The sequence below is a fragment of the Gymnogyps californianus genome, chromosome 28, assembly GCF_018139145.2.
Source record: "Gymnogyps californianus isolate 813 chromosome 28, ASM1813914v2, whole genome shotgun sequence".
Classification (NCBI taxonomy): Eukaryota; Metazoa; Chordata; class Aves; order Accipitriformes; family Cathartidae; genus Gymnogyps; species Gymnogyps californianus.
In genome coordinates this window covers 2,894,689-3,897,311 of record NC_059498.1, presented here as the reverse complement: position 1 = coordinate 3,897,311, position 1,002,623 = coordinate 2,894,689, and the positions used below count along the sequence as shown (strand labels likewise).

Here is a 1,002,623-nt window from a genome sequence, read left to right as displayed (position 1 = left end):
GGGGTCAGGCTGGAGCAGCGGGTGGTGACTTCTGATAACGAACCCCACAAGCTGAGGTTGCGCCATCCTCCACTTGTGACTTGCCCCTCTGCCTGCCCCATGTTCCTCTACACTCAGCAAAATGGTTGGGGTTTCTCTTCTCACTTGTGATTTCAGGGATAGAGCACATTCCCTTCAAGCATGCCCGCTTCAGTATGTTTTGGGGGAGCTTTGGGAAGACAGCCGTTGCGGGTGGCTGTCCAAGGGCTCCACTGGCTCAGCTCTGCTCCCGGATTTTCAACAAGCTGCGAGTGCTCACAAACCCCTTCCTCTTCGCCTTGGCTAGCCATACAGTCGCATCCTTCCCTACTCCTCTGCTGCAAACTCAACTACCGTCCTCTCCGCCTTCATCCTCCGAAGAGCAGCTCAAAGCAACACTTTCAGCTGCAGTTTCCTTTCCAAGATGCCAAAATAGCAGCTCACACAGGACATGGCAGCTCATCTTTCCGTGGCACAGAGGGGGAAGGAATCAACAAGCTGCAACTGTATTTCTGGCTGTAAGCAGTAATTTTGGAGTAGCCTTTAAGGGTATCGCTTGCTGTCAGTGGAGTGCCAGGTAGATACAAGGGGATTTTAGACAAGTTTGTCAGATAGCCTCAGTAGGAAGTAAGTTATCGGATAGCCTTCCCAGTGCAGACAGAGCCCGTAAGACAGCGATCTTGGAGGTTTTTCCTCCTACGCCCCATCAGGACACTACTTTGAGCAGGGATGCACCATCCATCCCAGTCTGGTACAACACTTCTTACTGTGCTGTGCCAGTGCATCCGAGACTGGGTTCCCTGGAACAGCAACGGTCTCTAAGGTAAAAATCTCAGTGACAAGACACAGCACACTTGGACTCTTTTTTATGGCGTTATCTCCTGTGGGAGCTAATCCCCCAGGTTTGGACTCAGCAGAGAAGTGGTGGACTGTTGTTTTTTTTTTTTTTAAATTCTGTTTTCTATATAAGAAAAGCCAACTTATTGGAATGTGCTTCCAGCAAGAAGAGGTCACTTTGTGAGTTTCTGGTTTTACAGGGAAAGGTTTTCTAATTCAAAGTGGCTGGAATATGTAAATATTTAATCATTTTGTATAGGAAAATTTTGGATTCAATTAAAAATTCTAATGTCAACTTTTAAGATACTACTTCTAAAAGCCTATAAAGCATCAAAACTAAAACAATGCTTAAGGTTAAGAAACCAAAATTCTGTCTATCTCAACTTGATTTTCCCCATAGTATTTCAGTTTGTGAACAGTTTCAGTATGTTTGACTTTCTGGCCCAGCAAGAGAAGAGAATATTTGGATCTCCAAGAATTCTCATGCAGGAAAACTCCTCCTTCCAGCCCACACTTGAGTGACACACAAAAACTATTCTGTTTTCCCCCTTTTTCTTTAACTTTGTAAGAGCCCCTGAGCTCTGGTCCTTTTAGAGGAGCTGGTTTGAGAGCTGGCAACGGGATGGTTATGAGCAACACAGTACGTACATGGCTGACCAAGTATTATCTCATTCATGGGGGCAAGCCAGCCCTCCTACACCATCATCTCTGCCAGATTCCTCCCATACAGCATCCTGCTCTCCAGGTCTGCCATCAGCCAGTGTTAATGCTTCCTATTACATCCCCCATGGCAGCTCTCATCTTCTTGCATCGGTCTCCTTGGATGTCAGCAATATCCTTGGCATGTTGCACTTGCATCATGTTTTGAGGAACTACTCAGCTGCCGCAGCCATTTTCTTTGTCACTGAATTCGACTTGAGCAGTCTCCGAGAGCTCCCCTCCAGCCAGCACGGCACGCTTAGCAAAAGAAGGGCAAACCCCTGCCTTCGCATCACAGCTTCACTGTTAACCCATGTCAGATCTGACCAAAATTTGGTACAATTTTATATATATTTTAACATAGCATGTAACAAGTTCCTTCTGTCTTGAAGTTTGAAAAGATAAAATACCAGAAGTCGAGCTCCTGATCTTTTTAATGTGTTGTTGGTGACTTCCCTTTGCCTCTGCTTTCCAGGCTTGTGAAATACTCTAACTGCATTTTTCCTAGCATTTCTGTACTGCCATGAGTTCTAGAAATTACACATAGTGACATAATGTAACACATACACAAAGAAGAGAGCCAAGATTCCTCAGTGATAGCAGGACTCCAGGAGCTGGGGACTTGAAAAAAGCATCAAATAGCCTGAGCCTTTAAAACGTAAAAGCTGGCATCAGTGATCTCAAATCCAAAAATTTTACAGCCATTGAGAAAAAAAAAAAAAACCACCCCACAAGAGTTCAGCACTCAACAGGTTTCTTGAGGTTTTAGCACTGAGGGATGATCTCACCTCTAGGCATCACATCCAGAAGAGGCCAACCCTGGTCTGCAGAGCAGATTGTAGTACGTAACAAGGCACGAGTTGCAAGTGAAGATTCTTCTAGACTTGGAGCATTCAAAACATCTCACCCTTGTGTGGATTCTCGAGCGTCTAGTAAGGCTAGGGCTCCTGGCACAGCCTCTCCCTCACTAGGAACGTTAAAAGGGTCTTTCCTCATTTTCATTAGACAGGGAGAAAGTTGGTATCTCAGCTACTCAAAGATAACACGCCATCGCCTGACTCCTTCCTGAGGCCATTCAGAGAGCCTCCACCCTCCCAACACAATGGAGTTTATCTCGGAGTTTGTTCCTGCCCCTCCCTCTGTCTACACCTTCAGGTATCCCATTAGGGAGGCTTTGATACCAAAACCCAGTAGGAAAGCATCCAGGTCCCTCAACCTCCACACATGCAGCAAGCCAAGCTCAACCTCAGAGCGGTGCCCTGATCCAAGCGAGCGCACGTCCTGCCTGCCGGAGGAGGCAGCCCACCGTGCGCGGGCACCCAGATCTCCACAACCGCCACAGCCTGGCCGAGGGGAACCAAAACTTGCAAGCAGGAAAGGAACATCTCTGTGATCACGTCCGCTTTCCCCAAAGCACATGGTACTAGCAAAATGCACTGTTTTTTTCTTCTGCACGCACCTGAAACGATGCGGTTCTCCTATATGTGCCAGCAAGTCCTTCCCTGTCCTCCGTCACTACCAGCTTCCTAGAATGCAAGAGGGTATTATTCTCGGCAGGATTTGCCCCCTGCTTCTCTTCCTCCTGCATAAAATGGGTATAACAACACCCTACCTTACAGGGCTTTTGAAAGCCTCAATTAAACAAACTGCTCTGAGATTTGTGTAAGAGGAAAATTAAATCAACATCCTATTGTAAAGCTAGAGTTACTGCATGCATATTTCTGTAAGTATATTCAGCCTCTGTGTGAATGTCTGTAAATACATACCAACCTTCATAACAAGGCTTGTCTCAGTAGGGAAGAAGTCACTTGAAGTTGAGGAAAAGCCAGATTTAGTTTTCCATGCAACCTTGATCGACCTCTTCACAACCACCCTTGGCACTGAATGTGGGAAAAAACATGCGGCTGTGTAATTAAAGACTGTAGCGTAGTGTACCTGCCTAGGTGGTGCTCCCCAGATGAGGGGGACCCAGCACCACGCCTCGTGCTTGGTCCCATGGATGAAGAAGCAGTCTGCGGGAAGATCAGCCAATTTTTTCTCTAAATGAGGAAAGCCACATCCAGTGCCCCTGGAGAAGGGTGGCAGGGTACCTCTCCACTTACAGCTGTAGAGCAGATCCCCCGGTGTTCCCCATGCACACCACAGAGGTGTGAGCCTGGCCTCTGCGACCTGGGACTGCAAACAGCAACTTCCCACTTCACATGAGCTGAAAGAAAGTTTCATAGGCCAAAGGATTGGCCGCAATCCCCCAGAACTCCCCAACCCCCAAATAACACGAAAATGCAAGAGCTACAAGGCTCCTTCGGACTACAAAACATTAAAACAACCTGAATACAGCAGTCACGCTCACACTCCACCCCAAAATCAAGTTGCTGTTCACATGCTGTGTTGGCACTTGCAGTGAAGACTCTTTGGGGTTATACCAGGGAGCACAGTTTAGAGCAGCAGGGTCCAAACCTCACCAGGATGTTCTTCCTTCCTGGAAACAGCCATGGACCAACAGGCTGGGAGCTCCAGGCAGGTGCTGACATGTTAGACTTGCTAGTGATCTTTGCCATCAATGCTTTCCAACCACAGCCAGTTCGCACTCATCCAACTGTGGGTCAAAGACCATATTTTCAAGAGTAAAAGCCTTCACTGGCATGACACCTCCCATCATACCATACAGCCTTTGGGCAGCAGGTAAAAGCAGAGGCACACATGGCTAAGATTCTCTTGCTTCTCCCTGCCTGCGTTCCAGCCAAGTTGCCAGGTCTGGCTTGTGCTCTCCGTAACAAAGGTAGGTGTATCCTATTCAGTTCAGATTAGCACTCACTGTTGCCTACATAGGTAATTTCCTGCACTGTGTCCCACTTTCTCGGCAATACAAGCTCCCATTCAGCAAGGCACTTACGCACAGGAACTTACTGCTTTCAGCAAGAGCTAAGCACAAACTCCAGAGCTTTGCTGATTAAAGCACAGAGCTGACAATTCCTTTCCCTCTAGAGCACCTCGCTTCGCAGGAGAGTCCTCCAAAAAATTCCTCCCTCCTCCTTGCTTTTCTAGTAATTTCTGTCTTGCCCTGAAAACATATATGACAACACTGTTAGAATCAGAATCCTATGGACACTGCACAAAAAGATGTGTGCCAAGCACACACCCCTGTCAAGGTAGATGAATAGCTACAATAGCAAAAATTATCCTGATCATGCATTTTCTCTTCTGGACTAATTTTCCCCAATACGGCACCAAACGAAAAGCGGTGGCACGGCTCTGACTGACAAATCAGATCCAGTTGACTGATCAGGGGAACAAAGATGACTGCATGACTCAGTTTCCCTCCATCTGTCTTTACAGAGATGGAAGGATGCTCCCCAAATCCCTTAATAACTTGATCCCTGTGGCCTCATCCTCATCTGTGCCTTCACTTCTCAGCACTGAAACCTGTGCATCTTTCATTTGTGCTCAGGAAAAACAGTTAAGTTCAGTTTGGGCCTGTGATTCCTGTAGGGAATCCAACTGGGGACCAGCCGGGGCTCATCCCAGTGCCAACGACAAAAGGAAGCTCTTTCAGCTTTAGTTACGATGCAATGCCAAAAGCCACTGGCATGCATACATGGAGGTTTCTTCTGCTCACACCCCTGTTCTATGGAAAATAATCAGGTCTCATTTATCCTGGACCTCTACAACTAACTACAGAATTAGAAATGGTGGTGACATACCCTGAGAAGGTGGAGCTGAAGTATTTGGGAGAGAAGACAATTGTGTCTGGTCTCACATGCTTTCGGTCAGAAGCATTTGATGATTACTGTTGTAACAATAAAAATCACTATGGATGACTGCCGTTTCCCACTTTCCTGTGCTGTCAGGAAGATCCCGAGAAAGCTCCAATTTTCAGTGGAATCTACAATTTATTTATTTTTGAAGTGACAGTATCAGAAATACTCCCCAGCCTCTTGTTCTCTTTACCTCCCCTCTTCCCTTCCTGCCTCCCAGTTACTAGCCGATCTGTGAAATGAGGATGCCGCGAAAGAAACAATGTACCTGGGGAGGCAAAGGGTTCTTTGCCTTTCACTGGAGCCCTCAGCATCATGGCTGGATCGAAAGCCTTTCTGAAAGACTAGTTCTGGCTCAGCCCAAGTCACAGGCTTGATGCCATAATCCCTACACGAAAGGGTTATGCAAAGGGTCAGAATAGGTGATGATAAAGTTCCCTTCCAGCCAAAACAATCTACGAACCTCCAAGGAAATCCACCATCCTCTGGCAAGAGCCAGGACCAGACTTTCCGAAGTGTAACAATGTCTGGCTCCAGAATCGCAGGGGCAGCGCCTCTGAAGAGCTATGAAATCATCTCTTCTGCTTGGGAGGTTCAACAAGCTACATTGGCATTGCCTGTAAGCCACCGACCACAAGACTGGAATGCTGGGAACAAAACCAGAGCAGATACGTTCAGAATGGCTTTAAAGCTAATATTACACTGCTAAAAAGGAAGAGAAAAAAAAAAAGAAAAAAAATAAAAGCACTTAACCTGGCTTTTCAATATAGTAAAAGTCAATTCAGAGATTTCCTTTGAACATGCTAGAAAGCCGTTGTGCAACCCAGCCTGCTCAGCAGGCCCAAGGTGGGAATGGCAGAAGCTGTTGCAAGTCAGGACCAAGGTACCTGAGCAGAGCTGTGTGGGAGGCAAGGCCTGGAGTTGCAGGAGAGCAGGAGCTTCAGAGAGAACAGGAGCTGGCGGAGATTAATGAAGGAAGCTCAAACAGTATCTGTCTGTAGGAGGCCTGGCTCAATTCAAGGCCATTAACTTGTTGCTTTCTGAACACCACCAACAGGACTGGAAACAAAAGCATGTCTGCCCAGCATGGTTCATGTTGAGTGATTGCTTAAATACTCCACCAGAATGAAGAGCATTAAGAAAGGCAAAGAGCCACTTCAATGGCTGCAGGCTCACAGGGCTGCAAGTTTTTGCATGAAGCCCAAGTAAAAACCAGGCAGGCAACTGGGATGTAGCCTTGAAAGTAGAAACAAATAAATTACTAGCCTTCATTTTCTCCCATTCAGGAGTTTAAATTTAAAGGGGAGTCCATCAACTTTAAATAAATCATGTTTATAATTAAAAACATATTTTCCTGCGCTGCTTACAAGCCTTTGGATGATTAATAAGGCATTTTTCAAATTACTTTAATTCACACTAATTATGCTGCTTGTTTACCCCAGTCAATACTTTTTCTTCCAGGGAGATAAAGCTATCCCAGGAGGAGGTCTCCCTCTGGGGACCAAGAGGGAAAGGACCCCAGGGAACTCCCTAAGGCACCACTAACACATGGGAGGCCTTTCACTGAAAGCGACACAGCTGGTTACATGAGTCACGTCACGTTGAACACTCACAGGACTTCTTTTGCTAAGCCTGACTCTTTGCCTGGGTAAGATGAGGAGACATGAGCTTGCTCAGCTCCCAGAGGCCTCGAGCTGTGTTTTGCCTAGACCTTGCCTGAGGTACCAACCTTGCCAGGGAACTTTGTAGGTTTAGCACGAAAACACAGCGGCAACTGCACAGCTTCTGGGTTGCGTCAGGCTTGTGCCCGGCAGAAGCTAAACGTGCTTAGAAAGAAAGAAGCTTTATCTCCTCCTATTTCATTTGCAGATGCTGGAAAGTCTCTTAGCCGTTTAGAAAATACAGTACAACAAATTGAACAAGAATTCTTTTCCCAGTTATTTGATTCCCTTTCAACATTATTTAAAAGAGCTAGATATATAAAAAAAAAGCAGTGGTGCATTTCCATTCCCACCCCAGCACTGCAGCCTGCCTTTGCGGTGTGAATGGATTTGCTGGGTCATCTTTCCAGAGGAAGGGCTGAAATGTCCTGACCCAGAAGCCTTCGGGTAGCAGACACACTAATACCTGCAGGGTGACAGAGTGACGTGGAAGTTATGAACTGATCATGCTGCCACATGCCCAGCAGAGAGTATTGCTACGGCCCCTTCCAACGCTTTACACATCAGGATGCTCCTGGTTTGGCTCTCCAGGACTCCTGCAGACTCTCCAAAGATAGCAATGACATTTCCTCATCTTTTTACCCTTTCTCCTCTGTTTCAAGACAGCAGTTATTTCATAACCTACGCATCTCTATAGTTGACAGTTATTCTTAGGCAACTGTAAGCTACAAATACAAGTGTCTAGCTAACAAAATATACATGCTTTGTGTAGCATGAACTGCTCTTCAGCCAGCGGTGCACACACAATAGACCTTGTTGCTTCATGAACTAAAACAAGGTAGGAGATATCAGCCAAGGCTTTCCCTTCTTGAGAGACGAGAGCAGGCACTAGTGAGACTCATGATAACAGAAGAGGAAAAAAAACTGTAGTTACCTAACGGTGGCCCAAATCCTTCAGATCAGGCGTGCAGAAGCATGCGAGTTTTTGTGGAAGCCTGATTTATATTAATCAAACCAGCATTGAAAAGCATTACCACAAAATTTATTCTAATACCTGTTGTACCACACCCTAAAAATAACAAAAGAAAACAAGCTGAGATAAAAGATATTTGCTGTCAAAGGTGGGGAAATACCTTCAGAAAGCCACAATGTTGGCTTCCTCTAAGAAATTAAACAAGAGTGGTAGACGTTCTTCAGATTTCTTATCAAAGGCAAGTGTCTTGTCGACTTGGGTTTAGCACACCACCATGACAGGGCATTGCAGTTCGTGACCTGGGGGCTGCAGCCAGCAAGAACAGTTTCTCACTGTTCCAGCAGAAAAAGCAGGTAATTCTGCATAAACCCTGGTCCCGTGAGCTGCTTGTGATGCTCCACACTCTAGAGGTGCCCCAAAACTGGCATCAGCCCCAAATGTCTGAAAACCCGAACCCTGCCTGATATGAATTTATAGCACCTGAGCTACAATGTGCTAGCTCCCTAGATGAACATCCTTGTGGGCGGCAAGGCAGCATACTCTGCGTTCTCCACAGGTTATCTGCACACCATGAGGCATCCATGGGGAAGCTGCCACAGAGCAACTAGCATGCTCTCAGTTCCTGCCCTCGATCAGTGTATTTTAACTTGTGGATTTGCACAAACCTGAATGACTAGGAGAGAGCTGCATGAGATAAGCTGGCTAAGGGATACATATGAGGCCTAGTGATCAGTTGCAAAGAAGAGCAGATTTACCCTTTGTATGGTTTTTGCTCCCAAGACAAGAGTACACAACACAGAGGTAAGGTCGAAGCTCTCCCTTCTGTTTCATGTGGAAATCCAGAGTAAGTGTGACTCACTACTCAACTTGCTCAGCTGCTGTAAGACAGCATGACCATTTCTTAAGTTGTTAAAACCATAAATAATTTAAAAAACTCAGACCAGTAGCAAGACATCTAAGATATTGCTCGGTCTCCTCTTAGAGCATTCGTCCTTAGCAAAACTCACTTGAAGTGATGCTAGGCACTGTAAAAGGCACTGAGGTCCTGTGTGAGCTGAACTCCATAAAACCACGTCTCACCAGGAGGAGACACTGCACATGGGCATGAAGAGGCTCCAACCTAAACAGCATGCCCCGTTTCCTCACAGCTGAGGGGCGGCAGGCTTGCGGTATTTGCACTGGATCCATACTCGATACATCGTCATTTGTTTCCCACGGTTCACTTGCAATCGCCGATCAACCAGATTCTGGATTTTCTCCAGCCCAGCTGTTGTGAAGAGATCATCTAATTCATCTGGAAGCAGAGAGAAGGAGATTGAGGATGCCATAGCTTTCATTTAACTGATACCTGCTCACACTGAGGGCTAAAGTGTGTTGAAAGATGGGCCAGGGGAAACTCACAGTCTCACTCTGGCAGGGAAACGTAAAGATCAGACAGGACTTAACTACTGTACTATGGGGGGATTAAGATCACACTTTTTCTAGTTTCCCTTGAGTTTACCTTCTACCAAGGAAGGAAAGAATTATTTGGAGGACAACTAGAATTACAGAGACTTGACAAAGAGAAAACAGCAGCAGTTTCAGCCAGGGGTATCGCCTCTAGTAACCGATTAAGGGAGCATCTTCTGGCAAGTAGGGACAGATCCATTCCTTCCCCCTCCCCCCTCTCTCCAGAGGAATTTCAGAGTCTGCAGGAGCAAAGAATGGGATCAAACCTACGCTTTTAAATGGTGGCAGTAAGATCTCTGCTGTATAGGCTGGAGGGGAATGGGATTCATTAAGGTTAAGTTTGCGAAAAAAAATCCTTAAAAAACCACACCCTGTTGGGGCCCAATCAAAGCACTAAGAGCCCTCGAGGCTGCAACACTTACACTGGCAGGTATTCCTGACCAAGCAAATAAGTATCATAGTGCCCCAGCACACTGGCCCTGGGCAAAGCCAGACCGAGTCCTGCTGAGCAGCAGAGAGCTTGTTCAACTGCAGCCTGGGAGCACGTGATTTGTATGGAGTTTCTGTAGAAAAGGGCTAACAGGTCCCAGCTTGTGCTGTTTTATCAGATGCTTGCCATCGCGAAGCGTTTGCCAAACACGCATTAAACATTAATTTTGTTGTGACAAACAAGACTTGTGCAGTGGGGAAGGGAATAGATCGTTGCAGTTGTGCCACTGCTCTAAAACTGACCATGCAGAGGGGCCCGCAGTGGAAGTGACTGGAGGTGCAATTGGTGATAAGCAGGGAGAATACAACCCCTGCTGAAGACTAAGCAGCAGTAGCACGGGAGAGGCGGCCTCAGCTCTATGCTGAACCACGCCCTTCTTATTTCCTCGTAGGAGGACAGTAAAGTTAAGTGAAGTTCCTTCAGGTGGTGACCATCTCACTCCATCCTGTGCAGGCAACAAGATTTGAGGAGAGCTCCTCCAATCCCACCCCTCCCAGTGCAGCAAACACACTAGTCTTTCTCTAAAAGGATTTTCCACTGAGGAATTCACCATTGCCATATTTGCATCAGCAAGTGACAAGCCCAGGTCCCCGTGCACTGGGGACACTTAACATTTCACACTGCTCCAAGAAACGCAGGCTGGAAAGAGCCATGGCAAAAGTTGAGAGCACAGGGACAAAAAGAGGTGAGGAGACTCAGAGGGATGTTTTCTAGCCTCCTACCTTGTGTGAAGAAGTAGACTCTGGTGCCATCACCTCTCACATAGAAGTTATCAGACAGACATTGACCTAAGGGCAAGAGCGATTTAAACAGTTACCAGCTATCATTTAAAAATCAACAACTGCCATCCAACAAGAGGCACTTCTCCCAGCACACACCGTGCTTAAGGGGAATTAATGAGCTGCCTCCTAAACAGGGTAGACACTACTTCAGAAAAGCATCATCTATGGGTGATCTGGCAAGACTCCCCAGGGGAAAAGAAAATACCTTTCTTAAACCGAAGCTGGGCCAGATCGTAACGGCCGTAATCTCGTAACAAAATCATTCCTCCTGGTTTCAGAAGGCGACTCAGTCTATTAACGATGCATTGCATCCTGAGGAAAGAACAAAACAGAAGTATTCAACATTCTGCAAACTGATGCTTGCTTCCTTAGCCTACTTTCCAAAAAGAAGGTTTAAAGTTTCACGTATGTTTCAACTTCATATAAAGAGCTACCAAAAGCTAGCACTTTTCTGAGCTCTCTCAGACTTAGGCGGGTTGATTTTATTTGGCTGCCTTATTTCTGACACTCCCCGATTCTGCTTTTTTTCCTACAATGATAACTTAGCCTGCCACAGCAGGGATTAACTGCTCTCTCTCACAAATTACAAAAGTATCTCCACTGGTTTCTGTAAAACAAGTAACAAGTGAACTTGAAGAAAAATGCTGTGAAATAAAACCAAAGGGAACAAAAAAGAGAGACTAGTGTAGGTTGTAACACACTGTCACACTAAGATCACAGCACTTTTCTTAACTGTTTTCTGAACCTGTCCCCTCCCTTCTTGCCACCTCCCACATGAGAAATTCATCTAGCCTTCGAGCTTTAAAATCTAGCAGCATACTTTCCACAAATGGCTGCTGAGTGCTCAGTGTGGCTGGGGTTCAGAACAGGTGAGCAACTGTGACCGCAGCAAGACGTCATCGATAGCCACTTAGCACTTCAAAATCACACCTATCCTATGCCAGAATTTGTTACAATAGGAAATAACCTGCAAATTTCATTTTCAGAGGCTTAATGGAAAACTGGACCAGACACAGAACATACTTTAATTTTCCTTGATATGAGGGGACTTACTATTAAAGAACTCCAGCTCTATATGCACTATCTTCTGCAACCAGAAGGAATTATTAAAACTTACTTCTCTGGGAGAATCGCTGAGAGGACAAAGATAAGAATAACAACGTCAAGACTCTCGTCTGGCATTGGGAAAGGACTTTGGTCATTGCACAGGTCATGGACAAACACAAAGCAGCGAGAAGAATCATATTCTGCATTGTTCTGTATTTAAGGGGAGAGAAAATAGAACATTAGCAGCAGACCCAGGTCTCAATATTATCAGGACATGGGAGCATTTTAGCTTCCACATAATGAAGTGGTGTGTCCAGAGATCTGTTTCAGCCTCACTGGCCTAAGGCAGATGGGGTCAGATAGGTTCCCTGGTCAGACAAGGAACAGGGGTGAAATGTGAAAAATAAGAACACATGGGAGATTTACAAAGAGCTTTGGACTTGTTACATGCAGACAATGTAACCCCAAAACTGGACTGAGGGATTATTACAATTTTAAGGTCAGATCTTCCACTAATAGTGGTAAAAAGTGAGGTATTTACGCTGTTAAGCTGGAAATCTTTACAAAAGTGAGAGCGTCAGGGCCCCTCTCTGCACCACTGGAATAAATATTCATTTCAACTACAAGCAGACTACTCTCTATACCCCAAAAATCAAACCTGGCTGCCTAAATTTGCACTTTTAAAAATCACATTTAGACTTCTAAAAGAAGTTGTACGTTTTTCTAAAGCTGCTGCTATGGATTGCAGTAGCCTCTATAAACAGTGCTTGTGTCACCTTAAGAGCATGAAATGGCATGCTGCCTCTGCTGCTGCGCTCCCCATCTCATCTCATGAAGTGACTGATTACATTTGATACTTCATATATTCTCAGTTCTGTTCTGACCTGAAATTTGCTAGCAATATTTGTCCTTTGAGTAAATCCCAGCCTCCTGCTCCACAGACAATAGTAGCCCTCCTCAGCTGTCTGTGCAGAAGCAGACCACGTTCCCAGAACTGCAGTGACAGTAACACGCACACAAACCAAAACCAGCTTCAGTTCCTGTTAAAAAATAGCCTGAATGTTTTCAAGGTTCAGCAGTTACTCAGCTAAAAGAGCACTGGATTTAGAAAAGTACTGCCAACCACAGGGGAAAGAAAATCTGGCTGACTTGTCTGCTGCCAATGTGACATTTTGAGAACTCCAACTTCCCTCATTTCTACAATCTTTGATGGCTCATTTTCCTGATTTACCGGTACAAGGGTCAGCATCAGGGCTAGCTAAAAAAAGAAAGCTGCCAACACAGCTAGACAGCTGGTGGCAGCTGTGATATATTTGTGTTAATGTGCAATTGGCACCACGTACTTCCTACCTTCATAAGTCACCATTGAGTTTACCTGGACAAGATCCACAGCTGTTGTAGAAAAATCACAGCAATAAACAAAAAGGCCTGGGTCACTGAAATAAATAAAAGAAACTGTCATCATTCATATAAAGGTGCTCCACAGGAATTACGAAGTGTCTCAAATGCAGAGAGCACAGAATTGGGAGCCAGAAATCCTGGGCTTTAGTTTATCTCTGTGAATAATGCCTTGTGCAAAATCTGGTGGATCACGTTGCTCCTTTATGCCTCAGTTATTCTCATATGGAACCGACTCCTTACTTTTCCTTCCAGAAAAGCAGAGACACTAAGGCCTGTATGAAAATGCTTTCAGAATGAGACATGTAAACTCGCATCATGTTTTGTTGGTTGCATTCTAAGACCAAAGATTCCCAAGCTCTAAACACGATCATTTGAAGTTGCAGATGGCAAAGGTACCATTTGCAGCTGGCCTTTCTCCGTGACTGTCTAAACTAAGAACATGTGCAACACTTCTCCAATTGTTTTTCACAGGCTGGTATATCATGCAGGTAAAAACCTACTGAGAACTACTTACTTGTTAGTTTGTAAAATTGGGAAGACTGTATTTCCAGCACCACAGCCAACCTGCACAAACAAAGTAGATGTACACATAGTGAAAATAATTTCTTCAGCATGTCCCATGCAGCTAATTTCAAATCATCTCTCTACAGCCATGGAACAAAGAGCGACTCATGAGTAACAACTGAGCACAGCAGTGCAAATCTCACTGCAAGATCTGAATATGTTCAGCTCTGAGGAGCAAGCTTACATATAAGCATTTGTGGGAAACCACTAAGCCAGTTCTCATAGAAATCTTACTAACAAGCTATATATTGTTACGCTTTTGAAAACTGTTATTGCTGGAATCCCAAGCATAACAACCCGTATGAGTCACTGAAGCATTGGCAAAGGCCATGCATTAGTTGCATTCGCTTCCATAGAAAATCAGAGCAATGGAGAAAGAAGTTTGCTTTACTATAATTACATCCTGCTGTTTCAGAGTTTCCTTCACTAGACGGCTCTTCCTGAAGTTACAACTAGGCCTACAATGATTCTGCCTTATTATTCCTTCTCCTTGTTCCCATTTGGAGAGAAGATGGCTCACACAACTGGGTTTGGGGAATTTGCCTCTGAATGTTTAAGGAATCAGTAAAATTGAAACAGACTGAGCAGAAAACACCACTGATGGCTTGCAGTGACAGATAGTACTGAAAGTACTCAGGTGAGACAGGAAAGCCACAATGACCCAAGAACATCAAAGTCTGAGGAAGTCTCAAAGCCTCAGACTAAATAAAAAAAAAAATCGAAAGGAGAGTTCATATTGACTCTCCCTGGAAGGGCGGAACTTTCCTAGAACATGAAGCATTCAACAAAACCAGCAATATCTACAGTGAACAAACTAGAGGTGGCAGAGCAAAAGGTCATGACCAGCTGTCAGGAGTCTAATATTTAGAAGTCCTACAGACTTTTCTGGGACAAACCCTGTATCAGTCTGAGATTCCCCGTTATTACATGGGCCATAAGGAACAAACCAAACAGCATCTTTACATTCTTGGTTTCATTGTTTTGCTTCACACCTCCCAAGGCAAACAAGAGTCAGCACAAAGATGCAAAACATAAATGACAAGGGAAAGCTTTATACAGACAAGTAGAAGAATTAGCTCCTTCAAAAGATGACTTTTAAATGCTTGTTTCAACATCTGATAGTAATAGTTTGTCTTTTAAACTCGGAAACTTCTTATGGTCCTTGTGCTCTGCCAATTCACAGTCTGAACCAAAAGAATCCCAACAGATTTAATTCAGTTCTAAGCTGCCCTCTGTTCTTTGCATTTTCCTGACTTAAGGCAATCATCCCAGTCACTTGCTGTTTGCCAACGATATATATTTTTATGTCCCAGTCACGCTAACACTGATACGAAGGACTGTTTGATGTGTGACTCTCTGGTTTACAGCTATTACCTCTAATATACGGTAAGATGCAGACGATCCTGGGTAACCTCCATCACTTTGATTCAGCTCACTATACTTCTGCGTAGCCAGCTCCTCTGTGCAGATCTTAGGTGTGCTTTTTATCAGGTTTAGCTGATTCTCTGCCCTGGTTTCCAATGAACAATGTCCATTTTCACAGCCTCCCAGCCCTTCATTGTTGGATTCTTCTTTGTTACTAAATTCATGCACAGAATCCCCATTTTGACTTGGGTTCCTGTTAGGTGCCAGCTCAGGAAATTCAGTGAACAGCCAGTGCCTGTCCTTGAAGAAGCCATTTTCGTGGATTTTATAAAAGTCATCCCAGTACCTCTTAGCATTCACCTCATATTCCTCTGTGAACACAAACCAAAATGTCACCAGCAGTCAAATCAGAAGGTCTCAGAGTTTAATCAGTTCAGACAGTGAGGGATCACTGCAGACATCTATTCAGCAACCTCCTTTAATAAGTAAGGTTATTGATTGAAAATCACCTTTGTTTAAGTTGTGCCATCCCACATAAACACTCAGCCTGCCTCCTCACGGTCACTTTGTTAGGACTAAAAAAGGGAAAAGAGATAGAGGAGGAAACTGTCTGTCTCCTGGTAGGATTTAAAGGAAGCAGGCAACAGAAAAGGCCTCTTTGAAGGAGACTGGAATGAAGAAATCCAGGTTTTACTTCCATCTCTAACACTAACTTGTTCAGTTCACTGGAACAATTCATTTGGAGCCTCATGACACTAAGTGTCAAGCACTTACAACTTCTAAGGAATTCTGTGACAGCTGCCTGGAGCTGAAGAGCTCCTGTCCAACACACTACCCCTTTTTTCAGATGGAGAAACAGAAAAATTAGTCAACGATACAAGCCTGGCAGAAAGCTCAATTAGCATTTGCGCAATACTCCAAGATTACAGGACAGCATGTTTTACACAAGCATTGCTAGAGTCCAGTCTACAGCACTTTGTTTTCCATAGTTCTGTGAATGTTAAAGCATCACACATTTATGAAATTAAAACAAAAGAGGGGAATCAACAGAAGTGATCACTGTCATCAAAGTAATAGTGGAAAGCTAAGGTGGATAGACTAAAGATGATGAGAATTAACTTTAGCAGCAAGCATTATCATTTTCACACCAAGTGGATACATTCCAGTAGCAAGACGAGTATTACAGAAAGCTGGAAGAACTCTTACAAAGCCACGATCTAATGAAATTCGAGTCACCCACAGAATTATTTCCACACCTTCACAGATTTCAGATCAAGTACAGTTCTAGGGGAACTATTTTTTCCATGGGAAGTTACGAATCCAACTGGCTTCCTGAATTCTCATCAATGTGATGAGTTTTCTGTCCTGGGAAATAAGAGCTAATTATAGCGTCCTATGCTTGTAATCACCTAGAGACATTAACATCCACGGCCAGAGATCCCAACTGCATTTCAATAACATGCAACTCCTTAGCCATCTTTGCACAGCAACAAGTGCATTACTGAATGCAAATGATTCTCCCACAATTAAAGATGACGACTGTATGTGAGAATGGACAACCTCTCTCCAACATCTACCAACAGGAGGGTTAAGAGAAAAAGCAGGCATATTAAAACTGGAGATTAGTATTATTATTTGAACTGCAGTTTATTTATTAGTCTTTCTGAAAGGCATACAAGTGTTTAGAAGATATCTGAAGGGAGACAGTAAAATGAACCAAGAACACCTGGAAAAATATGTAGCCTCAGCCAAATACAGACAAAAATGGCTTTAACAAAGAACCAGAAGCCAGTCGTATGTATATTTTTAGTAGGATCTACACCCAAAGCACAAAGAGCTATATATAAAAATAATCTCTTTACCTCAACTACAAGGATTTTCTCCTTTTAAGCAGCCTTGTCCTTAAACCCCAAGCCAAAAGAAATTTTAATGTCTGATATTAGACTAGAGCAGTAAGTTTGTGCCATGATCTCACCATAGCTTAAAGGAAGCAGGGTCAAGTCAGTTTACTATTTGCATAGGAGAACTCAATGACTGCTAATGTCAGAGGAAGAAGTGTTATTGATTCATACCCTGGTGCACTCCTTCCTGAATTGTCACTTCTTCTGTGTAGTGGTAGGGATATGCAAGGCTACTGGGGCTGGAAATGCTCTTTCACCTAACAAAAATATAAAGTTCTGATTCCTGCTGGTCCCTAACAATCCTGTGACAGCCTGACTGTAATGGGATGCTTACCTGAGGTGCTTTCCAGCCCAGCCATTTTGGATTGCTCACATTTTTGCCACAGTGTAACACTGAACAAGACATTGTGCTCTTCCTGTGTTAAATTATTGTGAAATTCTGTTGGATGCTATTGAACAGCTGTTGTACTCCAACCCACATGTGTGGAAGCTTTATTTAAAGCTCATTTACCTCATAGCCTAGTGTTTTCAAAGCACTGGAATAAAGGATCAGTAACAATATAAATGCAAGAAATCAAGGGCCAGCTGACAAAGATCAGGCAAGAAACAGATTTAGAGCAAAAAAATGACCATATTAATTTTTCAGTCTGACTTCCTGCACAACTTATGCCAGAAAAGTTCACATAATACTTGCTTCAAGATCCTTTTTGTGGTATTAGCTCATGGGGACATCGGCGTGCAAGCCAGATGCCTCCAGAGACTTTCTTGATAAGGACTCCTGACTTTTCTGCCCGTCTTTCTAAGGACACCCCCAAAGCCAAGCCCATACTCACCCTTTCACATTGCAGAAGAAGGGCAAACAAAAGTAACTGTTCACAAAAGACAGGAAGAGAACCAGGGACCCCCTGAATTGCATGGGGGCTAATTATGGAAGAAACACTTCCACTTCCTTCTTTGTTCGCAGCCAGGAGACACATCTTCGACATACCCCACAGAACTTCTCTCCTTCTTCAGAACAAATTCTGACAGCCCCAAGAAGTCCACAGAATAATACAGCCATAATGACCAATAGCCTGCCTTTGTTCTCCTGCTTGGACATTACTGATTCTCAAAATACTAGACCCTTCAGGCACATTTGGCTGGGCTGGCTTCCCTACGTTTCAGCCTTCCCATTGTCTCCACATGCTTCCCACTGAATAGCAACCGTCAAAATTTGACTGGCCTCCATTGTTCAGTCTCAGAAATACATCACGAAGACCTGACAAACTGCTCTAACAGTAAATTGCTCCACAATTTCATAGTTGTATATAGGTTCTCAAAGCATGACAGACAGCATCCTTTAATGTTAACCAGATTTTAAAATGAACTCAACACAATGGGCATCACAATAGAAACTGCTGGATACTTCTGGGAATCCAAGAAATTAGGAGGGTTGCTCTTTGGCATAATTAAATTTGCTATTGTGAACACAACTGGAAGCTATATGGGAAGTGTCTCAATAGCTCCAGTAGTGTTCAGCATCGCCTTACAGATGACACACTCAATTTAATTTGAACAAAAGGAGCAGATCCATCCTAGAGCTCGGCAGGGTATAACAAGATCATCATCAAACGAGTCTCTTATCATACCAAAGAACAGGAAGCCATTTCACCATCATTTAAGGGACTGGATGGTATCTAACAGGTGTGGAGGAAAGATGCATTATCAACCAACTCAGAACAGCTTCAACTGTATTACTTGACTATAGAGCTGTGCAACTTTAGCTTGATTCAGATTCAGGTAAGCTTTGCATTTTGGATGTATAAATATCCTTTAAGCCAAGTTTGAGGAAATAAAAACTTTGGAATCCCTTTTCTGCCTCTCTGATGATAAACACTTCAATCAGGATAAAATGATTTTTCTTTGCTTCTGATTTAATCATTATCATGCTGTTTGTTAACCTGGTAGAGGTGAATATGGACACTACTTTATTAGAGAGAAAAACCAAGCTTGCATTAGGGATAGCTCCACAGCATGCAAGCGAACAAAAGACTGCCTGTTAGAAGTTAAGCTTTAGAGAGCAAAAACAAGCAGAGAAAATAAGACTAAATGAGGCTGTTGCTCTACACTGAAAGAAGTTTGTTGACAAGGAACACTAACAAGTATTTAAACATACACAACATGAACAAAGAAGCTCAACCCAAGAGGACTCCTCCCAACCAAGACCATTTCTGTTCCAGTAGGATGAGTCACTGGAGAAGGTGGAAAAGTCACAGGGAGGTAAATTAAGAACAGAAAGATTGCTCCTCCTCCATTTTTCATTATCAACAACCAGGTAATGTATTTTGAATGATTCGGGAGAGGGGGGAAGGGAGGAATAAATGATGATGCATATGTAGCTGTGGCCAAACTGTTCCGCTCTTGTATGCGCAAGTCAAGACTTCGCATTAGAAGACTATCCAAAAGTACCTTGTTTATCTTGTGGCAATAGCTGTGAGCTGTTCTCTTGAACTTTACTCCTGGCACTGGCTTCCTGCTCTTCCGACCATTCCACATTATCCCTGTTGTGAAAAATAAGATGAACTACTCAGCTGAGAATGGTAGGGCAAAGACAGAGAGAAAAGAGAAAGGTCTAGACAGCCCTCCAAACTGACAGCTGTGGAGCTTTTCCACGATCTCTAATTCTAGCTCAGCAGCAGTACAACAGCTATCAGCACATACGGTTCCCGGTTCTGAATGAACTGCACTCGTAGCATTACAAAAGATGCAACTGGAAGGGATCCCAAGAGACACCAGATCTGTCCCCTAATCCTTTTCCCTATTTGATGCTCAGCCAAGTTTAGAGGAAATAAATCCTTACTATAAAACCACGAGGGCACTGAGCACAAACAGGCCTCCCTGGAGAGCAACTGCCATTCTCACACGGTGAAAAGCACTTGTTCCTACACAGCTGACGGACAGGTAGGCGCTTGCGTGCTTTTGCTCAAGCACGTCATCAACATGGGCCATCTGATTTAGCTGTCTTAGTAAACCACATTTTCTTTCTCAAGTTAAAACAAAAAAGGCAGTAGGGTTATTTGGAAGGTAAAGTGTTATATTAATATTAAATCCAATTATGAGAAAAACATGCAGGAAGCTTTAAAGCATTAAGAAGTGTTAATAACTTAAATGTGCATACGCAGTTGCGTACTCAATTAAAGTGATTCACTTGACCTTTTTTCATTAAAACAAATGAAAAGTAGAATACAGGGACCAAGAAGCACTATTCTGGCCTCAGGAGGAATTAGTCTTTTGATATTAACTTACAAAACAAAGATTTAAATGTCAAGTCTGTGAAAAACTAGATTACTAGGAGTTTCCGCAGGAAAATACTGTTGAGGATATGCTTTTGTAACATATCTTTGGTATAGTATAGTCCCAAAATGAACGACAAGCTGATACATGCACATATTACTTTATTACAAATTAAAGATACCCAATTCTTAACAGGGCATAGCAGCCAGAGACCAAAAGTGGACATACTTACTTCAAAAATGCAAAATACCTTCAGTTCCCAGCAAATTCAAGAATTTGGGTGCTTAACATATCTTAAAACAACAGCCTTCTCCAACCAAAGACCTCCTGTTCCAAGCTAACACCTAGCACAATCTCACACTGTTACACCATCGTGTGGCACCAGACGGGTGAAATGATCTTTGTTCAATTTATACATTAGTCACTAATGTATACAGATGGAGAAGGGTTACAGATTTCTGACAGCGGATAATTTAACTTTATTAACTATAGCAATGAAACAATTGCTACAAAGCAACACAACGCATTCTCCTGAAACATCAAGGGAGCCTAAGGAATCCCAACTGCTTCGGGAGGAGCCGAGGAAGGCTCAGGACCCCCTGGGGATTAGCATGCCCGAGCACCGGCCGAGCACGGCAGTGCCCTCCAGCACCTCACGGCACCGCCTGCCACGCTGGCAGCGCCCCAGCCCGGGGGTGCCAGACCCCCGCCCCAGGCCCCCCCCTCGCTGCCTGGCCGCCAGCCCCACACCCACAGCTCCGCCGGCCTGCTCCGCGCCCCGGTGGGCGCTTCAGAGGCGAGCCCGGGCGCCGGGCCAGCTCGGGGCTGACCCGCCCCGGCCACCGAGAGCCCCCGTTACCCAGCGCCTCGCCACAGACTACCGGCAGGCCGGGGCGGCGAGGACGAGCCCACAACCCCCCAACCCCCGCGGCCGGGCGCGGAGAGGCACCACAGGGGAGAGGCACCACAGGGCAGCAGCGCCCCGGAGCGCCCCGGCCGGCTCCCCGGGCCTCTCCGCAGTGGGCAGCAAAGGGCCGGGGATCCGGAGCGGGCACCGACGCGGCGAGGAGGCGGCGGCCGCCCTCACCAGGCGTTGTGCTGGAAGAGGCGGGCGGGGTCGGTGAGGAAGCGCCTCCCGAAGGGCCGCCGGTCCGGCGCCTGCCTGGGCGCCGCCATGACGAGCCGAGCACCACCGGAACCGGAAACACCGCCCAGAGGTCCGACCCGAAAGAGGACTAGGCGGGCGGCGGCGGTCACGTGAGGGACGCCGTCGTCACGTGGGGGCGGTGGCGGGAAGTGCGCGGCGGCGGGGAAGGAGCGGCCGCTACCTCAGAGGAATGGCGGTAACGGCGGCGGGCGGGGGCGCCCGTGTTGGGCGGGAAACGGCCACCACAACGATAAAAACCCTTTTCCTGGCTTTTATTTCGCATTCCATACACCGGGGTGAGAGCAGACCCGGCCCAAGCCGCCATTGTCCAGCATTCACCGGCCTCCGCTGGTGTCCAGGCACGGCCTTCGCCTGGTGTCCATCGCTGTTCCCTGCCCCCCGGGCCGCCGCCTGCGGCAGAGCTGGCGGTCCAGCCTGTGGAGATCAGCGGCTGTCACCAGCTCCCGGCGGGCATTCCACGACCAGGAGTAGGTGCAGAAGGTGTGGTGGAAGCGCTCGCTGCCCGTCTGCAGGCCGATCTGGCCCCCGCCGATCTTCTGCCACAGCTTCAGCAGGCTGCGGCGCTGGCGGAGGGCTGGGCTGTGCCGGTACCGCTTGGCTGCCTGCGCCTTCTGGGAGGAGGGAGGGAAGTGGAAAGAAGAGGCAGAGGGCTGTGGGGGAGGAAATCACACAGCTTTGCCCAGGTGGGAGCACGTGCGACGTGCATACATACAAGACAAAAAGCACCTCAGTGGTGCGTTATGATGCGGTGCTGGCAGGTTATAACTAATTCATGCTGACGATTAACGGTAATAAACAGCTAAGCTATTATTATACCTCTGGTTTCATTTTTCCTTGCACTTATGACAAAATTGCTCTTTAATACCTGTGTCTAGTTAAAGCATTCACCAGACGGTTAATGTATAGGTTACATGAGTGACCAGTCACACTTAGTTCTGCTCTAATTGCAGTCCTGTATGACAAAGGGTAACATCTTCCCTCTACGTTTCACACTCACTTGTGCTTGTGTCTTGCCTGGGCTGCCTGTTGTCAGATGACGTGGTGTGTTCGGGCGCTCGGTGTTGATGGCAGGGGAGCATCTCTGCTTTCTGTGGTGAGCGGGAGGCTTGAGAGCAGCTGCCTGATTAAACAAAGCACGGGTTTTCAGGCTTGTCCCCGCACCTCCTTTAATACTGTTACACAGCTGAAGCATTGCCTGTCTCTCACCTCCTGCACCCGGTTTCTCTTACGGAAGAAGTGGCTCCCAAACGAAGCGGTTGGCTCATTCCTCTGCCTCGCCACCTGCTGCAAGCCCTTTTTTGGCTTTGCCAGTGTCGTCGCATCTTGTTTAGAAATCAGCGGGAAGATGGGTACCTGGGCGTAAGGGCTGCCTGAACGGGGCAAAGGGAAATAGGAACCAGAGTCACTGACTGGGCGGCCAACAGCCAGCTGCCTCCTGCCTCTTGGTTTGCCTCCTCTCGCTGGGGAAGGACTTGGTGAGTCCTGAATTCCTCACTCCTCTGAACCATGAGTCACAGGAGCTGCCATCCGGCATGCCCAACGTTAGCAGGCCTAGATCCACAAAGGCACCAGTGCCTTGGCTACGGTGTTGAGGTGCTTAATCTGCAGCAATCTGTGGCGTAGAGGTGGCTGTCGGTGCTGGGGTAACCCAGAGCTCACCCATCGCTAGATGCCTTGCAGTGGGGTGTTTACGGCAGCCACCTTGCACAGACACCTCTGGAGGGTGATCCCTTTGCCCGTACGAGCCCCCGGAGCAGAACCCATTACAACCGTTCTATTTTGCTTCTTGCCCTGGGAGGTTTTTGAGCTGGATGGACTCCCAAGGTCTGCTCCAGCTCCGTTTTCTGTGCTCCTCTTGGGAATTACGTTGGGAAAGGTTTGCTAATGCAGGGCTGACCCTGAGCCGTGCTGAACTCAATACCAGAAGCACCGATCCTCCACCTTTGGAGAAGTCCGCATGCCAGGAGGGAACAGACGAAGCTGTGGCAAATGCCCCAGTCAGGTTGTCACCCTCATAGCTCCAGTGACTTCCCTTTTGGACAGAGTGGGAGTGACAGCACGCAAGCCTTACCTTTGAGGTGCTTCACGGAAGCTGCAGCCTCCCTTTTGTTCATGGCTGAGACGCGGGCAGCGCTTACAAAGGAAGGCACAGGGTAAACCGGCTCCTTCCGAGTTTTGCGGGGCTTCTTTCTGCGACACTTGAGGAAGTCACCATCTGTCCAGACTTTCTGGCCAGTGCAGTCCCTAAGCTTCTGCTGGTAGTAACTAGAAGAGAAAAGAGGGTGTCATTGTCCTGTGAAACACAGCCCAAGGCCCCGCGCAGCACTGGCTGCCGTGTACCCACGTATCTGGAAAGACCGGGTACGTGAGGATGTTTAAACTGCAAAGGTGTGTGATAGACACATGGTGGCATTTACAACAGTGTCTTTGTAGAGCAGGTGTCTGAGCTATGCAGGTGCTTTTGGATGTCCAACTAGATATAAAACATTTCTGGAAATCTAGTCTTGGGGCCCCTGTGTTCTGTATATTTTGTTATATAAGACAGAAATATCCCAGTAAAGTGGGGACCTCCCTTCTCTATCACCTCACAGAGCTAAGGCAGCTCACCTGATAATCTGAAACAGAGTTCTCCGGGGCAGAGCTGCCAACTCCACCAGCTTCAAGAAGACTTTGAAGAAGAGGATTCCTCTGGCATCGACAGAATCGAAGCTGCCTGAGTCATTTCTCCCAGGGGCTGGAGAGGAGGAGAGAGGTCAGAGCCGTGACTGAGCCTTGTCTTACCTTCACAGAGCTCAAAGGGAGCAGAGATCCCAGCAGCACCCAGGAAGATCTGAACAAGTTATGCCATGGGGATGCATCCCCATTTTCTGCTGAGTGCTGGTTAGGCATCTAGCAGGGAGGACAATTCCCTGCAGCTTATCATTAGCCAAAGAAGGTAAGGTCTTCTACTCCTTCTGTGTCCCATCTTGTAAGAGAAGAGTTTGGCCTCTGCTTTTGCAGCCAGGAACATCTGGACCGAATGCTGGATTCCTGCCCCTGTCCCTGAGACTGGCAAGCACAGCGAGGGTTGGCCATGGGGCAGAGCTAACCCTGAGCTGGCCTGTCATGGCCCATTGAGCTATTGCTGTCTTGTCTGAGTCGAGCGGCCTTCATTTCTTTGGGTCCCAGATGCTGATTTCTTGCTCGGTACCAATTAGTCTGAGAATCAGGTAAATTCAGATATCTCTGGATAAGCCAGGCTTTTGCTGGAGTAGAATGTCTCTTACTTACATATTGTCTGGGCGAAACACTTCTTGTCAGTAATGATGTCCAGAAAGTCAGAGAAATCCACCGTCCTGTCTCCTGCAGGCAAGTGGCATCTCCGTTAGGAAGGCAGTTTTTTGCTGTAATGAAATGCTGGGGCGAGCAGCTCAGAGCTGGCGCTGCAGAAAGATTTGCTACTAAAATCTAAGGGTAGGGAAAAAGCTGTTAAAACTTTCACATGTAACTGGGCTGTGGATCCTGGTGCTTCAGCATGCATAAAGAGGTCCAAAAAGTGCGACGTATTCATGAAGGATAGTCCCTTGTAAGTGCTGAAACGCAGCAGCCCGAGTACAGCCTCTGGCTCAAGAAACATTTCAGTACAGTATTGCCCCGGGCTGGGAAGGCACATGGAGGAGGATCGCTCTGCACACCCAGAAATTGGCTCGGAACAACCCACAGGGGAGTAACGCGTGGTCTGATGCGCTTACCGTCGGCATCTGCACATGCCAGCTCATCGTACGCCTCTTGGCTGGTTAAGCTAATCCCCAGCTGCTTAGCGGTCACCTCCAGGCTGTGAAGTTTAATATTGCCATCTGGGTCTTTGGGGAATAAGTTGAAAGCATCGGAGAATGCTGCAGGCAGGGAGAGGACAGCAGATTAAACGGGCTGGAGGGAGGCACTACCTATATTATACCCGTTTGGAAACAATGAACTATAACCACTGGGGATTTGGGACTGGGATTGGGGTGGGTTGTTCCCTGCTGCCAGTGGCAAAGCATCTACCTCTAAACAGTTACCGAGGGTGCAGGGGAGTTGGGGAATCTGGGCAGAGGAAGGGTGAGCCTGTATTTAATGTGAGGTGCTGAGTGAGGTGGTTGGTTTAGTTCTAGCTCTGCACTCATCAGCTCCAGTTATCTCTCTGTCAAAAACGGTATTGATGCTTCCTTCAATCAGTGGGTCCCCAAATCCTTGGGACAGGGGATTGTCCCTTCCTTTGTGTACTCCTGGTTGTTGTCTCAGGAGGCTCATGCAATGCCGCAGGACCAAGCTAAACATCAAACCACTCCTGGCCATGCTGGCAACATGCCTTCCAGGGGGGAAGCCCGTACCAAGGTGACGTTACCTTTCCGTTGTTTCCTTGTCATGTTCTTTGCTGCTTTGCACTCAATTCTCTGCTGAGGGATACATGAGAGGTCCCTGCCATACACACACAGGCATAAAGAGAGATGGACAGACTGACAACTGAGAGGCACACACTGACAAGAGACCAACTGATACGGAGCTCCTGCTGATGGAGTTGGAGCAAGCAATGCAGGCACCAGTCCTTCTCCCAGCCCGATGGGCCAGACTGTGCTGGAAGGACTGCCAGAGAAGAACTCACCACCCAGCTCCACGCTCACAGTGATGGGAGTGAAACACTGCGGCAGCTCAAGTTAACTGCTCAAGGCTGCACAGAAATGATAATGGGATCTCAGCTGTCTTCCCGAGTTCAGGCCAGCTTTGACAGAGGGCAACTGTGGCCACCCTGGTGTGTGCGGGGAAGCAGAAACATCAGACAGGAGGAAACAGCCCTGGAAACCTCCCTCGGCCCCACTGCAACGCTGGATGGACCAAGCCCTGTGACCCACAGCCCTTGTTGGGGCTGGTGCCCAGGAGCGTGGCCCAATCCACCACCCGTGCCTCAGCATCTCTCCTCTAGATTGATAATGCCAACACGCACAGCACTGTAGGGCTGAGTGTGACGGCAGGACCCCTGCACGTGATCACAGGACAGACCAGGGACAGCAGCATTTCCACACACCCCGTTTCCACCTTCATGCTCACCTGGTTGTCTCCCTTGGGAGGGGTTTTATCACCCTCTTCTTTGGCAGAGGCTTTGGTGTCACGCTGGTTTTGGGAGCACAGCCAGGAGAAGGAGCAACTTTTTCTGGATGTGGAAAGACAAATAAGCGGAGAGTCTCACGGGCTTCCCTCCAGGCAGGACTCACAGGTGTAGCCACCACCAGGAGGAGAGCTGGAAGGACCCTGCGATGACGCCTGTCCCTCTTTTGTGCTACTGCAGCATTAACTCACTGTCTCGTCATGTTCATGGGCAGCAGGCTATCCAGCAATGGAAATCCTCCGCCCTCCCAGTATTCCCTGTCTTCTGCTACAGCACCTTCCCTATGGCTAATTCTAATCTCTTCTTGCTGCTTAAGCCCCTGATTGCCTATCCCACCTGCAGTGGATGTGGAGGGTAGTTTATTCCCCTTCCTCTTTGCCCTTCCCTCCAGAGTAGCCAGTGCCTGGGACAGCAGGTAGCTCTGAGACAAACTGCCACCCATGGAGGTGACACTTCATGGACAAGCTGGTTTTCCTTTCTCTGCCCCTTGAACACGATGGCTCATGGTAGCCAAAGGCTGACTAGTCACAGGGGGGAATTAACATCACACCGAGCTCTCTCTTACAGATACTGTCCTCCATCTGCTAACCCAGAACCTGGTTCAGCTGGTGGACGTGAGGCCACACAACTGTGATCGCAGCACAGCCAGCCTGTCACCCCTGCAACACCGTGACCCAGCACGAAGGTCCCATGGCATGGGTGGCTAAAGACCCAGGCTCCGTTCCTGCTGTCACCCCAGATGATCTGTGAGATGCTGGGCAAGGCGCTTTGGGCCATGCCCAGACTTTCAACTCCCAAAGGCGATGCCTGAGGCTTGGCTAGACAAAACCTCAACCAACCTGATCTAGTGCTGGCAATAATTGGCTCCACGTGGGAGGCTGGTCTGGAGGCCTCCAGAGGCTCCTTCCCACCAGTATTTCTATGATTCACTCACCATTCACTTTTACCTCTGTGAGCCTCTCTGGGTTTGAATGGATCCATGGGGTGGCCAGGATGGAGCCCTCACTGCTGACATCAACTTTGTCCTCTATGAAAATAAAAAAACCCCTCTGAGCATTGTTTTTCCTCTAAACATGGGTGTTTTAAGTACCATCCTAAACATGTCAGCAAGGTGCTACCACCTTCCATGCACAACCAGGACATGGAGGGAGATTGGTTATATAAAAATAAGAGCACTGGTAGTAACATCTTTTGCCTTTCTCCAGCTCCGTCCTCCCGAGGATTTAAAATCTTTCCAGCACATTAGTGCAATTAATCTCTCCTGCAAGCAGGGAGGGGAAAAGCCCTGCCGTCACTGCGACAAGGGGGAAGCAGAGCGAGATGAGGTGGCTTGCGGACAAATCGGGTCTTGAAACAAGAAGGGAAACAGAAACCAGAGCGTGTCAAGTAAATCTTTGTCAGTCTCAAGCAGCCCATCCTACACCTGTGATTTCCCACCCTCGTGACTCAGGAGTTATGACACGGAGCAAGGAGCGTGCTGAGAGCAGCGTCGTGCTTTGATTTTTCCAGCAGCTTCAGCTTTGATGTGTTAATCTCTGATGGCCCTGAGCAATATTAGGGTTTCTGGTGGGAAACGTGTTCAGTTGGAAAGTTGGACTGGGGACGGCGTGTTTGAATCCTCGATGAGAAGTCGGAGTTTAACACGGTTTCTCCTGGCGTGCTGTACTTGGGAGCTCGGCTGCACAACCCAAGTGCTGTGACTGCCACGTGTAATCGCACGTGTTAAGGGAGGCTAGTGAATATGGGAATTTGTGTTGCCTGTCTGGCTTCAGTGAGTCTGCGCATGGCTGTACTGAGCCCTGCAGTGAAGTTTTGGAAACCTACTGCAGCTGCTGGTGTGTCTCTGGCTCTCCCTGCACAGCTTCACTACCAGCAGATTTGCAGTTCATTAAGATAGGCGGCCCTGGAGTTTTCTTCTGAAGGACTCCCGTCTAATCCCATTTGCTGTCATCTAGCAGCAACTTGGGTTATGGAGATCTTGCTCACCTTCCCCCAGGGGCGGTTGCTGGACTGTCCTCACCGCCGTCATCGATTCACTCGGATTCACCTTCCCGTCAGCTGCGGAGGGAGAGCAGAGCTCAGCGGCAGTGGAAGTAACAGACACCAGAGCACAGAGGGGACGAGGTGCTGGTGCTGGACCCAGTGGCAGCTACTGCACAAGCTAGGGGCTTTCCCAAAATGGTGGTTAGAGCTTTCTTCCTTCCAAGGGAAGGCAGGATGGAGCCCTTGGGCAGGGTCAGGCATTGGAATAAAGGGAAAGTTGAAAGCAGAAGTGCTGTGGCTTGCTTCTCTTTACACTGGTGGGAATCCAGACTGACTTCATTGGGCACAAACCCTGCTCATAGCATGATGCCTCTGTGGCGGATGGGGGTACAAAAATAAGGTACTAGACCCTGCTGAGACAGGGGAGGAGGATTTTACTACTAGAGGAGCAATCGAGTCCCTCACCAGCAGAGACTTTCCTCCACGTTTACCCCACGTGAGTGGGAACCCACTGCATTATTTTAAGGGAATCAGTTGCCTCGTGTAGCTTCTGTGTTAACATCACATCCTCATCATCCGACAAGCACCAGTACAGGCATGCAGAAGGCTTTTAACTAATCTGTTGGTTTCCAGAGATTTCTAGGCTTCCTCCAAGGAAAAAGACCTCAGATACCTACCCTTACCTTCCACATGTCCTAAGGCTTCCAGCTTCTCCTTGCTGGTCAGGTGGACCTCGCTGGCCATGGAGCCCAGGATGGAGTCGAGGTCCTGGGTGTCACCTTTGTACCCTAAGGTAGGGCCTGGGCAATATTTGAATGGAGGAAGGTGTCTCGCCAGCAGCAGGGACTGGCTCTCCAGGGAGATTTCAGGCCTTGGCAATGACAGGGAAAGGGCAGCCAGAGGGACACCGTCCACAGCAGCAGGGCTCGGCACCTCCTGTGGCTCTGGGGTCAAGTGGGTCTCCATCGTGGCCAGGTCAGAGCCCAGATTATCCACAGTGGCTGTGTCCTCTGTAACAAGAAAGCGTTGGGAACCTCCACTGCATGCTGGCAGTCAGTGCAGAGAGACTTGGCAAAAAAAGGTTATTAGTAATAATAGTAACGATTCCTTTGCCTTTCACCTACCCTTTCCGTCTCAGGATCTAAAGGACTGTAGCCACAATAATGCACTGAAACTCCCTCCCCCCAGGCAGGGTGGGATGCTGAGGCCAAGAAGGATTAAATTCCCTTTCCACCCCCATTCATCACCCATCACCTCCCTCCATGCTGCACCATGTGTAACACGCTCTAGACACAGCCCCCTTCTCCTTTGATACGCTGAGGGATGGCATTTATATCTTGCCGAGACACACAGAGTTCACACTATGCCCCCTGTGCCAAATAACGCAAAGCAAAAATTCAACACAAGATTAAAGGGAAGGGAGAAATGGAGAGAATTTAACCTCTGCTGAGTGCACGCTGTATCCCACGCCAGCCGTGGGCCAAGCAGGAGCTGCAGAGACTCAGCAGCCTCCCCGTGCTCCTGTCGCTGGGTTGCTGGCTGGAGGGGCCGTGTAGGAGCAGAGAGCAAGGAGGGGAATATCGGTCCCTACCTGTGGTGTGTCCTAGGGCTTCCTGCAGCTCCTTGCTGGCTAACAGGACCTCCATGGTGCCCATGTTGGAATCTGCATCGTGGATGTCAACTGTGTCCCCTGGGATATGGGGGAAGATGGAGCTTAGTCATTGGGGAAATATGTTTGAGGAAGGGGAGCCCAACATACAACAAGAGTTTGCAGGGAGACTCTTGGCTGCAGCTTTAAATGTCTCACCAAAAGGGCAGTTTACAACACTGAGAACTCTCATATCCACAAAGGATTTGGTGATTTTAGAGAATCTCACCCCAAAATTGCTTCACAAACTAGGGTCTTTTTGGCCAGATGTAGGCTGGAGGTCCAAGCTTTCCCCAGAGCACGGCACTCTCTCATCCCAGGCTAACCCTGACTGCTTTACAGCCCTGGAGATCCTATAATGGATAAATCCCAGAGCAACCCAGTCTGATCTCACAGCTGACCCAGCTTCGAGCAAGAGGTTGGATTGCAGACCTCCTGAGGTCCCTTCCAACCTGAATTATTCTGATTTTGTGCGCTGGGAAATGTCAGCATTTTGGTTTTTTTTTAAATTCCAGCTCTTTCTCCTCTTCTTCACCAAGTCTTAAGCTTTCTGCCCAGCAGATGCTCCAGGTCCTGAACAATCCCGAAGTGCCAATATACTCACCATCCACAGTCACATCCTCCAGTGCCTCCTGGTGATTCTGGGCTGGTAAGTGGATTTCCACTGGGGGCTGGTGAGACTTCACCTCTCCAACATTGACCTGCTTCCCTAGAATCAATGGAGAGATGTGTTTCATTTCAGAAAATTTCCTAAAGATCTGGAAAACACAGTTCTGGGTTGTGAATGCGATAAACCGCACCTTAAATCATCTCCTAGCTGCATCACGAAGCGCTTGGCTCATTCTTGGATTTATTAACAGACATCAGCTTACAAAAGGAGTTGATGTATTAATGGGCTCCAAGAAGAGGGAGCACTTCAGTGGTTTCAGGAATAAAAAAGTAGCATTAAAAAGAACCCTGGCCCGAAGTGTTGCTGCAGGAGCTGTGTCTGTGGGATGGGTTGCAGGGTGTTCCCACTCTCTGGGAACCTCCACGGGGGAAATTTCCCTGGGGATCCCTGTCCGCAGTGGGAGATGATGAGAAAGCAGCACAGAAAGGTGGAAAGCGTCTGACCGAGCGCGTACAGACATCTCCATCTAGTGGTCCCTGACACCAACAGCCTCCACGCAGCCCAGGTTCAGCAGGGTTGGAGTTACTACCGCTCGCAAATGGCTTCTCCCAGGGAGCTGAGAGCATCCGCCACCTCCACCGCCTGCCCCAGGAGGTAGCTCCAGCTGCTCACACTGCTTTACGCCGGCCAGCACAGTGACACAGCCCTGATTTGGGGGGGAAAAAGCCTCTCCAGACTCCCAGCAGCTGGTCCTCATGGTCATGGGCCTGATCCTGCAAGCAGCCATGCCCACTGGCGTCAAGGGGCAGTGAACTTAGCTAAACAGAGGTCTTGTCTCATCCCACAGCTCAATGGGAAATGGAGATCTTCTGCCCGAATAGCACAGGTGGCATCGCTCTGGTTTCTCCAGCGTGCTGGAGTCATCGAGGTGGGACACGGGATTTCAGAAGAGCACGATGGAGCAAACACAGTTGAACTGGATGCGGAGGAGCAGGGTTACCTTCCAGCTCCAGCACAGCCTCATCCTGCTCTTCTTCCTCCTCGTTGTATGGATTCGTGCACAGGCTGGACATGCTCTTCCTACCAAGGGAGCAGACGGACACGTGTGACACAACCCTGCCCAGCACCCGTCCCTCTGCCTTCGGGGCCCAGATCGCCCTGGGGAGAGACCCAGGGGTGGGACTGGCTCAACCCCAGATGGTCCCTGCGTTACCTGTTCTGGGGTGTGACAGCCGCCTTGGGGGGGCTGGGGGCTCCGTGCTGCGATACTTGGGTGGCACTGCTGGCCCTTGAGGCTCGCCGCTGCGGCTGATCCTGGCCATTGCTCATATGCTTATTTTTCTTCTTCTTCTTGCCCCGTGGCTGCCATTCCTTCCGTAACACCTCGAAGGAAGAGGAGGTCTGGGGCCAGGAGCACCCACACCATCAAAGACTGTCCGAGCATGGGCTGAGCCCAGGGAGGGGAATGGGAGGCACCCAGCAGCCCACATCTGGGGGGCTCTGGGAGGGTCCCGTCCGCCATCTCTCGAGGGTCCCCAGCTCCTGTGCAGGAGTCTGCCCCAGGCTGGGCCACACCAGGGTGCTCAGCAGTGGCCAAATCCATCTCCAGGCCAAATCCTTGCCTGTGCCTCCCGGGAGAATATACGGGCATGCAGCCCCTGGCATGACCCAGCTGCGTCCCTGGGGATGAGGGTTGCGTGCGTGAGTGATGGGCACATAGTTTTGGGGTGCGGGCACACTGCCAAAAGAACTCGTGTGAATGTGTGCGGGGGCCAGCGCTGCCCACCCTCACCTGTGTTGCTTTATCTGCCTTCGGCACGTCCTTCCTGCACATCGCCTGCCTGGGTGGATACGTCTCGGCCATCAGTACCATGCACCACGGGGCAGCCCCCCTGCAATGTTGGCACCATCCTCCATCACCCTCCCCTTCCCATCCTGCAGCTTTTCTGCCTTGAGGACAAGTAGGGAACACGAGGAGACCGAAACATGGGCAAATGTGGGCTCCCTCCGTCCAAGGAGGCACCCTCTCACTCACTTGGAGGTCCTGCTGGATGTGGATTTCTTGCTGGACTTGGCACTCCTGCTGCATGCGGAGGTCCTGCTGCATGCGGAGGTCCTGCTGCATGTGGAGGTCCTGCTGGATGTGGAGGTCCTGCTGGATGAGGACACTCTCCTGGGGGCCGATGGGGCTCGGGAGCAGGCAGATATGTCCTGACTTTCTGCTGAGCCACATCTCAGTGGCTGCTGCTGAGCCTCGGTGGCTGTGGGGCCACAGGGTTTCGGTGGCTTGCTGGGGTCCATCCCCTCCTTGTCCCAGCCCTGCTGTGAACAGGGGCACCTGTGGGGCCCCGCTGACACCCAGGGGTCTCACACCCAGTGTGGCTGTGGCCGAGGGCACGGCTGGGAAGGATGCAGCCCGGGGCTCTGTGTCTGTGGCGGGGCAGGAGGTGACTTCAGTGCCAGGGGCTGTCTAGCAAGAGGGTGCTGCAGAGCTGGGTTGCCCCACAGCACCCCACGTCCCCCTGCCCCGCTCCAGGGACCCTGCAGCTGATTCACCCTCTGAGCGACTGCCCCGGTGGCCTCAGGTGCACCCAGGTGGCATGGGGCAGTCCGCAAGCTTGCTGCCTGGTGTCACCTCTCTGTCCCTGTTCTGCCTGATGTCACAGAGCACCTGGTGGCACCGGTGGCATTCCCAGACTCAGCTCCCCGCCACCAGCAAGCTGGGACAGGGTCCGATGGGGTCCAATGGGGTGTTTAAGGCACAGGGTGGCACAGGAATGGGGACAACATCCAGGGCCTGAGGACAACTGTGCCTCCATCCCTCTGGCTGCTGCTTGCTGGGCCCTGTGCCATGTCCATAGCCCTGAGCAGGATCAGCCCCTGTGCAGGCTGGATGTGTCCCACGGGAAGGACCCTCGCTGGCCAGGCTCAGCGGGGAGAGTGGGGCAGGTTCCCAGGCTGGATGACGCGGGGTGGGTGACTGCCCTGGACCCCGGGGTGGCACCGCACCCCTGTGGCACCATGAGCTCTGCAGCATCGTGGAGTGGGTGCCCAAACCGAGTGCTGCTTCAGGGCAAGCGCAGAGGGATCAGCCAAAACCCCTGCGCCCCAAACTCCCTCTCCGGCTCACTCTGTGCTGGGGCAGCCCCAGCCAGCTCAGGGGTCTCATCCTGCTCCTTCGTGTTGCAGCCAGGCTCTGCCTTGAGCACCCCTTTGCCTTCCCCTCAGCCCACCCTGCAGCTGAAATGCTCCTCCTGGGGCCAAACCCAGCTGAGCCCAACCCAAACCAACCCCAGAGCCCTCTTGGGTGCTGGAAACACCCACCCCAGAGCCCGCCTGGGTGCTGGAAACACCCACCTCGAGCCCCTGCCCGGTGCAGCTGGGGACACTGAGTGCTGCCACAGGTGCCTGAGCACCCTGCACGGGCTGGGGGCACCCCGTGGCCCAGGGGGTGCAAGGGGGGGGGGGGTCGAAGAACCGGCCAAACAGTTTTTTCAGCACCTTCTGTGGTCCCAAAATGCTGCTTTGAAGGGTGGCCGCTGGGTGTCCCCGCAGCCCTGTGCAACGCGGTGCCGAGCGGGTGCACGGGCTGGGTGCTGGGAGCTGGGGGCACAGGCAGGACCCTGCTCCCAGGTTTAGCACCCTCACCCTCAGCCCAGGCCCCAGCTATCCCTGGAACGGTCCTGCAGCGCTCCCAGCCCAGCTCCCCTCCTCTGGGGGCTTCTCCAGCAGACTGGAGGGCTCACAGGGACCTGTGGGGCAGGATGGGGGGCTGCTGGGGTTCACTCCACTTGCAATTGAAGCGAGGGGGCTGCCAGGAGTACCCCAGTCTGCAGCGGGCTCTGGCCCACCCTGTGCCCCCAAATGTGTTATCCACCCCCAGGCGGGCACCAGTAACAGAGCGGAGACGCCCGCGGGGGGCCCACAGCCCTGCTTGCACTGGCTCTGCCATCCCTCAACCCATCAGCTCCTCCAGTCACGCTGGGATGCCAGGGGCTGCCCACGGGGCAGGAAGCCTGAGCACAGACTGCTGGGATGGACACTGACACCGTTAGTAGTTTGAGGTTCTTTTATTTTATTTCTTTTTATATTCATGGTGTGAATCGCTGCCGCTCTGGTGCTGCCCATCCAACCCCCCCGCTCCGGGGCTCAGCCCCAGCTCCCACCCCAGCACCAGCCGCTGCTGCCTGCAGCCAGCCACTGCCCCCGCGCTGCTGGGGACAGGCCAGCCAGGGAACAGGGACACACGGCCACCACCAGCTCAGCCAACATGCTGCTGGGGCCCTCAGGGCCAGGCACAAGGTCTCTGCTGCTTTTTGGTGCAATCGAGGGGAATAGAGCCACCATGCTCTGGCTGGGGCAGGGACCAGGCAGCAGCACTGTTACAGTCAAACTCCGCTACCGGGACATTTCTTTGTTCTTCCCCCCAGGACAAACCACGGGTGATACACAGCCCCAGGCAGCAGGACATGGCCTGAACCCTGCCTGCTCTTCTGGAACCCTGAGCTACACAGAAAACCAAGCGTGGTGCAGTTACGCAGCTCAAAAAGCACAGAAAAGGGAGAGAGGTGGCCAGGCTCAAGGGATAACGAGCATCACGACCCTCCCTAGGCTGCTGCCTGCACATCCATGTGCTTTGTGGCATGGAGATGGTGGAGGGGGACACGGGGAGCTCAGCACTATCCCAGGGGATGAGCCAGGCTGCAGCTGGGACCAGCACAGCTGATGCTACGTAGAGTTGGCTGGTGGTGCAAACTGAGTGCACGTGGAGGGAATGAGGAAGGGCACTGCGATGCCAGGGCATTTGCTTTTCACCGTCCCGGGCCACAGCAGCACCAGAAATGCGTGGCTGCAAGAAGCAGGGGGCTGCCAGGTTGCTCAAGCGGCGTCTTCAACCCACAAAGCCACGCGACGGCTCCTGCCTGCTGGCAGTGAGCGTAGCTGCCCTGTCCCTCAAGGAGATGGCTCCTGTACCCAGGGGGACCGCATCTGTCCAGTGCACGAGGGGACTCTCCGAGCAGGCAGAGCTTCACCAGCACGGGCCACGGAGGAGAGCACAGCTCAGCATTTGGTTCGAGCAGCTGCTCCCGAAATCCACTTGGTCCGATGAGCACCTAACAGTTCACAGACTCGCCAGGCAGAGAAAGTCCCATTTCTCTGCATTCAGTGTATGGAGGGGCCGCCGGCTCCCGCGAGGCGGCCCACCGAGGTAAGAACGAGAGGTTTGCTGTGGAAAGCACATCCCTGCAGTTACAGTGGGGTGACGGACAACAGGGCTTCAGGGACAGTCGAGGAATTGTTAAATTACACGCAGACACACTCACACACGCAGACACACACAAGCTCTTCTGTAAACCGGCCTCCAGAAGATCCCACGGATCCTCGGCTGATCCCACAGCCAGCGCTGGGTGCGGCATCCTTACATGTTCCCGCGGTACGTGATGTTGGTGAAGGTAGATGTAGCTTCTTTATATAAAGGGTTGTGGCCCTGGCAGAAGAAGAAGGAAAAAGAGCATCATCACTTTGTGCTTGGCATCAGCATTCGTTCTACTTTACATCTAGGGAAACTGAGGCACCATTTCAGCATTGAGTGGTGGAGCCATGTCTCCGCTCGAGGCTTTGGCTGCGCAGTTTGACGGCTCCCCATAAGGTTTCATGGAGGAGAGCAGGGAAAAGCTGCTGTGGACGAGAGGAAAGGCAGCAGGAGCTCAGGAGCAGAGAGGCCTCCTGAAAGAGCCACCCCACCCCATCCCTTCCCTCTGGGGAGGTGGGAGGTGGAGGAGAAGTGGGGGACAGGCACCGTCCCAGCCCCCTCCCTCGTGCTCTGGGTGCCTCAGCCCTTCCAGCATCCCGTGGCAGGAGGGACCTTCCGCCTCGCTCACAGGATGGAAACATTGGTGTGGGCAGTGAGTAAGAGGGTCACGCTGGTGACAAGTGCTTGGGATATGCTGGAGGTGGGAAAATCATCTGGGACATCTGCTATCACCTGTGCACAGCCCCTGGGACCGCAGCAGGCGTGGGGAAGGGGTGTCCAGGCTGGCAGTGTCACCCCGAGTCCTGCCTGTGACACTGTGCCATGCTTCAGAGAGGGATGGGACAAGCTGCTCACTAAGGACCATGCCCTGGGACCACAGAAAGCAACTGGGCTCTCATGCTGGGAACACTGGGATCTGGATCCACTCAACCCAGGGGCTGTGGGATTCAGGGACTCCTGCCCGGCACACCTGACCTGCTGGCCCTCACCGTGTCCCACTTGGCCCTGGCCTTCTCCTCCTCAAAGCGGGCAAACTCCCGGCGGTCGTGGATGGTGATGAGGAGCTTCCAGATGAGCAGGGCGGCGAGGCCGATGAGCAGGATGGCGCCCGTCACTGAGAGCAGGACCACCAGGATGTCCGGCCCCTTCGGGCAGTCTGGCAGAGGGAGGAGGGCAGGGTTGGGGGGGCTCAGCACCCCCAGGGCAATTAAAAGTAGCTCTGGGGCTGCCTGGCCATGGGTACATGGAGCTCCTCTGGTCTCAGGAGGGCTTCAGTCTCCCCTGTTAGGCAGCAGGAGCCTCCACCCTTGAGCACAGCAGGCTCTATAAAGGAGGATCCCATCCATGGGGTGCATGTACTGAGATCCTCGAGCTCCTGTCTATAGAGTGGAGGTCTGCACCCAAGCCTGGAGCAGTCCAGGTCAGGGGCATCACAAGGTCCCATCCATGGTGGGAGATAACACCGGAGACCAAGTCCTTGGGGAAGTTCATCCCCAAACCACCAGCCCAGCTAACGCCCCGCACCACCCCTGCTCTCCAGCTGTGCGTCAACACCGTGCCGGCAAACCGGGGTAGCGAGATCTGGTGTGAACCCCGGCACCCACCCTGCTCCCCCCTGCACACTGCCCGGGGCTGCGCAGCCACCCCGGCCCTCGCCTCGCAGGCAGTTGTAATGAGAGCTGGCAGCTCCCTTTGTGGCCCTGCTTTCAAAGGATCTGCAGCCGCACAGCTCCCAGCTCAGCTGGAAATCAGACCTCGAGGTTGCTGGAGACCCCGGGGCTGCTCTGCGTGGCAGGGGGCTGCCATATCCCAGCCCTGGGGCGCAGGCGCAGCATTGCTCCTGCCTGGCTAACGGGAGCCAGCTCTTATCTGCTTCTTGAGAAAAAAAATCACACCCATGGAGTCAGAAACAGGATCAGGGTGGTGGGAAGGTTGAGCCTCAATGGGGGGGTGAAATAACCGAGCAAGGCGGTGAGGAAACGTGAGACAGAGGCAGGAAATCACGGCCCAGGTGGCACAGAGCAGGGAACAAAGCAGCTCTTTAACCCCTCTCAGCCCCCGACCGCGGCGCCCCGTGAGCCTGGCTGGGGCGGGACATACAAAGGGCACTCAAAATCCCCCCATTTAGCACAGAAACCCAGCACGGCATGCTCTGCATCCCCCCAGCCTGACCACGGCAGCCGGGTCTTACCAGGCTCCTCAATAACGTAGAGGATGGACTTGCCGCTGGAGTCCTCGTAGTACTGGAACCGCACCACGCAGTCGTCCTCGTCCTTGTAGGTGCAGTTCACGGCGTCCTTGCCCCTGTCACCTGCCAGAGCGAGAGGCTCAGAGCCCCCCACGCCCGGGGAGGATGCACACGCAGAGGGAAAGCAGCTAGCGTACGCAGCCCCCCGGATTTCCACGCTTTAGGGCAGGGGTTTGAGTTTCCGCTCTTACCCAGTTCCTGCACCGTCTCGATTTCATCGCGGCACATGCGGCTGCAGGACTGCTGCTCCACCAGCACTCCCCGCTCAAATTTCTTGCACTCCACGCACTCCCTGAGGAAGAGGAGGGAGGTACCATGAGCTCCTCCACGCTCTCCCCGCGGAAACTGTCACACTTTTCAGTCTCAGGCTGCGGAAATCGCCACAATCCCAACCCAACTGGGCCGCAGCTGGTGAGAGCTCCTGCCGCCACTGCTGCCAGCTCCCTGATGGGATGTGACCCATCCCAGCTCTCTGCCAGCTCCCTGATGGGGTACAACCTGTCCCAGCTCTCTGCCCTCTCTCACTTTTTGATGGTGCAGGCATCCGGGCATGTGGGACACTTCTCGCAGGTGTCGCCGTAGGAGCCGGGCTGGGTGCAGTCGCACTTGCCACAGACGCAGGAGCCGTGGCCGCTGCACACCAGCCCGTTGCTGGACATGCACGTGTCGGTGCGGGTGGTGCAGTTGCAGTAGTCACCGGTCCAGTCTGAATCGCACAGACAGTCCCCGCAGCTGCACTGCCCGTGACCTGGGGACAACCCAGAGAGAATCAGGACCCTCAAGTGTCCCCATAGATCCCATTAGCAATGATCCATACGGGATACCCATGTACCCAGAGCGGCAGCTCCACCTCTGCGGGCATGGCAAGGCAGACCAGCCGCCCAGGACAACCCCTTTCCACTGTCCTTAGGGTGGGACACGCAGCAGCTCACACTGAACCTCAAGCTTCGCCGTGTCCCCAACGCTCTTCTTATACTACCCAAACAAGAAAAAACTGCCAAATTTCAGGCTGAGCTGCCCCAGCTCTGGCAGGTTGGCAGCAGCAGCTGGAGATGCTCAATCAGATCCATCTCTGAGCTAGTCAAGCTTTGGCTTTGGCTTTTAATGTCAGATTGATTCAGGACATCTGGTCAAACCCCCCAAATCCCACTCATTTCCCAGCCCCAGACCAGGCAGGGGAAGCCGACTGCTGGGAAAAGCCCGACAAGCTCTGCACGCTCACCGAGACCGGTTTAATCAGACAGACAGACAGACGTGCTCAAATCCTGCCAAAGCCTGGAGCTATTTGGATTGTGGTTTGATTTCGTCTCAAAGGCAAGACACGGTGAGTGGTGGAAACGCCATGGAGCCGGCACGCGCCGACCCGTCCCAAGCCCTGGGCGCACCGAGGCATGTCAGGAACGCTGCTCCTGGCGGGGGATCGGCCAGGCACCGTCCCCGCCACGGCCTTGGGGGCACCAGCATGAGAAATAAATGTGTAACCCTGTTAATGAAGAACTTGGGCTGAGTCACAGGAAAATAGTGCCGCGCTGGGTGACAAGGCATGGAAACAGACGGGGAGGCTGGAGAGAAGTGGCTCAATGGGATGGGATCGACGCCAACAGGGTCAGACAGACTGGGTTAATTAACAGCTCGCCCAGGCTGGGGGCAGTGCTTCATCATTGCCCTTCGCCCGCTGGATCCGGCAGCAAACAGGCAGCGGGAGCAGGGACAGGCTCCTGGCTCCCCGAGGGCACTGAGGGCACTGACTGTTCCGGGTGGGGGAAAAACCACAGCGTTTCCACCTCTGTTATCAGCAGGCTGTTAAGATAAAAGATCAATCCCAGCAGCACAGAGGCAGCCGTGAGCCATGAAGTTGGGCTGGGGGGCAGGCGGGGTCTGAAAAACTCAATTTGGGGACAGTGGGGAGCAGGAACCGAGTGTCATCTGGCCAGCAGGTTTCATCTCATCCAGGCTGGACTCCAGCAGAGTGGGATCAGCTTTGACCACTGATGTTTTCCTGGGATTTTTGGGCTCGCAAGCAGGAAAGCGGTGGCTTTTTTGGCACTGCGTTAGCAGTCGCCTTGCCTGGGCTCACGGAGGGAGGCTGGGGATAGGAAAGGGGGTGGCTACCCCTCTCTCGTTCCCCCCTTGAATCACTTCTGGGGTGCTCTGCTCCTGGAGGGGACATGCCACAGCTTCATACCCCAATCTTGGGCACTGCCACCCCTCTCGCATCCCCTGAAAAAGCAGGAGATGGGGCCGAGCACCAGGGTTCACTCAGACCTCCAGTGCTTACTGGAGATGTGGGTGGGAGAAACCCTAGGTGGGGGTTCCTGATGGAGAAGAGGCCCTGGTACATCAGGACACGTGAAACCGCTGTTGGGACGGGTGTTTTGCAGAGAGGGGCTCCTTCCCCCGTCCCTGGTGTGGGAGGAGTACCCAAGGACCTGGTCCTCTCTCCCCAGTACTGAGAGCAGCAGCAGCCAGGTCTGGAGCGGGGGAGTCTGGTAGCACATGGAAGGAGGGGAGATGCTGTAAGGCCAGCAAGGGGGGAGGATTTGCTTCCCCGATGCTTTTGCCAATGGGGAGTCTTCAAGAACTGGGTGGAGGATAAAAATGGCCTCTCCCCACCCCTCTCCCTCCACCCTGGGGTTTCCTCCTGCAGAGCAATCCCTCCGATGTGTCGGGGGCTGTGGTTCGAGCAGGGTCCCTGCCCTGCGCCCCCCAGAGCTGCTTCCCTGGGTGCCCACCAGCCCCTCTGATGGAACTCCTGCATCTAAGCAGGGACCGAGGTCTGCTTTGTGACCCTCTAGCCCTTTACCCTGCCACAGCTCTCGGGCACAGGAGGTGACGCCAGCTGCCAAAAAGCAAGTAATTCTCCTGGCATCGCTTCAGACCCAGGGCTGGTCCAGGGAGAGCCACGGCTGAGCAACCCAGAGGTGGGGACAATGCATGGGACAAGCCCCAAAATAGCTGGTGTCTCCCTTGTCCATGAACTCGGGCAGCGTAACCGCCCTGAGCTGCCTCCCCTCCAAGCCCACCACTCACCCGAGCACATTTGGCCCTTGAAGCGGACGCAGGAGAAGTCGTCGCACTCGCAGTACTTGCCCGTCACCTTCCCGAAGTCGCTGCTGTGGCACACGCACTGCCCGCAGATGCACTCGCCGCGCTGGCTGCAGAGGGGCTGGCCCGGCCCAGGGCTGCAGTTATCCTGCTGCGAGGGGTTGTACTCCTCCTCCGAGCACTCGCAGTGCGAGCCCAGGCGCCCGGGGTTGCAGCGGCACACGCCACACTCCAGTGTGCCGTTGCCTCGGCTGCAGGACGAGCTGTTGGCCTCGGCTTGGCTCTCGCAGGAGCAGTCGCAGTCGAAGTTCACCACCACCGTCAGGCTGTCCTTGAAGCCCACGGGTTTGATGGTGAAGGATTTCTGCCGCTCCCGCGGGCACCCTCGTACCTTGGCCTCGATGCTGAAGCTCACCTGGAGGGCAGAGGGGTGCGTCTGGGTGTCAGTACCACCAGCACGGTATTGGGGTACCCACTCCAGTCCATGTCCAAGCTTAAGGAGCCCAGAAATGGGACCCACCAGGTCTCTTTGGGCTTTTCAAAGCTGTCCCAGCACAGTTTCGGTCAGGGCAGCTGCCTGCCACAGTAACCAGGCGGAATCCCAGGCACTGTGGCCAGCAGCCCGGGCTGAGCTAGAGGACCACAGAGTTTGCATCCAGCAGACTCAAAAAAGCATCTTCCTCCTTGCACCCACCCAGCTGGACCCCTCTCTCCACTGCAAAGATTACAGGGTCTGTGTCACCCCGGAGGTGGTGGGGCAAGCAGATGGTGCTGGTGGAGAGCATCATACGAGCTGGCAGCACTGCTACATAAAGGAGAGGAAAAACCAAGCCCATGAACAGGATCCTCACCGTGTCCCCGATCTTGAGCCCCATGCAAGACTTGAGCCCAGGGATGACCTCGTCGTTGAGGCAGGTGGCATTGAAGGCCAGGGACAGCTCTTCAGGGAGGTCACGCACCTCCAGCTCCACCTTGGAGCGGATTTTCTGGGGGAGGAAAGAGGAATGATGGAGAAGACAGCACAGGCTGGGCAGGGCTCAGTCCCAGGGAGGGGTCTCCTCGAGTGGCTGCCATGCCGCAGCAATGCTCCCACATGCATGGGAAAGGAGCCAAGTCTCTCTCAGGACTCGGCTACGTCGTTCCCCACAGGGAAATGCCTTCGAGGATGGGAAGGGGCAGGCAGCGAACACAGTGATCTCCCTTCCCCAGGGTCCCCACACATGTGGGTGGAGGCAGATGCTCACAGCTGGTCCGGGGAGGATGCTTGGGGCTGGGGGAGCTACCAAATCTGTGTGAGCTGCTTGCAGTATGAAGCAGTGGCTATTTTGGGAGGGAGAGCGCTATTGTGGGGCCATCACACTACGCACTCACCCCGTAGGAGTCCACTATGAGCTGCAGAACATTGCTGGAGTCTCTGGACAAGGTGCCCACAGTTGTGCCTGGGATCAGCTCACTGTAGTTCTGCAGAAATATCATAAACATGGTGTGCTCGTGACGGGTGAATGTGCCATTGCTGGGCCAAACCCTGTCCCGGCACACGGGAGCTTCAATAGGACAGGAGACCACCAAGCTATGTCCGGCCACCCATGGCCAGCTGCAAAGGGTGCTCCTTGGGACCCACCAGCCCCCCATGAAGGTGGCTTTGCACAGCAACTGTTACCTGGTAGAGGCCAACGACCGTATCCGTCACAGCAAAGATCAAGTTGATGTTCTTCTGTGAGAGTTTCTCAGTCATCAGGCCCAGAGAGGGATAGTCCTGGGGAAGAGGAGAGGCTATACCCTAGGAACATGTACTCCCAGCCACCCTGGTCCCTATAATGCTTTCCAACCAGGGCTGGACCATCTTTCCCATCCCACGGGGACCCTCAACAGGAGCTCTGGGCTCCCCAACCCCATGTGTGGGTCAGGAGTTACCAATGTGGTGGAGGCGGAGTAGAAATTATCCTTGTCAATGTGGCACTGAGCGTCGTTGGGCTGCACGATGCCGGCCAGCCTGCCGTCCAGCGCGATGTGGGTCTTGGCATCCGTGGTGAAGACGAGTAGGTGGGAAGCATCGTTCCTCCAGCCGATTTTCTCCTGCAGCGAAAGGCAGCTCCCAGTCGTGCGGCAGCACGTGCCGAGGGCAGCCCTACATGCCAGCACCCCGCTACTGCCTTTGCTGCCACCCTGGGTCATGGCTTGGCCGTAGGAACCAACCTGCCACTGCAGAGGGAACCAAGGGCGATCGCTCTCCCAGGGAAGTGCTGTGGGGGGTGTGTGGGCTGTGGAGCCTGGCAGGTGGGCATGGGCTGCTTGTACAGGTAAAAGACAGCTTTTAATTTGCTAGAGTGTTAATCAAGGTGGCTAACGACTGAGGGATGCAATCCCTCCCGTTGCCAGCAAAATCAAGGTGCAGGCGCAGGAGATGTCGTCCCTTCTGGGCTGGTTACTGCAGGGCTGACATGGGATCATCAGTTCCCAAGCACCTGCTCTGCTCCTCTCTTCTCCCAGGGCCACGTAAGGGTCCTGCTCTTCCCTTGCCTTGTCTATTGGTCTAGAAATGTCCTAGTTGAATGTTCACCCTCTCCAGATCTGAGCCCCGCAGCAGCTCCACAGGGCTTATGGTCCTGTCCTGGTGGGGTTGGGCCGTCTCTGCCAACCCACTAGGCCCAGCCTGATGACCCTCTCCCGGTCCCAGCCAGGCCTTCTTGCCCCTTACGTCGCACACGGTGGCCTGGATGATGGCATCGAAGCCGCCCTCGGGCGCATCGCGGTTCCGTGAGACGCTCTGCTTCCGCACCTCCTCGTTGAAGCGGGTCACCTCGTCCGTGAGCGACAGGACGTGTTTGTAGCCAAACATGGGTAGGCAGGTTTCCCCGATCCTGCGGGAAGAGAGTAGTCAGGGCATGAAGCTCGCAGCGCTCTTCCAGCTCCCATCCCCACCCTGCAGCCATCCCACATCCCCCGGTCCTCTCCAGGATGCGCTGGAGGGACCCAACCACCCCAAGAGCCAGAGGACACAGCCAGAGGCTGGTGAAGGACCTTTTAAAAATCAATCACATGCTCAAGAGTTGCTGGGCTCAGGTCAGCTGCCAGCCTCTGTCCTGCTGGGATTTTTAGGAGTCACTTCCTTTGAGCCTCAACATCTCTCCTGAAAAAATGGTGTAAAATTGTTTGTTCCCTTAAGAGCTTTTCAGTCACAATGATACTTTTAGTTTAGACCTGCTCCTCCTCCCTGTGCCACCAGAACACGCAGTGCAGCAAGGTTTAAACCCTGCCCAAAATCAGGCACCCAACGCCCTGCTGAAATCCATTGGTATGGATTTCCAGCCACGTTTCAGTGATGTTCCATTAACTTCTGGCCCTTACAGGACTCCCTCAGCCTGGGACTTACTCATAGCAAGGGTTCGTGATGGCTTGCGGAGGAGAGATATACATGTAGGGGGAAATGGGCTTGTCCACGAAGGCCCCAAAGCCGATGCGTAGGTTGCTGGTGAGCTTGCGCATCTCGCTGGCCAGCTTTGTGCCCAGGTTCTGGATATTCCTCAGATCGTCCTTCATGGAGTTGGACAGGTCCATCAGGTAGTAGATGTCCACGGGGTAGTCTTCCACTTGACGCACTTGGACGCGAAAGATCTGGGAGTCATCTGTAATGTGACAGGGGAGCAGGGTGAGAGATCCTCTCCTAGGAGAAGCAAAGGGCGCTCAGCACAGGACTAGGGAGAAAGTCAACCTACGGGGTCATCAGGAACCCAAGGAGATGGTTTAAAGCTGCTGGGAGGAGAACACCACAGTTAAACAGACACAAAGGGGCAAAGCCCTTAGGGCAGGGTGCTTGCACAGGAGATATGCTGTGTACCCCTTGGAGATGGCAAATGTGGCTTATGGCTCCTGTTCTCCAAACCTCTCATTACCAGGACGTGAGCAGATCCTGCTGCTCAGAGCTGACCCCCCCAAGCTGTCCTGCATGAACAGTGTGACCAACACATGCTGGATGGAGTGAGTGAAACACCCAGCGTGTGGGCAGAAGGTCTTACAGGGATTACCAGGGGGCTGCATGGCTGCTTCGGACTTCTCTGAGCTCCCAAGGACTCCGAGCATCTCCCGGGGCCTCCCCCATCCCTGTTCCTTCCCTCTTCTCTTGGCTCCTCCCAGCCCCTTCCGCGAAATTTTTGGTGAAACATTTTCCATTGAAACAAAAACCTCCTTAGACAGAACCTTCTGGGGAACAGGCCAGTTTCAATGACTTTTGCACTTCAAAAAAAAAAAAAAAAGGCTGAAAACGCTTCGGGTTGACCTTTTCTTTCTGCCTTCTAAAAGAGACAAAGGTTCTTTCTTGCTGTTCTTTGAAACAGCTTCTTTGAAATGTAAGCTGGGGCACAGCTGCAGCCTTGTCAGAACACCTCAAATGTTGAGGAAAAAAGCTTTAATTGAGCTTAAATTGTTATTGTTTTCATATTTCCTTCTAAATCTGCACATCACATTCTGACTTTCAGGATGGAGAAAGTTCCAAAATCTATGAGAGCCCAAAGAGCTCCACCCCCCCTCCCAGCTGCATTGCTGGAGCACCACCACATAGTCAGGGGTCCCAACTTTGTGCTCAGAGAGCATCTGTTTCTCCTTGTTGAGCTAAAACCATGAGGACTCTGAGCTTGTGGGACACGAGCTGTGACCTGTCCTACTTATATCCTTCAGCATTTGGTCTTGATTCATGAGTCAAGGCAGATGACTCGTGCCAAGCCTTCTTGGTTGGGCAGAGATGATATCAAGCTGGGATTTTCTTCTACTGCTTCCAAGGAATAGGGACTTACGGCACTGCACGCTGCCTCTATTCCTCTCCAGAGCAGCACACCTACCTGCCTCCTGCCAAATATCTTTAGACCTAAATAGAGCAAGGGCCACTTAGCAGTTACACGTCCCCATTGCGTGGGGACACTCCAGACTGCTGTCATTCAGATGGGTCAGGACTCCTCTTGGCCAGGCCCAGGGATGTGCACAGCATGCCATGTGCTATCAGCCACCGATATCTGGCCCCAGGGCTTTAATGAGCACAAGGAACCAAAATTGTTCCTGCTGAGACTGGAAGAGTCATCCATGAGTGGATGGCCAGGGGTGAGCTATGCGTGGGGCAGAGCACAGCGATGGCACCGTTCACTCCACGTTCCCCAAACCGGTTTTGTGACGTTGGGTGAGTGACACCCATTAGTTTCGCCTCCTGCTTGGCATTGCTTGAGATTCCTCGACGCTGGCAAACGACCATAACGGTTAATTGGCTCCAGCCTGCCTGGCTGAAACAAGCCTGGGAAATTACAGGGACCTGTTGGCAGCCAACCCTGCCAGCTGCTCTACGCCTCGTTAGACATGAGCTGACTTCCACCAAAGCATTCAGAGCGCAGCAGCAGTGGCTAAGGTCTAAAAGGCTTTATAAAATAAACCCGTGCATTGTTGAAGTTGCATCCCGTCCTGCCCCTCGGGATCCCACAGGATTGAGCCAAGAGACTGAACAGCAGAAATCAGCTTGCAGGCGGCCCGGCCGCCCATCAGGGATGTTCCCAGAGGGTTCGGTGCAGGCCCTAGCCTGGCCTTGCCCTTGATGGACATAAGACAGCCTTGGCCAGCGAGGTAGTGATGGCTCACTCATCGCTTGAGCCCTTTGGGTTATTCCCACTGCATCTCCCCTTCCCGCAGCAGCCTGGGGGCTCTTACCTGGCCGCAGGTTCAGCTGTATTTTTTGGGGGCTCATCTGGGTGGTGGTGGAGCTCCCCGAGCCCTTGTTGCTGAGAGGTCGGTCCTCCAGGATGGTTACGCTGCTGGTGGGGAATTCGATGTAGTCCTGCCCGCAGCCATTTTGCAGGAGGTTGGCGTGCAGGTCACAGCGAGGGGACTGTTGTGCCAAGACCTATGGGAGAGGGACACGGTCAGGAGCCAGCTCCTCCCGGCGTTATGCCGGGAGGAGGAGAGAGGGTCCCCTTTTTCCCAAAGAGTCCTTGCTTTATCACACCTAATGCAAGACCGGGATAAGAGGCTTTTTGGGGCACACAGTCTCTGCTCGAGGGAGGTGGCACACAGAGGGGATCCAGGATCAGCAAGTCCTGCTGGGGCTCAGAGCAGGTTTTGGTCTGCTGTGCTCCGTGGGGGAGCTCAGCAACCCTGGCCAAGAAGGAGCGATGGTTAATGCATCCCTGCCAAACTCCCTCCCGACTCCTAGCAGCTGGAGCCTCAGGTTTGGTTTTTGGCAAAGCTAAGAGGAAAGCCTGTCTACGTGGGATGGCTAGAAGAGGGTGAGGTGGGATGTGAACGTGGCAGGCTGGGGGTGAGGGGCAGAGTCTTGGACTTTTTTGTTATTATTTTCTAAACTTTGGCCAAAGATGAGCCACCTTTTCCCCCCATTTTCTCGACACATGCCCTTAGAAATCTCACCACAAACAAGGAACAGGCCTGCTGCGGGTGAGCCCATCGCATGAAGTGGTGCTCGGTTCCTGTCCGAGAACGGTTCAAGCTTATCTCCAGCTCTCCAGCTTCCTGCCGGATGGAGCCGGCCGGGTGAAAGGAGAGCCAAAAAAGGAGTGAAAGAGCGAAAACGCAATGGGGCTGCGGGAGAAGGCATCAAGTGCCCGTCATGGGCAGGAAGCACAAAGTGTGGAGTCATGGTGGGGCTCCAGCCCCGTCCCTCCTTTCCTAGAAAGTTCCTGGCTCCTCGCCCTTATCACGGCGCATTCAGAAGGGCTCCCATTGCTCCAGTTTCTCATGAAGACAAATATGGGAAGAATTTCTCTCCCAGCCCAACGCTGCCAGGATCTGCTGCCGCAAGTTCCCGGCTGGGCAGCAGCCACCCTCCCCTCCAGGGGATTTCTCCATCTCCCTCCCACAGCCCAAATCTTTCTACGTTCAAAGTCCTGCAGCAGATGACCTGCACAGCCTTTCCCTGCAGCAAACGGGGGTGGCACAAGTCCCGGTGTGGCTGGTTCAGCTCCCTCCCTGCTCCTGGGAAGCTGGATCCCAATGCTGCAGCCCCCCAGCACTGGAGAGCTTCCCTATCCAGGATATTGTCTCCCCCAGATTCAGGCTGGCTGAACCCAGGAATGAATTTGTGTGTTTTAAGCAAACAAGTGGAAAAACGCAAACGGTGTCAGGAGGCCCTGGCTGGCCTACAGCCCTCTGGAAACAGTGGCCAAGCGATAGCCAGAAAATACATCAGCAGGCGTGTTCCTCCCCCGCGGCCTCCCGCTCCCACCCTTGCCGCCTGGACAGCATGCTGTCGGTGAAGAGGACAAGTCATCCCTCTAAATTAGCTCCCTTGCACCCACCCACCCCACAGGCTTGCCCCACGGGGCTCCCTGCTGCGGGAAGAGGTACCCGGTCTACTCCAGATCCCATCAATCATCACATACATCCCCGTCCCAGGCAGGGAAGTCACTGGAAAGATACGTGCGTGAAAAGCAGGCTGGGCAGACAGGTTTTTAACTGTGGTGCTGGGCTCTTGGGTGATACCTGGAGATCTTGGGGAGCTTCCAGGATCTCAAAGGCCACGTAGCACCTTACGGGATTAGCAGCATCATTCCTACTGCGAGATTCCCATGGAGAAGCCACTTAACCCCAGAGCTGCATCCTTCCCCTTTCCCTGGAGCCCCCAACATCATGACTGACTCAGGATGCACAAGAAACAAGCAACAAAAATACTGCAAAAGGCAAAGGAAAAAGTTACAGGACATTTGGCTATGAGGCCCTCGCAGCCCCCAGTCTATTTTTTTCCCCCAGTCTCCCTAGACTTGCAGACTCAGCAACTTGGACACAGCCCCAGGTAGGAGTGACCCAGAGGCAGCCCAGGCTTGCTGGTGACAAACTCACAGCGCAGGGACTTCATCCACTGACACACGTCCTGCAAACCCCACTTCCCCGGCAGCGCAGCCCTGACAGCATCGGCTCCCCATCGCGCAGATGCTGCGGGGGGGTACGTGTTCCCACCCCTCTAGCACAAGCCATCCCGCAGCCCTTCGCTGAGATGCTCCCCCTCGGGCACCTCTGTCCCGCTGCAGGGAAGGAGGTTTCAGCTCAGCATCTGCTCAGGCTCCCTCTGGATGGGAAGCTTGATGATTTTATCCCCTGATTGCTGCCTCCAAACCCTGTAAGTGAGGGCAGGGTCAGGCAGGGTGCTGGCAGAGCCAGCTCCATCCCCGAGCTCCCTCGCTGCTGGGCGGGGAGGCTGCGGGAAGTCACGCATCCCCAGGGCATCTCTGTTTTCATGCAGTTTTCAAGCAACCACATACAACATCAGCTCCTCTGCAGGAGAGCTCCTGGGAGGGCCCAAAGCACAGATGCCTCTGCAGATTAAGCTAAAACTTTCCAGCAGCTTCTCTAAAATCAAACCCTGGTCTAGCCTTGCCTCCACCTTTCCTCCAAGGGAACCAGAGCGGGTGACATTTTGGGTGGGTGAAACCCTGGAAGATCTGTCACGATAATCTCCAAAGTGATTTTAGAGCCATGTCTCAGTGTTAAGCCTTGGCTGACTTTTTCCAAAAGAAAAAGTGAGTGGATGGGCACATTCTTTTGTTGGTAAGAGTGGTCAAAGTTTCTGAAAAATAAAACTCAATTATCCTCTGCATCAGCGCTTGGTGGGGTCAGTGATCACAAGAAACCACAAAGAAATCCTTCTCCTGTCCAAAGCCAGGATGGAGCAGGAGTAACTGATAACCCCTGGCTGCTCGGGAAGGCAGCATGGGTGGGAAAGGGCTGCAGTGGCAGCAGCAGGAGCACAAATAAGGGCACTGTCCCTTTAAAAAAAAGGGGGGCAGTATCAGAGACCTTCCCCACCCCAGGGAAATTAAACAAACCCACAGAAAAAACCCTCATTTGCTAAATTAAGACAATGTGGTCCAGATGTTGGAGGCAGAGTTGCTGAGCAGAGTTTGCACAGCCTGGCTCTCCGGGGGCCGGTTGCTGGCAGCGGGACGGCTCCCTCGCTGCTTGTCACGTCTGTCCATGAGCACAGCTCTGAGCAGCACTGGAAATATTTCCTTTTTTGGAAGCCTTTGCTGATCTGTAGGAAAAAAAACCCCATCACAGCCTCCGCTGCAGCATCAAGACACCAGCCCAGGATCAGCGGCTGGGAAGGAGCAAGTCCAGCCCAGCCAGCCATTCCCCCTCCGGAGAGGGGAGCGAGGCCCCTTATCACACTGCAAATTTCAACCACTCTTTGCAGTAGATAAGATAGGGGCACAAGCATCTTTATTCACACCGAGATCCCAGCGGTATCTGATGGGCACAGCAAGCGGAGGCATCCCCTCCAGATACACACTGCCCCCAAAGCATTGGGCCATGCAGGCACGATCCAACAGCATTTTCCAGCTTGGATCACTTTTTCCCAGGTCTTTTCTCAGTCCCGGTGGGCCCCACGGGCACAGCTGCAGCTGGAGGAAGCAGGGTTTCATGGATGGAGAAGCAGAAAGCAAGAAAAGCCCTGCCAGAGGGGGAACTGCTCCCAGCTGTGAAGCCCTGAAGGAGATTTCATCACCTCTCCCCATCCCAGCCTCACCTCCCCTTGTCCCTGCCCTGGGGCTGCTCTCCCATCCGTTGGGAAACTCCCTCCTCTTACCTCCCCGATAGACTGACCCCCAGGGCAGCATTTTTGGAGGGGAGCATGGCAGACCTTCCAGGCTCTCACCTACCCAAACAGCACGATTTTAGAGCCACAGCTCAGCTCTCACATCCTCTTTAGCTCAGTAACCAAAACCAGGCACCTTGTCTTCCTTCCCTCCTCTTTCCAATGAAAAAAAGGCTTTTAAACCCAAACTCTAACTTCTAATCAGTATTTTTTCTTCCTCCCACCAGGCCCCCTTCCCTTTCCAGCCCTTCCAGCAATTAAACTCCTTTAGCCAGAGCTTTACAATGGGTTTTCAAGAATCAAATGAAAAGTAAACTAAGTTTTTAAATGTACATTTTTTGAGACACACAGTGGAAACATCAGCATTTCCCAGCCAGCTCCATGTAGCTCCCACCAACACACCCAGATAAGGGGTAGATTTTCAGAGCAAGGCAGGAACAGGCAGCCCAAGCCCCGTGATGTGCATTTCAAGCTGTGGTCAGAGCCAGATGCCACCGAGGAATGTGTTTAGACACGGTGGGAACAGATGAAGACCGAGCTTGTGGCTGTAACACAGGGACTAGCACCCGTCCCACGGCCCAAAGGCTCGTCCCTTCCTACACATCCCCTGTGCTGCTCAGGGACGTGCTTCAGCCCTGCTCAGCCTCCCCCCAGCTCTCACCTCCTCGGAGCACCAGGCACAGAGGGGGCTCACGGCCAGGCACTGCTTGCAGGAGTTCACCCCGCGGGTGGTGCAGATGTTACCCCCTGAAACAGCAAAACAGAGAGTGGTTACAACCCGCAGAGCCCAAAATCTACATGCATGCTGAAGTCTCAGTGCTCAGCTAGCAGCTTCAGGAGCAGACACAGCTCCCATCCCACCAGGGCTCTGCTCCAACCCCTTTCCCAGCCCCAAAACCCCAGTGCTGCCTCCCTGCCCCTTTTATAACCACCTCCCCAGCCCGGTACCAGCTGGGCTTCATCCTGCTCAGGACTGAGCATCATTTCCCACCTGCCAGCTCCTTAAAGGGTCCCCCAATCCCTGCAATGGTGCACACGTGTTGGAGTGAAGCCCCCATCGCTGGCGGGGGGGTGACGTCTCCCCTTGTGCCTCCCTGCAGACATTTTGGGGCAGCAGGGAGGGGCAAGGGGTGAATTCCCAGGGGCGCAGCATGGTACCCACAGCCCCGCCAGTGGCTGGGAACTGCCGCCTCTTCCCACCGCCCCTGGCCCAGGGTGGTCGGTGCCTTTTTGTGCAGACACTAAACTCAGTGGCTGGTCTTGGCTTGGGTTCAAACACAGGGAAAGGAGGGGAGGGAAAGGGCATGAGTCCAGAAACGTGCTGGCGGCCGTTTGTGCCGACGGCCCGGGCAAAGGTTGGGCTCTGTCAGTAGAAGTGGCAGTGGGGACTTTGGGAGACGCACGCTGGCACCAGTCATGAAGGTCAGAGGCCAGCAGGTCCGTGTGGGGGATTAAAGGGCCCCAAAATGTCTGCAGGGGTCCCAGGGCAGTGCCAGTGCCTGCCAGGGCAGGAGGAGCTCCTCCGGCAGAGGCAGGACCATGCGACTCTGCGGTTCCCGCTGCCAACGGCCGATGCGGTGAGCGGCTGGGGGCACGGCTGCAGTGGCGTCACCCTCGGCTCTTCCTCTCTCCCGGGGCACAAGCGTCTCGGCAGAGTTTTAGCATTCCCTGGGCAGAGCAGACCGCAGCCATGTGCCTGCTTGGTTGGGGGAATGCAGCCTGGGGAGCCCGGGCGATGCCAGCATGGAGCAGCGGGCGCTGGGGTCTCCCCTTTGCCCCGTGTCCCCCCATCCCTGCCCAGGGTTCTCCCCTGCAGCCACAGGCAGAAAAAGCGGCGTTTTCTGTAGCTGCAGGAAATGCAACATGAAGCACAAAGAGGAAACGGTGACACGATGTTGTCAGGTCTTTGGGCAGAGCCACGGTGATGGCACTGTGCGCTCATGCCCGCTGGCACACAGCCTGGGAGCGCGAGTGTGCATGTGTGTGTGCATGCGTGTGTGTGTGTGTGTGTGCGTGGCAGCTGTGTGTGCAGCGTGTCATGGATGTGTGTGTCTGTACGAGAGTGGTGTCACAGGCTGAGCTGGACACGCTGTGGCTGTCCTGAAGGCTGCTTGGGAACATGCCCCAGGGCACCGGGGCCGGTGTGCCCCATCGGACCTCTGCCACCCGCACTCCCCGCTTGTCCCACGCAGGGGGACTAAACTAAAGGCTAAACCCCAACTACCTTGCTCAGCACCAGCTTTGGGGTGGCACCCACTCCAGAGCTCTCTCCATACACCAAAATACCCAGCTGCAGCATGTGAAGATGGAAAAGATCTTAAATTTAGCATTGCCCAAAAGAGCAAGAGGTTGAGCTCCGGTGCTTTCTGCACCAAGGACACTTAGCAATGTGTTAGCAGCAATATTGCATCCTTGGGCGGACAGGTCTGGATAGCTGGGGCTTGGCGAGGGGAAGGCAAAGGCCCCTCATAAAGCAGCAGCGGCACCGACAGCACTGGCTCCCACTTCCCACGCCTGCTCCTGCCGCATCCGTGTGAAATCCCTCCTGCCTTGCCAAGCGCCGGCGGCTGCAGCCCAGCGCCGGGGCGCGTGCCTTGGATTTGCACTGTGCCGTGCAGCTGGGAGCCAGTTCCGGCGTGGCTGGCAGCGGCTCAGCCCTCCGGGGATGGCAGGGGAGGCATTACCCTGGCAGCCCTCGGGGACGGGGACGGCCCTGGCAGCTTGAGGCGCTCAGGATTAAACTCTCAGAGCTGCCAAGCCCGGGGCTGCGTGCCTGAACGTGGGAACAGCTTCCGAAACTGCAGGTCCCTGGGGAGCCCTGATGCTTTGATATCTGGAGCAGCACCATGGCCCCTCGGTCAAGGATGGGGGGAGAGGTGCCAGGTAGCTGCCTGCCCCGTGCCAGAGGCTTCATTGCTTTCTGCTCTCGCATCCCTCTCCGTAGCGGCCGTGTCCCGCTGCTGACTCACAGCCGCGGTGGCTGCAGCCCTGGCTGGGGCAGGGTTATAGCACCCAGTATCACCAGCAACGCTCCTGGCCCAGACTCCTATTTAATGCCAGTGTGGGGTTTGTTCCCTCAGCGGTGGGAACAACCACCTTGCCGTAGGATGGTTTAGTCACCCAGCTCTGCCCCAGCACCCAGCTTGCTGGAGAAGTGCAGAGCTGACAAGGGCCCCTGCCACCCATGAGTGCTCCAGCCACGCTCCCAGCCAGGGGACGGGACCCAGGGCTCACACCAGCATGCAGGATGTGAGACGTACTAGTCCAAATCCTATCTCAAACAAGTGCCAAGGTCCTCAGTTGCTCCCTGCCTCAGTTTCCCCTGTGCAGTGTTAACCCTGGTCTCAGCAAGACGTGACTGCACTGAAACATGATGTGGAGGATTTCCAAGCTCGTGTCTGCTGGCCGAGCCCCTGGCTGCCTCCGCTTCGCCTCCTCATGCCGTGAAACCTGAGCTCCGGAGCTAACGAGCCCCAGGACTGGCCCTTTGGGCTGGAGAGCTCATCTGCTCCCCAGCATTTGGTACGAATTACCTCCTGCCTGTGCGCAGCCTCTGGACCCCGGTGGTTTCCTTTCCTCCCCTCCTGCCGCCACCCCACAGCCCAGGGGTCCTTGATCTGGTGTCCCCCTCCATGCTGGAGATGTAAACCCCATTTTCTGGTTGATTTTGGAACAAGGTCCACAAGCTGGGCTGTCCCGCCCAGGCAGAGCAGCGGCCCCATGGCCGGGGAGCAGCACATGGGGTTAGATGGGGCTGCAGCACGGAGGGTCCCTGCGGGAGGGAGGCTGCCATGCCCGAGGCTGCCCTGGAGTCTGCCGTCACATTGTGCCACCATGCCATTGCCGGCAGCGGTGGCTTTGCCCAGGGATTCCCTGCAGGTCGGTACCTGCCCCCTCGGGCTGCCCGAAGCCCCAGCCTGGGGGTGTCTGCCCCAGACTCACACAGCCCCGTGGCCCCGTGGTCTCCATCGCTCCGTGACTGAGACACGTGCCCAGGGACGGAGGACCCTTCCCCAACCTCTAGCACCGTATGGAGCCATTCTTGGGTGCACTTCTTCTGGAGCTGGGTGGAGCAAGGCCATCCCTTCCCTCTGGGAAGGGGCCGAAATCCCCCGGGCGCCAGCAGTGATTAACAGAGAGCAGTTATCATCACCATCCAAACATGCGGCTCGTCCTGCTGCGAGCAGGCAGCCTCACCTCCCTCACCGCGGGGAAATGTCTCTATTTTGGCATTTCCAGCACTGCTTGCGTGGCTGGACGCAGGGTGCGGTGTCGGGAGGGCTTTGCGGGAGGGAGGCGGGGAGGGGGGACCTTGGGGTGATGTAGGAGCAAAAGCACAGGCGGAGGAGAGCGGAGGATGCTGCAGCTTGAGGCCCTTCAGGTTGTGGCCCTGTGAGTGCCCAGCACTGCTTCCTGGGCTCAGGATGCTGCCTGGCCGTGAGCACATTAACAAGATCCCAGCAGAGCCTAGACTAATAAAGTCTGTGGGTTTTAGTTCCTTTTATTTTTTTTTTTTCCCATTTTTGGGTCTTGTTTTTCCAGCCACAAAAACTAATAAACCAAAGTACAAAAGCTGCATTTTTTTACTATGAAAGCAGCTGGTCTCACATAATAATCTGATCCTAAAGACTTAGGCTTTAAAAAAAAAAGAAATCCTAGCACATGAAATACAGGGAAACAGGAGATAAACTGGGCAGCATGGGAACCACCCGCCTGGGGCTGGGCAGTGCTGCTGCCCCGAGCGAGGTGAAATGATGCACTTGAAATACCCCAGACGTCTGTGGCCGAGCATCACCATTCCCTGGCTGGAGAAAATTACTCAGTCCCCAATCTGCACTCCAAGTAACCTCCTCTACGTACCACACGAGCCAGCCACACACTTGGTTTTTTTCCCCCTCTGCCAATTTTAGCAAGAATGTGCACACAGAAAACTTGATAAAGATATTTTAGAAAACTCGATAAAGATACAAACCATACTTACATCCTCTCCAGCCTTTCTGCTTGACTCAGGGATAAGGATTTGGGTTTTTCTGGCTGATCTGCCCACGCCATCCTGGGGCTGTGTCTTTTCTCTGAACCTCTCCCTGTCTGCCAGCATCTTCCCAGAGAGGCAATGCCCCAAACTGAGCTCAGCTGATTACAGGCACCGATGCACAGGACCTGAGAAATCACCTGCACAGCCCCAAACTGCAGCTCTATAAACCCTGACTCTTCCAGGGGTTATCCTATGTCCTGTACTGATGACAGCTTGCTCTGGCAGCAGATCGGAGCCTCAGGCTGTTCCTGGGAATTCAACAAAGCCTGGAATTCTTTAGACAGAACAATGTTGCCCCAAACCCCCTCGAGTGGGGCCTCGAAAACAATGGGACATTTATAAATCAGGAGCTGAAAACACCGCACCATTTTGCAGTTGCAGGATTTACTTTGAGCCCCAGAAACACACCTAGGGAGGAGATAACACTTTTCTAGGCATCTTCTCCATGCTTCAGACATTGGAATTTTTTTAAAAATACAAACTACATTTGTCCTGAAATCACCTGATGCCAGAAATCAGAGTTTTTAAAGAAAAGCACTAAAACAGCATGCAAACAAATAACACAAGACAGCAACGCTGACATAAATGCACCCCATGCCCTTAAAATGACATGGATACAGTGACTACCTGCCCTGCAAACTCCGCCAGCGTACTTTCTGTTTATGAAGGACGGAGCCCAAACCACACCCCAGTGCTTCCATTACAAACCAGTACCCGGAGCCAAACACGGCATAGGTAGAGAATATAAACTGGCCGCACCCAGTGGGAGAATAACGCATCAAACCACGTCTTGACCCTATAACATCTTTGAGAAACCCTCCTGGCCCCGACCCAGCCAAAGCCCGACCGGCTTGAGCGGTGCTTAGTATTTGGGAACGGTGCCGAGGTTTCAGGCTGCCAGCTCCCCCTCCAAGCAACTTTCCCGGGAAATCGCAGACCCTGGGAATGCAGAAAGTCCTAGGATTTTGGGAAATAACAGGCAACACAATCACTAAATGACCTGGCTTTAAGCAAGCGACAACGCTACGGGCTGTAAACCTACCCCAGCTGCCAGCAGCGCAGAGCACGAGGATCCCGAGAGCCACGCAGAGTTTTCCCATCTTCTCCTCTGAGCCCCGAGCGTGGGGGGCTGCTTGGACCAGCCCCGCCGTGAGCGATGGAGAGCAGCTCTGGGGCGGCTGGAGGTTTTGAGCAGTCCAGGAGATGAATCATGAGTCTGGGTGTATGACACACATGGCGAACGGGGCCGGCCAGAGGAAACTGCGCTGGCTCGTCACTCAGTTTTGAGTCAGGGAGTGCCCCCGCAGCTCTGCCTGCAGCTCCTCATGCTTTTTTTTTACCCTCAGCTCAGACAAGGACCTAATAAACCCTGGCAGCAAGTACACGGCACTGGTGACCTACAGCCCCGGGGCTGGTAACAGGCTCTTTCCCATAGGCTCCTTCGCCTGGGTTTAATTCCTTGCAAAATCTTGCTCACTCCTTCCTTTTATTAACTCTTGCATGAAAGGCAGCCTGGGTTTTAAACCTGCCGGAGCCTGAGCTGCCGCTGAGTTCAAGGATTTAAGGGGCAATAGAGCAAATACGTACCGATAGGAAAGTATGGGTTCTCAGCTCCCCTTCCCAGAGCATGGGTGCAAATGGGAATATCTCTGCTGAAACGGAGCTGGGAGCTGAGTGAGACCCAGGCAAGAACTGGACCTGGTGAAATCAGCAGTTCGGGTACAAACCTGGACATCGCAAAGGGAGGGAAGTTCAGCTTTGGGTCACCTAATTTGGACCTGATTTTCTTCTCACTTCTATTGTTTTTTCCCCTGTGTCCTCAGAAATTGCTGCTGTACTGAGCAAGTACAGGGAGTCGGATCTGCACAGGAATTGTGCCCACTGAAATGCCGGAGCTGCTTGTGGGTGGCTCCTGACGGGGTTTTATAAACCTCTTGTTCCCCTGCAATACCAAGGTCCTACTCAGAGATGGGGAAACTGAGGCACTCAAAATAGAGGCTGGGGGGCAAAAGGGAGAGAAGGGCTGTTGCCCTGGAGCCCTGAGATGCTCTCTCCCACCAGGTGACAGGGGTTGGGGACAGTAATGACACAACCCTGGGTCAAGACAATCCAACACACAGAAACACCAGGCAGCAGAAAATGAGCTGATGTGGGTGCCGAGAGCTGCAGCCGCAGCCCGGCGGTGCCAGAAGCTGTGGGGCGAGGTGCAAGGTGCTGTACGAGAACCACAGCCCCGCACCGGGAGAGACTGGGGTAACGGCACCTGCCCCAGAGCCATGCGGCTCTCAACGAGAGGTGATGGTGTTGGCGAGGGTGAGATGGAAATGGGGACTCTGCCTCAGGAGCTGGGGACTTTTCTTGGCTTTAAAAGAGGAAGGTTTGATGCGTCTTTGCTTCCCCACTCAGCCCCAGTGTCCCTGTGTGGTGCTGCTGCCCTCCCGCGGCTGCGTGGGCTCCGCTAAGCGGGGGATCGTTTTCCGCCTGGGATCCAACTCCCTCCCCAGGACTTGTTAACGAGGATTTGGTAACAGGGACTAGGAGAAGCCCATCGACCCTCATGCAGTGTCAAAAAGGGCTGCACCTTGGCTGGGACATCAATACAAACCTCAAACCTGCCTTCTGGGGGGCTCTAAGTCTCACCCTGCTCCAGATCCCGGAGCCATTTCGCACTGCAGACCCCATTAGCCAGCTTCAGGGCATCCAAATTCCTGCTTTTCCTGCATGTGTCCTGCCTGGAAATGCTGCCTGCGTGCCCTTTCCCCATCATGCGGGGCTTTCTGGCCCCACGGCAGCCTGTCCCCATGCACTGCACTGTATCACCCTGCGAGCATGTCTGAATGCTTCATGGAAGGGACGATGAATTTGTCTCAGTTTCTAGAGAGAAATGTGGGAGCCCTGCTCGGCTCTGCACACCCCACAGATCCGATCTGCCATCGATCCCGCCGGCCCTCTTCGCTGGGGGACTCATCCTGCCCAGCAGCTGGTTGCCCAAACTAGCAAGTGCTGCTGGCTGCAACGGGACGCACAGCCCTGCGTGTCCTGAAACGCCCTGCCCAGCATGAGCTGCGATACTCCAGCCCTTGCTTCCAGCATGGTGCAAAAACTCTGAAGAAGAAGGAAAAAGTCACAAAAATGAAGTATTTGACCTGCTTGCACCCATCTGGGCTCTCATCCTGCCTGAGGACAAGGATGGCATGAACTTAATTCAGTGCATTTGGGCTGAATTTCCCTGCCAACTGCAAGAAGGTGCTGCTTGTCCTGAAAACATCGCCGTGATGTTAACTCCAGGTACTGCGTAATAGATGCTCTGGGTTTTGAAGTCCCTGGTTGGATGAAGGCAAGGAGCAGGCAGCGGAGTGTTTGAGAGCCGAGCGGCCCCACGGCCCCGGCTGCCCCAGCACCACAGGCTGTGACCCAGGACCGATGGGTGCAGCAGCCCGAATCCGTGCTCGGGCGTGCGGGGAGAGGAGAGGCTGGAGCTGGAGCCACCAGAGGGAGCAGAAACTCCTTCAGTCTGGGAGCGAGTCGGGGAGAGGAGCTCCCACCCGGGCTGGAGCACCGGGGATGCTCTGGTTTCCCATGAGGATTTTTCCTGGCCCTCAGGTTAAACACGAGCAGATGCTCTTGTTCGATCAGGGCTTTGCGCCTCCCTCCTGCAAGCGCTTCTGCTGCAAACTGCCCTCGCAGACCGGGCAGCCCTTCAGGGAGAGAAACGCCACATGCAAAACAAGGAGGAAAAAGCAACAAGTAAAACCCAAACCAAACAGTTTTTGAGCCCCTAAAGTCACAGCAGCAGAACAGAGGCACAGGTCCCAGCCACCTAAAAGGAAAATCAGTTGACACTCTCTGTACCAAGCCACCCTCCATCCTCAGCCAGCCAGCCTCACGCTCCTGCCTTTAGCTGCAATTTATCAATTCTCTTTTTAGGTTTATTAAAATCCCCTTCAGGGGCTGGGCAAAGAAAGCGAGCCAAGATGTACACAGATAAATCAGGACAGGGTCCTCACATCGTGGCTCGGGGGTGACCTGCTGTTCTCTGCCATTCAGACATGTTTCCAGGCAAATACGAATGGGCAAATACGAATGGGCAAACCCGGGAAGCCGGGACATGGCAGTTCCACGGGCACAGCCCTGGGACGGGCAGAGTCACGACTGAGCCAGACACCCCGACTCGTGGTGTCATTTTGGGAGCTTACACAGACACAGAGAGGGGAGCGGCGACGAAACTTCCCCTGGGGTTGCCTCGGTGGGGCTGGGGGGCCTGAGTGAGAGGGTCTGCGATGCTCCAGCCCTGGGTGCAGCAGTGATGCTGCTGTAGGACCCAGAGCTGGGGACAGGGCAGGGAAGGGGTATTGGGCAGAGATCAGGGTGCAGCATTGCAGTGCTCCCCTTCGAAGGGGCTAAAGGAGCAGGAGGGGGAGAAGAGGGAGACAAAGGTGCCCGGGGAGGAAACCCCGAGGCAGAGGAAGATAAGGATGCAGAGAGGGGGATGGATCCAGCTCTCATCTGGAGGCACAGGACAGGCATGACTGAGCAGAGCTGGGGGTGGACTGGGCTGGATTGGGCCAGCGCTGCTCTAAGAAGGAGTGGGTGGCACAGAGCAGCAACCGGGGATCGGCGAGAGCGGCACTGACCTGAGGCTCACGGGAGCCTTCGTCTGTGGGGGGGGACAGGGACCTGCCAGCGGTCCAGGACGAACACCGACCATGCGGGCTGCTCTCGGGAGCAGGTGGGGGGGCTGGGAGGAAGGATGAGTTAGGTGCCGCTCCGCAGGGCCTTAGGGGTCAGCCCCCGCCTGGGGGTGGCACAGGGGTGGGTGCGGGCACCCGTGGCAGGGCAGAGAGGGGGTGCACACGCGTGGGGAAGGGGTGGGCAGCCTGGGTGAGTGTGGAGGGGGAGGAAGGCGGGCCTGGGGGGAGGCTGGAAGGGGGTGGAGTTGCTGTTTTTTCTTTGAACACGGTGAAGACTTTAGCTTGGAACTTGCATTTGTGGAGCTCCCAGCCGGCAGGAATCAGCTCTCCCTCCTGCGGGAGAGCCCCCCGGGGAAGGGGCTGCGCGGCTCCGCTGCCCTGCGCTTCGGGGTGGCAGGTTCAGGGCAGCGGCGAGGGCAGGAGGCATGGGGCGACCTGCGGCTGCCTTCCTCTCCCCTGCACCCCTTTCGCCTTTTCTCTCTCTCTCTTTTTGCTTGTTTGGGGGCTTGTGCTAACGCTGCCTGTGCCAGGAGGGATCCGGGAGCGAGCCATCCCTCGGCTGCACGAATTGGCTTCCCACCTGCTCGCAGCCTCGAGGAAGTTTGCCCTCCATCCGAGGCGTGAGAAGAAAGGCAGGAGGTGGCTTGGAGCCCGCTGGCCCGTGGTGCCGAGCCCTGGCACGTGAAGGGTGGGCAGGGGGACAGCAAGCTTTCCTCTTGCCTTCCCCGGAGATTTGGGATCGCGCACAGACCATGAATGGATCCTTTTTCAACCAGACTCTCCTAGAGCAGGGAGCTTACCCCAACAGGACCCAGGGCTTGGGGATGCTCATGGCCTGCTGCAACGGGACCGGCTCGGTGCTGGCGACCGACGGCGGCTCCTCGGTCCTGGCGCCCGATGAAAGGAGCCTCTACATCACACGGGTGGTGCAAATCGCAGTCCTCTGTGTCCTCTCCTTGACTGTGATGTTCGGCATCTTCTTTTTGGGCTGCAACTTGCTCATCAAGTCGGAGAGCATGATTAACTTTCTGGTGAAGGACCGAAGACCTTCCAAGGACGTGGGAGCCGCAATCATGGGACTTTACTGAAGCCACCGGGCTTTTGTAGGCAAGTGAACTGTCTGGACCTGGTGCTGAGATGCACGTTCCCATGTGTTTGGGGCAGCTGGGGGGGGAGTGGAAAGGGGGGGAGGCGTCTTTTAATATGTCTGTGTCCATGGGAAAGCAAACCTGCGCTTCCTGGTCAACAAACTCTGTCGTGGTGAATGGGGAAATCTCCCCAGAGCTGTAAGGAGCACAATAAATGACCAGCATCGTGTTGCATGCAGAAATGGCTTAAGTTTTGCATGAAACTTGCAGAAACAGTGATAATGTGCAGATCTGGACTCTTTTCTGCTGTTACCTTGGATACCGCTACCTGGGATTTAGGGCTTAAAAAAAAAAAAAAAAAAAAGGCAAAAAAAAAAGGCAAATAACTCACTACAAAAAGAAAACAAAAAACAAATAAAGGGAAAGCAAAACGCATGGCACGGACCTCATCTTTGACCATGGGGCAGGGGAAGGGAAGTGCCGTGTGGGTCGTACAACAAAGTCTCCGTGCTACAAAATGTGTCAGTCTGTTTGTATTTTGGACCTCAAGCATGCATCTTCTGGTAGAGTTTTGTAACGGGGAAAGCATGTTCTTCCTTATTTTTCTGAGCTATCCTGTTAAATAAACTGGTACTTTCTTCTTTCACACTATGCTGAAGGAAGAAAAGAACCCAGATAAATACAAAAACCCACTCCAACCCCAAAACAAAAGCATGCTTGTTTTTGTACACAACAGCCTTTTTTTCAAGTGCTATATTGTTGCAGTCCTTGAGGTTTTTGTAGTTTTTTGAAAACTGGTGAACATTCAGGAAAAAAAGAACCTGTTTCAAAAGAATTTTGTGTTGTCTTCTTTTTCTTTCTCTGTGTGTGATGAGTTCAGGTATTTCTATCCTAGTTTCAGATATAATCATTTCACCTTCCAATTGAACTCTAATTAGAGATATTTCTTTAAAGCAGAAACTACCATACATTTTTCACAGGCAAGTATCAGTTACCACTAGCAAATAAATTCGTCAGGAACTACGTATTTCAGGCTTGTGTTAAATACCTGCACAGTACTGAAGCAGAGATTCATAAAGGTGCACTGAGTGCCTCTTGCGAAGCAAGATTTCAGCCGCTGAGTTAAAATCTCCAGCTCCTCTGATCCTGATGAGCTGTCAAAATTAAATTATGTGAGAGGAGGAGGACTCCTGACCTTTGTTCTGTGATGGAATTACAGCTCTGTCTGTGGGTGTGAGATGGAAATAATTTGAGTTTTGTTGTGCCAACAATATTCCTGCTGGGTCCACTTCTGTAGTGGGAAAGCAATCCTGGATACTGGAGGAGCTGATGATCTGATCTACTTGGATGTAAATCCAGAAGAACAGCTCTCTGCCTTTCCCAGAATGAGGAACAAGATTAGACTACGTTTTTTAATTAATCAATATTTGCTAAGCACCTTCTTCAACATTCCCACAGGGTATTGGTGGACTAAACCCAACGCAGAGCAGGACTAGTGCAGCGCTGTCACTGGTTGCTCCCACTAATCTGTTGTCTGCAACGCCTTAAGAGCACAAAGACAACGTGGCAGCAGGACCAGAATTTGGCATTCAAAGCTCTGAAATGTCCCGTTGGTGCCAGTGAAATGGCTGAACAGGCAGGGCTCTGATTTTTATGAGCAGCTTGTAGGTCTGCATACCTGAGCAGCCTTCTCAGCAGGGAGGGTTTGCTGCCCTGCTGGCAGAAGTAAAAGTGGCTTCACACAGCAGCGTGGAAGGGGATTTTGGTCCCTGCTGCTGAAGGGGGTTTTATGGCCTTCGATCTCTTTGCATATGAGTGCAAACCGCTCCCACTGTGGCAGCACAGCCTGGTCACAACATCAGGGTGAGATGCAAATAACCCCAATGCATACGATGACCCAGCTCTGCAAACACTTAGGAGTGTACTTGCATGTATAACCTAAATGTGTAACTGCATCTTCAGGTCGCTATGCTACAGAGGACAGCCCAGATGTACTCACTGAACTCTCATCCAGCTTCTGCTTTAAGCTCGCATTTGGTCCCTCTTGCCAATCCATCCACCAGCCGTGGCCCCAGCACAAGGGAGAATTCAGAGATGACAGAACAAACCTTCCAGTGTTAGCAATGCAAGCAAGGCACAGGAAAAGTTGCTAATCCAAAGAAATTATCAAAATCACCTTAACTCTGACCTGCAGCAATGCCCTGAGTGAAGAAGCTGGTCAAATTTTCTCAGCTGCCTCTACCTGCCTTGCTCTGCCAGGGGCCGTGAGAGCCGGTGTGTGTGTTGAGGGGACCCGCTGCCCAGTGGGGAAACGTGGCTCTGCAATCCCACATAGCCACCAACTTGCCAAGTGTCCTTAAAAGCCACATCCAGGAGTGGGGCGTGGGGGTCTTCGTCCCTTTTGTGCTGTGGAGTCTTCTAGAGGAAAGGAGAAAAGTCAACCACAGTGGGATCCTGTATACGTAAGGTGGAGGAGCAATGTAATGCCCCAGAAAGCAGAGCTGGGCACCTGCTGAGACAGATGGAGCTTGCTCAGGAGTCAATTAGGAGAGGGAAGACTTTCCACATGGCCCCTTGGGGCAAAAGCCCAACTTTACATTGGCTTATTCATCCTGTAGTTGTGCTGTGTCTCTTTCCTGACCATAAGGGCTATGTCTACATTACCAGGTCGTGTGGACCAACAGAAGAGGGTCTGCAGAGTGAAGCATTTGGTGGCCACCATCTACATTTGCCATACTACATGGCATGTGTCCCCGTGGGGTTACTGGGCTTCCGTCTTGCTTGCAGTGGGTTTAAGACACTTGCACACAAGTCCCCATCCTGTTAGATTCCCAATAAAAGGCTGATTACCCCACTGAGAGGAGGAATTATTTGGGGAAAAGAAGATCTCTGGGGGATTGATGCCAGCACTGAGATGGCAAGGGGAGACCAGAAGGAAGGCAACAGAGGGCTGGCATGGTGAGGGAATCCCTCGGGTTAGAGATTTGGGGTCTAAAGACCCTCTTGAGGTGAAGTCATGGTTGCTATTTTAACTGCCCTGATTCCTTCCCCATCCTGTTTGCACAGAGCAGATGCCAGCGCAGGTCATGCCTGGTGGAAGGGAGGGTGGTGAGGGCACCACGATGCTCCCCAGATCTCAGGGGAAGAGCTGCCATCTCAGACCCTGAAAACCCAGCTGCCCTGCCCCGGAGGCACGAGTCCTGCAGCCAGAGGACGAGGTGGTTACTCCAGGGCTTGCGTAAGGAAAGCAGACTATAATGGCTCTCTCTGCTGCCTTCCCCCACAAATAGCTGTGTTTTTTCATCTCACGCCTACTCATTTAGCTTAAGCTTACAAGTGGGTACTGGCTCCCGAGCAAATTTAAGCAGGTTTTTTTTGAACGACGCTGGTTTAATGTTATTTTGATTTATTTTTTTTAATTGTTGCTTCTAGCACGTTAGCTTCCAGAACGTCACTGGGGGGCCAGGAGCTGTACAAGTATGACTGAGAGACACTGCTGGCTATAAAGTATGGCAGAGAGACAGGGAGAGAAGGGACATGCTTAGGTGGATCATCACATCAGTGGCAGAGCGAGGACCAGCCATTGATTTAAAATCATCGCCTAGCAGTGGAATACAAGATACCAATGCAAGCCTGTGGGACTGGCCACACTGGTCGGAGCCACTGGTCCACCTAGTCTGCACCCCTTGTCTGAAAGCAATCATGATTTTAGGCAGTACATGGTCAGTCAAGTTATCCTACTAATGGGGAACTGCTTCTTGAGCCCCACCTAGAGCAACCTGCACTGGACCTTCACAATCCTCCTTCAGGAACAGCTCCCTGTCTCTGGGCTGGTCCCCACTTGCTGCGATTCTATTCCAGCTGGAATTTCTTATTTCTAGATAGGCAGCAGGGAAACAGCAGAGAAAGGCAAGTGTGAGAGCATTTCTCCTTGCTGAGCAGCCTGCCTGCAAAGAGAAACCCTCTACCTCTGCAATCACTGATTTTGCCATTGGAGTAATAAAAAGGTGGCTTGACCCACCTGAGAAAACCCAGCAACCCTGGTCATACAGTCCTGCCTGCAGTGGGGAAAACCCAAACCAAGTCCCAGACGATACCCACCTCCTGCTCCCTGCCCTGGCAGTCTTGGCTGAGGGCAATGAAAGAGTTAACCAAGATGAGACAGACAAACAGATTAGGGGGGAGGGAGGATCCCAACCTGAGCCTGGCACCAGATGTACTGGAGCGCGTGCACCAAACATATACAGTATTTAATAATTCCTGAGAATTGCCATGGTAATGAAGCGCAGAGTCAGGTTGTTATGGTAACAGTTTTTTTTTTTAGGCAGGGAGGCATTACCCAGGTTGTAACCTCAATCCAGACTGAACACATTTCTGAGAGCCCAAAAAATAAAAAAGAACTAAAATAAAATCAAATTAGATAAGTAGCAGTTTCCCGTCTCTCGTCTGGCAGTTCTGGGCTTGTTCTGAAGTCAGGTGGAGGGAACCAGGTTGTTCCAGACACACATTGCCCTGGAAAGCCTGGGGAATAGCTGGAGTGGATCTCCACGGGTCTGAAGTCGAGTGCTGATGGGGGTGAGGGGCTGGACCCCTCTCATGGGTGGGTCTGGGATGCTCCACCATCCCCTAGTTTCCCTGCCAGACCCCTGGCCTGGCTTCAGGCATGTCCCCAGCTGGCTAACGGGAAGGACACATGCATCTCTCCAAGTGTATATGCACAAGAGAGCAGTCACGGACAAGCCCTCATCCCAGCCGAGCCCACAGAAGGATGCTGTGATCCCAGTTCGCAGCCTGCCTCCGGTTACCTGCATCTCAAGCGATGAAGGTCCCAAAGCTGGTCTCCAAGATGGGGCAGGCAGTTTGGGGGCTGGAAAGGAGGTAACGGACCACTTTTTCTAAAGCCACATGACAGACCTAAGAAGAAAACACAGGTTTCCTGAGCTCTGGCAAGGTCTCCAGGCTGCTGTGCTTCCTGAAGGGGAACCCATCAAGCAAGAATGGAAATCTCCTGCGTCTCCCTCCTGCCCTCCCACCAGTGGGCAAAAAGCCACTTCCATCTCCCCTCCCAAGCCATCCCCTCCAGTAAGTGTGTCAGGTTTGTCCAGCTGATCCTCATACTGAATTTTAATTTAGTGCTGGTCAAATCAGCAGCTTTGTGAGCCCGTTTTCTATTAAGGAAGCTGAGGCAGTGCATGTAGGGCTTCACTTAGCAGAGAGATGGCTTGAAATACGCAGTGCAATTACTCAGGAACATCGCTCCATAAATCCCCACTGCAGCTCAGTGTGGTTCTCTTGTATCGGCCGTGTGAGAGCCATTAGCCTCCAGATAAAGGTCTTGTAGTCTGCTAGCTCTGCCAGAGAGGGACAAGTTGATGGCATGAGAGTCAGGTACTCAAGGGAGAATGGAGGCCAAATGATGACAGAATTCAAGAGCCAGCATTGCCTCACAGCTTCAGAGAATTTGCCTACTAGTTTCTCTGTTTGACAGGGAAACGTTTCCCAGTTTCTGTGTCTTCCCAGCTGCTTTGCTGCTGTGGCTGCTGATGGCATTTTGGCCTGGAATTCCTCAGATCCCCCATCCTGCCCTGGCCCCATGCTTGAGCCTGCCTGGAGTTGCTAGCCTGGCCCAGGGCTTGCTCCCTACTGAGGTGTGCAGAGCACCTGGCACCCAGCACAAAACCGCGGGCACAGAAAGCTCCTCACTATCAAATAATGTGGGTTGTCCCTCTTGCTCTTTGCCAAATCAGAGCTGTTATGAGATTGTGTGAGCATTTAGAGTCCTCCATATAAAACAAGGATCTTACAGCTCCATCTGTACTAGGAAAATGAACAGCGCCAGGAACATTCCCGGGCCCTGGAACTTGACTGATGATACTGTTAACTTGTGAGAATGGTTCTTGGTATGGTTCAGACCTGTGCCAACAACCTGACCCAAACTGTCCCTGGGCAGTGGCAAAATGACAGAGTTAAAAGACGGCAGTGCATCCAAGGACATTGCTTTGGACTGTGCTGTCTGTGCAGGGTGAGTATCTCATTAGATTTGATGGATTTACATGCAAGTGTCGATGTCTTTAAAGCAGTTGTTTGGCTTTCTGAATCCAACTTGGTTTTCTCAAGTATGAATGAGGGATTGGAAACGCCTGGTTTTAGTCCTGGAGAACATGTCTTTGGAAAAACAGTGAACACAGGGAAGCACAAAACATCCTCAACAGCCTTGACAACTGCCTGTTCCATGGTGTTGGACACAGTTTTGGGTTCACACTAGTTCCCCCATTAAGATGACTTAGCCAAGCAATTCCCCAGCAGGCTGGTCAAGTTTGCGCTCCTCTGATTTTAGAGACAGGCAATTTCTTGGACTTGTTTGTTCCATGAGCACATGGTTATGGAAAATTCAGTTAAGAGAAAATCAGAATGTTGCCAAAAATCAGTATGGTTTGGCACATCCCTGAAGACATCACTGTCAACGTGCTGGAAAGTGGTGTGGGCACTGGCAACGCTCGAAGACATGAACATGTATCTAAAGTGACTGTCTCTGATCTGAAAAAACGCTGCTCATCTACATGTATTTCAGGTTGTAAGTATAAAAGAAGTCTAGCTTCAGAGATGTCTTTGCAGCTCTCATCCTTCCCAGAAGCTCATTAGTGTGGATGACATTTTCACATCATTAATTTAAGGCAGGTTAATCAACAACAAAGCAAAAATGTCTTTTTAATGACAAAGATTTTAGCACAGTAGTGCAAGAAGCTGAGAGATGGGTCTGTGTGGCAATCATCTTGGCTGCAGGTCACAGATGACTTCAAGGTGAACGCAGCAGTTTTGGCACTCTTTGTCAGCCTGTGGTATTCAGCTGGTCAGGATCGTGAGTCCTGGCCATGGCAAAGTGCTCTCTGTCGGGGTGCAGTCAGGGAGCAGCTATTAAATCAAACGCGTTTCCTCTTTTTGAGTTAATGAGACCTGTCTGAACATTGCTTCTCAGATGAATGGGGTTCTGCCCCAGTGACAACCTTTGAAGATACCACCTCTGCAGGTGGATTTACTCTCCTAGCAAGGAGCTGTGAGATCAGAGGACACAGCACCAGAATCCGTTGTCAGATCTGCCTTTTCTTTCCATGTGGGCTCACTGGCTGTTTATGATTTATGCAGCACCAGCTGTGCCTTGCTGATATGTGCCTTCGGTGAACACCACCACTGTTGGTTTTGCTCTGAGTGACTCTAGGGGGAAAGGAGACACGATCCATCCTTCCTGTGATGCTCCAGTTCTTCTGAAAAGGTCCAATACTATGAGGACATGAGTTATCAGCTCATTCTAACTCTGGATGTGACACTGGAAGTGGAGATGATCAAGGCAATAATCAACAAAAGGCAGGAGAAACATCTACCCTGTGGCAGTAGGCAACCAGGGTGACCTTTCTGGAAAAGGGGCTGGCACTGCAGAGCTACACAACTCTGCTTCTTCATTAAAGAGCCAGTTTTGTTACCTTAGTGTGTCTGTTGGTATTGTTCAAGGCTGGTACACAAGCGTGGATGTGAGGATGAATGCAGGCGCTTGTGCAGAACACTGCAACTTCCAGGAAAACAAGGTGTGCATGAAAGCAAGCTCAGGGGACTGTTCCCTTTCCGTGACAGCTGCCTGGCTGGTGCTGGATGCTGGCTCTCTGCCCTGGCATGGCTCAAGCTTTCATGCACGTGGGGTTAAATCCAGAGTCATCCTTTCTGGCAGGCCCCACAAGTGTTCACATCTTACAGGTTTCTGTGCAGCTGCGAGTACTCCCCTCTTGTCTCACTGAGTCCCAAAATGCAGGTTTAATAGGACAAGACAGCTGAAGAAGCAGGCAAAATGTAATTAGGCTTTAATTACCTAAGTTCATTCTCTCAGATAATTGAAAAGCAGCCTAATTGGTTGCAATGAATTCCCAGTACAGCCAGCCATCCAGCTTGGTGTGTGCTACGCCAGCTGCCACACCACCACACAAGGACCAGCCTGGAAACTGAACACTACTACCCACTGACCTGCAACACTCTGCAGGGCCCAGTTCCTCATCTCCAGAGAGATGTTAAAACCCCTAAACCCTTCAGGCTGCAGTGAGGGTGGTTTAGTGAGCCATGTACACAGCAAGACTCATTGTTCTTCATCCCACACTTCACAAACCAGGGAGCCAGAGGGCCACTAAACCTCACACACCCTGGCAGGAGCATGCCAACAATCCTAGTGTGATGGGACCTACCCTGGGCCATTTGCAGCATGCCAGAGGGTTACAGCTGGAAAGGACAACAGATTTAATCTCCACTTGCCTCTATCATGATTACAGCATGCAAGCAGTTGGCTGGCCTCAAAGACTGGCTGCGTATGGTCAGTGCTGAATCAATCAACTGTGCTGGTTGCCCCTTCTCCTGTCTCTGCTGCTCAGTCCGTCTCAGCTGGTGGGTTTCCAGAAGCTCTGTTTCATGACCAGGGCTGCCCTGGGCTGATGGAAACCTCTAGGGTACAAGTTGGAGTTGGCAGTGACACTTCTAGATCTGCCTTGGCAATGCTGTCTGGTAGAAAACCATAGATGTAGTAGCCTCTGGCTGTACTGCAGCTTCCTTCTACCTGGACGAAACCGAACGTCTCCACCATGAATGTGACAAGGCAAAGTGAAGCAATCATTCTGGCTGAGCAGCTTCAGGAAATAGGTTGTTTTGCCCAGGTGCACACAATTTTTCTAGCAAGTCCCTTGTGAGACTCCACATCCCTGTTTCATGGAGCAAAGACTTGGTATTTGGTACAGATGACAGTTTCCCAGTGGCCAGGGACGGTTCAGAGAGGTTGCACAGGTAGGAACAAACATGATGTTCTTTTCATCGCAGCGCTTGAAGGATCATGCCTAGAAAAATGCTGGACTTATTCTGCATCCTTGGCTCAAGCTCCCCTTCTCTCTCACTGCTAGGCAGCGTGCTGTGTGCCAGGTGGCTGCATTTCATTACGGAGTTTATAAAGTGCCTGGGGAAACAAGGCATGGGGGGATGAAAAATTACGCACACATTTCACTCAGCGCTGACTGTTCGTCATCTCGCTGTACAGAAATGTAATAATCACTGGGGTGGGCAGGGGGTACAGAAGGGAGGTACTAATCACATTTGCACTGTTCCTGTAGTTTGCGGCTTTTTTTCACACTTTCATCTGCCTGGGCTGTATCACTAGGGATATTTCTTTTGCTTTGGGGTTAAAACCGTTTCCAGCTTTATGTGCTTCCCAAATGAATGGGAAGAAAAAAGAAAGAAGGCAGCTCTGTGGTGGCAGGGAGCTCTGGATGTTGCCACAGTTTCAAGTCAAGACCTGACATCTTGTTTTTCTCTTGGGCTGCAAAGCAATTTGAAAGTACTCCTCTGCACTGACCACATTTCAGTGGTACGAATGCCTCTGCCCACTCCCATCCTCTTGTGTTTGAGGTGCTGATTTCAAAGCACTGTGCCCTAGAGATGAAGTCTCCAGCACTGCTGGATGAGCCACAACAAACCCAGCTCCTTCTCCTTGGCTCCAGGTGGAGCAGCAAAGGCTGACAGGAGAGAGGTGTTAGTAAGAACCTCGGCTGCTTCGGAATGTGCCACATGCACAGTTACTTTAAATGGCTCAGACCTGCTGCCTGCAGGTGTCTTATTTCAGGGCTTTAGGATGACTAACAGCTCCATTATTCTCTGCAAGGTATATACCAGGTTACCCTTTACCAGAGAGGAGGGAACAACACCTGGCAACAAAACACAAAGAAACACAGCTGGCCATTTGGATGCACTGGGCCCAAGTCCCTTTTTATAGCTCCCTCCTCATGTGCAGGGGGTTGCGGGATGAAGAAACTGAAGAACAGCAATGCCAAAGCTCAGCATCAGCACTCCCCTCTTTGTTATGGTGGAAATGTCCAGCTGAGCCTCGCAGTTATGGCCATTTCTGGAGGAGGGGATCATTTAGGACTGTGCTTTCACGTGCTAAAGCTTGTGGCAGCTACAGCTTAGAGCATCCCCAGCTCCTTGCATCCTTGCTGTCTCTTCATGCCTCCCCGCTTCACACGTAGGGGAGCCATGCTGTGAACCAGATCAGGGAACCTGAAAAAAACCCCTAGTAACCTACTACTAAACATAGGTTTCCATGTTGGTCAGTTCATTCTCTGGTTCACCATGCAGCCCCCAGGCAACACTGCTGGCACAACTAACAGGAACCGTGTCCTGCTACAGGAAAGAGGAGGGAAAGGCTGTCACATTGTGAAAGGTATTTCTCAAGCTCCCCCAAAAACAGCTTTAGAAGAGTTCTCCCTCAGCTTTGGATCCACTAAAACCCCAGGACCATTCCTGTATAGCTGCTGGCTAGCTCATTGTCCCCCATCCACAATTTGTGTAGCTGATGATCAATGCAGATTTGCAGAACTCTGCATTTGTTCCTAGTGAACCCCATCACAGGGGCTATTTCAGCGCCGTTTCTCTGTTTTCCTGGGCTCCTTTCAAACTCTCATCTTGTCTTGCATTACTCACACCTCTCCTCCCAGTGTGGAGTGTCTGCAAATGTATTACACAACCTGGTCTCCTTTGTTCAAGCCACCAAACAGTCCTTGTGCAGAAGCCCCTTATTTTCTGGTAGCTTCTCCCTTGCTCTTCTTTTCTGGGTGCGATGAGGCATTTTTGGGAAACACAGGTTAGCATGCCACTGAATCTACCACCTGCAACAGTAATAAATGCCTTGCCCAAACCAACTTACATGGGACCTGTTGCTCCCTTACTCAACATCAAGTCTTCAGTGTAGATCAGTTCACTGCAGTGGAGCTGGGAAGTTTTACTCCTGCTTTGAATTTGGATCACAACGCAGAGATGGTGGGAGTATGTGGCATTGGTTTCCTGCTGATGGGTAATTTTGGAGCTTGGGAAATAAACAGAAAGAGACAAAACATTAAAATCTCGTGATAAAACTTGGCTTGCTTTGCCTTAGTCCAGCTGCCACGCGTCATTTCCATTTCTCAGGCTTTTTCTCCCTTCTTTTAGTCTCCATTTATTGCAATATGCGACAAGAAAACAACTTTTTATTACAAAATTGGCCCTTGTCAATTTGCCTATGTCAAAATGTCTAACCTCCTCTTCTTGACCCACCCACATTTTTTTCCCCCCATTTTCCTTCGAATTTGCTCCCTTTGCCCAGCTGGGACAATCTCCCTGTGAATCCAGGCTACTTTAAGGAAATTATTCCACTTAAAAATATCCCAGGGCAACCAATTCTAAGCCATTCTTGTCATGGTTTGCTTTGTGTGGGTCTGCTGCAAGTTATTTCCTCCTGAAATCCCAAGCTCAATGTAAAAGAATTACCTGTCTTTTTAATCAAGGAATAATTTCAGCTGGGTAATGAATTGCCTGAGAAATGAATATGGAAGGAGCCGAAACCCTCCAACAGAACAGCCTCCAGTTTTGTGCTATTAATGCTCCTTATGAAACGTGTCAAAACTCTGCCAGCCTTCGCTGTGTCTGCTCTGGGGTCTCTGCCTCCTGCCTAGGAAATGAGAAGACAGTGGGGGAAGTGTGCCCAGAGCAGGGCTTGAGGAAAACAGCTCCTGAAGGCTAGAGAGCTCTGGCACGGCTCCTATATTCAAGCTGAACACAGGGAGCCCATTGTGCTGTGCTGGGATTGAAACTGGCCCCGAGCACCTCACTGCTTTGTCTGCAGGCTGCCAGAAACCCGCTGAGCTGCTGAGAACAGGCTCTGAGTAGGCACAGCCCCTTGTGCGAAGCCCTGCTTAGCTAAATCAGGTCCTGCGCTGACTGCACGCTTACACCAGCTGAAATCGCAACTTCACGATCGCACACCAGTGCAGGCAGCCACCAGAGAAGGGGGTTCCCTCCTCCCATCCCCTCTCTTGTCCCCATCAGTGAGGCAGATCAGGGAGCTGATCTGGCTGAATATTGGGGGGTTTTTTGTCCTCAGTTCTCTGGATCGGCTCCCTGACCTGACTCACAGCGAGGATCCATTTGGCGCCAGTGCCATCACAGCGGAGACAAGTGGGAACATGGGATCCTCCATCTGGCAGTGGCCTGCATCTCCCTGACCACAGCCTCAAGATCGTGGCCGAATCTTCAGACAAACCAGCTCTCCATTGTGAAGGTCACTGAGGCAGAGGGAGGAGCTGGAGACACTTAACACGGAGTCGCAAGGATGCTGGTGGACACTCCTGCAGTGACTGAACCCCACCGGTGGCTCGGGGTGCACAGGGTGCTGTGTCCTATCCCAGCAATGAAGCCAGCAGTCCCAACGCTGAACACTGCCTGCCTGCTTGCTACGTGGGATCTATCGTCCTGCTCCTGCTGGATGCTGATGAACCAAAATAACTCCCTGTTTTTCCCAGCCAGCGCTGAGCTGGGATGTGTTTGGGAAGGCGACTGCGACACTGTGACAGATGGCCAAGAAAGCAAACGCTGTTTTTTATGTCACCTCCGTGTTTCTTCCTCTGCTGTCTCCTGCGCTGGAGGCGGTGTTTGGAGATGGTGTGTGCTGCCAGCACGCGGCTGGCGCCAGAGCTGAGGAGACAGCAGAAGGTTGGAGCAAGGTGCTGGCCACCTCGTGCATGTTTCTCCCCCCGCGCTCTCATGCTTTGTGACGTACATCAAAGCCGTCTCCTGCAGGAATCTGTGTCAAAGATGGGGCTTGGAAGTGGACCGGTGCTTGAGGTGGAGTGTTTGCTTTTGCAGAGCCACTGAACAGTGCCCCACAACCTGCCTGCAACGACTGCTGGCCCAGTCTGTTTTCTTTTGCCCTGAAGAGCCAGATAGGCCAGGAAAACTAGGCCAGGGTTTCCTTCTGCCAGCTAGTGTCCAATACTGGCTCTTCTTCTTACAGACCCAACGCTAACTGCACAGAGAGGACCCTGGGCAAGCCAAAGCTTTGATAAAAGCCAGTTTCTGAAACTCCTTGATGTGCCACTGCCTCTCCTCTGCCTTTGCGCATGTCACTCAGTATGTTTGGGCAAGGGACCACTTGCCTCCCCTCCTGGGGCACAAACATCACGGCAGTGTTCAAGGAGGGCTGGGCTAGTGAGAGATGGAGCCCTAGATCCCTGACATAGAGTGGAAATTCAGCAGGGAGAGAAGCACACTTAAGCAAGAGAAAGAGAGCACAGAGAAGCTGGTGACTGTAAACTGCTGTCACTTAGGTTATACCTTGGAGGAAGCAGGAATGGCCCTGCACAGGGACACAGGCACGAACCACACCAGCCCGTGCAGGTGGCTGCTGCTCCACGCTGCGGGCTCTGTTTCCATGGCAGGAGAGAGCCGCTTCTGCCACGCTGCTCGGCTGCCAGGACACCAGCTCCTTTCGCAGCCTGCCTGGTGTGGAAGGAGTGACTGACATCTCTGTTTGGCACAGCATCTATCTGCCTCCTGCTTCTGCCTTGTTGCACTTGGCAATTCTCCCCCTTCTCCCTCTGTTTTTCCACTAGGAGATCTCGCGCTCCTCTGCCTTGGCAGCGGGCAGACAGATGAGAAGGGGTGGACAGATATATGGACTCAGAACAGCTCAGCAATGGCTCTCCTGTCTCTCCCTGCCTGCGATGGAGGAAGAGTCTTCCTGAATTCAAGGATCCCTGAATTCAAGGATCTGGCATCGAGCAGTGGGGATCACCGGTGTTTAAGGCAGCCAGTGCCTCTTTTCCTAAGACAGGGAAACTGAATTCAGAGAGGCTGGTGAAAAATCAATGTCACAGAAGGCAACAGAGCTATGAACTGGACTCATTTCCATTGTCAGCTGGGAGCCCCCGTGGGCCTGAGGAGCCCCAAAGGGCTCTGCACAGCAGCTTCCAGCCTTGCGACCCTGAGGACCAGGAGACCGCAAGCGAAGAAGGATGAGCAGCCGGCTGCAGCTCTGCTGTGGGATAGGGCTGCGCTGGGCTCTCTGGCTCGCTGCCACCTCAAAGCCCTGGGAGGGGTAACTCAAGCCCCATCTAAAGATGGTTCAGGAGAATAAAGCGAAAGAGATAGCGGCGGGCAGATATGAAGGCGAGGGAGGAGGGCAGATACGATGACAGGAAAATTCTGCGGAGAAGCAGCACAAGGTAGAGAGAAGGAGAGAGGAGCTGGTCTGCACCCACACACCCAGGCCCAGCCCTTTCCCGCAGCAGGAGCATTGAAATGGAAATTACTTTCTATTTACAGTGCCAGCATCCTTCCTGCTCCCCCTCACGGAGCCAGACTGGGGCCCTCCTGGGCCCCAGTCTGGCTCCGTGAGGGGGAGCAGGAAGGATGCTGGCACTCTGTGCCACAGACGTGTGTATGTGGGGGGAAACAGGGATGCTGTGAGGCTTAAGAATGCGTGTGTATGTGGGGGGAAACAGGGATGCTGTGAGGCTTAAGAATGCCGTGGGGAGCAGTCTCAGCTCCCTCATCCTCTCTGGACAGCACAAAACCTGTAACAGTAAAGAGGAGCAGCGTGGTCACGATTAAACACATTCTGCCCTCGCCAGCTCCCTGTGCCACTCCATAGTCATCCAGGGGCTTAGGAACAAGGCAAGGTGGGAGACACAGGGGCTGGGCAGAGCCACGGTTTCTTCCAAGTGGAAGAAGAGGCCAGGAGGTATTTCAGACCTCCCTAGAAGGCCCTGGTCATTATTCTGCAGCATTATTCTGCTATGCAGGGAGACACATGCATGGGAGTGCATAAAAGCAATGCCAGCCCATGACCTGGCTTCGTTTACCCATAGAGGTAGCGTTGGCAGCAGAAAAGAAACTTGATGCCATGCTGCTCACTGCTGTGGCTGCACCCGCCTGGCCCCAGGGGAATTACTCAGTGTTGTAAGAGCCAGGCACCAGTCCAGTTCCTCAGGGCCAGCATCTGCTGACAGATGCCAGTGAGCAAGAGCTGAAGCTGAGCTGTACCTAGAGCCAGCACCCTCTCTCCGAGCTGCCGAGCAGTAGCTCGTGGTTGTGGAGACCTCCCACCTCTCAGTGGGCCCCTGGAGCTCAGCCTCCTCGGCCCACGCTTTCCCCGAGTGCGGAGCAATGTCAAGGTCAGGCCTGTCACAGGGATGTGCCCCCACTGCTCGGCAGAGAGCAGATGACGGGTCCTTTGAGAGCAGGGCTGTGAGAACACAGAGCTTCAGGACAGCACCCAGGTCTTCATCTCTCTCCACACTGCCCCACACCAAGGACAGCTGCCCCAGACCTGGAAAAGGGTTTGTAAAGACACAGAGAAAGTCTATGAGGGCTGGCCTGTGACTCTGGCAGCCTGTGGGATGGTGGGATTAAGCCCACCTTGCAGAGCTCTGAGCTGCAGAGGTCCTTGATATTTCCCATTCTTTGCCTTCATCAGGTCTACTCTGAGTAGCACTTCCACAGCATGAGTCTTTGATGTGGCACTCTGCAGACTGGATGATGAAAGAGTTAACTGTCCCCTGGGATGGGGCTGAGGCTGGCAGCAAAGCAACTGTGAAGCAATTAAGCAGAAAGCTCCTCGAACTACTCCAGGTCCCTCCCTCTCTGCTCTTTCCCACTAGAAACAGGGCTGGAGGATGGAGGCAGAAGGAAGGAAGCTAACGACTCCAACACCGGCATTGCCTCCCTGGGCAAAGCACGAGAGCAGCCTCATACAAGTCCTTTTGGGAGAAACAATAGAAGCAGTGAAGCTACAAACCTGGGAAGAAAGAGCTTTTTCAGCAAGGTATTTGGTTCCCTACATGGCACAACCCAAGCAACTCCCTGCTCTTATTCTTCCCTTCCTACGTGCTCCCAAGCATTCACACCAAACCAAATGGCTCGTACCAGCGCTAGCCCGGTTCCCGGCCTGGAGACCTGCGGGTTGTTCTCTAATTGGGCTGTCTCAGGCCAGATGGCCGGAGGTCAGAGGCTGGCTGGGAGGCAGTGGGTGTGCTCAGCACGATAGGCTGGTGGCGCTGGCCAGATGGAGCACGTCTGGGCACAGATGATGGCAGGGCAACAATCTTTCACACAGCCGCCTCCTGTTTCAGCAGAGCTGGCTGGGAGGGTTCCCAGTGGGTGGCCTCCTGGCTGCCCAAGGAGAGCTAGACCTGCTCGACCCTCCCCTTCCCTCCTGCATGGTACACACATTCATTCAGACGCAACAGTCTGGCAGGAGAGAGGCTCAAATAAGATCAGTCAGGCACTTGTCTATTTTCCAGCTCTCCCTGGCTTTTCTGAAAGAGCTGCCGCCCACACGGCTCCCACACTGCAGCACAGCTCGCTCCGCAGAGCTGACCACATGAAGAGTGCAAGCCTCTGCAGGAAGGGAACTGCCAATCACTTGGCCAAGGTCAGCATCTCAGGGCCTGATCCTGCAGCACCTTCAATGAAACAGAGCCAGTTTGTTACACCAGAGCAAAGATGGTGTAAAAAGAAAGTCATGTTTTGAAGCAATGCAGTTGCTTGTTTTCCTGGGGCAGCTGGAGCCCGGTCCTGGATAAACAATATGACAGCCCAGAGCAGAAAGAGCTCGGGATCATTTCCACCTGGATCTGGGCTGCTTGATAACTAAGTTGTTTCTGTCAGGCTGTGATATATAGCATCAGTGATGCTCAGCTTCTGTACAAGTACTGCAGTGTGCAGTTTGCTGTGCTATAGACTTGGATCTGATCCTGGCTGTTACTCATTCCCCTCATCAGTCTCTGGACCTTATCAGACTGCTTTCCTGTTTGTACCATTACAAGGAAACAAAAAGCCAGGATCTTTGGTGGCAGCAATACACGCTGCCCTCTCCCATGGCAAAGAAGGGGCTGCCTGTTTCCCCATGAAAGGCTCCTGAGAAGTTAGACTTGTACCAGACGTCTGTCAAACTGCATTTGGGATGAAGATACTGTGAATGAGCCATCACCTGCCAGCCAGCAGCTCCATTAACATAGGACTCCTTGCAACAGAGCGCAGGCAGGAAGGGCATAAGATGGTCCCTATGTGTTGGGACTTCCCACAGGAAAACAAGAGCATACGATGGATATTGATCTGTGCATACAGAAGATCTGATGCTTCTGGGCTATATCACAGGTCTTGTCGGGCACAAGCAGCCACTGTCTTGTGCGTGAATCATCCTAGAAGCCTCTGTGCAGCACAGTTGTAATCCCTGTTTAAGATTACTGCTTCCTCCTCCTTCCTCCAGTATGGACTGGGCCCACGGTCCACAGAAGATGCTCTGGCTTTGCTGGCAGAGGAATGTTATGCTTTCAGCCTTTCTCTCCCATGGCAGTGCAAGAAGGGACGGGGGACTGATCTGGTGTCTGTGTTGAAGCTTCTAACAGAACTAAAAGGAATCAAAGATCAGAAGTGTGGAACAGCTCCTTTACAGGGATGGACTAACCTAGAAATCTTCAGCCTGGAAGAGAGTTCAGTGACGGGAAAGAAATGGCTGAGGTTTGTAAGATCTTCAGACAGTGACCAGGGAGGAAATACCGCTCGTTATTCACTCTTCAAGAACTAGAAAGGCGGAACCCAAATGAAATGAAAACTCAGCAGGTGCAAAAGAAACATATGACAGTGCTTTGGCACACTGCAGGATTCACGTTTGTTTGCAGGAGCCAAAGCCACTGACTGGCTTGGCACGGGGTGAGATGCACTCACTGAAATCTCCTCACCAGGACTTTAAGCCATAAAAAAATCCCTAATCTGCTCGTGGTGAAGGAACATGTACAAGCAGAGCCAGACTGTCTATCTCTGCCCTGTTACTCATGTGCTTCAAGAAACAGCACTGCCTGCAGGCAGCTACCAAGCCACATGCCCTTTGGTCTGGCCCAGCACGCCTGTTCTCACCCCCTGCGTGCTGCTCAGCCCCATGGCTGGGAAGAAGAGACAAATTCCGCGCGTGCCTGCCTGCCTTGGCTGACGCAGGGCAGGCTCAGTGTTATTTCGGGACAAGATTTCCATGAATAACTCCCCTCATCTGCCAAACCCAAATTAAAATTTGCTGCCAACAGTCATGAGCCCTCCCCCCCATTCCTCCCTCTCTTCTTTTTTTTTTTTTTGGACAATTTCCTGCATTAAGATAAACCAGTGATAAATCCAGATTGTGCATTAAACACTGGCCCACGTGGTCTGGGAAACAAAGAGCATGAAGGAACACTGCGATTCAAACTGTTGCTAGCTGATACGCATTTGGGCATGTGAGCTTTTAAAGGATTTTCTCAGAACAATTCTTTCACATTTTCTAATGAGTCTGTAACATCAGATTTTGTGAAAAAGCACTATAGCCTGCAAGCATGTGAGCCCCAGACCCCAAGATGTCCTGGAGGGCCCGGTATTGACACCTTTCCGTGTGCAGGGAAGAAGTCTGGTTAAGGACTGGGAAAAGCTATGGTGCAAGGCCCACAGCTCTGCATGTTGTAGGATTCCTGCAGTCCGCTCACCAATTTTTGGCCAGCCTTAGGAGGCTCCCAGCCTACTTTCCAGGGTAAAAGGTGCTTGCTTTCTCTAGCCATACCCGGCACTTCCTTCAGAGTGCTGGGGTGCCCAGGCAGAGAATTCCTTGCAAAAAAGGTCTGGTGTTTTATCTGACTGAGATTTCTCTCTTTTTCTGTTCCCTGGAAATCTACAGGAGTCCTGGGTGCAGTGACACAAAACCTCTTTCTTCTGCCAACGAAGGTGTTCTGCAGCCTTGAAAAAGCGAAAGGAATGGCTCAACGGGTGGCTTCCACTGAAGAATTAGGGTGGGCTCTCATCCAGCAGCCATCCCCACATGCTCACAAGGGCAAACAGTTCCCCCTCTTCCTCACGGAAGCAGTCACAGAGCAGATCAGTGTAGCACGGAACTTCGCAGCAGCCAGCTTCCATGTAGCTCAGGCAACCCTTTCACTCACTGAAGCACTGGTAGTAGCTTTGCGCATGAATGCAAGTGTCTGCAAACTAAAGGAGCGACTGAGAGGGCACCAGTGAGGCACGCAAGTGGGGGAAAAAACCCACTGGAAGAGACAAGACCAAGGCACTTGTGTGCGTCATGCACACCCCAACCCCTGGCATTCATTTCCCGTCCACAGCATTCATTTCCCTTCACCTCCACCTCGTCTATTCTAGGAAAGCCTGCCTAGCATTCATTCACCCAAAGCATCACACTTCACAGCTGCCTTCCCACGCAAAGCTCACCCAGCAGCTTGCTTCCTTGCTCTGAATAAACACTGCTTCCCTGCCTGCCTCCCCACAGCCCGGCTGCACTGCAGATGGGTGCTGCCCCAAAGGCAGGCAGGGGTACCTGCCTCCCCCCGCACCCCAGGGAGGATGTGGCAGGCCTAAAACCACACTGGTCTTGGGCAGCTGTGTCCTGCTTCCCACCAAGGGCAGGAAGAAGGAGTTGGGATAAAAGCTACACCAGAGCCTTCGCTCCTTGGTTTCTGTTTCCAGCCAGGGCAAGCAGAGGCAGATGCTCCCAGGTGGTAACACCAAGAGGTTCAGTGCTCAGGGCCAGCCTGGTGATCTGGTCCCAGCCCACCTCCAGAATCACTCTGGTGTTAAGTCATAGGCAAATGCCTGTTTTGAGGACAGCAGAAGGTTTGTGGCTCCTTGGAGAAGAGTCCCAACTCCTCTCTGGCTCCTTGACGCAAAGAGGGCTGGCAGTGCCCAAACGCCCTTAGTTGCTGTGGATTTTGACCCAGTCCTTCCTACAGTAAAAACAACTAATTTTCTGAAAGCTCCCTGTCAGCAGTACAACACAGCACAAGGGCGAGATACTCAGTGAACCACAGCTCTCCTGAGACATCTCAGAGGCAACCAGAGCCGTAAGCTAAGAGCAAGTTCAGAATCTCACCTGCTTTCAGGACTCAGGCCAGTGCTCATTAACAAAGGAAACATGCTGACCCAGAACACAGAACACCATCCTACTCTGAAAGGACACATTCAAGTAAGCAAAGGCTTGGTAACAGTGCTTCAACTGTGAAATGTGCAGAACAAGTTTTTCAGGAAATAGATCAAGGACTGCTTCTGTGGGGACGGATAACATGAGATGTGAAAATCCAGAGAAAAGGAGAGAACTGGCCATTTGGGGAATGCACGCGTGGAGGGCCCAGCAAGCCCAGATACAGAAGATGACAGGCTGTGATACTACCACCACTAGAACAGACTTAGATGGTGAGATTGTGAATACTTCTATCCCACTTCAATATCTCGCAGGAGTAGTTGGCAGTACATGGAAACTCCAGTGAGCCCCATGTTCAAGTCTCACCAGTGGAATCATCCAACACGCTGCCCCCTCCCAGGACTTCATTTATGAAAAATTCATAGAGAACCAAATTCAGCATTTCACCCGCCTGTAGCAATCAGCTCAATGTCAGACTGATGGCAGGGCAGACAATGGCTTGTATCCCTATAAACCTGTTATTTTTATGTCATTTAATCCCTGTCATTTTAACCCTCTCTGGCCTGAGTGTTGTCTTTCACAGTGGCCACAGCCAGGTACTTGTATAACCAAGAACAACACTTTCCTCGTCTCCCTTCTCCCAATTATTTTCAGACTTCCTGAGCTAGCTGTGGTTTCACTGAGTAATTCTCTGTGGATTTTCCTTCCGTGAATTTGCCTAGTTTCTTTTTTACTTCATATAAACTTCTACCACCCTAACAAGACAAAGACTTCCACAGGCCAACTCCCCTCATATGTAAAATTTCCCAAAAATGTAAGTCCTCCTGTTGCCCCTCAGCTTTGGCTCCAAAGGACACTCTGCCACTGTTGCAATTTAAAAAAAAAAACCCACACCATGCTCTGGTAGATGGTCTGGCTCAGAGTTTTTGGCAGGTGCTCCTTGAGGCAGCCGTAATCACTCATTTAAATCTCATTTATTTTTGTTTTAGAAAGCTCCCTAACAACACAAAATATTTCTTTCCTGCATCTCACTGGAATTGTGTGCATATTGCCATGGCAACCATGCCAGAGATTTTTGTGGTCCCAGACCCATTTTATTGGTTATTAGATATCTGTGCAATAAATATATATATATAGCTTTGTTCTCCCATCTGTCTGTTCCATCTGCTTATTTCCAAGTGAAATACAACCATTTGGCTCAGCCACAGCTTTCTCTCCTTCCTCATGGGATTGGCTGAAGGAAACAGAGATGCATCTGCTGGTGGTCATGGAAGTGGTGAAGGGAAGGAGGAGGAATGAAAGACATTGCTGTGGACATGAACCTGACCATGACATACACGGAAAAGCCTAGCAGCGGTGATGACAACACCTGCAGGGTTAAACCAATTCTTCCTCGCAGTCCAAGTCCCTGGCCACGATAGCTGGCCTGCCCATTACCAATTCTCTCCCAGGTGTGAAGGGGAAGAGAAGCTCAAGAGGACTCTGGCCAACACAAACCTCATTTGCCCCTGGTGGAACTGCTGTGGCCCGGCTGCAGCTCAACCCCAGCCGGCTGGTTTCCTGTCACTGGGGAAGTCGAGTCAAACATTATGTCACTGGTCAGTGAACAGGAAACTCATCACAGCTCAGCCGCATCCATTAAGAGTCCTTTCTACCTTCCCAAAAGAGAAGGAGAAAAGTATCACCTCATCCCAGTACACACTGTTCCACAGAATGGAAAAACACCAGTGACGAGACCTCTGTGCCAAATCGACCATGTTCCTCCCTCCAGTCATCTGCCCCAGATCGGAACCCACGCCGAAAGCTATTTGACGTGCCCCCATGGGAGGGACTAATTCCTTCTGGCAATGTTTGCCTTGCCTGCCCACCCCCACAGCCTCCGCTGGCAGAGAGGATGTGTTTCCAGCCTCCCAGCTCCCTTACATTATTTAAGCTGTCGGTTGTTAATTATAGCGCTGCATTTCAACTTGACGCTTCCCAGGGGGCCAAACCACACTAACAGACTAAAAGCGGTTCCCAACTGAATACTTTGGGAGCCTCCGCTAGAACTGAGCCTATGTCTCCATTAGCGAGGGTGAGACATTCCCTACCACCCTGACTGCTCCCGGGAGACTGGAACTGCACCTTCTGCTGTAAGACCCGTATCTGCACTTTCTTACCCTACAGAATGAATATTCCCGCTCACCAGATGGGAGCCACGGCTTCCTTGCAAGGCATGTCAAATTGGCCTTCAGCTTTCTCAATGTAAACATCTCCTCGCCTGCCTCCCCGTCAGCTCTGAATCTCTCAGTGCAGATGGAAAGGGCAGGGAGGATGCATAGCCTTGTCTAGTTGGGGATGCCTCAGAGTTCAAAGCAAAGAGTAGCCCTCACCGCAGCCTCTCTCACTGCTCCACCCTGCTTCCACCTGACCTGCAGAGCAAGGCCAGTCCCATCAGTCGAGCTCCCCATTTCTCACAGGCTGGAAAAACTCTGCTGCCCTTCTGTTGAAGCAAATCAAGTCTCACAATCGCAGAACCATGACCACCAAGCCTGGGGGACCCGCACACCCTTCTCAGTGAGGAAGGCATTGCTAAGCAGTTGCTAAGCAAGCGGTCAAGTCAAGTGAGAATAAGCAAATGAGAAACTGATGTGATGTTGATGCTTTCTAGCTTGTAGTAATATCCTCCAGCCAGGCTGCCCCTTTGCCTCGTGTGACCAGGGAAACATCTGCTTCAAATGCAGAAACAAGTGCAGCGATCAAACCATCAACTTGCTCAGGGCAAGAGCATGGGAAAAAAAAAAAAGGTGGGGGTAGACAGTAGTATGGAGAAGGGCTTGAGGATCCTAGCCTGCCAGCTCCTAACACAAGACCATCCATTTCCCTCAACTGTGTTAAGGGAGATGTTGCTTTGTGGGGGTTTGTTTCCAGGAGAATCAGATCTAATGGCTCAAATGTGCAAGAGGAAACTCAAAAGCTGTTTGAAGAGTGCTTCAGAAAGCGCCTGCTGCTGGCACCACCTTCCAGTTCTGGTCATGTGAGTCCGTGTTCTGCTAGCTGAGCACCACGAAAAGAGCATAGCCCAGCGACTAAAGCCCGGGGAGGTCCAGCTATGTGCCCTCTGCCACTCTCAACTGGTTGGAAGTGTTTTTCTCAACACCTACTGAGCAATCACCATAAGAGAGTTCACAGCACGCTTAGCAGGACACAAGTCTTCCTAAAAATGAGAAAAAGCAGAAAAGAGGCAATAAATAAAAAAGAAGAAAAACAGAAAGGTGAAAATTGTATTGCATTGAGCCGTAACTACAGCTGAGAACAGCCTTTAGACCAAGAGATTCGGGGGCCACTGTTCAGCTCCTATGTGCTTTGCCAAATTTGCATAAACAACCCACAGTAATTATAATTTCATCTTGAATAGGTATTATTTTAATTGTGACTGCTTTTTCTGCTCAGCACTAATTGGAGAAATCACAAAAGAACAGCGAAGCGGGAAGGCTGTTGATGACTTCGGCCTTTCCTTCCTCCAGCCAGTTCACATCAGACCCCCTTTCTGCTTGACCCCCCTGAAGCTTTGTGCAATGCAAAAAAACCCCACGCCGTGCCAAAATAATAACAGCCCCTAAATGGCCGTGCAAAGAAACCAAGCACCTTCCTGCCCAGGACGACCATGCTGGACGACCAAGCTGCCTCAGAACATGCTCCCAACCACAGACCCACTTTGGCACTTGGTGGTGGGGTCTGCAACTCCAGCTCCAGGCGGTTTCCCCTTAAAATCGGCTGCTCGGACAAACCGCTGGGGTTCTCAGAGAGCTTAAGGCCGCAGCAACCCCTCAGGGAAACTCCCTTCAGGTAACAACCGCCCTCAGCGAAACCCCTGCCCCTGCCCCTGCCCCTGCCCCTGCCCCTGCCCCTGCCCCTGCCCCTGCCCCTGCCCCTGCCCCTGCCCCTGCCCCTGCCCCTGCCCTGCCCCTGCCCCTGCCCCGCACCATCCCTCACCGCTGCCACCACCGGCAGCCCTAACGGTCACCGGAGGAGCCTTATATAGCCTCGGTGAGGGGCGGCCGAAGGGGATTGGCCAGGAGCCCCGGCAGCGGCGCTGGATTGGTCAGCGCGCAGCCCCTCCCTCGCGCTTCCCTGAGGGGACTGTCGTGGTTTAACCCCCGGCAGCCGCTCGCTCACTGCCCTCACAGCGGCACGGGGCAGAGAATCGGAAAAGTGAGAAAACTCGAGGGTTGAGATAAAGACAGTTTAATAATTAAAGCAAAAGCCGCGCACGCAAGCGAAGCAAAACAAGGAATTCATTCACCGCTTCCCATGGGCAGGCAGGTGTTCAGCCATCCCCAGGACAGCCGGGCTCCATCACGCGTAACGGTGACTTGGGAAGACAAACGCCGTCACTCCCAACGTCCCCCCCTTCCTTCTTCTTCCCCCAGCTTTATATGCCAAGCATGCTGTCCGATGGTCTGGAATATCCCTTTGGGCAGCTGGGGTCGGCTGTCCCGGCTGTGTCCCCTCCCAGCTCCTTGTGCCCCCCCAGCCTGCTCGCTGGTGGGGTGGGGTGAGAAGAGAAAAGGCCTTGACTCTGTGTAAGCGCTGCTCAGCAAGAACGAAAACATCCCTGTGTTATCAACACTGTTTCCAGCACGAATCCAAAACATAGCCCCATACCAGCTACTATGAAGAAAATTAACTCTACCCCAGCCAAAACCAGCACAGGAAGCTCCAGGGGTGCAGTGAGGGGCTCAAAGGGGAGCAGCAGGGCTGAGAGGGGGCACTCGGCTTCTCTTGTTGCCCCTTGGAGGCTGCGGGTCTGGGAGAGCCTCTGCCGCAGCATAGTAAGAGGGAGATTGTTTCCCTGAGGGAGGTGGACGTACTCAAGGAAAGTTGGAAACACCAGGACCGGTGTGAAAATGCTTGAATGGGACTTATGAAGGGGAGGATGGGTGCCTGAGGCACTCAGGAGGTGAAGTGTCTTCTGCAAAATGGGCTTCTGCAGCTGCGAGCGGGTGTTCATGGCTCCCATGGCGTGGGTTGGAGTCTGCAGGACATAGAAGCAGCCACCGGGCTCTGGGGATGAGCATCACAGCCTTGGGTAGGGTCCACACCCGCTCTGTGGTTCCGAGCTGTGGCCCTGCTGGAGGACGTATCACTGCTGTACCAGGGCCCTTCCCCAGCGCCGGGCTCAGCTGGGCTGGGCTCTGGGCTGGGCTGTCCCCTGGATCCCTTCTCCCCCAGCCAATGCAATGGAAGAGGGACTGGGAGTAATACATTGCTGTTTGGTTTCTAGTGAAGGCAACTGTACCTCTTTCAATAACTTAATTCTCATTGCTTGATAGTCTAATATCCAGCCTAAAGCCTTTGGGCTGCGAATTATGCTGATTTGCTTGCTTGCCTTTCAGTGGATGTGGACAGCCATTTCTCAACACCATTTCAGGGACTGGTAGCCTGCTCCTGCCCCCTTAGCCTTCTCTGACCTGAACTGAATACACCTCACCTCTCAGTTCTGTAGAGGGAGTGGTTGAGGCCTTCCAGACGTCATCCTCCCTCTCTAATTTGTCATCTTTTAAGGCATAATGCTCAAAAGTGGACAGTCTCCAGCTGAGAACTCATCAGCAGTGAGCAAAGTGCACTAATTATCTCCTGCATCTTGCATATGAGAGTAAGTATGTATCTTTGGAGGAGAAAAAGCAGACCAAGTCGATAGTGGTCTTTTGGGGCTTGAAAGAACACATATGCAAAATTACACAGGAATACTTAATTCATTGCTGCATACTGACAGCAGCTGGCAAGACAGCCCTTTGCCCATCAGCATTCAGACAATTAAACTCTGTACTCCACTTGAGATGGTGGAACAGCTCTGTATTTATTCATATTTTGGATAAGATCAAAGCAAATCACTTCCATGATTTATTGTCTGCAGAGAAAAATCTCTACATCTCATTTCTTCAAAGAGTGCAGTCTCCAGCTCAGGGATCAAAGCACTGTCAGGGAGACATGCTCCTCTGGGGAGGGCTCACAACTGGGCTTCTCACTTCCTTGGTGCCTTTTGGCAGGAGCTGTCTGTGACAGGGAGCCCATTCTTTGCTTGTGTCATCAAGGACCTTCAGCCCGAAGCCAGCTTGCTCACAGCGGCGGGTGCTACCACGACAGTTTATCCTTGGCATTGCCAACTAGGCAGCCCTTTTTCCTGGAAATCACAACTGGTTTGTGGTCAGGCAGGAGGAGTCCTCAGCTGCCTCTGGAGCGGGGACTGTAAGGGAAACTGAGGAAGAGACCACAGGCTGCCGAAGACAGACCTGACAGCAGTGTCCTGCTGCCAGCACTGATCCTGGAGCTATTGCCGCCTTTGGAGTTCAGCTCTGAGACAACAGCATGAGCCAGGCCCCGATGCAGCTCCTTGGGGGCTCCCATGTTCTCCCTCTGCATGTAAGCTAGTCAATCTGCATCTCCCTGTAGGTACTGGGTGAGATGCAATGGTTTGGGGTGGAACATGTGTGAGGCATGGGGACATGCTTTTTCCTAGGTCCCTGGTGAGTTGTGATGAAGTCCATCTCACATCACATAAGCAGCAGAAACAACTCAGTTTTTCCACTAGTTCCTTGTCTGTAGGCTGTTTGCCACATGTGCAGGGGTACTGCTGTGCAGTGGATAGTCAGGATCCAAGATACTCCTGGAGTTGCAGTGAATTAATACAAAGCTGTCATCAAGGTGTTTATACCTCCATCAGATTAGGCAGTTTTAACAAGAAAGAAACAATCCCGGATGCTCAAACTCAAAGCAGGTCTTGCTTAAGGCTGAGGATACACAAGCAGGCACTGGAACTGCAAATTGTAAACTCAACTTGCAGTTACCTTGAGATAGGAAGTATCTTATAAACTGTCACAAACAACAGCAGTCATGGTATTTGCTTGTAATTATTTTGGGGTTTTTTTTCATTAAAATGCTCCAATTGTGTGTCAACTAGTTAGTGATCAGATATGTTTTAGAAGTGGCTTTATTCAGCAAACCCAGAAGCCACAGGGAGAAGGTGTAGTCTGTCACCTCCAGCACCTGTCAGACCGGCAGGGCCACGTTCACCCAGCTTACCCTGCTGCTGGGAGGCCCCGAGTTTCAGGGAGCACCAGGAGCAAAGCAGCAGCAAAGCCTGAGGAAGAGGAGGAGAGAAAATGGGCATAAAAGAGGCAGAGCTCTTCCTTGGCAAAGGAAATTCCTCCTCCTGCTTCCACCTCCACCACATCCCTTCTGGCTTGCAAAGGAAGATGGACCCCTGCAGCACAGCGAGCCTCGCAGAAGAGGACAGCCTCATGGCACAAGCCTTCCACCCCAGGAGCTTGGAGGGGCTCCTGTTTTCCCTGAGAGGTGTTTGGAGGACAGGTGGACCGCAACCCACTGGAGACCTGTGGGCTTGCTCAGATGCAGATGGCCTCAGTAAGGGCAAACTTGGAGGCTGCTCTCCTGAATTGGTGCCGCAGGCCATGCAGGAGGCTGTCCTCCAGCACAGGGAGAACTAGGGGGCCAAGAGGAGGATGTCTGGATGGAGTTCACCGATTGAGAAGTGTTGGTGCCCCTTGCCCTGCCTGTGCCAGGCTCAGCATAGCTCAGCCGATGGCTGCCAGAAGCACTGGTGTGTTGATGTGGGTGGCAAGGGGCTGGGAACAGCAACCCCAGCACTACCATCTCCTCCACCCCCAGCAGCAAGAACAGCAAACTCCTCACACTGAAGATCACACGAATCTGGCTGCAGTCATGCTTCATAGAATGGCAAAATTTGGTGTTGCTTGTGGCACTGAGAAGCCCTCAGCTGGGTCCAAGCCTTTCCCTGGCCCAGTTCTACTGTTTGGTGACAACTCCTTGCTCAAGCCTGGCAGCCTGCAAGAAAGGCCGAGAAAAGCTCAGTTCGCAATCGTGCAAAAATCCTTTCCTGTCTTGGAGTCCTCTGTGCAACTAGAGAACAGTGAGCTTGTCACCGATGGCTACAGACACACCAAAGACACTGCCCTTCACTCCTACACCCACCCACCATGCCTTTCCTTTTCTAGGCAGCACCACATGCTAATCAAAAGCCAGACCTTCACTTTCTGCCTTAAAATCCCCCCAATCCGGGGGGAGGAGGGCTGTGAGCCAGATGGGGGGTCTTTAATGTTTCTCAGCAGGCTTGGCTCTACTGGCCTGAGCGGCCACCTCAAAGGGGTTTGGGTTGCAATTTACCTCATTATTGGAGCTGATGTGCAGCCTCCCCGGGACACATCCTGTGCCCAGGAGAGCTACCTAATGAGACATCGCATGAACCGAGTGGTCCTGCCACTCTTGATTGGGGAAGGGAGCTGGGCTTCAAAGGACCCCACTCGCTTCCTTTGTGCAGAGGAAATTTCCTCATGTTGTTAAAACCAGCGGGCCTGTGAGCCTGCAGACCTTGGTGTTGGAAAACAGCGCAGCGTTAGCGCTGCAGGGCAGGGCAGCCCTCCCGAGAGGGATTCCCTGGGGGCATTGATGCTATTCGACACTGTTGTGGCTCCTGCTGTGCTGCAAAGTCACGCTGTGCTTGCAGGGGCAGCTATGAGTTGATAATTTTACAACGCATGGGGGGGGGGATGGCTGCTCGCTGAGGACAAGCTCACTTGGGGTCTGTCACATCCATGCCTGCTGGCTGCTCTGCACTTGGGGGTCAGGGGCGGGGGGCACTGGGGGTGCCTCCGGAGCCCAAGGCAGATGCAGGGATGGAGTGACTCACCCTCTGGAGGGTCTGTCCATCACCACTGATGCCAGAGCGCTGAAGCCAGTGATGCTCACAGCCTTGGCACTACGTGGAAAGTTTCTTGTCCTTGTGAGCACTGCACCTCTGTGCCACCTCCCACTCGTCACACGTGTATTCACTACAGACACTCTGCAGTCCCTTGGCTCCCTTAGACCCCCAGCAAGGGGTGCTCTGGCGCAGGAGGAGAGTTTCAGCAATTCCTGTGAGCAAGTAGAAGTGAGAGGTTGTCATGGATACCAATATGCAATCAAGGGCCCAATTCTGCACCGCTCTGCTCCTCCTGTCCTCCCTTGCCCTGTCATGTGGGATCTGTGGAGGCCCCATTTCATATCAAGGAGATAAAGGCAGTTGAAAAATAAAATCTGCTATGAACGTGGCTTTGGTTCCCGACTCTTATTGATCCAGCTGTTCCTCCCAGCTCCCATTTCACTGGGATGAGTCTGGATTCAAACAGGTCTGCATGAGGGCAAAACGGGGACAACGGTTTAAGTGCAGAGCCCCCAGCCTCTCAAACCAGCACAGATATTCCAAAATGCACAAAGCCAGCATGTACTTCGGGCTACTCAGTCACCGATGGTGGAAAGGAAGATGAGTGAAGAGGTACATGCAAGGAAAGGTGCTTGGCAGCCTGGTGAGAGGGCCCTAATCCTGGATTTACTGGGGAGATTAAACCTTCTCTGGGCTGGATTGAGGCCCCGGCAGAGAACCGGACAGCACCTTTACTCAGAATTTCCCCCCGGGCTGCGTAGGACTGACTTGGTGACCTCCAGAAGTTTTACAAATGCAGGCAAGTTTCACCATGCTTTCATTTTCAGAGGAAAACATCTCCCCAAATATAAAACTGAGAGGTCTGATTATTTCATGCTGAAATGTTTTGTATTTCCCATTTGAAATTAGTGTTTCTATTTATCCAATACTTTTTTTTTGTTTTTCATTCTGGCCAATCAAAATTTCCCATTGCTTTTTCCCCATAGAGTTGATCACAGTGTTCTAGTTGGATTTTAGGCATAAAATAAATTCTGGACCAGAACATGTTTTAAAAAATGGCAATTACTGAGGGACCTCGGGAAGATGAAGCTTTGGTTCCTGAATTACTTCTGAAGAGGTTCTATTACATGCACACACATGCACAGAATTGCCCTGATTTAACAGAAGACCTTTTCGGATCCAGCAAGAATGAAATCTGACATAAATAAGAATATTTTCAAGATGGTTGCTTGCAAACATAAGCATCAAGTAGTTCTCAGTCTGGTTTAATAGCAGCATGGGCAGATGATTACAAATGATTGTGTTGCTGCCACTACTGCCTTATCACCCCACACCAAAAATCCCTTTAGTTTTCCAGAAACCCGATGACCTTGGTCTTTCTCTTAGATACCAGTCCAGGGAAGCACCTAAACACATGCTGACACAAACATCCCCAGATGCTGAAAATAACATTAATAGACTTTTGAATTAAACCCAGAACGGGAGCAGGCTTTTTTTTTTTTCATGTTCATGTGGAACAGCAGTACCAGGAAGGCAGTGGGGTATTAAACTCTGACATATTGTAGGAAAGAACCAGGAACCTGCAAAACATAATGAACTGAAAGAGGCTTTTGACCAACCCTATGACAGAGCATTCAGAGAGATGTGTACGCTAGACCCATGCTTTTTTGCAACCATGCGATCAGCTGAACATCATCTGCCTATCTCCAGGCTACAAGCCCTGCTCTGCCCAAACCCCTTCCACGGCCCAGTTCTTTGAACCCTCCTGGAGGAGACTGACGTGGGTATGGGGAATTTCACTGCCAGGCTTTTTGCTCGGCCCTTGACTGCAGGGGCAAAACAGCCTATATTGAGAACCAGCTCCCCCCACCCCTTCCCCACCAACTCACAGTACAGCCCACACAGCCAGGGAGAGGGGACAACCACGACTCCCACCCACAGCCCCCGCCATAGACCCGCTAATTACACTTGTCTCAAGATTAGTCAGAAGGAATCTGTTCCAAGCTGGGCTGCAGAGCTAAGTTGGGCAGCAGCTGCCACTGCCTCCTCATCCCAGCCCATGCCAAGCGAGGAGTCTCATTACATGTTGCTGGGTCTCTCTGGCATGTACGCAACCTCCTCAAGGCAGTGGGTGGGCATTAGCCTTGCCTCATTAGCCTGATTGTGGTTTGGGCTGCAGCTCTGCTGGCATGCAGCTTCATTCAAAAGGGAGTTTGCAGCCCCCTTTAGGATTTTGCAGTGGGGAGAAGCTGAGAACAACTGAGGAGGTTGAGCACATCCAGACTCCACAGTAGAGGGGGAAAGCCCCCGTGCTCCTCAGTCCCCATGCCTCTAGAAGCTATGCACAACCTTCCCCCAGGGAATTCACCTCCAGCCTGGCAGAGCAACTTTAAGGGGATGGACCCAGAACTGACCTGCCTGTTCCCACTACCTCCTTTCCTCTAGTTTTACCCCAGCTCTCCACGCTTCAGAGAGCCTGAAAGTCAGCACTCCCATCACCAGCTTTTTCCCTACCTTCACCTTGCTGATGCCAAAGCTGTGTTTAATCACCTGCTGCAGTCCCACAGAGGAGCCTTGTGAGCTGGAGAAGAGCTGTGAGGAGCAGAAGAACCATGGAGCTTTATAGCTAACCAGTGGCCCTCCTGTCATCTCCTGCCTGCACCTCCCACCTGAAGACTCGCAGCCGCCTCCCCTCAGACATCACATACACCTGCCCCCTCCTCTGCCTCTTCTCCACTTTGCTCTACTCCCTCCTCTCATCTCGAGGGCACTTTCTGGCACTCCTGCCCATGGACTGGCCACTGCTGGGCCGCCTGGTCTGCAGGCAATGCATCAGTCGCACTGTTTCTTCCTTCATCGGGCCTCAGCAAACAGTTGCGAGCCCGCACTTTCTGCTAAGTTTCTTGGGACAGCTTAGCACCCCTGAAACTACCATACTAAACACAGGACCTGGAGCTGGACCAATGCCCCTGCTCTGAGTATGCTGCTTCTACACCAAGAAGCAGAGCCAGCCCCTTTTCTTGCTTGGATTTTGGATCCAGAGCCTATTTCTGCTAAAAATGATCCACTCGCTGCCCAGGCTGCTCTGTGCTGGAGCGGTGGCTCTCGCACTGCATTGCTGCCCTCTCCTGGACTCTCCAACAGCCGCTGGGCTCAGGAAAGTTTCAGTACAGGTGCTAATCTCTTCTTTGAGGCCACGAAGGTGGGAATCCTTTCCGAAGCCGTGTCCCTCATATGGCAAGGCTTGGCTCTGAAAATGAAGAGATTTGAGGCTGAGCTTTCTCCTGCCCTGTCCTATATAACCTTGACCCCAGCAAATGCTCTGGCTTAAGCTTTTCCCAGGAGCAGCTTTTTCAGGGGTGTATAAAAAAGTGGTATAGGAAGGAAACGGAGTCATTCCTTAGTGCAAGACTGACTGGGAATGATGCCTTCCATGACTAAAGACAAACACTTGGTTCAACCTGTATGATAGGTCCCCTCCTTGTAACCCCCAAGTCCCGCTGTGTCTGGAGCATCCAGTGTTGCAGAGAGATGCAAACAGAAGCCAATCTTTATTAGCAAAAGGAGTGGTTGTAGTCAGAGCTGCTTGGGAAGAAAAATTCAGAGAGGAGAAGAAGGGTATCCGTCTTCTCCGTTGCTGGCTATTTCAGCCAGTGTGAGGTGGCTGGGGTCACAAACAGAATGGACAGCGGTGCGTGGAGGGATGCTGTCCCTCAATGTTGTTGTGCGCACGGAATCTCAAAAAGTGTCCTTTCTGTCCTCCAGTGTCAGCACAGGAGCTGTCTCATCTGTCACAGTAGCAAGGTTTGGGGTCACGGCAAGGGATGGTGCTCCATGTGTGTGCTCCTTATCACCCCCCTGAGATGCGCTTGTGTCCAGATGACTGGTGTCACTGGCAGGTCCAGCATCAGGGCCAGCCTGGGGGCCCTGCCTGGGGATCCTGAAGAAACTGGTCACCTTCTCCATCCTCGTGGTGCTTCCTGTCATCTTGGAAGCCCTTGGAGATGACACCTGGTACTCTTGATAGAACCAGTAACAAGAGCTGCTACAGAGAGACAGAAGCCCATAGTGAAAAACAGGAACTTAGTGCCAGGAACCAGCACCAGAGCCCTGCAGCCACCCAGCGCCAGCCTTCAGGGCCAGAATTCCCTAGGGCCATACCCAACCACTCCCTATATGGCTGTGGAAGCCATTGCCAAGGATTATCCCAGCTGTTGGTGTCCTGCACCCTTATTCTGGCATGCCACCTCCTGCTGGTGTCACAGTGATGGGCTCAGGTTTTCCTTCACCTCCTGTTCCAAGGAGGAATGTCGAGCTGGGGGACTCAACACCAACAAACTGCCCCCAAAATGTCCCGTGTTGGGAGAAGGAGCTCAGACTTACAGGATGAAGAGAAAGTTGATGGCTAGTAATGCTGGCAAGATGATAAGAAGCAGGACTGGGATCCTGTGCATGATGGAGACAGCTGAGGAGAGAGAAATGGGTGGGACTGACTCAAAGAGAGAAGTCCCACTGCTAAAGGCCCTGGAGATAATCCTGATGCTAATTCTCCCCAGCCCCAGAGACAGGCAGGGATATTGTGACCTATATTACTCCTAGCAGTGAGGTTGTCAGAGCTCAAGACACGTTGGGGACACCAAGGTGGAGAGAGAGAAATCAGATTGTTCAGCGTTGGCCTGGTGTGAGGAGCAGCAAGGGAGCTGTGATCTCTTCAGGGATGGTGATGGAAGAGACAAGAGCTATCTGTCTCCAAAGGGACCTCCAAGGGCTGTAGAAGTTGCTGTGACCAACATATTTGGGGCAGCTGCTCTGGGGTCCCACTGTAGTGCCTGCCCTCAGTTCAGAGGCCCCCAGTCCCCTCCCTGCCCTGCTTCAGTAGCAGATGATCTGTGTACCCTGCTTGGTCCTTTCCTTCTTGACGCAGTCCATCATGGAGCTGGCGCCCGGCACCCTGGTGATCATGCCGTCCTTGCAGGGAGTGCAAAATGCCACCCCGTAGATCAGGCTGTAGGTCCCAACAGGGCACGGGGAGCACTGGCTGTTCTTAGGAGGGCTGAACATCCCTGGTGGGCATACAACTGAGGAGAAGACATGTAGAAAGACCTTTCTAAGCAACGTCACTGGCTGCTTGCTTAAAGTTGTATTCAACAAAGGGTCAGGGAAACTGAGCCCTGATGCTTAAGGGCTCAGAATTACCCTGTCCACTACATTCCCTGCGCTGGGTGTGCATGGGGAGAGCAGCATGGGGAGGGGAAGAGACAAGCGGGGGGGAAAGAAGAGAGGGGACCAAAGGGCTGTGGACTCTTGGCTCACTGCAACAGTCGAGACATCTTTGCAGCTGCTTGGTCTGCCCATAGCCCCCGCTGCACTGCTCGGTCTTTAAGAAGCCGACAAACTCATTGGTGAAGTTGATGCCGGGCATATCAGCCCCAGTGACGTGGAAGGACTTGTGCTCCTTGAAGAACCTGGTAAGGGCGAGCTGGACCTGGGGAGGGCAGAGCAGGCAGAGCTCAGCAGGGCAATGTTGGGGTCCAAGAGGGAAGCTGAGACCTTGTTGCACAGAAAATGTCCTCCCAGCACCATAGTGCAGGAGCTGTGGCGTGTGAGCCAAGGGGGACAGGCACTGCACACTAGCCTGAGCAGGAGGTCTAGCTGGGCCCCAGGGAGACTGAGCAAACCCTCTGGGGTGCTCCTCTTCATTCCAGCACTGCTGAAGATATCTGGGCCTGGAGAGAGTGTCCTGGTTCCACACCCCCCCCATGCCATGCTCCCTCCTTTGCTGGTACGCTGGCCCCAGGGCTTACCTGCCTGAGGTTGTGCCGGACTGTTTTGCGGTAGCAGTCTGTGACCGTCTCCGTGTCCTGGGAGTTGCAGTGTTCGTCCCAGTGGGGCCCAAAGAGGGACACTAGAGTACGGAGAGTCACCGGTGCAGCTCAGGCAGCCCCAGCTCCAGCAGGAGATGGGCAAAGCTCTGAACAAATCTAGCCATTAGACGCCACTGTCTTCCAAGAGCCCCTAATTTCACTACACCCCATTCAGCCCTGTGCTGCCTCCCTCTTCCCCCTGCAAGGACAACTGTGATGCCTGAACTCCTCTCACTCCACCCCACTGCCTCTGTTGTCCCCTGGGGACTCTGCTGTGGTGCTTCTGCCTGGGGCTTTACCTTCTAGCTGTACTTGGATGATGAACTCATCCAAAGGGTCGCTGAGCGAGGGGAAGCAGTAGGTAGCAGTGAGCTGGAGGTTGCAGTGGTGCTCAATCTCCATCTGCCTCAGCTTCTCCTGTAGACCCCACAGGAACCTTTTGGTCCACTCATCCTCACAGAGCTTGCTGTGGAAGAGCAGCACAGTGTCCAGGCCTCCGAGCACATGGTAGCCTGTGGGAGAAAACCATGAAAGGTGCCTGGTTCTTCCCCCTTGCCAGGAGAGAGCTCCCTCGTCCAGAGAGCTGAGTATAGTCCCACTCCTCTCACCCCATGGTCTCTCCACCTTTCCTGCCCTTGTTGGGTTGACCCCCCTGCTTGTTAGCATGGCGCTGAACTCACCAAAGATGCTGTAGTGAAATGTTTGGGACACAGGGACCCCGTGCTTCATGTAGGAGATGGTGCAGGAGTACTTCCCACTGTCGCTTGCTTGGAAGTGTTCGAAGAGGAGATGTCCCTCTTTGGTGACTGAGAACAACTTGGGGGCTAGTGCAGGAGACAGAGGGGTTGATGGTGATTGCCAGGAGCTGGCAGTCCTGTGCTGAGCTGGCCCAGTTCCTGGATGGCTGTGTCATGTTCTCCTGGACTGCCCCAGATTTGGTCTCCTTAAACCACTGCTGAGACTCTACAAGGACTCCCAAAGCTGCTCTTCCCCTTCCTTCTCTGATAAGTTATTGAGAGAGAGGGAAGAAGAATTAAAAAACCCGGTGCCCTCTCCTCTGCCAGAAATGTTGCTATCTGCAAAGAACCATCCGATTGCCTGAAAACTTTCTGAACAAAACCTCTCAGACCTTATTAGGACGGAAAAAGGGGTAAGTATTACCCCATACAGTATTACCCCATAACCTCATGTCCTTTTTGCAGTTCAGCACCCCCCCAACACATGCAATCTCATGAGATCCACGTCTTCACGTGCCCCTCACCTGCCCCCCAGACCTGCTCCTTCCTTGGGTGGCTGTTTCCCCTCCTACCCCTCTCTTGCCTCACGGTAGCAGAGCCGATCGCAGCTGCTTGCTCCTGACTGTGCCGCTGAGAGGAGTCAGGGCCTTACCTGCCCTGTCCTGCACCCAGCGGTAGGTGGGATCAGCCACCTCCATCTCAATACGGCTGCAGGGCAGTGAATACAGGCTGCTCTCCGTGTGGATGAAGACAAGGTCTAGGCCAGAGAAAGAGAGACAAAAGCTGCGGACACATTTGAGGAATTTCAGGGCATTGCAAAAAATAGGCCTGGAGCCGAGGAGAGAGGAGGGTTGGGAAGCCACTGGAGCAGGCTGGGAACCTGTGTGGCATGTGGATGGAGCCAGCCCCACTGAGGACCGTCCTACAGGGAGACCTGAAGGTTGTTTATGTGCTTGGAGGAGAGAAAAATGCCAGGAGCTGTAGGAATAAGTGGCAAGAAGTGAGGCTGTGGTGAGCAGAGCTGGTGGAGACCACAGAGTCAGACGGGGCCATCTCTGCTCGTGTTGGCTGTGACTGGGAAGCCACATCCTCTGCCCAGGTCGTTGGCAGAGCGGGCAGTGACGGGAGGGTCCTCTCACCAACACCTGGACACAGGCTGGATGGGGAGACTACTTCACCCAGGAAAGAGGAGCGCATGGGTCAGTGAGGTCCAGCAGGAGAGCTTTGCAGATCTCACCCCCTTGGTGTTTCCAGCTGGAGGTGGCTGGCAGGTCCCAAGGCAGGGACCCTGGCTGTCCTAGGAGGAAAGCAGAGGGGCAGCGCTCAGGCTCAGCTTGAAGGGTGCTCACCTCGCTCTGGTCTCCTCTCCAAGGCTCCTGTCGGCCCTCCAAGGAGTCAGAGCAGAATATATCCACCTCCACACTGATCTTTTACCTGAGCAGCTACAAAGCACCAAAGTCAGGATCCCCATGGTCCCCAGCACCCTGGGTCCCCCAAGGTCTGGCCAGACGCGTGCAGCACAGAGCATCCTGCCCCGCTGCGCAGTGTGGAACATCTTGTTACCATGGCAATGAGGAATGTGCTGCTTCTCCCTGTCACCTTAGTGATGGCTCACAGGCTGGGCAGCGTCATGTCTCCTGCCCACCTTGGTCACACTCACCAGGTCTGGGCTTTGTGGGAAACATGGCTCTTCTTCTGGGGACCATCTGGGCAGGATGCACTGGAGGAAATATAGCTGGAGACATCCTAGTAGAAGAGACATGGTAGGAGAGATGATCAGAGGGAAGGAGGAGGAGATAGGTGATGAGAGTGCAATGTAAGGCTTTTTTGGTGGAAATCCTACAGACCAAGAGGCAGGGAAAACCCAGAAAGCCTAGAATGAGGGTGAGTTTGCCTCATAACTCAAGAGGGAGACTCCAGGGTCTCCAGCTATGGAGGGTACCTAGAACTGGCTGTGGAGGATATCTGAAAAAATAAGAACATCTCAAAGAAAATAGGAAATTGTGGTTTTGAGGGGAAATTACATGTACCAAAAGTCTCAGAAGGAGAAATGACAGAAATTGCTGAGCAGAGGGCAAGATGCGGCCACATACCAGGGAGGACTTTCTTTCTGCCAGCTTGGGTGCATCCTAAGCAAGAGCTCAGCCCACAGCTTCCAGCAGGAAGTTTGGATTCAAGCCTGGGACATTTCAGGCAATCTCTTGGTTCAGATCAGAATCTGTTAAACAAGGTGTGTTTTCTTAATGTTCCTGTTTGTCCTGGAAATGAGATTTAGGTTCCTATGATTGTCCATTGAGAATTAAAAGTGAGCAGTTAAAATATACGGACAGCCAGAAACTTGGGAAGAGTAAAGCTAAAAACTCCTTCTCACTTGTACCAGGGTTTCTGGAGGCGAGGTGTAGGGGGCGGGAGAAGTGCTTTTAGGGTAAATATGTTCAAATCATCCTACTGGCTTGTGAAAAAAATGTATACATGAGAAAACAGCACAAGTTAAAAAAACCCAAGAGAAATCAGAAAACACCCACCACTTCATTTAAGATACAACAGAAATATAGAGCACGCAAGAGCACAACAGTAGAAAGCACCAGCAATTATTCGTGGGGAAAATCATGACAAGTGAAGGCGGCCCTCCCTCCCTGTCCTCCCAGAATGACGAAATCATGAGAAAATCAGTGAAAAACCTTACACTTTCCAGCCCTGTGGCCGGGAGGGGTGGGGGCCAGATCCAGTGAGGGCAGCCTCACCCCTCCGTCCTGGCGAGAGCCGAAGGAAAGGGCAGGGCTGAGCAAGCATCTCCGGAGGCTGTTTGTTTTCTGGCTGTGCCTACAGAGAAAGCTTCGCCCTGGTGAATAATGGGACGAATGAATCCTTAGTGTTTCTTTAAAAAGAAACAACAACAACAACAACAACAAAAACCCCCTACACCCTAGATCTCAAGTTTTTCTGACATTTTTAGCTTAAATAAACCAAGTCTGGCTTGAAATCGCTTGGGATAAAAACACAGACTTGTGCGAGCAGCAGAACAAATGAAGGTTTCCTTTTGATTTATGGTACGGGGCTGTGCGTTCCCTCCTGCCTGGTGCAGGCTGAGTCATGGCACAGCTATGGCTTTTCTCCGTGATCACCTCTTTTTACTAAACGTGTAGGAGCTTGATAGTATCTTTGAGATCTCCACTCTGTCAAATTTGAATGAAACTTGTGTTCAAAAGTTATTACGAAGAGGGCAGCCCGCCAGGCCAGGCTCTAAATGACTCCATGGATCTCATTTCCTCAGGGCACCAGGCTAAAAATATATATGATCTGAGGCAGGTGTGACATTTCTGAAATTTCCTATTTTTGCATTCATTTTAACTCATCAGCTCATTAAAGGATTTGTTTGTGAGTTCTCAGAAAATGTGTTTAGCAGTCACTGAACGTGTGCTGCAGCGTCAGGAGAAGGGATACCCTTCTTACATAGCAAAGAGCTTGGATCCCTGCTTGAAATGCAAAATTCAGGCTCAGGTATGAAGCTGAACTTGGGTCATCCATAGTAAAATGCCAAGAATACAGATTCACTTTCTTACCATCTTCTAGCTTTTGTTATTCATTTGCTTATCTTGGAGAGAGCACAACTACTGATTCAGTAAGTACACAGAAAGATCATTCCCTGTATTGTTCTGACTAGGAATTAACCTCCCTCCCTCCCTCCCTCCCTCCAAAAGAGCCATGTGAGTTACACTCACATGCAAACTCCATTTATAAATAAGAATTGATACAGGAGCGTCTCAGCAGTTTCTGCATCCCTACATGGCTGGAAGGGAGGGATCTGGGATTTGGGGACATTTTGCATCAAGGAGGTTTCATTTTCCCTTGGCTTCTATGAACTGCAGCAGTGCCCAGGGAGGGAGGAGCACCCTGTTCTGCTGTACAAACACAGACCTGCTTTCTGCCTCTGGCACTGTCCCTCCCTGTTCCCTGCTGGCAGATCTCACCGGATCTCATGCCTGTATGTCCTCACATCGGTCCCCTAAAATTGGCTGGAGAGACCTGGATTGCCAGAAATTAAGTTAAATCTGGCTAAGGCTGGGGTACATCTAAGTCCAGATTCACAAGGAGACGGAGGTACCCAAGTTTGATCTCTGGTGGAGATTAAACTTGTCAAACAAAACAGTCACCAGCTTCAGCACTGAATGGGAAGGTGCCCCTGTCCCTTGGGGACTCCCCAAGGGCATCCAGGGAACTACTGCAGGGCTACAAGAGGAACAAGTGCTTTATGACATGGCTGGCTCCTAGCCATCAGATCCCGATCCCTCTATGCTGTTTAGCACAAAGGGAACGTGCCCCTTTCTGATCCGTTTGAGGACCCATGGAAGCCAGAGCTGGATCTCTTGAGATTGTGATGCCTCCTAAAGAGATCCTTTGGGCTCCCACTGCCCTAGAGCAACACCTAGACGGGATCCAAGGAGCACCACCTACAAATGTCACCATAGCTGCTAGGTCTCTTGGTTTCAGACCAGGACTGATGATTTGGTGAATATATTCTGCTCCGGGAGTGCTCTCTGCTAAAGACAGCAACACTGGTTATTGCAGGCAATCAACAAATTGTGTTAGCAATGCAGCGTCGCATTTATCTCCCTGTGAAACCCCCAGCCCTTGGGACAGGCAGCGGCCTGCGGCTTCCCGGTGGAGAACGGCACAGCTCGGCACTGTGGTAAAAAAACAGTTTCAGAGAAAGGGATTCCACACTTCAGATCCTATCAGGAATCAGTTGAACGTGGCTCATTAGGAAGGAATTATGCCCTGATCTCTCTTCCTGTGATAAATAACCTTGGTGGTGATAAATATTCAACGTGGGCACCAAAGCAACAAGGCTGGCATTTATCTCTTGGCTTGTTTTCCTCTGTGAAGGGTCAAGGGTTGTTAACAAAGGCAGGAGCTGCACTGATACCACCTCAGAATTAACCCTGGTGATGCCAGGCTATTCTCTGAGACCTGCAGAAGGACTTTCAGTGCTCGGCGGGTCAGAGTCCAGCTCTCCTGTGAGCCATTTCGTATTTGTGAGCAATGCAGAGGGAGGAGCGGCACAAGGGTAGGGTTAGGGGCAGGGGGGCCGTCTGGGAAGCAGAAAGGACAGTGTGAAAAAGCAGGCTGGGGGATGGAGGGAAGCACAGCTACTCTGCGTATGGAGGTGATAATATTTGGGAGATGGGTCTGGGGGAGCAGATGGTTGAGGGGGGCAGCAGGCTCAGCCCAAAGGCACCTGGAAAGGCTCAGTGTCGTCAGATGTGAAGGATGATGATGCCTCTCTGGCAGGTGACATAGGGACATAGAGGAGAGAGGAAAATAGCAGTGGCCTCTGCTAGAGGGAGGTTGAAATAGCAGGAGGAGGACAGCAGAGGGTAGCAAATGCCTGAATTCCTCTCCTGGCCTTGCGGGACTGGTGTGAGCCACAGGCACGGTTGGGTGATGCAGCCTGGTATGGATTCACAGCGCGCATCTGGGCAGATTTTGTTTAAAAATAAAACAGGGAACAAGGCGTTTTGATAAGATGGATATGTTCTTATCGCAAAGGCTTGTTTTGAAAGACATTTCCTTTAGAAATTTCCTGCTGAGATATCCCCAGTGACCCCATCACCGCCAGGGAGAAGGCAAGGCAGAATGCGATGCCTTGATTATAATCAGAGTGGAAGGTTTTGACCAAATGAAAAGAAACTTCTCTGTGTACGGATTACATTTCCCAGGAACGGTAGCAATGTTGCAGCTTGGTTACTATTTGGGCAGATTCTTCCTGATTTTTCAGGTCTGAGCTTTGCCAAGCTCTGCTGTGGTGTCGTGCCTGTGGATCGTGAGGATGGAGATCCCCCATTCCCTTCCCTGGGTAGCCTCCAAAGGCCACATCTGGTCTCACTGGTTCAGAGGGGAAGCAGATTTCCTTCATGCTTATGGACACAGCCAGCCAAGTACAAATCAAAAGCGCAGCAGTAATTTGCACTCATATTGAAAGACCCAAAGCCATCCCCTGTGCCTAAATCCCGCTCTCAATCCTGCCACTGCAAACCAGCACAGCTGGTCCTGCTGAGACTTCACCTCTGGCATGTCAAGGTCTTCTGCTGCCCTTTGCATGCTGTGGCTTCCCTGTTCAATGCAGGGGACTGGGCAGGGGAATGGTTGTAAATGCTTTAAGTGTCATTAGCACCCCAGGGCTAATTATCAGGCAATCTGTCTCCCTCCTTCCCTGCAGACGCAGATGATGCCTTATTCTCCATGTCAGACTCAATGCTTTGCTTTGCCCTTAAAGCAGCTGGGAGATGGCCCCAGCTACTGGCTCGTGTCATCACATCAAATAGGATCATTCATCTTCATGAGAGAGCTGGCTGACCGAGGCCGTGTGTGCCAGGCCGTTCCCAGGCTCTGGCTGCGGGGGCAGTTAGGATTTTTATGTGGTGGAGAAGGGCACAGAGCCCGAGGTGCTGGGGGGCCTGTGACCGGCCACAGCAGCCGGTCCTGGTCTGGTGGCACCTGGGGTATCCCAGGGCAGAGTTAAGGCTGTTCTCTGCTCTTCACAGAAAATCTTTTAAATCCTCGCTGAGTTATTTTTATGATGACTGTAGATGACTCTGCCAAGTATGAAGGAGTGGAGCTTTCTCATTGAGGCATATTTAGTTTGGTGAAATCAGTTTTCAAGCTCGTGTCATCTGCCAAAAGAGGCTCTTGCAGAGATACAAGAGCAGTATCTTCAGTGTTCATAGGTGGCACTTAATGAGATCTCCATTGCTTATTGCTATGATGAGTCTTTAACAAAGTGGCTTACAGATGGTAGAGGAGCATTTGGGAGGAAACCTCTTACATGCTGCTTGCATGACTACGAGGCTCTGCTTAAATTTTGGCCCATGGCCATGGGGTCTGACGTGTCAGGCACATGGAGCAGGAGAGAAGTCACAAACCGGAGAGCAACTGGGAGATGCATTTTTGGGCTTATAGGGTCCATATTCCCCATTTAGACTTGAGACTTACCATTCTGCCCTCCTTGCACAGGAACCCACAAGCCAAACACACTCCCCTGGCTGTGGGATACAGCGCTTTCTGCCCGACTGGAAAAGCGGCAGCTTGAAACACCACTTGATGCAGGAAAATAACAGTGTGCAGGTGATTTTCAGAGTTGATTTATCTGGCTTTTTACAGATTTACACAGCACATTTTACACTCCTCTATTGTGAATAACAGGACAAAGTATTAACAGTTAGAGGGAGACAGTGATAGGATTGGGACCAGGTACTCAGGAGTATTTTCTCTGCAGTTTTTGCTCTGAATTCAACCTAATATTGCAGAGCTTTCAGTTCTGTTTTAAAGAAGGATACATCTCTTTTTCCCCTTGAACAAAGGAAGAGATTTTCCCCTTGGTTTTGTATTTCTGAGTCATTCTGCATTATAGCAAATTGCTGGCAAAGTTGCAGTTACGGCTAAACGGTCACTTCAAATTTAAGTCTCTTTTCCAGCAGCTTTATACCTTTTTAAAGCAAACAATTGCTCTTCTGGGATGAAAATTTCTCCTTACTTGGTCTTACTCTGATGTCAAAATATTCTGGAACATGGGGAGAAAAATCAGTCTGAATCCCTGACACAGCTGATAACACCTTTTCCTTTCCAGCTGTTTTTCCCCGCGCTGATGGCTGAAGAAGCCGTAGTTCCTCTAATTTGAATTGTAATTAGGGGTAATTTAGCCTCTCTCTGAAAGCAAGAGCAAACAAAAATATAGTGGTTGGCAAACAGGGTGGGATGTTGGATCTGTGGACTGGGTTATTTGCTCAGAGCTGGAAAGTGTGGTTTTCCATCTCTGCTCTGCTTGAGATGACCTGGATGAAGCCAGCCAAGTCACTTTTCCGTGTCTCAGTTCCCCCCTCTATAAGATGGGGATAAGGATCCTATCTTCTTCCGAAGTCATGTACCAAATACTGGCCTCGATGCCAGTACACTGTGTAGCAATCCCTAGGGAGTGTAGAGAGAGGAAGACTCTGGCCCCAGGAGACCAGACGGGTGCAGATGGCTGTGGCATTGATGCAATCAGTTCTCCTAACAGAAAGGGTCGAGGTCCTCCCACGTTACCACCCACCAGGCAGCACCCAAAACACTGGGTCCAGCTACAGCAGGGAGGTGATGCAGCCGTCCCGGCCGCAGGAGAGCACCTGGAAGGTGCAGAGAACGTGGTGCAGCCCGGGGACATCAAGTTAGACGGGGGCAGGAGTCACACCAAAGTGGCAGCAGGCTTTTATAGCACGGAGATGGCGCACAGTCTCTGCTTTTCGTAGGAGGGAGCTGCTGGGTAGATCTGGGAGCAGTCTGACCTCTGTCCATCTCAGCAGTGTTGCAGTGAAGCTTGCTTCCTTCTGTTGCTTTTTTTGGAGGAAAGCTGGCAGCGAAAGCAAAGGGCACCTTCTCCTCTGCTGCTCTCTGCAGACACATCAGTCAAGAGCGGAGGCTCTTATTTCCCTCTCTTTGGATGGCGAGGCTTTTCTCTACAAAGATTTTTCACATCTGGCGGTGTCCAGCCTTTGCCAGTCTTCATGCTGCCTGCCCCGGGACAGATGTTTTAATCCTTGAGCTGTTCAGGGAAAGCCTTTGGATTTATTTTCTGGCTCCTGACAGGCATCTTGCCAAGCTCCTCTGGGAACCTCTGGCTCTCCCTTTCCTTTCCTGCTCTTTTTTATCCATTCCCCTGATAACACGGTGCAGAGGCCGGTGGTGCCAGGGCAGGCATGGTGCCAAACTGCTTCACTTGTCCTCAAACAGTTGGTGTCGGAGCTGGTTGCAGTCAGTGGCAGTGCTGTGATAACTGTGCCCCAGGGACATGACGTGGGGCAGCCTGCGTGCTGCGAGCCTGGTGAGGGATGCAGAGGCTGTGCATCCAATTTCCCTTCTTGCAGAGGTCAAACAGCCCCGGGGAAACAAATCCCACCTGTCTGGCAGGCCCATCTCACAGCCTGTTGGCAGGAGGGTGTAGGAGCTTGTAGCTCCGATTGAGGGGAGGCATCATGGGAGCACTGGGGACATGGATCTAATAATTTCCTTACTGACACCTGCAGTTATAGGAGAAAATGCAGTGAAATGCAGAGGTGGGGAGGCAGGAGAGATCTGTCTCGGCTGGTGTGTGATTGCTCCCTGGAGGGAACTCACTCAGATCTTGCGCGGTGAAAGTTTGAGCATCCCAAATGCTGGAGTTTCTAACTTCCACACTCAGGAGACTAATTTCACAGGCTAATACTTTTCCTTACTGCTCAGCCTGGATCATCCCACCTCTGTTTTCACACAGGCAGCTCAGCCATGCTGCCTTTGAACTCTCTTCCACCATAAATATTTCCTTTCCTTCCTTGGCAGCAACATCCCTTGATATTTGGAGATTGCAATTATCTCCCCGAAGCTGAGTCATCACAAAGCCAGCTGGATCTGCCTCGCTGCGGCTCGACGTGGCTCCCTCCTAGAGATTTTCCCTCCTCTCAATTTTAAGCTTTAAGCTCCCTCCACTGTGTCAGTAACTGAGACTAAAACTCTCGCAGTCCTGCAGCAGCACTGCTGGTATCCATTCATTGCCCCTTAGGATGGAGGAGTTAAATCACCTAACACTCGTTCCTCCTCTATGTAACGGTTGAGTAAGACACTGTAGCCATAGTAGAAACCATGGCACATTACAGCAATGGACTCATTCCAAGGCTGAATGGAAACTAGTCGACCAGTTTGGATGTTCAAAGTGTGTTAATGCTCCGAATCGGAATGAGAAGGCAGAACTTTTCTCAAACTGGGAAGGAAAAAAAAAAGAAAATCAAATCAGGCCAAACAGTTCAGTGATTCATGACATCTCATTTTGCCTTAGACCATTTGCATCTAAATATTTATTTTATTTTACCATCATTAGCCATTAGTGCCGAAACATCTTTTGAACCAGAAAACTAGCTTTTCACCTCAGAGCAGCTGAAACCAAATACTTGGATGATTTTAAAGCTTTGCCAAATGTCTCCTTGAGGTGAGAAATACAAGGAGGAGCCATCCGCTGCTGTGAAAAGCTTCAATTTAGAGGGAGAAACATCACTCACTGGAAGAACAGGAAAGAATAGATTTCCTGTGGAGCCACTGGTCTGAAATGAATCACGTCCATCCTGGCAGGGAGGGCTGGGGACACAAAGCGCTGCTGCTGGGCCACTTGAGAAGCATTTTGCTGCGGCTCCAGTATTACAATGGGGACATCCTTCAGCATCACAGGAAGAAGAATAGCTACAGGTAAAGAGAGAAAGATGAAGAAGGGAGACGTGGGGATCAGTCCCAGCAGGTGTCTGCACCCTATGTGAGTGCCATGGCATTTCTCTGGGATTTACTGGCTCTGAGCTTGTGGCAGAAGCGCTGCTAATTTTCCTTGCTATTTCATTATCGACTGAAGGGATGATTATTACTGATCCCCAGGAAAGCATAAAATGCAAGGTGAGTAACGCTGCTGTTCAGAAAAGCCAGATGGGATTGTTCAGTGAGTCAAAGCAAAGCAGAGAAGAAAAACAAGCCAAGATACCCAGTCCAGAGTGTTTCGGTTTCCAACCTCTCCCTACTCATCTCAGTGACTATGATGTCCATCTCAAGGGGTGGGCTGAGAACTGGACAAGCAGGTGACGGTGGCAGTCTGGACCTTGGGGCTTTTCTTACATTCTCTGCTGTGATGTTTGGAACTAGGTAAGCTCACAGCAGATGCCAGGCATGTTGCTTCTGTTGCAACTCCTCTCTGGCAGAGGTGATCTTATAATTTTTGGCAAGAGTTTTCAGATGACCAACGCCAAAGCTGTTCAACCAACAGAGGTACTCCTACATCTTACACCCTACAAGGGAGTTCTTTTAATTGACTTTGTGATGAACACAGAGCAGGGAATGTCAGCTTGTCCCCTGATACAAGCCCGTGGTGTATTGCATGAAACCATCACTGCCAGGACCACTGCTGGCTTCCATCTGACGGCAGCAAAAAGGGATGAGTCCAGCACTGCTTCAGTTAACGAGTCCCTGGAGGGCAGCGGGGCCCATTCGGGCCCCTGCCGACACTGGTCAAGCCCCCAGGGCTCTCTGGAGGGCAGCAGGTCTCTTCACAGGTCGCTGCCAGGCCTGGCAAAGCCCCTGATGGTAACCACTTCAAACTCATGCCTGGTTTCTAATGTCAGTGTGTCTGTGTACCTTCTAGCCATTTGACGTCTTGCTATGCCTTTTCTCTACTGCATGAAAAAGCTTTTCAGAATCCAGTATTTTCAGCTTTGAAGATGCTTATCCACTGTATGCAAGTCACCTCTTTATCTTCTGTGACAACTAAATTATGTAAACCACAATGCCTGGAACCAAAGCACTTCTGTTCACAACAACATTTACGGATCCATTGCTCTCCCATACCTGACGAGCTCTCACAGGGATAATTGCGTGACAACAGATTCATGATGGGTCTCATCTGTAGCTTGTTCCACAGCCCTGGTTTGATGATCTTCCTTGGCTGCCTCTTCACTGGGGTCTGGGATGTTTGTCAGCCCACGCAGAGCTGGCAAGAGTTGGGGCAGATGGACCCTGGGGGGGTTTGCAGGTATTCTGGGCAGTTTGTAAGACATTTGTCTGCTAATAAAGTAAAAGCCAGGCAAAATACAGTATTTTGTAAACTTTGAGCATCTCTTGTTGTCAGTTACTGTTTTAAGTGGGTGACAACAGGAGTGACTGTGACATGGAACTGGTGCCAGGCCATCATTTCCCAGTGAGCACTGCTGCTTTTGCTTGCTGCCGCAGTCAGCTCCTCTGTCCAGCAGCATGGATTCCCCTGGAAAAGAAAAAATCCCGATGGGTGGCTGCTGGTACTCTGGGTGGGATGGGATTCATCTGACCCATGCTGGCAGCCACAGACAACCTAGTGTCCCCAAACCCCTCTGCTTGTCAGGGCAGATCCAGTTAATGGAGCACTCTCATTCCCTCGAGATTTTACCTCCACCCCAATTGCCACCTAAAATAGGTCAGAGGAGCACAGAAATGCTATGGGCCTGTTATAAAGGGATCCTCAGGATGTGGGAACCCTGCAATTGCCCTCGGTGCTGATAACTTTGAGGATCAGGGACGTGGTATCTCTCTGAATCACCCTTACTTTGCTACAAGAAGTGTTTTATGCAAAAAGCTGTGCTCACCATGATCATCCATGGGCTCTTGTGCACAGAGCAGAGCCAGCCCTGAGGGTCGAGCAGCACAAATAAATCCAAGTCCTGCACTGGAGAACAGCCCAGTGTCAGCTGTCTACCAGCGCATCCCACTCTGCGTGACATTTGTTCGCTTGGCATTAACTTCCCAGGTGCTTTGAAAGCCCTTCCCTGCCCGCCGTGGAGGAGTTTCGCAGTGCAGCACAGCGAGACATCTGAAATCTCACTCATTTTTGTTTGTGGAGCTCTCATTTAAATTGCTGCAGCTCGTGAGCACCTGTCAGTCCCATCGCCGGGGGCTAACGGGTGGCAGGTTGGTTGTACACAGGGTATTTTTAGCTTGTAGACACCCAGAGGATGGCAAAACTGGCAGCTGAGCCGGCTTCCAGTGGGATGGGGAGGCAAACTCCCCCAGGGATATTTTCTCCCTGGAGAACAGTGGCAGAAAAAAAATCCTCTCCTTGGAGGATTTGTTTGCTAAAAAAACCAGTTTAAATAACCTTCAGGTGAAATTTTTGCACTGACAATCGCATCCCCGAGATGCAATCACTGGTGGTGGAGCAGCAGGACTCCTGGGTTCTCTGCTGGGCTACTGGTCCGATAACCAGCTAGTCTCCAGTGCCAGAAGTCAGTATAGGAAAAAAAAAACCTCTAAGATCCTCCTTCTCATGTCTGTTGTCAGTGAGATGAACTATAGAGCAACACCACCCCCTCCATAAGGGCTGGTCCAAGCCACTGTTCTGGTTTAGCCCAGCAAAGCAGTTGTTGCTTGCCAAGGGTGGTCAGGGCAGTATAACATCTCCCGCATCGCTGGGAGGTTGTGGTTGAGTGGCCGCTGGAAGGGCAAAGAGTTGCCCTGTGGGACCGTGGGGCATCGTTATGCAGCTTTGCCAAGACCCATATTCACATCTATCAGCCTCTGTGGTGGGTTGGCCCTGGCTGGACGCCGGGTGCCCACCAAAGCCGCTCAGTCGCTCCCCTCCTCAGCTGGACAGGGGAGAGAAAATAGAACGGCAGGCCTGTGGGTTGAGATAAGGACAGGGAGATCACTCAGCAATTACTGTCATGGGCAAAACAGACTCGACTTGGGGAAAAAAATTCATTTAATTTATTAGCAGTCAAATCAGAGTAGGGTAGTGAGAAATAAAACCAAATCTTAAAAACACACCTTCCCCCCACCCCTGCCTTCTTCCCGGGCTGAACTTCACTCCTGATTTTCTCTACCTCCTCCCCCAGCGGCACAGGGGGACAGGGAATGGGGGTTTGGGTCAGTTCATCACACGTTGTTTCTGCCGCTCCTTCCTCCTCAGGGGGAGGACTCCTCACACTCTTCCCCTGCTCCAGCGTGGGGTCCCTCCCACGGGAGACAGTCCTCCACAAACTTCTCCAGCGTGAGTCCTTCCCATGGGCTACAGGTCTTCACGAACTGCTCCAGCATGGGTCCCTTCCATAGGGTGCAGTCCCTCAGGAACAGACTGCTCCAGCGTGGGTCCCCCGCGGGGTCACAAGCCCTGCCAGCAAACCTGCTCCAGCCTGGGCTCCTCTCTCCATGGGGCCACAGGTCCTGCCAGGAGCCTGCTCCAGCGCGGGCTTCCCATGGGGTTACAGCCTCCCTCGTGCATCCCCCTGCTCTGGCGTGGGGTCCTCTCTCCACAGGCTGCAGGTGGATATCTGCTCCACTGTGGACCTCCATGGGCTGCGGTGGGACAGCCTGCCTCACCATGGTCTTCCCCACAGGCTGCAGGGGAATCTCTGCTCCGGTGCCTGGAGCACCTCCTCCCCCTCCTTCTTCACTGACCTTGGGGTCTGCAGAGCTGTTCCTCTCACATCTTCTCACTCCTCTCTCCGGCTGCAATTGCTGCTGCGCAGTAACTTTTCCCCCTTCTTAAATGCGCTGTCACGGGGGCGCTACCACCGTCACTGATGGGCTCGGCCTTGGCCAGCGGTGGGTCCATCTTGGAGCCGGCTGGCATTGGCTCCATCAGACATAGGGGAAGCTTCTAGCAGCTTCTCACAGAAGCCACCCCTGTAGCCCCCCTGCTACCAAAACCTTGCCATGCAAACCCAGTACAGCCCCGTTTGCGTTTCAAGCTATGGATCACATCTCTTGCCTCCCTGGAGATGAAGTTTTCAGAAGCTTGAGAAAAAAACAGCTGAAAACTTTTTGTAAACTTTGTGTTTATTTTCTTACTGCAGAATCAATAGAGGCAGAGAAAGAGAGCCTCTGTTATTGAAGAAAGTCTCACCTAATCTCAAGTCATTTTCAGTACATTTTTGTAACCTATTCCTGTAAATAATTGAATCGTCTTCAGTTCAGGAGGTAGGGAAAGGCTGTCCTCAGGCAACCTGCTTGTGCTGTTGAGAACCTGACTGCATCCTGGGTGATATTAGCGGTGGTGGGGAGGAGAAACGTGCATTCACACTCCGCTGTTGCATAAAGCACTGAATCCACGAGAACACCAATTTTGTAACATTATAACAGGAGCAGGGTTTGCCTTAAAATCTCTTTTGGAGGTGGGTGAAAGACGAGGACATGGGGAATTACAAGGATGGATGGCTGGGACAAGCATCTGCTCATTGCAAGCCTCTGAGCCACCTCAAACAGGGACATGGGGTCTTTGGCCTTCGTATTCTGTCTTCAAGTCCAAGCTGTGGCATGAGGAATGGGGGGTGAGAGTCCAGATTCACCCTCATCTAGGCCAACAGTGACAGAAAGTTATTGCCACCTGCAAATGCCTTCTAACCTGCACGAAATGAGTTTGTTGGAGCTCAGTCCTCGTTTAAATAAGCTCCTGGGCAGTACGCAAAGAGCCACTGCAGCATTTAGCCTTGCACAGCACAGGGTGATGGCCAGCGGGGACTATCTGGGGGTACCAGGGTGTGCCTCGTGTGTTAGGTGCTGTATGCTCAGACCAGCTCCACAGCAGCTGGAAATGGTTCAGCAAACCTTCAGTGAGAGCAAAATATACCCACAAACACCGAAGGGGAGAAACTGAGAACGGGAGGACACAGAGAGCCAATAAGCCGTCATCACACATATGAGTGATCCATCCTTGTGCCTACACATGTATGGAGATTCCCCAGTCATGGTGGGTTTTGTGTTCCTGATCCCTCCTTGGGAGCGGAGCTGGGGGCTGGGGGCAATTCTCCCTCTCCCTCTCCCTCTCCCTTTACGCCTCTCCACGGCTGCACGGGGCCATGTCAAACTTTTCCTTTTCGCTGCAGTATTTCTGACGCGCGCTGCCTTGCCGGTGCCGTGCGTTAGCGTCAGAGGCTTGAGAGCTTCAAGCCGCACACGGTGGTTCTTTGTGCTCTTTGTGCTGGTGGGTGTTTGGCCACTCTTCCTAATTGTTGTCTGGTGGTGCAGGAGCAGTGACATCTAGGTGAAGGTTTATGATCACAACATTACTTAGGAGGACTTGATTGCATCAGCGGATTTGTTAATGAAGAGGTACTTCGACTCTGTGTGTGTGTGGTTTTTCTTAACAGAAAGCGATGAACTGAAATGTTCCTGGTCGATGTACGCTCCCTTGCTGCATACGGCTGCAGAGACCTCTGCAACCAAACGTAAAGGGGAGAGGTCCCTGATGTGGGTTTGATTTGGTGACCTTGGCAGTGCCCTTGCACTGAGGAAGTTAGAGAGGTCATTCTTCATGTGCATCACAAAAATCCTCTTGTTTCATAACAAATCCTGCCCTCATTCGATAACTGCTTCCTTCAGAAGTTATAAGTCTTATTGTTTTGTGCCAGGAAGCCAAATGCACGGGGCAGGACAGATCCATAGCTGATGTGAATCAGCCTGGCACCATTGACATCACCTGGGAAACACTGATTTATTGCATCCAACCTGGTGGCTTTACAGGAGTGCGGGGAGGAAAGCACACACACACACACACAAAAAAAAATTTAAAGGTGAGTGCAGCAGTTTTAACGAGAAACTGCTGCTGAACAACCTCCAGACTTTATTGCCAAGGCAGGTAAATAAAACACAGCCTTATGCCGTAAAGAACCCAATCCCCATCATCCATCTGTTGTAAGTAGCTCTGGATCCACAGGAGAGTGTTTGCATCTAAATGACTGTTAGATGGAGATTGAAGATTTTGCAACTGCAAGATTTCGGTGCACATTTGCAGCTTTTTCTTTTGCTAAATCAGAAGGAAAACGTTCATTTTGAGTAGAGTCCCAGCAGCGGGACTGCAGATGAACTGGAGCGGTGTCAGTTCAGGGCTGTGGGTGCCAGTTTTGCTGGGGAGCAGCCTGATGGAGGGACCCAGAATCGCTTCCCACCAACAGAAGCTCTTATTTCGAATCCCTGTTAATCCACTTGGTTTATTAGGGAGTTGTCACCGGTGCAGGCTCTTGTGAAGACTTCTCCACCAGCTCCTGATCCTGCAGTTCCTCTGCAGCTGCGCATGGGAGCAGGCAGAGAGCAGAAAGCACACAGCAAAGCCACAGCCCATGTGCAAAGCGCTGGCAGAGCTGGAGGGAGAAGCTGTGGTGTGAAACTAATGTGAGAGAAGCCAGGGAGAGCCTGGAGGTTATGCGTGGCCGGAGATAGACAGGGCCAGAGCAGGAGAGGCTGGAGGGAGACTTGTTTGTGCTGGCTGGTTTGGTCAACCCGCTGTTTTTCTGCCTCGGTTCCCGGTGTCACCCTGGGGCAGCTCCTGAAGTCACCCGTGCAGAGTGGCCCTGCAGAGCTTGAGGATGAGGATGGTGCTGCCAATCTCTCCTTGTTCAGAGCCTGCCCGGAGGGTTTCAGGATTAAATCAGGCGGCTTTGCTCACTTCATCCACAGCGTCTGCTCACTCCCTAGGGGTGTCCGACGTGGTTCCTCTTAGCTCAGGCACAACCCATTAGGCAGCCAGGAGGAGGTGCTCATTACTGCCCATTAGCATGGTCTCTGCCTCCAGGCATCTCACCCTGCTTGGGCAGTACTCGGGTTCAGGCTGGCAGAGCAACGCTGGGCAGGATGCATGGACTCCCTGGGTCACCAATAGCCCAGCCCCACGCACGGCTCCAGGGCTGAGCGGGGAACGGGTTTCAGGCTGCTGCTTTCAGCCATACAGCCGACCCCCCCTCTCTTGTGCCTGGCTTGTGATTCATGAGCACCTCCCTGCTCTCCTCCTCCCCACTGCTTTGTTACCGCCACCAAACTATTTCCGTGCATATTTGATTGATGTCAAATGCAGGCTCAGGATCTTTCTGTTCCTGCTCCTCACCATTTCCAGCAAGAGAAGAAAGATTGATCCTGTCTGTCTGAGTTATTACTCTGATGCCTGAAGGCCTATTAACACCGGGAGGGGGATGCTGCTGTCATCTGCGAGGCTCTACATTGCCGTCAGAGATGCTCCTGCTTCGTCTTCCTCCAGCAAACACAGGCTACGGTGAGTCCCGCAGCCACATGGGCAGCTCGAGCTTGGCCCTGGGATTGAGTGGAGGGCTGAGATGTGAGCTCAGGTCCCCATGTCGCAGTCGTGCCCCTGCCCAGTGTAAGAGTGGCCTGGTGGGTCGCAGTAGAGGTCCTTCTCACCACGTAGCACAATGGCAGTGGCCAAAAGCAAGTGCTAGGGAAAGAGCAGGAGAAGCACACAAAGGTGTGTTCCTAGCCTCCAGCTATTTCTGGCTTAGGGAGTTTGTGAGACAGAGGTGGCTTCTCTGTGTAATAACTCTCTGAATTTCCCTTCCGCATGGTTATCTGGTCCTCTTATACTCCCGCAGATGTAGCTGAATCTCCTTGCCACAAGCTCTTGGGGACACCGAGTACCTTCCTGACCTCCCCAACATTGACAGACTGCACAAGCTGCGAGACAGCTACTACTAGATAAGACCGGGCTTAGCCTCTATGCAAGCCTTGGCTTTGGCCCCCGGGGTACCAGTGTTCCTATTTGGGAAAACTCTGGTTTTCCGTCAGAGGCAATGAGCCAAACCCCGGTCCCTCCTGGCTGCTCTCTGGGCCCATCCCTTGGCAGCAGCTGAGCAGGATCCGTTTGCTAAAGCAGACAGCAAAGGGCTCCTGTCAATTAACCTGTAAGGCAATAAAATCAAGTAGGAGCTGGGCTAGGCAGGGATTTAGCCAAGATTAGCTGTGTTAACAAAATACTTAATTCAGACCCGCAGCAAATTCCCTCTGGGTGCAATCGCCGGGAGGCAGCCAGCACGGAGCGGGACCACCAGCCGGCTAAGCCCGCCCAGGGCTGACTCTGGTTTTTGGACCCGGCTGGCAGTTTGGAGAGGCTTTTGAGCAAAGACAGCTCTCCCTTCAACGCTGCTTCCTGCTGCTAATGTTGTTTTGGGTAAAGGAGAGTCGAGCCCACAGATTAAGCCTTAAGCAGGGTGGACTAACTGTTCCCCGTGCAGAGGAACCCAGGGGAACAAATAAGAAAGTGACTGCCAGGGTTGGCAGGTGATCCAACCTCAAAAGAGCAAATTGTTACTGAATAGGGAAAGGCAGGAGGTTTTCAGAAGCGTTCAGTTGATTTTGGAGCTGAGCGCCAGGAACTGGAGCCTTTCACAGAGGCAAATCCCATGGCTTTGAAATCAGTTCCCACTGAAATTCTCAGAATGTTGGGAAACAAGCCAAGGCAGCTGTTTGGAGTCAAACACCTGCACATGTGACTCTTCCAGCGTAGCTTGTCTGTAGGAAGGTATTTCGGAGCAATTGTTTAAAAACAGCCCCTGCAAGCTCAGCCCACATCCGTTCAGGTCCTGGGCTCCGATGCCTCATCCCGTGGACCAGGGGATGGCTCTGTGCCATCGCACAAGGCTTCAACCCCCCAGGCGCTGTCCTGGTGGCAAAGGCATCCCTATCTCCTTCCCACCACAGCTTCCATATGGATTTTAAATGCATTTAAGTTACACCTTTCCCAAGTATCAGCACAAAAGAGCAGCAACCCCATTTGGTAGCATGACTGGAGCACTGTCTTCAAGCAGCAGCTTCCTCTAGCCGTGGAAAAATGGTGATCAAAGTGGGACAGTACTGGACGCCTTAACCTAAGAAGCATCACAGGTCTTACAGAGCATCAGCATGGATGTGTACGCACATACCGTGAACTACTGGGTATGTACTGCTGTGGGATTCCTTGATAGACCGTTGGGAGTTTCTCATATTTCTGATTACACTTGTGGAATCAATTCCAGTTTATTCCAATTTGTTAGCAGCTGGTGGGCTCTTTGTAGCCCCAGTGAAAAACAGATAATAGGGCAAAAATTAGGTAGGAGCCGTTATTGTAATTAACACATAAAGTATACCCAGTGAAGCACACTCATAACAGAGAGGTAGATAAAGGAAAATGAAATCTCTGCAACCCGCTGCTGCTAATCACCTGCTGGAAAAGGCACTGCATTCAACACATTTTTGGGGGTTGCAGCAGATGAAGTTTTTTTCTGGGTTTATAAGTGTGAACAAAGAACCAAAGGGCAAAAAAATTCCCATGGAAGAGTGTAAGTCAGAAAAAAGTTCATGCTTGGGTCTAAATCTTTTGCATCCCAGGCAGGAGAGGGGGAGCAGCCTTGGGAAGAGCGTTCCTCTGGCCACACTGTGATGCCCAGTGTTCCTGCTCCTTCTCTTTTCTGCATTAAGTCTGCCTGAAAGGTCTGGTTTAGGATGTTTTAAAGATAAACTTCATCTGTAAGAAATGGAGAATGGGGAATTGAAAATGAGCAGGGGTAATAAGTTAATAAATTCAGTAATTACTAGAGGAAGCTAAAGGTAGCAGTAAAATGTCCTTAGGATCACGCTACGTGTGCTGAGTCTGGCTTTCTGCTCCAGCTCCTATTTATCACCCGTCTAAGAGGTGTTTTAATGCTCTGTCACACTCATCCATATCTCTATGCAGGCCAAGAAATTCTCCACCCGTATAACATAAATTCCCAAATGGATTTTCACACGTTTTAGTTTCGAGCGATGGCATGGCTTGATTTGAAGATCCCTGCAATTTGTTATATTTAACCTGCTGTTAAAGACCCTGCAGCATCTTTGCATCACTGGCATTCTCCTGCCTGAAGGAAGGGGAGAAGCCAACAAAAACCAGCCCAACAATAAACACTATATTGTCCCTGTGCAAACAACAGGACGACTGACTGCAGCAGCAATTTGTCTCAGCTATCAGCAAAGTTGTCACGGGTTCCCCTGCCAAACCCCTTACTGGCAGAGCAACAAGGTAATTTCTCTCTCCCTCTCCCAGCTCACAGCCCTGCATCCCAGAGCATCCCCAGCATCCTGGGAATGCAGGGGGGATAAGGGTGGCTCTGCACGTGCCTGCATGTTTGACACAGCAGCGTTCAGCAGCCACTTGGTTTGGCAGAGAGGTGCAAGCTCGCACTCAGAGGTTTGAACACAGCACCCGTGGCCGGTCCAAGCCGGGAGGAAGCATTGCAAGGCTCTTCCCAGAGCTTGGAGATTTGTTGTGGCAGCTTCAGCCTGGAAGTACTAAGAAACCCACCTGCCAAAGCCCTGCTCTTCTTGCGGGCGGAGATGCTCTGAAATAACCTTCACACCTTTGCTGGTGCCAACCACGCCACGTGGCTGGGGTGGCAAGGCTCTGGCTGCACTCCCTACCCCATCCCGCTTGGGACCACGCTGGGCTTCCTCGGAGGCATCGTCCTCAGAGGGTCACCAGTAAGATCAAACCAAGTTGCCTGAACTGATGCTGCTGTGCGATGCGGAGGCTCTTACACTGCGTCAGGCTGGATGCGGGCGCAAGCATCTGCATGCCCTCCCCAGCACTTGGGATGCTGAATTAATGTGATGCCTTTAATTTCGCAGGTGTGCAAGCACGGCTCTCCCAGGAGCTTGCTGCAGAGCAGGAGTGAGTTCATGGAGATTGTCTTTGCATGTTAATGAGACTAGAAAACCTGATTATTCCACACAGAGTTAATGGGTTACCCGGGGAGGCAGCAGGAGCTGGATAAAATCACGGCTGGTTGCAGTCCTAGGGGGAATTTCCATCTGATGCCACCTCCAGCTCTCCACAAGTCTCCTTTTTGGCTTCTTTTCCTATGCAGCTTCTGTCATCTGTAACTGCCTCTCGGCTTTGCTGCCGCCCCTTCTAAGTTTAGATCCCATCTCCAGGCCTCTCTCTCCTCGCTCGGCTGTTTACTCTGTTAATCAGCCAGGCGTTTCAGAGCACTGCGTTGGGAGGCAAGATGCTCCGCACGGAGCACCTCTGGCTCAGACAGCAATAAATATGCCGGGTGTTCACCTCCAACCGATTAATGCTCGTCCTGTCTGTGTGATGAAATTACAGTGCGGGGAAAGCCTCCAGGGCCAGGGGTCTGCTTTACCTCTGCTCTTCTCTCCCCCAAACCTGGAGAGAGGAACTGTCTGAGCTGCCTGAACTCACTGAGACGTGTTGATCTATTCAGTGCTTTAAAAAAAGAGCAGGTCTCCGTCTCCTTTGGCAGGAGCCCAGCTGCTTGTGTTTAGCTGCTGTGGGTCAGCAGCCTGCCTGGCCTCTCGTTTTTCACTTTGAGCCAGCCACCAGTTTCGTGGCTCTCAGAGGCAGCCCTGGGGATAAAAGGGTCACGGAGCTGTTGTTTTTCTCTGTATCCGTCTCCCTGGAGCTGTCACGGCCAGGAGAGCCTGGCAGCATGGGCGCTTTGACCCAGGTTGTGCAGCTTGCACCGGGAAGGTGTTTTCTCCTATTTATTCCTGTCCTGGATCCTCAAGCGGTTGCCTGTACTGGTCCACGTCATCCATGTGTTATCCCGGCTGCTGCTGGTTCAGTGGGAGCTTTAACTTCAGATGACACTCAAGGACCAGCCAGGAGCTGCGGGCCCCTTCCCACCACACACCAGGAGCTGCTGCAGAGCAGCGTGGGTCACAGCAGAGGAGAGCTCCTGCCACCAGCTTGGGAAACTCTCTTTGCAACAAGAGGTGCAGATGCATGGCATGCAAATGCCCCAGAGAAGACCTTGGGGTGCCTTGGGTCTGCCACCAGCTTTTTCTCCATGGATAAGAGGCTTTCCCAGCAATTTCCCTTCAGGTGAAAGGAGCAGAAGGGTTTTCCAGGTGAATTTACCCCCTAATTTTGTGAGAATTGCGATGGGAGGTGAAAGCAATTTAATAGGAAAAAAGGGAATGGAGTCACACCCACACCACCTTTCCAGCATTCAATAGTTGCCGGAGAAACCCCTTTAATGGAGAGCAACACAGTGAAAAGAAGCCTCTTGCACTCCAGTTTCATCAAGGACCTGTGCGAGCGAAGCTCACCTTGCCTCTCCTTTTTGTTTTTGAGTAAATGAGGAGAAAATCTCTCCAGCACCGAGACACTGATGTTCAGTCATTAGTTTTCAATTTGAAGGCAATCAACCTTCCCAGCGCTGCTGTGGCCCATTTCTCCATGCTGTGCCGTGCCGTGCATGCCAAGGCTGGTGCCAACAGTGCCACACACGTGATTTGCAGCTATCGCTTTCTTTTTGCAGGAGGACGATTGGAGGGATGGGGAGGATCGAGGGACGAGGGTGCTTAAATCAAATAATTCTTCAAAGGGAAACCAGCAACTCCGCAGGTTAAATCCACTCTTGGGCAGTGAATGAGGTGAAGAAAGAGAGAAAGAGGATCCAGATGTGGCAGGGAGGGTCTGGGACTTCAAAGCATCCTCAGGAGCTGCGGGGGAAAGGCAGGTCCGGCTCAGCTGCGAGCAGAAGGCACTTGAGTCTCTGGATTTCTCTCTTCCCATTTCATTTTTTGGGATTATTTTTCACTGCTGCTGTGGAGAGATGCCAAGTTAGAAAGCTGCCTCTGCTTGTGCATTGCTGCTACCCAAAACGGATGCCTTGCCAATATGTCCCATCTTGGGATGCCTGCTTGGGCTTAGGGAAGGTGAAACCAGCTCAGAGCTCTGAATTAACCCAGAAGTGACTGTGCAGGAGGAACTGGGATGGGGAGGGACATGCCAGGGCATCCTCAGCTCTCATCCTGCTGTAGCCATGAGCGCAGTGGAAGACACAACCTGTAGACAGAGGTGATGAATGCACAACCCCCTCCCAGACTACATCTGTTCCAGGATTTGTTAAAAATAAATCTTAACTGAAAACCTACAAAACTAAGAAGAGTTTCGAGGTTTTAAAATATTCCTTGGAAAGACTTTCATGATTTTGGTTCCAGGCCAAAACATCTTAGGTTTGCAGCAACTGAAAGCTGAAAGCTTTGCCAATAAAGTAATGCTTGGGGTTTTGATCCTCCAGTGGGAAAGAAAAACAAGAAAAAATAGGTACTTTATTAAAGAAGAAAACAGTAATCAATCCCCAAATGCTTCTCAAGAAAAAAAATAATTTTGACTGAGAGCATTTGATAAGCCCTGACTAATTTTTTCCCTTTACTGTAGGAAAAACATGATGGAGAAAGGAGAGAAACACCATCAACCTGGCCAGGGCATCAAAGGATATTGTTTTCATTTATATTGTACATGAATATTATTGAACTGCTGAAAAAATCCCACTCCTTTGGGTAAAGTAAGCGGTGCAGATGCTTTTCGAAGTGCATCTCTTTGGAAACAGGAATGGCTATTGACTGGAGCGGGGAGAGCGCGTGGAGCAGCGGGTATTAGGGACAGATACAGAGAACATCAGCCAAACTCCAAAGTCCACATTAATAAAAGCTCATACATAAATACAGATGACAGGTATTGATTTTCCTTTGCAAGCTACATGCTTTCCCTTGGCTAATGAAATGCAGCCCCTTCTTTAGAGAGAGGTCGGCAGCGCGGCGTAGCCGCAAAGGTTTAACCGAGTGGGAAAATAAATAATGTTCCTCTGAGAGGAAAATGCAGCTGGTCTGCCCAGGTCTGTACCCACTGGAAAATGTCTGTTTGAGGCTGGAAATACGAATTCAGACAAAAGTATTTTGTGTTATGAGCAGTGCTGGCACACACCAGGGTGTGTAGGGCTTCTGGTGGAATTTGTCAGACTCCCCTAAAATCCAGAATGACTTTTTTCTCCTTCAAGCTCGAAATATTTTGCTGTGATATTTCAAAATTACATGATGTGGATCCCTCCCAGGATACTGATTTGGGTGGAAATTTGCTTCCAAAGCCTTTTTTTTAGTTCTTTTTTTTTATTGGACATCTGCTCTCATCCACTGAGGAATATTTAACCCCAAAACAAAGTCAGTGCTGAGGAAGAGGGAGAAAGAAATGCTTTACTTGAGTTTCCACCCTTCTTCTAAATCCCACCTATGTTCTTGAGTAGTGCAAGAGTGCAGCTTCAGAGCGCGGCTTCGGTGGCCAAGTTTGCCAGATCAACGTGGAGCAGCACTGGACTATCCTCCTGCAGCAAAAACCGGGAACCCAGTGTCTTCCCTGCTCATTTTACGAAGCCCACGACACTGTTCATGCACTGAGCATCACGGTGAAAAAAAGACGCTGACTCTCTGCACCATCCATGCCCTGAGAACGCCGCCTGCACCCCTTCCTGCAGTGCCCCAGATGCCTTCAGTGCCAGCGCAGTCCTGTGCTGCCTGGGAGGGACTGCTGAGATGACAAACGCTGCCGCAGCCGCCCGTCGTCCCATTAGGATTCCTCTCATGCCGTGCAATCGCCCTCTCTGAACGCGGTGAGAGCCCAGCCAGCGTTTTCTCCGCAATTGCTTTGCAGCACGGGAGCGCTTGCAGCGAGTGGCACCGGCGCGCTCTGCTTGCAGTGGCGCAGAGCTGCTTGCTTAGGCTCAGCTGTGGGAAGATTGCAAAGAACAATGTATGTTTGATGGAGAAGCTGCCTCTCCTGTTTGTAACGGCGTGGGTGATTATGCTCCTCCTGCTCATGGCTTGCTAGGGTACATCTCAACCTTAATTATGCCACGTGCCCTGGGAAGAGCCTTGTTCAGACTCTTTCTCGATGCATCTTTGCTTTGGCCCAACAGCTCCAGTAGATTTTAGCCCACCTGCTAAACAGGCTCTGCAGTTATCTGAAAATGTTACCTCTAAATCCAGTTTTTCCCTCCTTCCCAAACACGTTTTACTTTCTCAAGCACTTTGGTTCCTGCACAGCATCACAGGGGTTAAGGGTCTTTGGAGGACCGCACTGCTTTGGCGGGCTGATAGGGCTGATAACGGTGTCTAAACAAGCCACAAACATCCCCTGAGTGACCTGCCCTTTGCTAGCGTAGTGCTGTGGGTGGGTAAACGTGCTTAAACTCATCTAAAACCCCGAGAAGGTGACTCAATCACTTGAGGCTGGATTTCGAAGCCAGGCGTCCTGACACCCAGCTGCTTCCCACTCCCCCTCCGCTGCCCTTGCTGTGCCGCTGCAAAGAGCAGCTACTGCTGCTAGTTTATCACACCATCGAGCCAAGAGGCACTAATTACCCTCCAGTGAGGGGAGAAGGGCACAGAGCCCACAGGGAAGGAGCCTGCGTGACCGTCCTGCTTGCTGCCCGCTTAGCACCGGGCTGTGATGCTCCGTGGGAAGAGGAGCCGTGGTTGGGGGCATGCGAAGTGTCCGGCTCAGTTTTCATGTGCCGGAGGCAGGGAGCTGGAGGAGCCCGAGGGATGGGTATTAGCGAGTGGCTGCGAAGCCCGGGGAGCGCGAGGCTGGACATCAGGAACAGGAACGCGGTGCAAAACCCGGCCTTGCAGCACCTGAGCAGCCCCTGAGTGGGGTCAGCACCTTCCCCAGCTCCTGCTTGCTCCTTCCAGGCAGGAATAACCCATTTCCTATCCTCTTGCCAGGCGTACCGGGTGTCCCCAGGGTGGACTCGCTGCCTCTGGTCATACCCAGGGTGCTGGTGGCCTGGGACAAGGGCAAGACCCCGATGGACACTGGCAGCACCCTTCATCACGGGTGATCTGGATACATGGTCAGAGACCTCTACCTATAGATGCTCTTCACTTAAATACACCTCCTAACCAATGCGACAGGCTTAATTTGCCCCAGGAAGAATCAGATGAGGCATGAGGAAGCTATTCCTGCTGGGCGTCAGGAGCAGAGGTGTCCCAAGAGCCACGCTGTGATTCACCACCGCTCACCTGGAGCTGCAGCTCAGGCACCCGGAGAGCCCCGGGGCTGCCGGTGGGATGCTCCCGGCAGCGACCGCGCTTCGCTGAGATGGACAGCTCTGCAACGAGCACGGTGTCGCTGTTGGGTAATTAGCTCCCATTGACATCCGTTAGGTGTGCGATTAGTCTCCTATTAATGCAATTAGCGCTGTGGCGTTAGCGTAAGTATGTAATTGGCACAGAAGGCAGCTGCAGCTCAGCTGCTGAGTGCCAAGTGGCACCTATTTTGGGGTTTATCTGAGCATGGTGAGAAGGCACGGCTGGCGGTCACATCTCTAAGCGCAGGATGAGCTGGTTTTTCTGTGAATCCCTGGTTGTGCACCCACACGTGCTCCCTGCAAAGCAATTTTCCACCCTCTGTCCTTGCTTCAAAACCCCAGAGCTGTTTAGGGGAGCTGATGAGAGGTGTCCCAGCTGCTTCCCAGCGCTGTGGGACTGAGGGAGCTGAAGTCTATCCTCTTAGGGGGTCAGAGGACCAGATCTGACCTTGGCTGGAGGCAGGTCCTCTCCCAAAGCCTTTTATTCCCCAAGGCCGAGGGGATGCCAGAGGTGACCATCCATCTGGTTGCTGTGCTGGGGGGGTGAGGGTGGACAGGGGAAGAATCACACGGCTGCCCACCCCCAGCCATTCCCTGGCCCCCAGCCCGTCTCGGCAGGTTATCAGCCCATGTCCAGGCTTGGCTTTTGGCGAGACAGTTTCAGAAAACACCCTGTTTGCCTGCTGCACCACAGCACCGACGGCAGACACCGTTAGCCTTTTGGGATGTCAGGGAAGGAGAAGGGCTGTGCGGGATGGGGACGGGCTGCAGAGGATCCTTTTCCATCCCACCCCACCAGAGGTGACACCTTCCCAACCACCAGTGTGAAATCCCCAGCCCTTTTCTGGAGAAACCAACAAGCCGTCCGCCTTCTCCGGCCAGTGCTTCTGTGGTTAATAGCTGAGCAGATGAAGCTGCGGCAAAGCGAAGGTCCCCGCCAAGCCCTCGCTCCAGCGAGGATGTTTGGCTTTGGGAAAGTTTCTGACAATATTGATTAACAGCCTCTTCATCTGTTCATGCCGGTGATAAGCCATGGGAGCTCTGGGCCATTTCAGCTCTATAATCAAGAGGGTTTGAAAGAAGCAATTTTCTCCTCTTGCAAACCGGTTAATTCTCATTTAATTGCTACCCATTTTGCATAGATTTTCCTCGATTGCCATGGCATTGGCTCTGCGCTTCCTCCTCTCCAGCAGTGCTTGACTTGTGTCTTGTTTTGCCAGGCTGGGATTTGCGATGCTTCGGGTTGTGTTTGGGCCTTCAAATCTCTCCACGCAATTTAGGTGTAACATGCCTGAGATGCAGCTTTTATAGGAGAAAATCTCTGGAGACTGGGCTCGGCTTTGTTCCTTGCTGTCACACAGTGTATTGGGGCACTGCTTTCGGAAAAAGAAATAGAAAAGCCTGGGAATTATACACAGATGGGAAATTTTAGGGGCAGGAAACACACCTTCTTTAAAAAAAACAACTAACAACCAACCAGAATTTAGCATTTAAGCAAAAAAACTTTCCCCTGGGGGTCAAAAGAGATGGATGAAGCATTTGTAGGCTGATCTGAATTAAAATATGTGGATTTGGCCCACTTTCGTCTTCTGTGGGTTTGTGTGCAAGGGCTAACACCAGGGAGGGAAGGGGTTAAATCCCTCCCTGCCACTGAAACACAGCAGCTAATGACAGTTTCGATAAGGAGCTGGGGACAAGCACCGAGGTGGACTCAGTCGCGTTGGGAGCACCTGATGCCGTGTGGAAGCAGCGGGGCTGCTCCAGGAGGCGGTGAGATGCACTTAGATCCAGTTTACAATGCATGCGGCGGGTCTCAACTGGTCTGGGGAGATGGACCAGAAACACAGAAATGCTGGAATCTGCCTGGTGATCCCGGCCATCCCTGGGGACGCTGAGGGTGAATGGGAAAAAGCACATGGTGGCATCTCGCAGCTATCACAGCGAGGGGCCAGCAGTCCCAGCAGCACCGGTGCAGCAGGGAGGGGAGGTAGCAGCTAATTCAAGGCTGTGCCTGCACAGGACACACCAAGGTGGCTTGGAGGCTGTCCCGAAATCATGGTCGTGGGCTGCTCTCGACCAGGCTGGGCAGTCTCCAGGGCACGCAGGTGACAAGCTGCAGTGGCTCAGCTCATCTCCCTGTCACTGTGTGCGAGCTTGCTTGGTTTCAGCTTGCAATTTTTTTTATCGCTAGTACTCAGATGAGTTTCCTTTAGCTCTGCCTGGCACAAAGGCAGCAGCCAGAAAGATCCCTGTGTGGAAAGCTCTATGGAACAAGCGGTTCCCCGTTGAGCAAAAAAAGGGTTATTTTATCTGCTTAGTCAATCTGGAGTCTCTAAGCACATCTTAATTATATTAATGCATTAAAATATAGCTCCCATTAGCCACCCAAATAATTTTCATCAGAATCATAAGCATTTCTATTACCATGGCTTTGGGTTAGTGATGCAGTACTGGTCAAACTTCAACAAGGACATAATCATTCTAGCCTATAATCCAAGGCTTTTCCTGAATATCTCATCTTATTTTCCTTTTGAACCAGCAGGCACAGTCACACGGCTTTTTCCTGGCTTGTACTGAGATCCTACTTCTGTGTTTGCAGCCTATTTATTTCATTTACACGTGCTTCTCAGGCCAAAGTTTTCCTTATTTATGTTCCTCCGGGTTGCTGGCTCCTGCTGTGCCAACAACCCCTCTGCAATCGGGAACACTGCAAGCGCTTAAGCCGGGGCTCCCCTTTTTGTCCTGTATTTCACATACCCACAGGCTTCTCCAGAGCCACCAGCTCCTTGGGACTCTCCAGCCACCCTGCTGAAGTCATGCTGCTGCAAGAAGGACCTCATCCAGCCTCCAAGACCTCACCCGGCACCCCCAGAGCTGCAAGCACAGGACAGGAGACCCTCCTAGTTGCAACACGCCTGGATCATCTGCTCTCCCGAAGGCTGGTTTCATCCTGTCGTGGTTTAACCCCAGTCAGCAACTAAGCACCACGCAGCCGCTTCCCCCTCCCCCTCCCAGTGGGGTGAGGAGGAGGAAAGCAAAGGAAAAAAAAAGTAAAACTCGTGGGTTGAGATAAGAACAGTTTAATAACTAAAGTAAAATATAATACTAACAATAGTAATAATGAAATATAATAATAATAGTAATGAAAAGGAATGCAACAAAAGAAGGGGGGGGGAAGAAAAAAACCAGTGATGCACAATGCAATTGCTCACCACCCGCTGACCGATGCTCAGTTAGTTCCCGAACCGCGATCCGCGCCTCCCGGCCAGCTCCCCCCTGTTTATATACTGGGCATGACGTTCCATGGTATGGAATACCTCTTTGGCTAGTTCAGGTCAGCTGCCCCGGCTCTGCTCCCTCCCAGCTCCTTGCCCACCTGCTTGCTGGCAGAGCATGGGAAACTGAAAAGTCCTTGGCTTAAGATAAGCGCTACTTAGCAACAGCTAAAACATCAGAGTGTTATCAACATCATTCTCACACTAAATCCAAAACACAGCACTGTACCAGCTACTAAAAAGAAAGTTAACTCTGTCCCAGCCGAAACCAGGACACATCCCAAGCAAAGCTGAAGCCCTTCTGGAAGCAGAGAGATGCTAATAGTCTCTGGCAGTTGGAGACAACCCTTTGGGACCAAGCCACGAGCCCTGACACCTTGTGATCGAAGCTCAGCCACACTGAGCAGACAAACCCCAAAGACTTTGTGGGGGCTGAGCCGTGACGGCCGTGTCACTGACACCATGTGCTGGAAAGGGCAGGTCAGCACCAGTCATTTGTGATTCGCCTCAATGCAAAAATGGGGAGGTAGCCAGGGACTGCGAGAGGAGATGGACCTCTGGATCTCAAGCACTTGCCACCGGCACTGCTGGGGGACCCCACCGGGCATTGGTCCCTGTGGGCACAGTGCCGAGTGAGGGAAGTTGTGACCCTTCTCCTGCTGCACCCAAAATTAGGATCTCCTGCTGTGAGAGCCAGGATGGGCAGCTCGATATATCAGCAAGCTGGCTGGAAATGGCTGCTGCTGTCGGAGTAGAAGGCAGTCGTGTTTGAGGGATGGTTGGTTGGGTCAGGATGGAGTACCTCCCACTGGGGCTGTTTCCTCCAGGGCAGAAGGAGGCTGCAGGCTGCTGAGGAGGGTCCCGAGCCCCCCATCACACTGATGTCTCCTGAAGCAGGTCTCAGACCTGGATGACTGGGGCTGGAGGATGCTCTGCAGTAGAGGTGTCTGGCAGGATGGTGCTCAGCAGGCAGAGCCCAGCATCTCCCCGCGCAACACGGTGCAAATCCATGCCTCAGTTTCCCCTGCTAGCAGGAGGCTCAGCAGCACATTTGAGCAGCCTAAAAGCAATAGATTCCCATGGAAACTTTTGCCTGACAGGGAGAAGGGCCGCGCAGGGGAGCTCGGCCATGGTGCTTGCAGGGGCTCTGCTGGTGCTGCGATGGGAGCAGATTGTTGGGGATTGCAAGGGGCCAAACTATTTCCAAACATACTGGAAAACCTAGACAACCCTTGGTGCACATCCCCATGGGAGCATCGCTGCGGGCTCCAGTCAGGAGGATGGACTCAGGTGTGGGTGACCACCACGGATAGATCCAGAGCCACGAGCATGAGTGACTCTTGGTCATGGGACTGACCCATCACTGCTCCTTGCAGATGCCCATCTCCAGCACGTTGCGTGATGCACACACCTCTGCTTGCCATCAGCAAAGTCCTGGGGCTCCTCCAGGAGCAGCCAGAAAAGCCTTTTCTGCAGGGCTAAACAGACAGGCTCTCCGATGGGATCTGTGGGAGCTGCACTTGTGTCTCTGATCTTTAGATTTCCTCCAAACTGGAAAAATACAGCCCTTTTTGAAAATTTCATGAGTGTGGCAGAGAGCTGCCTGTCTCTCGCCGCCACACGCTTTTGAAAGCCATTTAACTGTGACTGCAGTGACAAATGTCAGCGGGAGGCTCGTGCCTGGGGGAGAGCAGCAAGAGAGAGGGCATCGGAACTGAAGGATGAAATATTTATTTGGGGGTTTGGCAGCGCTGGAAGGACAACTCATCACAGGCGAGAGGCATCTTGGGGTGGATGGTGCTGAAAGCCACAAATGAGCCCATCGGGCTATAAACCACCACGAGATTTCTTCTCCCTCCCCACCTCCCACCCCTTCCAGGATCGTTGCCAGCCTGGGAAGGTACAGAGAGGGTTAAACATCCAGGAACGGCCCAAAGCTGTGGACAACCAGACAGAAATGCCGTGTCTGAGCCAGGATGGAGGAAGGGGAATGACAGTCCAGCTTGGCTTTAAATACAAGCTATAAACCCTCTGACTGATGGACAGTTCATCGTGCCCATGGTGGTGGAGCAGGAATTGGGAGGTCCTGGCTCTGGCAGTGGGGATGTTTGCCCAGGGCAGCCTGGCTGGAGGGTGGGATGAAAGCTGAGATCCTCCACAGAGAGTCAGGATCGTGAGCTTTCCTCTCCCTCCATTCAGGCTCTGGACGGCAGGTTTTCTCCTTTGCCGGCTCTTGGTTTGCTGGGGATGTCGCACAGGGCAGTCAGGACGCCCAAGCTTTGACCCCGGGTGGGAGGGCTGAGGCTGGGGAGAGACTCCAGGGCTGGAGGCAACCTCCATGGTGGGTTTCATGTGTTAATCAAATAAAGAAGCTAAATTAAATTCCACCTCTGCGTGCTGGAGAGGCTCCTGTGATTCTGCCTCACTCCCAGCCTGGGATGTCCCATAGCACCATGAGGTCCCATCCTCGGGGTCCCACTTTGCCTCTCCCAGCCCTGAGAGGTGCCAGGATAATATCAAGAGTTAATGCAGGATTATCTCAAGAGGCTACAACCTCATCAAGAGCACAGGATTGGCAGGTCATTAATCTCAGAATTACCTGATAACTTTAAATACAATCATGTAATCAGCAGGAACCTGTAATTATTATTTATGTGCATGGTGCTTACCAAATTACAGTGCTCTCCAAGGCTCTGCGTGATGAACAAATTAATTCTGCAACGGAAGAGCTTGACCAGAAAGATGTTTGTGTCTGAATTTCCCTTGTAAACATTGATGTATGAAATGAAATTCGAGTTTAATTGGCTGTCTCTCCTGCTGCGAAGCACGTTACATTTTTATTCTGTCTTAGCTCAGCTGGCAAGAGGGAGCTTCACGGAAAACTTGGAGGAGTTTCTCTAGCCCTGATGGTACTTGCATGGGAGACCCACATGGGGTGCTCCTCACCCCCCTTAGATGAGATGGTGTTGGTTGATAGCTTCACGGAGAGCCTGTATCCCACCTCCATGCTATGGGCATGTGGACTTGGGGTAGAGAGGAGACAAAAAAGCCACCAGCTGCCCCAGGTGCCTCTGTGGCCAGTGGGATGCTGAGCCCACTGCAGCATGGGGATGCTCCCATGGAAAGTGGGGTTGTCTTTTCCAAAAGATAAACATGCCCCAAAAGTCCTTGTGAGAGGAATCGAAGTAATTTTAATCAAACAAGGCTGAGAATACACACACTTCTCCAGCTACGGAAAGCAAAGTCGTGTCAGTCGGAGCAGACCACCAAGAGGAGAAGGACAAAACAGTGATGTGAACACAGATGCTTCTGTTTGGGTTTCTTTCTTTGGTTTTTCAATTTCCAGCTTCTTTTCCACCAAAAATGACCCCGCTTTAGAAAAATCCAAATTGAACATATAGGGCATCACTTTTTAGTAACATCACTTGTATGTATGATGAAAAAAGCTCCCTGGGGCATTTCCCCTTTTCCGTAGCCAGCAGATCTTTATTAGCTCCTGCCAAAGCACCCGGCAGAGAAATCAAACTGACCCACGGTGGGGACACACAAGTCTACTCCTTGTAGGGCATCAGCAGAAAGCATCTGTAAAGCTGGGAGCTGCCAGTTTTCCCATTGCATAACTCTGGGGGTCTTTTTCTCACCCATATATTGGATAAGGGGCAGTTTCTGGGACTGTTGGTGATGGATGAGCTTGTACAAGGACCAAACCATGCCCCGTGTGCAGGGTATGGTCCTCGTTGTGGTCACTCCGTCATACTGGGAGCTGTCGCTGCTCCCAGCACGTTATTGGAGGCAATGGGGTATTTCTGGTTTTGGCTGCACAGTAGACATGCAGGCAGGAAATCTCAACGGGAGGGAAATGGGAGGAATTTGCTTCAAACTATTGAACTTCTCTCATGCTTAAAGAAAGAACCTGGAGGTTTTTGCCTATGCCTCCCTTTAAAGAAAAAAAGAAAGATTTTATTCCTTTCTGGTGGCGTATCCTGAGGAAATCACAGAGTACTACAATTTCAAAGATGCTGAAATCGCCCCAGGGCAGGAAATACTTATGCCTGTTCTTTAGAGAGGGGAAACTGAGGCATGGAAGTGTGAAAGGACTCATACCAGACCCTGAAGGCCCCAGTGGCAAAAGCCCTGGGATGCAGAGAGCAGACTCGGCCCGTAACCCCTCTGGCACCCTCCCCCTGCTCAAGCATCCCCAGACCTCATATCGGGCAAGGAAAACTTGGCTCCAAGGAGGTCAGGGCAAAACTCTCCACCTTGCACGGACCTCTCTGCTCAGCTGCTTTTGGTGACCACACGAAAGAGGGCATCGGGGGCAGATCAGGGACTTGGCAGCTGCATGGGAGATGATCTGACGTCCCCAGCATGGGGAGGGAGGCTGCCGCTCCTCCAAGGCACTTAACCCCAGCGCGGGAATGATTTGGCCCCATCCCCTGCATAAAAGCAAGGAGCAGCTTTGGCACCGAGCCTGCCTGCACGGGTAAAAGCAGGGCAGGGAGGAGGGGAGCAAAGCCATGGCATGTCCCCACAGTAGCTGCCTTCGGGGAGCTCAGCCACCGCTTCACTGCGGTACTCCCTCGCCTTTCCACCCCCTGAGCAGGGGCACAGAGTCAGCCTGAGGTCCAGGGCCTTTGCAAAGACCTGTAGATCCATCTGGGCTGCAGTGGACCACAGGATTAACTAAACCTCATGCCTCCCTTCAGACCAAGCCCCCTCCACATGGCTGTTCAGAGCCCCTGGGACCTGTTCCTGTCCCCTGCATAGTTCCCTCCCCTCTCCCACCCCATTGCTCTGCCTCACATCCTCGGTGCTGAGATGAGAAATGACCTGGTGAGACCAAGCAGTGGTTACAGGACGTCCCAGGGACCCAGCAAGGGGCAGGAGAAGGGGTCAAATAGCCCCAGTGGTACAAAACCATAGCCACATAAAGCAACATCTGCAATCAGTCCAGGGCTCTCCATCTATCTCCCGTCAACCCAGAGGGCTTTGGCCCCCCCAGCAGCATCCCAGCATGCACTCACTGGAAGGCTGACCCAGCTTCCCAAGGGATTAGCCCCATTAGCTGTCCCAGCAACGTCCTGGTGTCCTGTCACCTCAAAGCAGTGACGAGAGAGGCAGCGATGGGACATGGGACATTGTGCCCAGGATGGAGGCAGTCAGGGAGGCTGCTGCAACCTCTGCGGGCTCCTCCGGCTCCTTTTGCCACCCCAGCAGGTCACACCGCTGCCAGGGAGATGACAAAGCAGCATCTCAGCTGTCCTATCCTACAGGTCTGCCCCAGCAAGTGGGACAGGAGCTTCTGTAGGGTTTCCCATAGCTGCAGCGAGTTTGTGCGGCCTCTGCGAGGCTGATGGGTGCAGGCAGGACCTGGCTCCTGTGCTGTGCCATGTCAGGGGTCCCACGCAGTGGGGCCGCCGGCTCCCCCATCCCGTACGGCAGCTCGCTCCCAGCTCAGACGGCCGTGGACTGCTTGATGCTGTGGAAGCTGACGCGGGTCGGGGAGGTGGGGATGGACATGGCCCGAGCCACGCGGGCACGGATGGAGTGCTTGTCCTGCCATCGGTGCCACCGCTTCCGTACAGCTGATCGGACCTGGGGGTGTGAGACAGAGGAGGGGACATTTAGTCACCATGCAGCTATCCAAAGTTGTTTAGAGGCACCAGCCATCCTCATCTTCAGTCTTTCAACCAAAAATGCTACTGAAACCCTGCTCAGCTCCCTGGGGGCAAGGAGGGTCCGGGGAATCCCTGTCACCTCCCAGGGCACCCAGCCTTGTTTGATGCGATGCTGGTGAAACGCAGCCCTTGCAGCTGTGAAGAGAGATGAACCCGGTTGACGGTGCCTCTGGGCGCAAAATGGAAACAAGAGGGAGAAATAAATCTGAGCAGGGGCTCTGCAGGAGAGCCAGCATCTTACACGCTGCATCGGATGCTGCAAGGGGCTGGGAGAGGTGTGAGCGATAGTCAGGGAGGTTTTATGGCTTGTCTGGTTCATGCTAGTGGCATTTCTTCAACATTAATTCCACCCTACAATAGCCCAAGTGCTTTGTGTGGCAGCTAAATAGTGAAGAAATGCCTTTTCATCGACTGCAGTGTGGGATGGCCCTGGGAGATGGGCACTGGATGCAGGCAGCTGAGACGGTGCGGTTGGGTGAACACTGAAATCCCCAGCCAGCCCAGCTGGAATTGAGAAATGAAGGACCATGAATTGCATGGTGTGATATGCTCCTGGGTCACCAGCTAGCTGTAGTCCAGTCCCTTTTCCTCCTGCATCAATTAGGTATGATTTGACAACAAAGCAAGCTTGTCTGGGGCAAACTCTCCTGAGCCAGCAAAGGTGCAAGAACATTTGGGAGGAGGCAGAGGAAAGAGCTGCCCAAATGATCAGCCCCAGGACTGGCCTCTACTCTCACATCCTTTGGTTTCTGCTGTCTGTGTTTTGGGTCAGAGCCCAGGAGGTGCCCTCATCCGTGTGCCAGGTACCCACACGTGTATGGGGATCACCCTGGGGAAGGATTTCCCAGGGGTGGGGGGACCCTTGGCTCTTCTGCCGCACCAAATCACACGGGTGCACCCCTAGAGCATCTGTTCTCGGCAGTGGATTTTCCTCCTCCAAAGGAGGAGACCAACAGTAGCCATTCCCATCTGGGCACAGCCTGTGGCTGCAGATGTGCCTGGAGCTGGAGGTAAAGCACCAACTCTGATCAGCAAACGCCTTTAGCTGGGGAATTGGGTGCCAGCACCCTCCAAGCCCTGTGCAGGGGCAGAGCCTCGGGCTGAGCTTGCGCCTGCTTGCAAGGAAGGGTGTAGAAGCCCCTGAGCGCTCCCCAGCCCCCGGTGCTCACCTCGCTGTTCAGGAAGCAGTAGAAGACAGAGACGAAGAAGCCCTGGAAGGAGACAAGCAGCAGAGTGACCACAGAGCTACGGCCAGCAGGCACCCCCGGGCTCAGGAGCTTTGCAGCAACCCTGGGCTTTGGGGATGTCTGTTTTTGGGAGGGGGCAGAAGTGGGGTGAGGCATCAGCCAGGATGGGCTCCTCCACATCCCTTGGTGGGGGGACTGGGATAGAAGCTGGTGCTGAGGACCATACCTGGAAGGACTCCAGAAAGGAGTTGAAGTAGATGAAGACGATCCTGGAGATCTCATCTTCCCCCGGGTTGACAAAGAACAGCATGTAGGTGATTCCCAGCAAGGGCAGCAGCACCAGCGTGGCCTTGACTGCTTTCCTGGGGAGAAGACATGGACCTGAGCTGCTGCGGTGCAGCCCTGGGCACAAGGACTCTCCTCATCCCACTCCCAGCACCAGCACGGCTGGGACTGGTCTGGCTGGGTCTGGGCAAACCAGTGACCCGGGGAGGATGGAGCAGAGTTGAGCTGTTTTCCACTGCGATCCCCAAGTGCCTGGGCTGGTTTGAGCACTGGGCACCTTCTGTGGTTTCTCCATCCAGAAAAGGGCAGTGGAGAGTGGAGGCCTGACCTTGAGCTGGCATGAAATGATTGCTTGGCTGATCTAAGGCTCAATTAAAAAGGAATTAAGGAGGGTAAAATAATTCACACCCTTCAACATGGGTTTATGAAAAACGTAGCTAATTAATTTGATACCTTTTCTTGATGAGATTACAAGTGCGGTTTGTGAAAAGTAATAGTGCTTATACAAGAGAGTGAGGGAAGGATCAGGGCTTGGCGTCTCATTCATTTGGATTAGGGGACAAGAGCAACGCCAAGTCAATACTTTTTTAAGTCCTTAAAGATCCCGTTAATGGACAGATTTCAACATTAGCTGAACACAGGAAAAGTCATCGCGGGCAGGTCTGGGCTGGGCAGGGACGGGGCCTGGGACTGTGCTGCATCGCTGACCCGGAGGAGAGCCACAGCCACTGACCCAAACTGGCAAACGGCACAGAGGAGCTGGAAATAACCGAGGACATGAGCATCTTCAGGCTGGCAAACCATGGGACAGCACATGCACTGGTGTAGCTTCTCCAGGGGAGCAGCCATGGTAGCAGGGGATCCATCAGCTTTTTTACCAAAAGCCATTATCTAAGGTGAGCAGGAGCCCTCCAGTGCTGTCCCTTGCCTGGTTTAAGCAGGACTGCACAGTTTAACCTACCAAACTCTCCAAGTTTTCCTGTTCCACAAAACGTTTCTGGGAAATGAAAATGTTCTTCTGCCCAAAGGTGAAAAACTTCCCCTGCCAATATCATGCAAATACTGGAAAACCAAAAGTCTCTCAAAATTGTTGACTGAGGCCAACCAGCCTATTTCAATAACCTTTATCTTTGCTCACCCCAAGCTGAATCGTTCATCCCAGCTCAATACTCCATGATGAGGAAAGCTGGCATTTCCCAATGATAGCATCTGAATTTTTCCATGCCTAGCTGAAAAAGCCACCCTCCACCCCAAACCTGCTTCTCTTGACCCAGCATACAGTGAGATTCCCTGATTCCTGCCCAGAAAATGATCCAGAGAGAAACATTGATGAAGACCAAGGTGTCTTCTCCTGTTCCAGGTACTTCGGAGAGCTGCTCTGACCGTGCACCTCCCAAGTTGTCTGCAAAGTATTCCCCAGCAGAGAAGGGTTAAATCTTCCTGCCTTGTGCTGCCGAGAGTGCTGCCTTCTCCTTACGGCTTCCTGAGGAGGTGTTTGAGGTGGCATTGATTCATTGCTCCTTCCTTGGCCTTTGCTTTGCTGCCAAGCAGCAATTTAATTCTTACCTCCGTGCCAGGCTTTGCAGTTCCGAGCCTGGCAAGGTGATTGAGTCCCACCAGAACAGGCTTTTGCAAAGAGACTCAGCTCCCAACGACTCCCTTCGAAGGCAGATCCAGCCATCCGCGTTCTCCATCACAAAGCTCTCACTGGCCAGGATTTTTCAACAACACATTTCCAAAAAGCATTTGAGGTGCTCTTAGACGTCTCTCCATGCTCCCATCCCCTTGACACTTGGCTGATGGGGCTGTTCCTATCCCCCATAACGCTAATGCAGTTTCTACGTCTGCTTTTCGCAGGGTTGCTCACGCTCTTACCGGTACTGGATCGTCTCCGACGTGGTTGAAGCTCGGAGCTTCGTCATGAGGATTCGGACGATGTTGAACAGAAAGATGAAGTTGATCTGGAAGGAAGAGGGCACCTGGTTAGTGTCTGCTCGCCCAACATTTCCTCCCATTTCCTCAGCAGAGGCAATGGGCCGTGCCAGGGGAAATGGGAATGTTTCCTCTGGAACCTGATCTATTGCCTTCCATGCACTGGAACAGGACATCTGCATTTATTGTTTTTAAAGCACTTCAGCAATAAGATTTAGGTGTTTGTTCAAGGGAGCGGGGCAGCAGGGCACACCGGGAGATTGGTGAGGAAGGGCAAGCGTTAGAGAAAGGGCTGAAGGTGGAAAAGTTGGAAGGGGAGGAGGAATATAAGGCAGCCGAAGGGATTTGGGGAGGAGAGTAGCTGCCATCACAGCAAGGAGCTGCTTGGCTGCTTTCCCAGCTGCCAAACCGCTAATGAGGGCGCAGGAAGGCGGCACTGGGAGCTGAGCACAATTGACACAAATTAGGAGTGGTCTGGCTACCTGACGGGCTGGGAAATGAGAAGCAGGCTCAATTATTCAGTGAGGCTGGTCAGGGCTGGTGATTAGTACTCCCTTGGGTTTTCTTAGCATTGGGCAAGGAGGGAGGAAAAGCTGTGGGACCTTGTGCACAGCTTTCCCCCTGCAAACACAGGTTGGACCCCTGGCACTGCTGCTTGTGACTTGCCATCACTGCTCTTCTTTGTCCCTTCCCAAAAGGGCAAAGCCCCAGCAAATGATGCTCCATATGACCCCTGGTTCAAGCATCGCTGCTCAGCCAAGGGCTGGGAGCAAAGTGATGCGGATCAGGGAGTGGAGCTGAGGTACCCAGGCTTCTGCAAATGCTTGGCAAAGCACCCACTTGCACCCAAATAGTGCCAGGGCAGGGATGGAGAGACTTACTGATGCATGTGGGAGTCTGCTAATGGGAGCATCCCTATCATAGTGAGGTCTCCAGGCTCCCTTCCTAGCCCATCCCAAGCCAGCAGGATTCATGCACGCTATTTCTTGTTGCGGGTTAGGTGCTCAAATTTGCCGAAGGTGCAGTTTTGGTGAGGGGAGCCAGGCTTGCAGGGCGAGCGGCATTGCTGCTGCGGGCAGCATAACCAGCTGCAGCAGGGCAAAGCTACGGGAGGGGGCAAGACCCTGTTCAGGAACAGCCTTATCCCACGTGCAGACGGGAAGGACCCTATATTTAGGAAGCAAGGTCACTTTGCTCTTACCAGAAGCACCAGGATCATGGGGCCTTGGTAAATGTAGTCGGTATAAACTCCCGCTCGCTTCCCAAACCAGCACCTGCGAGGCAAGGACAAGTGGTGTCAGGGACAAGCCTGCAGTGTGAGTCGCCTGGATTTACTCCTGTCCATGCACAATCTCTGTAAGTCACTGTCCATAGGGTGAAAGCACTACAACTTAAACTGCTGTAGCCACTATGGAATAGCTTCCCCGGGAACCCGGTGTATGCAGGTGCACGGGGGCTTGTGGGGGTGTTTATGGGCTCCATATGGATGTGGGAACTGGTTATTGTAGGATAAGCAGGGATGATCTTACACACACACAGGTCTGGGTTGGCTCTGTCCCCAGCGAACCCGGCGGGAGCTCACACAGGCGTATCCATGTCCTGGGAGCACCTTGTTGGGTTTTGTTAAATCGGTGCTGTGCCTGCGTGTGTAGCACAGGGCTGCTGAAGTCAGGGGGCAAAACTAGCACTGAAAAACAAGACAAGCTGCCATTCATCTAAATGGGCTCCTTTTAACTTCCCAGTCCGCGTGATGAACTCTCAAGTGCCTGTTAAGACCTCCATTAGCAAGTCTCTGTGAAAATGGCTCAGGTGGTGGTAGTTTATATCTCTGCTGGTAGATTAAAACCCAGCTCCATTTAGCAAACACATGGTAGGAGTTGTGGCTTAATCTCACCTTTTCCCCCTTAAAAATCTCATTTGCCCTTTGAGGAGCAAAAGGCAGCCAGCAGCAGGCGGCTGCAGGCAGGGCTCGTGCAGCAGAGCGCCTAACGGTGGGATAAAAGAAAGAATGGAAGAATATTATCTTTTTTTTCCTCCCACCCTTTCCATGTACCCTGCCTCTTGTCAGCCCTTCCAGGCAGAATTCATGCCTGCCACAGCCCCTGGCACAACTGTTCTCTGGGGAGCTGGGATAGAAAGGAGAATGGGGAATGAGAGCAATCAATCAGGCTCACTTCTCGTTGTCATAGTAGAGCTTCCCAATGGCCCAGGCGACGATGATGGGAAAGGGGATACCTGCAGATGAACACACAGATGAGTCTCAGGGGGGCAATGTTGCCACAAAATCATGCTGTAACAGGGATTTTCTCACACAGGGCAAACCACTGGGTGAGATGATATGGCCGTGCAAATCCCATCTGCTCCTGGCAGCCTTTTCACAGCTGTTTGAGTGCAAGAAGACCTGGAGCAGAGGATGGAGGTGGGCATCACCCATCACTAAAACCCTGGGTACTTGGTGCGTGAAGGGGAAATCCTAGTACTTACACCAGCCGATGCAGATGAACATCCACTTGCGGAGCTTGTCCGTGGAGTAGGTGAGCACAATGGCTGTGTGCAGGTAGCAGCCCTCGCCAAACATCCAGAAAAAGTTGGTGACGTGGAAGTAATTGTAGGCGGCAGTGACCAAGCGGCACCAGACCTGCCAAGGGGGTTAGGAGGAGACATGCAGGGTGAAGAGCAGAGCTCTGTATTACAGTGGTGAAACATGCACAGAGCAACACAGACCCAAGCAGACCAATTAAACCCACGTTTCTCATAAGCCTGGGTTGTCCTCCAACCACCCGGCAGCCCTATTTGGCCCCTCAAGCTGCTTTTGTGGCCTCATCTTTAGGATCCTCAAGCTCCCCACAGACGCCAGCCGCTCGGGGCTGGGCTCAGACTGGCTGCCCGGCAGAGCTGTACCTACCACATTGCTCTCGTGCACCTCTGGGTTCATTGTGAGCTGCACCACGAACCACGTGGCGTTGCGTAGGATGAAGGCTGTGATCAGGTTCCAGTGGATGATGTTCCTCAGGCACCGGATGCTCCTGGAGAGGGAATGACAAGGGACCATCAGAACATGGTGGGCGTCTGGGGGCCGGCCATGTATGGGCTGGGGGACAAGGCTGTTTGTGGAGCTGAATGTCTTTGTTGGGACCCCAAGGGTGAGCTGCTGGGGCCATGCCCTGGGTGAAGTGGGCAGGACCAAGGCCAGGAGGTGCAAGGCACCAAGGAGGACCCTCTGCCTCCATAACCAAGTGCTTTAAAAAAGCAGCAGGAGGAAAATAACCTTGAGATAGGCATGATCCCTCCAGACTGGAGAGCAATGGCCGTAGGGGAGGATATGGCAAAACACAGGGGCTGGGTCCATCCCCAGCCTGTGGGCCGTGGGGTGACCTCTCTGAGCTCGTCCCCCCAGCAGGAACACAGCAGCAGGTCAGGTCACTCACCGCAGGCGCATGAAGAGGACGAAGGCCACGAGGAGGGCCCCCAGCGAGACACAGTGCCCCAGGTAGTTGATGATGATGGCAACGTGGTAGTGCAGCTTGCTCCTCTTCTGGTGGGGGGAAGATGGGGAGGGGATCAGCAGCAGCCCCAGGTACCACCACAAACCCACCTCCTCCACCACATCACCTCTGAGAGCTGCACTGCAAAATTTGGGTCCTTTTTCAGAAAGCAACTGGAGCCCACCTGGCGCAGGACAGTGGAGATGGGGCTGGAAGGGGATGCAGGTGGTTGGATGGGGCTAACGTGGACAGGAGAGGCACCAATCTGACCCTGCAAAGGGCTCAAGCATTTCATACCCTACCCATGCCAGGGCAGCTCCTGGTTGCTGCCCCTACATCACCCCTACTCAGCGCTGGGACATCCCCAACCCGTTGTCTGGGGAAATCCTGCTGTAATTCAGCCGAGCTCACTGGCAACATGACATCTGATGTCTCAGTTCATTCCCCATTGCCCTGGGGGCAGCTGAGAGGCTGGGATGAATTTGGGCAGAGGGAGCAGGGGATCTCGGGAAGGTGTGAGTGATAATTAAATTAATTGATTGCTCCTGCTGTTAGGCACTCATCCAACCTGTGAATTAGTAATTAACTGAGTGAGAAAACCATTCCTGGCAAGAGATGTCAGCATCTTAAATACCAGAGGTGGTATCAACTGCAAATGAAGAGCCTGTATCTCTCCTCCTCTGCTCTGAGGGGTGGCTTGACCTACTCAGGGGCTTGTAATTCTTGGTCCCCTTTTTTTTATCCCTTTCAGCTTCCTAAACATCTCCTTTATTTCATTGCCAGCAGGGAGGGACAGGGTTTGCACTGAGTGCTTGTGTCAGGAGGGAGCTAGAAGAGGGCAGTGGGGCTGGAGGGCATGCTGATCTGCACCCTGTGGCCCTGGAGCCAGGAGACTTCGCATTGCAAATCCTCTTGGATTTTTAACAGGGAAGGAAACAGGCATGGCTTTATGTTCGGCCAAGAATGAAAATGCAAATCAAGAAAGGGGTCATATATGCTGCATGCAACCTTATATCTGGGATGCTGCTGCATGCCCAGCCCACAGCTCCCTTGGGCCATTCCTGACCTGGATGCTGTTGCCCTTCAAAACTCCATTGTCTGTCCCTCATCATCCTGTCAAGAGCCCGGCTGAGGGGCTACCAAGATCCTACCTCTTCGCTGAGGATCTCCTGGCACTGGGAATAGTTGACCCTTGCTGCCCAGCTCCCGTTAGCGAGGCACTCCCTGTAGCCATTATCTGAAAGAGAGGGAGCCCGTCGAAGGGTTAACGGTGCGTGGGGATGGGCACGAAGATGTGACCTGATGATTTTCACGAATGCAGGGGTCACTGGCATCAAGCCAGTGGCATCTTCTGCTTTGAAGCCAGCTGGGATGCTGCCTTGGTTGCAATTGCAGGACCAAAATCCCCAGAACATTTCAGACCCACTCAAGGGCTTTGGGTGTGCACCAGCTCTGCCCCTCGGTGCTGGGGGACCCTGACGCCTCCCACCACTGAGATGCAGTGGAAGCAGCACGAGTTCGATTCTCCTTTTCCCCTCCTCTGTGCCATTTGCTTGAGCAATCACGTGCCATCCTGCTGCAAAGGCAGCGTGAAGTTTTCACTTCTCTCCCTGCGTTAGGAGCTTTCTTTGCCTCCCAGCAAGGATGGCGAGTGGCAAGGCTAATTGGGAAGGAACGGCTGCGACAGCCCCGGAGCAGTCTCCGATTAGCGTCAGCACCGGCGTGATGCCAGCACTGGGGCCATGCTGGGCTTCTGCTATTAACGGGAGAGACGGTGAGCCTCATCAGGGCGATGGGATGGGACAGGGATGGGGATGGCTCTTAGGCAGGCACAAGTATGGATTAATGCAAAGAGACTCCTGCAACGGCATGAGAGGCACCACAAAGCAGGAGCCGTATGCATGCGATCTTCCACTGCGGCAAAAAGGTGTGGGACGGAAAAATTGATGTTTTTTGTGGGAAGCAAGATGTTTGTTTCATCAGAAGCAGGGCTTGGGTGGTCAGAAGCTCAACCGTGTGGTAGGAAAGGCTTTGGGCACTTTTCAAGTGCCTTTGCTTTGTCCCCTGCTCGCAGCATGTCATTAGCAGTGACAACGCAGTCACCCGTGCCAGGAGGGGATGAGCCGCAAGGTCCCTCAGTCCTTGCTCAGCTGGGGGTTGCAGACCTCTGTGCCACCTCCACTAGCAGGGCAGGCTCACTCCTCTTCCCCTGTCCCCAAGATGGGGACATCAGCCCTCTCCTCCTTCACAGGGGCACGTCCAGGAGGATCTGCTTATAAAGCTGCTGCTGTGAAATCATCCTCCCTAAAATTTGGGATAGGAAGGCTTTTTTCTTTTTTGGTTGATGGATCCCACAGAGCCCCACAACGAACTCTGTACTCAGAGATGTATTGTCACTTGTGCCCCTGCAGCCCCTAATGCACGTGGCTCTCGGAACTCCCCCACCCCGCATCCACCATGTCCCCACCAGTGTTGCTCATCTTACTCGTGGTGTTGTACCGCACGCCATAGAAATATTCGGGGCAGGGGCGAGCTACCAGCTGTCCCACCGCACTCCGGGGCCAACACGTGCCGATCAGATCTACCGAGGCGTTGCACTGGGGACCTGTGGGGAAAAAGGGTAGAGGGTTAGTGGAGGTCTGTGGGCCACCGTGGGCCACCTCCAGGCCATTGAAGGGTCAAGGTTTGCCCAGAGAGCTGGAGCTGCAGTCCTGGCTGAGCTGATGGGTCGCTGCAAGCTCAGCCCCCAGAAAAACCTCATGGCAGACACCAAACAGGGTCTGTGCCAAGACTCCCCAAGGGCTGGTTGATCCATCCTGGCCATGACTATTGCCCTGGTCCTGTCTGAGCACCTAGGTTAAGCCCAGTTCTGGCACAAGCCTGGTTTTCTGACCTGGCTTCCCAAGTCAGCTTGGCGTTCCCTGGCCCCGGTCTTCCAGCTCTGCTCCTTTCTTCAACCACAACTTTGGCATGCAGCCCCGCAACAGCCAGCAATGAGCCAGATTTTCTCCTTCCCAGTGGTGACTCCAGCCTGGTGCTGGTGGGACGCTCCTCAGAGCTTCTCCAACCCTCTCACACCTCCTGGCTGCAAGATCTGCTTCCTAGCCATTCCCGTTGGTCTCTTCCAGCCTTTCCCGGGAAGAAAACTCCAAGTCTGCTGCTGCTATTTCAGATTTCAAGCAGGACTTGTGCGCTTTTCCCAGCTACACAAGTGTGCTAACGTAGGCATTAGGTAGGCCAGATTGCAGGCTTTTTTATGTATAATTTGTGTATATTTAGAACAACATGTACTGTAGCTAAATACGTCCTAGCTGCATCTCAAAGTGAGGTAGGAAGCACAACGGCTGTAATATCCATGTAATACAATCCTTGACAGGCAGCAGATGGATGGGCAGCAGAGCCTGGAAGGGGCAGAGTTCAGTGCCAACCACTCCTGGGTACCAGAGATGTTTGTGCTGCCGGCGCAGAGGCAGGCATTGCCATTTCCTAAGACAAACCACCCCAATTCACAGCTCTCTGGGTGCGAGAACACAGCGTTTCCTCTCCACCCGGACTTGATAGTTGTTATGTGAATGCCTTTCCTGAAACTTCCTATGGATGGAGCTGGCTAAAGAGTGACTGAACAAAAACCCCAAAATACCGCGTTATTAAGATGATGAAGGTTTTCACGGGGCAATATTTGTTTTCACTGATTATCTGAAAAATTGGCTCCTTGGTTTCTTGGGATGTTCTCAGAGCAAATTTTCAGTGCAAAGAAAAGGAGGGTTTTCTTCAAACACCTTTGCAAGGGAAAACAACTTCCAAGCACGTGAACTGGGGAAGCATCACAGCGTGGTGAGTGTTACCTTCGGCATTCCATAGCTTGTAGTGAGAAATTAATTTTAATGATGACCTTTGCTTTTAGCTTTGCTAATGTGTATGGTTGCTGCGGCACCTTTCACTTTAAGTTAACTGTTTTAAGCCTGTATTTCTTAGGAAACGAGGTGCATTTAATCACGTGTAGTGTGCATGTCTGCGCTTATCTGCAGCCATTAGCATTTGTTGAGCTCCTTAGTTGTTTTGACTCAAATTTGACAGAGAAATAGAGGGTCACAGAAAATGAAGTCCCTGTTTAAAATTTTATGATAATATTCATCCAGGTAGAGAAAAGACAACCGGTAATTGCTTCAACTAAGGACAAAGTTAAATTGCAAGTGCTCTCCCTGTTAGCCACCTGGGAATCCACCCAGGTGAGAAGCTGCTTGAATATCTGGAATAGGAAAAGCTTCACTTGGAATAATCCTGCACAGAAAAATGGGGCTTGCACAGTGTTAATGCCCAGAGCAGCTCATGCAGTTGTCGAAAATCCTCCCTGTGACCAGTGGGGCTGAGCACAAACTCCGTTTTCTCCCCATCCCCTCATGCCTCAGTTTCCCTCCTGCATCCCAGGGGCTGTGCTGGGGCACAGATGCAGACTGCTCAGGGAGGACAAGCAGGAAGACTCGGTAATTAAAAGTCAGCAGAGCCAGAGAGCGGCAGCGATGGCAGCAACGGTACTCTCCATCAGTAAAACAAAACCACAGCACTGCCATTAATAACCAAAACCAAGATAGATTCATGGAAATGATGTGGTCAGACAAAGGTGACATCGTTCTGTTCTACGTCTGCTCAAGTCTGGATTTAATATCTCCATGGCACTTGATTTAATGCTGCTTGGCACTCCCATTAAAGTGCAAAGGACACCCACCAGATGACAAACCGACTGGCTGGGTCTTGCAGTCCCACCACGGCAGGGATGCAGGGTGAAAGCGGAGCAGCATCACCAGGAGCTCAGCCCTCTCCTCGTCCCATGGGTTGGGGTTGTGGTGTGGGGTGACATTCAGGCTTGGGGGCTGCAGGCGGGTGAGCAGAGGTCAGGCTCAGCCAGGCTGTAGAAAGCTCCTGGGACTTCACCCTGTGCACAGCAGGCTTCACCCCAGCACCGCTGTAGGCAGCATTTTGAGGTCTGTCCCACCAGTTTTTAATCTCGTGGATGGCTGTAATATTTTTCCCGGGCTCACACTGAAAAATGCTTGATGAAGAAAAGCTACAGAAAGCAGATGCTGCTCTTTCTGCTGTCTCCAGCATATAGGGAAGAAGAAAAATCTCCTGCTGGGGAAGGGTTAAGTAAAAGAGCGAAGGCAAAGAGTGCCGTGAGGGCTGCGGCGTCCAGGAACGTCTGCTCCAGCTGCTCCCCAGTGGCACACGGCTCCCAGCATTTAGAGCACTGTTTAGCATGGAAATTATATGTATCAATGCTAAATGCTTTCATATCTGCTTTGCGGCCGATCCGTATTTGCAGGGGGATTATTCTCCCAGGTTCTGCAGACGTCTGCTCCAGCTTTCTCAGCGCCGTTGGCTGCACAGACAGTTTTGGTCGTTGCAGCTTTACAGCAAGAAAGGTCAATGAATTTCCTACCTGCGCCCAGTCCCCCTGATTTGGCTCCCTCCCACCCAGAAACATGGCATTTGGGGTAGGAAGGAGCTGGTCCCGCTTTGAGACGGGGAATGTGGCACAGGGGAAGTCACTCCAATCCCTTCTCACCCTGTTTCCTTTGAGTTGTGCTGCTTTGAAGCAATATAAAGCATTTCCTTTCTTCTGAAGAAAAAAAAGTGCCTGTCCAGGGACTTACACTGAGACAACTATATCACAATAACTGTCTCAAGATAACTATAGCAATATCCCTCCTGTTTATATAAAACATCCTTCTCCAGCCTGCTTCCACCACTCACAGAGGCCCCTGAGATGGCTCCAAGCTAAAGCCACGCAGCGCTGTGAAGCCTGGCAGCGTAAAGCTCTCCAGTCCCAGCGAATCTGCCAAAAGATTTTGAGCAAATTTAAAGAGGATGGAGCATGTTTATCCTGGGCCAGCACCACCAGATGTGTGGCCACGGTGCTCTTGAGCTGATGCCAGGAGGTCTGAAGTGTTATTGTACCATCAAACCATTGCTAGGATAGTATGAAGAGGACTAAAGCGAAGGTTGTGCTGATATAACCATGCTGGTAAACACGTCCTCATCTCACACTGGGCAAAGCTATGCACCAGCGCAGCATCCTAGCTTGCTGCTGTGCCCCCAGAAACTCTACGGCTGCTCGAAGGGCGAAGCCTCTCTCCCCTTGTGCAATGCAAAGGGGCCAGGAGAGATGATGGAAATCTGAATCACAGGCTCATTCTGGTGGTTGGGAGTGATGGGGTTATTTATCTAGAGGCTGAGTAACAGCTGAAAGGTGTTAGCTCATATCTCTCCCTGTCCTGAGCTCTTACTCAAGCACAATTATCTCTGTCCATCCCTGATGTCCTCGGTGACTGCATTGCTGCTGCTGCCTCTTGAGCAGGCTGAAGCCTCTGGCTCCTTGAGGGTGTCCCTGCTGCAGCATTTGCATTTGGTAATCAGGGCTTCATCTCCACATCTAATCAAAATATACTCGCTGCAGCCAGCGCACAAAAGCTTGTTTGTCCCTCCCGGGCAGCTCCATCACACTGGTGGAGCAGAAGGAGCCATTTCACACCTTATTGCCCCAAAGCAAGGGCCTTTGGGGGGATGCTTTTATTTCAAGGCGCTGATGTGCCAAGGAGGGGTGGCTCGATCCCAGCTGCGGAGCCACTCAGGTGCTAAATGCTTGAGTAACACCTTGAGACACTGAGGGAAATGGCACTGGGGGACAATTTATGGTAACATGGGGTTGAAATTGGGGTGGTGGAGCTGGTCGCCTTCCCTGGGAGTCAGGGTTGGGTACTCAATACGGCTGGGAGCAACTGTGGTTGTCTCAAAATACTTAGATCCTTGCTCACATTCTACCTCCAGCACTGCTTTTGGTGGCATTGGGTGTTTCTATTTATCTTTGTAAGAGTCCAGTCCCCAAATCCCCAGCAATCTTCTCAAGCATTCAAGTTCCAGGATCCTCAATGTAAGATAATTACACAGGCTAATTAAGAGTTACGATAGCAAAGTGCTTTTGTAATGAATTTTCAGCTTGTTGCTATTTACCATCATTGACTGTCCCCTTGGGTCTTTGCTGCTATTCTGGAGAAGAATAAATAAGAGGCATCAAACCCAGCTTCTGCCATCAGTATTTGATGCATCTGCTCACTTAAGACTGATCCATGTACAGCTTCTGTGGAGCATATATATTTATTGAATATATAATGTAGTGGGTTGTGTTTGGGGCACATCTTGTTCTCCTGATATGACCCGTGGAGTGGTTGGAGTTGTGTTATTACTAAGGGTAGCAGCAAGTGGTTTATTCCCTGGTATTGGCTGGGCTTTGCTGGTGGGTGAGCAAAGAAGCATAATCCCTTGCTGGCAGAGTTTCCCTAGGAAAGGCTTCTAGTTTGGCTACAACTGAACAGGGTAGCTGGCAATGATTTTACTGCATCCAGTCCAAAGTACTGCCGTAGCCGCTGCTCACGCTGAGATGTGCCAGGACACTGTTTCCTACCAGAAAACCTCATCACCTTCTTCCCTCCTCCACTACAATAAAATCTATGAATATAAGCAAGTTTCTATTCCCATCCCTATTTCCTAGATGATGGAGCAGAATGGCTTTATTGATACTAGTATACACTTAAACCACTATGATTTTCCATAGAGGTGAGTTCACGTTTTTTGGTTCCCAAACCTGCCCCAGTATCACTGCTCTCCCTCGGTGCTAAGTCCCTGCCAGGACTCATTGCTGCCTCTTTAGCCCCTGCTCAGCTCCTTTTTTAGTATTTCTGCCTTGGTGGGAGAGATGCCAATGAGGCTGAAGGGAAAAGAGGCACTGATGTTGTTAATTTGACCTTTATGAATTTAAATTCCAGTCTCTCCCCAGGGGAGTCAGTGAGTGAATGAAACAACAGCAGCACGAGAAGGGACTGCTGGAGCAGCGTCAGTGGTTTGGGGAGCTGAGCTGGAGCGGGTGGAAAGTCTCTTGGTCAAACTGTCACCTGCTGTGAAACGTGTTTCCAAACCTGTTTGATAAAGTGCCTGCGAAGTGAATGCTCTCATCGCTCACTGCTCTCCTGTGCTTCTCAGCCACAGGCTTCTGCTATATCTGGACCAACTTGATTTGCTTTATTTAAACGCAAAGCTACACTCCCTTCTTCTCCTTGAAAAGACCTCCAGTTAAAAAAAAAAAAGATATTTCTATTCAGTTCTGCCTAGCTTTGGTGTCATTTTCCTTTGCTTTAGGTGAACTTGCAGTGGCAGGAAACATTTCTTTCCTGGGAAGGAATCAGCTGTGCTCCCCTCTCTCTCTCCTGAGCACACACACGGGATTGAGGATAACAATTTATTGTGATACCAGTTTAACAGCTGAAAGGAGTGAATCGTGCAGCCAGGACCAGCCGGGGCTATTAGCAACTGGGTGCCAACTCCTTGGGCTGATCCAAGCGTGAACGCTACGAACGGCAAAACAACCCTGTGAGCGCTCCGAGCTCGCTCTGCTCGAGTGCTTTCTGCTGGGCTGCTTTGGAAAAGCCTCATCTATTAATTAGGAAGAGGCTTTCCCATCTGCTCAGATTCCCCCTTCCTTCCCGAGGGAAGTGCCACGATGGGAAGCAGCCCTGCAGCTGCAGGGGGATGCTTTGCCCCGATGGGTGAAATGACCTTGTCCCTCCCTGACGGGCTTCGTGGCAGGGTGAGGCGAGAAGCAGCTGCGCACAGACCCCGGAGGAGCTGAAATCATCAGGAAGACAAATTCGCGGTCTGAGGCAATCTGTAGGCTGGAAGCCCTTGGGACGGACACCTATCCACTCCGGACAAGGGATGCTGATCCTTGCTGCATTCCTTCTCAAGCCTAATCTGGGAATTTCTTGGCTTCCAGGTGTTTGGGGGTGCAGCTGACCCGACTTTCCTAATGCACCACGTTGACCTCAAGTCCAGCCTGATATGGTTTCTGCTTGGAGGAGAAAATATTCACTGCTACTGAGGAAAGCAGCCTTTCTGATGCAGTGGCCAATTGTGCATGGATGCCCACGTGTCCCAGCACTGGCCAGAATCAGGGGCTCACCGAAGAGGTATTTTTGACGCATACCTAAAATATCAGGTCGGACCATCACGCCTGTGCAGGGAGCCTGAATGCCAAGGGACATCGCCCTGCGTTGGGGATGGTGTGCTTAGAGGAAGACGGGTAAATCAATGCTGCTAAGAGGGCAGGACAAGGGAGCTCGGTGGGGCTCAGCTGCTCCGCTTCCTGGCATGAGGGTTTGCTTGCAACGCCTGCACCCCGTGAACCTGATGAGCATCACCCCAGCTCTGTCTCCACCACACTGCTGTGAGCAGAGATCTTTCCAGCTCAGTGCATGTGCCTCCGAGAGTGCTGGCGCCCTGGTGATATCACTGTCCAGCCATGCATCCTCATTAAAAAGTGTGAGATTAAATAATGAAGGGACTGGTGACCCGAGAGAGGAGGAGAGCCCACGCTGGGCTATTTTTCAGAGGAGGGATGCTGCACATAGGCACGAGGCAGGGCCCCTCTGTGCATCCAACTGATGCCCTGCCGAGCCGCGCGCTGGAGGACCGCTGGGCTCGTGTTGTCGGCATGTGCCATTTCCCAAGGGTTATGCAGACATTAACAAATTAAGTCTCACGGCCTCGCTGCAATTCTCATTAGCGTCATCCTAACAACTCTTCATGTTAAATAGCCTCAAAGCAAAGTTTCCAGTTTTGTAAATATCCCTCCCTAGGAATTGCTGCCTGAATCAGGCAGGGCTTAAATGGACCCCAAGGATGAGGGCTGGCGCAGAGCTCCATTTACCAAGCAGCAGACATAAGACAGTCTAATCTCTACCTCTTGTTGTAAGCCCCCTCCTCGAGCTGGAAGCGGCTCTCATGTGCACCAGCCCCATCCCAAATTAATGAGTTGCTCAGGGATGACGGGTCAGATGCACGGAGGCGCTGGAGATTTTGCAAATCCGAAGCCTGACATGTTGTGCTCCCCTGTCCCAGGGTGATGGGCACTGAGGTGCACTAAATCCTACTTGGATTCATGCTAATAAATCCCTACTGAGCAAAGCCCAATCCTTGCAGAAAGCAGCACCCACTGATTGAGGGTGGCGGCGATCGCAGGGCATATCCATATGCAAAGACGTGGCAGAAGTTCTCCCCGCTCTCTGCCCTCTCCCCTGGGCTCAGGAGATTCCAGCAGCGGGTGGCAAAGGCCATGAGCTGGGCACGGGGAGGCTCTGGGACCTGCCTGCTGCCCTGGGTGATGCCACCAGCTGGTCCGGGCATCGCAAGAGGGTCCTGGGGTGCTTGGCCGGTGCTTCTGTGGGTCAGAGCCCACAGAGCTGGACACATGTTGCACCAGAGGAGGTGAGTAAGAAGAAAAAAAAACGCCATTTATCACAGCCTAACATGGCCAAGGACAACCACCTTGCCAAGCAGAGTGATGAAGCCTTCAGGGAGCAAAGCACATGAGTGATGACCACGTTTCTTGTCTGCACCGTGCTCAGGCCAGAGACACACAGGCATTTCCATTTCCACTGGCAACCTTGCTCTCCCTCAGCTTTCTGCCTCCATTTCTTGGGCTGGGGATGCTCTGGGGATGCTCCTTGCAGGGCCGTGGTGGCCTGGGTTCGGCCAGGCACTGAATCAGCTGGTGCCAAGCTGTAATTTTTTAAGAAGGAGTTTTTAATGCTGCTGTTAATGGGAGCCGGGTGGCGGGCAGCCATCCATCAGCGCCGGGCCTCCGTGGCCATCCGTCACCCTGATGGAGAGAGCTGCTCTGAGCAGCAGGGACCGGGGCAAGCTGGGCAATTGCTTGGTGCCTGCTCTCGTCTTCATTCAATCATGTGAAAATGAACTCTGCAGCATCCCTGAGCTGGGGAGGACTTTTCTCCTTGTCCCTGTGAGCTCCTCTCCCTCAGCCACCTTTCCTCCCCCAAAACCTGTCACTGAACCAGACCTGTCACTGCTGAGGTGACATCCAAGTCACGTCTTGAATATAGGCTAAAAGCCAGTTTTGGCACAAACACATCTTGGGCCTGACCCGGTTGGATGCAAACCCATGTACACATGTTGAGTAGGAGTGAGCTGCCCATGACCCTGCTGGTCTCACCCAGCTCGGCTGAGCCAGCCCTGGCCATGGCCATGTCCCCAGAAGCAACTCGTGGCTGGTGGCCTCCCAAAGTGCTCAATGGCACACATCTAGGAGCGCTGGGGGACGGAGGGTGGCCGAGCCCTGAGCACATGGTGGCCACACTGCACTGGTGATGTGGTCTCCGCAGAAAGTCACAACCTCCAGTTGTCACCCCTGGGCAGGGGGATGGCAGAAGGGGATGGACATAGGGGACGAAGTGTCCCTGGGCATGGCAGAGAGTGGGCAGCACGAGAGCAGGGGCCGGGCAGATGTCTCTTTGCCTACCTCCCCCTCGAGCCCAGCCCAACAGACATTTATTTTCTCTATTTTTAGCTCTCCTGAGCTCTGCATCTTCTACCTGCCTCAACTGTCACCCTGCAAAAAGGCTGCTGCAGCAGCCAGCATGGGGCTGCAACGCAGCCTCAGCACAGCCCACCTCCCTGCAAAAAGGAGCCAGGCAGCTGCAGATCAGCCCAGAGGCACCCCCGTACACCCTCTTCCAGCCATCCCTGCCACTGGGGTCCCCTGGGGATGGCTAGGGTGGGCTGGGGACGCAGGACACTCACCCGTGTGGTTGGTGACAGGCAGCAGGCTCTCGCAGTACTGCTCTTGGACGGAGGCTGCAACTGGGCTATCCCAGAGGAGAAACGCCTGCATGGGGAGAGAGCAGACCACAGGCAGGGTTATATGTGCAATGTGCTGCTTCCCCAGCCCCCAATCCCTCCTCGGACACGGCAGTAGGTGGGTCAGATCTGAGCTTGTCCCCCAAAGCTACACGATGGACACGTACCCATTTGCAGGATGGGTTTCCCAGCCTGGAGGAGCTGGGCTTATCCAGCCTGGGGCTGTGGGACTGATGCTGTCTGCTGTGTTTCCCACCCCCCAGTCCTCTCCTGCCCCAAATATCCCCCTCAGCAAACCAGACTGCAGCCCTGCACAGCCCCTGCCAGGTCGCAGAGCTTTAGTTTTAGCATCTTTGTATCCTGAGAGCAGAGAGGGGAAACATGATGAGCCTGACACCACGCTCAGATTTTCAATACCTTATTAAAATCACAGCCTTGTAAGCTGTCAGTGGGAAGATGTTAACACACGTCCTTAAGGAGATCTGATCCACAGTCAACCGGGTCTGGCTAAAGGCTTTTTTCAGGAGAAAGGCTTGTCTGCAAACACTGACATTCCCATTGCATTGGGAAGCATTGACCAGGATCTATCCCATTCCTTCTCCAGAGCAGCTCCTGGGCGGCTCTGCAGCTCTGCTGTGATTGAAAGCCATCGACTCCATCTGCATGGGGAGCTATTTTGGAAAAGCTGCTACTGAATTATTGTGCCTTTGCAGGAGTTTGGGGAAACTAAAACCAAGGAAGGCAATTGCAAGCGGAAGATGGCAGAGGGACGGTGCTGTTAGACCCAAGGCTCGCCAGGGAGGCAGGCGGGGGAAGGAGGGGACCTGCTGTTTTGCAAAACACATAGATTTCTACCACAGCAGCTGCCCACTTTCTCCTCTGGCTCCGAGACGGGTGACACAGTGACATGGGCTGATCCCCCCTGCTCAGGGGACGAATGCCAACGGTGGATGAGGCTGAACTCCACTTCTCTCACCCTAAGCCTGCCCTGCAAAGACTGACCAAACCCCTTGGAGGAAAGCTCACTGCTGACTGATTGAATGGCAGAGCCGTGCCCTGAAATACAAGCACATACAGATCCCTTGGGAAGCTCAAACCTGAGCCTGGAGGCAGGAGATGCTGCAGCCTCCTCTACTTACAAGCAAGCTCCCAGCTCCCCAGGATGGTGGGCTCGGATGCCGTCATGTACTGAGCCAATACAACGAACAAGAACCTCTGCCTTCCCCACTGGCCAGGCTGGTCCCTAGCGCCTGACCTCTCCTCCCGAGTGCCATTTACCTTCAAAACTGCTCTGGGTGGGGAGAAGACAGTCCTGCTCTTGCCCTTTCGCCGTATAAACACTGGCTGCTCTTGCTGGCACACCCAGCAATCCCCTGCACCTTACCAAAGCATTAGCAGGATTTATTCAGACACGGAGACAATCTCAGCACCCACTTGCTCTTTTCCAAACAACTATTTACTGTCTTGGGAAGCTGGTTTTGACAGCAAGAGAGATGTCAGGCAGACATATAAATGGAGCTGAGAATAGCTTCCTTGTTATGACTGCTCCAGATGGCACAGGGGATCCGGCAGCAAAACCCTGCCCCGAGCGCGGGCGCTGCATGGAGCTCCTGTTGTGCTGGTCCTGCAGGAAGGAGCCGGGCACCTCCTGGATCTCTTTGCTGAAAGCTGAGACCACCCAAACTCCAGACGTGGGGTAAGTGAGGTGTAGCGGGGTCAGCTCCCCTCTGCGTTGATGCCCACACCTGGTGCCCGCCAGACCTGGTGGCTCTTTGCACGGGTAGCTGGGACAAAAGGGTTCCTCCCAGAAAGGGCCGGGATGGTTTGCCTACCTGAACAGGCTCTCAAGTGTTAATTGGATGTGTTTCTCCTAATCGCAGCCTGCTCCTGCCTGGCAGTGCCCGTTCTCCTTCCAGACACAGGGAGAGGTCTTGGCACTGAGCAGCAACATGGACCAAGCTACAGCTAGAGGGGGGTATGGATGGAGTGCAGTCTCTGGCTCTTTGCAGGCTTTGTAAATGAGCTGAAACAGCTACGGAAGGAAGAAAGAAAGAAAAAAAAGGTTCCCCGAAACACAACAAACCCTAACAGCTTTTTTACCAGGCTCTGAGTCTTGTCTCACCGCAATGTGGCCAATGCTCTTGACAGAGGCAGAGGTTTTTTCCCACTCCCGTCAGCCCCAGCTTGAGGGGGATAAGCTGGGGAAGGTGGGAGCTGCAGGTGGATTTGCACAAGCCAAAAAGCATCCTGATCTGGTACCCTGACGGTCGGGCTCTCGTCTGTTTTGCCCTTTGCGGGTTACTTTAACCCCTCCCCAGGCTTTGCAGAGAGAATAGGTCAAAGCTCCGTCCATGAAGGGCTTCGCCTGCCAGAGCATCGCTGCCGTAAGATGCCACATGGTGCCCAGCAGGTCCCAGCCTGGCAAGGCTGGAGCCAAGCATGCCTCAACAGCCCCGAAACGGCGGTGGGTTGTGCTCAGGCCAGAGAGGGGCCGTGTCCCTCTGCCCTCCTGGCCCTGCTTTGACATAGGCTACAGCAAATCATGCTCTGCAGTGAAGAACACCTCCGCAACCTCTCTCAGACTGCCAAAATCCTGGAGAGCTTCAGCTGAGCGTTCAGCTGCACAAGGAAGAAAAGCAGTCTGCTTTTCTAGAAGCAGCGGCTTTGCACAGAGGTCCTGGTCAGCCCAGGGAGTTGCTCCCATGGGGACGATGGTTCTGCTGGGAGCTGCATGGGCCCCATGAGGCCCCACGCTGGCAGCAGCTTCTCCTCCATCAGGAGCCACCAATGGCTCCACTGACGTTGCCTCAGCATCCGCCCAGCTCCCCTCCAGGCTCTGCTAACGTCTCTGTTTCACACCCGGGGAGGCATCGCAGCAGACGCCGATGGTGCTGGGTTAACCTCGGACCTCACAGAGCAGCAAGCTCCTTCCTTTTGCCCCCACGTTTCCTGCAGTGGGATCAGCCGGCCCCCGCCAGTCCTCGTTGCACGGCTCAGACACCAAAACCTGACGCCGCTCCAGTGTTTACTGCATCCCACACACAGCAAACACCAGCTGCAGTCGGTGTCCCACCACCCACCAAGCCAAGGCTGTCCCAGAAGGGAAACTGAGGCACCGAGTACCACTTGCCTAAGGTCGCTCAGGCTGTGCTGCACCACGTGGGGCAGGTCGCTCCTACCTGGACCCACTAGCCGTGTCCTGATGCAATGCCACTGGGGTTTTCGGAGCCATTCTCTGTGCCCGTGAGGGGCACAGGGTGGCAGGTTCCCTGGGCCAGGAGATGCAGCACAGCAGGCTGAGACAGTGTCAGCTCTTCGGCACGAGGAGGCTGGGGGTCTCGCTGCTGGTATGGGTGTGAGCAGCAAAATCACACACACACACACACACAGGCATGGCGTCAGTCTCTGTGACCTGCCACTGACCTAGCAGCAAAATTCAATTAATAACAATTAGGAATTAATGTCCCCCTGCAGTGCTTTCCCTCTCCAAAGCAATCCACAGATACTAATTAATATATTCACATTCAAGTCAAACATCAACCCCCCGCACCGTACTACCCAGAGACAGGCTTGTCCCCCCTTGATATCTTATTGCCTCAAACAAGATCGGATCTGCGTGGCAGGAAGGGCTGACAGCTCTGAGCGGCGAGATAGATGGCTCGTAGCCTAATTAGCAATCTAAGATGGGGCTTGGGTTTTCCAGTGCCGACAGGGCTGTAATTGGAGAGCGGAGTGATTAGCAGGATGAAGCAGTGTGAGCCAGTGGCTTTGCACAAAGCTGGAGAGGTCAGCGGGACTGATGGATGGTGATGGCCACTGAGACCTCCCTGGGAGGGGGGTCAACACCAGCCACCCTGGGGTCATCCTTGCTGTAGGGACCTGTCTCACCCATCAGTTCTGCTCCCCGGCTTGGCTGGGCTTGCTGTCCCCTGCAACACTTGGTGTGGAAGAAGAAAGACCTCCTGGGACCCATGGGCAGGGGAAGGGCTGAGCACAGTCTCTGCCCTGGACCTTCGCTGAGGTTCCTCGGGGTGTTAGGCTGGGATTGAGCCTGCTCTTGGCCCTGAGCCTGCAGAAAAAGGTGCCAGACTTTGGATGCTAAATACACCAGTGAATGTTAAAAGAGCTGGATGCCACCCTCGGATGGCAGAGCAACATCAGCGGCGCAGGAAGGAAGGGCACGGAGCAGCACGTCTTGCCAACACCACAGCCATAGGCTGGAGGTGGCCTTGAAAAGCCTGATCGACAGAGCTGCCCCCTCAATTGTGCTTGAAGGTGGCCAGGGTGCCTCCAGCCCCTGCTGCCCAGCCCCCCTGTCCCCTGCCTTCACTCCGCTGCGGGGGGATCCCTTTGCCCTTGTCTCCTCTGACTTCCCGGCATCGTCTTCTGCAGCTGGTGAGCTTCTTACCACCTCCACCTTGAGGGCTTTCACTTGGATAAGTCCCATCCCCAGTCCAAGCCACAAATGAAACCCCCAGGGAGCGTCTGGCCCATGAAGGACTCCTTCTACAAGCCCCTGCCTTAGCCCTGACAATGACCCTCTTTGCCACCCCCTGAGCTCAAGGTTTCTCCGAGACCCCCGCTTTACTAACAAGCGCCCTGTTGCTCCTTCACTTACTTCTGTGCAAAGCCACATCAGAAGCCCCGCTAGCGTCAAGGCAAAGCGCAGGCAGCAGAACGAGGCTCAAAGCAAGAACCACAGGGGGATTTTCTGTGGCTGATGTTACTCGGGGGGAAGAGCAGGCAGTGAGAACGCTTCCATCTGGCATTAAAATCTGTGAATTTATGAATTTAGCCATATTAGAGGGCCAGCCGCCGTTGTGTGTAGTCAGAGGCTTTGGTGTGAGTATTTATTCTGTTTGGAGTCTCTCTCTGAGCATGCTGGATGCAGATCCTAACAAAAGAATATCAATCAGGGCTAAATGAATGCCCTGTAAAACCTGATTTATGAGCAATTAAGGGTTTTCCTGGATTAAGCTCTGGTCTCTCTTGCTTGCCATAAATAATTCCAATTTTGTTTATTTATCAAAAGGGGCATGCATTTTTGGGGACAGGTTAAAAAAAGAATAACAGCATTCGGATGTTGAAAGCTAAAGGCACAAACAAGCTGGGGAAGGGGACACTGCATGAATCAAAGCGGCTCCTGTGGCATCCGGATTTGCCAGAGCAAAGGCTGCTAAAGAAGTGTTGGAGTGATGGACACGAGCACAGGGGAGGGCTGCTTTTCTAAGGTGGTTGTATTAAACTCTCCTGCAGATTGTACATGTGGGACCCACGTGCACTCACAGATATTTTCACTTCGGGGTTGGAGATTTGTTTTCCCCAGCTGCCTCCCAAGACCCACATCTCGGCTTCCCCAAGCCCCCTCCTTCACCCATCACCTTTTTAGGGTCATACCCTGGGCTGAACATCCACCATTTAATTCACCTATAATTTTCCTCCCATTTATCTGCATTCACAGCTAGGGAAAGCTTGGCCACACCAAAGCTGCATCTGCCGTTGCCTTTCCAGGGTGAATAGTACAGGATTTCAGGGTGGAAGAGGGACTATGGTCTGCAAAAGACCAACACCCTTTGCCCTCTGCCATCTGAATGGAGGCGATTGCTTCTGGGTGGGTGACTCATGGATAAAGCAGGACACTCTGCGGAGAAGGAGGGTCTCTTCTGTTAGCTCAAAATACTAGGGGAAAAAAGGAAAAACAATAGATGGGCCTCCAGGTATGTTATACCATCTTCAGAAAGAGCCACCCGCTCGTGAATGACAGCTCTCAGGCATTGGACAACGGCTCCTGGGCTCCGTTTGTTGAGGGAAGCCCATGCTAATGATTTGTGCTTTTCTTTGGGTCCAAATACTGTTCTCCAAGATAAAACCACAGATGCAGCCTCTCTAAATGCTGCAGGCTCGGACCTCAGCTTGAGCTCGTCGCTCGCAACAAACTTCTGGGCCAGCCCTGTGCAGGATTTCTGGTGAGCAGAGCTATATTTCAGGGCAGGGTTGAGCCGGCTGCGCAGGCTATTCTCATCGTATTTCTATATATTCATCCTGTGGCGATAGAGCAGCTATTCTGGGAACAGGCTGTGCCATTTCTATTCACTTCTTCACTGGAGATGCGAAACCACGGGGATGATTTCATACACACTGAATCAACTCCGGCTTTTAAGGAAAGCGAGGATTGGAAGAGATCCCCAGAGTCAGCGTGTCCTGCTGCTGCAGCTCCGCATCTTAGGCAAGGATTTGAGCAGCGAAGGGGTCTGGTTTTTGGCCTTATTGCTGCTGGAGCTGATCAAGGGAGAGGGGGAACTACCCCACCCTCAGCATCAAACTCTGGTTTTTCATCAAATGCTTTTGCAAACAGTTCTATCAGCCCCAGAAATGTCATCAGTTCCTGACAAAGCTGCAGGTGAACTGTTTCTTTTTAACCACTTGTTTAGTTTGTTTAAATGACTTGCAGGGCGCCAGGGAGCATTTTGCAGGAAGTTTGGCTGCCTGTCTCCTGGTCTGTCTGTCCAACCCCCCGAGGGACATCTACCCAGCAAGGCAAGGTGGACAAATCGATGTTAAACTGGAGCTGCTGGCCAGATGCACGGGGAACAACTTAGCTGTGCAGCCCAGGGATCGGCAGGCTGCAAAATTTGCCCAAGCAGGGGAGATTTGCCCCTGCTGAGCTCTCCGTTGGAGCTGGACTGCTGCAGGTCTCTGCACTCGCAGGCTGGACGCTGCTGTGGGTACGCCTGGCTGCAGGGACGTGCTCATTTAAGGCTGGAGTTTCATGGTCCTTTAGCCCATGCTGTCCCCAGGAGAGGGTTGGGACTGTGCTAGAAAAGGGTCTGAATTTTGAATGCATAAATTTATAAGAAAAAATAGATAGTTTGACTGCAAAGGAGTGTTTTGTAGATTGGGTGTTTCGTTTTGGAGCTGGCTGGGAGAGACTTCTCTTTGCTTGGGCTGGTTTTCGTGACTCCCTCCTGGTCCCAGCCCCAGCGCAGGGGTGGTTTTGCTCTCAAACTCTGGAAGCTTTTTGAGGATTTAGCCCCCCGTCTTCACAAGGAGACCATCCTTGGGGAACACCTAGGGATGGCTAGGGAAACCCCCGAGCCTGAGGAGGTTTAGCAGAGGATGGGAGCTGTGTCTCGGCACCTTTGTGCTTTTTTTCTGATCACGTTTTGCTCGCACAGTAGCTATCGGGAGCTGGCATGCTCGCTGGGCTGTCCCCATCTCAGACCCTGCCCCTATTGCACTGGGTCTGCGGCTTTGCCAATGGTGTCCCCACATATTGGCCAAGGAGGACTTGGGCTGGGGAAAGAGATCCTGCCCTGTCTCACCTTCATTTCTTACATCGGAACCAAACAAAACCTGAACCGGGGAATATAACCGCAGAAGAGCTCCTATAAAACAGGATTAGGGGTGTGCAGTTACAGGAGAAAGCAGCTGCTCCGAAGAGGAGCTTTTAAAAGCAACACCAACTTGGCAAGAAGGTCGCCTGGTGCATATCAGCTCTTCTCATCACTTAGGTGAGAGCTTTCCTATCCCAAAGGTGCAGCTAAATGCTCCTCCCTGCTCTTACCGCCGGCGATGCACAGTGAGAAACCAGCCCGTGGGGTACAAACCGCAATGGTGCTAACGGGGAGGGCTGACCCTCCGCTTTTTCTGCCGTTTTAACTCTGCAGTCACAACTGGGCCACTGAGACAGCATTTCGCAGAGAGCCAGGCAAATTTTTTCTTTTAACCTTCTTTGACACAGAGGTTTAATCAAAAACCTGATCATTTTGTTTAACTGCCTACATAGGTTTGTTCAAATAATGTTCAAGATGTCACTGGAACCCTTTTTGTCTCCTCATTTCCCCAGGGTTTGGGATTTAAACATGCTTTGGGCTGGGAACATTTCCTTTCTTGATGAGCCCTCGGGGAGGAGGAATATTGCTTCTGACAAAGCATTTGCATTTTGTGCAGAGCTGCAAAATTAGCAGTGGCTACAGTTCCATAGCGAGCAATTTAGAGAGAGAAGTCTTGTGCTTTGCGGGTGGGGGGGAAAGGAGAAGTTTCTTTAGAAAATCAATTAAGGGGGGTACAATCAGGCATTGCATTTGTGTTGTCCCCATCCGGAGCTGCCGCCCCCTCTCAGCAGCCTAAGGGAAACTGGTGGCAGCTGGTTTCACTGGGAGGTGTAAGGTGGGGAGAGCTGAGCTGCGCTCGGGAGGACCTGGCTGCAAGTCTCCCCCCCTTTAATGATCCTTTCACTGACTCCAGCCCCCTCCCCGCCAGGTTTTGGGCATCGTGAGGTCTCGCCAAGCCCCTGTGCCTCGACTGGAGGAATTCTCCTGAGGGCCCTTTGTGTAGCGGTTTCTCCTTTTACTTTTCCCTTCCTTCAAAGAAATGGAAAAGTCATTGCGGAGAAAGCGAGTGGTGCAGGGTGCGGAGGGGTGATGGGGAGGAAGGCAGAAGGGCCCTTCTGGGAGAAGAGGACTTAAAAGCATCTTACCTGCAGGAGGAGGAGGAGGGCAGGACGTAGGCTGGGCACCATCCTTAACTCCCACTGCGCCCAGCTCTCCGGGGCATGGCTGGCAGCGGTCCCCACTCCTGCTGGGCTCCTTCTGCCGTCGGGGATAAAATCCTCCGGGTTTCGTGCCAAGGAGCGTGGCCGGGTCCCGGCGGGGCTGCACGGAGGCGGGCAGGTACCTTTCGCCCTCCCCTTTGCTCAGCGACCCGCTCCTGCCTTTTATAACCTCCCTTGGAGCCGGTCCTCTGCCTTCCCACCTTCCAGCTCGCCTGGCGATGGGCTGCATCCCTCCTCACCAGCCTCCCACTCCCCCCTTCTCTCCCTCCTCCTCTTCCTCCTCCCCTTTTCCTTCCTCCACCTCCCTAATGCCTTCCAACTCTTTTTTTTTTTTTTTTTTCCTTCCCCTTTCCTTTCTCTTTCCCTCCCTCAGCATCTTTAGCAGCAGAAACTTCCCACCGGCCCAGGGATCCCCCCGCCCCCCCGGCTCCCCCTGGACCAGGCTCTCCCCTCTCTGCCCCCCGCCCCCCCATTCTGCAGCCGCTGCTGCGGGCTCTCCTGCGGAGGCGGTGGGCTCCCGTCTGTGCCTGCAAAGGGCTCGGGGCTGCAATTTGCAGCAGGGTTTATGTATTCGGGGATTTGGCTCCAGGGCTCTGGCAGAGGGACTGGGGGAAGGGGAGGCTTCCCCTCCTGCCGCCACCCTTTGCAGCCCCTTTGCAAACTGGCTGGTGAACGTGGAGGGAGGTGAGAGCCCCTTTCCCCTTCCCATAGGGATGGGGTGGAAGGGGCTTCAGAGCTTCCTTGTGAGGGAGATGCTCCTGAGACAAGGAGGGGGCGGGGGGCAGGTGGATGTAGGTCCTTCCACGCAGTGGGGGCACTTGATCATAATGGGGGGAAACTGAGTCACGGAGAAGGTGGGGGTGCTGCTGGGAGGGCGGTTTTTCTTGTAGGATGGTGGTGGAAGGGGCAGAGGCGATGGTGCAGGAGCAGGGGGGCTTGAACTGACAGAGGAGGGGAGCACTCTTTTGGGGGACATGTGTCCTGGAGAGGGTGGGGAGCAGCAGTGGGTGGTGCAGGGGAGCCTGGATGATGCTCCTGGGGTCTTGGCTCATGACATTGCCCCCCACAGCCTAACCCTCAGACCTTAAAGGGTCTCTGTCGTGCCTCTCTGTCTCACCTCCTGCCATCCCCTGGCAGCCTCCACCCTGGGCTCCTGGGGAGGGGTCCCCCACATCCCCTGTCTCTTGGGGATGCCGTGGCCAGGCTTGGGTCCATCTCTGAGCTGGATGAATCTCTCTCTGGGTGAAACCTGCTCCTCTGTGCCGGGGCAGTTTCGGGGCATCCCTTCTGCACCCACCTGGGGCTTGGGGGGGGGTCGTCCCAGCTATGGCTGCTGTGCCCACCCCAGGGAGGGAGCCAGGCTCCACCTGCCCTTGGTGACCTGGCAGCAGAAAGCCAGGCAGCAAGTTACAGTTTCTTATTTCCTTGAGGAAATAAGGAGAGCCAAGGTGTGTTGCTGGGAAGGGGACAACGGAAGACATTGCCATTGGGGTCACCATCCTGGGGGGACCAAAGATGTTTCCCCTACCTGATGCTGGTGCTGGTGCATCCTGGTGCATCCACCAACAGCGTCTCATGGGGTGCTGGACCATGCTCCCCTCTTTGTCCCAACCACAGCCTCCGCCTTTGGTAACGGCTGCAGATCACAGTGTATTGCAGACGGATCAATAGGAGGGCAGTGTCCCTTGATGGATTCATGGCTGAAGCCTCCATCCATCTTTGGTGAGCCGCTTTCTGTCTCCGAAGCACGGGAGAGGGCAGGAGGCGAACAAGGTCCTTCCTGTATCTGCTGGACCAAGGCACAAGCAGCCGGCCAGGGCTGCAGCCCAGCACACGGGTGCAACCAGTGGCCCATCGCAGGCCCCAAAGGGTAAATGCTCCTGGCCCAGTAATTAAAGGGAATAAACAACACAGACATAAATCTTCCGGCATTAGCTGGATTTAATCAACTGTGTCATTGCTTTGGCAAAGAAGTTTGAAAATATGTAAAGCTCTGGTAAATTCAGGAAACTCTTTGTTTCTTAGGTCTCCTAACATCCCTACCCCTGAGAAGTGACAGGATGAGACACACTCCAGAGCCACCGCTGCGTCACCTTTCACTTCAATAAGCCCAACTGAAAATGCAAAATTTTCTAAAAGAGGCTTGAGAAAGCTCCCGCACCCTCGAGCAGCCTGGTTTCAGCCCGTTCACCGAGTGCATCGTGGGGCTAGGACACAGCTCCACGCTCTGGGTTTGGGGGGGCTGCTCAGGGCTTTGTGCACCCCAGGGCACAGAAGGCACCTTGCAACTGGGAGCACTGGGGATCCCATTTCCACATCGAGCCCCTGGGCCTTGTCCTTGGCCGTCTCAGCCTGCCCATGGCCACCGAGTGGGACACGTGCAATGGCCACACTCTTCTCAGGTGCCCAAAGTGTGGGGTGATGGGAGGAAAGCAAAAGTGAACATCAACTATTTTTAGTCAAGGAATTGGTTGCCAGGGACATGAAGATAATTCCTTCCCCATATATCAGGGAAACGGCTGCAGTGCTATTTGAAAGGCCTAATTGAGGGGATTTATAGTAAAATGCAACTTGTCAGATGTGGCAAAGGAAAAATAAAACAGTCCCTGAGACAAGGAAATCAGTCCATTCGTCATGGTTAATCTCAAACTCCTCGATGCGGCGCAGAGACAAACGTGGGAGATGGGTATTAGGGATGGGGAGAATGAAGAGAAATACCGGTTCCCCAGGAAGGAGGGAGAGGAGCGATTTAGCCTGACTTTATCTGCCTTTGGTATATTATTATTATTATTTTATGTAACTGCATATGGTTTGACACTCCTGTTTCTGAGCAGCTCCACGACGACTGCTCTATGGGGCTGTTTGTGTGACTTAAACCACTGCAGTGCTCCTACATTGTCCCCTGCAGCCGTCTTCTCCCCTTGTTTGGCAAAAACATGCAACTCCATGTGTCCATCCTGCACAACGGGGAGGAGACTGGGGCCGGTCCCTGCACTGGAGGAACACGGCACATATGTCCTCACTTCCCACATGGGGCATCAGTAACAGTGTGGGCCATGGGGCTTTGCTTCCAAGTGGGACATCTGCAGGAAAAATATAATCCTCGGTGTCATGGACAAAAAGATCAGGTTGATGGAAGAGTGGAGTTTGGCTTCTCAGCTGAAAACACAGCTGAGGTCAGCGATGTGCCTCAGTTTCCCTGCTGGTGTTTTGGGACTGTTTCTTTCCTGCATAAATCAAGTGAGGCTGAGGATGCTTTTCAGCGTGGTGCTTGGTGGAGGAAGGACTGTCAGCACGCGGAGCTGCGTTAGCAACTGCGGGCTGAGAAAAAAAACAACACAACACATCAAGTTTCTCCCAGGTGACTTGCTTTTTGCCCTGGTTTTAAAATCCAGTTTCAGGCTTTCTGTCCGGTGTCTGACCCTTTTCCCTCCTCCTAGACCCGCAGTGAGGGCAAGAACACGCTCTCAAATTCTGCCTGACAAAAGAAAGTGGTTGCTGGGGCCAGGTTTCCCCCATTCCAGGTCACCACATCATATAATCGTGCCCCAAATTCAGGTAGCCCTGTTGTATTTGACCATTCTGTATAGTCTGCCTTGTCCCTGCAAGCCTTACGGCTGCTCTGAAAGAAAGAGGGAAAGCTTAAGCCACAGACCCGCTGAATACGTTGCAGGGAGGGAAGCCAAAGGCTTGTTACTCAATCAACAACCTCCTTTAACGGTTATTACCTTAGAGCTGTGCTGGCAGAAAGGTTTCTTGGTCCTGAAGACCTTGCAAAAGGCTTGGGTGGCCTCGATGCTTCAGACCCTTGTTCATCCCATCAAACTCTGCTGGAGATGCAGAAGTTGTCCATGCAGTCATGCAGGGAGAGAAACCAGCGTCCTCCTGGGAGAAGAAAAACCCAACTAAAACACGGGTTGGGCTGGGTTTTGCTCTGACTCATTGCTCCATGCAGCAAATGACTGATTCCTTCAGTACATGGATAATTCCCTCCTGCCCTTTCTTTTCCCCTCCCCAGATTGTGTGCGTCAATAGGAGATATGTTAACAAAAACACTGAAACAGTGTCTGCAAATTAAAACAAGAAAGCTCAGGGAAGCTGGGAAACCCACAAAGATCTGGGATCTAACCGAACGTCTCATTTGATTTCTGAGTTTCTTAAAATAGCTTGTCATATTTTTCAAATTTCTTTTGGGAGGAAGTGTCAATTTTGAATAGAACAAAGACACAAAAGCTTTTGTTTTACAGCTAATTCAAGGCAGAATGCTAAACTAATCATAATAATAGTCATAATTATTATTTTTCTCAATCAAAATGCTTTAGCTAAGTCAACCAAAATTTGCCAATCAGCAGATTGGCATTTCCCATCACACAAAACGCTGCAGTTTGTGGTTGAGAAAAACTCCACGGTTTTACCCTAGAGACTGATGCCATCAATCCACCAGCCAAAAGTGCTCTGCTTTCAGGCACCACATGACAGAGAGATGCACGACCCCGTCAGCATCGCGCCATCCTCTTCGTGGCTGTGTCTGCATTAGCAGCACGGGGACCCATCCTCCCCTGCAAGGTGCTGTTGCATTGTACACGATGCTGTTGCATGGATGTACATGAGTTGCATGGATGTACATGAGTTGCATGGGTGTACACGACGCTGTTGCATGGATGGTGGCTGGCGCAGCTCTGCCGACCTGGGGATCTGCCAGTGCCTCTGGGGATCTGCCAGTGGTATGGCCACATCCACAGCGTTGCACCTATTGCAACTGATGATACACCCTTCCTTTGGGCATGACCACACAACATCATGGGCATGGACACGTCATGGCCGATGGAAATGTCCTGCAGAGATCACGGCAAGGATTGTGACTTCCTCAGAAACGGCTTGTGGCAAAAATACTTCCCCGCTCATCAGGTCTGTATCATGCCAGTCATGGCAAGAGAGATTCTGGATGTCTTTCAAATCTGGTTACTTATACCCCATACATCTGATGAAATATTAATCTCCCCATCTCCAAAAGGCAATCAAATAAAACCCAGAAGGAATGACGCACAGGGCCTCGATGCAGAGAGCAAAAAGCAGCAAAATAAAAATAAAATAAAAATCCAAACATAATGTAAAATTCTATAAAAGGCATCTCTGTGGTGGCATGAAGGGCAGAGACGAAGTGACCTGGTGCCCTCAGGGCAGATAGGCTTGGGAGGCTGAGCAAGACCATGCCGGGAAGGGTATGAAGAGGACTCAGATCAGGCAATTGCTTGGGCAGGTCTTAAGCTTTCCTGTAAGGGCTTGTGCTGGTTTTGGCTGGGATGGAGGTAACTTTCTTCATAGTAGCTGGTACGGGGCTATGTTTTGCATTTGTGCTGGAAACAGTGTTGGTAACACAGGGATGTTTTCGTTCTTGCTGAGCAGCGCTTACACAGAGTCAAGGCCTTTTCTCTTCTCACCCCACCCCACCAGCGAGCAGGCTGGGGGGGCACAAGGAGCTGGGAGGGGACACAGCCGGGACTGCTGACCCCAGCTGCCCAAAGGGATATTCCAGACCATCGGACGGCATGCTCGGCATATAAAGCTGGGGGAAGAAGAAGGAAGGGGGGGACGTTGGGAGTGATGGCGTTTGTCTTCCCAAGTCACCGTTACGCGTGATGGAGCCCTGCTGTCCTGGGGATGGCTGAACACCTGCCTGCCGATGGGAAGTGGTGAATGAATTCCTTGTTTTGCTTTGCTTGCGCGCGCGGCTTTTGCTTTAATTATTAAACTGTCTTTATCTCAACCCACGAGTTTTCTCACTTTTACTCTTCTCATTCTCTTCCCCATCCCACTGGGGGGAAGTGAGCGAGCGGCTGCGTGGGGCTTAGTTGCCAGCTGGGGTTAAACCACGACAGGGCTGTTGGTGGGATTTCTTTGAAGGTTTCCCCTTCCTTCTCTTATGCCTTAATTAGAGGGTGGGTTCGTGCCAAGACACCAGCCAGCTTGGGCCATTGCGCTGGGAGATGGGAGAAAGCCAGACGGTGGATGTGTCGGAGGTGGTGCCGGCTGTTACTCGTAGCAACCGCGCCGTTTGGCATGACGACGACTGGCAGTCTCGCGGGGAAAGAGCTTTGATATGGGGATGTCTCCCTTCAAAGCTCAAGGCTGATACAAGGCCCCGTCTCCATCTGCTTTCAGGGTAATGCCACCTGAAAATGGACTCGGCTGTTGTTCGAGGTGTTTTGCACAGCTATGTCCTCCAAAGCCATGATCCTCCATCTTTCTAAGCCCAAGAACATGGCTGTTGGAAAACTTTCATGGCTACTGTGGATGGTGCTGGTACAAAATGGTTTGCACGTGCAGCCAAAAAAAGTTTGGCAAAGTGTTGTCCAGTTTTGTATCCTCTCAGCCCATTTTCTTTGCATGTTCGGGGATGTTGGCACGTCTTTTCTTTACAATAATCTCCCAGACAATCTCCTGATATTTGATGAGTCCAAAAACTTCCCACCTTCTCTGTTTCTCCAGCTGTGGCCTGTGTACAGATGAGGTGGTTGTTGTGGGAAGTGATGGGAAAGCTAGCTTGCCTACTAGTTGCAGTGATAAAATAATTTGGTCACATAGGTAAGAATCCTCTTTCTATCAAATGTTTTTCTCCAGGCATGTTAACTATGATTCTGTAGGTCCTCACTGCTTCAGCTGGAGAAAAAGGCCAGTCATTTACTTGGTATGTCTTTTGGTTTCCTCTCTTGTTCTATAAAGTCCTTCGGTCCATGAGAAGCACAGAGATTATTAATACACCTATAATGCTCCATTCCATAGAGTGTAAGGTCCTTGGCAGTTTGCTAACTGTATTTCTCATGCATGTTTTACTCCATCATTGCTCAGCCAGGAATTTTCCTTCATTAGGAATAATTAACTGCTGAGTAAGGGTCAACCAAAGGACTGCAGTTCATTACAGGGGGAAAGAGGAAATCACAAAGCTGGTCTGCAGAAAGGGATCCAGTTTGGACAGGGATGTATTTCCCCCTTCAGCAGATGTTCTTGAATGTCTTAGTGGTGGGCATCGTGTGTGAATGGGGAAGTCGTGCGTGGCAGCTCACGCCTCCCTCCACACACACGGAGCATTGCTGTGGCAACTGCAGTAATTGCTTCTGCAGAGCACTTAATAACAGGGCAGAGCTGCCTTTGGAGCAGTGCATTTCCCTTTTCTGGATGATGAAGAAGAAAAAATGAGAGAAGAGAAGAGAAGAGAAGAAGAGAGAAGAGAAGAGAAGAGAAGAGAAGAGAAGAGAAGAGAAGAGAAGAGAAGAGAAGAGAAGAGAAGAGAACTCTGCTTTTCCTCCTTTCCCGCCTCTCTGCAAAGCAGCATATCCCACTTGCAGAAGATCTCTCTTCCTTGCAGCCCGACTCCTCCACCTCCCTTGCACACGTCCTAGGCTATCTGGGATGGAGCCAGGTATGAAGCTAGCGGCATCTTTCACATCCAGGCTTCTGCATGGGGAGTTTTTGACCTCAGGCTACCAGGGAATGCCTGCTGGCAGGAATGATGCTCACTAGTGAAAATGCAGCCTGGGTCAGGCTCCGTCTGTGCTGATGCTGGGCTGCAGAAAAGCCTAATCTCCCAACTCCCCATAGTCAGCCCCAGACTGTGCGAGGTCACCATCCATGTTGCGGTTCAGATGTGCGCTGGGGAAGGGCAGTCCTCCCTTGCCGTATCCCAGCCGCTCGGCACTGAGTATGCTGAACCACAAGACAGGACACCATCCCTGAACCTCTCAGCACTGCGATTCAACGGGACTGAATCCAGCAGCAGAGCCCTCACGGATGCACTGACAGATGTCTGCTATAGCTCATTCCTCTCTCCCCATCCATCTCCCCTGCTTTTTCCTGCCTGCTGCAGGGACGACAGCCTCCAGGGTGCTGGGACCCTGGAGCAGGGCTGGCATGTGCAGCTAGCAGCCTCAGCATCTAATTCAATTCTACAATCAATCTTGCTGCTTGTGTTTTGCCAATTATCCAGAGAAGCAGCTCAGAAACCAGCCACACAGATAACTGCAGGGTTATATCTTAAGCACGGGAAGGACATGGGCAGCAGCTGGAGATGCCTCTTTGTTCGTGTGCCAGCCGAAGGTGCATTGGCAGCGCTCTTACCTGCGAGCAGATGAAACTCACGCTCAGCTCTGTGAGGCACCGTCCGTCATCCCAGCTCGTGAGCTTTACAGAAAGGCAATCACATCCACTCCGGAGCAGGGACGTGGTCTCATGGGTCTTTTTCTACTTGGGTTTTTGTTGCTACACAGGATGACTCAACACAGCTAAAGCCTCCACATTCCCATTAACTTGAGCATAAGCATCTAAATTAACTAATTTTGCAAGGTTTGGCTCCAGCTTGGCACGTCAGTGCACTGGTCTGCTCAAAGCTACCTCCAGCTGGAAGGTGTGCTCAGCAAGATGGGCAATGCAAAATTTGCCCCGTTTAAGGCTGAGTGAGCTGCTGCCTTTGAAAGCACTCTGCACTTTGAAAGCTTTGCTGCTGCTGCTAAGAAAGTCATCACCTTGACCATGAATTCCTCCCCCACGGGAAGGAGCTGGCTCTGTTTGCTTTCTAGGCAGAGAGGTGTTTGTGCTGCTCTGGTTTACTGTGAATCCCAAAATATTGGTCTGTGTTCAGGCTCGAGATCCTGAATCTGCCGGAATGGTCACCTTCCATTCAAACGGGAAAATTAGGAAATGAAGGCTAGAAAACGTGACCCAAAGGCACCCAATCTAGGAGGGTAAGAACCCCAAAGTGGATCTTTTTTTTTTTTTTTATAAACCACTTGGAAATTTAGGCTTTTTAATAGCTGGGGCCTTCCAGTCAATGGGGGTGACTCATTCAGCATCAGGTGAGAGGCTCCCTTGAAGCTGAAGGTGCCAAAACAGGTTGAGTGAGGCACAGAAATGCACTTCAAGAAGTTCTGGTCCAGGAGATATTTTTCCTGGGCACTTCCAAGGGCAGATCGCAGGAGCTACGGCTGCTTCGCGGGAAGCTGTCACTTCTGCCGCCCTCAAAACCTTGTGAATATTTCCCTTCGGAAAGCCATGGGGAGGAGACTCGGTTCTTACGGAGTGCCTGGAGCGTACTGGAGGCTTGGCAGCCGATAAAAGGCCTTCAAACTAAAATTAGCTGTGGAGCAGCAGGCAGGGGAGCGGGCAGGGGGAAGCAGGTCAGACCCTGAGTGCAGGGCTGCTCGGGCTGCTCACCCGGGTCTCCAGTAACATCATTTGTGGTTCTCCTCCATTCTTGGGATTTCTAGTGCTGGTTAATCTTTCTGACAGCTAATCCCAGCCCAGAAGCGTACCAGCTCTCTTAGCATCACCTGCCCTGTCTCCTTAAGCTTGGCTTGCGCAGGTTCAGTAATTTAGTAAGTGGTGGGTTTGCCAAGAGGTCTCTTTTCCTCCCCACGTACAAGCAGCTCAGGTCAGAGTGTCCTCCACAGATTCATTTTGCTCCTATGGACCGAGCCACACTTGCAGGGACCGGCATAAAAGCCTCTCTGGGCTGCTAGGGTTTTAGATGAGCACACTGAACTGCTGGGCATTTACAGCCAAGGCTCTGCAAGAGGATGGGAGCCTGGTCCAGCCTCAGAGGGATGCTCTAAGGTCTTGGTGTCCTTAGATGCCTAGTAACAAGGATCCAAGAAATGCCTTAGCAAGGTAAAATTCTTTGAAAGAAGAGGGATGTGTCCTTGTCCTTGGCCGAGTTATGTCCGAATGGCTTCCACCGTGGCTGAATCCCCAGCTCCTGAGCAGTGCCGTGCACAAGGAGGTCAGAACTAAATGAATCGCCAATCTGTCACTGCCTCCGGGCAGAGATCGGACATTTATTATCCCGTGTGGTACACCTATAGGGAACGCGCATCCTGTGCTCTCAGCAGACAAAGCAGCACGGGCAGGGAGAGCAGCGGTGATTTATGTCATGCTCCCAACGTGCTGAGCCAGCGCTGGAGCCTGCTGCACTCTGTCCCTTCCCCGGGCAGTGAACTGCCTCCCAAGCAAATTCACACGTGTGCTCTATAGGCAGCACTTTCGAGACAACATCCCGCTCTCCAGTGAAGCGATGTAGGTCAGAGAGCTGCTTCTCTGAGGCACTTCCATCCCTTTGACCTCCTCCAGCGGGGGAGAGGACAAATTCCAGGATTATTTCTAGGGTCCTGCAATCTGACATCGATGTGTTTAATCCATCAGATGTTTGCTTGCAGGGGCCTACACTTGCCTGGCATTTCCTCCAGTCCTGCCTTCAAGAGCTGGGATTTCCCAGCAGTTCCCCTTTCCCCTTCCCAGTTTGGGCAGAGCAAACAGGGGCAGCTGCCAGCAGCCTGGCTGGGGGTGGGCGGGGGTCCCCGGGAGGTGCTGGCTGATGGGGACTGGCTCCGAGGAGGTACGTAGGGAATGTGGGGAGATGGACGAGGAGGAGGAGGGCTGATGAAACAGCGGATGGTGCTGGGAAGGAGGGAAGCAGTGACAGCAGCAGCAGAACGGCAAGGCTGGAAGAGCAGACCGCAGGCAGATGGGAACCTTTTGAAAATTGGGCTAAACCAAACTGGAGTCCCAAAGGCCAACTCCTCCGTCATGAGAAGGACCTGGACCGGCATCACCCCGTGCAACTTCCTCCGCCTGGAGAGGAGCAGCAGTTTGGGAAATCAGGCCCTTTTCCAGTGTTTTTCAGTCCTACGAGCAACCTGCTTGGGCAAACCAGGGGCTCCTCTGTGCTTTCATTTCCCATATTGCAAACTAAGCTTAAAGCCCAGCTTGTAAAGGACATTATAGAGGCAAAGCAGAGTGTATCAATGCTTTTAACGGGGCGAATGACGGAGCAGGATCCCAATGCGATGCGTGTGCAGGACCTTCACAGGGTCTCTTACCACAAACACAAGCAGCTGGCTTCAAGCCCGGGGGGGAAGAGCTGTGCTGAGTTTAAGAACATGGGTATCCCCGAGGAAACGCTCTTTGTGCCTGGCCGAGGGGTTTCGGGAGGCACCGTGCTGCTGCTGGGCGTGGGGCTGTGTCCTGGGGCTGCCACCCCGGCGGGGACAGCGTGGGGACGGTCACTGCACAGTCTGGAGATGCCACCTAGGGGACACAGGCAAGACCTCACTCCAGTGCCTTCTCGTTTGCAAAATAAATCCCAGAAGGACCAAAACAGTGGGCCCAGAAACAATCGCCGGTTTTCACACGGGGGCTCAGCGGGCCGACAAGAGCTCGTTGCCGGTCCATGAGTCTTTTGATGACTTTTCTACATTTCAGGCTATACCTGCCGCTGAGCAGGTTTCGTCTGGGCTTGGGTTTTACCGTGGCTGGCAGGAATGGCACAGGCTGCCGTGACGGGGACGTCCTGCCACGTTCAGAGGGTGAAGGAGTAGAGAGAGACAGATGAGTAAATAGCCTCTCGGCTGCTGCGACATGGCTCTGGTCTCTGCACACATGATTTTTTAGCAAGGGAGGAAGAAAAACATGCAGGAATATAACTAATGCGCACAGCCATTACGTTTATGCTGCAATGAGATAACATCATTAATACAATCCTGTCTAACCTGAGGCAATCCAGGACCTTTGCCGGCTTTTACAAGCTCAAGGGGTTGCAGAAGCAAATTGCTTCTCAGTGACAGACACCAGAGAGTGGAGGTTTGTTCTCAGAGCACAGGTCCACCACCACAAACCAAAAGGTCTGGTTTGATCTCTGCCAGGGCCCTCGGGTGCCCAAAAAAATGTTAATATTGTCAAACTCTATATGGGTTTTAAGCATTGCCTGGATCAGAGATATCTTCATAAGCTGTGGTTTTTCTTCTGGTCTTCAGCATGGTTTTTTTTCCTATTCTCACTCTGTTATCATCATTTAGCATGCTCAGTTAGCCAGGGACCAGAAGCACTTGGCTTGGCTTGGTGGGAAGAAGGAGCCTGTGCATCTTGTTTGAGACCTGTCCTTCTTCCCTGTGATCCCATCAGATCCTGGGGTTGCTCTGGTCCCTTCAAGCTGCTTTTATTTCATGTGAATCTCTGTAAGAGCTTGACTGTGTGTTACGTTTTAAAGCTCTAACATGAGCTTTATAGGGCTGAAGCTGCCATCAGGGATCAGGAAGGGAAACCCTGCTGATGCAGACCAGGGTTTGGCTGTGGGATGCTGGGACTATGGCAATGGCTCAACCAGATTTCCATTCCTAAATCCGGTGTCTGGAACTGAAATCATCCCCTGTTTCCCAATAGTGGGACGAGCCCAGAGCCTGGATCTCCTCCATGCCATGCCCAGTGGCTTCTCTACTGTGTTTATGCTGCTGTGATGAAGGTGCATGGGGAGCTTGAGCCGCAAAAGTAATAGTCGTGAAATGAGTTTGTGTGATTAACCTCGTTATTCCAGGCAAAGGACCTGGATCAGCCCCAAGTCAGCTTAATGGCTGCTCTGCGGATATTACCCAGCCGATACATCTTCCATGTAATCACCATGCTGTAAGGATGAGACAGACTGATCTATGGATGTTTGCCTGCCATTTAACCAGTCCTGTAATGGTGACCGGGATTATTTAGCACAACATGATTCATTCAGAGGCTGGGAAACGCCGTTCAGTGGGAAACAGTGATCACGATGGGTTCGCTGGGGAAAAGCCTAAGGGCATCCTGCTATTGAGCTTGGGAGAATTTTTTTAAGGCACTGAAATATTTCGTAAAGCAAACCCACATCTTTCACCTTGTTCTTTCAGTTCATTTTGTTTTAACTTTTATATTGCTTGGTGGGGGCAGGTTGTCATCTGTCACCGTGGAGGTCTCCACACTGGGGCTGGTCACCTTAAGCTCCCTTCTTCCCACCCCAACCAAGACATCTGTGTTAGGTCAGATGAATCAAGCCCTCAGCAAGGCAAAGCTAGAAGATGAAAGAAAGTAATCAGATACAGGGGAAAAAAATCAGCTCAAGGAATGCATCAAAAGCATCAAGTGAAGGACCAGCCAGGCTGTGTGAAAGCCCTGCAAAGCAAGTCAGAGCTATTTGCTGAGCCTTGTACAACACATACAAAAATTTCCTAAAATCTTCCTGGAAAACGAGATCTATTTGAGCTGATGGAAGGGAATTATCCAGAGATACCCTGCTAATACGTTGTGACAAGCTCCCTGCTACAATGCATTAGGTCTCCACTTAAACGCAGCAGTACAAAGAGATCGTGAATGAGTGAGAGCTAGAGAGAGGTTCCCTGTGCTCAGCCGTGACACTGAGACACCTCAGAGAGGGAAAAAAAGACAACCAGAGTCACTGGCACTGACCCGTGGCAGGAGATAGCCCGGCTGCATCAGTAAATACTTTGGATCATCATTTGCTCTGACACTGGGGGGTGGGGGTGGGTGGGGGTGGTGGGTTTCCAGCTTTGATGCTTCATGAATATTGGAGGTGAAGGAAACTAGCCAGGCAGGATCAAACCCTGGTCTAGGGGACACTGGTCAGCTACAGCACATCATTGGGCTCTTCGGTATAACCTGGAAGCCAATAAAACTTCATGGAATCATAGAATCACTTAGGTTGGAAAGGACCTTTAAGATCATCGAGTCCAACCATTAACCTAGCACTGCCAAGTCCACCACTACCCCACGTCCCTGAGTGCCACATCTACACGTCTTTTCAATACCTCCAGGGATGGTGACTCAACCACCTCCCTGGGCAGCCTGTTCCAATGCTTGACAACCCTTTTGGTGAAGAAATTTTTCCTAATAGCCAATCTAAACCTCCCCTGGCGCAGCTTGAGGCCATTTCCTCTTGTCCTATTGCTTGTTACATATTTCTTAGTCAGATCCTACCAGCATAAGAACTGGTCCTAAAAAAGTAATTAGATATCTTTCTCTCTCTCTCTCTGCCTGTATGTATCTCAGTATGTATGAACTTATTTCCCCAGCTCCACTATTTCAATAACAGTTTTTCCCTGGGGAGGTAAGAGTTGGTACCAGCAGGAGAAAAAAGGCTCTCACATTGCACAGCATGATATGTGAACTGGAAAAAAGCAGGCTTTTGTTCCACTACGATTTGCAGAGGTTTGCTGTCTGTGTTAGTGAGGGTTTGAAGGACCACAGTGCGTTCACAAGGAAGATGCCTTGCAACCAGCAGGTCATTGGAACCAACAGACCAAGGAGGCGACATCCTTCATCCTCCTGGGCTGGCTGGATTCAGATGAAATGAAGACATGGGGAATGACTCAGAGGGCCCAAGGAACGACTGAATGCAGCTCTACTCATGACCGAGATTACCTGCAAGGCAGAGTCCAACCCACCTCTTGAAAGCAGAGATGGACAAGGCTGTTTGTCCCCTTCTGTGCCCCCAGCAGTGTTGCTGGTGGAGGGGTTGAGGACAGGACGAGTGCCCAGTGCTGCATCTGAAGCCACAGCTGGCATTTCCAAGGACTGGACCCCGCTTTTCCCCTGCGTGCAGTGGGCGTTGCATGCGCTCGCTGCAAACCAGCACACATCACTGGATGCCACACGTTCCCCCGATGGTGATGGTGTCAGGCTGAGCGTCACCTCACAGGGCTGTCCTCCAAGAGGGGCTGGGACGGAGGGACTTTCCCAGTGTCGTGGTTTAACCCCAGCCGGCAGCTAAGCACCACGCAGCCGCTCGCTCACTGCCCCCCCACCCCTGGGATGGGGGAGAGAATCGGGAAAAAAAACCTCGTGAGTTGAGATAAAGACAGTTTAATAGGACAGAAAGGAATGAAAAACAATGATAATGATAATAATAATATGACAATAGTAATACTAAAAGAATTAAACTATACAAAGCAAGTGGTGCACAATGCAATTGCTCACCACTCGTTGACTGATGCCCAGTTAGTTCCCGAGCCGCGATCCCCCCTCCCAGCCAGCTCCCCCAGTTTATATACTGGGCATGATGTCATATGGTATGGAATAGCTCTTTGGCCAGTTTGGGTCAGCTGTCCTGGCGGTGTCCCCTCCCAGCTTCTTGTGCCCCTCCAGCCTTCTTGCTGGCTGGGCACGAGAAGCTAAAAAATCCTTGACTTAGTATAAACACTACTTAGCAACAACTAAAACCATCAGTGTGTTATCAACATTATTTTCCTACTAAATCCAAACCACAGCACTATCCCAGCTACTAGGAAGAAAATTAACTCTGTCCTAGCCGAAACCAGGACACCCAGGCAGCTGCGCCTGCCTTGCAAACAGCGCGGAGACCTGTTCGTCTCAGCCAGGCTGACGGCACAGCAGCCGCTGCAGCGGGAATTGCCGGAGGCAAAGAGCAAATCGAAAGGATCAGATGGAAAAGACTGAGCGGTGCCAGACGGGCAGGCAGAGCGCCCGGGTCCAGCGACAGCGCCCGGGGGAGGCAGGCCGGCAGAGGAGAGCCCTGCCCGGCTGCGGCGTGGGACCAGCTCTGATAACGGCTCTGCTCCACAGGGAACTGCCTGGGGGGACCTTTGCTGGATTAGAAGACAGAGTATTTCTGCACCTAATTGACTTGACAAAAGCATGCCATGCCGGAGGACATGAGACAGTCCCAGGAGTAGGCTAAGCAAGTGCCATCGCTCTTGCCCTGGCCGCTGAGGCTGCCCCAGACCTTGCTGTGGGCAGCGTTTCCAGCCAAGTAATTTCTGATGTCCATATATGCATGACCAGTCAGTTCCCACATGCTTTCTTTCCAATGCTTTCCTTTAGCTTCTTGAAAAGGATGAGTGGGTTAGCTTGGTGACAGAGCTAACCAATTCATTCAAGGATGCGGAGAGAGCAGCAGGGTCCCATTCACTGCACCCCACTGGCACCACCACCCCACGGACCATTCCAGCATCGCTGCCCTGATTTAAGGTGCTCCTTGCTGAAAAAAAGGGAACTTGTGAAGCCAATGGATTGGGTTCATAACCCAGCTCTCGTTACAGGAGGAGTGGAAAGCTTTGGTTTCATTCACAGCAGACCCCCACAAACCCACAGGTCAGGATTTATTCCTACTCAGATCCTCTTCCAGCACCAGTCCACTCACTTGTGGACAAGGGTGAGCTGGTAAAATACTCAGCTGCTGAATAAGAAAGTAATTGCTGTAAGAATTTGGCTAAATACATGAAGTTAGGGGAATCACAGAGTAATTTAAATCGGAAGGGATGTCTGGGGGACTTCGGGGTCACGTTTCATCTTGTCCTAGGGCTGGATCCTGAGACAGGCCAAAGGATGTCCCTAGGAGAGCTCGCATGTCTGCACCAAAGGTAGTGTCTGGGGACACCCATGCTGTCCCCTGCTCAGCTCAGACACAGGCGGGTTTGGGTTCACCAGCTCTGTGCACATCGTGCCACTGGGGACCTGAGCGAGGAGGGTGACCCCAATGTCCCCTGTGAAAGAGCCACCCTGCCTACAACTGCCTGGAGACAACCAGGCTGTCTTCTCCATCCAAAGGGTCAATGCTTCTCCTACCACCCTTGATTTTCTTTTTCTTTTTCTGTTTCCCTTTTTCTTTTTCTTTTTCTTTTTCTTTTTCTTTTTCTTTTTCTTTTTCTTTTTCTTTTTCTTTTTCTTTTTCTTTTTCTTTTTCTTTTTCTTTTTCTTTTTCTTTTTCTTTTTTCCTCTTTCTCTTTCTCTTTCTCTTTCTCTTTCTCTTTTCTTTATTATAGCTCATCTTCAAAATCTATAGAAATGGTATTTAGAAGCAAGTTGTATCTTCAGCCTCTCTTTTTCATAGCAGCCTGGTCATTTGCTATTCACACTTTGCAAAGATTTAATCTCATTGTCTCCTGACAACTTCTATTTTCACTTGCACAGGTACTGAGCCCTGGTGAGGCTCACACTTCAGCTTAAGACACATTTCTGAAAAGCTCTTTCAATTGGAGGCAGATGCCTGGCTTTGCTGCAATTTGAAAAGTATTTGCATATGAAATAAAAAGGTTTATTTTAGGGAGAAGTGCAACCGAAAACGGGGGGGGGGGGGGGGGGGGGGGGGGGGGGGGGGGGCGGGGAAGGGGTGTGCTGGGGAGGGGGAATAGAGAGAAAATGAACAAGCAAGGGCAAAAGAGACAGATACAGGACTGAGAGAGAAAGCAGTGTGCTGCAATCGCTCCCCTTCAACCTCTTGCAAGAGAAATGCAATTTTTTCCCTTTTACAGAAGGGAAGAGAGACAAATTGTAAGGTTGTCCTCCTAGCTGGCACCTCTGGAGAGCCTAGGGTGTTTCTGGAGAGTCTTAAGGCTCTAGTGCTCTGCTGGCACACAATAAATAGCCATCCTTTCGCACTGGGGGGATCCAACCACATCGCAGCCAGGGTGCAGCCCACACTCCCCTGCCCCTGTGCAGTGGAGAAGGACCAAGGCTATTCTTGGTGGTGGTCTGCCTATGCATCCTCTTGGGTTCAGGTAGCCCACAAGCACACAGCCCTGAGCTATCTGAGCTTGCCTCCAGCCCTGGAGATTTAGTTTTTACCATTTCCCTTGCACTGACTGCAAACTTAGGGCTTGCCATTTATTATTCTTTTAAACAGCATCTTCCAAATCAAAGTCAATTGCAATAAATTGAAAAGGAACTGAAATGAAAACAACCCAGGATGTGACCTTCCATGGAAGCTGCCTGAGTCTCTTTGCCCCCACGAGGCCACCAGCCGTAATTTGCTCTTTGGAGGGAGGCTCTGATCTCCCATGGTCTAATGACTGTGTGCAGGGCTGTGTGGCTAATTGCTGCTTTTGTCTTCTCCACATTTCATGTTCTTTTCGGAAGAGAACTAGGTTTCTAGAGCAGACAGGAGCAGCTGCAAAATAGAAGGGGGAAAAAAAAAAGGGAAAGTGCAAGTGCTAGAGTCAAAGCCCCACTGGGCTAAATGTAAGAATTAATTATAAAATTCACACATATATGTGTGTATGTTTGTCAGGCTGTCCTGGTTTCGGCTGGGATGGAGTTAACTTTTTTCCTCGTAGCTGGTATAGTGCTGTGTTTTGGATTTAGGATGAGAGTAATGTTGATAACACACTGATATTTTAGTTGTTGCTAAGCAGTGTTTACACTAAGTCAAGGACTTTTCAGCTTCTCAGCCCACCAGTGAGTAGGCTGGGGAGCACAAGGAGCTGGGAGGGGACACAGCCAGGACCGCTGACCCCAGCTGCCCAAAGGGATATTCCATACCATAGGACGGCATGCTCAGTATATAAGCTAGGGGGAAAGCTGGCCGGAGGCTGCTGCTCGGGAACTGGCTGGGCATCGGTCGGCAGGTGGTGAGCAATTGCATTGTGCACCACTTGTTTTGTATATTCGAATCCTTTTATCATTATTATGATTATGATTATGATTATGATTATTTTCCCTTCCTTTTCTGTCTTATTAAGCTGTCTTTATCTCAACCCACAAATTTTACTTTTTTTCCCCAATTCTTTCCCCCATCCCACTGCAAGGCGGGGGGCGGAGTGAGCGAGCGGCTGTGTGGTGTTTAGCTGCCTGCCAGGTGAAACCATGACACAGGCCTGGGATAGAGGAGAAGGGGATTGCAGAGTGAGATCCATCATCTGAAAGTTTGTCTGACCATTAAAGAGTAGGCTTTGAGCCATTCACATCAAAGCCAAGAAAAAAATGACATCTTGTTGCCATTGGCCATGGCCTTGTCCCCTCTGGTCTTTTCCAGGCTTTCTCCAATGCCCCCAGTTTTGAGGGTAGTTCCCAGGCTGGGTTGTCCCCCTCAGTTCTCCACCCTTTACCTGCCCTTCCTCACCACGTACCCGCCTCCTGCTCACATCTCCCTGATCTTCCAGCTCCAGGCTGCCATGGAGCTGTGTAGATGCCTAACACTTCTTTCTTTCCTTGACTCTCCCAGCTTCTGTTGAACATATGAAGGCTTGCAGATGTCATTTGCAGAATAGATAAATACCCATTATAGGTTCTAGCCAGAGCCTTCGTAATGATTCTACAGCCTCACTGAAACCAATACAATTTTCTGCAGCTTTCCAAGCTGAGTGCCAGTCAAATAAAGGAATGTTCTTCCTTCTGATTCCTCCAAAGTGTCAAACTGAATTCAGAACTGTGTCTCCTTTCCATGGGAATCTATTAACTCCTAAAGTTATGAGCAATGTTCAATTAATAACGTTCCTACTTTCTCAATATGCCATATATGCATGGAGAGGAGATAAAGCCAGCACAAAGCCTTTGTTCATGCAACAGAAATATATTGGATCTTCTCTTTTCTGAAAGTGCTCTGTGCTGTGTTGTGTCTGAGAGCAGGAGTGCACGAGGGCGCTCAAAGGCGGACAGGGAAAGAAGCCATAAGCTTTATCAGAGAGATTGTAATTGAAATTAAATTGCATTTGATGTACCATGATTAGCAATTCCAGAGTGAATGTGAGACAGGCAAAGTGATAGTGCTCGTGTGAAATGCCTTGTTCAATCACTTCTCTACATTATTAAAGTCATTTGGAAGCATCATTCCTTGGCATTGGCACAGACTCGCCTGACCCAGGGAACGTGTGCTCTGAAGACATCATTCATGGGCCAAAAAGCTAAGTGGATGGGAAGTGCTTTGCTCTTTTCTATGAAGTAAGCCCGTCTCTTGCTGTGGGTGTGGAGCTTTGCCTGAATTGAAAGCCTCGGTCTCTCTGCTGGTGGGTCAAGACCTACCAAAAGGGTCACAAAAAGGAACAGGGGAGGATTTTGAAACAGATTTTGAAAGACTGGGCTAGCAAGGAATTTAGCCATAGGTAAAGATACAGCTTAAGCCATAAGTGCAGAAGTTTCTTTCCCCACGGACGGGTCTGCTGCAGCAGGCTGAAGAGCCCTCCGTGATGGCTCTGCCCAGGACAGGGGGCCATCCCCTGAGCAGGGTGCCTGGTACCAATGGTACCGTCACATACCAGCAGGTGTGGTTGGACTCCAGAGAGCCAAAACAGGCTTGCTGGGGGCTTCAGCCAGCCCTGACAGTCCTCAGTGTCCTACTGTGTCCAGCTGTGTCGACCTTCTAAATGGTTGAAATTCAACTGGAGATGCAGAAGAGACCAACCTGGGAGTCCATTGGGGTGGCTTAGCAGAGGCTCCCCTGTTCGACTGTGCAGTTATGTCCTGCAAGTCCCCTGAGCTGTATCTTCTGACCCATTTGGTCATGATGCCAGAGTTATCTGCCGTGGTGGCAGTGCCTAATTAAGCAGCTCCTGCCTCCTCCTCACCCCGCTCCTCACGCCCAGTCCCATATGAGGCTCTCAGTTGTGCTGGAGGTGCAATTTCTGGGTCTGCTTAGTCAAGCAGATGGGGGAACCGACTGAAACTTTGAGTTGCCCCTTTCTCTCATTTTCTTTCCTGTACTTCTGCCAGCATGAGTGCAGGAGAGGTGTCCCTAAAGGCTCTGCTTTATTGGTTTCCAGGACCAGTGGCAGGTTTCACCGAAGGAAGTTGTCTGAATGCAGAGCAACAACAGCATCTCTTTATTGGTTTATTATACAAATGAAGTTCCTTAGAGGCCAAAGGGTTTTCACCACACTGAACTTGCAATAATGCCACACTACAACAACCATTTTGAATCTTGAGAGAATGAACTCTTAAATAATTCAGTCACGGAGAAAAAGGATTCCAGGATGTTTATGAGATGGATGAAGGGATTTTAATTAGTTGGCAAGATTTCATTTAAACTGCACGGCACTCCGGAAAGGGGGTATATTAGCTCCTTTGTGAAGTTTTATGCTGTTTCTAGCATGTATTTGATGAACTTGCTTTCACTGCAGGAGTGGCACGCATCTTTTTTTAACCGCGTTAGGAGTCCTCAGGACTGGGAGAGGCTGTCGGGCGGTCCCCGGTGTGCAGCAGGCAGTGCTGGGGAAGCGATGTGTGGAGAAGAGCGATGTTTTCCTCGAGACAGCCGGAGGCTGGTGCTGTCTGGCAGCCGTCCTGGGTAGAGGCTGCAGGAATTTTCTCCCTCATTGTAGATGCTACTTCCAAAAAGGTGCAGGGAAATACCCCTGGGAGCAGCAAAAAACCACAGCTGCAATAGCTGGAATGAGCTAAATCAGCGTTTGAGTCAGCCCTGCCCAAGGAAGGCTTCAATTTCCAGGTATTTCAAACCTGGCCCACTTCTACTTTTCATTAATGGATGCAAAAAGGTAAAGTTGTGCCTGAGTCATATCATCCACCAGTGCCGGGGATGGTGTATTCCTTTGCTGCCTTTGGACCTGCAGACCCCCCCTTCCCACCTCCGTTCCTGGGCTGTGAGTCATCCCCCCCCAATGCCATTTACTCAGCACATTCTCCCACTCAGGCTGAGTCACTCACAGCCGCCCGGCTGCGGTGTATTCCCCACCAGGACGGCACTCGCTCAGCAGGAGTTAACCCGGTGTGTGTATTATTTGAGTATAAATCTGGGAATAACCCCATGTTTCTGAGAGGAGGAAGCTAAAGGCAGGAGCTGGGCTCCTTCTGCTCTCTGCAGAGTTTTTGGAGTAGGTGCACACATCTACGTCCAGTTCCCCGTACCTGGACCACTGCAGCACAGGCTGATGGCCTCATATGACGCTCCTGCTCACCTGGTGGAAAAAACCCACAACATTTTTCTGTTTAAATTTTTTTCCATTTTCTGCAGAAAGCCTAAAGTTGGATAAAGAGTGTGTATTGAGGACCCTGCCTTTCTGCTGGACAAACTCCAGCTCCGGGCTGCTCCAGCCATGGGCTCATTCTCATAGCTGAGCCCATGATTTCCAGCCCCACTGGAGGCTGTTGCATGTAGATGGGACTGCAAAGTCACTCTCAGTTTTCACATCACTAAGCTCTTGAGCCTGATCATTTCTGCTGGACACAGCTTGGTTGCTAGAAAGGCATCCAGCTTTGCTCTGGAAACAACAGAAGGATGGCTAGTGCCTTGCTGCATGGATTAGTCATGTTCATTGTGGAAGAAAACTTGGGCCTCACTTCCAATGCAAAGCTGCCCTGGTTCAGATCCTCAGCACTGATTCCTTCTCCTCTACATTCAAGAGCACTTGTGTACCTTGTATTTTCCCTGCGGGAAGACACTTAGTCACTGTGATCAAATCACCTCTCAATCTGGCTTCTTTTTTTTTCTTTTTGATCAGCTAACCAGATTGAGCTCTTTAAATCTCCCATGGTATGGCATTTTCTCTAGGTCTCAATCACACCTGGTCCCTGCTCTCAGTCCCTTCTGATTTTTCACCTTCTCTTAAAGACCACAAATGCTGGCAACACCTGAGCTGCCTGTGTAGGCAGAGCCAGGGAAGCACGTATTTATTATTTGGCCATTTCTGGCTCTAACACAGATAGATATTGCCTCCAGCTCTTTCAGCAAGGCTTGTGTTTGATGCTTATGTAGCCTGGTTCATTTTCTGAGCTGTCCGATTCCAGGATACAGACCCCCATAGGTAAGCCTGACTTGTCCTTTGATGCAGAGCTTTGTTTCCGGGGAGAGATGAAGGCAAGGAAGAGGTATAAACAGATGGATTAGAACAGGCTTATTGTATGGGAGACTTCTAATCACTGGCCTGTCTTCTATTCTTTGCTATTCACCAATGTATCAAGCTTTGCGCATGACTTTATTGCGTGGGATTTTCTATCTGCTTCAATGGTGGTGATGAAACGGGAGGGAAGCATCTGGTTGCGGTTCTGCAGCACTCCACCAGAAACATCCCACCCAAAGGTGATTTCCTCCTGGCAGCTCTATATTCATCTGCTCCATTAGCACTGGAAAGGGAGGCTTGGTCAGGAAAGGTAATGTCTTTTCTCAGTCCAGTTGGGCAGACAAAGTCATTTTCAGGCTCAGTGCTAATCTTTTAACCAGTACAAAGCCAAAGGCCTTTCAGAAATCAAAATGGACTGTATCAGAGCAGGTACTTTTATCAACCATAAGTGTGAGTCTGAAAATCCACTTGACCAGAGACAGCCTCAGTCAATCAATGGCAAGACATTCCCAGCCTTTAGTTCCTAATTAACTGAATCCCATGATCAACTTTCCCATTATTTGGCCCTTTGACCGGCACCCGTTAAGCAAATGTGTTGTGGTCTGGGATATCCGGCTTGTCTTCTCTGCACAATGCTCCATCAACTTCTGCAAGTTCCCCCATAGGAAGGATTTCTCACTCATTAGCATTTAATATCAGCATGCTGGAGAACTCCTTGTCCAGCTTTTTGAAGACTCCTGAATAAAAATTATCTCGGATTATCAATTTGAAATTATATAAATATAGTTTTGTTCCTATCAAGTGTTGCTTAACAACTTCCTTAGTTACTAATGGACTGAAAAGTATTTTATTTCTCTTATGTCATACAAGCATATTTTTCTGCTCCTTCACAAATATAAAAAATAAATATTATTGGAGATCTTTTCAAGACTGCCAGTATCTGTTCCTTGGAGATGTACAGAGGAATGAAACCTCATCAAAGGACGAGTCTGGAAATAACCCAGTTAATGTTCTTAGGGGAAAAAAAAATGACCAGTGTTTTTGTGAGAAAGGAGGCTATTTCTTGAAAGACTTTAGAAGAAAAACCAAAGGCAACCTCTGACTCTTGTTCTGGAAACAATACAATTACACAGAGCACATTAAAGCCCCAAGTGATCATTTATAGCACACGATGTGAGAAGCCGAAGCCTCCAGGAAAAGCTAAATGAAAAGGAAGAAGGAAACAGAAGTGATGGAGTAACTATCCCACTCTTCACTCACTTTTGTTAGGGGACATTGCACATCTCAGATACCTACCAGCTGCCCTCCCTCCCCAGCAAGCAGCTGAAGTGGTGGAAGGGGTGAGCGTTCCTCATACCCAAGGCTGCCAAAATAATTCCTGTGCCCTGGATAGTGAGACTTGCTTCATCCCTGAAACACCTTTCAGCAGAAAAGTTGTTTGAAATACGAATCTGAGTTTCTGCAGACACCTCAGGTTTCCTCCCTGCCTCTGTTGCTGACTGAAGTCAGATTTAAGGGCTAAGGGTGTGAGTACAGCTTCACTTCTGGTGCTCCTGGGCATCTCAGTGTCTCTTGGTGGAAGTGCTTTGCTGAGGGTCAGCAGAGCTGTGCGAACGGGAGCTTGGACTCCTGTGCTGTAGTGGATATGCAGCTGATTTACTGGAAAAACCTTATTCTCTTCTCTTTCTATTGACAGGGTCTTCATGGTCAACAAAACAGAAACTTGCAGGAGAAAGTACAAATACATCCTTCCTACCTTGCCCTTCTACTGCCTTTCTCTCCCCTCCACCTCCTTGCTGACATCCCATCCCCATGTCCTCCCCAGCGAAGGCTCACCCTCCTCGCCCTCCCCACCTCTCCATCCTGAGCCAACACTTCTGTAGCAAGCACTTGCCTAGAAGCCCAGTTCAAAGGAGGGATGAAGGATTTGCGAAGCGGGATGGGAGATGGGGGGGAGCAGGGGTCCTTGCACAGAGCGTGGGTTCAGGTACATCGAGTGAGGGTGGGGGCTGAGCACCATCAGGCTGTAAGGAGGGGATTAGGGCAGATACTGTGCCCCTTCCTAATAAGAAATACACGTACAGACCTAGGAATAAACCAGCTCCAAAATAAAATGGAATTTTGACCAAAAAAGTGCATTGTGAAGTTTAGGGGTGGGATGGCTCAGGTGTCCCAGTCCAGCTCTGCAAGTTTAGACTGATTTCCAGATTTGAGGAAAAACTGACTGTCTTCTTTCTGTCCACTACCTGCAAATGTAGTTACAGGAAACAAAGTGCTCTTTAGAAACCCTGGGTGGTGGGCGCAGGCATGCCTTAACCCTGCTAGCCTGGAGCTGGGAGCCCCAAGCCTCAAGTGTCGCTGTGCCGTCGCTGTCTTTCTTGTAAGGCTGCGCTGACATGTCAGACTGCAGCGCTGAGAACAGACAATAAAATGAAATCTGTGTTGCTTCCTTTCATGAATCTCGATGGTCCCATCAAAAACCAATTGGGGATGGTGCTGGAAATCCAGTACGGATTGAAGCAGGGGGGGTTATAATTTGTGCTTGCAGTTTAGTTTGAAATCTTTACTTTTCCCGGCTTAGAAAATCAAGAAGCAACTTGAAAAGACACCCAGACTCGATTATCATTTCTAAAATATTGTGACTTGAATCAGTTATCTCAATTTGATGGAGAGGGTGGAGAGGGGAAGGATGAATCCTGATTTCTCAGTTTGGTGGGGGCAGGGCTCTCCTGTGTTTAAGAAAACCAAAATGAGACAAGAAGGAGGTTGCATCTTTGCGAGATGCCAAGCTCAGCCAATCTCCGGGTGAACTGCATACATACATAATCCTCATTACATATTCCACAAACAACTTCCACTCCGCTTCCAGACAGCCGCCCACCAGCCATTGAGCACGAAGATGTTCCTCGCATGACAACCACAAAGCTCGGCAGCTCAGAAGCCGTGGAGTGCAAACCAAAAAGGCAACCGTCCCATCTGCCATCACCTTCCTCCCGTGGCTTCATCTGAGGCACAGCAAGGCCAGAGGATCTCCGGAAAGTGGGGACACATGTCTGGAGCCAGGGCAACAAGATGTTTTCCCATGCCACATTTTGAGATTGGGAGGGTGCTGATGTAGCATTAGAGTATCTGGCAGAAAATGGAAGTATTTCAGCAAAAATTCCAATTGTTTTGGGTCAGGAATGCTTCCTTGGTGCCATATGGCTTCAACAGATGTTGCCTAAAATAGACACATTGAGTTCAGTTGCCCGAACACGGGTGGCTATTGCTGTCTGAGGTGCTGCAAGCTATCTGTGAGGTCCCTGGGGCTGGAAAACATGATATAGGACCAGTGGAAATATTACACCCTTCTAAAGAGACAGCCAAAAGCTGAGGAGTACCTTGTTGCGTCTAACATGGAGCTAGACACCTCCATCTAGGCAATCATGACAAGCCTGCCTGGCTGGTGAGCTGCCTCATTCTTCTTGCTCCATTCACTGCCTTTCTGCAGCTGAAGCTTAGACACCAACCCCATGTTCTAACACACATGCAGGCACCTCACGCCAGCTACCAGCGTTGAACCTGCGAAGAACGTGCTCCCTGAAGTAGGCTGCCAGAGAAAAAAAATCACCAGGAGTTTATAGCAGAAACAAGTGGACAAAATCCCTCGGCTTGTGTTTGGCAGCCAAGACAAGGAGGATGACTCAGCCCTCCCGGCTTTCAAGTGCCTGAATTTGTGACACGAGCAAATGCAGCAAAACACGATGGGATGTAGGTCCTGTTCCTGAGCGCACTTCTCGTATTTATTCCAGTACGTGGAGGCAACTCTGAGTGCTGCAGAGCTGCTGAAAGCTGTGCTGCTGAATGTGCCGTGAAAGCGAGGTTGGGTTTTGCAGTGGAATAAATAACACTTCAATAGCAGTTTCTAATCAGGTCTGTCACAGGTCTTTGCCAGTCTAATTGGGATGAGGGGTACTTTCCTCCACTGATGTATTGTTTGAGCTGTGGCGGTGGTGGCGGTCTGGCAGCTGGGGAGGTGCCAGAAATCGTGCGAATTAGCAAGGTGCAAATGAGAAAGGTGGTGTTCTGGTAGAACTGCACCTGAAATTGAGGTCTGGAGCAAAGGGCTGAGGTACTCTCTGCTTGGAGAGCAGCGCTCTTCACCTGATGAGCTCCAAACATTTGACAATGCCACTCCCCACTCAAGAAAACCCCAAAAAACATCTTCTCCCCTAAATCAGTCATCTGCAGGTGAAAGAAACTGAAAAGATGTCCTGCTTAGCAAACTAAGACATCTTCTCATCAAACATACTTGTCCTCCTAAACCAAAGCCCCACTCCACACAACGCGAGGCTGCAGTCCCAATACAGAAATGCTTCTCTCTCCCTACCTCATCCACCTCACCATGGGAAAGATCATGTTGTGGCCATGACGAGAGGTCAAAGCAGATATAGGAAGCTGATAAAAGAGACCACATTCCAAATTAGATGGACGAAGGGTGGAAAGAGGTAACTGTTTTCCTGCCTGTCATAAGGAGGAGGAGCTCAGCAAATGGGAGGACTTGTTCAATGCATTTGTGAAAGGAACCCACTGAGCTGTGACCTTTCCAGCCCCTGCTTCATGCTCCAGAGATTTCCCTCCTCTTGGGAAATCAACAACAGCAAAAAGAAACTTGTGCTTTCTGGTGCCCACAGGTGTCCCTGCAAAATGAATGTGGCTGCAAAGAGAAACAAAGGAGCGTTGAGGGGACCTGGCAGGAAGAAGGAAGCAAAACTTATCAGACATGGCTGTGAGGAGCAATCAGGAATTGGGTCATGCTGGCCAGAAGCAAAAGGAGGAAACCATAAATGTTTCAAGCATGGATAGACTTCCCTGTACCGAGCAGCCAAGTTACAAGTGTGTGCCTAGGTGGTACTCAAGATTTGCACCTTATCAAGAAGTTCAAAGAGCCGCTGCCACAAGGCTGAGCTCCTGCCTACTGATCTCACCTGAACGGGGCAGGAACTAAGCAGCTATAGATTGTGGGGAGAAAAAGGTTCTTCTGGTTTCCAGGAATTTCCTTGTCCCTAACGCTCTGCAGACCAGGAGCCTCAAACACCAAGTGAACCATGGTGTGAGACACCAGTTCATTGAGGGATGAACAAGCATGACTCCTTCTCCAAAGCTCTCTGGGGGAGAGCTCAGTGGGTTGCCCTCTGGGTTGTCTCTCTGCTCCTGGTGCTATGTCCCTGAGGTCTTCAGAGGTGTCTTCATCCCTCCCCAGCAATGTCATGGACTTTCTTCTGGTTCCTGTGACTGGAACAAATACCCTGGCGCCTCTTGGCAAAGCTGTGCAATGGTCTGAGAAATGCCGGCTGTAGCTGTGCAACTGGAATGACAAGGGTGCTGAGAGTGAGTAATAAGCAATTAGATACTAGATTAGCAAACAACATGACTGTAGACTGTCAAAGGAATAACACAGGTCTCTGAAAGACCCTGTGCTATTTTGTGGAGAAGGATGTGGACACTGGGAAATGTCCAATTGTAGCTTTTAAGGAGGATTAGCATGAACTCAATGCAAGCCTTATTGCTTGTGCATTTGATATATAGATTATTAAGCAGAAACATGACAGAATGTTGTGGTTTAAGTCCAGCTGGCAACAAAGCACCACGTGGCCGCTCGCTCACTCCTCTCTCCTGGTGGGATGGGGAGGAGAAAATGTAACGAAAGGCTTGGCAGACGAGACAAGGACAGGGAGGGATCACTGACCAATTACGGTCATAGGCAAAACAGACTCGACTTGGGGAAAAAAAAAATTTAATTTATTAGCAGTCAAATCAGAGTAGGGTAATGAGAAATAAAACCAAATCTTAAAAACACACCTTCCCCCACCCCTCCCTTCTTCCCAGGCTCAGCTTCACTCCCGATTTTCTCTACCTCCTCCCCCAGTGGCGCAGGGGGACAGGAATGGGGGTTGCGGTCAGTTCATCACACGTTGTCTCTGCCGCTCCTTCCTCCTCCAGGGGAGGACTCCTCACACTCTTCCCCTGCTCCAGCGTGGGGTCCCTCTCACGGGCATCAGCCCTCCATGAGTTTCTCCAACGTGAGTCCTTTCCGCAGGCTGCAGTCCTCCATGAACTGCTCCAGCGTGGGCTCTCCCACGGAGTCACGGCCTTCTCTGGGCCCAGCCACCTGCTCCGGCGTGGGGTCCTCCACGGGCTGCAGGGGAATCTCTGCTCCACCATTAACCTCCCTGGGCTGCAGGGGGACAGCCTGCCCTCTCACCATGGGCTGCAGGGGAACCTCTGCTCCCCCGCACCTCCTCCCTCTCCTTCACTGACCTCGGTGTGTGCATGGTTGTTCCTCTCACATCCCACTCCTCTCTCTGCTCTAGCTCCTCTTCTTTTCAGCAGTCTTTTCCCCTTCTTAAATCTGTTATCCCAGAGGCGCTACCACCGTCACTGATGGGCTCGGCCTTGGCCAGCGGCAGGTCTGACTTGGAGCCGGGGAAGCTTCTAGCAGCTTCTGACAGGAGCCACCCCTGTAGCCTCCCCCCTGCTACCAAAGCCCCGCCACACAAACCCAACACACAGAAGATGATAACCAGCCTGGTACTATGTCTGAGGGACAGGCTTAATGTACACAAAGGAAAGATGCAGGTTACATTTATGTTCTTGGACAGCTTACGCTGCCCTGCCGGTATCAGCTGATGGCAGAAGAAGATTACACTTGCTATTTGCTACCTGACGGAGAAACCCAATTGATGGATCTGCTGCTGGGTCTGGTTGTGGGTCTGGCACTCATGGGAGTGAGCTGGGCAGTGCCGGGTTAGGGACAGAGTGAGCCATGGTCTTAGAGCATGAGACCAACTCATCTTAAACCCTTCCAAGGGCCGTAAGAACACAAGAGAGATCTCCCTTTCATGTCAGCTCCTATGGGTCTCCAGTTTCACGCTATGTCTGTGGACTTAAATACAAGTAAAACTCAATTTGGCCACTGAATTTTGCTGAGTTTTCCACTGTAAGGGGAGAACAAATTGTTGGGTTGTCAGAACAGCAACCTTCAGATTGGAGCAGATCTGCACAGCATCTCTCCATGTCTTGGTCTGGAGCAGATTCTCAGGCTGGACATTTAGTTCAGGATGGACCAGCATTTGCATCTCTGGCATTCAAAATCCCTGGCTGGGAATCTCAGCAAACTTGTGACAAAACCCAATCCCAATTAAATTTTTCCCTTGATTCTAATGCTGGTATTTTCCACTAATGCCCCCCAAATTAAAAAAAAAGAATAATTTTTATGCTCATGGTTGCTTTCAGCACCGATCTAAACCTGGGCAAAAGATCAGAGCATGTATGTCAACTCTTGTTTATTGAGATCTGAGCAAGAGCCCTTTGGGTCTTGGAGTGGGCAGAAGAAATAAAGCAAGGGCAATAAATATTTGTTCTTTGCCTGCAAAGGAATTTCCCTGTAAGCCTCACCAGTCTCCAAAAATAGCTTGACATGTTATTTTCTCCTTTCTCCTATTGATTCTTGAAGCTGTCACTGTGACAGACAGTGGAAAGTGCTCTGCAAACACCTCTCTCAACAGGGAAAGCTTTCAACTGCCTTTTAATTTTTTGTTTAATTTTTATTTTCATACCTTCACTGTGTTTTCGGTACCAGTACTTCAATTCAGGAGAGGGATCATCTGTTTCAAGTCTGACTAAGTCACTGACTATCTGATTTTCTCATTATTGTGTGTTTCATAATTCTTCCCTCATATTACTCTGGAAGCAGTTTTCGATCTGAGGATTAGGTGCTGAAAGCTAATAATGGGCTGGTTAAAAATTAATTGTTCTCCTTTGTAAAGAAAATAAATAAATGAATAAAGATTAGCAGCTGTGCTACTAAAACACGCAACATACCAGTGTCTGCCTGAAAGCCTGCCTGGTGAGATAGATGGTTTTGTGAGCTGTTCGAGTGGTCTGTGGAGATAATTCATCAGATGGATTTGCTCCATACCTCTGTCTTCACACAAGAAGCAGAGTGTGTTTCCTGTGCATTAGTTAGCCATCTGAAATTGGTTGAATATATTTACGAACCTATTTCAGATGCCTGAATTTCAGTTCAGGCATCACTGGCAGACTGATTCTTGTTTTTGTCTTTGGGCACTGAAAAGCTGCTTGATGCCTCTAAGTCCGGATGACAGATATTGCGAAGAGTTTCAGAGCTGGTTCAGATCTGGGATGCTTCACTTCATCCCCAGGAGAAATCACCTCCAGAATGACAGACTTTGGATACGAGATGTGAGGAGCAGGGCAAAGAGGAGGAATGAGGCTGGGTGGTGGGGCTTGGCGGTACGACACGGTGCAGATTTCTTGTCAAGGGGTTGCTCCTTGTGTAGGTGACTGTAGGTGCTGAATGGATCTGGATAAATTCACGTGAATAGAATGAATGAATGTCAGAGATGTTTTGGATGCCCTGGTTAACAGCTTGTGCGTGGACTCGATTCAATGTCTGCTACAAAATGAGCTGGTTTTCATTCTGGGAATAGTCAGAGTCTCAGTTTATCAAATTAGCAGCTCTTCTCCTTTTATTAAGACATAGCAATCAACCATTTGCCCCTTCTTAATCATCACAGGTAAGAAATACAGCAGGTCCATTTAACCCATCTTCATGGTTGCATGTGATCAGGCACTGTGGCTCAGCTGATAGCTGGTAACATCCTAATTCAGCCTAATTCAGCCTTGGCTAATGACTATTCCCTTACCCCACTCTGAGCCCTTCTCCTCTTCGAGAAGGAGCCAAAAGGCAGAGAGCAACGGCATGGGGAGAGGAGATGATAGTCTGCAATTTTCTTTTCTACTCCCCCAAACTATTGCAGTGTTGGCTGCTGTATTGCAGGGACTGAAGGTGTGTCAAGGTGGATGTGGCAGGACCAGGAGAGCATCTGTTAGTGAGGTCTTTCCTGCTGTAAGGTGCCCACGGGCATTCCTGTAGGATCCAAACCTCAAACTGCGGATTTACTCTAGCATTTCTCTCCTCTCTTTCCTGCACAGTCAAGCTGAATATGCCTTATTTCTACAAGCACGATGAAGGGAAATTCTGAGGGACTGAAAAAAAAAAAGTAATTTTGGAAATGTCAAAACATTTTAACAGTTTTTGAGTGACGTGAAAGATCTCAGCATTGTCAAAATTGAAATGTTTCTTTTGTGTTCATTGCAAGACCATGAAATGCTGTTTCACCTCTGCTCAAGTGAGTAAGAATTATGAGATGGCAGTTACAGAAAGAGTACTAAAAAAGAGAAATGGCTTATTCCATGTGATTCGGAAATCCCATGGAGTATATGGGGAAATGCAATGAGGCGTTAAAAGTGTTGTGTAATTGTAGGAGCCCCTTTGGCTCCTGCATCTTTTTGCAGGTTGGTCAAGGTGGCCTCCAAATCAGCAGCTATCCAACTTGCTTTACCTCCCACAATTGTGCAAGACAGGCAAGTTTCAGGAATTGTGCTTCTGGCTTTTCTGCAGCTCCCTGAGAGTTTGCAGAGCAGAGTAAAGGGCTCATCCAGGAACTAATGGCAAGATCATCTGCTGAGATTTTCTGGGTGGGTTTCTTGCAGCAGGCGCTGTCACGGAGCTCAGAAGCGGTGGCAACAAGCCTGTAAGGAGAGGAAGATGCCCTCCCTGCTGCCATGCCTGTCTCTGAGAGCGGCTTTGCAATGTAATAACCAACAAACTGCAGTGCATTGTCTTGGGCAATGTGGATGTGATGTCCTGGCTCCAGCCCACATGCTCAGTCCTGGTCTCAGCCCAAGCGAGAGCTTTGGAGGGTTAGAGAGAAGAACCAGGAAAAATGTTGCTTCCAGCAGAAGATGCCTATTGCTTGCAAATAAAACCAGGCAGATGGCCTGCTGAATTTCAGTCCTTAATTAAAAGTGCTTTATTCTCTAAGCTAATTATAGAATAATTCCTGCTGTGGGAGGGGCTCCTTTGGCATGGAGAGGGTGGTAATGAACATCTCAGTTCGCCTCCTCATCAGCAGGCTCAGACCTTCATTCCGCTGCCTTAGGGATAAAGATACCCTTGGTTGTTAGCTCCGAAGTGGACCCTGTGAAGGGAAATAACAGAAAGGAGCAAGAGGTCTCAGACAGCCCCGGTATGACGAAATAAGATCTCACTGCCATGTCTGTCACAGCATGGATACCCCAGGGAACTCCCACGTGAAGCTAGACCCCAAACTGGGTTGTGACTATTAGTGAAAGCTCTGCTAAAGCAGATACATTTCTTCCAAGTGACAAAAACCTGGTTTTGAATAATGTTTGACATGATTAGAAGAGGTTTCAGCTAGCACTGTGATTCTTTTCTTCAGGATTTGCACTTTAAACTAACTTCAGCCTCCCCATGTCGCATGAACCTGGAAGTGCAACCTCACTGCATGTCCCTGTGCTCCTTCCACGAGACCCTATGTGTATCCTGCATTGTGGAGAAAAGCTCAAAACACAGATGGTAAATTACATGAAAAAGGACCATATGCGCAAGATGTAAAAGTTTAACAGCTTGAACACCACCAAGCCCTTGCAGACACCAGGATCCTAGGATGGCCTTGTTGTCCAGCAGCTCTCACCCCAATGAAATGGCCTCTGCTGCTCCAAACTGTCTCCTATCTCCCAAATTCGTCATCCATCACTTTGATGGCTCCAACAAGTGGCAAAAGATACAGCAGGCTTTTGCCCTCCTTCCTCGTCTGTCTCCTGTGACCCTTCCTAAATTGAAAGGCAGCGAGGTTCGCCCTGTCCCTCTCCCATCCTTTGCTGAACACTGATTCTCCCAGACAGCCTTCGTGATTTCCCCAGCTCCTCAGGTTTATTGTCCCATCTCCAGCCTCACCTTGCCATTAGAGAAGGAGAAAAAACGGATGCCTACAGTGCTGTGCTCAGCCCCTTGTGAGTGGCTTGGGCTGGCCTTGCCTTATCAGGGCAGAAGTCGGTCTTATCAGCGAGCATTGGCAGGGCTGTGTCTTTCAGACAGGGCTCAGGGAATGGAAATGCTGCTGATCTCTATCTGCCTGACATTTTTCTCTCTCTTTCTCCATCAAAATCAATGCGAAGGATCTTTTTCAGCCCCTCTCCGAGTTAAGGGAGGTGGGGGTAGGGGGGAAAGGATGGAAAAATACTCAGAAGATGAGAAACTTTTCATGCAATTTTTCCTGCCTGCAGCTTCTATATATAGGTTTAATTAGAACATTAAAGGCACCTCAGGATTATGCTGTGAGATTTGTTTCCTTAGCCCTGTAACTAATGCCCTGTGGTTTCAATAATGCTGCCTTGACTTCGTTAGCCTCCAAGCAAATATCTACCTATGGAAACTGCAGAATTGCTATCCTGGGTCAGAGCACCACGTGAGCTCAGGGAAGTCAGAGGCTCTGCTTTAAATGCTCTCTAATTATCTCTCGCCGAGCTTATGGAGGAAGCGGTTTGGCACCTGTGAATTGAATTCTTGGGAGAGCGCCCCTTGAAATGAGCTTCTTCGCCTGATACTGGAAAGTTTTGTCTCTTGCTCCCCACAACCCTTCGTGGTGGAGGCAGATTAACTCTTTCTTGCCTACCTGGAAAAAGACCGAGCCATTTCTGATGGGGATGTTGAATTAGCCAGCTTCATTCTGGCTGCCAGGCTAGCTTGGTTTGCCCCTTTGAGTTATCCTGGAAAAGGGCTGTGGCCATGCAGCTCATAGCTGCAGGTTGGAGGAGAGCTATTCATGCCTGTCCAGGTGGGTTTCTGGCTTGCGGGATATGGCCCATAGGGCACTTGCCGGGGGTCCTGGAGACCTGAATGTGGATGCCTCTGTGCAGGCATTATTAGCCAATTGCTAAATAATTTTACGGGCGCTAAATGTCAACGATGCTTTCTGTCCTGTGACTGCATCATCAGACTGAGGCTGAAGACGATGGTGCCCTCAGGAGGGGCTGCGGCACGGCCAGGGGCTGAGCTCCCTGCTGAGGCACAGGCTGCACAGACCATGCTGGTCACTGTGAAATAGGGTGGCGTCTTTGGTTCTGCCTTGGGAATACTTCTTATCATCTGCTCCAGCATCATGGTTGTAGCTGGATATTAGACCTAAAACTAGGACAGGGCTTATGAACCACAGCCATGTGATTATATGGGAAGCTTGAGGAAGACACAGCTCTCAGGGTCCAAGAAGGCCTTCAGAGAACTTAGGTGTTTGAAGTTAAAATTGAATTATACTTTTTTCCCCCCCTTTTTGTTTTCAAACTGCAAATGGACCAAAATACCAAGCCTTTCTGCAGTGCACTTTCATGAGACACAGGCTGGTGTTGCACGTATTACCAAGGAACCTTAAGAGTCTCAAGGACTGCTTTCTACCTGAAGCCTTTTTCAATTACTGTCATCAAAACAAAGAGCAGTACAGGAGAAAGGCAGAAGGCACATCTGGGGCTGCTCGCTCCATCATGGAGATGCACTTAGAAAAGCTTTTTGTGGAGCAGACGAGCTCACACCCACATTTCTTTTATTCCCCACCATTTTCTGTATATGCAAGTTAGCCGACAAAAGTGCTGCTGCAGCTTTTTCTCCTCTCTCCTAGGATTTTTTTTTTTTTTATTGTCATTATTATTAAGGGCACAACAAGATTTATTTACTGTAAAACAAGCCATGTTATTGTCAAGACAGATTTAAAGAGCTGGATTAGCAAGGGGCATTACAATACATTTTGTATGAAAATGAAATATCATGAGCAGTTTCTTGGCAGACCTAATGTCTTTCAGGGCTCTTCTTTGGGAATAGCAATTCCAGGCAGGGACTCTGGAAAAAGTAGAGTGCGTTGGTATAATGAGAGGCTGTATAAGAATGGATATGCATGAGCTGGGCAGATTAATATTTAATGAACAATGAAGTCTGCTATCCCCTAATCATTGAGTGCCTGGGATTTGCAAAGTGGCTAATTTTAAAGTATTTTGTATGGAATTATTCATGCATTAAAAAGTACATGACTCTCTTGCAGTCTAAGTCACTGAAATGGAATTAAACTCAATGAAATTTAGTCATCAAAATGTCAGGCGTCGGGTCCAGCCGAGACAACGGCAATGGGACGAGGGTGTTGCTCTTATTAAAGGACCCGACGGAGCTGGAAAAGACAGGCTGTGGGCACACGGCCTTCCTGCAGGGTGGGGATAGCCTCATCCCAATGGGTTTTCTTGGGAACCCATAGCAGAACGGATCCCTTGTTGGGCTTTTCAAAGCAAGGAAGAGCCAGCAGTGGGTAACAGGGCCAGCAAGAGCTACAGAGCAGGAAAATCACTTAGATGGATGAAAACATAGCACAAGGCTACTGGTACTGGGGCAGGAATAGGGCTGGGTCAAAACCGGTGGCCTCACTTGAGTGACACCACTGTCATCATCGTTATTTTTGTTTGTATTTTGCCTAGAATGATTACTTAAAACATACTTGTTGATCAGGAGTTTAATGAGACTTTACTTTGGCTTGAACAAGTGTTTTTTGGACCTCAGCTCAGACAATTATTCTGGCACTTCTTCCAGTCTTTTCCTCACTGGTTTCTGATAAAAGAAGAATGTTCCAAAGAAAATGTCATTTTTGCTTGGAAAATGATTTTTTAATTGGGGGGTGGGGAAGAAAGATTTTGTTCCCTGGCGTCTTTAAAAGGTTTTCACTCTTTCCCTGTTAGAAAACAGTTTGTTGAAGTTAATGTACCTTCTTGAAAGTCATTGTTTGACCCAAGCTTGTGTTTTGTGCAAAAAGTGCAAGGCAGAGGAGGATGATTCTTCCTCGCCGCACAATCTATGAATGCAATAAGCTCATTGACTTAATGAGAGAAGATAAAAGAAACCAAATAAAAAGTGTTTACAGCTACTTGAATGCTACTAATTATGCCAAAGAGCATGGCAGGAGAGGAGAGAAAAATATGGCAATAACCGTATGGGAAAGGCAGAAAAGGGAAGGGCAGAACAGGTTGAAGATTCATTTTCTTTTTGTGTGCCTGTGCGGTTCCTCATATAAAGGATCTGTGGTATCAGTACAAGCAGTAACGATGATACCGGCTCATTAGGAAGATACAGTAGGTAAACACTGCAGTCAGGAATGAGCAAATCACACCTCCGGTCTTAGTTGTGACCCTTGAAGTAAAATGACTTTTGTTAATAACGAGGGAGGAAAACAAGGCGTGTGTGCCCATGTATCTGCAACCGCTCTCTGGATTTGCATGGAAGCAGTTGGAGCGTTTTATTTTGTTATTTTTGGAACAAAACATTGACTCAGAAATCAATTTATCCTTTCTCTGGATAAATTAAAACAAAAGATTAACCTGAAAATGAGGAGAAAACATTTCACATCAGCTTGAGAAAAATGCTTTAATCAACCCAAAGTAAACAGTTTTCTTTGTCTTTTTTTTTTGTTGTGGACTGTACAAGGATTTGGCACTGGACCTGCCCAAAGGTTATTTATTCTTTCCTCATCTTTTTTATTTGATCCCTGAAAAGAAAGATCCGTTATTTTCACAGCAATTATTCTAAGTACAGCCAGAGAAAGCCATGTTAAGTCCCAATTTGAATATTAAACATAATTAAAAGACTTTTCTACGTTGTGAATTGTTCTCTTATCTGTCTGCCCATAAATGTCAATGTATTAATGGTCACATTTTGTCTTAGATGTAGGAAATAGCCTTTTCCTCCCATTGCCTTTTTTAAGCAGTGGGGAAACAAGCACAGCAGGTCATGCCCATACGACCATGCAAAAAAGTTCCCGATGATACAGTTTTGCTTCAGCTTCAATTGAAAAGCCAATCCCTTCTTGCCAGCTGATTATTTCTGCTCTTGAATATACTCTTTAAACCAAGAAATGCTATCTAGAAGCAGAAACAGGCAGGAGTATATTTTTAAAGTCTTTATTAAACTACAAGCCAGAAGAAAATTGGAGAAATTAATAGCTCAGAGTGTGATTAATATGAAGCTTTTTTTTTTTTTTTTGATAGCTGGAGAGATGAGGAAGTAGGAACTCAATGCTTTCTAATGAAAGAAGAAGAAGAAACGGTTCATGTGAGCGTTTGTTCGCTGCCAGATTCTCACATCCTTGTGTTTGACCAAAGCTTTTGAAAACACCAACAACCCTCCCATCGAGGGTCTCCGCCTCTGAGAACTCTTGCTCCCTGTGATTAATTTCCGTAGACTTTGTGCATCATTACCAGGCTAATAGCCTTTAGTTACTTATTTCTTTGATTTGATTAAAACCTGTCTCTGGGCAACTGCATTTCTATTAGCAGGTACACAAAGGGATGGAACCACCACACGCACGTTGAACTGTTGCGACTCGGTGAATTTCTTGGGAAAGCTGTCTCAAGAAGCTAAACACATGCGTGAACACTGGAAATAAAAGTATTAAAGACCAAAAGTTACAGACCAAAAAAAGGAAAAGAGAAAAAAAAAAAGAAAGAACATGCAATTTTTCACTCCCTTTGCCAGACCAAAACATGGTTTAGGGACAATTGAAAATCAATGTCCTTGGGAATAAATGGGGCAAAATACACAAATGTTAGACCTGAGCATTGCTGTGAACCAGGCAGGGAACTGTGACACCTGCACATTTTTGTTGTGTGCAACATTTCTGAACTTACCAGGTACAAAAAAGGCAGCTTTCCTCTGCTTTCCAAAGGAGTTTCTTCGAATTTACAGCACTGGCTAGAACTCCCCCACAGGTTCAGTTTTTCAGCTGAAAATAAGGATTTAAAGAAACTAGAATGTGTCCCTGAATGGACTGATTTTGTCGAGAAAAAGATTGAAGTGGGAATTGAAGCCTTTCCTTCCGTTTTTATAAAATTCAGGTGGAGAACCAAACGGCTGCCGCTGGAATGGACCCAGCTGACCACGTCGAAGTGAAGCATTTCAAGGTTTGTCAATACTTGTCACACTTTTCAAAACCTTTGTTTAGTGAGAAATTTCAACTTGTCCTCAGTGCTGGAAGATAACAAGATGTGTTACGGGATGTGTGAGCCGGAGAGCATCAGAAAATGCAGCAGACAGACTTCGGGTGAGCAGAGCTTTGATGGCTGGTGCTGGATGCCACATGCCCACACCTGAAGGTTCATCCCAAAATGATGCTGTCTACCTTTTCCTTGTCCACACTTTCTTCTGCATCCATAGTGCTTTTTCTCTTATCTTTTGTATCCATGTACTCATGGCCCTGGACTTGTTACTGCTAGAAAAGGTTGGAAACCCCATTTGTGGATCTGTTGGGAACTTGGCCGAGCACAACTCGCTGAAACCATCCTGGGTGCAAATGAGCCCAAGGGGTGTATTGCTGTTGGGAGCCCTTTGCCCTTTGCTCCTCTACCTTCTCCATCAGTGCTGCCTGCATTGGTCCCTCTGCTGCTGTAGAGAAAGGCAGGAGGGAGGCACAGCTCTTGCATGGCTGTGGAGGTCCGGCACAGGACAGCTGGAAATCAAGGGAGGTTGGAGTTGCCGTGGGAAGAAGGCATGGTGAGACTGTGCCTACAGCAAGGCAGAAACTCCTCCGCAGGCATCTCCGTGCGGCTGGCACAGCCCAGCTGCCCTCCTTTCCCACCTGCCAGAGCTTCTCCCCAGGAAGACATTTGGTTCTGCAGTGTCTCGGTGCTGCTGTTAGCCTGGCAGCAACAACAAAAGCACTGGGTTAATTAAACACACAAGAACATAATTGCAATTAAACGCAAACAAACTGCTGAATCAGAATAGCAAATTGCCCAGAGGCTAGGAGGAAAGGCTGGTTTGCTTATTCTTTTTTTTTTATCATAAGGGCTGATGAGGCACAGAGCAGCCAAGCAAATGCTGCAACATGAGATGCGCCACTGGCAAGAAGGTTTAGCCTGCTGAATAAAAGATAAAGATAAAGCTGGGACTGGGAACAGCCCGGCTGCTCAAGTCAAATTAGGTTGGTTTCACCCTAGGAAAATCCCAGGAGTCTGCATGCGGCAAATATCTTTGCAACTTGGCTGGAAACCCTCCCCAGCTGGGGCCAGCCCCACCAGTCCATTTCACTCCCAGCTCCCTATTCCAGTGACGCAAACGCATGGTGGAGCGCTCTGATGGCCAAAGCACCCCCTTGGCCCTCACCAAAATCTACACCAAGGACACCTTCCCAAGGGATCTGCAAGAAGGACGTATGATTTGCTCTGCCGCATGCCTGATCTTCAAGGAAAAACTCAAGGACACATCAGGGACCACCTGAAAATGAACCTGTGGGGCATCGCTGTCCTGTGCCCAGCCAGCAATGCCCCATAGGGTACACGGAGGAAGTTTTTGTACCTTCCCACCTCCACTACACAATTTCTCCAATACTTGTTTGCAGCAAACCTATCTAGTATGCTCGCTCTAGAGTTGGTTTCTGTCGAGCTGCTTCAGTGTATCCCACTAAAGGCATAAAGTTGAGAGAAGTCAGTGAATTATAAGGTCCCCAATAGTAGGACTCAGCAACTGGGCTGCTGTTGATCTTCCTTTCGGTACTCAGTTTTTGTTCTGCTTGTAATAAATCCCCACGCCCTTTGCTGTTGAAACTGCAGCCTCGCTACTGAAAAAGGAGAAAAAGAAAGTCAGAGATTGCCATGCGCAGAAATAAAATAAGGGATTCATGTCTTGGCCTGGCCAATAATTCTGCTGAGGTCTGAGCCCTAGTGTGATGTTCTGGTTTCGGCTGGGACAGAGTTAATTTTCTTCTTAGCAGCTGGTACAGTGCTGTGTTTTGGATTTAGTGTGAGAATACTGTTGATAACACACTGATGTCTTAGTTGTTGCTAAGTGGCGCTTATCCTAAGTCAAGGACTTTCCAGTTTCCCATGCTGTGCCAGCAAGCAGGTGTGCAAGAAGCTGGGAAGGAGCATGGCCGGGGCAGCTGACCTGAACTAGCCAAAGGGGTATTCCATACCATGGAACATCACGCCCAGTATAGAAACTGGGGGGAGCTGGCCGGGAGGGGCAGATCACTGCTCAGGCATCGGTCAGCGGGTGGTGAGCGGTTGCATTGTGCATCACTGGGGGTTTTTTCCTTTTTTTTTCTTTTTTCCCCTCTTCTTTTTTTTGTTATATTCCTTTTCATTACAATTGTTATTATAATTATTATATTTCCTTATTATTATTGTTAGTATTATATTTTACTTTAGTTATTAAACCGTTCTTATTTCAACCCATGAGTTTTACCTTCTTTCCCGATTCTCCTCCCCATCCCACTGGGAGTGGGGAGGGGAGCGAGGGAGCGGCTGCGTGGTGCTTAGCTGCTGGCTGGGGTTAAACCACGACATGGGATCACCTGATGTTAAATGTAATGCTAGGGTAACACGTGCCGGACTACAACAGATTGGAAAAGCTGTTGGATTAATGCAGGAAATGGGGCACACAGCGCTGCGTGATTTCTTATAGCAATGGGCAGTTGGAGACATGATGTGGTGTTGCTTCCAAATCTGGAGTAATAGCTGGCTGGGAATTTGTTGATGAAAGTCTTTTCCCCACATGCCACCTCTGTGGATTTACAGCTACTTGTGGGAAAAGGTCATATTTATAATAAAAGCTGGGAAAAAAGAAATTCTGAGACTATCTACTATTTGCTTTGATATGATCAAAATAATAATTTCCACTTTGGTTCAAAATTGCTTTCAGTCTGGGAATTTATATAAAGCAGAAGTTAAAAATATTTAAAAATAATGATAAGAGAACACAGCACTTGATAGCACTCAAATTTCTGCACTTCTATGCAGGTTCTTCATTTGTGAAAAATTTTGGACTTTTGACTATTGACCTCCAGCTGAAGCAGGAAAAAAAAAGAAAATTCAGAGAAAAATCACTTGAGGGCTTTGCAAATGTATGCTGCATGGAAGAAAAGCGGCAGAGCTTCCGATGGTGGGAAAAGCTGCATCCTGGTGACAGTTCAGACCATCCCAGCATCCCTCCCAGTTCCCCAGTCCCTCTGCTCGCAAGCTGCTGAGTTTCATTTCCTGTGGCTCAACAAATCCCTAATCCCAGAGCCGATTTCATGGTCAGGGGTTTACTTAATGTCTAGCCCTGATTCCTGTTGACAACAAGATAGCTTTATATTACTTGTCAGGCTAGGGAGCATTGAAGAGGGTGCAAATTTATATTAGCTTCCAGGCAGGAGCTGTGTAAGATTGCCTTTGTGTCACTGAGAATTGCATCTCTGCAGAGCAGTCGCTGAGGCAGCGCTCGTGCCTGATGCTATAGAATATGCAGTCTTTCATGGTGAGACCATAAATGTTGTGACAAAAGGTGCAGTACGTTCAGAGGGATAATATCTTTTATTGGACCAACAAATATAGTTAGAAAATGGAAAAGCTTTTGGCACACACCTCCCTTTTTCAGGTCTATAAATGTTATACGGCTCTTTACAGCCATACAAGCAACTGTGTTCCGGGCTGCGAGGCTGTAAAGGATGCTCCCTGCAGGAATTGAAGTCAAGGGAGAAAAATTGCCAAGCCACCGCCATCCGACAACGCCGGTAACAAGGCTTTCATCCTCTGGGTGAAGGAATGGAACTGGATTGCCCACGTCTGAAGGACTTAAGACCTCAACAGCACAGCCCTCACCTAGGAAATGGCGCCTTGCTCTCCCCCAGCACAGCTGGCTCCGGGCAGACCCAGCGATGGGACGCGAGCTGCCTGCGACTGGTGGTATTGAGTGGGGGGACCTGCTGAAAACGCCTTGGGTGTCAAACAGGCAGGGGGAAACCAAGCAGAATTGTCCCCAGGCTCTGTAACTCATGGGTCTTGATTTCTCAGAGCAGCACATGGATTGTTTCTACCTGGATCTTGAAAATTTCCATCAGAATTGGTGGAAAAGGAGGTTTTCAACACCATGCTTTCTTTCACTATGGTGGGAAACACCAAGACCAGCATGCTTCTCCACCCCATGTAGTCCCCAAGAGGGAACAGTGAAGCATTTTCTCTGAGGGTGGTTCCATTTGTTCCATAGCTCTGGTCTGGAAATGCTGTGGATTGGTCTAGAAACGGTCGTGATTTGAAGAAACTTGAGCAGGTTGGTTTTCACACAGCTGAACTTTTTTGGAGTGAAAAAAAAAATCCTTTTTTGAGCAATTCTCCTGTTTAACTTTCAGCAGAAGAGAAGTCACAACGAACTAGCCTTGAGTAGGAGTCAAATATGAAAAACAGACTCTTGCAGAGGAGGGAAAGATATGAACTTAATGAACTTACTGGCTCAATCATATAAAATTGAGCAAGAGAGCAATGTCATTTCTTAAGTGACAGTTGTGTTGCTGTTCCCAAATCTTTTTTTTTTTAGTCCAACTATGCCAGCTAGTCTAATAAAAGATATGACTTTGCTCCCCATACTTTGCCCAGTTGATTATTTACAAATGCCAAATTTTGTATCATGTCCTCAGTAGATGCAAAATTAACTGGAGTTGCCCCCATTTGTAAGTGCAAATCTGTTGGAAATGTTTTATAGTAACACACTGGGTTGGATAACATAGCACGGGGGAAAAAGTTAAAAAAAATTGTGTAGACTCACTCCCACAGAATGAAAATCCTTGCCCTCCTTGTTCCATTTACATTTTTACACTGTTATATTGATGCTGGTATTTTTGATACATTTTGTAGGATGTACTGAAGCGCTTTTTAATATACTCAGATGTTTAAGAGCACTGAATGATTTGGGTTTTTTTCTTTACTCAAACCTTTAGACATTATTAAAACAAAACAACATGATATTTTTGAGGCAAATGCCAGGAATTTCAAAATTCCAGAAATGTAATTTCAATTTAGGGGGAAAAGTCAGAGCAGAGATTTGAGACTTCCACACCAGAAGACCCCTCTGCTCTGCTTGTGACCATGGGAACTGCCCGTGCCTTGTCATAAGGGCATTTCTGGTAGAGCCCTTTGCTGGCCTGCTCAGCAGCAAACACGAGCACTTTCCTCCATTTCTTCCAAAAGCTTGCGTTTTCCCTGCATCCCAACAATTGCTTTTGGGTCATTTGTTTAAAGAGAAGGGAAACAAGCTGGTTAAATGCGTCAGCTGGGTTGTTTATGAGATGCTCAGACCCTGAAGCATGTTAATACCCATTTATTGCTCCTGAAAACTCCTGCTCGATATGAGCTCTGGTCTTTTCCAGGCCTTCCCAGGTGGCTGTTTTTGGGAACAGGATGAGGATGTCCAACCAGGTCCATTGCTGGGGGCCAGGACCATCAGATGTGAACCCCGCCATTGCCCCACTCGCTGCTTCTACCCCGTCGCTGTGGGGCAGCACACCTTGGCACAGCGGCTCAGGGTTAAATGAGCAGCTTGCACAGAAAATGGATATGTTTGGTTATTTTTGCTTTCATTTCTGCCCTCACCAGAGGCCCCCAGGGCTACAGCTGATGACACAGAGTTAAGAAGTAGAAACTTTTTAAACTGAATTTTGGCCTTCACAGGAAAAAAAGATGGTAATGTGCGGTGACTGGGATCCCTGTGCAGGGAAACATGTGGCAAAGCTGACAGTAAAATATTGTTCTCCAGGTGAATTATTAATGTTGGCATAGGAGGGGATATTCCTGGGGAATTGGGTATTACTGAAATAACTCCTGTTTCTTCCCCCACCCCATACCACAGCTCTCAGACGGTAGGTTTAGGCTGAAAGGCAGCAATATTTGCTGTTGGACAGTGACTCCAGAGCAAACAAGCTCACAGTTTACAAGAGAATTTCTGCTTTCATTAACTCCCATCTCCAAAAACTCAGCCTGTGCTGCCGGAGTCCAGCCGCTCTCTTCCTTTGTGACTCATGGCCGGTGACAGAAGTTCGCAGGGTTCATGCTGGCCTGTGTGACAGCATCCCTACCCCTGCGCTTCAACAGAGGATGGATAGATGTACCTGGGTCTCCTGTAATTGGATTTGAAGAAAACACCAGCACAACCCAGAGAGTGCCAGTAACTAAAGCCAGCTGAATTTTTCCATCTGCAGCTTTGTCATCATCTGTGTCTCCTGGGACACAGAAGATCATCATTTCATTGCCAGGGAGGTAATTTGGGGAAAGATATCCCCCCCACCTCTCCTATATCTTCTTTCCTCATTCATACAACGAAGCTCATGCTGCTGCGGTGCTTTGCGAAGGCCTGAGAGGTTTACTGCTGAAAGGTGCATACTTTCAGCTAGGGGTGATTATTTCTTGGTTGTTCATGACCTTGCAGGGTGAAGATTTTTTTCTTAGAAGGTTTCTTTTGCCTTCTCCTTAGATGCATAGTGCTGTTTGCTTTCTGAATGATGCTGGCAAACTTGTCTATCGCAGTACAGAACCAGAAAGAGCCCAATCCTGTCCCCTTGCACATTGGGAGAATGTGCCTGTCCTGGTTTCGGCTGGGACAGAGTTAACTTTCTTTTTAGTAGCTGGGACAGTGCTGTGTTTTGGATTTAGTGTGAGAATGATGTTGATAACACTCTGATGTTTTAGTTGTTGCTAAGTAGCGCTTATCTTAAGCCAAGGACTTTCCAGTTTCCCATGCTCTGCCAGCAAGCAGGTGTGCAAGGAGCTGGGAGGGAGCATGGCCGGGGCAGCTGACCTGAACTGGCCCAAGGGATATTCCATACCATGGAACGTCATGCCCAGTATATAAACTGGGGGGAGCTGGCGGGAGGTGCGGATCGCAGCTCGGGAACTAACTGGGCATCGGTCAGCGGGTGGTGAGCAATTGCATTGTGCATCACTGGTTTTTTTTCCTCCCCCCCCCCCTTCCTTTTTTTTGTTATATTCCTTTTCATTACAATTATTATTATATTTCATTATTACTATTGTTAGTATTATATTTTACTTCAGTTATTAAACTGTTCTTATCTCAACCCACGAGTTTTACTTTTTTTTCTTTCCTTTCCTCCTCCCCACCCCACTGGGAGGGGGAAACGGCTGCGTGGTGCTGAGTTGCTGCCTGGGGTTAAACCACGGCAGTGCCTCTCTTGCATACCTCACCCTAAATTTGGGGCAGTGACCTGGGGGTGCGCAGATGTGCTGCCCACTGCTGAGCATCCCCGAGAAAGCCGCTCTGGGATTTTTTTTCTTTGCAAGCACCACCATCTAGTGCAGCGCACTGGAACTTCCTGTTTTCCCTTTGGATTTTATTCTGCGGTTGCAATCAATCGTTGGAGCTGGTGGAATAGTTGGTGCTTAATAAACGAGCCGCTGCACGGAGCTGTTTATTCTTCTTAATCATTGCAAACAGTTCTCAAAGTGGGCATGATTTCTACGGCCATGCTGATGGGAACAGTCGCTGCTGGATTCATTGTCTCTAAAAGGGAACTTGCAAAAAGTGATCACACTGGCTGCTCTCGAAGGAGGAGCGTTTTCTGAGTTTTGAAGTTGACCCAGTCCCTGTCTGCACGACCTGGGCAGGCAGGATAGCTGTGAGCAAGGGCGAGGGAAAGGGAAAATCATCACCTCTTGGGAGGCTTGTGTGTGAACCGCACACCAAGCAAGTCAAGGGTGTGGACCTTTCTCAAGAGAGCTGGTGAGAGGTGCACTGAGTCAGAACCTTCCGCCTGGACAAGCCCTCTCCTTTGATGCTTGGTACCCTACCTATTTACTCTTAAAAGCTCTCCATATTTCTACAGTCTGGCTCATTTTTCATATGAATTGCTACAAAAGGATGCAACACTGGCATGGTGGTACAGGAGGTCTCTGCTGCTGAGCCACCACTGAATCCTTCTCCTCCTAGAGCCCCGTTGCTGGATTAGTTGCAGAAAGTGAAACTGGAAGGTGCAAATGAAGAGGTTCGTTTCCTTTCCTGAGAAGTTTCTCAGCGTTTGAGTGGATCATGCCATGATCCTTAACTAAGGGCCTTCACATGAAATACCTGCAAGGGCTACAGGCTAAGCTGGAGGACCTGCTTTTCCTCCCGGTGTGCTGGCACTTCCCCCAAAATTAGGTAAAGAGGGAGCAATGTGACTATTACTCACCTACAGATTAAGCAGGTTTATATTTTTGTTTGCCCTGAGATACTCCTCCAACACTGTTTTCAAATGGAAAACAAGAAGACCGAGAGGCCCCCAACTCCAGAGTTTGGGGAGAATTGCCCGGTAAAGCATCATCTAAAGCTGTGGCGTGTGCCCTGTTCCTCCCCATCCCATGGCAGCCCACTCATGGTCACGACCTGAGCACGGGGTAGCGATGGGCTGACATGCTTTGGGGGAGTGAACCGTGGGGCAGAGTGCTCCAAGCCTGTTTGCAGCACGGATCCTTAGCCATCTGGGGCAGCCCTCCATCCCTGCCATTTGCTCACAGTTAAGCAGAAGTTTCAAGCAGTGGAAATAAAATGACATTATTCCAGCCAGAGCTGATTTCATGAAAAATGCATTGTCTTTCCACGGCTTCAGTGAAAAGATATTGGTTTCTGCCAGATTTAATTAGAAGCCATCTATTCTCAAAACTTGGTAAGAACTGGCACGAGAGGGGAGTGAACATGAAAGGTTTGAGAGACTTCAAATCTCTTGCAGGGACTGAATTAACAGACTTTAACCCTTTGCCTGCAAATGAAACTAAAGTCATGTTTCCTCCTCCTGAACATGCACTGGAAAATAATCATAGGAAAACACTGAAATATTCATTTATTTATGATCTGGGCTCAGGAATTACTGTTTTGCTTTGCTTTTGCTTGAAATGCATCATTTTGTCCTAAGAGGTGAACGAAAATAATTATGAGCAAAACTATTACCCACCTTAAAAACAGGAGTAATGGTGAAACAGAAAGTTGCATTCAACAAAAAATAAATGTTTCTGTTTACTTTAAAAGGCCTTCAAATTCTGTTTTTGTCTGGTTTTCCCAATATTGCATTGTGGCAATCTTTGTGATGAAAGCACTGCAATGAGAAATCAAAAGACATTTCATTTTGTAAGTGTCAAGACAAAGAGGCTTGACTTTTCCAAAGTCTTTCTACCCGTTTTCTTTTGAGCTGAACTCAGCAAGTCCGCAAAAAGCTATGGGGCTCTCAGAAAGGACTTGACTTCTTTTTTTAAATCTCCCGTTCAGCAGATGACTAAAGCCCTGTTTGCTAAAAGGTGGTGTGTTGATCAGAAACCAAAGACTTATATCATTTCGCTGGCATTGACTTTGCTACCAAACAGCCCCAAATATGTCTTTCTGAAAAATAAATGGTCTTGGAATAACTCGGTTTGGGTGCTCTTGAAGTACAGTGAAGAGTTTTTTTCTGGTTTAACCTTTGAAACCGAATTAACCTTCCCAGAGCAAGGCATTTATATTCTGGAATAAAGGTACTCACACACAGAATTACTCTGCAACTACTACACACTTCAAATTTGGTCTCACTGTAACATGAACAAGTGTGTAGAGGCAACAGGGTGTGCTGACTACCGAATACCGAGAGCATCCCCTGCTGCCTGGCAAAGACATACACTCCGTGTACTGATCTTTATTGGTTTCTGAATTTGATATTTGTCAAATAAAAAACAATCCTTGAATGAATGAGTGACAAAACAACATGACCACCCAAAGGTTTTGTGCTTCGGGAATCCCAGTGAAATCCCTATCAGGGATTTTTATACCTGGTCTCTGCAGGAAGACAATGATTTAACAGAGGGGATGTGAATCATCATCAGAGGGCTTTGCAAGGACTCTGACTTTGATTTCAAGTGGTTTTGCGTCAATTCCTCTTAAACTGGTTTGAAACAAGGTAAACGGAATCGTGCCATTCGGACAGATTCATCCAGACAGCAGATCACACTGCTCCAACTAGACTGGTTTTGTAAAACTTGGGCAGAGGGAGGAACATAGCAATGCTTCAGCTTCCTAAATACCTGAGTTACACCACCATGGAGCAGCCCTCCCTTGGAAAGTCAGCCAAAAATGATAACATGCTGAAGATGACTTCCCCCACCGCCTGGGGCCATCCCCGTATCAGGCAGTCCCCGAGTGCCGTAAATGATGAGTACCCGGGAACGGATTGACTCTGACAAGTCGAGCTCTGGAAGAGGACGGGTTGCATTGCTTTGTGCAGTGCTTTGTCCTGTTTTTGATTAATGGGTGTCAGCCCTGCATCCATCTTGCAGTTATCAGCAATTTCCCAGAGAGGAGGAAACGAAGTAGTTTTTGGCAAGGTTCGCTCAACTGAATCACAGTTTTGTGTTTAAGGGCGTTTGCTGCTTGCAAACTTGTCGTTCTTGTATTTAGAGCTAGTTCCCCACCGGGCTCCTGGGGGTGGGGGTTCCCTGTTGGTGCCACAGCAGAAATGATAATGGCAAGGGTGGGTCTCTGAAGGGTTGGCATCATGGGAGATGCTTTCAGGGAGATGCTTTCAGGAAGATGCTTTCAGGAGATGCTTCAGCCTCCCGTGCTGCCACCATCTCTGCTGCTCTCTCCAGGTCAGCTGCAGCGGCTGCAGTGGGGATCCTGCCCACTTGCTGGGCTCTGCTCAGCTCATGCTGACCTTCACTAAGCACTGGGTAAGTGAAGGCTTTCCTGGCCACTTTGTTAGGGACAAGAGCCTTGAAATGCTTTTCCATTCTGAAAAGCATGAGCTGGTGCTCTGGTGATAACTGCTGTCACGTCTGGCTTCCAAGTGAAGATGAGCGATGGCCAATTTTTAGCTGGTTGGGGATTTGCTTCTGAAGTTTCCCATCTGCCCTGAAGAGCTGCTTCCTCACTACCCTGACCAGCTTATGGGATCTGGGTCCCCGCTCATTTTAGGCTAGCAGCAAACCTCCCATCACATCCCGCCTGGCCAAAGTCATGGCCAGACACAGAGCCACGGCAGTGAAATGAGCAGCGCTTGCTTTGTTCTTCCATTAAAAGTTGATTTGTTGCTGTATTAAAACATGAATAACTGAGAAAGCAAAGATGGGACTCTGTTCCTCGCTCGCTGTTATTAAAACTCTAAATCAGGTTGCGTGCAGAGCCGTGTCTGTTACCTTCGCAAATGAAAGCGGGGAATTGGCCTCTTTTGTCTCTGAGGGAGGATGCAAACGCCCTCAGCAACGCTAATAAAGCACCTGGATTTTCCTGAACCTGCCAGTTTGCAGTTTGCAATGTTACAAGCCGCCACAACAGGGTCGCGTAGGAAAAAGACTCAGAGACCCTCCTCCTAGGGGCACCTCTGCTGTAATTCAGACCAGGAGAGAGAAGGCAGTGGACAGGTAATCGGGCTGTGCCTTTGCCTTGCTGTGCTGCCCGGATCTCCTTCAGCTGTAAATCAAGTGACGGACTTCTTAGGTGCGGCTATTTGTGCTGCAGAAACCCACATTCAGGTGGGTTTTCTCTGTCCGTAAAACCCTAACGCAGAAATGCTGCTGTTGCTGAGACATGGCTGGAAGGACCGCAGGGAACGTGGTGGGGGAAAGGGGATATTAATCTTCCTCTATTATGTTTAGACTGATCTAATATTAATTCTTTGTTTCAAAACAACAAAAAAACCCCAACCCAATGTTTTGTTTTTGTTTGGATTTTTTGTTGTCGTTACACAAGATTTACGTTTTTTCATTTGATTCTTCTGGTAGCCTTTTTCTGCCCAGATATCACTCACCAGCTCCGGTACAAAGAGCTCTGGCCAATCTGAAAATGCTTTTCCACTGATCAGATAATTCATCTTAAATGCTCTGCCAAGTGAGAGCAGTGAGTCACTCATGTCTCCGCAAACCTGGTAACAGCCTGCTTCACCAGCCAGGCCAGCAAAGCTCACACCCACAGCAAGAGAGTGCTCAGCAGGTTTCCCCCCCCCCCCCCCACCTCTGATGCCATTAAACCAGGGAAAACTGATCCCTCCTTTGTCTTCTGGAATGAACTTTCTATCCTCCTGTAGACAGGAGACCACCAAAGACACTAGGGTAGAGAACTGGTGATGCATTTGCAGATGGGAATGAGCAAGAATGTGCTTGCAGGGAGTGTCTTCATGCACGCATACACCTATGGCTCTGCCTTTCCTTCTGCAAACCAACAAAAGGGAGGGGAGGGCAGGAGCTTCAGGTGCTGGCAGGAGATCAGCTTCTTCAGCCCTCCTTCCCTCCGCGCTTGGCAGGGGGTTGTGCCTGCAGGTCCTGGGGTCTGGGGAAGCAGGGAGGGAGGATCCCATCTGGATGAGCATGCGAGAATGATCATCACAGAGCATAGTCAAGAAGTAACGCCAGCGATGGGCTCATCACAGCGAGGGTGAGCATTGCTATCTGGTCAAGTAAGAGTAAACTCTTAAAGCCTTTTACTGCTGGGTCAGGAAGCCCAGATTGCACAAGCAGAGTTTTTAATAACTGATGCCAAAGAGAGCTGGGTTTCGCTTCTTTGGGAAGTCTGAATGTCAGGTAGGAAGGGTCAACTGCAGATGGAACAGAGCGTTTCAGTTTGGGTCTTGGGTCCTTCTCCTTTGGGTTTAATTTGTAAAGTTGTTGTGTTTTTGTTTTGGTTTTTTTTTGTAAATTTGGACACAGTATTTGAAAAGACAGAGATGAGCTTGGGAAAAAAATCTGTTGAGCCCAGTCTCCATTTTTTCCCCACTGAAAGAGGGCAAAACTCTCCTTTAGCTTTTCAGGGCCTTTCTTCTCACCCAACATCTCAGGTAGCATCTCAGGGAACCTGTGATGTCTCTCCACAGGAGCAAATGGCTCATGGTAAAACCCTCTTCTGTCACATCTTCGACAATCTGAAGGGCTCTGTTTAGCCTGGGCAGCTCCACAGAGCAACAAAGCCTGCGCTGCTCAATTCTGCAAAGGTAAAACTCCGTGCAGTTATTACTGTGTCACTTTACACTAACTTAAATTATATCCCAAAGGAATACAGAAATTTCATGTATACTTCCTCCTCAGAAAGGCCAAGGATTTAAGATGAGGCTTGTTCTATCAGGAGGAACAGCTTCTCTCTAAAGTGGATATAATCTCACTGAAGAGTAAATATCATAATCTGGTCAAGTTCCTGTCCCTGCTGCTTCTCAGACCGTTGAATAAAGATTAACTAACCCATCCAACGTCCCTGAGGAGGGGAAAGGATTAGGCCCATTCGGCACACCGGGGAGCACAAACAAATTAAATGACGTGTTTCCAGACACCATGTGCCTTGGCTGGCCTACAGGAAACTTCACCCCTTCCTTATCCACGGCTCTGATTTCCATAACGAAAGGTCTAACGATGTCACAGGACGCAGCCTTGGCGTATCAATCTGTCCCCACAAAATGTAGTGTTTCTAGGAGCCTTTATAGGCTCCTTTATAGGCTTTAAGTCAAGTCACTTCACATCAGCTGCAGTTCCCCAAAACCCCATTGAGGAGATCTCTGCTGATTTATGGAAATGGAAGTAAACAATTTTCGTCAAATGTAGTTGAAACAGGCTTAAAATAAACACTCCAGGGCTAGGATGGTCTCGGGTTCACACTTGTCCTCCAGTGCATTGCCAGCTAACTTAACCCGAGCTCCAGAGACATCTGGAAGGGCGGAGGCCGAGCACAACTCGTGCGATGACGTTGGCTCAGCTCCCGTTGTGCAATGGTTGGGACTGAGCACCGCTGCACCCCTGGCATTGCCAGTGTCACAGCCCGGGGCGACCCGGCACTGGGGATGGGAAGCGGATGGGAGTGCAGCCCGAGCGGTGAGGATTACACCTCTGTGATGACAGCCCCGGGCAGCCTCATTATTGTACTCTAATTAATTCAAGCTGGGATTTGCTCTTGATACAAATGCAAACAAAAGTTATCTACCTGCTGGCTTTGCAAAGTCAGTCAGGGCTGGGAAACCCTGCTGTGTCCTCATGGCACTTGGCGGGGGTTAGAGTTGGCTTTGAAAGCTGCTTGGGACTGTGGGGTGCCAGGAGCAGAGCTGAGTCCCTCTCTCTGCTCAGACTACCCCACTTTCAGGCTGGAAATATCCTAAGGATAAGTTTTTCCATTAGGGTAGCAGCATCTTCTCCTCTCTTCTGGCCGGAGCACGTCAATGGGGTAAATCCCTCTTTGCCTGACCCATTCATTGTGCCCAAGAGGTTTTGAGTTTCCTATCGATAGCACTTCCCTAAGCAAATGCTCCATCAGCATGGGGGACGTCCTGGTGTCCTGATGGGGGATGTCCTCATCAGGACACCCCATGCGCTGGGTGCCTCCACTCCCTCAGCAGTCACTGGGGATCGGGTCAACCCAACCTGGGGAGCCCAGAAGGCAACACAGCTCATCCTGAAGCAGATCCTTGCCATCAGGGTTTTACCCTTTGCTTGTGAGAGCTAAAAGAAATGCCTTGTACCATGCTGAGGTCAAGTGGAAATGGCACAGAGAGGTCCCCCCTGGGGAGCACCGAGGACCGTCTGTCCCATCTCACCTCCCAGTTTTGCACTTTTGGCAGCAGGACAGCAATTATCTGTTAGATGATTGGTTTTTTCTTGTTTTCTCAGTTCAGCCACTTGAGGAAGGACAATGAGGGTTGCCATAGCAATGAGAGGATGACTTCTTAATTTGTGGGATTCTTTCTCTTAATTATTCCAAGAATTGTAATCCCATGAAAACTGCTGCCTTTGGAGAATTTCAGTTGGGAGCTGCACTGGCACTGAAGGAGGAGTTAAAAAGAAAGAAAAGTTGATGAAGACATTTTTGGGCAAAAGAATGAAAAAATATGTATTTCGGCGAACTTTTCTGGCCTGTTTCATGTGCTGACAAGAACGAATGCCTGGCATTATCCAGAAACAAGGGCCTGGAATGGGTCCTAAACTTGAATTATTCATGAGTAATTCAAAGTGCTTTTATAGACTTTCTGAGGAACAAGAGTATCAGGCAGAACTAACGCATATAAGTCAAAATAAAATCGTGTAAAGTTTAATGGAGAACAAGTATGATTTCAAGGGCTATTTAAATGGGGAGGCGCCAAAGGAAAATGTCATTCTTCTATTGCATTTTTCATCCCCAAATCTTTAAACCCAAGACACAGGACAGAAGCACCATTACTTTAATTTTGCATAGAATGACAAAACACTGTGACTTGCTCAGGGTCATGCAGAGAAGCAACAGCACATGAGGACGGAGCCGGAGGCCCCTGCAATCCCGCCAGCTCGCTTTGCACGCCGAGCAGGTGCCATGCGAGTCACCACTAATGCGAACATCTTCGAACCCCGGCTGATAAACACGGCCCTGGAGAGAGGGCTGATAAATCTAAGTTATTGCAGAGAAGCCGGGAATGTCAGAGTGAGCAGAACAGGCTCCGATTGCTGAAAAACACTACTGCAAATCCAATATTCCCTTTCTGTAATAAAATCTGTAGATGTAACTTGGTCTGCAGACTCTGGGCTGATTTGGGCTGAGAGTAATCTCTATGCCCCAGGGAAGCCTCTCCCTCCATCATCAGCCAGATTTGGAGGCTGGAGGCTCTGCTCTGCCACCACTGAGCTATTAACGTGCTATAATGCTTCTGCAGGCAGAGGAAGAGGAGGAGGAAGGCATCCCAGAGCATCCTCTCTGCTGCTGGGGGATGCCAGGCACAGCTGGCGGAAAAATCTTCCCCCCAAAATAGTTCTTCCTCTGGAAAATGCTGCTTCAACTCTCTGTCAATATGATGTTTTTATCAGCACCTTTCTTTGGGGGGTGTGGGTATCAAAATGGAGCATTTCATTGTCTTCCAACACCTTCCTTTAAAAGGTGTTTCCCAATATGCAGCCATTTGAATATCTTTGGTTTTCTTTCAAGGAGGCTTTTTTCTTTTTAATGGCTTTAATTGCTTTCATTTTATACCCCATTATATATCCAAGGATAATATTAAATACATTGATATTCAATCAAAATTTTAATTTTCTATATATATTAAAAAGCCATTTAACTGAGCCAAAGCTACTTTGGAAGGGATCAGATTTAATTTCAGGGGAAACATCAGCATTCAACATTATGTTCCCATTTGGAAAGGCAGACTCATTTAAGTAGCCAAGCTCTCTCTGCTCAGTGGAGCTCTGGGTCCCCAACACTTTGAAGATACTGGCAATAAGCACTTAGGTGACAAGAGAGTCCAGAAAGGTCGGGGAAAGGCTGAGAAAGGGAGGGAGACTTATAGGACCATGATCATCTTGAGCAAAGATCTCATCTTTTTCCAGGTGTCACCATCATGGGCCAAGTACTCCCTGGCTTCCCCTCCAAATGCCTGTTGTCCTTCTTTTTTGCAAAGCCCACGGAGATGCAGCAAAAGCAGCGTCCTGTGAAACGGAAAAACACAGTGGGACACCGATGGGGACATTTTCCTGGTGCTCAATGCAACCACACAAATGATTCGCAGCTGGGCCAGGGCAGACGAACCGCTCTCCTGGACTGCAACCATCATTGCTTTTTCTTTTCTTCTTTTTTCTTTTCCTCATCAAGCCTAGAGGGAAAAATAAAACCAACAAATTGGCAGACAACACAGCAATCTGCGGTGCTAAGGAGAGGGCTCTGGCCCAGGGCAGTGGGGACCGTGTGCTGAACTACGGGAGGACCAAAGCATCTCCTTTTATTTTTAAAATAACCCATTTCTCTGCCTGTAAGGCCAGTCCTGACTTTCCCAGTGCAAACCCTTCGCCTGGGACATGCTTCTGGGAGGGCTCAGGTGGGGCTGTGGAAGCAGAGGGGCTCACGCAGGTGGGGGGACCCCTCTCCATCTCTTCTCCCTCCCCGAATAAACCCGTTTCCCACGTGTTTCAGAGCTGGGATCCCTCACCCTGAGCGGTGGGTGCAGCGTGGGCTTGAGACACAAGAGGGCAGGCACAGGCTGTGCAAACGAGAGCGGGATCCCGCTCCGCTCCCGGTGTCCCTCAGCCCTGCGGCCCCCCCCTCCACCACTCCGTCCCTGTAAGGCGGGGAAAAAGGGGGCTTTCCGAAGGGACATGTCTTCTGGCCCTGCCTGGCTCCTCTGCCCTTGTTTCTGAAGGAGATTTGAAGCAGCAAGGTCTGCGAGGGATATTCAGGGGCTGAGGTTGGGCTACAAGATGGCAAAGCAGCTGCTTCACCCCCCAGGGACGCAATGCCATCGTGCCCTGCCCTGCCCTGGGTGTCCCCAGGGAAGGGGAGTGCAGGTCTCCTTAGCTGGGCTCTGCCATCTCGGGGGCTTTTATGGGACCGCCCAGGCTGCTTTGTCCTTACCACGCACATCCACCTGCAGAGAGGCCATTTACATGGGTGGCGAGAGGTGCCAACACCCTTTACCATCCCTCACAAACCCATCTCCCCCATCCTTGCTGGTGTCATCCCATAGTGCAACCCCAGGTACGACCAGAGCTCCTTTCCTCCGCTCTGAGGACACCCCGGTCGACGCCAGCTCCCGGGCACAACCTGAGCCACAGGCACTTGCTGAAGAGCGTTTGTCCCCCTGGTTTGTCCCCAACCCCATGAGCAGTGGAGCAGAGCCTGGCGAGCCGGCACCCATCCAGGCAGCGCTGCTGGGCACGGCGCTTTTTCCTCCAGACTGCAGCCACAGCACTCTACATAGTTAAATAATAAAAGGCAGCAGATGGTATATGGTATGAATTACAGAAAACAGGATTGTAAAGGCAGCGCGCATGGTGAACAAATGAAAGCATTAACGCACCAGGCCAAATAATGCAGACGGCAGGGAGAGGAGGGAGATTCGCAGATGGGTCGGTGATGGGTGGGAAAGGGAGCCCATTCCTACCAGGAAATTTTTAGGGGGGGAATGGTCTTGTCTCTGCCCTGGGGAGATGGGGAGCCCGAGGGTAGACAGGCAGCGAGGTCTGGAGCCCAGGAACACGGGTGCTGTGGCCACTCTGTCCTCAGCTGCTTTAATTCTGGTTCACATGTTGTTTGGGTCTGCTCAGTGCTGTCTTCTCCACCCCTCCTGGAAAGAGCATGACAAGATGCAGGAGGTTTGTAAGGCCTCACCTTGGCTGAATTTCTGCTTAATAAAGAAGGGGCACAGCTCTGTTTAGCCACAAATGGGCTTGCATTGAAAGCCTGGCTTTCAGACATGAGCAGAGACGCAGGAGGAGGGACCGTATTTTGCATTTCAGGGCTGATGTGGAGTTGTACAGAAAGGAAAGCAGCCTCACATGGCAGCTCCTGCTCCCTCTGCACCTCAGCTGCCCACGAAGACTAGCCGTGGTCTTGGCACAATCCTGAAGCCTTCTGGCTATGGAAGAAGAGTTGAGCTTTAGGGCAGCAACCTGGTACACTGAAAGACCCACGAGTAAATTCAACTTATGGCTACATTGCAAGCTTTCTGGGTGACCGCTCTTGAGTCCTTTGGCCTCACTTTGCCTCAGTTTCCCTGGTGTAAAATGGAGAGAGCAGTGTTGCGCTGCCATATAGTGGTGCTGGGATGAGCAGCTCAGCCTGAGAGGTGCTCCCATAGGATGCTCTATGTTGGAGGATGCCACAGCTGGGCTTGCCTTTGGCTGCCAGGGTCAAATGGGGCTTTGGAGGTAGCAAACGATAAAACTATCTTATCTCTGGGTGAAAATCATCAGGGGGAGGACAGGGTGGCTCATGGCCAGGGGACAAGGGACTCAGGGGTCCGTCAGTGGAGGTGAAGCACCTGAAGAGCTGAAGGGGCCAAAAGGTGCAAAGTGCAAAGGCTCTTTCAGGGTCTGCTCTCATGATAACAGCACGTGGGGTTATAAAGACAAAAACCAGGCTCACTTTGTCCCAGATGATCTTTGGGTTTGTCCTCGAGGTAACTTCACGGGTGGCCGAGAGTCGCCGGGCATCGCACTGCAGACTGTGACAGGCTCTGTCTGTGCTTTGACCCTCTGCTTCCACCTCATCCAAGCTGGGAAAGTCACCTCCTGGGTGCTACCATGGCCCCTGGGACCCTCACCTACCATAGCGCTGGGTGCTGTACAGAAAGAGAAACTGTTTTTTTCTTCTGGATCTGAACAAAAGCAGGCAAAAATACTGCTATGCACCGAGACGATACGGAGGGGAGTTACCCCAGACCCTGCTCAGACTCCGGCACCTTTCATCTCAGGGCTGAACCCTGCTCACTCCCACGTCCTGCAGCATGCACTGAGGACGTTCTCATGTAGGGAGGCATCATTACAGGATTTTGCAGTATCTCCTGGGTAGGAAACCTTTCCCAGTTTGCCTCCCGCCCCCCCCCGCCTCCTTCCAAACCTCCTGGCTGAACGCACATCTGGGAGCATCTTCCCCAAACACATCCATCACAGCTGCCTTTCAGCAGCAAAGAAAACATCTGGAGATCCTGCTGGCCGAAAGTCTTCTGAGTCCTCGGTGGGTTGAGCCTGGGGGCTACAGGAGCTGCTCGGCACAGCCCCCCCGGACCCCACCGAGGCACGGCCGCTTACAGACTCACCCCCCAGGCAGGAGCCCGGGGTCTCCGATCACAGCCCCCTCTCCCTGACCTCCCCTGGGCTCTCGCCCTGCCGCAGGGCTCTGGATCGATGCATGACTCATGGGTCTCAGCGCTTTGCACTGTCGAGAGTCCTGAAGCGAAGGGAAGCTCTGAGACAGAGAGAGAAGAGATGAGAGATGCTGCAGCCCCTCTCCTCCCGCTGCCTCTCCCCACCGAGTCTTGCCCTGTCTGATTTTTTGCTCTGAGCTGCTGTGTGACAGAGGAGAGGCTTCGTGCTATTGCTGTCTCCCCTGCTCGATCTGCGTGTATGTGTGTGCATGGAGCTGAGCAGCAGTTTTTTCCCCCCTTTTCTTTTTTTTTTTATCCTTTCCCTCCCCCTTTTCCTCTCATACTTCTCCTGCTGAATTAGCTGCCCACATTTCCCTGAGAGAAGCCCTTGGAAATAACACCGGCAGTACAGGGTGGGGTTTTGGGGTGGTATTTCTTGGAGCCCTGCCCAAAATGGAGGGGTGGGGAGGAGGAGAGATGCCTAAATCCAGCAGCTCGCATCCCCGGAGCACGGGGAGCATCACCCGATCGCTCTGAAAGCCCCGCTGCTCTGCAAGACATCAGCTCTGGGAAGCGGCATCCTTGGGCTTTACGCACTAGTTAACAGGCTGCGAGCTGCCTCGACTTGTTTTAAGCTCGCTCTCTCGCTTAATCTCATCTCCGTTCGGCGCGCGTGTGTGTGTATGTGTGTGTGTGTAGGGGGAGGACTTTATTTCCATTGGCTCAGCTTTCGCTGCCCACCCACATCTCTTCCACATCACCTTGGTGTCTCCCTAAATAAAACCAGCCCTTCTTATCGCACCGAGGAAATCAAGAGCGAGAGTTTGAATGGATTTTATATAAATATTTACCCCTACGAAGCTACTGCTGAGCTTGTGGGATAAACTTGCAGCAGCTGGCCTGAGGCTCTCCTTCTCTCTCCCACCCCTAAAAGGGTTTAATTACTTTCGAGAGGGGAGGGGAGAGATCCGGATCCCCGTTCCAGCTACAGACTGACCCAAAAAGCAGTGCCAGGATTTAACTAAGTATCCCTGATGGATCTGAAGGACAGCACCAGTGAGGGCAGCATGGGCAGCCTGCAGCCTTCCAGCATCCAGATTTTTGCCAACACCTCCACGCTCCACGGGATCCGTCACGTCTTCGTCTACGGGCCAGTGACCATCCGGCGCCTGCTTTGGACCTTGGCCTTTGTGGGCTCGCTGGGTCTCCTCCTGGTTGAGAGTTCAGACCGGGTGGCTTTCTACTTCTCCTACCAGCACGTCACCAAAGTGGACGAGGTCGTGGCAAACAGCCTGGTCTTCCCCGCTGTCACCATCTGTAACCTCAACGAGTTTCGCTTTTCCCGGCTCACCACCAATGACCTGTACCACGCTGGGGAGCTCCTGGCTCTGCTTGATGTCAACCTGCAGATCCCCAACCCTCACCTGGCTGACCCGGCCGTCTTAGCCATCCTCCAAGAGAAGGCCAACTTTAAGCAGTATAAACCAAAAGTTTTCAACATGCAGGAGTTCCTGGCACGGGTTGGCCACGACCTGAAGGATATGATGCTGTACTGCAAATTCAAAGGCCAAGAGTGCAGCCCTGAGGACTTCAAAACTGTGAGTATGAGCAGACACTCTGCTTTTCTCTTCTCTGGGTGTGTGGACGGTGGTGGTGTTGCAGGACCAGGACAGCATTGGAGGTCACTGGCCAAGCCGTGTGGGCACGGTGTGATGAGTGAATGGTGTCTGCCGGGCTCTGGCACGGCAGAGGAGGAGGAGGAGGCAGCCTGTTGAGTTGAAGTTCGTTTGCTGGAGTCCTAACGGGGAGTTACGTGGGGCCAGCCCTGCAAGGGGCTTGCAGCAGGTCCAGCCTCCATCCTGCGTAAGGCCCACGGCTCCCAGGCGGCTGCGTGGTGTCAGAGCAGGGTGTCAGATGGGTCCTGCTGAGCATCAGAGGGGGCTTGGGGGTCTCTTGCTATGGCCAGTGAATGTTAGCCAGCTGAAGAAAGTAGAAAGGGCTGGAAAGAGGCCAGCAAGCAAGGCAGGCGTTCAGGGCTGGTCTGAGTGATGTCCATTAGCCAGTTGTATTTCCCCGGGTGTTCGTAGCCTTGCTGAAATCGTGGAAGGGGAAATTTTTCTGCTTGTTCCTGGTGGTCATGGCTCATAAATCCTAGTTTGCTGCACAGTGTGGGCAGCAGCTGGGTCCCTTCCTGGTGCTGTGTTAGAGGGAAGCGGGGCGGGAAAAAGAGGAAGAGGAAAAGAAATCAGGCTCAGCTCTGATCCCAGTCTGCTCTTAGGCTGGCGGGGAGGTGGAGCGAGCCGGGTAGCCTGAGGATCCTGAAGGAAGCAGACGCTGCTCAGTTTACAGCTTCTGGATGACACCCTGATGGCAGTGCAGGCTGGCCTGGGTAGTTTGGCTGGCAAAAAGTATCAGCTTCAAATAAAAATAGAAAGTAGGTTGCCTGGAAGAAGTGATGTCCCCTGTGTGCTGCCGGGGCAGGTGAGGGTGCTGGGCTGGGCAAGGGGCTGCAGAGGGGTCTGATCCCCCCAGGCTGGCGGTTTGAGTCATATCCTGGCAGAGATGTGGTGGGCTGTGGGCTGGGGACTGAGCTAAGTCGTACTTTGCTCTCAGGCCACGCTGGCCAGTCCCTTTGCACCGACTGAGCCGGCTGGGGGGGTGGGTAATCCTGGAGTCAGTAATGCTACGGCTTTCAGACGGTTGTTTCTCTGGGAGCGATGCTGCTTGTTCTGCTCACTACTGTATGTCCTGCAGACAGGCAGGTGCCGTAACAGGTTTTGTGACGGTCTGGTTTGTCAGCAGGATCTTTGTCTGGTTTTAGGAGAAGGGAATATTTTCTGTCTCTGCTGCTTTTGGATCTCCCAGCAAATGAGTCCAACTGACTCAAGCTACAAACTCAGTGCCATCACCTGGCCTGTGCTCTCTTTAAACCTCTGAGCAGGAACATATAAGTTTATGCCTCAGTTATTGCCTGTGCATAACCCTGATGCCTTGCCCACTTCAAACGGGATATCCAGGCAAACTGCTCCTTTGCTTCTGCTCCTTGGGCAGATCTGAGCAGAGGCTGGGTCATGCGAGTTGTAGGAAGGTATCAAGAAAGTCACTAGAAGAGCTTGCTAAAGAAAAGCCATGTGTGACTAAGTCTGGAGAATGGGATAGACAAGGAGAAACAGATGCAAAAGTTCAGGGGACAGAAGAGTTGGGGAGTGAGGACAAATCCCAACAGGATGGACAGACCTCCCCTAACCATAGCGAGGGTGTGGGGAGAGGGAGTTATTCTGCCCGTGGGCTTCCCAATAATGCAATAAACACCAGCCAAAAGCAAAAGCCTCAAAGCCAGCAAGCAAACAGCACATTCAAAACATCTGCAGGACTTAAAAAAGCAGGTCCTGTTCTCAGATAAGACAGGAGCTCGTGGCAGCCTCCCTGGGACACGGTGGGGTGTCATCTCCCTGGCCATTTAGTTTTTCGAGGTAGCTGCTTCTGAAACAATGATTTTTTTTTTTCCCACGGGGGATACAGTAGTTTCCAGAAAGACTAAACATGCCCTGTCTGCCGAATAAATCCTTGCTCTGCTAAAACAGGTTAGGGCCAGCTAGAAACAGATAGGATATTATGGACTGACGGTGCTTGTCGAGATTCAGAAACAGGGCAGTGAAATATTTCAGTGCATTCTGCAAAGCAGCTTCTAGATGATCCAGAAGACAACATCTTCCCAGCATTGCCTGCTGTGCCTTTCTAACAGAGGCAAGTGTTTCAGTCTCACTGACTCCAGGTAATCCCTCAGATTATGGAAATCCAGGGAGCAGCACTCAAAAGGGACACAACAACCCTGTTTTCCTTCCAGATTTTACCTCTCAGAGATAAAAGGCAGCAAAAAGTGTCTGCTTGAAAGATGAGTAGGTCTTTCCACAGGGAGCATGCTGTAAAGGTCTTTGAACTGCCTCCGAGCTGAATCAGAACCTCATGTCCTGGATGAATTTTGCATTTAATCACCGAAGACCTGTTGCAACTGCATATAGGCTCTGTGACAGCCCATCCATTCTGCTGCATTACCAGTTGGAAAAAGAGGAGAAGCATTGTCACTAAAGCCCGATTTCTTTCCTGTCAGGAAACAAAGGGTGTAAAACCCAGAGCAGTTTCGTAATACATCATCATGGCAAAAAACTCCGGCTCTTTCTCTATACTCCCCAAATTCATGCATCTGGGAGCAGAAGAGGCAGGAGTTTTGCAGTAGGAGGCTGCATCAAAGCAGTTAACTCTGCAATAAGGTACTGCTAAAGAAGTTAGCGCAGTATTGCCAGCTGGGCAGCTGTCCCTTTTGATGCATGGCGGGGGGGTGTTGCGTGCAGTGTGTCCCCTGAGTAAAGCACACGTTGCTTTTGCCGCATGGGAGAGCAGAAGCTGGAATGGCAGTGTCCTGGCACTTTGAAAACCTGACTTTACCCTCCTTCCTCCTCCACTTCCCTGTTTCGATTCTCTGCTGCTGCTTTATTAACAGGATTTGAGCTGTGCTTTCCTTACACTCTCTGTTCCTTCTCCCCAGGATAATGTCTAATGCCTCTCAGACAACGTTTCCCTGTATTATGGTCTGCTCAGAGGAGTGAGTCCCCTAAGCTTTTCTGCAGAGATACATCCAAAGGGAACAGCAAGGTCTTAGCAGAATATGTGCTGATTCCTGAGCCGGCATTGCAATGCACCGAGCAGCAGATAAGATAATGCAGACCTCTGCTGTAGGCAAAGCAATGAAGAATAGAAAATTGGCAGAACACGCTTTAGCAAACCCATTGCCTTAGAGTATTTGAGGGAGGGAAGCCTGGTAACAGCAGCAGCCGAGGAAATCCCCTCCTTTCTTTCTGCATCGCTCCTCCCAGGAGGTCTCGGTTGAAAATGACCTCGCAGATGGCATTTTTCTGGAGGAGCTGTGCTCATGCTGCTCGACATGACATTAAGGTCTTCCCGTCTTACTGCTGCTGAGCGTGGTAAAGCTGTGGCTTGTCAGCCCTAGACACACCGCTGTGATTTTCTGGGTATCTCTGGGGGTGTGCTGGAGCAAAGCCTCTTCCCGGGGCCTGTTGGTGTGGCTCGTGGTCCTTTGCTGTTCCAGCATGGGATGCACTAGGCAATGGCAGGGGAGACTTGCAGGAGATTTTTGTGTGTGGCACAGCAAATGCATGGGGCAACCGGGGAGAAAAGTCTGTGAAAACCCTTTCAGCCCGTGGGGCAAACGCAGAATGACTGATGGGATGACCTGGGAGTAGATACCGAGAATATGAGCAGCAGCGGGAACAGGCTATCTCTCTCAGTCCCACCTTGCTGAGAAAATTAGCCCCAGCAGCCAAGCCCTGCCAGACATATTCAGACGATGGCAGTGTGTGTGTGTTCTGGTGTGTGAGCATGTTTTTCAGTTGAGTCGTTTGCTAAATGGAACGTGTAGCGTGTGCTTCCTCGCACATCCAATTCATTTCAGCGGTAACACAATAACTTAGCTTGTGCCTGCTATGCCTTCGTTGCCGGATGTCTATTTATTTTCAGTGGCCATGACAATCGAAGGATATAACTCATTTATTTTCAATACACATTCTTACTGACAGACAGTGTCCGCATAATGGAGAGTATCTCATGTGAATATTTCTATTTTGAGACACGAGTTTCTGTCAATCTATCTGTCTTTCTCCATGCATATTTTTTCTTCCACTCTTTCTAGTGTGCCCATGAGGCCAGTATTTAGTAAATAGCTTTTGCTTTTTAGACTAATTACTCCTTTCTCATCTCCTGCTATACAACTTCCACTTTCCTCAAGAAAAGAAAACCAGGGTGGTGGCTGCTTGATTCGGAAAAACATTACTTCCTTCTATTTAACAATTTTTCTGGAAAATCATGACTTTTTCCAAAGTTTGCTCCAGAATCTGAGATGCCGTAATGAGATCTGCAATTCTGTGATGATACCTTTTACACAAAGAGATAGTTCTTCCACTAGGAGACCAAATCTTTGTGCAGCCTTCCCAGTCTGCATTATAACATCTTGAGTTTGCGCGTGCCGTTGAGTTTCAGTGGGTGGGCATAGGCACAGGAGGGAGTGCAGGGTTATCGTGTTGCTCTTGTTGGTGTCTCGGTTGGGTGTCTAAAACGAGATGGATTGTTCCTGGGTCACGTGTCTGGCTGACATGCAGACCATGCCCTTGAGAAATGCAGACCCTCATTCTACCCAGCATTTACCTGGACTAAGTTTCTGTCCCTTAAGCATTTAGCCGTAAAATGAGTGTGGTAGTGCTTCCCCATGGTGCTGATGGGGTTTTTATTTCCTTTATTTATTGCAAAATGGTAGGATAATGCTTTAAAATTTGCCAGAGTATTTCATGGGAGGATGCCAGTTGGGATGAGCATCTGTTCATGAAAAAAGCTTCCTGGGTCTTGAACGGTTACTGGAGTTAAAATCTAACGAAGAGAAGGCTGTAGAATCTCAGTGGGGGTCTTTTCATGGCAAACCCAATTTCACGTCCTTTAATACTGAAAATATTCATACTGGATGAAACAACTCCCATAGGACAGAAACTTCAGAAGTATGGGACGTGGGTGATCCACGTTTGAGACATTGGTCTGACTCAAGACCTGAGCAGCACAGTAATAGACTCGTCCTTAATTTTCTTTTAAAAGGTCTGTGTTCTGTTCTGGTTTGAGCTGCTTCTTGACTAGGCACACTCCCCTCCCTCACTAGGGGTTTGAGATGGGAAATAATCTAAAGATCTGAGGTATCGCAGAAATGAGCACAGCCAAAGTATCAGAGACAGCTGGAGATCAGCGGGTTTTGAGTGCAAAGGGAGATGAGGCACAGGGAGGGCCCTGGAGGAGGAAAGACAAAGCACTTCTGTGAGTAAGAGCCAGCTGTGGGCTCAGCCTTCCCTTGCCCGTGGCCTCGGTTTACGCCGTGCACCTGGCCGCTTCGTTTGAAGGAGAGCAAGAACCAGTCCTTCTAAGTGATTCCCATTCATCACAGTTATTCATCAGGAGGCCAAGTGAGAACTCCTCTGTCCCCACATCCGTACCACACCTGCCGAGGGATTGGCACTCAAAACAGCATCTGGAGCTGAAGCAAAATGCAAACGCCGCCCTTGAGATGAGGAAGAAACGCTGAGCAAGAAGGATGTCATTAGAGTTGCAAGGGCAGAGGAGAGGTTTGAGGGCTGCAAGGCTTTATCAGAATTTTCCTGGGAATTGCATGAGGCTGTCCTTTGCATTGGAAATACCCCTGAGTCTGGCTTCTTGCACCTCAGCTCTCCTACCTGTAAAATGGGGGGAAATAGCCTTTCTCCCAGAGAGACACTGAGAACTAAAGTGCTGGAAAGCTGTGGAGAGGCAAGGTTGTAAAAACCAGAGAACGAGGATAATAAATGTCTTTCAGCTACCATGTCCCAGTGTTTCCTTAGCCTGTAGCTCTCTGCAACTAACACATTTCATCTCACAGGGTCTCCCTGACAACTGATCTTGGACAGAGGTCTCCTGGGTACAGCCTGCTGTCTGCAGTGGATGACGGGTGAAACCTTGGGAAGCGTTCAAATGTACTTGTGCTCTTTCTACATGAACCAGACTTAAATCTAGTCATGCCCAAAACTGTAAGTAAAGGCCAGGAAAGACGAGGAACATATTAAAAAAACCAGCATGGTTTCCATCTGGAGAGGTAAATTGGAACCAGAGAGCTTGTCCTGACCTTCTTCCAGACACCTCATGCAAGTGCCCCTTGGAGTCCCAGATGTTCCCTCTTGCAGAATCTTTGTGCTTATCCGACCAAGTGCAGTGATGCCATGTGAAAAAAACATGAAGTGACAGCTGTAAACCACTCTGTGGGTTTATTCTAAACACTCCTTGCAAGGCCCTGACCACTACAGTTCAGTGTCCATGATCCCCACGGAAGGAAATGGGCAAAAATCGAAACCAGTGGTCATGAAGTGAAACAGTTCTCAGTTGATTAAAGGAGAAAATAGGTCTGATTTCAGTGCTGGCCTGGGTGGCCTTTTGAGGTCCCTTCCAACCTGAATTATTTTATGATTCTGTAATAAAAAGCAGGTGCATACCTGCTGGGGCTTATCCCCTTTTTTGGGAGTCTCATTTTTTCATGCTCAATTCACTCGCAGTCTTCAACGAGAGCATGAAAAATGAGAGCCAATTTTGGAAGATGGTTACCTTCCCCTCTGTGAACCTTGCGTACGAGTTTGAGTTCACATTACTGACCTAAGGAAAAAAATTGGCCTAAAATGCACAGTTGTTGACAACTCTGTCTGCACTGACCACCCGAGGCATTCACAGCTCTGATTCCCTAATGAGCCTGTCACAGTTTCTCTGAGCAAGCCCCTGTCCTTTTCCATCTCCTGAAACCATCCCCGTTCGCTTTGGAAGGAGACAGCGGAGATTCTCTGAGAAAAACTCAAATCCATCATTCAACTCCTCTTGACTGAGAAAATGTGCCTCGCAGCTCCTGAGGAGCGCAGCCGGCTGCACAGCATCAGGGACAGCGAGGTCATCTGAGGCATCTCCATCTCCTCTGGCAGAGCCTGGCATCTGCAAGGTCCTCCTACGCCTTCACAAAAGCATTTGTTAAAGGAATTTATACCTGGAGCGCCAGCCAGACTCAGCTTGGCCAGTGCAGCAGAATTACGCGTTAATTGGCTTTCAGGGGGGACGCATGGTCAGGGTGCGGGCAATAAAAGGCAATATATTGCTCGGATACCGTGATAACACGGGCCCAAGCAGGGTGACAGATGGATGTGTTGCTGCCACGGCTATACCAACCGTATATAGCATTCAAAAGATATAAAACGTATTTTGTCTACTGGGCTGATGTGACCCTTCATGCGGCTTTCCATAGGAAGAGCTCTTTGGAAAAACAGATCCACGAAGAACTTGCTTGCCTACAAGACGAGCACAGCTATGTGAGGGCTGGGTGGAGTGGGGAGAAGGCAGGTCTTCCAGAGGGAGGAAAACATGAACTGTGGCTATATTTGCAGGTTGCACAAGTCAGCGGCTATTTTGCCACCTGCATCTGCTGAAAGGTTAAGAAAAAAAGCTTTAAATGTATTCACTTTATTGAGGGATGAGCATACCCTGAATGGTCTTCTAGAAGCTCGTTGGGATTCCCAGGCTTGTGAATAGCTGTGAGGAAACCTCTTAGGGATCACAAGCTCAACAACGTAAGATGGAAAATGAGCTAGATGAGGTGGACATGTCTGACTCCATCTGCCACGGATTAATCTATGAGACCAGCACCAGAAAAACAAAATTGCCCCTTGGAGGTAAAAGAGACTGTGAGTCATTTAAACAGATTGACACCAGTATGCTCAGGGTCCATCAAGAAACAACGTCCATCCAGCCATGAATATTTACCACTGAAGCACATTCCATTATTTGAAGAAAAGCTGAATTGTTTTGATCATTTGTTGTTGTCGCTGTTGAGGACAGGATTTAACCTGTGTGTTAAGCCAGGGAGCGTGAAGTAAAGAAGTGAACGGTAATGGAAAATGCACATATATTTGCTCAAGGTGAGACAGATGAAAGGAGGTTTAATCTGCACTTGGTTAGATTTCCAGAGAGGAGCCCATCGCAGGGGAACCTGGGCCATCAGGCTTTTTCACGTGCAATAGAAGTTGCTCAGTTGTCTGCTCTTGTCAGATGAGCCAGTTCTGCGCTGTGATTTCCTCCGAGTCTCGAATTTGAAAACAAAACCAGAAGTAAAAAAGACTGAGCCAAATTCGATCTGCTCATCAGGTGCTTCTTCAGAGCAGTTTGACCTTGCACGAGAAGGTGATTCCAGGCTCTGCCCAAGTGGTGGGAGCTTCATGCCAAGCCTTTGGGCTTCCCTTTCAGTCAGTCCAAAGGTGGTTCAGATCTCACTTCCAGTGTGAGTTTGTTGGGAAATGGAGTTTGTCCTGAGGGAAACCAATAGTTCTGAGTCTGTCATCCTTCCATATCTGAAAAAAAAAAAGAAAACCAAACAGGCTGAGGGCCAAAAATTTTAGTGATATGAAGTTTTAGCTGCTTTATAAATCTGACTCTTCATGATGCTGTTTCAATGAAGTTGAAGACTGATATATAAATGAATGTAATATAAAGATGGGCATGAAATTAAGAGAATTAAAAATGTGTTTGCCTTTTTAAAGGTTTTGACATTATTGGAGGAAGAAAGTCAAAACAACCCATTCAGACATTTTCTTGTTTAATGTTTCATCCGTGTTCTTTCTAAGCTTTCTGAAATCCCACGCTTATGCAGTGGAGGACAGTCATGCAAGGACTTCACTTCATGGGGCTGAATCTCATAACAGTGACTCAAACTGTTTGTTCACCTGAACGTTTGAGGGAAATTAATCTTAGGCCAGGAGAAGAAAATAAATAAAGCCAAGCAAATGCTCTCTGGTGACTTAACTGCATGTACTGTGAGCAGGATAATTTAAGGGCTCAAATCTCTGCCACCGTGACAGGTGACTTACTTCCTCTAGTTCAAGTAGAAAATGATGACCTGAAGCCCTGGTACAGCAGAGAGTATAATTGTCATGTGGGATCGCTCAATGGCAGGCAAGTAAACATCATCACAGTATGCCACAGGCAGGACAATAAAGGACTAAATTAATTGCAGAGAGAGTTAATGACCAGTGGGAGGAATTAATGTAAGCTTAACCCTTAATTAGCTAAACTTTCAACACCACACTCCACTGCTCCCTGGCACTAAAATGGATGGTATATATAGAGACATCCATTAGAACCTCTATATTTCTTCCACCGCCACCTGCTATGCTTTGGAAGAGCAGCATGTGTGATCCATCTTTGCCTACCATGCATGAAATGGCAGCGTCAGTAGTGCTGTTAACTCATCAGCAGTTTTCCAGTGATGGAGAAACCTGTGAAAGCTGAACGAGGATATCAGAGAAGCTTCAGTTTGACCTCAAATGGGGGGTGATAGCATTACGTTTTGGGAGACGGGAGGGACTCTAAGCCATCTGGAAGGTGATGGTTTATTTGAGGGGGGCCTTGGATTAGAACAGAATTTTTGCCACCAGTTTTCTTGTTTTTTCTCTGAAAATATGAACCAGAAATGTTACCGTGAATTCTGCTAGGAGCTGCAGTTTCTCTTCATCATACTGCTATTTTTCTCTGGACGCACTGGTTGGATTATATCTCCCAGAACACAATGCGTTGTCTCCTCTTCTGCTAGGGAGGTGATGGCTGGTTACAGTAGTCACACAGTCCTGATCTATTAATTTTTTTCTTTGAAGCATTTAATGTTTGGGGATTCTTTCTTTTTCAAATGAAAAGAAACAAAGTGTTTTCCCAAAAGGTTTTGTGAGAACTGCTGCTGTGATAGCTTCTCAAACAATATTCCCATCTAAACCAATCTTGACGTAAAAAAATTGAAACAGTTTTCATGAGTAGCATGACGAGACAGGGTGTGGATATCATGCCCTCATTAAGAGAAGGAGTTGCTGTGCCAGATGTTAAGCTTCATACTTGTTGATTGAACTTCTTTTTTTGTACGCCACCCTGGCAATGAATTCCACAGCCGCCGTCCTTTCTACAGATGCTCCAGGAACACTCTAAGTGGCCATTAACTAATGCTAAATTATGATGGAGCATCTCCTGAAATACATGTGACATCCACATGAATAACAAATGAATTTGTTTCTGTCAAGGCAATGACAACGGACTGCAGTTGAATTAACATGAGTGCCATTTGCTGCTCTACACCAACTGTAACGAGTTCCTTGTAGGGTGCATGTAATTACAGGGACACAAATGACGGCGCAGGGATGCTGCGAGTGAGAAGATGCAATGGTATAGATGGCTGTTAAGGATGAGCTGTGGGAGAAAGCAAGTCCCAGGCTGACAAACCAATCCTATTTCTATTGAACCCCAGTGGAGCGTGCCTCCTAAAGACATTAGTGAGAGTGAGATCATGCTGTTAGCTCCCCCAGTTGCATCCATCCCTGGAAAAATCATTCTCTTCTCATTATCACTTGGTAGTACAAAAAGACCCTTAGAGGTCAGTCCTATGATGTCTCTGTATATCTGCATCTCTCCAGGGAAAAACAGATCAAGATGGAAAGGATTTTTCTATGGCGTTCATGCATGATACCAGAAAAATGTGCAAGGGTCTCCTTTAGCGCATATAGGACTCTCAAATTTCTGAAAGCTGTTTCTCTGCTGGGTACGTTAGTGTTCAGAAATTGGTGTTACACCTCTGCTTCTGTCGGTGCATCGTGTCAGGCTGAGCCGTGGCTCCCAGCTCCTTGTTCTCAGTCTGTGTTGTGTATCCTGAGGTGCTGTGCAGGGTGTGAAGTGGCAGGTCAAATGAGATGGGAAAAAGGAATAGGGGAGGGCAAGAGAGGAAGAGGGAAGGTGAGACAGAAATGGGAGAAAACTGTTTATGGCATGAGGAAGCAGAGCCCTGGGGTTGGCTCGAAGAAAAACAAATTCAGATCAGAAGCAAGTGTTTCTGAAACACAGATTGATGAGCCTGGAATTGGTCTGAACATTTCCATTGAAAACTTTCCATCAGAAAATGCTTTCTGAATGCAAAAAATTGCTTTCCTAAAGTTACACTGACTGGGATGAGATTTCCCATGAGAAAAATGAAAGCTTTTTGTCTTAAAGCATTTCTATTTTCCATGAAATTAATTAAAAAAAAATCTCGGAGCAAAATAAAATCTTGAAACCCTGGCATGTCTCATTAAATGGATGTTCTGATTTTCAGCTAGTTCTGAATTAAGTAATGGAAAAAGCCGCCCAGAGCTGGGGAACTTTCCACCACATGCAGTCTCTACATCTTGCACTGGTAGGCCAGGTGCACCCCAGGCTCTATTTTACATGGGTTTTGAGGCAAAACCTGGTATCATCTGATGTTAGTAAGGGTGAGCCCTGAGTTATACACTCATATCTGGCTTTCCCTGAATAGGGGGATTTCATACACTGCTTTCAAGCGAGTCCCCTCTTTCAAAGGGCACGTTTCAGAGCAAGATGCTTTCTGATAGACCATCCTCTGAGCTTTCTGGAGATGCTTCAGTTTTAGCCTTATTTCCTGATAATAGCCAAAAAAAATTTCAGCAATTTTGCGTCCATTTGAAAGAGCGGGAGAAGTCTCAAAAACATTTGGTTTCTACAAGTTTCATGAAAACTAGCAGCTGCAAGAGACCCAAACTCAAGTCCACCAAGGAAAAGCAGGGTCAACGATGGTATTATACATTTTGTCTGACAGCAACCAGCTGTCCAACAAACATATGTGCCCCACTTTCTCTAAAAGCAGCCCGGGAATAACAAGACAGCTTACACTTTTCTGGCAGTACAGACAGCACAACGAAGAAAAAATCGGTATGCATAGAGCTGTGCTACCCATGGGACACGGAGAAACAACCCAGAGGTAGCTCTGTGTGCGTGTGAAGGTGGGTACATGGATGTGGATGTTAGCTACTCCTGGCTTATTCTGCTTTTGCCTGGTGGGAGTCCTAAGGAACCTCAGACAGAGCAGGGAGAGGTTAGAAGACAAAATACCCACATTCTTAGGAAAACAAGCTTCATTAATTCTTCTGTTTCAAGAGCAACTTGTTTTATAGTGGATTTGGTTTTTCACAAATTATGTAAAGCATTCATTTCCCCCCTTGCATTTGCTGAAGAGGTTCTCTTCTGCCGAATGTGTGGGTCATTGAACATGCACGTGCCTGTATCTACCTATACAGGCATGAATCGACCTGCTGGGCTGCCACTGCAGTTCCTGCTGGGAGCACAGGCGCTGCATCCTGATTTTTTAACGACCATGTTGTCCAGAAAGTCAGAGACGCTCATGCCGGTTTATTATTTAGGCATGGCTTTGGAATACAGCGCTGTATATACAAGATGGGCTACACAGAGAGGATTTGGGGGGACCAGAGCCTCATGGTACTAGGTGGTTTATGCAGTAAATGCCCACACCCCATCTCTCAGAAAGAAAGTGGGAATGTGGAAGAGGGACTGGGAGAGCGGAGACATCCTTTTATTTTTAAGCTAAGGCCCAGACAAATGGCATGAATCTCATTCTTCCCTCCTGAGCTTGGGAAAGGGCAGGAAAAGTACGAATTTAAACCATTTTAACACATTCTCTTGCTCAGCTCTGCCATTCTGCCATTAGTCCCCAACCTTGCTGGTGTGACTCCTTTTGCACTTGTGGCTCATGGCTCTCCAAAAGAGGTGGGAAAAGGCTAAGAGCTCCTGTATGGAGCCCTCCAGCCTTGCTCCTCCTGTGCCCTCTGCTCCCTCCCACGAACAGGAGGCTGTGAGCAGAAATGGTGCCATTTCACCTCCACACCCAGGTTAGCCATTTGGTCCCATTACATCCATGGCGGTTAGCTCTTGGGCTCCAACCTGAAGTGAGCCAGCAGCTAATTTCCTTGGGTAGAAAACACGGGTGCTGATATCTTGCCCCACGGCATGCACAGGACAGGTGGCACGGGTGGGAGCTGCCCTGCATGCCTCCTCCCAGGGACCAGACCACTCTCCATGATATTCATCACCAAAGACGATGTACGTGTGGCCACACTGAGGAGGACTAGGAGACCCCAAAACCCGTATAGGGGCGATGCTGCTTTGTCTCACCAGGATCCACTCCCAACTTAACTTGATGGGCAACAGCTTTCCCCCTCCAACCAACTAGCTCTGGGTCTGCCTAATTCCCGGCAGTGGGAGCGGGCCCACGGTGCTGCTGTGAACCACTCGGGATATACAAGTTGTCTGCAACTTTACATCATGCTCCTCGGGGCGTGGGTAGGAACAGCCCAGCTCTGAGCCTCCGAAATACCGCGTCGGTACAGCGTTCGCACACCTCCGTTCAGATTGATGATAAAATTGTCAGCTCCTTGGGGCAAGGACTGTCTTCCTGGTTTATGTTCACTATTAAATGTTTATTTTAAAAATTGATTAAAATTTAAATAAGGGAGGGGATTTGTTTCAGCCTGCCTCAGAGAATGACGTGGGTTGTGATTTTGTGCAGAGACAAGAATATCCATCATTCCCGTATGGAAGGAATTAAAACCAAACAGATTTTTCTACAAATGTCTTCACTCAAAAAACATTTTGATAGCCTTGCTTACTATATTTGCAAATCAGGTACACGGTGTACCTGAGCATCCACAGCTATTCCCAGCTCTGCAAACGCCGGATAGCTTCTGCAAGCGTCTGCAGGCTAAACAGCATCCCTAAGTAAAATGTCTGCCTCCCTTCCACTTTGGAATGCTGTTAAATGTGGAAGGATATTTCTAAGCCTAAGATTACTCCTCCATTTCGTGTGCCATTGGCTGTTTGTTGGTACAATTAATTGCAGCATATTTTCCTCCCATGTTTCAAAACAATCTGTAATGGTACCCCTTGCAGGGGTTAAAGTAAAGCGCAGCTACCACAGGTAAATTCAGGTGGCAAACTATTTCTAGAGATCAAGCAAGGACAGTTTAGTCACCAGGGATAGGGAAATGTGTTGTGCATTTATTTTGTTGCGAATCAGGTAGGTACGTACACAGTCCCCATTTGCAAAGTAATCTTGGAAGCTGGGGAAGAGGTGTAAGTGAGTTGTTAACACTGTTATTGCTAGCCCTTTTAGCTTGTGTATTCATGCTTTTTTCTATCAGGAGGAGAAATAAATGTATGCGTTAGGTATGTTCTTGTAATCGCACTTGTCTTTCAAAAAAGACACACACACTTTCATTAAACACAATAAAACCAGAAAACAGCATGAGACTTCTTTGCTAAGAAAACCTTTGGTCTGCCCCTCCTCTAAGCTGTATGCCCAAGCAGCTCCATCTCCCTGCAGTATCTCATGGTCCCACTTGGAATAATTTCTCTTTGCTTTCTGTCCAGGCACATCCAGGCTTGAGATTTCCCAGCTATTGAGTGTGCGACCAGGGGTCCCCCTCAGGCCACATCAATGTGATGCTTTTCAGTCAAGGTGTTGGTTCCTGTCTCACTGGATTGTTAAGGATGGTGATGATTCAGCGATGCATATGATGATTTTTTTATCACTTACTACAGCAGTGAGGCACTAAACCCCAGTTTTATGCATATGAAGCTTGCTACTCGTGGGGAAACCCATGTTCCTGAGATATCCATCTGGGCAGTCCTGCAGAGGAGGTTTTTGTGTCTTGCTCCTGAGTTGAGAGGCAGTTTCCAGTAACTCCACACTGGGATTTTCTACCTACCCAGTGCAAGGTGCAAGAGGAAGAAAAGGCCAGGGGAAGGGGAGCCTGCTGTTCGGAGTAGTGCCTGGGGTAGGTGGGGATCGGGGAGGCTGCTGTCTCTGCTGTAGGTAGGCAAAGGGGCTCACTTCTTGCAGGCACCAGGGAGTTGCCAGATGTGCCTTTGGTCCTTTGGACCAGCTCGCACTGGGTGTGAAGAGCACGCTGGTGGCTGTGAGCTGGGGGACTTTCTACTGGTGGAAGCAATGTGCAGGTCTGTGGCTGAGTCCAAGGATGAAGAGGAAATGTGTGTTCCTCTGCTCCACACAGTAAAAGCAAGACACAGCGTAGCAGGATCAACATCAAGCTTTTGCTCGAGTTACCGCATTTTCCAGAAATGCAGGAACGGGTCCCCAAGCGCAGCATCACATGAATGCACCTTTGGGAACCCAGGCTCTGCTCTTCGATGCCAGTTCATTTTGGGGTCTCTGCAAACTGTATCACTTTGTGCAGCTCAGATGGCCATGGAAAAGCACAAGCAGAAGCATGTCTAATGGTGTCAGCTGATATTCTCCCAACCCTGAGGTCAACTGCCTGCTCTGCTGCCTGTGTGATCTTGACTCCGAGAAAGGATTTGAATTCAAGGGAGTGAGGGACATTTGTATGAGCCTCCATTGCTGGAAATAATGCTTAGCTCTATTCTTTCCCCATATTTTTCATGGCAGACTCATAAAAAAACCCTTCCTTGCTGAATTTCATAGCTTTCCTCCCTCTTTTACTAGTAACACAGAATTATCTTCCTGTTTCTTTAAAATTCTGAGGTTTAGCAAGTAGATAAATTACAGTTCTTAAAAACCCAGCCTCAACTGTGAAGCAAATATTCCTTTCCTCTCAGGGAACCATTCCTTTGACTTGTTATTTTGAGCTTCATCATGGTTGTTGCCATGCAATGGTAACTTTGTGGAAAAGGAGGTTAAGTGCTAAGGTTAAAACAGGTTCAAGCATAATCCAGAGTGCCCTTGGCAAAGACAGAAGTGTTTTAGTGGGTCTCATTCATCATTGCCTGACTGCTTAAAGTGGTGGAGTGGCTCATTATTGTTTTTATATGCCTTTATGAGAGCTGCAAAAGAGCCAAAGAGAAAAGTACCACTATTTTCCTCCCTTAACCCACACTCAACGGGGAACAATAATATTTAAGACCTCAGAGTGCAATGTAAAAGGTTTCCTCTTCAGAAACCAAATTCCCCTGCATAAGCCACGTGGAGCGGCTCGGGCTCAGCTCCAGAGAGGAGGTTTCTGTTGGTTGGTGGAGTTACGTCTACAAGAGCATTTTGGAGCCGATAGCAGGGAGCTCCTATGGCCAGCTGGTGTTGCCAGACCTGCCTTCATGAAACCATCATCTGCCCCTAAGCGAACCAGCGGCTTTTCCCCTCATCGATCTTGCCGAAGCTTTGTCCTCCCTGCGGGTTGGATAAACCTTCAGCAGGGGCTGCGGACTCTGCAATGTGGGGAAAGATTGCACCATCATGGCACATTAAAAAAAAGCATTTTGAAGATCACAGATCTCAAACGTCACTGAGCAAAGACCTTCTCAGGGCTCCATCCTTTGCCTGTTTGTTTTGCACATGTCGATCCCAGCTGATACATGCAGTGGCTCAGAGCAGTCCATACCTGAGAATTTTTGTGCAGATATGTAAACCACCGGAATGATAAGGCAGAGGTCCTGACTAGTTTTTTTTTTTAATTAAGTGGCCGCTTTAACTTTAGGTACCTAGCCAAGGATCTTTACAAAGCTATTTCTTACGGAGGTGTCATGGTTTAACCCCAGCCGGCAGCTAAGCACCGCACAGCCGCTCGCTCACTGCCCCCCCACCCCTGGGATGGGGAGAGAATCAGGAAAAAAACCTCGTGAGTCGAGATAAAGACAGTTTAATAGGACAGAGAGGAATGAAAAACAATGATAATGATAATAATAATATGACAATAGTAATACTAAAAGAATTAAACTATACAAAGCAAGTGGTGCACAATGCAATTGCTCACCACTCATTGACCGATGCCCAGTTAGTTCCCGAGCCACGATCCCCCCTCCCAGCCAGCTCCCCCAGTTTATATACTGGGCGTGATGTCATATGGTATGGAATATCCCTTTGGCCAGTTTGGGTCAGCTGTCCCGGCTGTGTCCCCTCCCAGCCCCTTGTGCCCCTCCAGCCTTCTTGCTGGCTGGGCACGAGAAGCTGAAAAATCCTTGACTTAGTATAAACACTACTTAGCAACAACTAAAACCATCAGTGTGTTATCAACATTATTTTCCTACTAAATCCAAAGCACAGCACTGTACCAGCTACTAGGAAGAAAATTAACTCTGTCCTAGCTGAAACCAGGACAGGAGGTCAGGATATGTTAATGCCACTGAAGAAAGCAGTGGTAAATGCTAGTGCAGAGCGAATGGTTAGTCTCATGCATTCAAAAGCAGCTGAACCCAAACTGGAACAGGGACAGAGAGAGACTATGAGAAGGATTAAGGAAAAGAGGCACCTGTTCTAGGAGGGAAGATTAGGAGCATTTAGCTTGTTTAAGCTAGCAAGGCAAAGGCTGTGTGAAGGGCTGTGATCACTCTGTAGAAAATACGTCAAGGGGATAAGCACTGAGAGGGAAACGGAGCTATTTCAGCTAAATGATGATGCTGGCTTTGGAGCAAATGGTATAAATTGGTCATAGATAACTTTCTACTGGAAGTTAGAAGGGTTTTTTTTTTAATGCTTGAAGGAATGAAATTCTGAAGTAACTGCTCGGTGGGAATAATGGGGATAAAAAGCCTAGCAGGTTTTAAAACAGGATCATCCCTTGCAGATGGGATTACATGATGTAGTTGCCAGTAACAGGAGGCTGCGTTCAAGGACCTCTCCAATTTGATGCGCACCAAAATTTTCCTTTACCGAAGGAATGGATTGGGTGTACACCTGGATTGTGGGTGTTAGGCACATCCGATCTGGGTTCAGCAAGGTGGTGGGGGTGCCTGGGAAACCTGGAAAAACATAGTCATGTCCTGGAAACCTCTTTCCTCTCCGTTCTTGGAGAAACATAGTGTGAATTCTGTGTTTCTTGATCATGGGAAGATTTTAAGACACAGCTTGTCAGATCTGGAAATTTGATTAAGTCAGACCCTGTCTATGCCTGGATGGAGATACTAATATTTAGTCCATCAGGGTGCAAGTCCTTTGGGTGCTTAACCCTGTCCAGCGCTGTGTGAAGATCCCACGTGGAGGCTGAAGCAGCTTTTGCGGTTGAGGGTGTTCTACAAGCATCTACCCAAAACATGAGTGCAAGACACCTGAACTGCAATCTCCGGTCTGACAATCTCTCAAACTTGTATGTTAATGTCAAGTTGAGGACATCTCTGAGTGTTATTCAATGTTTTCACCTTCAAGGGGTAGTAAGAATGTCCTGGGGGTTTCGCTAATGGCCAATCTGACCGAAATCAAGGCACTAGATGTGGTGAGATTTTTATTTATCATCTGTATCGATATAGCATCTGTGAGCCCCTGGAATGCTGTTGTATTAGACTTTGTACAAAAATGGATCAGAAAGATGGTCTGTCCTCTCTATTGCTTAAAAATAATATAATGTTCTCTCTGATTTAAGGGGTCTCTGAGCAGCAAGGGAGAAAAAGAGGGGAAAGCATCAGCTGGTTTGATTCTGACCGATAGCTTTCCAGTACTCGTAATACAACAGGGAGAGAATTGCAAACCTTATTTGAAAAGACAACAATACACTCCCTCTGCAGAAATGAGTTAGTTGGTCTTGATTCTATCCACCTAGGAACTCTGATTATTGTCTCATGAAACAGAGCACCTGGTCTATTATCCCATAAATAAGCGAGAGGAAATGCACTGTGTTTTCATTACAAAGCACGGCTCCCCTGCAGGGCTGCCGCACGACTGGAATATACTGCAGGAGAGGAAAGAAATTTGGAAGTTTGCCCTCCGGTTTCCTAGAGAGACAAGGCTGTGGTAGCAGTTAGAGACATATTCGCTCTGCCCACCGGGGTTTCCCTCCCACGGCTAAAAAGTGCTTGTTGTTGCTATTAATTAGAGCTGTATGGAAATATTCACAGGCAAACCTGGAGCCATGTCAAACATGCCTTGCAGGGCTGTGTTACAGGCTTAAATTGTAAATCAACTCCCTTGAAAGATGCACTGCGATGCCTGAAGGGACTGAGGGAGTGAGCTAGAGATCTGGCATCAAGCGACACGGAATGCATTCAGGACAAACCAAGGTCCAGATGTGGGCTAATTAAGACTCACTTTGTGTTGACTTAGGGGATATTACCTAAGAAATCTGGGCCTGGCATCCCAGCTTTGTGCTGAATGTGCAGTTCAACCTCCTTTCTTCTCGATTTTAGTGCCACCACTGGGATTTTGCTCTGAGTCCATTTTGTCCCCTTTCGAATCCTAAATTTTGTGCTCAAAAGCTCCACTCAAAGCGAGGACAGCAATGACCCTGCTAACACCACTTTGTTCTGCAGTCAGAGCTAGTACTATTGAAACCCTTTGGTGCTTTGCTATGTTCACCTATGACCCATCTCGAGAGGGATTACCCTGATGTAAAGGAGAACTACGGATCAGGCCGGCTAGATCTCGGCTGGTCCTGCTGCAAAAGGAGGGATGCTCTGCTTAACCAATGCAGCCAGCAAGGAGAGAGACTAAAAAGTAAATCCGTACTGGTTGTTTGGTACGAGGTACAATAAAGCTATTTGAATGGGTGGGGGTGGCTTTGCCGGAGCTCCCTTGGACATTGAAATCACCTCTCCTGGTCAGCAGTAAAAGGTTTGTGCTGGTGAAAATGCAGCAGGACAGAAGCATGAAGGATCTGTCCTAGCCAGGAGCTCAGCATCACCCCTGAGATACGTGTCAGACTGGGATGTGAAAGAGTTTTCCATCTCTCGCTGTTGTGTTCCAGATCATTTGCTTTGACTGTGTGCATATGTTGTCAATTCACTAGCACCTTTACGCAGTCAGTTATAATTCATATTTGCTGTTTTTTAATGAATGTTTGTTCACTGGAGCATTTTCCAGGGAGTGCGTGTGGTGTGCAGAGCCAGCCCACATCCCAGCAGCCTCCAACACAATCTAAGGTGAGGAATGAAGCTCAGAAAGAAATCAAGACTATATTATGTGACACACACCGCCTGTGGTGTGAGACGGAGAGGGACTCTGTGAATGGGAGTCTTGCAAGAAAGTCCTAGCAGCCATGCAGATTGAATACTTCTTGCCAATGCAGTGGAAAATCTCAGGGATAATCATGGCCCTGCTGAAATTCCCTTAAAATCCAAATATAGTCTCTGTCACTGCCACACTGAAGCACCTCACCATCTTCCGTTCCCACCGCAAGGTTTGTTATCTGGGTTGCTATTCCCATCATCCAGATGGAGAATGGACGCAAACCGGGGTCTATGGATTGCATGGTGATGAGTGGCCTTTGAGAAACATCCCAGGAGCCCCAGACCTTCAGGAGGGTATTGAGAGACAAAAAGGACACAGACAGAACCAAGACTGCATGTGATTCTTCTAAAGATCCAGGACTCATGCAAAAAAGGGAATGCATGGGCTATGTGAATACTTCAGAGAGTGCTGGGAGCCCAATTCACTTTGTTGATAGAGAGCGCAATGCAAATTCATAATTACTGTAGATAAACATGTTCGAGTTAATTACTTCTCCCATTTGATGGCTGTGCAAATGATGCAATGACTAATAGAGACTGCTTCCCTTTCTTCTTTGCTGTGAAAGCCAAAGCTACAGCATGTGCTTGGGAAGGACGTGTCAGGAAAGCCAAGGAGCAGGCAGAAGAGCAGACGCCAAAGTTGAGCAGCTCTGAATCTTGCTGGGGGCATGAGCCTGTGACCAGGAAACTGGACTCGGATTTCAGAAGCTTTTACTTCTATCTCTTTGCCTTCAGATGCAGCTGCTGCTTGGACAAAATCAGCCTGGCTTTAAAGTAGGTCAGACTCTGTAGAACTGAAGTCATCTCAGGATGCTCTGTAGAAGAAGAAATACATGTCAGTGTGACATCACTCCATCCAGTGGCTTTTAATAGAGTTGCTCTCCATTTGCTGAACCACGTGATTCAGACAGCAGCTGTAACAAAGAAGAAATGCTGCATCCAGCTGGGACAACCCATGGGTCACAAATCCCACCTGAAGGGATGGACTCAAGCAGAGACGAGGACAGCGTAAGAGAAACATGGGAGCGGAGGTTCAAATTCTCAAGCTGCTTCCGAAAAAATGGACTTGGAGAAGCACCAGGGTCCTGAGCACCTTTTTAGCAGATTTGGGGTCCCAAAAACCTAGTTATCCACTCAGACTCTAGTGTCTCATTAAGTAATCCCAGATTTTTTTGAATAGTCTGTCAGCAATTCAGTCTGGACTATTTTAATAGCATGAAGGCATTCGGGACACTCCTTCTAGGTCTCAGACACATAATTAGCGGTTTAGGGTTCTGAACAGCTTGTTAGCGTTTTGGGAATCGGAAAGGCGACACCAATGAATCACCATTTCAGGCACCTGCTCAGCAGCTGTGAGTTTTGGATCCCCCCTGTTAGCAGTCCCAGGGAGTTTCAAACCTGTTTTCAGGGAAGCGTTTCCATTAGCCTGGAGAGAAATTCACGTTTTGTCTCCTGTCATTCCCCAGCAGTCAAATCCTTCTGCTTCATTTTCCTGGGAGGCAGCAGTCCCAGGCACCGCGACTGCTGAGCTGCAGTTTGCCCTGTTTGCTGTGTGCTCTAAAATCTGCATTTAGTTTAACACATTAAGCCCATCTGTTTCCCAAACCCAGCTGCAACTACAACCCTCTGGGGGAGCTTGGCAGCGCTGCCGGTCTGACACCGCTCGCCGGCAGCGCTCGGGTACACAGGCTTTTTGGGAAGGCAGTGAAGAGGAGCAGAGAGGAGGAGGAAGATGTAGAAGCACATCAGCACAGCACCTCTGAGCGACTTTCCCTTCTCCCAGAGCCACTCACCATTCAAAAGAAACACAAAAGAGAATAGAAAAATAAAATTTGCTGACTCTCTGAGGGATGCAAGGCTGAAGCAAACTCTATGATGTGAGAGATCTATGCGTTACTTATGGCTCTCTGTGCTGTATGCTATCCCCCACTGGATGAGCAAGTTTTCTGGTTCAGAGAGATGCTCTTAACAGACAGTTTAAACCCCAATCCCTCTTTCCTCCACTGAGATGAGACTGTAGGACATGAAGGCATAGCTGTGTTCCCTTCATCTCCCCAGGTGAGAGCAGCCAGAAGGATTTGTCAGACCAGCCGTCCGTGGGATGTGGACCCACGACCCCGGAGAGCACAGCTTCCCCGGGCAGGGTTTGCTGTCGGTGCCCTCACCAGCTCGCTGTGAGCCAGCAGAGCTCTGCTGAGCCAGGCAGCAATCAGCCCTGTATTCTCCCTGTCTAGACAGCCCTTGGAAGTGGTGCTTCTGAGTCGAGATCTTCCAGCTGGGGTAGGTGCGTTTCACAGCCTCGCCTGATGGCTTCCCTTGGAAATGCTGCTGCTTTGCGATGGGTTCCTGTCCCGCTGGACCGGAGCCCAGTCCAACCTGCTTTTCAAAGTGTGCCAGGACCAATTCATGTTGTTTTACTCCATGATGCATGTAAAATAAATCAGAATAAAAATCAGAGCAACATGAACGTAATGCTGATGTAGGCTTGTTTGCATTTTACTTCTTTATTACCTTAAAATATGAAACTATATTATAACATGATAGGTTTTTATATTGTGTTATACTAGGCTTCATATATTATAAAGAGTTTATATTAAATATGATATTAAATAGGTTTCTACGCACATATATTTTTAAGTGGATATTTAGTATAAATTAGGTGGTTTTCTTATTATAAAATGCCATCAATATTTCAATACAGCAACATGTTAAAAATAAAAGGGATTAAAGTGATAAGTTGGAACTGTCTGTTTTACCTATCATCTAAAACACTTCAGCATTTCTGAAACTAAACAAGAAAGTCCAAGCGATTCATTTAGTCTTTTGTCCTGAAGTGGATTTCACTGAATCAAATGGACACTTCGCTGTGAAATGTTAGAAACGAGATGAGACCGCGTTTTCCTCTCAAGTGTTTTCTGATCATTTCTCCACTCGGTGCCTGCCCCATCCCAGCCTTGGGAGGAGCGGGCTTCAAGCCAGGGCCACGTGGGCTCTGGGAGGCTGGCGGGAAAGCGGGAGCCACCAGAGCAAGGTTTTTGAGTGTTTGCAGAGGAAAATGTTGAGCACCTTGGGAAAAATGGCCGGGTGTGGGATTATTCCTCCGCCTCCTCTAGCGTGGTCTTATCTCTTGGGCTTTCTGTGCTATTGGCATTCCCCAGGCAGCAGCTGGAGCGCAGCACGGGGGGCATGTGAGTGTGCATGTGTGTGCATTTGTGTATGCACATATAGGTGGAGAAGGGCTCTCCATGATTACAAATGTCCCAAAAGACCCTCCATTAGCTGGCAGCCACCTGAGCCTCCTGATACACAGCCACCACGGGCACACACAGTGGAAAAATATGCCATAAAATACACAAACATACATATAGACCCTGTGGTATTAGTGACTAACGCCTTCCTTGTTGGTATAAACCACTCAGAGCGACAGCCTGGGACAGGAGGAATTTATTTTGCTTAGCTTTGTCTCTGGATGTTTGATTTTGGAAGAGCTGAGGGATTTTGCTGAACTTCGGAGAGCCTGAGTAAATGGAGCAGAGAGAAACTCGGGGAGGCAGGCAGCTAGCTTGCCTCCCTGGAAAAACCTCCAGGAGGCTCATCCGGCCTGACTCAGCTATAGCAAAACTCTCTGAAGCAGCTTGGGGTTGAGACGTAGTCGCAAACACCACAGCGGTGAGGGCTGCCTCTGCCAGCCGAAGGTGAGAGCCGTATGGTAAACCCTGCGCAATCTGCTCCGCTGTCCCTGCTGTCTGCAGGGCTGCTGCTGATGTCTCTCTTTATCGGGCAAGACACGGCCCCAGGGGAAGCCTAAGGAAAAATTAGCAACGAAGCAAGGAGTGTGAAGTGTTGAGAGGCAGCAGGCACCTCTCCGTGCTGCGATGGCTTCCAGCAGGAGGAAGAGGAGGGTTGTTTAAGGAGCCATGAAGACTTTCCTAGCCAGATCATGACAGGCTTGGGCTCAGACAGCCCAGCAGATCTTTCAAATATGTCCTTGAAGGGATGCAGTAAAAAGGCCCTACGAACCTCTCCAGTTTGTTTGCTCCTGGCGCCCACCTCCTGGGCTAGAAATTGTGCTGGGTTCATCAGAGAGGGATGTGGGCTGCAGCGGGGACTCATGCCTGCCCCACGGATCCCTGCTCTCCCAAGCCCTGCTGGGGCAGCAGGCAGTGCCTGGGGCTCTTTTATCCTCCAGCATCCACGCTCTGGGCTCAGGGACTGGGAGGTCCCAAAGTTTCACAGCCTATACAGGAGAGGTGGCCAAAGGTATGGGAGGAGGGAGCGGGGAGCGAAGCAGGAGCTCTGGGGTCTGAGTCTCACACTCACGCAGGTGCATTTGCGCTGTAAAAGCAGTTGAAAGCATCAGTAGCTGCGCTGGGTCAGCATCACCTCTTCTCATCCCCTCCCTTGCACAGAGGAGGAGACATCCTGCATTCTCCCCCTCCTTTAATTTGCCCTAAGCAGTTCTGAAAACCCAGCAGGAGGCTGCAGAAAAGAGAAGTTTCCTGGAGAGTAGCAGGATGCAACCACCCATTAACATCAAATCCACTCCGTAAACTGCTTCCTGAGCTGGTAAATTAGCACAGAAAGAAGCCGCGAGCTGGTTCTACAGTGGGCAACTTTCCCCTTCTCCTCCTCTGCTCCGTGCCACGGCCTGGGAGCAGGAAAAAGCTTAAATCTTGTGTTTAAATGACTGGCGATCTCCAGGTTCTGCTACAATTTATTGCTGCTTATTACCAGGCTGGTGGGGGAAACCTGCAAAAATAGCCAGCTCCATCCAAAGAGTGTCGATGCCTTTGTGCATATTCCCCAAACTTACTCTTTCACCAGCTTTGTGAGTTACCCTTACAAGTCCGTTACCATCCACAAAGATCAGTTCTTTACATTCAAGAATAGCGTTTCTGAAGTTGTTCTTTAAAGGCAGGCGTTTTCTAGAAAAGATTTTTAGACCTTTTTTAGGAGCTGAGATGCTCTCATGAGAGGAGCCAGCTTAGCATTGCTAAAGACATTCTTTTAGCTCTTGCAAAGTTAAATATCAAATAGCTTCTCTCTTACAACCTTGCATATTAAAAAAAAAAAATGAAAAAAACCTTGTTTCGAGTATGCTTCAGCTAGTTTTGAAGAGTAACTTGCCATGAGATGTAGCATCATGTTTCCCAGCTCACAGATGCAAAGACACAGTGAATTGCTTTCCCATAAAACAGATGTGTGCGAGCTTGATTCTTTTTCAAGTCATACCCCTGTGCAGGAAATGGGCTTTTCTTTCCCAAGTGTAGAGTTTTCAGCTGAACAGATCCTAATCCCAGCTGCACGTGCGTACAGGCTGGGTGAGTATGCTCCTGGCTGGAAGGCACTATTGCAAGGTGGCAAGGCTCGGGAGCCTTTTAGTGCCTGGGACCTCTCGTACTTCAATTAGTTGGGCAGCGGTTCTCTCTGCAATCACATACGCACATGGTGCAAGGAGGAACTGCGAATGCTCTTGAAGGTGCCCAGGCAGAAAGCCCAAGCAAGAACACCCACAAAGTCAAGAGCAATTGCCAAAAGCTTCCTTTTTCTTGCACACCGGCAGTATTCATCCTGCCCACAGACCAGCTCTCACAGTTGGGTTCATCTGGTGGTTACGTGCGACGAGGTGTCGCATACCTCCAGGCTCCACTCTTGGCCTCTCTGGCAACAAGCATTTGTGAAAGCAGACAAGCCAGCATGAGAAACAATTTTGGGCCAGCAGGTCTGAGTCTGTGTCAAGGAAGTGCTTGATTTCTGTGCTCGTCACCTTAAAGTGGAGGTTCCCCAAACAGAAGGGGAAACTCGGAATCTTTATTGTCATTATTAAAATAGGATTAATGTGAACATGAGTTCTTAATCAGTGGACCATAAACCTCCCTCCTCCCCGAGGGCTGATTTATCTTTTTTTTATCAGTGGGGAAAGTATGAAAGAGAGAAGAGATTTCTTTTGGCTCTGCAACCCATCTGTGATAGAGCAAACTGTCCTCTGAATCCCAGCCTGATGGTTTAACTGCTGCAGAAGCCCCTGGTTATCAGCTACCATGGGAGCGTACAACCAAAGAAACCACTGCGGCTTCCAATGCAGAGATAAACCCCTGGCTGAGCTGGATATACCGGCATATATGAGGGGGACAGGTAGGTGTCAGAGGTCGGTCCAAGCACCCGGAAGGCTCCTCTCCTGAACTGCCGGTGGCTTCTCAACCACACGGACCCCTGTGGCTTCGGAGCTGTGGAGGAATTCATTTTCCTGGGTGCATTCGGTAAGGGCTCCACGGCACCATAATGAAAAGCACTGCAGATTTGTCAGCGTGGCCCTGGGAAGACATCTCATAGGAAAACACTATTTTTCCTCTCCCTTCAAGGATCTCACACTTTTTATTCCTCCCATATCCACACAAGGCAAGGGTCAGACTTGTGATGAAGAAGAAACGCCTTCCTCACCCCTTCTAGAAGGCTTTCATCAAAAAAGATGCACTGTAAATAACCCTTGTTTCCACTCACAGCTGTGGGTTTTATGTTCTGGGCTGAAGAGATAAACTAACTCCCTACTTCCAACAGAGAGCCTTTGTAGCATTTATTTCCAATCCTCTCCCCCCACACACCCACCTTGGCATGACAAATAAGAGATTGTAATTCTCTGGGAGGCATGCTTTATGGGAAGCAATGCATTTTCCTGTCCAAGCAGCTAAATATTATGTAGCTCGGCAGTTGATACGAGGTTTGGGCAGTATATTCTCTGGCAGACTTGCCACGATTTTCCGATTCACTGAGCTAATACGGGATGATTAAGAGAAGTCTTCCTTACTGGCTACTACTGTAATTTTTCCCCTGCACCATGTAATTGTTTCCCAATTTACTTTTGCACAAATGGGGCTCTTTCTCCCTTCTCCATATAGGTCTAAGGTTTACATTTTCTTTCTGTCTTGTGCACCCATGGTGACCATGTCCCGTGGAGAAGGTTCAGGGAGCACGTTTGTGTGTGTCTCTCAGTTCTGTTTGAGTTCACTGTTCTCAAAGCTGAGAAACCTGGAGAATACAGTCTACTTCTGCTGTGACCTGTAACTCTTTTAAGCCATTTCTGCATCAAAGCACAGACGGTCCAGGAGAGGAGGATGTGCTGCAGATGACCCCCAGTATCTGAGACACAATTCTTACTTCTGTTGAGGACCGTTAGCCTTGTATTGAGGTTAGTCAGCTACCGAGTGGTGATCTGTCTTGCCCGCACTACACTGTTTTGTTTAAAATATACCCAGGTCCCATCAGCCCTAGGGCTCGGTAATTGTTAACACTGTTTCAGCGGGATTTATTGGCATGTTTGGCTCTTTCTGTATCCTCATGCAATCTCTGTTGCTGATCCTGGCATTTAACTAGCTAATATCATTGTCTTGCCATAATTTGGATGCTGTCCTGCAGTTAACAGGTTATAATACAGCTATTTTGCAGTGCAGATACAGTCCTGTCCTTCACCCTGGGAAATTACGTATGCCAGCTCGTACAGACATTGCATAACAGCCCATCTCAAAATGTATTGATGCTTGCTCTGCTCTTCATGATCATCTTCATGCTCCCTTGTTGGCGGTACTGGTGTCACTGACCCAGCATGGGCTGGTTACAGCTTTACTTCTAGTCTCAGCAGGGCATAAGGAGCATAACAGAAGTATAAGCATGTCAAAGAACAAGGAATCTGTTAATAGGGGTTTTTTTTTGCTTGTGGGAGAGAAAGCATTAAAGATAAAGACATTGTACTGAGTTCCAGAAAAGTTAAGATTAACAAGGCTACTTTCTGCTTTTATTTTGGAGCACGGCATAGATGCATCATGTAGGGGAATCAGGTACCTTGATTCTCCTCTGTTTTTTATTCACTCGCTGAATTTACTGGAGGATGCAGAGTGCAAGTAACTGAAGGGCAGGCTATATACACAATGTAAATTGATGTGGTAGCACAGGTCTAGGTATAAATTCCCTCCTGTACTACAGGAGTGGGATAATATTCAACACCAGAGGTAATGGAAGCTACATGACAACTGAGACATAGAACACCATAATATTACCAATATAGTCTTGATGACTATCACTGAATTCAGAAATCGCATTATCCTCTTCATTTGTATTTTATGACTGTGCTTATGTTTATGTTATTTCTCCTATGTAATGAGAACACCAGTTAGAAAAGAGAGGAGGAAGAAGCAGGGGTTATCACTGGCCTAGGGACAAGTGTAGGACACCACTTCTGATTGAGCCAGGATAAAGGCAAAGGCAGACCAAGGCAAAGCATTTCAAATAGGGATAGAAGAATATTAATGCCCTTGTACATGAAGAAATTCTGGTCACATGAACAAAGAATCATAGAAGAAATGGATTTCCCTTGACCTTCCTTAGGTTGCCTGTTCCTCTGGCAACCCCCAGAATACACTGTCCTGGCAGTAGCAGTAAAACTTCAGCAATGGCAACACAAGACCAGTGAGCAAAATGACCTTTTTCCTGGTAGGGGTTGTTTGCCCATGGATGGATAATTATTGACCCAGCAGTTCCTCTGCACACAGCTGGTTGCTGCTGGGACAAACTGGCCAAAGCCAAAGGTGGTGGCAGGGAAGTTAGGAGAGCCCTTAAGTGTATACATCACTTGCAACTGTGTCCCACCAAAGCTAGTGGGATGAAAGCTGGGACAGCTACTAAAGAAACATGTTAGACATGCCCCTGATGCTCACCACAGTTTGGAAGGGACCCAAAGTCCAAGACAAGAGCAATCCCAGCAGAGGATTAACTGAAGTGTGGGCAGAGAGGGAAGATGGACAAAGTGTTTGGAGTTGCTGCGGGAGCAGCAGGAGCCTGTTTGGGGAGCTCTCAGCGGTGCCCACAAGTCATTTCTGGCTGGGGCTGCTCCATGCTGGGTGGGAGCTCAGCTGACGGATGGCACCTAATGCAGACCCAGAGGTGACAGTGCTTAAGGGACCTCGAGCAGGGCCCTGGCAGCTGTCCCATGCAATGAATGGCCATGACAGCCTATTATCTAGTGATTTTGCTTCAAGGCCTTAGCTGATATAAGAGCAATTTATCTGTGCTATATTCTGTCCTTGCACATATAGGGTCAGCTGCCTCTGTTCTAAGCACGAGAGTGGAGACAAGATCTCTTAAGTCAAGGCCTTAAATCTAGATAGAAGCCAAAGTGTATCCCTGGTTGTCCCCTGAGAGGCCCTGGCCTTTCAGCAGTAATTAATTTAGTTGTAGGCTGTTTCATGGCCTTGGCTCTGGGGATGCAAACTGCACCTCTTCATTGCATTTGTAGCTCTATCTCGCTGCTAGCCCCCAGACAGGATCATCACTTATCGTTAGTTATTAGTGTGCAGCATCTTTCTCCTCTCCAAAGGTATTTCACCAGCTAGACAGACTGTAGCTCCGTAATCAAAACAGTTTGTGATGGGAGATGAGGGTTGGGTTGGAGCTGCAGGCACCATTGAGGAAGGCTCAATGTGTTTGCTCCACATTTACAGTTAATTTTCCCACAGCACAATGCCACAGGTCTTTAATTCCTGAATATATTCAAGTCTTTGGGTTTGCATCCCACAAGAGGGGTGGTGTAGTGCTTTTGCCCCATTTTGGGGTTATAACTTCAAAGATGACACAGGTGGCATGTAGTGAGCCAGTGCAAAGGAATCTGTTATACTGGAAAAAAGGAATGGGTTTTCTAATACACAGAGAACACACCCATTTTCCTCTAGAATAAAGAGAATCGCTGCATTTTTGCCGGTACCCTGACTGCAGAGCTAAGCAGCTCATTTCTGTCAACTAGAAGCCATCAGAAAGCAGAGGGAGGAAGACAAAAAGAGACAACATATCACTATTGTAGGTTTAAAAAAAAAAAAAGGGAGAAAAGTGTCTTCTGTCCTTGGTGTCGTGCCATGTTAGCAGCATCATAGCTCTAACAGGATTCAGGAAGGTATAAGATAAAGATAGCAGAAGAAATGAATCCCAGTCAAGACAGGCTACGATCATTAAGGGAATTTTAACCTAGCCTGAAGCTATGCACTGCAAACGTCTTAAAACATAACCTCTCTGTGACCTTGAAAAAGATTTTTCCCTGTTTGAAAATAAAATTCAGAAGGGGAGAAAGGAGAAAATTGGTAGAATAAGCACTCCAGACTTTAAACACAGACATTATTGAACACAGCCTACATAAAGCTTTCTCAATCCCTCATGCAGTTTCTCACGAAAAACCTTACCTATTGTTCCATCTGATTTGCATTTGGGAGCACGGCTGACAGGCGATGAGGGCACTAGATTAAGCACCACAGTTTGCAATCCTTGGTACGGGCAGAATGAAACGAAGGCCCAGGATTAGGGGCTGCGCTACTACCTGGCTGTTTGTAATGCAGATCCATACACTGCATTTTTTGCCAACACCTCAAAGCTAAAAATAGAAATGTTTCTTTCACAGTTGGCATGCAGGAAGAATCTGAGTCCGGGGAGCGGGGGCGTTACGAAGTTTCATGGGAAAATCTCTCGTTTGGTTAGTTGTACCTGACCAACTGGCATCGATGACAGAAGCAATGAGCAGCATCAGCTACTTTGGAGCAGCATGAAGAACAGAGTTGGCCCAGAGCCTACAGATATTGCATGCAAGATCTGAGAGGACAAACTGAACCTCAGAGGTGCTCCTGTTGGGAGCGTAATGTTAGGCAGGAAGCACATGGCCTCTGCGCCCCATGGGGAAAGAAAAACTTGAGCTACCACCTCCATCCCTTCTGATTCACCTGAGTGACACGAGGTGCCCAGACAGAGGAGCTGTGCCACACCGTTTTGATTGCAGTTAAGATCTGAGGCAGGCTCCCTGTAGTGTCACAGGCTGGGGAGCTTCACGGTGGCCATAGCTGGTGCAGCTGGGTGGGCCATAGCTGTCTTGTGTCAGTTCTGGTGACCAGTCATTGAGACTGCTGTCTGGAGAATGAGCATGAGAAGATATTAAAATCACTCACCCATGTCACTAGCTATGACCAGATTTTGGTTTAGGGCAAGTACCTGACAAGCCTGCCCAAAGAAAGGTTGGCTGGGGAGGGCAAAGGGATTCATACCTATCACGATTACTAAAGGGAAGGGAAGGTGACAAACATGCCACGCTTAAGCCAACTTTTATACCTTATTCCATGACCAATCCATTCTGCTGGGTCAACTCACCCACCTCCAGCTCTTTAGCCTGGGACCCATCTGACTTGCCACCGATGTCATGTTTCCAGGTGAGGTGACGGATGGGCCGTTATGTTCTTGAGACAAGACTCTGCTCTCGGCAATGATAGCTACTGATATTTTGACTGCCTTCCCACCTCCTCCATCTCACTGTCCACAGCCATATCAACATCTGGATTACCTGATCCCCAGCAGAGAAGGATGCCTCAGGGCTCTGGGCACATTTGGGAGTCTTTCACCCTCTTTGGGACCTCTGCCACATAACGACAAACTGGATGGTGTCAGCAGCCTGCCAGGAAGAACAGGAAGGCAGCTTCACATCCTCTGAAGCTAATGAGCTATAGAAAAATGACGACACCTTTTCAGCCTTGTTTCAATTGGCCACAAACACCGATCATGGCTGGTGATCCAAGAGAGTTCATACCGCTCTCCTCCTCTCTGATATCATAGTGACGACAAGCACAGGCGGTGGGAACTTGGGAACCTTTCAAGGGGTGTCACAACAGGTCTTTCCCAGCCTTGTTGAAGTAACTGCAACAGTGGAGGAGACAACCCGCTGCCTCAGAGATGGCTGGCAGGCTCTACTCTGAGCTTTGTTGGTAGGACCTTCTCATTGAAGTAACACTGGTTTGGATTGTTCTTGATGTAGTACACACTGTTACAGCTTCACTATCTTGTCGTGTTCATTTGGGGCAAATAATTGATTGGGAATAAGTTTTATCCCTTTTGGGTTTGCATTAGGATAGTTCTCTTCTTTCTGCATGTGTGTTGGTGAGAAGTCACCTCTCCTCAATTACATTTGTAAGCAGCGCGATCATGGTGAAATGCCTATTTACAGCCAGACTTACTCTTTTTTAACAGGTCCATGCAGAGCAGCTTTTGCTTCTGGCAGGAACAGCCAAACACCCCCTCAGCAAATGCTAGAGCCAGTAGGCAGCCAACCTCTCCACTTCCTTCTGAAGGTTCAGCTATTCTGCAGCTTGAGGTCCATAAGTGAGGTCCTGACGCCCACTGAGGAGGTGAAAGGCAGAGTGCGTGCGGTAACGTATATCCTAGGAGGAGCTAAGTCTTGATGTGTTTGACATTCGCTCGATGACGCGTCTCAGGGACGCGGTTGCAGTCTGTCCTTGATGTGTTAGACCAGAACGCTGTGGTAGTGTCAAAGCACTAATAAGATCAGCTTGAATCTTTTCAATGTTGTGTGCTCTGGAGGGAAAGGGGGCGGTGAGGTAGAAGAGATGGAAGGGAAGAGTGCTAAAGCTCTTTATGCCAAAGGGAAAGGAGATCATGACCCTTTAACTATGGATACCCCCAAGCCAGGCAGAACGGGATGTTGGCATGGGAGGAGCAAGGATTATGTCAGTGTCATGTGTTTCCTTTCTCCACAGCTGCCACTGGATGGGAGTAACATGAATCACCAAACACCACAGCTATGTGGTGTGGCCATGCAGGGAGAAGGAGAAGCATTGAACCCGATACTTGTCACCATCCCAAGCTTGGATCAGCCATCCCAAAGAGGGATGTCACTATGGGTATCTCTACCATAGGCATTGCCCAGGAGGTGCCACCTACTCAGTCATTGCCCATAAGAAGAGGACAGTGGTTCAGGAGTGACTGCATGAGGAGAGCACCCACAACACTGAATACCTCATGGTCTTGTGAAGAATCATTTCACAGTCTGTGTTTTAAGGAGAGAACATTAGACCCAATTTTGGATTTCAGACAGCCTTTGGATGTCATCTTTCCCTATTCCCTGAAACAGTTGTCATCTCTAGGTTAAGAAATACCTAAAAAAATACCATGTCAAAAGCAAGACCTCCTCCACCAGCTCCCAGAAGACCCAGCCACTGAACGACAGACTTAAATCTTCATTTGAAAACTTTTCCCAAACACAGCTCCGCAGCATCATTTTTTCTGGCCCACATGGCCTCCAAATTGCGGACAGTGAAATACTCCTGAATGCATCCCTCTGTTCCTCATTTCAATGGTTCTAGTAGGCTCTCTTGCATTGGTATTGTTCATTGGGTTGACAATGTCATAGTGTGTGTGCTTCAGGTGCAGTGTGCATAGGAGCAACTGGTCTCTCATGAGACATCTCCTGTGTTGCTTCTAGGTAGTGAGATTTGACTGATGGCTGCACGATTTGACCGATGGTTGCAGGCGTATCTGGTTCTTATTCAGGTTCTCCAGTTCAGACTGTCCTCTTACTCCGTAGCACCATGTTCCTGGCTGGGTTGAGCATGTAGCCTTAGCTAGTAAAGGTGGCTGAGACTCCTCTTTAGAGATGTTAGGGTGCAAGCTGCTTTCATTTCTGCTCAGAAACCTGTGGTATATGCTAAAAGGGAGCAATTTAGTTTCCCCTGCTTCAGTACAGAATGGGCTGGAAACACAGAATGTTTATCTAGGTCTTTTGCAAATGATACTTGCTGTGAATGAACACTGATGATAACTGCAGAGGACTTCACTAAAAATTCTCTCTCCTGGACGATGCTTGTGTTTCTCCCCACCACACATAAGCTGCTTTTTCATTGTGAGCAACAAATTGGTTCCCACAGTCTGTTGTCATTTGCAGCACCGCCTGGAAATGGGGAGCGTGGTGCCTCTTCAGATCCAGAAGTCTGCCCTTCATGAGTCTTTAGGAACGTCCCTCCAGCTGCCAGACACAGAACCAAAGAAGGACAGATCTTTGATACCAGGGTGGGGAAAAACAGGATATTTGGCATTACCACCTAATATTTTAGGAAGCTGTGGAAATCAGGAGCATGGTTCTCTTGTCCCATGATAATCTGGAGGGATTCTGCTGCAGAGGACAGACATTTCCCAACCCTGCTATTTGTCAGTGCGGTATTAGAGGAGATGATGCAGGCTCTGAAGCTCATCGCAATCCATCCCAGAAGATACAGATCTCAGGGGGCTGTTTTCCTTCTAGAGTTACTTCATATCGATCCAACCAGCCAGGCCAATCTTCACGTGGACCCAGGCCAAGGACTACACTTGCTAGAAGGTGCTGCAGAGATTTTGCGTTCCCAGAGGAAGGGAGGCATCATCCAAGCACTCTATGCCTGGTTCTGGAAGATAAAGATAGTGTTCTGCTTTACATCCCAATTATTTTAGTAACTACATAGAACTCGCATCAAAAAAGATGTCCTGCCATCACAGTGGTCTTTGCATTAGCTGGACCAGATCTGGGAAATGAGCCAAAGAGAGCCATAAACTCTTGCTACCAAGTCCTGGTTCCACAGTACTCGCAGGTAGCGCAGTCAGGAGACGGGAACACCACAAATTGTTATGCTTGGTCAGATGCTGAGCTGTCACTCAGTCATTGAAATGCACTACCCTGATCCCGGTTCCTTGGCAAACTTCCCAGGGAAGCAGGTTGACTGGGTAACAAGGGCCCATTAAGTGGGTTTGCAAGCTGCCCTGCTAAACCAGATTTGTTCGGTACTTGAAGCATCGCAAAGCTTTGCGTGCAATGGGCAGGAGACTTGGAGGGAGGCAGAGGGTCACCTTAGCAGATGGAGGCAAATGTTAACATCCTACGGCACCAACAAACGCGTGCCCATCTCCTCTCAGGGCAGCTTGCCAGAGACAATGTGGGACAGGCAGCCCTAGCAAGGCTCTGGGGAAGGGATACGCCACCGCTCTCAGATGAGACCATATTAACACTGCATAGCAAAAGCTAGTGGTCCTGGGATTCAGAGATTATCATGTGCCAATAGACAAACCGTACGAGCTATTTGGGCTCTGGAGCTGTCATCCTGCACAGCTTTCATTGGCAAAGGTCCTCCGGTTAACAAGTAGAGCTGGCTCAGAGTTTTCCAGCTCGATTAGTTTTTGTCTGTTTTATTGGGATTTGGGGCTAAACTGCAATGTGGTGTTGTTTGAGAAAAGTCTTCTTTAGAAAATAAGTTTAAAAGTAGGAATACTCTACTTGCCATCGGCACAGCAAAACCTTGCTGGTTTTGGTTTACTGTGAGGTTAAGTGAGCTTTTTCCTTTTTTTTTTTTTTTAAACCTCCTTTTTATTTCAAGAAAGCCCCTACTCAGAATAAAGTATCTCAAAACAAAATGTTCCATTTCAAAGAATTCTCTCTCTACCTCTCCACATCTTTTTGGGTTTGGTTTTACTTTGTTCAAGCTCGGCAAAGAGCAACTGGCAAAATGCTGGGATTTTTCAGAGAGAGGGTGGTAAGGTTTTATAAGCCAAAATGCAGCAGCTCTCTGCGAGCTCAGGCAGCGAGTCAGCCCTGCCCGGCCCCGGCTCTCCTGCTCCCCCCTTTGCCGGGGGCTGAAATTCCCTTTCAACTCACACCTGCGTTGAGCTGAGTAAAGAAGCAATTGGATTGCTGTGATTCTAGAGGAAGAGGGGGAAAAACTGACCTTCAAAGCATTAATGAATTGAAAACATAATTTTAAAAATACTTTAGAAATGAAATAAATGTCTCTCTTACGATTCTAGCATTTCTTGAGCGATTTTCAGTTAATAAGGAGTCCAACTGAAGGAAGTTTTGAAATAAAACATCACTTCAAATGAAAATAATCAAAGCTTGTTTTTTCTCAAAGTGCCAGATTGACACAAATACTAAAAAGACTGAAATGTTTATGTTCTCATTTTTTCCAATTAACAGCTTGAATTTACAACATGTATTAGTATCAAACTAATTTAATTTTTTTTGAAACTGGAAAAAATTATTATATCTCCCTTTCTCCAAACTAACCGAGCTTTACCTCCTACTTGTTACAGTCTTATGCTCCTGCCAAAATTCAAACATAACACAAACTTAGTGTTAAAAAGCAATCAAAAGGAAGGAGCAACCAATATATGCTGTTTGCTCTGATGAAGTGAGAGAGTTGCTTTGCACATGAAAAACAGCATTGTAAGTAAACTTGAAAATAACATTTTTTTCCTGAGATATGCCTCAAAATTGATATTTCACCTAAGGATGTCTCCCCCAGATCCTGTGCAGCACACATGGCACCCACTGCCACAACACTGCTGTGCTTGCACCCCTTCAATAGATTCCCTTCTCCACCCCTGTTAGTAGTGATGGGTGCTTTGGGGCTACAGAAATTGAGACATGTTTTGGAAAGCAGCACCCTGCATTCCCCTCATCCTATGCTGAAACAAAAATTTTTGTGATGGGGAAGCTAAAGATCACGGCACTAAAGTGGTGGGATTGAGGGGTGGCATGGGGAAGCCCTTTCAGGCTAGTTCCAGCTGGAGAGGTCTGTGCTAGATACAACAGCGAGCATCACACAACTAGTTTAGACTTCTAACTTCTGGATATCTAAAATTAAGCAAGAAACCTCACCCTTAGCTCCTCTGCTCCCATCTGTTTGCTAGAGATAATGGCAATGCTCTATTTTCCAGAGATGCTGTAAAGATAAATATAGCCCTCAGGTGCATGAGAGGGAACTGTGAAGAGGAAGGCAGTAACGAGTTGTTCTTCTCCATGGGGGATAACATGAGAAATAATGGGTTTAAGTTGTAGGAAGAAAGATTTAGGTTAGACGTTAAGAAAAGCTTCCTAATGGAAAGGAAAATGAAACCCTGCGATAGGTTGCCTGAGAAGTGGAGTCTCTGTCACTTTAGGTTTTTAACAATATTTTAGACAAACATCTGAAGTGGTTTTGGGGAGAGCTGAGCCTGCCGGGGGGTGAGATTGCCTAGGTGACCTCGTGAATCCTACGGGCTCTGCTTTCACATTTTTATATGAAAGACTGAGGGACTTGGTAACAGGCATCTGGTAAGTGCCTTCAACTTAAGTCTGGCTTTGAAATAACTGGGGATGACTTTTCACCCCACTCTTCCTATGCCTTTCCCCACTCTTTCACCAAAAACCACTTAAAGGCTTAGAAATAAGTGGCAGTGCAGAGGAATTACAGATGCTCCCTCATCCCTGCTCTGAAGGCATTGCGTCAAGAGAAGGAGAGCGATAGAGAGGAACCGAGCAAAACTGGAGTCAGCACATGTGGGACCTCAGCAAGATGCATGCAAAACGTACTGACAGTATGGGCATCGAGCAGAGTTTATAATTTGTGTAGCCATGCCCTATCGCTCTGTGTTCAAAGCTTTTGAAGTCCAAGTTCCTCTGAATTCCTGGCGATTTTGACATTAAATCCCTTCAGAAATAGCAGGTGTCTTAGAAACAACACGGCCCAGAAGCTGGAATCAGCACAGACGTGGGCATACAGAGCTCCCTGGTCTGACCTGAGGGCTCAGAGATGCCCTCAGAGAGACTAAGGCACGGCAGGGAAGGAGTGAAATGCTGAGGAGCATTGGCTCGCTGGGCCCTGCACAGCCCCGCAGCGCTCTGGCAGTGCTGGGAGGGCAGCAAGGAGGCTGGGCTTTGAACCCTGCACCTTGATGGGGGAAAAAGCAGAGAAGTAGCCCCAGAGGCTGCTCACCTGGGGCTTGCTCACCTCCCTGCCAAGCAGCAGTGCCTGCCCTGGCATTTACAAGGAGCTGAGCAAAATGTCACTTTAGTCTAAGTTTCACCGGCACTGAATCCCAACAGGAGAGGGCAGAGACAAGGGAGAGGGCAGAGATGGGGTTTTTGCTACACCTACAAATTTCTGGTAACTCTTTGGCCGCCCTGGTTCAGCCCAGGGCACGGGCTCAAGTAAAGCTCAGACAAGTAGGGGGGTGTGTGTGTATGCCTATTAGCCTTTTCCCTAGCTTTGCGTGAGGAATGGGTTAAAATCCAGAGCAGAAAGGTGTCTTGCTCCTGAAGAGCAAGCGGAGGAGGCGAGGAAGGGTTAACCCACTGCGTTGCAGAGGCTGCAGCGTGTAGGCTGTGCAAAAACATCCAGCAACCTTGTACATACAATTTCAGCCAAAGCAAGCAACACACAGACCACCGGATCCTGCACAAGCACCCCGCCGCTCCACTCACCCATGGGCGTTACAACGGGCACATCTGTGGGATAACACACATCTCCCTGTGAGCGAGGCTTTCTGGAGAGCTCAGAGCTGGCAGTGCCAAATTTCAGCATCTGGCTGAAGGTGCCGATCAGCCAGAGGCAGCTTGGTTGTTTATCAAAGGGCGGAGATGTTTGCACCTCTGGAGGTTAATAGGAGCTGCTCTGCCCTGCCAAGGGGTCTGTGCTGTCACCCAAATGGCATTTGGGACCAGGAGGTGCTGAGCTACTCCAGGTGTAAGCAAGCAGTGCCTCTGATGGCTGTTGAGCAGTCCAGCTCTGAAGGAGTTAAATGTTTGATACTGAAATCCTGGGCTGCTGTATTTTATTTCTGTTTCCCTCCAGTGGAAAGCTCGTCTCTGGAATCATTTATTGGACATTGACAGAACATTTCTTTTCCTCCTTAACATGAAAAGATTTGGGAGGTAAGTATTAATCTCGCGTAAAAGTCACAAGTTTGGCACGAAAGCTATCTAGCTAACTTTGTCCTCAAAGTGCCTTTCTCAGCATTAGTCCTTGAGCTGGAAAACAGTGTGCAGGCAGAAGTGCCAGTTTTGAGCAAACACACAAGAAATCTCTCTGGGCCTGATCCCTCTTCCTCATTGCAGCAGGAGCAGGCAGAGGCAGTGCTGAACTCCCCGGTTTGGTGCCTTTGGAAAGCTTGAAAGAGGAAGGACTGTTCAAGGAAATGAAAAATCCAGTATCTCAGAGTTATGGGATTCTGGTCTTTGATGAATTTGCTCAGTCATCTTGGTATGAGGGGCCTGCCAGGTAAAGAAGTACTCAGAGAATATAGTCTTGGAAATGCTTACCAAAAAACCAGCACAGGCAGGTGCCTGCAGGGATGCAGGAAAGAGAAACTGCCTCTGGCCCCATCCTCAAGCTCACCTCTGCACGCCACCAACCCACAGCAGGACTGGAGCCATTTGCAGCCTTTAATAGATTTCATCCCGTTAGCACCTCGTCCCCACGGCAGCAGAGTGCTGACACCCCCACTTTACAGCTGGGGTAATCACACCCAAGAGAGTTTGGCTGAACTTATGGGCCCTCGCTCCCATCCCAGCTCCACTTAAGCTTCATTAATCATCGCGGGAGCAACGCAGCAGCCACCCTTAGCTGGCAGGAAGGTGCGGAGCTACTGCAGCAGAGCCCAACTGCAGCTCTCAGCGCTGTGTTAAAAGCAGACCAGTCTCACCCATAAATAGAGAGTTGTGCCTCAGTGGGGCCCAAGGGTAGCCGGCAAGTTTTTAATTGAGAGGTCGCTGAACTGGTGAATGCACAGGCACTGCCCTGAAGGCTTATGAATTTATGGGGCTGTCTCATCAGTGATCCCCATGTCGATATAGCATGAGGGTGTCTGAATGCAGGTGAAGGCCTTTTGCTTTGGAGGGAAACAGGAGTCTTCCTCTCCCAGAGACTGTGTTGAATCTTTCTGCGTAGTCTGAGGTTTAAAGGACGCAGGGAACACTCAGATGCCCTGCTTGCTGCCTGCCCCACAGCGTGGGAGCCCACTCACACTCCCAGGGTAAAATACCAGCTGTTTTCTTTGGCAGCCTTTCATGCTCTGTCTTGGGGAGGGTGGTTTATGCTAGAGATTTTGGCTAATAACTGTCAGGACAAATAAGCATTGGACCTGCCGGAGCCAGGAAATAGGCAAAAAGAAAGGAGAGAGTTCCACTCGTTTTGAGAAAGGGGAGGAGGAATAGGAGGTGTTTTCTCCTTTCTGAAGACCAGGTTTCTCCAGCAGGACACTGACAGTACCCCCTTGATGGCAGGAAGGGGGTGCAGCAAGGGAGGAGCCCTTACACCTCGTCCCACGGCTGCAGTAGGATGGGGAAGGCTTAGCCAGGCTGGGCACTTTGAGCCAGGGAGTGACAACCCGGCGTGTGTGGCTCAGACAGCCCGGCTGTGCCTGCGAGCAAGGTGGGGATGCTGGAGGAACCTGCCCCAATCCTTCAGCTGATCTGTACCTCCTCCACCATCACACCGAGGGCTGCACCACTTCCAGCCCTCGTAAACCAACCACCGCTCTGCAGCTCTGGCAAGAGGGAGCTGGAAGCCCGGCTTAGCAAGTCAGAGCCTCGAACCTCCTCCTTCCCAGTGTCCCTGAGCAGGATGCCACCTCTTTGTGCAGAGCATCTAGAGCCAGGACAGAGATCCTAAAGCCCCTGCTAACACAAGCTAGGGAAGACTCTCCTTCCAACCTCTCTTTCGGCTCTTATCCAGGCTCAGCTTGGAGGAGCACTGCCCAGGGCAGGTCCCAGCTTAGGCTCCTCTGCAGAAAGGCAATTTGCCTGTTAGAGACACATTCTCCCAGACAAGCCTGTTGCCTCAAGGATTATTCACGACAGAGCTATGCAGAGACAATAAGACCTTTTCATTCCCAAGGGAAGCAAAAGGAAATACTTTAATTATCAGCCAAGTCCAACAAAGCAAATACATTTCAGTTAATGAGCATCCCACTGGCATGCACCTTATCTGAGCAGGTAGATATTTCCCCTGTAATTGAAAAGAAAAGCTATTCACTAGGCAAAAAGTTCTTTTAGTAATCCTAGGGACTTTCTTTATGCAATTAAACTGCTAATGAGACCTCTTAGTCTTTCCTACTTTTCTTTCAGTGTTTTCCCACTGAGGCACACCCATGCTCCCAGGGTACATTAGACTCGAACAGGGGCAAGTTTCCTTCCTTTGAGGCAGTTGATGGAGTTTGGGGGGGCTCAGGGTTGGCAGGGAGGGTGCTGGCAGGACCCTTTCCCTCCTGGGGCTCAGGGTTTCAGCTGCAGGCTCTGATTTCTCTGCTCCTTCTCATATCCATAAATCCATCTATAGATGCTTGTATCTAAGCTCTTCCTTAGGGTGAACTTCAATTTTTTTAGTGCTAGCTATCTGTATTTAAGATACTCATTGTAGGTATCTGTAACTATTCCTTCTGAGCTTCCTTCTCACCTAAACTGCTAGGCAGTGCCTACTTCTATTTAATGGCTACAACAGTGGTAAAGGAAACGGATACTGAAGTAGGGACCTCTGCTGTCTGATCTCGTAAGTACTGTGAGCCACATAGCACTCCTGCTTCTCCAGAATGCAAAAAAAAAAAAAAAAAAAAAAATCATTTCCTTTAGCCTAAAAAACTGAGCCAGGATTTACAGCTCAGCTGAGGGCATGCACTTTCTATTCCTCCTGCAATGAGTCTCCTGCTTCTTCCAGAGGTTGGTCCTGGGCAATGGCTTTGGGGTTTGGTAGAAATGTTCCAGTGCAATTGCCTTATTCTGAACAGAGCTGAGGCTCGTGTGGATGTGACTAGGCTTGCAAGTGTTTAAGCTCTTTAGGGAAATTGCTTGTCATACTTGGCTGGTTTACAGCTGTAAACATCGTAAAGACAAAAGTGTTGTAGTACTGTACTCAGATTGTACCTGCTCATACTAATATTTAAGAGTAGGTGGACTGCAGAAGAAATAAAAGCAGAATTCACTGTTTTCCTCTTCTTTCTCACCTCTGACTGGCACTGAAATGCCTTGCTGTCTACCATACCTACTGCTTTTAGTCCAACGCTAAGCACTGCAACAAAAGTGATGGAAACACAAAATAGCCTTTATGAGTCACTGTTAGGAATGATTGCAGATCTAATTATAGATTCCCTGCTATTTGCATTAAAAAGTTTGGAAGCCCTGTTGAAGGGCAGAACACAGCTGTACTAAGTCTGGACCACAGCAGCCTCTTGCCCAACATCTTGCAGCCTGAGTAGAGAAGGCGTGAAAAAGATGGAGATTGATTAACTGCTGCCAACCACGCACTGCAGCAGGAGAATGGAGACAAGGGGAGTTCAGACAAGCTGCAGGGCTGTACTGCGAGTCCGTGACACAGCCAAGAGGAGAGCCCAGCTGGAAGGCTTAAGTGGATTGCTCTGTCTAATCACTTGATGCCGTATTCCTCCCAGTGCCCCAGCATGCCAAGAGAGGGAATTTATTAAGCTTAAAGACAATTGAAATCATGTGGTTGTTAGCTGTTAAGATACATAATTTTTATAATTCCCTCTACTCCTATGCAGAGCATTTCCTATTCCTTTTCTCTAAAGATTGTGTAGAATCAGGAACTGTCTCAGGATGAGATAAAGACTAGAAAGGTAATGAGCAACTCTACGCCAGTAGACACTTCTCCTTTGCGGATCCTCTGGAAGACCTTGGAGCTTTGCCTGGTTGGAAGCGTGATAAGCTCCTGAAAATCTGACTGCAATATTTCTAGGTGTGGATCATACTGTTCCAGGCATCTTACTCAACTTGTAGAAACCGAAAATCTGTCCACTTTGCACGGTAGCTGCATCCAACTGATTGCAGAGCCCATGTAGAGATAGTGTTTACATATGCAAATGAACATGCACATATGCTAATCACTTCCATTTAGGAAGTAGAGGACTACTTGCATCAACCAGCTGTGGAGCTCCATGCTGCTGTCAATTATCGCCATTGCTTTGGTCACTAGAAAAACCTGTCCTGCAAGAGGAATCTTTGTTTGCTTTATCATGGCCATAACCTGGAGCCCGTGAGGCAAGCTTGTCATCTTGACTCAGGGAAATACTAAATACTAAGTCTGAGAAGCAGCTTAAACTGGAGTATGATGAAACTTGGTAGAGCATCCCAAATAGCAAGGAGCAAGAATCCTGGATAGTTTAAAATGGACTAGTTCAGTTTGCCTTTACTGTTGAATTTTGACATGGGTGCAAAATTTGCAGTAAGAGGTGGCATCCCAGGAGGGAAAACAAAATGGGGCCTTTTCAGGAGCACCCACCCCTCCTCCATGATCCTTCGCTCTGTCTAAAAACACAAGCAGACCATTGCATAAGGTCCCAGAGCTCAGGGACGTGTGAAAACAGGGAACCCCACCTGGTACTGACCCAAGAAAGTTGACAGCAGAGGCAGAGAAGGACAGATGAGGGACAGAGGAGCCAGAGGCAGCTGCTAAGGGAATCCCTCTGCTAAAAATCAGCAGATAATCAGCACATCTAATCATGCATGATGGGCTCCTATCTCCTTAGCACTTCAGAGCCAGCAAATCTCTGCACTCCTATTGATTTTCTGTCTGGATCCTTAGGGGATGGTGCTCACTGAAGATAAGGCCTTTCCCCCTTGGGCTGCACACTGAATGAGGCAGGACTTTGGTGGCTGAAGCAGAAGCGCCTCCTGCTCAGAGCTTGTTGCAGAAAGAGGAATCATGTGCAAAAACCTCCTTGTCTGGGGAGTTCGCGTCTACCAAGCAATGCAGCAGAAAAGACTGATCCTGGTCCTAAGCATGGTGTTGCAGGGACAGCCGGTCTTGGGGTACGGACTTGAGAGGCCTGGAGTTGGCTGGATTGGGATTGCAGGTGCCATCATTACATCTTTGATGTAATCATTCATTTAGGCTAAATAAAAAGTTACTCTGATTCAAAAGGAAAAAAGGGTATGTTTCTTGTTTATAGAGCTTGAAAAAAATTGTTTGCTTCAATTTAAAAGAAATCCTCCCTTGTGCACCAGACACTGTCCTTATAATGTAAAAAAGCTTGGTTCTGATGACATTTTTTTAATGGGAAAAAACTTGTTGTCAAAGGAATTGCACTGTATTTTACTCCCCTTCAGCGAGTCCTTGTCACTCCCTGTGAGTTTGTTTTATGCTTGGCAGGAGAAGGAGACCGAGGCACCAGGAATGCTGACCGTTACCCTTCCCCTCCCTTGGCTTTGCCCCGTTGGGGCGGGAAGATGGTTGACAGGAGTCAGCAAATATACCGCTGTCAAGCGGTCAGGCAAACCCCTGTGCTCGCAGCCAGAGCCACCTCCGCAGGAAGCACTCCCGGCCCCAAGGATGCTCGCACCCCGAGCTGGTCACACCCACAGGCTTTGGGGTCCCTCTCCTCAGGTATCATTCCGTGTAGTCCATGAACCAGCTTTTAACAGGTTAATAGCCAAAAAATTGGGTTTGCTGCCTTTATTCTTCCCAATAAGAAGCCTTGAGTAACCTCACCAAGAGCTGAGAGCTGTGACGGGAAGGCTCAGTGCTGTATTAACGGGCTGAAGGAGGATTTTCCACCCTGAACGTGCTGCCTGGCGGGGCTCTGAAGTGGAAAGATTTAGAAAAGCAGGCAGGACCAGAGGGGTTGCCCACAGACCGTGGCAGCACACGCCTGCCGTCCCAGAGGCAGCTGGGTCGCTCCCTTGGTGCGTCACGGGAATGCCTTGCTGTGGGATGTTTTTACTGGGAAATAAACCCCATCCCTGGGATGTTTGGAGAGAGAAGAGGCAGTCCGCTCTTCCTCCTTCAGCAAAATGTGAGGGAGCAATCTAGAAAAATTGTGTGATTAGTAGAAATTGCCTTCTCTTTAATCTTTCAGGAGAAAATATAGGAATGCCTTGGGGAGGTGCATATTAATGACATATTAAAGCAAAATATAACGGGCCATGCAACAGGTACTACGCTTCAGCCCCACTCCCTGGGCTCTCCTGTGATTCAGCTCATCAGAAGTTATTTAGAACAGCCTCTTGTCCTATTATGCAAATAGCCTTTTTCTCCCCCATCTGGGTATACGCAGTGTTGCTGTGGTACAAGGGGTCGGCAGGAAGGCTGCCCTATACTGAAAGAGTCAGGGTAAAACAGTAGGTGGAAGTCCCATGCTATTAAAATGGAAAAAAACCTCAGTCATGTTGCTTTTCTCGCAGACCTAATACGCTTTCTATCACATGACTGAAAGCACAAATTGCATTTAATCCTACCGCCAGAATTACTTGTATCTCTGCTCTAAGCATGCCAGGAATAGCAAACTTGCAGTCATCCTTTCGAATTCAGCTTTTTTGGATTAGTGACTTGTTTGTGGATTCTCTCCTGAAGTACTTGTGTGTATTTGCTAAATAATCTGGACAAACTTTAGCTTTGGCAGTGAGTTATCAGCTTGACAGCTGTCTTTGCCAGGGAAAAGGGCTGGAAATGTACACTTCAGATTACATGGTTGTCAGCTTTAGTGATTTTTTTATGAATCTTGCAAAACTTAATGTTTTCCTTAAAGCTTCAGCTCTTCTGATGAAATGTGAACTTGCGCACCAATGTCATTACAAAGCACGGCTCTGGGCTCTGAGTTGCAGAGGAAAGGTTGCAAGCATGACTGAAAAGGCTGCAAAGCCAGCCAGTAAACGAAAGGTACTCATGTTTTTTCATTTAAATCTCCTTACTTTAAAGCAAAATCTCATTATTTTGTGGATAACTAGCTAGCTTGGTTAGAGCAGGGCTTCTGGAGGGGCAGAGCTCAGTACCTACCCAGATAAACGCAGACATACACATGTACACATGCACCTGCAAATGCATGAGCATATTGAGCTATTAGCAGGAGAGAAGGGTAGGGCTAGCATGCTGCTTGCCCACAAAACCCTTACAGCATGCCAAATCCTCCGCTGGTCCTCAAGCCCTCGCTTGAGAGCTGCTCGCCCCTCCACTCCCTGCAAGCAGCTTGCTGAGTCTCTGCAGTGCTGAGATCAGTTCTTCGAGCAAAATCCTCATTGCAACATTTCTGGCTCCAGATGTCCTAACCTTTAAATGATGCAAAACCTGATGTTCATCCCTAGAGATCTTGTTGTCCCAGGGTTCTCTTTTCACTCTGTCCCAGAAATTTGGAGAGACAGACAGAGCAAATATTTGGCAAAATATAATGCAAACACTTGCAAAACCCACTACCCCCAACCTCTGCCAAGCACTGCAGCCCTCTCTAAATCACCTATGGTGCTATTTAGAGAAACTGTGAGGGCTGCATGAGAAGATGGGAGGATAAGTAACAATTTGTGCTTTAATGCAAGCTAGTAATCACAGGATGTCTTCTGAATGTGCTTTGTATGTCAGCAAAGCAAGGGTCCCCTGCCCTGCGCTTCCCTGAGCTGCTTCCCCGGCCCCTCCGAGAGAGCGTTAGCAAGCAGAGAAAAAGTATAAGCAGTGTGTTTTTGATGTGTCACATCCATCACTGGTTCAATCAGGAGAGATTGTGTAGATGCTGACAAGATGTTTTGTCTGTGAAACTGTTTAGACTGATTTAAAGTGCCGGGACTTGTGCTTCCAGGATGCACGACTGCCTGGAGACGGTTGTTATGGCAAACATGGGCAGGCAGCAGTGCCTGTCAGAAGTAATGAGCATCAGGAAGCGGACGGGCTTGGGGGGCGGTTTCCTTCCCGATGCTGAATTCAGCGGGGTCAGAGGCTGCTCGTGGCCTGGGAGAGGCAGGGATGCTCCCTGTCCGGTCTGCATCCAATGCTGGTGCACCAGGCGTGGACACATCAGGGCATTTTCTGGCAGGCTTTCATGCAAAAGAGGTGCAAAGATACACTTGGGCCAGACCCCAGAGACCTTTGGACTTTAACCAGTGACTGGATTGTACAGTGAACGAAGCTGAGCTGCCACGTGGGTGTGGGACTGGCCAGGATGAGGGATCTTCAGCCCATGGCCTCACCAAGCGCTGGAGAACTATGGAAGTAGCTCCTGGTTTTTGCCTCCTGGGAGCTGGGGGCTCTTCATGGTCCAAGTTCCCAGTGCCTGTGTCCTGTGACGGCTTTTTGAATTTAGCTGCTGCTTTAACCTGTAGCAAAAGCAACTGCCAAGCCAGAGTGAGGGAGAGCCCTTGATCTGGTGGGTCAATGAGCAAACAGCCCATCCAAGTGGATAACTGGTCAGGAGGAAATCAGCTGTTGGAGTCTCTTCCACTGGCAGAAGGAGCAGATATTTTTAAAAGCAGCTGGGTTTCCATAGAAACCCCAGGAAAGGGTCCCGTAATCATATGGGGGAAGGGTGGTTTTTTTTATTCAGTCCAAACAGCTGCCAAGAAGTTAAATGCTGAAGGTGATGCAAACCCCCTGTCCCACAGCTGAGCTGGGAGGGGAAGCTGCTTTTCTCTTACTAATGCTTTTACAGCTGCATTCAAGTTGCTGCATTTTTCTTTGATGGTTTTAGATGCTTTCCAGTGCCCAGTTCCCTTCCCAAAAGCAAATAACCCCCAAATGCTCTGCCGTGCCTGGTGAAATGCAGCCCATCTGCACATGAGACTCCAGCATGCAGCCCAGGTTGGGTTAGACGGCGCTTCATCTCCAGATCATCTGCATATTTTGGTGTCAGTTTAATCCGTTGTAACTGGAGTGAGTGAGCTGAGCTGCAAGCTCACCTGGCTGAGAGGATGGGAAAGTTGGGACTGGGAGGGAGAGAGCAGAACGCAAGGGAGCATTGACAGTTGAGGGGGTAGGTAGAGCTGAAGAGTTTTCCTTCATGCAACATGCTCCAGGCGATGTTGTGCCTTGCATGGTGTCCATGTGCTATGCTGTGGGCAGAAGCGAGCTCAGTCTATGTAGTGAACCAATGCCAGCCCCCTCTGCTCATCCTCTGAACTGGATGGTGGGTTAGGACCAAGAAACATCCTATAGCTGTTGGGTTTAGATGAAAGTTTCTGGGCTCATTAGCCCCCGAAGATCTGCCCCATCCTCAAGAAGAACCACTCCTCGCTTGCCCCTGAGCACACAAGGATGTCTCTGCAGGTTCAGATCTTGGCACTATCTAGGTCAGTCATTAGAGACAACTGCTAGTTCTCTGCTCTGTGCTTTGACCCCTTCATTCCCATACATGTCTTCCTTTTTCCAGGTGGTGTCACCTGCAGTTATCTGGATCCTTCCTATTTTTGTTAGGTCACCAGCATGGGTAGGACTCGTACACTTGCAAGCCATGAGGTTTTTTGGGTAGAACACAAGGAGTAGGTGGTCTGTCATCCCCCCAGTACCCTAGCTCAGAGAGATTTGCTGGAGCTGTCACTGGACTATTGCTCAGTTCCATCCAGGAGCCTCTGAGCCTATCTAATCTGCTCCTGAGACAATTTTGGACCCTTCAAATCCTGTGTCAATAAGTGCTGCAGCTTGATTATGTACTGGATGAAAGGGTTGCCACTCTTAGAAAGTTTCTCTGGGGCCATTCCGTGACCCCTCTGATGTTGCATTTGCGAAGCAGGTGCCCTGGCCATATCTAGTTTATGAGTGTTATCATGTTCCACTCCCATTACTTCTGAGGTTTTTTTTCTGAAGCTCACCTCCACGCTTTCCTGCGCTGATAGCCAGCCCCGGGCCTCAATGAGCACGACCACAACCTTTCCAGGGCTCAATGTCCCTTTGTGAAAAAGCGTGCTCTCCTTTGATCTCCAACTCTAAGCATTTTAAACTGTGATTACCAGAAGAATTTGATGCATAGCACATCCAGGAACGGGAATCAAAGCATTCGCTCAGCCAGGCTGAGAGTCAGTAATTACAGAGAGGGAAGCTCAGTGTTTTCCACCACCCCCAGCTGCATGGAGGGGAGCTGACCTCCAAAAACACCTGGGGAGCTTCATCACTGAAGAGGGAGGGAGATAAGGATGGTGCACAGAGGGGATGGGTCTTAAACTTTGGCTGCCAAGTGAGGTAGATCCAGATGGTATTTACAGACAATTGCTTTTAGATCTTTGCCCACTGGGGCTACACCCTCCAGGCACAACTTGTTCAAGCTGGCTTTGGTAACTGGGATTGGAAGAAGCTTCAGCAATCCTGTGATTCCAAGGTTAAAAATCACAACACTCAACCTAAGTATAAGAGTCATGAAAATGCTCTGGAAGTATACTGTTTCAGGTTTTTTTCCCTGCCTTTTATGACGTAAAAAAGAAAAAAAGAACATTCCAGTTTTGGTAAACCTGAAGCTATGAACTACAGTTGGCTGTAGTCCTTTCCCTCTGCTATCCAAACTGAGAAGCTTCCTAAGGAAACCTTGACTACACAAAAATATATTTTTCCTGATGGCAAAAGTTTTGCTCTTAGTAGGAGTGGTAGGAATATTTGGCTCTGTATGGCCAGAGCAATAATCTGAGGATCGCCAGAAGCCATTATTACATCTCGGTTTTTCTCCTGTGTTTAAGAGATGAGGTTACCATGGGCTATCCTTGTGCTTTTATAAGTCTTTGCACCTTCATTAGCTCCATGGAGCTCAAAAATAACAAACCACTATCCTGGGTGCCTCAAAACCTTTCATATCCATTAGCCAACCAACACTTTTAAGACCCCATAGAGTTGCTAAATGTGAATATAGCTCCTTTATGGGTCTGCAAATGTGTGCTGCAGCCTTGGGAAACAGGAGCTTCTGCTCTGCCTTGGTCAGACCATAAGAACAAGGGGACTTTCTGAAAATTAAAAAGAGACACTTAAAAGAACCCCAGATGTGCATACTACTGTGTTTTCAGCCTTCTGAAGAACAGATATGTGCCAGGATCAGAGATGAGGGACTAGACTAGCAGCATTTGTCAAGGTTGGATGACTCCCAACTTCCTAGAAATGCTTCAGCTGAAGCTCAGAGATAGTAAATAAGTTGCCTGTAGAAAACCATAGCTGGTGACAGTATGGAAAAATCATATTTCTTCTAGAATCAGATGATCTCATGCTTCTGCTGTTTGTGGGCCATAGCTGGTAGTGCTGCTTTCCAATCAGGCCAGACAATCCTTCCAGGCTCAAATGGAAAATTTCATCAGCCCTAAAATCAGCAACACCATTATCACTTTAAATTTGTCACGAGGCCAATCCATTTTTGCTGTCACTTTTTAGCATCATGAAGGCCATAGCAGGGCAGGGATGGATAATGGACTGCACTGTATTTGACCCTAATAATTCAGTTTTCTTCCTCAGTGAAGCACAAGAGCCATATTTTGAAAAACTCATTATAGTCAAGCTACCTTTGCTCTGGGAGGCCAGGACTAGATACATAAAGTGGAACTGCCCTAAAAAGGTAAAACCCATTGGCCCTACACGACTGATTATAGAACATAAATGGTTTGCACCCAAGATCCTGGCTGGATGTAGAAACTGTTTTTGCTGGAGAGATCATATACTTTTCCCATTCAGGGCAGACAAGAAAACATGCAAATCAACATTCTTCATGAAATCAAATTTCTCTTCATCCACAATGAAACTTTTTGCTTAAATCACTGTGAAGCTTTCACTTTCAACTTGAAATGAAGACGAAGATGGAAGGATTTGGTTCACATACCGAGAGCACCTTGATCTATGTTTGAAATTATATTTCACTTCCAAAATGCTTCACAGAAAAGTCCTTTTAACTCTGAAATGAAACATTTTGATTTAAAAGGAATGGTGCAAATATTCCATTTCAGCAGTTTCCACATCCCCACTTTGTTTTCACCGTAACGGCTTTGTGCATGGAAATAATTTTGAGTTCTGCACTTGACCACTTTCTGACCAAGTATTTCATTGAACTCCCAGACAGGTCCCATAATTGTAAAATGGCTTTACAAGGAAGGCACCTTTGCATTACAGCACATTGCACAGATTTAACACTGGCAATGGTGAAAAAAATCCTTTAAACACTTGTTAACTCTGGGAGAAGAAACGAGTTAAGCTCATTTGTCTCTTTCCCTAGATGAATTTTTCGTTTTCTCTTTCAAGCGCATTGACATTTGCAAAATGATTTTCTGGCATATGTTCAGTCAATAAAAACTGCTGCTGGATTTCAAGTCACCACAAAGTAATGCCCAGCATTAGACATGCAGAGGGATATGTGCGTGCATTGGGTTATAACAAAAAACCTTGATTTTTATCTCATTTGGATACACTTTGGGTATTGGCTTTTTGTGTCTATCATCTTCAGAGCTGTTAGAGTGGTTGGGAACCGTGGCTGATGAATTCCACTTGTCTCCACCTCTGGAAAACGCAACAGAGAGCACATTTAGAGATGTAATGAAATCATTATTGTCCCGATCAAAAAAAAATCACCTCAGTTGAAACTCACAGCCACTAATTTATGCAAAACTTACATTTCACACAGTTTGAAATCACAGCCTGAGGCACCATGTCCTGGAAAATGTTTGGGTTGACTGGATTCACAACACTTTTTAAGATTTCAAAGTTTAGTTGCCACTTTGTAAAAAGGGAAAAAAAAAAATCTGCTGTGACATCTCAAGCATCCTTTCGAACAGGGAAGGCATTTCCTTCTTCTCTGCGCATCTCTATCAGACGCCATGCAGCCTGAGATGATAGCTCTTTTTTTTCAGCAAACCTTGGACTTTTCCTGTGAATTGAGTAAAGCAGTTATTGGACAGAGAAATAAGGCTTTATATTGCCTCATCCTGTCAACCAGTGGGATGAATTAAAACGAAACATGTTCCTTTAAACAGCCGAGTGCTGAGAAAAAGTAGAATTTGCCTCTGTGGACTTTGAACAGGGAAGCGGGGGAGGCAAGGGGGAAAATCTCCTAATGACCAGCCAAACACTGTAAGAATTAATAAGTATGGATCATTTTTATTGGCCTGACCCAAAGTGCCATAGAAGTCATTGCGAGTCTCATCACTGATTTCCGAGTACGTCAGGTTGGGTAGAAGAGGCATAAATTGACTTTGCAAAGTCAATGGGGATATATCGACTTGTACTGCTAAATACCTGGCCCTATCTTCACTGTTTCACGATCATGAGGCTGTGAAGTGAGCAGTCTTTAATTAGGAAGCAAGGCAGTTTGGAACTCTATACTTCTATCTCCCTCCTAATTAATCCCAGGATTAATTTTAAAGCTTATTTCCCCCTTTCTGAAAGTTTTTATTCCAGAGATGCCCTACGCTGTGGCCAAGGAGACGTGTACAACACGCTGACTGCAAAAGGCTGTTTGGAGAAAGACAGCAGGCAGCAAGGAGAGCTGAAATTTTGATTTTTAAAAATTGCTAAATAACTAAATAGATTTTACTTCAAATCACCAGCCTGTAAAGTGATGTTTCAGTGTATATGTGGAGAGTGTTCAGGTGTTTGGGGACATATCTGTAATTAGAATAAGTAAAGCTTGCCATCTGGAGAGAAAATCTGCTTCCTTCTCGATATGGCTGGGGTCGCAGGCAGTTCCACATATGTTATCAACAGAGAATTTTCTTCCTCAGATGCCACCTGCTTGGTAATCTGTGTTTATCAATGAATAAGGGCTTAATTTGAGTCCTAGGTATCAATCTGATATGGCTTAGGTGAGGGGCTTGCTTTTCATGCAGGGGAAAAATCACGGTCATTGAAAATATTCCCCAGTGATGGGTTCCAGGCAATATCCTACGGCAATCCTTCTCTTGCTGGCTCTCATGGTTTTATTGCCTTGTGGTAATTGGTGATTTTCTGAACGCTTTTGTGAATCAGTGCGAAATGCTGCTTTTTGTTCCAACAGTGAGTTTTCCACTGCCTTGGTTGCTAGGGGCAGCTTGAAACTGAGACCCAAGAATGACCTGAAAGTTCAAGCACCAGAAAACAAGTAAGAGAAGCCAATACTCATTCAACAGTCTTGTGTTCTGGGGACACGTCCGTTGCTTGCTGTAGGGCCATGCCCTGACTGTCTCTTTGCCCTACGGCCCAGAGCCTTGGGAATGAGAAAGAAATCTGCTGACCGCGCTTGGTGCAAAGGGCAGGGGCCGAGCTGCCGATTGCTTAGTGCAAGGGGATCACTGGGTTTGCTATGTGACTTGCACCAGGAGATTGCATATACATTGCTCTCCTCTCTCTAAAATAGAAGGAATATACTAGCTGAAGTTGTTATTTTGGTCAGCAAGAGCTTTCACTGGGGAAAAAGAAACCTTTTTTAATGCTATAGTAAGGAGCTTTCACACTCTGGTCTTGCAAGTGTAATAGGAACTATAATGGGATCTCCGTCTCCTTGCCAAGCTTCAGAATTTGGCGTCATCCCCCATTATCAATATGCAACTAATGACTCAAGCAATTAAATTATCCCTGGTGCCTTTTCCTGCTGAGTAGAAGGAAAATACTTGTAATGGCTCATTTGGGGTGTGCGTCTGTTTGTTTGAAAGAACTTTGAGCTTAGAGACATTAAAGTTTCCAATTAAATTACACTTGAAATTTTCTGGGTGGGTGGTTTCCTTCTCTGTCATTGTGTCCTTGTTGCAGAGGTAAGGTGGTTCCCTGGTTGCTGTCCTTCTCCCGACCTTATTGCCCCGCACTAACCCTGACCTGCTGGGGCACAGCATGACTTTGCTCTTGGTGTCTCCAGTGAGCCTCTTACTGAAGATGTTAGAGATCACCATACTTGTACCTGCAATATGGACATGTGTCCACCAGAGCTGACATCCCAGAATTATTTGACAAAGACCCAAACACATCCAGGAATTGGCAAAGGCTCTCAGTTGCCGTTTAACAAAGCAATGTGTTGACAGCGCAACAAAAATTCCTGTATTTTTGTCAGCTGAGTCGTCCAAGTGCTTGCCTTGACTTAGGGCTGGATTCTTCTTTCTTCTGTACAAGGGATGCTTACCTTGGGAAGCAGATGACACTGAGTCTCTTTTCTCTCCCTGGTTTTGGTCCCCATGAATCACCTTTCGAATGAGAAGGTTCATCTTGGTGAGGTTGAGCCTAGGTCTCTGGCACTGAGTTTTCTGATGTTTCAGAGTGTATAGTGTGTGAATATACCTACGTGAACTTGTACAGGTGTGAGTAGATGCGTGTTCATAAATGTTCATACATTCAAAGCTGCACGAATACACACAGGAGATGGAGGTCTTCCATCACCATTTATCTAGGCAGAGTGCTCCTGGGTTTCGTTGAAGGTCTGATTGAGATCTTTAAGGAGGATACTTGAACATGCGGCTCGATGTCAGTGCTACTGCTCCTCATTCCTTCCACTTCTGCCATCCGTCTTGAAGGGTTTATTCAGAGAGTTTTTTCAGAGCTCTGGCCTTGGGAACACCCTGGGATGTGTTGTATCTCTTCAGGGACACAGAGCTGGAAGCAAGCATCATTCAGGCTCTGTAAAGGTGTAAAAAATGTTTTTTTACTCAGTGCAACAAGCCAGAATTCAAAACTGATCAATGCACTTCTCAATTCATAAACTGAATTAACTCTTTTTTGATACTGCTACTGGAAAAAATAACTTGCCCTATCTGCTTTACAGAGCAATTGGTTGTCATTCTGGTAATGTCTACAAAAGATAAGGAAATGCTGCTTTAAAGGGTTTTTTTCACAGAATGCTTTAGGGTTTGAAAATCACTTCAGGAGTATCTGAAGTGAAGACCTGATCTGAAGACAATCTCACCTTTTCATCTCTACATCTAAATATCTCTCTACATCTGGTCAAAACTATTTGTTTGTTTGTTTGTTTGTTATTTCTGGGTGTCTTCATTTGAAAATAAGCAATGAATCTCTAAGTGTCTGGTCTCCAGTTCTGTTCAATTGGTGTTTAGAGAACAAGGAAAATATTTTAAGGAAGAAAATTCTTCACCTGCTTCCCTTGTGGCTTCAGGAACGGTGTTTGTGTTAATGTTGGGATTCCTTTGAAAGCTTCACCGGGAGACTCGTTTTCTCTCTGAGACTGCCTCTAATGTCTTTTTTAAGAAGCACCCAAATAGCTAAAGAATAATCCAGATCTCACTGAAGCATTCAAAATGGGCTCTTTTAGAAAAGGAGACAAGGATTTATGGCTGGTGAGGACTTGTTGCAATGAGTGTGGAGAACTGTGGCTCTAATAACAGCAAGATTTATGGCTTCCAATCCATCAGCGCCCAAGTTGCACGAGAGATTTTTATGACTGGAACTTTGTCAAGACAATGCAGGCACCTGAAGGTTAAGTCTCTATTTTCATGAATAAAAGTTACAATTGGAGGGTTTTGGTTATCAGAAAAGATTCCTGAATCATCTGTAGATTGAAGGGAAAAAATAGCTCTCACAAGAGGATTTATTGGGAGGGAAGTACAGCTGAGGGCAGCAAGGCTGGTGGGGCATAATGAAATCGAAGGATGTTCTCAAGCTGTTGCTTGCAAAAAGTTCTCCTTCAGGTTTGACACCCTCTTTCAGTGACTGCCAAGAAAGTGTTGTGGTAGATTGCTTGCTTTAAGACTCTACTGACTGTCACAGTGAGCCTGACACAGGGTGCCCTTGGGTGTGACGGGTGACAGCTTCCCCCACCACAGCCGGGTCTTTTTTCAGTTAGTGTCATCATCACTTGCCGCGGTGGTTAGCAATAAAAGTCACGAGTGCTGAAGATCTGTCCCGCAGGCTTTCTGCTTGTAAGTCAACTCCGTCCATTTAACTCCCTGTCCCTCAGTCTACCCATCCACAAAGGGCAGATCTACTTTTCTATTTCTACAGTGTCCAAAACAAATTCATTCTGCCTCTATCTTTCCATCCATGGTGTGGTCAAGCTCCATCCCTTGTTACCTTTCGGCTGAGAGGAGCAAGCTTGATCTTCATGTGCCTTTCACAATGATGAGTTTTGTTTCTGAGCCTCCCTGGTCCAGCCAAGCTAGATCTGCTGTAATCAGCCAGGCTATAAGGGAGGCCAGTGGAACTGCTGGAAAATGGCTTCAAAATATTGATGTTTGAATTAATTTTATTTGAGTTTTCTTGGATTAGGGTTTTTTGGGGGTTTTTGTTGGCAGAAGTCTTTTGCAATATTCTCTTTATGTCTGTCTTTCCCATGTAGCTACCCATCTAGGTTTTTAGGAGAGACCTTTTCTCTGCTGGGAAAAAAAAAAGCTTTGGCACAAATTAAATGGTTATCCATTCTGTTTGCCAGTTGGCCAAAAGGCAGGAACATATCATAGTACGTGTCAATGTCTCCTGCCCAGGAGATAGAAGGGCAGGAATGCAGGCTTTACCTCTTGTGCTTATAGAGATATATGGTTCCTAGTAGTAAGAAAAATAACCAACTTCAAAACTGCTTGCAAGCTGGAATCCTTGTTATTGTGTTGTTTATCTGTCAGCTTCACCACAAATCCCCTGCCCCTCCTGAGCCCATGCTCCATTTAATCCTGTTAGAGCTCTTCTGCTGCTCTGGATTTTGCAGGTCTCCTCCCCTCCTCCCCAAACAAGCTTGTTCATGCCTAGGGGAGCTTCAAAGCTGCTGGGTGTTCAGGTTTTCTCTCCTCAATATGTACACTGTTTGCTGAGTGAGAACATCACTTTTATCCCAACCCAAAAACACTTCTAAGAAGCAAGGCCAGCTTGCACTACTCAAAAATACCACAGCGTAGCCCCTTTGCCAGGGTTTTCTTCTTCTGCATTAGATCACAGTCACTAGTATTTTAGAAGCAGACTATGCAGTTGGGCTGCTGCCTTTCTGCTTTGATCCTGCCTTGCCCTGCCTCTCACAGACTTTCTTTTCTTGAGTACAAGATCCATCTCATCTAGATGCAGATGTGTAAGTATGAAGTAGTCATTCTGGGCTTGCTTTGTAGTTATTGAGGAGTGAGATGCTCCTAGAGGGCAATTCATCTTCCCTCTCCTACATCCACTTCCCAAGAGAGGCACCTCTTGTCCTTCAGGGCTGCCTCCTTCTCTCTGTTAACGACAAAGGTGGCCACTCAGACCTAGATGTTTTTTCGTTTGGCTCAGTCAGAGCAGATTAATGCCCCCACCCATATAATTAACCAACACCCCCCCCCAATCCTACGCATGACATTGAGTAAAAGGGCTGAAAATGTACAAATTAATTCCCAGAGGTCCAGTTTAAAAGTACACTCTACTCCACTTAAGTCTAAAGTTATCCTAAATAATTCCTTCTGGCAGTTTAATGGCGGATATTTTGCTGTAATGCTTCCTCTATGACATTTGCAATGACCTAGTTTACTGTTTTTACAAATAATAATTTGTCTTAATTTTCTCTTTGAAGTAGCAAGCAAAAGAATAAATGAGTGAAATCTAAACCTGGTAACCTTGCTAGATATTTTAGGTCAATAAATTATCTTCATGCATAGCTTAGTATTTCAGCTTTCCACTCCAGTGGATGAGGGCTCTTTAATGTTCGTTAAAATAGCAGAGATAAGTGATTGCAGTCTGAAGATGGAAAACATTGAATAACGCAAAGATCTGTGGATTTTGTGATTTTATTGGGCTGGGGGAGAAAATCCTTTGATTCTTTCTGAGCCAGAGATAAGAAAAGCTTTCTTTTCAGACAGGACTATCCACACTTTTGTGCCAAACGTGGTTCTGAAAAAGTAAAAATGCATCACTGATGAAAGTGTTCCAGGTGGGCTATACCAGGGCTGGACATTTCCGACCTGTTTTTCAGTTTAAAAATTCAGGATGGACTGAGGATTATTTCATCGGGAAGCCAGGAAACCTTGTCAGAAACACCATTTAGTGCTACTAATGCAGCTGATGTTCTGGATGCAGGTTCTGGGTGGTCTGGTGACCAAAGTTGTTGCCCAAAGTTGATTTACTAGATGGAGACCTGATTCTAAGAAGTACTTCAAATCGACACTACTCAAAGCAGAATGATGGTTCTCAAGAGAAAACCAGGAGTTTTAATGAGGCAGAGATGTTCACGGAATGAGCCTGAATTCCCTCATTGTATTATTTCCTCCAGACAAATAAAAATCCTCAAGGCCACAGACTTCTTTTAACAAGACATCAAAAAGTTCTGGCAAGAAACTAAAAACTTTTAATGAAAACCAAGTTTGCCGCTTTTGTTATTTCCATTCCTCTCTACAGTCTTTCCGGTAAACTGTAAATCAGATTCTCCAGGGCCCATTTCAACTTCTCAAAACATGTTTCATTTCTCCTTCTTCACAGCGACCATTTTCTGGGTCTCAGGTCTCACTACCTACGGCCATCCGTGCAATCGTGCTGTCTCAGCTGTTGCTTCCTGGAAGTATCACCTTAAATGAGGTCCATCATTCTGAATCTCAGTACCCTGCAACCGTGGCCATGGGCTCACATTCTTGGCACTGAAGAGTTGCACTATTTTTCCTTTCTGATGAACAGGGATGCATTCAACATTTCTAATATTTTATTCCCCTGTCAACATATGAGAAAATAATAATTACACCCTGCTCTGCAGGACTGGGAATTATAATCAACACCAAAGCAGGATCTGTACATAATTAGAAGCTTGTTTTAGTTGCTTTTTTAGAATTTATCGCACAAGAAATTGCCAGTGTCAGCTAGCATGATTTTAACCAGTAAATCTAAAAGTGACACATCATTGTTATAATTGCCATTGCAGCAGCAGTTAAAATCTCCACCATTTGCTCCAAAACAATGAAGACCAAAGGCTGTCAAAAAAGTTCCACAAGTCAGTCAGAGGCACTGTCCCGCTGTCTGAAAAGTTCTTGGGTTTCAAGCCAGAGGCAAGGGTTTTGTCTGCACCTTGTTATTGTAAGGGTTCTTCATGCCACCCTAGGGTGCAAAGGAAAGTGCATTAGCCCTATTTGACGTTGGATAACTGAAGCATGAGGAGGTACTGAAGGCAGATTTCTCAGAAGGTGATTTGGGAGCCTTGGTCACAAAAGGGAAACTTAGAAATTGAGTTGAAGAGCTCCAAAGAACTTGCATTTCACATCATAGACTTGAGTCAGTCTAGGGTTGGGACCCAATCTCATAGGACTTTTTTAGCAATTACTTGACCATAGTACCAGTTTTCCTCTTTCAACTTGCCTGTGTTTCACAGGAACAAATGGTCTCCATCATCTTCTCAAAGATCCACCTCTCTGCTTCAGTTACCCCATAGCTCTCAACTATGCCACGTTCAGGTGTCTGCCTGGCATGTGGCATCAGGATATTGGCCATGTCTGATGCTGGGGCATGCTTGGGCTCCTCTAGTCTTCAGGACAGTGACTCTTTTAAGAGGTAATGCTGGGCAATAGGCTACAACAGAGGAACTATTTAAGGCTGCAGGAGCTGTCCATGCTAAAAGCAAGGTGGACTCAAGTCTTGGTGTGCTTGGGTGTATGTTTGCACTTCCATAAGACAGCTGGTGAGCTGAAAGAAATACATCAGAGATCAAATGTTTGGAAGCTCACAGTAGCTAGAGGTGGAAAAGTACCTGAGACAAACAATCCCATGCAATTCATTTGCAAGAGAGATACTGATTACACGATGGTTCCTTAGCAGCCTCCTGCTAGCTGGATACAGTATTATGACTGTGGTCTTTTCTGCCTTGGCGTGTCATATATTCTCTCATTGACTTTCAGTCTTCAAGCTGCTGTTAATTTAAAAGCTCCCTTGTTCACCTCTGATATAGACTCAAGAGCTTTTCTGGCTGAGATGAATCGGAATCCATGTAAGAGCAATGAAACGCCTTGTACGGCAGTGTTTTAACTGACTCCTCTGAATGTTTTTTTCTAACTGCATGTTACTCTGCAGCTTAGATGCAATGGATCCAGACTCCGCAGTGCTGCTCGTGGGACTGCGCTGGCTTCATTAAGTGTACACACGTACTAAGTTGTCTTGATTTTTGCTTTTTTTCCAAGCACCTGAGAAGTCTAGGCAAATGTGAGAAGGCAGGAAAAGACCTTTTAAATGCATTATAAATCCCATTTTAACTCAAGTATTTATAGCTACAGCGTAATTAAAATATTGTGTAGGAAAAGAAAATAATCCTACCAAACTTAAATCCTGTGTGTATTAGCATATTGCCATCTGCAGACTTCTGAATCACTGCACCTTTTTACCTTAAAGCAAAATGCTTAACAGCCTCTTTTGCCAGAAACACCGACCCTGCTAAGCACATCTGTCGGGCTCGCTGGGTCCTGGTCAGAGAGGGAAATGGCTCTCGTTGGTGTAAACTTCCTCCTGCTCCCTTTCTTAAAGGTGAGCATAAACACGCTCAAATGTTGGCAATTACAAATCAAAATGTCACACCAGAAGAAAAATCCTTGTTACATAAAATTTCTCATTTCATATTGATTGGAAAGTTCCAGCAGGAGAATTGAAAAATGTTGAACTTGATTTCGTGAACACAGACTTTTTTCAGTTACAAACAGGAAAACAAGCCATCATGCCTGCAAAACAAATGCAACTATTTTCTGACCAGCTCTAACGTAGTAATTTCAAGAGTAATAAATTTGCTGGAGGAAAAAAAATATTACACTGAATCTTCGTCAGTCACAGAAAAGCACCATATATGTCAAAGAAAATTTGAGGTAATATATCTGATACAAATATACTCACACATGTCAATCAAATTCTTTCAATATCAAAGTGGTTGAATTACCTTGCTTACAGATATGGTATATTCTTACTGCAAAAAATGAAGGGAAGGATGGATGTTTTTTCATGTCTCTAGCTGAAGCAGAAATTACAAGGCACAGCACAGAAATTACGGGGTGAATTTCTATGTCCCGTGTTATGCTGGAGGTCAGGCTAGATGGTGATGATAATATTTCCTTCTGGCCTTAAAAAAATGCATCTGTGAAAATACAATCAGAGCTGATGGGCCATTGAATTCATGTGCTCAGAAATTATTTTTTTAGCAGTCTAAATGACATTATCTGCAAGAACAAATAAGCTGCGTCCACCGGAGTCAGCAGTCGAGTCTGAAAATGGGAAAAGTATGAGGAGAGAATCCCAACCTGCTTAATTGCCTCACAAATCAAACATATGGGCAATAACTCCTGTTTAGGGGAAATTCAGATGAGAAATATGATTACTGCTCTCTGCAGGGGAAAGACAGCACTTCGACAAAATGAGGGCTGTTTTTTTTCCAAGTGATCCAAGTGCCAGGGCCTGACTTGCCAGAGCTCCTCGGGAAGGTCAAAGCTTTCCCACATGTCAGCAGTTTCGTGCAGGTCAGGATGGACTCGCCAGAGAGGACTCGAGCTGGTGCACCTTCTCTCGTGGGGTGGGTTAATGTCCTTTTGTGTGCGCTGGGCAAAACACAGGGCAGTTTATGGGCCATTTCATGGAAATGCAAAATGTATATGGGAAAAACATTCTACACATATATAAAACTTATATGTCTTTCCAGGAAAGCAGCTTGAGATTTTATTAATGGGGCAGCTGATGAAATGTTTCTATATAAATAATACCTAAGTGAAAGTTGTATTGGTGTTCACAGGTATTAAACTTCCAGAATGTCCTGCACAAATTATCTTTCCCCAAATATTTTTTCTGTAGGAGAAAGAGCATGTTTTGCTCAATCTGAGTATAATGAGTCTTGCATAAATCCACTGCCAACTTATACAGGCAGATTCAGTCTCTGCTGGAGTAACACGAGGGACAACATCTTATCTGATGGTCTGGGCTTCATAGAGAGGATCTTGAAGTGTTAAGAACAATTCCATGTATCAAAACAACCCAATATTAATATAAAGCATAAATATTTGGATGCATGGGGGTTTGTATGTCGTTGCATAGACACTGGGGTTTGGTTTTGGCTGTTCTCCACTTGCTTCAGCATCCATTTGCATCTGTTCAATGCATCCTTGTATGTAAGATCACACCATGATGGAAATTCAAACGCTGCACAAGCAATAATACGTCTGCAGCTGCGGGTGGAAGCAGGTGCTGTACAGCCTGTGTGGCAGTGCCAGCTCTCAGCTCATTTTGTTCTGACTTGTGTCTCTTTTTCCCCCCCATTCTGAGCCCCAGAGTTATTTCCCTTCTGGAGAGGGAAAGATGTTCTGTCATTGGCAGTGGTCAGTAGAAGGGCTTGCCCACTGGGCAGAAGAGGCTCGTTGTGCGGCTGGGCTCAGCCTGAGCCATGAGCATGGCAGCGTGGTTGCTCCAGCATCTTCATTTCTTAACTGGAGGGGCTGGTCCAGCCAAATAACACGAGCAGAGGTGTAGCTGGCTTTTAGGCAGCAGCTGGGAGGCGAGTGTGGGAGGCTAAAAGTGATAGATGGCTGTGGAGCATGAAGGACGGGGTTAAATCCCCTCATTGCGGTGCATGGTGTAAGGGTGAAGCTACCTATTTTTTTTCTTAGTATTATTAGAGGGATTAAGTGGAATTTAATTGGTGCTTTAGCCTTGAGCTGCCCTCAGCGTGGGAGCTGCAGAGCAGACACAGCCAGCACCAACTGCAAAGCCAGTGAACTCCAGCCTCTCACCTTCCCTGTCCTCTCAAAAGCAAACAAACAAACACTCCGTTAATTAACTGCAGATGCCCGGACTGCGATGAGTAGTGCTGGGAGACATCACCCAGGAGAGAGAAGTCAGGAAAAGGAGGAGGCTGAAAAAGTCAGTCCGGCAGAATAAAAAAGTCCTCCTGGGTAGGAGGATGCAAAATTAATCTGGGCTGTAAATTCCTCATTCTTCATCTTCTGCCCGGTGCTGGTGCAAAGGGCAAGGGGGGCCCTGCTCTGCTTACCCACATGAGAGCTTTCTTGCACTTTCCTGTGGCACTTCCGACATCCGAACTACTGAGGTACAATGTCAAGGAACAATCCTGGGCATAAGGACTCAAGTATACCCAGTGGTAGATTCAGACCTTGTCCCCAGCTTGGTTTTGGACCAGTCCCAATGGGTTTTTCTTACAGAAATCACTAGTGCAGTTCAAGGAACAATTCCCATCATATTGTAGAGAGTAAGAGTTAAATTGTAGTAACCTGGGCGGGTTCCCCATCACCCGCCATCGGTGCCAGAGGACAGTCTGGGACACGACAGCTTTGCTAGTGTCAATGCAGCCACGGGCCGCTGCAGGGTGATGGCTATGTGATGGAGTACTGCACCACGCTCGAAGACCGAGCCAATACGTGTCTGGGTCACCCTGCCAGATCTGCACAGAAAGTTGTTTTTCTCTGTGCTTCCCTTCAGCTGAGTAATTGCTTTGTGAGAGTTTGTCATCTGCTGCTGCATGAAGTAAGACAGGCCGAGCAGCCACCGAGGCGGCTTCTGTTCCTAAATCTGCCATGTGCCAAGCTGAATGGCTTCATCGGATGCCTCAATTGCTCCATCTGTGAAATGGAGATAAGTGCTATGTTCCTCCATAACTTTCTGGGAGATGTAGCCATGAAAAGTGTTACACGGGAATTGCTGTTCTTGTTCAGGCATAGATTAGGTTCGGAGTCTGTCAGCTCCCTGCTCCCAGGATTCAAACCATCTGAAAGCACAACCAAGAAAAGCTCTCCTAGCAAAACAAATATCTATAAACTTCTTTGTTGGCTGATCTGTGCTCTGAAGGATTTCAGCAGACTTTATCCTTGTAGAATACTCAAGGTCTACCTAGCACAGGGTAAATCTTCTGCATATTCAAAGCAGGGCTTGTGCACATTCCCTGCTGGTTCTGGGATGCATGGGGAGATGTATATGGCTAAAGCCATATACAAGATACACGTTATGCTGAGTCCTTCCCATGGTGGAGAGACACCTCAAGATGCCCTGTTGGCCTGAGTTGCCCAGTTAATACATTGGCATGGGATGTCTAATGTACCCTATCTCACAGAGGTTTGGATGTACTAACCTATATTTTCTGGGACCTAGAAATGAAATGACTCCTGAGCCCTTTGCCAGACCTGTGTAATGCCTGAATTGGGAAAGGTTTTTCCCTGGCAGTTTTTGTAAGACTTCTGTAATTTTGTCATTTTTTTCTGCTTCTTGAATATGTCAGCTGTATAGGTCTGTTCAACCAAAGAGTTTTACAGAATACTTGATGATTAGAGTTCTTATTTTTATTCCCAACTTTTCAGTCATGAAATCAATTTCAACGCCAGCAGGAGCTGACGAGAAATGCCAACTGCCATTATACCCCTCTGGGCTTATTTTCTTACGGAGACTTGCATGCTGTAATATTTTTCAAGGAAAACCCCAAAAGGTACAGAAAGCAATGATGCATTTAGGAGACTTTGTGGGAAATGCAGGAGTTTTGTGCTGTGACAGGATTATAGACCAGGCAGTGCAAGAGCCCAGGTACCTGCAGTATCCCATCGATCCTGCTTTTGTTTAACTGGTCTTTCAAACTTCAAGTCTCTCTCGTGGCATTGCTCCCAACACCCCTGAACTTCCAGTGAAGTTCTCCCAGGGCTGTGCTGGCCACTGGAGGCTGGAAGGCAGCAGTAAATCTGTCTTGGTTTAATTGAGCTGGTAGCTTTGATTCTGATCCTGGCAAGGAGCTGCTATGATGAGCCAGAAGAGTCTTCTGCAATTACATGTTAGCTCAGGGCAGCACCTGAGGGCCTCCACCTTTCTGAACTGTTCTAGCACTGAGTTTGCAAAGCAGGTACCTTCTAGGCTCACAGAAATCGCCCACAGTAATAGACTTTCATAGCTGTTTTTCTCACTGGCCTCAATCCATCTTGGTCAAGTTTGCCAAAAGTTAATGAAGCTGTAAAGAGTTAAAATCCAGGGAGTGACTGTGCTGAGAAAGACTCACAACTCTGTCCTGGTCGGAGTGATTCCCGAGCTCATGGAGTGCCTCCTGAGTAAAGTTCTGTAATTGAGCTGGAGACTGAATGTGAATCTGTACGTCTGATGGCTGCTTCATTGTTAGGATAAACGAGCAGAACAACATCTTTTCCAAACATGCAGTTCTTGCAGACTGTCTTTGAGTTTCTTAAAGTCTTCACTGTAAAAATATATCATGTCCATTACCACTTTTAAGTCCACGCCAGATCCACTCTGTTAATATTAGCTATAAATATGCTCCAACAGATAATGTCGAAGTAACAACCATCACAAAAGGAGGAAAATAAATCAAGGTTGTGCGTTCATGAGTGCTACAAAGAGGTTCTGTCTCGTGTCCCACCGAGTGATTCTGCAGAGGGCTTCCATCACCAGGGAAGACCTGGAAATCACTGATAGTTCCCTAGGGAGCAATGGAGAACTGGCATTGAGCTGTGAGCAGCCAATAAAATATTGCACGGCTGAAACATGTTACTGGCTGCGAGTCTTGAAGGGTAGGTCTGGGATGTGCACAAACAGAAAAACAACCCAAGACTTTCCTCTCCTCTGGTTGCATCTCTTCTGTGTTGTGTCCAGCAGTTAACCTTTAGGGGACAGAACAGACAGAGGCACAGAATTAATCTCATTTTCCTCCATAGACTGTGGAAAGAGCCTAATGAGTTACCAGGATGATGTTTAGATGGCCCACACAGGGTGTGGTGTCTTCAGCACAGAGAAGCTTCATCCAGGCTTTATCAAGAGAAGTCCATTGTGTTGTGGAGTCTATAAAGAGCTCTGGATACAGTGAAATAGTTTTGCCAAGGTAGCAATAATCTTCCTCCAAAATGCATATTATTGGGCTATTTTAAATGCCATAGGTGAATTGTGGTGCATAAGGTCAAGGGACAATTGCTTTCATCTGTCTGAAATATACTCTGAGAGGCTATTAGTACGTCGTGTTTAGTGTTATCCTGGCTGAGTTAATTCAGTCCACCTCTGGCCAAGTGCCACTACAGAAACCTCGCTGACATTTTCATTTCCATTTCCAGCAGCCTTTGCTGGCAGCAGACCCTCTGATTTCCTCCCACTCCAGTTTTAAAAACTTTGGAAGAATCTCTTCTTTGTGCAAAACGATTTGATCTTTCACTGCCCAAGGAAACACATTCTGGCAGGAACATCACTGAAAAAACTGATACAACCTACTCCAATGGACTTTGGCTGTTTATTCGGTGTTCTCAGCCAGCACCTCCCGTAGATGGAGACCAAACCAAGAGGGAATGAGAAGTGAGTTGGTAGAGGCCTTTACTATTTCTCTGTATCACCTTCAATGATTGGTCACCCAGAGTTGTAGGAAGGGTCCTTGAACGTCTGTGGGAGCTGCTGTAACAGGGAGGAATGTGTCTCTTCCCTTACAGGTTGACCATTAGCCTCCATGCCTGTGGCTCGTACCGCTGCTAACTAGGTTTTTCTGGAAATCCAACCCTCTTTCTCCAATCCTTCCTCCAATTTACTAAATTTCCCCTCCAAACTATAATGGGTAACAAAAGAAGAACATCAATAACAGCAGCTGGTTTTGGCTCCTATCATTCTCCCGTCTTTATCTCCTATACACCACTAGGCATTTCTTGCCTGCTTTGTCTAACCTATTTTTACACATCTCCGTTGCAATGTGATGAATTGTGTCCTGTGGGTGCCTGTTTTTCTCCATTAACTGTGAAGGGAGTCCAGATGACTTGTTCAGATGGAGACGTCAACACTGAGGACATTTACATTTGGACAATGAATATCAGTCCAGAGTGTCTAAGGGGTGAGATTCATCTCATCATGCTTTAGGTGTCCAGAGAGTGGATGTCAACAGCTGAGCCAAGGCATCTAGACTTTTTTCTTCCTCAACAGAGACAACTCATCCTCAGATGTTCGAAAGAGAGGATGACTAATCTATCCTTTGGCTATAAAAGGAGTTAACGTGGCTAGCTGAGATGTCAATACATATTTTGCAGATGACTCAGAGTGGGATTTAGCTGAAGTGCCTCACACAGTTGCAGAGCAATGGCTGAGCCCAGGTCTACGGTCACGCATCATCATTTGTCAGCAGCTTGTCTAGCTCTGCTCTCCTACTGATGGTTTAGGGAAAAAATGTCACCTGAGTCTAGTCCTTCTGAACGTGATGACTGAACTTCCCCAGACTCTAGCAATATTAAGACCAAAATCCAACCCCCATTTTGACTCTGATGTCCTGTCACAGCAGTTTAGCAGCAAACATATCACTCACATCGGGCATCCATATCTCTAAACATGCAAATAGCTTAGTCAGAAAGAAATAAGCCTCTGAGTACGCTGCTGGGGGAGGACTGAGGATACAGAGGGAGCTGATGTTGGCTGTTACCTTAGCAACAGTCTCCATCTGGTAGGAATCTGAAGCAGGCGGTCTGACCCCTGGCAAAAATGTTTGAACGTTTAATGACTTAAATAACTGAGTAATTCTAGGCTGTTACAAAATGGAGTAGCATGTAGCCCCAGTTGAACGTCACTTGTAACCATAATGGGTGAAGTCAACATGGTCTCGTTTCACATGCTTAGACTTTGGCAAAGAAGGTGATATGAAAGTACGTGCAAGATACTGTGTTTCAAAGAAAATGGGCCTGATTTTCCACTTAGACCAGATTCATGTTATTCTAACTCCACAGAGAATTGAGTCAGTATTTCTTTCTAAAAGGAGACAAGGTGGTTTAGGGTATTGGTAATCTAATAATATCAAGCTGTTACACAGCATTGTTAATCCATAGATTTCAATACCCATTAATGCCACAGAAGGGGAGGGCACAATTCCACTTGTATTTCACCTAATAATGTATTTTAAATCTTTTTTTTTTATTATTTTATTGTGTGTTTTGGTGTGGCTAAGTAATTCTAGATCGATGCCCTGGAGAGTTTGGCTCAGCCTTGAGCTTGTTTCATGGACAGTCTGTAGGGCCCTTTTTGGCTGAAGTCTTGTTAAGAAGTAAGAGAAAAAGACTGTACAGGGCTGCCTGCTTTAGTGGTCCTAAAGCCCAGAAGCTTTATGGTATATTCTAGAGTGCCATCTGTTGTTTCTTTACCTGCAGCTAACTTAAAATCAAACAAAGATTTAGGTTGGAAGGCCACTTTGAAGGTCCATCCAATCTAACACCCTGCTGAAAGCAAGACTCAAAGTAGGGCTTACCTACAGGCAAAAGCTCTTGCCATAGGCATGTTCTTGACAAAGGCTCCTCTACCTGAACCAAAGAGCTTTGCTCTGGGGGAGGCTTCTGTCTTCGTGTGCATTTATTTTGTGGCTTCTTACTGATAGGAGGAAGATAAATTGCAATAGAGATTTTTTTTTTTCGTACTGTGTTCTGCTGGAACCTTTTATTGCCGTAGGCCACCAATAATTGACTTTTTAGAAATTATAATGTCCATCTTACTATTCATGCCTCATTTTCTATTGTATCATGGGAATGGCTATCTTGCCACCTACTTTTCCCGTGATACAAGCCATTTCATGCACACCAACTGAAATTTGGTCACCTAGCACCGATTTCAGCCTTATCTTATCCTGTGCCTTTCATATTATTTAGTACAGAACTATGAGTCTTCCTGGGCTTTGGCCCATACCGCCAGCAGCAACCCTCCCATTTGGGCTAGCAATCCATGCTCCCTTCACAGGCCTGGGTAAATTCCCCGAGTTCTCAATATTCCCTGGTAAAATAAGCTGAAATACCTATTTCTCTTCCCTAACCCTCAAGAGAGCCCAGGATGACCATCTCAGAAGGACGGACCTGCATTAATTAACCATTTAACACTGGCTGGGTCTGCCTGGGTAACTGTCACGGAAATGGCTTCTTCCAGGATGTTTTAATCTGCTTCAAAGATTCCTGGCTCTGGAGCTGCCAGTGACGACAACTGTAGTGCTTCTCAGGATAAAAAGCACTGGGGTAATATGAAAAAAAGAAATAGAGGTGACAGTCAGGCTGTTCTCTGACCTACTCTCTGTTCTGCAGTTTGCAAAAGGTGAGAAGACTGAAATAGTACTTCAGCTAGGGGAAGCAGCCAGCTGCCACCCCTCAGTCCTTGATTTCTTTATTTCTTTGCATCAGTGATTCAAAACCTGCTCCCTGGAAGCTGGCCTGGATGCATTCACTGATGAGGTGTGTGACATTCCGCTCACCAATGCATGAGGTCCAAGGAGCTGATGTGGTTTGTAGTAGTTGAATTATTTAATTTGTTCACTGAAAGTTTGTTTTGCCTTTTAATATTTTTATAAATGAAGAAGACTTACATGCAAGGAGCTCAGCATCATATGTTACGTTTTAAGTGAAATGTTATTTAGCTGGCAGAGCCATGCCTTGCCCTCCCCATATATCCAAAGGCTCCTTGGAGATTCATCAGTTACTGGTTTTAATCGGAGGAGAGGCGAGAGGTCAGGACATCTAAATGAGTCTTATCTATCTGATGATAAATTTAAGGCTTGGGAAGCTTGAAAGTCCATGCAGGGGCCTGATTTTGCATTTTATAACCTTATGAAACACAAAGCCTGTGCTCATAGAAAGCTGGTGAAAGGATTTTGGGCTCTGTAGGCAGAATAAATTTTGGATCTGCACAGAGGAAGACAAAACTCCTCTAGGATAACAAAGTGGGATGAGCTGTGGAGAACTGGGTTTTCTGCCAGCAGAGAAGCAGAAGTGGAACTGCTGGGAAAAACATCATGCCTTCATGGCTTGCACCCCATCTTTGCCTTGGTGGCAGCCGTCACCAGAGAGCTGCATGCCTGTGCCCTGTTCTGATATGAAACACATAGATCAGTTATTTTGTACAAAGATTTGGCCAGCACTTCCTTGGGCATAAGTAAAGCAAGGAATGGGGTCCTGGGGGGCCACTTTGCCACTCCAGGCAGCTGCCTACTTTGCCTAAGGTCAGGTCAACTCCCAGTCTTAAAAATGGGTGTTTGGGAATCCTAGTGCCTGGGGTACTCACTTGCACAGATGAAGTCTGGCCTGAAATGCTCAGTTCTGAATTACTCCTCTCATGCTATTTACAGAATTTTCAATTTTTGGCCACAGATCAGTAGGACAATGCACACACAAGTCACATTCACTCATGCAATTTAGATTTTGCAATGCAGTTTAAGGTTATCTCTAAATTCTCTGTTAGTATTTGTATCAAAGAGAACGTTCAGATAAAAATCCAGATATCTTGAAGATCTTGTGACATGAAAAACCTGTGTAAAAATTGTGAGGTTCTTGTTCTGTTTTTAAAAAAAGGACTCAGTTCAGTACAGGTTTCATATTTATATAAGGATCAGAAAATTGAGATTTCTTTGCAGCAAGCAAATAGACGACTGTGTGGGGATGGATACAAAGGCAAATGTAAGCTGAAAAGAGATAAATTAACTAAAAGCCTGGCTCTTGCATGTTCCATAGAGAAAGCTCTGTTAATTGAAATGAAAAGCTTCTTTGCCTCATTTCTTTTCACTAAACCTATCCTTGGAAGAAGTCTTTGGTCAAAGCGACGAAAGATTCCCACATCTGTATAACTAATATTGCCGCACGGGGGGCTTGAAGCCGGGAGGGGATGGCACCACGTTCAAAACACTCCATACTCCAAGGACGGTGTTTTCTCAATGCATCCAGAGCAAGGGCTCAAAGCGGAGTCTCCCACACCCCAGCTGAGCGCTCCAGTGCTCAGGCTGTTCATCATTCTAGGATGGATTGGTGTTTTTCTGTTCTTAATGAAACTTTTCAAAAGCTTCTGACTGTTCTGATGCAAAATGAAAACAAATGTGCAAACCTCAAATAGTTTCACAATTCATCTTTTCCGGCCATGCCAGATTCTTGGAGTGTGTCATTAATCTTTTCAGTGGGATAGCTTGGTTTCTTACTAGGGATTTGCTTCTTGCTTACTTTGGATGTGTAAGTCTCTCGTCTTCTACCACACTCTCCTTGCATAAATGAGAGGTAGTGCAAAGAATGTGCCTCTGGCCAAGCCCATGCTGCTGCTGCTGCTGGTTAGGTCCTGCCTGCCCGGTTCCTGGTGGATGAACCTTCATCTTGTGATGTTTAAGGATGTCAGCTGTGATGTCCCTTTCCTGAATTTCAGCAGTCTCATGGTTTTTGCAACCGTGTTCCTCAAGGGCTGCCGGATGTGGCTTTCCAATTAAGGAAGGGTCTCCATTCTCAGTTGGACACAATGTTCCCTGCCAATCCATCCTGCTTTATGAAAGGCTTGCATGCACAGCCAGTTAACAAACTGTTCCAGGATCAAAGAGATTCTTCCACATTTGCCATTGTTACAAGACCAGACAAAACGTCCTCGTAGAAATTCAATGCTGCATGTGTGTTTGAGTTACGAGTAGAGCTGCAGTCTTTGTCTAACATGAGTAGAAATAGGGGGACATAACAGAAATTAAATGCATTAGCCTGGCTCCATGGTTACTAAGAAACAGAAGGATGCTGATACACTACAGTTATTTCATTCCCAGATGAGGAAAGGATGCCTAAGCTGAAATAAAAGTTTCTTTTTTAAAAAAGGTTGTATTTCTGTAATGCAAATGCAAGCTCCCCTATTTAACCTGCACAGCCAGTAAATGGTCCTGTTTGTTTTGCACAGTCTGTCCTTTCAGCAAAAGTTGATATGCACCTTTGTTTACTTAATTAGTTTTTCTCTTTTTTGTATTAAACCACATTGCCTTCAGCAGATCATGTTTTATTCTCAGGAGGTAAAAATAATGAAAAGGAATTACTCCAGATGAAGCACAAGTTCCCACCTTCTTTGCAACTGAGCTTCAGAAAATCAGCAAGACAAGTCAGAAACAGAAGCAAAGGCAAGTGCCAGGTTTGGCAAACAGAGTCTTATGCTTAAAAGGGGTGAGGACTTTTTCAGCCGGTCGCTACTCAGCCATCTCTCTCTGCAGGGAACTCCAGACACACTAGGCAGCCAAGGGAGTGGAGGAGAAACACCGCTGCCTCTTCCTCCTATCCCTCGGATTTCACTAGCCAGCCACTTGGGGAACATCCCCATTGCCTCAAAACAACCCAGGGAAGGAAGGCACCAGGCTGCACCATCAGGATAAGCAGCAAAAAGCTTCCCTTGGGTGAGGCTTTCCTGCTGCCACCCACTCCAGTTCATGCAGGCTCCTCGCTGCCTCCGTTAGTCATCTCTGCCCACCCACTGATGTTCCTCTGATCCTTCGTGCTTACAGACCCATTTCTTTCTCTATGGTGAGCCCTGGAAGGGAGTTTCATCCCATTCAGCTGTTAATATTTGATTACACTTCTAGTGAAGTGAACACTCATTAAGTTAATTTCAGCAACAATATAAACATCAAAGGACTGAATTAGTTGTAATAGCAGAATGTGATGGGCTGGCATCAATGCTTATTTATTGCTTTCTGCTGCTCTCTAATGTTCCTGCTGTTGAGGACAGAGCATGGCTTTGGGGGAACTTTTAGGTGCCGCATTTCAAACCTGACTTAAAAGTCCTAAAGAGTGACTCCCATAGAGGAGAGCAGAGGTTTGCAAGACCTGGCATGAGTGTGGGGTCTGACTCTCCTGAAATATGTCATCTATGGCAAATAATGGATATAGATAAGAGTTAAGATTTCATTGTGCTCCTTACATCCCTCTAGAAGACTGACAGCTCTCAGCTGCTTTGTGCTCACTGGTTCAGACGAGCACTGGAAGATTTGGGATAATTTCAGCTCACTAGGAGTCTGGTATTTCTAATGGAAAACTCTGTGTTCTTTTGTTTTGTTTTGCTTTTCCCTTTCAAATTCCTCCAATGGATTTCCATTAAAATTCTAAATAGATTAACATTTTGTGGGGATGTTTAGATTTTGACTGTTTGCAGCATACTGAAATGTGCACTCTAACCTTTTGGTTTCCTCTTGCTGCTGGTACACTGCGACAAGCTAAAAGGCTTTATTTTGACTTTTGCTAAAACGACTTACATGCTGTTAAAACCTAAATGTTACTATTGATGATGAATGTTGCATAGTCACTGTGAGTATTTATAATGTAAAGCAATATTGTGATATGTAAATGTTGCCATAAAACTTTCCTATTTAAACAAAGTTTGAAATGAAACAAAAATATTTATGTAGTTCACACCTGTTCCACAGGAAATGAGAAATATTGACTTTTCGAAGCTTGTTTTCATCCCAAGTTGCAACAAGTATCAGTTACTCCTGAAAATATTATTGTTGCTGGCCATCCTCGTTATCTTCCCTTAAATAACAAACCTTTCCATGTTTTCTCATGCTGCGCTGCACCTCATTTCCCATTTGTTCATTCTGTGTTGATGACCTGGTGCTACCCAAACCCCAGCAACTTGCTCATTTCTCAGATTTCCAGTAGCACCATTACTTTCTTGATTTTCACAGTAGGGCATACGAGGACTCTGCAACTGGCAGAACTGAGCTAATTGATTGCCTCATTTAGCTCTTTGAAGACTGCAACAATTGCATGAAGTCCCTGTTTCCGTAACGGATGAGGACTTGGAAGCTGACGAAAGGCTTTGCTTGTGTTGGACATGACATATAAATATAAAAACTGTTGGTTTATCTCCTGTAAGTATAACTACCTAGTCAGATGAGCTATTATAGCACTCACAGTATTTGCTCTGGAATTAAAGCACTTGCAGGGCTATGAAGTACTGTACATGCTCTGGTAAATCAAATGAACTTGAAAATAACATCATGTATTACAAATTCAAGAGCAAGAACAGGAGGCAGGGACCCTGATTCACAAAAGATTTCAGTGGAATTCACCTTCTTGAATGGTTTCATGGATCTTGTCTTTGCTATTCCTTCCCCTCCCTGGATTTTGGGCCATTCTCATTTCTCCCAAGTCAGTGTTGCTTCATCCAAGATTAGGAGGTTTATCGGATGGATGAAGGGAGGTGTAACCATCCACTACAGCCCTCCCGCCACGCAAGCACCTCTCTGTGACCCCAGCCAGGTTGTAGCTCTGCAGCTCGGTACAATCTTCCAGTTCTTCCTGTGCATTTCCCACGCTGCGTGCACCCCTGTTCAGACACTGGAGATGGGTAGCTACACGTTGTACCAACCTCTGCATTTGAGTTGTGCCCCGGTCCGGCTGTTGCCTGTTGCAGTTGTAAACTCATTCCTCAAATCTAAAATTCATTTGAAAAGCACGTTAGAGAGAGGAAATAAACTATTTACTCTCCTTGCCTCTGTTCTTACAAATGTCTCTTTATATTTTCATTCTCCTTGAATGCTTGGCAGAAATTCTTTTCAGACATTCTAAATATTGCTAGCAGTTCCAGGGAGCAGGACAAGTATTATTGCCTTACAAATGGAACTGCCTGCTTGCTTTCCCCTTCTGTAGGGGAATGCATGAGGAATGGCTGAATGGTGGGCTGAGAGTGACTTGGGTATGGCTCATGTACTCTCTATCAGGTTATTTCCATTTGACATTCTAACAAGTCTTGGTAAAATGGTCACGCATTTGCTAGAGTCATATCTCCAGCTCATAGAGCACATGTACAGAACAGCATTTTATAATCACTGTCTTTACTGTAGACATGCTTTAAATCTTTTATGTTAATATGTCAAGGCTGCTCTATACTTGACATCTCAGAAATCCTCTAAGAATGCCTGGCTAGGCAGGAAAACAGTCTTATGAAACAGCACGACACTGGTAATCGCACTTTCAGGGTCCTGTTCTTCACTTAATAATTAATTTCAGTTTCCTGATGCCTCAGTTTACCAATCTGAACATTTATGTATTCCTGACAAGGCAATGAGATACTTTGGTTATGGAGCCTTGCTCAGCTAGAAATGATGCTGATGTTCTTTAGCATCTGAGTGGCTGGCTGAGATCCTGTGGAGTTGATCAGATCAACTCTGATCAACACTTCTTAATTTTTTTTCATTGCAGGAGGTATTAGTGTTTTTGAAGTGTGTGTTTTTCTGAGCAGTGAGCATCTGAGGTGCACTGAAATAACTAAATAAAATACAGAAAAGACAGTTGCAATGTTATATTAACTCATCCACTGTCATGAATTAAATTCCAGTGTAAATGGAAATTCTGTCTGTCCAATTAACTAAAGCAGGCATTATAAAATGCTCATATTTGATTTCTTCTTTCCCCCTCTTCCTTTCCATCAACCATTTAACAGGAGACAGCACGTAAAAGTGAACACACACTGTTCATCTCCACTGTTTTTCCAAAACAGGGTCGAGGCTGTTGAATGTGCTCTCAAGTGTTAATGCTGAACTTGGCCTGTTAACTGAACAAGCCCAGCTAGCTGGGGGTGCCTCCTCCCTGTTTCCCTTGATCTTGCATGGTTCCCCAGGTGCTGAGCATGGGGAAAGATCATCCCCTCTTAGTAAGCGTGAGTGACTGCTAAGTCGGAGGGGTCTCATCAGCACTCCCACGCTGGCACTGGGATTCTGGCTGCAGAAGAAAAGCAGTTGTCACCATGGACACCAAAACAGGGAGGACTAATCAGAAAATATCGATAGGGTAAAATGCCAGCGACTGAAAACTAAACTGGCATGTGATCTTTAAATGAGAGCAGTGAATCATCTCTTAGTTGTGATAGGTGAGGTGATCTCTGACTGCAGGGAAGCTTTGGCTTCAGGGAAACCCAAGGGGTAATTTGCATCTTTCATTATTATTAATAGCAGTGTTACAGTACCGGAGCAGCATCCCAGTGTGTTTAGATGCTGGATAAACAGAAAACAAAAACGGTGTCAGGTCCTACGGGTTTACTGTCTCAGTACCAGGCAGGAACTAGGAGGGGCTAGAAAGACTGAGCTGAGACCCAGGATATTTTAGAAGCCGGACTACTGAGCTCTGACACATTCAGTGCCGAAGCTGAGGCTCAGGGTGAAGCTCATCACATCCACAGATCCTGGGAGCGGTGTTGTGTTAGGTACAGACCTTGTAGTGACAGGGGAAGGCTGCTGCTTTAGGTCCTGCCTTGTCTAGTCCATGCTTGCAGTATTTGCTGCAGTGTAACACAGCCCCGATGTCTCCTAGGAGTTAAAACACTTGACAAGATCTCCCTAACCGCTGCCACGGGACAGCTGCGATTTGGGAAGATAATACAGTCTGCTCTCCCAAAAACTAACAAAGACCTTACAAGTTAGCCCATTTATCATTCCAGGGGGGAATTTTCTCATCAGTTTTCAAATCAGAACCTCCTCAAATCCCAGAGCTAATCAGACACTGATTTACTGCTTGGTTTTGCTATATAATTTGCAAAAATACATCCACAGGCTTGGCTGTAATGGCAGTGCCTTTACATTCTGTGGTTCTCTGAATATATCTGATTACATTAGTCAGAGTGTCGAAGTAGTTGTTAAATGGATAGGACAACTTCAATAGACCCAAGTTTACTGCTTAGAGGAACTGTAGTAGGAGACAAGGAATGCAAGTAATTCACCAGCTAATGCAATTTTTGACTGTATGTATGCCAGGCATGAATAGGTACTTTGCAAACACACTTTAATGTGTTTCTGCTTCTCTCAGAATATTTAAATGGTCTTAATTTTTTAAAATCATACCTTATCTGTGTCACATTGAGATCTGTCTCTTTAATGTTCATGAAAAGTGTCCCAGAATGGGCTTTCCTGTGGCATGAGATGTGATTGAGCAGAGACAGGATCTGAAAGATTAAAAGGCCTTATCTTGTTGTGAAAAACAGGGGAACTTTGAGAGGTCTCTTCATCAATGTGAGTAAGCCTGCAGGTACAGTCTGATGCTCTCTCAACGTGTCAGGTATGAGTGATGGGGAAGGAGCTGATTCCTAAGGTAGAGATCAGGTTTCTGATCAGTTCTCCAAGATTGCCTTCTAGGAAATCTCATGAGAACAACACATTGAGAGGATTTATTGTCAAGGAGAAGAGCAAGACAAGCACTTCTGTCGTAATAGGGCAGTTCCTTTTCAGAAACTTCCAGGATGAAAATGCACCTTCTTGAACCGGGGGGGGGGGGGGGGGGGGCCCGGAGAAAAAAGAAAGAAAGAAAAAAAAAGGTGCTTTGCTTGAGCTTTTTAGGAAAGTAATTATCTGTTTTCCAATTCCAAATGAGGTCTCCTCTCCACATGCAAACGATGGTTTACGCCCTTCCTCTTCTCACACCCTCCCGGTACCTCTCAGCTGGGGTGACGACCAGCTTGGGCAGAGCCCTGTGCTCATGGAGGTGATTTTTTTCCCTGAAATGACTAAGATGCTGTTACCCATTCACTCAGCCAATCTTACTGCAGGGCACTGGCGCTGTGAGAAGGGGAGAAATGGGTAACAAGGGAGAGAGCAGGGGAGAGGGAGGGAACGCAGGTCACCACCATCATTTGCCAAGACCCTGTGAGATAACTGGCCACTTAGAGAACCAGGGTATGTAGTTTGCAACCTGTCAGGCTCACAAGACAGAGCAAACACACAGTATTTTATTTTCCCTATCATACTGTTTTAATAACTTGCTAGTGCTCATTACCACATTGTTAAAAAACTGTGGCAGACAGAATGGCTATTTATGGTTAGACAGTTGCGCTAGGATTTCAACTCATTATTAATGTTAGCTCCAATTCTGATGTAGACATTTTGGTCATTTAATCATATTGAAAAAGATTTTTTCCCCTTTAATTTCAGGGGATTTTCAGATCTGTTCTTCGGACATATAATGGATATATTAAAACAATGATGGCCATTCTGCCTGCCAGGCAGACTCTGAAATGAACCTTGAACTGCTTTATGATTGTTGCTTTGTTATTGCTGGATGTTATGATGATTATTTTTTAAAAAGGACTAAAGCAGTGAGTAGGAAGTTACTTTGCACTATATTATAATAAATGGAGAACAAATCTGACTGTAATCAGGATGTTTTGATTGCAGTCTAGTGGGATTTCTGGATGTCCTTTTTAGCCATGACATCATGCAAACCTGATTTTGACACCATTAGAAGTAAGGAATTGAGACAGGAACTGAGGGTGTTGGAAGTACTCATGTACAACTAAGCCTAGAGGAGAAGACTACTCAAACCCATTTGGTCCTTTCCTGCTCACAGGCAGAGATCAAGTATCTGAGGAGACAGTTTAAGGGACAAATTTCCAGATTCTGATTCATAGTTATTGAATTTACATTCAGGGCTATGATGAATTTTCCCTATCAGCATTTCCAAAAAAAATTTCTAAGGGACACCAGTGTCAGAAAATTTTAAAGATTATATGGAACAAGCCAGACCGTCCTTTGTTGCCTTAAAATCTCCAAACTGTCTCGTCTCATAAAGCTAACACAGAAGAGATTGCTTTGGGATATTTCTCATAATCCTTGTCGTCAGTTCTTAACTGTTGCAAGGGAACGAAGGGTCCAAATTATCAGCAAAACTGTTTTGAAAGAGTCTCAGTTTTGACATAAAAAAGGCAGGCTAATTAATCAGTGCAGTGACAAGAAAAGATATGGTTGAGTTTTCACAGAAAAATATATCTGAGCATAAATCCAGACTGTTTATTCAGGCTTTGTCTTCAATAATCTCTCCTCTCGAATCCTAAAAATGTCAGCAGGTTCTCCAATTCTTTGTTCCCAAAGCCTTTCAAAGGACTTTTCCCCTGACAGCCAACAAACATGCTGATGAAACACCAACCCTGCTTGCTCATTTACAACAAGTACTCTTGGCAGCTTAATGCACGTACACATGTTTTTGCAATGCATCAAACAGCAAGATTTGGGACGTAGGAGAAATCTACATTGTTGGCACAGATTTGTTCCTGATGGATAACACAACAGCATTTGAATAATTTTCAATACAAAATATTTTCTAGCAGACTAACATAATTGTTCCATCTAACAGTCATGGCAGGTGCCCCAACTATTCAAACACAGCAGAGTTTAGCTCAGCTTAGCATTTGCATTGTCTCATATTCACCGTGTTCAATTTTTCAACCAAATCCTGGCTGGTGGTCTGATGGAAATGAAGTGCACAGAAGCTGAGCAGTATTTCCTTTCCGCTGAACTATTTAGAGACAAGTACACCACAACTTTCCTCGGTGGTAAGAAGAAAATAGTTATATGTGGTATTTGGGAGGGAAATGGCAGTTGGACCTTGGAGAACGGCTCACTCCTTCTCAAGGTGGCGATTCCTTCTCAAAGTGTTGATTCCTACTGAAAGTGTTGCTGAACTCCTGTAGTTCACCGTCTCCCCTTGTATCATAGGTTTAATATTATGAGCTACAAAGTGGAGGTCCAGGAGTAGCTGCCTGGGCACCTCTGCTGCTCCAGCAACGCCTGAGAGTGGTGCAAGCAGACAGTGGGGAGGCGCAACCATATGTTGAGCTTAATTTGTCAGTACTCATGAGCCAGCGTCCCCCCAGCCTGCTAACTGAAAGCAAATTAGCAAGCTAGCCATTTCCCATGGCACGGAAGTTACTGATATCTGCAGCAAAACCTGACAATTTCTGTTATTCTTTTCCTGCTGTCTGAAGAAAGGAGTTTTCCACAGAGTCAGAAAGAAGGATATTTCACATATAGCCTTCATCAATGACTTCAATTCCTCGGTGATTTTTGCTTAGCCTTTGAAAGAGAAGGACTGCTGTGCTGACACGGAATTCTTCCTTTTTATTGTGGCATCAGAGCATAAATGAGATATGACAGAACATCTTCAGGTTGCTTTTGGCATACTTTTGTGTTAAATGCTGCTTTAAATTGAAGGTTTTCTGCAGGCAATGGCAGGACACACCAGGTCTACTCTCCTTTTCTGTGTCGAGAATTTTCTTTTTTTCCAGTTTGGGTTGAATTTATTTCTAGATGTCTTCTATCCTATTTTATGTTGAAGCACTAAGCTAAATAAATAGGATTTAGATTATTAGAATCCTTAGGTGCACATTTGAAGCGTCTCACAAAGCCATTAAGGATGGATAAGAGCTTATTTGGGTTCTGATGAGGTCCTTAAGCTACACCCTATATAGCTTTGATAGCTTTACTTTGATATCAGCACTCAGATGTGTGTGTTCATGTTCCTGGACCAAAGGCCACGAGTTGAATCCATCTCTCATGCCCTGGACTGCAGTCCTGTTTGCTTATTAGGGGAAACGCTTGGTGCCCCATGCCTACAGGAAAATGGGGAATTTGGCCTCCAAACTACACCTCTCATCAGACACAGCATCGCAGTACAAAAAACTCTGAGTAATGCTATTATTTTCCATGCTTGATAACCTTGACAGCTGTATTTTTTTCATGTGTAGTCATTGTGAAAAGTATTAAAAATGCTGTACAAAGCCCACATCATTTAAACAAAGCTTCTTGAGTACAATGCCTCTATTTAAAATCAAAGACAAGCATTGGGGCCAGAGCTAAGAGAAAGATCCACAACTTCATGGCAATTAACAAAGACAATTACATTCTTATAATGAAGAGATTTTTTTTTTAAACTCTGTGGTTCTAATTATAATTAGGCAGTCATACGTACACATCTCTTGCAGGACATGGAATTGAATTTAACACTTGCAGGAACCTTTTTTGAATGTTTATACACGATAATGTGTGAAATTCTGTCCCCAAATAATGACGGAATTAATTTTCTTTGTCTGATTCAGTGACTTCTTTGTTGTGCAACAGACCCAGAATTTAAGGCTGAAACCAGATGCTTTTAAGAAAAAAAAAAAAGAGTTTCTGATTCAACTCTGTGCTGGAGAATCTGCTTGCGTTGGGAGTTGCGTAGTCCTTTTAGAGTTCATTCACAGGTTCAAGAGCTGCTCTGAAAGAGTGATTTATGTAGGGTGCTTGCGGAGGTTGCTTTCTCGGGAATCATATCACAGTTTCATATGAGGAGTGGCACAGGAAAAGAACATTATGGTCACTGTTAACTCACTATCCACTTGTTTGAAAATATTGTTTGAACTGAAATTTAGCTTTTTAAATCTGATTTAGATACAGTGTATTAAGAAAGGAAAACTCTGGAGTACAGCATTTCCAGGAAAGGAGATCCTGCATTTGCCTCACTTGTGACCTCTTTATGTACCCCTGACCTACACAGATGATAAACACCTAAAGGGGAATACAGCTCCTCCTCCTCCAGGCCCCATGGTCTTCTGGCAAGTTCAAATACCAGTCTGGTCTCAGAGCATCCTATCTGGTAGTAGCTATGTGCCTGGGCATATTCTTGGCCCAGCTTTCTTAGTGACAGTATCCAAACTGATAGCGATCATGGTATGTTTCCGCAGACATCACTGCATAGCAAGGATCCCCTGGAGAATCCCCAAGGAAAGGCTTTGGATTAACAGCAGAGGGAAGCAAGGGGGGTCTCTTGGCTGAAGAGCATGTCTCACTGTCATTCCTTCCGCTTGTTTATCCAAGGCCAGGGTCATTCACTGGGCTAACTGTGTTCCTCACAGCTCCAGGCTGCTGGAGGGAGAAATAAAGGGCAGCTGGTTTTACAGTCAGCTGCCAGAGCTGCTACATGGGCTGTGCAGCGAGAGAAGCCATGAGACTAATGAACGTTCAACGGCAGGCAGCCTTGTGAAATCCCAGTCATCCTCCTCAAGTTGTCCCAGAAATGGGACAAGTTTCATAGCATTGCTCACGTTAATAGACACCTAGAAGTGACTATACCCCAAATGAGTAGGGAGATGGACAAACTGACTGGCTTAAGTAAAAATGTGTATCAGTCATGAGTTATGCTGTACAGGATTTATAGCTCTGATCTCACTCACACTAGTATGTTAGCTTGCCTGTCACAACTCCTTGTGGTGATGATGGCTTCACCACATCCCTTGGAAAGTGTGCCGAGTGCCCAGCTGCTCCTTCTCTCTATAATATTTTCATCATGTCTCACATAGAAGGTCCTTTATTTTCCTAGAATTGTTCTTTGTGAGGTGCTGACTCTGCACAGAGATTTGCTAATTGTAATTCAAATTATTCATTGTGGTTCAGATGAAGGCAACAAATTAATCCATTAGAATGTGAAAGACCAAAGCATCTCATCCCTTGTTCGATCTGTAAGGGAAAGCAGCAAGCCAGGTGTCTCTCAAAGCATGAGTAAAAGGCAGCAGAAGCAGCTGATTGAAAAATGGAATTTTCCTGCTGCAGGAAGCACCAATATTTTCTCCCTTGTTAGTACTTGGGCGAAGGATAAAAATGGAAAATGTCAAAGGACTTGCATTAAAAAGACATTTTTGACACTACCACACAGAACACTTTCCATAATAGTCAGTTCAATTGTTTGTGTTTCCTTCTAGAACTGATACTCTGCACCTTATTCCCACTCATTCCTGCCTTGAACGCATGGTCTTCTTTGGACTGACGCATCAGTCCTGTACTGTCATGGTGCATTACGTCTGAAAAAAGAAGCACATGGTATCCATGCTGAAATTCAGGTGAGGTATCTGATGGACTCAGGATCAGCCCTAGTGCCCCATCTCTAAATTGTTTTGCTTCAACTTCCCCAACCAAAAATGAAAAATTCAGCATTTCCCCTGGAAAAATGTCGAAACATTGAAAATGGAGCAAAGACACATTTTCTGTCAGCCTTTTTTCTCCTGAAATGCAAATCCATCTTGACACACAATCCCCATCCACTTCTAAGTACAGGACTGAGAGCTCTGGAAAACAAGTCCCTCTGTTTTTAAGCAGAGCATTGATGGCCATACGAGAGGAAAAAATTCCTCCATATCACTCCAGGCCCTTCACCGGAGAAAGCCTCCTTATATGCTGGCTAGAACAGGAGTCTCAGGTGACTCTTAGCAGGGCTGTAGATGTCCGTATTGGAGACACGTAGTTGGATGAATTTGTCCTCAATCTTGCTGAGCATGCTAACAAGGGGATAACCAGGTAACATCACTTTTGGGGATGGCCATGGAGTTGTTAATAGCTCGAGCGAAGATGTGTACACCAATACCTTGACTTCCTACAAAAGGTTTATATTACTGGACCTAAATAATGTTGGAATAAACTTCCCTGTCCTTAAGACCTCTATGAACGTGCACAGGGACCACCCTTGTAACTGCTTAGTTGTACATGCGCAGGCAGTGGTACCAGTAAGTGCCACCAGTAAGTGGTGGTAGGAATACAAGCTGCTGGGAGCAGGTCAGTGTTAATAAAACCCTTGCAGCAGCCCAGAAAACTGCTATTTTATTAGACTAAAACAAGCCATTTTAGCAGTGTGAGCAATTTTAGCGTGGGCCACTGAAGCTCACAGCTACCAGTGACCACTGACAAATGCCTACTTGCATGCGAGAAGTATGAGGGCAAGTAGGAAGTGGCTTTTGACAATATATTAAACTCAGTTTGTAGCAAGGCTGATGGTTTAACACTGCATGTGACCATAATCTATCTGTGGCCCAGAAGCTGGTTTGCTCTTAGCCATTGAACTGACTGCAGCTGGCCTCAGAAAACCTTCTGAAAGGCAATAACTATTTCCTGGCAGATCAGAGAGTGGATAAGAGTTAAAGTAAGATATTTATTCCTTCTGTTTGTTTTCACTTGCTTTAATAAAAGTATAGCAATATTGTGGCTTTCAGTAATACAAGGGACTACTGAAAGGTGCACGTGAAAATATCTGTCATTGAGGACACTTACCACTACCCATCATAACACCTAAGCTACTTCCACAGAAAATCAAGAGAAACATGTCCTGAACTAGCTTCCACTATCTACCTTTCCTCAAATCGGTTTAGCTCTTTGTCTCCAACAAAAGACTAATTTCACTCTGCCAGGCTGTTCTGGTCCAAGGTCAAGTCACCCTGGCTGAGGGCAGGCAGTAGAAATGACAAAAGCCTGAAAGGCTGAAATTGTGAGCTTCAGGAGAAAACAAAATAAAGGAGTACATGAAATAATGCCAGTGTAAAGATGTTAGATTGGCCTCTCCTATTTATCCTTTGTGCTGCCAGATGGAGTAGGAAGGCACTCCACCCAAAGGATCACTAGGAGATTCAAAAATGTGTTAGGCAAGACCTTTTAGTCACCTTTTGTTTTGAGGGTTGAGGTGTTTAAGGGCAAAAAGTGAAAAAATAGAGAAAAACCAACAGAACAAAAAGGATTAATATCTACCTGACTCTTGAGATCATCCAGATCTACACAGGCAGACCCTGGTACTTTTACAAGGGATATCCATTCTTGTGCTTCCACTTAAATCCCACTGTGTCTAGTGATACAAAAGCTTCATATACACCAGGTATTTCTTAGTCCACCATCTTAATACACTCATACACCTACTCCCTTTTTTTGTCCCTACCATTACAGCCACGGTATCAAAGCCATGGCCTTACCATGATCATCACCTCCTCAAAACCCTTTGGAAAGCTTTGCCTTGAATGATTTCTCAGCCGTAAATTCCCAATGACAGGAATGAACAGCTGATAAAGTGCATTTTTCTCACGGCCAACATTCAGACTGTCGTTATGGCGCTGAACTTTCTTCCTGGTTGGCAGCTATCTCTGGGATGGAAACTTGCTTTGGTCATGACTTTGTGGCCGCAACATGCTAGAAGTGAGACAGACTCTGAGAGAGAGACCATACATGTGTGTCTAGCTGGACACCGCTAGCTGACAATCTGTCTGTCTGTCTGACTTATTGCTATCTATCTATGAAGCTCTTTCTCCCAGGAATCCCAATCGTCACAGGACCTGGCTGCCAAAGCTAATGTTTTACTCTTTTCCTGCAGTTGTGACCAGGTCACATATTGTGGCCTTGGAGGCCCCATGAGGACAGACAGACTCACAGTAAGCTGCTGACTGTCCTTACCCCTGTGGTAACTCAATGCTTTTCCTCTATATTGCTTAAATTAAGACTTAGACCCTACAGAGCAACACAGATACCTCTGGGCTTATTTTCAGTGTCACCAAAAGTGATTGGTGTTCTTGGCCAAGGATCTTCTTTCCCCTGAGGAAACGCTCAAGATACTGGAGGTGAGGAGGACTGGAGATCAGGATGTTATACCCTTGTGAGCCTGTCTGCCCTCTGTCACCATCACAGCTACATTCTGCTCCAACCTGGAATTGCTCAGCAGGCTGTTTACTGATGCCAGGCTTGCTGGGACAGGTTGCCTGATGCCTTTTAGCCAGGGATAGTGGCAGGGGCGCAGGAGGGAAGAAGGGAGGTTGCCTGCTTCTTTGCTCTGGAAAAACCCACACTTCAGATGCCATAAGGGAATGTACATCTCTGCTTGGCTGATTCATCTGTCATCCCAGTAAAACAGCTTGACAGCTTGCTCCTCATGCCTGTGTGCAGACACGGTCACCAGATCAAGGTACAGAGGGTATACATTTAACAGAGGGAACTCCCAATTTGCATACTGCTTCTTTCAGCAGAGCCTCTCCAAAGTGCTGTGATTTTTTTCTTGCCTCTCTGGATTTACTTGGAAGTTATCATCTCCTGGAAAAGGACATGGCAAAATGAACACACTGATGGTGCAGGCAACTGCAAACCTGCACCTTGGATGACTGGGGTGATGACTGAGAACTTGACAGTGGAGGAGAGAAAGAACAGGACCTAAGGGCCAGATACTTATCCCAGTTGCACCATTACCAATCTATTGCTGTTCCTTAGGCGTCAAAGGATGTGCAATACATTTCTCAGAAAGCAAGTCAAGTGGACTGAAAGCTGCTGCTCTAGCAGTGCTGAGACTGCACACCCAGTGAGCAAACAGCTTGCAAGTGAGAGAGCAGCAGAGGAGTGCCTGCTCTCTGCATCTCAGGTGGGCTTAGAGGGGAACTGAGTCCTCACCACCGCACAGGATGGGAACTGGCAGAAAGCAAAGGTGACACTGTTAGCCTTTTTTTACAACACAGGCAAGGCCTGCTGAAGTGTGTTACCCCTACTACACCAAAGGTAATGGCATGCTAACTGATTTTGTCTAGCCAGACTTTTGACTAGTCTGTGTGTGACATATTGACCATGTAATTTCATCAGCCAACTAACCAGCTGGGGAGGGGAGAAAGAATAATAAAGTACTGCATTTTTCTGCCTGAGGGAAAGACAATTCCATGACAAACCATGTCTCTGAGAGACGTTAATTAGTGTTCCCTCAGGGGAAGACTCCTGTGGTGGCCAGCCTTGGTGCTTCAAATTAGTCTCTTCTTCCTCTCCTTGTCCATCATGCCAGTCTTTACCAAGTATTTAATTGGCTCTCCTGCCAAGCGAGAGGTGTCTCTCACACCGAGTCCAGCGTTTCCTATTATCAAGGGTCTTCAGACTGGGGATCACTGGAGCTAATTTTCCTTGGATTTAGCTCAGCAGATTGACTGCCCAAAGAACAGCAATGAGTTGAGAAGCCCCAACTTCCCTGCTGCAGGCCCTTTAGCTCCTGCTGTTCTAACACGGGATTTAAGAGGATTTAATTTAATTCCTGTAAAATTGTTACTGGGAGCACAATGTACCACCCTGATCATCTACCACCTGTATGCAGGGGATGGGCACCCCAAACCTACAAGCTGAGAACTGTGGATCAAGAGAAAAGCCTAACTGCAGGGTGTAATTTGGGGGTGTTACTAGAATTTATCCTCATTCCCACGTGCCTGGCAGCAGGACCCCTTCCATGCTTCTGGACAAGTGAGTTGGTCAAAGCCATGTTAGTGGCACTTGTGTAAGGCCCCTGTGTCTGCACGGGTGAATATAACTTAGTAAGAACTTAATTCCACGTATACACACTACTGTTCTTCAGGGACCTTTCTCACATGACACTCAGAAACTCCTCATTTGGCATGCCCTTAAGAAGACTTAATCTCCTTTGTCGCACTCTTTTAACAAAGCTTCATTAGATATCATCTCGAGCTGTTTTTTCTGGTGGAAAGGTAGTGCCTATCCAAGAGAGAAATCTTGCCGCAATGCAATTAGTTGAAAATTGCACATGCAATAAGTGTATAATTGAATTTTTATTAATACACTTTGCTTGCATTCTTAATTTCTTTGCACAAAACATTTAGCTGTATTTTTCTCTCTGAGAAATAGAGCAACTTTTTTCAAAGGCAGTTATTGTCACACTTCTACTAGGAGAAGTTAAAACGTAAAATTTTGCAACTATCTAATTAACTTTCTTTTGCTCTGTAGTTAAAAGGTAGTTAAACCCCTAAGCATTCATTCAACTTTAATGAGGATGGGAATGTAATTGCGTATGTATTTCTGTATAATTATGACTTAATTGCATTACCAGTAGATTTATCTTTTGCTTATTTAGCCAAGCTCAGAAAATAATGTATTAAGGATGAGTTGACATTTGTTTGGACTGTTTCAAAGAACAACACAATTAGGAACAGAGTACTCTTACACATGAGTACATATAAGAGGCATAAGTAACAGATTTTTTTACAGGTTTAGCATAGACTTTTCCGAAAGGCCAGCTTTAAATGCTTGTTATCAGCTCTGGTGTAAAAACTCTTCAAAGATCAGCAGGAATCCAAGACATAAATCTTTGTAGTGTCCATTTTTCTGACTGGTTTTGAAGATCTCAGACAGCTTTGACAAAGGATCTTGATACTTAGTTGTCACTCCTAACATAATTCGGGCATCAAGAAAGTCAATTTTTCTGGTCCAAGGAAAACCACTTCATGTTTGAGGTAGCTGTGAGCTGTTGAAAAATGCTATCTTCTTTGGTTCTCCTGTGTCACTGTGGTCCCATGTTGCTGTTGGAACACCTGGGTGTTCCCTAAGGCCTGGGAACAATCTGTCTTGTTCAACATGCAAGTCCAAAAGTCAGGGAAATGGGAATTGTTGTGCTTTTCAAATGAATTTACAAACCACTATTATTTCAAGGTGAATAGAAGGAGCCATTTTAGAATGATGTTTCAAGGGGCAATAAAAGCTACTATCTGAGAAAATAAGACTGTATCTATACTAGTAAATTCAAGAAACTCATAGGAATAAGATTGATTGTTACTAAACTCATGTAACAGTCTCTGGAACAAATTTGTTCCATGTTAACTGATGCTCTCTATCTCTTGTGTGCTCTTCTGGTAATGATATTGATATTTTGTAATGCTCCTCATTATAGCACTCAGCCTTCAGCTGCCTGGGCATGTGTCTGATTCTACATTTCAGAAAAGATTTTTCATGCTATATGTCTACCTCCCATTTTTTCTTTTCTTTCAGCAAGATCTGTACAGTATTTCTCCATCAAGAAACATAGAATAGTGTGTTTAGGCAATGTTAGAAAATACACTATGAAGGCCAACACAAAATGAACTTCTGCTGGATCACATTTATCTTGTGAAATACTCAGGCATCTGTGGATTAAAGTTCAGTGCAAACCAAGTGCCTTGCACTATTGTACAAAACAATAAAAAGAAAAAATTCTTAGAAAGAAATGTTAATCTAAAATATATACCACTTAGGTTAATAAATATATGCAACATATGTACTCAATATTCTTTCAGATCACATTTTTGATAGTGGTTTCATTCTGGTCAGAAAAGATACAGTCACTTCCCAGAGATTCACAGTCCTTTGTGAATGGCTCTTCCATTCTCCACACAGTTTAAATATCTGTAACTTTTTCTGGAGAAGGCTCTCCTTACTCAGAATTTTCTGTTTCTGACCTCAGGGAAATAATAATGAAAAAAGAAAACTGAAAACTTTAGCTGCAATCCATCTTTTTATTGCCATGGTTATGGAAAATTTAGATTTTCATTAAAAACCAAATATTTCTCAACAGCTGTCACCACAAAAGACCAACTCTGCAAAGGATTTAAATGCATAATTGTCATTGATTTTTAGTATGACTTAGATAAATTCTTCTTTTGGATCTACGCCTGATTATTTGGGCCTTGAGAAAGGGTCACCTCTGAGTTCATTACAACAGAATCCTGCCTGATATTTCCTGGGAGAGGCAATATATTAAAAAGCCAGGAATGTGTGGGAAGGTCACCCATGCTCACTGCATATACCTAAGCTCTGTAACTACTGCTGCAGTCAAAAAGGGACTGGAAGTCCAGGACAGCAGGAAGATGAAATCAATATGTGCTGGAATTAGTCTGAAATAGCTGGAAAAGAGGATCTGGAAGAAGAGAGGCTGAGGGGGAGACAGTGGACAGCCTGGGGGTGACAGTGGTTTATACCACACTGAGAAAAACCAGTCATGAATATGATACCTGCTGTGCAAGGTGCTATATAAACCAACCCCAATACTGCAGTTGTTTCTGGAAAGAGGAGGAAGCTGTGGTGGGGATATGATTAAGATTACCAGTGTCTGCCGGCTGCAGTGGGCTTTCCCTGCAAGGGTGGGGGTCTGGCCCACAGGCTCTGATGATTAGAGTTGGGATCATAGTTACGGACCCTGTTTCTCCAGCCTGCTGCCTTGGTAGAAAATGAGCCAGAATAAGGGGGGGTCTCAGGCTGCTGTGGTAGTAACCCCCGATATCAGCCTGGGGAGATCTGCTGAGCTTGTGAGTCACTGCCCTGCGGAGCCAGGGTTACAGTGAGCATTGGTCACAGCACTGACAGTGTCCAATACCACCACTGGAAATGGAAGTCTGTCCCCTTGGTTCCCAGCCACACATTCCCAGACTCTGTCCATCCCATGTCCATGTGTGCCCCAGCACAGGCAAGGGACAGACTGGGAACGAACACCCAGGTGGATGGAGAGGTCTGGGCAGCTTTTTTTGGCAGCAATGCTCTCAAAACCACTTCAAGAGTCATAAAATGATGGTGCAGCAGGGCATTAACTGTGAGTGGAAATCACTGGCCTGGCCAAGAACCCCCTCAGAGATGGAAGGAGATTGAGTGTACTTGGGGAGAGGAGACCAGTGCCTGATGAGGGGGTAATGAAGTGCAACGGAGTTGTTATGAAGTGGTTATTGATCATATTTACTCCCCTCCTTTCTCTCCCACTTGACTGCAGCCATGTCAGGGCTGAAATCATTAAGCTCGTAGGGGAGACACAGTGGCCTGCCTTTTAGTGAACACACAGGAGATGGTGCTGGGCCACCAAGCTCTGCAAATGCATCGTGTATACATCCCTGAGCAGAACTCTCCTCACTGCTGCGGAGAATTTCTAACTCAGGGAGAGTGCTTTCTTTGATCCTTGAGCCTGGCACACTGTATGTGTTGACAAACACCAATCAATACATAAAAACTTTTGCAAACAGCCTGGCTTTCAGAGCCTCTGCAAATCAGTGCCTTTCTACAAGTGCCCTGGGTCCAAGCTATGCTAGCTTCTGCTGGTGGAGTGAGTGTTTCAGACTGGCCAGGCAGAGAAAGGACAGCTCTTTTGGTGAGTAACCACAGGCATGAGATCAGTGTCTGGAGAGATGCACTTGCATTGTTCTGTCAATTAAGAGCTCTAGTTTCCATTGTTGCTATCTATTTCAGAGGCAAACACATTTCCCTTGTAAACAGGGCATCTCTTTAGATGGAGACTGAGATTTAGATTGCCTTTAGTACTGTCTAAATCCTAGCCATAGCAGTACTTTTGGCACTGGAGTTTAGGGTAATTCATTATATCTGCTCTTATTCACCAGATGGCTCCCAGGAATACTTGAAACTAAACAGATGTCTCCATTTTGAATCACAAAGGTGACTGTTTCCTCTTTATCCCACAGTAGATTCTTGGCCTGTAGACTTCACAGAGCATCCCATGCCCACTTCTTTGTGTTTTTATTATTCATTGACCCACAGCAGCAACCAAATGGCTTTATCAAAGAGAAGGCAGCAGAATTTTCAGAAGAAAAAGGCCATAATGCTATGAATTCTGAAATAAAAGCTTTACAAATATTTGTTCAAATTGCCCATTCAATTTTTTTGTCTGTATCTCTTAAATTCTGTTGCCTTTCAGGTGGAACATGCATCTTTGCACTGTTCCTCTCTGCCATTTTCTCTGTGCACATTTTAGTGTGCCAGACTGCTATGGCAAACCTCTCTAAGTGAAGAATTCACTCAGTTCCTTGTTTGGGGCAAGGTGTTCTGCTTTCCTGCATTTTCACAGTGGTCATAGCTCTCAGAAGGGTCTCTAGCAAGAACTAAAGCCAGATGGACTCACGGAACGCTATATGTTGTTTGTAACCAGGGTAACCTGGTGGCTTGTGCCCCAGTCTAAAATCTACTCCTTAAACTGTAGATGTATGACGGGAAAGTGTGCTGAAGTATCAGAAGTTGAAGTATTAGAAATCATCCTATCCAGCGTTTTTGCCTGAGGTAAGAAAGGAGACTCCGCTTTACCTGTCAACTTCCTTCTAATCTCTACCACGGCTCTGCTCTTCTAGAGATCAAATTGTCACCTGCAAGCTCTGGCTTTTACCCACGCAGTCAATTAAAGTAGGTAACCCAGTCTACCAATCTGCCCCAGCACAGATGTCCCCGGGCCACTTTGTGTTCATTCATGCTCTACTGACTACAGCGGGGAGCAGATTTGTATCACCAAAGTCAACATCTACATTTGATGAAATGCAGAACACCCAGACCCCATTTACTAGATCTCCAGTGACTGTAGAAAGGCTTCTGCATCTGGGCTGGTCCCCCAAGGCTGTGTAGGTTGAATCCCATCCTTCAACCTTTCTGTATAGTCAGGGGAAGGCAACAGGGAGCTCCAGAATAAAATTAATCCCACATATCTTAGGTGCCTTCAGAAGGAGAGATGTATTTTCTATTTCCTTCTCCCACAGAAACTATAAGTAAAGGAGGAAAAAGTTGGAGGGAGGGGGAAAGTTGTGCAGATTTTCTTTGGAGAATAAATGTAAAGTTCTATTTGCTTTCCAGTTGTCGGTCCTTCTCAGCACATTTGTGTGATATTTTCCTACTTCCTTTGCAATACAAAGCTACAAATACCCTTCTAAGTGCAAACTGAGATTCTCACACAGTTACGTGATTCCAAGAGCTGTGGCTGAAAAAAAACCCCACCACTCTAAACATCATGATTCTTATTTAAAAAGTGAAGAGTGCTAGAGACATCAAGTCAACACAACTGAAATGTGAATACTGATTTGCAAACTATTTATAGAGTGAAAAAAGGAAAGAGAAAATAAAGCTGAATTCCAAATGCTTTTAAAGAAAGGTGCAGTTTGCACTTGGATTACTCCTAAGGAAAATAATGAAGAAATAAGCTATATTTGAGAAAAAAAATCTCTGTAACGAATCATGTAACTTGGCTCTTAGAAAGTGAAATTCATCATCATGCTGAGAGCCAACACAAGGCCTATGTATCACAGAGCCTTCACACCGGGGGTGTTGGAGATCACACAGCTCTTGAGACAGATCCCCAGAAGAGATGAATTTCACTCTTACTGAGCAGATGACTCCTGGCATCCTTTCGTTTGTGAAATTTAACAATTTTTCCAATTATGGTTATCAGCCACCTATTTTTGCTGAAAATGGATACTGAAGTGTGACAGCAGTTATCAGCCCAGCTGAATAGCTGTTCACTCCCAGCTCTCTATAAATACAGAATTTCTGAAATAATCTCAAGCACATGTTGGTTAAAAATTCAAGGGCAGATGAATAATGAATATCAATGGACACTCCTACATTAAAATTTAATACTAGCAAAGGAAAATGGAAACAAGACGTTTTCCAGGATTCTGCAGAACAATTACAAGCACTATTATTTCTCTCTAGAACAGGCTTCCTCCACTGTGGTCTTTAGGGATTTTACTGAGCACTCCTACAAACACCCAAGTGAAAGCAGACATCTCAGTAGATAAAGGTGCAGAGTGCTTGGGGCAAAGCCATCTTCTCTTTATGAACTTCATAACTGTGGAATGTGGAGTGAGTCAGTTTTAGAGAATTACATATTTTAAAGCTAAAAATGAACATTAGAGGAATGCTGAATAACACAGGTCAGCAAATGCCATTCCATTGCTCTCCTTTTCTAGACCACAGAGCTTTTAGAAAGACATTTAATCTTGATTTCAAGACTTCATACAGTAACAGGCTGTAAGACCAAGAGGGACTGGCTGATACTGGCTCTGATAATGAGTGCTCTGGTTTAAACAGGAATTAATTAAAGGAATTCCTTTGCCATGGGAAAATGCGTATGGGTCCACACAGCAGTGTAACTTCCCATATAAACTGACAAAAAGCTTGCTATCCTTAATAAATTTCTGAGGCTCTCTTTGGAGGTAGTTGCAGGTTCACAGGAGTCTCCTGGAAATCTGGGCATCTTTATAAGTAAAGCCCTACGCAAATGCATCGCTAAGGGGCGTTCTCATCCCCGGCAGTGAGAGGGAATGAGTCAAATTTTGGGATTAAACATAGTAAAATGTTACAGTAGAGACATAGTCACTCCAGCTTATTATGCAAAAGCACAAGTTAAGATTATGACAGGAGACAGCTTAATTCCCCTTTCAGTTCCTCTCTGCTGCCTGGCAGAGCAGTGGGAAGTCAGGTATTTCAATGGTACAGCTTGCTTGGCGAATTGCATTTTTCCATTTACCGTCTTTTCTTCCTCCTCCTCTTTGCCTAAGCAGTTTGATTCCAGCTGCCACTCAGAGGTATTAGTACTTTTAGCTGTGGATCCTAAGGAGTCTGAATGTGCCTTAACGACATTAGCTGTTGTTTAGCAGAGTGGATCAAAGGAATGGCAGTAGCTGATTGAGGCTGATTTGAATAATAATACAGAAATCTCCTATTTACAATAGATAGGCCTATTCCTTCTCTTCACTTTGTTACAGCCTCCTGATGGTTGCAGCTGGCTGTACTGAGTCACACAGAGGTGATCTGGGATGGGATGTACAGGGTGAGTGTAAGAGTAATTACTTCCACATACCGGGTCAGTTGGACACAGTTGATGATTTGTATTTGGATACAGTTTGGATACAATATATTTCACTATTTCCTTGGCCTATCACTCTCAAGCATCCTTCTGATACACTCTCTCCGTGCCCTGCGCCAGCAGTAACTTTGATGAGTGATATAATTCCTGCACATGGATAAGGTCAGGTCTTAAGAGCCTCGCTAAGTACTTAATAGGTCCTCAGTCTGGGGTTTGATGCATTAATTAAGAGAAAAATGATCCTGCTATCAGTTTACCCCTTCACTTCCCTTCAAGATTTCCACCCTTGTTGCAAGGGCAGTTGATCTTGTGAGACAGGCACTGAACCCCACAATGTTCAGCTCAGTACTAAGGTTATTTTTTTTAATGTTCTGGGTTTTTGTTTAGACAGACTAGCTGTGAAGTGGGAGCCAGAATTATGAATGGATTTAGTCTACCAAAAGATGTAAGTAAGTGTCTGGGGTGGTGGTATTTGCAAAGGTTCAAGACTGGAGCTAGACTCCTACTGCCTTTCAGTAAGAGCTAGATGTTCGTTCTGCTAAAGTGTCACTGGGTAAAGCTAGTAAGAGTATTTTTTTTTTCCTAGAACAGCATTGGGGGTTTGGGACTTCCCAATGTGGCAAAGGGAAAATGCATCACACAGAAGGGTTTGATTTGGCTGAAATCCTTGGGTAACCCTGAGCTCTGGCAGCGCTCATGTGGTTCGTGCTTACCTGCGTCTCTGGCTGTTTAGCAGCCTGCCTTCCTGGGGCTGCCCAGTTCTGCAGTTTGCTGCATCTTTGGGGCACCCAGAGCCAGGGATTCAAAGATAGATGAAGCTCTCAAGAGGCAGGGGAGTCTTTGCAGCATTTAAAAAAAGACTGTAGCAGCACAAGTGCCCACTCATCTCAAAAGGAGGAATTCAGAATTGTGCTGTGCTGTGTCAAGGAGTAAGAGATGTGAGAGACTAACAGTGCTCAGCACTGAGGCATGGCGTCAGCTGGGTATGAGGAAAAACAGGATTCTGGGCCCCATTAACTCAATGACTGCTGCAGCATCCTCTCCGTGTCAACAGGGTGATACAGAAATCCAAGGGGGAAAAAAAAGCCCTGCTTGAACTCAGCAGCAATTTGTTTTGCTAGCAAAATATTTTGAAGTGACTGTGATTGCTAAATGAGAACGTAGATTGGGGGGGGGGGGGGGGGGGGGGAGAGGAGGGTGGAAAATGAAGTATTTCAGCAATTATACACATGGAACCAGAGACTGGCTGGATATACTGCAACACAGTCCAGCTGCTTGACTGTGTAATTAAACTCCAGCCTGTCTGGTTGAAATGCAGGAGGCATTTCTGCAGTGAGGTTAAATTAAGAGTTGGTGATGACAAGCAGACATTATGGAAATGTCAAAATTAGCATGTGCTGAATGAGAACACTGGATGGCCCTAGCTATAGTCCAGAGGCTCAGAAAGAGCAAGGAAAGTCTGAGGAAGCGAAATAGTCTCCTCACTGTGGCTGCTCCCACCTGCCCTCTGCAGAGCAGTTTCTCGACCATACGGACAACTTTTGCCAGAGCTGGCGCTTTTTCAAGAGGGGTAACATGAGAAGAGAAAGACCAAAAGGTGGCTCCTGCTCTGAACTGCCTTGTGGCAGTGTCCTCCTTCCCCATTAACTGATGGGGGGAGCAATCTCAACAAAGGGTAGGCTTTAAAGTTAAGAAAAGATGAGGGTTCCCACACTCATTTCCAGAGCTCCTGGGTTCCCCCAAGGTAGGGAAGGCTCCTTTGTGTTCAGTCTCACTGCTTCCTAACCAGCTGTTGACTCACCATTTTAATTTTCACCATGTCTATATTGTGTTTAAAACAAAATGAACAAAACAACTCGCAACTGGAACAGGCATGGTATTTCGTAAACTTTAGAGCTGGTCAGGGAGTCCTTCCCAAAACTCTGGGTGGCTTATTGTTTGTACAAAATGTAGTTTTGTAGAAACTTTGTGGAAATGTTTCAGCCAGACTCTTTGGCTAAGGAAATGAGGAATGTACTTAGACTAACGCACAGTCTTTCTGATAGGAGGCACTCCTTCAGATCTCTTTGGACTTGAATGTGTCTTCAGCATGACAGGAACTTCTGTAAGCTGTTGATATGTTAGCTAAGATGGGGAAGAAGGGAAGGGCTGTTTGTGCTTGCTCGCTTAAGTTCGCCTAGCAATGCTTCTGGAAATAGAGCTGTTATCTCCCCTGTCTTGACACAACAGACTTGTTTAAACCACATTAGGGAGCTGTAGAGAGCAGCATCGTGAAGCCAAACCTCTTGCAGACCTCTGGTTGCAGTTATATGCAGTCAAAGGGGAAGGGCCCACTTGTGATCCCTCCATTTCTCCTAGAATGCCTCTTTAATGCTGATACGGCCAAAGTAAATACAAAGGGAGAAAAAGTCCTTTTTCTAAGAAAGTTAAAAGTCTGGCTGGCTCACAGAAATTGCAATGATTATCTGAAAATAAAGGAATTGGCTAAACTGTGTGCAGATGCATATATTGCCTTAATTCTGCATTGTATTAATTTGCTTGTTACCCGATACCATGGGCACAAGTTCAAGCAAAGGAAGCCAGACTTATGCCTGTAGGAGAGAGATCATTAAGCTTTGAGTGAACACTAGCTTGCGTCCCAAACACAAATTGCCCTGTTATCTCTGGGTTCTGCCACCTCTTGTGTTAAGGTGATGGGCAAGAGAAGATGCAGGAAGAACACACCTTTTCCATTTGTCAGGAGGAGATACTCAACTAAGCTAATATGAATTCAAGACTGAAGTAGGAAAGGGATAAGCAAGGGATACAGCTAATTTGCCTGATGAAGCACTAAAGGGATGAAAGGGACTTTTTTTCTGTTCCTTTCCACCACTCTCCTTGAATCTGGATTAACATCATTAATTTCTTTACTCAGCTACATTTCCCGCATGGGGCTAAAAAAAGCAGCATAGTTCTCCTCCTCCATGGTTCACTAGGGAGGGGCTGGGAAATTAATTCCTGCATGCTGCAAATTCTGAACCTTGCTGGAGGCAGGGAAGGAAAAAGGAGAGGGAGAGATTAGTCTTCTAGGGAGCCCAGCATGAGAATCTGCTTCTTGATATTATTAGGGAAGTCACCAAGCATTTCTTAATAAGATTTTTTAACAAACTAATCAGCAATATTGGATTTTCAAGGATTTCAGAGGGAATTCTTGCTAATTGAGGTGTTTTTTTCCATTAGCAGCTCCCAGCAGGAGCCTTGAACACAGGTGGAAGAGCATCATGTATCTTGTAAAATCAATAGTGCAGCCAATTAAAAAAAAGCACAATTAGTGTGGCTGATTCAAATTAGAATTGCAAATTCCTAATGGATCCAGATGTCAAGGCTAGGCAAAGATGTAGGAGTCCGGTGTGTTTGAATTCAGTGAAAAGATTGGCACGCTCTGTGCAACGACGTGAATTCCCACTCCATTCCCCACAACAAAGCAGCCCCACGTACCCTGAAAGTCACTCACGCTCCTGTATTTCAGAACATTTCAGGAGGATTTAACGACAGCCCAGTTCCCTGCATTCCTTATAATACAATTCTTTCTTTCTCTCTCACAGATGAAGGGAATAGTCAAATGTGGTTTTGTGTTCTTCCCTGAGCCCAATAAAATGATAAATTTGTAACTGAAAATCCAGTCCCCTCAGCTCAGTGGTGTTTATACCAACCCTCTGATCTTCAGTGACGCTATCCTTCCCTCTCCAAGCCGTTCTTTGGTGTGTAATAAGATCAAACTTGATCTCTCTGGACAGCAGGGCTTGTGGGGCTGGGATTTCCTAAGTGAAAAAGAACGAAAACAGAGCAGGACCACGTCCATTAGTGTTTTAACCCTTTGGGCCACAAGCTGTTGACTTAGCCACACTTTTTCATGCCTAGTCAGAAAATGCAAGTGCATTTGGAGCATCACTTCAGGAAAGCATTGCTGGAAGAAATGGTATGAATGATAGCGAAGAGAACAGGGAGGGGCATCAAGAGGTGGTCTGCTGTGGTGCACAGGTAGTTACAAGAGGCAGGAAGAGACATCTCCATTGGCTTCATGCAGTTGTACAAGGACCACGTTTATGCTACAAGTCTCTTGTTGGCCTGACAAATCTTCCTTGCAGAGAAAGTAAGTGACTTTTTATATCATGACCATGAACACACCATTCACGCCATTCCTCAGTTAAAATGATCAGCATTGTTATTTCTAATACTTCTTACATGGCTGGGCAACAATTACAGTTATATATATGGTCACATTTGACTTCATCACTCACCATGCATAAAACTTGTAGCACTTTGAAAATGGGCTCCAGTCTATACTACTTCACTAATGTTACCAGGGCTTTAGCAAAAGTACTCTTAAATGTACAGTTCAGCCCTTTTGGGGATCATCAGTTGCTCCTGTGAGGATCTAGCACTAGCACTGTGAGGGTTTGATTACAGGTTGAATGGCTTGGTGTTAAGCTTGGAGATCTGGCCCTGCATTTTCAAGCAATGTTTTGGGTGACAGCAGGACAGAAGTGTCACCGCTGTGATTTTACAGTAGGTTAAAATTTGCCGCTGTTACTACTTGTCCCTGTGGATGGGCTGCAATGAAATAGTCATAGAAGCAGAAAATAGAGACTATCGTTTTGTGGTGGTCACAGCCTGGTCATGTACTCTCTTTCTGAGAGTTTGGAAGCACAACAAAAGTTGAAGCAACGTAAATACACTGTACCTCTTTATTCTATACATTTATACCATTTATTCTATACACCAAAGATGAGCCCTCAGTATGGCTCAGTCATAAGATCCCTCTCTTCAACACTGCATTAATTATTGTTGTCAGAGGTGCCTGGAAAACACACTGACAAAATGTCTTTCTGTTAGAAAATACAGATTCATTTAAATCAAATCATTTCATGTGAACACATTAGTTTTTTCATAATCATTTGTTAAAGGAAAAATCAGGACAAATTATTCCAACTTTTATCTTTGACTTTACAGTAGCAAAGTGTTCTGTTTAAACAGAGTAAAATTATTTCACGTGATTCGTATAGTTTTTGATTTGACTTTCACCCTGTATACAATTACTTTAACTTTAGATTAATTTTTCAGCAAAATTATTTTGTTGTTAGGTTATTTTTCATTTTAACAGCACATTCTCGAGTTTTCCATGGCCACATGACTCCAAAATCTGGAGCTTTCTAACAAAGTTGCTCTTGGGAGACTTGTTTGCTTTTGGGAGGGTACAGTTGCAGACTCTGACCAGGCAGCCCTGCTCACTGGCAAGCACCAGAAATGCAGCAGGTGTAGCTCTAAATTCCTCTTTCTCTTACTGGTAATATTTAATCCCTTAGATTTGCAAGTAGGGTTCCTGCAAGAAGGGACGTTTTAAGCTGCTGGTCTGGAAATGACAGATAACCCAAATTCAGAGCATGGAGGATGAACAGAGCTAGGTACCAGACTTACCTTGCATGAATGCAGGGTGACGTAGCATTAAGGTGTTTTTCAGCTTCTACAAAATGACAATACACATTTCCTGCAGGCAGGCAGAGATGGCACCAGAGCAGCTCTGCTGGCAGGTATGAGCAAACAGACTCCCCTTCCAGCAAGGGAGTCAGAACTGAGAGATAAGCTCCTGTTTGTTTTCCTAATCTACTCGCTGAGCTGCTTGGCTCCCTCTCTGCTCACGTAGCTGCTGAACCCATCAGCCCAGGCTGCCCTGTGACAGCCCTGGGGTGCTATGGGTCAGCCGTCCAGGAACTTCTGCTGTGAGAAGTCAACCCAAAGCCTCTGGGAGTTGGGGGCTATGTCACTTGAAGCAGCCTCTCTCTTTCTTGGGACAAGGTGCTGGAATTCAGATCCTTCAGCACTTCTCCAAAAGCCAAGGTCATCCATCACTTTTCCTCTTTCCCCTCTGGATTCTCTTTGCTTCCTCCATCCCACTTTCTCTGCTCAAGTCCCCTTTCCTCTTCCCCTCTTTTTCAATTCCTATGGTGTTTCTCAAGCTGTTTTTCAAGTGGCAGCAGCCTGCTGATACCCACACTGCTCAATGCAGGGGCTCTTTCAGATCAAATGACAGTCATGCTTCCTAGAAACATAGGAGGGACAAGGGACCCTTATCTTTTTGAAGAAGCACACAGCATTCAGATAGTCTCAGGAGGATGAGAACTGCCGGTTAAAACTGTGCTACAAACTCTTCCTTAGAAGCTCATTTGAAAGTCTCCCATGCAATTAATTCTATTTTGTCACTGTAATAATTCGGGACTGCGTGACCAGGCAAATATTATCCATGCTACAAACTTGGCTCTGATTTCAAGAATTAAAAGAAAACTTGGACTGAAGTGGGAGCTGACGAGAAGTAGGGAAGGAGCTTTCTTCCCAAATCTTCTTTTCTTCAGTGGTGATTATTGAACTGGGGTCTTCTAGGAGTTGCGTGTGAGTAAATAAGTAATAACGCAGTAAAAGGACTGAATGGAGCCCATTGCTAATGTCACCCTCGCAGCTGACGAAGCAGTTGGAGACTGATGCTGCAGTTTGCCTGGCTAGTGTTGTCCAGTGTGCAGCTGTTTTAGTTTCCTCTCCCTATTCCTCCAACAAAAGAAGGGATAAGCCTGACAGAGCTGGGTAACGGGAGTCATCTTCTAATGAGTGGAATAGCTAACGTTTGCAATAGCAAACAGTAAGTTTGCAATAAAGCCTTGTCTTTTTTATTTTGGCTCTGGAAGAGGGGCTTGTGCCTTGTCACACTGATCCTACCATCCTTCCACACTCCCTTTTTCCAGAAATGCTTTCTGTTTCCTGCTCCCAAGGATCAATCCCACTGTATCTAAAGAAAGCTTACCTACGAATTTCTCATTGGAAGAATAGGATTTCATAAAATGCTGTTTGTTATTTTCTCTCTTACTCCAACTGGAGGAAGTTTAGTTGAAAGAAGTTTTTCTACCAGCACTCACTTTTACTCACGACTTCTTCGCTCACCAGGTCTGCAGAATAAAATGCAGCATTTTCTTTCTCCTCTACAGACAGCTGCAGAGCCTGCTAATTGCATTTTAAATGATGCCCTGCAATGCCTGGCAGTCAGCGATGGTGCTCACAGCTTCCCCGAGCCCTGCCAGATCAGAGGTGTGAGACTGGCTACCAGAGCCATTTAAAGCTGCGGAGTGAAAGGAAGAATGCCAGTCTGTTCCCAGAGATACACATGCTCAAAGACCTTTTTTCAGGGTGGGATCTAAATGGTTTTCAGGAGTATTACCGTGACCAGGCCAGTCCCTTTAGGGTACCTGGTTCAAACACAGCTCAGGTAAAGTTCCTGAAAAGATGCCCATAAAAGCATTTGCCCTGTGTCCACAGCTGCAAACCCACACCTATCAACTGAATTTGCTGCCTTCCCTTATTGCCTTCATGTTTGGGGGTGCACTGAAGATCAATCACAGGGTAGGCTTTGAATTTGGGTCTGATTACTGTATAAATCCCCATGATACATTTTCATGGGGTGCTGCATTGCCACCACATTGCACCTTCCAGTGTGACAGGTCCCCAGTCACTTTTACAGCAAATCTCAAAGCAGACTCTAGCAGATGGGGATCCAGGAAGGGACCTTAGGTCTGGCTATCCAAGGGCAGTGTGTATGTGGCCATGGGCCTTCCTTCTTGTAGGCTCACAGTGCTTAGAATATCCTGGTACAGGAAGGCACTATATAACCTCTCCCTGTTTTCCAGCCTCTCACATCTCACTTATGTTAGACATCTAGGGTGTGATGAAATGCCCTCTGGATCTTTCTCTCCCCAGCAGCGTATCTGGCTAGTTTAGACTGAACTAGACTCCTAGCTTTTAGACAGTCAAAATCAAGCAAGATCATTACCACCATCATAGCAGGTTTCCTTATGATTGTCCGTCTTCCCATAAAGTGGGGGTAATAGCATTGCTGTGCTGCAAGGCTGAAAGGATACATGAAACAGTGAGCTTCCAGACCTTGAGTAACAGTTGCCCGATCAAACAAGCACGGCATGGCCTGTGTTGGACAGTCTTTTAGTAAGAATGCCAGAAACAGTTTTGTAATCAGATTTCCTGTTTCTCTCATAAATTCCTGTTTACAAAAAATATCATTAACCTATGAGCCAATTATTTTTGACCAGGTAATAAGCTAATCTGATACAATGCCTAAAATAGACAAGACAATCGTATCGTGCAGTTTCCTCAGAAAACAATTTAACATGAAGCCGTACAGAAGAAAATTCTTACAATAACCATCTATTAAGGATGTTACAGCGGTCTTGGGGCTGTGACCTCGACCAGCAAAAGAAATGACCCAGGATTAAAGCAAGTGTCTGCTTCTGAATCTGAGTTTATGCTGTGTGCCCCTGGAATCCTGATCATCTATGGCGATCGGGCTGCTGCAGTGCATGCATGGGTAACCCGTTAGTGTAAGTAAGTAGTAGGAGAGAGTTAGTGAGTCATATACACAGATTTATTTTAGGCAACGTTACCCTGAGTTGTACAGATGTGGTATTGTGCACTACAAAGATTTCATTTCTTTGAATTCAGGGGCTTTGGGGCATTCATCTTTTAAAAGCCTCCTTTGGTGGCATTACATATTTACTGTAGACTTCTGACACTTCGGGCTACAGATTGCTATAGACAGATCTATTCTCTTTATGCCTTTGGGCTTTATGAAAAAGCTGCAAAGGAAAAAGGAAACTTTCCACTAAATATAGAACCACACTCACTGTTTCAAATTCTTTTCACACATGCCGATTTTCAGCTTTTTGCTAGCTGATTTAATTACATTCACAAGCTGTCCCCCCCTCTTCCCTTCTCACTAAAGTAAAATACAACACCTGGGTTCTTTCTCTTGTGTGCTCTCTCTCCTTTTTTCTTTTTTTTTTTTTTTTTTGGCACAGCATATAGAAGAGGGATGACCAGAAGAGAAACTTCGAAAAGTGTATTGTTCAGTCTTTATTTTCAGATTGCCAAGAAACACAAACCAATTGATTGAGCTGAGTCTTGAGGTTACAAGAGTTTTTCTGCCTCTCTTTGTTTAAATAGCGAATAGCTAAGGTGCTAGAAAATAGCATTTAAAGAATGCAACTGTTCCTGAGGCTTTAGAATAACTGAAAACATCCTTTTTTTTTTTCCCCCCCTACTACAAATGACTTCTGTGCAGCTCTTTACATCAACTCTGAGCAAGTCCTAGGGGTGGGGGAATAGCACTTGGGTCTGACCCAGACACGCCTGGATTCAGCGTTCAGCTCTTCCTTCACAATAGGCATATATGGTGCCATTTTTTACTGAGAGCCAAATTGCCTTGATGTTACGGGTGACTGCTAGGATAACTGTCACCAGTATATTCGTTTCGTTGAATATTAGCTTGTGAATGGTAGACCCCTGCATTCGGGAATAAATGAGGAATGACCATCACCAATTTCCATTTCTGAAATGGAAGCCTGGTGGCTCTGAAATGCCCGGTTCTCTTCTGTGGTGTTTATGCCAGGTCCCCTGATGGGGTGTTGCTGGTAAGTGGAAGAGCATGAAGTATGGATGAACCTCTGAGACCAGTATTTGCAGGGAGGAGAGGATTAGATACTTTAGATGCGATTCTGAATTCAAGGAATTGATTTTTGCAGCTGAATTTGGCTGATGCAACTACATTAGCTAAGAAATGTTTAAAAAAAAAAAAAAAAATCAACCTGCTGATGCCAGCAAAACTCCCAGCATGGATGGTGCTATACTGGCAACAGACCGCTTTTGTCAGCTCAACTCATGGCACTTGGGGGCATTGTATAATGAAGCTGGCAACAGCCATACACTGAGTCTACGTGAGGAGAGTCTGATGGTGTAGTTATGCCAGAGAGGATCTCTGTTGTACACTAGCTATTACCTGCTTCCCGGGGCTGTTCTGATCTTCGAGCATTTACTACTATTTACAGCCGTGCAGCATGTTCCTCATGAGTGGATTATCCAGCTTTAGCACAGCATGCTTGAAGGCCATGGAGAATTTGCCCCCTGTTTTCCTCTGCAGCTGCTGGAGCAGCGCAAGGCAGCAAACTCATTATGAATTTCACCCTCTGCAAATCCACCCACAGGAGTGGTGTCGATCCAAAGCAGCACGCACATGTCAGAGCGCACGAGTGCGCAGCCCTGTAACTTGGCATTTCTAGGCTGTGGGGTGACTCACTGGAGCTGTAACCACTTAAGAGAGTAAATGAAAAGGGCCAAGGCTATTTTTGGTTTCTGGCTGACCTTAGTATTGGGGAATACATGGAGGCAGCGTTCCCAGTAGTAGCCAACACTGCTTGCAAGGTCTTAGAAAGGTCTCCTTTGTGTTCCCTGTGAATATCAGAATTCATGCCATCAGCTTCAGTCCTTCCTATTCAAGCTGCAGGAGGCAGAATAGCAAACGTTAGCCTGTCTTCCTTGAGGAGCCCCTAGAAGAGACTTTCTCCACACTGCAATTCCTGTTCTCTCCAAACTCTCCTGCGAACTCCCTGCGTGGTATCAGTGTGTAATAACTGATGGTGACTGCTCACATTTATGGTTCATTTTGCAGTTAGTTGCCATAACTTTTAATGCTTGCAGGGAGTCACCCATGGGAACCTATATCTCTCCATTTTTGCCCAGTAATTAATTGCTTAAGCAATTAAATGTCCCAGCAGTTCCTCAGTAATGACTCTTAGTGCTGGGATGCTGACAATTAACCTGCAACCTGTGATAATACTAACTTCATTCAGCAGCCATGTTAAGGACAGGAATAATGATTCAGCAGTTCCATAATTACACTTTTTACATGCAACTACATGCTCACTATATGGAATCTTTTATGCAGATGAATAGCACCACGCCTGGAAACACAACCCCAGCTCTTCAACATGAATAGTGTGTCTGAAACCTTGTCACCCTTTATCAGATGTGTGACAACTGTGGTTTGAGTGAGAGCTACTGCGTGCATGGAGTTTTTCCAGGCACTTCCACTGGTGCTGAGCTCAGCAGCCATTTCATTCATGTCTCACCCATGTCTGGCAGCAACCACATCAGCTCCTTTCAGAGACAATCTAGAGTCTGAAGAAATCACCTCTCCCACAAGCACTTCTTCTCATACTGATGTGTTTACAGCTTAAGGGTTTTTTTTAAAGTTTTTTTTCCCCACTTTTTTGTTTGCCAAGACTCCCGATCCTTTCCTGAGGAGCTGCTTCCTGGACAGTCAGCCCCCAGCCTGTACAGCTGCACGGGGTTATTCCTCCCCTGACACAAGATCTTGCACTTGCTCTTGCTGAATTTCATGAGGTTCTGGTCAGCCTGCTTCTCCAGCCTGCCCAGGTCCCTCTGAATAACAACCTTGCCCTCCAGCGCATCGATTGCTCCCCTCAGTGTGCTGTCATCCACTTAAACTAGAAAAGGAAGGCACAGGGGACAACCTCCAAGCAGCCCTGCTCAGTCACGAGCAGGCGGCCAGGCCCCCTCACGCTGTGACAGCAGCCACATCCCCATCTGCTGCTGTGTGCTCCAGCCCGCGCCGCACCCACCGCGCCCTGAGGGGAACTGAGAGCAGAGCCCCGAGGCACCGCGTGCACTAAGAGACCGCGAACAGGAGCCCCGCCAATCGCCGCGCGCCTATTTGAATCGTCCCGCCAATCGCCGCGCGCCTATTTGAATCGTCCCGCCAATCGCCGCGTGCCTATTTGAACCGCCCCGCCAACGGCCGGTCGCCTGCTGCTGGAGCTCGCCCGCTCCCGGTCCTGTTCCCGCCACTCCGGACGGTGGTGGCCCCTCCGGAGCGCCGCCTCGGTGAGCGGGAGCCGCACCTAGAGCCAGCCGCGCCCGGCCCTGCCGCCTCAGCGCTCGAGAAACTATGAGCCCGGTGGCGGGTCTCCTCAGCGTCGTCGATGTTGCTGCCCGTGCTGCCCTCACGGAGAACACGTAAAGTTTCCTCGCGTGAAATCCCTCTATTAGGCTCTTCTCTGTGGGCCTTTTTTTTTTGTTGTTCAATGAAAGTGCAACTCCAGGCTGAGTCTGGCCTTAGAGTTGTAAAAGGCCTCTCAAAGACCAGCAAATGCTTTCTCAGCCATTGTAAAACACCTATGGATGGAAAGTTTCCCTCGGCTTTGCCTGACTCCTGTGAGGTGCTCCTGTCACCCTTATCTTTTAAGGGTGACACCCTTAAAAGAGAGCTGAAAAAAATTTCAGCTAATTGACATAACCAAAAGGACATTTGTCTTTGCTCAGCATCACCTCCCTGCTGCCAAATGATCTCTCTGGAAAACTTTGATTCTCTTTCCCCTACTAGCTTCACAATGGACAGACAGGTAACAATACTCGTTGCAAGTGCCTGATCTGCTTAAAACCTCCAGCAAGTATCTGAGACTTCTGAGTAGAAGCAAATCTGCAACTCTGCTGCCAGCTATGCGGAGAAGCAGCTGGCTAATAGCAAATGATGGGACCATGTGGGAAGGAGATGCCAGTGTTTGAAGTATGCTGGCATCACGTCTTTCGCTACAGCTCTCCCCCAGAGCTAATGCAAAGTTGCAATGAACTTTGGTTGGACTTATTTTCTAAAATGCTTAATTTATCACTCATGGCATGGTGGCCAGAAATTGTAGGGACCCTGAGATAAGATGTGTTTAATCAGAGAGTGTTCAAAGGCCTAAATGTATTGGTTTCTCTGTTTCAAGTGGGCTGTGCAATCATGCTGGAGACTTGGTGTTGCAGAAATGCATGGGGGACAGTTTTAATGTAAAAGCCTCAAGGAATGGGAGCAGGCTAGCTATAGCAAGAAGGAGCAAGCCCCATGCTGGAGCTCTGGTAATGTGCAGCTTCCAGACTGAATATGAACACACAGAAGACCCCAGAAAAAGCCATTACATACCATAACTGGTACAAAATCACAGCAAACAAATGGAAAGCTTGCTTGGGTATCCCCACTGCAGTCTGCATTGGAGATGTGCCCTGGATACACAAAGCTCTGCAGAAAAACAGGCTTCCTCCCACATGGAGTTGTTTGCAGGCTCAAAGCTGGAGTTAACTCACTTGGAGCACTGGGGCTACATTCTCTGTGCTGTCTCTTCCAAGAATCGGGGTCTTTGGATTCTCTTGCCTGAAGAACTGTGTCTGTTTAACAAGGCAAATTGTATTATGGACATTTTCTACAACATTTTCTAAAACTCATGTCTCAAATGCGTAAGCTAATCTCCTGTATATTTGAAGTGCTCAGCAATGATTTAAGAGGGCAGCAATTACTTGACACATCTCTCTGAAGGCTGAACAGCGCAATATGCTGGTGTTTTAAGTCTGATCCCGAGTGCATCATTTTGTGTAAAGAGCAGGAAACCTAGTTTTGACGGCTACCAGCTGCAGAAGGCGTCTCAGGACCAGTTAAAGCTGGAGGCTGTAACGTATATTCATCCAGCCACTGGCTATTTGTGCAAGGGCTTGCAGCTGACAGAGGAGGACGGCTGGATTACTGGTTAGTATTCAGTGTGCAGAGTGGGTGAAAAGGTGGAGGAGGGGGGAGTGAGGGAACAGTCCTGAGTATGGAGCTCTTCTGGTGTAAACCTTTCCCCTGTGTATAGTTTGCAAACACTGGTGTTGGGGGATTGCGCTTTCCCAATTTATGTCTACATCTAAGCTATCACATTGGAAATTCAGTTTGGGGCTTGAAATTGTTATTCAAAGAGGCAATTATGTTAAACCTTTATGAGAGTTTTCCAAACAGCACAGCTGCTTTGGCAGATCCATTCAGACAATGAAAGTCCATTTGAAGTCTGACAACTTTATTTTCCCCTATAACCATAAGTACTGGTAGAAAGTACCAGATGGGCAAGCTGGATAACTAAGGGGTAGGAAGGAGGTTTGTTGAAAGGAGAACAGTGTCTTGAGATTGAAGCACTGATGGGCTTGGTGATTTGGTTGTGGTGTGTGTCTCTGAGAATTTTCTGTGTGGCCTTTGATAAATCAGTTAGGATCCCAAGTGCTTGAGGTTTCTGCCAAATTAGTTATACCCAAAGAGCTGAAATAGTGTATCCCCTCTTCCCATATGGTCAATGGAGAGAGTCAGATGTTTCCAAAATGTGATCTAAAAAGTACCTAGTCTGGGAAGGGTTCTAATCTCTCCTGATGTGGCCAAAAGCAATATGTCAGTGTCATAAGCTCCAAATTCCTGTTGCTACTGGTAGAGCAAGAATCCAGCCGGGGCTCTCTAAAGTACATTCAAGGGGGCCTTTTTTCTTTGAATTTGCAGATAAGGAAAAAATGAACTGAGATGTAGCAGGGCTGATTTAATCAGCCTAGTGAACAATGTACTCAGAGTAGAAATTTCATCTAAGGAGGGGATAGCCTGATGTTCAGCTGTGAATCTTTAGGACTTCCACAAAAACAGCATCCCAACTGCGTTATCTTGTTGCGCACAGGTTTTCCTGCTTTGGAAAACACCACCGTTATAGGCATGGTTCTCAACTTTAGGTAATCTTTCATCCTGAGGTCATGCTCTGGTTATAGAGAAATTCCTCATGTACGGTCATTTAGCTCACGCTCTGCAGATGGCTGTAACAAGCCCTGCTAACCTCACTGACCACCGGTTTCTGCTTTTACATGCTACTTTCCTGGCAGCTCGCATTTCAGAGCTGTTAAGTTTACCAGGTTTTATTTGACATTTGGATAAAACTGTAATAAAAACAAAATCCTCATTTTGGCATCTTTTGCTTGCTCCTGTGCATCACATAGGGTTGAGGGCAGCTACTCGAATCTCCCAGCAGAGTGCTCAGTCCCGGAGCAAGCTAATCTCCCTCTTACACACATTTTGGAACCACCTTGCTCTGAACAATAAGCCAGTGGTGGAACTAATCCTTTCAAAGACTTTCTTCTTGGAAAAGGGGAAAGCTGCAGGGAGCACAGAGTAATTGAAAAAACAGTGCCTTGAACAGATCCCTCCTCAGTAAGCTTTGTAGTGGACCTAGAATGAAAATGGAGGCACAAGGTCATTCTTTGCTAATAGGAGGAGAAGTGTTTTAGGTGAAGGTTAAATCTCTCACACCTCTCCCAAAATGCCATCTTGAGGAGACTGGTGGTGGGCCCAAAACAGCATACACAGCCCCAGCTCTGCTGTTGGTGTTGGGAAACCACTCTGCTAGTTGGGGGGTATTTCCATTTCCTTCTGCTTTGCACATGGATCACTTCTGCTTTCTCTTCTCATTTTACCTTAATTGTGTTTTAGGTTCCTTACCCTTCAGGGTCATATGGAGCATAGCCAGCAAGTTCTTTCCTCACACTGCCTGCTCTAATTACGCTACTAATTATTAGTTGCTCATCATCAGCCTGTTGCTTCTCACTAATTTCTTTGAAGCCTTGTCTACATGTGCAAGGTATATCACTTTGGTAGTAGCAGCAAAAGCACTGGTGGTGGAATTTGTCTTCCTGGGGCTCGGAATACCTGGGTCAGTTATCTCAGGTATTTTCCAGAGCTATTTTGGACATCTAGACACTGAGAACTGAGCTTATTTTTGATCTCTGCCTTAGAATGAGATAAGTTGTGTCCCGGAATTACTGGACTCTGACATGGATGGCTATATTATAGGCACCTAACCTTAATTAAGAGAAATCCGAGCCTCAGCATGAAGACAACTGTATTGGTACAAAAGCCTTTTAAATTGGAGGAGCTGCTGGGATGTAGGAATAAGATTTACTGGAAATATGCCCCTTCTATTGAATTCTTGACAAACTAGGGCGGCGGCTCCCATGCCAAAGATGGTGGTCCTAGGGAAATCATTGCTCTTCTGAGTGTAATTAGGGTACCAAAAGAAATTCAGTTTCATAGATCTGAAATAGGTGGTACGCCTGGATTCTGCCTAATCCTTTTAAGTCAATTGCTTGGCTCAAAAGGGGTCTCTGGATATTTATATGTGATCTATGAGAATTATGGTTGAAGCCACGAAGCCCTATTGGTGACAGAGCCTGGAAGTTTAGCAACCTCCGTAGGCATCCCAGGCACCACAAGAGGAGGACAGAGACCTACTGATACGAGGCAGATGATCACAACAGTTCCAGAGGGGTGGCAAACTCGAGCTGTGACCCCATTGTGTTCCTCTCCAAAGCCATCTGTGTTTGCAACCCTCTTAAGGACATGCACTGCAATGAAACCATATGTGTTTTCATTTGGTAAGACAGCTTGTGGTGAAAATAGACGGGTTGTTAACAAGACAGGCAGATGGCAAATTTGCTGCAATATCATGATTACTGTACTTCAAAGAGATAATCAATAATCAGGCAATTAGATTCTTGTTAAATCAGAAGCAGACTCTGAGACATTTAGGAGGATGCATTTTCAAAGCATCCTTCTGAGATTCAGGGATGGAGCTTCTGTGCAGCAAAAGAGATTTCTGCACGAACCTCCTACAGATCACTTAATACATACCTCTTAATCACAACTAATTGTTCACAGAAGTAGCTGATGGACAATATGTTAACATTTTATGAACTATAACTATTACATTTCAAAGTGAATGTCTTGACTTCTTCTGTGGTTTCTTCCGTCTTATTTTTTTCTTTTTTTGTAAGACTCCTTATTTTGTGTTTTTAATTTTTAGAGTTCTTTTGGAGAATTTTGACCAAGATCTGAAATAAATTAAAATTTCTGACTTTAAGATATAATTTAAAAATAAGAGATGAAGCTTGGCTGAAAAGAGAGAATCCAGTTCTTGATCATAAAACATGCCTTTCTGGTAGATTTTATATGTGGATTTCAAAGAGTTTAGAAAAAGAGAACATTACTAGATGTGGCTGGTAATTTTTTAGTGTGCCAACTTCCACTTTATTAAAGTTAATTCATTGAAACCAATATGGTTTCAGTCTAACCAAATAGTTAATTAGTCTAGTAGCCTAATTAACTTCCTTCTCAACACAGAAAAAAAGTTGGAGAGGGGAGGTTGAAATTGTTAAAATGTGGATGTTTTTTACTGGCCAGGCCTGATTTTTCCTTTTTGAAGCTACTGTTTGAATTTAATTTTTTGCTACACGAAAAACAGTTGAATACGAAATGCAACATTTCTAAATTATTAAAATTAAATATTTAGACTGAACCAAATCAGTATTTTCTTGGCTTTTCAGCTGATGAAAATGATCAACATTTCAACTTCTCATCTGTGTTACATGAGCTGATCCATAGCTATACAGCTATGATGCCCTGGAGAGTCAGCTCTTCCTCCACTGGTGGCCAAGCTGGAAGAAATGAACTACCTCTATAGCAGTTAAAACATTAAATTATCAGTCCTGGAATACACTCCAGGTGGCACAGATTATTTTATTCTTTTTTATGCTAATGTGATATAGCTTGATTTTATTTCATTTTTGCCCAAAGTGATTGACTGGTTTATAATTTGTGATGCAGAGCCAGTGAAAATTGATGGAAGTCTCAAAAATGTTTTTGATGGCATTACTTAATACTGACTTCAGCTTTCTGAGATCAGACTAAGCTTTATGCAACCTAAGTAGGGTTGTTATTTTGCTTTACTGGTGCCCTGTAATTAAGAGAGATTGGTAACTACACTCTGGGAGTTTATATGATGGAGATAGCTTGGGTTTAGAGCACTGTCTCTATTGCCCCTGATGTAATTGAATATAGGGAATTACTTGCTGTGTGTTTTTATATTGTCTTTCCTGAGAAACAAAGATAGGGGATTGGGCTTTTGCTCCCATTGCAGGAAGACACAGCACCTTGGTAACTTTAAGAACAAACCTATTTGTGCTACCTTCCTTCCTGATTCGACACCTGCCCAAGAAAAGAATGATTTGTATTTAGTGGTCTCTCTGGATAGCTTTAGTCCTTTCTAGTAATTTCTATTAAAACTGCAGCTTGGTCAAAGCTCAGTTATCTGGTGTTTGCAGCTTCTACGGTTTGTATAGTCGTTGGGGGATTCTTGGGTAATGATAAAACCTTAGGTGGAATCAGAGGAATATGGAAACGTCATTGCTTGACACAGCCAGATTGTCCTCACTGGGGTACTGCTCAGCACTGGTCAGGCTCTTAAGGGGCATCACAAGCTAATTAAGCTGTTCCTTAAGACCAGTTGCACATGGACATAGTCCCACTGCTTTCCAGCTGGATAAGGGGTGCAGGTACTCCTTAACAGCCTAGATGCAGAAGGAGCAACTTTAGGACAAGAGAGTATCGCCATGGCGGAAGGGAACCTTAAAACCAAAAGTGAAAAAAAATCTTTGAGGTGTTAAGTGATGCAAGCACAAAATGGACAGTATGCCTAGGCTGGATCTAGCCCTCTGTTCACCAGCTAGAGCAGGCCAGTTGTGGTGAATTAAACAAATGAATATATTTGGGTATGGAGGACTCTGCTTGATGGAGCCCTGCATTTTGCTTGAGTATTCAGTAACTCCGGCACAGGGGACTACGGTCATGCCTGGCTTAGCATCATGGAGTGGGACTAGTTGATGTTAGCGAAGAGTCTGTCGCATTGTCACTTCAAGAAAATTACTTGTAAGAATAGTTCATGTTCACCATTTCTTTATCTCTTTCTCGGAGCTTGTGAATGTTTGCAGTAGAGAAATGTGATCTTTGGAAGGGAGGGTCAATTACAAAGGGACTGTTCTAAATGGCTCCCAAAGTTTGAGTCTATTAAAGGGTGGGGGACATCCCCCCCGCCCCACCAAAAAAACCAAACCTCAAAACAAAACACCTCTTGCAAAATGAAATGTTAAAAGCTTTGGAAATCAGCTCTCATTCATGCAAACCAAGGAGGAAGAGGAGCCAGGGCTATAAGACTCAGATACTTAAAATGTTTAAGTTAAATTTAAGTGTGTGGAGCAGAAAACATTGATGGACTCCTCAGCCTACCAGGCAAAGTTATCAGGAGACCAAGCATGTGGAAGTTAAACCAGACAAATTTAGACTACAAGTAAAACATAAATGTTTAGCAGAGGTTGATCAAGGTTTGGAACAATTCACTAAGGGTAGTGTTGGATTCTCAACCACTAGCAATTTTTAAGTAAAAAAATAACTTTTTTTTTCCTGGAAAGATATTTTCCAGTTGAAATACAAAATAATTCAGGCAAAGCCAATGACTTGTATTATGCAGAAAATCAGATCTCATGTTCGTTGTGATCCCTTTTTGCCGTGAAGTCTATGACTTGCTTTGACAGAACTTGGAATGTGTTTCCCTGCCAGCTGAGATTTGTAGCTTGAATTGTTATTTCTCTCGTATTGAGATTGGCTGGTTATGTAGGGAAACTGTGTTTTCTATGGAGTTTCTTTTGGAGTTTATCATGCAATCTGTGCATTTAGGGACTTTAGTGCAGTGAGAAGAAAATGTCCAATTTGCAAAAATTGGGGCACCTGGCTTTTGAACAGTCTCCCATAAGCAATAACTCTTTCAGGAAGATAATACAAATCACTGCTGAACTCATTCAGACCATGACACTTAAAGCAGACAAGCTTGAAATGTCTGTTTCAGTCTGTAGATATATGTATACACACAAACCAGTGTTATACCCCAGTTCTGGGATTAAAACAAATCTTCAGTGTCTGAATTTTTGACTGAGTAGATACTTCTAATTTTATTTTTTTCTAGCTCTAAATGAACCCTTCTCTCACCTATGGCAGCATTTTCAGCCATAAACTCTGCCCCTTTGCCTTTAGGATGATGTTTTGAATGATGTCAATCTGTATATTGTTGAATTCAACTAAAGGTATTCCCACAGACTCAACAGAGAGAATGTGTAAGTCTTTGGCTTGTTATGAGAGTCACGGAGCAGCTCTTCTAACTAGATTACCTCATCATCAACGAGGGTTTCACTCCATATCAACACATGTTCCACAATAAGCAGGTTTTTTGTTAAACACTCTGTGCCATCTTGAACCTGCCATTGTTGGAGTTCAGCTTGCACTTACTTTTATGAAACGCCTAATACACCAGTCAGAAAACACATTAACCCTCTTACTCCAATTATATACACAGTAGGTGCATTATTGGCAAAGCAAATGAATGGTGAACTTTGCATCCCCAAAGAAGCCTCTCTTCTAGCAAGTGCTCCTGACTATTCCATATTCATCATGGATAATGTGCTTTCTCACCGAGATACACTTAAACAGACTACTCGTAACTCCACAGGCAGAGTATGTGTTGCTCTTCAGCCTTTAAAAAGCAATTCAAAGAGAGACTGATTGCATCACAGCCTTCCCAGGTTCTGCGCACCCTGTCTCAACTGCAGCAAAGCTCTATATCACAAACTGTGCATAAAGCGGATTGGAAACTTCAGCCAGAAACTGCTAACTCATGAATGTGAATCACTTCAGGCAAAGATGCTGATTTTGCTAACAGTGATAAATGGCAATCTCTTTTCATTAATGTAAACTTACTCTTTTATGGGACAGCTTTTTGCTTTTCACTTGAAATACGTTTGGAGGGGAGGAGTGAATGTGTACTTGTAAACTGAAATACTGAACAGTAAAATCTTTAATCCAGATGTTTTGATACTTTAACTTGCATTTTCATTCCAGAACTTTTGAATTTAATCTTTCTAAATCCTTATTTAACGAGATGCTAAAATGGAGGAAAAATTTGCAAGTTTGTAAAAGAACAAACCATACAAAATTTGACCTAATTTTTAATTTTTTATTTCTGAAGTACTGAAAAGTCTTGCTTTTGTTTCATATGGGAACAGTGCTTTTCTGTTGTAAAAAATGCCAGTAGTTTTTCTCCTCTTCTCTATTTACTGCATTAAGTTGGTATCCTCTGTTCAAGCATGCAGAGATGAAGGTGCTTTTTATTCCTCGGGATCTATGAAGGGCTGTGTTTGCAGAAGACCTGTAGAGTAGCATCACAGGGAGAGAGGACCCCATAGCAGCTTGCTGATCACTGGTCATATCTGAAGGAACAGTCCTGCAATGCTGGGTTTCCTTGCAAGAAGGGCCCAGGGCAAGCTGTTCTTTGACTACAGGAGGCAACATAAGTAAGATCCATTTATAATTTATGCCTGTCTGAAAGAGCAGTCTGTAAAGCATTCGTCACCACAGTTCATGTCTCATCCTTCACCCGTATATCCCTGCTTCTAGGTGACGTGTGCTTAGACATGTAGGGAAAGCCTTGAGGGGTTTAGCACCTTGAATATTCATCTTCTCAGCAGGCCTAGCCTACTGGTTTCCATAGTGACTCTGCATAAAGGCAAGAGACCCGCAGGTGGCTCAGTTGTATTTGGTTCTTGTTAAGTTTGCCCAATCATTCTGATTCTTCCCAGCCAGCTGTGATTTTCCAGAACAAGCCTTTCCTTTCTCATCGGCACCAGACCTGCACCTTGCTCTTCCCCAGACGTTTGACCCAGGTACTCCCCCATACACACAGCCTCATCCTTTTGAGTGATACAGGACACCTGCCAACATGTTCCTCAACCCTGTAAGAAGGCTTCTTCTATGCACACCTGGTTCTTCTCACCCTTGTGTGTATGCCAAGATGCTACTGTCCCTTTTGGGTGACCAACAGTTCCCTTGCGACACTTCTTGCCTTTGCAAGTGGCCTAGAGCTGCCTTTGTGTTGACTGCTTTCCATGCTGCAAGTGATTGAGGTGTCTTTGTAAATGCCTATGTCTCCCTTCAAAAATCCCTCCATCCCTGAACAAAATGCCACTGTTCCTGGCTAGTGTTTTGTGACTCTAGGGATGTGGCTCTTATGAGTTTGAGACACAGCACGTTGACAGAGGTATGGTTTTCAGGAAAGGATTTTCTTCAGTGTGTGGGGGAAGTAAATGAACAGGAGCTGATGATTTCGCCTCTGGTAACAGTGCTGACTTTAAGACCCCTGAAATACAGAAGGTGATGGGTGTTTGAGGAAAGTGTTAAGGAGAGCTGCAAAGGCGTAGATGTCGAAGGGATGTCTGGTTGTCTGGTGCTGCAGTAGTCTTCTGTCAGCAGAAGGGTTGTTGCATCAGTGTTTGCTGTGACAGCTTCAGGAACTCTAAGAATGGGCCTAGGTGAACCTGTATTTATTTACAGAGCTCGTATTTCTTCAGATTCTTTGCAGGTTTCCTTGTAAGGCTCCTTACATTCATGGGGCACAAATGAACCTGACACATGGGTAGTTTCTTTAATAGCGGAACAGGTATTGACTAATGAACTAGCACTGAATTAGAGGTGTTACGCTGATGGTTACTGTCTCTGGGGGACATTCCTGTTTTAGATGTCTGCTTTAATTATCTCCTTGATGTTTTGTTTCTGTCAGCTTCCTCTATAGTCAGTGGAGCCTAAGCTCTGGACATGTTTGGAGGTTTCCCACAAGTGAGGAAGAAACAAGGTCAAGTAGCTGACCAGTTTCTCTGAAACAGTTGCCCAGTTCAGAGCACATCATGTTTCATGCAGCAGTAGTTAGCTGAATCCTTTTTCTGAATGTAAAAGTCTATTTTGATTTGACTGAAAAATTCCTGTAAGAAAATAATAAATGTATCTGTTCATATAAGCACGATCTGACATTGTTTCACTTTTCCAGCATTTATATTGTGCATTTTTCCTGTTTGTATTATTTTGTATGTCATTGTCAATAGTAGACCTTAACAGATGCTACTATTAATGAATATGTAATACAACTATTTAAAAAGTGTATAATACTTCAGATGAGTGCAGCAGTTACTTAGCACTGATTGAAAATCTCATCTTTTCTACATCCAAATATCTCCTGTTTATACTGTAAAGTGTCAAACTGTTTGATTACACCAAGCTGCAGACATTTTCATCTAGAAAGAGATGAGACATTTCAATCAGTGCTGAATAGCAGCAGCACTTAATGTTGTGAAAAAAACCCTAAAAACCAGACTACATTAACTCTTATATGATGTCATATTATCTATGCCAGTGAGAGCAGTGTGTTTCATGAAATAATGGGGAAATAATAAAACTAATATAAACTGGAACATAATTCCTTTTCTGAAACTAGGGAATATTTTTAGAAAGCTGATATCTTACAGAATTTCTGTTTAATGAAGTATTATATCTTGAAAATCAATTGTCAAATGTTAATTTCTGGTGAAATAGGAATTCTGAACTTTGTAAGACTCTTTTCAGATTCTCTAGCCTAGATTTCTAAGAAAATGAGGCTGATGTGTTTGGGCTGCCTGTGCACATGACTGTTTCTTTCCATTAGTGTGTTTTGAACCCATCAGTCAAGTTCAAGTGAATTTGGGGAGGAATTAAAGGTCTCGAAGATAATAAAGGTCCTATGAATTGTGAAAATGAGAAGCTAGATAAAGGCAAGAGATCCCATAAGTGTCTCCACTGAGGAGATAGCAATGACATGAATTCACTTATTAGTCATAAGAGGATTCTTAAGGGGAGAAAGCTTGCATGAAGGTATGCTCTGTGATTGCGAGAAGGCTCCACTTGTAGGACTCCCATCCATAGGGAATCAGGCTTACATTGTTCCTTTGCTTGTGAAATGGTTTTATGCTGGAATTTAAATGTGGGGAAGGGATTCAGCTCATCTCACTTCAGATGCCAGCAGTAAGGCATGTACCTCAGCATGATGCTGTTTTCAGAATTAGTGGAAATAGGCAATTCCAAGTCCAACAATTCTTCTAACCTTCTGTGGATGTATAATTAAGGAGAAGGTGACAAAATTAAAATATAAATTTGCAGGTCTTGGTACATCCTGTGAAAGGTTTTAGTCCTCTGAAGTAATAAATGTTCAGGTGATTCTAAATTAAGATATCCTCTTTGCTTCCAGTTTCATAGATCATAGAATGGTTTGGGTTGGAAGGGACCTTAAAAGATCATTTAATTCCAACCCCCCTGCTGTGGGCAGGGATACCTGGTGCCATCTTCTAGCACATCTCAGCAAAAATCGTCCATGGTTCCAAAGCACAGCTTCAGATCTGAAGCCCAGCATGAGATTTAGTTATCGGACTCCTACAGATACTAATGAGAAAAAGCTTAATTCCTTTTTGTTGTGTGAAAAACACAAAGCCTAGTCCTGCCAGCCTCCAGCTCATTCAGGGGATTCTGCTTGTTGTAGGATTTCTCTTGGTTTCAATAGAACTGCTCATTCAGGGGAGACATTGCAGGTCCAGAGACAGCAAAGCTCACTTTTCTCAGGTTGCCTAGCAGAACCAGAGGTATTTAAAAAGATGTGCCAGAAATATTCCATTGGAGCAATTTTCTGTAAGAGAAACACCAGCTCTGCGTTTCATGGCACAATGTGGACATTCATCAACTTTTTTGGGAAATCATGAGAACATGTTTTGTCTTTATCATATAGTGTCTGCATTCTCTGTATAGGAGGAAGCAAGCCAAGCATAATTTAGCATATTTGCACAGAACCTCTCCTGCACTGGGATTAAAATAAATGTGGAAAGCTTTAAATTTCAGGATAGGAATCCTACCTTTTCAGGAGGTTTACTTTCAAAACCCCAGTTTTGCCATTCTGGCTGTGGGTCCCAGGAAACAGCTGATTCTTACCCACCTGTGGACAGAGACACTCAGGAATGGATTACACAATGTGATGCTACAGACCTCCATCCACCACACGTGTGAATGTCAAGCCATATGTAAGAGCATTGGATCAACCTATAAACACAACAGCTATTCTTTAAATGATGGGTATAGCATGTATTCCTCATCTGCAGTCCCTCCAGGACTAACCTGCAGGGGAAGGATCTGCATTCTTAAAGTGGAAGCAGCAAGCAGTGAGGCAGGTGGCGGTTCAGTCAGAGCATGCGTTGCTGCGGTTCCTCTTCATGTCTGAGGACACAGGAGGGTGTGTATGGGGGACTGGGCATGCATGTGTGAAGCTGTTTTGCACTTTGCCATGTCGCTTCTCAAAAGTGACTTTATGCATTCAACAACTCGAGAAGCGTCTCCTGCCTCAGCAGAGCTTTAAGGGTCATCTCTTGTGAATAGCTTCTGCATCCATGGAGCATGGGTGATGGTAACTCAAAGTGACAGGAGCGTCTTCTAGCCCACGGCATTGTCAGCAAGCCAAACTGCTCAGAGATGACAACCCTGCTTCCTCAACAGACTCAGAGCTGTCACTCCACATTTGGCTTAAACCAGTGAGGGCTCTGATGAACTGATTTTGGTGAGAACACATAAGCTGCAACCAGTGCAAAGGGCACAGTGGAAGCGAGGTTTGATTCTGAAAAGACTCTGGAGATGTGAAGGGGGTGAGGGAGGCTTGTAAGCCAAAAACAGGGCGGAATGCTGGGTCAGGACATAGAGCTAACTCACTTGGAACTGAGGATGGTGGTTATAGTATTGGGATGCTGACTGGAAGTCTTGCTGGTGAAAGAGTACCAAAAGATTATTGTGCTCTGCTTCATCTCTGATGAAGGGCTGTTTGCTGCCACAAGGCCCACACTCACTGTAGTACACTTGCAATGGGTTTCAGCAGCTGTAAGCTGGGGCCTCCTGTTTTAGAGTAGTAATCATCCTAGAGCATCTATCTACACTCAAGTTGTTCAGGCTTCCGAGACCGCTTGTCCAGATTCTTCCACTGTCTGTATTATGTGCAAATGCATTTTCAGGTGTGTACTTAACTAAACTGACCGGTTTGCCTTTTGGAGAAAAAGAAGATGGGCTAGACACAGGGTCATGTGAAAGGGAACCTATGCCAAGTATAGGGTTGTATAAAAGGGGCCCATCTCACTCATGTCTTTGGGTTGTGAAATAGGGAAGATACATCCCTGTGATGGGAGGTGTAGCCTTTATATCTTGGTTGTAGAAGGGGCCCATGTGGTTTGATCGTGGGCAACTTTACTTCTGGGGAACATTTCCACAAGGAACAGGCTGGGTATAAAACCAAGTTTATTCCGCTAAGCTTAGATCCTCCTCTGGGAATGCCACACAAGGATGTGAACTTGTACCAGAACTGGAATGGTAACTACAGGGTTAGATAAATGTCCAAACAGCTGTCAGCAGGATAACGAGGAGGGAGAGAAGAGTCTCTTGGATATGCGCTTTTAATGCACAGATATCAGATGTTTGCTTGCTAGTGCCTGTTCATCATCTTCCTGACACTTGAAACAATGGTGTTTGTATTGAGATTTTGAATAATAAATAGCTTTACTCTGATTTGACATGTGCTAAGGGGGATTTTGAGTGACTAGCCAATGCTTGTGTAGTCAGTGCAGCTTAGAGTAAGAATTGTGTTCTCTCATAGAATAGATGTCTGCATTCAGTGAGTCACGTTGCAGACAACCCTGTTTGATGAATCCCACCTTACTGGTCAAATTCAAAAGTCAATAGTATTTGAACAAAGTGTGTTGCATTTTTTTTCTTTTGGTATTTTGAATTTCCTACATCTAGTATTAATGGCGTAAAATACTGTGGTAGGGAAAAGACCCATGAATAAAAAAGAAGAGTGTGTGAGGCTCTTGGCTGGAAGTTCTGCAGAAGTCCAGGAAAATCTGCTGGGGTCAATCTTCACATTTTTCAGATAGCTGGAAATCTTTTGTTTGGCTTGAGAGAATCATCTATTTTGTGTGCTTGTTCAGTTAGAGTTTCTGGCTCCTTGGGAATCGCTCAATACATAGTTTAATGCAGACATTTCAAACAGAGACTAAAATAGCTGCAAAGACCTGTGTGTTGAGACAGGCTGCCCTCGTGCTGCATTCCACAGAGCAAGGTCAAACATACTACGTTAAACTAAAGAGCATAAAAACTCTTGTGGGTCTAACGATTGCCCAAGATGTCTAGGGAATTTATCTGTATTGATTCTTGCAAGAATGTTAGCACTTTTACTTGTCAAGTTTACCTGCCTCACTGAGAGCTATGCTGAAACTTATTAATTAGTCCTTTGCAAAGCACTTTGAGATTTTCAGATGAAAGGTAGTATAGAAGTCCAAAGGATGTAGAACATACATTACCACTGAGAGCTACATGAAGAGTTGGAGAATGTTGAAAGGAGTCCTGCCAATTAATTTACACTTAAACAGAAGGTTTTGTTTTTCTGAAAATTAAAAAAAAAAAAAGTCAAACCAAAATCAAAAAGTAAACATTGAAAGGTTCAAGACCCCCTGGATAAAATGATGCCTTTCTATTTGGTATTTGTTCAGTTTTGCTAATCAAAGCATTAAGACTTGAAAATTTAATGATTTTATGATTCTCAAGAGTAATGCACATAAAATATGTAAAGACTCATTTGGTTCTGCGAAAGCCAGGTAAAATAAAGCTGTTGTTAAGAAACTAAGGATGCTATGGTGAAACAGACTGTATATAGGGAATGAAAAATGGTTTGTCTGCTTTCTCATCTGAGCTGGCTAAAATACAAGAAGCAACCAGACAACTCAGAAAAATATCATTAGACTTTTGAAGATGTGCTAGTGTGGTGCTGCTTAAAGGTGGGGAAGGAGAGAGGAGTGACAGAGTAGAGGCAAGAGAAAGGATTGAAGTTTAAAAAACAAACAAACAGTGAAACTCCTGAATGATAGGTGATTTTATGTGTGTCTTTTTAAATTACAAAAAAAAAGGTTGAAATTAAAGAAATCAGCTATGAAGAGCTGCTGCTGGCAGATCTGAGGAGGGATTAGCATCTGCTATGGAAGTTACATCATCATTTCCTTTTTTAAGATAATGTTTGCAGTTTTCCTATAAGATGACAGCTTTAAGGTTGGTGACGAGACTGTGTGAAGTGCCAGCCTCATGCGTAGATGGAGCCTGGGGTACCCCAGCACCCAGGTGCTGAAGGGGACTTTTCCTGCCAGTATGTGTCTCAGCAGCTGCTGGGCACCAGTTCTGAGAGCAGCAGAACGGCCCTGTCCAGTCAGGAGCCTCGGGAGAAACAATTGCTGGTTGCCTCAAGTGCAAAGAAGTGAGGAGCAGAGTGCTGGGCGGACACAGTTGGCAAGAAAGAAGAGATCAGAGATACCTTGAGCAGTCCAGGTGGAGAAGGAGCGAAGGGTCCATAAGCACTTGAAGAGGTGAGTTTGGACTGTGCAATTAAACGTATGGTCCAAGCTTCGTGGAATTACCTAGAGAACTGCTATCAATCTTTACCAAATGTCCAGAAAGACAGGTGCTCAGATCAAAGCACCTCTTTTTGAAATACATGAACTTTGCCGTCCTTCACTATCCACAGAGATCTGTTGTTTTCCATTCTTGCAGAGCAAAATCCACAAAGTTTACAAGTATAATACAATGATGTATGTGGGGGAAGGAGGGGAGGATATGTTTCTTTTTTGACTATTTCTCTTTGAAAACAAAAAATCTCATCTGAAGGATCTGAAGCCTCTAGCTAATGAGACCTCTTGGTTCCACATAGATTGTGCCTTTGTTTGGATGCTGACGGGCTTAAGAAAATTAATTCTATTTGTCAGTAAATATTCTCCCTGGCAATAAGGACATGGCTCTTTCCAAAGTTTTTGTGTCCACTGGTTCTGTCCACCTCCTAATGCCGAATGATTTGTGAATGTTCTCAAATATTATCTGGTGTTTTTCATGACAGAAAATGTAGATTCTCACCAGGCAGTGATTTCTCGTGGAATTTTTTTGCTGAATGGCTCTCTTGAAGCCCCTCTGGCTTTAGTAAGTGTCTTATTTCTAAGAAAACCACAGGATAGAAAAGAATGGTTTTATTGTTTCTTTACAGATTAACTTGTCCTTGGTAGATTTTCAGGACAGGCTTGACCTTTGCCTACCGCTCTCTTCAGGGCTGCTGTTATCAGCTGGAAACCATGAGGAGCTGTATACTCAAAGCAAGGGCTGAGAGAATGGGAAAGGCTGGAAACTAGGCAAACAGACTTTACAGATAAAGCAGCAAACAGATGGGATGAGCAATTTCAAAGAAAGCAACGCACAGCCCATCTCATTGCCCAGAATTAAACAAGGGAAGTGTCCTGTTTTCTCTGTGACTCAGAGTGGCAGAAGATCTTGTCTGGAAACTCTCTAAGTCCTTTCATCCTGAATTCAGATATTCAGACTTTCACATCAGTTCATAATCACAGCAGAGGGCTTTAGTCTGATAATGAAATTCTGATCTGAGGAATTACTGACCTTGGCTCCCCTCTGCCCAGTGGCCAAATGAAAAATCTGAGTTACATTCTGCTTCCAGGTATGTCTCATTGAACAACCTTTCTCCTCTGCTAGGTCAGCTCCTGCATCTGTAGTACAGATGATGTTATGGTCAGTGACATTTTCCACCTGGTTTCCCAAGAAAGTCTTGAAAGTGTCTATATATCAGCTCTGACCTGAAGTCTGATAGTGATAGGTTCCTAAAAAAAAAAAAAAAAGTACTTCCTCTGAGGCTTTCTTGAAGTCTAGGAGGAGAGGAAAGGAAAGAGCAAACATCTCTGCCTCTACAAGAGCAGAGGGTTGCTCCCAAAAGAGATCTGAATGACCTGACAGTATGTATCCAGAGAATGGTTGCTTTTATTGCACTGTAGGAGGGGAGAAATAGTTCCTCAAATTAGGGCCTAGTTCTGATCTGTATTTTAGACAGTCTCTGATCCTATAGGTTGCAAGTACTGTGTTCAGGTGTGGTTTTCAAAGCAGGGTGGCCTGTCCGCTTGGAGCAGTACATTTGGCATTAGACAGCTGTTACCACAGCTTCTCTGGGCTGTTTTTAATCAGATACAAATTCTAAAAAAATTCTGACAAATGTCTGCACTCATTTCCTACGTGCTACCTGGTAGAAGGGGGTTTAGCTGCAGCTCTTTTCCTTGTGTGGCAGTAATGCCAACAGCCCCAGTGAACCCTGTGCTGTGCTTCAATGTATGAACTAGTTTTACACTTGTATCACCTTCACCATTTCAACAAACACTTCTGGCTTACACTGAGGAAAATGAAGACAGAACTAGGGCTTGCTACATATGGCAGGAATTATGATGTCCTTCTAACTGAATGAGAAGTGTTTCATTTCAAATGACTCTGTTACCCACTCTCTTTACTTTTTTCGAGTAGTGCACTCATACACATAAAGGATGCAAGACTGCTGCACCTTTCTCCTTCCGTGCACCCTACTAGTCTTTTTTTTCCCCCAAAATTAAGTTGTGGGCCCTCTGAGGCAGGAATAAAGCACCTGCCATGGTTATAGAGTCCCCATCAGCTCTAGTAATAATCACTAATCATAAGTAGCTTTGTGATTTGCTAACCCTTCTGTAGAAATACAGTATACGACTTGTGTGAGACGTACATGCACAAAGGTCCCAGAAGCCATCTAAGGTCCTCAGTCATTTTTATATATTCCACCTTAGTGCTGGGAAAAAACCTACTGAGGTGTGTAATGCCTTTCCCTCTCCTGCATGCAAGCTTTGATTCTTTAAGGATTTTCTCCATCACAGCACCCTTTCTAGAGGCAATTCTCTTGACTGGCTCTTCCCGCTGCCTGTTACCTAGGAGGCAGGGTCAGTCCTGGTGTAGAGTTCCTCTAAGCTTTTTCTTTTGACATTATGAGTAGTTTCATCCTCCTTAGCCACCTGAAAATATCCTGTCCTGGAGGGCCAGCTCCTGCCCTTTGTACACAACCTTCAGGTACTTGTGGACTCATCTCCTTTGCTGTTAGATTGTCTCAGTATAGCTCTATACTAACCTTTCTGTAGATTCCTAGACAGCTAGACAAGTGAGGCTGACTTAAGCAGTCTTGTGGTGCAATGAACTCCTAAAGGTTATGAAACAGCTGTTCAGCAGAAGGGACAGCGAGTGTTGCATATGGGAGGCACAGTGAAATATGAAGTGGCCTCTTAACCCATTTAGCAAACTCCTCACAAACTCCATTTGCAGGTGAAGCAATCAGGGATACAGAGCAAGTTAAGCAGATCTCTGGAGCAGGTTAATATTTTAAAGGTTGTGCAAAATTATGTAGACAACTGTGCTTTGGTTCTCACCCACCATGAACTCTGGGCAGTCTCAGGTTATTTTCTTTGCGTGACCAGCACTGCTGCATCAGAGAGAGAATGTCACAGAAGGGCCATGTGAGTAGATGGGTCGAAGCAGGATTTGCCAACACAATTTTGATTGACTTTATGGCCTGGAGAAGTGCTTTATAGAATATCAATTGTTAGTTTTCTAATTTATTTTTTGGTGCACTTAGTTTTCTTCTCTCAAGCTTCACTAAAGCAAATCCCCAGATTTTCTCCCACAGGCTTTAAGATGTTTTTGATCCAAAAGCAGAAGTCAAACTTTTCTCTGTAAATATTTTTGTATTTTTGCTTTTTTAATGAAACAATTTTTCCAATTTACTGCTTTCAGTTGTGAATCTGAACTGTTTACCTGGGATTTGTGTTAAAAGAGGTGACTTGGTAATGGTGTGTAAGTAACTTCTCAGGCACTTCCACTTCATCATCAATATTTTCAATTAAAATGATGGCTGTCTTGTTCAGTATCTTCTTCGCCATCTAATATGGTTGAGGATTCAAGGAAATAGTGCTTTATGGCAGTGGTACTCAGCTAGAAAACCTGAGACAGCTAAAACCGTGGCATAAGTCTCAGTCCAGCAGCCTCTAACCTCCTACCTTTGCATTTATTATTGTTACATCCCGTTTTTCCTCTGTTGTGACAGGCAAATTAATAAACGTAATCTGATTAGCTGTGACAGAGTTTGGGCAGGTTTAATACCAGAGTTCATACAGGTGCTGCCACAGGCCATAACAAATGAAAACAAAGCAGACTTTGCTTTTACATCTTGTCTGAGCTACAGCATCTGTAATAGCACAGCACCTTCTAGCTCCATGTCATAGCATTGATTCAGATAAAAGTATATCTATTTCCACACTTTTGTAAGCACATGCTGTGGCAGCTAGAATGGTCTTCCCAATCACAGCCACATCTGACTTGGTTCTACTTAATATAGTTTCAGAGAGCTGAAAATGCTTTGAGTAAAGGTAAAAAAATGTGCTGGAAGATGAATCCCACAGAGGAAGAGGTTTAATACATTTAAACCCCCTTCCAAGTATTGCCTGACCTGACTTCTTTGGACTTGCGATACAATTAGGTGAAGCACACTAATACAGTCAAAGCAGTTTCCTATAGACAAGCAAGGGACTGGCTCAGTGAGCCCTAAGCATCGTTGTGCACGTCCCTGGAAAATCAAACTCTCTTTTAAAGCGAAGTTCTCACTTCAGTGTGTAGTCCATGGTCCTCCTATGGATGCCTGTTAAAAACCCTGTGCAGGGTTGAACACTACCTGAATTTTCAACATCAAACCTCCTCTGTCTAGTCAGAAATCTCCCTAAGTGAGTTGTAAAGTTGCAAAAGGAAAATGATGATACTTTGAAGAATGATGATACCAGACTATTTTGCTTCGGTTTTCTGTGGATACTGGGTCTGTTGTCCAGATGGTGGATCCACCCTCCATATTTAGTAGTGAGAGCCTGTTTCTCTTACAGTGAATTTGTGCTAATTAAAAAATAGAGTTTTACTGAATATAGAATAAAGATATTTGGATTTTTTACAAAATTTTGGAATCAAATAAAAATACTGGGAAGGGAAGAAGGACAGCAATTGTATCTCCCAGAGAAAGAGAACATTTTTCATCTTAATTTCTTAGGAAAGTTGGGGTAAACTTATTTTTGAAGGAGATGTAGGATGTTGCTTTCCTTTTTAGGAACAATTTTCACTTCCTAAACTGCAGAATATGACTGGTATTAAGTGGTGAAAGTGTGAGAAAAAACACTTGCAAGGACTGTTGACAGTTTTCCAGCTGAGGGCAGATGCAAACTCGATGTGACTGACAAAGGGAGGGAGAAACAAATCCTTCTCCCTTGCTGCAGAGAAAGGGAAGGCTTCTACCCTCACCACTTATCCCGTTGTTTGTTGTTATGCCATGCAACTGATACGGTTCATGGTCCTGGGAATGGTGCCAGTTCTGTGGCAGACTGGGAGACAGGAAAAAGAGGGAATGGGGAGACAAGGGGCCCCAAGCACTGCTGGCAAGTCCACATCTGTCTGAAGAACTGAAAAGCATCCAAGTCTGTCAAATGTACACTCCTCTCTCTTGCTGATATATCTCCAGGTTTTGCCCAGTGGAAACCCAGCCAAAAGTGGTGGCCTGAAAGCAAGTTAAGGAACCAGTTGTTACCATTCAGTGCTGTGTTCCAGACAGCCAAAAACTGTAAACAAGGCCAGAAAAATATGGGGGAAGGGTGTATTCTTTCTCTGTGCTTTCTTATTTGACATTTCAAGTGGGATATTATTTCCCAGTGGGAAAATTCAAATGATAATTTCTCTACAAGAACTCCAGAGGGAAAAAAATAATAACACCCTCGATCTTCAACCCAGCAGTAATTCTGACTACCTATGTTCCAGGCACAATGTTATGCTGTTTCCTAAGGGAACTGAATTAATTCTGATAAGCAGTATTTCAACTTTTAAGAGAGGTTTCATTTTTTTAGCATCTGATTGATATCTTTTTTCCTTTTTTTTTTTTTTGTTCACTGAATTACTTCAAAGGCTTCCTTGATTTTCACCAGAACATGTCATATGGAGCCCATCTTCTTGATCAGATTAAACTTTAAATTGTGATTTGCAGATATAATCAGCAAATTGCACAAGTCAACAACAAAAGCCCATGACAAATTGCAGGTCCCCTTAATAATGAATCATTGCCAAGCATCCAGATGCTGAAGGAAGTGAGCTCTTTAATGAACCAGCTCATAAATCTTTGCATTCAGACAAAAGTAAGAGGCCAATGCCATTTTCCAATGAATATTTATGGTCAGAGGAAAACATGCTGTTAACAGGCATCATCAAAAGATGTATGAATAAAAGCAGGTAAATAAAAGTATTTAATCATCAAGGCTAACTCTGCATTGCAAGGAAGGGCTGAAGTTCACATATATAAATATATTCAAAACAGTTTGAGTGCTGAGAAAGGCAATAGCGTGCTGCAACACCAAAGTGGCTGAGTTAACTGGGAAGGCTTCTCAGGGTGCTATTCCTCTGAAAAAAAGTCATGTTTTTTGGAGGAATAGCATGTAGGAAAACACGTATCTGTTTCCTTACAAAAGTTTGGTCTTATTCACACAGAAAAATTTTCTTGGAATGCTCAAGTCTTGTGGTGCGTTGACCCTGGCTGGATGCCAGGTGCCCACCAAAGCCGCTCTATCGCTCCCCTCCTCAGCTGGACAGGAGAGAGAAAATATAATGACAGGCTCGTGGGTTGAGATAAGGACAGGGAGATCACTCAGCAATTACTGTCACGGGCAAAACAGACTCGACTTGGGGAAAAATAATTTAATTTATTACCAGTCAAATCAGAGTAGGATAATGAGAAATAAAACCAAATCTTAAAAACACACCTTCCCCCCACCCCTCCATTCTTCCCGGGCTGAACTTCACTCCCGATTTTCTCTACCTCCTCCCCCAGCGGCACAGGGGGACAGGAATGGGGGTTGCGGTCAGTTCATCACACGTTGTCTCTGCTGCTCCTTCCTCCTCAGGGGGAGGACTCCTCACACTCTTCCCCTGCTCCAGCATGGGATCCCTCCCACGGGAGACAGTCCTCCATGAACTTCTCCAACATGAGTCCTTCCCACGGGCTACAGGTCTTCACGAACTGCTCCAGCATGGGTCCCTTCCCCGGGGTGCAGTCCTTCAGGAGCAGACTGCTCCAGCGCAGGTCCCCCGCGGGGTCACAAGCCCTGCCAGCAAACCTGCTCCAGCCTGGGCTCCTCTCTCCACGGGGCCACAGGTCCTGCCAGGAGCCTGCTCCAGTGCGGGCTTCCCACGGGGTCACAGCCTCCCTCGGGCATCCCCTTGCTCTGGCGTGGGGTCCTCCCTCCACAGGCTGCAGGTGGATATCTGCTACACCATGGACCTCCATGGGCTGCAGTGGGACAGCCTGCCTCACCATGGTCTTCACCACAGGCTGCAGGGGAATCTCTGCTCCGGCGCCTGGAGCACCTCCTCCCCCTCCTTCTTCACTGACCTTGGGGTCTGCAGAGCTGTTCCTCTCACATCTTCTCACTCCTCTCTCCGGCTGCAATTGCTGCTGCGCAGTAACTTTTCCCCCTTCTTAAATCTGTTATCCCAGAGGCACTACCACTGTTGCTGATGGGCTCAGCCTTAGCCAGCAGCGGGTCCGTCTTGGAGCCGGCTGGCATTGGCTCTGTCGGACATGGGGGAAGCTTCTAGCAGCTTCTCACAGAAGCCACCCCTGTAGCCCCCCTGCTACCAAAACCTTGCCATGCAAACCCCGTGCAAGCCTAGATCTAGTCCTTCCCTGCTGGCAACTTGAATAGCTCCTTGGTGAGTTCAGGTAAAGGTGTGGCTCAATGCTGTCTATGCTGTGGGCTTCTCTTCTGTTTTGAGGTACTAACATCAATCACATAGAGCCATCACAAACCCCTCCTCCTAAACTGGCAAAATGGCAGCATGTAGGATTGATCCCATGGATAAGTTCAGAGACTTTGGGAATAGGATGCTATGGTAGAAGATGATGTGGGCCAGGTAAAATGCTGTCCTCCGGACTGGACACCCTGCTCAACTTTCCAGCCAGACCATTATAGTCTGGTATCTCAAACTGTGCAAAATCCCAGAGAATCTTGATTTTAGCCTGATTCACCTTGTTTGTGCCTCTGTCTCTGTCTGTACAAAGCAGAGGACAATAGCTACCTCCATTGCATTGTGCTTCAAGATGAAAGTGCTATCTGGGAATCAGGTATTTCTTTCAAAGGAAAAGCCTCTTTTCATGTATGTTTTGTTCTCATTGAAAGACAATTTACTGGCAGAGGGGTAGTAGTGTTTTTGTTCTCGGTTCTTGGCACCTCTCTGGTTAACTTCTGGCCTGCAAGTGAATGAAACTAATATTTTATCCCCTGTCTACAATATGCTGTTTCTTTGGAAGCTGGAGTGTAATGAACTTGCTGTTTATTACAATTAACAAATAAATCCCTATACCTTTAAATTAGACCATAAATCTTTCAGTGAAATTCAATACTGCGGTGATAATGTTTTCTTTCCCATAAGAGATTCTTCAGTGATAGGAGCCAGGCAACTCCTGTTCCAAATAATACGACCCTGAGGACATTCCTTGTGACACATTTGGCCTTTTTCTCTGTGGCTTCCTTCTTTTATAATCATCTGAGATGCAGCTTAAACACAGCAGTGCTAGCTAGTGAATTATAAAACAACTTATATTGCAGAGAAAGATGCTTTCCGGTGTTTTAAAATCAGTGCAATTTAGGCTGCTTGTCTTCTGAGGGGGTCTGGACTGGGAGCTGTATGTGCAGTGCCTAGCACAGTGCTGTTCTGAGGAACACTAGGGAAGTGGTGATGTTACTGCAATACAAAGAGAACTGGCAAGTTTCACTCACTGAACATCAGTCCACTGAAGTCTCTGCATAATTGTAGTTAGAGCTGCACTGACTGACTGGACTTAAGGAATCACAGAAAATAGGAAACTTCTGAAGAGCTGACTGTCAGATTGGACTGAAAATGGGCAGGGGCCAATTAATGCAGGTTGCCTTTGCTTCAGAGCAGCTTGTTGTCTTTTAAAGTGAATCATGTTCAAATTACCACAGTCTCAATTTTGATTAAGCAAAGTTACAAGGCCAAATCACTGGATTTCTCACTAGATTTAAGAAAACAATTTAACAAAGCAAAGCCTGTCGGGCCCTTCACCCTTCTTGTACCCTGAACCTACTTAATCTGGCAGAAGAAGAGGATGGAGAAATGTTAGCGTTCTTATCTTGGGGGCAACCTATTTCTCAGACTTGCCTTTTTAACCTCTAAAGTAACTATTTTATATGTTTAATATGCCTCAGTCATTTGGACTACCTTATCCCTGCTTCTTGTAGATCTTTGGGATTTACTGAAAAACTGGTCAAGCATCCTGGCAAGACGATGTTTTTAACCTGGCAACAGCTTTGAGTCTCTTTTTCCCCCCCCCCTTTTAGCTTTCCAATGCTCCCTCAGTCTCCTTTCCTCCCTCCTGCCCACCAAAAATTGTTTCCTATCTCTAATTGGCAAACAAAGCCAACAACTTCAGGGTAGAATGAAGCTGAGATATTGCCAGCTCATATGGAAAAAAATAGTGTCCTCACGACAGATGAAAAATCAGGCTCCAAGGGCAGCTTGTCTTCCCTGAACAAGAGTTTCCACTGAAACATCAATGAAGGAGTGAGGACAGTGGCTCTGCTTTGTACTCCCCATCCTGCCTGGTAATGATTTAGGAGTTAATATTTGTCACGCTTCTTTTTCTTTGCCTCTTGTTTTAGTACTTTAAAAGATGTTGAATCCTGGTTGTGATAAAAGCCAGTCTTTTGGATTGCTGTACTGGAGGTAAAAGCAAGGGTGTGAAAAAAATTACAGCGCTAATCCATCCAGAGCTCCTTCTGGTTTGCTACCTTTTGTGAACTGGGTCCAGTGGTGGAAGCTGCCCCTTCCCACGGGCCTGGCGCAGCACTTGGGAAGCACAGAGCTCCTCTGCAACCAGAGGGGTTGGCTGTGGATAGTTCAGCACGTGGAGAACTCTCAGCAGTAACTTTGCTCCCCACTCTTGGCTAATCTGGAGTACATGGAGATGAAATTCAGATCCCTTCAGTACAAAAGAAGAAAAGATGTCCCCTCCCTTCTCAGCTAACTCATCAGAATGAGGATTTGTCTTTTTCTGTCTCAATTCCAAAAACTTAATTAAACGTTTGTAAAAGATAGTAAATCTTCAGTTCAAATGTTTGCTCTCTTCTGCCACCCCAGTTTGTGACCTGACTGGAAGCAATGCAGAGCTCTCTTCCTGAATCTGCAGACAGCCTGAAACGATAGCTCTGAGACATCTGAAACCCATTCTTCAAGTCAGTGATGAGGAACTGAGACACCTACTTCCAGTCATTTTTACATCTGTTTTTCAAAGCTCAGTTCTCATTTGCTTTGTGTGACCCCAGGAGCTGGAGCATTAATAGAAGCACCCTGGAACCACTCATGAATTGTAGAAGTTTTCCAGTGCTGAGCGCAACCCCAGGGCCCTGCCGTGGCTCTGGATGCACAGCTGACTCATGCTGTAGATGACAGGAGCCAGCACTGAGAATTCTTGATCAGGTATTTTAAAAGCACACATGGAGGCAGCAGCTGCTGTTAGTGGAGAGGAAATACATGATCTTAAAAAAAGGATATACGTCTTTTTTCTTCCTAGTGATTCTTGTGCTGATTTCCTTGCAGGGTAGAGCTGGCCTTGTTCCATCCTGTTTCTGCCTGGATTTCAAACCTCCTACACACTACATCTCCACTTCCAGCAATGCTGGATCTCCTCAAAACGGAGCCAAACCCTTTCACTCAGATTATGGGAATGTTCAAGTTCAAATGCACAGAAATTTAAACATGAATGTTGCAATGAGGAAAAATATCTCCCAAGCATAACGGCATGGTGCATATAAAGGATTAAGCTTTACCTCCATACCTGCACTACCGCTCACAATTCTTCCTCCTTTCCTATGTGATCAGCAGCTCACATACTCCTGGTTGTGATGATTTTTCTGTCTGTAGAGCTCAGCCACTCTATCATTCTCCATTGATTGGATGTCCTTCTGCTTTCCCCTGATGGCAGCTTTGCCATTGTCTCCTCCCGTGATGTTTGGCAAAATAATCACTCGAGAATTTGTTTGCAAACGGTTAGTGCCACTTGAAGCTCACAGTAATCATAAATGCTGCTAATTAGCTGCAGTGCAAGTTACATCGTTGATCATTGCCTTTCAGCAAATCAAAGACACAATTCCAATGAACAATAATAATTCAAAACAATTAAGCAGTTACTGCTGGAGTTATTTTCATCCAAATTGCAGTGAAATGAACCTTCTCCCCAGCAGGGCTTTAGCTCCCGGGTAAAGACTTTCCTGAAAAAAAAAAATAAAGTAAATAGTAACAGCTGTATAAAGAGAAAAATCAATAAAAGATCATTTGCAACTTGTAAAAGGTTTGCAGATCTGAGCAGGAATACTAGATTGTATTTAATAAAGCTTCAATAAATTGTGTGTTTACAAGGTGGAATTTGAAACAACCTGGATTGAGGTTTTCAGAACAGTCTACAGGGACTTAGATTAGAACAAGCTGAATGTTGAAAAACACAGTGCCTTCTCTCTCTCTCTCTCATCTTGTATTGTATTATTTTTTGGCAGAAATTCCTAACTGAATCATTTTAGCAGAAAAGTTACAGTTTTGTTTTTTAATATATAGAAGCTTTCAAGTTTACAAGTTTTCTTAGTTTCATTATAAGATCAGAAATTTTCTAGTGACAGAATGGAAACAGAAATGGTCCAGGAGGGGTGTAGGCACTATTTTCCAACTGGCTGCAATTCTGTTTCATCTTTACCATTCACATCTAAAGATCCTTTTTGTATGTGCTAGATTGCTTTGAAACCTTACGCAATTCTTCCTTTGTACTTGCCTTAGAAGCAGCTGAGTGAGGCTTGGCAGGAGGGATAAGACCAATTTGCACTTTCCTTAGTTTCTGATTTTCCTGGATTTAGATTTGTGATCTGAACGTTGTAGCAGCTGGAGGCACCAGCCTTTGTCACTGTAGCTTTGGTCATTCTCTCTGACCACTGCCTGCTAAACCATCTTTTCTAGAAATTGGTTAAAGATGGTGGATTTTTGTCATATTGCAAACAACTGTCTTCGCTATTTGCAAGAACACACATGCAGAAAAAAATTGCACTGTGACTTATTCCTAGGGATAAGGCTGTAAACCTAGAAAGCTTCTAGCATCCAGGAGGTGCTGGAAGTTTTCCTTTTCATTTGGCTGGGGAATTTGTTTGGCTGTGAAAGGTCACAGTTATTATACTTTAAGTCCTTGACCTTCTGTTTTATGAAGAAGCCATTTAAGATTTTATAGAGAAGTCACTGAAGCGTGGTAGTTAGAAGAGGCTCGAAGGCTATGACGGAGCACGCCATCCTCCATCATCCCTCCCACCCTGGTTCCTGCAAAATGGAAACTGTAGAAATCCATCTGGTTCCTCAAGGAATGGGTATTGGGCTAAAAACGTCTCAACTGGGAAGCCTGCTCCTCCTTAGCTGGTGGCATCACAAAAACTGGAATGCACCACTTCCCTTGATCACTTCTTTCCATTTTGCCATTAATATATGGGTCTTCTTTCACCTTACAATTTGTCTGGCTTTCATCTTGATTCAGTGGGTCTTTCATTTCCAGACAAGACTTCTTATGGACCCAGTATTGCATCTTTGTGCAAGTGATCTCACATGACCACTGTTCGATCTCTTTTTCATAGATGTAACAGCCTTGACAGACCCAGTGCTTGGCTTAAGGAATCCGCTTTCCAGCTCTCTGGCTGCTTTTATTTGTTTTTCTTGCACCTGGCCTGCCACTTTCTTACTGCTCTTAGTGGAGCGCTGTTCCATGGCTGTTCACTGCTCAGGGACCTCGCAGGCTTTGACCTAGCGGGTTGGTGAATCATATCTCACCAGTATGAGCTGAGTCTGGCATGTGTGCTCCTTGAACAAAAGAGAGAAGCCTTGATACTGGAGTGTGAGATATGGACCTAAATGCAGAGGGGAGCGTGGTGATAAATAGTAAAAGTCTGGTCACAGAAGAAGTCCCTGTGAGACTCATGCTAGTTCAACAAGACCTCCCCCCTTCTCCGCACCTCACTAGCATTTTTGCTTAGGGCTGTTTTTTGTAAGTTGAAAGAGATGAAGACTTTGTCATGTTATTAGAAACATTGTTACCAAAACCAATTTTAAAATAGCTTCTCTATAAAAATGCACGGTCCGAGAGGAACTCAAAGGAGGGAGGATGAAATAAAGGAGAACTTCACACTTCCTGGAGGTGACTGCATTTTTTATGAGTGGATTAGCTGATAAAAACCCCCTTTGTAGATAGCTCAATATTGCCTGTGTCTGTACTACATCATGTCTCTGCACATGTGAAGAGGAGGAGGTCATGAAATGGCAAGAATTCACATTGAATCGCTCAGGAGCTGTTTGGGTAATAAGAGAAAAAGACCTGGAACAAAGCTTTTCCATCAATTTTTAAATAAATTATTCACAAATAAATGTTTTCTACCATTTGTCTGCTCCTGTAAGGCAGGTAAATACTATCTGCTGAGAGACATTTTATGTTTCCTATCAGGGCTAACATTAAGTTTGCTGTGAACTGTGTTCTAGATAGTGAACTTTGAGGGAAGACTCACACATTTTCATACACTGATATTCAAAGTCCTCTTTAGGATTTTAAATTCAAACATTACAGCAATGCACGTTTAGTGGTTGAGTGAAAAACATGGAAAGTACTAACATCACTGGAAACTCTCTCACAAAACTGTGAAATGGTATAAAGTGGGGAGACAAGGCTGGAAGTTACTTGAGTGTTATGCATGTCAGCAGTTACAAAATGAGGGCATATTTGTAGTGTATGCGTGAGAAAGGGAAACTGCTGCACTCTAGGTATTGTGGACAGTAATGCAGCCCTCTTTCAGCCCTGTGATGGACTGCAGCAGTGCCCAGAGATGGCCAGAACATGCACACTCGTGGGACAACCCCACAGCCATGACATGGGGCAGAGAAGCAATTTCAGTCCCCAAGTCCAGGCTGCAACGACATATTGCAACAGAGAGGGCATGCCTGGGATTCACAGCGTATTGTTGCCCTTGCTGCAAGTCACATCACTGCTCTGGGCATATGTTTCCCTGCCTGCTAAATGGAAATAATGATGTTTCACCATGGTCTTTGAGAGGTCTGGAGGGAAAGTGCAAGTCAAGGCTGTAAGAGGTGAGGTTTGGAGTGACAGTAACCGATAGATACAGAAAAAAGGCTGACTGGCTTTCAGGCATGCAGCCCTTGAAGTTTGTGGGAGAGGTAATACCTTTTATTAGTTCTACTGATACAGCTGGAAGAAAACAAACAAATCCTTGAATGTTTGTGTACCTGAAAGTTTGTCTTATTCCGCCCCCCCCAATCCATCAGTTGTTCAAATAAAAAGTATTACCTTTCCCTGAAAACCTTGTCTCTCTAACATCCCAAGATCATCACAGCTGCAACACTGCTATGAGAGCTTACTATTACAATGCTAATAAATGACATCTTTGTCACCTAATGTCTATGGAGGAAGGACCAAAATGAAGGCACCAAGGAGCACGTCTTGACCCTGCTACAGTTGCCACATTTCTGCTCAGTGATCGCTTTGGATACAGCTGGAAGTATGTTGTGTATAGGTGTTTGAGCCTGGAGGGTGGCCCCAAAGCTGCCAGTGCAGTGCTGGTTTTTCGAGATCAGGAGGAAGACAGCCTGGGCAGCCCAAGGCTGTGCTCAGATAGTCACAGGCAGGGATCACTGCTTAGGCTGCTTGAGAGCCAACAGTTTGGATAGGTTAATGAGCTACAGGAGCCAATGAGTCCAAGTTGCATGGCAGCCGTTGGGGTTGTAGCCATCAGTGAGTGGTGCTGTGTTGGTTGCAGAGTGAGCAGTCCCCCGTAGATGAGAAATCCATGAGGTGCCAACGTCAAGACTCTCACTTAACTCCGCTGCACCAGGTCCCACTCCATAGCCACCAGTGAACATCCCTGAAATGTCTCTGCAACACACACCTCAATTTCTGGTGCACCAGCAAGTAAAATAACAATTTATTATTTTAACAGCGTTAGTAGCAATATATTTGGCCAAATCTGTGTTTGGGCAAAGCCACATTTGGCTGTTTCTTTCCACTAAGGTGATGCTGTGGTGGCTTTATGGAATATAGGATAGTCTCTCTGGCTCACGTGCTGAGGACTGCAGCCCTCGGAGCTCTGCTCTGGATAAGTCATCTTGGCCTCTCACCACCACGTGTATCAGGAATGTTTCCAACTTAAATGCAAGATCAGAATCGGGGCTCTGGTTTGCTAGTGGGAGCAACTCCCGAAACCCTGTTGTGACCCAGCCGCTCCATGGCCACACCTGCCATCCTGCAGCCAGTAGCTGGTACTGTCCAGATCCAGCCTGGGATAATTTTAGATGAATTGGGTTTCTGGCATACCTGACTCACAGCTTGGCTCACAGGCCATGTGTGTTTCCAGAGGCTTTGCAGCATGCCCAAGGGGATATGCTTTTCTTTTTTCTCAAAACCGCAACCTGGGCAGAAGTCCATGCAATCAAATCCCATGTTCACACAGCTCTAAAGCAAAACAGGGTAGAGGTATGTCACAGCAACATTTTGGGACAGAAAGTGAAGAATATGGTATGCCATAAATCAGGAACTGAGGAAGGAAGCTGAGATTTTGCCAAGACAGCAGGGCCAGGATTTTACTTCCTGTAAATTAAGTTCCCTTTAAATAATCCTGAGCTGACAGGACCTGCATGGCATGTCATATGAAGGACATTTTCAGCATCTCATTGCCTCCTAGAACTGTTCCTGACCTGAGTAACTACCAACACTCTCTAAAGTGCCAAGCCCCTCAGCACCCCACCTGGAAACTGGTGTGCCACTAACTTGGTTATCTGAATCAGTGGCATATGGTGCCAGTTCATCCTGCAGTTGCCATAAAAGCTGATACTGGTGCTATGCTCTCGCTCCAGGTTAAACAGCATGGCATGTGTTCCCAAATAAGTCCTTGTTGTGAAATTGCTATATAATGAATATACTGATTAATCTGAGAGCCTATGCTAATGAGACCAGTGCAAAGTCATCTGGAATCCCAGAGGGTCTGCCATTCTACTTCAATATGTACCACTTTAATATTAGGGAAGGAAAGATTTTGCTAGCGGAGGAAAGCATGAATAATGTATTGCTGTGGATAATGGTAAATAGTCATTACATATTCCTCCTTTTTTTTAGATGTACTGTGCATATGTTAAAGACAGTTTTTGTTCAGAGGAAAGGATTATTTTAAACAGGGAGGTGATGCAGTGTCTTGCAAATTATAGTCGTGAATGTTGGAGATGGTAGCATGGTGTCTGACAATTGCCTATGACATCAAATTAGTTAGTCAAGAAGGCCGATTTTTACTGGATGTGTCTGTGTTTGCAAGGTATAAACAAAACAAGAGAGGCCTGTTTGCATGTAAGAAATCTGTGAAGGATCTTGAGTAAAGACCTCCAGTCCACTCTCTTTGAAAATGCTGAAGTAGCTATTAAGGTAGAGAGCTTTGGGAACACGTCTGCTATCCCCAGGCAGCTGCAGAGATCTTCTGCTCTCCATGGAGCTCAGCTTCACAGCAAACCATCCACTTAAAAGCCTGTAACTCCTAGTGAGACTAGCACTGGACTAAAATGGGGTCAAATGGAGGGATTGAAGGAGAATGCTGAAGGAGTCATCTTGTGGAGTACAGATACTCCTTGTGCTCCACTATGACTGTCTGTGAGGTTAGTGTCTGCACTGGCACAACCACTCTCAAGTCAGAGCCAAAAGGAATTTATCCAAGTCCTTGCAATATCACAGCAAGGTCACTGCTGTGTACTGATGATCACACATGGCTAACCGGAGATTGTTCAACAGCCGGTCTGATTGAAGGTTGCTGTTAGAAGTCACTTGAGGATATATGGATAGAGTCCTGCACTGACATGCCAGTTGGTAACTGACTGGAAATCTGTCCACAACTGATGTAAGCTTAGCTGCTGGGAACTTGTCACTTAAAAAAGAAATCTGTCCCCACTTCTCATTAATGCACAGCCAGAAATCTGCTCCTTAAAGTCTCTGTGCTTCAGTGCCCCATCTGCAAATAGGGAAATACTCCCTACACATTTTCTCCTACCTAGATTATTAATTGGGTCAAGGATGTCCTCTCATTATAGCCAAATTCTTTATTAGTCATGGTGGTGGGAAAGGCTGGGCTTCTCAAGGAACATCACCTAGATACAGGTCCCACAGCAGGGCTGGGGAGCTGTGAGTCCGCTGTTTCAGTCCTAGGCAGTATGTGGTGATCTGCTTGAACTCTTGTGTGGTATCATTGAAATATTGAATTATTCAGCTCCATGGGCCAAGGGTGAATCATAACCAGAATGCTGCTGTCACCCTGATAATATCTTACAAACCCTATGTTAGAATAGTGTTTGTGGCACGGTTCATTGCCTTGTCACAACCACACATGCATTCCTTTGTACTTGCTCGTGGACCAACCAGGGCAGATCTCTGTAACAGCCATGATTCCTGGCTGGCTGAGGACACTTTGGCACTGGCTTGAGGGGACAAAGCAAGGTGTGTGACCTGTACTGATTCCATCAGACCCATCTGTCCTGTTCTACACTTAATTTAGATGCAGTCTTAGTTTGAACCTGTCTGTGGAATATGCTTTGCAGCAAACTGGGCAGCCCAGGGTTTGGAAACAGGCTGTGTGAGCAGCCTAGTCCTTCTGCGTGCTTTTCAGAGCTGCTGAGTGAGAAGTTACAGGTCTTTACCCTTCTCCACCTGTTCACTGCTGTGTCCCTTGCCAGAGGTTAGCACTTCTGATCTGACAGCTACAATTGTTCACTAGCCCAATTCTATCAAAATGATCTGGATTAGCTTAAAACATTGCTAATAGTAGGTTTTTGTTTGTTGAATTTTTTAAACCCATTTTGACAGAACCAGGTTAGACAGCAACTATATGATCAGTTATGCCAGCTGATGTCAGAGGCTGGTAAGCTCTTAACCTACCTCAGTTGAACCCAGAACAGCATATATAATGACAGCCCACAGAGTCTAATATCTGTCTACGTCTCTGGTGGTAACTGGTCCTATTTCAAGCAAATGTGGCATGGAGGTAAGCAGATGTGTTAGGCCCTAGCTGACATCCTCCTTGAGGAAGACTGCTGGGGAGTTGTGTTTGGAGGGAGAGTGGGTTGATGGGGGAGAAAGAGCACTCTGGGATAATTCAGGCCTGCTTTGTGCTGTTGTTGGAGCTCTGACATCATCACAACCTGCTTTGCAATAACTTGTCTTTATGCAGGATATGTCTCCTCTGTTTGCCCACTTGGGGCAGACAGGATGTCTCTGGCCCTGTCCACACAGACAGAATACTACAGAGAAGGGAAAGGGCATACTCAGTGGCATGGAGATGTGCAGTGGCTTTAAAGCTGAAAGGAGTCTCCGCATTCTCTGTGGAGGACATTAAAAGGCTGGGTTGAAGTGCCTTTGTTCAGCTGTGCTTTTCTGCTCAGAAAATTAGCCTGGAAGGAGAAGGGCAATCACAAGGGAGAGGCTGGATGTAGGACAAAACATCCACTTGGAAGAGCTGAATTCTTCCTAAAAGGCCAGTGGAATTAGCTTTTTACTCTTGAGAAGCACTGATGCATTGCAGGTGAAAGCCTGCTGCAATGTGTCAGAGTGGGAACAGAAATCTCGGTATTTGTGGAGGGGAATTCTGATTCATTAAATACTTGAGGAAACTTCTGAAAAAGACATACACAATCCTCCAGGATGTCTCTTATTGAACAATTTGATCTTCAGGGTACCCATACTCCAGAGTTATGATCAAAACCAGACTTCGGTTATTAAATTCCTACTTTTAGGCACTTTTTATATGCCTTCAGTTATTAGATTCCCAGCCTCAGGCACTCAGGGGTTGAATTTTCTGCAGTAAGGTTTATAGCTCTGAAGGACCTGGTTCAAGAAGTTTAAAGATGAGAACCAAGGGGCAAATTTTGTTGCTGAACAACCTTCCTCCCTGGTTTTTAAGATGCATGTTCTTGAAGGGAACATTGGAAGCAGGTACAGTGCTCAGCATGAATTTGCACTTACGTTGGAGCTCAAGAAAGTTATCTTCCAGGATGTCTGTCCCCAGGGCTGATAAGCTACATCTTCTAACACTTCAGCTTTGGACATACCAAGTAGTGGACTAAGGCCTGGTTTCCCAGGCCTTGGCCTGATCCACCAAGACTACCGGAGAATTGCATTGAAACTTTTCAGATTCAATGAACTTGTGAAGCTGCATTTCTTCCCTTTATTTTGTTGCAACATTTCTTAGTGTATTTTCTCTCCACTCACCCTTTGCTCAGGTAAGGCTGGATTTGGTGTTATGAGGAACGTGGCAGGGCTGGGAAGGTGGGACGCTAAATAAATAATGTCAACAAGATGTTTCTCCTCCCCTGTGGAGCTGTTAATAACCCTTCCTCTATGAAGCTGTGCCAAGTTTGTTTGCCTCGTCCAAACCCAAGCAGAGAGAAACCAACTCCTTTGGCTTGTTTAATCACTTTCATTGTCCAGCTGCAGCTCCCAAAGTCTCTTATGCAGAGTTTCCAGAGCACAAGGAATACAGACAATTTCAAACAGCTAAAAAAGGAGAGAAAAAAGGGGCATGGTGGCAAAATTTAGAGCAACAAAGAAGTAGAATCTCCTCTGCTGGCACTGTTCATCTGTATTTTTGAGATTACTTTGAAGATGGTGAATCTGAAATTCCTCATTAGAAGCCAATGGTAGATATAGGAGACTGTGCTTCTAATCTGTATATGAGGAGATCATTCCAACCATGACCTCCCTCTATCCACTTGATACAACATTTACTTCAATCAAAGAGGTAATTAAACTCCTGAGATGAGAAATCCCCATGGTTCACGTCCTGAATTTAGTGCAGCAAAAGTTCTTAAGTAATAAACTGGCAGAACCTGCAGTTATTGCTGAAACCAGACAATGCCTAAGGCATAAATACAAGGGAATAACTTTTGTCAAGGATGTTCTGCTTGCCCTAAAGCATACTGCAGGAGCCCAAGCATGTACAGCCTTGGCATGCCAATCAGGACTCTACTAAATGTAGTTGATAAATGGTAGGGGAAACCATAATGGTGGACATAAGAGTGAAACCAGATACTGGGAAGGCAGAGAGGTTAAGTTGGTACGGCTTTTTCCCATTCATTAGCTCAAACGCTGATCCAAATGCAGAGCTGGCACAGCTACAGATAATGACAGAGGAGCCAGAAGGAAAACTATCAATAGCAGTTTTTTTCATTAGAAGCTGCCATTTTGTTGAAATAAAAGCTGTTCAGGAGAACACATCAATAGCGATTGTGGTTGAGTAATCCTGTATTTTGTCTGATCCCAACAAAATGGATATGATACGATCTGTGTAGTGCATTCAGAATAAAATGGTGCTGCAATATGTGCATGAAAGTGCCAGCACCATCCATATGAAATGGCTTGATGACTCCACATGGAAGAGAACAAGCCATTTCTTTTCTTCATTAGAAAATGCTGCTTTTCCCTTGGGTTTGAGATGAAAGCAGGGTTTAAAGGACTAGCATTTCCTGCAAAATAGAAACTTGGTTTCTGATGAGTTTAAAGATGTAGCTTGAGAGGGGAAAGTTTGGGTGTCGTGGTTTAACCCCAGCTGGCAACTAAGCACCACCCAGCCGGTCACTCACTCCCCCCAACCCAGTGGGATGGGGGAGAGAATAATAAAATAAAAACTCGTGGGTTGAGATAAAGACAGTTTAATAGGACAGAAAGGAAGGAAAAATAATGATAATGATAATAATAATAATAATAATATGATGATAATAATACTAGAAGAGTTAGACTATACAAAACAAGTGATGCACAATGCAATTGCTCACCATTTGCCGACCGATGCCCAGTTAGTCCCTGAGAAGCGATCCGCCCCTCCCAGCCAACTCCCCCCGGGTTTATATACTGGTAGCCGGCATAGGCCAGGACGCAGCTGCAGAACTTGTTGAAGTCCTCGATTGTCCGGTGGCACTTCTTGGGGGGCTGCATCTCCGCCTTCAGGCTCGGGAGTGGGTCTTCGGGGCTGGGCTCTGCCATGGCGGCAGCCCTGCGGCGGGGTCATCACTGGGCATGACGTCATATGGTATGGAATATCCCTTTGGGCAGTTGGGGTCAGCTGTCCTGGCTGTGTCCCCTCCCAGCTCCTTGTGCCCCTCCAGCCTTCTTGCTGGCTGGGCATGAGAAGCTGAAAAATCCTTGACTTAGTATAAACACTACTTAGCAACAACTAAAAACATCGGTGTGTTATCAACATTATTTTCCTACTAAATCCAAAACACTGCACTATACCAGCTACTAGGAAGAAAATTAACTCTGTCCTAGCTGAAACCAGGACACTAGGGCTGTCTGTGAAGCCCAGAGAACTTGATCAGAAGTCAAGACAAACTGAAGCTGCTCAGCACTTCTTGGACATAAAACATTTCAGATCTCTGGACACTTTAGAAAGGGCTAGTCTTTGTCCCTGATCTAAAAGAAAAGAGGCAGTGACATATCCGCTATAAAGCACCTTTCAGGCATCTGGAATGCTTGCGCTATCCTGCAGAGAGTGCTACTTGGCATATACAGCAATTCCAGTGGTAAGCACAGCAGCATTTGCATTCAGATCTATGTAAGGACTTGGATTAAAGAAGAAAAAAAATACACACATTTCTTATCCTATTCAATTTTATTATCTGAAGTTTCCAAGAAAAAAATCAACTACCACTGAAGTGGGCAACACTGCCCACTTCCAGCCTCTCAAAAACTAACTTTTCTTTGTAGTCTTGCTTCCACCAATAGCCCCACAATTTCTCATATCTGAGATTCCTAGTACATCTCTCCCTGGGGCTGTCAACTCATGAACTTCCATTTTGCTATGGGTAAAGCAGATTACTTTTAAGTGGATCAGTCCAACACATTCATCATTCGATTGTTTTTTCCAGTCCACACAGGCAGGAATAAATGGCTGGGTCATCAAACCCTTGCTGCTTCACATTCAAGGATGGTTGCATTTGTACAGTTTTCTCTTGCAGTCAGGTTTTCAGCATCAGAAAATGTCGCTTGTTGTCTCTAGGGCTGCTGTGACTGTGAGACTCGTGTCACAGACTTTCCATGCCCTGGCTAATTATGCTGTGTATGCCACCGGAACGGGAGAGCTCCTTTGGATGCCATCTGCTGATCAGCTTATGCCTTGAAGCAGAAAAATTGGGTGCCCTAGTAATTATGATCCTAACTCCTATCATTGCACATGCTCTGCTTGTTTTCTGTAAATGGCTGATCCTTTCTGAGTCTGCATAAATATGTTGGTTGTTTCCTTCTTCGCCCCAAGGCAAGGGATTTTATGCTGCCTCTGGAGGTTTCCCAGGATTTCCTGGCTGTTGAATCAGGGTCATGTTTCAGATCACAGGGTTTCAGTTTCTGTTGTTTCTGGTTAACAATATGTTTGTCTTTCCTCTGGCAAACATGGTCTTAAAGGGACAGGCTGGAAAGTCTCTGAGCTCCTTCATTAAATAAAATTGCTTTTGTACAAAAAGCTACAGGCCATGCTGTACCTGCATGTTCCCTAGCTCCACTCTTCTGCCTCCCACTCGCAGTGCTAGGTGTGGGAGAGGTAGTGCCATGTTCTGTGTCTTCTTTCTTTCACCTGGATGAGGAAAGTATTAGGTGGCACACAGCACCCTGTGGTGACAATCAGCACAGAGGGATCCTAAAGCATCCCTGAGAATTATGGATAAGAACCACCAAAGGTGGTTCAAGTTGGCTGGAATCACAGTTAAACTCTCGGTCAGGCTCTGCTCTCCAGTGCTGCTATGCTGGCTCTGCCAAGAAGTATCCTTTGGGCTCAGCTCTGCAGTCTGTTCCTCCTTTCCTCTCCCATTCTCTTAAGCTCAGAAACCCCCAGAAGCATCTGTGTGTCCTTCTCAGAGTATCTTTTTACAACCATGTGTTATTTCCTCATTAACATTGCTGGAAGTGCATATGATTAGTTTCCATCTTTTAGCCTCAACATGGAGCTTCCTGTGATGCTCTCAGGTAAGATACATGCTAGTATCAGGCAGAGTACCGATAACAACAGAGGACCAGAGCCAGCCTTGAGAGACAACCTAGTGGGCAAAATACCACAAAAAGATACAGCTTTTCCACCACAGAAATTGTCTTATCTCTTGTATTATGCCTTTAAAACTGAGCTACAATACAAATGGGTCAGAGTTAACCTAAAAAGTACCATACTTCTGGGACGTAAACTGTGCTTTGTCACAGTAGCATTTATGTGTCATGCAGTAGGCAACAGACACTTCCCCAGTTATACACACACACTCACATAGACCTATGATCAAGATCAGAGCTGCAGTATAAACCTCTCAAGACTGTAAAAGCCAGCATTCAGCTTTGGCTTTTCCTCTTATAGCAGCAAGAAAGTGCTCAAGGATTGATGATGACCAAAGGTATTAGGCATTAGAGAAGCATCAGTGGTCTGGATAAGGTGTTCATAGTATGCTTTGACCTGGTCACCAGTACTCTGCCTGCTCATCCATCTCCTCTGGCACTGTCCCCCTTCCAAAACCACTCAGAAACTTCCAACAGCCACTTTTATTTTAGTGATCAATCTGCAGAAGAGTTGCCTTCCCTCATTTCTGCCTAGCCGTCTTTTGTTGTCCTGGCTCCACCCTGAAGCTCAGCACAGGCTGGGACACATGGCTGGGACAGAAGACTCATATCTCACCGATATGTGGAGGTGGTAACAGGTATTTAAGCTCACTGGAATGAGCCAATTACTGGCTTCCTAATGAGGTGCATGGCCACTTGCTTCCTTTCCTGGAATGTCTTAAGCTATCCAGCTGTAAAATCAGGCCATTGCTACAATCAGCAAAGCTGCACTATGTCATTTGAAGAGGTTTTTATAGCTCCTTGCAAACCTGGTGTAGTTTTCTTGGTGATAATTCAGGCTCTTGGATTTATAGATGGGTAGAAATGGCAAAAACCAAAAATAATCTTGACAGTGTAATTTCAGAGAGCCAATAGATTTTCAAAGTGCCCTTTTTCTGGAGTGCTGTACCTGCCACACAGAGCATGTACAGTATCATATGGAAGCAAGGCATGGGCAGCTCTGGGGCAGCTCCGGGGCAGCTCCGCAGCAACAGGCGTACAAACCTTACACCATCTGGAGCTAGAAGAATTAGTGTCTATTGCATGAGCTTTAAAGCCTGGCGCTATTAGTCCAGGCTGCAGCAGCTTCTTTGGTCTCTGCTGGTGCCCATATGAGGAAGACAAGACACCTTTCTGCATGACAGCTATGGGGGCAGCCTGTATAATTCGTTTATAATTGCCCCACAGCGGTAATGCAGCCAGCACTCTGCTCTCATACTCTGTCATGTGTTCAGATTCCCATGCTTTCTGTCAGACTTTCCACACCTGGGACTGCTCTCCTCTTCCTCGTCACGCCTGCCAAACAAATATTAAATACTGCTGCTCCTTTTAGTAAATGTAAAAGCATGTAGAACTGTAGAAAAGGTGCTGTCTGGATTAGCAGATAGACCTGGACACGCCTTATATCTTAAGCGGCAGACAACTATTTATGGAGCCCAACTATTTATATTCCCAGACAGGGAAGAGGCAGCTAAGCCTGAAGTGCTATTGTTTTCCCTGTGAACCTGCACCAGAGATTGGAGTGGGCCAGAGAACCAATTATCAGCCATCTTCAAAGCAAGAACTGAAAGTTACCTCTCTGCAGTTAGCAGGTCACTACTTAACTTCCCCCTTGACAACTTGTTCTTGTTTCCACTATATGCTAAATAGCCATTACAATCCCTGTTTAAAGAAAAACATGGAATACTAGGCCCAGAGCTTAGTTTTTCACCTCAGTCCTTCAAGACTGAACTTCCTTATTTTGGGAAAGAGCATGATAGCCCTGGCCTCTAAAGTGCCGAATGCGTTCATTCACTTGCAGAAGAGTCATTATCGAGAATAAAGACCCCCTTGGCTGTGCGTCTTAGACATTACTTATGTATTTGAGGGCTGCTCTCTAAGGGGGCTTTCGCAATAGATGAGGACTGCAGGGTTATTTAAAAGATGCAGTTTGCTTCCCCAAGCCACAAACCAGTAAAGTTGTTTAAAGGACTTGCACAAAACCCCAAAATTATTCCTAAGACAGAGAAAAAATGAAGCCTGAAATAGGAATCTGCGTGTCTGATGAGCTGAAATCTCCAAGGACGGCTTCTGTTATCTTTGATGCCTGCTGTGCCTGGCTTATGCATAGGACTACGCCATCAGAAGAAAGTTCAGGAAAGGATTTTTCCTTGGGAAGTAAAATTCTTAGTTTCTTCTGTTTTCATGCAATTCTCTTTCTAATTCCAAGCTGAAACAACCAGCAATTCTGATCCTCCACAATGGGAACACAAGGAATGGCTGTACTTACAAGTGCAGGCACCACCAAGTCTAGGAAAAAATTAAATGGGATTAATTTAACCATATTATATCCTTGTATCAAATACTCATGGCTCAGAATCATAATCACGTTACCCCTGCTTAAAATTAATTGTGTGTCAGCTGAGTTGTGGTAGCTGTGAACGGTTTTCACCTGCAGCAGATACCAGGTCATACAATGCAATGTAATCCCTTTTCATTGCAAATGAAGCTAAATTGCTCCATCTTGCCTTTCCCGTGGCTTGAGAGGAGGCACACAGGACTGCTAACACTACTGAGCAGATGCGTGGTCTCTTGCTTAGCAGCTTGGGCTTCCCTTAAGAACTGAAGTGGCCTTGATTTGCTTTATCTTAATTTGCTTTAGGTAAACTCAGTCACTTCAAAAAGTTCATTTTAAATATTTTTCATGAGTGTTTTGTTGAAGACAAGCCCACAGCGTATTAAATTTGCTTTTCTCTCTACAAAGTGGTTTTTTTCCTACAATGGATCAACAAAGAGCAGTCTCTGTTGAAAGTGCGTAGCAGAACCAATACAACTTTATTTCAAAGCTTCTTCTAATTTGTTTCCCCAGCTTCGATCCTGACAGCAGTTGGGCTTCAGTAGCTGTTTACATTTAGCTCCAATAACATAAGATAATGTACTATTAACTCCTAAACTAATGATCCTAGACCTAGCATTTTCATCAGGACCTTGCCCCATTGAGCTGACACTCCTCAGATCATTTTCTCTCTCATTAAAGTAATTAAAGTCAACGTTGTTGGAAAGGCCTTCAGGCAATCAAAGACAGAGCTGATACTAATAAGCAAAGCAACATCCACATTTATGTTTCTTTTGATCTGCAGTTTAATTGCTGGTAAGCCAGGCGCACAGTCTATCGAGATGGGTTTTTCTTTAACCTGCTTCGAGGGAAGGTGACAGGCAGCTGGAATAGAGCTGTTCCCCTCCAGCCATTGAAGTGCTTTGCTCTGGGGGGGCAATTCTGGCTGACAGTGCAATGACGATACCCTGGTATCCCATTTGCCTCTGGACCTTCTTGTTCCTGCACTGCGACAGCCAAGAGCTTCTGAGTGATTTTTCTTCACTGTAATAAGGGATTTCATGGTGAAGAAGGCAGAAATGTAAGAGGGAGCGAGGATTCTTTTAAGTGTGTGTTTCTGCTGCAAAGGAATTCAGTGAGCAAATTTACACTGGGTGATCAAGGTCTGTGTAATGGGTGAGTGATGGGAAAAGCCTTGGTAAACTTTAGTCCTAATCTAAATTCTCCTGAGGGATCTCACCTGCCTTGCCCACATTTCCCCATTTGTGAAGACCATTTTATAGGAGTTTGCTATTACAGTTCCACTCAGATAATAACACCATGCCATGGGGCTGCTTCATTTTTCTATGGGTATTCTCCCCACAACTGGCTCTCTGAACGTGCTCAGCTAGCAAGAAAAACAGCGTTACCCTTTAGCTACAAGCACCATCAGCTCCCTTGGGTAATGGCAGTCCTGCTGGCCTCTGCCTTTCTCACACCACAGCTACAAAGATCCTGCAGCCAGAGAACATTACTTCTGAATAACAAAAGGCTTATTGTAACCATCTCTTATCTGCAGTACAGAGATAGAGATGATGATGAAGTCCTGTTCTCCATAAACATAAAAATAAATTTTGAGGAATAATATTGATAATGTTGGACAGTAATCTCATAGCTTCCATGGGTGATCTGTCTCTTTGTTTCCTTTCAGCGTGCATTGCTTCCCTTATCTCCGCCTTCTGTCTCTGCAGCACCTTGCACCGGAGAAGCCTGTTTCACAAGCATCTGGGCTGAGCTCATGACTCACTACTGTTGAAGGGGATATTCATCCTTCCTTTGTGCTAGTTCTGGTGGTGCTCATTAACTGTCTGATGGGTCAATTCAGCCAGCTGAAAACAGGCTTGTTGTGGGGTTAGTGAGATGAATCTGCTCAGGGAAGGACTGCCCTAGGCTTGGAGCTGGTTTGAGGTAAGGGAGAGATGAGAGGTCTGGGAGCAAAGGGAGAAGGGGAAGCAGAGACTGCTGTTAGGAGCTGTTAGATCAGCTCATCCTGTCTGGTGAAGCTGAAGCTTTCAAAGCCTTTAAGCTAAGTACTGCAATGCTGTATTTTTCCCTGCTGCTCTTAGAAACTGTGACTGTTCTGCTGCTTCTGGAGCTCTTATCTCTTCTGTGCGTTGTTCCATGTGGAATAGCCACCATAGGCCTCACATTTCATTTCAGACACCTCAGCCCTCGACTATCAGGTAAATGATTGCAATGTGCACTGGGGAGATTTGAAAATTAGGTTATGTCTCTATGCAGGCGCACTTGACTGACTTCACCCACGCTGTTAGAGAAGTAATACCCAGGACAAAGCCAGAGGAACCAGCAGCATAAACTACACTTGCAAATCACATACAAATCTTGCAAGACTTTTTGCATAGGTTCTTAACTGGTATGGACAGAAATTTTGAAGCTTGGTGTTATATCCTTGGCTCAGACCTTGGAAAGTGTCCAGACTTTGATAAGTGTTGTCCTTTTGTCTGTCTTCAGTTGATCACCTTTCTATTGAACCCAAAAGGCCAGGAGAAGCTCAGTTAATTATTTTCAATTGTTTTTTTGGGGCAGCTGATTAAAAGTGACTGAGGCCATAATGAAAGCTGACCAGCTTTCCAAACTCTAGATGAAAACTGTTTGGTTTTATTCCCTTAGGCTGGAGAGGGAAAATTGGAATTAAAGCTAGGGGAAGAGGGAGGAACAATTAACAAAATTTCTCAAGAGGGACAACTATGGAAATAAAGCAGCTTTATTGTAGAAAATCAGTATTGCTTGTGAAACAGTTATCTAAGCAGAGCATTGTGCAGTTCATTATTTTGTGCTGTAAATCAATATTGTTTAAGGATTTTGAAGAACAGATCATTTTATTGTTGCTGTTATTCTAAAAGCAACTGCTGCAGTAAAAGTACTGTTCAGAGGCTGTGTTCTCAATGGATGCTGCCAGCTTAACCTGGAAGAATATAACTGATAGATCTGCTGTTTTGTGACAAAGGTTTAATTCAGCTTTACACAGACTTGATTTCAATTTACACAGAGAAATCCTGCTCCAGACAGTTGGTATTTCTTATCATGGGAGATTACATGTTTGCTGAATAACTCTTTCTGAATCTTCTGCAACTGCCTGAAATTGTGGCTCAGAGATGAGCTGCTGTCTTCTATCAAACCAGAACGGACTTTATGGCGTTTATGATAAAATATCTCCAGACATCCTGAAAACTCAGCTTGTTATCACTTGTATGCAGTTGGCTTTTTCAGCAGTGATGTGGAAAATAAACAGCTTCAGATCCTGCACACAGGGTGAAACAGAGAAAATGTGTTGTGGCCCAGCTGGTTTCAGGAATTTGAGGAAGCAAAAAGAAAAACACTTTGGGCTTGGAAGTTTGGTGTGATGTGAACTACCCTCTTAACTCTTTGTTTGCTGTCGTGTTCTTTTACTCTGCTGTGAAAGCAGCACTTGAACACTGTGGCTTCAGAGTACACCAGCGACCCTAGGTCAGATCTTTCTTTCCTTCTGGGAAATGGAGCCTATCACTGGGGAATTTTCCTAATAGCAGGTATTTTTTTCCTTTCTTGTTCTGGTTGCTCCATAGAAATCCCTTTTGCATTTTAGGAACTTGCCTGTGTAGAAGGAAGGTGGACTCAGTGTGTTTGTGGAGGACTGAGAATTGGGATTACCGTGCTCTCCCTTTGCCGTCTGTGTCACAATAGGAAAATTGCTGAAATGCTCAGTGCTTCAGTTTACAAACGGAGAGTGGGTGACCCCTGCAGTAATTTCCTACTGTAGATGGAATTGGTGGATGTTTGAGATAGTTTGTACTACACGATGACACTTGATTTACACTTATTGGAGTTCCAGTTATCACTCTGCCAAACACTTTTGGGTTAAAATTGTGTATGTGCCTGCTTCCATCTGAGCTATTTTGAACAGTTTCAGTCATTTCTGAGAATGAGACATGGAGCAAATATATCAATAGGTAGCTGGAGAAGAAAGGGCGGCCACAGTGACCTTACTGGTAGCATTTATCAACTTTCAGCATGCTGTTTTGGAATATTAATGTTTCTTTAATATACTGTTTAGTATGGAATTATCCTTGTATACTAAATGCTTTGCAAAACACATCAAAAATATTCTATGGCTAGATGCATACAGTGTAATAGTTAACGCAGTGAAGCGGGAAAACTTACCCAAGTATCACTAAGTAGTTGTATACTTCAGGGTTTTTCACAACCTGGTGCTCTTATCCCTTCCGTGATGATTCTTTTGGGGGAAGGATATTTTACTCTTTCTGTGATCCAGAAAAGATGATTAACAGCTCCGCTCCTCTGGGACTGGAGGTAGGAAGGTAAGTGGTGGATTACAGGTTGTAAGGGGAGTTGTGAGTGACTGCAAACGATTATTGATTGAGCAAAGGCAAAGTCAGTATCTCCTTAAAGGGACGATAAATCTTGTTCGTTGGAACAGAACCCTATTGTTCCACCTAGTTGGTGTTACATTAGTTTAAACAACGTGGAGGGAAGGGAGGGATTTCCATCTAACCACACGCATTCCCACCAGCGTCTGGCAGGGGAGGGGAAAAAAGAAGAGAGAGGTAGATTGTGAGGGAGGAGAGCTACTGAGCTTCTCACAGCTTGTGGTAGCCAACTGGGATGTGTAACTAGTGGTGGTGTAGCTAGAAACAAACAAAATCCTTTTAAAAGGTCTGTGGTGCCCAGGGTATTATATTTTGATAAGCATCCAGGAAAAATAAGGCAATAGCAGAGACTGTGTCACATACCTCACTAAGTAAGATGTGTTGTTTCTTGGGGACAGAACTTGGACACTGGTGGGTTCAATGTTTGGGTAAAAAGCAAGAGGTCAGAGTTATGCTGTACCAAAATTGCACGAGCTGCCATTTTTGTATCTTACTGGCCTCTGAGGGGTAGTGATTAGTCTGTTCAGGTCTTGTAGTACTTCTTGCAGCCAGTCATAAAATAGACTTTCTCCTGTGATGACTATAACAGTGCTGAGCTCTCAACATGGATGCTAAGCTCAATTAATTTAAGTGCTTTGCTCTTCGGATGAAAACTTAATTTTAAGTATTGCTCTGTTAAATTCCATCTTTCTTTGCCATCCATGCTGAGGGTATCCAGATGCATTTCAGACTGATAGATTCTCAGTATGTTTCTTGCTGTGCTGTTCTGTATGGATTATTTTTACATCCTCTTAATTCCAGCACTCCATGTGCTTCTTATACAGGGTATCTGCAAAAGCTGTAGAGAATAAGAGAGGAGATTCCTTGGGTAAATGCTGGCCTTAAAGTGCCAGAGTTTCATTTCATTTATGCAGGAATTTGAAAGTAACAGATTATAGCAGTGGGAGAGGAAGAGGTCAAGTGAATGTAGTTCAAGAGGCTGGGCTCAGGTCCTCACTGTGCAATACCTTTTGGTCCAACAGTGAACCAGTCACTTACTGGGCCTGTAATCCTCATTACAGAGAGGGGAATGTCCCACTGTTTGTTCAGATGATGTAAAGCTTTAGATGAGTACTATATATTTACTATTAACATGAAATCAGTTCTTTAGTTCTTTCTGGCATTGCCCTACAAAAAGGAATATTTCTGCTGTTTTTGTTGAGGAACTGGAGGCTCGGACTGCTACAGAGGCATGCAAACATGTAGCTGCGATAGTGATGTGAGGTAACCATCATGCTAATGGCTTCCTGTATCAGCTCACCACTTCCTCCTGATGTTTCGCCTGGTTTTGGTGATCTAATTATTGGATGTCAGAGACTGATGCCCCTCCTATAGGCAATGAAGAGAAGTAGCCTCTCTGGGGAGCACTGTGTCTTATCTACCCGGGACACCTCAGGAATACTTGTTTCTCTTCATTGACTGCAGAGAGGGCCTCTGTGACTAGCTTAAACTTAGATCCTAACAGTTCTCTTTGGGACAGGCATTTGACCTGTTGTCCCCATTAAGACTCCTACAAAGTTCAGGATGAGGCAGGGCCTGGCTTAGTCCTACAGCCAACCTCGGAGTTTCACAAGGACATAGAGGCTTGTGACGGTTGTAGGTAGCTGGGAACAGGAGTGCGACACTCCTCCATGCTTGTTTGCCCACTGCTGGGTTATTTCATACCCACAGATGCCATAGTCAGCTTCCGCTGTGCTCTCCGCATGTATTGTGTGGTGTGTTTGCTTGGCAGACCTGATGCCCTGCTATGATAGTGAATGTAGTTGGTTGGAAGCTGCCAACAAGCTGTCATCCTCACACTAACAGATATTTCCATTCTTTTAAAACCCATTAGGTAGACAATTGATTGTTTTCTCTTCCCCGGTGGGGCTCTGTTGGAATAGTACAGTCTCTGGGCAAACTTTCCTGGATATATCTTCCAGCAAGTGGGGGCTTGGCAGGAAGGTCCCCACAATATGGAAAGAATCTGAACAGACTTCTCTTTTGAGAACAGTGACAATGCACAGCATCCTTGTACCAGCTGTGCCCTTCTGCTGTCTACTGGTGCTTGTTGTGCCATAAGACCTTAGCATCTGGCTCTTCTCTAAAGACCTGAATCCTTGGCACGGCATCCCCTGGGGAGTATGGATGACCTATGGCTCTGTGTGCAGAGTGGGTGGTTCCCTTACATTTGAAATCTCTAACAGCCAGCAATCTGTAATAAGGTTAGGGTTAGGAACCCAGATTTAGGCAATGGTGCTTTGCCTTCCATATGTTCTGCCATGCTGGACTTGCAGTCTGACAACTGACAAATTTATGTGAGGTCGTCATCTTCTTCACTGGACACAAATAGGAGATAAATCCCCCCAAGTTTAGATGTCCGAGGTGTCATCTGGCCATCTCCTTTTGTACAATCTTAGAATCTCTTAATTGCCATGGGAGGGAATAGGTATGTTAGTTTGCAGCTCATCTGACCTGCTGCAGCATAAGCTGAACTGCACCCTGTGCAGTTTCCCTTCACTGACTAAGGATCGTTGTGGATGCATAAAATTAAGATCACCCCTGCCCTAAGGGTAGCAAGCAATCGTTACCTGACATCTTGCGTGTTCTCTTCCATCCCCAGGAGCAATTTATAGCCATGGCTCTAATTCTGCTCACTGCTGAGTGACTCTACTGATATCATTAGAAACAATGTGTGGAAAATCTCATCCTTTGGGAACCTGGTTCTTTCTGCCTTTGAAGAGATGCAAACAATGGAAATAAAGAGTAATAGATGTAGATATCAGAATTACAATGCAGTTATTAAAGACCAGAATCTTGCCAGGGGTATGTTCTTTGTATAGAAATTAAGATGATCACCAAGTTAAATGGAACAGTCGTGAATGAAATCTCACAAAAGGAAGACATCTGTATTTCTACACCTCCACAGAGAAGTAAAGAATTATGAGTAGATAATCTGCTACCCTCATTTTTGTATTGCTTACTTCACACCATCCCACTGTATTAACTATGTTGTCTGCCCAGGGAAAACAGAATAAATACTCTCTTTGAAATAACAAATACTGCTAAAACAGTGGTGATACCTTAAACAGGTTTCTGAGGTGCCCTGGGTGACTGAGGGAGAGGTTGTGTTTGAAAGGTGCAAAGGGAGGCAGCATACAAAGCATTTATGGGCACTTCTAATTGTCTTGCAAATGGGCTCAAAGGACCCTTTGGTCATGACTGAAGGATTTGGCAGTTTGCTTCATAATTCTTCCTCATTCTTGGGCAGCAGAGTTTGTTTTTATCTTGTGCTCTAGTCTGTCGTCTGTCTTCGCCAACTGCTGACTGTCTTCAGCATCAGGGAGTTACAGTTAAGAAGAATGATGTTTTGAAATGTATGTGAGGACAGAGTTAACAGCAAAGAGTGTGGAACTGCTGAAAGATGAGATGTAAAACTGCGATATTGAACCTGTACTGGATCTGCTGACACAGGTCTGCACAGCTCGTTACCTGCTCTGTGATGCCCAAGAGTCTTTCTGTAGAGACTAGACTCCTCTTTGTGCTGAATGTTTTGCAAACAGAAAGGGGAAAGAAAATTATGATCCTTGGTCATAAATTTAACATACCCTGCTTCATTTGAAGACTCTTAAAACTTAAGCAAGTTAGCTCAAGGACCATATGTTATGAAGCATAAGCAATCCTGTGAAGCTCAAAGAAGAGTTGATCATAAACTGGTTCATTTGTATCCAGCAGGCGAGCAAACCATCTGGAAGCCTCACCCAGAAAAGTGTCTCTCCCATTCCCAATGGAAAGATGTGTGATATAGCTCCAACAGCTCAGTATGGATGATGTGTATTATTAATTTGACATCTTCTTTTGCCTGATGAGGAACTACAAGCTATATATCTAGGTCTTTTTAGTTCCCTGTATCCATACAACGTAGATGACCAGCTTCCTTCTAGATGGACGTCCTTGTACTGTGTTGCTGAAGTCATGTGTTTCTTCTCTTCTAGTCAAGTGGAAGCACCAAAAAAACCAAAAAAGAAAAAAAAAGTTCATGTTGAGACTTGTGAAATGACTCTTAATTCCAAAAGTTGTCATGAAATTCATGGTCACGTGAAAACGTGTAAGTTACATCCATGTAGATTCTAGGAAGCACCTGCCATACTCTTCACAAATTATTTTTATATTGAACTACTTGGGTTTCTAACTGCTCAGCTGGTGCTAGAATTACTCTGAAGACAAATGTTCAGCAAAAGCAGATGCCTTGTTCAGGAAGCTTCTACTTTCTGAAGGACTATTTTTATCTTGTTGATGGGCAGGAACTTAAGCCGTGTTTTAAGAACCATTGAAACAAACTGGTGTCCATTCATCCCTCCTTGGTGTGGCAAGTTCACTCCTGAGGTCAATTCTGTTTTTCTCATGGTATTTTTGCTGCTGGTGGATGCCAGACAATTGATTTGTGTGTGCTATGAAAACGTCAAAATGAGCAGAAAATATTTATTATTGTTTTAAGTGCCAAAAATTTACTTGGCTCTAGGAGAAATGAAATAAAGGCATAAAACCTGAGCAGAATAGGTTACTAGGTAATAAATGGAAGAGAAGAGAGCACATTCTAGGAATTCAAACAAGGAGTTCAGTGGCGTGGAGTCATGTAATGCTTCATGCAGATTGTTTAGGTTCATATTTATGCTGGAAGGGGACAGGAAAGGGTCTATCTTTTGTATTCATGTCTCTATATTCAAGCAGGAGAAGAACATGACTAGGAAACTAACTCCTTTGATAATGCTGCTTACCAGATGGCCCATTAGTGATACGGCTAGATTTGCCACTGCACACACTTCAAACAGATCACAAATCTAGGAAATTAATTTCCCATCCTCTGTGTAGGGAGACAGATTCAAGGAGCAGGTCAGTAGGAGCAGGCAAGAATGGGAGACAAAGAACGTTTTCCATTATCTGTAACTGGGATAAAATAGGTCTGGGGAACTGCACTGATACTGAAACCAACCTGTCAAGTAAGTATGTTTCAAAGAAATGAAAAATAGGTGGTTGGATGCTTCACTAGAATTGACTGATTTCTCCAAGAGGGCCATTTGCTTCCTTTGAAAGGAAGACATTAGGATTGCTGCTTTGAATGTTGATGCTTGCAAAGTGTACCCAGCAAACAGAAAGCTTTTGGGAACATGCATTAGATTCAAAGATGAATGAACCGTCAGACAGGACCGACTAATACCTGCTGAGGGGAGACTGACTTGAAGCGATGAAACCCTGTCACACAAAAAGGATGTAAATCCCAGCTGGGGAGTGTGCATTGATTTATTCGGACTTTTGTGGCTGCTTCTGGGTGGCAGATGGCCCTGCAGTTTTGGTAGGGGGCTGCCTTGCCTAGGTAAGTGTGTATTGTAGGGTGGGCTTCAGAAGCAAGTGTCACACTTGCAGAAAATGGTCAGCGAAGCCTTTTGAAACTTGGTATATGATGAAGTTGATTTCTGAATGAAAATCAGAACCAGCTCTCATCTTTAAGCTTTTTAACTGGTGTCCCTGTTACTTGCCCTTTATCTTTGTCATGTCAAGCAGTTCCTTTAACAGTATCATCTTCACATTAACTATCTACGGTTTGTCTATGTTATCTAGTATTTGAAGTGAATATACTATTTGGGGATAGTTCTCTCAGTAGATCAGACTATTTTAAGCTACAAAGCTTCTATGAGAAGTAGAACTGAATATTTCAGCTCAAGTATAAGTCAGTCACTGAGTTCTTATTGTCAATATCCTGTCCTGCATTGTTGTATAGAGAGTGAGAAATTAAATCCTTTAAACTCTTGGTACTGATAGTTTATGCCTCATCCTAAATTGGCCTTGGCGTGTTGAGAGTACTGGGGGATGGTGCAACTATGAACATAATGTTATCTTCATTTTTGGTTAAAAAAAAAAAAATGGCAGAGATTGCAGTTGTTTGTGTCAAGGGAGAAAGATGGATAAAAACAAATTCTTTATTCTGATTTCCATCACTGAAAATGAATTCTGAAGGTCAGAAGATTAGTAAATACTAGAGTTGAAAAGAGTTTTTTCTAGTTAAAAATCTTTAAATTATAGAATTGTAATTCACTGAATACAAAACAGCAGAAGAGGAGGTTAAAGGATGAGGGGGAAAAAGCAAAGTGTTGGCTTTGGGAATTTTTTTTTTGCAGGGAGGGGGAGGCTACTTCTAAAGTCTGGAGATAAATTTCTATTTTGAAGTCAAGTCGGACAAGAACACCCAACAAATCCATAGCTAGCTCATGCAGTGCAAGATTGCCACTTCCAGCAGTGATCTGCCCGCGCACAGCAGCTTTGTGTACAGGGCCTGGGGTCAGTGGGGTAAAATCAGCCCTGCTGACTGCGACTGTAGACGGCCGACAGACCTGTGGGGGTCTGCGAGATGCAAATTCGAGATCCAGCTCTATCTATCCGATCAGAGCAGACACAAGCTTGGAGGTCCCTTGATGTGAGATGTGTGGGTTTTTGCCCCTAGTTTGGAGTGTGAAGCTCACAAAATGCAATTATCTGTCAGGGCAATAATGTCCAGCAGGAGGCCCTGCAATTCAATCCTGGTCCATAAATGTCTTGCAAGCCTTTTCCCTAATTCCTGGAGTATGGGTGACCAGAGGGAGTACGTGAAAAGTGAGGGCAGGGGATACAAGGGCAGTGGAGGGAACTGTCTTTTGACATGTTTTTTAAGGCCTCAATTTTTTCTTCATTTCTCTTGGAACAAAAATCTATTCCAGGCCCTCATTTTATTTCGTAATTTTTTTTTTCTTTTATTTCTAGTTGGCACAAGAAAGCATTCTTGAAAGAGGCACTATCTTGAGTCTCTGGGAAGGAAACCTAGCATTAACATTTCGTTTATTTAATAGTCCATATTCAAGGTGAAATAAAATCTTGTAGGAGAAGTGGGATACAGTTGCATAGCAAATGGATATATATGAGCTCACTATTTTTAGTAGGATTCCTCTCTTTAGGAGAAGAATTATTGCACTACTTTGTTTAAAAAAAAAAAAAATCTATATTTTAGTCTGTTGACAGTTTATTGGAAATTTCTCATAAAGGGTGGAAATGTCCCTGGGTTTGTCAGCCTCCTTTGAGAAGGGCAAAAGTTCTTCAAAACTGTCATGGCATGAAATGTGGACAAAAAACAGAGGTCACTTGTTTTGCTGCTGGTACAGACTGGCCCAGAATCCTTTTTAGCAGAGGCTCGTTGACACCTAAATGCTTTTGAACAGTCTAATCCAGATCTGATCTTTGAGAAGCGTGTTGGGAGTGGTATTGCCTTTAGATCTCTGTCCTGTCCCTCGGCTGATGTAGCATTCTCACGGTAGGGTTGGCAGGAAGGAATATGCGCCTGCACTTGACATCTTCAATGCATAGTCCAGAATTTCACCTTCAAGATGGATTCATCAGCAATTTAATATGTCAAATTTTGCACAGAGGTAGCTGAGGCTCAGGAAGGGTGAAGTTGGAGGCATTCAGGTTTAGGAAGAAAGCTTTGCTGAAGGATGATCTTGGCCAACTGTGTCTCCTCACTTTAAAATTGTTACAACAGCCAGGTAACAAACATTAACAGCATGGTGGGGTTGTGCATCATGGACCTTGGTCTTCCAGGCAGTTGGTACAACAGGAGGAGAACAGCAGCTGAGTGGGGAAGGCTGCAGCAGGGAGATAGGAGTGAAGCCAGCTGTGGTGAGTGCCAGTTGCAGCCACCAGTGCTGGGCTAATAAAAACTTAGAGTAGAGAAGTGCAGTCAGATTTCCACAGAAACTTCATTTAAGTAGTACTTAAATATTTTGATGAAAAGTGAGGACTTTCCAGAGGGAATCAATCATTTTCAGAAAATTCACTGTGCAGAACATGAACCCTTTTTTTTCTGCATGCAGATTTTCCCCAGTGAGGTGTGTGTGTTTGGGTGGGGTGGTTGTTGTTGTGTTGTGTGTGTGGTTTTTTGTTGGTTTTTTTTTTTTTTTTTTTTAACAACTTCAGGTTCCTTTTGTAAAAACAGTTCCTGAAAAATTTGTTACTGGATAGGACCCTGAACATTTGCTATGTTTTAGTCCTGGTCTTTTACTTTTGCCTCTTTTTTTAGACTTTTACTTTTGCTAGAGGGAGGAAATCAAAGATGGGTAGAAAATAAAGTGTAAAAATGTAGAAAACGTAAATTCCATATTTTGTGGAAATGGTAAAAGAAAAAGCCATCAAAACTTTCTATTTATAAACTGAAACTGCTTGTCAAAGACTCTTCAAGATGCTTTTAGACATGCTAGCTCTCTGGCAGCAAGAATTCCCCCACAAATATACATGATGAGAGGATAAAAAGAGCTATGAAACCTATTCTTTTATTCTCGCACGTTGTTCAGTGTGCATTGTTGCGAACATGTCATTCGCTATTTCAAAATCAGCAATACATTCAGTGACTTTGCGCTGTTATTGCTGTGTGTAAATTGTACCTGTTGCTGAATATCTTGGAGAAAGGTACATTAGAATCCCAAGTGGGATGTCTTGCACTTCCCTGTAGCTCCAGGAAACTGTCTAGTCTGGCTTTACAGCTAATGTGCACAACTAGAAAGGAATTGCCTGGGGAAAATGCCCCAGAATTGGCCTTTCCACTCTGCAGTCCTGGTTGCCCTGAGCAGAAGACACAGACCTGTCTTGGAGTGAGGCAGGTGCAAGGAGGAGTGTATGCTGGACTTCTGCTCCCCTTCCTTGGCTCCTAAACTAAGCTTTATAAAATGGCATAACTTGGAATTAACCAAGGGCAGAATTAAGTGACATCCCGCAATAAGCCTTGCCCATTGTTTAAGGGGCAAATCTTCCCTTCCCTCTCCCAGATAAGAGCATTTACAAGCACGTTGCGGGTATGTACCTCCCCCCTCCCCGGCACATGAACTCAGTCCTCAGACAGCCCCTCTTCCAGCCTCCCTCAGTCTTTTTCCCCTTGTGAACTGCCTGTGCGAAGTGCTGGAAAAGCAGTTTACAAAAGCGCTGAACTGACACAACTCAGGTGAGGAGCAAAATAGTAAATGCACCCTGCTAGAAATCTGATCTGTCTTAGACCAGCTCTCGGACACCACAGGGACTCCTGCTTCCACATCCAGAGACTGCTGGAGTCAATAGCTCTGATTCAATTTCTGTTGGCCTTTGTTAAATTTCAGAAGCAGCTTACACCTGCAGTATGTTCACTCTGGTTTTTTTTTTTTTTTTTTTTTTTTAATTGCTTCTAGGAAGAATGATTCCATGTACGTTCACCTGGCACCGGGGAAAAGAGAGCCATCCTAATTATTTTGCTCTGTCAGCTGATGAGGACAAATAGAGTAAGAACATAAGGCAGCGAAGTCTTCCTTTGCTTCATGGCCCTAGTACTCCTCTTACATACCCCATGCGTAAGCTTATGCAGATCTACTTTGTGCTGTATTCTTGCTGGGATCTAGGCATAAGGGCAAGGTTATCCATCAGAGAACTGTGTCTTGGTAGGCAGGAGTTTAGTGGCTCAGTGCCAGCCATGCCAAACTCATGAACCACGCCACTTCCTTCCTAGCCATAGTAGCAGGAGACATGAGGGACTACCAGGCTGTCTCATGCAGCGGAGAAAAGGATTAATTTCAAGTCACAGCCGTGCTTTTCCTCCGTGCCATGAGTTCTGGCCCCATGCTATATGACTTCCAGCTCTTAATCAGGAAATTTAGCAGAACATGTCATGGTGTAACTAGATGGTATGTTTACACTGGTTAATTGAAAGGACTTTTCCCTGGAGGCTAATTATAGTGCAAGCCATTAAATCACAATTAGGATTTGTTTGAATATCCAAACCATTATGAATATCGTTTCTGGAAAAAATAAGTGCAGTACTTAAGGCTGGCCCCAGCGAGGTACTTACATTTCAATTTTGTACAAGAATGCAGAATTTGATCACTTTTCTTAACCGGTGACCTGCTTAGCAAATCTAATATCTACCACCAGCTGTGGCTGATACTGGATGCTTGCGAGAAAGTCAATTCATTCTCTTGAAGACTGTATGCCTTTCTAAATACTATAGTAGTAAGTGCACTAATGGAAAACCATAGATTCTTTCGTCTGCTGGAACCGGCTGATTCTTCAAAGTATGATGCTTTAAGGAAACCATTTCTGATACTCGAGTATTCTGGTACTACACAAGGCTACTGGCCTTGCGTCATTATTTGTATGATTGGACATTGGAGAGAAAATTCTGTCCTTGACCTCATGACACTGCAGCCTGATGATCTTTTATTTCTCAGTTAAACAGTGGCCTGATGTACAAGTGCACTGAAGAAGATGAGTTTGGCCCTTTGGCTCATCTGTGTTTTATAAAAATTTCTCTCTTATCACAGCATACCTGTTGATATCTGTGTAGGCCAATGACTGGTGATACAGTCAGTAGCAGGATACTACTGGTTGTTGGACAGAGAAAGTTATGGTTCTTAAATCTGGTCTTCCAACTCCACATTTGACATCCCTGCTAAATCCGATATGTAAAAGTAAAAATCCAGCAGTTTCTATAGCCCAAGTGAAACAAGGAACGTGTAAAATCTTTATGGATGTGATAGGAGCACAGAGGTAAGGCAGAATGTTACGTGATTACTGGGGTATAATCAGGGCTAGAAATTTCTGTCAGATTGGTGTGTGCATAGTTGAGGAAGAAGCAGAGATCCGAGTGCATGTGGCGCATGTGTGTAGATCACCGCTGGCTTTTGCTGAGGAATATTGTTGTTCTGTCATATTAAATCTCTAATACTTTTTTTCACTGAAGGAAGCTCAGGGATACAGTTGGACTGAGTTTCAGATTGCATTCCGATGTCTGCTGTGGAGTCAATTCTGTACTGATCTAAACCACTGCAGTTCCACTGAATCGTTAATGCTATGGCTCAGCCTGGGGTCTAGTACTCAGCTCTTGTCTTTGTGTTTTGTTTTTTAGTGATCCCTCTGTAATATCAGTAATAGCTCTTCCAATAAAGATGTTAAATGCAGGGCATCTAACTTCAAAGGTTCAACTGAAGCAAGAATGTCTACAATGCAAGAAAAAAAAGAAAATAATTATGAATTCTTTTTTTTACTGTTTAAAGTTTGAGATGTAATCTACGAAGCTGGCAGATATTTGTCTAATTAAGAAAGAACTACTCTTCCCTAACTAAGAGTCAAATTGTAAATCAGGTAGGAATATAGCATGGACCAAATACTCTGTGTGCTTTCTTTTGTTCTAAAAACAATTATTTGTCACCTAGGCTTTCTGATAGTCTTATTCTAGCTATTTAGCATTGCTAAGCAGGTGGGGTGGGGAAGGCAAGGGATGCACCCAGTTCCAAAAGCCCACTGTTAGTAAGCTGAAAAGCTGAAGGATCTGAGATTCGGGGTTTGCTATGGTTATCATGAAGGATTCAAGTGCCATCTCCGTTCCCTGGACACGCGTGTGTGGTGTGAGCATGCTGTGTGGAGAAGGCGGGTGGGCAGATTATCTGCACTGGGCTCAGGGTTGTGTTGCTGGAGGTTGAGAGCGAAAACCCTGAAAGGATTCGCTCGCCAGAGAATTAGTATGAGTCAAGTAGTCAGGCCAAGATAGGACACACCAGGAAATCAGCGTTTAAGCTGCTACCCCAGCTGGCCTTGCTGTCAACCTAACAAGAGAGTGATGAACTTTTCTTGGAGTTTTTTAGAAAGGAGAGCTAATGACTTTCAAGTTTTGGAAGCTTTCTTTGAATTACAACCTTCCTTTCTATTTGTGTTCTCTGCTGATGACTGTAATTCTCTTTTCTTCTCTTTATGTGAAGGGATAATTTGATGGTTAGGTATAGAAAGTTACGAGTGACATGCTAAAGAAGTAAACAGCAGTGGTAACAATATTGCAAGCTAATTTTGCACGAGTTGATGGTACTGTGCTTCAATACAGAGAAAGTTTTGTTTTGTATATGTGTTTGTATTCTCTCTCTCTCTCTCTCTCTCTCTCTCACACACACACACACACACACACACACAAAACTGTAAGTGTAAAAAGCTACCAGTGACTTCTGGAAACCTGAGAAACAATCTAAGCCCAATTTCTTATTTCTGACTGTAGCCAGGAATAACATAATTGTTACAAGTGGTTTACAAGTCAGATTTAGACTCTTCCTCCAAGCACTGCTTTTGTTTCTGGTATTGTCTCAGTTTCCCTTTTGGACAAGATAAAGAGCTCCACTGAGACAGTTTTCCTGTAGATACTCCTGTCCCTTTCTGCTCGTTGTGGGTTGTTATTCCTGACAACGCATCATCTTTGCTGCTGTGGAGAAGGCCCAGTCCGGCCCTGGGGTCAGCAGCCGGCTGCTCTGTAGCACTAAAAGGTTATGGGGATGTTATTCAGGCTTGTCTACGCTGGTGTTGCAGATCGGTAGCCAAAGACAAGAACTGTTTGTGCTTTCAGTGGCAACAGAAAGCAAATCCTTCATGTGAACTCAACCGAATTTCCTAGACAAGCTCTCAGTGAGTGTGGAATTGGGATTTGATTTTAATTTTCCTTGAGTAACTAACAATACCTCTCTATCACAGTCATTGCTATTAGCCAGGTAGTTACAACACCATCATGTAAAAACAGTGTCTTAAATCCAGTTTAATATTAATCTGTGTCAAATTTACAGTGACAGCAGGCTTGTCTTACCAAGTAATATTGATGTAATTATCCCCTTGCAAGAATACAGTACTGTAATGCAATAAGCAGACATTTCCTTTAGAGGAAAGGAAGGATGTAACTAGCTCTATAGCCACGGCTGTTTTTATAGATTTTGGTTAAACCTGCTGCCTGCTGGCAGTCATGTTCCCTTGGTTTTCCTTTCACTGACAGAGAGGTTCAGATTTGAGAACGAAATTTGGAGGAATGAACCAGACTTTTAGGGATATACTTTAAAGACTAGGATTTGAGGAAATTAATTCCTAGATCATCTCTGAGCAAAAGGAAGAAGCTGAAGTGGAAATCACTGGAACTGCCTATTTCCCCCTCCCTTCATCTTCTGTCTTAGTTGACCCTCCAGCCTCTTTGGCAAAGGGGGTTTTTGGAGTCCTGTACGCAGGGGCATGGATTCAGCTGAGCAGTGGGGCTGAAGGTAGCTCCTCTGCTCCGTCAGTGTTTCTGTGCAGGAGAGCTGGTTCTTGCAAAATGAGACTTTGATGTGGGAAAATATCAATACAGCCAAAGCTGACAAACTGATCCAGCTTTGATTTTCCTGCCAGGAAACAATCCAGCAAATTGTATTGTGTTGATTTAGGCATCAGTCTGGACCTGAATTGTCTCAGTAGCGTGTGGGAGTTGTAGGGTTTTTGATTGTGTGCGTCCTGATATATATATATATATTTTTTTTTTTTTTAAACCCACATTTTGGGTAAAACTCCTCTGCCAAAAGCAATCTTCTACCCTACACTGTGGTCATGAGATGTCCATGATGCAATTTAGTCACCAGAAAGCATCGTGATGAATAATAAAACCTATAAGTGGTTCTGCTGCTGTGTTTGGCAAGGGAAGAGGAAGAGACATCAAAGCCAATATGCACCAGCATCCCTGAACAGAAATTCTCATTTTGAGCTTCTCATCATGCCAGGAATTGTCGCATTTTAAAATGTTAAAATACCACTGTTCTTTCCACAGGAAGGGAATTTTGCTTCTCAGTTTACATCTGCTTTCATGTTGGTTTCTTCAAACTTTCCCACTTCCTGGTAGAATAAACACAACAATGCTGAGTACTCCAGTCACAGAAAACAAGTGAGCTTTTACTGAGAGCTTCACGGGGAGGAAAGTGAGACAAAGACAGTTAGCGCTGCCTAGCACAAAGGGTGACTGGACCAGGATAAGTATTATTTTCAGTCAGTAGGCTCTAGTCGCTGATATTTATCTTTCTGGAGCCTCTTTACAGACAAATTTCTTTCTTTGTAAATGTGAGAATAAGTAAGAGATGCCACAGGCAAAATTCTTCAGTAAGAACTTCTTTGATAGGAAATGAAATGAGGACTTCCTTGACTGTTTGAAAATATTCATGGAAAGTGTTTGTTTTTCTCCATTTACACTGGGAAGTCTGAACATCAAATTTTCTTATGTTTTCTGCCACACACAGGATACAGCAACAAGCAAAGAAGAAAAGGTGGGAATCATTCCCTATACCACTAACTGTCCAGCTTGTATATCCAGAATTTGCACAGAGAACCAAAGCTTAAATGCTTTGTGAGCCTAATTGCTTTTTCCTTTCTTGATAATTCAGTCTCAGATTGTAAAATCCAATTCAATAACAAGTTTCTGATCACCTCAGCAAGCATTAGATATATTTTTTTTCTGCCTTTATTCTTTGATATATGACCTTTCTTTCTTCTTTAAAATGAATTAAGTTCAATTAGTCTTCATTCACCAAGTGTGAACGAATCCTGATTTTTGGGACAACAAGGGAACCTCGGCTCCAGCAGGCTCTCCTGTCTCTTGGCGTTGTTTTTTCCAGTTGGTCTGTGGAACTGCGATTCTTCCATCAGGGATTTCTTTGGTGATTTGCATTGCCTTCATGAATCTACATTTCAGGAGTGAGAGTGCAGAAAAAATGAGAGTGAATTTGTTCACGTGGCACCTAAAAATAAATAAATAATAATCAATTACTCCCCTTTTCAAAGGGGACGTTAAAAGTAAATCCAATAGAAGACTCACTGGGTACCTAGGTGCCAGACACATGTAAAAATACATGTATTTCACAGCTGTATTGAACAGGAAATGCCTTTTTTGTTTTTGTTTGGGTTTTGGGTTTTTTTTTTTTTAAGGTGTAGGATACCAGTCAGCAGGCCTTTAGGTGGCTTACAAGTAGTGGGCTTACAAAAGTCACCACCCCCATTCACACTACAGAAACGAGGGAGTTCTTAATGATGAGTATTGATGCAATTATTATTCAAGTTACGAATCCATCTGCCCTTTCTTGTCATAAGAGCGTTATTTCCCCATAAGAGCTCCATTGATAGTGTCCTAGCATCTGCTGAGACCCATCCTAAGAACGATTAATTTTCATTATATTTCTGTCTAGTTTATAATGGGCCATAGAGTAATCCGAGTCCTGGAGCAGGTAATGTTTCAAAATAAAATAATACAAATTAAATGCAATGCAGATGTTACAGCATGTCAAATTGTATTTGTATGGCTGCCAGAAGAAGCAGCCATGATAAACGATGGTAGAAAGTAAAGGTGCCCAAACATTTGCAACAGGGGTATTGTCAGTGATCTTCAAGGCAAAAAGACCAGGAACCAAGGAGCTGCAAATGCTGCAGGTGCTGGTGGCAGAGCTAGGGGAGGCGCGGAGTTAGAGAGGTTTCAGTCAAGGCAGCTCAGGAGTGGGGATAGCCATCTGCATGTCAGGGAAGGGATAATCAATATACTGGCTCATTCTACAAACATTGTCAGTACAAGCTCTTTCGTAGGTATGTCTGTAGGCTAACAGGGGGGTGGTATAGGTTTCTTAAGAGAAAGGGGACATGTAAGGCTTCTGAGTCAGTTATGAACAGTATAAAAAGCTGAGTCTACGCCTTTGCTTGGCTGTTCTTCATTCAGTTAAACCGGAAACAAGGTTGATTGCATTGATTCATTCTATGCCAACTTATCCATTGTTTATAAAGAAGATTTAAGAGACATAAAGGGCTTTAAGGATAACAAAAATAGGTTAACATTGTATTGTACTACCATGCTTTGGAAGGATCCTTTCCGCTCTGGTTGTTGAAAATGAGTTAATGTGCCAAGGATGCCAATGGAAACTAGGCTTTCCTACCCTACCATGAAATGAGGTTACCCAAGGTAAAGCAAAATAATTTTTAAATACCACTCTATAGGCCTGCTTTAGGCTTTGCTAAAAACAAGATTCTTAGGGAAGCCATAAATATTTGTGATTTCAGGTTACAAGGTCCCAGATTCAGTTCCTGCTGCTAGAAATCTGGTCACAGTCAGCGTCTCTACCATCACCTGTCAGTAAAAGCACAGTAGTCCACCAAAACTCTTCAGTGACTTCAGTTATTACACTCGGTGCAGGTATGTGGCTTTTTCTCCATTCTACAATCACGCATGCACTTGAGCACACTGAGATACCTGTGTGGTACTCAGCCTTCTGTTTGGATCGCTGCCTGTTTCTTGGACTTACCTTTTTCAATACCAGACAGCTTCAAGACAAAGTACCTGTCTTAAGGGTCACTGTGCTGACCGCAAAAATCAGGTTGCTCCCTCCAGAAGGACAGAAACTGTATGCCCTGACCCCTATGGTGCGCACATAGGAACGAAGCATTACTGCTGCTTTGTGTTCCTATTGATTCCATAAATAAATGATGGGCTCCTTGTAATGATGAAGTGGTAACTATAGTTTCCTTAAGGGCATAAGTGCCAAGCTAAATATTTAAAGCCCACATAAATAATTGAAGTATCAGCCTCTCTTCCACAGAAGGAGATTAGGGTTATAATTTTGTTTCTCCCTGAATGATCTCCTGCCTTCCTGGTGCAGAAAACTCATCTGGAACCACAAATTATTTAGAAGGTTGTGCCACTGTGTTTATTTTTGTACCAAAACCAGATTTGTGTTACTTCTGCAAGTGTATCAGCAAACCATTTTAGTATTTCTCTGACACATAATAGCATGGGTGGGTGGGCTCAAAAACCAGGGAGCGCCCTGCTAAGGTTCAAATAGTCAAATCCTTAATGCTCTGTTGTTTGGGCTTTTTATTTCTTTATGGATTTCATGACAGACGAGGAATTTGGGGCTGTCCTGGTTTCGGCTGGGATAGAGTTAATTTTCTTCCTAGTAGCTGGTACAGTGCTGTGTTTTGGATTTAGTGTGACAGTAATGTTGATAACACACTGATGTGTGCTCTGATGTGTTTAGTTGTTGCTAAGTAGCACTTTTCTCAAGTCAAGAATTTTTCAGTTTCCCATGCTCTGCCAGCAAGCAGGTGTGCAAGGAGCTGGGAGGGAGCACGGCTGGGGCAGCTGACCTGAACTAGCCAAAGGGATATTCCATACCATGGAACGTCATGCCCAGTATATAAACTGGGGGGAGTTGGCTGGGAGGCGTGGATCGCGGCTCTGACATCGGTCAGCGGGTGGTGAGCAATTGCATTGTGCATCACTTGTCTTTTCTTGGGTGTTATTTCTCTCTCTCTCTCTTTTTTTTTTTTTAAATATTCCTTTTCATTACAATTATTATTATTTATTATTATTATATTTTATTTTACTTTAGTTATTAAACAGTTCTTATATCAACCCACAAGTTTTATTTCTTTTTTTTTTGATTCTCCTTCCCATCCCACTGGGAGGGGGGAGAAGTGAGGGAGTGGCTGCGTGATGCTCAGTTGCTGGCTGGGGTTAAACCATGACAGGGGCCTTTAAGAGTCTCCTCTTCATGGTAGCAAAAGGTTTCCTTAATTATTTTGTAATAAACCTTGTCACAATTAAAGGGAATATCAGGAAGGGAGATTACATTACCACAGGGTTCAGGGGAACCTGAGAAGACTTGAGCGAAAGTGAAGGCTGGGAAGACACAGGAAGGAGTAAACTAATTTTTTTTTTTTTCCCCACCAGGAAAGGCTAGTTCTGGCTGTGAGGAAGGGGTTAACACAAATGGCAGAGTTCAGTAGAAAGGAGGATGTGGAGGAGGATAATCTGGGAAACAGTTTTAGAGGTACATCCCATCTAGGCCTCGAGCTATATAAGGGTTGTGGGTAGGGAGCTCTGGACCGTAGGTTTCCTATCTCCTCCCTGCTGTTATGTTATCTTAATTTTCTTTGTGAGGAGGAGCATCACGTCTTCTTTGAGAAGATGAAAATTTAACAGTGTCGGCATCCTAGGTGAATCTACCACCTCCTATGAGTCAATACCCTGGCTCCCAGATGCTTTTAAAGGCACATACCTCTGAACAAGGCAGAACAAAGCATTAAAAATAGGAGAAAGGTCCGTAGGCTCTGGACAAGTGCTGTTCTTTTACTTCTTGCTTATTACATGAGTTTATTAAAGGAGGTTGTGCTTTTTCCTGCTCTTCAGCATTTTCTGAATTGCCACTGGGTCCTCGCTAGCTGAGCCACAGAAAGCTCCTCTAGAAACTTTTTGTCCCATCAGTCCGCTGGATTTTATTTGAGATCTTCTGAGGAGAGGTTTTCTCAGGTGGTTTGCTAAGAAGCTGTGCACAACTACAGTTACACTGAAGGATAAATATCCTCATTGTGCTACCATTTGGCAGCACTTTGCTAAAGACAGCAAGATATCTTATGCTTTGCTGTAATAGGCCTAGAAAGAGAAAAACTGTAAGCCTGCTGAGATCCCTCCCTTGCAGCTTGTATAAATTCTGCAAAGGAAAGGAGAATTTGGACATTTGGATAAATAAGTATAGTAAACCTGTAAGAGTTTGCTGTAACAGAGGTCAGGTGGTTCTTGCTAACAAAGCACTTGACTTTGTAAGACACTTCTGCCTGCGGCTGATTTGTTTGTCATGTAGGAGACAGAGATGGTTTAGTGTCTAGTGAGTGTCCTTGTAAGACATTAATGAAGTCAGGCTGTGTTTTCCAAATGTTTGCCAAGTTAATCTTTAGAGTGAGTTCCTCTAGTGATATTATAATGCAAGTGTAATTGTAACCAATAGAGGAAGATATATGAGAAATACTGTGAAGTACCTAACCAGCAGATAGAGTTTACTGATGCATATATAAATTCCCATGGTCTGGGGATACAAGCAGAGTAGTTAGACAGGAAAACCGCTCTGCTAAGAAGAGATCTTTGACACATCCCTTAAACTGTTCCTGTCAAGTCAGAGAGAAAACGAATGTGTATAGAAACTGCTAAATGCATGGCTTGGTTGAGAAAATTCTATTGTGAACATTACTGAGGGGTATAAACTATGTATTTTCACATTTTGAATCATGGAAATGTATACTATTTCTTACAGTAACTTTCATAATCTTCATATAACTCGGATGAAGAATGAATCTAATAAAGAACAGGTGTTTAACTGTCTTATCATTTTCTTACAGTTCAGAGGTCTGAAAGCACTCAGGAAAAATTGAATTGAATGTAAATATATGTATTGTTATTCAGTCTATATGATTATGTGTGGTAAAGGGTAGAAGAGGTGAAAGGTACTTTTTATCTCAAATTAAGTTTCAGAAACCTTTAATAGGAATCAGTGGGAATTAACACGAATGCCCTGAGTTATGAATTATGGAGCTCTGCAGCGGATAATCTCACTGAGCCTTCGCTTCTGTATGGGACAGAAATCTCTCATATGTGGGTTAGGGGCACATTGCTGGAGCCAGTACGGTGTTCCACCATCCCAGTCAAATTTGTGGGTGAACCTGAGCTGTAGGTGTGGGCCGCTTCTGCGGGTAGAACTTGGTGGCTGCAAGAGAAGCAGTTTTATTACAGAGGGACACAGACTTGCTGGCTTTTGTGTACTGAGGTGGGCAATCATAGCATGAAGCAGCAAGTGTAGCCTTAGGTGTGGATAGCATAAGCTTGTCCCAGGATCCTTTTATTTCCAATGAAAACTATGCAATCCATGACGAAAACCGTGCTGCCATGCCTTCATTGCCAATGCTAGTCAAGGCATCTGGATGGAAGCTAATCTGTGGTTAGCTAACTGTATGCATGCTTTCAGCTGCAAAGGGCTTGTCTACAGGTAAAGCCATTCTTGGTCAGCTATTTTGGACCAGCCATGTGTGAACTCCCATATTTCAAATGCCTCGTTAAAAAGTTTTAATTCTGTTTAAAAGTGATGCTTAATAAACATAACTAGTGTGGAAAAATGCAGTAGCAGAGCTCATCTGTGAGGAAAGTTAGAACTAACACCTAAAAATCCTCTCCTTCCCTTTCTTTTGCCTCTGGTGTAGGTAAACCTTAAAAATGGCCTTGAAAGGTCTCTAAGTGATATATTTTAACTGCTGGGGCTTCCCTGTCCAGCCTTGTCCCTCTTGATTTTATTGCATTTTCTGATCACCTGAACCTCTCTGTGTAAAATCATCAGAGCTGAGCTCTCAGTAGTATCTTCCTGACTCAGGAACAACAAGTATAAATGGCACAGAACAGTAGCTTAGTCAAGCTGTGTGGCTGGCTCTCTTGGGTGAGCTGAGGCCTTTGGAAATACATTGCTAATGGTGTGTAATTGCTTTCTGAATTGGTCTTTTGGAGAGAGTAATTGTATTATAGGAGCTGCTGAACTTCACTGCATGATCTTGCGAAGTAGTGCTAAGCTGATAGATTCCCTTTCATGAAGTACGCTCGTCATTCAATAAGCGCTGCTGCAATGTACCCTTCTTAGCCAAGGCTCTCTACTTTTTAATCCTCCACCGCTGCATTACCCAGCCACTCCTCCAGAGCTGTGATTTTTTTTTTTTTTTAATTTTTATTTTTGTTTCATGTTGGAGTTTAACTCTTAATCTCCACCTCTCCCATTTCAAGTAAGGCTGGAGTATGCAGAGTTTTCATGTGGTATGGAGTTTTCGTGCAGACAGACTCTTTTCTAAGGAAAACTGTGTTTTCTTACTTTGAACTAGTCAGTAAAGCCCATAATGGGAAACTTGACAAATTTCTTCAGTATTATTCAAATCATCTTGATTCCATCAGAAATAGGCAACACTCCAGCCGAGGAACACAACCTAGAAACCCATGGATAACTGATTTTGCTCATGAAAGTTCTGCATGCTTTGGCTAATTCAGAGAAACGCAACCCTCTTGCTCGTGCATATTCTGGATCAAAGTCTAGAGATTTGCCACTGATGGGCATGGAGCCCTGCCCTGCCCTGCTTGGGAGGGCCACCAGTGAGCCCAGCATGGTTTCAAGATGTACAGCTCCTTCAGATATTGTCATTCGTGGATGACACTGAGCAGTTTTTAGTTTTTCTGATGAGTTGGGGAAGAATTTGTTTCCAAAACAGATGCACACTATTCCAAGCAGGAGTCATTAGGTGCTGCGCTCCTTTGGTTTTGATTGTCTGCCATTATTTCTTTTATGTTGCTTTGATTTGATTATTCCAGCCGATGTGGAGCTGGAGATTCTTTATTGCTCTGATTGCATGATGGTGTGTTTTCTCTTGCTTTAATAAGAGGCTTGCCAATTTGTTTTTCGTGATTCATTTCTAGATGTCTTGAGGCCTCTTATTTTTGATGAGAATTTCACAGCTTATATTTTCACAGTGTTTAGGATGAATGCTTATTAAGCTTATCATGATCCTTAGGCATCAGCTCAGCAAGATACCTAAGCATGTGCCTGATTTTTAGCATATGAGTAGTTCCAGTGATTTCAAGGGGATTTATTACACATGTCTTTAAAGATAGACATAACCATATGTAATGTGCTGAATTGGGGCCTTTGTTCTTTATAGAACAGCTTCTGAAATAACAAATTGCAGCTTTGGCATTGTCTTGGGAATGGTTTCTTCATGTGTTGTTTGAGATTTGCGAGACTCAGCCACTCAGAAATCACGAGTCTACGTTCCCCTACCATTCATGACATGGATTGAACAATCAAGAAATATTTTGAAAGATCAATGGTTGGAATCTTTCTTTCTATTTGGTTAAGGGTTGCATTTCTTTCAAAATCATTAAGTATAAAAATTAAACATTTAAAGTGAAACGCAGAAGACTTCATTTAATATCATATCTCTAGGAGCTAGTGTATTAAGAAAAACAAAAACTGTGGTTCTCAATAGATGGAATTTTGTCCAGGTCCCATTTCCAGAGAGGTTTAGGACTTTTCAGTGAAATCTTGAGTTGTCAAAAAATCGACTTTTCCCAGAAGCATACCAGTTTTACTGAAAGATTGTCAATTAAGAGAAGTGGTTACCTTTAAGTCAGAGAGAATGTTTGACTACATCTAAGCCTTATATTAGATGAAGGTATTGAGACCAAACTTGCCAAACACTCAGACTGTTGAACCTTGGAAATATCTTTGGGGCAGGTTTCAGTGAGCAAAATAAGGAATCCATAGTGAAACTTCAAATATGGCCAAAATATTAGAGTACATGTAACTGTGTTTCTCCCTACATATGAATGTGTTTCCTATCCATGTTGGAGAGGGAACCAGAGAGTTGACAAGTTGGCTTGGAGTCTGCTGTAAAAGGGACCAAGTATCTCACAGGGATAGAGATGTTGTATGTAATTTGTAGGTGGAGCAGCATGGTCTCAAGTGCATCCAGGCTTCCCAAAACTAATGGTAGCCATGACAGCATGATTCAGTTCTAAGGTCTCGAGATGCCTGTGCTGTTACAAAATACTCAATCTTGCTATAAACAAGCACCAGTGTCCCCTGGCCCTGTAACAGAGAAGAAAACAGCTTTCGCATCCCTCCCTCCATTTTGGGAGGTCAAAAGTTACCTTGTTCTATGTTGGGATGAACCTGAGTCTTTTAACTTCTTTTTCTCTTAATGGTGAAAGACACTCAGTGAGCCCCAAATAGAGGATGTTTCTCTGAGATGTGGAAAGTAAACATCCACAGGAACGTAGTATTTTAACAACTCTTACGCTGGTTCCTTTACAATGATTTCCACTTCTTGCCTGCTGACAAAAATCCACTCCAATTAGTGGCAGAATTTACCTGTGGCTCTTTCCTGTCGGCAGGCAGTAGGCTCATGGGTTTTCTCTAGTTTTGTACTGAGAATTATCAGCTAGCCAAATGCTTTTACAGGTGAATTGAACCTTCCTCTTTTTTGGGGGTTGTCCCGTGTGTGTCTGTGTGTCATGTGTCGTGTCGTCCCCCCCCCCCCCCCCCCTTTCCATAGGCAGATGTTGGATTTTTTACCTTCTTGTGTGATTTATGAAGGCTGTTGGTATTATTTTTGCTGTAGAGGAAAAAGAAAGGAAAAAAAATGTAAATTGCAAACACAAAGTAATTTATATGATAGAGCTTTAAAGAAAAAAACAAAAGAAAAGCTAGTGGCTAAAGAATTGTCAGTTGGCTGACACCAATTAGTTATCTTGTGTGTAAGAGAAACAACCTTATCAGTGTACTTGGTTTAATACAAATCCCCTTGTCTTTGCCTTTCTAGGGAAGGCAGTATTTAGAACAACGACATGACAACAGCAGTAATAAAAAACCCGATCAAAACACTCCCCCCCGCCCCACCCCCAGCTGCTGAAGAAACAAAGGGCTGGTGACTCTCAGCATACTTTAGATGTTTCTGCTGATTGCACACAAAACATGATCTGTGAAAGTATTCAAAATATCTCTCTTACTGATGCGGCAAACATTGGTGTGGTCTTGGCATCTGGGCATTGCCAGGGGTCATTTTGATCAGCACAACCTCCGATTCATCTATCCCCCCCCTGCCCCCGCCACCCAATCCAAAATAAAACAAAGCCTCCTGGGGAAGGATGTGCCAATGATCAAAAGAAGGCTCCATAATAAGAATTCTGTTTAGAGCTAATGAGACAGTAATTGTGGTTTAATTAAATACCAGCTGATTGCTATCCCTGCATATTTACTGGAGGCAATGGCAGCTGTGACTGCTATTCACAAGCTACAGCCTGTGAATTCCCAACTGGACCCAGGACTAGCCCAGGTATCACAATTCTTACGTTTCATTTTATTTAATTTTATTTTATTTAGGTTTAAGCTAATCAGAACACAGTGCTTCTCCACTGATCTAGACATCATGTTGTTTGTGGGATTCTCAGCAACACTGAAGTGCTGGGATTTGGGAAGGCAGAGATCAATGAGAACTTCCCAACAGAATCAGCTCAAGGCTCCCTGGCATTCCTGTAAAATTGAAATTCAGTTGTGGGAGCGTTGGAGAGCTAGGAAGTTATGGCTGCTTCTATGGACTGGGCATGACTTTCTCCCAGTTTTCTCCTGTTTCCCCTGAAAGCCTTTCCTCAAATTGCAGCAAAGACGAGTCCTGCATTACTTGCTGGAAGTTGATGGAAGAAAGCAGTGGGAGAGATCCTGAGTTCCTTCCTAGGCAGGAGAGGAAATAGGGTGGTTGGGTCTTGTGCCTCTTGTTGTGCAGAGGGATTCTCCAGGCTTTTCTAGAACCTTCACCAGGCTTTTCTCGTGCCTTAATCTTTGTTATGCTACAAGACTTTACAAATCTCAGATGTTTCTTTCCCTTTTCATGCTCTCTCCATCCCCTGAAATGCCATATCACAACCTTTTCATTGCCATATAAATCCCTGTGCACGCTGCAGTCTGCTCAGAGTTGTGCTCACCAGCAGCACTCGGTGCCCAGGACCCAAGCCTACCACCACTGCCCTGGCACCTCTCGCTGACTGAGAAAGAGCTATGTGTGGGCTAGAACAGGGAGAAGCAGCTTCATAAAAATGACACAACTTCCAGGGAGATAATGAGTGAGGGGGAAGCTCGGAATCACATCTGTGGGCTACAACTGAGGCTCTTTCTACAGTCACGCTATTCAGGCTGCCCTGTGATGATGATGTTTTGTGAAAAGTGACAAGTGATTTTTTTTTTTTTTTTTTTTAAATTTTTTTATTTCCTAGAAGTTTTCCCCATTTAGAGTTAGAGTCCTTTTAGACTAACGTGGAGTCCTGGCTAGCATTTACCAGACAGAGCCTGGGTCCATCTCGGATGCTGTACAGTCTGAGGACTTTCACAGCCCCAGCTCCAGGGCAAATTCATCTTCTTCCCTCCGAGACATGGTTAAATGTGAAATATTCCTCTATTGAATGAAGCCTTTGCTATTCTCACTGCTGTTTTTCTGCCTCATTAAACATAGACCATCGATTAAGCAACAGTGGCAGATAGGAAAAGGCAAAATGGCTTGGAAGTAATTGGCCTCTCTTGAATCTTGGAGGAAGAAGCCATAATCGTCTATAGTAGTGATGCATCTGTGTGTCTGTCTGCCATGCATTTCTGTATGCAAGGAAACATAAAACTGCTCAAAATTCAAGGACTTTTGCATTTCAGAATATATTTGAGAACAGCTCCTTGTCTGAGGAAAAATGTTGCTAAGTTACAGAGTGAAAATTTTGGAACAATGAAGTCCGTTTCTGGGGAAAAATGCATCCTTGTTTCTTCAAGCAGAGCCGATTTTCACAGTATAATCATGGGAAAAGTATTATGCACATAGATGGGTTCTGGGCTGTTTCTTCCCTGTTTCTCAGCTGTGCTGGATCTGAGCAGCGCTGACCGTTGTACAGCATTGTTGAGCCATTTTTAATCCCGTCTGTTGCAATATCAGTGCATGGAGAAAATCCTGCTCTGAGCTGTGTCTGCATCAGAGCATGTTGATGATGGATGGACAGATTGACTGATTCTTAATGTACTTGCAGTTGGACCCATTAGAAAGGGATTTTGTCTTAATGTGAAGGAGGGATGAGATTGTAGGAGGACTCTTGTGACACTGAAAACTTACGCTGTAATGGGAGGGCTTCAGTCTCTTTCACTAAAGAGTGCTCTATCAGGTGAGAGTAGTCTCACCCAGAGTTACTTGCGGAGAGCAAGTGAAGATGTAACAGATACGGCAGGATACAAGGACCAGAATAAATGGAAAGATAGGGCCAGATTAGGGACAGCAGAGCTGGAAAATGGCCTGAAAGCATAATGAGAAGGAGAACAGAGTGCTTTGTAAAATCTCAGATGCTTCAGGAAAAAAAAAAATAATTAAGAAGAAACGTAATACATGGGAATTCAATGTTTGCTACATCTCATCAAACAACCCGGAAACCACAGACCCATATGTAGCTAGGCTGTATGCAGACTTACCACTGAGACTAGCTTTTTAGAGATGTGATAGTTCAGGCATTGTAAACAGGTCTCTTGTTTGGGCACTGAAATCCATCAGTGAGCCAATGTCCCCTCTCCAGGTAGGGAAGGTACTCTCTGGGGGCTATTGGCCCTAACCAGTGTGTTCATAGTGAGATCCAGATACGAACTCCCTCAAAAATCATCAGTGTCAAGCGAACATCAGTGGTACAGACTGAAAGGTGGATCTTGGTCATGCTGTTAGTAGCTACTGTTGCAAAGAGCAGAGAAATAAACAGCCCCAAACCTGAGAACATAAAAAATGATAGATGATCTGCATCAGACAGAAAAGGCAGGCAAAAACAGACTCAAGAAACAGAGCAGTGATCTGGAGAGAAATGTAAATAGTGTCTGAGTTGTGGGCACTGACAGCAAAAATATAAATGCTTGTAGAGTAAGAAAAGAAGCTGCTTTGCAGAGGTGTGCAATCAATTACTGGAATAGGTGAGTAAGAAGGACTAGTTGAAACTACTTCACTGAAATGGCTTTTTGACAGTATGCTGGATTTGTGGCTGAGCAGATGCCTTTGAAAAAAAGTGGCTGCTTTCCACAAAATATCTTTTCTTTTTTTCTATTGAATACTTGAACTCCTGAAAACCAAACATTTCACATAAGTCTTTTAACACTGGAAATTCTGCCAAGAAAACTCCCAACTACTTTTCATGGCAACTCAAGGCAAAATATCTTATGCTATTTTTTATTCTTTTTTCTTTATTATTTTCTATGAGAATAATGACCAGTGCCACCACTGACTCACAGTAAGCAGGATGAGCAAGTTACATCTCTGCACAGAGATTGGCTTCATTGACTGCTAGTGTGAGGAGGAAAAGAAAAAGATTATTTGTGGAACTAAAACTTCAACCATCACAAAGACAGCCAGCTCAGATGTTCCCTGTCAAACTGATAAACTCTGTCTCAGATGTGAGGAGCATTAAGGGCTACTGCAAAGTTTGACAGGGTAGCTCTCCCTAAATCACTGGAAAGCAAATCCAGATAAAAACTCTGCGCTGGCTTATTAGCATCTCCTGGGACCGTGAAACCTGTGGAGTGGCACAAGTGGGAAGGAAAGGTGGCTGGGACCACAGGAAATCATCTAGTCCATCCTCCTGCCCAAAGCAGGCTCAGCATTGAATTCAGACCAGGTTGCTTAGGGCTGGCTCCAGCGGGATCTTGAAAACCTCCAAGACCGCACAATGCAAATGCAAGAGAGGATGTAATCATGTGCAATGCCAGGGCTACTCCTTTCCAGCCATATGCTTCCTGCAAAGGAACAAATGCTTTATTATTTGTGAGGTGCTTTTTAGAGGCTGTTGATGTCTACCCAGAAAACATCACTTGGCAATTAGCCACTAAAGCAAAGCAGTAGTACAAATGCTGGATGTTAAAGCCAGGTCCTTTTCAAAAAATAAATTTAAGGAGATTGAGTGTAATCTAGAACAAGCTCATCACTGACAGAATAAAACAGCAAGAAAAGGAGCTATTAAAAAATGGACAAACTCTGCCTATTGGTTGACCCTATGGAGCACGATAAAGCTGGAGAAGATTCATGGTATTTTTTCCAACAAAGGAAAATTCCTGCCAAGATTCACAAAAGCTTTTTCAGCTTTAGCTGCCAAAAATCAGTTTGTGGCAGGTGAAAGTAAATGAGTAACAGCTACATGAGGACTGCAAGCTCCCATCTTTATATAAACAACTTTCTAGACCAGCAGCAAGCTTATAACCAACCTGTTGTCAGCAGCCCAGAGCCCTGTTACAGTCGATCAAGGGCTCAGCAGGCTATTATGGAGATATGGGAACTATTTCAAATATTATAGTTTTGTTGGCTCCAGCAAAGAGATCTCAAAAGCACTTTTGACTGGACCTAACTACTATTTTCTGTTCATTTCCATCCGAAGTACAGGAATATAAATGAGCTCCAGTCAATCTGTGCTGGTCTGTTGGGACTCTATACCCCAAAGTCTGATCAAATTAACTTAAAGCATCTTAGCACACAAGTGTGTTTGGCTCTCCTCATTTTAATTTCATATAAGTTCAAGCACTGAATCATAATTCAGCAGACTGCAGCATCAAGAAAGCTAGTAAAAGAGTATCTCTGGATTTACCGTTAACCAGCAAAAGCTGGCGGTTGCCTGTGAGAGTCACAGTCGCCTTCTGGGCCTCAGAAGAGCGCTTTGTGTAAAGAAAAGAAAAGGAAACCTAAAGGAAGCCCAAGTCCCTACAGAGCATCAGGGGTGTGCAGACCTGCCTCTGAACTCTGCGGGCAGGACACTGACTGAAGGAGACAGACGTGAAACAGTGACGCTGTGCCCAAGATTGCCACTGGCCCTTCCTACCGGTTCGGGGAAGTCAGAGCAGCACACGGGCTCTGACCTCTGCGTGTCTGAGTCACAGCTACTTAAATTGTGATGATGCCACCAGGTTTTTCAATTCCGTTTAATCTTTTGGACAAAGGAGTTGTGAGCCTTCAGGGCTGGTGAGTGGGGGGGCAAAGATCCTTTTCTCCTCTCCAGCCTGTTCTTCATCTCCATGCTGCTTGGTAGGATGCTGCAGTCTGTCCTGGGAGACCTCACTCACCACAGCAGCTCATATTGATGCCACACTGTCACAGCAGTGGTATCAGTGCCTACTCATTGGGATGTCATTTACACTAGGTCACATTTCGACCTGTGCTGTCACCATTGTATTGGTGTACTGCTATCAGCAGTATGGATCTGCACGGCAATCTCTCCTCTGGGAAGGACCTTTGCAATTTTTCTGTACCAGGCTGTGTGATACAAAAGATGAGAAGCAACGACATGTCAGTTCAGCCACTAGGTATCAAAATGACTGACAGCTTGAGGAGGCAAAGCTGTGACTACACTGACTTGTCCCTTGAGAGTGCTTTGATATGTAGTTCTGCTCCAGGCATTTGTTGAAGGACTTGGCACCTAGATTTAGACTCCAGCATGGGCCTATGGTGGGGAAAGGCCACCAGGTATGTGCAAGAGAGGAAAGGGGTCCCTGGCTTAGCACAGATTTGGGAGGGAGAAACTGCTTACAGGCAGGCTTTGTAACTGCCTGCAGTCTTGGGAGTACAAGCACATCAGACGATGTTTGCCAGCACATTCCTCCTCTGAGCATCTCTGCTATTCCCAGTCAGATTAGTTCAATTTACATGGCAAAATATTTCTAACCACCAGCAAGGAAAACTCATCCTGAAATCAGAAAAATAATAATAGTAACTCTTAGTCCTTATACAGCACTTTGGAGCCTTCAGAGCGCTGAACAAACATTAGCTAATGAATCAAGCTGTGCTGCTTCTCTTGCCCCATCTCTAGCAATAAATGCTCCAAGATTAGAAACTTGCTGACACATTTGTGCTGAGGGTGCCGGAGGCAGAGGGTCCTGTGGCTCTAGAGCTGTGTTGCTTTTATGGTGCTGACAGGGGTAAAAATGGATCGTCATGTCAGCAGATATGATCAGGATATGTGCAGGGTTCATCCTTCCTAGACTGGTGTAAATGCAGATTAAATCTGCTGGAGACGAGGGTGTTGTTGCGACTGCAGTTCCATCCATAGGAAGCAAAAGTGCTGGATAAAGTGGCAGCCTTGCGGTGCTGTGGCCAAAACCACTCAGTGGTGTTGGGGTAAGCAGGGAAAAGCTCTGAGGGTTTTAAGCACAATTCTAGGTGCATTTCTAACAACCAGGAGCAGAATTTGGCCATTTCCTGTGTCATCCTTGTCGTTTTCAATGGGTTTCGGGCCGTTTCCCCATCACCGTGGCAGGGCAGTACCATCAACTGCTTGCAGCAATATCTGAAGATCCTCCCTGCCTTTTGGGATGCTGTAGGTGTTGTCCCATTACTTCTGAGGCACTGTCTTGCCTTATACACCTCTTCCTATCCTCTTCCCAGCCTTTCCCTCAGAGGTACTAGACAGTTGCAATGCAAAATGGCAAGTACTAAACATCTTTATTCCTGTAGTCAGTCATAGTGATTTTAGGGGATAGGATGCTGGTTTCAGAGCTTCCCCCAAAACAGAGGCTAATGTTTACTCTGAAAACCTGGGGTACAGCCCAGGGGAGAGAATGAAAAGGCAGAGCTGAATTGTAAATCCTTCTTTAATCTCGTTAACTGAAGTGTTTTGTGGCTTGAAGGACTCACTATATTTACAGCATGATTAAATGCTTGGATAAATAACAGCTATTAAATGGGCAGTATCTAGATGCTACTGAAATGAGAGAACACACTGGGTTTTTTCCTCTCTCCCCTTTTCTTTATTTTTTTTTCCCCTACCAATTGCTGATATGTAGAAATAGCAGTGACAGGGCAGATCGCTGCACCTCTGACAGCTCTTTGCTACTACTGGAATGGGTGAAGGGAAACAAATACCCATATATACACTGCAGTCATGGTTTTTAGGCTCTTTCCAGGAACTGGAGTTCCCTAGACTGCTGGACTGCACTGCAGAATTTACCTTTGTGGAAAGAAACCTCATCTGGCTGGACAATACTGTTACCTGTGTGCTCATACTGCTTGGCTTAAATGCTCCCATGATGTCTTTTAATATGAGTGAATGGTGCAGAGAAAGAGAAATACTGCTTAAGGTAATCATTATAATGTGTTCCCAGGGATTTAGCTGTGGGTTTGTAGCTGCGTGTTATTTGAATTTTTAATTGGCGCAAGAAAAGGAGGTGAGGAAAATGGAGGAAATTGTATTTTATTGGTGGGGAGAGATCATTTCCCAGCTGTTTTGCTTGAAAGGTTTGAAGCTAAGAACAAAACCTCTGATTTATAAAGAGTCAGGGTGGGAGAGCAGAGACATCTACCACTGCTATCCAGCTGCTCATTTGGCAGTAGTCCAGGGGAACCAGGTCTGGACTGGTGGAGTCAAAGAGGATTGTACAGAGACAGACCTTCCCAAGGACCTGCATACTGCACTGAAACCCACCCCAACGATCCCTCTGGCCTCGGATCCTGTCCCAAAAGTAGTCAGAGATGTTTTAGTAGAGGTAAACTGTTGGAGATAAACTCGCTAGTATAGTATACAAACATTAGAAAATCTTTGTAAGTCCTTGCAGTCCCACTCTGTGAGAAGGAGACAGTGACCAAGAGGTTAACTCTGAAATGTGGGATAAAAATGAGACTGAGCAATTCTGACACGTGAGAATTTAGATATTCATGAACTGGGGTTTCTCATTATTTCAGTTCAAAAGAGCTTTTCACTCTAAAAGTTATGCCAATTTAATTAGGAAATAATAGGCTAAAAAAGCATTTTTAAGGGAATTCAGTTTTTGTTGAACCTGAAAAGGATTTCTTTTTATTTTCAGCTTGCAAAAAAAAAAAAAAACCCCAAATCCTCCTTTTCAGGTTGAGCAGAAAAAACCAGCTTGCTTTTCTCTCTCTCTTCTCTCTCTAGCCATTTTTGATATGGCTAATGAACTAAAATTGCCGTTGTTCACACAGCTCCATTCTGATATGCCCTCTTCATCTGTACATAAGGGAAGGGTCTTGTGAGCTAGACAGGGAGGTTGAACAGAGAAAAGGCTTCAGTGAGAACAGAAAGCACAAGCGGGCAGAGGGGCTGTGGAGGCAAGGCAGGAATAGGGGATCTGTACGGAGGATCTGTAAGCCTGGGGTTTCTCTACTCCCTATCCTCATGCTGACAAGTTCTCTCTAACTCTCGTGTTATAATGTCTGATTCTCTACATTTTGAGCCCTTGCTGTTTCTTTTGCACGAGTGACCCAGACAGACAGTAGCCCTGAGGCAGCCTGCAGGTTGCAGGAGAGGCATGCTCAATGCTTTCCACTGTCTGGCTACTTTCTGATGCTCCCTGGCACCATTAAATATGCTGGCAGACCTGCCTGAACAGAGCTGGTGACACTGGCTGGGAGCGCCGAGGTGGGTGAGCAGCAGAGCCCCTGCTGCCCAGGGGCTGGAGCGCCCAGAGGCTCCGGGCAGGGGAAGAAACCTGCTGTGATAATTAATGACTTGTTATTGAGTAGGTTTGTACCAGAGCGGAGGGATCAGGGATTTGTCTGAGGGGTTCAGGGGTAAAATGTAAGATGCCAACAAAGTAAAACTCCTAGGGATTTCCCAGACTCTGCAAGTGTCTGCAACCCACTATGAGGAAACCTGTGAGGAGGCTCATGGTGCCTAAGAATAGGATCATGTCACTTCTAGTAGTCTGTGTAACCAGCTTTTGGCAGGGCTTACAGCTCCCACCAACGTGTCTGTGTTAGAAGCCAACCCACAGGGATACCAGCTAGTAACCACAGCCATGGGGTTTTAGCTTTTTTATGCAAGTTGCACATGTTTTCAGTTCTGGAGATCTCCTGTTTAACTCTTTCAAGGGTAGCCATCACACAGCCGGTAGCACACGAGCAGTGTGTAGTTCAGCCAATGCTGAGCTAACCCATGTCAAACTGCAACGGGCAAAACTTTGGAAGTAATTAGCAGGATGGACCTAATTGCATATTAAAGAGCAATATATAACCAGTGTAAAACTGCATAAATATCCTGAGGTGTGTGCATTTCTGTAGTTACAAGGAACTGGTATATAGTTTTATGCTAGTTTGTATGTCATGTGAGACTGGTGAGGTACTTCAAGTGCAAGAACTGTGGCGTGAATCATGCTGCACTTCCATCTTGGCTCAGGCCCACAGACTTTATCAAGCATTCTCCATCATCACAACACTTTTGGCTGGTTTATTGTCCACTTGACTCCTGTTATGACCCCTGGAATCTGCTGATCAGTGCTGAAAAATCCACACCCATTACTAGGTTTTGAGGGGCCATTTCAATACTTGCCATCTCAGCCAAATCCACAACACCCACAGAACCCACTTGTATAAAATTTCCAGCTAGGGAAAGAGGAGATTTCTGGAAAGGCTGGCCACACACTTGCCCTATGCATGAGCTCTACAAGAAAGATGCTTTTAGAAGTCAAGAAATAGATATACGATGTTGACAGTTCTTCATCAGAGGAGAGTTAGTAGAACAGAGTAAGGTTTCTGAAGCATAATAGGAAGCCATTTTGCATTGGTTGGCTGCTAAATAGATCTCATGCACAGTGTTCATTTGCTCAGGAGCTGAGCAAGCTCTTAGTACTCAAAACTTTCACCTCTTGGTAAACAGTGGCAGCCACCTCCTGGAGAGGGAAACATCCACTCCATCCACTTCATTTTCCCCATGAACACAGGAGCTTCCTTTATCTAAGGAACAGCCTTTATTCACATGTCCGTGCACTCCACCCTGGTGTCTCTGCAGCTGTTGAATTACAGTAAATGACAAGAAGCACCAAGGTGAGGGAGCAAGAGGAGATGGAGAGAGACATAGTGCACATGAGAGACCCAGAAAAGGTGCTGTGAAACTTTTTTCTCCTGCCATGGGCCACGGCTAACAGAATTGCAGGGAGAAGCTCAGCATGGGGGGGGAAGAGAGGGATGGCAGCATGCTTAGCAAAAAACCTGAGACAGGGAGAGGAGCAAATGTGGGAGAGAAGCCAGGACACTGGTGCTCCTTAGAAAGGAAAGGACCTAGACAGCTGTCCATGTTCCTGACCAGTCCGGTCAGTCTTGTCCCTCTTTGAAGGGTATTTAAGCCTCAGCAGGCAGAAAGAGGTGTCTCATAATGAGAGCATTCACTTGGGAGCTCCTATGTTCTGACTTTATAGCAGTAATGTGTGACAGTTACTTCTTTCTTCACTAAAGCTTTGAGGATCCTGATGAGGGCAAAGGTGGTTTTTATCCCTGGCACCTCTGAGATGCTCTCTGTAATCAGGAGGGCTGGACAGTACCTGGAATCCTGCTGCCTAAATCTGAGGCTGTGAAAGGGAGTTAGAGCTCAGCAAGGAGCTTCCTGGTGATCATCCGTTGTACTTGAGAAACAAACACTGCCAGGCCCTGCTCTGTGCAGATCAGCTGTGCTGAAAGAGGCCTAAGAGTTCAGCCCTGAACAGGCCTTGTGTGATGGTTGTCAGCTTTAATGAAATCGGGGCCCACTAACACAGCTGCCCGTATCCTCATGCTGCTTGATAACCAGCCTCTGCAGCCTGTGCAGGGAAGTAGCTCTTTGGCACAGCACTGGTGCGTACGGCAAAACCTCCTTCCTGCAGTTGCAGTGAGAAAAAGGAGGCTGTTTTTCTTGAGAGATTTAACTCACTGAGCAATTATTCATTTCAGTGGCTTTACTGCAAAGCTTGCTTTGTCTCTGCTCAGGTTTTAGCTGAGAGAAGCTTGAATAATTTAAAGCCGAGAGTTTTGGGGTTATTTCTATTTGATCTCTCATTTTCCTCTTCCTTTCTCTCCCACCCCATTGCAGTCATATATCTTTTAACTCAATTCCTCTTTTCTTTTGTTGGAATGATCTTGCTTTCATTGGGAGAAATTTCTGCTACTTTGGGTGGAATTCATCTCTTTTAACTGTAGCTACCTGAAGGCAATGGGAGAGAGCAGCACCAGCCTCCAAATTAATCCTGTCTCTGCAGTCTCTGCTGAACTTCTGACTCCAATGTCAGTGTTATTCTCTTCATAGATGTGTAGATGAAGTCCTTCTTAAACCTGTAGACCTTGAGAAGATGGAGGAGGAAGATGCATGGTAAATTGCATTACAGAAGAGCCTCAGCCCCGTTCCCAGGCTAGGCAATGCCAGGAGAAAGAGGAAGAGGGACAGCAGATAGCTACCCATTTTGCCCAGAGGATGCAGTGAGATAAGGAAGAGCATTTTTCTGAGTGGTTGGGTAACCGTCCTCCTCTCTACTCCTTTCCATGCTAAATGGGGGAGGTCTGCCTGCTTCCAGCATCAGCGTCTCTCTTTCAGCAGCGGGGCAGTAGGGATGGCAGCCTACAGGAGTTCCCTCGAGCAGGGAGCACGCTATTGAAAAGTGGGTAGTATGGATGCTCTCTGCTAGGCTCATGGGACTGTTACTGGCAAAGTACTTGCTTTAGCATGGTGGCAGAGCGCTGTGCTGTACAGTTCCTAGAGTAGTAAATTTCATTACTCCAAGCTAGTGTGAGAGGAAGGATCTTGGCCTCCAAAACTGGACAAATTATTTGCTGAGAAGGATCAGTCATTTTTCCAAAGAGACTGTAGGATGCAAGACTGGATTGGTCTCTGCAACTGTTCAGCCCAGCCACGCACACAGTTTTCTGAGTGCCCAGTATCAGGATCTCTGCATGTGTAGAGCTAAGCACCTTCTTTCTGGCTATGCACTGCTGTGCCCTGGCTGCTTATTCACACTCCAGGAGCAGGTGTATACTAAGGCTGCGGTATGTACGGTCCTTGTTGTAATGTACCTTGTGCATCTTTGGGATGAAAAGTGCTAGGTAAATGTAAGCCTCGTTCCTTGGTCACTGTAGTCTTGTCACGACGTGAATGTAGGTTGCGCAGACAGTCCTATCAGAAGATGTTTAGGTTTCAACCACAAGTTTTGAGCTTTTAATCAGACTCTGAGTACAGATATGCAGTGGCAAATGATTAAATTACTCCTGCTTATCAGCTGAACCAGAGGAAGTGACCCCATAGATTTCACTTTAACTGCAAGCCAAACTGCATTAGCTTGTTCCAGTGATTAATTTGTCTTCTTGCTCAAAAGTTGGCATTTCATTGCTTGTGTGATAGTTCACTTCAGCAGCCTCTGGGATTGGAGTCTGTTGCATGTAAATGGGGGTGTGATAATGAAAGCTCTTTAATTTCAGCTTATTGATGTTTTATCTACCCCAAACCATTTGCATTCCTTCCTCAAATGTAGAGCTGCAAATGCTGAGTGCCTTTTTTGGAGGTCTGGTATGTCCATTCCTTTGGGGTATGTCCATGCAGGTATGTCCGAGCTTGAGTTCACCCTCATCCTAACCCAAAAACCTGAATGTGGCTGGTTTGCTGGAGCACCGCAGCTCAGCCCAAGTGGCTGCCTTAGCTCTTGGTTTTTGTCCTTATTGAACCCAGCTGGATATGTTTTATAAAAAGTTTTTGGCCAGGACATACAACTTGCAACATTTGCAGTAACACAAGTTTTTACTTGCTGTAAGAAGTACAAACAGCTATCATATTTCTTAATACTTTTTACACTGTACTACATTAATTTGACTGTTCCTATGTGTTTGCTTTAATATTTAAAACAAATGTTTCTCTGACAAAATGCACTTAGCTGTAGCCATCAGTTATCTTACTACAGGGTATTTATCGGGAAATCTCCTCCCAAGACTTGGGATTTGAAACTTGGTGGCATGTACATCCTAACCCAAGTGCTTGCTAGCAGTTGCAAGTAAAGCAATTTGTTGCAACTGCAGACCTCTGAGTACAACAGATTTTGGAGTGATTTAAAAACAAAATTAAGCAAAAAATCTCTTCTAGCAAAATTCAGGGTTATATTCTTCTTTACTAAGTTGCAAAGGAAACATAAGTAATTTAAAGTCTGGGTATAACCTACCTGCAGTCTCTCCCAGGTCCTCGCCAAGAGTTCCTCTCACCCCTTTCAAGGGTGGAAGTCTTGAAGGAACTCACTCAGCAGCACTTTGCCTCTTGAGCAACATCTTCTTTTACTGACTTATTTTTGCCTGCTAGCCACTCCAGTTATACCCGGAGGTTATCTCAATGCTGCTGCATGCAAATAGATATTCAAAGCACTTCTGTAGGACAACCTTCCCTCCCACTCTACTACTTAAGGAAGACTTATTGCATGGTTGCTTTGACCTCTCCTTGTCTGTGAGAATGCACATAAAACAATGCTAATTTGCCTGGAAATGATTCACATCAATACAAAAATATCCTTCAATATGGGTATTTCCCTCTTTAGATTTATCCTTCTGCTTAGGAAGTAAATTGAAATAGCTTTATGACTCCATCCTATAACATGAAAAATTTTATTGGCTTTATAAGACCTTGCAAATCACAAACTGAATACATTTTATGACACAACAAGCTGTGTCCCAGTGTTTTTCAGAGCCTGGAAATATAGATATGACTGACTCTGCATGTTTTGATCGTAAGTTTTCAGTCTGGGAGACTCAAGCTATCAGTTTTAATAATATGTTCTTTCACCAAAATGAAAACACTTGACTTTATCACGGAATATACTGATATTTGCCTGTTTGGGGAAGTTCATTCTGTGAAACTTCTAAGTCTGGATTGTTGGTTTTTACTTGAAATTAAATTATTCTAAAGGTCAGAATTTCCCAAGGAATGTAAATGAAATAATCCAGTAGGCTCAAGTCTTTATGCTTCTCCTGAAAATAAGAAAAATCTGATAGGAAATATTTGACCCAAAATACTGAAAAGGCTGTCTTGATAACCTGAAAAAAGTTCAATTTCCAGTTAAAAAGTTGACATAAATCATGCTTTTCTTCAACACGTCAGTGCTGATAAATGTTATTTTCTTACATGTAAGCACTTCCATGTCTTCCTAATCCATGCCAAAGAAATCTTAATTTTCCTTCAGATAGGAGAACAAGAAGCATGTATTTCAGTTCTGACTTTGAGCTTGTTTTAAACTCCAGAATAGAGCTGGGACTGGGTAAGTTTTTAACTAATCCTGATGTGAGAGTTGAAAATGGGAATAAATCTGCTGCCTGGGATGAAACAGCCCCATTAAGAGCTTCTTCCTAGGTAGTTTAATTAAAAGATTAGATTATAGATTGCATTGATATATTAGAGAGTGGTTTGCTATAGCATATTTAAACTCATGGCTGGAAGATAACAGGCATTGCACGTAAAAAATCTAAAGACAATTTGTGAACAGAAATGTTGCTGTGTGACATATAAGTGCGCACTTCCCAAGACCACCCTCATTGTTACCTGTCAGTCCCGTAAGAGATGCTCAGGAAGGAAAAGGCAAAGGCTGTGCAAGGGAAGGATTCAGTTTGCAGACTGAGACACCTGAGCGTGGCTGCTTACATGGAAAACAAGCCGCCGGGATTGCTCTGGCAGCTTCCCCAACTTGGTCCAGTTTGCTCCAGTTGTTTGTACGCTGCACAAGAGCCTTCTGGGCAGTGTGCACAGAGCCTGTGTGCCATTGGGAAGGAGCAATACTGTTCAGTGTTCCCTTCACTACCCTTAATTTCAGACCCTTATGTCTGATCCAGTTGTATTTGTCTCATCTGATCAGCTCGTTTCTGGTTTTCTTGTTTCTAGTGATACTTTTCTTTTCTTGTTTGGAAGTGTTTACTTAAACCACAGAAGGAAAGTACTGAATAGAAAATGGAAGCAGCATTTATTTGAAATATTTGGGTTAGCTTGAAAAATGAATGTGCACTCACCTTTCTATGAACCATAACAATGAAGTGTGGCACTGCAGCAGGCTGGATTGTACATTGCTTCTGTAGAGTGGCAACAACCTTCGGTCCTCAGTCTGGTGTGCAGAGATGTTCAATTCATGTCACTACCCTAAGGGCTACAGTGGCCATTCTTGTCCTCATTCCTTCTGATTTCCCCTCCTACTCTCCTTTACCCCTAATGGATTGGAGAGGATGGGTAAGGAGGATAGAAATGAGATTTTTAGCTACATAAACATTTAGGAAAGGAAAAGAGCAGGAAACTGATGCAAGAACAAGTTCCCAGAAATGCTTTGGGACACAGAGAGGAAGAAGCAACGCAAGAGAAAGCTGGATTCTCACACATAGAAGAAGGAACTGGCGAAAGTGAAGATGGAGGACAGCTGGAGTGAGAGTGAGCGTGATCCTTATAAGGGGGAGAAGGAAGAACAGTGGAATAATGGTAACTTCCAATGAACTCAGAAGCAGGAGATGAGATCTCATGGGAAGCAGATCCAGGGGGGAAGAAACTAAGGAGAGGGCTAGGCATTTTTCATTTGATAGCAGGACTATGAACACAAATATCTCAATTTAGAGGAAGAATAGAAGGTTCAATAAAAGGCAGCTTGACAAAATATAAGCTTTCCATTGACTTCTTGTTTCCTTCCTGTGTTTGCAGAAAATGGAAAGCAGGTTAGATAAGAAAAGCTGGACTTTAAAATAGTCAATGTGTGGAGGAACACAATCAGAACAGGCAGCACTAAGTAAGACACAGGAGGTGAGAGAAATCCCAGGTTAAATGAAATCATACAGTGAGTACTATGAAAGGCCATGGAAAAACCTTTCACAGATGAGCCCCACAATGCTAAAGAGGCACTCACTAAAATGCTGTCTGTGAGGAAGTGGTTGGTGTATCTCATATGGCAACAAAGGCCAGACCAAGGAGGGATTAGAGAAGCAATTTAGGTCAAACCAGCTGCTCCTAAGGAAATCCATCAAGGGATGAGGAGGAGAGAGTTAATTTCTGCAGGATGAAAACATGCTGGGGAACTCAAAGGGACCCATACAGCCTGACACCACTTTTCCTGCATGGGCAAAGCCAGTTTAAGAGCCCCCCAACCTGGTCCCGCGTCCGTACTTCCACCGTGAGATTCCTTCTTTGTCCCTCTGTCCTGATAACACTGGTTGGCACTGAAATTCTGCCAGTTTTTTATTAAAACCAAAACCTTTTCATTTACCCAGTTTACAAGGGCAAGCTGTATGGTGCAAAGGGCTAGAGAACAACATTCAATGGGGAAAGAGGGGCAGAAATGAGCAGTTAGTAGAAGGAGAAGTTAGCTGAACCTGGGATGCCTTTTTAAAAGGCTTTCTTTTTGAAAGAGGAGACAAGGGTTTCAGCTTGACCTCAATATCTGGAAAATACTGAACAAATAACCTTACCTGTTTGTTGAGCATTTGAAAGATAGAAAGACGATGAGCAGCAGCCAACCTGGATTAGAAAAGCATAAATCATGTCAAATAAATTGAATTTACTCCTAAAACAGAGAAAAGCCTTTTGGATAGTAGAAAAGCAGATGTCATGGGAGGCAATGTACTTAAGTGCAAGAAATATGACGTTTTCATAAGCATGTTGGAGAAATCTAGTCTAGATAACATTACAGTAGGGTGGGCCAGAGGAGGTTGGAAGAATTAATTAAGTCAGGTTTCATTAGGAATTGTCCTGTGTCCAGTTCTGCTCAGTATTTCCATTAACTATCTGAACCATGTGATAGTGGATGCATTTATTACATTTTCAGAAGGCTGGGAGGAACACTGTGTGTATGATCTTGACAAATAGCATGCTGGGGAATGGTTTCATTGGAATACAAATATACAGCAACTACTGCTAAGCAAAATAGCCAGCACTCATCAGGTACACAAATGTGTATTTGGGAATACAGATTTGGGATAGGAGGTGGGAGCAGCTGAGTTTACAACAGATTATTAGTGTAAAGAAAAGCTCGGGAGGGATGTATGACAATCCTTCAGTCATATAAAAAAACTGGTTCAAAGGGGTTCTCCGCACCACCAAAGGCTCATTTCAAAATTGAGAGGAGTTCAAGGAACTGCAACAGAACTGACCATTTCAGAGGTGCAAGCTGAAAAGACCTTGCAAAAAAATCTTAAACAGGAATACAGCAAATGATGAATACTGCAATGGGAATACTGTGCATATGCATGGTTCAATAGCTGTAAGCCTAATGGGAAGAGAGGACTGTTAACACCTAGCATTTCTAGGCAATGACAACAGCTAAGGCAACTGCTGGGGTTATATCTTAACCAAGCACTATGGCTTAAGTTACAAGCATGCGAGAGTCTTCCTACACCTCGGGGTAGAGACCCCAATATCAAGACAAACTGTGTGTCAGAGGAACAGCATCTCTGGGCAGAGACTAATGTAATTTGACTGCTGATTACAGCTACAGAAATGCCAGTTTAGGAAGCAATATATCAACTTCACTACCATACCATGCACCAGTTTCACTGCCTTCTAGCCACCTAATTGCGTATCCTGTAGTTAATGGAGATCAAACTGTTCTATGTCAAAAGTTCAGTTTCTGACACTTTCTTGCAGAAATCACCTTACTTATTCTACATTCCTTAAGTGTAATTCTTGGTGTATATCGTGGCCTAACTAATCTAAGAAGATTTTTATAGTCTTCTTTTGGTCTTCAGTGGAAAAAAATCTCTTCTCCATGTCCCTGCTACATAGGGCAACCTGTAGCGAAATGAAATTGCAGCAAGATTCAGCTTAGACACTAGTGAAATCTTTCTAATGCTATGAGTAGTGGTGCACTGAAATGGATTACTTGACGAATTTTCTCATCATTAAAATGGCAAATTGGTTTTGCCCTTAATACCTCTCTGCAGAGACAGGCAGCTGGCTTCCAGTTCAGTTTAGTGCAGGCTGTCAGAAGTTGTAAACATACATTGCTCTCTCTGCTGGAGACTACTTTTGTTACTTGTTTCCATCTATTTTTGAAAAAGCCATTCAGGCTAAGAGGGTCCATTGTTTGTATAGTGGAGCAATTATACTACTAATAATGTAGAGTTGTGCTTTATTTTAGTACTAATTTTAGTGACTTGGATATGACAGCAATTTGAATGTATGAATGACTAAAAAAGGCAAAATGTTTATAGAAGTACATAAAACTAATGTTATGCACTCCATTTTACAAGTAGCTTGAAATGGGTTTTTAATAAGCATTGAAAATGATGTATTCATGTCTGTATAAAATGTAATATCTCATCTTAGGAAAAGTGATTTTAAATAGCTCTTGTAATTAACTATTTATTTATTATTATTAAATTATTTACAATGGTATATTATTGGAAGCATTGAATGCTTTGTATCAGAGAGCCTGCCCGCTATTCCTCAGGTTGGTTATTCTTTATTGTATGCTGTGGCTGTGCTAAGACAGAATCTATTAGAGAAGAAGGACTGTGCATTCTCTGTGCTGGCAGTTCATAGTCTTCCTTTGCTTCTTATTAGCATTTGTTGCCTTTGTTTAGGGTGAAGTCTATTGATTGTGGTCACAGATCCTTGCCTAGCCATGTTGTTGTCTGTCATGAAATGCTGAGGTGATGGGGTATTCTTATTTTAGTAAGACCTAAAAATGATGACATTTTCCAAACCTTGTATCAGATTCTTTCTCTGGTAGGTCCAAAGCAGGTTTAGACCCATGGATTAAATTCAGATAGTAAGGTGGTTGTTGCCATTCATTTAAAACTTGAAAGAAGACAGGCCTGGAAGAGGTCTCTAGAGGTCATTTAATCTAATCTATTTTGCTCTAAATTCACATTATCTCTACCCAAAGCATGTCTATATTGTTAAACTCCAGTGGTAGTGATTCCATAGCCTCTCCAAGCAATGTATGCTGGTGCTGTCCTACCCTTAGCATTGGATGGAAAGTTTGATTCAGTGTTGAAGCTAAACCTCCTTATGCCAGACCTTGGTCAGCCTTTGAAGACTCCTGGGAAGGGAGCACCAGAGATGCTGCAAAACCTTTTCAAAGCTGTTCTCTTGTCACTTGGAGATTGAGGAATTCAAGTCCTATGGGTAGCTGGCACAAGTGTAGAGTCGGGTGCTTGCTAGGAGGGTCTGAGCAGCAGTCACCAGAGCCACAACCCTTCAGCGCCTGTTCTCTTGCTGTGGGTTTTTTTTGAGGGCGTGGATAAAGGTGAAAGGTAAGCATGCACATCTCCCATGAAAAGATTTATAGCAGCAATTACGGATATTAATTGATATTTAGTCATTGAAAAGATCTTAAAATCAAGACTCAGTGGTCATCTGCATTATCAGTCAGGTGATGGCAGTAGCACCAGGTCCCTGATGACATGCTGTGAACATATCCCCCAAGGAATCCAACCAAGATGAGCTAGAGTAGGGGTTTGACTTTCCAGCTCTGTTTCCACTGGGAAGCGGAATGAATTTGTTTCGTTTCCATCTCTTTGTGTTTTGTAGTCACAAAATAAGCACAATAAATGTAAGAGAGGTCCCAGAGCTAGGGCTTTAGAGACACACTGAGGAGGTTGAAAAGCTTCTTGGGCAGGTAATTTTGGCTTCTTAAAATGTTCATGTTCTTATGTCTCTGTGCTTAGAGCGTGCATTTACTCTGGTGGGGTTTATTTATTTTTTTATTTAAGAATTCCTACTGGCACAACATAAACTCCTAATGAGCAATATCTTTTGGAGCTTGGAGGTGCAATCAGTCCTTAAGTTTCGACCTTGCCTAGCATGGAGATTTCCATCCCATAGCAAATGAGAGGGAAAAAGCTGAGTGTACAAATTGTTCCCTAGCATCCGAGGGTCAGATCCTCAGCTGCTTTACTAACAGCATTTGCTACCAACTGTACAAATGGAGCTGTACTTCTACATCCCATGCTGACACAGGAGGGACAGCAGGCACGGTATACGTAAGGCAGTCAAGCGATGGACATACTGGCCCATCTACTGACTATACCATGACTTCTTGCACCTGGTGTGGGTTGTCCAGTGTGTTCTTGCCATCACCTCTTCACATGTACTACCTGACTTGCAAAGAAACCTTTCTAATTCTAATTCTGAGTGTTTCCTCTCTTGAGGCTTTCTAACTGAATTGCACCATCTAGGGTTAGCAAGAGAACTGCAGAACTATATTCCTCTACAACTGATTTTGGAGGAGACAAAAGGAAAGCAGATGCAAGAAACCTTCCTGGGAAGAAAAAAATGCTGGAAACTAAAGGATTGGAGTTCAAGATAGTCATCTGCATCTGGAGATTCAAGGCCAAGTAGCTATGAATGCTGGGGCAAACTGGGAACCAGTGTCAGGTTTAACTGATCACAGGGCTATGGCTGATCTCTGCAATAACTAAACCAATAAGGTATACATGTGCAGCACTCCCTTACTTGCCTCTGCAGTTTCTCCTTTCCCTTTAGGCTTTCTAATCCACAGCACTCCTTTTGAGGCACCCACATCAGCAAAGCCCTCTAGTCTCACGTGCACTGCCAGGCATGTGATGCAAAACTGAGCATATCCTACCGAGAGCATAGTCAGTTTTGGCCCTCATCCCTTGTGTGTGCATTATTCTCCTTCCCTTACACACAGCAGCAAGAGGCAGGGAATGAATGTGCAGGTGCTTGGTGAGAACGCTTGTCCTTCCTGGTGTTTGTGTTTGAATGAGATTTTTTGTTTAATCGGCAGAATCTCCAGTTGGAGCATCTCCTGTCATGCTGGCAGGCTGCTTTGATCTGCAGGCAAGGTTGATGGGAGCTGATCTAAGCTGAGCTGGCAGACACCAACTCTCGCTGAGATACATCCCATCCTTCCCCAGTTTGAGCCAGAGGGAAATGGGAGCCAAAGGCACCAAGTGCGCTGAGGTCACAGGGTTGAACTCCACAGGAGACAGTTCAGACACAAAGTGAGACATACCACTTCAGCCTGCATGTTTCTTTTTCTTTCTTTTTTTTGCCAAGACCTTTGTGTCACTCTGTTAGTAGGAACTAAGAAGCTGCACCTCCTAGATCCCTGTTGCTGTCTCGGTCAGGGCTGCACCATGTCCTTGGAGAATTGGTCCAGTGATTGTCTCCTGCAGGTTTCTGGGCACTGTGCTCTGCTCTGGAATTGATACCTGCTTTCCCACTAGCACATGCAGCTTATTAAACATCTTTTAAAGCAAGGATTTAAATCTGCATCTCCTTGTAGTGCATGTACTGACCAGTAATATGTTGGATTTCGAACCGAGGAAACATTTTAGCATCCCTGAAGTGATGGATAAAGCCTCTCTGTGGGGCTGCTCTCTCTGGGGTGAGAGGATGTTCTCCTGTGTTCACTGTCCTGGCTGAATTCAGCTCTTCCTGCCTCAGTGTTAGAACTACAAAAAAAAGAAGTTTCTTCTATGGGAGAGGAAAGGGAGTGATGAAACCTTTCAGCCTTTTCATGGGCAGCAGAGAGAAATAGGCACTTTTATGGCAAGACTTGCTTCATACCAAAATGTCTGAATTAAGCAATTTATCTGTCTGTCTCCCTCCATTGACTCTGAGATTAGACTTTGGCTGACTCTGAGTACCTGCAGTGCTTATGTATCTCTCAGATCAAGTCAGGTGAGATGAATCCAGTCCCACTACCTTCTTGTTTTCCTATGGCTTGTAACGCTTAAATGTAGCAGACTATTTTGTCAAACCTAACAAAATGGAATTGGTAGAAAACCAGTATAATCAAGAAGGGAGCTGGATCGGGTGGAGCCAAATTCCTGCAACACCTGCCATGTGAATTTCCAGGCAAATCTACGCAGAGGGGCAATGGACCAGAAGGCCAGTAAAATAAACCCCAAACCTGTGAAACAGCTGGGAAAAGGGAATAGAGCCAGCTAAATAGATGTTTGTCCTTGGCTCTGCTAGGAGGATCACTACTTTGAATCCATGTGATCTCACTTAGGCAGTTCCCTGTCAAAATGCCACAGAAAAGCAAGGCAGTGGCCTGTTTCTTGCAGAGCTCTCAAAGTCATTTTTAAAGCATCCCCTGGGATGTGCTCAGCTTGGAGATGTCCCCAGCTTGGAGATGTCCCTTCAGCTGCCCCTCCAGTACAAGAACAGGGCTGCCAGCCTCCTTGGGAAGACTAAGATGGCTGGATGGCTGGAAGTAGAAAGGGAGAGGAATGGAAAACGCACTGTCTTTTGTTCTGGTCAGCTGCTGAACATGCAGGAGCAGTAATGAATTAAAGAACCCCACAGTTAGTTCTTTGAAAAAATTATGAGCAGTCCAGGTCTTGATTCTTTCCTTTCAATCTTGTGTAAATTATTCACTGTATTGGAAAGAAGACCCCCCCACCCAAGTTAATCAGCTGTGATCTAAGAGTTTAATAAGCTCAACAGCACACACCTATCTTTCTCTCTGTCCTGCTGTGCATAACTGCTGACAACTGGTTAGCATCTGACGTGCGGACACTAATGACAAGAGGGTTGCAGTAATTGATCAAACCGGGAGCTGGACTGTCAGTGCTTTGGATACACGTGCAACAACCTCTGGGCTGTTCAGCAGCAGGAAGGAGATGTACTGGCAGGGCTGCATTTTAAGGATATTTGTCTGTCTTTTTTTCCACTTCTGCTATCTACTCTCTGCCACCTTTGCAGCAAATTGGCCAATTTCAGGTGAATATGACTGCAGAATAGAGGTGTAAAGATAATTATATTCCTGCAACTGTAGAAATAAGTGTTTGAGCAGGAGGTGGAGACCTTGTACATGCTGCAGTTGTGGGAAGAACTGCTCTGTGCTTGTTTCCTGTAAGAGAACGTAGAGTCTAACCTGGTACAGCAAACAGGGGAGAGAAAGCATCAATCACAGCTCGCTCCTGTTTGATAGCAAAATCAAAGGACCACACAGCAGTGGAAACGAGGCTGCACTGCATTACATTTTTCCAACAAAATATTTTGCACTAAAAAGCTGAATTTTTCACACAATGAAGAAATGCCATTCTGCTTGTGAACTTGGTATTTTGTGATGAAAAATGGAAAATATCAGTTCTGTAGGTTTGGAATTCAAAGTCAGCATCTTCCATAGGAGACACATGGAGAAGCAAATGAACCATATCTGACCATCTGTAGTTGTCGCCTGGAGATAGCAGAGTCCCTTGGTCAAAGACTGTTCCAGTATCTGTTGTGTTGCATGGTGAAAACTGTTCTTTCATTTTTGGTAATGAGGAGCCGGGGAAGGCCACAGTCTCTGAGCTCAAAATAAATCCAGAGGCTCCTGAGTCCGAGACTGCTTCTCCCACTGGAGTTGTAGAGCCCAACAATCTGTTTTGCACAAAATGACCTATCAATCCCGACAAGCAGCGTTGCCCAGCACCTGCACAGCATGACGCTTTCTGAACAGTGTTTACTCTTCCAGCAGCCCTTGGGGGTTCAGTAATTTATCTATTTCTGTGCAGAGGGTACATGACCTTTAATACAGAGCAGAAGCAGACAAGAGCTTTGTGGTTCTGCTAATAGAAATCGCCCTGTGTTGCACATATCTCTTTGTCAAGCTACCGATGAAGAACGTTGTTTCTGCCTGGACATCCTGTGTGGGGCTAAAATGCTGGCTTTTTGGCCCAGGAAACCCTCATCTCACGTACGCCTAATCAACCTCCCAGGTTACTGCATCCACTGTGCATGCCCCATAATGGGAGTCACCCCAGGAGATATCACTCTCAAAGGGGTCTAGGCAAAGACCCTTCCTTTTGGAGAAGCCTTGTGTTGCAGCCACTTTGCTGTTCTGTAATGTGAGGCATGAAACTGGGGTGGCATCTGGAGGTGCTCCAGACTGGACAATAACCACCCCCCCATTCATTAGCTAGCAAAATGTGGGCTTCACAACCTTTAATGGATATGCTGAATCTCTTCCATGATGTGAGTTTAGCTTGTCTCTGTTTCCTGTTCGTGATTTTCCACGAGCTTTGCAAGACTGGTTACACTTGGGAGAAAGGTGAAGGGGCGCTTTGGTCAGGGAGACAGCCTAACTCAGCTCTGGGCAGAGACCTGCCGCCAGAGCGGACAGCGGCATTGCAGGATGCAGGGCAGAGAGCAATCTGCCCTTCTGTCTGCTTCTCTGTGCGTACACCAGATTCCTTTCATCAGCAGAAGTCTTTTATCCATAACCTGTTTCTTCCCTCTTTGTAAAGACAGATTTGAATGCAGGTTATTTGCAGCAAGGAAAATTACCTTATTACATAATTTGCATTAAAACATCCATCCCACAAGGCGCTACAAACCTTTAGCCAGGTAGAATTGTCAGATATTAGCCAAGCAATGGGATGGGTTTGAAATGATCTTTCTACTCTCCCCCTTTCCCTTTCTTTTTGGGGTGAAGAATAGTGAACAGAAGTTTCTTTGAAGACTGTTTCCAAGCAGCTGTCTTAGCTGGCTTTCAAAGATGTTGCAGGCTTAGAGGCTGCTGTAGCCAGCCTGTGCGCCAGGGCTCTCTCCCCACCGCCTCCTGCCTGTGGCATACATAGCAAAGAAGGAATTCAGGGTGCAGATGAGGCTTCCTGTCCTGTAAAGGAGCATGAAATGTGCCAAGTGCACAATTTACTCTGTTGCAAAGAGATTGGGCACATGGCGGCTGCCTGACTTTCTACCAGTGAAACAGTTGCTTTACTCCATTGTGGATTTAAATTATATATATAAAAATTATATATAAATTTTATAAATATATCTAATTATATAAATATAGAAATTATATATATAAAAGCATGTTTCTAGTGCCCTGATCATTTATCCAATAACTTTGTCTTCCTCTGACTTGATGGTGCCTACAAAGCACAACAGTTTCAACGGGAAGCCTGAAAATGGTTTATCTGGGGTAGCCTTTAGGCAATAACTGCATTTAGCTGTGGATGAGTTTATAGTGCATAAGCTTAGTTTCCTATTTTCCTGAATTAGGCCATATTTGAAGCAGGGTAGTCACCTTTCAGGGAGATGGTCTGACCACTCACGTTTATGAAACTCCTGTTTTCTGTTGTTTGGGTCTGACCACTCACGTTTATGAAACTCCTGTTTTCTGTTGTTTGCTGGGTTTTGTTTTCTTTTGCATGAAAATGTCTCCAAGTCTGTTTTGCTCTGATGTGTGATTGAATTTTCTGGGAGGATTCTGTTTTGATCTTTAACATTTTTTTACTGGAGTATTCCACTTACTAACTCTTCCTTGCTTATGAAAGTGAGAAAAGGCCTTCTTGCAGTCTCCCAAGCCTCTAGTTTGGATAACCACTTTTTGACAGGCAAGGGTGGCAGTCCCAACAATATGGCACTTAAAGTCTTCGACTCTCAGCTGTTAGCTCATCCTACCTAGTGACCCAGCAATTCCTATTTCTAGCAGTATGAAATCCCCAAGGTGAGAAATCACAAATTTCAGGTGCTGAGCTGGCTGATCCATAAATCTCAGCACCAAGACAGATTGTTCCCTTGCTATCTTACAGCCTCGCCTCCTCTGATGCTTTTCCGACTCTTTTCATCTTTCCACAACAAAACTCTGAGAGTGCAAATTCTAAACTGCTCTCCCGGCAGCAAACCCAGCTGTGAAACAATAGCACCATCCAGGGGCCACCGGGCTCATTTCCATTGGTGTCTGCAGATCTTACCGGAGGGAGTTGGTCCGCTGTACCTGAGCAGGGCCGGGCCAGTTCCCACTCTGCATTTTATTTTGCTGGCAGCAGAGAACTGGAAGTGGGGAATTCAGCTTCTCTGCGGTCCCATGTTTGCCTTGTTTGTGCCTTAGGAAAACAATCTCTGTATAACGCCTTCCTAGGTGTTTTGCCATGGTGCACATGTTGTAAGTGGTTCTGCATTTGCTTGGAGAAGGGGCTAATAGTATGCCCAGAGGCTCATTTACCCAAATCTTTAGGCAGCTATAAGCAGTGCCTGGGGCAAGTGCCATTCGTGACTCTATGTCACCTATTTTATACTAAAGCTGGGTAAATATTCTCCCTCCTCAACTGCTTTTTGACATAAAATGGAGATTTTGGTTAAATTTGTGTCTGCCATAGAATTTTAAAAGTATGTGTTTTTCATTTGAACACTGCACACCTTAAAATTGGTATGTGTATCACTTACCGAGTTTACATAACCTGTTGTCTGTATAATTCCCCACGTCTGCGCTGTTGACTCCTCAACTAGACTCATTTCCCTTCACATACTGTGGCCAGTGACAATACCAGGAACTGAGAAATCTCAAGAGGGAAATGGTCTGACCAGAAATGCAGCCTGTAACTGATGATTCATTCTCTATCTGTTTCCTACTGTTGATGAGAAATTCCCTTTGGATCCAAGGAACCTCACTGAAGAAAAGCTTTGGTTTCAATAAATTGAAATTTTCTGGTGAAGAATTGTAACAAAAAAACATGTCCTTCTTTCCAACAGAAAAACCTCCTGTGCAACCTGTGGTGAAGGGCACTAGTAAAAGTGCAGGTACTGGGGCAGATGTAGGTAGTCAAAGCTGACTAATCCACTGCTGTACTCACATCAAAGCTCAGCTGTATTTTTAGTGATATAGAGAGAAATAGAGATGCTAACTAGACCTTTGAATATGTCACTAAGTCTCTAGTGGAAAGACTTCCATTAACTCTGTCAGATACTGGATCAGTGAACAATAATACTGATGGATCTTAAGAGTCAAGCTTCTGAGCTGCTACCCAAATAAGCAATTATTCATTAAATTAAGATTAAATTCAGGAAATTAAAAACAAAACTTAGAGGTGTGTATGTGAATGTTGGAAATTCTACTTAAAACTAACTTTTGAATCACATAAAGGGAACAGGATATAATAGGAGTAAAGTTGCAAAGGAAAACGTCCTTCTGATCAGATAGGAGTCTTTAAACACATAAGTGAAATAGTAGATAAAACAATTACAATTGGGTATGATGTGTTTTGATTTTTTTTTTTAAAGTGAAGGTTCTTTCAGAAGAAATTCCTTGCATTTTTTTTAAGTGTCTGGTCCTAACCATGGCTAGAGATGGCACTATGGCATTTTAGGCTAGGTAATACAGAGGTCTAATCTGGTCTGACAATGAACAGGTCAGGCAGGGATTGAAGTTAAAATGGAAATAGGGAGTACTGTGGTCGGCTTGTGCTCCGTCTTTGATGTGCATCTGGGCTATATCTAACCACTCACCAGCATTTCTTTGAGCGATGCTGTGCATTGTGGCTATTTATTTGTGCTGGGATCATGAAGAAGAAATGGAGAAGTAATGGAGACAGCTGTAATTCCTGTGAGGGAACCTGGTTGCATCTTAAAATCACAGTATTTAAGCTAGTTACGAAATTTCTTTCTGCTTCCTGACATTTGGGGAGTTGTTTTGTTTATAATCGCCAAAGGATCTTTCAAACTTAGGGCCAAAAGATTTCTTCACTTAAAAACTCTGGTTCCTAGTGAAAAACAGTTTGCATGGTAATTTTCTGACTGGCTTTGTTCTGTGGCACTGCCTGAGCAAAAAAAATCCTGATAGCTAATAAAGTTGTGCATGGTATTACCAAGCTGGCTGTTTTACAGCAAGCTTGTATGTGTCTATGGGATCTACTGCTATAGAAATGCTTATTCTTGTATCCTACAGATACAAGATAAGCATCTCTGTTTGTGCAGCACATTGTACCCTCCCTCGTGGCACCAAGTGCCCCAATGCCCTCTATTTTCCTGCTGTGAGCCAGAACAGTCCCTTGCATTTATTAAGTTGGAAAACACACTTTTCTCCTAGCCTGGAAATGCATGAGAGATGAATGCTGATTCAGGAGCTGTGTGCTTGTCATATAGAAAGCCATATTAGAATGCAGCCCCAATGTTATACTACTTAAGACACTGAATAAATCCCGTTTGTTTCCAGGACACCATACCTAAGCATCAGGATGCATTTCAGAAACCATGACATAGAACTGATTCCACATATCAAAGCCCAAGGATGCTCCCAGAAACCTTAAGGTGCCGCGTACTCATGTCTGTGTCTGATCAGCTCACCTGTACGTTGCTTTTAACTACCACAGTGTTACAGAAATCCTTTGGGACAGCACATTCACAGATGAGATACGAGTACCAACTGGCTGTTCTTCCGGAGAGACATGTCTATCCCACAGTTTACATGTCTGTCTGTACACATCTCCAGCCTTCCCTCTGCACTCTCTAGCCATCTGCCTTACCGATTCCCATCTCTCCCTGTTATTTCTCCTTGCTTGTGCCCTCACATTTCAGCAGGTAAGTGCCTTTAAAAGCATTTAGATGCCCAATGCTCTAAATGCTGTTGAGGGCTGCTGGGGGCTGATTTTCTTTTTAGCTGGGGGCTCTGTGCGGGAGGAGTTGCTGTCTCTATGGAGGAACAAGGCAGCCTGTTCACGTCTAGGTCCCGTTTGAGCTCCCTCATGTCTAGAAAGGGTTGCAGGAATGTAGGTGGATTGGTCTCTTCCCTTGCATCTGAAATCACAGCTTCAGCGGTGACTTCTGCCATATAGTTTTATTCTTGGAAAGGAACTACCTTAACATGAAACCAGGTTGTGTAAAGGGTGGCTGAGGGATGACCAAGTTAATCGTCTGTGAGGTACTGGGCAAACTGGTATTCAGACACCCAAAATAAAGTATTTTCATTTGAGTTGATCTGAACTAAATGGATTGCTGTGAGTTTCTGAGGGTGTAATTTGGCATAAAGAGCAAAATCGTCTTTGATTCTGCTGAAATTACCCTGTCATGGCAACATTTTCTCTGGAAAATTTCGGGTCCTGTATAGATCTGAACAAGGGCCCCTGAGAACATTTTAGTGTCAGAATTTGGAAGAAGGATTTTTTCCTCTAAAGAGAATTTCTGCTATTCCCAGCATAGCAAGACCTCTAGCATGCCCATGTGGGCTAGGTGAGTTAAGATTTAAAGACAACTTTTTAGAGACCTTGCTAAAAGCTGTTTTATAAAACTGTGATTGCTCTTGATTTTTGGTTTGTCTTAGAAAGGGGTCAACAATATACAATCATTTACCCATCAGTTACAGTTTATCTTCAGTCAACTTTCTCAGTCACCAAAGAAGTGGGTCAGCATATAGCTTCACCGCTCTGGACCCCAAACCAGCCAACAAAATGCTCCGTGGCTCTGTTTTGTCCCTATTTCCGTATTTGCTGATGCTTGCCACTATTTTGGATTAGTCTCGTAATATCTGATGGGAAAATGGCCGCAGGACATCATGCTCCGGTGATGTGGCTGGAGTACATTCATGAATAAATCGTGTCAGTTTGGAACATGCTGAAGGGTTTGAGGTCTGGAGTAAAATGCACAACAGTGACTTAGGAGTCTAAGCTGCATTTTCAGGGCGACTTGGACTCTTGAGAATCTCATTTAATAGCTTCAGGTTTTGCATCTCTGATTCACATGCCCTGAAGCAATCAGCTGAGGTGTTTTTAAGATTTTCCTTTTCCTCCACTGTCTGTTCCAACTCTGAGTCAGAAATTATTGCTCTCTCCGTATCTTCATCACAGAACTGGCAGAAATGACATTGCTTTAGCTCTGTCTGAAATATTTCCGTAAACTCACTTACTTCAGCAGTTTAAGCTAACACATTGGGTTGAGAACAGCAAGGCCTGTAGTGCACATACGTATTCCCTGCTGTCAGCTCTGCTGTGGGATGGGAGAGAAAAGACTTAAACAACCATAGCTTGAGCTGCCAGAGCTTATCAGCCAGAGCACAGAGTCACCTGAGAGTCAGACTGACCATCTTTTCTAGGAACCAAACCCTGCTGGCATGACTACTCATGACATCTGAGGTCATGAGATCAAGAAAGGATTCACAGTGCTTCTTCACCCAGGCTGCCAGCCGTGGCCTTTTTGTACAGAGGACAGACAGCGGTTGCGATGACAAGCTGGGCATCTCACTTTGTGTGGTCTGAACATGGTTCCTGGTGTGCAAGTGGGAAATGGGACTAATGGTTGCTTTTATAAAGTTCTTAGGGACCTAAGAAAAGTAATGGGGTTTCAGAAATTAAGAACGCAACAGATGATCTGCTCTGCACACATTTGTCTGTGGAGGTCTCTGGCTTCAACTCATGTGTTTACCAGTATAGTGGCTGTGCTGTAAGCTCCCAACCTCCTTGTTGGGTCCCCAAGCACAGAGAAAGGAACTGTCGAATTATCTTCTCAGACTAGTGGGTGGACAATATGTAATGATGGATCTGAGTGCTCGTTTGCTGCTGTCTATAGCCTTTGACATTTCTGGAACATGAAGTCTCAGTAGAGGTTAGCATCTGTACTGGTTTTGGCTGGGATAGAGTTAATTTTCTTCATATTATCTTGTATGGTACTATGTTTTGGATTTGTGATGAAAACAGCATAGCACCTCTCACAGCATGAGGTGCAACTATGGGAGGTACATTCCCTCTGACACACCAGCATCTCCCTTGCCTTTTTGTTTGAATTCCTTTGATCTAAAGTAAAACTGTTATTAGCCAGGGACTAAAGGCAGAAAACTAGCTTTTCTCCACCACTTTCAGATAACACAATTTCCAGCATCATTTTCTTTAACCCAGTGTTTCATTTTGTTTTAGTTCTCCAGCCCAGCAGCTGGTAAGACCTGCCCTGCTCAGAGCTCTGACCACCCAAGGGAGTTTGTCCTCAGACTGGCAGCTCCTTCACTCTCCAGAACCAAAAAAAGAAATTTTCTCTATGTAGGAATTCCATTATTTTGGCATTCATTTTTGTCTGCTAACTGGATCAAAAGCCAAAATATCAACATTTTAGTGGCATTAAACATTCAGGAAAATGTTGTTTTGGAAACAGCAACCTGAAAATCATTGTCTGTTTTGAGTAAAATAAATACCTAGTTTCAGAGAAATGTCATTTTTGACAGATTGATTCAGAAGCTTTAGTTTAGAGTCTTCTTATAGGAAATAGCCGTTTTGACAATATTCTGTGTTTTCTCGTGTAAACTTGTCAAAAGATTTCCATCAGATCTACTGTTTTCCCTGTGTTGTTCATAGCTATGCAGCCCTCCATGGAAAGTGTCATTCAAACCACCAAAACACAAGCTCATGAAAGCCTTCAGAAAGGGTCTGGCTCCTCTGGCCGTTCTGGACAGAGCCACGGGTTTTGGATGTAGCCATGCAAAATCCAGATTTGATTGCTTTGCAAGCCATTCAAAGAGCAGAAAATAAAAGGAAAATGGAATTTGGTGGTAAAAGTAGCAGCTGGAAGTTCCATGTTCTGGCCTTGGATTGATTTCTGCATGAGTTGAAGCTTACTAGTTATTTTTGTTTGTGCCTCAGCTTCCATCTCTGCCTTTAAGTCAGGATCATTTTGTTCTCCTCCACCTATGGTGAAGATTTCTGAAGATACGGAGTGTCTCTCACGGTGTATTTGTACAGTTTAAGCAACAAGATTCCAGACTGCACAGGGAGTAAAAATGAAGCTCAATCTTAAGGCTAAAAACCCCTTTGGGACTGTGTTTTTCACATGATTTCCAGATCAAATACATCCCCTCATTTCCAAAAATCACTTTTGACCCTCATGTTTTGTTTCCAATCTTTATTTCATTTTACATTTCACATGTTTCTGCTTTTCTTCCTGCAAATCAAGAATGAACCCCAGACATTTTGGTTTTCCCTCAGTTTCCATCTCCAGACCAAGGTGATTATCTGTTTGTATGACCTGAGGGCTTTTTACTTATCACCTTCATCACCATTGCATTTAATTAGAGGTGCAGAAATGTTAATATGAGGTGGTATAGCACCACCTGGTATTTTCTAAGCATTAATCTTCTGCTGATGTGTTTTACCCAAATCCCCCGCTAGATGGTATGAAGGGACTGGAAAGAAAATTCACTCCAAAAAAACCCACCAACCCCCAAAAGCCTGAAATATCTGAATAATAGCTAAGGAGCTAAGGATGGCAGAAATAAGACTATGTGTTGGCCCAATGCAAGTCAAGACACTTACTGGTCCTGTAGTGTTCACCAAAGTTGTACCCTTCTGTAATATAGAGGGTGTTTGATGGACTCCGGGAATGCCCAGCCCCAGAGGGTGATCTCAGTGCAAATTTTGAGTTTTACGCTCAGTTTCAAGTCCCTTGGAAAATCAATCATCTGCTCTTTTCATTCAATGCCTTTGACTCAATGAGGAGCCAGGACTCCTGTACGTCCGTCTGGCGCTGTGAAACATCATTTGCCCATGCCTCTGAGCTCTGCAAGGAAAAGCTCTTCTTTCTGCTATCCCTCGCATAAAGAACAAAAGGAGCTTATTTTAATTCCCCATGGAAATGCCTGGGCCATTCACAGCAGGATACCTTCCTCTTTCACATACATTTCACCTTGAAAGCACATCAGGTCAGCTGAGGGGAGCGCAGAAGTTTCCTCATTTGATTCATCACTCTGGCAGAAAAGGTGAATACTTGGCAAAATTGTCAGCTGCTGGGGACACAGTACCTCTCTAGGCCACATTAGAAGGCATCTGTTGAGTACCTAATTGCACAGTTAGCTAATTAAGAAGTTCGTGGAAGAAAGGCAGAATTTGAGTTTCACTTGTAAGCTAGCAGGCATCAGATACACTGGGAACACCTGGTGCTTTGGTGGGTACCAGATTTCTGCTGAGGGTATGGGAAATTCTCTTTCAGGGCTCTGGAGAAAAGTGGGTGTTCATTTTTCACAAGGTCTTTAGTCACAGGTGGGCAGAACTAAGAGAACAGCTGGAAAACAGATGAGCTTCTTTCCCTAGAAGTCACCCAAAAGAGCTCCTCTTTCTCTGAAGCCCCAAATTTAGAGACTGAGAAGTGTCAGTTCTCTCTCCACTCCTTGGGCCTGGGAGAGATCTGGTAGAACAAACTTGAACAAAATCTTCAAAGACCAAAGGATCAAACAGGCTGGATTGTTTTGGTTTTTTTTTTTTTTTTGCAAAAGCTGCTCCCCGCCCTGCCCAAGTACAACAAGGTTTCCTTGAAAGAAGAGAGGCGGGAGAAGAAAACGATTCTGAGCTAATCACACTGGGAACAGATCCAGAAAAGAGGAAATTAAAAAATAAGTGATCTGAGGAAGGAGAAAAAGAAAAGACTTCCTCTGACTCGCAGTGGAAAGGTGTGGGACTACCTGTCAGCCCCAGATTCTCTCACTCATTCTTTTTCCCCTTAAGAAAAGAGGAGAAAGTGGAAATACAAGGTGGAGGCAGGGGCAGTTCAAAGGAAAGAAAATGAAGAAAGGAAAAAGAGAGACGCTTTAGAATGATGTGTTTAATTGTAAAATACTAGAAGAGCAAAAGGAAATATGAAGTGAGATAACTCCATTTCTTTCCATTGAAAACGTTCCCAGTGCTAGTCTCCGGGGTAGAGATAACATGCTGCTTCACATCTCTTGTGTCAAGTACACGGTACATTCCTGTGCTACATTCAGTACCTGATGATGACTGCAAATTGCTTGTGAAGACAGTAATTTATAACATCTACTAAGGGCCTTGGCCATCTGGTGATTAAGCTGGTCTGTAGCCTACAGCTTATTCTGGACTCCTGGCCAGACACCTAGCTGGCTGTTGCACTGGAAAATACCCCAGTCCATTGCTGCTAGCAGGCAGATTGTGTCCCACTTACCAGGCAAAAGCCAATGTGGTGATCACCTTCATAGCCTCCGCTCTGGCTGGGAGGAAGGCCATGTATCCTGAGACACAGCACGGAGGCACCATCTTCCCTTCCTCCTCCTCTGCCAGGAGCCCTGCACAGCTCCTTGGCTCTGCAAGTGTGCTGGGACAGGCATTCGCAGGAGACCTGCAGGAGGCAAAAAGGCCGTGTGCTCTTATATCTCTGGAAGACTCCTTGCACAAAGATTTCCATTGCACTGAAACAGCCTTTTGTTCCCTCAGGCCCTCCTCATCCTCCCCTGAAAGCCTCCTTCTGGAGGCTCTTGCAAAGCACCTTTTTACCGTTTAGAAAGGAAATTGCCTTGGGAAGCTGGCCTCTTTCATAGTATGGTGCAACAGCCATGAGGCAGTCTGGGAGCAGAGTCAGTGCCTGACTAAGCACTAATCTCAGGCACAGCATCCCAGGTGACAGGTGGGGCCACCAGTCCCCTTTCTCTGTATCGTTAGAGGGAGATTCGAGGCCAGAAATGTCAGGCGCTTGCCGGAGAAGCGCTCTCTTTTCACACAAAGCTATGCTGTGTTTGTGATGCTTCACCATGTTGGCTTGGCTGCCACGTCTCTAATGAGATCTGGAGGAGAAAAGCTACTTTCAGGCAAATCTCTTGGCTGGGTAAACCTTCCCTCTCATGGAAATTAGACACCCCAGCAAAATTTGTCATACTTTTCCCTTGGAACTTGTTAGATGGTCTAAAGAAATGTTTCCCAGAGTCCTTCTGTTGGATCCACAGAGGAGCCATGGAGGAGTTACCATGGCCATTAATTTAGGAGAAGTTAAAAATTCCTAAGGTCAAGGATATGATTTCAGCTGCTTTGTGCTGCCTGGATGATTCAGACTGAAGGATAGCCATGTCCAGGTTAACAGAACTCAAGAATATACTGTCAGGACTTTCCTGTGCCTCAGCAATTTTTCTGAGATTTGGGCATCCTGCAGTCTCATCCTACAGGACTGGTAAAGGAGAAAATCAAGTCATCTCTGCAACTCCCCCTCTCCTTCACCAAGCCTCCCAAAGCATGTTCCAATGAGCTAAGCTCAAGTTTCCATGTTTAGAAAGCAATCTGAGAGACATCATTTTAATTAAGAAGGAGGTTCCATGATGGACAGGCATGGCACAGAGGTAAATGGCTGTGAAAAGAAATCACTGCATGTGTGACAGTGTGTAAAATGGACATACACAGAAATTTTACACTTCAGCAGCAAACTAGCAAGGTGGTAAAAAACCCTATCTCCAAACCCACCACACCTCTGAACATACAAACATGTATTATTAGTTTCTTCATACTCTGTAAGAGAGAGATAGCCTGTCTCTTTGCTCTGTAAGCATCCATATTAGTTGCAGAAAATGAGTGCCTTAATGTAAAAAGGCAAGGGAAGGAGGGAAGATGAAAGACAGACTGAGTCTGCAAGAGTGTGTCTGTACATGGGTGTTAGTGTGTATGTGTATGTCAAACAGACGGTGTATCTTATTCTGGGTGAGAGTGTATGTGTATGAAAAAAGACTTTCTAGTGTAATTTAAATCTGGAGCTATACTTAGTACCGTGATAGAGATGAGCAATTCAAGATTTTAAGCACAGCTCTCCCAACTGAGCTGTGTGGTGCTTGGGATCTGTTTATTTAGACTCAGGGCATACTTACAGCTATAATTCTGCCACCGATAGATGCAGATTCACACCAGTCCCAAAAGCTCCTTCTTACCCTCTATTCCCACGACAGAGGTTCCTGCCATAGGCACAGCCCTCTCCTTGGTACCAACAAGCACTGGTGAGGCTCCGCAGACAGCCGATCCAGGTTAAAACTAACCCAGCGGAAAAAGAAATGATTGATTAAACTGAATCAGTTCCCAGGTCACTGCACCGTAGGATCACCACCTATCTGGTGGTGCTGGCAGAGGAAGGGCTGTGGCAGTGGGAATGGACAGGCAGGTGGGAGCTTGATTCTTCTCTTAAGCATCGGCATGTGGCTCGGTGTCATGACTCAAGGATGCACAGAATGTGGTTTTGCTAGCACAGCTGGGCTGTGGCATTGCTATGGCATAAATGTACATATACGTACATGTATGTACCTAAGTTTTGATTTAGAAGGGGAGGGGAGAGAGAGGCAGTAGGATCTGTTTGGCTGTTGCTGGTGTGGAAACACAGGCTTAGAGTCCCCATGAGGTGTAACAATGTCTCCTCTTTTCCCCATTCTGTGCACAAGGCACATCCAATACATTCGGTGTATGATATTACTTCATCCCCAAAGGTGTTTTGGCTCCCCTTGTCATCCAGAGGAAGGAATGCTGTTAGGCTCAGTGGCATTTTCCAAACATCTCAAGGGAATTTTTGCCCCCCTCCTAAAACCTCAGAATCTAGTCCCAAGAGTCTCTTTAGCCGTGCTGTAAGCAGCAAAGAAGCCACACAGCAGGGTGGCACCTTTTGTTCCTGCAGGGCCAAAGTCCTCAACAGATGTAGAATTCAGAACTGGAGGGAGTTTGCTCAGGGAAAGATGCCTGCTCGCCTGGGCTGTCCACTCCTCTCTGCCCGAGTCCTTTATTCCCAAGTAAAATAAAATGAATAATTGTTTTACCTAGTCACAGAAGAGCCTTACCTCCAAAAAACCAGTGAAATACATCACCTTGTTGTTTTTGCTGCAAGAGAAGAGGGAGCTCTTGTCCCCAGGGCTGCCAGCAACATCAATCACTGAGAAGATGCTTAGTGGGGAAAAAATCTAATAAAAAGGATTTTTTTTCAGGGATTCAGTGCAGGACAGAGAACTGTACTTTATCAATTTTCCTCTGTCTGTTGGCTTCTCTGTCTATCTGGGATGCTCTCTCTTTGATCCTTTGTGCAAGCTTATTATGAAATGAAAACTTAGAAGAGTAAGCTGGCACCGTTTCTCTTGGTACTGTGCATAGGGAGGTCACAGAGCCAGGATTAGACAATTTCCCTGGAGAAGCAGGCGGAGTTTAAATAAAGTTTTTTTATGGCCCTTGACATTCCTTTAGCTCTGAGGCACTGATGTAGTTCTCTTTAAAAAAAAAGGAAAGAAAAAAAGAAGGGAACGAAAAATCCATCTCTGCCTGAGACACCCAGTGCCTCTGTGTATGTGAAAATGAATTCCCATTGAGCTGGCTTAAACATAAAATAAAATTTTACAGGGCTGTATTTTCAGACTTGGAAGACTGACATCAAATAACTAAAATCTATATCTGGACAATTAATAACGTATCTACTTAAATATGGATTTTGATCCCTAACTTCCTCCCTTCTTTCTCCTCTTCCTCCCCCAAATTAATGGAAGTTTTATAATAATTTTTGTTACTATCATACCTTATCTTGAGGGCTTGCGTGATTCACTGTTGTCACATTGTCCTCACTGGTGGCAGCAGTACTCACCTTGATGTTGCTTTGACTAAGGACAGATAAAGTAGCTAACAAGAGTCCCAAAACTTGCAAGGACCAACTTAAACTTTCAAAGTGTCCTTGATTCATGTTAGGGAAGAAGTCAACAGACACATTTTTAATATTTATTTTCTCCAGATAAAAGGTATTATTTACACTAAATTTTTATTAGACTTCACTGAGCTTAAATTTCATGGAAGAAGTTTAGATCAGCTCTTCACAGTTGCCAGTTACAATTTTATTATTGTTATCAGTCTTATAATATGGAATGGTTGGTTGGTTGGTTTGTTTGTTTGTTTTAAAGTCCATATCTTTTAATTCCAGAATTCAGAGAGTCTCCCATTCCATACATTTCTAAATGCTAGTGGAGAAAATGTTGACAACATGAAATACATACCCTCCAAATGGCCAGAAAACAGGTTCCAAGTGAATGGACCCTAAAATGTATTATTAAAAATCCCCTAAGCCCTCATGATTTTTCAGGCAGTATCCTGATTGCTGGACAAGGGCTGGGGACCTGGCATATGATTCTGTGTGTTTATGTTTGACGTTACTGGTTCTTAAACAAACCCAACCACAACAGCTATTTCTAACATAATCTAGTCTATGTCTCTAGGTACTTATCTCTTATTTACCTCTGAAATATCTGAGTGTGTATTTGCTCCTCAGGATCTGGCCACCAAGTGGTAATTGCCCTTTAGAGTCTGAGGAACATGTTTTCTAGCTATATCCTCCTCCAATTTTAAATCCCCAGCTGGGGAAGGAGCTGAAATCAATGAGAAACAATTTGTTGTTCCTGCAGTGAAGCTCTGACAAGTCATATGCTTGGGCAGATGCCTGGTGCCAGCTCTGGTAAGTCTGTATTTGAAGCCTGCAGAAGAAAATACATTGTCTGTCATTGTCAGCATTATCAAGAGCAGACACAAAACAAAACACATTTGAGGATGTTAGATAGATAATTCTTTGGAGCAGGGAAGCAGGTAGATTAAAGCTGGATCCTAGAGCAGAATAGCCAACATTATACATCATTGCTGACATTAAGATTGCCTTATCTTTATGGTGTTAGACCTACCAGAGAGCCGTCAGCTCTAGGGTCCTGGGTACAAAATCTGAAGGATTGATTAGAATGGGGGGAAAAAAAAAGAAAATTATATCCAAACAGAAACTGCTGCACCAGCCTGAAGAATGGCCTGTGGGAATGACTGGAGTGAAATTTGTGTGCAGATATGTTTGCATGACGTCTACAGTAGAAGCAGAGTTGTGTGCTGTGGAAACCTGCGTGGGTCCTGTCATATGCCAGAGCCTGGATCTCTTGGTAATAAGCTGAATTCACAGGCAAGGATGTGTAGCCCTTTTCAAGCCTGGTCTTCTCCTTGCACAAGGGTGAATGTAATCCCTCAGGATGCCCAAGGCATTCAAACCCACGTAAAATAGCTCAGGCAGCTTTCAGTGAGAACAGGCCGGGCAGGGTAATGGGAGAGGGAGGCACCATTTTGGTAAGCAAAGAAGCTGGGAGGCAAAGGTGGTGTGATTCATCCCACCACACTTCTGCTGTCTGTAGTGTAAGTGACCATGCCAAAGTCTAGATTCCCTTCACAACCACTGGAGAGCAAAGATGATGAGCCACAGGTTGCTCAGCCATAACTACACAGCTAAATTTGGTCAGGTGAGCCATGCCTGCGAGGCACTGACTACTCTGACTCCATCTCCAGTGACAGGGGTGCATGTGTGTGTGTTTCAAATCCCATGGCAAGGCATCAAGAATTCTCCACTGATGGAAATGAGATGTAAAGTGACACAAAGTCTACAAAAAGTGAATAAAACCAAACTTTGACAAGCATTGTCTACAAGTGTCTCCCCACAATGCTATCAGGGCTCATTCAGGCAGGGCTGAAGTCCATCCTGCTGTTCTTGGCACCTAAGTCTGTTAAAGATAGTCAGGATGTGTTTACTGTGGCTCCAGTTCTGCATGCTGGGTGAAATGCAGAATTGGAAGGGAAATTGGAATTTTCAATGGCTATTCAATCTCTTGGAAACTGAGATTCATCTGACAAATGTTGGTGTTTGTAGTGCAGATAAAAACCTGGAAACTGCTTCGAGCCTGGGCTGTAAAGCCTTATGGGAGCATGCAGATACTCCTTCTAGCCTTCTGACTTCTGACACCTGCAATGGCAGGTGATGGATGGATTGCTCCACTGTGGCCAGGAATCGGGAAGACACAAGGAGAATTGTTGATGGGAGACTGGGCAGCTACATCTTTAGTTAAGACAGTGACTTCTTCATAAAAAAGGGTTGTAGCGGATCTCCCCCCCGCTCAACCTCCACTCCTGCTACCCTTAATGTCAGTTTTGCTTTCCGAGTAGATGAGCCTGTTATTAACACTTTGAAAAAAAACCAAATTATTTTCTCTCAAAAACTTTGAGTGAATTTACTGAGCTGCATATTACATCCCAGCATGCTTTCTTTGAGAAAAAAAGGCAAGCGTTCATTAGAGCTGGTTGAATTGTCTGGTGACGTAGCTGAGAATATTTGTGTGAATAAAAAAAGGAGTAAGTTTGCTTTTTTTCTGTGCCTGGAGCCCTGTGACCTGTAAAGATTTGCAACAGTCTCAAGAGAGGGGTGTCACTGAATCTCAGTTGAGATGTCTGTAATGTAGGAGTTCAGTCTGCACCGATCGTCTGGACTTATTTGAAAGCTGAAAGAAATAGGCACATCTTCTTTCTTCTCTTGGGGTCAGTATCGAAATGCGTGAAGTAAATCATGCGTTAGAGCTGCCAGTCTCTTCAAGAGACTGCGGATAATTAGTTCAGAAGGGAACATTTACATTTTTGGACCACCACACCAATGAGTGAAGGATCCCACTGAACTGGCTGTAAGAAAATTCCCTAATCTTGATCTTTTCATAAGTGGTTTGACATTTTTTTCCTAAGTTACATGAATAAATACGTAAAATATATCATACATTTTTAACACAGATGGGTTAATATATTGTTGAAATCTGGCTGTGTAACCATGGGCCCGCATTTAAATTAAACGTAAGGAACAATGATGGAGGGCCATTTATCACGATGAAAAATTGAAATGAAACGTTTCAGTCCACCTGGCCAAGGCACCATTTCACAAGTGAAGTTAAACAATTCTGCGCTGGGATGATTGACCTGCTTGGGCTGTAAACCAAAAACTTCCAACTTTCACGGCAAAGTGTTTTCCTTTCTCTTAATAGTCTATTTTGGAACATCTTTGTTACTGTTTTACATCTGTCTCCTCCTGTTCTCACTGTGGATAAAAACAAACGTCAGAAGAACAGCCTTTTGGGCAGTCCGACACACGCACATTTTCCTTGGCTCTTGTATTTCTCCCATGGGCTCTGAGCAAAACAGCCCCAAGACTCTTCTCTTCCAGCAAAGACCGAGGCATGACAGAGAGCAGCACTTGCTGGAGGACAGACGCTTGCTTGCAGGCAGTGATCGCAGGCTCCCGGGAGGAGTAACGGCACTTGGTGAGCTATTACACCTCTCACCAATCTCCTTGCCAATAAGACGCACAAAGAGTGTTCAACAGCCTTGTTATTACTGTCAATTCTGTTCTCTCCCTCATCATTTCTGGACCACTGAGAGGCTAAAATATTAATCAGGACATTGATGAATTTGAGGCTGAATTCTTTTAATTCATTCCTGGCTGAGTTCCTACTTGCATCCATAACTCCACTCCAGTTAATTCAGAGAATTTATGGCTTTAGCCCTGTCAGGTGCTTTGGAAAGTCTCTATTGGTTCCTCATTAATGGGACATTTTTCCCCTTTCTGGAGCCTGTTACCTAAGTAGGATTTTTTTTAATAGGGGAAAAAAATACATATAAATAGAGCAAAAAGTAAGAGGCCTCCCTGCCTTCCTCCAGTCTTTTATCAGCAACAGCGATGGGTCAGCCACAGAATCCTCCTGCAAAGACAAGGTGACTAAGACAGTGTGACACGCTTCTACCAGCACCTGGACACGTGGCTGCATGTCACTCTGGGCTAGCAGGGAACATTTTTAGAGTCACCTACAGTCCTTCTGAGAGCTTGATCTGGTAATCTGAAAAAGCCTTGTTTCTTTTAATCTCATCTTCCTCCTCTGCTCATCTATCAATGGATTTGACCTTGCAGCTCCGTGTCAGAGACTCACTGTCGCTGGCTTTGGAGGAACCTCCCTTTATCTCTTCTCTGTATTGAATATGACTGTACATCTGGTTTTATTTTATCACTTAGCATCCATCTATCTATCTATAGATCTATCAATCTGTCTATTTCTATTGTTCTGTATATCTGTATTTACACTTATACACTTCATTTCTGTAGTATCTGAGCATCCCTCTGTTACAGGCAAAAGTAACGAACTAAACTGTTTTCACTGGCACAGAAAACAGCATTGCCAGTTGAGTGTGCTTTCAGCCAGGAGTGCTGTAGTACCCTATTGTTTCAGGTTGTGACAAATTCAGGCTGAAGGGCTGAGATATGAGAGTAACTGGGGGCAATGTGGGCAGTGGTTTCTTACTTCTTGCACAAATTCTTGCATTGAAATCACATGATTGCTCTTCTTCCTCTTTAGAGTATTGTATGGTGGTTAAACTCCTTGTGTTGAAGATTCTGAATTTGATTTAGTTTTTTGTATATACAATATACAATCTTTCAGAGCATGTGGCCTTCCTTCCTGGGTATTGAGTAGTGAAATGAGCAGCCTTGGAGTTAAGAGTTGCAAACCATGGCTAGGTCTGTCTCCACCAGTACAGCACGCAGCCCTCCATCCCGCTGGGGATGGAGCACAGGTAGGGTTCTTCGTCTGCTCAGCCACCTATCAGCCCTGAAATCTCTGCAGGGCTTGAGTGACCTGTAACTAGGGTTGGACAAAACAGTTTATTTGCCAGATTTCCTGTTTAGAAGCAAACAAATCTGCCTGTGCATTTGTTTTGACTCAGTGAAGAATTCATCTCAAATTTGGTAAATATTTCTGGCCACTATAAATATATACAGGAGTGGGAGTGGGATTTCTTTTTGAGAAGCTGAAATTATTTTATATTGATGTTCCTGCAATGAATCATTTTGAATTCTCTTGTTGAAAGTGTTTTGTCTGGAAATCTTGCTTTTCATAGTGATTTTGAAAGATTTTAAATAACTGAAAATTAGATGTTTAATTTAACTCAAGCATTGGGAGGAAGGAGAAAGGAGCAAGACTGAGCAGAAAAAAATGTCTCAGGAAATGTTACTTCCTTTAAAAGAAATGATAGCCAAGCAAACACAGATATTGACAAAAGCTGCTGAGTTTTCATCCTCATAATCTTGGGCGGGCAGAAGGCCTTTCCTGGGGGTGATGCTGTAAATTACTCAAAGTCCTGCTCTCACCATTACGTCTGGGCTCTGACTCACATTTGTGGAGCAAATAATTCAGCATTGAAATGTTGCATCTTGAGGTGTGCTGCCATTTGGCCCAGTGTTATTCATCTATAGCATCGTCAACAGGAGGAAGGAGACTTGGTTCTTCTTGTTTGCTCTCCCAGCAGCATCGTACAGCGCTGTGCAGGTACACAGCCCCTCATGCTCTTTGCGGCACAGTGAGTCTTGATTCTACCAGTGAGCAAGAGAGATGTGGACTCAGCTGGTGGTACTTCTTGCTGAGGTGGAAGCATCAAGCACAGAGCTCAGGTCTCTGCCAGTGGTCTGCCCTCATTTTTGAGGCTGAAATTCAAAGCAAATGATGATTTAATATAAGTGTGGTTTCATTCAAAGGTTTCCTTGTATTCTGAGGAAACAGAGTAAGAAGCGCGGAGCATTTTGTTTGAAGCGTGTGGGGGCAGCAGCCAGGTATGCCATTTATTCAGTTAAAGAATCCAAATGAGTCTCTTACCTTGTCATCTCGGCTTCCGTCCCCTCTTTAATTCTTTAATCCTTGATGCTTTTTATTGATCCTTTCAATCCTGGAGGAGAATGAAGCGGCATTTGCATCTTTTTTCTCCTCCTTCTCCCATGGCCATCAGGACACCTTACAGAGATGCACACAAGGCAGAAATTGTCCTTCTCCTCCCATCCAAATGGCATTACCTCCAAGTCTCAGCAGGCTGCCTGGCTCTTCAGATGCATTTGTATTGATTGAAATGTGTCCAAAGAAGGGCAAAGATCCAATGGTGAAGGATCTAGAGCACAAGTCTTACGAGGAGTGGCTGAGGGAACTGGGGTTGTTTAGCCTGGAGAAAAGGAGGCTGAGGGGAGACCTTACCGCTCTCTACAACTACCTGAAAGGAGGTTGTAGTGAGGTGCATGTCGGTCTCTTCTCCCAAGTAACAAGTGATAAGACAAGAAGAAATGGCCTCAAGTTGCGCCAGGGGAGGTTTAGATTGGATATTAGGAAAAATTTCTTCACTGATAGGGTTGTCAAACATTGGAACAGGCTGCCCAGGGAAGTGGTTGAGTCGCCATCCCTGGAGGTATTTAAAAGACGTGTAGATGTGGTGCGTAGGGACATGGTTTAGTGGTGGACTTGGCAGTGCTAGGTTAATGGTTGGACTTGACGATCTTAAAGGTCTTTTCCAACCTAAACGATTCTATGATTCTATGAATGGGGAGTTTTACCAACAAATTCAAAACATCAAATACGCTGCAGAAAATGATGCTGAGAATCAAGACACTGTTGCAGGGTAGGGCTTCACCACAGGCTAAGTCACTGGTGGCTCTGATTTCCTGCTCAAGGTGTCACCCGTGCTGTGGGGTGGGCTGCTGTGAGCAGGCAGTGCTGGATTACATTGTTCAAATAGCTGGAGCTACTTTGACAATGGGAGCTGGTTTTCAAAGAAAACTTTAAACAAAAATGAGCTGGGCCTTGGGCCAGTGCCTGCTGTGACAAGCAGCTGCCTCCTCTCTGAGTGGGAAGGTAGACATACAACACAAAGGTCCCCAGGTCTAGTATCAGAGGACAGATATTTGGCCAGTCTCCAGTCAAAAAAAAAAAAAAAAAAGGCATCTCACATCCAAGGTACACCTTCCTTGTGGCAACACCGTGCATTGTCACTAGAAATATTCCATTTTACTCTTTAATTATTTCATTTTTTTTCATAGGCTACATATCTGTGTTGGGGATTGGGTTTTGGCAGCAAAGGGCAGGAGGAAGAAAAATATCAAAAATGTATGTGGGAAGCAGACACTTTTTGTAAAGATTTTCTTTAAACACTTCAAGCAAATATTTCCAGGCACACTCAAAAATAAGTTGGGAAAAAATAGAACTGCTTTAAAAACAAAAGAGAGAATTTCCTAGTCCCCAAATAAATGTCCTTCATTATTTGAATCTAAAGCAATCAGAAATCACTGCTCCCAATGAACAGCTGCTCATTTTCATGTACCATGTAGAAAACCCTCCAAATTCTGTATTGGTGTTTTCCAGCCTCCTCCGTGGAAGTCCCTTGACCCCACTTCTCCAAAGGAATTTGTCCTGTTATCTCTGGCCTCTTGACTGAAGCCTCCTGCAGAGGAGGCTGGCTGTTGTCACCAGTCAGTTACTGGTGAAATGTGCTTACTGATTACAGACTGAACTTAGCCAAAGATTTCTTTCACTTGAGCATACATGGTCTGTCCCGAGTACTTCACTTCCTCAGTGAAGAAGAGTGTGCCAGATAAGACAGCTCTCTGCAGTCACTCCAGGAGATTGATAGCTGCACGAGTGAGTTAACTCCGTTAAATCTGATGGAGACAAAGCAATAGAAAGGATAGAAAGACAAATACAAACCAGCTTGTCTGTCAGCCTCCCTTCCAGGAAAGCTCTCTTCCCCTACTGCAGCAGTGGGAAGGGAGGTGGGCAAGAACTGTCTGCCAGCAAAAGTTTCTTTAAAGAGATTTCACATTGCTCATGATTATTGATTGGGTCATCAAAATGAAAAATTATATTTTGACTTCTGTCAAAACGGTTCTCTTTATTTTGGCTTTATTTACTTATTTATGCCCCTCCTTCCCTCCTCTTAAGAAATACAGTGGATCACATAGAGATGTAAAAGAGTGTGGAGTTTAATGGATGGACAAGTGATCAATTTTTAGTTCACTAAGAAGTTTGAAATTGAAGTTCCTCTGATTTGGAGGGAAAAAGGAGGCAAAATTCCACTTCCTTCAAAGTGTGTTGTTGAAAAATCAGTCTTTTCCTTCCAGCTGATTCCGATTCTGTAAGTTGGTGGGAGAAATCTCTTTTGTCTATGCAGAAGAATGACATCGGACAAAGCAAAGCCCATGGCTCTAATTAGTACTTCTGTGAAGGCAAACATCAACACAATAGTGACACACGGTTGGACATGCTTCCCACATCATTTCACAGTCAAAGCAACTGCTAATATCTCAGTGTAACATGGGGGCGTACAGGGTTGTTCATACGTTGTAATATGCAATATGAGCTTCTATTTCCTTTCTACCTTTAAGCACTCTCAGCGTCTATGGTCCCTCCCAATTCTGTAATAGGTAACCTGAATTCTGTGCTGGAAACCTGCAAGGGAAATAGCCGTTATGTATCATGATAGCACAAGTTTAAGTGATCATTAAACAGTAGGAGTTACTATTTGAAATCTATATCCTCACTAACCAGGCCATTCTGTTTCACCCCAGGTGAAATCCACCCCTGAGAAGAACAAGGCCAAAGCATAATTTAAGCTCCACTAAACTCTTGAAAAATAACTTCACCAATTCTGAGCACATCAATTTTTTTTTACATGGAACATAAAAACCTAACGAATTGTAACAGGGTTCCCATCAGTATCAATTCCCTCTAATATTATAGCCTCTATTGTACATCTCTGCTGATAGCAAGCTTGAAAATGTATTGTGAACAGAACAAAAATAGAAAAGTAAATAAATGCTGAAGTATTAAAATAGGAACAACACTAAAGTCTTGATTTCATAGCTGACAGGCACTTTGAAAGGAGACCAATAGCATTATCCCTATTTTAGAGACAGGAAACAGAAAAGCATCATGGCATTCCCAAAGTCACATGGGAAGTCAGTGGCTGAGCTGACTGTTGAATCCACATCCACTATTCCAGTCCCTAGGCAATATTGCCTGCATGTAGCACACACGTCCCTTCCAAACTCGGGGAGAATTTAACAAAGCAGGTCAGAAGTGGGGGGCAGGCCTCCACATATCTAATCGTTAGACAGAAAGGGAAAAATTGTAATCGGAAGCATCTCTCCGTTGTCTCCTTTTCTGCAGCCAGGGAGATCTCCAATGATTTAGAAGAGCATTTAATTAGCTACTCCATCTTGTTTGAAAAGGGAAGCATGGTTGGGGCTATGAATTAATACATACAAATTTATCAAAGTAATCTGGTTGCCTGGAGGACAGGAGCCAGAGGCATACGTAAATCTCTGAAAACATTGTGACAGACATACAGCCCAAATTTTGGGACTTTGACAATCTCAGATTGTGAGTATTAGTTGAATACTAGCTGGTATTGAAGAAGTGTGGGAGGCTGTAGATTCTTTGCCAGCTGACTTCGCTTGCTATCTCTGTAGCCAGTGGAGAGAGACAGCCTCCCTGGATGTGGTTTAGAGTGGGAGCCTAATTCAGGTGCTCTGACTCGGGAGCCAGTCTCTCATTAGTGACTGTAGGAGGAATCAGGAAAAATTAACCACTTATATTAGCCATGGCAGATGGTGTGAGCACTCTGCCATGATTTCAGAGAGGATAAGTAGCAGCTCTCCAGGAGACCAAGGTGATTGTTTTCCAGGTAGGGGCTTCATGCTTGTGTAGCCTTGGCACGCTGAAAGACCTGAATTTGTCCTAGGCTAGAATTTGTTTCTCTGCACGTGAGCAGTAGAAGGGACTGAATGGTCATAGAGCAGTATCTTTCACCCCTTAATTTCTTTCTTGTTAGGTAATGGTCTGATATTATTTCTGTAAGCAGCAGTAATGCAACCTATGGTTAGAAAGACCAATCTTTAAAGTCACAAAATTGAATTTGTCCCTCTCTCTGGCTAATTTTAGAATCCAATTATGATCAAGAAAAGATCTTGAAAGAAAAATAACAATAAAAATTTGCTCCAGATACCTAGAGAAGATAGAGCATGAGCAGCAGCTGAAATGGTCTTGGCTTAATTGGGAAAAAAACCCAGTTTATCTTGATTTGCCTCATGTGAGGACTCAGGGATAAGAATGAAAAAATACTTGCAAAAAGCAGAAAACTTTATTTCTTCTTCAAGATCTAATAATTCTGACAAGTACATTGAAAACATATCAGAGGAGAAGATCTTACTGTCCCCAGATGGAATAAGAGTGAAATTAGCAAATGGCACATTAACATATTTCTGATTATATTCCAGTCTTCCTGCAAAAGGAAATGTTATGGGGAATTAATTAATTAATTTGTGTAGTTTACAAGACACCTAATTTTTGCTTGGAGTTAAAGACAATGAAGAGCCTCTGCATCTGAGACAGAATCCTTTTAAAAAAGGATGGAGACCTCCACCTTTCTGGTTAGTCTGAGCCTAAGCTTCAGGCTTGTTATTGTATGCTGTCTTTAGAGTCACGTTGTGCGATCTCTGGAGAAAGACTTCACAGGAATTGGGTGAGAAGTGGTTTTCACAGCCTGACAAAGTTACACGTTCTACCCCAAGGAATAGTTAATGCCTTATACAAAGTGCAGTAAGAACAAAGGCAGAGAGGCACCTGATCTTCTGATGATTTAGGGCACTCGCATGGAAAATGGCACATACACCTTGAATTTGCTGCTCTAAATAGTGGACTGTGGAACAGCTTCGACCCGGGAGTCTGCAAGTGCCGATAGTCTTTTAGCCAAAGACCTCCTCAGAGTTGAGAGAGACTCAAGGTTGCTGAAAGCATAAAAGCAGAGAGCTGAAAGGACACCAAATGTGCTATCTGGATGCCCTGCTCGGGTCGGGGGACTAACTATTCTTGCACCATCCTGGAGAGCTGTATCCCACCCCTTTCTATAAACCTCAGATGATCAGGAGCATTTTAAGAACAGATTAATACACATCTGCCAGGGACAATCTCATCACCGGTCTGAACAGACTGAACTTTTTTATTGTCTGTTCAAGGCTGTGTCTTTTTTGAATTTTAACCAAGAAATCCACATGGTGCTTGAGAAACTTTCTCCCAGAAAAAAAGTCTGTGGAAAATTCAGTTTTGCCATAATGCCTTCTCTAAAAGAACTTTTGTAAAAGCGTATCAAAAATACTTACGGAATTCTGATAGCTACAATGCTTAGCAAATCATTAACGTAACAGAAGTAATAGTTGATACCTGCTTCCATAGCTCTGAATTCCACAAATATTTATGAGTAGTAGCTGACTTGAGGAAGTAGAGAAAGACGGACTTTGAGTCAGGAAAGATAGTCACCTGTATCATTTTGGAAACTTAGGTCAGTTTTCCAAAATGTTCAAAGGATATATAATCCTTAATAATCCAAGTAATATGAATAGCGTCCTCCTCGAGCAGTACAGACAAAACCTCACAGCAAAGGGAATTAAAATAAGGGTTTTGCTTGCAAAGGGAATGGAACAGTCTCTGAAATAAATGTTCAAATGTCCTCCTTTCGGATTACCATTGAAGTTTGTCTCTGGAGATAAAAAAACCACACCAAAACTCCTGCTTCACAGAAAGCCAGGCTGAATGTGTTGCTGGTGGACAGCTGCTTGGAAAAGAGAGAAGCTGTTCACACTGACTTAGCCCTGGAAGGCAATAACATACCTAACAAGGCTCAGATGTAGCTTTTGAAGCCATTGCTGCCATTCCAGATCAGAGAAGATGTTCTGATAGTTGTTGCTAAAAACACCTATTGTTCCAGCCAGATCTACCCAGATCATGCTTTTTCCAGCAACTGCTTCTAGCCATACCCAATATTATTATTTTTTCAGGCTTTTGCAGTGCTGAACCTCCAGATCAGTGGAACAGAGAATGTGTTATTACATCTGCTGGATTTGATATGTCAGAGAAGATAACCTTTCTCTCATGCAGCTTGCAGTGTGATATTCTCATTAGCCCTGTTACTGAGAGCCACACAAAGTCCTAACAGAATTAAATCACATATTTCTAAAAGTCAGGCTGATTAACCTACCTGGAACAAACTAACAAGGTAGATGTAGTTAGGGTGCCCTGAAGTTTCTCAATTAGAACTTTGTGCACTGAAAATAAAAATGCATCACAATTATCGCTTTTCAAAGTAAAAGGTCATTTTTCTCTTTTGTGAGAGAGAGAAGTAAAAAAAAAATCTACAGTGTTCTCAAAACAAAGTTCAGGTTTTCCATTCAAAAGAGCTTTTTGCTTAGGCATGTATGTTACATAAATAGGCAAAAGCTTTTCAGAATGTTCAAAAGTGAAATGAAGCTCTTCAAATCATTGGTATAAAATGTTTAATTTATGCCTGAGTAATATTAGTATATTTGGGAGAGATATTTTAGTTTCCTCTATTAATCTATGAATTCTTCAGTTTTCCGTTCTGTTTTGAAGAACGATTTTTCTTTTCTTTTTAATCTTCATGTTTTTTCCCTGAAATTTAAAAAAAAAAAAAATCTTAATTTTAAGTGGCACCTTCCTCATCTTATATAATTTTTTGAATGAGGACTAGAAGAAATGCTTTAATCTTTGGCGTCATGGTATCGGGCTCAGTGCTGGAGTTACTAGCTGCATTCAGAGCCTGAGTGGAGCAGAAGTTCCTGCTAGATGCTATAGGGACCTTAAAAATCTATACAAGTGTGAAAAATCAAGCAGTGGGAGTTGGAGTATGGGAGCCAACAAGGGTTAACTTGTCCTATAGCCTTTATATATTCATTTTTTAATTCATTTTATCAATTGCTCTGTGTAGTAAATTCACTGAATCATTCTAATTACTTATTGATTGGCTGCTGGTGCATTGGAACATCAACGTCGCTCTGTCATTGCAGGCTCACACATCGGTGACAGCATCCATCTGTAATGGACGGGCTCCTTCTTTGTTCCTTATCTCCGGGCTGTATGGCTGACACCAGCTTGTCAGCTGCTCTGCAGCATGATCTACCTTAGGTTCGTCCCTCCAGGAGCAAGGCGGTACCTCCCAACAAAGTTATTAGTATTTCTTTATCTACTTATTTAGGTTTTCTAGTGCTGAAGGGGCTCATTCAGTGGATGCAACCTGGGATAATCCTGCTTTATGTAAAGCCTTGCTTTATTAGTTGCATGTTTAAATCAAACTTCAGGACTAAGCTCCCTGAACACCCTGCTCTGACCTTGATGTGGGCATAAGGGTCTGACTTCCCATTCAGTTTTGCTTAAGTACGTTGGGCCTGGGAAGCTTTCCCCTCCGTGTAGAAATGTTACATCTTTTGACTGTCCTCCATCCAGGCAGTCTGTGCCCTACGGATGAAAACGGAAAGCTCCCTTCAGGAACCAATAACTGTGAGATCTGGGACTCTCACTGATTGTTATTTTAGACCTGAGGAGGTGGCAAAGCCCCTGCTTGCCTTTCTCCTCTGCTGAGATGCCCGAGCTGCCCGTCAGTTGTGTTCTCAGCGGGTGTAGTTTAAAGCACAGTGTCTCATAGTGAACTGCCACCGCCTGTGCTGTGCCTCTGTTCAGCAGCTGAGTGACAAGCAGTTCAGGAGCAGTGACCCCACAGCCATCTTAGCCTCATCAGTCAGGTTTCTATCCTTTCAGGGTCAGTCTCACAAGAAATCCAGGGCATCTCTGCCCTGGCCTACAACTCCCCTAAAAAGGTCACTTTGTGACGCCATGTGGCAGCTACACCAAAGCTGGTTATGAATCAAAATGAGTATTTCCAAGGCCCATGTCTTTTGTTAGAAATCTTGAATTATTTGTACTATGTTAATAAAGTTCATGTAGGTCACCTGAACTGTCTCTCAGTTGTTTAATAAATTACTCACTGAGGACCTGAATTGTACAAAGGTAGGAGATTATTTAAACGTGCTGGTGACTGACTGATATCCAAGCAAGAAAAAATTCTATGCAGTAGGAAACAAGTTGTCGGGAGGACATGAGAGAGCTGAGGGGTCTCTGTGGGGTAGGATGGGGGGGACTCTGGAGATCAGGTATAGGACAGGAGTGTCTGGAGAAGGATACAGAGGAGTCAGCATGACAGCTTAGCTCATGAGATGAGCCCTTGAGTAGAGAAGAGTAAGCACATTGTGAATGTCTTTGGATATTCGTTGAGTTAGGCCTTGTCCGAACGAGAGGAAGAGTCCCTGCCTTCCCTGCTAGGAAAGGAAAAGTCAGTGCTGGGGTCATGGTTGAGGCTTCAAGTGAATCCCCATGTGGACATGCCTCCCTCCAGCAATAGCGTGTCTGTGGCTTTCTTGGCATGGTTCAGCTGCTGGACCTAGGTGTGGTGTACATTCAGCCCTTGAGCCAGTGCCTCCTCCTGGCACGAGATGGGAAGACACAGCTCACCCCAGTCCTGCTTGTGTAGGTTTTCTCCCACTCTCGCTCTTTGGCTGAGACGTGCTGCATCTGCCTGCAGCATCCCTGGCTCTTCCCTCTAGGATGCCTGGTTGGTGCAAGGACTTGGCCAATGAAGAAAAGAGGGGCAGGTTTTGATAACATGTTTTTTCTGTCTGAGACCGAGTCCAGTCCTTTAGAAATCTGTTTGGGTGATGGAAGAAAGGAGGAGAGAGACAGGAAAAAAGTGATACCAGGCAGAAGGACTGAGTCAGCATTGCGCTAGGAGAGCCAAGCATGTGCTGATTAGGGCATTCCCTTAGGAGACTAAAAATCCAGGTTTAAAGCCATCTTATGCCTGAATCATGTATCCTGCATATACAATTTCTCAAAAATTGTAACAAGTTCTGGAATGTTCCTGAAATGCTTCTCTTAGTACTCCTACATGTAAATGATCTGGAGCTGCAGGTTTTAAAATGTTTGACTTGAATAGCTGTTGTTTAACATCCTTTTTAATTATATTGAATTCTTTCTGTGCAATCAAACATTGCTTAGGGCCATTGGAAAGTGAAGTATTTCATTATCCTTGCAGGATATGAATACATCATCCAAATTCTTTCCAAATACAGAACTGAAATATTCATTGACTACTTCTGCTTGTTCTGTGTTGCAAGGCTAATTTTCCATCCTGCCTAGTACTGGAACTGATTCAGTCTGAAATGTTTAGACTCAAGTCAATGTGCTCTCAGCAGCAAAACAAATGTGTTTGCTTTTTGTGCCACGCACTTTCTTCCCTAGGAAGAAGATCAAGTTGGGAAAACCCAAAGATTCCCCTTATGGACATTTTTTATCATTTTGCTGAAAATCCCAAACTCTAAATTATTTTGTTTTCTTAGAGGGGGTCTAGAGTGATAAAAGCAAAAAAAAAAAAAAAGTTTAAGGAGTTTTTATGACAAAAAATGAGTAAACAAAAATCATAGGCTTGAGGGTCAGTAGGGCCCTCGGATTGCCTCTTAAGGAGAAAACAGCTCCACATGCACCACTCCTGACAGTGCTTGTCTAGCTCCTTCACCAAACCCTCCAGTGGCAGTGATTGCACTGTGTGTTCACGGAAAGCATGCAGTTCCCGGGGAAAGAAAGAAAAACACCCTCAATTTTTTCTACAAAGAATTTTCTGATGGAGAGGAAATGTTTAAAGGGAATCATTTAACCCAGCCTTAACAAGAAGTTTTCTCTTGGAAATAAACAGGAAGGATACCCCTTTGAATAGGATACTCCAGGAATCACTCCAGCGTTTCTTCTAACGCTACAGATACTGAGCACATGTCACTCCCATCAAACTGATGGAGGAAAAGAGAGGAGAGTTGTTTCTGAGGGCAGACTTCAGTTGTTCATATGAGAGCGTTTTAAGCAACAAGTGAGGCACTCAGCTCCTGCCAGTGGGAGTCATCTCTGTGTATGGGTGATCACTTCTGTTCTGCAAGGGCTTTAGCTCCCATTGGCCTGCAAAACAAGAACTATTCCCATACTTGCCTGCTCTGAAAATCAAAAACTGCTTTGTAATGTCTTTGCCTCCTCTAACAGTTTATTTTTCCACTCATTGCTTCAGCTTGGCCCCTATCCTTCTCTTCAGTATAGGAAGAGGAAAAACAAACGCTTCTGTATTTGTTCGTAATGTCTCTTTGACACTCATTTCACAAGAGCCTGGGAGCTGTCAGAGCCATAACACACAACGTCAAATTAACATTTATTTTTTCTGAAATGGTAATTATACCTTTTTGTGCTGTGCTGAGCTTGTGTTTTTCAAAGTGTAAATGTGGAAGTTACATCAAAGTTGCATTTCTGAGACATCAGTATGGGGGCATTTGTCCAAGCGCTCAGTGGGAAGACTTCTGCAGTGCTGGTGGACGACAAGCTGAACATGAACCAGCATCTGTTCTTGCAGCAAAGAAGGCCAACAGCATCCTGGGCTGCATTACGAAGAGTGTTGTCAGCAGGTCAAAGGAGGTAATCCTTCCCCTTGCCCCAGCACTGGTGAGACACATCTGGAGTGCTGCATCCAGTTCTGGGCTCCCTAGTACAAGATAGATATGGGCATACTGGAATGAGTCCAGCAAAGAGCCATGAAGATGTTTTAGGGACTGGAGTGTCTGACATACGAGGAGGAGCTGCGCGCTGGGATTGTTCAGTGTGGAGAAGAGATGGCTCAGGGGATCTATCAATGGGTATAAATGCTTGGAGGGAGTCAAGAAGACAGAGCCAGCTGCTTCTCAGGAGTGCCCAGTGAAAGGAGAAGAGACAATGGGCAGAAATTAAAACACAAGAAATTCCATTCAAACATAAGAAGAACCTTTTCTGTTGTGAGGGTGGCTGAACACGGGGCCAGGCTGTCCAGACACGTTGTGGAGTCTCCATCCTTGGTGATACTCAGAACCCAGCTGGACACGGCTCTGAGCAACCAGCTGTACTTGACCCTGCTTTGAGCAGGCGGGTTTGACTTAGACAATATCCAGAGGTTCCTTCCAACCTCAGCAATTTTGCAAGGGATTTGGAGGGAGCATCCGCACTTCGCTGAATGACATTTTGTGATCTCAGAGCATGAGTGCTGCCTAAGCACATGGTAAATCCTCTCTGCACTAAGGAAAGCAGAGATCTGAAATATCTTCCTTGTCTACTGACATCGGAAACACTTGCCTATCCAGCCCTCACGATCGGTGAATCCCCACAAGGCAGCTGTTCCTCAGTCCCCTGCCCTGTGCAGGCTCTTCTGCTGTGATGCGTCCAAGGGAATGTATGGAAATGGCCATGCAACCCTGAAGCTTAGTGCATTTTTCTCAAATGAAGAGTATGGATGCAGAAATTGCTGGTTTGCCCCGTGAAAGTTGAAGTTTTCCTAAGCCCTGGGACGAAATCCATCTCAGTTGACATAAAGGGTTATTGTACAGAAGTTAAATGGTTGAACAGTGCCACCTCTCTTTTGATCCACTTGCTAGCGTGCTCCCCACGTTATTCTCTGCTGTGGGGCTAACACAGCTGTGGTGTGGTTATCCAGCAGCGAGGGCATGCTACAGATGTTGTATTAAGAGAGTAAGAAAGTGATGGGACAAACACAGGTGTTTGACTGAACGGAGATTTATTTTACAAGCCTGCATCAGAATTTGCATCTCTGCTCTGGTGGAGGTCCTGCTCTCAGCAGGAAAGCTGCACTAGCAGCCAGCTTCTGGCAGTTGTGGACATTTTGAACATCAAACTCTCTTTTCTAAATGCTGCCCGATTATTTAATAGCTTTTTACTTTAGGTAATTGTTTCAGTTAGGATGTTTTTAAAAGCCTTTTTATAAGAGGAAGCAGAGTCCAGAATTAGAAGCAATACTTAGCTAGTAACAGTGATTGCTTCAAACCACTAAATGGAAGAGCTAGTACAGAGTTAAAAGGTGCTCTGTGTCTGCACCAGGCCATCCCAGTTCACTTGATTTCTCTGGGCACTTTCCCTCCTACCATCCTGACTTATTTCACCAATAGCTTAATTAATTCAGCTTTCCTGCTGCCATGGGAACATGGAGGCTCTGTCCCTGTTGTCACCATCTCTCTGGGCCTTCATTATACTTCAGGCCACACTCCCTTCTCATCCAGGCCACAGGCCTGTTAATTAATGTACAGCATTATTCATATCCAGAGTAAGCCAGTGGCAGCTCTGGGCAAGGAACCACACTTGTAAGGAGCACTCGAGCTCAGACACGAAGCCTGGATGTACAGGGCTCCAGAAACACTAAAAGAGGAATTTGGAGGTATCTCACTGTCTTTATGGACTGTGCTCTCACAGGCTGGTATAACTCCAGTGACTCCAGCAAACTGCACTGGATTTACACTGGGATAACTCCAGCTTGCTCTCAGTGTGTTCGGCCCATGCCAAAGTTGGGAGGCTGACTTGAGCCTGAGCTGAGGGCTTGCATCTGTTTGATTTGTGCACAGATTACTCATTCCATGGGCTCACCTGGCTGTTGAGTGCTGTGTCCATTGCCATCAGGGTTGTGACAGCAGAGCTCGGCCACCTTTAGCAAGACACATTCCTCCAGCAAGGCTTGGTGTAGGACTGTTGTGGTTGATAGGCAGCCACAGCTCTGAAATTAATGTCCTTTCAAAAATGACTCAAAGTGTCTTCTGATCAACTGCAGGGTGTGGCTCTTGGCCCAGAGTGAGTGCATTTGGAAACGAAACATTTAAGCTAGGGTTCAATAAAAATGGGATGATATGGCACAGTGCCTGCAGGGACAGGGGGCTGCATGCAGGGGCGTGCATGCTTTCATTCAGTCTCTGGTCTCATTAACACGTGAGCACTGGCTGGAAGTCTATCATCCATTCAAGGAGAATGTGGTAGAAGACACCTGATAAGGTAGAACAGACAAAGCCATTAACTTGAAGAAACAGATTGATGTTCTCTTCCTGCTAAATCCTATCAGAGCAGATGACAAGAAACACAGCCATCTCCTGGTTGCAATCTCTAATCACACAGAAGGGAGACATCATTGCACAGCACTAGACTGGTTATTTCAGTAGCAACAGGCTTGAAGGAGAGCATCTCTGCCTATCTGCAATCTGTGTAAGGCCTCCATCAATTTAATCTCTTTAATGCTGGTACTCACAACAACTCTGTGAAGCTGAACAGTGCTGTCAGTCCCACATCGCAGCAGGCAAATGAAGTGCCTGCGTACCTTCAAACACCTTTTCTCCCTGCTGTGGCTGAATGTGCAAGCTCACAATACAATAGAAGGAGAGATGCACCATGGCATAGAGCAGAGCCTGTAGCTGAAACGGGAGAGGTGGGAAAGCCCCTAATGTGCCACTTTGTGATGGGGAGCTCCACCCTAAGAGAAGCATATTGCAGGGCAGAAGCTGAAGATGGAGGTTACATCCTGAACTGAGGGTCAGTTCTGGCCCATGCCAACGTGCCCATATCCTGGCTACCACCTGCCGAAGGAAGGCTGTGCTCTGCAGGGGGATATCATGTACCGTGCAGGGGGTCAGTGCTCCCTCCCTCTCCCAGTGGCCATCCTGTGAAGGAAGCACCATGCTGCAGCACCGTGCTTCCTCTGTTAGCCCAGTGAGTCTGACCTGTTGCTGAAGACGAGATATTTTAAAAAGTAAGATTGGGAAGATAAGGAGGAGGATCATTCTTTCAGGAGCATGCAAAGCCATCTGTCCTCACAGAAACTGTAGAGATACACAGGTTTTTCCACTCCTTTCTCCTCTACATCTGGCATTTCCAAACCAAGGGCATGAGACATTCTTCCTTTGGACCTTGAAGAGCAGATGATCACCTGGCTTTCAGGTAGCTGTCTCCTTGCGTCAGCTGAGTATCTGCCTTGTGGGCATTGCATAAATCCATCCCTGTGTGATGTGTCTGCAAAGCAAGTAACAGACATTTCTCTGTCAAGCTCTCTGCACCAGTGTAAATGTTACTGTAGAAGTGTATCCAAGAGCCTCATCTACCAGTTTAAAGTTCCTCACAAGATTTATGAGCTATTGGACTTCTACACACATATGATATTGCCACAGCTACTAATTATTAGTAATACCCTGTAATGAGGGCTAACAGTGTGTCTCTGGAGGGAGGGAAAGAGGGTTCTGTAGCTTTTGGGTCCATCCACACTGTTATTTAGCAACAAACTTGAGGTCTCTTGGTCAGCCCAAGACATGTAAATTGCCCCTTTCAGCCTGCAGTAAAGCAGGGTATATCTATTCAGGAGTTTCACCACCTCTTTGTACTCCTACCCCACTGGCTTTTTATGGAAGGAGTTAAAGCAATGCCCTAATATGCCTTCACTGTTACAAGTCTTTTCTTGTGATGCTAAAGCGGCTGTCCAATTGGCTCTGTCATTCCACTTGGGCCCAAAAAAGTCCTTACAGAATAAAGTTGTTTATTCATTCTTGAAGTCTCTGGTGATACAAACATTCTGGAGGGCTGAGAGGGATCCTGTTCCTTGCAGCTCTGTCCACACAGACTAGCCAAGGGAATCTGTTCTCTTTGACTTGTGATGATCAATGCAGGAGTAGAACAAGATGCCTTTGGGAGTTGTAAGAAACTAGCATGATTCAGAGATTAAGTATTGTAAAATACTTTGCCCAAGGCTGAAAGGAAACACATCTATTGTGGGTTTAGAGTGCTCATCAAATGTGGTCTGTTTAATTGCACTTCTGACCCATCCTGTCCTCTCTCTTTCTCTCTGTTGAACCATGATTACGGCTTCCCTGGCTCAGTGTGTCTCAGCCTGTCATGTCATACCAAGCCCATGATGTGACACAGGGGAATAGGAGGTGACAGGGCAGGAACAGCCTGATGGGCTGCGAGGCTGGAAACAGAGGTGAAGTGAGTTATTTTAGGATGGGATGCCAGCACTTGACAGATGATATAAAACAGACCTGACAGATGAAAGGGCCAAGCTGCTGTTTTCAGTCTTGGCAGAGGAACTTACTGACCTTTAAAGACGGTTTGGCACATCCCCACTGCTGAGTCACAGCGACCCAGCAGTGAATGGGTTGATCTCACTGCCTGTGGAGGAAGGATGCTGTCATGTTTAAGGCACGGTATGCTGGAGAAATAGTTCAAAACTTGGCTGTTGCATTGGCCTGCAATAGGCCCAGGAGCAAGTTGCTCCAAGCTGGAGTCGCCTTAGATCCAGATGCTGAGCAGATGTCTAAGACAATAATTTCAGCTCCTCTCTAGTCAAGAGAGACAAGCATGCCTCGGGGGTGGTACAGCCCGGTGCAAGACAGACATCTGAGACACCTGAAGACGAACTGCCGTCTGGTGCTCCCCCATCTCTACACAGGCTTAGAAGTGTGTGTGCGTGGTGGAGGACGGGTGACTTGCATAGATGGAGACATTTAACAGTTAGGTGTCTAATGTTAAGTGAGGTGAATCCCACCCTTTGTGTCTCTGCATGTCATCTCCAAAAAGGCGTGAATAAACTCTTTTGTCTCAATTTATCATGAAAACTCTTTAAAACCTGCATGTCTTGTATGGTGCTTATTTGGAAGCATGGACTGAGCCATGGCTTTCAGATGAGTTTTTTACTTCAAGGTGGAACTTTGAGGCTCCAGGGGTTTGGAGTAAATCCCCACTATCCTGACCTGTCTCTGAACCATCCTTCCCAGTGTCAAACACAGCATTTTGAGACACAGTGAATCAGCTCTTCTCGCACTTTAAGGAGGGGAAATTTCCTTGCAGTCAGTGGAAACCGTAAGTGGTGAAGCAGGGATTGCATTTAGCTCAGGAAGCTCTTGGAAATATCCAATGCCTAAGTGAAATCAGAGAAAACTTGAATAAAGCAAAGGCATACAGGGCCTCTATGACTTATACTTCGACTAAGGTTGTTTTCTAATGCAAGCTACTCAGAACCATGGTGGTTTGCTGGGAGACTTAGAAAATCTATTTGCCTTCTGGCATGAAACAATTCCTTTGACTGTTCATTGTATTTTCTCTGAAATTATAGCCATAATACAACTTCTGCAGATGCTGTTGGGACAATACATAATACTCAAGTCTGCCCTGGGGTAAAAAGGATTTTCCATAGATTGTCAGAGTGTCTGCTCTTTATGACATTATTCCTGCTAACCACAGCACGTTTGTATTGACACATTTTATTTCAGTTGCCATGATAAAAAAAACCCAAACAAATTAACCATGAGGAATCCCCCTTTGCCAGTGTCGTATTAGCCAGGGCAGATGGTCCTATCAAACCAGCTTTGGGTACCAAATTCTTCCCCCACCGCTCCCCGTCCCCCCCCCCCCCGCCAGAGTGGTAAGGAAAGGTGAAAGAATCCCGAAATTTTTTTAAGGGATAACTTTCTTTACCTATTTTGTCTGAATTGAGTCCTCTTTTGAACTAAGTCATCATAGGAAATTCAGGTAATTTTCAGAGTTTACTTCCCACTGCTTGTTCAGAATTGACTTTTTTGCAAAGTGAAGGCCCAAGGTATTTCCCAAATGGAAAACTTTGTGCTTAGTCTTAGAGAGGGAAGCTCCGTGCATCTTTCCCACCCTAATCCATGGGAGAGCTCTGCACCCAGTCAATATACTACTACTGCTTGTCAAATCCAAATCTGCAGCATGAACAATCCAGCTCCAGCACCTTCCCAGAAAAGTAATACCACTTTAATTTAGCAGCGTGCCAAAGGAAAGTTTTAGCTGTGACAAGGCAGAATTTGGGCATTTTTTACACATTGTGAAAAGGGAAGAGGGAGAGCATCTGCCTCCTGAAGGCTGCCTGGCATCCTATTTGTAATAGATCTCAGGAGATAACATCCTTCTCTGTAAGTGCCTCCCAGAACTCGTTCTCAGTAAAGCTCTAGTGAATCCTTCCCAAGGGCATGTTCGTATGCAGTTTCATGTCTCCCCATGACACGATCTTGTGACCATGTTGCAGTTTAAAGAGGGAGGAAGATCCCCGGGTTAAAGAAAGAGCCATGCAGCAGCTCGCAGCTTAGGGTGCATGACGACGGGAGAGGATGAGGTTCCAGCACAGTGAAAAGCCACATCTCATTGCTGCTCAGTGGTGGGGATGGTTTTTATCTTGTGTTTACCAGCTGTGCCCATAGCCATGTGAACTTGAAAGCACTGGCTCCAAACTGAAGAGTGCTTTTTTAGCTGCAGCCAAGGACTACTGAGTTATTAACCTCCAGGCTGTGAGAGCCCAACCTGTTTGCTGGCAGGTTACCAAAGCATTGTAAAGGGTGAAGATGCTGCTTTTCCTCTCCTGTTCTGAGAACTTCAGGTAAGAGAGTCTGCACAGCATGCTGCAAAGATGGACATCCCACCCCTGAATGAAGAGCAGAAAGAAATGGGTTTGTAGGTGTATGCTAAAGCCTCACGGTGCAGCTGTGACACTGAAGCCTGAGATCTGGCTGTTACAACGACGACGCAGGGAAGACAGCCTGAGAGACCCGTGCAGACTTCTTGCCTGTTAACTCTTAGTCAAACATTATCTACAGTAGTCCAAATGCAGTTTATTGGATATATATTGTTCCTGTGCTTCTGGTTTTATTACGAGATATTACTGTGTTTCCTCTTTGAAAAATGACTGACAAACATTTATGCCGCTCTCTTGGGGTTCCACATGGGATGTACCGAGGCTCACATGTAGTTAATATGTTTTCTAAAAAGACAAAGCTCCCCTTGGGCTTCAGCAAACATTTGAAATGAGTTAGAGGAGGATTGGGAGTGTAATATTAGCTATGTTATTGCTTTGTTATATTGCTGCTGGAGGAGGCAAGACTCTTCTTGTCATGTATGAGAGGGAAAAGAAAATACTGTAATGATACCTCTTAGCCAAGACAAATCCCTGCTCTGGCTACACTATAGAGAGATCCAGGGCCAGAGAGTAAAGGCATGGCAATGCATATAGGCTCTGAGATCTTTATCATTTTAATCCTGCTGTAGTGTTGGAGATATAGAATCACCGCAGCATGTTCGTGGAAGCCCAACATTTTAACAGCGCAGGGGGGAACTCAGAGCTGGGAGTGAGTGTTGTTATCAGGGCAGGATGTGGGAATGCCAGGGCTTGACTCCGGAGGGATGCAGCGGGTTTGGGCTGGAGACTGGGTAGGCTGGGTAGCCCTGAGCCCTGCTGCAGGGTGCACGGAGCTGCATGTATGAGTGTGTATGTGTGTGTGAGTGTGTGTGTTTATGTATATATAGACAGGTATATAACAGATTCTTTGCTGCCATCTTCTCCTGGACCCTTCATCCCTAGCTGTCAGCATAGTTTTGCCCCTCTCTCTCAGTGTGTTGATTCTCCAGCACTGTACCCTGTTGACCAAAGAAAGATGCCTTCAGCATCACAGAAAGTGCTGCCCTGGCAGAGGGGTTTTTAAATTTTTACTTGCTTACTTAGAAGAAAAACAATGCTGGAAGCAATGGATTTTTAAGTCTTAATTTTGCTTCTTGATTAAGCATTTAAAAGATTGCATAGGTTCGACAGAAGACCAGACTGCCTATTAACTTGCAGTTGCATTAAATGTATCAAGCTAATTTAGCCCTGGCAGTCTGCCAGGAACAAGCACATGATTTGCTTTAGAGACAACCTAAAATCAGGTTTTTAAAATAAAAATTCAGAATAATCCACTTTAACTGGGTTATTTTTTAAAGAAAATTGAAGAAATTAATTGTTTCTAATTTATACCATCCTGAGTGAATGGGAAGCAGGCATTATCTTTGATGCTTCAGTTCCAACTCTGCCTCTATCTGCAGTTCTAACAGTGAGGCAATACTGTATGAAAAGGTTTTTCCGAAATCTGTATGGGAATTTGAGCTAATTGATGGGAAACCTAGAACGAGTTGGATGAAGATCTGCATAGTGAATTTGTTCAAAAAACAGCGTCATGGTCTGGGCTAAAGCGAGAGGCTTCCCTGCTGTCCAGCTGTGTGATGGATTGCGGGTTCTCCCTGCGGCTACAGATTGCATGTGCAGAGGAGCTCAACTCTGCTTGTGCATTGCTAGGCTTTTATAAAGCGACTGCAGAAGGATGGACAGTGTCTCATCTGATGTGAAGCCTGCTAATATAAAGCTTACCTGTGAGCATTTGCACTTTAGAATATTTTGAATGAAATTTCGTGGGAGCTACATCATGCCCTGTGTTGATGCCTGGAAGAATGGGTGGGAAATTATGCTGCATTTCACTATGTCCATGTGCTTAAATGTTTTCCCCCCGCTCTTACAAAGAAGGTGTTTTCTGCACTGATACATGACAAGCTCTCTGAAGGGAGGCACTCTGTGCTGAATGCCCAAGGAAAGCAGAGCACTCGCTGCTGTAAATCTGGCAAAAGCTACCTGACAAAGCTATATGTATGCTTTATGGCAGCTCCCTTCTCTTGCCATGAATATCAGACACCAATACTAATGTAAGTCAGTGACCTTCGTCCCTGTCCTAGGAGCTGACTGAGCGATTCAGCAGGACTTGAAATCCTGCTGAAAGGAGAAACTCAAGAGCAACATGCAACTGCCAAGTGGACTTGAAAATTTCTAGGTGTACCTTTAGGTTGATGCAAACAAGTTAGGTGTTTCACCAGCAGCTTCCATACATCCCAAAACCCTAGTGGATGCCCACAGTGGGAAACAAGCAGGGTGCACCCAGCATGTTGCAGAAGGTAAGGAAATGAAAAACTCATTTTCTCAGTCCCAGCTCTAGTGATGGTAACCTTCCATGGTGACCACAGGTCCAAGCGAATTCTGTACATGGACAGTAGGTAGGGAAGTTCTGTTGCTCGCTTTGCATTAAGCTGAGTGTAGAAGGCCCCAGAGAACAGGCCTTTAGGAATAATCCTGCTTTCATTGCCAGCCAACAAATTCCATTTCTAATTTCTCTGATGATATGAGACTTCCAGAACTTGTGCTGTATGTCAGAATAGAAAGACTCATACCCTGAGCCACAGAAGTGTCACACTCTTCAGTTCCTCCTTTCTCCCTTTGAAGGTGACAATAACCTTTCAGCAGCAGAACTTCTTCCTCAGACATCATTTTCAATTTAGCTTTCATGCTGGGAAGAACAAGCGGGAAGTGACTTTCCAGCTAGAGCAGCTTTCCCGACCACGTTGCACACAGGCATGCGGAAAGTCCCTACTCTGGAAGTGCATTGCTTGCATGCTCTCTGCTTGCATGAGCTGTTGCATGAGCTAGAGACAGCTGCCATCTCTGCACACAGCATGGTGACTCTCAGGGTTTAAACCAAGGTAGATTATTTCCTATATGTGCACAAATAAAGCCCTTACCGTTTTTTCCCAGATTTTCTTTTTTTCTGGCTTAACGTTTTCTTTTTTTTTTTTTTTTTTTTAAATTCTTGAAAGCTAGATGAATAGGAAAAGTGAATTGCATTGGTTCCAGTTCGCAATGAGAGAGCAATTTCAATTGATTTAAAGGCAGGAACAGTTCAGGTAATGATCACAGAAAGAGGCTGAAATTAGTCAATAAATAAAGTACGACATGTCATGCTGCCTCCACTTTCATTAGATTAGATACACTTTGAGACTTAACTTTTCAGGCAATAACATGTACACTGCCCATTTGTAGGCAGCCTGGAGTACAGCATCCTCACTGTATGGGGCATTCGACCAGCGGGGGTCTGGCAGAGGATGTCCTGCAATAAATGCTGTACCTATATATAGACTGTTCAGGACTTTATTCTAGAAAAATTATTCTGCTCACAATGTGAAATATCCTGGAATAATATTAACTACACTTTGCTGTTGATGCTAGCAACTCTGCAAACAGAAGTTATGTCTAATTCATTATTTGTATTCTCATTGTACAGATGGAAATAGTTTGTGGAACAGATGAGCGAGCTGAACTGCTTAAGGTGGTGGCAATAACGGGTTAGAAACCAGGACACCCTGGGAGACCCTCTCACTGCTGTAGCATGCTCTCTTCCCTACACCTGACGGAGAGAAGGCACCGCGAGCGTGGGGAAGGGGTGTCTGAGAAACGTGCTGTCACATTTGTGAATCACCTCAGGACATATCAACCTTCAGGCACAGTTAGAGCTATAGGACATCAATATTTAATACAGTTCATTTAAAATTCACAGACACTGATGTGTTAGGAAAGGAACAGATTAACATTCACTATATACCAAAATCACTGTTCTCCAAGATATTTCACTCCACATCCTCTGGAAATGGCAGTTTATTATGTCAGATATGTGAAGCAGAAGGAGAAAGAGGTGGGAGCTGAAGTTTTAAAGATTTTTAAATTTTATATTTAATTTATTTAAGTGATACGGACCTTTTCCTCCATGTAACACATTGTGCCACAAGGTTTTCAGGTGGATCTGTGCCACATCAGCGTGGTCAGACAGATATAAGCTTGTTCCTCTGAGATGCTGGATGCTCTGATATGAAAGCCGTGTGGCTGTACCAGCACGGTGCAGTGCTCAGGGTGCTAGAACTATACTGCACCAGGCTTTATCAGCTTGCTGCGATAATATTTATAAAGTGCTTCTGTAAGGGAGCTGGCTTGTGTTTGGCCAGCTCGATGAGTGGGCAAAGGGACCTGGGACACAGAGGGCTCTCCTGTGCCAACCACCCCTCATGGTCAGTGGAGAAATGCAAGCGCTTTCAGGGCATGTTTAGTTCCTCCTTAAGTAGACCTCTAAATGCACGTAGATGAATCCTGCCTGTTTCTTTCTGCTGGGCGTGAAAGGAGTCGAGAGTGCCAACCGAGGACATCTGCTCTGTAAATACTGAATGTGAAGTGAGTGAAGCCCCACCAACACAAGCATTCCTCACACAGAGGTAGGGAGGTTGGATTCCCAACGTCCCAGAAATGGAGGGGTGAGCTCTGCTGTGTGTCCACATGGACCTGGAGTATGACTGGAGAGAGTGCCCAAAGACAGGTTGTAGGAGAGTGAAACACATTTTGCAAGGGAAAGAATGAGACATGAATTTATTTTGAGAGGTAGATGATGGTTTTAGATTAACTTTTTCCCCCCTGGAAGACTTATATTTAGGTTGAGCAAAGCATTTTAAATAATACTGTCAACTAAAAAGTCAGTGGATCATCTGGTTAAAAAAATCCCCAAGAATGAAAAAAGATGGAAGAAGTTACAATGTTTTCTGTTGACATTTGCAAAACAAAGCTTCAATTTTTCTATTTCTGTTCAAAATAGAGTCTGAATTTGTAAAAGAAGAAAAAAAGTATTGAAAAGCTGAAACCCCAAATGAAACATTTAATTTTGGACCATGTGAAATTGAATGCTTCTCTTTTGTGTTTTCATGCTGTTCGTTTTTTTCTTTTCTATACTGGATATCTCAGAAACTTCTGAAAATAGTTTCCATTGTAAGTTGTGCCCCCCCGCCCACGACCAACGATTTTATGTCTGATTTTCTTGTGGAAAAAAACCCCAACCCTAAACAAAACAGATGTTAATCTAGCTTTGTTTGTTAAAAAAATCTTGACCCGATAGGTTCTTCAAAATGTGTTGCATCTACAAATTAAACAATCCCTTTACAAGAATAGCTCTTCTCATTGAAGACACCATCAACAAAAGAATTAGGGGTTGTGCAGATATGCGTTCCTTCTTCTGAGCCTCCTTTCTTCCCTACCCTCCTCTTTCCCCCGGAAGCCTTGTATCACCTGCACGCTGTCAGCAAATACAAGCCATCACGCCTGAGCAGCGCCTTGTGTCAAGTTTCCTCTGCTCACTCTAGAAGCCTTATTGTAACAGTGGGAGGGCACAACCTGGGGGTGAGCAGCAGGGAAATTATAGCTCTGAGGAGCCATTAGGTATAAGGTGGCTCATTCCCATGCCAACAATTACCTCAAACAGTGACTGCGGTCTCTCTGGTGGCGCGGAGTTACAATGTGTGCAGTTGTAACCCCAGGGGACCGGGCTGCAGTGTGCTTTGCTGACTGGTATTGCTATCTGCCTTCTTGGGGTCGGTTGTCTTCAATTCAGAACTCTTTGGCTAGAGATCAAAGTGGTTCATCTGGTGCAGTGGGATTCTGGTCCAGCTGCGGTGCTCCTAGACAGAAATTATAACAGTATTAAGCAACAGGAAGGCTGAGCTAGAGTTTGTTTACCATTATGTTCACAGCTAATTTTATCTGATTTAGTTTTCTGCAGAGCGCTGTCGTCTCTCCTGAGAAGACTTGGCCCCATTTCTGTTATCTCTTAGATGAATTATTGGAACTATTTGGACATTTTTGTTCAAACACAGTAACGTTAAAGTTGTTTTCAACCCTATCAGTGGTCAAATAACAGCCACTGTTTAGCTCAGCCAAGGCATGTATCTTTTGCTTGCCAAATGTGTTACTCACAAATCTGTTCTTTTCTCATTCCTCCACCTGTAATGTTGCTGGTGATGGAAGGAAACTTTTTTAACTCTTGTGTCTCACTGGTTATTATCGACTTGGCAATGCAGGCAAGTCGATCTCAAGAACGCATAAATAGTTCCACAGTATGTGAAGTACAAGTGGTCCAATATATTGGCTTCTAAAAAACCTGCTGGTTCCCCTCCCTAAGGACTACAGGGACTGGAATGACCTGAGAAAACTGGGCACTAACTAAGCCAGGCTCCCACATGCTTGGGAACAGCTCCTTTTTGGTTGTACAGTCCTACATGAATAGCATCATTTAGAGGCTGGTCTGAAGGAAGTTTTGCCCAAAAAACCTCTGAAAGTTCACTTTTGTAAGTTATTTACCTTAAAGTCCTTATTTGGAACAGACATAATTTTATAGAAAGTACAAGGAGGACTTCTGGCCAGCTCTCAGGCTCTATGGGCAAGGTGGCAATACATTAATTCTTCTGCTTCCTCCAGTCCTGCTCAGTAGCACTGTGATCCTGGGTTAGGGAAGGCTGAAGATGTCTCCAAAGTAGTGGCTCCTAAACCATAGTCCTCTGATGAGGAGTTTGAGAAGTTGTTGTAAGTGGTTCACAGAACCATGTTGAATTTTTCACAAATAAACGTATGCTGAAGGGGATGCCCAGCATCCTCAAGACCATGTTGAGGGCCAACATGGCCTGAAATATTGCAAGGCACTCTTCTAGAGACATCTTGAAGAGGCCTTCCTAATCTAGGTTTTGTTTGTCTATGGAAATAAATGTATCGCATGCTTACTAACACATGGTTTCTTAAAAAGTTTGTGAACTCTCTAGTGGTGCTTACTGTACTCTAGGATTCAGAAACAAGCCAAAACTGCCAAGTGTGTGTTCATATGTGTCTATAAAACTAGGCAGGCCCTGCAGGCATAGTAGCGCTATTATTATTGCCATCCTACCTTTACCCACATAATTTCTTCATACCATTTTCATTGTGAGAAGAGAGAAGCTCGCAGCACACCCACTCTCCCACCTGAAGAAGCTGCTTTTTCTATCTGGCAGTTCTGCAAGGTGGTAGGCCCATTGATTTTCTTGTGTTTCCTCGATGTCTGCCCAGTACCCTGCGTGTGCAGCTGCCTATTGCACGTGTAAACTACACACATGATTGAGGGACACGGCGAAAAAGGGCACAGGAATTCAGGTACAAAGAGAGAATCAGGGAGTAGGATCCTGTGGTTGGCTGGAAAGAAGGTGCGCTTCCTTGCTTGTCCCAATGCCAGACTAGCCATACTGGTGACATTGTATTTTATCTTTCTTCACCCTCAGGCAGTTGAGAATAAAGTTAAAAAAATTTGTCTTAAGGCCTTCAGGTGCAGGGTTTTGACCTTGAGTTAATTTGTAATCAACTAACTCAAGATGGTTAATAACACATTTGTAAAGGTTAGTTTGAGCACAGTCCTCCCCCTAACTTTTGTTCCAGGCAAGGAACATCTGTGTCTCTGTAGGGCAGAGTGCAGGCATTTATATTCTGCTATTAATGTGCAGGGAGTGACCAGGTTTGCAAGTTAATTGGCAATCAATTAACTGCAGGTTAGAAAAAGACCAAGCAGAAAAAAAAGCCTTTGCTGTATGGTGTGGCCTTTCACTGGCTGACTTTTGCATTTCATAGAGGCTCTTTTGATAGAGACAAAATAATGTGGGTGATGGAGACTCAGTGCTGCAAAATACCACATGATCCTGATGAGCCCAACACTCTCCACCAGTAAATGAGAGCCGTGTGCTGCTTTACCAGTGCCACCCGGCTCCAAGACCGCTTTTTAATATTAAGCTTATATCACACAATGACAAACTCAGTGAACAGACAGAAACTGTGAATTTTTCTACCAGCTGGAAATTTGGGTTTAGTGAATTAACCCTGTTATGACAGAAGCACAAGAGAGCAGAGGAGAGCCCGTGACATTAGACTTGCGAGAGGGAGCCAGGGAGCTCATTTCAGTTCTTCTCATTAGGAGAGAGTCCAAGACGCAGGTTACAGCATGCGTAGATGCTGACGCTGAATCAGTCATCTCCATCCTACAGTCAGGCGCAGAGCTCTGCTCCTGCTTCAGGGGACTGAGGCAGCTCAGCCTAAATCCACTCCCTTTGATCAGAGCTAGCTTGAAGTTTCTTCACAGCAGGGAGAACTTCAGTCAGCCTCAAAGAGATGGCCGCTGGGGTTACCCCTAACTGTCTGTCACCTGGCACAGAGGCCTCGGAGGAGCCCCGCTGGCTCTGTAGTCAAGGCAGAACACCTCAGCTCTCCTTCCTGTGTTGCTACAACATGAACCCAGAAAAGCTTTGGATGGGAACAGGCATGTCAGCTCGAGCCTTCACCTCTGTAGTTTCCTTCCTTTAGTTATCTCCCAGTCTTCACTTACAGTTCATCCCAGGACTGAGTGCAGTCCCCACCCCATCAGAGCCAGCTCCTTCTTCCAGAAAGACTGCAAGAGAGGCAGGAACAGCCAAATTGTGAGACAGGAACGCTGCCAGAGCATGGCCTCAGTCCCAGCATAAGGTCTCGATCAGGCCCAGAACCAGCTTTGGGAACAAACTGGGGAACAGGCGTAATGATCCTGTAGTGACCATGTCACCCGTGAAACCCAGGGCAGGCTCAGAGCGCTCCTTGCTGTCACCAGCAGTTAGCTCCCCTGCAGAAAGGCCTGCCTGCTAAGGACCACATGTCATCTCCAGGATTCAGCTATTAAATTCAACACTGTTTTTGTGCAGAAAACTGTTCATGTGTCTATAAACTTCTATTTCCAAGTCACTAACTGGATCGATATACAACAGTTATCTTTAACCTTAATCTCTTTGCTGGTCTGTCTATAATTTGCTCTCTATTACACTCACTTTGGCTCCTGCTGGGTGGATTGAAAAAACACAAACCGTGGTACTGTCTGGGTAATGGAGCCACTAACACATCTCAGGCTGTGGTTTCCCTCTGAAGAGTTCAACTCAGTCCCAGTTCTGATATTTCCCCCCAGTGCTCAGCCTTCTTGCCTGTTCAGCACTCATTCACCCCCCGTGCCATGCTGCACATGTGGCCCCAGCCATCGCAGACCAGCTGGTGAAATAATTCTCTTGGTTTTATGTTCATTTTTTGCTTATTTCAGTTTAGCTGCCTGATGCAGCTCATGGACCAGCCCATAACGTATCTACTGTGGAGTGGAGATCGGCAGCGGGCAAGGCAGGACTACTAGCTGCTGAACGTTGGGTGCCATGAAAGTGTCACCTCCAGATCTCACCACAGTTTGGCTGCAAGGTGACACAACTAAGACCAAGAGATAAAGACCCCCAGCCTTTCCAGCATCTGGCTTCTCTCTTAAAATTCTTAGCAAGAAGAGGCAAGAGTGAGTCCAGCTGTTTCCAGCTGAGGAAGATAAGATCAACTCCATAAATACACTGCAGGGCAGGCCCCAAGGTGGCAGAGGAACTCCTATAGTTACAGGACAGACTGCACAAAAAACCCAAATAGACTAGAAAATGAGGAGGCTGTGGAACAGCTATGCAACCAAAGCAGCAGAGATTAAGAAATATATATAATTTAAAAATGAATTTTCGTAGACTCATAAAATGGTGTTAATGGTTCTCAGGGTGCAGTCGGCTGGAATGTCCTTTCCAGTCCTACATTAATCATATTTTGTACTACTCCCCTGAGACAGATGGTCCCTAGAACAGGTGGTTTAGTTATTATTTTTTATTGTGCTAGAATAATCTCATAGTCTTGAAAACTCTAGGCTCTGAGCCAAGGAGAAGTCACAAAGGTCTGGACACATCCCACCTAACTTAATGCTTGTAACTGAAGCACGTAAGTGAGAAGCCTGGTAAAAATAAGGAGCAACGAATCACTGTACAACCCAGGGACAGAGGGTGGCTGTCCCTGTCTAGACCGAAATCCCTCTGGAAGGACCTCACTCTCTGCTGTCTATGGACAGAGCTCAGACACCAAATCTAAATGGGCTCCTAATTTAAACACTTCAGTTAAGGGTCTAATACTCTGCTGGATGCATCTAGACCAAAATATCCTTCATCCTTAGGTGGAGTGTCCACGTGGTGGTTTCTTTGTACCCTGTTTTCCTCCAGCACTCGTGGTTACAGGTTAGCTTCAAAGCAGCTGTGATGTAGAGCACATTTAATTGACTCCAGCTCTTGGTCTGCTGACTGGTGTTTAAAGCTGTTCCCACTTGCCATGTTAATGTCTTCAGAAGTTTTTCAAAGGTGAATATGCTCAATCTGTTGCTGCAGCCTAATTTACATATGTTTTGCATAGCGTAAGTATTTTACTTTGGGTGTTTTAATGCACCCCCTCATTACCGGAACTAATTGTGAGTTGACTGTATCAAGGCTTTTATGCAGAGATGCCTCCCCATGAAAATGCCAGGTTAGAAGCTGCTACCTACCCATGAAAATGGCAGGTTGTAGTGCATGGCGAGTGTTTAGAGAAAGGGTCAGCACGAGGCTTTGGAAAATTGTGAGTGTTCAAAGGTTTGCAGGGAACCCATAGAGGCTGCGTAGTTCTTTTTCCTACTCAAGGCAGGATTTACTGTGCTGAATCATTATGTGTTTGTCTAGTCTATGCTTATGCCTCTGATGATGGAGACTCTAACAATCTCCCCAGACAATCTACTCCAGTGCTTACTGGTAATATTATTTAATGCTTTCCTAACGTTTAACCTAATATTTCTAGCTGCACCTTTTTGTCCTGTCCACTGGCCACATAGTACAGTTTGTTCCTGTCCTCTCTGCAGCAGCTCCCTATATATTTGCGGACTGTTACTATCTCTGCCCTTCTCTTTTTATTACATTAAAGTCTTACTCCATTTTTTTATTGTAGGATGATTTGTAGGGCCCTGCTAATTGTCTTCTGGATCCTCCAGCCAGTCCACAGCTTTCATGAGAGTAGAGCCCGGTACCACACCTAGGACTCCAGCTCAGAGCTATTTGGTGCTGATGCAGCAGAAGGACAGACAGATTTCTCTTTGCCTTGTTCTGCTCTTGTTGCCTCCCAGGAGGGTTTTTGCCTTTGGTACAACAGCGTCGCATTGCTCATTTATGTTCGCCTAGGGATGCACTAAACCATTCAGAGTCTTCTGTGCAGAACTTCTGCATGACAAGTTTTATCTAGCACATATTTATGCAGTTGATGTTCCAGTGTAAGCATAAGTAATGCCTAGGACAACTTCTTATTGAATGTCATCCTGATTTTAATTAATTAAAAAAATTAATTTTAAGTTAATTTCTCCAGTTTTTCAAAAACATCCTTCTAGAGTGCCTGTATTCCCCTGAAAATATCAGAAATGCTCTTCTGCTTCACACTGAGGGTCACTCCAGCCCAGTATCCTGCCTCCAAAAGTGGCCACACACTGGGGAGGTGTGAGAACAGGAAAAGTGTATGCGAAACTTGCCAGAGGCTGGGAAGGCACCTATGGTGCCTTGAGTATCTCCTGAGCCTGCTGTGATTTGTGTCTACACCTTTGGCAAGAAGCTTCAGAGGTATGTTACCTGTTGTGTGAAGAACCATCTCCTTTTGTTTCTCAACTTGCTATCAGTTTCACAAGCCTCTTCTCTGGTCTGTCCCTTGGTTATGTGACAAATAGGAAATATGGTGCCCAGCACAGACCCATGTGGAAACACAGGCAATGCATCCTTTCATTTTGATGGTTAGTCATTGAAAACTATGTCTTAAGTATGAGTTTAATCATGTTCACCCCTCTACCTTGGTTGTTCTACACCATTTTCTATAGCTTGCTTATGACATCTGGGAAGGCATTTCAGAAATTAATTCTGGGAAAACTTTCTCGTTCAGGGTTTTGCAGCCCCAAAGGCATGCTATACGCAAGGCACATGATCCCCAGGGGTCAAATAATAGAGCAAAATATCCGTATGAGGGTATGAGGTTTTTTCTTCAGTTCACTGCATGGCCAAATTCACTGTGAGTGTAAAATGCTTTGAAGTCAATGGGGTTACCTCAGCAGAGAATCTAGAAATAGAAGTGAGAAATGGTATTTCATGAGTAATTGCCAAAGTGCTTGGGCTATAACTTTAAAAAGAAATAATGATCAAATTAGCTTATGATGCAGAAGTTGAAATGATGCTGCTGCTTTTTTTTTTTTCTTGTACTATGTTCCAAATTAGTTAATGTCCCATAAAAGAAAGCCATTAATGGAATCACAAAAGCTCCTGAAACCTGAACTGGACATTCCTGCCAAAGTCCCTGGCAATAATTAGCTTGTTACAACTCCAAATCAGTGGAAGAATCTTGAGATATTATGAAAAGGAGCTTAAGTCTATGGACCTCCAATCGCTTCAGACAGCATCAGTTCAAACTTTTTATTTAAACACACATATAAAGTGTCAAAAGATAAAAGAAAAAAAAGCAGCTTTCATGGCATGTGAACTGTCACAGAGCTAAGTTTGGAGTCCCAGCTTTGCTCAGAGGAGAGGTTCCCTGCCAACCACTGGTTCATAAAAATGTTGCCTCTAAATTACCTTAACAGAACAAATGATTTTAGAATGGAAGTATTGGCCAATTGATCATAGTACCCAGAATGCACAATCACATTTTGCTGCCAGTGAGCCCTCAACAGGGTAACATTTAAGCTGATAGTAATTTAAATTGTACTTCAGACTTAGACAGCTTCTCCCTCTAATTCCCTGAATGACTGATCATACTGGGCGCTGGGCGGTCCGTGAATTTGCAGCTGTGCATTTGCTTTCCTCAACTTTCTATGTCTATAAAGCCATGGTTGCATGGTCACAACATGCAACAACATATTTCTGCTCTTTCCTCATCTGTGCCTCCTCTACTTGCTTTATCTCTCCCTGTGCTTCAGTGCACCAGATCCCCAGTTGTATCTTTGGTTGAAAATTAGGTCCATTCCCAGCCTTGGGTTACAGCACAGCCCCACAAGCATTTGCCCGGATGTAACTGAAGGTGCATGGTGGTTGGCACATGGTTTCCCTCTGACCTCTTGTTGGGTCCTGGCTCCGGCTATCTGGTGTGATTTTTGAGGAGCTGCCGTAATTTGGGATATCTCATCACTGATGTGATATCCACACACTTTGCTTGGGGCTTCATGACATCTCTGAAGTGGCTCATAAGCCACCTCTTCTCCAAAACCATGGCTTGGGGGAGCTCTGAGATTTTTTTGGACGGCGGCTGCTGGAAGTTCGTCCAGTATCCACCACTGAGAGGTGGACCCTTAACTTTTTGGCCTTACTGATAAGACTGAAAGCAAAGACTACTGGCTTGGTCCAAATGTGGAAATGGAGAAGCCTTCTTATTGTGACAGACTAAGCATCAGCCACCTTCTGCATGCTGAGGGCATCATCCTTTAGATGGGTACCCATCGTGGGCTGTATGGCAACCAAGATAATAAGGTAGACATCCTATGTAAATGGTCCCAGTTTACCCAGAAGATGAAGCAGGGATATTGGCTGCAACAACACTCATTAAACAGAGACAAAGCAAATATTTCCTTCAAGGAATGACCCCCACCTGCTCCCCAGGTCCTCGAGCTTTACAAGAGAGTCCCCAAATCCTCTTTGGCAGCACAGGGCTCACAGGAGCTGTAGATGCACCAGCTGCTGTGGGAAGCTTTGCTTTTCCAGCCGACTTGCTGTTAAGGATTTGAAGTCTGGGAGGTTGTTTTCAACAAATTATCCATTATAAAGCAACACCAGAGGGTCGGGGGGGAGGGGTGTAAACAAACGAATAATTGAAAAGCTGCTTGTGGCCTGGAGCAGCCATTTTTAATTGGTTGTTCAGCTCTGGTTGCTTTAGTGGTTTACTTAGCGGCTGTGGCTGAAGCAAAATAAATAAGCTGGGGTAGAGAAAACAGAGAAGACTGTGAGCTGTTGGAGAGGAACCATTCCCGGTATCTCAGAACAGCCACTGGTCTAATTTTAAGGGAGTTTTTTTTCATTTCCGCAGTGCCCACAGGCCCTAAGGTCAGGGCTCTTTGTTCTAGGAGGGGATGCACTCGTATCTGCTACCAAACCACGTTTTTTCTGATGCTCCTCTCTGCAGCAAGAGAGCAGCTCCGAGGCCAGCGTGATGTCAGGATGAATGATGTGGATGTGCAGTGCAGCTGGTCTTCCTTTCCTTCCACCCTGACCTGCACGCTCTTCTACAGCCCTCAATGTTCGCTTACAGGACTGGTTTGGAGTAGGGATGGATGAGTCTCTAGTAAAGTACCCTAACAGTAAAGTGGCATCAGAGGAACGTAATGTTTTCCCACGGAGTCTGTCCAAAGCTTCATTGCTGGCAGTAGTGATACGGCAGGAAACATCTGGAAGCAATCATAAAATAATTGTCTTCATCAAGAGGAACTAGATGGGCTCAAAATGCCTTTCTGTCCTGAGATCTCATCTTCCAAGGGAACAGGTCTGCTGCTCTGTGGGGGCATGGCTGTGTGAAATAAGGATGATCCTAAGCTCATGGAGAGCAGCTTCTACTCTTTCAAACCTCCCCCCCACACTATGCAAAATTTCTCATGAAACGTTTGCTTGGAATATTCCCAAAGTTCAGGTTGATTCTGAATCTTCCTTGCAATACATTAAGCAAACTGCTTTTTCTTAATTAGTTAGGTATCCTCTCACTCCAAGCACACCATTTTTCACAGGGTACCTTTATTTCAGAGTGGTCGTGGTGGAGTTCAGCTTCATGTAACCCTAAGATGCTGCAGGCTGAGTGCACACCGTAGCAGCTCTGTGCTGATTCATGGTCACTTGTTGGGCCAGGGCAATATGATCCAGAAGGTGAGGCCTTCAAATAAAGATACAGCTGAAGTATATCTGTTTCAGCCGGAACAGGAGCAAGGTGAGGGCAGGCAGAGAACAGAGGCATCATGGAAATGAAGAGACCAAATCCAAAGAATATTTTGTTGAGCAATGTTGAGCATAAGAACAGAGAACAAAGGAACTCAGCGAAAAGGAAGAAGCCGTGACAAGTTTCACCAGAAGCAGTGAGTTAAATACAGCCCTTGGATTTTCTCATTATTAGAATTGGTAGCTGAGCTAAAGACAATCAAATCTCATGCTTCAATGCATAAACTGCTGCAGGTATCTGGAATGAACCCCCTCTCCCTCTTATGTGGCACCATACTATTAATCAGAAATGTTAGTAAAAGCAATTTCCAGTAGTTAAATTCAGCAGACCTCGTTTCGGTTCCTAGTCCCTCACTGATCCTGTCTGGCCACAGGCAAGTCTTTCCCCTGCTGTATGCCTGAATTTCCCACTCTTATGAAAGAAGACAGGGCTACCCACTTGTCTTGAAAAAAGCATCAGGAGCTGAGGGTTGGCAAGAACCATTGCTCATTAGTAAGGAATTATAAGGGGTTAGGATTTGCTTCCTGGGAAATCTGTCAAACATTGCTGGGCCTTGGAGCAATGGAGGGGCCTGGCATGATGAGATCTGAATTCCTCTTCTTGCGTGGAAGGAAGTATTCACCTGGAGCAGCTGCTTCTCTACAGCTCTGCTGTAATCTTTGCACCTGTAATCAAATCCATTCAAACAAATTAGTTTTAAATTGAAAAAAGGGAGGTAAACCCACGCTGAATAAATCGTATCAGTTTAGTGAAGGGATAATTGCATTCTTCATCTGTCAGAAAAAGCTGACATTGTGATTTACACTCACTAACTCCAGTTTCACCCCGTAATGGGTGCAGTGATGTACAGTTCACCACGCTTGACTTCTCAGTGGCTCTTTCTCTAGCTGTCTGTCTGTTCCTCCCCCAAGTTATGAATTGTGCCTGATGTGATTGTATCATTAGTCCAGAACACAGGCTGGAGACAGCAATTTGCTTCTCATTAGGAGTGAAACTTCAAATTGTTTCCCACTGTTTGCCCTAAGAGATGTCAGGTGACATTACTGTATTTCTAAAGGAAATTAATACAATCAGCAGAGCCTGGAAGGCTCAAGGCAAGGGTATTGGTAGGGGAAAGCTTTTCTTCAGCTCACTGGTTTGAAGGTGACTGGCTGCGATAAATGACTGTTAGTTATTTCTATCTGATGCCGGCTCTGGGGAGCCAGCTGGAGAGAGCAGTGGCCCTATCGTAGTTCCTGATGAGCTGAATCAGAGAAGCTGCCCCCACACTAGGCCACGTTAAGAGGCACAGCAGAGGGAACAAGGAATGATTAACCCTGGAGAGCAAACTCCTCTTCCATGCCTGCCAGCTCCCGCATGCCCTGGCAGTGCTTGGACGGGTTTCTGGAGGAGTCACTGACAACCGATGCTGTGCTGGGAGCTATGCTCTCCCAACAGTTGCCTGTAAGCGCAGGGTGCTGAGTGCTGAGTGCATGGGATATTACTGAGAAGGCATTTGGAAGCAGAGATCCAGGGCTCACTGGAGTCAATGGGAATCCTTCATTAGTGAGCTGAGCACCAGAAAAGGCTGAGAATCCTTTAGTCCATGTGCTTAACAGGAGTTCGGTTGCAGGGTTCCCAATTGCCCTCCTGCAGAAATGAATGAGGCAACGCAGAAATGGGCAGAGAGAGGAATTCATAGGCTGACAGAAAGGTATGCGGAAGGAAATTGAGTTCTGTAGAATCTTTCTCAATAGGTGGGTGAATTCATTACAGAAAATCTTCTGAGAGCAATTGTAAGTGGCTAATACAGTTTGAATGAAACGGATAGCCCTGCTATGGAGTGCGTGGGAATAACAGTCTCATTATGTTTCCCAGGGCATCCCTTATATTCAAAGGGTGATATACTGAGTACAGAGGGGTGGAGGAGTCACTGATTGAAGTGAGACAAGAAAGACTAACAGGAGAAACTTTGCGGAGTATAATTGCAAGGAAAATAACTTCACTGGGAGAGCAATTACACTGTGTGGTAGTCTAACAGAGAAAATGCAGGAACTATATTGCTCCACGTTGGACTTGGAGCTCTGGAAGACAAGCGTTGTGAAACAATCTTGCAGCAGTTGGTGCAAGGACTGTGTTTCCTGCCATTCTTACAGAGGAGGCAGCAGAGAAAGCCCATTTGGCCAACAGCCTAGTGAGATGCAGCCTTGATCAGAAGCACATTAATTGAGTTAATTTACAAAATGCATTCCATTGTTGCATTGCCCAGGCATGGAATCCATCATAGTAATTATGACAGGGTGTCAAGGGTGGATGCAGTTGAATGCTGGCCGTGCTCAGGGTGAGTAAGGGCTAGTTCATCATGTGGCAGGCTTAATGATAACATCATCAAGGCAAGCAGAATTCTGGTCTTCTGGGGGCTCCTTGTCTTTGGAGCAGCGTCCGTTCACCAGATTGATCCTGGACCCAAAGGGATTACAGTGTACTGAGAGCTTTAAGTGCACCATGAGGGAGACAATAGGGGCACGAGTTTCCTAAATTACTTCTTCCCAGCCTGTTTCTGCTCTTCTACACCCTTCCGCGGCACCAAGATTGGGGTTTGCCTTTGTCACAAGGACATTTCCCCACAGCTGGGAAGCAAAGGCCCCAGGGTCAATGGGGCAGTTTGAAGTCCTCTTGTCTCCCCTTGCTGAGAGCTTTCCCCCAAGACTTTCCTGACTTTGATTATTTCCCCTATTGCTGTTTCTGTGGTCAGTTCTCCATTTTGGATCTGTAGCCCTTTGGCTGCAGTTCAGACAGCATCAGGCATGTGGGTTGTGCCTGCCACTCTGCTGGCTCTAACCTGCTTACAAATGCCCCTTCTCAGGTGTCGTATGGCAGAGGGGATGTGTACTGATGCACAGAAGCCTCTAAATGAGCCATCTGATATATGGGCCCCTTGAATACTCCTGTCAGCTTCAGCTTACAGCAGTTGCTAGACTGCTTCACCCTGGACAAGGTCAGAAATCCAAGCAGCTCTGACCAGCTTTCGGGCATCTGTCTCTGGGATTTACTGAGCCAAATACGGCAGAGTCTGCTGCATCATTGGGCAGTGGGAAGTGGCAGTACCTCGGAGTACATGTGTGGCCAAGAACAGATTAGCTTTGTCTAACCTGAGCTGATCTTTGATCTGAGGTCCTCCTTGAGGTCTGATGACTTTGATAAAATCCCCTGGAGGAACAAAGCCTGTTAACTCCTTAGACCTCAGAGCATGAAACATTGGTCCCCCGTTCATGTCTTCAGTGGCCACACAGCTACTGTCCCGTTGCCACATGGACTTTAATAGGTACAAGCGTGCTAACTAAAACCACAGGGATAACTATAAGGCTTTTTATGAAGGGTTTGATTTTCTACAGTGAGACCACGCTTTTAGGTAGAAGTATTATCTTTTATTAGATCAAGTATAGTTGGAAAAAGCAGAGAAGCTTTCAGGCACACTTGCCGTTATTCAGGTCTGGAATAGAAGCATCAGATTTGAAAGCTAAATACAAATTGAGGATAATTGCTCAGAGTTTAATTAGAGATGTATCAGTTAGTTCATCTCTGAAAGAAAAGGTAGGTAGTACGTATGCAGTAGAGCGGATGTTAGTTGTAGGGAGAGATGTGATAGCATGTTTCCTCCTAGGAGAAAAATGGAGATAGTTAGCTTATAGCCTGTGTAGCACAGAAAAGTTATTGGTGATGACTGGCTTGCTGCAAATCAATATTTCCATTTGATCCATGTTTAGCCAGATTTCCTGCTGCTGGTTGGGGCTGGAAACTTGATTCCTGTTCTTCAAATGCTTTGGAGAAAGGGGAAACCCAATTTCTGCACTGTGTATCACTGGGTAATTCACATGCTGGTGTCCTATTTTATTTCATGTTGCTGCTTTGCAGGAAACTATTTCACCGCTGTCTTCATGCTGCCTTAAATACTGTTTTATCCATGCACAGTTTCACAACCTCGCCTCTTCGTTTATCAGCTTGCCAGTGAAGACAATAACCTTCCCACTGCCTGTGTTTCAGCAGTGCTTATTTTGGGAATATGTACCGCAGAACTGAGCAGGAAATGATGGACTGCCTGTAGAAAGAGTGACATATCCTTGAATCCTCCAAAATGTTTCATAAGAATTCCCAAATGTTCTGTTCAAACTACCACACAATGATTGTTGTTAATAATCCTCAGAAAAAACCCACACTTATCTGTGTGTGGCATTTTATGACTTATGTAGAAAGTTTTTCTTATAGGAAGAGGAGGTATTTCACACACAAGTCACCAAAAATCCAGTTTGCAATTAAAAAAAAAAAAATATTCAGTCTGAACTCTTCAGCAAGACCTGCCAGGTTCACACATGCTACTGCACTCATGACGGTTGGGTGATGTGTTTCCCTAGACTCTCACGTCTGAGACAAGCACTGCTTTGGGTACATTTCCAATCCCTTTCCTTCAAATTATCAGCTCAAATCCACTGGCTCCCATGAGTAGAAGAACCCGACATGCATTTGAAGCAAGCCTCTCACATCTAAAAGATTTTTTGTTTGAATAAGACCCAACATTTACTGGCCATTAGCTATTCCCTTCAGGTTAGGCTTGCTTTCTTATTTTTTGCACAAAGCTTCTGGATCTGCTGTGAAAAATCAAAGAATTCTGATGCATTTTTTAGCACAATTTAGTATCTTGTGCTAAATTAAAAGTGACTCCTAGGTTATTGACTTCCCTCCTGCCTGGCACATAATAAGAATAGCATGTATTTTGCTAATGTTTTCTTATTCATCATTTTGTCCCTGATTTTTAGCAAGCTGCCTCACCTTTTGTTCTCTGATTTCTCTTCCATTGCCTCTTCAGCAGATAATCTACCTCCTTGGGAGCTGAGCTCCCTGATGAATTCTTCTCTGCATTACCTCTTGATCTGTCTGCCCTGAACCCAAAATCTGATTCTGGGTTTTATCCCTGGAAGACAAAGTACAACTCCACTTCACCAGCTCTTCATCAGGGCGAGTTCTGGGGAAAATGTCTCATTATTAGTTTGCATTTTGTACTCATTCTTTCATTACCTTAAGAGCACTTTCCCCAGCTTGACATCCTTTAACATGTATTTTCAGACTATTTCTGGTATTTAACTTCATCTCTGATCATAAAGGCTTTTTTTCTTCTTCTACGTCTTCTTTTTTTTTTCCCTCCCAAACCAGCACTAAGCTGTAGCTTGACTGTGAATCTTCTGGGTCAGGCACCAGCGTGTAACTAACAGATGCATCAAATCCCCACTTAAGGAGTTCAGGGGGAATGCCAGATGTCCACTACTGGGCTAAGTTCCAGCTCTTTGGCATTTCAATACTATCATATGGTTCTTACCCATCCTTGTGTGGTCCTTTGGTCTTGCCTCTCCCTGTGAAATCGATTCTGCTGCCTACTCTAGTGTTGTCTTTAGTTCTGCTATATAAAGAAATGCTAAAGATTAAGTGTAATCAGACAGGACTGGGTATCCTGATATCTCTTCAAAGTAGTAGCACTTTGGGAACATCTGCCATCTTATGCTTACATCCATGTTGCATATTCTAGGCTGACATGATCCATGGAGCCAACCAAAACATCAAGCCAAACAAAGCTGATATACCCTGCCTCTCTACCCAGCCTGCTGGGTCCATGCCAGCGCTGTGCCAAAACAATGGTGCCAGGGCTCGGTGCAGGTCAAGTGAGTGCGCTGAGGTGTGTGCACTTCTCTCTTGTTTCAGTAAAGGAAGGACTGAGTTCTTTTGGTTAAGCCTCAAGGTGACAGATATATCAGGGTAAAATCATTAAGATGGGGAAGATGGTGCAGCTTGCTGTCAGCTCATCAATTAGTTCATCCAACCCATATGGTCATAATATAAAAAGTACCAAGCATGCGTGCAGAAACTGAGATTCAAGAAGAGTTAAGCGGGGCAAAATTACAGCCAAAAAAACCTCCCAACATTAAAAAAAAGTAACTGGTAGTCTGGCTTGCTTCATGTTTAAATTTCAGTCTTTTCTCTTGACTCCAGCATGTGTTTTAAACATTTATTATGGGTTGATGATGGTTTGCAATTTTCATTTGTGCTTTATTTCCCTGAGGAAAGCTCAAATGCAAGCACGGCATGTGGCTTGCTGTAAGTTGCCTGCTGGATGGTTTTGTGTGAAGTTTTCCAGCTGCGTTCACAAACACATAAGAAGTTAAACGATTTGTTTAAGGTCACCCAATGAACCAGGGGCCTTCATGGTAATAAAATACAGTGGTCCTTGACTGGAAGAATATCATTTCAGTCCTACAAGGCAAAAACTTTGCAACACTTTCAGTTACCTGTCTGCTCAGAACCGGAGAGATGCATTCACTGGAGACTAAAGGTTTATGATGATTAGATTATGTATTTGCACGTACAGGGTCATAAATATTGTTTGAATATGGATTACCCTTAAGAGATCAAGAAAGACGGCCTCAGTAATGACTGCATTGTCATTAAAAAGCCACACTCATTTGGCATTACAGTCAGTCATTCAAAATTCTCCCTCTAAATGATTTGGTGGACAAGAAACAAAACAAAGGGTCCTCTACTTTCAAAGCACAAGAATAAATAGGATGAAGCATGCATGAAGCCTATCAATATTTCAAGCAAACGCATGGAAGTGCTGTGCACATGTAGATTCCACAACCCTGAATGCACCACAGTGAGATTGGGCCAAAAATGTTAATGCTGGTGTCATCATGTCTTTGCATGGAAGAGACTCTAGTAAGATCTGGAGTGGAAGAAATGCCTTAAGAGTTGGTAGTCTGTCTGTTCCAGATGCCTGCCAATGGCAAGGCATAGGGGGGTTAGTGTCGGAGGATCTTAGTACTGGGGCTCTTTCAGTAAAATTAAGCAGTAGGACAGGCAGAGATGAAACAAAGAGGTCTGAATTCCAGGCACCATGTGATGGGGACCTGATGTTTGTCTGGCTTGTATCACTCCTTCAGGATGGCAATGTGTCCTGAGGTGAAAACCATCTAGAAATATAACTAACTTGGAAATTTAATAGAGATCAGACAAAAATGAAGGCAAAGAACAAAGAGAAATGCATAGCTCAAGTGTTTTGTTTGGTAACAATTCAGGAATTGGAATCATTAAATACATTTGCACATTCATGTTAAATTCATTTGACTATTTCAGTGAAAAAGAAACTTAAAAGTTGAAACTTCCCATTTCAGCCTTTTCTAAACAATATTTTGAGTGGGTGGTGTCCAAGGTACTCCCATTCATACATGACAAAACAAAAAGCAAGCAAGGAAGCTGCAATTTGAAAGCCAAATGAAATAATTCATTACAGACAATACAGAATATTTCATCTGACCTGAAAGAAATTTTGTTGAAGAGCTTATCATACCAGGGAAAAAAAGAAAGGAAGAAAAAAAAGAGTATTTTTTCCCATTTTGGGGGTTTTGGTCAGTGAACTGAAACATCAGTTATTTATGCAGCTCTAATCACAGAACTCCAGACATCTGGTTGCCTCAATCACACTGATTCGCTCTTGTTCACAGGTGATGTTACTCCCTTGTATGAAAGAGTGATCCACTTAACAGCCTAACGTCTTGAGCAGAGGTAGTTAAAATCTTGATGCCAAGTGGAAATAATGAGAACACTCCCAAATGCATTAGCTACTCCTCTCACTGAAGTCAAAGGGATCATTTTGACTCATATTTGCTGTTTCCTATTATTGCCCAATTACTGTAATCTCAGCTCAGCTTTGAAAGGTCATCTCTGCCTTTTCTTTCAGCTGGGACGCCAGGGACTGAAGAGGATTTATCCATAGGTAATCAAGCCAATGTAATGGTCACTGATTAGAAACTATCTCGGCTCTTTTCCCATTCAGGTGGTACATGCCCTGTGGAAGACATTACTCTCATCTCAGCAGTGCCTCAGGGTATATTTAACATAGAATAAAGGCATCCAGATCAGGCTGTAATTGGGTCAATTCAGGAAGCAGAGCAAAATTGCCTGCTTTCTTCCCATTTCTTAGCCCAGCGAATCCCATGCTAAGTGGCAGTCAGCATAATTCAGTGGAGTGGTAGGAGGTCAGTATGGCATAAGGGGATAGCAGGGTGCTGCCCCAGCATACGCCACTGCCATCGTGGCTGATGGTCCTAGGAGCTGGTGTGATTTGCTAATTGAGTCTGTCTTCCCTCAGCCACCATCTATGCATTCACTGTGTGGAGGGTGAGATCCCTTCCTCGTCCTTCAAAAGACCTGCTCTACTTGGGCTCTCTTGGGAAGGAAGATGGTAGGAGGAAGCTTTTTTTCTGACACCAGATCATTTTGAAGCACTTTGTGTTTGCAATAGCTTTCTGCTGTCTCAAGACGGAGAATTAATAGAGAAACTGCAGTGAAGAAATTTGAGGAATTTTGCACTCTATGCAGAATGAAACACATGGCTCAGACTGAGTGAAAAAAGATAGGGGAAAATGGTGAACAAAAGTCACAAATCTATGAAGCTGAAGAACCAGCCTTGCAATTTTAAGGGCTTGAGTTCCTCGTAGAGAGCACAGTGCATGGGGTTATCTGACTTCGCTTTTGTAAGTACAGCTGACCATCTTGACTAGATCTCCAGTGACCATGTAGTGCTTTTAACAAAGTTGGCTCCAGTGGAGATGCCTACACTGTAGACATCTACCCTTAGGTGGATGACTCCTCATTTTGTCCAAGATAAGGAGCAGACCGAGTGAATTTACCTCCACTTAGCATAACACCTGCTCCCTATCAAAGGCAAAAGGCATTGAATCAGACTCTGATGTGGATTTTGTATTAATACATTTGAGGGCATAATCACTGACACATTAGTTGCTACCTGACGGCTTTTTATTTAGCAGAAACCTGTAAACAAGAAGGTCTGACATTCTCTGATATGAGAATCCCTGTAAACTGATGCTAGAGGGCTGCAGATGTATAAGGAGACAGCTATGGGAAAACAAATATGTCAGGAAGATTTGGGGGTCTGAGTGTTAGCCTGCACTTCAGAAAAATACAGATGAGAATCCCTTTTATGGGAAAGAGTCGTTGTGAACAGCAGGGATTTTGCAAGACAAGCTCTCCAGGAAGATGAGGCAGGTACCTTAGAGACGGTTCCTCCAGGGAAAAAGGGTACCTTCTCTCCAACTCTGACAAGGCGGGTGAGGAGAGCAAAACGAAACAGCTCGTTCCTCCTGACAAAGTCTTGACAAGACTGCAATAACAGCAGCTGAACCACCGACTCCCAGGGCACGTCCCAGTCAGAATTACTGGGTTTAGCTTTGCCCAGCAATAACACTGCTGCTGTCACACCAAAGACCTGTCCTTCTGTATGACAACTCAGAGCACCTCAGAGATGGGTAACTTATTCATTTACTAGACTGTTTTCTCTTGACAGTCAGTATCATGTTAATGCTGATTGACAGTTGTTATTTCTGTGCGGGAGAAGGTGATGTGAGGAACTAGGCCTTTAAGAGATATTAGGGGCACTTGGAATCAATGGTTTTGTCATCTGGAGACTAATTTTTTGCTATTCTGCTCAGTCAGAGCTCAGATACTTATGACTGGGACTTCCTCCACACTCCTTAGCACTGAGCAACTGCTGAGCCTCACAGGCATTGTAGGAGGAGGGAGCTTTAAGGAGGATGGGGAAAGTTGAGGAGGTTTTTGGAGGACTTTTCCTTCCTGTCATGGACGTTATTAATGGTTTGTCAAGCAGCTGACAGGGTCAGGTCTGGATTTCTGGATCATTACTAGCCACAGCACAGAGACCTACCACAGCTTTAATTCTCTCCTATTAGGAAAACTGGCTTTCTCGTCTTCTTTTAGCCTTGTTACTCAAGCATCCCTTGTCCTAAGATGTCTCCACTTCTGTCTGTTGTATACTGCTATGGGAAGGAGAGTGCCTTGGAAAGCAGAGAGGAAGAGCGAAAGTTATTTTGTGGGCTCTGTGTCATGTAGAGTGGTTGAACTACCGTATAAACGGAACCTGGCTAATAGCCCAAACCATGATTTATGACAGCTTCATCAGTATGAGGTTGGTTTGAAAGAGATTACACAATGCTGAATGTGCCGCCTGTACAGAAATGATTCAACTGAAGTGCTGCAGCATGCACAGGACTATGCATTTATCTCATAAAACACCCAGCAAAGAACCATCATAACTCACAAAACTCATGGTTTTTAGCAACAGAAAGAAAGGCTTTGCAACAAGAAAGGGATAAAGAATATCACTCAGAAATTATTGTAGAAATGTGTCTCTCTAAAGGAGTTGACAATAATATGGGTTTGATTATTTCTGAAGGAGCTTAACTGGCCTTTATATCCAGATTCCATTCAAAATGGATAATTTTCCATTTAAAAACATATTTTCCCCCGCAGTGAGTAGGAAATGAAACTAGATGACTTGGTATCCTTAAAAAATGTATTATCCAGATTATCTTTGGGGAGATTTAAAGAAAGAAACCAATCTCTTTGCAGCAGTGAAATTTCAAAGCCTGCTAATTTTACTGTGACGCTTTAAAATAAAGAGACAATTTAATTCTTCTGATGTAGCAGTGTTGTTTGGTCCTTGCTTCATCTCAGGTGCTTCTGAAAGGCACTGGAAAATAATAATCATGTTCCCTTCTAGACACATAAATCAGACTCTCTTCAGCAACATAATTTTAGATTACAAACATGAAAGTTGAGGAAGAATGTCACATCTCTCAGTTTAGCTGTTTGCAGTGAAGGTCTCCCTCAAGTGATGTCTCAGCCACCACTAAGCTTGCAGCTTATTCCTCTACCTTGTGTCTTCTGGGCCTCACTTTGGGCCAAAGCACTTCTAGGAGTAAACTGATTATAAAATACTCCAGAAAGGAGGATTTCTCAGCAGGGCAAAATAAGCAAAACCCTCTCTTTCTAATCTGGAATCCTTCGGGGTAATTAAGAATACCAAGAAGAGATCTGCAGGTTTATGTCCTCTGCTTACAAAACAGGTCAAGTAAGGACAAGACCAGTTCCTGCTTCTTGTCCAGTCTGAGTTGATGCAGCGCTTCTGCTGAGATGAATGGGAATTCAGCCTTCAAGCCCAGTCATTCTCTGACTCCCATGGAAAGGGCTAATCAGCAGAGATAATCAAATAAAAAAAAAATAGAAGGCAGAAAAATTGCAACTGTTTCCATGAAATGTGTATTCCTTTCTGCTTCGTGACTCACAAATTCCTATTTTTGCATGCTGCATTTGTTATTTATATCTATATATGTTAACATATAGATACTTACCTCTTGTATCCTCTCAAAGAAAATAAGACTTCCCTGGGCACTTCAGAACCCGTGGGAGCCTCCCACGCTGATTCTACTAGTGTCCTAGTGACAGGAATATGGACACCTTGTTTACTTCAGGCATCTATCCATTACGTTGAGGGAGGAAAGCCACCATTACAGAACATGGTGAATGTGCTTTGTAGAGGTGAGATGCTCCGTTAGTTTGGAGTTTTTGGAGTCCGGGGGGATTATTGATTTCCATCGCATCTCACACACACAGGCCCAAGTGGCAGTGTTAGCAGGGCGAATCCTGTTTCCCCTGATGCTGTACATTTAGACTAATCCTGTGAAAATAGATGGCATTTGAAGAGCCTGGGCAATTTTAAGAAGATTGTCTCCAGAGGAGATGCCTACATGCCTACAATTTTCCATCTGCTTTATAACAGTTTCTAATCAAAGCCCAGGGACTGTAAAAACAGAGGTGATGAGGTCTGGCCCAATCCTATGATCCCTCTCAACAACATGTGGCCTTAGGTGACCTATCTGCCCATCACAGGATCTGCCCTGTCCTCTCTGTTTGGGCTCCAGGGACTGCTCCTTGCAGCAGTATCACCCTTCCTTTGCCAGTTCTAATCTCACGTGTGTGACAGACATCTTTGACCTTAGTGTGCTCCTGTGGTTAATGATCAGCTATAGGAGGACTTCACCAGGTCCGATCAGATCCTACCTACCTTGTGCCAGAAAGAACAGGGAGAAATCAGCTCCTCTGGACTATATGGAGGGAATAGCACTATAGGCTAGTATACACTCAGTTAAAAAAATATGTTCTTTGGTAATGGTCAAATTGGCAATAAAATCAGTTGTAGGAAATCTGGGAGGAGGTTTTGAATCAGAGCCATAATGGCTGTATGGGAGTATATGGTGCCAGATTTGAGTCTAGTGGCCTTGGAGTCTCATATTTAATGGGTCATGATGGATTTTTGCTTAGAGAAGCACCTGTCTAGTGATTCAGAGCAGTGAGATAACTTTTCAATGTTTTATCTTTCACCTGCAATAACAGAGTTTAGTTCAAGTCCCTGTTCTTCCCAGGACAGAGCAGCGATTTGCTTTAGGGCTTTCATGTCCTAATGCTATGCTCTATTCATGGAGCTATTGGAAAAACCTTGAGAAAAAATCATCACATCTCACAGGTCTGCTCTGCCCAGCGTTCCTCCTTCCCATTCTTAGAATTTCAGAATTGCAGCCGTTTATTCAATGTGCCTCCTTTTACAGTTTATAACCAAGCACAATACCCTGCAGTCAGAGAATCACAGTTCAGTTCCAGTTGGAATTTTGCTCACACAAAGAATTTAGTAAGTAATCCCAAGTACTGAAAAAACTCAGAGAGAGCATAGCTGAAGCACAGATCAAGCAGAAGCTGTAAAAAAGCTTTAAACTGGCAGGCTGTATGAAGAGAAGAGAAAACTTAACTTTGGGACTAATGCTTTAAGTTTATAGTGATCTGCTTATAACGTTAGATCTATCTTTCATAGTCTGGGAGTGCAGATGCAAAATGTCTCACAAGCTGTAACTTGAGGTCATTATTTACATTTGTTTGCCTTTGTTTCTGGTGTCTTGCAAACAGCTCATTAGCTAAAGCTGAATGTTTCCCAGGCATGGGTAGAGACTTCTAGTTTGAGCCACAATCCGGCTCGCATTTAATATTACTTGCCCTTGGAGCACAGTTTGTTCCATCGTTGCCCTTTAAGGGCTTTCTTTTCCAGAGAATGGAAGAATGGTTGCTATGAAGCAATGCTAGATCCCTTATCCACATCCAAATACGTTTTTATTGGAGTGGAACAGGATCAATGCTTTCTCCATACTCTTGCCTGCAGGTTTCTCCTCCCTAATGCTGGCACATCTCTCACTGTGTTCAACTTTCAGGGTGTTCTTTGACCTCTCCCAGCCTTGGACACCTGGAGACGGGCTGAAGATGCATCCCTCTGTGCAATGCCTCCAAGCCATTCCCCAGCTGAGTTCTAAGGGCTGTTCAGAGGAGGCAGTGCTTCCAGCGCTCCCCTGCCCTCTCTGACACACCAGAAGCAGGCTGACCATGGAAGATGGTTACGCTACTTCTTTTCCTGAATGGGAAAACTGGTGAGCTGGAAGAACTCTATCCAAACATTTCTCTGTGTACTTAGAGGCATCTTTGCTTCTCTGCCTTGATATTGTTAAAAAATCTTCCTCTGTCCTTCTCCCTTCTTCTGTCATGAGTACCTTTGCTTTACTGCTGACCTTTCAAAGCTGCCTCAGTTGAGGCACCTTCTTTCCAGTGCTGCTGCCTTCTAAACAGCTTCTTTAATGTTAAAACTCCCTGTAAGGGTAAAATCATTCTTTGAGGTTTCCAGCATCCTGGTTAACCACTATGCCATTAGGACAATTTGCATCGCCAGCATCGCTTACACAAAATAGCAGCTACTTTGTCTTTAAAATCCATTACAGCATTGGCTGCTACCCAGCGCTAAAGCAATTGAATTACAATTAATAGCATCTCCAGCATAAGGCTTAGAACATCATGATTGGGCTAATACTTAACATTCAAAGTTTCCTCCTCTTCTTTATGGAGAACTGACTGAACCGACTCTTTTTCTTTTGTTTTTAACGGATCAATCTGGATCTTTTGGGTTGATATAGTTGTCCAGTTCCTTTCTAAAAAAACTTGGCTTCCCCAAGGCAGTTAGACAAGCTGAATGAAAAGAAATGTGGAAGGCTAAGACTGCTTATACTGAGCTGACAAGTATGATTCCATTGTGGCTTTGATCCTTCCCATCCCTCTGTCTGAATTTGCAAGGGATGGGATTCATCTCAGGGACTGAGTATATCTAAAGCATGTCTCCAAATGAGCGAGTTGTCGTGAGTTCCCTGGTGGTCACTGAATTCAGGCAATGGATGACAGAACACGATCCATCTGTCTAAATATAGGTGTCATTTTTAGAAAGAGATGAAATGCACTCCTCTCTGTGTGTGTCTGTCTGACATTTATTCAGATGATCCCCATCCCCAAATCTGGATGAGAAGAATTGAACCTTCATGTATCTGCTTTTGTATTTCCTTTTAGAAATTTGTTGGGGCAGAACAGATGGGTTCAGCCCCCAAAGAGGACACTCAAACATATGCTGATCACATGTAAGACTCAAGAGGCATATCTGGTGCCTAAGCTAACACCACAGCCAAAGAAAACCTAGGGCTTGATTGAGTTGCTCAAACAGTGCCATTTGAGATCGAGATATCTGCACGAGGCTATCAGTCATGACCTAAGACGTCGGGGAGACCTACGTGGATGTTGGAAGTCAAGAGCGATACAGGCCATTTCCAACGGCATGATGCTCAGGTTCAGCAATTCAGCCAAGCCCCTAGCTTGCATGTACACATTTGCATTTCAGTGTTTTAATCTTGAACTGCAACACACCCCAAACGCCCTTTCTATTTTGTGGTTCTTCAGGGCCTGATGCCACAGAGTTGTGCTCTGTGTCAGGGACATGTAGGTGGTGCTGCAATACAAGTGATAAATAATAGCAAGCAGCCTTGACTGCCTTCCCGATACCCGTTTAGCTGCCATTTATTAGTTAGTAATTTACCTTCTATATCATGGTTCCTGGTTGGTGTCAGTGTAGTCCTGATCAGCTAGGCTGGAGAATTAGTTTCCATCATGCTCAGCAAAATTTACTGTAGGCCATTTTGGCTTTGTATCACAGAGGCAAAACTGTGACACATCAGACATATCTCAGCACAGCTTTGCTTAAGACAGCAATGAAAGAGGATGCAAAATAGCCCCTGGTGACAGTCCCTCTCACCATGACATGACACTCAATGCCAGACCCCTGCCTCCGCTGCAGAACTCATCTTTGTTGGTAAACGGAGGAGGTGAGGATCTGGATTCTGGCCCTAGCCAAGGCAAGGTGAATGCCATTTGTCTTGGCATCTATCTCCCTGTGAAGAGAACGTGGTGGCAAGGGGGGATATCCTTCTGATGTAGATGGTCTGCAACTCTTGCAAAAGAAGCAGAGATCCCTATATCACCAAGAGAAGGTGGGAGTGCAGAGGGGGTTTAGTTAGTGCAGAGTGGGTGAGGGGGGAGTGAAGGCTGTATTCCTGCCTTTTTCCAGATCGGTTTATATCGCTGCTTTCTGGTAAATTAGCTCATTGTGGAAAGAAATTATCTAGAATTTGAGGATATTTGTGTGGTTTTGGGGTTTTTTCCTGCAGCTGTTCTTTCTAGATCACACCTTCGCTCTGATGGGGATTTGGAGCTTTTTTGTTGTTTGCCTTTTTTTTTTGGTGTTATGGCTTATTCACTGAAAATACTGATTCTCATCAAAAATTCAACAGCTTTTTGACCCCAAACCACCACTTTTCAGCCAAGAAATGGCTTTTCATTTTCAGAAAAAACCTTTGCTTGGGTACAACTCACATTTTATGAATTTTTTTTAGCATAAAAAGCCCCACTTGTATGCAAAAGATCATTTTGATGAATAATCTTTGACCAGTCTCATTGGGAACATCAAGCTCATAGTGCCTAACCTCCTCCTTTGGCTATGTTTTTTCTTTGGGATCTTTGGAACACACCATTTATTTTTCTTACAGCTTAAATGAAAGCATGGTGGAAGCAGAGTTCTAGCAGACACATCCTTTCTTATGTTTGTCAGACACTGAAATATAAATCTTTTTCTATGTCTCTTCAAGAGCTTTTAGCGACATCATATTTGGAAAAGCTGTTAATTCCTACATAGCCTTCTCCTCTTGTATCTCCCAGAGTGAAATGTAACACTTCCCATTTTATAGATAAAAAACCTGAGAACTGGGGAAATTAAACTAAAGCCAATGGGAGACATGAGTCATCTCCAGGCCCAGGTCCCTGTCTTGCCTTGTCTCACACCTTCCCTGGGAGGGTGACACTGTCATCCTCTAGGAAGCTGCCAGCTATGGTGTTACGCATGATTTTTTGGTTAGACCCACGTCAACTTACAGGTTTTAGGCCAGAGAGAGGATGCTGCTTTCAGCAGGGGTCTAAAGATTGTATCATTAAGATGCAGTCAAGAAAAGAAGAAAGAATTCAATGAGTATGGCCGCTTCACAAAAAGACTTTAGAAGTGAGGACACACTGCAGCTCTGCTCCCTCCACCCTGGCTGCCTGGCCTGTGGCACCCAGACAGGGTGCAACACACCCTACAAACAGTTAAAATGCATCTATTCAGGCTGCTGTTCCCACCCAGTGCAACTCAGCTAAAAGAGCCTTTGAAGTGGGATTATACAGTTTATCTTGTTTCCTCTTCTTCTGTGTTCAGGCATTTTTGCTCTTGAAGCCACATTAGAAAGAAATCAGAGGCAGAGGGGGGAAGCCTCTTGTCTGGTTTGCATGAGGCTGCTTTACAGTAGCACAGCATCAGTCCCATTGTCCAAGGAAATGCTGAAAAGAGGGTTGTTGGTCTAATAAAGGATATTAGCTCTCCCCAGGAGCCTTCGACAAACCAACATGGCCTGAAGGTGAACTTCAACCTCTAGTCACTATTCCCTTCTCCTAAGAACTTTTTCTCTGCCTGGAGTAACAAAGCAATAGCTTTAGGGCACTGAACACAGCTACACTTCTCCCTGGTTGCCTGCTGTCATCGTTGAGTGAGCAACAAATAAAAGGCTTCCCAAAAAATCCCTCTGCTTCCACTGGACTAGGAAGCTTGGCCTGTGAAGCCCCAGTCCTGAGCATGATGCTCAGAAACATGGGCTGGGCATTTGGTCCAAAAATGGTCTCAGTCAATATGTTTTAGGTGGGTTTTTCTGAGCTTCCTATGGAACAAGCACAGATTGTCTGGCTGCCCCGGTTACAGCTGCGAGCACGGGTAGAGCCACAGCTGGGGACACCATGAGGAGCGTGTGGCACTCAGGGTGTCCACCCGCTCCCCAGCAGCAAACTCGGCTGTTCTGCAGTTAAGTTCAGCTGCCAGACACTGCTGGCCAGGCTGTCCTCAGCCGTTGTGCCAGCACTCTGCGGGGTGTCTGCCAGGCCCTTGTGTGAACAGGAGATGGACACATCAGGGAACATGCTGTGCTCACGGCTGCTCCCAAGGTCCCTCCTTATAAGCAGTACCAATATACGCTTGGCCTCAAGCAGCTAAGGACCGTTGTAAGCTCTACCATCTCCTATTCAAAGTGGAAGCAATGCTGCTATATATTGAAAAGAAAAATACCACTTAACAAAAGGGCATTTTATGCCAGATACTACTTTTCCCTCCAGCTACAGGAAAAATGTCACATGATAAATGCTAATCATGCTGTTTAATACACTGCTGAGAGATGCTGGGATCCTGCAGTGATGAGGAGAGGATAGAGCCTTTGTAGAGCAGCTTGTGCTTCTTCTAGGCATGTGCTGAAAGTGGTTTTTAGACCATCTTCCAGGATTAATCTCTTTCAGGGATTGTCCAGATGGAGCTTCCAGTTGAAAGCTGCTAAGAATCAGGAGGTCTGGATCTAACGTCCTGCTCTGCCATGGGTTTTCACTGCATCTTTAAATGCACTTATGGCTTTTTCTTCCAACAGCTGCTCAGTTTCATGAGTCTGATATTCGAGAGTTCTCAAACCCATACCCATGTTACCAACACTGCAGTTCCCCCAGCTCTGTCCATCATTGCCTCCACCAGCTGCATCTTGCATGAAGTATGAGGAATGAGCTGACCTCTTGGTCATGAGGATTCTTCATTCATTTCCTGGCCTTGCCTCAGATGATAGCGTTTTGGAAATCTGTTTGGGAAATCTGGGCTGAAGCTGGAAAATGGTGTTAAAAAAGGGTCAGATCAGTTGCCTTCTCTTGGCATGTTTTCTCAGTTTCTCGTATTCGCAGGCTGGTAGGCATTTCAGATCATACAGACAATTTAGGATGAGATAAATAGCATCTTGGCCTTCATTTGAATGCATTGACTAGTTCCCCATCTCCCATAAAGAGACACAATTACAAAGGATTTTCTCATCATGCCCATTCTTTACATACTGGAGCTTATTTGAACTCTGTGCTTTACAAAAAGGCCCCTCTGAACCCATCCACGGGTTCTGTCAAACTCACTGTGAACCAACACAAGCCTAATGCATCCCTTGCCTTTGAAGCTTCATCCTTGGAGCTTCATGCCTTTGGAGCTTCATCCATCCTTGGATGGGGTTTGCAGCTGGCAGGTTTTGACCAAGTCAAACGGACTGGCCACTTGTTTCCAGGGAATTTGTCTCAAGGAATTTGTTTCCAGGGAATTTGTCTCAGTGCCTGACCTGTTCCAACTGGGGAAAGCCTTGTTACCTGTTCTGGTTTTACCTGGAAATGGGTATGTTACCTATTTCTGCAGCTGGAAATTCAAAGCTGCACCTGCCACACGTACCAGCACCAGCCCACCCTGAGTGCAAGGGAGTTTTTGCAAAACCCCAAATTACCGCATTTGTAACCAAAATAATCTCTGTGTGCGAAGGCCTGATTCAGTACCTGAGCAACAAGCTAGGCGGTGAAGATAAATAGGCACATTACTGCTGTAGCCAGGGACATGTAGTCACTGGCCTCATTACTGCTATTCACACACAGAAAATGACAGCAATACAAAAAAATCCCCCCAAACAACAGATCGCCTGGAGGGGTGGGCGAGACTGGAATTAAACTTGCTGCTGTTCAGATATTCCTGGAAATAGTTGGTTCCTGCACTTTCTTTCTGTCTCTCCCTCTTCTCCAGCCTAGAATATGTTATCTGACGGGCTGGCACCTTGCAGGGCTCTGAATTTCATGTGTGATTATCACCTTCAGAGCCAGCATTGCTGCTTCAATCAAAAAGTTCCCTTCAGCAGCCACTTCCCCTGGACTGAATACAAAATGCAGCTTAACACTGCTTGGTATCCACAGGAAAAGTGTTTGGAGATACTGACTTTCTCAGGACCTGTTAATAGAATAATTTGCCCATTCTGTGAACGTAAAGGGTCTCTTGATGTAAAATAGGAGGCATTAATCTTACCTTTATTAAATTGCCCCATATCTGGGGGGAAAACAACGCTCTCCTGGTCCCTCTCAAAGTGTCTGCAATTGAAGATATCATCCCATAAATATCCACAGGAGTGATACATGCCCAATTCAGAACTCTCTTGAATGATGGCTGTGGATCCGTGATGTTCTCCGCTGTGCAGGGAAGGCAGCTGTTTGGATGAGAGCTTTGGTTTTTCCATGGTACTGAAACATATACTGACCTTGGGTAGGGAGAAACACAACTCAGAAAACAGCAGAGATGGCACCTCTTTTACATTAAGGCCTGAAGAGAGACACCCCCAAAACAGCAGTGCCAGAAACTATGCCAATTGCTGTGTGCTTGGAGGAGAGAGACGCTGCTGCAGGGAGGAAGGCTGGGGCAGGGAATCAGCCCTCAGGCTTGAGAGGTGACTTTCAGTTATATTTTCTCAGACATAAGATCAGGGTATGAACAGGGATGAGGCATCCTTTGGAGTCACAGTTTTCAAAACTATTGCAAACCTGCTGCAGAGCACCGAAGGGAGGGAATTACTCCTGTCCTGGCCCAAACTTGAAATTATGAATCAAGCGTTGAAGGAATAATGAGATTTTTGTTTTTAATGATATTTTAGGGTTTCTTTTGTCTTTTGCTCCCAGCTTTATGGAACCTGATGGCTCATTTAGGCTATATTTAAGAGCTTTCCTCTGAAGCTGCAAGATTGAGACTTCTTGTTTGTTTAATGCTACCTGAGAATTTCACAGGGCTGAAGAACTGAGGCTTTAATATTGCTGCATTCCTTATAAAAGAGTGAGAACCTGCAAAGCTGGATACCTGTGCAGAGTTTTCTGCTGTAAATACATGCCAATATTTCTTGTCTTTTTACCAACATAGTCCTTTTCTCTTCTGTAGCCCTTAACATGTTAACGGGACAAGCGGTCTGATACCTTTCCTAAGCCCTCTGTATCTCTGTGCTCTTTGTCTGGGGTGACTACACAGAGCCAAAGATGCAAAGATACAGAAAGAAAGTGTTCAGAATCTCAAACTGATGTTCTGCTGCTCCTGCCACTGGCTTTGAATCCAGCCTGGAAGATGGAGGATAAAGCCAAGAAACTAAGGAGATTTAGCCTGATTCAGGAGAACATGATATTTTATGCCTGCAACATTGGTAGGAGAGATTAGGCTGGGTCATTAGCAAGCCCCAGATTGTTTGATTACCCTAACCAGACTGTGCAAAGGAAACAAACTAGGATGAAATTGGCCCACAGGGGCACTGAGATTCTTCTAGTGATGTTCCTGGTTTTATTATTTGTGTGTTGTGCTTAGTGGAAGGTTTAAAAGCAGCCAAGTGGGAAACATTGGTTTCAGCAGCAGGACTGGATCCAGCAGCATTGAATACACGTGTCCATAGTATAAAATTTGATAATACTGAACTAGAGCTAATAGGGAATAGGGGGAGGTGGAAGGAAAAGCTAATCAGTTCCTTCCCCACTCCCTCGGGGTGCTATGAATGTCTCTCCCAAGGAGGCACTACACACTGTGACAGCTCTGTGATCATGTGAATACTGTGCTTCCGCTGGTATTTGAACACCTCCTTTGGCAAACTTCTCCCCCACGCTCTCCCCGCAGCAGCCTCCTGGTGTGCATTTTGCCTCCGCTCAGCCTGGATTCCTGGCTATTCCTTCCTGCTCTCTGCCCACCCCACTGCTCACTTCCAGATCTGGCTCCCCAGTTGCAATGTTGGTTGGTGTTTCCTACCCCAGGCTGCAGCTTTCTGCTCTGCCAGACCAGCCCTGGTCATCCTCTGAAGGCAATTCCTCTGCAACATGAGCGTACCATATTCTGGGCTCCATCCCTGCTGTCTTCTGGCTCTGTGGTTTGTTTCCCAAGGCAGCTTCTTGCAGGGACCTCGAAGGTAAGGTCCAGATTGACATCCTTGAGGAGAGAGAAGCTTTCAGGTTACCATGCCCCATTTTAAGCAGTGGATATGTTTCAATTTCGCTCTTGTGCCTAAGTTGGCATTGCCACTGAATTGTTCACTGGGGCAAGATATCAAACTGTGATATATTGGGACTTTGCTCTGGCTTTCAGATGGAGCTGACACAGCATAAAACAAACGACCCTCTCTCTTCATAGAGTTTATTAGCAGTTTCTAGCTATATGATGGTCCAGAACCAGCATAACTCCAATCCAGCACTTGCCCTGATGTTTTCTGAGTGGATAGAGGCAGTGTAACTTGTTTCAGTTGATGGTTATCAGATATCAGGAATAAACCAAAAGCAAACAAAAATAAGATTTTCAATCAGGATGGATCATTGGAAACCATAAGCAATCACATTCTGTCGCGATGTCTGAAACAATAAGCCTTGGATCTTCCCAAACTAGAAACAAGAGACGGACAAAGTTAATTTTGATTTGGACAGTACCGTCATACAGGGTCAGTTTAGTGTTAACATAAGAACAACAGAGGATTTTATTTTGCTGATCTACAATGAGCACTATTATCCTTTTGTAAAGGAACTGAGTTTAATCACATCTGGCAGACCTGCTGGGTATATTGTGTCCCAATATCCCATTACATTTTCAATTTACATGTATTACCTTTCCCTGGGAAAGTTCCCTCCACTTCTGCCCATTGAATTAAATGGCTGTTATGAAAACAGAGTAGGACATTTTAGTGATCTGGATGTTTGATTTTACCCTGGGAGGCAATTAGTGCTAATAAGTCCTGTACCCAATGCCTGCCTCTGATTTGTCTCAGAATTAGAGCATATAAAAGGCCTCAAGTGCAGAAGTGGGACAAAAGTTTCATAGGCCAATTCCCTTCCCACCAAAACCACCAATAATGAAGAACAGAAGAGCTGCATCTACGTAGAGAAGATCAGAGTCAAATTCTGTATCTTTTAGACTGTATAACTTGTCTACAGTCACTTCCAAGTGAAGAAGTAGCATTCAAAATCAATGCTAGTTTAGTCTGTGTCTTGCAACACAAACAAATGCCATCCAAAACATACTTGGGAGCTAATGATGTTAGTGAGATAAATAATTAAAGCAGAAGGAAAAAGGCAGGCATTTAAAGGCTCAACAAAAGTAGAGGAAACACATTATAGACCAGATTTGAAAGGAGATGAAGACTTGATCCCTGTAATCTATATTGATCAAGGCATTTCCAATATGCTCATCACTAGCAGAGAAAGGAAACGAGGAGAGTGTCATTAATCACACTACGGCTCTGCCCAAGGGCTCAGTCAATCACGTTCTTGTACTACCTAGGCACGATATTCAAATGCAGAAAGACAGACTACTTGCTATACAATTTACAGTCCAAGTATGTGTTTTACAGGCAGGATCACAAGCCCTTTGATTTTAGGCATTAGGATTTAACAGCTGAGGCCTTCCGAGCCTGAAGCTTGGAAAAAAGGTACAATAAGCCAACATGAAACGAGCATGCACAGGGAGCTGCAAGAGAGGCTCTTGCCATGAGAACAGAGGGGTGAAGTAGGGGGCTGGTGGTGAGCAGAGCAAGGGAGGCAAAATGTAGAAGCTGGAGCTGGACCAAGTTCACGGGGCTTAAAAAAGAGAGTCTCATGTACAGCACGTGCCGTGCTGAAGCTGCTTACTCAGAAATGGCTGCCAAGCTCCTGAGACGCTGACATGGGGCAGAGGGATCTGAAATTAGAGGATCCACCTCTGCCAGCTTAAAGCCAGCCAGATTTTACTTCCATGAGAAACTACAGCCTTATGAGGCATATGATCGCTGTGAGCAGCTCACAGGAAAGGTTCTGCTTAAGAACAGTACTGTCCATTGCACTATATTTAACAGAGGAAAGTATTCCCACATTTTTAATTGCTAAGGACATCTGTTCCAGTGGCTTATTCATCACCTGCAGTTTTTATAATCTTTGTAGCTTCTAAATGCAATAGCACGCCAGGGACATAAGCAATAAAGACCTTATTTTCATGCAAATGTGGCTGGCAAGAAGAACAGCAATCAGGAGGAAGAAAAATAGAAGGAATAGGTGAATATTTGTCAGTGCAATATTGCCCAAAGCTCTCCGCAGGATCTTGATTGGTATTTAGTGTTAGGGAAAGTAAGAAATGAAAGATAGAAAGTGGGTGTGTCTGTAGTGTTATACCCAGTTACACAAATGCAGGAACTGAAGCACAGAGCTGTAGCATGCTGTGTCCAGAGAAGCTTGTTTACCGTTTCAGATCAGTTCTGCTAATACAGCAAAATAGCAGTAGAGAAGGTGCATATGGAGTAAGAGTAAGGGCATTTTCTGAAGACTGTTTCTGAGTGTTTTTATTGGTTTTTGTAAAGACTCCTTTAGGAAGCATGCCTTGAGATCAATTTTTAATGTGCTCTAAAATCCCCAAGATTTTGCTTTGGAAGTATTATAAATGAAATTAGCATTACACTTAACAGAGGGAAGTTCAAAGGTGATAGAAGCAGTTGAGATGGCAATACAAGTGGGCTTCTCCACCTTTCACGGAACAGTAGCACTGAATGCAGTCCAAGTAAAATGGGCACGTACTGATACTAGTGGGAGTAGAGCCACCTCTTCTCCTTGCCCACAAACTCTACCTACTCTCCTCATCTCAGGAAAGGTTCCTGTCCCCTGTGAAGTCTTTTCAGTGCCTTGCAAATTGCTGCAGAAAGCAATTTATAGATTCAGCTATTCTGATGTTGCAGATAAATATTAAAGGCAGCACAGATAGAATTTCCATGCTACTTAATGCAAGCCATCTCCCTCCTTCCCTTTCTGAAGAGTGTAGGCGAATTCTCCTGGAAGCAAGAGAAAGCAAAGGAATGATAACAAATCAAGAGCCTTGGGGAAAGCACGCAGCTTCCTCCAGTCACTGCGCCACTTACCAGCCTGAGGTGTGCGAGATGTCTGTGTGTTCTTCTCATTTCCGATTTTGCACACACCAGTGCACTTCCATCCTGGGCAGCAGTAACTGGGCTGCTCTTGGCCAAGCCTCAGGCAGCGCTGCCTTCCCATGGCCCGGCTCACCAGGGCTTGCTAGAAGCAGGGAGACGTAGGGAACCACCCAAGCCCAGTGTCTTCTGATGAAGATGCCAGAAAAACAGGAGGGAGGAGGCCTTCAGGCAAGACCGCAGATGGCCAGAGTGGGATTCATGCCTTCTGACCTCAGATACCTACAAACCAGGTATCTGCATTCCAGTTCTGTACAAGCACTGACCTTAGGACACAAAGAATTTCACCATAAATGCAACTTAATTTTCTCACAGAATATATTTCCATACACTCACACATCCCACAAACTTGTCTTGCCCCAAGGTAGTTTCTGACACATACTCACAACCACACTGCCGTGCACTCACAAGTATTGCCAGGTTGTTTGTTAATCTTGAGATTTTGCTCCCAGTATTTCTACAAAATCTGCTTATGTATGCTTAGAATATATTTATTTATTGCCTTCTGCTCTGTGTATCAGCAAAGTGATTTCTTTGAAGGCTGTATAGATTTTCTCTTGTGCTCTGTTTTTTGTCTGTACTGAACTTGAAGGCTTTGGGAGGGAGGGAGAGAGCGAGCATTTTCTTAGATTTTTAAAAAGAAATTGCTGGAGATATCTACGTATTAATAAATTTGTACTGAAAGACAGACATCCCCATAGGTTTTCAGCTCTAGTTGAATAAAATCATCTACAAACAAAGGCAGCATAAGAAAGGCAAGTGGGAGAGTGGGTATAGAAAGAAGATGGAGTGTCCTCTTCTAGCCCTTTTTTTTTTTTGCTGCAGACTTTCAGCAAAACTGGTCTCTAGGTTTATTCAGCCATTGCCTTCTAAAAAAGGTTATCATGTCTTAACTCCTTTCTTCAAGCAGACTTTCCTGTAAGCTTGTTTTGATGCTAGAACTGTATTCTGCAGCAGGATAATTTCAGGCAGAGGTGTCTGTTTGTTTGTCCGAAGCTCAGAGCAGAGACAGCTGGCTTTAAACCAACGGCTTGTGTCTGTGGTTGCTTTGTCATTCCAAACACATTCGAGAGCTGGGTACATAAATGCAAAGCCCAATCTAATCTGTGCTAGACTAAGGAAGAAACAATTGACTCTGTTGTAACTGAAGATAGTCTCTCATGTAATCAGGGAGGCAGTGCTTGTCACGGATAATGAGGGCCTGCAGTGAAGTAAATGGGTGTTTTGCCTTCGCTTTGCAGGGCTGGGCTGTCCTGGATGCTTTTCTCCCCAGTCTCTGCACATGTATGTGCTGGCTCCTCCTCTCTTGTGTCAAGCATGAGTTACTTGTCTTGGCTGTATAGGCCTGTAAGACCTACTGGGGCATCTTTACCATCATCTCTCATTCCCTTTAGACAACTTCAGTGCCCTCTGGAGACGTGTCCACAATGCCCCATCACCCATCCGTTAGGTTTTCAGCCAAGGGTTTTTCTGCTGCCTCCCACGCTGCTCCTTACCCATGATGGGGAACTCTATGCAGACAAACTTAGAGCCTTCAGAGCCTTCCCAAAACCCTCCTTTCCTGAAATCCTTTTCCTGGTGCCTGTGAAATAACTTGACAGCAGTTAATAGTCGGCAGAGAGCAATCACTGCCGTGCTGAACGGCTCTGCCGCATTACTGTCTCGCTGTTCTCCCCTCGCCATAGCCAGCTGTTGGCCTTGGTGCAAAGCCTTTCCATCTTTTCATCCTTCTTCTGTGTTTTGTACCGCACCTGGCACAATTGGGTCGTAGACTCACAGACCTTGATCATATAAATAACTAGTAACTATAATAACTACAGCTACAAGCTACAAGCTGTTTTTCCTGGCTCTCTGGAAGCTCAGAGTCCCACTGCTTTGGGCCTCATTCTTTCTGAGCATAGACTGTCTGTAGCGTGCTAGTCCAACACCTGCTCAGGTATTGATCACAAGTCTCTTCTCTATTGAATTTCTCTCCAGGCAGACGAATGAATTAGATTCTCTATCAAAATAGCAAAGCCCAGCAGCAAAGAGACTATATCTGGGCAAAGACTTTTCTCTGTTGTTTTGTAGCAAGCAAACAAAACTGTGAATCTTTTGTGCTTATTTAAAAAACAAAAGTGCTGGATTGGTTTTGGAAATAGCGGCCTATATTTTCATCTTGTATTTGTATTCTTTTCATTGAGGCTACCGAAACTTGTGTTCATGAGTCACAGAAGTGACCCAGGTTTTACGAAAGAAAGCTCCTCTCCTGGGGTGGCTGTTTTACCATGCCCAAGGCTTGAGGTCATGATCAAACCCAAAGGTCCCAGTCACATACTGGTTTCACACTGTGGGCTCACTCTCAGACTGGAATCTGGAAGTTTCCCAAGTTGGGAAACTGAGGCATGGGTGGGTGGAGGGAGATGCCTTCCTCCAGCATAGGTGTGGACACTCCACCTCATCCTGCATCGCACATGTGGAAGGTTTTTTTGCACAGTGGACAAAGGAGTCTGGGCCATTTTTGCTCCAGAACAGTGAAGCAGAAAATGAGCAAGTGATACGGGACATTCAGGGGACGTGTGCGTGTGATGTGCAGCTCAATCCTGACACAACATTTACTTTCAAGATGATCTTGGGCAGAAGGCAGCAAATGTGAAGGAAGGAAAAACAGTTGGTGTAACCATATAACAAGTCCTTCTCTTTGCACACGTGAGCATTGGAGAAGGAACAGGTTAACATACCAGCGCACATAACATGCTCCCCACAAGCACAGCAGCTGGCTGCCAGTGTGTGGTTAGTGACTCCCAGGCAGGCTACTTTGGAGCAATTTTTTTCAGCTCCAACACTCTCTCCAGCAAAAGGAAAGGTGACCTGGAACCACAATGCTTTCTTCCCACTGACTATCTAGAAAGTGAACTGAAATGGCTCCAGCAGCCACAGCCTCCCAGTTCTGCTGATCAATGCAAGTCTAAAGTCTAGGCGGATCTGGAAGAGAAATTTCAATCCAAATACTGGTGTAATGAAGGGCAGGAGATCCTGGGATCCCCCACCAACCTCATGCTGTAAAGCCCACAGTCTGTGACTCCCTTATACGTGCCCAAGGCTTGTCTTTCATCACAGTGAAGTTCATTTTTTCTCCCCTAGTGAAGACCTTTCAAGAGAAAGCAGAATTTTCTGTGCAGCTGTTTTCTGATGAAAATATTCCCACTGAAATCTAGGACAAAAAAGATTTCCTTTCTGACCCAGGCAAAGGAGTGGGTTTCAAACAACTAAAACTGAGCCTCTGCAGTTTGATCTTTCGCTGCACTTTTTCCATTGTCAGTTGTCAAAAAATACTTTGCTGTCCACTGAAATGTCAAAAAACCCTATTCCTAAATAGCAAAATCACATAAAATGACATTTTAAAGACATGGACTTTGGTGGTACCCCTGTGAATTCTCACCAACCATTCAACAAGTTCCTTCTCAGTGTGGATTAAGCTGGCAAACTCCCTCAAGGGAAACAGTGTCCTTCCCACTGCCTTTTTGGCTTTTATAAGCAGCCTGGTAAAGACTTTCATTTTCCCAAAAGGAAAGATGCAACAACATGCCAAGCCAGTAAAGCATCTTCTTCTGTTCCAGGCAGGGTGGAAGGAAGTTCCTCTGGGTTATTTACTACTTAGGGTTGTGGGTAATAAAAGCCTCTTGCAGCTAAAACAAAGCAGAGAGAGAACATGAGAACGACTTACAGGGGTGAGCACAGCTGCCCCTGGAAGATCTGCACAAACCTCCTGTATTTCCTTTAGCAAGTTATAAACTAGGAAAAAAGCAACCAAAAAAGTAGGAAGTGGATATGGTAGTAGCAGTGGGACGGCCAGTCCTTGAGCTGCAGGCGTGAGGGGCCAAGGTGGAGGGCTCACATCAGGGAACCGAGCGCTGAGAGCTGCCTGTCCTGCTAGCGGTGAATGACTCGCTGAGCTCAGCACCCTGCTCGGGGTGAAGCGTCACCCACCAAGAGTGTTTCAGGACAAGTGAGAAAAATCCCCCCAACTCCAGGAGGCTGAGCTTGGCAGACCTGAAAGAGAAGCAGTCTATAAGTGATAAGGATGAATCCTAATACAACTGTATTTCTGTCTCCTGACAGCTAATTATTGCAGAGCTTTGTAGCCAAGGCTTCGCTGTGATGGTGACATTGTTTAAGGAATCGCCGTTTGTTTTCTTGTCGTTAATATTTAAAATATCTTCTATTCTCTATATGGCTTTTTGCCGTCATAAAGGGGCTGTGCTCTCAGAGATCAGGCTGAATTCTCCCTTCTTTGAGGGGAGAAAGAATTGCCTGTGTGGCAGACCTGCAGAAGAAAGGGCTGATTGAAAGGGAAAAAAGGAAACAAAAGATGTTGCTTAGGAAGACCTCATTGTGTTAAGCAAAATGCCTCCACCACTGAAGGCTCCAGGCGAAATGGGCAAGGGACTAACCTCAGGTTGTGGCTGTGTGTCTTGTTCCTACTACCATGGTAAATTGAGCAGAAACTTGGAAGCCTTGGAAATACTGTCATGGTAGGTGTTTTTCCCCCAGTCTTTCAGCTGCCTGTTCAGGATACGTGCGTACGTGTACGTGGGCTGCAGAGAGGAAACTGCAGTTTGTAAGAGGGCTTGGGAAACATCCCGCCTGCTCCTTCCCCACCCCACAGATAGCAGAGACTCTTGTTCTCCAGACAATACTGCTTGACATATTCCTCTGGAAAGGCTGTGTCTCCGTAGCAATGCTCTTTGGAAAAGGCAAACATGCTTTGTAAAAATGATGTCTCCCAGGCAATGCTCTTTGGAGGGGAGAAGCCCGTGCCTTACTTGGAACAAAGAAGTTCAGAGCATGAGAAAGGGATGGCAACGCTCACCCTGGGCACTGAGAAAACATTATTGTGACACTGACTCCCGTGAGTCCTCCCTATCCACCACTCAGTCCTGCATCTCCCGTGGCTTGTGGAAAACATTGAGGAGGAAAATTCTGACCTGAAGATAGTAGAAGAACCTCATACACATATGAAACGCATACATGCGTGTGTGACATGGATACATGCACAGAGTAAGATGAGGACTTAGAGGAAGCAGAGTACAATTTGCAGGGCATGTGCTTTCCCAAGAGATGCTGTTGCGCTTGTCCCCTGCTGACATTCCCACTCTTCTTCTACCAAACAGGCAAATGCCACTTCACACAGAAACGTGTATTCCCAGGGAAAAGGGTTTTAATTGCTGATGCTCCCCAAGGCCATACTGTGTGAGAGACGTGTACTCATTCACATGGACGCTGTGCTGTAGGCACCCACCTGCGAGATTAAGCTGCTCCACTCTTTTGTGGATGTGGACTGTGGAATCACACCGCATGGGTGACCCACACAATATGGGTGGTCGGGGTGGCAGAGGCATGGGCTGGACTTGTGTAGACGATTTGTGTGGGCTCATAGCTTCTAGCAAACTGGTTGAGAGCATGTGTTTAGCTTTGGTTCTTTTCCTTCTTCAATAGCACTGAAATTTCTGGGAAGCTTCTTTCTGCAGACACAGATATTTTGAAATGAAGGATTTGGTCCTTCTGGTTAGGCAGATCTCGTGAAAGGAAGCCTGCAACACCACGTTTCTCAGTGGACCACCTCTGAATGATTGTCTTCCTTTCTTGTTTGTGCTTTGCTTTGCCCTAAAAAAAATTCAGGTGGAATTTGTGCTGCATGGGAACGGTCTTTTCATCTTGAAAGAATCTTTAAATAATTTTCCTGTTTTGAATTGGAAGAAAGAATAAAAAATCTCAATTTTTTTATCACTAACTGAGGAAGGAAAAACTTGAACCAGTCAAAACGTTGGGTCTTCGAACTGTTTATTTCCATTTGACCTTTAAAGAACATTTGTAGTGTAAACTGAGTTACATTTCTAAGCTAGAAGTTATTCCAAGCAAAAAATATTGGTTTTGTTGAAAATAACAAAATGGGCTTTCAACAGTTTTTCAACATTTTTTTTCCTCCAGCAGGAGATTTATCAAGTTGATCCTTTCCCACAGATTTTTTTGGCTTCAACAAATCGGCATTGTCTGGGGAAGAGACATTTTGCTAGCAAGAAAGCTAGACCAGGAGTTTTAGGAACAATCACGTGTGGCTGATTTGTTGGACAGATTAATAGAAAGGGCAGGTGACCGAAGAGTACACGATTGCAGCCTCTGCTATGAATCCTCCATCAATCTGGGCGGGAAGCACTGGGTTAATGCCATTTAAATTGTTACCTCTTATCAATAGGTCACTAAATTCTCCTAATTGTATGGTGCTGCCCATCCATCTGCCTACGTTGATGTGGAGACCTGAGGGCACTGATGTGCATGTGAGTGCCATCCGCACACTAGAGCACATCTTCTCGCTCTCCCAGGCTCCATCTGTTGACACTAATGTATTACTGACACATTTCCTCCTAAATTTCTGTGACTGCAGCTTTATCCATTAATCAGTAATTAAACATGCATAAGTAGAATCCTAATTTATACACTGGATCAATTCCGATCCCTCCGTCTACTGCTCTGCCCTGTTAGCTTTGCACGTATTGCTTGAGAGCCCCTGGGTCTTCCTGTTCTGCTTTGGAGGCTTTTAGGGGCCCTTCAAACTGTGCAGGCATGCTGCAATGTGGTCCCCAAGGGACCCAGCCTTCCAGGCTGAGGAGGGTAACACACACAAGACCAGCACAAGAGTTTACATGCTCACTTACTGGATTTAATTTTCTAAATTTGGAGGGATTTCTGTTTTGTCTGAATCATCTCTTGAACCCGCCTTTTATCGCTCTCTGTTTGGTCCTTGTCTTTCCAGCTCTCCTGTTTACACTAGCTGGTTACAGCATCTCTCCGTGTGTGTGTCTGTATTTTGGCACATTAAGGAAATGTATTTTCTTTTTCTTCTAACTATGTTCTAACCCACCACCTCGGTTTTCTGACCACTCCCATCCTTTTGCATGAGATCTAGCTGCTGATCCATGTTTGTAAGTAGGTCTCTGAGCAGAGCGTGGGTTTTTGGTGCGCCGAGCGCAGGAGAGCGAGCTCATTGCATGAGAAAACTGTGTTGTATCCAACCTTCCCTCTCACAGCGGAGATGTAGACAGAAATCTTGCTCTTAAACGCAGGACCCAGCTGGCTGAAGCAGGAGAGGCAGCTACAGGGTGCAGGACAGCAAAGCACAAGAAGGCAGAACAGGCAGAAGTGGGGAGGGAGTTAAAGAGGAGAGGGGACGAGGTGAGGCAGTGATTTATTTGTGGGCTGCAATGAGGGAGCTTCGGGTACAGGCCTGAAAAATCTGTCTCAAGCCTGACAAATGGGATGACAGCCCTTTCAGGCATTTGCTTTATTGCTGCTATTAGTTATTTTAGAAAAAGCATTGTAATCTGCCATTTCTCTCATGCATTATTCAATACACTTGTTCATTTGCTGTCCCATACACACGTATTCGCACCCCCAAACACACTTAAGTGTATATATATACACACACGAATAAATGGACCTCTAGAATGATTTCAGGAGCAGGCTGAGAGCCAGCAAGCCCCAGTGGTGTATTATAGCCCCCTATTTCCACTGTACTTTGCAATGTTTAGTAATTTAGCAGGTCCATGTTGCACAGAGGCTGAGGTGCAGAGATTTACTCTGATGTTGTCACAGTTGTGGACCAGAGGAAACACCAGATCAGAGCAATAAGCTGGCTGATTTAGGTTGCTGTCTCCAAGAGTAGGCAGCAACAGACAATTTGGAGTGAGGGCACTCAACCTACGCCTTACAAACCACCCCTGGATCAGCAGGACATCATGCCTGACCTGTTAGCCATTTTCTCTCATCCTTTTTCCAGGGCTGTTTAGCTCCCTCCCTGCGTCATTCTCTGACTTGGAGTACACTGTTCTTATGACAAAAACTGCACACAGCTCCCATCAAGTGACAGGGCACACTTCTGGCGTGGGATAAACGTGCATGTGGATGTCAGGTGTCCTGGTTTCGGCTAGGACAGAGTTAATTTTCTTCCTGGTACAGTGGTACAGTGCTGTGTTTTGGATTTAGTAGGAAAATAATGTTGATAACACGCTGATGGTTTTAGTTGTTGCTAAGTAGTGTTTATACTAAGTCAAGGATTTTTCAGCTTCTCGTGCCCAGCCAGCAAGAAGGCTGGAGGGGCACAAGAAGTTGGGAGGGGACACCGCCAGGACAGCTGACCCAAACTGGCCAAAGAGCTATTCCATACCATATGACATCATGCCCAGTATATAAACTGGGGGAGCTGGCTGGGAGGGGGGTTTGCTGCTCGGGAACTAACTGGACATCGGTCACCGAGTGGTGAGCAATTGCATTGTGCACCACTTGCTTTGTATAGTTTAATTCTTTTAGTATTACTATTGTCATATTATTATTATCATTATCATTGTTTTTCATTCCTCTCTGTCCTATTAAACTGTCTTTATCTCAACTCACGAGGTTTTTTTCCTGATTCTCTCCCCCATCCCAGGGGTGGGGGGGGCAGTGAGCGAGCGGCTGCGTGGTGCTTAGCTGCCGGCTGGGGTTAAACCACGACACAGGTCACATGGCAGGAAAGCTGTGAGGGGGAAATGGTCAGGAGAGGAGCACAAGGGCCTCTGACCTACAGGAGATCGGCCTGTTGAGAAGTTACAGTCTCTCCTAGTCCTTAGGAGTGGATGCTGTGCTGCTTGGGAGCCGGTTTGCATTTCAGCAGTCCCTTCGACAGAGGCAGACAGCACGCAAGGGAAATATGACCAAGGACCCTGCCCTCGGCCCTGCTGGGCGCTGTCCCACACTGTCCCTCGGGGACCAGAGCCCTTTGCCAAAAGTAAACAGAGGGAAAGCGGCCGGTGGTAACGGGCAAAGCCCTCCCCTCTCCTCCTCCTGGCTTGGTGGCGTGTGACTGATGTTCTGCGGTTCCTGCCAGCGAGGATGGGTGTCCCAGGGGAAAATGGGTTCTCGTTCGCTGTGTGATTCCAGAGTGTTGTTTCTGCTACAAGCAAAAGCAAGGAGATTGGAGATGGGCTGACAGCAATGACAGCTGAGCTGAAGAGCAGGAGCAAGAGCGAACAACTTCGGAAATGGGAACTGCTAGAGAAATAATCAGAGCTGAGGATAAAAGCTTGGAAATACCTCAGAGGCAAGGAAAGATGAAGCAAAGTCATATTCAGTGTTACAAATCGGTGTCTTCCTGTACCGACACAGCACTGTAGCAGAAAGTCACCAGGGAGGAAGCATGTTCTGTGAATGCGGTAGCAGGACGGGCTCCGAGAGGCCAGTGCAGGGGCCATGTACCCGTCCCGGGCACGGGAGCTGGTTACATGATGCGTCTTCATTACCCAGACAGTGTCACACCATCTGCAGGCATCCAGCTGAGCAGCCGTGGAGAACTTTTTAGGCAAAGCTGGCCAGAACCAGTCACAAAACAAAGCCAAGCTCTTGAAAGCACCGCAGGTGCTGAGAGATACTTGATCGCCATATGGCTGAAGGAATAAATTGGACCTCAGAAAATACCCTGAGGAGAGCAACAGGCCTCTGCCAGCATTAAAGCTCCCCAAGTACGTGGAAGACTGCTGACAGACTTTGAAACAGCTCCTCTTTCACTCTCTGTGAATACTGGATGCCAACAAAAAGGCAGGCAGGCAGGTAGGCAGGAGCCTTGTTTCTGGCTCTAAAGCACTTAATGTGCTTAGTAGTTTCCTGCTCAGTCAGGCAAGGAAAATTGAACTACAAAGTTACATTGAAAGGTTTTGATGACTGCTGCACTCCACCAAAAGCAAGACATTTCAGAGACCTGTACTGGGACAATTCTCGGCAGAGTTTGTTCCTTGCTATCTGTCTGTCCTTGCCAACAATTAGAAGTTTCCCATTCAAGCTAGAAATCATTAGTGCTGGTGATTTAAAGGAGACGTTGTCATCGTGATCCCTTCCGATGGCTGAAAAATGACTCGGGTAGCATTTGGAGAAAGGGAGAAGAATCCATCAGAGGAACTTTGTCTTGTCTTCCTTTTTATTTGCTTTCATGAGCCTGGCTGTGCTTGGCAGAGACATATGCATACAAGAGAATGGGGATGCAGAGTAAATGGCAGCCTGTCTGACTAATTGCCCTTGTCTGTAATTCACTGGCTCATGCCAACTCTCTGTGAGAAGAGAAAGAGCTGGGGTGACACGAGTGCTGGTGAGCCAGCCCCAGCTGCATGGATCATGTTTGTGGCTCACCACAGGCTGTTGCAACCTGTTTTCCATCCTAGCAAGTGACAGAGGCTTTGGTGAAAAGCTGACTGGTTTCCCAAATGACAGTGCCCACAAATGCCAAACCAGATTCACTTCCATCCACGTTAGGCCTTTTGCAACATCTTTGCTAAGCCCCAGGCACCAGATTGAGGGGCATCCTTTGGCCAAGACCTTGCAGGGGGTTCTGCTAGGAGCTTTGCTCACTTGTATCACCCTGCTGCAGAGGGTTAGTCACCTCCCAGGAGCATTTAGTCTTTGGATATGCCTGTCCTCTCCCTTCCTCTGGCAACTGAATTCCATCAGTGGCCCTCCAGAAAGAACTGAAGGATGAGATAATTGGTCTTGACTCCATTACAGATCTTCACCCTCAGCTGGGGAGACATTAAGTCATGAGCTGAAACCACAGCTCTGCATAATGCTGAGTGAGTTGGGCTGTTGCTGAAGGATGAGGGGTGTTTTATAGCTGACAGGGGCTTCTTCTGTCTCCGAGGAAGTGATGATGCATCTTGCACATGACAGGCTTTCAGCTGGTGAGCACGGAGACAGCACCGTGTAGGCTTTTCCCTGTACGGCCCTATCAATTTCAAGGCTTCATCTGCATTGTTCCTTGCTGCTCCTCTCTCACCTCATCCTGACCCTGTGCACAAAATGACGGTCCCCAGCCTGAGTCCCCTCGTATGGTGTTTGTCTTCACGTAGTCACCAGAGGAGCAAGGCAGCCCACCAAGGGCTGCAAGAGTCTCTCCCAGTTCAATCCCACCTTCCAGCCCCAAAGCTTTCCTCCTTCTTGCCTTTTCCTGGGTTTCTGTAATGTTTTCCTGGAGTAAGCACAAATATGCAGCTACTTCCAGTCCATTTCGAATTCCACTGGTATTTTTGGGCATGTAAATTATCTGTCCTCAGAATTTCCCCTAACTCTGAAGTTGAGATGTGCATGAACTGAAGCATGCCAGAGAAAATCAGGAGTGTCACACATGATTTATCAGAAAACCTAATACCACCCCTCCAGCCTGAACAGGGCTGTGAATATCCATCAGCATCACCTCCAGAAGGAAGAGGTAAAGGGATCCTTTGCTCCCTGACACCTCCTGGTACCAAAAATGTTTTCTCCTTCTTTCTAAGTCAAAAGGTGTCAGCAACTGCCATTGCCTCCTCTGTCCAGAAGAGCTTGTTATCAGTGCACACAAAGGGGAGAAGGAACAGGAAGGGTTCTACAGCATGCCTAAGATTATAAAGTGCCATCCAACCTGTTGCATGTCAAAAAGAAACAAATAAATACCATTAACTAGGAATTATTTTCTAAAAGGCTCTCCAAAGATCAAGAAGCTCTTCAGCTCCAACCTACTATACTCTCCTGACAGCCGTGCCTCAGTTTCCCAGTTCATTCAGTGGGTAAGGAAAGCTGAACGCAGACAGGTGCTACAGGGGTTATTAGTTAAGCTTACAGGAGTGATCTGAACATCAGACTCACTGCGTGAATTATTTATCCAATTTAACATTTCCAGCACAATGAGAAAAATGATCTGTAAATACCTTGGTGACTCCTGGGCTACATTCTGCTTAGCTGCCTTTGCAGAATCTTTTCATTCACTTTTGCAGAAACATTGGCAGCAGCGGATGTTTTTTTCTGGTCGGTGGTTTTTGCAGGATGTGACCTATGCCCTGTGAGACAAGCTTTATTTAATCACAAGAAGAGATTTATTTTAGCTGGGAATAAAATTAGATTGACAATCTTTCAAAGTCCCCATCCAAAATGAGAATAAAATTATTGAATTGAAGGTAAGGTTGAATGCAAAATGCAATAACATAGTCAAAAAATGTTTTGGGAGAATACTGCAGGAATGATTTGAGCTAACATGTAATACTCCAGGAAATTCAGAGTTTGGTTAGATTTACAGGAAAGCTAACAATCTGAGAGTATGGAAATAAAATTTAAGATCTCCTACAACCTTATTTCTGCCCTTGCAAATCTGACAGTCTCTAGACTTTCCATATTTGTTCCTTTAGTGCAATCACATTCATATTTCCATATATTTTGAAGTCTAGTGAGACCACACAATAAGAGAGAAAAATAACAGCAGATGACTACGGAGACATACTGTCTCATGAATATAGAGAACTCATGGTGCCCAGTTCAAGAGTTATGCTTAAACGGAAATATTTGTTGAGCAACACTGGTTTTGAGCAACAAATTTAGAAATTTTTATCTTTTTTTCCATGGACACTTATTTCCAAGGAAAAAGGCTTAGTATACAGACTCCAGAGCTGGTTGTGATCTGTTTCGCTGGTTTTATTTGTCATTAATTGGAATCATTGCAAAAATCTGTGCTATCAGTTGCAGATTGTGGCCTTACAGAGAAAATAATGAAGAAAAAAATCCCAGAGAAAGCTGCAACAGAAGCTCAGAATGTGATATAAGAAGCTGCTAATAAGAGCAAAGTCTCTTTGTTTGTGCCAAGAAGCGGCACAGCAGAGGCGTGGACATGTATACCGCCTGTGCATATATTAACACATACAACTTTCACCAAACATAAGAGACCTAGACTTTTACAGATGGCAGCGTGAATATCAAGAGCTTTTTTGGAATCTTTTACCAGTTTCAGGAAGTTTCTCCACTGTTCGAATGTAGCTGGATTGTGGTGGGGGGTCGTTTTGTCTGTAGCCTGGCTTCCAAAGGAACGTGATTTGCGGAATGGTGGTGCACATCTGGGTGCGTGTGTGTCTGTTAGTGCTCCCCATTCACTTCGGAATGCATTGGCCAGTTTCTGTAAAATTTGGCCTAGTGGTTAAGGATTCAAAGCTATTATGGTTTAGTGGAAACAACATTCAAGAAGATGGGCTAGTTTATGCAGTTGTGGAAGAAAAAATATCCTTAGCTCACCTCCTCATAGACACCAAAGAATCCACACAAGAAACAGCTTTGAAAACCAGGCTTTATTCTGGTGTTCTAATCCAAAGCAAGACCCATTTTCAAATCTGAATTGCAGTGCAAGGCTTGAAGAGTATAGCAACTTCCTAGAAACCACTGGCACAGCAAAAAAAATTACCTGCTTATATTAATAGGTTATATTTTTAGCTTAAGAATTAACTGTTCTGCTCAGTGAGCATCCATTCCTGCAGTGCGTGATATGATGTATCCTCAGGACTAAAGCTGAAAAATAAGAAACAAAAGAAAATCTTTTCTTAGGGGATTTCTCCACTCAAAATGCCTGTTGAAGGACTGGCCAGACATTTTTTCATGAAACTTTTCTTAGTTTTTTAGATAAAATTTGAGGGAAGTGTCCGCTTGCCCCCAAAATGCTCAGTTTTTCTTCATGGAACCAAAGCCGCAACATTTCTTTTTACACATGAACCTCCCATTTTTCCATTTTTTTAGGATTTCATTTCCAATATCAGATTTCAGCCAAAAAATGTTGGTCTTCAATTACTGAGATTCAATTTATTCTCTTTCTGAGCACTTGGCTTAATCCAGTGCAGAAAGGTACATTAATGAACTCTCTTACAGATGAAAACAGGGAGCAATACTTTGCATTTCATTAGCTCTTAAAAGAAAGCCGAGCAAGTTAAGCAGGGGCCAGCACTATTTTAATTAGCCTTCCAGAGATGGTCTTCTGCAAAAATAATCTCTTTTAATTACATTTGTTAAAATACCCTCTAGCAGGTCGACTCCCTACTTAAAGATCTCTCCACAGTGTGGTTTCTGCATCGTGGGCACGCAAATAAATCCCAGTGTTTTCCCTGGCATTGCAGCCTCTGGTAAGTCCTGTCTCCCATCTGTGGCTGAACGTACTCCTTGCACAAGGTTACCTCCAGGTCTGGGCTGCCTGAGCTCTTGAGAAGCAGCATTAATTAGCATTCGTCTCTTTTTCGGACGGATTTTAGACGTTCATTGTATGGCCTTGCTATCTATCAGGGAAATTGCTACTGGTTATGCTGGCAAAAGCAGGCCTGGCTCTGGATAAAATATATCTGGGAGATTTACGGTACGAAGCAGCATCAGTCATTTCACAGTCTTCGCCTTCATGACGGTGCTATCGTCAGTCACAGTATCAATCACCGAGTCTCTCTGCGGGCACAGGCTTTTTTGCCGTTTTGCTGCAGACAGCCTGCAAGCTTATTCCACCTCAGTGCTAATTATCACGCCCTCCGTTAGAGTAATTGGTCACTTCTCAAGCTTTTGTCTGGGGATTTGGAGGAGAGTTGGCTGGTTCAGCTGGCGCGAGCAGCGGTGTTACTCGGGAAGGATGGTGTTGGCATCTGCCGGAGGACAGAGACCCGTGTCTGCTGTTCAACTGTGTCTGAATGATATGGAAAAAGAGCAAGGTCCATCTGGACCTTGAAGGGCAGTAAGATATCGAGGGCCCAGGTTTATCCTGGCATGCGGAAATGGCCTCTTTCCTGTCCTCTTGCAGGGACAAGACACATTTGCTGAAATATTCTCCTCTTAAAACTATTTCCTCAGTCCACAAAAGAATTATAGTCATGATGCCACATTCATCCCATTGTCTTCACATTTTGCATCTCCTATGATACACCACTGCCTCCTGCCTTGGAAAAAGGACGGAGATCGTGGGATATCCTTGTCTTGCTGCATGATGGCAAACACAGTGTGGGCTGGGAACCTGCCTGCAGCAAAGACTGGGGTCAAGGGACAGCCAGGCTGCAGCTTCTATACACTCCTGCCAGGTCTTTCCAAACTGGACCACTCTGGTGTCCACTGAAATAGCTTGGATTGCTGGCATTGCGCTGTTCTGCAACAAACAATAAACTCTGTATTTTCTGGAGAAACTGCCCCCCAAAACCAATGTTTAATCACGAGCCCAATTTTCTGCGAAAAAAAATTTCATTAGAAAATACTCAATTAGGGCTGGCAGTGCCAGCCGAACTTCCATGCTGCCTCCAGCTAGCTGCCTGCTCTCGTCCCTGCTGCAGTGTCGGCAGGTCCTATTTACAGAGCTCCCCAAAGACCCTGGGGTGGTGGGGGATGCACAGCACTGGGAAAATCATCATTTCCAGCTCAGTAAATGTTGCTGTGGCTGCTTTACACACACGGAGCCAGCCAGCCCACTGCACTCTGTGTGAACTGAGGTGAGTCAGGGCTGTTCTCTTCCACCCAGGAGGTGGGAAGCCCCTTAGGGTATGCTTTCCATAGCATGAATGCAGCAAACTCCTCTTCAACCAAGTGGTCACATTCAGACCATCTCTTCACCAGATTTTCACAGTTTTAAAGAACTTAGACCCCGTGCTAAACTCAGCTCCTTTTTTTTCTTCATTCGCAACTGGCAAGAGTCGGAGATACTTGGTATTCACCAAAGCTGAGCTCTTCAAGGCCACATGTCAGTTCATTTGCAGATAGATGTTAGTTGTGTTGCCGAAGGCAGCAGTGTGGGAGTGCTTGGACTCAGCAATGAGGACGGCATGACAATATAGATACCGTGGAATAGCACAGAATTTGTGCCGGGAGTCGAGCAGGAGTCAGTGCTCGCTGCAGGACATTTCACTAGTACAACTTTTGCATAATGTCGGGTCCTAAAGTTTCTTCTCCCACCAGCGTAGGCTCTGGATTAAAGACTCCTTATTCTAGCCCTTTGGACACTGTCAGGAATGATGTTTCATCCTTCTTGTGAATCAGGTAGTGGGATGTTGGCAAACAAATACTGCCACAGATGTCAGCAAAGGGTAGCCTGAAGACTGCGTCATGAGATGTGGCAACACTGATAGCCATATGATGGGAGACTTATAGCATGGTAAAGTATCTCCCTCATCCAGGCAACAGCCTCACCTCTTGACCTTAGCAATAGAGCATCTTTGGACCAGGAAAAATATGTGGGATGTCTCTAAAACTGTCTTCCCCGCACTATCAAAGTATCTTGAGATTTAATCCAGAGATTTTCAGCGACTGTTGTAAGGCTCTGTCTGGACACATGGTACTGCTCCCATTACTTCAAGTTATTAAAGAAAGCTAGAAGAGTTTAATCTGGTTTTTGTAAGTCACTGCTGAAGCCATCTCAGGAAAATTATGTGACCTCTCTTTGTAGAACAAGGCAATTGTATTGCTGGGAGGGGAGATGGGTTGCAAAAAGACTATGACAGCACGTTCTGTACCTGGAAGCAGTTTGAAATATGTAGGTCTTACTCTGTTGTCAAGATCTCATATGCCATTAATTTTCTGCAAGCAAAGTAAATATCATAAGTGACATAATAGTAGGGAAAATGTCACTATGAAATATGATTAATAATCACAATCAATTCTACTAAAGAAGCACTAATCAAACTTAGTACCCATTGTAGCAGACCTGTTAGAAATGCAGCATAAGAGATGTCTCTACTCCTAAAAGCTTAAAAGGAAAATCACAGTTTCGTTGTGTGATTTCAGGGCAGCAGGGAGGTTCGGCCAGTTCTAATTCCTGCTTTAACCGAAACCTTACTATTGCTATCCCTAAATCCCAATGGCATGAGTCTAAACAAAAATTAAAAGCCAGGTTTATATGTAATGGTCTAAATAACTGAAGGGGTTTTTTTTCCCCCCACACCTGTCCTTGGAAGATTTCTTTTCAGGTCAGCACACTCCATCACTATGAAAGTTTCCCCTTCGTAATCTGCACAGTACTAATGAAAGAATTAAAAGTTTACCTGTGAGCCTGCCTATACCCTCGGAGAGTGTGACGCGCCCTGTGCCTGCTGTGGTCGGTTCCCCCCAACAACCCATGTGCTTTTGGGTTCAAACTGTCCCAATAAAGTAACCCAGAATCAGGAAGATTTCTCAGACAACAGCTGCTGGTCCAAAATACCACTTTTCCTGGGACTCAAAATATTCTTTTTTGTTTGGCATCCAAAGAATCACATGTTAATTTGAATGTGGGGAAAAGGCAGTTCTCAGACAGTGTGCATCAAAGGACCTTTATTTCTGTTTTTCACAACTTTTTCAACAGTGGTAAACTTTTAACGAGCAGAGATTTTTCTCATTTTTGGTTCAGTTTTGAAGTTATTTTTGAATTATTTTTTTTAATGGGGAAATATGTTTCTTAACTTTTGCTTTCAGAGGTTCTGGGCGGTCTGTTTTCACAGGCCCTGACTCTTTACATAACAAGCCTACAACTAGTATGTGATAGAACTGCAATATGCTGCTAAGATTGCTACTGCTTCCAAAGCAAGATTCAAATTTAATCCGTGGTCCAATTTGCTGTGTGACTGGATTCCAAGTCGCAACACTGGCTTCCTTAGTGTTTCAATATGTAGTTAAAAATACTCCATCAGCTAATGTCCATTTGCAGCCTAGAAATGCCATCAACACATTTTTCGTTTTGCAAAAAAACATGTGCCCAGTGTCAGTTTTATGGTTTGGGGTTTTTTGTGTGTGTGTGTGGCTGATGCTGGATTTCCGCACGCGCAGAAAGGCAGGAGAATCTTCTGGTTTGAATGGGTTTTTTTTTGAATTTGCAAGGATGAGCAAAGAAAGGTCTAAAAGGAAAATCTTCAGCAGAATAACGAAATACCACATGACAAAATCTTTTTATACAATAAGAATTACTAGCATTGTATTTAGTGCCCTTGTGCAGGAATTAAAACCTGATTCACAGTCAAAGGTCAGAGTCTGGCTGGAAGTGGCTATGTGAAGGAGGAGGAATTGATTTCTGAAGGGGCTAATACATCTCCTCCGTCTGCGGAGCGACAAGGCTCCTGGGGGATGAGCTTCTGCCAAAGCTTCAGACAAGGGGCATGGATCTAGCCTGGCTTGGGACTTTTTTCTTCTTTTCATTGCAGTCTCGCAGTTGGAACCAAGCAGGTACAGCTAAATTTGGTCCTTTTTTTCAAATCAAACCTTTTATATGTCTTTGTGTCTCCTCTTATTTTGTCTTGGAAACTGGGCTGGACTGTGAGTTTTACTCAGCATGTTTCTGTAACACATGAAGAAAATTCATTAATGCGTCCTTGAGGAAGGAGATCATTAAAAATTAAGCCACTTTGAAATGCTGGATTTTTGTCTGTTTTTTCTCCTTCCAGCTTGGAAACAATTTTCTCCTGTTTTCCAGAAACTTTCCCCAGAGTCACATCTCCTTGAAAACTCCTCTGAGAAGTGTCCATGGAAAATGCTGATTGCCTAAAATGGGCACTTTCCACTAGCAAAACCATCCAGTGGAAAATTCTTGCCCCGTCCTGCACCATTGGCCTGGTTCTGGAAGGGCTGTACTCCATGAGTAAACAAATTTTCCCAGAATGAAGGATGTAGCCTTTTAAGGATGAATTTGGCCCTCTTTTATAATTAAAAAGAGAAAAAAAAAACCCAAGAGCTGTTGCAGTTGGCTTTGACCTCAACATGGCCCTGAGAAAGGTACAGTTTCCAAGGGCAAGAACAACGTAAGATAAGAGGAAATTTCCCTGAAGGGCTTGTGTCCTGTTTACAGGCTGTAGCTTCTTGTTAGAAGTGAAAGTGTGAATGCAACCTTCATTTTCACTCCTGTTCAGCTAAAGTGAAAAAAGAAAAAATATCTTATTATGTGTGTGTGTGCAGACAGCGGTCCTTACCAGTAGAGCTGGACCCGGATCCCTGAGCTGCTCTCATTTCCCCCATGCAGTCGACAGCTTAGAAGCATTACTCCATGTGGGCATTTCCACCTCGCCAGGTCCTCTGCGCACCAGCTTGTGCGGCTTTTGCTCCTTCATTGGGATACCGGAGTTTTTAAGATTTTTGGTCTTTTCACCAAAGGCCTTAGCATTGCAGAACAGTGTGGGATAAGGGGCTATCTTGGGACGTCGGGGTTTCCTTGAGGGTGTTCTGTAGGTTTTGGCCTGACTAGAGGGAGGTTTGAGAGTGCCGGTGAATGAATAGAATAGAATAGAATAGAATAGAATAGAATAGAACAGACTATATCAGTTGGAAGGGACCTACAACGATCATCTAGTCCAACTGCCTGACCAATTCAGGACTGACCAAGTTAAAGCATGCTATTAAGGGCATTGTCCAAATGCCTCTTAAACACGGACAGGCTTGGGGCATCGACCACCTCTCTAGGAAGCCTGTTCCAGTGTTTGACCACCCTCTCAGTAAAGAAATGCTTCCTAATGTCCAGTCTAAACCTCCCTGGGTACAGCTTCGAACCATTCCTATCACTGGATCCCAGGGAGAAGAGCTCAGCACCTCCCTCCCCACGTCCCCTCCTCAGGAAGCTGCAGAGGGCAAGGAGGTTGCCTCTCAGCCTCCTTTTCTCCAAACGAGATGAGCCCAGTGGCTGCTCTCCAGCCACTCCTCTCCCAATTTATAATTGTGCTCGGCGTTACTCTGTCCTAGGTGCAGAATCTGGCATTTGGACCTGTTAAATTTCATCCCATTAATGGTGCGTGGCTACCCCGGATTCAGCAGATGTGCTCAAAGTCTTTTCTATTATTGGGCCGGATCGAAGCCTTTTCCTTTGTTTCCTTTTTAACAAAAAAGGATTTCAGTAAAAAGCCCACTGTATTTGATGCTCTGTATCTTCTCTCAGTGACACAAGGCGCTGCATGGTTATAACTAAGAAGGTCTCAATGGGAGCAGAGATGCTCCAGGTTTGCACAATTCCCAGTAAGCTGTGTTATTTATTCAGAAACAGCACTCTGGAAAACTCTTGCTCAACAAATGCTTGCTAATGAGGGATGCAGACTACTCCCAGAACCATCCTTGAGCCTCGCAGGGTAGGAACTTCTGCATTTGCTTATAGCTTCTTAACTACCACTGCTGAAAGACCCAGGAGGATACAGGGAGATTCCCAGTAACTCTGCTAATGAAGAAGGAATGCATGAGCACTCTATATATTTGTTGCCTGATTACTATAGAAATAAATGAATCAGGGAAGCACATTGAACAGTCAATTCTCTCTTATTCAGAAACCAGCACAATTTAATTAAGTCTAAATAGCACTTAGGATGGTGAATACTGAATCAATTGATGGGCCGAATACTCCAGAGAGTGTTTTATTAGAAGCTCTGTCTGATTCCCTGGATGCTCGAGCAAAAATTAAGAAAGAGATCCTTTCAAAAACCTGTTCCTCTCAAAGCTAGAGGCTGTTACGTTCATTTCCAAAACAGATTTTCCTTTCAAGAGTTAATTGGTCCCTAGTCTTTCCAGAGACATGAATATTTATTGAGTCTTGAGCCGGAATCTTTTTCAGTTCACAATGGTGTAAATCAGTAGTGACAGCACTGAAGTCACTGAGACTACACGGGAAAAGGAATCAGGACCTCAGTGCCACAGGCCAGGGATGATGCCATGTCTTACAGTGCATCTTCATGTGAGTGTCTCAGCTTGATTCAAATAAATAACTGTATACACACTGCACTTGTGGAGAAAGAGCATGGGTTCAGTGGCCTGTCTCATCCAACAAGCTGTCTTGCAAAGTCCTGAAGATAATATGTGTCATGACCTAATTAAAAAAACCCCTGTGGTGGTGGTGGTGAAGCTAGCACTGAAGCACAGGTTCTCCTCTTAGTTATGCCCACCTTGGTCTGGAGTAACTCTGCTGGGTCGGTTGTATTACAAGGTTACCAAAGTTATGAGCAGGGACCTCATTTCCTAACGGGCTTTGTCTCAGTGATTGTGCAGTTGCACCACTTAGAGGAGCACAAAGGCTGTCTCCCCATCCACATGTGGCTCCGGAACGACTGTGCTGTAAGCTGACAAAGCAGCTGATGCTCTCAGGTGTAGCTGCTAAGTAGTAATGTTCCCCAGTCTGCCTCCCTTTTCACAAAATACCTTCTCCCCCTCCTGGCATTTCCAAATAGCCCTGACCACAGGAAAGCACGCGAAAGCCCAGGTTAACAGATTTCAGCAAAAATCCCAAAGCAAAGAAGTTCTTTGCAAAGGATTATAGCAGGATAAGTGTGACACCCTTCAAAGAAACTCTAATAAGCGAGGAAGTGCCTGGTTCCAGTGCATCACCTAAGCCCTGCGCCAGCACAGTCTCCCTCCCCTGAGCTATTGCTTGTATCCCCTGGTGACCTGCTCTCATTTTGCTGTTGTAGGAATGCAGGGCTTGATAGATGGGGTGAAACTGGACGTCATCATATACTGTCACTGTGATTAAATCTAGTGCAGGCTCAAGAGGAGAAATAAGTCCATTAAGTCCAAGCCCAGGTGCCTTTGGGCTACTCTGTTGTCCGTCCATGCTGGTGGGACATTGCACTCAGTATCTGCCCTGTGCTAAGAGCTAAACTCTGGGTATATTTGAGGCTGTAGCATCCAGCCTTCCGTAAGCCCATCCACACAACACAGGAAATCTGTAGCCTCAAGGATATTCTGTCCCAGCTGAAGGCATGCAGACATCCAGATGTGAGCTGGGCACCCTTTAGAGTCAGTGGAGAATAACTTTTGGGTGCCTAAACCATAGACCAGGGGAATCACACGTCTGGCCCTAGGGTTTGAGCTAAGTCAGCATGTAAATGTGATGACTGAGGGTTTATCTGCATTTTAGTATGGACGCAGACCCACGTGGAGCTGAGACACCCCAAGAGCAGACAGATGTTTTGGAGGAAGATGTATGGTTCTCGCATGAGGCAGCTGTAGGATAATCCTCTCACTACATCGCACACTGCTAGCTCTTTTAATGTCTTCTTACAAAAGTTCTGCTGAACTTTTTGCATTTCCCAACTGCCTGTATTTATCTTACAATAATTAGATTTTTTTTTTTTCCTGTTGGTCTCTTTTTCCTTTAATTTTGGCCAGAGCAATAGTAACCAACATTACCAAGGGCAATTGATTGAGAGGGAGCTCCTGAGATAGCAATTTCTTTTTTAATTAGAGCATTCAATAGATCCCATTGGAAGAAAGTCCGTTAATCAGTTTTTAAATTGTGCAGTGGAGAGTTACAGCAAGCACAGACATGTAATATGGATGCTGGTTTTCTGAAGGGCAGAGTTTAACTAAATGCAGGAGCAAGTGATATAGCTGGAGACTGCACAGATGTTTTTTGACTATGATGGGAAGCCGTAAAACAAAGAGCAGTTCGAACAGGATCAGATTTTTATTTTAAAGCTTAAAAAGAACCGAAGTGTTTCTAAGACTTTTTTTCCTTTATCTCTGGGGAAATTAAGTTGCACGTTAAGCCACTGTCTTATTCATACCGGAAGAAAATGAATTGTTTGAGGTAATACTTTTGTTGATTCTTTTTTGAAATCCCAGCATCAAATCCTCTTGTCCCCTCTTCTCAGGTGCAGAATTGGTAACAATATTGTGTTTTCATAAACAACATACTGTTTCCTATCCAGTAATTATGCTCATTTTGCTCACAGTATTCCTTTCCTCTTGCTCAATCATTCAGTGTTTAGCTACCACTTCGTTCTGAATCTAGATTGATTTTGTTCTTCATCACAAAAGAAATCACTGGGTTACATTGCAGTTCTTTGTACTGCTCCAAGCCACAGTTCAACAACTGCAAGTTGCTTTTCATGGGATTTAGCAAAAGTCCTAATTATAAACCTACTCTTGTAAGTTTAGCATTAAGGGAATGCTAATGTTCTTGTAAGTTTAGCATTACAAATGGGGAAACCGAGGCACTAAGCACACATCACCCAGATTCCTCCAGCTAGAGCAGGGACTCCACATAGATTTAATGAAGTCTCAAGCTGACACACGGCCATGGAGATCTCTGTCTCCCTCTTTCATGTAAAATATCCTAGGAGCTCACATCATAATTCATGTGTTTAATGCACAGCTTTTAAATGTGGTTCTAATGAATAGTTCATTTTAATAATGCACGTCTTCCTGCCTGTGTGAGATACCATTTTATCAACAAGAAGGTGAAGCTGTAGTAGGAGCAACTATTTTAAAAAATCATGTGAGCAAGTGTTTCTTCTAGTTCCAGCAAGGGAAAAAACAAAGAGGACAAGAAAGGATCATCTAAGCTGACCATTAATTAAGTTTTGGAGAAGCTTGTTAACTGCTTAGTGACCCACTTACTTGAGGGCAAAGCACAGATGAAGAACTTCCATTATAATATAATGAGAGTCAGAGTGGATGGTAAAGTCGTATTGAATATTTGTTAGCTGTGACTCCAAGCGACTGCCCAGGATCTAAGGGAAGCAGCATCCCTCCCCAACCAGAGAATGATACAGTGGAAAAATTCACAAGGTGTAAGAGGATATTTTTCCAAACTTTCTGGAGATTTCACTTGAGACTATAAGAACTGTCAAATTAGATTAGGCCTAAGATCCATCTAGACCATTACTGCATCTCAGAGAGGCTACGCTTCATCATCAACAAATGGATGGGAAATAATCTGTTTTCCACTTTCTTAATCCTTTATAACCGACAACTGATTGGAGATGTGGAGTTACTCTGACTTCTGATATCTTGTTTATCATTAACGATCACAATTCTCGTTATTCTCACTGTTCATGTAAAGATCAGTCCCTCTCTGGCTTCATACAACTTCCCAAGGCAATGCGGTCCACTGCCAAATCCGTGTTGCGTGTTCCCCAGAGTGCGGACATGCGCTCGCAGGACACACACACACATGCATGGAGTCGTGTGGGATGGTTCATTCACCTGATTTTGGGATCCCTTCCTCCTTGCAATAGCTAAAGCCACAGTAATGCTTGCTAAAAATCATTTCCCGGTCAGGGATAATAGACTCTCCCCAGCTCATAACTTATTTACATTACATATTCTTCTGAAGTGATGTAGGAAATGCATCAAATGTTTTAGGGTTGTTGGGAGTTTGGGGCCTATTCTTTTTAATAGGACTATTTTTTTTTCCTTCCTGCAAGCTAAGCAAGGGTTCCCAGAGCTGCGTGCAACTCTGTGGGTCTGGAGAGGAGAGAAAAAGTTGGAAATGATAAATGCTGGGAATTAAAAGTGATCTAAAGTTGCTGTCACATTATAATGCAATTTTCAGGTCCAGTGTCTCATATTCTGCAAGATTTGGACGTAGATTGCATGCACCACTGGAAAGGGAGTACTCACCCCCGATCCCAGGCACATAAAGCACTGGCTCTGCATGGGGAGTGTTTGCAAGATCCCATAATAAATAATAATAATAGGACCTTAAATATGTCGCTAAGCAGGGCTGAATAATGCCTATCATATATTGCAGACCAGTGCTAGTGAGGAGTTTCCTCCCGGGGTGAGGAAGGCAGGATTTTTTGTGGCTTGTTTGAGGAAAAGCAGAGGAGAACTGTCTGAAGGCTGCTGGGGGGCTGTCAGCGGCCAGGCAGTGCCGGCGGAGGGGAGGGCAGAGGCTGGCAAGGCCGTCGTGAGATGCCAGTTCATCGCGCCGTACCCCAAAATGTCTGAGCGCAGGGGGAGGTGTATAATGCAAGGCTCAAGCAGAGCTTTGTATTATTTCTATAGCAACATATAAAGCATCTGGGATTAGAAAGCAGCTTGGGTTCTGGAAGAGGAGCCAAACGACAGTCTTTGACTTTAGTATCAATCCCTACTTGATGTATTCGCTATACCCACTTCTTTCCCAGGGAGGGCTTAACACAACAGCGTGGCTTGGGCATGGAAAATTGGCTCCTTGCACTGCTCTCCCTGATCACTCAAGCTAATGATCACTCTGCAGTGCATAATATTTTTTCAATCAGATTTAAGAGGAAATTCAATTGATCATCACTTTCTGCCCAGACTTCTTAGTTCTCCACACAAACTCGAGGCTGCTTTGCATTCCAGACAGGCTTGTACTGCACCGAGCCAACCTACGGGAAATTAATTCAGTACAATTTTTAAAGTGCACTAGGTTAAGTCTGACATGCCTTTCATCTAGTAGGACACAATGTGCAGTGTCTTGCATGTCACCCTTACGGAGGCAAAAAGGGAATGAGGCAATGTATGGCTGGAAAAATAAGATAATTATTGACACATGTTTCAGGTCTATTCTTCCAGATCTCATTAATGATGTATTTTGGAGCTATTGATGAAGAGACAGGGAAACATCCACATAGATATATTGTTTGCAGATAAGAGAATATGGCTGGTCCTGCTGACAATTTGCTGAGGAGCTGCTGAAATTCAGGAAAGCTCAGTCTGGCTGTATGCAGACATTATAGATGTGTCACACAGAAAGCAATAGTCATACGAGGTGTGCAAGGGGGGCAATGCCAACGTGAGGAAGATGAAAGAGCCGGGAAGGAACAGTCCTCAGGTGATGGAGGGAGGCACCAGAAAAAGGTTATTGCAAAATGTTTTACCACTGCTCTGCCCATTGCTTGCAGAAAATGCAGCCTCTGCCTGGTGGCTGCCTGTATGCAACAGCAATCCCAAAAATATTGCCCTACAGTCCACCCCACCTATCCTTCCTCCTCTCCTGTCTCTTCTCAATAACCCCTGCTGTGCCTTCGAGCCAGGTCCCTGCAAATTCTCCATTGCTCCTACCTCTGCTTAGCTTGCTCGCTGCTAGTGACCGTCCCTGGGTTTCTTCCGGGCTCCTCATCTTCAGACAGAAATGCAGAGAGGCTCAATGGTGTGCAGGGAGGAGTGATGACCTTTCTAGAGACCTGCAGCAGTAATGAATGCTCCAAGGTACTACGGACACAAAACCCAAAGTCTTTATTCAAGTAAAATTTCCCAGCGGAGTGTGAATCTTGAGACTGTGAGAGGAAGGGACTTGCCTGAGACTAAATAAGTGGGTAAAGTACAGAGACCTCGGTTCAGCAGAGAATTTAACCTATGCTGTCAAGCCAGGAAAATCAATATGATGATGGCACACGTGACTGAGAACTTGCTGAATTGGGGCCAGTCCCCTACGCTCGGTGCTGAGGTGGATGCTAGCACTTTGAATTGCATTAGGGAGCAGCTTGAGAGCCAGAGAAGATTTGAGTGTACCTAAGTATTACAAAAGGCCTGTAATTTTTTGTTGCCTCTGTGGAAAACAAGCCCCAAAACACTTCCCCACTCTCCCCTTCATAATATTTCCTTGGACATTTGCAGCTGAATTTTTGTTGAAACCTAGTCTTTTCCAAAAACAAACAAAAAAAACCAACCCAGCTATGTGTCGGGTTGAAAATGAACGATTTTGATGAGCTGTGGGAGTGGAGAAGTCAATTTTCCAACAGAAAGAAATTCCCACTGGTCTGGAGGAAGACTAACACACTCTGTCGAAACTTATTTGTTTTTTTCTTTAATTCCATCAAAAAACCCAAACCCAAATCTGCTGAAAAGCTCTCCCTGTGTCATGCTAAAACATGTTTCTTATTAAAGTGGCAGCTGAACTCTGTACAGGCTTGAGGGGCAAGGTAGGGGAGGATTTGCCAAAGTGACAAGGAGGGATTGCAGCTGTGTGTGCTCCAGGGCTATGAGGGTACAGATATTTGCCTCTGCATTGCTGCTCCGCGTATTTCCAGGAGTCTGTGGCCCTCATCTAAAACACTAAAACCCTTTCTTGCAATAATTCAGCTGGCAGGTGACAAAAACAGGAAGGGAAAGCCAAATGTTCCAAATGCAGAGGAGAAATACTGGTTGGGTACTTTCTTCCCAGCCAGCACAGACCACTCAGGGCTTTGTCGATCTGTCAGCCCTGGGGATGGTGCATAATTCACAACAATAATTTCTCTGGTAGCTGAAATTTGCTCTGGACTGTAATTTCTTCCAGTTCTTTCCTTCCTTGTGTTTGAATCGTGTTTGTAGGCTGCCGTATTCAAAACCTGAGCTCTGCTGTTGAGCTATGATTGCTCTAATAAGCCCGAGGTATCATTTCTGATCCGTGGCTGGGAGTGCATATTTTCCATTTCCAAAGTGAATATTTGGCCGCAAAGATTTGCAATGCATCGTTCGCATATGCTGATTTCCAGCAGAACTGGCTCCTTCAGCTAAAAATTTCAGCCCCCAACCAAAGCAAGAACAGCTCCACTTTGGGGCAAACCTTACCAGGATGCGCTTTTCATTTCATTCCTCCCTGGTCCCCCAGGAAGGAGGGTGAGGTGCCGTCTGAAGGGCTGGCCAGAGCTAAGCCTGGGAGGAATGAAATGTCACCAAGCCTTGGTTTACAGATGGGGAAACAGGCACGGAGCGATGTGCTGGAAATCCAGCAGATTGGTGGAGAACTGGGGCTAGTAGAATTGCTAACATTACCCTGATGTGCTATGCGTGAGGCTGCCCTGCCTCCTCGCTTGTGAGTCTCGGAGCAGAAGGCTCTCGCTTTCTTGCCTCCCGCCAGCCCAAAGACATAGCCTTTCAAGTTGAGAAACTGAGGCCCTGAAGGCCTTTCCTCTGCTTTGAACCACCACAGCAATCATGAAAAAAGGCTTTATGAAGGCTTCCCCCCCCCCCCCTTTTTTTTCCACTTGTAAAATTAGCTTTTCATGAAAGAAGGCAGTGTCTCCTTGCCTCCCACTAAGACAGGTATCCTTGGGTAATGGCAGAGCCAGTGCTGGGCGAGGGAGGGGAGAAGCGAGATTTGCCCCCACCGCCCCATCTGAGGCATGAAAGCTTTCATTTGTCAACACAGAGATTCCACCCCAGATCCTGCAGTGACAAATCATTGTCACTAGGATAATCAAGCTGCAGGGACAGGGTCATTTATCATGGCTCTTTGCTAAACAAAGCACTTTCCTCCCTCCTGCCTGGCTCTTGCAAGGCTAAGGGGGCTGCGCTGCCTGGGCACATACCGGCAGAGGTCCCCATGTCCCCACCGCTGTCAATCAAAGCCTAAATTACCCAGGGGTGTCAGAGGTGAGAATTGTACATGGGCCTGCAGCATCCTCCCAAGCACCCTTTGCCAGGGAAATAGAAAAGCCAGCCAGCCAGCATAAGGGCACTTGTTGTTCTTTGCCTCTCCTGAATGCTAAGCCAGGCTTGCAGCATTCACCAAACATGCATTTGTGAGCTGGGTAGCTCATCTTGCTGGTCCTTTTGCACTTAAAATGGGAAACATATTTGATTGGAACTGGCAGCTGGTAAGGTCAACCTGGTAGGTAGTAGCTGGAGTGGGGTTTGAGAGACTGGTGCTCATTTCCCCGATGCCCAGCTCAACCTTCTGCATGATTTAACCGATCAAGATGCTCATGGCTGAGTTTGATGCCTAAATCTCAAAAGGCTCAACTGCACAAGAGTCAGATTCCTGGACTAGGATTCATGACAACTTGCTCGCCCAGTGGAAGCCCTCAGCTTGCATCCCTTCAGGCTGGCTGAAGGTTTCACTTGCGTTTGCAGGGAAGCCATTCAACATGAGGCCAATCACTCACAGCAGTTCAGCTGGAGGTGGGAACTCATTAAGACCCAATAATTGCTCACAACCTTATATGTATGTGCTGCAGCAGAAGCCCTGGGTTGGGATGTGGGTTTGAATTTGTGTCTAGCTCTTGGGGAGGCGTTGCAGCAGTCAGAGGTAGGTGTGGATGTCAGATACAGGGACTGTGGTCAGACTGGGGCTGTGTGGATCAGTGCTCGGTCATGTATGAGGGTCTTGCGTGTAGGACAACAGAAGTCAGCTTTGCTCTGGCGAGACAGGCTGCCTCTCCCTGCTGAAGCAGGAGGCTGAGAGTGATACTATAAATTGTCTTCTCTCTTTAGTGGAGTGAGGTGAGCTCTCTGAAGCACAGCGCTTACTGAGTCCTTTCTGCCACTTTCTCTGATCATGGCAAATGACTTCTCCTTTTCACTGATGTGCTCACAAGCTTCTGTTATTTTGAAGTGTGGCTGGTGGGAATGTACTTCAGGCTGTGGATTTGCTCACAACTTCTTTCCTGGGGCTTCAAGTTCTCCCTGTTCGTCTCTCTGCTGTTCTCACAGTGTGATTGATCTCTTAAGTCGATATGATATTGTTTCTCCTTGGTGACTGGCATGCTCCTATACAAAAGTATATAGACTGTGAAGCTGAATAGGCCAGCTACTGAGCTAGGAAAAAAAATACTGCTTTGATTTGAGTCATGATTTCCTCTATTTAAGCAATTTTTAAATTTAAGTTAGATGTTTACTTACAAGTTGCCTGTTCTTTATTTTCATGTTTTTAGTTGAAAATTGCTAGTGCGTGAGTGTACTTTCTGTTGGATCATAAATCCTAAAAAGAGTTTAGAAGGCAGTTGAAGAAACAAGTACATTTCCCTGCTAAGAGACTCTGGCTACCTACATGCTAATATTTTACATAGGAAGTGCTGCTCGCATCAGTGAAGTTACCAGCTGATGCCTTGGACTCATAAATTTTACAGAGCCTTGTCCTGATTTCAGTTCCCCCCTTCAAAGCTGTGGGTGCCATCTCCCAGCCATGGCCGTGCGTGTCCATGGGGAGAGAAATGAGAGCTTCTAAGTCATGCTCAGCCCCGTTCCCAGGTAGACATTGAATGGGGAGAGCTTGGAAATTAGATGAGGTTGAGCCCATTCCCTGAAGTTTTACGTGATTGATTAATTTATTTGTGGTTGGACCCTGAGCCTCGAAGATGCCCCATCTACCTGGTATCAGGAACACAGCATCAACCCCAAAGATGTTCTCCCCTCGGGGGGTCTCACCCCAAGGCAACTTGATGTAAAGCGGGGTTGAGTCCCTTCTCTGAAGCCTCAGTTACTGCCTAGAGCTGGAGAGAGGGTTGTCTTTGCAGACAGGCCTTGGATCTGAGCCAGCGCAGCCATTCTGAACTCCTGTAATTAGTCAAAATATGAAGGTGAATTATTTTCTGACAAAAGATGTAGGCAGACAGGATTTTTAAGGCTTCATTAGTCCAGACGCTGGCAGGGCCGGTCTTCTCAGCTCAGTGGCCTGAGCATGTGATGGAGAGCAGATTCTGATATGTATAATTAACAAGCACTGAATAATTTGACAGATTGGAAAAACATTTCAATATGTGTTCCAACAGGGAAGGTGATTGGCATTTCCATGTTACTTCCCTGCTAAGAAACTTTCCAAAAGAGATGTCAACAGTGCACGCTAATGAGCCCGAGGTGATCTGGGGGCCTTTGCAAAACATGATGTACGCCTCCACGCTGGTGGTGGCCAGGGTACGGATGGGGCTAAATCCCCGGGGTTTAATAACATTACGTGAGGTTGGCATGGAGCTGGGAGCACCTGATCATATGCCCGTAGTCCCTGCAGAGTTTGCGATGAGGGACTGGCTGGGACTCCCTGTAAGTCAGGGTACACCTCTGACTCACTGTGCCTCAGTTTATCGCTTTACTAAATGATTAGCTGAGCAGTGGTGGACACTACCTGTGTGCTACACCTTCCAGACTGAATTCACTACATACGTACAAAATACCAGGGCTGGCTTCTTATCTGCTGGAGCCCTGCAGTCTGCACAGACTGGGAAAAACTTTCCCAGGCCCACAATGATTTAATCATACTTGCACAAATCCTCTGCCCCATCTCCGCCTCTCCTTTCTCTCTGTCATGATGGATTTTTCCATTTGATGGCAAGCTGGAGTTTTCCAGCGAGGCAGAGCCATCCTGTGTATGTGCAGCATACACGTACACAGCCTGCACTGGGGACTGGGGAGGGAAAGAGCTGCTCCTTCCCTGATACACAGATTTCCTTCAATCCAAGCACGAAAGAAAAGGGCTTCCTGATACACAGGCTCTGAAGAAATCCTGCCCTTACATCCTATTATTGAGACAGTCTCGTTATCTAGTAACAAAACTGGCTGGAAATCTGCCTTTGAATATTTTTTTCCCCCCTCAAAAATCTTTGGACAAGATAGACATTTCCCTGGGAAATTGTTTTTTGTAGGACTTCATTGCAAACTCAATGGGAGCTCAGGAAAAGAGGTTAACCATCCAAACTCTCTGTCCTTCTGTCCTCCTTGTTGCCCTGCTCTTCTCTCATTTCTTCCAGCACATATCTAGGAGTAATCCACAGCTTTATATTTAACACATCGGTGTGTGTGGGTGCAGGCAGCAGAGACCAGCCAGCCCGCAGCACCTGTAGCCAAGTCCCCCTGTACCTTCCACCAGTTCTCAACAGTTGTCCTGCCCTATCCCTATAAATCTAATGGCACAAGCCAGGTAGTTGAGATAAAGGCTCTTCAGTTCCTTTTTCACATGAAACTCTGGGTCCTCTAATTAAGGCAGGTTTCTTTCCTACCTTGTTCCCTTTATCCATTAATCCTTGGAAGCACTATGGTAGGCACAGAATTAAAATGTCACTTGAACAGGGGCATTATAACTTATATTCTGTTTGGATGTTTGAGCTTCATCTTGGGTCATTTCAAAACAAACCCTGGAGAGTTTCATTAGCTGAATCAACAGAATGAATTTCCCTTTCTGCTTTCTTTTTTTTTTGTTCTTCAACTGAAATTTCTAGCCAATGCTGATCCAGACTTTTCAGGCCCACGGCGGCTGCCTTTCTCAGGTGGGGGGCAAAGGCAGTATTCACCAAGGGATGTACTGAAACAAAAATAAAAAAGAAATTACTTAGTTCTGCCCTCTGTTTTCCCCCGAGCCATTCATTTTCATCCCACCCATCTTGCCGTGAGCTGGTCTGAGTTCAGAGCAAACCATATTTCCTTTTCCTGGCATATCGGAGTTTCTGTGGTCTGGCTCCATCCACCAGCTTGCATTTTCCCCCTGCTCCAGTCCAGCAGCTGTGGGCTGCCTGGCGAAGAAACAGAGATGATGAATCGGTGAAAATGAGCAGCACGAGCCCCTCCAGTGCTGTGAGGGAGCATCTGGGTCTGCTCTGGGAGGAGTCACAAAGCTCACGCGTCCTGGAGAGACATGAGCTAACTCTGTCTCCATGGCAGATGAGGGTGAAGGGAGTGTGATGGGACACGAGACCTGCATGTCTTTCAGATGTCGCCTTCAATAGCAAATGTAGTGAAAACAAACATTAGCTTCATGATGTGAGACTAATTCTTGCTTCACGCGCTCTTATTAATGTAATCAGAAAATGTGCTGTTGCAAGGCTTTCTCTGGCTCGCTCTACAGTACTTGGATGTGTTATAATCTATTGAATTTCTCCTCGCCAAATCTCTGAAGTGGGGTGCTCTGCTTATCCTGCTTATCACCTTTTCCCAGCCCCATGGAGGCACAGGGGCTCACAGAGCTGCAAGCTTTCGTGTTGCCTGTGCGTGCAGTGGAATCATCTATGCTGTACCTCGATGGCAAGGTCACCTTCATGGTTGATGGTCTGTGGGGCTGAAGGTGGGACTCACCAGACCAAGTGTGGTGAGCGAGCTCCTGTTATACAAAGGCTCCCAGACCTGGCTACAATTTCACTAACCAGCTCCTGACTCCCACTAGAGTCCCTGTCGCAGTGGGAATCAGACAGCAAAACCCTCATGCATGAAAACCTCATCCCGTGCAAATCCAACACCGATCCCTGCCTCACTGATAAGAGCCAGAACTGGCTCTCCTTGCTACCAACAACTGCATACATCAACACAAAAAATACTACTGGGCCTTTTCCTTGCCTTGTGCTTAATGCATCGCTCCTGGGAGATTTTCAGGGTTTCCTGGCTGCTGTGGGAGGCAAGGCTGGTCGCAGCCATTGTTCTCATAGAAATGGGAACTTAAAACACTCTGGAATAATCTATGCAATAGCCATCAGAGTCACTTGTTTTCCTGAATATGCCACAGTACTGCATTTGCGCTTTTTAGGAAGGTTAATGTGATGGTCTAGCTAGCGAGGAAGGGCCCACTAATGATCCCAGCGCGGCGGGGAGGCACCCAGACATGTCTCTCCCTTCTCATCACTGCTGCGTAGAGGGTGACAGCAGTGCTGATCTCTCTCCGATTTCAATGCAATGATGAAAACCTATAGCCAGAAGTGCCTCCGGTGACTGCGGATGGGTGGCGATAATTGTGCTTGAGGACAGTGAGCAATGGAGACACTTAAACGTGGGGTCATCTAGGAAATTACAACCCTGGGGTGTTTCTGAATGCTCCTCGCTGCTGAGGAAGAGGGAACTGTCATCTCATAAAACACATGAGGTTTCTTGGTGAAATAGCACTTCTTCGCTTCTGTGTGGATGTTAGCAACTTCTGAATGAGAAAGGAAAAATAAGTGATTGCCAACAGCCCTGTATGAGGAAGGGTTTTGGGGGTGCAGCTCTGAGCAGTGATGCAGAACTCGAGGGTTATTTTCCTTGTTCAATGATGAACTCAGTGTTACCTTGTGCAAGAGACTTGAGCTGATCCCTGACTTGCAAAGCATGGGTGGAAAAGGATTGTGATGGGGTCCATGACAGGAGGCGAGGGGAATCTCTGCTTTTGGCTTAGCTAACCCAACTACGTTGCAAATATCCCCAAATCCTGTACTGTCTGATCAGTAAAGCACTTCCACTGACCCCCTGCTGCCTGTGCAACCCATAAGAGGTGCCCCACTCACTTTGGATGCACAAGGGCTATGGAAAAACAGAAGAGACACTTTTACTCCTCATTTGCCTCCAGAAATCCATCTCCTGCTCCTGCTGGAGCAGTTATCCAGGAGGACACACTCTGTGCTACACAACCCAGGGCCAATAGTTACAGTCACTGCTGGTTTCCCAGTGCTATGCTGATTTTCCACCATAAGGATGGCTGTTGCTCCAGCCCATTTGGTTTAAAGGCTGCGACTATTTTCACACCTAACCCTGGTGATGTGCCCTGCTCTACCATGAGAGCTCCTGGCTGATCACCCCTCTGCTCCGTCGCGGTCCAGGCGAACTATTCCCCACTCCTTGGTTGAGTCAGTGACTGTTGCATTTTCGTGAGTATCCCCAAGCAAATGCGTTCCCTGCCAGACAATCCTGGCGGAGACTTTCTAAGCAATCCCTCTTAGAGCTAGTTGGCAACTTTTCAGCCAAACCCTTCTTTTTTAAACGGCAATAAATGGTGCTTTGATGAGTGAGACCATTTTTTAGATAATAGAAATAAGAAGTCTTTTTCAGTGAAGCTTTTGCGATTTGGATTGAACTGGTGGGTAGATAGCTATGGACTTACTTTGCAATGGTCAGGAGACAGCGTGAGCAGCCGCCGGGGGTATTTGTTTAAAGACGTGCTGCCGTAGAGGCAGGGTATGAACGTGAATTGAGACTCTTCTGTGTCCTGGTGAAACGATCTGACCGCTGGGCAGGTGAACAGCTTCTTTCTTTGGAGCTTTTTGATCAAAGTTTTGAAGGGTCCTGTTTTCGCATCAGCGGGGAGTGGAAATGAAAGTGTAAATCCTCACAATACTTTGCAAGAGGCAATTCTTGTTTCCCAGCCGTTCCCCGCTGCGGTGGATCCGAGGGGTCTCCGTGCGGAGGAGGAGAGCTGCGTTTCTGCGTGCCGAAGCCACCTCTGCCGCGCTGCCCCCCTGCCCGAGCCACCGCGGGTGGGCAGGACTGCAGGGTGAGTTGCTTTGTTGGGATCACGATAGGGAGTGATTTACAGCGAGCACAGGCTTGCAGCTTTTGAAGGAAAGGAGAATGGGAGGGATCTGATGGAAAACGTTGGTGTGAGGTGAGTGGGATAGCTACCGATGGGACAGTGGTTCACGGCGGTCATCTCGAGTAACATGGGGAGGGTCACCCCACCACCCTGAGCGGAGAATAAAATCGAGTATGTCTCTTTATCAAGGGAGCAGCTGTTCTTCATGTAAAGAAAAGCTATGTAAAGACTGGCTAAAGAACAAAGTTACTTTTGAAAACAAGGATAATTGTCTTTAATTATTTGTTATTTACCACTTATGATCTGTCCTCCTGTTAAAAGTTTGATACATCAAATTGAGGAGCGGAAATAATGCCACAAGAAATGGATGAGAAATTGTAGTGAAGATTCATGATTACTAAATAAATGAATAGCACCTTAGTGTTCACATATCCTGGTTAACAAGTATGAGTAATGAGTAAACTTGTAAAAATCAAACTGTGGGTTGTTTTGCGACACTAATTAAAAAAAGAAGAGTCAAACAGTTGGTTAATTTATATGCAATGAATAAGTGAATCAGTTCTATTTTCTGTAGTGGAATAAAAGCAAACAAGAGAAAGATGTTATATCTGTGCACATAGCATTGTTTTCAAACCTCAGCTGTTACAAACCAGAAAATATTTGCAATGGGGAGAATGATTTGAGAAATTAAATTGGAGTGGGAGGGGGAGTCTGCAGTACTGCCATTTTCCTGATATTAGCAAAGCCCGTCGGTATTTTGTGTCGGTCGTGGGGAGCGGTGCTCTGAACAGGAAGGAAATGAGAATGCCACAGGAGGACAGCTCTTGGAGAAAAAATTATTGCTTCATTGTCTCCTACAATGCTTCTAACATGCCCACTGGGAAAGGGGAATATGAGCTACAAAATCAACCATCGTGACCAGGAACGGGGGGGCATTATTATCTCTATGTCCAATCTGAGTTTAACATCGGAGGGATTTGTTGGGAAAGATGGTCTTGGCTCATCTGTCCCACTCCAGTGATGCTGTGGCTGCTGCTGCCGACCATCTCCCTGCCGGTGTGGGTGCCTCAGGGAGCCTCCCAGCCCAGGGAGGCGTTGCTCGGATACGGGAACTTTGAACAAGATCCCTGGTTTGGAATAGCTTTTGTGGCATTGGCACCTTACAGTCTAGGAGCCCTTGTTTATAGTGGGACTATTTAGACTTAACACCCTCCACTGATACAGTCCTCACCACCTGAAAGCAAGTGTTTAATTCCTAGTTAAAAACAGTTAGAGGATTTTTTAGACTCAAGTCCCAGCCTGGGCTCCCCAGATTGCACCCGTGGGAGGGTTGTGCTATTTGGGCATCGCTTTTTCTATCATTTTCAGTGTATCTACTCTCTGGTTTCAGTCCCAGCAAAAGCAATATCCTCCCGGCACTAAGTTCATCGATGAAGCAGACCCATCATGTGGCTAGTGCATAATGCACTTGGCAACTTGCTAAATCATCTGAGGATCCCAGTGCCATTAGCTCTGCACACAAAGCCGAACAAAGCCATCCGAGGAGGTGTGAAAGGCAGTGACAGAAGGATGGCGAATTCCAAACTGTGGAGCATCTCTCTTGGGCAACCACAGAGAACTGCATTTTTGTCCCCTCCTTGAACAGTGCTGTGCCACGAAAAAAATAATCCAACAACACAAACATCATAACAGTCCTGTTGACAGGCTGCTCTGTACTGGCCCATGCATCCTCCTTTCCAGTACCTGCACCAGTTCGTTGCGGCAGCGCTGCACACAGATTATTGAGATGTTCCCAGTTACTCTTGTCCTGCTGCCTGGCTGTGCTGTCCAGTTTGGCAAATTCTTTCTTCTCCCTGATATGTTTTCTGTGAAGCAGGAGCAGATTGTAATAACAACAGACAGCAGACCTGACAGCTATCTCAGCTCTCTAGTTTTGTCCAGTAAAAAGAGCAGTAATTGCTCATCTCAGCTAACAGACTGACAAACCTGAATGCTGTCTTATCTGAAAAACTCTATCATGAAAGGCAGAGGCATTAAGGGTTATTGTTCATAATGAAGCCGTAATGCTCTGCTTTTTCATGCTTGCGCATCTTTCTGTTCTTCTGTGTCTTTAATCAGAGATTACGGTTTGTAACAGTGGATTTGGCCTTGGAACTAAGTGGGTCAAAGCCTTTGAATGCAACATGCTTGGACCTTGACTGTGTAGGGGCAGGCTCCTCAGACAGGTCCCCCTGCACCCCCAACCCTCAAATCCAGGCAGACTGGAGCCTTCAGCCTCTGTCACGGAGGGGTTCTCTGAGCCCCACAAGAGCTGCACAGTTTGCTCCTCTCTGATGCCCACTTCCACCCTGAGGCTACGGCCCTTCTCCTTTCCATACATCCTGTTCCCAGTAAAGAAAGAGATCCCGAGCCCTGCCTCAGCGAGGCTGTGGGTAAGGTGCAGTTTCTACAGAGCACTGTTTCCCAAATAAAACCATTTTGTCAAAACTCAGAGTGCCGTCCTACAAATCCTTTGGATTTGCTCAGCTCCTTTGCTCCCTCGCAGCAACAACACAATCCTTCATGTCCAGATGTGGATCTCCCATTTTCTTCTTTTCTTTGTTGCAGCACACGCACCTGCAACCATCTTTCTGCAGTTCTAAGTGTGGCAAATAGAGTGAGCAGTTTTACTCTCAATGGCAGAGAAATTCTCCTCTTTTTTTGTGCTGCCTATATTGCCCATGCCCCAAATTCCTATTCTTGCCTCTTGCAAAGGGGCAGCGAGAAGGAGCTGTGGGGACGGGAGAGGCAGGAGGAGTTAGAGGAGTGTTCAAGGGCCCCAGCATAGGAGAAGATGCTCCAGGCATGCAAAAATGAAGACTAATTAAAATGAATGAGAATTATTTTTATCTCTCTAAACAATTGTACAATCACATTTTAATTAAAATAATTTTAAAACATTTCTTTTTTTTTTTTTGTGGTAATTTTGCTAATGTATATACTCATGCAGTTATCAAAAACAGACAAAGAGACTGGAATGACTTTTCTTTTTCCTAAAAGGCTTTTAGTGGCAGTAAATTAAGATATATGTATATATGTAAGGATTAGAGGCATAAAGTCAGCACTGAGTTATAGAAGGCTCTGTCTGGGTGAGGGTTTTTTTTTTTCCTCCCAGCATTTAACTAGTTTTTGATGTTGTAAAGACATTCTTGCATGTAAAGCTCTTTGCAGCTCATAGAAACGTTTATTGAAAAATAATTGGAAGCCTTGATCCATTGAGGGAGAGCACCGGCTTTCTTGGCTGCTCTTTGCACGTATCCTGGCTCTTTTTGAGAGTTTCTGTGCCCTGTATGGAGGCTAAATTACTGCTATTATTCCTTCTCTGTTGTTTGGGTAGGTGCGGGGGCCTGTAGGAGATCAGGAGTTTTGGGGTGGAAGGATTAGTTCAGGAAGGATGACTGGAGTGGAGAGAAAGGGGAAACCAGTGGAGAAATAAGAGTGGAGGAAGCCAAATTTCCAGCTGGCAATGGATAAAAGATCGTGTATGTTAAGGCTGAGGAGAAGAGAGGAGGTGCCTTCATCTGTTCAGCTATGGAGCGGTCCAGAATCCAGGGAAGCTTTTTCCATGCCAGCAGCCACTGTTGTGTTGTTTGAGGCATTTTTCAGCTCTCTTCTGGGCGCTGAGATTGAATCCACCGACCTGCCCTGTCATCACATCCTGCCCCCATCCATGCCAGGACCATGCTGGGTGTCAGGACCACTCACCCACAGGGTGGAGGCGTTCAGAAATGGGTGGCAGCCAAGGACAAACCTGCCTCTTTCCGGGGCTGCTTGGTTATTACGGCCAGATGGTTAACGTGCCCATGGATTTCGTGCAATGACTGCCCCAAAATCCTTAGCTTTGTCTTGACAGGTCCAAGCTGAAGAAAGCAGACATGCATGTTTCGATGTTGGTGGCTGATGATGCTTTTAAAGAACTTGAGAAATATTTGGAAATGTCATATGACACATGGATAGCTTATCACTAGCATGCATAGTTTGGCACAATTATTTTGCTCATTACACGATCAATTAAATCAGTTTGACGTTATGTTACTTAAATAAAAAAGCACTACCAGAGAGAGCAGGATGTGGCTGCCTTTATGAAGATGATCAGATTTAGAAATCCAAAATTATTGTGCTGCAAAGGAACTAGAAGTTTAAGCCAGCGCAGAGTCAAGAAATACTTTAAGAGGTTTGAAGCAGAAAATTCCGATGCTCTGGATTTTTTTGAAGGTTGGAATGAAATCTCTGTGATTTACTTATTTGTTTATTTATTTGGTGGTTGTTGTTGCTAAAAAATAGAAACATTTCCTTTTTTTTTTTTTTCCCTACCCCAAAGGAAACCCTGAGCTTGAAATAAGATCATTTCTGTAAATAAAACTGTAGGACTTCAGCCAGTCACACATGTGACATCGCATATTTATATCAAACCTAGTGATAATTGCAATGATGCCTCTCTCCAGAAAGGAAAACCGCTGAAGTTTCTTCCAGCAGCCGATACTATCATCCACTTTCTGCTAGCTGAGCTGCTCTGGGATGAAACAAAAACGTTTGTCTCCCTTGTGACACATTTCCTAGCATGTCCCTGTGTAATCTACAGAGCAATATGTGTAATACAAAGATGGAAAGAAAGCAGAAACAATAAGCAGAGATGATAAATGACACAAGAGGAAGAACTTCTCTAGGTGGTGTTGGTTTCAGACCGAAGTAGACAGTATCAGAAAGGTTTGGAGCTGATTGGAAGGAAGAAATATTCAGAATGTTTAAGAGTTTTAAGGCTGATTCAAGGCTAATTGGGGGTGGTGGTGGTGTGTGAATTAGGTGTTTACCGGAACAACTTTCTCCTTTGCTGAAAATGTGTGCTTTTCTTCAAAATATATAAAATAGAAAACAGAAAAGGTGCATCTGAAAATGAAGATGACTTGCTTTGGTTTGGCTGTATTTATCACAGAAAAAGGTTGATGCCTTCGGGTTCCTTGGTGATGATGGGGGCTCCTGGGCTCCTGCTGATAGTCTGAACTAAGGACCGAGGATCACCCCCTGCTCAGAAAGGGCTTTCCTGGGAGAGGAGCTCTCTTTCTCGATACATTCACCCTGAGACCCATTTCTCTCTGTGATATAAAGACCTGTTCTAGTAAAACTTAACCCCTATAATTCAGTTCTAGAGAAATCTTATTTTGGGTAGTGAAAGAGGGATTATAATATAGGCGACGTTCAGGCATTTTGATAGTGCTATAAAACCCTATTAAAGCCTTATCTCCAGGCATATTTCTCTATCACGCACACCTATGTTCATCCTTGTCCTCTCCGTTGTTTAATGGCAGTAGCAGGAGCAGCGCAGCTGAGGGTGATGCTGTGCTGTGTCTCCCAGTCCATGTTAGCAGGACATTTTAAAAATGATGTTCAAACTCGTCCAGCTGGCCAGACCTCCTAGACGGCAGTACTTTCTGCTCACTGAGACGTGGAGGCTGAACAGAAAACCATCCAAACTGTGTGAAATGCCTCCGAGGGACAGAAACCACTCGTGAGCTGCTTGTGTGGGAACACCTGGAAGAACTGGATCCTTATTGGCATTCCCAGGTCTGTATTCGGCTCTTCACCCAGAGGATTAGAGGACAAATAACCCTTTAGACTTTTGAAAGCAGTAAAGTGTATGACAGTACACAAGGAAAGGCCCCAAATTTTCCTCTGCTGCTGGCCATTGCATATCCCAGCCCCTGCGGGACTCCCGCTCCAGCTAGGGAGATTTTCTGATCCTTTCCTCCTTATGAAAGAGACAGGAGATAAATGTCAGATCTCACAGCAGAGGGAAAGGGAAGAAGCCTTCAGGGAACTGTGGGCTGCATTAAGGCAGGAAGGTTATGAACTTAAGTTGGGGGAAAGAAATAGGATTTTGTCAGACTACAGCCCTGCAGTAAGAGCCACGTTGTAGGGCTCTGCAAAGTGCCGCTTGTCCTGGGACTGCCCTGAGGCAGGCAGCCTCAGCGGTGCAGCAGTGCCTGTTGCAGGATAGTGCTGACACCTCTGAGCCATGTTGCCTAATAACCTTGCTGTCCCTCCGGTCCGTGCCGTAGCATTACACGCTCCTGTTCCCTGCGGCCCTCTCCATTCCCACGTTATCTGGGCCATGGGAGACATGGGTTCAATCTCTGCTTGGCGTTCCTCTGCCGAGAAGATGAATGCCGCGTTCCTCCGTGCCGACAGAAAACAAAGGAACAGCTTCATCATAAAATTACAGTTAAATTACAGTTGTGTGCCTTTGGCCCCTCTGCGTTCCTGTGAAGAGTTTAGGTTTCTTCGTATTTTCTGAGCCAGAGACCTGGCCATCAGCTAACTTCTGAACAGAGTGAACATGCCATATTACTTGAACCATGGAGAAGTAATACTCCACTCACATCATTCCATTGATTAACACTGAGTTCATTAAGTACAGTAAAAGGACAGGAGAGTGAGTGATCTCATTTGGACCAGCAGAATTTGAAGGCCTCCAAAGCCGTATGAACCGGTTTCATTAAATTGCTGTCTCCTGTGTCAGTATAATTTCAGCTCTGGTTCTCCATCACTTCTTTTCTTTACCGTATTGCTTGATCTGTGGCTGTTGATGAGGTTGGGGAAAGAAGGGGTTTTTACTATTGGAGATATGATACATCCTGGCACAAATTAACTCATCAGACACAGAAACTAAATGACTCTGCCTTTAGATCTTCTCTCTCTGGGCTCAGCGGGTGTCTCCACTGTATCAGTGACTTTCCTGGAATTGGGCTAGACCAGCAAAAGGTCTGTTGTTTCCCTCGCAAGTCCCACCACCCAGATGGAGTGTCACACCTGAGAGCATCAACAAAGAGAGAGAGGCAGGGAGAGAGGAAGAAGGTGGCGGGGCGTGAATTATGGAGTATTATTAGATTGCTGTTACTTGTGTCGCTTCTATAGCTGTGGCAGCTGGGGGCTTTAATTACAGAGATTAAAGGAAAAAAACCTCATAGCCACTCATCAAATGATACGTAAAATAAGCAAACTGGCATTGTGCCTGGGAAGCCATCTGAGTAAAGCTGCACCAGCAAACGTGAACAGGGAATGCCAAACTCAGGATCCCTTCTGATGAGGAAGACCATGGTATCAACTTGAGCTTCAGCAGTTGATAGAAAGCAAAGAGAGGGGACGGTCAAGCCCTGAGGTGACGAGAGTGATCAGCCAAGCTCGGCTGATCGTAGTGCCCGGTTTCTCCTACTGCAGCCGGCTTGAGAGCTGGAGTGTGGAGAAAAAGTTGCAGGAGGCTGGGAGAGACACGGGGCAGTCAATGTGCATTTAGCTGACAGGAGTCCCTCCCCCAGCTCTTCATCAAGAACTAGAGCTGTTAATGAAGAGCCCATTTACTTTCATCTAAATGGAGTGCTTGCTTCCCATTGCCGCTGCTGAGACACGCGTGCTGTACACAGCTCCTCCTGATGTCCCAGGGCCCTTTTGGGCAGCACCGGGCAGGGCCAGGGGCTGGCCAGACCTCCGGGCACATCTCATACTCTGGACAGGAGCCAATTTCTCCCATTCTGAGAAGAAAGAGAGGACAAAGAAGGAATCAATTTGTCAAAAACCTCTTAATGAGCTGTTGAAGACAGCTCAGCCAAGGTACTGATGACCTCCCAGGTTAATTAACCTGCAGCAAAACCTGATGTCTTTTTTTCATTCTCCCTGTCTAATTTTCTTCTTACAGCCAGCCAAGCTCTCCTTTAGTCTGGGTGCTGAGCTGCTCATTGTGTGACATCTTCAGGTGCTTTTATGCCTTCCTCATCCTCTGCCGGCAGATCTGGCACTGGATGGGAGTGCCAGAAGCCAACATCCCTCCCAGCTAGCTTCATGCTTCATTTTTCATTACAATGCGATTGCATCTGGCAGGAGCTCTCTGCCTCCCAGCCTGCTGCCGTCCTGTCTTGCAGAACTGCCATCCCAGCCCCTGACGCTGCCAGAAAGGTGCCTTCAGGGCCAAACCAGCCCAGGCTCTTTTGCAGGGCAGTGTCATGTGGGACAGTGACAGAGAGGAGCACACAGACCCCCAGGACAGGAAAGCTGATGCCAGCGACAAGGAGGGACTCTTGCAAACACCTAGAATGGCCTCGGTGATCTGGTGGCATTTCAGCTCCCTATGGAAAGCAGAGCAAGGGCTCAAACACTGAATCTGCAGGTGGATCTTCCCTGTTATGGACAGATTTAGGTCCCTTTCATCCTACCTCTAAGAAAGCTGGCATGGTAGCAGAGAGTAGAGCCGTGGAGTTGAGCAAGCATGGGAGGAGTCAGATTCCCGAGGGACCTCTGGGGCCAGGCAGTGGGTTTTGAGCCTCTCTAGAGGATCCTCTACTTCAGACAGACTCCTTGGGAGAGCACATCACTTCCAAACACACCGAGAGGACTTTTTCCACAGGAAGAGGCTGCGTTATCTGAGTGAATCTAGCACCCGAGGGTGACACCTCTTTGCCAGGGACAGAGACTCTGCTATTTTTAAGCTGCAAGTGTGAATGGAAATGGAGAAGAATATATACTGCAAAGAGGAGCAGAGTTGCACCAACTACTTGCTGTTGATGATTTATCTAGCAGCTTCCTCCTCCGTCTTCTCTGTTACATTGACTGAAAGCCTTCCAGTGCCCAGGAATTTGTTTCTCCTTCGTGCCTAGTTGATGTACTCCAGTTGATGTCTTATGTTTGCACAGATAGACCATGCATAATCAGCTCTTTTTTTCCCAATGGGGGAGAAAGAACAAGTTAAATCATCAGAAACAAGGTAGATTAATTGTTCGGAGCAGGCACCACATCCTTTTTTCTCCAATGACAATCACATTCACAGATCTTTCGGTAAAAGGACGTGGCCAGGTAGGAAAAGGAGAGCAGCCCTGTTCCTTGAGAGGGAATGAGGTTGCAGGTACTTCATCTGGAAAGGGTCACCAGGCTGTGAGCGTAGCCACATGACAAATTTTGGGTGCTGTCTTTGTTCAGTCCCTTGAGGGCTCGCCGGGCTGCCCTGCCACCGAGCAGCCAGGTTCAGAGCCTCCCTGGCACCGCAGCGTTGGCTGAAGCACGGAGGAAGCAGAGCTCATCCTCATCCTCACATCCAGCGGCTGCTGGGACCTGAGCTTTCCAGTGCAGTGGCCCGAGGGCTGCTCCAGGTGGGAGCTAATGGAGCAGCTGGTTCAGGCCATTCCCTTCGGATAATGACAGAGAAAAACGTGCCCCAGCCATTCCCCTTCCCCTGCCCTCCTCGAGCCATGTGTCATGGGCATGCTTCTCTCACAGCCAGCATTTTCCAGCCTCCCTCACTGCTACAATCCAAGGAGGATTTTATTTTAATAAAAAAGGTTTTGTTAAACCTGACCAGTTTCACCAAATCGCGTTGATTGCCATGTTTTGCTTTCCAGTCAGAATAAATGGATTCTTCAGCAGACGAAGAGGCCAAATAGTTGAGCCATGAGTTGCATGATGCAGAGCTGCCCTAGTTACATTCAAAAGCTGCCAAGACTGTATCTCTGTGCAAAGTCAGAGCTTGAAAAACCCTAAAAGGTTTGCCCATCTCAGAAAGCCAAAACTCAGTACTGGAAGTGGAACTTGTAATTTGTTTTCAGCTTAAACCAAACAAAATTCCCTAAAAGAGGTGCTGGGTCATTCTGAACAATGAACGTTCCTGAAATGTTCTTCACATGATAATAACGTCAGTGAAAACAAGAGACATTAATAACCTGCAGATTGTGTTAATTGCTTGTTATTGCATTGCATTAGCTATAACAATCAGATATTAATATTATTGTTATTTTATTTAGATAAAAGGTTGGACATCTGCAGTTATTCATAATTATAGGAGTAATCATTAGATTATAATTATTGTCATTATTCTTTATAAAACAGGGCCAAAGATTGTGGTTGTTGGAGTGGGCTTTTTACACCAAAAACTTGTGTATCGGTAGTTCTTCTGATTAATTAATTAATTCTGAAGGTTGGGGTGGTGGGGACAGGACCCTTTCCCGGCCCCTGATGCCAGCAGTGTTTGCTGGAGATTCCCGGCCGTCCCAGCTCAGTCTCGCCCCAGCCCAGCTTCCTGGCTACAGCTCTGGCAGGGCCATGCAGCCGCCCGCTGGGGGCATCTCCTCGAGCATCCTCGGAGCGGTCTCCCTGCCATCACCTCTGCCCTGGGACACAGTCTGACTAGACCAGGCTCTTGGGGAGGTTTGCAAGGCTAAAAATCATCTTTTGGGCCATGAGGTGCCCTGACGTAGCCAGCCTTGCTCTTCGTACTGCAGTTTGTGCCAACCTCGCTGCGCATTCTGTCGCTATCTAAATTACAGAAATTACAAAGAAAAATTACATCACCCATTTAGAAGGAGGGTTTTTTTTCCTTCTCTTTTTCATCTGAAGCCACAGCATACGGAAACCTGTCCAGGACTCTCATTCTGCAAGCTTCACTTAACAGGGAAATTGTTTTATTTGTGTTTGGGTTTTGAATCGCAGCCTAATGACGTGCAGGGCTGTGGGTTTTCCATTCCATTTTATTTTATTAGCTAAGTGCTGAGCATTTCTCATCTCTGCTCAGGACAAAGCATGCTCCTGTCTCAAGAGAGAGGAGTTCTGGTTTGTCCCTTTGTCCTCTATAAGCTGCAATACCACTATCTGCTCATATAATGGCAACACGCAGATACTTCTCACTGACCTTGCACGTACGCCTGTGTTCAGGTGCAGATTCTGGACATGTTGGGAGCATGAGAAGGAGAACCCATAGGATAGGTGCAAACCCACAGACCGGCAAACCTCCCTGACCGGGAAACTCATATATCCCACAGCAGGGGTAAGCATCATGGGCTGTTGTTGATGAGGGCTACTACAGTGTATGCTTCCAAGTGAGGTGTTGAAGGCTTGCATTTTCATGGTACTGAGAAACTAGAACGTCCCTTTCTCCAAGCTACTGTGCATAGCTGGAGGAGCTGCTTCCTCCAGGAACCTCCCCTGCTTTCTGATGTATTGGAGATCCAGAATTGGACCTGAAATCTTCTTAGGTGCCCTTCTTATGATCCTCTGAGGAGTTCAGCTGTCTCCATTCTTCAGCGATGGGGCGCAGAAGAGCTGTTGAAACACCAGGGAGTGGGGGAAGGCATGCCCAAGCTGAAGGAAGCAATGGTGTAATAGTATTGCTTTTTCTGCAGTATTATCAAGTCCAAACATCCGGAACTCCTCATCCAGCTCTGCCTACGTCACACAACTATTTCCCAGGAGCATCACCCTACAGAAGCCTGGATTCCTGGAAGCACTTTGCCCCTGTGCTGGCCTCTGCTCAGGGAAACGGCCTGAAATCACTCAGCTGAGAACAACCTGCAAAGTATTGCAACCTCCAAAACTTCAGAAGTCACTTTCTGAAAAATATCTGGAGGTGGTCTTTTGAAGCATGTGGCTTTTTAAATGGAAAATTTGTCAGATTCTCATTTTTTAACTTATTTTGTAAGATTTGAAGCTGGAGGGGAGGTGTTATTTTTAAGTTGCTGGTTTTTATCAGCAGCACTGGAAGTTACTGAACTGAAAGCTGAATCTCATCACATGCCTTTGAGTCTTGAAACTTTAATAAAAACACAGCTACTCCACAACTCCCAATGAAACTTGGAGAGGTGATCTCTGACTACATGAATCAGCTCAGGAAGCCTTCTCCTAAATTCTTAAATGTTATTTTTCCTGCCAGCTTTAAGTTTCTCTGGATACCAGGGACAATCCTATTAAATAATATTGAGATTTCAGTTTTGTTTGTTGGTAATTTAATCCACTCCTTTTGTAAGGAATATAAAGGGTATAAGGAGTAAAAGGACTGTAATATAGTCTTGGAAAGCTGTCATTCTCCAACTGTGAGCATGAGGAATATATAATAAGCACAATGTCCTGATATGCTTATATGGAGAACTGAAGAGTTGAGAGGAGGCGAGGGCAGTCATAGGGCTTAAAAAATTCTTGGCTGGAGTATAAAGTAGATTACAAAAGAAGATGGTATAATTTTCATTTTACTGTAGGGAAACTGAGGCATGTGACTTCCCATGTTTTTCCATGGCCTTTCTCTCTCTTCCATGGACACAGACATCCCAGAGTCACCAGACCCTGTACAAAAATCCTTGAGCACCAGTCAGAAAGCAGACTGAGCTGCGGCGCTGGATGCGGTCATGTGTGCGGTGTTGCTGGGGCATGGCCCGTCCAGTCTGCAGGCTTGGTGCTAGTTGTTGGAACACCTCGTCAAAATAATGTTTTGTTCCTTTCATCTGAGGATTTCAAAGCACTTTGCAGACATCAAACGCACCTTACCAGCTCACTCTGCGGTTGGTGAGCATGACTGCTCAAGAAGAAAATCTCAGCTAAGCAGAGAGCGGCTTTTGCTTTCTCCCCTGGTGAGGCAATGGGCTGACTTGAACTACGTCCCATGGCATCTTGAGCTCTGCAGGACCTTCTGGTGGGCAAAAGCCTCCCTAGGCTCTCTCTCTTGCCTCTCAGAGATTGAAACTGGATCTTGCCCATGTTTTTTGACTATCGTTAATAAGCTGAGCCCCTTATGAGGCTGGGGAAGTCAGTTCATGGACTCTCAGTGCCGGGGTGAAGCACAAGGGCAGCCGTGGTTGTCATCTCAGGTATCTTCTGAGACAGACACAGACTAGATTAGCCCCGCTTGTGGCCTGATGTGGCCTTTGCAACTCAGGCCTGGATGGCCACGTGTCACCTCTGTTCCCCGGGACACATCACAGCCAGGCTGATACTTGCATGGCTGTTCCTAATTCTTCAGAAACTCAGAGGAAAGGAGGGCAAGGAAATACCAAGAAAAGAAAGAAAGAAGATGAAAGATGGCATTTCTCTCTCGAGGCAATGCAAGAAATAAAACAGAGTCCTCCTTCCCCCCCCCCCCCTTTTTTTTTTAAATTAACATATTTGTTTCCTTTCTTGGCCTGGAAGATGGTTTTGTGCCCCCAAAAATATAATATACTCCTTCATTTCTGGCTGACAGCTTCTGAAGTGTGCAGGGGAGCTCTTCCTTTCAGCTCCAGCACTTCGATAACGGATGCCTGACGGGCACCGAAGCGCAGGCTTAGGCAGGGCTCCTGCACTGTGGTCCCAAGCATTTCCCCAAGCTGCTTTGGGCAGTTTAACTCGAAAATAAGGCTGAAACAAAGGCAGTGGCAGCTTTAGTGGTGGGCATTTAGGAGGACTAGATTTATCCACCTCTTAAAACAACAGATTGGGAGTTATTTCTAAAAAAGAGATGGTACTCTGTCTGCTTTTCTCAAGTGTCTGAAGAAGAGTGGTGGCGAAGAGTCTGTCTCGACCAGCTGGGCCAGGAAAGCTTGGGTTACCCCCAACAGACACAGGACAGCTTTGAGGATGACAGTGTTTGTTCCTTCTGCTTAAGCTCTCTGCCCAAGCCTCACCTCAACTGTGTCAGTATTCTTCAGATCTGATGCTGTAAGACAAGAATTGATTTAGTAAATTAGGAAGGAATGGGGGAAGAAGTAATGGGATCTTGGAGAGAAACTGGACTAAAGATAGAAGCTGTTGGAGCTGGTGCAGCTACTGAAGTGCCTATTTAATTTCTTGACCACAAATTTAGCAGCTTAAATTTGAGAGCCTCCATTTCCTTTGTAGACTGGAAATAATGCATGAGCTCTTGTATGCCCCTTGCTTTGGGATGCCGAAGCAAAGATGCCCAGACATTGTCCCAGAGCCGAAAGTTAGGAAGAACCCAGTATCATGACTATTACCTTTCCTCCACGGACTATGTACCTAATGCCAAGTGAAACTGCACTGAAACCTTTAAAATCACCATCCATTTCCTGAAACAGACTCTGCTCAGGGTTGAGCCAACTGGCTAAATCTATATTCACTGGCAGCCGTGGCAGCAAACTCAGAAGTATGGGACTAAATATATCTCAGCCCTGCAGCCTCCTTCCAGAGAAGGGAGGAAAAAAATAAATAAGAAGATGGAATGAATGAAGGGCCTGAGCATTCCCAAAAGTCATTGCTTCTCGCATTATGAAATATAGATGACATTTATGAGTCTAATACCAATATTGATGTTTGCAGAGACATTTGTTCAGTGCTTGAAGTAAATACCTTCCCGATCGATATAAATAAATGCAGCTGAGTTTTTGTTGTGTGTAGGTTTTATATTTGGAGAAGAATTGGAAATGCCTTTTCTTATTTATTTCTTGCCTCCTTAAAAAGTTTAAGATATTGAATCATGAATGGACCATGAGAGGGGCAGATGACGGATGAAACAAAGACAGGAACCATTATTTGCAAAGATTTTATTGGACATCCTGTGATTTTTTTTTCTGCGGCCCCCCGCAAATTATTTCCATAGATCAGTACAGTTAAGCTCATAACAGGGAAAATACGGGTTGGGTATTGAGTATTATTTGACTAGCTCCAGCGTAGAAAAACAAAAATGTGAGATTTCCTGAGCTACGCTCAAAAAATCTACCATCTTGTTGCTGCACAAAGAAGTGGTCCCATTCCTACAAGCTCTTATTCCTTGGGTTGCTTGAAAAATTCAAGACCATTGTATTAATACCCGGTATTTGTATGGGCTCAAATATGAGGATCCTGACTCTGAAATTCTGCAAAGCTCAGATGCTGAACCCGAGATGCAGCTGCTTCTTGGGTGGAATTACCATGCCTGCAAATATTGCTTGAGGGAGACCAAATGGGAGTTTGGACAGAACAGGGAAAATAAAACTCTGCTTGTTCACATAAACTGGCCACGCAGCTTTCCCAGGGCGCTGGCAAGGTAGACAGGGCCTCATTTTTCAAACTCTACCCTGAAACAGCCCTTAAAATAAAACTGGACTTTCTTGCTAAATCAGCAAAAAAGCTGAGCCCATTTCTGCTGACTTTGAGATCAGTTATCTGAGAGGTGTGGTTCTTGTTTAGATTGCTAAGATCTTTTCTTCAGTTTAGTTTTAAGCTTGAATTTAACTTGTCCTAATAGAAGAGGACTAAATGAGACCAGACTGTTTCAGTACAGCTCAGCTTCATCTGAGTCAGTACATTTATCATCTGTAGCTGTCAAGCAGGGAGATTTCTGTGCTGAGGAGTCTTGGAATGAGAAATTGGATCCAGGGTTATTTTATATGCAGTTCTTGTTTGCCAGAAAGCTGGTTTTACAAGACCAGCGTATTTGTATTGAAGATAATAAAAGGTCATCAGAAACCCAGCAGTCTCTTTCTTGGTCTGAGCTTGGTCTTCCATTTGGTACAGACAATGCCTGCAGTGGCACTACCAAGATCAGGGGATTTGGAAGCAATCACACAAGGAGATTGAGAGCATGAAAAAGCAGCAATGTTTGCAGAGGCTATTGTACTTTCTTATTAATGGAAATTTAAAGAGTGGAAAAAATCTATAGTTTTCAGAGCCCACAGTAGCCAAGGCTTTCCAGGCAGGGAGAAACAGCATATCCTACCCTTTAGGTTTATAATGTAAAGATTAATCAAATGCATAATCCTTGCTGTTTCCTTTGTATCACAGTTTTAATGTCTGCATATTGTTAGCCTTGTAAAAGGGCTTGACTTTGTGATGGCAGAAGAAAGAGGCTGGGAAGGACTCTTTGATCATAAAAGTCTCCAAACAGCATATGACTGCTCTGCAACTCCTGGCAGGGGATCCTGAGCACTTTCTTTGCTTTTTATTTTTCTTTTTTCCTTTTGTAAAGAGAACCATTTTTCATGTCCACTGTGATGGTACTCGACTGACCTTTAGCGACAGGCTGCGGGTGAAGTAGAGCTTCACTGCGGAGCGGCCGCCAGCCAGCTGCTCCGCTCAGTCCCCGTCCTCCCCAGCGCGGTCCCCTCCCTTCTCCTCCCTGGTGGCTGCAGCCGAATCAAAGCTCCTCGATTTCAACAGCAAGAGCAGCTCACGTATTACTTTCTCCAAGGAAACCTGTGGAGCCAGCGCTGCTGTGGGAGAGTCTGACCTATGAGCTAGAGTTGGCTCATCTGCTGGGGTTGCACGTGGAGCCATTTGCTTCGATCTCATGCCTCCGGGCAGCTTGCTAAGGTCTGCCCTACAGACCTCCTGCTACAACAGATTAATTGATTTTAAAGCCAGCAAGAATCACAGTGATTGTCTTGTAGGTTTTCTACTGGGGCAATCGAATCTCTCTCTCTCTACGATGTACTTATTACATCCTTGTAGCCATAGAAACTAGGGGAATTTATAGGCACCACACTGTTTCTTTGGCTAAATCTGTATTGGTAAATAATACCGTGCCAGGGAACGTTTTTGGCTACCGAAATGTGCTCGTCCTCACAGTGATGTCGCTGGCGTGCTCCCTGGCATGGCACCCTCCCCGAGTCCTGGGCAGTGCACGAGTCAAGCTTTGCTGGCAACAGGCAGTTTGCATGAGGGAATTTAGCAGCATCGATTTGGTCATGAGCTCTTTGGAGTGAGAAGGAGACTTGGTCTGTTCCCGGCTGGCGCAGAGGGTGCACCATGCTGACATCCCATAAAATCAAGTGTCACAACATGGCAGTCTTTGGTAGTTTGGCACCGTCGTTAGTGGGACAAGAACATCTACTCTTCAGCAGATGGTCATCCTTATAGAAAGTCTACTCGATTTTGGGGCTATCAGTCCATTTGTACAATATACCACATACAAAGGTCTAGTTCCGGATATCTCCACATGCAAATGGACTGTCTAAGGGGGGAGGCTTTGACTCAGTTTGTGGGGAAGAAACAGGCATTTAGAAATGATTTATAGCTTAAGACTCTAAAATCATACTTACCTCTAAAGTGAGTTTGAGTTCAAACCCAAGACAGACCAAAAAAACCCCAACTGAACCTGAAACTTTTGAAATGTAAAATCAGGTTTTGGATTTTCCTGTGTATTTCTGGAAAAAGCACCTGCTTCTCTTATGTTCCTCAGTATTCATCAGAAAACCCTGAAGTCAAAACCCAAATAACTCTTAACAAAAAGGCAAAATTCTACAGTGAAATAAGGGGTAGGAGGGAACATTTTACAAGCAGCTCTATTCCAAACAAAGAGGTTTTTTAGCTACTTGATCACAAAAAGGATGTGAAAAAAAATTAAAGGCTGTAGATATTTTTTATGATCCCATAACTCACGAAGAGCTGATTAAGTTCTTCTGAAATGCAGAAAACATCTGAGAAATGTCAAACCAATAAAGGTATTTCTGGTGTGACTGTTTTAAGCAACTGACAACAAAGGTTTAGTACAGAAATGCTGTCTCAGTGGTGCAATGTATCACTACATTGACAAGGCAGGGGAAATAATAAAAGACAATAACTAGTTAGCTGATTTTGCCATGACTGGCAGTCATTTGGACATGTGTGTTTCCCTACCTGAGATGCTAGAAAAAGAGGTAATTGAACTACCTAGAATCAGTGGATTTTTAATTTGGGGAGTAGGAGAAAAAAATAACAACATCACCCAGTGGAGGAGAAAGCAGTTTTCTCCTTTCTCCTGATATGAATCTTCCTGTGTACACAAGTAATCCAACCCAAGTCAACAAGATTTCTTGTTTGTACAAGAGCTGTGTTCAACAAACATCATGCTCGAGGCTTGCCCAGAGAGAGCAGACACATCTGCAGCAGACACTGCACGTCTGCTTGCTCTCAGCCGGCTCGAAAGCTTAGCTTGAACTGCAAAACACTCTCCTGAAATTGCTCCATGAGAATGGGACACCTTTCTGAAAGCTACGTCTTAGCTTGCTGTCTGGAGGGCACCCTTTGGAGCAGCCAATGAGCACAGGAGAAGAAATTGGGCATTTTTGAAAAATGAAAAAGTTTTTCCATCCAAAAATGCTAACTCTCTGAGAACACTTTTTGTTTCTCCTTCAAATGCATCATTTTACATACCACTCCTCATAGCCAGACTGGCATTTCTGGATCCAAAAAGAAAACATCTGACCTAGTGTGGTGGTAGAGGCTTTGCTTTCCACTGGGCACATACAGGCTCTGCCTGTGTCGGTACCTTTGATGTGCCTGGAATATTCTCCAGCATTGAGACAGGTCATTACGAGGTCGGTATGCCAGGAGACTTCACAACCCTCGTATCAGGGAGGCTGAATGCAAACTGCTCTGTGAGCATCGTCACGGGGCTGTCCCATCTGCTGATCCGTGCCTGCGAATTTCTTGGGCGAGTGCCAATGGCCATGGGCCTAAAGCTTGCCAAGGACCATTCAGATAGTTTGGCAGTCCCTGGAAATGTTTGAACTCTGCTAATACTGATGTGCAGTTAGGATCTAAATAGAAGCAGAGTTTGAATGCATGCTTCTTGCAGTGCAGGTAGGAAGTGCTAATTAGCTATTTCTTGGTAAGGCGTGGAGGGAGGGGATGCTCTGTTTCTACTTATCATTGCTTTTTTCCTTTATTTTGATTTAAAAAAAAATTTTAAAGGTTGTGGTCACATCACATCTCCAGCTGATTTCTGCTGTGACTTTTTCTCCTTGATCCACTGCTGTCCCTTTGTTTATCAATCAGCGTGATTTACACACTTCAGAGGCACAAGTCATCTCATCCTAAAATAGATGGTTACCTTTGATTAGGTGACTTTGAAAGTGACTTTTTTGGCCTTCTGGATAAAGTGTTTCTCCATGTCCTCAAAGCCCAGACTAGTCACGCTACAGTGCTGGGATGGAGAGGGATCCATACATTAATATATACAAGATCAGAGGCCTTTTGAATCAGTGCAAAGCTGGGTATGTCCTTCCCGAGGGAATTGCTTTTCCCTCTTGGATGAAGCTCTGTTTGATTGCACCTTCTCGTTTTCCAGACCAGCCTCTCAAAGTGTTTAGTGCTTTGCTGCCTGCGCAGAGAGAGGAGGGTGAGGTTAAACTCTTAGACAGCTTCAGGCTTTGGAATAACAAACCACCAGCATTTGCTGTAGTCAGGATAGCAGAGATGAGGTTTTGAGAGCTCAGTCGCTGGAGGCCACTTACTTTTCAACATTTCGCATCGCAGGGCTGAAATACAGACTTTGTCTTCTGAATTTCAATAACGGCTTCTCCGGAGCAGAACAGCAGCTTTGGCAGAGACGTGTTTTCCACCTGCTTGTTGCTTCGAACAAAACGCTGCAAACAGGCAAGCCGATCTGGCACGCACAGCTCCTGTGGATGTCCGCAAGACACACTGACTTGGCCCAAAGTATTAGCTCGGAGCATGACCAGTTGTGTTCGCACATAGGATCCCTGCATGTTCTTTCTGTGCTCTTTTGCACAGACGCTGGCACATAAGCTGCTCTCTTCTATGCTATTAAACAAGCAAGGTCAGTCTCTTCAAATGGCCATGCTGATGTCGTGATCTGCAGGTTCGTATTCCTTGGGGATCATTTTTACTTGCTTGCCATTAGGCGGTTGCTGAATCCAGATGTTCAGCAATCCTGCAAATTCATCAGCCCATTAACTGTAATAAATTCTGACCCGGTAATTTTTTCTACAACCTTATTTCTTTGACCCAAGATCAGAAACAGGCGTTTGAAGGCCACCGTGGTTCTTACTGCAGTTCTGGAGGATGAATACCCTTCCTGTGGCTGCGGTGCAGATAACGGAGCATGCCTGTACAGGAACACAAATGAGAGGTGCCAAAACTGATTGTTTTAGCAAAAAGGTGGAGATGTGTGTTGTGCTGCCAGGTAGATCTGTCTTTGCCCATAAATATCCAGTGAGGAGGGTCAGGGGTTGGGGCTAAGCTTTTTCTCCCATGTGTCCTGGAGACTGGGCATAAGAAAGCAGGACATGGGAACAGACCAAGATCTGCTTAATAAATTGCACAGACAGAGCAAAATGTGAGCTTTATGGTGTATTGCTCCATGGGGAAACCCACAGAGAAGGCTGGAGATGGGTCTGCTAAGCCTGGCTCAGCCAGGCTGGTTTCACCATGTTGGGAAGTCAGGGGCAGGATGGAGGATAAAGGGCATAAACATTAGTTGATCATAACAGTCATTAAAATCATAGAAAATCATGGTTGGGAGGGACCTCAGTTGGTCTTTGCTTTGCCAAAGAAAGGAGCATCCAGGTCGCTCCTTCCTGAGAGATGCACGTCTAATCCATTCTGCACAACTCCAGGAATGGTGTTGCTACACCTTTACCAGGCAATTTATTTCAGTATTTAATTGGCCTCATCGCAAAAAAGTTTTCCCCAATGTCTAACCAAAATCTCCCTTGTTAGAAATTAAGCCAACTGCTCCTTGTCCTACCTCAAAGCTCATTTATACAGGATGGGCCGCAGGGGCTGCATAATGTGTTGCTTCATCAATGCAAACCCAGGAAGAGGAGCTCTTTGTGCCATACCTTTTCCTACAGCTCTGTGCTTGTGCAGCACTGAACACAACAGGGACTTAATCCTGGTTGATCCTTAGGCACTCTTGTAATAAACATGATTAATAACAAGATAACAAATTCCTTTTGTTGCTTTCCTCTGGCAAAAATAAGTCAAAGCACAGGAGTGAAAAGCTTTTGCAGCTCTAAGAGAATCAGGGTACAGATTGTGGTTAGTTGTGGGCAGACAGGCAGCCATGAGCTGACAATATGCAGCAGCAGATTCTCGGGCTAGAAATGATGAAACATCCCTTTTTCTGTCAAGAAAAACCATAGAACATATCCTCAAGCAGAGACTGTCCTCAGGCTTGAAAAGAGAAGGATTGGTTTCTGCTCTCTGCACTTTTCTTAGGAGTATGAAAAGCTGAAATCCCAAATTCACGGTTGACGACTTATTCTCCCTTTCTTCATGTTTCTCATTTGCTTGCCAAGTTTTGGAATACAAAGGGAAATCTATGAATATAAAACTCTCCAAAATCCCACAAAACATCCAGAAAATAGATAAACACAAATGAGCTCTCTTCCAGCACAACTGGGATCTCTATTAGTTCCTAAATGCAGTTTTGTCATTCCCATTCTCTGAGCGCTGCACGTCTATTTACTGCTCCATTATAGTCGTCCTGTATCTTCTCCCACATGCGCTAATGCATTTTGTTACTTCTGAAAAGAAGGAAATCAAATATTTGCCTGACGTAAATCACGATAAAGGAGTGATTTACAAAAAGCATTTCCTTCTGGAAATCATGAGCTGGGTATTGCAGAACGGAGCGAGCGGTTCCTGCAAACAGATGTGTAATTTCAGTCGTGGAAATAACCTGTAATTCAGATAACCCATCTATTCAGGAAGGATTGTAAAGCATCTAAGAGCATCCTTTGTTACAGGCCAGACACCTCCACCACTGGACCCCAGATGCAGCTGATTCCAGTTAATTTTTCTTCTTTCCGCATAAATAAATCCAGTTTGGCTGGTGGCTGGGGGAGTCCTTTGAGGCCATGGGTGGAGAGGATCTTGACCTCCCTGGAGATTGTGGTGTCTTCAGAACAAGCATCCAGGAGCTCTTCTTTGTACAGAAGGTCCTAATAATAAAAATGATGGAGAATGAGATGTGTGATGGACGTAACACACTGGGAGCAAAAGCCTGGTCCTGGAGCAGTCAGGAGCAGGAGGTTTGCTGTGATTTTAACCTCCCATGACCATCCCTTCTCGGTTGAGCCAGAGCCTGGCTAATCTTTCAGCTTAAGCTTATTGCATTTTGATTCGAAAACAAAATCCTCCAGAAGGCAAAGATCTGAAGGGAAGAAGTTCCCCCCAGGCAGAAGGCTGCAGCGGCAGGTTTTTACACTCGTCACAAGTGAATCACTGCCTGCTCTGCATGTGCGGAGCTTCGATGGCGTGGCCGGGGCTGACAGCTGGTTCCTGTCCCCATCTGTAGTGCTGCTGATGGATGAAACGATGCACGCTGTGTCTGAAGGGGTTGCCAAGTTCGGGATGGGGTTATGTAAAAAAAGGCAGACAGTCATGACAAGGTTTGGGTCATTCCTCCGACTCTGAAGGTGTTTCCTAGCTGTTTAATTATTCAGGAACAATTTTTGCCAAGACCAGGGCTCAGATTCGCTGCCTGCTCTTCCTGCCCCATCTGCTCCCCCGGGTCTCTGCTGACCCTTTGGATTTGTGGGGTACAGGCCAATCTCCCTAGCTCTCTGTGGGGGCTAATCACTCTTTTTCTTCCAGCTTTCCTCCTTGCTCAACGTTTTCTCTGCCTTTTCCATGCGTTTGGGAGCAGCAGATAGAGGTGGATGCTGAGGCTGTTAAAATATGAGCAATAATTGAGGGGGACACAGTGCCGCTCAGCCCCCCAAGCCCATCTATTTCTATTCTCCTCTGACTAAAGCCAGCTCCAGAAGATGAAATAAATATGTCTCAGCGACTAGTAACAGGACTGGCTTTGGATGGCAAGTGCAGGGAAAGAAAGTGGGGGGGCTACTTGGAAGGGGCAGCAAAGCAAAGGAGGTGCAAGGGAGCCGGCCCTCCTGTGGGACAGAGTTAAGGGTATGGCGTGTGCTCTCTGGTGTGCCGTCCTCACGTACCCTCTTGCTGAAGGCTGCGAGGTTGCACCTCCTGTGCTGAGCATGACCGCTGTCTCCCGGAGCTGTGAACCCCAAAGCTGTGGCAGTTCAGCTGCTTTTTGGCACAGCTATTCATGGTGCGGGACTGCCCTTCCTCTGTGCAGCTGCGGCACAAACCAGCTCCAAAACCAAAACTCACGCCACTCTGGTGAGGCAAGACCAAGCCTGGCCATGCAGAGCCACAGTGGATAAGCAAAAGGCAGCACATGGGGAGGATTTAGCCTGGCGCAGGTCTGAACGACACCAGCTCATCTGCAGCTGGTTTGGGAGAGGAGGATGCACTGCTCTGCTCAAAATGCTGCTCGCCCCGGGGTGGCCAGGACCCAGGTCTGACCTGGTCCCCGGCAGAGGGTGGCAGAGCTCCATGCTGAGCAGCCAGAGGTTGCAAAACCATCCTGCTTCCCAGCAGCCGCAGGAGCAGAAACCCTGCAGTCTGAAGGCTAATGTAGTCGGTGCTGACCTTTTTGCCCCATGCTAACGTGGCCCAAAACGTTGCTGGATTCGTGGTCCTTGAGCGAGCCTGGTCATGTAGGAAGGTAGAGGAGCTAAAATGTAAACCTGATGCCTCCCTAGAAGGCAGAAACGTACTTTCGTACTGCTGTAGCCACAGAGGTGCTCAGGCAGCCCTCTCCCACTGAAATCTATGGCAATTAAATAACTCAACATCTCTCATGGCCCTGGCTTAGCCCTCCAAAGGTGTTCTTGAAGCCTTGACCATACAGAGAATGGCCTCTCTCAAAGCCTGCTGGAAAAGGGCAGTGTTACAAAATGAGAGACAAAATACAACTCCTGTCTGTGGGGAGGTTCAACGTTTTGAAATTCATTTTCCCTTCACATCAGAATGAAAGGGGAAATTTAGAAATATTTCACCAAGCGGAAATTTCATTTTGGAAATGTCAGAACCCCCTTCTGGAAATGCTTCATTCTGTAATACTGAAGCAGGAAGATTTGAAAAAGCAAATGTAATATATAAATATTAAACACCTATAAAATATTTATCACATTCTATATTATTTAAATTCTTATTACACCTCACTGCATTACATTAAAACAATAGCGTAAAAACAGAGTTAAATCAAACAAGAAACTGGAAATTAAGTGCCCTATTTTGACTACAGACTATTTCCATTTCCAAGGGTGACTCATTCTCGTTAGAGCTTCCCATTTTGGAAAAAGAAGGTTTTTTTCCTGAAATACTGTTTCATTACACATCCCTCCCAGGTTGTAGCAGTAGGTACAGTTCTTCTCAGTGCTCCCAGCAAGAGGTCTCAGAAATGTTCACCTAGGATGGGAGGTTTGTTTTTATAATTTTAGATATGGGGTGATCAAGGAAAGGAGGAGAAGTGGGGAGAAGCTTTACTCTCTCCTAACTTCAATAACTGCCTTTTAGACTTCCTTGCTTGGAGACTCTCCATGGAGACTCCGTCGCCTGTCTTTCTTGAGGAGACCTTCCCCACCCAAACCCAGAAGACCAGGGACCGCTATTGAAAAAGGGGTGGACAAAAACACAATGAAGGGGCAAATTTTGCAAACTCTGCCCTGAAAAGGTCACAGGCTGAGGGGTTCAAAGCTGCCGAATGAGCAACTTGCTCAGTTTAGAAAGGCAGTCCTGGGGCTGCTCATCTCAATGCCTGGGGAAACCGTCTAGCTGGGTGGGATAATCCACGCAGGACCCACCTCCAGGCAGGACAGCCAGGAGTTACTCAGAGCCCAGCCAGCAAAGCCCATAAACCTGCAGCCAGGGATTAAATGGCTTCTTTCAATCCACACACAAAGTCTATAACAGAAAATGAACCTGGTTTTCCTGACTTGGCTGCCAGGTCTCACATGAACGCTGCTGAAACAAAGTTTGCACGATCCTTTCCAGATTCACTGGGCAGTTTGGCTGAGTGGAGGTAGCATCACTCAAGTTGAAAGCCTAAAATGATATTTGAGATTCTAGATCAGTAACACTGCTTCTGCTCAGCCTGAGAAAGGCATTTACATCCTTTAAAAACAAGTGTTTTGATTGTGTTTTATGTAGAGTACACATAACCAATTGAAATGTAATAGCCTCTATATTACTGAGCTCATTTTTGCATTGCTGTGGCTTATGTCTTTATGTCTTTAGGACATTAAATCATCCCTAGGGTCTCGTGTTTTCTTACATCCTCTAGCACTGTTTCTTTTATGGTAGACTAAGTCTGTATATGGGAGATTAAGTTTTACAGTGTGATGCCTCAATCCAATTTTTTGTTACCACTGCTTGTTCTGCAGACTTCCACTTGCACATGGTATAAACTTCGGCTCGCGGGAACTGCTGACATTGCTCCAGATTGTCACGCACCAGCTTCCATCTTTGTAAATACGAGTTTTGCTACAAGTGACCAAAGGTGTCTAGCAGCACCTTGGCATGAAGCAGGACATTGGGAAAAAAGGGGAAGATATGGCAGTGTTTAGGACTTTTTAAATCTATGTTTAGCATTTCTTTAATCATTTAAACGCCAGGGCTTCTACTTTTGCACTGCAACACACTTTCTGCATGACTGTGATATATTCAACAGTCACAGACTGGAAATGAAGGCTGTGGCCACCAGGAATTTTTCAGTGAATTTTCCTTTGTTGTTTTCGTCAACACTGAAAAATGCCAGGTTTTGACACCCCTAAGAGGCAGATTTGAAGCCTTGCTTGACTTGAAATTTGTTTTGAGAAAAATGCTGCCACAGTCCAAACATTTCAGTTTTTAAATAAGGAGTCTCTGGGCATTGAATTGGGGGCTTTCTGGTCAAAAATGTTAGTTTAGTTAGACTAGGAAAAAGAAATTAAGAAGCTGAAACCAAAACAAACTGTAGCATTTGGATCGATTCTTGCCTGAATCCCTCCCCCTGCACCACAGGAGGAGGAATTGCGTTGGCTTTATTTAATTCACAACCATTTTTGCCACAGCTCAAGAGAGAAAAATGTTTCACCGTTACAGAGATCTTCCTGGGACAAAGCTCAGTTTCTCCCTTGGCTCAAGTTAACAGCACTGCCCTTCCCCAGGAACCCCGTGTGAGTACGTGAAGGATCAGGAGATGCTCAGGCACCATAGTAATGGGGCCAGTTAAGCAAGACAGATTGTTGTGACCTCTTGTGACTGTCGTTGTTATGTGTACAGGTGTGAGGGGATGCTTGTTGCTTGTTGATCCATTCTCTTTTTATATCTCTTTGCCTCATTGCCTTTAGCTCTCTAACTGCCCTGCCAATGAGCTCCTCATTATACAAGTCCCCAAACATATCCCTTAGAAAACAAAACCAAAGAAGAAAACATATTTAGCTCTAATGATGCACACACTCTCTTTGTGTTTGGATCTATTGCAGTTTAATGAGCGAAGGAGTTGCAGCCCTGTTGGGAGGATGAGCAGGGCACGTGGCTTCTCCAGCACCCCTTCTCTAAAGGGGGGCTTATGGTGGCCACGGGTGACTCAATTAAGGTACAAGTGAAGGAAACACACTGTCAAGTTGAAAGTCAAGCTTGACATTTAACTAGAAAATATCAGGAAATTATTATGGGCAAGTGGGAGGTGGTGGAGCCTTAAGGTGGGCCTGGAAAAGGCAGATGGGGACCCGGTTTCCTGCAGCAGACAGGGTGCAGCTAGCGGGTGAATTATGCTGTTGCAAAATCCCTGCAGCACAGGGAACTGCAAGTCCAGGTATTCAAGCAGATGTAAACCAGACCAGTTAATGAATCTCTCCATAAATCTTCAATTTTGAAGCCATGAAGAAGAGCTGTTGGGGTAGCAATCCTTTCTGTGGCACCCACCCCAGCCTGGCAGAGGGGGATGGACGCTGCCGCATCTCCCAAGATGCATCAAGAGAAAGAGGTGCTGCCCGGAGATGGTGTCCATTCTTTCCAGAGCTGCTGATTAGTTGACCCTCTGCCTCCCCCTTTCTAGATGCCCTTCCTCTTCCTGGATACCCTCAGAATCTGGAGCATCTGCCAAATCCATCTTCCCTTCTGCGTAGCTTTCAAACGCACAGATTTCTCTCTTCTCACCTTTCCAAACTATTTGCTGCTTAGCCATGCTATAGGTATTCCACTCTTTTAATCTTCCCTCCTAACTCAGTCCCACCAATGCCTTAATTATTTTTTCCTTCCCATTTTTCTGATCTCACTCCAATCTTTCTCATAATGAGGTGCTTTGAGCTGCTTGTAAAAGCCCAGTTTAGTCTCATCCCAGCTGGCAATAGCAGGGCTCGCATTAGAGCTAGTCAAAAACTCTTCAGCGAAAGCAAATACCCTCATGAAAAACACCATTTCATGCAGCACCAATTATCTCATTTAACACTTCTGAGCTTCAAATTTGTTTGGCCAAGTCCGAGGCCAGGTTCTGTGAAATTTAGCTCAAGGGCCAGGAGTACAGGGAGCTGCGGGCCAGTAGCCACCGGGCCAGGCAGGTCTGCGGCAGGGCCAGGGATTTTGGGGGTGTGCAGGATCTTCCCCACCAGTGTTTCAGTGCCATTCGCAGCCTTTCCCATTTCTATCCTCAGTGAAGCTGAAGGGGATGGTAGTTTCACGGGAGCAGCTGCAAAACCGTGGGAGTTTCTACTCTGTGATAAATTTAAAAAAATAGTATTGGTTTCAGTTCAATTTGGACCAAAATCAACAAGTGAAAGGAAAAAAAAAAGGAATTTCTTACAAATTTGCTTTTTGGCCATCTCCAGCTAGTGTCTCTCTGCTCAAGGACGTGATGAGTTTGTGAATGCTTGCTTTTCAACGTGCTGCTATAGCACACTTCTTGAAGCCAAGAAAAAAGTCTGCATAAAAAGTATCTAAAACAAACAATCTTTTTTAGATAAAGCAAAGGGAGGGGAACTTGTATGGCTTGATGTCAGTGTTCAAGTGGCAGTCTGTCTCCTAATAGAAGCCGATTATATTAGAGTAGATGTGAAAGTCAGTGTGTTTCAGGTATGGACTAATTGGGAGGGTACAGGGCAGGAATTTTAAGGATTTTGTTGCTTTTCCATTCATCCTTCAAATTAATACTGTGCAGTCTGTTACACATCTTGGCTAACATGATGCAGTTACATTTGTAACCTCTCTGCTTTCCTCAGATCCCAGCTGCCTCCGTGCCCACTTTTACACCCTTAAATCTGTTCTGTATGTTGATGAAGATGTTTGAACCTGTCCATCTAGCCTACAGATATTTCTGAGGTAGGCTCTGTTGATCATCAGTTCCCCACTGGTTTCACATGTTCCCCGCTGAGTGCATCCAGCAATTTCAGACGTGCTTGCTTTGAAGTGAACTCAGCATCACAAACACATTTCAAGCAAACAGCTTGGCGTGGTCCTTTCAAATCCATACTTCAAACTCGATGAACTCACTGGAGCATTTCAGCAGATTTTTTGGGGACCTAGGTCTGATTAACTCCTCTCCTAATCTCTCAAGCCATTATGTTCAATGAGAAGTGTAAACAGACTGGAACAGTAAACTCAAACAAACAGAAAAATGTTAGTGCATTGAATTCTTGGCTGCAGCCTAGCGAAGGAAAATAGATTGCGAAGGGGAAAAAGGAAACGGGGAGAGGTAGGAAGGAGCTTGTCCATCACAAGCCTGTGACAAGCGTTCCTGCTAGTGGCAGGGCAAGAGGCAGGGGAGTATGGCAAGCAAGGCAAACGCCCTCCAAGAGTGAAGGATGCTCCCTGCCAACACGCCTCCTGCTCCCCAGGCTGCGGAAAGCTGTGCGAGTCCTAGGCCACCAAACCCTGAACTGAAACGTTAAATTTCACTAATCTGAGCATGCTGAGTGTGCTGCTGTGTTGTACAGGAGGTGGGTTTGGGTTGTTTCTTATTGCCACTCCGTGAACCTCATCTCCTGCGACACTGCAGCCCTCCCTCTGGTTGCGCCCGGGCACCCTGAGTTGTCCCCGCGCACCATGGACCACTCGGCCACCTGCCCAGCCAGAGGCAAGACCGGCGTGTGACCTTATCAGATGATGATTTCCCCCAAAGGAGGTTACCAACCCAACCAGATGACAAAGGATGTGAAAAGAAACAAAACGGCAATGTTCAGGTCTAGGGAAGGCAATGTGAAGCATTTCAGAGGGAAATTGTTCATGTTTTCCGATGCTCTAAATAACATTCTTGTCCTAATTGGTGTACGAGCTCTGCAAAGCCAGTATTTTCAGAGACTATCCCAGAATTCTTTGTATTTTAATTTGTTCTGTTAAAAAAAAAAGAAAAAAAGATTGAAAAACAGTCTTTTGGCCTCCTTTTTGTGTTTTCAACTAAATGTTTCAATTCCCAAGGTATTTTTAAAACAAAAGATTGAACATTTTTTCCCTGAAAATTGAAAATTTTCTACTTTCTTTCCTTCTACTTCGTATTGCCAGCCAATTTATTCCTGTTTTTATTTTGGTTTTAAAAATGGGCAGGAGCACTGTTTGGTTGAGATGGTTTTTCATTCTTTCCAAACAGAATTAAAACCACCACCCTGAGCCAAAAGGGCAATTGCTCCATAGCCAGCCCCGCAGCAGTTAATAACGGGGAGCATGGCCAGACCACATCACGGGGCTTGCAGCTCAGATGGGGAGACCTGGCTTATAGGAAGAGAAGTCACTGTGAAATGCTCCCTGTCACAGGAAAGAAAATTGGTTTTCTTCCCTCTTATTATGTAATTTTTGGGGAAGGCCAAAGGAAGGTAGTATGTTCCCCAGCTCTGCGAGTCGGACAGATGCCAGTGCTTTCTTTCGAAGATTACTGCAGAGTAAACTATGCACCAGGGTGTATTTTGGCACACAAATGCTCCTGTGGACTGTACGGAGAGTCATTCCTGCAGGGAAAATGGTATTTTTTTGTATTATTCTGGTCCGCTCCAGCAGCTCTTGGGGAGTTTTACTGAAATATTCTCCTCCTCTCACTGACCTTTGCTTTTCTGCATTTAGTTTATCCCGCCTCAGGGATCCCTGCTCAGCTGGGTTCTCAGTAAAAGCTTGGGGCTAGTGTGTTTCCCCGGACAGGTTCAGTGGCTGAGACAAGGTACATCCCAGTCACGGTCCCTTCGCTGGACCACGTGCGCCCTGTGTGCTGAAGTGGGAGATACTAGGGGTGACTCTTTTTGGCAGCATCCAAAGCCATTTCTCCCTCTGGATAGAAAGAGCACCTTGAGGCCATAAAAGAGATCCAGGACCATGCTGTTTGTTGGCAAGGAAGCAGCCTTGCTGTCCTCAAGGGCTTTTAGGGCAAAGAAAGTATCCTCAAGACACATCTCAGCTGGTCTGGAAGCTCCAAGTCACAGGATCTCCCATCCCACGGGCAGGGTGAAGTGTCCCCAGGAGCTGAGACAACCACAGTGCACGGAGAGCCCTGTGCTGGGCACCCCGAGGAACCAGGAGGAGATCTGCTCCCTCTGCAGCTGCAGCAGGGCATGGATCGAGGAGGAGAAAGCCGACAGACAGCAGAGAAGTGCATTAATTTCAAGCTCTGTTAAGAACAGTGAGGGAAAGGAAAGAGAGGATCGATTTCTGACAAAGAAATAAAATCCAGCAGGAGAGACATCTTATTTCGAAGTTGCTCAGAGTGCTCTGGAAGGAGGCATCCGATGTGTTTAAAACTGACCAAGAGGCTCTCGGTGGTGCTGGCGTGAGCCAAGTGGCAGGAGGCAATTTGGAGCAATGGGATTTTCTATAGTAAAAACGAGGATGTAGAGGAGTGAGGTGAGAGTGGGCCAGTTGTGGGATCAGGCCATGGTCTGGGAGGGATTCAGGTGGAGCCAGTGAAGTCAGACTCCAGGGAGACGGGGAGGCCAGTTGTTGAGGGATGCTTTCATGGGAGAAGGGGAGATTCAGAGCGGGGAGCAGGGTCTGCACATGAAGCTGGCTTAAGCTCGGAGTTTCCATCCTGAGGAAGGTTTTCCTTCGGTATCAGAATGAAAATGAACAACAGAAACGAAAAATGAATATTTGGTTTAGGAAGTATTACACTCCCCAAGAAATTCATCAACATCAATAAACGCTCTGTAAAGCATCTTGAAATTTTATTTACATACCATTTTCCAGCAGAATATAATGATTATGAAAATTACCCAGAAAGTTTATTCCTTGGGGAGAGAGGAGGAAAGCTGAAAGCAAGGATTCACCTCTGTAGCTTGCAAGCGTTAGTCCCTGTTGCAGATGACTGATACAGCTTAGGCCGTGAAGGTCACTGCAGAAATACCTACGGATGTTTAACACGCTACGAAGTCAGATAAGCAACAAATGGAGTGGACATAAGAAATGACGAAGGTCATCTCTGTGGCCATGCTGTGCAAATCCTCTTTTTCACAGCTTTTGATCCCAACTCAGAAATGTCTTTTTATCTATTTAATTTAGAAATGAATTGCTTTCTACCCATCTCTGAAAAACAAAACCTGCCAGATAAAAGTAAACCACACAGGCCATTAATTTCAGCAGGACTTAGGCTGCTTTCCCCATCCATTCAGCAGAGAAAGCGCATTTAGAATGTATTGAGTGGCAGGAGGAAGCAGGGGAGAACATTGTCTGCAATTGCTCAAAAATATCTCCTCCATTTCCAACATGCATTTTTTATTTCTTTTCTTGTTGTTTCTTTTTTTTGTCTAATGCAAGAGAATCCTGCAGGCAACAGCCTCCGTCACTGCCCAGGGCAGGTTCATCTTGTGCACTGAGTCAGAGACCATGAGGAAAAAATAGCGTATGATGATATAATTAATGACTGTTTTCAGGAATAGGTACAAAGGGCCTTGGATGAAGTCACCGGGCCCAATGGCACTACTTGCTCGTTTGCTCCTCTGAGCCTGTTTTGTTTAATGCAGTGTTTTGTGGTGGGTGGAAATACAGACCGTCTCTGCTTCCTTCCTTACCCTCCCCAAAGCGGGGCTGTTTAGCTGCAGGAAGAGAAGACTGAGGAGGGACTTTCTGACAGTCCTTAAATATTAAAGAGGCTACTGCAAAGAGCAAAGGGATAATCTCGTCTCTGTAGCTGTGGTGGCTAGGACAGAAAGTTCAAGGGCTTTGGACTGAAGCTCAGCATTAGCAACAATGTGGTTTTTATCAAGTAGCTAGCAATTTAGCAATCTGGGGCATCTACCTAAAAATACCTTTAAAAAGCCTGCTTTTAAGGTGGTGAATCCTTAGTGCTTTCTAAATAGAAGAGGCCTTTCCATCATTCTTGAGTCAGAATCATCCAGAGCAGAGAAATCCAAAATCAAACCAAGCCAGTTTTGTTACGTTTTCTCTGTGAAGAAAACGTCCAGCATGCTTTAAGTGACCCTGGAAGACTGCTGTGGTGTGACTTCGCTGATGGAAGAAGAAAAATGTAATTTAGGGCTGACAGTGTAGCTTTTTCATCTATTCTAAAGCCACCTGCAGGGTAAAATTTTCTGGTGCCAATCTCTACAAAGAGTTTTGCAAATGTTCCAGGTTAGGCAATGTACTTTTAATGTTTAAAATGAGATAGCTTGATCCTCTCACTGTCTCACTCAGCGTTTTGGGGGATTCTCCTGAAGACTTTTCATTGCTGGCTGTAAAAACTCCCCAGGTTAGAGATGCTCACCCGCTCCCATGTCCTCTCCTTCAAATCTGCCACCAAGAGCCAAATCAGCAGACGAGCAGCTAAGTTCTATGGGTAGAGGATAAACTTGCACTGCGTAATTCTGGTACTTTCAACAACTTTTAGGGAATCTCCCGTGATACAGCTCGTCTCTTTCCTCAAGGCATCACAACCCAGTGTGCCAGACTCCTGCCCTTGTCCCTTGGCCTGGCACCTCTAGTTACTTCTACCTCTGCAGATGATGCCTTTTCTTTTCCATTTTAATTTCTTGCATTTCCAGGATGTCTCATTTTTTCGCTAATGGAAATGATCCCATAAGATTCGTTCACCTGGAAGCCCCTGACATGAACTCTTAGCTCAACTTCCAGTTTAACAGAGCATTTTGTTCAGGCACTAAAATAAGAGCAGTCTGCTCTTGTCATCAGCAGCTGAGCAGCAGTCGTTGATCAAGCAGGGGTACGCTTCCTCCAGCAGCCCCCCGCATCAGAGTTAACATGCACCCAGAGTGGGGAGGGTAGAGATTGCACTGATTTCAGTCCAGTGGTGTAGCAGAAGCAGCCCAGGTTTCTAGAGGAGGTTAGAGAGAGGATGGAGCCGAGCTCTCCGAGTTGCTCCACCTGTTTGCTCCCCTTGGTCAGTTGGCCATCACTGAAGGGCCAGGACATGATCATCCTGGGTTTGCTCTCTAAATCGTTCAGCCTGTTCTTGAGGCGTTTCTTACTCAGCAGGCCATCAGTCTTGTTGAGATTTGGGCAGCCAAGGGCCAGCAGCTCCAGAAAGCACGTCCATCACTTTACCAGTACTTGTCTTGCTGAGGGCTGCTGCCTGCTTTTCCAACATGTATTTTCCCTCAAACACCAGCAAGGTCTGAATAAAGAATGAACTTATTCCGCTGTGCTGTCAATAAATGTTGCCCACAAAACCAGACGGGTTAGTGAGTTCCTCAAACCAGCTAAGACAGAACCTCTGCTTATTTTTTATATCTAAAGAAGTACTGCAATTAATTCCTTAACCTTTTTTCAAGAGAACTGTAATTGCTGCTGTGGCAACATAACAAGAAATGCTGTCTTCCACCCGATGCTTCATTAACTTGACCCTAATTGGCCAAGTAAACAAAAACAAATTGCTGCTCAGTCTTGACTTGGGCTGCGTCTCTTAAGGGAATCTGGATAAGACAGGCAGAGAAGGACTCAGTGCTTGAGACAGAGGTTGCACAATAAGCAAGAAATCCTTCAGGTCACAAATAATCCTGCATCTACTAAGAATAATCAACCGTATGCTTTCATGTCATGACCAGAAATGTTAAGCAAACAGTTGCTTAAGTTATACAAGGGCATTTTTTCCCCCTTCCTCTATTAATGATGATTGGGAGTGAATGAAATGGCTTAACTGCTCATTTTTCATCCTTCATGCTCTCAGACTTCCCAGAGAATAGAACAGCAGACAGAGGGAAGATGGCCATAATGTGTACACACGCAAGCTGCTGAAACCTCCAATGTGCTGAAAATCCTCGAAAGCCTGGGAAAGGAACAGCATCATCTTGTATTCATGGCCAAACTAAGTGCTGTGGCTTCTGGTCAAGCCCAAAGAACGTTTTTCCAAGTGGTTGGTTGCATGATCACTGGCACAGCCCCTTCATCCATAGGTGGTCCACAAGTGGTTACAGAGAAAAAAGGGAGTGACAAATTAAAGTGGTCATAATTTCTCTATTGAACATCAGGTTTAATCCCCCCCCCAGCTCCCAAAGGGCCAGATTCATCTCACATCAGGTCCCTCCATTACAGACGTATAAGGCTATCTCAGCTAGTCGCCCTCAGATGCCTTTATAGACAGTGGAGTTTAGGGTGGGAATCATCTGGCCAACTGAAGGCATCTACTTTAGGCTGAGATGAATTGCACCAGACCCCGTTAACAGTATTGACTTTGAGCTGATTTCTGCTGACCTTAAAAGAAGCCCTGCTCAGGCAGGGCATCTCTCCTCTAAACACCCTCCCAGTTCCATCCAAAGCATCTGCTTCCTCTTAGATTGCCCACTTTTGGAGGACAAAATGCCTGATGAATTATTCCAGTTTGGATGGCACATCTCGATGTAACTGCAGGCTGAACGTCTGGGGCATCCTGACTTGCAGGGTCTCTGCTTGCAGCCAGCCTGCATCTACTGGGGGGGGGAGTATCTAATAACAATTACATTTCTGTCCTTGGTGGTTTCCTCATTCCTTTTTTCCCAAAACGCCCCAAGGCAGTGGCAAAAGTCCCATTGATTTCAGCAGGGCCGGGATCTTGCCCTGTAGGTCCATAAAAGCTTTCTTGACAGCTGCCAATGCTTGCTGGGCAAGGGTTAAAGTTGTGTTCGGCTTTGGAGACAGGAAATAAAGTGTTTACATCTTGGATCATTAGCTTTTTTCTGGCCCAGTGCATTGCATGAAATTCAAGGGCAATAATTGTCAGAGGACAAGAAAGGATTGTAGAGACTGAATTTGTCTCCGTTGTTCATTAAACCTCTACCAGGTCCCAGCTTCTAGAAGTCCCCAGTGCACCCCATCCTGCACAGATAAGTCAGGCACCAAATGCTGCAGAGCCGTTCTGATCCAGCTTGCCATCAAACGTGCTCTGGCACTTGAGAGTCTTCATCTGTAACTGTTATTTTTTTCTTATTGTTATTTTGGTTTCTAACATGACTTTAAATGAGCAGCAGCAGTAAAGCCAATAAAGTAAAACTGAGGAGAACAGGGCTGCTTTCCTGCATGCCCCAATTACCCAGCACCGGAGTCTTGCTGCTTCTTCTGCTCCGTCTTCCTTCGGTCTGATTATGTTAAAAGCTTTTCTGCACAATGGCAGGACTTTAGCAAAAGGGGAGGCGGGAAAACATCCTCTGTATTTCTGGTAGGAAATGCAGTATGAATTTCACTGAACAAGAGATGATCTTGGATTTGGTTCTGCAGGTGTTCATAGCAGTAGGGTGCCCTGGAACAAGAAGATAACCGTCCCTCCAGCTTTACTTTCCTATCTGTACCGAGAAGGGGCTGAAGTGAGCTCGAAACTAGGATTGGGAGCACAGAGATACAATTTCAGATGCCCAGGGAACATCATGGTCCAGCACGTTGAGGATTAAGCTGAACACCTGGCATTTTCTAATTGCAATTTTGCATTTGAGGGTCTAAATTTCACCGAGCTCCTCCCTAGGCACCTCTACTCTTCAGTAATTCTGACTCTAAATAGTTTGTGCATCTGTGCCAGGTTGGCAGGAACGACTCCCATGGGCTTCGTGGGTGTTGGATCAGGCCCTGCCTGCAAGACCGCGCTGTAGCGAGGAAGTGCATAATGATTTGGAGAAAAATGATGTGTTTATGAGCATCATTTATTCCTTTAGAGGTTGGCCACTGAAGCAGGGCGGATGGACTGGCCAGGCTTCCCCTGCGCAGTAAACTGCTTAATCTCTCTGCACTGTCAACAGCCGTCTGTGGCTTCCCATCAATTACCCATAAAAAACCATTCTGGAGTGGCGATGAAAGCTCTCCATTTCCACAGCACTAATACCAGACCTGGGTTTTAATGGCCCAGAGCCACTAACCGCATGATATATGGTTTGTTCTGAGGCATCTGCAAGTGAAGGGAAGGTGGGATGAGGGGAGGAGGAATGGAAGAGGGGGAGGTGATGGAGGGAGGTTTTATAATGCCCTCATTGCTAAGAAACTTTACAGGGAGAGTAAACAGTCAGAAACAGCTTGGGAAGTGCCACAGTAAAAGGACTGCATATGCCTGTGTTTTTCCAAATACAACGAGGGGAAAAAAAAGAAAATACCTGGGAGTTTATTTAGAAAGGCTTTGAAAGCCCCTGGTAAGCCTGAGGCATCTGTGTTAGATCGCTGGGATCTAAAATAAATATTTGATTGCTATTTCGTTCTCCCCCTGCAAGAGGAAAAGGTGAAAAACATTTAGGATGATCTCCTTGGTCCAGCAGTATTGAGTCAATAGATTCAGAGTATATAAATACGGAGTGGTGGAAAAATCTCTTTTGATGTAAAAGAGGCCTGTCATTGGGGAAACATTAAATCCCAGAGATGAAAACTAAAAAAAAAACCCAAACAACCCCCCCAGCACAAACAAGCAAACAAACCAAAACCCCCAGCTCATCCCTGGAGTTCAAAACCAATGAATAATCAAAAAACCAAACAAACCACTGCAAGTAGAGAGGAGATAGCCAGGCATTAAACAGCAACCACCCAGCCCAAGCATCAAACAGCAACTGCCCAGCCCAGGCATCATCCTGAGAACTAATCTTGTTGGCTGTGTGGCTCTGTGGTGCAACTGGGAATCACTAGCTGGGAAATGCAATGTAATTATTAGTAGATACCACTCGTCTGCATTTCCCATTTCTATCCTTGCCAATAGCCTCCGGGGAAGGGTTTTCATCTGGTTTTGATGAAAGCAAAATTAAAGTAATCATAACAAAAATGTGTCTGACTGCATCCCAGGCAGTGGAGAGGAGGAGGGAATGGAGAAGAGCCCTGTGCTGGTGCTTACAGAGCTGTCCTGACCGCGTGGCTCTCATGACAGGCACCTAGGATGGTATGTGCTAACAGAAAATATAAGATAGTAGGCAGAAATACAGATATTCTTTTTCCATGAAAAGGCAAAACCACATTTGCAATGTTACTGTAACGCAGAAGCATAATCACTGAGTCTGAAAAAGCAGAGTTACTCCTTGTTTTTGGTGGCGTAAGCCAGAGGAGAGTCATGTCTGCAGAGGAGTCTCCTCTCTCGCAGGCTACTTTGTTGTTCCTCTGTCTGACAAGAAGAGAAAATCTGTCAGCCTTGGGCAAAAACCATGTTTTGGGGAAAACTGTTAAAACACTTTTAACTGCATCCAAATGATCATGCATGTTCTTCCTTATTAGACATTTCTTCCTGCTAAATAGAGCCTGCAGTTGCTTCTTGCCTTTGGGATTCAGCTCTTGAACAGCAAGAGCTTCTTGCTTGTTCTGCAATGAGTGCTGGTCACAGGCACTTCCACCTCACAATTTATTAACTGAAAGTAGTTTTTAAACACCCTGCAGTTATTTTTAAATACCGCAGCCAGGCTTATTCTGTGGCCTGACAGTGGCAGGAAGAGCTGAGGAGATACACATGGACAGGTCTGTGTCTGGCTTCCCACCACGGGCTTCTGGGGAGTGGTTGTTGTGGTTTAACCCCAGCCGGCAACTAAGCCCCACGCAGCCGCTCGCTCACTCCCCCCACCCAGTGGGATGGGGGACAGAATTGAAAAAAAAAAACAAAAAAAAACCCAAGCAAACAAAAAAACCCCACCCCACCCCCCCAACCCATGGGTTGAGATAAAGACAGTTTAATAGGACAGAAAGGAAGGAAAAGAAGGATAATGATGATAATAATAATAAAATGACAATAATAATACTAAAAGAATTAAACTATACAAAGCAAGTGATGTACAATGCAATTGCTCACCACTCGCCGACCGATGCCCAGTTAGTTCCCGAGCCGCGATCCGCCCCTCCAAGCCAGCTCCCCCCAGTTTATATACTGGGCATGATGTCATATGGTATGGAATAGCTCTTTGGGCAGTTGGGGTCAGCTGCCCTGGCGGTGTCCCCTCCCAGCTTCTTGTGCCCCTCCAGCCTTCTTGCTGGCTTGGGCATGAGAAGCTGAAAGATCCTTGACTTCGTATAAACACTACTTAGCAACAACTAAAAACATCAGTGTGTTATCAACATTATTTTCCTACTAAATCCAAAACATAACACTATACCAGCTACTAGGAAGAAAATTAACTCTGTCCCAGCTGCAACCAGAACAGTGGTTTTGAATCTTAGTATAAGTGTAAGAGAAATCGGGCTCCTGCTTACAGTGCTCAGGCCTCTGCATGGCAGTTTGTGCTCATTGCTGGGTTTTAGGGCTACTTTAGGTGAGCTAAGAAACACTGTAAGATTCTTCTCTTGCTGGAGGCAGCCGCTCTGGGATCATTAGCGTGTGGAAAGGTCCATGCAACTGCTTCAGTGGGTTGGGTTTGCACCTTCTCCTATCTCTGCTACTCTGCAACTTCTACTTTAACCACAGAATAGCTGAGAAGAGCGTTGCATTACAATCTGTGGCGCCTGGAGACCCTTTCAGGGTTCAATAAGCATGAAACTGTATTTCCAAGTAGATCCTTCACCTTGTCTCTCTCTGGGCTGGGAAAGACAAGTCTTACCCTCCCTTTCTCCCTGTCTCTTGGTTGCTGCTCTGTTCTGGGCACTGCAGACCAGGACAGAGGGGAGTTATGGCACAGACGGGTGTTACTACTGCAAACACACTGTTCCCCGGAGGTGTAGCTGTGGTAGACAAGCACCCTTTGAGTTGTTTAGGCAGCATTTGCTGTGCCATCACCCTACCAACCTCTGATGCATCCAGAGAGCTGTAGGCATTTTTTGCTGCAGATACCAGGGAAAAAAAGCTGACATGTATAACCAGGAGGACACAACTGGGTTTCTCCAACTCAAGACTGATGGTCGTTATAGGTTGTATGGAGCAATCCCTCTTTCTCCTCTGGCCTTATTGCTCCAGGAGCCATTAGCATTAGCAGAGCAGAAAGGTGAAGCTCTTGAACATCTTGGCATGTGGAACTGATCTTTGAAGCTTCATCTTGTTTAATCCTGGTTTGGGTAGAGCTGATCTGGCATCCGGGTGACAGCACGGAGCAGGCACTTCTTGATCTGCTCGTCTTCATGGAGTTTCAGCCGTTGTAGTGGGAGTCAGAGGAGCTCAGCTGTAACATGCAGTGGGGAGAAATACTACTGCAGCTGGGAAAGGAATGATTTAGTTGCTCTTCTGTAGATGCCTGCCCACCAGCAGCCCCCTGTGCAAATGCCACACAGCAGTTGCTTTCTCCTGCCAGGAGAGAAATGTTCTGCTGGAAACTCACACTGCTCTTTTGCATGAGCAGAGGTTTAATTTCAAGCCATTAATCCGTGTGATCTGCACTGAGGCCGCAGGCAACGTGTTCAAGCTGGATAAAATCCTCTTTCATGTGTCAGAGTTGGGCTGGGGGCGTGCTGCCAGCGCTATCAGATCTGTAACCTTCCCCTGACAACCCGCTCCTCCCTTTCCACCCCTGTGCCCAGCCCAGCCCTGCCTCCTTCCACACTTCTGCTTCAAGAGACACCACTTCATTTGCTCAAAGAGTGGAGCAAACACAAGGTGATTTTTTTTCATCCCCTGCAGGAAGAACATATTTTCCTCTCTTGCCTCCAGTAGCCCCTGATGGAAGGCTTTGGGCCAGATCTTCAAAGTCGTTGCAGAGCCAGAACGTCTTTGAAAATCTGGTCTTTAAGGTTTGGGAAGGGAGATGTACCCCCCAGAAAGAATGCAAAAGGCAAAAAAGAAGACCCCTAGCAGACACCAGAGCAGGTGCAAATCTCACTGCTTTAATCTTTATTGCAGCTGAAGTGGTTGTGCATCATCGTGCTTGGGCACAAGCATGGAAGTGAATCCCCTTTCCAGCCTCTGCCCCCTGCTTATACTCACCTCTGCAGCCTTGTACCGAGCCGCTTCCACCCATGGGCCCTGATTCAGCTGCAATTGTCCTCTCCTGCCAGGAGAGAAATATTCTCCTAGAAACACAAACTGCTGTGCATCAGCAGAGGTTTCATTTCAAGCCTTCCCACAGGCTCTGCATGTTCCCAGGTCCCCAAATCCACCATGAGCAGCCCCGTACGGGGCAATGTTGTGTCCTGCACTAAAGAAATTATTATCTAAACTGTTAATGCAGAGAAACGGTGTTTCAGCTGGGTTGGGGGATTTCTTTGTGTTTGGGGGCTTGGAGAGAAAAGGGAGGTGATGTGGAGAAACATTTACGCAGACTTTTGAGCTGATTTGTGGAAATAGTTTAATTTTGCAACTGCAAGACCCAGACCGCAAGGTTCTTTCCCAGTGGCGTGATATGCAGCCCTGCCCACTCCAGGTGCCCCAGTGCCACCCTGGAGCTGTAACTCAGGTCTTACTTATCTGCCTCCTCCTCTGCGAGCCAGGCTCGGCGCCTGAACCACCTTCCCCGTGATCGCCCCAGCCGCAGTCCCTCCCTATTTAATGGCATCCGAAGCATTGCAGAGGTGACTGCTGGCAAGGCAAGGTGCTCTTTCTTGAGCTCCTGACTCTTCTTCCAAGACAGCCTGCACGACTGTCCTCTCTTTAACACAGCTAAATTGCTCTTTTCCTCTTTGATTTGCATAATGATGGCTTTGGGGTTTATTTTGTTTATAAGGGAGCAGTAGAGTAACCCGCTTTCTGCTTAGCGATAACTCCAGAGAAGTCATTAGAGCTGCAGTAATAGAAAAAGACTGGACTTAAAATTTTGCTGGTTCCTGCATAAAAGCCTCTCTAGTACATTTTAATAGGGCTAAAAGACCTAATAAAAGAAAATAAGGCTGCAGAAAAGCATTTCTGACCTTGAGATATTTGCAGTACTCTTCTTAGGTCTGTCAGCTGTGTAAGTTTAGTGGAGGACTGGCTGGGCCAGTCCATGGGTTTTTCCATGCTGATGAGGATTTATCTCTCACTTCAAGATTTAGCACTAAATCAGACTCTGGAAGGTGACAGTTGGAGCAAGGACTCATGCAGTGCATCTGTTATCTGTCCCAGCTGCATTTCTAGGGAGTCTCTGATCCAGGGAAACCCCTGGATAACAAAATAGTTTTGTGACTGCAGCAAGTATTGCTGTGGGAACCGGCCTTCCCCTCCCAGCATAAGCTGGGGGGACAGCAGGCGGGAGAGCTGCCCTCAGCCTGCCCTGCCTAACCCCAGGGATGGGGCTGTAGAGATGATTTATAGCCACCATTGCAAGAGGTGAGCACCGCATGGGGCTGCGTGGCTCCTTCTGGAAGCCCCTCCTCGAAGCTCTGCTGCTAAAACCCCGGTGGAGTTACTTCCCAGGGTCACTGTGGCTGTGCTGCAGTTGAGACCTGAGCAGTATTTATCATTCATCCACCTAAAAGAGCCAACAGCTACACCAACAATTGATGTTATCCCTTTGCCTGCACTGCAGGAAGAATAACAAGTCTCTTTAGACCAAAACCTTGAGTTAGGATGTATTTCTAACTTGTTTCAGCTGCAAAAGCAGCTGTCAGAGCCCACCAAAGCATTTGTGTTTGGGTACTTCGCCGTCAGCAGAGAGCAGGGTTGCTCTCTGTGCCTGTTTACACCTGCAGCTGCCCTGACTGAGGGAAAGCTGTGATTTATTTAAACTGGCCACTCTTTGCAGAGGGATCTTTTTCACGCTGTTTGGAGCCTCCTGAATGTCAGTGTACAGCTGGCGCCGGAACGCAGAGGGGACCAGAGTCACCTGAAGGATTTTTGCAGGAAACATTGACCTTTCTTTTTTCTTTCTTGTTTTTTCTTTGTCTCTTGCCCATTGAGACATTTTTGGTATTCACAGTCTAAAATGAAACACTTTCATTGATGGTTCTTGGCCCTGAGTTATCAAAGACAGTAGGCTCCAAAGCCTGGCACGCTATCAATTCCTTCGTGAACTTGGATGCAAACCGGTGTTGGGTAACCTGTGTTGTAGCTGTCTGGCAGGAACAGCGCTGAGAGAGGCTGGAGAGAGCATGAGGCTAAACCAAAGGACACCCATTTCTTCAGCTGCGAGGAAGAAGCCGGCTGTTGCTTAGCAGAAGGGACTCGTGAATGTTTAGGTTTGATCTCGTAAGGATGGGCAGCAGACTCCGGCCCGAGTACAACTGCCCTGGGCCACTCGCAGCGGTCCCTGCAAGGACTGAAAAGGCAGCCCTTAGAGCATGGAAGGAGTCCCAATTTAGCTGTCATCCGTGAAGGGAGGTTGCTGTGAAATGTGGTCCCGCAGGCTGGACAAAGCAAACCACTAGAGACTAAAAATAAAAGCAAGTTGTTCTTTATTTGCAGCCACAGTTTGATTCACTCATTGCTGCAGTTAACGACAAGGCTAAATGATGGTCATTGTATGCTTTATGATTGCTGATAATTCCTCTTTTATGCCGTAGAAACCATACGGCATGATGGATCATGAAATCATTTTTAATGTGCTTTATACACTAAAGAAAGGCTTTCAAAACCAACTTAATGACAGCTAGTCATATTCATTTTCCTTTGGACGTTAGAGATTATTAGCTAATTAGTATCTCATTCTCATGCAGCACAGCCTCCTTTTTTGATTCCAGAGGTCTGGGGCCAAACCTCGAGATGTGATATCGTGCATGGTCTTTGAAAACATTGCTTCCTTTAGTGAAATAGCATCAGGACTTAAGCCAGTTGGATCGGGGATTTCTGAGCAGGCTTCCTCTGTGAGCACCGTACAGCCCCTCGGGTACGAGGCAATCCTGCATCTCCCGTGGGAGGCACGCTGGTAGGGGGATGCCTCCAGGGCGTGGGGACTGTAGGAGTTATTTTCTCCAACAAGCTGGACAAAACTCATAATTTCCATCCTGTTGGAAATATAGAAATTTTAGGAGAAGCCTTCTGAATTCCACAAAAGGGAAAAATTAAAGAATTTTCTTTGAAGAAGAATAATCTGATGTTCTGTTGTGATTAAAATAAATGTAGGGTATGTCTGAGCCCATGAGCTCAGATTCAGCTCTGATCACTTCCAGACCGCTGGCTGGCTGGGAGCCATCCTGAAAACCCCCATGAAATAATGCATTGTGAGGTTAAACAGGGACTATAGGAGCTACTGTGGTGTAGTGCGGAGAGATCCTTGCAGGTCCTGTTCCTCCTGATGAGCTGTGGTCCACAGGCTGCACAGGATTGTCCCTCACGGGACAGAAATCTTCTCCCTGGACCTATTCCAGTTCTAGAATGTGTAAGTCAAAATATCCCAGCAAGACGGCTGTCGGACATTGTCCAGACAGCCTCCGAGGCAGCTGGAGGGGGTCCGTCTGGGTGTACGGCCATTTCAGGCATCATTTATGCAGCAGGTAGCATTCCTGGTACGGTCCTGTTTGTACCGAGGTGAAGAATAACACAGCTGTGTCCACAGCATCAAAGGCACTGGATTCCTTTTCATATTCTTCCCCAAGAGGCTGAGACCATCAGAAATGTGTAGGTGACTGAAGGAAAAAAAAAAAAATCCATCATCTCTAAGAAAATATTTAAAACAACGACAACAGGATGATTTCTGGTATGCCCATGAGGGTGTATGAGTGACACAAGGATGGAAGAGAAACGTGTGCCGGCCACCGGGAAGGTGAGGATCTCTGTTTTGTGAGGAGCTGGCACCTCTGTAGACCTAGCATGGCTGTGAAACTGTGTCCTGAAAGGGCACAGCATCTGCGGCAGTGGGCAGAACAGCCTAAATGAAGACTTTCAGCAGAAATATGAATGGCAATATCTCACTAGCTTTTGTCAGAACTGGATTTCAGGGTGGGGTTGAATTTGTGCAGTGCCCCTGGGATGTTTAGGCTGGGGAAGGGAGGAAGACAAGGTGCTATCATCATTTTTATAGGATGTCTTTGAATCCTGCACAGGAAAAGTCTCCTTAGGAGACTCTTTAGAGTCTCTAGAGCTAGCCAGACTAAGTCAGTCTAAGAAATAAGCTGTAGCACCAGCTATTGAAACTCAGCACCCCGTCTCCAGCAGCGGCCACGAGCAGGATAAAATCCTTTTCCCAGTGATCCCCTCCCAGCTCCAAGCAATAAGTGGTTTAGGAGCTATGAGCCAGCAGATGCTAGAATCTGTATTCCCGAAAGCTCTGGAGCTGCTGAAATTGCTGAAGGCTTCAAACCCAAATTCACAAATAGTTTTAATGGACTCCAAAGTATATTTGTTCGAGGCAAGTATACTCTAAAGCAAATTTGCCCAACACTGAACTGGTGTTAGCGAAGCTGTCAGCAAGGCTGTTATCAATCACAGTTCCAGCAGCCGAGAAGAATTCTTAAGCACAAATCCACATGTGGGGAAAAAGAAAAAAAGAATATATTTAACATTTATATCTTCGCTTTATTACAGCAAATGCATTTTATGTCCAATAGATGAAATATATAGCGCCAGTCAAATTTCTTCTTTTGAGTAACATCCATTATGAACTCAGCCCCATTTTTGTTTAGTAAATCATTTGCAAGCCAATCCTGATGGCATTGTATACGATTCATAAATCTTAGCTGAATAGCTTCTTTCCAGATAGTCAGCTTTTGCAAGAAACTTCATCTTCTTGTTTAGAGATTGGTAGGCTCAATAGAGGAAAAAAATCTCTAACTTGAATTATATGGGAGGCTGTACTGAAGATCCAGTGGTAACCGTGTCAGCTTTTCAATACGTGAATCCACAAACATATGCTGGTCCACAGCATTGGTCCTCAATAGGACATAAGAAAATATTCTCTAGCTTTTAGTTAAACACAGTGTTATGAGTGAATTCTTTTCACTTGTACACCACTGGTCGAACATGAATTGTAAGAAAAGGTAGAGGTGCAAGTGGTAGCAAAATGCCTTTAAACTGGCTCTGGAGTGTTTTGGAGGGTATTCACAAAGATGTCGTAATTAATTGTGTATTGTTTTCCAAAAACCCACCCTGAGGTGTCTTTGGGAATGTTCTATTTTAATTTTTCTCATCAGTGATTGTTTGATGTCTTTGTGAATTAGCCCTAAAGATGGATTCTCCCACGCATGAAGACATCAGATGGGTAAAGACATCAGATGCGGAACAGTGTGGTGGGTTGGTTTATATCCAGTGTGACCACTAACACAGGTTTTCATGAGACTAAGGTGAAAATAGTTGGGAAACGCAAAAACTTCACAAATTTCAGTCCAAATTAAATTGGCCTGGATAGAAAAGTTAATTTCCGTAACTTTTGCAAAAAAAAGTCAGGAGGTTTGGAAGCCACCAGCTCCTTAGTTTGATTTCTTGCCAGAGTGTTAGGAAGAGTGACACCATTTATAGAAGAGATTTGAAAAAAGTTTTGTCTTTCATTTTTTGAGGACTTGTGATCCGAGCGTTGCTCTCAGGAAAAAAAAAAAGAACTGGAGAAGAGAGAGAGATCAAAGGCGAGTGACTGCAACGGGTGGAAGTCAGCTCACGGCAAATATCTTCACGGGGTTTTCCATCACATCTCATATGTGTGAGAGAGAGGGGACAGCCCTGCTTCACAGTGCGCTGTCCCAGCCCTCGACTCGCACAGTTTTGAGTTTGGAGACGAGCAAAGGACTTGAGCAAAGGACCCAGGCAAAGGACTCAGCCTCCAGCGTTGCAGCGAGTCCCGTAATGCCATGGGGAAGGAGCATCCCAGGGGCAGCTCTCGCTCTTTCTCTTCACAGCTCTGAACTACCTGACCTCCTCCTACAACCCTAAACTCAGGGAAAGGAAACATCAGCTAAATAAATAATTGAAAGAAGGTTCAATGCTGTGGCAGAGATTGAATGCGAAGTGGCTCGTGTGATGTGATCAGAGCACGAGTTGACTGCGCAGGCGACTGTGTAGACTAAATGCATGAGAAAGGGACCTGGGATGTGTTTTTTCAGATGAAATTATAAAAGGACCATCTGGCTTAGGAGATGGGGAACAAGTAAAGGTGAGGGAATAGCCAATTTTTTGGTTCGCTGGCTCTTCTGGATGGGAAAGAAAAAGTCATTTCAGGTTGAATGAAGTGTTGCATTTCTCCTGAAATGAAACATTTCATTTGAGTGGCCGAGGGGTATTTTGTATTTCAGAGTAAATAAAACAGAAGGTGATTTTGAAACTAATTTTTTTTTTTTTTCGCATCCTGAAGTTGAAAAGGCACTCGAGGTTAGCGAGAACAACTAGGATGCTCCTGGATGTGTGGCAGTCCCTTACAAAGGGCATTCCTGACCCCAGGTCCCAACTGTCCAACCTCACCGACAGCCTGGAGGTTACACACTCGTTAGGGACGAGGGAGCTGCACTGGGAGCAAGGAATGCCAGTCTCCAAGTCTCCAGGTGCTGTACCCAATGGGACATAGTGCAAATATTTCCCAGCATGACAAATCAGAGCCTCACGTGAACATCTGGAACAGGTCACACACCCAGCACTGAAGCTTCAAAGACACAACCCCACCTTAAAACTTTTAAATGCGTTCCCATGTAGTTAAATCTGGGCGATGTTAATTTGCATTGAGTGGATATTGTGGAATATAAATGTGTTTTCCAGCTTTTCACCTGCCTCAGCTTCCCCCTAGCAGTGGTTCAAGCTTATTTTAGCTACTGAAGAGGTCATCAAAGGAACGGGGACCTTTGATCACTTCAATTACTTCTGCCAAATTACAAGCACCATCTCTCTCCTGCATGCTGTCAAGAAAGACTGTTTATTAAAAAATGTTGTGACCAATTTACTGAGCTTTTAATTAAGCTGTCGTGTTGAAAGAGAACTGTCTCCTGGGAGGTGAACACATGTTTTATGGTCATTTAATTTTTGCTTAGGATTTTAAAATTTACTTCTGGCATACTTAGAATTATTAAGATTCAGGGATTCTTGCCCATTTGTGGCAATTACAAGGCATAAATCATTAAGCTTAATGAGGGTGGGAAGAAAATTGCAAAGGTGGATTTTTCTGTAGAATTTGGTTTTGCCTTTACACATTTTTTTGTACAAATACACTCAGGTTGGGGGCAGAGTTGACAGTCATCCACGGGAGTGGGCATGTCGTGGGCACATGGAGAATCTCAGCACCTGAGATAAGAACAGGGTTGTTTACAAAGGCAAATTTTAGCTTTGTTGGAACAGCTTCAATCAGGACATGTTGGGAACAGCCTCAGTAAGGACTAAACCTGCAGAAAACCAGACTCTCACTGCGATGAATTAATTTGCAAGGGACAGCAAGACTGTTCTTCGTCACTTAGTACCTCTTTTCCTGCCTGATTCCTTATCTTCCCTTTTTGTACTCATCTGACCTCTCTTTTTGTCTTCCTTCTGCTCTCTGGGAACCTTTAAGCAGCCAAGAACAGGCTGGAAGTTGCCCAGCAGATGAGCAGGATCAGATATACATAGCCAGATGCTCCAGGAGTCTACAGTCTGCCATAGCCGCTGTAAGTCATGAGCATCTTGAGAACGTCTCAGCATGAAGCTGGCACATAGGAGGTGGCTGTGACGTTCTGGCTACTGCCATTGTCACCCTCTGAATGACCGTTGTGGGGGGGCCCCGCGACACCCTTCTGGCAGGTAAAAATGTTCAGCCGGCAAATTACCCGTAAGCATCACAGCTGAGACAGCCACCACAAGGGCTCTGACAAGTAATACGTTCCTCCACAGGGATAATTTTGGCATAAGAAAGGCTGAACTCCAGTCAAGCTGTCATTAGAGAAGGGATATGTCTACAATACAGTGAAAAATTACTAGATGTGTTCATGGAGGAGAACAGCAGGACTGCATTTCCTTACACGTATTCTATGGCCATTTCACAGCGACCTTGTCTTTAAGCTCAGAATTGCCAGTCCCCATTCTTAATGACCCTTCTTTCACACTACTAAAAAGTAAAACAGTTTAATGCCTTTCTTGCAGGAGGGTTGTGAGATTTGCTTAGCTAACGACTAAAAAGAGCTGAGAGCTTTTGGTGAAAAAACACATTAGAAAGGGGAAGTACAATTATTGACATTTTCCTCTTAAGTGTCCTGCGACTAATAGTGCTTTAAGATCATTTTGTGTTTCCCTGGTCTCAGTTAGACACAATCGTTGTCATTATAATTCCCTTCTAGGTAACACAAGTGAGATTCAGATGCTCCTGAACATGAAAGAAAGTGTTATCAGCCCCCCATGCAGTCCTGTTGCTTAGAAGGCTTCTCTGTGTGCCTGAGTTATTTTATCAGGTAACCAGAAGAGTCTGCAAATCCAGGCCCCCGCTGGCACAGAATTATCTTCTTTGCCCATTAGCATCAAGTGTCCAGCCTCCAAGTGGAGAGCGTACTCCCAAGGACAGGACATTGCCAGGGAAGGTATATCGCTGTGATGGTTTTATACTGGGCATTACATGAGCTACCCAAAGATCCCAAGACCAGCCCAACTCACTGCAGACACGCCGTCACCTGGGAATGTGTAGTTGGAGATGAAGGAAGGGGGGGAAGATCTTGTGTGAGTGGAGCGATGGCAGACTTTGCAGTTGCAACTGCAACTGGAAAAGACATTGCATCTTTCTCTGTAGTTTTCTATCTTAGGTACTTTGATGAACAGAAAATAGAGAGAAGAAAGCTGCTTTAGGGGTAGCCAGTGCCTTAGAAACACCTGGAGGTCTTCTCTGTGAGGCACGATGTGCCAGAAATCCCACTCGGATACCCAGAGCTCTTGCACTTGGCCTGAGCTGAAGCATCTCCAGGGCAGCTCCTGCCGGTAGCTGCTCGATGCCTGTCTCTGCCTGAGGGGGCTCGGCCGCCTGGCTCTCTGCCCTTCCCCACTGCCCTGGGCAGTGTGGGCATTACTGTGCAGAAGAAATGCAAGATTTCTGGGGCCAGCACACACAGGGGCCTGACCACCCTGATGTGCACAGCGTCCTACACGCTGGGCCCTGCTCCAGGGACCAGCCACTCTTTCCCAGGGAAGGTATCATCAGTTAAATCATAGAAGCCATAGTGGCTGGAAACCAAAGATGCCTGCTCGTCAGCTTCAGAAGCGACAAAATATTTCACCTGATAAGTGACATTTGACATTTCCAAATTGAAATAATTTTGATACTCTGTTCCACAAAGGAAAATAGAACATTACAATTTCAATTCCCCTTCTCACCATTTGGGACAAAACCCAATACTGAAATGTCTAAATTCATCCCTAGGTGGAAATCCACAAGTGCTTAGCTCTTGTATTAAGAAAGTTTTTGGTTTTATATTTCCCATCCATCAAGTGGAGAACAGAGCATGGTCTATGAGTGACTCTGATGCTGCTGCAGAGGGACAAACCAGCAATTCTTGTGACAAGCACAAGATTAAATCTCTGAGAACAGCAGCACGTGAGAAGTACAAGTATCTAAAATGTTCACTTCAGTGATTCTGCTGCAGTAAGAAGAGCCCTCAATGTCTACATGCAGTCTAGTGATCTCTGCTCATCAAAACGTTACTTGCATTTTAGATACCCTTTAATCAAGAGCTTGAGATGAGATCATTTCAGAAATCAGGACCCTATGACAGAGTGCAAAAACAAGGCGCAGCACAAACCAGCCATGTATCTGGCTTCTTGCAGAAAGTCTGGACTGCTCGGAAGGCAGGACAGCTCCAGGAGGAATGCATGAGGAGAAACCGTCACTTTGTACAGGTTCTCCGTCTCATGGCAAAGAAATAAAGGGCTGCACTGTGTGTGTACCTGGGTATCCCAGCAGAGCAAGATCTTCTTATTCCCTCCAGGGCTTCAAAACCCCATGTTCTCTATGCAGCCACAATTGCTTCCCTAAAGGAGCTCCGTCTTGGGCACTGACTGAGACAGGGCTTTTGCAAAACCATTAATATTCAGTAGTACGATAACGGACATGCGCAAGGAAGCAACAATGAAGCTGCCCTGCTGACTTCATGCAGGTAGCTCCTAATTTCTGGATCTTGGGGGTGCATCTTCTGCATTTTATGAGCTGAATACTCACTGTGTTAGGAGACGTGGGTGCTATGGATAGACATTGATGAGATGCATTGACGGGAGGGTTGTGTTAGCATAGAGCAGTTTAATACACAACAGTGTCCTGGTTTCGGCTGGGACAGAGTTAACTTTCTTCTTAGTAGCTGGTACAGTGCTGTGTTTTGGATTTAGTGTGAGAATGATGTTGATAACACTCTGAGGTTTTAGTTGTTGCTAAGTAGCGCTTATCTTAAGCCAAGGCCTTTTCAGTTTCCCATGCTGCCAGGAAGCAGGTGTGCAAGGAGCTGGGAGGGAGCAGAGCCAGGACAGCTGACCTGAACTGGCCCAAGGGGTATTCCATACCATGGAGGGTCATGCCCAGTGTATAAACTGGGGGGAGCTGGCTGGGAGGTGCGGATCGCTGCTCAGGCATCAGTCAGCAGGTGGTGAGCAACTGCGTTGTGCATCACTGGTTTTTTCGTTTGTGTCCCCCCCCTTCTTTTTGTTATATTCCTTTTCATTACTATTATTATTATTATATTTCATTATTACTATTGTTAGTATTATATTTTACTTTAGTTATTAAACGGTTCTTATCTCAACCCCCGAGTTTTACTTTTTTTTTCCTTTCCTCCTCCCCACCCCACTGGGAGGGGGGAGGGGGAAGCGGCTGCGTGGTGCTGAGCTGCTGACTGGGGTTAAACCACGACAAACAGGTATCCCAACATGTTGAGGAGGTTGGTGTCCCGGAGTGTGCAGATGAATGAGTGGCTTGAGCGGGAATGGGAATAGGAATGGGAATGGGAATGGGCAGCAACTCTTTGACCTGACCTCATTCCCACAGCCAAATATATCCCAAAGCTGCAGTTTCCCCCTAACTTCACACTGCTGAGTTTGGTGTGTCCAGGCAACCTGTGTCCAAAGTTACATTCCTAGCTGGATCTCTGCATTCAAAATGAACAGAGCACAGTCATGTGGCTAAAATGGCCCTGCGAGTCATTCACACGTAGGTGATAAACACTGCGACAAAATGCTGTTGGCTCATAGCCACTCTTCTGCAAATCGTTGTGCTGAAAGACCACTGCTGACTTCAGTGATCACGGCCCCAGCCACGGCTTTGTAGGTGGCAAAAGGCTGGGGAATGGGAGGGCCAGAAGGATGGGCAAGCTATGTTGGCATTGTCAGCAATCAGTGGAAGTGTTCGTTCTCATTGTCTTCTACATAGCCAATATTAAGAAAATTACTGTTAATTTCCAGCTGCTGGCTAACAGTTATGAATTCTGCGGAGACTTTCTATTGCCAGGGTTTGGACAGGCAGTTGATGACAAATGAAGAGGCTGATGAGTCCTGGTGAGACTCAGAATTAGCCGTCTGAAGGCAGAGAGACGACACGAAGCACAGCTGGTCAGGGATGCGGGCGGTAATGCCCTCAGCTACTGCATCCAAATTGTGGAAACAGCCAAACGGCTCGCGATGAACCTGTGGGAATGGGGGATTTGAAACTTCAGAGTCAGGAGAGGGGAAGACTGAGTGTGTCGAAACACTCAGAGCAGGACAATGCCAAGACAGTTTCATTTCATGAAAAAACATGCAGAAAAACCACCATGAAAAATATCCACATTTAGAGAAATTGCAAAACAAAGACAATTTTAAGAAAATGCCTGTTTTGAAGATGATTTCATAGCAGGATTGATCTGAAGAGTTCATTTTTATAAAACCTAAAAATTTCCTGCTGATGCCAGTATTTACTGTTAATCATATTCTTTTACTGGTATATATTTGTAAAATGGCATAGCAAAATAAGAGTATTCCAAAATGAGAAATTGAAATGTTCCATTATGATATTGTCATAATGTTTCGACATCATCAAAGTGCTTTGCCTTCCCTCTTAAAAAAACCCAGCATTTAGTATAGAATGATACCTTTCCCCAAAGCATTTCAGTGAAATACAGTTTTCAACATATAAACACTCAGCCTGCATGTTTCTTACCTAATTCCAGTATTTAGCTAGTTCTGGGGATGGATTTATCACAAGCACTAAGGAGGCGACATCTTCACCCCAATATCATCAGGCACAGCGTGTTCTTGTCACGTGAAGGGGTACCAGCCGCACAACCTCACACTCCGGAGCATAACTGCGTCCAGCCTGGGCACGCAGAGGTGGTCTTGGCTCTATTGCCTGGAAGGATGTGAGTGTCCAAGGGCTGCGAAAGTGTTTCTAGAACAGGTCACTCAACTTTTTGCAGAAAAGTAATTGCTTTCAGAGCTTTTGAGCATCCAGTGACTTCAACGACAGAATTTGCATCCTCTGAACTTGGAATAATCAAGCTGTAAAATCCCAGGTGGGATCTTAATAGTGTTGCGCCAAGCTGGGAGCCCTCCATCCAGCAGAAAAAGCTCCCAGACTGCGGAGGCATCTCCCAGAAGGAGCAGACAGGAGCCTGGGGGCTTGAAAAAGATTAAAATCACGTGGGAAAATAGAACTTGTTAACATATGGGGGAGTGCAGACTGGTCTGTCAGGTCTTTTCCACCTCTAACATTTGAGTTTTTATCATCTGGCAAAGCTTTGCACCCAAGTTTGTCCACGCTGGACAGTTGCGTGGAAGTTGGAGCCCTGAGGTGAAGCTCCTTGCTGCCAGATGTGTCCACAAATCTCTTGTCCTTCTGTGTGATGGGATGCTCGGGGGTCCTTTCCTGATGGTATCAACTGAGAGATGCCATCAAGGCTTCACAAGGTGGCATGGGAAGGACCTGACACCAGAACAGGTGGGTTTTTCACTTAGGTTTCCTTCCACGTCCCTAAGCTTATAGACAGGCACAGGTTGAAAGTAAAACAGTCTAGTACTGGAGGGCTTTGAATAAGTGGAATTGGCAGAGAGAGAAGGGAAATGGTAAAACATATGTAGAAACACAAGTGAAGACTTCAGTGTAGGCATATTGGAAAGCCAGCTTCAGGACACGGTGATGAAGCGTCTTTCACAAGTAGTCTGCTCCGGCAAAGCTTAAATCAAGCAGTTCTGAAGTTCATGCTGAGAGACCCTGAGCTTCATTTGTCAGGAAATTTAACACTTCCAAGGGCATTTGACTTGAAAAATGGGAGCACTTATTGTGATTCAAGCCTGGTGTGACATGGTGGCTGGTTTTTTTCTGTATGTCTGGGGCTTTTCATGCTTTGGAGAAAGCAAAACGTCTACTTTAGAAGATTTTCCCTATTCCCAGAAGTCGGGATGGATTATTTTGCAGATGAAGTGATTAGTTACCTGCAGAGTTTTCCAAAAAGTAGAACACGGTTTCTTTTTCTAAAATTGTTGCAGGTGAAACTAAACAAGCGATTGTTTATTTCTGTCTCTCTGAGTTACCCTAAAGAGCATTTCCAGCTTCTTTTTCAGTATGCAGATGGACAAGGCCTCTAGTTAATCTTTAACTGAGCTATTGACACAAGGAATGGTGCCATTAAATAAGAATTAAGAATGTGCTCCCTACCTTTGAGGGAGTTTGTGATAGATTTCCTCGTTTTATAATCTCATTCACTGCAATGTTCTCTCTTCAATCCTTTTCCCTGCATCTCAATTGAGATTTTGATGACTCATAAAATTAATCCTCTCTTAGCAGCAAATCTCTTCCCTTCCAGGCTTTAATGTGAGGAGCTGTGTTTGCTGCTGCCACGTGCCCGGGTTCTGCCTCAGTTGCAGGTGCTCCTCAAGCAGGCGCTGAGCTCGGCCAGCCCCTGCGCCCCAGAGCCCACCCAAAGGCAGGCTGTCCGTGTGGGTAGAGACCATCCTCTGTGCCCTCGGAGCTGCGAGGCAGAGCATTGATTCCTTATTTGAGCACGTTTTGTTGTGTAGTGGAGAAATAAGTCATAAAAATGAACAGAAACGGAGAACAGCAGGAACCTATTTGGGGGTGTTTCCCTTTCAAAAGAATGTTTCCCTGGGGAAAAAATTCTTCCTCCGAAGAAATGACTCTTTAAAACTCACCCTGAACGTCAGATGAAAAACATGAGGCAAGGCAGACATCTGCAGCTAAAAATCCCCACATTTTTAATAAGAGCTGAAAAGCTCTCAGGAAAGGGTTTGACTCCCCCACCCACAGCAGAAGAAAGGCGGCCGAGGCTCCTGTGCAGTGGATGGGCTGACACCCATTGCACTGCAGGACTGAGGAAGGAGGATTACTCTCCAAATTTGCTGTTAAAACCAAAAAGTTGATTTTAATAATTCCTCTCCGTGAAACTCAATGACAGCCGCATCTAAGAAACCTTCAGGAATAACTCCGAGAACGCTCTTTCTAAGTCCCTTGAATCTCTCTGAAGGAATTTCTAAGGAGGCTATTTTGGCATTTTTTAAGGCAGCACCAGCTTCTCTAGGTTGAAGCAGCCTGAACACGAAAGCGTCTTGCTGACCTTTTGCAAACAAGCAGGAAAGAAGGGAGAAATGCATTCTCATTAAAAATAATATATCATTTTTGAAAGTGGTGATTAGACAAGTTACCAGTAGCAGCTTGTGTTGATCATTCAGAGACAAGTGCTTTGTTACTGGGTGGGAATGATTATTGTCATGTGCTGGGGACGGACTCGCTTGGCAGGTTTTGTTGTTTGCTTTAAATCACTTCTCAATTTCCAAAGGAGTCTTTTCAAGTGTTGTGCGAGCAAAGGCTTTTATAACTTTATTCATTATACAGATAGCTGCATAACAAAAAGAGTTTTGGTTTAGATACAGGCACATCCACAAAATTGATTTAACTAGGATTTAATTAGGATTTACTTTGGCAAAGTTCTGGAGCCAAGTAACATCCTGTATTTATTTTTAAACTTGTCTTCTTCCTTTAATTAATTGTCTTCCATGCTTCTATAAAACAACTCATTGTTTTATTGGGAATATCTGTTCCAGAGAGTCCCTGGAGACTGACTACCTTTTTATCACCAGTTTAGTACCTGAGTCATTTCATTTCCTTCCGTGGAGTTATCTTTGATCCAAGTAAACCAGATCAGAATTAGGCTCCTTTGCAATGAAAAGCTGCACGCAGGAGGCAGAGATTCCTGCAAGCCCCCGACTGACTGCTGAGAGGAGGAGCCGGCTGCCTAGGTAGCAGAGCAATTGCTTGTAGAAGGACATGTGTCCTGAGCCAAGGTCAGAAATAGCCACGTACTTCCATGCCTAACAAGCACAGGTTTTCCAAACCTTCCCATCCTGACCTGCCCCACTGCTCTTCCTCCATGATCCTGACAGGTGAGTTTTCCAAACCTTGTCCCAGAAACCATCTCTGATGTGACCGTCCAAGATCATCTTTTTTCAGCTAAAATTTCTTTCTCATTCTAACAAAGCTCTCCTGAAGCAGTGCCCCATGTGGAGAACCCACAGAAGTTCTCCAGCCTCAGAAACCTTTCCTTGCTCTGACCCTCCTGAACGGACAGTCACCCGCTCGGATACGAGACATCCCTTCCATTAACGTCCTGAACTGGCTGGGAAAACTCCTTCTAATTAGCACCCCATTCGCTAGCAAACCACTTGCTTCAAATGCAATATAACACGTCCTTTTCTGCGGTGGGATTTTGAATGTCTGGTTTTTGGTCTTCCACTAAAGGTTTTAAGTTTGTTATAAAGCACCGAGAAGTGTTTGTGGCTGATAGACTTCCCAGGCTAAATCTCTGTCGCACCCATGCCTGAACTAAGAGAAGAAATTAGACCTGGGAATGCTGCTAGTCCCTCCCGATACACTGGTCCTGTGTGGATCTAACTCTGAAAAATATGACTACCACCTCTTCTCCCACTAAACTAGATTAGATCCTATTTCATAATGCTCCTGAAACACGTACATTTAGTGTAGGTAACAAAGATACAGTAGCCAAAATCTAGAGGCAGTAATATTTCATCGACTAACCCAAAATAGTAAAGCATATGCAGGGAGAAAAAGCTCTAAATAAACAAAACCACAATCTGCTCTTATAAAAATATATTTGAATAGTATGTGCACAACAGACTGGGTTCCCCTCAGGGCATTTCCAATGTTTCTGAGGGTTCGAATGGGTAACAGCTCTGAAATGTGACATATTTTCAGCCCTGAAAAGCTCAGAGTCGTAGTAATTACTAACTCTTTTCTTTAAGTAGGAATATATTGTCATCGGATTCTATTTTGTATTATTTTTAAATGACAGTAGACACAATGACAGTTTCAGCTGTTTATTTTTGGAAGAGAGGAGATTTTAAGGGAAGTTACAGGAGAAGTGATGCTGGCGCTCACAGTGCCAGGGCTGTGACGGGTGGAAGGTAACCTCATCGCTGCATAAAACCAAATGAGTTGGGCAATCCCTTGTCTTTCACATTTACACAATATCAAGCCAGGGCAACAGAAATCATTCGAGTTAACCTCCAGAAGATCCCTGCGGTAATACTGTTTGCAGTATCAGTGAGGCTCCACCTAACCTGGTGTTTGCAGTCCTAGAAACCACAATAAATGTTGATTAATTGAAAAAAACCAACAGAGAAATGGAGCCTGATGCTTAAGGGACACATTCAGTTACGACTAAATTACAATACTGATTTTTTAATAAGTATGCAAAGTATGTACACTGCAAGGAGGGAAAGGAAAGCTAATTCAAGGAGCTCTAACTAGGGATAATGCAGTAATGTTAAGAAAGAGAGCGTCTACACTGAACACCAGGGAGAATTGCTTGACAGTGAACTGTATTTCCATAAATTAATTTCTCACAGGAAACTGTTGAGACTCCGTCACTTGAGGTGCTGAGAACGAGCTGATACCAAGCTAGCGGCGCTGTGTTGAACACACGTCTGCGGTCCCAGCGATGGGGACTGGTGCCCTGGCAGGCGCTGCCCAGGGGGGATTTGGACAATATTGTCTTCATCAGGAAATGCTCATTCACCAAATGCAGAACTTTGACTTTCTTTTTCTTTTCAACTGGGAATATGTCGGTTTTGCTAAAAAATATCCTCAAGTCCTGCATGTGATTTGGAGAGAAAATCTCCAACCAGAAGTTTTCTCTGTGGTTAGGGCTTGTGCTGGGAATACGACGGTTCAACCCACCATGCGGTCGCTTTTGGAGTAACACTCTGAATTCAGGGTTTGCAGATTACACCACTAATCTTTAAAATGTTCCTTCTCCCCCTTAAACCAAAGCCCACGATGTCTAGGTGTTAAGGCTGGTGTATAAGTTTGCCCTCATCCTTTTCTTTTGATGAAGCTCTTTCAGCTCTTGGCTGTTTAAACCCGCTTATGCTGCTGATGCTGATGGAAGTTTATAATCTGAATAAACGATATTCCTAATATAGCAGAGTGTGTGCTGTACTGGGGAATCGTGTCCTCTTAGAAAACGATGATTAATGCAATCAGAGCGTCATCCCATTAGGATCTCTCAGACAAGTGTTCCTGTGTGCTGAGCATTCCTTGGCTGCTGATGGGAACCAGGGTCAGAATCCTGCAGAGCTACGGGACGGGCTCAGCCCCGTCGCCATGAGCCCCATCCCTGTGTGTCTGCGGTCCACGTACATTTTACACCTCTCAGCCTTTGCTTTCCTGCGAAGGGATGGTGAGACACAGACACAGCGTTTGCAGAATTACAGGCAGCAGCTTGCAGGAGCAAACGCCGCGGGGAGGATGCCGACAAGCGCTGGCTCTGAGGCAGGAATGAGACGTTGCAACATTTCAGCCACAGCCCCCTGCCATGTTATGACCTTGGCTGTAGGCATTTTGTTAGGCTGTGTCGTGGTTATACACTATCGCTGTGTGACTGCTCTTGGCATCACAAAATGATATGCAAACAGCATGAAAAGGAAAATAAAATACCTTCCAGCACAAAATTCTCAATTTTTCCAATGCAACATTTAATACGGTTGAAAACATCTGTATTTCCAAACCTTTTCTTCACTTGATGTACTCTGACCATCGAAAGGAGCTACTGCCTTTTCCCAAAGGGACCACTGACTTTCAGTGACTTTCAGCATCCACCCTGTAGACGAGGGCTAGGATCACACACCGGTTCGACAGTGTGGAAAGCCTTAGCCATGGTGCCACCGGCGAGCTGTGCCCAGCCTCAGTCAGCGACCGGCAGCCAAACAGCCCGCCGTGCCTCGGGGCAGTAATCACACGCAGAGAAATCACAGGGATGGACTCCAGCTACCTACCGGAGCTGTTTGCTTTCTTGAGTGCCCTCTGTGGCTATATTAAAGGGAGGAGAGAGATAAGTTTTGTTAGCAAAGAGGCAAAAAAAAGAAAAGAAGGTGCCTGAAGAAGAGGGAAGGCGGCAGTGTGGCCAGCAAGCACCCCTGAGCTCTCTCCCCAGGTCCTTCTTGCCTTCCCAGGGATTTTATCTCCAGACCTTTCTCTTAGAAGGAGAAGAGATGGACTACATGAAAAGAATGCATTAAAGAAGATGTCTGTTTCCATACGCTCTTCTGATTTTGTAAGCTGAAGCTCCTGTCAAGGTAAAGAGTGAGTGAATATAAAGAAATCATTTTTCCATGGCAGAGATTTGATTCCTTTTCCTATTCCCCTGCTGCCTAGTGCAGCGGAAAGCTGCTTTGGGCATCAACATGCTTTGAACACTCCTGGAAGCCTGGGTGAGGAGAGGGGTCAGGGAGGGAACATCAGTAATACCTGGTGGAAATCACAAGAATTTTAGTCTGATTTTTCCTCCTCAAGATTATTGCAAGGTGTTGACTCGTTGAGGAGCTTTGAGGCGGTGGGGAGGTAATCCACGGCTGAGTTTTCACCAGCTTGCCCCAGGCTCTGCCTTGGGAGGTCAGCGAGGTCCCAGGGCCAGCAGGAACCTGCAGGATGCTGCAGTGCATTTTGCTGAGACCTTTCCAGCCTCCGCCAAGGACGCCAACAACGGCATAAATCCTGAACCTTGCAGGGCACACAGCACATCGGCCCGTTCTGCGCGGCACACTTGCTGAGGCTGGCTATGGATTGAGCCCCACATCAAATCCCACGTGAAAAAATAAATAAATCCAGCTAGTCTTGCCTCCTATTTCCTTCCTGACGTCTTGCAAAGCAGCAAGGAGGCGATCAGATATGCAGGGAGGGGATGTCCCCCTTCAATCCCAGCTCAAGTGACACAAATGCCAGCAGAGAAGGAGCAAAACCAGACCAGAGCCTAGGGAAGGATCTATTGCCGGAGAAAACCTGGTTGAAAGCGATGCCAAGAAGGGTGCCAGGCAAAGGAGGACGGGAGGGTGTTCGCAGGGAAGGCACGGGCAGGACAGATGGTGCCAAGCTCAGAGCAGGAAGTGTGGAGGAGGGAAAGCACCATATGGGAGAAGTGGGTGAGCAGGGAAAAAGAGTGACATTATTTTCAGTTCTTTTTAGCTGTCCAGAAGCTATAAAATACGCGCTGCATTACCCATGATTTCATTGTTTCTTAGCACTGGATTGTATCACAGTATGTTTTCTTCCACTTTAAATCCCCGTTTCCCGGAGTCAGGTGAATATGTGGACGTCAGGCGATCAAATTCAGCAAGTTGTTAGTGACCTGCTACACATTTAGCATGTCTTTTATTTACTGGCGAGCTGGGCAATCTCCAGCTAAATGTTTTCTGGCCAAGAATTATTGTTTTGTAGAAACTTAGTGTGTTGAGTTTTTGGATCTCTGCAAATAAAGCTTCTTGAGAAGAAGTCTCCAACTAGCCAAAGCATTCCATGTCACATTTCTGGAGGAAGGGGTGGCTTTTCAGCTGAGACACTTCTCTTTGAGGTAACTGCTTTCTGAAAGGGAAATGCAAATGTCAACTTTTCATACTGACAGAGCAGCTATGCCCGGGGCTGGACCTGGCTGAGGGTTTTACCTGCTCTGAGCCCTGATGTTAAGGATAAACGTCCTTCGCTGACACAAGGCTGTGCTCAGCGGCAGGTCACCAAGCTACCTGCTGCCCCAGGGACATGTGCATTAGGTAGCTCAGGCTTTTCAGCTCGTGCTGCCATGTTTTACTCAGAGATCCTGATTCAAGCATCAGTCCATCCAGGGATTTTGTAGCCAGCTTTGATTTACACCAGTTTTCCAAGATCCAGAGGAAGTCTCCTCATGTAGAGAACAGCTTGGGATGAAGCTGAAGAAGAGCAACCCACGCAGCAGCCGTCCCTGGGCAGCTGTGGGCTCCATCCCAGGCGGATCACACACACTGAGCTGCCGCAGGGACAAGGCATCTTTGAACTGCCTTTTGCTTCCAGTCTCCACTGAATGACTAATCGATACGTGGATTAGAGAGATTACCCTGGCCCGTCTCCTCTGATCTGAGGACTTCTGAAACTGAATGAAAAGAAAGAACCCCAAGCCCCCAAGAGTCATTTAAAGGAGTGCTTGATCACTTAGCACTGAATAATGGCTTGATTTGAGCACAGATTAATTACAGGACTTCATCTTTCTTGTAGCTGAGGTTGTCTTTTGCTTGGCGCTTGCATAGTAACTTTTACAGTAAGATCTTAGTCCATGACTGGGCTGCAATATGCTATAAAAATGCCACCACCTATGGCTATTAAAAACAAGACTGATTGTGCTGGAAGCAACACTTCTGACATCAACAGCTGCTGATAAAGCATCCTCCTCCTGCAAGAAAAATCTTGCATCATGTTTTCTGCCAAGCAGGCTGGAAACAGCCACAGAAATGTTATTTTTTTCAATTCCACTGAGTCCACAACAACTTTTCATGCAACCTCAGACATGGGACGCAGCACTAAGCAATCCCACGTGCTGATTCTGTGCTCCTCCGAGATGCTCTGTGGCAATCATGCATCTACAAAGCAAAGCCTAAGCCATATTTAAATCACATACCACCAATTCATCTCAGTTGAAGGGGAACAGACCATTAGATACATGCTGACATGCTCATTGCAAAATTATTATTATTATTATTATTAATGAAAGTGTTCATTTTCCTCATTGCTGCGCTTATTAGAAGTATGTTACTATTGTCTACACACAGCCAGATTTTTTTCCCCAAATGCTTGTTCTAAATTCCTTGCCTTGGCTCATGATAGCTAACAGCATGGGCTGTGTGCACCCCTCCATGTGAAGGACAGCTTCGCATGGGGGCTCTAAGTGCTGGGATTTGTGCGTGTAAAGCGAAGATAGCTTATCACAGATAACTTACAGGCATATGCAGCAAACTAGGGGTGTTGAACTTTTACAGGAAAATTCACCCATGAGCTGGTTTAAAGGTTGTCCTGAGAATCCCCAAATGCTCATACAGTTCCAACTCGTGTTAGAAAGTCATTTGTGTAGTCAATTATCTACTTAGATATCTTCAAGTGCAGAAGGTACTAGTAGTAGGCACAGTAAGCAAAGCACTACACACTCTTGTATTTTCAAGGCTTCTAATTGTAAACCGTGGACAAAAAGTAATGCAATTCAATTTGGGGAAAATTTACTACGCTAGCAAACTGGCTAGACTGAGACACAAAGGATAACGTGATGCAGAAGGCAACGTTTCAGAAATGCCTGAGGAGCGTTTGAAAACATGACAAAGACATTTCTGAGAAGTGGCTCCACTTTTATCAGTGCTGCACAAGTCGGGGGGAATCTGCAATGAGAGGAAGCATTGTAGTGCCGAGCAACAGAATAAAAATACCCGTGTAAGAGCGCAGTCTCACGGGTTGCAGCCGTGCATGGGAGATGGATTCAGGAATCTCATCCTGCTGCTGCAGAGACAGCTTTTCCCATCCATAGACTTTTGCTGGCATACAAGGGACTTGCTGCCACATGGGTTGTCGGTGGGAATTTCAGGAGTGCCTGATGTATTTGTTGAGGCACTTTTGGACCCGCTCAGCCTGGCCCAAGCAAGATAATTAAATACAGTGGTAATGAGATACATGGGAAGACACCTCCCAGAGAGCTGCTTCTCTTTCCTTGGAAAGCTGCTGTGCCGTGTAGTGTTGCCACAGGGTCCGAGAGAGGCCGACGTGCAGGGCTGTGGCTTAGCAAGCTTGTCAAGTCCATTTGGAGCTGGCTGGTGAGCGCATGTAACACAAGCCCTGCAACAGAACTGGGGACAGGAGGTGACAAACACAGCACAGCGAGGGGACAGGCTGGCGCCAGCATTACCGGGGCTGTGTCAGTAGCCAGAGAGCCCTCCAGGACTGTGGTGGTGTACCCAAAATTCAGCTTCACGTGAGGACTAACTTGAAGCAAAGAGTTTCTCGGGCCACATTGTGGTTGATTTGATATGACTCAATGCCTCTGGTTTCCTTGCTAGGTCTTTCCGGCATTTCTTCTTCCTCTGGAAAAATCTTTTCCCTGGTGGCTGTGTCCAGGGCACCCACACAGAAACGCCACGAGCCCCAAATAAAACCCAGGTGCCATCCCAAGGCAGGGTGTGATGTTTGAGTTCATCATGCCCAAAGAAGTAACTGTTTTGAAGAAAGGAATTGCCAATGAGATAGAGCAAAGTCCCCACAAAAATCATCCAAGGCTCCGTAGTGTAGACAGCTATGAAACCTGCTTCAGATTTTGCGATTTTTCTTGTATTACATTTCCAAAGCCGTTTTTGTGTCCAAGGGGCAGCTGTCATTTTAGCACGACTGACACACTGTGCTCGCTCTTGCGGAAATCAGTGTTTTGTTCTTTCACCTGGCAGCTATTTTTCTTCAACTGCAACAAAAGCTGCTCAGGCTTAAAAGGTAAAACATGACATTAAAACTAGGAAAACCCAGGACTTTTCCTTGAAAATTGTTGCAAAAATGTAATTTCGTGGACTTGGGGCAAAATAGCCAAACCTGGAATGTTGCAGATGAGTAAAATAATTCCTTCAAAAAGGTGCCATGCTGCCTTGTAAGGGCTGGTGTCTGAACAGCGTGTGCTGTCCCTCGATCGGGCTGTCTGGCTGAGCTTCTCCTCTGGCACATCAATCCTTTCTGCTTGGCTACATCCCTCTGCAGTGCTGTGACTCAGTTTCCCCAGCCTGCTGGGAAACGTTGCTATTAGACTGAACTGCAAAAGTGAACTCGTGAGTGTTTGACGGCTCTGGGCTTTGTAGGCTTAAATGCTCTGCACAGGGTAAATGTGTTCTTTGCTAGCAAGACTTTAGTGCTATAAAGTCCTTCTTGAATGGAGATGAATTTTATCCTGATAGTTATTCTCACAAAGCAAACAAAATACAGATTTTCAACTGACTGAAATCCAAAGGTGTTTGAATTTTGTCGCGAGATATACAAAGCCAAATACGCCTCCCATGGGATATGAGTGCCAAGCTGTGTCTGTAAAGAATAAATGAGAGGTTTTATTCTTCGTAATCTTGCTGGAGCTTGCTTAGGAGGTGGGGAAATCCCCCTTTGGGATAGAGTGAGAGACAGACAGCTAGAGAAGTAACAAAAAACACTTGCAGAGCTGTGTTTGGATTCCTGCATGCCAAACTCTCTGCAAAGGCTGAGCAATTTGACCCCAACTGCAAAACAGACTCTTCTTTTAAACCCACAGCGGCTGTATTAAAGCAGGCAGGAGGAAGAGAGCATCATCAGCATCCACCACATCTCCAAAGGAAGGGACAGCCCCCTGAGGGGTAAAAAAAGGACTATTTTGCAGTGTTTAGGCAGCAATAAGTCGCCTGAGGTGTTTGGTCACCTCGAAGCTCTGAGTTACCTGAGTAGCTTTTCCCTTTTTCCTCTTCACCGGCTCCTGCTCAGTGAGGGGAGATTCATCTTAGTTAGGCTGAGCTGTAAAATCCTCTGAGCACCCACAATGGTCATCATGCACCATGCACAAATACCTGCATCCAAATATGTGTATATATATATTTATTTAATGCATATGAAAGTATATGTATGTGTGCATATATATATATAACAAGATACACCCCAACTTGGAAAGAGGGTAAACTGATTTAAGTTTCTTTGTCTTTGCTACTATACAATCTGTCTTCATTCCTAATGGCGGAGGAAGAATATGGCTCCTGTACTGTGAGAGGAAGGAAAAAACGCCTGCGTATGATCAAGTAATTCTTTTGTCCCCTTGCAAAAATGTGCTTCACATACTGGGTGTAAGAGTATTTACCATCATTGTTTTGTCAAGGAAAGAAGAGGACAAAGGACCCCCGCATAATGCAGAGCTCATCATTACTGAACACAAAACAAACCCCGAACATTGGAAATAGGATTCTTATTTGCAGCGTTTGTGAGATTTATTTTTTTAACCTCTGAAGCAGCACAGTCTGCTGTGTGCGCCGATGATTGTGAGTGTGTGCTTGTGTCATATGCTGTGCGGGCAACATTTAACACTAATGAGAAACAAAGAATTCCTGCAATCCCAAACAGCAGCAAGCGAGCTCAATTAGATATCTGTCTGGCCGCAGGAAACAGATTCTATTTTCTTTGCACTGAATAGAAACAAGAGCCTTTGTCCCGTCTATACAACATGGATGTGGAAGGCAACCGGCTTCCCGGCCAGGAAGAATTGTGCTATAATACACTATTATCCAGGAACGTCACTCTTCAACTGTAAAGTTATCGATAATAAAATCCACCTTTCTCTACCATTGTTCCTTGTATTCAAACATCATTCTTGTTATTTGTATTATTGTTGTTCCAAGTATGTTGTGAAAGGTCCATTCATTATCTTGCTGGCAGGTATCCCTTTGTATCTCAGGAAAAAGTTGTATCCTCAAAAACTCTTACTCTTTTCCAAAAGAAGACTGAATGGGGCAGTCTGTACCTCTCACTTCCCCATCGGACAAGTCAGGACACGGGCTGGTGTGGCAGAAAAAAGTTGTCCTTCTGGGTTTAAGGAGGGTGCATTGTCCCAAGCGATGCTAAACGGATGGTGAGGCAGGAGCTCGGTGCGATGGGGTGATCAGGCTTATTCTGTCGCTAGCAGAGAGGTCGCAGAGGGGCAGGAGAGAGGCTTTGCTGGGCCAAGCACCGGGTAAAAGCTGCTGTCGGGTGGGACACAGGACTGCTCTAGGTTGGCTTAATATATCCAGGAGACAATGATGTCACTCGCTGTGCAAAGTGGGCTGGCAACAGGGTTGAGAAGGAGAAGAGAAACAAAATGGGATAAGGAACGAAAAGGATTCAGGAGAGCCCTTTCAGGCTGAGCTTTAGTGCAGGTGGAGGAAGGCAGAAAAATGTGGTGTTAAAGATGAGAAGCTATCGTAGGAGCAGGATGAGACCCTGGTGCACAAGGAGGAGCTGAGGCTGCACAACAAGGAGCTGGAGCGGTCACCTGCAAAGCCATCTGCAGTTCCAGTGTCTCTAAAATGATTCGTAATTTGTTTCTTTTTAAAGCAGGGAGTCCTTCACGTTACAGCCTAGACAACAGTATAAAGAACAAACCTGAACTCTTTATCTGTGACATAAAATGACTTCCCTGTATTGACAAGACAGACCAAGAGGAAAACAGCAATCAATCAGCCAGAGCACCAGGCAATGGAGGGGAGCAGCTGAGACAAGCCAAAATAATTATTCTGGAATAAGGAAAAGGCCTGTGATATTGAAGGACGAGAGAGAGAGAAATTTGCTCTGCTGCCAGCTGGGCTGAGATCTGGGGAAAGCAAAGGGACTGCGATGGTTCGGCTTTGCTTGACATCCAAGTAACGCCCGTGGAGGAAATGCAGATGCAATGACAGATACCTCAGTGGCCCTCGGAAAAAGGTTAGCTGTTTCTTTCCCCTCAGGACTTTCTAGTGAATGAAGAAAGAATAAGTGCAGTGGTACAGAGAAATGAGTCTCTCTGCCAGCTGTGGTAGAGAAGCCCAGGGTCTCGTGGTGAACCTCAGCCTGCTTTGCAGAAGGGCTGGCAGACAGCGTCTAGGGTTTGTAACATGCTGTCTGGTTTAGGGAGGATGAAGAAGCTGGGCAATGTTCTCTATAAATGACCATTATTATAGCAAAATGCAGAAATCTTGAAATATTACTCTTGAGAATAAAGGGTTTTCCCAGCCTTGAAAGACAGGTTTTCTTCTAGGGAAGACGCTGTTGTCATAACGCAAATTTTACCAATGCATTGTTTACTGTAGAAAGCAAACAAAATCAAACTGATTTGGAAAAAGAAAAAAAGTTTCAAACTGAAATACTCATTTTGCTGTACTCAGATAATTAATATCTTACGCCCTCTGCTTTTCGCACTGAACTGGGAAGAGAGGTGGCCGGGGCAAGACGAGGGTGAGCAGAGAGGTACCACATCCTCTTCATCTTTCTCTCGGTTTCTCTTTCCCACACTATCACACATGAAAAAAGGATCAATGAGATGTCTAACCCCCCAGCTGTTTTCCCATCCAACCCCACGGCCCCATCCCACATCCCTTCCCCTGCCAAGCAGCGTTTCACTGATCCCAGTTCATGCTCAGCCCTCCTTCCCCAATCAATCCAAGAGCCTTGATAAAACCTGGACTAGCAGGACGGGGCATAATCACTAAACCTTTGGGGAACCTAATGGGACGAAAGGGCGAGGAAGAAGCTTTTCCAGCTTGGAGAATGGGACTTGCTGCCTTTAAATAAGCAAGAAGAGAGCATGGTCTCATCCCACACAGACAGCTGGCAGGGAACAATTACAGCGCGATTATAGCTGTGTGCTCTAGCTTGAAGGTAGTTCAAAACAACACTAACAGTCTTTTCGCCACTCACGATTCGACCATAATACACATGTCCAAGAATACAATTTGCTGGAGCAGAAACAAACGCTCTGTAAGAGAAAGCAGAGACACACTTACAAAGCGAAACACTTGTAATTATCATATGCAAATCAGCCCAACTACAGGTTGCACTGGGTGCGTGTGCATCGCCTGTTTAATTTGGAAACAGTTCAGTAGTTAAAAGTGAACTATAAGGTTCTCATTATGCAATTAGGACTTTAGTGAAAGACTCATTAATCTGAAATGCAATTAGTCGGGCTGCTGCCGCACAGAGTTCAAAAGTGATTTTGTTGGGTGGTGACTTTACTGTTCACGTAGCGTTGGATGAGATATCTCCAAATGCTTTGATAGGATCTTCTCATTTCAGGCTTACATGGACTCAGTTTGGAATGATATAAACATGAAAAGAATGAGGATTTAGTTCATTTTAAACTGTCAGCTGCTCTCCTACATCTGAATTTTCTGTTTCTTCTAATCTCTGCTATTCGTCCCTGTGGGGAAGATTTATATCTAGTGCTTAGAAACAAGGGCTGATGTAATGGCACTCAGATATCACAGTAAACATTACTTCTAAGAAACATGCAACCAGTCAGGTCTCTTGGGTTCAGGTATCAACTCCACCAGTGGCTCTTTGCATGACCTTCAACAAGACCGGCCCAAGTATGTTATCTTGGCATCATGAGGTTGGAGAACGAGTGGAAAGATCAGCATGATCACTGCATAAGGCACGCTTTCTACCCCAAAAACTGAGTTACAGAGATTACAGAGACCAGATGGATCATAAGGATCTGGGCATTATCTTCGGTTTTACAGCGTTGTCGAAGTAAATCATTCAGTTCAGGTCCTTCAGGAGTCCTTTTTGTGAAGCTGAAACTGCACAAAATCTCCGTATTGCACTCTAAGGCCTTTCCTGCGAGAGGAAAATGAGGCTTCCCATCACTTCTGTCCCGGCTTATCCACAAATAGCTCCTGTGCTGGCTTTCTGCCCAGGGTAGGTTTCACCTACTTTGCTCACAGGTAAAACAGACATTTTAATACGTCCCAAGTCCACTGGGTAAAAGGTGATTTGAGAACATAAGAGAAAAGGTTCTTAAAGAGCTACAGCTTCACCTGGGTGAAATATTTTGCCAAATCTTTTTGTCTCAAAAAGAATAGAGATTCAGCAGCAGCAAACTGTTCCCTGGATGAATTTCAGCCTTGCAGAATTGCCCGTGATGCACACAAACAAAACATCAGAAAAAGTAAAAATGTAACCAATAAAACACTCTTTGGTTAGAAACCTCCTTAAGTTATATTTACACTGTGATTAAAGAAAATACTTGGCTTCAAAATGGAACATTTTATATTAGGGCAAACAAAATGTTCCACTTAATCCAAAGTTTATTTTTGCCAACTTTCTGATTGACCAAAAAAATTTCAAGGATTTGAATTTCAAGTTGACCCGAAGCAATTTTTTGTTTGCTTATTTGTTTGTTTGAAATTGCCAGTGAAGCGAAAAATCAATTATTTACACTGTTCTACCTAGGATGCACCTACCTAAAGTGTGCGATAAACCATTTGCTTGGCTAGCTACTGCCAGGGAATGCAAAACCCTGCTGCAAAGGGTGTATGGCGTGAATGGCATCACTATAGAAGCTGCATCTGTTTGGGATGAGTCCTCATCTGGAAGTCACCATCCCCTGATTGTGGTCCTGCAACTTCCCTCAGTTTTCCATTCGAATACAAATAAGTATAATAAGTCAGATTCAGTCAGAACTGTAATAAGCTTCATGTATCAAAAACCTCGATCCCATCTCTGATAATAGCTTGTAGAGGATGCTTAAGGGAAGCATGTACGTACAGGTTAGGTGTATAAAAATGCTTATATCTCCCTCCCTAGGCATATGCAGCTCAAAGACTTTCTGAGCCGAAGGTTATGGAGGTTGCGGAGGTCAGTGCAAAATCAGGTAGAGCAGTTTTGATCACCTTCAGCAGAGGTTTAATTAATCTGCTTGATTCTGCACTGAAACACATCAGGAAAACGCATACATCTTGTTCAGCGGCGCTTGTGGTGTGGTTTCCCATAATTGAGAGTAGTAAAAAGCAACCTAGGGCAGTAATTTTTTATACCTTTTCAGTTCAGAACACAAATATATATGCCCTTATTGTCTCTTAGATGTCTACACGTATACTTAAGGCACTGACACACCGAAAAGATCCCATTTGGGTAGGGCACCTTGGGTGGAGGTATCTCCCCCAGCTATGGAGCTGGGATTCATCTGAGGAAGGGTTGTTCTCTCCCTCAGGGGAATCTCTCCTCAAGTCCGTTGCTGGTCTGGAGCAGATCTCCACTTTTTGCAAAGGGAGTCCACAACCGGCAGGTTTCATGTGCTCTAACGAACAGCCAAAGCCGTTTCTCTCAAATGACCTCCAGCCACAGGCTATGAGGAACGCGCAGTTGCCCAGTGAGGACATCTGTAGCCTCAAAGCCCAACAAATCCTCTTTGCTTTCCTAATGTGCATTTGTGTTTGGTTAGCTCCTTGTTTATGAATGCTTTAGGGGTTTTCAGCACGGTGAATATAAGTAGGAAAGGAAGAAATTCAGGATTCTAGGCAGAAAAAACACCTTCTGTTAAAACAAACAGCCCAAGATCTCTGCAGTCTCACAACTGGCACAAGCTTTGCTTTACAACACCATGTCCCCGAGGTGGGTTTGACTTAGCTCTCAGGCACACAGTTCATACCTGTGATTTCCCCTTTGCAAACAGAGCTTGGAACCGTGGGTTTCTCCGAAGCCAGCCACATCTGCAGCTGGGATGCTTTATGCTGCATGGACAGCTCAAACTGGAAGGGAGGTCCCTCTCCAGAACTTTAATCACCTGAAATATCAGTACGTGATGGCAGCTGAGCAGCTAAGCTGAGGAATTAGCCCTCCCAAGGGAGCTTCAGCTCCCCCTTCCCATGTGGCTGCTTTCGGATGGGTTGAGTGACTCCTTGGAGGTGCCGGTCTGTGCAGAGGGAGCGTGCTGGCCTTGCTGAGCCCCGCAGCCAAGCGTTGGTGGCTGAACCCCAACCATGGGCTCTGGCTGTACCAAAAACCCACCCAAAATAGATTCAGTGCTTTGCCCAGATGTCACTTTGAGTGGAGCTTTCTCAGGACAGATCTGCCCTGTCCTGACCTTGCCAGAGGCCAGGGCTGTCCTGGATTGTGTCCTCCAATGCTGGGCTCACATATTGGCCCTGTTCAGTGAGCAGACAGCCCATGCCACCAGCTGCAGCATCCTGCATCCATCCCACGTCTCTGCTGTCTGCAGGCAAGAAAGAGCTCTGCCCAAGGGGACAAACTTGTTAAGATTGGACTTAACAAGCCTTTCACCTAAGGTCTTGGGCCATCCCTTGGAACAATCTCTCTCCCATACTTCCATTACCAAGCAGCTGCAGCTGGGCCTTGAAGAGATGTTATTTCATGTCGTATTATTTCAATAGCACCTTGGAGCTACAAGAAGATTGAAATCGCCTTTATGTTTCCTCCCAAAATGTCACGCACCTCAGTGTGTACACGTGGTGCGGCTGTGACCTCTCAGCTCAGTGCTCTCCAGGGAAAGCAGATGTGATTTAAAGGCCAGCACAGCAGTGTAATTGCCAGGTAGAGTCCACAATGTGAAAGCTGTTTCTGCAGGGGGATGGGGAATTGATTACCGGTCTCATAAAGCTGCCTGGTACATCAGCATTGTCTCCTGGAGAACGGGGGTCTTTTTCATAACACGAAGCTGCAGAGTGAAGGGTCAGCAGTGGAAAGGGTAAGACCCCTTTCCTCCAAGATACCTCCTAGGCTGACGGTAAGCATGAAGACAGAGACAGAGGCAGAGTTACAGCGTCTTTACTGGAGCACTCAGCACCCACGTGCCCAAGTAGGGGTCACCCACTGCCCTCGTAGACTGCCCATAGGCTTTCTGCAGGGAGGCGATGATGTGCTGCTGCTCCAGGAACTGCAGGAATACAGACGTCAGCTTTGCTAATATCCATGACACAAAATAGAAACAGCCCCAGCTGGCTGGAAAGAGCAGTGACTGCGTAGGCAAGTGATGGAGGCATCGCCCAAGATCTCCAGTGCTCCCTGCTCTCCCCTCTCCATGTCATCGCATCTCTCGCAGAGTGTGTTAGCTTTATCCATCCCTGCCTGCTGTGGTGGGAGAGGACCTCTTGCTTTTTCTTTTTCCTCTGTATTAAGCTTCTGACCCTCTGTATTGTGCAAACGTGACCTGCAAGCATCCTCCAAGGTTCAGAAGCCAATGAAAATGAAATGAATGTTTGCACATATATATGCACATCTGATGATAGTATTGTAATGTTTGGCCAGTATTACTAACCAGGGGGAAAAGGAGCTGACTTACGATCTTCTAAGTCTTGTGCTTGGCTTTACCATGTCTGGATCATCTGCAGTTGCTTATGGGAGGTTTTTTTAGCATGTGCTAATTGAGCATTCCTTGCCTCATTATTAAACAATCTTCTCATTTTGTGCTCCTTCCAAACTATTCATCTATTGATAATGTTCTCCAGTTTTCCCTGGAGATGCTTTGCCCTTTGCAAATGGCAGTTGTGCTCCTGCTCTTTAAAATCAATGTCATTTTTGCTTTGCAAGTGTCCTTTTTTGCTTTTATTGCAGCACCCCTCCCTTTCCCCCTTCCAGCCCAGGAACTTTGCTCACGCTATACCCAGTGGAGAGACTACGTGTGTCACTGACGGGTGGAAATTAAAATTCAGGGTTTCTTACTTGCTGAGGCCAATACTGAATTGCCTATTGCCACCTCTTGGTAGGAGTAAAGAATGGCAAGTGAATCCTGTCCCCTCGGAAAAGATAAGGGTGTGATTTGGAGACGTCCTATGAATGTGATTCTCTATTTCCCTCCACCCCTGGGGACGGCAGCATGACAGCATTGAATGCACTGGCAGCGCATTTCAAGGCATTGCTGTCCTTGGGTGTAGAGAGGTCCATAACATCCGTGTCTGAAGGTCTCCAGTGGTGTACACAGAGCCATGTACCAACGTAGCATTGGCGTTCACCATCACAGGTCTACTGCACCCTGAAAGCCCCTGGTCTTGCAGGAGGGGGTTGGAGGCTGTTTCATTCTTCTCAGGAGCTCAGTTGTCTCCCCAGTGGGCGGACAGCATGTACCCGATGTGCTGGTGCAACGCTTGCCTGATGCTGAGCCAAGTAACCTTACTCAAGAGGAGCAACCTCTTCTTATGGGCTTCCTCAGCACCATTTTCCTAAAGACCTTAAGTTGTGTCGAGGGACCTAGAGCACAGGGTGAATGTTTAGTTGCAGCTTATCAGCCTAAATAAATTCACCTTTCTGCTAAAGCTGCCAAAGCACTGAACTCAGCCCTTCCCATAACCATCCCACATGAGTATCTATGAATGAATAAATCATGGACTATGGATGAGAGATGGAAGAAAGAGCTGTGTGTGCATGCGGGGGCGTGATTGTATACCTGTGCGACTGAGGGGTGAATCCATGGAGAAGGAAACTCCTTCCTTGTAGCACTCACTGTGCTTTACTCCTGGGGCCACGTGTGAAGAAATAAAGGCAGCACAGGGAAGATCTTTGGCTCTGCTGATGAAGTGGTACCTTCTGTTTTCAGCCCTCAGGGAATGGTACATGATAATAGGCAGTAACTCCCAAGGAAATATTCCTTTTACCTCTTTTTCTCCCTTCAAGTTTAAAAAGTCTGACTTCAGACATCAGAGGGGAAGGGTTGTATCTACAGCTGCATCTTGAGGTTTCTAGCAGGAAATCCAAGGGTCATATCTTCACCTGCATGCAGAGTCAGGGCTTGCTCTGGCTGCATCATGATTACCAGTAGCCAAATCCTCCCCGACTTTATCTCCACGTGCTTTGAGGGCTGTGTCTAGCTCCTGTGTCTAGTGCTTCATAAGCCCTGATGATGCAGTTGTTCTGGAGTTTGGGAATTTCACCGATTTCAAAGATTTCCATGTTTTTGCAGGGCTCTAAAATGGCAGTGTATCAGACCTGCAGAAAAAAGTGGGGAGACCATGTGTCTTTGAAAATCCCAGTCCCGCAATATGAGTCAGATCAGCCGAATGCTATTGGTAGTGACTTGTTTTGAATATGATTAGAGGGAGTCTTAGCTAAGATATTTCAAATTAAGTATTTCAGGCTCAACAAATTGGCTTCTCATCTGACCATCTTTATCCTCAACTCCAGGCTAGAAACGCAGGAAGTAGCAATTCTTCCTGCGAGTCTAGTGGAGATTTCCTTCTCTTGTATCATTCTTGGGAGGTTTTCATGCTCCTTAGTCAGCTAGGCAGGATTCAGTAGCCCTCACATTGGTGTTCGATGCCACTGCAGATGTCCAGGGTCCGTTTCAGACCCCTCCTGGCCTCCAGCATCTGTAGGTCCCATGTGTGATCAGGCAGGCCTGCCTGGGATGCCTTGGGGCGTGCTGAACATCGCTAGGTACCATGTCTGGGCAGCTGAAGCCCACGCTGTCCATCTGCAGCCCCATAGACAGACATCCATGCATGCACACATGGACATGCACACAGACCCACTCCTGCTCAAGCAAGGACAGAGCTCAGCCCAGCTGGAGAAAAAACAGCAGTTTTTCTTTCTTTCCTGAGCCTTCCCGGCCCTTGTCAGGATGTGAAAACATCCAGATGAAATGACAGAATATCAATTCTTATTTGCAGAGGGGAACAAAAAAGAGAGAAAAGGACAAATCCTCTGAGGATGAAGCCATCTCTGGGCAATGCCAATTACAAGATCTGCTAAGCACTTACGGTGTCCCTCTGACCTGCTGCTGTTCGTCTCAGCAGTGACTCCCAATAATTCCTTATGATGGTTTTTGGAAGCTGTCTCCCTACTCTCAGCCGAAACACCTCCGACTCCGATTCCCCTGTGCTTCGTGGCATATGACAAGTGCGTCACCCAGCCTGTGAAGAGGGGAGGGCAGCTGAGCCACCCGGTGCTAACCCCCAGGTATTTAACAGCATGCCAGGCACGGGGATAGGTGACAGCGCAAGAGCCATCCCGTGACAGAAAGGATCAGGGACATTTTCCGACAGTCGTTCTGCTGGAGAGGATGGCGTGAGATGTTAATTGTGCATTTTTAATTGGAACGAGCAGTGCCAGTCATGCCCACCAAAGGACTTCGCTCACTGCGGTGAAGTTCATTAGCAGCAGACAGCAAGATAATAGCTGTTCCCTCCGCGAGCGGCAAGAAATGTCACTTTGATGAAGACGTGTAACCATGGGCACAGTGGGCCAGGACCAGCATCTCTGCTGTGCTCTTCGCAGTGTAACTCCACCGACTTCAGTGGATCTCCCCTTTCTCATTGGCTTTAAATGAGTCCTAAATCCACCCAGAGCAAATTGTTAATGAGTAGTAACAGAGCTGGGGAACCCAAACTGAGAGCATCAGCAAAGTAACAGCGGTAAACTGGAAAGGAAAGCATCCCCTTTCCCTGCCTTCAGCCATTGCACCCCAATTCTGCAGGCAGCCCGCTCCCCCAAGCGATGAAACAGTTACAGCCTGGGAATAACATCGATCCAGTGCATCCACCAGGCATGCTGCCCCAGGCTCGTACACCAAGGACAAGACAAGAAAATGGATCCAAGTCCTGAGGTTCAGGGTAATATTTACTAGAAGTCTCTCTGCTCCTGGACTTCTCCCAAGTCGATACTCATCATTTCCAGACTCGTTTGTGCTGTGGTGTAATCACTATGCACCAGGCTGCCCTGCGAACAAGCTGGCTTCATATCTGCAGGGCTGTGGGCAGGCAGTGAGGAGGATGTACCTTTTGGATCTGGAGTCTTCACTTTTTCCTAGTCCACAGTTAAAGAAGTAGAGTGACCTTGACACTGCAGGGATTCAGTAAGAAAAAACCCCACACGTTGGCTTTTTAACAGATTGTCCTGCCCCAGATGAGCTCATAGGAGAACCTCAACATGCTCCTCTTGCTCCTGGGGTCACGGCTAAAAAGGCAGCAGTGCTGCTTTGCTGCCCACAGCCCAGGTTCATGCAATGCTGAGACAGAGCAAAGCTACTAAAAAGAGCGCAGGGTCCTGTCCAGATGAATTTACTGGCTAGAAAGTCCAACATGCTGCAAAGCCATCTGCAAGTGCATGGTGCCAAAATTGTCACCCTGGGCTGGAGGTAACCCATCGTCCTTAGCACTGTCCAGACAATGGCAGTGGAGCGGTTTAGCTCCATGGGGGATTACTAACTGCACACAGGGGCAAATTCTGTAATGTCTGTGTGCCTGAGGGTGAGAAAAGCACTGACATAGATCCAGGCAGCTCAGATTCCTCAAAGGCAAGAGATCAACAGGAGAAAAAAGTGATTTCTGTCCCCGAAAGCCTTCTGGCATGTCCCTACAGGGAGAGCTTTGTGCAGTAGCTAGAACTTCGGTCTCAGAGAAATGTTCAGTAAAAGCTACTTCTTATGTAGCACAGCCTGGGTAGGACCGAGGCCACGATGTGCTTCTCTACTCGATCGCACACAGTTGCAAATAGTGATACTCTTCCCTGCTGGCTTGAGCATTCACGTTTATGACCACCCGTTTATGGAGAGTCCTTAGTCCCTTCTCTTGGTCGGGGCATGACTGGCCTCAAACCTCATTGCTCTCCTCCTGGCAGAGTTCCTCCAAGGAACATCTCAGAGAAAAACTCTGAGTAAAGAGGGCACAAAGGCATTTTTGCTGCAGATATATTGCCAGAGCCCTCCAGCCAGCCTTTCTCTTGCAAAGCAGTTTATGATAAATATTACAGGCAAATGAAAGTCCCATTAAAGATCTGACATATATTGAACAAATCAAATACATTCTGTTTCTCTGCATGACTGGAGGACTGAAGGAGGACTGACCTTCTCCTAACTTCTTCTTTCTTGGCAATATGCTGAATGCTTATGAGGTGTTTAAATATTGTATTTACAAGCAGATACATCTGCCTGTGATACCTCTGCTTGTGCCTTGTATTCTGTTTTTAATTATGATGGCTATTTTTAGCCCAGACTCATGGCCTGGTGGATTCCCATTATAGACACGAGCTGTGGAAGGCCCTCATCTCAGGCTGTCTTGAAATGAGGGCGTCCAATATGCTGTCAGCCGTGCTCCCTAATTAGCACAGTGTGGTGTAGACTTATTTATTGTTGCTTGCTTTAGAATAGTATCCAGAGACACTGCCTGAGTCAAATACACCCCCGCGCAGCACCGCACAACACAGAGATGGGCACAAACCCATGCAGAGCGCTTTTAGTGGCTAAAAGATAAACACAGGTAATAGTGGGAATGAAGAGAAAGTACCAAAACGGGCTATGAAATGTTTTTTTGGGGGATGGCAAGAATCTGAGCTCAAAACCATGACCCTGAAAGCCTGCGCTCATTTGCCACCTAACCTCACCCTGGGTTTTAATGCAAAGGTCGTGGGACATACATTGGTGCCCAACGTGGACCCCAAGCAAGGTAGGCTGAGGAGAGTAAGCACTTGGAAAAGTGATGCAGAAAAGAGAAAGGGGACAAAGTCCTTCTTTTCATGCGTGCACTGGAAGCTCCTGACCTGGATCCGCTCACCCAGATGCTGCTGTTCGTGGAGGGTTTCTCCAGCCCTGGCTTGGCCAAGGCAACGTTCTTGCCCACCAGGCATGGTGGTGCCACCCTCACCCGGCAGCCCTGTGGCAGGCAGGAGATGGACCTCCCTTGGACACAGCTCCCCAGTGACATGTCATCTGCTGATTGATTAGCTCTGAAATGAACTTTTAGCCCAGAGGAAAATTTCTGGAAAGAAACGCAAAGGTGGCAACGTCCTGGGGATGCTGGAGTGAGGAGCACATGTCAAACAGGAGCCCAGCCCTCTCCCCTGCCTGCTCAGCCGTTCTCCTTCCCCCCATCAGCACAGTTTACCAAGCAGGCCTATTTTTTTATTTACCCTTTATTTCTTTCTAAGCATCCAAAATCACAATGCTCTGGCAGTATCTTTTAACAAGGACCGTATCAAGCGAAGGCTCGGAGACAGGAGGCTAATTGAGAGCTTCCTGAGGGACGTTTTAGCCAGCGGTAAGCGGCATGAATATCCTTCAGCCTCTGTTTATTCTGCAACATTAGCAGGTGGGTTGATTTGCATTCTGTGCATTGGCAGTCGGGGAAAGCAAGGGGGATTTTATAGGCTGCTCATAGTGTTTATTATTAACCCTCCAGCGCCGGCATCACCACAGTCTGCCTTCGCCGGGGCTCGAGGCTCCCGTGCACGCCTTGCAAGTAGTATTGCCACAACCCCTCATTTCTTCTAAATGAAGTGCTAGGTAGATCCCAGCTGGCTCTGCTAAGGAGAGGGGTGAGTATCCCTGCACTTACAACCAACCATTTACACAGAGCAAGGCCATTCCTCAGCAGAGTCTAGATGAGTATTTTTAAAAGCTGAGCTGTGTGTCTAACTCTCTCGCGTCCCATTGCAACCTTCAGAGGAGGATGCTGAGAAATTATTGGCAACAGCAAGTCTTCCATGGCCCCAAAGTTACAGAGGCACACTGAGGACTTCAGGGAAAAGGAGAAAAATATTGTAGATGATATAGATGCTGTTTCCTCTGATATATCTCTCAGAAAAACACCGGAGGAAACAAAATTGCCCTCTGAATTTGTTACTGGGGCATCTTCATAATAAAACATTTCAGTGGAGCCAGAAGAGATTTAAAGGGGGAAGTACTCGGACGTCATAATATGCTGCAATCGAGTCGCCACGGCTCAGTTCCTCCGCTGTCAGCAAAGCGAGCTCCCCGAAGTACCACCCTGCTGCTTGCCTGCCTCTGTGCTGCTGTGAGCCACCAACGGGGCCTCGTCTGCCACGCGCCCGGGTGTCGGGGTCGGGGACATTGCCGGGCAGGCGGTCCTTGGCATTCCCCTCCAAAAACCAAAGTGATTTTCTTCCCTGAGACACAAAACCGCAACGTGCGGCTGCGATCAAAGTGAGTGTCGGCTCTCGGACTAAGAGGTGTTCCTGGGGCACAAAACTCCTCGGCATGCCGCCGTCCTGATCCTGTGCTTACCCTAACCAAGGGTCGTGTGAGAGCAGGAGCTCTCCAAAATTAGGAGAAAAACCAAAACAAAAGAAAATTCATAATGGCATTAGAAAACATCTAATTTAATCCCATTGCCAAAGCCTCATCCTCCCCCCAATCCTTTCATGTTCCTGCTTAGTCTATAAATAAGTCAATATTATTTAAGCCTTAGGCATCCCATGGTTTTATATATATTATAGATCGGAGCTGCTTCACTGTTTCTTTAGTAGCCTCTCTCTTTAGCTGGCTATACGTAGCTGTTATTTTCGGTCTGATGGTCACTGTACACCGCTGGACAGAGGACTGTCCCGTTTCTACGTGTTTACAGAGCATCTCGTGCTGCGGTGTCTGACCTAGCGCTGGAGCTCCTCTGTCCTTGTAGGACATGTGGGCTCTCAGCTCCAGCACCGGCTGTAATTTGGCATTTCGGTAGTACCCAGCAAATGCTTGGGGCAGACTCCAGGTACGTGAAAAGTAGCCATGACGTGAGGGACAGCAGAATTTGTCAAAATTTATCATCTGACACAATCGTATTGCAAAGACAAACGTGGGTGCTCTGACGTAGAAGTGTTTTGCAGGACCTTACTGATTTCATCAGCATTTTCAGCAAACTACGCAGCGCTGTATTCCAAATGCGCTGAAACACCTGGGAGTGACACGAAGCAGGAGTGGAGCTCTGGGAAAATACAGTATTTTGTCCAACTCATAGACAATTCTGAAAAAAATTGAGGGGAACTGATTTTGCGGTAGCTGTAGCATCCTGTTTGGACTTAAAGAAAAAAGTTCCCTCCAGTTTTGAGCATGTCTTTTACATGACATTTTGAAAAGGCCAAACTACTTCACCATAAAAATTTAGACATGTCATTTGGGGTATGCAATTGCATGTGGGCAAGTCACTGTGGCTTCCTAATCTCCCCTGGAGTATGGGCTGGAGCCGTTGTGGCTGTGGAGGGAGGATGCGTGTCCTACCCTAAAGCCTGCTGATCCATTGATGTCTGGCTGGGGGACAAGAGCAGTGGGGTCACATGGAGCCACCTACTTTGACGATACCTCAGGGAAAGTGCCTCAGCTCAGGGGAGGGTCTGAGGATATTTTTTTTTTGGAGAAAAACTGACTGACATGAATTCAGTAAAACCTTGGTGTCATCGAGTCACCATCTTTACCAAAGAATGTCTCAGCCAAAGCTTGTTACCCAGCTGAGATATAATAGGTGCAATAATACAGCTTTAAACCTTCAGTGTTATCGAAAACAGGCATTCCTATAAATCCTTCGTCCAGAAATATTGGTCCCCTAACAGCTAACCAGGAATAGAAATGCTTCTCGCTGGAGGCTTGGTAAATATTCTCTCCCCTGGGGTGTAGATCCATTAGAGGATGGCTTTTTTCTCCCCTTAGTGCCTCAACGCCAGCAGGCTGACGAGCCCGCTTACATTCCTGCACCATTAATACGATGCTTTTAAGTGAGACGGAGATTTGCAAGGGAACCTCTGGGAGGTGGGAGCCCAGCTCTCGCAGGCTTTAGTCCTTACCTCCTGAGGCCGGTCGTCCGAAAAGCTTGTGTCAAAACACTTAAGGCACCTGAAAATTAAAGCAATTAATGTGGTCTCTGCATGGACCGGGGAGCGGACGGGAAAGCAGCTCTTTTCTCCTGGCAGATGAAGCCTGTTTAGTCCCGAATCCTTGAAACAGAAGAGGACACCCCTGGGTTGCAGTCGTGTTTTCTGCAACATCACTTTTCAGGACAGAGCTGCTCTTCCAATATGACTGTTTTTAGCACATCAGCAACAAGCCTAAAAACATGTGATTAAAAGAAAAAATAACAACCCTGGTGTTAAATTAGTATGGACTACCTTATAATTAATTTAAGATTAATGGGAACAACTGAGTTAAGATTCTGTAACGATAATTAGCAAGCAAATTACAATAAAAGAGAAGGGAGCAACTAAAAGTAATTATAGTGTACATACATTAAGATCCCGCACTGCCTAGCAAAATAACACATGTGTATTGAGATAACTACACTGCCTTCAACCTGCGTGTAACAGCACAAACAGCGGGGTACGAACAACCTAGAGGTTCTCTGGCATCGCTGCTGGAGTCGTAGGGCTTGTGCATCTGATCTTGGTGACTATTTGTACTGTTAACTATAAACCTGAGTACGGTACACACATGTAGTACAAAGCTGAAAAAAAAATTTTTTTTTTTCATTAAAGCTGCAAAGTGAAATGCTTCGGATATGAGGAACAGAAGCTATGCTTTGCACTCTTCATTCATCGTTTCCACTCTTCACCTCTCATGTTAATACTGTCTTTATTTTCATGATTTCACACTGCTTTCAGGCAGACTCCTGCCTGTACCAGGCAAGGATGGACAGAGCTCATTTAAAGAGAGTGGATTTACTACCTTGGCTCTGTCATTATGCTCAGTGTTGGTTCTCAGGCCTTATGTGCTTATTAGGGAAAAAAAAAGACAGTTATTGTTATCTCCCAAGTTTTTGCTACAGTTCTCACCGTGGTTGTGTCAAGCATTTCACAAACATGAGGAAATAACTGTGTAAGGAGATTACATCCTTATCCCTGTAACGGATAATGGGAGATGAGAGGAAGAGGCAGGGAGTGGTTCAGAGCAATCTGAGATTCTTAACTCTTGATTTTGGGACAGTTTTGTGTTCTATTGCATGATGGATATTCACTCTCCCCTGTGTTTGTCACAGCCACGTGACTTCTGCAGTCTCTGTTTAGATCCTTGCACTGTCACGACTCTTTTCTGGTTAGATGTGTGAGCAGCACCCAGCACTGAGAGGTCCGTATCCTCCGGTAGGATTTTGAGCTGCTTCTACAACACAAACAAAATCATAACTTACAGACAGAGACTGAGCAATTAATGAAGGTCCAAACCAGCGTGGAAGGCAGGGGAGAGTCAGTGTGATCAAATGGCTCATCCACTGGCTGGGGATGAGGAAACTCTGCTGCTGCTCCAGGCTCTGTATTTAGTTGGACTCACACTAGGGTCTTGAGCAAACCCCTTCACCTCTTTTGGCTCTTTCCAGTTGCGGAACAACCTGCTCGGTGCTTTCCTCTTCTTGCCAGATCTCAAAAAAGCCCCAGAAACCGAGGTGCTGGGTGCATCACCCCTGCACGGCCCCACGCTGACTGTGGGACACGAGGGAAGGGCGGCACAGCCCCCAGGCCGCGCGGTGCGAGCGGTACTGCGTCACCTTCTCCCCCCCCCACGGTGTCACAAGACGACAAAGCATCAAATTGGATTCAGATTTGCAAATTACAACTTTCGGTGCAGCTGAGCAGAACCGCGCCGCTTTGACAAATGAGTAAGTGGCTGATGTTACAGCACAGGTCATTTGTTAGGAAAGGCGGCTTTCCCCCCCTGTGGGGTTTTTTTTATACATATTTTTTGTTTTAGCATTTCAGATCTTTGATTCATTGACTCAGACCACTTGAGGTACAGACAACAGCGAGAGTCGCATTTTAACTAGGCAAACAGAGCTGGTTTAGGAGTGGCCTCTTTTGAGAGGTTAATATTATAAATGCCTCTTAAATGTCTAATATATAATCAAATGCCATAAAAATGGAAATGTTATGAGTATTGAAGCCCAGAGAACAAAAATCATTGCTCATTGCTCTTGCCACCAAAGAATTCAACTGAGAATACAAGCTGCAAACTTGCCTGGAGTCATATTCCTGGAAATACCATGACGGAGTAAAAAAAATGAATGGGCCATGCCTACTTTTTCGCTATTTTAGAACCACTACTAAGTGCAGAGCGGAGTCTCCGGGTCTCAATCACAGACCCCACAGGCTTTTATAACCAAAGGTTGCAAGGGTTGCAGGGTTTCTCCTAGGTCCATGCTGCCACCTTCTTTCCAGGTCCTTGCAAGCAGCCCCAACGGCTTCCCTGTCCATAGGATGCCCTTCAATGCGGGAAAAGGGTTTGGCATCGATCAGGAGCAATGCAGGTCCCACCAAGGGGAAGGATATCTGCTTAGTGTATGCATAAGTAATGAACTGTCTAGAAAGTGCGTGACAGAGGATGATAACCAGTAGATGAATGCATGATATAATGTAATAGGAGCTGATTACACCTATACAGAGGAGAGCTGTAGCTCGGATAATTGAGTTTCAAGCTGACGGACAGCTGTTCCTGCTGTGTCGCCTTCTGATCAACGGCGAAGCACGGTTACGCCTGCCGCTTGCTCTCCTGCCCTGATAAAGAACCGCAAGTAATGGATTCAGTGTTGACACAGGGCTCTCCAGCACAGCAATTCCGCGCTGGCGGCAGGGGCGAGCCTTCTTGCGGCAAGTCTTTTGCCAGCTGAGCCTGTCCCAGAGGAGATGTGTGGTACCTGAAATGTCTGTACACCACCCGCCAAGCATCATCGATGACTATTAGCCAACAAAATGTTGGTCTCAGTCGCCACCCTTGCCCTGCTGGCATGCCTTTGGAGACATGTTTCAGGAGATCTCCTTAAACCGCCTGCTATTTTTTTGCTCGGCAGACCCAAACAAGGGGCTTTTTGTGGCCTGATTTACCAAACAATGTAAGATTTCGGTCATTCCTTGAGACAGAATTAAACTTATGCCATCCCATTCCGGAGACCTGGCACCATACACCATGCATGAGCATTTTTGCTGGTGCTGGGCAGGCAGAATGAGCTGTTGGACCCTGAGGGCCCCCAGACTGCCTGGCCTTACGCCCTGCAGAAGCATGTGCCTCTGCACACGTGTGTGCACATGCATGTGTGTCTGTACACGCATGCAAATCTGCACCCCACATTGACGTCTAATCCTCAGCCCCTACTTACCGGAGTGACTGCTCCCCAGAAGCCTCACAAGGCACCCACACTTTAAAGGCAGCAAGAGGCTATTTAGGCATTGGCCATTGTAAAAACGTTTCTGGAACACAGGATTTTCCATAGTAAGCGAGATTTGGCAACGCAATACCAAGACCTGCCAACTGAGGATATTTGGATTAAGTTTTTTCACTAAAAATGTCATTCATCTAACTGAAGAGGCTTGTGGTGAAGCACTGGAGCTGACAACTATCCCACCCCAAAGGCAGCTGGTGCAGAGAGAAGAGAGGCAGCAACGAAGCTCGCAGTTATTTCAATGCCCCATTTGCCATTTTCAGAGTAGAAAGTTGCAGTCTGAAGTGCTTTTTAAATTTTATTTTATTTAAAGGAACCCAATGACTATTTGGGAAGGCAAAAAAGCTTACATTTCAAAATTGAAACCAAACACATCAATGTTATCAAAATGTGGTGTTGGGATTGACAGGGGCTGAGTTCAGCTGCCTCCTTAGCTGGTTTCTGGGTTCAGTTTTATTACAAGTGGTTCAGCTTGGGCGAACCTTAGCAAATACCAGCACCCTGGGAACATTACAGGTGCCTTTGTAAAAAAAGTCAGCTGAAACTCCTCCCTGACCCACAGCTTCATCTGTCCCGAAGCACAAGAACTGCTAACCCCTATCACTCCCTGTCCTACCAGATGTGCCCCAGTGCCGTCCTTTCCACAACCGTTTCTCCAGATGCCTCCAGCAGACATCTACCTTTGGCAAAGGCATCAGCCCAGGTGATTTATGGGCTCCACCTTAAGAAGTTTGCTGCTGTCAAGGCCTGCAGAAGAAGGCGCTTGCGCAGGCTCCGCTCACCAGCACCCTTCAGCTCTCCTCTCATGCGTGCAGCAGGCTTTGAGAGATAACAAATAACTAGGAGGCAGCCTGAAGTTTTAAAGGAGACAAGTCAATCCTGACTTATTGTTATTATCTCCTAATAGTTTACACTGTATTATTCTATAATTACTCAGTGAATCATGCTGACAGTTTGCATGTTTGCTGTTTCTGTGAGTTACTCCCATGCCTGCCTCTGAAGGCATCATTACTCTTGCTTGCAGAGGTGCTGCCCCGATGGGTCGTGTCGCGCAGCCGTCCCACTGCCGGGCCACTCCGGGAGAACACGGAGACACTGTTTGCTTGGTTTTAGTAACAGTTTCTCATCTCTGTAAATAATTCCTTGCTAATTACACTCCGACTGGCTGGTACTTATTATACAGCCCTGTGAATAATAGAATGGGGAGTAAATCCTTATTTTAATAAGGCCAAGAAATATTTAATTCAACCACCGTGCACTAAATTAAACAAGCCTTTACCAAAGTGGCTGAGAGACTGAGCTCCGTCTCCTGCAGAGATTGCTTTGTCACTGTCTTTCTTTAGGCCACCGACGTTTTTATCGTGCCGATGCGGACTTCGCTGGTGCCATCTCCACTGCTTTGCTGTGGGAGTCCATCAAGTCCTGCAGTGACGGTGGCTGAAATAAAGGGCTGTTTCTCTGAGCTACTCTAAAAGCCCTGGTCATGCTGATAAAACATGGGGTTCGTAGAGAAACTCCTCTTTCTGATCCTCCTTCCCACTTATTTCAGTGGCATCTGGCCCACTTTCCAGCCAAACTGGTTTTTGCCACGTAGGGCAGAGGCCAGCTCTGGGCACACCATTGCAGGGCAGCTCTTAGCTTCATGGTTTTATTGCAAGTGCTATTTTTCTTGCTAGAGTTCCGTAGTTATACTTTACCAAGTGCTGACAGACACTGATCTACTCCCCTCAGCTGGACCCCACCCACTCCAGCTCCTGAGACGTGTGATGGCCTTGGACACGCGTGCAGAGGGCTGATATTCATCCCCCTGGCTCCTGCTCTTTGCTGGTGCCTGCAGAAGCTGATAGCAAGGAAGTTTGGGGACATGGGTGGCATGCAAGAGCCCAGTGTGCACAGTCTGGGCTCTGCCTGCTTTCCACAGCCCTGGTTTTGCCCATCGCTGGTGTGATGTAGCCCATTGCACCACCACTACCCAGTTTTCTTCATCAGCATTTTCTGGTTCGTTGTGACTTTTCCTGTGTGCCAGGTGAGCATCCCTTTTTCACCGGGCTTAACCTTGCTATCTTGACAGAGGGTTTTGCTGCGGTTGTTAAACAGCTCAACCAGAATGACCCAGCAGTGCCCTGCTAATTGCACGCGCTTCTCTTGGCTAATTGTGTCTGCTCTGACGTAACACCGAGCTCCTGCTCAGCCGTGCTGCAGAGGAAAGTGGCTGCGGCACTTTGCTGCACGTTTGGCCTCGGCACCCCCGAGCTTCTCACCCCGATGTAATCAGGTTAGCAGCGTGCTCCCTGCCTTTTTGCAAAGGCATCAGTGGTCTATGCTCTGGCCTGGCCAGTCCCCACTGTCACAGCAGGACCAAGCCCAGGAAACTCAGCTTTCCCAGCTAGTTTCAACACAGCTCCCCTTTTGCCAACACCAGCAAAGCTGCAAGCTGGTCCTGCTTGGGTCATGCCCAAAGCAAAAGCCATCTCTCACCACTGGCTTTTCTTCAGTGCCCCAGTCTCGAAAACTTGCCCTCAATGAATGCAAATGCTGGTGCCACCGACGGCGCATAGACTTCCTCATGATAAGGAGGCAGGTTAAAAATGCTCATCACAAGAGGAGAGAAATGATGCTGCCTATGGAAGTGACACAGCAAGTCAAATCCCGTAGAAAACTCCATCAGCTGGCATGCCTCTGAAGTCAGGGCATTGCTGGGGGCGTTTCAGTCTAGATCAGTAGAGCTGGCTGTTAATATCACAACCAGCTCCCAGCTGGACTCTTAAAATTAACTACTAGTTTTACCCATTATGGCTCGTCCCCCTTTTCCAGGGAGCTCTGTCTGCTCCCAGGCAGGGCAGGGCATCCCGCCGAGCATTTCAGAGGGGTCTGATCTCTTCACCCCCCTCCCCATTCAATTGCAGTGCCAAAACCAGTTCGTATTTCTTTGACAGCACCACCTTGTCTAATGTTATGCGACTCTGTGAGTCTGCAGCCAGTTTTATTAGCTGAAAAATCAGCGCATGGTGTGAAGCGGCTCACTTTCAAGCAAGACGAAATATTCTGGTATTTGATCTTGCTGTTTTATTTCCCGGTGGCAGAGCAGTCTCTCTTCCCATTGTGGATCAGGAAATACCAATCTAGCCCATGCCAGTCCTGTTTCTCAGCAGGGGTTTCTCATTGAAAGCAGCATGCATGTAAATGTAATACAGTTATATAAAAGTTTGCATTTCAGAAGACTTACATCTATTTATATACAATGTTTAAACTAGAAAGTACTTGCGGAGTTAATGATTATTTATGACCACGTGTCACACCTTCTTCAAGTACTGAGGGGCTCTAACCAAACACAGCGAAAACATCAGGCAAACAAGAAAATGACAAAGAGTCTGAAAGTAAAGGAAGTCTTTGATTTTGATCCATCTCATTTCCACCGCCAGCCTCCTGGGGCTAAGCAGCAAACTGCTCCTGAAAGCCACTACACTGATGGCACACATCTATCAGTGTGAGAAGTGGCTCGGGGAGATGCCCCGCTCCCGGGAGCCCTGCCAAAAGGACTGATCCTGAATGCCAGCCCCACACGCCACCTCCTTCCCCGGAGCTGTTGGTTCTCCTCTGCGGATGGGCTGGAAAAAAGCAGCAGGTTTCCCCCGACGGCTACGTATGGATGCTTGTGCAATGCAAGGCAAGGTGTAATTAAGAGCTGCTCTCTTGGGCAATCAAGAAATCAGTGATGGTGTCCTGGTTTCGGCTGGGATAGAGTTAATGTTCTTCTTAGTAGCTGGTACAGTGCTGTGTTTCGGATTTAGTGTGAGAATAATGTTGATAACACGCTGATGGTTTAGTTGTTGCTAAGTAGCGCTTATCCTAAGTTAAGGATTTTCAGTTTCCCATGCTCTGCCAGCAAGCAGGGGTGCAAGGAGCTGGGAGGGAGCACGGCCGGGGCAGCTGACCCGAACTAGCCAAAGGGCTATTCCATACCATGGAACGTCACGCCCAGTATATAAACTGGGGGGAGTTGGCCGGGAAGCATGGGTTGCTGCTTGGGCATCGCTCAGCGGGTGGTGAGCAATTGCATTGTGCATCACTTGTCTTTTCTTGGGTGTTATTTTTTTTTGTTATATTCCTTTTCATTACAATTATTATTATTATTATTATTATTAGTTAGTAGTATATTTTATTTTACTTTAGTTATGAAACTGTTCTTATCTCACACCCACGAGTTCTACTTTCTTTTCCTCCTCCCCACCCCACTGGGAGGGGGGAAGGGGAAGCGGCTGCGTGGTGCTGAGCTGCTGGCTGGGGTTAAACCACGCCGGATGGAGAGCCCTTCCCGTGCAGGGGCCTCAGCGATCCCTGCAGCGACAGGGGCCGGCCATTGCAGTGGGTCTGCATTGCAAAGGGTCACACGTGGCAGGAGCAGGAGCGGTTGCAGGTTAGAGAAGCAGCAACAATTATAGCCTGAGTTATCGTGGCACACAAACACACAAATGGGATCATGTGAAGGTGTGCAAGTCTCCCAAACCGGGGCTCCACAAAAGCAAGAAGCAGTGCGTGCGTCCATCCATAGCTGCACGCAAACACACTTATCCCAAACCAGAAGTATTTTTTAAATAGGTGCTATCTTCACAGCATGGGAAGTGAATTCCCATCCAGCCCTGCCTGCTCTTCCCCATCTTTGGCCATGCCAGACCTCCTTGTAATGCAAGGACGTAACTCCTGATTTCAGAAAGGCTGAGCCACCAAATTACTTGCTGAATCCAAACGGTCTTGGGGTGCTTAGGGCTGTGCTGAGCTGTGGTTTAGTGTCTACCTTTTAATAGGGTGAAACCCTGATACTGGGAAAGCATAAGGGAGTTTCACCATTGACTCAGCAAGGCCACGGTGTAATCCTTAACAGTCCTCCAAAGGAGTGATCTGACAATCCTCCCAGCACTGTGCAACTGAAAAGAGGGTTAATTCTGAATTATTTAAACACCTGCCCCGCAGTTCACTGGGGTCATCCCTTCGTGTTTCAGGGCTTTGGTTCTCTGGGAGAGCAGTTCCAGGTTGTACCTGCTGCAAGTGGGGAAATCCCCGTCTTTGCCCTGCTTTGCTCAGCCCATCTGCATCCGTTGAGGTTTTTGCAACTGCCGGAGCAGCAAATGCAGCCTCGAACATTGCATGGATTTCCCCAGCCCTCCAGCGCAGCGCAATGGGAAGCAACTAGTAGTTCTCCAGCAATCGCGTTTCATTTTTGAAAGGTTCATCCCTAGAAAAAGCTTAAAGCTAAATCTTCACTGACCAACCTTTCTTCTGAGCGCTCTCCCCACCAGCTGAGCATGTGTATAACGCTCCTGAATTCAGCGCATTTACCCGGCTTAGCAATAGGTAGATCTCAGCTCGTGATCAGGCCCGTATTGTTTTCTTAACAAACAGGGGAATTTGCTCAGACTATCATCCTTAAGGTGACTACTGTTTGTAAGACAACCAAGAGATTATAATTATAAAAGCAAGCACAGCGTGTGTACACAAACCTAACTCTCAGGAAGCGTGGATGAATCTGGGGCGGATATGCCGCTGCCTGGATATAGAAGCCCAGAGTTATTCTGGTAGCTGATTCAGTCCCTTTTAAGATGCATGAAGCTGTTACTCATGATAGTAGCTCTGGGCCATGTGCTCATCTGAATTTCACCACCAAGCTCGTGTGGGTGCATTAGGTTTACACCAGTGGAAAGGGAATCTGGTCCGTATCTAGAGAAACCTATTGGAGATGAGACGATCTGGGTTGCACAGAGGCCACTTCACAAAGCTTTAGGCATGTATTACCTTTAAAGTCTCTTTTATACTGCCAGAGAAGTCTGAAGGGGCCTGTGTGAGGAGATCCAGCCATATTAGACTAGGCAGAGCATAGCATCCGTGTTTCATTTATGAGCTGCTGCATCCTGAGGGTTGAGTGGATGCAAACCCTCGAGGAGTCCGAGGACAGACTCCCTGGCAGCGCTGCCCCCGTGATCCTGTCCGCCCCCGGCACCGATTGCGCTGGGAAGTTTGGGTGAGCGCAGCTTTTGCTCAGAATAGCCATTTCTGACTCCTCACCCTGTGTTCCCTATGCTGTTCCAGAGCTCTGCGCTCTGCCTGGTGCACACCGTTCACAGCAGCATCGCTCCTCCAGCTCCTTAGTCCGGTAAGTCCAGTAAAGCAGAAAGCTTTCACTGGGCTGTGGTGGGTGACTGCTCTGGGTGCTGGCAGAGATATAAGCAGATAACAAGCAGCTGATTCATGGCATTTTCAAAAAAATTCATTGTTATGTATCTTTATACAGTATCAATTGAAAAGTACACAAATCTTTATAATGCTTAAACAGTGTGATTGATACTGGGTTGTTGTGCTGGTTTTGGCTGGGGTAGAGTTAATTTTCTTCATAGTAGCGGGGCTATGTTTTGGATTGGTGCTGGAAACTGTTGATAACACAGGGATGTTTTCGTTCTTGCTGAGCAGCGCTTACACAGAGTCAAGGCCTTTTCTCTTCTCACCCCACCCCACCAGCGAGCAGGCTGGGGGGGCACAAGGAGCTGGGAGGGGACACAGCCGGGACAGCCGACCCCAGCTGCCCAAAGGGATATTCCAGACCATGGGACGGCATGCTCGGCATAGAAAGCTGGGGGAAGAAGAAGGAAGGGGGGGACATTGGGAGTGATGGCGTTTGTCTTCCCAAGTCACCGTTACGCGTGATGGAGCCCGGCTGTCCTGGGGATGGCTGAACACCTGCCTGCCCATGGGAAGCGGTGAATGAATTCCTTGTTTTGCTTTGCTTGCGCGTGCGGCTTTTGCTTTAATTATTAAACTGTCTTTATCTCAACCCACGAGTTTTCTCACTTCTACTCTTCCGATTCTCTCCCCCATCCCACCAGGCGGGAGTGAGCGAGCGGCTGCCTGGGGCTCAGCTGCCGGCTGGGGTTAAACCACGAGTCTTTAACTGTCCGTAACTGTCCCACGAGAGTCCATACACTCTCCATCCACAACTGCGCCCATGAATCCCTTTCCAGTCTGTGTAAAATGCAGGACAGTTGTTGCCGCAAGCGGTGTTGCAGGCATGTCGGGAGCTGTGCTCGCCCTCTACTCCTTCCCAAGAGGTGACCGAGCAGTGCAAGTTCCTATGTGCTCTGCTGCAAGCTAAACAGCAGCCCTTGGCGAACGCCGTGGGTCTCGTTTTTAGAGGTGCAGAGAAGGTCTCTGCGCGTGTAGTTTGCAGTGCAGAGAAACACCAGTTCATTTTGTTTTTACCGAGTTGTCATTGAGCTGAAATCCATTTGCCTTCCAGCAGGCTAATGGGAAGCTGTTGGATTTAGGCATGTCCCACTTTGCCAAGTCTGGAGATTGCCAGGAGCGTAACATAAGACTATGCGAGTAGCTGTATTAAAGAGTCCGTCTTCTCCAATATCCTGTCTCTGATAAAAACATATACCTAGAGAAGAGGATAAGAGTAAGGACAGCGTGTAACGCTGTTCCCCCAAAATATCCTGCTAATCTCTATCAGGCTGTGGTCAGTGTGTTGAAGCCAGAGGTGTATCTTTGTATTAATAGCCCTCAACTGATTTTTCACCATGCATGATGTGGAGCAGTACACTGTTCCGCTTGGTTTGAACCCTGTCTGCTAATTTTATTTGACATTTCTGGGTGCACTCCAGACTCCGGGTGCTCTCAGAAGGGATGCTAGTTTGTATCGGCCAGAGAGGATGATGCCTCCCCTGATCCTAGCACTGGTGATACTGGTATCCAAACCAACCTTTTGCTGAGCACCAAGGAACAGTAACACAATATCACAGTAAACTTCCCTGGAGAAGCAAAGGAGGGGGATTAACTGAGCAGGACTGGCAGGGAGATTTGTAACCCCCAGACGTGCAGCTGAGGTGGTGGCCGGTCTCTGCCGACACCTCCCCAAGAAATGGATTGCACCCCAGCACCGATTTGCTCCCCAAAAGCTGGGTCTCTACACGAGAGCTTGTGGAGAACACTGCAAGCTGTCCCAGGCTAAGCTTTCCAAGCACAAGAAGCCAGTTTCGCCTTTAAGTTGGCTCTAAGATCAATATTTTGAATTCTTCCTTCTTTTTCTAAGGTCAGCATCAGGTGTTTCCAGTTATCACAAAGAAGCGCCACATTACTTCATCCGGAAGAGCAGAAGAAAATAAATTGGAAATACTGATTATTTGTCTTGTGCAATTATTCTGGGAACAGTTCCATGGGGAACTTACTGCATAATGTGATGTCAATGAACGTGAGAAAAGAAACCCTGTTGTCATGAAAATCACCCACCGTGAGGAACATATTCAAGGTTTGTTAGCGTCCACACGGAAATGTCTCATCTCAGTCCCTTTCTGTCCATCGCAGAGATGTGATAAACCTAATGTGTCACTATTTCCAGGGGCTAAATGGGGAATGTAGGAGGACGCTGCACTAATATTTAGGAGTAGCCAGAAGGAAAATAAACAGTCCTGCTTTTCCTCTATTTTGTGGAAGGTTTGACGAAACTTTTTGGAGCGCAATATGCACACTGACAGATTTCCAGCTGCTGATTTGCCCTTGTTTGAAGCCTCTTGACTGCCATCACCTTTCATGGCACCAAGGAACTGATTCTGGCAAAGTGGGGAAAGAAGATGGGGACGTGTTCATTCCCCAGATTTTAAAGCCTGGTACATTGGCACAAGAGCAATTGCTTCCTTGGAGCGTTTTGTTTACAAGATTAATGGCAAAATTAAAAAAACCTCATGTGATGTTGTTAAAACAACTCATATTCTTGCAGATATAAAGGAGAAAGTGGAGGGGACGGCTCAAAAGGAGGGCGCAGAGGAGTTCAGAAAATGTTTGGTAGGTGCATTTCCAATCCACCTTTCTCAATTCTCCACAGAAGTTTTACACCTTCAAGTATATTGTATTAAAATATCAACTCAGAGACAAAAAAGCCTTGACAAGAAAAGAACATTGACACGCCATCTCGGAGAATCATCCAGTCCATTACCCATTGCTCAGAGAAGCACCAAAGCACCACGTGCACCCGCCTCGCGCTCACCCAGCCACATCCAACGACTTTAAGAGTAGGAGAGAGTGGGAGAGAGGAATTATGAATATAAATGTATGCAATATTTATGGGGACTGCTACAGAGGAAAATAAAAAAGACCAGGAAACTTCACCTTTGTGCCTTATTATATACCTGGAGCAAAACCCCCTCTCTTGGAGGGGTAAGAAAGAGAATCGATTCAAACCTTCCCAAAAAGCATGGACAACATTTCGTCAGGGAAACTAATTCTGACAACATCTTTCTTTGTGTCAGGGCAGAGTCAGTCCATACGTCCCTCCTGGAGGAACCTTCTTTCTGCTGCGGTTTCATTTCTTTGGGTTTTTTCCCATCTCAGAGTTCTCTTCATTTTGGCTTCCCACAGGAAGAAGCAAGCAGATATTTTTAATAAAAAAAAAAGTCATCGGCCGTCTGATCAGCCAAATGCTGGAGCCTACAGGGAAGCATTAATAAAAAAGTCCTGACTGGCTAGGCTGGGAGAGGGGACAGCTTGCCAGGGGCTGGACCCTGGCCAAAAGAGAGGCCAGGCTTGATCTAAGCCAGGTCCCATTGTCCTTCATGCTGTACCAGCCTGTGCCTGGAAACCTGCTGGTCTATACAGGAGAGCTGGGCAGGGAAACCGAGGCACAGAGCACCATGTCCAGCTTCACATCTCAGAGCAGGCGTGACACCCCCAGTGTCCTTTCCGTGTGCCCGGGGGCAGCTCACAGCCCAACGAAGGGTTGCAGCAGAGCCCTGTGAGCCCAGCGGGGTTTTGGGGGTGCTCTCCCCCAGCTGCCACCCAGCCTTGAGCACACCCCAGGCCGTGGTGAGCCAGGGATGTGGGTCTCATGCTCAGCTCGCAGCTCTGCTGGCCATCCAACGGCTTGCTGCTCCTTCACTGCTGTCGTCCTTGTTTTTAACCTCTGCCACCAACTCTCCCTTACAAGCAAGCCCCGAGGCCGGATCCAGTAGGGTGAGTGGGAGCTAGGCATCCCCCAAAGCTCCTGAGGAACCGCAGAGGTGGCTTTGCAAGAGGCACCTGCAAGCGTCTGTGCGAGGCCGGGACAGCGTCCGCAAACGGACCCCGCAGCAGGGACGACGGACGGTGCCGCATCCCTGCGAGGCGCAAACCCCTCGTGCATCCCGGTCTGCGTTGATGCTGGTCGGCATAGTAACGACATGCACAGGGAATATTGGCTGGATGCAAACTGCAGACACTTCCCTGAGTGTGACGGCTCAGACCCTTTTCTCTTCCCTGTACAGCACCGGTGGCATTTAGAGGCTGTTAAGGGTGTGGGGCCAAATCCTGTTTCTCATTCCCCCTCCTGGGAAAATGTGCTGAAACTCCCTTGAAGTTCATAGGGAGGGACCCGAACTTTCTCTGCTGACAGCGAGAGCAGAATCCAGCCCTAAGTGTTCAAAGTTTCCCAGTGTTCGCGTTGGGTTTGTTTTTTTTTTTTTAAATCAATGTCATTTTAAAATTATATAACTGCAAAAAAGCATCTGAAAAACTTAGGGATGGTGCTTCTATTTTATCAAACCTTTTCTCCATTAGTCTTCCCACACAACTGCTGTCACCCATTAGCCTGCCAAAGAAACGTTAGACGGATCCTTTCTGTTCGGCAGCTCAGCAGGTAGCACTTACCTGCCCCGCCAGCCAGCCCCGCTCGCGTCCTGCCCAGCATCCCTGCGGACAGGCTTTACCCATGCCAAGGACCGCGGGAATATGAGTGGGGACAGTCCTTTAACACCGACCCAGTGTCCTCTAGTCCTGGCCAAATCACATAAAGAAGGTAAAAGCCCCCAAACTCTCCTTCTGCAGCAGCCGCTTGTGTCAGGAGAGTCTGCAGCGACCTGGGATTTCCACGGATGGGAATTGCCTAAACGAACCTGTGCTGAAATACCTGGCAATATTCCCATTGAATTTGAAAGGAACTGGAGCAACTTTGGGGCTGTCAAAATTGTTCCTTTGAAATAGTTTTTGATGGGAATTCAGGTTTTTTTGACGGAGAGGGGGAGTCTTTTTCTTGTGCAGAAAGGGGTTGTTTCCCTTGGGAAATATCACTGAGAATCGCCCGATATCTGCAAACAGCTGCTGTCGCCCTGGGAGTCTCCACGTGCCTTTGCTCTGCCGCGCCGCAGGGTGAACATGCCAGACGCAGAGTTAGGTCAAAGCTGAATCTGCTGGAGATTTGCCCTTGTGTGCTTCCAGCTGCATCCCTCAGGTACACCGGCAATTTTTATAATAATTGCATTTATTGATTTCTTCCAATGTGACCTCTGTGCTCAGCTAGAGCACGCGGGTGCGCGAGCAAGCATGCGTGTGCATGCGTATGTGAGACATGCACCCTTCCCAAACACTGGCCCACACCATGCCTCTCCCCTGTCCTCAAGACATCTATCCCCAGGTGACCGTTCATGCTGTAGATCTCTGATGCCTGCTCTCCATGCAGAGCCAATTGCTCACAAAGAAAAAAAACCCTGAACTAGAATTTTTGCAGCAGCAAATTATCGTGCAATTCTTTGTGCCACAAATCATTCCCAGTAGCAAACAGATTTGGGGATGGGGAGGTTTCAGTGGCAGCTTTTGGGTCAGATCCTTGCTGTGGGACCACTCCAAAGCTGCTTAATCCCTAAAACTCCGGAAAAGCCTCTGTGAGGAGACCCCAGACTGGCCCAGCAAGTGAAATATTTGCTTTCCAGCAGATGACCCTCGTGCAGCAAATAAAGCAGCCTCCAAACATGGCCCTGGTGCTGTGGGATGAAAGGCTGATGTTGCTTCATGCAAGAGGTGACCGTTCCCTTTTATCTCAACCAAGCTGTGCTCTTATTTCAGTATTTGAAGCACGGCTTTTCCTGCTTCCCTCCCTGCTGCTATAAAGAACGGGGCTGTGGCAGCCTCTTTGCCTTCGCTTGTATTTGAAATAATAGCAACAGGTTTAAGAGGAGAAAGGGCTATTTCCCACCTGGCTCCCAGAAGAGTCTTCAAATACCCAGGAAAGACAAAGAATAAATATTAACTTAAGAAATTGCTCCCTTAACTTGATTTAGAAGCAAAACTCCCCGGGAGAGATATAATTTTCAGTCCCCTTCAGCATCTAAACACAGAGCAGCTTTCCTCTGTATGTGCTAGGTCCAGTAAATTTAACCTGAGAAAAAAGGGTTCAGCAGAGGCAGGAAGGGTGGAATTAAGACAGCAGGCGAATTTTCTGTCCAGACAGAGGAGGTGACATGAAATATTCACCAGGACTCCTCCTGGCCCTGGCGTGACTGCAGAGGCTGGTGTGCTGGTGCCACGTTCAGCCCCAAATGGTCACCGGGAAGCTCCAGGTTCCCATTTTCCAGGTGCTATTGCTCCTTGGGATGTGACTTTTGAGGCCAGGTGAGGTCCAGAAGAGCCTCCAGACCCATTTTCACACTCCAGGCTTATGCCCACGTAGTATCCAGAATTAGCCCCCCAAGACAGGGGAGCCAGGATCTCTCTCCCACGCTTCCCACTACTGCATCCCACTACCACGTATGAAGGTGTAGGTGATGTCTAATCCCCATATGGATCAGCTCACGGCCACACAGCCCAGGACCAAAGCACTGAATTACACAGATGTGAATAGTAAAGTGAGCTTAGAGGTTTTTTTTCCTTTCCCTAGATTCTTTTTTAATTAAGCCAGAACGTCTCCTGTGGCGGTGTACACAAAGCGGTAAAAAGCTTTGGAGCGTGATTAAACACCCAAGCGAAGCAGCGACAACATCGCTCCTGCTCCCGCGCTGCACAGCCCATCAGAAATAAAGACGTGAGCTAAAATAGCAGGAGCTCACCCAGCAGAATGCCAGGCGACTCCGAGCAAACTTCAGCCCTTTATATACAGGGGGGAAAAAAAGAAAAAGAAAAAAGAAATGACAACACAAAAAACCAGCTGCAGCACCGCTCTGGGAAGAGCTGCCCCAAGGCTCTGAAGTTCAGAGATGCAGGCTCTCTCTCCAAAAAGGAGATAATATTCAATTTTCTTTTTTGTCCTCCTGAAGATGGAATAATTTCTCCAGCCTCTGGCCGTGTCTCATGCATCACTCCCTTTCCTGCAGTCTTGCAGGGCTCATTTTTAAAGGCGTTGCTTTCTCTTTTCTCATACCTGTGCTTCGTGTCGGGCTGGATGGATCCAGGATAACCCTGGCAGGGCCAGTTAACATCAGAGAAATATACCGAAAGCTTGGGTATTGGGTGCCAGCCTCTTCTTCTGTCTCTCTCTCTCCATTTTCTTACAATCCCCCAGACAGAGCAGCAGTGATTTGCTCCAGCTCGCAGGGTGCTGCCTGACCCTCTCCTGCCCAGCACGACCGCACGATGCGTCACCGTGGCTGAGCTAAAACTTTGCAGCTGGCCAAGCGTTGGGGCTGCCCAGTGATGGAGAGGAGGCTCTTGGTCAGCCCTGACAGCTCTGGCCAGCAGGATGGTGGCCACAGGGCCACCAAAATGCGTTGGAGAGCATTGCAGCAGGAGGTGGGTCGTCCCCATGTTCCCTTATGACCAGGGTGGTAGGTACACGATGCCCCACGCTCGATGACAGATTTATTAAGTGCAACAGGAAAGGAGCTTACTGATATTAAAAGGCTGTGAGAACCTTGCTTTTTAATTTGCTCAAAAGAATTCATGTTAAAATTAGTTCTTAAGAAATCCAAAGGTATTTTCATTTGTTTCACTCCCTCTCCTCTTCAGTGGCGAAATGGAAAACAAGAAAAAAAAAAAAGGGAGGTAATTGGGAGGATGCCAGCTGAGAAGTTTAAAATAGATTAAAACCATTCCTCTTTTCTACCTGCAGAAGAAAAATGCATGTATATGTATATACACAGGCATATATATATGTGTATATATATATTACCATTTTGTTCCTTTAAGGGAAGTTAGTGAATAATGGTTAAGTCAGGAAATGCCAGTTTAACTAGACTCTGCTAATTAGAGGACACGGGACAGCCCTGTCATGCGTGGCATTGCACAGGGCCTTTGAAAATCTGCGGTTGGTTTCCAAAGGTATGTCAAGCCCATGGACCAGCCCTTTCCAGCCACGTGTCTCAGTGTCCCCTCCAAAAAACCGGGATGAAGGAGGCCTAAATCTTTTCAAACGTGCGGGGATGGGGGACTCCCCGCCTCTGCATCCCGGCTGCTGTAAAGGCAAATGTGACACCTCTACGGGGGAGTCACAGCCGGGTCCCCCACCCCAGCTGAGATGCGGCTCCTCCTGAAGTCTTTCTAATTAATCCTTAGCAGCCTCCTGCATAACCCTAGAAAACCCCACTTTTATTTGCTTTTCACACACTGCGAGTCCCAGCGTAATGCCCAAAAGAACAGCAGCATTTCTACTCACTTGGGCATTTGTTTGATCTCTCTTGGTTTTGGTTTTTTTTTTTTTTTAAATACACACACGAGGCACAGAAAATGAGATATCAAAAGTTTCCCTATTTCTGGATCTGAAAGCGGAGTTGTAAAATGCAAACCATTTTACTACTCTACTGATGCTAGAATGCATGCAGCAGATTAAGAAATAGGCTACTGACATATTATTTATGTGCCTTCAGTATTTTGTTATGGATCAAGTATTTCACCTCCCTACGTTAAAAACACACAGCCCCAAAACACTGCAGACCCAGAAAAATCCCTATGACAGATGTAGTGCAGGGCTGCACCTAGGAGGGTCCTGCTCTGAGAATCCTCAGTTAATGTGGAGAATTTCACAGCTGGAAGCTCAATAATTTACTTTCAAGGAAAATAAAACAAAACCGAAGAAAACAACCCCCCTTTGGAATAAAGGCGTTGTTTGTGGGGTGGCAGCACCCTGCAGGTTCCCCAAAGCTGCGCTGGTCTCGGCTCACACTGGGGCGGGTTTGTCACATACTGTGGGATTTGAGGCGGCAGTAATAGAATTAAGGCTGAGATGGTAGCTTCCATGGAAACCCCTATTTCCAAGTGGTTTATGACTTTCTCATAACATGGTGGCTTCAGCAGGAATCGTTTTTGCAGTGGTTAGGCAAAGCAGAGAATTATTCTGGGAAGATTGTTGTGTTTGCAGAACACAACAGAGGAGCGCGCTCATTTTGCTCTAGGATACACCAACCTGCTGGGCTGCAACATTACATCTGCCCCACCGAGGCGGCTCGTTGGGGATCGGTGCCCAAATCATATCCCAGCAAAGCCGGCAGCTTTGCGGGCTGCCAGCGGTGCCCAGCTGTGCTCAGCCTTTGCTTTCTGCACCAGCATCTCCAGCGGCTGGAGCGCACCAGCATCTCCGGTGCACCAGCGTCTCCAGTGGCACTGGGGGATGCTTCTGTGCAGGGAAAGGGGGTCCCTTTCCCGACCAACGGTGACTTCAACCTCCTGCCTGGGGACAACCGGCTTTTCGGTATCTGACCCCTGTTCTCCTTGGCTTGAGCTCCTGAGAGCTAAAATCAAGCCCTTTTTGTTTTTCAGGGGCTTTGACAGCACAAAACCCAACGCTGCAAGGTAGAGATCAGAGTCCTGCACCCTTTGATCCCATCCCTGTAATCTCGCCTCCCGCTTTCAGGGATGAAAACCGCTATAAACCAGATGATATCACAGCTTCTGTGAAGCTGATCCACGTCCTGGGTACAATCACGGTGTTACTACCAACCCGTAACTCGTCGTGGCACCGAACCGGGGATAAATCTGCTGCCCACTCGCCCACCAGGAACTGCTCTGCAGAACTGAGCAACGGAATAAATCCCCTAAATCCCCTGGGATGCACTAACTCCCGTTCACAGGGCTGGGGTGACGCTGCAGCCCTGCGAGCCAAGCCCGGAAGCCTCGGAAACCCTTTCGCCAAATTCACACTTACGGACCTGAGCTTTTAACTCAGCATCTCGCTCTCCCAGGGGGTTGCAGGGCTCTGCCGAACAAGGGGGGGTTGTGGGTTTTTCAGCTTGCCAGTCACACTGCGAGTCCGGAGGGAAAAGTGTTTGGGGTTGAGCTTTCACTCCCTTTGCTCCTTTCTGGCATGAATTAAATAATAGTAATAAAAGGGTCCAGCTGGAACAAAGTATTATGTTTTACTTTCCAGGGGTTTTAAAGCTTTTATTTAATCCTTTTTGTCTTAACCTGAGTCGATATTTGAAGTGAAAATGAAGTTTCAAAAGAAGGCAATGCTCTTGGTTTAGAAAAACTTCAGAATATTTGTCTTTTCTATACCTTTCAGGGGCATGCAGGTTACGTCTTGGGGGGAAGAATGGCAGGATTCGCCCGAAATGATTCACTGAATTTCTCCCGTCTAGTTTTCTTTCCATCCAAACCCTGTTCTCCAACAGAAGTAGCAAACTCACCCACCCCATGGGATAATTTTAAGAGTGGCTTGTTGATTAATAAGCAATATTGATTCCAGCTCTATTATTCCTTCCATGCATTAAGCCCAATAAGCTTTTAAGCTGCTCTGGCCGCATAAAGAATTAACCAGGACTCTGATGAAGCAAGTGCACAGGGTGAGTGGGTAACGGGAGCTGCTTTCTCAAATAACTTGAAAAATGGAGATGGTTTCTAAAGGGTGGGTGGCCAGGCAGGGCGAGACGTCACACCAGCTGATGGAGGCTTTGAATTTTATGGTCAGGCTTTGTCTGGTTTGTCTTTGTAAGATTTTCATGGGGAAGCTTTTAAATTTCAGGTCAGGGTGAAGTTGGTCTTGGCCGTCCTACTCCTATTTACCATCAGTTGTTTTTTTTTTTTAATTACGAAAAGTTACTTCCCTGTGATAAATCAGGGAGGGAGATTTGAGCAGATAATTTGGAGTGGGCGCATTTAAGGGAAGAAAGCAGCTTTCCACGCAAACCTGCTATTCTTTCCTTTACAATTCCCTTTTGCCAAGCTACCCCCCCTGGAAAAAAAAACCAAGTGAAAAACCCTTTAGAGAAGAGGAAAAGGTTGAAAATAAGCAAGTGGACAAAATCCAGGGCTGCGCTGTGTTTCTCCAGCCAGGCGCAACCCATAGCCCAGGCACTGCCAGAGAACCTGGCACCATCCAAGACTGTCTTTGCTGCAAGGTAGCAATGAGGTTTGTGGGGGAGGGAATATTTGAGGATGTTTATAGTCTGACATCTTTTATTTCCTTGGGTTTGTGTCAATATATCATGGGTATAACCATCGCAGACCGCCTCGTGGCAAAGCAGTTTGGATGTTTATTATCCTGTGAGTGAGCCAAGGGGAAAAACTCCCACTGATTTCAACAGGCGGCAGGAAAAAAAGCTGAGATCTGCTTTGAAACCAGGCTGAGAGGCTCAATGGGAGCTCCTAGATACCACGTTACAACGAATGTAGTAACTCCTGGCCTTTTCCCATTCGGTTCAAGAAAGGTCACGGCCATCTTTCTGGGTTTGAAAAGGATTTGACACTTATGAGCAGTGCTAAAAAACGGTAAAACTCCTGCAGAGTGTGGACGCAAGTACGCCGCGAGCAGAGGCGCTGCAAATCATCAAAGTTATTTGAGGGAGCAAAGCTGAGCCCACACCGACGTGTCTGTGCAAATCACTGCTGCCACCAACGCCAGCACGGGAGAGCAGGGCACAAGCTCGGGGCCCCTCAAACGCATTTTTTCCTGTGGCCCCAGGGCCACGAGTGGGATTTCGGGGACGGCTCCCCACCAAGTCGGGGTTCGCTGCACGTTTGCAGCTTTGCCACAGTAAAAAAGGCACTCTCCGAAAGAGGCTGGAGATAACGAGGCTGTAACGGCTCCATCTATTGGGTAAAAATATACAAGGGATCAAAATGCACATGGAAAATGAATTCAGAGGGAAAAAAATATCAGAGGGGATTCAAAGCAGTTATCGCCACTTACAGCTTAATTGGACACAATTATAGGAGTGCTTCTTGGTACTGTTCAAAATCAAAACGAAGGTAACAGCGAGCTGCTTTTCAGAGATCAGAGCTAAGCAAACCCGATGAGATGCCAACGTATATTGCAAGTTATTGCCGTCTCGTCAAGGCGTTGGGGAAAAGGGGCTTTTTTTCTGTGTCCGATGCAGGGCAAAATGAGCCCTCTGTCCCCCAAAGGGCTCTCCGGGCTTCGGCATGACACAGGCAAATGGGTAGCAAGGGTCGGAAGGAGGGTGATACTTTGGTGAATGTGTTTCTCTGTGCTTCCACTGGTCTTTCATGGAAGCAGAGGATCGTAGAGCAGCTTTGCTACGGAAAGCAAAAAGCACCCACTCCCCCCCAACCCAATCAACCACTTTCCCCAGAAAACAACCGCTACAAACAGCAGGCTGCAAACCTTGCCTGTATTTCTAGAGGCTTTGCTTGTGTCTGTGATATCATGTTTTCCCCCGGGGATGCTGAAAAGCAGAAAAACAAACTCCGGCTGGAGGAGGGAGAGAGAGGGAGGGAGGGAGGGAGAGGGAGCGGGAGGGAGGGAGGCAGGGAGGGCTCCCCAGCCCCGGCCAAGGCCGGCGGCAGCGGCGGTCCCGGGAGCTGCGAGCAGGGCCGCGCTCCCCCCCCCGCTCTCCCGGCGGATAAATAGAGGGGGGGAGGGAGGGGGCTACTCCAGTGAAGCAACGGCGCGATCGGGGCCGAGCATCCCTCCCTCCGCCTCCCGAGCGCGGCTGGCGCCGAGCGGCGGAGCTCGCCGCCGCAGCCGGGACTTGCACCTCGGGAAAGCTTCGCTCCGCTCTTCCTCTTCCTCCTCCTCCTCTTCCTCGCCCGCGGTCGGGGCGCGCCCGGCGAAGGGCTTTCCCCGGGGAAGCGGAGGGCGGCGGCATCCCGGCCGGGGCAGCATGAGAGCCGGCCGGGGCCGGCGGAGCGCGAGGCGGGCGGGCGCGGGTCGGGGCTAGGCGGCCGCCCCCGGGGGGGGGGGGGGTGTCCCGCAGCGCTCGCCCCGCCGAGCGGCGCCGGGGGGTCCCGGAGCGACCGCCGGGGCTCGGAAGGTGGTTGGTGTCGGGGAACACCGGAGATCCCGGGAGGGAGCCCGGTGGTACCGGGCGGGGGGGTCGGTGCGCGGCGGGGCGGGGGAAGCCCGCGGGGTTGCGGGGGAGCCCGGCGGTGCCCGGGGCGCGCCGAGCCCTCTGCTCCCGCGGGCGGCGCCCGGTACCGGCGGCGGGGAGGGGGGGGAGCGAAGCGGGAGCGGCGCCGCGGCATGTGAGCGGCGCGGCCGGCCAGGCGGGAGGCTCGGCCGGCGGCTCACGGGCAGGGCCGCCCCGCTGCCCCCCGCGGGGTGCGGCCGCCCCGCGGCGCGGGAGGGGGGGGTGGGGGGAAGGCGGCGGCGGCGGCGACAGCAGCGGCGGCAGCAGCAGCGGGGCCCGGCATGCCGCGCTGCCGGAACTGCTGCCCGGCGGAGAGCTCGGTGCCGGCGCGGCGGGCTGCCCGCGGCGGCTCCCCCCGCCGCTCGGGGCCGCTGCCGGCCGCGGCGCGGGTAGCGGCGGGGCCCGGCATGGCGCGGCGCTGCTCGCACTGATCCCGGGGCGGCGGCGGCGGCGGCGGGGAGCGCCCATGGCGCGGGGGCGCCGGGCGCCGCCGCTGCGCACGCGGCTGCACGGGCTGCGGCACATGTGCTCGCGGCGGGCGGCGCTGCCGCGGCGGGCGCTGTGGGTGCTGGCCTTCTGCACCGCGCTGGGCTTGCTGCTCTCCTGGTCCTCCAACCGCCTGCTGCACTGGCTCTCCTTCCCCTCGCACACCCAGGTGCGCACCGAGTGGAGCCGGCAGCTGCCCTTCCCCGCCGTCACCCTCTGCAACAACAACCCGCTCCGCTTCCCCCGCCTCTCCAAGGGGGATCTTTACTACGCGGGTCACTGGCTGGGGCTGCTGCTGCCCAACCGCACCGCCCGCCCGCTGCTCACCGAGCTGCTGCGCGGCGACGAGGCGCGGCTCCGGTGGTTCGCCAAACTGGCCGATTTTCGCCTCTTTTTGCCCCCCCGACACTACGAGGGCATCAGCGCCGACTTCATGGACCGCCTGGGCCACCAGCTGGAGGACATGCTGCTCTCCTGCAAGTACCGCGGCGAGCTCTGCGGGCCCCACAACTTCTCCGCGGTGAGTGCGCCCGGTGAAGCCCCCGGTTCCTCTCGGCCCGAGCCCCCCCCCGCCGCCCATCCAGCGCCGGTCCGGGCTCTCCCCGCCGCTGCGTGCGTGTTTTTTCCACGGACGCGGTCGGGGCGTTCCGCGGCCGGTGGCGGGTCCTTGCGCGGGCGCGGCCGGGGTGCAGCGCCGCTGGGCAGGGCAACCCGCGGCCCCAGCAGCTGCAAAGTTCTCGTTGCAGCCTCCTCTCGGAAGCTCCCCGGCAGATCTCTGCCCACGAAGCTGTTTCCCTGAATGCTTATTTCTCCTCTGGAGCAAAGCTGATGCTTTCTGGTTTAAGGGTAACTCCGGCCATCAGCAGTGGGTGGTGAGGGGCTCGCTGCCCCCTTATTTTTTTTTAATAAAAATGAATAAAATGCTGCAGCCGCCCCAGCTACTTCTGTCACATTTTCCCTGTTGCTTCCAGCATAGTTGCATCTCGACTTTTTCCGTCTCCAGCTGGGAGGCAAAGTTTCCTCAGGTGAACTCTGGCTGCAGATGCAGGCTCAGGCTTAGCCCCGCTTAGCCTCCAGCCCCCACACCGGGGAGGTGGGGGCTGGCAGCTGGACCCCCCCCAGGCTGCCTGCCCGGGCTTGGCGTGGGACGGGCAGCCTGCGCTTAGTTTGGTGCCCGCTCCTTCTGCTGCCTGGTGAATTCCTGGTGGGTCGGTTGAGCTGCACCCTGCGCAGCTGTGTGGTGTTGTGCGGCGTGATATGGTTTGCAAACGATGAGCTCTGCTAATTGGAGCTGCCACCTTTACCTTCTAGAAGGCCCCCGGCCCCCTTTGTGTGAGTGCTGATGCACCAAGCAGGAGTTTGCCCGTGGACTCTGCCATGGGAGCAAACCCCTAACCTTTGGGCGCTGTTTTGCAAACCACCAAGAGGATCCCTGCTTGAAAAAATTCCTGTGGGACTGTTTGCAAGCTACAGTGCGGTAAGAGGAGCTACTGAATCGCAGTAGCTCTAAGTGAGAGCTGAAACCGGACTCTTTTGAATGACCCTTTCGTACTTCATTGGTAGCAGCTGGATGTTTATTGTGCTGGAATATTCTGCTCTTCTAATCTCTGCAGATATCCAGGAGAGAGGGGTATACGCTGTGATTAAATACTCTTCCTGCTGTTAGCGGTGCTGGTGTCTGTAGGGAGAGATAACTAGTTTGAGCTGTTGCAGCTTCGCACGCAGGAGAGGAGTTGAATTCCCTGTTCTGTAAGTGCTGCCTGAGATGCATACCTAAAATCAAAAGAAATTGTCTCTTTGGACTTGTCACATCAGCGTAGCTGGCTGCTAAGTTGTAAAGGGGAGGAGAGAGAAAATCTCTACGGGATGAAGCGAGCCGCCCAGGACTGTTGAGTTAGCATATGCTGCTGCAAAGCTGAGCAGAAATGGCACACTTTTAAAAAAAAAAAAAAAAAAAAATTTTTTTTTGGACTTGTGCTGTCCCTTTCCAGCAGGACAAGCCCGCAAACCAGTACAGTGGCATAAGGAGATTTGGGAATAATAGGCAGAAACAGGCACTTAGCCTCTGGGCTGTGAAAAGCTGCCTCCCTCTTCCAGTTCCCGAGTTTACAAGTGTGATGATGTTTGCTAGTCATCAGTAGGGCCTGACTGCAGGTTTTAATGAACTCCTGTTCCAAGTTGCAGCGAGGAAGGCAACATGATTCACGTTGTCCCAAGAAACATAAAGCCTGGAGTGCTGTTTTGGCTTGACGTGAGCAAAGGATGCTGTGCGGAGTGATGCAGGAGTTAAGGGCAGACTGGGATGGCACGGGTTACTAAATGCTCTGCAGCAGCTGTTTCATACCGCCAAGGCAGGCTAATGAATGTGGTCTTCTCCAACCATCCTGCACAGACCTGAAAAGCTGCCCCTCGAGGGTGGGAGGGAAGGAAAGGGGTGCGTGTCAGCCCTGAGGGTCTCGCTGGGAGCTGGCAGCGCACCGAGACCTGGCCCGGGGCGCAGGGGAGCGCTCCCCATCTCTCCTGGCAGATGTGTGCTGGCGTGTGGAATCGCTCAGCTGAGGAAACAGGAAAATTACAGGGGAATTTTTTCCCCTTCTTTGCACCCCAAAGGGTGTGTGGCCCCGGGGGGGGCACCGGGGTGGAGGGAGATGGGAGCCCCCCGTGCCAGGGACAGCAACTGGCTTGGCCTTCCCTGCACCAAGTTGCTGCATGAAGCAGGGTGAGAGAGGGGGTTGGTGCCAGCTCCCTCCATCACAGCACGTCCTTCCTCTTCTTTGTTTTAAAGCAAAAGAGAGTGACCTCTGCGTTGTCCTTGAGTAAAGGCTGAGGAGATTTTCCACTTGTGAATCCCTAGTAAAGAGAGGTGTTTCTTGGGGAGATGCTGGAAACCACTTCTCTGGGGTCTGGTGTGTGTCCGGAGAGCTCGCTGCGGGGGGACCTCGCTCCCCGAGGCACGTGGTCTGGGATCGAGGTACCAAACTCAGGGCTTGGGGTTTGCTGCGAGGGTTGGGAGTTGGGCAGCCCCAGGCATCCCTTTGGGTCTGGGCTACTTGAAGCTTCTGCTTTTCTTCTGAACTGGGAGGAAATGACACCAAGGAGGGGCAAGAAAATTGTGCGGTTTGAACTGGGCTCAGATAAGAAGCAAAGCAGGTGAAAAAGATCAAATGCAAACTAAATAAATGATAGTGTAAAGAGTATTGTGCAGTTTTTATACCTGCTTGGATGCTCAAAGAGCATTTTCTGTCTCAAAAGACAAGAGTGAGGTAATGCTTGCAGGGTTATATCTTTCATTGGGTAAAAAAAAAAAAACAAAACCAAAAGACCAAACCAGACTTGGTTTTGAGCAAACAAGTCCTTCCTTAGATCTGAAGCAGAAGAAAAGGCTCTGGATGAGAGAGCTGGTCTCCTTTTATTCTCTGTTAACTCTGTTAGTGCATCTCATACAAGAGATTGCCTCTCCTTTCAACCTCGCTTTGTTTATACCATTAGAGTATGGTGGGAATTGCACTTTTGTAACATGAAAAAGCAAAGGGCTACTTGAGAATAAGCACAGTAAAACCAACATGTGTAGGTAGCATTACTTTTTTTTTTATTCCCCAATATATGTAAATATAGGGGGGTTTGCACTGATTTGTGGAACTCGGTGCAGGACTAAAATGATTTAGTTGGGCATGTTTAGCTTATTTATGAGCGCTCATTTTTAATTATTCTCTTGCCAGTGCAAGGTAGGTTTTGTCGGCTGTGTTCAGTGTTTTCCAGCTGGATGAGGACGGTTGTATGGGGGCGAGATGGAGTCTGGTACCCCTCAGTTAATGTACGTGGGTTTACTTATTTCTGTAGGCTGGACCTAAAAGCTCGGCCGTTGCGCAGTGCGATGGTTATGCACGTGCTCGACTGTCGCCTTGGCTCAAAGGGAAGCAACTGTTCAGCAGTTGGTGTCCTTCAGAAACTTCTTCCAATTTCTAATATAAAACTGTCAGAACTGGGTAGTTTAATGATTAAAGATGGTATTTGCTTTCCCTTGCAGGAATGGCCCCATCTATCTGTAACTGAGTATCAGGATTAAGTGGACAATTGCTTTGCTCTGCATCGCTTGAATTTGGGTCTTGATTTATTCCACTGAGCTCTCTTGGTTTCCAAAATATTTATCTTGGTCGTCCTGTCCTGTGGTTATTGATTTCTTTTTTTTTTTAATTTTTTTTTCTTTCTGAGAAAGTTATTAGTACATCCCACGGGTTGGGATTTATGGGCTAATTACCTCATCCTGATTTAATAACTTCTCAAATAAAACTCGTCACCTGTGGCTCTGCCTGGGAAGCTGTAGCTCGCGACCTGCCCGTTGCAAGGGGGAGAGACGGGCTTTGCAGGGAGGGATGGCAGGGCTCAGTCTCCATCCTGATTGCACCTCGGTGAAACAAGCCCTGGTGAAGGCTGTGACTTACGGGGCTGCTTCGAAGGCTCTGCAGTCAATACCTGGTAGTGTTTTTATTTGCTCACCATTTATTTTTTTTTAAAACATTTTTATTTATTCCCAGAATAGGGACTTTATGGGGTAGCCATTGAATAGAGACCTGGGTGCTGCTTTGCTGCAGGGAAGTGTGTTTTTAAGAATATTCCTGAATGCTGGGGTGGGGAGGCATTATTTTGCTGTTTCCCCACCAGCTAATCAGCTGTGTCCAGTGTGAAGCTGACACTCATCAAACTTAACAAATGAGACATTTCCAGCACTGGGTTCGCGTCGGGTTTCGTTGTGACTGCAGACGGGAAGGGCTCTGCCGCCAGCTTGGGTGGACCGAGGCTCAGAGTAGCTGTAAGCACCGTATTTAGCCCCACCATAACTAATTGCACAGTAATTTCAGCGTGCGTGTGTGGATTTGTTTGCTTGGGAATTTTGCTCACTCGACTACAAACAAACTGGTTTACCCAATTCCTTTTTAGACCCCTATTCTGTTATATTTTTATTTTAATTATTTTTTTTTTTTAGCGCCAGTTCCAAACATAACTTAAATCTGGCTTGCTGTTACTATTGCTTTTGGAAGGCAAGTAGGTTGCGTTTAATTATGCTGATGTGGGGCTGAAGCTTTAAATCCGCTCCCGATTTGTACAACTGCCATTTAAGGGAACTACGAGCGGAGCCAGTTGGATTCAGTCTTGCTCATTAAAGCAGCAGTGCCAAGTCCATGCTCGCCTCACCAGACTGCGGCGGCATGAAGTAATATTGCTAATTTTATGTTAGTTCGTGTCAAAGAATCCAAGGAGAAATTAGGACTGAACTGTACTGAGTGCTGCCCAAAATGATGCTCGCCGTGAAAAACGGACTGGCTCCGAAGAGGGGTTTGGGGCCATTTAATATATGTTTGGGTCAGTTGGTCCCTGCACTGAAGCTAGATATTCTTGTTTTCCTGCAGAGTTGGTTGTTGAGGGGATTGTGACTGCAATTAGGCTGGGGAATAAAAATTGAGATGAGCCGGCTTGGAGATTGCCACTTAATTGCTGGGTTGTGGATGGGCATTGAGCTGCTTAAGGAGAAGAGCAGGGACCAAGGAGCATCGTCTGGCTGGTGCTGCACTAGCCCTTCCAAAGCAGGTTTGCTCTGGAGAGTTTAAGAGATCCCAAATAAATCCATGGAGCAAGAAAAGCTGGGCAGCATGCATGATCTGGGGTCATGGGCTGCTTCTCACCTTATTTAATTTGGGAGCTTAATGCTTGTGGAGAACCGTCTGCTTCGGCAGTAGCCAGCAGCTCTGCAGAGCTTTTTATTATCGCATCTTTTTGATTTAGGAGTCTGAAATAGGATGTGGCTGGAATGTGGGTACCTAAGTCCTTTTTATTATATTTTTTTTTGCAGCAGTAGATAGCCTAATTTATCTTGTCTCATGGGATTGATAGACCACATCAGCAGAGCACCAGCGGACAGCTGTCGCCTTGGTGCTGCGGCTGAATTTGTAAGGGTCTTGTGCCGTGATGTTTGAGTGGAGGGATGGCAAGGGGTTAGCTGAGAGAGGAGATGGGTATGGTGCTGGGAGCTGGAGGACAGTCCAGGGACTGGGAGGGAATTAAAATGATCAAACCATCGGTGCGGGGAGCTTGGCTTGACAGTGACACGAATTGGTGCGAAGGGGTTGCCGTCTTCATCGCTATTTATGGTTCCTTGGAGTTGGAATTAGCCCTTTGATGTGCTCATCTTCATCAGCGTGGCTGTCTGCCAAAGCGCTTCACGCTTCTTGGCATCTGGCGTGGAGAAGGTGTACGTTTTGTTTCGGAAAGGGCTGGTCCTCCTTCCTAGTTCTGGCTTTCAGGAGGCGGATTAGGTCTGGTTGAAATTCAGACCTCCCATCTCCTGGGGGACTTAGTTTGACCTTTTTTTTTTTTTTTTTTTTTTTAATAGGTATGATATTAGAACTTTTCACGGTGTAAAACTCTCTGAAAATGTTTTGGTTTGGTGTCATCTTCTGGGCTTTTAATCTTCTCCTTAAGTGTAGACCGTATAGTTGAAGCAGACACCTTTAATAATTTTCCATTGCAAAATGGAGATGCTTTGAAAACTCTGCCGTTGGAACATTTTTGGCCAATTTTTACTCAAACAGATTTTAGACAGAGACGTTACTGGTACCTTTCAACACAGTGCAAACCAGTATCCTTCCAGACATGAGGAAGACAATATGCAATTGCAACAAAACTGTATTTTTCCACCCTCTATCTTTGGAGCATCTCCTTGAAAGAAAAAAAAAAATAAAAAATTGACAAATTGAGGAGAGTGTGCAGGATAACGGCAATAAAAGAGGTACTACTGTGGGGATTGATTTATGAGGCAGGACCAAAGGAGCTGTGTAGGTTGTCCAAGCCAAGGGTGACTGAGAGCTGGATGTGGCTCTTTGAGGAGGTAGCCTCTAATGAGGATGTGTTTGGGATGGAGCAGAGAAATACAGACTGAGAAGATTCAAAGGTGAGGGTGAATAGAAACTTGCCTAATTAGTTGTCTACCAGAGACAGGCTATTGAGAACAGGCTGTGGGGAACAATCCTTTACTGTCTTGTGGATAATCAATTTGGTCCAGCAAAGCTTCTCTGACTTTCGCCGCTATTTTTTTTTTTTTTTTTTTTTTTTTTTTTTACTTTGAAAAATGACATTGGGTTTTAAAGGCTGGCATAAAACTGATCTGAGGAATGCGCCTCGCTGCTGGGTCAGCACTAACATCTCCGAGCTTCATCAATACGCTGCGCCGGGAAGGCCACGGTGAAATTTTTCAAGCTGACGCGGGGATGTGCCGCCTGGGCTCTTGCCGTGAACTCTTCAGGCTGTGTAGGCTGAGGGTGTTCAGGGAGACCTGCTCTGCCTTGCTAATTTAGGGAAAAAAAAATGCAAGGTTCTCTATATTTTATGGTTTTACAGCCCCTTGGTCTTTATTTCTGGGTAGCGCTGCACTGCAAGTGCTTGGTGTGGAGGGTGTCTTTGAAGACTAAACGTCTTTCTGGCGTGGAAGGCTGCACTTGGGTCATTTTTCCTCTAGGTTTGGCCAGAAACTCTGGTCTGCAGCAGGAGGAGACCATTGCATTACGGCTCCTTGCTGGACTTGTGGAGAATAGATGTGCTATGGATTGTGTGGCTGTAAAGGGAGATAGGATTGCAACTTCTTGGCCCACTGAGTTTGGGAAGAACAGGGCTGGGTTGCGCTCGTGCTGATACATGCTCCTGAATCCTTTGCATCCTGTGCTTTGCAACCCACTTGACCTGAGTCCAGATGCAAGCAACTGTTTAAACTTTGCACAATTGTAGGTTTTAACAAAATCTGGGCAGGTATTTGGGGTGAAAACTATGGGGACTGTTATTTCAGGCAGGAAAGAAAAAAAAAAAAAATCTGTTCAGTGGGGAAATGGTTCAGCTAAGGTTTTGCCACTAGCACCATGAAACTTCTGAGCTTCTCCCAGTTCCTGATCCTCTTTTGTTCCTGGTTTGGAGCACGGGACCAAACCCCTTTGCTTGCGTAGGGATGCGCAGACGTGCTGTTTGTCCGGAGGAAGGACGGGTGTGGTTGGGCGAGGGGGCTCAGACTGCAGAAACCGAGGAGGGATTTTTAGCAGGACTTTCCTGTGTGGTTTTTTTTCTACATGGTCCTTTTTTTTTTTTTTTCTTTTTCGTTTATGCCGAAGCCATCAGTCAGGAAACAAAATACCGGTTAGTTGCATGCTCAACATGTAATCATCAACATAGGTTTGTTTTAGTTGTATAATAGATTCCAAGTAATTACTTGCCCCCCTAAAGCAGAATTAATATAATTAGGGACGTAATTACAGTTACCTACCACTCAGGGATTCTGCTAAGGCTTAATTAATATTTGCAAATTGCTTCAGGATCTGCCAACCATCTACTAATATGTACTAAACGCAAAGAATAATAATTATCATATTGTTATGTAGGTACCAAAGGAAACTGGTGTGGGGAGGTTAAATAAACGCAGCAGAAATCCAGGTCTTCTGCAGAGTGGGAATAAGTCAGACTTGGGCTCCCTGCTGCCCCCACGCACTTGTGAGATGCTGCTGAGAGTTTGTTTAATGAAAATGGCTGTGGGGAGCCTGTTATCCCCCGGAGGCTGCTGGGGTTTGCCCTTTACTCTGGGTGTAGTTCAGGGTAATGTTGTTTATCCTGAAATCCCTGGCCTGATGGAGCTTGTTCCTGGCTGGAGCGTTACGTGGGGCTGTAAGGGTTTTGCAGCATCCTGGGCTGGCTCCAGAAACAGTCGCTTTTCCCAGTGGGATGGCTGAAATTGGAGCTGGGATGAGCTTTTTCTTTTAGCCTTGCTTTTTCCATCCTGGCTGCGGGCTCGCCGCCTCCTGAGCTGGGATGGGGGGGGAACTGCTCGAGGCTGATTGCGGGGTATTATTACAAATGCATTTATCCCTGGTTAGGGCTAAGCCTGCGTGCGGGGCTGTTGCTTGTCCGTAAGTTTTGCATCTTGATGCCCTCCAAGGTCACATTTTCCATTCCCCAACCATGCAGACAGAAGCCAGCCTGGAGTGGGCACCGACGGGCGGGTAGCACCGGTCCCTGGGGACGGATGCTGGCTGCAGGGCAGGGATGGTGCAATGCCCTTATTTCCTAGGGCAGGGACAGCAGTTGCTGCGTGCACACGTGGGGCCTGAAGCTGGCTGGGGAAATCCTGCCTGTAATGGATTGCCCATGCCTTAAAAAATAAAAATCAAACTCAAGGCACGTGCTGGCTGCAAAAGGCTTAAAAGCACGTAGGCAGGCTTGGCCAGGGTTTAGCAGCGGGGCTATTCCTTCTTCCTTTGCTTTCCTCTGCCCTTTTGCTTGATTGCAATTCTCTTTTCCCCTCCTGCATTTCTGCTCTGTCTCGCCGCCTTTGCAGTTTTCACCGCTTCTTTTCACCCTTCCCTAATTTCCTTTCCTTTTTCCAGTCCCCTTTCTCTGCTACTCTGTAACCCAGCCAGAAGTCACTCATGAATCTTGATCTGTTCTGGACTACGGTCTTCTCTACACTTTTCTTCTCTCTTTCTGAAAATGGGGAACCCTGTTGTTGCACACCTCCATGATAACGCGGCTGATGCATTTCGCTCTCAGGCAGTTCTGGGAATTCTTCCTCTGTTTTTTTTCCCCTCACCCTGAGCGCTGTAATTTCATGCAGTGGGAGCAGGTATTTGTAATTTGTTTTTGATTGTTCCACTCCCCTCTCCCCCAGTTTTGTAATTTACTTCTGGAATAAAACAAACTCCAGCAAAACATCTTCCTCAACACCCTTGGGCTTTAAATCTTTCAATAATAAAGTGTGAACATAAATTAAGAACTAGAGCTGTTACTAATCTTATGACCACACTCGCTCACATACTGATTTTTGTATGGTATATTAAATCAAGAAGAATGGCCTATTATAATACAATTAGCTGTGATTCACAAGCAGGAATTACTGTTGCTAGTGTGGGGGAAAAGTTGCATAATACGATTGGAAAAGACCGAAACCTTTGTGGTTTGGGGCTCTTTTTCTTTCCTTTTTGCCTTTTAAATACACTTCGACAGCTGGAACCAAGGAAAACCTGTGACAGGGAATTCACTCCGTATTTTGTAATAAATTTATGTAATGATCGGAAGTGTCTCATTGTGGGCATGTAAATCTTTATAGTCTCCCAACATATGTTACTGACAAAAATAAATAATCTCATCCTGTAGCTTTATTAGACTTAATGCATCAGTGCTTCCCAACCCACTCTTGTGGAAGGACCCCAATCTGTCTGAGCAGTGGGCAGGAGCGAAAGCATCAGCAACTTGACCTTAGAGCTGTGTTCCTTTAGCTACAAGCCACTTCAAAACCAGTATAGATTTGAGAGATGTAGGGTTTTTTTGCAAGCAGTTGGAAAAAGGTGGAAGCTGAGTAGCATCTCCCTCTGGCTTGAGGGCTTGCTGGAGACGTCTCCCTGTGCAGTGCTGTCGATCTGCTCGGGGCTGCGTTTGATTTTTGTGGTCTCTGAGAGGACTTGCTGCTTGAGGCTGTGGACTCTAAACTGTGTTTCTTGTGGGAGGATGCTTCAGGATTCATCCAAAATCATATGGAGTTGGTGCATGAGGCCCTTTGGGCTCTGACCTGGGCTTGTGCTCCTTAAAGCCTTGTAGTTCCAACCAGGAGTCTTTGGCTTTTCTCCATCCAGGTGGCAACGTCAATGAGAGATACTTTGTGTAGATCCGAGGTGTTTCGTCGCTCTTGTTTTTTGCATGGAGTGTTTGAAAACTTCCTTCTACATGTGCTTTGAGAGAGAGGAAAACCCCTCTCTTTCAGGAAAACCCCTCTCTTTCCTCGCTGTCTTTAACCCCGCGGTGCGAAGAGACGTAGTTGTCTTCAACTCTGCCCGAGGACAAACACAGTGACCAAAATATCCAGGAAAATGGGTCTGAAATCACTTGCAAAACTGCAAGTGAAACCTAAGTCGACTTTTCTCAGCAGCTCTTTCTCAAGGTGCTGGGAGGGAAGTGCCCACTTAAGCAGAGATTTAATGGGCTGTGTTATAGAGATGGCCCGTGAGAAGGTCTAAGGGTCCTTTCCCATTGCAGTCTAGAAAGCAATGTGGCTTGTGAGTGTGTTTTCACTGTTGGTTTTTGTTGTTGTTGTTGAAGTTGGGGCCTTGCTGAGTGTTAGAAGGAATGTCTTTCCCTCCTTGCTGCAAATGCTCCGGGCTGCTTTCTCCTCCCTGCTTGCTCTCGTGCCCTGTGCCTGTCTTGGTCTGCACCTTGACTTGGGAATTGCCCCTCCATCGCCTTCAAGAGTTAGGGGAGAGGGTTTCCTATTTTTGCAGGCGGGGAGGTGAGGAGGGACAGAGATGCTGAGGGTGGTGCTAGGTCCCAAGGCAAGCTGCAGATGTGCTCGCACACCTCCCTGGCTCCACGGGGAACCGGAACGAGCCCTTGAGGCTGCTTCTCCCTGCATAATCCCATGGGAGAGCGCAGGGACACCTGCGACCATGTCACCAGCCTGCTCCCCTGGGGCTTCTGCTGTGGGGCTTCATGTCTCTCAGACCTTCTTTCCTTGCTAAATTTAGTAGAAACTACCAAATGTCTCCAAAAGTAGTGGAAAACAGGCAAGTTTTTTGCTGTACTACAGAAGAAAAGCAGCCTGAAAGGTTCCCTGAAACACCCCAGTATGTATCATATGGTTCCCCCAGGTGCGTGTAACTTTATAACAAATATTTTGCAATAGCAATGGATTCTCTAAGGGTGCTACCACCTCCTGGCATGATGCATGGAAATGTGTGTGCTGCTCACGGTGGGATGTGGGAGCATTGAGGTTGGGACTACCTCTTTGCGGCTGGAGCAGCCCGTTCCAGTGTACCAGTTAAGATAACCAGTTAATTCCCTGCATTGGATGATAATTAAGCATCTCCTGATCTCTAAACCAGTTTATGCTCAGCTGAATGCAAAAATGCATTCCTTCCAGAGAGTGTATTTTCAACATAAGGTATCACCCTGCCTTGAGTTATTCACTGTGAAACAATACTTAAAATATTTACTGCATAAGGTGACAAATCCAGACATTGCATGCACATAATCCCAGCTACCTACACCATCGTAAAATCAACACGCTCCGTAATATCAAACACATCAATCATTCTGTTTCTAATAATGTCTGCATCCATATACTCTCTCTGTCGAAACCTCCTACAAGTCTTGGATGACTTATTGCACCCAGGGCTGCGGCTGGATTCTGCACTGTGCGTTTTATTAGTGGTTATGAACACTCGCTCTTGTGCATCCACCAACATATTTCAATTGAGCAACCAGGCAAAGATGCATGCAAAGCTGGCCGATGGTTTTCTTCTGAAGACTGCCTTTGCTCTTTATCTTCACAAACTTTGCCTCCTCTTCTCAGTCCCTGCATTGAACATAGCTCTGATTTCCCTCATCCTTTCCCTCCATCCAGGTTTATCAGTCTCCAAATGTGGTTGGAAGCATTAATCTTCCATCCTTCCTGCCCTCTCTGCTCTCACACCCCGCTTTCCCCCTTCATGCTGGGGTTGGGGACACAAAAGTCTGCAACCTTTTGACGAGATAATGGCCCCTTGCTTTACAGGGGTGGCTTTGCGGTTGTAGGAGGCTATTTCAGTGTCATGGTTTCTGCTCACTGCTCTCTCACTAAATAATTAATATGCAATTTCCAGGCATTAAAAGTATGATCTTCCTGACTCTAAGATCATATGTTTTCATGACCCTGGAGGGCAGAGGCTTTGCCATGGCTTTTTTGCCAGGCAAGCGGAGCGAGAGGAGCGATGGGACAGATGGATGCTCCTGTCTTGGCTGGCTTTTTTCCTCCCGCTTGCAAGCTCCCAGCTGCTCCCGAGCCCCGTGTGTGCCCCTGAGTTGGCACAGCCTTTGGAGAAGGCTCCTTCCTTGGTGCTCTGCATCGCTCCGGGTGACTTTCCCTGGTCCTCCCTCTCCTTTCCATCACCTCCCTGCTGCTCTTGTCGCATTTTCCATTGCCCTGTTCCCGTTGCCACCCCTGGTTTTTGGCTGCCGGTCGGCTCTTGAGCATCCGGCTGTGCTGCTGTTTGGTTGCCTAAGTCCAGCCCACGTTGCTCTGGTGGTTGAGCAGTATTTGCCGCATAATATTGAACAAAAACCTTTTTGTGTTTTAAACATCCTTCTTAAATGGTGGGGCCCAGAACTGCACACAGTATTGCCTCACCTTGCATACTGTGTGCAGTTCTGGGCCCCACCATTTAAGAAGGATGTGAAGGTCCTTGAACGTGTCCGGAGGAGGGCAGCAAAGCTGGTGACAGGGCTGGAAGGCAGGTCCTGTGAGGAGCGGCTGAGGACTTCGGGCTCATCTCGTTTGGAGAAAAGGAGGCTGAGGGGCGACCTCCTTGCTCTCTGCAGCTTCCTGGGGAGGGGAGGTGGAGAGGGAGCTGCTGAGCTCTTCTCCCTGGGATCCAGTGATAGGAATGGTTTGAAGCTGCGCCCGGGGAGGTTTAGACTGGACATTAGGAAGCATTTCTTTACCGAGAGGGTGGTCAAACCCTGGAACAGGCTTCCTAGAGAGGTGGTCGATGCCCCAAGCCTGTCGGTGTTTAAGAGGCATTTGGACAATGCCCTCAATAGCATGCTTTAACTTGGTCAGGCAGTTGGACTAGATGAGCGTTGTAGATCCCTTCCAACTGAAATAGTCTATTCTATTCTAGTTTTTGACCGAGCGCTACCATGCTGTAGAAGGTCCTCTGCCTTTGATTTTTCCAAGCGATGGACAATTCACCATCACTTTACTGCTTGTGTCGATTCATCTCGCGTAACTTTTTTTTTGTGCTAAATTAATTGTGCTAAATTAATTGCATGTGCCAATGTGTCCAAGGCACTTGCATAGCAAAGCCATTGGAGGCAGGTATAAATAACGTTCTTGGCTGGGTAGGGAGGTGCAGTAAATTCATTAGCGTCCTGTGACGGCATGACTTGCTGCTTGGACAAGCTTCATCTCAACTCCTGGTGTTTCTCCGTGTTGGCTGCTGGGGATTTATAGCTGCGGGATGTGCGAGTGTTTTGTAACCCACGTGTTTTTGTATTCGCATAAATATCTCCTCCTTTTCAAAAGACCTTTCGCTCCTGAAGTCAAACTGTTCACTTTCGACTTTGCACAAGAGGGTATTTCTTTTCACCAGAATTTGATCCAGTGCCCTGCTACTCCCACCGAATTAAACCATCATTATTAGTTAATTGGCTGTAGCATTGGCGATATGGTGAAATTACAGGTCCCTTTTCCCTACCACGTCTCGTCCTTCCCAAGGTTCGGGGGGTTATATTTAGAGTAACTCCTGGATTTGAGATCTGCCACCTCTTTGGAAAGATGATACGTACGTGGGAAGGAGATACATCAACATAAATTGCTGGTTTTGTAGCTTTACACAGGCTGATACACTGGGTAGAAGCAACTCCGTTGCAGTTTCTGTATATCGGCACAGGAGAGGATGTTGTTAGATGTGAAGATGCACCAAATGGTTTAGCAGGAATGAATCCTGATAGTTGGCTGAAGGTTAATAAAAATATCATTTTAAGAAGGTTAAAGATTTTCTTAGGTATTTGTGTTTTGTCTTCTATCTTGGACATTGCTAGAGGTGAGATTTCCAAGCTTTTCTTTATGATCATAAGGATTAAGTGCTTAAATTAAAAAAAATCTGTCCCAAAATAGAGGTTTTCATGGGTGTCCTTAGTGCTGGCCTTTAAACATCAAGTAGTGTAGGATCCCACAGTCCAGGGGTTTGGCTAGGTGGAATGAAAGTCCGGGGTAATTTTGTGATGTTTGTAGGTGGTGTTAATGATGTGGTCACCTAAAAAAGGTGACTGGCTTTAGGGCTGGAGAGGAGAAATGTGGGACTTAGTAGGAAATACGTGATCCTTTTTAACATCCCAAAAGGATCTGCCAAGGTGATTTCTTTTATTTTTCGCGTCGCACAAAGAGAAGCGATGTGGGTTTGATAAGCTGCTCTGATCTGTTACAACAGCTCTCCTGGTGCTGGAAACATCTGGAGAGGTTTGCAGACCGTCAGACAAGACAGGCAGAAAGATGCTAAGTGCTGGGGAAGAGCTTTGAGTTTGTGGTAGGTAGGTGGTGGGATTTGTGCTATCCAAACATTAAAAATAGCGCATGATGTGCTCCTCTGCATTTCGTAGCCTGGCTGAGTCATCGCTCTACCTTTTCATTAGCATGGTGGGCGCCGCTGTTTTGGGGATCTTCCTTGTTGGCTTGTCATCCTGTCTTGGGTGGTGATTGCCTCTCGGGGAAGGCGCTGGTGGGATGTGCCTGAGTCCCCGCGCTGCCGAGTGTGCTCCCGGAGCGAGTGATGGAGGGGGGAATCGGAAAAGGGGGAGGATTTTCCTGTACAGCACCTTACACAATCATAACTGTTAATATATACATAAGGGAAATGGAAAACAACCCTCTGCTTCAAAGAGAAAATTAAACTTTGTGTGATAAGGAAAAAAAGAGAGAGAGGTCCCTACAGAAAGTCTATCATCTCATCCTAAAATACATGCTAGGATAAGGGGGCGGGGGGTCCTCTCTAACCTCCAAAAGGGGCCTGGGGCTCCTCCTTGCCTGCATCTCCGCCATGGCAATTACATTTTGGCTGAGCTCTCATGAGCCCCATCCTTTCCCTCTTGTCTCCTCTTGTCTCTTTTTCCCTTCCCCTCCCTGTTTCAGCTCATTGCTTAAAACCACAGGTCGTCACAGAGGGTTCGTGCCGCAATCCAGAATATGCGGTGTGGAGAGGTGGATATTTGTATGGGCTTCTGGAGCTGGGTGTGGAGCTTGTGGTTGTGTAGGGTTAAAGGAAATGTTTGATTCAGTAATTATCCTGCTTGGCAGGGAGAAGGTCAGAATTGAGGGCACCGTTGGCTGCTTTGGATGTTAGAATAGAATAGTTCAGTTGGAAGGGACCGACAACGATCATCTAGTCCATGTTCGTCTCCTGCAGCTGATGGAGGTCTCAGCCCCGAGCTGTCTCTCCCAGGACAATGTGAAAGGAGGATGGATTTGGGAAGAAGAGTATGTAAGGGGAAGAACAAGAGAAATAAAGCATGGGAGCAACTTTGACACATGCAGGTGCCCCTGAGTGACTCTGGGCAGCTTGTGCCAGGGGAGAGGAAAGGAGCTTGAGAGGGTTTTCATCTGTGTATGATCATCGCAATGCTCAGAGGTTTTTGTGGCCTACTAACCCCAACCGTTTAAATGCCTCATTTCTAAGAGGAGAATTTTAAGAAGGTGAATTAAGTGCTACAACAGCTATTCTTTCTTTTAAATACGTTATTAAGGGCAGCAAGCCTGGCTGCAGCGCTACTGTGAGGGATGCTCCACAGCGAGGGGTGAATATGGGGATGCTCTCCAGGAGGGCAGCTGGAGCTACCAGATGGGTTAAATGAATAAATGGAAAAAAACTAATAAATAGATATCCTCACCGGGTGACTCTGGAGAAACCAGCCTTCTTGAGCAGCACCAAGACAGTGCGATCTCCTTCCGTACAGCCAGGCACACGAGCCCAAGCAACTTCCCATGGAAAATACTGCATTTTGTTTTGGTTCCCCTCCACTTTTTTGAAGCGGTTTTGCTTCTTTGGCCTCCGTTTCCCGCCTGTCTTGTTAAAGATGAGCTCTAGTGGAGATGAAGGGAAGACCGAACCACCGGCGCCAACCGCGTGAGCCCTTCTGCTGTGTTAAGACAGGTTATTAGTGGGACTGCTGACTTTTTGGTCTTAAAAAGCACAGCGCCGAGAGGGGTGGCAGTGCCGTGGTCAGGTCTTCACCTCTAATCTTCCCATCTGAAGGATCACAGTCTCTGCTCACCTCCCCACTGGCGTTGGATGGACTCACACCGAGAGTTTTGACTTCTGTTGGGGAACAAGGAATAAGTGCAAAAGGGACTGAAGTTCCTCAAAAGAGGTGGTTTCCCAGCAACTAAACAAGAGTGAGAAAAACCCAGGCAAAACGCTTGATATCTGGCAACCTGTTTGTTTTAGAAGTTGTTCCTGAGACATCAGTGCTTGTTAGCATTAGTCTGACACTTGCTGGGTTTTCATCTTGCTTTCCTCTGGGTTCAGAAAGGCAGCGCCCTTTTGATGTTAGACATCAAGAAAACAGGCTCCTGTCTGCCGATTTGGGGATCCCAGCCGGAGCGGGGGGATAGAGCCCGCCTGTAGCAAGCTGGTTGTGTTATGCACAGAGCTCATTTGCTAATTCATACTTCCTTATCTTTTAAATATGAAAAGCAGCGGCAACTAAATAATGGGTGGAAGAAAAGCTGGTGTACAGTAAGGCTGAAGCTCATCATGATGAAGATGTGCTGCTGCTTCGGAAGAGGATCAGCAGCAGGCTGGGATATGCTGTGGGTTAGTTTATGCTCTGCCTCTTGGGTGAGTTGTTTGGAAATGCTGGGTGTCCGTGATGCAGGAATTAGTGCATATTTAGTGCTTTAAAAATTGCTTTTTTAGTGTTGTACTGACACTAGCATGGAAAGCCTTGAAGGAGGATGTTTTGCTGTCCTTGTTGCATGGACTGGCAGGGTGTTGAGGCGCTGATGGTTGGAGGACTTGGTTCAAAAGCTGAGCAAAAGCCAGCTCAAACCGTGCAGCAAGCTGGTGCTGTTGCAGGCCTGCAAAATCCTGGTTAAACAAATGCTGTAAAACCCAGGCCCTTGAGGGAAGACTCATAAACTTTGCAAAACAAATTGCTCGTGATGTAAAGCAGGTGAATATTTAGCTGCTCGTGAACTTTAATGATGGATCAGCGAGAGCTTCAGAGTCTTTCTCGGTGAAGCAGGCGGTGGGATTGCAGGCATTGGCACGAGGGCTTCAGCCGTGGCTCGGGGTGATCGGTTGTAGATTTGCTCATAATTTTCTTCCGTTATCTCTGCCCTGATTTTCTGTTATGCCTTGAGATGGAGGAGCGGGTCTTGGGCTCCACCTCACTCTACGTGCATCCTGCACGTGAGCATGGGCTCAGTCAGACTCCCCGGGGACCACGTTGCAGCGGAGTGACAAGCTGCAGGGAGGGTGGGTGGAAAACTGCTCTAATGTCCTTACCCTGCGCTCAAGGACGCGCTTCCCCCAAACGTGGATAGACCAGGCTGTGCTCGGATGGGTGCTGTCTCGTCCCTCCTGCTTCTCTGCTGTTGGCCATGGCAGAGGGTGTTTGGGGTAGGTAGGAGCCCTGATGTCCAGCGTGACACAGAGCGAAACAAGCAGCAAGGACTAAGAGAATTTGCAAAAAGATCTATGTATCAGACACCAGATCAGATCATGCAGTTCCTCAGTTTTCTGGCAAAACTGGTGTAGCTCTGGAGTGAGCCTCGCTGGGCCAACGTGGCTCCAAAGCAGCAGCCTTACACTAACCCCCCGTGACTCCTTGTTCTTACAGCAAGGTTACCTTGCCAACATCTGCTTTGCCTCCTCACGTTATTTTTTTTTCCTCCCAGCACCCAGCTGGGCTCAGATCATGAATCTTTGGTCTCCCTGCGAGTGCGACAGTTGGAAATGGTCTCAGAATTGACAAAGTTCTGATGAACTTTGAGGAGGGAACATTTATGTCTGAGTGAAAGGGGGTTTTTTTTGCCATTGATGTAGGTATTTTTGTTACAGTTTAATTAGATTAGTCCTCTAGGTTTGGTGGCCAGCTGTTCACTTTGCAGACAGGCAAAAAAAATTCCAGCATTACACTCCTGCTGCTTTCATCTTGTAATGAGCTTGTTAGCAATTAGTTGCTATTGGAACAGGCTGCCGTGGCGTGGAGCGGTAACGCAATGAGTTCGGCATCTGAAAAGTTGATTTTTAATGGGAACCGAATGGAGAGGGGTTGGGATATAAGTGATTTCAAGACTGATGGGCAGGACACATCAGTGCAAGCGGCTCTATTTCATGGCAGTTTCCTTGTCCTTTTGTGGATAGTTTGGCTTAGTTTGGGATTATAATATACAGGTATAATTTGGGGGTTTTCATATATATATAATTTGGGGATTTGTCTTTTTATTTTAAACACTTCTAGCCTGGAAATTTTGCCTTCTCTCCTAACAGGCAGGCTAGGGAATTCATTGAAGAACTTAAGTCTCTCTAAAGTGTTTTTCTAACCCAGCCCGACTCACATCTGCAAGGAAACGTGGATGGCACAGCACATCTTGGGGAGAACGGGATGTGCAGGGACTTCAAGTGTCCGTTCGGGCTGGCAGAGATGAGGATGCTTTCTGGGGGAACAGGAAGGTTTTTACAGCATGGTGCGTGTCCCCTTGTTGATTCAGAGCCTGGATTTTTGCCAGCCTCACTGGGTGGAAATTAATTCAGGTTAGGGTCTAAGCCCCTGAATTGCAGACACGTTGAAGAGCTGGTCTAGGATCTCGGAGTTCGTGCATCTGATTTTCAAACTTGCTGAAGACTTGCCATGCGTTTTTATTTATATTTTTGAAGACATTGCGCAGGGGAGATTGCTGAGCTTTTCCTTGCAGTTGGGTGCTGGCCCCAGGTGGCATCCCAGAGCTGTGGGTTCCTGCCCCATTTTTTCTTTCTGGATTAATAAACCTGAGCTGCGGAGCCAGGTCTTGGACAAATCTTGGACTCAGGCATTTGGAGGATATCTTGAAGGATATCTGCCTGTGAGGCTCAGTTATGAATGTGTTAAAAAAGGTGCTGTTGTGGGAGTTGCTCATAGTCCTACCAACCATTCCTGGTGGGATTTGCTCCCCTGCATGTGGCTGGGCAGGACTGGCCCGTTATTAGGCACAAATACTCTCATTGCAGGGGACTGGCAGGGGAAAACAAGCCCACGCAGAGCAGCTCTGATGGCTACAAGCCCCGTGTGTGCCCTCCCCTGGCTTTGGGGTGGCTGGGTGGGAAGCGGTGGAGGGGAAAATCACTGCACCTGAGTCCACACACTTGGGCTGCCCCGGGGCTGGTTTAGGGCTCGGTTCATTTAGCTCTTCCTCACGCTGACCCAGGACTCAGCTGTGCCTCGCAGGGCCCTGAGCAATGAGCTCTGCTGCAGATCGCTCCAAGGTTTGAACCCCCACAACTTGGCGAAAGCAGACCCAATTTCTTCCCGAGGAAAGCTGGGCATCTGGGTTTAAGTAACCTCTTGCTGGATCGAAGTGCACGTTTCAAAGCTGTGCTGTTCTGCCCCAGGAGCCTTTCTAAAAAGGGTCCCTTTTTTAATAAAGAAAAGGAAAATGGAGATGGAGATGGGACTGTTGCTTTTGCACAGAGTTTCTGTTGCTCTCTCCTGTTGTGTTTCATTCATCTTCCTTTCCAAAAATCACCAAACCGTAATGACTCAAATACTCCAAGAAAATTAATCCTTGGAAAGGCTCACAAGTGGAGGAAAAAAAAATTTGAAAAAAAAATTTAAAAATTTGGCTATTGGGAATGTCCTGAGGAAAGAACAAATCAAGAAATAAATGAAGCTTATTTTTGCAAGCTGCTTTAATTTAACCTTAACGACCGTGGCCCTTCTGCTCCGCAGATGCGGTCTGCGAGGGGGCCGGCAGAGTTCACTGAGGCCTTGCAGATGCCACGCACGTGTGTGTCCAGCTTCTTTGCCATCATCGCCGTTTGCAGGAGAGAATTGCGGTTTTCTTTCCTGGCTCACATTGGGTATTGGACGTAGGAAGTTAATAAGCATTAAATGAAGCTGAAGGCTTGTATTGACAACCAAGTCTGCATGCAAAAGAGGACTTACTCTATTTATTTAGCAATAAATAAAGGAACCCACTGGGATTTGCTCGTGACACACATAACTGAAGTTGTGTATTTGGACCAGAGAAGTGCTTTCCCAGGGGCTCTGCTCTTCGTGAGCTGCAGCTGGGGGTTAATGAGGGTTAGAGTTTGCCTGCAGCCGTGTGCTGGGGAGCGCCGATGCTGTGCGTGTGTTCACGTGTGCGTGTCCATGTGCGGATGTAGATGAGTGGCTGATGAAAACTTCTGGTCTTTTAGCCAAAAAGCTATTTGTTAAGGAAAGGCAGGGTCGCTGGCTTCTTGATTTACAGTCACAGAGGTGTTCTTAGTATAGGAATGTATATGCTTACCCCAAACAAGATGCGAGTGATTTCTCTGGGCTGCTACAATCGAAGCGAAGGCTTGCAGCAGAAAAACCAGTCGTTGGCTGCTGCCCCTTTTGTACCCAATGACTAATGGGAGCAGAAGATACCATCTCTGGGAAAACAGCTCCAGGTTCTTCCAGTTAAATGTGTCATTTTATCTGCTTATTCATCTACTTTATACATTCACTGCCTTCAGTCCCTTATACTATCCCACTGATTAGCACATGTACTCTTCTGCTCTGTCGGGATGGTGTTATAACCTGGCCTGGCAGCCGTCTCATCCGCCAGCCTTGTACCAAAGTGATGTGGGATTTAGTCTAGAAGCAATCAGACAAGCCATCACACCTTTTCCGTCTGTTCCCCAATCGCTGTAAGGTCAGTCGCTATTTCCCTGTTAACACAAAGCTTACACGACTTTCTGTATTTCAAAACAAACTCCTACGCGTGTCATCTCGCACAGCAGCGATTAGTGATGCCGAGTGCCGAAGCCCGTAATTAGCTCCTCGAGGCTCCTCTTGCATGGGCTTTCGATAAACCCTTATCATGGTCAAACGGAGGGTGGAAGTGGCAGCGATTGCAGGGGTTAGACACGGTAGCGCTCAGCCTATGGGGGCTACGATGTGCTATAGGCAGCTCTGCCGGGATTTTACGCTACCTGGCTTGGAAGCAGAGGGGAAGGCGGTGGCAGCCCCGCTGCGGTCCTGCCCTCTGCTCGGGGGATGCTTGGGTGCTTACGCTGTGCCAGACCAGTTTCAGGTCTGGCATCTATAAACCAGCCGTCCGCTGCAAGCGAAGGCAGAGACTAGTGGCATAAGGACATAAAGACATTGTGGAAACTTGGCAGCGAGTGCCTGTGTCGAGTTGGTGATGTGTAAATCACCGCTCTGACACCGGTACAGCGGCTGTGATTGATGCTGGGGATGATGGCTCCATCTCATGCACAGGGGGCTGCTGTGCAGCTGGAGGGACCCCAAGCTGCGGGGTTTGCAGGAGGCTGCTCTAGTGAGAGATGTTGCACCGTTACTTCATTACTCCGCAATGATGCAGCGATGATGTAACTGCAAGAAGCCTAATAAAAAATGAATCTTGCCATGCATAATGCATAACTCACCCCCACCCACCTGTATTCGAGAAAAAAAAATCAGGCAATTTCCTAGCAAGGAAGAGTGACATTTCTATTTTTAAAAGACCGCTTATAAATAGTGGCATTATTTCAGTCTTTTGCAGAGCGAGGGTGCAAGGCACCGACCTACAACGGACCGAGTTTTGCTGCAGCCCTTGCAACTTCCACTCCCTGTTTATAGGATGCAGGCACGTTTTCTCTTGACCTGTTTTTTTGGTGTGTGTTTGTGATAAGCCCCACATGTAATGGTACTTTTTATGAGTTACCAGAGTAATAGATTTAGAAGGAAGGTTTTGACGCGTTTGCTATAGCTCACCTGTGCAGTTATTTTATGCCTTGGTGAGTTCAGCCTGCGGTGTGTGCAGCAGGAGGAGGGAGGCTGGGGAGTCATACCTATTGAATGTAACACGGCGAGTTGAAACGCTGCTTCAGGTCTCTTAACGAAAGCCTTTCCTCGCCCTTGCTGATGGGATGGAGGTGCCTTGCTTTCATGCACCTCCGTGTGAATTTGTGGCAATGACAAACTGTTCTGTGAGCTGCTCTCCTGGGTTTGCCTGGGCGGGGAGAAGGAAGCCGCGGCTCTGGGCTGATGGGCAGAAAGGGGCTGGTTGAACGGGCGGCTCGAGGATGCAGGGAAGGGACAAATAAAGCATCGCCGACCGACCTCTCCTGACACCCGCAGCGGAATTTCTCATTTCCTGACTGCCGTGTACTTTAAGGTCTCGCTGCAATTTATTTGGCTGATTTAAAAAGCACAACAGCAAGTGCATTTCTGAGTCATAGAAATACCGGCTTGACCAGTTGCTTTATACCAGGCTTTCATGCCAGCTCTGCCCAGGCAGCCATTTGTCCGTGCTGCCAGCTTCAAGCCCCTGCTAAGTCGGCAGGGAAATGTAGCATCATGGCAAGGAGCTCGTGGCTCGCCCCTGCCTGACGAGAAGGCTGAGATCATTGCTTCCTCGCCTGGATCGTTGCTTCCTCACCGTCAAAGTGGAAAAGATCCACCCTTAGATCTCACCCGGATTTCTCCCAGCTGGAGATAACTCTGTACGTCCTCCCTGTCTGATGCCACCAACCCGTGGGGCTGCAAATGCCCCGTTGGCATCTGTAGGTCTAGATAAGATCTGGTGGCTGCCCGCACGTAGCAGCAGGCACCATGTTTAAAACAGGTTATTTCACTGAGAGCAACTCTGCGTGAGCCCTGGGGCTGTAATTAATAATCTTGCTGCCTAGCGGAAGATCGCTTCTTCTCGTCGATACAATGCACTGGTCGATACAAGCTCTGCTGCAGCACGAAGCCATCGGGACCCGTCTCCCTGCAGTGTCTTGGTTAAGCCCGGCTAACACTAATGGGATTTTCAGGCGTGTGCTGGGAACAGGTCAGAGAGTCGTTCCCTGAAGGTCACTCAAAGCAGCTTTTTGGATGCAGTTGAGGTTGGGGATTTTTTTAGATTTTAAGCTCCTGATGGCTGCAGCATGAGGCTGAGCACTTTCACACTCAGTGCAGGAGTGGGGGGGTGAGGAGTCAGGCTGGGAGGACCGAAGGCAGTGGCTAGACAAGATCCAAACTTTACTATTTATTATACGACAAAATAGATAAATATTCCAGAGAGAAATACTTGAGAAAGGAAAAAAATACATATTTGTGTATGGGAGAGGAAAGCCTGCGGTTGGGTCTGGGCGCTGCTGGTACCTATTGCCGGCACCGATGTGCCACGAGCTTTGGTTTGCGAGGAGCTTCAGATGAAGTATCCATGGACGGAAGGGTGTCCCTGACACCCCAGCTCTTGAAGGGGCTTCGCATCCTGCCATTAAATTATTTTGGCCACTATTAAAGTAAAAATGGTAATAATAACCCTCCAGTCTTTATCAGGCCCCACAGATGCCTAAAAATCTCCAGTAAGTCGTGGTCGCATTGTAGGCAGCGGCGGCCCGAACTTCATGAGGAGCCGCAGTGATAAAGGAAGAAATTCCTCCAGTTATTTGGTGTTTTCTCTCTTCTTTGAGCGAATCCCGGTTTCGTCTCCTCCGCCTGCCGTTGCGCTTTGGTTCAGAAGGTCTTAGCTGCCTTTTGGAAAGGTTGAACTTTCTTTGTTGTGTTTCTTTTCCGCCTGTTTAGCGAGTTAATTTAAACCCACCAGGTAGACGCCTGAGGAGACTGTAAATCGGCATCGCCGTACAAAATAAAAAGCATGCTGAAAGATTAGAAGCAAATTAATTCCTGTCATTTCTGGCTCTTCTGGAAAGTAATTTCCATTTTCGGGTATTGTTGTAGGGATGCTAAGATGCGCTCAGTGCCTGGAACAAGAGCGATGGATCACTCAGCTTTTGGGCTGGTGCATTAAGCCTGGGAGAAGAGGGATGTAAATCCCCTGGGGTGAACACGGAGGGGATTTTGCATTTGTGCAAAAAAAAAAAAAGAATAAATTGGGGGAAAGGGTGAAGCAGAGAAAAATGGCAGTGTAAGCATAGGCAGGGGATTTTAATTGTAGACTGTTAAAGGCATCAGTGGGGCATGGAGATGGGAAATATGGGGCTCTTGAGAGGGTCTGGGCATGGCAGGGAAGGGATTGTGCTGCAGGGATTAACGTCGTGTCGGGGTTACAGGTGCAGAGGGGAACGTCGGAGCCTTTTTATTTCGATAGCAGAGCTGGGGTGCTGCTGGGGATGTAGCCACAGGGATGTCACGGACTTGTCCTCACGCAGCCCAGGAGCTGGATGGTAAAACCTTGGGCTCCATTGGAGCAGGGAAGGCAAAGCTCCCTGCTGGGCTGGGCTCGGCTCCATCAGGGCGTTATCCAAAATGTGAGGCTATTTCAGGAATCCTGCGGTGCCTCCCCGCAGGTCGGGGCTTCGGGCTGCCGCAGGTTTCCAGCCGGTGCTCAGCTGCAATAACCTCCAGAATGAACCGATTTGCTTTTTGGGAGCATGGAGCGATGGCGAGCGGAGCTGATGGGAGCGGGCGCTGGCGTGGAGCAGACGGGTGCTGGGTCGGGGGACAGCAAGCACCACGTGCCAGCATCGGTACGTTGAGCTGCATTTACTTTGGGAGTGTAATTTCCTACTTAGTCATGTTGAACAACATTAAAAAAACAGCTCCGCGTTTTATGTTTAAGGAACTTTGTCACAGCAGACAGGCTGTGCTGCAGCACATCTTTTTTCCAGAGTGTTTGTGTAGGTTGGGATATACTTATTAATTTTCATTTCCTTGTGTATCATATAATCATGAGCACTTAGAAAACGAAAGCACGGACATGGCTAAGCGATTCAATTAATTGTGGGTTTCCCATCCAGCCTCTCTAGCTGTGGTTTACCAACAAGGCTTTCTTCACCTTTCTCTGTTAAATAATATATATATTTAGAGGCAATTTTCAGGTGGAGACTTTTTGAATAAGATGATTGGGCTGGCTTACATGAAAACTACACTAATATGACTTGTTAGCCTTCATAATATCAGCTTCGTATTACTACCAGTGATAATTAAGTTACGGTTAGAGCTGCTAAGTGCTGTTCAGAAGATACAGATTTAAAGCTATCCCTAAACAAAAATAACGGTGTCAAGCATTTTCAGCAATGGAGATCACAACTGAGGCTTCATTAACCATCCCAGTGCCAGCCTTCGTTCTGTCTCATATGCATTATTTAGCGTCGTCGCGCTTTAGAAATACTAGGCAGTTATTTCGCCATAGAAGACAGCTTGATGGTGTGGTGCAAGAGCTGGCATTAAGATACCTTCACACCTTAGTTTTTTGGTACTTGGCGGGTTATGAGTTATTACGGGGAGTTGATTTCCAGCGCAGATCTGGTCCAGCATCTGATCTGATGTGTTTCACTGGGCTCCTCTTGGGTGAGAAGGTGACTGGTACCTTACATCACTCACGTCCAGGGATGCTCTTGGCTTGGGAGAGAGGGAAGGGGGTCACAGATCCATGCCTTGCTTGGGCATAGTCGAAGTAAGACAGGTTTTGAACCCTTGGGGCTCTTTTCCTTCTACGTGTCAAGAGCCGGTGTCGCTTGCTGACCCAGAAGTGGGAGATGCTTAAGCTGAGTGGGTTGGGAACAGCGCCGCGAGGCTCGTCCCTCGCCGAACATCTCGGTGGGGTCCCAACCAGCATGGGAAACCCATAGTGCTCATGAGAGATGTGTTTTCTTCCCATCTCAGGGCTAAAAAAAGGCTGTTTTCATTTTATTGAGTTTTTCAAAGCAGTGTGGAGAGGGTGCCTATTTTGAGTTAAAGCTCAAGCCATTTGGGGATGGAGAAGAGGACAGCTCGTGTTTTGAGCTGCAGACATCAAGATTTGGTGTTTGCATTGCAAGAACTCTTCAAGTTTGTTTGTCCTTTGCATTTAGGTTAAACAAAAAGCAAAACTTTCTTCAGCGTGAAAACCTTCGTGGCAAACTTAAGTGTTGTGTTTTGGGGTCACTGAGTGGTTTGGGATTAACCGGTAAGTATTTTCTCATCGAAGGAAAGGAAACACCAGCTTGCTTCCCTGGCCCTAGTCCCAGCCCAGGGGAGATGCTGTGCACGGGCAACCAGAAGTTAAAATAAATACCTTTTTTCTAAAGACTTGCAGTTTTTTTGAACACTTTCAGGTTTTTATCCCAAAGTTATATTCTGAACGGCATGGGGACGTCTCCGGGCGACCTCCTGACACGTTTCTGTGCCGCAGGATGTGTCTCCTTCACAGCCACATGCTTTAATTTGAGCTGATTCCAGTGGCTGATCTTGAATGTAAGAGCTTGATGTTTTACACTTGTTGAATGCTGGTCTTAAACTTTTGCGATGATTTTCTGTCCTTTGGAAAGCTGCAATTCGTCTCTCTTCTGGAGACAAATAATACCCGACCTGAAACCGCTCCTACTGTATGATGAGTTTTGTGTGTTTCCTTGCTGCAGCTCTTGGCACTTGAGCCTGATGATTTTGGGAGCAGAGAACCAGGAAATTAGCATCGTGATTATGTCTTTTAAAATTCTTTTGTGAAGGGAAAGAGAAGAGAGAAAGAACAGTCCTAGCCTTCCCTCAAAAAAACCCTCATGGTGCTGAAACATTTTGGTTTCATTCTCCAAGCTGAAGAAAAGGAGCTTCCCTTCACTGCCAGTTTTTATTATTTTATTTTATTATTTGATGGTGAGACCAATCAGATTAAATATCCAGCATCCGCATGGACTTGCATGGACCAGAGGTGAAATTGAGAATATTAAGCATTTTGCCGAAAGCCGTCGGCATCTTAGGGGGCTTTGTGCTGTAATAGCATTTAAAACCTTGAGAGCTACAGTCCGTGTTCCCAGCTCCGAGGATGTTTTAATTAAAGACGCTGCCATGAGAGACAAGTGATATGCAAATTGTCGTTTTCTTCCTTGTTTTTCTAAAAAAGAAATATGCACTTTCCTGGCAAGTGCAGGCTCTGATACACCCCAAAGACTGCACCAGTGTTTCATACTGATGCTTGGGCTCTCACCCAAACTTCCTTATGCTTTTTAGTTAATTAACCTTGATAACATGTCTGTATATGGCTGTGTGTCTGGGCTGTTTTTAAATGTCTACAGCAGCAAGTTTTGGGAAGGAAGGTGAAGTCCATGCTCAGTTGCTCTTTCTCCCTCTTCTGCAGCTCACTTTGGTTCCCCCCCCCATTTTTCAGAAAAAAAGGGGTTTGTGGCAGAAAACGGGACTCTGCTTCAAAGTATGGGAGACTTGTCAAAACCAGAGACGTTATTACAATGAATAAGAGGGAATTTGAGCTGCTTGGGCAGAGGTGTTGCTTGTGCTTGCATGAGTTATATGAGGTTTTGCTGCAGAAATTACCATACTGCTCCACAATAAGGAGACGCTGTCCTGTATGGCACAGGGGCAGACCTGGCTCCCTCCGAAACGCCGCCAGCGTTTGAAGCCAGCACACATGAAGTCACCTGCCTGCCTGGAATGGCTTTGCAGATACGTAAAGGCTCTGTAAAACAAATCCCCTGGGGCATTGGCAGCACCAGGGACTCAAAGGGGCTCTATGTTGGCACATACGTACTCAGCCCAAGGCAATAAATATAAGGCTTTATGGAGCTGCAGGAAACCTTTTTCTCTATATGCCTTTTGTGGCGTAGCCTGAAAATACTGCAGGTATATGTGGTTATCTGGCTGGCTTGCTGCCTTTGGTCACTCCGTGACGTACAGGATGCCTTCTTGTGGGTAGGGATGGCCACCAAAGCCCAAAGTATTAATGCTACGAAGGCGAATCCTTGGCGATGGAAACCCCAAGGGCATCCACGCTTAACTCCGCGCCAACGGCAGCAGCAAAATATATCCATAATATTGAGCTGATAGGGCATTCTGGTTACTTCTCAAAATGAAATCCACCCTTCCTATTCCCAGGGGATAATCAGAAACATGCATCTCTGCCACGCTCCCTCACCTCCTTGTTAGGTGCGAGGGGTTTTTTTGTCTGCTTTCAATTAAAAGTTGATTAATGACAGCGCTGGTGATGCTCTCCTCTCAGAGCCTGCGAGGAGCAAAACGGTTCCCCAGGACTGGAGCCCAGAAATAGAAGCGATGTTTCGTCAGATGATTTGTTTATTTGCCCACAAAACCCATCAAAGCGTGTTATTTACCTTTAGCTGTACCAGGATTTCTAGCTTAGCTTGGAACGCAAAGAGAAGTGCATCGGTCTCAAGGATTTTACTGTGCTCTCGTGTTACGGGAGCTGTAGTTTATCCATAAATGTCACTGGCAGGATATGTGTATTTTGAATGAAATGCAAAATGTACAAGGCAGATACGGTCTCTGAAATGAGAAAGACCTTTGCAGAGCCGTGTGAACAGCCTGCCAGCACAAAGCACCAGCATATATTCATTAAAAGAGACACTGAATAAGCTGTTTCAGATGTCACATTATACTGCTGGGAAGCTCTGGAGGGGAGATCTGTCCTGCCAGTCGTGGTTTGTGTAGCTGTGTGTCCCAGCAGCTCCTTAGACGTGGTAATGACAACAAGATTTTTGTATTTAAACCTCATTATTTGAGATGCTGCTGAGTACCTGGGGTTTCCATGAGGAAGGCAGAGAAAGCCTTGGGGAGGCAGATGCCTCTGCGCCGGGTGCCTGTGCTAAGGCAAGGTGCAAGCCCTGTTGGGGTTCAGTCTTCATTTCAAATGTGATGTGACAGCTTGCTCTTTGGCCTCAAATTTTGTAGTCCAGCTGCCTTAGACACTCCTGCAGCCCTAAAACACCTCCGGGTAGTTTAATGTTGTCTCTGGAGAGCATCGGTCCTGGGGACGTTAGAATTACACTTACCCCTGCAAGAATCCCACACGGCCAAAGCCCGGGATGCGCTGCTTTGCTCGAGGCTCTAAAACGCGTGCTCAGCATCCAATTTATCTCACTGTGAGTCTAAATAACTCGTGATGGGTGGCCGTTCAGCTCCCAAAGCTCCTGGTTTCCAGCCTCTTAGCTCCCGTGGGCTGCTCCACCTTATACTTCGCCTTGGCAGAACAAAGGTCCCCCCGTCATTGCGTCCGGCCGGTGTGTCGTGCTTGCCCGCGCTCAGCTCTCGTGCGCAGTGATGGTCCCCACCCGAGCGGCTCTTGCTGAGCTCTTTGCCTGCCCAGATGTTCGGGTTGGGTTTTCACCTCAGCCACCGCCGTTGCCCAAGGGAGTTCTCGCTTGCATGGAGTGCTACCATGAAAAAACACCCGCTCCTTGCTTCTTGAGTCACCACCTCTTTGAATTTTGTCCAAATAATTGGAAAAAAAGCGTGGAATTTGAGAAAAACCCTATTTGGAGACTTTACTTTCAAATCGCGGATTCCTAGGATGCTCCTCGGGTTGCGGTATGATGCAATCTTTGCTGTGGAGCTGCTGTTCTGCAGGGGAAGACCGAGCCATCTGCCAGGGCTTGTGGAGGCGAGAAATGGTTTCCCCTCTGCTTTCACGTTGCTGAAGTGCATTGCCGGGCAGGACGGCTCTCCCGAGGCTTGCGTGGGGTTGGAGACGGAGCGTGGATCCAATAAAAACAACTCCAGGGCAGGCGAGGGAGAAGTTCACCTTCATTTGGATTTTCTTCTCCTCTTTACAAAACAGTATTTCAGTGGCAGGTTGTACAGTTCTCAGCACTTTGTAGCAATCGTGGAGCAAAGCACGATAAGTCTTGTACACTTTTTTTTTATTTTTATTTTCTCACGCAAAATCCCTGCTGGAGTCTTAGAGTTGCTTTTCTTCTAAGGCACCCTGATCTTTGCTTCTGGGAGAGACTGGCTTGTCCCTGGCTTCTGCTTCCTTTAGTTCTTCTGTTCAAAGGAACTGGAAGTGTGCTGTCTCTAAATTAACATTTTTAGGTATCTCCTTGCACTGCTCTTTAAAACCGAGCTTCCAGAAAGTAGATTAAATTGCAAAAGAACTAGGAGAGGGAGCTGGAGTTCAAGACCTGTGGATCAAATGCAGCGCATGCTTGTTTTGGTGACTATCTAGGCACATTAGTGACAAGAAGGGGATGGCCACCACTCCAGGCTCTGTCTAGACAGCAGCATTGGAGCTGGGGTGATGCTACACCTGCCCATAGTCAGTCTTGGCTGATTTTATCAATGTCAGCAGAAACGATGTGAATTTGGGAGGGATGAGCTGTCGCTGACATCGGTCCTCTGCTCTTTAAATAAAGCCGCATCCTCTGCCGGCCGGGCGCAGGTGGTTCGTGTCCATCCGTGGATGGGAGCGGGAGGCTTTGGGTTGATGTGATGTTCCTCAACCCATCCTTGCCTTGGGAGGTGGGTTTGGCTTCAAGAAGGAATTCGGGAGCTCTTTGCATCCCGGGGAGTGAGTGGGGAGCAACCTCCATGGCCCGATGCAAACAGCAGTGCCAGCTGCTGGGGGGATGATGGGTGTGTTATGGTGATGGGTAGCAGGGACCACTCTGAAGGTCTCTCCCTGTTCCTCTCCTCAAAGGAGAGCAAACCACCATGGAAAATCAATGATGTTCTGTGCCGCTTCTCAGCCTTGTTGCCAGAGACAGCCCTGAAACGGGGACCTGGGCAAACCTCCCTGTCCTATAAGGGCTGTAGGGTCCGGGGTTTTTTGTAGAATGAGAAAACAGGAGGAAAACTAGTCCTTTCCTTTAGCCAGAAGTGACCTGACGTGTGTCCAGTGGTTTTCTCCTCCAGCTCACCGTGATAGCTCCTCTTCCTGAGGAGGAGAATGACTTATCCCCAGGCGCTCCCAGTCCTCTCACCCCTCACCCCCGCTCGCTACCCGTGCACGGGGGAGGCTGTTCCTTGCTTGGTGTGTTTTGATGTTGTTTTTATTTCCCTCCCCCCCCGCAAATGCATCTTTCTTGACTTACTCATGCAAAAATCTGTCGCCTTTTTTTTTTTCCCATGCCTGCTCATCATGTGACTTTCAGTCATCCCGAAGACAATCTGTGGCACCGGCGGTATTAATATTTCTACTCGACAGAGTTAGCCTGGTCATTAATAAGCAAAGCCAACAGCTAACGGGGCCTCGCTGACCCACGTCTGCTCAGGGTGACCTCCCACCTCCATCCCGTTAGCCAATTTGTTACCCAATTTATAGCCTGTCTCCTTGGTTTGGCGTGACTAAGAGCAAAGCACGTGTGCCTGTCACACCGTTGTCCTCCTTGTTAATACATCTCCTTCCAGCTCCGGTTACAGGCTTTCCTGCCGCGAGCAGGTAATGAAAAGCCTGCTGCCCCCTGGTAAACAGCCCTCCGCCTGCAATTAGTTTGTGCGAGCTCTTTTTGAGCTGTGTTTAATTGGGATCGCACTTGGCCGGATTTACCTGCGGGTCGGCTTGCAACGTGACTCTGTCCATATGGTGTGCAAAGAAGGGTGTATAGAAAGCCTCATACTGAAGCCTGTGTAGTAGTTAGGCTTGATTAAACATTATATCTGCCTTTATAGCCCTGGATGCTTGGCCAGCTTGTTTTCCTGCTGGAAAAGCTATTAGAGCATCCGCTTTCCCCAGCAGTGGTTTCCCCATCCGTTTCCCGAGCAGAGCGGAGCAGCTCTTCGGCGAGGCTGGGGGATGCTGGCCCAGGACATTTCTCCTCGCTGCCTTCATGGGTTCATGCCTCTTGGCTGAGTGACTACATTTCTCTGCGGTTTCCCTGTTATTGTTTTTAAACTGGAGATTAAATACAGAGATGTCATGGAGCCCGGACATTGCACTGACCTGGCTAGAGGAGGAGACCTGGGACGCATGCCCGGAGCTGGGCGCGTGCATCAGCCGCTTGTAGTGGGTATTTTGCAGGGACTGTTGACAACTCAAGATAATAATAATAAGCTTCATTTTTTGTACCATATTCTCTCCCTGTCCACAGGCCAATTTCATGCTTTATTATGATTTCAATGTTTTAGTTTATGCCGCAAGTGGAAAATTACGTTAGGATTCAGAGAAGCTCATTAGAGCACATTAAAGCTCTCTGTGAGACGGTTCTCCGGAATTAGAGGCTTTAACCTTGTTTAGTTAAAATTCAAAGCCAAGTCTGGACATGGCAGGACTGGAAGAAATGGTTCACTCCGAGGTTAATGCGCTTTATCAATCCACTTTAAATTCCCTTCGCTGTTTCGCTGACTGGTGCAGTGTGTTTATCCAGGCAAGTCTGTGCCGAATCTCAGGATAAAGCAAGCGCGCTCCTTCTGAAAGCCACCGTGGGCCAGGGTGGTTAATGCAGATTTTGGTAGGTTTTGGCAAAGAGTTGAGCATAAAAAGTGCTTTTTCCCGGATCTGCCACAGTCACCAGCTGCTAAGCCTGGGGCAGGATTAAAAGTTGGTTGGGGGAGCTTAGCCGCCCTGTACCTGAGTCCATCCTACAGACTTTTTAAAGCCTAACTCCCCTCTCCCCAGGTAACGTCATGATCTCTGTCACTTCTAATTTTCCAGTTCTTTCCAGCTCAATTTTGGCTTTAGGGAGTTGCAGCTTGTCCTTATTGTTCATGTAGCACCTACCAACCCCAGCCTTGAGCCAAGAACCCATTTCCTTTTAAACACCTGCAGAAGGACCTTGCTGGAGTGCAGCCATGAGCCCTGCATCCTTGCAAGCTGCCTTTGGTCCCACCCAATTTTTTTTCACCCACTGTCACGCAGTCCCTTTCCTTCAGGGAGGAGAGGGATGGATTTATTATCTACGAAGCTTGCCTGGCTGTTGTGGGGTGCTACCTCCCCAGCTTCTGGTAGGGTGCGATGCAAAGGGCTAAATAGCAGCTGTACCGCAGAGAGCATCGCTCGCGCCGCCACAAACATAACTGATGTGTAGAAACAGCTTTGGTCAGTGCTTACAGTTGATTTATTTATAGCATACCTTGAAAAGGGATTTGGGATTAGAGCTTTGTTCTGTGGGCATCCAGGCAATAGCAGATGGAAATAGGATGCGCTGAGTTACAGCGTGAGAGCAGCAGGCGCGTGGGTGCTCTCAGGGGTTCACTGGGGTGGTGGGGACCACGTAAGACAAGTGACGTGACCAAGGTCACGTGGGCAGTCTGTGGCAGAGCATGGAGATGGGTGGCAGTTTCGTGGCTTTTAGGCTTGTGCTCAGATATATGAGGGTGGCGTAAAAGGTCTTTGTGTCAATTGGGTTCAACTTCCTAGGTTTCTTTTCATGGGCTGAAATTCCCTTCTTGGCCGCTGCCCCAAGTGGAAGGTGGCAATGGGCTGTTGAGGGAGGGGAAAAAATTAAAAAGAAGCAAACCAACTTTTTTTTTGCCTAGTAGGAAAGACACAGAGTAATGGAGTCTGGTTTTGAAGTGCTGAAGCGAGCGCCCCGAAATTTGGCAAGGAAAATAACCCCGAGCAGACCTGCCTTCAAAGGTTTGGACTGGAAAGCCCTTGCAAAGCTCCTGCTTGTGTGGCGACAGCGGAGACAGCGAGGAGGCCGCTCTGTTCCTGAGTTTTAAGACTTCATTTTGGAAGTGTTTTACAGCAAGCAGGTGTATTAAACGGCAGCGGTGTTGCCTGTCACCCTGGTTAGAAAAATCTCATGAGAAATGGGGAAAAGCGAGAAAACTGGTCATCTCGGGCATTAATCACAGCTGTACCAGAAGGATCCCTTTATCCCTCGGCTGAGCAGCAGCACAGAGCGAGAGGGCTGGTGCGCTCACTTGCGGGACAGCAGCTTGCCATGGAGAATACGAGAGCTTTAACTTGGAGTTGCTCTCGAGGCCTGCAGGGAAATCGGCTTCAGAGCCCTTCGGGGAGAGCTGCGGCTCCCGGCAGAGCAGCAGCGGTGTGGGACAGGGCACGGAGCAGCCCCACCAGCAGCTTGTGGGAGGCAAGAGGATGGGTACAGCGCAGAAGCGATTGCTATTTACCATATTGCTTCATATATCTTTTTTATGAGCTATAATAGCAGTAATATATATAGTAGAGCTATAATATGTGGTTTGTTAGGGTGCAAGCAAGGCTTTTCTGCATCTCAGATACCCCCTTTAGGAGCACAGTTGCACCCCAGCTATGGTATTACCTCGTACGGAGGATAAATTAATTCCCTGGGCTCTGAAGCAGAAGCAACCTGGCCATTTTTTCCATGCCTCGGTATTGCTGCTGCAGTCCTTGCATGGTCATGATTGGCAAAAATCACTTCCTAAGTAAATAACAATCAATGCATCTGGGAGGCTGGGGAGCCGGGGACATTATCTTTCTGAATTAACTTGATTGTGTTTGATGCGTGGGCAGCGGGCGGTTGGGGTTAGCGCAGGAGTTGAAATTTGAGCAACAAGTTACGAAGCAGGTGACTCATTCCTGGTGCTCACCGAAAACAAGTTGGCAGAGAAAAAATGGGCAGAGGATCTGGCTCTGTCGTACCCACCCACGGCACGGCGCCGGGGGGTTGATTTAGGCACGGGGCAGTGGAAAGGGGTGTGGAGCATCGCTGTGCACCAAAGGCATCATCACAGTGGGAGCCCCAAATGCCTGCTGCTTTCTTGGGGAAGATTTTAACGTCTGCAAGGGATTTTTGACTTTTTTTGTATAAAATCTACAAAATCTGATAAAAACAAAGCGATGCTCCTGGGGTGTTAGCAGCGCGCAGGGAGAGAATATCTGAGCCACAGGTTTCCCTCATAGTCAGCAAAGAGAGTTAGACCCACGCGGGTATAATTCAGCTTATCCTAAGGTGCACGTGGAAGGGAACGGGTGCCTTGTGTCCTTGCAGCATCTGTTGTTGTACCTGGCACTTTGCTGATAGATAACATTAAGTGAGATTAATTGTGTTCTTGCTGTCTAACCCCCATTGCTCTTCAAGATGTATAAAGCACCTAGAAACCTCACCCAGGGGGGCTAACCATGTTTTTCTTGCTTCTAGTCCTTGTTTCTGGGTAAAGAGAGTCGTTTCATATGGCCGCCATACACAGGGGAGAGCAGCGGCCACGTAGGACGCGCACGCTGTGGGGCCAAGTGGAGACTCAGGCAGATGGACCCCAAAGGCAGCTGGTTGCGGTGCTTGGCCATAACAAAATGAACTACTTGATCCAGTGCATGCATATCCACTACATGTATATGAGGATTATTAAAAGACTTATTAGACCTGAAGGTCCTTAAACATCAGTCTGCTTTCCTTAAAATCCATTGACCTGGATAAGATAGACCAGGTAGCCGTTAACACTGATTAGCTAATGGGATCCATCGGAGCTCATAAATGTCGTGAAATGATGGGTAATGTAATAGCGACATAAAAGAGAGCGGCACAGCGAAGGTGTCCCGGTCAGGGAGGTGGAGGTGCCACCGCCACAGCCCTTTGGCAGCAAGCGCTGCCTGGCATTGAGAGCTCGAGCTATTAAAATGAAATCTTAAATAAAACTTTTTGGACAGAAAGTCTTCAAAGTAATAACCTTTTTTTAAATCTCCAAGTATGGAGTGGATTCATGCTGGGGGATTGTCTGTGGCTTGCCATGTTCATGGGCAGAGGAGCTTTTCGAAGTGCCCCAGCATCACTGGGAGACTGGGCAGGGATGTGCCAGTCTTGAGTGGTGCATCTCAGCCAGTGCTATACTTCATCCTGGGATCTCCTCAACAGCAGAAGATCATGGACCACCGATGAACCGTCATGGCCCAGCAACAACTCCAGCAGTCAGGACAGGAGCATTTTATAGAGCCCCCAAACCATCCCTGATCCCACAGCTGACAAAACAGAGGTGTCAAATACGGCTCAAAACCATTCCTGGGGACCAAAACACACAACCCCACAGGCAACTGAAAAAAAAGGCTTCAGAAAACATATTGCTTTTATGGCATATTGCAATTTTCTGCATGCCCTGTCTCATGCTAACAGCTCGCTGCTCTGCAAACTGCCACCCTCTCCGTGTCTGCACCGGAGGGGGCAGCGTCTGATGCCCCGCTGACATCAGCTTCTGCTCTGCAAACCCTCGTGGTTGTCGTCTGATTTAGTCACTCCAAGTTCAACTCCAGGCGGTTGTTCTCGGCTTGTGTTTGGCTTTTACGTTACTGCATTGTGGCAGAAACTGGCAGTCTGAGTCCTTCAGAGCTGGAGTTCTCCTTCATTTTAATTTCCCTTTTTTTAGTTAATAACAGACGTTTCATTTTAAAAAAAAAATGCAAAAGAAATTGTGGAGAAGCAAACATTGTTTGAGCCGGGTTTGTATTGTATCCTGTGTTAAATTAAGCTGCACATCTAATTTCCAAGCATAGGTCAGTTCAGCTGCTTAATTGAGATGGGTTTGAAGTTGATGTGAGTACTGCGTATCCAGTACTTAAAGGCGGCCTACAGGAAAGATGGGGAGGAACTCTTTATCAGGGAGTGTAGTGATAGGATGAGAGATAACGGTTTTAAACTGAAAGAGGGTAGATGTAGATTAGAAATTAGGAAGAAATTCTTTACTGTGAGGGTGGTGAGACACTGGCACAGGTTGCCCAGAGAAGCTGTGGATGCCCCATCCCTGGAAGTGTTCAAGGCCAGGTTGGATGGGGCTTTGAGCAACCTGGTCTGGTGGAAGGTGTCCCTGCCCATGGCAGGGGGGGTGGAACTAGATGATCTTTAAGGTCCCTTCCAATCCAAACCATTCTATGATTCTATGATGTCCATGAAGAATGGACTTGCCCACGGTGGTACTGCCAACCCTGTTGCTTTTGGTGATGTAGAAGTTTAAAACAAGTTTGCATTTGCTTCTTGAGCCTTTTTTCCTCCATGGCTTCTAGTAAAACCTGAGACCTCTCCACTGTCTCCAATTTTTTTTCTTCCCTGGATGCCCACCTTAACTCACCCGTCTCCCGAGGTGCCCAACCTTCTTTTCTTGCATGGCTTTCTGGGATGAAACCCAACAGCATCCCACCGTAGCACAGCCTGCCACCACACCTCGTGTCAGGACCATCTCTAGGCTCAGCCTTAACATCTCTCTGGGCAGAGGAGCCTTAACAAAAGCCATCTCCACCCTGCCAGGTCCTGCAGATTGGCAAATAATAATGGAATAACCCCAACATGGAGCCTTCAACTTCAGGAGAGAAATCCATGCTTCACTTCCCTGCTTCCATTGCAATTTCAGCTCTTTGTGGATTTGGCCACAGCTCATCCCAGCCCATGTCAGAAGGAGAAGGTTGGAGGGATTTGTTTAGTTCTGCTCATTTTCAAGTTCAGGTTTGCTTGTGTGGGGTCAGCTGGTTGCCTCTGCAATTTGTAATTTGCTTCTACACCGGGTCTGTTATTCCGTTAACAACAATAAACTTTCAAGCTGTCAGCCTCTGCTTTGCTGATAATAAAATACGTTGCGAATAACGCAGGTTTGCAGGGCAGCCAAGTAGCCCAGGAGCAGAGGAAAATAACCCAATGTGATGACTAACAAAATTATAAGGTGTGGAGGGAGTAATGACCCGAGTTATTACGTTGCTTTACAGAAGCTTTTAGCATTTCAGACAGCTACGGTTGCTCTAACCTGATGCTGCTTTGCTTTTAATTGACTAATAATTGCTGGTCCCTGAAGATGGCTGTTGGTCGGGACACGAGGCATTTCCTCACTAGTTGAATTGTCAGGGGAGGTCTCATTTTGGTTTCATAGAATCATAGAATGGTTTGGGTTGGATGGGACCTTAAAGATCATCTAGTTCCAACCCCCTGCCATGGGCAGGGACACCTTCCACTAGACCTATCTCTGTTGAGTTGCTTTTGGCCCATAGTGCTGTAGATGAAGGAAACACTTGTTCTCCTGTCCCTGGAGCTGGTTCTTTCCTTCTTCATTGTTATTTCAGACCTTCTTGGTAAATGGTTCCCATAACTGTGTTGTGTTTGAGGTATATATCTGTACGCCTATATTGTATATGGAGCAGCTTATCTCCTAGAGGAACCTAACTGGTGTAGGAGCTAAGCCCCTTCTCAGAGGGTATGAGACAGATTGGCCAAGACCCGCTAAGCTGTTGAGATCCAGGAAAACCAAGGGGAGTGAGAAGCACATATTCCCCCGAGATGCTTGGCTGTTTGCGATGCCAGGCTGCATCACACAGCACGGAGGATGCTTGGCATGTTCCCTCTTGTTGAAACCCAAAAGGCTGGGAAATGGGATTTATCCATGATGGACACCACTGTGGTGGCCAGGACTGGGGCTACAGGACTTGATTATTTTGCTTCATGAACCTATGGCTCCAAGCCAAGCCTTGGACCACGGTGCTGGAGCAGGAGGTGCGCGGGGACGGTCCCTGCCCCAGGAATTTGCAGCCAGCTCACTTAGGAGCATCAGTCTCATAGCAGGGTCAGTCTGAGCCTTTATTTCTTACTGGTGCAGATCTAAGCGTGGAGAAAGGGATTACCCTCAATAAGGGTGAAGGCAGAAGCAGGGCAAGTGATCACGGGGGAAACATCATAAAAAGGTCTTGAGGATGAGCTACCGTTTTGCGTTCTGGCAGCCAAAGCTAAGAAAGGAAAAAGAGCCTTTTCCATTGAAGCAGGACCGTCTCCGTGCCATGAAACCCTCCCTTCTCTCCCCTATTAGTTATTTTTTTCCTGTACCGACTCCCTTCACTGCTTTCTATATTGACTTGGCGTCTCAGACAGGTCAGCTGTGAAAGCTGCCATGATCCAAAACGTGCCAGCTCAGGCCAGGTTAGTTCAGATAAACAGTATCTACAAGGCCGACTCTGAGTAGCTGACTTGGTTGGGAACAAGCAGCTGCAAAAGCCCTTGACAGAGCGTGTGAGGCTTTCCAGGATGTGGTGATGCTTCTGAGAAGTCACCAGGGAGACATGAAAGTGCAGAGAGCTTCCAGAAATTCTTCTGTATTTCTTATTTCATTGCGAAGGACGGTGATGGTGACACCATGTCCGCTTGCCCACGGCCGAGGGACTGCTCAGGGCAGCTGCAGGGTAGCAAATTCAGGGGGAAAAAAGGAAAACTGACTGTATTAAAAATGCAGAGCCTGATGAAGCTGTCACATACTTCCCTGGCGAGGCTAAACCTTCCATGGGATGTAAGAAAGCTGTGCAGATAACTATGAATATCTGGAGTTAGAACAACAAATGGTTTTGGAAGGAAAAAAGAAATGTCATTTGTGATAAAATCTCCAGCAAGAAATGCTCCATCCCCGCTTTGCCAAAGCACCCGAGGGAAGGTTTTTGGGCTGAGGGCTCCTGGGTTTAGCTACTTTGGTGATGCTCATTTTTTCTCTCTTCCTGTTTTTCCTGGGCATTTGGAACAGACTGCATACCCCCAAAGACTTGCGGATTTACTTTGCCAATGGCGGGATGTTCATAAAATATTTTTGCTTGGAGTTGCATTTTAAGAGTTTCCCATTGTTTGCCGAGGGTTAATTCTCCATCGATGTAGTTTAATTGATCAGCCTGGCATTTGGGTCGTGCAATAGCTCTTTACTTCCAAGTGCAACATCCTTGTTTCAAACAGCCCATTTTTGGCTGCAGAAAGAGTTTCTGCTGCAGCCGAGCATCACTCCCCGTTTGCATCCTTCCGCAGGCAGATGCCTTGCTGCGGCAGCTTTGTATCCCCAGCGTGCCGGGCACCGCAATCCCTGCAGCACCCTGACCCTCAGCAACATCGCCAGCCCTACACAGCATCTACCCAACACACCTCCTTGCAGCTCCGAGTCCCTTGGAGCCTGCGGAGCGCTGCCTCCTTCCCCTGCTGCCTGCAGGATGCTGCCATGCACCAACTCTTGGTTTTCCTGCATAGGAATTGCACGGCTCAACCTAAAATTCCCTTTTTATAGGGAGGTTTGGTGTCAAAATACCTCTAAAGTCCACTTGAAGGTATTGATGAAATAGGCTTTCTTCTTGGTGCCGCTGAGCAAATAGAGCTGTGTGCCGTTATGTGCTGGATGTGCAGGGTATTGTCGGGAATAGAAATTGCATCAAATAAATTCCTTGAAATGGAGAGAAGGAAAATCTTTATTCAGTGAGCCGCTCAAACGGAGTGCTAAAGAGCCGAGCCTTTTAGTAGCTAGTGTCAAATTAATTACAAAATAAAGCCTTTACATTTCTGAACAGCTGGTTTTTACATTTTTAGAGTTGATTTTTGTTCATGATTACTGTAGGCTTACTCCTGCGAAGCAAACCATAAAATAAGACCAGGGGAAAGTTGTTAAGGGAGTCATGATATCTGTAATTTCAGGGCCTGACTAGAGTGCACATGCTGAGGGTTCAGGGATTTTGGTTCTGGGTTTTTTCATAGTGGGTATTTTCTCCTTGAGAAAGTTTTTTCTGGTGCTTTTATTAGTTAGGAGGGCAGGAACCAATGCATGCTGCTTGCATAAAAGTTAAAATAAAAGGCAAAAAGAGGACAGGTATAAAGATGGTTTATGTAGTTGCTTTTGGAAGCCTTTGCACTGTGCTTTTAGGGTCATTTACATTTGGATCAGAGGATGCTCCCACCACTGGTGGCATCTGGGCTTCTTCAGAGCAGCTTTGGTTGCTGCACTGTGAGCTTATGCTGCAGTAAATGAGAGCGAGGGCAAAGCGATGCTGTCAAGCAGCATCCCAGGCAGTGCTTGCAAATAAAAATATATGTTTGTTTTGAGTGCAGGTTCTCAAAATTTTGCATTATTGCAATCTCCTGCCTCTGCAGCAGCAGCCGATGGCTTTTGCAGCAGGGTGGCGGGGTTTGTCTGACAAATGCAGTTCCCTCCCAGCATAGCGTTGGCCAGAGGCAACGTGCTTCTGCCCTTATATTAAAAAGAGAAGTCTCTCCATAGGTGCTTGGGTACCAAACCATGTAGTTTAGACGGGGGACGGGTAATTGGACCGAGGATTTGGCACTTGGGGCCGAAAGGGTCTTTGCTGTGCGGGTAAACTCTCATCTCAGCCTTGAAGCTGGAAGAGGAAGCACGTTTCGGGGGCTGGCAGGTTCTGGTGGAGAGATAGATAGATAGATAGATACTTGACAAGCTAATTAAAAGGATATTTTTCTACTTTAAAACCATGCTGTGTGCACTGCACAAACTCATTTCCTTGCCTGGGTTATGGATATCTTCTGAGGTTATTATCAGCTAGAAGCAACTAAAAGCACTGAAATGGGCCACGTTGGCTTCGTTTTCATGTGTGCTCAGCTCCAGGTTCCGGATCTCTGGCTCGAGGATGCTCCAGAGAGCTGAGGGGTGGTGTGTATCAAGCAAAAGTTTAATTGTACGTTTTCTTACCTCCCACAGCTTGGGGTCTGTCTCTAGTTCAGGCTGTCAGGTCTGTGTCTCGTCTGCACCAAGTAGCAGGCGGTGCATAGTTGGAATACATCTATAACTATGTATTTTTTTAAAGAAAAAAACCCCAGCATCTGGGATGATCTGGGAAACTACGTTTGCCCATAAAGAGCTTTGAGTCCCCCTCGAGCGTGAGACGTGCTGTAAAAATGTAAAAAGGAGCTGGCGGATACCTAAGCCCTTTGGTAGTGAGTAAATAGACTTTAGACCGTAGTAGACCATAAATAGACTCTTTGGAGGTCTCCGCCAAAAATATCTGAGTGTTGATTTTAAGGAGGGATGCAGACGAGCTGCCCAGCTCCCTTGTGTCCTGTTACACCGTATATTTGCTGTAATGAAGGGATCTCCCTTTTTTTCTCTTGCCTTGCTGTATGTCACGCTTGCATTTACAAAGCAAATCGTCCCTGTCCTGGGGTTTGGGGATGTCCTCGGGCAACGCCGCTCCCTGCGGGATCATGAGTGTCATTATAATTAACCTGAAATTGCACATGTATCGGGATCTCTTGAGAAGGTTTAGAGTCAAATAAAGAGTTAAGGGATAAAAAAAATCTTGCCTTTGGACTAATTGGGCTTTCATCCATCATCAGTGATGGAGCAGGATTGCCCCAGCCCTGGAGGAGGGATGCAGCCACGGAGGAGATGCTCGTGCCTGGCCGGTGCTTCATGTCTTGCACTAAATACCATGTTGCTGCTGCTCGGCTGAGGAATGTGTACAGCAAATCTTTTAACACACCCCAGCTCGTGGCAAGAGCCAGGGTTTCACTGTGTGTGTCTTGTCCTGGGGCTTCGATCGAGTCGTTCGGAGGTGGTTCCTAAAATCCCCTGCGTAACTCGAAGCACCGGCTCTGCGCCGTGGGGTTCTGTGTCCCACCGCTTTTCTGGAACGGCAAGGGGCTGCTTGGAGCTATGGCTGTACAAATAATAAATAGCGGCTATAAAATCTCTCGCTGAATTGGCTACTTCAGCAGTAATTTAAATTAAAAAGCTAACTGAGGTTAATCCTTTAGCCAAAGGATGCTTACAGAGTGTCTGCGCTGGTCTGGCTGCAGAGGCCGTGGATCGGGTACTTGTATGAGGTTTGGGAATACAGAGTACAAAATAATTTCCTTGCTGTATTTTTTTTTTTTCTTTTAATTTCCCCTGGAAAATATTTTAGTCCTTTTCGTGCAGTTTTTGTAGGGCTGTCTCCAAAAAGCTGTCCTGCATTGAACATGCTACATGTATGTTTGCTGTGAACAGCAGAGCCTGACCGTTGCTGCTTGCCTCATTATATCAGTATGTATACTCCATAGTCCAAATCTCATTCAGTCCCACATAGAAATTTATCAGGAATGATTTATATTAACCCAGCGGGAGTCAAGTGGATTTGCTGAGAGCATCGTCTTTGCCCCACTGCTGTCGTGGCTGGAGATCTCGCTGCGCACGACCTTCGGTGGGGACTGCGATGCTGGGGTGCAGCCCATGCTGGGCTGTGATACCGCATCCCATGCTCTCCTCCAGCCCTGCTCTGCTCTAAAAAATGACTATAAAAATACCACCATATCATGTCTGGTTTACTACCACTCAGTGATTTTGAGATCCAATCTGCCCCGTTTACAAGCATGATTTTTTTTTTTTCCCTGCTTGCCGGTACCCATTTACCCTGGAATCAGAAAGTTAAGTTTGTCGTGTCCTCAGTGGTGACGATGATATAAAAATGCAGTTGCATCCCTGGGTGAGTGTTTGTGGCTGAAACACGGGCCAGAAAACAGGGCTGCCGCTGCCCCCAGCTGTGCTGGCTCTGCCCGGCTAAAACGGGGGGAAAAAAGAGCGAAAAGATGTCATTTCCTATAGACAGTCAACTGAGTGAGAAGGGACTATGGTTACTAACTCTCTTTTTGCAATATATTGCACTCTAAATTTCAAGCACAGGAATTTTTTTATACCTTGCTATAAGCAAGTGGCTGTGCTGAGCTGTGCCTCTCTGCTCCCCTGCGTCGTCCCATGTGGATGGATCCATCCCTGGGAAATAGATGCTTGGGTCTGATGAATCCTGCCCATCATCAGCCTTAGGCTGAAAGCAAACTTCATCTCAGTTTACGTCTATCTGTACCTATATATGTACCTCCATATGTACATTCCTCTCTGCTTTACCCTTCTCCACTGATTGCAGGAATCTCAGTAGCAGAGTTTGGGTCCATGTTTTACTGTCAAGGCTTGAATTTAGGTAGGATAAAATCCACTGTAGCTATTATTTTCCTACTTTCCCTGCAGTAAGGGGACCATTTGTTTTGTAGCTGTCATTGGGTATAATATAGTCCCAGCTGGGGATAGACCTGCCGACATCTCACTGTAGGTAACGCTGCTTCGTTTGTCGTATCTCCGGATGATGAAATACTGCATTACCATAACGCATCCGCATGGTAGGGAGCAGAGAGGCAAAGTACGATGGGATCTGATGTGCTCAGTCCTGGGAGCAGGCGCGGAGATGGCTCTGGTCCACTGGTTGCCCCATGAGTGCAGCAGCCACCACTTGTGAGCTGATGCTTGGAGGTCGTCTTGGTCTATGAGGTAGCGGTTGCATAGATAGTGTGTCGAAAGCGATAGTGTTTTACCTAATTACAGGCCTGATTCAGCTCGCTCCCATCTGTAGCAAAACTCCCACTGTCTGCGTTCGGTGCGGGATGGTATAAAAATGGCCATGATGTCTGTGCTCCTCGTATTACTGTAATTTCCGAGCACCTCGCAGGCATGAATGCAGGTGTCCCCACGTGCTCCTGGGGAGTCAGACGCTGCCGATAGCCCTATTTTACCTATCCACAGGCTGCCTTTTCCCCACGGGAGGTGAGAAACATGACAGCTGCCTGTCCTGCCTGCTCCATGCACGCAAAGGGAGTCCTTGAGATAAGACTCACCACCATGCTGACGGCATGTGCACAAGTGATGGGGAATTGCTTTGCGTGCACGAGCAATGGAGAACAGCTTTGCTTTCTGGGGTTTTCTGCACCGGAGAGCAGTGGGGCGTTGCTGGAAGGTCTGTGTGCAGCCAAAGGGTGAAAGAAGAAAGACACCGTGCATGCAGGTTCTCCAAAGTTCACTCTTCCAAAAGATGTAGCCATCACAAGGAAGTTGAAAAGAGTGCTTTGTGCTGACTTTTGAGCGTCTCTAACTAAAATGCCTGAAGTGCATTATGGAAATGTCTTTTTCAATTGACTGTAGAGAAAATTTAAGAGCCTAAATGGTGGTGCTCTGAATTATGGCTTGGTTATATGCCAGCGAAAACCTGCAGTGCAAATCCCTTGGTGTGCGAGGGGCATAAAACCATCACCCGACCGTATGGCCATGGCCGTTCACACTGGCCATGGTGGCCAAGCTGGTCCTGAGTTCCACCCCAAGCCCTGTGCTGGGTGGGGACAGGCTTTGCTTTTTCTTGTGCCCCAAATATTTCACTTCAGGTGGAAGTTGTAACACTCAGGGCTGTAAGTAGTAAAAGCCTCCTGGGGTTTTAAGCTTCAGTGGCTACAGAGAAATGCTGTTTTCAGTATGACATTTAGTACTTATCTCCTCTGCGTAGGGATGAGGGAGCGGTTGCTGCTTTTCCTTCGCAAAAGGCATGAGGTGAAGTTGTCCCATTGGGAGTATTTGGAGCTCTTTGTCCTTTTCTTGAGGCTGATGCCTCCCATCTGTGCTGGCTCTGGGGAAAGGCTGGGCTTTCTAGGCCGAGAACGGCCTAAAAAGCTCCAGACATGAGAAGAATTTTATAGGAAGGAGCAAACGCTTCTGGCATTGGCTAGGGAGGAACCATCCTGCAGGTTCTCAGTATCTCAGGAGGGTTGTGGAGGGGCTGAAGGCCATGGCTGAGGAGTCTCTGGCCAATCTCACCCTGGATGACCGGGATGGCCCAGCTCACGACTGTTTCCCCATCCCTCCTTTGGCTTTGGGGTGCTGCTTGATGGTTTTAAGGTGCATGGGAGGTCTGAAGATGGTCGATCAGCATTTTTTGGAGAACTCATTTGGTACGTGATATCCTTCCTTAGCTGGAGGGGTTTGGGTTTGACACTGACATTTCAAGTCCAAATGTTTTATCCACCCTCTTTGCTAAGGCTCCATAGCACCTGCATGAGTATCTGCGGGAGGATGAGTGCTGGGGGGATCCGTGGGCTCCTGTTGCACACTCTTGAGGTATTTTTGGCAGGGCCATACAGCAATATTGCCGTTGTCAATCCCAGAGCTGCAGCTGCTGCTGGGCTGGAGACAGAGCTGTGCTGCTACTCAGTAGTTCAGCAAGGGTAATGAAGAACAATTCATTAAATGAATCAGTGGGGAGAGGTTAGGAAGACAGATTGTAATTATTGTCCAAATGAATCCTGGCCTTCAAGCCGTATGCTGGCACCTGTTAAAAGGCTCCGGGGCTCCTACTGCCGGGATGCGCAGAGCTCGTCCACGGGCTGCTGCTGGTGAAGGGACAGCCTTGGTGGTCACGAAGGAGGAATGCAATACGCTGTCACCCGCCTTTCTTCTCTTTCCACACCATCTGCTGCTTCCTGAGGGTATCGTCCAGGTTGTTGTCTTGTCTGACCTCGTTCAACCCGAGTCTGGTGATATCACGGTCGCAGCCTGGCGTGTCTCGGGCCGTTGACCTCATTTCACCTGCGTGCAATGCACATTTGTACAGGCCGAGTGGCCTCATGCTTGTGCTGGGGCATTGATTTTCGTAAGATGAGAAACTACTTGTCAAAAAACCCCCACCCTCTCCCCTCCAAAAAAACCCCAAACCAGTAAAAAGTGAGGATGGCGTTCTGCATCGGGTTACTGAAGGACCTGTGAATGGTGCTCTGCAAACCAAGTCCTGGGAAATTAAGAGATGTTCATGGGTTAATTTGTGTTCATATGGGTGATGAACCTTTGTGGGAGAATGCAGATATTGTTCCCTGCGACTAATAAATTACGGTCTGGTGGGACGGAGCTCCTGTCGCATTGTTCTGCATCAGTTTGTTATGTGTGGAAGTAATTAGGGCTTGATGGGGATCAGAGAGAGGGTAGCAGTTTTCTTAGTTTATGGACCAACATAATTCTCAAATATTTGGAGCTTCACCATTATAGTTTATTCATTTGCTGCCAGAATATTAGTGCTATATTTCTTTTTAAATATCCACTCAACCAGTGCTAAATTGCAGTGATCGCTGTGGAGGTGATTTATGCCAGCTATAAGGACCCTCCATAAGTACTCACCATTCAAACAAATGCTTGCACCAATATGCCATTACAGGGAGTGGCTGATTGCACAAATAAGAAGAAAATGGCAATATCTCTTAGTGAATTAAACGCGCTAGCCTGTCATGCCTCTGCATTAGTGCTGCTGGAGTTTAACTGTTCCTGAAGGGTAGAATATAGGGGTATGAATTGTGATCCACTGGGCGACATTTAATGCCATCCTATAAAATAAACAAATTAAAAAGAGAGTTGGTCCTGTCCAGTGGCAAAAACTGGTTTTGAAGGTGGAGATCGATGTATTAGGAGTGTTACACGTTTTGTAGCAGCTTGTCGCAACGGTAGACTATTACATTTGGGATGGTGGCCGCTGCTAGTTTGTAAAAGAAACAACATTAATGCCAGCACAAGACTATCTTAGCCTCAGGTGGTACCTAGGACCTTGATAACTTCTTATTTAAAAACAGCAGACTTGTATAAAACCAGAGCTGACATCCCTGCTGTTCCCATACAGTCGTGCGACAGCAGTGCCCAGAGGGGTGCTGGCAGACATCGAACTGATTTCAAGGAAACATCTCCCTGCCTTGCCTTGCAGAGTTGCTTGACAAGCCCCACTGGGATATCTCAGTCTTGGAGGCCAAAAGGAAAACCCTGTCCTTGTAAACACATCTCTGACAACTTTTATGGCTCTGCTTTCCGGAGCTCCATCCCCATTACTCTTCTCCGTTGCGAGATTAAACCTGACACCTTGAAGGATGGATAATATTTTGCTTGTCTGACATGCTTCTGTGCCAGATTTCCAGTAATGCAAAACAAACATGGATTTAAAGAGAAATCTATGGCTACTCTTTGAGGAGGAGAAGATACTGAAGTATGTCATCTATATGCGTTTTCCCTCCTGGTTTATGTTAATGTTTGAAAGTGCCGTGCCTTGCCTTACGATCTCTTGAGGCTGACAGACCAAGTCACCTTTTTAATACATGGGTCTGTGAGTTTTTTGTATTTCCCCCAGTGTCTTTGTAGGACTGAGATACGTAATCCTCTCCAGCGAAGAGGATGCCCTGGTGAGGCTTGCATCCCCCTCTGTGTGGGACAGGGACTTGATTCCTTCTTTCCTTCTGTACTTCCATTTGGAAGGGAGATGAAGTCCTTTCTACCTGTTAGGTGTGAGTTCTCTCCTTACCAAGCTGTCATTGCAGTCTTGTTCTGCTTTGGAAAGAGATCCCCTTGGGATTTGATACTTCAGAAACCTGTTTATTGTAGGCATCCCTTGCAATTTGCTCTTTGCAGCCATCACTTCATTTTAAATAATGTACCACTACCTCCTGCCAGGGTGTGAACAAATGGACCATCGTGATGCACTTGCATGGAGCCAAATGGACCGTGCTGTTCCTCGCACCTCGAGTGAAATAATGACATGGCTCGATGCCACCGTCAGTTCAGCGGGTGCCATGGGAGAGCTGGTAGCTATGGGAATGTATCGCTCTGCCAAAACCTCAGAAATAAGGTCTATTTCTTCCTAAACAGGATCTTTTTCCCATTATCTCATGTGCGTTCCTGCCCAAACCCATCTCCGTTCTCCCCAGGCCCTTTCAGCTTCGTGTTCCCCTTCTCCTGGACCTGTCTGGAAAGTCCCTTCATTTTCCTTTTTGCTCTGTTGTACATGATGCTGTTGGATGTGGCTTGATAGGATATGTGTCTCTGAACCTTTGTGTACCTCAATTGTGGAGAAAATGATTGTGAAGGATGCTAATTTGCTCTCCTCAATGGTTAGTACCTTAATCTGACAACTAATGTCTTGCCTTGTCAGTGAGCTCTACCTGTGTCTTTGTCTGGATTTAGAAAAGTATTTTACAGACTTAAATTACTTACTTTTACCATCATTTTGCTCCGTATTGAAAGGATAATTTATCAGCAGATATGCTTGTCCTGTGTATGCTGGTTATAAACTGTGAAATACCTTTTTCTCTGTTACTCTGGTCAGGCTTGCTTGCATTTTGAATATCAGTCTTTTTTGGACTATTGGTTTGACACACAGCAGGATATGGTATGCATCGATGCCTTGGAGTTTTTGGTGGTGATGTCTTCTGTTTTGTATATGGAGTCTGTTTGAGATACCCATGCTCTGCTTTTTAATTTCATAGGATACACATTTTTCCCTTTACATGCTAAAGAAGGGCTCATTGTGTCACTCAAATACTATTTCACAGATTTTGAACAAGTTTACCTTTGTACTTAAATGGGGATTTTCAGAGGAGCTGTCAAAAGTAACCGGTGATCCATCAAAGAAAAAAATTGGTATTTTTATAGACTATTCTCAAGGTATATGTGTGTATTTTTGTTTCTGGCTTGTGCTGGACCTTCTTTTTATTGCAAGTTAAAACATTACTAACAGCAAGGAGTGCTGTTTTCCCCTAAGACAGATAAACTGAGGTTAAATCATTCTGCTTTGCCTCATGTTTACTGTCTCAGGTCTACTGCTGCAGTTAGTATATACTGATGTTGCCCTTTCTGAACAGCTCTATCGTTTTGTCCTGATGATCTGATAACGCTCTGAAGCCTTTCCTGTTATCAGGGAGCCCAAAAGAGCCTGAAACCGAGAGGATGCCCTGAAAATGTTACATCTTCCTAAATAATCATTCATAGCAAAGGTGAGAAGGTGAGGAACAGCACAACACCATTTAATGTGAGTTGAAATGAATGCGTATGGATTTTGGAACTTGGCAATATCTTTTTAAATGCTATTATAAATAGTCTTTTATAGCTTCTTAGGGCAAGATGGAAAACCTTGTGGTTGAGGGTCTCGAGAGAGAGGTACCCGCGGTTGTCCAGTGCCGTAGTCTGCTGCCACAGTTGGGCATTGAGCATGGTGGCTAAGCCCTGCTCTGCAGGGAAATTTTATATATGGGGATGCCATATATTTATATATATGGCATTTATATATGGTTTGGTAGGGGACTGGCCATATAGGCATTGGCTTTCTCCTCGTAGAGGAGGTGGAAGGAGCCTGCCCAGGGTTTGAGGCAGAAGGTAGCTGGCAGCTGGGCATGGGCATCCCGTGGGAGCTGTGCTGTGGAGGAAAAATGAACCCTGCGGGGCTTTCCTTAATGCCGGCTGGCTCTCCCCAATTCCCTCCTAAGCAAGGCTGTTGGCCTCAAAGCCTTCATCGCTGTGAAACCGAGCTGAGGTTAAACACCATGTCCGTGCTCAGAAAGGTGCTCGCTCCATGCAGCATCGGTGGAGAACAGGATGGATGGGATGTGTTTTCTGGGATGTGGAGAGGCGGTGCGTAGAGCTGAAGCTGCTGTTACCTGTGGCATGTTGTACGTAGTAGGGTGGCGACTGCTGGGACTGTAGTGCAGGAGCTACTAAGAGGTCTTCTAGGGGGCTTCTTCAGGGACTTCTAGGGAGGTCTCTAGCTGCAGTGAGCAGGGTGACTTTCTTCCTTTCCTTCTTCCTTTCCCGTTTTTTTTTGTCTTTCTTGTTTGTTTGTTTGTTTGTTTGATGTATTTGTGACTCCTTTCTGCCTGGGAGCAGGACTAAACCGAGCAGAAGATTGCCTGAAGGCATCCCCGGTCGCTGTTTGAGCATTAACACTGCTCATGGCTCACAGCTGCCTTTCCCATAGGGTCCCTGCAAGCAACCTTGTCCTGCAGGGAAAGGCTCTCATTTCTTCATCCTCAGTTTATTCTCTTTGATTTTCAATTCTCTGTCCTTTCAGGCCTGCGTCCTCATAGCCCTGGTGGTGCTCTCCCAGTGAGGGCTGCTGGAGGTGAGCAGTGGGAGCAGCGTGCAGCCAGCTCAAACCCCACGTGGAGGCATCTACATGGGGTTTAGTTGGATCAGGTGTGTGCTTTGGGAGCAAATCTCCCAACTGTCCCCACTTACAGTGCTTTAGTTTGCATTGAGGAGCTGTCTTGGAGCACTTGGTCTGAACTCCTTGTGGATGAAACTTAGTGGAAAGATGTGCTCCAGCCCAAATGGGCACCCAGTGCATGGAATCGGGCTCGAGCTCGTCCAAAGGAATAAAAAGCCCTGAATCAAGTCTAGCATTTTGGTCCTCCTCCCCAGCTGTTTAGCTCTATAGGTCTCCTGGTCCATGCTGTTTGCTGATGTATCCCTTGTTGGTCTCCTCTCGAGCACTGGTTCTTTGCTTAGCCATTAAGCCTGGTGGTGACCCTACCCCAAAGTTTTCATGCTGTTTGCTAGCTCTGGGTACTTCAACAAAGATGCCTGATTCCTCATGAGGACAAGGGTGGTGGGTTGACCCCAGCCGGATGCCAGGTGCCCACCAAAGCCCCTCCTCAACTGGACAGGGGGAGAAAATAAAATGAAAGGCTTGTAGGTCGAGATAAGGGCAGTTTAATAAAGCAGAAGCAAAGGTCACGCGCAAAAGCAAAGGAAAACAAAAGATTTTATTCTCTACTTCCCATCAGCAGGCGATGTTCAGCCACTTCCCGGGAAGCAGGGTTTCAGTACGCGTAGTAGTTGCTCCGTAAGACAAATGTAAACGAACAAATGCCCCCCGCTTCCTCCTCCTCCCCCTAGCTTTTATACTGAGCAGACGTCATATCGTATGGAATATCCCTTTGGTCAGTTTGGGTCAGCTGTCCTGGCTCTGTCCCCTCCCAAGATCTTGCCCACCCCCAGCCTACTGGTGTGGGGGGGGGCAATGTTGGAGAGACAGCCTTGATGCTGTGTGAGCACTGCTCAGCAGTAGCCAAAACACCGGTGTGTTATCAACACCGTTCTAGCTACCAATACAGAGCAGAGCACTGTGAGGGCTGCTATGGGGAAAATTAACTCCATCTCAGCTAGACCCAATACAACAAGTGTTCATGTTCTCCATCGTATCACCATCATGGCTCTGGTGTGGTATTTGGCTGTACAAAGCCGTAAGTAACTGCCTGATTTGCAGAGCTGAAAGGGTGGATACGCACCGGGAGCCTTAAGGAGAATCTGTGCTTGCTGGTGGCCCTATCAGTGATCTGGACGAGGGGATCAAGTGCACCCTCAGTAAGTTTGCAGACAACCCCAAGTTGGGTGGGAGTGTTGATCTGCTTGAGGGCAGGAAGGCTCTGCAGAGGGGTCTGGACAGGCTGGATCGATGGGCCAAGGCCCATTGTATGAGGTTCAACAAGGCTAAGTGCTGGGTCCTGCACTTGGGTCACAACAACCCCATGCAACGCTACAGGCTTGGGGAAGAGTGGCTGGAAAGCTGCCCGGCAGAAAAGGAGCTGGGGGTGTTGGTCGACAGCCGGCTGAATATGAGCCGGCAGCGTGCCCAGGTGGCCAAGAAGGCCACTAGCTTCCTGACTTGTGTCAGCAATAGTGTGGCCAGCAGGACTAGGGCAGTGATCGTCCCCCTGTACTCGGCACCAGTGAGGCTGCACCTCGAATCCTGTGTTCAGTTTTGGGCCCCTCACTACAAGAAAGACACGGAGGTGCTGGAGCGCGTCCAAAGAAGGGCAACAAAGCTGGTGAAGGGTCTGGAGAACAAGTCTTATGAGGAGCGGCTGAGGGAACTGGGGTTGTTTAGCCTGGAGAAAAGGAGGCTGAGGGGAGAACTTACCACTCTCTACAACTCCCTGAAAGGAGGTTGTAATGTGGTGGGTGTTGGTCTCATTTCCCAAGTAACAAGTGATAGGATGAGAGGAAATGGCCTCAAGTTGTGCCAGGGGAGGTTTAGGTTGGATATTAGGAAAAATTTCTTCACCGAAAGGGTTGTCAAGCATTGGAACAGGCTGCCCAGGGAGGTGGTTGAGTCGCCATCCCTGGAGGTATTTAAAAGACGTGTAGATGTGGCACTCAGGGACGTGGGGTAGTGGTGGACTTGGCAGTGCTAGGTTAACGATTGGAGTCAATGATCTTAAAGGTCCTTTCCAACCTAAGTGATTCTATTCTAAAGAGCAGCAGAAAATCATCGGCCTTCCTTGGAAACATTTCCTCACAGAGACCTAGGAGTGATGTAGATGATGCCAGCAGAACCTGGGTTTAAGCTGTGTCTCAGATGGTCCCCAGGGCTTCCCACTGCTCAAGAGCAGATGTGGGGCTGGGAAGTAGTTGCATTTCTTCCATACATGTGTCAACACATCCCAAGTTGTGTGTGGCTGGACAGGTTTCCCGTCTTCTTCTACTGTGCAAGAGAAACATCTGCCAAGGTCGTGGCAGATGAGCTCTTGGCCATGGCCAGCAGCCTTTCGTGGACTTTGACGGTCACTTGCTGAGGGTGGAGCAGAGGGGATGGAGGAACATCCCTTCCTTTTCAAGTCACCATTTGATTTCTTTTTCTGGGATTGGGGTCCCAGACATGCAGCTGAAGTGAGCTTCGGGCCCCTGTCACTTTAGATCTTGTTTGTTGGATAAACATGCCTTAACTGGAGGTTTTACACTTCAGTTTTTACAGCTGCAAAGGGCCATATAAAAAGGCCCATAAAATTGCCTGGATTTATTTGGCTAAAGAGTGCACTGGGTACATCAGCATCTAAATCCTTATTCAGCATTTACAGTGCACTGTTGCTCTTGATACAAGCTTGCTTGTTTTCCTGTGATTTTCACTAATGCAGGTTTTCTTCTTGCTGTATTTTAACTATCCTAATTAGAAATTTTTGACTTCTGCCTTCAAAGCCTATCTGGGAAAACCCATCTACGGGGCACTGGCTGCTAACACAGGCTTACTGTTGTTTAGCTTATCTTTCCAGCTTGAATGGTTTAATAGGTCAGTCAAGTATTAAAATGGGATTTTCACTAGGATATAAAATCTTTTGTAAAGGGCATATTTTTTTTCCTGCAAACACTTCATATTCTCTGCATCCTTTTTGCTCCAACTGGAGGTTTTAAACTTGAATATGATTTCATATTTCTTTTTTTTCACCTGCTTCCCTGAGGCTGTGATTATAAGGCATATGTCAATATTTGAGAGGAATAAATTGCTGATGACTCCAGCTTCTGTTTAGTTTTATGAATCATCTTGGGGTCGTATGATCTCAGCAACTGTGTTAGTGACTTGTGATTTCTGATGGGACTGCAGCCAGCGTGCCGCTTGGTGTTGGGCTCCCTTCGCTCTGAATATTTATTACCGGTGTTTGCTGATTGCTTACTGATTGCAAAACCCAGACTTTCTGAAGCCGTGAAGCAGTAGAGTGACTCAAAGACGACTCACGCTCCCCGTTTCACGCTGGTGCTTGTCACAAGTCACCACGTGTGATGGTTGGGGGATTTCTAAATGACTGTGAGCCATTTTATCCTCTTTTACTATAGGAAGAAGTTCTGCACATATGCATGTCCCCCGGTCTGTCAGTGCAAGTCATAGGAGGGACTTGTAGTTTGTTCTTTGGGTTTCCATATGTTCTCCCAGTTCGGGGGAAGGTGGAGCGGAGGACTGGTCAATGCCCAAGACCATCAATGCCACCGCGATCAAAGATGTCACATCTCTGCTGCCCCACCAAGAGCCACCCCACTTGGAAACCCGTGTCCCTGCCACTGGGAAACCTGTGTCCCTGCCACTTGGGAACCCGTGTCCCTGCCACTGGGAAACCTGTGTCCCTGCCACTTGGGAACCCACGTCCACCCCACTTGGAAACCTATGTCAGCCCTGCTTTGCAGAGCTGGTGGTGGCCTGGAAGCCCCCACCTGGGCTTTGCCCAGAGTTTTTTTCAAGAGACGGGCCAAAATGAGACTAAAGAAGAGCAAAAGTGATGGAGGAAATCTTTCCTCATTTGCCCGAGTGTTTTTAACTCTTATTATTTGCCAAGTAGTGGTAGAGTGAGGAATTAATGGGATATTGTATTTTTTTGTGTCAGGAGAGCACAGGCATCATTCACATTGCTCCCTTTGGGTGGAATGCAGTGGGCGTGAGCTGTGCCTACAGGGTTTGATATTCAGCAACTGGATGAGCATGGAGTAAGCGTGGGCTTCAGCGCCAATGTTTCTATCCTTTGGGGATGAGCCCACCTCTAGGTCTGCAGCCATGAGCGTGCAGCGGTGGTGGACTGAGGTGCCTCGCACAAAACCAGGGAATTGTGTTCTATTTTAGTACAAGCTCAAACACAGCGTGTACGTGTGTTTCTCGGAGACTTAACACGAAATGACTCCAGTGAGCTGCTGAAGACATTTGTTCACTGCTCTAAACCAGCTTTCCGTTCCTCTCTTCCATCTTTTATTTTCTGTAAGGAGAACACAGTACACTAAATGATTAAACTGGGTTAGATTTATCTGCGGACATTTCCCTTCGAGCTGCGACGCGTGGCCATTTCTCATCTCTCTGCCTGCGTTCAGGTGGGAAGAGGCATTGATTATGTGGGAAATATTAAATTATTTCTCTCTTCTCTCCTCGCAGGTGTTTACAAAATATGGGAAATGCTACATGTTTAACTCAGGAGAAGAAGGACGGCCTCTTCTTACCACGGTTAAGGGTGGGACAGGCAATGGACTGGAAATCATGCTAGACATACAGCAGGATGAATATTTGCCAATATGGGGAGAAACAGGTAAGACCTTCTTTTTCCTCCTGCAAACATGCATGTACTGGTGATTTTTTTGGAAAGACCATTCCATCCCATCCTTCCCAGCCAATGTCTAAACCAGCTCTTGAAAGCAAGAGGAGCTCGGTCTGTACAGAAGTTAGTTGCTTTTCTTCTCGGTGTCTGTGGCTGCCAGCTGGGACCAGCATTTCTGTAGTTCAGCTCATCAGTGAGTGCTGGACTGGGGTGTCTCGGCACCAAAGTTTGGGATGCCAAACAGGAGTGTCATCGCCTGTCCTGGGACAAGGGTGGGCGCTTGTGGGTGATGAGGTGTGGTGTCTCCTTCAGATGCTCCAGCATGTCCCTCTTCCCTAGAAAGGCATTTTTGGGAGGCCACATTCAAGGTGGACTTCCAGCTGATCTCTGTGTTTTCCTCCTCCTTGACATTTGGGGACATTCCTTGCCCTAATTGTTGTCTTTGCGTGAGTTAGTGCTGCCTGGGTGGACCAAGGGCTCGGCTCATTGCACTGGGAGCATTTGGTCTGGATGGCATCTGTCCCCTAACGAACCCAATTGGGTCAGGCATCTTCTGAAGAGCCAGTGTGCTGCACTGCAGCCCTCTAGTCCTGGCACAGAGAAGAGCAGAAGGGGCCGACCAGAAAGGCTGGGGCTGTGTGCTGTCTTGCAGGTCTCATGAGTTGGGACGGCAGCACTCGGAGTGGAGGTGGAAACGCTGCCTCGTGCGAGGGCAGCTCAGCAGCTCCCATCATGCCGACCAAGCTGCCATGGTGGAAGTTGCTGGCAACGCTGGTGCCAGTTTCTTCAATGAAGCCTGTTGCAAAACCGGCGAGTAGGAGGCTGGGCTCTGCAGGAGGGGTGGCACGGGCAGGGGACAGCATGGGGAGTGACACGTGCCGCCAAAGCCACCCATTTAGAGCAAGCCTTATCAATTCTTCAGCAGTGGCAGCTGCACTTTTCATGAACCCATGTTGACATTTTAAACAAAACGTCCGAAAAAGTGTTGGAAAAATTGCCAGCCACTCTGTTTCTCTGGCAGTTGCAAGGCAGAGTGTTGCGGTGGGAGTTTTTCAGGATGAGGTTGTCTGTGTTTATTTTTGGGTGTCAGGAAAGGGAGAGGAGCAACTATCACTTAAGGTTTTGTGTCACCGTTGTTCCATCACCCTGCGCAAATGAATCCCTTCGAGCACCTTTCCAACTCCTGCTCAATAGCAAAGAGGAGAGTTGGCTGCATTCATTCAAAACTTAAAATTTATTTGTGTGGTGTTTGATTCTTACTATTTAAACAGATTCCCACGGTCCCATCAATCATTTAAAATTGCACAGGCTTTTATAGCAAGAGCTTTGCCTTCCAGTTTTTAGCTCGTACTCAAAGTCAGCCTGATTTGGCCCGGGTGAGGGGGAGGAGACGATGATTTGAAATAATCATTTCTGACTTGTTGCATTTGTTTGAAGTCTTGTCCTTTTAAAGGCGAAACAGGTTCACAATGCAGAGTGGGAAGATGAAGTGCATCTTCTGCCTCTGATGCTTTGTTGCTTACAGGCTGCCTTGGGGGAGCTCGTGGGGGTGGGAAACCACCGCACTGAGAGCTCGGGGAGGTAGCAGGCTTGGACAGCCACACCATGAGCTCTTTATGTTCAGCCTCATTGGGTTTTGGGCCCCTCTGAGGTTCCCCATGGAGACACAGAGTTTGTGTCACACCGTTCTTGCTTTGGGCTTGCTTTTTGGAGCTGCCTTTTGGAGACACTTTAGGAGGAACCCGTCCAGAAATGCGCTGCCTTTAGAGCTGTGCTTTTCTGTTGCTGCGATGCGGGGAAAGGCGGATCAGTCTCGACTGGGTAAACCAGACTCTCGTTACACAGGAGGCAAAAAAAAGAAACAGGCAAGTAGAGAAGTGAAGCTGGGAGGACAAAAGGCGAGGGAGGAGGATCAACCAGGTCTCGCTCTTGCCGTCTGGCAGGGAATCTGGACAGGGGAGCCTGTGGCAGTGGGGAGGAGGTTTCCAGTCTGGTACCTCCACATCTATGAACATTGCTGTCGTCCAGAGGTTAGGTGGGATGGCAGCTTCTGCTCTGGTCGCTCTCTTCAGACAATTTTCAAGCCCTGCATGTGGCAGAGGTCCTTGAAACCTGGCCATGGCTGTGGACTTGAAACCTGAGGGGGGAAGAAAAACAATCCCAAGTGCATTCATTTTTTTCAAAAATCTTGTGGCTTTTAGGGTCTTTTGAGTCCAGACTTGACTTTTGACCACATGTGGAAGGGAGCAATGTACCCCTTTGATTTTCAAGATGCCTCTGATGATGTCCTGCCCCTCCATGACCTCACCACTGCTAATCTCATGCGTATTTAACTTAAATTTCTACTCAGCTAAAGATTAGAGGCATAGGGAGGGATTCTCATGTCCCTAGAACGAAGTTGATGTTATGGGGCTGGATTGCACTGAGATAGTTGTTAAGGTCTCTGCCTGACCATAAAATGCTATAAGATTCAAGGCAAAACTGTATAAATAGGGCTCTTGATTTGGTTAAACGGTGCAGGAGAAGCTCCTGGACTCGTTGCAAGCAGATTTGGCCATGTTCTTACAGGTCCAGGTAGAGCTGGTACTTGACTTTGAAGCTCATAAAACATTAATCGTTGCCTTTCAACAAGGGACTTTTTTATCCTCCACATTTGTACAGCGCCTTGTACAAGCTGTCTTCAATCTTCATTGAGCCCTCTGGACACTACCAGAATAAAAATATTAACTATAGTGGTTAATAGTTGCTGTTCCCATGGAAACACTTAACTCAGCTCTTAGTAGGTAAGTGAAGGAGTTGATGATTTCCAAATATTTGCATAATAATGTAAATGTGTTTGGAATTAAATCTCCTCAGCTGCTACCACTGGGACTGCACAAACTTGGCTCTCCAATGAAAAGCTGTGTCAAGGGCACGCAGCTCTTCGCAGTGAACTTCAGCCCTTGCTATGGAGAGGGATGGGGGCAGACAGGGGGTCAGATCTTCACATTACAGTGCCAAAGCCACGTGGAGGCATGGGGAGGTCCAGCCGTGGGGATACCTCCAGGATGGAAGGAGTTGAGTTTTTTCTTCCCATTGAGTTAATATCTCCATTATAACCTGAACTGTTCCATTCACTCTGTATCTTTAACTCTTTAGATATTTCTACAGACTAGTTTTGCTGCTCCATTTTCCCAGTAGCCATCCTGTACGCAGCAACTGCTCTTTTAGTTGCCTCTCAGGCAATGATTTTTGTGTTACTTGTTGAGTTACTTGACCTTTTTTCTCCAGTTTTCAACTTCCGCAGCGTCCCTCAAACGTGGCTGCTCAAACCATTTCCTTTCCCAGCTGGTAGTCCCATGTTAATCCAGGTTTTCCCAGAGCTGTCTGGAGTTGTCCCCACTGAGCTGCTGTCTCAGACACGGTGTTTGCACCCCATTAGGGCTTCCCAGATGCTGAAGGTGGAGCAAACTCCATCACCGCAGGGAGGTCTTCACATGGAAAAATATGCATTTCTCTGGCCTGTCATGGTGGTCTTGGCTCATGCTTCCTGCAAGGGTCTGTCCCGTAGAAAACAGCCACCCGAAGAACTCTCCAGGCCCCAGTTCACTGCTTCTCCATCCCAACCATGGCCAGGACACTGCATGGGACCTTTCCTCCTGCATCCCGGGTGCCTCAGACCCTCGTTGGCACGGAGCAGTTGCGGTTCTGTTGGATGGAGGGCTGATTGTTATCAATGCCAAGTTCAAACGGTGGCATTTTATTCTGTATTTAGTCCCGTAGCTGCTCTGCTTTTTGCTGCAGGTTTGGAGATGCCGTAAAACCACGTTCTCCTTCACAGCCCTGCATGAAAATAGTTGGCGCGTGGACTCAAAAAATCTTCATTTTGCTGCTGGCTGCATGCCTCAGGATCTTGGCTTTCTTTTTTAAACTGTTCTTTGCAATTCAAATAAGAAGCGAAGAAGGAAAATATTGGTTCGTAGCTTGGGATAGGGCTGCTCCGGGAGCTGCCGCCACCATGTCACGTTGGCATATGCTTTATAATATAAAAAGTGTTTTAATTGTTACTGATGCGTCAAACAAAATGAAGTGTATTGTCATTCTAAAAAGACCTTTACTGAGTATCCATTAATATCTTGGGAAGCTGAAATACCTTGTCTAACAAGTTGCTTGTAATAGAAAAATATACCTTTTTCTTGACTGTCTGCGTATGCAAGCCCATTATTTGAACATGTTAAATTTATGTGCAGTCTAATTTCGGAATAGCGAGCACACACAGACTGCTTCAGTCTTGATTTTCAAGTGCAAAGAAAAGGGTATTTTGACTGTGTCTGGGTGTCATGGCATCAGGCAGCCTTGCCATCTTTGGGTGTGCAAAAATATTGTGTCAGGACTGTCAAAATCATGAGGCGCATGAAAAAAAAAGATGATAAAAAGAAAAAGAGATGGAAATCTCTGTCTTTTGAATTTTACACTTCTAGAATTTATATTTTCTAGCATTTTACTTTAACCATGAGCGTACTAGACATGAAAAGAGTTGGGAAAATAATTCGTGGCTGAAGTCTTCACATCACCTTTGTGCTTTAAAGAAAACCTTAGATATTCCAGGTGGGAATCATGATGCAAACAAAAAAACTAGCAGTCCTGCATGGAGGTAAAATGCAAGATGGAAAAAATTTATACCAGGGAAAACTCTTTCCAGTAACCGAGGGGCAAACAGCAAACCGCAGACGCGGAGTGGCATAGGTGGAAGCTGCAGCCAGTCGTACATCTGGCACGGAGTCTCCCAAATTCTGCGGTTACGCATCTTTGTCTCACAAGATTAGGTGCCGAGGAGTGGTGGGGCTGCGGAGGGTGTTTGTTTTATTGCACTTGATAGGGAACGTGGCAGAAATGCAATCAAATATAGTAGAAGAAACTCTAATTTATAGCAGTGACTATTTGATTGGAAAGGGAATCCACTTCTGGTTAATCTTTCTGGAGTGGCCCAAGGTATTATATAGTGACCTAATATAGCAGCACAGTAAATTGGAAATCACTCAGGCTACAGGGCTGTAAATAAGAAATACAATCAGAGAGTTCTGCGTTTGTGTTTCAGAAATTGTTGGATAAAGATGAACATTTCATACCAATTAATCAAGTAACACGCTGAGTAAAAAAACGGGGATGAGAAACGTGCTATAAAATTGCACTAAGAAGAAGCATGAAATCTCTAAAGCTTGAGGCTTCAATCCACTTAGGAGACTATCACGTAGTATTATGGGCTGCTATTATTTAACTCAATAAAAAACATGGGCTACAAGCAAGACTTTTGATCTAGGTCATGCAGAGAAAGATCTCAAGCCTGTTTCCTTCGTGCCCCACCCATTTGAATTGCAATTTATTTTTTGCTTCCCAGTAGGGCTTTTTCACGCTGTTACAAAGTGGTGGGTACCAACCCCTGCCATCAAATGGTGGATGCAAGGGAAAACCATCTGTTGGTGGCCGGAGGAAGCCCCTTTCCAGGGGGCTGTGGTTTGGGAAAAGGAAAAGCCGACAGTGTGTGGTGGGAGCTCGAGGATCAACCTCTGCCGTGCCCGAGGCGCTGGATGCTCACCCTCCCTCCGGGCATCGCTGCGGGGGGAGCTGAGGCATGTCTGTAGCATTAATCCAAATTAGCCAGAGGTGCAGGTGGTTTCGGTGGCATTGAATTTCTATGCCGCTGCTTTTCTTCCTCATTAAAGCCGCCTTAATTCTGCTGATCTCTTTCCATTTCCAAATTGAATTTAGATAAATTGAATTAGCGTGGCTTTAGTTTTGAACCGGGGTCTTCACGCGAGCCCTGGTGCTGTAGAAGTTAGCTTGGATTTGTTTGTGGCTGCTGGCTGTTGTGGGAAGGGCCGTTTGGGTCCTCCTTGAGTCTCTAAAGGGGAGAAGAGTGACGGTGGTGCCATCCATGCTGCGACGAGCAGCACTTCTCAGCCAGCCCTGACCTTCCTCCAGCTGCATCTCCCTGGGGACCAGCTCGCGGTGGGATGCTTGCAGAGCAGAGACGTGCTCTGGGACTTCATGGCAACACCAGCATGAGCCTCACTGCCTCGCTTTGTGCACAGCTTGGGGTAGGTCGTATTTTAGAGAAGGTGTGTCTCTGGTGGCTTTTTTTCTGGTGAAGAATAGGTTATCAGGGCTGTGTTGAGGGATATACTGCCTGCTCTGGGTTTTGGGATCTGTAGTGGAGCATCTCCAGGACCTGCCCGAAGTTTGGGATGCTCCAGGCATCAGTTCAAAGGGATTTGCGGCACAAATCATCCACGTTCGCTCCTTGCAACCAGCACCACGGCGATGCTTTTGGCTCGAGGCAGGGCTGTTTCTCCTCATTGCTCACAAAAGCCCTGGTAACTTTTGGGATCCTGCAGCTGAGCCGCTGCGGAGAGGATTTGGAGGGGGCGAGGGTGACCTCGGGCAGGTGCAGGTGGCTGGAGGCCAACGCTGCCAACCCTGAAAATTCATCTCGCAAAAGTTTACTGAGGCGGGCACAAATTGAGAGCGTTTCCATGGTTTCTTTGATAATTCTTTTTTTTTCCCTGCCCTCTAGGATTTTGTGCCAGGCAAACCAGATTTAAACAGCATCTCTGTGCTGCTGAGATCGGTCTGCGGAGCGTTGTTCCTGCTGCTCTACAGCATCTTATTGCACAGATTTTTACGGCAAGGAGGGACAGTTGATTTAGCTCGGGGGTCAGATGTCCCCCCCCTTTCCCCAAAGCCTCCCCAGCCCTGGCACTTGGTCTCCAGTTGTGCAGCCTCTGTGCATGGCGCATTAATAAGCCCAAGCCCTGGAGCATTTGATTTGCCAGCTATGGAGAGGCACAAAGCACTCACTGTCATTTACTTCTGCATATTAATATGATAAGTGGCGGTTCTTCATAAATCCAGGTCTCCTTTTGCTTACAAAAGTTCTGAATTCAAGTGGTGGAGGAGGCAGCCTGGCCTCCTCCAGGTCACGGCTGCAAACCCGCCGGGCTCCTGGCATGGTCCGAGGGGCTGCTTCGGATTCACACCATGGGGAATCGTCTGCAGGCTTTGAGCCACTGGTTTTAACCGCAGAGTTTGGGAAAAAGGAAAAAAGGCATTGGTTTGTGCATCTGCTTCATGCACAGCTTGTGGAGTTCAAAGTGGAATAATTATAATTAACATAAAACTCATCTGTAAATCTAAAATGAGTAGGAAATGACCTGGGAATGGAAGAAGTGGTGGGTAGCAGCAGGTATGCGCCATGGTAGGATAGTGGGCTACAGCAATGATTGGTAATGGCTTGCATGGGGATATCCCGTACATGTGTTCATGCAAAACCCTGAGCACATTTTAAAACGGGAAACCGCTTCCTAAAAGTCCACGTGTTAGTGCTGACTCCAGGGCGTCTTGGAGCTTTTGCAATTTCTTTTCCATAACGGGGATGTTGCGAGCAGTTACCTCCTGCGTGCAGCCGCGGCTGCCTTAGGGCAGCTTTTTTGCAGATGAAACTGTTGTTTGCCTTGGAAGGGTTGGTTCTCAATTTCATTTATCAATTAAAATAAAAAGGGAAAGAAAAAAAGAGAAGAAAGGCAGAGCAAGGTGTGCGTAAGAGTAACTTGCCTTCTCCAGCACTTTTCAGTTCAGAGCATTTTCACCAGCTGGTTAACAGACTGTGTGCGTACGTGTAACAGCACAGGCGGATGAAATGCTGCTCCCTCTGGAAAGAGGGAAGACCAAAAAGGCTTTTATTATTCACAATAAGAATACATGATGGTTTAAGATGGAGAAAATGATACTGAATTAAGTTGGAAACTGCAGCGGGGACTTGGGGAGCCGGAGGGGGACGGCTTTGCTTGGCATTTAACTGGGGCGCTTGGGTTAATGCCCTCTGTTATTACAAAAGAAGCATCCTGGGATCCTGAATTAACAACTTTCCCCCCTGATTAGCTTCAGCTAATCTTTTATTAAAGGTAAGACACACCGGCATCTTCACTGCAGCTTTATCCGTGGTCTTTAGGGGATTTGGTAGTGCGCTACCTTGCTCTCAGTTGTGCGTGGGGCTTCCCTAGTTGTTGGCTCCTGACCGTTTGCAGGGCAATGCAGAGATTCCGTGATGTCGTGCTGTGGCAGCGGTGGTGGACATCCCTCCCTGGCTCCTCTCCCACCCAACACCTTGTCTCCCAGCAAGCCAGAGCAGGGAAATGAATCTTGGCTGGCGTTGGTTTTCAATTTTTGCAAAAGCGTAGAGCCCCACAAGGCACAAAATCGAAATCTGAGTAAGTCAAGACAGCCACAAAGCCATAAACCTGATATCCCCCATCACCAAGGGCGAGCCTCGTGTATCAGCTGTTTATGAAACTGCGAGGTTGACTGGGGGTAATCAGTGTGTTCAGAGCCCTGCACAGACACCTCTGTGCCAGAAATATTTTAGATTACAATCTGCAGTGAGAGCCCATAGAAGCAATGAAGAAGATTGAACTAGGATAGTAATTTGTTGCGTGACATCAGACTCATCCTTAGAGAGTCAAATTATCCTCGCTGCTTATGTCCCTTTCTGCAAAACGAAGTAGAGCTTCCCGTGCATAAATCTCCTCTTGCCTAAATATAAGCTATTAAATGCTACCACGAAATGACTTCTGCTGAACCGCAGTCGGTGCTGCAAAGGGAGAACGCTGCTTTATTTGAAACGATGCGAAGGTTTGGCATTACCAAGCAGCAATAATTAACCAAGGCAATAGTAAAACACCCGAAACCCCAATGACACAGGGTTGATTCATCCTTCTGAAGACTTGAACGTCCAAAGAGATAAATGGTACCTATAAAGCAGCAGTGACCTTGAGCATAAATAACACCGAGGGGTTCGGGCCAGAAGAACTCGTTGCTTTTTTGCAATAGGAAACTCTGATGTCAGATCAACTCATCAAAGGCAGCTTGACCTTTAGGAGGCTGGTTGGTGTCACCTAAGGGGAGGCGTAAAATGTGCTGCATCTTGGACCTTTTCCTAATGAGAGCAAGAATTCATTCAATTAGCCAGGTTTCCCGGGGAGAAAAGGTCAACGTTATTTCCACCTTCCAGCAGCCCCCTGACAACCAGAGTATCCACAAAATTAGGCTGCCACTAAAAATTAATTATGTTTGCCTGAGCATACTTATCAATAGCGCCGGAGTGAAGAGAGGCAGCTCAAAGGTTACTCGGGTTTTTGCGTCTGGGCTGTGTCATTAAGGTTGTCACATAACCAATATACTCCCGTTCGTGGTGAGTTGCTCTCCGGGACTTCTTGATGTTATTGTGGAGCTGGAGAGATCCAACGCACTTGTTGAAAAAGCTGTTTTTTCTCTTTTGCAACGTAGCAGGTACTGCTGTTTCCACATGCCCAGGAGATTGTCGGGGCTGACCCAGGCTCAGATTGCCCCGAGGATCCATGTTGGCCGTCCAACATGGCTTGTGGAATGAAAGGACTTGGGGAGGGGGAGAGATTTCAACTTGGTATTAAAATCAAATGGTTGGTTGTTTTTAATAAATAGGAGGAAATGTTCATCTGTAGCCAGTCTTTAAGCTTTTGGATTTCTGAGCCCAAAACAGGTCCTTTTAGCCATCAAGAAGAACATCTCAGCAGCTTTGGCAGCTGGTAAGCGAACACAAGCCTGAAACCTGTGGGCTTTTTGCAAGGGATTTCCTCACCGGGCAGTGCAGACGAGTCAGTAGCATCCCCGTGTTTTGTCTGTCAACCCCTCTGGTCCCCAAGATGAGCTTGATGCTGAGGTCCTGGCCTACGAGGTCGTCTAAGGAGTGCGTTTCAGCCCATCCTAGTGCAATCAGCACATCGTGCAACGTCCTCTAGGTCCAATTTGTGACCATTTGGCAGTTAGACACCCAGAATTAAAAAAAAAAAAAAAAAAAAAAAATCACAGTTCTTGTCTGCTGCCGGTATCTCATCTCCTCCTTTCCCAGCACCCAGTCCCCTATACAGACACGTACGTGCAGAGCACTTAAGACGTGGCTGGGAAAGCTGCTCCTGTTCCTGTGCTCCTGCTTGAGAAGGTGTGTGAGCCACTGTGACAGCAAGGCTTTATCCTCTGTAGGACTAGAATTAGCAAGCGCAGTCAGACGTCCCCAGTCACATAATGTTGTTAAACTGAAGGCTGTAAATACGTATCAATGACTTAATGAGAAAATCCTTTAAGGGATGTAGATGCTTCAAAAGCTTTTCTTTAAAAAAAAAAAAAAAGCCCCAAAGTCAGGAAATGTTCATTTAAGGCAAAACTAAAGGAATAAAAACTAGAAGCTGGCTTTGGGAAATCTGGTAAAGCAGAGATAAGGCACCTAAAATCAACGGATACACATTACAAAGCAATGCCATGCAGCATTAAAATTAAATATGCATTTCATGCTGCAGCTTTCATTCGAGTCTTTGTGGCTGCTGTGTAAAGTTAAATGTCCGTAGCTGAAATACGAGCGCTCAAAATAGTGAGAATTCGTGGGGTAGTAAGGAGACATGAGAAAAAGCCTGGCCTGGCCAGTGTTGCGGCTATCGGCCGGTGCCCGGGTGGCTTGCACCGAGGTGACAAGGTTTGGGGGCTGCTGTCTGCAGCCTCAGCCTTTGCTGTCCCAGGAGCTGCAAAGGTGCCTGCAAACACCAGATTTTTACTGCTATTTTTTCTGAGCACTGGGAGTGAAGTGTCGGTGACTCTGGTGAGGTTTTGGGATGCTCTCTGGTGGCACCGGTTTTATGTGAGGATAATCCAGGTCATTACCCCCTCTCTGGTCTTGACCCTTCCCCAAGTGTCTTCATTTCCCTCCTGGAAGACGAAGAGCTCAGCACATATTAATCAATTTCATGGAGGTACCAGGAGATTTTGTGGCTAGAAGGCACTTTGAAGATAAAAGTCTTTTGCAAGTGCTAATTAAATTTAATTGTATTAATCTCTTCGGTGCAGCGATCATCGTCTTGCTCCGACTTTGTCCAGCTCGTAGCAACACAGGCTCCAGTTGACGTTTGAGACCTCCCAGGTGCTTCCTAAGGCAAATTGCTGTAGGCCCCACGCGGTGTAAAGCTGTGCTGAGGATGACAGTGGAAAGGTTTTCCCCTCCTGTAGAGGCTCTGGACACGTTTCACTTGCACTGAGCAACGTGAGTAGAGCCCAGTAGTCTTCTCTTAAAAACATCATTGCTTCGGCCAGCTCTGAAGGAGCAAATAATCTGTCTTTCCTGAGACATGGAGCAAATGAAATATGTCTTTCCTGAGATAATGCAGGACTCCGTGAAAGAAATTGAGAAGCCTCAGTGCCCACGCACTGTGTAGGAGCGCTCCATAAGGGTTTCCTGCAACTCTTGGTGGCCGCTCCTTACCTCATCTCATTTCATTATCAGGCAGCATCACGAAATTTTCATTGTCCTTTCAGTTACGGCTCTCTCCTTGCTTGTTTACGAGACCAAATAGCCAACAGTCCATGTTGAGCATCTCTGTCGAAGAGCACAGCTGCCTCTGGTTGTACTGTGTCTCGTTGCAGTAATACAAAGCGCTCGAAGGAATCACAGATGGCAAAGAGCATCTAGAGCATGCTTCGGGATGGCTGGAGAGCAGGTAAAGACTATCTCAGCAGAACAGAAGAGCAGAGGCAAAAAGAAAAAAAGAGTTGTGATTAATTATTCAGCTTTTATGGAGGTTAAAAGGAGGGCGGAAAAGAGTCTAAAGCTCCTCTCTTATCAGCCTGCGAGCAGTGCATTTCTACCTCTGTATTTACTAGGTCTGTGATGGTTGGATGTGTGGAGGAAAGATGAAAAGGGAGAAAAAAGCTTCAGTGTTGCAAGGTCTTTATCAGCTCTGCTGTGTCTGTGCTGCCGGAGCTCCAGCCGTTGCAATGATACGGTGGTGGCATCTGCTGCCACGTGAGGTCTTCTGCTCCGCAGAGTTACCTGCAGCAGCGCTGGGCTTCCCTTGAGATGGTTGAAATGGGGAAGGAGTCTACAATGTCTGGTTTAGAGAGGATGAAGGGGAAACCCTGATAAGTCTTCAGGTATGGGAGAGACTAAGCTGGGGAGAAAGGGAGGGATGAGCTGTGGTGGGTAGGTGAAGGACGAATGCACTTGGGTGGTGGGGAGGACACTGCATGAAGCCCTGGAGAGATGTCTTCTCCTCCTGTTGTCCCTTGTGCCCATAATAGAGTGAGGGAAACCCATCTCCACTGGAGGCTTTAGAGACGGGTTAGGTGATGGTCCATCGGAGGAGGCTGGGACTGCCGTGATGCAGCCCTGGGGCACGAGGTTAGGTTTGGTGGTCTCACCAGGGCTCTTCCAGCCCCGGCTGTTGAGACAGGTCACTTGGTGCCCATGGGGACCCTGGCAGGAGCTGGCCCTGCCTGCCCTGCAGGGCGATGTGTGGGTGACGTTACTGGTGACCTGTGCTGCTGGCACGTTGGCATCTTTCTTCTGCTTCTTCAGGAGACGTTTCTAATGCTTTCTCATTTTTTGGCAAAGTGAGGTGTGCCAGGTCATGACTGTTGACAGGGCTGGGTGACTTTCCTGCTCAGTGACAGCAGAGTGAGATCGCAAAGCCACGTAGCAATAAAAAACAAGCTGTTTTAGAGCTGTGTGATACGCAGAGGCACCGTTACCTGGCAAGAAACCCAAGCATTTCGGGGCTATCTAGGGTTGGTTTTGGCATGCTGCCGCCACCGATGTATACTTTTCTACCAAACACCCTGCGAAACGGTGGAGCTTTAGGGAAGAGGACTGCGCCTGTGTTTTGTTTATCAATTTTAATATCTTTGTTGTGGTTATTACTTCCACTACTACTATTTAAGGAGAAGCTTATAAAGATTAAGAGAGGGAAATGCCATCTGCAGAGTTTGGCCAAGTGACAAATTATACTACATGATGTCGTTACTCAAATATTTTGGAGAGTGTGAACAGCGGAGAAGGGAAGTGATTGCCATTGCCTTTTCGCAAATATATACATACAGAAGGAAAAGTCTTTCTTCCAGTGGAAGGTCAGCGTGAGAAAAGCAAAACAGATGTCTTTGGAAGCGGGGATGTGAAAGAGGTTTCTGCTATTAAACAGTCCTGTTACATCCCGAAACGTGCCAGGCAGCTGGAGGCAGAAGTCCTTCTCTTTATGGGGAAAGGCCAAAGCTAGCAAAGGATTCATGCAGGGGCCTGGAGAAAAAGGACTCTGAGCCAGCTCTGCTTTTCCTTGTGATCTGGTCACCTTTGGTCCAGGGCAAGAGACCTTCAGCTCGCAGGGACGTTGTTTTGGAAGTCTTACTTTCAGGCACGAAACCAATTTTCCACCAGTTCTGAGCACCATGGCACTGTGCACCCGCTGCTGGCGTTTTGGCCAGCCAGCATCCTCTCCAAACTAATTTATTTTATGACAGTTCAGCACCTGCCACAAAGTCTGAATCTGGTCCAGGCTGCTGGTCCCAGTGGGGGAGCAGAAGGTCCCCCCAGTTTGCTCCTCCATGATCCAGGCTGTTTCGCTGGTGGCTTCTCTCCGTCACTTCGCCGACCTCTTCCTCCCAAGACGTTTAGGTCACGGAGATTTGACTCCCATCTAATTCCAGGCTAGGGCTGAAGCAGCTCTATGGTGTAGCCACATCACAAGGGATGTCAGAGCCAATTCTGGGGGGAAAAATGGCGAAAAATCCAGTTTATTTCAGTGATGTCCTGATTGAGATGCATTTCTCACGCTCCGAGCTCTTATCCGAGCATGTTCCCAAGGGAAAAATTGACACATTTTAACGTTACACAGCGGTTTGTTATACTCTGTCCCGGGAGCCAGGAGCAATTTATCTTCAGTGTCTCATTGTAATGCCCTTCAGTGCAGATATTTATTTCTATAACGGTAGTAATGGCCTCACGGGGTTGTTTGTATAATGTTGCATGGGCTTCCATAAATATTCCAATAATAAAAACAATAATTAAGCATTATTGCTGCAATACAAGTTAGTATTGAACTCGTGAAAGCTACAAACTCATAAAAGCAAGAATACTTGTGTCTCTGGCTCCTGGCTCCATCCCTGCCGCTGCGGCCAAGGGAGCACAGCTGGCTGTTGGACAGAAGTGGGCCAAGGCTTTGGGGGCTGGATTTGGTCATTTTGCCGCCCCAGGGTGGGACGTTGACATGCAGGAGCCTGCGTGAGCCCAGGGCTGTTGCCGTAAGGATGCTGAGTGGGTTCCACGGGCGCAGGGACGCTCTCACTGTGCTGGGGCGAGAACTGAGGTTTCCAGAGGCAAAAATCTTTCCTTGGGGTTGGAATTAGGCTCCGTAAAACGTAATGATGCAGATCTTTGGAGCCAGGTACGAGCAGGGAGATGCGGGAGGCAACCTTTGCATCTTCATAACCCCTGGTTATGATGGTCTGTTCCCCCGCCCGGCTCCCCGATGGTTTCGCTTTCTGGGTGCAAAAGCAGGTGCAGAGCAGGCGCAGTCACGCACGGTGCCCACCAGGACGATGGAGGACCGCAGCCTTTCACCGTACGGCCTGGAAGTGAGCTGTGGGGCTGTCCGTGAGCCTTTGCAGCCAAAATCCCTTTGGGCTTTGAAAGGGCAACGCTTCTCCTCGAAGAACAGATGATTATATCCTGGCTCCAGTACTGCAATGTGGTAGTTAAGCTGTCTGTGCTAGCAATACGCTTTCTCCGTGGCCCTGTATTGTTGGCTCCAGACCTTTTGATTTCCAAATTAAACTTACCATCAGTTTATCCTAGTTTGGATTTTTTTTTTCCCCCCACAAATATTTTCCTGTCAGTGGAAATGCTCTGCTCCCGTCTGGTGTTTGCCTTTGATGTATTTATAGAGAGGATTCATAGCCTTCGTCTCGCCAGACGATACACAACCCAAGCTGTGTTGGACTCCTCCCAAATGCTGGGTTCCCCGCTCCTCTTCCCATCCCAGCAGCTTTGGTGTGCTCCTTTCCCCATCTCCATCGATCAGGCTCTGGTGACCAGAACCGGTGATGGGATTTCAGATGAGGTTCCACTACCAAGACTCTCTTGGAGTCCCCGGGCTTGCAGGCATCATTTCTTTGTGTGTGTTGGCACCCAAAAAGGTGGATTTGGGTGATGAACAGGGTGACTGAGCTCTGAAAGCTGGAGTGGAGCCATCCCACCCATTGTTACCCATTAAAAAGAGATTTCTCATCTAAAGTCAAGCAGCCCTCAAAGGATGGGGTGGATAATCACCCATCCCTCCCCAGGGTGGAGGGACCCTAGTGACCACCTGAGACATGATGGTCAGCTCTGAGATGACCAAAACACGAGGAGCCAAACGTTTCCCTCGCTTTGTCTCTCTTGCAAAATCCAGCTCATCTCCCCAAAATCTCAGCAGGGTCCAGCTATGCCTCGTGCTCCGTCCCGCTGCTGTATTTCACCTCCTGCCCGGTCTCTCGTGCTGCTCTTTTCTCCCCGTGCCTTGTGAAAATTCAGAAGCAACCTCCGCTATCAGCAACTCCGTTTTCCGCTTAAATCTCCACGTTAGCACTGATTGATTTTTTTTCTTTCCCCCCCCCCCCCTCCAGCAAAATTCATTGCAACACTGCAGGCCGCGCTAGATGTAATTTTCACAGGTTATTTTTATCAGAGGAAAATATTAGACTGCCTGCTGCCATGAGATCTGTCTGTGCCCCACCGGCCTTACCGTGGGCAGCGCACTACAACACAATGCAAATATTTTTATATATAGCATCCTCCATATGCGGCGTTGGGGGACGGCGGCAGGAGAGGGGGCTGGAGGGGGGAACACCGGGGGCTTTGGGGGGCAAAGGGAGGGAGATGGAGATGCTGCAAGGAAGCAGCGATGCTTTGGGCTGAAGATGGGACATATAGAGAGAGGGAAAATCCTTTCCTGGTGCAAAAAGGGTTCGGGTTTGGTGTGCGGATGATGGGAGTAGTGAAGGCACCTCAGAAGGTCTGCGGGTGGGAAGCTGAGATTGGAGGAGCAGAAGGGACCCTGGGGGAGCATCACCTCCCGCAGCCACCCGCTCTCCCCGCTTTGGTAACCCTAACCGTGAAAAATCGCTATAAAATAGGATATCATAAATAAGCTAACAAATAGGCAATATGCAATTCTCCACTCCCCAGGCGTGCAGACTTTTAGTTTTTCCTCTGTTCAGGTCTAAAATCCATTTGGCTGCTAGGGGAAAAAATTACTGGATGGGGAGTTTTCTAAGGAAACATGGAGGAACTGAAATTTCTTGTGGAAATGTGTGGAAAAACCTCAATCTCTCTAAAATATCCTGCATCCCAGTTGTTGCAGCATTGCTTTGGATCCGAGAGCAAGACTTACACCCTTGTATCCTTGAGTTAGAGCAGGGGGTTGGGGTTTCTTTTTATCTTTTTTTCCCTTCCTGCCCCCCCCCCCCCCCCCCGAAAAGTCAGCTATTGATTTCAGGTCTATCTTGGTCCTTACTGGACAACACTTTGAAATCTCAAACAAATGCATGAGCAGGAGAAGCATTTCCCTCACCAATGTAACTAAAATACTTCGTTTTTTTCCCCCATTCTGATAGACTACCTCTTTCCTGGCATTTTGTAATCATAAACCGCGTCTGAAGCGCATCCTTTTCCATTAAAATAAGTGTTTACTTAGTTGCTGAGTTCACCAAAGTGCTTTGAAATTACATCACTCAAAACACTGACATTTATAGGCGATGCAAATTAAATAGACATAACCACAGCTGTCAGTGCAATTCAGGCAAGGCACGGAGTCAAGGTTTCTCGAAATGGTGAAAACCTCTCTGCCCACCGCCTGTCTTCAAATGTCCTTGTACCGGCAGTGATTTTATTTAATTGCACGCTAACTCCAAAGCTTTCCCATCCAGCCCGGCTTTGCATTCAGAGAGAACTTGCTTTTCTCTGAAAGGATGCAAAAGCAAATGGGACCGGCTCCGGAGCTGGGCTCTGGCAGCGGAGTCCTGCCTGCGGGGACTTTTGTGCTTCAGCCTCCAGCAACATGTCCTGGAGAGGGACCAGGAGAAAATAAATAGTTGTAAGAGGTTATTACTCATTGGAGTGGCTGCAGAATGAGAAAAGCAGGCGGGTGATGGGGAGGCACGAGCTTGGCTTGAGAGGGAAGTCTTGTCCTTGCAGGATAAAGGCCCAGCGGGAGCAAGTCCTGGTTATCTGCCGGCGGTGCTGGACCGGTGCGAGCTCTACAGCATCCTCCAGGCTGGAAAATTAGGCACAGATCCCGCGGAGGAGCTGGACCTGGCACAGCTCGGTCTGATGACCTGCATGGACCTTGCAGTCCCATGGAGGCTCTCACTGCAGGTCAGGGTGGTGATGGTGATGGGATCACCACTTGGGATGGTGACCCACCATCTTGGGGTGGTGACCCACCCCGATCTTCTTCTGTCCCACTTTGGGACTATCGTGCCTTCCCATGGGACCCACGTTCCCGGAGAGGTGTCAGGATGCAGAGGGGCTTCCTGGGGGCCAGCGATGCTCAGAGCTGGAAGATCTCCCTGGCATCTCTTTGGACCTCCAGTTTGAGAAGCCACATCCTGCTGACTCCTCTACATGGAGATGACATCTCCCTTTCATCAGTGCCAAAGGCAGGCTGGACCCCAGGGCTCGGCCTCCAAGGTGTCCCAGTCCCCTCCATCCATCCAGCCAGCCGGCCGCCCCGAAAGGGGCAGCAGCAGAGCCAGGACCCAGCCTCGGCACTGGGAAATCTGCTTCCATCTGGCTCCGCTACCAGCCAAAATTAGCAGCAGCTCTTTCACTGTTTAATATTTCAAGATGTTCTGGGGGAAGCGGCGAGGCTCCTGGAGGGGAGGAGGGACGTGCGAGAACCACTTCTGCGCCTTTAAAACGTGTCCTTTCTTTTTTTTTTTCAATCATTTCTGTCCCTGTGGTGGCAGCAGCTTGCCGAAGAGAAAGCCAGCAGATGGGTGGCCCGGGGGGCCGGCACCCCCGGCTCTGGATGCAGGGATTATTTCTCCCCTCCGGAGGGAATATCTCTCCCTTCCTCACTCCATGTTTCTGGCAGCGGCTCCCAGGGACAGAGGAGATACCGCGGTGGCTCTGACCACCCCCCTGATTTTTTGGCTCTCCTCCCTCCCGCGGTTGCCCTTCCCTGCCACACGTGATTCCCATAGTATGCAGAGATGGGAAGGGAATTTATTTTCCTTCCCCACCAAGAAGCGATCGTACAAGCAGCAGGAGCAACCCTCCCTGCTCTGGCGTGACCCCGCCAGTAAAGCAGGTTACGAGACGCTTGTTTCCCTACTTTAATGATGAAAGCTTAAGCTTAATAGGAGAGAAGCAAGGAACTGAAATATTCATTTGCTGGCTCCTCGCCGTCCAGCAAAACCGCTTTAACAGCTCTGGGCTCAGCTTGCTGGAGACCTGCCGGTTTCTCCTGCCCTGTATATTATGTAAGAAGCTTTTTAATAATATACGTTGAGACATATGGCCCCTCAGATTTAGTATGCAAATGCAATATGCTTAACTAAAAATAGCGGATATGCTTAATGTAGTTTGTTATAACACCTTCTGTTATTTGGTGAGTAATGAATCGCGGCTGCGCTTTACAGAGAGCTTGGAATGGAGTGAGCAGGCAAAAACCTCCACTCCGGGCTTGCCTTTTGTAGCGAAGGAGCTTGATCATGTCCCGTCTCCTGCCTCTTCCAGCACCGTGACTGGATAATTAAGTAGATGATGATACCCAAATAAATGCTTAGTGGGGCATTAAGTAGTAAATTGCTGGTAGGAAAGCTTTGGGTCCCAACTAGGTGTAGTTATTGCCTTATATCCTGGAGCGTTAGCTTGTGTTTTGGGGTTTATATCCCATGTATATTATCCCAGTTTACACTGGGATAGGAATCGCACAGTGGTTAAATCCCAGCGGTGCCAGGTGAAAGCATCGGCTCTGTGCCCTCATCCCTTGGGATTAGACAGCAGAGGCTTCGCTGCTGCAGCCATGGGAAGAGAGAGAAGGATGCAAGGTCCATCTCCTGCCCTTCCCAAATCTCCCTTTCAGCCTCCCTCTCGCAGGCTCTGCAGGCAGAAGGTTCTCCTCTCCTCTTCTCTTCCCCTTCTCTTCCCCTTCTCTTCCCCTTCTCTTCCCCTTCTCTTGCCCGTCTCCTCTTGTGCAAATCCCTTCTTGCCGTTGTTCCTTGCCAAAGCAAAGAGAAACAACAAACGAGGTGTCATTTCGAGGTGACAGTTGGGTGACAGCAGTGCTCCCATTCCCTTCGCAGAGCAGTCGAGGCTGGGAAGCAGCCCTCTGCTCCTGTCGCAGCCCCGAGAGCCGGGCTGTCTGCACCTTTCAGATACAAGGAGGTGAGGTTTTTCAAAGTATTCTTTCATTAAAAAAAAAAGAAAAAGGGGAACACCCCCCCCCCCCCAAAATATGCTGACTGTATCCCAAGAGATAAAGAGGAAGAATTTATTTACTTCTGTAGCTAATACCACTACCTCGCTTGCCTTTAACACAAGCTGGTGGCCTTTCATGCTGGTAGTCTTTCAAGTGCGGGGCTTTTGGTTTTGTTTTCCCAGAATAAATCTTTAACCTCACACACAAAGTACCTGACGACTTGCTATAGTGGAGCTTGTCACGTGGTGCTTCTATGCTGCTCTTCATCTGCTCTCCATCACCATCTAAGCCTCCAGTAGCCTTGAGATTGTCACTGATGTGCTGGAGCCAGGTCTACCAGGGTTGTCCGGCTCCTGGGCAATGGTTGGGGGGTCTCAGATCACTTCCCACCTCCATGAGGGAGAAAGAGTTGGTCCACCAGGAAACGATCCTTTTCCCCCCGTTTCATCCCGACACTGATTATTCAAGAGGAGCAGGGGAACATGAAGTCCTTGTTGCAGGTTGTCGGCGGCGCTTTGAAGCAGCAAGTTTTGATTTCATAGCTACAGGGAAGGGTTTGTAGAGAAAGAAGCTGGTTACCTTTATCGGTTCCTTAGCTCTGAAAAGGGAACGCCTGAATTTCCCGTTGGGGCTTGGCTGTGCTTATCTGATCCTATCGTAGCTGCTTATGAAGATTAAGGAGTTGCCTTGGCTCAGTGGAGGGAAGTTGCAACACCGTGGACGTGACTCATCGTGCTGTAGACATCTCCCCGGGATGGGATGAATCACTCTGGAGCTGCCTGCCTTGCTCCTTCGGTGACAGGAGAAGCCTGAAAATAGATTTAAGTGTCCAGAGCTGGGCACAGGGCTTGCCTGGAGCTTGTATTGGTGCTGTCAGCAGCAACGAGACCTCCAGCAGCAGCAGGGACCCCGGGGGTGTCACTGCAGCATCCACGAGACCCTGGCATGGACCGCAAGTCCTCCAGGCAAGGTGATCGTGTTGGAGAGAAAATACAGCATTCCTTGGTGCACTGGAGGGCTTGCACAGGGGAATGGTGCTGGAAGTGTTGTCCTGCCTTTTGGGCTCCCACCAGAAAGGGGACAAGGTTGAGGGAGTTGTCCTTAAGAATGAAGGGCTGGGTGGTCTCGATCAGTCCTCTATACAGGACTATAACCTGTGGATTGTAGCACTTTCCATCCTATCATCTCCACCCTAAACGCCACGTCTCCACCTCCTTTCCAAGCAGTTAGTGAGGTTTTCCCCTCTTCTACAACAGGGGCTCTTCTCCAGCCTCTTTGGGGGCTCTCTTCTCCAGCATCAACTTATCCCCACTTCCTCGGGCCAGCTCCGGTCCTGCCACATTCTCGGGAGCATCTGGACCCCTCCAAAGCTTGGCCAGACAGATGAGACCACGACAGACTCCCCACTCCCCTGGCCACCCCTCACACGGTGGCTTCTGTACATTTGATTTGTCCCTCTTAAAATATAGGTGAGCAGCCAGGCTGGGTTCACGCATGCTCTGCACAGCCCCGCTGGGACTCTCGCTCCTGCCGCATCCGAGTGGGATGCATGATATTTTTCGTGGCAGCTGCCAGAGCCGGTGGTAGACATCTCATTTTCATCCGTGGGGGAAATTCATAGTCCCTGTTTGCTCCCAAAGCAGCAGCCAAAGCACAGCCCACAATAGCAAAATACACGGGACAAATTTCGAGCAACTGGTTTTTAGTGGGGAAACTCGCGTCTACTCGGTCGCCTGTCAAACGGAGGCTATCAAGCCTCCCCGAACCCTGTTGCGAACACTCTTATTTCAGCTTCACTTAATCCTGTTACCAAGCAACTTTAAGTGAAGCAAAACACGATGCTTCCACAGAAATGAGAGCACACGCAGGGGAGCGAAACTGGTTTCGCTGGCGTTAAACTGGTTTCTTTATAATGCCACATTTTTTCGTGGTAGGCTTGTGGGTCCTGCTTTCTTATAGTTACGTTTCCATGGCGATTTGGGGGGGTTTTTTAATCTATAAATTTTTGTCTAGGAAAAATGTGGATATTAGGCATTTGTTTAAGATTTCTGCACAGATATAGTCTGGTTGAAGCAGCAGTTGACTTCCCCAAGTCTAAGACCACAAGGCACGGCCTCTGGGTCGCTGTGGGTCCTGGCTGACTCACTGGTGTGATGAGCCCAACATGCTCGGGAGGTGCTGAGCTGCGGGCACAGACCCCGGCGGGTAATCTGAGGACACGCACCCAGGTCCCACGTGCTGCTGAGCTGAATGGGAGGCATGCGGGAGGGATGCAGGAGGGATTTAGGGGGTCGCTGGGTCGGTGGGAATGGAGACATGGCCATGCTGTTTTGCACACCCAGAGCAACTCGGGGTGCTCGGCCCCGGTGCCGGGGATGCCAGCCTGCCCCGGGGGCCGATGTGGGAGGTGGAGGAACGCTTGCTCTGATACGCGTCGTTTCCATGGCGATGCTGAGCAAAGGGTGCCGTAAAAACTAGAGAGGAACCTCGACGTCTCACAGCATCTGCTGGGCACGTCTGTGCTGCCTCAGCAACCCCCCTGCTCCTGGAGAGCCTTCCTCCCCGAGGGAGACAAGAAACCATGGTCTCAACATATCCTTCACGGATGCAATGCAGCCGGCACAGGGATGAACATCTGTGCTTCCTTCCAGATGTTGCACTTGGTGCTGCCCGTACCCCTTGAGGACACTGTCCCCATCAGATAATCCCTGTCTTTGCACCTCAGTAATACACTGCGATGTTGAATTGCGCTTTGCAGAGCGTAGAAGAGGCACCGGTGACTCTTCCAGCCTAATGAGTTAAATAGCAACATTGCTCCCATTTTACAGATGGGGAAACTGAGGCAAAGGATAACAAGAGTCTGGGGAGAAGCCAAACCTCCCAGGTCTGTGCTTACTTCAGCACAGGAGAAGGCTTATTACCCAAAATAAACCTTCAGGCAACCTTTTAATACAGTCATAATGTGAACCAGCTGAGAAAACACCATCTACTTTTCTCAGATTGAGCCGTGTGGGATCTACTTTGGTTTTCTCCGAGCAGGATTATCTTCTGCAGAGCTGCCGGTGCTGCCGGTAGAGCTGGCAGGTGACGGCTCCAGCTAGAAACGACCCGTGACTGAGGCTGTATCCTCAATTCCCAATAAATTAGTGCCGAGCACAGCTTCAGATGTTAATTGCCAGAGAGAAGTGGATCAGTTTGGACATAATAAGGCAGGGGGAGAAGGGTAGCTCCGTGCCTTTGGCAGCATTTCTGATTTTAATTGCAGCTTCTTGCATATTCACAGGGATGAACTTTGTAGCCTGCACCCAAGCGTAGTCAGCTGGAGCTTTATTAAGATTTTTTGAGCGATGCTCTAAGCAGAAAGCCCCGACAAAGTCATGGAAAGCCAACGCCAGATACAGAAAGCTGTGCAATCTGCAACATATAATACTCTGCAGCCAGCTTGAAGCACATGCTGAATTAATCCCCAATTTAATTAATGCTACTCTAATCCTTCAGTGAAAAGAGCAGCTCAGGATTTGTTTGGAAACACTGTGCTGTGTACAGTAATGTGTATTAATGTATTTAAAAATGCAATCATCGAGGAGTTTTTGCTCTATTCCCAACCTGGGGTGCACTAAGAAATAAATTTGCAGGCACTGTCCTCTGAAAAGTGGGATTGGAGATTGAATGAAGGTCTGTGGTTGGGCTTCCCAACATCACAAAACTAGTTTAAAAACCGTAAGGTACGAACCAAGCCCCAAGTCACTGGAATTTATTTTTAAAGTTTTTCTGGCATCTGAGCCAATCAAACGGTTTTCAGGGTTGTTTTTTGCCCCGTTGATGGGGGATTACAAGAAACAGGCTTAATGAAATAGCAGCGGCAGCCTGGACCGGCGCTCAGCCCCATGCCTCCAGGAGGTACCGCTAGAAGAAGCCATTCAAAATGATGCTAAAACTGCAAAAACTGGCAAACCCACGGCCGGGACGTGTCTCTGTGGATGTTCACACCGCTGGTTGCACTTCTCCAGTCTCAGGGTGACAGACAGGGTTTGCCGCAGAGCCTTTTTGGGTTTGCTCTGCCCAGGGACATTCATTTTAGCAAGCTAAATGCACCCCAAACCAGACAGTATTGTGCTTCTGGGTCCTGTGAGACCTTCCTTTTCTTTACCCTTGCAGCAAATATTTAAGCCACACTAATGCTTCTCAGCCCCAGCACGGAGCTTGGAAACGTTTAAGATGCAGCTACTGAGGACTGGTGCAGGCATATTCCATCAAAGGATTTTGTAGCTGGGCTTTTAATTTTTCTCTCTTAGTGGAAAACAGCTATTTTGTAGAAAATGAATTTTCAGAAGTGACAGTTTTTCAAAGCCAATTTCATGTTTATAGTCTCATCCTTGCATGTGTTTCTTGCAGGAAAAACAATGAATGCTGCCTGGCTTTTGGCAGCTTTTCTAAAAAAATGCTGTTTATTTTGCTCTTCGTGTTATTATCAATGATGAAAATTAATAACTGTGTGTTTTAAAACCAAAGTTTCTTCTGTGGCGTAAAAAATGCCTTCCCCTCCCCGTCTGTGATTACAGCTGGCTACATGCCAGGATTTTCTATTTAAAATTACAAACCCGGTTGCTTTTAAGTCTCTTATGGATACTTGCAGGCTATATCTTGTTTACTTGATATGGATGTATAGGGGTTTACCCGCAGATGGACCTGGGCACAGCACCCGGTTGTGGGAAATACGTGGAATTAAGTCAGAGCTGAACAGACCCGGGGCAGGTGCAGAAATGGGCAGAATAATTTTGGATGGAAAATGTTTCGGCAAAACAGTTCCCGTTGCCCAACAAGTTAGACTAAATAGAAGCTTTCTCCTCCAACTTGTCAGGTAATTACTGAAGGAAGCATATGGTATCTCCTCTGAAGTGTTGGAAGGGGATCAACACCAGGCAAAGCGACGGAGCCGGGTGGGATCGGTAGGAGTGGGCGTCACGTGGGAATAACAGGATCAGGATTGAAATTGGAGGAGTTGGTAGGTGCTCGGGAGAGCGTTTGAACCCATTGTGGTGTGTGTTCGCCCATGGGGCTTGGGCATCTGGGTGGTGAATCGGCTGCGGAGCCCAGGGCTGCTGCTGTGCTGTTGAGCAGCGATGAGGTCGGATGGGGACGCTCTGCATTGCCAGAGGTTTTGGGGAAAGCTGGCTTGACCCTCAGTGCCGGGGTGTTTTGGAGGGTCAGCACTGGGGAGGTGTTGGCAGGGAGGAGACCCTCAGATGGGACCCCATGGGTGGGCAGATGCAGGGCTTGAGCAGACAGCGAGAGAGCTTGGACATGTCAACATCCATCTGACATCTCTTGGAGCGAGGGGAGCCCAGTTATGGCTGAGCAAGGCAAAGGCAAGGCAGGTTTTTGTCACGGTGGGTCCCAGTAATGGGGTTGTGTTGGTTGCAATAGCCCCCATCACGGGAAGGTGGTGGGGAGTGATTCAGGTCGTGGTCATTGGGTCTTGAGCAGAAGCGGAGGCTAAGAGCAAGGATGGTCAATGCCAGTCTCGCTCTGGGAGGCTTCAGTGTAGGGAAAAGCCAAAATAAACTCATACTCTCTGTGCCAGTATCCCACCAACATGGGATTCAAGAGGAGATGCACTCAAGCTCCGCATCCACCGCGTGCCACCCCATGTTCCATGCCCTAAATCATGACATTATTTAGGTACCAAAAGCACTTTTGTCATAAGGAGGCAAAAATAAATAATTAGCTTGTGTGGAGCGTAGCAGAGCCAATGCACAGGCAGGCAGATTAGCGTGGGCACCAGAGGCATCTGTCGATGGGAGCGTGTGTTCAAGAGCGAGTCTTGCAGATCAATACATCTCTGACTGGTTAGAAGTCCAGCTCCAACTGATTGGAGCTGAGCCCTGACCAAGCGCGTGGAGAGCTTGCCACCATCCCAGAATTTCGCAGAGGTGTGCAAGGCCTGGGGAGGTAACTGTTTTAATAAATCCTGTTCATATTCAAATTGTTTTCCTGGCCTTAGATAGAAAAGCTGGGCTTTAAAAGGTTAAGTATGAATAGCCTGCTCCAGCTGCTGGGTCTGCAAAGGCTGCTGAGATCAAATGCTTGAGATGTGGAGGTGCTGCTGGTGGACACGTCGCTGCAGGCGCAGAGCATGAAGTTTGGCGTAGCCAACATGTAAAGCAGGCTCGCTGTCAGAGTGGGGCTTTTTAAATGCTGTTTGTTCCCAAAAGCTGAGCGAAATGTGTGCTTTGGTTTGTGGGGATGAAGGTGACAGCAGCGTATCTGGCCAGGGGTCTCCAGAGGTCTCTGGTCCAACCTTCTTGGACCAACACTTGATCGGTTTGGTCGTGACTTTGCCTAGCTGAGTGTTGAAGCCTCTGAGGACGGTTAGCTGTGAAGGAGGTAGATCTGAGCATTGTGGATGCTCATGTTTAGCCTGACAAATCCGTTCCCACCTGTGCAGTCTCTGGCTTCGTTTGCCTTGGGAGCTACTGGGTGAGCAGGGTCCAAGAAAGTCCTCTTGGGAGAGGGAGGCTGATCCCTTTGCTGCCCAGTTGAGGCAGCAGAGTTGCATCCTCCTAAGTGATGGGTTCCTGAGATCTGTAAACCTCATGTCATCCAGTATCACCTTATTCTACCTTTGTCCTTCTCCTCTGCCCATATCATCCCATGGTCTGGCGTCTTCTGCTGTTGTTTCCTGCTGCGTGACTTTGTGCAGCCCCTGGCGTAACAGCTCTGCGGCTGTGATTCCGCGGGGCTGGGTTTCTACCGGTGCTTCGGATTGAATACAGTGCTGTTAAAAATTGAAATGCATAATAAAATAGTAGAAAAATACCAAGGAACAGTAAGAAAATAAAGAGTGATTCATCTTTAAACAGAAGCTCTTTAGATGTGGAGGTGGCATTGCTGGCCACAGGCATGGATTCATATTAGCGGCTAGCTCAGTTTTTAGTCCAAATTATGCATAGTTAACAACTTCTTTTGCAAATCAATCCCCCACCCCTTAGTCCCATATGCTCCCTCTAGTTTGTTGGGATGTAAGACTGTAGCAGCAATACTAAAGAGAGAAAGGTTACACACCCCAGCTGCGTGAAGATGCCTCTGTGATAAGAGGAGCCCAAAGTGGTCATATATCACACTCGGGTCTGATTTGCATCCCATTAATTCTGCTTGAGAAGGTCTCTTTTGGGTTGGTTTTAGCTTCTAGTGGAAGAGGGGGACTGACCTCGAGTTACTTGGTATTCGGCATAGATTTGGGATGTGGAAACCTCACATCACCCAGAACATGGTGATGTGTCTGAGCCCATGCGCTGCAAATGCCTTTGTCCAGCTTGGAGCAACTTCAGCTGCCAAAAACATGAGCTCCTTTGGATTTAACACACTTTTTTTGTTATTTAATTACCTACATTATCTGCCAAGTGGCCTCAGGCTCTGTCAGAGATGGGGCAGCGGAGGCGGGGTGCACCCATGCTTTCAGCATTGGAGACCTTACGGGTAGTAGAAACATCTCTGTTTGGGGGAAGGAGTTGTTTATTTGTTTTAGTAATATGGGAATGCATTCTGTAACTAAATGTCAGCTAGAAAGTAGATGTCACCTCCTGTTTTCTCTAGCTTGGAAGTACAAACCAAGCTGGAGAAATCATGAATGTCTGTGTTACAGGGAGGGTGAGCCCTTGGGGTAGGCAGCAGTGTAAGGACCAGGAGCCTGGAGATGCTCTTGGTCCCAGTGGGCAGCAGTGATGATTTGGGCTGAGTCCCGGGTGTGCTCTGCTCACGGCAAACGCTGCTGCTGGGTTTCCTTCCTCAATGCCCAGAAGTCTGATCATCCAGGTGGAGCACTCCCAACTGCTTATCTCCTGCTTTTGAGCAGCACAGATTTACCAGATATAATTTTCCATGGAGGGGCAAACGTGTCCATGCAGGTGGACACCATCCCACCCACCACAGCCCGCTAACCTCCTCCCTTCTTCTTCCAGAGGAGACAACGTTCGAGGCTGGAGTCAAAGTCCAGATCCACAGCCAGTCCGAGCCACCCTTTGTCCAGGAGCTGGGGTTTGGGGTGGCCCCTGGATTCCAGACCTTTGTGGCCACCCAAGAGCAAAGGGTAAGTCCGTCCTAAATTTCATTTACACACCAAGATCCCTCCAGTTGGTCCGTATGAGATGTTGCTTCTCCGGACCGATGCCCCTTGAGAGGCGTCTTCATCATTAACAGCTATTTTTATGCCTTGCTTCAAATTGGTTGGGATGAGGGCAGCTTTTTCAGCATTGCTTCTCATGGATTGCCCACAATCCTTGTAATTTTGGCCACAGAAGGGACTTCATCCCTGGTAATTCCCCTGCCTTGCTCTTTCATGGGTATGGTTCAGCTGTGGCAGTCGCTCAATGTGTTGGGTATCTTCCAACCCGCCGAGAAAGGATGCTTTTTGCCAAAAGGCTCTCACACTCCAAGGATACAAAAAGAGACAGAAGGAGAGTGTTTCATTATGTAGATCAGCATGAGTCCTTTCAGGTAACACAGAGATAGTCACGTTATTTATTATAAACTGTGGTGGGATGCTCGTGGCTCGGCATGCATTGCCCTCCCTGAGTCCCGACGGTGGCACATCATCACGGTGCGGATGGATGCGATGTGACGTAGCGTCATCAGACCCAAATCCTGATTAGGCATATGGGAAGGCGGCCAGCGGAATAATTTTTCCCCCAACTTGGCCCTGGTGCTTCCATTCCTAGCCCTCCTGCCTCATTGCCTCTCTCATTTTCCTCCCTGCTCTTGCATCCACCCTCAAATGAGACATAAATCAAGTGGAGGAAAGCGAACACGAGCTGTTGGAGAGTTTGCACTGATTAAACCTCCGTGGAGATCAGAGCCGCAGTCGTTACACTTCAGCTCAGAGCAACGCGAGGAATTTACCACCAAATATATCGTTAAGGCATCTCTCCATGGCCACCGGGTATCAAAATACACCTGAAGATGCTGCATTTCAGCGAGCCTGGATGCAGATCTTCTCTCCTTCATTACGGCACGCTTGTGTGTAATCATCCAGGAGATAACGAACGGTGTGAGTTCCCGGTGGGCGAGCGCCAGGTGGAAACTTCTCAATTAAAGCAGAGAAATATTTCGCTGTTGTCAGTTCATATCTTGTGGGAAGTCCGGTGGGCTGGAGAAAATGAGCAGCTTTATTTGCACGCAGGGCTCTCGTTTGGAGTGTAACACCTTAGTAACAGCGAAGGCAAAGGGCTCTTCGGGAGCTGAGGCAGCAGCTGCTGAAGTCCAAAGCAGAAACAGGCTTGGAAACCCATCATGGGCATTTTTCATGCCTGTTCCCTTGACACAAGCCCTTCCATGCATCTCCAACATCCTCACCTCGCTCCGCAGCTGCTTTCTGCCGTCCCAGGGGACCCAGCAGCATTCGGCATTGCTTACATGGGGCATGCTGCGAGATAAAGAAGCTGGAAGGATGGAAAACTGATTAATTACTGTTGGCAGTAATTAGTGGACATGGAATGCCTTACCCATCCTCTCTCCTGGGGGCATCTCCTGAAGCAGTCTAGGGGTCTCCACACAGCGAGGCGGCGGCGCTGGGGTCAGCCCCGTGCCCGTAGCTGCCACTGGCAGATGCAGCGCAGAGCAGTGGGGTCTGGATACGGCCCCGGGGATAAGGCTAGCGGCTGGTTATCCCCCACAACGGCTGCATACGGGAGCCCTTCCCATGCCAGCGCCTGGCAGGCGGCTGGCAGATGCTGGGTTACCCCAGGGAGGACAAGTGACTTGCCAAAGGTCATGGAGGAAGTCAGTGTCGGAGCAGAGGGTCCCATGCCAGGCTAGATAGAAGGAAGAAATTTTTTACGATGAGGGTGGTGAAACACTGGCACAGGTTGCCCGGAGAGGTGGTAGATACCCCATCCCTGGAATCGTTCAAGGTAGGGTTGGACGGGGCTCTGAGCAACCTGATCTAGTTGAAGATGTCCCTGCTCATTGCAGGGGGGTTGGACTAGATGACCTTTAAAGGTCCCTTCCAACCCAAACTATTCTATGATTCTGTGATTCTATGTTGGAGCAGAGGGTCTTGTGCTGGGGTCTTGCATTTCCATCCCCAGCATGCGTATACCTTCAAGCGGAGCCCTCTCCTCTTTTCTCAGCAGCAAAGAGCAGGATTTTTGTTTAGCAAATTGTCAGCTGTGAAAAATACCTGCGGCAGAATCAGCACCCCCTTAGTGAGACCACATTAGCTCCGGAGAAAAGCTAACTGTAGAGATGCCGAGGCTCGCGATCAAGAAGGGCATTGCCGGCCGATTACATGACACTTTGCATGCCCCGTTAGCAGGCAGGCAGGCAGGCAGCGCTGGGCAGGGTGTCGTGTTGTGCGGTACAGCTGCCTGATGCTGAAAGAGTTTGGCAACACCTCCTCAAATCAAACTCGCCTGGCAGCGCAAGCAGTAATTGGAAAGATTTGTCTTCCTTAAACATCCCGGCTTCAGCAAGATTTGGGAGCGTGGCTGGGAGCTGGAGCCTGCAGTGAGGATCTCAAGGACTTTGTTTTAAGATAGAAATAGCGTAAATGCTGGAGACTTTTAAGACAGCTGCTGTAAATCTTCCCCATCCCATTGCCAGCATTAACTATTTCATTATTTCCATTAAAAAATTAGATTTCCTATCAGGAAGACAGCCAGCTGAGAGAGAAGGAAGAAACCCATCCCTCCCCACATCCCTCCTTCCAGGCAGGGGAGATGTAGAAGATGACAGGAAAAACAGATGGGGGGGGACTCTCAGCTCGAGAGTCCCCTCTTCTGCAGGTTATGCCAGAGTTTGGGTGCTGGAAGAGGGAAGGGCACGTTTCTGCTTGGGGCCAGGGGTTCTGTAACTAGTTTAAAATTATACTGCGGGCTGCGACGCCTTTACCCAGGAGACCCGGAGGGCTCTTCAAGCTGCCTGCCTGGAGCAGCATTCAGCTCCCTGGGCGATGCTGCCTACCCTAATCCCTCCTCTCCATAAAGTCATTTTTTAACCTAATTACAACCATTACAGCATATACATGCTACTGCCTGCTCTAATTACCCCGCAGGGACCAGCCGGGCATCACCCACCTTCTCAAGCCCTGAATACACATCTTTTATTCAGACCCCTGATTTAGTCTTTTTTTTTTCCTACTAAATTTCTGCATCTGGGGCAGGCACGTGCTGCTCCTTCAATAAGTCAGAGCAAAAGGTGGCAAAGCCCATGAACATTACGCAGAGGACTGAGGCCAGCCAGTTATTGGGGTCCTAAACCATGTGTTTTACACCATGGAACATAAATGAAATGGTCCTCCAGCTGGAGAATAGAAATAAAGATAAAGAGAAGGTCATTTCATGTCTCCCAGCTCAGAGCAGCCTCTGTATTAGTTATAAGCACTTTTCCCAGCGATAAAAAGAATAGGTATGGAATTGGGCAGACTCACCTTGGTGCGAGGGTGGGAGCTGTGCATCGTCTTTGAGACGGGCTTTGGGGTGAAGGGGATTTATTCATGGCTGAGTTAGCGACTCGTGCCTTTATTTCTGTTAGTATTCCCCGTGGCCGTGCTCAAATCTATCCCTTCGTCCCCCCATCCCAGTCTGGAAATAAGAGTATTTACTGGGCTTTACTTACTGATCTCCTGCCTTTCCAGGTATGCAGCCGCTTAGCGCAAGCGGGGACTTGTGTCTTGGTGCCGGGGCAATAAATCCTGGATCTTTATACCAAGAGCTTTCCAAAAGCCCCTTGTCAAAAGCAAACTCTGGCTCTGTGATGGTGCGTGATCTCAGTAAATCTCCCTTTAAAATTAGCTGTCAGTCTAAAAAAAAGGAACAAAATCAGCTTTTCTTCTCCTTCTGCAGTGGCTGAGCCCTCTGATTCCTGCAGAGTGACACTTTTAAGATGCATTTACCAGTTTGGGAACTGCGTCATTAATGCAGTAATGATGTCATGCTGGTTTGCACGAGTAGCATCGTAAGAGGGACTTTGCATATGTATCAGTTGCATGTGCTGAGTCAGCAAAAGCAATCCTGCAAAGGCAATGCCAGCAGCAGGTTTCCTCCATAAAACTAGTTGTTGGGTTATATAGGCCAAGCTGTTTCTTTGCTGTGGACTCGTGGCCGAAGGGAGATGCTCTCTGTTTGAAATCCCAGACCAAAGCAATCCCCTGAAGTTTAAGGGGAGCTGGGACTGAGCTCCCTAAAGCGATTCAGGAGGTAGCGCAGCTAAAGGCAACGCACAATGGACGGTTGCAATTAAAACAAGAGTGTCTTGATGGAGGACGGTGGAAAACATCCTCTCTGGGTGACTTCCCGTACACCGCGGCAGTGGCTGTGCCTGAATGCAACGTGAAAGGAGCTAGAGTGGTTTACACGGATGTGCGAGACCATAGCTGCTGTTTTCTGGGGTTTTCACACCATTTTACATGGGGAGAGCCGGCCGCGGTCCCCATTGCACCTTGCAGCGAGAGATGCTCCGGCCGCGCAGGGGAGCGGTTTCCATGGCAATTGCTGAGTCTAATGAATAAGGTTTTTTTTCTCATGAATGGGCAAAGCCCTTAGCTGCACGGGAGCTGGCTCGGGGCACACCGTGCCATCACCCTCCAGACGGGTCCCAAGGGAGCGCAGAACCACCCCGAACTGGGCAGTGCCCTTCAGCTCTCGCTGCTCCTGGCTTTGGAGGGTTCCATCTCATTTTTTCCCTTTTCCTGGCTCTTTTGAGTGAGCCTGGTGCTATAACAAGCCTCTCTGGACCTTGTGTTGTGCGTTGCCCTGGGGAGGCTGCAATATCCCCCTGCACCGGACCATGGCACCAAAACATGGGAACACACTGGAAATTATATTTTGGAGGGCTGATCCCCTGGAGAAAGATAAATTCCTTCTGGATTTGGCTCCTTTTAATCCCCTTTTCCCAATTGGATTTTACAGCATCGTCACCGCATCTTGGCAGCATCACTCGAGCCTCTCCCATAACGGATGGGATCAGATAACGTTACTTCCCCAGCTCAGCTGCTCCCTGCTACGCCACCGGCACAGCGCGTTAGAGAAGATGAAAAGCGCACTAAAAATGGCAATTTCTGCCAACTTGGCAATAAAAATTTAAGAGGCTTCAATTAAGCAACAGGTTCGAAGATGGAGCAATATTGTTTAATAGGGCTCTAGTGTGCCTTGGAGACTCATCCCCTCATAATGCTTGCATGGGACAGAGAGCATCAGCTACCAACAACTGCAGTATCAAAAGTATAATTACAGAGGCAGGAAAATGGGACTCGGGGTCTGGCAGCGATCGCTCTGAAACCCATATTTCCAAACAGGGTGTAGGCAGTGGCATTTGAAAATTAGGAGTAATTAAATAGTATTTCCCATGTTTCCTAACCGTTGCTCAGAGTGTCTTCTCCTACCTATGGTCTTACACATCCTCCTGGAAAAACATTCACTCTCCAATTTCTTTCTGTTTCCCTCAATCCCATGCACTCTCCCAGTTGATTTCCTCCGGTATATCATCAGACTCGGAATTAATTCAACAACAAGAAGCAAAACTGGCAGGCAGTGGTGGCCAGCCGCATGGAAGACTTCATTGCACAGGAGCGGTTCAAAGCAGGAGATGTACGGAAACGATTGTACGGCTGTTTTTGTAGGGCAGCAGAGTGGTTTTGCGTGGAAAACAGCGTTAGGAGTGAATCAGCCTGTTTGTAAAAAGATAAAAAAGAAAATGGGTTTGGAGACAAGCGATGGAAATGAGTCAGGGCCAGGAACAGTGCGTCTGAACGGGGAGAGATTGGAAAGGGCTCGCTTAAGAAAGAGGTCAGTAAGAGAAAACATCAGGGATGTAGATGAAGTAATGGTCTGGGTGCTCCTGCTAACCCTCACCATACTATATGGATAAGAGGATTTTTTAAAAAAGAAGGAAAGCTCCTCACTGAGGACAGGAGAGCTTCCGAGGGTCCAACTCCCACCACGCAACCCCTGAATTGGGCACCTCTGTACGAGTTTGGCCAATGTAGTCCAACAAATACAGCCAATGGTGTCTAGCAGAACGAGGGGGAACACTTTTGTTGCCTATAGATATGCCAAGGAGGTGACCAGGAGGCAGAGGGCAAAGTTGATTGCAATTTAAGACCAAGTTTGCACATGAGCGAAGGGTACAGTTCATCTTGGGGGGAGCTAGAAGCGAGTTGTAGACGGTCAGTGCAGTAAATGCCGGGAGCTGCCGTCCAGTGGGTCCTGGGAGCAAACCCGGGATGAGGCTCAGAAGGGGCTGGCCCCGACTTTTTGGGGGGCCACAGGAGGTTTCAATGTTGCTATTCGATTTGCAAAATTATTTCCAAGGAAATGGGGACCCAGAGGAGCCTGGAGCTCCAAAATCATGTTTTTCTTCTGGTACCCACTCACCTCCAGCACCTGGGGACTCGTGGGCTGTATAACTTCCCCAGGCTCTGCTCAGAGGGACCTTCCAGGTGCTGGAAGGGTTAAGCTCTTGTCCTTAAAGACAACTTCTTTAGTGCTTGCGTGAAGGGAGCAAATGGGAAGGAACAGCCGTATTACACCCGGCATGGCAAAGGGAGACGGCAAATAGACAACTTCCAGCATCATTAACTGGGAGATGGTGCCAACGAGCTGTGTGTACGCCGAGCTTTTTAAACATTTTACAAGTGCTGAAGCTGCCTGGGATTGAAATTCTATTAAGTTGATGCTATTTGATGTCTCATTAAAGAACAGAGGTTTCTGGTTATTATTTCATTTGGAGCAAATGCGAACACATCCCATATAGACTTTGCAAGATTCAGGGAGAAGTTTACATCCCTCCTTGCTGATCGCTGCCTGAAGTTTGGTGGCATCAGGTGGAGACCCACACATAGAGGAGGCAGGAGAGGGGCTGAGCTGTAGCCCAGAGCTGAGTCGTTGCAGGATACATCCCCAAAGCCAGATTCATCGCAGAGCCCAGCTGCAAACTGGGCTGAAACTGCCCCAACCTCGTGCTGGAAACATCTCCACCGCGTTTCCACATCTCCCCTATTGCATAAAATTAAACCTGCAGAAAACCCAGAGATACCACTTAAAAGAAATTAAAAAAAAAAAAGACCTCTCCGGCTGCAGACAGATGTTGGCAGTTATCAGGAGGCTCGGTGCCAAGAGCAGCATGCGAAGGGCAGCAGCGCGGCCAGGAAAAAGGGCTGTGGGAGGGAGGAGGCTGTGCTGAACGGCCCCCGCCGCCGCGGCCCGCTTCCCCCCACGTTTGCCGAGAGCAGCCCTTCCTTTCCTTGCGTTTCAGGCAAGCAAGATCCATCCTGCTTTAAAGGAGACAAGTCAATTTGTTCCTTTTCCTTTCGGCGCCTGCCAGTTCATAACGGATTGTCGTAATCCCTAATAGCCGGGATCAAGAGAATTTAAAAAGCATTTCATTAATTAATTATTTATTGACAATTGCGAAAGCGTGAGGACGCGAGTTGGTCAACCTCAATTAGAGGCTGAAGCTGAATTTCTGTAAGCAGGGGATGGCGTGGTGCTGCGGAGGGGTATGTGCCCTTGGAAAGCTGCCACGACAGCGGAGCAAAATTAGAGCTCAGCGCTACTCTCCTGCAGGAACCGAGGGCAGAAGCTGTCCCTGCTGCCTTTACCCCTGCTTTTCCTTTTGCTTTTATGGTTTTTTTTTTTCCCTCCAGCTTCAAAGAAAAGTAGCTTGTCTTTGCTGGTAGCAGAGCAGGTTGGAGGGGAGCAGCTCAGCATCCCAGGGCAGCCTCCGCTGGTCCAGCGCCGGAGCCCTCCCACCAACCCCAAATTAGCATCGTCTGGAAGAAGGGAAAATGATTCTCTCAAGAGGAGGAGACCTCTGCGTGGCTGCGCGCCGCCCAGGAGGGGCTGCAGGGGAAAGGAATCAAATCCAATTAGCACCTCTCCCGTTTACGTTGTTTACATGGCTGCGGTCTGCGGGATTGCTCCGTCACGTGCGCTCCTGTTTGCTGGCTAGCGAGGCAGGCTTGGCTCCCCGGTGCGCTCTTCCAGGCAATGCAGCGGCTTCATTAGCATCGTGGGCAGGAAATTCAAATGTCAGATGTCTAAAATGAGCTGCTCGGGCAGCTCTCCGGGGCTGAGTGCTTTGGATGTAAAGGCTTTGCTTGAGGTTGCAGCCCCGAGAAAGCACACATTTTGGTGAGGAGGGGGTTAAGGAGGGATGCTTTTATGGATGGGTTCACCATTGCATTAACGCCAGGGCTTGGAGGGCATTGGGACTCCTGTACCAAAGCGGGAAGGGCAACAGGAGCAGGGATGGGGCTGGTCTGCGGGGGGAGAAGCCATGGGGGCTGGAGGGAAGAACCTCGGGATCCTGCTCCATTGCACTTCAGGGCAGGAAACCCTGGGGAAGAGTTTGGCCCCTTGGTTTGAGTCTTTCACTGCAACGTGCAATATTTGATGGGTAAAACCATACCCAGCTCTGGGGCTGGATAGTGTCTTCTTTGAAGGGTAACGGGGAGCATTTCAGAGGATGCAACACAGCGGTCCTGGCAGTCACCTTGTACCTGCGAGCGATGCTGCTGTGGCTCCAAACACAGACAGTAACAGAGCAGCTGCCTTCAGAGATAATTGGAAATAAAAGGTCAGGACAAGAGTTGACTACATCAGAGACTTGGTACATTCGTGCCCGCTCACCAAAACCACTTAGGAAAGGTGAAGGGAGCTTTCCTGGGACAGAATTACCTTTCGATGTTGAGGCAGGATCTGGGAAATGTGGCTCCCCTATTCCCTGCAGAGCCCCGTCCCTAATGATGTGCTTTCTCCCTCTGGAAAGGTCCCGCATCCGTATCTGGCTGCTGATCACTCGAGAATTTGCTTCTGATTACAAATTACAGAGCACGAGGGAAGCAACGAGTCTTTCAAGCTGTAATTACCATGGAGGCTCCAGGTAACAGCCCTTGATGAGCCCCTTGGAGAGAGAAGAGTTCATTGACTTGCTCAAGGGAGGGAGGGTCCAACCCTGCCAGCCCAGGGAGATTTGTCTCTAAAATCTTGCCCGTAAGGAAGAAGCACAGATTTGCCTGTCATACGTCAAATGAACCCTTGCTGCAGCGCTCCTTCCCACCGAGCCAGTGATGGAGGGGGAAGCGGATGGATTCCCGGTGCCGGTCCCCCGGGTGTGGGAGATGCTTTGGTTACAGCCGCCGCATCTCGGGGCTCTGCTTGGAGGCATGGCCAGCAGCAAGAAATCCCTGCCCTGGGATATAGAGATGTAAAAGGTAGGCATTAATATAAAACAAGGCAGCACCGAGGTGCCTGTGTCGCACCCGATAGGGCTCTGCTCCATGGCCAGGAGTTTCATTGGGAAAATTTCCGTTAAAAAGTAAAAATTTGAGCTTGCCTGGAGTCTCCTGTCAGTCCCAGACATGAAGTGCTTTTCTCCAAAACAGGGGAAGCCTTTATGCTGCAGAGCAAAAAAACCTCCACCGGTGTTAAATGTACCAAGAGGCTTTTTCTGCTCTTAAGTATCAGCGATTCAGAGCGCGGTGGAGAGAGCAAAAGTCTTGGCACGTGGCAGGGGAGATGTGTTGCACCTATTCCTGCGTGTTTACGAAGCCAGAGAAAAGTGAATTGCACTTGCACACTTGTGCTTGCACACTTGTGTGTGTGCAAGTGTGTGCATGGGGTTGTGTGTGTGGCAAGGCAGCAAATCCCCAAGGAATGCCACGCTTCTGGGGAGATGCAAACCAGCTTTGCTTCGTGGTATGGGGATAGGTGGTGCTCATGGTCCTGGCTACAAAACAGGCCATAACTCTGTTAATGAAGTTTCATTCATTAGGGTTTAATTTATCATTGAGCCCGTGCACCTCCTGCAGACGCGGTGCCAGTTCACGAGCACCGTGGCTCAAATCCAACGCTGGCTGACAAAAAAAGTGTGTAAGCTAAATATCTGATCACGACTCCATCGTTTTCTGATCCCGTCACCTACATTCGGAATAAAATTTAAAGGGCTTAAAAGATTTGTGTGTAGCTGTGCTTGGAAGAGAGCTGATACCATCTGAGACTGCAATTATTTATTCTCCTTTATCATACAACGTGCAACATATGGGCCCCTTTCTCCACTGCGGATGACTAAATGATGGCATCTGGTACTCTATTATATTGCAAGTGTAAAGCAAATGAGAAAAGATCCCCTTCAAACAGCACTTTGCTATTGTCGCAAAGACGCTCTTGATATTTTCATTCCAAGGTGCTGCTTTGCTGACTTTCAAAGCCATCCCATTCAGAGCCAGGCGTGTTTTCTTGGAGGATGCCGAGATTGCTGGGAACTGGGGTTTTTTTTCCCTTAATGCCTCAGCTGGTCCCCGCAGATGGGATCCCTCCATCACCTGCTGCATCTTCGCGCCTGATGTGGATATTGTCTGCTCTTCAGGTTGGACCCGCTGAGCGCACAGATCGGTGCGTGTCGCTCCGAGCAGCTGAAGAGCTCTCGCCGCTGTTGCTTTTCAAAGCAGCTTGAGCAGCGGCATGGATTGAGGCAGATTTTGGGAATGCCAGAGCTCATGTCGCGCAGTGAGCAGCCCAGGCGCCCATGGGCGATGCCGGTTCCGGCGTGCATAGCATCCTGTTTCTTTGCACGCGCACACCAGGACGCAGAGGTGCTGAGCAGACCACGCAGATCTGCTGTGGCTGAACGTCGCTGCAAAGTTTTCTGTCTCGTTGGCGCTTGAGACCAGGGATGGTGCTCACAGGAGCAGGGGAAGGGATTTGGTACTTCCCAGCTGGTGGGGGAAGCAGAGCCAAAGAGGGGTTCACCATCACATGGGTCTGGAGAACCCCTTCACCCTTGTGCAGGCAGGGTCTGAGCTTTTCTCAGGTCTATCCTTGGGGTCATGCAAGGGAAGACCTTGAACTGCCATCTCATCATGAGGAGGACCTGTGGCTCATCTAGAAGATGGGTATGCCATGGGGCTGCCATGTCCATGGCTCCATCTGGTCCCGTAAAGCCTGCATCAGCCTGTTTGTTAGAGACAGAAGTAACTGGGAACCAGTATAGTGCCCATAGAAGCAGCAAGCAAAGTGCTGGAATAAGCAAAGCGCCTCTGGATTCCTGGATGGGAACTGTTCATGGCAAAATTGTTCCTAGAGAAGGAATTACTTTGGCTTGGCTGAGTTGAGAGCTTGCCCAGCCACACAGGGCAGGATCATCCTCTGAAGTCTGGCATCTTCCCCAAACTCTCCTTTAGCTTCCAGGTTTCATGCCCCTCCAAGGCAGACTGTTCCCATACCCAACTGTCCTCACCACAAGACATGTTCATCCCAACATCTCATCTTCCTCTTCCTGGCTGCAATTTAAGCCCATTATGGGTTTTTAATGTCTGAGTGGTTCATAAGTCAAAGCCACGGGGAGTTTTACCAGTGCCCCAGCACTGCAAGCTGGTGCACAAGGTGAACATCTTTTCACAGGGTGCTTTGGAGAGCTGGAGCTCTGCTCTCACAGGAGATCTTATGGGGCAGACCTAGAGCAGAGCATGGGCTCCAAACGGCTCACACCATGGTAGTTTTGTCATAGTTACCCCAGGTCCATGCCTGAAGGATTCATGGGGTCGTTATTTATCCAACAGCATCTGCAATGTGCCTCCACTTCGTGGGTCATCTCTTTTCTCCTCCCTTTTCCACATGTCTCCAGAAGAAACCCAAAACAAGCACTGTAGAGCCTTGCCAGTAGGTCCTAGGCTGATAGTCCATCAACATATGTTTACATATTTGTTTTAGGATGTGATTAATGTTACTACATTTTTTAAAGGAATGTTTTTGTTCAGCCAACGTGCTTTGCCAGCACAAAACGTTCTGTGTTTGGAGCAAAGCACAGCAAATTGGACGCCGCTTTAAAACATAAAAGAAGGAGGGGTTAGGGGAATGCTATTTTCTGCTCTCTAGCAAAGAGTAGTGCAGAGCATTTAGCAAAGACAAAGAGAAACGGGCAAGGCTGCCAAGCTGCAGACAGAAGCAGAGCAAGGTAGATTTGGCCATGGGGGCCAGAGAGTGACTGTTTTCCCTCCAGCGTGTTCTGGGCTCTGAATTAAGGTTTCTGTGGTGGCCTGTGGTGGCCTGCTTACCTTATCTTTGCATGTGTGTTAAATAAAGCGGTAACAGCAGAAGGGTTTGCGTTGCACTAGCACTGAGCAGAGCAACTTATGAGCCTCATGCGAGGTGGTGTGCAAACGGGGGAGAAGAAGACAGGTTCCTCATCATCATGGGGTGTCAGGAGAGCGGATAATGTGTATCTAGCTCCACAGGGCTCTCCCTGAGCATGAGTGTTCGGAAAAGGACATGATTGACTTGTCTGCCTTCTCCGTGGCTGCAGCGAGGTACTGCTCTGCAGCCCAGCACCATATCCCATGGCAACACCACTCTGAGCAGAGCCATCCCTCCATGGGGAGCATGAAGATTTGGAGGCTCCTTATGGCACTGGTACACCTTTTCCTTGGCATTTCTCACCTGCTGCAGCAATCTCTAATTGCTGAACTGTTCTTGGTCCTTTCCATGTGCTTCCCAAGTCCCTTGCACCTCTCTGAGGGTTGTGATCTGCTGCATTTTTCATCAACAAGAAAAGTGCCTGAAGAAGGGAACGGTGCAAATGTGGCGGCTTTGCTCACACCAGAGCAATCACAACCATTGCTAGGATCTCACTGCCACCCCTTTCTGCTCCTCAATGTCACCAGCGCTGTCTGCGTTGTCCCTGTGAGCAGCACGTAGTGGCACAGTTCGGAGGCTGGAGTAAGCCGGAGACGGGAGCTGTCAACACACCGGTGCCAACGACCCCATGTTTGCTCCCACCAAAGTTGGAGATGAATTGCAGGTCGGAGCCTCCCCTTCAGCCCCTGCATGGGCGGGATTTTCCCAATGGTTCAAGAAAGACCACAGAGCTGGTCTTGGAGAACCTCTGGTGCTGCACATCTCTGATGGCAGCATCCTGCTGCAGCTCTCCTCCTGGAGATGCTGGGTCGGAGGGACACAGCAGAGCAGCTCTGGAGCAGAAGAGCTTGCTAAAGGCTCCCACTTGGCAAAAGTCATGCTGTGGCCTTCCCTTGCAACAGCACCACTCGGTCCTCTCCTTAAAAACATCATTAAAATTGTGCTCTGGGGGCTCCTCTGTGGCAAGAGGAGGGAGATGCTGCGCCCCACTCCTCGCTGCTGGTCCCCAGCGTCCCCTGACACCCCGCTCCTCCCTCTCTTGCAGCTGACGTACCTGCCTCCGCCGTGGGGTGAATGTCGCTCGTCGGATATGGGCTTAGACTTCTTTCCCGTTTACAGTATCACGGCTTGCAGGATCGACTGCGAGACCCGGTATATTGTGGAAAACTGCAACTGCAAAATGGTTCACATGCCAGGTCAGTGTGCCGGGGGGGGCAGGGACCCCCTCCCTCCACCCAGCCTGGGTCATTAAGGGTTAACGAGCTGGAAGGGGATCAGGGATTCAAAGAGCTGGGAATACCTTTCCCTAAGGAAAGGAGGATGCTAATAGCCTTTGCAAAATGCCCTGAAATAGGGGGCAAGACGTGGCAGAGGGACGTGGGTCTGATTTCCCCTTATTTAGCCCCAGTTAACACCCCTGGGTGGTATTTCCAGCAGCCCCCTCCTCGGTTTGCAAGAAAAGGCCCCCGCGGCAGGCAGAGGTGGGGCAGACGCTGCAATACCGCTGCTGCCCGTCCCCAGCGTGGGTTCATTTTGCTAAAGAGAGATCCTTGCGGTCCCCGCAGAGAGCCCAGCGGTCCCCAGCTCCCTTGCAGCAGCGGTGGCTGATGCTCACTGATGGATGTGTCCTTTCCATGCAGGGGATGCTCCCTTCTGTACCCCGGAGCAGTATAAGGAATGCGCAGAGCCTGCGCTCGGTGAGTACCAAGAGATATCCCTGGATACCACAGGTGTCCCGAGCTGGAGGGACTTCCAGCAGCCTGCGTCCTCCTGGCTGGCAGGACTAGGGTGATCTATAGCAGCTGCAACCCGGCGATGGGTTTTGAGGAGACTCAACTTGTTGCGAAGGGCTGGGTGCGCCCTGGGATAAAGTTTCTTCTTCCTCATATCCTCTCCGTGGTCAAGCAGGTAAAACCACAGGGTACCCCGTGGTATATACCTTCTCTCTCCTCTCTCTTGCCCAGAAGAATGCCTTGTCCTAATAGCTGAGGTATTGGTCCGTACAGGTGGGCGGCCAAACTTATCCTCAAATCGCTGGAACTCTTGGGACCATTTCTCAGCTAGCATGTCTGGCAGTTTCTCCACAGCCGCGATGAGGGATATGAGGAAGTGGGATGGAAGACCTACCTCGGTCCTAGATGCACAATGCAATTGCTCGCCACCCGCTGACCGATGCCCAGTTAGTTCCCGAACCACGATCCGCCCCTCCCGGCCAACTTCCCCCGGTTTATATACTGGGCATGACGTTCCATGGTATGGAATACCCTTTTGGCTAGTTCAGGTCAGCGGGTGGTGAGCAATTCTTCTACATGGGGTATGGGGCTCCGTCAGTGCAAAAACCCTCGGGATAACAGGCACCCCAGGATATGTAGGAGGGGAGCACCTCTGGGTCTGGATTTGGGATGGAGGGACCCATTCTAGGTCTGGATTTAGGAGACTCAATCACCACATGTTCTCAGAGCAGATGCTGGTAACAGAGTGTAGCCTCCAGCAGAAGGTCTCTCTCCAAGACGGTGGGGATGGCCGTGCAATGAAGTGGGAGAAAAATGGCCAGAACTGGGTTTCCTGCAGCTCTTCTGAGATGGGGCTCCTTGGCCCCTCTCTGGGTGGCATGACTTCTGCTCCCACATCTGCTGTGTGTCCCTGCCTCCATGAGATCTAACTCTGTGACCTTCTCCAGGTTTGCTTGCTGAAAAGGACAGCAATTACTGCATCTGCAGAACACCCTGTAACCTGACCAGATACAACAAAGAGCTCTCCATGGTCAAGATCCCCAGCAAGACCTCGGCCAAGTACCTGGAGAAGAAGTTCAACAAGTCGGAAAAATATATCTCGTGAGTGTTGCAGAAAAGAGATCTCCTTTGCTTTATGGAGGGAAAGTGTCTGTAAAGCCCCATTGGCTGTTTAAACCAGCCTGTGCTAAGATGAGACCTTGCCAATGCCTCCATCACCAAACAGAGGTATGTCCTCCAGGGAGGGTTAGGGTGAAACCCTTGAGGAGATGAGGTGTAGGTTGCTTTCTTGTCAGTAGAGCTGTTTCCAGACAACTCTATGTTCCTTCCCTGGCCTTGTCTTCCTGAGCATACTCCATACCCACCAAAAAAAGGGCAAAAACTCCTCTTATTTTGACAGGGAAGCCCAGTCTTGCTGGCCCTGTCTGAGATACGGCTGCTCTCTACCAAAGTCTGGGCTGTGGACCTCAGGCAGCCGCTGTCTTGGACCTCTCCCAACCCTGGGCACATTATTGCCTTGTGGAGGCAGCAAGAGTTACTCCATATTAAACATCCTTTGGAGTCTTGCTGTTATCATCAAAGTGAGATCCAGAGCTCAGACCCTGAGAGATCTTGGGGGAACATTTTCCAGCTTCTGCTAAGGCTGCCAGAGTCCTAACAGTGCCCTATGGTCTTGGTCTCCAGGAGGTCCAAGTGTCTGGGGGTTGCTGAGGACACCAGAAAGAGAACAGTCAGGACAGAGAGGGGAATAAAGCCCCAAAGTCCCATTTTTTTTTCTTGTCCCGAAGCACACGAGGCCGCTGGTGGCTGATGGACTGATGCTGTTGTCCTCTTTCTACAGAGAGAATATTCTTGTGCTGGACATATTTTTTGAAGCACTCAACTATGAGACAATTGAGCAGAAGAAAGCCTATGAAGTGGCAGCCTTACTTGGTAAGGAGAGATCAGAGGTGCAATTTGGTGTCTGTGTGAGCCCGTGCTGGAGTCCATGTGTGTTTATGGGACAGACAGATGCTGTGAGTGGGTGCACAGCTTATGTGCATTGCCTTGAAAATCCCAGCAAGGTCCAGACACCTTCCTGGCCAGCACGCTTTCAACCCCATCTCTTATTTTCCTTCCAACACCAAGCTGTCCCAGGAATGTCCCAGGGACCACAGCTAGTTCGTGTGTCACCTGTGAAAGGTTAACGTGAGCTGCTCCATCTCTGCTTGCTACCGGCGCCCTATTATTTGGAAATCCCAGGGCCGAGCAGGTGATGGATGCTCTCTGTGGTGCTCCCCATGCTGGAAGGGCAGTGTGTGGAGGAGGACAGCTCTTAAAACCATCTGCCCATCACCTCTGACATGCTCCAAATCCATCCTTTCCAGCCAGGCCAGCCAGGACCCTGAGCTCTTTGCCTTTGGGTGATGCCCTGCAGCTTGATGGAGAAGGTGGAGGAGTTGTTGGGTTGCTCAGCCTCAAACTGGGTCAAGCTTTGTGGGTGCCAGCTACAGATTTGGGTGCTTGGGACCCGTTGGGTTTGGGGGTGGAGGTGTTCAGTCAGGAGAAGCAAGCATGCTCTGTGCCCCCACTCAGCCTTGCAGCCCCACCATGTGCCACCCCGAATCCCCAAATCCCTCCTGGGATGCAGGGAGCGAGGGGCACCTTCGTTTGAAAGCTGGAGCTGGGTCATCCCGCGGGGCTGGATGCTGCGAGCCTGCCCCGGGATGGGGACACTGCAGGGAGCAGAGCACCCCACGTCCCATTGGGTGCCCCCATGTCAACCTGCAGTGGTAGCTCTGCAAAAGGTACATGCTGTGAGCCCTTCTGCACCGGTTGTGGGTTCCCCAAGAGTGGAAAAGCGAGGAAGAGGAGGTTGGTGATGAAGCCTCTTTGACACAAGCCTCCTTATTTGCATGACCTTGCACGACCCTCATTCCCAGGGCACTGCGGGCTTTGGGCAGAGTCTCATCTTCCCCCAGTCCTCAGCCCCTTTTGAACCAGCACTTTGCCCCCAAGCACCTTTTTTCCTCTTTCTTCTGTCTCTGTCTCATGGACACCCACAGCAAAGGTCCCGTAGCCCCTCCACCCACGGGTGCCTTTGCTCTGGGGAGGAACACAGCTAAACCATGGGTGTTCTGCAGCAAAATCCATGAGATTTGTCTTCCCTGAAGCACATGGTTTGGCATAGCGCAGCATCTCATGTCAGCAGTTATGTTCCCAGCAGATTCCTGGAAGTCTCCTCTCCCCATGGTGCCTCCTCCGCAGCACTTCCCCAGCCCTGGGGGACTCAAGCAGAGACAGCCTTGAGATGCTCCCCTAAAAAAGCAGGCCATCTCCCTTTCCTCTTTTTGGCAGATTTGGGTTTTTTCTCCGCTCCAGGGGACGTTACCTAATTCTTCTCCAGCATCTTTCTCCTTCCCCCGCCCAGTTTGGGAATTGGGCTTTGGGATTTCTGGGATGAAGCCTGCTGTCTGACAGATGGCTTCCTCGGATGCCAGCGTGCGGTATCGCATCCTCATTAGGCTTCCAGTTGATGGCCTCGTTAGCAGGAGAAATGCTTTGGTGACCGGCAACATCCTTCCCGGGATGCTTTTCATGGCATTAGAGCTGTTGGTGTTTCTGGGGGTCATCCCTTGCATTTCCCCACTCTTCGGGGATGGCAGCACCCAGGGCAGCTGCACCACAGTTGCACGGGTGCCTCTAAGAGCATTTACCCCAGGGGTAAAAGCCATCCACATGTTGTTCTCTCTCCTAGGTGACATTGGAGGCCAGATGGGGCTATTTATCGGTGCTAGCATCCTCACTATACTAGAGCTCTTCGATTATATATATGAGGTAAGACCCTCGCCCTTCGCCTTATTCCTCTGGCGGGGTGTGGGTTTGCCAGCCTTGATGCCAGGCTGGGGTGGTCGCGGACCAGGACCCTCCATGCCCAATGCGCCCACATGGATTATTAATTTTCATTAATGATACTATGTAATTAATGCTTTACAATAGTGCTATATGGTCTGTCAAGGCTACGTAGCGTGGTGCGGAGGTCCCTGCATCAGCAAGGGCTCTCCGTGTGGGGGGGGCTGGCATGCAGCCATGGCATGGCATAGCCAGGTTCGCTTGGCACCTTGCCTCTGCTAACGAGGTTTGCTTCTCGCTTGGGCTAATTAAGCACCACCTTCATGTGGGGCTGTGCTGCTTCCCACCCTGAAGCTTGCACTGCCTGGGGTGCTGGCTGGGGACCTGCTGCTGCGCCCTCCTGTCCCTGTCAGCAGTTGGGGCTTCTCCCAGCAGCATGCTGTTACCATCTTCTCATAAAAACACCTTTAATTAATGCCTGAGTCCCAGTCTAGCCGTCAGGCGGGAGAAGCAGCGAGGCCAGACCTTGTACTGCTGCCAGGGGGTGGAAAAACCCCAGTCCCTGTTATCTGCTGTCTGCAGCTCTGCCAGCAGCCCTGGAGCAAGGAGCTTTCTAGGAAGCACCGAGACGAGCTCGAGCATGGTCCCGTGGCTCCACGATGGCTGAGAGCAGCTGCTCCAGAGAAAAGTGCAGGCCCTTTTTAATGGGAATTATTGCAATAAGCAGTCCGGAGGGGACATTGCTTTCCGGCAGCCCTCCCTCCTCCTGCCCTCCAGCAGCAGAGTTACGACCCTTGTATATTTTTAATCTCTTTTTGCCTAAGCGAGTTCCCCCAGTGAACGCTGATGTCTCAGCCCAGCAGCACAGCTCAGCATCTCCCAGGCGATTTCAGCTTTTCTATGCCGCGGTGCCAACGCAGGCCTCGGTGGTCCCGTGCTGTCACAGCCTGCCTGCGGGCATCGTCCCTCCGGCATCCTCTGGCCCTGCGAGCGCAGAGGCAGATTCCAGGTGCTGTCTGCGCCCTTCTGCCATTTGGACTTTTTCCACCTCATTTTTTCACCTGAATGGGCCACGGTCCAAAATAACCCTCCCTGGAGCATCCTCCCCACCAGTTGTTGATTTTCCTTTCCAGTCTTCATCGCCGCATTGCAGAAGGCTTCGTGTTGGGGGTCAGGCTCATGATTTTTGTTTATAAAAGGGGAAATTGAGGCAGGGAGAGGGGCTGCAGCTGGATGCAAGCTGCTGAGGAGCACCCGGTTTGCACCAAGATGACCCCAGGGACACTAACACACAAGTGTGTGTCCTGTTTTATAGCAGGAAAGAATGAGTTTATAGCTCGGGGTAGTTTCAAGGAGGATGCAAACACCTATGGAGACAGGCAGTTCCCAGCAAATTTGGCACATCCCAGCCCGAGGTCCTTTGCCCTTGTCCCTGGGAAGGTGCCTCCTGCTAAGTCAGCTCCTCTACTCATTGCCTGGTGATTTTAATGCGATGGCTTTGGGGCCCCTGCACCCACATATGCAATATCTTAGACCTGCATAGTCCAGCACTCTCATAGCCCTGTCTCAGCCCCGTATCATGATGGGACCAGGGATTTTTAATCCCATGGGATATTGCAGTCAGCGGTCGTTCGTGGCTGTTACATTAACGTGTGCCAAGCCAGGTGGGTGCACAGGGATGTCAGGCAAGCGGTCTCTGCTCCGAGCTCGCTGGGGCATCTTGAAAAACCTCTTAATGTTATTAAAGTTGGGATGCTGGCTTTACGTTTTAAGACAGTCGCTCCCCATCACAGTCCCTTCTGGGCAGCTGTTAGCACTTGGTGGCATTATTCTGCAATAAAATATATTGAAAATTACAAGCATAAAGCTCATAATGGCTTTGGAGTGCAAACAAAACCTGTGCCTCAGTTTATATCTCAGGCTGAATGCACACAATATTTCATTAAAATCGCCTATTCCCGGCTTTCTTGGGGTTCTTTCATAAGAAGGTAATAAGAAACCTCGCAAAGTTTGGATTTTTCTTCCCTGCTTTACCCCTTTGTTTGACATCTGCTTATAAAACTTGGCAAATAGTTTCCCTTTGCTGGTTTTTTTTTTTCTCTTTTTCTTCTTTTTGGGCAAACATGGCTTAAGAGAGCATCCTGTCTCCTTGGAGAGGCTCCCCGTGCACACCCAGGCATGCACCAGCAGGTTCACCCAGCTATGCCCTATGCGGGGCATCTTCATGGTCACCTGTGACAGATATTTAACCCACACCGGACAGGGAGAAAAGGAATAAAATGTCTTAAACGATGCCTAATCTACATGGTTGATCTAATCTGCTGAGGGTTTCATCAAGGTGGGGTTCGGCGCACCTCAAACTCATTGCGTTTTCAACCAAAGCATTTGTAAACCCTTTGAGATTGCCAGCAAACAGATGCAAGTATTCTTTTCCGGTGGGTTAGCCAAAATCGGATGAATATTGACCCTAGGGATGGGTTTTTTGCATCATTTGCTCAGCACAATCCTCTTGGTCCTGCCCCAGGGCAGAGTTGTGCTCCTGGGCTCATCGAGGTCCCAAATCCCCACCACGCATCTCTGCGTGCCAGCCAGCATCCACCTCACTTCCTTAGGAACTGACCCAATTTTTCACGTTTTTAGCTTTCTTCTTTTTTTCTCTTTTCCCCCAGTGGAAGTTTTTCAGAAAAACACTCACTTTTCAACCTTCCTGGGATTTCCCTTGAAAATACGTTCTTCAGCAGCAGCGGCTGCCAGGGAAATAATATGGCTGTGAAGGGAAACGGCGCTCACATAGCTGACATTTTTCAATAAACCCCCAAATATATTTTAAAAAGTGAGTTTTGGGGTTTTTTTTTCCATGTGAAGAATTCAGTTTGGACACATGGGGTGGTTTTCTTGGAAATACTGTCTCCTTCTCCATATCCTTTGGAGGGTTTCCTCCAAACCCGGCGCATCCCCTGGGGCTGTGCCCCCAACCCCGCTGGGTGAGGCTGCTCCATGCCTCGTGGATGTCTTTTGTTTTGCACGCAGAGTATTAACCCACATCCTTAGTAGGACATAAGCGATTTTATTTTATTGGGTTTTTAAATGGCTAAAAGTGTAAATAATTTTAACTTTCATTGGTTTCGTGGATGCCCACCTTAACCCAACCTCCCCCTTTTGCAGCTGATCAAGGAGAAATTATTAGACCTACTTGGAAAGGAGGAAGAGGAAGGGAGCCATGATGAAAACGTGGTAAGGAGCCCCAGTGGGAGACAAGAGGAAATTTCCCTGCGGTCGGCTCCGTAGGCAGGCGAAGTCGCTCGATACGGATGCAGCGTTTGGCCCCGGCTTGAGTTGTTTCCAAAGGATTGATGCTATGGCTCGGCCAAAGAAAGGAGATAGCGGTTGGGGAGGGACAGGGAGCGTCCAGCGGCCCCAGGGTAACCCTGTCCCCCGCTCTCCATCCGCAGAGCACTTGCGACCCCATGCCAAATCATTCGGAAACCATCAGCCACACTGTGAACGTGCCGCTGCAGGCCACCCTGGGAACGCTGGAGGAGATCGCCTGCTGACACCGTCCGACCGCTCCACAGTGCCAACACCTAAGGAAGGAAAACTGCACAGGAAAGCAGAGACCGAGCTCAGGTTTGCAACGGGGGAAAAAAAAAAAAAAAAAATTAAAAAAATATATTAAAAAAAGGAAGAAAATCGCTATGCATTAAAAAAAAATAAATATATATATATTATATATATACTCTGCCAAAACCAAGCGAGAGGCGCCTTGGACTTGACTTGTGTTGTCCTTTCCTGTGGGGGGGTTGTCTTCAAGATGTGAAGGCAGCAGCTCATTTTTGAACTGTACAAAACAAAGAGACCACCACCACCAAAAACAAAACCGAAGCCCCGCCATTTCACATACTGCCAAATGTATAAAGCACTTGCATGCCAGTTCTTTTTACGGCAATATATTCCTATCTGTCTTTATAAGCTCTGTTCCTCTTTACAGTCTCTGATTTTCACTACAAGAAGGAACTCGCGGGCCCAGCCATCCCCTGAAATCACCATTACTAACGTCGTAGGCTGAATTAGAATAAAGAAACAAAAAGTCGCAGCTCTTGGATTCTTCTTACGTTCTTGTCCTTCGTGTCAGTCTGTGATGAATCTTAAGCTAAGCCGGGTCCCCCGAGGCCGGGCCACCGCCGGGGCTCCTCAGCGCTACCAGTCACCCCAAGGTGAGCATCCCTGGAGAGGGGCCGGACCGGGTGGCTCTCGGTGGATCGTCCCCCCCGGCTGCTGTGTCATGCTCCTCCATCTGCAGTGCCTGGATAGTCCGTCTGCGGCAGGTGGGCATGAGGCGGTGGGTTTCTTTTTTTTTCTTTTTTTTTTTTTTTTTTAATTTTTATTTTTTCCCATTAATGGATTCTGTGCTTTCTCCTTGTTCTCATGACTGATATTAAAGCTGGTCTTGTGGAAATGGCCGGGCTGTGTCATTTCTGCCTTGCCCCCCCACCCCAAGCCGGAGCTCCCGGCGCAGCCTCGGCACAGGGTGAGGGGCAGACACCAGGACAAGCCCATCCCAGGGGCTGCCCGGGACCTTCCTCACCCCTTCCCCTGCCTTTACCCCTTCCACCGCGTCCTCACACACCTCCTGATGGGGTGGGCATGATGCCATGACCGTGCTCAGCTGCATCCCCATCTGCTCCATGATGGTGGGGCCAGCTCTGATGTGCATTGTGCTTGTCTCTTGGAGTCTCATTTATTAGCGACCAGAAGTTTAAATAGAACTGGGTTAAAATGATGCTGCTTTACCCCGATAAAGAGAGAAGGCAAGTTTCCTGGAGCTCCAAACCCTGCTGGTTTTGTAGCCTGGAGGAATGGGAGCAGGACGCGATGTGTGGGTGTGTTTGTACCTCTGCTAGCTCATGGGTGGGTGCTGCTGAATGGCCAGTGACCGTCACCAATGTGGTAGCCACAGCGGGGAGAATCACAGCTGGACTGTGAAAAGCTGTTTTGGGAGAGCTGATGGAGTCCCAAACCTTGGGAGGGCGTTAAACCAGCCACAGGGAGTGGAGGTCAGCCCAGGTTTACCCGCAGAGGGTGCTGCGGATGGGAGGTGTGTTGGGGTCTGCAGCCGGCTGAGGGACTGAGGACATCCCTTTGCCCTGGAGAAGGTGCAGATCCGTCCTCAAAGCCTGTCTCAAGTGCCCATGTTCATGCACAAAAACACTTTCCTTTGGTACAAATCCTTTTGCTGCCCAGAGCATGGTGCAAAGGGCTTCCAGTCCATCACTTGTTCTGGAGCAGACTGTCCCCTAAGGGCAATGTCAAGCAAGCAGCCGGCCAAGGGTGCTCAGGGTAGGTCTCTGTCCTGGGCCACCTAAGTCAACAAGAGCTTCCCAGTGCTTGGACAGAAGTCCCAGCTGGGCAGCCACACAGACAACCTCAGTGCGCTGCAGTGTCTTGGGGAAAGGCAGGGCCTGTCTCTGCAAAGCCCAAATCATGTCCCCCCCATCACATGCCACCAAACCTGAGTCCACTGCCCTCCCCACCATGCCAACAGCAGGGCCTTGGAGCAATGCTCCCAAGTCTGCCTCTGCGGCTGCCCAAATTAACCTCTGTGAAGCAGCACGTTGGCCGGGCAGCCACAGCAATGGGCTCTTTCCATGCAGCAAGCTCCGTGCCTTGGAGCTGCCATGTGTCCTTCCCTGGTTGGAGCCGTTTTGGCTCCTCTCCCTGCTTTTGGTGTGGCTTTGGCTGATTGCATGTTAAGGAGAGCCTTGCTGAGGCAAGACCAAGGGGCAGGATTGCAGCCCAGCCCTCTGCCGTGCTCACTGTCCACCAAGGGCAGGCTGAAACCCTACTCTTCCCTTCTGTAGTTGCTCACCAAGCCCAAGAAGCTGCTTTGAGGGTGACCTACCTGTTCAGACACAGCACAAGCCATCCAAAGCTGCCCCAGCACCAAAGGCTGGAGTCTATCCCAAGCTCAGGCTCCCAAGCAGTGCTCATGGCTTCCCCAAGTCCGTAGGACATGGCTCTTGGCTTTTCCTCCAGCAGATGGGCTGGAGGTCTTCTCTGGCCGCTGCAAAGTTGTTCCCTGCTCAGCAGGGTCCTCCTTCAATTAAACATGAGCTGTGGCACCAAGGAGCCACATTAACACATCCCGCAGGCTATTTAGCTGCAATCATGTCCTCCTCGCCTTGCTCTACAGCAGCAGGTAGTCTACAGCCCCTCAACGTTTTTCTCCCTTAGACAAAAATAAAACCAGTAAGGCTCCCAGCAAAAGACCTGGTTTGTGGGATTGAACACACCCAAAAAACCTTCACCAAGCAAGGAGGCAGGCAGAGTCCTTTCAGACATCAAGGAGTAGCAGACGGGTTTCAATCCAATCCTCTCCAGGCTGGCAGAGAAGTGCTTAGAGGATGTGTGCTCAGATGTGTGCCCTCTAAAGGGTTAATGGTGACAGTGACTCCAAGAGTCATTTCCATGCATATAAGTTTCTCCACTTGGCAATTTATTAAATCTCCATTAAGAGATTTTGGTGGAGTCATTGGAACTCTGCTGAAGCTTGATGAGGTGGGACACCACAGGGATGCCCAGGGGTGCTGTGAAGAGTTTTGCTAATACCACCTATAGAGGAAAGCCATTTGAATGGAGGAGGTGTGGCACGAGGATGGCATCTCTGATTGCTCCTGAAGAGCACACCCTCCAAAGGACTTGCTGAAGAGCTCATTTTGTGTTATCAGTTTTCATTATCTCCTGAGACCTGGACGCTGGCCACACGTTCATTATCCATGGGATGCCCAGCAGCCATCAGCTGGTAACAAGTGCTCATCGACAGCCTGGCTGCAAAGCTGCGGAGCTGCCAAGCTCTGTCTCCCATTGCCAAACCCCTGTGCCAGCCTGGTCCCTGTAGTCCCTTCTGGACCAGTGGAGGGAATTTGTGCCAGGCCTGGCTCAAGGTGACTCATTGCAACATCGCCAGGCTCTTAGCCATGCCCATGATGGCTGGTTGAACCCGCCGTCAAAGCCCAGCCTGGGCTGGGTTCCTCGTGCAAACTGGTCTTTCTATCCCTTATGCTCATTAATGGCTGGGAAGGGAGTTGGCCCTATATCCATGGTGGACCTCTGTACTGTATTTCTTTGTGCTTGAAGGAGCAGGAGTGCCTCCACCTTTGTTTGGGTTAGAGTCCAAGGGTGAACTTGGGACTTTACAGGATCCAGCCCCCCAAATGCAAAAGCAACTCACTGACAGAGTGTGGGTGTCGCGAGGGGATGGGGGATGAGCAGTGAGAGGCTGCCGACAATGCCTGTCCCTAGCAGATAAGCTGGTACCATTTGGCAGCTAAGTCTGGAGGAGGTACCACCAAACGGGGCAAATTCAGAAATCTCAGCTCCTGGGCTACTTTGCTAAATTCGTGGGGCAGCCCTTTACTAAAAGAGGTATTTGAGTACTGAGCCTGTGTATCAACCCCCCGAAAAGCCCCGTAGGCACCTTAGGGATCACCACCAAACTGCATTACGCCAGCATGCCTGGGACAGCAGCAGCAGCAGCAGCAGTGTAGTGGGTAGGTTGAGGGACAGACAGTGCCCCACACTGAAAGCAAGCTGACCCAGAAACCAGTCATGCTGGAGGCTTGCAAAGCTCCTGCCTGCCTCATGTCCTTTTGCCCTGTGAATCCAACATGCCTCAACCCCTGTGGTGGAAAGCCATCCCACATCCAGTGCTGGGATGCTTTTAGGAGGCTGCTGTAACTGCAAACAGACTGCTCTGGCTCGGTGCTGACCCAAGTGCCCCGGAGCACCGGCTGTTTGAGCAGGAGGGCAACAGAGGGTGGAAAAAGGTGAACTTTTAGCCATGACGTCTTCCATCCTTCCATGTAAGGTGGGTCACACTGGGGCACTCGCAGTGGGTTTGGCAGATTCAACACTTTTATGGATTTATGCTTGCCTAGAAGGTCTCCCCCATTCCCACCTCCACGGTGGGAATTCCAGGGAGAATTTGCCAGAGAAGCTGCCCCTGAGCCACAGCTGAGGTTTCTCCAGCAGCGATGCTGATGGGCCATGCTGCCCGGCTCTCTGCAAGCCCGCGGCTCGGAGGCTCCTGATGTGCCCGTAGAGCCCAGAGAGGTAGCGCTGACTGGAGCCGCCTCGGCTCTCAGACAGGCTCTTGGCACAGGTGCTGATTCAAGAGCCCTCTTCCCTTTGGCTGCCCGCCCTCTCCTGCCCGAAGAGCCTGGATTTGGGGAGCGGAGGGGATGGGTGGTGGAGGAAGGGGGGGCTGGAGGAGTCAAAACACGGCATCTCTCGCCAGTGGTCAGTATAACGTATTCCAAATTTAAAAAGAGCCTCATGCTGCGCTAAGGCAGGGCATGTCCCTGTGGACCGCAGCCGTCCCGCTGCCACCCTCCCTCCCATGCGACACGAAGCCTCGTTCAGGCAGCAGCTCTCGGGAGGGATGCTGGTGCATCGCAAAGGGTTCAACCGAGAGCTTGCAAGGGCGGACGCGAGGCTTGGCAAGCTGCCTGCCAGCAAGACGAAAATTCAAGTCATTTAGTTTAACAAAGGGAAGGTGAAGAGGTGGCTCCATCAGTCTATAAATTTCTTTGTGGAGAGATTTCTAATAAAGAGTTCTTTAATCTGGCAGACAAAGCCAGAACGGGGAGGGAAGGGGTCATGACAGGGGGAAGCTAAATGCATTCAAATGAAAGAGCCTGCCTGGGACCATGGATGGTTCCTCAGCCCCTGAAGTCTTTAAATCAAGATAGGACATCCTTTTTCAAGAGATGTGCTCCCAGAGCAGGTCCCCATCCCTGCAGCACTCTCTGGGCTGGCTTATGGGGAAGACCTTGCAGATGGTAGTAAAGGTCTTAGAAGTGAAGACCTCAAAACTTTGCATTTGAGCCTGTTGGTGTCGGAGTTCACCCGAACCCTTAGCAAGCGGGACTTGTACCTAATTCTCCCACCATTAGATATCCACAAGCCTTTGTCTTCCCAAGGAATTCACAACAGGAGCTTGGACAGGTCTTTGCACCGGAGTCACTCCTCCACTCCTGGCTATTTCTCTGATGTCTTTGACTTTCAGCCTCAGAGGGGTGGTTTAAAAAAAAAAAACCTCCATATTTCAATCGCTTGTCACACTGAAAGCGATGTGATCTCCAAGAATGTCAGGGAACAAATAATTACCACCGGGTACAAAGTGTTTTTTTGTCAAGGATCTAGCGTGTCAATTGATTAGAGGCAACGCACATTGTGTTGACTCCGGCTGTCTTATCTATCAGCTGCAAAGCCAAATTCATACTGGAAGAAAGGAAACATTATACCACGTCCTGGGAGTGGCCGAGGACATGCCTGCCTGCTCTCTACACTAATATAAGCACTAATAAAGAGCTCAGCTTTTAGGGGCTGTTGTGCTCAGTGGCATCTCAATGGCAGCAGGCAGGAGGGCATCAGGGGGTGATGCTGGGCTGCGCCTGAAGGCTGGTGCTGCTGCAAGAGACCACGTGGAGTGCGATAAGCAATGCACATCGACCCACGGCTCTCATGCCGGCTGTAAAACAGGGTTTGAAGCTGCCATGAAGCCTCCAGAAGGAGAGCTGCCTTCAGATGGTGACACAGGACCCACGCAGCTTAGGTATGGCCCTTGAAAGGTAAACTCCTGAGCTGACCAAAGGAAAAATTACCTTAATCACCTGCCTTAAAACCTCAGCCTGAGTGCTGGTGTCATGCTGGAAGTACTCTGTTCCCTCACTTTGCTCTCCCCATCCACCTCCTATCTGTCCCGATCAGTTTTTCCCATTTTTACGTGCTTTTCTCCTGCTCAGATGCCCAGTCCACCGTGCGCCCATGGGTGCTGGGAAGTGAAGGAGCTGGTTCGTTCCTCTGGGTTCTCCTTAGCAGGCAGCAGAGATTCACGTCCTGCTGGTTCCCTGCTTGTGCCCCTGCGTGACAAATCTTCCATCACCTCTCCCAGCGCCACCACACTCACAGGAGCTGCAGAGCCCAGGTCTGGGAGAAAAGTCCCATCCTTGAGCTTAAAAAGCTCTTTGCAATCCTCTGCTCTCATCCAGCGCTGCGCCGTGTTTTACAGCTGTCCGTAGTCACAAAACCCCCTCGCACAGAAACCTCGGGATGTTTCTCCCTTCAAGATGTCAAAAAATAAGCGAGGCTCACATTCTGCAGGCTGTGCAATGTGTTTTGTTTCACAGTTGCCGGGGAGAAAAAAAAAACCCAAACCAAAAAAACCCCCACTTCAATCTCCTGATCCTCTCACCAGTCTCCTGACGTTCTCACCCACCTCCTGATGCTCTCACCTTCTTTCTGATGCTCTCACCCTCACCCTGATGCTCTTTCCCACCTCCTGATCCTCACACCTACATCTTGATACTCTCACCTGCCTCTTGATGCTCTTCTCCACCTCCTGATGCTCTCACATCCCCTCTCCTGGCATCCCAGTGATCAAGTATTCAGATCTTGGAGCTCTGAATCAAGTGAGGTGGGAGAAACTTCATGAAAAGGTGCATCATCCCATGAGGGCTTAGACACTTTGATGCTGTGGTCACCAGACAGGAGCTCTTCAACACCTTCTGGAAGCTATTCAACAGCTGGGCATTTTTCCATGCTCACCCCTGCTCTGTATCCCCAGAGCAGCACCCAGCAGCAAACCTCCCCAAAATCATGAGATTGCCTTAAACAATCACGAGAATTTTCTCTAAAAAAAAAAGAAAAATAGTCCAAACTGGGTGTTGCTTTCTCTTCCTGTTCCTCCCACCTCCCAAGCCAGAAAGGTGACATTCGCTTCACAGTTTCGAACGCTCAGGAGGAAGCCTGGAAACGTGCAAAGAAAACTGCGATTCTCACGCAAGTCCTCTTGCTTCCACCCACCCGCACAGCGAGGAACTGGTGAGACTCAGGGTACGCTCACAAGGCTTGGCAGCACGGTCCCACCATTTTAAAAGCCCATGGCCTGGCATGCTGGAGGATTTTCCTCAACCCAATAACCAGCGTCCTGGCTCTCCTCTAGCTCTTGTCCTCACCCCCACCAAGATATGCAAGCAGATTCGGCAGGCGCAGATGTGCTGCGCCCGGATGGAGTCATGAAGAAGCCAGGAATTGTAGCTGTGCTACTTTTTTTTTTAAGGATGCAACAGAAAATCATGACTTCGACCCCATCTCTAGAGGAAACGCCTTATGAGAGCTCGTTGTCAGCCCATTTGTCTGCTCATTCATCACCCCTGGCAGCTTTCAAATCCACAAGCCAGTTCCAAGAAAATTTGGCAGTGGGTTCTCAGAAATAATTCAGGTCCTGCGCGTTACATGAGTACCACCGGTTGAGTAGCAGAGGGGAAACCAAGTTGGCGGCTCTGCTGGGATGAAGACAGGCACAGCCCAAGCAGCAGCGGGGCTGATGGACCATGCACGTGGCTCCGAGCTGCTCCCAGCATCTCCTGTCTTCTCCTGGAAGCGTTGTCCTAGGAGGCGGGGGATGCACACGCATTGCTGGAGGCAAAGGGGACTGGGGGGGGATAAAGGGCATGAAGCCATCAGAAATCAGGTTTCTTTCACGCCGCTGCTCAAGGAGCAATTACTTTCCACCAAGCCATGGATTTTAGCAGCCAGGGAGAGCAGCTCTGTGAAACTCCACACAGCTGGGGCTGGGAGTTTTGGAGCATTGCTATGCTGGCAGCCGATTAGACCTTTTCCTTTACCGATCAACATTAACTGGCTCAAAAGAGTAACACGAAAATAAAGTGACATTCAAGTGCATCCACTCAAGCCCTCCCCTTTAACAAGTGTCTTGGCAGTGGCTTCATTCCTGGGTCCAGAGACCGAGTGGCAGCTCTGCCACTTCTTCAGCAGCAGGAGAGACCTTAAAATTTTCATGAAACCAACTCAATGAGCCAGCCGAGGGTTTGAGGGTGTCCCCAGGAAAGGAACCTGCAGCCCCGGTGGAGAAGGTGGGATGGAAGGAGACTGCACTGCCAATGCAAAACCCCACTGCCTGTTGGGACTAACAGTCCCTTTTTCAGGGAAAAAAAGGGTGGTGATTAAAGATCAAGAAAAGCAGCCAGGATTATTGGGGGTTTCAGGAAAAAAAAGAAACATCAAAACCCAACCTGCTGAGCAAGCACAGAAAACAGCTAAGCTGAAGCGCGAGAGGATCTGCCAAGAAAAAAGGGCCACGTTTCGACGACAGGAGAAAGGAATGTAGAAGACATGGCATGGTACATCCCCACCACCCTATTCCTGTCTATTTATTGTTGTGATGCATCTGTACAGTGCAAGACGCTTTGCATTCAGTCTGCTGAGCTGTCTGAAGAAGGGGACCAGAGGTGATGGCTGTACTGCAGCAGCTTGTTTTCCCCAGCTGGAAAAGAAGGTCGTTCAGGTCTGCGCTGCCGGCGTACGATCCTTCTGCAGATTTCTATCTCAGGTGGCTGCATCTTTTTTTGGCAGTCACACCCTTTCCCTGAAAAACAACTTTCCTGATTATTTATTAATATTTGCTACAGCATAGAAAGCCTCCGCTGGGAAAGTCCGTGGGTACCAGCCTCCTGCTGCCTGGACCCAGTAAAACTTTTCCTGGGTAAGTTTTCAGTTTTAAGAGCGTGGGGATTTAGAAACATTTTCTGGCTCCATTTCTTCCTGAGTTGATTCCATCAGCACGATTTTTATTGAAGCATCTCATCTGTTGGCTATTTCATGGAAGCGCAGAGGCTACAGCCAGCTGAAGGCTGGGCAGTCACACATCTCTGGAGGACACAACGGTATGGAAATTTAGATCATATGCAACCTCTGTAGGGACCACCTTACGATGCAGCAAAGTGGCGGGTTTTTTTTCTCATGCATTAAAAAAAGAAAAGTTAAGAGGAAGGTGGCATTTTGTGCGTTGTTAAAACTCAAGCAGCCTGCATCTTCTCAGCCTGCTTGATGCTAACAAGCTGAGATGGCCCCACTCTGCACTACCAGCAGCCGCTAAAGAGCGAGCTGGGGTTTCATGTCTCCTGCCTCCTTCCTGGAGACATCGTCCTCTTTGCTTTTAGCCACTGGCTGCTCCAGCTGCAGCGGGTGTGAGCAGACAAAGCGGGAGGAGTCAGGATTGCTTTACGTGATGGCTCAGATGGGTATAGACTTCGCAAGAGGCTCCAGCAGCTCTTGCAAAAGACTCTCTGAAACCCACCTTGAAGGCACCTGGGGGACTTACAACAGCTCACAAAGCTCCCGTCGCAGCCATGGGAGGAGACGCTGGTTGCTGTGGCTGCTGCTCCCTGAAGTTTTGTGGGGGTTGCATCTTCTGGACCAAGTCTGGCCCCACCAAGCAGGTACTGCAGTGTGAGATGGGGCTGGCTTGGTCTTTGTTTGACCACCCTTCAGGTGGCTTTCAGTTCAGAAGGATCTTCTGGTGTCTCCTGGAGGACAGGTAAAGAGCAGGATTTTCAGTGCACAAATCAGACGCTGAACACTCATAAATAACATGCTCCCCAGGCCACCAAAATGAGATCTCACAGGCCGAAGTTGCCATGGGGTAAAACATACAAAGGCTGAAATGTCTGAAAAGTCGGAGGAGATGATTAACACGAGAGAGAGGCTAAAACCAGAAATCGTGAATGAACTTCAGCCAAAACATGTGGGAGGGATGGGGATGACCATGTCAGAAGTCCGGGAGCTGAAGCTGCAGGACAAGAGGCCACTTTGCCAAGAGAAGCATTAAAAGCTCACAAGGCTTCATCGGCAAACTCATAGAAGACGGATAGACACTGTGGGCCACATGGTTGGAGTCATTGGACCAATAAATCACTTTAAATGCCTGGGAAGTCCAAGGCTCCTGTATTTATAAGATAGAAGTGGCTGCAAGTTGCTTGGTTCCAGCTGGAGCCTGGGTGCCGGAAAAGCCCAGGGCGTGGGAGCAGCCTCCTGACCACGGGCTGAGGGCAAATCCCTTCGGCTTCGGGGGAGAGATTGTTGCAACTCCAGGTTCAGTGTCTGCAAAGGCTTTTGTTTGAAAATGGAAGTGCTTTGGGGAAAAAGCAAATGAAAGGGAAAGAGGGACCGGTTTGCTGTTCTCGCCAGCTGAAAATGGACGCTCTGCTGTGAAATCTGGAAACAGCAAAACTGTGTTCCAGCCCAAAATTCTAGATAGGAAAGGTTAGACTTCTGAAGGAGAATAAAGATGTTTCCACATCCTGAGTTAAAAAAACAAACAAACAACACTTTTAAAAAAAAGATTATTTTGAAGGGAGGTATTTTTCCAGCCAGCATCCCAGCCTTTTCCGTAAGCGGGCAAAGCCCAGCAGGTATAAAACTTAAAAAAAAAAATATTCTGGCAGGTTTCTTCCTTCCTGCAGAGAGATATTTCTGCCAAAAGCCCAGTCCCAGTTATCTCTGCAGTGTGGATGAGCCCTGTCTACATCTTATGGATACTCACGGCTTGATTTTTGGAGCAGCACGTGCTTGGAGGTGGCACGTTTCCTACCAAGGCTGAGACAGTTTAGCTCCCGGAGGTGTCCAGAGCCAGGAAAAAGGGAGATGTTCCCCAAAAGTGTTTTTTCTAGCTCCTTCTGGACAGGGCTGAGCAGTGAAAAGATAATTTAGGACTTCTGGGAAAGCTGTCTGGTCATAACTCCTTGGGTCAGGGCTTGGTACGTGCCCATTGGTCCCAAGGGAGCTGACGGGAGCGTGGTCCCTGTGCAATCCTTTACTGGGTGCCCTGGCTGCAGAACTGTGAAATTAGGGACAACACAGAGATGAGAAATCTTCATTATTCCCACGTTGAGAGAAAGGATGCAGAGAAAGGTCACTAAGCATAAAGTAAGACGGAGATGCCCCAAATGCCCCAACTGGGGCAATCCTGGGCAGACACCGGAGCATCCAGCCCAGAAGAGCCAAGCTTCACTCGTCCGGCTGCTCGTACGAGGGCTGGTTTCCACAAAGCAAAAAAAGACCTTTCTTCTTGGTTTACAAAGGCAGAAACAAAGGTACGAAGCGGAGCCTACAGGTAGCCTCAGTGCTTGCTGGGAGGAGTTCATTAGCAAGAGATGCCCAGGGGCTGGAATCGATGGAAGAAGCACTCCGTGAGTATGAATTCAAAAGCAAAAATAGCTTTCTACTCAGTCGCATCCCGTGGCTGGCTTGGCCCAGGTTATAAATGTTTGACGAGCGCTGGTGTTGGAGGCGGCACAGGGGCACTGGGGTCCTGCACACCCACGAGTCGGGCAGAGCTCAGCCCACCAGCGGAGCAGGGCTGGGGGAGATAAAAGGGGTTTTGAAGAGCACAGGCAGCGATAAACAAGGCTTGAGCCAGCAGAGAGGATCAGCAAGAAATTTTGGAGCTGCAACAAGAGCTCCTGGGGAAAACAGTTCTAAAAAAAAATGAATCCTACACTATTGCTCTGACAACGTTTCTCGGGGCTTTAGAGCAAGGCAGGGGGGGTGGGACAGGGGGGATGATTTGCCTCTTATCAGAGGACTTACTACTTTTTGCACAATTCCTGCATGAATGCAAACAAGAACTTAAAAAACCCCCTCAGTTCAGGTGGCCCAAAACACATTTCTTTGTGATGGATTTTTTAACCTTCTCCCTCCTCTTTTTAAAATCAACCAGCTGCAAACTGAAGGAAAAAGAGTACTGATTTTGAAAATGTCAGAATAAGTAATAATCTTTTGTTTATACTTTACCAAATACTTCCCTATTCTTGGCCAATGCTGTCCATTCAGTTCATCCTGCATTCAGAAAGCTTTCTCCTCCCACCTCTGCCTTTCAGCCACACGTATATATTTCTTATCCAGATGAAGATGCCTCCAAACCGTGCCTGGGAGAGTCCTTCAAGATATCTGGAAGTGCCTGGCCGTCTATGCAGGTTGTCTCCAGCAGCTTCTGAGTATGTGGCCACCTCTGCCTCCCATCCAACATCTGTCTTTTCCCACTAGGACCAAGAGAAATAACTGCAGGTCTCCACATGCCCCATCCTCATATCTGAGACCTGTACCCTGCGATGCCGTGTCCTGTCTCCGATGCCTGCAGCACCTTGGGAGCCGGTGTTCCTGCTGTTTGCTGGCAGCAGGGATGCTGCTGCAGCTCCCCACGGCTCTGGGAGGAGTGGGAATAGCAGACGAGGGAATAGCAGACAAAGGAATAGTGAAAAAACAGAGATTAGGACAGAAAATGAGCTGGAGAAGAGCGCGACGAAGTGGCTGTCTGTGGCCAGCTTCCTCGCTTGGCACCTGATGAGATCAGCAAATATGCAGAAAATATTGGGGCATGGGGAGGTTTCCCATTCCTATCTGTAAGCGTGGGAGAAGCTGATTCAATCCTGGTGCTGCAGCTCTCCTGTGAAAAACCTGCACGTCCCTTCCCTGCATGGATTCCCCTCCAGCCCCTGGAAGAGCTGGATAAAAGTGCCTCGCCCTGCTGACCTGTGTTCCCCATGCCAATGTTTTGGGAAGCGCATGGCCCGTTTGCCACCACAAAGGCAAGGCAAAGGTACCCAGGTGAGACAACATGCCCTGGATCCATCACAATCACCTTGAACGTGCAGATCAGTGGGTTCAGCACCGCTGTGGTGTCTTAGCCCACGGGACTGTCTTGCCTCGGCGTTGGGTTCAACTCCGTGGGCTAGCAGGGGCGCAGGCTGGGCACTGCCTCCTGCCCAGCAGCCAGATGGGCATCCTCTAGCAAATTCGGGCATAAACAAAGAGAGAGAGAGATGAGACTGCTGGAGCTGAGCCACTCCATGAATGGCAGCATGAATACAATATCGACGGGACGCCCCGGCTGCCTACTTCCCTCCACCCCAAGAGACCAATGCCACTCTCTCAAAAGCACTTAATGCAGCTGTGGCAGCCAGAGGTGGCTGTGCATGCATGGCTGTCAAGTGGCCTAATGACTGCACGTGGCCTTTGGATTTCATTACCATGCCGAGATACTCCTCCAAATATACAATATCCCTGCAATGCACTAGTAACCCACCAGAAAGGCTCTGAAGCACTTCACTGGTATGGTCCTGCAGTAAGATGCTGGCATGCCAGCTTGTCTGACAGGTCACAGCTTCAAGCTGCAGCTTGGCTACCTTTCTGCCACCCACAGCACCGTCTCCTGTACACAGGCGCTTCTGTTCTCATCACCGGTGCATCTCCCGGCGGCACCATCCCTCCTCCTCCAGCCAGCTCATGCGGTAACTCTCAAACTTCCCGGCGACCTGTGCAGCATTAAGGCAAAATAAGCCCCTCTTGGGATGCAGCACATGATGGAGAAGTGCTGTTCGGCTGATGTAATCGATATAAAAGCGGAGAAGGTCACTGTTGTGGATTTGATAAGGGAACATGACAAAGCTGTTACATCTCCCAACCTTCCCTTTCAGGCTGACAAGTCTTGAAAAATTAAAAAGCACACGTGCACGTGTGTGTCTGTCACATCTTTCCCTCTGGCGTTTGTGTGCAAGTGAGAGCTCAAAATAGCAAAGTGATGACACCCGGGTCTGGACCATTTTGCAGGATGCCCAAATGCCAGCTCTAAGTGCCAGCGCTGCTATCACACTGCGTCTGACTCAAAACACATATAAGAACGGATGGACAACGCTGGCAGCATGCTCAGGCTCGTGACTCCCTGTTGATTCTCCCTTCTCTGACTCACGGCAACACCAGAAGGCTCTGCAGCGTTTTCTGGGTGCATCCAAGCAAAACGGGTTCAGTTTTGGAGTCTCCTTTCCAAAGCCATAAAATTTGTGGCGTTTGTCGTTCTGCAGTGGAGGGGAAGGAGCATCAATCACAGCTTTTCCCTCCTGCTATCTGACATTGGGGCCATTCAAAAGAGTTGAGTTCAGTAAAACTAAACCATCATGTTTGATTTTAGCTTGTTTTATGCACCCAATAATATAAACCTCAGCTCCAGATAAAATGCCTCTTTGAGATGAAACACTTCCCTTGCAGTTTGGTAAGACCAGCCATCCCAACTGCCCCCCCCCCCCTTTTTTTTTTGCAGTTTCTAAGCCAGCTTTTCTCAAGAGGAACCCCTTCAAACTGAGCGTTTCCTTTTCATCAGAGAAAATTTTTCCAGCAGCTACAACAAAACCTTTGGAGATAGATAGTTTTATCTAGCTCCTGCCAACAGCCAGCTTTCTGGATGCTCCCATTTCTTCCCTCTGTCAGCACTGCTTTTTAAACACCCGCCAAAACTGTTAGAGATTTTTCAGGACACATAAATTCTCTTTGTACATCATACAGTCAGCTTGTCTACAGGAAGCTGAAGTTTTCCTCCTGTTAATTTTAGTTGCTGAAACTTATTTCTTGTATGGTTTTCCTTGTAAAAAATCTTAATTCATTTTGATCCTGATCGTACCCATCCAGTCAAATTCAGGTCTTCTCTCATCTTTTTAATATCCTCCTCCGTTGCCTTCTCTCCTGCTCTGGTAACATCAAAGAGCCTCTTCTTTGTCACCGCCACGCTCACGCTTCCTCTTGGCATGTCACTTTTATTAATTTGTGCTTTCAGAGGTCTTCTCATCTCTGCATCGGGAGGTATTAACTTCAAACATTGCAAGCAAGCTGCTTGGTGTGGGAGCTGACAGGCAACTGCCATCTCCTCGGGAGCCCGCGATGCTAAATATGCATCCTAGGTTTTCCCTGGCGAGGGTTTTTATGTGGTGTGTTTGCTTCCTGAGGCACAAGGCACTGTGAAATAGTGTATATTAGAGAGCCAAAGAGACCAGTGGGGCAGCTGGCTGAGCAAGGGAGAGGAGCCGGTCTGAGCGCTCGCAGCACCCAAACCCCAAGGTCCAAATGAATGGAGATCCAGCTGGTTTGCCAGCATGTGGACGGGCTCCTGGGTAAAGACATGGGCGAAGGAGCACGATGCTCCTTTGGTGAAACACTGGCACAGGTTGCCCAGAGAGGTGGGAGATGCCCCATCCCTGGAAACATTCAAGGTCGGGTTGGACGAGGCTCTGAGCAACCTGATCTAGTTGAAGATGTCCCTGCTCATTGCAGGGGGTTGGACTAGATGGCCTTTAAAGGTCCCTTCCACCCCAAACCATTCTATGATTCTATGATTCTATGCACGCCTGCACACACCACTGCGGCCGTGCACGCACCAGCTGTGAGCAGAGCCGGCAGGCACAGCTCTGGTCCATGCCCGAGCATCCTGCTCAGCGAATAAATGTTTCCTGGTGCAGCTCCTGCAAGTCCGGTGGGGAGGACCCCACGCAGACGACATTTGGTTGTGAAGTCACGCCAGCGAAGCGGGGGCGGGCAGGGCTTGGGCTCAGAGCAACGTCTGGTGGTTGGTGCTTGCACAGATGGCAGGTTGCAGGCAGGGGGGTGGCACATGCCCAGGTCCGTCCCGGTCGTCTCACCCACATTCGGACAAAGGTCTGCCAGGTCCTGACACTTTGCTGGCACAAGTGTCGCTGCACATGAGCAGTTTACACCACCCAGCTCCCTCCGGGCTCAATTTTCTAATGATACGCAGCCACGTTCCTACCATAACGCGCTGTTATTGGCATGTTAATGTTGCAGGCAGCAGTTCCAACACACGCTATATCCCATAACCACGGTGTTTACTCACACGTTAAATAAATAGATGGATACTAGGAATTAGAAATGGCCACTTGCCCCATCAACACGTATCAATTTCCATATCATTCTTCCCTGAGGACAGGACATTGCTTCCTGAATGATCCCAGTTTGCCTCTTCACAGCTTTGCCTCCCAGACCCACGGAGGCAATTAATTACAGAGGTGAAAAGTGCATCCCTGTGTTCACTCAGAATGTTTTAACTTGTGTTCGGATCTCCTGGTATCCTAGCGAAGCCTTTCCTAGACTGTTTTCAGTTTGAGGGGCCACCGGTGGTGGTTGCAGCTGGCTGAAGCTGATGCTTGTCACCCAAGGTCTCGGCACTGAGTGGAGATGGGACCTTCATTGCATCTAATTCCCGTTGTCTGGAAGCGCAGCCTCCAGTCTGAGAGTCATTGAGGCATTTCCCACCAGTGGAAGGAAGGGCACCTCTAAAAGAAAGTTCATCCTTTGCCCTGTCTGCAATGGGAAGTACTTCACCATGGAAGTTTTTAATCTTCTTCCAAGATCTAGAAATATCTCTGTAAAGATTAAGTCTTTGCTGGGCTTGAATTGGCCCATTTTGTGGCCACATGCATATCATAGTTGCTAACAGCAAGCAAGCGACCAATTGACGGTATTGAACTTTTCAGAGGGAGTCCAAGGAAGACACACATGTTACACAAGAAGAGACTGTAGACAAGTCTATAGCCAATAAAGATGAAACAAAATCAAGCTGTAGCCAGATAAAGTCAGAGTGGTAATATTTTCTAATATTTTTCTAATAGGGCATTTAATTAGCTATTGAACCAACTGACTATTGGAAGTGCTGCATTCCCCACCGCTTGCTCTGCATAAGCCAGGTGGGATGGCATCTCTGGAAGACCTGAGCTGAAAATGAAATTATTGGCTTGTACCAGGTATAACTACTGCTGGAAATTTCTTGGCTTGCCCTGAAGATAAAAATTTTAAATTCTCTCTATTTCTGAGCCAACAGCCAGAACGAAATGGAAGACAGAGAGAGCACCACAGGGAGATCCACCATCTCACACCTGACCTGCTCTGACCTGTGTGGAGCTCAGTACATGGCATTTAGCCAGCTCCGTTTCTGCTCAGGGCTCAGCTGTGGCTGATGCATCTCTTTCTGCCAAAGCTCACAAAATGCAGAGGTAATTCCACCTTCTGTAGCAACAATGTTGAGGGGAAACCATCTTGCCAAAGAAGAAGTCCTGGCAGTTCACCCCAACGTGAGTGCCCGGCAGAGCCAACATGCAGCGATGCCAGTCAAACCAGCAGGAGAGTTGAGTGTGAGCATGTCATCCAAGTGGCAACAAGTGCTGAGTGTTGCAGATGAGCCTCTTCAACGAGCCACTTCATCCTCGTCCCAGCTGAGCTCATCGTAAAGTTTTAACGCCTGGATTAGATCTATTGCAGAGGGATCCAGGCCTCTCAGTGAAGAGGACAGGTCAGAGTTTCCACTCCTCCAGCAGTAGAAGGCAGTGGGCAACGTGCAGAGGGACTGCCAGGAGAGCTGCTAGGTGAAATTTTGGTAAAAAAAATTGTTTTTTCCGTGCAGCAAGTTTGAAGCTGAAGCTCCAGAAATGCTCTTTCTGGAATGCAGTGGAGAGCAAGACGTAGCTTGACTATAGCGGCAGGGTGTTGCAGGAGGAGACTAAGGCTGAATGTCTTCCTCTACCAGACTTGGTGGAGAAAGATGGTCCCTCTCCCAGCCAAGGCTGGGGTGCTGCTCAACCACATCCAGCTGTGAATTTTTGAAGATGTTTGTGAGCATTTGTTGATGCTGAATGAAGGCAAACTCAGAAACCAAACACTGCTGACTGAACACCATGTCCTCTTCTGGCCTCTGACGGTGAGCTGGGGGTAGCTCTGGTGGGACCTCAGCTCTGGTAGCCCCATCACCAGGGGCCAAGGAGGTTGAGGGGTGGCCCAAAGGCTGGTGCCTCCAGCAGAGCTAGGGACAGCGTGAGCAAGGGCTGCAAACACCACCCCGTGAGCCCCACATCTGCTAGCACGGTGGCCGGTGTTGCTGTCTGCCACTCTGGGCCCTGAGCCTGGTTTCATCCCAACAGAAGGGGGTTCCTCAAGGCTGGGACCCTGATGATGAGGGCACTGCTGGGTGATGAAGACAACACTCACAGCAAGGAGCAGCAAGCCACTCCATCTGAAATGAGAGTCCATCAATCAAAAGGAAGGACAGGGCACGGACTCATCCTTCAACACTGCATTAATCACAGTTTTCTGCAGCCCCTTCAGCAGAGGGTTGCGGAGCCTGGCCCTTACACAGGTCTTTTTCAACAGATCAGGTGAATCAGCATCAGGGCTTTTTGTTTTTCCCTCCAAACTGTACGGCTGAGGGGACAGGAGAAGTTGTGGGAGAGGAGGAGGAGGAACAGCAACAAGCGCTTTGGCTCAAGGGCTGTCCCAGGTCTATCACTGTCCTTGAAAAATCACCCAGACTCTATGCTCTGCTTTTCAAATGAGGAGCTGCTTTTCTGATTCCCACTCAAAAAGAAGCTTTCGAAAGGTGACAGGTTTTGCTCATAAACTCAACGCTAAGCTTGCATCTGCAATTTTTTTTTTTTTTCTAGTTTGCAAGGCTACATCTGAGACGTCTTGGGGAGAGCAAAGCAGAGAGACATCAGCCGTGCCCTGCCGAGCATCTCTCCAAACTGTCAGCTTCTGAGGCACCCGAGATCCTGATGTCAAAAATGACAGGCTCCTCGTGTCAAGAGTCATCGCTGGAGATGAAACTCCCATGCAAGAGCTGGGGAAATTTGAAGTTCAGTGGGGTTAGCCTAGCAGGAGCTTGGTAAAGTCATCCTCCACACACAGGCTCATAAAGCAAAGCCACAACTGGCATCCAAGGGGACAGTCCTCTTGTAGCTGTAGAGGGCAAAGGCACGGGGCACTGGACCATCTGTACTGTGCGGCAAGGTCTCACTGTGCGTGTTGGTTTTGGCTGGGATAGAGTTAATTTTCTTCATAGTAGCTGGTACGGGGCTATGTTTTGCATTTGTGCTGGAAACAGTGTTGGTAAGACAGGGATGTTTTCGTTCTTGCTGAGCAGCGCTTACACAGAGTCAAGGCCTTTTCTCTTCTCACCCCACCCCACCAGCGAGCAGGCTGGGGGGGCACAAGGAGCTGGGAGGGGACACAGCCGGGACCGCTGACCCCAGCTGCCCAAAGGGATATTCCAGACCATCGGACGGCATGCTCGGCATATAAAGCTGGGGGAAGAAGAAGGAAGGGGGGGACATTGGGAGCGATGGCGTTTGTCTTCCCAAGTCACCGTTACGCGTGATGGAGCCCGGCTGTCCTGGGGATGGCTGAACACCTGCCTGCCCATGGGAAGCGGTGAATGAATTCCTTGTTTTGCTTTGCTTGCGTGCACGGCTTTTGCTTTAATTATTAAACTGTCTTTATCTCAACCCACAAGTTTTCTCACTTTTCCGATTCTCTCCCCGATCCCACCGGGGAGGGAGTGAGCGAGCGGCTGCCTGGGGCTTAGTTGCCGGCTGGGGTTAAACCACGACACCTGGGACAATGAGCAATATCCCATTGGAAGCCCATGGGAAGCCCAGAAATGCCTAAGGAGAAGAAGCAGGACCAGAACCAGCCCTAACAGACAGTTTCTAAACTGCAGCTGCATTTTTGGAGAATAAGAGAGCTCAGCTTTGCATTGAGATGCTTGGTTTCCAGGCCAGAGCACACCCCCTGTATTTATAGCACAGCCAACGTAGCCCTGACCAGCCATCACAGCTGTTTTGCCTCCTGAGCAGTTTCCACAAGGACCAGAAAAGTATCCAGCAAATATTCTTGGAGACCCTTGCTATCTTCCAGCAGTATCGCATGTCAGCAGTCCAAGGCTAGCGTCCTCACTGAAAGAAGGATCACTGTCACCTCCATTTCACGGCCACTTGCTCAAGGTCACCCAACCACATAGGCGAGGGTAGAGAGAAACCCACCTCTCCCCTACAGCACCTTCGTTTCCAGCATGTACAAAGCTCCTGTATCCCATCGGATGCTCTGAGGACCAACGCTTTATCACTCCTGATAATCACAAACTGTAAAGTACGTTTCTATGGTCCATTCAACATGCGCCTCCCTCCAGAGACTGCCAGCAAGGAGATCAATTAGAAGCAATTAGACTCATGTTTTTAGCAGAAAGATTGTCCTTGTTACGTGTTAGTTTGGACAGAAAGAGCCAAAGCCTAATCCCAGTCCTATGGGAATTGCTTGTTACAGTGCTTCTCCCACAGCTTGGTGGTTTCTGAAGGTTTCATTGTCTTCTCCACCCCACAGTTGTTGATGGCAATCCAAGAGCTCAGAGCATTTCTGGAGAGCTGCAGTCATTGTTGGTTTTTTGGCTGTATCTAAGCGCATGAATATTAATGTGTTTCATGTTTGACTTGAGGTTTACACTATCAGAAGCTGCTATTTTTCCTCCCCTCCTCTGTGTGTTTCCCTGCCTCTGCATTGTTATTCCAGATACAGAAATATTTTTCAGCCTCCTTAAAAAAATAACATTGACACTGCGGGGTTCCTGCTCTTCCCCAAGCCAAGAAGCAGTGAGTTGCCACCGGCACACTCAGAGCACACACGCTGTGTTGGCTGTGGACCAGAACGAGCCAGCATCACTGCATTTCATCTGGGAAACGCTGCGGAGGGATTTTGGCATAGGGAGGATCAGGCTAACCCCACCTGCAGCCCCTAAAGGACCATAGCATTGAAGAGCCATGTCTCCATGTTTGCCTTGGTGGAGCTCTGGGGGGAGAGGTGGTGGTGGGTTCTGCAGTCGTGGTGTAGAACAGGGAAGAGGACCTCTCTCAGGACACTGGTTTGAGGACTTCCTGATCACGAGTTGCATTTTTGCCCTCTCTAGCCCTCCAAGCACTTTTGTTTCCTTAATTTTGTGTCACTCCTGCAGCCTGTCCCTGATTTTAGCTTGCCCAGGGCAGCGGGTCCCCAGGCTCACTCTCTGCCTGCTGCAAAACTGCTTTGCCATTTCAGTCACTTTAAATAATTTTCTCCGTCTCCCCCTCTGGTCTTCCAGAGACCTTAGGAGCTGCGGTTTGACACCGTTTTGTCCGAACGCACTAAAGATGCTTTGTGCCTGCTGGGCTCTCTGTGGTACATCCAGGGCGGTTGGGCCAGGGGCTTCCCTGGGCCCTGATGGTGCCATGTGTCCTAGCAAAGGAACACCCAGCCATGGCCATCACATGCCACAGTCCCTGCAAGGGGACAGGCTGCTCCCCCATTTTCGTGCAGTCCAGGCTGCTCCTCCGTTTTCCCACTGCAAACACCAACAGGTACTGTTCAGCTTGTGCTCCTGCGCGCAATTGTGGTGGCGTCCCCAAGGCAAGGGCAGGGCTGGCTCCACTGAGGGATAAGTATGGCAGACGACTGAGATGGACACGCAGCAGCTCATGTCTTTTTCCACTGTGTGCTGTACCTTCTCTTTGTCTCAGTCTGGTTGCAACCCCTGCTGGGTCCCCTCCAGGGTCCGTGTCCTTGCTTGGAGACTCCCAGTGCTGGTGGCTACAGTCACCCCAGGGACTTGGCAAAGAGCAGGGAAAACACAGTCAAAGCAGAGAAGCTTTGCAGGAGCAGAAATCCCCTTTTCCTACCAAGCTCCCCCAGGAAAACATTGCAGGAGAAGAGCAAAGTGGAACACAACCCGTGTGCAAGGGCACATGGATGCCCACCAGCCCCAGCCAGCGTTCGCAGCCCCCACACCCAGCAGCCCACCACAGCATGGGACCCAGCTCCCAGCCCTTAGCAGAGCCGGTCAATCTGTTGCAGCAGCCTCCCTGGCTGGAAACTGTCAGTCCGTCTGTCAAGCATGAGGTTTGATGTGCTCGGACGTGATGGGCTCACTCGGGGTGGCCGGCAGAGAGCCCGATGCAAGGCACCAACCCATGCCAATTAAAGTGAGGGACGTGGAGCATATTCTGCCAGGGAGAGATTTGCTGCAAGATCCGAGCTGACCAAACAAATAAGCCAAACACGAGAGACGGGTGGAGGCAGGTCTGGGCTGCAAGAACAAAACAGCTTTCATGAGACACAGGCTGCGCAGCAGAGAAAAGCTGAGCTGGCCGTGAGGAAGGTTTGGATAAACATCGAGATGGGGAGATCTCACCTTTGGCTCCTCTCAGACACTGTCTCTAGACCATTTGCAGGGCCGGGACTTGTCAGATGCAGGTTTGCCCTGATGCTGCCACAGTTTGTGGAGGACACTGGACACCCAAAGGCTCCTGTGGGCTTTTGTGAGTCTCCCTTGTTGGTCCCTGGGTAGATTTTATTCATTAGGGTCATTAATGGCAGTGCTGCAATGCCTGAACGCCCAGCTGGGAGTTTCACCGTCCAACCCTAAATCATTGCTCTCAGACCCAGGAGCATCCTGGGCTGTGTCCATCAGCACGGTCTGCTGTCCTACAAGAATAACCCTGTCACGCACATGCACCGTCATGGCTTGGGGATCGGCATGGGCATGTCCAGAAGAGAGGGCAGCAGCTACAGGGGAAGACCACAGCAATCTGGCCTCAAAATAAAAGTGTAATGAAAGACAGAGTGGTGTGGTCCATGCAAGGGGCTTTGATTCTCCTAGAAAGCTGAGCCAATTCAGGGTTGCCCCATAGGTTTCCACAACTTTCCAGACAAAAGGGAATGGAGCAAAGGCACGATGCACCCTGGGGTTCTGGCTGACACCGGGGCTATTAATGAGTGCAGGTCTCTGGGAGACGCCGTAGCCCGTTCAGCTTGTGGCTCTGCCTCCCGCAATGTGCACCACTGGCTACGTCACAAAATGTTGCAATAAATCAGTACTGAAATGATCTGTATAGATCATTTCTTCTTAATCCTACTCAGTTACAGCTGATCTGTGACCTCCATGACAGCATCTTCTATTGGTGCACAGCCTGGAGCAGGGATGTAGTGCTCTCGAGTGTCCCTGGGCAAGAAGAAGGACTAGGGAGAGGTGCCCACTTGCCCCCAGGTACCACTTACTTCATTGCATCACTCTGCTCTTAGCTTCTCCTCTAAATTGCACACCTATGGATGTTACCCTCTCCCAAATCCCTGCATTCCCCAGGACCAGCATCTGAGCCCCTGCGGGGCAGTGGGACTTCAGTCATAGTTGGAAGTCCCCAGCTAAACATATTGCCCAGGAAGCTACTGAGAAGCTACTTTTAATCTAGACGCTGATAACCCATAAGTGTAATTAAAAGTGTTCCTTCCAACATATATTATTTTCACTTGACAAGCATGAATTTCATTTTCCATCACCTTTCCCATCTACCTGTCTTGGCAAGGTGCTTCCCAAGCTCCCCGGAGCCCTTTTTTGGTCATGACTCATCTAAATCAGTGATAGGAGCTCCGAAGTTTGCCACCTTCCTGCTCGCCCACCTCCAGCTCATTAACAAACGAGGTGCCATGCTGCCGGCAGGCGAAGAGGGATCAAAGGTGATCACTGACCTCGCTGAGCACCAAGAGTGCCAAGGTCTCATTTGCAGACTCGGTGGGAGGAGCGCTGCAGCCCATTTCCATGGTAAAGCAGCGGATAGGGGATGGGGCAGCAGCCCAATGCTCAACGTGCCACAGGCGGTGGGGTTGCCTTGGTTGCAAACTCAGTGGCAGAGCTACGAGCCGGGTCTATTCTTGATGTAGTCGTGCTCATCTGCAAAAATAAAAGTACAAGAGCAGCCCCAGGCCCCAATGAGTAGGTGTTGGTGGCAGAAACCAGGAGGGGTGGGAGCAGGACCTTGAGAGAAGGGCAGAGGCTGGGGGACACCTCCAGCCATCTCCAATAGGGACTTCTCCAGCTGCAGAGATGGAAAGATCTTCCCCAAAGGGGACCCCACCGCTATCCACCACCAGCCCTGAGGGGGAGAGAAGCTGCTACAGGGACTGGAAGGATCCAGAGGAAAGCATCCTTGTAAACTACATGTTAGTTTGCTGAGTACAGGTTCCAGTGTTTCAATTATGTATGACAAAATAAGGCATAATAGTTGTATTTACAAGTAGCAGTTTGTCATATGGGTCACAGATGAAATATTTAGAAGCAAAGTAAGTGCCTTTTTGCCTGGATAGGATTCCTGGCCTTCCCCCTCACATGCAGGTTTGCAAACGCTGTGCCAGGACCCGGGAAAAACATTAAAAACCCAGAATGGGCTCCCAGTTTGTAGCTAAACTGTACATAAAATATTATTTCCTATTTGTGTTTGATGGCTTGTGGTAGAGCATTCCCACATGGGAAATGGTGCATTCGGCGGTGCTCGGGACGGGGGAAGCGTATGCAGGGACCCAGACGGAAGGAGGACCAGGCACTGTGGAAGGTGACCCAGAGCCCACCACCAGCTCTGCCAAACAGACCCCCAAAGGCTGGAGAGGCAGAGAGCCACAAAAAGCAGGGATTAGGAAGAGGGAAGGGAGAAGGGATCCTTTCCCCAGTGCTACCAGTACCCCCCACCTGGGGTCTGATGCATTGGAAACTGAGTGGTGCGGTTGGTGCAGCTGCCTGCAGGCGAGAGCATCCCAGGCTCCTCATCCCTCCCAGCAGGAAGGTGCTTTGCACATGGAGCTTTAAGATGCATAAACAGGAATAAGCAGCACATTAGAGAAGATGAATCTTGTCCAGGCTGATACGATCCATCTCCCAGAGCGTGCTCCATGTGAAATTTCATTAGCTTCCGGAGGGGAGTTGCTCTGCTTATAATACTTGATAATTATCCCAAGTGATGCATGGCTTAGTGGTGTTGAATGATTGTTTCCCTCCACGCCAGTGACTTCATCATTTCGCCTGGTTTAAGACTCGCTTTTACGCTCCCATCCTTTTTAAGGGAGACTTTGGGGAGAGTAATTCAGACTTTTATGGCCTCCGTTCAGCACAGACTACAGCAATGCTTCACCTCAGCCTCCGTCACCGCTGAGATCTGCTCGGCAGGGTTTCCCTAACGATCCCACAATGAGCTGAGGAGCCCACGGAGGAGTGAAGGTCATCGATCTACTGCAAAAGTCACTTGTCACCTTTCATTTGTCCCAGGGCCAAGCCTAGAAGCCCTCCCTCATGTCCACAGGGGAGAGGAACATGGCAAAGGCTGATAAGGCTGTGAATCCCTCTGTGCATTGAATTTCCAACGAAACAGTAGACCCAGTCTTTGTGTCCTATCCTGACGCATCGAGAGAGACACGCTGCAAGGCAGAGCTGATGAAAGCAAGACCAGTCAGCTGGGAAATTAGGTCCACGAAGAAGAGGAGACCAGATTTCTAGGTCAGATGTGGAAATGTGCTGCAGGAGTCCCTGAGCCCTCCGTGAGGTGGCCCAGCCCTGGTTCTACCAGCTCCCCCCAGGGATACATGATTCATATTTGCTCCACATGGCAACCTGGGATCAGCGACTCGAGATCATTTGATAAAACCAGGGAAATCATTTGCATCGTTGGGATCACTGGAGGGAGCTTCTCAGCTTCGATTTCTCTGCTGTTGTCACTGTCCTGCCAAGGCAAAGTTAAATGCATAAATTAAATCCAGCTCAGTCCCTCTTCTCCCAAGCCCCAGTGCAAATAGAATAAATCAGTTTCATTTAGAAGATCAAACCAGGCATCACTCACGGATGGGTTTAAAAATAAACTCCTTCACTGCATGCATTAAAAAAACAACAAGCAATTTATCTTTCCCATCACTCGTCAATTTGTTTATTGTAAGCTGGGCTGGCAGTTATGAAGAGAAGCGTGGTTCTCCCAGCACCTTGGCCACGCAGAACCCCTTCCACCGTGGTGGCCCAGGTTTGGGAACGGGCAGCCACATGCCCCTGGCAGGCAGACCTCCTCCTAGCCTGCTCTGCCTGGGCTTTGGGGTTTATTTTGGTGGTGTGTGTGTTTGTACAACCTGAGTGCTGCAAAGCCCAAGACTGACTTAGAGAGAGATGAAGCTCCCCCAGATGATGCTTAGCGAAGGAAATGGCCAGCTCTGCTCCCCCGTGGGGTTGGACCCGGGGAAAGGGCTGGGAGTGGGGTGGTGACAGCAGGATGAGAAGCACATGGCGCGGGGCGGACTGGCTGTTTGGGAAGGAGCCTGAAGGTGAAGTCGTGGTATTTTCCAAACTTGCAACACTTCACCCTTACCCTCAGCCCCTTTAGTCCTGAAATCACCATGACCCCCACTACAAACATCAATGAGTGATGTCCCACCACCTCCCGAGGTCAGCCCTGCTATTGCTCCTTGTGGGAAGGGAGGAACGAGCCCCAAGGCAAGAGCCCAAATCTCCAAAACGCGGGGAGCTCAGCCCCTCTGCAAGCAGGAGAAGGATGGGGCCAAAAGCCTCCAAAGATCTGGGCGACAGTGACCTCCCCAAATCATGAGCCACCTCCTGGCCCCGCAGCACCCCACGTCCAGGGTGGAGGAGTCCCCCCCTACGGCAGCGAGGACGGGAGTTAGAGACACAAATACGGGCAAAACCCCATGAACCCACCAGGGAGCAATTGTAGGACAACACCTGGATGTGCCCAGCCGTGAACCTGTCCCCATGCCTCAGCCACCGCATCGGTGGCACGCAGGGACCCGAGCGCAGGGCGCTCTGCGGAGGTTGGCTCCGTGCAAAGCGGGAACTTCTGATTTGTTTTTAATGACATTGTTTACTGCTAGCAAAATCTCCCGGAGCCAAAACTTGTCTTTCCTAATAATAAACAAGCAAATAACAATGAGAGAGAAAAGGAAGCACATTTTTAAGCCATCAGGGTTTGATTTGATTGATCCTGGTAATAAACCCCAGCAAAATGGAGTTGTTAAGCTGGAACGGAGGTTGTAGATCTCCATCAATAATTCAAGTAGGGAAACAGGAATGAGAGCACCGCATTTGAGCATGCAAAACCCCCACCAGACTCAATGCCGAGACGAGGCTGAAAAATACAGAAAGGCCGAAGTGAAAGTTTCATTGGTGCTGGGGAGCCTGCAAGCTGGGAGGAAGATTGGGGGTCACAGCACTGGATGCCATGGCATCCCAGTCCCAGTTAAGAGGATGGGGCAGGCCCAGAGGCCAAAGCCTTTTTCTGCACAGGAGGCTTCAGATGCTGAAACCTTCCTGGCAGCATCTGGTCATCCTGCTCTGTCATCCTTTCCTATTTTCTTTTCCCCGCTTCCTTCCAGAGCCAGGGATCAGAGATCTCCCTCCCACCCACCCCATCCCTTGCCTGTGCATCACCCAGCCCACGCACAACCAAGATGACAGAGGACGGACTGAAAAGCAAACCCTGATGCAAGATCTCCGAGCATGGGACCAAGGCTGCACCATCCTCAGAGCCTTCCTCGCACATGCAGGAGGAAGAGGGGACACAGGGAGGGAGGAAGCCTGGCCTTGCTCTCCCCGTTCACCTTTCTGCAGGGTTCCTTCACGCAAACAGCACTTTATAAACAGGGGATGCGGGAGACAGAGCTGCTCTTTACAAACCGCAGGGAAAGAGGCAAGATGAAAGCTTAATTCTTTAAAGGCTGGTTGGGTAACGGGGAAGCCAATAGACTGTGCTGGGAACACTCCATCAGGCTGATTCTTATTTAAAATAGCAAATGGAAGACACTTCTGCTACTGTAGGATTCAAAGGCAATAAGGCGTGACTAATACCCTCTTGCTGAGCTCAAGCAACAGCACTTCATCAGCCATGCAGATTGGAGATGCTGTAAGTGGCTCTCTAATTTTTTTTCCCCCCAAAGAAAGTGATGTTTTCTGCACTTGGAGAAGAGATGGTCCCAGCCTCGCATTGCTGGTGAGAGGGACTCACAGCCCAAGTCACGGGCCAAGACAGACCTCCACCTTCCTGCTCCCCCATGCCCATGCAAGCAGCTCACCACCTCCAGAGCTTTCCAGCTTGCATTGTCCCATATCTGTTTCCCTCTGGAAGCAGGAGACTGCTTGAGGGCAGGTTGCTGCAGAGCACGTGTGAACTTGCCGCAGGACATCCTTCACAGACCCCCTTAGAAGGAGCCCCTGGGGCTGGTGCAGTCCACCTAGATGTGGCCACCTTAGAGCACATTGTAGCATCCTTGATGCAGGTTTTGGTATGGTAGGACCATGTGATGATGGAGAACAGGGCCGTCTGGGGCTACCAGCCTGTCCCTTGCTCAAGTGAGCTGTTCATAAAAGCAGAAAGACACCCAGAGCCTGGCTCTCCATCAGGGCATGGTCCAGGCTGCACACACGCACATGGGTCCCTGCATGGCCAAGGACATGCTGGGCGCAACGGGCAGAGCATGGGCTGCCCAAGCCCTTTCTGTCGTCTCCCTGTCCCTCTGTAAGAGTGCAGCCATGGGTACCGGGCTCCTCCAGCTGCTGCAGGGCTAACCCCTCAGGGAAAAGGTTGTTTTATAAACTGTTTTAAAACATCCAACATCCTCTGAGATCCAGCGAGCGTCCCTCCTTGCTGAGAGAGCCAACAGCAAGCAATGCTTGCACGAGTGAGAAAGGAAGATGAGAGGAGGTGGAGAAATGTCCTGCATTGACTGCTGCCTCCAGTAAAGCATCCTTGGTCGTGGGAGCGTGCAATTCATGTGTCTCCCTGGAGCAGTGAGGAAATACATGCTGCGAGGCACACTCGGCGTGCACAGACAGCCCCACGTCTGCCTTACCTGCTCCCACAGCCACCAAGCTGGAGGGATGGTTTGAAAACCATGCCACTGTAAAACATGCTGATGCCTTCAAGCCTTCGAGCAAATCGAATGTACAACGTGGCAGACATCGCTTGATGGATTTCCACTGCCTTCATTTCTTGCAAATTGCCTGGAAAAAAAAGCTGTATTTCCCCAACTGATTCCTTATTTGGAATCAGCCGTTGCTGATGCTCAGGTGTTCACAAGCACTTCACTGCAGATGTCCAACATGCCAAGATCCCTGGGAGAGGTTTCCAAAAGCCAGGCTGACACTCAAGGCTGAGTTCACGGGTGCAGAGAGCAGAGGATACTTTCCTGAAAGGCACCTTGAAGCTTTGGGAATTTGCTGGTCATTCAGAGGGTGCGTTGTCACTTTGTGGTGTACACAGGTTCACACATCGTCTCTCCTGATGTCCACCCTTGCACACCTCCATCACCTCTTTGTCTCAGTGTACCAGATCGGTGAGGGGCGAGCTCCCACGTGGGGGTACGTCACTCTCTAGGGCCCAGACCGGAGCTCAAATTTTTGCAAGAAGCTTGGAAAAGGTGTTGAATGACTGGGGGAAATAGGCCCCCAGATCCTCCCTGGCGTGCACCTACTTTGAGAGGCCTCCTTAGGTCCCACGTGGGAGACGAGGACCCAGGAATCTCCCCTCCTTCTGCCAGGGACAGGAAGGAAGCTGGGAGGACCCTGTCTGGCCAGGGAAGGGGAAACCAGCTTGGACCCATCCACCAGACAGCAGTGAACACCAGACCCCCAGACTCCATCCTGCACGCCTGCCCCATCAGTGACCCAGCACCCTGCACAGTTTCCCACCCCTAGTGATCAAACTTCACCCACTAGTTGTAAAAGCCCCAGACCCTGTGGACTGTCCCAAGTGTGGGAGGCTTCACAGTCTCTCCTCTTCCTCCATGAGTGCCCTGACCACTTCTGGGAACTGGCCCAGGGCTTTCTCCATCCCTACAAATGATTAGCTGCTCTTCATTTGCAAGCAATGGAGATCATGGGAACATCCCCTCCTTACTCCTATCACATTAGGCTCCAGGGTGAACACAGGAGAGAAGTTAAAGGAGAAAAGGTTTGTACTGGCTGCAACCACCCTGCCAGGATTTGGGCATTGCCAGCAGGAGCAGCATGAGCTGCAGCTGGGCCCTGTGGGGAGAACCAGGAGACCTTGTCCTCGACCAGGGCTTTTTGGCCCCAGTGGCTGCAAGCTGGATGCCTCCAGGGACATCCTGTTCCCTGCCAGCTCTGCAAGAGCTACTCATTTAATTGCATTTCCACTCCCTGGACTTGGGAAGAGGCACATGGTGTCCAAACTCCCCTTCCTCCCAGCACAGACAGAGCTTGAATGTTGTGCAAAGCCCTGGGATGGCAATCACCAGGGCAAGGGACGGTGTGCGGTGACATCCATGTTGCTGCTCCAGAGCTGCAGCGGGAGCCTGGCCCGCAGAAATCTGAAATTCAGAGCCACTCTGCTTTCCAGGAACAGCTGTGTCTCTGTCACCAGCATGAATTATGCCTAATGATAAGTTATGCTTATTAAGTGTGTCAATAATTTACCCTTTTACAGACAGGAAGGACGTGTCTTATCTCCTTAGCAGAGGCTGCTGCAAGTCCAATAAAACAGAGCGTAAGTCAGCCGAAAGCAGTGCGATCCCTGAGTTGGGCTGCGGAGCGAAATGTCCCTGTGGTGCAAAGTGAGGTCCCCCAGAGAGACGCAGAGCTGTGCAAAATCCCCTCTGCCCCAGCCCGGCCCCCAGACCCCCATCTTCCCGGGGACCCACCAGTCCCTGTGCCATGCCATTCCCCAACAATGTGCGAGGTGAAAGGGGCAGCTCGGGCATGCAGAGACATCTGTCCTCAGGACTCGAAAGATGCAATGTGCATCTTTAAAAATACATTTTCTGGGTGGTTATAGGTTGCACATGGGTTCGCCAAGTCCTAAGGACATGTTGCATGAGCCTTGCCATGGGCAGCATGGCCTTGCATAGCTGCTGGAGGGACAGTGAAGTCACACCATCACCGAGGTCTCAAGGGACCATGACCACAAATACGGGGTGCCCAGAGGAGGGGGACATGCCCGGCGTGCAAATGCACCCCAAAGCCCAGCTTGGGAAGGCCCAGGTTAATGATCCTGATGCAAGCCAGGGTGGGGAGACGTGGCCAGGTCTCTCCCAGCCTCTCTTTTATCCCCTTTCCTTGCTGACAAGCTTTTTTCTTCTTTGATTGCAGGGTATCGGCTGGAAATTTGCCACTGCCAATTTTTTCAATCAAAAAACGGAGGGTTTGATTACATGCAAATGTCTGCCCAAAACATCTGCTTTTCTCTGACACATTTGATCACTCACTCTGAGAAAAACATTCCCATTTCCCCTTCTGCTGCTCCGGGTAAAAAATGTCCTTCCCTTCCATTTTGTTGAAGGATTCAGTCTAAAATGGCAGCTCTGCCCTCAGCCACATCTCCCTCTGCCTCTTCAAGGTCCAGTTTCGTACCAGTTTCCTTTTCCTCCCCACTGGAGGGGATGAAGGGTTTTTCTTCTGACACACACATCCACAAACATTTCTCACATCTTTCTGGACACAAAAATATGTTTTCTACTACCTCAAGACCAAAGGGATGGACTTGGATGGAAATAAAAGGAACTGTTTATTCTCCACTTTCTCATCTTTTAAAATACATTCCTCCAAGAAAGGCATCATGGCTATTTGCGGAGATGTTTGGTGACAGCAGCTATCTCCTTCTCCAGCCCTTCTCCATCCTGAGCTGCAACTTTTTGAACTATTTCACTTTGTTTTTCTTGCCTCAAACTTTTGATTTAAAAATGAAAGAAACTTCCCTGTCCTAAAACTTTGTTTTTATGCTTTCCTGCACTCAGTTGATTTTTCCACAGCAAAAGGAGCCCTTTCTCACACGCAACCACCAGTTTTCCAAGTTCTCCACCCAGATACACCACTATGGCCCCATTGCTGGGGGAAGCCAGCTGGCCGCTTGCTGACAGCCCCACACCTCTTGTGGCCTCCAAAACCAGCCGTTTTCAAGAGCTACCTGAATTTTAATCTGGAGCTGTCTGGATGCAATTAAAAGCAGGCAGCTCCCGTTTCTCCTGCAGGCTGGGATAGCCCCAGCACGGCTGATTTAGAGACCTCAGGTTGCACAGTTCTTCCTTGCTGCCTTGCGGGTCAATAAGAACAAGCTACAGACAGCACCACTGCAGGTCATTAACACTGGATTGATCCTCCCAGGCTTTATGCTCTTTTAATTAAACGCTTTTAAAGGTTTATTGAAGTCTCGGAGGATCCAACTTCATTTCAGAAAGAATCATGTTCTGCTGTAGTGAAAAATCTGTAGCTAATACAGTTTATGTGCAAACAGGGTTTGCCGGTCCTCTGGGTCAGAGAGGTGTGCAGAAATCAGGGCTGTGGAGCATCCCTTACTCCAGGGATTGCTCCAGCCAAGCAACATGGGGTAGGAAATGAGCTTTGCAAGACCCTGGAGCTCCCAGCCCAAGCCTGGCCCTGGGACCCACCTCCTGGCTGGGCTGCCTTCAGCATCGCTGCCACGGTTCACACCCGAGCTGTTGTGGAGGTTTTCTTGGCAAGCAGGGACGGCATGAGACCTGGCAGATACGAAAGGGTGGAACGTAATTGATTTTACAAGGAAAACAGAGTTTCCAGAACAACCACTCAACAACAAAGAGATGCAAGGGTAGTAATTGGGAGGAAGGTACAGTCATGACTCACAGTATTATTAAATCACAAGCAAACACATTCCCAGCACTCAAACACAGCCCATATGCTCAGCTCCGAAACCAGTTAGATCTGCATTCATTTCCAAGCACCAAAACCAGTGTTTTATTTACTAGGGACAGCTGGGTGAAGCTACTCAGAAAAGCTTCATAACGGGGAAATTTCAATGCTTTGAATGCATGGACCTGTTGGAGATGGGTGTAAATACTTGTCCTGGCCTCCGAGGGGAAATGTGGGCTGGAAACGACTCTGTTACTGCTATTATTAGTATTATTATTGGAGTGGTTGGATGCTCCAGGTGCTGGCAAACACATCAGGCATGAAAGCCAGTGCACCAGATGATAGTCTTCCTTTTAGCTGATAAGAGAAACAGAGCCCAGAGAGATCGAGACATCCCGGTTCACAGGGAGAGAGAGCATCCTCTCTGAGACCTGCTGATGGAGTTCGAGAAAATGAGCGGCTCTTGGGCACGGAGTCCATTCACGATGCCCTTCCTGCAGGATTGCACTGAGAAAGGAAGGGACTTACCTCCGCGGGAATAAAACTGGAGCTCCAAAACAGCTCCAGTCACTGTATAAATCCATGTGCATATTTTGAATGCTGAGTGCGGCTTGGGTCTCCCATCTCAGAGTACAGCAGGACTGGAAAAGTTTCAGCGCATGGTAATGGGGGCGAGCAAAGGCTTGGCACAGCTTCTGGATGAGGAGCGGTCGAGCAGACAAAGGCAATCCAAAATGAAAAGATTACCACCAAAAAGGGAATATGGTACATTAAACCTCGAACGGCATAGAAAAAGGGGACGGAAAACAATTGTTCACTGTCTGTTCCAAAGCAAAAACGTGGCAAACAAGGGAACTAGCAAAAGCCAGGCTTGCTGCAGACAACAAGGTGGTTTTCATACCATGCCTGTGGTGCCCCTTGCTGCAAGATGTGTAACTTTGAGAAATCATGGAAAAATTCAAGAGAACAAAAACATTTTAAAAAATCAAATGTCAAGCGAACAGGTCTGTCCTGGAAAGCACCTGCATTACAAACTGGTGGGGCTGGGAAAGCATTTTGGGAAAGTATCACAGCTTGCTCTCCAATTATTATATGCTTCCCAAAATGTTGGGAAGATGCTCATGCTGGTCCAGATGTCTGTTTGGACTGAGCAGGTCAGGCTGTCCCTAGGTCATGTCCCAGCCCCTCACCCCATCCACTTTCTCATGTACCTTTTCTGTAGCACCTCTCCGTTAACAGCACATCCTATCTGCCGAGGAACCACCTCCAGGTAACTCTTTGCCTTTTGTTTCCTTAACCAGCTGAGATTAAAAAGGGCAGCTCTTTAAATGTGACATTTGGGTTAAAAGCAAATGGTGGAGCATGATGGAGCAGATGCTCCTCGGTGCTAGGGAAAGGATTTTGGGGTCCCAGAGGTCTGCACAGCACCCAATCATGAGCACGAAGGTGGGAGTCTCCAGGGTGCAGAGCCTCAAGGGTATTTGGGGATCCTGGTCACAGGTAAGTCACTGGAGTGGATGCCCAAGTGGACCCAAAGTCCTGGATCTTAGCCCAAATTTTGTTTCAGCTTCTCTCAAACCTGAATAGGAGCAGGGCTGGTGTCCCCCCACCACCCAAGGGTGCAAGATGAAGCACGCAGAGGGCAGGGGAGCAGGGGCTGTGGAATTAGCATGAGTACACCGGGATGTGAATGTGCAAAAAGGTGATTTAGCTCTAAACTCATTAAGTTTTCTCATTGAACAGAGGCGACAATGGTTATTACCTGCACCAGATCATAGCAGAAGAGCAATCGTGAAGCTTGAAATAGATAAAATCCCAAGTCATTATATTAGCAAATTATCTGTTTGGGTCTATTTCCTATTGACAGTATTAAGCCTATTCTCATTAATATTTCACTCTTCAGGGAAATTAAACTTTAATGAAAGTATGGTACTTACAATGCCAGCCTGACGATTCAAAAGGGAAAAAAACCAGCAAGGCCATGGTTGTCTGAATTATCCCTTGCAAATAAGTCATCTAGGAAGCAGAGTCCTTATTTATCTGAAAATTACTGACGAGCCCAGACTCAGTTTCTGGGAAGAGGCAGGTTATCTATGAGTATTTGCTGAGTATTTACTGCACCACGCTTTGTGTGTCATGATGTGATGGCCTCAGATAGGATGATATGGAGCAAAACACGGTGGCTGTAGTCCTCCTTCAGGGTTATCTCCCACTAAGACACACTGTCCTGGGTCCATTTGGGCAGAATTTGCCTCAGCTCTGCGCTTTGCTCTTTGCATCCTTCACCTGCCGAGTTTCCTACCCAAAATACAGCAAAGGGTGGGCAGCAGACATCCGTGACACCCCACCTCTGCATCTGGCAGCACATGCTGGGATGAAGCAGGTCCAGGAGCAAACAAGTGAGCTCTGAGCCGAATCTACCACTGTCTGTGTGACAGTGATGTATGGTACAACACATCATGTTTGAAGCCTTATTTGGAGTCTGAATTAATCTTGTGTGGTCCCAGCTGCCTCGGTCCTAGCTTTCCCCATTACCTCCAGAGCCCAGCACTTCGGAAACCCAGTTACTGCTCAGCATTAAAAGAATATTTTTCTCTGTCGCCACTTGACATTTCATTTTTGCTAAGACAAAGTAACTATCACTGTAACTTAGGGGGGAGCTGCTGCTGCAAAATGGCAATGCTCTCCTCTCTCCTCCAGACTGTGTTTGCTGGCACCGTGGCTCCTGATGAGAGAAAATTAATTAACTTCTTGGAATGCTTCCTGGGCACCCAAAAGCACCAGTGAGAGAAATATTCTTGTAAAAAGAGCATGTGGCAAGCCCAGCTCTGCTCTTTACCTCTCCTCCCAGCACCCCTCTCCCAGCAGCAATGACTTCCAGGCAAGCTGACCCGCTGCCCAGCTCTTCATGGTAGCTAGAGGAGGATTTTTTCCCCTTTACCATCACACTTTGCAGCTCCAGGTCCCTGGGTGACTGGCTTTGCCAGAGTAAGCCTTTGCTGTGTTAAAATGAAGGGACCATCGTGACTGCTTGAACGCAGCTTTGTGCTGGGTCATGCAAGGCACTGGTAGCACCAAGAGGTGTCCACTTCCAGCACCACATTGCCCCAAGCTGCAGCTCTCCCAAAGCTTGAAATTACTTGCAGCCATCAGCAGACAACCCACATGCTCCTTCACTTCTCAGCCAGCATTTGCTCCAGCCATCAGCGAGCACAAGGCAGCTCCTGCAAGCACCCATCTTGCCCTTGGGAACTGCCTACATGCCTCCATCCATCCATCCATCCGTCCGTCCGTCCATCCATCCAAGGGGACCTGTAACAGCTCAGCTCCTCAGTTAAATACCGTCATTATGTGCCTTCACTTAATCCAGGATTTAATCTGCACATGTCTCTGCTCCCCTGGAGTTAAAGACAGACAAGTGTATTAATCCATCTCCGCTGTGCCAAGTCTAGCTATAGATTCCCTGGCACAGGGACCTGCTCCCAGTGCCGAGAACAGACCGCTCTCTGTCTGGGGGCCACCGAGGTGCCAGCAGCCCGGTGTTACTCACCCACACCCTGGGCTGATGTCCTTTTTGTGGGGCCTGGGGCTGCGCTGAGGTCCCTGTGCATGGCAGAGACACCCAGAGCCCCTGCACCATGTAGGTCTCCCACGGAGCTGGATGGAGGAGACGGAGACAGCATGGTGGGCAAAGCATGGCCCTGTGGTCCCCTGGCTTCAGGCGCCCATCAGTTTGCCCAGCCATGTCTGCTGAAGTCCAGGGGCTTCAAGGAAAAGGCTTTTTTTGTCCAAAAATTTTATAGAAAAGGTCACTTCCTTGAAATCGAGCTTTTTGCAAGGGCACAGAAATCTCAGTTCAGGAAAAAGACCTGGGAGCTGATGTTGAGCTGCAAGTCAGAGCTCGAAGGGAAGCTCCCCAAAAGCTGCCAGCCCTGTGGTTACAGCCCACAGCTGGGAAGGAAGGGCCCAAAATCCTCTTCTGGTGATTTTTAATTTTTATAAGGATCAAGCGTGAAGAGACACTGCCAACTGAGTAAGCATGGACTGGTCACCAGTGCCCAGAGGTCAGATTTCACCCCGAGGATGCCAACAAGCTCCACATCCCGATGTTATTTCTCTCCTTTATGACAAAAGTCTAAGAGAAATAAAACCTTGAAAATAAAAAATCCCCATTTTCTTCGATGTGGAGCGGCGCATTTTACGAGTGGCCAGAAGTCTGGCTTTTCCAGTCCTCCGTGCTCATCGTCAATTAGCAATTACACCATTAAAGCTTTATTTAAAGTTTGGCTTGCTTTTAAAACCAGCCAGAGTGCATTTTCTCTTCTCTTATTTTGATTAGTAAATAAATACCCCAGGCCCAGGAGCTGTTAGCGGTGACATTTGGAGTAATCCTGAGCGATTTACGTGTCAAGAGCCACACAGCTTGTTTGGACATGCTTGGGCTTGGTCATCAGCATCGTGGCATGGACGGGGCTGTTTGCTTTCTGAAGGCATTTTTAGCTGAGTAAATGGATGGCGGCTGCCTCGCACCGTGCAATTTGAAATCATTAACTGCAGATGTACACACTGCTATCAGGCTGATAGAGGATCACAAGGCAGCATCCTGGGTCAATGGAAAATTGGGGAAAAGTTGGCCAAATTGCAAAAATTGTGGTCCATTTCTAGAGGAAAATTGGGGGAAAATTCTCCCCATTTGTCTGTAATAACAAGGATTGTGCACGGTACCGGCTGTTTCGCAGCTCCCGGGACTTACCTTGGATGAAACTTGAAGCACTCTCCTGCTTCTCAACCTCACTTATTCTTTTTCTGCCTCGGCTCTACATCCTTCCTTGCCTATACAGCCAAGCCTAGGAGAAGCAAAGTCCTCCAAGCAGCAAAGCTACTTTGCCCTTCATCTTGCTGTTTTCCAACTGCATGGGAATAAAAGCAGAATGATTTGGAAGAATCTGTGTGCTTTTGCTAAATCTGCAAGATCAGAAGTTTTCATGATTTTCAGACCTTTCTGGTGCCTGGGAGCTTGTTACTTTTCACCTCAGGCTTTCAGTCCTCTCCCTTTCCTCGCTGGACATTGTCTGCAGTACTTGTAGATGCTGGGACGTGAACAGGTCGTTGGTTAATGCAACGGCAGCAGAGGAGGATCAAGAACATGCTGCCAAGTTTTCCAATTCAATAGAACTTCATGCAAACAGGAATTGGCTGTTTCTGTGCAATCCTGTTCTTGCAGGTCACAGTGCTCGTGTAAGGCACCAAACACAGCTTTCTGCCCTGTCTTACTGGTTAAGCTGGGCAGAGATGGAGGATAAAACCTGTAACTGGCCTGGACTCAAATCCTTAAAAGGCCTTAGATACCACCACTATTATTCAGGTACCCAGCACAACCAATTCAACTGTTTAACCCCTAAATATTACCAAGATCTGCTCCCCGACAAACCTGTGCTCATGTCTGGTTTGTGGATGGAGAAGGTTTTTTGGGAGTTTTGGCATGGGGAGTACCACCGGTCCTTTGTTTTTTGGTGAGGCAAGAAATGCCAGCAGCCTTTGCGTTCTCACTGGGCAAAAGCTTGTTGAGCCCCAAATTAAGAAGCTATTTGTGCATTTTCAGCTATTCTCCCAGAGACCAACCGTCACACATACGATCTGTTACCTGGGGAAAAATAAAGTTCTAAGCTTTGTTACAAACAGGGTGTGAAGCATATTATTGGTGAGTAAAAAAAAAAAAGTGTACCCCTAAAATGCTGCTGGCTCTGCCTGGAAATGCACCAGTGCGTGCTGGCATCCCTCCCTCTAGTGACTAAAGCCTGGATGTACAATCCCCTCCTTTGGGCTAGAGGCGTTCTCCTCCCAAAACTGAAATTAAAGATCTGACATCCCCACCGTGCCCAGGGAGTCACCGCACAGGGGATGAACGCAGATGAGCGAGTTGTGGCAGGTCCCCAGCCGGGGAAGAGGTGGGGATGCTGCAGAAACATGCCACGAGGTCTCCTCTGTGCTGATATTGCTTGTGTACCACCTTATTGCTACCTCCAGATTATTTTTTTTTTTTAAAAGAGGACATAGCCTTGCTGCAGAGCGACCGATAGCCAGGACTGTGATGGGACAGGACCGTGTCCCGGCTGGTGGGGAGCAGCTGAAGGGACATGGTGGATGGGTACTTGAAGAAGAGAGGTTGTGGGCTCTTGGTCCCAGTCCTCAGGTTGGACCTCCAGACCCAGAGCACTGGCTCCTGCTCCCCAGCCCCACCTCACCTGGAGACCAAAATACGTGCCTTCACCATAGATCCTCCATTTGAACAGCTTCAGTTGTACAGCAAAGACATTCAGGACAAGGAAGTGCAGCTTTTGCCTAATGCTCCTCTCCCCACATCTCCATGCCCCTCCTGGAGCCCAAGCAGAGCTGGAGATTGGGTGGAAAACGAAATCCTGCTGCTTCTCGCTGCAGACAGCCCTGAGCATCCACAGCCAGGCTGCTCCACCTGAGCTACGAGCCTCCAAGGAAGGGGCCAGGGAGGAAAGCGTTGATGCAACCATCTTCAGTGGCACAAAACTTGCTGCCATCACACCCTGACCTTTAAGAATTGCCAGCCCGGGCTTGGCAAAACTCTGCCTTCATTGTTCATCAGACACAAGCCCAGGTGCAGACCCAGGCTTTCTGAGACAGCACTCCTATGCAACAAAAATAAACAGGTTTAACACGTCACACCCCATCTCTGCAGGCATCCATCTCAGAGACTCCCAATGCAGTGCAGAGCTGCTCAGGCACTGCCACAGGGCTCAGGGCAAATGTTGAACTGAATGCTGATACACAACTTTCTTTATAGTAAAGGTTTGGCGGAGCCCCTCAAAAGCCACCCTTGTCAGAGCTCAGGAAAACACCAGGGACGGTATAAAGTAAAACAGCCCTGTACAGGAGGGTTTATGCATGGGCAAACTCTAGAATTAATTCTGATTTCTCATCTCCAGCTCTGTACTCATATTCCAGGTCACTGCTAAGTCAGGGAGAGGAGAAATGATTGCAGCACAGGAAGGGTGAGGATGAACCATGCATCCTCGTTGTTTGCTGTAACAGAGACATTCGGTCTTGCAGACAGCATCTTGCTAAATCTTTTAATCAGCTTAGCTCTTCCCCACCCGTCTGTGGGTAAGAGGCTCCGAGCCCTGCAGCAAAGCAAAATCGAATTGCAAAGCTCTCGTGGCAACTCAGGAGCTCGGTCTCTGGGGCAGACCTTGCTGTCTGAAAACTTTACTCAACCTCCTTCCCATGGACAGCAGCAATGCCACTCACACACGCTGCTCCAAGGACTGGAAGGGTTTTGGGGTGATTTGCCCAAATTCCTGGGAGATGGGGGAGTTGTCATCAACCAGGACGCGTCCAAGGTCTCTGGAGCTGGTCACCCAGGTTAAAGCACCCAAGAGCTTGGTCTCCCCATGCAGCAAAACTGATTGCTGGGATCAGCTTTGGTCCCTTTGGGAAATCTCTGGTGAAATCCTTCACAGTCCAAATTTCACAAAAACTCTGAACCAAAGTCACATGCTGAAAACTTTCCCCAGCAAAAAAAAAACAACAACCACGTTTTGATCCAGAGGCAAGTTCACTCAAAGAGGTTTCTGCTCCCCATGGGAGGTATTGACTTTTACTGCAAGAGCTATAACCACGTGGCAAGCCCTCAGCACAAAGCTTTGTGTAGGAAATGTCGACGGCGGGTCTTGTGCAAGCTGAAGTCCTCCTTCTCTGGTCAGATGAGGCTGTATCTGCCACAGGGTCATGGATGGTAATGATACCTTGGGAGGTGCAGCTTGGGCAGAGGAACAGCTCAGCCACAGCAGCAGCAGCCTGGGGAACCTGCTCCCTTGACTCCAGGCACGGCAGAGCTCCCCAATTGCTTGTTTTACCCGAAACTTAAAAAATATAAAAAAAAAATTCATTAAAAAAATAATTTATTTTTCCCATTACTGTTCACTGACCAAACTACCTCAGGAAACTACAGAAGGGGAAGGAAAATTGGCAGCTCCCAAGGAAATCGAAGTGCAAGTGGGGACTGTCACAGGAGCTTTTACGTGGGTGCCTCTACCTGAAATGAACGGAACGGAGCTGTAACTCACACTTGAACTGCTGTTGGAAGTGTGTGGGTGTTAACTGTGCATACCCCGCTCCAATGTGTGCTGATTTGGCGAGTGTCCTGGTTTTGGCTGGGACAGAGTTAATTTTCTTCTTAGTAGCTGGTACAGTGCTGTGTTTCGGATTTAGTGTGAGAATGATGTTGATGATAACACACTGATGGTTTAGTTGTTGCTAAGTAGCGCTTATCCTAAGTCAAGGATTTTTCAGTTTCCCATGCTGCCAGCAAGCAAGTGTGCAAGGAGCTGGGAGGGAGCACGGCCGGGGCAGCTGACCCAAACTAGCCAAAGGGGTATTCCATACCATGGAACGTCATGCCCAGTATATAAACTGGGGGGAGTTGGCCGGGAGGCACAGGTTGCAGCTCAGGCATTGCTCAGCGGGTGGTGAGCAATTGCATTGTGCATCACTTGTCTTTTCTTGGGTGTTAATTCTCTTTTTTTTGTTATATTCTTCTTCATTACAATTATTATTATTGTATGATTATTATTATTATTCTTAGCTAGTAGTGTATTTTATTTTACTTTAGTTATTAAACTGTTCTTAACCCATGAGTTTTACTGTTTTTTTCCTCCTCCCCACCCCACTGGGAGGGGGGAGAGGGAAGTGGCTGCGTGGTGCTGAGCTGCTGGCCGGGGTTAAACCACGCCAGAAAGGCAAACCTCCCTCAGCCTGTGCAAACAGATCAGCAGTCTTGGTTATTTCCCCGGGATGCTGCGGCTGGTGGAGCAGGATTGGGCTCAAGATGGGGCTTTGAATCCTGCTGGGCCTCTCTGGGGCAGGGAAGAGCAGCTGTGGGCTCCTCCCATGGGTGATCCTCAGGGCAGAAGGAGCCAAGGTCCCTCTCCAGCACGGGGCATTAGTTTTATTATTGCATAGGTTAGGGACAAATAAGCAGATTTCTACAGGGCTTGAGTCCCAACTTCATCTATCTTATTTACCATGAGCAAAGCCATCCTGGAGCTCTCGACACAGAGATGAGCAATTTAGAAAATTGGGGCAAAACCATATTGAAACAGGGCACTTGAAGCAAGAGGTTTCCAAAGAGCACAAGCATCATGTTATCAAGGGTTCAGCTCTGAGGTGAAGGAATTGAGGACCCGAGACAGGGACATCCAGCCTTGAGTGGCTTTGCTAGTTACTGGCTCGCTCCTAAAACGCTATCTTCCACCTGGACAACCGAAAGAAATTCTCACCAGGGAAGCAAATGCCTTTCCAGCAGCTAGATCAGACCTTATGGAACATCAGCCACCACCTATTGCCACACTCAGTGTAGCTAATTAGTCATGTTTTGTGGGGAAGAACAGATCAATATTTTAGTTTTCTATGGCCAGCTTGACACCAGCAAGACAACTTTACGACTCCGACAAGATTTCCATCTGCCTTGGGAGGAATTTGCTGTCGGAGAAGAGCTCTCCATTTGCCATCTGCAGCAGGGCAGGAGGGAAAGGCTTTCAGCCATTAAACACGAGGGCGGTCGGGAGAGGGCTGCAAAGGAAAACTAATGCTTGTGCCAACTGAGAGCATCAGGGAGGAGAGAGAAGCACCACATAGACAATCAGGCTCCATCACTTGCTGGAGTTGATTTCTAGGAACACCTGGGACCAAGCAAAGCTCGGGAGGGTTTCTTAGGAGCCCCATGAGCCCCAGAGCAGATGCACAGTTGGGGTACACGGCAATCATCCTCTCTGCCAGGTTGTGCCTATTTGGGATCCCAGCCCTGCTCCGGTGGCCAGGGAGGCTGCCCTGTGCTGGCTGCGTGCATCACAGATCTGCAGTGGGGCAAGAAAAAGTCCCTCTGCAAACATCTAATAGAAAAGAGCATCTCAGCCCACAGTCTCTGCACCCAGATGTCATCAGTGGCACCGATGGCATGGGCACAGCTCTGCCAAGCAAGGCACCAGTGGCCTCAGCTCCCTCCTTCAGCCCCACATCACCTCCTCATCCTTCCCAGCACAGCATCTTGGCTTGATCAGACCCCTGCTACATAACCCAGCAATACATAAACTTCACTCCTCCTAACCCCAAGGCAGCATCACAACATTTGTAATCACCTATATTAAACCAGTAACTTGTGTTAACATTACCACTCCCAGTGGAGGTTTGTTACAGACCATAATCGCCTCACAGCAATGCCACACAGGCTTAAATAATGTTATAACATGAATTATTTAAGAGGTCTAATGGGCTGGGAAGTTTAAATATGAAGAAGTTGTTATCCATGACTATTGCTGGCCGTAAAAACGTTTATGCTGCTTCATATCATGTTAGTGGCTATATGGTAATTCGCTAAAAGTAAAAGAATATCAACATTTGGAAGTGCCATTTAAATAGAAGATCTAACACCGAGGGGATCGGGGCTGGCACAACAAGCAGCTCAATGGAGGCTGCTCTGCTAAGGGGCACCCCAAATGCAGTTGTGATCCCAAGGAGGGTCAGTGTGGGCAGCTGGCTCCAGGGAGGAAGAGAAAATAGAAGCAGAAAGAATAGTAAGACACCCCAGTCTGATTTTTTGCAGTAGGTGAGGTTAGGGAGCCCACTGTGCTGCTTGGCCCCCACAACCCAGACCAGGGCTTGCATGCAGCACGATGCAAAAGCACCCAAAACCCCTGAACTTCACCCACTGAGACCTGAATATGGCCCAAGCATGGCCATGGCAGGGTGCTGAGCCTGCCCACACGGGCTGTGCCATGTGGACCCACGAGCCCTGGTCCCCAAATCCTGGGGGCACCCACACCAGGTTGAGAGCATAGGCAGCTGCTCTGGTCCACGCACGAATTCAGCCCGGCGCAGGGCACCGCTCTCCCGATGGATCATTTCATTAGGAGCCTGCAAGGGGCTGCCAAGGCTGGGGTGAAACACACCCCATGCACACAGCAGACCAGATTTTTGGCAAACCAGTATTTCAGGGAGCCTCGAGAGGCAAGACATGCTCCCAAGAAACTGCTAAGAAATCCACTTATTCCAGGCAGCACGGATGCACTGACTTTTCCTGCTGCTCCAGCGAAGTTACAGAGCTCCTCCTCCCCCAGAACTAATGACTGAGCACAATTAAAAAAAAGAAGAAAGAGCCATCACTTCTCTCCAAGTGACTGGAGTACAATGCTCTAAATGTTGTATAGGCTTGGATTTTTTTTTTTCTTTCCATAGCATAACTTATTACCTAGGATTTTTGGTGAACTCATTTCTCTTTGAGAAGCGTGTTGGATGTTTGTTTATTCCACTCTACCTCCAAGCAATCAGTTCTTATAATGATCTCGCATTTATGTGCCGTGTCACACCCAAGTGGGTCCAACGGCGCTTTACAAATCTGCACTCCATCCCACGTACAACCCTCTGCCCAGTGCTGAAACGCAGCCAAAGAAACAAATAAGGGGGGGGGGAAACCACACACGCACTTCTCAAACGATGGAAAAAGCCGCTACTTGCTTCTATTTTCATCTGATTAAGGACAGAGCGCTTTGTTTCCCACACAAACGGATATGAATCTCTTGTCCCCAAATAGTACACCAACAACAACTACAAAATGACTCCGCGTTCAAAGATGCTAATGCAGAACAAGCCAATACCGGACAAACTTTATCACCTAGTGACACGGGCAAGTTGCATCAGCATGCGGCAGCACTTGCTCGCCACGACCCACGTGTGATGGAGGAGACTCAAATCAGCTCGGGAGCTAACGGTTTAGCGTAATTCTGCCAGCGGCATTATTGTACGTCACACTTGAAATGCAATCTGCCTCCATCGCTGGCAATTCAGCGGGAAGCATGGGGGAGCGGCGTTTGCCCCCTGGCCACGTCATCTCTGTCCGTAGGGTCCCCTTGTGTCACACCGACTCCACACTCTGTGCTGAGTTAAAAAAAAACAGTGTTCCCGCGGGGATGGAAATCAATGGCTCTTGTTTATAAATATAATTAGCTCAGTATGTTAATGAAGTTCTCTCTGCTGGTCTGGGAAGTCTTTGCTGTGGACTCCCAGCCAGAAGAGGTGATGCTGCAAAGAGCTAGCGAGTACCAAGAGGTTTCCCTGTGCTCCAAAGGGGAGAGGAGATACTCTTCCCAGGGCTAAAACCCACTAAAAATCCACTGGTTCTCTTGAAGTTATAAAACCCTGCAGGTTTCCCACTTCTGCTCGACACACTGACAGTCAGCACAATTTACAGGGGAAGCAGTAACTGAAATAAGATGATCTGCAGAGTTTATTTGCTACTGCTTTTCCCATAAAACACAGCTTAAATTTCATTTCACCTGTGTTCTTGCTTAAATGAAGCCTCATCTTCAGCTCTGATCTGCCTAACAGCCCTTTTTCCACTTATTTTTTACTACCTTAAACATTTCTCTCACCTTCACTTATGTGATGGCAGTAAAAATGCTGGAGAAGCACCTTCAGGGAAAACTTTTCTCCACTGAAACAGGTTGATATGAATCAAACAGAAGCTGCAGGCATTTCTGCAGGAGCTGACCTGCACCCCACCTCTGCTGGAGTCCCATCAGGGGAAGGTTTAATCAGAAACTCACTCAAAAAACACTCCAGTTTGAGGGATAAAGTCTCAGACACTTGGGCCATGGGTGGTCATGAGCAGGGCTGGGTTGCACCAAGCAGAGGGTGGGTAGGAAACAAACCCTGTGTCCCAGGAGCCACAACTCCAGCATTTTCTTGCCGGAAACATCCAGGTGAAACGGGGTTTTGCTCCCCATGGCCATGACCTGGTTCCCAGGCTGTGACATGAGCTATGCAAATCCACTTCTGACCCACCAGTCCCCCAAAACCCTTCACTTGGGCTCCCCTTCTTTGCCTTTATGGCCGCTTACACCACTACAGGTTGGCTCAGCCTCATCCTTCTGGTGGGACCATCTTTCTCACACCGCATCTCTGCTCGTGACCTTACAGGTGCACTGCTGTCTGCAGAGAGCCATTAGTGAACAGCCCCAATGACTGCACAGATGCCACATGCCACCTGGGGCCAGCTACAAAAAAAAAAAAGAAAAAAATATCCCAGCAGCAGCCAAAGACAGGCAAGCTTTTGCGAGCAGGAGGCTACAACCAGGATTGTGTTTATTCCCAAAAATTGGGCCGGGAGCATGCAGTGCTCTAAGAAAAAATTGCTCTTTGCCAGGGAAGGGAGAAAAGAAAGAAAAAAAGAGAATTGTTGCTGCAGAGGAACAGCTCCCTGGGTGTTTGGGGGCTCAAGCCTGGGACCACCTTCCTCTGCTTGCACGCATGACAGAAGCGGCTGCTCCGTCCCTGCTCCCATCACCAAAATCCCTTCCCCATTAGAAATCCCACCCTTTCCCCAAGTCACTGCCCCAATTCCCCCTCACTTCCCCATGGGGACCCTGGTCCGTTCATTCAGGCCACCTCCCTTACCCAAGCAGGGATGGTCACCCACCTACCACCCCCTCCCTACATAACCATCCCCCCTTAACACCCCACTTTTCTCCAAGCCTTACCTGCACCACGCATGGATTTATTGCATTTTTCACCTCCTGCTTGCAAACTCCAGCCCAAACTTTAAGCCCATCCAAGCAAGACCCCAAGGCAGCAGTGCTGTGCCTCTTGTTATTGTTATCTGCAGTGTTTCTTTGCTGTATAGCAACACAAATAAAGCCTCTTATCTCATTTGCAGCTACTCTGGTACTCTGATGCAGAGCCAGCCCTGCCTGGAGCACACACTCCCTGCCTTCAATTAATCTTCATCTGTTTATTGACAAATATACATATTTCATTTGCTCTGTATCACTTTCCCATCTGTTGTTCGATGGTGCGCTGGTTTTGGCTGGGATAGAGTTAATTTTCTTCATAGTAGCTGGTACGGGGCTATGTTTTGCATTTGTGCTGGAAACAGTGTTGGTAACACAGGGATGTTTTCGTTCTTGCTGAGCAGCGCTTACACAGAGTCAAGGCCTTTTCTCTTCTCACCCCACCCCACCAGCGAGCAGGCTGGGGGGGCACAAGGAGCTGGGAGGGGACACAGCCGGGACCGCTGACCCCAGCTGCCCAAAGGGATATTCCAGACCATCGGACGGCATGCTCGGCATATAAAGCTGGGGGAAGAAGAAGGAAGGGGGGGACGTTGGGAGTGACGGCGTTTGTCTTCCCACGTCACCGTTACGCGTGATGGAGCCCGGCTGTCCTGGGGATGGCTGAACACCTGCCTGCCGATGGGAAGCGGTGAATGAATTCCTTGTTTTGCTCTGCTTGTGCGCGCGGCTTTTGCTTTAATTATTAAACTGTCTATATCTCAACCCACGAGTTTTCTCACTTTTCCAATTCTCTTCCCCATCCCACCAGGGGGGAGCGAGCGAGCGGCTGCCTGGGGCTTAGCTGCCGGCTGGAGTTAAACCACAAAAGATAGGAACTCATGGGTTAAGTGCTTAGACCTCTGCACTTGCAGGTGCAAGCAGATGCACGTCCATGCAAGCAAGAAACAGCAGGACACTGTGCAAGCACACCTAGGTCCATGTCCTTCACAGCAGTGCTCAGAAACCCTCCTCCAGCCCTTGAGGAATTGCTTTGGGAGAGCATCATGACTGCTGTCCCCTGCCCAGGTGGGGCACCGTGTCTGAGCTACAAATCAGCATTAAATATTTCCTTGGAGCCTTGCTAAGAGCTTGGAGTAGCACCTAAACCCCTTGGGAAATGCTTCCACCTGAGAAAGCCCACCAGCCTTGGATGGCTGCAGGATGGTGTCCACTCCTGGGAGGTTGTCAAGTTTTTGCACCTTTTTATTATCTTTTAAGAGAACCAGGAAAGTTCAGGTAGAAGGTTTTTTTGCTTCTTCGGTGTTTTTTGTTTTTGTAACACACGCTTTTTTTTAACCCTCCAAAAAAATCAAGATTTTCTGGAGAAAGCCAGTTTTTCCAGGAAAAAAAAAATCATCAGGAGCTCCATGCAGCCCTGACTCCAAGCTCTTGGTTTTCCTTACTGCAAGTACCAAATAAACCCAACGTTGCCTGAGCCAGATGATATGCTGGATATCATCTTGCCCAACCTGTTGTTGCCATCACCAATAATCGATAGCTGCATAAAACATCAACATTTTTCAGAAAGGTCTTGCCATCCCCTTGTGCTAGAGAAACCTGAATTTTCTGGTCCATCTTTCATCATTTACTGCACAAATAACAAATATTGGATTTTCATAAAGTCCAAATCCTGCAACAAATGAATGTCCTAAAGTCCAAGGTTTAGCCTCAAAGGCCTAGAAACAAAATGCATCAGGGAGCTGGCCTTGCTGGAAACATCTGCAGTATTCAGAAAGCCTTGGAAAAATGTTACTGAGATGCTACAGCTGAATCCACAGTACTGGGTGAATTTACTGCCCCTCAGTCTCAATATAAAGAGAAGCACCTGGATTTACACTTCCAGTTATGACAAGTCATCTAAAGAACCAGCTTCTGATGTTTTAGGAGCCTGGGACTTTTCAATTTTCCAGCAAAACAAATAGATACTTCCTAGGGGGAAAAAAAAAATATATTTAATGGAAAATTGGGGTTTTTCATTAAGAAGTGTTCAGTGGAAGTTCTGCCTGCCTTAACTGGCAATCAGTTAACATGAGTTTCAACTGAAACCCCATGCCCAGGCAAATTCTTCCTTTTGAAAAAAATTCACTGTGAGGCTCGTATCCGTAATACCATACCAACACACATTTCATTACTGCCTCCTCCACAAAGGAGGTTATTTCAACCATTAGGTGAAAGCACTGTAAAACACCTGATGAATTTTTACTTACCTCCAGGAACTCAGAAAAGGCTCCTTTCATAATATTTCTATCCCTTTATTTTCCTTCTTTTTATTTGCATGGTAGGAAAAAATACACAGCTGAGGTGTATTATTTGTTATTACCAAACAAGACATTCAGTTTATGCATTTGTATCACTGCTTTTTTAATCAAGCTAACCCCAAGAGCTAGAAAACCTGCCGGCAGCCTGCCTTGGATTCAGTCAAGATAAATTTGTCCAAGACAAAAGGAATATTAACATGACAAAAGTAGGTATTTTTTTAAAAAAATCATAGGCTGAGCAAGAAGTGCGGAGATTGGAGCAATGCACGCAGAGTCCCCAAACAGAAAAACTCAAACAGAACAGGGTTGTTTTAAACAATATCTGCTCCATTTTGTCTTTTTTTATGAGAAAGAAGAAAAAAGCATCATCTACTTCATTCAAAGATCCTACAGCACAGGGGAAGACACATTTGCACCTCCGCTGCTAATCCCATGCCCAGACCATCAAAGTGCTTCAAGACCCAAAGTTATGCCTCCAACACATGCTAAAAAGCAAATTATTCCAGGAAATTCAGCCACCCCCTATTTACTCCTCGGTGCATGCTCTGCTCGAGGCCACTGTGTGTTTTCAGTGCAGAGGAATAAAAGAAAGGAGCAAAGGGCAGTCTGCGTTCACAGGATGCAGCTGAACCTTCAGAAATGTTTTACCTTACTTTCATCTACCATTTCAGCTCTTAATAACAGGCTTCTCTTGCAATCAATCTTGCTTAACAGAGTTGCTGAAGTCAGAGGTACAGAGCACCGGAGAACTTATTGGGAGCCATAACATTAAATGACTATGGGAGAACTGGTACAGCTGCAGATAAATCCCCCACCAGCCTGGAGGAAGGGTTTGCATGGCAGTCCGTGACGGGTGAACCCCAGGGGCACAGGAACGGGACAGTGCGATGATTGCTCTGCTCTTTGCAGGGGCAGGTGCAAAGGCAATGGGTGCATCCAAAGCTTCTGGGGGCTGGGGAAGAAAGATCTGGAGAAATAATGGAAGTATTTGAGGACTGTTCCCTAAGTTTTACTTGTGATGGAGGAGAACAGAGTGAGGGAGAAGCAGAAAAGGAGTTTGTAAAAGATTTAAAAGAGAGCCAGACCTGTGAATACAGATTTTACAAGACTCTCTAATAAAAGACCAGAGTGCCTTGAGATGTAGCAGTAAAAAAAACCCCACACAACCTTCAAGCAGTTTCTTGGGGAGACAACTATGGTGCCAGGAAGAGTAACATGTATATGCTAAGGGCTAAAAATCCCAGCAAGACAAAAAAACACTCAGAGAAAGACCCAGCAATTGTTTATGAGCTGAAAAACAGCAGAGTTTTGGTTCATCCATGCCCAGTTGTGAATTCAGACACTGGGCACTTGCCTGTGCCCTGAAGAGGAAACCCAGGGCAGAGTTCGGGGCACCCCTGGACACCCCCACACCACAGCCTGCTTCATCATCCAGGCACCTACCTCCAACATTGGTATGGGACCTCTTCCTCCACCAGGCAGGGGTCAAGCCCATGGGGCTCTTCTCTGGAGAGGGTATCTCCGGGGTGGCAGGAGATGTGCTCCCTTTCCTCTGCTGCAGCTCCACTTTGCAAAAAGCACTTACACATCCACTTGAACAGAGAGCAATCCTTGCCCTGACTCCCCAAGGAGCCTCCTCACCACCACAAACACACGCACCATTTCTCACCCCTCTTGTCCACATTGGACCAAGGAAATCCACTTAAAAAAAACCCCAAAACCCATCCAACAAAAGCCCAAGGATCAACCCCACCAAGTAGAGACCACCCAGCCCAAGGCTTATATACCTTTTGGGGAGTGACCAAAAAGGACTGGGCTCATTGGAAACACATGGGATTGATCAGTGCTGGTCCTTACACAGCCTGAGAGCATCTCCCCCCTTGAGGCCACGTAGCCCAAAGGCAATGGGAAAGTTTCATGCGAATCCTTTGCTCTGGCTGTGCCACGACTGTGCTTGAACTCAGACCTCCTGCAGGACCTTGCATCTCCTGACTCCCAAATGGAAACTGAGAAGTTTCTCTTCTGCCCAAAATAATTAATTCCTTTCAGCGAGGGGAAAAATAAACAAATACATCCTCATTCGGATTCAACCAGAGATTTTTCCCAGATATTTTAGTTAGAAACGCAATTGTTCTTGCAGAACAATGTAATTGTTTAAGGCTTCCAGCCCTGCCGAGCCAGCAAGGGGGAACAGCAGAGCTAAAGGAGCAAGGCAGGGGGGGTGACAGAAGTAAAAGTGTTGCAGGATGGCAGCAGACAGCATCAAGTCAGCAGGTGCCTGGCTTTCAGATGAATATTCAGAAGCTTTCATGACGCCAAGCATTGTGAGGAAAAGCCGGCAGTGCTTATATTAAGAGCAGGAAAGGTTTCTTTGAATGGCATGGAAGAGTTGTTTCTCAATTCAGGAATGGCTTTATGGAAGCTGCAGAGACTGTGTAACCAAAGTGCACCCTGATGGCTTAGACATGGTCTGTCTGGTACCTCTGAGCCTCAGGTAGAGACACAAACTGCCAGGGAGTGATGAGAAGCACGCAGAAAAGTGGTAGGAAGATGGGCATGGATACCAAGGAGCAAGGGAAGCGGGAACACAAGAGCTTGTGGCCACACAAAGAAGTGAAAAATCAGTTTTAGCCATACACCCAAGACAGTTTTCCTCTTGGAGCCATTCAGCCTTGTCAACCACACAGCCACGGCTGGATTGGACGTTGTCCCCAGACAGCAGGCAGAGGAGCTGTGCACCTCAGTGTGCTCAAGAAGCTTAAACCCTCTCTGAATTCACAGGAGAGACATGGGCACCTTCTGGGGGAACATGACTTTGCCCCCCAAGGAGCATAGAAAGGGAGATCAGGTCACCCTTCAAGGCACTAGAAGGTCCAAGGGACTATAAAGTCCAAGATTTTGGTTTCATCATCAATGACACAAGTCAGCTCCACCAAGAATTGGGATGCACAAATACATTTCAGGGCACAGGTGGGAGAAAAACCTGGTGAACAGAGTGTAAGACTCCCTTCAAGGTACCTGAGAGCCTGGAGAGATGAGCAAAGGGAGAACAGACATGCAAGATGAAAATAATTCACAGATTTATCCCATTATTGATATGGAGAGTCACTGGCACTAATGTGGCAATGCAAGGATTGCTGTCTGTCCCTAAGAACTGGAGGAGCAATGTAGATATATCATGCTCTATTAAAGCAATCTCTAGAATAAGGTGACAATTGGGTTTGTTACAGTTTTGTTTTTAATTGGTAGTGTTTTACTTGTGCTCTGAAGTCCTCTAGGAAGTGCAGAAGGGACCCAGCTCCCTGCACAGGGTATTATATTGGTTGGGTTTCCCAGGGGATCAGCAGTGCTGGATACAGGAGAAGGGAGCGTGGGGCAGACCAAGCCACCACAGCTAGAGGAAGGGTATAAATTGTGCTGCCTTATTTTCAGTTATTTTCAGTTTTTACTAAAGCATCAACCTCGATACTGATCTCTATCACCAGGAAGCCAAGTGCACAGTAGGCGAAGGCAAAGTCTTTCACAGCTAAACAGGCAGAAGTCCCCTAATGCATGCTCCGGCAGAGATATTGGGGGCTGCTTCAGACTCATGCTGTAATATTTAAGCTCGATTCAGGCATTTTTCAAGTCTGTCCAACCCTTTGTTGCTCCATTACAACAGCGAAACCATTGGACCCTTTTTTGAGAGTAACAACTTATACCCTCCTCCCCGTGGGATGGGGAGGATCCTGCTACTCTGCTGTGCGTAAAGCATCCACCAGCTTGTATATCCCTGCAGACACCACTCACCCACATCCTGAGACCAAGCACGAGACCCTTGCCCCATGGGGGGGATGCTCAGCCTCACAGACTCCTTTGTTTCCTGCTTTTTGGAGGATTTTAGGAGCGAGCAGAAGTGGAGGCAGCTCTGTTCATCTCCGCTGGTAACCGCAGGGAAGAGAAGTGCTGCTGACCAGCTGCGTTGATGCTGGGTATCAATTGATCACCAGCCAGCTTCATTTACTCCTCTATCAAGTGATTTATCAAGCGACTAGGGGACAGTTCAGACGAAGCGAATGGATTTCATTAGCGTGGCGCTAATGATTTGGCACTTTAATAGAAAGAAAGGAGTATAGGAAAATACAAGCGGTGAGTTCCCCATGAAGCTCTCATCTCACCTGCCCTGCGCTGACAGTGCAGCGGATAACACACCAGTCTTTGCTATGAAAGTCTGTGTCTGAAGGCTCTCATTTTTAAGAGAGCTGTTAGCACGTGAAAAGACTTGAGATTTTAGTTAATTGCCTTGTTTGCAAGAGCTTATGGTCCTCAGGAGACCCTAAAGGACGTAATAAAGAGAAGACACCTTTACTTCTGGAGTTGTCCAAAAAGTTTGGGAGGGGCCCAGCAGAGATACTGGGACTTACATAGGAACAGATGCTCCTGACGGGACCTGGGATAATCCCACCTATAGCTTCATACTCACGAAGTGCAGAGCCAGAAGGAGGCAACAGATGCAGCCTGATACCAAGAAAAACACTGCAAGCCAGCCAGGGTGACCACCACTATCCTCCTCTGAAAGAGGTGGGAATCACCGGAGCTGGGCTGCATGGGAGCATGGTCCACAGGGAGGTGGACCAACCTTTCCTAGAGATCTCCTTGGTCATATTTTGCTGTTGGCATGGTAAGCTGAAAGCCTCAATGACCTTCTTTACTGGGAGATGGACCTTGACAAAGTTCGTCTGAAAGGGCTGGGCATGACCACGCTGGGAAGCTGGGACTTGGTGGTACAGAGATGTTCAATGGACTGGCGAAGCTCACACTCCTAAAACCACTGTAATAATTAAATCCTCAAGCAGCCACTTGGATGCATAGTGTAAGTGTAGGTGGATCCATCCCACCAGGATCCCCAAGGAGAAGAAAAATGGGAACTTGGCAGGGAAGTGTCTGCTTCCTCAGGCCCTCCTGCAGCAAGTGCCAAACTCGTGGTTCTGTGCTGATGAATTGCACAGTGGCAGTTGAACAAGTTTCTTTTAGTTATTTAAGAAATGTCATTAAAAGGAGCAAATTGGGCTGAGTGAGCAGTTGGGTATCGCAGGGGGAAAGGGCAGCTTGGATCTGGAGGGCTCTGTGGGGTCCTCCTGCACCTGCGGTGTCCAGGGAGAGCAAGCTGTGTCCTTCTCCCACTGCACTTAGCCCCCACAAGGCATTGCCTTTGCTCAGCCTACCTCCCTCACACCTCTGAGAATATCCACCCAGTCACCTGGAACTATTTTTAAGTGCCAAAACTCAAGAAAAAGGTGTCTAAAAAACTTTCATTATATTTAATAAGGATCAGCTGCAAGATTCACGTAGCCAAGGGGAATATTAAGGACTATTCCCAGCGCAATTTAAGTGATGCCTCGGCAGTAGGAGTGACTGCACTTTTGTGGCCAGGAACAAGGAAAAAAATCATTGGAAAGTTCATAATGTCTGAGGTAAAGTGAGAGCAGCCAGGAGCCAAGACTTTCCAAGCAATGAGGACGTGTGTGGGAGCCAGAGACACCTTGGTAGCTCAGTGCGATGGGATTTAGAAAGGCAGAATGAGGAAAAGAGAGGATGGGCTATGCCTTGCTCCCGGTCTCTGCACATTCCTGCACTTGGTCTGTCCTCGTGGCCACAGACGTGTCTTCAAGAGGCCACCAGCGTCCTAAAGTTTTGCTTGGCCAACTTAGCTTGGCGTGAGCTCAGCCCCCAAATCAGCATTGTAGGGACAAAAAAAGCAGGTTAGATGAACATCATCTCACCTACAGCGCGCAGGGGTGGCCAATGTAGGGCAAGTAGAAGGAAACGTGTGCACATGCGTGCATGCATGTGATAAAGGAGAAATGTTTCTTCGGAGCACTTTACTCAGCGCAAACATCTTTAAATTGCAGCCCCGCTGACCACGGCTGTGCAGCCTCTCAGCAGCCTGACACCCTCGCACCATTAACGCGTCCTTCCCTCCCCTGCTGTAAGGATGCTCGCGGCAGCTCTCCGCTGTCTATTTATCTCCAGCAGCAGAGACAGGAGAGGGCACAATCCTGCCCTGCTCCCAGCAGGCTGAGACTGATGTTTCGGCTGTCCTTTCCTGCAGGGCGCTGGGCCCCGCCAGTGAGGTCAGGACACTCATAAGCAAGAGGAGGAGAGCAGCTGGTTCCTGTGTACTGACAAACCCTCCGCTGGCATCCCCGCCGCTCCCATCCCGACCTTCGCGGCAGAGATGGAGGAATAATATTGATGTGCTCAACCTCCCCCTCTCCCTGCTATTTTCACCTTGCTGCCATGGCAAGGAGCTTGTTAGCTTTAAGGGACTTGGCTGAGGAAGCGTGAAGGTCAGGAGAGACCCTGTGAAATGTTTTCCCAACTGATTATAATAAATGTAGATAAATAAATGCTCAAACATTCCCCCCCCACAGTCTCCCCAGCTGGTGGACTGGATCCCTTCTGGCTTTGAAGGCTGAGCTGGTCAATGCCTGGTTCAGCACAAGTGCGTGAAGGGCTGTTTCATAGGTTTTCTCCCTTTAATCCCCTACCGGTTAACAGATAGTTGCTGGAGCTAACGATGATTACCTCTAGAGTGAAGCCTGCTGAGTCCTGGTACCCTCCATGGGATTCTCCAAGCCCTTCTCTCATGAGTCAAAACCATGGTCTCCTCCCAGCCCCAGCTCACACGCTGTCCCCTGCTCTTCCCTGGAGCAGGACCAGCTTTTCCTCCTCTCCTTCTGCTCTGCCTGCCCCAGCCAGCTCCAAAACATCCACACCCAGCCAGCCCCAAAACATCCATCCCCTGTTACCCCACAAGTGTTTCAGAGACAGCACGGGCAGCACCGTCAGCAGGAAATCAGGGGGCAGAAGCATCACCCCCAGCATGCTGTTTGCTACCCCAAGGGGAATTAGGCATCTCTCCAGGCCTTTAGTGATAAATTCACCGCAATGGACAGGTTTGATCCCCTGGAGAGCCCGATCAATAAGGCCATTGGGAAATCCAGAGCAGTAGCAAAGTCTTGGCTGTTATTACTCGTTGTGTTCTCTCTTGAACAGCCAGCTAATGGCCACCTCCGGGGTCTGGTCTCCATAAGAGACTGCCCTAGCTCATGGATAGGTTTTAGCCTGGATTGCATCTCAGCACAGAGAAGAGAGGAAAAGGAAAAGAAAACCAATCCCAGGCTCCTAATCTGCTGTGACAGGGGCCGTTTCCCCACGGAAACCTTTGAAAGGCAGCAGTGGTCTTGAAGATGTGCAGTTTGAGGACAAACCCTGCTCCTATTACAATTGAGTGCTGGCTAAATAGGAGTAGCTTTGTGTTCGAGCAAATCTAAAGTTTAATTGTTTTCTGTTGTCTCCCAAAATAAATCATCACTTTTCTGTTATGACCTACCTACCAGCCCTCTGTGCTAAAGGCCAGTTCTTTTTTTTATTGTTTTCTCATCCCAGTACCTTCACATCCTCATGTGAAGCACGAATTCCTTAGAAGAGCTGACTCAGGTCACAGATTAGTTTCATTATTATGCATTTTATCAAACAGGGTTTATTGTGGATGGAAACTCAAACAGTCACTGGGGAGTTTCCATGCAATTAACAGGTTTTGCTGAGAAATTAATCAGTTTTGCTGCATAAACTGACTCCTGAGGTTAAACTTCTCCAGCTGGATCTGTACAAATCTTATGAGAGCCCTTTGGAGGCCTTCAGGGGATTAGCAATTCATTTTTATTTATATAATGCTTTCGGAGCCCAAATGGTCCTAAAACACTTTGCAAACTCCTTTCCTTAGTTGGTGGCCCAATGCAGGATGAGTTGGTGGCCCACTGAGCTACTCTGAAGGCACCCTACATCCAGGGGATGCTCCTCCAGGCACAGAGGCATCTCCGATGGTGCCTACAGCTTTCCTTCCCGCCACCGCTGTGGTTCTCTGTGTGGATGGTTGTCCTGATTTTGGCTGGCAAAAACACCCCGTTGTGACTGGCCCAGAGGATCCATGTATCCTTGGCAGAGATTATCTCAGGAGAGGGTATTTTAAGGACCCAAAGGGGTACCAGTGGGCCTTTGGTATAGCTGCCTTGGAGACAGAGGGAATTGAACAGTTGTCCACCTTGCCTGGTCTCTCAGAGGACCCTTCGGTTGTGGGGTGGCTGAGGGTTGAAGAACAACAGGTGCCAATCACTACCACAACGGTGCACCGGCGGCAATATCGCACCAACCGAGACTCCCTGATTCCCATCCATAGGCTGATTCGTCGAGTGGAGAGCCAAGGGGTGATCAGCAGGACTCGCTCACCCTTTAACAGCCCCATATGGCCAGTGTGAAAGTCTTACAGAGAGTGGAGACTAACAGTAGACCATCGTGGCCTGAATGAAGTCACGCCACTGCTGAGCGCTGCCATGCCGGACGTGCTAGAACTTCAATATGAACTGGAGTCAAAGGCAGCCAAGTGGTACGCCACGACTGATATCGCTAATGCATTTTTCTCAATCCCTTTGGCAGCAGAGTGCCGGCCACAGTTTGCTTTCACTTGGAGGGGCATCCAGTACATCTGGAATCGACTGCCCCAGGGGTGAAAACACAGCCCTGTCATTTGCCATGGACTAATCCAGAATGCACTGGAAAAGGGTGAAGCTCCGGAACACCTGCAATACATTGATGACATCATCGTATGGGGCAACAGAGCATAAGAAATTTTTGAGAAAGGGAAGAAAATAATCCAAATCCTTCTGAAAGCCAGTTTTGCCATAAAACAAAGTAAGGTGAAGGGACCTGCACATGAGATTCAGTTTTTAGGAATAAAATGGCAAGATGGATGCCATCATATCCCAATGGATGTGATCAACAAAATAGCAGCTATGTCTCCACCGACTAGTAAACAGGAAACGCAAGCTTTCTTAGGCGTTGTGGGTTTTTGGAGAATGCACGTTCCAAATTACAGTCTGAGTGTAAGCCCTCTCTATCAAGTGACTCAGAAGAAGAATGATTTTAAATGGGGCCCTGAGCAACAACAAGACTTGGAACAAATTAAACGGGACATTGTTCATGCAGTAGCCCTTGGGCCAGTCCGGGCAGGACCAGATGTTAAAAATGTGCTCTACACCGCAGCCGGGGAGAATGGCCCTACCTGGAGTCTCTGGCAGAAAGCACCAGGGGAGACCCGAGGTCGACCTCTAGGGTTTTGGAGTCAGGGATATTGAGGATCCAAGGCCCGCTATACTCCAACTGAAAAGGAGATATTAGCAGCATATGAAGGGGTTCGAGCTGCCTCAAAAGTGGCTGATACTGAAACACAGCTCCTGTTAGCACCCCGACTGCCGGTGCTGGGCTGGGTGTTCCAAGGGGAGGTCCCTTCTACACATCATGCAGCTGTTGCTACGTGGAGTAAGTGGGTTGCACTGATCACACAACAAAGTCGAGTAGGAAACCCCAGTCGCCCAGGAATTCTAGAAGTGATCATGGACTGGCCAGAAGGCAAAGATTTTGGAGTGTCGCCAGAGGAGGAGGTGACGTGTGCTGAAGAGGCCCCACTGTACAGTAAACTGCCAGAAAATGAGAGGCAAGATGCCCTGTTCACTGATGGGTCCTGTCGCATTGTAGGAAAGCATCGGAGGTGGAAGGCAGCTGTGTGGAGTCCTATACAACAAGTTGCAGAAACTGCGGAAGGACAAGGTGAATCGAGTCAGTTTGCAGAGGTGAAAGCCATGCAGCTGGCTTTAGACATTGCTGAACGAGAAAAATGGCCAATACTTTATCTCTATACTGACTCACGGATGGTGGCAAATGCTCTGTGGGGGTGGTTGCAGCAATGGAAGTGGAGTAACTGGCAACGCAGAGGTAAACCCATCTGGGCTGCTGCATTGTGGCAAGATATTGCATCCCGGCTAGAGAACCTGGTTGTGAAAGTACGTCACGTAGATGCTCATGTACCTAAGAGTCGGGCCACTGAAGAACATCAAAACAACCAGCAGGTGGATCAGGCTGCTAAGATTGAAGTGGCTCAGGTCGATCTGGACTGGCAACAAAAGGGTGAATTATTCATGGCTCGGTGGGCCCATGACACCTCAGGCCATCAGGGAAGAGATGCAACATATAGATGGGCTCATGATCGTGGGGTGGACCTGACCATGGACACTATCGCACAGGTCATCCATGAATGTGAAACATCCGCTGCAATTAAGCAAGCCAAGCGGTTAAAGCCTCTGTGGTATGGAGGACAATGGCTGAAATATAAATATGGAGAGGCCTGGCAGATTGACTATATCACACTCCCACAAACCTGCCAAGGCAAGCACCATGTGCTACAATGGTGGAAGCAACCACCGGCTGGCTGGAAACATATCCCGTGCCCCATGCCACCGCCCGGAACACTATCCTGGGCCTTGAAAAGCAAATCTTATGGCAACATGGCACCCCAGAAAGAATTGAGTCAGACAACGGGACTCATTTCCGAACCAATCTCATAGACACCTGGGCTAAAGAGCATGGCATTGAGTGGGTGTATCACATCCCCTATCATGCACCAGCCTCCGGGAAAATCGAGCGATACAATGGATCGTTAAAGACTACATTGAGAGCAACGGGTGGTGGGACCTTCAAACATTGGGAGACACATTTAGCAAAGGCCACCTGGTTAGTCAACACTAGAGGATCTGTCAATCGAGCTGGCCCTGCCCAGTCAGAACTTTGACGTACTGTAGAAGGGGATAAAGTCCCTGTAGTGCACATAAAAATATGCTAGGAAAAACAGTCTGGGTTACTCCTGCCTCGGGCGAAGGCAAACCCATTCGTGGGATTGCTTTTGCTCAGGGACCTGGGTGCATTTGGTGGGTGATGCGGAAGGATGGGGAATTCCGATGTGTGCCTCAAGGGGATTTGATTTTAGGTGAGAACAGCCAATAGATTAAATTGTATGATGTTGATTGCTATATAATCCTATATATGTCATTATTATTGTACTTGTTATATGCTATATCAATGGTATTACAGGAAGGATTACTTAGATTAATGAAGAATGAACTTTGATAAAGCCGAGCGAAGAGCAGTAGTGATGGAACCCAGACTGACTGCAGCATGCAACAATCCAACACCACACACCATCCTCCTGCTGCGCCCAGTGTCACCCGCCCGCCGCACCACACCGAAGCCCGATCCTGCTCTGCCGACTGAGCGGACTCTGCACCATCCCTCCTGCCCAGACAGACTGTTATGTCTGACTGACAGATGGAGCCCAAAGTCATGGACTGAATGAACTCAACAGACATTTGATAGAGATGGCCCATGGACTGTGGGAATGATGTCTGTGTGTATATAATAAAAGACAGGAAAAGTGGTGGTGATTAATTGGAAACGTATTGGAAAGTGTGGGATCTGGGCGTGACGTAAATGGTATAGAATAAGGGGTGGATATTGTCCTGGTTTCGGCTGGGATAGAGTTAATTTTCTTCTTAGTAGCTGGTACAGTGCTGTGTTTTGGATTTAGTGTGAGAATACTGTTGATAACACGCTGATGTGTTTAGTTGTTGCTAAGTAGCGCTTATCTTAAGCCAAGGACTTTTCAGTTTCCCATGCTCTGCCAGCAAGCAGGTGTGCAAGGAGCTGGGAGGGAGCATGGCCGGGGCAGCTGACCCCAACTAGCCAAAGGGATATTCCATACCATGGAACGTCATGCCCAGTATATAAACTGGGGGGAGTTGGCCGGGCGGGGCAGATCGCTGCTGGGGCATCGCTCAGCGGGTGGTGAGCAATTGCATTGTGCATCCCTTGTCTTTTCTTGGATTTTATTTCTCTTTTTTTTTGTTATATTCCTTTTCATTACAATTACTATTATTATTGTAGTATTATTATTATTATTATTAGTTAGCATTACATTTTATTTTACTTTAGTTATTAAACAGCTTTTACCTCAACCCACGAGTTTTACTTTTTTCCCCCGATCCTCCTCCCCATCCCACGGGGAGGGGAGGGGTGAGCGGCTGCGTGGCGCTTAGCTGCTGCCTGGGGTTAAACCACGACAATGGTGTTTCCTCAGTGCGAATATCCAAACTGTGATGTGTTGACTCCAGCTGTGGCCAGATGTGCTGCTCTGGCTGATGCTACTTGAGATACAGAGGTTATGGTCCTTACCTGCCCCCCGATCAAATGGTAGATCCAAAAGCTGTTAGATAATGTAATAAAATTTCCTTCGGGACAGAAATGTCCATCCCTGAAGGACATGCATGAAACCGTAAGAAGGCAGAGCTGTGATCCCATCTGCAGAGCCATGCTGTGACTGATCCGTGATGTCTCAGTGGGCGTAAAAGTGATGTCCAGCTGTCCAGCTGTATGCCTCATTTTTTTGGATTAACTTCATCCAGATTTCCAGCAAAGTTGCAGTAATCATGATGAATATCAGGGAAATTCAGTAAAGAAACACTTCATAAATCAAGACAATTTAAAAAACATCAGCATTCAAAGCATATATAACCCTGATTTTACACCACGCTACATTTTTTTGGTTGCTTCTTTGCGTGCACCCTGAAGACAACGGCTATGCACCAAAGATTAATTTCCGTTACAAAGCTCCAGGCAGTGAATCAATTTTACCTGGGTTACGTTCAGCTACAAAATAGGAGCAGCAGAGTGAAATCTAACTGCTGCATGGGCAGGTGGCACGGATCTACCCAGCTCTCTGCCATCACATCACAAACTCCCTCACCATAAATGCTTTTCTCCCCTCAAAGGTGCAGGTATCTCATGACCTGTTTGATACCTGTTTATTTTGCGAGCAGCTGCTCTCAGCTGTTTAGAGGCTTAAACCTCTGTTTTGCAAGGAGTTTTTCTCTCTTTGGTATAGCACTGGTTTCTAGCGTAAATCCAGCCGTGCAAGGTGACAGCGCTTCTTCCAGGACAGCACAAGAGGTGTTGGTGGCTTTGGCCGGAGCACGCTGAGCTGGGAAGAGCCTGTGCCTTTTGCATCCGTTTGACCTGTCCAGTAGCCCAGAGTTCAACCCTGTGAACAGCAGAGGCAGTTAGGGCTAATAAATCAGAAATAAACCAATTCATGTATCCTAAGATATAAAAGGCAAGAGCAGAGGTGAGTTAAAAATGTTTAGGCATGACCATGTTTGAGGATGGGCAAAATCATCATAACGATGGACAAAACCAAGGTATTCTGGAGAAGGAAGGGAGGGAAAACCCTGTATGAGGTTGCACCAAAAGCTTGTGATTTTGCTGCATTTCCAGGGCACCCACTACTTTCTTGGGATCCTGGTGACAATGGGAGGAGAGCAGTGACCTGTTTCAGAAAGTCCCATGGTAGTAATTCTATTTAATTCTGCCACTAAGGAGAGGAACCCCCCCCCGAGTGTCTGGCCTGGCACCAGAGCTGAACCCATCCCTCCCATGGGGCTGCTGGTTCACAGCTTTGACACCAACCTCAGGAAACAAGGCTGGTTCTTGAAACCCCAGTTCCCAGGATCTCATCATTTCATGGGAACATCGGCACTCATTTTTACTTTAAGCAAGTTCCCAGCTTTCCTGGAGTCAGAGAAAAAAAAAACCACCTTGAAACAGCACTCAGAGGCTTAGATCTAATGAAGGAATAAAAGGGACCTGACAGCCCCTTTTGAAAATCTCATGCTTTTCAAGTACTTGTCCTGATCTGGGGGTCTGAGCTCCCGATCTCTGTGTGGCCGTGGACTCAGGGACCGTGGGAGTGGAGCAACCCCGAGAGAGACAGGATGGAGCTGGTCCTGCAGCCCACAGCAGATGGGGGCTACGCTCGTTCCCAAGCACCAACGCTATTCCCCTCTCTCAGCACAGGAGAGGGGAAAAAAAAAAAAATCAATGACTACATTTCCCTTCCTGGGAATCAAACATTTTTTCAAAGGCGCTCAGCTCATGGCCTCAGTAATACAGCATAAATATGCAAATCCCAGGAAAAGCCTCCCCACGCAGCATGCAAAGCTTTCAATTCCCTCTCAAACCCCTCTGCCTTTTTAAGGAAAGCACTGCTAAAGCACACACCTCTGTTGAACCCAGGGAACCGCCACTCCAGGTGATCAAATGGATCTCCTGGACGGGAACAAAAAGTAAATCACACTGAACAAGACAAGTGCAGATGGCAGCTTTCTAATGAAGCTGATGTGCCTACGGTAAAACAGCGAGGGCACATCAAGGAGCATTCAACAAGCCCCAAAGATGGTTCCCAAGCTTGCAGCATCTTGAGGTAGCTGCTGAACTAAGGAAGGGGTGTTGCTGTCACCATGCTCCTGGTGAAGCTGGTGGCAACGTTCTTCTTCCCAAAGCATGGTCCGACTGCAGAGAAACAGCTTTCTCCATTTTTGTCTGATCCAGGCCATGAAAAGCGATGGTATCTTTTGGAAGACTTTTGCTGGCATGAAAAAACCCCAAAAGCATGGCGCTGCAGAAAGATGCTGCTCTTGCCCCCATGGTGCAGACTTGGTGGCTTGTCCCCATCTGCTGCTCCGTTGGCAGTCCCACCTGGGTGTACAACACCGAAGCAAGGGCAAGGGTGCTTCAATGTAGGTAGGAAGAGGTGAGGGAGGTGAGCAAAAGATGGGAGAGCCCAAATTATACCATCGAATTGAGAAGGACTCCCTCTGATATCATCCCAACTTGCCTATGCAACCCTGCCACCGTGAGCCCTCCCAGCGTCCTGTTCTCTGCTTCGCTCCAACATAAGCGACCTGAGATGAGCTTGAAGCAGTGGAAAATCAACGTATAAAGCTGATGATTTATTCTGTCAACGTTCGAACTGATTACTGGGGAGAAAGAAAAAAAATCAGACCTGGGATTACGGTCTTAATAAGGGCGAGCGCTTATTGCAGTATCTCTTATTCTCTTTGTAACAGTCATGCTGGTGGAGCTCTTACGGAGTTATACCGATATTAGCATTACAGCATTATCCCCCGTAGCAGCATTAGCAGTCCCAGTGGCTGTATTAAGTGAAAATCTCTCTTGCTGATGGCGGGGCTCGACGACGTGCGGATCTCCGACTGCAGCAAGCTGCACATGCACGGGGCGAGGAGAAAAACAAGTCTGCTGCCAACAAGGTACTGCATCCTTAGGAATATCCACCAGGATCTTCCCCTGCTTGCAACTGACAGTGCTTGAGGAAGAGAAACTCCAGAGAGCTGCAGCAGGTCCTGGAGCTGCCAAGCATTGCACCCATCGATGCAAAACTCCACCAAGCTGCAATACAGCCCTTGCATTTTTAGCTGGCTTGTGGCTCTCTTAGGGACAGGATCCATGCTCAGGCTCTGCAGTTTTAGGGTAAATTAGGGAGGCAGATGATGGAGCTGCTGGGATGGCTCTGCCTTCCTCCAGCTCTGCCCCAGTCCAGCATCACCATGCTCAGCACCCCCTCCTCCATGCAACCAGCCTTGCACCCACTGGTACCCCCCATTTGGGCGCTTGTGACCCACTTGTGGGTTGAAGGAGAAGCCACCACCGCACGGGACAGCCCAGCTCACCGAGGCATCTCAGCACCAGGACAAACAGGCAGCTGCCAGTGGGCTGCAATGCTCCTGTCCCCTTTCATCAGCGTGGTCCTGCAGTGATCCCACTCCTTCCATGGCAATAGTCGAGTCCCTGCCAGTTTACATGACATTTTCTTGTGATTCGCACTTGGCCGAGTTGAATGCTTTACTAAAAATCAAGATATATGAATGTCTACCGCCTTCGCTTCATCCCCTAATATGGCAATTCTATCAAAAATGTAATTAAGTTTGTCTAGCATGATTTGTTCTTAATAAACCTGAGCTGCTCGCGGTTCTGCTATCCTCTTGGTGTTTATAGCTATTAATATTTGCCCAGCAAATTTGCTGGGATTTGAAATGAGATTCATATAAACTTGTATATATTATCTAATTAATAAACAATACTAACACACAAGTAGAAGCAAATGAGCAGTGCCCAGTGCTCGCACTTCGCCAGCTAATTAATTCTGCCACCACTCCCTTCTGCAGGAGCGGGCATCAGCTCCCCAGCGCAGCCACGCAGATGCTGGCAGGGAGGCTCTGGCGTGGTCCTCAAGCCAAGAAGGGATGAAAAGTCAGAGGACATCAGAACTGCTTTCGTGCCGCAGACCAAAGGCCCCATGCCCTCTTGGTCCGTGGCAGCAGATGTTGCCTGAGGAAGAGGAGAAGAGGCAGGATGTCCCCAGCAACCCTCCTCCTGGCTCCATCACCCTGTGGCTGTCAGTGGTTTGGGGACTTCCCGAGCCACCGGGTACCTCCACATCATCACATCTGGTAGCCTTGTCCTCCCCATCTCCTGCTCTGAGATAGCACCTCTTGTTGGGACCATGAGCATTGCCTGCCCTACTCTTCTCTCTGCTAGATTAAAGCACCTTTTAATACTCGTGTTTTCCCTGTGAAGATAATTAAGCACCGCAATGAAATTATTAAAGATCCTCTTTTTTTTTGTGACACCAAACAGCCTTTGCCCCAAACACTTTTAGGAAGTGCACCATGGAAGCTAGTTCCCTACGGATGTGTGTCTGGTTTTTGTCCTGTATCCCACATGGGGACGTGATCCTATACCCTGGATTCCTGGGTCTTCTCCTGCACCATTGCATGCCTGTAACGTTAGGGTCCATCTGCTGCCGTGCAAAAAAAGTCTCCTTGGAGCTGCAGCAGCCAGCAGAAGGTCACTGGATCCTTTAGAGATCTATTTCTAGAGAAATCAAACACATTGATGGCTAAAAGGCTCTTGTCTATACAAATCATTAGCTCAATAATACATTAAAATAAATGTCAGTCTTAGGTCACTGTGTATCGTGAGGGGACACGACACAAGCCATTTGCCCCCGTCACCTCTGCATGATTCTTATGACACCCTTTGAATATCTCCAGAGAAGAGTTTAAAAGAAAGGCAGGGATGGCTGAAAATTTAAATCAAATGACTTTTTTTGATGGAAAGTTGGCATTTCAGCAGGATGAAAATGCGCACAGAAAACAGAAAGTCCAAAAAAAAAAAAAATCCAACAACAAATTACAGGAGAAGGTCTTGGTTTCTCAGAAGTTCTTTTCTTTTCTTTTCCAGTTAAAAGTCCACTTTTTCTGCGGACACCCTCCACGTCCAGCCTGGTGCTTGCTAGAGGCTTCAGACATGCCCAGCCTCGGGTGGGGAAGGGGATGCTGAGACCAAGCCTAGAGGCAGTGGGTGACTGGTTTATAGCACAAAGTAGATGTTTACAATTTATAATGGTGTTCCAATTATGGGCTGGGAAAGCGCCTGGAATTGAGCCTGTCTCTGTTATTTATGGGCAGTGTAATCCTAACCCAATAGATACCTCTCACGAAGAAAGCTAACATTTTTCACTGGAGCACTGAAAGCAATACTTCATGCTAATAGAGTCTGTTATCAGAGGGAAATAAGCCTGCACAGCCAGCTCGCCGGCTCGCTGGAGAAGAGCATCTTAATGCAGAGGGATCCAGAGGTCTTGATCAAAAAGCAACAGGCTGCTAAAAATGGAGATCTGCTTTTGGGATACACCCAAGAAAGCAAAAAATGGGACTGGGAGGAGAAGCTGGAATGACCACCTCCCACCGGGTGCAGGGATGGAGATGGAGGAGAATGGGGCAAGATCCCCATCCTTCCCATGCTAACAGGATCCCTCCTCTTCCCTTGTGCCCCATGCGGATCAGTTGGGAGTATCTGCATTTGGAGATTGTTTCACACCTCTGAGACACCCCAGTTTTATCCAGAGCTTGCTACCTGTTTCTCCAAGAGGAGCTAGCCCTCATGCAGCCGGGACAAGGCATGTTCAGACCAGTTGAACTAGGACACAGTGCCAGGTGGTTCGTGGGACACTTGGGACACCTGAAATGTGAGACACCACCCGTTTGCCTTTTCCTTGCCTACAAGGGAGGACTCGCCTGCCGGATGGTGACACCAGGTCTCACAACACTTCTTGCAGACTGGCAGGAGAGGAGCTCCAAAGCCAGCAGGTCTCAGCCACATTTTGGGGGTAGCAAACCTTGTCTTGGTCTGTGCCTGCACAGACCAGTCCATGACAGATTCCTCTAAGCATCCTTGTCCAGGGTGCACAGGCTGAAGGGCCTCTAGCACAGTGAATAATGTATATATAAAATATAGTTTTGGCTCATTAAGGTCCACTAGGAGCTAGATTCTTGAATAAACCCTCTCCACCCTCCTCCAATATCTCCCCCCCACTCTTCCCCCAAGGGTGCATGCTGGGCTGTGAGAAGCGCAGCGGTAGTGGGGCAGTCATCTTCATCTCAATCTTGATGACCTTGATTTTGCATGACAAGCTGCATACTTAATTAATTAAAGAAAAAAACCCTCCATCCCTTCTAAAAGGCCATTATTTTAATTTTGACAGGTAATTACAAGAGAAGAAATGATAAATCTTCCTGAACACTGTTTGTCTTTAGCAGAGGCATTAATTATGGATGTTTTAAAGCTGAGGCTGGATGTAGCTGAAGACATGTCAACAGATGAAGAAGTGCTCGAGACCACCTTGAGCATGACTTCCTGATGGGTAGCCCCATCACTGCATTTCTTCTCACGCTGCAGGAAGGATCGTGCTCTTCTGAAGCTCCATAGCGGGAGCAAGGGATTGAAACAGCTAAATAAAATTCACTAGAGAAACTCATAACGGCATGACACACTTGGCCTCTGGAACTCATTGCCATCATACATCATCTGGCAGCGTTTAAAAAGGGATCATCGTTTTATGCAGATAATAAGAAAATCCAGAGTTATATCAAAGGAAAAAAAAGAGAACCAAGATATTCTGTGAACAGTGGAAATAAGAGAGCCTGATTTCTCATGCATTAGTGTGCTCAGTCCCTTAAATGTGCCTCCCACAGTAATCTCAGCTCCTCCCCATGTCCTCCAGAGGAAGAGGAGACCATCACCTTGCTGCCTGGTGAACCAGCTACTTCCAAACTCATCATCTAATGGCCAAGTGCTGCCCACCTTCCTCTTGGACAAGGCATTAATTTGGGCCCCTCTTCTCTATTCAACCAGCCATCTCCACAAAAGCTGTAGGATCTCCATCAGCCCTCAGACCACGCTGTGGACGGAGACGAGACACTGCTGTCCTTGTGCCTCCATGTCTCAAGGGTTGCCAAAATGCTGGCGTGCCAGCAAAGATGCTGCTTTTTTAAGCTGCCATGGCCGAGTTATTATTTGCTCAGCACATCACCCGCTGCAGCTCTAAAAGGCGATTCATTCTGGTAGGTGATAAACCCAAGTCATCAAAGCACCGGAGTCAGCCAGAAAAGTGCTTTCACTCAGACCTCACATGGAAATAGCAGCTTCGATGAGCCCAGGTTGGCCTTGCTTCTGGTCACGAGCCAAACCAGCCGCTAACACGCAGGTAACATGGAGGGGTCCAATTAAACAGTCATTAGCCTTTTCTGAGGCACGAAAGCCATTTACATCCCCCAGCCCAGGAGCTCCACAGGCAGCTGCTGCGTTGCTGGTGGGCAGGACATGGTGTGGGGCACTGGCTGCTGTGACGGGGCTGGGAGAGGATGCAAAGGGTCTCGGTTCCACCAGAAACACAGATGGCTCAGAAAGCATCCTCCTGTATCACTGCCCCTTCCTGGCAAAATATTAAATCAGTAGAGATCAAATTCCCTCTCCTTGGTTTCTATTTCAGCTTTGCAATTATCACACTGCAGAAAACGGGCTCATCCCCTCCGTGTGTTGCTCCAAGGAGCATCCCTGTGCCGGGTCTCCCCGGGAGGACAGTCCACATTCTGCTCCCATTCCATGGGAAGAGCCCATCCCGCATCCGAGTCCAGCAAGGAGGTGCAGCAGGACGGAGCAGCAGCTGGTGGGATGCTGGGGACAGCCCCTCGGAGAAGGGGTCCAGCCAAGCAGTTGCCAAGGAGATGATGGTCTCCCATCCCACTCTCACTCCTGACCTTTTGGCTTTAAATGCTTTCCTGCCTGGCTATACGAATAAGCGAAGGCATATAGTACATCTGTAAGTGTCATTAGCAGGGTAATTTGCACGCACTGTAGTTGTAACTATCATTAAGAGGGCGATTTGGAAAGACCAGCAATAAGTCAATTAGAGCTGATGTGACATTAAAACCAGTGCCCATCCGCAGAGGGGAGCTGACAGGCGGGTCAGACCCCTCGATGGTGGCCACCTCCTGCTTTTTCCAATCTGCCCGTAAAGTCCAGATTAAACAGAAGGATTTAGGTGGTGTCCAGCTACCCAAGCTGGCAACCGCTCCGGTAATTAGTCAGTGCTAGACTAAAGCATGTGGCAGAGCCCTGAGTGCTCCAGGGGAGTGTTGGCATAGGGATAAAGGACCCAGCAGCATCCCATTTCCATCGACTTACTGAGAGGGGCTTGGCTGGGGGGATCTGGTGGACCATGCGTAGGCAGGAGCCCATGGCACGCTGTCAGAGCACATCTACACCAGCGTTTGCCCCAGCTACGCTTTAGGGGAGGATTTATCTCATCCTGGAAGAAGCTGGATTCAGCTGAGAGAGAAGCCAGCTTTTGCAGGCTGACAACACATTTGGGGGCAGACCCAGGCAAATCCAGGCGGATGGAAGGCGCAATGCGGCACTGTAAGACGGTGCTCACACCCCTTCGAGACCCTTCCCTGAGCTGTGATCTCGGCCCCTCTGCAGACTCATACAGCTGCCTTTGTATCCCATTACCACGGAGGGTTTTTCCCCTGGTTACGAGTGCTGGATTCTCATTTTTGCTGGAAAGCTGAGCTCCTCATCACCCCAGAGGAGAGGCTGCTGCCCTCCGGCCTCCCCAGCCTCCCTGCCCCTCCATGAGCTCTGCGGCAGTGCAGGTTTCCACGCTTTTCTTTCCATGCTTTCCTTGCCAAAGGGCAGACACAGCATTAAGACATCACAGGAGGCCCCAGAAGGCTGGGCTGGAGCCAGGCTCCCGCATTAAACACAAAACCCTGTCAATGAATAACCTACGAGGTACGAAAGGCTCCATAGCCCAGCTGTCAGGCACATGCACGTCTTTTGCATTTGAATTCACCCAAAGGAAAATCCAAAATTCACTGCAAACCACCGTTAAGGTTTTACACATGCCCAAGATGAGCCCATCCTGGGTACCTAAAGATGTCTCCCTGGGGAAGCGTCCTGCTCTTACAGATATTATCACACCGACAGACGCGCTGCCAAGGGAAGCATCCGTGGATGCTTGTACTAAGCCCTAATCACGCTGGAGTCTCTTTATTGCTCTTTGAACAGCCTCGGACAGAAGCAAAGAATAAATCCAAATTATTAAACCCCTTAATCACTTCTTGTCACCAAGCACAGAGAGAAGGGATGAGGTTGTAAGCACCATCAGTGGTGGAGCCAGACAAGAAACCCTGCTATGGGGCTGAGCAAGGGTGAAGATGCGCAACCGGCAATGGTCACCTCTGCCCTGGACATTTGTCCACCACCTGGGTGACCACATCAAGCCTTTGAGGTTTTCAGGGGCTTTTTGGTCCCCACCTCACTGGAGCTTTTCATCCTAGTGCCTCCCTCCACCACAAGTATTGTGGGGACAATCGTGCTCCTCTCCTGCCAGGGACATTACAAGGATAAGTGTGCTGAAGACTGTGAGATGGTGAGACATTACTATGGTAACAGGAGTACCACGTACCTGAGACAGACCTGGAGGAGAAGGCCTCGATAAAAAGAGCAGAGAGCTGCAGAAGAACAGGAGACTTATTCTAACCTTTGCCAGCTGGGAGCAGGCACCATGCCGTCACCCAGGCTCATGAGTGAGGACACTCAAGAAGAGATAAAGCAGATGAGATGGGAGAGGCAGATCAGCTCTGCCGGGAGCCTCCTCCCTGCTCAGGAGGGACAGATGGACACGGGACCACCTGCAGCACCCCAGTGTGACTTCGTTGGGTGGGAAACCGGCAGGAAAGCCAACAAGTTGGCCAACACTTAAGGAGATGATGTCCTCAAGCTCATCTACTGCAGAGCACATTAAACTAGCCTGGGCACCATGTCCAGGGCAGGGAAGAAGAATAAGGCAATGGTGTGGTGAGGGAAGGATGGTTTGAGACCCATGGGTACCCTGGAGGGTCTGGGGAAGATAAGGCTTGTCCCTGGCATGGGGACAACTGCAGACGCACCCCATGGCTTTGAAGTCTCCTATTCCCCACCTTACTCCTCATTCCTCCTGCCACAGATTCACAGGCACATTCAGTGTTCAATCATCGAGACCAACCTTCTCAGCACCACAGGCCACTTCATCTCCCCCAGTTCCCCAATAACTCATGTGGGAATGAAGCATCTCTCAAACCATCCGGTCTCTGCAGGAAAACCCACCTCTTCCTTAAGAGGTTTGCTCACATGGTTAATCACCCTGCCTGCTTGCAGCACGAGCCTCATTTCTCATCCAATTCCCTCCCAGCCACCACTTCCCTCTTGTACCCTTATTCTACTGGATGATTTGCTCTTCCAGAGATGCTCGCACTCGAATAAAGCCACCTCACAGTCTTCTTTTTGAGGAGCTGAATAGCACAAACTCTTTTCCCCCCATCAGACACTTTCTCCTGTTCACCCATCACTAAAAAAAATAGTGTAAAAGGATCTATCCTGCATCCCTCCCAAAGGGTGATGCTTAATAAGTTGGTTTTATTCTCCTCGCCTGAACAAAAATTGCTTACACAGGTGTTTAAGGGCTTGCAAGAGGGACATTTTTATCATTTAGTCATTGAAGATTTTCAAATCCCTTAATTATATGCAATTCATAGCGGTTTGAAGAAGCCAAACAGCATCGGCAACTTCCATAACAATCGACACAAAAGCGTCTTCCAAGTGTCTCTTTTATGTGGTTTTGCCCATAATCATGGCAGGGAGATAAAGTTCTGTAATTTATTTCCACTAATATAGTCAGGCAGCGATTGATGTTTTTTATGAGGGTGAATATGTCTGTGGGATGTACTAATGTTTATAGGCTGGTAAATTTGATTTATATGGAATAGTCAGCGTTGCTAAAGGTAAAGGCCCAGTGTTTCCAGGAGAGCTAATATGATTTGCATTGATGAGATTAATATCAATTAAGTGCTCCCAGGTTTGCAGAGCACAGCTGACTCGTGGCTTCCACCGGCTCTAACCCCGGCAGGCGAAGGGGCTGTTTGCTTTGCAGGCAGCGAGCGGGTGTTTGACCCCAACAAGCACAAACCTCAAGGGATTTGGTTGCTCTTGCCGGTCCCAGCCCCAGAAACAACAGGTCTGCTCATGCAGGAGGAGGTGCTGGCTCCACTCGGCTCTTGCTCCCCTCATTTAAGGTGATGTAATGTAATGGGAAGGGTACAGCGTGGCCATGCACACCATGATGTAGGGCAGGAGCATCCTCTGGACGTGTCTGCTCGCCCCTTCGTGTACAGTGACCCTGCCGAACCCGGGGGAAGATGCAGAAGGGACTTTATGGCTCCGCCAGCTCTGTCTGCGCTCACGAACGGTCCGGTCGCGGTGGTGTTTCAGTGCCCTCTTGTGCTCAAGCACAGAGGGTTTATGGAGGGGCTGAGCCCGGAGAGATGCTGATGCGAAGGTCTCCTCAGTGGTTTTGGGAAGAGGGGAGAAGGTTTTCCACCGGGATCGACCCTCTTAGCATGATCCTGACCTGAAACACATGAAGAGATAAAACCACATAAAAATTAGGCTTAATGGTTTTAAGGTGCCTTGGATTGCAAGGGAGGTCACCCATAGCCGGGAAGGCAGGGGGGACTTAGGGTGACTCCCTGTGAAGATGGCAGGCGGGGCAGCCCATCGCTGCCGGAGAGGCATGGGAGGAAGCAACGGGGCTGGAAATGATGCCGAGGATCTGCCAGGAGACCCGGCTCACCTGCTGGCGTGGGTGCAGCTTCCCGGCATGGTGTATCCAGCATTTTCAGCATTAATAGGCTGTCTTAAGCTGATTCTTCCGCTGCTCCCTTCCCCCTCAAAGCATCTCGGCTTAGCTGGAAACCGTGGGATTTGTCCCAGCTCTGTCCCACGGTACCAAATGCCACACAAGTCATCTGCCCTCCAAGCCCAGCCTTTGCCACCTGACCCATGGGGATGGAGGGGACCGAGAGGGGTTGTCCCCAGCCTCCAGGCAACACAGCCCATCCCGCGCCCATCACACAACCTTTTAGTGGTGGATGGAGTTTGACAGGCTCCAGAGTCAGCCTGAAAGCTTACAGCCGCCAAACGACAACGGTACAGTGAGATGACAAACTCAATCTCGTTACGGCTCAGAGAAGGTTAAGCAGGAGCCATCTTCCCAGCATCACTTTAACTCTTCCTGACAGGGAAACCTTCCCTGCACAGGTAAATAATTTAAAACCTGAGTTATCTGGCTGATAACTCAAAGCATAATTGTGTGCCTTATGTAACGTGTCAGGCAGAGCTGTGTCACAGGCTGGACCCAGATGGAGCTGGGATAGACTGGGGTAGGCATGGGCTTGCAAAGACTTGTGGTTGGATGAAGATTTTACAGCAGCCAGCCTGAGGATGACATGAAAAGCAGATAATTTCCTTCCAAAATGAGAAACACATCTGCCCAGGTGAAGGGAGTGATGTCCTCTGAGTTTGGCATCTGCTCGCCCCAGGACCAGCATCCACACCACTGGGAGACTTCCACCAGCAATCAGCTCAAGCTGTGGAGCCCTGAGATGTTGAGGGGCACCACGAAGCCAGCGGTGCTACAGCTGCGAGGGGAAATTGTCCCTAGTGATGTCACCCTGCCAGCAAGGGAAAACCAGGGGCTGTCCATGGATTCGTGGGCTGAGGCTGCAGCTGCCCTGGAAGCAATGGAGTGATGGATGGCCGAGAGGCAGAGCGGGCTCATAGCCAACACATCTGCAAGACACACCGTGGTCACAGCTGGAGGCTGTTGGTGGGATGAAGCACTGCAGGGTCGTATCTGGTGGTGGTGCAGTCCCACACATGGTGGGAGTGGGCTTGATATATCGAGCTCCCTGCTGTGAAATGTCCCTGCCACCCAAGCTTCTGCATCAGTCGTGAACCAAAGCCATCTCCATTCCCCTACCTCCAATAACTTGTTGCTTTAACGCTCTCCTGGGCTTTTGGTAGCCCCTGGTGCCTGGGAAGGAGTTTAACACATGGAGAGCACGTCCACGGCTTGCACCAGACCAACTACTTCAATCCCCCAAGAAATAAAACCTAACAAGGGTGGCATCTGCAAAATCCAGATTTTGGTTGGCGGTTCTCCAGTGATTCCCCTCGGTCCTTCCTCTGGAGCACAGCTTTTTTTGGAGATCTCTGCAGCCACCTTCGCCCGGGGGCTCTGTGCCTTTCCTTGACACGGTCAAGGCTGCTCATCAAACAATATTGGTCCGTGCTGCCTTCCTCCACCACCCGTGACTGTCCGTCTGGGAGATTTTTCCATCTCCCAGGAGCGTTACTGTGATAAGCTAAATATCTCCCTTCCACCCCCAAAGTATGAATTGGCCACCGACATGGATTTGCAATTTATATGTTAATTGTATCTGCCTCCAGGGACTGCACTGACCTCCAGAAAGGGAGGTTTAATTGAAAAATATGCAAAGGATGCTCCTGACTTTTCATCAGAGAGGAATTTTCCCCTGGTCCATGCAGACAGCTGAGAGCAAGCAGCCTTTCCAGAGAGGCACTGAGCCTCACCTACGCTGACGAACGGGGTCTCGCTAATTAGGCTTCAGCCTGTGCCACGTAATAGAAGAAGAAGCCAGGGTAATCATGCTTGCTCCTAGCTGACAAAGAGAAGGTTCTTTAATCAGCATCCTCTGGGCTTTGACCCCCGTGCTTATGATCTGGCACCTGGTGGGATGCTGGAAAAGTTCAAAATTTTAAGAGGAAATCCAGCAAAGTAATTGTTGGGGTCTCCACACCTCCGCAAATGTCACGAGAAGAGATTAAAAACAGCATCCAAGTAAGTGGAGAAGATGGTGTGGTGCCTAGCGTTCCTGGGAGCTCCAGACTTTCTGCATTAAGGGAAAAAGGGAAGTAGGAATTTTCCCAAGTGCCTGCTGATCCCCGGAGATGGACTGAAACACAGAGGTACTGCTAAAGCTGCCAAAGCTCTCAGGCAACAAAACAATTACAAAGATGCACCCACTAGGGACTGGAAACACCCACGGAGATGTTCCCGCACAGCCTGGCTCTGCTTTCCTGACGGGAAACCGGTGCTGTGATTTATTGGCAACCTCTGCCCCATGCAGGGAAATGTCTTGCTGGCAGCAGCAGGACCAGGCGGGTTGGGACGGAGCATTTCCCACTGCAACAGGGGTGGGAAAATCGGGGAGAAGGAAAAAGAAGCAACTTGCTGAAGGTCATTCAGCAAACCAGGGACGGGAGGAGGACCCGGCGTCCTGGCTGCTGGCCCATGCTTGTTCCCAAGCCCTGGGGATTTCCGTGCGCTCACGGTAGACAACAGGAATGAAAATGGAGCTGGAAAAGCAATAAAGCCCTAATCCTCACAATCCTTGCCTTCTTTCCCCGAAAGCGCATCGCTTCTGCAAGGGCCCTGCAGCATCGCAGCAGGATGCCCTGTACCTACCGACTGCATTGCAGAGCACACACGCAGGCAAATTAAATTGCTGTTGTGCTGGCATTTCTTCATCTTAAGCCTTTTGTTTATCTACCTTACTTCCAGAAGTGTATTTGGGTTTAGGAGCATCTCTTACATTTCAGCAAATGAAAAAAATCAAGAGGAGAGGATTCTGTGGTTTAGATTTCTTTCCTATCTATGAGCAGGAAAAGCAGCTCTGCACCCTGGAGAATGGTTTTCCTGTGGGAAAGGGAACCGGTGCCCAGCACAGCCCGCTCTGAAACAAAGCAGGAAAATCATCTCAGCGATCGCACGGATGAACAGCAGAGCCATGTGTGTCCTCCACGGGAATGAACACCCATCATCGCTGCTGACCCATGGAGCTGAGAAGCCACCAGGAATGAGACTGGGACAAAGTCCTGCTGAGCACTTCAGCCCTGTAAGAGGGAAAGGGCTGAAAGGAGCCTTTTCTGACCCATTAATATGTAGGAAGTCTGCTCAGGGGAAGGTCTTCAGTGGCAACCACGATGCAAAGAGCCTCCACCATCACCTTCAGACGGGTTTTGGCTGTGCCTGGTGCCTGGGACACCGTGGTGAAGCTGCTGGAGAGGAAAGACATCATCACTTTTACTGCCCATCCTGGTGCCTTCACCAAACAGACAGGGACTACACAGTACCCAGATTGTCCCCTAAATCCTAGAAACCTCCCCAAAACCGCTGGCAAACTTGCTGGGATAGCAGACAGCAACTAAATCTGCAGCAAGGTTGTGATGCCAGCCCAGAGATCGACTCATCGGGTGAATAACTCCCGGGCACGGAGCGCGGTCCCTGAGCATCGCTCGCTGCCACATGCCACCACCGAGAAACTCCCGTGCTGGAGCAGTATTTCAGCCTTTCGTGGGATTTCATTAAGGGTTATTAGCGGCTCTGTAATTGCCACTGGAGCAGGGTTTCATGTTCTGCTTAATGAAGTGTCAGTGCTTCTGAAGGGAAGAGACGTGTTTTAATGATGGTTTAAGGCTGCGGTGGAAGCGTGCAAGCAGGGAGGGAGAGATGGAGGGTTTGGAAAGCTGGGCGAGGACAGTCTCCAGCACCAACTGCCCCAAAACCTCCTTTCATCCCCATTTTATCCAGGCATGGGGGTCCACCACCACGACTGAGTCAAACAACAGGGATGCAGGAGATGTAATTTAACAAGAAAATTCACTTTTTTGGTGTTTTGCTCCATCTAGTGCCGACAGAGCGAGGCTCAAAGGAGACATGGGTGTCGGTGGGACCTTTGGGAACCCTTTTGGGAACCTGACCCCGGGGAAGCCACCTTGTCCCATAGACCTTCTCCCCCAGCACCGTGGCCCCCTGCTCTCTGTGGGGAGCAGCCCTGGCTTGTCCCAACCTCTGGGGAGGAACGACCCCGCTCCCAGCCTCACAGGATGAAAAAAAAAACCACCAAAAATAAGCCCAGACGTGCCAGTCCAGCTCCACATCCCCAGCACAGGGGATGAGCAGCCACGGTGGGCAAGCTGGCATGACACGGGGTCGTTTGGGGATGCAGGAAGCTCCTCCGGAGAGCCTCGTGCACCCCAGTTCGGACCCAGCACCCACATCCCTGTGCCAAGCGATGCCCCAGGTAGCCTTGCCCCTACTCCTGCCCGTTGGGTCTGATGTCCATGAATGCAGCCCCCCCCGCCCACCACCAAGGGGCTGTGGCATTTTTAGGCCACACCGTGATCAGCCGTGGGGTCCCCCACACCGCAGTGGGGCTGGGAGCTGCGGGAAGACCCCATCCCCCTTGGGGTGCCCATTTTCACTGGCAACTTCAGCTGAAGATCTGCAAAACTTCTACTTTATTACTCCTAATTGAATGCCAGAAGATAAAAGGTCTCCTTTGCATCCCATCTGCACGATGGCATGGGCATCACCTTCCCCATCACAACACATCCTCTGCCACTTCTTGCACCCATAAAATGAACTCAAGACAGCAAGATGCAGGGGTGCTCCGCAGTCTGGCCCTGGTCCAGCACCCAACACACTTTGGGGGGACAGAAGCACCCCACATTTTCTGCAAGCAGCTTGCTGGGAGAAAGCAAGCAGAGCTCTGCTCTCGTCCTGGTCCCTGCATGGGCAGCTAGACTGGTTGAACTGGGCACAGGCAGGCATCCTGCCACCCCAGTCCTGGCTGGGGCAGGTCACTGGGGGACACGGCTGAGCGCTTGTGTCCTGCCTGGCCAAAAAGCAGTGGTGGCAAAGAGGGAAGGGGATGCGCCTGGTCAAGAGGGTCAGTGGCTACAAGATGACTATTCTGGTGATGGAAATGGAGCAGCAAGGGGGGAGAGGGGAAAAAAGGAGAGAAAAAGGATGCAAAGAGGAAGAAAACCGAGTGGGTCAGCTGCAGCCGAGGGTCTCGGAGCCAGAGCTGGGGGGAAAGGAAAAGAGAGGGGCCGAGCCAAGCCCCAGAGGGGCAGCAAACCTCGTCCCACCTTAGGTGGGCTCTACCTGACCAGGTAGGAGCAGAGAAAGCCCCCAGGGCCATGTGGTGGCACTCAAGGCTGCAAGGGCTGGAGGACCACCCGAGGCAGGGGGGACAGGGACCGCAACAGGTCCAGGGCTGTGCCACCCAGCTCCAGGCCGTGCCCCCGGTCAGGGTGGGTGGCAGCGGGGGGCCGAGGTCCATGGGTGCACTGGTGGCGGGTGAGGTGTGAGCAGCGGCTGAAGCCCTTGACGCAGAGCGGGCAGCAGTAGGGCCGCTCACCGGAGCGCAGGCGCTGGGGGATGAGCAGCTCGGAGCGCTGGATGAAGGCTTTGCCGCAGCTGGGGCAGGGGAAGGGACGCTGGCTCAGGTGGACTCGTAGCTGTCCTGCATCGCGCCGTGGGGCTCACGGGGCCCCGCTCCGCGCCTCGAAGGGATTGTGGTCCACACCGGTGCATCCCGCAGTGGGCTGCTCCACCCAGACCCACGCCAGGCCCTGCTCCTGCGCCCTGCCCCATGCCAGGCCCCGACCCACACCAGGTTCTACGCTCGGCCCTGCTCCTGCCCAGCCCCACACCGGGCCCTGCTCCTGCCGTGCCCCACGCTAAGCCCTACCCCACGCCGGCCTGCCGCGGGCCGAGCTGCGGGCAGGGTCCGGGCGGTCCTGGTACCGCCCCCGGGGCCTCCCCGCCCCGAGCACGGCGCATCACGGCGGGGCCGGGGCCGGGGCCGGGGCCGGGGCCGCCGCTCCACGCTCCCCGCTGCCGCACCGGCAGCGCCGGGCGGGGTGGGGTGGGGCGGGGCGGGGCGGGGCGGGGCCTCCCCGCCACCGCCCCAGGAAGCGCCGCCGACGCCGGGCGGAGCGAGCGGCCGGGCCCGGCCCTGCGGCGACCCCTGGCGGCCGCGCCGCGGAGCCGGCGCTGCCCCCCGCGGGGCTCCCCCGGGTCCTGCCTCCCACCCGCCGCCCCCCCCCGTGTGCGCTCGCCTGCACACGCGTGTGCCAGCGCCCGCCGCGCCTGCACACCCCCCCCACCGTCCTGCGCGAACACGGACCCGCCCGGGCCCTCGCACTCACCCACCCGCACACGCGTGTACATGCACACGCTTCACGTGCGAACGTGCATGCCCGAACACCTGCGTGCCTGTGCACGTGTGCGCCTTCACACCCATGTCTGCACACGCACGTGCAAACGTGCAGGCCTTCATGCCTGCAAACGCACACACCTCACATGCACACGCACATGCCTGCATGCACACACACATGCTTTCACACTTGTCTCTGTAAACACGTGCCTTCACACACATCTGCACACACAAACACACCTTCACACCCTCACATCTGCACACCCACACACCTGCACACCCACGCACACGTGCATTCAGACCCATGTGCATGCACACCCGCACGCCTGCACAGACACATGGACACTCACACCCTCGTGTCTGCACACCCACGCACCTGCACACGCAAATGCACACGCACCCAAACCCATACACTTGCACACCCGCATGCCTCCAAAAGCGCTTTCTCACGCTCATGTCTGTACACTCACACACAGTACACACACACCTGCACACCCATGTGCCTGCATGCCTGTTGCACACGCAAGCACACATGCCTGCACATACCTAAGTGTGTGCACACATGCACGCACACGCACGTGCGCGCACGCGCACACACACACGCGCGCGCACACACACACGCGCGCGCACACACACACACACACACACACACACACACACACACACACACACACACACACACACACACACACGCTCCGCCTCGGGGAGGCGGGGCCGTGTCTGGGGCGGAGCCTTCGCTCAGGTGGGGCGGGGCTTTACCCTGGGGGCGGGGGCACGGCGCAGGGGGCGGGGCGTTCCGGGGGAGGGGCCAGCGGGCGCCGCGCGCTGACTCCGTCTCCGGGCGCCGCCGCCGCCGCCGCTTCCGAGTAAACACCGCGGGCGGGGGCTGCTCCCCCCCCCCCCCCCCCCCCCCCCGCCATGGCCGGCCGCGGCGCCTTCCCGCTCAGCCCGTTGCCTCCCGCCGCCGCCCCGCCGCCCCCGGGGCCCGGCCCCGCCATCCTGCGGGGCCCCAGCCCGGCTCCGGCCGCTGCCGCCGCCCCGGGCTACCGCCCCATGGGCCCGGCCGCCGCGCAGTACCAGGTGAGGCGGCCTCGGGATGGGGGGAGGCGGGCGGTGTGAGGGGTGGGTGTGAGGAGAAGTGGGGGGGGGGGGGGGTCGCGGAGGACCCCTCAGGGCCCCGCCGCCCGGCCCGGAGCCGCCCGGGGGTGGAGGGCGCTGGGCCGGCCGTTGGGGCCTTCCCTGCGCCTCAGGGCCCGCGGCGGGCCGGGGCAGCGGCTGCCGGGCCTCCACCAGCTCCAGAAATCACCCCGGGGTGTCCCTCACCCAGGAGCCCAGCCTCCGCCGGTACCCCCGGCTTAAATCCCGGATAATGTTCTTTTTCTGCCATTTTTAGTTAGGATACCTCCACGCGCTCCGTCTTCCCCTGCTCTCGCTTTCCACCCTCTCAAAAAACCCCCATAAAAGTTAAGGCAGCGTCGCCGAGCACGTCCCCTCCGCCGCAGCGATAGTCGGTGACCGCCCGGCAGGAGCCGGTGTGCCTTACCCCGGTATCCGGTGAGACCCCGCCGGGGACCGGAGCGGAGGAAGCGTGAGCCGCTCCCGGTGGAGGCCGTGCACCCGGCTCCAGCCTCGCAGCCATTTCCCATAGCACGGAGCTGCCTCGAAACCTGTTTATCTGCGTCTTTGGCAAAGGTGGAGGTAACCGTTTGGCATTGCGGGTGCGTATCTTCAAGAAGCAGCTGAGGAGATGGTTAAGTGGTGGGTGAGGAGAACAACAGGCGCTTGCTAATGTTGGGAGAAAGTAGATCTGAGCAGGGAGCAGCCCTCAAAAAGCAAAAGAAATCACTCCTTTTCCAGCCTAAACATCTCTTATAAGAAGTATATTCTGACGTATGCTCAAGTTTCCACCTCCCCCTTGCACACGCAGCTTGTCTGTTTGCTCTTACGTGCAGGGTGATTATTTTGGTTATTAGGCTTCTGGTGTAAAGCACAGTCTTCCAGGCAGGCTTGAAATGGAGGAGCCCAGTTGTGCAACACGTTCTCATCCGCCGCTGATCGCCTCCTCCAGAGCTGCCACCTTATTTGCATGAATTAAAACTTGAGAAATCAATCAAGCCGAGGGAATTTCCAGCTTGTAAGCTTCATTAATACAAGATGAAGAAACAACTTCCCCCTCTAGCCTTAAAAATGCCAAAAAGCCCAGCACTGAAAACTGAGATGGTGCAGCAGGGCCAGTCTGAGCGTGAATCGACGGTAACTCGACTCGGAGGCGTTTTGGGCCGGGCAGGCACTCGATCGTTTGCCCTGGCCTTCCATGCAGCAGATTGCAAAACCTAGCTGGGAAGCTGGAGCCTGACGGGAGCAGCCAGGAGCCGCTCACCGCTGTAGGTAAACAGGCTAACGTAGGCTTGCTTTTTCCCCCCGTTGCTGGCCGTAACGCCGTGACGGTAGCAGGTGTTGGGAGCGCCCGGCCGGCGTAGGGTGATGTACACCGAGCGTACGTCACCACAGTATCTGGCACCAGCAAGCCAGGGCAGGAGCTGGCTGGGTCGGCAGGGCCGGTCGAGCCCCGGGGCTGGCGGCGAGCGCCGTGCCTCGCGTCTGGCCGTGAGCTGCATCTGGCTGGCAGCTTGCTGGCAGGGCTGCCTGCGCGTGGGAGGGGAGAGCGGGTATGATCCAGAGGGTCTGCCCTTTGTTTTGCAATTCCCAGGCTGGGGAAAGCAGCCCCTCCCTTTCCAGTGGCCATCCCTGCCGTACCCGGAGGACTTCTCTGCTCCGTTATGCCCTGGCTTAATGAACAACTTCATTATTTGGGCACTAGGAGACACAACAGGCCTCATCCACGCCAACGAGTGCTTAGGGGTTCTTTAATCACTGGATTATTAAACATATGGTCGTCCTTTTGACATCCTTGCATGCCTGCTGGTTATTTACTGGCGGCTCGAGCAGGGAATTCAAGAGGATGACTCCCTTTGGGAGTTCCTTTTGGGACCAGTTTGGGACCCTTTTAGGAGGTGATGTTTCCAGAGCAGCCAGGTGCCAGTACCATGCCCGGAGCAGGAAGGAGAGGGTTTTTTCCAGGAGGAGGATGATCAGCTGAGCTGTCAGGCTGCTTGGTGATGCGTCTGCAGGCAGAGCCCCCATCGCAGTCCCTGTCCCTGTGCTGGTGGCAGCACGGATGCTAAGGCTGAGTCCCAGCCCCCAGCATCCAGGTAGTGCTGGCTGGTGTAAATTAAGTGAGAGGGAGCCTTTCTTCTGTTTATTCAGGTGCTACTTTTGGGCTTAGGAGAGTTTTTTCCCAAGTTATCGGATTGACGCTGTGGCAGGGAGCAGGCTTGGCCCTGTGTGGTGGAGATGGGACTGTGCAAAGCAGTGCTCCGGCCTCAAAGTTACCCCGTGCTGATGCTTTGCCGGTGCACAGAGGGGGCAAAAAGCAGCATTCGTTAGGCGCCCCATTAAAAGGGTTCCATTGGCACTTGCTGGCGAAAGAGCCTGGTTTCCGTGGGACAGGAGCAGTCTGAGCAGCTCCTAACCCTGGAAGCAGCTGCGGCTCGGTGATCCCGTCCCTGGGCAGGCGGCAGTGTGAAGGAAAGCGAAGTCGTGCTTCATGGAGAGACCCATGCAGGCAGCCGGGACGGAGGAGCTGGAGAAGTGTGGGTCGCTGGTATGGAGCCAGGTGAAAGATGGGGTGGCCTGGACATGTTGGAGAGGGTGTAGTGCGGCATGGGAGAGATCCACCCGATCTTCTTGGGAGCAGAGGAAAACAGTGTTCCTGCTCATCGGGTGATTGGGATTGGCTTGAAGGGGGCCTGGGGACAACAGCCAGGGCTGGAGCTGTACCAGAAAGCTGCACAGAAAGCTGTGATGCTGCTTGGGCTGGGTGACCCCACCCTTCCCAAGGGAGATGGTTTCCAAGGCAGGTTTCATCATAGACTGAGCCTCGAGTTAATTTAAGTAATGATACAAAGCAGATGAACGTTGTTTTCTTGGAGCAAGAGGCAGGAAGGCAACAATGGAGACCATGGCACCCTTTGTTTCTCCTGGGGAAACACGACAGTGAAGTTCTAGGTGGATGACGTCTCCAGAACTCGCTGTTGAAGGCCCTCACTCCATCTTCCTCCACAGGACCTTCTCGGGAGCTCTCGGAGCCGTTCCCTGGGCAGTTTAGCACTGCAGCAGCACCAAAGGCAGTGTGTTATGCCAGGCACTTATCTCTGCTCTTCCTGTGTGTGCCTCCATGCTGTGTTAGCAGCTGCCCGAGTTTCTTTTTCAAGCAGGAACCCAACACCTTTGTTCCTTGTTCCTGCTTGCATTAATGCCCATGTTATGATTTGAATCCCCGTGACCTTTCCGTTCTCTGACCTGTAACATCTGCGGCTTCAGATGTGAGGCTGCAGACGGGCAGGTTTGTCTGGACCCGGACATCTCTGCTGGTGCTTGAAACGTTGCCAGCACGTGTCCTAAATCTGCTTGGTGTCTTTGCCTGTTGCTTTGCCCTTTTCCCTTTGATTTACGACTTCCTCGTCTACGGTTTTTAGCTGAGAAACTATCTGACTCCTGGAGCTCCTCCTGTATCAAAATCCGGTGGGTCTTCCAAGCATGACGAGCTGCGTTGGGGCAGTTTGGGGGCTTGCTGGGAGCAAGGTGCTGCATGAGAGCTTGCAGCGTGCAATGGCATCTCGATAACAACACCACCTCCCGGATGAAGAGCTCCGCCAGCACGAACCCAGGCTCTTCCTGGCACCCTCCCAAGAGGGATTTGCTCACAGATAAGAACGAACAAAGAGGGGAAGAGCACCCTTCTGGAGTGTGCTGGGGGGGGGCTCAGTTGGTCCCAATCCACGCGAAGCCCTGAGTTGAGCGGTGGCTTTAGGCAACCGAGCTCTCCTTGAGACCAGTGTGGAGCTCAAATCCCATTTAAACAGGGTTTGCTTCTGCATCTGTCCTAATGGGAAGCACTGCCATCCGGGCATGCGGGGAGGAACTTGCAGGAAGAGCTGTCGTCGCCTGGCGTCTGTCCAGGGCTCTGCTCCCAAAGCCCTGGGTGAGGATGCATGTGGGCTCTTGCTCCCTGCCTGTTAGTATGTACAAAGTTGGATCGCGCCTTTCTGGATGGAGCAAAACATGCGTCGGGAAGAGCCTTTCCCCCTCATTGGGGAGATGGAGGGAAGAGCTGCAGTCTTGGAAGGAAGAGGAAGAGAGGCTCTCAAGCTGTTTTCTGAATTGCTGCTTTTCTTCAAGCTCGCTCTCCAGCCCAACTTTTTCTTGCAGATCCATCCTGCGATTTATTGCTCCCCTTGTTTCTCCTTTCTGCTACCAGCCTCTGATTTCTGGCCTGCCCTTCCTCAAGAAGGGGCCTTTGGCAGGCGGGGAGGCTCCTGTCATGCCAACAAACATCCATCGGGAAGCTGTCCAGCCTCCCGTTGGATTCAGCTGAAGCTGACTCTCAACAGAGCTCCCCAAATGCAAGTGGCCTGTGCATTGACCTGGGATGAACCGCTAAACCGCAGCCAGCCCCATTCGTTCCTTCAGCTTTGGCAGGGAACAGAAACAAGCTGTTTTCTGTCCCATTTCCAAACGGCTCTGCTCGCGCTCCGCAGGGAAGGCTGGACGAGGTCCAGCTTGTTCCTCGGAGCTGAGCTTGCGAGGTTTGCCCTTTGTCCGCCCCACTGGCAGGGGTGGTGGGGCAGGGAGGGGAGGACGAGGCAGTACCCGGAGGGGATGGGGCAGCAGCGCTGCCCTGGGTGAAGAGGGGTGAACAGAGGGACAAGGGGCGTTAGACAGGAATGAGCTAAGGAAGGGCTCCTTGGTTTGAGCTGGTCTAATAAAATTTCCTGAATTTAAGCCCTCTTGCATCCTGCTAATTTCCAGGGCTTCTGAAAGGGGATGGAGGCAGGCTTCACCCCGCCGGGGCTGTAATGGTGCTTTGTGGCTTAGCCGGAGATTTAAGGCTGTGCCATGCCTGCGTGAGCTGAGTCTTAGGAGCCTGCAGCCTTCGGGCAGGAGGTGAGGGGGCTGAGGCTCCCCTGGACAGGGGTGCAGTCGCTGGTTGAACACAAGGCAGAGGCTGACCCTGCTTTGCCGAGAGGCTTCTCCGTTGCAAATCTTGAGTGTAAACTGAGGGGAAAAAACTATCCACGTGGAGGATTCTGCCTTCCCTTTTTGTGCTTGTCCAAGCAATCAAATGCGGGTCCCTGGTGGGCTGGAACTCGCTCCCCCGGCAGCTTAGCTGTGGCTGATGGTTCTCAGATGTTTGTGGAGGTGAACGTTAAAGTCTTAAGTGTGAGAGATCCATTCATGCTTGCGCTGAACCTCTCCCTGCCAACAGAGTTGTCTCCTCTTCTTGCAACCGAGCAGTCTCTCGCCCTCCAAAGAGCAGATGGACACATGGGAGACCTTGCACGAAGTGGTATCGCTGATGTGGAGCTGTCAAAGACTCTCTGAGCTGACTTCAGCCAGCCTCCAAATCTCTCATTTCAAGGGTAGACCAGAAATGTGACCCATGGAGTGGCAGAGGGAGGAAGGAGAGATCTCAGGGCATGGTGGTGGTGAGAGCTGCCCTGGCCGAAGGACAGGAGCTGGTCGTGGCCACGTCGCCTCTTAGTCCGAGCAAGCTGCTGACAGCGCTCTCCCGTCGGCACGTGCAGGGAAGGGGTTGTGTTGTCGTACGTTGTCACGTAGGGAACCTCCCGGACCTTCAGACCGGTTTTCCTGTGGCACTCGTCACTGTCTCCCCTGTGGGCTTGAGAAACACTGGGGGCAGGGCTTCCCTGAAAGCCATCTGTCTTCTCCATGCTCCTGGTGGCTTTAGGGAGCTGCAGGTGACTACTTGCAGCCTTGGCACTACGCAGCTTTTCCTGGGGCTCCTGAATTTCTGATTAAAAGTTTCACAGCTTCTTCTTGTGGCTTATTTGTTCTCCAGAAGCCCTCGCAGATGAGTCAGCACAGTTACGGGAGTGCGGTCCTCCTGTAGCCACGCTGTACTGGCAAACGGTGTTTACTCAGTACCTGTGTTTTTTAATTTTGCAAAGGGTGTGGATCTTGGTGCTGGCTCTCCTCCAAGCCCTGCCATGGAGGATTTAGTGATAAACCCGGAGAAACTGGGTTCTTGCCTTGTGATTTTTGGCAAAAGAGGAGGTGCTGCTGGCTGCTGTCGGCTCTTGGCGATGCCGGCGCAGTCCTGCTTGTCACGAGGAGTTGTGCAAATGTGGCCGATCAAAAGGAGAGAAACATCTGGGGGCTGTTAAGAGGAAGAAATAGGCTCCTGCCTTGTAGCAAGGGCAGGTTTAGCAAGCCCAGGCTCTGGAGGTGCTGCTTCAAAGGAGGGCTGAGCAAAGGTGGTGGAGACAGCATTTAGTTGTGTAACGGGCTCAGCCCGCGCTTTGTGTGCATGTTGTTGAACTTCCACGTGCGGCACTAATCCTGTGCCCCGCTGCTGCTCGACTTCCCAGCTGCAATGCACTTCTCGATGCAGCGCTTGGTATGTTTTGGGGATCTCCCACTTGCAGAGACACCTGTGGCCTTGGGCTCCGGAGCGGGAGCGACTCAAGCAACTCAAGCTTTTGGTTTTGCATTTACCAGCTTTTCGGGGAGGAGGTGAGTGTGTTTTGGCTCCAGCTGCCATTAAACCAACTCCCCCCACCGCAGCTCTGAGCCTGCCCGTAAAAGCTGGCAGGCTGCCGGCGGTGGTCTTGTGCTCCCAGCCCTCCCGTGCCCGGGGTTTGCACTGAAATTGATGCCCGTATGCAGAAAGCTCATCAGCTCGCGGTGTTGCCTTGCTGGGCTCCTTTGGGATAATGAGGTGGCTTCATTAGCTCTCTTCTGGCACGGCGGTGTGCCCTGTTAGGGCAGTGGGAGGGGAGCCGTGGGGGATGTCCTGGCACGTTGAGGAGCCTGCGGCAGGGGAGAAATGTTGCTCTGCTGGCTTGGTGGCTCTCCCAGCCTCGCATCTTGGCAGCGGGGAGCTTGAGGATCAAAGGATCCCGGGAAGCTGTTGGCTCGGACTGCCGGTGAAGCAGGCTGGAGCACGTAGGGGTGGCCGGCGGTCATGGGGTGCTGTGACCGATTGTCAAGGGCCCTGGGGGGATGTGTGGGTTGTAGACTTGGTGGCACCTGCGAGCCAGCAGTGTGGGTGCTAGCTTGCCAAACTGCTCTGCTCCAGGGGATGCGGAGGGGTTGTGAGTGCTGCCCTGGGTCGGGACCCCTTGCAGGAGTGGTTAGGTATTGCATCGTGGCTCGTAAATGCCCTTTCTGGGTCCCTGAAGGGGGAAGGACAGGAGCTGGCGTGCTGGCAGGGGGTGAGCTCTTGCCTCCATCCCCTGCGCCCAGGAGCTCGTCTTCCTTCCTGCCTGCTGGCCTCATGACCAGTGCCGTTAGGAAGTGGGATTGCCCTGCTCCCCTCCCAGGCATTGCATCTGCCAGCACTGCTGCTTTCCGGAGAGGAACCCACGGCCCAACCCACGCCACAGCCCCTGATGTCCCCAGGGTGAAGGCTTTGCAGGCAATGACCCTCGTGATGGGGCCTCGTGATGCTCCAGGTCCGATGTCTCCTGCCGCGTGGTGGTGGCTCGTGGCCATGCATGGCTTTGGCTCCATGCCGGCTGGCAGGCTGGGCTTCCCCTGCGGTCGGTGGCTTCTGCTCGTCCCGGTTCTGCTTTCCTGTCACTCTTCCTGCAGCAAGGAAGGCTGCAGCTCCTGAAGTCCTTCCCTCCTCCCTGCCCTGTCCCTTGCCCACACCTCGGAGCAGGGTACGGCCTCAGAAATCTCTCCCGGGGAAGAAGCAAGAGGGCACGTGGCATCTGCTGGTGCCCAGCAAAGATCAGGCCCCCTTGCAGGGCAGTGTTTAACGCACACTCTTCCTCTCTTCTCTTCCCCACTAGCGCCCGGGGATGCCGCCTGGCAGCCGGATGCCCATGGCAGGGCTGCAGGTGGGACCACCGGGAGCCCCCCCCTATGGAGCAGCCTCCCCAATGAGACCTGGCCTGCCGCAGTCGATGATGGACCCCTTCAGGAAGCGCCTGCTGACCCCCCAGGCACAGCCGCCGCTGGCCACCCAGAGGAGAGGGTAAGGGGCCAGCACCCTCCCGCTCCGGGACGGACACCCGCAGCAGGCTGGAGGCGGGCGGTTTGACCCGCCGAGTCCCGGTTGCACTTCACCACAGAAACCTGCAGCTCCCTGCCCTGCCGCAGAGGGGTGAGCTGCCTGCAGCGGGGCGGGAGCCGGCACGGCTTGCCTGCACGGCTTGCCTGCACGCTCCCCCCGGCTGGCACCGCTGGCGGTGGGAAACCTGCCAGAGCTCAGGGCTGGGATGTTTTGCGATGACGGGGGGGGAATGGGGATGGGGGCAGAGATCGCTCAGCTCGCAGCTTCCCTGTGGTCTGATCTCCACGCCAGTAACCAAAAAGCCTCGCTGCATGCGTTTGTGCTTGCCAGAGGCCCCAGCACCGGCTCCTCAGGGTCTTTTCCCTTCTCACAGGGGTTCGTGCTGGCTCTGGCAGGCACAGCCGCGGGTGGGAACGGGGGTGGCAGGTTGTAGAGACGCTCCCTGGAGCTGCGGTCTCGGTAGGACTGTTTGTTGGGGCTGGGCTGGTTGAGCCGTGGGGCTCTGCCAGCAGCTCCTCGCTTGTTTACAACACTGCTAATCCCTTTGCTCCGTTTCTGTTTTCCGCGAGGGCTTCTTGATTACTGGAGGCTGTTTCTCAGGGCAGAGTCCCTTGGTCCTAATGGATACTCGGGTCCCGTTCCCTGCCCTGGCTGTGTGGCAGGGCCGGCAGCCAACAGCTCGTTAGGCTCCGTGATCCCTCTGCGGGGCATCACAGCCTCTGCACAGCGGCTGCGCATCCCTTCGGTGCTCCAGAGCAAGCTGGGGATTAAGGACAAGGGGCAGCTCGCCACCGAGCAAGGACGTCAGCAGCCAGATAAGGCTGCGGCTCCATTCCCGGGGGCTGGCTGTGTGGGATCAGCCATGCTCAGCTGGTCGAGCATCCTTGCTCCCGGCTGGCTGCGGATCAAGGGATCAGGAACTGCCAGCCGCTAATGGGGTGGCCAAACCCTGCAGTGCAGGAAGCATTTAATACGGCAAGAAGAGCTCAAAGAAGTGCTCTGACCCCCCTCTTAGCTAGGGCTGCCCTCCCGATGCGTCCTCCTGCTCGAGCAGCCGTGGGCAGCCGGCGTACCTTGGACACCTCGTGATGGCAGCACGAACGCCCACGTTTGCTGCCCTGCTGCTTCACATGCTGCCAAGGGAAAGGGACTTCCCTTTGCCTGCTGGACTCTGCCCCATCTCTTACGTGTGCGGCAGAACGGGAGGAGAGCATTTCCCTGTGTATCCAGGCATTGAGCGTGAATTTAACGGGGCATCGGGGTGGGCTCAGGGAGGGAGCCTGCAGCATGCGGGAGGGGAGGAGAGCCCAGGGCCCTGTGGTCTGACAGGGTATTACAAGCTTGGAGAGAGCTAAAATGGCTCTGAGCAAGGCTGCAGCCGTGCTGTGGCTCTAGAGGCCCTTCTGCTTCCTCTACCCACGATGATTTCAGCCCCGCTGTGGCAAGGCTGGTTTGGTTTAAGCTGTTTTTAAGTGAGCTCCTGGAACTGGGCTTTGGTTTGTAGTGCTGGGAGAATGTGATGGCCACTTCCAGAGAGGAAACTCAGGAACACTGTCCTGCAGACGGGAGCATGCCTGCAGCCGCAGCTTTGCCTCATACCACCTTCTCCTTGCTCCTGCCCTGCGGCACCTTTAGCAAGCGGCAGCAAACCAGACCCAGGGACTGGATTTCCTTCCCTTGGCTTGCCCACAGAGATAGGTTTTCTTACTCATTTGCTTTCCAGCACTGATCCAAGGGCTTGTGCTCTAGGTGCTCTTACAGCCTTTCTTTGTTCCCCTCCTGCAAATCCAAAGTCTCTGTCACACAGAGCAGCCCTGAAAGGGGACCTTCTCCCCCAGACCTCTTCACTGCAGCGGGAGCCTCAACACCCGGCTCAGGCTGAGCCATCCACGTGGCACGCAGCCGGCACTGCCGCTGTGACTCCCCTCCCTGGAACCTGGCCCCATTTGTGGCCTGGATGGGGCTAAAAGAGCCGCTGGGCTCCTGGTGTACGAGCAGAGCTCGATGTCGGCCCCTGAGACCCGCTGCTGCCCGAGTATGGGACGTGCAGCAGCTTCCCACCGGGCAGGCAGCAAGAGCTGCGGCATTAAATTTTTTTTTTCTTTTTTTTTTTTTTTGCCTTTGTGCTTTTTGCAGAGTGAAAAGGAGGAAGATGGCTGACAAGGTCCTGCCGCAGAGGGTGAGTGCTGCCTCAGTACGTGGGGAAAGAGCTGAGCTGCTGGAGGGAGGTGATGCATCCATGCTGCCTTCCCAGGGCAGCCAGGGTGATGGGGTCCCCACGGGGAGGAGGATCTCACCGGGCCGCATCCTGCCTGCCGGGCACTTCTACTCGGTCCCAAACCAACCTGGAAGATTTGTGTCTCATCCTCTGGGGTGGTGGAAGAGGTTTTGGGTGTGCACAAATTGGACAAGCAGGACTTTGGGCAAGCAAGAAGCAGCAGTGGGTTGGGGTGGAGACCCCAGGAGGACCCTAAGCCTCTCCTGGGGGTCCCTCTTGACAATCCAGGGTTGCGTTACCTGCCTGTGACACCAGGCAGGCTGCTGGGCACAGTGACAGGCTCCAAACTGAGGTCTGCAGTACAGCTCTGTGATTTGGGGAGAGCTTTGCAGGGGTGTAGTGTTTGTTTAAAATGAGAAATCGGTGCTGTTGTGCTGGACTCGTCACTTGGTGACTCCTTGGTGTGTCAGCCCAGCACCAGTAGTGTTGCTGAGGCTGGTGTGGGGGATGCAGCCTCATCCCAACACGCAAGGGACTGACCATTTCTGTTTGACAGATCCGGGAACTGGTCCCAGAATCCCAGGCCTACATGGACCTCCTCGCCTTTGAGCGCAAGCTGGACCAAACCATTGCTCGGAAGAGGATGGAGATTCAGGAGGCCATTAAGAAACCACTGACGGTGCGTGGCAGCCCTGGCTGGCCGGGAGGGCAAGCAGCCGGATGGGGTGGGGGGCTATGAGGTGGGTGCTGCTGTGGGTGCTGGCAGTCACCCTCTTGCTCTAAGCATCCCCTCTCTCTGTTTTCCTATTTTTAACCCCATGCAACGCTACAGGCTTGGGGAAGAGCGGCTGGAAAGCTGCCCGGCAGAAAAGGAGCTGGGGGTGTTGGTCGACAGCCGGCTGAATATGAGCCGGCAGCGTGCCCAGGTGGCCAAGAAGGCCACTAGCTTGTGGCAGAAATAGTGTGGCCAGCAGGACTAGGGCAGTGATCGTTGCCCTGTATTCGGCACCGGTGAGGCCGCCCCTCAAATACTGTGTTCAGTTTTGGGCCCCTCACTACAAGACAGACACGGAGGTGCTGGAGCGCGTCCAAAGAAGGGCAACAAAGCTGGTGAAGGGTCTGGAGAACAAGTCTTATGAGGAGCGGCTGAGGGAACTGGGGTTGTTTAGCCTGGAGAAAAGGAGGCTGAGGGGAGACCTTCTCGCTCTCTACAACTACCTGAAAGGAGGTTGTAGAGAGGTGGGGGTCTGTCTCTTCTCCCAAGTAACAAGTGATAGGATGAGAGGAAATGGCCTCAAGTTGCCCCAGGGGAGGTTTAGATTGGATATTAGGAAAAATTCCTTCACCGAAAGGGTTGTCAAGCATTGGAACAGGCTGCCCAGGGAAGTGGTTGAGTCACCATCCCTGGAGGTACTTAAAAGACGTGTAGATGTGGTGCGTAGGGACATGGTTTAGTGGTGGACTTGGCAGTGCTAGGTTAACGGTTGGACTCGATGATCTGAAAGGTCCTTTCCAACCTATAACGATTCTGTGATTCTATTCCACAGCAAAAGCGGAAGCTGAGGATTTACATCTCCAACACTTTCACCCCAGCCAAAGAAGAAGGGGAGAGTGGTGAGCGCGTGGCCTCCTGGGAGCTACGCGTGGAGGGCAAACTGCTGGAAGACGTAAGGATACAGGCAGGGATGAACTGGTTGTGGGAGGAGCACTGGTGGTCTGTGCTGAGGGCTTGGCTGGGGTGGGTACGGCCCTCTGCTCGCTGGGTGCTGGAGGCGGTGTTTGGGCTGGGCCCCTCCATGGCTGGCGGTGTCAGGCCAAGTCTCTCCTGCTCTGTTTTGCAGCCGAGCAAGCAGAAGAGGAAGTTCTCCTCTTTTTTCAAGAGCCTCGTCATCGAGCTGGACAAAGAGCTGTACGGGCCAGACAACCATCTGGTGGAGGTGAGGTGGGAGGCTCCCGGCTGCGCTGCGGGGCTGGCTCCGCACCCTGGGCAGGGTGGGGAGAGCCGTTATCCCCGCGGGCGATGGGGAGCTGGTCCTGCTGCTTACCCTGTGGGTGCTCAGCTCCCCAGCCCAGTGCCTGTCCCGCTGCGAGAGGGGGTTGAGCAAGGTGCTTTTGGGTGCTGGGGAGCAGTGCCAAGCCCTCCTTGGGGGACCACGTTGCCGTGCTTTCCAGGCTCAAGTTTACAGCTTCCCTCGTACTGGCTGGTGGCTGGTGTGACTGGTGGCTGGTGTGACGGCTCCTGGCAGCAACTGCTGCCCGCTCGGCTCTTAACCCCCTCACGCCCGCAAGTACGCAGCTAGAGCTGAGAGGTGTGGGGCTGCAGCAAGGACGTGGCTCTGAGAGGCAGCTTGGGCAGCCCTGGGTCCCACAGATTTGCAAACGTGAGGCCCAACACGGGTGATGATGCCGCAGAAAGGCTCATCTGTATGTCCCAGCGCCAGGCGGGAAGAAGGGTCTGCCCTGTTGTCTCTCAGCCTGCTGCCTAGCTGGAAGGTCCTCAGGGAGATTAAGCACTGCCTCTGAGTGGGATCAGACCTTTTCTGGGTGCTCCTCCCTGGAGCAGGCTTTCCCTGCACCCAGCCCATGCTTTTTCCCCCAGGAAATGCTTGTTTCTGTGGTGGTGCCTGCTGTGGTGGGGGTGAATCCCCTTCACGTGCGGGGTGGTTTGTGAGCAGCTCTGATGCGCATCCCCTGCGGTGGCTGAGGCAGGATTGATCCTGCATGGACTCCAGGAGCTGTTTGAGCCCTTGACATCAAGTGCTCAGGGCTGTAACTCCCCCAGCCCGTCCGAATTCCCATCCGCCTCGGCTGGAGCACATCAAGCTGGATCCGTTGGACTGGGTGGGCTGTCGGCTGAAGCCCACTGGGGTCAGACTCCCAGGAACTGCCCAGGGGAGGGATCCAGGCTGTCTGCCTCTGCTAGACCCCTGCACAGAGCCTGAGCACCGGCTCGCTCTGCTCCTGGCTACAGACACAAAGCCTGTTAGCAGGTGGCTTGTCATGGTCCTGGAGTTGACCGGTGTCCCCTTGGTCTCTCGCAGTGGCACCGGCTGCCCACAACCCAGGAGACCGACGGCTTCCAAGTGAAGCGTCCCGGCGACGTCAATGTGAAATGCACTCTGCTGCTCATGCTGGATCACCAGGTAGGGGCCCCGGGGCTGTGTGGGTGCTGGCCGTGCCCTGCTGCCCTTCCTCCAGCACGGCTCGTCTGTATGGGGCAGTCCGGGGGGGCAAATGGGCCTGGGCTGGGGCAGGGCCTTGTATGAGGCCATTGCAGGGCTGTGGGGATAGAAAGGAGCACAGAGAGCTCCAGGCATGGACCCCGCAGCCTGCGGTGACACAAGGGCCGTGCGGGGCACCGTGCTCAAAGGAGGGGTCCTTCCCAGTGCCAGACAGACCCCCTTCATCCCGTGTGTCCCTGCAGCCACCACAGTACAAACTGGACCCTCGCCTGGCTCGCCTGCTCGGGGTGCACACCCAGACCCGCGCCAGCATCATGCAGGCGCTCTGGCTCTACATCAAGCACAACAAGCTGCAGGACAGTCACGAGAAGGAGTACATCAACTGCAACCGCTACTTCCGCCAGGTCAGCCCTTGCCCCGCGGCACCAGCACGCTTTGCTGAGGAGAGCACCCTTCCCACCCCCAGTAAGGCCAGAAAAAGCATCTTTTCTGGCTCGCAACAGACACTCCAGCCTGCCCAATCTCAATTTATGCCCCTTCCCCAAGCTCTGGCTTGCATCCATCAGCTTGCCTTGCGCAAACCGGGGCTGGGTGATTCCCCCCCCTCCTGCCTGACCCTGTCTGTGCCGGGTGGAAGGAGGCCCTGCCATGGACAGCAAACGCTCTGCTTTGCCCCTCCAGATCTTTAACTGCGTCCGCATGCGCTTCTCTGAGATCCCCATGAAGCTGGCGGGGCTCCTGCAGCACCCGGATCCCATCATCATCAACCACACCATCAGGTAGGGGTGGGGAGTGGGCTGGGCAGTGTTCCCTGGGGCTGGTGGGCTCTGGGGGGTGGAGGGGCAGGGTACCTCCCCGGCGGGGTGCAGGAGGGGAGGGCAGTACCTGCAGAGGCTACGGGCTCTCCAGCCCACAGCAGCAGCAAGCACAAGTCACTTGGGAGAGGAAGAATCAGCCAAACAAATTTGGGGGCTTCTTGGGGCAGTCAGTGGGGTACTCGTGTTGCTGTGGGGGGAGTCGATCCGCCCCCGCAGCAGGGTGGAGGCTGAGGAAGTCCCCCCTCAACACCCCGTTTCCTCCCAGCGTGGACCCCAATGACCAGAAGAAGACGGCCTGCTACGACATCGATGTGGAGGTGGACGATCCCCTGAAAGCTCAGATGAGCAACTTCCTGGCTTCCACCACCAACCAGCAGGAGATCGCCTCCCTGGATGCCAAGGTGCGGGGACCCTCGTGAGGGGGGCAGCCCTGCCCGGCAGCGGGGGGCTCAGCTGGGGTGGCAGCAGGGTGGCACTTCAAGGCTGCACCGCAGAGCTGGGGGGAGCTTGGGGGGAGCCATGTCCTGTTCTGGGGAGGTAGGGGACAGCTGCCTCGGGCCCCTTGTCATCTCCCTCTGGCCCCTCGTCATCTCCCTAGATTCACGAGACCATCGAATCCATCAACCAGCTGAAGACGCAGCGCGATTTCATGCTCAGCTTCAGCAACAACCCGCAGGATTTCATCCAGGAATGGATCAAATCCCAGAGGAGGGACCTGAAGGTAAAACCCTGGGGCTGGGCAGAGTGAGGGGCTGGAGCGGGGCTGGGTCCGGCCCTGGTGCTCACCCCGTGTCCCCCCCGCACCCCGTGTTTTGCTCAGATCATAACGGACGTGATCGGGAACCCCGAGGAGGAGCGGCGAGCTGAGTTCTACCAGCAGCCCTGGGCGCAGGAGGCTGTGGGCAGACACATCTTCGCCAAGGTGGGCTCCGGGCCGTGCCGGTGGGGTGCTGCAGCAGGTTTGGGATGGCAGCGGGGTGGGGGGGCATCCCTGGGGCAGCCCCTCTCCCTGCCTGACTGCCCTCATCTCCTCCAGGTCCAGCAGCGTCGGCAGGAACTGGAACAAGTGCTCGGGATCCGCCTCACCTAAGGGGCCAGCGGGGGCTCGGGAGCTCCTTCTCCTCTCCCTGCTGCCTGAGCCTGACGGTACTTCTTACTGGAATCAAATACAGCACTTGCACAAACCCTACGTGCCTGGAGGGATTCGGAGCCGCTCGCGCCCCTGGGCTCCCCTCGGCCGGGAAGCTCTAGCCGCAGGCAGAGCACAGCGGAGGGTCCCCCGGTTCCCCCCCCCCCCCCCCCCCCCCCAAAAAAAGTCCCGCTGCAGCCCTTCTGCTGCGTTAACGCATCCTGCTTTTGCATTGTGCCGTTCGCCTCTTCCCCGTAGCACTGAACGCAGCCCTCCCGCTCGCTCCCCTCCTCTGGCCAAAAGCCCTCCTGGAGTTGCTGCCCAGCAGGGAAAAGCTGCCCTTGCCGACCGGGAGGCGCTGCCTGCCCTGCCAGCCGCTGCCTGCCCTGCCAGCCCTCCCTGAGCCCAGCCTCTCCCAGCCGCTGCCGCCGCAAAGGCAGGCCCAGCCCTGCCCCTCTTCAACCAAAGTTTTGTCATTCCAAACGCCAGCCCCCTTTCCCCGCTGGTGCCCGACATTTTGCACTATTTTTGTGAACAGGTTTTATAAAAAAAAAAGGAAGCGTTTTGTACAGTGGGTTTGTATTTGATTAATATATTGAGTTCCTCTTACTGCACTCATTGCCTCAATCTATGCAGTGGTTCGTGGTGTTCTCAGAGGGCTGGCTCGGCCCAAGCTGTTCTTTTTATACGTAACCAAGTTTTTTAGCGTTAGGTTTTTGACAATCAGTTGATTACTCCACCCCCCCTGCTGTTTTACATAATTAGCGACTCATCTTGAGAGCGATGTGAGGGGGCAGAGGGGGTAGCTCTGCCCCCAGGAGCCTGCGGGCAGCGGGGTCACCGGGGCTCTGAGCCTGCCGCAGCAGTCAGCGGGGCACCGAGAGAACTGGAGATGCTGGGGAGGGATGGGACCACAGCGCTGGGGCTGAGGGGGACGGTGCCACCACCCGCCGGACCCGCTGAAGTGCCTTAACCCCGCTGGCCCCCTGCCCGCAGGCTCCTCGGGGCCCGGCCGGAGCAGCTCTGCCTCCTCCGGGCGGTCGCACGCAGAGGGGAGGGGGGCGTTTACATATTCCCAGGGTGTACGGCTCAGGGGTGCCTGCTCTGCCTCTTGTGTAACCATTTTTTGTCTATTTTGGATATTTTCTAATAAAACCAGTTAGCAGCAGCTCAGTGTGTGTGTGCTGGAATCCTGCAGCCCCCCTCCTTTCCCCCAAATCAGCGCCCAGGTGTAGCCATAGCAGCACTTTATTAGAGACAACGCAGCCCGAGGAGCAGCCCCAGCCTCACCGCTACTTCCACAGCTTCTTGATGGACATGTTCTTCTCGCTGTCCTTCTGCATCACCTGGGCAGGGAGGAGACAGTCGGTTCCCAGCACACAGCCCCCCATTTGGGTGCTAATAACCCCCAAAAACACCCCCAATACCAAGCTTCACCCCTGCACCGGGAAGGTGCTGCGGCCTCCATCGCCAGGCTCTGGCTGCATGCCACAGCCCTGGGAAAGGTCTCCATCCCCTCCCCAGCCTCTTCCATGTCACTCACGGCTTAAGAACTTGGGGACAACCCCCTTAACACTGTTGTTTGTCCCCAGAGGTGACCCCCCCCTTCAAGCTTCACAGCTCCCAGGTCCTGGCAGATGCTGCCCAGGACAGTCTGTGCCCCACTGACGGCTCCTCGCTCTGGGAGGACCCCACTATCAGCCCCCCCGCTTCGCCTCCCCCACGGCACTTACCTTGGCAACAGCCATTTCAAAGTCTTCTTGTGTGACGTGCACCCGCCTCTCTCTCAGAGCGTACATGCCAGCTTCCGTGCACACCCCCTGCGAGGGACAGGGACGTCACCCACCGCTCCCCCCTCTGCCAGCCCCGCCGCCAGCGCCGCAGTGCCCCTGGCTCACCTTCACTTCCGCGCCCGACGCCCCTGGCATCAGCTCCGCGATCTTCCGCAGGTTGATGCCCCGCGTCAGGTTCATTTTCCGCGAGTGGATCTTGAGGATGTCCAGGCGGGCCTGGAGGAGAGGAGCAGCAAAGCGAGGGTTGGAGCCGCAGGAATCGTTCCCAGACGGGGCTGGGGACAACGTGCTCCCCCCAGGGAGAGGATCAGGAGAGCAGGGGACCGAGGCAGAGCCGGGGCCCGCCGTGGGGCACCCCACCTACCTCCTCGTTGGGAGGGGGGAACTCGATCTTCCTGTCGATGCGGCCAGGGCGCAGCAGAGCCGAGTCCAGGATGTCAATCCGGTTCGTGGCCATGATCACCTGCACAGGGACAACAACTGTCACCACTCCGGGCACCCCGCTGCCACCAGGACGCTGCCCCGTCCCCAGGCAGGGATGGCACCCTCCTACCTTGATGTTCTTGGTGGCCTCAAAGCCGTCGAGCTGGTTGAGGAGCTCCAGCATCGTGCGCTGCACCTCGCTGTCTCCGCCAGAGCCCCCCTCCAGGCGGGAGGAGCCGATGGAGTCGATCTCATCCATGAAGATGATGGAGGGAGCGTGTTCCCGGGCCATCACAAACAGCTCCCGCACCATGCGGGCGCCTGCGGGGAGCAGAGGGGGCTGAGCCCTGGCACCGCGCGCAGCTCGGTGCAGCCACGGCGCTTCCGTCTGCCCCAGACACCACGCGAGAGGCCGGTCCCGAGGCCACCCAGCGCCGCGAGAGCCCTCGCTGGGGCGCCGGCAGAAGCAGCCGCCTCCCCCCGCGCCCTTTTACCTTCACCGATGAACTTCTGCACCAGCTCGGAGCCCGAGACGCGGATGAAGGTGCAGTCGGTGTGGTGGGCCACAGCCCTGGCCAGCAAGGTCTTGCCTGTGCCGGGGGGTCCGTAGAGCAGCACACCCTGCAACGGCCACGCGGACACCTCAGCACCCCTGTCCGTGCCGGGCTCAGCACCCCTGTCCGTGCCGGCACGGGCAGCCACATCCCGACAGGAGACATGGGGATGCCCCCAGGGTGACACAGGCAGCACCACAGTGGCACCGTAGAACCCCCAAATACTGACCCCCACCGCAGACCCACCGCAGCAGCACTCACCTTGGGCTGGGCGATCCCCAGCGCCTCGAACAGCTCGGGGTGCTTGACCGGCAGCTCGATCACTTCCTTGATCTCCTTTATCTGCTTGTCCAAGCCCCCTATCATCTCGTAAGTGGAATCCGGAACCTTCTCCACCATCATCAGGGACACGAGAGGGTCCACTTTGTTGGGCAGGATCTTGTGCAGCGTGTAGCTGTCGTTGCGCAGGGCCACGCGGCAGTTTGGGGTCACCTGCAGCGAGAGCAGAGGAGCGCTCAGCATCCCCGCAGCGGGGAAGGGGTCAGGCAGCGCCAGGCTGCCCGGAGGGAGCGGTCGCGTCCCCTCCCACGGCCCCAGGACACTCACGTCATTAATGTCGATGTTCTTGTCCACGTCCACCACAAACTTCCCCTCCGGGTGCACCTGGAAGGCAGCAGTTGCCACCACGAGAGTTATTTCTCTGAGAAGTCCCCTGTCGTGTGCCAGATAGCCACAGTGGCTGCTCGGAGCGGGAGGAAGGAGCCAGAGAGTTCAGCCGCAGCCAAACACCCTGCAGCCTCTCCTGCCCCCAGGAAGCCCTAAGCCAGCTGCCTCCCACCAGCCTGGGGAAGGTTTGGGCCCAGGAGAGCCGCCACAACACGCCTCTCTGGAGGAAGAGCTCTCACTTCACATCTTTTAGTTGCTACACCCCCCCAGAGCTCACGCTCACCCTTGCTCCAGCCCCCGTGGGGTCAAAGGGAGGGTCTGTCGCATCCCACCCCGCTCACCCCTGCTCTGCCCCAGCCCCAGTCGCCCTCAGGACAGCTCAGCCTCGTACCTTGACGAGCACTTTCTTCTTGTCCATGGCTCTCACCACTTCTCCCACATAGGAGCCCTGCTCCTGCAGCAGCTGCAGCTCCTCCCGCAGCAGGCGCACTGCAGAGAGGGAGACGTCAGCACCAGCCACAGGCACCCAAGCCCAGACCCCCTGCCCCTGACAGAGGGGCAGCACTCGCCACAGTGGCTGATAACTGGGCCAGGAGCCACCAGCTCAGCAGGAAGGACCAGCCCCGGAGCCCCGGGCGAGGAAGATGAGAAGAGCCGAGCCATACCCTTAGCGTTCAACTCATTTCTCTGCGCTTGCAGGCGCCGCAGGTTCTGGCTCTTCTCGTTCACGATGAGCTGTTGGGAGAAAAGCTTTGCTGAGTCCTCAGCGTCCCTGTGCAGCGCTCACATCAACCCAGCGCGGGCACCAGCACGACGGCCTTTGTCACGGGACAGGCACCTGGAGGGGCACAGCCCTTCCCAGCAGGACGTGGCCAGCCAAACCCCACTGCCAAGGGCTGGGCAACACCTCACACACACGCAGCAGCGCTGTCAGCTCGTAGGACTGAGACTCATCTCATACACCCCCACCACCCAAAGGTTGGGTCCTGCTTGTAGATACCACCCTGGGGCAGTGCTTCCTCCAGAACAGGGCACCTTGCAGTGCAGAAAAAGCTATGGGTGCTCGAGGCAAGCGTAGACGTAGGGACACGGCCACGCAGCCCCGGCTGGAACCACGGCGATGCCACTCTGGGGCAGGCTGGCTGGGGATCTCCTGCACAGGCAGGACTGGCTCACCTGCAGCTCCTCGATCTTGGACAGGTAGTACTGCCGGAGCCCTGTGCCACCTTTCCCATCATCCATCTCCATCTGTGAGAGAGCACAGTTCAGCACCACCGGCTTTAGCCTCAAGGGCCGTCCATTCCACCTGGAGCCTCGAAAACCACCTCTACCCTCAGTCAGTCTCCGTGCTGACCCTCTGGTCCTCATTTCCCTCTCCCACCTCCCCGGGTCAGGCCCTGGGTCCACACTTTCACTCCCACCCATCTTCTGCCTCCCCGGGCCGGGGCCCAACAGCAGCCCCCAACCTCCCGTTCCCCTGCGAGTCTCACCATCCCCCCCCACACCCCTTCCCCCTCCTCCCTATCCGCTCCTGGAGCCTCGTCCCGCACCCCCCAAGGCCTGCCCCAGGCCCCGCTCGGCCCCCGCCCCCGCGGGGAGGCTGAGGCGAGACTCGCCGAGTCACGGCGCCCGCCAGGCCCCGACCAGATCCGGTCGCAGCAGAGCCCCGCGGCAGCACGGCGCGACCCAAGCACCCCGCGGCCGGCGGCCGCACCCCGCTCCGGCCCGGCCTCACCTGCTCGGGCCCGTCCACCGCCATCTTCTCCGCCGGCATCGGGACCCCGGCGCCGTTCCTGCCGGCACTAAAGATGGCCGCCGCCCTCCTTCCGCTGCCCGCCCCCCGCGCGCCGGGCGTGATGGCATCACTTCCTCTCCCCGCCGCGCCACTGGCGCCGAGCAGCCCTTCGCCCCTCGCCGCGGAGAGCGCATGCGCAGTGCAGCGCCGGTGGGTGCAGTGTGCATGCGCCATTGTGGCTCTTTCGGGTCGGGGCCTTGCCGCCATCTTGGTACGGTCAAAAGTGATGTCTCCGTAGCACGAAGCATCAGAGGTGCAAGGACAGGCCTCAGGCGTGCCTCCGAGGAGATTCGTTATCGCTCCCCTTTCTTCCGCCGGCGGCAGTCCGCCTGGCCGCGGCGGAGGGGACGCGCCACTCCCAAGATGGCGGCAAGGGTGAGCGGAAGCGGAAGTCAGTCGGTTCGCGCGGGGCACGCCGGGAAGGTGGTGTGGGCACGCGGCGGCGGGACGGCGACCGGGACCAGAACCGGGATCGAGATCGGGATTTTTTGTGTGTGTGTGTCTGTGTGTGTGTATCTGTGTGTGTGTGTGTCTGTGTCTGTGTCTGTGTGTGCCGGGGGCAGCGGTGGCGGCCGCGGCCTGGGCTGGGGAAGCGGGGACCGGGGCGTCAGGTCTGAGGGAACCCCGGAGCGGCGCGGGGACCCTGGGCCGGGGCGGGTCGGAAGGCTTCGGGGGGACAGCGGGGCCGAGATGCGCCTCGGGGGCCACCGGGGTGCGGGTAGGCCTTGGGGGGACATGGGGACCGGGGTAGGCTGGGGCAGCGGGGGAACACTGAGGGGACGCTGGGGTTCGCCTGGGGAGGTGACGGGGGGACACCGGGCCGTCCCTCCCCTCCGCCCCGAGCTCACCCCTTCTCTTCCCTCAGGTCCGTGCCGGCGGCTGACAGCAGGGCCCGACCCCACGGAGGGCCCCACCCGGCACCACCATGGGCAAGAAAAGCAAATTGGGCAAGAGCCGGCGGGACAAGTTCTACCACCTGGCCAAGGAGACGGGTGAGGGGCCTGCCCGCTCGCTGCGGGGCAGGGGGGCTGCAGCCCCAGTAACCCGTCACCCCGGTAACCCGTAACCCACGGCTCTCCCTCCCACAGGCTTTCGCTCCCGCTCCTCCTTCAAGCTTCTCCAGCTCAATAGGAAGTTCCAGTTCCTGCAGAAGGCCCGGGCGCTGCTGGACCTGTGTGCGGCCCCCGGCGGGTGGTGAGTGCTGTCAGGGCCCCAGGTCGCAGCCCAGTGCCGCCAGCTGCCCTGGGGCATTGTAACCAAGCGGCTTGTGTGTTTTCTGTTGTTGTGTCTCTGTCCTCAATGCCAAAGCTGATCCCAAACCCACAGCAGCACAGTTCAAGGCTGGGGGCTCTCCTGGGATCGTGCTGTAGCCTCATTCCTCTCTGTTCTTTCCAGGCTGCAGGTGGCTTCCAAATTCATGCCGGTTTCCAGCTTGATCATTGGTGAGTGATGGGACCCGGCAGGGGTGGGCTGCGGGCAAGGACCTCCGCTGCAGTCCCTGGATGTGGCCAAAGAAAGGGGATCCTGGATTGGGGATCCTGGTGGGAGGAGAGGGCGAGTGGGGAAGCCACGTGGGATGCGCTGGAGCCCAGTTTTGAGGGGTTGCGGTGTTCATAGCTCTTCCTTACACCAGGGGTGGACTTGGTCCCCATCAAGCCCATTCCCAACGTGGTGACGCTGCAGGAGGACATCACCACTGAGAAGTGCCGCCAGGTACGAACCTGTCTCCCCTGCCCCGAGGGTCACATGCCAGTCTGGGTCTCCGCAGGTCCGTCTGCGATGGGAGCGGGCGTCAGCCCACCTGCTCAGCTGGGGTTCGCTCAGGGGTAGGACGGAGGCAGGGGGCTGAGCTGAGCTGACGTGGACGGGGGGATGCCGCCTGTTGGTTCTTGCAGAGGGGTTAGTGGGACAAACGCCTGTCCCCATCCCTCAGGCCCTGCGCAAGGAGCTGCAGACGTGGAAAGTGGATGTGGTGCTGAATGACGGAGCACCCAACGTGGGAGCCAGCTGGGTGCATGACGCCTACTCCCAAGGTGGGCCCTGCCCGGGGCTGGCGTGTGGCCTGGCACGGTCCGGGGGGGTTACGAGGGCAGGCACATCTCGTACCCCAGCAGGGCAGGGTGGCAGTGGTGTGCGCTGTGGGCCAGGGAGCTGGGCGGTGGGGACAGTGACGCCTGCTGACTGCTCTTTTCCCCTGCTCCAGCCAACCTGACCCTCATGGCCCTGAAACTGGCCTGCGAATTCCTCTGCAAGGGCGGCTGGTTCATCACCAAGGTTTTTCGTTCCCGGGACTACCAGCCGCTCCTCTGGATCTTCCAGCAGTTCTTCCACAAGGTCCAGGCTACCAAGCCCCAAGCCTCCCGCAACGAGTCTGCTGAGATCTTCGTGGTGTGCCAGGGTGAGCAGCTGGGAGGACCTGCATCTGCTGGAATGGGGCTGGGAAAAAACTGCTGATGTCTCTGATTCCTCCATCCTAGGTTATCAGGCTCCAGACAAAATCGACAGCAAGTTCTTTGACCCAAAATACGCCTTCAAGGAGGTGGAGGTTCAGACTAAGTCTGTTAGCGAGCTGGTCAGCAAAAAGAAGCCAAAGGTATGAGCTTGCTTCGCTGGGCAGCAAGGCCAAACATATGCTAAAGTGACTGGGGATTGGGGCCAAAGAGATTGTAATAAACAAAGCTGCTCAGGAAAATGAAAGATCTGGGGATGCAAAGTGGTGGAAGAGCCAGTTTTGGGGAGGTTTACAGCCTTAGAAAGAGGTGTAGTGATGGGGAAGCAGTGAACAAGTTGTGAGGCCGGGGATGGATTGGTAAAATCCTCCCTACAGTAGCTGGCCGCTGTGTTTGTGTCTCTGTGAGGTGTCTTTAGGACACAGGACACTAAAGGCCACGTCAAGTGGAGCCTCACAAACCTGTATCGCTGTCACGTCACCTGTCTGTGTCTGAGGTGGGACAGGGAGATGCCATGGAGCTGGCAGGTTGGGGCTGGTAGCCTGCCCTTGTTCCTAAGTTGTGTGGGCACATTTAGGTGGACACTGCAGTAAGATACGAGTTACGTGACATCATTCATCCTTTAGGGATGGGTGAAGCTGCTTTTGTGCCCTGCTACGACTCACACAGCTCCTTCCTCCTGTAGGCAGAAGGCTACGCAGATGGCGACACGACCCTCTACCACCGCTTCACCCTGATGGACTTCCTCAAGGCTCCCAACCCCGTGGACTTCCTCTCCAAGGCCAACGAGGTGAATGCCTGAAGTGAGGGGGACCTTGGTGGCCCCTGAGATGTCCCCAGGAGCACAGAGCGATGAAAAGAGGGAGCTAGGTGCCCTAGCAATGGCCCCATTCCTGTTCTTGTGGAGGGGAGGCAGGGCAGGAGCCTGCCTGGAGTTTAACCAGTCGTTCTCCTTGTATTTTATAAGTTGATTATTCTTACCAAAGAAAAGTATTTAGCATACATGCTTAATTAATTTCCCTCTGCTCTATCCAGATCACACTGGGGGATGGCGAGCTGGAGAATCACAGTTCCACCACGGAGGAGCTGCGTCAGTGCTGCAAGGACATCCGCGTGCTGGGACGCAAAGAGCTCAGGTACTGGGGGGGACTGGGACAGGGCGTTATGCCAGGCCTGGTGGGTGTCTCTAACCGTCTGCCTTCCCGCACAGAGCCCTGCTGAACTGGAGGACGAAGTTGCGGCGTTTCTTGGCCAAAAAGCTGAAAGAGCAAGCGAAGGAGCTGGATATCAAGTAGGAATAACAGGGCTGCCCCAGAGCGCCAGTGCGGTGGGATGGGCCTGCCCCCAGGAGAGACGGTCTGAGCTCCTTCCTTTTGGCAGCCTGAGCTCCGGTGAAGAGGAGGAAGGCAAAGAGGAGGAGGAGAAGGAAAAGAAGACGTCGCCAAGAGCCGCAGCTGATGAGGCGGTGAAAGAGGAAGAGGAGGAGGTGGAGCTGGCATTGGCGGAGATGAAGGCAAAGGAGCTGGCGGAGTTAAAGAGGTAAAAAGATCTCACATGAGGAGAGACAGGGGAGCACTGGGCCAGCAGAGCACAGGGGGGCTCCAGCCGTGGGGACAGAGGGTGGCAGTGTCAGAGCCTGTCCCTCTGTTGATAGCGGGTGGAGTTTGTGGGTCTGGGGTCCTCAGGGTCGTCTGCTCCTCCAGGCAGGTGAAGCAGCTGTTCCAAGCTGGCGTGGGTGCCCTTTGTCGCAGGGTTGGGGACCCCTCAGAGGGGGATGACAGTGCTGCTGGGGGACGTCTGGCACCGATGTGGCAGTGGATGAGTCACTGGGATGTGTGTGTGTGGGAAGGGGGGCAGCGTAGCCTCATTCCTTTGCCTCCTTCTCCAGAAAGAAAAAGAAGATCCTGAAGGAACAGCGGAAGCAGCGTGAGCGTGTAGAGCTGAAGATGGACCTCCCTGGCGTCTCCATCGCCGATGATGGTGACACCAGCATGTTCTCCCTCCGGACTATCCACAGGACCCCGGTGTGTGGGGCAGGGGGAGGCCAGGCTCCCAGAGCCATCGGGGCTGGGACAGTGGCGGGGACATGGCTGATGGACTGTAGCTTGTGACTCGTCTCACTCACATTGCAGCTGCTGAACGAGGTGACCCGGGGGGACATGGCATCGGCAGATGCCCTCCTGGAGATAGGACCTGGGGACGATGACATTTATGTCTCGGATCATGAAGAAGACGACGATGTGTCCCTGGCCAGCGATCTGGACCCGGAGGAGCTGGTTGAGATAGAGGCCCGTCAGCGCCGGCTGGAGCGGGAAAGGCGAGAGCAGGGTGCAAAGAGGTGAGAGCCGGGAGAGGCCTCCCTGGGGCAGAGGCTGCATTTGGAGCAGCTCTGGAGTCTGGCAGTGGGCACACCCCGTCCTGGCTGGGGGACACTGACCCTGCTGCTGTTTGTCACAGGGTGAAGTTTAAGCAGAAGGAAGAGGAGGAGGAAGGGCAGGAAGAGGAGAATCCCCTGCTGGTGCCCCTGGAGGAGAAGTCGGTGCTGGAGGAACGGCAGACCAGCCTGTGGTTCGGGAAGGTGAGTCCCACTGGGCCAGAAATGACAGGGCAGCCTGGGCCCCAGCAGCTCCCCAGGTCTGCCCTCTGTCCCCTGACCCGCTGCTCCCCTTCCCCAGGACGCCTTTGCCGGCATCGAGGACGATGCGGATGAGGACCTGGAGCTGGGGCAGTCGCAGATGTTGGCTGAGAGACAGCGCGAGTCTCAGAGAGGTTAGTGGGGGGGCCGCATCGCTGAGGGGGGGCACAGAGGGACAGCCCCACGGCCCAGTCTGGGGCACTGGATCAAACCATGATGGGGATGCTGCTCTGAGCAGGACTGGAGATCTCCAGAGGTTGTTTCCAGCCTGTATCGTTACACAGTTAATGAGCTGGCATTAGTGTGGTATTAATGAGCTGGGTCTCTAGAGGAATGATCTGCAGTGGGGTCTGCCTCAGCCCTTTCTCACCCAGTGGTTCCTGTTCCCCAGAGAAAGCAACAAGGAAAGGGCAGAAGAAGAAGGTACCCCAGGAGGAAGCTCCAGCTGAGCCCCCGCCTGCCGCAGACCCAGGACCCGATGCTGGTAAAGCGCAGGATGAGCAGAGCAGCGATGATGACAGCAGCAGCGATGAGGAGAGGTGAGGGCTGAGAGGGGGGCGGTCTGGATATTCTTCCCCAGCTCCACAGTCCTGGAGAGCTGGGAGGTGAGGACCTCAGCCCTGACCACTTTTCTTCTCCGCAGGCCACCGACACCGGTGGGGAGGAAGCGGGGCCGTGTCGAGCCGTGTGGCTTCGAGGTGGTGCCCATTGAGAACCCAGGTGAGTGGGGGGTGCTGTCTGGACCCATGTGCGCCCAGTGACACCATGGGAGTCCCTCTTTAGGGACAGGAGGCAGGGTCAGACCATGCTTATCTGGGCTGGCAGGGCTGCTTGCGGCTCCCCGGGTCTCAGGCTGCTTGCAGGTAAGCCAAGCTTTAATCTGTCTCTACGCTGCAGTGAAAAGAGCCCGTGTCCTGGACGCAGAGGGCCTGGCGCTCGGCTCCGTCATCGCCAGCTCCAAAAAGGCCAGACGGGACCTGATTGATGACTCCTTCAACAGGTACTTGTAGCTGTGGTTGCTGGAGGGGGAGCAGCGTTCGGTCTCCCAACAGGAGACAGGCCGTGGGGGTGGCAGATGTATTGGTGCGGGGACCGACTCACCCGAATCCCCCTCCAGGTATTCCTTCAATGAGGATGAGGGAGAGCTGCCAGAGTGGTTCACAGAGGAGGAGAAGCAGCACCGCCGCAAGCAGATACCCGTGGACCGGCAGACGGTTGAGGCGTATCGGCAGCGCTGGCGTGAAATCAACGCCCGCCCCATCAAGAAGGTGGCGGAGGCCAAGGCCCGCAAGAAGCGGCGGGTGAGTGAGGCTGTGGACCTGAACGGGTGCTCTGTTCCCCCTCCCAGGTGCTCCGTCCCTCCTCCCATCCCCCTTGTCCCTCACCCTCGCTGTCCCCACAGATGCTGAAGAAGATGGAGCAGATGAAGAAGAAAGCAGAGGCCGTGGTGAGCACGGTGGATATCTCGGAGCGGGAGAAGGTGGCCCAGCTGCGGCGGTGAGTGGCAAAGCTGAGATCCAAATCCTTCGTGTTGCGCTGGGCTGGTTCGCGATGCCTTGTCCCTGCAGCCACAGCGCGGGGACAGCTCCTGCGCGTAACCCAGCAGGGCTGGCAAAGGCTGGGCTGGATCGGGGTGTGGGCTGAGGGGTGGCAGAGCAAGCAAGGGAGCCCCATCTTGGGGCACAGAGGCCCAGAGGAGTGGTGGGACCCAATATTGGTCTTTGGATACGTCCCGAAGCCAAACTGCTGGAGCTGGGCCGGGGTGCTGGGGTCTCGGTCTCACCTTCTGCTGTTCTCCTACAGCATCTACAAGAAGGCTGGGCTGGCCAAGGAGAAGCGGCAGGTCACCTACTTGGTGGCTAAGAAAGGCGTAGGACCCCGGGTGCGCCGTCCTCCTGGCGTCAAGGGTCAGTTCAAGGTCGTCGACAGCCGCCTGAAGAAGGACGTGAGGGCTCAGAAGCGCAAAGAACAGAAGAAAAAACGCCATAAGTGATGTGGGACTGGCTCCGTCCTCGGCGAGGGACTCGGCTTGGGGCACGGGGCAGGGCTGGCTCCTGTCCTCCCACCGCGGCCTCAGGAGCAGCCGGTTCGCCCTGCCGCTCTCCCCCATCGTGGGGGGCTGTGACTTAGCCACACACTGCTGTTAGTCCGTGCCTTGATGTGACGTTGCCTCCTCTCCTCCGGTGGGGCAGGGAGGGTTTATTTGGCCTCAGCGCTGTAGCATCGACCCCCTTCCCGTGCTCGCTGCGTGGCCGCATCTCCAGGTCTCCCACCGTTGCTGGCTCTGCTGGGAGACTCTTGCCCTGCGGAGATGGCACGAACATCCACGCCAGCCCTCGCTGTCCCCAGAGAGGTTGTGGTTCAGGGGGACGGCTCCCTGGGCCGTATTTGTCACCGAGGTCGCAGGACGGTGGGTGCTGAGCCCTGCGGCAGGCGGGTGTCAGCGGTCTGCACAGAGCGGCTCCTCGGTTACAGCAGAATTAAAGCCTGGTCTGAGGCTGCACCGGGGCGTGTTCTGCGTCTTGGCGAGGTGAGGGGCCTGCGCTGTGAGCAGCCGTGTCCCTTCAAGCACCGTTTGGCAGGCAGAGAGAGGACTTGTGGGGTGGGTGGGTTCTGTGCATCTCTGCTGATGCCTCGGGGAGCCCACGTGCCTCGGCCCGCCTCGTTTTATCTCTGGCAAAGAAGCTGAACAGCGATTGACTTGCCCCGCAGCCAGCCGGCCTGACATCCGCCCTCCCTGCCCCAACCAACGCAGTCCGTCCCCGCTGCCCCTCCGTCCGTACCCCCTCTAGGTGTGGGAGCCTGCAAGTTTAGGAAAAGAAAGACCAAGAGAAAAGATGCACTTGAGCAAATGTATTTATTTAGACCCAGGGCAGGGGCTGGGGGGGATGACTGTGGCTTCTCTCCATCAACAAATGCCTGAATCTGTTTTGATGGGATTGCGGAGGTGTCCCCAGGTCCCTCTTGGTGACAGTGTCACTGTGTTAGTGCCAGGGAGGGGGCTGGGGTAGCACTGTGACTCCCAGGGAGCGCAAGACGGCGTGAGCGGCGGTGGGGACCTGCTGGCGAAGGGACGGTTGGTCTGACAGGAGGGAGGTGGTCTTGGTCCCGTTCAAGTGCCGTGGGGAGTGGAGAGGCCAGAGCTGGTGCCCCAGAGCTCCCCTGGGGTGGTGGTGGGGGGGAGATGCACAGGGGTGTCCCCGTAAAGCCACTGCTTGGCTGTTCAACCAAAGTCAAACATCTGTGGCAGGGCCTTGCAGAACAGCAAGACGTCTCTGCCCGTGGGTCTGCGTCAGCCCCTCGGCTGTGGCTCCGTTGGGTCCTGGTAGGGTGGGAGCTGCGCTACAGGGAGAAGCGGCTGAGTCCAGAGCGAGCTGTGCCGTGCTGGGTGCCGGGGGTGCTGTGGGCATCTCTGGGCCATGTTCCGCTCCCGTGGAGGGTTGGGGGTGGGAGCAGAGACTGTCGGCTGTCCTGGTCCTTGGTGGCTGAGAGAGTTGGGGCAAGTGGAGGGGACGGGCTGCCAGGCTTCAGGCTGTGCTAGAAGTTTTCCTGCTCCTGACCATCAGTCTCTTCAAAATCAAATACGGGTGTGCTGTGAGAGGAGAGCCCCTCTGCCCCCCCCAGCCGCCCTCGGCTGCCCCTGTCCCTCCAGCTGAGCTCCATCCCTGGGAGCTCAGCATGACCCCCAAACCCACGGATGGGGAGCTCCATAAGGTGCACAGGAGGAAGGTCAGGGCTGATGGGGGTCTGAGCCCCCTCAAAGAGGCACAGCTCCTCTCTGCACCCCACAACTTGGACACCTGGGTCCTCCCTGAGCTCTAGCCCCTCCAAGCTCTGGCCAGCAAGTCCCTATCAATCAGTCCAGGGCTCCAGGCTCCTGGCTGGGCTCCTCCATCCCCACTCACTGCCCTCCTTCCCCTGGGTCCCGGGGCTCAGCAGAGCCCAGGCTGGCCCTTCAGGGTCGGTGGGTCCCCGTCAGGGTCCTGATGGTGGGGTGACCCCTCTGCCTGGTCAGGCTCAGCCCCTACCTGAGCTGCAAGGTGCACTGTAGGCAGCATCTGTGTGGTCACCTGCAATGGGAAGGATGGTGACCGATGGGCTGAGGGTGAGCTGCTCCCGTTAACAAGCCAAAGCTCGTCAACGTGAACTGACAGCTCAGCCAAACCTCCTCTGAGCCATTGGGGTTGCAAGGGGTGGCAGCGGGGCCAGGCACCCCGGGGCCACGTCCCCGGTGGGGCTCACCCGTCTCGTAGTAGTCGTACAGCATCACGGTGGCTGGCTGGAGGTTCCTCACTGGGAAGTCCTGTGTGGCGGTGAAGGCGAAGGTCTCCTCCTCCTTCGTCAGCTGTGGAGATGGCCCAAGGGTGAGGTGCAACCATCCACGATGGGGAAGCATCCCCACGCCCCGGCATGCGGGGTCCTGCTCCTGTCCCCATGCCCCATCTCACCTGGTCCAGGTAAATCGTCACTTGGTCGGGCTGCACCTCCACCTTCTTCACCAGCTTCTGCCTCTTCAGCTGGAGGGACACAGCTCAGGATGGGCAACAGCTGCTCGGTGGGTGCCCCAACCGGGGCCAACGCCTTGGGTGGCTGCCCCAGTGGGGCAGAGGGGGTCCCAGGGGCAGCGGGGGCTTCTCACCTCCACCACAGAGCTCTTGTCCGGGATGTAGCCAGACGGCAGCTTGGCCTCGATGACAGCCATGTTGGTGGCAGGACGCTCCCCGGTGTACCTGCAAAGGCAGAGCCCCGGGGTGGGGTTGGCATCTGCCCCCCTCCTCGGCTGCTCCTGGCCCCCCCAAACCCGTGGGGCAGCCCCAGCCCCTACCGTGCCCGAAGGAGGAGGCGGAAGCGGGCGCTGGCATCCCCTGTGCACTCCCTGGGCTCTGTCTCCACACGGAGGTCGAACGTCCCCATGCTCGGAGGGGGTGGCATGTTATAGCGCAGGGTCACCTGGGGTGACGCAGGAGGGTTAGAGCCACCGAACGGGCACCGCACGGGGACGGGGACCCCAGGCCATACCCACCTGCACCAGGGCGCAGCCCTGCCCGCGGGCTCGCACCCCATACGTCCCCGGCAGCTCATGCAGAGCCGCCCGCTGCAGCACCAGCCGGTTGCTGCTGTGCAGCACGAAGTCCTGCGTGGTGCCCGTCGGGGACGTCACTGTCACCATGAAGTCCCCATTGCTGCCGTATGTCAGGGTGGCGTACTTGGCCAGGGCTTGCAGGGCCACCACAGTGTCCTGGGCATGGAGAAGGCATCGAGCCAGGGTCACCCCTAACCACAGATACAGGAAAGGGATGCTTTGGAGCAGCCCCATGGACCCTGGTGCCGGTACCTGTGTGGAGGCGAAGCCCCCGTAGGGGTTTTGCTGCTTGCTGAGCCAGCGGACGATTTGGGAAGCAGTTGCCAGGTCGGCAGAGGACACTTGGGGCTTGGAGAGGTAGGCCAGGAGGACGTAGGCGGTCATCTCCACCTCCGCCGGCGCGGCAGCAGCCCAGGAGGGCTGCGAGGGGGGCAGAGCCTTCCCCTTCCTCTGCCAGTGGAGCTGCCCCTCTGGGAGAGAAGAGGGTGGGAGCTCAGCCCCCTGCTCCTGGGGTCCCAGGGGGCTGGGATGGGGTGACCCAGGCAGAGGGTGGCACTGCCCGGAGGTGCCACTGCCCGTGCCGGGTGGTACCTGTGCTGATGCTGTACTGGGCCAGGCTCTGCAGCTGGGCTTCCTGCTGCTTCCCTCGCCCCGCCAGCCCGAAGACGTAGGCGAGCAGCGCCTGCGTGTAGGGGTCGTCCGTGGCCGAAGCCTCCAGGCACTGCAGGGCTGAGCTCACCTTTGGGTCCTGGCACGGGAGAGGAGTCAGGAGCCAGCCCACGCATGTGGGCATTGCTCAGAGACCCCAGTTCTGCCCAGTGAGACCACTTGCACCCGGGTCAGGCTAGGAGGTGGTCTGGAACAGCCGGACTCCCTGCCCCAGCACCCATCCCCACCCCACCAGCCCTTCCGGGGAAGATGGGGTCATCCTCACCGTTGGGGACAGCCCCAGCTCCAGCATCGCAGCCGTGACATAAGCTGACAGCGAGAGCTCGTCCGAGACGCCACCCTGCAAAGGGGACAGCGGGAGATGGGTCCAGCCATGCCACGCCACTGGCACAGGGACCCCCTCACTGCCTAGACCATGCACTGGGGACATGCTGGGGCCAACCCACCTCTGGCCCCGTGTCCCCATGTCCCACCCCAGCCCACTGACCCACCTTCAGGGCATTGTTGAAGAGCTTTCCCACATTGCGGAAGCAGCCCGTCTCCCGCTGCTTCTCCTGCAGCCAGCGCAGTGCATCCGTGATGTGCCGCTCCTCAATGGCCACGTAGGCTCTGGCTTGCCCAAAGGACTTGAGGACAAACGCCGTCAGCCTACGAGCCAGAGAGACATCGGAGGGATGGGAGACCGGGGCTGGGGTACGCTTGGTGGCAGGAGGAGCCCTGGGACGGCTGGTCCCTGGAGGCATGCTGCTGCACAGCCTGCCTGAGCCCCATGGGGTCCCTCACCAGGTATTGCCACTGTCATCGCTCTTCCCGAAGGCGCTGTAAGAGCCATCATCATGTTTGTAGAGCAGCTCTCGCTGGTACCCTGTGGGGAAGAGGTGGGGATGAGTCTTTACACGGCAGTCTTTACATCCCCAGAGGATCCTAGAGGCAGCCTGCAGCCCAGACCCACCCCAGGATGCAGGTAGAAAATGGGGAGGGGGGATATGGGGCAGTGGTGTCCCTCAGCAGAAAGGCAGGGTGGGACAGGGAGAGGAGGGGACCAGGGACGCTCACCGCTCTGCAGGAAGCCCTGCGCCTTGGCACGGATGTCGGGGTGCAGCTGCCCACTCTTCTCCAGGTACTGCTGGATGTAGATGTTGGGGGCAAAGTGAACCATGTTCTGCTCCCCGCAGCCGTAGGGCATGGCCAGGAGGCGGTCCAGGTTCTGCAGAGCGTTGCCCATGATGTCGCCTGTCCCAGGGGGACATGGGGAGCACTGTCATCGGCTGTGCCCCCCTGCCACCAGCACCCCATATCCCCTTCCGTCTCAGCTCTGGGTGGTCCCACCTGCTGCTGAGCTTGGGCCCTGGAGCTCTGCACCCTCCCTGCCCCAGGCAGTCCCCTGGCCCCTGCCTGTCCCTTACCCATCACGGTGACGTGGGCTCGCTGGGAGCCCTCCAAGATGTTTGCAGGAACCTCCAGGGATATTTCTTCAGCGACTGTGGGGATGGAGGGCAATGACAGTGGGGATGCCCAGCTCCTCCCGGCCCGGCCCCACGGCACCCTTGCCCACCCGCTTCCTGCTCTGACCCTCCACGGGCTCAAGGCTGGGTTGCAGCATCTCAGGCAGGAGCCCCTAGGGACCCTGGTCCTTGGTTCCTCTGGCCTGCTGGCCCTTGTGACCAGTGGCCAAGCATCCTTGCCCCACATCCCCGCGGCACTGCTGGACACCGCTGGCCGGTCCTACCTTCCTGGCAGAGCAGGGAGCTGTGTGCCTTCTCCACCAGGATCCCCCCGGGCTGTGAGGAAGCAGCATCAGAGTCGGTCAGGAGAAGGGACCAGCCGTGTCCCCCTGTCCTGCTCCCAGTCCTCCCGCTGCACCCCAAGGGCTGCCCAGACCCTGTCCCCAAACCCATCCCACTTTCCTCCTCCATAACCCATCTGACCTGCACCAGCAAGGGCTTTATCAAGGTGTCCACGCGCCCCTGGGCCGGCACCACGGGCATCTCATTGCCGCAGAGCTCCTTGGAGCTGAGGGCCTCAGTGCTGACAGTGATATTCACCTCCCCTGTGGATGCAAGCAGGACACTCAGTCCCCACGGAGCCCCCCAGCCCGCACCGCAGCCCCACGGGTTTGCATCAGCCCTGGGGCTTTGTGTGGGGCTGGCTGGATTGGGATGGGGGTCACCAGGTTGAGGAGCAGCGCTGGGAGGCAATGGGGAAGGTGAAAGTGGAGCGAAGGAGAGCTTCCCAGGTGGCATTGCATTTGCTCCTGTCCTCCCTGCCCACCCCATCCTCAGAGGGGGTCCCCAAGCAGCAGGGCAAGGGGGTCCCGCCATGGCCCTGGTGCTCTGTACCCAGGCTGGTGGCTCGCACGCCCCACCGGAAGGTCCTCGCTTCGTCTGCACAGATACAACCAGTGTACACCTCGCCCGTGCCCACCGACACCTCCAGCTCCGACGACTCTGCCAGCGTCACCTGAACCTGCCAGACCACAGCCACGGCTCCATCAGCCCCCGCCGGACCCCAGACCCAGGGCCCCCTCCCCGGCCCCACTCACCCGCAGGCACTGCCGCAGGTAGTTGAAGACGGTGGCCACGAGGGTGAAGGCTTCGTGGCGGACCACGGCGTAGGGCAGCGCCAGCTCCACGAAGAAAGGCTTGAAGGCCGTGAGGGTGGTGGCAGGAGCCAGCCCCAAGCCCAACGGGGCCGTGCAGAACATCCCAGCTTCCCAGTTGGTGATGGCATCGGGCACTGTCACCGTCATCTCTGCAGAGCCCCCCTCCCTGTGAGATGAAGAACATCGTGAGGCCATCCCACCATGTTCACCCACAGCTGGTGTCATCCCCAGCTGAGCTGGCTCTCTCCCTGTGGGAGAAGGAGCTGTCCTGAGGTCCCCAGGCTCCCTCCATGCAGGAGGGGAGGTGGGGAGAGGACCAGCCCCATGGGGATCATCCTCTCTCACCCCACGGGGACCAGGTCCCACAGCCACGTCTCTGGGAAATACGTCCGGGGCGCCGGTGGCTCTTCCTGGACAGCGACGGCTAGGCTATCACGGTCCATTACTTCTGGGACGCCACGGTTCATTACCTCTGGGAAAACAGTTTTTTCCCGCAAATAGGTGACATCATAGGAATCAAAGCCACCTGGAAAAGGCAGAGCAGAAATTAGGGTCCACAGGTCTCTGCATCTCAGCTGGACCTCGCCTGCAGGCAGCATGAAGGTGGCCAAATTCCTTTTCAATCCTCTTCAATCTCTTTGATACCCAGTGTGTTTTCAGGATGGCTCCGAGTCCCCCTAAGGACACGGGAGCCAGGACCGGGCACCAGTTCTTTGCTCTTTTCTCCCAAGAGGGCTCAGCGGAGCGAGCGAGCAAGCTGAGGGCTGTGCTGACCTCTGGGACCTTGGGGACCCGCAATCCCAGGCAAGCCGAGCCTCTCTTTGCAAACATCTCCGGTCTTGGCATTGGTGAAAAGTTTCAGTGCTGCGTTCTGTGAAAAAGAAGAGAGGTTGTCCGTCTCTGAAACCCAGCAAGAGGAATATCCCCATCCCAGCAGTAAATAGTCACAGGGCTGCAGAAGACAACAAGTGGAGAAGGACCAGATCCTGGGGTCTGCGGGAAAGGGAAAGACCTTTGCCACGAGTGTGGCTTTCACAGGACACTGCTGTGCTTTCCCAGCACCCTGAGCAAACCACAGCTGGCTCCTGGATGAAGAGGAACCAGGAGGCACAGGCGGGCAGGGTCTTTACCTGAAATAGCTTGTAGGTGTCCATCTGGGAATTCCTCCAAAAAGGGAGAGGTAAGCGATGTCTCCTTGGAGGGCGAAAGAAGTCTCGCTCTCTCGGTCTAAATGGGATGATGGGAATGTCAAAGCCGGGGGGATAGTCCCAGGAAAATGCTGAACAGGGTGGTGGGTCTTGAATGCTTCCAGGGTAGTCAAATTCGGGGAGTACTTTGTAGACCTGGGAATAAACACGTGTGCTAGGTACAAAACCAGCCAGGCACCTACCCCCTGCCCAGGAGTAGGACTGCCCAGGAGCCACCATGGCACTGAGTCCCCGTAGGGGAGGTCCAAGCCAATGTCATCTCTTCCCCCCCATCCCATCGCCGGCTAGTCCCTGGGGCTGCAGAAGGAGCCCTGGGCAGGGCCACCGCTCACCGCCTCTGTGTTGAGCTCAGCCTCGGGCTTCAAGAGCAGCACGCTGCGGTCCACGGCACGGACGGCGCACAGGGACCCTGGGGCAGCCTCCAGCTCCAGCCGCAGCGCCGAGCCGGGCAGAGCCCTGTCCTCCGAAAAAGCCATCTTCACCTGGGGAGGGACAGGGGCATCAGGGGGCAAGGGCAGGAGGGGGAGCCACCTCCCATGGAGAGGCAGGACCAAGCCACGGGCATGGAGGTCTCTTCTAGACAAGGATAAAATCAGGCTCGAGGGTTTGGGGATCAGGGCATGGGGTAAAGAGACTGTGATGCTGTGATACATCTGGAGTAGGATGGACCTCAGGGCATGCAGCCATGGAGCAATTCCCCCATCTCCAGCAGCCTCCACTCACCTTGTTGGGGAAGCACTTGGCCACCTTGAGCTCGGTGCTGTCAGCCACCATCTCACTGTCGGGCAGCACCACGTAGCCCAGCACCTTGGCTGTGGGTGCCAGCTCGGGGCCGATGGGCAGCTCCAGGGAGAAGAAGCCTCTCAGGCCTGGGCCGTGGGAAAGGAGGGGAGATGAGGAGCAGGCACGGAGAGCAGAGCCCTACACAGCCCGTCCATGCCTCGGGACCTACCAGCCTCTGCAGGCAGCTCTTTCCTGAGGACGGTGGCAATGGTCCCCTTGGCCAGGACCTGCAGAGGAGGAGATGGGAACAACAAAACTGATGCTTTGTGTGGAACCTAAATGCCCTGATGGAGGATGGACCCAAGAGTGAGAGTGTAGGGATGTTTTTTGACCTTGCCCAGTCTCCAGCCCCCACAACATCTCCCATTGGCCTGCAGGTCCAACAGTGCCAGCAGACACCTCTGCTAACAGGCATAGGTCTCTCAGTCTAGCCAGGACAGATTGTTCATCATCTTGTCCTCAGGGACACAACCATGAACGTGTGTGTAGATGTGAACCTTTGCACACAACCACGCTAACGCTGGCTGCCCAACCTCCCTGGGCTGGGGCTCACCAGGAAGACCACATCCAGGCTCCCCAGCTCAGTCCCCAAGGCCTCCTTGCTGAAGATGTAGTCCACCCAGAGCTGCTGGGACTGGCCGCAGGGCAGCTCGCTCTCCAGCCGGCGGATCCGCAGGAAGCTCCTGCTCGCCGAAAAGAAGGGGCTGAGGTACGCATAGGCATTTTGGTAGATGTGTGTTGAGCCATCGTTCTCGGTGTGCACTGTCTCATTGACTTGACCCTGCGCGATGGAGGTAGAAATCAGGGTGGTGAAGCTGTCCAGCAGCCCACGAGGTGCTGGTCCCAGCACCAGGCATCACTGATGCAGGCTCGGAGCGGTGCCCAGCCCTGTACTGCTGGAGAAAGCAGCACAGGGACCCCCGAGGGGTGGGAGATGGGTCACTTACACGCAGGGAGACCGTGCCACTCCAACCAGAGGTCTCCAGCTCGAAGGAGGCTCTCCCTGATCTGTCTGTCAGGAAGGTCTGTCTTGTATCTTTTCCTTGCTGGCTAACAACGAGCAAGAGCTGCTTCTGCGGCAGCACAGCGCCGTCAGCTCCCTTCAGCAGCATCTGCACCGGGAGGGAAGGGGAGATGCCCCAGGTTGGGCTGCAGCCATGGGGCAGAGGGCAGGGGTGGGATAGCAGGGTTGGGGGTCAGAGGGAGCGAGATTGGGTGCAGAAGGGTGCAGGGGAGGCCTGGGGGGTGCAGGGACCCCCCCATTACCGTCCCAGTGTAGGGGATGCCGGGCTTGTAGAAATCATCGGTGTTTTCGAAGGTGACGGTGAGGATTTCAGGTAAAATCTTGCAGCTCTTGGTGTTTTTCAGCTCCAACCCTGGGGAGAGGGATTGGGGAGCTGAGGGTGTTGTGGGGGCACAGGGCACAGGGCACAGGTTAGCTGCTGCCAGCTCCCCCGTCACAGTGCAGAAAAGGTCCCTGGACATTTTAGGCTTCTCCTCTGCAGCCGGCAGCTTCAAGCACAGTTCACACCTCCTACAAGGGGAGCAAAACCTCTGCGGCATGTTTTAGACCTAAAGCCAAGGTGCAGCTGGCTGCAGAGACTTCACAAAAGGTGCTTCACCAAAGCACCATGATGCAGGGCCACCTCAGTGCCGGTGGGCCTGGGACAACCCCTGGTCTTCTCCTTTTTTTCTGAAGCCAAGCCACTGGCAGTCATTTCTGGTGGGACCGAGGTGGTGGGTGAGGTGGATTATCTCGGAGAACGAAGCCACGCCACCGGACTGGCTGAAACCATTGCTTTGTGTCGCAAGGACTCGACTCGCTCCTAGCCATAGCATCAGGAGAGTTGTTGGATCTTGGAAAGGTGTTTTTGCCTCTTGACCATTTCTCTGGTCAGAATTAGAAGGATTACCTTGCTGACCTGGCTCACACCCCTGCCTGGACCTGGTCCCTGCACACGTGCACCTCTAAATCACAGTGCTGCTTTTGGGCTTCCCTGGAGAAGACCGATACTCCCATGCCACGTGCATTTGGGTGCACGCGGGGATGAACGCAAAACCACGCACCAGCAGCAACGCCCGTTCCCAAGCAGGAGAACACCGCTGTCCCTACCTGTGCCATCCTCCACCAGCGATGCCTGGACTTGGAATTGCTTCTGATACATGGAGCTGGTCAGGTTGAAGGCAGTCAACAAAACCTCTGTTGAAAAGCAGCCATTCTTCTCAGTCTGGAGGGAGAGAGTCAACCCCGTTAGCAGCAGTCCTGGGAAGGGGCTGTCCCAGCGGCACCCACACTCCCCGGCTGTGCTTACCTGCCCGCTAACCTCGATGCAATTCGCCTCTTTCTGGGGGGCATCGTGAGGTCTATACAGGATCCCGATGTGCCTGAAGGGCTGGCACAAGCTGGCCTGGACCTTCCCCTGGACGGGCTTCCCATAGGTGTACCTGTTGGGTGGTGAAGGTTTACCTGATGGACCACATCATGTTGGATCCCCCCATCCTCTCCCTCTTCCCGGCACAGCCTGTTTCGAGCTCACCGTCCACAAATCTCCATCTGGAACTTCTTGTCCTTCTCCAGCACCACGGCAGGGAGATCAATGGTCATCTCAAACTTAGGCAGCACTGATGGAGAAGCAAAGGGAGACAAGGACAACGGTGTTTCCCTCTTGTCCCAGGACAAGGACAACGGTGCCTGGGTGGCCGGGGGGCCAAGACATGCTGCCCACAGGGACGTGCCAAGGTGGGGCTCCCACCCCCCGTGCACCTCCTGGTCCCTGCGTACCATATTCCTCCACGCTGAAGGAGTGGCTCTTCCCCTCCACCTCGATGATGTACGTGCCCAGGGCCGGCTCTGCAGCCAGCGGGAGGGAGAGGTCCACGATGCCCTGCCGCGGGCTCACCTCCCGCCACTGCGCGATGCGGTTCCCGCTGGGATCCTGCACACAGGGACAGGCGGCATCAGCACCCCGGGGACCCCAGCACCCCACGATAAAACAGCCCATGGGTGCATTATGCTTTTCCTCTCGCAGCCACGCTGCCTTCCCAAGCCCACACTGCCCAGGAGCCTCCCTCCATCTCTCAGACTGACCTTCAGGAACACCAGGGGCAGCTGCAAGGCAAAGAGAAGATGGTTAGAAGAGAAATTCAAAGCCTTCCTTGGGGTCTCACCAAAGCGGGGACATCTATGGAGCCGTGGATGGAGTAGAGTGAGGGTTATTTGTGGGATGCTGTGAACTTTCAACCCTTCAGTTTGCTTTGGGATTGATTTTGAGCCTGTGGGCAGCTCTAGCTGGGATGAGCCGAGGGCACTGCCATCATGGCGTGGAGAGGTGGCATCTCCTAGTGCCTTCGCAAGAAGCCAGCAACCATTTCATCTGGGAACGTCCTGCACTTCCAGAGACCCAGATGATTGCTCTGGGGTGCCAGAGACTGAACTCGCCTGTAATCCTGGCATCTGATGACTTGATGGATATCAGTAGCACTTTCCCTGCTTCCCGCTCGCGATCGCTACATCCCTAACCGAAAGTTTAAGTGGGTACGTTCCCATGTCACACGTGCAATTCTGCTTTCTCTTTCCTTAGCCTGCTGAAGCCTGCATGAACAACACAGAGCATCCCTGCCTCTGGGGAGCACAGCCACCCAGGCAGAGCTGGCTGGGGCAAGATTTCCAAGGGGAAAGGCACTGGCTGACTCCCACACCTCTCTCACGGCTTGCCGAGACTGTAGGAGGGCAGTGCAGAGGAGCCCTGTCGCCTCCCCCCTTCCCCAGCCCTGCTCTCACCTTCTTATTGCTGGGAGTGAAGTCTTTATCCAATGAGACAATTCGAAACTTCACTGGAAAAAGCAAACAAAGATGCAGGAATGGGTGTATCAGCAGGGAGAGGGGTTCCCCTTGGGGAAGGTGGATGGAAATCCACGCTGAGCCCTGCAGCAGGGCACTGCCCTCCAAGCAGCACAGCCTCCAGCGCTGCCAGCGTGTCCTGGCATTGCTCTGGGCCAATGCTGGGGGTCCCAGTGCATCCCAGGATGAGCCCTCCTATTTCCATGCAGTGTAGGATCAAGGCTGAGCCTCCTGCACCCCCCTCCCACCAGGTCCTTCAGCCCAGAGCAGGGTGGTCCAGCCTGTCCCCCTCACCGTGCTGTCCAGGCTTGTAGACAGCCTTGTCTGTCTGTATGAAGATCCCAGGCTCCAGGGCTCTCAGCATCACCTTCTTCTTCTTGGAGACATCCAGGAAATCTCCCTGGATTGAGATGTGCAGGTCTACGATTTCCTCCTTCCCTTTGGCAGGGGCTGGAGCCTGCCAGGGGAAACACCAGGCACTGGGTAAGGACAAGGGATATGCCCTGGCCAGGATGCTCTGCTCACTCCGAGTGACCCAGAGCATTCCTCACCCACAGGGACACCTTCCCCAAGCCAGGAGCTGGGAAGAAATGTCCCCCCAACACCCTGCCCTAGTCTGCAGGTCTGCTGCCGGGGGATTATTTCAGCCACCGAATAACTGGGCTGAGCCTAGAGTTGTTTTGCCTGCAGGGGGGATCAGACTCTACCAAAAGATGGGGAATTCATGCCTGCTCCCAGCCCCACATTGGACCACAGCCCCACGCTCAGGGGAGCTGGTGGAAACTGCTCTGCCCGGAGACAGCGGGGTGTCCAGGGCATTCCCCCTCCACGCTAACGGCTATGCGTGGGGTGACACTCACGTGGAAGGTGATGTTCAGGTACAGATGAGGCTCCTGGACCTTCCTGTCCACCAAGGTGATGTTACGGGTCCTGTCTGCACTCTGCAGCTGGATGGTCACCTGGACAGGCTCATGGAGGCCACTGAGATGGACCCACAGCATCGCTGTGTGGGGGTGGTAGATCACAGCTGGGGACGTGACCACATAACTTCTGGCAAGGAGGAGTGCTGATGTGAGAGGCGTGGGGATGAGGCACATCCCGGTACAGACCCCCACAGACATCTTGAAGAGCTCCCGGTCACACAGAAACCTGTGCTGGGGTGCAGGGCCACCTCCCCCAGCCTCCCCGCTCTGCTTCTGGGCTCCCCTTGACTTCTCAGCTCAGCAAAGCAAAGGCTGTGCTCACACATCGGCTGCAAGTGAGGCAGCACCTGCACTAAACCATCCCAGAGCCACCAGCCCCAGCAGCCCCCGGGTGCCAAGTCCTTGATGCTCATGGGCAGGGACAGACCACCAGCCCGAGCATTTCCACCCTGGCCAACAAGCACATGCACTGGAAGGATTAGCTCCCACTACCTACTGCCAAGGAGCCAAGACTAAATGCCCTCCCAGCAGGCACGGACAGACAGACAGACAGACACAGAGAGGGCTCACAGTGCTGCAGACGCCCCAGCTGTGAGGTACAGGATGAGGAGCAGCAGGACGGGCAGGGCAGCCGGGGATTTCATGTCTCCAGCTGCAAGCGGACGTCGGGGACGGCCACAGCCTCCTTCTCCAGGTGTTGGATTGCTGTAGACGTGCGTCTGCTCTGCTGCAGGCTCTGAAATGAGATCTTTGCTTTCCATCCAGCGAGCGAACAAGGGTTGGCAGAGGGAACCGGTGTGGACCTGCAGATATAGCCAAGGCAATGTTTACCGTGTGCCCACAGCCTCCGGGGTTCAAGGCTCTGAGGGATTTTTGCAATTTGACACAATGTTCCCGTAGGCTATAGAGGTTCAAAACCAGGGGGCAGGACCCACCTACACACTGGTTTGCTGGGAAACGATTGCAAGAGGGAGTGGGAATGAGTTCCCCAAATGCAAGTAGGCAGCACATCATGAGAACAGTCTGTGAGTTGGTGGCCATTTCTCAGAAGGGCTTGTTTCCAAGTATTTCAAATTTAGCCAAACAGTAGCTATTTGGGCTGATCGCAGGTCTCAGGCTGTCTTTTTGCCCAGTTTCCTCCAATTTCATCAAATCAGTTATGGGCACAGGAGCAGGACAGTGTTGGGCTGTCGTGCCAGCTCCACCTGCGCTCATTCCTCTGTGCACTGCGCCTGGGAGCTGGACACCAGCCGGGGCATGGGCTGAGCTGCCTCTTTCTGTCCTGGTGGGAATTTAGGAAAGTTGAGGCAGCTCCACGACAGCCACACACTGTCCTGAGTGCATCCCCTGCTCCGGGGTTTTGCAGTCCCCTTCCCTTTGGGGACATGGGGAGAGGCAGAGGCAGTGCTGTGGAAAGCCATGGATGGGGCTGACCTCCTTCCCATGGGCTCTTGGATGACCACGGCTGCTGTCCCCATGCCTGCCCTGCTCGAGTATTGCTGGATACAGCCCTGTGCTCACCTCCCTGCCCTTCAGGAGCAGCCCCACACGGTGTCGGTGTCTGGAGGAGGCTGGTCCCCACCACCCCCATGGACACAAGGCAGGAGCATGGCCCCGAGCCCATCCTGCTGCCCCAGGATGCGGGCATGGGTCAGTGCCCCGACAGGCACCCCAGGGATGGTTCAACGTGACAAGAAGCTCAGGGCCATCAGCACACTGAGCCCTTCAGGGCACGGGACAGGATGCAGTGGGGGCCACGAGCAGCGTGGCCAAGGAGAGATCGATTCGGGAGCAGGGGGGGGCTCTGCCTTTCCGATCGGTGCCTGCGGGGCTGCTGACGGGAAATATTGCACGGAGGATTCGTCATTTGGTGCTGCTGGTGACTTTGGAGCAGGAACCAGAGTGCGTTGTCCCCCAGCCCCTCCTGACCAGGCACCACTGACCCCACGTTGTGCTGTTTCTTCTGCTGCCTTGTTGCCCATGCAATGAATGCTCTCTCTGGTTTGGTCTCAGCTTTTTATTTAGCAAAGCAAAGTGAAGGTACGGCCCCTCTTACACATCAAGGTGGACAGGAGCACTGAGCCCCTAACACAAAGTGTGTTTTGGGACACAGGGCTGGCTTTGGTCAGAGATGGTGGGAAAGAGCCTGAAGAAAGGGAGCTTTCTTGCAAGAAAAACGTTTTGCTGCTTCCACCTCCCTTATCCCATTTGCATTTTTCTTCATTTTTCAGCCTGGCTGAGTGGGGAAAGGGACAGGGCTGCACTCAGGGCAGCCCTGAGCATCCTCCCCATGCCCAGCCATCAGGCTGGCACTGATCTCCCGAGGCTTTTTGTCAGCCCAGGGTCAGTTCACCTGCCCTGGTCCCCTCTCCGAGGGATTGCACTGGCATCAGGTCAAGGGAAACCACGACTCCACGGTGGCCAGCAAAGCAGCTGCTCCCCGGGCAGCCCCTGAGCCCCACGGGATGGCAGGGCTGCTGGGGAGCGGGGCTGGGTTTCAGAGTCCTTGTCTCAACCACGTTGCTGCAGGCTCCTGCTGGGTCAGGCGAAGGGGACGAAGGGGTGGGAAAAGGCTGCCAGACCTCGGGACTGTGGCTGTCTGGTGGGGTACGACGGGGTCACGAGCAGAGGGACAGCCAGGCAGCTGCAATTTTCCTTCACATTGGTCTTGGAGACTTTAAAACCAGGAATACAGCATGTATGAGACCGGGATCAGAGTCAGCCTGCCCTTCTCTGTCCCAGAAATGCCTCCCCGCCTCCCACAAACGTCCCGCCTGGAACCCGTGTCCCCACCAGCAGCCCATCAGCTCTGACAGGCCAGGAGAGCTCAGGGCCACCTGGGCCAAGCCGGGCTGTCCTTGAAGCAGCCCCGTGCACGATGTGATGAGGGGAGCAAAGTGAACATCACACAGCCAGCGGCCTCAAATCTACCAATCTCACCCCAAAAGGGAAGGGAAGGTACCATCAGTGGGATGGCGCGTGGACACAGACTCTCCCCTTGCTCTGGGTGCTGGTGCTCTCCCCGCACCTTGCAGCACCCACAGGCACCGTCCAGCCTGGCCGAGGGATGGGGAGATGCTCTGCTCCGCTCCGGGGGCAACTGCTTTGGGTGCAGCTCTGCTCCCAGCGAGAGGTTGGTGCAAGCCCACCGCCTCACTCCGCTCACCTGCACCATCAGGAGTTTTGTCTCGGTGTCCACACACCCCTGGGCTGGCACCACAGGCATCTCGGTGCCGCAGAGCTTCTTGGAGCGCAGGGCCTTGGCAATGACGGTGACGTTCACCTCCCCTGCGGAGGCAGATGGGGGACTTCACTGCGACACTGCCTCAGGGGCTGGCTCCAGCTCAGAGCCATCCCGGGGAGCCGGGGAAGGAGGAGGGTGCAATGGGTGCAATGGAACCGGGAAATGGAGGGAAGAGGCTGGAGGGTGGAGAAGGGAAAAGGGAGAGAGGGGAGGGGAGAGGGAGCTGGAAGGGGGAGGAAAGGATCAGAAAAGCAGTGACAAAGAGGAGTTTTGCAAGGAGTCTTACCACTGGGCTCTCCTCCCCCTCCCCAGACCTTTGCTGTCCCCTCTGTACCCAGGCTGGTGTCTTGCACGCTCCACCGGAAGGTCCTCTCTTCGTCCGTGCAGACACAGTCTCTGTACACCTTGTCCGTGCCTGTCAACACCTCCAGCTCCGCCGACTCTGCCAGCGTCACCTGAACCTGCCAGACCACAGCCACGGCTCCATCAGCCCCCGCCGGACCCCAGACCCAGGACCCCCTCCCCGGCCCCGCTCACCCGCAGGCACTGCCGCAGGTAGTTGAAGACGGTGGCCACGAAGGTGAAGGCTTCGTGGCGGACCACAGCGTAGGGCAGCGCCAGCTCCACGAAGAAAGGCTTGAAGGCCGTGAGGGTGGTGGCAGGAGCCAGCCCCAAGCCCAACGGGGCCGTGCAGAACATCCCAGCTTCCCACTCAGTGATGGCATCGGGCACTGTCACCGTCACCTCTGCAGAGCCCCCCTCCCTGCGGGGCAGTAGAAGATGGACAGACCTTGCAGGCTGGGTCTGATGGGCAGAGCCAGCAGAAGGAGCATGCCAACCCCCTTCCTCTAGGTCCTGGCAACCACTGGTGGCCATCACATGCTTGGAGATGGGCAGAGGTACCATCAGTGCTCTTATCTCTTACAGCATCCCCTGCCTACAGGACAGACTTGCCCCAGTCTCTCCCAGGGTCAGTGCTGAGGTCCAAGGGAAGGGGCTGGACATGTCTCGGTGTCACTCCTGGATACATGGATGTTGAACCGGAGGTCTGGGTGCTGCACCCAGAGGTGAAGCTGATGCAATAAGAGCAGTCCCCTGACTTGAGGTCTGCTTGGGGCTCCTTACTCATCCCACAGGGACCAGCTCCCACAGCCATGTCTCCAGGAAATCCATCTGCGTCCCTGTGTCCTGCATGACACCCACCTGCTCATCCTCCTCCAGTCCTGCTCCTGCAAACAGGGGCATGACTTGAACGTGCTGCCAGAAAGGATGGAAGGAGGCAGGATGTCCCTACCCATCCTTCTGCAGCCAGCATGGAGGCTGTTACAGATTCTCTCCACTCGCCTGGGGGGTATAAAAGGCCTTGGTAGCTTTGGAACTGGATGTTTACTACACAGCCCAGCTGAGCGTTGGTGACAGTTTTCAAACCTGCATCCTGAAACATGACACATGAGAGAGAACAGCACCATGCTGAAGCCCAGAGATACCGAAACACCTTTCCATCCCTTTCTGAAGCAAGGAATCAACATGTGCTTAAAGCCCCATGCCGGAACAGAGCTCCTGAAGATGAGGACCCCCTGCCACGCTGCAACAGGAGTGCAGGAGAGGAATATCTGTGTCAGGGGAAGCTGCTGCACCAGGGATAGTTGGGAAAGATCTGGTGGATCTGCTTTGCCCGCTCCATTCCCAAACAGCCCCGACCCCTGGGTTTGCTGCCAGTGGGAGACATGCACCCCAAAAAAGAAGGGGAATGCCAGGCCAATCCATGCTGTTTACTCCAAGCCCAGATTTGTGATGTGAAGAGCAGAGCTTAGCCCCGTCCCTGTGAAATGCCGCTGTGCCTGGACTGACAGATGCATTTCACATGTCTGTCCTGGGCTGGTGAAGCGAGGGGCAGGACATGTTACTGGGCGATGTAAGAGCATGGTTCATGAGCACAGACGTGGGCTGGGTGAGGGACTGAGTGCCCCCAGCACCCTGAGTAATCCTTCCTGGGAGGAAGAGGAGTGTGAGGCAGGGCTCGTACCTCAACCAGGCTGTAGAAGCCTGGCTCGATGTCAGACACCGGTACCTCCCTGCGCCACAGGCTGCGCTGGCACGCTCTCCAGCTTTTCCTTGGCACATCAAAACAGTTAATGGCTGGAAGGGCTGCTATGTGTCCGAACTTGTTTCTCCCACAGCGAGGTAAATCAGGTTCTTCAACTTCAAAAAGATAGCTGTCTTCAGAAAACGTTGGGAGCAAGTTATAGACCTAAACCGAAAACATGAACTTTGAGTGAGAAAGACATGAAACGCTCTTGGCCCAGCTCCAAGCCCTTTTGCCCCTGGCATCACCCCGTAGCTTCTGCACCTCCCTGGGCATCGCAGTGATGCTGCCCTGCCACCAGCCCCAGCCCCTCCACTGGGACCGATCACTGCCCCATCTCTCTTCTCCCCAAGAGCAGGGGATGCTTCCCACCGCCCGCACTCTGTTTTCAAGATTTCCACCCCAGGAAGCACCGCAGAGCAATTCTGTGGTTAACCCCACCTCGGTCGGCAATGCACGATCTCCCTTGCAAAGACCCAAAGTCCGTGAGTGGTGGCAGGGGCTCTCTGGGGGCTCCTGGACACCCAGCATTCATCCTGCAGGGGCAGCTCCCCCAAGTTCCCTACCGTCCTCCCCTAAAATGGGTGATGGTGAGAAGAAAGTGCTGTCCCCATGCCCCAGCAGCACGTCCAGTCTAGCCCAGGACCAGCCCAGCACTGAGGTTATTCCAGACTCACCATGCTGGGGTTGAGCTTGCCCTTGGGACCGGAGGACCGCGTGCGTTGATCCACGGCGTAGACAGCACACAGTGACCCTGGGGCAGCCTGCACCTTCAGGTGGAGCCGTGAGCCCACCAGAGCCCTCTGCTCCGAGAAGGACAGATTCACCTGGACAGAGGGAAGCCTTTGGGTTAGGGGAGAGGGGAGCTGGTCCCAGGAAGGACCTCTGTGCCACAGCCTGACCCCAAACGCCAGCCAAGGATGGAGAGTGAGGACTGTGATCAAAGCCAGGAGATGGTTTGCAGCAGCAACAGGAATGGGAGAGGAAGGAAAACCCTCCCTGAAAGGAGAGTCTGGGACCAGCCAGTTGCAGGGGATGAAGAAAGGCTCTGCTGAAGAGCGAGGCTCAGTGCCCACATCTCCCCACCGAGCCCCGCAGCAACTCCCCCGCCTCCGGCAGCCTCTACTCACCTTGCTGGGGAAGCACTTGGCCACCTTGAGCTCGGTGCTGTCAGCCACCATCTCACCGTCGGGCAGCACTGCGTAGCCCAGCACCTTGGCTGTGGGTGCCAGCTCGGGGCCGATGGGCAGCTCCAGGGAGAAGAAGCCTCTCAGGCCTGGGCCATGGGAAAGGAGGGGAGATGAGGAGCAGGCACGGAGAGCAGAGCCCTACACAGCCCGTCCATGCCTCGGGACCTACCAGCCTCTGCAGGCAGCTCTTTCCTGAGGACGGTGGCAATGGTCCCCTTGGCCAGGACCTGCAGAGGAGGAGATGGGAACAACAAAACTGATGCTGAGCGTGGAACGGGCACAAGCAGATGAGGGGAGGCCATGGAGGACGCTCAAAGAGACTATTAGAGCCGCGTCCTGCAGGAGGGATGGAAATGGTGCCCCAAGACCTGACAGCTCCAGGGTCCATCCCTGAGTCCTGAAGCCAAGAGTACCTGCCCAGGGCTGTCTGGAATCGGCTTCTGCTGGAGGGGAAGGCTTAACCCCACACCCCGGACAGCCTCATTCTCCTCCCCTGAGCTCTGCCCTTCATGCAGTCTCCCATCTCTCCCCAGGTGAAGGCTCACCAGGAAGACCACATCCAGGCTCTGCAGCTCGATCCCCATGGCCTTCTCATCAAACAAGTAATCCACCCCGAGCTGCTGGGGTTGGCCGCAGGGCAGCTTCTTTTCCACCCTGTGGATCTTCAGGAAATTTTTGCTGTCCGCAGACAAGGGATACAGGTAGTGAGTGGCACTTTGGTAGTTGAGATACTCCTCGTCTTCCTCCTCCGAGGCTGGAGGGTCATCCTTGAGCTCACCCTGAGGAGTGGAAATCAAGGCTCTCAATGGCAAAGATCAGCCCAGCAGCAGAGCATGGTAGGGGTGGAAAGCCACTCTGCAACTGCGACTGCCGTGCGCTTTGCTGTAACGTCCCTGCAGGAGCATGCCAAGAAACGCAATCCAGCTGTGCTCAGCACCCAAAAAAGAGAGCTGCGTGCCATCATGGGGCTTGTCCAAAGCACACTCAAAGGGGTAGCCGGGGAATGGCAACAGAAGGCAGGCACGGCTAAGCAACACGTGTGGGCAGATGGTAGGAACTGAAAAAGCATCCCACATCTATCTATCTGACTTTGTGCCCAGATGGTGAAGGTAGAAGGGATCCTGAAATTTGGCAGTGAAGTATGAAAACAGTAAGGCAGAGAGAAGGAATTAGAGGAAGAACTTGCAGAATGCACCACAAGTGAGAGCAGCCCCTTTTCCCAGTGCAGGAGGAGCAGGAAGGGTGCTAGGGTCTGTAGGGTCCGACAGGCAATCAAGGTATTAAACAGGGCTAATAAACACGTGGAGCTCTTTACCATAGGATGTTGTGGGTGCAGAAGGACAAAATGGGGTCAAGGGGAGGCTGGAAGATTTTGTGTAAGAAAACCTCTGTGATCTTTACTAAATCCAGGGTGCCTGACGAGTGTGGGACACAGATCACTTACACGCAGGGAGACCGTGCCACTCCAACCAGAGGTCTCCAGCTCGAAGGAGGCTCTCCCCAATCCGTCCGTGAGCAGGGTTTTTCTTTGTGTTTCTTCTCCAGCGTTAACCACAAGCAGGAGCTCCTTCTCCTTCAGGGCAGAGCCATTGGTTCCCTTCAGCAGCATCTGCACTGGGAGGGAAGGGGAGATGCCCCGGGCTGGGCTGCAGCCATGGGGCAGAGGGCAGGGGTGGGATAGCAGGGTTGGGGGTCAGAGGGAGCAGGATTGGGTGCAGCAGGGTGCAGGGGGAGCCCTACAGGGTGCAGGGACCCCCCCATTACCGTCCCAGTGTAGGGAATCCCAGGCTTGTAGAATTTATCGGTGTTTTCAAAGGTGATTGTGGCCATTTCATACACAATCATACAGCTTTTGGTCACTGTACGCCGCATCCCTGTGGAGAGGAGGGGGAGATGAGAGAGGGACTCAGTAATTTGTCCTGGTGATTCCCCCCAGGAACGATGGGTCAGAGAGTCTCAGACACGCAGCGTTACACGTTTGCTCCCTACTGCTGTCTTTGCAAGTGGCCATATGAAACAAAGCTGTCCTCTTGCAGGCAGTAGTTGGGGCAAGTTTGCACAGTGCAAAACCACAGTCATTGGGCAACAAATGCAAAAAATGGTCCTCAGGTGTGATGGGAGCTGTGGTGTGAGCAAGATCACACTCAGCCAAGATCTGCGTGCTACCGAAATACCAAGCTGTACCCCAAAATGCCCCTCTTAATGGCTGCAAGCTAATAGAAGAGGCCACTTGCAGCTGCACTGTGCTGAAATTGGGCTTTTTACTTGACTCTAAGGATGTGTCTAACAAGCCCTCCCCAGGCAGATAGCAACTATGACTAGATTCAAAGTCAGAAAGACCCAATAAGAAAAATAATTACCCTGGTAGCTCTCCAGGCACTAATCAAGCACGCTAACTAGTCTCAGGGAGGCAGAGAGTGGGGAAGGAGAGGTCGACGATGGAGGAATGTCTGGGGGTGGGATGTTGGAAGGAGAAGAAACTCCTGATCAGCCTTCAGGACCTAAGGGATTGCTCCCACAGTCAGGAGTAGAGGAAAAATGACCCCAAAGCAAGTAAGAGCACGGAGCAGCTGATGCTTGTGGATGGGAAGGACAGAGACCCTGGGGACACCCGAGCAGAGCAGTTGTGCCATGTCCTCCAGGTGCCACCACCCCAGGACATCACCGGGTGGCTGTCGGCATGGCTGTGCTCACCGGTCCCCTCCTCCAGCAGCGACGCGTAGGCATAGAGCCAACTCTCGTTGTAGAAGCTGGTCGGGTTGAAGGAAGCCACCGGCACCTCAGTGGAGAAGCAGCCGTTCTTCCCCGTCTGAAGGAGAGAGTCACCGCGTTAGCAGCAGCCCTGTGGCTGGGCCCTTGGGCCCATCTGCTGTCGTCCTTGGGCTCCCAGCTACCGCTCAGCCCGCTGCTGCTGCCTCCCTCCATCCTGTCCTGCAACCCTTGGATCCAGCAAACTTGCCCCCCTGGGGCTGGTACCGCGCTCTGCCATGCATCGGGCTGTCCCATTCCTGCCCATCGTGGCCCGAGGACCACCCCAAGAGTCCCTGCTCGGCTCCTCTGCCCTCTTTGGGATGACTCTGGGTTTGCAGCACTTTCACATGAGAACTGGATCACCTGGCGATGCCCGAATGATGCACCCGGTCATCATCAGCCCAAGCACCCCAAGATGGGGAAATATTTCCAGGACCACCACCCATCTGCCTTCTCCCTCTCCTGCTGCCCTCACCTGGCCCCTAAACTCAGCACAGATCTTCGTAGATTCCTCTGGGAAAATAAAGTATTTGTGGGACTGGCACAGCCTGGCCTCAGCCCTTCCCCGGAAAGTTTTCCCGGATGGGTACCTGTCAGGAGGGAGCAGGAAGGGGAGCGGATGGGGAGGCTGCCGGGGGAGCATCACCCCAGGAGCAGCCAGCCTTGCTGCTGGGGCTGCTCTCCAACTCACTGCCCGCAGACGTCCAGCAGAATCTTCTCGTCCTTCACCGTCACGACACGGGGCAGCTGGATCAGCACTTCAAAGTGGGGCAGCCCTGGGGGGAGACCAGCAGGGAATGGGATTGTGCCCATTTCTTCCTTTGGGAGTTTCTTGCCATCCCATGTGATGGCTCCTGAACACCCCGTGTGGAGCCCAGCCTTCATCCCCACGCACCGTTGTCCTTCACACTGAAGGAGTGGCTCTTCCCCTCCACCTCGATGATGTACGTGCCCAGGGCCGGCTCTGCAGCCAGCGGGAAGGACAGGTCCACGATGCCCTGCCGCGGGCTCACCTCCTGCCACTCTGCCACGCGGTTCCCACTGGGATCCTGCACACAGGGACACGCGGTGTCAGCCCTCGCTCACGGGGCTGAAGATGGGGTGTGTGGTGGTGGTGGTGAGTTGTCAACCTCAGGGACTCAAGTCACCCTGCGTATCCTCTCAAGAAGCAGAGGTTTTGCCCTGCCATCATGCTTAGAGCGGCTCTGAGGGCATCACCTCTCCATAAGGAAAATTTCCCCCTGGGGGCTGTATTAGCCAGCTCCAGCCTGGCTACAGCAGCAGAGCTGGCAGGGGGATGCTCCAGCCTGGACTGGGAGCTCAGGGTGTTCTCCAGTTTGGGTCAAAGTCTTTGTGTCAATAGCCACTGCCGTCTTCATCCGTGTAACCTGTCCCTTAGCAGCATCTCCCCAGAGGACCCCCTGTCTTGCAGGCAGACAGCAAGCTGACCCTGAACGGGCTGGAAATGTGGACAAGGAACCCAAGCCCTTCTCCCCGCTCCTCATAACTTCTCTCAGCACCCGCAGTGGGGATGTCCCTGTCCCTGCTCCTTGTCCCCAGCATCACACATGTGCTGGGGCCCTTTGCTCCTCCCAAGGGAGCTGGCAGGCTGGCACAGGGTGACAACTCACCTGCACGGCCACCAAGGGAAGCTGCAAAGAAAGAGAGAAGAAGCATTTAGCATGATCAAAGCACAGAGGGCTGAGCTTGTAGCTGAGCTGGGGGCTGAGGCTGTGCGACCTGGCTTGGCCCCTACAGAGCTGGTTGCTGGGCTGGGGGCTCAGCAGGGCTCGGAGCCGCTGTCATTGCCCAGCTCCCACTGCCACATCCACAGCCGTCACGCTGCCTTTTCCGAGCAGCAGGAAGGGAGCAGAGAGGCTGCGTTGTGCAAATAGCATTAGCTGTGCAATTGGGCCTGCCAGCACCCCGTAACACCAGCAGTCTAAAACCAGCAGGCGTTATAACGGTGCATAAAAGCTACACATGAGAGAAGACAGGCAAAGGGATGGTGCAAAGGCAATAATTCATCTCCTGTGCCAGTGCCAAAAGCAAGGGGCTGTACCCTGGGCACTCAGGCTGGGAGCACTGGGAAGAGCTGTGTCCCGTCCCCCCCATCCCACATCCCTTCGGTGTTTGGGGGATTCCCTCTCCACACCCATCTCCTCTATGCTCGTGGTGACACTGAAGGCTGGGTCACTGCTGCCGAGACCGATCGTCTTGGGCGCGTGGGGATCCTATTGCCTCCGCACACCCCCTGCGCCCTGACCCTGTCTCACCTCCCTGTTGCTGGGAATGAAGTTTTGATCCAAACGGACAATTCGAAACTTCACTGGAGAGAGCAAAGGCAGGAGCAGGAGTGAGCACTAGGGCCTGGGACCCAAACCTGGGGATCCCATCCCAAGAGCCTGTGAGCTCTTCCAGCAGCTCCTGCCCCTCACCAGTTTGTCCAGGCTTGTAGACATCCTTGTCTGTCTGCACCAAGGTCCCCAGCTTCAGGGCTTTCACCAGTACTTTATTCTGCTTGGAGACCTGCAGGGAACCTCCTTGAATGGAGACGTGAAGATGCGCAACCTCGTAGATCCCTGCAGGAGGGGTAGAAATCTGCCCCCGGGTAAACAGCAGAAATGGTTGCAAAGCCTTAATGTTGGATGCCAGTGAGATATCATACCCGTCCCCATCGTCACCACCCCGTTGCTCCACGAAGGCACCAGGGAACTTGTGTGCATGGGAGGATGACGCAGATACAGCCCACAAGGTACCCGCAGATACGTGCCCCATGTCCCTCCACTCTTCACCTCACTCGTTGCCCATCCAGGATGGGCCCCATGTCCCCTCCCGGTTCCCCCAGCCCAGCTCTGGCAGTGGGCAGGGCATGGATACCCCTTCCTGAGGTCCTCAGCCCTGCCGCGGGGCCATGACTCACGTTGGAGAAGCGAGGCCAGTTCAGCTGGAGGATATCGCTGCCCTGCTCCTCCAGGGTAACGTTGGGGACGCCATGGCTGCTCGCCAGGTGGAGGGTCACCCGCACGGGCTCGTCCAGGTCCATGAGGTGGACATGCACTTTGCCCGTGTATGGGTAGTAGAGCACAGAGGGGAAGAGCACCATGTAGTGCCTGGGGAGGGGACACCTCGATAGTGGAGGAGAGCAGGGACGCCCCACCAAATCCCAGTGCTCCCCTCCACTCCAGACTCTCAAGGCAGGGGGCACTTGGTTTTTTCCCAGCCCTGGATGCTCTCTGCAGGGCTATGCCGCCTGGCCCTTCCCTGCCATCTGCCCAGGGAGGCTGGCCAGTGCACAGACCGGAGCGGAGCCCCCTTTGCCTAAACACCTTGGGAAAGAGCCAAAGGGTCGATCTGTGGAGGGAGGAAAGGCTCTGCTCGCCCACTGGCTTGTGTGTGAGGTTGCACCTACACCAAAGCAGCCCGGAGACACCAGCCCCAGGTGCAAAGTCCTCTATGGGGACAACCCACCACCCCGAGCATTTCCACCCCGACCAGCGACCACAGTCACAGCGAGGATTGTCACACCGCTGAGACCAACCACCATCCCACCAGGCACGGACAGGCAGACACGGAGAGGGCTTACGGCTTTGCAGATGCTCCAGCTGTGAGGTATAGGATGCAAAGCAGCAGGCAGGGCAGGGCGGCTGCAGACCCCATGCTTGGAGGACCAGTGGAAGCAAGGTGGTCCCAGACCCTCCGTGCTGAGTTTTCTTCCTCTCCTCAAGCTTTCACCTCCCCGCTGGCAGCAAGCAAAAGCCAGCGAGGTCTCTGGCTGGGACCCAGCCATCCAGCTAGGACAATGTTTAACCACCGGACCTAAGCTTTGCTGGGTTCAAGGCCTCCGGGCAGCCAAACCACACCCATGGTGGTGGGCACATGGTGGGACCGCCGAGCCAGCTCAGAGCTGACAGACTAAGCCGCGCATAGGGAGCCCTGGCAGGAAGGAAGGGAATAAAGGGGAAAATCATCATTTCTGGGAAATGAAATCCTTCATGTGCATGCTGCCCTTGACCATCTCCGCGTGACAGTTCCTGATCCGGTGAGTTGTTACTCGTGGGAAGCCTCTTTTCTGTTGCTAATATTTTTGCCTAGTGGTATCTGTCTGGGCGGACGATTGCCACAGTTTTGCAGAATTTCCTCCATAACAAGCCAGCCACTCCCGAGAGCAGGAACAGTGCCAAACCGGAGCGCTGCACCCTTGTTTGGCCATGGTTTGCACAACTTATTTGAAGATGGGAGGTGAAGCCTGTCCACCCTGCTCCCAGCGCTGGGGACAGCCATGCGCTGTGTTTCTCCCTGCCCTACTGTCACCCTGGCGTGGCTGGGACAGGAGCTGCTCAGCTGGGAAGGAGCCAGCAGATGCCCAAAGCCCTGCCTGGCTGCAGGGAACAGGCCAGGGGAGATGGTAGCTGGTGGACGAGTCTGGTTGTGCCATGGTCCAGAGGCCATGGGGAGGTCCCTCCTGCTCCAGGCGAGCATAATCCAGGCACCTCTGCCCTCTGGGGGCTTTGGGCTTTAATGGATGCTCTTCCTGTGCACTTACTGCTTGTCCCTAAGGCAGGGAGAGGTCTACCTCAGGGGCAGACCTAGTCCACCCCAGTGTAACTCTCACCCTGCCACATGCTCCTCACACCGTCCAGCACTGCACCCCATGGAGAAGCTGTGGTGTCCTCTGTGTGCAGTGATGCAGGCACCCCGCCTGGCTGTAAGGAGATGGATCCCCCTCCCCACACTCCCCTCAGCACCCGAGGCGCAGGCAGGACACCGTGCACACACACCACCAGGTATGGACTGTTTAATCTTGCACCCTTGCCTCATAGTTCCGCATCAAGGATGCTCTTCCCACATGGCAATATCCCCTGGACCTCCCACCTCCCTCCCCCCCCCCCAAGCCACACGCTGCGCTCTGGACCCCTCCCCAGAGCTGGCTGCTCCTGAACAGCATTGCCAGCTAGCAGGAGCCTCTGGAAGAAGCAACCCAGCAAGCCCACGGGTGAACCCCACTGCGAGTCACACCGTCAGGGGTGGAAAATGGTGCAGTGAACCCCCAGCCCTGCCCGGCACATCTCTCCCCCCTGCCCAGTGTGCAGGCAGGAGCCATCCAGGCAGACGGGGCTTGCTACCCGGGGCCAGACACAGCGCCAGGTTTGGGGGAGACAAGCAATGCCCTGGGGAGGGGATGAACAGTCATAGCAAGGGGTTTCTGGGGGCACCTTGCACTGTTTTTGGGGTGCTGCCTGGTCCCCGTCCTGCACTGCTCTGCTTCCCCTTGCACCAGGGCACTATCCTGCTCTCACAGGCTGCCGGGGCGGTGGCAGGTCTGGTGGACACATCCGCAGGGGACAAGGGGACAGCATGGCCCAGCCTCTGCCTGTGCCACCTCCCTTACATCCCTGAGGGGCTCGGTCCCTCTGCCTAATTGTTGGTCCCCGCTGTGTCCTCCTTGCACTGCGGGCTGCCCGGCCCCCTGCCAGCACCGGCCCCAGCGCAGCGCGGGAGCAGAGGCTGCTCAGCGCGCTGGTCCCCACAGTGATCTGCAGACATCTCGGCAAGGGCATCAACCATGGCCTGGCGGACAGTCTCTGTCAGTTTGGGGACATCCTTTGGGCTCAGGCCCTGGGTTTCTACCTTGGGGAGGATTTGGATGGTGCACGTCCCTGGAGAGAGAAGGGAAAGGCCAGGGATGCTGTTAGATGAACCCACCAGGAACCAGGTCTTCCCACTAGCATCCTCCACCACCAGCTGCCTCCCCACACCTCAGTGTCCCACAAAGAGACCTCCAAGTCCCACCTGGCTCATCCCCACCCCCAGCCCTGCCTTCCAGCAACGGGGCTTCTTGTCCATCACTTACCAGAGGTGAATTTCTTATCCTTGGAGCTGAAGAAGTCCCAGTATGGGGAGATCACAATGGGGAAAATGGGAACCTGTAGGAGATGGAGGGTCAGGGGTGTCCTCCATACAGATCCCCTCCCCAGGTGGGACTCCAGCTCCTGCCGTGCCCCAGGCTTCAGCAGGTCCCCGTCCTCTCCCTGGGTCCTGCACAGCAGGGTGCCTGTCCCTGGGGACTGCAGACCCCAAAAGACCCTAATGTCCCCCATCCCGCTGCCCCAGGGTGCACGCCCACCCCACTCCATCAAGGGCAAGTGGAGGGAGAGGGTGGCCTTACCTGAGCCTGCACAGCCAAGTGGAAAGCCCCGCGCTTGAAGGGCAGCATGGATTTGTCCTGGTTCCTGGTGCCTTCAGGGAAAATCAGCACTCGGAGCTGCGTGGGACAGGGAGAGACGTGAGCATGGACCCCAACCAGAGCACCCTGGGACCTGCTATGTCCGTCTCCCCCGCATCCCCTTTGCCCCATCGGTGTTTGCTCCCCGACTCCCCCCTGCTGCCAGCCCCCCCTCACATTTTCATGCCGCATGGTCCTGGCCGTCTGGGAGATGACATCGATTGCATCTTGTCTTTTGTGGCGGTCGATGAAGATGATGCCACTGAGCCAGCAGGCCCACCCCACAGTGCCCATGTACATGAGCTCCTTCTTGGCGATGGGCACACAGCGGTCAGGAATGACCTCCACCATGCCTGGAGGATGGATGGGAGAGGAAAGGATCCGTCCCTGCCCAACGGCACCCAGAACCAACCAGCCCTGTGGCTGTAGTGACCTGGCATCATCTTCCGTTGTCCCAACCCTCTCTCCGCAGCACACCCGTAGCCCTGAGCTCCTGTCCCACCAGCTCTTCTGGCCTATGCCTACCACACTGCCCTGTACAAATCCTGGTGCTGGCCTCGCTGGGACCCCCCCAGGGTGAGCGTGGTCCACCCCTACAGCACCCCAAAGGCTGCCCATGCAGTGATGAGCCCCCCTCTCCCTTGCACGTACCCATGAGGTCAAGGGAAGCTTGGTGGTTGCAAACTATCACATATGGCTCCTTGATGTTCAGTTGCTCAGAGCCCCACACTTGCATCTTGATGCCATAAAAGTGTTTGAGGGGCAGGATCGCAGCACGCAGGAGCCTAGGGCAGAGGAACACACGTGGGGAGCAGATCGACACGGAGGGGGCTGCTTGATTTTTTCCAATCCTTCACAATCACTCAGGGAGCAAGGTGCAAGATGGGCCAGGCTAGATCTGGTCTACATGAGCAAATAGCGTGTCCCAAGGTGGACCTGTGTTCAGTCTCAGCGATGCTTTGCTTTTCTAAGCACATTTGTAGCCTGCATAGCTCAAAGCTAACCTTGTAACCATCCCCAAGGTAAGACCAGCTGCTGTCTCAGTGGTAGAAAGTCTGCATTGGAGCTGCCGATGAAGAAGAGCAGCCAGCACAAGCTGCTGGGAGAAAAAAAACCAAAAAACAACAGGCTTTTGGATGTCCAGGGATGATGGGAAAGCAAGAAGAGAGGGGATGGGATGTCTGCCTGCAGCCAAGGTGCAGATCATCACATCCCAACGAGGACAACTGCCTCTGGCCGGGTGAGCCTCACGCTGAGGCTCCGCCACGTGCACAGCTGGATCTGTGTGTGCAGGCTGGAAACCCAGACACCAGGCTTGCAGCCGGCGCTGATGATACCTAAAGCCAGAGGCGCTGGATCACAGCCGAGAGGAGCTGAGCTGTAGGTGGATGAGCACTGGAGATGGACATGCAGAGGAACAGTCTTGAGACAGACAGGTCCACAGGGATGGGGATGTCTCCAGGGACTGTCCCTGCAGAGCAGCCAAAGGGCAGCGCTGCAGGCACCAAGCTTTGTGCTGCGGGTGGAGGGGGAAGAGAGCAGGGAAGGGAAAACCAACTCAGCTTCATTCGTTAGAGGAAATCACAAAGAATAGCGTCACTGGACCTGCAGTGTTGGGAAGAGATGGAGGTTTCATCTGTGCAGATGGAAGGGGGAACAAGGAAGAGTGTTGTCACCATCCAGGGAGGGTTGGACAGGAAGGGAAGCATCAGGATGGCAGTGCTGATGAAGGGTGATGCTCAGTATGAGAATAATGAGAGGAATGGAGGGAGGACGGAGCAGCAGGGATTGCAGCATGCACAGTGGAGATAAAAAGCTGGTACGCTTTCGGTGTTGAAATGGGGCACTCTCCAACCCACAGCATGAAGAGCACCCGTGCCAGAGTCCACACATCTGGCAGCGATTGGTCCCAGGGAGCCCACAGGGGACAGGACAGGGGACAGGGCTGTCAGCAAGAGCTCAGCACCAGGTAGGGATGAGAAGAAGTTTGGGAGGAGAGAGTAGAGGCAGGCACAGAGGGAGAAGGAGGCATGATGCTTAGAGGGTCCGTTGTATCAGAAGACCATCCATCCCCTGGGAGACGCAGGCTTAGAGATCCCTGTGTCCGCAGGGAAGCAAAACACTTGTGGCAATGCCCCAAAGCCAGGACTAATGACAGGAACGTGCTCCAAGCCGGAGGCTTTGGGATTTGGAGGCTGAGGAGGAGACGGAGCTTGGCGTGCTGCTCCGGCGGAGGATGGCTGTGAGGTGTCGGTGGGACAAGATAAGGCAGCGTGAGTCACCGCTGCCTCACGCCGGGTATTTCCACTAAGCCGGAAGTGTTTGTGCCAGGGCTCGGAGCACCTCCAGACGCGTGCGTGTGTGCACAGCATTTCTGCACAGAAAGGATGAGGGAGAGAGGCTACACAACGCACTGATAACATCAAACCTCTGACCACACTCCTGCTGAGGGCCCGAAGTCCATCAGCACAAATACGTGATGGCTCGAGCTCAGCAAATACCACAAGCTCAGACGTTTTTCACTCTGACATAATTATATCCTCTCTGGTATGCTATCATGCCCAGGAATCCAGCAGCAAGATTGCAACACCCTTGAAAGCAACCAGACCTTCCTCTCATGTTGCACAGCGATGTTATCATCTCGGCCGCCACCACCCTTGAGCACAGCTGACAGCACCGGCGCACGACTCGCTGGGACATGACTGTGCCGTGCCCAACAGCTGATGGCACCGAGACATCCCAAAATCCCTCTGCCAAAGCGCGGTCCCTGGGGCTCCGGCTGAGCGAGACCTGGCTGCGCCGCCAGGGAGATAGCGATGGGTGTACATTTGCATCCTGCTAATGATTGTACCTCCAGCCTTTGCCAAAAGCCCCCTATCACCCACCCAACTGATGACCCCAACGTTGCGCTGGCCAAGAATGATCCCTTTTATGCTACTTCATCCTCCAGGGACCACTAGTCCCAACCCAGCTGGCCACCTCCATCGTGATGTAACCTTGCCTGGGCACGGCCAGCACCTCTTCACCACACCACAAGATGCAGATGCACCCTTCATTGCCACATGGACATGACCACAGCCCTCACTGTGGCCCCGGGGCTCAACCACCGGCCATAACATGGCTGTGGGTATGCCCAGAGCAGGAGAGAGCGTGTGTCCACAAGACCACATGAGCTCCTCCATCACAGCCAAGCCCCAGCCATCTCCACATCAGAAGCACATCCCCAGGCCGTACTCACTTCATATTCTCCACGGAGCGTCCCCGAAGAGCCGCAAAGGGAGACAGGAGGGTGGCCATGGCCACAATCCAGCAGTTGAAGAAGGCCATCTTGCAGAAGTAGTGGAAGGTGGCATTATACCGGTAAAGCAGCAGGGCTGCCAAGGGGAGGAGGAGCAGCAGCCCATGGAGCAGGACCACCTCCATCGTGCTGCCCTGGTGGGAGGATGCTGGGGAGCTCAGCCTGTGTCCCTGGGAGCTGGGCGAGTGGAGCAGGGGATGCCGAGGATTGCGGCGGGTGAATCAGGTGTATCAGCAGAGCAGTGCGTGGGTGTTTGGGGCTGGTCCAGGGGAAGGTGCTGTATGTATCATCTCACCCTGTACAGAGGCTTGAGGATGGGCTGGCTCAGACAGGAGGCAGGCTACCCCACTAAGGGTGGCAAGTGGTGGTAAGTCAATGCTGGGAACCCTGCGTCAGCCAAGGTGTCACTGCTGATAAGTGCCCTCCTGGGCTGTTAAAAGCCGTTGCAGTGCCTCTGACTTGATGCGATCAGATCTGTTGCCCACAAAAGTGTCCATGCTCTGGGTACCTCTCCTGGCCACAGGGACCCCAACCCTGGGAAAGGGGGGATCTCAGCTGGTATGGACAGCAGGAGCTGATTCTGGTCCATGTCCATCACCCAGACAAGGTTTGTTGCAGATCCCTGTTGGCATCACGGCTAATCCCCAAACCTCACCCTGCAGAGTATCAGATTGTTGGAAAATATCTCCCTGCTGCTCCCCGCCTGGGTCTGCAGCAGGCATGCGGTGCCAGTGCTCCCCATCTCCCTGATCCCCCCCAATTTGGGCTGCAGGAGCCCCTCTGCCCTTTCCCTCCCAAGGCCCAGCATCTGTCACCAAGGTCCGAGCAATGCCACAGGACTCTGAGCCCTGCTCCCATCCTGGGCTGAAGGAGATGCCAGCCCTTGTCCCCGTTGGCAGCCAGGGGCTGCATTGCGTTAGATGTTTACATAGGTGGAATTAGCATGCACAAGGCTGTAATTAGCCTCTCCTTCCGCTCTGTTGCTTTCGCACTGGGCATGCAGGATCCAGGCCAACTCTGGGATGCCCTGCGGAAACTCTGGTCTTGCTTTTAAAAAGCAAGTGCTTGTCATTGCAGAGATAACTCTGGCCTGGTCTCAGCCACCAGCAGCATCTCCCAGCCCAGCTGTTCCATGTCCCAAGCCCTGCCAGGGACATCCGCGTGCTGCTGCCCAGACCCATTGGTTCGTCTCTGAGCCTTAGGGCAGGAGCGTGCGAGCAGAGAGCTCCACAACAATCCCACCAGCGCTCTGGGGCAACCAGTCCCATTATACTGTGCTGGTGAGAGGCATCACATCACCTGGGTCAAACCCAGCAGCCCTGCCCCTCATCTGACACAGCCTGCCTTCAGCAAAACCACTCTGCGTCTCCCCTGCTCCATTCCCCTCCATGCCCGTGGCTGCTCTTTCCACCCACACCTTCTCCCTGTCCCTGCTGTTGCGGGTGCAAGCAGATGCTTTTGGGCTCCTGGCTGTGTGATGCTCTCCATGCGGCCAGCTGAAGGGTGCCCTGGTTCAACCAGCGTGACCCAGAGAAGGCTCCAAGGGTTGCTTCCACCATGGGTGTTGCAATCCCCATTGCTTCATCCTCCCGTTCCTCTCATTATTCTCATATTCAAGCTAAGATTGGGCCATATCTTGAGCCTACCCTTCCTGTCCACCCCATCCCCAGGTGACTCCTCTCCTCCTTCTTCCCTTTCTGTCTATACGGATATGGAAACCTTTGTGCACCCGCCTGGTTTCCCATCCAACTCAGCTCAGCTTTTGGATGGTCTCCGTCACTTCTGCTCTCGCTGCTCTGCCCGGCCAGTCTCGCAGCCTCTCGGGGTGCTCCCAGCTGGAGGGGATGTGCCTTCATGCCACAACCCAACGTGGCTCTTTTGCTCCACATCAATGAGGAGCTGCTTCTCCAGCTTCAGCAGGAGCCAAGCTGAGCTTTGCCCCAGGGGAAGATCTGCCTGTGCCAGAGCACAGCTCAGTCCTGGGCTCGGGGAGTGTAAGCCCTCCTTTCCATAGGGACCCCAGAAGAGAGACAGGGCAGTCCTCTTGCCCAGTGGGGGCAGAAGGAGGGGATTTAAGGTGCAGCTGCCTGGGCACCATCCTTCTGCGTGCTCTGAGCTCCAGATGACCACCAGCCCTGAAGTCTCCTGCTAGGAGCTCTGCTCTTAAGGCAAAGCCTCCTGATAACTAACTAGCCTGTAACCACACGGGGGTCAGAGCAGGGCTGTCACCCCTAAGTGGGGTTGGGGAGGTAGCAGAGGCAGGGGACAGCTTCCAGCACCCAAAATGCATCTGCCCCTTTTTTCCTGGTGAGCAGAGGGGACACTGCGTCCTAGGAAACCCCATGCTCACCCACGCTGCATCCCCTTTATCAGGCTGCTGCCCTGACCGCATCCCCCACCAGGAACGAGCAGCAGGCCAGATCCAGCTCTCCCCATGCTGCGCTCAGCCAGGAGCATCCCACTCCGCTTCCCAGCGCCAACCATCAGCAGCTCCCCATATTGCCCCAGCACTCGCATCAGGCCCCCGCACCAGTTGCAAGAAGCTCACGCACACACCCCCCCCCCCCCCGCCAGCTTGGAGGGAGTCCTGCACTCAGGCACGAAGCCAGCAGTCTGGGTAATTACAGATGCTTAATTAGTGACAGCAGGGCGCTTTTAACAAAGCAAATTAATTACAGGCAATGTGCTGCATGGAGATCTGAAGGGACTAATGAAGACCAGGACCACCTGGGCTGGCATTACCCACCCCACCCACCCACGGGGACACAGCACAAGCTCGTGCCGCCGAGTCCTCGTGGCTTGGCAGAGAGATGTCGTCCAGCCAGGATTGGGATGTCACGCCTAACCAGCTGGGGGACGAGCCCTCTGCAGAGCATGGAGGCAAAGCCTGTCCCTGTTTGGGGTCACGCTGTCACCTGGGGTTTGGTGACAGGCTTCGTGACACCCCCTGCATTGGGGTGGCTCGCGGGGAGGAAGCGAACGTGCCCAGCAAAATGCACTTCGTGCATTTTGCTGGGCACGTTCGCTTCCTCCCCGCGAGCCACCCCAAAACTATGGGTATCATGGAGCACCCATGCTCAGCACCTGCAGGATCTTCTGGGGTCGAGGGCTGGGACATGCAGGAGAAACCATCTTGGGAAGCACGGAGCTCACAGCCTCTCCTCCACCACGTCGTAGTACTCTGCGGAGAGAAAAAGGGACCTGGAGGATGTGCAAGGGCCACCCCCCGGGATCCAATGGATGGAGGGAGCGGGGAGGGCTCAGCCTTTGACCAGGGGCTGCCCAGTTGATGCATGCTTGAGGGCAAGATGTCCCCCGTTGAAGGACATGGGGAGAACGTGTCTTTACCCGATGCCGGCGGGACGTTGGCTCCCACGGTCCCCGTGGCGCTGGGGGGTGGAGGGGGGGCACTGCGCTGCTGGAGAGGAGCAAGGACAGGAGTAAGTGCCAGCCTGGCGTTGCCCCTTGTGCCCCAGCTTGGGCTGGCAGTCCTGTTACACCAGGGACCGCAAGGACACGCACGCAGCCCCGTGCTGGGTGGCACAAAGCAGCACCCTCGTTACTCACACCTCCCCGTCCTCGGCTAATGAGCCTGTGCCCAGGTACCGCACAGCCGCCGGTCCCTGATCCTGTGCCGGGACCGGCCACGCCAGGATAGGAGCAGGACCCGGGTAGGGGACGTAGTGATGGTGGAAAACCACAGCCTCCTCTTCCTCTCCGGTCTCCAAAGGCACCGCCATCACCTGCGGGGAGGAACAAAAGGCAGGGCTGTGCCAGGCCCCTTTCGGCAGCCGTCTCCCTGGGGCACTGCTCCCCAAAGCACCAGCGAGAGAGTTCGCACGGAGCTGTGCTCAGCTGCGATGCCGCCGGCACGGCACGGCTCTCCCAGGGTCTGGCTGGGTGGGCTCGATCCCACACAAAGCCCCGCGGTCAGCCAGCGTGGGAACCCGACTGCTGGGGACACGGGACCTCAAAATGTTGCTGGGAAGAGCCCGTTTGATCCGGCCGCTGAGATGCGACAGGCAGGGTCTGGTCTTGGCCAGCATGGTGAACTGGTGGGCACTGGGCGGGCAGCATGGGAGGGTGCATGCCTAGAGATGCCAGCTGGCAGCGAGCAAGGCAGCTGCCCGCAGCCCAGCTCTCGCCCCCGCCAAGAAAGCAGCATTTGTTTCCCCCCACGGAGATGAAATGTTTAATATGATTTCGGTTCGAGATGGACTTTTAAATGAAAGCCCTTGCAGAGCCATCCTGCCTAATGAATAGTGCTCAGCCTTGCTGCTCAGCCGCCGCAGCCCAGCGCTGCACCCTGCCCGCGCCACAGCACGCAGGGAGCGTCCTGGCTCTTCCCAGCTGGGCTAAATCGCTTCCGAGCAGCCTGGATGTGATCTGTGCTGGCAGAGCTGGGGGTCAAACCAGCACAAAGAGCCCCAAAACCCCAAGGGGCTGCAGAGCCTGGACTGAGCCGGGCTGAGACCACCCAGCTTCTGCGCCTGGAGGGGTCCCATGCTGTGCCAAAGCGGGACACAGTCATCCTGCTCTCCTGAGCAGCTCTGGAAAGGTCCCTTTGCCCACCTCTTTGGTCCTTTGGTCCTCTTTGGTCCTATGGTTCCTTTGCCCATCCAGCATCCCTGACCCTTACCTGGGCAGCAGCTGGGGATGGCCCAAACCCAAAGGACGTCAGTGCCGATACAGCCAGGCTGTTCATCACCACTTGGTGCATTTGGGAGTTTTGAATCATCATCAACTCAATTAAATCTGCCAGAGAGTAAGGGGCTCTGCGTCAGAGAGAGATCAGAGCAAGGGCATGAGAAACACGGCCAGGGGATGAGTGCCTGGGATGGGGCAGCACCAAGGCTTGTCCCTGTGCCCAAGCAGTGGGAGCTAAGCCAGACTCCCCCCACCCCAATTTGGAAGGCCCATGTGGCATTTAAAAATTATTTTGCTTGGATAAAGCTTTAAAATAGCCATATTTCAGCCTTTTCTTCTTTGCAAATGTGATTAAACATCTGGTCTGGCTTGCTGAAGGCTTCTCACAAAAGGTGATTAGTGGTGCTGGAGGCATCAGACTTTCCACCCATTTGGAGGAGAATTGCTCCAGTCCTGGCAGCGCTCAGCGGCTTGGCAAGCCTCTGCCTTGGCACCAGGCGGCAGAGCCGGTGTCCTCGGGGTGGCACCGCATGGGCAGCACGCCAGGGTCAGCTCTGCTTTGCACCACGTCGTGCACGGGGGAGCTCAGAAACCCCCTAAGGAGGCAGGAGCTGGGGCTGGACCATGGGAGCTGATCCCATCTCCATTCCCAGGAGCAAGCACCTCCGGAGCTGGGTCCAGGAGAGGAGCAGGCTGGGGATGCTCGGTGCCTCCTCAGCCCCTGCCTGGCTCTGCAAGAGGAGCTGGGACCCAGAGCAGCCGTGCATGTGCAGGTTAGCATCCCAGTCCCCTTGACTGCATGCCCAAGCCGAGGGGCGGCTGCTGAGAGCAATCCGGCTGCGGAGGAAGCGTGGTGTCTGGCTCCGCATCCCTATTAAAACATCTCCATTTGCCGCAGGCATGAAGTTCCCCTGCAAAATGCCTGTACACCTGCCAGAGGGGCTGCCTCTCAGATCCTTCTGGCGTTGTGCACGAGACCTGTGAGCCCCTCTTAGCTGGAGCCTGGGTAAAAAAGGGTTTGGGCATCCCCGTGCCCCATGTGCCAGATGCCAAAATGTTTTCGCAGCTGCAGGGATGGGCTCCCAGGGCACCCATGAGGCAGCTGGCCCTCCAGTGAGGAGCATTACAGCCCAGGAGGTGGCTGGAGCCCGAGCCGCAAGGAGGGAGCAGGCCAGCAGCCAGGCATTGAGCCAGGAGGAGAAAGCACGCGAAGGGCTGGCAGCTCTCAATGGATCCCACTCATCCCACTGGAAAGGCAGCCAGCCCCCACCACAGGGCTGCGAGCGGCCGGGCTGGGGTCTCCGTTTTCTTTCCACACCAATTTTCAGCGTGCCCTTTCCTCTGTGTATTTTTAAAGACAGCTCAACCTTCCCCCCTCCCTGCAACGCTGCACCGTTTCGCCCGTGGCATGTCCCAGGGACCACAAGCCCCAATGTCTCTGCTGTCTGCTCCCCCAGTCCGGATTGCTGGATCCTGGGTTGCACAAGGTTGGGTGAAGCCCCTATAGACAGTTGGTCTTTGCTCCTGCTTGCAAGTCCCACAGGCTCTAGGGCTGGCACGTGTCCCACTCCGGTCCCACCTAGCATGGCCAGGGAGCCCGTATCACCCTGGCTTTCCCTGGTGATGCTCCCTACGCGCATGTGAAATGGGGTTTTGTAGAACAAAGAAAGGTGGATTTCAAAAAACAGCCCCAAACCATTCCCTGGGAGCATCCTGGTGTGGCCAGAGCCAGCCCAGACTCCAAGGTTGGTAAAACCACCAAAAATCGCATCCCGTGGGGCAAAGCAGCCATCGAAGCACGGTGTGGCCGGCCCTGCAAGGCTGCGGAGGGTGGGCACAGCCCCCCTGCCTGCCCCTCATCCTGAAAAGGCTGGAAAAAAAGAAGAGGAGGAAGTTAAGCTGGTTTTAACGCTGACCTCTACGATGGCTAACGTCACGCACCTCCCCGGACGTGCGGGGGTCCGGCGGCAGGGGCCAGGGCAGCCACGGTCCCGGGAAGCTGCTGGAGGATCATCACTGGCTGCTGGGGCACTGGCATGGCTCCATGGGGAGATCGCTCAGGTCGGAGCTGAAAGGCAGGAGGGGAAGGAAAACCCCAGGGATCTCCCACTCTTGGTTTAATTTAGTGCCCTGTTAGTGCAGCAGCCGGGGAGAAGAGGGGACAGGAGCTGGTGGCAGGGAGGAAAGCAATGCTGGCCCCGGGGGGAGCAGGGATGAGAGCCTCGGAGGAGGGGGTGGCTTGCACTGACCCTTATCTTCCCGGGGGAGCAGCCCTGCAAGCCTGGATGAATTGCACGCCTGGCAAGTCCCCACCCCTGGGGACATGTCCCTGTGCAGAAGTGGCCTTCCTGGGGCCCCGGGGTCTGAAGGTAGCAGGGAGGCATTTTGCAAAGAGCAGCTTTGCTGCCCCAGACCCCAGTGCCCACCCAAAACCCCCAACCCCAGCCCCTCTCTCCTCCCACCTCATCCCATTTTCCCCACCCTACCCTCGTGAGCCCTGACTATCCCATAAATCCAGACACAGAACTGCTCTCCAGGGCTTACCCTGTGCGGGATGACGTAGGTCCCTGCTGGGGTGTCACCCCAGACCCCATGGGGGTCCCCCGCTGCCCCCACCTCCATGGCTCGGGCAGGCACGCGAGTGATGGGGTGAGCAGAGCTGCAGCAGGGCTCGTTGCTATAGCTGCTGGGGCTAAACAAACCCTCCCCGGAGGTTTGGCCGCCGGAGGAGCGTCCCTGGGCTGGTTTTCCCTGCAGTGTATTCCCAGGATAACCCCCCCACTGCAAAAGGCTGTGGGGCAGGGATGGCCTGTGCCCCCCCGATGGTATTTCTGAGCCTGCAGGACAGCCTTCCCCACAGGGAAGTGAGCTGGGAGCAGGGGGCTGCAGATTTCTCCAAGCCCTGCTACTGGTCCCAGTTACAGGGGAGATCTGGTCCCAGTGCTGGGCTGCTCAGCCCCACTGGCAGCATCTCACAGCTTGTGGCTTCGGGAGCTTTCCTAAAATCCCAGGTCCCGGCACCCTGTGGTCTCTGCAGGTCCCATCTGTCGTGGCCGGTGGGATACATGTCTGCTCCTGCCCCGTGGCTCGTGCTCTCGGTGCCTCTGTTTCCCAGTCTCTGGGGCTGCATTTCTGAGCTGGAAGATATTTGGGGATACTGAGCCCAAAGGCAGCCGCCCCGGGACAGAGCAAAGGTCGCTCAGCCGGGGGATAAGAGGGAAAAGACGCGATGAGAGTTCCCTGCTACCTTCTCCCAGGCTTTGGCAATCTGGGGCTCTGAGACATCCCAAGCCAGAGGTGATCCTGTCTTTAACGGCCTTTTCTTTGCTGAATACACCTTGCTGAGCCCAGGTGAGCTTTCCGCAGCTGCAACACCCCATAGCAATGAGATCTGCAGTTGGGGGGCTGTTGCCTTGTGTTGTCTTCAAGCCTGCTGCCAGCTCATCTCCTCGGGAAATGGGAAAACAAGGATGGGGCGGGGGCTGGCGGGATGCACTTTCCCATCAGAGCGGCTCGCTCCTCGCCACGCTGCCTCTTGGATTGGGACTTATTGAAAGGTCCTTGCAAGCGCTGGCGGAAGGCACCTGGAGGGGCTGGGAGGCAGCTGCAGCGTGTCCCTGCGGGGCTGAGCCGTGTCCCCTGCGCCTGGGGGGAGCTCCAGGACCTGCAGCGTGTCCCTGCGGGGCTGAGCCGTGTCCCCTGCGCCTGGGGGGAGCTCCAGGACCTGCAGCGTGTCCCTGCGGGGCTGAGCCGTGTCCCCTGCGCCTGGGGGGAGCTCCAGGACCTGCAGCGTATCCCTGCGGGGCTGAGCCGTGTCCCCTGCGCCTGGGGGGAGCTCCAGGACCTGCAGCGTGTCCCTGTGGGGCTGAGCCGTGTCACCCACGCCTGGGGGGAGCTCCGGGACGTCAGAGCAAACCTGGCGAGGTGCTTTTGCAGGGAGCGTTGGGAGACGGGTCTGGGTGAGAGTCTGGGATAGCTTTGGATGTCAGGCTGGGATCGGATCTAGAAGGCTCTGCGGTGCCTGCTGTCCGATGGAGGCATCCCTGCCTGTGCACCACAGGTTTGGGGTCTCCATTGGTGGAGGGAAAAGGTCCTTCCACCCCATGGGATGTCCCCTTGCGGGTCCTCAGAGACAACATCCCCCTGTGCACAACCAAAGCACAGTGGCCGGGGACGTCGCTCAGCCCTGCCGGTGCCACCTGAGGTCTGGGACCCGTGGCACAGCGCCGGGTCCCCTGGGTCTGGCTCCCAGCCTCGTGGACCACTTCCCCAGGGGTGCAATGACCGGCCACCGCATCCCCCCATGGAAACCCAGGCAAGGCTTACATGAGCACGAGTTGATTGCACCAGAGCCTGGCTCCAGCCGGCTGCTCTCCCCTACCACAAGTCCCTCCCAGGATGCTCACAAGGGGATTTGTGTCCAGCAGACCAAAACCAGCTCAAGTTTTCTGTTTATCTCCCCCTGGCCAGAGAGCTCTGCGTGTCCGAGCTCATCTCAGGGAAACACTGCGGCTGGGAACGGTACGTCTGCACAAAATATTTAAGCCCCAGCAAACCCGTTGCAATGAAAAACCACTTTCTCCCTCAAAACAGCCCAACTTCCCACTGGCCTCAGGTATCTTTCCTCCACCTCTGTCAGCTGCATTTCCCCAGGCTGCTCTTCTGGGTGATTATTTCCATCAATATTACATCCAAAATCTGCCGTCCACCAATAGCACAGATCTGGGAACTTTTCCCAGGAACCCAGCCTGCAGCTAGCCCTGCTCACCAAGCAGGAACAGATCTCTCAAAAAGCTCTTGTTCTGCCCCAAAACGGCACTGGTGACACCCTCAGATGCCAGGGGAGGAGCGCTTCGAGGCCAGCTGCCTTAGCCCCCAGCCGTTGGCTCCAGTCAGGCTATTTTCTGCTTGATTAGATTTTGCTCTGTGTTCCTAATTTCTCCAAGCCCCTCCAGATCATTTCTCTGCCTTTTGTTATAACTCCCAAATTCCCATTATTTGCACATTTAATTACTGTGCTGATTACCCCCTGCTTCTGGCAGAGCCTGCCTTGCTCTGAACAGAGCCTGGGTATCAGTCTTGCTGGTGCTAATATTGTTCTCATCTGTAGGAAGGATTCAAGCGCCGGGGCGAAGGGCTGAGCAGCGTAAGGAAACCTTCTGCCAGCGGTGGGACAACAAGGAGCAGCAGGGGACCTGCTCTGAATGTCCTCAGGCCCCCCATGGCAGCCTGAGCCCCTTTGGGGGTGTTATTTGGGATTTTGGGGGTGTTTAGCATGAGTTCACATAAAACCAGGGAGGTTTTCTTGAGCCAAACCAAGCGCAAACCAAGCGTGGGTCCAGCGTGACCCACAGCCCCAACGCATCTCGTGCAGCGTTGCAGGACAGGGCATGTCCCCCAGCATGTCTGTCATGCAGAGAGAAGGTCTGAGCATGAGTGGGAGAGAGGGAGCAGGAGACGCAGGCACCGCGCGCCCACCCGTGCATGTCAGCCCGGCTCTCAATCTTCTTTAAAGCACAGCGTCATTCCATTAGGGCTGCAGATATCAGAGCGGGGGCAATCCCTGCCCAGGCCCCCTTGGGCAGGGGCACTCATGGCCGTGTGGGTGAGCGGGAGGATCGACTGCCAGGTGATGGATGGATGGATGGATGGATGGATGGATGGATGGATGGATGGATGCTGAGTGGCATCATAAGTGCTGGCCGGGAAAGCATGGTCTGGGCACAGGGAAATGCAAGCGTCAAGGCACATGGGATGGGGACAGAGAGAGGCAGCCATGGCTGTGCTGTCCCCAGGACACTGCCCAGAGACACCTTTCACAGGTAGAAATGACCCTCCAGCTGGAGATACCACCTCTTCGCACCAAGGAGGTGGGGTGAGGACCCCCATCAGCCAACTCACCTACACTGGGGAGAGGTGACAGCCCAGGACCAGTTTGTGCTCCCCGTCTTGGCATGCTTGGTGATGGCACATAAGCCATCCACATGTGCATCATAGAAAACCAGGGCTCAGGAGGGATCAGAGGGTTATAAAGTTCTGGTGGGGATGGACCCCGCTGTCCCCAGCAAGAGCCACCTTGCCAAACCCAAACCCCGGACTGAGATGTGTGCCAAGAGACACCCTGCAGATGCTCAGCAGATAATTTTACTAGCAGCCCTCACTTTGGAAGCTCTTGAGCCCCTCTCTTACTGCAAGGCTGGGATTTCTTGTTCTGGAAACATTCACCTACATCTTTACCCTAAATCAAACCCAAGGCCAGGACCTCAGCCCCATCCTCTGGTTAGGCAGAGGGTGGGCTCCACCAGAAGCTTTGCTTTGGGCCATGGTCAGGACCAAGGCAGTGGTCCTGAAACAGGGTCAATCCCCTGGGGACCAGGAGGGACAGGCACCCTCTGCCACCACCTTGGACATGAACCCAACATCTGCACCGTGTAGGTGCAAGCAGATGCCACAACACAAGCCGGGAGCAGGGCGTGATGCTGCACCAGGCATCGGGAGCAGGAACAACGTGATCCAGCCCCTCGGAGGCATGCGATGCCTTCTCTGCACAGGTCTCTGCTTGCAATGCAAGCAACGAAAGCTTAGCATGAACAAGCTTTGGCAAATTAGCCGAGCAGCAGAGCAGGGGCACCCGGAGCGCGATGGCCGGCCGTCAGACCGGGAACACCAGGACGGTGATGCGTCAAGCCCAGATGAGCTGTGCTCTGATATGGCCCGGCAGCAATGACTCACTGAGCTGCACTCTGATAACTCGGGGAGGGCAGCGAGGTGACAGCGCATCCCTTGTGCCGTCCCCCTTCCCCGGAGACAAACTGGAGCCAGAGAGATTCCCAAAATGAGGAAACAGAGGCGGGAGGCAGCAACCTTGCCTAAGCCTCGTGGAAGATGAAGTAAGCATGACTGAGGCAATACATCCCCCCATAATCACTGCTGGCTCCTAAGGGGTGTAAAAAACCAGTCCAAAAACCAGTTTGTCATTGCACATAAAGTCAAACGCCGGATATGGAGTGGCAGCTTGGCAGCCACTGTCCCCTGTGCTCTGCATCACACTGTCACACACAGCCACTCGGGCACACACCTCTCAGGGATGCTCCGTGGGTCCAGGAGCACGAGTGGGTGAAAGCATCTCATTTTGAAAGCTAATTACAAAAAAAATACCACTTTCCCCTTCCAGGAGGTCTCACAGTGCTGGCGCTTTGAGCCCCATCTTCCCCAAGCCATCATCCAGCCACCGTGGGCTCCTCTTACTCTGAATCGCCCTTCGCAGACTGTTTCCTTCCACAGAGCTTAAAATTAAGCAAGAGGTTGTTGGCGAGGGCTGGGGACACCCCGCTTCTTTGCTGCAAGGTGGGATGGACATAATTAGTCATTTCCAGCCCTCGGTAAATGAGCATTTGCCACTTGCAAAAAGATTACTGCGAGTGACTTCATTTGCTTTGGAAACGGCTGAGTCATTTGTAATTACTGACACACACCAGCAACAATCCCAGTGCTGGCGTTGGCTTAATGGGAGCGCCCGTGGCTGGAGGGCAGCCTCTGGGGAGCTTCCCCGGGGCTTCGGCACCGACACGGAGCCCCACGGTCACTGTTCCCCGCCACCCACAGCCGTGCATGCCTGTGCTGCCACACCAAAGCGATGTGCCTGAGGCAAATCCTCCCGTCCCGTCCCCTCCAGCCAGCCACCACCATCCCCATCACTGTCACCATTGCATGCCTGTATGCTGGTCCTGGTGGGGAGCCCAGAGGGGGCTGGAGGGTCCCGGGCTGGCCAGGATTTGCAATGCAGCGAGTTATTTTCCACTTGCTGCTGCAGAAGAGAGCAACTGCCCTAACGCCAGCAGGGCTGGGCAGGTCCCCCAGCGCCAGGCAGGAGGTCAAGCCACCATTGTCTGTCCCAGCTCATCCTCACTGGAGGAAGGGCAGGACCAGCTCGGGAAGGCAGAGGTGGTTGGGCAGCGGTCCCCACTGCTCCCCATCGCACCCGTCATCGAACGGGGTGCTTGGTGGGGAAGGGAAGAGCAAAGCGCATCCTCCGGCGATGCAATGCTTTGCAAACCTCATTGGGCCTTTCCCACCGCAGGGACCAGACTGGCCACCTCCGAAACTGGGCTGCTCCCCTCCAGCGACCAGCTGGGGACGGGACCCTCCAGTCAGTTTGGCACCAGATGGCACCAAATAAACCGGCCTTGTGGGGACACTGCCACCCCCAAACCAGACCCCGTCCCCCATCACCCCGTTCCTCTGCCCCCCACCTCGGCCGGCAGCAGCCAGAGCTGCCTGCGTTGCCCATGGGGTGATGCAGCCGGCTCGGGCACAGGGTTATTTGCGTCGGGTATTGTTTTATTTGGTTTTAGCAGGATCTGATAAGGCACCCTCCCACTGCGTGGTTATATGCTGTTGGAAAATTAAATGATTAAGATTGGGTGTTTGCATTTCAGTGGAAACTATTAGATGGTAATGAGTCTGGCCGGGTCTCGGCAGCCTTTTGTGTCAACAAAACCGCGGGCTCAGCCTTTGCAAGTTTGCGCCTCCGAGAGCAGCATCGGTCACTCCTAATAATGTCAAACAAGTGCTTTTAAATATTAAGGACCTAGTTCTTTTATTTGCATTTTTTCAGGGGCATTTAATTTACATAGCAGTTCTTATTGAGGTCTTTGAATGGCAGAGCAACAGCAGCGCTTCATTCGTTGGCTTCGTATCTCATTATGAGAAGTTATGGAAGGGGCAGCTAATGTGATCTGCTGCCTCGTTAAGAAATGGTAATGACGCAGGATTACTAAAATTAGCAACATAAATGGTTCACCCTCCACTCACCCCAGTACAAAGTGCAGTGCAGCCCCCCCAGCCCTCCACCCTTCAGCAAGGGCCTTTGGGGCCGTTTTCAGTCCCTCCTTTCACCATCGCCCACCCCTGAGTTGTTTCGGTGAGGAGGATTTGGGGTGACCCAGGGGTGCAAGGCTGGATCTTTAATCCCAAGAGATTATCACGGCCTCCTTCCTTGCGCTCCTGGCTTTCCTCCTCCTTCCTTCGCCCCTCCTGCCCTCTCTGCTTCATCACTAAAAGCGTTAAAATGGTGAAGTTTGGGTCAAAGTTCCCCTTGCTAAAGGGACTGGGGCTTTCTAGCATGGAGAATTATATATGTATTTATTTTTATATATATATATGTAAGGAGAAGACCCCAGGTGAGGGTCTGGGGGTCCGTAGCTGGCCCCGAGGGCAGCCCCATCCCTGGGCATGGCTGGGAGGGATGCTGTGCTGGGTGTTTTGTGCTCAGGGAGGTGTGTGTCCATCATGGGTTGCTCCCGCTCCCGGAGTCCACCAGCACCCCCTCTGCTCTGCTCTGGTTTGGTATCGAGGTTGCAGCACCCGGTGTCCTGGTAGCACCAAACCACCAAAATCATGAGCTCAGCCGAGACCAAAAACCTCGGTTGGGGCAGAGTTAAGGTTATTTTGCAGAGCTGCGTGCTGCCTGCCAGACACCCAGTGCCCATCCTGGGCCTTTCTGGGCAGGGGGTGCATTTTGGAAAGGGGGTCTAGGGTGTCTCAGACAGGAGAGGCAGGAGGTGAGCAGGCAGGACGCAGCTGGGGATGGGGATGGGCAGCGCTGCCTGTCATGCTGGGGCCGGCAGAGCCTCCTGCGCAGGCAGGGCTTGAAGGAGCGTCACTGCCCCCACCCCATGTGCATGCATGTGGCCAGGCATGCACACCCATGTCAGGGCATGTGTTTGTACACGTGTGTGTGCACAATCCCAGCATCACGACATCTCCTTTGAGCTCTCTACGTTCCTCTAGTCCCAGGTCCCGCGTGGAGCCAGCTGGGGAGCAGCGTGACCCTTGGCATGCCCCCTGCACCCCATCCTGGCTGCACCCCCACTTCCCACAGCCTTTAGCCAGCAGTTTTCCAGCTCAGCAGCATCCAAGGAGCAAGCGAGAGGGCTCCGTGCCCCCCCCTGCGCATCCCCCTGGGCCCAGCTCGGGGGTCCCAGGTCCCTGACGGGAGCAGGTCAGGGGGTGCTGGCAGCCCGGCGGTGGCCAGGCTGGGCAGTGCCAGGCTGGGGTGTCTGTCCCCCCCCGAGCTGCTCCTCGTATCCAGCCCTCTGCGTGGGGAGGGGGAGCGGAGGGTGGAGCCTGCCATATTACCAGATCCAGGAGCTGTGACATTGTCTCGCAGAGAGACGGAGCCCATCTGCACTGGGCAGGGACAGCAAGGCAGCGGGGGACAGCCAGAGCTGGGTGGGCACGGGGAGCGGGTCAGGGCCACCCGAGTGGGACTGAGCACCCGCTGCGGGAAAGGGTCCTGGAGGGAGCCAGGAGCAGGACAGGGCTGGGAAGGAGCAGCTGAAGCAGGGTTAGGGGGAGGAGGGTGCTGGGTCGCCCTTTGGAGCCAGGGTCCTGATGCGGCCCCCCACCCGCAGGACCATGCAGGAGGAGCTGGGCTGTCCCCAGCCCCTCGGGGACTGAGCCGGGACACCCGTGGACAGGGCGGCACAGGGTTGGTTCCAGCTATGGGGGGCCCATGGCAGCCCCCCGGCACCTGTGTGCTGCTGGTCCTGCTGCTTGCACTCCCGATGCTTCAGGTAAGTGTCCCCGGGGAGGACGGGACCATGGCGGGGAGAGGGTGGGCAGTGACCGCGGTGGTCCCCTGCCTGTGACAGCCACTTCAGGGTCCGGCCAGCCCTGGGGAGCAGCGTGCCTGCAGTCCTGGTCAGGGGTCAGGTCTCCCCCAGCACATCCCCATCCCTGTCCCCATCCCTCGTGCTGCCCGACCCAGGGGTGATGCCAAGCTGCAGCCCTGCGAGCTGCCGGCACCGCTGCGCCCGCTCAGGTGCTTTCGTCGCAGCTTCTGGGGGAGGATTTCCTGACATGCAGCGCAGGGACGGGCAGGGAGGGAGGTGGGCAATGCCGGGACCCCCGCTGCGCTCCCCGGGGCTGGGACAGCGCTCGGGGTCCGACCAGGGCAGCCGGCAAAGCTCCCACAGGGTTCAGCTCCAGGGGCTGCTCCAGGGCATCCCCAGGGAGGGTGACCTCGCTCTGCCCTGCCTCAGGGACGGTCCCCTCCGTCCTCACGTGGGTCCTGGTGGGGGCTTTGCTCACATCGTCCTACGCGCCTCAAAGGAACCCCAAACCTCAAGAACCTGGGGGAGCATCCGCAGGCGTGAAGGTTGGGATGGCTGGAGGGTGCAGGGGGCAAGGACCATGCGTGGGGTGCTCCCCATCCCCGGGCAGACCCATGGGGATGGCTGGCACTAAGCCCCCGCTGAAATGGGGGGGACACGGAGCGATTGTGCTGCCGGAGCGATGCACGGTGTGTCTGGCAGCCACACAGGCAAACCCATCCTGAACTTGTCAGATTGCTTCGGCAGCAAACGCCGGGGAGTGGAGGGCTCTGGCAGGAGAGGGTTTCAGCTTGACGTTTCTCTGCAAAGCCTTCGGGATTCCTCCCGGTGCTGCTTCGCTCCACAAGTTCTTTAGCTAACGTGGAGGCTTTGAATAATGGAAAGGAAAAGAAAATGAAAAGAAAGGGAAGGGGGGAAAAGGAAGGGGGAAAAGGAAAGGAAACAGAAAGGGGAAAAAAAAGAAAAAGAAAAGGGAAAAAAGGGGAAGGGAAGGGAAGGGAAGGGAAGGGAAGGGAAGGGAAGGGAAGGGAAGGGAAGGGAAGGGAAGGGAAGGGAAGGGAAGGGAAGGGAAGGGAAGGGAAGGGAAGGGAAGGGAAGGGAAGGGAAGGGAAGGGAAGGGAAGGGAAGGGAAGGGAAGGGAAGGGAAGGGGAAGCAAGCAGGGCCAGGGGAGCGCTGGAGGCTTTGAGGGCTTTATAAGGAGATTGATGGATTCAGGCCCCTTCCCAGATGGGGAAACTGAGGTATGGCAAGGAGTTGCCTGCCCTGAAGCAAGCTCTCAAGGGAGCACTGCACATTACTCCGGTGCTCCAGCAGCCAGGCTGCGTTGCCATAAGTAATAAAAACCATCAGCTTTGCAGCTAAAAGGGGCTGTGGCACCTCTGCCCGGTCCAGGTCCTTCATCACTACGATGAAGTAGTGTGCTTTCTCAGTGCTGTGCCCAGCAGCCATCACCAAAATGCATTTTGCAGGCCAGGAATTTCCTTGTAAATCTTGTGTTCAGCAGGAAAAGGAAACGAAATCTCCTGGGGGAGGTGAAGGGACCCCAGAGGAGTGGCTGCATGGTGGCCAGGACAGGGCAGGGAAGGACAGGGCTCAGCCAAGCAATGCTTTAACGCCCCACGCTTCCCTCCAGTCCTTGGGTCCACTTGCCCACCCTCATCCCTCTGTTTCTGCAGCTTTTATATCTCTGTCCACACACCTAAAACCATCAGCAACCCAATCCCATGTCTTGGCCCAAAAAACCTGCCCCAGATATGTCCTGTGTCTGGATGCTGCAGCCCCCACTGCATCCCCCCTATGGGCATGGATGCATGGGAATGCGCATGAATGCACGGGAATGGGCATGGATGCTTGGGGATGGGCATGCAAAATTCATGGCCTGCTCTCAGTTCAGCCTCAATCTCCCGGCTCTCTGGCTGGAAGCCAAAGGGGGCAAACCCCAAAAGCGGGGATTCCCAGGCAGCGCTATCCCAGGGCGCTGAGCCACCGCATCCTTTGCATTTTGGGGAGCTGCGGGGTCGGGGTGTACTCCTTGGTGTTTCAGCACTTCTGCTAGCAAACCCAAAAGCCTTAAGGAGGTCAGCGTGCCCATTTTGCAGCATCTCCCCGAAGAGCTGGGCAACAGGAGAAGGGTGAGCTCCGACGGCTGTTGCCGATGCCTCCAATTAAAATACACCAGCCTGAACGTGAGGAAAACCCATGTGAGCAAAACCCAGCCAGCAAGGGAAGGATTAGACATGCCCAAAGAGGTGGTTTTTTAAATCTCTAATTACATGGTTTCCTTGCTCAGGCTTTGAACGTGCTCGCCTCTGCCCTCCTGATGGGGTCGGCCCCTCCGTCTTTAAGCTCAGCTCCTCTGCATGGCACTTGTGTCTTAGCAGAGCAGTGCCCTTAAGCATCATGCGCTTTTGGAGGGAATTAGAAATAATTGTGGTGGTTCTTTATGGTGTTTACAAGGCAAACAGTAGAAAGCTAAGGAAATGTCAGGGTCCAAAAGCACAGTTATATAGATAGGCTCTCCTGGGGCTGGCTGCAGCAGAAATAGTGAATATTGGCTGGTACCCTGCCTGCTCAGGTCTTCTAATGCCCGGCATCCTGCTGTCTGCCCTTTCCCCCCTCCCAAGGTGCGAGCGACACATCCTGACTGCTCCGTCATCCTCTATTTCCAAGAGCAAGAAGCTGAATGTCTGGAGATTATCAGGAGTGAAAGCCAAACACCAGCCCCCCCCGGGCCCCCCGGGCAGCAAGGTGAGTGCGAGCCGTCTGCCGTGCACGGGGCTCATCTCCCTCGGGAGGAGGGGGAGGATTTGCTAAGGGGGTCTTTGGAGGATGATCCATGGTAGGGGGGTTGCAGAGCGCACATGGATGCAGAAAAGCAGGTATTTTCAGGAAAATGGAGAGCAGCGCTGAGGCAAAGGCTAAGGAGCATCTTTGGAGAGCCCCGAAAAATGCTGCTGCAGGGAGAGAGGGGGGCTGAGATTGCAGGCAGGAGGTACGGCCGGGCTGAGGGATGCAAACAACCGCAGGGGCTGAGTCCCCCCAGATTTACGGCATATGGCAATGCCGGTGTGGTCCATGCCCCAAGCAGAGCTTCCTGCCCCACTCCCGTCCTCCCTGCACCGATGCTCCGGGGCCAGGCAGGGCTGCGGGCACGGGCGATGCAGAGCCCTGGCCATCAGCACGAGTGTCGCACGGTGCGTGTCACCACTTCATGCCTTCTTGCCTTCATAATTCAGTTGGTTTTAATGCTAAACCTGTTTTGAGCATCTTAGTTTTGACACATCCTGGACTTTTAAACCAATTAACTAATTGAAAAACAGTTTTAAAGTGCCGCTTTTGTACATTTTTTTTTTAATTGCATTTCGATTTCCATCCAAAAGCAGCTTGGCTCAAATTCTGGGTAAAAATTATCACCTCGTGAATAAGAAAAGTGTCGTTCAATGGGTTTCATCTAGTACAAATGTAAAAATGAAGCATCTCAATAAATGCATGTTAAGGTGCATAATTGCTTAAGTAACTGTGCAGAGATATAACGTATCATCCAGCCTAGCAGAGAAAAGCCGAGCTGATTGGAAAAGGTCCATTTTGCAGCCCAGATCATGCCAGCCAGGGGGAAGGAATCTCACTGTAGGAAAATAACCAAGAAGCATGAACGCATAATTAAAATCAGTATTTAATCCCAGGTTTCCTGCTTGACTGCCGCCTCCGCTGCCCCCCTGAACTGAATTCATCCCTTCCCCTTTACTTGCTTGGGCCAGCGTGGGGAGGGTCCTGCGGAGTGCGTGGCATGACGTGACGATGAGGGGGAAGGCTCAGATGCCCTGGACATGGTGGCAATATAGCATGAAGGAACAGGACAGGGACCTCAGGCTTCAACATCCTGCTGGGGAACCCACCGTGGGGCCCTAAAATTGGTTAGAGATCGTGTTTGCAGCGCTTTCCCTTCAAAGTCTGCTCCGGTGCTCACAGCATTTACTGCTCTGAAATAGCCGGGAAGAAATAACCTGCTGGTGAGGCTCAAATGATCGCTTTTGGAGGTCTCCAGATACCAGTTAGAGCAGCAAGAAATAGGGAGGCAGCCCTGGCGGGTCTGCGTATAATTAACCAGTAGAAATGCTGAGCAGGAACTTCCCATCAAACTGCATTTTGAGGGAAAAAATGCTTTTTTTGGCCACGTCAAGGAGAACGTCACGAGGATAATGTGGATCTTGGGGATATTTCAGCCCTCCGCTGGGAAAATTGGAATAAAGCAGGTTGCTTTGGGTCAATCCAAACCAAACACCTCGGGCTACCGGGCTACACCGGCTGGGAGCCCAGGGAGAGGGGACAGCATGAGGATGTGGTGGCCCCTGGGGACCAACAATGCGGGGACACTGAAGGCACAGCTCCTGCCTGCAAGGTGGGCAATGAGGCACGTTGCCAGTTCCTTTGCTCATGTTTTTTTTGCTCTGTCCCCCCAGAAGTTGCCTCCATCACCTCTTCTCCATGGGAGGGTTGTCCCCATTTTGCACACCTCTAGGAAACGGGGGTTTTTTTAGATGCTGCAGCAGCCTGGGAGAGGGAAACAGAGTGGGAAGGGGGACTTAAACCTTTTCTCCCCATCCGAATGGAGGGATGATGTTATTCCCTGGGATTGCACTGTAGAGCTGCATGAATCCCAGCTCGATCCCTGTGCCATGGGCTGCTCCTCTGTCTCCCAGCCAAGTGGTCCCACAGCACTCACTGTCCTGGAAGAGCTCGTTCATACAGCGAGAGATGCATTTATATACAGCGGGATGGCTCTACCGTACAGACACAACCAGATGTTTTGCTCAGACCCCAAGAAATGAAAGCAACCGCTCTCAGCCACGTTCCCATAGCTGTGCTCGGTTCACCTATCCTCCAGAGCAAAAATTAAGACGTACCGTGGTGTTGTAATGACAGCCCTGCAAATCCCTCCAAGCCTGGCTAGATACCTACAGACCGCTTTGCTGAAATCAGAGAAAACTAATTAGACTTGTCTGAGTGCACATTCCCTGGCTGGGAATAGATGTGGCTTCAGGTTAATAATGTATATCTACAAGGTTAATAATGTAAATGTGCAAGGAGGAGAGCTGTCCTGGAAGTGCGATGTCTGTGTCTCATCCCAGTGTGCTGCAGTGCTAATTCTTCAAGACCTCGCGTCTGCTCGGCCGTGCTCATTTCCAAGGCAATTGGAGAGTCATTTAAAGACGAACTTAGTGCTAGAGAGAGAACCAAGCTAGTTTAAGCTAGCTGTTCTCCAGCAAGTCTTGCGGTGCTTTCTCCTCTCCTCCTCCTTCGGGCTGGAGAGACGTCCCGAGCCGGGCCACCACGGCTGCTGGGTGCAGAAATCCAGCATAAACCTGCATTGTTTTAGATGCCACCAGGAAAGTCCCAGCCTTTCCCACACCCTTGTCCCCTGGCGTTTCCCCACAGGAGATCTGGGTCTGACGTAGCCCCAGGAAATACCAGGTCCCGTCTTGCCACGGGGCTAAAAGGAGATCTCAGCACTGGGGGAGGTCGTTCCCAGAACTGGAGCCAGGATGCTCCTAATTCCTGAGGGGGTACGGCATGGCCCTGTAGATCGGGTGACGGCTGGCCGCTCTCCGCTCTCCCGTTACATCCGTGCAGCCGTGCCTGCTGTGGGCTGTGCCTGGGAACCGGGGGGCTGTGTGTGTCCCCCCGGCACGTCCCCTTCCCGGCGGCACTAACTGTCCCGTCCCTCCCCAGGCTGCCTGACCGAGTGGGATGGAGTGAGCTGCTGGTCAGCCGTGCCCATCGGCCAGTCCCGAGCTGTCGCCTGCCCCGACATCCTCCATGTCTTCAAGAAGTCCAAAGGTGCAGTGCTCTGAATCCGGCCCAGACCACTCATCCCCTGGGACCGAGGGCTGAGCTGCGCCCACCCCTGCCTGCCTGGGATCCTTGTGCCACCCCAGCCCTTCCCTTCTGGTCCCACAGCTCCTGCCCCATCCAAAAGCTTGGCATATATTGCAACCCAAGCAGGGGACGGGCAAAAGCAGAGATGCAGGGTGCTGCCATGCCAGGAAAGTCCCCAAACCCTTTCATCACCCAGGACCAAGCATCCCCTGTGGGTAGAGCACTTGGGGATGTCATCGTCCGACTGGGTGACACCAGGACAGTCTCCTAGCTGCTCGGTGCCCTCCTTTCCCCATCCGCACACCAGCCTAATGCTCCTGACCTGCTCAGTACCACTCCAAGCCACACAGATGAAAAACGATCATGATTATTTCAAGACCGGGCGCTCTCCCGGGCCGGGTGCTGCTGCTGGGGGAGCCACTGCCTTCATCCATCATGGAGGCAGCGGAGTGTGAAGGAGAGCGCCCAACCGGCCCCCACGGCATCCAGGCGCTTCCTCGGCTGGGTGTAATTGAAAAGGCGATGGAGGGTTGGTAAATGCTTGCTTTTGGGCAGAAACAGCTCAGGAGAGGCTTGATGAAGCCCTCACAGGAAGAGAAAGCCTCCTTTTAGCTTTAATTCCCTCCCACTGTAGGGATTCATGCTTGCTTTCACATCCTGCCCTGAGATGTCCCGGCACCTCCAGGCACAGCCCCGGAGGGCAGAGATGTGATCTGGATGGGCGGGATGGGGCAGCCAGGCCATTCAGGTACCATGCTGCTGTCGCAGCCGGGATGATGATGCTGGGATTTGGGCACCATCCCAGAGAGCAGGGTGCCATCCCCAGGCTGGACATTTTGGGGGTGCCGATGCAGAGGCGATGCCCGTGGCTCTCATGAGGTCCCTTCTTTTGCTGCAGCGCTGATCCAGAGGAACTGCACTGCGTCGGGATGGAGCTTCCCCAGCCCTCCCTACTACAACGCCTGCGAGCTGGAGGCCATTGGCAGCAATAATGACACCGAGGCCAAGGCAAGTGGGTCCCCCGGGGGCCATGGGGCACCCTCCCTAGCATCACCCTACCCCACGTTGACCCATGCTGTTGGGCAATGAAACTTGAAGATGCTCTCGGGGATATCTCGTTGACCTCATCCTTGTTGCTGGGCTGCCTGGAGGGATCTGAGCTTGGCTGGGCACAAGCCCAACCTGGGCAAGGGCTGGGGCATCACCCTGCCACTTCCCTGCCCATCGCAGACCAGCACCTCCCAGACCATGCTGCCTCACTCCGCTGGTGCTTTCCCTTCCAGAAAGGCTATTTTGTCACCATGAAGGTGCTTTACACCTGCGGCTACTCCACGTCCCTGGCAGCCCTGTTCTTGGCCATCGGCATCTTCTCCTGCTTCAGGTAGGGCTTGGCACTGGCTGCTCTGTGGACTGCAGCTGGAGGAAAGCAGGGTAAATCATGAGCAGGGTAAATCCCCTCCCAGAGGAGCCAGACTCCATCCCTGCCAACACAGATAACCAGGGAGGCATGAGATGAACTGCAGCATGGTCCTTTCCTGCTGACACACAGACTTTAAACCCTCAGGTTGCCCTTTCAAGCTTTGTTTTCGCAGAACTCGCTGTGCTGCAGAAGGATGCTCTCTGCAGGTGGCCAGAGGATGTTCCCCAGCACACCTCGTCCCCGGGCAGCAGCTTTGAGCAACAGCACAACCCTGTCCTTTATGATTTCAGAGCGGGAAAACCTCCTCCAGGGCTTCATGCTTGACCATCACCAACACACGGTCCCCTGGACTGGGGTCCACCCAGGGAAGCGGCTCCCGAAGGAGAAGCTTCTCTGCCCATCTGCTCTCCCTGCTCTTCCCTGGGCACAGCGCATCTCTTCCTCCCACAGGAAGCTGCATTGCACCAGGAACTCCATCCACATCCACTTCTTCACCTCCTTCATACTGCGCGGGGCTGCCGTGTTCATCAAGGACGCCATCCTCTTCTCGGATGAGTCCGTCGACCACTGCACGATGTCAACGGTAAGGTGCTGAACCCCGGCGTGGTGCAGGAGCGGGCACCACGTGCTGATCTGGAGGGGTCTAGCTGCGTTTGCAGCGGATTTAGCACTGCAAAGAGGAGAGAGAGAGAGAGGCTGTGAACCTGGGGAGGAAAGGCTGGCTTGGGTGGACTTCAGGAGGTTCATGACAGCATCTCTGCATGGGCCCTGCCTGCAGAGAACATGTTCTGCCCTCAGAGCTCTCCCTGGTCTCAGAGAGAGTCTCCCAGTAGGGCTAAAGCTCTGCACAACCCCAGCAGCACCATGTACAAGCAAACAGACCTTGCACCGCTGGATGCACAGATTTGGGGTTGTCAATAGAAACAGAAACCCTTGCGTGCAGCCCAGATACAACACTGTGGACGCCAGCAGACACAGGTTTCTAAAGGTCCTACAATAACAGCCTGCGGTCATCTGCCTGTGCTGCGCAGGCAGAGCAGAAAATGCTGCAGGTGATGTGCGGGACCGGTGCAGCATCCCTGGGGCTGCGCTGAAAGACCATCACAGGTCTCCTCAAGTGGATGGCCAGGGAGGTGGACCATCCCCTGTGCCCCTAGGACAGGGTCTGATGCCAGCCAGCGCTGCTGAGCCTTTCCCCCTCCTCATCCTCACAGGTGAACTGCAAAGCAGCCATCGCCTTCTTCCAGTACTCGGTCCTGGCCAACTTCTACTGGCTGCTGGTGGAGGGCATGTACCTGCAGACCCTGCTGCTGCTCACCTTCACCTCCGACAAGAGGTACATCTGGTGGTACATCCTCATCGGCTGGGGTGAGTGTGGGGCCCCCCGGCACATCAACCCCCCTCCAGCGAGGTCCCATTGACACAGACCGGGGGTCGGCAGAGCTTTCAGGGATTGCCTGGACTTGCTGCTCTGAGATCTGCCTGGCCAAAGGTCCGCAGGCACAGTGCTCCCCGTGGCTGCTCTCGGCACGTCCCCTCGCCCCAGCATCTCTCCGCATGGCCTGGTGCTCGGAGGGGCACCCACCAGCTCCTGCCAGCCCCCGGAGCTGGCTGGGCAGCATGGCCTGATCCTTGCCCTCGTGGCATGTGTGCAAAGTCACTCAAAGGGGAAAACGCTTGCTAACACCGACCAAAGAGCCTTCGCAGCATCTGCTGCCGACCCTTCCTGAACGTCATCAGGACGGGACAGACACAGCCCCTTCCTTCTCCCCACATCCATCTGGGGCTGGAAACGCCCGTCCTGGGTGCCCAGGTTAGGTGTAAGAGCATACAGGGGGCAGGAGGGTGGCCAGGAGGTGACGCACAGACAGGGCATCACCATCAGTGGGCACCAGCTCCTTTTAAAACCTGGAGAAGGGGGAAAGGCTGTCACCTTCCTGCCACCTCCAGAGCCCCAGACCTGACCCAGGCATGGGTTTTTGGGGACAAGGGATGGAGGGGAGGTACGGGGGCTCCCCGGAGACCCGGGGTGACTCCGCATCCCTGCCTGGGTCCTCTCCTTGCAGGTGTCCCCATGCTTACAGTCTGCGTGTGGGTGGTCACCAGGCTGCAGTACGACAACCACGGGTAAGAGCAGCCACCCCTCGTCTTTCTCCAGGCCAGCTCGGCCACATGTGCCCCATGCACATCCCAGGGGACAAACCCCTTGCATGGGAGGCTTAGGAGGGGAGAAGTGGGGCAGCACTTTATTTTGATGCTATTTCTATCTTCTGGTGGGGCCCAAAGACTCCCTTGCTATGGCAGGGCCCCGTTGCAAGAGGTGCTGTGCAAATGGGGCAGGAGGCTGGGGGGGGTGGCGGGGCAAGACCTGGGCTGAGAGGGTGCAAGTGGGTGTCAGAGCCATTTCTCCTCTCCCATAGCTGCTGGGACGACTACACCAGTGTCTACTGGTGGGTGATCAAGGCTCCCATCCTCCTGGCCATATTTGTGAGTATGTCCCCCGAGCATCCTGGCCCCAGAGCTGGGGATCCCTCACGGACAGGGGGACCCAACCAGGGGTCTGTGCAGAGCCTGGAACACGGCTTCCCGTGGCAGGTGAACTTCCTCATCTTCCTCAATGTCACCAGGATGTTAGCGCAGAAGATCCGGTCCCCGGACATCAGCAAAAACTACAAGCAGCAGTACATGTAAGGGCAAGGGGGAGCTCCCCTTACCCTGGTTTCTGGGGGGACCCAGGGCAGCAGGGATCCTTCCCTGGAGGAGCACAGAGGAGGACCATCCTTGGAGCCTCCAAGACCTGCTTTTCATGGAAAACCTATTTTGGGTTAAGACCAAGCTCTTGGGAAGGGCTTGTCTCACAGGGCAGCAGGACCACCGTCTGCACCCAGGCCCCCGCTCATGCCACCACTCTCCGCAGGAGGCTGACCAAGTCCACGCTGCTCCTCATCCCTCTCTTTGGGGTACACTACGTGGTGTTTGCACTCTTCCCCGAGCACATTGGTGTGGACGCCCGGCTGTACTTCGAGCTGGTCCTCGGCTCCTACCAGGTACATTCTGGGGGAGATGGGTAGGCAAAATCCCCATGTACCCATCCTGTCCCATCCCAAGGTCACACTAGGAGACCCTGGGATGTGCCGCTGGGGCTTTGCACTCTTTTGGGAGAGGACTATGTCCCAGGCACCCCTCAAACACCAGGGACAAAGCACGAGGGTTGTGGTCCGGTGAACAACTTGCACTGATCCCATACCTCTGTTGCCCGTGGGATGGGGTAAGAGGTGTGGGAGGATACTACATGCAGGCAGCAGATGAGCACAGAGAGGTCCAGCCCCTTTCCTCGGGTGAAATTTGCTCTTTCTGTCCTTTTCAGGGGTTCCTGGTGGCTCTGCTGTACTGCTTCCTGAATGGAGAGGTGAGCGTGTCCCCCAACACCAACTCCCTGGGCACCACAGCCACACACGTGGGCACACAGACACCCCCAAGGGTGCACCCCAATGAGCACTGCATGCACACAACCATGCATGTGTGCACACACGGGCATGCAGACACGCATGGGGGTCCCCACCCTCTCGCACCCCAAATCCCTTGTTGAGCCCGGAGTGCAGCTCCTGCCCCTCCGGCGGGTGCTGGTGGGTGTCCCTGGGTGCCAGCACCAGTCCGTGATGTCGGTTCAGGTCCAGGCTGAGATCAAGAGGAACTGGGGCAAGTGGCAGTCGTCCATGGAGAGCAACGTCTTCAACCTGGCGACCCAAGACTTCACAGCGTGACGAGGACAGCGTTTGGGAGGAAATACTTCCCCGAGGATGGTGGTGGTGGTGCAGCTCCACAGCTGCAGTCCCAGAAACACAATAAAAAGGATTTTGTAGGTTCTAGGTCTGGCATCCTCAGAGGGTGATGTGAACAGCCATGGGGAAAGGCTCTGCCTGCCCGGGTGCTGGCAGCCTTCGTGGATCCATGATGGTCTCTCATCTGCCCAAAGCTCCCTTCGTGGTTTGGTCAGTGTTTTAGGCAAAGGGAAGAGAGCTTCTCCACCTTTTCTGCCCCAGGACTGGGTAGGAAACACAAATATCATTTCACAAAGGACATCTGGCATTTGTCATTTGGCACTGGAATGAAAACTGAAGTGGCCCCAACACTGAGGGTTTTTTTCTCCTCCTTCTTTGGTTTACAAAACCGTTTCCCTTATGGGAAGATGCCTAGACACAGCCCCCAGGAGCCCTTCTGGGGGTGGGAGAAGCAAATACAAAGACAGACAAAAACTGACAGCTCTCTATGCCAGACTCCCGATGGTCTCATGACTCAGATCCTCCCCTGCTTTCCAAAATGTTTCCCTTTCTCCCGTGCCTGTTGCTTCAGCTGCGCTCGGTGCCGGGGAAGACGGTCCGTCATCCTTGCCCTGCCAGCTCGTATGGGCTCTGCACCTCTCCCAGGTGAGGGACGGGATGGTTTGCAAGCAGTGGGACTCACTCGTCTTTACTGGGGACTTGTTTGCCTGGGACTAGCGAGGTTTTTGCCAATAAAATCTTGTTCTGAAATCCAGCATCACTTTTCAGAGGTTTGGTTTGCTCTACAAACCCAGATAACTTTGTACCAGGCTTGCTAGAGGGTAGAAACCCTGCCAATATCTGTAATGCCTGGAAATATTCCCTGGGGGAGAAATATCTGCTTTTTCTCTGCCTGGTGAAGCAGCCAGGCACTGGGCATGGCCATGGAGAGGAGATGGAGGAGGAAGATGAGGAAGAGTGCAAGATGGGTGCATCACGGGCTGTCCCAGAAGTGCTGGGGTGCCGTGTCCCCTCTGGGTCAGAGCTGCCACCACCACACTGCAGCCTGGCCCCGTTCACCCCCACTAGCATCCTTCGCCCTCTCTGGACTATGCTCCTGCCTTGGCAAACGCTGTCTCCAGGAGCAAGAGAGGCCTCGAATGCCCTTTCCCGAATCCTCCTGGCCTCTCCCGGCCGCACCATGTTCCCGAGACCCGAGCCACCCGATCTCGGCACAGCTTCTCACACTTCCTGGGTCGTAATTTCTCCATGTAGCCACATGTCCTTCCTTAAATAAGACCTACTTGTTGGCCTCTTTCCAGACTGCAGGATCTCCAGAGATCCCATCTGGTCTCACGAAGAGGCGTTGAGAGGGAAACAGAGCCCCAGACTTGATTTGAGGTGAGATGGAAGATGTTCCATTAAGCAACCCCCTGGGCCAGCAACATCCTGTGTCGCCAGCCGGGAAACCTCCAGAGGAGCATGGCAGCTGTCAAATAAATGCCTGCCTGCGGCTGCGAAGAACCCGCAGGTGAATAAACATCTCCATCATTAGCGAGGAAGATGCTGTTTCGGCAGGGATGTGAGGCAGACGGCAGCAGCAGATTGCACCAGGGCTGGGGATGCTCGGTGGGAATGTCACCGTTGCCATAAAGCTTTGAAAAGCACTGGGTTTTGTGTGTATTTTCAGCTGCAAATGGGCCTTTCTGGGTGCTAAACCTGCACCCCAAATGACCCGCTGGGGTTTGCTGGGCTTCAACCCCATGGCCTCCATGGTGCGTGGCAGAGCCTGCAAAGGTAGGAGCCCACCACGGGTGCAGGAGGGCTGATGTGCCACCGCCGCGGCGCCTGTGCATCGCCTTCCGTCTGCAGGAAAGGTTTTCAAAAGGGTTTGCTGCATCTCTAGCGTGGACCGTGCCCTACAGCCACATCTTTGGGGTAGCTGAGCCTAGGCAGAGCAGAGCCAGGTTTTCCCCATCTCCCCTCCAGCGTGGCCCCGGGGTGCCACAGCAGCCTGGCATCCCCATCGCCCACCCTGTCCTGACGGTCCCTTGTCCTCCCCTCGGGCAAAGGGGTGTCCGGGAGAAGGGGGGGGTGTTTTGCCTGGAGCCGGTGGGTGGCACTGCGGCCCCGCAACGCCGCCGCGGGCACTGACATCGGATCCAGGGTGTCAGCCCTGGAGCGCACAGTGTCCCCACACAGACCGCCCTGGACACAGGCTCAGCCGGTGTGGAGGGACCCCGGCACGTCCCGGGGGTTGCCGGCTGCTGGCCCTGGGTGCCAGCACCCAATGACTCTGCCCAGGGCCCTGAGAGCACCCAGGGAGTAAGGTAAGGGGGCCACGCCGCTTTGGGGGAGCGTGCACCCAGCCCCACACATGTCCCAAGGCTCCAGCAAGAGCTGGGACTCCCCAGGGTCCCCCTTGGCAGCCCTGGCCAGGTGAGGGTTAATCAGCAATGGGGATGGGAATAAGGCTCAGGGCTGGGAGAGCTGTGCCTTTGCCTGTTGCTTCTTTCCCTGCCTGCATCCCCTGCTCCTCCGGGGGCTGCCAGACCACCCTGCTTGGGTGCCAAGGGTGCCCTGATGCCTGTGCTTGCACCCGCTCCTTCATCCCTGCTCCGGGATGTTCCCGGCTCTGTGGCTCGGGGAGTTCACCGTGCAAATGTCCTTTCCCCACGCCCCGGCTCACTGGGACAGGTTGTTTCCACCCTGCTCTGTGCAGGCAGTTCTGACTCTGCCCAGCTCCTGCCTGCACAGAGATCAGCCAGAGCTTGGCCCCACAGAGACCCCACGGATGCAGCCAGCCCCATGGCGGGGCAAGTGCCTGGCAGTGCAGGAGGGTCAGGATGCATCCAGCACCAGCAGCTTCGGGGGAAAGTGCAAGCCAAGGCACCTCAAATACCCCAGGGTCCCACAGGCTGTGCCAAGCATTGCCCTTATCCCACCCTGTCACCCCAAGGACACGGTTTTTGCACCCAAATTAGTGTTGCGAGTACCCCTGGGTACCCCAAGCACCCATTCTGGTTGGGATTTAGCTGGTTTTGCAGGCAGAGCTGCGTCCTCGTGCCTGCCCAGTGCCTGGCTGGGCACCCTGGTGTGCCCCCGGCTTCCCGAAGGGCAGGAGCCACATCCTGGGGTTTCCACTCTCACGTCCCTCGCCTCAGGTTTGCTCTAGGCTCTAGGCAAAGCAAAAAAAGGCCAGTGCAGCTTGCACAGGCTTCCCGGCAGTGACAAGGCTGGGTTTGGGGCAGCTGGCAGCTGATGGGACCCACCGAGCATCCCCTGAATTTCCTGCTGTGACCAACAGAGCAAGTGGAAAGTCCCCACAGCCACAGCAGGAGGACGTCCCTGTCCCTGCCCTCCTCGCCGGCCAAAACCACTGACCACCGGACACACAGGCGATGCTCTTTGCTCGTGGGTACAGGCTGTTGCTTTGCTGCTGAGCTCCCAACGGGCTCCCGGTGCCCTCTGCCCTGGTTGCAGCAATCCCCTGGGAGCTAACGCGGGGCTCCTTACTCCCTCCTTCCCTTGGGTTTATCCACTCTGAGCCCAGCCTGGGCTCCAAGTCAGCAAAAAGAGCCCTGGGGTCGATTTTTAATTGAAGAAATCAAAGTTATGCTTCCCAAAGCACACCTTCAGCATCTCCTGCGCGGAGCTAATCCTCTGTCCCATGCTGCATGACCTCTCCCCCAAGAGCTGAACCCGGTCTCCTGCGCTGCCTTATTTACAGAGTCTTGAACAGAAAAGGAAAATTATTGAGTGAAGAGCAGAATCGAGCCAAGGAACTTCACTTCCCAGCTCCCTGGGTGCTCAAGTCTACAGTCTTGGCCTTGTTTTTATTGATTGCATGGGATGCCGGCGAGCACAAGGAGCCCCACGGGTGAGGGGCTGGAGGCAGGGAAAGGCGAATTGCCATGGGAACGCGCCGGCGAGGGATGCCAGGCTGGGGAGGGCAGGTGCTTCAGCTCCCATAAAGCCCACGCCAGCGTGGGAAAGTTGCTACAGGGTATTTTGGGACCGGATGAGCAGCAGAAGAGTTGCACAGAGCCGGTGGTGTTGGAGAGATGATGAGTCCCCTCTGACAGGGCTGGGTGCTGGGGTGGTTGGTCCACCCCCAGTGCAGCCCTGTGCACCCCAAAAGGGGTGAGCCTTGCAAACTGGGCATCCCTCCACACTCTCCTCCCGATCCTGAGTGCCCACTGAGCTCCCTATGTACCCCCAGAACTGCTTGGGCATGCAAAGAGCATCCAAAGGCTCCATCAGGAAGGGCAAGAGGGGAGACAACCACATGGCAAGCCCCTCTTCTGCCTCGTCCTGTGCCACCCTGGTTCTGGCTCAGACCCACGGGGTTCCCCCTGCGCAGGGCATGCAGCAAGGGACATGGGGTGAGATGTGCCGGTGTCGAAGCGGGGTGCCCCTGCATGGCTGCTGGCCGTCCCAGCCATCGGATGCTCCTGGCGTGCAAAGAAATGCGGTGCTGGTGCAAAATGGGGCAGCAGTGGTGGGCGGGCATGGGGGGAACAAAGCAGAAATGACAGACACCCCTCGCTCGCAAGCAAGAGGAGGAGCCGCAGCTGGTGCTGGGTGCTGCACGACGGGAATAACACTCCCAAAGAGCCACCGGCTCGGAGACAATGTTGGCAGTGGGGTTGGCACCGACTCCCCCCCCTCCGCCCTCGCAGTTGTCCCGCTGCTCTTTCCAATTGCCTGTCATTTCTGGGAGAGATAGATGGGGAGGTGCTGGCCAGGGTCCCTTCCCACCTCCCCTCCACCTCCCCACATCCCATTTGGTGCCAAAGCCAGCCCGAAGCCACCTCAACATCTTGGACACCCTGCTCCGCCGCCGTGGCCGCCTCGGGTGGCCACGTCCCCGGCTCAGAGCATGGCCGGAGCGCCCGCGGCGCAGGGGGGGTTCCGTGCACGCAGGACCCCGGGAGCGCTGGGCGATGCGGCCGCGGGGGTTGCAGGCGCCGCCAGCCCCATGATTGGCGCGGCGGGGGACGAATGCCACAGCTGAGACGAGGCCGAGGCTACCTGAAGGACCCCGCATGTCCTCAGGTTTCACTCATGACCATCTGACAGCAGCAGCAGCTGCTCTGCCAACAGGCACTCGCTGAGCCAAAGCCTCCAGGAGTCGAAGGAGAGGGAAATTCTGGCCCTAAAAGGTCTCTCCTTGGGATTTTGCTCTCTCCACCCAACAGTAAGTACTGGGTTCAGCCCTGGGTTGATGCCAGGCCACTGGGCAGGGTCTGCGGGGTCTTGGATGTCCCCAGGTTTGTCATTCTCGCTGTGCCCGGAGCGGTGCAAGCAATGCCGGGGGCTTTGCCGTCCGAGCGCCAGAGGTGGATGGGAGCAGGGCAGCCCCTGCAGTCACTGGGGTGGTGTTTAGGGCTGTAGGCACCCACCAGACCCCCCTGCGTGGAAAACAGCCCAGGGCAGGGGGAGAAAGTCCCCCAAAGGCACAGGCAGGGCACGGGAACACAGGTGCCAGCAGTCACTGGACCCTCGGTGGCCGTGGACCTGCCGCCGGGATGAGAGGGGACGGCGGGGGGATGTGACGGGCAACCGGTTTCTGAGCCACCTTCCCACCCGGAGGAAGGGAGCTACAGGCAGGGCTTAAAAGTCACAAGTCGCCTTTCTCCTGGCTTCTCCTCCTGGAGATCTAAATATAAACCTCGGCTTGGCCAAGCCAAGGTTGCAAGAAAGGTCTGCGGGGTGCTTCGCAGTGTCTCCTTTCGGGAAGGCGCCTGTCCCCGCAGAGCCCCTGTCCCATGTGGGGAAGCAGGGAGGGACCCCCATGGGGAGAGGGGGAGGAGGTGGGACCCCTCTGCCGTGCCGAAACAGCGGTGACGGGGGTGACATGGAGGTGGGAGGCCATCATTTCCCCATTCGCACGTAGGGGCTGCGGGGTGCGCGCGCACAGCCAACGGCTTTGGGGTGCTGGGGAGGCAGGGTGAGCCCAAGGTGGGGTTCAGGGCTCGGATCCCCTCATGGGCAGCAGAGAAACAGGCAGTGCCCGGGTGGGATTCGGCTCATTTTTTGGGTGCTGAATCCCCCCACGTGCCTGTGGTGGGTGCACGGGGCTGTGCAAAGCTCCCATCGCTCGCTGCACGTGCAGGGGCTGCTGTGCACCCCCAGTGCCATTTCGGGGTTTATCCAGAGGCAATCAGCCACCCTGGTCCCCTCATCCCTCGCAACAGCAACCATCCCTCTCGGCCAGATCCTGCATCGCTACTCTCTCGCTCCCCGGGGCCGGTGCTCAGTTGCAGAGTGAAGTTTGCAGATAAGCACAAGCATTTCCTCCCCTGCCCACACCGCTGCGGGTAGAGATGCGAGGGATCAGCCTGGGCATGCAGCGAGCAAAACGCACTGCCAAAGATTTAACAGTGGATATCGACGAGGGGCAGCAATTCCATAAAACCCTGGGTACAGGGGGGCACCCCAATCGATCCTGTTATACAGGAGAGATCCTGCACATGTAGCTGATGGATTGATGCTGTCAGCGCTGGAGCTGCCTCCTCTAGTCCTTGCTAGGAAAATGCCTGACGTTATAACGGTTTGGGGGAAAAGGGCATATTTATGGGAACTGGTTAAAGAACACAGAGTCCTGCCTTGACTTGGCTGTGCTAATATTTAAATAGCATTATCTATTTTCCGGTGTGTGCATAAGGGTCCAGTGAGCATCATTCAGGGCAAAACGGCTCTGTGGAGCCACTCGGGCAGCTCCGTCTTCAGCCGGGGAAGCTTGCTGGATTTGGGGGTAGGAGAGCGAGCGGCAGCAGGTAATGACGAGCCGTCCAGCGTCATTTCTGTGTTCAGCAGGTTGGACTAATGAGGTCATTTACATGGAGGGGAGGAAGGGGGAGAATGTGGTGGACACTTTGGGGAGTTACGAGGGCAAAGATCCCAGCTATAGCTCTGGAGATGCCGGGAAGGGTGCTCAGCCTCTGTGCCTGTCTGTCTGTCCAGCTGCCTCCCTCCTTGGTTATTTATACAGCCCTTGGGAACATCCCATCTTCGAGTCCCTCTTCTCCAGATCCAAGTGGATTTGAATGAGATCCCTCGGGAGCTGGAGGGCAAGAGTGGAGGTGTGGGGCTCAGCGCCTGGAGCTGGGCACGGGGAGGGCTGTGATGGCTGCAGGTGCCCCGTGTTGGTGCTGGTTTGTAGGGTGTCTGGTACGGGGTATTGGGGTACAGAGGCTGCGACAGGAAAATGGGCATCCTCCAGCCCCGGGATGCTGCAGGGGCCCCGATGTTGCAAATCCCGCAGGAGCATCAGGTCTGGGACCTGCTCCCAGCGCTGCTGGTTGGTGATCCCTATGGGAGCCGGTGGGGCCATGTCTCTCCTGGCATCCCTCGGAGGTGGTTGCATCACTGCCCCCCATGCCCCCCGAGTCTGGGGGACCCCGTGGAGGGTAGCAGGTCATTACGGCCCCACGCCATCCTCCCTTCCCCCACGCTGTCCCCTCGCTGCCTTTGCAGCACCGCTCAGATCTTTTCCAAGCCTGACATGAGAGCTGCTGGCAGGGAGGAGCAGGAGCTTTGGATGACACCCGAGTGCAGGCAGTGGGCAGTGGGCAAGCGCAGGGTCCCCGCTTTAACCCTTCCCCGCCTGCTCGAGCCTCCACCGCGGCCAAAACCCCCCCAAAATAAACCAAAGCAGCCATCCGCCCCGGTGTCCCCTTTCCCGCAATCCCCTCCCGGGGGTCAGTAGGGACAGCGGGATGGAAAGGAGGTGGGGATGGGTTGGTACACCCGCCCTGCATCCCCCGGCTCCAGGCAGGAGGGGGTTAGCACGTTGCTGCAGGATGTTGCAACCTCCTATTTCCATCTGTGGCCCGGGAGAGTATCTGAGGACTTCACAGCTTCCAGCCTATGTATGCCACCCCCGCCTTCAAGCACATGGAGGTACCCTTGGTAGGGCTGCGGGCAAACAGGCATTGAAGTGCCAGAGTTCGCATGAATTCAGGACAATAACAATCGGTGAATTGTATGAAATCAATTTCCGCGTGGCTTACGATGCTGGTGGCAGGAGCGGAGGCACCTCTGCAGGGCACGTATTTTTGGGGGGCTAGCAGTTTATGTCCCAGGGGGAGGCTGGTGCCCCTTTATCATGTTCAGCGTTAAGGATTTGGCTCTCTAAAGGAAGCCAGCGATGACACAGGCTCGGCTGCATCTTTGCAAGGAGCTGGGGCCAGGGAGCAGCATCTTGTTTGGCATGTGCAGAGCACCCATCGCGGCCGGGGCCCTGCTGAAGGTGCTGCTGCAATGCGCCGTGAAACACGGGATTGTGCATCACGTCCTTCTCCTCCTCCGTGTAAATCCCCCAAGGGCCGGCACAGCCCTCGGCTCACGGGTGTCCTTGTCCCAAAGTGCATGGCAAGGCAGGGGGTGGGTTGGCTGCTGCCAGGAAAGGAGCTGGAGAGCGTTTGGAGACCTCCTCTTGGTCTGCCCGAGAAAGGCAGCGTCTAGCAGGCAGCAAGCAGCAGAGCAGCATCATTCCCATAGAAGTGAACTCATTCAACGCGTGCATAAAATCAAGCATGCACTTCTGCATTTGGCCCACGCAACCGTACCAGCATCGCTGTTGCTGTGGGTGACCTGCAGGTAACACGTAGTGAGTGATCTTGGCTGGTCTGGACCAACCTGGGGGACCATGATGGCACCTGAAGAGCGTGAACTTGCTGCAGCTTCTCAGTCCCCGTGGTCTGGCTGGGGAAAGGCATCCACCAGCACTGGCCTTGCTCTGGCATTGTTTTCCAAGGGTTTTCAACAGACCATCCCTTTTGCTCGGTATCGGGCAAATTGCAGGCAGCATAGCTTCACCTGGCTCCCCGGGATGACAGATGCTGCTTGGAAGCATCCCGCATTCCTGCGGGTGCAGTTGGCTTGGGCCACACTTCAGGCAAAGGGACAAAACACACCCAGAGGAGGATAAAAAACCACGGTGGTGACAGGAGTCGGCACGGGGGGACATGTCACTAACAGGAGCCAGCGGCGCTCATCGGGCTGGGCGGGTGAGCGGCTGGTGTTTGAGCCACGCAGCCCATGGGACTTCCCAGCCGAGTGCTTAAAAAACTCAGGAATTCAAAGCATAATGCTGGAAAATGAAGAATTAATTTTTTTCTCACTCTCTAAGTCTTCTGAGCCCACCGCTATTTGAAAATAGAGCGGGAAAAGGATTGGGGTGACTCTCTCTTCATTTTTTTATTGGTGTTATTTTCTTTTTGTGAAAACTTAGCACCACCTGCCTTTAAAACAGGGCAGCCTAAAAACACAGCGAGTTTATGGTGGGCTCAGAACCGCCACGGCGGTGGAGATCCAGCATCCCACAGCAGCGTCATAAGAGGTATTTGTTTGCAGACGAAAATTCTGGAGACTTCACGTATCTTTCCAGGTAGTCTTTGTAACGTAGTTACAGCAAAGTGTTAAGGGACGACAATATATCTGGGGATAGTAAACATCAGACTCTTAAATAGCACATTATCATGTTACAGAAAGGGACATAAACTTGTTTATAAAATGGCTAATTTTGTCTGGCACAACTGAAGGGTGTTTATCCTAGTGTCGTGGTTTAACCCCAGGCAGCAGCTCAGCACCACGCAGCCGCTCACCCCTCCCCTCCCACTGGGATGGGGAGGAGGATCGAGAAAAAAAGTAAAACTCGTGGGTTGAGGTAAAAGCAGTTTAATAACTAAAGTAAAATAAAATATAATACTAACTAATAATAATAAAAATATAATAATAATAATGAAAAGGAATATAACAAAAAAAGAGAGAAATAAAACCCAAGAAAAGACAAGTCATGCACAAAGCAATTGCTCCGATGCCCGAGCAGCGATCCACCCCTCCCGGCCAGCTCCGCCCAGTTTATATACTGGGCGTGATGTTCCATGGTATGGAATATCCCTTTGGCTAGTTCAGGTCAGCTGCCCCGGCCGTGCTCCCTCCCAGCTCCTTGCACACCTGCTTGCTGGCAGAGCATGGGAAACTGAAAAAATCCCTAACTTAGGATAAGCGCTACTTAGCAACAACTAAACCATCAGTGTGTTATCAACAGTATTCTTACACTAAATCCAAAACACAGCACTGTACCAGCTACTAAGAAGAAAATTAACTCTATCCCAGCCGAAACCAGGACACCTAGTTACTGCTAGAAACTCAGATAATCTCGAAAACGCTAATGCAGCTCCAGGCCCTGCTCAGCACGCTGTTAAATCACCCATGTGCATGACTTAAAGCAAATCTCTCTACCCCCTGTGCTACTTATGGGCAGAAAAAAACCATTTTACATTAGATGTTTTCAATTTTCCCACCTTTTTTCAAAACTCGGGGAAAATGCAGTAGGAAATAAACACCCCGTAGGACGTTTTCAAGCCGTGACATCCCTAGGACCATGCCGGAAGGTTTTTTTCCCGCAGCCATCAGACTTTACAACAAAGCACCGTGTCACCCTGTACACTCAAGCATCACAAAAAAAAAGGACAAATATCCTGAAGCTCAGTCAAAACCCGTGGCAGCGGATGGCACTGCTGCCACAGCACAGGGCTGACATCGCCTCTTGCATCGCAGCCAGCACCCAGGGGGGTTTGGAGCTGTTTGGGGTCCCTCTGCCCTGCCGGGTGCGGTGGCAGGATTTGGCCCTGCTCCTTCTCCTTTCCCCCATGGTCCCACCACTGGGGTTGAGCGGTCGGGTGTACAGAGGTGGGAAATGCAGAGGCCATAAGGACTCTGGTATTTAATCATCCCCATAAAGCTCCCTGTCCTCCGTGGACGTATAAATGCTGTCCTGAGCACACTGAGTGTCCGTGCCCTTGGGCTGGGTTTGAACCAAACACGTGTTCTCCTGGCAGCGGGTCTCCTAGCCTATGTGATTTTGGTTTTTTAAAACCTATTTAACACGTGGAGGGGAGGAGAGGGGACCTGCTATGGGGAGCTTCACGGGGCATGCAGCAGGGTTGGGAGAGCAAGACCCATGGCGTGGCCCCGGGGGCCTGTTAACCGTAAATTCGGTCGCAAAAGAACCCTCTAAGACTTAGTTTGAAGTTTTAGAAGGCAGGCATTCTTTATTACGGCGCCAAATGCACGGGGGATCGCTCCGCCCAACGTGCATGCCCTGGGTTTCATCAGCTAAAGCTTATACTACCTCATCACATACATATTCATCAAATTTCCCAGAACTGGTTACCATATTCACATAGTTATTACGCGTGCCTGTTGGGTCGGTAAGGGTCTCCTTCGGTGGTCTCTGGGTGGACTCTTGGCCTTTTATTCCTTATTTGGTAATCCTTCTGCGCTTGGCAACTTCTTGTAGGTGGAGATAACCTAATCCCTGATGCTTCAGGTCTCACATCGTTCCTATCTTAATGGCCCCATTGTTTCTAGTATTTCATTGTTCCAGGCATTTCACAACCGCTTCTCCGATACTTAACCAACATCATCACATCATCTTTTCTACTTCGTCTTTGGCATTAAAATAAAGCTTATGGCCTAAGGTATCAAATCCCCCCTTTTTCTTCAGACTTTTTATTCTTGAAGAATTCAAAGTCTCATATCAAATTGGATGATTATAATATTTGTTTGTTTCACAGCACGATTGTATCAAAGGTAAACATTGTATTATTACACAAGTAACAACAATAACCAATACAGTCATAATAATAACTACAAGTACTAAATTAATCAAAAAGATTAAACAGAAACGTTCTTTGAGAAACATATTTACAGGCTGATGTAATTATTCATTAACTATGTTCTTTATCCTTAATTTGAGAGGGGATGCGTGCTCTACTGACAAGATGTGGGGCTTGCTTGACTCTCGAATAATGTATCCACGGTCCTTTACCCCAAACTTTTGCAGCCGTATGGGTGGTCAGGAGAACTTGGAATGGCCCTTTCCACTTTTCCGCCAAAGGTTCTGTATTCCACGACTTCACACAGACCCAATCTCCAGGCTGGAAGGGATGTGCAGGTGTACCTAATTCCAGAGTCCCACAAGTTGTCACATATTCCCAGAGTTCCTGTAGAGTACTTCCTAGAGAAATCAAGTAGGTTTTAAGATCTATTTCCCCTACAACATGAATATCTCCGGGTGTACATATTGCCTGATACGGTCATCCGTATAATAATTCATAAGGGTTTAAATGGCCCTTTCTACGGGGCTGTATCCCGATCCTTAGTAGCGTAAAGGAAGGACCTGCACCCATGTCATAGATGTTTCTTGACAAATTTTCCCAAGTTGTTGTTTGAATGCGTAATTCATTTGTTCTACCCTCCCACTAGACTGTGGTCTATACGCTGTGTGGTAATCCCAAGGTATAGATAAAATTTTGCTCAGTTGTTTTACAATCTTCCCAATAAAATGAGATTCACTGTCAGAAGACATACCCAGAGGTATCCCAAATCTTGGAATAATTTCTTTTAATAAAATTTTTACTGCTTCTTTTGCTTTATTGGTGTGACAGGGAAAGGCTTCGGGCCATCCAGAAAAAGTATCAACGAGTACTAAAATATATCAGTACCCTCCTTTTCGGGGTAACTCTGTGAAATCTATTTGCCAATAGTCCCCAGGGGAGTTTCCCCCTTTGGTAACTCCAAAGATCGATTTATTACCCATACTTGGATTATTTTTGAGGCAAGTTTCGCACCTTCTGGTAATGGATCGGACAATCTCTGTCATAGCCCGACTCATAATGGTCTTCTGCAAGTGTTTTACTAAATTTTCGGTTCCCCGATGTACCTTATCATGTTCCTTTTTAGCAATGTCTCTCATTAAAGAAGGGGGAATTATTACCTGCCCGGTGGGCATAACAGCCCATCCGTTCAGTTGTTCCTTCACCTGTAATTTTCCTATCGAGTTAATATCTTGCTTGTCATATCTAGGGGGTATGTCTGGTAAAATTATCTCTTTTTCAGGTATTAAAGCAAAGACGCCTTTTTCTGCAGCCGCCTTTGCAGTGTCTGCCAATTGGTTACCTCGTTCCGGAATGGTTCTACCTGTCTGGTGTGCCTTACAATGCCTAATTGTGATTTCTGTAGGTTTCTGAACACTTTCCAGTAATTCTTGGACTTGAGTAGCATGCTTGATTCCATTTCCTTGAGTTGACAGCATCCCTCTTTCCTTCCAAATAGCCCCGTGGGCGTGGACCACCCCAAAGGTGTATTTAGAGTCTGTCCATATATTATCTCGCTTTCCTTCGCTCAGGTCTAAGGCCCTTGTGAGGGCTACCAATTCAGCTTTCTGAGCGGAGGCCTTTGAGGGTAGAGCTCAGGATTCTGTTACCTCGTCAACGGTGGTTACTGCGTACCCAGACATCCTTTTCCCATCTCGAACAAAACTGCTGCTGTCCGTGTACAGCTCCCAGTCTGGATTCTCCAACAGGATATCTTTGAGATCTGGTCGGCTGGAATAGACTTCCTCTGTAGTTTGTAGGCAATCATGTTCAAGTGTTCCTTCGGTGATGAATCTGGTTTGAGATCAATTTCTGCCAGCTCTGGCCTTTTAGATCTCCCCGGTACCTCTCCAGCCCACACGATGGGGATCACAGCGTCTTCTATGTCTGATGGGATTCTTTTTGTTCCTGGTGTTATACCCTGTAACAATAGAGCTGCTGCCTCAACATATTTGGTTTCAGGTATTAAAATTTCTACTTCCCCGTCTTTGAATCTGATTTCTGCCTGCAGTTTTTCAAGTAAGTCCCTTCCCAACAAAGGTTTTGACGAACGTGGCATGTACAAGAATTGATGGGTTACCCATAGTTTCCCTAGTTTCATTCTTATAGGTTTGAAAAATGGTCTTATTTCACAAATTCCTGTTGCACCAATAACACTTATGTTCTTTGTACTTCATTCCCCTTCCAAGGTGTTTAATACAGAATAAGTTGCTCCAGTGTCTACTAAAAATTCTATTTGCTCATTTCCCAGCTTTGCTTCAACCGGAGGTTCTGCTGGGAAAGATTCGTCTGGTCCCCTTCAGTTTTCACTAATTGCACACAAGGGGTTTGGAGGGGTGCTCTGGTTTTGGAGGGTGCATTCTCGTTTCCAGTGTCCATCCTTTTTACAATAAGCACACTGATTTTCTCCTAAACGGGGTCTGGGCCATGCCAAAGTTCCCAAAGGTCCTCCCCATCCTTGGCCTCTTCCCCGGTATTGTCCCTCCTCTCTGCCTCAGGTGTTTTCTTCCAATACCACAATTAATTTACTATTTGTCCTTTCCTTTTGAGTATCTCTGTTCCTATAAACCATCCATGCTATATCCAAAAGCTTTCCCCAGTCCCGAGCTTCATTGCCCTGTAATTTTCGTAATTTTCTTCTAATATCATCCAAGGACTGTCCTACAAATGAAGGGGCCAAGTGATTCTTTCCCCCTTCTGATTCGGGGTCTATAGTAGTATATTTACGAGCAGCTTCCTTGAGTCTGTTCAAAAAATCTGTAGGAGATTGTTTCCAATCCTGTTTTATTTCATATAGTTTTGACCAATTTATTGTTTTGGGAATCGCATTCCGTATGCCAAATAAAACTAATTTCTGATACTGCGTTAAAAGTCTGCGATCCCCTGCATTATTGGGATCCCATTGGGGTTCTACAGAGGGAAAATGGGCCTCCACTGTTCCCGGTAGGATCCCCGAGGCAATTTGCCCCTCTACATGAGTTCTTGCTGCTCAGCGTATCATTTCCTTTTCCATGCTATCAAAAAGCACTTGCATTATTGCCTCAATATCATTCCAATCAGGGTCCTGGGTTTTAATCATTATTTCAAATGCACTGGCTACAGTTTCAGGATCATCCCTATATTTTCCTGTTGTTGCTTTAAGATTATTTAAATCCGCAAGGGAAAACGGAACTTTTACATTTCTAGGTCCTGCATTTCCAACTGCTTGTCGTAAAGGAGCTTGCACCACTTCAGCTTGTATTACCTCACCTTGTCTGCCTCTAGTTCTTCCTGCGATCGGGCTAAATCCCTCTGCCCCTAAACCCTTATTCTGATGGCTAGATTCCCCTTCATTCCTCCTATCAATCCTCAATGGCCCTTCATGCTCTTGATTTCATACCCCCAAACGGCGTTCAGGGGAAATCATTATCTCGACATCGTCCTCCCGATCTTGCTCATACAGCTTTAAACATCTTTGTGCTATGCTGCACGCGGAACAACACCTTTTCAACACTCTCTTCTTATCCTTTTCTAGGGTTAAAACAAAGGGATCGCTTGGGGCCAGGTTGAAACCACACTCCTTTTGCCATTCCGGATGATTTTTCAAAGCAAAAAACATGTCCGCATAACATCACCTCGTCCCACTTTTGTTCCCGTCTTAAAAACAACATTAACTGCAACATAGTATTATGATTTAAAGTGCCATTTCTTGGCCATTTTTCTCCCTCATCCAATTTATACAATGGCCACCACTGATTACAATATTTTACCAAATCACTCTTAGTCGCACTTCCCCCGGGGGGTCCACCTAGCAGTTTCCAGTGTTTTAGAATGCATCCCAGGGGGGATTTCTTTAAAATTCCCCCTTGGGGCTGTCCTTTAGACTGGCTTGTGCCCATTCTAGTCAGGTCTCAGTTGTTCAAAAAATAAACCCCCTTGTGTTCCAGCTTGTCCTCAGATATCAGAGGGGATGGGGGCGGCTGGGCTTAGATTCTGAGTGATATCCAATTCAGTGTTTTAGTACAGTTGCGTTCAAAATATTGAACTATCACAATTATAAAGGCACAAAATCAATACACCGAGACAAAATTCAGTACCGCAAACAATGACCGTAATCCGATGAACAAAGTGCAAATTTCGAAGAACCAAGTTAGCACAAGGAAATGAGGACTTCAACCTCAAACCAAAACCTGGGAGCAAGAGGGGACTCTAACCCCAAATCAAGCTCTGGGTGTCCTCCAAAGTTTTCGTGTGGCAGAACTTATCCAAGAGGGGATTCTAACCCCTCGGGTACACCTATAGCCCAACCTTGCGAGGCTTTCACCGTGTCTTACAGGCAGGCACCCAAAACCCCAAAAGAATGCCTTAAATCTTACCAGGGGACTTGCTCTGAGCTCTTTGGTCCAGGGATCGAAGGTTCTCCCCGAGAATCCCTCGGTGCCGGCTAGAGGTCCTGCGATCCCACGGATCCGTCGAGGTTCAGGAGCGGGGTCCCATCTGGGCCGCCAAAATGTTACCGTAAATTCGGTCGCAAGAGAACCCTCTAAGACTTAGTTTGAAGTTTTAGAAGGCAGGCATTCTTTATTACGGCGCCAGATGCACGGGGCATCGCTCCGCCCAACGTGCATGCCCTGGGTTTCATCAGCTAAAGCTTATACTACCCCATCACATACATATTCGTCAAATTTCCCAGAACTGGTTACCATATTCACGTAGTTATTACGCATGCCTGTTGGGTTGGTAAGGGTCTCCTTCGGTGGTCTCTGGGTGGACTCTTGGTCTTTTATTCCTTATTTGGTAATCCTTCTGCGCTTGGCAACTTCTTGTAGGTGGAGATAACCTAATCCCTGATGCTTCAGGTCTCACATCGTTCCTATCTTAATGGCCCCATTGTTTCTAGTATTTCATTGTTCCAGGCATTTCACAACCGCTTCTCCAATACTTAACCAACATCATCACATCATCTTTTCTACTTTGCCTTTGGCATTAAAATAAAGTTTATGCCCTAAGGTATCAGGCCCTCCTGGGCAAGTGAGACGGCTGCTACGGGGGTCGGCAGCATGGAGGATGGATGGTGTTTGCAGCAGCACTTGGGACGCATGTGACTGAGAACTCATCACTGAGCTGTGACTCATGCCCCAAGCCTGCGGTCCCAGCTGGTCCCCATTGCACCATCCTGCCCCGCCCTGGGTGTCCTGATGGGGATAAATAAGTGAGGGATGGAGAGGGTTGGGTTGTCCTGTGTGCAGTCAGCCTCTGGGTGCTGGTTTGGGTGGAAGTGGTGTGTTCCAGGAGGATTTGGGGTGCAGGTAGCAAGGAGGGGGTGCTACAGGATTGTGTGTTCTGTGTGCTGTGATGGGTTGGGGTTGTGTGCGCAAGAGGGTCTGGTTTCCAGAGCTCTTGAGCTCCTGGGTGCTGGCTTATCTTCCCCCAGCGTTAACTTCTCATTAGCTACAAGCATGTGGGTCTGCTCTGGGGTCCCTGGCACCGGCTCTCCCAGAGCTGGCTGCTCACTGGCTTTGGTGCATGAGCTCCTTGTTTCCACACTAATCCCTGCTGCAGGGAGTCCCCCCCTGTGCTGTGTGCTGTGAGCGCTTGGCTGAGCATCACCTGGCTCTGCTGTTTGTTGGTGCGTGAAGCCGACTTACACTTGCTGGTGACCATTCAGGTTGTTTTCTTTCTTGGACTTGTGTCCTTACCAGTCTCTTCCAGAGTGTCTCCTGTTAAGAGGATGAATTTTGAAGGGCAGGTTTACAGATGGGTAAGGGCAGCTGCTCAAGATGCGTTCGATGGTCTTGCTGCAACGCTACAGATACTCAGAGAGTCCCCACTGCTGTCTCCCCTCCCATGCTCTGGGTATCCGTAGAGCTGAGATCTCTCAGGAGCAGCGTGTCTTCACTTGAGACACCCCCAGTCATATCTGTCTTTGTTAACCCAGCCCTGAGTGTGGTGGGGGAGCAAGTGCATCTCTCTGGGCTTACGAGGCTGGGGGACTCTGGGTTTGCAGACGCTCTCCCAGAGCAATGTCCTAGGAAGGGAGGAGCAGAGCCCTGGGGCCTGGGTGATGGGCTGAGCCCAGCACCTGCATGGGTCAGCAGGATGGGGGGAGGCCACCGTGTGTCCCCTACAGCCACATGTCTGCACACAGCAGCCAAGAAAGTCCTTCCCCCTCTTCCTCAGCCCGCAGGAGGTTATTTTCTGTGCAGGGATGAAGTGCCAGTTCTGGATGGGGTGGTTCTCCAAGCAGTCTCAGACAGGACCCTGTCACCCTTCCATCTGTCCCGATTATACGGAACCTATTACGCAGCATCTCTGGTAGCTTCCAAACTACTCCTGTTATTTTGGAAGCTGATTCATTTGTGTGGCCTCAGAGTAGCAAAAATATCAGAGCAAACTGAATTTCTTTCAAAGTGAAGGCCAGGCACTCCTGAGCAGGGACCTGCTCCCAGTTGCCTGCTGGTAACTGCTGATGCTGAACTAGGGGGTGAGATGCTCATCCATGGCATGCCAAGGTGTTGGATGTGGGCAGTGTTTCCAAAAGCAACAGCTCAAGTGTGTCACAGTAAAAAGGAGTTATCCAGCTTAGCTAGGAGTCCAAAACTTAAGGCGGCAATAAATAGCAGATCAGAGCTTTGTAGAGACGTTTTAAGTGACTGATTTCTTAGCAGGAAAGCCGATGGGGCAAGAGTCTGCCTTTAATAAGGGACTCTGGGGGGACCCAGGTCCTGGGGAGAGCTGGGGCTGGGGACCGCGGGGGCGATTCGTGCCCAGGACAGCACCTGTCGCTGCGCCCGAACTGCTTTTACCTATCGGAGGAGCAAAGAGTTTGATCTCGGTTATTTATAGCAGCTGCTATAAATGTGCCAGGATGTGCCAGGCCGGGAGCAGAGGGGCTGTTCATCCCGTCCCAGCGGCTGCGGGTGGCTGGTCCCAGGGTGAGCCACTTCACTTGGGGTGGTGGGACCCGGCTGTCTACCCCACACTGTGTCTCCTACACACACTGGTGTGGGAACTGGGTTTGCTGGGGAAGAGAGGGGTGCTGGGCCAAGCCCCCCGCAGAGCCTGCGTTTGGCTCTTGGCTCCTTCTCTTTTGGGAAGCAGCGATCAACCAGAGATGCTGGTGGCTCCAGGGCTGCAGTGTGCGGGAGCTGGACATAGGCTTAAGTCCTGATCCTGCTCCCTGGGCTCATCCCACTATCTCTGGGTAGCCACAAAGGGGTCAGAGCAGGACCAGATGCTGCAAAAGACCCCAAAAAGCCACAAAGCATTTCCATGCCCAGGGCAACATCCCCTTTGAAGACCCCCTGCTTAGCCTTGGGCAGTGCTGCCAGCCCCCAGCATCTCCCCCTGTGGCTGCAAGCCCCATGCCTGGTGCTGCCGGGGGCTGCTCCATCGGCAGCTGGATCAGCGTGGCACAGCACGATGGCTTCAGCCCAGAGAGAGGAAGAGGAGACACGGGCCGAAAGCAAAGCTGGTGCTGCTCGCTCAAGCTCCTCTCCTGCACTCGCTCCTGCCGGGGGAGGAATGAGCAGAGTCATGGGGCTGCAGAAACCTGACTCCTGCGGTGATCGCTGGTGGCAGCTGGAGGCGCTGGGACCGCAGGCTGGGCGCAGCAAGCGGGGACAGGGCATTGCTGGGGGTTTGGAGGGGCAGCACCCAGCGGGAGGCTCCAGGGAAGACATGGACCACGCAGCACCCCGTGCTCCAAGGCCTTGGAGAGCAATGTGCTGCTGAAGGGGCTGGAGCCCTACAGAGCGCTGGCATGGACCGTAACGCAGGCTTGCCCTAACAGCTCTGCAAAACCCTAATTCCAGGGAAATTGAGGCTGCCTAGACCAACAAGCTCCTGTGAGTCCTCGGAGTCCCCAGGAGATGGGGTGGGTTGGTCTCCCCATGGGTGCTGTGGGTCCTGCTTGAGCGTGCATCGGTGCATCCCTGGTGGGACTCAGGGCGATAGAGCCAGACACAGCCCCGTGCTTTTGGCTTGAGCTTTGAGGCCGCTGGTATCAAGGGAATGCAAAGGGCAGGTTTCCGGAGCTGCTCAAGTAGAGCATGAAATGGGTGTAAATCCAGAATAACTCTGGATGAGAAGAAGCGACGGTGGTACCCCGCTGAGCCTCTGCCGTGGGCACTGTCTCCTCATAGAGATGTGTGGTGGCAAAAATTCCCTTTTTGCTCGCTTTGATGAGGTCCCACCTCTGGGGTCGAGCGGGCCTGGGGTGAGACGGGGCTCTGCCCCTCTGGGGTAGCTGCTCTGGGCTCTCTGTTTTGCAGCAGTTTGGGCCACAAGCTGGGCTGTAGGCAGTGCCAGACTCCACTTTGCAGCGATGTGACTCAGTTTATCCTATTAGATAACCCTGTTCAGCAAGGACAAAACTCTCCCTCTTCTAAAACAGGTTTAAATACAAAAATTGGTGCTCTTGCCACTTGATTTTTTTAAAGGTTGTCCTGTTCCAAAAAGCAGCAAGTTGCTCCCATCCCTCTATCAGCTGCATTTTGAACACGCATCAAAGCCTTGGTGCTGGAGCCACAAAGGGGCTGTTCAAACACTGTGATGAAGGTGGTCTCTGCACAAGAGACGTTGCAGCCAGGGGCTGGTCCCTGCGTCATCCCTGGGGCTGGATGCGATGGGGGGTGAGCAGTAATACCCCCACAACGCTGTGCTGCTGTGGGGATTGCTTGCCCTTGGCAGAAGAAAATCCATTTTGCACACTGAGATTCAATTCAGCAGCGATAGCGAGGGAGCGTGGTGGTTTCTAAAATGCAGTTATTCTGCACTGCTTGAAATCAATACCTCCCTTTGCCATTGCTTTTATCACTTGGTTTTATAATCACCATAGGAATGTGTCGATAGCACTATGCACCCAGCGTCTGTCTTCCCATCAGGGCTATAAATGTCCAGTTCTCCTTAATTACAAAGGGCTGAAGGTTTCCAGCTCTCAGCACGGCAGGGCTGGGTATGGGGCCGTGAGGAGTATTGATCCTAAAGCTTTTGCGGGGGCAGGTGCTCAGCAGCATCGCGTAAAGTTTTGGTGCGTGGAGGAGTCGCTGCTTGCCAGTGGGATGCTCATTTTGGGGAGGGTGAGGCTCGGAGGTGCATCTATCCCAGTATCCCTGCAAAGCAGGATTGAGTGTTATGGTATATCGGGCTCATCTCTAACACAAGCTGGTGTTTATGGGTCGAACAGATATTGAGGCGAAGCCGAGGCAAGGTGACTTAAAGCAAGAACCTTTCTGGTGTCTAGGAAGCCTTTGCCAGGCGTTTCGGCCTCGCTCAGGGCATGGCAGCCTGTTCCTCCAGGTGCAACCACCCCTCTCGTCCCCACTTTGCTCTCCAACCCTTTTTGTTGTTCTGCTGCTCAGTGGAGCCACCCTTATCTCTCCCCAATGGCCCATCCTATTCCTGTCTGGGGAGTCATCCTGATCTCTGTAACATTAGAAAGCGCCATTATTGCCTTGCTTTTTGGCTCAAGATAAGACTTTAACCGCTTCCTCTCAGGAGCAGAGCCGTCCAGCGCTGCAGGTTACTTGCGCCTCTGTCGTGGTTTAACCCCAGCCGGCAGCTAAGCCCCACGCAGCCGCTCGCTCACTACCCCCCCACCCAGTGGGATGGGGGAGAGAATCAGGAAAAAAAACCTCGTGAGTTGAGATAAAGACAGTTTAATAGGACAGAAAGGAATGAAAAACAATGATAATGATAATAATACTATGACAATAGTAATACTAAAAGAATTAAACTATACAAAGCAAGTGGTGCACAATGCAATTGCTCACCACTCATTGACCGATGCCCAGTTAGTTCCCGAGCCACGATCCCCCCTCCCAGCCAGCTCCCCCAGTTTATATACTGGGCATGATGTCATATGGTATGGAATAGCTCTTTGGCCAGTTTGGGTCAGCTGTCCCGGCTGTGTCCCCTCCCAGCTTCTTGTGCCCCTCCAGCCTTCTTGCTGGCTGGGCATGAGAAGCTGAAAAATCCTTGACTTAGTAGAAGCACTACTTAGCAACAACTAAAAACATCAGTGTGTTATCAACATTATTTTCCTACTAAATCCAAAACACAGCACTATACCAGCTACTAGGAAGAAAATTAGCTCTGTCCTAGTCGAAACCAGGACAGTCTCCTACAGACGGGTGCTGTGAAATGGCCACTGACCCTGCAGGACCGAGCTCCTCTGGCTGAGGAACCTCTTGCTTTGAGCACCGCGTGTTGCTTGCACGAGGCGCAGGAGGAAAGCTGCCGGTGCCTTGCAGTATATTGCAAAGGGGAGACAGCTGGAGCGGTGCCGCTGATGTCAAAGGTGTTTTGTTTTGTTGAACAACCCTGCCTAGGTTGTGAAATTGCGTGTCTAACAGCAGCCAGCTGGTGCCAGGGACACCAGCTTCTCAGCTCATATGTTGTTCAACCTGATGGTGCTTTTTGCTCGGAGGCTGAATGAGGGCCTGGGAGGAGCAGGAGCACACGGGGTGCTCCATCTGCAAGCGATCCATGCATAATATTCTTTCTTGCAAGTTCAATATTTCTGCAATAAACCTGTTTGCAAAAACCCACCGAGATCCTGCCATCATCTGGCTTCAAGGGCTGAGGAAAAATGCCCCAAAACGGCACAAGCTGGCATTGCCTTCTCAGCCCTCCTCTCCCCAGCAGGCTGGACACAGGCATCCCAGGAGCAGAATGAGAGGATGGCCGGCCTGCCGCACATCCCGGGCCCCGAGAACCTCCGCCCCTTCACCCCCGCCTCGCTGGCTGCCATCGAGCAGCGCATCGCCGAGGCAGAGGCACTCAAGGTAAAGCGGCAGCAAGTGGAGCTGCCTGAGGAAGAGGAGATCAAGCCCAGCAGCAACCTGGAAGCCGGCAAGAACCTGCCCCTCATCTATGGTGACCCACCGCTGGAGCTCATCGGGACCCCCCTAGAGGACCTGGACCCTTTCTACAAGGATAAGAAGGTGAGGGGCAGAGCTTAGCCCATGGGTAGACTTGGCATTAGACCTAAGTCCCAAGAAAAAGACCAAAGCATGGACCTCCTCTTCTTTCCACCATGCCCCAGGGCCTCATCCGAGCCCATCTTGGTGATCCACAGCCCCAGACTGCTGTGGCTGCTTCTCCTCCAAAGCAGAGCATCTGTTCCTTGGCAAAGTCCCAAGCCTTTGGAGACCCAAAGCACGCATAGAGGTCTCACCTCTAATGGCAGCACTTGATCTGTGGGTGTCTCGGGGGTGTGCAGAAGGGCTAACCCATCTCCCTCTTTTCTCCACAGACATTCATAGTCCTCAACAAAGGGAAGTCCATCTTCCGCTTCTCGGCGACCCCTGCCCTCTACCTGCTGGGGCCCTTCCACCCCATCCGCAGAGGAGCCATCAAAGTGCTTATCCATTCATATCCTTGCGCTCTGTGATGCTGCTCCATTGCCAGGTCAAACCCTGATGCTCAGAGTGCAAACAGCCCTGGGAGAGGGCTGAGAGAAGCGTTTCATGATGGTGTGGTGAGCAAATCTCCTGGGCTGGCCCCCACCATGGCCAGGACCCACTGCCCAGCCATCCCAGTGCTTTGGTCCCTTCCCAAGGAGAGGGTGCTCGAAGGCTTTGGGCACCTTGGTGGCACCAAGAGCTCAGTCTTGGTTGGAGAAGGGAGGAATCAGTTTGGTTGGAGAAGGGAAGAAACCTAAGTGGTGGAGCTTCCTAGGAAGAGGTTCAAGGTCTCTGAGGTCTGGAGAGACTTGGAAAGGAAGGAAAATATTTACAGGTCAGGGGCTCCTGTCCCATCTGGGAAGTAGGTGAATTGGGGAGCTCAAAGGGTGCTTTGGGAGAGGGAAGGCAGAGGAACCAGGACATTGGGGTACAGGGAAGGAGGCAACTTGGGCAGTGCTGGGGCTTTTGGCGTGAGACAAGCAGAGATGGAAAGACAGGAAAGGACCCCAAGAGCAAGAGGGGCACTAGGATGGGTGGGAAGTGATCCCCGCAGAGCTCTGGTGGCAGCAGGCGTTGGTGGCCAGGAGGTAGGAGGAAAAAGAGGGGGTGTTTGTGGCAGAGGGATCAGACATGTGGGGAAAGCTGTATCCTGGGGTGATGGAGAGGAAGGAGCACGGGGACAAGACGGGAGGCAGAGCCAGCACCACGGAGATGGGGAGGGGAGCAGAAAGGGAGGGCAGGGGCCAGGACCATGCATGGGAGCAGAGGGACTACGGGGAAAGAGTTAGCACAGGACTGAGCCGGGAGAGAGCTGCAGGAGGAGCAGGTCAGGGCATGGGACCAAGGTGGGAGCCAGGACAAGAGGAGTAGGGGTGCTTGGCTTCATAACCGTGTGAAGGGAGGAATCTAGGCAACAGCCACCGCATTTCTCCTTGACCAGGTTTTAAATTATTCAGCATGTTCATCATGATCACGATTTTAACCAACTGCGTGTTTATGACGCTGAGCAACCCCCCAGCGTGGTCCAAGAACGTGGAGTAAGTCCCTGCCTCCCACGACCTCCCCCAGCCATGGGGGCCATCCAAGCTTGGCCATCCTCAGGAGGGACAGGACCAAGGCTGAGAGAGGGGTGTTGGGATCCAGGCATCCTTCAGAGGAGGAGAGGTGTCATTGGGAGATGCTGGTGGCCCTCTTGATCTCAGAAGGGATGTCCGCACTCTGCATTAGGCATTGCAAAGAGTGGGAGTGTTTCAGAGCTGCCCAAAATCTGGTGGGGTCCCTGTGACAGGAGACCACTGCAGAGCAGGTTGGGTCGGGTCGGGTCAGCAGTGACAGTCTGGAGAGGCTGAGCAGATCCACCGGTCCAAGGAGGATGGACAACCAGCCCCAGGTGAGAAGGGGAAAATCCAGCATTTTCTGCTGTGGTTCTGCACAATCAGGTCTCAGCAGGGTTTTACAGAGAGTGTGGTGGTGGTGGGACATCAGCAGGGATCAGAGGCGTTGCAGAATAGTCACCAAAGGGATTGGTACCTCAAGATGTCCCAACTTGCCTTACGAGGTGAGGTGAAAACCTCCCCCAGTGCCAAAGCACCCCAAGAACCCAGCAGCCCGTGACCATGAGCCCCCAAACTCAGCTCCCCGACATGGTCCCACTGGCAGGGGTGGACAAAACCTCATCCTGAGCTGGCCCTTGGACCCGGGTGAGCATCGCCTGAGTCACCGTTCCCATTTCAGATACACCTTCACTGGGATATACACCTTCGAGTCCCTCATCAAGATACTGTCGAGAGGCTTCTGCATCGACAGCTTCACATTCCTGCGCGACCCGTGGAATTGGCTGGACTTCATGGTCATCTCCATGGCGTGAGTTTGGTGGGATGGGGGGAGGACAGGAGGTCTGGCCACTGCACCCGGGGGGGGACCCTGGGGAGGAGGGCTGAGAAACGGCGGTGGGTGCCTGGCAGAGCCCTCGAAGCCCTTTCCTCTCCTGTCCTGCAGCTACATTACTGAGTTCGTGGACCTGGGGAACATCTCTGCTCTCAGGACCTTCCGCGTCCTCCGCGCCTTGAAAACCATCACCGTGATACCAGGTGGGACTTAAAGAAGGGGTCTCCTCTCCACATCTTCCCCTTCCTTGAGTTCAGGTTTTCCCACAGTTCACAGCAATTCCTTGTTCTTTTGACAACTCTAAGAGAAAACAGAGGAAATAAGGTATTCGATACTTATAAATAATTTTCCACATAATTCAGCTTTTAGGTCAGGTCTTGCTGATTTTACATCTTGAAATTAGCTGTGCTCACTCAGTTGTTTGGCCAGCAAAAGCCCCTGATGAGCCAGACGTGGTGTTTTTAGGGCTCCTTGGAGATGCCTTAAGTGGGCTTGTGCTCACGTTGTGTTTATGGGCTCAATTAACCGATATGCTTTGCTTGGTCCTTGGAGCCATAAACTCAGTTTTGTCCCCGCTGCTGACTGCTCTGGTGCGAGGGTTGAGATATTTAATGGGTATCAGTGCAAGAGCCATGTGGCGAGTGTTTAACATCACCCCAAACATCCAGCCTGCGGTGTTAGGAGCACGTTATCAAGTACCTCTGATGGCTGTTTCCCAAATTTGATACCATTTCAATACCCTGCTTTGGTACCACCTAGTGCAAGCTCACACAAATGATAGGTCAGACCCCTTGAAGAAGCATGAGATTGAACTGAAAATGGTAATTTCTTGTGGTGAATAAATTCTTGTGTCCCTGCAGTTTCCAGATCTTTAGGGTTCATATGTGAATGTTTTTTGCTTCCATCAGGCAGGCTAAAAATTGCATTTAGCAAAACATAAGCTGCTGCTTCTTTCGGGAATGACATCCCCCCAAGAGGCTCTGCAGAAATAGCAGTTGCAAAAATAAGCTGTTTTAGAATGGCTGTCCTCAGCAGTTTCCCAACATAGGCAAGCCCTTGGAGAACGGGGTTTTACCTAAATAGTTTGGGGAGGGGGAGAACTGGCATGATGACAGGGCTAAAAATCATGTGTCTTTGGAGAATTGCCTCCACATGAGAAAGCTCTGTGCTCAGAGCTACTTTTAAGATCAACGTCAGGATGTCCCAGCATCACCGATCATCCATGTAGACCTCGGGTGATGGGAATGACATCCTCCATGTCAAAAGCCCATGGAGGATCTGCGGGTGAGCCTCCTCTGCAGAGGAAACGGTGATGCTGGCAGGGAGAGATGAGTTAATCCCGATGCTTAACACAGATATCGCTTCATCATCTTCACTTGGATGCGTTGGGGTTCCTCCAGCTTGAAGGGATCAGGCTGGAGGGTCCAGCTGGGCTCCCAGCCACCCAAGGGACAGCAGCATGTGAGGGTGTTGGACCATGGAGGCTTTTCTGGAGCTGAGAGCAGTGCTCAGTATCTTCCAGCTGGGCTGGCAAATAGCTTTTCCATGTGCTACAGCAAAGTGGTCTACTCTAGTGTTTTGGGCTAAAAAAAGGCCAGATTGTGGCATTTGGGGAAAACATAAAGCTAAAGGAATTGATGGCTGCCAGGCTGGGGTGGGCTTTGGCTTGTGGTACCCAGGTTAAGGTTGGGCTTTGGCTTGTGGTACCCAGGTTAAGGTTGGCATGGGGAGGCTTGGCTGGCCCTGGTGCAAGGGTGACAGTTTTGGGGGAAGGGTTTATGCCGCCCAGCGGTGTGTGAGGACAGAGGGGCAGCTAGGATGCAACGTGGGACACAGAGCTGGGGGTCTGAGCACATGGGGTGAACTTGGTGATACCACATGTCCCCACGAGATCCAGCACCTTTTGAGAGCACCACAGCACATTCTCCACAATTAGCAAACAAGTGATTAGCTCAGTAGTGACGCCTCCCCCCTAGGGCTGAAGACGATCGTTGGGGCTCTGATCCAGTCAGTGAAGAAGCTCTCGGACGTCATGATCCTCACAGTCTTCTGCCTGAGCGTGTTCGCCCTAATCGGTCTCCAGCTCTTCATGGGGAACCTCCGGCAGAAGTGCGTGCGGTGGCCCCCCCTCAACGACACCCTGCTGGGGGACTTGGGGCTGGACAACGACACGTTGGCCAACACAGCGCTCTACAGCAACTTCACTGACAGCATCGCCAGCAACTTCACCAGCAACTTCACCAGCAACAGCACCTTTGATTTCGAGGCCTACATCAACGATGAAGGTAAACGCTCATGCATCCCCTTCTCCATTGACCCATCACCCTGGTTTGCTCCTCAGTTTCCTCGCTCTTCCTCTGTGTCAGACCAAGATGGTTTGTTCGCATGGATCTCCCTGCCAAGGTGCTTTGCAGGGAGATGTGGCCAGTGGGTGAAACAGGGGTTGTGCATACTCACAGGATGGACAGATGGGATCAAATCCTCCTTGCCAGGGAAAATGCAGTCTGCTTGGGCAAGCTAAACTCCTCCAGAAAGGTTTCACCATGGGAAGGCCTGGACAAACCGGTGTCTCCATCTCTCCCACTTGCTAGCGAGGGCACAATCTCCCCATCGGGGTGGGCACTGGTGAACAGCTGCTCCATCTGGCTGGTCACAGCAGGGAGACCAAGCCCTCCAGGAGCAGATGGGACTTTGGGTGAAAAACCAGAGGGAAGGATGCAGGAATGACATTTCTCACCCACTTTCACTGCTGCATCATAGCTGGGTCCTTCCCCAAGTACCGGTGCATCCAGTGAGCATTGCATGCAAGCATGCAACACCGCAACAGCCAACAGGAGAGGAAGGAGGGAGAGGTGGGATCAAGCACAGGTCCTCGGACAGGTCTCCAAGTTTGCTACTTTCCTACCGCTTCTTTGAAACAAGTTGGGCCCAAAAAAAGTGTGGTGGGTTTTTTGTTTGTTCTGTGGGTTTGGGTTTTTAAACCCCATGAAAATATAAACATCTCAGAAAATCTGCCTGGCAGAGCTGCACGGTGGCGGGATGCTCCACAGGGATCTTTCACGTCTCGTTTAGGGCACTCGGCAGAGCTCAGCAGAAGGTCAGGTTGTGTCTTGGCTGAGCTGCTTTGCCCAACTGTACAAGTAGCTCTGGCATTAATTACAGGAAGGCTTCTTGGTAGGGGTGCAAATTCAATATATAGGATCTAATGATTGCAGCGCAAATAGCTACAGCACCCTGCGGCCATGCCTTCAGGTTAACAGCTATTGGGGCCAGAGCAAAAACATATCGCCTGGAGTTTCACAAGCGGGACATCTGCTCGATGAGCCCACGTAGGTTAAATAAAAGCCTGGTGGCAAGAAGCCAGGCAGAGCCGGGGATGCTTTGAGGAAGCTCCAGAAATCCCTGTGTGGCTCCTGGAAGGGCTGTGCTAGGTGATGCCCAGGATGGGGTCCAGCTGCCCTCTGCCGTGTCCTGGGGTGGGTGTCTCCAGGTGCTCATCCATGTCTCCCTGGGGACAGGTGACCTGTGGTGGCACTGCTTGGCAGCTCCTGTGGCTCTGGGTCTGTGCCCAAGCTGTAAGGAGGAGCTTTAAGGACGCCTGGTCTGTGAGCAGGGTGGGTTTCCCCACCAGGTAGGGGCTGGCTGCGATGGGAGCAGCAGGAGGAAGGCGATAGCCATGGAGCAGTAGCAGACAGTTTCCCCAGGCTTTTTTGGGACCCCTGCAGTCCCCCATCCTCGGTGCTCCTTGGGAATGCCCTGCTACTTTGTACGTTTTCCCAGCAAAACAGATCAGCCCTGGTCCTTTGACCACATGTTAACCCACCTTCGCAGGAGGCCTGACCCTGGCTAACCTGGCTGTTTCCAGAGCTCTTTATGGGCTTGGGAGCCATCTAGTTGGGTTGGTGCAACAATGCCATGAGCTCTCTGAGCTAGTGCCAAGTAGTTCAATGCAAATAGCAAAGTCAGCAGAGAGGAGATAACCCAGTGCCCAACGCTGGGATTCAGGGAATTTCCCTGACAGCGAGGAGCTGCCAAGAATTCGAAAATCAATGTTTGTGTTTATTTTTTTTATGTCTTGCTCTTTCCCCAACTGCAAAGCCAATTACTACTTTCTGGAGGGAGCGCTCGATGCCCTGCTCTGCGGGAACAGCAGCGATGCTGGGTGAGTGCAGCTCATGCTGGCGGCTGAGGTCCCCTCTGGCTCCCCAGGAGGGGACGAGGCAGCCAGTGCAGCCTGTGGGACCACTGATGCTTGGGATGGGACAGGATCGGGAACATGGGAACGTGGCTCTGCAGGTGAATGGTCTGGGAATCCCGGCTGTATCAGCTTGGAGGGGGTGTCAGTCCGGGCATCCTGACTGTATCGGCTTGGGGGGGGTATCGGTCCGGGCATCCTGACTGTATCAGCTTTGGGGAAGGTGGTATCAGTCCGGGCATCCCGACTGTATCAGCTCTGGGGGGGGGGTGTGCTGCTGAAGCATCTCAGCACCTCCAGGGATGGAGCGTTTGGCTGTGGGTGCAGGAGGGGCAGCGCCGGGGGCTCATGCCAGCTGCCCCCGCGGCTCCTTTGGTAGGAAGTGCCCTGAAGGGTACCAGTGCATGAAGGCAGGGAGGAACCCGAACTACGGCTACACCAGCTACGATACCTTCAGCTGGGCTTTCCTGGCCCTCTTCCGCCTCATGACGCAGGACTACTGGGAGAACCTCTTCCAGCTGGTAGGCACCAAATTTTTATCTTTGTGCAAATGCTCCTCTCGTTTCGATGCTGCCCCTGGTCTAGGACAGGTAAAAAGTCACTTGACTGGAAACTTGTGGGTCCTTGTCCTGTGGTTTATGGATTTAACCAGGATCAGCAGAGATGGGGCACGCTCCCATCCAGTTCCCAACCCGAGCAGTGCAGTGTATTTTCCAGGGCAAAGCCCAGGTGTGCTTCAGCAGTGCTGTCAGCTGTATCATGGAAATCAGGGATTTGTAAGAGTATCTAGTACATCTCTGGCTTCAGCTAAAGGAGAGGGTAAGGGGGAAAAGCTTGGTCATTTGTCCCCTGCATTGAGTCATCCTCTAGGGAGAAGTTGCAGACACCATAAAATCCCAGCTGACCCTGGGTCCAGAGACCGTTTAGATAAAAGCAAGGCTACGTCTAAAGGTCACACGTGTCCTCTGGAAATGATTATGCCCAGATCCAGAGTTAGAAAAGGAACACTCTTGGCCCAAGGGTGAGACCTGAGAAGTTGGGGGCTGAGAGACATCAGCCCCTGTCACAGCAAAGCAAGCCTCTGATGAAATATTGGTCCCATCTCCATACACGCTTGCAGCCCTTGGGCTACCAGATAGCACAGAACAGCGTGGCTGGGTTTGCCGAGACTTCTGGCTGTTTCACACAAGTCCTAACCCAGTGCCATGGACTGCAGGAAGGTCAGCTGGGCAGTGACCAGCCCTTGGGGAAGATGGGAGCAAAATATCATACTCCTACCACAAATGGCAGGGTGCCCTGGTGCAAGACCTGTCACTGGAAGCATTGCCAAACCGAGATCGTGCTGAGGTGGTGTGACAGCCCCTGCCTCCTCTTTCCACAGACGCTGCGTGCAGCAGGGAAAACATACATGATCTTCTTCGTGGTGGTTATATTTCTTGGTTCCTTCTACCTCATCAACCTCATCCTCGCAGTGGTGGCCATGGCTTACGCAGAACAAAACGACGCCACGATGCTGGAGGAGCAGCAGAAGGAGGAGGAGTTTCAACAGCTCATGGAGCAGCTGAAGAAGCATCAAGAGGAGCAAGAGAAAATGGTTGGTGGAAAGTGTGGAGGCCAAAATGAGGGGCCTTAGGAACAGGGGGACAAAAGGGGAGGCAGCGACAATTGTGGTGGAGCCTCTATTTATGTAAAATCCAAGAATAAGCACCATTTGGTCCACAGTAACCAAAGATAATAATTGAGTAACTATTTTGGGGGTCACAGCTGAATCAAAAAGTTGAGATACTATCCTGGGTGGGGAAAAAAAAAGGCCGAAAAGATCTAACTTCCACATCCAAAATCCTGCACAGGGAGCACTGGGAAGCAGCAGAGAGGTGCAGCACAGAGGTGTGGTATTGCTTGAAAGGAGGAGGTGAGAAACAAGGCACCAGAACTAACAATACATCTTCCTGCAGCACATCAAGAGCAGGAAACCTGGCAGAGAGCCTGCACGGGCAGATTATGATCAGGGTACAAAAGAAGCACTGAAGGAAGACAGGGCAGTTGCAGCAAAGCTAAATGCATTAGCAAACCATTTGCTTTTGGCCAAGACTGGAAACAGAAGGGAGGGCTCGAGAGACCCTGCGTCTTGCCCGGGGAAGTCCTGGCATCCTTGCAGGAGCCAAGGCACAGCTCTCAGGGTCTGGCCTCACTGCAGTCCCCCAGCACACGAGCAGATACGCATGCCTGATGCTGCAGAGAGTTTGCCGTCAAACGAGCTGGCATCAAAACGGGTGGTCTCTGAAGCTGCCTGATTTCCACCCATTTCATAGAATCGTAGAACACCCTCAGCAAGTTTGCAGACGACAGCAAGCTGGGTGGTGTGGTTGACACGCCTGAGGGACGGGATGCCATCCAGAGGGACCTGGACAAGGTCGAGAAGTGGGCCCGTGAACCTCATGAGGTTCAACAAGGCCAAGTGCAAGGTCCTGCACCTGGGTCGGGGCAACCCCCGGTACCAATACAGGCTGGGGGATGAAGGGATTGAGAGCAGCCCTGCCGAGAAGGACTTGGGGGTACTGGTGGATGAAAAGCTGGACATGAGCCGCCAATGTGTGTGCTTGCAGCCCAGAAGGCCAACTGTATCCTGGGCCACATCAAAAGAAGCGTGGCCAGCAGGTCAAGGGAGGGGATTCTGTCCGTCTACTCCACTCTGGTGTGACCCCCCCCGGAGCACTGCGTCCAGCTCTGGGGTCCCCAGTACAAGAAAGACATGGACCTGTTAGAGTGGGTCCAGAGGAGGCCATGGAAACGATGAGAGGGCTGGAGCACCTCTCCTATGAAGACAGGCTGAGAGAGTTGGGGTTGTTCAGCCTGGAGAAGAGAAGGCTCCGGGGAGACCTCATTGCAGCCTTTCAGTACTTAAAGGGGGCCTCTAAGAAAGATGGGGACAGACGTTTTAGCAGGGCTTGTTGCAATAGGACAAGGGGTAATGGTTTTAAACTCAAAGAGGGTAGATTTAGACTAGATATAAGGCAGAAATTTTTTACAATGAGGGTGGTGAAACACTGGCACAGGTTGCCCAGAGAGGTGGTAGATGCCCCATCCCTGGAAACATTCAAGGGCAGGTTGGATGGGGCTCTGAGCAACCTGATCTAGTTGAAGATGTCCCTGCTCATTGCAGGGGGGTTGGACTAGATGACCTTTAAAGGTCCCTTCCAACCCAAACTATTCTATGATTCTATGAATACCAGGTTGGAAGGGACCTCAAGGATCATCCTGTCCAACCTTCCTTGGCAAAAGCACGGTCTAGACAAGACACATTTGCTCTGTTGTGGTCCCAGGGTGTTACCTTAGCCCCTTTCCAGCCCTTGGGAGTCTCTTTTCAGCACAATATGCCTATAAAAACATGGGCAAAAGCTTCTGTGATGTCTGATACTGCAGCCCAGCCATTTCCCACCTCTAATCATCATTTTGGTCTACGTCAGCAAGGTCCGCAGGGGACATCACTGCAAATCTAACTGTTAGTCTGGGCAAAAGACCAGCTTCCTTGCATGTAGAGAGAGACACAAAACAATGTTTTCCTCTCTCTCGAGCCTCTATCTCTTATTGCTTATCTGTGCCAAGCCACAACATCCTCCGAGGAAGTGGCTTGCTCTTATCTGGCTGCTGCTGTTTGCAGGATGGGTCTAAGCAAGCCCTGCCCGAGGGATGGGGACTCCAGGGCTGGGCATAAAGCCGGTGCTATGGCCGGTTCCCTGAGCAAATTAACCAGTGAGTTGCTCGAAGGCTTTATTAAGGGATGATACTCCTTTATTGTCACCTAGAGAAATGGAGAAGACAGAGGGAATGAGGCTGAGAGAGAGGGCAAAGCGCCTACAAGAAATGGGCACTCAGATCCATTTAATATCCAGCAGCCAAGTGTGGAAACCGTGTTGCATCTCAGCAATGTGCAGTGGGAACAGAGAGGTTCCCACTCCGCTGTGGTATCCTTAGTGCTACCAGAGGGTGTAGTAAATTTCAAATATTAATACCACTGTCGGAAGGAAAGAAAAAAAAAAAGAAACGATTGCATGTGCAAATGAAAACCTAATAAAACAACATTTGGAAAAAAAATTTTAAATTTTGACCCAAACATTCACAAATTCAGCGCAAGTCCAAAAATCTTGGACGTTGCATTTCAGCAAGAGCCTTGGAGATTTTGCTTCTTTCCCATTTGGGGTGAAAGCACGTTTCAAAGATTAAAATTTCCTGCAAGACAGAAATTAGAAGCTTTGCATAGTTTTATCCTTATGAATTATTCACCCTGACCAAATTTGAACAGATCTAATACTGCTGTGCAGAGAGCTTAGTACGGCGGGATGTGCAAGTGAAAAGGAAAGGCTTGCAACTTCTGTTTAGCTACTGCAAATTGTTATTCCTCATTGTTGCTCGTGAGGTTCTGAGTTTGCTGCCCAGGTCCTGCAGCAGCAGACTTTGGAGTCACAAAGTGCTGCCCAGGACTGTCCTGGGGCTCAATTCGCCCCCCTCCTTAGCCTGGTGCCCTGCAGCAATTGCGGGAAGCTCCCGATGGCTGCGGACACGCGGGTGATGAGGATGTGGGTTGCTGCAGTTGCAGGACCGGCGGTCCAGCAGCGGTTCCCCGCCCAGCAGCGTGGCCGAGAAGGAGCGCGACTCGGACGTGCACAGTGACCAGGACAAGGCAAAGGACTGCAACGGGCAAGTGGTCCCCAAGGTCATGCTGGAGCGGTCTGCTACGGTGATTGGCGTACGTTCTCGGCGCTGTCTCTGCTGTCCCTTGAGGGTGCCCACCCCAATAAACCCCGGTGGAGGGACAGGCTTGTGCCCAGCTCGTTGTGGGTCGGGCTGCCTTTCTGCAGCCCACCTGTAGTTCCCATGTTGCACCCCAAGGTCTCTCCAGACCATGCCCTTTTTTCTGCCTGCTCTATCTTTAAGTGCGTTAAATAGCCTGCAGTGCTCTGCATTCATCCCCTGTGGCCTCCTCTCCTTCTAGTTCAACCCAACCAATGAGCCAGAGAAATCAGACCGCAACCACCTCACTGTGGGCAACCAAGATGGGCCAGGCCTCGAGAAGAGGGTGGGGAGTGCCATCAGTGTCATCTCCAACGCTGTGGAAGGTACGTCCTTCCCCAGCCTGGGCGAGGGCTTCCACGTGCTAGCTGGTTTAGCCCAACTGCTGTGCGTTGGTGGGCTTGGGGTGCTCGGCACACACCAGTGATAGCGGCTGTCCCAGATCTCCAGCCCCATGCAAGGGGTGATTCTGGACCTGGAGTCAGTGCACTGCAGTGATGCTCAAGCAAGGCTTTTCATCCCAGCTCGCTAGGATGATGCCTGGAGGCAATAATACAATATCTCATGCAAATGAATGGGATTGCAATTGATTACAGCAGTCTCCAGAGTCAACTGAGAGCTGTTGAGTGGCTTCCCAAGAGCTGCTGTCTCAGCTTCAGCAAAAAGTACCATAGACGCAGCAACAACAGGCTTCTCAGCCCTGTCCTCCCTGAAATGGGCACCAAACCCTCTGACCACCCCAGAGCAGTTCCCTTGGATGTCCCTGCAGTCTCAGCGTGGCAGGGACACCTCAAATCCTGCCCAGGTGCTGCGAGCAGGATTGGACCCACAGTTCCCTGACTGACCTGCCCTTCCAGCCCTCTCTGGTTTGGAGGGTAAGGTCTGCAACATCACTGGGCCTGGGCACGGGAAGGCTCCTCCTTTTAGCCCCCATATTAAACTCATAGATGGTCTAGGGCTGGTTCAGGACCTCAGGAGAGGTGTCTTCTAGTGGGTTAGCACTTGCCCCACCTAGGGGAGGAGAGGATAAGCCTGCGTTGATGTAATTTTTCTTTCCTGCCCTCAGAGCTGGAGGAAGCTCACCAGAAGTGCCCGCCCTGGTGGTACAAATTTGCCCACACGTTCCTGGTCTGGAACTGCTGTCCTCTGTGGCTGAAGCTGAAGGAGTTTGTCAAGCTGGTGGTGATGGACCCCTTCGTGGACCTGGGCATCACCATCTGCATTGTGCTCAACACAGTCTTCATGGCCATGGAGCATTACCCCATGACGGAGGAGTTTGAGAACGTGCTGACCGTGGGGAACCTGGTAGGCAGCTACGTGCATCCCGTCCTTCCTCATTTAGAGCCACAGCAGCCACGCCATCCACCCTGGCGGGCAGATCCCCTCTGCTGCCATTGCACCACCTGAACAGCCTGCATGCATGCCTGGAAACACGTCCCAGCTGCCAAGAAAGTGCTGCAGGGGTCTGATCGCAGCATCCCTGTGATGGGTTGGGCTCCAGAATGGCTCAGATCAAGGGAAGTGACAGGGAGGTGGGATCCATCATCCCCTGCTCCCCTTCTGTTGCAGCTTCTCTCTTCCTTGGTGCATCTCAGCATTGCCAATGCGGACGTGGCCTTGCAGAGCTGTCCTGAGCCATCTTCTGCATTGCAACCCAGGGTCAGGCACAAGCTGCTGCCAGCCCTGGCTGTGTCCACAGTGTCCTCGCGATGCTGGGTGGCCATGTGGCAGAGCAGGGGCCATTTCAGATTCTGGGAGCAAACAGGTCCCCACTCAGCAGGAAGCAACAATGTCAGCAGCATTAAAAAAAAAAAATAATCAGGACTTTTCCCAGTGAAATCACTGCAAATCTGGGCTGTCCTGATTTCATAGGCGTATTTAGCAACCAGCTGTGGCTGCTCCTGCTTGGGGCTCAGGGTAAATGGCTTTCAGCCGGCTGGTGGGACAAGTCCAGGAGGCCCACGGTAGCTCTGGGAAACGCAGCTAAGCAATGGGAGAGCTCGCCGTCTCCTCTCCCGCCACCTTGCCCTGCTCCAGCACCTGCCGGGGCCTCTCTGTGCACAGGCACTGGAGTGACACATGCCGGTGCCCGAGGCCCGGGCGGGCAGGATGACGCTCAGCACATAGCTGCTTTGTCTCTGGTTTCATTCAGGAAATACAAGGGGATTAATCGGCTGTTGCTCGAAGCACGGTCACGCTGCAAAGACAGCTCCAGCTTTTCCTTCAGGCCAGCAGCGGTTTCTGGCTGTATGTACAGCCCAGTGCCGGTGGGGATGAGGATGATTTGCTGGGGAAGGGTCAGGGAGGGATGGGAGCAGGAGAAGCAGCTCCCACTGAGCCACAGTCTCCCCCCACATCAACTGCCTGTGCCCGAGATGAAAGCTGCAGTGCCTGTTGCCAGTCTCGCTGCAGGCAGAAAGACGGCCAGGCTGTAAATGAAAAGAGCAGGGATCAGCTGGCAGGAGCAAAAAAGGGGACGTTTGTGGACTGGTATGCTAAGGGGCATGTCGGGGAGCATCCCTTGGGATGCTGGTGCAGAAGTCTCCCTGCAGCCTCTCCTCCCTGCACAGTGGAGGCACAGACCTGTGCATCCCAACACGATCCGCATCCAGGGCAAAATTTGTCACCGTGCCCCCTCTGCACATGCCATGTCATGAAATTGCATCAAGGATGCTAATTGTCGCATCGCTGATCCCACTCCGGAGTAACGTGATAATGCACCGTTGCAGTCCCAGGAAAAGAGTAATGCATAAAAGCTGGATCAGCTTTCGCAGGGCTCAGGGTGGGGCAGGGGCATCCCAGTAGCAGCCCAGTTCCCTGTGCTGGGAATCTCTGTGATTCAGCAGTCGTTCAAAGGGGGTCCCTTTGCCAATGAAACTTTTGGTTTTAATTTCCACCTGCCAACACGCACCTCTGTGTCTCTCCAGAAGCAATCAGTCGCCAGTACTCCCAGCCTGGCTTCGCAAGCCACACTGGGCAGCAGCTGGGGAGCTTGTTCCCAACTGGAACTGGACCTAGTGGGATGAAATGCCTTGGGAATACACCAAAAAAGAGAGGTGCTCCCCACCCCACACCAAGGCTCAGCACTGGCTTACAAGCAAAGTGACAGGGTGCTGTTTCCCACAGGTCTTTACAGGGATCTTCACGGCAGAGATGGTCCTGAAGCTCATTGCTCTGGACCCCTACGAGTATTTCCAGCAGGGCTGGAACATCTTCGACAGCATCATCGTCACCCTGAGCCTGGTGGAGCTGGGCCTGGCCAACGTGCAAGGGCTCTCCGTTCTCCGCTCCTTCCGCTTGGTATGTGCCGCGGGGACGAGGTGTGCCTGGGGGTTTTGGATACAATTGCCACCCGGGTGGAGAATGGCTTGTTCAACCTCCTTCATGGCAGTCACCAACTTGTCCCCTGTTAAAGATAACACTGACAGTCGAGCTAAATATTTAGGAAAGTCGGAGTCTGTGCTCTTTGCAAAGCAGCTGGGTGTTTAATCCCTCCTACCTTAATAAAACTGCCACATGAAGGTCTAATCCCAGCTTCGCAGCCTTGCTGACGCCTTGTGGCAATGAAAGCCCCAGGCAAATCAACGCCTTGTCTCCTTGCTCCTCGTAGCTGAGGGTTTTCAAGCTCGCCAAGTCCTGGCCCACCCTCAACATGCTCATCAAGATCATCGGCAACTCAGTGGGCGCCCTGGGGAACCTCACACTGGTGCTGGCCATCATCGTCTTCATCTTCGCCGTGGTGGGGATGCAGCTCTTTGGGAAGAGCTACATAGAGTGTGTGTGCAAGATCTCCCTCGACTGCACGCTGCCCCGCTGGCACATGAATGACTTCTTCCACTCCTTCCTCATCGTCTTCCGCATCCTCTGCGGGGAGTGGATTGAGACCATGTGGGACTGCATGGAGGTGGCTGGCCAGACCATGTGCCTCATCGTCTTCATGATGGTCATGGTCATCGGGAACCTTGTGGTGAGTCTTGGAGCTGGGGTAGACCCTCAATGAAAGGTGGGGGGCAAGGATGGAGGGTATCCTGTGGTGGGGAGGGGACGCCTCTGCCCCTCACTCTGTGGCCAATGCTGTCCAGCTCAGGTCATCTACAGGGCTATGCCTGTAGGCATGGTCTTGTTGGAGCTGCACAGGAGCACAGGCAAAGGGCTTGACCTCCCTCCTGTAGACCCGCTGGGGATGTGCTGTGTGCTCAGCTCTGCGTAAAGCAGGGTAAGAAGCAATTTCTGAGGGACCTTCAGCTGAAACGAGATCAGGAGCAGAAGGGGAAACCGAGGCATGGAAAACTTAACAACAGGCTTTAGGCAGATGCAGGAGCAACTCTGGGACAAAAGAGAGCTCGTCTTCAAGCTGCCCTTTCTTCTCCACATGGCTTTTCAGGCTTTCCCCCTCCCCCCGTTTCCCACTCTCTTGCGATGAGGGATGGAGGCAGTGTTATATTCAGCTCACCCCAGGGCTGGCCCTTTGCTCCCGGGTGCTTTTGGGAGCAGACACCCCCCCCACGGAAGGCTTTTGCAGATCCCCAGCATCCCCAATCCTCACCGCGGTCCAGGTGGCATCCTGGCAATGCACAGCCCCTCTGCAGCACGGGGGCTCCTTCCCCCAGCTCCTGGTGAACCCCTGGTCACCATCATCCTCCCTCTCTGCCCATTGCCCTCCCCGCTAAGCCAAGCTGCTTGCTGCCTGCACTGCAGGTTTGCAAGTTCCAGGCGAGCTTGAAATCCTTTCTAAACTTGGTAACCCTCTCGCTGGCGGCTTTGAAGCTTGTTTTGCAGGCTGTGTGGGCCCTGCTCTCCCTTCTTAAGGAGCAAGGCAGGGGAGGGAAGCGCGGCAGCTTGCCGAATCGCTCCTATTACTTGCCGGGGTTGTGTAAGCCCTTTGGAATTTGCTTTGAAAAACTATCTGCCCAGGGAGCTGCTGAGGCCTCCCTCCCCACGGCGGGTGGCTGCTCCAGCCCCGGGCTGGCACAGCCCTTCAGAGGGGTGAAAGCAGCCTCGGGGAGAAACCCAGACCACCCCATGGCTCGGGTCAGGGGTAGAGCAGCTTGGAGTGTCCCACTTCGAGGGCAGAAAGTTGAGATTTGGGTGCTGCTTGGCTTCCCTGACTCCTGGCCAGGTATTTGGGGCTTTGAACTGGCCGCCGTAGCAGCACGGAGAGCCGTGCTGGCTGCAGACCTCACCCTGGGGTGTCCTGGGGTCTGTGCTGGGTGGTGCTGGGCAGACACGCATGCATAGCCTCGTGGTGGGGAGCAGCCTGATGTCCCCCCGGGCTGCCCATCACCCAGCAGTCAGCAACAGTTTGTAATGCTACCTTTCAAGGGGGGAACTTGTTCATTTGAATTGCAATGCTGAACCAGGCTGAAAATCACCCATAAGCAGCAGGAGCATCTCCAGGACAGTCTGCAGAGAGTGCAGGAGCTTCAAGACTGGGAATCGCAGCTGGGGCTCCCTGGAGACCCTCCCCAAAAGGGGCTCTGGAAACCTTTCCTCTTCTGGAGCCAGTTTTTGGAGTAGGACAGCCCATCCGCCCCTCCAGGAGACTCTCCTGGAGCAGACATGGGGGCAGCACGATTTTCAGCTGGTGGGGTCAGAGGCAGCCCTCCCAGAGGTGTAGCCCTCCCTGAGATTGCACCCCAGCCTTCAGAGCAAGCGTTGCAGCTCCTGCTGTGCTCTGTGCTGCCGCACAGGGTTCATTTAAAGCTAAGTAGAGAAACACAGCGCATGACCACCTACAGAGCCATCTCTGCCCTCTTCATCCTCTCTGCCAAGCTCTCCTGGCCATGTCTCCGGTATTTCCGAGTCCTGGAGCCTGTTCCGCGCAGCCTCCCGAGCATCCCGGCTGCAGGGAGGTGTGTGTTTCTCCCCACTTCCCCTGCAGAGGAATAAGGCGACGGCCAGTCGTCCTTTACCGTTAATGACACTTTGAGCATTTCCTTTGGGGTTATTAAGGGAAAAGGGAGGAAGTCAGTCGGGTGACAAGGTAACGGACTCCTGTCCAAAAAAGCCAGAGCCAACAGTAACTATTAGCTGTAATTGGTACTTAACGTAAGTATTAAACTGATGGGATAGTAGGGATTTATTTAAAGATGCGATTTAAGTCATATGGTATGAGCCATGTGAAAACAGCAGTGACCTTGAATAGCAGCTAATTCCCTTCTCAGATATGCTGCTGGCACAAAAAGGCACAAACATAACAGCTGTGGGCTTGGCCCATCGGCCGCTCTGCACAGCGAGAGCATGGCTGGGCGCCGCCGATGCTCCTGTACCCCGGGGAGAGCCCGTCCCGCTCCTCTTCTCATGAGCTGCTCCGGGTTTCTGGCATGCAGCGAGTCCACCCGTGCCAGGCAAGGCTGCGGTGGGGTCCAGTCACGTTTCGGACACAGTGAAGTAGGAGAGATCTGGGGGAAGCAGGAGAGCGCCTGCGCTTGGAGCTATATAGAGCATTGCCTTTGCATCCCATGAGCTGACTTGTGCTGAGATGAAATGCCACTTCCCGTGGAGCAGAGCGGTCTCTGGTAGAAAGGGATGAGGTTACGGCTGTGGCTCAGGCTCCTACGTGGCTCCAGGGTGTTGGAGACCCTCAGGAGCTCACTGGGCGTCTGAGCTACCAGAGCCAGCAAACTGGAGAGGAAGAGTTGCAGCTGAGAGGACAATGAGCAGGTTTATCCCTGGGAAGAGAAGGGTCAGAGCGGAGTCGCATCCCTGTGGGTGGTAGGGAGAAAGTAGGGAGAAGCACCATAGGCTTGGGGAGTCCCACGTGGGAACCAGCCAGGCCGAGAGCTCCAGGAGAATGAAGGGAGGGACACGCTGATGGACCCACAGGGGAGGGGGCTTTTGAAGGGCTGAAGCGATGACTGGCATCGCTTGCAAATGGATCAGCAGGACTCAAGCAGCTGGGGGTGACACTGAGGGCATCGCAGCCCAGGGAGGAGCGAGGAGAAGCTGGACCATGTCCATGTCCTCCAGGAGATGGGGTTGGCATCTCTGCAGTCCCTAGAGCTGGGCAACAGGAGGAGGGAGTCCCATGACACGCTCAATATAAGGGTCTTCTCCACAGCCGTGACTGGTCCTTGCTGCTCCAGCCTGCGGGGACAATGTTGGTGCTGGATGTCAGTGCTGGTATTTGTTTTTGTCCCCTCCAGGTGCTGAACCTGTTCTTAGCTTTGCTGCTGAGCTCCTTCAGTGCCGATAGCCTGGCGGCATCTGACGATGATGGAGAGATGAACAATTTGCAGATCGCTATTGGCAGGATCACCAGGGGGATCGACTTTGTAAAGACCTCTGTCCTCATGCTGCTCCACAGGCTGTGGAAGGGGAAGAAGGTGGCCCCGGAGGAAGAACAAGAGCCTAATAAGACGGACAACTCTGTGCTAAACCACGTGGACACTGGCCAGGAGCCCAAGTCGGAGTACCTGGACGGAGTTACTGGCAAAGAGCATTTTTTTATGGATGAACTGGACCACATGAATTTCATTAACAACCCCAACCTGACGGTGCAAGTCCCCATCGCCTCGGAGGAGTCTGACCTCTACGAGGAGACGAGCACCCAGTCCGACACCGAAGATGCCAAGGTAAGAAAGGCGGCTGGGAAGGATTTCAACACAAAAACTGGGATTGACCCATTCTTGCTGTGCTGCCCAAAGAATGGTGCTGGGTTTGGTTACTTTTAGCTTTTCCACAACGTGTGGGATGGGCCAACCTTGGGGTTTTTCAACCTGGCATTTCCCAGTGTAAGCTGGAGGTGGGGGGGTCCAAGCAGGGGTTTGGCCTGTTTTGGGTCAGGCTATGGGGTTATTGCTAATGCCAGGGGGATCCACTGCACCGCAGGGTTGGTGCAAGTGTCAAAGCGCTCAGTTTGGGGTTAAAGATGTTCCAGAGGAATTTGATGCCAGGAAATCTGCTGATGGCACTAACATTGGATCCACTGCTAATGCCTCAGAAAGCATCATCAGGGAGGGTATGAAACCAGATGGTGGAGCTTAGCACAAGTGAACATGAAGCGATGCATTTTGGATCCAAAGCTGACAAGACAGCTGATGTTGGCATTGCAGTGTCGAGGCATGGAGGGGACTCTCAGGGCTCATGGGACACCAATCGCCTTGGTGCTCTGGGAGGATGACAGGGAGATGCGAGACAAGAAACTCGCTAAGACCTGAGTGGACACAGAAAGGAGGGTGATAGTCTGGTGGGAAATTACTGCTCACAACGTGGTCGCACCGAGGTCCTGGGGAATTACAGGGCAGCGGGGATGCTGCAGTGGAGAGGAGCAACTGCATCAATCTGGAAAGGGGGTTTGTATGAATAATAGAACAGCCCTGACCCCGGGGTTTATCATCACTATTGATGGCAAACGTGTCTGCTCAGGAGCTGAGGAGCCTTTGGGAGCTCTGTCCCAGCTAGTCCTGCTCGGGGTGGTGTGCTGGGGCAGAAGGCAGTGGTGCAGTTGGGATGCAATCACAACTGCTGCTGCGTGCCTGGCTGTGATTGCACAGGCAGCCCAATGCAGGGCTGGAAAATGAACCAGGACTCCCAAAAGCCCAGAGCCATCCTCCTCCCTCCCCGTCTGCAGGCTCCTTGCAGCCCCGTGCAGTGACAGGGACCTGGCTTCGCTCGGGGCACAGTGGAAGAAGAGGGGACAATCGTGATGATTTATTTAGATTTTTTTTTTAGCTGGGAAAACAGAGTGTTTTCAGCAGTTGGGGCTGCAGCAGGAAGATGGCAGGGAAGGTGGTGGCTGGCTGTGACCCATTGCAAACGTGCTGCTTGCTGTGCTCAGAAGGGACAAACTTGCCTGGAGCACCTAGGTCAAGGGAAGGGGCAAGGGGAGTTGCTGTTGTTCCCCTTAGTGTTGCCAGCAGGAGGGCTGAGAGTTGGCATTTTTCCCCAAATTTTTCCTACTACGAGTCCAGCCCAGTAGCGCAAATCCCCAGTACGCCCAGGCCGTGCACACTGGGCGTGCAGTCACACTGCACAGAGGCGATGCTAATGCCAACCCGGCCGCTGCAGGGGACACATCCAGCCTGGCCTGTGGGGTCCCCACGGACCTCAGTTCCTCGCCACCAGGATGTGCTTCCCGGCGGTTGGGGGAAAAGCTCGGTGTGCAGCTATCGGACATGTCCCGGTGCGGCTCCGGCGTTTTAGGGCTGTGTTCAGCTGACATAAGCGGCACCTGCTCCAACACACTGCCTGGAGCTCGTATTTTGAGAGCCATCCCTGGCCGCTCAGCTTGTGCAGGGGGCAAACAGCATCTCTCAACCACTAAATACCAGTTCACTCCATCATTGCTGCTGGTTTTGGTGGCTAAATTGAGTCGAATGTTGATCAAGGTGCAAACCAGGGGGGTGCCTTAACAACCCGGCCCCTGCCCAAACAGGCAGGGTGGGCGATGGGCTGGTGGTCATCATGTGAATTGACTGCCTAGTAATTAGGAGTTGGGTGCTAACTGGTGGGAGCCCTGAGCTGGTCCTCGGGGAAGATCGCTGCTAGCTCTGTGTGTTCACATGCCCTTGATTAGCTCCAGATGGAGCCAAAGCCCGGCACACTGCAACGTGCCGGGGACACGGCCGCCAGTGAGGATTGCAAGCTGGGGGGTTTTCTCCAGATGGGCTGCTCAGAAAATGCTGATAAATGCTCTCCCCCTTCCAGAGCAGCTCCTTTCCGAGGCAAAGATATTTTTCAGGGTGAAACGATAGTGGCAGGGTGATGGCAGCAGCGCAGCTGCTCTCCTCAAGCACTTTTGCATCTTATGGTTGATTTATCTTTTGCACCGCAAAGCAGCGAGGAGGTGACAGGAACAGCAGCGTTGGTGCGCTATGGCTGTGCAAAGAGTTAGTGCTGTGGCTCAGGGCTCTTCCTGGGGGCTTTTTGCCTCAGACCCCCACGTTTGCCAGGCAGCGTGATGTCTCCTGAGATGCTCTGGGCTGTGTACATCACAGGAGTATCGCCAAGTGCTGTGAATTACGGGGGTCACAGGGTGAGTCTGGGTGCACAGCACCTGAATGCCGGTGCTCGGTGCTGGCAAGGATGGGGAAAGCCCTGGATTTGGGTGGAAACACCCAGCCAGGCTGGAGGTGCTGTACCAGGTGTGTGATGGAAATTGCCCTGCAAACCTGCTGGTCGCAGGCGTGTGGGGGCTCAGGAGCCCCCAGGTGTGGGGGTTTGGGAGACCATGCGGTGGGACCAGCACAGCTATCCCTGTCCCCCCCTCAAGAGGACTTGCCCTGGGCACCTTTCCCCTGATCTCCAGCACCGCTGGGCTGGTTCGTCCCCACCTCGTGCCTTTGCAAGACTTGTCCTGGAGGCAGATGGTTTCTGTGTGTCCTTCCCCGGGGTCACAGCTTGCCTGGCTCCGTGCCGAGGCCTCCTAACCCCCCTGCCCCTCCTGTCCCCCCCCCAGCCCCGGCGGAGGGTGGCCCCACTGCTCCTGCAGAGCCACCAGCCGACAGCTCGTGCCGCTGCTGCTGCTGTGTCCTGCTCCTCAAGGCAATGCCCTGCGCGTCCCCAGCATGCAGTAGCCAGGCTGCAAGGGTCCCCCAAAGCAACGTCTTCTCCTAGAGATGTGGCTGTGGCCCCTGAGGCTGCAGGCAATGACAATGCCTCAGGTTATCCCAGGGAGTCTTCCCTGGCTTGTTGGAGGATGGAGTAGCTACTTTATTCACTACTGAAAGCACTAGCAACTCTGGGGGAGGATTATCTCCTTCTCATGTAAGCCAACACCATCCTGCATTGGAGATGCCCATCCAAGATCTTCTGGTTCCCAGCTGCTCCCAGGTAGGACAGGCAGGTCTGGGGATCTGCTCTTTCCTCAAGTGCTGCAGAAGGTCTTCTCGGAAAGCCAAAAAAAAAAAAAAAAGGAGGAAAAAAATGCCAGGGGCTTGCCAAGGTTTTCTCTTGTTATCAGCCCCTCCGGGCCTTGCTGAGTGGTGTCTGGGAAGCCAGCCAAGCTGCGCTGTGGAGCGGGATGGAGCTGGCGAGAGATATTTGGGATGCAGGTTTTGAACTTGGGTGAACCTCAGCCTAAAAGCCCTTCGGCACAAGCCGAGCCAGCACGATTTGAGAGCAGTGCCACGGTGGCCGCCCAGGTTTCTGCAGGTCTCATTGTACCAAAGGGTGTTTGGCAGAGCATTTCTTAGAGGGGGGCATGGAGAGGAGGAGGAGGAGGTGAGAAAATCAGCCTGAGGTGATGGTACAAGTGGATGGGAGATGGACTTGCTGTGCAGGGAGGAAGGCTGGGGTCAGGGAACCTTTTGCTTGTCTGAACCCCAATGAAAAGCAAAGCTTGTGCAAGCTCAGGTACCAACGATCCTCCAAGGTCTGAGGCCCTGGACAATTCAACAGCTTCACTCTGGGCTGTGTTTTCATAGGAAAGGGACTCAGAGCAGCCTCCAAGCAAGGGGGTCCCACCAGCCGGCTCCCGCGGTACTGCCTGGTCTCTGTGGGGGCAGGAGGAGCTGGAAGATGGCCGGAGGCAGCCGCAGCCCAGGAGCATCCCTTCTGCAGGGCAGCTCAGCCTGAATCCTCCTCTCCCTTTGCAGAATCCCCTCTCCAGTGACAATGCATCGTCCCTGTGCAGCACCGTGGATTACAAGCCCCCGCTGCCAGCAGAGGAGGAGGTGGCAGAAGAGGCTGAGGAGAGCAACGAGCCCGAGGAGTGCTTCACCGAAGGTAAGGGACCGAGTAGGGCAGGGGACCCTGTGGAGAGGGGGAGGTGGGTATGGAGGGGCCATTGCCAACCAATTCTTGCAGCATAACGACCCCTGGGCTCACTTAGCTCAGCCCAAACTCCAAATCCTCCTGTACTACCAGGGAGATGGTCCCCATGGGGCTCCCCTCTTGCGTGCAAACCCTCAAACCCAGCAGGATCCTGCTCCAACCTCCACCTAGGAGGGTTTGAAAAGACGATAAAAGCACAAATAGTGTCGCGTTGGTGGAAACGCCCTGGACACGAGGTAACCCACAGCTCTTTGTCCCATCCCCAGCCTGTGTGAAGAGGTTTCCCTGCCTCTACGTGGACATCACCAGCGACAGAGGGAAGGTATGGTGGAACATCCGGAAAACCTGCTTCCGCATCGTGGAGCACGACTGGTTCGAGACCTTCATCGTCTTCATGATTCTCCTCAGCAGTGGGGCGCTGGTAGGTCCCACTTTCCACCCTGTCCCATTTGCTCTGCAGCAGCTCCCCAGCTTGGTGGGAGCCCAGGAACGTGGGCAGGGTCCAGGCAGCAGCACTGGAGGCTCTGGGCATTGCCTGGTTGTCTTTTGTGCAAAATAACACAGCTGTGGGCAAATGTTTCATTTAAAATCCCATTTGGCTCAGGTCTGCCCAATGCACATCCTTGCAAGGGGATCTAAACGTCCTCCCCTTGCCCTCCAAGAGCCCTGCATCGGTACTGTCACCCCTGTACAACCCTCCCCAGCGTCCATCCTGGGCTGTGGTCCATGGGCTCAAGGGGATGCAACCGCCTACAGCCTCCCCTCCTGCTCTTAATGTCAACCATGAACTATCTATCTGCACCATCTATTTAGCTTTATGTGGATGGTTCCTCATTTCACTGCCTCCATAACTGGCTGTCAGGAGGTGCTTTACGAATAATTCATGGTTATGATTTTGCTGTTCCGCACTTCCAGCCGCTGACTGGTGCACCCTCCCAGAACCTGAGTGTCCATTTAAATCAACCTCATTAAAAAGCTGTGTGTCAGCCTGTTGGTCCTCTCTGAGTATTCGGCCTGGATATAACTCAGCTGCACCTGTAAATACACAGAGCGAATGGGGAGACCAACTTCTCCACAAGTTTGGAGGTAAAGAGAGAGGGAAGGAGAAGAGAGGGACTGAACTGGTTTTCAGACGTACTTTACAACATGTCTGCATCACTCGCTGAAGTGCATTTTGGGGATGTCTGAGGTTGTAGCTAGTGCTGGAATCGAAAGCTGTGCTAAAACAGCTGTACAACACCTGGCCACCATGCCCGTACCTCTGATGGCTTATGTTTTACATGCCATGCGGACATAGCAGTAACCCAAACTCCTAAGAGCATTTTCAAAATTACCAAGGCATCCAAAGGTGCAGGTTGGTGTCCTGGCTTTTGACTTGTACTCAGACTGGTGGGAATTTGATGCAGCTGGACATTTGCTTTAGTGAAGCTTTGCTTTGGGACAAACACCACTCCACATAGCCAACAAGAACTTGCGATCAAGAGTTAGACCCCAGGTTGATCAGGTGCATCAGTAAATGCTACCTGTAGCTAGGCTCTCAACTTTTCAAGCTGCCCCAAGCCCTAGGAAAGCAGGCATGGATGTGGATGCACTGAGTCGTGCAGCGGGTCTAATGGAAGAATGACTGTCACGTAGCTCCATGCCTCTTCCAGGCTTTTGAGGACATCTACATTGAACAACGAAGGGTGATACGCACCATCCTGGAGTACGCCGACAAGGTCTTCTCCTACGTCTTTGTCATTGAGATGTTGCTCAAGTGGGTGGCCTACGGCTTCAAGGTGTACTTCACCAATGCGTGGTGCTGGCTGGATTTCCTCATCGTTGATGTAAGTGTTGTCTGACGAGCACCTCTACAGCCATAGTTAGCCAAGGGATTTGGGATCATTAGGGGATTGTAGCAAGCTGTTGGAAATGAACCCATATTGTATTTTAAAGGACAATGGGGAGGCTGTGGAACAAGGGCTTAGACCATTGCTTAAAATAATGGTCCTCCACATGAAGGGCCACTTCTTTCCCTGGTTGCAGAAACCCTTTCAAACCCTTTCTGTTTTATGCTCAAGCCAAGAACAAGCCCATGCTGTTCTACCAGACCCCAGTAGAGATGTGAAGGGACATAGGGTCTCCCAAATGCTCCGTGACAGAGCAGGCCGTTCCTCATATGCAGTATTGCTGCATCCCCCGTCACCTCCACCTTCATACTCAAGAGGCAGGAACATCCTCCAAGTGGCTGGTCACCAGGGACCCAAGGACTCGATGCCAGTCCCTGTGTCCCAAGACAAGATGATGACCACCAGCCTGAGGGAGTGCTGGGGAGAGAGGAAAGGGCAGGAGCTGCAGGGACGTGGTTCAGTTGTGTTTCCATCTGAGATGCTGCTAATCCCTTGGGCTGCTCCTTCCAGGTTTCCATTATCAGCCTAACAGCGAACTGGCTGGGATACTCTGAGCTGGGAGCCATCAAGTCCCTGCGGACACTGAGGGCTCTGAGACCACTGCGTGCCCTGTCCAGATTTGAAGGCATGAGGGTAGGTGCCTCCCCCGTGTGCTGCTGGCTCTGACACGGACGTGCAACTCAGCACTGTTCAGCAGTCACCTACATCGGGGACCCATCCCAGTTGGTTTTCAGGGGTCTCCAGATCAGTGGGATCGATGCTAAGGTACCTTTGGTCCAGTTTGAGACCACTTGGTGCTGCTGGGGAGGGTAGGGCTGGGGCATAGGGACATGAAGGTCCACATCATGGCTAGCCTGGTTCTCTAGCCAGGTCCTCCAAGGTCTTTTCTCCCCTTGCAGGTGGTGGTGAACGCCTTGCTGGGCGCCATCCCCTCCATCATGAACGTCCTGCTGGTCTGCCTCATCTTCTGGCTGATATTCAGCATTATGGGGGTGAACCTCTTTGCGGGGAAGTACTACCGATGCATCAACACCACCTCAGGGGAGCTCTTCGACATCAGCGTGGTGAACAACAAGAGCGACTGCATGGCCCTCCTCTACACCAACGAGGTCAGATGGGTCAACGTCAAGGTCAACTTCGACAACGTGGGCTTGGGATACCTCTCCTTGCTGCAGGTGGTACGTAATGAAAGCAGCTGCCATCCCTCCAAGACATGCATCACGGTAGCAGGGCAGCGTGATTAGCATCAGGGCTGAAGCAAGATGCTGCCCTGATGCCCAGATGGGGCCTCTTAGTTGCTTCTTAGCTCCAAAATTGGTATTTAACACAAAAAAACCCTGCTGAGCCAAGGAGGAAAGGGACAGGGTAGAAGATGGGAGGGGAAGGTAAGTGTCACCAGGGAACCGGTGCGGATGAGTGTAGGTAGCACCGAGCCTGGAGCTGCAAGAAGTCCTCTGCAGAGCACAGGACGCAGGAGCGAGGAGGGGAGGCCTCTCTTTTCCCTCCACCCATCTGAAAAGTTCGGTCTGCTGTAGTCGTAGGCTGCACGAGTTTTGCATGGGGAAGATGACGTTTGGAAAAAGAGTGCGTGTGTCCGCTGCAGGGCAGTGGGCGAACGCAGACGTGCTTCCACTGAACCCACTGCAGCTGAGCCAGGCAAGCAGAAGGGGAACTGCTCACCGCAATTTTCATAAAAATATAGGTGTGGGCTCTGTTATTGAGTGGGCTGGGGTTACTCCCATCAGATCCAGGGGAACTGGCATTTGCAGAATCAGAGCATAACCCAAATTGATTAACCGGCTTTAAATTCAGCTTCCTCTTCAGATTTGTTGTTCCATCAGATTCAGGAAACAAGATGTTCAGGCTTTTTGTTTAACAAATCAGCAGTAAAAACTTGTAAAAGATGCAGTGTGCCCCCCCCACCCCACCAGGATCGGGATCCAGCAGATAGCAGGGGCAGCAATACAGAAGTCAGGGCTACGGAGGTGGCACAGGTTGGGAGGGGGAGGGAGGCAGCTGGCCCCGGCACAGCTCTGCTGTTGGGAAAATGCACTTTGTTTTGGGGGGAAAAGAGTCAATTACTTCTTTTCCTAGCCTGGTTTGCAGCGATGTTTTGGGAAGTCCCTGGTAACCTCAGCCACAGAACAGAGCTTGTGCGTGCACACGTGTGCACGTGAAAATCTCCGTATTTCTGTATCAGGGCATTTTTCTTGTGGATTCAATTCATGGTCCCTCTCCTGCCATTCCCACGGAGAAGCTGTAACTCCAGGCTGAGCAGGCGTGCTCAGAGCTAAACCCCCAAACTGAACCCCAAACACACACCCAGCGCCCTCCTCTCCCTCCCTAGCCCCAAATACCTCCTAGCAAATCTGTTCTTCTCCGCTGTCCCTGCAGGCGACCTTCAAAGGCTGGATGGACATCATGTACGCCGCCGTGGACTCGCGCGAGGTGAGGGAACAAGCAGGGATGTCTCACAACCGGCACCAAGCATCGCTCATCCCACCGGGCCAGTTCCCCCTGGCAGGCTGGGAGCAGAGCCCTGGAGCCGAGGAGGAGCTCAGCATGGGCTGGGGATGGACCCCTCGGCCGCAGCATCCCCTCTGGCTCTGCCCATTGGTGCCAGGAGGGTCTGTCTGCATCCCAACCATGGCTTTGGCTAGGACATGGGCCAAAGAGTGGAGAAATGCCCAAAACATCCCCCCTGCTGAGGTGCACAGCCTCGGTTGTGTCCCTTCTGGTGCCTTCTGCCACCCGTGTCATTGTCACCTGCATCCCAGCTGCACCCTGGCCCCCACACCGGGCTCCCACCCCACCCAGGCTACAGCTGGGGCCAAGCCCACTCCTCTCGGCTTCAGCTTCATGGTCCAAAATCCCCGCTCTGCCTCCGCAGCTCCAACCCGGAGGGCTCGTCCTTCACCCTGCTGTGACACGATGCCCTCCGTGTGCCCCTCCAGCTGGGAGAGCTTATCCCATCCTGGATAAAGTGCCTGGCTTGCCTTGAGCAATAAATGGGTCATTAAAACAGAGCAGCCAGCATTTAACCTTTGGGTTAAATGGGTTATTAAAAAAAAAATGTTTTGAAGGGTTTCATGCAGAGGCTGTTTCTACTGTGATCCATCCCAAAAAGCGTCCCTACGCCAGCGCACGTGTGCACACACTGCCATGAGCTGATGCAGCAGAAGGGACTTCCTACCTTTCTCTAAGTGAGCAAACTTGCCCGTGCCTCGCTGGGGGGGTCAGCCCCACACACCCACGGGCCTGAACGTATTGTTTTCGTTGCCTTTTTTTAGCATCAGAAACAGCCGCTCTGCTCACCCCGGCTGCAGCTGCTGGCGCTCAGCGGAGGAGCTGCTTCCAGCTCCCTCTGAAAATGGCTTGGGCTCCTGCCTCCCCAAACACCTGGGGCAAAGCTGTGTCGGGAGAAAATCCACTCTCTTCTGCCAAGAGCTTTCCTCGAAATGGGGGAAGCTGGTTGCGACACCTTGGGATGTCTCCAGTCAAATGTAGAGCAGAATTAAGTGATGCCCCTTGATGAGGAGTGTTTTCTGAGGCTGCCAGGCTGTGCCACCCCTGTGCGTTGGCGTGGCACGAATTAAACCACTTTTCCTTTCCCCTCTTGGCTATATTGCAGCCTTTGGGAAGGTAATTATCGGGAAGAAACTCAAGTTTGCTCATTGATATTGCTGTACCTGGGCATCCTTTCCTATTCCCCAGCCATGGGATAGAGGATCAGCACATCCTTGTCCCCCAGTTGGTGTCATGTGGATGTCCCTTCCCGTGGCTGCTCCCATGGGGACCACTCAACCTGCACAGCATCTGCCAAAGGTTTTGGAGCAGCCACCCCATGGCTCTGTCTGGATAGAGTGACCCCTTGTCCAGGGGCTTGGTGACATGCTTTCTGGAGAGGGTTAGTCTCACGTATCCCATCTCTCCTGGTCAGATTGAAGAGCAGCCAATGTACGAGATCAACCTCTACATGTACATCTACTTCGTCATCTTCATCATCTTCGGCGCCTTCTTCACCCTGAACCTCTTCATCGGCGTCATCATCGACAACTTCAACCAGCAGAAGAAAAAGATAAGTATTTTCTGGGTCCTGCAGCCACTGTTGCCTCCTGGGGCGCTGGTCCAGGACGGAGGGGAGCAGCACGGTCGTAGGGCGAGGGGACCAGGGCCACCGTGCCCGGTGCTTGGATGGACCCCAGGGTCCCTCTGCAACCTGAATTGCTGGTATCCATCAGTGGCTTCCCACAGAGTGAACAAGGAGAGCTGGACAAACGGCACCCGGAGATTTGTGTCCTGGCCATAGCATTTATAGAGGATTTCATTTATGGATGCAGAGGGAGGAGGTGAGGGGGGCCGTGTTTTCTCTTGCCTGTGCCATGGCAGGCATGGCTGTACGCCTGTGCCATCACTTTTATTTTCTTTTCCCACCCTGTGACCCTTTCTCATCATTTTTCCATGCATCGACTTCTGCTTTCAAGTGAGCAGCACGGGACTAATAACCCTGGGCTGCTGGAGGGGAAAGCGGGTGGAGGATGGGTAACACCGAGCACGTTGTTTGTGCCGAGCAACCTCTGAAGCACACCAAGATGCTGCCTCGGTCCCAGCAGGATCTGGCCAGCAAGGAGGGGGTGAGCCCCAGCAGGGCAGGGCATGGGGTGCCCCACTCACTGCAGCAAGCTGGGAGGCAGCATCTCACCTCTGCAGGAGGAAACTGCAGCACTGGGGTGAGCACCCATGGGTGCTGTGAACTAGGGGAAGCAGCATAGAAAAGGGCAAGTAGGGAGGAAGCAGGTTTCACTGAGTCAGTGCAGCGAGCTTGGCTGGAGATGTTTGGTGGGAAGGAGCGTGGTCAGAGATGTTTGGTAGGAAGAGGCGAGTTCCCAGGACTAACAGCGGTGATTCCCTTTATACTTTGGAGGCAAAGACATCTTCATGACGGAAGAGCAGAAGAAATACTATAATGCCATGAAGAAGCTCGGCTCCAAGAAACCCCAGAAGCCCATCCCCAGGCCATCGGTACGTTGGGTTAATCACCCTGGAGTGCAGCAGGGAGGGACCACTTCAAGCCACCAGCTGTCCCAAAGTGAATGAAAAGGATCTAGGGAAGACCATTTGCCAGGGCAAGGAGCCAAATCCTGGCTCCCCATTGCTACTCTTCAGGCAGGACCTTGCTAAGAGCTGGGGCTTCAGAAAAGCTTCACATCAGGCAACCTCCTTTGGGTCTGCTCTTCAGCCCTGGGTCCGCTGGCAAGGGCAAGGGGGGGATCCCTTTTGCAGGGATTAGGGTTTTCTCCTAGCTCAGCTCCTAGCTCCTCTCTCGAAGGGAGTTAGACTCGGGGAAAGCTCAGCTTTCAGCACTCCTAGAAGGGACACTGGTCCAGCCAATACATACACAGTTGTGACTTGGGTTTGGTTTTGATAGCCCTGCTCAAGTGAGGCCTTTTCCACATATTTATTCTTGCCCTGATGCATTAGCTGTGGATATAATTAGAAAGCAACTGTCCCCTGTGCCCACACCTCCTGTCCATGGTGTTACCAGATGGGCTTCATCCTGCAAGGTGCTGGGTATCCTCCTCCCATAGCTTTTGGGGCCGTGAGACCTGTGTACTGGCCACAACCCTGAGGTTTCCTACACTCTTTTAAATATGGTTCTTTCTTCTCTTTCTCTTGTGTCTTTTGTTTTGTGTGTGTCTCTCCCCTGTTCCCACCTCACCTCTGGTTCTCTGTCATCGCCCACGTGGTCCTTATGGCAGAACAAGTTTCAAGGGATGGTGTTTGACTTTGTTACCAAGCAAGTGTTTGACATAACCATCATGATCCTGATTTGTCTTAACATGGTGACCATGATGGTCGAAACAGATGATCAAAGCGAACTCAAAACATCTGTCCTCTACAAGATAAACCTGGTCTTCATTGTCATCTTCACCGGAGAGTGTGTGCTCAAAATGTTCGCTTTGCGTTACTACTACTTCACTATCGGCTGGAACATCTTTGACTTTGTGGTGGTCATCCTCTCCATCTTAGGTGAGTCCTGCTGGTTCCACCAGTTCCTCAGGGGTCCCACTGGATAATGAAGAGTTGAAATGGTCTAGCTGATCCACAGCCACCAAGCTGTCACTGGCCACCCCCTTACACCCACCCTTTGAGCAGGGCCAAGCCAACAAGACCCTGAGACAAGACGGATGTGAGGCCACCCCATGCCACCAGGCTGGATGAGGGGCTGGGGATGTGTCTCACTCCTTCTTGGTGTTGGGTTCCCCTTGTTTCCATGTTGCCTAGCTGCACTGCTGAAGCAGAGCAGCCAGCATTTAACCTTTGGGTCTGTGCTCAGAGTTTATTTTTTAATATGTTCCCTTTGCCACCGGAGGAGCAGAGAGCCGTGTGCCATCGGGGGTGGCCTGATCTGTCTGTATCTGCCCAACTCTGGCAGATGGAGCGGAGCAGCTCCACCTCACCTCCCTGTGTTGGCTGCAGAGCATGGCAAACTCACCTCTTCTTCATCCCTTCACAGGTATCGTCCTCTCAGACATCATAGAGAAGTACTTCGTATCACCTACCCTTTTCAGGGTCATCAGGCTGGCAAGGATTGGCCGTGTCCTCCGGCTGATCCGAGGGGCGAAAGGCATCCGGACTCTCCTCTTTGCTCTGATGATGTCCCTGCCTGCCCTGTTCAACATTGGCCTTCTGCTTTTCCTCGTCATGTTCATCTACTCCATCTTCGGGATGTCCAACTTCGCCTATGTAAAGAAGGAGGCAGGGATCGATGACATCTTCAACTTTGAAACTTTTGGGAACAGCATCATCTGCCTCTTCCAGATCACCACGTCGGCTGGATGGGACGGCCTCCTCAGCCCGATCCTGAACAGCGGTCCCCCCGACTGTGACCCCAACCTGGAAAACCCTGGCAGTTCAGTAAAAGGGGACTGTGGCAATCCATCCATTGGCATCTTCTTCTTCTGCAGCTACATCATCATTTCCTTTCTCATCGTGGTGAATATGTACATTGCCATTATCCTGGAGAACTTCAATGTGGCCACAGAGGAGAGCAGCGAACCCCTCTGTGAAGATGATTTTGAAATGTTTTATGAAACTTGGGAGAAGTTTGACCCGGACGCCACGCAGTTTATTGCATACAGCACCTTGTCTGACTTTGTAGACACCTTACAGGAGCCACTCAAAATTCCCAAGCCAAACAAGATCAAGCTAATCACCATGGATCTACCAATGGTTGCTGGGGACAAAATCCACTGTCTGGATATCCTCTTTGCCTTGACTAAGGAAGTGCTGGGAGACTCGGGAGAGATGGATGCCTTGAAGGCCACCATGGAGGAGAAGTTCATGGCCACAAACCCCTCGAAGGTTTCCTATGAACCCATCACCACCACTTTGAAAAGGAAACACGAGGAAGTCTGTGCTACAAAAATCCAGAGGGCTTTCCGGAGGTACCTCCTGAGGCGCTCGGTGAAGCAGGCGTCCTACATGTACAGGCACAGTAAGGATGAGGATGCCCTGAGAGAGGACGCACCCGAGAAGGAAGGTCTGATCGCCACCAAAATGCACGAGATGTATGGGAACAGTGGGACGGATGTGGAGACAGCCCCTGCCTTTGGTCTTGCACCCGTTCCCAGCTCAGAGATGCGAGATGCTCGTGGCGGAGCAAAAGCACGGGATAAGGAACGTGTTGTGAAAGAGTCGCTGGTATAACAGAAAGAGGCTTCTATCTCTTGCCCAGCCTGAAAAGACTTCATTTGTATCTCCTTTTCAAGAGCTCTTCCATATACAGATCAATAGATCTTAGATATTGAGCTAATTTCAGATATTTCAAGTAGACACCTTAACTTTCGAAGCAGGATCTCCTACTGATCCTGTTTTTTACAGCTCACTGCACTTGCAAAGAGTTTAATATTCTTCTTATGAGAATTAAATGTGAAATCTATTGTTGGTGAAAGAGAAACATTTTAGTTTTGAGATGATCTCATCATGGTAATGATGTTTTTCAGACATTAACAAATGAGTATGGCTGTCCTTTTACTTAAAGTAATTATTTATTAATGTTATTTCACAATTAAGAGATTTTCTTGTATATTATTCTTCCAGAGTGCAGCCAAGTAGCCAGTGAAAGATGAGCCAAGTGAAATAACATTAAGAATAATTACAGAAAAGACAAGGTTTTGTGAACAAAAATCTCCAATGTCTTAAAGTAGCACCTTTCTTTTGAATATTTGAATAAGCTTTATGGATTATTTTTTTGTTATATACAGAGAAAGTGCAATTATGTCTTAAAGATTTGTTCGCATAGCCAAAACAAAGCATCTGCAGATATGTTCTCAGGGTTAAATATCAGGTTTTAAAGGTCTCTGAATATGCATTGAAATCATAAATCATTCAGGTCTCTACGGTACGAATGTAAACAGTATTCATAGTCATGCTTCTTCTCCGTTTTCCCATTTCATCCAGGTTTTGTGGCAGGAAAGCAATGGACAAAGGTAGGGTTTGGAAAACCTCCTCCAAGAATCCCCAGTCCCCGTAACAAAACCCTCCAGGGTTTCTTCAAGCCCCCATAGCAAGAGGAAACGTCCCGCTGGAGTGCTCTTGGTTAGCGTTAATTAACGAGATGCATCCCTGGGGATCGGAGCAGGTGTCTGAAAGGTCCTTGCAATGAGCTGCTTCAGCGGGGTCCCTTCAGTCCCATCGGGTACCGAGCACCGGGGGCCTTAACGCAATGAATGCTCCCACCGGGGTGTAAATCCCAAAACACTCAGGCAGAGCATCCTTCCCTTGGCTGGGGCTCTGGAGACGACCCGGTGGCACGTGCTGGGGTCTCTGCAGAGCCTGATGGGGCCAGGCAGGTCCTCACTAGGAAACCTCCCGGCAGAGGAGCATTTTCCCGGGGGGGAAGGGTTTTGCTGCTCTTTACACAGGTGGGCAAAAGGAAAGTAAATCAAGAAAAATGTGCAAAAGGCCCCGAGTTCATCTCTGGACCGCCTTCTGCCTTCAAAAGGGAAAAAAAACTCTTGAGATCAAAACAAACATGAACCAAAACCTCTTCCAGTTAAAACAAGGGCTGCTTCTTGAAGCCAAAGGGTCTGTCTTTTTGTATTATTATTAATTTTTTTTTTTTTCTTGGGCTGATTTTGGCGCTGAGCCGTTACGGATGCCTCACGTTCAGGCTAGCCAGGAGCGGTGCTGAGCTTGCTTGCATCCACGTGCTGTCGGCCAGGCGGCAGAGCCGGAGTCGCTCTGCTCATCCCGTAGCGTTGTGCTTTCATTTCCACGTTGCATAGGGTGATGCTCCCTGGAACAGGAGCCTGAGCTGCTTTAAATGGCATTTGCGCGGGAAGCATCCATGGCACGGCGGTTTCCAGCCCGGATTGTGGTTCACAATCAATGCTGCTTGTACGTATGTGTCGTCGGTGATGGGAAAAATGCCAAAGAGCAGGATTTGTTTGAGCTAAAGCCATTTTTCTTTGTACATTTCTTAAAATAAACAACTGTAAATGGTCTATTATTACGATACCAAATGCGTTGGTGTGTGTTAGAGAAGAAAAATGTTTTCCCTGCCCCTGGGAGGGGTAAATGCCCCCTCCCTTTGCTCCAGGGCAAATATGGGGAGCCCCTGTGCGTGGCCTTGGCTGGACCAGCCATCCTCCGCAGGACCTGGTGGTCCCATCCTGCACAAGAGACCCCCTGGGCTGCCTCCCCCTGGCACGTCCAACCCAGCCCAGACCCCAGAGCTTCTGCTCTGCTCACGAAGAAGTCCCCTGGAGCCCTTGGTTCCTCACAGCAATGAGCCCTGACTCTAGGAGCTATAGGAGATGCTGCTGCAGGTTCAACCAAGGACAGAGGTGGGCTTGGAGGAGGTGCAGACCCCCCGAGCTGTCCCATGCCAGGCTCTGTGGGGCCAAACCTGCCCCACCTGCCCCACCGGCGGGAGCAGTTCAGCATCATGGGGAGAAGGCAGCGGTGGGCGAAGGAGGTTTCTGCATCAATGTGTGGCAGGAGGAGGAGGAGCCGCCTCCGGGACCCACTGACGTCCCCGAGGGCCACGGCACGGCCTCGCCACTGTGTTTTTGCTCTCGCTGGAACAGCTCGTCCCAGGGCTGGCGTAATTCCAGTTGAGAGCATTGTGGTACCGCGCAGGCAGGGGGCTGGAGGGAGGAGGTGGCACAACCCACCCTCCCTGTCCTCCCGCGGCGGGGGAAAGGACAGCGGTGAAACCCAAGCCCTGATGAATAGGAATGGGCTGGGGAAGGGTGCAGCTGCCTGGCAGCGGCTCTGCTCTGCCCACGGGGCATGGTCTGGCCGTGTGCTGTGGGCTGGGGAGCCAGGGTGGCCCAGGGGAAGAGATGTGGGGACACGGGACCCTCCCCGTGAGACCATCAGGTCTCCCTACATCCCATGCCACTGGGTACTGCAAGCACAGGGGACTTCAAGGGGAGACCCAGCCCCTCTGGACCAGGTCTGTGCCTGTTCGAGGGTGCCAAGGAGGCTGCGGGCAGCACAGCGGGGTAATTTGGCCACCGTCACTGCAAACCCTCTTTAGCTTGTGTCCCGCTCCTGGTTTTGCCATACAGGGCCTTCCCAGGCACTTCCAGCATCCCTGCCTCGCTTATCACAGCTCCTATCTCCAACCCCAGGGCTTGACAAAAATCCCTCAGTGCCTGCCGAGCGCATGGGCAACCCCCATCGCTTTTGTCTTGCCGGGATGTCACGGCCGGGCTGTGCTTTTCCAGCAAGAGCAGAGGTGACAGCAGCAGGGACTCAGCAGCACAGCCCCAACGTACAGCACCGTGCACGGCACGACCTGCCTGCTCTACCAGGAGAAGGCACCTCTCCCATCATCTCTCGTTCCCTCCTGGGGCCAGTCTTTCTCTGGAAACCTTTATTTCTCCTCTTTCTTGCTTCATGTCCCCTCGCATACAAGGTGAGGTTCAGGCTGGCTCGCAGCAGCCACCGGATGCTCAGAACCGGCAAAAACCCACCAAACCTGCAGAAGGTAAAGGTTTGGGGAGGCCCCAGGCAGAGACACTCGGGCTCTGGGGACCGACACAACTGGCAAAAGTACCCAAAGGTGTTTTTCGCATGGAGTTACAGTTCAGTGCTTGCCCGCAGCCGGTAATGCGCAGCAGCCGGAGGGCATGGCATGGAGGGAAACCGATTTTCTGCATCAAAGGGGGACCAAGCTCACCTTGGGGTGCCACGCTGTGCTTCCCCAGGGAGTGGTTGTTTCCAAAGGACTCATGGAGAAGGGTCCCAGTCATGGCAAATGGGGGGTGGAGAAGGAGCGGGCATGGATGGCACCAAGGGAGGTGAGACCTTGTTTTGGCCATCTCTCTTCTCTTCTAGATTTCACCCTTCCCTGGAAGGGCAGCTATGGGGACTTTCTGGGATGCTGGGGTCAGGAGCTGGGGGACCGATCCCACTGTACCCCACAATGAGCAGGGAGAAGGAGAAACCCCACAAACATCACCTCTACCCACACCATTCCTGCTCTGACTTGCAACTTGGCCAGCATCAACCCCTTCCCATCACCTGCAGGCCTAAACTGGGGGGGGATCTGCCCACACTGCTGTGGAGCTGGGGTACAACCCTGGGGGTGACCCCCATCCTCTACCCCCCGGGGATGCAGCAGTGCCAGCAGTCGCATCCTGCTCCCTGGGCACATCCCCTGTGCTCAGCCCAGGTTTTGCATCACCGCGTGCTTTGCGGATGGGCTCATCTCCAGTTCTGGTGCAGATCCACACCACTCGTGGCCACCTCCATCAAATAACACCACCACGACGAGCACAACCCGGGGACACGAGGCTGGACGGTGCCCAGGGCGCAGGCACCGGCTGCCCCAGTGTCTGCGCTGCATTCAAAACCGGCCCCAAGGGGAAAGTCCCCATCGAGGAGGATTTACATGAGCAGGAAAGGGGCCGTCTCGCGTAGCAGCAGCTTTGCCATTTTTAGGTACAGAGGCCAAGCCGGTCGGAGCGGCCGCTGTGTTTTGCAGAAGCAAGGGCCGCCGACTGGATGTTGCCCTGCCGTTTGCAGTGAAAGATGGCTGATCTTTGCACGAGGCTCTGGGTGCTCCAGGTGAACCTCTGGCTGATGGCTCTGGTCACAGGTAGGCATCAAACACGGGCTTTGCGTTTCAGAGTAAAGAAATGTGCACCCAGGCGATGCGCCGGCATGTGTCCCTTGCTTAGTGCAGTGAGGGACTTCACCCAGGTCTGGCTTTAAATGCATTCGTTTTAAACTTTGCAATCGCCGCTCTCAGTCCTGCTTTGTGCAGGAAGCCAGCCCCGGGCGCAGCGGAGCCAGGGAGGACCCGCGGGGGCTCGGGGCTCGACACCTGCCTTGGGTTTCGGGTTTTGCTTCCCATTGGGGTGCAGGGAGGGGTGCAGAGATGGGACACTTTCTTGGGTGGCCAGCTGGCTTTGGCAGGAGCCCGGTGCCAAGCGGGTGCGGAGCCTGCCCGGCTGTGGTTGCAGGTGGCAGGAAAAAAGGGTTGTTGGGGTTTTTTTTACCATTTATTGCTCTCGGAGGCCTGAGGACAGGGCCGGTACATTGCTGAGGCCACGGCCAAGCTGTGGGGTTCAGCGCCCAGGAGTGGAGGAGAAATGAGAGGAAAAAGGCTTTTGGGGGTGATTTGTGGGCCCTGTGTGAACATCCCTGTGCTGTTCCCCTTTGCATCCCCATGGAGAAGCAGCAGCTAAACCCAGGACACAGCTCCTGTCCCCTTCCAACCCCTCTTGCTTGGTGCAGGGACACCCACAAAAACCTGCAGCAGATCCCACCCTCACGTGGGGAAAACCTGTGCCCTCAGGAGAAAGGGCATTTAAAGGCTTGCTGTTGGGTGGCCACCCAAGTCCAGCACGGATTCGAGGTCGCAGGGTTTCATCCTGGCTCTCATGGTGGCTTCAAGGGAGGACAGGGGAAGCTCAGCCCACTTGTGCTAGCAATGGAAATCTTGGCTTTGAGGGGTGTGAGGGCTTTCAGGGTGAGGGACCAGCCTGGTCATCGTTTAGAAACACCAACGAAACATGGAGAGCAAAGCCCTGTGTCCCGGCTGGCCAGCAGGACCGCGGGTGGCAGGGACACGTACCCAACGCACAGCCTGGACAAGGCGCATCTCCCCATCTCAGAAAAAAATGAAATGGGGCTGGAGGGGAGAGTTCGCCTGCAGAGATGTAGGGGCTGGAGGTGAACAGGGCAGCACAGACCTGGAAGAGGCTCTGGGGCAGGGAGCAGAGCCGACGGCTGAGCCAGGAGGTCGCTGCCAGGCTGCTGTTCAGGGCAGAAAGGTCTGCAGCAGGGTGGCAAGGCTCAGGGCAAAGCTCCGGCTAGGGAATTGAACCTTCCTTCTTCTTCTTCTTCTTCTTCTTCTTCTGGGGGGAGTTTTGCAGCTGCCCCAACGTGCTGGGAGGTGGTGAAGCCCCCACCTCCATGCCAGCTTCCCCACTGCGGGGTTTGGCGAATATTCATCGAGCGGACAGAGCTGGGCACTGAAGCGGTGCGGTAAACAGGGCTGGTGCTTCCTGCCCAGCTGCAGCAAGAGGAACTGAGGCACAGGGGCACTGGAGCTGCGGGCAGGGACACCCATGGGTGCTGGGGGGTCCCCACCTCACCCTGCTTCCTGCACTGCATCGCAGGTCCCACAGCTCCATCCAGCCCTTGTCCCAGGGGGGCTGCATGGTCCCGGGGTCTGAGAACCCCCCCGACCATCACGGGGCTCCAAGCCCAGGGAAGTCCCGGCAGGGAGAGTGTTTCTGGTTGATTCAGAAAATGGAAAGTGTAAATAAAGAAGTGTGAGTCTGCCTGGACCCTTTCTGAGAGGTGCCAACCTCAGGAGATACTAGTGGCAAAGGCAGGTTTCACTAGGATGTCAACCAGAAAGCAACTTAGAGAAGATTCAGGAGATGGGATGGAAATAGAAGAGTTTGTACCCAAATCTGCGCTGCCCCATGTCCTCTGAGTGGGGCTCTGGTTGATGCTCCCAAGCACTCCCTCCCATACAGAGTGAGCACGAAGGACCCACGGTACGTGCCGTCCCATGTGGGACATCCTACATGGGCTTGTCCTGCATGGGCTTTTGGCCACTGTCTCAGGGACCTTCTCCTGTCTTGCAGGTGGGATGTCAGCAGGCAAGAATAGCACCTGGAGCAACACAGGTAACCTCTCAGACCCATCGGGCTCTTTCCCTGCGTGTGTCCCCAGGGTCCCTCCCGTCCCCACTGGCTGTGCCACGAAGATGCCAGTCCCCTGCAGAGCTGGAGATGTCCCATCACCCACAGGCCTTCTCCACCACAAAGGCAATTCCCAGGCTGTGACCTCCTCCATGGCATTTCCCCAGCCCTGCACCTTGCTCTCCCTCTGCAAAGCCGTATCCGTTTTGTCTTTCCTAAGCACACACGCGTTTTCCCTCTGCGTTCGCAGAGCACGTTGCATGAACAAGCCGTGCCTTGGGACCAGGCACTGGGTTCATGCACACAGTGCTTGTGCCGTTCCCACCCACGGGGTATTAAGCATGAACTCTGCAACCCAAACGAGCCCTCAAATTCACCAGCTCTGGGACCAAAACACGGGCAAAAATACAAAATACAGCAAAACGCAAAAAATGTGGAAGCATGAGAGAAGCCAGCTGGGGAGATGGGTCTGTCCTAGCAAAGGCTCCGTGGTGCGTACCAGCACAGGCTGTAATTTTGGAGCTGGGACTAACAAGATGTACATAGAGACGGGTGGGAGCAGCGAAAAAGTATTCCAGTGAAGCCATTCCCACAGAAATTTGGAGTTTCCATTAAAAGCATGTTTTCACCAGAAGTCTCTGATCTCTACGCCCAGATGATGATGATCCACCAAAACAAAGCTGAATGCTCAAAAGCAGTATAATCCATTAAAATGGAAAGCTCTTGACTGGGGAGATGCTGGGCGGGTCTCGTGGGAGCAGCTTATTTTCTGATGCTCCCCGGGTGCTGGGTCCTTGCTCGCCATGACCACCCTTGTCCCCTGGCAGGCAATGGGTGCCCCATGGTGCAGCAGCACCCGCGCTACGTGGCGGCCAAGAAGAACATGCCCGTCCACTTCATCTGCTACTCCCAGGAGCCCCACAGCATGCAGTGGTACAAAATGGCGGAGGACAGCGATCACCTCCACGAGCTGGATCACAGCACCTCCCGCTACAGCATCGAGAGGAAAAAAAACTACATCAACTTCACCATCATCAGGATCACCTACGAGGACAACGGCATCTACGTGTGTGACAGCAAGAATCTCAACGCGGAGAAGAAGCAGCCGCACTTGTGCGCGACAGAGCTCAGAGTCATGGGTGAGTGGGAGCTCCCCATCCTCCGTGCACCCCAGGAGATGTTCTTTCTCCTTCTCTCACCCTTACCCCCTCCATATGAACCCCACATCACGCTCCTATGCACCCACCTCTCCCCATACTGGTGGGACCCCTTCAGATACAACTGTAGATGCTCCATGGCACCACAGAGGTTTCTTTGCTCGTTGCCAGCCACCAACCAGCAGGACAACCTCCCCCGGGTTGCCCTGGCATGTCCATCCTGCAGAAACGCATCCCAGGGACTGCATTCCCCTAATAAATCAGATTTTTCCTGGTCCTGGCTAGTGATGGGTCCTGCCCAAGGTGTCTCATCCCAGAGCTGGTCACTGATGCCACCCCTGGGGCAGTCTGCAATGCTCTGGTCTCTCTCAAGGGGGAGGGCATGTCATCCTGGTCCCCCCCCATCCACTCTTGCTGACACACGAAGCTGTGGCCATGCCGAGCTCGTCCCCGTTCCCCGGGAGCCTGGCACAGAGGTGGGACTTGGGGCTCTCCCTGTGCTGCTGCTCCCAGGTCACAGTAACATCCAGCAGCTCCAGAGCAGGAACACCCTGAAAGACGCCATCATCATCATCCAGTCCATCCTGCTTGTCATCTTCATCAGCGTCCCCCTGCTCCTCTTCCTAGATAAAGTAAGTGACAGCGTCTCCAGCAGTGGGGATGTCCCCAGCTTTGCCGCTGCGGTGCTCACAGAGGTGTCCTGCATCCCGGGCAGGACACTGCTGGGGCTGGGGACAGGCAGGCACTGGGTTTGGGGCTGTTGCATGGGAGCGTGGCTAGCTGAAGTGGGAAAATAAGCATCTAAAACAGCGTGTGGGACTGCGTGGATTTGCCTGTGGAAGCGGTGGGACCTGGCCTGGGGGGGACAAGGCTGGGGACAGGGGATGGGGGATCCTGGTGGGTGCTGACACCCAACCTGTGACTCTCCTCTCCATAGGGTGAAGGCAAGGAAAGCCCAGAGGAGGACCACACCTATGAGGTAATGCTGCATTAATTATAGAAGTACCTCTGTAATAACCTGAGCCTTGAAATAGTCGGTTGTGCCCCTGCTGGGTGGCTGCTAGGTACCACCAGCCCTTGCAGGGCGCTTCGGGGCATCTTCCTCCCAAGGGCCTGTTGCACATCAGCTGTAAAGAGCTGCTCGTAAAACCAAGCCAAGCTCTGAGCACATCCAGCCAGCCATCCCCATCTTCTCCCCTCTCAGAAGCTGCCCCGATCTCCGGGGAAATAGCCAGGAGATGGGTCCCCACTTGGGGGTCCCAAGGGGAGACGCGCTGCAGATGGAACCAAGTGTCTCAGCCTCCTTCTTCTTGGTGCAGGGTCTGGAGGTGGAGCAGATGGCCACCTACGAGGACATCACTCCTTTCCGGGACGTGAAGGCCAAGTGGACAGTTGGGGAGCACCCAGGCGAAGAGTGAGGGGTCCTGTGCCCACCGCCAGGCCGGCACCGGCGGCACGGCTCCCTGCCAGCACCCTGCCGGCACCCGCGGGGACGGGCCCCCGGCTCCTGCCCTGGACCACGGCTCTGATGGGCACCTGGATTCCGGGCTGCGATCCCGGGCTGCAAACCACCTCCAGCAGCCTCGCGTGGAGCTCGGGTCCTGCTGCCCTTGGGTGCTCGCTTTGCCGCGTCCGGGCCGTGCCCACCAAGGCTGCCCTGCCCTGGCTGTCGCTCTCACCGCCCTGCTGATGAACCCCTAAAGCCTATGTAGAAATTAGGAGCCACCTGCAGTCCCCCCACTAGCAAACTGGCCCCCAACGCTGGGCAGCCCCACACCGCGGCGCTGAGCTCCTGCGTGGTTAATGCAACAGAAGTACCGGGGTGGGTGGGGGGTCTCCTCCAGCCCCACCATCCCTGGCAAGGAAAGGACCAGACTCTCCGTGTGCAAGGACCCTCCTGGGCTGCGAGACCCCGCAGCAGCCCTGGCAGAGGAGCCAAGGTGAGCAGAACCATGTGGGTGTTATGAGAAGCGGATTTTGGGCTGCTGTTTAGCTCTCAAGCCATGGACATGTCCAGCGGGCCAAGCTGGCAGTTGTCTGAGATGGAGGATCCTCCAAAAGCACCTCTTTCTCCCCAAAGACTACAGGAAAAGCTGGGGAGACAGCTCTCACCCAGAGGGTCTTGTGCAAGTCTTGCTCCCCTCCAGGCAAGAGCTAGCCCGTGTCATGAGGACGTCCCCGTGGTGAGGGACACGTCCGACCTCAGAACCTATGGGAAAGATGTAAATTGTGGGACACAAATGTCCAACTGCTTGGTCAAGTCCTAATAAAGGTAATGGGTAAATTCACGTCCTGCCCAGTCCGAAGGTGTCCCATAACCCTGGTGCCAGCGTCGGTGGGAAGCCCTGGGAACAAGGAGCAGCTTTTCATGGGTCCAGCTTAGCTAGAAACCAAACTTCACCTCGTCAGGGCCCCAAGCGCAGGCAGGGATGTAAAGCTGAGAGCAGCCGTGGGGCTCTCCTGGAAGCTCTCGCTAAGCACGCACGGGGCGACCTCCACGGTCCCAAGACGTCGGCTGGGGATGACAGACAAAGACCATCGCCAGGAACCGAAGCAGGAGAACAGGGCCCAGGGCCAGGAGCTCCACTCCCAGCTACATCTGGTCTCGCAAGAGAAGCTAAAAAACATCTGGAGAGGAGCAGAGCGGCGCTAATTGGTTTTGTTAATAAAAACTATTTTGGCACGGCAGCAGGAGCTGTGTGAGTGATGGGGCTCGGGGCCGGCTGGGCACCCAACACCAGGGTTCGGGGGGTCCAGAGCGGCACGGCCAGCACAGTACGGTGGGTTTGGTGGTTTTGGCTGGATGAGGTAGGACAAGGGGGTGACGAGAACTGTGGGGCTGTAAGTCTGTCCCCCCTCAGAGAGCCCATGGCCCCTGCACTCCTGTGGCTTGCGACATTTCGGGCCCCGAGGAGAGGAAGACAGGATCGCTTCGCTTCCCAAAAGAGCTGGCAGAAAAGGGAGGGTAAAATCGTGAGCAAACAGGGCTTTCCAGCAGGGAACAGGATGGTTCTTGTTTAGTAGTAAACCACCTTCATGGAAAAGAGGTATTCAATCTACAGAGGACAAAACCAGCATTTTAAGGTTGATTTTTACTAGTTAAATAAAACTATCCCAAATCAGTTGCATGCACATGTATATAAATGTTACTTAAACATGTTTTCCTTATAAAATTGATTAATTAAAGAAAGGAGTATTCACAGTGAGAGAAGTGAACTGGCTGTTCCCGGTTTCCATGTTTGCCAAGATTTTAGGACTAGCAGAGCTCATCCCTCCATCCCTTCTTTTAGTTACGAAATGGAAGAGGAAGGCAAGTTTTCTGGCCTTCCCCGTTCCCAACCACTTTCTCAGCTCTGCGTAAACAACTCGCTCAACTGACTTAACCGAATCATATGAAAAAAAGGAGAATCTGCTGTGTGCACCTGGAGAGGAAGCCACTGATGTCAAAAGCAGTTTCAGCGACCCCAGTTCCGCTCTGCCGCTTGGTCACCCTCTTAGCCCAGGGCTTTGGCTTCCTTTAAAATGTCAGAAGCAAATAAATATTTCTGTAGCGTCACTGTTTTATTTTAAACGCTTAGACTAGTTTCTAGTGAGCCTAGAGATAGGGTTTGTTGTAATTTTATGTTGAGATAGGTTTGTATTTAAAAGGCATTTAATGTAAATAAATATATTTCAGTATATACAGTCCAGGCTCTGTATTTTGTCCTGATTTGTATCCCTACCATCAGCAGGATGGCCAGGCAGACAGACTGGGTTGCAGTCCTGAACCTCTTCAGCCTCATCTTTAGAAATGGGTTCAGTGAAACCCAGCAGTTCTAGTTCCAGTAAATAAAACCCATCGATTCGATCTGAAAAGGAATATTTACCTTCCAAGTAGTGAGCTAGCAGAGGCAGTCAACCGTCGCTGAAAACCTCTGTCAACCACGTCGCGGCCCATCGAAGTGCAGAGCCTGGGCTGTGGGCCAGCAGCTGGCTCCTCGCTCAGGATTCACTGGTCGCAGCCCACCCATCAGCCTGGGAAGGGCTTCTCCGCACAGCCACCGCAGGCTGGGGCGTCAGGAGGACCCAAGGAGTATACGTGCCTGCAAGGAAAGTTGCTTCACTTGTTTAGATGCTGCTGGTGATGCTGAGGGTAAGGCGGGTGGACGCAGGACCACCCTGAAGAGAATTGAGGGGTTTTTTTCTCTTCCAAAAAAGAAAAGGAACTTGGAAATTACAGACTGTCACGCTGCTTTACGAGATGCTACTTTGGGTCGCAAATGTAGGCATTTGAAAGCTAGAAAAATGCCAAGCTGATATTTGAGAGCTGCTTATGCAACTGCAATTCTGCCAGTGGCATGTGTTTGCCCAGCCCAGCATTTCACAGTCACGCACTGCCTTCTCCACGAAGCTTCTGCCTCATTTAATGCCCAGAGATGATCGGGGACAAACCAAGCCTCAGGGGCACCGCGCAGTCTGGATCATCATGGCATCTCCGTGCTTGGCTGCAATATAAAAAACGTTGATTTAGCACCATGCTTTTACTAACAGAGCTAGAGAGGCAGCAGGGCAGCAAGTGATGGGCAGGACTCGGGTGCAAGGTGCTGTACCAATCTAGCTGCAGTGGTCGAGCATCATCATTAACAGGCAGCAGAGCCTGTGCTGGGCTGGGGTGCCTGCTGCTCTGCTCATTTCTGACAAATATTGACATATTTAAACACGATCTAGAGTAGAAAAACACACCCAGATGTTGCTGGCTATTGGGTGACGGGATACCTGATAGCTGCAGGACCCACTGTTCCCTCTTCTCTCGGGACTGACATTTACTCTGCACCACCACCACATCTCCAGTGAGCAAACACCCCAGGGGCTTCTCGGAACAGACCACGCTCTCCCCAGCATGTTTATTAACCAGCTCTCGCACCCTCTGCTCCAGCCGCCCCGGTGACGATGCTGCCTCTCGGAAACCGGAGCCATGCCAGGGCGGCACGGCAAACCCAGGGCCCGGGGGAGGCAAATCACCACCCCTGAGCGGGGAGCAGTCCCTGAACCCCAGACAAAGGGCCAGAACAGGGTGGTTTGGGGCAATCAGTGCTTTATGGGGAGTAAAAGTCCTTTAAGCCTCCCCTGGAGTTGCCCATCCCAGGTTCTGTCTTGTTTTGCTCAAAAGCAGGGATAGGTGTGCTATGACCTCTCCTCTTCCCCATCTCCTCCTCCCCATCTCTTCTACCTCCTTTCCACACCAGCCCTCTGCTTAATCCAGAGATATTTCACATTTGCATCTCAGGCAAGAGCAGGAAGATGCTCATAACCAGATCTTCTCATAGCCTTGTCCAGCTGAGGATGCGAGAAACCTCCCAGAGCTCTGGCATCTGGATTTGCAGTGGGCAGGCTGGGACCCGAACAAGCACCTGGGTATGACAGCTCTTTGTCACCCCTGTGGCAAACCAGCTCACCACAACTATTTGCTGAACATTTGAAATTTTGGTAGAAATTGAAAGAAATTACCTGGCAGAAATAGGATTCGTCTGACAACATCCAGCTCTATCCCCACTAACAATAAAGGGGAAAACATCCCACTTGCCTTAAGTCAGAATCCTCCCAAACTGGCCAGTCAGCCCTGTTAACCGTGGGCCAAGCCTGCAGAGCCAGGCAGGAAAATCAGGTGGACACGGCAAATTCCACCGTGTAAAAGCACTGATCTGATTTGGGATGGGTCTTCCAATGATCAAGAAACTTTTATTTGCAATAAACAGCAGAATATGGCAAAATCATTCAGCACCGATTTCATCCCTAGGCAAACAACCTCCCCAACCTTTACATCTATGTATAAATGACTACAATTAGGTAGCACCATTGCGAACACTTGTGCATTTATGCACGTAGAAGATATAGAGATGTTGTTGTGATCATGAACACATACATACATATTAAACAGACCCCCTGCTATATAAGGGGTGGCTCAACAGTTACCTTTCCCAGCCTAGATGAAAGGAGGAAACATTCACTGTCAGGCAACACCTGAGCAACTCACCGGGCAAAAATGGCTCCAGGTACTTTTATTTATTTCAGTTTTAAAGGATTGCCAGTGCTGCGCATGCGTAGGGTGATGGGAGATGATGATGGGGTGGTACTGTGGTGGGCTATACACACTCAGTGCCAGCCCTAAATTAAAATGTGGCAACTTATAAATCAATGAAAAAGAATACCTTTCCCTGCAGTGTGACTTTAATCCATGAATTAACTTAGGTAGTCTTTAGCCTAAATTGGGCAAGGAGAGGGTGGAGAACATGAAGAACAAAGTCAAGCCACAGTTATAATAGTTATTATTAACATAAATGTTGGCAGGGATACTAAAACTCATATTCAAAGCTGAAGACGGGGATCAGGATGATGTCTAATGCATATGTCCAAGTCCTACAGGCTCCAGGGCATTCCTCCACTGAAAGGTATTTGTCTGAGATTAACTTTGTGGTCTCTGCAAGCACAGATGGACGCTTGTGTGAGTTAGACGTCATGGGCTGAAAACCTTTAGGCTTGACAAAGATCACCAAATTCTACAGGTATGTCCCAGAGAGCAAAAGTCGCTGGTCACAGCACAGGTAATGTCATCAGCTCTCGTCCCAGCGAAGGCAGACAGCCGGTTTCACGTCAGCAGCATGGCATAAACCAAGGCTAACGTGAGGTACTCCCAGGCCCTCACCTGGTACTCACCATCCCCTGCTTGCTCACGCAATGAAGAGTGCACTGTGCTCTTCTCATGAGGGCAAGGCCTACAGAAAAACATGAGCATGTTAGGGAAAAACGTAGGGACACACTAGTTTTCATGGAGCAACAATGACTCTTCAGCCAGGAAGACACTGCTTACAACATTGGGAGCAGTACAAGCCCCGAGGGCACGTCTAGTGAAAGGGGACAGGGTTTCATTTGATTTTGGGGAGCGCTAAGCTCACCCACAGAGTCCAACAAGACATCAAGGAAGGTGAGCCCTCAGCCAGCACGGACAGAAGAGGCTGGGAATTAATTCCCAGGTGCCACCCCCCTCCTCAGCACAGTCACTAAAGGACTGCTAACACCTTTCCTCTCCACTTCGCTGCAGGGTCATGGTTTTCTCCTCTCTTCATTGCTGTGATCACTCTGGGACTGCAGTGGCCACAGGAAGCTGCCACCTTCCCGGCCATGCCCCTTTCCAACCTGTTTGCCAACGCTGTGCTGAGGGCCCAGCACCTTCACCTCCTGGCTGCCGAGACATACAAAGAGTTCGTAAGTGTTGTGGCCTCTGGGCATCTCCTCATTAGCTTGACGGTTTCAGGACTGTATAACTTCCTAGAAACAGAGACTTTTCAACTATTGATGTCTTCTCTGTCAGCTCTCGATGAGGAGAAAGGGTCGTAATAGGATAGGACAGGTTATGTCCCATCAGCCTGGACCCTGTCTCCTCCTCTCAGCTCTCTGCCCCCATCTCTGATCCTGCACAGTCCCCTCCTCAGGGCCATTGCTGCCCGCGTCCAAACCTCCTGCACAGGGTCAGCTGTCTCAAAGAGAAACCTGGCTCTGAAAGCAGTGGGAGACGGCACAGCTATTTTGCAAGACTTTCCTGTGCTGGTCACCTTTGGCCCTGGGTGATTCCGAGTGCTTAAAACTATCCAGTCTCCGCTGTTGCCAGGAGCTGGCATGAGCTGTCGCTTTGGCAAGAGCTGTCCTTGGGGGTCATCTACTCCTTGGGACAACCCGGTCCAAGCATGTTTTGCATTCACCTTAGAACCCTGGCTTAGTGAGAGGAAGACCTTTAGGTCCAGTAGCTATTGTGCCAACACACAAACTCCTGCTTCCTACCTGCCAGCCCTGTACAGAGACACCTCATGTCTCACATTTATTTCCTGCAAAGAGTAACCGTTCAGGACAGCTTGGGAAAGTGTCTATGGTCTTCTCCCAGTACACAGATCTGAGTGTATTTGGGATATCTCCACAGGAACGCACCTATATTCCAGAGGACCAAAGACACGCCAATAAAAATTCCCAGGCAGCATTTTGTTACTCGGAAACCATCCCTGCTCCCACAGGGAAGGATGACGCCCAGCAGAAATCGGTAAGTTCTCTCCCCTGGGGCAAGTACAGACCTGTTTGAAGAGCCCAGCTGTGCTTCATTACAGGAACAGAGGGTTTCCATCTGTGAGCACTTCAGTGCTTCATTCCTCCTCTCCCTTTTTTACTATTTAAACCCTGCATGAAGAAAGAAAGACTCTTCTGGGTTATGCTATAAATCATATTCCCACCCCAAGGATGAGAAAAACTATTGTCTGCACAGGACACGCGGCTGGGTGGTGCTCCTCAGCTTGCAAGCTTGTCTGTATCTGCTGAAGCTGCAGGAGCAGTGGCACATCTCTGCGTCACCTCCAGGCTGTTTCAGAGGGAGCAGGACACACAGGTAACTCTACCAAATACCTCATCTGCACAGCTTTGACCCTTTCTTTTCTTAATTTCAGGACATGGAGCTTCTTCGGTTTTCACTGGTTCTCATCCAGTCCTGGTTGACCCCGGTGCAATACCTAAGCAAGGTGTTCACAAACAATCTGGTTTTCGGCACCTCAGACAGAGTGTATGAAAAACTAAAGGACCTGGAAGAAGGGATCCAAGCTCTGATGAGGGTAAGTTGCAGCATGTAGCATGACTACAGAATGACAGAGATCCCCTAGATGCAGGGCACTCGGCTGTCAGGGTCTTCCACGGGATCCAAAGACCATGAGAAATCGCCCCACCTTCCACTCTGAAGACCAGTGGCATCCCTTGGACTTCGCTTACCTCAAGATAATGAGATCATGACACCCCATTGCACATGTTTCATCACTGGGGAGTATAAGAAAACACATAACAAATGTTAATAGCACTGCCATAACCACTCAGGTAGCAGGAAGATCACAACAGTCCAGACCCAAAGTCTTCCCAAACCCAGCCCCAAAGAATACTCAGTTGCTTAAATCTGCTGTACGAACGGCAACATAATGTTTGCTACATCTCCATGCAAAATACTTTAAAGTGGAGTAAATTTTGTGAGGTTTGCAACTTGACTTTAAGGACTCACAACATTTTATAAAAACAACCCGTATAAGTCTGTGTACAGATGGAAGCCTATGCTCTGATGCTTCTCTCTTACATTAATACAGCACCCAGACAGCTGAGAGCCGGAGAGTGATCTTCAAGGGTCACTCTTAATTTTTACTTTGTTGTTTTAAATGAAATTGCTTATTAACTGCTGGGACACCTTTTCAGTTATGCTTACTCTATATCTAAGTTTATCTGCCAGCATCACCATGTAGCTAGAGCTCTGAGACCTGTATCTGTGAGAAATGAGTCTGGACAATTATTTACATCTTCTAGCATCTAAATAACTCTGAAAGTCAGGCCCTGAGAGTAAACAGAGATCTTCTGTCCTGGCACTTCAGCTGCAGTAAGTGTATCAGTGTAATACGTATCAGTACCTTTTCCAGATTTTGCTCTCCATTTGATATGTGCTTGGGCATTGGGAAGCGGTACACAGAAACGAGACAAATAATCACATTTCATCCATTTACGACACTGTTTACTTAACCAAAACTGTCCTGTTTACTGTGCCAGCTGGTGAGCAAAGCAGGGCAGGAGGAGTGGCAGACTGCAGATCTCTCAGCTCCAGATGCACGTGGCTTGGGTCTGGGTTAGAGCTTTGTTCACTGGGAAAGTGGGAGAAAGGAGAGAATTATTTGCCCGGCTCCCCATCTCCTTGGCTAGAGTAGCTACAGAGAGACCCTGCAGCTCTCCCCTTATTTTAAGACCCCAAAAGACACACTCCTCCCTCCCTGCAGCCTTGTGCCCAGCTCCCTTCTCACTGGCAGCAATTTGTGTAGCATCACCCCTGCGGAACTATCCTTCCTGTAAACACATAAATGCAAAAGTACGTTTGAAATATGATTAAGAGTAGAGGGAAAAACCCCCAACCTCCTCTAAAGCTAGACGGGAGGCTTGGCAATGGGCCCCTCGGAGGACGCTCATCCCCAGGCCACCACCGCCTCCCCCAGCACCTCTCCATCCTCTCGCAGGAGCTGGAGGACCGGAGCCCACGGGGTCCCCAGATCCTCAAACCCACCTACGACAAATTCGACATCCACCTGCGCAACGAGGACGCCCTGCTGAAGAACTACGGCTTGCTCTCCTGCTTCAAGAAGGACCTGCACAAGGTGGAGACCTACCTGAAGGTGATGAAGTGCCGGCGCTACGGAGAGGGAAACTGCACCGTTTGACGCCGGGGATGGCTCCCCACCCACCCCGGCCCCTCGCCGGGCACGGCTGCCCCGCTCCTTGTAAAGAAAATCGGAGAATAAACCCGCTAGCTGCCGACACGTCTCTGGCTTTCGGGGGGCTGCGGGGACAGGCCGCCTTGGGGGGCCGGGAGGGACGAGCCGCCGCCGGGACAGGGTGGATTTGGGGCTGGGGGGGGGGGTGGATTTGGGGGGCTTTTCCCTCGCACTCATGGCTGGGGCCCACACTCCCGACCGAGGTCCGGCTGCGGCGGCAGAGCGGGGCCGAGCCGAGGGCGGGGCGGGGCGGGAAGGCGGGCCGCTCCGGCATGGCGGAGGTGGTGGAGTTCCGGGTGCCCACAGGGAGCGCCCAGACGCTGCTGGTCTGGGGGCTGGAGCCGGAGCCGGGCCTGGAGGTGAGGCGAGGCCTCGGACTGGGCCTGAGGAGCGGGGCTGGGGAGCCGGGCCCTGGAAAACCTCCCCCCCCCGGCACTGAGGAGCCGGGGCTGGGATCCCCCGGGGCTGGGGAGCCGGGCCCTGGACCCCCCCCCAGGGCTGAGGAGCGGGCCCTGGACCCCCCACGATCGCTCTCCCCTCTGGAGCTCAGGCCCCAGATCCCCCACATCTGTACTGATGGCTTCACCTGTGCAATAATAATAATATATTTTTAAATCCCTCCCTTTTATGTTTTTTGGGTTTTAATAATTTTTTAGTTTCCTTGCCTCCCTGAGGCATGCTGGGCACAGGGCAACCCTGAAGGGGTGTCGGGCCACCCCAGGGTGATTTCTGTCCCTGTACCATGGCCGGTTTTGCGGTCTGCACAGCAAAACTACTAAGAGATCAGCAAAAGATGGAAGAGCTGGAACAGAACCCCGTTACTCTGCCTGCAAAAGATCGTGCTAAGGTTTCACGGAAAGCTTCGGAAAAGCAGCGCACCCAGACAAAGCGGGATGGCAGAGAGCAAGAGGCAGTCCGGGATGAGGATGACTGGGGGGACAGAAAATCCCATGTCTGTCTTTGCTCTCCTCCTGATGCAGAGGCTGGATGATAATGGAGATGAGACGTCGTCAGGGTCAGAGGTCCAGCCAGGTTGAGCTTATTTTTGTGGAGAGATACTCATCGTCAGCCTCACTGCTTATTCCAGGGCTTATTGCCGTTAACAGTACTAAAAACTTTTCTCGTTTTCTAGGTAATTAGGTCTTGTGAGTAGTCTGTTGCTGTTGCTCAGCCCCTGGAGCACTCATAGATATTTCAAAAGACCCTTTTTCTCTTGTTTTTCCTCAGCATTCCCTGTTTTCAGCATTTTCCAAATTTGGGCTGCTCTACTCCGTGCGAGCACACAGAAATGCTGCTGTGGCAGGGCCTGGGTATTACGCCGTCATCAAGTTTTATTCAGCTGGAGATGCCAGCAGGGCCCAGCGCACGTGCAATGGGCAAAGGCTGTTTCAGAAATCTCCCTTGAAGGTAAGCAGAACGGCCCCAGGTGTGGAACTTGCAGGACTCAGCACCGTGACCTCCAGCAGCAGGTTAGAATCACACGAAATATTTGTTGATCTCAGTGATGTTTCCTGTGCAGAAAGTTTATTAACTTGTGGCTGGGCACTACCACCGTGGTGACATCCCCCACCGCTGGCTCCCAGGTAGCATTTAAGCAGTAAAATGGTAGCATCCCTCCTCTGGAATAATTTGCAGGGCCCGTTCCTGGGTAAAAAATATTTAACACATCTCAGAAGCACACGTGCGGTCAGGGCATAGGTTACCTTCAGGTGACTCTCCCGGAGCTATCAGTGGTGTGTCTGTAGTGGGAACCTTACAAGCAAAGCCTGGCTAACTAGGGTTCTTCTTTCTTGGACAGGTTTGTGTTTGCACCAAGCAGAATGGGTTTCAGCAACAAGTCCTTGCTCTCAACAGCAACAAGTGCCAGGAGTTGGCCAACCACTACCTTGGCTTTAACGGCTGGTCCAGTTGCATCGTCACAGTAAGGGACCCTTTATATTCATCCATCATCCTTCCCCTCATCCTCTTCTTAAATAGAGTGGTTGGTGGAATAAGAAGAATTGTCCTCAAACCAGCAAATAATAGACAGCTACAAGAGCTGCATTTTGGACCACAAATGGTATTTTGAAAGCCTGGGGAGAGAAGATCGCTGTGGGTGAGGGCACTGGCTTGGCTTCTGTTAATAAAAATGGGGGTGGCTGTGATGAAAGCAGTGCCAGGGCCTGACAGTAGTCTTTGTGTGCTGAAAGTGTCTGAGATGACTGAGACTCCCAGAGGATGGGGACTATGAGGTATTTCTAAAATAGGGTGAAAACGGTAAACATCCTGCTCTGCCTTCACCATGTGCTTCTGCCTTGGAGTCGCATGCTGTGCAGAGAAGGTCTGTGGTATGCAGGCATAGGCCTAAGTGGTCGTAACATCTCCTTCCTATTTAATCGAAATTAATTACCTGTGGTCTTCCCAACAGCTGCAGAATGTATCTGACTTGGATGGTGAGAATGAGGAACTGGGAAAGACATTACAGAAGCGATCCGTGAAATACCTGTGTGCTGTAGAGGTGACACTGCCCAACCATGGGGTACGCACCAGGGGAGTTGCCCTCGGTGAGGCAGACGTAGAAAACGGTGAAGGTACGTTTTGGATGCAGCTGGAAGTCTCTCTTAGGAGCCACGCTGGTCAATCTTGCTTTTGCACAGTTTGTGGGTCTGATAAAATATCTGAATTCAGCGGGAGGCAAGGATCTGTGCAGGGCCTCATGAGCTGCTGTGCTGTACAGCAAGGGATCCTGAGCATGCCTCTTCCCTCCCTGCTTCACACCAGTATTGCTTTCCTACCCTCTGTTCTCTCCCTCTCGCCTGCAGCGTTATTCATTCCCCATCACAGCCACTTCTGGTGTGAACATGCCATGCGATCGTGTCTGTGGCACAGCTCCGGTGCCAGCGGGGCTCTGCACTGCCCGCTGCCCTGGGCAGGGTCCTGACACAGGCCTGAGGATCGTGTGCTGCTGTGGGTTGGCACACGAAGGCCCTGTGAGGGTGCTGCCATGCTGCCGACAACTCCCGAAACATAAGCAGCTTTCTTATCAGATCCATAAAGCTGTGTTTGGTTACGTTTCCTAGTGCGATGCAGCTGGTGAGCTTCATATGCAGAGTGTCATCTTAATAACATGCTGCTTGTTGTGTTCAGATCCTCTCGAGTTTGTCACAGCCTCAAGAAGAGTTCAGAGACTCGCAGTCGGGAAAGCTTTGTCTAGTGCCTTTCAGAAGATAGTCCTCATAGTCTTAGGTAAGGCCTATTTTTGTATTAAACACTGGGGTGTTTGGGCTAACGATATTATAACTTTCATGATAATTGATATGAATTCTTTTTCTCTGAACCTTTCTTGGGATTCATTGAGGCTTGGGGGGTCTCGGGCAAAATGAAAATTGTGTTGTGGTCTGTAATGATTTAACAGAGTGGTTCCACCCTATGAGCTATGTGAGTGAAAGGAAAATCCGACAGGAGGTCAGATTTTTTTGTGATAAATAAGTCATTGAAACTCCAAATTCCAAGAGTGTAAACACTGGCAGGGAGAGCTTTTTAACACTACATGTGCATGCCGAATAGGGATGTGAGGAAGTTCTGCTTCCAGGGGTAACATGAACTGAATTGCAGCACTTTGCACATTCCTGTCCTGCTTCCAAGCCAACCAGGTGCCGTCAAAGGTCCGTGCCCCACTATTGTGTTCAGTGTTGCTTCTTCGGGGCTACTATCTCCTTCGAGTTTTTAATCATTGAAGCTGGCTCTGTGCCTACCCAGGAACTGCTAGATCTGCTTTCTCTAGGTTCCAGGTCTTGTGCTTTCTGAGTTTTTAGGTGACTCCTGTTTATGTGGTATCTGAGTGCTTCAGTCTTTTACGCTTATCAGGACAGACCCTGATGGGATCAGGTCAGTGCTGCTATCCTTATTTTACAGAGAGGGGCCTTTCATCTGCCAGATTCCTCCCCGGCGTTCTTTAAGGTGTTCTTTTGAAAGGTGGGTTTCTGGATTCAGATGTTTTGCAGTGCTTCCTGCCTTCTGATCCATCACATACACAGAGACCGGCAATTAACATGCTCCATCCTCTCCATAGATTTTTGCTTCCTCGATTTCAGTTTCCACTCCATTCAGTAAGAGCCATCTGGTTTTCTGCAGGGATAGACAGGCAGGTAGGCCAGAGAAAGCACCACACTCATCCAGACCAACCAGCCACTCGCTCTGAAAGCCATTTTGAAGCAGAATTGTCCCATTTGGAGTTTAGGGTAGGTTTATTGTCATTACACGCAGTAGTAACTGACCGTGTCTCTGGCTGTTTATTCTGTTTCAGAGAATGGGAAAGTGGCTGTGGAGTACCGTTCCTCCCAAGAGGAGCCCACAGACTCCTTAACAGAAGAGGAACTAAAGGGGCTTGTTCAGGTAAAAGCGGTGGATATTTAGCTTTTTCACAGGACCTGTATGTTCCATCTAGGGATGGGGATACAGCTGTTAACTGTTACAGCCTCTGGCACCCTCCTTTTATGCAGCAATTACCTCGACTTAAATCTCAGGAAGTAATTACATCTTGGAATTGTACAGCACGCTAAGGTTTTAAAACTCCTACTTTTTTGGGTATCTTGGTGCAGAAATGCATGTATATTTTAGAAGGCCCAGGAAAGCGAGCAGTTAGGGTACAGGAGTATTATGGTGCAGCTTGACAGGTCTCACACATGACAGTGTCCAGGACTGCTCTTCATAGAATCTGTGAAAGTGAAAATCCCGGTAAAGCCACAGTAGGTTAAATCAAATGATTTTTTAATAAGTTCTTAAATAAATCAAACTCCCCATCTAGAAATGCACTTCATAAACTTATCCTTACCCAGAGGGAATGATTGTTAAAAGCTTTGGTGAAATAAAAGCTTTGGTGAAATCCCTGCAGGTAATTGTGGCATCTGTTAGCATCCACCGAACAAAAATACCCTGGTACAACAGTAAAACTTTAATCATCGTGCTCAGTGAGATGAGTTCTGCGTGCCAGCCTTTGCATGCAGCCAGTCATGAGCAGAGGATTTTCATCTCGCTTAGTTTGAAAACACTGCTGCTTACCAGGGGCGATCACTGATACGGCAGTCTTTTGAAAGCAAGCGTCACTCTCACATGATGCATCAGCTCCGCGCTGCGCAGTGTCTGACGACTTCTGCAGTTTGCATGGAGGAAGTGTCTAACGAACCTTGTGACACGTTATTCCATTTGATGACACTGAGTCACCTAGTGTCCACAGGCAGAACTATCTTCCCTTCCTCCTGAAGAGTAGCAGTAAAATAGGAGTATTTTGGTGTGTGAAGTAAATAACGTCCATCGGGGGAGGGGGTTGTCAGTTGAGAAGATGAAATTTCTGCTGGTTTGTTCTCTCTGCATTTTCCTGTCTGCAGCCCCTTCTATCTGACCTCTTTTAAACCCACAGAGAGCTGAGTTAACATGTAATGACCATAAGAGAAGTGAGCAGCAAAGTCAAACAGAAAGCCTGCTGCTTCTCAAAACTGTCTTTTAGAAGAAGGGTCATCCCTCACCTCCCCTGCTATCTCACTTCCCTTGTGATGGTGTGTGGGAGGTAATTCGGTGCTCTCGCTCCACAAGGCACTTTCCAGCCTGATAGGAATAGACCGGAATTCGGAAGGCCCTGCTTGGGAGGAAAGCTTCTGGGTGTCCTTTTGTTCATTGCCTTGTGATGTCGGTCAGTCTTTCCAAACCAGAAATGTTCCCGAGTTGGTAAATTCTGGGGAGGCTGTCTTTTGTACGTGGTAAAAATATATTGTTTCCAGGTGCAGAGGGATGAAGCTAAAATATGTTGTAGGGAAAGAAATTTACTCTTGATTTCTCTTCCCAGGTCAATGAATTGTCCTTGGAACAGTTTGACCTCGAAGAAGAAGTTTTGTCTGATCTCAGTTTTGATGATGAGCTCGCTAGCCGGGAGAATTAGTGCAGCTCTGTCGTCACATCGTTTCCAAAAGTTTTGCAGTGTTTGATTGGAATGAAAGTCTTAACTCTGTGAAGTGACGTGTGCGTCATATCCAATGTTTTCTTTTTCTCCAAATACCTAACAGCAAAAGACATGGGCAATAAACCTAGTGTTACTAAAATTAAGCCCAAAAATACATGCTGTTTTTGGAGAGGAAGTGTTTTCCTGTTAACTTATCCAGGTCAGCTATATATGGAAGCCAGCTTAGCTGCATGATTATTATTTAGACAGCATAACAGATGTGCATAGCACTTATAGAAAAATAAAAGGAACAAGCCCACGCTGCAAGAGCCTACAGTTCAGGTTCCCTCTGATCTGCAGGAGAAAGCCGGAGATGGCAGAAAGAGATGTCTTACCAGCAGGAGTAGCTGTGGTACTTACACACGTCTGCACAGGCACAGAACAAAGTATTTCTCTAAGTGAAATTTCTTTTAAAGAAATAAGCCTAAGTCTTGTAATAATGTGTTGAGCCACATGTGCCACAAGAGCCACATGTGTTGAGCCCCAGCTATAAGTAGTTGGGACGTTATCACTATGTAAAGCAAAGATTCTTTCTAACGTCCAACAGGTTTTTCATTAAATTAAGTAAAATTTTGTAACTCAGTGTGATGAATGAACCTCAGAGGCAGCACAAGCAATGAGAAGGGGCATCAAGCTCCTCAAATCATGGGGGGGGGGGGGGGGGGAATGCTTATTTGATAACAAACCTCTGCTCAGATTTTTTGACCTCTCTTTGGAAAAAAAGATGATTGAAAACTGGGAGAGCTCAGGGAAGAGCCACAGGAATGATCTGAGATCCCTCTCAAAATGAGAGGAGTGTGGCCTGTTTAATTTAACAAAAAAGAGAGGAAAGGGGTGATTTGCTCCAGGAGAAGACACCTGAGACCGGGTGAGCTTTTTAACCGGGAAGGCAAAGGTGAAACAAAATCCAGTGGCTGGACGCTGAATTTAGAGAAATCCAAGTGGGAAGCAAGATGCAGTGTTTCACAAGGGGGAATACTGCAGGGAGGGAGCGGCCCTCCGCGGGACAGGTAAATCCTCCACTGGGGCAAGTTCCCAGGCGGAGATTGTAATTACATTATATTCTATTATACGCTCTCTTGATGGCGGAGACGCCTGAAGCCCCAGATCCCGCTCCGAGCCGTGAGGCGAAGGGCCGCAGTGGCGAGGCCTGCGCCCGGCCCCAGGCCTGCGGTCCCCCCCTCCCCGTTGCCTGGCGACCCCCAGCCGGGCCTGCTCCGCCATGGGCCTGTCCCGGCCCTGCTGCCCGCTCCTGCTGCTGGTGCTGCTGCTGGCGGCGGCCCCCTGCCCGGGGCGGCCCAGGGGGCCTGCCCGCTCCCCTGCCGCTGCCGACGGCGGCTGCTGGACTGCAGCCGTGCCGCCCTGGCCGGCGTGCCCCCGGCCACCCGCCGCTGGGCCCTCTCGGTCCTGTGAGTACCAGCGGCGGTCCGCCCCACCAGACCCCCTCCATCTTCCCCTCCTCGGCTTTTTATTCCTGGTAACCCCTCCCGGGACACCCAGGAGAGGGTTACCGGCAGAAGATATCTTGGTTTTGGGGGGCTCGTGCTGCAGTGCTGAGGGGTGAAGCCAGGCTGGCCACGCTGTTGCATCTCCAGGCAAATTCCGCTTCCACCTCAGCAGCCAAATTTGCAGCAGAAGGGGTTTTCCTGAGGGGTGACAGTGTCAATCATTTCTTTGCAGAGATTTCACTGGCAACTCGATTTCTTCCATCGAAAAACAAGCGTGGAGGGAATATCCGTGGGCTGAGTACTTGTAAGTATCCTCTAGCATTTAAAATGTCAGGAGTTCAGGTATTTTCAATCCTTTCATCTGCTTTTTGAGCCAAGGGTGTGACGAGCATGAGCACCCACACAGACCGTTTCCATCTGAATTCAAAGCTGAGCTGCTCAGCAAGGAGGGGTGTGAATCCCCAGGGCTTCCTAGGATGGCAAGAAATGCCATGAGCTGTGTCCCGTCCATCCTACGGGACCATCCCTGTGCCTATTTAATCAACGATCAGGCTACAGCTAGCTTCAGCAGGCCAGGAGCAAGTGCCTGCTCCTCCGATGAGTGATGATCCCTGTAGTGACTCAAAGAGGTGTTTTAGTAAAGCTGCTGCGGGATATTTTCCCCTGAAAGTTCCGTTTCCTCCTGGAGAGCAGCTGGTGTAACAGTAAATGTCCGTTTGTCTCATTCCAGAGTCCTCCAGGACAATGATCTGCGGGCAGTGAAGAGGCATTCACTGGAGGGTCTGCTCCTGCTGAAGCACCTGTAGGTACCGTCCCCTGCCCACCGCCGTGGGCTACTGCCTCACCCTCCCTTGGACCCCTGCTGCTCAGCCCACCCCCATGCAAGTGTGCTTTATTCCTCCTCGGTTTTGGGCTACGGCCAGAGCAGAGCAGGGCGTCTTGGTGCTGCAATAGTGCCTGGTGGGAGGATTCCCGTAGGGGAATCTTTCATGAAATGAAAGTGCAGCTTTCATTTCCCCAAATCCAACCAAGAGGAGGAGGCTGCTGCCCTTTCCCACAGATATTGGATGACTTGTAGTCAACCCCAAGCTAACAGTGACCTCCCACACCCTGGGAGATTGCCTCTGGCTATGTTTATCTAAGGACCAACATTTTGGGGGTGAGAACCACCTAGAACAGGGCAAAACCCATGCATGCCTTACTTCTGCTAGGTGAAAAGACTTCTGTTGCGGTGAAGGCAGAGCCCCGTATTGCTGGTTGCTCTTGGGATAGCCTCTCTGGTGGCTATCCCAGGTGGAAAGAGAGAAGCCTGCACTACCCCTTCCTCTGCTGAAATCCCAGATGGGCTGAGCTTGGGAGATCTCTGCTTCAACCTCCAGCTCCGAGCAGGGCTAACCTCAAAGCTAGCACAGGGGTTTTTTATAAAAAAATCACTGGGGTTGCTCAGGGCTGTATCCAGCTGAGTCCCCCCTCTTGGAGGAGAAACAAACGTGCATCTATATCCACACAATGTCATATGAAATTGCAACAAGCACTCTGTCTCTGACACTGTCTGGAAGGGAGCAGAGGAGCATTAGGGTTTTTTCCTCCTTGAAGTTCAGTTATTTACATATTTTGGGGTTTCCTGTGTGGTGCAGGCAAAGGAAGCGTGAAATAAGAATGGCAAAATCTTACCCTGTTCTGTCCTCTGCTTGGCCACTGTCACGCTCTCTTTTCTTATCTTAAAAGCTAAGAGGCAGAAATAAATCCCACCATGGAGGCTCAGAGCTTTAGTGCCCAGAGCCCAGATTACCTGAGCCTCAGAGGAGACCCAGGTACAGTCATTTCTCAACACAAACCTCATGTCAAAGATAAAAATACTACTCGTGTGAAAAATTTGACAGCAAGGGAAACCCTGGCTTGGAATTGGCTTATAAGGGTCATGTTTTGGGTTCCGCTCCTCTGTTATCAGTGTAGCTGAAATGAGGGCAGAGAGAGGTGTCCCAAAATCCCCTCTGTTGCTTATATTTGCAGATCATTGCAAGTATCTCAGCTCCATCACCGTTTGCGTTTGTAGTGTCATTTAATGAGTGTGACCCTTACGTGCTTGCATTTTTCCCATAAAAAGGGAGGTTTCGTATTTTCTAGTATGCACGTTGGCTTGGAAGGAGCCAAGTCCAGGGTGGTCTTGGCCTTTCTGGAGCTGCTGCTGCGGTGAGCCAGCTTCAGGGCTGCACCCAAGCCTTGTCTCAGTGCTGAGGAATGGTGGAAAACAAGGTAGTGCCAGTGCTGGGGCCCACTGCCCGCACTAGCTCCCTCTCCCCATGTCTTTTTAGCAGGTACGTGTGCCCTACTTTATAGAAAAGAAGGATCCAAGAACTTAAAAGCACAAAGCAGGTTCTGCAGAATGTGGGTTGCAGGCTAAATGAGTCAGGTTGGGAAGAAACAGGCTTCCAGCCACGCTCCCCTTCCACAAGGCTGAAAACTGAACTCTCCAAAGTACTTCTGAGATTGCACGTGCAAAGACCTTCCTCCCACCGCCCGGCTGCCTCCCTGGGAGGTCCAGACCCTGCAGCCGAGAGCTGCAGTCGCTCCCCGACGCTCTCCCTGAACACCCTCTCCAGTAGCCAGGCCATCTCCTACAGAAGAAACCTTGTGCATTCATCTCCTCCAATTTTAGATGCCTAATAATTGCCTAGGGTTAAGCTAATTGTTCAGGCTCTCTTTATTTTCCATGGAGAGGAACAGGCACTTCCCATTCACCCAAACGATCTTGGGAACCTGTCTGCGGAGGGGATGAATCACTCCCCCAAAATATTTCTCTCTTGCTGTCTGCTGCCGAACAAGCCCGGGCAGCTAATTCAGGCTGAGACAACGAACCTTTTGATTTCTAAAGCTAGGCCAGGTGAATCCCGCAGCCGCTGAGTATCTACACACATCTTACAGCAGAGCTGTGCAGGAAAGTGGGGTTTAGGTTACCCCTTCATTGTGCCCTTTCCAGACTTCCATGTTCTTGATTTTGCATCTTTAATAGGGTCCCTTTAACATAACTTTTTCACCAAATGTGGTGTAGGAGGGAGGGATTAGAGCAAAATAACCATTTTGGTCACACATGTGGTTAGCAAGCCGTCCCTGAGCCCTCAAAGAAGAGGTGCTGTTCAGGCTTTTCTGGCTGACTTCAGCAAGGAAAGCACTGATGGCACCAGGGGAAGGCAGGTTGCATCTCTGTGGCACATCCAGAGGGTCACGTATATGGTCTGTGCAAATGCATCCTCAGCTGCGAAACTGTGCCTGCGTAAAGAATCTTTTCTGTTATCAGAGAGGAAAATCAAGCCCTAAAATAATTCTGGTGGGATCAGAGCTAGAAAAAAAAAATCACTGAGATGAAAGCCACCTCCGGTCAGGAGGGTTATCACAGGTTACACACCACTGCGAGCTAATATCAGATATAAACACCGCGTGAAATCAGAGCCATGTAACATATATGCTGCCAGTGTCAAAGCAAACATGACAGTGCAAATGTAATTAACGTTTCGTGTTCTAATTTTAACAGGGATTTATCTTGCAATAAAATCCTGTCGATTGAGGAACATGCTTTTGAGCCACTTCCTTTTTTGCAGCTTATGTGAGTTATAAAAGTTTCTTTCTAGTGTATTTACTGAAGTCTGTTTGCATTTATAACCCTTTTAGTGCTAGAAAATGTTCCTGTTATTTTTAGAACAATGACTAAATTTCTCCTGCTAAAAGACTAACTGAGCTAAAGAGATCAATGCAGATGGCTGGATGACCCACAACAGGATGAGAGATCATAGCGTGGTTGTCCAAACGCAGCCATAATAGAAGCCATTTCTTGAAGGTTTGCTGTATCCTGGAACAGAAATAGATTAAGCACATGTGCACTTCATTTCCTCTCCTTGACAGGTTAAAAAAAAATGAGAAAACGGCAGTTTCCTCCCTATTCTACCTTGGATTTGCATATTTCCTACAAACCAATACTGCTTCGCTCCAGCTTCCTGTAGGACAGCCCCAATTCATCTCTGTGATCTTCTTTTTCCCCAGAAACCTGGGTGGAAATCTCATCACGCAGATCCAGAACGGCACGTTCCAGGCGTGGCATGGGATGCAGTTTTTACAGAAGCTGTAAGTGTAACAAGGTCTAAAGGTAGATCAGAGCGGGACTCCGCAGTGACAGTGGGGAAGAGCAGATTTGCTCTCTGTAAAGTACTGAATCCTACCACAGATGTCATCCACGGTCCACCAGGTCTGCAGCCTGAAAGCCTCTTTCTCCTGGCCTGCTTATCTTCTCCATGGCTTCCCGGAACCAGCACCAGGTTCAAACAGCAGCGGTGGGAGCCCAGGGGAATAGATAAAGAAACGCCGTGGGAAGGGAGAAGAGGCAGGGTGATGAGGGGTATGGGATGTGACCCAGATTTCTAGCCAGCAATTTCACTTTGCATATTTGCATTTAAAAGTAAAGGGTCTCAAAAACATCCACAAAAAGGAAACTTGGTTCTTTTGGTGTCTTGAGAAAACGTGACTTAATCCATAGTCGGTTCTATCAAGCCCTTCCAGGGGTAGGATCACCGTTTCCATCTGGACCTGAAGTAAGTGGGAAGCCAGGGCGTTTTGCCCACCAAGGGTTCATATACGTGAGGAAAAGGCCACAGTCTCCCTGCTCTCCTGAAAAGTGCAATGTTTCTCACGTGATACACCAAATACGGTGGCAGAATAAATTATGAACAACAATTCCCGTAGGACTAGGCCACAGCTTTGCCTGGCTGGATGCAGTAATAGAGAAAAAGTTTATGGACAGTGGAAATGTAAGAAAATATGGAATGTAAGACTCCAAAATAACATCAAAGTCCTGGTGGAGGGAAGCAAAGAAAAGGTGCGAGCTGAGGAGGAAAGAAAGAGATGTTGTGTTTTCCAGAAGAAGCACTTCTGGGCTTTTGCTCTTTTAGCTGGAGATAATCAGGACCTGATGTATTTTGTGAATCAGCCCATCAGCATCTGTTCCTGCCTCTAGCCTTCATCCCAGGGCCTTCCTCACACGCGTAACACTGAGCCAATTTTTTTATCTTCAGGCTGAAATTTCCTATGTTTGTTCTCCACTTGAAAGGAAATTCTTTGGGGAGGTTTGAGTAAAAATCGCTCAGCCAAATCCACATCTGCCATCCATAAAAGTCAGCTGGATCCTTACCCACCATAAACCTCTTTACACCACTCACACAGTAGAGAGGAGCCTGGAAAGGGGATTTCAGTGTAATTCCGCATCAGATCCAACAGGCACAACTCTCTCTGGGCCTCTCTGATATCCAAAGGGTAGAAATGTGAAGCCTGGCAAAGAGGAAAAACTCCTTCATCACAGAAATACTTTGCAATGATCTAGTGGAAATTCACTTTGATGTAGCTCTGTTTATACAGTTTAGGAACAACTGGGGTTTTTTTTACTCTGCAGTAAGTGTTTTAAGCATCTCCCATTTCTCCAGTGCCTGTTCCATAGGGCCAGTTGATCTTGGCTTTCCAGACTCGTGGGTCTATGTACGTAAGAGGACATGTGGACAGGCCATCCCCACGTGCCCCTGCCCGCACAGCTCACGTCCTTCCCATCACCAATTCACAGCGGCGCATTGTTTTTTCCAGGATCCTAAGCCGTAACCCCCTCTCCGTTATTGCTGACACATCATTCTTCGAACTGCCTTCAGTCAAATATCTGTAAGTATTGACTCATTTTTACCAGATTAATATAGATCTTTGTCTCTCTCGAGTGCCCTGTTGTCAGGAAAGCAGAGATCCCGTAGCAAATGTCACTCTTCTCCCAGCCTTATTCTGCTAGAGGCACAAATAACCCCAGCACCGGCAGAGCAAGGCAAAGGCCAAGCAGTTCTGGTGTGTCCCCAGCTGCAAAGCAACCAAGGAGCTGGGACACAAACTTTAAAAAAACTAGAGGCCATCCAGGTCTGGGGCCATGGAGTGGCCTGAAGGGTCTGGGAATGTCCCCACTCCTGCTTGAGTGCTGAGAAGGTGGGATCCAGTAGCTCCCGGTCACTGGGGCACTCGTGCCAGCAGTCCAGGGCTCCTGCCCACCCCGCATCCCCACCCCGCTGCCTCGACACAGCTCAGGGCAGGTGATGCTCTGTGTTGATCATGATTCACAGCATCCTATGGCTCTTACTCACATCTGTGTGACTCCTCAGGGAGGAAGACGTCCGGGCTTTTTGCAGAGATCCTTCCTGCTCGCAGCCCCGCTATCCCACGGATACCCTTTGCTTTCTGCTCAGCACATTTTCTCTTTTCACTGATACAAACTCTCCTTCCAAGGTCACAGGGGATTTGTCCTCTAGGGCAAGAAGTATCTCCCTTCAAGGACTGGAGCTGCACTCATGGGAGAGCAGGAGGAGGGTTTTGAGCCGGGAGAATCCTTTCTGTTTGCATCCGTCTCCCACAAGATCTGCAGGATGCCCTCCTGATTCAGACCCCATGGTTAGGAGCAGATCAAAGCAGAAAGACGATAGGTTTTTAAATCATTTCTGTTTGATTAGGCAGAAGTGGATCCCTCTGCGAACACCACCACAGTCGTCAGGGACCTGGGCTTGTTCTCAGAGCAGAGTTCTGGTAATGCCACCTGAAAATTTAATGTGGTTTTTCAAATCCTTTCAGAGACCTGGGTGCAACACAAGTGACTCAGCAGACGTTGCTCATGCTCCTCCTGACAACAGTCCGCTTGGAAACGCTGTGAGTATGTGGGGACTGGGTCCCAGCCGCCAGCAGATCGTAATTGCTGAAACAAGGGGTCTGCTTGGGAAACAAATCTGTCCGCCGCTACATCAGAATAACCCCAGTAAGCTTAAGGTTTGCTATTTACTTTTGAGAAGCTCCCAAACCCACCTGCTAAGAAACAGAATTTCACCTTTTAGATGACATGTTCCAGGTTTTTCAAAGGGAAGTTTTAAATCAAGGTGGGGTGCGTTTCTGTTTCAAATTGTATTTTGGGACTAGTTCCATTTTCAAAGGTAAAATCAACATTTTGATGCCAATGGAGAAGCCTATCTTCTACTTGAAACCTCTCTTAGAAATTAGGAGAACATATTTGTCCATTGGGATTGGGGGTGAGGGGAAGTTTTCCAGAGCTGTAGAAGAAATTGAAGCAAAACCATGATGCGTTATCTGTATGTTACCTGAGTTGGACTTGGAGACATGGATTGAGATGCTGGGTTTTTCTCCAGTAACCTCTTATCTTTAGCAAACTGCCCAGTGATATGGCCTGCTGCCTCTGCCAGGAGAAACACACCACCGAAACCCCGTGCAGGACCATCAAGTTCCACTGCGAGAACCTGTGCACTACCAGTGCTCCCCACTGCGGTAGGCTTCGCGACGATGTCGATGTAGGCATCAAATCTGCCCAGTTTCCTCGAGCTTTAGGAGATGCTATAGCATGGCCCCATTTTGTGTGGGTTCCCGGGCAGCGTTGGCCACCTCGATGGCATCAGTCCAGCCTGGTGGCTCCTGGCCAGTCCCAGGGACACTAAATCTGGGCAGACTCTCTAGAGGAGCTTCATCCATGCGAGGCCTTTAAATCAGCCCCAAGGCCAGTGCAGGCAGCTCAGGTGAGACTTGGGAGGCCTCAGACTGTGCTCCCTGAGCCACAGGCACGAGAAGTTCCCCTTTGAGCACATGACTTGGAAAAAACAAGGGTTCAAAAGTTACTAGCGATTACACATATCTTCTGTGTCAAATACTATCTTGAGAAGAAATAGCTTGCTGGGCTAAACAAACACACGACCTTCCAATCCACACAGCACATCTAGCCAAGCAAATCATGCATGCCCAGTACCGTTCCCAAGCGCTGGAAGGCACCGTCTGCTCATAAGCCCCCCAAATTTCCCCTGACGATCTCCTGAGCCTTTCCAGTGCCACCATACCTTGACTAGTCACAGCTCAGCGGCGAGAGGGGTCCCTGACACAGCACAGACACGGCCAAAGGGTCTGGCAATGTTCGTGTTGCTCTGGTAAGGTGGCACGTGCTGAGCTGCACCTCAAACCTGCCACTCACACTGGAAACACCAAGACCCATAACGAAGCATGGATGCCCCTAGGCAGGCTCTGCAGAAACCTGTAACGCCGGATGTGTTGGAGGGGGTCTGGGATATACAGGCTCCAAAAATTGCCCGAGTGACCTTGGAAAATTGCCTGGTCTCTCTGCCACCCTGCTCCCCACATGCAGGAGAGAGGACAGTAACCCCGATCTCCTTTGCAGGGCATGAGGTGAACACCAAGCATCGTTATTCTCTTGTTAGCCTGTGCAGGGTGAGCAATGCACTGTCCTGCTCAATCTTTGCACAGGGTAAATATCATCCTATTCAAAGCAGAGACAAGCTGGACTTCTGCAAATAGATACAGTAAGGTTTCCAAGGTCCCCAAGTAACTCATTTTCAAACTGGATGTGGACAAGTGAGCCTAACTTTGTCGCAAGTCTAGGGAAAAAAAGGCTGCTAAGCCATTTAGGGCTGGATGCTCAAAGGTACTTCTGTGTCCAATTTCCTATCATTTTAACAGGGAAAAGAGGCCTAAATACCTTTGTAATCTGTAAATATTCTTGACCATGTCACCCTGCCTCTGGCATTAAGCTATCTGCAAAGCAGGATTAGAGATAAGGTTGTGTTTGCAGCCTTGGTGTAGGACTGTTGAAGACTTATCCTAGCTCTGCAGACTCAGCGGGTGCCCTTCGCATGCCGGGGCAGGAGCTCTCCTGGGCTGTTTGCATCACTCTGGGTCAAATCCCCACGTCTTCCACTTCTTCTAGGCCTGGGTGATGGGAGCTGCATCCATCAGCAGCGAAACAGCTCTCCGTTATCGGGAGCTCACTTGGACTGCAGATTGTTGCAGTCAACAACCCAGAGGCATTTTAATGTGAAATATCCCAGGTTTTCCTGACCACAGGGAGAAGGGCTAGTTGGGATAACTGATCAGGGACAAACACTTTGTCTTTGGGTGTCCTGCTTTCCAGGCTCACTCTTGAGTTTAAAAGCTTTATGGTGATTTTAGCAACTCAACACTGGCTCGTATCGAGCTGTGGGAAACTCTCCGACAGCAAACCCATTCCCCCAGGATGTTTCACACCGATCCAGAGCCCTGGGAGATACCAGAAAAGAAACAGCTATCTGTTCTGCCCCGATGAGATAATCTGATTGATTTAACAAGACTTTTCCCATCTGTAACACATCTACCATACAGTTCACACACTCCCTTGTCTTAAAGATGAGTGCCTGCTGTTCGGGGTAAACCTTTGACCCTGTATTTTGGCAGAAAGCTTCTCGTGACGCCGAGTCACTGATCTGCTCTCTTGATGTTTCACAGCTCACACGGATCCTCTGGCAGAGACACAAGGAGAAATAATGGAAGCGGTACAATCCAGAAAACTGAATGCCAGCACAGTGTTGAACCTCAAGCCCAAGAAGCCTTCACTCGGAGACCATGAAACCGTAACGCTTGCGGTCGTCCTGAGCCTGACAGGCACTGATGGTGACCTTAGGAACCCAAACGATCACATTTCCAGAACAAATTCATATTCCCCTCGGCACCTATCCAGGCAGGAAGGCAAAACCAGTAAGGAGCTGATGCTGATGCTGCACAGCATTCAGCACATGGGCTGGACCAGTGAAGCTGATATAAGGAAACTCTATTTTCTAGCAAAGGTGCTAGTGGCCGAGCTCAAGAATAAGCTGCACAAGGCTAAAAGCATCGTGACTGTGAAAAACACCGTCTCACCCCTGCCGACACCTGCCATGCAGAAGGACGAGGTGCACGAGATCCCAGCAGCGGAGGGAGAGACAACCACGGGCTGGATGCAAAAGCAGCGTGACTTAGGTTTGAACCGGGCAGCATTAAATCTCTGGGAAGCAGCCAGCAGGTTAAAGCCCACTGACAACATCTCTGTCTTCAGACATCACAAAATATCCACACCTCCTTCAAAACATTCCCTTTCGCGCTCCCCAGCAGAGGCTCCTCATTCGTCTGGGTCTTTTAAGATTCAAAATTATTCCGATGCTGTTGAACAGACCAAAAAAACTCATGGGATGGAGGACGTGGAGGATGTAGAAGATGCAGAGGAAGCACCATCTCCAAGGCAGGACTATGTTTGGGCTTACAAAAAGCACAAGCAGGGGGACAGCCCGTATCTGAATAAAAGTAATCAGCTTTTCTACAAGACGTTTGGCAATGTGAATCCAGAGGAAGAGCCCACACCAACAGAAAGTAAAGCAGAGCAGAGACTAAATACAAACCAGCATTTTTTCTGTAACCTGTTGGTTAACAGCCCCCCCGCTGCAAGCAGCATGCTAGAGGACATGGCTGAAGAAGAGGGTTCCTCGCTAGGTGGGCATTTACCAGCTGTCCCTCAAACCGCAGAAACACACGGGAAGCAACAAAAGGAAGGATCCGCTTTCCTCAATAAACCAGGTAGCTCCGACAGCCCAGATGGCGCGTCGGTTCAAGGAGACCTCTTTGAAACCAAGGTCAATCGTCGCCTACGCTTGCTCGTCCCAGACAAAGCCCTGCGGATGTTCATCGCCCACGTGGCGCGAGCCCTGAGGACGGACTGCCGCCTGCCCGAGGTCCAGCTGGCCTGTGCAAAGATGGTCTCGAAGACGGGCCTGCTCATAAAGCTGCTCAGCGAGAGGCAAGATGACCAGAGAGCCTCTGCTCTCGTGGGCGAGTGTCTCCTGGAAGGGAATGTTTCCAATGGCACAGCCCAGGCCAAGGAGGCAGGCAAGAAACCCGCAGGGAAGGTAGGAGAGACGCTGGGCATTGCTGGATGTGTCCTTCTGGACAACGGGGAATGGAAGGAGCAACCCTCTCTCCCCTCCTGATTTTCTCTCCTTTTCTCCCAGCGGAAACCACAGTACACCTCCGGCGACAGGCTCCTGTTAGCGATATCGGTGTCTGTCATCATCATGATTAATCTCACGGTGATTTGTCTCGTCGAGGTAAGCCGATAACTCGTTTTACAGACAGCTGTCAGTCAAGCCTTGTAGCTGGAGTGCACCGGAGCAGGGTGATGCCTCCCCGCACAGTTTATGAGCCCTGGGGTGCCGTTGCGGATGCCCGTGGGTAGCACAGGAGATGTTTTTCCAACCCTGGAACTTGTCAAAGCATCCATACAGCTCCGCACGCGTTCAAGCCTGCTTGGGGGGGGGGGATTGTCCTGGCATCTGTCCCGACCTGGCCGCAGCTCTGCTTTGCTGAGCTTCCTTGAAGGGGGCTGTGGCTCCCTCTCATCACAGCCTCTCCCATCAGCCCATCCCCGAGTTTTATCCCGCAATCCCTAGCCCTATAGAGCCACCTCCCAGGCTCTTCTCCTGACCCTGTTCTGCTCTCCTGCCCGCACCGATTGCTTTCAGCCATGCAGCAATTCCCCTGCTACCTTCCCTCTTGCCAAAATCAAGTCCTTCTGCAAGGTGCGACTGCTCCGCCTGGGTCAGAGCAGTGCCAGAGACAGGGGAGAGGACCCAGCGTGCCCACAGAGTTTCAGCCTCCCTGTGGGGCCCTTCTCGGGGGAAAAAAACCTTTTCTTTCTTTAAAAGCCTACCTACATGTTTCAGACTGGGCTTAAAGAGGAGAGGAGTACCCTGCAAAGCACTGCACAGATAAGAAAGACAGACATAAACATTGCTGAGATTAGGAGAGCTCTGGGAGTTCAGGTCATTCCGGAGGCAAGGAAAAGCGGGAGTTGGGAAGGGAGGATGGGCTCTTTCTAAAAACGTGGCGGCTGGCACAGACTTGCACGTGTATGTAATGGGCTCGACTGGAGGAAGAACCCTTTGGACTCCCTTGTTTTGCAGCATATGATGAGAAAATCCTGATGTTACGAGTCTCTCTCTTTCTTTCCTTCACCAGGTTTGCTCCCAAAAACCTGCAGCCGCTTCCCAACCCCAAAGCACCAGTAAATCACGCCCGAGATGGTAATTACTCCCCGCACTGTGCTACTGCTGTGCCACGAACAGTCTTTACTCTGAACAGCACCTAATCCCCGAGCTCCCCCAGCCACGCGGGCGCCGGCTGCCGAAGACTCACCAGTCTACGTTTAAAACACGTAGCTTTTTTAAGAGACCCAGAAAAGGGACCCCAAAGCGTGAGCGATCGGCACGGCTGTAAGCTCGCGTCTCTACCAGCCACCCAGGCAGCCCTTTTCCATGCCGGTGATGCTACACCCTGAATGTGGTGGATGTGTCGGCCCTGGGCTCCCGTGTGGTCCCACGTCCCTGCGACCACGCTGCCCAGCCACGAGGAAATACCTCTCTGCTCCAGTTCCCAGCAAAACGCTTCTCTGGTGACAGCTCTGCCCTATTTCTCCCTGCCCCGCTCCCCAGAGAGGCTGTTGAAGAGCTCGCTCCTGTCCTCTCCACATGCCTTTCACAGCCAGGCTAAACCAGGACTCATTCCCGGCCACATCAGCCAGCGCCGTCCCTTCCTTTTGGGCTCCTCTTCTTCCTTAGGGTCAGCTGAAACGTCACCCCGAGCAGGTAGAGGCTTCTGCCCTGCCAGGGCGCTGGCACCCGCTGCAGCCCTCCCTGGCCAAGCCTCCCTGCTCATGGAGCGGGAAAGGTGAATTCTGGGGAGATGCCGCACAAAAGCCTTTTTTTCTCCCCCTTCAGCCCGCTAAATCGAGATGTTTTGCAGCGCTGTAAATGCCACTTGCCTGAATCCTACAGCAGCTGCTTCCCCAGCAGGGCAGGGTGCAGGCAACCTTCCCGCCAATAACTGCCATCACCAGCTGCCTCCACTTTTTATCCTTCTTTTCCTTTTTTTTTCCAGGTTATTTCAAAAACTCCTGCCACGGGGATGGAGCAAGAACAAGTACAATGTTAGAGAGCAGGTAGGGACATGGAGCACGTGCCAGGTCTCCCCTCTGCCCACTACCTGAACCGCCGGCTGTTTCTCTTCCTCTCCGAAACCTTCCCTTCCCTGGTGCTTTCCAGGGCTCACGCGTATCGGATCTCGGCAAAACCAAACCGCAGTGGCTTAGAGACCTGTACCAACCCCTCGATTCCCAGCATAAAAAATCCATGGCTGAGCTGTACGATGAAGAGACCTCAGACGAGGAGGAGATTTTCAACAAGTCCGAGCTCAAGTAAGTGGAATGGTGACGATGCCCACGCTTATTTTTCAGTTCTTGTTCCGATGTAGGAACTGCTGAGGCTTTCCTTGGATGCTGTTTCCTTGGATGCTGTTTCCTTGGCTGTTATTTCCTTGGCTGTTATTTCCTTGGATGCTATTTCTTTGGATGCTATTTCCATGCTGTTATTTCAGCTGGATGCCCGCAGCACCCCAGAAAAGCTGCGACAGCGGGGAAACACAATTATCCAGAGACCTGATGCCTCTGCCGTGTAGCTCCGGTGCACCCCAAGAACCGGAGCAGCGGTCCTGCTCCGTGGAGGAGGACGCTACGGGCGGCCACACGCTTGGGATACCCCAAAGCTCATCCCAGCGGGAAGGGAACAGGAAGGCTACGAGGGACGGGGAGCCCTCGTAGGGCTCCGGCAGCAGCGGCCCAGGCTGGGTGCAGCGCCGGGTGCCAAGAGCCGCAGCCTCGCTCCACGCGTGGGGCGCGCTGCCTGCGGGAGGGGACAGCCCGGCGGGGGGACGCGGGGGCTGGGGGCCGCCCCTCCCTGCAGGAAGCCAGCGAGGGGCTGCGCAGGGCGTTGGGGTGCCGCCGCGCACCCCGGGGATGGGGTCAAGTCGTCGCGTTTGTTCGACGGCGGGGAAGGGCTTCCGAAATCACCATTAAAACTTGCAGGTGTTTCACCCAGAGCGTCCTGCGAGCGGATGGAAGCGTGCACGCGCGTGCCGGGGCCTGCGCGCACACGCGTGTTGCGGCAAGGGGAGGGCCATGAAGAGACGGCGGGGGACGAGGCTCTGCCAGGAGGGGCAAGCGCCGACCCCCACAGAGCCCCCCCCGGCTGGCTGCCGCTCCCTGCTGCGCCCGCCTGTGAGGGTGTGTGCTCGCACACGCGTGTGTGTGCGTGTGCCTGCCTGCGCATACACGTGTGTAGCACCTGTGTGTGCGCGTGTAGGGGTGTGCCTGCCTGTGTGTGTGTCTGTGCGCGTCTGCCCCACGTGTGTGCATACGCATGCCCGCTTCTGCACGTGTCTGTGCATGCATGCCTGCCATGTGCGTGCATGCGTGTGCTTGTATGGCTGCTTGTGGGTGGGCATGTGTGTGTGTGCATGTGTGTACGTGTGTGGGGGCGTGTGTGCGCACGTGTGTGTGCAGGCGTGTGTGTGTGCACGTGTGTACATGTGTGTGGGCGTGTGTGCGCGCACGTGTGTACATGTGTGGGCGTGTGTGCATGCATGACTGCGTGTGCATGTGTGTGCGAGTGTCTGTGCGCGTGCCCCTGCCCGCGCATAAGCGCGAGCCTGCGCGCGCCTGCAGCCCCGCCCCGTACCCGGGGTGGGCGTGGCCCGGCGCCCCTCGGCCCCGCCTCGCTGCGCGCTGGCGTCAGGAGGGGCGGGGCGTGCGCGCTCCCGGCAAGGCCGGCACTTCCGGGTTCCCCGGCCGGGGGCGCGGAGCCGGTGAGCGGGGGGGCGGGAGCACAGGGGCGGGGGGCGGACAGGGGGTGCAGGGTGGTGGGGGTGCAGACAAGGGGTGCAGGGTGACGGGGAGGGGTCAGGGGCTCAGGGTGGTGGGGGTGCAGGCAAGGGGTGCGGGCAGAGAGGGAGTGCAGGGTGATGGGGGCAGACGGGGGGTGCAGATGGGGGGGTGCCGGGTGATTGGGGTGAGGGGGTGCAGGGCGATGAGGGGTGCAGACAGGGGGTGCAGCATGGTGCAAGCAAGGGGCGCCCTCCCCCGCCCCCCCATGGCTGCAGACCCTTCCCCAGGCAGGCTCTGCCTGCACCACCCCAGCAGCGAGGGTGGGCAGGGGCCCGATCCTTGCCCACCCACCCGGGTGCCCCCCACAGCCGCGACACCCCCCCCCCGGGGAGCCTGGCACCGTGGCCCACCCCTGCCAGGCCCCCTGCCCATGGGCAGCGCTGCCCGGCTGGCAGCCCTGGCCCTGCCCTGAGCCCCCCCCCCGTGGGTACCCCCACGGCGTGGGGGGGCCTGTGCCACCACACGCCCGCGCCGTGGGTCAGGTCCTCCTTTCCGTGGGGTCCCCTGGTTGCTGGTGACTGGTCCTCGATCAGCTCCCTCCAGCGCTGACACCCCAAACCTCTCGGTCTGGTCCATCCCTGTAGACCTCACGCTGGCCAGAGAGGCTGTACCTGTGCAGAGATCCCGGCACGTGGGGGATCTTTACAGCTTTCTCCGACTTATTGTGCACTACCTTCTCTATAAATGACATTTTCTCACTTAAAACGAGCGGTTGCGAATGAGCTCAGGGTAGTTCTTGTGTCCAGCAGAAAATGTGGAGTTTAAAGAGCCGGTTTCTTGTTGCCTTACTTCCAGCGAGCCCCGGTTCCCCTTGTCAAGGGATGCGAGCTGCCCGCCGTGTCAGATGGCCACCGAATCAACCGGGAGACTCCAGCGCTGGGAATCCGAAGCGACACAAAAATCGGGAGTATAAATACAGGAACATCTTGTCGCAACGCACTGGGGGTTTCACAACCCGCTCCACCCTTGAGCCGTGGCTCTGTCATCTGCGACACTGGGGAAAATCAACCCCGGCTTTACCTGCGGCTCCGGCAAATTGCAGCCTGGTACAGGAGCAGGCAACAGGCTGAAAGAAATTCTCATTTTTGAGCATTCGAGAAACACAATTTTGCCATCAAGGGCAGCGCTGGGAGCTCAGCGGCCGCTTTGCCTCCCCCGGCTGCTCCTGGGCGTCCTGCTCGGTGCCGCGGGGGCAGAAGTTGGAGGGTTTCCTCAGCAGCGACTCTTCTCCGTCCACCATCAGGTTTGTCAACTGCAAGGAGGACGTTTCCGCGGGGAAGAGGGTGGCGTGTTGGTCCCCGTCCCTTACGCGATGCCTGTGTTCCTGTAGTGGGAATCACGGCGGTGCTGCGTGGCGCCGGGCTGGGCGCAGGGAAGGAGCTGAAGTTGAACCGCAAGGGTCCTGCTGCTGCGAGCCGGGGCTGAGCTCTAACCCTGCCCTAACCCTTGCCAAATTGTTTCCGAGGCGTTTTATCCTCCAACAAGCCAATCCGCTGGCCGTGCCAGCTGGCTTTCCTGCTCTCGGGCTGCTTCTGCTTGGGGTCGGCTCGTATTTTTAAGCGTGGCTGGGTGTGCACGGGCTCTGGGTGGAAGGCAGAAGCTGTGTAGGAGGAGAGGGCTGTCCCGACACGGGCCCTTGGCCCCACCGGCCCGTCAAAGCCCTCATTTCCCCGAGGCGGAGGGTGACTGGCACAGCACTCGTGCTTGGAAAATGACTGGCTCCGCGTCCAGGCCTTGAGTCACCAGTTCACGCCGTCGTCGTGGGCTGTTGTTTTCCGTTCGCAAAGCGCAAGCGGTGACCTGCTGTTTATTTATAACTTGGAGAGCGTCGCTTGTTGGGAGACTGAAGAGCTGAGCTGTGGGACGGGGTCTCTGCCTCTCCCGGCACAAGGCTTGATTCGAACAAGCTGTTCCCAAAGAATATGGCTGTTTTGCAGCAGTTTGGTAAATAAACAGCTCTGCTCTCGCACCGGCAACTCTCTTCCTCGGTAGGTTTAACCGCGCCAGCTTGCTGGCTGTTTTTATTTCTCACTTGTTTTATTTTCTTTGTTTTACTCGAGCTGTTGTGCTCTGCCTGCGTAGCCTCCGGGGTGGTGACTGCTGGGAAACAATGTGGGTTTTTTTCTACTGTAGATGTGCTCATCTCTGTGTTTGCACATCCATCCCATCTCTTATCCTTTCAAGATCACAAGGAACAGCCATGGCTTTCCAGGATGTACCTGGAAGTGCTCCGGAGCCCTCTGGTTCCTTCTAGAGCCAGCTAGCCCGGCGCCAGGGCCGCCGGTCCGATTTCCCCGTGTTTCACTGAAGACTTGTGTTAGGTGAAATCCGCCTCGGAGCTGGTTCGTTGCACTTGTTATTCAGGAAAATGCTGCCCCAACAGAAGCGATGCCATGTGGATTCATGGCGCTGGAACAAACTGGTTGGACTGGTCGTGGTGGGAGTGGAGAGTCCCGTGGTGAAGGCAGTGGGTGTCCTCCTCGGCGTCTCGCCTCCTGCAGACGCTGGGAGAGGTGATGCCGGCAAAGGAGCCTGTGTAATACCACTCGCTTAGTAAAACCTGGACGAGGTACGAGGTCTTTGGAAAAACACCGCTGTCGCCCCCTCCCCTGTGACCGGCTGGGGACGCCGGGTGGCCGATGCCGAGAGCACAGACAGCGGGTGCAGTCCTGGAGCTGAAACACCCACATTGCCTCTCTGGGCATGAGAAATGCCACCCTGTGCCCACAGGTTGCTTCTCCCACCCTTGGGTCTCCCACCCCCAGCTCTTGCACCTTGAATTTGTCTTGGGCGGGATGTGTCGCTTGTTTGCAGGGTGTCTGCAGGAGGTGGCGGGGAAAGGGGCAGAGGCTGCCCGGCCCCGAGGAGCCTGAACCTCCCATGCGGAGGACAGAGATGGAGATGGCTTCTCTGCAATCCTCATCAACCGCTGCTGTCACTGAGGTGTCCCCTCACTCCCCCCAAAAAGCCCCAGCAGCGCCTCGAGCCTCTGAGCCACAGGTTAACATTCCTGTAATCACTGCGCTCCCCCATTTCTCTGTTGCAACCCGAAGAGAGGAAATCTTATGACAAGTCATGGCGAAAACAGTTTCCTTTTCTGTGAAGTTGTCTGTGAACTCTGGAAACACTGAGGATCGATCTGGGGTTTGTCCCCAAAGAGCTCTTGACCTGCTGCTCCGAGCAGGACCGGCTGGTGCCATACATGCACGGGATGCTCCAGATTCGGGATGCTCCGGGTTTAGGCTGCTCCAGATTTGGGCTGCTCTGGATTTGGACCACCACTGCCTTCGGGACTGGCCGTGGCCGTGTAGGAGCTGGTCTGCAAACCGTGTTTCTGCCCTGGTTTGACGGCTCACGGTGCAGGGAGAGGGGCAGGTTGAGGCCATTAGCTCTGCTTGGGGAAAGCTCTGGGGGTTTTGTGTTGGCTTGGAAATAAAATCTGAAGTATCGATGCCATACGAAGCCCGTTGTCTGCCGTGGGCATACCCAAACCCTGCCGTCAGCTGCTGGGCTCTCTCCTTCTCCATTTGGACGGCAAGTGCTTCCAACTCAAGGGAATAAATTTCTTCTCCAACCTCTCACATCCTTCGAAAGCTTTACAGCAGTAGCTGGTGCTGGAGCGGCTCTCAGACCCTTTTCAGCACTGGGACGCGCTGTGTTTGAGCCGGGACGCAGCCGTGTGACAGGCATCTTGCTGACAGCCACATGCTTTGCTCACAGAGCTCCAGGCACAGCTTGGTGTCAGCAGACAGCTCTGAAGAACAGGGCAGGAGGCCAAAAGTCAGAAGTCAAAGGTCCCTTGTTGCCTGCAAACACCCTGCAGTTGCAGAGGACCCCAGCGAGGCTGCCGCTGCCTGCTCGGCTCTGGTTTCGCCAGGCTTTCCCGTAGCGGGAGGGCACTGATTTTTCTCTCTCTCCCACCAAAACCCGCTGCAGCAGAGCAGCCCTGCCATCCGCGCCCCCAGGAGCGGGGAGATCCTGGGGTTCATCTGCCTCTGAACGGAGTGACTGGAAACCTGATGGAGTAACCTGCATCCTTCCTTCTCGTCTATCCCAGACAGCTCTGTGCCATCGGGGCAAGTGCCCGGGCGCCTCCGACAGGGTCCATCCCAGCTGGGTTTGGCAGCAGCATCGCTCCTCCGGCGAGTACCAGAGGGATGAGCTGCTGTCACCTCTGCCCAGGGTCTGCTGGGGGGTGACACCTCTCTGTCTGGGCCGCCTTAATGCCATTCACGTGGTTTTTGAGTGCCGTCGTTCAGGCTCACTCGCTAAATGTCTGTTTTGATGCCCTTGCTGGCTCCTGGGTATTGCAGGTGATGTAGAAGCAGAAGGGAAGCAGTCCCTGGCCCTGCGTGCATCGCTGCTGGCTTGACCAGCCCGGCGTCTCAGCCAGGTTTAGAGCTGCCTGTGGGCAGCTTGCAAGGGTTAATTACTCCCTCTCGGTCTCTTGGCCACGCTCTGTTTTGCCTGAAACTCTCCTGGTCCCCGGGAAGCCTGGCGTGTTTCGATGCGGTCGTGGGTCAGTCCAGCTCGAATCCAGCAGCGGTCTGGCTGTGAGCGCTTGCAAAATGCCTCGGTGTGTGATCCGTGCCTCTTGCATGATGCCGGGTGCCGTTTGCGTGGCAGGTGAGTTAGGTGTAAACCAAATGGGTGCTCAGACGTGCTCCTCCTCCTTGTCCCAAAGGTGACATGTGAAGGCAGCGCCTGGCGTGGGGAGCGGCAGCAGCTGAGATGCATTCGAGCCACGCCGATGACCCCAAGGAAGCCATACAGGTGAGCGAGATGCCCTGAAACCTCCCCACGTAGCTCCAGTTACTCCCCAGTGCAACTCCAGTTACCGGTGGGGAAGTGGTAGGGCTTGTCGGTGCTGCCAGCTGGGATTGGGATAGGGGTGAAGGGTGGCTCGTGCTTTCCGGCAGAGAGGATCCTTGATGGTTTGGCTGGCATGGGGGGGGTTAAAGCAAATAGGGTGGCCATGAGTTAAATCACACCGGACTCTACCTTGGGCTTTGCCCCTCCTGGCAAGCCCCGGCGTGGGGCAGGGGAAGGAGCTCAGCCCTGATACCTGGGTGAAGGAGCATCGCTGCTCTGTATATTCGGGGTTTCTTTACCCAGCTTTCGGAGTCTAAACATGTTTAATGAGCAAAGTTCAAACCCAGCGGTTCAAACCGGGTGTTTAATTCATCCCACAGCAGAATTAATTCATGCATGACAGATAAAATCATTTGCACTCTTTAATCCTGTTAGCCCACGGTTGCTGCTCGCAGGCAGGTTGCTTGTGCTAGCAGATCTGTGGGGCAGCTGGAAAACAGCCCCTGCTGCAAGGAGCGTCCCCGATACGAGCAGGGATAAGGTGCACGTTCCCCCGGCTGTTGTCCTTGAACTACAGCTGCTGGAAATCTTATTTAGATGCTGAAAAAAATATCCTGGGCTGGAAATTTAATACGGGTTTACGCAGCCAACCCAGGCTCGAGTCAAAATCTGCCCTGCCCCAGTTGCAGCGGCTGGCGCCGTTCAGCGTTCGCCTTGAATGCTGCGTGATTGATGCCGAAACGTAAATTGTTTGATGGGGTCCCGGCTGAATTTGCAGTGTTTGCCAAATGCCTGCTGGGAAGTGCAACTTTCATTTTAAATAAGTTGATTGAGACATCTGGGCTCCGCTGCCTTAGAAAAAAAAATCGTCTGCACCAGCGTAAAATTGTTAAATTCACTGAGCTTGCTTCTTTTCGACGGATGTGAGAAAGAGGGAAGCAAAGCTGCTGGAAGGTAAAATTCCCGTGTTCCCACTTCAGAGCCCACCGAGGCTCTCCGAAGGCAGCAGCTAAACCCCAGCCGTCCTTCCAAAAGCATCTTCTTTGGGGGGGGGGGCCTGTCCCCAGCAGCACCCGTGGGTTAATCAACACAGACGAGCTGCTGAGAGCGAGATCGATGGCTTTGATTTCTGCTGGCGGGACTCGTTAGCGCGTCACATGCTGCTTGGGCTGATCTGCATGAGTTCAAGTGATATCGCAGCCCTTATTGCGGGTTACCTCCTCTGAGCGTCTCGTTTCTCACTCATGCTTATTTAAGCCCTGTGTTTCCCCCGAGCAAGCGCCTGGAAAGAGCCGGTTTCTTTTTCTCCCCGTCCTCTTAAGCAATTTGGTGTCTGCAGAGGAAGCACCGCACGCTGTAAAGGCAGCCCCAGCAACCCAGTGGGCTCCGAAATGACAACTAAAATTGCATAAATTACTCATTTAAAAAAAAAAAAGCCAGAGGAACTGTGATACCAAGAGTGTGAGTCGCCAGCTTGACTGGTTCAGCTATGGTGCTCCCTAACAGCCGCTGCGAAGCACGTGGATGAAGCAGGAGTCGTGGGGTGCTTCGCTCTGGATGAGCCTTGCCATTTTTGAGCTCTTTTATATGAAATCTTTCCTAATACTAATTTTTTTTATAATCCAAGCACGTAACTCCTGTCTTGCAGCTGATCAAGAAGCAACTGGTGAATGCCATCAAGGCGTTGCAGAAGCAGTACGTGACCTCGGATGCCGTTGTAACCAGCGACGATGGGAACGCGAACACCCTCTGCAGCGCCCTGGAAGCTGTCTTTGTGCACGGGCTGAAGGCGAAGCATATAAAGGCAGAGAGTGGAGGGAAAGGGAAGAAAGGAGGGGGTCGGGGACCGCTTCCCCAGCCGGTCTTCTGGGGTCTGCTGAAGAGCATCACCCATCGGTGAGTGCCCATCCCTGCCGAAAGGTGTTTGCACGCTTAGGTTTATCCCCTCTGTTTGGTGCAAAAGCTACAAAATTCAGGGAATGGTGAACAGGAGGATGGCTTGATGGAAAGATACGTCTCTACCCTGTCCCGTGTGCTCAGTCCCTTCAGTCGGAGGAAGAGATGCTCTCACAGGGTGTCTCGGGGGGCTGGGGCTACCCGGGACCGCTGGGAGATGCAGGTAGGAGAGTAAAGCCCCTGCGATGCCAAGCGATGCGGGGCTGGGCACCCAGTGCTGTCAGCACAGCCTCCTCTCGGTGTGTGCAAGGGGTAAAGTGCCATTTAGGCGTGAGCCGACGTCCCCAAACAGTTAAGGAATGAAACGCTGCTGCCAGCTTAGGGCACACCCCTTTCTTATTCATTTTTGGGTGCCAGGCTGTCTATGGGGACTCCGTGTCCCCAGCGGGAGCCCGGTGACTGCACTGGGGTACGGCAGCGGCAGGTTATGGGATGTACGGCGCAGGGGTCTGGTCTCTCTTCTGCCCTGGATCTGCTGGGTTTGGTTGGCCTCCGTTTCCCCACGTCCCAACCAACCTTTGAGGAGGTCTTGCCTGGATAACTATCGTTATTTGCTGGGGTTTTTCTGAGCCACTCCCTAAGCAGAGTCCTCCCACACTAAATAACAGCCCACACGCAAATAGTTTTGAAAGCCTCGTCCAACTCCATCACCGACTCTTAAATTATGAAAGAGCGGATGAAAATAACTCTTTCGCATGCTACGGGGGATATTTTTGTGCCTTTTGAAGGTTTTTTCTTCTGTCTTGAGAGACAGATTAAAAAAAATCTTGCAAAACTTTTGCTCTGTTTTTTGTAGCGTCTGCAGCGCCGACGTGAGCTGGGACCAGGCAGGATTAGGGAGCGTGGTGTCGCTGTTGGATTTTAGGGGAGAACGGTTAAAGTCAGGAGGCTGAGATTGCTTGAGGACCTCAACCTGACCCGGTCTTTTTTTTGGGCTTCTGCAGCAGTTTTCACTGTGTTTTGGCTGATTTTAAATTTGAAGCTAGGATTTAGATACGCGGTTGTCACCAAGGAGTATCCAGCCAGAGCAAGCCCCACCAACGTGCAGGGGCAGCGGGAATTTCCCCCTCTGCATCCTTGGTCCAGGGCAAGCGATGTGGGGGAGAGGCCTCCAGCCAGAGAGAGGAGGAGCACCCAGAGGCACCCCAGGGATGCCTGGGGTCGTTACCAATATATTTAGCTTTGGGGCATTCAGGAGCTCTTTTTTCTCCGTGGGAAACCACGTTTTCCATGAAGGAAAGAGATTTTCCACAGCCTTTTTTGTCCCACCTCCTAAAATCCCCATAGCAGAGCAGGTTGGGCAGTTCCTGATGGAGGATCTGCCCCTCCTGCACCCCTTGAGGGACCGAAAACGGAGCCGCTCACGTCCTATTCTGTTCTTTTTCTCCCTTTCCCCAGAAATATTGTCTCAGAGCTGGAACAACTCATTTTTATCAATACGGACGTCGGCCGCTGCCGAGCCTGGCTGAGGCTGGCTTTGAACGATGGCCTCATGGAGTGTTACTTGAAGCTGCTGCTGCGGGAGAGGTCCCGGCTGCCCGAATACTACCAAGCGACCGCTCTGCTCTTAGATGCCGAAGAGTGCGAGTTTCTCCTTTGCTACTTGCAGGGCTTAACATCCTTAACCTTCGAGCTCTCCTATAAATCAGCAGTTTTGAATGAGTGGACTATCACCCCCCTGTCCCTGTCCGGTCTGTGTCCTGTTTCGGAGCTGCTGGAACCCCTCACGTCCTCGACATCCGAACCCCACAGAAAAGCATCGCTGGGTTCGATCTCCCAATCGTCAGGGTCGGACGAGATCGAGATTCAACCCTCCGTCCTACCCATCGGCAAAGCCAGCAGCAAAACCAAGCTCACGTCGTCCTCGTTGAGCCTTAACACCACGAGCTCTTCCCAGCTCTCCTCCAGCCTGGGCTCCGACAGCATCCTCCCAGCTCACTGCGCCCGCAGTCCCGAGCGGAGCGAGGAGCCGCTCTCCTGCGACTCCGACCTGGGGACGGCCACCGCCGAGGACCTGGACAGGTCGCTGCAAGAGTGAGTCTTTTCCCAGATCTCTTCTTCAAAGGGATTTTTAACCCTCTCCTGGACTCTCATTTATTTTCTCTCTATAGGCAGGAAGGTTTTCACCCCTGTTTTACTTTAACAAGCTATTTTTTTCCTCCTGGAAAGAGCCTGAAAGGTGAAAAGAAATGCTCGGCGTGGCTTGTTGGGACCCTGCTGCCACGACAAATGAGCTCCTGGCCACTGAAGTGTGTGTCTCTCCTCTTTACCGGGGCAGAAACGTCAGAAAAATGCTGCTCCCCTGTTTCAGGAATGTCACATCTCCCTGGCGTACGCTGGGGGATGCTCCGGGGCTTTCAGCAGCGGGAATGTGTATGTTGCAGGAAAGGTTTATAATTTGCAGCTTCGGCAGATAGTGTAGAGGAGGGAGGTTGTTAGTTTGTCATCCTCGTGGTTTATTTCTGCCAAACACCCAGCACAAAGATTTCCAGCGGGTTATATAAGCTCTGAGTAATCAGTAAATATTTTCCCTGCCACCTTTAAAACCTGGCTCTGAAGGAGCCTGGCCTCGGGGTGCTGGTTGGAGAAGGCACCCTCTTCCCGATAAGGGTCTTCAAAGAGGGTTTAGAGCTGCGGTCTGTTCTTCCCCGTCGATAATGGCATCATTACCTACTGCTAGGATTTTGCATCTTATGATGATCCTGGAAGAACCCGCCTTGATTGGATTAAACTCGTGATGGCAAGACGTCATTTTGAATTTTAATCTTGGGCTGGTTTAATTCAACCTGGCTGGTGGTGAAGCAGGGGCATGGGAACAGCGTCTCGTCTGGCCGGGCTCCACTAATAATTGCTCGTTAACAATTAGGAAAACATTTGAAATTTGGCACATAGTCTGTGGCTGGATACGTGTCCGGGAGCTGTACGTGGGACTGGGGCTGTGGGGAGCACCCAGCGCTCTCCCTCCGTTAGGAGACGTCCATCAGAAGCAAATTAAACCCCAATAATGCGCGTAGTTAGGAAATGCGTCCTTTGCAGGCAGGGCCCTTGCCTGCAGTGGGGTTGACTGCTGCTCTGTAGGGCACAAATCACACGTTTTTCTGTTAGCATGATTGCTGCCGCGGGGTTTTTTTGCAGCCGTGCAGTGCTGCCAGCCCGCAGGAGACGAGCAGTGATGCTGAGCCCTTTTTTTTGGGGTGGTTATAATTGGCAATAACTGGTTTTTTTAATAGGGTTTGGTTAACGTAGCTATGTTCAAACTGGTTCACTTTTCTGTTTCAAGGGTGTTGTCCGAGTTCAGCAAAGCCAAGCCAAGCCTGGAAGCCCCGGAGGGACGGCTGGTACCCAGCGTGCTGGGCTGCTCCCCGCGGCAGCCTGCCTGCCCCCCGGCCACATCGCCCATTCCCCCGGCACCGTCCCACGGAGCTCACCGGCAACCGCCTCCCGACACCAACAGTCCAGGCTCTGCTCGGACGGGCGACACGGTGACTGCCGGCGATGGGGATGGAGATGCAGCACCGCAAGCCGGCGGCACTGCCGGAGTTTCGGCCATGCGGCGTGGTGGTCCCAGCAGAGGAGAGACGGGCAGAAGCGGCACGGTCGGCAGCAGCGAGGCAAGCCAGGCAGTCCGCAGCCCGACGGCCGAATACCTCCTTTCTCCGCTGCTGGGTTGTCCGGTAGGTGTTACAGCTTGCTTGCCATCAATCTCCTTGGTTTTATGCTTCCTGACCAGCAGATCTAATGGAGAAGGAAAATAAAACTGGTGACAGCTTCTGAGTAGGCACTGGTTTCTCCAAACTCTCATCTTCCATGCTGCTTCCACTCTCCTGACAGCAAGTTGGGTGTAAATGATGCTCCCCGCTCCATGAGTGTCTTCCTGCACCCTGTGGAGCTGTGTCCATGCAGCTGCCCTGGGAGAAATTGGGTCAAAGTGGATATTCCCTGGTAAAAGAGGCACCAAAGCTTTTGAAACCCTGCCTGGCCTGCCAGTCGTCCCTCGCCAAGGGCGGCTGCAACAGGAAGTTTTTGGTTTTGTTAACGATATCTGCAGAGTGACGAGCTCTTGCACAAATCTGGCCATAGGCTGCGTGCAAGCCGATAAAACAGCCTGAGAGTCGAGTTTCTCGTGGGGACTTTTCTTCATTTATGGTCCGTGTAAGAGGAGGGAAAAGGGTTGACTGGATGGGAAAAAAATTACAGTTTTCCAGTGGGAAAATATTCACGCAGCACATCTGTTCCCAGAGCAGGATGGCATTCCCTGGTGCTTAGGCTAGCTGAAACAGCGGCAGATTTCCCCTGCTGCTGCCGAGGAGTGGATCCACTTGCTTTTGCTTTTAGGAAACTCTTTGAACAGCCCTGTCCTCTGTCTAATCTGTTAGTGACTTTTCCATCCTGGTTCCCATTGTTTCCATCCTAGTTCCCATCGTTTCCATCCTGGTGAGGTTAGGATATACTTCATACCCCCCCCAAATAGTTTCTTTTTGGTCTCTGCTCCTTTCAGCTCCCTCCCAGTTATCCCATTTCCGCTGCTTCCTCGTGGCGTTGGGCCAGTTTGACCTAATCTATGTATAACATACGGTGTCAACAGGAAATTCCCCCCTGCTTTCGTGTGACTCACGGAGCAACCTGCGTTCCTGGTCCGGGAGTAAGCCGAGCCTGCCTGTACGTTGGGAGCTGCACCGCAAGCCACGCAGGATCCTCGCTGCAGGGTGGTGACAGCTCTTCTGCTGTCACTTAGTTTGTTATTCAGAAGAAAAGGCTCTTGGAAAGCAGCGTAGGGTAGTTGAGAGGTCGTTCCTGGTGGGATGCAGCCCTGGAAGGGATGCTCTGGATCTAGGGAAGCTGCTCC

At 49.2% G+C, this 1,002,623-nt stretch overlaps 19 protein-coding genes across 20 annotated transcripts in view; 11 read left to right on the top strand and 8 right to left on the bottom strand.

Annotated features, from left to right (window-relative positions):
• Window positions 1-7,995: 7,995 nt before the first annotated feature.
• On the bottom strand, window positions 7,996-21,391 carry METTL2A (methyltransferase 2A, methylcytidine). Its single transcript, XM_050911716.1, has 9 exons — window positions 21,303-21,391; window positions 19,391-19,482; window positions 15,051-15,412; window positions 13,627-13,676; window positions 13,087-13,147; window positions 11,782-11,921; window positions 10,870-10,976; window positions 10,605-10,670; window positions 7,996-9,237 (listed from the first exon to the last, which is right to left on the bottom strand). Exons 1-9 carry the CDS (start codon window positions 21,389-21,391, stop codon window positions 9,086-9,088), a joined length of 1,119 nt encoding a protein of 372 aa, XP_050767673.1. The 3' UTR covers window positions 7,996-9,085.
• A 13,425-nt stretch (window positions 21,392-34,816) lies between these two features.
• On the bottom strand, window positions 34,817-57,090 carry ITGB3 (integrin subunit beta 3). The gene is made up of 15 exons (XM_050911623.1): window positions 56,954-57,090; window positions 51,538-51,623; window positions 46,982-47,174; window positions 44,670-44,922; window positions 43,995-44,157; window positions 43,211-43,372; window positions 42,957-43,052; window positions 42,668-42,757; window positions 42,148-42,282; window positions 41,282-41,711; window positions 38,777-38,999; window positions 38,443-38,543; window positions 38,195-38,314; window positions 36,993-37,159; window positions 34,817-36,237 (listed from the first exon to the last, which is right to left on the bottom strand). Exons 1-15 carry the CDS (start codon window positions 57,009-57,011, stop codon window positions 36,169-36,171), a joined length of 2,346 nt encoding a protein of 781 aa, XP_050767580.1. The 5' UTR covers window positions 57,012-57,090; the 3' UTR covers window positions 34,817-36,168.
• A 4,264-nt stretch (window positions 57,091-61,354) lies between these two features.
• Window positions 61,355-61,690, top strand: LOC127026628 (reprimo-like protein). Its single transcript, XM_050911976.1, has one exon. It carries the CDS (start codon window positions 61,355-61,357, stop codon window positions 61,688-61,690), a length of 336 nt encoding a protein of 111 aa, XP_050767933.1.
• A 69,956-nt stretch (window positions 61,691-131,646) lies between these two features.
• CRHR1 (corticotropin releasing hormone receptor 1) lies at window positions 131,647-159,057 on the bottom strand. The gene is made up of 13 exons (XM_050911807.1): window positions 159,016-159,057; window positions 150,480-150,564; window positions 141,319-141,438; window positions 139,985-140,070; window positions 138,777-138,883; window positions 138,254-138,374; window positions 137,833-137,986; window positions 137,523-137,583; window positions 136,550-136,622; window positions 135,292-135,377; window positions 133,358-133,493; window positions 133,114-133,155; window positions 131,647-131,861 (listed from the first exon to the last, which is right to left on the bottom strand). The coding sequence occupies exons 1-13, from the start codon at window positions 159,055-159,057 to the stop codon at window positions 131,721-131,723; spliced, it is 1,254 nt and encodes a 417-aa protein (XP_050767764.1). The 3' UTR covers window positions 131,647-131,720.
• Window positions 159,058-217,662: 58,605 nt separating this feature from the next.
• Window positions 217,663-731,239, top strand: LOC127026537 (acid-sensing ion channel 2). The gene is made up of 11 exons (XM_050911842.1): window positions 217,663-218,241; window positions 681,783-681,933; window positions 709,193-709,320; window positions 722,406-722,556; window positions 723,001-723,057; window positions 724,041-724,194; window positions 724,934-725,025; window positions 726,830-726,909; window positions 730,090-730,158; window positions 730,377-730,551; window positions 730,913-731,239. Exons 1-10 carry the CDS (start codon window positions 217,678-217,680, stop codon window positions 730,476-730,478), a joined length of 1,548 nt encoding a protein of 515 aa, XP_050767799.1. The 5' UTR covers window positions 217,663-217,677; the 3' UTR covers window positions 730,479-730,551; window positions 730,913-731,239.
• Window positions 731,240-809,692: 78,453 nt separating this feature from the next.
• On the top strand, window positions 809,693-825,395 carry SMARCD2 (SWI/SNF related, matrix associated, actin dependent regulator of chromatin, subfamily d, member 2). Of its 2 annotated transcripts, none has more exons than XM_050911619.1 (13): window positions 809,693-809,866; window positions 817,666-817,850; window positions 820,026-820,068; window positions 820,664-820,786; window positions 821,655-821,774; window positions 821,949-822,044; window positions 823,149-823,250; window positions 823,532-823,693; window positions 823,971-824,068; window positions 824,373-824,508; window positions 824,706-824,828; window positions 824,928-825,029; window positions 825,144-825,395. In XM_050911619.1, the coding sequence occupies exons 1-13, from the start codon at window positions 809,705-809,707 to the stop codon at window positions 825,195-825,197; spliced, it is 1,506 nt and encodes a 501-aa protein (XP_050767576.1). In that variant the 5' UTR covers window positions 809,693-809,704; the 3' UTR covers window positions 825,198-825,395. The 2 variants fall into 2 exon arrangements, with proteins under 2 accessions (XP_050767576.1, XP_050767577.1); XM_050911620.1 differs by lacking the exon at window positions 809,693-809,866 and adding an exon at window positions 812,368-812,388.
• A 1,048-nt stretch (window positions 825,396-826,443) lies between these two features.
• On the bottom strand, window positions 826,444-830,466 carry PSMC5 (proteasome 26S subunit, ATPase 5). Its single transcript, XM_050911621.1, has 12 exons — window positions 830,408-830,466; window positions 829,849-829,920; window positions 829,338-829,407; window positions 829,064-829,161; window positions 828,613-828,669; window positions 828,268-828,498; window positions 827,947-828,073; window positions 827,583-827,773; window positions 827,394-827,492; window positions 827,135-827,245; window positions 826,970-827,056; window positions 826,444-826,582 (listed from the first exon to the last, which is right to left on the bottom strand). Exons 1-12 carry the CDS (start codon window positions 830,444-830,446, stop codon window positions 826,529-826,531), a joined length of 1,236 nt encoding a protein of 411 aa, XP_050767578.1. The 5' UTR covers window positions 830,447-830,466; the 3' UTR covers window positions 826,444-826,528.
• A 904-nt stretch (window positions 830,467-831,370) lies between these two features.
• On the top strand, window positions 831,371-838,151 carry FTSJ3 (FtsJ RNA 2'-O-methyltransferase 3). Its single transcript, XM_050911671.1, has 21 exons — window positions 831,371-831,459; window positions 831,556-831,661; window positions 831,863-831,909; window positions 832,101-832,180; window positions 832,401-832,500; window positions 832,671-832,865; window positions 832,945-833,060; window positions 833,603-833,707; window positions 833,953-834,053; window positions 834,128-834,208; window positions 834,298-834,456; window positions 834,806-834,941; window positions 835,050-835,255; window positions 835,375-835,495; window positions 835,593-835,686; window positions 835,944-836,091; window positions 836,196-836,272; window positions 836,450-836,552; window positions 836,670-836,853; window positions 836,955-837,049; window positions 837,356-838,151. The coding sequence occupies exons 1-21, from the start codon at window positions 831,393-831,395 to the stop codon at window positions 837,543-837,545; spliced, it is 2,511 nt and encodes an 836-aa protein (XP_050767628.1). The 5' UTR covers window positions 831,371-831,392; the 3' UTR covers window positions 837,546-838,151.
• A 189-nt stretch (window positions 838,152-838,340) lies between these two features.
• On the bottom strand, window positions 838,341-851,305 carry LOC127026753 (alpha-2-macroglobulin-like protein 1). Its single transcript, XM_050912063.1, has 37 exons — window positions 851,232-851,305; window positions 850,599-850,788; window positions 850,033-850,195; window positions 849,679-849,731; window positions 848,986-849,006; window positions 848,680-848,833; window positions 848,435-848,519; window positions 848,210-848,342; window positions 848,011-848,125; window positions 847,164-847,273; window positions 846,845-847,009; window positions 846,451-846,678; window positions 846,067-846,124; window positions 845,838-845,983; window positions 845,447-845,596; window positions 845,172-845,249; window positions 845,037-845,069; window positions 844,681-844,777; window positions 844,252-844,432; window positions 843,847-844,072; window positions 843,644-843,770; window positions 843,233-843,354; window positions 843,034-843,085; window positions 842,711-842,785; window positions 842,361-842,537; window positions 842,088-842,169; window positions 841,796-841,952; window positions 841,570-841,644; window positions 841,227-841,383; window positions 840,888-841,105; window positions 840,576-840,791; window positions 840,378-840,502; window positions 840,192-840,282; window positions 840,001-840,069; window positions 839,795-839,897; window positions 839,581-839,622; window positions 838,341-838,354 (listed from the first exon to the last, which is right to left on the bottom strand). Exons 1-37 carry the CDS (start codon window positions 851,303-851,305, stop codon window positions 838,341-838,343), a joined length of 4,362 nt encoding a protein of 1,453 aa, XP_050768020.1.
• Window positions 851,306-853,318: 2,013 nt separating this feature from the next.
• On the bottom strand, window positions 853,319-863,038 carry LOC127026752 (alpha-2-macroglobulin-like protein 1). The gene is given in 20 exon segments (XM_050912062.1): window positions 853,319-853,336; window positions 853,828-853,949; window positions 854,240-854,366; window positions 854,443-854,664; window positions 855,031-855,134; window positions 855,250-855,340; window positions 855,932-856,156; window positions 856,669-856,818; window positions 857,122-857,267; window positions 857,351-857,408; window positions 857,727-857,960; window positions 858,946-859,055; window positions 859,876-859,990; window positions 860,408-860,522; window positions 860,624-860,708; window positions 860,828-860,981; window positions 861,564-861,584; window positions 862,209-862,261; window positions 862,371-862,533; window positions 862,856-863,038. Coding segments are annotated over 20 exon segments (2,496 nt in total).
• A 2,312-nt stretch (window positions 863,039-865,350) lies between these two features.
• On the bottom strand, window positions 865,351-869,581 carry LOC127026586 (1-acyl-sn-glycerol-3-phosphate acyltransferase alpha-like). Its single transcript, XM_050911906.1, has 6 exons — window positions 869,397-869,581; window positions 866,810-866,943; window positions 866,336-866,511; window positions 866,102-866,197; window positions 865,787-865,859; window positions 865,351-865,592 (listed from the first exon to the last, which is right to left on the bottom strand). The coding sequence occupies exons 1-6, from the start codon at window positions 869,579-869,581 to the stop codon at window positions 865,351-865,353; spliced, it is 906 nt and encodes a 301-aa protein (XP_050767863.1).
• A 3,024-nt stretch (window positions 869,582-872,605) lies between these two features.
• PRR29 (proline rich 29) lies at window positions 872,606-876,725 on the bottom strand. Its single transcript, XM_050912061.1, has 6 exons — window positions 876,648-876,725; window positions 876,045-876,171; window positions 874,096-874,211; window positions 873,024-873,199; window positions 872,805-872,866; window positions 872,606-872,637 (listed from the first exon to the last, which is right to left on the bottom strand). Exons 1-6 carry the CDS (start codon window positions 876,723-876,725, stop codon window positions 872,606-872,608), a joined length of 591 nt encoding a protein of 196 aa, XP_050768018.1.
• A 7,862-nt stretch (window positions 876,726-884,587) lies between these two features.
• On the top strand, window positions 884,588-895,781 carry LOC127026549 (vasoactive intestinal polypeptide receptor 1-like). The gene is made up of 13 exons (XM_050911857.1): window positions 884,588-884,680; window positions 887,345-887,468; window positions 890,451-890,558; window positions 891,496-891,605; window positions 891,881-891,978; window positions 892,468-892,600; window positions 893,232-893,385; window positions 894,084-894,144; window positions 894,438-894,504; window positions 894,613-894,704; window positions 894,935-895,064; window positions 895,385-895,426; window positions 895,689-895,781. The coding sequence occupies exons 1-13, from the start codon at window positions 884,609-884,611 to the stop codon at window positions 895,779-895,781; spliced, it is 1,284 nt and encodes a 427-aa protein (XP_050767814.1). The 5' UTR covers window positions 884,588-884,608.
• A 22,330-nt stretch (window positions 895,782-918,111) lies between these two features.
• On the top strand, window positions 918,112-951,024 carry SCN4A (sodium voltage-gated channel alpha subunit 4). The gene is made up of 25 exons (XM_050911612.1): window positions 918,112-918,375; window positions 918,687-918,805; window positions 919,785-919,874; window positions 920,572-920,700; window positions 920,836-920,927; window positions 922,701-923,009; window positions 924,823-924,886; window positions 925,299-925,440; window positions 926,301-926,513; window positions 929,511-929,666; window positions 929,913-930,036; window positions 930,777-931,015; window positions 932,837-933,010; window positions 933,321-933,677; window positions 936,856-937,284; window positions 941,248-941,377; window positions 941,692-941,846; window positions 943,078-943,251; window positions 943,825-943,947; window positions 944,214-944,492; window positions 945,709-945,762; window positions 947,255-947,392; window positions 948,232-948,336; window positions 949,074-949,344; window positions 949,832-951,024. The coding sequence occupies exons 1-25, from the start codon at window positions 918,112-918,114 to the stop codon at window positions 951,022-951,024; spliced, it is 5,523 nt and encodes a 1,840-aa protein (XP_050767569.1).
• Window positions 951,025-955,362: 4,338 nt separating this feature from the next.
• CD79B (CD79b molecule) lies at window positions 955,363-960,066 on the top strand. Its single transcript, XM_050911964.1, has 6 exons — window positions 955,363-955,429; window positions 957,435-957,476; window positions 958,319-958,630; window positions 959,162-959,280; window positions 959,586-959,627; window positions 959,968-960,066. Exons 1-6 carry the CDS (start codon window positions 955,363-955,365, stop codon window positions 960,064-960,066), a joined length of 681 nt encoding a protein of 226 aa, XP_050767921.1.
• A 2,693-nt stretch (window positions 960,067-962,759) lies between these two features.
• Window positions 962,760-968,901, top strand: LOC127026750 (somatotropin-like). The gene is given in 7 exon segments (XM_050912059.1): window positions 962,760-962,780; window positions 964,622-964,680; window positions 965,727-965,856; window positions 965,858-965,890; window positions 966,600-966,716; window positions 967,114-967,275; window positions 968,701-968,901. Coding segments are annotated over 7 exon segments (723 nt in total).
• A 326-nt stretch (window positions 968,902-969,227) lies between these two features.
• On the top strand, window positions 969,228-975,539 carry RDM1 (RAD52 motif containing 1). The gene is made up of 7 exons (XM_050911796.1): window positions 969,228-969,314; window positions 970,183-970,362; window positions 970,754-970,876; window positions 971,363-971,525; window positions 972,082-972,180; window positions 973,241-973,329; window positions 974,777-975,539. Exons 1-7 carry the CDS (start codon window positions 969,228-969,230, stop codon window positions 974,867-974,869), a joined length of 834 nt encoding a protein of 277 aa, XP_050767753.1. The 3' UTR covers window positions 974,870-975,539.
• Window positions 975,540-978,130: 2,591 nt separating this feature from the next.
• LOC127026749 (leucine-rich repeat-containing protein 37A2-like) lies at window positions 978,131-989,953 on the top strand. Its single transcript, XM_050912058.1, has 13 exons — window positions 978,131-978,191; window positions 978,693-978,695; window positions 979,977-979,981; window positions 980,366-980,496; window positions 982,000-982,071; window positions 983,017-983,091; window positions 983,600-983,718; window positions 985,714-987,143; window positions 987,246-987,341; window positions 988,252-988,316; window positions 989,170-989,230; window positions 989,334-989,485; window positions 989,665-989,953. The coding sequence occupies exons 1-13, from the start codon at window positions 978,131-978,133 to the stop codon at window positions 989,885-989,887; spliced, it is 2,493 nt and encodes an 830-aa protein (XP_050768015.1). The 3' UTR covers window positions 989,888-989,953.
• A 1,977-nt stretch (window positions 989,954-991,930) lies between these two features.
• Window positions 991,931-1,002,623, top strand: part of PLEKHM1 (pleckstrin homology and RUN domain containing M1) — a 21,025-nt gene continuing 10,332 nt past the window's right edge. The window contains exons 1-5 of the mRNA XM_050911637.1: window positions 991,931-992,252; window positions 995,694-995,782; window positions 997,470-997,717; window positions 999,176-999,811; window positions 1,001,058-1,001,451. Coding sequence (XP_050767594.1) covers window positions 995,741-995,782; window positions 997,470-997,717; window positions 999,176-999,811; window positions 1,001,058-1,001,451 — 1,320 coding nt within the window. The 5' untranslated portion in view covers window positions 991,931-992,252; window positions 995,694-995,740. The remainder of the gene's footprint in view (window positions 992,253-995,693; window positions 995,783-997,469; window positions 997,718-999,175; window positions 999,812-1,001,057; window positions 1,001,452-1,002,623) is intronic.

Excerpts from the sequence above, each read along its gene's own strand:
- METTL2A (XM_050911716.1), bottom strand. The coding sequence starts at position 21,391 with ATGGCGGCGCCCAGGCAGGCGCCGGACCGGCGGCCCTTCGGGAGGCGC. Across the intron at positions 13,677-15,050 it reads CATCTTACCGTATATTAGAG|GTTGGCTGTGGTGCTGGAAA; the intron begins GTAATAGCTGTA and ends TTGTTTGTGCAG. Across the intron at positions 11,922-13,086 it reads CAGCTGTGGATCTTGTCCAG|AACAATGCAGAATATGATTC; the intron begins GTAAACTCAATG and ends CCTTAAATACAG.
- ITGB3 (XM_050911623.1), bottom strand. The coding sequence starts at position 57,011 with ATGGGAAAACTCTGCGTGGCTCTCGGGATCCTCGTGCTCTGCGCTGCT. Across the intron at positions 47,175-51,537 it reads GTGCCTGGTGCTCCGAGGAG|GTCTTGGCACAACAGTCCCC; the intron begins GTGAGAGCTGGG and ends CCTCTCCCATAG. Across the intron at positions 42,758-42,956 it reads CGGTCGTTGGCCTCTACCAG|AACTACAGTGAGCTGATCCC; the intron begins GTAACAGTTGCT and ends ATATTTCTGCAG.
- LOC127026628 (XM_050911976.1), top strand. The coding sequence starts at position 61,355 with ATGAATGGATCCTTTTTCAACCAGACTCTCCTAGAGCAGGGAGCTTAC.
- CRHR1 (XM_050911807.1), bottom strand. The coding sequence starts at position 159,057 with ATGGTGCCCAGCCTACGTCCTGCCCTCCTCCTCCTCCTGCAG. Across the intron at positions 141,439-150,479 it reads GCCTGTCACCAACCACACGG|GTCCCCAGTGCAACGCCTCG; the intron begins GTGAGTGTCCTG and ends TTTTCCCCACAG. Across the intron at positions 135,378-136,549 it reads CCATGATCCTGGTGCTTCTG|ATCAACTTCATCTTTCTGTT; the intron begins GTAAGAGCAAAG and ends TCTTCCTTCCAG.
- LOC127026537 (XM_050911842.1), top strand. The coding sequence starts at position 217,678 with ATGGATCTGAAGGACAGCACCAGTGAGGGCAGCATGGGCAGCCTGCAG. Across the intron at positions 681,934-709,192 it reads GCCAATATGGGGAGAAACAG|AGGAGACAACGTTCGAGGCT; the intron begins GTAAGACCTTCT and ends TTCTTCTTCCAG. Across the intron at positions 722,557-723,000 it reads CAAAATGGTTCACATGCCAG|GGGATGCTCCCTTCTGTACC; the intron begins GTCAGTGTGCCG and ends CTTTCCATGCAG.
- SMARCD2 (XM_050911619.1), top strand. The coding sequence starts at position 809,705 with ATGGCCGGCCGCGGCGCCTTCCCGCTCAGCCCGTTGCCTCCCGCCGCC. Across the intron at positions 823,251-823,531 it reads TGCTCATGCTGGATCACCAG|CCACCACAGTACAAACTGGA; the intron begins GTAGGGGCCCCG and ends GTGTCCCTGCAG. Across the intron at positions 824,069-824,372 it reads ATCATCAACCACACCATCAG|CGTGGACCCCAATGACCAGA; the intron begins GTAGGGGTGGGG and ends GTTTCCTCCCAG.
- PSMC5 (XM_050911621.1), bottom strand. The coding sequence starts at position 830,446 with ATGCCGGCGGAGAAGATGGCGGTGGACGGGCCCGAGCAG. Across the intron at positions 829,921-830,407 it reads CGGTGGACGGGCCCGAGCAG|ATGGAGATGGATGATGGGAA; the intron begins GTGAGGCCGGGC and ends GCTCTCTCACAG. Across the intron at positions 827,774-827,946 it reads GCAGAAGTTCATCGGTGAAG|GCGCCCGCATGGTGCGGGAG; the intron begins GTAAAAGGGCGC and ends TGCTCCCCGCAG.
- FTSJ3 (XM_050911671.1), top strand. The coding sequence starts at position 831,393 with ATGGGCAAGAAAAGCAAATTGGGCAAGAGCCGGCGGGACAAGTTCTAC. Across the intron at positions 831,662-831,862 it reads TGTGCGGCCCCCGGCGGGTG|GCTGCAGGTGGCTTCCAAAT; the intron begins GTGAGTGCTGTC and ends TGTTCTTTCCAG. Across the intron at positions 835,496-835,592 it reads CCAGCCTGTGGTTCGGGAAG|GACGCCTTTGCCGGCATCGA; the intron begins GTGAGTCCCACT and ends CCCCTTCCCCAG.
- LOC127026753 (XM_050912063.1), bottom strand. The coding sequence starts at position 851,305 with ATGAAATCCCCGGCTGCCCTGCCCGTCCTGCTGCTCCTCATCCTGTAC. Across the intron at positions 844,778-845,036 it reads ACACCTACAAGCTATTTCAG|AACGCAGCACTGAAACTTTT; the intron begins GTAAAGACCCTG and ends TCTTTTTCACAG. Across the intron at positions 839,623-839,794 it reads GTACGACTACTACGAGACGG|GTGACCACACAGATGCTGCC; the intron begins GTGAGCCCCACC and ends TTCCCATTGCAG.
- LOC127026586 (XM_050911906.1), bottom strand. The coding sequence starts at position 869,581 with ATGGAGGTGGTCCTGCTCCATGGGCTGCTGCTCCTCCTCCCCTTGGCA. Across the intron at positions 866,512-866,809 it reads AGCTTCCCTTGACCTCATGG|GCATGGTGGAGGTCATTCCT; the intron begins GTACGTGCAAGG and ends TCCATCCTCCAG. Across the intron at positions 865,860-866,101 it reads ACTTGGCTGTGCAGGCTCAG|GTTCCCATTTTCCCCATTGT; the intron begins GTAAGGCCACCC and ends CATCTCCTACAG.
- PRR29 (XM_050912061.1), bottom strand. The coding sequence starts at position 876,725 with ATGGAGGTGGGGGCAGCGGGGGACCCCCATGGGGTCTGGGGTGACACC. Across the intron at positions 873,200-874,095 it reads CATCCCCAGCTGCTGCCCAG|GTGATGGCGGTGCCTTTGGA; the intron begins GTAAGGGTCAGG and ends TCCTCCCCGCAG. Across the intron at positions 872,638-872,804 it reads CAACGTCCCGCCGGCATCGG|AGTACTACGACGTGGTGGAG; the intron begins GTAAAGACACGT and ends TTCTCTCCGCAG.
- LOC127026549 (XM_050911857.1), top strand. The coding sequence starts at position 884,609 with ATGGGGGGCCCATGGCAGCCCCCCGGCACCTGTGTGCTGCTGGTCCTG. Across the intron at positions 887,469-890,450 it reads CGGGCCCCCCGGGCAGCAAG|GCTGCCTGACCGAGTGGGAT; the intron begins GTGAGTGCGAGC and ends GTCCCTCCCCAG. Across the intron at positions 895,065-895,384 it reads TGGTCCTCGGCTCCTACCAG|GGGTTCCTGGTGGCTCTGCT; the intron begins GTACATTCTGGG and ends TGTCCTTTTCAG.
- SCN4A (XM_050911612.1), top strand. The coding sequence starts at position 918,112 with ATGGCCGGCCTGCCGCACATCCCGGGCCCCGAGAACCTCCGCCCCTTC. Across the intron at positions 929,667-929,912 it reads GGTCTGCTACGGTGATTGGC|TTCAACCCAACCAATGAGCC; the intron begins GTACGTTCTCGG and ends CTCTCCTTCTAG. Across the intron at positions 933,678-936,855 it reads TGGTCATCGGGAACCTTGTG|GTGCTGAACCTGTTCTTAGC; the intron begins GTGAGTCTTGGA and ends TGTCCCCTCCAG.
- CD79B (XM_050911964.1), top strand. The coding sequence starts at position 955,363 with ATGGCTGATCTTTGCACGAGGCTCTGGGTGCTCCAGGTGAACCTCTGG. Across the intron at positions 955,430-957,434 it reads GCTGATGGCTCTGGTCACAG|GTGGGATGTCAGCAGGCAAG; the intron begins GTAGGCATCAAA and ends CCTGTCTTGCAG. Across the intron at positions 958,631-959,161 it reads GACAGAGCTCAGAGTCATGG|GTCACAGTAACATCCAGCAG; the intron begins GTGAGTGGGAGC and ends TGCTGCTCCCAG.
- RDM1 (XM_050911796.1), top strand. The coding sequence starts at position 969,228 with ATGGCGGAGGTGGTGGAGTTCCGGGTGCCCACAGGGAGCGCCCAGACG. Across the intron at positions 970,877-971,362 it reads GGTCCAGTTGCATCGTCACA|CTGCAGAATGTATCTGACTT; the intron begins GTAAGGGACCCT and ends TCTTCCCAACAG. Across the intron at positions 972,181-973,240 it reads GATAGTCCTCATAGTCTTAG|AGAATGGGAAAGTGGCTGTG; the intron begins GTAAGGCCTATT and ends ATTCTGTTTCAG.
- LOC127026749 (XM_050912058.1), top strand. The coding sequence starts at position 978,131 with ATGGAGGCTCAGAGCTTTAGTGCCCAGAGCCCAGATTACCTGAGCCTC. Across the intron at positions 982,072-983,016 it reads CTGCCTTCAGTCAAATATCT|AGACCTGGGTGCAACACAAG; the intron begins GTAAGTATTGAC and ends AAATCCTTTCAG. Across the intron at positions 983,092-983,599 it reads ACAGTCCGCTTGGAAACGCT|CAAACTGCCCAGTGATATGG; the intron begins GTGAGTATGTGG and ends TCTTATCTTTAG.